The sequence below is a fragment of the Macaca fascicularis genome, chromosome 3 (assembly GCF_037993035.2).
Source record: "Macaca fascicularis isolate 582-1 chromosome 3, T2T-MFA8v1.1".
In the NCBI taxonomy this organism is placed as follows: domain Eukaryota; kingdom Metazoa; phylum Chordata; class Mammalia; order Primates; family Cercopithecidae; genus Macaca; species Macaca fascicularis.
This window is the reverse complement of record NC_088377.1, coordinates 172,238,776-173,392,208: the sequence shown is the minus strand read 5'-3', so window position 1 is coordinate 173,392,208 and position 1,153,433 is coordinate 172,238,776. Positions and strand designations below refer to the sequence as shown.

The following is a 1,153,433-nucleotide window of genomic DNA, read 5'->3' as shown; positions in this document are numbered from 1 at the left end:
AAAAAGCTTTTTTTTTTTATTTTTTTGAGACAGAGTCTCATTCTGTAGCCCAGGCTAGAGTGCAGTGGCATGACCTCAGCTCATTGCAAGCTCCGCCTCCCTGGTTCATGCCATTCTCCTGCCTCACCTCCCGAGTAGCTGGGACTACAGGCGCCTGCCATCACACCCGGCTAATTTTTTTTTTGTATTTTTAGTAGAGACAGGTTTTCACTGTGTTAGCCAGGACGGTCTTGATCTCCTGACCTCGTGATCTGCCCGTCTTGGCCTCCCAAAGTGCTGGGATTACAGGCATGAGCCACCGCGCCTGGCCAAAGGAGGCTTTTTAAACCAATATTTTGTATTGTATTGATGACAACAGCATTTACCTGCATTGAAAAACAACGTGCATAATTTGCTGATCATGTGTGTGAGACTGTGTGTGAGACATGGGTTCCTGAGCCCCAGTTCTGGAGAGTCCTCCACAGATTGGGAGCCACTGCTAAAGGTAATAAGGAGCCATAGAAGAATGTTGAGTAGAAGCTTACTAGGTTGGGTTTGGGGTCTGGGAAGTTAAACAGCAGCCTTGCAGACAGGGAAGATGAGATAGAGGGATCCATGAGGAGGCCACGTCACTTCTGGGTTCTCCAAGACGTGTCATCACCTCTGCACATGTTAGAGACATGATTTTATGAACAGAGGCACTAGTTTTGTCCCCTTTGTCTCTTCACACCCACCCCAGTCCTGAAAAACAACAAACAAACAATGATGCCCCAGAGATAAAGTGGAACCAAATCACAATTTCATGCTGATTTTCAACCATGGCGTCCTGACCATCAGAACAGGAGAAACTCTGAAATGAATTGCATGCAGTGCTGCAAGCGGGGCTCTATGCTTTTCCAATCAACTAACATATTGGTGAACATCCTTCTAGACTTTTTCCTGTATGTATTCAGATCACACTGCCATGTATCATTTTTTTTCACTCTCTATATTATTAACACCGCTATGTCATAAAACATTTTTCTAAAAACATGATTTTTAGCTGTCACATAATATTCCACTCTAGGAATGTCCCATCATTTACCATCCTCCCACAGATGGACACTTAGAGAGTCTCCAGTATTTCACTATTATAAATAGCACTGGGATGCACATCCTTGTACATAAATCTCTGCACATCTCTGATGATTTCTTTGGGACAGATTCTTAGAAGTGTGAGTGCTAGAATGTTTGCCATCTTGATGGATTTTCCATCTCAGTGTTCCATCCTCCCTTGTGTCCTGATGGCAAAAGATAAATACCCATGGAGGAATGCATGTGAAAGAAAAAAGGAGCATTATCTGAGTGCTGGCAAACAAATCACAATGGAATAGAGACACAATTCCCGAGGGTTAATCTGAGTGATAGGCAAGGCTATTTATTTATTTACAGCATTTACCTGACTCCTTCTATCTAAAAGGGACTGACCAAGAACAAAAAGAATTAAAAGTATCACATGAAAAATGTCAGAGGGGGTAGGGAAGGAGAGGTTGCCAGGACTGCAGTGACTTAGTTGTCTCAGACCCAAGAAGAATGAAAACAGGAAGAGCAAGGGAATTTTGCAGTCTCAGTTCCCCCTTCTGCTAGGGTTGCCAGAAAGTATACAAGTTGCCCAGTTCAATTTGAATTCCGCCCCCCCAAAAAACAAATAATTTTTTAGTGTAATTATATCCCATGCAATATTTGGGACATGCTTATCCTAAAAAGTACATTGCTGATTTGAAATTCTAAAGTAGTGGGTATGCTGGATTTTTATTTGCAACTCTACTTGCTGCACAATTATACATACCCCTAATTGCTGCATAATTATCACTGCACAATTTAATTGGCAACCCCACTTGCTGCACAATTATTGTGGACTAGCTATTATGAGAAGGTCAGCAGTCACACAGGTGGGGGAGGGGGTGAATGTGAATCGAGGTGACACATAACTTGGTACCCTGCAAACTGAGAGCAATAGTTAAAGCAGCAGGGGCTGCGGCTTCTTACCAATGAGGGGGTTTATTTGGGGGAATCTCAGTCCAAGGATTCCTACTCTGGAGAAAGCAACAGAGCTATCCAGAGATACGGAGGTGGCTCTTACTGCAGCCTGCATGGGGCCTGGGGCTCTGGGTGTGTGCCAGGATCACTGGGCGAGGAGCCAGATAGGACATGCACAACTCAGGTAAGGGAAGGCTGTTTCCACTGCAATCTTTCCAGGTAGAATGTGAGCAGGCAGCTGAAGACAGGCTGGTGCTGCAGACCTGGAAAATGATTCTCTCCCTGACCTCGCTTTTGTCAACAAACTGCTTTGCTTTATGTAAAGGAGGGAGAAAAAAAAGAAGGCTTGCTCTCATTACATATACACACACACACACACAGAGCACCTTCCCCAGGTCGTGCCTCAGCAGTCCCTCGAACAATATGTTCTAAATTAATAGCATCAGGAGATAATGGTTTATAAAACAGGAGTTTGTATGCAACCAGGGGAAATGTTCAGCTCCTTATTATATAGCTATATATTTTTTGCAACCAGATTATGAGCAAATGAGGTTAAATGCAAACGCACACGCACACACACACGCACACAGATAAATAGGCTTAAATTTTCTGCTCCCTCAGACGCCCTCCTTTGGTTTTGTTTGGGCTATCACACATGCTTCCACTTTTCTGCTTGTCTGATGTTCCCGCTCACTGTATTTCTCCCCTCATTATTTTCTTTTCCTTTATTTCTTTCTATTTCTCTTCTTTCTTGGTTTTCTTATTATTCATTCTTTGTCTTCCTCTTTGAGGCAGGAAAATGGCTAAATCAAAAATAAATTTCAAATCATAAAATGTTAGGACTGGAAGTTATCTCAGATATCTAGATGGATGTCCTTGTTTTGCAGACAAACTGATGCCCATGAAAGTAAAGAGACAGGCTGGGCACAGTGGCTCATGCCTGTAATCCCAGCACTTTGAAAAGCCAAGGTGGGCAGATTACTTGAGGTCAGGAGTTTGAGACCACCCTGGCCAACATGATGAAGCCCCACCTGTATTAAAAATACAAAATTTAGCCGGGCATGATGGCGGGCTCCTGTAATTCCAGCTACTCAGGAGGCTGAAGCAAGAGAATTGCTTGTACCCAGGAGGTGGAGATTTCAGTGAGCTGAGATCAGGCTACTGAACTCCAGCGTGGGTGACAGAGCAAGACTGTGTCTCAAAAAAAAAAAAAAGAAAGTAAAGAGACTTTGCCAAGGTAAGACCACAGTTTCTAGTACTTAGGTCTTGGGGACAATCTCCTCTCTCCCAGTTCAGTTCCCTTTACACTGTCTCAAGCTTTTCCTAGGATGTGACGCCCTTGGATAGGTGGAGTAACCTTCTGATGTGGGGTGAATTAACTCCCCCAAAGAGATATATCAACATCCTAGCCACTACCACCTGCCATGCCTGTGAAGGTGGCCTTATTTAGAAATATGATTTTAGCAGATGTAATTAAGTCACTTCATACTAGAGTAGGATGGGCCCTAAGATGAGGTGATACTGGAGTGGTGTGGGCCCTTAAATCCAATGACTGGTGTCTTTATAAGAAGGTCCCGTGGGCCAGGCGTGGTGGCTCACGCCTGTAATTCCTGCACTTTGGGAGGGCAAGGCGGGTGGATCACCTGAGGTTAGGCATTCAAGACCAGCCTAGCCAGCATGGTGAGACCCCGTCTCTACTAAAAATACAAAACTCAGTCAGGCATGGTGGCAGGCATCTGTAATCCCAGCTACTCGGGAGGCTGAGGCAGGAGAATCACTGAACCCCCGTGAGGTGGAAGTTGCAGTGAACTGAGATCTCGCCATTGTGCTCCAGCCTGGACAACAACAATGAAACTCCATCTTTTAAAAAAAGAGGCCCCATGAAAATACAAGCACACAGAGACAGAAGAATACCATGTGGCAAGGGAGGCAGAGACTGGACCAACACAACTACAAGCCAAAGGACACCAAGGAGTGCCAGTGGCCACCAGAAGCCAGGAGGGGAACAAGGAACAGATTCTGCCCCAGGGCCTCCTGCAGGAGCCAACCTTGCTGAAACTTTGATGGTGGATGTCTGCCCTCCAGAAATTTCTGCTGTTTTAAGCACCCAGGTTGTGGTACATTATTAAGGCAGTCACAAGAAACCAGTAGGCCTTCTCAGGCTGGCACAGCTACAGGCACTGACACAGAGACTACAGCGCAGTTGTGCAGACGGAGGGCCCAACCTCTCTCCTCTCTTACACGCTGCCTTGATCCCCTGGAGAAAGGTACCTAATGAATATCTCACATGGCCAAGAGCTTGGGCCTGGTGTTGTTGGGATATGAAGCAGTGCAAGACACAGTCCCTGCCTTCAAGACATTTCTGTAAGACTAAAATAAGGAAGGCCATCCGAAGAGATGGCTGCAGGGGTTTCAAGAAGGGGCCAGGCTGCCACTGTCCCAAATCAAATGACTGTTCAAACTGAAGCTCTATCTAGAGTAAACAGAGCAACCCCATACTTGCTGAATGGGGATCCCCCTGAGACCCAGCTTTGAGGGGAAGCGGACCCTCCAGGGATGCAGGCTGTGTTCCTGATAGGCACCGCTTGGACATTCCTGAGAGCCGGCAGGAGCCCGAGCACTGGAAACTGGATCAGGGCTGTGTTCAAAGGCCTGCGCAGCCTGTCCTGCCACATGCCCATGCTTGAGGAACCTGAACACTTGTCCCAGAGCTGGCCATTGTCCAACACAGTCCCTCTGGTACTTGACCCTGAGCAAGTGAAGAAGGGTGTGGAGGGACTTGGGCAGCAGTGAGGGCAATCACCTTTCCCCTTGTCCCTGAGCTGGCTGAGCGCCTCTCCTTGAGCCTGAACGCACCCCAGTCCTACACTTCCGCCCGGCCTCTGAGCTCTGCAGAACTATCGACTCCCACTCGGAGCTACTGCACACGGCCTGCCGGGCCAGGCCAGAACCAGTGGCTTCCCAGGACCCAGAGGGAGCCTTCCTTCCTACAGGGTGTGAGAGGTCCTGCTCTGTTCCAGAACACAGTGGAAAATGGGGGGCAGGCCAGGAGCTCTGGGGTCCTCTTCCGTTTGGACTCCTAGTAGGTTGCCTGTTCTCGGATCCCAGAAAATTAAAATGTCCTTTATATTAATAACAGGGGCAATAATCTGCCTTAGGTCTTGAATCCAAGCAGAATCCAGTCAGTGTAGCTCTCCCGGCAGACGCTGGTCTGTCTTGCTGATAATGAAGGAAGCAGACGGGGATCAGAGGGGAAAACCAGGTTGGTCTGTGTAGTCAGAGGATTTGCAAGGGAAGGGGGGCTGGAATTAAAATTAAATATTAGGAAGTGGAGAAATCACATGTGAAAAGACAGGCCTGAAAGCGATTCAGGAATTGATGAAGCTAGAGAGAGAGGGGGAGAGAGAGCGTGCGAGAGAGAATGACAGCTGGGTGGGCTGCTGAGTACATTATTAATCTGAAATCAGATTATAGCTTTCCCTCCTGAATTAATTCTGGGGAGAGTACATGGGGAGGGGGTAGGGGCTGCTGATAGCAGTGGGTTTTCCTTGAGCATTTATTTTTTATTCTACTTTCTTGTCGTTTAGTTCTTGAGTTGGGGCTTTTCTGGATAGGGAGGGAGGTTGGTGAGTGATTAAGAGTTAAAGGGAAATAGCAGGAGGAACAATGAATAAAAGGAATCCTCTGTATGCAACTCAAGAGAAAGTCCAGGATCAGATTAGATTGCTTTTGCCCCATTTCTTGAATTAAAAGATCAAAAACAGGAGCGTCTTTTTCTTTTTGTCCAGAAAATGAGGTGTGCAAAAGAATGGTCTCTTCCCACAGTTTTAGTTTACACAGAGCATGTCCCTCCCAATCAGTCCCATGGGTGTCTCCCGGTTCTTCAGTATGGGAGCAGTAGGATCTCCTTGAGATCCTCAAAGTGAGGTTTGAATATACCACATCATTGCTATTTTAAGGCAGACCATCCCAGCCATGCCCCCAACTTAGTGAAAACTCATCTACCTGTTTTCACATGATGTAGAGGAAAAAAAAAAAGAAGTAATTGTATTTATTTGTGTAAAACCTGTCCCATAGCCAAGCAATTCTAATTGTCAGAAAGCCATCCCTTTCACACACTGAGCTTCCCAGTGACCTCATTGCTTTCACCCCTAGAGGTCTGCTCCCTTCTGGTTGGCGGCCACTCTCACAGAACATGGTGGCTATCTTGCCCAGTGTGTTTCTCTGTGTTAAATCAGGCTAGATTCTTGACTCTTCCTTATATAGCATTTTCCAGATCTGTTAGCTACAGTTTGCCCCTTTCCCCTTTAAAATACGGTCCCTATAACAGAAACTGATAACAGAAACATAAACAGAAACTGATTTTCTTCCCTTCGTCTTTCTTTCCTCCAATCCATTCTCTACACTGCCACTAGAGCAATTATTACAAAATACACACCCCACCCAGTAACCCACTGCTGGGCAAAACGCTTCAACAGCTCCCACTGCCTACAAGAAAAATACTGCTACTCCCTAGCATCTTCCAGAGGCCCCTCTTTCCTCTGACTACTCCAACAGCCTAACCAGGGTCCTGAATCCGTTATTACCCAGCCACTCCATAATCCATTCTCTACAGCAGGATTTATCATCTTCTCAAATTATATTCCGAAGGCCCAGTATTTTGAGAGGCTGAGATAAGAGAATCACTTGAGCCCAGGAGTTTGAGACAAGCCTGGGCAACACAGCAAGACTCCATTTCTACAAAAAAAATTAAAAGTTAGCCAGGCATGGTGGTGCGCACCTGTAGTCCCAGCTACTTGGGAGGTTGAAGTGGGAAGATTGCTTGAGCCAGGGAACTCAAGGCAGCAATGAGCTTTGATCTCACCACTGTACTCCAGCATGGGTGACGGAGTGAGACCCTGTCTCTAAAAAAATAAAAATCAAAACAAAAACCAAGTATTGGCCGGGCGCAGTGGCTTACACCTATAATCCCAGCACACTGGGAGGCTGAGGCAGGCAGATCACAAGCTCAAGAGATCAAGACCATCCTGGCCAACATGGTGAAATCCCGTCTCTACTAAAAATACAAAAATTAGCCAGATGTGGTGGCATGCACCTGTAATCCCAGCTACTTGGGAGGCTGAGACAGGAGAATTGCTTGAACCCAAGAGGCAGAGGTTGCAGTGAGCCAAGATCATGCCAATGCACTCCAGACAGAGCGAGACTGCATCTCAAAACAAAACAAAATCAAACAAACAAACAAAAAACACAAAGTATTACCCCTATTTACACCTCATTAATGAATCTCCGTTGTGCTTGGACAACGGAGCAAACCCAAATTCCTTCCTAAACCCGACAGGGTCCTGCATGATGTAGCCCATACCTGCCTCTCCAACGCCTCTAACACTCCTCCTCACCCACACCCCAATTTCAGTCCTTATTTCAGTTCACCCTCTTTCCTGCTGCACACCTTTCTCTCATGCTGTTTCCTCTGCCTGGAATGTGCTTCCCTCAATCCTCACATGGCCAGTTCCTTCTCATTACTCCTGCGTCAACTGGATGTCACCTCCTCAGAGAGGCCCCCCTTGACCACCATATGAAAATAGCATCCTCCCTCACCACACATACATAACTTTAAATTACAGCACTGGATCAAATTTGTAACTTGAGGGTTGGCTTCTTTCTTGTCTATTTATCGTCTGACCCTCTCATTGGAATGTGACCTGCACAAACCAGAAACCAGGAGAGTTTGTTCATCAGTTTATACCCAGTATCTCATCTCGTATCTTGTGCATAGATTATGCTCAAGAAAATATTTGTTGTTGAATGAATGAAGGTCTCAAATTCCAAATACCCTTATGTCCCATCCTCCTGCTGCTCCACTCACTCCCTAAAATCCAGGTCAAGAATTCAATACAAAGTCATCTCTGACTTCAAGAAACAGAGGTCACCATTCCTTCCATGCACGCAGGAAACAATAACTGGATGCCCACTTGGTGCCATGCATGACGATAGACACTGAGAACCTTGGAAAAAATCAACACGCATCCCTGGACCTCGAGGATCCTGCAGCCTAGTGGACATACCATGGGAACACACTCCCTAGGGTTTACCCTCTGCCTTAGGCTGCCTTGGGCCTGCTGCTCTGCGATGTTTGCATTCACACAAAATACCCGTCTCACTCAAAAAAAAAAAGAAAAAAAAAAAGCCCTCCCTGGAGAAAGCCCAGCTATTTATTGAGTGCCACCTGCCACATGGGTTAGTCCAGCCCCAGATTTTTCCTTTATGGCCAACCCCATTTCAACCACAGCTGATATCCCATCTGACCCTTCACAACTGTTGAGAAATGAGGGGCAATAAATCGCCATCCACTGGCCCAGCCTGGCTCCCTGCCACCGCACTGCAACCGTCACCGCCTCTGCCTCCACACTTCAGAAGAAAGACTTTACAGGAGCCGCAGATGATGCCGAACTTCAATTAGGCCCTGCTGGCAAATTAGTCACGCAGGGTGACATTTTCCAATCATAGACATTAGCATCCCCCTAATTATGAAATTGTGGAGCTAACATGTTTGGGAGAAAATAAGACCAGTGTTCTCAGCATCACAAGTGTGTGTTTGCACACACACATGCACACACACACACATGCACACGCATGCACACGGGACCATGGGACACTGCCATTTACCTCTGCCCTAACATTGTTTAAAGTTAACTTTGCCTTTGCTTAGAAGGAGAGATGAAAACCACATGAAGGAAATCCTTAAATCTCAGCGACTATTTCTAAGAATTTCACAAAGAGAATTGCATAAAACAATGGCTGTTGGATGCAGCTGGAAACCATCATTCTTAGCAAACTATCACAAGAACAGAAAACCAAACACCGCATGTTCTCACTCATAGGTGGGAACTGAACAATGAGATCACTTGGACTCGGGAAGGGGGACATCACACACCGGGGCCTATCATGAGGAGCGGGGAGAGGGGAGGGATTGCATTGGGAGTTATACCTGATGTAAATGACAAGTTGTTGGGTGCTGACGAGTTGATGGGTGCAGCACAGCAACATGGCACAAGTATACATATGTAACAAACCTGCACGTTATGCACATGTACCCTAGAACTTAAAGTATTATAATAATAATAATAATAATAATAAAAACAACGGCTGAAATACTGAGGGCATTAAACCAGGCTGAGATTACACTCTCTGCTCTTTAGATTCAGGCCTGGAAGCTAAAAGCACTTACATGGGGATGGGATGTAAGTTTACCATGCTCTTACTCTGTGACTTTGTGGAACTCGTGGAAACTGAGCTCTCCTCCCACACCTAGAACTCATTCATTCAACAAAGACTTATTGAGTGTCTACTGGGTGCCAGGCACTGATGGAAGCACTCAGGATTCATGGTGTACAAGGAACTCTAATGCATATGTGCACACGTGAACAATGATCAATGCTTACATAGCTTGGACAACACGAGGGTGTCAGGCAGCACAGCAGTGATGTTCATTACTCTGATGTTCGCCAGGCAGGACTGCTTGATGCAACTGCCTCTGGAGCTGTTCCTGCTTCGAAAGGCAGCTCTTCCCAGGTCAAGGTCTACCTTTAGCCACTCTTCCTCGCTGGGATCTCCCATAGCCAAGTATTCAATACATTTTGGTCACTAGAAAGGAATGAAGGTTTAGAGAGTATAAACACAGTCTTAAGTATATAAATAAGCAGATATAGGCAGTGTATTTCCACATTAAAGGCAAGAGAAATAGAGGATAAGTGATTTATGCAAAGTTAAACCAAGCTTATAGCAAAGTTATTATATATGTGTTTGCATACATATACACATATATACACACACTTACACATATGGATATATATGGGTGTATTTTATTTATATATGTGCTATATTTATACATGTGTGTATGTGTGTGTGTGTATGTTTATATATCCACTTACTTATTCTGTTTATCTCAGGGGTTTCTTGAAGGAGTAAATAAGTATGTAAATTCCCTACCAAAGGGTCTAGCACATAGTAGGCATCCAGAAAGCATTAGCTATAATTGCTGTCTTTGCTTTATGACCGTCTGAATGTGACGACAAGCCAGGCTCCTCCACCCTGCACCATCTGGTACTGCATTTCTGAAGGCTACATCTGCACTTGCAGCTCTACTAACATAAAGCCTGCAGCTTCATCATAACACGGCTGCCTGATCCAGCCTGGAGATGCCACCTGCCTCCTTTACAGTAGGAGCCACCCTATCCTATCCTATGGGTACCTTAGCAGGGAAGGGACAGCCACCATCATCATGCCTGCAAACCCAGCACTGTCCTCTGTCAAGCATGTAAAATACAGTTACTCATTTGTATTCCCTTTTTGCCATGTCCTCCTTCCTCCCATCTGATGTCACCTGTCTATGCACACTCAATCAAGGGACAGACAACGATCGAAGCTGGAGACCACCCAGGAGCTCAGCATGCCGGGAGGCTGGCTGGAGCTATGTGCAATCAATCTCTTGTCTGTCCACTCTCCATTGCTCCAAGCACACTGGCTCTGGTTAAGAGCTAGCAATAGGACTTCTAGTCCAGTGTTCTTTGACTTATCACTCTCTCCCCTTCTGAGCTATATCCCAGACAGAGCCCAGTCCCCTCCCCATGGCATGCTGCCAGTCATGAAGACGTCACTGGAATGTCTCGTATTTTATTTTTTTAATGCTCCTCCCTGTCGCCACAGATTGATCTGCCAGTTAAATATTTAGACATGCTCATCCGCCTTAGTCATAAAACACTGCTTGACTTTGAGCAATGAGCAAGGAGGTACTGAGGCTGCAGCTATTCCCTGCCTGGGACATGGGGAGAGATGGAGGCAATGACAAGAAGAGCACTTCACCCCCTGGGTCTGCGTATCTCTGCCAAAATCCAAGCAACTGAACTTGAGCAAGTTCCACACCTCACCTCCAGAGCTTGAGGGGGCTCATGGGGCAGTGGGTTCCTATCTTAAGTGGCCAAGGTCATCAGTTCTGCTCAATCACATCCACTGGCCTGGCTCAGACAGTCCCATTCTGCCCCAGCCTTCCCAATTAGCAAATGGCCTTCCTGTCAGCTGGCTCATTTAATCCTCACAGTATCTGTAGGAAAGCTAAGAGTGCTGGCAACATGGCATGACACCCATTATCTCACTTAATTGTCACAACAATCCCCCATGAAATGGGAATTCTTGTCCCAATTTACAAGTGAGAAAGCTGACAGTCACAGAGGTTAAGTGAATGCTTAGCCCAAGGTCACTCAGGAGGGAGTGAGGGATCTACTACTAGAACTACCTCGACACCCATGTGAACCCAATGTGTTCTTTCCACCACACAGCCACAGACAGTCACCAAATAGCCATAGAAGGTCACCACCAAAGTAGACCCTCTGAATTAATTCATTATCACCTTGGCCAAAACTCCCCATTATTCCTCTGTGAGTTCTGCAGAAGGTCAAGGTCCTTCCTGGGAAATATTGCTTGCCTCCTAATCATAGGAAGAGATATAGGGCCAAAGGAATGGAACACCTGAGCTCCCTGCCTGAACTTCTGAACAACTAAACTATACGACAATTTCAGAGCCACGGCCGTCAAAGCCCGAGGGCCCTGTTCCAGGCTGTCTGCAATAACGTGAACTTCAGAATGCGGATCATCATTAGCAGCTCTTCAAAGGCAGCCTATAAGGACCCTGGGTGACATAAGGGCAAGGTGGGCAAAGTGGGCCACAGAGAACAGTGTGATATGGAGGCTATTGGACACTCCCGAGCCCACAATGCCTCCAGCCCAGTGTTTGCTCTGACAGTGAAAAAGGTTTGCAAAGAAACCCTTCTTTTCATTCTCTTGTTTCAAAAATAAGCAGGTTCTCGGTCATCTAAGCAGTTGGCAATTGGGGAAGGGGTTGGGGACTGGGGGACAGGGTGTAGAAGCAGGGGCTGGAAGGTTGGAACTGTCCAACAGTCCAAGAAGCACAAGACAAGTTCTGCTTGAGACCAAAGACTCCAGCTAGAGAAGTAACCACTATAGTGCCTAGCTTCTGCGGGGAACAGCCAGAGGAAAGCTAATGGTTATTGAATCTTACTTTCTCACTCTCCACTTGGAGAAATTGAGGCTTTGAGAGAATTTTAAATGCCTTCCAGAGGGTCACTTGGATTTCCTAAGTCCCAGCCAGCACTCACATTTGTCTCTGGAAAACCAGCCCAGTGATTACTATCTAGGAGATACTCCACGACTCCCCGAAGATACTAACGTGAGTATAAGAGTGAAGGTCACAGTCTTCGGTTATAGGAGTGTTTGATCAAGGAAGAAAGAGAAGGAGAATGGAAAATGCTAAGAAAAATAAAAATAAAAGATGCTGCATGGGTCTAAAAGGATCTACTTTGTCATTTTATACCTTTCCAATATGTGCAGTGGTCTATATTCAGGCATTAGAGTCTGCAATATTTGTCTCTAGTGGCCACCCATGTTACATGTTTGTCCAAAATTATACATCCTTAAGCTGAGTTTTTGTTAAAATGATAAAGCAATAAAGCCATAATATTTTATGATGAGATCAGAGTGATACACCCAAAAAGCAGCATTTCACTCCCACCAACTTCTTCCTAAACCAGTCCAAAAGGAGCAGAATTGCATTTCCTCAGGATTCCCTCTTACTCATAGGTAAAGCCCCTCTAACTCTCCCCTCCTTATTGATATTTGTCTGCTGAGAAAAAAATGGAACTCTCTACCACCTCTCAGAAGTGGTGACCAAATTTCACAAGTTTCAAAAATATACTCAGAATAACACTTACATGACCCACCAGATTGGGCCTGGATCGTTAAGCCTCACCCTTCTAGAACATCTCAGTAGCAGGGAGCTCACGAGAAATAGCAGCAAATCCCTTTTTCATTGCATTCATTGATTCCCAAGAGTCTAAAAGAGGGGTTCACCTACCTTACTCTTGGGAGAAAACATGCTTCCTCAATTAGAGGAGAGTGAACCCTTCTGCCCACACTTTGAAGCACATCTCCACCCCACAGTAGCTCCTCCAAAATTGGTCAAAGCCTCATATTCATCAAGCCACATGGTGCCAGCAGGCAGGATGGCTGCGTTGTAAAGTGACGCACATCAGAAGTAATTTTCTATGCCGAATGGGTGAGTGGAGTAGTCAAGACTTTTTTGACTACAAGTCTACAACAAAGCAATTTAAGAAGAAAGGTGAATTATTGTAGCCACAAATCCCAAGAGTGGAACCTAATGCAAGCCTATCTAGACCAAGAATGTCATCAGGTATCTATCTATCTATCTACTAATCTCTTGCTCCATCTCTCAAACTCCTTTTGCAACTCTTCCATCTCTCAACCCTGCTTTTCTCTGGGTGTTAGCTTCAACTTCCTTCTTACCATGTACAGTCCTCCTCCATGGCACGGACAGAGGCCTCAGGTGACTCTACATTTATAGCACTTCAGTTGGTAACACCCAAGAAGGAGGAAGACCTCCTCTTTCCCAGGTCCATGGATCAGCCTTGCTTGAGTCACATCCATGTTCCTGGATCAATGTGGCCATGACAAGGCAGGAATGCAGATACTGTAACTGGTGGCCTCTACAAGAATGACAAGGAATGGAAGAGAGGCAGTCTCCCAAAAGAAATGGCAGTGCCATTGCCAGAAAAAAAGATAGGGACAAGTATATTGGATGTCCACATAGAAAGACAGGCTAGTTGTTCTTTCTTCATGAGACTAGTTTTAAAAAGTGGACTCAGAAATTTCTACAGAAGGCCAGGTGCGGTGGCTCATGCTTGTAATCCCAACACCTTGGGAAGCCGAGGCAGGCAGATTGCCCAAGGTCAGGAGTTTGAGACCAGCCTGAACCAACATGGCAAAACCCTGCCTCTACTAAAAATACCAAAATTAGCCAAGTATGGTGGTATGTGCCTGTAATCCCGGCTACTTGAGAGGCTGAAGTAGGAGAATCACTTGAACCCAGGAGACGGAGGTTGTAGTGAGCCAAGATTGCACCACTGCACTCCAGCCTGGGCAACAGAGCAAGACTCTGTCTCAACAAAATAAAAAAAAGAAAGAAATTTCTACAGAATATTTACATTCTAGATGTAAAGAATAGGAAATAGGAAGCTAAACTTGGGCCTCATGATCTCCAAACCAGATTTTTGCAGAGAAGGCTGGCCTTTGGAGTGTCAGTTTTCCTAGCTACTAATGAAGTCATAGGTTTTCCCATTTGACTCTTGTTCCCTGTGAATATCCTTCCTCAGTCAGGAGCCTTGAAGGAGATAAACGGTGGAAAATAGGATTCAGAGACAACATTTTATTCACATCTCTGGCAGTCTCTCAACTCTCTGTGCCCTGCCCCGTCTCTAAAAGTTCCTCTTGAACCCACACTTGTAAAGGCCAAATGGAAGAGATAAAGGAGAAGAGAATAAAGCAGGATGTGCAGTCAAGAGAGGTTGGCACATGCTCACAGCCGGGAGGCCGACTTCAAAAGATGCTGAACAGAGTGCTGGAGTGTCTCCCCCATCACACCCGCCTGCATGTCAGCAACATGCAAAGTCTGCAGTGGGTGAGTCTTGCAGACTGTGGCTGATGATGTTGATGACAATAACCAATGATTCAGGGATGAACATTTTTTCCATCACTTGCCAGGTGAGTGACCCAGGGCAAGTTACTTAACATCTATGATCCTCAATTTCCACATCTGTAAAATGGGAATAGTGATTGTTACCAATCTCACAGAGTTGTCATGAAAATTAAATGAGATAATGCCTTAAAACAGGGCAGGCACAGTGGTTCATAGCTGTAACAGTTTGGGAGGCCAAGATGGGAGAATCACATGAGCCCAGGATTTGAGACCAGCCTGGGCAGCACAGGGAGACCTTATCTCTACAAAAAAATTAAAAAGTTAGCCAGGTGTGGTGGCATGTGCCTCTAGTCTCAGCTACTCAGGAAGTTGAGATAGAAGGATTACTTGAGCCTGGGAGGTCAAGGCTGCAGGGAGCCATGACCATGCCACTGCACTCCAACCTGGGCAACAGAGCAAGACTTTGTCTCAAAAAAGTTGCTTAGAACCGTACCTGGAACATGATAAACTCTCAACAAGTATTAGGTACACTGTTACCATTAGCAGCAAGATCTATGTTCAGTCTTTAAACTGAAAAAAAAAAGTGTCTCAATCATATATGCACTATTTTTCAAGTGTGTTATTTTCATGAATTAAATATAAACTCATTGAAAATTGTTACTGAATACAGTGTACCCTACAGTAATTATGTATCTTCTCAATCAGTCAACATTCAGGTGCAGTTACTCCCATGTTGAGATTCCTTTCTTCCAATTAAAAGAATCTTCATATTCAAAAAAGGTTGAGAAGTACCAACACATATCACAATGTTGTCTCTACAGTAACTTCAACCCCAGAGAAGTCATGCCTCCAATGCAAAGTTTAGGACTTGATCTCTTACCTTTTCAAAGAAAGATGCTCTTTTTCTATTGCCCTTTGCTACCGTTGCTTGCAAAGAAATTAAGTAGAATTCATGGCATCAGCAAGCATTAAATATCCCCATCTGTCCTGCCTACCCTAGGAGTTTTGCGCACCTGGATTTTTCTCTCCTACCCATGATGGATGGCCAGGAGCCACACTGTCAGAATGACTTCCAATCCATAAATAGCTCTGCCATTTAGATGCCATGGGGATAACATTAATACCAAACACAAAGGCTAAATAAAAAGCCTTTAGCAACTGAATGGCCCTTAGATTTCAGAGTTATCGATCCAGTGGAGCCTGCTAAGTTATTATGGCTAAAGCTCTGCTCGGAGAAATCTGTGATCCTGAGAAAAGTTAGCAAAAGTCATAGTCACCTTTAACTACAAAGTGCAGTGAGAGGACTCCAGGGCAGCTAATTACCCCATCCACTCTGGCACATCCCAAAGGCTGTGTCCATTCCTCTGCATCTGGTCTGGGGAATGGCTCTGTGGCTCAGTTTCCCCAGATCAACAATAGTTCAAAATGTACGGTGCTTTTAACTTTTGATTTCAGTCTCACAACAACTCTCCCAGATGGGATGGACATTATGACATTTCTGTATCATAACGAACAAATTAAGAAACAAAAGGTCACGTGAGTTGCCCAAGATCAAGTAATATGTGACAGACAGAGCTGGGACAAGAACGGCAGTCCCCATGTCCCCCCAGCTACAGAAGCCCCAGATTGGTTCCTGGAACCTGCAACTAGTTCTTTGCATCATCTCCTAAGGCCTTCTTTGATTGAGGGCTTAGACTCCATCTGGTGCTGGGAGTTGCTATCACCTAGAATAATTTATACCTCTTTCCCTTAATAACCTCCCCAACTTCAGGTCTGAAGTAAGTTTGTCATACTGCTTTAGGCTAACTGTTGAGCAAAAGCACTGGGGTGGCCACCAGCAAATGCTGCTTGGTGCAGGCTGGCACTCATGGGCAGAAGGGGCTGAATTTGCCTTGGTTCTCTAGCATCCTGCACAAAGCCATGCTGGGATTGGGTTGCAGGATCACAGGGGGTGAGATGGAGGGAGGGTGTGTCAGCAGAGGGACCCCACTCCCTACACCTCTCCTTTTAAGGGACAAGCATGAGAGGGGCCATGGAAGTGAGGCAAAAACTGTCTGAGATTGGCTGCAAAATGTCCTGAGCTTGGGCACCAGCTATTTACAGGAGTCACAGGGAAGGCTAGCAGCCCTGCTTCTGGATGTAGGAGGCTGAGAAGTTGAGGGTGTGCAGCACCTCCTGCTGGAGGGGGCAGGGGAGCCCTGAGCCCTGCTAGCTTGTTACCAAGCTACCCGAAGAGATACTGGGGACAAATCGTCAGTGGCCAACACTGCTTGTTCCCCATATTTGCATTTTTGGACTGTCAGTCTCGCCCCATGATGGGGGATAGAATAAGGAAGAAAGGGAACATAAAAGATATCTCTAGGGCTCCAAGGCCATGTAAAGAAACCACAATACAAAGCCCACTCACCACAATGGCCCCTTCTCTGGGAGAAGTCCTGAAATGTGGCCATTGACCCCCCAGCCTTCACCATGGCTGACTGATCCATTTGTACACCCCTAAGTAAATCTGGTTTAATCACATTTTCTTCCAACAGAAGATTTATCTTGTGGGATGGTGAAATCTCAAGAAATGTGAAAACGGGGTTGCACCATGGCAGGACAAGGTGATAAGGTCTAGGTTCTCCTATTGCGGGGTCTCCGGGCATGCCCCAGTTTTTCCCCTCTCTGAGTCTCAGTGGTTTCACGTGCTTCTTTGAGCCCATGAAATTCACCAGTGTTCCTTTAAAAATGTCCCTTTTGTTTAAGCCACCCAGAATTGATTTCTGCTGTTGCAGGGGCAGAGGAAGGATATCTTAATTAATATGCATGGAATAACTATTTTCAAACTCTTCTGTATTATACTCATATGTAAAACATCCTGAAGAAAAACACTTGGTTCCTTTCATGAATCTCTGCAACAAACCTTTTTAAAATTAAAAACCTTTTTACAATTAGCAGAGAACCATGATGCTCTGTAATTTTCATTAATGTAAAAGATATGTTAGTAGAGATAGAGAAGAAGGTTGGATACAGAAAGGTTTGTTATAGGCTCAAAGACTCACTCCTTAAGGGATTTTTCTCTCTGTTTGTAATCAGAGTGGGAGCAACCAAAGGGAGGCGGGAATAGAGTCCAGGGACAATAGCACCTGGTTGCAGGTTGGGAGAACCCAGGTTCAACTCCAAGCACCTCCCACCTCACTTGACCTTCAGGAGGCAGGGTGGGGCACAGGCTCTACCGCCACTCCTCAGCCATGTGATCTTGTGCTGTTTCTAAGTCACAGCATCCTCACTGGCTGGCAGTAAGGAAGTGCTCAAAAAGCATTTGCAGCTGTTATTATTGTGTTATATTCTAGAACCACTCTCAATCAGATGGTTAGCTAGAGAGAAAGAGGGATGGGAAAGGTATTCTAGAAGCAAAACTTGGAGAAATTTTTGAAAAATGGTTTGTTTTTGTGAAGGAGCTGTTATCCTCTAGAACTAATTAGAGAAATGATGAAACACTTAACGCTTTGCCTCCGATAAATCATAAGCAGGGTTATTAGAAGGATCAGCAGGAGAGGAGTTAGAAGTGATTTTCCGAAAAACCGTACACCAGCCTAAGGACATTTTTGACACTTGAACCACCAAAAGAAAGTTAAGTGTTCTCCTTGAGTTGAGTAGGGAGACCAACATGAGGCCACAGTGATAATTAATGACCCAGGGGAATGAGATAAAAAGGTACTTAATTTGAAGACAGACATTTATATTTCTTTTAATATTGTTCCATATCATTTCCCTTGTTTTATCTCATAATTAAGAACCGTAGTTATATTGACAAAGGGTTATGTTTCTGAAGGAAAACTTAAAAGGTTTGGCCAAATGCTACATTTCTATTTTATGCCAATAATAAGGGGGGTGGGACTGGATTCAGAACTGGTTCTTTCCTGACTGTGATGGCAGCACGGCAGTGGAGCAAGGTACGAGCTCAGGCCTTTCGTGGGGACCCTTCCCCTAACTCTGGGTGTCTTTTAGGTCGCTGTTGGAGAAACCTGCTTACATATTTCTGGTATTAAAAACACTCCTCTCAAAGTGATGGCAATCAAAGCTGTTTTCAAAATAAAAATATTTACAAAGTGTTTCGTGAATAGCTCATTCTGTTGCTCAGAGGGCCTGACGGGACCACAAGTGGAGCCTGGGCAGAGATTAGGCAAAGTCAAGGGCACTTAGCAAGAAGCCCAGTCCTTCCATAGCCCTGGATCCCATTGATGGGGCCCCAGTGGGGTTCAAACACCTGTATCCCCATTGACCTCACCTGTCTGGCAGCTGCAGCTTGAGCCTATGAGAAAACTCATGTAGATCTGGATCCCATGGAAAACAGCTGAGACCTGCCTTTTTGGTTAACAAAAAATCATCAATGAAGGTTTATTCCATGTTGAGGCTGAGACTGTAACAGTAATGATGCTAATTGTGCCAGTCTAAAAGCTCAGGCTCAAGCAGAGCCTTATGTATGTGCCCACCTGAGACTCCCTGTCCTTCCATTTGTATTTATCTTAATCTTGTTCATTATTGTGCCCCCTTAGGGTCTCTATGCCAATACCAGGTTTCTGTGGCCTTAACAAACAGAATATGTTTCATTATCCTAATGCTATACAAATTTAAATAGAAAAGTGGGAAACAGAGAGGGAGCAAGCATGTTGCACCTTGACAGCTGGTGTAGGTGCTGTAAATGGGCATTGGTGTGGGCTCTGAGCCTCTGGAGAGGGACAGCAGATGCTAACCTGCCTGTGACTGTGACTGCCTCATGCCGGGAAGAGACATGCCTGAGAGCTGGCTGCACACATAGAAAGGGAGGCATCCGCACATGGAGCTGGCTCCAAGGAGAAGCCCTGCTGTTGGAGGCCTCACTCCTGCAAAGTTCTGAATGCTGGGTTAGTGACAATGGTTGTAACTTATGGGTGGGATGGAAAAGCTATTTTTAAAACTTCTCATTTGTGTGGCAGGAAAGTCCTTTGGCCTAAAGACCAAGAGCCGAAAGTCAATTGCAGCTGAGGCTACCAGATGTGACCCCAACAGAGCACTCAGAACAAAGAGAACCCGCCACCAAAGCTGAACAGAACTTTTCAGCTCTTTCTTCAACCCTTATGCAAAAAAGCATAAGCCAGTTAGAGCACCTGAAAATGTGACTGAGATGGAGAAGCATGACTTTCTGGACTGGGTGCTGTGCAGCTTTGCAGGGCATTGGGGTTCAGAATCAGGATTTTTCCAGGATCCTGAAAAGCTATCACCAGCAAACACAGCTTTCCCAGACACAGAAGTAAAGCGTCACAGATTGAAGGGGGTTCCTGACAGGTTAATGGCAGCACTCTCCCCAGCCCTCAACACGCACACACCCACTCGCTCTCCTCCCCTCCCCCCCGGCCTCCTGCTAATGAGAACAGATTTATAAGGCTGCTCCTGGGAGAGCTGCTCAGCTGTCAACCTGGCTTCCCCCCAGGTTCTCCATGGGGCCTCCAGTTTCCAGGGCCGACAGGCAGGGTTTGACTCACTTAACATATGTGTAGAGCTGACTACAGGCTGGACATGTGCAGGGTTCCCGGGACACAAAGAAGGCTGAGGCCCAACCGCGAAGGAGTTCACCACCAGTTGGGAGTCAGACATGCAGGCAACTAGTCATCATACAAGTCACAGCTGACTCGTACATGCCCCTGGCAGGTCAGACAGTCCCATGAGGAGAAGGCTGTAGTTCAAGTTCCACGCAGGGGCTCCTCAAGATGGCCCCAAGCGAGCGAGCTTCACTCACCCCTGCACTTAGCCCCACTCAGCTGTGAGCAATTTGTCCAGCAAGAAACTAAGAAGGGCGATGTCTCACATCTGTCTCCAAAGCACAGTTTTTCAAGTTGACACTAAAGCTAAAATTATGTATCAAAAAGAGACCCGGTGTAAATCGGTTCCATCAATTTGAGTGAATTTAGATGGATGAGTCTCCACTGGCACTGAGAAATAGAAGGCCTGTATGAGATGCTGAGGTCAAAGCAGACCTGCCACCACAGGCATCTCCCCATTTCTCAGAAAGGAAATTAAAAAAACCAGCACTATGGTCCATCCCTGCGTCCCTACCCCATCTCACAATGCTGTGTTCCCAGAGGATCCTTCCACAGTTGGCTTCTGCTCCAGCCTAAACTTCATTAATGTTGAACACACAGAGATTGTTCTGAATGTGGGAGGCTGTGTCTTCACCTGAGATGGGAAGAAAGGGATGATTGATATGCCGTGTGTCTATTTCCCTGGGAGGGGAGAGGGAGGCGCCTGGAGCCCTCTCCAGTGGCAGAGGTGGCAGGAAGAGCAGAGAGTTCAGGAAAGGCAGGCAATCAGCAGGGTGAACAGACAGGTCATCTGCCACCAGGAGGCAGAGCCTCTCCCTTCCCCAACTTTGAGCCCCACCTCACCCGAACCTCCCTCTATCTGTCACAAAACCTCCTAGATTCTCAGAGACTTGATACAGCCATGCCAGGCCCCCAGATCACTCACCTACCACAGCTTTCTTCCAAAAGGTCCATTTCCCATCCCATTATCAACTTCACAATAACTTTGTTTCACATGAGTATGCCAAGAAGGGCCACTTTCCTGAGGAGGGGCGTTATCTTGTTTTATTGTCACAGCAAACCTGGGACATGGTGGACCTCGGTCTGGCCAAAGAGAAAACTGAGGCACAACAAGGAGGCTAATAAATTAAAATTATAAAATGAAATGAAACAACACTGCAGAGGCAGGACTAGAACCTAGGGCTCTAGACTCTAGCCCTTGGTGCTTCCCATGGCTGACCTTGCTCCTCCGCCTTCTTGTTGGGCTCATCTTGGATCCCTTTGCCTCCATCTTCCCCCTGAAGAACCTCAAAGACGGCGGAAGGTGGGACCCACATGACCCATGCCAGTGCCCCACTGTTTATGAAGACCTTGTGGCTTTGTTCATGCTTTGCACATGGACTTGATGATGGCTGTGGGGTATTCTGCGTATGAATGGACTAGGACAGAAACTAGCAGAGAAATGTGACTCTGAGAAGGAGCTCAGCTCCAGAGGGTAGGACAGTTAAGGTCTTGAGAATCATTTGGGATGGGGTGCACATTGCCTGAGGCTCTCAAACATCCTCAGGTCTGTGGGCAGCAGGGCAGTGGGGAGGGGCCTGGAGCAGCTCCACTTTAGGGAACAGTAAGTAGTCAGGGGTCCAGGTCAGGCCCTGCCTCCTGGTGTCCTTGTCTGCCAGCTGGGAAGCCATCTGCCCAGAAAGGTCTCTCCCCTCTTCTGGGCTGATTTCTAAAAATATGCAGCTTAAAGACTCCCCTGTGATTTTAGCATCCTACTCTCCCAAATCCCTAAATGGCTGAGCTCACCAAGTGGGTGAGGAGAAAAGATGGGGGTCACTGCAAGGCGGAAAGGGGCAGGAGATAAGCTGTGTGGTGGCAAGCTGCCGAGAGCCCATTCTGTTCCGGGTCAAGATGCACCCCCCTCCCCCACCCCGCCGCAACTGGGCTGGACCAAGGTTGCATAGTAGTTTTGCCCAACACTCTAAGGTCATGGGTTGGAAACAGGACTGCTGTGCCCGGGAAAGAGAAAGTGGGAGTCGAGACAGGACCCCCAGCCTGAAAGAACCAGATTATCTGACAGGAGACCAGGAAGCAACTCAGCCACGGAGGGGCAAGCATGATAAATTGTGGATCAGGGGCCTGGTCACAGTGACCCGGAGAAGGGCCCACTCCTGCCAGCAGGACAGAAGGCTGGCGTGCTTACATCTAGAAACTTCTGGCCCAGGCTCTTTTGATCTCCGAGTGTAGCAGATGCTGCCAATGCCTTCCCTGTCCACAGCCCTTTGTCCTATGCTGGGGCCCCTAAAGACAATTTGTGTACAGTCAGTGGTCTCCTACCTCGCTCTGCTGAGATCATTCACTGGCTGCAGAAGCTCGCTGGGCTCCTTTTGGGAAAGATGGAGTGTCAAGGAGTTCATGCTCTGGGCAAGCCTCAACTGAGATGTAAACGCCCACCACCTTGCCCCCGGGAATGCAATTCCTAGTGTTGCTCCCACAGCCCCTCAGAGGGCTCCAGATGAAGAGAGCCCCAGGGGAGGGACTGACTCTACTCTTCATTGTCCCTTCTCCCTTGCTGGTCTCACTTCCCCACTTCCTCTGCATGCATCCTGGAATCACCGCCTAAACTCCTTGCACCAAAATCCTTGTCTCAGGGTTGGTTTGAGGGGGGAAGGATTTAAACTAAGACATCTGTTATGGATTGAATTGTGTCCCCTAAAAAGATGCAGGTGTTGATGTCTTCACCCCCAGGACCTCGGAATGTGACCTTATTTGAAAATAGGGGGTGGGTGCGGTGGCTTACGCCTGAAATCCCAGCACTTTGGCAGACCAAGGTGGGTGGATCACCTAAGGTCAGAAGTTCAAGACCAGCCTGACCAATATGGTGAAATCTCATCTCTACTAAAAATGCAAAACTTAGCTAGGCGTGGTGGCACACACCTGTAGTACCAGCTACTCGGGAGGCTGAGACATTACAATTGCTTGAACCCAGGAGGCGGAGGTTGCAGTGAACCAAGATCACACCACTGCACTCCAGCCTGGGCAACAGAGTGAGACTCCATCTCAAAAAACAAATAAAGAAATAAAGAAAAGAAAATAGGGCCATTGTAGATGTAATAGGTTAAGATGAGGTCATACTGGAGTAGGGTAGACTCTTAATCCAACACAACTGGTGTCCTCATAAGAAAAGAAGAGACACACAGAAAACGGCATTGGATGAGAAAGGGAGAGATGCAATATCTGCCTCCCTGGGGATTGGGGTGATGTCTACAAGCCAAGGAACACGGAGGATTGCCAGCAAACCCCAGAAGCTGGAAGAGGCAAGAAAGGATCCCCCCCTACTGGTTTCAGAGGGAGCACCTTGATTCCAGACTTCTGGCCTCCAGCACTGCAAGAGAATAAATGTCTGTTGCTATCAGCCACCCAGTTTGTGGAACTTTGCTATAGTGGCCCTGGGAAACTTATATAGAACCTGATGACAGTGTTTAGGTGCAGGCTAAACCTGAGTATGGGGTACGGTGACACGCACTGTGAAGGTGGGAGGGGAGTGCGGACCCCCTGAGATTGTCACCCACTTCACAGCAGTTTTATGCACTAAGTAGGAGGACCCAGGCCTGCAACGGGCCCTGAGAAGCAAAGCCAGCTGAGGCCTCGGGTGTCGGGGATCCTGCCGACTGTCTGCCTACCCTCCCCAATCCCACCTCCATCCCCCTTAAACCTAATACCACAATCCCTTACTGATATTAAAAACTGACAAGGAATTTTGCCACCGGCACTAGCATTTTAATATTGAAAGGTTGTGAAATCTAATAAGAGCTACAAGGAGGTTGATGGGGATGGCGTCATTTTTCCCCCTTCCAAGCTTCAATAGAACTGGGATTCAATAAGCAAATGTGACAGAATGTGTAATTTCCCCTTGATCCACCACGGCCAGGCATTTCCTGTTTAATAACCTTAAGCCAGCCAACACCCCCCTCCTTGAACGGCCCCCTCCCCGAACATCTCTCCTCTCCATCTTATCAGAATCATCCTTCATTTGAACGCAGCTCAGACTGGCACTTTGGTGGCACCTTATCACCGCTTGAAGACACAAAGGGAACAAGCTGAAATATTATTTTTCCCCTTTGTGGAAAGGTGTTAATGAGATCTTCCTGCCTTAGCCCTGCCTGAGGCGGCAGGAGATTCCTGATCTCAGCCCTTTCCGGTCAAATCTCAGCTTTAAAACCTGTCCATGAAAGAGGGGGTTCCTGGCCCACACCCAGCCCCCAGACGAGGGGAGGCTGAGACAAAATTTCCAGCTAGAAAGTGATGAGGAGTGGGAGGAGCCCACGCCTGACCTGGGAGGCTGGGCTCTGAGAGTCCTGGCCGGCCACAAACAGCTCCACATGTGATATTGACAGCAGGCACTTCTGGCTTCCTGGCCTTGCCTGCTGGAGCAGGAGAGGGCAGCAGAAGCTCCAGGGCGAGGTCTGGGATACAGAGTGAGAGGAGTCCTACAGCCTGCCATGGACACCTGCCCCCGGCCTCCCAGCAGAATCCAAGCCCAGGAGCGCCAAAGAAGGTGCTTCCGGGTGGGCTGGGGCTTTACAGGAACACAATGAAATCTGTAGAGTAAGCCAGATTTGCCAGACTTATCAGGAAAGAGATTTCTCTAGACACCAGCTGAGCATTGGAATAAGAAAGGTATTGTCAGGTGTTGATTCTTGTCACTGCTGCTACACGGAGCATAGAGCAAGCATTTCCTCGGTGCTGGGCACACACTAAGACCACACATGCAAGGAATGGTTAAGGGCGTACAGGTATGGACCTAGCCTTGGTATGGAAGAAGGGCTTAGTCCTCTAAACTCAGGAAGGAGGCAGGACAGGCGTGGACATAGACTCACTCTCAGGAAGCCAGAGGACTGATGAGTGAGGTCCCATCGACAGCCTCAATGCTCTTCCTACCCCCCAAGGACACTTCCATTGCTAGGCCACAACCACCCTTTTCAAACTTGGCCACCTCTTCCTTCTTCTCTCCTGGAGGACTTTATGTACCCAAGTGCCTGGAAGTTTCACTTGCTTCTCACCTGTTTGCCTCTGTCTTGGTCGGTTCATCTGGATATTAGAGTAGAAAATAACTCAGAGGTATTTTAAGGAGGTCACATTTCAACCATGGGTTTTGAAAGTGTAACTATGGGCTGGGCGCAATGGCTTATGCCTGTAATCCCAGCACTTTGGGGGACCAAGGCAGGCGGATCACAAGGTCAGGAGTTCAAGACCAGCTTGGCCAATGTGTTGAAACCCTGTCTCTACTAAAAATACAAAAAAAAAAAAAAAAAAATAGCCCAGCATGGTGGTGTGTGCCTGTAGTCCCAGCTACTCAGGAGGCTGAGGCAGGATAATCTCTTGAAACCAGAAGGTGAAGGTTGCGGTGAGCTGAGATCGCACCACTGCACTCCAGCCTGAGTGACAGAGTGAGACTGAAAGAGAAAAAGAGAGAGAGAGAGAGAAAGGAAGGAAGGAAGGGAGGAAGGGAGGAAGGAAGGAAGGAAGGAAGGAAGGAAGGAAGGAAGGAAGGAAGGAAGGAAGGAAGGAAGGAAAGGGAGGGAGGGAGGAAGAGAAAAAGGCAAGAAAGGAAGGAAGGAAGGAAGGAAGGAAAGAGAGGGAGGGAGGCAGGGAGGGAGGAAGGAAGGAAGGAAGAGAAAAAAGCAAGAAAGGAAGGAAGGAAAAGAAAGAAAGAAGGAAAGAAAGAAAGAGAAAGAAAGAAAAGAAAGAAAGAGAAAGAAAGGAAAGGAAAAGAGAAAGGAAGGGAGGAAGGAAGGAAGGAAAAAGAAAGAAAGAAAGAGAGAGAGAAAAAGAAAGAAAGAAAAGAAAAGAAAAGAGTATAATGTTGCCAGGCAAGAAAGGAGAAGGTGGACCAGGCAGAGCAAATCTGTTGAATGAAGCAGGTCCTGGGGCCTAGATATGCTTGAACTATTTGGGGACAGATCGAGGATCCTCAGGACAGCAAAGACAAGTTGAAACAACTGAGAAAGAAGGAGGCTGGAAGGGAGGGTTTGTTCTTTCTGGGAAAGGTCTTGAAAGCCACCCAAGAGAGATGAGCATGGGATCTAATGAGAATGGAGGTGAGGGCCTTTGTAGGTTTTTAAAGCTCTCGAGTGACATAACTGTTTTGCGTTTTTGAGCCATCACATTGCTAACGGTGCAAAAGAGGTACTGGAGGGTAGAGAGATTGCTTGAGCAGATGCTGCAGTGATCTAACTCAGGGTTGGCAAGCTTTTCCTGTAAAGAGCCAAATAATAAGTATTTTAGGCTTTGCAGGCCATACTGCCTCTGTGGCAACTATGAAAATGAATGAGCATGGCTGTGCTCCAATAAAACTTTATTTACCAGAAAAGGCACCAGGCAGAATTTGGCCTGAGGACTACAGTTTGCCAACCTCTGGTCTAAGCCATAAAGAGATAGATCGAAAGTAAGGGATTCTGCCCTGCCTTAATGAGGTGCCCTATAAAGAGAGCAGAGCAGCTTGGGGGCAAAGAAAGGCATAAAAAAGAAAGAATAGACTCATCAAAAATGATAAGGTAGTATTAGAGTCAAATTTGACCCAGACCTCTCCTCAGTCAGAAATGACGTCAAACAATAGATTTTTAAAGTGTCCTTACATGGTGCATTTCCGTCCCTATTGCAGAAGTTAGGAAACTAAGACAGACCCTTGGGTAAGGAGGAGCATCTGCTACCCACAGCTACCCAGGAGGGCAATCGCCAGGCAAGGAAAGTAAGGGGTGTCCCCTGGCTGTGAGTCCCCCAGAGCCCAGGCAAAGAAAGACATCAAGAAAGCATGACATCCTTGTCTCCTGTTTCAGTTTTCTCAGGAGTGAGCCAAAGAGAGCATTGCTACTCCTCAGAAAGGAGATGTGAAGGCTGCAGTGTGAACGAGTCATTAACCATCCCTGAGTCTTCCTGCAATCACCTCACTAAAGCCCAGAGAAAACACATTCTTTGTCCAAAGCTACGCGGCTTGCTCATTGTAGAACCAGAAATAAAACCCAGGGCCCTTCTCTCATTTCTGCGCTAATTTGGCTACACCTACTTCTTCAACAAATAACAAAGGATGTGGGCCAAAAAATCAGAACTGCTCATTAAACGTGTCCCAATAAACACTCAAACACACACACACACACACAGAGCACACTCAAAAACATCTTGAATTTTTAAAATGGAGTAAAAATTCCCCAGTTTCCAGTGCTCCGAGTCCTCTTGAGCAGGAACAATAGAGCTTCTTCATTCTCTGCTGCACAAACCATCGTCATGAGGACTTGGTATTTACTCGGATAAACATAATCTGCCCTGGAATGGCAGCCGGCTTCCGCAGATCACCTGACTAATAACATTTGCAGTTGCTATGTTACTTCAGCTCCTCATTTGCCATCATTTGTTACTTGGAGTTCCTGGAATTCCCTGCAAAGCTGTGGGAGGCAGACGGGAAGCCACGCTGGCTTGGAGCGAGGTTTGCCAGGATTCCAATCACACCCTCCCCATTGATGGCCAAGCCAGGGCCCCCATTGCTGGGTGGGGTGAACGGCAAGCTTCCTCTGTGCTTTCCCTGCTGGGTCTCTTCTCCTTGAGCCACGAAGAGAAGAGGATGCTAACAGGGGTTTGAGAGCCACAGAGACTGCCCCAGGTGAATGGAATAAGGAGCTAGGGCATCCAGAAAGCACTCATTAAGGATCATCTAATGTTTAGTATCAGTAGCTAAAAAACAGAGACAATGCAGTACCATGTAGAAGAACTAGATTTGGAGCTGGAAGACCTGGATTTGAATCCAGGCTCTGCTAAGAGCAGCAGTTTGTCTTGGGCAGGTGTTTTGACCTCTTGGAGCCTCATTATAGATTTCTCATCTATAATGAGAACAGGATATACATACTTCCAGAGTTTTCTAGTGAGAGCAGAATGATATAATGTGTGAGTGAGCTTTTAGTAGTCCTGGTGCATGACAGGGTTCAATATCACCACTGGGTCCTTCCTTTGTCCTATCTGCAGGAGGGCCTGGATGAGGGTTTGGCCCTCAGTTTCCAGAGGGCTGGGAATGAAGAGCTAGAAGACAGTAATGACAGACAACAGCAGGAGAGACAACCACACAAGGACAGAAGCCAAGTACAGGGAACACACCAGGCAAGGGTGTCACAGGCCATGCTAGTGGGGCCAGGGCACTCTGCAATCTCTCTTCATTGCAACGAGTCAATGGAACTTGTTGAGAAAGGGAGTTTTCAGTTAAGCGTTGCCAGCACATACTATGGTCAAGAGTGGGAAATTGTTGGAAAAGTGGTCAGAGAGAGGGCTGGGGGGGCAAGACATGCTCAGTTTTCCTCTTGGCTGCTTTAATTCTATGCTAGGTGCAATCTCAGAAGAGGTCTCCTCCAGCCACGTCTTCTTCATCCATCTCTTTTGCAAATGGCTGAAAGGCAGGGAGGAGGATCTGAGAGCAGGAAGAATCTTCCTGCTCCCATTTCCCAGCTCTGGTAGTGCTAAACTTGTCCCAGTAATGGAAACTAGCCCATGTTCAGCAAAAAGGCTCCAGGCCATTCTGTAAAAGTAGATTACAATTATCCCTTGGTGCCTGTCCGTGGGGGATTCATTCCAGCACCTCGTATGAACACCAAAATCCACAGATGCTTAGGTCCCTTACACAAAATGGTGCAGTATTTGCATGTAACCTACACACATCCTTTAAATCATCTCTAAACCACTTACAACACCTAGTACGATGTAAATGCTATATAAATAGTTGTTACATTGTATTGTTTAGGGAATGGCAAGAATAAAAATTCTGCACTGTACAGATGCAAACCTCATAGGCTCAACCATGTCTTTGATCCACAATTGGTTGAATCTGTGCCTGTGGAATGGTGGATACAGAGGGCGGACTGTACACGGGGCTTTCCTGCAGGAATCTCTTTTATCCACATCCTTCTGCAGAGACTGCGGGGCCTCTGCCTGTATATATGCCTGTCACAATATTTGAGAAAAATATTCCAGGAAAAGTCCCTCTTCCAAGAGGGATATTTTATTGTTTATGAGATAATTTACTTTAAAATTCTTTGGCATAAACAACCTGGGATGTATGTGGAACTGTCCCTTAGGTACATTCAAGGTGGTCTGCGTTTGAGACACCCTAAGCAGAACAGAACACTCCAGGACACTCAACAAGCACAGAGAGTCCCTGTTCAAAAAGCATCCCTTTCAGAGCTGATACGTAGCCTTCAAAACAGCAGTGTCGAAAATCTACTAGGTCAGTTTGCCACCTGAAAATGGGCATAAAATGAACAACTCTAACCATCAGCATCAGTGCCCGTGCCATGAACAATGGCATCACAACTGTTCTGACCAAGGTGATCTGAGCCACCCTCCAGATGTAGCTAGAGCTATAGCTGACGAAGGCTGTAATCTCATCCATGGCTTGGCAGAACGTTACCATAACAAAACCACACTCCCTCTTGTAGATGCTCCACACAGGATCACCATTATTCTGTGAACACATCCCTCCTTCTAGGTTTCTGCTAGCACCAGCCAGAGTTGAGAGCTCTGGCCACATCCAGGTGCTCTGGTCCACTTGGTGGGAAACCTGGACAGCTGAAGGTGCTATAGAGTGTGATTTTTAGGGCAAACACTGGAGTCAGCCTCGCTGCTTTAAATTCAACCCCACTGTTCACTAGCTGTGGGCCCTGGGGATATGGCTTAAACTCAGTGTCTCAGTTAATACATGAAAAGGGCTTAGAATCATGCTCAGCAAACAGAAAGTGCATTGTTAGTCAGCATTATTATTACCACCCCCTAGAGGAGAGCAGAGTACCAGGTCATTGAAGTCCAAGGCACCAGGTTGTATGACAATAACCACGACTACCTTCTGATGAGCACCTTAATCACTGTAAGCACACTCTACCAGCTCCTTCCTACGCATTAATTCCTTTAACCCTCACAACTCTTGGGGTGGTTATTATTAGCCCCATTTTGTGGGTGATGAAATCAAGGCTTAGAAAGATTAAGTAACTTTCTCCTTGTCATGTAACTTAAGGCAAGGGAATTAAGACATATACCAAGTCCTGTGTTACCCCAGAGCCTGGGTTCTTCCCTATCACAATGCCCCACCTCTCCCTAGGATGGCCAAGCTATTTCTGGGAGCACTTTGACTCTCTATGTTGACTTTTCTACCAAGGAGAGAAATCATGGATAATGGAATATCTCACCTCCTTGACAATTATGTTTCTCATTTTGCATTAACAAATTAGCATTCGGGTTTATCAGTCCATCTCTTATTGAGAGACAGGACTAGTTGGATTTCCTAGGCCAACTAAGAATTCCTTTGCCTAGCTGGGGAAGGTGACCGCACCCACCTTTAAACAAGGGGCTTGTAACTCAGCTCACATCCAACCAATCAGGTAGTAAAGAGGGCTCACTAAAATACCAATTAGGCTAAAAGCAGGAGGTAAAGAAATAGTCAAATCATCTATCATCTGAGAGCACCAGGGGGAGGGACAATGATTGCGATATAAACCCCAGGCATTTGAGCCAGGAATGGGCAACCCCCTTAGGGTCCCCTCCCATTGTGTGGGAGCTCTGTTTTCAACTCTATTAAATCTTGCAACTGCACACTCTTCTGCTCCGTGTTTGTTCCAGCTCGAGCTGAGCTTTTGCTCACTGTCCACCACTGCGGAATGCCGCCATCGCAGACCCACCATTGACTCCTACCCCTTTGGATCCAGCAGGGTGTCCACTGCACTTCTGATCCAGCAAGGTGCCCATTGCCGCTCCTGATTGGGCTAGAAGCTTGCCATTGTTCCTGCATGGCTAAATGCCCAGGTTTGTCCTAATCAAGCTAAACACTAGTAGCTGGGTTCCACAGTTCTCTTTCATGACCCATGGCTTCTAATAGAGCTATAACACTCACTGCATGGCCCAAGGTTCCATTCCTTGGAATCTGAGGCCAAGAATTCCAGGTCAGAGAATAAAAGCCTTGCCGCCATCTTGGGAATGGCCTGCTACCATCTTGGGAGCTCTAAGAATGGTCTAGTAACATCTGGTGGCCTGTACGGGGATTCTCCAAAGTGGTGAGTAATATAGAATCACTTTTGCTTGTTATTCTGTCCTATCCTTCCTTAGAATCAGAGGAAATACCAGGCACCTGTTGGCCAGTTAAAAACAATTAGCGTGGCCACCAGACTTAAGACTCAGATGTTAGGCTTCCTGGGAAAAGGCTTTCTAACAACCTCCAATCCTTCTGGGTTGGGAGCATTGGTCTGCGTGGAACCAGCTTTGGCTTTCACAATGTCCTGGGGGAAGCCGAGGGCCTACTAGAGGCAGAAAGCTGTTGTCCCAAACTCCGGCATTGGCCAGTGGAGATCATGGCACAGCCAGAAGTCTCTACTCAACAGTCGCCCAAGCATGTGCCCCTACCTCTCCTTCTGACCTATACCTCCTGGGTCCCGACCACAACTTTCTTGAAAGTGTAGCCCCAAAATTCTCCTTACCTCTGAATCTACTTCCTCCAATCCCTGCCTCCTAGATGCTAATGCTTCAGACTTTCACTTCCTCTCCCAAGTATTAGAGCAAGTTGTACCTCCAAAGGGATCTAGGGAAGCTCTACGCTATGTCCTTAGGCATCTAGGCTATGAACCCAGGGAGTCTTGCCCCGGTGTCCCTCCCAATTAAGGTATACAGCTCTCGACATGGGCAGTTATTTGGGGCCCATTCCCCACCACCCTTGCCAGGGCCCCAAGTTTGTAAATGGCTAGGAGGATTGCTCTCCCATTATGTAAGATGCTCTCCCCCCAAATTTCTACCCAGCTTACTCTGCCTCCGCAATACAATCTCCAAGCCTTGGCTCCTTGGCCAGGGCCTTAGAACTGATGACCCAGTACTTTAACAACTGGAACTGGGTCTACGACAACATAATAGATCAGGATGAAAGTGAATTGAGTAAATTAAAGGGAGGCGCATATTCCTATAGTGGCAAATGGGGGCAATGAGTGAATTTCCTTCCACTGTGTTCCCAAAATCCATCTACAGAGAGAGAAAGGAAGAGACAAAGGGACAAAGAGGGAGTCAGAGAGAAAGAGAAAAGGGAAAAGACAGAAAGAATGCAGAGGGAGAGAGAAAAGAGGGGAAAGAGAGAGAGAAAGGCAGAGAGAAAGAGAAAAGAGAGAAAGATGCAGAGAAAGAAAGAGAGGGGAGAAAGAGAGAAAAAACAAAGAGAAGGGAAAGAGAGAGGAAGAGACAAAGAGGGAGTCAAAGAGAGAAAGAGAGAGAGAGAGAGAGAAGTAGTAAAGGAAAAAACAGTGTACCCTATTCCTTTAAAAGCCAGGGTAAATTTAAAACCTCTAATTGATCATTGAAGGTCTTCTCCAGGACCCTATACACTCCAATACCAAACAAGGGCATAGCCCAAAAGCACTGAGACCACTAACAACCCATAGCCTTCCTATCAAACATCCTTAACCCAGTAACCTGAGGATGGCCCAAACGCATTCAATCAGTAGCAGCAGCTGCTTTGCTAACAGAAGAAAGTAGAAAAATAACTTTTAGAGGAAACCTCATTGTGAGCACACCTCACCAGTTCAGAACCATTCTAAGTAAAAAAAAAAAGCAAAAAGGTAGCTTACTAACTGAAAAATCTTAAGGTATGGGGCTATTCTGTTAGAAAAAGGTGATTTAACATTATCCACCGAAAAATTCCCTTAATCCAGCAGGTTTCCTAACGAGGGATTTAAATCTTAATTACCAAACAAAGGTCCGATCAGATCTAGGAGGAACTCCCTTCAGGACAGGATGATAGATGCCTCCTCCCAGGTGATTGATGGAAAAAAAACACACACACACACACACACACACACACACACACACAATGGGTATTCAGTAATTGATAGGGAAACTCTTGTAGAAGCAGAGTTAGGAAAATTGCCAAATAATTGGTCTGCTCAAACATGCAAGCTGTTTGCACTCAGCCAAGCCTTAAAGTACTTACAGAATCAAAAAAGTCTATCTCAATCCTCACTCAAAAGGTTACCTACCCCCTCTCTGAAATGCATTTGCATAAGAACTGTTGTTTATGGGAATGCATCTTGATGGGGCAGCTGGATTGTTATGAAATACTCAGGAAACCAGCCCAGCTCTAGAACTCACCCCTGAGTGCAAAGGCAACGTTGGGCATGCTGGTAAAGGACCACTAGAATCTGGCAGCCCGGACCCCTTTCTTTGTGGTCAAGAAAGGTGGGAAAACAGGTGCAGGACTGCTACATCTGTGAGCGTAATGAATTCGATAAGCAGAGGTCCATAGGTGGTTACGCACCCTGGAAAGGAACTCACCCCTGAGCACAAAGGCAATGTTGGGCACGCTGGTAAAGGATCACTAGAATCCAGCAGCCCAGGCCCCTTTCTTTGTGGTCAAGAGAGGCGGGAAAACAGGTGCAGGACTGCTACATTGGTGAGCATAACTAATTCGATAAGCAGAGGTCCATCGGTGGTTACGCACCCTGGAAAGGAATAAGCATTAGGACCATAGAGGACGCACTAGGACTAATGCTCATCAGAAAATGACTGGGGTGCTGGCATCCCTATGTTATTTTTTCAGATGGGAAACATTTCCCCCAAGGCAAAAATGCCCCTAAGATGTATTCTGGAGAATTCAACCCAGTCAGACTGTATGTACCTTTTTCCCTCTCACACTTGAAGCAAATTAAAATAGGCCTAGGTAAATTCTCAGATAACCCTGATGGCTATATTGATGTTTTACAAGGGTTAGGACAATCCTTTGATCTGACATGGGAGAGATATAATGTTACCGCTAGATCAGACACTAACCCCAACTGAGAGAAGTGCCACCATAACTGCAGCCTGAGAGTCTGGCGATCTCTGGTGTCTCAGTCAGGTCAATGATAGGATGACAACAGAGGAAAGAGAGCAATTCCCCACAGGCCAGCAGGCAGTTCCCAGTGTTGACCCTCACTGGGATGCAGAATCAGAACATGGAGATTGTTGCCTCAGACATTTGCAAACTTGCGTGCTAGAAGGACTAAGGAAAACTAGGAAGAAACCTATGAATTATTCAATGATGTCCACTATAACACAGGGAAAGGAAGAAAATCCTAATGCCTTTCTGGAGAGACTAAGGGAGGCATTGAGGAAGCGTATCTCTCTGTCATCTGACTCCACTGAAGGCCAACTAATCTTAAAGGATAAGTTTATCACTTAGTCAGCTGCAGACATTAGAAACAAACTTCAAAAGTCCACCTTAGGCCTGGAGCAAAACTTAGAAACCCCATTGAACTTGGCAACCTCGGTTTTTTATAATAGACATCAGGAGGAGCAGGCAGAATGGGACAAACGGGATTAAAAAAAAAAAAAAAAGGCCACCACTTTAGTCATGGCCCTCAGGCAAGCGGACTTTGGAGGCTCTGGAACAGGGAAAGGCTGGGCAAATTAAAAGCCTAATAGGGCTTGCTTCCACTGCGGTCTACAAGGATGCTTTATAAAAGATTGCCCAAATAGAAATAAGCCGCCCCGTCCTCCGTGCCCCTTATGTCAAGGGAATCACTGGAAAGCCCACTGCCCCAGGGGACGAAGGTCCTCTGAGTCAGAAGCCACTAACCAGATGATCCAGCAGCAGGACTGAGGGTGCCCAGGGCAAGTACCAGCCCATGCCATCACCCTTACAGAGCCCCGAGTATGCTTGACCATTGAGGGCCAGGAGGTTAACTGTTTCCTAGACACTGGTGTAGTCTTCTCAGTGTTACTCTTCTGTCCCGGACAACTGTCCTCCAGATCTGTCACTATCCGAGGGGGTCCTAGGACAGGCAGTTACTAGATACTTCTCCCAGCCACTAAGCTGTGCCTGGGGAACTTTACTCTTTTCACATGCCTTTCTAATTATGCCTGAAAGTCCCACTCCTTTGTTAGGGAGAGACATCCTAGCAAAAGCAGGGGCCATTATACACTAGAATTAGGAGAAGGAAAAAGGGTAAATATATACACAGACTCTAAGTATGCTTACCCAGTCCTCCATGCCCACGCAGCAATATGGAGAGAAAGGGAATTCCTAACTTCTGCGGGAACACCTATCAAACATCAGGAAGCCATTAGGAGATTATTATTGGCTATACAGAAACCTAAAGAGGTGGCAGTCTTACACTGCTGGGGTCATCAGAAAAGGAAAGAAAAGGGAACTAGAAGGGAACCGCCAAGCGAATATTGAAGCCAAAAGAGCCACAAGGCAGGACCCTCCATTAGAAATGCTTATAAAAGGATCCCTAGTATGGGGTAATCCCCTCTGGGAAACCAGTACTCAGCAGAAGAAATAGAATGGGGAACCTTACAAGGACATAGTTTCCTCCCCTCAGGATGGCTAACCACTGAAGAAGGAAAAATACTTTTGCCTGCAGCTAACCAACGTAAATTACTTAAAACTCTTCACCAAACCTTTCACTTAGGCATTGATAGCACCCATCAGATGGCCAAATTATTATTTACTGTACCAGGCCTTTTCAAAACTATCAAGTAGATACTCAGGGCCTATGAAGTGTGCCAAAGAAATAATGCCCTGCACTTCAGGCCTACATTTCAATCCCTGTATCTTTAACCTCCTTGTTGAGTTTGTCTCTTCCAGAATCGAAACTGTAAAACTACCAGTGGTTCTTCAAATGGAGTCCCAGATGCAGTCCATGACTAAGATCTACCACGGACCCCTGGACTGGCCTGCTAGCCCATGTTCTGATGTTAATGACATCAAAGACACCCCTCCCGAGGAAATTTCAACTGCACGAACCCTGCTATGCCCCAATTCAGTGGGAAGCAGTTAGAGTGGTCATCAACCAACCTCCCCAACAGCACTTGGGTTTTCCTGTTGAGAGTGAGGACTGAGAGACAGGACTAGCTGGATTTCCTAGGCCAACTAAGAATTCCTCTGCCTAGCTGGGGAAGGTGACCACACCCACCTTTAAACACGGGGCTTGTAACTCAGCTCACATCCAACCAATCAGGTAGTAAAGAGGGCTCACTAAAATACCAATTAGGCTAAAAGCAGGAGGTAAAGAAATAGTCAAATCATCTATCATCTGAGAGCACAGGGGGACGGACAATGATTGGGATATAAACCCCAGGCATTTGAGCCAAGAATGGGCAACCCCCTTAGGGTCCCCTCCCATTTTATGGGAGCTCTGTTTTCAACTCTATTAAATCTTGCAACTGCACGCTCTTCTGGTCCGTGTTTATTCCAGCTTCAGCTGAGCTTTTGCTCGCTGTCCACCACTGCTGAATGCCGCCATTGCAGACCCGCCATTGACTCCCACCCCTCCGAATCTGACAGGGTATCCGCTGCACTTCTGATCCAGCAAGGTGCCCATTGCTGCTCCCAATCAGGCTAGAGGCTCACCACTGTTCCTGCATGGCTAAGTGCCTGAGTTCATCCTAATCAAGCTGAACACTAGTTGCTGGGTTCCATGGTTCTCTTCCATGACCCATGGCTTCTAATAGAGCTATAACACTCACCGCATGGCCCAAGGTTCCATTCCTTGGAATCTGTGAGGCCAAGAACCCCAGGTCAGAGAATAAAAGCCTTGCCGCCATCTTAGGAGTGGCTCGCCACCATCTTGGGAGCTCTAAAAACAAAGACCATCCGGTAACATTATGACCTGAGTTGGGGTAGTGGTTAATGGCCTTAGATGCATGTTAGATTCACCTTTTAAAAATCCCAGTGCTCAGGGCACACCCTGGGCCAATTAAATCCAAATCTCAAGGACAGCTACCCAAGCATCAGTATTTTTACAGCTCCCCAAGTGATGATAACGCATGTCAAGGTCATGACCACTGGATGAGGGTAACCAACAAGGCTGCATCTAACAAACTCCTGAAAAATTAAGCACCTGATCCTGCGACATTCTGAATCACCATGGCCATGCTTCTTGGACGGCCAATAGCATCACCTCCCAGATCTCAGAAGGAAACTCTGGGAATGAACACAGGGCTCAAAACCGAGGCTTTTCTTCCCTCCCAGCAGAGAAAAGAATGGTTGGTGTAAGGTCTGGGCTCTCCCTCCACACCCCTTGTGAACAGCCCTCAAGCACTGCCTCCAGACAGCTCACGCCAGGCTCCTTTATCCACCTCCCTGACTCATACAACACATTTGAATCTGGACATTTGGTTATTCTTCTCAAAATGAAGGATAGGGTTTTTGCCTGGGATATAATGAGTTGAATAAAATTTTATGGGTCTCTCTGGGAAGACTGAGTGTGGGTCTGGGGCCAGAGCGGGAGGGGCAGGCAGAGGGCAGATGGTAAGAGCTTAAGGGGTCTCTCCCCAGGGACAGATAAAAAGGCTGAAGCAGAATTCCCGGAAGAATCAAAGGCAATCAGCGGATTAGCATACAAACTGCCTCCTCTCACGCCAGCTCCTGGCAGCCAAGCACCCATCAGGGGCAGCAGGCTCTTATCCCTGCAATAAATACTTAAGAAAGCTCGTTGAAGCCAAACCTCTCCAGAGGGCAGTGGGGAGGAGCTAGGGTCTCAGGATCCAGTAATGGTCCCAGAGAGGGCGGTGAGGAGAGGGCAGGGGGTAGGTGGACAGGCATGGGGTTGGGAGAGGGGCCCAAGGTAGACATAGGAATGACATCAGTGCCCATGGGGGTCCTGGGGAGGAATTAAGACACCATCTCCTCCACTCAGATGCTGGGGACTCCGAACCTGTCACCTTCTCTTAGGGCAGCGTCTGCTTCTATAAAGTAGGGAGACAAAAGCTGCTTCCCAAAAGAAAATGCTGTAACAGTGCCCCATACAGTTCTCACTTCCAATAGCAAGTGACAGAGAGGAGATAGCCTTTACATGCCCCTCGGCATAACAGAACTGGTTTGTTTTTTTTTTTTTTTTTTTTTTTTTTTTTTTTTTTTTTTTTTGAGACAGCGTCTCACTCTGTCACCCAGGCTGGAGTGCAGTAGCACAATCTCAGCTCACTGCAACCTCTGCCTCCCAGGTTCAAGTGATCCTCCTGCCTCAGCCTCCTGAGTAGCTGGGACTACAAGCACATGCTACCATGCCTAATTTTTGTATTTTTAGTAGAGACGGGGTCTCACCATGTTGGCCAGGCTGGTCTCGAACTCCTAACCTCGTGATCCACCTGCCTCGGCCTCCCAAAGTGCTGGGATTACAGGCATGAGCCACCGTGCCCAACCCAACTGAACTTTCTTTAGACAAATCTCTTCCTGACTGTAGGCTCTGACCTCTTGTTTCTTAGAGCACTTATTTAGCAAGCTTGCAATTATACATTCTTTCTCTGCCCCTTTGAGAGGTAAATCTCTCCCAGCCTCTTGCCAGTTTTATAACCCAGGAATGTCTTTTTCAAGAACCTGGGAGCCATCCCTTTGAAATGTAAGCATCAAGAAGAATAGGGCCCCTCTCTCCCTGTCTCTGTGAGAGGGTAGTAGCCTAACTTCCATATGGGACAATGAGCAACCACAGATGTTCCTTTCTCTTTCCCCTGCCCCATAAGACTTTTGCTCTGTGAAGCCTCAAGATAACTAGGAAATACCAGTGATTGAACTTTTAATGGTCCATATTCTACATAGAACAATGTGGACATTGAACAACTATTCACTGAAGTTGACATTTTTCTACCTGTGTTTGCCATATACCCACATTATCCCTTAGGTCCCTGCAACTTGTCCCTGAGCCCAGTGGATGGGGAGCCCCCAATAACCTACCAAAAGGTAGAAGCCTAGCTTATCCCATTTCTTAGCCTCTCCTGATATCCTGGTGATGAGAAGGAGGAGTGAGTACCTCCCACGACCTTCATGGTGAGCCCTTAGCTCTGTCCTCACAGCTGCTGAGCCAGGCTCTACATGGCTATGCCCTTCACTTCATCCTCACCTCTCTTTGGATCCTTTTGGCTTTGATACTACCCATACTGGACCACTGCTAAGATGACCTCAGTATCCATCTTTGTCTCCAACTAGAAAGAAGATGTCTTGCTTTTCTCAGTCCCACCACTGGACCTTGAACATGGTTTCATGGATCCCGAGGGAAATGTTTTCTTTGTATTTGACCAGACTGCCCTCTCCTTTCCAGAGGCAGGTTTGTGGTGAGTGAGTTCAAGCAGAGCCTCTTATCATTCCCAGGGTACCTGGTCTTTCTTTGGCTTGGTCCATCCTACCACCAGATTCTTTCCTTCCACATGATCACCCCACTCCCATAGCAGCACTCCACTGTCCCCTTCTGAAACCTGATTCTTTTTCAAGGCCCCTTGAGACCACCAAGCAAATCAGGGATTGTGACTAGGGAGAAATTGGGTTAGTCACCAGCAAGAGGGACTGCTGCAGGCCAAAGCCTCAGTCTCAGCTCACAGATACCTACCACCTGGACTGAGCCTTCTGCTCCTTTGAAGTCTACAGTAAAAAAAAAAAAAAAAAAAAAAAAAAAAATTGATTTTCAAGGGCAGCTCACAGATTTGGTCATGTGACTTCATTACCATATAACTTTCAGTCAATTATTATAGACTATCACTGTCCTTGTTGAGGTTGGGATTTTATGCATCTAGGGGTCCACCTGGATAAAAAACAAATACCTAGTTTTTTAAGATATTTAATGGCAGGGTGGAAGACTGATAATGATTTAAATAGCTAATTTTATTTAGCACTTTCTATGTTTCAGTCACTCTGCACTAAACACCCTACACAGATAACTTCATTTGTTTTCAAAATATGTAGAAAAGAAAACTAGGACTTTGAGAAGTTGGGCTATTTGCCCAAGCTCACACAATTAGGTGCTGAGGTCAAGATATGAACCCAGGTAGCCTAAACTCATAATCATTACACTCCACCACCTCCTTATTACAAGGACATTTCATGATATTGAATTCATCCCTCCCACCAGAATCAATACATAACTTCTCAGCATGTCTTTCTGAGCTGTTTCTGCTGAGAGAACCAGCAGCATCAAAAGGATCCATTGTTTAGTTTATGTATTTCTCTGTGTTTTTAGAGACAGGGTCTCACTCTGTTGCCCAGGCTGGAGTGCTGTGATCATAGCTCACTGCAGCCCCAAACTCCTGGGCCCAAGCAATCTTCCTGCCTCAGCCTCCCAAGTAACCAGGACTATAGGCACCCACCACACCCAACTAATTTTTTTATTTTATTTTTTGCAGGGATGGGATCTCAGTATGTTACCCAGGTCTTGAACTCCCAGTCTCAAGTGATCCTCCCCGCTCAGCCTCCCAAAGTCCTGGGATTACAGGCATGCCACCATACGAGGCCAGAATCCATTGTTTAATTGGACTCATCAAACAACAGACCAATTGTCTATTACTGGCATTTTATGGATTTGTTACTGCCACTCTATTTCAAAACACCTTATATCAACCATTTTACTATACCACAGTGACCACATGGCCTGGATTTTCCAGAGTAATCCAGATTTCAATATCATGACCTATTTTTTATATAAGCCACAAAACACTTAAGAAATTATATTATATTCATATGCAAAACAGCCAGCCCCTTACCATTTGCCTCTTGCATCAACAAGGAGCCCAGATTCACATTCCTTCGTCAGACTTCCTTTTTCAAAATGTCTCGGGCTCTGAAAATATAGTCATGGTAGCCTGTGAACTCCTTCCTATCATGATGAGGTAGTTTTAACACACTTGCTCATGGCTGAGGCTAATTTACACTTTAGCCAAGTGATGGTGTCACGTGGTATCATCGCCACAGCTGAGGCAGAGCCTCTCCCAGTCACAGCTCTGGTGTTTAATTAGCCTCCATCTTCCTACTGACTGCAACCATCATCACTGAGTCCATTCTTATTCATTATGGACTTCTGGTGGCATTACTGCGATTTCCCAGCAGCCCGATTTTCCCCCCTAGAGAACAGACAGCAGATTGTCATCAAGCACTGAAGCAAGTCCTCACCACTCCTCATGTCATGCTGCTGTGCCTGGCACTGAGCCCTGCATCAACCAGGCCTGGTCAGACAGACTGGAGGCCTAATTGGTGCCAGGAACACATGTGGTCGGGCATTCTGTTGGTTCTGTAGTTTATAGACCGCGCACACGCCCCCACACCCCCACCCATCCCATACACATGTGTTTACACAGCCCTCCTCTGCAGTATGTCCAAGAAACATGGAAAATGACTTTGGCCAAGAGCCACGAAGACTAGCAGTTCCAAGTGATTGATTCTCAACTGAAGGCAGGTGGAAGGCAGAGATTTGCATCTTCTAATTATCCATCTCTTCCCTCCAGGTAACCTCTTGGCCATTGAGCCTGTAAGGGATGTCACCAGCTTCCTAAAATGTATTTCACTCTGCTGGATGAAGTAGGCTGCTCATGACATAAGGGTCATGGAATATGTGGGGTGGACTCCCTCCTTCTATTCAATAACTCAGCATTTTGGTATGTTTAAAATTATCTAACTCTTTGCTTCTGAAATAAAAGGAAGTTTATGTGAAAATATATTAGCATGGTGAAAGTATTAAATAAAAGTCAAAGACTTTCAGTGTTAAGGGAAAAGACAGACAAGGTCCATGCCCTCCAGAGCAAGAGTTCCCCACCTGGGGAATAGAGGGCAGAGGGTAGACACATGGTCTGGAGAGACAGCAGATTGAGACAAGCATGACTTTATTTGGCCATCACTGATCCATCACACAATTTCAAGCAGGTCCACTTTCCACACACCAGTTGACATGTATGGCCGGGTAATGGAGCAAGACCGCTACAAGCTGTCAGCAATGAGCTGGTAGTAATGAAGGCAAGGCCAGAAGGTGAGCAGGATGGTCAGAAACCCAGAAAGCAATAGCAAGATGTCAAAGCCATGTCTGTGTGGTAGAGTGGAGTTCAGAACATGGCTGTGGTTAGACCAAGAGAGCAAAACAAGAGATGCCAAATCCAAGGAGGATGTGAGAGTCAAAGTGGGCACATCCAAGCCCAAGTTGGCAGGAGCCAGCAGGAATGCAGGGTACGGAGACTGAAGGAGGGGACAATCCAAGTAAACCCCCGTGGAGTCACCAGTGGGGGTTCCACAATGGTAGTCCCTCCCATCCCCTCATAAGCAAGCATTTTCGTGTGATGCTAATGTGCATCCTTTCATTTGTATACATTCTTGAAAAATGTGTACTGTGACTTTGTGAGCATGCATTTTCATTTATATAAATATTATTGTGCTATGGATCTGGTTCCCCTTTTCTTAACTCTTTTCAAGAAGCTCTCTGTATTTAAGATCCTTCCATGTTACTATGTGCATATCCAGCCCTCTGTTTCTAATCACTGTACAATAGTCCATAGCAAGCATCCACCATGCTATACTGTGTCATCTCCTGGTGATGGAACCCAGATTGCCTCCAACTGCACCTTCCCCGCCAGCCTCATGAAACATGGGGTTATGAGCACCCTCATGCATGCCACTATGGACCTATGAAAGAACTGGGGGGTTATGTGCCCTAAAGTGGAATTTGGGGGTCATAAGGAAAATGTATTCTTAACAACTAAATCATGTGAGATGGTTCCAGAATGGTTGCACAGTCTACATGCCCACCAGCAGGGCAAGGTGATTCCTACGTCTAAGGATTCCCCATTGAAGTTCTGGGGCTCTGCTTTTTTCCATTTATTTCTTTCTGTGCCAGGGTACCTAATACCATTAAAACAGAAACTTCACATGAGGGCAGTGCTCAACTTCTTCCCCAGGTGACCACAAAAATATTTTGAGACCCAATGCATGTTTGTGCAATTCTTCTAGCTCCCACCTAAATGTTCTCTATTTATTCTCAGGATTTCAAAGGACAAAATAACCAAGGCATATTTTCAGGCAATATGTTTCTAGCATTCCCCAAGTCCTTTGACCTGCTGACTCCAATTGCCACCATCAATAGACACCCATAATAAAGTGACTGCTCAAGAATCTATACCGCATTAACCATAGCTGTGTTCATCTAATAAGATTCTGTGCCAGCACACTGTGATTTATATGGGTGTTTAACTTCCATATTTTGTTGTCTTTCTTCTGAGTTATCTTCTCATATCACTCTTATTCTACCTTTGATTTTTTTTCCCTTGGGTTTTTCTGCTCTCTTCTAATTAAATATGTGTATAAGTATATGTGCATAACTCTGATAGATATAGATTGGACTCCACCTCTGCTGCCAAAAGGCTTAAAGGCATAAAACTACATCTTGAATCTATAGCCCGGGGGCACACAGCTGTTTAGCTTGTTTCTTTTTGTTTTACCACTCCCCAATTGCATTCCCTCCTGCCTAAAGTGACACCATCCTGCCTAAAGGTGAAGAGCCAGTCACCGTTCTTCATCCCTTTTCACATCTTGACTCCGTCATTACAAATGAACCGCCTGCAGAGGCTTCTGCATAGTCCCCACAGCCATTTTTCTTGGTTGTTTTTGTTTTTGATTTGAGACAGAGTTTCACTCTTGTTGCCCCAGCTGGAGTGCAATGGCACGATCTCGGCTCACCGCAACCTCCACACCCTGGGTTCAAGAGATTCTCTTGCCTCAGCCTTCCAAGTAGCTAGGATTACAGGCATGCACCACCACGCCTGGCTAATTTTGTATTTTTTAGTAAGGATGGGGTTTCTCCATGTTGGTCAGGCTGGTCTCGAACTCCCGACCTCTGGTGATAGGTCTTCCTCGGCCCCCCAAAGTGCTGGGATTACAGACAGGAGCCACTGCACCTGGCCGATTCTTCCTGTTTTACACAGCAATAGGAGCCCATGATAGCCCAAGTGAAACCCATATTTTCCAGCTTTTTTTGAGACAGGGTCTTGCTCTGTCACCCAAGCTGGAGTGCAGTAGTACAATCACAGCTCACTGCAGCCTCAACCTCCAGGCTCAATTGATCCTCCCACCTCAACCTCCCTACAGGCGTGTGCCACCACGCCCAGCTAATTTTTTGTATTTTTTGTAGAGACAGGGTTTTGCCATATTGCCCAGGCTGCTCTTGAACTCTTAAGCTCAAGCCATCTGCCTACCTTGGCCTCCCAAAGTGCTGGGATTACAGGTGTGAGCCACCGCACCCAGCTTATATTTCTCAGCTTTCTTGCAGATAGGTCTTGCCTTAGATGAAGGCACCTATGTAGCCATTCTTCCTTCTTCCAGCCCTCACTGGCTGGAAATAAAATGTGATTATGAGAGCTGAAGCACCACCTCAGATCATGAGATGGACAGTGAGGGCATTGTAAGGATGACAGAGGACATACAGGGAAGGATCCTGGGTCTCTGCTGATAGTCGAACTACCGCAGAAGCCCTGGACTGCTTACCTAGCATTTCAAATGGCAAAAATAAGCTTCTCCTTCTGTACGCCATTAATGTTACATATTAGCCTAGCCAGTACATATATGTTCCAGGGGCCAGCAAACATTTTCTGTAGGAAATATTTTAGGCTTTTCAAGCCAAGACATTTGTTGCAGCTATTCACCTCTGCTCTCATAGCACAAAGGCAGCCATAGACAATATGTAAACAAATGAGTGTGGCTGTATTAAAACTGTATGTACAAAAAGAGACATTTGTTGGGTTGGATTTGGCCCATAGGATACAGTTTGCCACCCCTCATACAGAGGATATGGGTTTTTTTGTTTGTTTGTTTGTTTTTTGGTGTTGTTTGAGATGGAGTCTCGCTCTATCGCCAGGCTGGAGTGCAATGGCGCGATCTCGGCTCACTGCAACCTCCGCCCCCCAGGTTCAAGCGATTCTCCTCCCTCAGTCTCCCGAGTAGCTGGGACTACAAGTGCACGCCATGCCCAGCTAATTTTTGTATTTTTAGTAGAGATGGGATTTCCCCATGTTGGCCAGGATGGTCTTGATCTCTTGACCTCGTGATCCAACCACCTCAGCCTCCCAAAGTGCTGGGATTACAGGTTTAAGCCACCGTGCCCAGCCAGGATATGTTTTTAAACTTTATGTCAATCCTATCATCACATTGTATGTATCCTTCTGCTACTTGGTTTCTTCGTTCAGCATTGTTAGTTTTTTTCGTTTTGTTTTGGTTTTGCTTTTTTCTATTTATGCATAATAGATGTACATAGTTTCAGGGTGCATATGATAATTTGATATATTCATATAATTTGTAAAGATCAAATCGTGGTGTACTTGAGAGATCACCTTGATCAATATCATGTTCTTGAGATCTATCCATGTTACATATGTCAATTTTATTCAATCATTCCAGTTACTAGAAACTATAGCATTTGAATAAATGCTTCACTATTTATTCATTCATTCTCCTGTCAATGATCTTTCAGGTAGAAATAATTAGGTTTGTGGTCTTTCAGGTTGTTTCTAATTATTCATTTTCACAAACGGTGTTACAGCCCACACTCACCGGAATGCCTCCCGAGGCCTATGTGACTTTCTGTAGAACTCACTCCTGGGAATGAAATTACTGTATTCACACAGTATGTGCATTTCCAGCTTACTAGCAATTTCCAAACTTTCTCTCCACGACGGTACCAATTAAACCCTCCATCAGTATATGATGGCTCCCCTGGCTCCACGTTGTTACCCATACTTGCTATTTTCAGACTTCCTAAATTGTGTCAATCTGATCAGTCAGAAAAGTATCTCACTGTGATTTTAATTTGCATTGCCTGTTTACTAAGGAGGTTGAGCACTTTCTCATGTATTCACTGGTCATTTAGGTTCCTCTTTATAAAATTCATTGGTAGGCTGGGCACGGTGGCTCACACCTGTAATCCCAGTACTTCGAGAGGCCGAGGAAGGCAGATCACCTGAGGTCGGGAGTGTGAGACAGGCCTGACCAACATGAAGAAACTCCATCTCTACTAAAAATACAAAATTAACCGGGCGTGGTGGCGCATGCCTGTAATCCCAGCTACTCAGGAGGCTGAGGCAGGAGAATCACTTGAACCCAGGAGGCAGAGGTTACAGTGAGCCAAGATGGCGCCATTGCACTCCAGCCTGGGCAACAAGAGTGAAACTCTGTCTCAAAAAAAAAAAAAAGAAAGAAAAGAAAGGAAAAAGAAAAAAAAAAAACCTCACTGGTAGTATCTTTTAGATTATTTGTAGTTTTCATGTTGGTTTGTAAGTGATTGTCTCGTATTCTGGATACTAATTATTTATCTTTTGTAAGCTTTACAAATATCTTTATCAACTCTGTAACTTGATTTTTAATTCATACTTCAATTGATGAATATTTTTAATTTTAATGTAGTCAAACCTATCTAATTTCTCATTTTAGTTACTGCTTCTGACATCTTAATAAGCCTTTCCTATTTCCAAGGTTACGAAGACATTCTCTTACACTTTCCTCCAATGCTTTGAAGTTTTCCTTTGCACATTTAGGTCATTTAATGTCCTAAAATTGATCTTAGTATAGGTTTCAAATAGAATTTTTTCCATTATAGATTACCAAGTTTTCCAGTGATGTTTGTTAAATAGCCCATGCATTCCTAACAGATTTGCAATGCACCTTGTCACATATCAAATGCCCATATATTCATGGTTTTATATCTGACACTGCTTTTCTATTCTTTTGATCTCTTTTTCATTTCCTGTGCCAATACCACACTGTCCTAATCATGATAGCTTTATAATAAGCCTTGATTCCTGGTAGATCAATTCCCTTGATTTTTGTTATTTTTCTTCAAAACTTGATGACTTGGATATTCCTGTTCCTTTCTTTGCTCTCCGTAAAAAATTTTAGAATCTGCCCACCAGGTTCTATGAAAAAAGTTGTTAGGATTTTGCCTGTCATTGCATTCAATTTACAGATTCATCTAGAGATAATGACACCTTTGCAATAGTGACTCTTCCTAATCACTCTGTCTCTTGCACTTCCACGGCATCAGAGGACAATAATTTGAGGCAAATTTATGGCCAGTTGAACTGCTGTAATCAAAGGTTGTTGATTAATGGTTCTGTGTCAATTCAGAGAAAAGTTCCCACTGCCTGGCTACAGGATTCTGTCCTTGACCTTGTCCTTTTGAAAATACCTGTCAATCAATCAGTCAGATTACAGCAACCTGATAGGGAGAGCACGTGCCACAGATGACATAATCAAAATTCACAATGATCTCAATAGTCTAGGCTACTTGGCCGAAGCCCAGAAAATAACATTTAACAAGTATAAATGCAGAGCCCAGCAGCAATTTCTGAAATTCACTTGCACAAATGCCAAGAGGTTGCAGAGGGAGTACTGATTTGGCAGCAATTTATGTGAAAAGGATTTTGTGGCACAAGGGAGGCAGGTAGGTAGTCATTGATCACAAACCTAATATGAGGCAATAATATGATTTGGCCATTTAAAGAGCTAAGGCAAACTTATTAAAGTCAATATCCAGTTCATGTGAATTACAGGCTCCCTGTACTCTGGTGTTATCTGATCATATCCACAGCACATGCTTCATCTTTGGATGCCACACCAAGATATCTCAGAGCATCTAAAGAAGGGTGGACAACGTGGTGAGAGATTGTGAAAAGCTTTCAATGCAAGGTCTGGATAAAGAGGCATCCATGCTGTTATTGCTTCCATGGCAAAGCAACAAAGTAAACCACTGTCCAGCCTGTATAAGGCAATACTCTCTAACTTACGTTGAAGATGTCTCCAACAATGGAATGGTCAGGTGCATAGTAGTTAGTGAATTTCTGCTGTTAGAACCATTCTAGCAGGGGCTAAGAGAACACGTCCCAAATGTGTGGCATGGATAGGATGCCTGCTTTGGGTGGACTCCTTGGTAAGTGACCATGGCTTTAAGATCATACATTTTTTTCTGCCTGGTCCAGCACAAACTTCTTCAATCATAAATATAAAGAAGAAATATTACACAGGTAGGCAAAGGCAGGAACACAGAGTGAATACAAAATGAGGAAGGATTTTGTCCAGATTAGGCCAGATTAGGAAGGATTTTGTCACCTTTTTTATTTAAAAAAAAATGCATTTGTGAAATATTTCAAATATACAAAAAGCACAGAGAAAAACAAAACAAATATCTATGTCTCTACCAACAAGATTTAATCATTGCTATATTGTGCCATATTTGTTTAAGATTTTTTAAAAGAAATAAAATATTACAGGTATGGTCAAAGTTACAGTACCTAGTCTAACCCATTTCCCATGAGAGACAATTCTCCTTAAGTTGGTATATATCCTTCTCACCCGTGTATTGAGCCTTACTACACATTTCCATTAAAGTATATAGTATTAAGTGTTTTTAAATTTTATAGGAATGGTTTTAGGCTATTTATAATATTCTGCAACTTGCTTTCTTAGAAGACCATTATAAATAAGGCTGCAACAATCATCTTTGTACACATCTCCTTGTTTATACATGACTGTCTCAGAGTATATATATCTAGAAGTGAAATTGCTGAGTCAGAATCACAGGTCTGAAATGTTACTAAATACTGCCTAATTGGTTGTACCCAGGAGTACTATAAGACAGTTTCCATTATCTCACATTCTAGCTGATACAACAAACTTTCACATTTTTGATAAACTGATTGGCATGAAATGGCATTTCATTGTGATTTGAGAGTTTCTGGCATTTCTGAATGCTAGAAAGATTGAATATTTTTCATATACTTATGGATTTGTGGAATTATTCATATATTCTGGACATTTATCCTTGATTGATTATATACAGGTCAATATCTTCTTTTAATTTTTTACTTTTTTTGAGATGGAGTCTTGTTCTGTTGCCCAGGCTGAGTGCAGTGGCATGATCTCAGCTCAGTGCAACCTCCACCTCCCAGGTTCAAGCAATTCTCCTGTCTCAGCTTCCCGAGTAGCTGGGACTACAGGTGCACACCATCATGTCTGGCTAGTTTTTGTATTTCTTTAGTAGAGACGGGGTTTCACCATATTGGTCAAGCTGATCTCAACTCCTGACCTCAGGTGATCCACCCGTCTCAGCCTCCCAAAGTGCTGGATTACAGGCATGAGCCACCATGCTCGGCCCAGGTTCTTCTACCTGTGACTTCATTTTCTTACTGGCTCCACTCTGATTCTCTTCTTATTCCCCACTGAGCACAAGTCACCTGCAATCTAGTATCTGCTGTCACTTATAAGGCATGATTTCACCATTTAGTCTTCGGGTGGTTGGTTGCTTGTTTTCATCTTTGGCATGAAACTTGCAATTCCAGGAACTTCCATGGGCGGTGCTTTTGTTTTTGATGTGGGAGTTAGTTAGATGAAGTTGAGTTTATAATTGGGTCAGTTTTCACCTATTTAGTTGTTTAAATAAAACATTACTTGTTTCATAATTAATAATGAACAGTTATCTAACAAATTAGAAGCAAAGTTTAAAGAAATGGGACACCAAGGCACAAGTCATAGGCATTAACGACAACCTTGAGAAAAGCAATCGTTTATTCTACCTCTGGTTCTATTTTGTATGGGGATCAACCTTGAGTCAGGCCAGCCTTCCCTGTTCAGCTTAATCACCAGAATTCCGACCTAAGGCTGCACTCAGCACTGGCTGCACTAAGATTTCAGGTCAGCTGGGCTTACGGCAGGAAGGGCGAAAGGAGTCAAAGCCAAGAATTATTAGCTTCTTTCAATTGTCTTAGAACTTCTCTCCGTTCTTGCTTAGGGATCGCTCTCCATTCCTTTTTTGCCCATCAGAGAGAGGTTACTACTGGCAACCAAGCTGCAAACTCATTCACTCATCCTGGTTCTAGGTAGCCTTCAATACGTGGGTTTGTTTTCTAACTTCTACAACCAAGCATTTAAACACCTCGTTCAGACTTCAAACACCACTTTTATCACACATTTTTCTTAAAGTAAATGTTTCTTAAGCATTCACTGTCTGAACATTTAAACTTACAATGTGAATGCAAAAATATATATATTATTTTATGGCCAAGAAGAATGATATCCCTTCTGCTCTCTGTCCCTATTCACAGACCAGAGTTGGCCACTAAGCAACACAGAGTCCTGCAAAGCAGCTGTCGCCTGATCTCAGCTCCCACCAGACCAGTTCTCCTCTTAATTTCTCCTTTCACCTTCCATCTTAACACTTAGCTTCCTTGTTCATTTCATAGTCCCGAAGACCCAGAGAAGGAGAGAGTCAAAGTAATACTTATATCTGATAACAGATTACAATGGATTAGGGACATTGCATGATAAATACCAAATAGATACAATCAACTGGGGCCTTGCAATGGGTCACCTGATTTTAACTATAACAAACAAAGCACTAAACACTTAGATCTACCCCAGCTACAGATGAATTCTGAATGTCTGTCTCAAAGGTGTGCTGTAAACTTGAGGAATGAGCAAGAACATGGGACAAATTTCCATCACTGGTCATACAACCCAAAGAATCAGCCCAATTCATGCGGTAGGGAAACAGAGTAGGTGTTGACTAAACACTTGGAATTTGGGGCCACTGTGCCCCTCTCTTTGGATTTCTCCATTGGCCCAAATGAGAGAGGTCTTCTGCCTCCAACCACAGCAGAGGGTGCTAATCTGCTGGGTCAGAGTCTGGGATCACCATCGAGCCATGTTGCCTGGAGGCTGGGTGACCTAACTGAAAGGTAATGGGAATGTACAAATATGCCCTCCTCTCCACCCAGACCAGGTAAAGCTGGGTGGACCAACCTTATCCATACAACTGCTTGGCTAAGCCCATGAAGCTCTAAGTGTTTTACAGGCATTACTTTCATCTGCAAAACAGATATAAACCATTGTTTCTCAAATGCAGGATGGTCCAGGAAACTACCATCACCCTCTGCTCTCCAGCTCCTGGGCCCTCCTCAGCCACTGCGGTGCCTGCTCCCTTGTACCTCTCTTCCCAACTCCTACTGCTCCTCCCTCCTGGAGATCCAAGAACAAGTTCCAATTGTCCACCATTCTGGTGCAATTTGTTTGGGAATTGCTGTCCTAAACTACAGGGTTCTGATGAACAGAACTATTTAGCCTGACCCAGAAGCCATTGCTTAGGAACAAATGTTGAATCCTAAGATAGCAGAGCAAGCCCCAGGGTGAGCAGGGGACCTCCTGAAAACCAGCAGAGCAGGGAGATCTTCTTCTCTCTTCTGTCGTATTGATTTGCATTGGGTGCACTGTGTCTCAGGCTACTTTGTAATTTATCATGTGCTATTTTTTATATTATCCAGACATTTTTTAGAGTCCATGTCCTTGGACTATATCCTTGAGATATTATTCAGCCTTAAATGGGAAGGAAATTCTGGCATATGCTACAACCTGGATGAACTTTAAGGACATTATGTTGGGGAAATAGGGAAATAGTCAAAAGGTACAAAGGTTCAGTTACACGGGATAAATAAGTTCTAGAGCGTCAAATCCATGGAAACAGAGAGTGAAATGGTGGTTGCCAGGGGATGGGGGAGAGGGAAGTGAGGAGCTATTGGATGGGTATAGAGTTTCAGTTTTGCAAGATGAAAAAGTTCTGGAGATTAGTTACACAACAATGTGAATATACTTAACACTACAGAATTATACACATAAAACTAAATTTTCTTATATGTGTTTCACCATAATTTTTAAAAAGAAAGTCCATGTCTTCTCTTTCCTTTGTAGATTCCCTAGTAATGCCTTGCACCATGCATACAAATGCACCCTGTCTTCATCAAAACATTTTTATCAGTCATTACAGGCATTTCCACCCCATTATCTTATTCAATGTAATGTAATCGTTACAGTAACCTTGATAGAGAAATATTGTAGCCCAATTAATAGATAAGGAAACTGAGGCTTGGCAACATTTATGTGACTTGCCCTCAGCTAATTGGAAACAAAACTGGGGAAACACAGCTGTGCAATTCCAGATAAGCATGATTCCCAGTTGTTTTATTAACCTGGAGATCTGGAATTGAATTCTTTGGGGTTAGACTCAGAGGAAGTGTTTCAAAAGCTCCTCCAACATCAACAGCTGAGAATACAGATTCATATGTGACCAAGGTTCAAGAAGTGTGTATGCGTGTGTGTGTGTGTGTGTGTGTGTGTGTGTGTGTGTGTGTGAATATCAGAAAAAAAAATACCAGAAAAAAAAAAGTACCACTTCATGTGTAGGGAGGAAAACCCCACAAACTCTCAAGTCCCAAAGAAAGTACAGTAGTTTTTCCTTGTACCTTGTTAGTGGGAATATGAACTGATACGGCCATTATGGAAAACAGCACAAAGGTTCCTCAAAAAACTAAAAATGGAATTACCATATGAGCCAGCAATCCCACCTCTAGTCATACACCCAAAAGAAATAAAATAATTTCAAAGATAAATCTGCACTCCCATGTTCATTTTTCAGCATCACTCACTATGGCCAAGATGTGAAAACAACCTAAGTGTCCATCAAAAGAGGTGGATAAAGAAAATGGGGTGATAGTCACAATGGAATATTATTATTCAGCCTTAAAACGGAAGAAGGCCAGGCACAGTGGCTCCCACCTGTAATACACCCAGCACTTTGGGAGGCCAAGGTGGGAGGACCACTTGAGGTCAGGAGTTTGAGACCAGCCTGGCCAACATGGTGAAACTCCATCTCTATTAAAAATAAAAATTAGCGGGGTGTGGTGGCACACACCTGTAATCCCAGCTACTCAGGAGGCTGAGGCAGGAGAATTGCTTGAACCTGGAAGGCAGAGGTTTCAATGAGCCAAGATCATGCCATTGCACTGCAGCCTGGGAGACTGGCTAATCTCAATCAGCCTGGGAGACACGCTGGTCTAAAAAAAAAAGAAGGAAACCCTGCCATTTATGACAACATGGATGAACCTGGAAGACATTATACCAAGTGAAATAAGACAGGCACAGGAAGACAAACACTGCATGATCTCACATACGTGTGTGTGGAATCTTAAACAGTTAAACTCCTGGAAGCAAAGGGTAGAGCAGTGGTTGCTAGGGGCCAGGTGGTTGGAGAAATGGGGAAATAGTCAAAGGGCACAAAGGTTCAGTTACACAGGATGAATAAGTTCTGGAGATCTAGTGGACAGCATAGTGACTGTAGTTAACAATATTCTATTGTATACTTAAAATTCGCTATGAGGGTAGATTTTAAGTGTTCTCACCACACGCACACAAAAGTGGTAATGATGTGAAGTGATAGATACGTAATTATCCTGATTGTGGTAATTATTTAAGAATATATATGGGTATTAAAACATCACAACGTATGCCTTAAGTATATACAATCTTTGTCTGTCAATGATACTTCAATAAAGCAGAAAACAAAAGAACAAAAAATATAGTAGTTCTCAAACACAGACGAACAAGCCAGAGGCAGAACCAGCCTCAGAATTGGTTGCCATGGGCAACATAACACCATTCAGTCTCCACATCCTTGACTTGCATGTGGCTTGCTGTCCTCGGGCCTTGCAGCTGGAGGTATCTGAGCAAGGACCATGGCCAGAGAGGAGAGTCTGTCCTCAGGAAACGCATCCACCCCGAGGATAGAGACAACTCTGATGAGAAAGATCTGGGGCAGAGCTCCTCTCTGAGAAAGCAAAGGGCAGAGAGTGGAAGGTGAAGGGAAGTGGTGGGTGTGGGCCAGCAGATCATACTAGAAAGGACAGGAGTGTGTGTGGCTTCGAAACCTGTATTCTTCTGAGGCCAACAATTCTGACAAAAAACGTGAGGCCACTGTTGCTGACAAGAGAGAGAAGGCAGCCCAGTCATGTCTCAGGGTCTCTGCTCATGTCATCACCCTGCATCCTTCCTCTACTATTTAAAGACAGGTGGTGGCATACAGAAAATTCTTTTTTTTTTTTTTTCATTAATGGTCTTTCCTTTAATATCTTAGTTTTCTCTAAACAAACACCATAACCCTCTGGCCCTCGTCTTTCTCCTGGGGTCTTTTCTCCCCACTTTCCCTTACTCTTATCCCTAAGAGTCTGCTTAGGGAGATAAGAGCAGATCAGGTCTGCTCCCCTGATCTCCTGGACCCTGGGAGGAAACCATGTGGTTGGGCTGGAGAGGAGCAAGGAGATGGATGTCCCCATAGAATGAGAGAGGAATGGGGTTCAAGCTGTGCTGCATCCCTCCAGATCTTCTCCAGAGCCTTCCTGAGATGGGAAGAGGAAAAGCTTTCCCACTTCCAGCTAAACCTATTGCCTTCACATCCCAAAATATGTCTTCTTGTCTCTCACTCAACAGCTAAACATACAAAATTTGGAAAAGTTGAGAGAATAGTAAAGCTGGAATATTTCAATCAACAAGCAAATATCTTTGCAATCCCTACCAAACCCAACCACAAGTCCTCACACTCAGCTTGGGTAGGTAAGACTGATGCACAGGAAATATATATTGTTCTGCTAAACATATTATCAATAAGTCGTATTAGCTAGGATCCAACTGGTGACCTTAGGCAAGTCACTAAACCTCTCTGATCCTCAATTTCCCTGTATGTGAAATTAGAGAAAGGGATGGAAGAGAAGGAGAATACCTCTCCTACCTTCCAGGGTCACATGAGATCATAGGTCTCTACAAAAGCTGTTGGAAAGGCCAAGTGAGGAACCCATCTCTTGCTTCTGAGCCACATTTCACCTCCATCCCACCATCAACCGCCTCTTGAGGATATGTAAGTAACATTTCCCAGAGCCCTGTTTGTATGGGTAAGGGTTAGACACAGGGTAGAGGGGAGATAGGTTAGAAGGAGCCAAACACAAATCATTTCTGCAAATGTATGAGCATATTCAGCATTTATAATGAATGCCTGGAAGGTATGATGCATGTGCCTGTGCACTGCTGCTGGATCTCAGCTCTCCTCTTCCTGCCTGCATTCATGTCTGTCTCCTTCACTTCCTGTCATGCTCAGCTGACAGTAATATACGCCACCTTTCAAGAAGGTTAGAAGAGGCCTGAGTGGGCAGCTTTGAAGCCAGGGCACCAAGACAGGTGGCTCTGATAAGGGCAAGCAGAAGCCTGGCTGGGGAGACCCTGGAGGCCAGGAGCCCTCTGAAACCCCATCTGCAGTCCTTTGTGTTTCAGGTAGGAGCAGTGTAGGAAGCCCTGCCCCATGGCAGGTCACGTGGCAGCTATAACTTGTCCTTCTGTTTCTTTGCACTTTGTGAAGGAGACCTCAACTGAACCCACAAAAATGACTTTTTCACAGCTATTATTCCAACCAGCAGTCCTGGGGGACTGGTGCGGTGGGCAGAGGTCTTGTGCTGCCTCATAAAAAGCCACCTCAAGCCATAGCAGGATGCCTGCAACCCATGTTGGAGGCTGGTCAACCAAGGGATCATTGTCATTCAGGTCAACCAGTTGGTCATTCTGTTCACCTGTCAAAGAATGTTCCTAAACAAGTTCAGTTAGTTCAGTTACAGTGTCATACCCTTTTTTGCAAACTAAGAAGTATCAGGATCCCTCACCCCACCCCCAGGAAGGAGGATATCCCTGTGTTGTTGAACCACCCTTACTCCTCTATGATTAGAATGGTTGGAGAACTGTAGGCCTCAGCTATGTACTTGATGGCATATTTGGCAGGGACCTAAAAGAAAAACAGGAATACCCCTGTATTAGTTTGTTCTCACACTGCTATAAAGAACTACCGAGATGGGATAATTTATGAAGAGGTTTAATTGACTCACAGGTCCGCAGGCTGTACAGGAAACATGGCTGGGAGTCCTCAGGAAACTTACAATCATGGCCGAAGGCGAAAGGGAAGCAAGTACTTCTTCACATGTCAGAGCAGGAGAGAGCGAGGGGGAAGTGCCACACACTTTTAAATCATCAGATCTCCTGAGAGCTCACTCTCACAAGGGGAAAATCTGCCCCCATGATCCGATCAACTCCCACCAGGTCCCTCCCCCAACAATGGGAATTACAATTTGACATGAGATTTGGGTGCGGACATGGAGTCAAATCATATCAACCCCTCCCCGAGAAAAGATACTAGCTTTTTACTTTACCTGGTATTTGATTTACTTTAAATGCAGCATTCACTTTGTGCCTTGCTTTCTTGAGTGCTTTGCTTTTCATATATTAAGTACTTAATCCCCACTTAAGACCTCCCTCATCTTAGAGGTATCATATGAGTAGGAAGATCATGAGACATAAAGAAATGGCATCCCAAGCTTCTTGCCCAGTGGCAAGGCTGATGTATTTGAGGAGTGATGGATGAGAATGCCTGAATGAGACTATCCCTGAGCCCCCATGGATGATGCATTGGCAGGAGCTGGCTCTGCCAATCTTGCCCACCCTTGGGGTACTATGATGGCAGTAGTTACAGGTTTGAGGACATGGATTTAGGGACATGTTGTGCGTTGTGGTGGACACAGCCTACATTGCCCCAGACTAAAGGCTGACTACCTATGAAAGACCTGCTTCTAGCTCTGCACAAGACCCACGGGAACCTAATTCTTCCTCAAGTTGCACTGAAACTCAACTCCTTAGGTGTCTATTGTTTTATGCTCCATTGGATTCCCATCTGTGGCAGGCAGCATATTGCACACTCGTGGAGAAGCATGCCTGTGCCTGACCTGCTGGGTCAGCCCTAAGCACCCTGAGCCAGGCAGTGTGGTGGCTGTGGAGGACTGGCAGTTGCTGCAAATCCAAAGCATGGAAGAAGAGTTACACTTCTAGTCTCAGGGTTCAAGATGTATGGACAGGTCCATGTCAGGGACAGGGTGATTAACAGAGCCCTGCTCTCAGCAGCCTGTGGGCACAGCAGGAGGGTCGGCTGACAGCAGCCTGAGGGTTTCTACTACTGGTTTCTTTGTTTGAAGCTACAGCATCAAAGGTCTGCTGCCCAGACTCTGTCTACCTGGCCAGCTGGTTGGCTGGTCCTGTGGATTGAGAGATCCTTGCTGGAATAAGACCAGGTGCCATCATGATCAAATCCCTTGAGAACACAGGTTCTTAAACTTATAGGACATTACAAAATCACTCCCGGGGTTTGTTTAAATGTGCACTGCCCAGCTCCATCCTCAGTAATTTGAATTCAGTGGGTCTGGAGCAGTGCCCAGGAATTTGCGTCTTAATAGACATCCCAGGTAGTTGCGATGCAGAACTGTATTTTGAGAATGAAGCTGAGTTCCTTTGCTCTTCCAAGTACAGTCTGTGCACAAGCAACATCTGCATCATTAACTCAAAAGCTCAGGCCTCAGCCCTGATCTACTGAATCCCTACCAACAGTTTAGCAAGAGCCCCAGGTGACTGATTCCTATGCACATTGCAATTTGAGAAGCACAGCTCTGGAGTAGGTTCTCAAACCAGCATGAATCTGTATCACCTGAAGGTCCTGTTAAAACCACAGATTGCTGGACCCCACTCCCAAAACTTCTGCTTCAGAAGGTCTCGTGTGGGGCAGATGCATTTATATCTCTAACAAGTTCCCAGGGTACACTGATGCTGCTGGTTCTGAGACCACACTTTGAGAACTACTGCTCTAGTCTAGCAGATTTTTTTTCCAGCCCTGCTTCATCCTGTCATCACCTGGGGAACTTTAAAAACAACTGCTCCCTGAGTCGTACATCCCAGAGGCTCTAATTTCATTGGTTTCCAGGCCCAGCCTGGACATCTGGATTTAGCAGTTCCCCCGGGTGATCTTATTGTGTAGATAAGATTGGGAACCATTGCTCTGGAGTCAGACAGCCTGGAGACAAATGCCAGCTGGTGACCTGAGAAAAGTTACTTAACCTCCTTGAGCTTCAATTCCTTCCAGTAAAATATGGATGATAATTCTTACTGTTCAGGATTCACATGGAAATTCATAATATAATGAAAGTAAAGTATCAGGCATATAATAGGTGTTCGATTCATGTAACTTTATCCTCCTGTGACACTGTCTTCAAGGGGAGCCCCCATATCTCAGCACCTGCCCTCCAAATTCCCTCTATTCAGCATACATTTACTGAGTTGTGCCTGCTGTGGATCAAACACTCTTCCAGGTGCTAGGGATACAAAGGTGAACAGACAGGCCTTATTCAGGACCTTAAATTAAGTGACGAGCTTAAACTCAGGTGGGGGAAATAGGGAAAAAAATTTTTTTAATTAAACTTTAAAATGTGAAAGTTTATATGAAGGAACAAGAGGCCAGAATCTGGGGAGAAAAAAAAAAAGAATCTGGTTATGTAGGCAGTCACGGGTCAGGGAAAGCCTCTCTGAGAAGGTGCCATTTTTGCTGACCCCCAAGGGAAATAAAAGAGTCCTATCACAGTGGACCCCTCTGATGTCTGGCATGAGAGTCGTCTGAACCAGCAATCCTGACGTTGCTAGTGAAAGACACAGGTCATACCCCAGACTCTGTCTCCTCTCAGCTGGCTGCAGCCAATGTCCCCTGATGGTGGCCATGGAAGAGGCCAATGCCAGTAGCACACACAAGTCCAGGCATTCTGACCCTTTCTAAGGCTGCCAAGCAGAACCAGCCCAGAAGGACCGTGGCTCCATGGCCAGAGTCACCAAAGCCAGGGTCTTGTGGTTCTTCAACTACCACCTCAGTGCAATCCATTACAATACAGGGATAAAAGTATGGCCAGGATGTGCATGAAGTGTAAGGCCCACTTGAAGCAGTAGGATGGGTAGGTGGCTGAGAAGATGGGAGGGCAATGGAAAGGCAGGTGCGTTCATCCATTTTGTGTTGCTATAACAGAAGAACACAGACTGAGTAATTTACAAAGAAAATAAATGTATTGCTTACATTTCTGGAGGCTGGGAAGTCCAAGGTCACAATGCCTGCATCTGTCAAGGGCCCTCTTGTGTCTTCCATGGCAGGAGGCAAAAGAGCAAGACAGGGCTGAACTCACTTTCTAGTAAACTTGCTCCCACAATGACATTAACCCATTCATGTGAGTAGAACCCTCACAACCCAATCACCTAAGAGTCTCACCTCCTAATACTACCACAATGGCAATTAAATTTTATCACGAGTTTTGGAGAGGCCATTTGGACCATAGCAGCAGGCCAAAGCCTACTCCTCCAACATGACAACCAACTATCCCATGGCCAGCTCAGTCCTGACATTTGGATTCAGCCTTCAGTCTGTCCACTCAAGATCATTTATCCAAAGCCTCAAGCCCAGTTATGGTCCTGGCAGGTACTGAGAAGCAAAGAAGCCCTAGCACCCATTCAGAAGGCACGGATACAATCTACAGAGATGCTTAGAAATGCAAGAGCTCAGACTAATGGCAAAGATAGACAGCAACATCTGGCAATAAACCAAGAAAACAGAGCATGAAAAAACATTGCATCCTGCCCACCCTGAAACCTCCACATACCTGGATGGCATCAAATATGTCTTTTCACCTTGTAGTCTACATTCTTCCATGGGGAAGACCCATTTAAAATGGGTCATTCAAATCCAGGTTGCAGCTGGTGCTCATTTTCCTATTAGCTCTGGAAGGTTTCCAGTACCCACACACCCCACTCACTGTCTGCCTGGAGAAGGACCTCATTCACCTGTCCATAAACCTAGCAGATGGAGATAGCATGGAAACTTAATTTACATACTTTATAGAGCCTCAAATATGTCAGCAAGCAATTCTTTCTCTATGTCTGTCGTTCACAAATATCTGTTGCTATCTCCCAAGTGCCTTAAGTACATCATCTCATTTAATTTAGTGTTTACAACAACTCTATATGATCGACATAATGATGCTCATTTTCCTGGTGAGTAAATTGAGACTCAGAGAGGTCAAGTGACTTGCCCAAGCTAACACATCTAGAGGTGGAAAGTCAGCATTTGAATTTCAGACAGCCATACCCTTGTGCTGTCTCCATTGACCGACATGCCACATTGCCTCCCTTTCCCAGTGGGACTGCCTCTCCTCCACCTGGTATCTTCTGCAACATAGAGGGTTTAGGGAGGCAGAAGTCACCCCAAGAGCATATCCTCCACTCCGATGTAAACCTGATCTTTGAGCACCCTCGATCCTGCTTGAGACATGAATTGGTCCATCCTCATTACGAACCCAGGGATATAGCCACAGATGCAAATAAAGTTACATTTTCCGACAGATACAAATGGATTTGTGTAAAGGCATCAGAACAAAGCTGCTCTGCTAAGCCCTCCATGAAGGTGCAAATTGCTAATCTGATTTAAATGCATCACTGGTTTGCTTAGGTCTCATCAAAAGGTTTGGATACAAGAGTCAAGGAATAATAAAAGTTTCTCATATGAGCTCTACTCATATTTGAGCTTGAAATGAATTCTTAGTTGTTTGTTGTGGGAGCCAATTTCTGTATTTTAAAATGGGGTTGGCAAGCAAGACAAGGACAGGACAGAAAGGAACCAATAAAATCAAGAGCAGGGATTAATTAAAGTCCTGGAGATGGCAACAAAGGAAGGAGGGTAATCACGCTTCTTCCAAGAAAGACAAGTTGAGGGATTTTTTATACACACACACACACACACACACACACACAGACACATAAGTTTCTGGAAAAATAATTTAATTTTAACACCATCTCCACAAATCGACTGGGCTTATCTGTCTCCCATGGAAAGTAAAGATTGCCCTTTTCTGGCCAGGGGGGAATCTCATTTCCCCTCTCCTTATCATTTATTAGAAATCAAAATATTGTTTCAAATAGATGTGTTTAATATTTCAGACTACATAATGTGACCAGCACAAAAGGGCAGCGTCAGTAGGCAGGCTACAGAAGTTAGAGAGGAGATGAAAAATGACCCTGAACCACATGACCAAAGATTTCTCTCCGATCTATCCTTCCTCGTTCTGGGAGACTTGGCTTGTTGGCCATCGCTCATTCTTGAACTTCCTCCACTCTGAAAATGGGGAGAGTAACTTGAAGATTTCCCTCCCCTGCTCTATGGTATAGAGGTATTCCAACAACATTGATTGCAATAGCCACTGTCTAAAGCAAATTTCCCTTTCCAAATGATTTTGGTCATAGAGAAGCTAAGATGTTTTCCCAGTAAAAACACCACTCTATATAAGGCTGAAAATTCTGGCAAGAAAAAAAAATTAAGACTTAGGTCATATCTATTAGCCATGTGGTCCAAATTAGTGGCTTATTTTTCCTTTGTGGCATTTATATCTTAGTCCTTGGCAGCCACCTTCTCTCAACTCCTCTCATATCTAAAGATCTGGTGACACATCACGTCCTAGACTTCCACTACCTCCCGTTTTCTTTATATTTAAAATGCCTGATGGAAGCTGGGTGTGGTGGTACACACCTGTATTCCTAGCACTTTGGGAGGCTAAGGTGGGAGGATCGCTTGAGGCCAGGAGTTCAAGACCAGCCTGGGCAACGTGGCAAAATCCCGTCTCTACAAAAAATGTAAAAATTAACCAAGCATGGTGGTGCGCATCTGTAATCTCAGCTACTTTTGACGCTGAGGTGAGAGGATCACCTGAGCCCAGGGAGGTCGAGGCTGCAGAAGCCACGATTACATGACTGTCCTCCAACCTGGGTGACAGAGTGAGACCTTGTATCAAAAAATAAAAATAAAAGGTCTGATGGAGTTAATTCATAGTATTGTGCATCACACGTGGCTATCTGCATTGAACACCTGATGAACCACAGTCTCCAAACACCTTACATTCTAGACTCTCAAACAGGCAAAATGCAATCCCTCCACTTTATCAATTTGGCAGGTTTGAAATTCAGTGTGTCAGGTTTACCCATAATGAGTAACACCTCAACTCACCCAGATGATGGCATCAGTGTGAGGGATAGTGGCGATGCAGCTAACCCAATTACCAATTGTTCTGGATGTGCAAAGAGCCGTGCGAATGCTAAGTCATAATGTTATGGCTTCATCTGAAAGATGTGCATATCACCCTGGAGCATCAGTAAGTCAGTAACATAATTTGCAATAAGTCATCATTAATTAACGCTAAATTACCAGGTCCTTCCTCGGGAAGCAGCATATTAAACTGACATTGGTATGTGAAGAGTTCATTATGGTTAATGCTATGAGAACACAAACTGAAGGACTTAATAGTGGATTCGAAGGTGTTTATGTCCAAACACCTCATGTAGGCCCCCAGCTGCCACACTCCAGCAAAGACATTAGCTCGTTGCTAAGGACGAACATGGGAGACGGGGAAATTTACATGAAGAGGTTCTCCCAGCGTGGAGTAATGAGGTATTTGGAAGCGTTGAGAAAACGTGAAAGAGCAAGCTCACCCAGCCCTTCCCCTCATCCTTACCTCTTTCACACCATTTCCATGAGACAGAAGCAAGGAGCAAAGAGATATCAGCAGCAACGGGCCCCTGGGACAGAGGGAGGGATCAGATTCACCTGGGGAATGGGAAGGCATGGATGTGGGGAAGGGTGGGATATGATGGTGGGAAAACTCCTCGGGTGATTTCGTTGACCACCCCACATCCCCCTTCCCCACCTCACCAACTGTTATGGAGTGATTTTTGCCACGTTTAATGTTATTGCTTCAAATTGTAATGTGAAATGATCCTAACCAACATAAATTTGTGAGGCACATGGTTGTAAATCAACATTGCCATAGCTAATATAATCGCTAACCTATGTAGACATTATCATAAAAACAAAATGAAAGGGTGCACAGGGTACAATGCTGATGATCCAACAGCAGCACTTCTGTGGCTGTTAAACTCATTGCAAGAAAGGGATGCGAATCCCTGAACCACAGGAATTGGAATGCAGTGGCTACAGCCTTGGTGCACCTCCTTCATTCCCCAGAGTGAAGGGACCTAGTGGCAAGCACACTTTAGTACAAGTTTCCGTACTTAGTTGTAATAAGTCCTCATTCAAAAAGAGGCCCATAGTCCCAGCTACTCAGGAGGCTGAGGTGGGAGGATCACTTGAGCCCAGGAGTTCGAAGCTGCAGTGAGTTATGATTGCACCACTGCACTCCAGCCTTGGCTACAGAATAAGACTCTATCCCTTAGGGAAAAAAAAAAAAAAAAGACAGAAAAGAAAAGAAAGAAAATAATAAAAATAAAAAGGAGGACATTTCTTCTGCTACTAACAAAATATTAGCATAAAGACAAAGAAGTGTGAAGTCTTTGGAGAGATATACTGTTTTTCATGCATTCATTCACTCAACAAATATTTACTGAGCATTCTGATAACATTCAAGATACAAAAAAAGAGAGAGACCAAAAGGCTTATCCTCAAGGCACTCTCCTGCTAGCATGAAAGGGAATACAGTGCACAAATAGGCAATTAGTTATGAAATGGTGGAGGAGTAGAAGGATTCACAAGTTGTGCAGAGCAGATGGGGGTGGGGGAAGGAAAGTGACAGGGATACCTCTCAGAAAAAAATATACATGGGCTGAGGATAATCTGGGAGGGGAGGCTAGGGCCATTCCAGGCAAAGGGAACCATCTAAGCACAGCCACAATCCTGGAGAAGAAAGCCCTTCCTACCACCAGCCCCATCCCTCCCAGCTAGAACAGACTGGACCATGATAGACACCAGATCCACACTAAGCCAATTGATTTCCTCTTATAGGATGACCAAACTAAATGAGTCACCTGCCCTGAAACTTAAAACTCAAATGTCCAGCCTGCCATTTGGAGACCCTGTATTCAGAGGAGAGCAGAGACGGGGGTCTCTAAGGAGAAGCAGGGGAGGGAAGTAAGCACACAGAGAAGGGCAGATCCAAGAAACCATGTGACCCCAATGCCGAAGGGAGGAGAATGAAGGTTTTCAGGCACAAGTCTAGACCTTCATGAGGCTCGGCTATTTTCATGGGCCATGACTTCCGTGAAATACTCTCAATTCTTTTGAATAAAGTCCCCTTAATTTAAGACAGCTGGGCCAGCATTCTGGCTGGGAGGCACTGGCAAACAAGAGACACTGAAGGATCCTGGGTGGAAATGGGCTCTGCTGTACCCTGGCATATGGCAGTCACTGCAAGGGTGATCTCAGACCCACCCAAGTTAATCATCATCACCAGAAGTGAGAGGACTGCAAACAAACTGATTGGATCAAGGACAGCGGGGCTGGATTCACCAGGAGGTCTTCACACCTACTCATCAGTTTTTTATAAAGATAAAATCTCTGAAGCACTTGTAGCTTCTCTGGAGAAAGACGTGAGATAAATACAAGGTATTGTTAACAAAAGGGTCTTTCTCCTTTATTATAAAGCTATTGGAAAGGAATTGCTTTTCCAGGCCATAAGGGAGCTGCAGCCCAATCTCAACAGGTAACCTTGAAAATCAGACACAATAGCCGTCCCTTTTCTCAATTCTCTTTCTTCCCTTACTTACCATCCCTCCAAAAACACACTTATCCATTCACAGTCTTTTTCATGTAATGAGACTACCACCTCGTCCTCTGCATACTGAACAACCATGACTGTCGCTGGGCCAGACCCTGCCCTGTCTCATCAGTTCAGCATCCATCATGCTTGGCCTACGATGCCACTGAATTCTGGGTGGGAGGATGTGTGGCCAGGAAGGGCAGACGTCTTTCATGGCTCATAAGGAAGAGCCTTCCCGTTTAAGGTTATGTACAGCACCCTGAGGAGTTCTACTTTTGAAAGATCAAAGAAAAAGTCCCTCCTGGTACAGTACGTATAATTTCTTCACAATTCTTTCTGTGGCAACAGGAAGTTTGTGTCAATAAAACTGTGTTCAAGTATTTTGCATATGTATGGTCACTGGAATGCAATCCAAAGATCTAAGGAAGACACAGATGAAGAAAAGGGAAACCACTGACATGAGGCAGATGAGGGTGCAAAAGAGGAAGGCGTTAGATACATTCGCTTTGTAAAAATGGAGGCCAAAAACCAGGAGTGGGAACTGAGAAACAAGCATTTTCTTGGTATTCAAGGATGCTTAGGGAAAGCCCTGCCCTGGGGACAGAAGCAGCAGGAAACTATGCTCTCTGACTGTGGGCTAATTCCCCCATAAAAGAACTTCCTAATTCATCTATGGAACCTGCTGTAGGACATAGGACTTCGAGGAGTCTTGGTTTCTGGAGAGCTCCTGAAATGCCTTCCCTGTGAAATGGAGTTTGCAGAAGTGGCTGGACCACTGGAATGCTCTCTAGACCTCTGAGCCCTGATAAAGTCTTCAGCGAGACTGAGATGTAACAGCATCCCATGCCGAACCTTTCATCCCAGGGATGTTCCAGAAGGCAGACGCTTCCCCTGTGGACCACATCAGCTCTCTGGAACACAGGCATGGGGGCTTGGCATCTCACCAGCACATATTCAGATTCATTGTCATTTGGAGTTGAAAAGGACACTAGAATCACCAGGTATAACCCTCTCCACGTCTCAGATAATATGACACCACAGGTTGAAACATTTCACTGTCCTCTGGGGTTCTCCAGGAAGAAGCCATTTCTGTTTGCATTTAATACAGCTACGCTGTCATTGTTAGAACCTAACTCCTCTGTCCACCCGGCCATACAGGAGGCATGGTTGCTGCACTTGAGCTCACCAACTATGCTAGAAGAGACTGGTACTTTGACCTAAACAAGTTATTCAGAATAGCTTCTTGGGTCACATGACCTCTTACAAGTTGTTTTGAAGGGAACCTGGGCTTCAAAAACAGCATTATATAGTCCCAGCTACTCGGTGAACCCGCGAGGTCAAGGCTGCAGTGAGCCATGATCATGCCACTGCACTCCAGCCCAGGTGAGAGAGTGAGACCCTGTTTCAAAAAATAATAATAATAAATAATAATAATACAGTATTATCTGGGGAGACCATGTATTTGTTATCTATTGCCATGCAACAAATTACCTCCAAAACTTAGTGGCATAAAAAAACAAACTTTTAGTATCTCACATTATCTGTGGGTCAGGAATTTGGGCATAGCTTAGCTGGGTATCTCACCTCAGGGTGTCTGACAAGCTACCGTCTGGTGTCACCAGGGCTGCAGTCATCTCAAAGCTCAACTGGGGAACATCTGCCTCCTCAGTTGACTCATGTGGTTACAGGCAGAATTGATTATCTTGCAGATGTTGGACCAAGGCTTCTGTTCCATGCTGGCTGTTGGCCAGAGGCCTCCCCTAGTTCCTGCCACATGGACCTCTCCATAGGGCAACTCACAACATGGCATTTGTTCCATCTGAGCAAGCAAGAGAGTAAGAGAGGGCACAGAAGATGGAAGCCACAGTCTTTTGGGAGCCTAACTCAGAAGTGACATCTAATTACTTTTCTCATAGTCTGCTTAGGAGAAGTGAACCACTAGGTCCAGCCCACACTCTGGGAGAGGGGATTACACAAGGACATGAACCCCAGGAGATGGGGATCACTGTGAGGCCATTTTGGAGACTGCCTACCACACACTAAATATTACCTTCTCATATTACATTTACATACTACCTTCTCATTTACATGTCTCTATCATGGGGATTGGCAAGAAGAGAAGGAAAACAGCAACCATGCTGCCCAGATTCCTTCTGTCTTTGCAATAGTCAGCCATTACCATTAAGCCTGTGCTGAAAGGTAAGCCCACATGGTCATATTTTGGTATAGGACCTCCCTTCACACCATATCTGCTAGGAACACTGGTCAAAGCTGAGCCAGAGTCCTCTCCCAGGAATGAGTAGTTGAGGTACACAAAGTTAAGCTGAATGGTCACCTAGAAGTGAGGCCAGAGCCAATACAGTGTCTTGAGCGAAGCCATGCTCAAGCTGAAGTTAGGACAGCGGAGACTAGGTATAAGCAGAGGTAGCCAATCAGCAAAGAAGAATCTAGAAGAGCAAAGACAGAGAGATACCAGGACCGTTATGACATAAGGACTGAGACAAAGACACAGAAACACAGAGAAACTGCCTCAAGGCTTGCCTCTTTTTTATTTTTTTCTGTTTATTCAGTCTTGACCACATACCTTCTTCCCTGTATCTGAGCTAACCTACATTGGGTGTTGTTTCTTTACCTTTAATCCTGACTAAGACAGGTTTTCCCCAGTCTGTTTCTTCTCCTAGAAAATGATTAATATCAATTCGATTTCACTCCAGAAAATGACCTTTGAGATGTGAAATAATGTGCAGATTCCAAGCAAAGCATATTTTTGTTCAAAGCACAGGTGCAATGCAATTCATTTCCATAGCTCTTTATTGAGAGGGAGGTTATTGTTCTCTCTGTGAATCAAGGGGGAAATGTAATTAAAGCAAAGAGAATTTGACTGATCCTAAATCAAACTCGTCATTAAACTAGAGCTTGAGGGCCAATATACTTAGCCTTCTGTATTAGTCCATTCTCACACTGATAATAAAGACATACCTGAGACTGGGTAATTCATAAAGGAAAGTAGTTTAATTGACTCACAGTTCTGCATGGCTAGGGTGGCCTCAGGAAACTTACAATCATGGCAATAGAGGAAGCAAACATGTCCTTCTTCACATGGTGGCAGCAAGAGAGAAGTACAAAGCAAAAGGGGGAAAAGCCTCTTATAAAACCATCAGATCTTGTGAGAACTCATCCACTATCATGAGAACAGCATGGAGGTAAGTGTCCCCATGATTCAATTACCTCCCACTTGGTCTCTCCTATGACATGTAGGGATTACGGAAACTACAATTCGAGATGAGATTTGGGTGGGGACACGGCCAAACCATATTACCTTCTAAACCCACAGTAACTTGCAAAGTGAAAATATATGTTACAAATTCATACAAATGTGCATACACACATGCACATACCTGCATGGCAACAGACACACGTCACAAACTAGGAAATGAAGTCTCAGCAAAGAGCAACCTCTCTTCACTCGTATCGATGTATCACAAGACAATATGCACCCCTTGAGTCAACTCCCACATGGATTTGCTTTCAGAGCACATTTTCTAAGTATTCAACAGTCTGTCAATAGAGAAACCAACTCTAGAGTGGTTTACAGGACTCCCCCAGGCAGTTCACGTAAATATTGCAAACTGCAAGTTTATACTGCCAACTCACTGCAGATACCCAGAAGAATAAGATTTTACAAGCTCTCTTTCCACAGGAGATCAGACTGCAAATACTGAGCGATCATAGCTTGGATAATGCTGCCCCCTTTGATAGATGTAGCCTGAAGAAATGTCTTTCTTAATATATAAATGATTTTTTAATCATAAAGGTAATATGTGCTTATTATGGGGAATTCTGAAATTTCAAAAAATAGAGAGGAGAAAATAAAGTCATGTATAAATACTACCACAAAGAGACAACTGAGGTTTGTGTTTGGTATATTTCCTTCTAATCTTTTTTCCATATCATATTATATATGTACATATAGAATATGTACATATGTGTATATATTGCATATGAGTATGTATATCCATATACATATATGTATACACACTATATATATTTGCATCTTTTACAAAATTGAAATAATACTTTTTGTTTTGCTTTTTTCACTTATTATTTGCAAGGGAGACATGGGGAAAGACTGCTAATAGGTACCCAATTTCTCTTTGGAGAGATAAAAATATATTAAAATTAGATTATATTGCTAATTGTGCAACTCTGAAAATATACTAAAAACATTGAACTATACACTTTGAACAGGTGAACTTTATGGTATGCAAATTACATGTCAATAAAAGTTGTTTAAAAAAAACCTTAGATCCCAGCACTTTGGGAGGCTGAGACGGGCGGATCACGAGGTCAGGAGATCGAGACCATCCTGGCTAACCTGGTGAAACCCCATCTCTATTTAAAAATACAAAAAACTAGCCGGGCGAGGTGGTGGACGCCTGTAGTCCCAGCTACTCAGGAGTCTGAGGCAGGAGAACGGCATAAACCTGGGAGGCAGAGCTTGCAGTGAGCTGAGATCCGGCCACTGCACTCCAGCCTGGGTGACAGAGCAAGACTCCGTCTCAAAAAAAAAAAAAAAACTTTAGTGAGATTCTGTCACATACCTACCAGGATGGTTAATATTAGAATATTACTACATGGCTAATATTACTATATAGCCAACATCAGAATATTAGAATACTACTACATACCTATTAGAATGGCTGATAGGTGTAAAAACAAAAACAATTGATTTTCAAAACTTCAATTCCAAATACTAGTTAGGATATAAAGTAACTGGAACGCTGACAAAAATATAAAATGGTGCAGCCACTTTGGAAAACAGTTTGACAGTTTCTTCCAAAGTTAAACATGCACTTACCATACTACCTGACAATCCTACTCCTAGGAATTTACCCAAGAGAAATGCATGCATATGTCCACACAAAAACCTATCCCTTGTGCAAATATTCATGGTAGCTTTAGTTACGTTAACCCCAAACTAGTAACAACAAAAATGTCCCTCAATAGGAGAATGGACAGAGAGAAACTCCCTCAAGCTTTGCCTCCTTTTATTTTTTCCTGTTTATTTAGCCTTTATAACATATCTGTATATCACATATTAAATAAAAATGTGATATATTTATTCAGCAAAATACTATATAGCATTAAAAAGGAATTACCATTGCAGGCAACAACATAGATGAATCTCAAAACCGTTATGTTGAGTAAAAGAAGCTCTGCAGAAAAGACAAAATACCAGATTGTTCCATTGATATGAAACTCTAGAAGAGGGAACTCTAATCTGTCACAACAGAAAATGGATCAGTGGTTGCCTGGGTCTGAGAATGGGAAAAAGCAATTGAGTACAAAGGAGCATGAGGGAATTTTGGAGAACGATGATAAAACTTTGTGTCATGATTGTGGTGGTGGTTATATGGCTGTGAGCATTTTTCTAAACTCATCAAATTGTATACCAAAAATTCTTAAATTTTTTTATATGTAAATTATACCTCAATAAAGTTTATTTCTAAAAATAAAAAATTCATCAAACTGTAAATTTGTAGGTGCATTTTTTGGTATATAAATTGTATCTCAATAAATTTGAGTTTTTAAAATGCACAAAATGTATATTCTATTGTGTTCATTTTCACAGGTCGTTAAATATTTTTCAAAAACACCCTAAATTAAACATTACACAGCTATTCTATTCAATGTTATAGATGTGCCACAACTTCATTAGCCATTATTGCTGAATACTTAGCAATGTTCTTTTTTTTCTTTTGCACTTAAAAAGCATTGTAATCAACATCTGCCTATATAAAACTTTGTCTAAGTTTCAGATTCATGAAAAGGGGAAAACTGGGTCAAACAGCAAAAATATTTCCAAGGCTCTCAATACATGTGGAGCAATATTTTCTCAAAGTTGATTGCTTTTAACTGTGTGGGTAGGAAGAGAAAGAGGCTTGTTGCTATTTCTCCAGCTCCTCTGCTAGAAGAGAAGCCCTTTATGTGGATTCCCATGAAAGAAGCATGGGGCTACAGAGGCCATGGGTTCTTGTCCTAGCACTATCAACTGCTTTGTAACTTTGAGTCATTTCCTCCTCTTTAAATACTGTCTTTTTTGGTCTGTATGGTGGCTCATGCCTATAATACCAGCACTTTGGGAAGCCAAAGCAGGAGGATTGCTTGAACCCAGGAGTTCAAAACCAGCCAGGGCAACATAGTGAGATCCTGTCTCTATAAAAAATAAGTAATAAATAAATACTGTATTTTTAATCTCCAAAATGAGAATACTAACTTATGGTAGCCAAATATTTTTTGACAGGACATAAAAAAGCACTAACCATAAAATAAACAATTGATAATTGAACCTAAAAGCTTGTGTTTATTCAAAGACATTATCAAGAAAAAAGACAAACCACAGACTGGAAGAAGTTATTTTATAAAACATATATTTAACTCAGGATTTATATAAAGAACCCTAAAAATAATTAGGAAAAAGGTGGGCAAAAGAACATGCAATTAAGCATGCACTTCACGCACACACACAAAGATTCATGTGGGTAACATGCAGATGAAAATGTGCTCGGTATTATTAGTTATATGGAAATGCAGATTAAAACCACTTGAGGTACCACTATATGTCCAACAGAATGGCTAACATTTAAAAGACTGACAACACCAATGTTTAGTGCGGAGACAGAGTAATTAGAACTCTTTCATTGTTGACAGGAGTGTGAAATGGTATAATCGCTTTGGAAAACTGGAAGTACCTACTAAGATTAAACATATATACCCTTGTGAGGTAGGAGATTCACAGGATTTGTTTTCTGAGCATCAATCAGGACCCTCCTGATAAATATGGGTTGCAATAAAGAAACAAAATGAAACCAGCAGATGGCAAGGGAAGTGACCTCTAGTTGCCCTCACTGCTCAGTAGCATAAAGAAACTCCCACCAACACCATCACAGTTTACAAATGCCATGGCAATGACCCGGAAGTTACCTTATATAGTTCCAGTAACTTCCCCTACTCCTTTTTTAAAATATTCTGAACAATCTGTTCCTTAATTAACATATAATTAAAATAGATACAAATATAGTTAGCCAGCAATCCACAGGGGCTGCTGCTCTGCACTGCTACTGTTGCTGTTCACTGCTGCTGCTGCTTTTCCTCCTAGGGGCTGTCTGCTTATGAGATAGCTCTGCCCTACGGATGGAACAGCCACTTTGCTGTACGCTGATACTCTGGGCCACTCTGCCCTCCTCTGTCTGTGGAGCAGCCACTCTGCTGTACACTGTTGCTCTGAGAATCTTACTTTCTTTCACTGTCTGCTCACTATTGAATTCTTTCCTGAGCAAAGCCAAGAACACTCCTGGGGTAAGCCCCAATTTGGGGGTTCATCTGTATCACTTGGACTCAGCAATTTCACTCCTAGGTATATGCCCTAGGGATATAAATTTGTGCACAGGTGCACCAAGGCACGTGCAAGAAATTTGATAGCAGTTTTATTTTTAATAGCCAAAGAGTTGAAAAACCCAAATGCTCATGAACATAATAATAGATACTTGGTGGCATATCTATATAATAGAATGCTACTCAATAAGAAAAAACTAACTTCTGCTTTACGCAACAACCTGGATAAATTTCTCAGACATAATGTTGAACAAAAGAGCTCAGATTCAAAAGAATACAGATTGAATGATAAAATTTATATAAACTTCAAGAACAAGCATCCATCTGTTCTTGGTAGTAGTAGAAGTCAGAATAACAATTCCTTCTGGTATGCGTGGCAGAGGTATTGACCAAGAAGAAGCACAATGGAACCTTCTGGGGGCATGGAATTGTTCTGCATCCTGCCCTTGATGGTTATTACAAAGGTGTGTATATATGTAAAACTTCATTTGTCTGTCTTCTTAAGATGTGTGCACTTTCCTATGTATATGCTATGCCTCAATAAAAATAAATGAAAATTAAATAAAATTAAAATATTGGACTAGATGATAACTGGAGTTTTTCCAACCTTTTACAGTCTCTTCACTTTCTATCTTCTTTCTCTCTTTTCCTCTATTTCCCTTTTTCCCAAGCTCTCCCACTCTAAAAGCTTTAGTTAACACTGGGCTTGGAGAGTTCACACATCTGCATGTCTCCAGCCCCAAACCCATCAAAGAACATCTCATCTGGATTTGCCACCTCCTGCACCTCACCGACACCACAACTTGTCCAAAACAAAACTCATCCTCTTCTACCTCCTCACCCTCACCCAGAGCAGGTACCAATCAGTGTGGCTCCCCAGCTCACAACAGGATCAGTCCTAGTATGTGGGTGTGGGCTACCACAAAGCAAGCCTGTACACCATGAATATAACTCCAGGCCAGAGGTGACTGAACCAGGAAGAGACTTCTCCACCAAGCTGGACTAGACTCCCTGTCCTGTGAATTTAAAGAACACACAATGAGGAAAGGACAGTCTCTTCAATAAATGATGTTGGAAAAACTGGATATTCACATGCAGAAGAATAAAATTAGGCTTTTTATTTTACACCATATACTAAAATCAACTCAAAATGGACTAACGGCTTAAATATAAGACCTTAAACTACAAAACTACTAGAAGAAAACATAAGGGAAAAGCTACACAACACTGATCTGGGCAATGATTTTTTGGATATAACCCCAACAAAGGCAAAAATAGACAAATGGGATGGCATCAAACTGAAAAGCTTCTGCACAGCAAAGGAAACAATTAATAAAGTGAAGAGACAACCCACAGAATGGAAAGAAATGTTTGCAAACTGTACATCTAACAAAGTGTTATCAAAATACAGAAGGAACTCAGACAACTCAATGGCAAGAAAACAAATAACCCAATTAAAAATAAGCAAAGGACCTAAATAGACATTTCTCAAAAGAAGACATACAAATGGCCAATAGATACATGAAAACATGCTCAGTATCACTAATCATTAGGGAAACACAAAATAAAACCACAATGATTTATCACCTTTCACCTGTTAGAACGGCTATTACCAAAAAGATGAAAGGTAACTGTTAGGGAGGATATGGGAAAATGGCAATTCTTATACATTGTGGGAATGTAAATTAGTTACAGCCATTATGGAAAATGGTTTGGAGGTTCCTCAGAAACACTAAAACTAGAATGACCATACAACCCAGTAATCCCACTTCTGGATGTATAGTCAAAGGAACCGAAATCAATATGTTGACGGGAATATCTGCACTTTCACGCTCACTGCAGACTTATTCACAATAGCCAAGATAGGAAACAGCCTAAGTGTCACCACATGATCACATAAGTGTACTATACAATCTCACTTACATGTGGAATCTAAGAAAGCAGAACTCGTAGAAGTAAAGTGTAGAACAGTGGTTACTAGAAGTAGGATGTTGTTCATCAAAGGATATGAAGTTTCAGATGGACAGGAGAAATAGGTTTCATGATTTATTGCACACCAGGGTGACTACAGTCAATAATTATGTATTATATATGTCAAAATAACTAAGAACATAAATTTCAAATGTCTCACCGTAAGAAAATGGTGGGCAAGTAAGGTAATGGATATGTTAATTAGCTTGATTTAATTATGTCACATTATACACATATATCAAAACAGCCCACTCTACCCCATAAATGTATACAATTATGGTTTGTCCAGCTCACACCTGTAATCCCAGCACTTTGGGAGGCTGAGGCAGGCGGATCACAAGGTCAGGAGTTCAAGACCAGCCTGGCCAACATGGTGAAACCCCATCTCTACTAAAAATACAAAAATTAGCTGACCGTGGTGGCACATGCATGTAATCCCAGCTACTCAGAAGGCTGAGGCAGGAGAATTGCTTGAACCCGGGAGGCAAAGGTTGGAGTAAGCTGAGATTGTGCCATTGCACTCCAGCCTGGGCACCAGAGCAAGACTCCATCTCAGGGAAAAAAAAAGTTGCACTAACAGCCATTGAAACAGACTCCTGTTTGATCTCTCTCTCCCTGCAGTCTCCTAATTCTCTAATTCATCCTTCACAGTTCTGTGAAACGGGGCTTCCTAAAGCCCACTTCAGACCAGACCATTGTACCATTCATGGACTTTGCCAGCTCCCCATTAACTACTGGAGTATGAGTGCAGGCTCCTTAGTGTGGCAGTCAAGGCCCTCCACAATGGCCCAACTTCCCTTTCTAGTTTCTGCTCTGATGCTCTCCTTCCTGCTTCTCCCAAGACCCATGCCTTGCCCCGTCCAATTGCACTAGACAACACACACGCTCCCCATAGATAGGTTCACACCTCTTGGCCTTTGCTAATGTTGTTCCCTTAGCTTAAATGTCACACCGCACCTTCCTGCCATCACTTCCTCTGGGGCCATGGAGACCTCACCCCTTTTTGGAGGCCCAGATAAAATGCCAGTGTGTGTAGGAAGCTTGTCCTCATTAGAATTCATCATCAGAAGTATTTTGTTCATTCTTCTGGTGTGGGTGTGTCGTACCTGACCTTGAGGGACCATGATTTGCACCTGAATATGTTTATCTGGGAGCTAAAACTAGACGCTCTTTTCTACTCTATCCGTCCTTTCCACCATCAACCCTACCATAGAATCAGTGCTCAATAGCTGTCTGAGGAATTTACATTTTCTGAAACTACCATAAAAAAAAATGAAAATGTAAAAGGAGGGATGACAGAGGCCAGAGGCCTGTAGGGTGGGGTGAGGGGCAGGGGAAGTAGGAATGGATGGGGTGGAGAAAGTGGGGGGAACGTGGGAAGTGGTGGGGAGGGCACAGCAACCTAAGAGAATGAAAGAACAAGGAGCAGAGGAACAAAATCCTGAGGAAATGGAACTCTCTTCCATGACAATTTTTTTTTTTTTTTTTTGAGACAGAGTCTCCATTTGTCACCCAGGCGGGAGTGCAGTGGCATAATCTCGGCTCACTGCAACCTCCGCCTTTCTGGGTCCAGGCAATTCTTCTGCGTCGGCCTCCTGAGAAGCTGGGACTACAGGTGCGTGCCACCATGCCTGGCTAATTTTTGCATTTTTAGTAGAGACAGGGTTTCACCATATTGGCCAGTCTGGTCTTAAACTCCGGATCTCAGGTGATCTGCCCGCCTCGGCCTCCTAAAGTGTTGGGATTATAGGCATGAGCCACCGCACTCGGCCCCATGATAATTTTTAAATCAAAAGGGATAAATGCTGACCAACTTATCCCTGTCAAGGGTGCTTCTGGGTATGGAGATGAGACAAGGGGCAGATCCAAGGCTAAGAAGAAGAGCATGGAAGACAGGCAAGAAGCTCCCGTTTCCCTAAGCCTGGCTCAGAAGCAGAGGGCACTTTAGCAGGGAACCTGCTACCTGTCCTGATGGACTGGTTTGCTTCCTACACCCAAGGGCATAGCAACTGGCTCTTTTAAACATCAGAAATGAAGCAAAAAGACAAATCTTTCCATGGTGTTGCCTCCCCTGGCAGAGAAATGATGGAGGTAAAAAGAAGAAGAATGGAAAGGTAAAGACAATCTGAATCTCTACAAAATGCCCACAAGGCCAAAAACTTCCAGGTGATGGACTGTCGGCAGCCTCAGACCCAGTCTCCCTGGGAAGGGGGTTACAAAGCGAGAGTGAGAAGGGGAAAGAATCGAAAGGCTTTTTATAGCCCCTAATATCTCTTCTGACAGCAGTCTGCACAGCTTTCCTGTGCCAGGATGCCAGGAAGACGAATGGATTTGTCTTTCCGTTAAATACCATTACCCAGAGCACTGGGGAGAATGAAGAATGGGTTGCAAACTCACACCCGAGATTCCATCTCTTTTCTCATAATTAACAAAAAGGCTACAGAAACAACTCTCATGTGTCCTCCTCAACCCATCCCCACCAACAACACACGTAACCTCAGAAAATAGGTAGCCCACTGAACTTCAGCAATCACCACCTAGCACCAGTGCCCAGCACACGGCCAGCCCTGAGGAGCTGAAGTTCAGCCCTATCAGCATGGTCAGGTCCACACGAGTCAATAACCTACTCCAAGATCCATTAAGCCACTTGTAGGAGCCCATCATCTTAGGTGGGAAAACCCAGTAGCGTTTTCCATTAAGAAAAATAGCAAGGGTTTGCTCTTTGCTATAGGGGCAAATGATTCTGCTTATTGATGGAACTCTCAGTTGCTTTAGTGATGTGAGCCATTCACAAGCATCAAAACAAAGGGAGAAAAACAAACAAAAGTAGTGGTCCCACCTCCAGTTTAAGGATACATTTAACAAAATATGGGCAAGATCTGTACATCGTAAATAACAAATACTGCTGTGAGAAATGTAGAGATGTCTTATGTTAAGTACTAGAACTAATACATGAATTTAGCAAGGTCATAAAATACAAAGTTAATATACAAAAATCAATTGTATTCTTCTATATTAGCAGCAACAATCAGAAAATGACATTTGAAAATAATTCTATTTACAGTAGTGTCATAAATACATAAAAACATAAAATACTAGGAATAAACCTAGTAAAAGTCATTTCAGACCCCCACACTGAAAACTACAAAACATTGTTGAAATAAATTAAATAAGACCTAAATAAATAGAGATATCCCACATTTGGTTTGGAACACCCAATCCTGTCAAGATATAAATTTTCCCCCAAACTAGTATACAGCATCAGTGCAATCCCAATTAAAATTCCAGCTAGAGTCCCAGGAGTCACTTTTCCATGCCTCCCTTTGCCATCTCTGAAGTGAATGAAATGATTGTATTAGGTCTTGAATATTCATTTGTCAATGGTCACCGGCCTCTCCAAGGAGGAAGACTCTGTTTTCCTGGTGCTGATCGAATAGAGACCTTCTCAGAGCACAGCCATGAAACTCAGTAAAAATCCTTTTTCTCCTTGCTTTTGCCAGCATTACAAGTTACCTGCCTGTTGACACCACCAGAGCTGCTTCTCCACCCACCCTGTCTTGGGAGCCAGTCAAGGTGGCAGTAGGCCACGTGACATGGTTCAGCCCAACGTCACACCCCATACTCTCAAAGTGGGACAACTGCTACTCCAGATGCCTGGGTTAGAAGGCGCTTTCTGACTCCTACTAAATAAAGTCACCAACTTGGTGACACTAGATGCTGAGCCTCAATTACCAGGTGTGGAGTGAGCATAATGACAATACAAAAAGGAAAACGGTAGGGTGTCTGCCCTCACGGAGCTCCTAGTCTGTAAGTGAACTGTGAGAAATAGACACATCTCATGATGTCCAACGGATCGAGGTCAGCACTAGGGAGACAGAATACAGACTGTGGGCGGCCCAGGGAAGAGCATGTACCTCTGTAGTTGGGAGCCTCAATCTACATAGGGGCTTCCCTGTCTCTCATAGGATGAAATTTTTGAGCACGGAACCCGCGGTACTCCATGGCCCCAAGTTGGCTGCCCCTCCCCTCCAGACATGCTACCTTAGGCCACCCTAAACCACTCCCAGGCACCTGACCATGATACTCCCTTCCCTCCGTGACTTCCCCCATGCTCCTCCCTCTCCACAGGACATGAACACCTTTCTTCTCATCTCTTCTGTGTCACTCTGAGATGTAGCATAGGGGGCCCCTCCTTTGTGAAGTCTTCCCCAATTCTCCTCACACAGATGCAGCAGAATCAGACTTCCCTTCTCTCTGTCTCATAACCCGCATACCTTCTATTAGGGCAAGTGACTTTGGGCCTCTTTACACGTTGCCCCCACCCCCAGCCTGCCACCTCCCTAGAAGTAGTAACTGTATTAATTTGCTTGCTTACTTTTCAACAAATGTTTAGTGAGGACCTGCTCTGTGCCATGCACTGTTCTAAAGTCTCAAGAAAGAGGTTGGCAAGGTCCTTATTTCTCTGGAGCTTCTGTTTAGTGGAGGATGGGGAGACAGGAGACTTCCTGAAATAAATTGAATTTTTAAAAGCATAAGAGCGATGAGTACTCCATAGAATAGTATTTACAAACAAGGTAACCTCATAGAAGGTGACTGTATGGCTACTTTAGAGTGGATGGTTACAGAAGGCCTCTCAGAGCAGGTGACATCTTAACAAAGGTGTGAATGACAGAGTTACCCACCCATTAAGAAAACTGGGGGGAGAGCTTTCCAGGTACAGAGAACAGCTAGAGCAAAGGCCCTGCTATGGACAGAATTGTGTCCCCCCAAAATTCATATATTGAAAGTCAACCCCTAGTGTTACTATATTTGGAGTAAGGAAGTAGTTTGGTAATCATGCTTAATTAAGCTTAAATGAGGTCATAGGGCAGAGTCCTAATTTGATAAGGTTACTGTCCTTATATGAGAAGATACCAAAGAGTTGAGTGCTCACTCGCTCGCACTCTCTCTCTCTCTCTCTCTCTCCCCTCCTCTACCCCTCCCAACCCCCCCCCCACTCCATCACATGAGGGCACAGTGGTGGCTCACTATTTTAGTAGGTGCCCAATTAGAAAACCATTGAATAAATAGGGAATACGAGTAAAACTTTTCCTTTCAGAGAAGTCATTAACCCAATGTCCTCGATGAGCCAAACCTAAGTGGCATGTCAGCCTTTGAGTTTTAAATATTGTTTACTCTCTGGGTGAATGGTGGGTAGTTTTATTCCCCTCATCTTTTATTATCAGATAGAAATGTGTGTTTAAGGTGAAATCCAAGTTCTTTTTTAAACCTTTCATTCCAAAGATCATTATAATCAAGGAGACAGGAAATCTCCAGATAAGAGGCAGTAGAAGGATGAATTGATAAGAAACTGCAACATTAAGGCATAGAGCTCCTGCATTTCCTCAGCAAAGAGAGACTGTGGAAACTGTGGCCCCCTCTCCCACTTCCCAGAATGACAGGAGGCAAGCCTGGGCTAGTCCTCCCTGCCCTGAAGGGTTGGTGCTGACCCTGCCACCACCAAACACATTGCTTGTGGCCCTGAGCAAACTCTCTTCCTAACTCTATTTTCCCCCAAGGATTAGCTGATGCAAGGGTTTTGATAAGCATTGGCTGATTTCAGTCACTTATATTCATTGCTCAATAAATAAAAGGGCAAGGATCAGCCTGAGATTTGGATAGTGGAGAAAAGTGTTCCTTTTACTTATTTAGAGATAAAAGGGCCAAGAAGAGGAGTCATTGGCCACAGGCTCCCAGAAGGAGGCAGGAGGGAGCTGGGAGGAGTGGGCAGGACTTACAGCTATCAGGGCCCTAATGCCAAACAAGGGCAACCCAGGAAAGGGTTGAAGAAGATGGTGTCGAGAGTGGGCAAAGCACAGGTCGGGTCCCCCACGGGTGACGACTGTCAACGAAAAGAGTCAAACTCTGTAAAACATTTGAAGAGATTTACTCTGAGCTAAATACTAGTGGCCATGGCCTGTGACACAGCTCTCAGGAGGTCCTGAGAACACGTGCCCAGAGTGGTCTGGGCAAGCTTGGTTTTATACATTTTAGAGAGGCATGAGACATCAATCAAATACACGTTAAGAAATGCATTGGTGCCGGGCGCGGTGGCTCACGCCTGTAATCCCAGCACTTTGGGAGGCCGAGGCGGGCGGATCACAAGGTCAGGGATCGAGACCACGGTGAAACCCCGTCTCTACTAAAAATACAAAAAAAAAATTAGCCGGGCTCGGTGGCGGGCGCCTGTAGTCCCAGCTACTCAGGAGGCTGAGGCAGGAGAATGGCGTAAAACCCAGGAGGCGGAGCTTGCAGTGAGCCGAGATCGCGCCACTGCACTCCAGCCTGGGCGACAGAGCGAGACTCCGTCTCAAAAAAAAAAAAAAAAAAAAAAAAGAAATGCACTGGTTTGGGGCCGGGCGTGGTGGCTCACGCCTGTAATCCCAGCACTTTGGGAGGCCGAGGCGGGCGGATCACAAGGTCAGGAGATCGAGACCACGGTGAAACCCCGTCTCTACTAAAAATACAAAAAATTAGCCGGGCGCGGTTGTGGGCGCCTGTAGTCCCAGCTACTCGGGAGGCTGAGGCAGGAGAATGGCGTGAACCCGGGAGGCGGAGCTTGCAGTGAGCCGAGATCGCGCCACTGCACTCCAGCCTGGGCGACAGAGCGAGACTCCGTCTCAAAAAAAAAAAAAAAAAAAAAAGAAATGCATTGGTTTGGTACAGCAAGGTGGGACAACTCAAAGCAGGGGCTTCCAGGCTACAGGTGAGTTTAAACATTTTCTAGTTGACAATTGGTTGCGTTTGTGTAAAGACCTGGGATTGATAGAAAGGGAATGTTCTGGTTAAGCTAAAAGATTGTGGAGACCAAAGTTCTTTTGAAGCCTTATAGTGGCTGCCCTTAGAGACAATAGATGACAAATGTTTCCTATTCAGATCTTTGTTAATCTCTTCAGGATTGGGAGGGTCTGAAAAAAAAAAAAGAGAGAGAGAGAGAGAGAGATCTAGCTATGTTAATAGAGATTCTTTACAGATGCACATTTTCCCCTACAAAGGACAGCTTGGCACGGCCAGTTTTAAACATGGCAAAGAGACACGTTTCCAGGCAAAATATTTTTCTTTCTTCTCTCGTAATGTTATGCCAGAGTCAGGTTGGAAAGTCTCCATATATAGGGTTAAATAAAACCCATCTGATGAGAATTTATGATTTGTAGGGCCCGACTCCCCAGACCCCTTAGATAGGAATTAGAGCAAGTTAGAAAAAAAATCTGAGTTTAGTCCTCATGGCAAAATGGAACAAGCCATTTGCTCACGTGCTCTTTCCCATCTTTGGGATAATGGCATCAGGGATCAGATTACCTGGGCACAAACCGCACCTTTGCCATCTGAAAGCTGTGTGAACTTAGGAAAGTCACTTAACCTCTCTGTTGTCTGGTCACCTCATCTGTCAAATGGAGATAAAGTAATGTTACCTGATAGAATTATCATGAGGATAAATAAGTCAGGACATGCAAAGCACTGCCTGTCATAAAGGAAGCACTCAATAACCATTAGTTCTTATCTTTGACATGCTGATAAAGGTATTTTCCCACATACCTAGCAGAGTGGTTTTTAAAATATTTTTTAAATAATAATAAGGTCATCATATATTTTGTTTTCTAAAATATTTTCATCCTATGATCTCATTTTAACTTTCCAGCAAATATATGATATTGAAACTTTAGATGCAAAAGTACTTTGGAATTGTAGGAGACTTGGTGAGTCACTTTTATTTATTTATTTATTTATTTATTTATTTATTTGAGACAGGATCTTACTCTGTCACTCAGGCTGGAGTATAGTTGTGCAATCATTGCTCACTATAATCTCCAGTTCCTGGGCTCAAGTGATCCTTCCACCTCACCCTCCCCAGTAACTGGGACTACAAGCATGCACCACCATACTCGGCTAATTTTTATTTTTATTTTTAGTAGATATAGGGGTCTCTCCATGTTGCCCAGGCTGGTCTTGAAGTCCTGGCCTTGTTGAGCCACTTCTAAGGAAAATTGGCTCAGACCTGCTTGTGGCAGCCTTAGTCAATGAGTTTCTTACCACCTGACTCCCACTCTCCCGCCACTAGTAATTAGATCGGGGTGGGCACCTGATCCAATGACAGCCAATCCCTGGGCTGCACAGTAGTCTATATATCAGCCTGGAGAAAAAAATCTGTTCAACAGAGTCATGCTAGGTTTATCAAAATCTCAAGTCTTAGAAATTTGAATTAAAACATAAAGGTTCTGGGAACATAAATCAGTACAATTACTTTGGGAGCAATATAACAGTGTCTATTCAAATTTTAAAACGTCATAATCTCTGACTCAACAGTATTATTTCTGATATGTAACCTAAAGAAATATGTACCACATAAGCCAGGCACGGTGGCTCACGCCTGTAATCCCAGCCCTTTGGGAGGCCGAGGTTGGCAGATCACGAGGTCAGGAGATTGAGACCATCCTGGCTAACATGGTGAAACCCTGTCTCTACTAAAAATACAAAAACAAAATTAGCCAGGCATGGTAGCGGACGCCTGTAATCCCAGCTACTCCAGAGGCTGAGGCAGGAGAATAGCATGAACCCAGGAGGCGGAGCTTGCAGTGAGCCTAGATCACACCACTGTACTCCAGCCTGGGTGACAGAGCAAGACTCCGTCTCAAAAAACAAAAAAAAAAAAAGAAAAGAAATATGTATCACAAAAAGACACATCCAAGGATGTTTTGCACCATTGCTTATTGACAAAGCTTGGAAATATGGAAACAACCTAAATATCCACTGGAAATGACCAAATAAATTGTGATATATCATTCAATAGAATGCAGAAGGATCACTTCAACCCAGAAGTTCAAGACCAGCGTGGGCAACATAGCAAGACCCTGTCTCTATAAAAAATAAATAATAAATAAACAAATTTAAATACTGTCTTTAAATTTCCAAAATGAGAATAGTAAGTTACAGTAGCCAAATATTTTTTGACAGGACATAAAAAGCACTAACCGTAAAATAAACAACTGGTAATTGGACATAAAAGCTCATGTTTACTCAAAGACATTATTAACAGAAAAGGTAAACCACAGACTGGAAGAACTTATTTTATAAAATATATATTGAACTAAAGTTTTTTTTTTTGTTTGTTTGTTTGTTTAGACAGAATCTCGCTCTGTCACCGAGGCTGGAGTGCAGTGGCACTATCTCGGCTCACTACAACCTCCACCTCCTGGGTTGAACCGATTCTCCTGTCTCAGCCTCCCAAGTAGCTGAGACTATACAGGCGTGTGCCACCACGCCCAGCTAAATTTTGTATTTTTAGTATTTTTAGTAGAGACAGGGTTTTGCCATGTTGGCCAGGCTGGTCTTGAACTCCTGACTTCAGGTGATCTACCCACCTCGGCCTCCCAAAGTGCTGGGATTACAGGCGTGCGCCACCACACCCGGCTAAATTTTATATTTTTAGTAGAGACAGGGTTTTGCCATATTGGCCAGGCTGGTCTTGAACTCCTGACCTCGTGATCCACCTGCCTCGGCCTCCCGAAGTGCTGGGCTTACAGGCGTGAGCCACCGTGCCCAGCCAGAAGTAAGGATTTATATCAAGAATTCCTAAAAATAATTAGGGGAAAAAAGTGGACAAAAGAACATGCAATTGAGCATGTACTTCACACACACACACACAAAGGTTCATGTGGATAACATGCAGATGAAAATGTGCTCAATATTGTCAGTGTCTGGCTTACTTTCTGTACTAGTTGCCATAAGCCCAGGCAAAGGATGTAGGCAGTAGAGCTAATGGAAAGGAAAGATGGCAAATCTGACTTTGGACATTTAGTGTCTGTGGGACACACAGGGGAAGATGTACAACAGGCAATTAGATGTGTGGATCCAGAGGCAAAGAAAGAGGTTTGGGTTTAAAAAGAGATATAACAGTAAAAGATATGGGAGAGGATGAGCTCACTTGAGGACACTGCCTTGAGTGAGAAGGAAGGAAAGCTTAGGAAATAACCTACTTTTTTTTTTTTTTTTTTTTTTTTTTTTGGAGAGACGGAGTTTCGCTGTTGTTGCCCAGGCTGGAGTGCAATGGCGTGATCTTGGCTCACTGCAACCTCCACCTTCCAGGTTCAAGCAATTCTCCTGCCTTAGCCTCCCGAGTATCTAGGATTACAGGCACATGCCACCACACCTGGCTAATTTTTGTATTTTTAGTAGAGACGGGGTTTTGCCATGTTGGTCAGACTGGTCTTGAACTCCTGACCTCAACTGATCCACCCACCTCGGCCTCGAAAAGTGCTGGGATTACAGGTGTGAGTCACCACACCGGGCAAGAACCTGCATTTTCAAAAAGGACAGCAGGGAAGAGGCCTCAATAAGAGAGACTTTGAATTTTGAATGGCCAGAGGTTCACCCTGGGATGCCAACATTTAGTCAAAACAACCAGACAGTTGGGTAACAGAACCCTTGGGGTCTAAGCCTTTCAGGAGAACACTGAACTAGAAGTTCCTCTTTGGTGTCTAAAAGCCAGAAGATTCAGAAGTTCCAACTTTTCAGCTCCTGAAGATTTTGTGAACATGAATCAGGTCTCATGAAGCTTTTTGGAGAAGGATCAATATGCAATGAATACAGGTGATCTCAAGAGGCACAAGCCCAGAGGACTCCAACTGTCTACCTTTGAGTACAAGATGCAGGAGACTTCTTAAACACAAAAGTGTTTCCCCTTCAACTCAGGATCAATACTACTCACTTTTACCCCATGGGCCAAATTTCTATGTATTTTTATTAAAAGTGAAGAAAATTCAGGCTTCGGAGTTGCAATTCACCTAAGTATAAGCCCTGAAGCTTCAGAACCACGACTAGGAAATTACCACCTCACCTATCTTTAGCCTTGATTACTGCGGTCTTGACAGAATGTAGGAAGTAGAGCTGATGTGAAGGGAAGACAGAAAGTCTGATTTTAGACATTTAGAGTCTAAGGTGCCTGTAGGACACACAGGGGGTAGTTATACAACAGGATCCAGAGTTAAGAAAAGAGATCAGGATTAAACAGAAGACATATGATAGTAAAAGATAGGGGAAAGGATGCTGGTTATTCCTGGAGATAATCGACACAACTAATAGCCTCTAAAGTGTTACATGATTCAAAGTACATTCCACAATCTGTTCTTTTATCTTCTGAATCAGGGAGCAACCCGGTTAAAGTTTTTAGGAAGGGACAAGCAGGCTATTTTTCAAAAGAATGACAGGGCCTCTCTTCTGAACAGCTCAATTAAGAGGGTCAGGAAAAGGGAACGAGAAGGACGATGAACATGAAACCCTCATTGGTCTGGATCTAGGTCTCTGATGATATTGAAAACTGCACCCCATGCACATACCACCAACAATGGATCTGTCAGAATCCCCAGTAGCTGAAATGAGGCAGAAGAGATGTGTGCCCTCGGCTTCCAAAAAGAAAAAAATAATAATAATAACCCATGCATTACAGATTTGGAATATGCTTTCAATGAATAAATATATGGAGATGATTAAAAGATGTACATGGCAAATAGCTGGCCAGACAGGCACTGACATGGATGTGCCATAGGCTTATGTATTTACAAAACACAATGTAATAGAAATGGACATCATACTTTGCATTTATATAGCAAGTATTTCTCCAAGGACCTCAAAGGATTCTACAGCCATTACTTGATTCATCCTTGTTACATGCTTGTAAAATGAAGGCGAGGCAAGGATTACTCATCCCATTTTATTAAAGAGGAAGCAGAAGCCCCAAGAGGATCCATAGATTGGCCAAGGGCATATTGTGAGTCATTTATTTGCTCAAAATCATGTAGGGGCTGAAATTCGTCCTAAATTGTCCTTACACCTGCTGATTTTTACCTGCAGACTTCTGTTTCTCAAGCTTGTGTTTGTGATTCAGGCCATCAAATGGGCAGTGTTAAAGGAAGGGTATAAACTGGGGAAGTGAAGAGGTTAGCAAGCATTTGGCATTTCACTTTTCCTTCAGTAGACAAATGCTTCTGCATTCTTATGGACAGGCACAGTGCTCTTTACAACCACGTGGAGAAAATGTTCCTATCATTGTTGCACTGGAACCAAGAGACATGGCTCCATGTTAATACTCGCCAGTTAATGACTGCCCACAATGCATGTATTTTTTGTTTTCATTTGTCTTTTCCACATGCACATTTTTAATGTGCACTTTATATTCATTATGTCATTTATCTTGCAACTACTATATGAGCTAGATATTTCCTTGCAAAATTAAGAGACAGGCTTAAAGAGATTAGATGACTTGTCCATGGTCCCATAACAAACAAGTTTAGACTTGGGATTTGAGTGAGTTTTTGCTGATTTGAATAGATGTGCACTTCTACCATGTTTTACCGATAGAACTTCACTTCCACAGCCAGCAGGGGTCCTACAGTCAGGCATAGCCTAGAGATGTATAAGAAAGCTGGGGCCAGCCTGGGTGCCTACCTCACACACATGTTCTGAATGACAGCCCAGGGTAAATGCAGAGATTATTCCATTCTCCCCAGACAAATACATGGGATACGGCCCCACCTCAGCCACTCTGATTGCCAGGGTAGTTTGGGCCTTCCTGGTCCCAGATTCACACCTTGCATCTGACCCAAGCCCAAGCTAGCGGCAGTGCCAGCTGAGCTTCATAAACAGGGGATGGAAAGGAAGAACGATAACCTAGAAGCTACTCCAGGGCGCTCTTCTCCCACTTGCACCGACCACTACTAATTGGCATCTGAGTTCCAACCATCGCTGGGCAGTAAGGATAGGGTCTGTCTCCTGGGGGCGCCCATTCTTCACAGAGTGGAAAACTGAGGCTCACACATGTTCAAAGTTACCAAGGAAATCAGAAAGCGAAAAAGCATCAGGGGCTATTTTCCCCAATGTTTTCTGTAATTTTGATTTTAACCATTAGAATGTGCTATTGCAAGTGGTAGAGAAAGCCATCCTCTGAAAATGCAGAATGGAAAAGAAAAATTCTGAGATGTATTATTATCCCCATTCTCCAGATAAGAAAAGTGATGCTCAGAGTGTAAATAGCACATACTAAAGCCAGGATCCGAACGTGGATCTGTGGAAGTCATGCCCTTTCCATCAAGCCTCACTAACCTCCAAAGAGTTTGATGGTGTATCCGTCTCCTGATGATGCCATCCCGGTGGTGTCAGAGGAGGCTTTGAGCGCAGCCTCAGAACAGCAGTATGAGTTTTAGATGCAGAGAAGGCCAAATGTTGGTAAGATGCCCTTCTGTGAAATACTGCAGTTACTGGGGCTGGCACTGGGATGCAGCCTCTGCAGTGCTGTGACTCTCAGGGTTTGCTTGCCAGCCAGTGCTGTCCACAAACATAAGTCACATATTGATAGAGTTTGGAAATTTGCCCCACCCAAATCTCATGTTGAAAAGTCATCCCCAGTGTTGGACATGGGGCCTGGTGGGAGGGGAGGGGATCATGGGGGTGGATTTCTCATGAATGATTTAGTACCATTCCCTTGGTGCTGTTTTTGTGATAGTGAGTGAGTTCTCGTAAGATCTGGTTGTTGAAAAGTATGTGGCACCTCCCCTCCTCTCTTACTCCTGCTTTCTCCATGTGATGTGCCTGCTCGCTCTTCACCTTCCACCATGATTGTAAGATTTCTGAGGCCTCCCCAGAAGCAGATGCCGCTATATTTCCTGTACAGCCTGCAGAACAATGAGCCAATTAAACCTCTTTTCTTTATAAGTTACCCAGTCTCAGATATTTCTTTATAGCAATGCAAGAACGGACTAACACACATACGCAGTATTAAATTTCATGGGAGCCACAGATTCAAGCCACATATGATCTTAAAACATCAGGTACTTACATAAAAATAAGCAAAAAGGAACAGGTGACATTAATTATAATAATACATTTTGGCCGGGCGTGGTGGCTCACGCCTGTAATCCCAACACTTTGGGAGGCCGAGACGGGCGGATCACGAGGTCAGGAGATCAAGACCATCCTGGCTAACACAGTGAAACCCCATCTGTACTAAAAATACAAAAAAAAATTAGCCAGGCGTGGTGGCGGGCGCCTGTAGTCCCAGCTACTTGGGAGGCTGAGGCAGGAGAATGGCGTGAATCCGGGGAGCGGAGCTTGCAGTGAGCTGAGATCGCGCCACTGCACTCCAGCCTGGGTGACAGAGCAAGACTCTGTCTCAAAAATAATAATAATAATAATACATTGTATTGAAACCAATAGAGCCATTAGATTGCCATTTCAACATGTCATCAATATGAAAAATATCAATGAGATACTTTACATATTCTTATTCTTTTTATCTAGGTCCTCGAAACATGTCACCATTTGGACAAGCCACATTTCAATCGCTCAACATCCGCAGGTGGCCAGTGGCTTTCACATCGGATAGTGCTAATCTAGAAGGATAGGATGGCTCAGAAAGCTTGGACTGTGGATTGCGGATCTTGACTCCGATCAACTGCCAGGGTGACTTAGCAAAGGGCTTGAAAGGTTAGACACTATTTCATTTCCATCTCATGCCAGTTACTAGACTCTGCTTTCTCAGTTTCTTCATCTATAAAACAGAGATAATAACAATATCTATCTCGTAGGCTTTTGTGAGGATGAAATGAGGAAGTGCTTAGAACAGAAACGGGCACAAAGTAAGCAATATAAAGTCATTCGCTATGTTTTTCTTATTTCCCCTGGGACTCTGTTTTCTTTTCTGTAAAATAAGGCTATTGAAAACAGATAAGCATTGAGATCCCTTCTTGCTCTTATTCAATGAAAACCCTGGGTGGGAATCCAATTCTAGTGCTGTCTTATCTCTGTGCATTCGTTCTGAAGCATGCACTGGGCAGGGCCTCACATCCAGACTGTTTTATAGCAGAGGCTTGCAAGGTGCTGCTGTGGCTGCCTTAAAGTTGGGTAGGCAGAAGGACTTGCCTCATTTGTTGTCAGTGTTAGAAGCTTGTTCCCTCTGTCCTGGGTTCACGCTGACTTGCTCCCTGGACAGCCTCCACATTCTCACAGTTGTCCTCCACAGACACAAAGTTCCCAGTTATAAACCCTCACGTATTTGAATCTCTAAGCTAGAAGAAATCCAAGCTGGACCTGGAGTTTGGGGGAAAACTCATCCATTTCCAAGTTTCTTCAGCACCAGCTAATAGAAAAGAATCTCCCCGGGAATGACAACCCTGCAGCTTTGCACAGCAGCTGTTCTTGGGGCTGAGAGAGGGATGGGAAGCTGAGTGGTCAAAAGGACAAGCCCTTGAAAAGTTGTGAATGAAGATGCTGAAGCCCCGGCAATAGACATTCTAGCTCAGGAAAGTCCAGCTGTCTGGCTTCTTTCCCCTAGAGATCAAACTGAAGAACTGTAGAAATTCAAGGTGGAGACTAACCAGGGAATCAGACACCTCCTGCCCAGAGAGGCTGGCAGAGACGAGTGCATCTCAAACTCATCTCCAGGGATCTCTCCAATTCACTCAGAAGCTGGAGTCTCTGCTACTTCTTGGAGGTCAGGGGTCTGCAGACTGATGTGTCTTCATGCCAGGAATTCTTCCTCCCCATTTTACCGAACAGAGGAATGGCAGGGCTGCTCTTCTCAAAAGAGAAGAACAAAACCATGGCCCCTCCTGCCAAGCAGCGGTTTCCTCCCAGCTGTTCATGTAGATTTGCTGAGAGCTACATTCTCCCATATCAGCAAGCCCTTAATCAAGAGCCCACCCTGAAAAGAGATATGCCAAAGAATTGGAAGTCACAGACCTACCCATGAGAAAGGACTCCAGACCAATCACTGGGCAACAGTGAAACCAAACACCATCTTGGTCCTGATGGAGGAAGGAATGAAACACAGAGACTCTTACACTCAGCCATCATTGGCTATTAGGAGAACCAGACCCTGACTCCTCGAGCCTTCTCTAGGCTGAACTAAAGAGCTGTTTTCCATCTCCCAGACACAGTTACTGAATCTGACATATTTCAATATTCTGGCCTGGCTGAATGCCTACTATGGACTGAATGTTTGTGCCCCTGCAAAGTTCATATGTGGAAACCCTACCCATCCCCTTGACGTGATGCTATTAGGAGCAGGAGCCTTTGGGAGGTGATTAGGATTAGAAGAGGTCATGAGTTTGGTGCCCTTGGAGTCACAAGAGAGCCTCAGCTCCCCACTCTCTCCTGGGGAGGATACAATAAAAGAAGCTGGCAATCTGCCCAGAAGAGGGCCCTCACCAGAACCCTGCCCTGCTGGCACCCTGATCTCAGACTTCCAGCCTCCAGAACTATGAAAAATGTTACAAATGTCTGTTCTTCCTAAGTGACCCAGTTCGTGATGTTCTGTTGCAGCAGCCCGAATGGACTAATACGGTGCTCCTCGACTGCTGAGGGGCTGCGTTCTCCCTTTGTGGCCTACGTGGCCGAGCTGCACATATAAAAAGCTCCTGAATGCCACTATTTTCATCAGAAGGGCAGGTGGTGCACTAATCACGTGGAGGTGCCACCATGGGTGCCTCTGTCAGCGCCACCATCCCATACCCATCAACTTCACCACACCCTCAGCCCCCGTCGAGCTGGGGCGACAGAATGCTGAGATGGGAGAGGTCTTCCTCATACAACAGCCAAACAACATCACCCCAACCCAGGCAAGTCCCAAAGGGAGTTTCCTGTCTGCCCCCATGAAGGGAAATGAGGGCCCTGCTTGTCCTGGACCACGGAGAACTGGAATGTGGAGAGGCAGAGAGAGCTGGATATTTCTGCACGGCAAGAGCAGGAGTTTTTCACTCTGAAGCCACCTGTGGTCCCCGGTCTCAGAGCCTCTCCAGGCCTGTTCCTTCTGCTCATTAGGTAAATGTGCCAACACAAGGAAAGAAATCAAGATCTATTTAGCTTTTCCCACTGGCCCTGTCAATCGTTCCGAGGAAGACAGCTCCTGCCACACAGCTCAGGAAATGGGCCCCAGAGGGCCAAGAAACAGTTCCATCCCGTAAATGTATTTACACAGCACAGTGCTTGTTCTTCACGTTTCACCGGCAGCCCACCTCTCCCGAGTGCCCGGGGAAGTTTTATCACCTGGGAGGGCATGCGCCGCTGCTCCACCAAGACCCTCCTTGATCATCAGAACAGACAGATTGTGCAGAGACGCGGCCTCCCTTGGCGAGGTGAGGAAAGGCAGCTCCGGGGCTGACAGAAGGTGGCAGCTCCAGGGTTGACAGAAGGTTCTCCAGCCAACAGGAGAGGGCTGGGCCCGTGGCACCCACAGAACATTTCTGAACACCCACTGTGCTCCCTGGCTGGGGCTGCCTCCTCTGGCAGCTCTTCTCAAGATCAAGGGGGAGATGTGGGTTCTGGTTACAGCATCTTTGAAAAGGCTACCACTTGGAAATTTCGGGAACAGGCAGAAGTATGGGGGATCAAGATCAAGATCGGACAGGCAAGACTGTATTAAAAAGGCTAGGCATTCCAGAGTTTTCAGAGCTGCAAGGGGAGTTCAAACACTATCCAGTCCTCTTGAACATTGTACAGAGGAGAAAACTGAGCTTCAGAGAAAATAAGAGTCTATTCCATAGTAGTTAATAAGACCGAGGGCTTTGGAGCCAGTTTGAACTTGGTTGTAACCCCAGCTCTACAACTTGCTTGCTCTATAACCTGGAATTTGATCTCCATAAGTCTCCATTTTCTCATTTGTAAAATGTATATGAGAAAACTTCCCTCGTATGTTTTGTAAGGTTCACATGAGATAAGGAAGTAAATAAAGCACTTAGCGTAGGAATTGAACAATTTGTGGTAAACGTCATCATTATAATTACGTAATTTGGCCAAAGTCATCCAGAGAATTCTTATCCGAGGCAGAACTCAAATTCAGTTCTTTCAACTCCTAGAGCAGTGTTCACTTTCCAGTGATCAAAAAGACCTTCAAAGTGAAGTCACTTTCTTTATCATTTAGGAATTTCATTCATCTACTAATACCAGTGGCTTAGAGAAATTAGGGTTGTATTCTCTTGTCAATCTAAATAACAAAGAGAAGTGCTCTAAAAGAAAAGGTGTTTATTTGGGAATAAGCATTGTAATGGAAATACATATGCCATAGTAAACTATGTGTATATTCAGGGAAGACAAAGGTTTTTAAAGGAGAAAATGAGGAGAATTGCATAACTGTTTTGAAATAATTATCCTTGGATACAAAGACCAATGACAAGGATGATGCCAGTCCGAGGTTAAACAGGCAGTTGTTGGGTAGATGTCCTTGCAGAAGGATTTTTTGTGTAAAGTTGCAATGCCCTTTGCACAAGGTTGTGGTTTTTACAGTCTTCTGTGATAGCTTTTGTTACCAGGCATATAAGCATGAGAAACCTCTCTACATAGCCTCTCTGGCTCTATTTGTTAGATTTTTCTTGATATTAATGACTCCATTTTCATCTTAGCACCTTTCACCGCCCACATAAAGTAAAACCAAAGGTAAGTAGTAGAGGATTGGTAAGGAAGCACCGTGAATCCAGACTTCTCTATTTTTCTACCAACCTGAGCTCTTTGTTTTTATCCTCAAGGTCGCAAGATAGTTGCTGTGGTTCCAGCCATCGGGAGGAAATGGAGTGGAAAGGGGCGATGGGGCATTCCTTTGAGTATAGTTATAGTTAGCCCCCTTTAAAAAGATTTCCTGGAAGCCCCATTCTGTGGCGTTTGCTTCTAACTGGAAGCCCTGGATGCAAGGAAAGTTGGACAATGCCTGATAAAGCCAGGGAATTATTTACAAAGAAGGGGAGAATGAATACTGTAACAGCAATGAACAATCTTAGCCTTTCAGCCACACTCTCTGAGATAATGGGGTGTCACCCTTCACATCTGCCTCCCACCCAGGACCTCTGGAGGAGTCTCTGAGTGTTTCCCATTTAAGCTTGTGGCTGCCCAGTGTCCCAGCCTGGTCCAGGATCAGTGTCTTACTGCCCCACAGCACCTGGCCCATGCTTTGGCCCATGTCACTCACTGACAAGGACTTTGTGCAAAAGCAAAAGTGCAAAGGAGGGACTGCTGGAGGAGAGCCCTACCTTGCCCACAGCTTCCCTTGGTGCCTATAAGTTTAGAGGATGAGTTCTTTTTTCTTCCCTTTAATTAGAGCCAATCTGAATAACACAGAGCAAACACCTTTGTGAGTCATTTTGTAAGGAAAATTTTGCCTCTTCTGCCCCAAACCCTCCAAAGGTACTCTGTTTCTCTCACAGTAAGAGCCAGAGTTCTTGTGCTGACCTGCCAGGCCATAGAAAATCTCCCCTAGGCACCTCTTTAGCTTCTCCCCTTTACTCTGCTCCTGACACCACAGCCTCCTTGCTGTTTCTCAAACACACCAGGACACTCCACGCTCCCAGGGCCTTAGCACTTGCTATTCTCTTGCCTGGAATGCTCTGTCCCTTGGCATCTGAATGGTTCCTCGTTCACCTCCTGTAAGGCTTTGTTTAAAGGTCATCTTCCTTTTTTTTTTTTTTTTTTTTTTTTTTGAGATGGAGTCTTGCTCTGTTTCCCAGGCTTCGTGTGATCTCAGCTCACAACCTCCACCTCCCAGGTTCAAGCGATTCTCCCACCTCAGCCTCCCAAGTAGCTGGGATTACAAGCATCTGCCATCATGCTCAGCTAATTTTTGTATTTTTGTATTTTTCTAGAGACGAGGTTGTACCATGTTGGCCAGGCTGGTCTTGAACTCCTGACCTCAGGTGATCCACATGCCTTGGCCTCCCAAAGTGCTGGGATTACAGGTGAGAGCCACTGCACCTGGCCAAATGTCACCTTCTCAATGAGGTTGCACTGACCACTCTTTAAAACCATAATTCCCTAGGCACTCCCAAACTCTCCTCTCACTTCCCATAGCACTCATCACCTCCTAACTTTCCATGCACTTCATTTATTTATGTTTGTCATATTGCTGTGTAATGTGTTTCTTATGCCTATTTATTTATATATTATGAGGGAAGAAAGTTCTGTCTGTTTGGTTTACAGCTGTACCCTCAGCATGTAAATAAGAGCCTGACGCACGAAGCAAATTCTTAAGTATCTATTGAATAAGTGCACACATAAGCGTAGCTCAGTCTTGGGACAAATTAGAATCTCCAGTCAAAGAAGGCAATTGACAAAAAAGGAATAGATAAGTATCTGAAGTAACCAGCAATAAAAAAAAGAGCATCCATATAAAGTCAGATCAAGAAAATGGCCATCTTAGAGAAGACACAGAAAATTAATGATCTGGATTTATGGTACTGCTTTCTCACCCAGATGAGTAAACACATTAGCTATCCACTCTCTAGGTAATTGTTGTCACACCCATTCAGAGGAAGGGGATGCTAAGACCCAGGAATGGCCAGTCCAGTATCTCCTATGGTCCTACTAAATGACCCAGCATCTTAGATCCTGGCTCAAGAGACCATAGCCTAAAAGAAAGTGGGCTCTGTCCCAAACTGGCTGCCACCAGGACAATTGTTCATTTTCTTTTACCTTCAACTTTCTGTTGACTGTGTCCCTGCTCCTAAGCTGCTCATTTACTCTATGGCTTCCACAGGCATCCCTTTACCTATGTATGGGCACTTTTCAAAATAAGACTACCTTGTGACTGAAAGTAGTCAAAAGGACTTAATCAGAAAATGGACAGCCATGCCCCCTCCCATTCATATGCCTCAATACTCACATTTGAGGGGTGCCCAGGTGATGAGAGAATTAAATCTCTGTCCCTAAGTCAGCTAGAAATTGGTTTTTTCTTCTCTTGCTGAAAAGTTAGAAAGTGATTTTGAAAATGCAATGCAGAGAAAGTAGTCTTTCTTTTCCTCTCTCCTCTAACCATGGAAATATCCACTACCAGAGCTTGATTAATGTTAAATATGACCTTTCGCAAAGTTTCTTGGCAGTTAATTTATGATACTTCCAGATTCTAATGTATCAGGCAGTGGCTGTTTATGCGTTTGATGAAGTAGTCTTTGTCCAGAGTTGATATGTTTTACCAGAACTTCTGTAGCTCGCTTTTCCTTTCTCTCTCTTGCTGTTTCAATCTCTCTTTCAGTCTAACTTTGTGCTTGGGTATTTAATCAATTTGACTGGGAAGAAAACATGAATATATTTATGAATTCTCAGTCCCTAAGTTGTCATGCATGCTGTATTAGCTTATTACTGTATCTCCAAGATAATTCTTTCCTCTCATCTCCCTACACCTGTGCTTTTGAGTTCAGGGAGATCTCAGCTCAACCAAAATTACTTTTAATGTTTGGTTTGCTACAAGAGCTGCTTTGAGGGTTTCTGTCTTGAACAGGTGTATCTTGTCTTTGCATCCTTATTGCTTTTGCCTTTATTCTTCACTGTCTCTGAAAAAAAGAAATCTAGTGAACTAGATGTGAGCTCCAAAAGGTTGTTTCAGCCCAAGAATGTAACTAAGCTTAATGAGTGGAGGAGAAGCCAACAAATGGGTGCCTGGGATGCAAGGAACTCAGGATGCTTCACCTTAGAAAGTACATGATGATAGTCAATTACTACATGAAAGTTTCAGGATATCAGAGATTTTAGCCTGTCTTTTCCAGAACCTAGAATGGTGCTTGGTGCAGAGTAGTTGTACAATTTTTGTGGAAAGAAAGAAGGAAAGTGAGATATCAAGCAAGGGAAGGAAGACCACAGTCTCTAATACAATGACCTTTAAATCTTTTACTAGAGTTTGGTAAATAGCCCATGAGGCCGTTTTTGGATTTTTATAATAAAAGCTCAGGGAACTGCCAGAATCTTCTTACCTTTCTTTTCTTTGCCACTACCTGAGAAACTGTTATAGGTGTTATAGGTGCTGAGAACACCTTTCCCTGAGTCCTGGAGCTCCCTCTATGCTGTCAAACCAGGTGTCTGCACTTGGACCAGCATCTTTAAATCTTTGAATGCATCACGAATGGCTTTACCTACAACAGTGAGGACAGGAAGAGGCCAGCAACCAGAGTAGAGCGAAAGCTCCACTAAGTGGCATCAAAGGCCCAGGTGAAGCAGGAGAACATAGATTGATGAGAACTATGTGGTTACTCCAAAACTATTCTGCAACCTAGAGAAAGAGCAGGGGAAAGGGACAATTAAGTTTGCCCAAGGTTAGGAATCAGCCAAGTAGATGCAACATGAGCTCAAGAAGAAAAAGGAATGGGTGGAACCAGAAAAAAAATGTGGGATTCAGGCTGTAAACAGAGGTGGAAGAAACCAAGGGCTGCATGGGCTCTGTTAGCATTTGGTCTACAAGTTTTATTTTACATTTGCAAATATATAAATCATTGATGAGATGTTTTCTTTTCTAGCCATTTGGGCATAAATTACACACATCCCAATTTTCTTTGTCCTCCCAAGGAGAAAACTGAATGGAGCCAGGCAGAGCTGCTATTCGCGTCACACACCTTCGGAGGCTACTCACACAGTGTGACATCCCAGGACTCTAGAGCAGTAAGCCTCACTTGTGAGACAAAGAGACAGATGTCACTTCTACAGTGTGATTTGAAGGGCAACAGGAAACCTGTGTAGCCTCCCTACCCCATGCCTTCTGTCAACCTTCCATTGTGCCTGAAATTTCCCTATTACTCACTGCTTAGATTTACTGTACAGAAATGCTAATAAAGCACAAATGTTACCTGGAGGTGTCACGCAGCTGAAGCAGTCCAAAAAACTTGAAAGTCAGACCAAGCTAGGGTCAGATCCCAGCTCTCACTCTATAGCAGTGGGATACCTGGCAAATTACTTAGCATCACAAAGACTCTCTATCCTTATTTATAAAAATCTGAACTCTACCTACATTATAGGGTCATGATAAGGCTAACTTGACTAACATGTATAAAGCAACCACCACAGAAACTGATACCTACTGGGGGCCCAAGAGATGTTCCTTCTTTTTATCTTTATCTATGAAAACTGGCATGGTGGGAAAAGCACGGGACAAGAGTCAAGGACCATGGGTTCCAGTCAATGCTGTTCCACTAAGGAGCTGTGTGACCTTCTTAAAGTCACTTTATTTCTCTGGGCTTGAGTTTCCCAGGGACCTGAACTGGATTTATTCATTCAAAAAATGTTATTGAGCTCCCAATATGTGTCCAGGAGCTGTTAATCTGCTTGCATGATGAATAAATGAATGAATGTGTGTGAAATCGTGGTAAGCAATAGACAGATAATTAAAATGTAGTCTTATGATGGAGAGGTCCTGGGTAGCTACTTCAGATGGAGCACCCAGGGAAGACCTGTGGGAGGGGGTGAATTTTATACTGAGGTCTCCAATGACAAGAAGGAGATAGCCATCAAAAGATCAAGGGGAGATGCTGTCCTGGCAGAGGAAACAGCAAATGCAGAGGCTCCCTGAAAAGAAGCAAGCTTGGATGACTTCCAAAGTCCTTTCTAGGACCAATAGCCCTTATCTTGTGTTTTCTGTGGTCAGGATATGAATTTGGATATGACACTAGGATAAGTCAAATGGCAGTCCTTTTATGGGCTGATCACTGCCAGTAAGAGGTAGATAGTGATACAGTTAGACTAGTTATGCTAGGGGCCAGCTGAGCAAGGGAAAATCATAATCCAGACTGGAAAGAGAAAAGTACAGCTAAAAAAGCAAAGACATCATTGGGCTATAAAGAATATTTAGAGACTGGGGCCAATTTCCTTTCAAAGCACCAAGCAGGCCCTTATCATAAGACAGTGACAGAGAAACAATGACAGAAGTTTGCTGCTTGGACAATTGGACACTTTTTTGAAGCCCCTTTACAGCAGCTGAAGAAGGGCAGAACTAAGTCAGGAAGAACATTCCTAGAAGAACTTAGAAATAAGGGTCTGGGGTAGGAATATTTTGGTCTCAGATGACAGAATAGATATTCATTCATTTACCTCACTCATTCACTCATTCAACAAATATTTATTGAGGACCCACTCTTCTAGGCCCTGCTCTTACAGCTGGAGCCATGGTATTGAAGAAAGCAGATAAAAATCCCTAGAAAAAGGCTGGGTGCGGTGGCTCATGCCTGTAATCCCAGCACTTTGGGAGGCCAAGATGGGCGGATCACCTGAGGTTGGGAGTTCGAGACCAGCCTAACCCACATGGAGAAATTCCATCTCTACTTAAAAAAATACAAAATCAGTCGGGCTTGGTGGTGCATGCTTATAATCCCAGCTACTTGGGAAGGCTGAGGCAGGAGAATCACTTGAACCTGGGAGGTGGAGGTTGCAGTAAGCCGAAATCGCACCACTGCCCTCCAGCCTGGGCAACAAGAGCAAAACCTGTCTAAAAGAAAAAAAAAAAATTCCCTAGAAAAGTCCTTACATTCTAGCAGGGAAGATAGATCTTGAGAGGTCAAGATCTTTAACCTGAACAAGCTTAGACCTTTTATTTGCTCTAAATATTGAGTGCCCAGTCTGTGCCTAGTGGCGGGTTAGTTGCTGGGTACTGTGCTGACCACACCTGGTCATGCAAACACATAATAACATATATTGATAGAAAATTTTACTGCCCTCAAACCACTGATCTTCTTTCATCCTCATGCCACCCTACAAGCTCTCAAAGGCAAAGAGGTTTGCTCAGGCTCACCATGCCGAGCGTCTGGACTGCATCCCAGGTCATCTTGCAGTCTAGAGCTCTTTCAGTTATATCACTTTGTTGCTTACTACAGCAGATGTTTTCATTCTGTTGAACTAACCTATATGCACCTTCCCAGACATTATATTGGAAGCAAGAACTGTGAAGAGGCAGGAGCTGAGAGAATTCACTGTGTTGATGTGTGGCAGCAGCTACTCCCAGGTTCCCAGGGCAGCATCCAGTGTCGGTGGTGTCTGCAAGGCAATCGCAGCATCAGTGTTGGGCTGCAGCAACAATGGTGTCTTCACTCCCTTAGTTTTGTTGCATGATTAGGAACATTGCTTCCAGGTGTATAGCCTACAATCCAGATACTCTAGGCTTCCTGAAGATATTCTGAACTACCAATATTCATTTTAATAAATTCTTTTTTGTATGTGCTTAAATCAACCAGATTTGGTTTATGTTGCCTGAAACTACACACTGTGACTGCTATGCTTACAAAATCCTTTGTCCTCATTTACCAGCAGGATAGGCAAAGTTTTCTACAATTAAAAAAAAAAATCCCTAGTGGTTTAAAACCATATGGCTTCTCTCTTGCTCATAGCCCTTGTGCATCCCAGGTTGACTGGATTTTTCCAAATAAATGTTTAAATATTTTGAACTAAATAAAAATGAAAATACAACTGATCAAAATTTGTGGTATGCAGCAAAAGTGGGGTTTTGAAGAAATTTTCTAACATTGAATGCACACATTAAAAAAGAAAAAATATCTAAAATCAATCATTTAAGCTTCTACCTTAGGAAACTAAGGAGGAAACAGAAATGTAAACCCAAAGAAGCATAATACAAAATAATAAAATTAGAGCAGAAATCAATGGAAGTCGAAACGAGAAATCAATAGAGAAAAATCAAAAAAATCAAAAGCTAGTTTTTTCACAAGATCAGTAAAATTGATAAGCCTCTAGTCAAGTTACAAACTACTAGTATTGGAAATAAAAGAGGAGCTACTTCTACTGATCTCGTGATCATTAAAAGCATAATAAAGGCTAGTTTAAAAACATAAGAGCATAATCAAAAGCTAATTATTTTCAAAAGATGAGTAAAATTGGTACACCTCTAGTTAAACTGCAAATTACTAATATTAGAAATTAAAGAGGAGCTATTTCTACTGATCCCGTGAACATTAAAGGTATAATAAAGGAATATAAACAATTCTACGTCTACAAATTTGATAAAATATATGAAATAGACCAATCCCTTGATGGGTATAAATTACTGATACACAGGAAGAAACAGAATATGAATAACCTATATCTATTGAAGAAACTGACTCAATAATTAATAACCTTCCAAAAACAGAAAATACCAAGTCCAGATGGTTTTGCTAGTGAATTCTATCAAACATTTAAGGGAGAAATTATACCAATTCTCTATGATCTCTTTCAGAAAATAGAAGCACACGGAACATTTTCTAACTCTTTCTATGAGGTCAGCATTGTCCTAATACCAAAACAAACCAGAGAAAGACGTTAAAAGAAAGAAAAATTAGAGGCCAATATTTTTCATGAACACTGATGTAAAAATTCTCAACCAAATATTGGCAAATCAAATCCAACAATGTAGAAAAAGAATTATACACCATGACAAATGAGATTTATTCCAGGTATGCAAGGCTGGCTCAACATTAAAAAATTACTTCAGGCCGGGCGTGGTAGGTCATGCCTATAATCCCAGCACGTTGGGAGGCTGAGGCAGGCAGATTGCTTGAGGTCAAGAGTTCAAGACCAGCCTGGCCAACATGGTGAAACTTCATCTCTACTAAAATACAAAAATTAGCCAGGTGTGGTGGTGTGTGCCTTTAATCCCAGCTATTTGGGAGGCTAAGGCAGGAGAATCGCTTGAACCTTGGGGGCGGAGGTTGCTGTGAGCCGAGATTGCACCACTGCACTCCAGCCTGGGCGACCCAATGAGACTCAGTCTCAAAAAATAAATAAATAAACAAAAATCACTTCATGTAATCCATTACCTCAACAGGCTAAAGAAGAAAAATATACAATCATATCAATAGATGCAGAAAAAACATTTGACAAAGTCAAACACCCATTCATTATTTAAGGAAAAAAAATCAGTGGACTTGGAGTAGAAGGAAACTTCCTTACCTTAATAAAGAAAGTCACCCGGCTATCCCCGAGGCCACTGAAGGTCAGCACAATCGTGACGTTCCCTGCACCGGTGGCCTACCTGACCCATCAGCAGAAAGTGTTGAGGCTTTAAAAGGGGGCACTGCCAATATCATACTGAATGGGCAAAAACTGGAAGCATTCCCTTTGAAACCTGGTACAAGACAGGGATGCCCTCTCTCACCACTCCTATTCAACATAGTGTTGGAAGTTCTGGCCAGGGCAATCAGGCAAGAGAGAGAAATAAAGGCTATTCAATTAGGAAAAGAGGAAGTCAAATTGTCCCTGTTTGCAGATGACATGATTGTATATTTAGAAAACCCCATCGTCTCAGCCCAAAATCTCCTTAAGCTGATAAGCAACTTCAGCAAAGTCTCAGGATACAAAATCAATGTGCAAAAATCACAAGCATTCTTGTACACCAATAACAGACAAACAGAGAGCCAAATCATGAGTGAACTCCCATTCACAATTGCTTCAAATAGAATAAAATATCTAGGAATCAAACTTATAAGGGATGTGAAGGACCTCTTCAAGGAGGACTAAAAACCACTGCTCAATGAAATAAAAGGGGACACAAACAAATGGAAGAACATTCCATGCTCATGGATAGGAAGAATCAATATCATGAAAATGGCCAAACTGCCCAAGGTAACTTATAGATTCAAGGCCATCCCCATTAAGCTACCAATGACTTTCTTCACAGAATTCGAAAAAACTACTTTAAAGTTCATATGGAACCAAAAAAGAGCCCACATTGCCAAGACAATGACAAGCCAAAAGAACAAAGCTGGAGGCATCACACTACCTGACTTCAAACTATACTACAAGGCTACAGTAACCAAAACAGCATGGAACTGGTACCAAAACAGAGATATACACCAGTGGAACAGAACAGAGCCCTCAGAAATAATACCACACATCTACAACCACCTGATCTTTGACAAACCTGACAAAACAAGAATTATGTGTTTAGTAAATGGTGCTGGGAAAACTGGCTAGCCATAAGTAGAAAGCTGAAACTGGATCCCTTCCTTACACCTTATACAAAAATTAATTCAAGATGGATTAGAGACTTAAATGTTAGACCTAAAACCATAAAAACCCTAGAAGAAAACCTAGGTAATACCATTCAGAACACAGGCATGGGCAAGGAATTCATGTCTAAAACACCAAAAGCAATGACAACAAAAGCCAGAACTGACAAATGGGATCTAAATAAACTAAAGAGCTTCTGCACAGCAAAAGAAACTACCATCACAGTGAACAGGCAACCTACAGAATGGGATAAAATTTTTATAATCTACTCATCTGACAAAGGGCTAATATCCAGAACCTACAAAGAACTCAAACAAATTTACAAGAAAAAAAACAAACAACCCCATCAGAAAGTGGGCAAAGGATATGAACAGACACTTCCCAAAAGAAGACATTTATGCAGCCAACAGACACAGGAAAAAAATGCTCATCATCACTGGCTGTCAGAGAAATGCAAGTCAAAACCACAATGAGATACCATTTCACACCAGTTAGAATGGAGATCATTAAAAAGTCAGGAAACAACAGGTGCTGGAGAGGATGTGAAGAAATAGGAACACTTTTACACTGTTGGTGGGACTGTAAACTAGTTCAACCATTGTGGAAGACAGTGTGGAGATTCCTCAAGGATCTAGAACTAGAAATACCATTTGACCCAGCCATCTCATTACTGGGTATATACCCAAAGGATTATAAATCATGCTGCTATAAAGACACATGCACATGTATGTTTATTGTGGCACTGTTCACAATAGCAAAGACTTGGAACAAACCCAAATGTCCATCAATGACAGACTGGATTAAGAAAATGTGGCACATATACACTGTGGAATACTATGCAGCCATAAAAAAGGATGAGTTCATGTCCTTTGTAGGGACATGGATGCAGCTGGAAACCATCATTCTCAGCAAACTATTGCAAGAATAGAAAACCAAACACTGCATGTTCTCACTCATAGGTGGGAATTGAACAATGAGAACACTTGGACACAGGAAGGGGAACATCACACACCAGGGCCTGTTGTAGGGTGGGAGGAGGCAGGAGGGATAGCATTAGGAAATACACCTAATTTAATTGACAAGTTAATGGGTGCAGCACACCAACATGGCACATGTATACATATGTAACAAACCTGCACATTGTGCACATGTACCCTAGAACATACAGTATAATTTTAAAAATTTTAAAAAAAGAAGCGGGCGCTGCACCACCTCGAGTTGTGGTGCATCCAAAGCGACAAATACCAATACTTTGCTTATCTGATGAGAGCCTGGTTTGAAGAACATAAGAATGAAAAGGATATGATGAAGGCCACCCAGCTGCTGAAGAAGGCTGAGGAAGAATTCTGGTATTTTCAGCATCCACAGCCATACACCTTCCCTGACTCTCCTAGGGGTGCCTCCTATGTGACATATGAGTGCTACGAGGTACCAGAATGGTGCTTAGGAGACTGGCATCCTTCTGAGAAGGCAGTGTATCCTGATTACTTTGCCAAGAGAAAACAGTGGAAGAAACTGCAGAGGGAAAGCTGGAAACGAGAGGTTAAGCAGCTACAGAAGCAAATGCCACCTGCCCAAAAGGAAGGTGATTTGCCCCCACTGTGGTGGCATATTGTGACCAGACCCCGGGAGCAGTCCATGTAGAGAGAGAGAGAGAGACAGACCTCATCTTTCATGCTTGTGCGTGAAATACATTACAGAACATACACTTGCTCTAATAAAAAATCAGTGAAATGGGGGGGGGGGGAAGAAAGCTTGCCAACCCCTACAGCTAGTATTATATTTAATGATGAAACTAGATTGTTTCCCCTGAAAATCAGAAACAAGGAAAGGAATTCTCCTCTCACCACCCTATTCAGCATCATACTAGAAGTCCTAGCTAAGACGATAAGATAAGAATTAAAAAATTAAACAGATAAGGAAGGAAGAAATAAAACTGTCTTTGTTTGCAAATGTGATGATTGTCCATGTTGAAAATCCCAAAGAACTGACCAAAAAACAAAAAACAAAAACAAAAAAAGTCTTGAAATGAACAAGCAATTATAGCAAGACTGCAGGATACAAGGTTAATACAAAAAAATTTAATTGCTTTCCTATATACCCACAAGGAAAAAAATGGATTATAAAATTAAAAATACATCATCTATGTCAGCACCAAAAAATTGAAATACTTAGGTTCTAATCTAATAAATAAAATCAATATAGAATCTATTTAGGGAAAACAAGTCTGATTAAAAAAATCAAATATCTAAATAAATGGAAATGTATTCCATGTTCACAGATAGGAAGACCCAATATTGTTAAGATGTCAATTATTTCCAACTGATCTATAGATTGAATGTAATCTTGATCAAAATCCTGACAAGTTATTTTGCAAATATCAAAAAAAGATTTAAAGTTTATATGGAAAGGCAAAAGACAAGATAATCAACACGATACTGAAAAAGAAGCACAAAGTCAAAAGGCTGATATTACCTGACTTTAACACTGCTAATAAAGGTACAGTAATCAAGACAACATGATATTGGAGGAAGAATAGACAAATAAATCAGTGGAACATAAAAGAGTCCAAAACAGACCCACGCAAGACAGACCACCTATCTTTGACAAAGGAGCAAAGGAGATTCAATGAGGAAATAGTAGATTTTTAGGCAAAGCATGGTGGCTCACACCTGTAATCCCAGCACTTTGGGAGGCTGAGATAGGAGGGTGGCTTGAGCCCAGGAGTCTGAGACCAGCCTGGGCAATATAGTAAGACTGTGTATCTACAGTTTTTTAATTAGCCAGGCATGGTAGTACACACCTGTAGTCCCAGCTACTCAGGAGCTGATGTGAGAGAATCACTTGAGCCTGGGAGGCAGAGGCTGCAGTGAGCTGACACCACACCACTGCACCCAGCCTGGGCAACAGTCTAAGAATCTGTCTCAAAAAAAAAAAAAAAAGATACCATAGATTTTTAAATAAATGGTACTAAAACATCGGACATCCTTAGGAAAAGATTAATCTAGATACAGACCTTCCTTCTACTTTTCACAAAATATTACCTCAAAAAGGATCATAGACCTGAATGTAAAACTATAAAACGTCTAGAAGATAATGTAGAAGAAAATCTAGGTGACCTTGAGTTTGGAGATGAGTTTTCAGATTAAAAAGAAAAAAAGAGCAATACATGAAAGAAAAATATTGGCAACTTAGATTTTATTAAAATTTAAAACTTCTGCTCTGCAAAAGATACTTTTAAGAGAATGAAAAAACGAGCCAAAGACTGGAAGAATATATTCACAAAGCACATGTCTGATAAAGGCCTTGTAGCCAAAAGGGAAAAAAAAAAAAAAAAACCTTAAAACTCAATAATAAGAAAATAAACAACCCACTTTAAAAGCTGGCAAAAGACTTGAACAGATACCCCACCAAAAAGATACACAGATGACAAACAAGTATATGAATACATGCTCAACATCATATGTCATTAGAGAAGCGCAAGTTAAAACAACAATGAGATACCACTAAATACCTATTCTAATGGCAAAAAAAAAACCCTAACAATGCCAAATATTGGCAAGAATATTATTCAGTGGCAATGCAAAATGGTGTGGCCACTTTGAAAGATAATCTGGTGGTTTCTTACAAGGCTTAAACATAGTATTGCCATACAATCCAACAATCGCACTCCTAGGTATTTATCCAACTGACTTGAAAACTTATGCCCACATAAAACCTACAAATGAATGTTTATAGCAGCTTTATTCATAATTGCCAAAAACTGGAAGCAACCAAGATGTAACTCAATAGGTAAATGGATAAGCAAACCATATTCTATACAACGAATATTATTCAGTGACAGGAAGAAAGTCCTACCAATCCATGAAAAGACAAGAAAGAAATTTAAATGTGTATTGCTAAGTGAAGCCAGTCTGAAAGGGATACATACTGTATGATTCCAACTATATGACATTCTGGGAAATGAAATACTATATAGACATTAAAAAGGTCAGTGGTTGCCAGGGGTTCTGGGTAGGGGAGGGATTAGCAGGTGAAGCACAGGAGATTTTTAGAGCAGCAATAGGATTCTGTATACTATAATTATGGGTATATGACATGCATTTGTTGGGACTCACAGAATTGTACAATGCAAATAGTGAACCTCTATGTAAACTATGAACTCTAGTTAATAATAATATATCAGTATTGGGTCATTAATTGTGACAAATATACTATACTAATGTATGATGTCAATAATAAGGGATAGGTCAGTAGGGGAGATACATGGAAACGCTGAACTATCTGCTCAATTCTTCTGTAAATCTTTTTTTTTAAGACAAAACCACGCTGTTATGCATGTTAGAGTGCAAATGCAGCAGCATGATCATAACTCACTAAAACTCCTGGTCTCAAGCAATCATCCTGCCTCACCCTCCTGAATACCTAGGGCTACAGGCACATGCCACCACACCCAGCTAATTTTCTTTCCATATTGGGTAGAGATGGGTCTTGCTATTTTGCCCAGACTGGTCTTAATCTCCTGGCCTCAAGGGATCCTCCCACCTCAGCCTCCCAAAGCACTGGAATTATAGGCATGAGCCAGTGTGTCTGGCCCTTCTGTTAATCTAAAACTGTGCTAAAAAATAAAGTTCATTAATTAAAAAAAAAAAAACTTGATGGTTTAAAATAACAATGGTTTCTTTCTTGATCGCACTTCATGTTCATGCTGGAATTGGCTGCTTTTTCCTTATTCAGGAAACTGGTACAGACTTATTCAGGGGCAGCCTGGTTGATGAAAATCTCATCTTGAATATCACCAGTCTTCATGAAAGAGTGGAGAAATCATTCAGTGGTTCTTAAATATGATGTACCAGAGGAGGCACATGGCTTCTGCTCACATTTCATTATGAGTAAATCATCCAGCCACACCTAGCTTTAAGAGTGATGGGAATGTAATTTTATCATGTGCCCAGAAAAAGAAAAATCCAAATTCTAGTCACTAGTCCTAATGACTACCACCCCTTTTTTCCTAGTTCCTTCTCCTGGTCCAGCGTTATCACCAGGACACTTGTGCACAGGACACTTTTGTGCCAGCACACAGAAAAACATTCTGGCTGCTCAGAGGCAGAGGCTCTCCAAGCCCACTGATCCCTGCTAGGGTCATTGATACATCTCAAGCAAGCTCCACCCGCTTAATTGCTTCTTCACTTTGAAATCCCTCCTGAAAAACCTAGTGCTTTTATGAAGTTCTTCCTTGGCTTCATACCCTCAGTATCAATTTACAAGAGGGAAAAAGTCCAAAGAGAAACAGAAGAAACATTGGGAAAAGTATGCTTCAAAAATCCTTTGTAGGTTAGAAGATCAAGGACCTCCATACCAGCTTTCACTCCATTGAGTGTTGCTCAGCAAGGAGCTTGACCTGTCTCTTCACCTACCACCACAAAGGCCAATGGCAGGCTACAAAGGACACATCCATTGTAAAGAATTATAAAGTCTTGTTCTGTTCACAGTGGCCAAGAATACCTTGAGCATTCTAAAGCTGAGATGAGTGGAAGAAAAAGTGTTACTAGGACTACTTGATTTGCATGTGACAAATTTAACTCAAACCAGCTTAAGCACAAAGAGAATGATCTGGTCTGTGTAACCAAGAATTCCTGTCCAGATTCAGGAATTAATTTGAACAATATCATTAGATCTCAATCTCTCTCTCTCTCTCTCTCTCTCTCTCTCTCTCTCTCTCTCTCTCTCTCTTTTGCTTTTCTGAGTTGATTTTATTCTCAGGCAATTTTCTCCCACATGCTAAAAAATTGGCTTAGGGAGCAAAATGGTTTGGCTGTGTCCCCACCCAAATCTCATCTTCAATTGTAGCTCCCATAATCTCCATGGGTCGTGGGAGGGACCCGGTGGGAGGTAATTGAATCATGCCGGCAGGTTTTTCCCATGCTGAATAAAGGGCAGTTCCCCTGCACATGCTCTCTTGCCTGCTGCCATGTAAAACGTGTTCCTGTTCTTCCTTCACCTTCCACCATGATTGGGAGGCCTTCCCAGCCATGTGAAACTGCGAGTCCACTAAACCTCTTTTTCTTTATAAATTATCCAGTCTCAGGTATTTCTTGAGAGCAGTATGAAAATGGACTAATACAGGTAGTTAAATCTATCCCAAACTTTCAGAAAGTTAGCTCTTTCAGGAAGAGAGAGGCAGAGACAGAAGCACAGAGAGAGAAAGAAAACCTCTGCCACTGGTCCCAGCAAAGTCCTGGAAGAATGCTGAGGATTCTAGTTGATCAATCGCAGGTCACATAGGCCTCCTTGAACCAATTGCATGATCACTGTAACTCTGTCCCATAGGATCAATATGGAATAGACTTCTTGTTGGAAAAAGATGTTTATGTTTCCAGAGAAAAAGAGGAGAGGAGAGCTACAACTACCAGAGCCAACCACAGTAAGGGGACAGAATCAAGCAAGCACACAAGCATGTGCAAGCACGTACATACCCACATTCAGGTAGCCCTTCCATCATCAGACTGCCCATCTTAGAAACAGGTTATGGTTCCAGGATTGTCTAAGGCTGAAGACGATAGAACCGCTCCTCCAGAGCTATAGCCCTGCTGCCGTCCTCCACAAAGATGGAACTTGCCTGTGCATGCTCTTCCAGGTCTCCCTGGTTGAACACCTCCCTTAGTAATTTGCATACCCACCTCGTGCCCATTATTTATCTTGAGGAAAATAATGGTTTCTGTTTTTCTTTGCACTCCATCACATGATCCAGGGATAGTCATTCAGCCAGTATTGAATGAATGTCTGTATCTCTGGATGCATAAATGGACAGAACAAAGAGCTTCTAAGAAAGTAGAATATACAGTCCCTGACTCTGGGATCTTTTCACTTTGTCAAGGACAATCAGAATACCTCTTAACATAACAGAACAGATTTAAATAAAAGCCACAAGAATAAATTAACTACATAAGATTTGAATCAGATAGTGATCAGAGGATGCCAAGTAAAAGTGTAAACAAAGTCAGGCTCCCACAGTTGTCAAGTGCACTTAGAGACAGCTTTTGCTTCTTATTATTTGTGCTCAAATCTTATTCATCTCAGTAATGTGATTCTCAAATGGGAGGGACACATGGTGAATGCCGAGAGCAGCTTGGATTGGAAGGGCCCATGGTGCTTTGATTAGTACAGAGGAACAAACCCTAGGGCTCTGATTCCTGCCCAGGCCTAGAAAAGTCTACCCCTCTTTCCTGACCACCAGTATCCCACTAATCCCAACTGTCCTCCATCTGGGAGTAGGTAATTTCTCCATTTGCAAAGAGTAAGAGTCCTTCCCATCCTTCCTCCTCTGACATATGCAGACTACACATTAGCATGGTAATGTCTCATGCCATTAGTGAGTAACGTGCTGAATAATTAGGCTATGAAAATCTAACAGCAGGGATTTTTGTTTTATTAGCAATTTTCCATCCTATTGTGTTAATTTCATCTCATGTCAGCCGGCTTTCTAAGTAAACAATGATCACAGGCAGACATCAGTTCCCAGCACATTGTGCTGCTGTGGGTGATTTCACAGACCAGAAAATGGCTTAAGTTGTCTTTTGTCTTGCAGTCTCTGCCTTCTGTTGATGTCACAAGATCTCTAGTCCCTGGTTTCTTATGACCCTAGAATATTCATTTCCTCTTTGTGTGTGTCTTTCTCTGCTTGTCTGTTCTCAATCTATCTCAATGTCCTTCTTCCTCATCTTTGTTTTTCTTCTCCCTCTTTTATGCCTTCTCCTCTCCAATACTTCTGTGTGCCTAACTGCAATGACATTGCACTTTTCAATACCACTTTCTTTTCAAATAATTTTCACATCCATCTTGCATCTTCTGCCCCCACTTCATTTTTCCATACACCTTCTTTAATGTCTCTCACTTTCCTCCCCAATTCATCTGCTTTTCCTTCCACTTGACTATCTTCTCACCATTCCTTCCTTCACCTCCTGTACTCTCCATTTGGCCTAGCTCCTGGAGTGCTATCTTTCAGCCTCTCACCACCCTCCATCCCCCACCCCTCCATACACACACACACACACACACACACACATACACAACTCATTTTCTCCTTCCTGCTCACCAAGATTCCTGGCTGACAGATGATTAATATTGGGCCCAGGCATGCTGGAAAGTTTAATGCTTTTTCTGTGATATCCCCACAGTCATCAAACATCAGCAAGTTTCTCCCAGAGCTGAGAAAAAGTTCTGTTACTTAATACGTTGCTGTTGTCCAAGTTACAAAAGCACCTTCCAAGTCCCTAAGAAAGATCATGGAGAAAGGTATTGGCAGCATTTACCTGGGTCACCACATGGACAGAGCTGATGAAGAAGGGTCATCCTTAATCAAAAGCTCCTCTTTCATTCTGTTCCTTTCTGTCTGACTCCAGGAGAGTAGGAACCTGGATTCCCCCAAGGCAGGATCATGTTTACTGACTCTACCCAAATATCCAGGCCAAAGAACTAGAACAATGAGGTAATATCTCCTTCAAAAAAAGATATAGCTAAATACCAATAACTCAAGCACTCAAACTATGCATCCACAGAAGACCAATAACCCAACAGGCTGCTGTCTGGGGCAGCAGTTTGGGACACGCCAAAGCAATGTATAATTTTTATAATTAACCCACAAAATGTAACATATTGCCCTTCCTGCTAAGGGGCATAAATATTGTCCCTTTGATTTCATTCACCCTTGCCTCCTCATCATTCAGCCACATTTCACCATCCCTCCTCTATAATGCTCAACATGTACATGGCTATTTGATGTCTCAAAAAATCAACCGGCTTAATAAATGAGATTTTAGCCCTACAAAGATTGTCATGACTCAGATGAAAAAGAGAGCCAGAAGAGGATACAAGAAGCTTTTGAAAAGCACCAAGGCCCAAAAGGATCTGAGATATTTGCAAATCTGTCCCATACCCACAACTGTGCAGCAGTGAGAATTACAAAAGAAATGGAAAATAATTTCCGTGATCTCAAGAAAACGTTGATTAGACAAGAAAATAGGATTAACTCTTAGATTCTGTGAAATAAGCTACACATATAACACAGGCATTTTAAAAGAGATAGCTAATGTAGCTCCATGAAATCAAAAGTGATTTAAGACAGATTTTGAACATTCCTGCGTAGAGAAATAAAACAATCAAAGCACAAATGTGGAAATGTGAATGGCCTGGAATCACAGAAAAGGCAGCTTTGCTGCTATGAGCAATGGAAACTACTCCACTGATGGGCACTTCCAGCTGCTGTCCCAGCACAGCGACCTCACCAGCATCACGCCAGGACTGAACCACTGAAACCATTATGTTTAGTGCACAGTGAACCAATTTTAGAATAAGAAATGGGCAAGCCAATCTCACTTCTGCCACACCTTCTTCCTCTCAGCTCTCATCGCCTGTCCATATCAATATCCCGCATCAGACATACAGACAACCCCCTATACCGACTGCTGCACTAGCGAGAATCACCTCGCCCAGACGCGTTCACCCTGCATTCAGCACATCAGCATTCAGCACCACGGCCAGCGCCTGAGGCGCAGAAGGGAGCGAAACCCAGAAGGGGCAGCAGAAAACATAATCATTCTCTCAGTAGTCAGCCACAGGGCTCCTATTTCTTTCTCTTGTTTCTGAAGCTTCTTCCCTCTGGGTCCAGGCAGGGCTACTGCATCTGGGTATCCATAAAAATTGACTGTGTTGTACTAACATATTCTGTGATTAACTGGTAGGAGAAGAAAAGGGAAAGCACCCCTCCCCTCCTCTACATATGTGCATAGATCCCTCCCTCTCTAAGAAGCTCGCTGCCTTTGACAAATACTGGAAACTCCTTCCCACCTCCTGCCTTTTAATGACTAAGAGAGCAAGACCTGTAGTCAAGTTGTCTTCTCTAAACTCGACCACATGGTAGCTGTGTAACCTTAGGCAAGTCACCTGCAAAATGAAGATAAAAATAGTACCTATCTCATTGGCTTTGCTGTTATTATTGTTCATGATCAGTGCTATCATCTGGCGACACTGGTCACCTTGCTGTTGCTTGAACACACTCCTGCCTCAAAGTCTTTGCATTCACTATTTCCTATGCTTAGAACCTTTCTCCAAAATAGCCATGTGGCTTGCTCCCTCACTTTCTTCCAACTATCAGTGAGACTTTCCCTGGTTATACCCTATAGTACCTCTCTCTCCACCACTCCCTACATCCCATTCCTGCTTTATTTTCCTTCCTAAAATGTATTACTTTCTGATGTACTAAATATTATGTTTATGTTTTCTCTATCCCCTTTTAGAACGTAAGCTCCATGAAGGCATGAATTACATTATGTTCACTTGTATCCCTCATGCCATTAAACAGTACCTGGCATGTAACAGGTGTTCAAAAACACTGGGTGAATGCTGTGTTATTATTATTATCAAAATGATTATTCAAGGATGATTTTCTCTATTTTATACAGGAGCAAACTGAAACATTTAAAAAATGTGGCCCACCTATAAAGTGCAAGCAGAAAATAATGAATTGAGAGCCAACCTTTCAATCTATTCCACCAGAGCAGCCCATAAACTAATGAAGTATTCAAGACGCAGTTTGAGAGAAGTTCCCCATACCTTGAAGAGAGTCCTTGGGTAACCATTTTCAATCTCCTCCACCCCTCCCCAGAGCCCAGCCCAGGACCCTGTGGAGACTGCTGAAGGTTGGCAAAGCTCTAAGTCTTCCCTGATCCAATGTACATCCCAGAAGGATCCAACTCCCATAGGTCTACCTGGCTTCAGGCCTTTGACATGGGGACTTGGTGAAAGCTAGGCAGCACTCAGCACTGAGAAGGCCATGCCACCAGTGTTCTGATACATCAGGGTTCATCTCAGCTTCTTCTCCTCCCAATAGAGTCTCATGCTCAGACTCATGCTCTTCCATCAGCCAGGAGGAGCAAGGTGAAGGGCACAGGGCAGGGATCATTCTGAATCGCTTGCAAAAAGAGTTTGCTTCCAAAGTGGCCAAAGTCCCCAGTGGAATTTGCTGATGAAGACTTTGCCTTAGAGTCAGGATTGAGGGAGGAGATGAGCCCGATCCCAGGATGAGGTCACATAAAAACCTCCTGCACCACGACTGTGCTAATGAAGAAGGGCCCCACTGGGGGACAGGAAATTCCAGATTTGTGCTGGTAAAGCCCACCTGAACAGCTATTTTTTTCCCAACACTGAGGCTTGCGGATGAAATAAGAACACCAGAGACAAGACAGGTAAAGGAATAAATGAGAGATAGGAAACTCTGGTTCTGCTACAAGAAGGCCATTGAAACCAAGCTCAATTCCATAAAAGTGAGTCCTGTGAGAAACAGGAAGACAGAGTCACAAACCAGGTCGCTATGTGTTAATGAAGAAGTCAAAGGAGAACTTCTACAACTCAAAAGTCACAGGCTCCACATCACACAAAAGAATGGCACACTGCAATTTGTACAGCACCAACCAGAGAGCTTGTTAAAAATGCAGAATCCCTGAGCTCCACCCCATACCTGCTGAATCAGGATCTCTGGGGCTGGGCCCAGGAATAGGCATTTTAACATCCTGCCCAAACAAGTTTTGTACACGCTGAGTTTTGTTTGTTGTTACTGTTGTTGTTGTTGTTGTTGTTGTTGTTGTTGTTGTTTGAGACAGTTTCACTCTGTCACCCAGGCTAGAGTGCAGTGGCACAATCTCGGCTCACCGCAACCTCTGCCCCCCCAGGTTCAAGCCATTCTCCTGCCTCAGCCTCCCGAGTAGCAGGGATTACAGGAACACACCACCACACCTGGCTAATTTTTTATATTTTTGGTAGAGATGGGGTTTCACCATGTTGGCCAGGCTGATCTCGAACTCCTGACCTCAAGTGATCCACTCGCCTCAGCCTCCCAAAGTGCTGGGATTACAGGAATGAGCCACCACGCCCAGCCCATGCTGAGTTTTGGAAGCATAAATGCATTGCCCTGTTGAGGCACAGCAATTCAAATCACTCCAGCAAACCTTTGTGAGACCTTCCATGTTCTGGACTATCTGATAGTGGCTGGACTTCCTGGCAGTTTGGTTGGGAAGAGGGGGTGACTTGGGTGTCCTCTTATCCATACAATGGTCAAACAACAACAAAAACCTTTGGGAAGGCTGCGAAGAGCAGCCAAAATCTTCATGGATTGGGGCAGAAGAAGACAGGAGCTGCTGCTTGGTGTAGCAGAGAGGCCTGCAGAGTTAGAAATTGGCAAATTATCTGGCCTTGGCCCTTAGGTCAGACTTGGATCTCATTCTCAGAGAACTAGGGTACACTCAGTGTGGCTGATAGGTGGGTGGGAGGGAGAGGCCAGGTCACTCTGGGAGATTGGTACCAACCTCGTCCCACATCTCAACACATACATCGCTTTCAAATGTATCTCTTTCTTCTTTCCTACTCAGCTATGTAGAGAAGCACAGATGCACAGAAACTCATGTGTGAAAGGAACTTAAAGGTCAGCCAGCTCAGGCCCCAACCAATATAGTCCTGATGTTTGTCTCTGTTGTCCTTTTCTTTCCTGCTAAGTGTGAGGTCTACCTAGGTCATCCAAATAAGATACACACTTGTTTGCATTTCTCAGCAGCAAAAAGGTTGCTGATTCATATTCTAGAGGCAGTAAAATCTGCAGTGAGGACCTGAATCTATCCAATATCTGGCACCTAAATGGCTGACAGAGCTCCCCCACTTCCCCAGGAAAGACTAAAAGTACGGCTTCCCCCGAAGTTCCTGGGGACATACTGTGTTTCTTTGGATAATTTTGATGTCCTTTAAGTGTGCTTTTAAATTTTGCTTCCCAAAAGGTACTAATACTACAAGTGGAGTCATTTCTGATTTTAGCTCATCACCTTTAGCCACTGTCATGAACCCAAGAGGCCTAAATTCAAGATCCTGTATTGTTAAGAAATTTCAATGAAGAAGCAATGGCTTGAGATTAAGAAACCTGCTTTAGCCATTGACACTACCATCTCCCCAGTCTCTGTATGTGAATCTGGAAAATGGGGCAGGTATGGCAGCTCCAAGCTTGTCAGTGACAGTACATGAAACCATGCCTTCTCTACCATCAGAGCTCCCAGAAGAGAGTGCAATATGCATGCCAGGTGGTGTTATTAATGACACACTCAGGTGCTTTCTACAGTTTGTGATTAGTACTAAAGGGTAATAGTTAACTGTGTCACCTTCTCAAGACAACACCAAGCAGAAGGTCCTGGCATTAAAGGAATGACCTGCTGCTCCCATCTTTATCGGAATTTTCAGCATTTGCACTGACTCACTGATGACAGCAGATAGTGCTCAGAGAGTTTGTTCCAAGAATATTAATTGGCTTCCCTATTCAGTGATGCTCACTTACTCACCCCACTCCCTCTCATTCTTGCTCTTTCGCTTTCTCTCTCTTTGTTGAGTTGACACAGGCAACAACTCCTCAAAAGCTGTTTCCTCAAAGCCACAACAGCAACAGGCAACAGCAGCCTCAAGAGCCTCAGAAGAGGCAGCAGTGTACAGCATCAAGAGCTTTGCTTCCCTTCGTTTCAGGAGGTGAGAGGAGCTACGCCAAGGAATGCAGAGGGACCTGGCTGCTCTAGAATCTCAGCTCCTCTCCATGAGCCTGGCACTGGGCACAGAGTTACCATGAGCACGCATACCAAATAGGGTGGCTTCCAGCTGGCACAGGGAGTCGTACCCTCAGCATTGTTGGGAAGAGCCGAGGAAGGATGGGGCAGAGCCAGCTTCTGGCTAGAACTGAGATGCAGCCATGACAGGAGTAGGGGATTGGAAAGCCATAAGGCAGCACCATGCAATTGGACACAATCTCTAGCAAGGAAATCCATCTGTCCTTGAGACTCAGGGAGGGAGGATGCTTTACTGAAGGTCACAGAAAGATGGAAAGGAAGGGCCAAATATTTCCAAAGGACTCAGGCTCTGCTTCAGAGAGTTCAAAAAAGAGCCCATAAATAAAGACAAGATATCAAAGTCAACAGATTTCTTCAGCTCTCTGGGCACTACCTACCTGAGCTATACTTCTGGACAAAGCACTCAATCAATGTTACAGTATATTATAATATTATAGTATATAATATTTGGATACCGCATTAAGATTTGGAAAAGCCTCTGGAAAATGCTTTAAGTCTTCATAGTTTTATGCAAGACTGCAGACCCTGCTCCCCATGGATGCATCACCTCTCAGTGCAAGTCCCACCACCACATCCCTGGGACACAGGGCTCCAGGAGAAGAAGCTCGGCCCCTCCTCCAGCCCAAATCTAGCCAAGGTTCCCCCTCTCCCCTCTCCCAGCAGGCACTCTGTTAAAATGCCTGAGACTCTGGCACCCAGAGCAAGAGGCAGAAAGAGAGCAGTGAAAGCGTCTCCGATAAGCAAGCATAGCAGACAGGGTGAACAGCAAACCCCCTGGAACCAGACAGCCTGGGTTCAAGAGCTGGCCCCATCTCCTGCTAGCTAGTGATTCTTGGACACAAGACTTAACCTCTGTTCCTCAGCTTCCCCACCCAGAAAACAGAGCTAGTAACAGCAGCACCTATCCTCTGACTGTGTTGAGGGGATTCAGTGACAGAGTTGAAAGAGTCCTTAGTATGGTGCCTGACCCCTAGTGACTATTCATTAAAAAACAGTGCACTAATATAATACCACGGGGAAGGCGTGGTATTTATACGGGACAGGCGGAGGACTGTGGTCAAGGCAGCTGTTTTGAACTGTAGAAGTTCAAACCCACTCAATACAACTTGGCAAGGACAAGCTCATACTATACAAATTGGCTAATTTCCTGCAAAGAAATATCCTGGTGTGTAGAGAACAGGAATTCTTACATACTGTTGGTACAAATGTAAATTTGTATAACCATTATGGAAAACAGTATGGAGGTTCCTCAAAAAGCTAAAACAGAACTACTGTAAGATCCAGCAATCCCACTACTGATATATATCCAAAGGAAAGAAAATCAGTAGACCAAAGAGACATCTACAGCCCCATGTTTACTGCCACTCTAGTCACAACAGCCTAAGTGACTGGAATCAGTCTAAGTGTCCATCAGCAGATTAATGGATAAAGAAAATATGGTATACATCTATAAATAGAATATCATTCAGCTATCAAAAAACAATGAAATCTTGTCATTTGCAGCAACATGGATGAGCCCGGAGTACATTGTTGGTGAAATAACCCAGGCACAGAAAGATAAATACTCCATGTTCTCACTCATGTAAAGCTAAAAAAAAAAAAAAGTTGATCTCATAGCAGAGAGTAGAAGAGAGTTTACCAGATGCTGAGAAGGGTAAGGAGGAGGGGCAGATAGGAAGAAGTTGGTTATAGGATACAAAATGACGACTAGATGGGAGGAATAAGTTCTAGTGTTCCATACCACTGTAGAGGGACCATAGTTAACAATAATTTATTGGATAGTGTCACATGAAGGTGAGACTTTTGAATGTGCCCAACACAGAGAAATTATCAATGTTTAAGATGATGGATATGCTAATTACCCTGATTTGATCATTCCACATTATATGTATCCAAATATTACTATGCACCCCATAAATATATGCAATGACTATGTGTCAATTTTTACTTCAATAATTTTTTAGGTACAAGTGGTTTGTTGTTACATAGATAAGTTCTCTAGTGGTGATTTCTGAGATTTTGGTGCACCCATCACCCCAGCGGTGCACGCCGTACCCAGTAGGTAGTCTTTTATCCCTCACCTTCCTCCCATCCTTCCCTGTGAGTCACTAAAGTCCATTATATTATTCTTATGCCTCTGCATCCTCATAGCTTAGCTCCCACTTATAAGTGAGAATATATGACATTTATTTTTCCATTCCTGAGTTACTTCACTTAGAATAATGGCCTCCAACTCCATCCAAGTTGCTGCAAAGGTCATTATTTCATTCCGTTTTATGGTTGAGTAGTACTCTATGGTGTGTATATATACCACATTTTCTTTATCCACTCATTGGTTGATCTCTCTGATCAACCAAGGAGTGAGATAAGGTCTCTCTCCGTCACTCAGGCTGGACTACAGTAGCGCAATCACAACTCACAGCAGCCTCTACCTTCTGGGCTCAAGCAATCCTCCCACCTCAGTCTCCCAAGTAGTTGGGAACACAGGTGCATGCCACCATACCTAGTTAATTTTTCTTAATTTTTGTAAAGATGATGTCTCACCATGTTCTCCAGGCTGGAAAAATGTTTTTCAGGCTGGGCACAGTAGCTCACACCTGTAATCCCAGCACTTCGGGAGTTGGAGACCAGCCTGAGCAACATGGTAAGATCCTCTGTCTACAAAAAAATTAAAAATTAGTCAGAAGTGGTGGCGCATGCCTGTAGTCCCAGCTACTCCAGAGGCTGAGGAGGGAGGATCACTTGAACCCAGGAGGTCAAGGCTACAGTGAGCCACGATTGGGCCACTGCACTGCAACCTGGGCAACATAGTAAGACCATGTCTCTAAAAATAAAAATAAATAAAATTTAAAATGTTTTTTAAAATCGCTGTGGACACACAACCCCCACTGATTTGAGGCTCCCATTGTCTTGCTGACATGTCCCTTCTTCCTCTGGTCATCTCTCTCTCTTTTTTTTTTAATTTTTTGTTTGTTTGTTTTTTCTTTTGAGACATGGTCTCACCCTGTTGCCCAAGCTGTGGTACAGTGGTGCAATCTTGGCTTACTGCAACCTCCCCCTCCTGGGTTCAAGTGATTCTCCTGCCTCAGCCTCCCGAGTAGCTGATAATACAGGCACCCACCACCACGACTGGCTAATTTTTGTATTTTTTTCTGTAGAGATGGGGTTCCATCATGTTGGCCAGGCTGATCTCGAACTCCTGACCTGAAGTGATCACCCGCCTCGGCCTCCCAAAGTGCTGGGATTACAGGCATGAGCCACCGTGCCCGGCCGTCTGGTCATCTCTTCTAAAGTCCCTGAGTCCTAGGCCAGAGGGGCCCTCTGTGTTGTCATAACCCCTTGGCTCCTTTGTGGAATGAGATTTGAGGAAATGCAGGCAGGAGAGGCAGGGGGCCTGCCTCTGCCCTCACTCCTCCTTCCCCCACCCTGTAACTCTTCCTTCCCCACCTCCCACAGGTTCCCGTGACAGCTGTTGGGGTGAGAGCCAAGTTTTCTGCAGCCCTTGCCCCTCCCCTGCAGGCGCCCCTCCTTCCGTCCTGGGATCTCCCTCCTGAGCGTGTCCCACACCCGTATTTGTTAAGCTGCGGAGGACACAGTAATTGCCCAGCAGAAAACACGGGTGTAGATATTAGGGAGCGCCGGGGCAAAGGCACTAAATGAGATTCTTGTTTTCCAAACAGAGCCCGAGATTTAATTACAGCCTTTCCAAGTGCTTATTAAAAACCCTTATTTTTTTCCTTATTGTTTTCCTGCATGGTGCATATTGAATCAGCCACTGCTGTTGTCTTGTTTTTGGAGCGTTCATAAAAAGAACCGATGTGGAAAATTGCAAACACAGATTGTACCCAAACAATACCTTCTCCCTTTGCTTTTCTTCCTCTTCTTTCTTCCCACTGAATAACAACATGGGAGAGTGTTTTCCGTGCACATCCGAGCCCTCTCAAACAGCCGCAGGGGGTCTTTTCAGCACTCAGAGACCACTCCTCCACCCTCCTGAGAAACGGGAGCAGGCCAGAAGGAGCAGGAACCCATGTCCTGTGCGAAACAGGAGGAGACAGGTGCTCTGCAGAACTGCAATCATAGACCATCAAGGCCAAGAGGGCCCTCCGCAGAGTGGCCTCACCATCCCATCACGGGTGAGGAATCTACTTGAGCAGAGAGGTGAAATGATGGAGCCTAGACACAGCCAGTTCCTTTGTCTACTCGACCAGAGCGTCTTCTACTGAGGTGGCTCCCTTCATACTTCTGGCATTTGCACCCAGAAGGATCTGTGGACTCTTTTTTTAACCCATACAGTTCCTCCTCTGGCAAGAGGGTTGGTCTCTCCAAGGCTTCCCCTTCTCACTGGCAGCGTCCCATATTGATCATCAGCAGTGCTACCCCCAGGTAGCAACCCTGCTCCAAGAAGACCAGGTCCAGGGTCCCAGCCAGATGCGATATCAACCAGGGACTCAAGTTTTTAACTGCCTGCTTACCTCTGAATGATATTGCCTCTCAAACAAACAAGCCTGTTTCCCAGCCTTTCTCAGAAAGTTTCCATAAGACAAAGTCCTAAGGAGGCACCTTAGGGACTCCTTAGGGGAAAGAGACTAGACCCCTTTGGGTGTCCTCAGGTCCTCACCAGAGCCTCCCTGCCATGAGCCATCGTCGCTGCCCTCCCCGCTTGCCCAATTTGGATCTGGAATCCAGGCTCTAGAGGGGAGGTAGTTCCTCTCCCCATGCCATCTTTCCCCCCTGCTGCTCAATTGGCAGGAATGGGGGGGCACCAATTATTGCCAATTTGGAGGAGTGATGCCAGCTTGGGGAATGTGTCTTATTGAATGCTGGTTAAAATTCTATTCCCCCTTCCTGTCCCCCACTCCTCATATGCCACACTAGCACCCAGTCTCCCAGCTTCCATTCTGCTCATTAGCTCAAGTCGCCCTTCTTGGGAAGGAAGGGCAGAGCAGGAGTGATGGAGCTGGCACCCTCTATTTCAGCTCCCTGATAGGAAGCCTGCTGAACCCACAGTCTGCCACCCTCTGCTCAGGTTCCTCCCTGGTGAGGAAGGGTACTTGTGCTTAGATTACGAAGCCAAGACCTTGGCCATGTGATTCCAGAGAAGAACTCTTGGTTTCCTCCTAAACTTCATTTTTCTCTGTCCTTCCAATTCTATTTTTCAAGCTTACACAAAGTTGAGAGTTGAGGTGGGAGGAACTTTCCAAAGAGAAGGCAATTGGCAGATTCCTTCATGGCTCTCCCACCCCCTCACAGAGTGGACATCTAAAGTAGACCTCAAGGAGCCTCAAAATCCCACTGCTCCAGCATGCAGGCAACCTCACCCCTTGGGCTGTGAACCACACACAGGAGGCTGGGTGAAGTGTGGCAAGACCAATGAAAACCTTAAAAAGCTGATATTTCTGCTGAAACTCCCCAAGTCTACTCTCCCCAGCAGAATCATGGAACTTCAGAGCAAAAAAACTACGCCAAATGCCGAGGTTGATTCTCAATTTCAATTTCACGCTTCTGTCTCCAGAGCTGGGAAAGCTAAAAATGACACTTCCCAGAGCTTCTCATACCTCAACTTGGGTTCTGCTCATTAGCTGCATTTGTGCCAGAATTGGGGAGTGGGACCCAAAGGACGTCATCATCTCTCTGCAGAGGTGCAGTGGGACAATCAATGTTGGTTGTTGCTGGATTCCAGGGCCCATGGTCTTGTCACCAGCTTCAAGGGTGTGATGATGACAGTGGAGGCTACCACCCATGACAGCAGTTTTCTGACCGATGGCCTTCAACTTCATTCTTCTGGCTCTTCCAGTGAACTTTGTAAAGATTTCATTCTCTGTATAAAATTATTTTCTGTTCAAAATACCTTGAGATATTTCGGTTTCCTGGTTTAAATCTTGACTGATACAGTCTCTGTATCCATTTTGCAGATGAAGTTCAAAGAAATGAAGTGACTTTCCCAAGGTCCCAGAGCAACTTAGAAGGCAGACCTGGGACCAAATTCAACTTTCCTCACTCTAACCCAGAGTGTATTCCACAGAATAGTGAAGAAGAGAGTAGCTGTCCTTTTAAAACTCCCCTTCCTTTCTCCCAGAAGTCCGCCTCCCCACCCCTAGCTCAGCAAGTGTGTGTGCATGCGAATGTGTGTGTAGACACACACAGGCATAGCCATACATGTGCCCTGGCACAGACTAATGCAGTGTAGCCCAGTTTTGAAGTGTTCTGTCACTGGTACCACCAAAAGTCCAAGTGGCTCAGATGTGACCTTGGTGCTGTGGCTCTATTAAACTTCTTTCGGGGAACAAGCTTTTATTTCATGGATGATTCAGAATCTCCGTTCAAAGGAAATCGATGTTTTGCCAGGCATTTTCCCCCTTGAGAGATGGCCAGAATTCACGGTAAGAACAGATAAAGACGATGTAAGTCAGCAGCTTCGAACAACAAATAAAATAGCGGAACCTATGAGAAAAGTCTCTGAAGGTGATGTTGCTTAAAAACTGTGTCTCCTGGGGAAGCTGTTAATAGCCTGTCATGTGGGGCCCCAGGGAGTGATCCACCAGCCAAAGTAAACTTACAGACGAGCTTCATTTCCACTGGCTCCGAGGAGTTCTGGACTTGGGCTTCCCAGCTGAACTCTGCTTGGGCCTGGTGAAGTTATGTCTAGGCCTTTGAGTTGGACAGAGCTTCTTTCTGAAGGGAAAATTCATTCCACCTTTATGGAAGGGGCAGTGGTCATTTGCTTAGCAAACAGTGAGGGCTATATGAAGGAAGAGGAGGAAATGGAAGAGAAGTCCATTGGAAAGCAGAGTAATTGACCATCAGAAAGTCCGTTATTATTCCCTCTTCCTCCAGTTCTTTCCTGAATCTAAAATGTGTTGCATTAAAAGAATCGGCCTGGCCTGCTTTTAGAAGATTCCCCCACTCTACCAGCCCCTGGTGTTGGGCAGATCATCTTTCAGCCATTTCTTCCATCTAAGCCCTCCACTGTCCTCTCTTCACACTCCACACTTGGTGAGCCCCAGAGTCATTTGTCCCCAAAGCCAACTTATCTAGCAGGCCTATTTATGGGAAAGTTTTCATCGGACTTAAACAAAATGAAAAATAAAAATAAGGATAATTCAGGGTGTGTGTGTGTGTGTGTGTGTGTGTGTGTGTGTGTGTGTGTGTGTGTAAGGTTGCCAACCTTCCTTTCTTGGGAAAATTATCCTTTATTTCAAGAATATTCCCTTCCAGGGAATAGTCCTTTTTCATGTTAAAATATCCCTTCTTTCACAAATTGGTAATAGTAGTAATAGTGGTTTCGCTGTTGTTGCTGCTGCTGTTCTTTCAAGGTGGGGAGCAGGTTGTTTCTTTTCTTTTTCAACATTCTTGCTTGACAAAAGGTATCAGCTCCCTCGTGTTAGTCCTGGTTTGTTTGTTTTATTTTTACTAGTCTGTGCCAAGTGAAGACCTATGATATCCCCTGCCTGTCCCCCTCGCATTTGCAAGACCCATGCAAAGGCCCCAGGCAGGTTCCTCCTTCCTCTCCTCTTCCCTCCAATTTCTTTTCAACAGTGCAGCAGATGAGCCAGAACTTGGAGGCTAAGGGCTCTAGGCTGGCTACCAACCCTTCCTAAGACAGTCGTGGGGACCTGACCTCCCATTATGCTCAGGAGAGCCACCTACCCACCATCCTCTACCAACTCTTTCCCAACATAAACCAACAGCTTTGATGTCAGCCCATTGAAAATCACATCAGTCTCTGACCCAGGGAAGCTTCAAATTGTTTTTAAAAGGCTACTGGTGAGTATATGAGATATGGTGTTCCATCTCAAAACCAAGCCTGTCCTCTCTTAAGAAGGCTGTCAGCTCCAAATGAGGCAAGTGCCAGTCCAGCAGATACAACACACACTTAGGACTAGCTTCCTCTTTGCCTCTGCGGAAGCCCCTCACTGCCTGCAAGGTTCCCTCGGCAGCTTCCTTCTGCCTCCAGCTTTATCCTGCTTGTGATTCGAATGCAAAATCAGCCAAAGAGATGACCACTGTCAGAGCTGCTCCCTTCCTGGAACCACCACTGCTCCAGATGGGTACTCACCGCCACCCAGTTCATGTGCAGGCTGCAGCCTCAAACCCTGCAGGCCTCCTCCCCAGCAGGACTTCCCCATCATCCGGGCACCTCAGGGCTACAGGAATGAGGTCTCCATATAAAGGGGTCCCTGCCAGCTCAGTGAGTTTTTCCTATCTTCACCTTGTGCCCAACCATGCCAGCAAGCTGCAGGGTCCCCCACTATATACTTTTGTGATTCCCTAGGAGGTGAATTCGGCTGCTAAATCTTCTGGCCCCAGTTTCTTTTAATCTCACATACATATTAACTCATTTAATGTGTACTATTATTATTGACATTTTATAGATAGGAAAATAAGGTACAGAAAGATTAGGCCACACAACCCATAGCTGGGGGAGCTGGGATTCGAACCCAGCCATCTGACTCGAGAGTCCACGCCCTTAACCTCATAGTGTTACCCCTGTGCCTGGCACACAAGGGTATCCTGAGACCCAGAGCTTTGGACAGAAGTAGGATCCAGGGAAAACAAAGATCAAGAACTTATCTCCTGCCAGGCCCCACATAAGTCCTGCCAAGAGATCTCTTAGAGTCTCAGGAATGTGGAAATAGCTCTGAAGCTCTATGAAAGCTGCTCGCCTGACCCAGGAAGCTGTGCTAAGCCCCTATTCATTCAACACCCTCTTGTAGTAAGAGCTTCATAAGGACACTAGGAAAACCCCTAGAGGCAGTTTAAGGCAGGACCCTGACACCTTCCTCACCGTCAAGGCCACCTTCCCAGACCCACCTCCTGACTTAACTCACTCTCCAGGGCACCCCCAGATGTCTCTGAGGCCCACCGAGTTTAGGGGACCACATGATAAGCAGTGGCCCATAGCAAGCCTCTGTGCAAATTATAAAAAGAAGCCCTTTGAGAGTGGACAAAGCCCTGTGGAAGCACCATGTGGTAAGCAGAATGAAATCTGCATTCGAGTCCCCACTAACCCCCCAAATAGGTGCCTTCATGCAGTAAACAACTGTGTGCTGCTTTGGAGGAAGAACATTCCAGGTGGAGGGAATAGCAAGAGCAAAGGACCGGAGCTTGGGAAAGTGCTTGCCACCTCCGAGGAACAGCAAGAGGCCCTGGCGGCTGGAGCAGAGGGAGCTGGGAGAGCAGTGAGAGGTGCTGGGGCTGAGTCATGCTGAGCTTTGAAAACCATCATGAAGGCTTCGGCTGTTCCCTGAGTGAGATGGGCCCATTGGAAGCTATTGGGCAGAGAAATGATGTCATCTGAGTTACATATTTTTAAAAGTCGCTCAAGCTACTGCGTTGAAAATTAACATGGGAGGAAGACAGGAAAGCTGGGAGGCTTGTGCAGCATCCAGCCATGAAATGCACATGGCCTAGGCCAGGCAAGTGAAAAAGATGGCAAAGTGGTTGAAATCTGAACCTGGATGATAGGATGTGGAGGATGAAAAAAGGAGTCAAGGAATAATCAAAGATTTTGGGGCCTACGCAATAAAAAGGTAGAGTTGCCATTTATTGAAATCAGGAAATTGCAGGAGGAGCTGGTTTGGAATGGAAGATGAGGAATTTGAGTCTGGACGTGTTAACTTTGGGGTCCCTTTAGATACCTAAATGGAGGTGTCAGATAGTCAGTTGGATAAAATTGACAACTGATGAAATATGGAAGTGGTCAGCATAGAGATTCTCCTTAAAGCCATGACACTAGACGAAGTCACCAAGGGAGTAAGCACAGGGAGAGATGAGAACAGGAACTGAGCCTTCAATGGCTGGAAGTTGGGAAGAGGAGGAGGAACTAACAAGAGTCTGAAAAGGAAAGTCCAGGCACGGTGGCTCACTACTATAATCCCAGCACTTTGGGAGGCTGAGGTAGGAGGATCACTTGAGGCCAGGAGTTTGAGATCAGCCTGGGCGACATAGTGAGACCCCATCGCTACAAAAATGTTTGAGGCTGCAGTGAGCTATGATTGCACCATCTACTCCAGGCTGGGTGACAAAGTCAGACCCTATCTCTAAAAAAAAAAAAAAAAAAAAAGAGTCTGAAAAGAAGCCACCAGCAAGGCAGGAGGTGTTCCAAAGCCAAGTCAAGTGTTTTGAAGAGGAGAAGTCAGTGCCCAATGCTGTTCACAGGTCAAGATGAAGATGAGGAAGAACACCTGCCATTGGACTTAGCTAATTTCCTGCCACTTATTCTCTGAATAGTCTTGGATGAGTTCATGTAACTCTGTAGGCACCATTTTCTCCATGGTGATAACATAATACCTGCCTTGTTGGATGGTTGTGATGAGCTGCTATGTTGAAAATAGAAACTAAAGTACCTGTCACCATGCCCAGCACAGGGCAAACACTCAACAAATGGTGGCTATGAGTAGAATTAGATATTCCACTCATTGTTCTGCTCTTCTGTTCTTAAGATAGCAAAAGAAAGAAATGAAGAGGAAGGCAGATTATCTGTGGAAAAAGCTTCAGAGATCTTTTCTAGCTTCTTTTTCTCAGGCTTTGAAACATCAGTCTAATGGTTTCCCGCCAGGATGTCACCAAAGCCCTACGAGGGGTCCGATGATTAATAGGGAGACAAGCAGGGTATAAGGCAACAGGGAGAATTCCAGCAGTGTCCGGGAATCTCACCACCACAGAAGGCACCATTGGAGCAGAGCAGTCATGAATAAGAATCAAGGTGGATGTGGAGGGAAGGGGGCAGGGAAGAGGCTCCCCTGGACTCTATCCTGGAAGTTTACTACTGCAGCTCCTGATGATATATGAAGCCCTCACAAACACTTATACACCATTGGTGCAAATGTAAATTAGGTCAGCCCCTGTGGAAAGCAGTTTGGAGATTTCTCAAAAAATCAAAAAGTAGCTACCATTCAAGCCAGCAATCCCATCACCAGGTATCTGCCCAAAGGGAAATAAATTGTTCTACCAAAAAGACCTGCACTATATGTTCATTGCAGCACTATTCATAATAGCAAAGACATGGAATCAACCTAGGTACCCATCAACAGAGGACTGGATAAAGAAAATGTGGTACATATATGCCATGGAGTACAACTCAGCCATAAAAAATGTGTTTTGCAGCAACATGGATATAGCTGGAGGCCATTATCCTAAGCCAATTATACAGAAAAGGAAAACAATATCTCACATGTTCCCACTTATAAGTGGGTGCTAAACATTGGGTACACATGAACATAAAGATGGGAACAAAAGACATCAAGGGGTCGGAAAGCGGAAAGGAAGGGAGGGGTCAAAGGCTGAAAAGAAATCTCCTATTGGGTACTATGTTCACTATTTGGGCGATGGAATCCACAGAAGCCCAAACCTCAGCATCATGCAACATACCCTTGTAACAAACCTGCACATGCACCCCCTGCATCTAAAATTTAAATTAAAAAAAAAAAAAAGCAGCCCTCACAGAGCTGACAGCCCCATGGGTTACCATGACATTCTCAGGGCAGCACTGAGGTATCCCTCATAAGCACCCCAGCCCCTCCCAGAAAACTCCCTCCTGGGTGACAAAGCCCATCTGCCTGGGATCTGCCTGCTGCCCACCCCTCCACAACTGCAGCACCTCCCTGCCCTTTGGATCTTAGATGGTAAGGCCACCATATACATCCTACATGGGGCCTTAAGACTTCCAGTTACCTTAGTCACCACAACCCTCCTACTGGCTCCCACCAGGTCAGAACTCAGACCTGCCTCCCCACAGGGCTGCCTGGCCTCACTGCCTAGCCTACCAGGGTGACGTGGTTGGGCATATAGGAAACAATTCTATTTTCCTCATCTCTGTGTCAGAGTCACAATCTCCTTCACTCATCATCACTGCATGTTTGCCTCTCTCACCTCCAATCTGCCAGGCCAAACCCAAGCTCTCTTTGGGTTGCCATGGCAACTCACTTTACCACTACATTTACCTTGACCCTAGAGCCAAGGGACTGAAGTCTAGGCTTGCAAATCTTTGGGATGGCCATCAATGAAGCTAGCAAACAGGCTGGACATGCAGGTGAGATCACAGATAGAGGGGGCACTTGCCCTTCTTTGCTATTTCTGTGATAAAAAATTGGAGTATGCAAATAAGAAACAGGACATTTTTCAAATCTGTCTACTTTTCCCTGGTCCTGTCTGCCATTAGTCCAGTCCAGGCCATCAGCTTCTCTTCCCTGGACTAGGCCAGTGGCAAACAGGACTGGAGGAAAGGGAAGCAACCTCCTAGTTGGTCCCCCTGACTCAAGGCCCTGCCCCTATCTTCCATTCTCCACCCAGGGCCAAGCATTGTTTTGTAGCTGGGAAACGAATTGTACCCTCCCCTGTGGGACACATGTCAGAAATGCCTATTGTCCTCAAGATAAAGGCCCCTCAAGGTTCCAGGCCCTTTATGCTCAGGCTCTAGCCACCTTTCAGTGCCTGCTATCCCTTCATCCTCACCCCCTCAAACCCTGCCGTCTATGATCCCATCACCCTGAGCTTTCTCTCCTCTGGGCCTTTGCACATACAGTTCAATATGGTTTGGCTGTGTCCCCACCCAAATCTCATCTTGAATTGGAGCTCTCATAATTCCCATGTGTCATGGGAGGGACCCAGTGGAAGGTAATTGAATCATGGGGCCGGGCCTTTCCCATGCTGTTCTCATGATAGTGAATAAATCTCATGAGATCTGATAGTTTTATAAAGGGGAGTTCTTCTGCACATGCTCTCTCTTGCCTGCCATGTAAGATGTGACTTTGCTCTTCATTCGCCTGCTGCCATGATTGTGAGGTCTCCCCAGCCATGTGGAACTGTGAGTCAATTAAACCTCTTTCCTTTATAAATTACCCAGTCTCAGGTATGTCTTTATTAGCAGCATGTGAACAGATTAATACATTGTTCCCTCTGCCTAGGTTGCTCAGCGCCTTTGTCTAGTTAATTCCTACCCAACCTTCAGGGCTCAGTTTAGTTTTCACTTAGTTATCCAGAAAGCCTTCTCTGATAGCCACCAGCAACTAGGCTGGATGCCTCAGAGTACCCTCCCATGGTGGCTTACCCATCCCCTCTTTGAAGCCATATCACCTGTACTCTGATTCTCTATGGGCTGTTCTGCCTTTCCACTGACTGTCAGCTCCCTGAAGGCAGGGGTGACTGGTTTTTGCTCATATCTCTATCACTAACACTAAGCCCCTGGGAGGACACAAGAGCCAAGGAGTTTAGTGTGTGAATGAATGAATGGGAAGATGGAAGGGAATCTCTGTATATAAGACTGTCAGTATATCATTTCTACTACAGAATGTTAATGAAAGAGTTTACTGAATGGTACTTCTCCAATTGTCTTGGCTTGCAGAATCACAGCTAAGGTCTTAAATCCAAAAATAATGGCATGAAGTTCTCCCTACATTCTTAAGGAAGCTGCCAGAAACTTATAAGGCCTTCCCTGCAACTACAATTACACCTGCCTTCCTTAGGGGAGGGGAGGAAAAAGCTTCCCAGAATCAAAGTCAAGTGAAGGGGCTCCAACAGAACCCTTTGTAGAGACAGGGAGTGCCTGGATCTCATTCAATCCCAGCAGGAGGAGGCCTGCTGGGTCTTTCCCAGGTCTGTTTGGACATTTCTTCCCTACCACAGCAATACTCTGAGAGGTCATATCAAGCTGAGCAGAGGGAGGAGTGGAGCCCTGAACAGATGCAAGATTGAGAAGTGAGTTCTACACTCATGTAGACCAGGCTGCTTTTTAGTTCCTCAAAGGGTCTGGAAAGCCAGGGCTCTGTCTGAGACGTCATTAGGGCACAGGAAGGGAAACTCATCCTGATGTCCTTGTATCCCTTTCAGGCCAAACTGTTCAATACATGAATTCCATCAGGAAAGAGGGATTTGTGAATCATTTACGTCTAGAGAAATAAGGCGGTTGGGGAATTAAATGAGGAAAAAGTTCTTCTCAAGCTCTGGAGATGAGCTTTTAGGGCTCCACAAAGCCCTGGAAGAATCGTTCTCCTCTTCTTCTCTCTGCCCCATCACTCCTCCTCCCCATGTTATTTCCCTGTTGTCTGGTTTTTTGGTTTTTGTTTTTTGTTTGGTTTTTGGTTTTTGTTTTGAGATGAGGGTCTCACTATGTTGCCCAAGCTAACCTTGAACTCCTGAGCTCAAGTACTCTTCCCATCTCAGCCTCCCAAGTGGCTGAGACAACAGATGCACACTGTGGTGCAAGTTCCGTCATAAAATGCTGCCACCCAGAACTACAGAAACTCCAGGGATACCCCAGTGGGTGTCCAAGGGGTGGCTCTGAGATGAGGTAGCTTGGCCAAGGGGCTGGTGGCCTCCCCTTGGGGCTAGAGGCTGCAAGGCCAGGCCCCCTGAACTGCTCTAGATACTGGAGTCCCACTCCTCTGGCTGGGCTGCAGGTGGTAAAGTCTGGCCTGCTTGTGGGAAATGGGGATAGGATTGGAAGAAGGAACTCCTTCCTGTATCCTGCATGGCTGCCTGGCTCTGGCCCTAGAGATGTCATCAGGCTATCTGTCCGGAGGAGTGGACAATGGAGCTGCTGAACTTAAAAATGGCCAAGCTCTGCACCTGGTTTCCCATGTTATTTTGATTATAAAATATGAAGCCTTTGGATGGAGATTCAGCATTAAAGTCAAGCATCCAAATGCTGAATCTACACCAATGCTATTTTCAAATAACCAGAGAAGAGGATACGAATGGGTGCAACATCTGGCTAAGATGTTTTCCTCCATTATTCATTAAAATGTGTGCCTCGGCATCCTGAAAGCACAGCATGTACCCAAATGCAAAACAAGTCTGACTTAGCCAGCACACATGGTACCCCCAGCCCTGCCTGGCTTTGGACAAGAACACAGCTCACGGCTCTGAATCCTGAGATCGTATTTCTGCCCTAGCCAGAAAATCCAAGCAACCTACATAAGAAACCCCAATCCAAGAGGAAAATTTAATTCCTCTTTGGTTCTTAAAATGATCTAGTTTTCTCTCTCCCCTCTTCCCTCTTCTGTCTCCAGCTCCTTCATTCCAAGTATTTATGACATCATGACTCATTAACATTCTTCCCAGGACATCTTTAATAAATATGCGGGGGGAGCCTTTACTTGGATATTAAATATTAAATTTATAAGACATATAATCCTAATTAAGTTGAATGTAGTCTTGTGCATTAAATTAGGAGAAAGAGAGAGGGTACAAAAGAGCACAGTGGACACCAAGAAGCCCAGGAATCTGGCTACAGCGCTTGGCCATTTTTAAATTCTAGCAACTCCATCATCTACTCTTCTGGACAGATAGGCTGACAGCATCTCTATGGTCAGAGTCAGGCAGCCACTCAGGACACAGAAAGGATTTCCCCCTTCCAAGCCTATCCCCATTCCCCACAAGCAGGCCAGACTTTACCACCTGCAGCCCAGTCAAAGGAGTGGGACCCCAGCGTCTAGAGCAGCTCAGGGGGCCTGGCCTTGCAGCCTTTAGCCCCAAGGACAGGCCACCAGCCCCTAGTCCAAGCTACTTCATCTCAGAGCCACCCCCTGGACACCCACCGGGGTGCCCCTGGAGTTTCTGTAGTTCTGGGTGGCAGCATTTTATGATGAAACTTGCCCAAAGCATTTTCTCTGATTTAGGCCTCCTCTTCGCTGGCCTGTTTAATGGTGCCTAAAGGAATGTCCCTCCAGGGTATCCCTTTCCATGCCTCACACACACCTGAGATGGCCTGTGCCATCTCCTCTTCTTCCTAGAAAACATCAAGCGCTGGGCTGTGCATGGTGGCTCACGCCTGTAATCCCAGCATTTTGGGTGGCCAAGGCACCAGGTCACTTGAGGTCAGGAGTTCCAGACCAGCCTGGACAACTTGGTGAAACCCCATCTCTACGAAAAATACAAAAATTAGCTGGGTGTGGTGGCACGTGCCTGTAATCCTAGCTACTCGGGAGGCTGAGGTAGGAGAAGCACTTGAACCCAGGAGGCAGAGGTTGCAGTGAACCATCTCAAAAAAAAAAAAAAGCATTACACCCAGTTTCACTCTCATCTTTCTCACCCAGTATTTATTGAGTACCTATCATAGGCAGCTGTCTTTCCAATTCTACAAGGAACCTCAGAGTAGAAGGTGCCCTGCCCTCTCAGAGCCAGCCAAGCATAGGCTGCTGTGAAGTCAAGAAGGTGACCAGTTACTCCAGGATTATGGATTACCAGCCTCCTCCCCTGAGCCAGGGCCAGGTGGGAAAGGAAAAGATTCAGTTGGCAAATGTTCTGAGGAGGGGCTGCGGTACCTGCTTAGCCAAAGTTCTCACTGGTGGACACAGTCAATTTCTCATGCCAGTTCCGAGCCCCTTGATAGGATGGAAGACATAAAAAGGATAAGCCATGATTCTGACCCTCAGAAGGCATCTATTCTTGTTGCCTTGAGAATAAAGCAAGGCAGAAAGGAGTGAATGTTCAAATGTGCAGGACTAGGCAACCCCTGCCCTCTGCAGAGCCTCTCCTTATTTGCAAGAGTGCAAATAAGAACACGAGCAAAGAACCCTGGCCCAGGGCCACCCCCAGCTCCTTCCTTCCCTTCCTTTTTCCACACCCTGTGGGGGCTTTGCACACATGTGACAAGATGGTCCATACATCCAAGTCCCCACCCTACTCCTGCCAAATAGTTGTCCTCTGTGGTCACACACTTAACACCCGGCAGGGGACTGGGCATCACTTGGGCAGGAAATTCTGGTGTCTCAGGTACATGAACATAGTCTAGAAATACTGTGCCCTGTGGACAGGGGCCTGTTGCAAGGAGGGCCAGAGGGAAGCCTTCTAAAGCACAAGCCCGAAAGGCAGGGGGACGGCTTGAGGCCAGGAGTTCGAGAGCAGCGTGGGCAACATAGTGAGACCCTATCCTTACAAAAATAAAAATAGAAAAATTAGCCGGGCATGGTGGCATGCACCTGTAGTCCTAGCGACTCAGGAGGCTGAGGCAGGAAGGTTGCTTGAGCCCAGGAGTCTGAGGTTACAGTGAGCTATGACAGCAGCACTGCACTCCAGCCTGAGTCTCAAAACCTGTCTCAAAAACAAAAATACCTGATAAAAGGTATTTGTCTCAAAACTTCAAAAATGATCAAAAACTTATGGCAAACATAGCATAGGGGGCCTTTTTAATAATTCTTGCAGAAATTAGAACCGTAAGCCACTCTTAGTGGTACATGCCTGTAGTCCTAGCTACTTGGGAGGTTGAGGCAGAAGGATCACTTGAGCTCAGGAATTTGAGGCTACAGTGAGCTGTGATCATGCCACAGCACTCCAGCCTGGGTAACAGAGTGAGATCCTGTCTCTAAAAATACTAATAATAATATGTCACAAGCCCAGACAGGGGTCTGGCTATCTGGCTCTAGGATGGTGCTAATGGGGACTGCATGTTCTTCAGGAATTTGGAGCGGGGCTCAGGGGAAGGGAGAAAGCTTCTAGGTGGAGGAGAACGAAGCAGAGTGTGCATAAGTGGGCAGAACCCAGAGAGACAGAGGGCATAGAGACATTCCAGAGAGGCCAGCTAGTGCAACGGGGAAAGCCGTAAACAGATATGACATCATCTGCTCACTCAGGGGTAAGGTTATATCCTATGCTGGGAAGCATCACAGGGCCAAGCAGCAGGACAGAGAGAACAAAGCGGTTTCCTTTCTGACATCTTCTAGTGCTCCAGTCACTGCTGGAGAAGAAATACTGATTTTGTGAAGAGAAGCCCTTACCTACCTGTGCCCTCATGTGACTTTGCTGGGTCTGGCAGCTGCTTTCCTGCCAATCGATGGGAAGTGGCTACTGACTGATGCTAGCTTTCACTGGTAACGGGAAAGTCAACAGCCTCTGGCCCGTTCTGTGAAGGACAAAAGCAGAAAAGTGCTCAGAATCCTAAACAGGAAAACAGATCAAAAGAAGGGTGGGACATCCAGGAGACAGAGACAAGGGGTAATTAGCTGTTCTGCTCCCTAAAAGGTGGGACCTAGGCAGTCTTTGCTGCTCAGAGCCAGGTCAATGAGCAGCTGCTGCTGAGCTCAAAATAAAATTGAAAAACTGAGGAACTACCACCCTCTCTGGAGCAAGAGAATGCAGGAACAGCTCAGCTTGGATTAGGGCTTGAAGCTATGAAACCCAAAGAAAATGCCAATTTCTTAGCACAGCAGAGGAAACAGGACTGGTCTGATATGGGATCAGGCTGGCTTTGGGGAGCTGGACCAACGCTCACAGAGCTGAAACCTCTTCTGCAAAAGACACATGCAGGATGATGCATCTCTCCAGTACGTCTGCAATGCCCACCTGGAAGCCAAATGGGTAGACCTAGCGGTATGATCACAGCAATGTTTTATAAATATGCACGGAAAAACCTGGAAGGAAACACACCCAAGTGTTTACCATGGCTATGTCTAGGTCATTCAATTGTGGGTGACTTTTAATTTTCTAGTTAAAATGTGATCTATCTTCCCCATCAGAGCACCCCCTTAAATTATGTTATTATTCTGAAGAGTCTGCATGCTATCGATGCTTAAGCTTGCAAGCACTTGTTGCATTTGAAATGACCAGTCTGAAATCATGTCACCAATAACTTTCTATGAGATAGTCAGGAGAAGGCAGACACAGGCTGTGACCACAAGAACAGCTCCAGACAGACCCTCAGAGACAGAAGGCTGGTGAATAGACATTGGGTCAGCTGGTCAATACCCTTGGAGCCATGCCCAGCTCTCTGCACCTGGAGTTTACAGGTGGAAATAGCACCAAGAAAGGAAGCCTTTGCCAAGAATGAGGACAAGCCAAGAAGTCCAAGAATGCAAAGCATCAGTCGTAAGAAGTTCCACTTGACAAGCTGACCTTCTGTCTAGGAAGGGCCTCCGATATATGGGGGCTACGGAGAGTACGGAATTAAAGGGGTATGCGCAGATGAGTGGGGCACACTTGGGCCTGATGGGAGACAAAGCAATTAGCCCGGAAAAAGGACAGCAGGATATGTGGGTGGGAAGGCCTGATGCAGAGCCTAGCCTTTCCCAAGTTCATCGTCAGGGATGAGCTCATTTGAGTTGGGCTCCATCAGCTCGTGAAGACACCCAAGCCCTCTGGCATTTCCTCTGTTGTCTGCATCCACTATGTTTGTTCATGTCTGGGGGGAATTGGATTTTAGACTCCCAGGCTGGAAAGCTCAAGGATAACAGGATTAGAGCATTTCCTGTGCCTTCAACACACGCATGCAAAGAATCACAGAAGGAAGGCGAGTTCGCCCAGAGAAAGACCCCATCCCCCAGAGTCACTTCACAGGAACATGTAAGCTGCCACTTTCAAAAGCCGTGGCTCCTGGCTCCTCTCAGCAGCCCCTCCTTCATCTTCTAGCCCCCAAGAAGCAGCTTCAAGGTATAAGAGGGGCAGGGGTAGTGTCAGAATTCTTTCTGACCATGCACACCAACCTCTGACCAAAGAACTGACTGGATGTCAATGGGTGGCCCCCAAGTGGACAAGTCTGCCATGTCCCCTCCAGCATCAGAGATCACATGGTTGGTATACATCTTTGTCTTCATTCACTGCACCATTTTTTATTGAATAGCTAGTGCCAGGCCACAAGACAGACAAAGACAAGGTCACTACTGTCACAGAATTGCATCCTAGTGGGAGACAGAAAAAAAAATACATAATAAGGACATAAGTTAGCAAAGTCTTATCTCCCCAACCTCTTAAGGTTAGAGTGTCCCAGGGCTCAATCCTTACGCCACTTCTCTTTTCCACCTATACCCACTGATGACTCTCACACAAACGGCTTAGCCCAAGTGTTGTCTCAGAGCTTGGACACTACCCAAACTCAGTAATACTACTCAGTATTTCCATATGGAGATAGAGATACATAAAATATATCATATATATTATATGTATATATGTATTTGTATATGCATATATGTATTTATATATGTATATATACACATATGTATACATATATGATATATATGCATATATCATATATATTTGTATGTTGTATTATATGCAATGTATAATATATATTATATAATATCTAAAATGATCTATAACATATAAAGTCAAATTTAACAAATTCAAAATTGAACTAATAATCTTCATAAATTTACTCCCCATATAAACTCCCCATCAAAGTAAATGGCAATAGAATCCTTTCAGATGCCCAGGTCTAAAATCTTGAAGTCATTTTTGACTGGTCTCTTTTTACATATCCTATATCTAAGATGTTAAGAAATCCCACAGGTACTACCTACAGAATATATTCAGAATCCAGTCACCTGCAAGGAGGTGGAACCTGTAGTGTGCTATGATCGCAATGCTGCACTCTAGCCTGGGCAACAGAGCAAGGGCAAGACTCTGTCTCAAAAAAAAAAAAGAAAGAAAGAAAAGAAAAAGAATCCAGCCAGTGAACTCCACCGCACCACTATGATCCTGAACCAACCTACCACCTTCTCTCACTTGGATCATTGTGATGGCCTCATAAATGGTCTCTTTGCATTCACCCCTGCCCCCACAGTCAGTCCATCACTCAGTAGCCAAAGGGATCCTGCATGGTAGGTATCACATCTCAGGAATTGCCTGGGCATGGACAGTCACTCGCAGGCCATGCAAAGTGGGAGCGTCCAGGTCCTAACACTAAATCCTTTCGATAGGGCAGAATAGAGAATGGAGGAGTGCTTCTGCTATAGGGGTCGGAAGGAAAGGTTCTGTCCAGCAGGCAGCTCTGTATCCCAGGGGAGCAACAACCTCTGGCAGCAGTCCAAGTAATAGAAGAGAAGGAGAGTCCAAGGCAGGGAGATGAGATGTTCTAGGGGAAGAACATCCAGTCATGGGGATGCTTGGCCAGTGATTCCCAGAAAGCAGGAGAGCAGCACAGAGAGGAAAGGGGACCCCACCACTGTCCTTAAGGAAGTGCTCAGGTCTCTGTTCTCAGTTTACTCCAACCCTGAAGAGAGCTCAAGACTCTCCTCTCTGCCTCTGTCTCAAGGACCAACAATCTAGACTGAGACCAAAGACACTATTAGGCCAATGTGATGGGAAGGACAGACACAGGAAAGGTAAAGTACTGACATGGGAAATTCTGACTCTCATCACTCTGGAATGCAAGGGTCTGAGCCTCTTGGCCCTTCCTTTAAGTGCTATGTGTATCTTCTTGTTTCTTGACCTCCCAAGAGAACTGGTATAGTAAAATGGGCCAAGGACTACCTCCCGCCCCTTTTTCCATGCCCCACTCCCTAAACAAGAACTGAGGTGGGGCCAAGGGAAAGGAATCCTGGTTGGATGCAAGGGGACCTACCCCCTCTGTATGTGGTCTAAGTTGCTTTAGTAGAACCTGGGATTATACATAGAGCTTTAACGCCAAATCGTAACATAGTGCATATTTGTGGGTTATATAGTTGATATGGTTTGGCTCTGTGTCCCCACCCAAATCTCACCTTGAATTGTAATAATCCCCACATTTCAAGGGCAGGACCAAGTGGAGGTAACTGAATCATGGGGGCGAGTTCCCCCATGCTGTTCTTGTGATAGTGAGTTCTTGTGAGATCTGATGGTTTTATAAGGGGCTTCCCCCTTCACGTGGGTCCCATTCTCTCTCCTGCTGCCCTGTGAAGAGGTGCCTTCCACCATGACTGTAAGTTTCCTGAGGCCTCCCCAGCCATGTGGAACTGTGAGTCAATGAAACCTTTTTTATTTATAAATTACCCAGTATCAAGTATTTCTTCATAGCAGTGTGAGAACAGACTAACGCAATAGACAACATATATCCGCCTACTGAATCTGGCAGGGCAGAACATAGTTTGGCATTCTGACTAGCTCCTCTTCAGAGTCACAACTAATGTTTGCAGTATAAGGCATGATGTGTGCTTGGCTCCCTATCTATTTAGAAGACTAGACTATAGGGAACGAGTCTGCAGCCTCCTATTGTCAGACAGTCATTGCCACATCCATTTGCACTAGTTTAAACTCCTCTCTAAAGCCCAAAATGCAAACACACAGACACCATAAGCCCCAGGTCCCAAGAGTCCATCTGTCTGCATCAGCAGTAACCTCCCCACACCCACTCTCAATACTACTATCCATAGAGCGAACTCTGTGTCATTTTGCTCCTATCCTCAGCTCTAAGGCCATCCACGACCTTTCCTGCCTCCCCTTCCCATCCCTCCCTCCCCTGGTTGCTGCTTCTTGGATTGCCCAGGGAGACAGTGTGCAGTCAACACCATCCCATACAGAAGCTGCCAGAGCATCATATCCTGAGCATCCTAGAAAGGAATGTAGGTAGTGGGTTGAAGCTGGCAGCCACTCGCTCTGTTTTCTCTCAAATCCCCACTCTAGCTGCCTTGGAACTCTCTGATTAACTCCCACATTGGCTGGTAATTTATCAGTAAGCCTTGGCAGAGCCTCTGTATGGGAAGCTCTGGGATGCAGCCATGCTCTGCTTGGTGAGAATGGGAACCCCACAGAAGGGGGCTGCAGGTGGACAGCAAGTTACAAGAGTGCCCACTCCCAAGGCCTTTCACACCCAGCAAGGCTCTCGTTCTGGGCATGCAAACTCCTATAGATAGTTGTAGTCACTTGCCCAGAGGGGTAGTACACTTCTAATGCATGTGTAGGTGTGTATATGTGTGTTCATGCATGTGGTAGAGGAGGGATCAGACATTGTTATCAACATCATTCAATATAATCATACTACACTGGGAAGTATCCAGCCTATGAACAAGTGTGGAATAAAAATGTCTATGTGTAGACTTAACCCAGGTCAGAAGTCACCAAAATAGAAGGAAACGGCCTTGCTATCCACTTGCGTTTTATCCTAGCCACCTATTTTTATCCTGGAAAAACAGAAGCATTCAGGCGGGGCACGGTGGCTCATGCCTGTAATCCCAGCACTTTGGGAGGCCGAGGCTGGTGGATCACTTGAGGCTAGGAGTTCGAGACCAGCCTAGCCAACATGGCGAAACCCCATCTCAACTAAAAATGCAACAGTTAGCCTGGCATGGTGGCAAATGCCTGAATCCCAGCTACTCAGGAAGCTGAAGCAAGAGAATGGCTTCAACCCAGGAAGCGGAGGCTGCAGTGAGCTGAGATCACGCCACTGCACTCCAGCCTGGGCAGCAGAGCGAGACTCTGTCTCAAATTAAAAAATAAAAATAGAAAATAGAAAAATGAAAGCATTCTAATCAATTTGAGAACAATTGCTTGAGAACAATTTTTAGATTGGCTGAGACATTTTACTTATTGTTGTTCATGAGTGAGTGCAGGCTTGAAGGAACAGCAATTCATATGCTCTAGATCGATGTATTCTTATTCTTTAACAATGATTAGCACTTTGTATCTGTGCATGAGAAACAGACAAATATGACAAAGTTCTTGCCTTCACTATTTTCAGTCTTCAGAAACATCCGTTAAAACTTGCTTTTTATGCATATTCAAATCAGATATTGGACACCATGTAGATTCTTCCTAAAAAATGAACGAATTGACTTTAGTTTTTAGCAATGTGGCAAAAGAAATAGCCTCCTATTACCAAATACTAAGAAATGGCGGCCAGGCATGGTGGCTCACACCTGTAATCCCAGCACTTTGGGAGGCCAAGGCGGGCGGATTGTCTGAGGTCGGGAGTTCGAGACCAGCCTGACCAACACAGATAAACCCCATCTCTACCAAAAATACAAAATTAGCCGGGCATGGTGGCACATGCCTGTAATCCCAGCTACTTGGGAGGCTGAGGCAGGAGAATTGCTTGAACCCGGGAGGTGGAGGTTGCGGTGAGCCAAGATCCGCCATTGCACTCCAGCCTGGGCAAGAAGAGCAAAACTTGGCCTCAAAAAAAAAAAAAAAAGAAAGAAAGAAATGTTGGATAAAGTAAAACAAAAATCCTTTAAATGCATGGCTGATCTCATAAGAAAAGAAAATTCTTAGAGATGACAAGAAAAAAGGAAGCTGAAAACTAGAGTGGTAAGTGGTGCTGATGCAATGGCTGTGTTCAGAGCATTTTTTAAAAAGAAAGAAGCTTGGGTTTGAATAACCATATAGGAATGAGACACAAAGCCTCGAGACTGGATAAAATGGGGAGGCAGACCTAAAAAAAAACATGATCCTTGAAGTTTTATGGTCTTTGTGCAAAGACAAAGTAAATATATATATATACACACACACACACACACACACACACACACACACACACACTGTCAAAGAGAGGTGGCACAGAAGCCCATCTGTCTGGACTGGGGATCTGGGTAGCCAAGAAACATCTTCTTAACAATTTATAACCACAGGCCTGCCCTACACTATCTGCATTCTCTCAGAGCCTCACAATTAAGAAAGCCACATAAAAGCAGCCCCTTCTAGTAATGCCTTGAGCACAAGACAGAAACAAATGTAAACCATCTCTAGAAGGAATATACTCTTATATACGTTGCACAGAATACCACTAAAAAAGCTCCATTAAATGACAGCTGGAATTCCCAAATTGCAAAACACATAAGGACAGAAGACAGTGAATGGGAGTTATAAGAAACAACAAATAACAGAATTTGACCCACAGAATTTTTAGTTAATAGAATTATTCAATGCAGACTATAAAATCAAAAATGCAAATTCATTGGTAATATAAAAGAAAAGGTCAAAAACAAAAAAGGAGCAAGGTTTTTAAAGTGACATAAAATTTCTATAAAGAAATAATGTAGTTATTGGCCAGGCATGATGGCTCACACCTACAATCACAGCACTTTGGGAGGCAGGCCAAGGCCGAATGATAGCTTGAGCCCAGGAGTTCGAGACTAGCCTAGACAACACAGTGAAACCCCATCTCTACAAATAATTTTTAAAAATTAGCTGGGCATGGCGGCACATAAAGCTACTTGGGTGGCTGAGGTGGGAGGATTGCTTGAGCCTGGGAAGCAGAGTTTGCAGTGAACAAAGATTGTGCCACCACACTCAGCTTGGGCAACAGAAAAAGACTCTGTCTCAAAAAAAAGTACAAAAAATAAGAAATAATAGTTATTAAATTTTATAGAAACGTGGATAGATTTTCTTTCTTAAAAAAACAGCTAAAAATGCTAGATAATTTTTTTTTAGTTTTCTTTCTTTCTTTCTTTTTCTTTTCTTTTTTTTTTTTTTTTTTTTTTTTTTTTTGAGACATTGTTTCATTCTTGTTGACCAGGCTGGAGTGGTGCAATCTCAGCTCACTGCAAAATCTGCCTTCTAGTTTCAAGTGATTCTCCTGCCTCAGCCTCCTGAGTAGCTGGGATTACAGGTGCCCGCCACCACGGCTGGCTAATTTTTGTATTTTTAACAGAGACAGGGTTTCACCATGTTGGCCAGGCTGGTCTCGAACTCCTGACCTCGTGATCTGCCAGCCTTGGCCTCCCAAAGTGCTGGGATTAGAGGCGTGAGCCACCACGCCCAGCCCACAGTCTTTTTTCTAAAAACCTCAAAAAGCTGACAACTAGGGGATTATCAGACCAAAATCTATGTGACAAAGAAAATCAAGAATCTCTAAGTGACATTTGTTCTGAGGGCATTTGCCAAAGCAAAAGAACTTCAGCCTTAAGTTTACTCAGCTTCACGAGGCTTGGGAGACAAAAGACAAAGTCCAAAGCCTGCCCAACATGGGGAATCTCACAGTGAATCTCTTTCCATAAGGTTGGGAGCCCAAAAAGCTATACCCTCAAGATACACTTTAAATAGAAATAAGCCCAGCCCACCCTCACGCTCTCAGGGGACCACATCAAAAGTTGCCTTGGTACAGAGAAGAGCAGGAATAAAACACTAACAAAAAACCCTATTACTGAAAAATTGAAACCAGAAGTCAGATTTTCAACCCATTTGAATGGCCCAAATAACTTCAAACAATAAATTCAGCTTAAAGAGAACTGGTATCAGTACTGTTCTAAAGCATATGGAAGAAGTAAATGAAATCCTGTCTGCAAAAATGAACCTTCATCCTAGGCCTCAAAGAAATACCACAAATAAGTACCTATAAAAAATGTGCAGCTTGGCTGGGTGGGGTGGCTCATGCCTGTAATCCCAGCACTTTGGGATGTCTAGGCAGGCGGATCACTTGAGGTTGGGAGTTCAAGACAAGCCTGACCAACATGGAGAAATTCCATCTCTACTAAAAATACTAAATTAGCCGGGCATGGTGGCACATGCCTGTAATCCCAGCTACTCAGGAGGCTGAGGCAGAGAATCTCTTGAACCCAGAAGGCAGAGTCTGCAGTGAGCCGAGATTGTGCCATTGCACTCCAGCCTGGGTGACAGAGCGAGACTCCATCTCAAAAAAAAAAAAAAAAAAAAAATTCAGCCAGCTTATAGTCAAAAATAACCAAGCACAAAAGCAAGCAATGCACCATGAATAAAAATAGCAGAAACAGATAGACAAAGTCATTCATTGTACACTGAAATTACAAGGTTAGATTATAAGACAATTGTGTAGTCTGTCTTTAAATAAATACAAGGCAAGCTAAAAAATAAAATAAAAAAAGAAAAACCCTGCAGGCAAACAGAAACTATTTACCAAACACCCAGGCAGATTTGAAAATGAATAAAGTTGAAATTTAAGAATTAAATATGAATTTGGGCAGGGCATGGTGGCTCATGCCTGTAATTTCAGCACTTTGGGAGGCTAAGGCAGGAGGATCACCTAAGGCCAGGAGTTTTGAGACCAGCCTGGCCACACAGCAAGACCCTGTCTCTATAAATACATTAATAATATGAATTAGAATTTAAAACTTGGGGTAGATTTAACAGTAATTTAGACAATCTACACAGAGAATTCAGGCCAGGCGTGGTGGTTCATGCCCATAATCCCAGCACTTTGGGAGGTTGAACTGAAAAAAAGCTAAAAAAAAAATTTACTACAAACAACTCCATTATATCCTAAATACATACATATACACACACACACACACATATACACATATACACACACATATATACATATATAATATACATATATATATTTGTATTTTTCGAGATGGAGTTTTGCTCTTGTTGCCCAGGCTGGAGTGTAACAGCGCAATCTCGGCTCACTGCAACCTCTGCCTCCTGGGTTCAAGCGATTCTCCTGCCTCAGCCTCCCGAGTAGCTGGAATTCCAGGCATGTGCCACCATGCCTGGCCAATTTTGTATTTTTAGTAGAGACAGGGTTTCTCTATGTTGGTTAGGCTGGTCTCGAACTCCTGACCTCAGGTGATCCCACTGCCTCAGCCTCCCAAAGTGCTGGGATTATAGGCGTGAGCCACCGTACCTGGCCCTTACATCTTTTTTTTTTTTTTCTCTTTTTGAGACAGAGTCTCACTTTGTCACTCAGACTGGAGTGCAGTGGCATTATCTTGGCTCCCCGCAACCTCCGCCTCCTGGGTTCAAGCAATTCTCATGCTTCGGCCTCCCAAGTAGCTGGGATTATAGGCAGCCACCACCACACCTGGCTAATTTCTGTATTTGCAGTAGAAATGGGGTTTCACCATGTTGGCCAGGTTGGTCTCAAACTCCCTCCCAAAATGCTAGGATTACAGGCATAAGCCACCGTGCCCGGTCTATATCTTTTTTTTTTTTTTTTTTTTTTAATGAATCTGTGGTTAAAAACCTTCCACCAAAGAAAATTCAAGGCCTAGATGTCTTCACAGGTGAATTTTTCCAAACATCAAATAAGAAATCATATCAATTCTACACAAAAACTTCCAGCATATATGAAGTGTATACAGAATACTTCCCAACTTATAAGACTAACATCACCTGCATATCAAAACCAGATGAAAACACTACAAGAAAAAGAAATTATAAACCAATACCCTTCATAAATATAGTTTCAAACATCTTTAACAAAACATTGACATGTCAGGTTCAAAATTAACAAAAATAACTCATCATAACCAAGTGGATTTATCCAAGAAATGCAGGATAGTTCAGCAACCAAAATTAGTCAACGTAACTCACCATATCAACAGGCTAAATCATTTCAACAAAAGCAGAAAAAGCCTTTGACAAGATTCAACATCCATTTATGATTTTCAAAATCAGCAAACTAGGAATAACAATGAACTTTCTCAATCTCATAAATGGCATCACTAGAATCATATATAATGGTGAAAGACTTTATAACATCATATTTTATAGGTGAAAGACCAAATGGTTTTTCTCCTAGTTTAGGATTAAGGCAAAAATACCCACTCTTACCACTCCTATCCAACATTATAGTGAAGGCCCTAAGAAGTATAAAAGAAAAATAAATAAAGGCATATAGATTGGAGAGGAAGAAATTGCCTTTCTTTACTGACAATTTTTGGATAAAATGACCTGAAAAAAATCTATCAAAAACCTACTAGAAATAAGTGAGTTTGTCAAGGTTATAGAATACAAGGCTAGTATAAAAAAAATCAATCTATTGCTATATACTACCAATGGAAACTAGAAATTTTTTTTTTTTTTTGAGACAGAGTTTTGCTCTTGTCACTCAGGAGTGACATGATCTCAGCTCACGGCAACCTCCGCCTCCTGGGTTCAAGTGATTCTGCTGCTGCAGCCTCCCAAGTAGCTGGGATAACAGGTGCATACCACTAGCCCAGCTAATTTTTGTATTTTTAGTAGAGACAGGGTTTCACCATGTTGGCCAGGCTGGTCTTGAGCTCCTGACATCAGGTGATCCACCCGCCTCAGCCTCCCAAAGTGCTGGGATTATAGGCGTAAGCCACTGCTCCCTGTCAAAACTAAATTTTTAAAATGCCATTTACAACCACACCAAAATACATAAGATACTTAAGTATAAGTCTTGAAAAATATGTGCAAGATCTGCCGGCTAAAAACCACAAACTACAAATGAAAGAAAATCAACTAAATAAATAGAGGATATGTCATGTTCATGAATTGGAAGATTCAATATTGGTAGTCTGGCAGTTTTCCCCAAACTAATCTAGTGATTTAATATAATTTCAAGAAAATCCCAGCATAATTTTTATATAAATCAACAAACTGATTCTAAAATGTATATGGAAAGGCAAAAGAACTAGAATAGCCAAAACAATTCTGGAAAAGAAGAGCAAAGTTGGAAGACTAATGTTACCTGATTTTCACACTTCCCATAAAGTTCTTGGAGTCAAGTCAGTGCAGTATCCAAGAAAAGATAGACATACAGATCAATGGAATAAATAGAGGGCCCAGAAATAGACCTACACATAAAAGGTGAATTGATTTTGACAAAGGTGAAAAGGTAATTTAATGGAGAGAGAACGGTCTTTTCAACAAATGGTACTGGAACAACTGGATACTACATGCAAAAAAGTAAACCATTATTCATACCTTGTACCATATACAAAAATTAAAAATCCGGCTGGTGTGGTGGTTCATGCCTGTAATCCCAGCACTTTGGGAGGCCAAGGTGGGCAGATCACCTGAGGTCAGGTTGGTCAAGACTAGCCTGACCAACATGGTGAAACCCCATCTCTACTAAAAATACAAAATTAGTTGGGCATGGTAGTGCATGCTTGTAATCCCAACTACCCAGGAGGCTGACTGAGGCAGGAGAATTACTTGAACCCAGAAGCCAGAGGTTGCAGTGAGCTGAGATTGTGCCGTTGCACTCCTGCCTGGGCGACAAGAGCAAAATTCCATCTCAAAAAAAAAAAATTAAAAATCGATAACAAACATAAATGTAAGAGCTAAAAGTGTAAAACTTCTAGAAGAAAAACTAAGAGAAAATCACTGTGACCTTAGATTAGGCAACAATTTCTTAGCTGCAACACTAAAAGTACAATCCTTGAGAGAAAATTAAGAAATCAGACTTTAGGCCAGCGCGGTGGCTCACGCCTGTAATCCCAGCACTTTGGGAGGCCGAGGTGGATGGATCACAAGGTCAGGAGATCAAGACTATCCTGGCTAACACGGTGAAACCCCGTCTCTACTAAAAACACAAAAAATTAGCCAAGTGTGGTGGCGGGTGCCTGTTATCCCAGCTACTCGGGAGGCTGAGGTGGGAGAATGGCGTGAATCCCGGAGGCGGAGCTTGCAGTGAGCCGAAATCGCGCCGCTGCACTCCAGCCTGGGGGACAGAGCGAGACTCCGTCTCAAAAAAAAAAAAAAAGAAAAGAAATCAGACATTACCAAAATTTAAAATTTTTTCACTCTATGAAAGAGTGAAAATACAAACCACAAACTGGGAGAAATTTGCAAATCACATGCCTTATAATGACTTGCATTTAGATTATATTGAAAGTTCTCAAAACCCAACAATAATCAAACAACCCAACTTTTTTAATGGGCAAAAGATTTAAACATACGTTTCACCAAAGAAGACATGCAAATGGCAGGTAAACACATGAAAAGATGCCACAACATCATGAATCACTAGGCAAATGCAAATTAAAACCGCAATGAGGCCAGGCACAGTGGCTCATGACTGCAATCCTAGCAATTTGGGAGGCCGAGGAGGGGGATCAATTGAGCCCAGGAGTTCGAGACCAGCCTGGGCAATATGCCAAGACCTCATCTCTACTAAAATTCAAAAAACTTAGCCAGGCATGGTGGCACACGCCTGCAGTCCTAGCTACTTGGGAAGTAGAGGCTGCAGTGAGCCCTTATTATGCCACTGCACTCCAGCCTGGGCAACCAAAACACACACACACACAATGACATACCACTGCACACCTATTAAAATGACAAAAAGACAACCCCCCCGCCCGCCTCCTACCCTGCAACAAAAAAACCTGACACAGCCACTTTAGACAACAGTTTGGCATTTCCTCATGAAGTTAAACATACTCTTGCCCTACATAACCCAGGTATTTACCCAGATGAAATGAAAATCTACGCTTACAGAAAACCTACATGTAAATATTTATAGCAGCTTTATTCATAATATCCAAAACCTAGAATCTGTCTAAATGTCTGCCAGCTAGGAAATGGATAAGCAAACTGTGGTAAATCTATACAATGATATACCACTCAGTAATAAAAAGAAATGAACCAGTGATACACACACCAATCTCACACGCATTGCACTATGTGAAAAAAGTCAGACTCAAAATGCTACATACTGTATTCTTCCAAATACAGTAGTTTTTTAAAAGCAAAACTATAGAAACAAAAAAATCAGTGGGTAGTAGGAGGAAGGGGAAGACTGGACTTCCCAGAGGCTCAGGGGAAATGTGGAGGATGATGAATTGATTCTATATTTTGAATGTACTGCTGGCTCTACAACCATTTGCATCTATCAAAACTCAGAATCACAAACTAAAAAGGATGAATGTTACTGTATGTAAGTTACTTGAATTTTAAAAATGAAAACTAGGAAAATGGCATTAATCATTTAGAAAGATGTGCAGCCTTGCTCACAAAGAGAAATGCAAACTAAACTGCCCTGAGGTACTATTTTTCACCTTTCAGACTGGCAAAAGCTCAAAAGTATGATAATATATCCTATGGGAAAGGCTGTGGAGAAACAGGCATTCTCACCTACACCCCTATGAAAGTGAATTTGTCAATAATTAGCAAAATTACATATATATTTACTCTTTAATTCAGAAATCAATCTCAAAGAGACATTGGTAAAAATACAAAAAGACATACGTAAGTCTATTCATTGTAACAATCTTTATAATAACAAAAAAGCCTGGAAACAAACCAAATATCCGTCATCAGAAGACTAGTTAAATATTCTATGGTACATTCACAAATAGACTATTATACAGCTGCCAAGAGGCATAATCCTATGTAGTGATCTCCAGGATATGTTGCTAAGTGAAAAAAGCTAGGCAGAGAAAAACACGTATGGTATGTTATCATTTTATCTAAGAAAAGGTAGGGGGTTACAAAAATATACGCATTTTTGCCTATATTAAGAACAAATAATAGAATGATACGTTATAAAAATATTTCAATTGTTTCCTACAAGAGGAGCAAAGAAATGCTGTGGGGGTAACAGGAATGGAAGTCAGGTTTTACTGAATATGTGAAACTGTATAAATGTTTTATATAATTATAAGAAAATTATAAAGCAATCCCTAAAAATCAAATGCAGATTTACGTAAATGAATCTAACCTAAACTAACTTATGTCATCTAGTTGGTGACACAAACACAAAAGAATCACCCAAATGATTTAACTGAACAATCCTAGAGGGATATATGCTCAGGGCCAAGGAAAAAAAGACAAAAAAAATCTAAACTATTTATGGGGAAATCAAATGAGAAATGTTGTGGGTGTTGTAAACCAGGATTTTTGGTGTGGAAGAATGGAGGAGGTTAAGTGAAAGTCTGTAATCCTGAATTTCAACTCGAATTGAAAATACCAGTATAAACTCACAATATATTATATATTTTTCTTTAGTTACATATTTTCTAACTCCGTTCACTGAAAAGGCTTAGAGACAATGACCAACCCACGGCAATGAGCACCCTAGCACCCAGATTGTGGGATTCAAACACTATTCTTACTAAAATAAACCAGAACTCCCTGAAGAAATGGCTGACTCCAAGTCAAGGCATGACATGCTATAGGACGGACAAACATCTTGTCATATGAGAAAGAAAGGCAGCTCTCAAAACCTACTAGGCTCATGTCAAAAAGGACTCAGTAGCAACCCATAGAGGATTACACTAGCCAAAGATGGAAATTTTTATATGTAAATAAGGAAAATAATGGCAGCAGATTGTCCCACATCAACTGTGTTTACACATACATGGTTCATAATTCCTTGGTCACCTTTAGAGGACGCTAGGGAACCAAACTGCTATTTAGAAAACTGACAAAGGCAAAGAATTAGGCATTTATCTTAGCTCACCGTACTCCAGCATAATCAAATAGGTAAGGAAGGGAAGTTTCTCTTTGTAGAGATATTCCTGCTAATAAATGAAGAAGGAAGAAGGAACAATAGAATTATAATATCACCATATTTTGTAGCCCCTAACGAATTAATATACCTAGGTAATGATCATCAATGTCAGCTAATATCACAAAAAGAGAGAGTATTTTGTGCTGCCTGATGGAAGTATGCAAAATAACCTGTCAGGAGTTCTTGAAAAGAAATCTTAATCTCAAATCAAGCTTCTAGATATAACTATTAATTTACAGGTAATATAGGAATGAGAGGAGCATGTTGATTGATACAATAAGAATGAAATCGGCAAAGTCCAGACTGCGGGAAACCACAGAACAAACTACCCAGTTCTTTGGCAATCACAGGAAAAGAAGAGATGCAAGGGAACCAGAGAGTAAAAGAGATCTAAGGGGCATATGAAAGACTTGCAATTAATTAGCGGATCTTTACTGGCTCCTTATTCAAATGAAGAAACTGTACGAGAGAGAGAGACAGAGACAGAGAAAGAGAGAGAGAGAGAGAGAGAGAGGGAACCAGAAAAAATAATATTGATAATATTAGTGAATTTTTAAATTTTAGGTGAAATAACAGTGTTATCGTATTTTTTTTTTTAAAAAAAGAATTCTTATAGAAATACATTCTGAAAAAATAAGAATGAAATGATACAATGTCTTTTTTTTTTTCCAAAATAATCTGGAAAGACAGAGAAAGGAGAGAAAGTTGTAAATGAAACAAGATTAGCCATGTTGAATCCAAGTGTGGGTACATGGGAGTTTGTTACATTTTAAAAAAAAAGAAAAAGTAAAGATGTGTTCAATCATCCTGTAAGAAGTCCAGAAAGGAGAAAAAAAGAAACATAAAACAGGTAGGACAAAACACATGAAATATAAGAGTCCATATAAATCCAGATATGTTGCTAATTAAAATAAATGTGAAAGAATTACATGCTCCAGTTAAAAAGTCAAATATTATCAATTAAATTCTATTATAGGCGGTCTTCAAGATATACCTCTAAAACATAGGTTACATAAATATCAAAAGGAAAAGAATGAAAAACATATAGCATACAAACGTTAACCAAAAAAAAAAAAAAAAAAACTATTGCAGGTATACTAATATCAGGCAAACCAAATTGATGATAAAGGATTTCTAGTGAAAAAGTAAGTTCCTTCATAATACAAAAAGTACAATTCATGAAAGAACTCTAACAATTTTAGACTTGAATGCATCTAATAACACAAACAATATGAAAAGCAAATTTGACAGATCCAGAAAGAAAAATATACAAATACACAAACATAATGGGGAATTTTAACGTATTTCTCTCAGTAACTTAGAATGAGCAAAAAAATCAATAAGAATAAGAAGAGGTGGGCTGGGTGCAGTGGCTCACGCCTGTAATCCCAACACTTTGGGAGGCCGAGGCAGGCGGATCGTTTGAGGTCAGGAGTTTGAGACCAGCCTGGCCAACACAGCGAAACCTCATCTCCACTAAAATACAAAAAAAATTAGGCAGATGTAGTGGCACACGCCTGTAATCCCATCTACTCGTGAGGCTGAAGCACGAGAATAGCTTGAACCCAAGATGCAGAGGTTGCAGCGAGCCGAGATCGTGCCACTGCACTCCAGCCTGGGCAACAGAGCAAGACTCTGTCTCAAAAAGAAAAAATAAAAAGAAGAGATGAACAATAAAATTAACAAACCTGGCCTAATGAACATATATGGAACAGTAAGTGCAAAAACCTCCATTTTCAAGCATATACGGAACATTTATAAAAACTGATAATTATAAAGTAGATTTGTATAATTTTCAAAATATTGAAATAATATAGAGCATATTCACTGATTAAAATGTGATTAATCCCAGTCTGGGCAACATGGTGAAACCTCATCTCTACAAAAACTTAGCTGGGCATGGTGGTGCGCACCTGTGGTCCCAGCTACTCAGGAGGCTGAGGTGGGAGGATTACCTGATCCCAGGAGGCAGAGGTTGCAGTGAGCCAAGATTGCACCACTGTACTCCAGCCTGGCGACAGTGCAAGACTCAGTCAAAAAAAAAAAGTGATTAAGCCAGAAGTGAATATAAAACAAATATAACTAAAAAAGTACCAAATGTTGGCCGGACGCGGTGGCTCACGCGTGTGATCCCAGCACTTTGGGAGGCCGAGGCGGGCAGATCACGAGGTCAGGAGATGGAGACCAGCCCGGCTAACATGGTGAAACCCTGTCTCTACTAAAAATACAAAAAAAAAAAAAAATTAGCCGGGCATGATGGCACGTGCCTGTAGCCCAGATACTCGGGAGGCTGAGGCAGGAAAATCGCTTGAACTCGGGAGGCGGAGGTTGCAGCGAGCTGAGATCGCGCCACTGCACTCCAGCCTGGGTGACAGAGTAAGACTCAGTCTCAAAAAAAAAAGAAAAGAAAAAAGAAAAATACCAAATGTTTAGAAATTAAGAAACTAAGTTCTAAATAATCTATAGGTCAAAAAGAAATTATTACATAAATTAGAAAATATTTTGAAATGAAAAAATTTGAAATGAAAATATTTTTACAATGAGAACACTGCAAGTCAAAACTTCAGAAATTATACGAGGAAAATCTGTAGTCTTAAATGTACATATTAGATAATAAGAAAGGATGAAAACTTTATAACCACAAAATTGAAAGCCTAAATAAAATGGCCACTTTTCTAGCAAAATCTAGACAAACTAACCCAAGAACAATAGAATAAACACTAATCATTAAAGTAATTAAATCAGTAGTTAAAACTCATTTGCAGGAAGAGGGGGAAGAGAGAGCTTTCTTGGCCATATCATCTTACAAGCATATTCTACCAAAACCTCAAGAGAAAAATGCAATCTTACTCAAATTGTTTCAGAGAAGAAAACACATCAATGTATGAGTCTTTAAAAATTTTGATTCCAAAATCAGACAAAGATAGTAATAGGAAAGAAACTTTTCAGGCCAACCTCATTTATGAAAAATAGATGTAAAAAATGTTAAACAAAAATTTTTAACAAACAGAATCAAATCATGTTTAAAATAATAATACTATAATTAAGGCCATGTAAGATTTATTGCACAAGGGCAAGGAAAATTTAATACCAGAATATCTACTCATACAAGAAATCACATTAACAGAAGAAGATAGAAAAACTACATCATTAACTCAGTAGAGACAATCTTTCGCTTAAAAATGCATTAGGAACTTATTAATCTAGAAATAGGAGGGATCTTAATAGCTACCAAAAATCTTATACTTACAGTGAAATAGAAGTATTTATTTTTAAAATCAGGAACAAGGTAAGGATACTACTCTCCTTATTCTATTCAGCATTTTAATTGAAGTATAAAGCTATAGTTATTCCAAAATAATATGATGTCTACATAGAAGGCCCAAGATGATTTTAAAATTAATTAAAATTTGTAAGTGAATTTAACAAACTTCTGGGATGAAAAATTATTATACAAAATTTAATTATAATCTATATACCACTATCAAAGTTAGAACATTTAATTTTTATATATGTAATTTACAATAGCAAATCAAATTAGAAAGTATCTAAGAATAAATCTAACAATAGGTGTGCAAGACCTTTATTGATAAATTATTAAATACATTTTAATGCCCTTTAAAACAAGAAATTAAAAAATAGAGTGCAATGGTATGATCATGGCTCACTGCAGCCTCAACCTCCCTGGGCTCAAGTGATCCTCCCACCTCAGCACCCTCCAACCTCTATATCCCCTCCTGTCCCCCTCACCCCTACTAGCTGTGACTACAGGCATGAGCTACCATGCCCAGGTTTTTTTTTTTTTTTTTTTTTTTTTGAGAGGGAGTCTCACTCTGTCACTCAGGCTGGAGTGCAGTGGCACGATCTCGGCTCACTGCAAGCTCCGTCTCCCAGGTTCAGGCCATTCTCCTGCCTCAGCATCCCAAGTAGCTGGGACTACAGGCACCCACCACCACGCCCGGCTAATTTTTTTTTTTTTTTTTTTTTTTTGAGAGACAGGGTCTCACTATATTGCCCAGGCTGATCTCAAACTCCTGGGCTTAAGCAATCCTCCTGCCACAGCCTCCCAAACTGCTGAGATTACAGGCATGAGCCACTGTGCCTAGCTTCCAATCCCATTTCATACCCATTAGATTGGCAAAAAAAAAAAAAAAAAAAAAAAAAATGACCCTACCAGATCCTGGCAATGATATGGTGCAACGGGAATTCCATATGGTGCTGGGAAAACTACTTTGGAGAACGATTAACATGTAATCCACGATCCAGTCATTCCACTCCAAAATATGTCTCCGAAAAATTCTTCTACACATAGTTAAGAAGTTTATAGAAGTCACTATTGCAGCATTGTGTATAACAGTGAAAAACTGGAAATACCCTAAATGTCCATCAACAGACCTCGTCTCTACAAAAAATAAAGAAAATTTGGCTGGGTGCGGTGGCATGCACCTGTAGTCCCAGCACTTTGGGAGGCTAAGGTGGGTGGATTGCTTAAGTCCAGGAGTTCCAGACCAGCCTGGGCAACACAGCAAAACTCCATCTCTACAAAAAAAAAGAAATACAAAAATTAGCCAGATGTGGTGGCGTGCACTTGTGGTCCTAGCTACTTGGGAGGCTGAGGTCGGAGAATCACCTGAGCCTGGGAGGTCAAGGCTGCAGCAAGCCATGATTCTGCCATTGTACTCCATCCAGCCTGGGTGACAGAATAAGAGCCTGTCTCAAAAAATAAATAAACAAACAAAAAATAAACAAAATTAACGAGGTATGGTGGCATATGCCTGTTGTCGCAGCTACTTAGGAGGCTGAGATGAGAGGATTGCTTGAGCCTAGGAGGTCAAGGGTGAAGGGAGCCATGATCAAGCCAGTGCACTCCAGGCTGGGTGACAGAGTGAGAGCCTGTCTTTAAAAAAAAAAAAAAAAAAAGTACTATTTCATACCCACAAAAATCTTCCTAATGCTATCCCTTTAGAATTACACCTTCCCTTGCCTCTACTCCCCACCATCCCTAACCTCTGTTATCCACTAATTTGTTTCCACTGTATACTTCTCTCACTTTGAAATTTTATGTAAACAGAATGATACAATATACATCATTTTAAGATTGGCCATTTTCACTCAGAATAATGCCCTTTAGATCCACCCAAGTTGTTCCATGTATGAATAGTTCCTTTTCATTTCTGAGTAGTATTTCATGTAATATAGGTACCACAATTTATTTAACTATTAGACTTTTGTAGAACATTTTGGTTGCTTCCAACTTTGGGGCTACTACAAACAAAGCTGCTGTGGACAATCATACAGAGGATTTATGTGAGCATAATTTTTTCATTTCTCTTGAACAAATCCCTAGGAGTATAATTGCTGAGATATATGGTAAGTGTATGGTTTTTCAAATAAATCAATCAATTATTTTCTAGAGTGGTTATACCATTTTACTTTCCTATCAGCAATATGTGAGAGATCCTGTTTCTCCACATCCTCACCAGAATTTGGTATTGTTATTTTTTTTTATTTTAGCTGTTCTGAGGAGTGTGTAGTGATATCTAATCACGATCCTAATTGCATTTCCCTGACAACTAGTGATACTGTACATTATTTCATGTGTATATTTCATGTGTATATCTTTGGTGAAATGTCACCCCATGTCTTTTGCCTATTTCTTGTTTTTTTCAGTGTTGTTTTGAGATTCCTTTATATAGTCTAGATATGAGTTCTTTATCAAATACGTGGCTTGTAAATATTTTCCTCCACTCTGTAGCTTGTCTTTTCATTCTCCTAACAAGGTCTTACACAATGTAAGAGATTTTAATTCTAATGAAGTTCAATTTCTCAAGTTTTTATTTTTTTTCTTTTATGGATGGTGCTTTTCTTATCATTTCTAAGAATTCTGGAGGTCCCATATTTTCTTTTAAAAGTTTTATAATTTTATAGTTTACATTTAAATCTATAATCCATTTTTAGCTAATTTTTGTATAAGGTATAAGGTTGTTAAGTCAAGCTATTTTAGGTTTTTGGTAATGTTTTTTGGGTTGCATCTGTGTTTTTTTGGTTTGTTTATTTTACCCATAGATACCTAATTGCTCCAGCACTATTTGTTGAAAAGACTGTACTTTTCCATTGAATTACTTTTGTATTTTTTTCAGAAATCAGTTGGCATGCAGGGTAGAAAGAAAGAAATTAAACTGTCCCAACTTACAGATGACATGATTACCCATGCAGAAAATTCCAAGGAATCTACAACAAAAGCTCCTAGAGCTAGTAAATGAGTTCAGCAAGGTCACAGAATATAGTATTAACATATGAAAATCAATTACATTTCCATATCCTACCAATGAACACATGGAAACCAAAATCAAAATTACAATGTCACTTATAATTGCTTAAAAATAAATAAAATATTTAGGTATAAATCTAGCCCTTTCTGACATCTTTCTGTACTGCCACAATGGTGTGCATGAATGTCCTGGTTGATGCTCTCAAAAGCATCAATAATGCTGATGAAGCAAATGGCAGGGTCTTATTAGGCCGTGCTCCAAAGTCACTGTCTGGTTTCTAACTGCAATGGTGAAGCATGGTCACATTGGTGAATTTGAAATCACTGATTATCACAGAGCAGGGAAAATTGTTGAAAACCTCACAGACAGGCTAAATAAGTGTTGAGTGATCAGCCTCAAATGTGATGTCCACCTCAAAGATCCAGAAAAATGGCAGAATAATCTGCTCCCACCCTGCCAGTTTGGTTTTATTATACTGACAACCTCAGCTGGCATCATGGACCATGAAGAAGGAAGCTGAAAACACACAGGAGGGAAAATCCTGGGATTCTTTTTCTAGAGACATAATACATATTGACAAAATGCCTCAGGGACAGAAAAAAAATCTGAAAAAACTCCCAGCATACACAGGAGTATGCTGAAAACTGCAAAACAATAATGAAAGAAATCAAACACCTAATTAAAATGGAGAGACATACTATGTTCATGGATTGGAAAACTCAACATAGTAAAGATGTCAATTCTCCCCAAATTTATATACAGGTTTGATACAATTGCTGTCAAAATCCTGGCAAAAAAAAATTTGTCAATGTTTTATAATCTTTTTTTTTTTTTTTAGACAGAGTCTCACTCTGTCATCCAGGCTGGAGTGCACTGGCGTGATCTCAGCTCACTGCAACCTCCACCTCCTGGGTTCAAGTGATTTTCCTGCCTCAGCCTCCTGAGAAGCTGGGATTGAGCACAATTGAGCTGCCACACCTAGCTAACTTTTGCATTTTTAGTAGAGATAGGGTTTCACCATGTTGGCCAGGCTGGTCTTGAATGCCTGACCTCAAGTGATCCACCCACCTCAGCTTCCTAAAGTGCTGGAATTACAGGCGTGAGCCACCACACCTGGCAATGTTTTACAATCTTAAAAAATCTCTTAAATCAAACAGTGTTTACTGATTTCAACTGAAAGAATGTATGTATGCCTACATGTGTGTACATGTATGTGTATGTAAGTGTGGGATTAAGCTTTAATTCAATTCAGTAAAATACAACCCATCGTTGGGCTTGGCAATTCATGGGAGGCAAACATGCCAAAAATCTCTTCTGCCCATTATGCTCAGCTTATATGAGATACAAAATAGAATCACCTGTAAAACGAAGAAGTATGTGGATCACTATATATTACATCTTGCATCCAGAAATGCTTTTCTTTGCCTTTTCTTCCTTCACCCTTGTCTGAGACCCACTTGGGAGCTGTCTTTCCCTTGCAGCTGCCTCTCAGAACAAAGCTGAGCACAGATGAGGACTTCAAGAAATACCAGAACTGACTCTTAATCTAGTCACTTTTTCCTTCACTTTCCTCTTGCCCTCTTCCAAACTAAGAGATATCCAATATCTACTTGGGTCATTTGAGATCCACACAGTGCTCCTCCCTTCATCTTACCCAGCGAAGAATGCTTTTTATTCTTTTGTCTTCTTCAAACAGTTATTCTCTGCTCCACATTCCCAGCAGCCCACCAGTGTCCCGGTCTGATTATGGAACACTCATTGATATTCACCACGGTACCCTCGTGGGTGTCTTCTCTACCCACCGATGTGTCTAGACTTCCATGAATGTCAGCATTGAGAAAAGCAGGTTAAAAATCAGTCATGAGTCAATGAGGAGGGCACAGAGCTCTGAGGTGGGACCCTGAGCTATAGGGCTGAGGGGACATCTGGAGTGTTTGTGGTGACTCACAAATTAGTGTGACACAAGATTCTATGAGAAAGTCAAATTCCATTAAACAGCTGCTCTTAGTAGTGACTGGAAATTTTGTTGGTTGATAATCCAAATGTAAATCACAGACTTAATTTCACACATTTCAATCCAGAAGTCTTGATGCTGTGTGAACATAGCTATGATTAGACTCTACTAAGTTCCACTGCTCTGCTAACTTCAAGGTAACTTGAAACACTCTACAATTGTCACATAGTACTCATGCCCAAAACACTGGCTCTGGCTTCACTGCCAGTGGATAGGATGAACTGTAATTAACAAATGAATGAGTATTTACTGCCTGAGCACCCTCCGAGTGCCAGGTTCTGCACTAAGCACATTGGTAGACAAAAAGGCAAACAAGTTTTGGCCTCTCCTCTCCAAGATCTTACAATCTAATGGCAGGAAAAAGAGCTATCACATAAGAAACAACTGAGAATGTCTTAAATAATGTACTGATATGTACATTCTGTAGGTAAGTTACAAGGAGGATAATCAGAATAAATGGCAATGTCAGGGAAGATTTCATGACCAGGGCAAGATTTTCACTGTGACTTTCAGATGCCTGGTGATGGGGTGGGTGGTAAGGAGAAGAGAAGCTGTTTGAAGCAGAAGGAACTTGCCAGCCCCACAAAGACAGGAAGCTTTCTAGCTAGCTGCTGTGCCCACCTCCGGAGCTACTTTGAGTGTCCCTTCCACAGCGAGTGGGTAGCATATGGAGATGACAGTTGCCCCAGCTGATCCATATGGATCCTCACCTCACTAGTTCTCCCTAGAACTTATGGGGACCAGTTGCTGATACCTCAGAAAATCACAATTTAATGAAAAAAGCATAGACTTGGGGGTAGGGCCAACTCAAGTTCCTTGCTTAGATGACCTCAAGCAAGGTAATTTTCCTCTCTAAGCTTTAGCCTTTTTATGTGCTAAATGGGACTAATAATGGTACCAAACTCATAGGATTGTTATGAAGGATAAATAATGCATGCACACTGCCTGGAACATAATACATACTTCATAAAAAAGTAACTCTTGTCATTGTTTTATACAGTCAGTATTTGTGTAGATTTATCCATAATGGGTGCCCATTTCTTCCCACATCCTTATGCTTCTACCTGGGATCTTTTCCCTACTGTCTGGAGAGTTTTTTAGTATTTCCTTTAGGGTAGGTCTGCTAGTAAAAAAATTTCCTATTTTTGTTTGCCCAAAAATGCTTCACTTCACCTTCACTTTTGAAGGACATCTTCAATTAATGGGTATAGAATTCTAGGTTGGCAATTATTTTCTTTCAGCACTTTGAAGATATCATCACATTGTCTTCTGGCTTCCGTCATTTCTAGCAAGAAGCCAGCTGTTGATCTTACTGCTGTTTGTTTGAAAGTAATGTATATTTTCTCCTCTTTGGTTGGTTTTAATATTTTTCTCTTTCCCTTTTGTTTCAGGCCATTTTATTAAGATGGGCCTAGATATATGGTTTTATGGTATTTATCCTGCTTGAGGTTCATGGTGATTAATAAGCTCATGGCTTGATTTTTTGTCACTTTTGTAAAATTCTTGGTCATTATTTTTTTCAAATATTGTTTCTGCTCTCTTATCTGTCTCGTTTTCTGGGATTTCCACTGCACATATGATCGACATTTTCACCACGTCCCTTCTATCTCTTATACATCTTTCTGAATTTTCCATCTTTTTCTTTAGTCTGGATATTTTCTTCCATCTTCAAGCTCCCTATTCTCTTCATGTGTGTTAAATCTGTTATAAAACTCATATTGTGCTGCATTTTTTCAGTTCTAGAATTTTTTGTTTGTTTATTTATGGGTTCCAGTTCTCTCTTCTGTACCTTATTTTACTTCCTGAGTATGTTAATTATTTATTTTAAAGTTGATTTTTGATCATTCTAAAATCTGTATCTACTGTGGGTTTATTTTTACTGTTTGTTTTTTCTCTACGTTTTTTGTCACATGGTCTTCTCTCTGGAGATGACTCACATACCTGAAGCCCAATGACACCACGATTATTTTCCAAACTATGTCCTTAACTCCACCTGCTACTCCACCCACTTTTCTGAATTTAATTCTCTCAATCGCTTTCCCTATCACGTGATGCTTGTATAGAATTCTAACAAGTTTATATTATGGTCCTTTAAACATAGAATTACAATGTGATACTTTTTTTCTCACAGCATCCAAAATGGCATTTGAGGATTTTGTGGCTTAACCTTCCAACGCTGCCTCTCACACATCCTACAATCCTACAAATTTGAACTAGTCCCTATTGCTTGTTGCCCTGTATTTAGTTGCTCACTTGTTTCCTGTTTTTCTACACCAGTACACATTTTAGAGTTATTTCCAGCATATGGAATCCCCCTTCTCTTGTATCTGCCTATCCAAATTCTATCATCTAAGTCCCAGATTAAGTGACATCCCCCTAAAAAGTAAACCCTGAATCTTCAGAGTTTGTATTAATCTCATCCTTCTCTGAGCACCCACAGCCTTCTATCTGAATGTCATTTGTGTCCAGGTCTCATTTCCACCAGCAGCTAATTGAGGATGGTGGCAGGCAGCCATTGTTCCTCTCTTCTAAAGATCCTTTCTCCCTTCTAGGGTCATGGTTATATGCTCATCTGACTTTCCATTTAGGAACCACCTCTTCCCACTCTCAGACTGAATGTTTCTAGCAAAACTAACTCCCATCCCTGGCTCCAGGGCTAGGGATTGGTTCAGAGCTGGGACAACAAAACCTGGGAGCCTCAGCCATGGAACTTACGCTGGAAGGCAGGGATTTGAAGCTGAAAGGATGTCATGCTATATCTTTTTCTAACTAAAACACTGCAAAGTCTCCCATGTCACTTAGAAGAGAAGCTTAGAATGTTCTATATACATCTGGAACTCCATTTCTCAACTGCTTCCTTTTTTTTTTTTTTTTTTTTTTTTGAGACAGAGTCTCGCTCTGTCGCCCAGACTGAAATGCAGTGGCATGATCTTGGCTCACTGCAACCTCTGCCTCCCGGGTTCAAGCAATTCTCCTGCCTCAGCCTCCCGAGTAGCTGGGATTACAGGCACATGCCACAACGCCCAGCTAATTTTTTGTATTTTTGTAGAGACTGGGTTTCACCGTGTTATCCAGACTGGTCTCAAACTCCTGACCTCGTGATCCGCCCGCCTTTGCCTCCCCAAGTGCTGGAATTACAGACGTGAGCCACTGCGCCTGGCCTCAACTGCTTCTTTGATCTTTAACCCTATTATTCTCCTCACCTACTCTACCTCAGCCACACTGGTCACTTTGATATTCCTGAGACATGCCAGGCATAGCCCTGCCTTCATGCCTTTGCTCTATCTGTCTGGACCACCCTTCCTCAGACACCCACGTGGCTAACTCCAAATGGAGACTTGAAGAAGTCTCTCTCCAAATCTCCTTTTATCGGCAAGACTTCCTCTGAATTCCCTATTTAATGCTGGCACTCACCATCACCACCTCACTATTCCTAATGCCCCTTTTTCTGCTCTGCTCTCTCTTTTCTCCAAATCACTTCCTCTTCCCAGTGTATTCTTTAATGTGCTTATTCATACATTTACTTATGTAAACATCTAGTGTAAACACACACTAGAATCTAAGCTCATCAAGGGCAGGGATCTTTGTCCACTTTGTTGACTAGTATGTCTCAAGCCCTAGAATAGTCCCTGGCTCAGAGAAGGACTGCAGAAATCTCCATCAGCTGTGGCATCACTTGGAATCCCTCGTTTCTGTAAGCGTATCTCTGCACCCCACCTTTTATTTGGGTACTAGAAAGATGTTGATGTTCAGCTAGAGTGAGTGTCCTGTGAAAGTATCACCTTCACAGACTTCTGTGGCCCCAGAGCACTTTTGCTCTCATGGGCAGGGATACATCTTGCCTGAAGTCACCCTTTCCCACCATCCTCACTTTAGGAGAAATTCTACTAATCAGGCAAAGAAAACAAGCTGGGAAAACATGGACTCCCACTGGACTCTGGGAAGTTGAGATTGAGCTAAACAGAAACTCTAGGTAAAATAAATCTATTGAATGCAGTAAAATAAATTTGGGAGCACAGTAAATCATAGTAAGTGCAAATGTGGTTCAAATGGCCTCCTGATGTCAAAATGTAAATGTTAACCAAAAATGTCAGGCTTTTGCACTTTGCAAGTCATTTTCATGTCTATATTTCACATTGTCTTCAAAACAACTCTAAGAAGTAAATCATGCCCATCTTTAGAGATAAGGAACTGATAATCAGGGAGAAGGGAAGATGCACACAGAGCCATTCAGTCATGTGGTGAGCCTGGAACCCAGGCTCAGCTGTCACAGAACAGTTTTTTTTGCTGGGTGTTTGAAGCCTTGGGGTGTGTGGCAGTGCACCCAAGGGTCTTAAGGCCACAATGCAGATGTGATATGTCTCCCCAAAGCATCAATTCTATGCCAACGTTCATAGAAATAAAAAATGTTATTCTTAGATTAAAACAAATGCGGATTTTGCATAAAGCACAATGCACAATATTTGCGCAAATTACTAAGATTAAAAAATTCAGCTTAAGACAAATGTCCATCCTTGCAGAAGTCAGCTTAGAGCTCTGTAGCACACTTTCGCCACCTCTATCTAGCTTTTACATTAGCCAGCTATGTGATTTTGGGCAAATTGCCTAACATCTCTTAACGTCCCTAATTTTTCTCACCTGTAAAATGGAGTAATAATGCCTTCCTCATAAGTTTGTTGTTATGAAGTTTAAATTAAGATACATAAGAGAAACCCCAAAAACAGAGCCTTATGCAGAAAAAAAAAAAAAAGAATGAAAACATTCATTTTCTTATCATTATTATCTTGAAATTTTTTTCTTTTTTTTTTTTTTTTTTGAGATGGAGTCTCACTCTGTTACCCAGGCTGAAATGCAGTGGCGCAATCTCAGTTCACTGCAACCTCCACCTCCCGGGTTCAAGCGATTCTCCTGCCTCAGCCTCCCGAGTAGCTGGGACTACAGGCACGTGCCAACATGCCTGGCTATTTTTTTGTATTTTTAGCAGAGACAGGGTTTCACCATGTTAGCCAGGATGGCCTCAATCTCCTGACCTCGTGATCCGCCTGCCCCAAAGTGCTGGGATTACAGGCATGAGCCACCGTGCCTGGCCTATGTTGGAATATTTTCTTAAAAAATATATATATATATAAAAGCCAAGAAGAAATCATCCCATTAAAGTCCCAAGCTCTTAATGTATCCAGTTTAAGGTTTCACTTGAGAAGCAAGAACTGGAAAAGATTTACGGGATAGAAATTGCAAGAGTGATTAGGGATTAAAAAGCAGAATGCTTGAGGAAAGTTTAAAGGAACCAGATTTTCTTTGAACTTGAGGTAGAAAGAGCTGAAAGAGACTTAAAAACAACGTTTGCAAAATAAAGACAAGGGCCCAGCTGTTGTCCGTCTCCACCAGCATGGAAGGGGACACTCTGACCGGGTTGGGGTTGAGGGTGGGGGGCTTGGATTCGGCATCAGAGGAATCTGTGTGGCTATGAGAAATGTCAGAACTACTGAGAGAAAAGTGGAGTCATTTCCCTGCAAATTTACTTGGAGGTTCTAAAAAACCCATCCAGGCACATGGGTGAGAACAAGCTGGTCTTTAAGCATGAAGTACCGCCATCTGCGTAGTTGGTTTCCTGCACCATGAATTGAAATTTCCTGCATTATCTTCTCCTCTGAACCTGTCTGGCTGCTCCACATTTCTGTTTTACTTATTACTTTGCACAAAACTATCTGTGGTTCCTACCAGAGGATAAATGCTACCTGCAAGGCTTTTTCCTGGAAAGGAGTCATTAGCAGTGTCTAACACCATAACTCCTTCAATGAGCTCCTGTCAATCAGGAGAACACTCAGGAAAGGGACACAGAACAAGTATGGGTTTTTTTGTTGTTATCGTTGTTTGTTTGTTTGAGACGGAGTCTCCCACTGTCACTAGGGCTGGAGTGCAGTGGCGAGATCCGGTTCACGGCAACCTCCACCTCCTGGGTTCAAGCAATTCTCCTGCCTCAGTCTCCCAAGTAGCTGGGATTATAGGTGCCTGCCACCATGACTGGCTAATTTTTTTGTATTTTTATTAGAGACGGGGCTTCACTATGTTAGCCAGGCTAGTCTCGAACTCCTGACCTCGTGATTCACCTGCCTTGGCCTCCCAAAGTGCTAGGATTACAGGCGTGAGCCACCACACCTGGCCACAGTATGTTTTTAAAGCTCAGACAAGAGAAAGGCAGGGCTGAAATGCCCAGTTTAGGATGATAAGGGTAGGGTGTGCTCAGTTTGCAAGGAACAGGCTGGCGGCATTGGAGGGGCCTTAGCTTGGAGCAGGAAGACAAAGGGTAATTCCTCACCATCCACTGCTCATCCTGCTTCAAGCTGGCTCTGTCCCCTCAAGTGGGAGCCCCCTGTAGGCAGGGACTTTTTTATGTGGATGACTTTATTCCCAGGGCCTAGAAGAGCACATGGTCCCCCTCCCAGGCACATAGACAGGTCAGGTGCACACAGACATGCAGGCCTCCTCCCACAATCCACTGCAGGCACTTGGGCCAGCCGTGCAGCTGCAGCTGTGACATCGAGGTCCCTGGGGACCCGATCCGAGGCTAACACTTCCAGACCCGAACTCAAGACCGCCTTATCCTCCCTCCACCTCTCTTCTCAGTACCATTCCCCCAACCCATCAGTCTGGTTTTCCCACTGCCTCTTCCCCAAGATGTGCCCCTCCTCTGTTTCTGTCTCTTTCCCTCTCTGGATCTGTCCCATCCCTTCCCCTGGATCTGGCCTGCCCCATCCACCTTGTCTCTTTCCCCAATCTTCCCCACCCTCTGTCCAGCTCTGCCCACTTCTTCCCCAGCTCTGCCACAGCTCTGCTCTCAGTCAGCTCTGCTTTTCCACATGCCCCAATCGGCCCCCAGTGCTGGTCCTCCGTCCTCCGGCTCCATCCTACTCTCCCCTCTGTCTGTCCCCACCTGTGGGCCCACCACTGGTTCTCTTTAGGAGGGAGGAGTGGCTGGGTGCAGTGGCTCACGCCTGTAATCCCAGAACTTTGGGAGGCCAAGGTGGGCAGATCACCTGAGGTCAGGAGTTCGAGACCAGCCTGGCCAACGTGGTGAAACCCCGTCTCAACTAAAAATACGAAAAAAAAAAATTAGCCAGGCGCTGTGGCAGGCACCTGTAATCCCTACTACTCGGGAGGCTGAGGCAGGAGAATCACTTGAACCTGGAAGGCAGAGGTTGCAGTGAGCCAAGATGGCACTCTAGCCTGGGCGACAAAGCGAAACTCCATCTCCAAACATAATAAATAAATAAATAAATAAATAAATAATAAAACGGGAGGGAGGAGTGAGACTATTCCTAGGGCTCAGAAACACCCCTCCCTGACTGAGGGAGAGAGAATACACACCTGGTATGTAGTAGAGGCTCAATCATGTGTGATAAACCAGTAAGCGAATGAATGAACACTGCAGAATGAATCATTTAATAACAGTACACCTGGAAAGCTCAGGAGTGCAGAGAACAGAACCCTGGCATCCTCACCGTAGGATCTTCTGCAGCGCGGAGTACTTCTCAGGTGCCAGCAAACATTGTGTTCAATCCCTGCTTTCTGGGGAGAGGGAGCCTGCGAGAGAGGCCTTGCATCACCCAGGAAAGCAGAGTAACCTCCAAGGCACAGGACAGGACTGGCCATTGTTTCAGATGGCAGAGAGAACAATGGTGCTGAGGGGCTGACCCCACCTTGAGGCCCCCCCTCAAAAACTCCCTCTAGGCAAAAAACAATAACAGAAACTCTAGATGCAGGCGAGTTTATCTTTCCTCAAGGAGTTGCAAGTCCCTAGAGACCCTGGGCCAAGCCCTTTGCAGTTGCCAGCACCGACCTGCTACATCACCCTGCAATGCTGCCAGATGCTGAGTGGGGGGCCCCTCACTATGAATGGAACCTGGCACCTGCCTCCAGTCTCAATTCAGTGGCGCTGACAGCCATGTCCTGAGGAGCCCAGGAATCCAGAAAGGGGGAATGGCTGAGCCCAGTGCAGAGGCTTCCAGAAGCTAGAGCAGCTGGGTGCCGGGGCTCATGTCAAGAGTTTGAGGGCGGTGGGAGGGGGCTGAAGACACAGTGGTGGGGGCACAGAGGACAGCCCCTCTGGTCCATGCAAGGTCAGGAGGGGCCTGGGTGGAGGCCGAGAGGCTGCCTCAAGGCCCGCTGGGTGGGTGCGCCCTTGTCATTGTTACTACCTGGGCTCAGCAGTGTACCCTAGAGAGCCCGGCCAGTGGGATCCACCTGCTGACTTTCCATCCCATCCTCTGCGTTCATCTGAGCCACACCCACGGTCCCCTCGTGTGTGACACAAGCAGCCCCTGTGAGGGCCACCTTGACCTCCCCATTAGCATCACCAGGACACCTCCCCCCTCAACCCCTGCTGCCCAAAGGAAATCAACACGTGTTTCCAGGCCTGGCCCCCACGGCAGCCCTGCCGCGTCAGGCCCTCTGCTCTTCCAGTGCGCGCAGGCAGCACAGGTCATTAAGACATTCTCGACCTGCGACCCGCAGGCGCACACCCGCTCACAGAGGTGGCCTCCTTGGAGCCCAGGACCGTGGCCGGGAAGCACCGGGAGGGTCCCAGGCATGCAGTGCTACTGCCCCCTGCTGGCAGCTTCTGGAACACCGCGGGCTGATGACAAGACAGAACACGCAAAAGGCCTCCTCCCTTCCTCCGCTCAGCTTTACAACAGGGAACATTCAGGGTTGCGGCCCTCAGTGGGGACGTGGAACTGGCTGCAGCCAGAATAGTTCCCAGTTTGCGGAGAGGGAACGGGCAGCACAGAAAAAGAAAGCAGGGGGAGGAGGGCGGAGAGACGGGAGCTCGCAAGCCAGCCTGAAGAGTAAGTGTATACACGCCCCTGCCATCTGTGTTGCCCTTCCCAGGTTACAGAGGACGTTCATCTTCAGTGAACATCACAGCTCTTTCAGACGACCCTGAAAGGCAGGGCAGGGCAGGTAGGGTTCCTTCTGTTTCGCCAACAAGATCATGGAAGCCCAAGGAGCTGGTATGCCTCAACTACAGTCACACAGCCAGGTGCTGGGTTGCACCCAGCATAGTGTCTGCCTCCTTGTCCAGGGCTCTGATGTGTGATATTAAACAAGTGTTTCTGGGCCCCTGTGGTGGCCCCAGAGCATCTACAGTCATGAGATCTTGTTCTGACAAAAACACCCTCTGCCCCCAGAGCTAGACCCAACCTGTTGCCTGGTGACAGGCAGGTGTGGGCGGGGAGAGGCTGGGTCTAACAATGGTCTGTATTCTCCATGACAGACTGGAGGACACATTAAGCAGAGATTAGCAGAGGTCTGAGAAAACAGAAGTATCATGGAGCGCAGAGGTCCCGCCCCAGCGTAGCAGCTAGACAGCCCCTGGGATGCTGAGATGCTGAGCTAGCCTCCACAGCAAGGCTGGAGTTTGCGTGGTTGCTCATTTAACCTTGAGCTCCTGTTGCTTTCCAAGTATTCAGGAAGAGCCAAGGTTCATAGATAAAAGCAGCCACGGCCGGGTGCCGTGGCTCATGCCTGTAATCCCAACACTTTGGGAAGCCGAGGCGGGTGGATCATCTGAAGTCAGGAGTTCCAAACCAGCCTGGCCAACATGGCAAAACCCCATCTCTACTAAAAATACAAAAATTAGCCAGGCATGGTGGTGGGCGCCTGTAATCCCAGCTACTCAGGAGGCTGAAGCAGAATTGCTTGAACCCAGGAGGCGGAGGTTGCAGTGAGCCAGTGTCGCACTACTGCACTCCAGCCTGGGTGACAGAGTGAGATTCCATCTCAAAAAAACAAAAAAGCAGCCACACACCCTGGGCATGCCACAGGCTGGACTCCTTCTTTTGATAATGGAACCCTCTTCCTCCCTGGGGACAGATCAGCTCAAGTCAGCCTCCCCAAACTTCTATCTGGCATCTCCCAGATTCTCCCTGTTCTTGTCTGATCTCCTACTGCCTCTGCCCTAACCATTGCCCAGACTCCCCTCCGCCTGCCCTGCCCTTCCCCAGGGCTAAGGCCCCACCAGGGTCAAGGGCACAAATGGCCCTTCCAAGCAGGAGTAAACTGATTGGAGGAAGCAAACCCATTCTTCATCCCTGTCTCCAAGTCACCATAAGCGACAGCGAAATGCATCCTCTGCTCTGGACCGAGGAGCCGGTGACAAATGGGAGACTTGTTCTTCCTCTGGAATTTTTTTTTTTAATGCTGAGAGAGGAAAGGAGGAATATTTATTAGTGCGGAAATGGGACTTGTCAGAGCCTGTGAACGCCCCCACACGTGTCTGTTCTCAAGGAAGAAGAAAGACAAGTTAAGGAATCCAAGACCCTTGTGAGCCATGAAGCAGTCTCTCCAGAAATAAAATGTGCACCCAAGCAGGGGCTCCAATCAAGCACTTCCACCAGCTAGAAAAGGGAGCTGCCAGAGGAGAAAATCCAACCCTGCTCCTACTGCCACCCCCGGCCCCGCTGCAACGTGGACAGTCCACCCCAGCCCTCTCCCGCCTGACCAAGTCCTGCCATCCTTCACCCCTCCCTGCTGCCCTAGGGCCAGAGGGGCTAAGGCAGCTCAGATATAGGCTAATTCGGGCCCAGGGAATGCTTCCTGCAGGAGGCGTCACCTCACAGAGAGTTCTGGGGTCTTTACCCGCTGTCCTCAGGTCAGGCCTGGGCAGCGTTGAGCCTCGTGGCCTCCTCCCCTGTTCACTCCCTCATTCACTCAGGGACCGCCCTCCCTCCAGGCGCCAAGACAGTGCTGGGTCCCATGGGGAAAGAGAGATGAGTAAGACCCTGTCCTTGTCCCTCATCATGGCTGAAAAGGATGATGGGCGACCAAAAGTCACATTTCTGTGTCATGTTACTGTGTCGTGAACTTTGACGCAGTGACCTCATCTCGGGCTCCAGGGTGACAGCTGGTTTCAGAGCTCCATTGCACAGAAGAAGAAACTGAGTCCCAGAGAGAGGAGCGGTGGCCCAGCCTTAGCCTGACCCGCAGCCTGACCCGCTCCACACGCTTCCACGCTCCTGCCCGCGGCTGAGCGGCAAGGCCGGTCCTTCCGCCATCGGGGGAGTGAATTTCATCCTCAAGACAGAGACACGACCACTGGCTGGGGTCCTCAACTCTGAGGGTGTGGACTGCCACCCACAGTAGCTTCTCGCACAAACCAGAAGTACCCTCCAAAGAGCAGGCACGACTGGAGGAGGGGACAGATAACCCCTGTTTCTGAAGGCTGAAGCAAAGTGGAGAAGTCAGGCGGCCTGAACCAGAGCTCAGAACTGAGGTCCTCGTTGGCACTGTCCAGGAGGACCACCTTCAAAAGCCACCGTCTGCAAAAGTAACCCCACCCACAACTCCTGCTACACTCTGTATACCCCAGGGGCTGGAAATGTCCGTCTAAAGAGGCTTTCTTGAGGAGAAGAAGATTCTGGCCTAGCCTCACCCTCTGCAATTCTCTCCGCGCCTTCCTGGCCACCCAATCCCCCAGGAGAAGCCAATAACCCCCGCCGCTCTGTGGCTGCGGCCGTCCCAGCCTCATGTGTGGGTCTCTCCTGCCCTCTGGTGGACAGACTCCAGCAGTGCATCCTGCATAACCCAAATGCAATCAGCTTTCCTCCCACAGCCTCTTCAGTTTCTGTTCCTCTTCCCACAGGATCCTGTATCTGGGCCCTGCACCTCCAGGGCCATCCTGAAGGTAGGGGGTTGCTCTCTGCTCCCCCACTCCCACTCCCCTTATCTCCTCCTTTCTGACCACAGCATTCGGGGACCTTCTGACCTAGCATCCAGCTCCTTCTGCATGGCTGATGCCCTCCCCGATGCTGCCGGGCCTCCCCTGCAGCATGACCCCTTCCCCCTGGGTCTCCTTGCCTGGATCTCATCCCTGCTGTCTGCCTGCCAGTCTGGTCTCCTCCGCCACTGAAGGCTCTGATCATAGGTTAGGGGCTGACCTGGCCCTAGATGCCCAGCTGTAGCCACCAGCTTCAAGACTCTGGGTGGCCTGTTTCTGAGCCTCTGCTTCCTTGGGCTTGCTGGATTTGGTTGCTGGCCTTGGTTCAACCGACTTCAATTTAACTGGCATTAACCAAGCAGCTCTGCTCTTTAGCAGATATTGCCCTAGGAACAAAGAGAATAACAGAGGTGAAGAGGCTGCAAATCAGTCTACCAGGGAAGGCAGACACAGGCAAGAGGTACCCGACCAGAATGTGCTGGGTGCTGAGCCAGGAAGAGCGTCTGAGGACAGCAGGGCCTGGGAGCCCCAGGGAGAGGATTCATGGGGAAAATGACCTAAATCCTAGGCCGATGGGGGAGCAGGCTCCCCAGCACAGAGCAGAGGGGATGCTGGCTATGACAACCACCACCACTGAGCACACCTTTACCTACACTGTTCTCACCTCACCCTAATGCTGAAGTTAAAGCTGATGTTATTATCCTGCTTTTGAAAGATAATAGAGCCTCAAAGCGTTAGGGTAGCCGGCCCTGGGTCTCATCGCTAGCAAGTGATTTGAACCTGGTGCCACATTCAAGGCACCATTCTGTTGCTTCCCTAGCAGAAGGCAGAGCGTGAGCAAAGGTATGGAGGTTGGAAGTGGCAGCCCACTCAGGAATGGAGAGTGTTTCCAGGCAGGCTAAGACAGCGTCACGTGAGCGTGGGACCTGCACTCTCAGAGCCACACAGAGGGCAGATGAGGAGGGCAAGATGAGGGGTGGGTGACCACGTGGCCCTCACTCACCCTTCCTTTTTTTTTTTTTTTTTGAGACAGAGTCTCGCTCTGTCACCCAGGCTGGGGTGCAGTGGCGCAACCTCTGCTCACTGCAACCTCTGCATCCCGGGTTCATGCAACTCTCCTGCCTCAGCCTCCCGAGTAGCTGGGATTACAGGCGTGTACCACCACACCCAGCTAATTTTTTGAATTTTTAGTAGAGACGGGGTTTCACCATATTAGCCAAGATGTTCTCGATCTCCTGATCTTGTGATCTGCCTGCCTTGGCCTCCCAAAGTGCTGGGATTACAGGTGTGAGCCACCGCGCCCAGCCCTTCCCTCTTATTCTAAAAAAACCCTTGGTTTTTATCTTAGTTCTTGTTTACCCTAAATACAAACTATATTTCCTAGCCTTCCTCGCTGGTAGATGCGGCCATGTGGCTAGGGGTACGCAGGTAGAACCTATGTAAACAGCTTCCAGGTGACACTTTGAAAGGAAGGAGAATGCCTCTGACACCTCTTCCTGCTGGCTGGGTTGCGGGCGAGGTGGCAAGGGGCGCCAGCTCATGCAAGCCAGGGCATGCCTCAGGAACAGCAGGGCCACAACATGGAAGATGTCACGCTGTCCTGGGAATGCTTATCATCAGGTGTTACTTGCAAAAGAGAAATCTACTCCTCTCACGTGTAAGCCCTTATTTGGGTCTCTGCCACGTCAGCTGAACCTGAATTCTAGCTAACATAAAAGCTATCACAGGGGTCTCAGCCAGACAGCAAAGTCGGAGGCTATAGAAGGGAAGGGGCAGGGGCAGGAGATCCTCAGATTCTGTGGAGACAACTCCAATAGGATTTGGCACGTGGTTGAATGTGGGCGGTGGGGAAGGAGGACCGGCAAGGCATGAAGTTGACAGCAGAATGGAGGTATTTGAGACAGGCCATCCTCTTCTTTGTCATTTCACTTCTAGATCTCACCTTCTCCTATGTGCATCTCCCCTTCTTCAAGACCTCTCCTTTCCCCGGGTTCAAAAAATCACTTGACCAAGACCTCTCCTGCTTCTGCCCCTCACCTGTGCTTCTCTTTGCTGGACACCACCTCCAGCCCTGCACCACCCAGCCTGACCACTTCAGTGTCTTTTATAGACTCTGCAAACAGCACCTCCCCACTGGAAGCTTCCCTGACTCCTTTGAGCTGGGTTAGGTCCTCAATCTCTGTGCTCCCTTCTGACTCAGCATGGACCCCACTAGGAACTCCAGGAGGGCAGATACCTTCTCTTTTTTTTTTTTTTAAGAGACTGGGCCCAGGCCAGGCACAGTGGCTCATGCCTGTAATCCCAACACTTGGGAGGCTGAGATGGGTGGATCACTTGAGGTCAGGAGTTCAAGACCAGCCTGGCCAACGTGGTAAAACTCCGTCTCTGCTAAAACAAAAATTAGCCGGGCGAGGTGGTGCACACCTGTAGTCCCAGCACTCAGGAGGCTGAGGCAGGAGAATCGCTTGAACCCGGGAGGTGGAGGTTGCAGTGAGCAGAGATCACACCACTGCACTCCAGCCTGGGTGACAGGCCAAGACTCTGTCTCAAAAAACTAAGAGACCGGGTCTCATTCTGCCACCCAAGCTGGAGTGCAATGGCACATTTACAGCTCTCTGTAGCTCCATTTCCTGGGCTCCAGCCATCCTCCCACCTCAGCCCCCGAGTAGCTGAGACCACAGCGGTGCACCACGGTACCTAACTGACCATATTCACCTTTGGATCTCAATGCCTGGCATCCTGCCTGGCACATGATGGGCACCCAGGAAATACCATTATCCAGGATTTTCCTTTATCCCTGCGCCTGGAAACCATGTCCTGGCTCCCCGTCACCATTCCCCCTCGGCAGGCTCCACCCACCTGAGTGGCAACACTTAGATGAAACAAAAGCAAACCAGTCAGTGTGGAGAAATGAAGCCTCTAGAAGCAATGTCAGGTAGCTTTCTTCAGCCACCCAAACCACACTCTGTTTCAGAACTGCCATTATCAAAAGGTAACAGGTTTCCATAATCTTACTCCCCATTGGGGCAGAAAAACATGAAACACACTTTCCCAAGGATGTGTAACTTGAAATCTTCCATACCTTAAAATTTAGGTATCCATTTCAGAAATGATGCAGCCTTAGATGAAAGAAGACAAATGTCGCTATTTTATGGAGAGGAAGTTATGAAACACCACGCACGTCAAATCTCCATATACCTTTTCCTCCTAATGCAACCAAATGATACCTTTATACCATTCAATCAAAGGCTCAGTAAGTCGGCACGGGGAGATGGGGCTGCAGCAGTAATCATCGATGTTTCTGGCAACCCCCGGCACCAATCTCCTGCATTCTAAATACATGAAAGGCTTCCTCAATTTCACTCTCCATCGTCATCAGCCACAACAGATATTTATTGACTGCCTGTTATATGTGGGACATTTGCTGGGTGCAAGGAAAGAAAACTTGAAATTTCCCAAAGATTTTGAAAGGGGAAAGATCTATACTTTAGAAGTAAGTTATCTGTCTCTTAAATGAGCCACGTGTATAAAAAAGACAATTGCAGAGACTGTTACAGAGATGGTCTAGACCGTTATACATTCTCAGATTGCTCCATGTGCAACGTTTGCCAAATACACGACAATAATGCCATCATAATCATTCAACGGCGTGGTAACCTAATCGATGTGGGAGACAAAACCTTCCAAAGAGGATTTATAGCTCTTCTGATCCTCACCCGGCCCTGCCAATTACAGACGGGTAAAATATTTCCATGATCTCGTTCTCCGTTTTACCATGAAAATGTGCAGACCGAATCTGTATTTTGAAATCAAGAAGGTCTGAAAAGGGCTACTTATCTCCAAACGTAGTCGCACATAGATTTAAAACAAATGCAATGGCTTTAGGGAGGAAAAAGACAGAATTCTTTGAACACAAAAGCTCTGTGTGCCTTTTTTAATGAGTTCAGAAAATGATAGAAACATTATCGTCCTGCAAATGCTCCCTGAGTCATGGCAGCAGCATGAAGCCTTTATCAGCCATTTCTTCACGTCTCTTTCTACATTCAAATCACTTAGCATCATTATTAGCAAGGATTGCAATTTACATGATTGTACTCATCTGTGCAAGAAAACATGAAGGGAAGTTTCTCAATATTTTGAATCAGGTTTTATATATCTGACATGTACCTTTTTTTTTTTTTTTTTTTTTTTTTTTTTGAGATGGAGTCTCACTCTGCCATCCAGGCTGGAGTGCAGTGGCGCGATATCGGCTCACCGCAACCTCCGCCTCCCAGGTTCAAGAGATTCTCCTGCCTCAGCTTCCCGAGTAGCTGGGATTATAGGCACCCACCACCACGCCTGGCTAACTTTTGTATATTTAAATGGTTAAAATATATTTGTATATTAAATGGTTTCACCATTTTGGCCAGGCTGGTCTTGAACTCCTGACCTTGTGATCCACCCGCCTCAGCCTCCCAAAGTGCTGGGATTAGAGGTGTGAACCACTGTGCCCGGCTGACATGCACCATTTCTATCAAATGTCTGTGTACTTTTTGTTAAATGTGGAGAAATAGGGTCTCTATTCCTTTTTAGTATGGAGGCTGAGAGAAACCAAAACCCAATTTCTTTATTCTAAAAGATGAGAGGGACCAGGCATGGTGGCTCAAGCCTATAATCCTAGCACTTTGGGAGGCTTGAGGCAAGAGGATGGCTTGAGGCCAGAAGTTTGAGACTAGACTGAGCATCATAGGAGGACCCCATCTCTACAAAAATGAAATAAATAATTAGCTAAGCGTGGTGACACGTGCCTTTAGCCCTAGCTGCTCAGGAGGCTGAGGCAGAAGGATGGCTTGAGCCCAGGAGTTCAAGGCTGCAGTCAGCCATGACCACATCACTGCGCTCCAGTCTGGGTGACAAAGTGAGACCTTGTCTCTAAAAAATATTTTAAAATGAAAGATGAGAGGACTGAGGCCCAGGAAGGAGCATGAACTGTGATGCAAGGAACAGGGACAAGATTGCCTGGATGGGACGCTGAGACCTCACTCTGGATTTCCTGGGCACTGAGCTTCCCAAGCCCAACTTCTCATGGAACCGGTGGGTTTCCTCCCCGGCCTTCACCTACCCCTCGGCAGAGGAGCTGAAACTTCTCATGGAACCAGTGGGTTTCTTCCCCGACCTTCACCCTAACCCTCTGCAGAGGAGCTGAAACTTCTCACAGCCCCAGGTCTCCAGGCGCTGAGCAGCTGGTATTCCCAGACAACTCTCTTTATAGCTGGCACTGAAAACCAGATGGCTCAGCACCCAGGCAGTGAGGTTTCCCTCCCCTGCCATCAGTCGGCCCCACCCTTGCCACACAGAAACCAGACCCCAGGGGGTAAAGTCCTCCCAGTGTGATGCAAAGCCACTTTGCGCACCCAGGCAGGCCTCTTTGGGGATAACGAATGGGGAAAGAGGGGTCTGCTGACTCAGCTTTGTAAGTTCTCCTTACCCATGCCCCCATCCCTAAAAGAACTTTATTCCTTAACATACCATGTGAGATTGTGGAATGTGTACCGAGCCCTGATGCACCAGTGGGCAGCAGAAGGGACCTCTCTGTGTGACTGTGGTGATCATCACAGGACCACGTTGTGCCATACAGAGCCAGTTAGCAACAATAGTTGGGAAGAAAACCCAGGCCCCAGACTCCCAAACTGCTACATTGTTAGAACTTACCTCAAAACACTTCAGTATAGATGGTAATACATATAAACATGTATCACAGTTATACATGTACAGTCTAGGGGAAGTTATTTAACATTTGAAGTTCTTTAATGGGGAATACATACTCCCGGGGCAAACAGCATCTGAAATACTTTCATGAAAACCCCATACCCAAGAAGTAGCTGCTTAAAGCATTCCAACCAACTAGATTTCTGATTGACATGACAGCTTTTGTTAATTAGTATAACGGATGTTAGAAAGCATTTCATTGCTGAAATGAGTGCAGTTCAAGACGCATGGGTGGATAAATGCATTTCATAGGCGTTCTCACCCGTGTGTGTGGGGTGGGGAATGGGTGTAAGAATCCACTGAACCCAGTTGCTTATGGCCTTTGGAATAGCAACCCAGGTCTTCTCCATTTGGCGGTTATGGAGGGTTGTCAGCTGATCCCAGCTAGAAAGTTAACTGAACCTTCTGCTCAAGCATTTCTTCATCTACCAGGTATGCAAAGTGCTCCTAAGGGAACCCAAGAGTCAGGGACCTGGGACATCATGGAGCCTACATGAGTGGGTTTCCTGACCTTTTTTGTGCCTGTTTGCTACTAAATTTTGTGCATGTAACAGAATTCATTCTAAGATTTACTTCCACTGGAACATACCATGAGATACAAACTGTAGTAGGAAAAAAAAAAAAACTAAAACAAATCTATATTCCTCACCCATCTCTAAATAATATAAAGGACTGATACCAAACAAAAAGAACCTAAAATAGTGAATGACCTAATTGGCTTGGGCAAGTCTGCAACACCATTCACTGCTTTTTCTGCTAAACTATCCAGTCCACCATATCTTATGATGCATCACCCTCTTTAATGAGCAGAATCAAGATCCAAAATCACTTTAGCAAGCTGAAATGTGGACTTGAGTCATCAAGATGAACTTTCACAGAGGTAAATGTGAAATCCCAGAATCAGTGTGCAAACTGTCGATTGCAAAATTATAGGATGGGATGAGAGACTGGGTTTGCAGCAGACTTGTATCATAATCTCTGAATTATGGGTTTAATGGAAGTTTACAGAGTGAACAGGAAAAACTACTAAGTGTTCAGATGGCATCTAAAGTTCAAGGGAAAGAGCAATTTCACAGTGCTCTGCCCTCATCAAACCACATCTGGAATATGGTAATAAATTCTGGGTTCCATATTTTAAATCATTTTGACAAATGAGAATATATCCAAAGGAGAGTGACCAGGAAGATAAGGAGTCTTCAAATAATAAATCTCACTTAAATAAATAACTCATGAGATCTATCCTGGAAGAAAACACAAAAGAAAATACATTTAAACATCAGACAGTTGAGAGCTTGTGATGAAGAGAGTGTTTTGTAGACTAAGAGGTAAAAGATTTCATCTAAGTAGAACAGATAGCTAGAAGTGTCAAGTAATGTAAGGTGCTGACTATAGGATAATTTCTGTCTTATGCAGTAAGTATAGTCATCACCATCATCGCCATTATCATCACCATCACCACCATCATCACCATCACCATCATCACCATCATCACCACCATCATCACCATCACCATCATCACCATCACCACCATCATCACCATCACCACCATCATCACCATCACCACCATCACCACCATCACCATCACCACCATCATCACCATCACCATCATCACCATCATCACATCATCACCATCACCACCATCATCACCATCCTCATTTTACAGATATGGTATTAAGACTAAGACAAGTTAAATGACTCATCCCATATCACATTGCTCATAAGAAAGCCACTTCCAACACTGCCATTCTATAATTTTTAATTCTCTAAGAAGCTATCTCTTTTCTCCTCTCTTCTTGACAAGAGTGAAGGGAATGTGAGTCAGGGGTCTACCTTGAGTCTTTCCTTTGCTGCTTCTCCCATGTAGCAATTGGTAAGATTATGGGTATTTATTTGTTCATTCATTCATTCATTCATTCATTTGAGACGGAGTCACTCTGCCACCCAGGCTGGTGCAGTGGCGTGATCTCAGATCACTGCAGCCTCTGCCTCCCAGGTTCAAGTGATTCTCCTGCCTCAGCCTCCTGAGCAGCTGGAATTACAGGTGCCTGCCACCATACCTAGCTAATTTTTATAGTTTTAGTAGAGACGTGGTTTCTCCGTGTTGGCCAGGCTTGTCTCAAACCCATGACCTCAAGTGATTCTCCCACCTCAGCCTCCCAAAGTGCTGAGATTATAGGTGTGAGCCACCATGCCCAGCTATGAGCTTTTATATTAGACTAATTCTTTAGGATCCAATCCCCAGTTCCGCTATTTATCACTCATGCAACCTAGGGCAAGTTACTTAGCCCCTTCCATCCTTAGCTTCTCACTCATAAGGTAGTGTTCATGAGAAGAAATTTCTCATGGAGTTTATTTGTGAACTGAGCTAAAGCACATACACCACTGTGAAGGTGCCAAGGCACAGTAAACACACAATAAAAATTTGCTAATTGGCCAGGCACGGTGGCTCACGCCTGTAATCCCAGCACTTTGGGAGGCCAAGGAAGGAGGATCACAAGGTCAAGAGATCGAGACCATCCTGGCTAACACGGTGAAACCTCGTCTCTACTAAAAATACAAAAATTAGCCGGGTGTGGTGGCGGGTGCCTGTAGTCCCAGCTACTGGGGAGGCTGAGGCAGGAGAATGGCGTGAACCCAGGAGGCGGAGTTTGCAGTGAGCTGAGATCACGCCACTGCACTCCAGCCTGGGCGACAGAGCAAGACTCTGTCTTTAAAGAAAAAAAAAAAAATTGCTAGTTATTGCCCACCTTTTCCATGCTGAGCACGTAAAGACACTGCAAGATCCACAGAGCCGATAATCTAGCTGCAAAGCCTTCTTCTTCCAGGAAGCCCGCCTCAAACAAATAACAGAGGGTCTGAAAACTTTGCAGGGGGTCTGTAGTACTGTCAGTCTCAAGGCTAATGAATTTCCATTCCAGATACTCAACTTCCAAAGGTACCACTCCCTAAATTGATCTTCCTGAAAATGTCTCCAGCAGAGGACTCTGCTCTCAAAATATCCCTTCTCCCACTTTATGAAAGAAAATCACACTTTTTCTCACCCACTCGGAACCTCACTGTATTTTTCACATCTTTATCCTCAGATGTGAAAACATCTGGGCATCAAACAAAAGAGCGATTTTGAGGCATTGGTTTACAGGGTGAGAAAATGAGTGACTCCATTTACTTTCTTCACGTCACATGATTTTTCAGTTCTTTGCCTTCTGTGAAATTGAAGGAGAACTAATCAAATGGCTAACAGATAGATTGCTAAAAATCATTTTTGATGGTAGATCATGGTACAATTTTGGGCTTAAAAAGTTTAGAAGTTGGCTGGGCACGGTGGCTCAATCCTGTAATCCCAGCACTTTGAGAGGCCGAGACGGGTGGATCACGAGGTCAGGAGATCGAGACCATCCTGGTTAACACGGTGAAACCCCATCTCTACTAAAAAATACAAAAAACTAGCCGGGCGAGGTGGCGGGTGCCTATAGTCCCAGCTACTCGGGAGGCTGAGGCAGGAGAATGGCATGAACCCGGGAGGCGGAGCTTGCAGTGAGCTGAGATCCGGCCACTGCAGTCCAGCCTGGGCGACAGAGCGAGACTCCGTCTCAAAAAAAAAAAAAAAAGTTTAGAAGTTAAAAAATTGAATAACAGATCGGACAAAACTTCTTCCTTCTCCCTCTCATTTATGTGAATGAAGCTGTTAGGTGCTCACATCTATTAAAATAGAAGAGCAAAATGTATACTGAATCCTGTCTCATTCAAGCAATAAGCAATATTTGCTCATACATACTTAACCTAATGCCTCAGTCCCATTCATCTCAGGACAGGATACATTTCTATTTTCAAAATATTTAAGTATTTCTTTATCAAAATGTATTTGGTATTTTGATCAATAGCATAGCTGCAAAAATGATCCAGAAGAAGTGTGTCCAACATTGAAGTATTTATGATCACAGAAAATAAAATTTAATTTTATAAAATTGGTGTATTGCTGAGAAGCATGAAACAATGATCAGTAAAACACATTTAAAGGCAAAATCAGAGTAAAATTATTCACCAGGAAGTGGTACAGAAAAAATGGGTTCCAAGAGGAAAATGATATAAAGTTTCCAACTTTTTTTTTTTTTTTTTTTTTGAGACAGAATTTTACTCTTGTTGCCCAGGTCGGAGTACAATGGCCCATTCTCAGCTCACTGCAACCTCCACCTCCCGGGTTCAAGCGATTCTCCTGCCTCAACCTCCCAAGTAGCTGGGATTACAGGCACCCTCCACCATGCCCGGCTAATTTTTGTATTTTTAGTAGAGACAAGGTTCCACCACATCGGTCAGGCTGGTCTCGAACTCCTGACCTCAGACAATCTGCCCGCCTCAGCCTCCCAAAGTGCTGGGATTACAGGCGTGAGCCACTGTGCACAGCCAAGTTTCCAACTTTTTAAGAAGTTGTATTTGCATTTGTAATAAATGATGGTAGGTATCAAATCACTAACATATTTAGATTACTTTGAACACATTTTTAATGATGTAATAGTTTTATTTTTAAGTGAAAATATTTAATGTATGTTGGAAGTTATCTTTTGCAACTATTATTTATTTTGAAAATGTTTATAAAACTTTTTAAATATGCTACAAGACTCATTGGTTTTCAGAACTATTTTAAGCAAAAGAAGGTAAAGACTACTGAGGTGGCTGCTATTCATCTCTCCTAAAGAGACTGTCTGCAGATTAACACAACCAATTCTGCTACTCTCTCCCCTTCTTCCCCATCCACACAGTAAGCATAGTTCTTATTCAGTAACGAGGAGGAGCTGGGAAACTTTAGATTCCAGAAAGATGAGGACAAAAATAACCCTCAAATTTCTAAAATTTTGGAAAAATATAACCAAAAAAAAAATTTTTTTTTTTTTTGAGACGGAGTCTCACTCTGTCACCCAGGCTGGAGTGCAGTGGCGCGATCTTGGGTCACTGCAACCTCTGCCTCCTGGGTTCACACCATTCTCCTGCCTCAGCCTCCCAAGTAGCTGGGACTACAGGCAACTGCCACCACGCCCAGCTAATTTTTTGTATTTTTAGTAGAGACGGGGTTTCACCATGTTAACCAGGATGGTCTCGATCTGACCTCGTGATCCGCCCGCCTCGGCCTCCCAAAGTGCTGGGATTACAGGCATGAGACGCTGCGCCCGGCCGAAAAACAATTTTTAATGTATAGCTAGCTGAGCTCTTGAGAAGAGGTAAGTCAGGAGATTCTCAGGTGCCAGAAACCAGGTGGGAACTGAAATCTGGGGCAGTAGGTTTAAGCTGACGCTATGGCTGATCTAGTTCATCTGAGGTCGTTCATCTGCCCTAGTTAAGTCTGAGCTGTTAATCTCAGTAACCAGCAGCTTCCTATACCCAAGTGTAGGAAATGAGATTTTGTATAGTACAAGGTGGGAAGTTAGCACTAAGATCCCTTAGCAGAACCAGAACTCTCAAAGAAATGTGACCTCAGCAGAAGGATGGATTCGAAAAATTCATTCACCAGGACAGGCGGACTCCAAGGAAATTTATCACTTCCTTCCTGGTTTATCTGAGAATTTTAGACAACAGGTCTACAACTTACAAGAGTTTGGGGTTTGGAATAATACCACCCTATGGGTCTGGAAACCCCCAAGTAGGAAAATTAACATAAAATTGGTTCCATGGAAAGAGATAATCCAGGAAGCCCAGCGAGGCAAATGCAAAATTACTCTGAGGGCACCTGCACACACACCACCCACAGGCAAAGCACCACTGAAAATGAGAGATAACCATCCAAACGTATAAGGAAATATCCACTATCAGCAAGAGTCTGCAGACAAAACCAACAAGAGTATCAAGACTCAAAAATTTCAGATAAAGAAAAAATTGACAGAGACTATAAAACAAGAATATTTAAGTAGACACAAAAGAAATAATTAAAAGTGGCTGTGCAGAAGCTCTTTAGTTTAATCAGATCCCATCTGTCTATTTTGGCTTTTGTTGTCATAGGTTTTGGTGTGTGAATAGGCAACCTACATAATGGGAGAAAACTTTTGCAATCTATCCATCTGACAAAGGGCTAATATCTGGAATCTACAAAGAACTTAAATAAATTTACAAGAAAAAAAACAAACAACCCCATCAAAAAGTGGGCAAAGGATATGAACAGACACTTCTCAAAAGAAGACATTTATGCAGCCAACAGACATATGAAAAAAAAGCTCATCATCATTGGTCATTAGAGAAATGTAAATCAAAACCACAATGAGATACCGTCTCACGCCAGTTAGAATGGCAAATCATTAAAAAGTCAGGAAACAACAGATGCTGGAGAGGATGTGGAGAAATAGGAATGCTTTTACACTCTTGGTGAGAATGTTAATTAGGTCAACCATTGTGGAAGACAGTGTGGCAATTCCTCAAGGATCTAGAACTAGAAATACCATTTGACCCAGCAATCCCATTACTGGGTAGATACCCAAAGGATTATAAATCACTCTACTATAAAGACACATGCACAAGTATGTTTATTGTGGCACTGTTCACAATAGCAAAGACTTGGAACCAACCCAAATGCCCATCAACGATAGACTGGATAAAGAAAATGTGGCACATATACACCATGGAATACTGTGCAGCCACAAAAAAGGATGAGTTCATGTCCTTTGTAGGGAAAGGACATGGATGATGCTGGAAACCATCATTCTCAGCAAACTAACACAAGAACAGAAAACCAAACACTGCATGTTCTCACTCATAAGTGGGAGTTGAACAATGAGAACAAATGGACACAGGGAGGGGAACATCACACACCGGGGCCTGTTGTGGGGTGGGAAGAGGCGGGAGGGATAGCATTAGGAGATATACCTAATTTAATTGACAAGTTAATGGGTGCAGCACACCAACATGGCACATGTATATATATGTAACAAACCTGCACATCCTGCACATGTATCCCAGAACTTAAAGTACAATAAAAAAAAAAAAAAAAAAAGTGGCTGTGCCTGGTGACTCATGCCTGTAATCCCAGCACTTTGGGAGGTTGAAGCAGGCGGATCACCTGAGGTCAGGAGTTCGAGACCAGCCTGGCCAACATAGTGAAACCCTGTCTCTACTAAAAAATACAAAACTTGGCTGGGTGCGGTGGCTCACGCTTATAATCCCAGCACTTTGGGAGGCTGAGGCAGGCAGATTATGAGGTCAGGAGATCAAGACCATCCTGGCTAACACGGTGAAACCCCGTCTCTTCTAAAAACACAAATAATTAGCTGGGCGTAGTGGCACACGCCTGTAGTTCCAGTTACTTGGGAGGCTGAGGCAGGAGAATCACTTGAACCCGGGAGGCGGAGGTTGCAGTGAGCCGAGATCGCACCACTGCACTCCAGCCTGGGTGACAAGAGTGAGACGCTTGTCTCAAAAAAAAAAAGAAATAATTAAAAGTGTAAAGAGAACACACATCATGAAAGAAGAATGAACTATTTGGGGAATGATCCCAAAGAAAACTCAGGCCCAAATGATGGGAAGTGCCTTTATACTGCCTTCTGTCTGGCAACTGTCAGGATCTTTAGTGAGATAAGACCCCCAAAGGTCTAGAGAATGTCCAGCCAGGCAAGTGGCAAGTGGCAAGCCAGACTGCTGCAAGCCTATCTGTGCTGTGCATACACCAAGCTGCATCAAAGTTATGCTTCCAGGAGGGCTGAATCACCCTGCACTTTGGAGCAAAGCCCAGTTTGGCCAAATGACCTTTCAGCAGACCCTTCCTAGAGTTACCTGTTGTTTGCAGAGTTAATAAGAAAATCAGTTGGTGTTGTATTGCCTTGCTTTTAAGCTCAACTGTGGCCTGGGCACAATGGCTCACGTCTGTAATCCCAACACTTTGGGAAGCTGAGGCAGGCAGATCACGTGAGGTCAGGAGTTCGAGACCAGCCTGGCCAACATGGTGAAACACTGTCTCTACTAAAAATACAAAAATTAACTGCCTGTGCTAGCATGTGCCTGTAATCCCAGCTACTCGGGAGGCTGAGGCAGGAGAATCGCTTGAACTCAGGAGGCGGAGGATCGTGCCACTGCACTCCAGCCTGGGCAATAGAGCAAGACTCCGTCTCCAAAAACAAAAGGATCAACCTTGGGGTGGGGCACAGATCAGTTTTCTGCAGAGAGAGTCATGATGCTAAGCCAGAAAGATACACCAAGACTCAGGAAACTGTTCTATAGTGTGGAGTCTACAGAGAACAATTATAGACTCACTGGATGGTCAGACAGGAAGGGATCTTGGGCATCATCTTCTTAAACCTTTGTTTTCCATAAAAGGAAACAAGCTCAGAAAGGAGAATTAATTTTCACGAGGCTGTACCCCAAGTTTGTGAAACAGATGAGGCTCAGACTTGGTGTCTCCAGCCCTGAACCTGCAGCAGAGCTGGCTGAAAGCAAGCCTGCGTGAGTGACCTGGCCTGCCCGGCCTGCCCTTTCTGTTTCCTCCCTTGGATGGAGCCCCTCCTCCTCCACCCACAGACTTCTTTTTTTTTTTTTTTTTTTTTTGAGACAGAGTCTCGCTCTGTCGCCCAGGCTGGAGTGCAGTGGCGCGATCTCGGCTCACTGCAAGCTCCGCCTCCTGGGTTTACGCCATTCTCCTGCCTCAGCCTCCTGAGTAGCTGGGACTACAGGCGCCCGCCACCGCGCCCGGCTAATTTTTTGTATTTTTAGTAGAGACGGGGTTTCACCGTGGTCTCGATCTCCTGACCTTGTGATCCGCCCGCCTCGGCCTCCCAAAGTGCTGGGATTACAGGCGTGAGCCACCGCGCCCGGCCCCACCCACAGACTTCTAAGAGGGGAGCACAATCGGGGATATGTAAGATGGGCAGGAGGCAGGATGGGTTTCCCTCATTAGTTGACGTAATTACCCTGCAGGGGAGTAGAATTATATGAGAATTTTATTTTTGTGTCAATAGGGTTTGGTTGTGTCCTCACCCAAATCTCACCTTGAATTGTAATAATCCCCATGTGTCAAGGGTGGAGCCAAGTGGAGATAATTGAATCGTGGGGGGGGTGGTTTCCCTGATACTGTTCTTGTGGTAGTGAATAAGTCTCACGAGTTCTGATGGCTGTATAAAGGGCAGTTCCCCTGCACATGCTCTCTTGCCTGCCACCATGTAAGACGTCATGTTGCTTTTCCTTCGTCTTCCGCCACGATTGTGAGGCCTCCCCAGCCGTGTGTAACTGTGAGTCCATTAAATCTCTTTTTCTTTATAAATTACCCAGTCTCAGGTATTTCTTCAGAGCAGTATGAAAATAGTCTAATGCAAATATACTGTCTTCAGGGGAAAATCAAATTCTGCTGATAAGACTTTACTTCGGGTTGCATTGTAATAAAATAATCTCTAATGGTAAAACTTTAAGCAGGTACAACCTAAGAACAAGAAGAGGCAAGGAAGAGATACAAGCACCCCTCTCCATGCCTCAGCCCAAACTTAGGCCACCCCATCTAGCCTCTCAGTGATCTAGCTCTAGTATAAGAACCCAAAAGGGAAGACTGGGAAGGGAAGAAAAGGACTAATCCATGCCTAGGAGGAGAAGCACCAGCCAGCCAGCCTGCAGCAAGCCCACAGAAGATCTGGAAAAGAGCAAGGCTAATTTAGTCTTGGAACGTGACTCAGAGCCACCAGAAGCAGCTGTCACCCTGCTTATCCCCTTCCTGCCCTGCCTATCATTCACTCCCCCGACTCCCTGCAAAAACCTCCTGCCTGTATGACCTGTTGGCTCCTAAGTGAGGGAGCAGCTCCTCTTCCCTTGGTGACGCCTCTGTGTGGGCTCTCTAACCAACCATATGTTTGAGCATGCCACACAACCCTGCAAAAAGAGACAGTAAGGCTTGTTCCTTGGGGACCCTAGTGTCGGCGAGGGTGAACCTTCCCATCTGAGGAAGGAGGTGAATGTGAACTGCCTCATCCTACACGAATGATCTGGGGACAGCAGAGGGGACTCCACTGAACCCTTGGGTCAATTAGCCCGAAATTAAATTTAAAGGGCAATGACATGGAAATGAAAGATGGTCATTCCACTAAGAAGAGCAGATGCAGCACTGTGGTTAGGAGCACGGCCTCTGGTGTGCGACAGACCTGGGTCCTGGCGCTGCCGCTTTCTGCTCATGTGACTTCATGTAAATTACTCAGCTCTCCAAATTCCAGGTTCCTTATCTATAAAACAGGATAATAACAGCTAGCCCAAGGAGTTACTGGGAGGATTAAACGAGACAGTGCATTAAAAGTACCCAGTTCTGTGTCTGCACGTTGTAGGTGCCTGATAAATGTTACTTCCTTTCTTCACCCTGGGCCAGATACCACTGAAGATATGAAGAATAAAAAATGCTGATTGCAGAGAAAAGTTACGTACAAAGGGAAAACCCTGAAGACCCACATGAGGATGAGACCAGACAGGTCAAAAAGAAGGAACAGCAACAGGACTGAACAAAATCTTACCTCATTTCATTCTAGGACTCCAGAGTCTTGGAGTTTCAGGGATCCCTTGGCTTCTCTTCCCCTCAAATCCTCTTTTCCACCCAGGTGTGTCTGTCTGTGTCTTTCACAAACTGATCTACCCAGGTGCCAAGACATATGCCAGCCAAGCAAGAAGCTCCTGGCCCAGAAGGTGGTTGACTTAGCCTCTGCTCCATCCCTGCTGGGGATCCCCTTACCTTGTACCAAAACCCTTGCCTGAATCCTGACACCTGGTTGCCCAAGCCCTTGGCCTGGGCCCCTGATGCGTCTTTTGTTCTCCAGGCTCCAAGTGTGCATTCCAGGCAGCTCTCAGCTGACCTGGCCTGGGCCCTCTTTGACCAGACCTTGGACACTCATTTCTCCCTGTCTCAGCTGACCTCTCTGATTTCAGACCTGCCAGGTTTTCAGTCTTCATCCAATCTGCCTAGATTCTCACTCTTCTTCCCTCCTTAACAGGTCTATCCCACTCTTGCCTGAGACCCAGGATGACAAGTAGCAACTCAAAGACCAACTGGAATCCAACGATGACCGTTGCAGGGTAGGAGTTTAAGAAAAGAAAAGCTCCGAGTTATCTCTCCTGTAAGGAATAGCACTGCCTGAAGCAATTACTCTGGAAGGCAATTTGGCAATATCTAGGAAGGCCAAGGATGTGCGTACCCCATCACTCAGAAGATTCATTCGTATTGGTCAGGATAGACTAGGACAGTGATACTGCTGTTAAAAACAACTCACAGGCCGGGCACGGTGGCTCACGCCTGTAATCCCAGCACTTTGGGAGGCCGAGGCGGGCAGATTACGAGGTCAGGAGATTGAGACCATCCTGGCTAACATGGTGAAACCCTGTCTCTACTAAAAATAGAAAAAAAAAAAAAAAACACAAAACAAATTAGCCAAGTGTGGTGGCACGTGCCTGTAATCCCAGCTACTAGGGAGACTGAGGCAGGAGAATCTCTTGAACCCAGGGGGCGGAGCTTGCAGTGAGCTGAGATTGCACCACTGCACTCCAGCCTAGGTGACAGAGCAAGACTCCATCTCAAAACAACAAACAAACAAACTCACAAATAATCAACAGTATAAGACAACGAAGGTTTATTTCTGCCTCATGCTGCTCGTCTCTCCCAGCTCAGCTGGAGTGTCTGTTTCAAACTGTCCTCATGCGGGGACACAGGCTGATGGAGGCTCATTTTCTGCAACTTCAACAGTGACCATAGTAGGGAGAAGAAAAAGGTAAGTTGCATACAGGCTCAGGGAGGCTTCAAATGCTCACATTCATTGGCCAAAGCAAGTCATATGGATGCTTCTATCTTCAATGGCATGGAGAAATGCAACCCAAGGCACTCACCGCAGGTTTTCCAGACAGCAAGCTGGTTAGTACTGGATAGATTTTCCCTTTTCCCAGCTAGAGGGGCAGTGCCCAGCTCATCTTCCTGCACTGGTATCTTCTTCCTCCCCGATCAGAGATGACTGTAACATCCCACAAGGCTCAAGGTCCTTAGACAAATCTGATAAGCCCAGCACCCCAAATCCAGACTGCCTAGCACTAAGCATCTTGTGTCTCCCCTCTAATAAAGCTACACTCTTATACTTTCCCTACAGAAAGAGACACTGCAGTGTGGAAGAAGCTTTCCACTGGAATGAACCCCCAGCCCTGAGGGCAGGTGGTCTGGCCCTGGCATCACCGAGAGAGACTGTACGCATGAAGCCTTGCTAACCCTGGTCTTGTGAGTTTGTCCTTTTATAAAATAGCTCCTATTTCTTTATGCATGTCTTGTGACATTGTAGAATTCATTCAATGCTTTGCATGACCAATGTCAGACCTGAGCAACCCATCTGGAACAATAGCTAAGAAGAGAATCAGAAATACTGGTGAACAGCAATAATGACTCACACAGTCTAACCTCATTCAAAAGCCAATATTTGGTCTACTCTTATTCCTGGATGGAAATATACTCTTCCTTTCTCAAGGGAGATAACTGAAAGGCCCCATCCCAACAAGGCATCAAGCTTAAAGCCCAAGATATCAATTTTTCACAGTAATTTTTACATCAAAGTGATGAGTAGTTATCTCTAGATCTTGAGTCAATGTCTCTTTATTAGAAGACTAAAAAGATAAGCTGTCTTTGCCAATGTACCAATATTTAATGTTGAACCATGGGACAAGAAAATGGCAGTAAACACTCCCATTCAGAAAAGAGAATAATGGGTCACAGCAATTCTGAAATCTCAGAGTATTCTTCCCCAGGGATAAAGTGCATTCTTGATTAGGTCTTGACTTCATCTCCTGGAACATTCTCTGTAGGCCTGAGCTTACCCTTCAAGAGATAGCCCTTTTCTACCATCTTTGGCCACAATTGCAGGGGAACCCGGAAGATAGGCTCTCCTTATGGGCAGAGCATCCTCCTAAGCACATTGTCTGGAGGATCCAAAGTTTGTTTTGAGATTCAAATGAAGTCTAGATGAGGTCAGTGGTTCTTTGGCAGCATGTATAATTTTCTCAAAACCCTTAGTCTCTTATCATTTGATTCCAGGTAATGCTAGGGGTCAAACTTCCTTTATAAATAAATCTCCTGTTAGCTATATTTCTTTACTTTCTTTCTACCATGCCACTCTAGATTTAATTGAAGATAGTTTGGTCCACACCCTTAATCTTTTTCCCTGGTACATTTTGTCTAATTGCTAGAACAGGGACCATTACTAAAAGATGCCTTAATACATCCAGAGATTTTTTAAATGGGCGTAACATCTATGGCTGTGATTTAATCCTTGCTTACAAAACTAAATTTTCATCATTCTTTGTCCAAGCCTTTCTCAATTTTATCTTTGACTGTTTGGAGATAAGAAGCATTTGCTTTTTCCAGACCTAAAAGGGGTGTACATTGGCCAACTCTTTCCTGAACTCATCTCTTTCTTTTAATACCTTGCCAAGCATTGTCAAGAGTAAGTAACACACAATATTCTGCTGACCAAATGCAGTGGCTCATGCCTGTAGTCCCAGCACTTTGGAAGGCTGAGGCAGGAGGATCGCTTGAGCCCAGGAATTCTAGACCAACCTAAGCAACAGGGTAAAACCCTGTCTTTACAAAAAAAAAAAAAAAAATTAGCCTGGTGTGGTATCATGCACCTGTGGTCCCAGCTACTTGGGAGGCTAAGGTGGGAGGATAACTTGAGCCTGGGAGGTCAAGGCTGCAGTGAACTGTGATTGTACCACTGCACTCCAACCTGGATGACAGCATGAGACCTTGTCTCAAAACAACGACAACAACAAAATTCTGCTTTCCAGACTCTTTCCCTAAATCTGTAAGTTCATTAGGTAAATTATCTACCTCTCAAATTCCTACAAGTGCTGCTGTACATAATGTTTCTCCGCTGCGTAATGTGGGTGACTATTTCTCCAGCCTTCTGTGTTTTCTCACTGCACATCACACAGCACCTAAGCCAGCACCATGAACAAGTGTTTTGCTGAAGGAGTGCTGCTCTGCAGTTACTGATTTATGTTTCAGACAGAATGGAAGGTTATGCTGACTGAACAAGATAAACTAAATCTCAGGAGCTAAAATCAAGATAGATCTCTTCCTCATGCTACGTATCCATCATGGGTTAGCTAGGAGCAGAGCTCCATGCTGTTCTACTCACCAGAAGGAGGAGGATGCAGCCTCACCACCCAGATGAGTCAATCCCAGCACTTTGGGAGGGCAAGGCAGGAGGATTGCTTGAGCCTAGGAGTTCGAGACCAGCCTTGGCAACATAGGGAGACCCTGGGTCTACAAAAAATAAAAAATAAAAAATGAGTTGGGCATGTGGCTGCACAACTGTGGTCCCAGCTACTTGGGAGCCTGGGGTGGGAGGATCGCTTGAGTCTGGGATTGTGGCAGTAGGAAGGAAAGGGAGAATCCCATACTAGATTCTAAGAGCTTCCACCTGTGAGTGACATTTACCACCCCCACTTATATCTCATTGGCCAAAGATGTCACTTAGCTAGGTCTAACATCAAGGGGACAGGGAGTACAATTGTGTCTTGGGTCCAGCAAGAGGAAAAATGGAAATTTGGTACATGGTAAACAGCATCAATGATTGCCATTCAGCTTTAGATATATATCCTTGAGAGACTCACATATATATGACCAGGAAAACTCAATACAAGCATGGTTCTTGACACATATTTTGTAATAGCAAAACATGGAGTGGGGACAACTCAAGTGTCCATCACTGCGACAGTGGATTTTTTTAAATGTGGTATATTTGCATAATGATTTTTTTTTTTTGAGAGACAGAGTCTCACTCTGTTGCCCAGGCTGGAGTGTAGTGTCGTGATCTCAGCTAACTGCAACCTCCGCTGCCTCCCAGGTTCAAGCGATTCTCCTGCCTCAGCCTCCCGAGTAGCTGGGATTATAGGCATGTGCCACCACACCCAGAAAATTTTCGTATTTTAGTAGAGATGGGGTTTTACCATGTTGTCCAGGCTGGTCTCAAACTCCCAGCCTCAAGAGATCCGCCCGCCTTGGCCTCCCAAAGTGCTGGGAGTACAGGTGTGAGCCACCATACCTGGCCCATAATGAAATATTTTTAACAATTTAAATGAAAAACTAGAATTACAAGCATCAACCTGGATAAATCTCAAAAATATAACATTGAGTGGAAAGGGCAATTTGTAGAATACAGCATGATGCTATTCGTGTAAATTTGTAAATATATGCAGCATTATAACATAGTGCTCATAGAAGTACCTGTAACTGTTGAATTGAACAAGCAGGACTCATGGATATAATCATAAAGCAACTTTATTGTTCTCCATTAATGTTCCTTTAAATTTATTTAGTTAGGCATGTTCTTCCTTCACCCCAGAGAAATTTAGGCAGTTCTATCCAGTAAACAATGTCCTCCAGTTAATAAATAATGTTTTAATGTAATCATCATAACTTTTTACTGTATTTGGTTACTCCTTTTATCAGTCAATTATTGCCATAACTATGCTACATAATAAACCAGCCCAAAGCTCAATGACCCACAGAAATAAGCTTCCATTTCTAGCTGGCAAGTCTGAGGGTCAGTGGAGTGGCTGCGCTGATACGGGCTGGCTCAGCACTAAGCATGAGCTCCATTGGAAGAAGCTCCAGGTGTTGGCCAGGCACAGTGGCTCACACCTATAATCCCAGCACTTTGGGAGGCTGAGGCAGGTGGATCACCTGAGGTCGAGAGTTTGAGACCAGCCTGAACAACATGGAGAAACTCCGTCTCCACTAAAAATACAAAATTAGCTGGGTGTGGTGGCAGATGCCTGTCATCCCAGCTACTCGGGAAGCTGAGGCAGGAGAATTGCTTGAACCCAGGAGGTGAAGATTGCAGTGAGCCAAGATCACACCATTGCACTCCAACCTGGGCAACAAGAGTGAAACTCCATCTCAAAAAAAAAAAGAAGACGCTCCAGGTGTCTTATTCTTTAGGAACACCGGTCTACCTGGGAAATGTTCTCTTGATGATGGCAGAGGCACAAGAGGAAAGTCTCCAGTGCAAGGGCACTGCAAGCCTCTATTCATGTGACACCAGCCCACAGCCCTCTGGCAAGTCACATGGCCAAGCCCAATACCAATGGGGTGGGGAAGTACACTCTACACTCTGCCCCGGGAGGGGAGGGAATGCTTACAAACTATGCAGCTCAGGCCAGCTACAGAAGAGCCAATCCAGTGGAGAAAGAGACTGACTCCTCCCCCACCTTGCCAACCCTAGTTTCTGACCCCTCCAGATCAGAGAAGGGAGAGGAAGGGAAAGGGGCAGGAAGTTCTTACTTGACCAATACTGGCATCATCCTCTGTAGCCTAGGAAATGGTTAAAGGTGACTCTCATGGATGCTGCCATGAGTTTTCAGGGTCTTCAGGGATCTTTAGAGCTCCCAGTCTCCTGATAATGACCAGTGCATGTCTTATCTAGCTGGTCACTGACTCCCTCCACAGCCCTGAGAATCAGGAATGTCCCCAGCTTCTATCTGCAGAAGTCTCTTTATTCTTCTCCCCCAGGCCATCTTCTCCATGGGCTCTAGAAGATCCTCTGCAGCGCTCTTGCACTCGTGGCACAACTGGTCTCATGTTCTTCACTCTGGCAAACTATGGGAGTGCAGGGACCCCCAGTGAAGCCACCTACCTTGGTTCTACCTTTAAAGTAGCTGGTCAACCAGTGACCACCTTTGTTAGTCCATAAAGATACTACCTGAGACTGGGTAATTTACAAACAAAACAGGTTTAATTGCAGGGCAAGGTGTTCATGCCTGTAATCCCAGCACTTTGGGAGGTAGAGGTGGGTGGATCACCTGAAGTCGGGAGTTCACAACCAGCCTGACCAACATGGAGAAACCCTGTCTCTACTAAAAATACAAAATTAGCCAGGTGTGGTGGCGGGTGCCTGTAATCCCAGCTACTCAGGAGGCTGAGGCAGGAAAATCGCTTCATCTCGGGAGGCAGAGGTTGCAGTGAGCCGAGATCGCACCATTGCACTCCAGCCTGGGCAACAAGAGTGAAACTCCATCTCAAAAAAAAAAAAAAGAAGTTTAACTGACTCATGGTTCTGCATGGCTGGAGAGGCCTCAGGAAACTTACAATCATGGCAGAAGATGAAGCAGAAGCAAGGTATGTCTTACATGGTGGTCAGAGAGAGAGAGAGAGAGAGAGAGAAGGGGAAAGCACCAGACACTTATCAAACAACCAGATCTCATGAGAACACACTCACTATCACAAGAACAGTATGGGGGAAACAGCCCCCATGATCCAACCACCTCCCATCAGGTCCCTCACTCAATACATGGGGATTACAATTTGGATCACAATTCAAGATGAGATTTGGGTGGGGACACAGCCAAATCATATCATCACCCTTTAGATTTCTCAAGTGAGAGTCTGGCACTTGTCCCCTGAACACCCAAAAAAAAGTGCAGAGGATGCTCATCCAGGCTTGAGGTGGGAGGTAGGCCCTTCTGACCTCTCCCCTTTGGAGAGCATGTACCTTGGAGCTCACTAACAGGAGATGATGCCATAAATCCTCCTCAAATCTCGAATCTCTGACTCATTTATACTCTCATGGTGGATGAGGGTTAGGGGTTGTTCAGCTGGTCTTCCTTCATAAATCCTCCAACAGGACCTCACTTCTCATCTATTGTCTGGGTGCCTCAGCTGGAACTTCCACTTTACCTGCCTTATTGATATACAAACCTTTGTAGTAATCATACAGAAACATAAGCGAGAAGGAAATACTCCAACATCAGGATAGTTGCTACATCCCTGGGGAGGATGTGGTGACAAGAAGGGCATCAGAGAGGGACAAAGAGGGTGGCCGGGATGGTGAATTTTATGTGTCAACTTGGCTGGGCCATGGCACCCAGATATTTCATGAAACATATTATTCTAGATGTTTCTGTGGAGATATTTTTTAGATGAGACAAACGTTTAAATCAGTAGGCATTGAGTACAGTGGGTTACCCTCTGCAACGTGGGCAGGCCTCAGCCAATCAGTTTGAAGGCCTGAGTAGAGCAAAGACTGACCTACCCCAACCAAGAGGGAATTCTGCCAAAAGACTGGTGTTGTTTTTTGGTTTTGTTTGGTTTTTAGTTTACACAAAGGCAATTTATTCACAGCAAACAATTTGAGGAGTCCTGTTCACAAACAGTGAACACAGCAACCCTCCTTCTGGAAGATACCGTCAGAGCGGCTGGGGGTGATGTCCTCAATCTACCAGATCTTCATACGTGAGCGGGCAAGGTTTCGGGGGACCAACCACACCCCAGGTCCAGGGGTCTTGGTCCTATTTCCTCCTGTGGCCAGGAGCTTGATGTGTAAGGCAGTGATGCCCAGCTCCTTGCCCCTCTGGACCACAGCCTGAGCAGTCAACATGGCAGTACATGAGGAGGATTCATCTTGGTCAGCCTTCTCCTTCATCCCACCGGCCACATGGTAGGTGGTTCCTTGCCAGAAAGATCAGTGACATGGACAAAGGTGTCATTCAGACTGCCTTAGGATTTAAACTGCAGCTCCTCCCTGGGTCAGCAGCCTGCTGGCCTATCCCAAAGATTTTGAATTTACTAGTTTCCACAATTGCCCGAGTCAAATCCTTGAAAGAGAGAGAGACCCTCTGATATGGTTTGGCTCTGTGTCCCCACCCAAATCTCTTCTCGAATTGTAATCCCCACATGTCAGAGGAGGGACCTGGTGGGAGGTGACTGGATCATGGGGGCGGATTTTCCCCATGATGTTCTCATGATAGTGAGTGAGTTCTCATGAGATCTGATGGTTTAAAGTGTGGCACTTCCCCCACTTCTCTCCTGCTCCACCATGGTAAAGATGTGCTTGCTTCCGCCATGATTGTAAGTTTCCTGAGGTCTCCTAACCATGCTTCCTGTTAAGCCTTTGGGACTGTAAATCAATTAAACCTCTTTTTAAATAAATGATCCAGTCTCAGGTAATTCTTTATACCAGCATAAGAATGGACTAATACACCCTCTTTTTTTCTGTTTCTCTGGAGAACCCTAACTAATATAAGGACTTAACTATAGATGGACAAGGTAAGGCAAGATGAGTACTATAGCTTGTAAAAGTTTTTTTTTTTCTCTCTCTCTCTTTTGCTGTTAAAACCTGCACGGGCAGTTCCTGCCTTTTGCTACAGTGCATTTTATCCCTGGGTCAGGTTATGTTGCTCTTGGCCAAAGACTGCTTTGAGACAAATGCATTCCTGGAAACTACGTTGTAAATCCAATTGTCATAAAGCAGATTGAGCTTTCCCATGGAAACAATGTTACGTTGAAGAATAACAGCAGGACTAGTACCCTGCCCTTGCACAGAGCTTCGTAGATCAAAAAGGACTTTCACATCCACTGTTGCATTTACTCCTGGAAGGTACGCAATATGTTCTCTGCTTTTACAGAAGAAATTGAGGCGCAAAGAAACAATTTGCTAGGGTCAGATGGTTAATAAAGGACCCAGCTGGGACTCAGTCCTCATTTGGTGGTCTTTCCAACTTCTTAACCATGCAAGGTCTCAGCTTCACACATAACAAAAAGTGTAACCATTGCAAAAATTCCAGAACTCCAGGCCCCCACAACTACAATTTTGCTCTTAAGTCACACACACACACACACACACACACACACACACACAACAGGTAAATGGGCATACTGATTCCTCAAGAGACCCCTGAACTATAAAGCAGACATTTAATATGTAAATAACCACCACAAAGTTCCAGTGTGGTGGTTCACGCCTGTAATCCCAGCACTTTGGGAGGCCAAGGCGGGTGGATCACAAGGTCAGGAGATCGAGGCCACCCTGCCTAACACAGTGAAACCGCATCTCTACTAGAAATACAAAAAATCAGCCGGGCGTGGTGGTGGGTGCTTGTAGTCCCAGCTGCTGGGGACTACAGGAGAATGGCGTGAACCCGGGAGGCAGAGCTTGCAGTGAGCCGAGATTATGCCACTGTACTCCAGCCTGGGCAAGAGAAAGAAAAAAAAAAAAAAAACCTTGGACTTGGCTTCTCCAGACCCCTTACTGGGAGGCACAGCCTTTGGCTGTGATGACACTCCTACTTTGATATTGCAGCTATACTATATTCTGCTCCACTAATAAATGCATATTTGGAAGCACCGCCCTTGTGAACCTCTGAACTTTCTTTAGAAATTGAGCCCTGTGGCCGGGCGCGGTGGCTCAAGCCTGTAATCCCAGCACTTTGGGAGGCCGAGACGGGCGGATCACGAGGTCAGAAGATCGAGACCATCCTGGCTAACCCGGTGAAACTCCGTCTCTACTAAAACATACAAAAAACTAGCCGGGCGAGGTGGTGGGTGCCTGTAGTCCCAGCTACTTGGGAGGCTGAGGCAGGAGAATGGCGTGAACCCAGGAGGCGGAGCTTGCAGTGAGCTGAGATCCAGCCACTGCACTCCAGCCTGGGCGACAGAGCGAGACTCTGTCTCGAAAAAAAAAAAAAGAAATTGAGCCCTGTTTAGTGGCAGCTGCAGTGCATCGCCACCGTTACAGGTGGAGTTATTTATTTTCCCCCAAAATTTTTGTGCTGCAGTTCTAACCCCCAGTACTTCAGCATGTAGCCTTATTTGGAAAGCAGGTCATTGCAAATGGAACTAGTCCAGATGAGTCATACTAGAGTAGAGTGGGCCCCTAACCCAATACAACTTATAAAAAGGAGAAATTTAAACAGAGGGAGAACATGCAATATTTCACAAACCAAGAACTAGCAGATGCTAGGAGGAAGATCTGGAACAGATCTCTCCCTGGTGCCTTCAGAGGGAGTGTGGCTCTGCCTACACCTTGATCTCAGACCTAGAAAGCCTCCAAATAAGTTTCTTTTTAAGCCACCCAGTTTGTGGCACTGTATTATGGCAGCCTTAGCAGACTAATACGTGTGCAGCAAGCCCCCATTCTCTCCCTCTCCCGCCTGCAACAAATGCTGCTGTCAGCTCAACTCTGGAATCCCTAGGTTCTCCCCCTCATCATTCTCCATGTGGGACCCTACGACTTTACCTCTCTTCTCCCCAAGTGAATGTATTCTCTTCTTAGCCAAAGCATTGCCACTTATTTGCAAAATACAAGTAGTTTGTCCACAGCATGGGAATTATTTGCCCAGAGCCCTACATACTTGCTCTCTCATATGAAAGGAAAAATAAATCCTGGGGCCCCCAAATCACTAAGCTAAAGGGACAAGTCAAGCTGGAAACTGCTTAGGGCCAACCCGGTCCCATTCTATTCAAAGTCACCCCTCTGCTCACTGAGATAAATGTGTATCTGATTGCCTCCTTTGGAGAGGCTAATCAGAAATGCACAAGAATGCAACCATTTGTTTCTTATCTACCCATGACCTGGAAGCCCCCTCCCTGCTTCGAGCCTCCCACCTTTGCTTCTAGTTGTCCTGCTTTTCCAGACCAAACCAATGTTCATCTTGCATATGTTGATTGACATCTCATGTCTCCCTAGAATGTATGAAACCAAACTGTGCTCTGATCACCTTGGCCACGTGTCATCAGGACCTCCTGAGGCTGTGTCACAGGTGCGCGTCCTCAACTTTGGCAAAACAAACTTTCTAAATTAGCTGAGACCTGTCTCAGTTTTTCGGGGTTCACGCTAGAGAAGACATGGTGTCCAGCTTCAGAATCCCAAAGTGTCAGACAAGATGAAGCCTTAGAAGTCAGGTATTTCGGCCGGGCGCGGTGGCTCAAGCCTGTAATCCCAGCACTTTGGGAGGCCGAGACGGGCGGATCACGAGGTCAGGAGATCGAGACCATCCTGGTTAATACGGTGAAACCTTGTCACTACTAAAAAGTACAAAAAACTAGCCGGGCGAGGTGGCGGGCGCCTGTAGTCCCAGCTACTTGGGAGGCTGAGGCAGGAGAATGGCGTGAACCCGGGAGGTGGAGCTTGCAGTGAGCTAGGATCTGGCCACTGCACTCCAGCCTGGGTGACAGAGCGAGACTCCGTCTCAAAAAAAAAAAAAAAAAAAAAAAGAAGTCAGGTATTTCAAGCCTTGCAATTTGCAGAAAAAGAAGATGAGGACAAGGAAAGGGGGGTCATTTTCCAAGGATCACATGCATAGCTCATTAATATTAGGGGTGTGATGATGACCCAGGAGTTCTGACTCTCAACTCAGTGCCTTTTTATCTGTCAATACTAGGTTTGCCTCCAGGGGTGATTCTCGTTACCAGCTGTCCTGATGTGCACCTCTCTTGCTCCTTAAAAGTGAATTGTTGGACATGCATGGTGGCTCATGCCTGTATTCTTAGCACTTTGGAAGGCTGAGGCAAGAGGATTGTTTGAGGCCAAGAGTTCGAGACCAACCTGGCCAACATAGCAAGACTCCCCCATCTCTGTTTTTAAAAAAATAATTTTTAAAACAAATAAAGTGAATTGAATTTAGAATAGCAAACTTGGGCCAGGAGCAGTGGCTCATGCCTGTAATCTCAGCACTTTGGGAGGCCGGGTGGGGAGGATCACTTGAGGTCAGCAATTTAGGATCAGCCTGGGCAACATAGTGAGATCCCATGTCCACAAAACATTAAAAAAAATTAACAGGGCATAGTGTCACAAACCTATGGTCCCAGCTACTTGGGAGGCTGAGGTGGGAGAATGGTTTGAACCTGGAAGATCAAGGCTGCAGTGAGCCATGATCACTGCACTTCACCCTGGGCAACAGAGCCAGATCCTGTCTCAAAAAAAAAGAATAGCAACCTTGATTGAGTCATCTTTGTAACCCCCTTCAGCAGTCCTTCACTGTGTGAGTATTTTTTGTTATTGTTGTTTGTTTGTTTGTTTGGAGAGACGCGGTCTGGCTATCACCCAGGCTGGTTTCATTTAAACTATTAGGCTCAAGTGATCCTCCCCCCTCAGCCTCCCGAGTAGTTGAGACAAGTACACAACACCACACCTGGCTGATTTTTAAAAAAATTATAGAGACAGAGTCTTGCTATGTTTCTCTAGCTGGTCACCAACTCCTCACCTCAAGCGTTCCTCCCACCTCAGCCTTCCAAAACCCTGGGGTTACCATCATGAACCACCATGCCTGGCCTAATAAATGTTTTAATTGGATTGATCAAAACATCCCTTTCTGTTCAAATCTAGAAGATCTATAGGGAATAAAACTCTAGGTCAGTGTTTCTCAAAGTGTGCCCAGGGGAACCCTTGCAAAACTTTTTTTTTTTTTTTGGAGAAGGAATCTTGCTCTGTCACCCTGGCTGGAGTACAGTGGCGCGATCTCGGCTCAGTGGTCTGCAGTAGAGTCTGGGGACACAACTTAAAAATAAATTTTGCAGGCCAGGTGTGCTGGCTCACACCTGTAATCCCAGAACTCTGGGAGGCTCAGGTGGGTGGATCACCTGAGGTCAGGAGTTCGAGACCAGCCTGGCCAACATGACAAAACTCCATCTCTACTAAAAATACAAAAATTAGCCAGGCATGGTGGCAGGAGCCTGTAATCCCAGCTACTTGGGAGGCTGAGGCAGGAGAATCGCTTGAACCTGGGAGGCAGCGGTTGCAGTGAGCAGTGAGTCGGAATGGTGCCATTGCACTCCAGCCTTGGGCAACAAGAGTGAAACTCCGTCTCAAGAAAAAAAAAAAGAAAAGAAAGAAAAGAAAAGAAACACAGACACCTAGGTACCGCTCCAGAGACTAATTCAACAGGTCTGGAGTGCAGCCTGGGCCTGGGGGATTTTTAATAACCACCCAGGTGACTCTCTGGGCAGGCAAGATTGAACCCACTGCACTAATGCTTTAAGACACTTGAGCATTCTGTGTAAAGAAAGTAAACAACTTGTCAGTTTGCTAGTACTCACACCACTTTTAAAACTCAAAGTTGCCAGGCACAGTGGCTCATGCCTGTAATCACAGCACTTTCAGATGCTGAGGCAGGTGGATCACCTGAGGTCAGGAGTTCAAGACTAGCCTGGCCAACATGGTGAAAACCCATCTCTACTAAAAATACAAAAATTAGCCATGGGGGTGCCCGGCCGCCTGTAGTCCCAGCTACTCAGGAGGCTGAGATGGGAGAATCACCTGAACCTGGGAGGTGAAGGTTCCAGTGAGCCAAGATTGAACCACTGCACTTCAGCCTGGGCAACAGAGTGAGACTCAGTCTCAAAAAAAAAAAAAAAAAAGTTCCATGTCCCAGGAACCTACTCAGTCCTGGACAAACCAGGACTATTGGTCAACCCAATAAGGAATGACATCTACATGCAATTAAAGATCAACAGGGGCCAGGTGCGGTGGTTCACTCCTGTAATCCCAGCACTTTGAGGTCAGGAGTTCGATACCAGCCTGGCCAACATGGTAAAACCCCATCTCTACTAAAACTACAAAAAATTAGCCGGGCATGGTGGCATGCGCTGAAATCCCAGTTACTCAGGAGGCTGAGGCAGGAGAATCACTTGAACCCTGGAGGCGGAGGTTGCAGTGAGTCAAAATCACACCACTACCCTCCAGCCTGGGTGACAGAGCAAGACTCCGTCTCAAAAAATATGGCCGGGCGCAATGGCTCATACCTGTATTCCCAGTACTTTGGGAGGCTGAGGTGGGTGGATCATGAGGTCAAGAGATGGAGACCATCCTGGCTAATGCGGTGAAATACCGTCTCTACTAAAAATACAAAAAAATTAGCCAGGCATGGTGGCGGGCGCCTGTAGTCCCAGGTACTCGGGAGCCTGAGGCAGGAGAATGGCGTGAACCTGGGGGGCGGAGCTTGCGGTGAGCCGAGATGGCGCCACTGCACTCCAGCCTGGGCGACAAAGCGAGACTCCGTCTCATAAATAAATAAATAAGATCAACAGGACACAAAAGTGCTGTGTTAGGAACTACGCAAAGGTGAGCCTGGTGTTTCTCAGTTGGAACACCCCTCCCCAGCCCACCCAACTCTGGCTCTCTCCAGTTCTTTCCAGAGAGTTCACAGGGAGTTGCAGTGTTCCTGCAGGGTGGTTGCTGCCCCTGCATCTCTAGTCCTGATTTCCTGACAATTCAGAAAGCATTTCCATGTTGGCCCAAAGTTTCTGTTTCCTGTTCCCTCCCAACACTATTTTTAGATCCAGCAGACATTTCCTGCCTTGGCCTGTCCCGCCCGCCTCAGTGTCTATCCCAGCCTCTGATATCAGGGTACATGCAGGGTGGGCCTCAAAGATGAAGTATCTGATTCCAGGTCTGGGACCCTGGTGGCCAGGAGCAGCTTAGCACCCAGCAGTGATCCCCCCAGGCTGTTGCTTTCCTGGTTTACTTTGTAAGCTGTAAAATAGTAGTTTCTCAGGTCCTTTTCCTTCAGCCTGTCTATACCAAGCTCCCTGTGCCTTTATCCATCCGTCTACAGCCTTAAAGGTGGACGAGCCCAACATGGTGGTATGTTGGCTGACTGTGCTACAACTTAACTGCGAGCAGACAGCAAAGTTTCAGGATTAAAGGTCTATCTGCAGCCTCCGTTTTCCAAACACCTCCTGTTTGTCAGGCACTATTCTCGTCTCGTTAAAGCTCACCGCAATCTTATGAGGTGGCAAAAGTCTTCATTTCCCAGATTAGAAACCTGAAGCTCAAAAAGGTAGACAACTCACCCCAAGGTGCACAGTGGCAGAGCCTCACCAAACTCCATTTCACCAACTGAAATGCCTCTATGTCAGCATTTTTCAGTGTTTTCTTTTCTTTTTGTAATCGCCCTCCTATGGAGCCTTTGTAGACATTTTTTCCCTTAATACTCCCTCCTTTATGCAACGTTAATACTACAGATAGACCACATATCAGCTTATGGACTGAATGTGTATCTATGCTTTATACATTTAAAAAATAAGAATTGGGCCGGGCACAGTGGCTCACACCTGTAATCCCAACACTTTGGGAGGTTGAGGCAGGAAGATTGCTTGAAGCCAGGAGTTTGAAACCAGCCTGGGCAACATAGCAAGACCCCGTCTCTACAAAAAGTTTTTAAAATTAGCTAGGCATGTTGGCATGCACCTGTAGTCTCAGCTACTTGGGAGGTTAAGATGGGAGGATCACTTGAGCCCAGGAATTTGAGGTTGCAGTGAGATCACTGTACTCCAGACTGGGCAACAGAGCAAGACCCTGTCTCTAAGGAAAAAAAAAAAAAAAAAGAAAGAAAAAATAGATTTTTTTACTCTTCAGGAGCCAATTTCGTCCCCTTCGGGTGGTAACACCCTTGTGGAGAATGCCAGCAGGGCTTGAAGTCTTACTGTTTTTTTTTTTTCTTGAGACAAATCTCGCTCTGTTGCCCAGGCTGGAGTGCCGTGGCACAATCTCTGCTTAGTACAAGCTCTGCCTCCCGGGTTCACGCCGTTCTCCTGCCTCAGCCTCCTGAGTAGCTGGGAATACAGTTGCCCACCACCACACCCGGCTAATTTTTTTGTATTTTTAGTAGAGACGGAGTTTCAACGTGTTAGCCAGGATGGTCTCGATCTCCCGACCTCATGATCCACCCGCCTCAGCCTACCAAAGTGCTGGGATTACAGGCGTGATCCACCACACCCAGCCAAAGTCTTACTGATTTATTCTTTTTGCAGCAGATGCTGGTGGAGAAGAAGAAGGTAAAACCATAGAGAAGAGTTTCCCAAACTGACATTCCCCAAACTGTAGTGTGGAGAGGTGGTTCCCAGGAAGGACTCCATGACCAAATGCACCTGGGAAATGCTGAATGCAACCCCCACCTTTGATTTTATCAAAACATCTGGGTAGCTACTTCAAAAACACTGTTTAACTATTTCTACAACTTAAATTATGTTTTACCAATATATCCTAATTTAACTTGACCATCAATCTCTCATTTTTCTCATCTTCTCATTTTTTCTCTCTCTGCATTTGAAATTTTCATAAATATTATAAAAATTAACTATATTATAATATGGCATAAATATTAATTGTATTATAGTGTAAATATTAATTGTATTATAACATTATATTAATTTTATATTGTGTTATGATTATATTGATTATATATTATATATAATATTGTTATATTAATTATATTGTATTGTTAATATTATAAATTACCTTGAGTTAATGTTTATAGAACATCCTTTTGGAAATGAGCCATAGATACAGGGTCGCTTTGTTTCCCATGTCAGTCTTGCTGGTGACATTGGCCTGTTTAGATGAATAAGCAGCTTTTTCTGTGATCCAGTCAAGTCAGGCCAGTCAGACCAAGGAGCTATGACCGTCGACACCAAGAGAACACAGCAGCGTCAGCCCACCTCGCTGTATTTCAGCCAGGTGCAGGCAGCAGGAACCCAAGAAAAGAAATACATCATGGCAACGTCATTAAACTCTCACTTACTTTGTGCCAGACAGCAAAGCTGCCACTGGCAGGGCCCCACTGTCTCTGTGGGGGCCACTGCTGCCTTATGGGAGCCCACAGCACGGAGCGTGGAGCCCTGGCCTCCTAGGTCCAGAGCAATCAGCAAAGGCGCCCAGCTGCTCTGAGAGCTCCTCTTCCCCAAGCAGCACAAGCCTGTTGCCTTGAAATCCCCTGCCCTGTCTCCACTCTCCTATCCCAGTCACGTTCTAAAAAAGGGGCCACACACCTGGCTTCCAGGAGCTTCATAGACTGATTGTATCAGAATCTCAGAGCATCAGAATGTGAGTTTCACACAGATGAGTCTGAAAAGACCCGTGTGTGAATTCCTGAAACACTAACTCTTAAAGGCCCCCATGTCAGACGCTTTGGGACCACAGCCTTTGTTCAGGTGAAACCCCTGATGCAGGCTTCTTGGAGAATTTATCTTGATGTGGCCTCTTAGCTGTAGTCAGGACCCTGGAGGGCAGGATGTGTTTGTTCATCTTTTTTGTCCCCAGTATCTAGCACAGTGCCAGGCATGTACTGCGTATTTAATGAATACTTGTTGCGTCAGTAACCAAATGTACAAATGAATGAAGGAATCGTCCCGCGCTTAGGGCAGAGTTATCAGCCCAGGCAGCTCTGTCTAAAGAACCTGGGCCTGCTCTTTAGGGAGAAGGGATCAGTAGTTAAAACCAGAACAACACCTGGACAGCACATGTGCAATTACTCACAGCATTTGCTTTAATTGCTTAGTAAATCCACACAATGTAACTTTATGCATCTCCAATAATTCCCTTGTTTGTTTTGAAAATCCTTGATAGAAAATAGACAGCGGGCTGAGCGTGGTGGCTCACGCCTGTAATCCCAGCACTTTGGGAGGCCGAGGCGGGTGGATCACAAGGTTAGGAGATCGAGACCATCCTGGCTAACACGGTGAAACCCCGTCTCTACCGAAAATACAAAAAATTAGCCGGGCATGGTGGTGGGCGCCTGTAGTCCCAGCTACTCGGGAGGCTGAGGCAGAAGAATGGCATGAACCTGGGAGGTGGAGCTTGCAGTGAGCTGAGATCGCGCCACTGCACTCCAGCCTGGGCAACAGAATGAGACTCCATCTCAAAAAAAAAAAAAAGAAAGAAAGAAAGAAAGAAAAAAAGAAAATAGACAGCAGGTGGGTGTTGCATGGAGTAGAAATGCCTGACTGCTGACACCTGGCCACCTTTCCCATGAACTGACAGGGACGGAACCCGTGCTGGGATCCTGAAGGGGCGGCTCCACAATAGCCACCTGATTCTGAGGGGTTGCAAGCTGGTCCTGTACCTATCCTGTCATGCATGAGGGGCCTCTGACCTGCCACACTCTGTCACAGCCCCCTCCTCATCCGTGTCATCCTCACGACCATCCTGGGAGGCAGGCAGCCTTGGAGACTTCGCTCCCATTTACGTTGAGACGTTTGGGGAAACCCAGGAAGAAATCCGACCCCCTTGGTACAGAGGTGAGAGAAGGAGGTAGAGACAAGACGCTGAAGAGGAGAGACACAAGCAGAGAGGGGGACAGGACCTATTCTTAAAAGAGGATGCGCCCAAGCCATGGCCGTGGTGAGACGCCCGGTCGCCCTTCCACTCTCGGCCACCAGGTGGCGGGCACAGGCCAACTAAGCCAGGCAGGGCTCAGGAGAAGCTGCCCAAAGGGCGGCCCAGGCAGAGGCAGCACTGCCAAGGTGGGACCATGCCCAGGAGGACACCGTGCAACACACATCCCACAACACACACAGTGCATCCCAACACACACACTACACAACATACATACCCCCAACACAACACAACACACACCACACATATACACCCCAACACACTACACACACCCCTACAACACACACCCCACAACACACACAATGCATCCCAACACACACTACACAACATACCCCCAACACAACCCAACACACACCACACATATACACCCCAACACACACTACACACAACCCTACAACACACACCCCACAACACACACAATGCATCCCAACACACACTACACAACATACATACCCCCAACACAACCCAACACACACCACACATATACGCCCCAACACACACTACATACACCCCTACAACACATACCCCACAACACAATGTACCACATACCACACAACGCATGCCACACACACCCCTATAATTCACACCCACAACACACAATGCATCCCAACATCCGCTACACAACACACATGCCCACAACACAACCCAATACACACCACAAACACCCTTACAACACACATCCCACAACAGAATGGACCATATACCACGCAACACACACCACACATACACACCACACACACCCCTACAACACACACCCCACAGCACGATGTACCACACAACGCATCACACATCCATACAACACACCCCACAACACACACACAACATACCACACAACACACATCACACACCCCACAACACAACACACAATGGACGACTCACCACACATACCCACAACACAACATAACACACAACACACACATCCCTACAACACACACCCGACAACACACCCACAATACAATGTACCAGACAACACACAACACACGCAGCATACACACAACACATAATGCAACACATAAACCTTACACACACATCACACAACACAAAAACAACACAGCACACACCACACACACCACAAATACACACCCCCACAACACATACCACTACAACAGATAAACACATCACACAACACTAAAACACCACAGCACACACCACACACACCACAAATACACACCCCCACAACACATACCACTACAACAGATAAACATATCACACCACACACACAACACACAGCATACACAGCCTACATATACAATATAGCTCCCATACACCACAGCACACACAACATATACCACAACAACACATATGACACACACAAAACATCACACACACACCCCCCACACCTGCAGCGACTGCTCACTATCCCTCCACTTTGGGACACATTAGATTCTTCTGCCCCACTCCACACCCTGCTTATTCAGCCTCCAACCCCAAACCGCCCCCAACAGCACTCCTCCCCTTTTTCTCCTGGTATCTACAAATTCCAAAGTGCTCTTCATCAGCTTTTCCCAAACACGCCTGCCCAGGCCTTTCCCTCCCACTGTCCCCGCACCTCCACTGTCCACTCCTCATGAGGGAAAAATAAAACCTCCGCCAGCGGAACACTTTCTGCTTCACCAGGAGTTTTCCCACCTGCTTTCCTTTTGACCGTCTCAACCATCCTATGAGGAAATAATGAGGACTGCCATTAGATGAGTTGGAAAACAGAGTCCAGGAGGCTGAGCTCCTTGCCCGTCCAGATGGGAGGACAGGGCCAGCTCTTCAGATCCCAGGGTGCACCTCTGCAACCCCCACATCCCGCAGCCACAGCCTGCGTTCCACTCTCCAGACACACACCTGTCACTGCAAAGAAGCCCAGGTGTGTTGGGAGGGACAGGTGAGGGGAATCGAGGGTCACTGCCCAGAAGAGGCAGAGAGCCCCATTCCACAAGGCTTCATCTGCTTTTCCAGAAGTTTCTACCCTGGGAAAGAGGCACTCACAACCAGAGCTGAATTCTCTAGGGCTGAATTCTCAGTCTTCTTTGCACAAAAGCGAAGAAGACTGAGAAAGTCACTTGCAACTTAGTGAATGGTCATTTCTGCTGGAATTTGTCGCATGTGTTAATGACTCAGCACAGGGACTCCAGGGACAAAGGTTCTCAACACCCTGGCCACACGAAATGGAAGCTGGGTCTCTGTGGGACTGAGACCCTCTCCCCCCATCCACAATTCCCAGCTTCAAGTTGTTTTAAATACAACAGAGGGACCCAAACCTCCTTTTGGAGGCAAGAGGTATCTGCATAAGCCCTGCCTGGATGCCATTTCTTCACCCGCATCCATAGCACCTTCAGGTGGCTCCTGTAGGGATGTTAAGAGGCAGTAATTAAGGCTGGGCACCATGGCTTACACCTGTAATCCCAGCGCTTTGGGAGGCCGAGGCAGGTGGATCACGAGGTCAGAAGTTGGAGACCAGCCTGGCCAACACCCTGTCTCTACTAAAGATACAAAAAATTAGCTGGGTCTGGTGGCACGCACCTGTAATCCCAGGTACTCGGGAGGTTGGGGCAGGAGAATCGCTTGAACCTGGGAGGCAGAGATTGCAGTGAGCTGAGATCGTGCCTCTGCACTCCAGCCTGGGCCACAGGGCGAGACTCCGCCTCAAAAAAAAAAAAAAAGCAGTGATTAGGACTGAACACCTAAGACAAGGGACAGGAAGAGAGTGGGGACGATTAACTCAGACACAGTGCAGGTCCTGGGGCTCAGGCCTCTTTCAGGTCAAACACTGTTTTCAGCCCCCAGGGGCCTTCCTGACTTCTAACATGGAGACCCTTGCAGCCCGAACCACTTTAGGGTGGCTCTCAGACTTTGGGGTGTGGACAACTGCTCCTGGCCTTGGGGAGGCCTCTCTCAGACTCAGCCTCCTGCCCAGAGCTAGGACTTAGGTGAGTCAAGTGAGCACCCAGGGCACAGATATGCAGGGCGCTTCCTCTCAGGGCAGGTACTGCACCCTGAGCACCTCGCTGCCTCCTGCTAGCCCTGCTCCAAGCTACCCTTTCCCCTCCCATCCCTTCTTCCACCTCACACGTCCATTTCTTCATCCAAAATATGGAGACCACAAATCTCACACAGTGGATGCAATGCCCAAATGACATGTCACCATTTCAAAAATGCATTGTTTGTTCATTTTTCTTACTTCTATTTTTTGAAATGCTTCTCAAAGCAGTAGAAGTTCCCAACTGAATCCTTTGTTCAGAACATGTAAACACGGCCAAGGAATGAGGGCTTGTTCTGGTGGAACCGTGTTCTTGGGGGTCAGGGAGGCGGGAGGAACAAAGACCTTTTCCACCTGCAATGGAGTTTCCCAAAAGTGTGAGAACTTCCTAAAGACCGTTACCTAAGACGTTAAAACAGTCCCCAGTGTTCAGTGGGTGTGCAATAATGGCCAGTAACAGCATAGTCCAAATCCAGGCTGGATACATCACACAATAGATGCGAGGTACCCCATGCTAAGATAACGTGGGATAAGAAACTGTGGTCTCAGCTGGGCACAGTGGCTCACGCCTGTAATCCCAGCACTTTGGGAGGCCGAGGTGGATGGATCACCTGAGGTCAGGGGTTCGAGACCAGCTTGGCCAGCATGGTGAAACCCTCTCTCTAATAAAAATACAAAAATTGGCCGGGCACAGTGGCTCACACCTGTAATTCCAGCACTTTGGGAGGCCAAGGTGGATGGATTGCCTGAGGTCAGCAGTTTGAGACCAGCCTGGCCAACATGGTGAAACCCCATCTCTACTAAAAATATAAAGATTAGCTGGGCGTGGTGGTGGGCGCCTGTAATCCCAGCTATTTGGGAGGCTGAGGCAGGAGAATTGCTTGAATCTGGGAGGCGAAGGTTGCAGTAAGCCAAGATCATGCCATTGCACTCCAGCTTGGGTGACAGAGCAAGACTCCGTCTCCAAACAAACAAAACAAAAATACAAAAATTAGCCGGGCATGGTGGCAGGCACCTGTAATCCCAGCTACTCAGGAAGCTGAGGCAGGAGAATCGCTTGAACCTAAGAGGTGGAGGTTGCAGTGAGCCAAGATCGCACCCCCCAAAAAAGAAAGAAAATGTTGTCTCTGCACACAACAGAACTTGATGCAGCTATGGAAAGGAAGGAAACCTGCTACCTGCTACAACACAGAAGAACCTTGAGGTGAAGTGAATGATTACACCTATGTCCATGAAAAGAGTCCCCTCACATAAGGGATATAAAGAACTCAAACTCACAGCAACAGAAAGTAGGATGGTGGTTGCCAGGGGCTGTGAGGAAGGGAAACGGGGAGTCGTTCTTTAAAGGGTACCATTTTAGCTTTGCAAGATGAAAAGTTCTGGAGATTTGTTGTATAACGATGTAGATATATGTAACACTACTGAACTGCACATGTGAAAATGGTTAGGAGGGTAAATTTTATGTTATGTGGTTTTTACTACAATTAAAAACAAATGAGGGCCGGGTGTGGTGGTTCACACCTGTAATCCCAGCACTTTGGGAGGCTGAAGCGGGTGGATCACATGGTCAAGAGTTTGAGACCAGCATGGCCAATATGGTGAAACCCCATCTGTACTAAAAATACAAAAATTAGCCAGGCATGATGGCAGGAGTCTGTAGTCCCAGCTACTCGGGAAGCTGAGGCAGGAGAATTGCTTGAACCCAGGAGGCGGAGGTTGCAGTGAGCCGAGATCGCGCCATTTGCACTTCAGCCTGGGGGTCACAGAGAGACCCCATCTCAACAACAAAAAAAAGGCCAGGTGTAGTGGCTCATGCCTATAATCCTAGTACGCTGAGAGGCTCAGGTAGGTAGATGGCTTGAGCCCAGGAGTTCAAGACCAAACTGGGCTACGTAGGGAGACCCCCACCCCATCTCTACAAAATAATTAAAAATTAGCCAGGTATGGTGGCATGTGCCTGTAGTTCCAGCTACTCAGGAAGCTAAGGCGGAGGATCACTTGAGCCCAGGGAGCCAAGGCTGCAGGGAGCCATGATGACGCCCCTGCACTTTAGCCTGGGTGACAGGAGACCGCCTCTAAAATAAATAATATAAACTAAGAATGAATGATGAATGAATGAACCTGAGTGAATGGTGACCCAAGCACAGAGTTCAAAATCTGAGACGGTGCAGCCGAGAGTATCCCTCCCTCCTCGGCCCCACAGTTTTGCCCAGCTGAGACCAAGTTTCCACAAACAACCAAGCCAGTTTCAAAGGGGAGAGGAAATCACAGGAACCAAGCGGAGGAGGTGGGAGGAGTTTGTTTACATGATCGTTGTAAGAATTTCTGAGTTCAAGGTTTGTCATGTGCGCTGCGTTGAAGGCCGTTTTAGGCATCAACTCGGTGAATCCCTCCTTCCCAGGCACCTCCAACACAGTCCCCAAACTGCAGGCACCTGCTCAGTGCTGGACACACGCTTGTGGAATGATTTTGTCTGAGACTTGGCCCCCACCACCCCGCGCAGGCCTAAAGCACACACAGCCAGGGATCCCCGCAGGATTCCAGTTCCAGAGTCCTCGGTAGCATCTACCCAGGGAGCAGCCAAGACACCTAGCATCCCCGGTGACTGCACGCTTTCTGCCTACACCCTCCTGAAGCTACTGTACTCAAACGTGGCCTCGTCACCTGGATGTTAAGAGAGCAAGAACCCTGGCAAGGTGGGAACAGAATGGATCTATCAGGAAGACAAGTGATGACGGCATTTCTGAGCCCGTGGGCAAAGGGCCTGTGTGAGAGCTTGCAGAGGCACGTGCGTCAAGGCAGCCAGGGCTAGAGAGGGAGGCCAAGCACCATCGCCCATGGCCTGGTTCTACCACTTTAAAAGGAAATGCCTCCCCAGCTCATGATACATGGCAGGCACTTTGCACAACTTATCTGATTTTGTCCGGGTAACCACCCTGAAAAGTGGCTGCTAATGTTCCATCCCAGGAGGCTCCAAGTTGTTGACTGGCTTGCCAGAGGTCAGGCAACCAAGGAGGGGTGGTGGCGGGATGGGAAGTTAAGCCTGCCTCTGAGGAGGTAACTTCTGAGGAAGTTAAGCTAGCCTCTGAGGATGTCCAGCACGTCAGCAGTCAGCCACGGGGTCCAGGGCCTCTGCGTAGGGACATCACCAACTCAGCTTCCCAGACCGGCTCAGGCTCAGCTCCTAAGAGCCTCCTCCTTACCCAGCCTTCGGCATAGAAAGTGTTAACGTGAGAGTCACAGCCAGGCTCCTAACGCCTGTTCCCCAACTCTCTGCATTTCCTGAACCCCACTGGTTTCCAAACCAGTCCGGGACCTGAGTTCGTCACGCGCTTTTTTTAAACTTGTAATTGTAAATGAACTTTTCCTTCCTGCCTTTCTAGCCTCAGATCACCCCAGTCTTTTGGAAAAAGCGACATCACACTTTGCATCTTGCCTGTTGGTCAATTTCTTCTGTTCCAGCTCTGAGTTTTTGGCAATTCTTTCTCTTTTCTTCCCTTCCTTGGACTCTCCTTGTCAACCCTTCAATTGTTTTGTAATCCTCCTCAGAGCATTCCTGCTAGGAACGTATTTACACTCCTCAATCTCTTGTTTTCACAGAAGAATAACACAAAAGCAAACACCACAACCACCACAATCAAAGCAGCTAATTCCCGAGCTCTGGGAGCAAGGCCTTTAAAGAATGGAGTCAGGTTTGATTTGGGGTGGGGGTGGGTCGGTGGAGGGTTAGGGCAGGGGAGGAGACATTCCTGGCTTAGGAGCAGGGAGTTTAGGGTTATCTCGAAATAATTGCACTTAAAAGTGGTTGCTTCACTTCAAAGGAGCTTTTAGGGCCGATGTGGGCTCTGGCCATCAGAGCCTGTCCGCTGAGCATGCAGTAAAAATGTGAGAAAGAACAGAAGCAGGGCCCCGCCCTCCACGCCACCCTGGGTCCCACACAGACAGCCAGGCTGTCAGGGCAGATTCCAGAGCTCGTTACAGGCGTTACTGTGAATCTCACCTCCTCGCAAGATAGCCTCTTTTGTGGCAAAGGGAGAAACTGAAGCAGAGGGCAGGTGGCACCCAGTCCTCATGGAGCAACGAGGACTCTGAGCCACCCTGGGCCTATCTCCGTACACCCTCCTCCCCCAAGAACCCCTCACCAGGCTTCCTGCCTCACTTGGTGGCTTTCACACATGTCCCAGGCTGTGGGGACAGTGGTGGTAGAAGAGGCTTCTGCAGAGACCCAGTGTGCAGCAGGGACACCAGCATCACATGTGCAACCCCCATGCCTCCGAAGGGCCAGGCCTCTAGGCTGATTCTCAAGAAGCAATTAGAAAAAGTAACGGTGGACAACCTTTAGTGAGCACTCATGCTACGGTTTTGGCTTTACACCAAGGGCGTTCTTCTCCTTTAAGCCTGCTCACCACCCAGTGAGGGAGCTGATCTAACCATTTCCAAAATTCAGACAGTGGTTCAACATCACCAAACATTAGGGAAAAATGAAAATCAAAACCACAATAAGGGCTGGGCACCACGGCTCATGCCTGTAGTCCCAGTGCTTTGGGAGGCTGAGGTGGGCAGATCACTTGAGTCCAGGAATTCGAGACCAGCCTGGGGAACATGGTGAAACCCCATCTCTACTAAAAATACAAAAATTACCGAGGCATGATGACACGTACCTGTAATCTCAGCTACTTAGGAGGCTGAGGAAGGAGGATCATTTGAGCTCAGGATGCAGAGGTTGCAGTGAGCTGAGATTGCACTGCTGTACTCCAGCTTGAGCAACAGAATGAGACCCTGTTTCACAGAGAAAAAAAGAAAAACATCACAAGGAGATATCACTTTACACCCCGCAGGAGGCCATTATAAAAAAAAAAAAAAAGGCCAGGTGTGGTGGCTTACACCTGTAATCCCAGCAATTTGGGAGGCCGAAGCAGGCAGATCACAAGGTCAGGAGATTGAGACCATCCTGGCTAACATGGTGAAACCCCGTCTCTACTAAAAACACAAAAAGATTAGCCAGGCTTGGTGGCGGGCGCCTGTAGTCCCAGCTACTCAGGAGGCTGAGGCAGGAGAATGGCGTGAACCCAGGAGGCGGAGCTTGCAGTGAGCCGAGATCGTGCCACTGCACTCCAGCCTGGGTGACAGAGCGAGGCTCCATCTCAAAAAAAAAAAAAAAAAAAAAGTAAGAACTGTTGGCAAGGATGTGGAGAAGCTGGAACCCCGTGCACGGTTGTGGGACAGTAACATGACGCAGGTGCTATGGAAACCAGCATGGTGGTTCTTCTAAACAGGTGAGTCATTCTCAGAAGAACACAAGGATTCATGAGAAGGTGCGTGGCTTCAGATGTCTGTGCCCCAGATTATGCATTTTGATCAATCAATGGAGTGAATTCTTTTAAATAAAAATAGAATGGCAATATGATCCAGCAATTCCACTTCTGGATAATACCCCAAATAATCGAAAGCTGGGACTCAAACCCCCATGTTCATAGGAGTGTATTCATAATGGGCACGAGGTGGAAGCCACCCAAGTGTCCATCGATGGATAAATGGATAACAAAATGTGGCATATTCATCCAATAGAATATTATTCAGCCTTCAAAAGGAAGGGAATTCTTTCGGTGAGGCACGGTGGCTCACACCTTTAATCCCAGCACTTTGGGAGGCCAAGGTGGGTGGATCACAAGGTCATGAGTTCAAGACCAGTCTGGCCAACAGAGTGAAACCCCGTCTCTACTAAAAATACAAAAAAAAAAAAAAAAATTAGCCAGGTGTGGTGGCGTGCACCTCTAATCCCAGCTACTCGGGAAGCCGAGGCAGGAGAATCACATGAACCTGGGAGGTGGAGGTTCCCGTCGGCGTGGTGGTTCACTCCTGTAATTCTAGCACTTTGCAAGTCCAAGGCGGGTGGATCATGAGGTCAGCTGTTCAAGACCAGCCTGGCCAAGATGGTGAAACCGCTTCTCTTCTAAAAATACAGAAATGAGCTGGACATGGTGGCAGGCACATGTAATCCCAGCTACTTGGGAGGCTGAGACAGAGATTTGCTTGAACCCTGGAGGCGGAGGTTGCAGTGAGCCGAGATCACACCACTGCACTCTAGCCTGGGTGACAAGAGTGAGATTCCATCTCAAAAAAAAAGAAAAAAAAAAAAAAGGAAGGGAATTCTGGGCGGGGCACAGTGGCTCACACCTGTAATCCCAACACTTTGGGAAGCCAAAGCAGGAGGATCTCCAGAGGCCAGGAGTTCAAGAACAAGGTGGCAACATAGCAAAACTCAGTCTCTGTGAAAAGGTTTTTTTTTTTTTTAATTAGCTAGGCATAGTGGCACATGCCTATAGTCCCAGCTACTCAGGAGGTTGAGGTAGGCGGATCAATTGCTTGAGCCTAGTTGTTCAAGGCTACAGTGAACTAGGATGGCACCACTGCACTCCAGCCTGGGCAGCATACCAAGACCCTGTCTCAAAAAAAAAAAAAAAGGAAATTCTGACACAGACTACACACCATGGATGAAACTCAAGGACATTATGCTAAGTGATATAAGCCAGTCACAAAAGACAAATACAAATACTGTATAATTCCATTTACATGAGGTTCCTAGAGTAGTTAAATTCACAGAGACAGAAAGTAGAATGGTGTTTCAAGGGCCTTGGCTGGAAGCTTGGGGGAGGATAGGGAGTTATTGTTTGGAGGATACAGAGTTTCAGTTTTGCAAGATGAAAAGTCCTGGGGATAAATGATGGCACAACATTATGAATATACTTAATGCCACAGAACTCCCTTAAAAATGGTTAAGATGGTAAATTTTATTTTATGTGCATCTTATCACAATTTAAAAGTTTTTTTATTATTTATTTATTTATTTATTTTTGAGGTGGAGTCTCATCACTCTATCTGTCACCCAGGCTGGAGTGCAGTGAGTGGTGCAATCTCAGCTCATAGCTCACTGCAACCTCTGCTGCTCGGGTTCAAGTGATTCTTCTGCCTCAGCCTCCCCAGTAGCTGGGATTACGGGTGTGCACCACCATGCCTGGCTAATTTTTATATTTTCTTTTTCTTTTTTTTTTTTTTTTTGAGGCGGAGTCTCGCTCTGTCGCCCAGGCTGGAGTGCAGTGGCGCGATCTCGGCTCACTGCAAGCTCCGCCTCCCGGGTTCCCGCCATTCTCCTGCCTCAGCCTCCCAAGTAGCTGGGACTACAGGCGCCGCCACCACGCCCGGCTAATTTTTTTGTATTTTTAGTGGAGACGGGGTTTCATTGTGTTAGCCAGGATGGTCTCGATCTCCTGACCTCATGATCCGCCCGTCTCGGCCTCCCAAAGTGCTGGGATTACAGGCTTGAGCCACCGCGCCCGGCCTAATTTTTATATTTTCAATAGAGACAGGGTTTCACCATTTTGACCAGGCTAGCCTCAAACTCCTGACCTCAAGTGATTCGTCCACCTCGGCCTCCCAAAGTGCTGGGATTACAGGCGTGAGCCATCATGCCTGGCCTTTAAACTATTTTTTAATGAGGAAATTAAATTGTCCAGGATTAAGAAACTCTCCCAAGGACAGGGCTGAGATTTGAATTCAAGATCTACCTAGGTGCCGGGCGAGGTGGTTCACGCCTGTAATCCCAGCACTTTGGGGCCGAGGCGGGCAGATCACGAAGTCAGGAGATCAAGACCATCTTGGCTAACATGGTGAAACCCTATCTCTACCAAAAATACAAAAAATTAGCTGGGCGTGGTGGTGGGCGCCTGTAGTCCCAGCTTCTCGGGAGGCTGAGGCAGGAGAATGGTGTGAACCTGGCAGGTGGAGGTTGCAGTGAACAGAGATGATGCCACTCCAGCCTGGGCAACAGAGCGAGACTCTGTCTCCAAAAAAAAAAGAAAAAAGGCCAGGCGTGGTGGCTCACACCTGTAATCCCAGCACTTTGGGAGACAGAGGTGGGCGGATCACTTGAGGTCAGGAGAAACCCCGTCTCTACTAAAAATACAAAAATTAACCGGGTGTGGTGGCGGGCTCCTGTAGTCCCAGCTACTCGGGAGGCTGAGGCAGGAGAATTGCTTGAACCCAGGAAGCGGAGCTTGCAGTGAGCCGAGATCGTGCCACTGCACTCCAGCCTGGGTGACAGAGGGAGACTCTGTCTCACAAAAAAAAAAAAAAGATCTACCTGGGGTCAAAGCACCCGACTTCCAAAGGCTCTGTAGAGTCAGCCACATTCCCTTGCTTGTGCCCTGGTAACCACAGCACACTTTTCCCAGCCGACACTCCAGGCTCCTGTGCACTTGGTGGTTGGGGCATATGCACCTATTAATCCACGCCTATTTTTGGGGCACCTATACACCAGGTTCTGTACCAGGCACAGAGTATGAAGATGAATAAGACAGAACAGGTTCCTGTCCTCATGGTACTTATATTCTATGAGGAGAGACAGACAATAAATACATAAACAAATATCCGAGAAAATGACAGATCATAATGAGAATTGTTAAGGAAATAAACCATTAATAAGAAGGGAAATAAGGGAGGGTGGGAGGAGAGAGCAGGTGGCTTTAGCTGGGATTGTCAGGGAATGACCTTGTGAGGAGGGGACGTCTCAAATGGGGCCCACAGGTATTGCCAACAGAGGATACAGTTTATCAAAGACGGAGCCAGGAACAAGCTCACCATGGTGAGAGAGAGGGGGCCAGAGTGGCTAACCCAGAGAGAAAGAGGTGAGAAGGGGTAGGAGATGGAGATGGAGAAGCAGCAGGGCCAGGTTCTAAGGGGCCTTGGAGGGCTTGCTGAACAGTCTGAATTTTCTAAGGGCAATAGGAATAATTGAAGGGTTTCAAACAGAGAGGCATGGTGTTTGATTTTTGCTTTAGAAATAGCTCATAGATGCGGCTTTTTTCTATGTGAAGTGAACTTGTCCCTGGGATGTCATCAAACCTCTGCTCTATCAGGGGGACTCAGGGCTCAAACCAGGACCTCTTGGAGCCTCCTGGATGGAGGCGTCCTGGCCCATGATACAAATGCACTCTATTCTCGGCCATGCGTGGTGGCTCATGCCTGTAATCCCAGCACTTTGGGAGGCAGAGGCGGGTGGATCACGAGGTCAGGAGTTCAAGACCAGCCTGGCCAACTTTGTGAAACCCCCGTCTCTGCTAAAAATACAAAAAAAGTAGCTGGGAGTGGCGGCAGGCGCCTGTAATCCCAGCTACTCGGGAGGCTGAAGCAGAGAATTGCTTGAATCCGAGAGGTGGAGGTTGCAGTAAGCCGAGATCACCCCACTGCACTCCAGCTGGGGTGACAGAGTGAGACACTGTCTCAAAAAAAAAAAAAAATGCACTCTACCCAGATCTTCTGCATCTTTGTCCCCTGGGGCACACTGACCTTTCCACAAGGGCTCTCTCAGAAAGAAGAGGGCCTTGGAGACAGCACCATATCCGGGAGTAGCTGAGAAACACTCTGAACTGGCACGAAAGGGCTAGGGGCTAGACCTGCCTTTCCCCAGCCTCCACATCCCCCATCTGTAATAGGGAACCAGTAGGGAGAGGGAGGAGGAAATCCCTGCTCATCTTTGCTGAATTATGACTTAAGGAGTCAGTGTAGGAAGGACGTGGGAATTAATTCCCTAAGTTACAAGGTGTCCTTTCTCTAAAAGGTGGAGTATTTTTAGCTTCCTAAGCAGCTCAAGAGAGTCAGGAGCTGTTTACACACGAGACAGCTGAGACGCAGAGATGAAGGTTCTGAAGGCCCTAATCACTGACAGAACCACAAAGAGAACCTGGGTGTTCCCTTCCCGAGTGTGGCAGCCCCGGGGCCCCTGCGCCTGTCTATAAGCAGGAGCCTGTGCTCCCAGGATCGGCCAGCCTCATTATTACACCTGCTGTCACCCAAGGCCCACCCTGGACCTTCTGAACTCTCTATCAGCGGCTAGCCCTGATATAATCCATCTCCATCTGCTCAAATTGTCAGGTGGAGTGATGCTTTGCTTGACCACCACGATGGTTTACATTAAAATAACCCAGCTCCAGTTAGGCGGAGCCCCCTGGATGGGGCTCCCTGTGTGCTCACACTGAGCTCATCATTCTCTCTTCTCTGAGCTTCAGTGTCCCTGTCTCTGGGATATCCTTGCTCTCTCCTCTGCGCCTCCTGCCATCCCTGTTTTCTGGTACCTACAATGGCCACCCTGTCAAAGTTGGGATAGCCAAGGCTTCATCTTCAGCCATCTGGTCCTCTCACCTCACGCTCCCCTGGACTAGAACCATCACCCCCTTCCTGAGGGGACCTGGCACCAGCTCCAGCCCTAATCCAGCTCTGGGCTAAAGAGGCCAACTGGCTACAGAACCCCAACCCCCATAACTGTCCTACAGACACAAAACTTAGCTTGACTGATGTCAAAATAATTACTTCCTTCCCCAAACTGGCTCCCTCTCCTGGGTTCCATCTCCTTAAATGCCATGGTATTTGGCAGCCAGACATTCATCCTCTCTGACTTCACCCATGCTCATTTCCCAGGGGAAGTGACGACATGGAAGAGTTCTCCTTTCAGCATGCCTCTCCCCACTGTCCTCTCACCATCGCCACCACCATGCCCAGCCCTCACTCAGGCATGTGGCTCTGTTGCCTGGATGACCACAGTGTATCTCAAATGGCCACTAAGCTTCTGAGCCCTACCCGACACCAACCACCAGAGGTATTTCTCCAAATCACAGATCTATCCGCACACGTTACTTCCTGATTCCAAAATCTTCCACGGTCCCCCACGGCCTCCGAACCCTTCCTAATCCACTTTAACCACCTTTCAGAGGCTGCTCTCACATTCTGCAAAGCGCCCTTCTCCTCAGCAAGGCCACGTTCGTCGTTTCCAAACGCACCACACACTTTTTACTCACTTTCTTCGTGCAATTCCTCTGCCTAAAATGAGAATCCCTCCCTCCACTCCTACCACTAGGCAAAACCTAGACTCCATTCAGATGCCATCTCCAGTGAGGGGGCTTTCTCTGACCCTCTGTCCTAAGGGCTGCATCACCCTGGCTCTGTCTGTAGCCGCTGGGCTACGGTCCTTTGGGTGATGGTCCGCTTCACCTGCCTGGGAGCTCCTGAATAAGGGCAGGTCCTGCCTTTGTATCCCTGGCTCCTCTCAAGATGCTAAGCACATCAGGTGCTCAGACATTGACAGAATTGAATTCATTCATACATTCATTCATTTATTCAGTCAACAAATAATTATTTACACCCCCTCTCTCTGCAAAGCATAGTTTTAGGCACTGGGGAGAGCAGAGGCAGGTGGTGGTGGTGTGCAAGGATGCTTGACCCAGAATCCACTAGAGAACTAAGATGTGCGGCCGGGCGCGGTGGCTCATGCTTGTAATCCCAGCACTTTGGGAGGCTGAGGTGGGCGGATCACCCACCTCAGTCGGGGGTTTGAGATCAGCCTGACCAACATGGAGAAATCCTGTCTCTACTAAAAATACAAAATTAGCCGGGCGTGGTGGTGCATGCCTGTAATCCCAGCTACTCGAGAGGCTGAGGCAGGAGAATCGCTTGAACCCAGGAGTCAGAGGTTGCAGTGAGCGGAGATCATGCCATTGCACTCTAGCCCGGGCAACAAGAGGAAAACTCCATCTCAAAAAAAAAAAAAAGAAATGTGCACACTCACACCTGTGCCACTTGACATGTGACCCATGGCACATGCTTGACCCAGAATCTGCTAGATACCTAAGATGTGTACACTCATACCTGGTCCATCTGACACATAAGAAGGGCTGTGTGAACATTGCAAAGGGCAGGGGGATCCATGGAGGGACATATCCCAGCACAATGACTGCCTCTTCCCCAACAGTCCAAGGGGCCTGCTGGGACCCAGGCCTGGGAAGGGGTTGGAAGCTATTGCTGAACACCAGGCAGCATCAAGCATTCCAGTTCAGTTCTGTTCAAAAATGCTTCAGGCACCATGCTAGGAGCCACTCAGACATGTGAGTTCCCACTGTCCTTCAAGGTCTCAGATCCCATGACCTTCGGGAAGTCCTCTCTGTCTACCCCAGGCCACGAGAACGTTCACTCCTCCAGACTCCTACAGCACTCACTCCCTGCAGGGTGGAAAATTGTGCTCCACCGGTTCTTTTCTTTTTTGTTTTTTGAGATGCAGTCTCACTCTGTCACCAGGCTGGAGTGCAGTGGTGCGATCTCGGCTCCCTGCAACCTCTGCGTCCCGGGTTCAAGCCATTCTCCTGCCTCAGCCTCCCGAGTAGCTGGGACTATAGGCACACACCACCAGGCCCAGTTTTTTTTTTTTTTTTTTTGAGTTGGAGTTTTGCTCTTGTTACCCAGGCTGGAGTGCAATGGCACGTTCTCAGCTCACCACAACCTCCACCTCCCAGGTTCAAGTGATTCTCCTGCCTCAGCCTCCCAAGTAGCTGGGATTACAGGCATGCACCACCATGTCCAGGTAATTTTGTATTTTTAGTAGAGACAGGATTTCTCCATGTTGTCAGGCTGGTCTCGAACTTATGACCTCAGGTAATACACCCGCCTCGGCCTCCCAAAGTGCTGGGATTACAGGCATAAGCTACCGCGCCTGGCCTAATTTTTGTATTTTTAGCAGGATTTCACCATGTTGGCCAGGACGGTCTTGTTCTCTTGAACTCGTGATCCGCCTGCCTCGGCCTCCCAAAGTGCCGTGATTACAGGCGTGGGCCACCGTGCCCGGCCTCCACTGATAATTTTCTATCTGTAGGTCCTATTCTTTGTATCAGTCAGCGCCCAGCAGAAAACAAATAGCCCACTCTAACTAGGATGATTGTAGGAAAGGTTTTTTTTTGAGATGGAGTCTTACTCTGTTGCCCAGGCTGGAGTGCAGTGACATGATCTTGGCTCGCTGCAACCCCCATCTCTCAGGTTCAAGCGATTCTCCTGCCTCAGCCTCCCAAGTAACTGGGACTATAGGTGTGCACCACCATACCCAACTAATTTTTGTATTTTTAGTAGGGTTTCACCATGCTAACCAGGATGGTCTCAATCTCTTGACCTCGTGATCTGCCTGCCTTGGTGTCCCAAAGTGCAGGGATCACCTGGCTAATTTTTGTATTTTTTAGTGGAGACAGGTTTCACCATGTTTTCCAGGCTGGTCTCGAACTCCCTACCTCAAGTGATCTGCCCACTTTCACCTCCCAGAGTGTGGGATTACAGGCATGATGAGCCACCATGCCTGGCCTATTGTAGGAGAGTTTTAAAAAGAAAAGGGCTGTTTACACAGGGCAGATTGAAGAGGAACCAGAGGAGACAGGGCTATACCCCAGGGCTGGAACAAGGCACCTACTTCCCCCTTTGAACTGAACAGACTAGGAAAAAGTTTACCACTAGTCCTGGAGAGGAGGGCAAATAGGACACTTGGACAGGAGGCGCAGCTGTCCATTCAGGGATCCCCAGAGAGGGAGCGGGAGAAATAAATCCCCAAAGCATCTTCCTCTATCCCACTGTTCTCTTGCCAGAGCTTCCCGCTGGCCAAACAGAGGGCAAGGGAGGCCCTGGTGTAGTCTGCACGAAATGCAGACGCGGTGGGGCTGGGCCCCCAGGGGCAAACAGGTGATATCTGACACATTCTCCAAACTTCAGGAAGCTCCCAGGCGCAAGAGGTGTTTGTTCTGCACCTGGCATCAGCCTCACTCAGAATGCACCTTGAAAGTGTTCTGGCTGAATTAGCGACTGTCATGTTCCTTCTCAAGGTTGCTCCTAGCCCACCTCGGGGCCAGACTCATTCAAAGCAAAGGAGATCTGCAGACAGAGACCAAAAGCCTGAGCTGGACTTTAGGCCAGGAAGGCAGTGTCTCTGCACCTCAGTGACTTTACCTGTTAAAAATAAAACCAATGAAAAATCAGAGGATTGTTACAAGGATAAAGAGGTATTTTACAAAGCATGTAGAGGTGTGTCCATCAGATAACAACACTGGATACCCTATACATGTTCATTGTCAGCTGCTGTTTGCTGAACTCCCATTGTCTGCAGAGCAAAAGGCCCTGGCCCCAGCTCTGATAAGACCCCCCTCAGGCAGAGCTGGCTTTCTTCAGAACCCTTTTCCACCATCTTCCCTTCCTCTTCCCACCTGCTAACATCTCTAGGTACAGTGTTCTGTACCTTCTGGGCCTGAGAGGTGATGGGAGGTTCAGTTGCTTCCTGCAAGTGCCCTGCTGACACAGACCCTGATACAGACCCTGAGGCTGACGAGGGGCCTGCCCACCCAATGCCAAGACCCAGGGTTGGCCTCACAGATACATTGGGATTTGCAGTCTTTGTCCGCTAACCTACCTAGACGCTCTGGGTTTGTTTTCCACCCAAGACTGGCCAACACCTGACTGTGGAGTCCTGGGACCACCGTGTTCCCTTTCTAGGGGAGCCAGTGTTTCTCTCTCCAACACAGAGCCCATCACCTGGCTTGTAAACATCTAGAGAGGGAGGCTGGGGAATGGGGCCACTGGGATTCCAGGGCTCCCCACCAACACCCTTTGACATAATTCCCAAGTTGTACCAGGAACGTGGGAGCCCACAAGTCCTCCTGAAGTTTCTCTAAACATGGGGGTCCCGGGTACAAGGCGGCTCCAGTCACAACCCCCAGCTAGGAGCTGGCAAGGCATGCAGGGCTTTGCCCTTTATCATCATGTCAGCCCAGCCAGGAAGCTCCCCCACCCCGCTCACCAGCACCATAAACAGGGCCCAGAGCAGGAGAGATGGGGGTGGAGGTGGGGGGATGACGGACTGCTCTCTCTGCAGCAGTCAATTAAGAAGGAAGTTTAAGTTAAAAGGGCCATTGCGTTATTCCACTTATGAGAGGAATGTGGCCTGGGGCGGCAGTGGTACCTGCTCTCACGGCTCTGGTGCTCTCCCTGTGATGGTGATAAGGGGGTTCTGGGGGAGTGAGGCTCTGTCTCCTGGAAGTGCTCACCCTGAGCTGCCTGCAGGGCCCACAGCAGGGTATCCCGGTCAGCAGATTCATCCAGGACCCCAAACCCCACAGCAGGTCCCCCAGGCCTCTCTGGTGCATCCTCTTTTGTCCGCTCTGTGTCCTATGCCCCACCCTCGGAGATGCCCAAGTCCGTCTGCTCCTAGACCTATGCAGATGTGGCCGTGTGAGCCAGGCAGTTTGAATAGAGGGGCTACACTCCATCGGCATCAGGGCCCACTCCAGTGTAAACGCCCGGGACTGGCAGGATACCTGAGGGCACCGGAGAAAGAACACTCTCACCAGCTGGTTGATACTCACAATTTCACCCTTAGACATTCATGTCTTCGACTTAAAACTCTGTATCTTCAGGAGTCCTCATATACTCCTACCACCCCCTTCCCTTTAGGCGCTCACATGTTAATTCCAATGGCAGCTTTCCAGAGACAGTGGCCTTGCTCTGGTTGTCCACCTTGGAGTACACAAGTCCTGGTACCAAGAGGGCATGGCCTGCCAATGAGGAGACGCTGCTGAGGACTGGCCCTTCTGAGACCACATGGCTCAGTAGAAAGGGCAGCAGCCCAAGGGTCAGGAGTCCTAAGCTGTGTGAGCTTCAGCAGGTCATTTACTCTCTCCGGGTGTCAGTTTTCCCAACTCTAAAATGAGGGGATGGGAGCAGATGTCCTCTAGCTTCCTCCCTGCTCCAGAATGCTCTGCTGTGCGTGAACCTGACCCTCAAAGACAAAGAAAAGCCCCAGCCCAGGCATGCCCTGTGGTGACTGAAGGCAGCTGAAGTTTAAAGTTTTCAGCAGATGCTTCCAGGCATCCCTTCTGCCTCTTTTCTGCCATCCTCAGGCTCCTCCACGGGCCCCAAGTCTTGGGTCTCCATCTATCCTTCTGGACCGTGCTGATGTTGCCACACACTCACACCAAGCAGGTCTTCCAGCCTTCTGAGTTTGTATAAAAGCAAGGTCCTGGACCAGGCACAGTGGCTCACACCTGCAATCCCAGCACTTTGGGAGGCCAAGGCAGGTGGAATGCTTGAGTCCAGAAGTTCCAGACAAGCCTGGGCAACATGGAGAAACCCTGTCTCTACAAAAAATACAAAAATTAGCTGGGCATGGTGGCACATGCCTGTAGTCCCAGCTACTCAGGAGACTGAGGCAGGAGGATTGCTTGTGTCCAGAAAGTTGAGGACGAAGTGATCCAAGATTGCACCATTGCACTCCAGCCTGGGTGACAGAGTGACACCCTGTCTCAAAAAGTAAAAAATAAAAAGCAAGGTCCTTTGGCACTAGAGTCTGTCCTCCGACTTTAGGCTGAACGTGACTTTTCCAGGAGCCACCTGTAACTCCAATTCTGTAGCATCGTGGAGCAGCCCCTGAGCAAGGCCCAGAGCAGAGATTCCATGCCTATCCGTGGCTGCTCTCCTCAGCTCTGCTCTTGCCTCTCTCCTGCACCCACCCTGGGTCTGCTCCCAGGCCTTCCTCGCAGCCCTTCCTCATGCTTCTGTGCGCAGCTTGGCCTCCTATCCCCGGACCACCTCCTGTGCTGGCCTGGGGAGCACATTTCCCACGCACTCCTTGGCGATCGCCATCTTCCCTTCTGGTAGTTCACGATCACATTAGTCAGGACAGAGGCCAAGACCAACAATTACAGCAGCACTGGATGCCTTAGTGGAAATTGTCATGCTATCCCACATCCGTGTCACACCCTGACTTAAAGGAAAGAAAGAGGCCAACCCAAAGCCTTCATAAGCTTTCTGCATGAAAAGTTTGCATGAGAGGCTGGGTTCAATGGCTCACGCCTGTAATCCCAGCACTTTGGGAGGCCAAGGCAGGCAGATCACCAGGTCAGGAGATGGAGACCATCCTGGCTAACATGGTGAAACCCCGTCTTTGCTAAAAATACAAAAAGTTAACCAGGCGTGGTGGCGGGCGCCTGTAGTCCCAGCTACTTGGGAGGCTGAAGCAGAAGAATCAGCTAAACCTGGTAGGTGGAGGTTGCAGTGAGCCGAGATTGCGTCACTGCACTCCAGCCTGGGCGACAGAGCGAGATTCCATCTCAAAAAAAAAAAAAGTTTGCATGAGAGTCCTTGGGTAGAAGAACATCAAGGCACTCACGCACCCCGCTTCCAGAGGTAGCTGCCAACACCTCAAACCTCAGGGCATCCCAAGAGTCCCTCCCTGCAGATAAAACACTTAAAGCCAACATTAACCATTTCTCAATCACGTCTGGCCTGTCCCAGGAGAGCTCTTTTATCTATAATCACCTTGGTAAAGGGGAGGTCACAGAGCTCTTTTGCCTCAAAGACTTCCCTGGTCTTGGCATGTCCTGGGTTGTTGTCTTGTCCCTTCACCCCTAGTCAGGGTGAGGACCAAAGGGATGGTCATTCAGTAGAGGGGGGGTGAGCGAGGCTGATGTCTATTTCTCTACCAAGTTCAAGCATGACAGTGGAGGAGTCAGATGCCTGGACCAGGGACGGTTGGCAGGAGGGAAAAATGAGGATGCCCTCCTCCCCATCTGATCCTCAGGTGGTGGCCCACCACGTTTGCAGGAGTGCCGCCAACAGGAAACAGTTCCAATATTGTGTGTTTGCCAGTGGTTCATAAATCAGTATAATTTAGCTCTCCACAAGAAACCTAAAGAATTATTTCTCCACGTCCTCCTTAATTCATACCTTCTCCCCAGGAAGGCCAACAAAAAATGTTCTCTCTTAAAGCCTATTGATGAGAAGTGGCTTGAACTCCAACTGTAAAACCCTGAATTCAAAGCATAGAGATAATACCTTTCAATTAAATATGTATACATATATATTTAATCTTTTGAAACAAAAATAGCTATGATCTCCAATGTGGCGAGCCAGTTCTCTAAATTCCAAGGCCCCAGTAGAAAGCTTAGAAAGAGATGCGTTAAGCCGGGTGCAGTGGCTCACACCTGTAATCCCAGCACTTTGGGAGGCCAAGGTGGGCAGATCACTTGAGGTCAGGAGTTCGAGACCAGCCTGGCCAACATGGTGAAACCCCGTTTCTACTAAAAATACAAAAATTAGCTGGGCATGGTGGCGCATGCCTGTAGTCCCAGATAGTCAAGAGGCTGAGGCACAAGAATCACTTGAACCTGGGAGGTGGAGGCTGCAGTGGGTGGAGGTGGCAGTGAGCCTGAGAGAGTGCCACTGCACTCCAGCCTGGGTGACAGAGTGGGATCCTGTCAGAAAGAAAGAGAGAGAAAGAGAGAGAGAGAGAGAGAAAGAAAGAAAGAAAGAAAGAAAGAAAGAAAGAAAGAAAGAAAGAAAGAAAGAAAGAAAGAAAGAAAGAAAGAAAGAAAGAAAGAAAGAAAGAAAGGAAGGAAGGAAGGAAGGAAGGAAGGAGGGAGGGAGGGAGGGAGGGAGGGAGGGAGGGAGGAAAAGAAAGAGAAAGAAAGAAAAAGAAAGAAAGAAAGAGAAAGAAAGAAATAAATAAAAGAAAGAAAAGAGGGAGGGAGGGAGGAAAAGAAAAATAAAGAAAGAGAAAGAAAGAAAGAAAGAAAGAAAGAAAGAAAGAAAGAAAGAAAGAAAGAAAGAAAGAAAGAAAGAAAGAAAGAAAGAAAGAAAGAAAAAGAAAGAAAGAAAGGAAAAGAAAAAGAAAGGAAAGAAGGAAAGAAAGAAAGAAAGAAAGAAAGAAAGAAAGAAAGAAAGAAGAAAGAAAGAAAGAAAGAAAGAAAGAAAGAAAGAAAGAAAGAAAGAAAGAAAGGAAGGAAGGAAGGAAGGAAGGAGGGAGGGAGGAAGGAAAAGAAAGAAAAAGAAAGAAAGAAAGAAAGAAAAGAAAAGAAAGAAAGGAAAGAAAGAAAGAAAAAAGAAAGGAAGGAAGGAAGGAGAGAGGGAGGAAAAGAAAGAGAAAGAAAGAAAGAAAGAGAAAGAAAGAAAGAAAGAAAGAAAGAAAGAAAGAAAGAAAGAAAGAAAGAAAGAAAGAAAGAAAGAAAGAAAGAAAGAAAGAGAAAGAAAGAGATGGGTTAAGAACAAGGAAAGAAAGCACAACTTGAGTCATAAATACTCTCAAGAGACAGTCCCTGTTAGCTATATAAACTGACACCAAAACTTTTAGATAAAATCAGAAACAGTCTGTCCCTAGTGGAATATTAAGTGCAAGGTGGGATTTGGAGGATAAATCCCTTATCTTTAAAGCTGACATCAGGGAGATTAATCACCCACACAGCCAGGGCGCTTGCTCCTTCTAAGAGAGGGACCCAGCCCCTCTGCTCAGCGGACCACAGACCTGAGCCAGTGGGACACTTTCTGCACTCTCATGGTCACCCAGAGACCCTGCTGCCTGACGCAGCCAGAAACTCCCTCATCCGAACGGCCTGAATATCTGCCAAATGCCTTTGCCAGGGCCTGATGGTCCAAGTGCAGAGAACAGCATTTTTAATTTAGCTGCTTTTCTGTCTCTTTGTTCTTGCCTGTGCTTCATTATCTTGAGAGGTCTTTAATAACTGAGCAGTCCTGGAACATTCCTCCTTGGCTTCTCCCACATGGCTTTTTCCACCCCAGTGCTTGGAGGAGGATGCTGGAGCCCTGAGCTGGTGCTGGCTGGAGCATCTCCTTCTGGGGCTGCTGGCACGAAGCCCTGGGGCAGGGACTGGGAAGAGAGGGTCCTGGAACCTCCTTGCAATTTGTCAGCCACAGGAAATGAGAGTTATAGCAGAAAAGAAGAAGGTATGTCGCCAACACTTCCTCCCCACCCTGCACACACACACATACACCCATGAGTCCTCCAGCAGCAATGCCTGAGTCATCGTGTCCCATGAGTTGTTAGGTCAGAGGGGTTTCGGGGTGAAAGGTGTCCTAGGTTTACAACACACCGAATCAGGTGTTTTCCCACAGCTCACTGTGACATTTGGCACACACCCCCATGGACAGGACATTATTACATAAACGGCGAGGCCCCAGCTGCTCAACACCCAGGTGGCAACTATAGAATGTTCCAGATCTCCAAAATGCTTCTCAAACTATCAGGTTTTCTGTCTCTCCAGGTGGGAAGAAGGGAGGTTGCTGTTGTCAAGGCCACAGATGCAGGCACTGGGCTGGGATAGAAGCACCCAGGCTGAAGCCAGCCCCTGGCCCAAGGGGCCCACGGCCACATTCAGCAGGCTATATTCTGCAAGACCACCAGCAAAGGTCAGGGAAGCATCTCAAAAAATGTGATGCTAGAGCCAAGCCCTAGACGTCCCATGGTGTCTGAGCCATCTTCTACAGGAGGGCTCCCGAGTGTGAGCCCAGATACCCCAGGCCTGAGACCACCTGCAGCTCAGAGCAGGCCAGAGCTGCCAGAGCACAAGACGTTTGAGAGCTGATAAGCCTAGGGCCAGGCGCGGTGGCTCACGCCTGTAATCCCAACGCTTTGAGAGGCCAAGGCAGGTGGATCATTTGAGGTCAGGAGTTCGAGACCAGCCTGGCCAACATGGTGAAACTTCGTCTCTACTAAAAGTACAAAAATTAGCCGGGCTTGGTGATGCATGCCTGTAATCCCAGCTACTGGCTACTCTGCAGCCTGAGGCAGGAGAATTGCTTGAACCGGGAGGAAGAGTTTATAGTGAGCTGAGATTGCACCACTGCACTCCAGCCTGAGTGACAGAGTGAGACTCTGTCTCAGAAAAAAAAAAAAAAAGAGCTGATAAGCCTAAAAAGGAAAGCAAAACAAGTCAAAAGGTTTGAATGTTGAGGAAAGAATTTGGATTTCCTTTACTCTAGAAAATGGATTTCTAAGGAGGGCTTTAGAGTAAAGCAACATTCTGGTGATGGTTAGAAGCGCAGCCCTCAGGGACAGATTGCCTGGCTTCCAGTGCCAGTTCTGCCACTTACTGGCTATGTGACCTGGGGAAAGATACTTAATCTCTCCACTCCTCAGTTCTGCTATCTGTAAAATGGGCTAAAGTGCTTCGTCGATTATAAGATGCATGGTGTGTTTTGTTTTGTTTTGTTTTGTTTTTAACACATCTAAACATCATCTTAGACTCATTGGCTAGGTGACCACAATGACACAGTTCTCATTACTTGTGCAAACATACCAAGAATTACAGAATTAATGTCATTTGGAAGAAAATCCACACTTTTAAGAAATACTGCTTCCCTTAATGGCACAGAAAAAATGATGCAGAAAAATATAACTCTGGGTTATGATGATTCTGAGTTTCAAAACAGTTCAGAAGGATGGGACCCTGAGGATGTGAAAATTTTAAGTGTATCTAAACATTTCTTTCTTTTTTGTTGTTTTTTGTTTTTTGTTTTTGAGACGGAGTTTCACCGTTGTTGCCCAAGCTGGAGTGCAATGGCGCGATCTCGGCTCACAGCAACCTCCGCCTCCCAGGTTCAAGCCATTCCTCTGCTTCAGGCTCTGGAGTAGCTGGGATTACAGGCATGCACCACCACACCTGGCTAATTTTGTATTTTTAGCAGAGATGGAGTTTCTCCATGTTGGTCATGGCTGGTCTTGAACTCTGGACCTCAGGTGATCCACCCGCCTCGGCCTCCCAAAGTGCTGGGATTACAGGCGTGAGCCACCGTGTCCGGCCATTTCTTTCATTTGTAAACATCCTAAGTATGCACAGAATAGATCTATGACTTTGAAAACCCACGTTTAAACAAACCTAAAAGGGCACTTTCATTAAATATAAAATTACAACTCTACGTGACAAGAAAGCATTGTGTCATAGTTTTTCTCTTGGTATTACAAAAATCAGGTGCGTCTTACAATTGGTGGCATGTTAAAGTCAAGGAGATATGGTTAGAACCATACAGACCTTTTAAGAGTGTTAGGAGTAAATGGGTTAATATTTTGGAAGTACATAGAGTATCCTGGCACACAATGATTCCAATATGCACACTATGAGATAAATGAATAGAATCTTTTTTTTTTTTTTTTTTTTTTTTTTTTGAGATGGAGTCTTGCTTTGTCACACAGGCTGGAGTGTAATGGCGCGATCTCAGCTCACTGCAACCTCTGCCTCCCAGGTCCAAGCGATTCTCCTGCCTCAGCCTCCCAACTAGCTGGGATTACAACTGTGAACCATCACATCTGGCTAATTTTTGTATTTTTAGTAGAGACGTTTCACCATGTTGGCCAGGCTGGTCTTGAACTCCTGACCTCAAGTATCTGCCCGCCTCAGCCTCCCAAAGTGCTGGGATTACAGGCGTGAGCCCTGTGCCTGGCCAGATAAATGAATAGAATATGATTTGTGTTTTATAAATGTTCTTAGCAGGGCTGAGCATTAAAGGAGTAGACTGTGGGGGCACAGGGCAGGAGACCCCCATAGTGGTCCAGGAGAGAGATTATAAAAGCCCAAGGTAATCATGGTCATGAGGACAGGCAGAGGGGATGGGCAGACGAGAGTCTTGGAGGTGGGTCTTCACCCTTCTGTTACTGGCTGTGTGCACATGAGGAAGACAGAGGAGATGAACACAACCCCCGATATTTATCCTGGGGCCGCAGAGTGGGGCTTTCACCTGCAATGGGAAATCCTGAGAAACAGGTATGGAAAAGAAAACAGTGGGTTAAGGCCGGACCATGCTGCCTGGGGATGTCTGTGGGACATCCAGGTGGAAGTGTCTGGCAAGAAGCTGTCAATTAAGGTTCAGAGGTCAATGGACATATCTGAGACTATGGAAAGAATGAGGGAAGGAAGGAAAGAAAGGAGAGAGAAAGGGAGGGAGAAGAGGAGAAAGGGAGGATGAAGGGGAGGGAGGGAAGAGGGAAGGAAGAGAGCTGAGCTGTTCCTGCAAAGGAACATCATCGCTGGAGCACTCACCCCCTTCTCTTTAATACCTGATTTAATTGTACATGTGTCCGTCTCCCCACTACAGAGTGAGCCGGGGGAGGCCGTGCTTAGCCCAGAGTCTGGCATGTGCCAACTGTCACCTGAGCATCTGTTGGATGGGTGTCTCTCCTCATAGATACCAGCATCTGCCAGTTGGAAGCCTCATCTCCGGGTCCCTCACTCCTCACGGTGCTCCTGCAGTCCATGCTGGTGACTGCAGAACAAAACTGACTGGGAACCAAAGTGGATCAGGAGGGAAGGGCAGGCTCCTTGCCAGCATTAGTGCTCAACAGAGGAGGAGAGAGAAGAGGAGGCAAAGGAGACAGGAGACAAGAGGAGAAGGCAACACAGGACACACCCCACGGGCACACAGGTGAAGGAAGAGAGGAATGAGACCATGCGAGGTGCAGCCGGTAGATCTGGATCTGCCAGGCATCCCAATGGCTGGCCCCTGTTCGACCTCTGTGTCCCTACCTTTGTGTGTCTCACAAATCACCCCGACCCCACTGGGGAAACCCCACCCACTCGGCTTTCCTGGGACAAGTTCTTCAGATCCCAGGCAGCAGCCAAAAGTGTGAGGAAAGAGCCCTGCTCTCAGGAGCTTAAAGCAGGGGCAGCCAGCCCCTCTGTGGCTGGGGGACCTGGAGCCGAGCCCTCACCTTGCCAGATGGGCTTTAGTTTCCTCCTCTTGCCATGAGCAGGTAGACTCAGAACCTCGACTCTGTTCCCTCCTCTGCCCGCCCTCCCCCTCCCACACCCTGCAGGGAGAGTGGCTGCAGGACACAGTGATGGCATCTTCGTGGTGCTTGTGGGCACAGGGCAGGAGACCACCCATCCCTATCGTTCCAGACCCTTCATCTTTCCCCACAACGTCTCTGTTTCTTTTGTACCCACTGCCCTCATTCAGGCCTTAGGAACCAGAGTTCCACTCTGCAACACACAGTAGGTCTCAGCCATCAGAGTCAGCTTTGCTGGTCTCTCCTGCCTGTTCCAGGGCACCCCACCCACACCCCAAGACCTGCAGGTCTGGCTGTCAGCCCCGGGCATGTTCCTGTGATCACGTCATTGTTCCATGTGAGTCACTGTCCATTTCAAGGAGAAAGGCTGAAGGGGAAGTTTGGGACCACCCTCCTGGTTCACACCCTCCACCAAACAGGCTTTCCGTGAAGCCCCCATGCTGAGGGGACAGTCCAGCCCTGCCCTGTCCGCTCCGGGTCCCAAATTGAGAAAATGGGCAGAGAAAGAGGGAGACCACTGCCCAGCCCGATCTGCCCTGAGCCCTGACATTTACAAACCACAGCTGGAGGAGGCCCCGGATCCAGGGGAAGCAAAGGAAACAGGGGCTGGATGATGTCAGGGGACCTGTGCCCCACCTGCTCCACCCCACCATACTCCCCATGGATGCCTCAGAACGAATCCAAGCTGGGTTTTTGGTCACTGTGCACCCACCCTCCACCCCAGGCCGATCTGAGCCCTGCAGGGTTTACTCCCCAGCCAGCCGCCCCTCCTGCCAGGCCCTTAGATGGGTCACAGGGGCATCCCACCCAACACTGGCATGGGGAGACTTTCCAAAACCCTGTGACATGTTCCACTGCCTGTGCTCTTCCCTCGACCCAGCCAGCTGGGAGGGGACAAGGCCACCTTATGTCACCAGAGCTGAAAAGGGGGAGCTGAGCCTGAATGAGGAAGAGGGGACCAGGAGGTCGCAGAGAGCCCACAGGAGACCAGGGCCTAAGAAGCGTGGGGTCGTACCTAGAAAATGATGGCCTTGGTGGCTGTGAGAGTCCCCAGAGACCAAGAGGCTTTCAAGGAGACTCTGAGGCAGAATTAGAGTTGGGACAGGCAGGGGGAGGAACGGGGACATTCAGAGGAGGGAGGAGGAGGCTGGAAGTGGCAAAGAGAGACACAGCAGCCAAATGTTGTAGCCAGAAGTTTCGTAGGGAGGTGGGGAGGGGCGTGTCAATGGGGAATCTGGAGAATGATAACCCCAAGGAGGCCCTGAACTGGAGGCCAGAATGGGGTCCTTAGAGGGCATGGTTGGCAAGCCAGCCCCAGCTCCAGTGGCTCAGAATGCAAACCTTGGGGAAAATGAAAAGGAAAAAAAAAAAAGCAGCACAGATTTTGGCAGTGAATTTTCCTGGGTCGGTAGACACACAGGAGGTAGGCGGCATGTGGGTTTAGGCAGGGAGGTAAGTGTTGAGAAAAGTTGATTTTTTGGAGATACTTTATGTCTTGGTGCTTGGTTTATCCAATTGTCAAAGCTCCGACTTCATCTGTCCAACTTTATGTTGGACAGTTTCGCAGATATTTTTACAAGGTGCCTGCTCCTTGAGGATGGAGACATTCTTTTATTCATCTTTTATTTCTAGCAGTGTGATAATTTAAAATATGCAGTAATTGGGGCATGGGTTCCCGCCCATGAGAACAGCCATCAGCCAACACACCTTCCCCGTGACCATCAGCTGGGCTTGCACCCTCTGCAGTGCTGGGTCCCAAGAAATATTTGTTGCATTGAAATGATGAATGAGCATCAATTTAATGAGGGGAAATATCAATCAGTTTAGTCAAGCAACTGGCTTGACTTGAAGATGGAGGTACCTTTCTTTTCCCTGAATTCTGGTCTTAATGAGGGCCCTAGGCTGGCACACAGAGCTTGGAGCAGTATCACATGGAGGGCACTGCCCCGACACCTGCTGTTTCCTTTACATGGGCGAGCTGGTCCTAAATGAGGGGCCAGCCCAAGGAGAGCAGCTGGGCCCCGCTGTGTTTTCAGAACCCAAGACTGCCTCTGGCATCAGCAAATAGCACCAGAAATTTTAATCAGAACGCAGGGACAAAGTAAATAAATAAAAAGAAACCAGTGACAGCTGCTGGCCATCACCCTAATTAAAAACAAATATGCAATCCACCATGCTCAGCTTTTTGCAGTTCCCTGGCTCCCCCTCCACACACACACACACACACACACACACACACACACACACACACACGTTCACACGCAGGCAATAGGCCACCTGTGTAGGGACAGAGGTCACCGCCATGGGGGCAGAGCTCTGGGCCCAGACAGAGAGAGACTCCTTACTGTGTGTGAGTAGGTTACCGAAATAGACGTGGCCACAGTGCTGAGCCCCTGCAGCCTTGAGTCCTCGCCCCAGCCTCGAGCTTGTGCCTGGGAGCTGGACCTCCAACCCCAGGCTTCCCAAGGTGCTGTCCCTTAGGACTGGGAAACTCCTGGCACAGGTTTCCAGGCCCACTCCTTCCCTTCATGCCAATATTGCTCAGATTTCACCTCTTCAGAGAGGCCTTCTCTGCACATCCTATCAAAAATAGCACACATGCAACCAGGCACAGTGGCTCACGCCTGTAATCCCAGCACTTTGGGAGGCCGAGGTGGGCGGATCACGAGGTCAGGAGATTGAGACCATCCTGGCTAACACGGTGAAACCCCATCTCTACTAAAAATTCAAAAAATTAGCCGGGCGTCGTGGTGGGCCCCTGTAGTCCCAGCTACTCGGGAGGCTGAGGCAGGAGAATGGCATGAACCCGGGAGGTGGAGCTTGCAGTGAGCCAAGATCGCGCCACTGCACTCCAGCCTGGGTGACAGAGCAAGACTCTGTCTCAAAAAAAAAAGAAAAAGAAAAAAGCACACATGCAACCTGTTGCCTTCTTTTTATCTTTGTATTTATTTATTTTTTGAGACAGGGTCTTGCTCTGCTGCCCAAGCTGGAGTGCAGTGGTGCAATCTCAGCTCACTGCAGCCTCAAACTCCTGGACTCCAGTGATCCTCAGCTTCTGAGTAGCTGGGACTACAGGCTAATTCCTTTATTTTTTGTTGAGGCGGGATCTTGTTATGTTGCCCAGGTTGGTCTCCAACTCCTCTGTTCAAGGGACCTCACAGCTGAGACTACAGGTGCTAGCTACCATGCCTGGCCTCCTGTCACCTTCTAACCCCTTGTGTCATTTTATTTGTCTTCCAAGCCCCCCTCTCTATGTGAGGTTATATTATTTTTACTTGTTTTCACTAGTTTATCTGTTACCTTCCCAGCCCCCTGTGCTAGCCCTGCACATTCACACCAACCTGTGGACTGGGACGACTGGGCTCACTGGGTCTCGCAAGCTACTCAAATGATGCGTGGCACAGGGTAACCTGCCAATAAATATTTATCAAATGAACAAAGGGTTTTTCCTTCCATGTCAAGATGACCTCTCTAAGTTGCCATGGCAAGTGGAGCTGCTCTTTCCAGTAAAGGGTGAGGTGTAGAGTGTCCCCCTTCACTCTCATCACAAGGCCACCCACCCGAGGCCCACACAGAGGTGGCGCTAGGAGAAATGACCATCACGATAGCCTCCCTGTGCCAGGCCCTCTGCTAGGTTCTCTGCATGTATTTATTTATTTATTCATCATTTATTTATTTCCTATGATGACCTTAAGCGGTGGCTGTTTGTACCCCCATTTAGCAGATGAGAAAGCCAGGGCTTGGAGGAGAAACTTAAGTTTCCCAAGATCATTGAGCTCATCCGTGATAGAGCCAGAACTTAAACTCACATCTGTTTGACTCCAGAGCTTGGCTACAAAGAAGCTTTTTCCTAGGACAAAACTACAGCCTTTGAACCATCCCTACTAAAACCTCCCCTCAACCACCCAGAAAGCACCTGGCCCTCGCCCTGCTTCCTGGAGGTCACCAGACTGCCCAGGGAGGGGCGCATTTGCCACCAGCACACTCACAGCACTGACGGTGCTGAAGGAGTTAATGAGACTCAGCCTTGCACCCAAGTTTCCCAAAGACTCATCAAAACCTTTGGGGGGGATGAGGGAGAGGTGGGTTTAGTGGGGACAGGGGGAAGGTGCAGAGGACAGGCTGTGGGATGGAAGGCTCTCCTTTCTAAGCATTGTCTGCCGTTATCACAGGGCAGGGAGGGGCTTGCTCAGAGGCTCCCCTTTCCCTGAACCTGATAGACATCTCTTGGAGTTATCTCAGCCAGAGGAGAAAGCTGTCACCCCAGGGCAGCCAGATTCCCGAGGCCTAAGACAATGGGGCGGAGTTTCCGGCCAGAGTCAGTGGCAAGATGGGAGGCAGGGCCCCAGGCTGACCAGCAGCAGGCAGAAACTCAGGGCACTGGCAGAGAGAGCCACTGGGGCAGGGAGACCCAGGCTCCAGGACGCCCCAGCTGTTGACTCACCGCTGTCTCAGGAACAAGTCATTTCTGTGTGTCTTTGTCTCCTCCTCAAAAGGACAAACTCATCCCACACCTGCCCCTCCAGGGCTCAGAGGAGATCGGCCAGGGAAAGGGAAATGGAAGGCCAGCTACAAACAGAGAGAGCCTTTAAGTAATAACACAGTTTTCACTGGGTGCAATAGCTCGCGCCTGTAATCCCAGCACTTTGGGAGGCCAAAGAGGGCAGATCACCTGAGACCAGGAGTTCAAGACCAGCCTGGCCAACATGGTGGAACCCCGTCTCTATTAAACATACAAAAATTAGCTGGCATGGTGGCACATGCCTGTAATCCCAGCTATTCAGGATGCTGAGTGAGGAGAATCACTTGAATCTGGGAGGCGGAGGTTGCAGTGAGCCGAGATCGTGCCATTGCACTCCAGCCTCGGTGACAGAGTGAGACTCCATTTCAAAAAAAAAAAAAAAAAAAGGAAAGAAAGAACGCAGTTTTCTCAGCCTCCTGAAGTTTCCTGTGCGCAGGCGCCCCATGGGCACTTTCCATAAGTATCATCTCACCCCCCGCAACACCCCGAGAAGTAGGTACTTTCATTGTTCCTCCGTTACAGATGAGGAAACTAAAGCTCCAAAGGGTTAAGTCACTTGCCCTAGGAACTTCTGTGCTGCATTTTTAGATCCAGCCATCCTCTAGCCTTTCCAGTTACCATCAGCTCAATTATGGGTCCAGAACCCCCCAGGAAACTTTCCATGGGGAATGAAGATGGTTCTATTGTCTACTACGATACCTCTGACCCATTTAAGCCACAGACAATACGGGCTCGTTGACCAACATATGGAACTGTGGAGCTGTGTGATTCTTTTCAGCTCTGATGATACATTTCCTGCTTCGTGTCATCGCTGGCTTTTGGAGACCCTTTGATGGGTGGGGTCCCCTTACGGCACACGGCTCACTAGGTGGGTGAGGACCCTGGGAATCAGGAGATTGAATTTCAGGCTCAGTTCTGCTGCGAACGGCAGTGTGACCTCCGCCTATCGCATGGTGGGAAACCTGTCCTCTGCACTTTAGAGGGCCCACCCAGGGCCCACGTGACCCCTCCCCGCTGTTGGTGCTGTGCAATGTGCTAGTGCTGAATTGGTGAAAGGGCAGTAAAAAGGAGAATGCTCTCCAGGAGGTAAGGAAGGACTCATGTGAGATCAGCACTGTTCAGCACAGAATGTTGAGGCAGAACAAGTTCCCCATGGGAGGCCCCGAGGCCCCATTCTGCAGCAGGAGCTCATACAGGACCTGGACACCTGAGATGGGACCCAAAGCTGAATCCAGGAATAACAGATCCAGGGGCCAATCTAGCCAAGCATGAGTTACCTGTCCAGTCTCTATTAAACATACAAAAGTTAGATTCTTTGATCATGCAGTCCAGTTTTTTTGATTATTCAGATAATTTATAGACCCCAGAACCTTGTAGTAAGCTTATTGCTCAAAGATCCTCAGTGAACACACAGAAACTCTAGGACTGTTGATGGTAGAAGAAACAAAATGACATTCTTAAAAGAAAGTATCATATTTGGCCAGGCGCAGTGGCTCACGCCTATAATGCCAGCACTTTGGGAGGCCGAGGCAGGCGGATCACGAGGTCAGGAGTTCAAGACCAGCCTGGCCAACATGGTGAAACCCCATCTCTACTAAAGATACAAAAAATTAGCCAGGCGTGGTGGTGCGTACCTGTAATCCCAGCTAATTGGGAGGCTGAGGCAGGAGAATCGCTTGAACCCGGGAGGCGGAGGTTGCAGTGAGCCGAGATCACGCCATTGCACTCCAGCATGACAGGGTAAGATTCCGTCTCAAAAAAAAAAAAAAAAAAAAAAAAAAGGCACAGGCCGGGCGCGGTGGCTCACGCCTGTAATCCCAGCACTTTGGGAGGCCGAGGCGGGCGGATCACAAGGTCAGGAGATCGAGACCACGGTGAAACCCCGTCTCTACTAAAAATACAAAAAATTAGCCGGGCGCGGTGGCGGGCGCCTGTAGTCCCAGCTACTCAGGAGGCTGAGGCAGGAGAATGGCGTAAACCCAGGAGGCGGAGCTTGCAGTGAGCCGAGATCGCGCCACTGCACTCCAGCCTGGGCGACAAAGCGAGACTCCGTCTCAAAAAAAAAAAAAAAAAAAAAAAAAAAAGCACAATCTTTTAGAGCACCATCTCCAAGCATTTCCATGGGGCAGATTTGAGGGTAGATGCCAAGAGTTTAAGTTTAAACAGGGCATTTGAACAGGGCGCCCAGACCAAAGAGTCAACTGATTTTTCTAGGTGTGACCCCAGTACCCCAGCAGAACCTTTGAGGTTCCTGTCAACTCTATTTTTGTCCCTGTGTCTGGGAAAAATGACTAAATTTCCTTTTATTTGGAACCAAGCCCAACTCTGAAGTTGGGTGGATGTAGCCACACTTCCGCACCCAAGTTTCCGCAGGTTTGAAAACAAGGCTGGGTGTTGCAGAGAACAGCTGTGCTAACAAGCACGGGTCTTATCTACAGGAGTCTCGTCCTCCGGGGTGTCCTGTAGAGCCAGGGCAGTGACTGAAAAGTGGCCAGCCACACCCCACAGGCCCAGGGGTTGGGCAGGGAGCCTGAGCCAGAGTCACAAAGGGGCTGGCTCCTCAGATAAGGAACCCCTGGGAAAACCCATAGCAAGGACCTGAAGAGTCCGTTCACTGGGGTGGGGGACTTGCCACCCAAAACTTTTTCCAGAACCTTCTCCAGAAAGCCTGGCCTGATTAACCTCAGCCTACCTGAGCTGCCTCCTTTCTGTGCGTTCCAGTACCCAAGTCGCGTTGAGTCTACCCATCTCTGTGCACAGGGTCTAGCTCTTTTTCTAATCAACTATAAGCCCTCGGAGTCATCATGTGTCCTCTTCCATGCTGGACCCTTTATCAAGGCCCACCTTGGAAGGGGCTTTTTCCATCTGCCTGGATGCCTCCGTGGTTCTCAACTGTGACTGCACAGTAGAGCCATCTCAGGAAAGTTAGAAAATACCCCTGCCCTGGGCTTATCCCAGAGTTTCCAGTTTAACTGGTGTGGGGTGCAACTCCAGCATTAGTACTGATTGACTGATTGATTGATTGATTGATTGGAGACAGCGTCTTGCTCTGTGGTCAGGCTGGAGTGCAGTGATGCAATCATACCTCACTGCAGCCTCAACCTCCCAGGCTCAAGTGATCCTCAGCCTCCTGATTAGCTAGGACCACAGGTGCACCCCACCACACCCAGCTAATGTTTTTGGTTTTTTGGCTTTTTGTTTTGTTTTTTCATTTTCTTTGTGGAGACAGGGTCTTGCTGTGTTGCCCAGGCTGGTCTCAACTTCCTGGCCTCAACCCATCCTCCCACCTCAGCCTCCAAAAGTGCTGGGATTACAGGCGTGAACCACTGTGTGCAGCCCTTGGTATTTTCTTAAATATGCAGCCTCTTCTGCTTTGGAGTGTGGACACCAACCTGGAGCTGCGATTCCTAACTCTGAAGGCTGGGAGTTTGAAACAAGGAGCCCAGGAGGGAGCTGGTAGAGTTCCCCCACGCAGCCTCTTTAAAGAGCACAGAGATCGGCCGGGCGCTGTGGCTCACGCCTGTAATCCCAGCACTTTGGGAGGCCAAGGCTGGTGGGCGGATCACGAGGTCAGGAGATCGAGACCATCCTGGCTAACACAGTGAAACCCCGTCTCTACTAAAAATACAAAAAATTAGCCGGGTGTGGTGGCGGGCACCTGTAGTCCCAGCTACTTGGGAGGCTGAGACAGGAGAATTGCTTGAATCCAGGAGGCAGAGGTTGCAGTGAGCCGAGATTGCGCCACTGCACTCCAGCCTGGGTGACACAGCGAGACTCTGTCTCAAAAAAAAAAAAAAAAACAGAGATCAACATAGTGAGTCCCTCATTGGACTGGGCTGCTGGCTGGGGGAAGGTAGTGAGTCCCTCACTGGACTGGGGCTGCTGGCTGGGGGAAGGGAATTGGTCACTGGGTAGAATCTTTCTCCCTTCCAAAGCAGAGACCATGACTTCCAGCCAGGAAAGATATCAAAATGCTTATCAATGGGCATGATCAGTCAGAACAGGTCCCTGACTGTCAGGACCAATGCCAGCCACACTGCTACATACCCACTGGATGCCAGCCCAGCTCTGGGCTTCTGTGCTCACCCTTTAAAACTCACTCAACAAATGCTCAGTAAACATCTGTTTCAATTTCTAACTCTGTCTCTTTTTTTTTTTTTTTTTTAAGACATGGTCTTGCTCTGTCACCCAGGCTCGAGTGCAGTGGCTCACTGCAGCCTTGACTTCCTGGGTTCAAGTGATCCTCGCACCTTAACCTCCTTAGCAGTTAATTCCCCTATTGAGAGTGTAAAAGTCATAGTTGTTCATGGTAGCAAATCCAGGAAAGTATGAAAAGGAAATCCAACTCATACACACACTCATTCGCACACACACACTCACCCACCCACACACACACTCACACTCACACACTCCCACATACACACTCACACACACATTCACACACATACACACACTCATGCACACACACTAACACTCTCACACACTCACATACATACACTCACATACTCACATACACACACATATAAACATATACACTCTCTCTCACACACACACACAGTGCCTCTCAACTCCTGGGATTCAATGAGTTAATAACTATAATGTTTAAAATAGTACCTGGAACATAGTAAGTGCTCTGTGAGTATTTCCTGATAATCTTCTTTTTATTACCCAAGACATTTTGGCATGTAAGGGCCAAGAGAGTAAGAAAAATCAAAAGACCTCTTTGTTTGGAGGCAGGAAAGATTGCTGGGTTTTGGGTGGTCAGGCATCATTTACCGGATCCTAAGAATGGACAAAGGCCCAAGCCCTGAGCTTTGGAAATGCCCCAGGAACAAAGGCCAGCATGGGCAGGAGCTTGGGCAGGCCGCCCAGCTGGGCCCCATGCACCCACCGTCAGACATCCTGCGGCTCTCCTTTTCTTTAGGTGTGATGGGATGAAGCGAAGGGGATTCCCCGGGCAGGTGTAAGAACCTGCAGGCCATCACAGTGCAGCTGTTTGCTGAGTTCTGCTGTGGTTTTGTCTGCTGAGTGAAAACTGCAATCCGCAAGCTGAGGGAAATTCCGAGCAGGCCTGGGAGGAAGATCTGGGAATGGCCACATTGCATATGGGAGAGCAGAGGGGTTTTTAAGTCTGAAAAAAGAGCAGGAAAGGAAGAGGAGGCCTGGCAGCCCAGTGCCAATGAACAGGGATTCCAGAGAGGGTAGCGACGTCTACTGGGCAGGGGAGTCTGATGTCGAGTATTGCTGGGTGATTAACGTGTGATGTGACCCTCTCTTCTGTACCTCCACAAGACCTCCAGGAAAAGCTACTCTTCTCCCCAGGGCTTAGGGGTCTGATTTTTATTTAGAGGCCGTGGAAAGTTGGTTGACCCAAAACCTGGCACGGGACAGGCACAGAGGCCCCCCATAGGGAGCAGGTCCACAAAGGCTGCTCCTGATCTTCATTTCAGGCCAATCTGGACTCCACAGGATAAACACAGGCAGAGGAGGAAGGGCTGGAAGGAATCCTACAAGCAGGATGCAAGACCCAACACCACCACTGGGGTGGTGAGCTGTGCAGGGGAGGCACACGGCCGGCTCACACACAAGGGAATGTTTGTGCGGGAGGCTCCAAAATCCCCTCCGTGCATATGTATCCTCTGCCTTATCTCTCCAGCCACTGGGCAGTGGATCCTGGGAAGAGCATGTGTGAGGGAGGGGCCCGAGCAGTTTCCTTTGATCCAACCTTATCTACTCTAGAGGGTGTGAGGCCCAAGGCTCCCCCAGGCCAGGCCTATAATTCACACGTTCTGGCCTCCAGGCTTCAGGGGGGTTATGTTGGTGAAAGTGCAGTCCTAGTCTGTACCAGCCGTACCCTCCCACCAGGCCCTGGGGATTAGGGCCGGGGGGCTCGTGCATTCCTTTGGACCACCTCACCTCCAGTCTCCTGTGTGTAGCAGCCTCTCAGACTTCTACGGGGCAGGCCCAGAGCCTCTCCTGGCACCTAAGGAAGGCTGTGTGGCATTTCAGCTGGAGAAAAGAGGAAGTGAGATCTTTTCTCCCCAGGAACCTCAGGCCTTCCTCTCAGACAAGCCCTTTCACCTGGCATCTGCCTCCCCCAGTGCCTGAGGCTAGGAAGCACCTCCTCAGTGCCTGACAGACCTGCCTCCGCAGTGCCAGGGGAGGAAGTGCCAGCAGGAGTGGCACAGAGTCACCCACCTGCCCCCTGTCCTGTCCCCCAACAAGCCTCCATCTTTACTGTCCCAGAGAGGGGCAGCCATTCCGCCCCTTGCTCTTGGAGGGCTGAGCCGTGCTTTTAATCCTTTTATCCCAGAGCTCAGCCTGGGCCTTAGCTGAGTCTTCCAGGAAGAGACACTTCTGGAAGGCTCCTCTCTCCTCAGGACCAACCTCTTTCGTTTGTCCTTGCCAGAAGGAGAGCTTGTGTGGTACCGGAGAAGATCAGGGAGTCAGAACTCCTGGGTCTTGCGCATTTCACTCTCCACATCAGCTGCCCGTGTGGGAACTTGAGTACCCACCAAGGTGGGTGAGGGAGGATGGGCTGGGCTCCCCCCATTGCTGGAGGGTGAGACATGGACCAACTCCACAGCCAAAGAGCTGTCTCCCTTGAAGACCTTCCAGTTAACATTTCCTCTCCAGAGAAGATAAACAACTGGGCTGGTGATATCAGGGGCCACCCAGTGCTTAAAACCAGGGAGGATTGCTCCTCTGAATTCGGGTTTGTATTTTGGTGCTATTTTACCAGTAACTCTCACCTTGGCAACAACCTTAGGAGGTGGGCAGGTTTTACTGTCTCCGTTTCAGAGACATGACAAGATGGAAACTGAGAATGTGATGCGGCTTGCCCAGACCTCCTAGCCACTACATGATAGCCAGATTAAAGCTCAAGCTCCTGGCTCTTCTCTGAACTGTACACAAGGGAAGGAAGGGTGCCCAGCTCGGTTCTCTTCTCTGGCACCCTGGGATTATGGAAGCAGCAGAGAGGGGAGAGTTGCTCAAGGTAAGCCTTGAGGTACACCCCAAAGTTCCACAACAATCAGTCATTAGTCGCTCATCAGATAAGCAGTAAGTACCCACCTCATCCCAAGTACTGCTCCAGGACATTTCTAGTGGGAAGAGAGGGACATTAAACAAGCAGTGACAAGAAAGCCAGAGCTATGGGAATCTAGTCTAGGAGCCAGGGACAGATTCCTGGAAGAAGTCCATTTAAGATAAGACCAGAAGAGTGAATAAGAGTTACCCAAGCCATGAGGAAGAGCATGGACACCCTGTCGTCCGCGTGGAGATCTTTAGCAGAAATAGTTGAATGTGAGAGGAGTCTAGACTACAGATAGAGACTTCAAAATTAGTAGCCTAAGGATAGATGGCTTCAGCCTTTCCATGCCCAATAACCAAAAAATTTCCCCAAGTAAACAGACCCTAAGTGAGGGAAGTATGCAAACAATTTTTTTTTTTTCCTTTTTTTGAGACAGAGTTTCGCTCTTGTTGCCCAGGCTGGAGTGCAATGGCGTGATCTCGGCTCACTGCAACCTCCGCCTCCTAGGTTCAAGCTATTCTCCTGCCTCAGCCTCCTGAGTAGCTGGGATTGCAGGCATGCTCCACCACGCCTGGCTAATTTTGTATTTTTAGTAGAGACGGGGTTTCTCTATGTTGGTCAGGCTGGTCTCAAACTCCCGACCTCAGGTGATCCACCTGCCTCAGCCTCCCAAAGTGCTGGGATTACAAGCGTGAGCCACCACACCTGGCCTTTCTAAACAAGCTTCCTATTATATTTCTAGTTCCAATCAACTAGACCAACAAGCCTTCTCCTTTTTTTTTTTTTTTTTTTTTTTTTTTTTGAGATGAAGTCTTGTTCTGTCACCAGGCTGGAGTGGGAGTGCAATGGCATGATCTCGGCTCACTGCAACCTCTGCCTCCAGCATTCAAGCGACTCCCCTGACTCAACCTCCCGAGTAGCTGGAACTACAGATGCGCACCACCATGCCCTACTAATTTTTTTGTATTTTAGCAGAGATGGAGTTTCACCATATTGGCCAGGATGGTCTCAATCTCCTGACCTCGTGATCCACCTGCCTTGACCTCCCAAAGTGCTGGGATTACAGGCATGAGCCACTGTGCCCGGCCACCAACAAGCTTTTTCACATGGGAACTCTAGATCTAGTGGCCACTGTCTACAAGGCCAACCATTCTGCCTAGAGTCCACCATCCCCTCCCTTCTGTCCCAGGCCCACCCAAATTGGGTTTACCTCCGTCTTCCTCTATATTGGCTCTCTGCTCCTACTACAGGGCAAGATGCTCGCATCATGAGCATCCTCTTCTTACCCCTGTGATTCCCTCAAGCCAAGCTGCTGGTTCTCTCCTCCTTTTCTGTGCCAGGTGTGTGCCTGTTGCTCTCAGATCCATTCTTAGCCCTCTCCTGCTCTCCTCTGCTCTGGACTGCTGGGGAACTGACTGCTGCAAGCTCTGTTCCCCAAGTTCTGCTGCAAATGAGCTTCCAAACAGCAGACAGGGTTGTCCCATGAAATGGGGGAACCGGAGACAGCAAGCAAGCAGGGCATTTCTCTCCCTTCTCTCTCTGCGGGTGGGGTCTCCAGCAGGACCTGCATCTCCTTCACATTTCCACCTCCCATCCGGCAGCCCTGTCATGCTTCTGCTTCCCACCAGGTATCCCTGACTCTCAGCTCTCGTCCTGCCACATGTCCCTCCTTTATGATGCCAGGTCCTGAGGTCCGTTCCTGCTCATGATCACTAGACCACCACCTCCTCTTCCTCTGCTCTTCCAGTCGCGAGGGCAGTGGCAGCTTCCCCATGCAGCTACCCACTGACTTCCGCTTCCTCACTGCCCTCTGACCTTTCTGCAGTTCCAAGAACCTTGATCTAGCTATCTGCATTATGTTCCCTGCATTGCAGTGGCCCTTAAACTTCTTGGTGTCAGAGCTCCTTTACATCTTTCTTTCTTTCTTTCTTTCTCTCTCTCTCTTTCTTTCTTTCTTTTTTTTTTCAGAGACAGGGTCTTGCTCTGTTGCCCAAGCTCTAGGTACAGTGGTACAATCACAGCTCACTGCAGCCTCAAACTCCTGGGCTCAAGAGATCCTCTGGCCTTTGCCTCTCAAGTAGCTGAGACTACAGGTATGTGCCACCATGCTCAGCTAATTATTATTATTATTTTTTTTGAGATAGGGTCTTGCTTTGTTGCCCAGGCTTGTCTCAAACTGGTTGCCCCAAGCAATCCTCCCACCTCAGCTCCCAAGTAGCTGGGATTACAGGCATGAGCCACCAGGCCTGGCTTCCTTTGCATTCTTAAATATCAAAGACACTAAATAGCTGGATTTGATATATTGATATTTACCATATTTGATAGTAAAACAAAACAATTAAATATTGACTGGGCACAGTGGTTCACACCTGTAATCCCAACACTTTTGGAGGCCTAGGCAACAGGATTGTTTGAGGCCAGGAGTTTGAAAGAACAGCTTGGGCAACATAGAAAGACCCTATGTCCTCAAAACATGTAAAAATTAGCCAGGTATTGTGGCACACACCTGTGGTCCCAGCTACTCAGGTAGCCCAGGTGGGAGGATCACTTGATCCCAGCAGTCAGAGGTTGTACTGAGTTGTGATCATGCTACTGCACTTCAGCCTGGGTGACAGAGTGACAGTCTATCTCAAAAAAAGAAAACAAATTAAATATGTATGCATTTAAAGTAATAAGCCCATTATTTGTTAACACATTTTATTAAATACTTAAAAAATTATATTAAATCAATAAATATATTTATATTCAAAATCGTTAGATGATAAAGCAAAAAATACATTTATGAGAAAAGTGGCATTGTTTTACATGTCTGCAAATCTCTTTATTGTCTGGATTAATAAAAGACAATTGGTGGGCCGGGCACGGTGGCTCACGCCTGTAATCCTGGCACTTTGGGAGGCCAAGGCGGGTGGATCACCTGAGGTCAGGAGTTCGAGAGCAGCCTGACCAACATGGAGAAACCCCATCTCTACTAAAAATACAAAATTAGCCGGGCATGGTGACGCATGCCTGTAATCTCAGCTACTCGGGAGGCTGAGGCAGGAGAATCACTTGAACCCAAGGGGTGGAGGTTGCAGTGAGCCGAGATCACACCATTGCACTCCAGTCTGGGCGACAGGAGTGAAACTCCATCTCAAAAAAAAAAAAAAAAAGACAATTGGTTTCTCATATCTGCTTCTATATTCAGTCTGCTGTGATATATTCTTTTTACTGAGGTATCTGAAGAAAATCCAGCTTTGCAGATTTGTACTTGAAAAAGAGGAATATTTTAATAGCTGTTGCAGATAATTCTGGATGTTCTTCTTTGCATACTATAACTTAACAAGTGGTCATTTCTTTTTTCTTTTTTTTTAGAGATGGAGTCTCGCTCTGTCGCCCAGGCTGGAGTGCAGTGGTGCGATCTCGGCTCACTGCAAGCTCCACCTCCCGGGTTCACACCATTCTCCTGCCTCAGCCTCCCGAGTAGCTGGGACTACAGGTGCCTGCCACCACGCCCGGCTAATTTCTTGTATTTTTAGTAGAGACAGGGTCTCACCATATTGGCCAGGACGGTCTCTATCTCCTGACCTCGTGATCCGCCTGCCTCACCTCCCAAAGTGCTGGGATTATAGGCAAGAGCCACCGCGCCCGGCCAACAAGTGGTCATTTCCTAAAGGTAGCTTGCAATGTGGAATCTGAAACCACATCAGTGAACATTTTGCACCCTCATACAATAAAACGCATTAGTCTCTCTTGTACTTTAAATGAATCTTTTGTCTATGCATGATTTTTTTAATTTCATGCATTGGTCACTTGAAAAATATTAGTTCATTACATTATAAAAAGCTTCCAAGTGTGGGCCCATTTTGTGTGATATCAAAAAGCTGTATTCATTACCATCAACACCAACCTTATCTGAAAAGGCTTTCAGTATCAGCCAGCCATCACACTCACAGCAGCGGATACAAGTTTTGCAAAATTCTAATTTCTGCTTTAAAGCTGAAACTTTATAATTGGCCACAAATACTATCAGTTGTTTTTTATTGAAGTGACAGGCTCACTTTGTTCATTTTCAACAAAGTATCTGCAAAACATCCAAGTCTGAACAAACACAGTTTGTCACTCTTTCAAGTAGAAAAAATGAGATCCAAAGAAGAAATGGTCTAGTTCAGCTCACAGGTCTCACAGGTCATAAAAAATACATACTTTTTTCTTTTTTTTTTTCTTTTTCTTTTTCTTTTTCTTTTTTTTTTTTTTTTTTTGAGACAGAGTTTCGCTCTCATTGCCCAGGCTGGAATGCAATGATGGTGCGATCTCCGCTCACTGCAACCTCCGCCTCCTGGGTTCAAGCGATTCTCTTGCCTCAGCCTCTTGAGTAGCTGGGATTACAGGCATGCTCCACCACTAATTTTATATTTTTATAAAATTAGTTTTAATTTTATAAAACTGGCTAATTTTATATTTTTAGTAGAGATGGGGTTTCACCATGTTGGCCAGGCTGGCCTCAAACTCCTGACCTCAGGTGATCCACCCGCCTCAGCCTCCCAAAGTGATACATACTTTTTTCTTAAGACAACCGTCGTTCATCACTCGGCACTAGAAGCGTATGCACACTTCCTATTTCATCACATGGAAAAACAGGAAGAATCGTGGGTTAAGACTTTATAAAATTAATACTTCTCACTGCTTCATCAAAAACATTTTTAAGTGAAATGGGCTTCTTATTCTTTTTTCTGCGAGTACCCAATGGTAAATAATACAAGGCAGCTGCTACAGTGTGGGGCCATTGCCTCAATTTATGCTAAGGCACCAACCGGATACAGAATTCAGACATTGAGGAAACTATTTCTCTCCAAAACTTTCTTCTATGGACTGTCAAATGGGGCTTCCCTCTGGCTTTGGACTGGGTTCAGCCAGTGGGAAACACCAGCCAGAGACTGGAAGGCAGGAGGCAAGAGACCAAGACACATGTTCCGCTGGCTCCGCTCTCCAGGTCACTGGGGTTCCCTGCAATCCCGCCAGGCAGCCCCCTCTGGACAGCTGTCTCTCTGGATCCCCTTTCCTCTCCCCTCAAGCCAGGGGACGGTAAGGGCTCCCAGCTGTTGTTATTATTATACTGTGCCATCTCCTGCTGGTTTTCTGTACCCTTACCCACCTACTGTAAATGGTCCTTCTATTAAACTCTTTCCAGTGATCTTTGTGCATGCCATTGTTTCTCTGCATATACCATAACTTACCATCGACTCCCAACCTCATAGTCCAGGCGTCATCCTTCCTCAGTAGCCAGTCCTTTCCTTTCTGTCGATGGCTCTCTTTTCTCACCTCCTACCTCCTATCTGCAGGGCCACCAGGTTTTTTATTTTTATTTATTTATTTATTTTTTTGAGACGGAATTTTGCTCTTGTTGCCCAGACTGAAGTGCAATGGTGTGATCTCAGCTCACTGTAACCTCCGCCTTCCGGGTTCAAGTGATCTCCTGCCTCAGCCTCCCGAGTATCTGGACTACAGGCGCCTGCCACCATGCCGGGCTATTTTTGTATTTTTAGTAGAGATGGGGTTTCATCATGTTGGCCAGGCTGGTCTTGAACTCCTGACCTCAGGTGATCCACTCACCTCGGCCTCCCAAAGTGCTGGGATTACAGGCATGAGCCACCGCGCCCAGCCCAAGGCCGCCAGTTTTACAAGTGTTCCGCTCCTCTTTCCTTTACACTCTCCTTTCCTTAGGCACTCTTCCTCTTCCACCATTTCCCTTGGGTCATATACCCATGAAGAGGATAGGGTAGGCTATTCTGTTACTTTATCCTCCAGTGCGAGTAGGGCTTAGGAATCATGTTTCTTTTGTTGTCACCTCTGAATGTTATAATGTCTTTCCTAATCCCTACAAAACAATAGGGATCCTTGACTTTATGCTTATACTTTATGTGAAGATACAAATTTGACCTTTAAATAACAGTCGCTCTCCAGATAGAGAACAGAGCTAAAGAAAGGACAGAGAGACAGAATGGTAGGGTAGAAATAGTGCTGGGCTGGGAGCCAAGACCAAAGTGTTCTAACCTAGCAAACCAAGATGTAACCCAGGAGCAGTAAAAGCAGGGTTTGAGGTCAGGGTCTTGTTAGCTGAAATGAGGACTTACTTTGTAGTTTTATTGTAAAGATAAATGAAACAGTATATATGAGGCACTTAGTACAATACTCATTGCATTGGCCAGGCGCCGTGGCTCATGCCTGTAATCTCAGCACTTTGTGAGGCGGGTGGATCACCTGAGGTCGGGAGTTCGAGACCAGCCTGACCAACATGGAGAAACCCTGTCTCTACTAAAAACAAAAAATTAGCCAGGCATGGTGGCACATGCCTGTAATCCCAGCTACTTGGGAGCCTGAGGCAGGAGAATCACTTGAACCGGGGAGGCGGAAGTTGCAGTGAGCCAAGATCGTGCCATTGCACTCCAGCCTGGGCCACAAAGGTGAAATTTTGTCTCAAAAGAAAAAAAAAAAAAAAAAAAAGCACCTCATTGCATTATAAAAAATGGTAGTTATTGGCCTGGCGTGGTGGTTCACGCCTGTAATTCCAGCACTTTGGGAGGCAGAGGCAGGCAGATCATGAGGTCAGGAGATCGAGACCATCCTGGCTAACATGGTGAAACCCTGCCTCTACTAAAAAAAGAAAAAAAAAGAAAAAAAAAAGCCGGATGTGATGGTGGGCATCTATAGTCCCAGCTACTCGGGAGACTGAGGCAGGAGAATGGTATGAATCCGGGAGGCAGAGCTCGCAGTGAGCCGAGATTGCACCACTGCACTCCAGCCTGGGCAACAGAGCGAGACTCCGCCTCAGGAAAAAAAAAAAAAAAAAGAAGTTAAAAAAAAAAAAGGTAGTTATTGTTAATTCTGTTTCATTGTTACACTAATGGTATTGTCACATTGTTTCATACAGTGTTGTGTCACAAGTGCCTTGGAAAGTATCTGGCACACATTAGGGATTCAATAAATACACGTGTCCAATGAATAAATAAATCAATGAGTTCTCAGCTTTGCCAATGACAAACAGTGTGATCTTGAACAAACAACTTCACCGCCCTGGGTCTGTCTGCTCTGCTATAAAGAAGAGTATGGGCACAGGGTTGTCACGGTCCCTCCCAGGGCAGTTCGCCATGCCACAGAACAGGCAGAGCTGGGGGCCAGAGGAAACTCGGTGCTCTGGATCAAAGGAGCATGGGCACTGGTAGAGTGGGCTGGTGAGAAAATGCCAAAAGCAAGGCAGGAGGGTCTGCAGGTCTCCACTTCCCAAAGGAGGCAAGTAATTAGGGCTGCTAATTCCCCTGGACCACAGAACCTCCTCTGTTCTCCCTGGCTCCCTTTGGGTTAAAAGAAGAAGTTGTAGAACTGCAGGGGCGGGCCGGGCATGATGGCTCACACCTGTCATTCTAGCACTTTGGGAGGCTGAGTGAGGCAGGTGGATTGCCTGAGTTCAGGAGATTGAGACCATCCTGGCTAACATGGTGAAACCCTGTCTCTACCAAAAATACAAAAAATTAGCCGGGCATGGTGGCAGGTGCCTGTAGTCCCAGCTACTCAGGAGGCTGAGGCAAGAGAATCGCTTAAACTGGGGAGGCAGAGATTGCAGTGAGCCAAGATTGCGCCCCTGCATCCCAGCCTAGGTGACAGAGGGAGACTCTGTCTCCAAAGGAAAAAAAAAATTGCTGGGGGCTTCCCCCCCAACCCCTCATGCCTGTGTCCTGGGAGCCTTCCAGAGCCTGGGAACTGCCCGGCATTATATCGCCATAGTCTGTGGTATGGGCCTGAAAATTTGGCCTCATTCATTCACTCATGAGGTATCAGACCTAGCTAAGTGCTGGGGCATAGCTGGCAGTTAACCAACTCATCTCTGCTCTCATCCCATTCAAGTCAAGGGGCAAGCATGAAACAGGTACTCAAATAATTGATTTCAGGTTGCAATAAGTACCACAAAGAAAAACAAAGCAGGTAACGGGGCAGCTAGGGTGCTTAAAGGAGACTCCCTCGACCCACGGCATCCTCTCCTGGGCTAAGATGCAGGGACTGGCAACTGGGAGACTGTCAAGACCTGGGAGGTTGGAGAGAAAAGAGAGGGAGGGGAAGAGAAAGAACGAACGTGGTTCACAAGGTGGGGCAGGGTGCAGGGAGGCCTGAGTGGCTGCTCCTGGCAATTATATAGGCACCTCCTCCTGCCCCACTTAGCTGAGCCCTGTGAAGGACCAAAAGCTGCCAGTGGCCAAGGCCTTGGCTTTGCCTGGTGCTCACCTGAGTCCTCCCCTCTACTCCCCTCTGGCCTCAATCTTTTCTTTTTCTTTTTTTTTTGAGATGGAGTCTCGCTTTGTCACCCAGGTTGGAGTGCAGTGGCCTGATCTCAGCCGACTGGCAAGCTCCGCCTCCTGGTTTCACGCCATTCTCCTGCCTCAGCCTCCAGAGTGGCTGGGACTACAAGTGTCTGCCATCATGCCCGGCTAATTTTTTGTATTTTTAGTAGAGACAGGGTTTCACCATGTTAGCCAGGATGGTCTCGATCTCCTGAACTCGTGATCTGCCTGCCTCAGCCTCCCAAAGTGCTGGTATTACAGGCGTGAGCCACCGCGACTGGCCTTTTTTTTTTTTTTTTTTTTTTTTAGATGGGATCTCACTCTGTTACCCAGGCTAGAGTGCAGTGGCGTGATTTCAGCTCACTGCAGCCTCCATCTCTTGGGTTCAAATGATTCTCATGCCTCAGCCTCCTGAGTAGCTGGGATTACAGGCACACACCATCATGCCTGGCTAACTTTTTGTACTTTTTACTAGAGACGGGGTTTTACTATATTGCACGGGCTGGTCTTGAACTCCTGACCTCAGGTGATCCGCCTGCCTCGGTCTCTCAAAGTGCTGGGATTACAGGCGTAAACCACCATGTCAGGCCCCAGTCTTTTCTTCAGAAGCCTCCTCAGCACCCCACCCCCAAACCTGAGCTTGTGAGGGTCTATCAGCCAACTCAGAGGCCTGGGCAGGGCCCCAGGGGAGGCCCCAAGATGGCCTGGCCGGGAGTGTTTGTCTGTCTCTGGTAGAGGACTGAAAACACAACAGCATTTTTCCTAAAAATCAAGTGACCCCAAGACAGCTGTCATCTCAGAGGGCTGGGCCTGCAAGACCTCCAGGACTGCTCCCAGATCTCCTGGGCCTGCCTGTCAACGAGCTCCAAGGAGTGAGGGCATCACCACCACACTACTGCCACAGTCACCCAGCCTGAATCCAGGGAACAGACCCCAGGAGAGCTGACTCAGGGCTGCCGTGGAGACAGGAGGGGCAGGACAGGGGTTGGGGTGGAGGGCGGACAACCAGGAGAAACTCAGGCCTGACCTCTACTTGATGCCAAACCTCTCCCTCCCACAAGGCCAGTGCTCAAGTTCGCCCTGGTTTATCCAAGCCAACATGTTAGGCCCCCTTGCCCATGAAGTCTTTCTTAATTCTCTCATCTGGATGGAATTAATTGGCTCATTTGTTTCTCAGCAAATATTTATTGCACCTTCCATGTGGCAGCTGATACAGAAAAGTAAAGCAATCCTTCCTTGAAGGAGGCCACATTCTACTGGAGCAGATAAAGAAATGAGTGTGAAGAATGCTGGACATACGTGTGTGTGTGCATATATGCCTATCCCGTGTCCTGGGAAATCCTTTGGTCTCAAGTAGACTGGGACACTTGGTTACCCTAGAAAAGAACAGGTTCAAAAAGAGAGAGGAAGCCAGGGATCTGGCGAATTCACTGATTAACCACATTGGGTAAATAAGCGTTGGCTGGGCAGGACACAGTGGCTCACACCTGTATCCCAACACTTTGGGAGACTGAGGCGGGAGGATCGCTTGAGCCCAGGAGTTCGAGATCAGCCCTGGCAATATGAGAGATGCCATTTGTACCAACAATTTAAAAATTAGCTGAGTGTGGTGGCACACACCCGTGGTCCCAGTTACTTGGGAGGCTGAGGTGGGAGGATCATTTGAGCCCAGGATGTTGAGGCTGCAGTGAGCCATGATCAGTACCTCTTGAACCACAGAAAGTCAGCTAGCCTGGAATTGCCCAACCAGATTTCTGGCCTTGGATTCAGTCTTTGAAGATTTTTTTTTTTCCTTTTTTCTTTTTCTTCCTTTCTTTTTTTTTTTTTTCAAGACAGAGTTTCTGATCGGGCACGGTGGCTCATGCCTGTAATCTCAGCACTTTGGGAGGCTGAGATGGGCAGATCACAAGATAAGGAGTTCGAGACCAGCCTGGCCAACATGGTGAAACCCCGTCTCTACTAAAAATACAAAAATACATGGAAATACAAAATAAATGTAAATACAAAAATACATGGAAGGTGTGGTGGCGTGCACCTGTAATCCCAGCTTACTCAGAAGACTGAGGCAGGAGAATCACTTTAACATGGAAGGCAGAAGCTGCACCACTGCACTCCAGCCTAGGTGACAAAGCGAGATCTCATCACACACAAAAAAAAAAAGACAGTTTCCTTCTGTCACCCAGACTGGAGTGTAATGGCATGATCTCGGCTCACTGCAACCCCCACCTCCCAGGCTCAAGTGATTCTGGTGCATCAGCCTCCAGAGTAGCTGGGATTATAGACATGCGCCACCACGCCCGGCTAATTTTTATATTTTCAGTAGAGATGGGATTTCACCATGTTGGCCAGGCTGGCCTCGAGCTTCTGGCATCAAGTGATCTGTTCGTCTTGGCCTCCCAAAGTGCTGGGATTACAGGCATAAGCCACCAGGCCCAATCAGAGGTGTTTTTTCATGTCACAGATAAGCCACTGCACTCCAGCCTAGGTGACAGAGTGAGACCCTGTCTTCTAAAAAAAAAAAAAAGAAGGTGGCTATAGGTGGACACAGAGAGGGTGTGTCTATGTATGGGGAAGTATTAAACCTTTCCTTTCCTTTGGAAGTGTTAGACCCACCACGCCCCTACCCCCATGGTCTTCTGATCCTGACTGCCCTTGGGCAGTTGCCCTCCATCCCTGGCTCATAGCCCCTGCACAGCCCCTCAGCAAGGCTGCAGCTCTCTGTCACCTTTCAATGACCCCTCAGAGGGGGCACACTGGGATTCCATCCCCCTTCAACAGACAGAGGCATCTGGCACCCTCCCTTTGCTGGTAGCCTAGGCCCCAGTGGAATCATGCTTTGGCGATGTCTCCAAGCAGCTGTCTTTAACCCATTTGTGTCCAGCCCACCAGCTTACTCCACGCGCACGTTGACCCCTGTACTCACATTCTGTGTCCCTGTAGAGCCTCAAACACCCTCGAGGCGGGTCAGGGCAGCTTCGGCTAGAGACAACATGACTCTTAGTGTATTCCCCTCTGAGAAGAGACCCAGGAGCGCCCCCCCACCCCCAGCCGAGACAGGGTCAGGAGGAGCAGCAATGTTGTTCTACCGATGCCACGCGTCCACCAGACCCCACGCCTGCCCGCTAGCCACCGTCACGCTCAATGCCGCCTCTGTTGTAAGGCTCCTTGTGAAAAGCCCCTGTGTTGCGGCTCCCGGCTCCAGCGAGGTCTTTGGCACAAGGTCTCCATTCATACCAGGCTCGCCTTTCTTGGCCACACAGGCAGCCCTTGCTCCGAGAGGAAAGCTGCTGGGTGCAGGGTGGATCTTCCCCCTTGGCTCCCAGAGAGGCCAAGACATGCTGCCTGAATTCCCTCTCTCCACCCAGTGCCGCCTTCTGTCTGCCTCCTGGGAAATCTTGACACCAGCTCAGAGGGACAGGGCTGAGGAATACCCTGACTACCCCTCTGCCGGCCATCATCTGAGCCCCTGGCTCCACGAAATGTCAGCGAGAGGACATGCACAGACAAAGCGTACAGACAAAACTTTCTCCCTCTTCCGATGAGCTAGGGGATAAAAAGAGCCCTCTAAAAGACACCTATCTCTAGGGACTGAATAGAGAGTCAGGGCTGAGGAATGAGGCTGCGGACAGGGATTTTATCAGGCTAGCGAGTTAGCCGCCTGGCTTTCTGAAGCACATGCGGTTTGGTGAGTCGGAGTCCTTCGCTATTCTGCAGACCATTCGTGTCCCAAGCAACAGAACACAGCAGTGGCTCTCAAACTTGAATGTGCCTCAGAGTCACCCAGGGGACTTATTAAAACCCGGAGGCCGGGCGCAGTAGCTCACGCCTGTAATCCCAGCACTTTGGGAGGCCAAGGTGAGCGGATCACCTGAGGTCAGGAGTTCAAGACTAGCCTGATCAACATGAAGAAACTCCATCTCTACCAAAAATACAAAATTAGCCGGGCGTGGTGGCACATGCCTGTAATCCCAGCTACTCAGGAGGCTGAGGCAGGAGAATCGCTTGAATCTGGGAGGCGGAAGTTGCAGTGAGCTGAGATCATGCCATTGCACTCCAGCCTGGGCAACAAGAGCGAAACTCCGTCACAAAAAAAAAAAAAAAAAACCCAGGCCGGGCATGGTGGCTCACGCCTGTAATCCCAGCATTTTAGGAGGCTGCAGCAGGAGGATGGCTTGAGCCCAGGAGTTTGAGACCAGTCTGGGCAACATAGTGAGACCCTATCTCTACAAAAAATAAAAAAATAAGCCAGGCACGGTAGCTCATGCCTGTAGTTCCAGCCACTAGGGAGGTTGAGGTGGGAGAATCACTTGAGCCAGGAGTTCAAGACCAGCCTGGGCAACATAGTCAGACCCTATTAGACTTCCCTTGGTCCCTACAACCTATAAGGTGAGTAGTCGTTATTCCCATTTCACAGGAAACAAGAGGCCCTAAGGTCCATCACTGGCCCAAGGGTAAGCAACTAACAGAGTGGCAAGCAGCGCAGGTTCTGAGGCCGGGTCGCCCGACACCAAGAGGGGAGGTGGAGTTTGTCAAAAAGCTTCCAAGAGGAAAAGTGACCCAAGCCACAAGGCGAATGCAGTGAGCAGGATGTGCAGTGAAGAAGGCGTGGGGAGTTTGTGAAATGTCATATTGAAATCGGGGGTGTGGGATAATTGAGAAGTGTGGTGGATGTGGGTGGCCAGGTCAAAAGGCCACATCAAAGGGCCTCGCAGGGTGAGTTGTAGAGGCTGGGAGGAGGACACCCTGGCTGCGGGGGGCCTTCGGGGCCACACCAAGGTCCCTGGGCCAGGCACTGCAGCTATAGCCTGCTACTGCAGAGTCTGAAGTTGGCAATAGCACCACTAAGTCAGTACTTCAGGGAAAGTATTCTGTCTGCCAGAGGGGAGCAAAAAGAGCTGGAGGCAAGTTCACCAACCAGGCGGGTACTGGCAGAGAGGGAGGCGACTCCCCTAATATTGTCATGTGGTAACTGGAACAGCCCTCTACGGGTTGTGTACTCCATTTCTTATCACTCCCAACCTCTCCCCTAAGATTATTTATGAGTTGTCATCTTCTGTGCTTTTTCTCACCGTCTGAGGGATCCTCGTGACCCCCAAAGAACTCGATGTCCTGCAGAGAAGGGAGAAGAGGTCACGGTGAAATAAGCTGGCAGAGTGAGGGCCGGCAGACATTTACCCAGATGGCCAAGGACCCCTGCCACATCAAGCGTCACTCAGTCTCTTCAAGACGTCTTACAGAGAGAATTCTTGGGACTCTTTCCCTGTCTCTTTTTCAATCCTTATGATAGAACAGCAGCTTATTCTTTTTTGTTCAGCCTCCAAAGGAGAAGAACAAAAGAGCCCTGAGCCAAGTGAGTGCTCCTCCTAAAGGGTCCTCGGAAAGTGAACAAGTTTCCACCGCCCCGGCGCAGGTGGGGTGTTTTGTCTGCTCGACCCGCCCGCCCAGGGGCTGCTCCCACTGGGGACATGAGTCCAAGAGTGTGCACTGCCTGATGGAAACGTCCCTGCCATGTACCGGCAGAACCATGCACAAGGCCCATCAGTCAGCCGGGTCACAGAAGTATCTTCTTACATGAGGACAAGTGCATGGGCTGAGTGGGGCCATGCCTGATTTCATTTCTCCTCATCCAGGCTTTTAGTGAGTGGGCAACAGGCCAAGCCGGGCCTGGAGGAGAAAGTCGCCATTCCCATCCATGGCGCCTGTGGAGCACAGCCAGAGGTGGGGGGAGATGCCGTTTGAAGGAGGCTCTTTGGAAATTCTTCACATTTTTTGGCTTTTGTCTCTGGGCATTGAGATGGAGACCCACATTTTACTCTGCGGAGAGTTCCCAGTCTTCCTTTGCATTCAAAAGGAAGATCCTGGAAGAGAGCTGAAAGAATTCTGCGGCTTTTTCATCTCAATGACCAATGGAGTCATTTAGGGGGTAGGGGGTCCAGCGAGATTTGTTTCACTGCATTTCCCTTTCTGTCTATAGCCCCAGCCCCAGGCCCAGGTCCTAAGTGATGTAAATGTGATGCTCTTTCTGGGAAGAGCAGCTCTCCCAGACTCCCTGGGTTCTCGGGTGAATGTGACAGGGAGCCTGGACACCTGGGTTCTGAGGACTCTGCAGGACCTCAGGCAAACCACCGTGAACTTGGAAGCCACATTTCCACCACCTCCCGGCATGGAGGAGAGTTTGGCCACATCCTCTGACTTCCCATCCAGGGAGCAGTGAGGGCACCCATGGTGATAGTCATGGTGTGTTCAGTGTGGGAACATGAATAAGAGGCGGGGACATCACGGATAAGTTCCATCAAGAGCTTAGCCAGAAGCTAACCTCAGCCAGGAATTTCAGATTTCCACATATCTCTCTGTCCAGCAAGCCTTTTGCAGTTGTGAAGGAGGATCTCTGTTACCAATCTGAGATCCCTATCCTTTCATTCCTAGATGAATTGCTCATCCCTCTCCCACCAGATGCCACTTTGCTTCCAAATCAACAAGCAACTAGTGATTCACAAGCAACTGGGAGAGGAGGAAGCTGGGAGGCTGCCCATGAATACCATCCTTTGACTGTCTCTTCTCACTGTCTTCCTGATTCTGGGACTCCAGATCACCTATACTCTGCAGGGCTTATGTTTTCTATTGTTTTTCTATGACTGAGAAAGGGGTCGCTTGAGCCACCCTATCCTTTTTGTGACCAAAATAAAGTCTTTATCAAGGGCCCAAAGGAGAGATCTTACAGAAAATGGGGCACATATTCCTTTAACTGTTCTCCAGTACCCTCTCATCAGCCTTCTTAGAGATCCTTGTACCTATCGTCAGGTTTTGTCCCCACCCACAGAACTGATCCCCCACCAAGGGGAAAAACTAGCCTAGGTGGAGAGGCACCAGCCTTTAATACATGAGTCTGCCAGGGCATCATTAACTTACTGCAGGGCCTCAGGGGAATCACTTAGCCTCTCAGCTTCAGCTTTCTCCAGCAAAAAAGGAAAAGGTTGGACTAGAAAACTTCTAAGATTCCTTCCAGACATGGCAGCCCTAAGGCTCAAGTGTGAGCTCTACCTTTTTTTTTTTTTTTTCTTGCTCTGTCACCCAGGCTGGAGTGCAGTGGCACAATCTTGGCTCACTGCATCCTCGACTTCCCAGGCTCAAGCAATCCTCCCACCTCAGCCTCCCAGAGCTCCACGTCTTACTGCAGGACAACTTATCCATTTCCTTCTTCAGCTGTTCAGGTACTGGCCCTGCCCCTGGGGCCTGGCTATGGCTGCAACACAGTAAGGATCCAATTCCTTTGCGGCTCAACCCTCCTGTGGGTGGCTACACAGTGCAAACCACGGACAGACAATAGCCATCTCTCTGTGCAATGTGGGCCCTGATGAGACAGGCCATTTCTCCAGGCTCTGACCAGTGTCACAGCACTGTAAAGACACCCCTCTCAGGGCCACTGCCCCAGTGTTCCCGGAGGGGGGTCCTTTCTGAGTGCTGGAGCCACAGCCTAAACAGACGCTTAGAACTTGTCTGCATTTTGGCAACTTCTCCAACAGTATTTCTATTGCTTTTTTTTTTTTTTTTTTTTTTGGCTTTTGCTTTTCAAATTTAGAAAACACATTTTCCTATGAAAATGGATTATACTGGCTGGGCGTGGTGGCTCACCCCTGTAATCCCAGCACTTTAGGAGGCCAAGGTGGGTGGATCAGCTGAGGTCAGGAGTTCAAGACCAGCCTGGCCAACATAGCAAGACCCTGTCTCTACTAAAAATACAAAATCATCCGGGCGTGGTGGCACGCGCCTATAGTCCCAGCTACATGGGAGGCTGAAACAGGAGAGTCGCTTGAAACTGGGAGGCAGAGGTTACAGTGAGCCAAGATCCTGCCACTGCACTCCAGCCTGGGTGACAGAGCAAGACTCCATCTCAAAAAGAAAAGAGAGAGAGAGAGAGAGAGAAAGAAAATGGATTATATTGACTCAAATTTAGAAAACAGTTTCCTCTGAAAATGGATTATATTGACTCCCGTCGGCCCCTCCTTTCTTGAGATAAGCCCAGCAACTCCTTTACAATGAAATCCTGATCATCGGGAAAATGGCCTTTTCCTTTTTGTAGCAGACAGCTCAGCTTCCCACATCAAGGGACAATGCAGTGTTCACTTCCACTAGCCTGGCTCCACTTGAGCTGCAAGCTCCCTAGAGCCCTGTGCTTGCTTCGGTGAATGATTGTGTGCCACTGTGTGTGTTGCTTCATGTGAGTGTTTATCTCTGTGTCTGTGTCTCTATCTCTGGCTCTCCCTACATGTGGCTCTCTGTGGCTCTCAGAGGATCTCTCTTTCCCGCACTGTCTGTCAAGGCGTGTGTTGGCGTGTTTGTCTCTCCATCTGCACAGGTCTCTCTGGGCTGTGCACAGATGCTCCTGTTACTCCAGTAGAGTCAGCCCACTTTCCCCTTCCATTCACTGCCAAATTTCAAGTTTTTCTGGAGGTAACCAGTGGTGGCTCGGAGCCCAGGAGCAGCCTCTTTTCTGAACCTGTGCCTTCCCGGAAATCTGAGTCAGCACAGCCAAACTCCCTCCAAAACACAACTCCGATGACAGGAGGATGTGTGGGTGAGGAGCCCTTCACCAAGTCTCCACAGGATGACACAGGAGAGATTTTATCCCATATGCCATCACATCAGAAAAATTCAATCACACGTCCCAGGTAGAAGACTCGGCTCTCTCATTAGAATTCTTCTGAAAGTGTCGCTTTTATTGTGTAGTTGACACCAGAAGACCTGGCTCACCTGCAGCCCCCTTTAAAAACACCACCTGCTCCTTGGGACCTGCGGCAGTTGGGCCACAGCTGATTGGACCAAGGGTGGGCACCTGACCTGGATGCTGCTGCTCTATTGGTTGGCCGGTGTCCAAGAGATGGTGATTACCTGAGCCAATCAGGTTCTCCTGCAGCCAATGCCCAGTGGGACCCAAGTGACGGTTGGCAGAGAAGCAGAATGGCCCTGGAAGGAAAGCAGGGACGGGAGGGATGGAGCCATGAGGCCGCAAAGGAGAGGAGGCTCAGTGCTCTCTCCCCAGAATGAGAAGCTGCAGGTGCAAGGCTGTACAGCTCCGGGCTCTGTTACAGTACTTCTCTGCATCCCTACCTAGCAGGTGCCACAGGACACATTGGGTTACTGATACATCCTGTTAAATGGCACCTGGATGGATTGCTGAAACACCTCCTTGCCTTTTGGGGGCTCAGAAACTGATACCCCAAAATATGGCGAGGCGACATGCAGAACTGCGGAAGCCTCAAGGTCTCTCTGACCTTTTCCCCACTCCCATCGTGTCTCCCAAAGAAGCTGAAGTTCCTTTATGTGCCTGAGATCCAGATAATTGTTTTTTTCTTCCCCTTTCTGTAAGACCAAGAATATAACCACACCTGAACAGACCCTTTTGCTGTCAAAGAGAACTATTTCTGGTTAATCTCTGTTTCCTGATCTATTCATTCTCCCCAGTAATCCCCCCAACAGAATTCCTGTTCTCCCCCGTCCATAACTTGTTTTGTCAGGTTGGAATACAAGCTTTTGAATCTCACTGGGCGAGGGGGGTCTTCATGCTGCGGGCTCCCGTGTCTACATGTTAAATAAATGTGTACATCTTTTCTCCTATCAATCTGCTTCATGTCAGTGATTTTCAGGAAAACTTCATAGGGCCAAGGGGAAAGCTCTTCCCTAAACCCTCAAATCACATCCACTCTCCAAAAGGCCAGCACTCAGCTGATTTCTGCTCTTACTGCTTGGGAAGATCCCTGGATCCCTTGGAAGCCAGCCTTCAAGAGCCTTGTTGGCTGTTTTCTTTTGTTTCTTGTTTGTTTGTTTGTTTGTTTGTTTGTGTTGTTGTTGTTGTTTGAGGCGGAGTTTCGCTCTTGTTACCCAGGCTGGAGTGCAATGGTGTGATCTTGGCTCACCACAACCTCCGCCTCCTAGGTTCAAGCGATTCTCCTGCCTCAGTCTCCCAACTAGCTGGGATTACAGTCATGCGCCACCATGCCCGGCTAATTTTGTATTTTTAGTAGAGACGGGGTTGAGAAACACCGTTGGTCAGGCTGGTCTCGAACTCCCGACCTCAGGTGATCCATCTGCCTTGGTCTCCCAAAATGCTGGGATTACAGGCATGAGCTACCATGCCCGGCCTGTTGCCTATTTTCATGTGTTATATGTACAGGTTAGGTGTGCTGCTCAGTGGGGTGTCTGGTACCCTTCCTTGAATGACAGTCTGTGTAACTGAGGCCCTGAGGGAAGTTTGGATCAATTTCCCATGTACACATTTGAGGTCGGGGTAAACACGGCTGAGAGGCTTTCCTCTCCCTTCATGTCTTTCTCATACCATCACTTGAAGACAGTTCTTCCCCCAGTACCCAATCAAGTGAAATCCTGGATCTCTTTGTCTTTGAATATCAAGGGCCATCCACAGAGTACCTACTACCTTGTTGGGTCGCATGAGTTCCCTCCACCCAATGTGCTCCACTCTGGCTGGGCCATACAGTTAAAGGGGAGTGAAGCTGGAGAAGAATGTGTGGACGTTTGAGGCTTTCATCTCTTAAACAAATAGCAAATTCCTCTGGGCTGCCTGTGCTGGAATTAAACAATGATGTGTTCAGGGAGGCTCTAAGGCGTTCCCTTAGCAACGCCCAGGCTGTTTTCAGGCAAGATCTAGTTAAAGAGGAAAGAGAACAAAAATAATAAAGGGACGGGTCTGGATGGAGTCCAGGAAAGGGGGTCTTTTGGCTGAATGTGTGTGTTTTGTGTTCTGATGTGTTTGCAGTCCTCCTTTATGCTAAGTTTCCTCTCGCCTTCCCTGATACGTCTCACTGTTGCGAGGTGGGCTCACTGGAATACTAATGGAGGCTAAGAAGAGCACACGCTACACAGGGGGACCAGTTAGGTAGGGAAAGATGTCACAGCTGGGACTACCTAAGGGAAAAGTGACACATATGAAACCTGCTAGGCTGGCTCTTGCTATCATAAAGGTCATGGGAGGAAGAGGGTGAGTGGCCAGGCTCCTCAAAGGTGCTTGGGCCTTAGGCAGGGCAGAGGCCTGTATGGTAGAAAACCATCAGACCCTACTCACAGTGTGATCTGTGGACAGCAGCAAAGCCATCCCCTGGGAGCTTGACAGCAATGCAGAATGTCAGGCCACCCCAAGCACGCTGAAGCAGGGTAGGTATTTTGACAAGACACCCAGGCGATGAATGCATGCCTGTAGTTAGAGAAGCAGAGCCCTTTCTCTGTCTCTCCCAGGATTCTGCAAATCAGGTTTGTTTGTTTATTTGTTTGTTTGTTTGTGACAGTCTGGCTCTGTCACCTAGGCAGGAGTGCAGTGGCTCGATCTCTGCTACGTGCAATCTCCACCTCCCAGGTTCAAGTGATTCATGTGCCTCAACCACCCAGGTAGCTGGGATTACAGGCGTGCACCACCACTCCCCGGTAATTTTTTTTTTTTTTTTTTTGAGACGGAGTCTCACTCTGTCGCCAGGCTGGAATGTAACGGTGTGATCTCGGCTCACTGCGACCTCTGCCTCCCAGGTTCATGCCATTCTCCTGCCTCAGCCTCCCAAGTAGCTGGGACCACAGTCGCCCGCCACCACGCCCAGCTAATTTTTTGTATTTTTAGTAGAGACGGGGTTTCACTGTGTTAGCCAGGATGGTCTCGATCTCCTGACCTCAAGATCCACCCACCTCGGCCTCCCAAAGCGCTGGGATTACAGGCGTGAGCCACAGCCCCTGGCCAATGTTTTGTATTTTTAGTAGAGACAGGGTTTCACCATGTTGACCAGAGTGGTCTTGAACTCCTGGCCTCAAGGGATCTGCCTGCCTCGGCCTCCCAAAGTGCTGAGATTACAGACATGAGCCGCTGCACCTGGTGGGATCCTGCAAATTTATCACCACCTTTCTAGAGTCAAAGTGGACTACTAAGGCAAGGTGGCAATTCCACATAAAACCAAGCAGATTCAGTTTGCTGATTGATAATGCAGTTTTGGGGGGTGTGTGTGTGTGCACGCACACGTGTGTGTGTGTTTTGAGACAGGTCTTACTCTATTGCCCAGGCTGGAATGCAATGGCGCAATCTCAGCTCACTGTAACCTCTGCCTCGTGCATTCAACCAATTATCCCACCTCAGCCTCCAGAGTAGCTGGGATTATAGGCTCACGCCACCATGCCCAACTGATTTTTTTTTTTTTTTTTTTTTTGAGACAGAGTTTCACTCTTGTCACCCAGCCTGGAGTGCAATGGCACAATCTTGGCTCACTGCAACCTCCACCTCATGGGTTCCAGCAATTCTTCTGCCTCAGCCTCCCTAAGTAGCTGGGATTACAGGTGCCTGCCACCACACCCAGCTAATTTTTTTGTATTTTTGGTTGAGATGGGGTTTCTTTTTTTTTTTTTTTTTTTTTTTTTTTTTTTTTTTTTTTTTGAGACGGAGTCTAGCTCTGTTGCCCAGGCTGGAGTGCAGTGGCCGGAGCTCAGCTCACTGCAAGCCCCGCCTCCCGGGTTCACGCCATTCTCCTGCCTCAGCCTCCCGAGTAGCTGGGAGTACAGGCGCCCGCCACCTCGCCCGGCTAATTTTTTTTGTATTTTAGTAGAGACGGGGTTTCACCGTGTTAGCCAGGATGGTCTCGATCTCCTGACCTCGTGATCCGCCCGTCTCGGCCTCCCAAAGTGCTGGGATTACAGGCTTGAGCCACCGCGCCCGGCTGAGATGGGGTTTCACCGTGCTGGCCAGGCTGCTCTTGAACTCCTGACCTCAGGTGATCCACCTGCCTCGGCCTTCCAAAGTGCTGGGATTACAGCATGAGCCACTACGCCTGGTCAATTTTTGTATTTTTAATAGAGACGTGGTTTCACCATGTTGGCCAGGCTAGCCTCGAACTCCTGACCTCAAGTGATCTGCCCACCCTGGCCTCCCAAAGTGCTGGGATTACAGGCCTGAACCACTGCACCCGGCCTTGGTGGGTTTTTTTTTGTTTTTTTTTTTTTTTGAGACGGATTCTCCTTTCCGTCGCCCAGGCTAGAGTGCACGGATCTCAGCTCACTGCAAGCTCCGCCTCCCGGGTTCATGCCATTCTCCTGCCTCAGCCTCCTGAGTAGCTGGGACTACAGGCGCCCACCACCTCACCCGGCTAGTTTTTTGTATTTTTAGTAGAGACGGGGTTTCACTGTGTTAGCCAGGATGGTCTCGGTCTCCTGACCTGGTGATCCGCCCATCTCAGCCTCCCGAAGTGCTGGGATTACAGGCTTGAGCCACCGCGCCCAGCCTTGGTGGGTTTTTTAACATCGATTTTCTGTGATCATGATGACAAAGATGATGCTGATGGTGAAGATGACATGGGTTGAATTGTGCCCCCTGCAAAAAGATATGTTCAAGCCCGAAGCCCTGGGACCTGCAAATGTGACTGTATTTGGAAACAGGATCTTTGTGGATGTAATCAGATCATTAGGGTGGACCTCATCCAATAACTAATGTCCTTAAAAGAAGCAAGACAGCCGGGTGCGGTGGCTCACACCTGTAATCCCAGCACTTTGGGAGGCTGAGGCAGGCGGATCACGAGGTCAGGAGATTGAGACCATCCTGGCTAACACGGTGAAGCCCCATCTCTACTAAAAATACAAAAAATTAGCCAGACGTGGTGGCACATGGCTGTAATCCCAGCTACTCAGGAGGCTGAGGCAGAAGAATTGCTTGAACCCAGGGGGCGGAGGTTGCAGTGAGCCGAGATTGCGCCACTGCACTCCAGCCTGGGCAACAGAGCAAGACTCCATCTCAAAAAAAAAAAAAAGCAAGAGATTTGGACACAGACACACAGGGAGAATGCCATGTGATGATGGGGGCAGAGATGTGTCACCTCTCAGAGTGATGGTGTCACAGCCAAGGAGTGACAGGGATTGATGACAGCTGTCAGAAACTAGGAGACAGGCATGAAACAGATTTTCTCTCAGATTTCCCAAGAAGGAACTAACCGTGCCAACACCTCAGTTTCAGACTTCTGGCCTCCAAATTGTGGGACAATAAATTTATGTTATTTGGAGCCACCCAGCTTACAGTTCTTTGTTCTGGCAATCCTAACAAACTAATAGATAGTTTCCTCTCTTAAAGCACTTTTATATGCATTTTCTTGTGAAAGCAGAGGCAAAGAAGCATTTTAACACTTTACAAACAAGAAAGCCCCTTTAGCTGGGCATGGCAGCTCAGCCTGTAATCCCGGATATTCAGGAGGTTGAGGTGAGGGGATTGCTTGAGCCCAGCAGTTTGAGGCTACAGTGAGCTATGATCACACCAACGCACTCCAGCCTAGGTGACAGAGTAAGACCCCGTCTCAAAAAATAAATAAATTCTTTTTTTTTTTTTTTTGATACGGAGTTTTGCTCTTGTTGCTCAGGCTGGAATGCAATGGTGTGATCTTGGCTCACCGCAATCTCCACCTCCCGGTTCAAGCGATTCTCCTGCCTCAGCCTCCCGAGTAGCTGGGATTACAGGCATGTGCCACCATGCCCAGCTAATTTTTTGTATTTTTAGTAGAGATGGGGTTTCATGATGTTGGCCAGGCTGGTCTCAAACTCCCAACCTCAGGTGATCTGCCCTCCTTGGCCTCCCAAAGTGCTGGGATTACAGGCGTGAGCCACCGCACCCAGCCAAAATAAATAAATTCTTAAAGAAAGCTGCTTTATTACTCTGAGAAGTCACAAAGTAATGGTCCTAAGGCCACAGAGTGGGGAAGTCATGAAGATGGGCCTGTGCAGAGAAGTTCACACTCTGGGGATGGGGGCCTGCTGCCTGGCCTGTGCATCTGACCCTCGGTAGCTGCCCCAGACCTGAGACCACCAAGGACTCTGAGTGGGAGGGAAGAACAGTGTCATGGGGCTCATTCCAAAGTGAAGATCCCACAGCTCCTCTTCCATCTGTATCACATGGGCTCACAGGTGCTGTCTGCAATGTGTGTCCCAGCTCAAAACTGGATGTACCAGCCTGGGCAACATAGCGAGACTCCATCTCTACAGAAGATCCAAAATTAGCCGGGCCTGCTGGCGCTCGCCTGTCGTTCAGCTACTCGACAGGCTGAAGTGAGAGGATTGCTTGAGCCCAGGAGGTCAAGGCTGCAGTGAGCCATGATTGCACTGCACTCAGCCTGGGTGATAGAGCAAGACCCTGGCTTAAAAAACAAACAAACGAAAAAAATTGACATAACCCAAGTATGCATCCTACATGTGGTCCAGAAATTCTAACTGGAGTTATCAAACATCACTTCACCTCCATAGTGACATTGCCCTGAAGCCCCCAGATCCTGTTTTATTTTCCTCCTAACACTTAACCTCACCCACAATGCTCCTGCCTATTAACTTAATTTCTGTATATTTCCTGTCTCCCTTAATAGAATGTAAATTCTGGTCCCCAGAACAGAGCCTTGTCCATGACAGGCCCTCCACAAATAATGGGAAGAGAACCTGTTAAAAATAAAATATAATGGCATTTGCATGTACTGAAATGTTAAGCGGCCACTGAGAAGAAGGAGTTAGATCCACGTAGTCAGTCCACGGGAAGATGGCCATGATATCACTGGGGCGGGGGAGCATGTTGAAGAGTCATATACATTGTATGATCCTGGTTTTGAAATATATATATATATATATGTGCAAATATTCATGGGTTTTTATTATTTTTTATGTGGAGACAGATTCTCTCTACGTTGCCGAGGCTGGTCCCAAACTCCTGGCCTCAAGCAATCCTCCAGCCTTCCAAAGTTCTGGGATTACAGGCATAAGCTACCGTGCCTGGACAGTACTTTTGTGTATATATATGTACACACAAATACATATGTTTAGATATATATTATGTATTTGTATATGTACGTGTCTATATATGTATGTGTGTGTATATACATACATATATAAAGAGAGAGGGGACAGATATACACTAACTATTACAGTGTGTGAAAGGAAAATAAAAACTTGGGATTCCAATTCACTCTGCCAAAAGGAAAAAATTAAGCTGAAAGCTGAGTCATGGAAGAAACTGCCATTCCTTTTGTTCCTAAGCAGACAGTAGCTACAGATAAAAGATCAAACATCTCCACAGGCAGCTACTCTATGTTCACCTTATCTTACGTAAAGTTCTGATTGACTGAGTGCAAGACAAATACAAAATTGACTATTCCCCAATTATTCCTTTTCTCTTGCAACATGTGGATTATGGTACCCACCTTTTCTCCCCTGCAGCCTGCTTTTCCTCTTTAAATATTGAAATCCTCAAAATCATCCTTGGAGAGAAACATAGAACACAGACCTTTTTTGTGACTTTCCGTGTTTTTCTCCTGGGCTGTCTTAACCTTGGCAAAATAAACTTCTAAATTGATTGAGACCTGTCTCAGATTTTTGTTTTTGTTTTTGTTTTTTTTTTTTTTTTTTGAGGTGGATTCTCACTCTATTGCCCAGGCTGGAATGCAATGGCATGATCTTGGCTCGCTGCAACCTCCGCCTGCCAGGTTCAAGCAATTCTCCTGCCTCAGCTTCCCGAGTAGCTGGGATTACAGGCACCTGCCACCATGCCTGACTAATTTTCGTATTTTTAATAGAGACGGGGTTTCACCATGCTGGCCAGGCTGGTCTTGAACTCCAACCACAGGGATCAGCCTGCCTTGGCCTGCCAAAGTGCTGGGATTACAGGCGTGAGGCACCACGCCAGGCCCTGTCTCAGAATATTTTTTTTTTTTTGGCTTACAAGTGGCTACCTCCTGGAGGTGGAGAGGAAGGGAGCATGGTGGGAGCCAGAAACCAGGGACCAGGGCCAGGCTAAAGGAGGCAAAGCATAAGGCCAGTTACTTGCTGAGGGAGAAAATGTGCCAGAGTGAGAAGAGGGACATGAGGGAGGAAGACCAAGGACAAATTCTACCTCTGTGGCTCTTTGGCCAAGGGTTGGCTAACTAGGCCGCTGATCTGGGGATAATCTCTTGTGCATTTTCCTTTTTGTTTGTTTTTGAGACAAAGTCTCACTCTGTTGCCCAGGCTGGAGTGCAATGGCATGATCTCGGCTCACTGCAACCTCCGCCTCCCAGGTTCAAGTGATTCTCTTGCCTCAGCCTCCCGAGTAGCCGGGATTACAGGCATGAACCACCATACCTGGCTAATTTTTGTATTTTCAGTATAGACAGGGTTTCACCATTTTGGCCAGGCTGGTCTCGAACTCCTGGCCTCAAGTGATCCGCCCTCCTCAGCCTTCCAAAGTACTGGGATTACAGGCGTGAGCCACCGTGCCCAGCTTCCCTTTTTCCACTCCTGCTGCTGTTTCATTGTGCATGCCTGGGCAGGGTGACAGTTTGCAGAATCAGCAGGCAGGGCTAGAGCAACCTTTCCTCCCCTATGGGACATAAGGGAGCTGCTTTCCCCCATGGACTTCTAGGCTCTTTGCTGAAAATCAGTAATGGAAGTGTTGACAAGCGGGTATGAGGGAAGGTCTGGTGTGTGCATTAGGGTAGGAGGAAGAGGGTGACCAGAGGGACTTGCTGAGAAGGCCACGCAGGAGTGGGCCCCGCCTCATCAGACCTCAGGCTCACCTTCCCATCCTCCAGGTGACCAAAAGGCTCGCAGGGTGTCTCTCTGCCTCTCCCTAACACAAACAAGCACAAGCAGAGATCCCTGCCCCAGAGGAGAGTGCAGTGTGACAGGCTCTTTTTTTCCTGAGACAGAGTCTTGCTCTGTGGCCCAGACTGGAGTGCAGTGGTGTGATCTTGGCTCACTGCAACCTCTGCTTTTCGGGTTCAAGCAACTCTCCTGCCTCAGCCTCCCAAGTAATGGGATTACAGGTTTCCATCACCACACCCATCGAGTTTTTGTATTTTTAGTAGACAAGGTTTCACCATGTTGGCCAGGCTGGTCTCCAACCTCTGACTTCAAGTGATCTGCCCACCTCAGCCTCCCAAAGTGCTGGGATTACAGGCGTGAGCCACCGCACCCAGCCATGACAGAGGTTGTTGAAAGTCCAGCACAAACACTGTAAAAGTATTGCTATTTCTCCCCAACCTTGCCAGCATCTGTTGCTTCTTGACTTTTTAAAAATCGACATTCTGACTGGTGGGAGATGGTATCTCATTGTGGTTTTGATTTACATCAGTGGTGTTGAGTTTTTTTTCGTATGTTTTGTTGGCTGCATGTATGTCTTTTTTTGAGAGGTATCTGTTCATATCCTTTGCCTACTTTTTAACGTGGTTGTTTGTAAATTAGTTCAACCATTGTGGAAGACAGTACAGCAATTCCTCAAAGATTTAGAACCGGAAATACCATTTGACCCAGCTATCCCGTTACTGGTTATATATCCAGAGGAATATGAATCATTCTATTATAAAGATACATGTATGCATATGTTCACTGCAGCACTATTCACAATAGCAAAAACATGGAATCAACCCAAATGCCCATCATTGATAGACTGGATAAAGAAAATGTGGGCTGGGCACGGTGGCTCACTCCTGTAATCCCAGCACTTAGGGAGACTGAGGAGGGCAGATCACCTGAGGTCAGGAGTTCGAGACCAACCTGACGAACATGGAGAAACCCCACCACTACTGAAAATACAAAATTAGCCGGGCATGGTGGTGCATGCCTGTAATCCCAGCTTCTCAGGAGGCTGAGGCAGGAGAGTCGCTTGAACCCAGGAAGCAGGGGTTGCGGTGAGCCGAGATTGCGCCATTGCAGTCCAGCCTGGGCAACAAGAGCAAAACTCCATCTCAAAAAAAAAAAAAAAAAAAAAAAAAAAAAAAAAAAAAGTGGTACATCCGCACCATAGAATACTATGTAACAAGATCATGTCCTTTGCAGGAAGATGGATGGACCTGGAAGCCATTATCCTCAGCAAACCAATTCGTGACCAGCAAACACTGTGTTCTCACTTAGAAGTGGGAGCTGAACAATGAGAACCCATGGATACTGGGAGGGGAACAACACTTGGCCACTGGCTAGGGCTGTGAGCCCAAGCAAGGGGCTTCCCTTCTCCCCAGCAGGAGTAGCACCTGTTTGCCTGGTCTAAAGGTTGCTGTGGAGGGCAGTTGGAGCAGGGGTCTAGCAAAGAGGTTGAGAACACAGTCTCTGGAGCCAGATTCCTTGACTTTTCAACCCATTACCTGTGTGACCCTGGAGAAGTTACTTAATCTCCCAGTGCCTCAGTTTTCTCACATGTAACACGGGGATAATAATAATAGTACCTACTTCATAGGGTTATTATGAGGATTAAGTATATTAATACACGTAAAGCGTCTAAAACAGTCTCTGCCTATTAAGATCATGTCTGCAAAGCTCTTTGCAGAATACCTGACTCTGGATAACACTCAATACTGAAAAAATAGAGGGAGATTATGGGCCAGGTGGTGCACAAGCCTGGAGTCCCAGGTACTTGGGAGGCTAAGATGAGAGGTTCACTTGAGCCCAGGAGTTTGAGAAAATGCAGGAGAGGCCAGTCACAGTGGCTCATGCCTGTAATCCCAGCACTTTGGGAAGTCCAAGCAGGTGGATCATTTGAGGTCAGGAGTTCAAAACCAACCTGGCCAACATGGCTAAAAATTCAAAAATTAGCCAGGTGTGGTGGCGTGTGCCTGTAATCCCAGCTACTCGGGAGGCTGAGGCAGTAGAATCGCTTAAACCTGGCGGCAGAGGCTGCAGTGAGCCGAGATCACACCACTGCACTCCAGCCTGGGTGACAGAGCAAGATCCTGAAAAGAAAGCAAGCAAGAAAGATGTAGAATATCTTTGTGAGTTAAAACTGGAAAGGAAATCTTTTTTTTTTTTTTTTTTTTTGAGACAGAGTTTTGCTCTTATTGCCCAGGCTGGAGTACAATGGCGTGATCTCGGCTCACCGCAACCTCTGCCTCCCAGGTTCAAGCGATTCTTCTGCTTCACCCTCCCCAGTACCTGGGTTACAGGCATGAGCCACCTTCCCTGGCTAATTTTGCATTTTTTTTTTTTTTTTTTTTTTTTAGTTCTCCATGTTGGTCAGGCTGGTCTCGAACTCCTGACCTCAGGTGATCTGCCCGCCTTGGCCTCTTAAAGTGCTGGGCTTACAAGCGTGAGCCACCACACCCAGCGGAAAGGACATCTTTTACAAATGTTTATAGATTTTGGGGGTATAAATGGAGATTTCTTACACACATATATTATGCAGTGTAGCCTGGGCTTCTAGCATACCCATCACCCGAATAGTGCACATAGTACACAGCGGGTAAGTTCTCATCGATCACTCTCCTCCCACCCTCCCACCTTTTGGAGTCTCCAGTGTCCATTATTCCACTCTGTATGTCCATATGTACCCATCGTTTAGCTCCCACTTATAAGTGAGAATACGCAGTATTTGACTTTCTGTTTCTGAGTTATTTCACTTAAGACAATAGCCTCTAGTTCCATCCATGTTGCTGCGAAAGGTATGATTGCATTTTTTTTTTTTTTTTTTTGAGACTGAGTCTCGCTCGGTTGCCCAGGCTGGAGTGCAGTGGTGTGATCTTGGCTCACTGCAAGCTTCGCCTCCCGGGTTCACGCCATTCTCCTGCCTCAGCCTCCCAAGTAGCTGGGACTACAGGGGCCCACCACCGTGCCCGGCTAATTTTTTGTATTTTTTTTAGTAGAGACCGGGTTTCACCGTGTTAGCCAGGATGGTCTCGATCTCCTGACTTCGTGATCCGCCCGCCTCAGCCTCCCAAAGTGCTGGGATTACAGGCGTGAGCCACGGCGCCCGGCTTTTTTTTTTTTTGAGACAGAGTCTCTTTCTGTTGCCAAGACTCGAGTGCAGTGGCACAATCTGGGCTTACTGAAACCTCCGCCTCCCGGGTTCAAGCGATTCTCCTGCTTCAGCCTCCTGAATAGCTGGAGCTACAGGCATGCACCACCACGCCCAGCTAATTTTTGTATTTTTGGTAGAGACGAGGTTTCACCATACTGGCCAGGATGGTCTCCATCTCTTGACCTCATGATCCATCCACCTCAGCCTCCCAGATGGTTGGGATTACAGGCACGAGCCACCACGCCCAGCCTGATGTCATTCTTTCCTGTGACTGAGTAGTATGCCATTTGCTTTATCCAGCCCTCTGTTGATGGACATTTAGGCTGATTCCACAACTTTGTTATTGTGAATAGTGCTGCAATAAACATATGAGTGCACGCATCTTTTTGATATAATAATCTTTTTCCCTTTGGATAGATACCCAGTAGTGGTATTGCTGGATTGAATGGTAGTTCTGAGTTCTTTGAGAAATCTCCACACTGTTTTTCACCAAGGTGGTACTAATTTACATTCCCGCCAACAGCGTGCAAGTGTTCCCTTTTCTTCACATCCTCACCAACGTCTGTTGTTTTTTGACATTTTCGTAATAGCCATTCCGACTGATGTAAGATGGCATCTCATTGTGGCTGTAATCTTCATTTCCCTTATGGTTAGTGATGTTGAGCATTGTTTCATATGTTTGTTGGCCACTTGTAATGTCTTCTTTTGAGAAATATCTGTCCGTGTCCTTTGCGCACTTTTTTTAATGGGGCTACTTGTTTTTTTCTTGTTGAGCTATTTGAGTCCCTTATAGATTCCGGATATTAGTCCTTTTGTCAGATGCATGGTTTGCAAATAATCTTTCCTATTCTGTAGGTTGTCTGTTTACTGTGTTGATTATTTCTTTTGCTATGCAGAAGCTTTTTAGTTTAATTAAGTCTCATTTGTCTATTTTCGTTTTGTTGCATTTGCCTCATAAATATTTGCTGTTATTACTGTAGTCTAGTCAGGAGGAATAGAAACCCAAACTGGGGTGGGACAGTAAGAAAAGACAGTGACAAGGAAGAAGGAAGAGAACAAATGCAGTCAGTGATTGAACTTAGGGAGTGGAGAACAGGGGAGCCTGGGGAAGGCCTGGTTTCTTAGCCTGGGTGCAGGCAAGATGGCAGGAAAGCTGGGATCAGAGGCACAGGACCATTGTGGCCATGAACCTGTGAGATACTCTTTTAAACTCTTCTGCCTGAGCGGCTGATGAACGTGGAGCAATGGAAAAATACCTGTAGCAGCGCAGAACAGAGGTGAGGCAGGTGCGGGGAGGGGCAGAGCCTCCCCAGCTGGCCCAGAGAGGGCTTCCAGAGTGAGAGGTGCTTAGTCTGGACCAGCACAACGGGTCCGGGTCCTTGGAGAGTTCCAACCCATTCACCATGCTAAGCCTGGGATGGATGCGTGTGCATGCAGATGTCCAGGGAGCTCCTAGGAGGGGCTGGGGAAGGCGGCAGGGCAGAGGGTGTGGGCAGGGACATAGCCAGTAAAAGTATGTCCTTTACCCAACCCCTGAGGGATGGATCCCTCAAGGACAGAGGTGCTTTCTAGGGTGGAGAGGATGGGCAGAGCCGTCCCCAGAGAGGAAGCTGTGCAAACGCAGGCCCAGACCCAGGAAAACACCCAGCCTGTGCAGAGGAGACCAGGAGGCCCCTGAGAGAGCGAGGAGGCAAGGCGGTTAGAACGGCTGAGACCGAACTGTGAAGGTTCCCATGACAGACACTGTCAGACCTCTGAGCCCAAGCTAAGCCGTCATATCCCCTGTGACCTGCACGTATACATCCAGATGGCCTGAAGCAAGTGAAGAATCACAAAAGAAGTGAAAATGGTCAGTTCCTGCCTTAACTCTTGACATTCCACCATTGTGATTTGTTCCTGCCCCACCTTAACTGAGGGATTAACCTTGTGAAATTCCTTCTCCTGGCTCAGAAGCTCCCCCACTGAGCACCTTGTGACCCCCACCCCTGCCCGCAAGAGAAAAACCCCCTTTGACTGTAATTTTCCTCTGCACATCCAAATCCTATAAAACGTCCCTACCCCTATCTCCCTTCCCTGACTTTTTTCAGACTAGCCCACCTGCACTCAGGTGATTAAAAAGCTTTATTGTTCACACAAAGCCTGTTTGGTGGTCTCTTCACACGGACACGCATGACGGACAACACACACACACTTCACACACACCACACACTCCACACATACCACACACACCACACCACACACTTACACTACACACACATACCACACGCCACACATACACACACTGCACCACACACTCACGCTACACACTGCAGCACAACACACACAGCACACACACCACACTCTGTACCACACACTCATGCCACCCACTCACACCACACACTCAGACCACACACACATTGCAGCACCACACACACCACACCACACCACATACACCACAATCTGCACCACACACTCACACCACACATATACACGCTGCACCACACACACTACACATACCACAGACTACACACACACTGCACCACACACTACGCAAAGAACACATGCCATACACACACACTACACTCACACTACACACACACACCACACACACTCTGCACCACACACTCACACCACACATATACACGCTGCACCACACACACTACACATACCATAGACTACACACACACTGCACCACACACACTACACAAAGAACACACGCCATACACACACACTACACACACACCACACACACTTTGCACCACACACTCACACCACACATATACACGCTGCACCACACACACTACACAAAGAACACACGCCATACACACACACTACACACACACCACACACACTCTGCACCACACACTCACACCACACATATACACGCTGCACCACACACACTACACAAAGACCACATGCCACACACACACACTACACTCACACTACACACACACCACACACACTGCACCACACACTCACACCACACACTCAGACCACACACACATTGCAGCACCACACACACACACCACACTCTGCACCACACACACCACACATACATATGCCACACCACACACTTACACTACACATACACACCACACACACCATACACACACTGCACCACACAAACACTACACACACACTGCACTCTGCACCACACACTCACACCACACATATACATGCTGCACAACATACACTACACACACACCACACTCATCACACACACTGCACCACACACTCACACCACACAAACTATACTACACACACTATGCCACACTCAGACCACACACACACACACACACACACAGAACCACACACACCATACACTGGACCACAGACACACGTATAATGCACCACACACATTTCACACACACAACACCCACACATTTCACACACACAACACCCACACATTTCACACACATAGCATTTGCACATACACATACACCACCAACTACACACTACACATGCACATTACATCCTTAACTACCTAAACACGTGACAAATTACACCTGTACACTACTCATGCCCACAAGACCACCTGTCATGCACATACTACCCCTCCCCCCACACACCCCCCCCCCACACACACACTGCACCACGCTGGAGTTATGCCTCTAATAAATGTGAGCACTGACTTGTAAACAACCTGAATGAATAAAAGGTAAAAGGCTTTCAGCCTCTCATGCCACTGGTGGGCATTCAGACCCCAAATAAGGTTTGCATCTCCTGGATTTGGGGAGACCTCAGGGAACTCCGTCCCCACTTCCCATCAGCATCACAGGACTTCTCTCTGTCACTTGTGACCAGGCCAAGGTAGAAGCTGCCCCTCCCAGCTGGAGTTCCAGCCCCACAGGCCTGCTCCAGCCCCTCCTATCTCCCTCTGACGCACTTTGGCACCTTCCTGTCTTGGAGGACCCTGCCCCCAGAGGGCCCCCTCCCGCCTCTCCTTGGATAAACTCAGGTTATCTGTCCATCTGCTGGCCACTGGCCTGTTTATCTTCTTAGGGCTTTCTTCCTGAAATAGCTCAGGGTTATCTAAGCTGCGGGTGTGCCCCCGCCTGCCTGACAGCCACCTCCACCCCTCCAGGGAGATTGGTCACTCATCCCCGGCAGTCCTTCTCCTTTAATCCAGACCTGAATTCCACACTTACTAGACTAAGCTGGAGCCCTTCCTGGGGAGGCTCCGCACCTCCACCTCCATCAGGTTTCCCAACTGCCATGCATGTCCAGGACAGTACCTGATGGCTTCTGTTCTCCCTGGGGGAGGTGGTCAGGGCTCGTGAGCTCTCCAGTTACCCCTGAAAGTTGCCAAACTCAAAGCCAAGCTCATCTGAAATCCTCTACCTCTCCTACATTGCCATTCAAACAGTCACGTCAAAGACCTGGTGTCCAATAGCTCACGAGGGTGACTACAACTAACGTCAATTGATTGTCCACTTTTTTTTTTTTTTTTTGAGACGGAGTCTTTGCTCTGTCACCCAGGCTGGAGTGCAGTGGCGCGATCTCCACTCACTGCAAGCTCCGCCTCCCGGGTTTACGCCGTTCTCCTGCCTCAGCCTCCCGAGTAGCTGGGACTACAGGCGCCCGCTACCACACCCGGCTAATTTTTTTGTATTTTTAGTAGAGACAGGGTTTCACCGTGTTAGCCAGGATGGTCTCGATCTCCTGACCTTGTGATCCGCCCGTCTCGGCCTCCCAAAGTGCTGGGATTACAGGCGTGAGCCACCGCGCCCGGCTGATTGTCCACTTTAACTTAGCAAGTTAGCCAGGCAGGTGACAGGTGCCTGTAGTCCCAGCTACTCAGGAAACTGAGGTAAGAGTATTGCTTGCGCCTGGGAGGTTGAGGCTGCAGTGAGCCATGATTGCATCACTGCATTTCAGCCTGGGCAACAGAGAAAGATCCTTTCTCCAAAAAACTAAAATAGCTAGAAGCTGACAATTCAAATGTTCCTAACATAAAGGAAAAATAAATATTTGACGTGATAGATATCCCAATTACCCTGATTTGATCATCTGAATGATCAAACTATCACACATATCCCCATTATTAGCCACCATGCTCGGCTGATTTTTTTAAATTTTTATTAAAGACTCTGTTGCCCAGGCTGGTTTCAAACTCCTGGCCTCAAGCGACCCTCCTGCCTCAGGCTCCCAAAGTGCTGGGATTACAGGTGTGAACCACTGCATTGGCCCTAAGCATGCTTCTTTATTTATTTGAGATAGGGTTTGGCTCTGTCTCCCAGGCTGGAGTGCAAAGGCATTATCTTGGCTCACCACAGCCTGGAATTCCCAGGCTTAAGTGATCCTCCCACCTCAGACTCCCTAGTAGCTGGGACTACAGGCAGGTACCACCATGACTGGCTAATATTTTTGGATTTTTTGTAGAGGCGGGGTTTCACCATATTGCCTAGCCTGGTCTGGAACTCCTGAGCTCAAGCAATCTGACCACACTGGCCTCCAGAAGTGCTGGGATTACAGGTGTGAGCCACCGCACCTGGCCCAAGCATGCTTCTTTAAAACAACAAGAAGGCCGGACCTGGTGGCTCACACCTGTAATTCCAGCACTTTGGGAAGCAGAGGCGGGTGTTTCACTTGAGGTCAGGAGTTCGAGACCGGCCTGGTCAACATGGTGAAGCCCTGTCTCTACTAAAAATACAAAAATTAGCCAGGCATGGTGGTGAGTGCCTGTAATCCCAGCTACTCAGGAGGCTGAGGCAGGAGAATGGCTTGACCCCAGGAGGCAGAGATTGCAGTGAGCCAAGATCACACCACTGCACTCCAGCCTGGGTGACGGAACAAGACTCTATCTCAAAAATAAAATAAAACAAAAATGAAACAACAACACCTTTCCGAGACTCCAGAGTAAAATCTCAGTCACCTTCCTGAGCCCTTGCCACCACAGCAGTGCCCCTCATCAGCACCACTGCCCAAGCCCAGGCCCTCGTTCCTTCCAGGCCACAGTCCTCAGACAGCCTCCCCATGGGCACTGGGATTCCAAGTCTCTCACACTGAGGCATCACAGAAACAGACTTATGCTATCATTTCCTCTTGGCACTTCCCTGCTTGAGACTTTCTATGGCTCCCTGTTTCTGGCTGCATCAAGTCTGAACATGTGTGTCTGGCTCTCAAGGTTCACCTCCACTTGTCTAACATCAAATCCCATGACTCTGTAAGTACTGCCCTCAGCAACCACCACACAAGCGTGCTCTTGGGGCCTCTATGCCTCTGCCTGAGCCGGCAATATTTCCTCCACCTTGTCAAGACTTCCTCCCACTCCAAGTCCTAGTTTTGTTAAGTCCTCTTCCAGACTTCCCATCATTCCTTGATTCAGCTTATTTTATTTTATTTATTTATTTGAGACAAGGTCTTGCTCTGTTGCCCAGGCTGGAGTTCAGTGGCATAACCTTGGCTCACAGCAACCTCTACCTCCCAGGTTCAACTGATCCCCCCACCTTAGCCTCCCTAGTAGTTGGGACTACAGGCACATGCCAGCATGCTCACTCAACTTTTTTATATTTATATTTTTAGAGTCACAGTCTCACTAGATTACCCAGGCTGGTCTCCAACTGCTGGGCTCAAAAGATCCTCCCACTTTGGCCCCCCAAAGTGCTGGGATTATAGACATAAGCCACCATGGCCGGCCAATTCAGCCAATTTTAACTGAGCACTTTCTATGGACCGATGTGGAAGGTGCTGCGTCTGACCAGCCTCCCCTCTTAGCTCCAACAGCATGAGTCACTCCTTCCACACACTTGGGCACAGACCCAGGAGGTCTTATAATGTGCCACATTACAGGCCTGGCGTCCCACCAACCATGTCACAAGCTCGAGGGCAACAACCTTGTCTCCTACGTCTTCTGTGTCCCCCATGGCCCTGGCTCCTCCACTTGGGAACTTCACAAACCACAGGCTCTTTTTTCCTTTGGAAGACTAACACAGGGTTGTCAACTTTTTATTTTATCAAAGAAACACCTTTTTTAATTACTGCGTTGTCATAAACAAAGGCACATTTTAACACTAAGAAAGGAGAAAGAACATAATCCTAGAATAAACTTTTGAAATAAAGCTATACTGCTAAGCTTATTCAATTTCAAAAGTTGTTTATTCAACTTTTGAAATTGAATAAAGTTGTGTATTCAGCTTTTGAAATTGAATAGATAAAGTTGTGTATTCAACTTTTGAAACTGAATAAGCTTAGCAGTATAGAAAAAAATCACCACATTTTCTTTTTCTTTGTTTCAGAAAATCTCAGAAAAAAAAGGACAGTCTTTTCCATGGAATACATTTAGCAAGATGGAAAATTCATTACATGCCTTTTCTTTTTCAGTTCCCAGGGGACAGGTGACCATTTTATCAATGTCCATCCCAGCATTTGGGAGCCACTGTCTACAGCCCCTCACCAGGGCTGAGCACACCTCAAGTGAGAGGAGTAGTCATTTGATCTCTTGCTTTGGTTATTGGCAGGAAAAGCTATCCTGAGTGTCCTCTCACCAGATCAGGCCTGGGATCCAGGGATATGACTGGTCCAGGCAGTGGATGACCCCACACCCAGCTGCCCATCCCCTTAGACTCTGTCTCAGACTTTTGTCTTTTTTTTTTTTTTTTTTTTTTTTTTTTTGAGACAGAGACTTGCTCTGTTGCCCAGGCTGGAGTGCAATGGCGTGATCTTGGCTCACAGAAACCTCCACCTCCTGGGTTCACGCGATTCTCCTTCTGCAGCCTCCCAAGTAGCTGGGGTTACAGGCGTCCACCACCACATCCAGCTAATTTTTGTATTTTTAGTAGAGACAGGGTTTCACCATGTTGGCCAGGCTGGTTTTGAACTCCTGACCTCAAGTGATCGCCTGCCTCAGCCTCCCAAAGTGCTGTGATTACAGGTGTGAGCCACCCCACCCAGCCCATTTATCCTGATTTTGTGCTCCTGGAAGCTGGATTCTGTAGGCACGCAGGTATTTGTGACACTCACTGCTTCCTACTCTTGGGCAGTGAAGCCCTTGAGTCTCAGAGGAGCCAGGAGGGAGGGTGCATCTGGAGTGGTGAACAGGAGCCAGAAGCAAATGAGTCCCAGACACAGACACCCCCACACCACGGCGGCACAGCTCCTGGGGTGGGAACCCTGAGTGCTGCTGGGGCTGTGCCCTCTCCCTTCCCTCTCTGAGTGGGGCTTCTTCAGGGGGGAAGTGCAACCTAACTTTCCACTTCTCAGCCCTGCATCCCTGCAGCCGCTTCCAAAAAAAGCCACTGCTGCCTGGATGGGAGAGAGAGACAGAATTTTTCCAAAGGATGTGTGTGTGCATTGTTGGGAGCAGCAAGCATTTCAGTGAACCCCGGGTCACAGCACAGCCTGACAAATGGCAGGAAGTTCAGGACTTGGGCCTGATAGTTTTTGCACAAAGGCCCCATAGCCCAGCCAGGTGAGCTGGTCCCAGGGACGGACACAGGGGCTACCGCCCACCACTTCCTGCCCTTTGTTGGCCCATGTGAGAGCCTTCCCGGCGCTCCAAATGGCCTTTCTTTGGTGCCTGACTCCTGTGCTTTATTTATGGAGAGGAGCTCCTCAATATAGAAACGGGTGGGCCAGGAGCCGGCGGCAGGATGTGGGAATGCAGACTGGCAGGGTGCCCACCACCGGGGGCAGGGTTGCCGAATTAAAAGAATGTGGCCATAGATACCCAATAAGCCTGCCTGATATTTATATATCTGACAAGATGTTCCGCATGTTCCCCTGGCACATTTCAGGGAATCACAGCCTGCCCTGGCATGAGGCTTCCCTGTGGCCCCACCCTTGGGTTCTCATGGCCTGGCTGGCCTCTGCCTGAGCGTGAGTCAGGTCACGTGGCCTGACCCTCCAAGGCTGGTGGGCTTCTTGAAGGAAGGGGCCATTTCTTTCTACCATAGGAGAACCTTTGTTGCTGGCGTCTGAGGGTCAGCTAGATGCCTGGGGTATGTGTCTATGGGCAACAGTGCATGTAGGACCCTTTTATGCTCCCAATCTTTTCTTCGTTAGCATCATTTCTGGTGGAATTCTTCCCAAAGGCAACTACACATACTCCTGCTATCTCAGATAGGATACTTAGAACAGAATTTGCACTTTTCTTGGAAATTCGGGGTCTCAGTTGTGAGTCCTGGGTAGAGAGGTAGAGAGAGCCCTGACCAGGTAGGTTTGAGATCTGGGCTGCCACGCTCACACTGCCTAGCTGTCTGTGCAACCTGGAGCAAGTTTCTTTTCTTTTTGAGACAGAGTCTTGCTCTGTCACCCAGGCTAGAGTACAGTGGCATGATCTCAGCTCACTGCAACCTCCGCCTCCCAGGTTCAAGCAATTATCTTGCCTCAGCCTCCCAAGTAGCTGGGATTCCAGGCACACACACACACCTCACAGAGGTTGGCCTGACAACACTGTTCATCTAATTCGCATGTTCTGCAGTTCCATGATTTGTTTTGTACCATGTGGTCATGCAGTGATGTCAACACAAAAGTGACTGAGTTACAAAAGGCCATTTGTCCTCCACACTAACTCACAGCTGACTTTTTGAGTTCCCATGACCATTTTTGGTAGATTTCCTTCTCTCTTATCTTGACTTTAGGCTAATTAAAAAAAAAAAAAAAATCTGCGCCCGGGCGCGGTGGCTCAAGCCTGTAATCCCAGCACTTTGGGAGGCCGAGACGGGCGGATCACGAGGTCAGGAGATCGAGACCATCCTGGCTAACACGGTGAAACCCCGTCTCTACTAAAAATACAAAAAAATAAGCCGGGCGAGGTGGCGGGCGCCTGTAGTCCCAGCTGCTCGGGAGGCTGAGGCAGGAGAATTACGCGAAACCGGGAGGCGGAGCTTGCAGTGAGCGGAGATCTGGCCACTGCACTCCAGCCTGGGCGACAGAGCGAGACTCAGTCTCAAAAAAAAAAAAAAATCTGATATTGTAGAGATGGGGTCTTGCTATGTTGCCCAGGCTGGTCTCAAACTCCTGGGCTCAAGCAATCTTCCCAACTTGGCCTCCCAGAGTGCTGGGATTATAGGCATGAGCCACTGCGCCTGGCCTAGGCTAATTTTAGACCATTGTTTATGGATCCATCCACAGCAGCAACTCTTTCTCTTTCATGTTTGTGACTTCTTGATCTGCTATAACTATATGCAAATCAAGCATTAACAGATAAGAGTAAACATGTAAATGCACAGATTTATGTGTGTACTTGAGGGATAATTTTGACTAATCAATCACTTTGTGTTTTCTTTCTAATCCTTACTTGTTTTTTCGTTTATTTGTTGGTTCATTGGTTGTTGGTTTTTTGTTTTTGTTTTTGTTTTTGAGACAGAGCCTCACTCTGTCACCCAGGCTGGAGTGCAGTGGTGTAATCTCCGCTCACTGCAAACTCCCCCTCTGGATTGCAGTGATTCTCCTGCCTCAGTCTCCTGAGTTGCTGGGATTACAGGTGCCTACCATGACATGTGGCTAATCTTTGTCTTTTTAGTCAAGACAAGGTTTTACCATGTTGGCCAGGCTGGTCTCAAACTCCTGACTTCAAGTGATCCACCCACCTCGACCTCTTAAAGTGCTGGAATTACAGGTATGAGCCACTTTCCTAATGTTTGACCCTATTGTGGAGAAAGGAATTTGTGAGGAAGCCAAAAGCACCCGGCGTGGTGACTTACGCCTGTACTCCCAGCACTTTAGGAGGCCAGGGCGGGCAGAAATCACCTGAAGTTAGGAGTTCGAGACCAGCCTGGCCAACATAGTGAAACCCCCATCTACTAAAAATACAAAAATTAGCTGGGTGTGGTGGTGCGTGCCTGTAACCCCTGCTACTTGGGAGGCTGAGACAGGAGAATTGCTTGAACCTGGGAGATGGAGGTTGCATTGAGCCAAGATTGCACCACTGCACTCTAGCCTGGGCAACAGAGCAAGACTCCATCTTAAAAAAAAAAAAAAAAGTCGAAAACACAATGAGGTACTACCATACCTTGCTAATATATCTCTATTATACCTTTATAGAACACAGTAGGAACTTAATGAATTATTGTTGAATGGGATATCCTCCCTTTCTACTAAAAAATTCACTGAGGGTATCAGTGTGCCTCATCCAAGTTTATTTCCAAGCGAAGGTGTGAAGTGTGAAGCAGACTAGGCCTGCATGCTTGTTTCACAAAACACTGCTCCTTTGTCCTCCTCCTACAAAACATAATATTCCCTTCCCTTCCTCACAACCTCTATCCCCCTCTTACATGGAGCCCCAGCCCATTATTCCCATGGAAGGAAAGGGATGAGGTAATTAGATTATCCTTTCTTCTCAAAATGCAATTTGGAAGTCCCAGACTTCTCTAGAGGCCACACAGAGGCATTTCAGGAAGGTGATGCTCAAAAGATGATAATAACTGGGCCAGGTGTGGCGGTTCACACCTGTAATCCCAGCACTTTGGAAGGCCAAGGCGAACGGAACCCTTGAGGTTGGGAGTTCGGGGCCAGCCTGACCAACATGGTGAAACCCCTTTCTACCAAAAAGTACAAAAGTTATCTGGGCATGGTGGCACATGCCTGTAGTCCCAGCTACTTGGGAGGCTGAGGCAGGAGAATCACTTGAACCTGGGAGGCGGAGGTTGCAGTGAGCTGAGATTGCATCACTGCACTCCAGCCTGAGTGACAGAGTGAGACCCTGTCTCAAAAAAAAAGAAAAGACAAAAGAAAAAAAATGATAATAACTAACATTTGCACAGGCTTAGAAATTCACAGAGTATTCCACATGCTAGTTTCACCGAATTAGCTCTCCCATCCGGAGATGGTATTGCCCGCATATGACAGGCCAGGTAGAGTTAAGCTATTTTCCAGGATGAATTTTCCAGCCAGGACTTTTCTCAATGTCTCCACCCATCTTAGCTGGAGGGAAGCCAGGACGGTGGGAGATGGTGTTGTAGGGGAGTCAGGGGGTCATCTCCTTCCACAAGGTAAAGACAGAGTTATCCTTAAGTGGAGAGAAAAAGCAAGGAGGAGGCAGGAGGCACCAATCTTGGGGTCTGAAGTAAGACCTTAACTTCCTTATTAGAACAAGGTAATTAGCTGTAGGTTCTGGCTGACTTTGTTTGCCATCAGAGTACACTGGGACAAACCTGGGATGTGGGATCAGAAGACTTGAGCTGGACTGGAGCTCTGGCAGCCTTAACTTTCTCACCCTGGAGAAACTTAAACTCTCTGCGCTCCCTGTCAACCCTTGTCTACAAAAGGAGAATGATAACAACAATACAACGGCAGCAGCAACAATACAGCCACAGCACCAATAATACTTGCTCTCATTCTTGTTCATAAGGTCAGTATGAAGATCAAGTGGGTCCGTGCACATGAAAATGCCCTTACGACATGAACCACAATATTCTAGCAGGTTGTCCTTGGTTTTCACTCATCCCACAGATATTAATTTAGCACTTACTATGCTCTGGACCCTGAGTTAAGCCCTGAGAATTCAATGAAGAAAGAAAAGGAAAGGCATCCCCAGTGTTTGTCCTCATGGGATCATCCACTTCATTCCTCCACAACCCTCTGCTTTGGAACCACTAGGCTATGGAGCACGGTGGGCTGCCTCTTTGGACATCAGTGTCGTTATCTGTTGTAATTGTTGCTGTAAGAATTAAGTGACTTTGGCCGGGCGCAGTGGCTCACACCTGTAATCCCAGCACTTTGAGAGGTCAAGGCAGGTGGATCACCTGAGGTCAGGAGTTCAAGACCAGCCTAGCCAACATGGCAAAACCCCATCTCTACTAAAAAAGCACAAAAATTAGCTGGGCGTGGTGGCAGGTGCCTGTAATCCCAGCTACTTGGAAGGCTGAGGCAGGGAAAGTTGCTTGAATCAGGGAGGCAGAGGTTGCAGTGAGCTGAGATCATGCCACTGTACTCCAGCCTGGGTTACAGAGTGAGACTCCATCTCAACAAAACAAAAGTATTAAGTGACTTAATTTATGTGAAACATCTACATGTGACTTAGTGCCTGTCACAGAAGAGACACTCAATGATTGTTAGCTTTTTCTCTAAAGTGTCCTTCAAGATCACACCTCACTCTGAAGAAGAAGACTTAGTCACTGACTAAAATACCTTCCTGTGCTCAATGCAGATGGCTAAGACATTTCAAGGCTCTGCTGCTCCCTGGAGCTCTGAGCTTTAAAGCATTCTGTCCACCTTGGTCATGAGCACGCTCTGTGCTTTGCCCTCCAAATAGACCTAGAGCTCCTGGAAGGTAGGGACTCGCCCAACCAGCTCGGTTCTCCTCCTGTGGTGGGCCCAGGAAGGGACTAGCAACCTGTCCGCTCTCAAGTCGGTGAGAATGCACTCACAGCTCTAGTTCTGTGGACTTCCCTTCTGGCTTGCCACTGAAGTGTGAAGTGCTCTGAGAGCAAGGCCAGGAAGTGTCAGGAAGAGCCTCTGACACTCACAGTTAAGGAAGGATAATTTAATAGTCTTAGGAACAGTCACGACTCTATTTTCTCTGACAAAACCAGTCCAGGCATGAAAAAGCAGCCACAAAGATTGTGAACTGGACACTATTTTCTGGCTCCCTGCTCCCAGCTTGTAGGGCCCACCCCAACCCTAGGGAGTGTCCCATGTAAGAACACCGTTCTCCAGTCTGGCCACAACCTCCTGCCTCCTGCCGTGGTTCCAGGCCCAGATGGCTTGTCTGTGCTAGTTAGGAAAAGGCACCGCAAGTTCTGGGCAGGCCAAGCCCACGCCAGGGCACAATCAACCTCATCGGTCAAGGTAGCCCTCCAGCTCCTACAGTGATGGCGGCCACTAGGTGCCGTTGATACAGAAGCCTGCAGGGCTACCCTGACCTCGATGGAGCTTCTGGTCATCACAGCCTGGGCCACTAAGGCCACCAAGCCCTCTCACTGCTCAGTAGAGATGTTACTCAAACATATCTTTCTTTTTTTTTGAGACAGAGTCTTGCTCTGTTGCCCAGGCTGGAGTGCAGTGGCACAATCTCGGCTTGCTGCAACCTCTGCCTCCCAGGTTCAAGCAATTCTCCCACCTCAGCCTCCTGAATAGCTGGGATTACAGGCACCTGTCACCATGCCCAGCTAATTTTTGTATTTTTAGTAGAGACAGGGTTTCACTATGTTGATCAGGCTGGTCTCAAAATCCTGACCCCAGGTGATCTACTCGCCTCGGCCTCCCAAAGTGCTGGGATTTACAGGCGTGAGCCACAGTGCCTGGCCTTTTTTTTTTTTTTTTTTTTTTTTTTTTGAGACGGAGTCTCGCTCTGTCGCCCAGGCTGGAGTGCTGTGGCCGGATCTCAGCTCACTGCAAGCTCCGCCTCCCGGGTTCACGCCATTCTCCTGCCTCAGCCTCCCGAGTAGCTGGGACTACAGGCGCCGCCACCTCGCCCGGCTAGTTTTTTGTATTTTTTAGTAGAGACGGGGTTTCACCGTGTTAGCCAGGATGGTCTCGATCTCCTGACCTTGTGATCCGCCCATCTCGGCCTCCCAAAGTGCTGGGATTACAGGCTTGAGCCACCGCGCCAGGCAGTGCCTGGCCTTTTTTTTAAAGACAGGGTCTCACTGTCATCCAGCCTTGCCCTCCCAGGCTGAAATGATCCTCCAATCTCAGCCTCCCCAGTAGCTGAGACTACAGACATGCACTACCATGCATGGCTAATTCTTTAAAAAATTTTTTTGTAGAGATGGAGTCTCCCTGTGTTGACCAGGCTGGTCTCGAACTCCTGACTCAAGTGATCTGCCCACCTTGGCCTCCCAAAGTGCTGGAATTACAAGCGTGAACCACTGTGCCTGGCATCAAGCTCGTCGTCTTGTTTTTTTTTTTGAGATGGAGTCTCACTCTGTCGCCCAGGCTGGAGTGCAGTGGCGCGATCTCGGCTCACTGCAAGCTCCGTCTCCCGGGTCACACCATTCTCCTGCCTCAGCCTTCCGAGTAGCTGGGACTAGAGGCGCCCGCCACCACGCCTGGCTAATTTTTTTGTATTTTTAGTGGAGACGGGCTTTCACCATGTTAGTCAGGATGGTCTGGATCTCCTGACCTCATGATCTGCCCGCCTTGGCCTCCCAAAGTGCTGGGATTACAGGCATGAGCTACCACACCCAGTGTCTCGTTTTTATTTCCTCTGTGATTTTATTTTTAATAAAATCTTGTCTTGTCTTGTTTTTATTTCCTCTGTGATTCAATCCTCTCGCTATGGGAGCTGGACCACAGGATAGCCTGGGAAATAGACACTTTCTGGCCTCAAGAGTTGAATCTTCTCTCTGTCCTTGGCCTAGTGTTCTAGAACCTGAGTGGTGTGTGACTCTCTCATTCCTTAGGACAAATTCTCTGCCCAAAGGCTTTTGAACTCTCCATGCAGCTCCATGCAGGTAAAGGGCTCCATGCAGGTAAAGGAATCCCTCTGATGGACCTGAGCCCTGATGGAAACACAGCCTAGTTTTAAACTGGAGCCCTGCAATACACAGCCATCCTCGTCATCTCAAGATGCTTTCGTCTAATTGCCCTTCCATGTGTGAATGCCCACCTTTGGGGCCTCTGGTGAACCCTTCACTCATAGGTCCTCCTGGTGTATCCATTTCATTGTTTACATTGCTTTCGTTGATGAAAGTTCATTGCACAGATCCGTTCCCATGTCCCAGATCCAGCCCTCAATTCTGGGGACAAGCCAGACGTGGTCTCTGCTCACGAGGAGCTGGAGTGGAAGGTGGAGAGATCGCAGGGAGAATATAAATTATGAGAAGGCCGGGTACGGTGGCTCCCCGCTGCAATCCCAGCACTTTGGGAGGCCAAGACAGGAGGATGGCTTGAGCCCAGGAGTTGGGGATCAGCCCAGGCAACATAAGGAGATCTATAAAAAATAAAATCTCTATAAAAAAAATAAAATCTCTATAAAAAATAAAAATAAATTAGCCAGGCATAGTGACACACACCTAATGGTCCCAGCCCCATGGGAGGCTGAGGTGGGAGGATGGCTTGAGCCCAGGAGGTCAAGGCTGCAGTGAGCTGGGATCACACTACTGCACTCCAGCCTGGGCGACAGAGTGAGGCCCTGTCTCAACAAATAAACAAGCAAACAAAAAAGCACAGCGGACGTTGATTGTCTCACAGTTCTGGAGGCTAGAAGTTTGAGTGCAGGGCGTGGGCAATGTTGATCCTGGCTTGGGGCTCTGGGAAAGAATCTGTTCCAGAGCTCTCTCCTGGTTCCTGTTGATGGCCAGTGATCCTAGGCGCCCCTAGGCTGTAGGTGTGTCACCCCAGTCTCTGCCTCCATCTTCACGTGGCTGTCTTCTCTCTGTGTGCCTCTCTCTGAGTCTCCACGTGGGATTTTCCTCTCTGTATCTTCTCTTCTCTTCTTTTTTTTTTTTTTTTTTTTTTTTTTTTTTTTTTAAGACAGAGTCTCCCTCTGTGGCCCAGGCTGGAGTGCAGTGGCACGATCTCGGCTCACTGCAACCTCCGCCTCCCAGGTTCAAGCAATTCTCCCACCTCAGCCTCTCAAGTAACTGGGATTACAGGCGTGCACCACCACGCCTGGATAATTTTTGTATTTTAGTAGAGACGGGATTTCACCATGTTGGCCAGGTTGGTCTTGAACTGCTGACCTCAGGTGATCCGCCCACCTCGGCCTCCCAAAGTACTGGGATTACAGGCGTGAGCCACCACGCTTAGCCCTTCTCTTCTTATAAGGACATCAGTGACGTGGGATTAAGGGTCTACCTTACTCCAATATGACCTGGTCTTAACTACATCTGCAATGACACTATTTCCAAATAGGCTGCATTCTGAGGTAGGTGCTGGGGGTGAGGACTTCAACATACATCTTTTTTCTGGGGGACAAAATTCAATTCATAGCACTTGGTAAGTTTAAATTCTTTCTTCTCTTCTAAAATAGATATAATGAAAGTATCTCCCTGCAACATGAACATTAACTAATAAATTTCCAGTGTTTAGTCTTTTGAATAAACATTCAAAAAGATGGCCACTACAGTGACCAATGTTGGTAACTGGCCAACCTGCTAGGAATTCTTCCAGAAAGGGACACATCCCATTCCTTTTTCTTTTTAAGCCCCAGTGTCGTGTCTAGCACAAAATTAGAGCTCAAAACGTTTTGCTGTATGAATGAGCAGTTGCCATTTTGAGAGCAATGTTAAGATCAAAGGCGTGACTTTGAACGTCTATTTCCTTCAAAAAAAAAAAAAAAATATATATATATATATATATATGGAGAAGAATTAGGCGATGGTTCAAACTTTCCTGGATAACTCTTTTTTTCTTTTTTTTTTTTCTTCTTTTTTTTGAGACAGGATCTCACTCTGTCACCCAGGCTGGAGTGCAGTGGTGCAATCTCAGCTCACTGCAGCCTCAACAACCCTAGGCTCAAGTGATCTTCCCACCTCAGCCTCCTGAGTAGGTGGGACTACAGGTGTGCACCACCACGCCTAGCTAATTTTTGTATTTTTAGTAGAGATAAGGTTTCACCATGTTGCCCAGGCTGGTCTCAATGTAATGTGTTTTACATTGATCCATGCCACTAATCATTATCTAGATAGGCTTTTTTTTTTTTTTTGCCTTTGCTGATCTGTGGCTTCATTAAGCCTTAAGCTGCATGCTTCAAGCCATGCACATATAACTTCCCAGTTAGATCCCAAACTCCTCAAAGTCCAGTATCATGCCTTTCGCTCATTCTGTATCCTCCAGGATCCCAACTAAGTGTGATGCTCATCCTGGTCCCTAGAATCACTTGTGGCAGAATCCACCATCTTAGTGTTCATCTTTATTTCAAGCAGCAAACATTTGTGGAGATTCTTCTAGGAGCCGGGAGCCAGCAATGAACATGAGGCAACATCCCCCCTCTGCCGCAAGAGAAGCGGCAGGAAAGGACCGGCTCGGGTGCTCCCATTATCACAGCATGGCAAGAACTCCAAAAACGATATGAAAAACATGCCCCAGGGAAGAGAAATTCAGAAAATAAGCTTCATGACTGAGGTTCTTTTGAGCTGAACTGTGGGAGGGAAAAAAGAGGATTCGGTCAGGCGTGGTAGCTCATGCCTGTAATCCTAGCACTTTGGGAGGCCGAGGCGGGTGGATCACTTGAGGTCAGGGGTTCGAAACCAACTTGGCCAACAAGGTGAAATCTCATCTCTACTAAAAATACAAAATTAGCCAGGCGTGGTGGCGCATGTCTCTAATCCCAGCTACTCGGGAGGCTGAGGCAGGAGAATCGCTTGAACCTGGGAGGTGGAGGCTGCAGTGAGCCAAGATCGTGCCATTGCACTCCAGTCTGGGCAACAAATGGAACTCCATCTCAAAAAAAATAAAAGGATTCTTGGAGAGAAAGGGGTTTTCACTTGAAGGGTGTAGCTTTTCAAATAGCTATGGTAGAGTTGACCGCCTAGCTTTGAAGCCCAGCTCTGCCACGTACTACCTGTATGACTTTGGGTAAGTGATTTAACCCAGTAGGCCTCAGTTTTCTTTCTTTTCTTTTCTTTTATTTATTTATTTATTTATTTATTTATTTTTATTTTATTTTTTTTTTTGAGACGGAGTCTCGCTCTGTCGCCCAGGCTGGAGTGCAGTGGCGCGATCTCGGCTCACTGCAAGCTCCGCCTCCCGGGTTCACGCCATTCTCCTGCCTCAGCCTCCCGAGTAGCTGGGACTACAGGCGCCCACAACCGCGCCCGGCTAATTTTTTGTATTTTTAGTAGAGACGGGGTTTCACCGTGGTCTCGATCTCCTGACCTTGTGATCCGCCCGCCTCGGCCTCCGAAAGTGCTGGGATTACAGGCGTGAGCCACCGCGCCCGGCTATTTATTTATTTTTTGAGACAGGGTTTTGCTCTTCTTGCCCAGGCTGGAGTGCAATGGCACGGTCTTGGCTCACTGCAACCTCCACCTCCCGGATTCAAGTGAGTCTCCTGTCTCAGCCTCCCACGTAGCTGGGATTACAGGCACCCACCACCACACCCATCTAGTTTTGTATTTTAGTAGAGATGGGGTTTCACCATGTTGGCCAGGCTGGTCTCGAACTCCTGACCTCAGGCGATCTTCCCGTCTCAGTCTCCCAAAGTGCTGGGATTACAGGCATGAGCCACCATGCCTGGCCTAGGCCTCGGTTTTCTTATCTGTAAAATAGGAAGACAATTGTTTGTTCCTCATAGGTTTGTCATGAAAATTAAATAACGCTTGCAACACACTTCAAATAGGGCCCAGCACAAAGTAAGTGTTCTGCAAACAGTCACTATTGATCATTAGACTTACCTGACATATGAAGAAGAAAACATCTTCAAAGACTGAATTCAAGGTAAGAAACCTGCTCAGGTAGTTCCAGGCTCGACAACTGTCTGTGGCGCAGAGGTGCCTCATTCTATATATTTAGTGCGTTACAGTTTCCAAGTAAAGCCTTGGGTGGATTTTTGGTTTCAAAAGTGGAGAGAAAAATGCTGAGGGGTCACTAGAGGAAAATGAGGAGGCTGGGCTTTGGGGTGCGCCTGTGGAGTGGAGATCTGGGACTCTGGAACCTGCAGGGCACTGGGCAGAAGCAGGGAAGTCTCAGAGCTTTATTTCTGTGGACAAAGCAACAGGCTGCAACTGCAGTACTTAACAGTGGGACAGACAATGCAGTCTTTTGATCCTTCCTGTAAGAGGTGGTTGCTGCTAGAAAAGCAGATTCTTCAGTCATCAGATGATAAAAGGGTAGGAGCTGTGCTCTTTGGTCTGGAGGTCCCCAGGGAGACATGTTAATAAATGTTAGATCAGGCTTTCTTCTAAAAAGTCCAAATTATTTTCCCTAGTGAGTTTGCAGTCTAGATAAAATAACTTGGATGTAAGAACCCGAACTCCTTGACAGAGCAACTGTTAGACACTTTCTAAAAGATGATGACGCTGCAGAAAGTCACTCACTTGATGGTTCCTATGGAAAGGATGGGGACCTCCCCCTTCAGAATAAACTAGGTACACTCACTCCCACCTTGGGACAGAGTAACAAACCACGGGATCTTGACCCTCGCACCCTGCCTCATCCATCACTGTGTCTATGTCTAGGGGTTCATAAAAAACAGCACATGATCGGCCGCAGTGGCTCACACCTGTAATCCCAGCACTTTGGGAGGCCGAGGTGGGCAGATCACTTGAGGTCAGGAGTTCGAGACCAGCCTGACCAACATGGTGAAACACCATCTCTACTAAAAATACAAAAATTAGCCAGGCATGGTGGCAGGTGCCTGTAATCCTAGGTACTCAGGAGGCTGAGGCACAAGAATCTCTTGAACCTGGGAGACGGAGATTGCAGTGAGCTGAGATCATACTACTGCACTCCAGCCTAGGTGACAAAGTAAGATTCAGTCTAAAAACAAAAAGGAAAAAGAAATAAAAACAGCACATGGCTTGGCGTGGATGCTCACACACCTGTAATACCAGCATTTTGTTCAAGACCAGCCTGGGTGACAAAGTGAGACCCCTGTCTTTACAAAAAATATCTGGGCATGCTGGTGTGTGCCTGTGGTCTCAGCTACTTGGGAGGCAGAGACAGGAGGACTGCTTCAGGCTGAGAGGCTGAGGCTGCAGTGAGCTATGATTGCGCTACTGCACTCCAGCCTAGTTGACAGAGCAGGATCCTGTCTCAAAAAGAAAAAAAAAAAAAATCACAGAACGGCCTTCAGAAACTGTCCTTCCATAATTTGAAGGTTTAAAAATAGAATAACCTTGAGGCACCTGTGATAGAAAATGGGGTGTTCATCCCTGGAGTTAAATGAGTTGTCCTGGTCAGCGTTAGATATCCACTTATGTGAGGTCCATGAGCGACTGTAATAAAACAACTAATAATATAAACATAGTAATACATGATAGGTACAAGGAATGTTTAGTTTTCAAAGCTCTTCAGCAATTTTTGCCTGCAGAGTTTCAAATCCTCTCTGAAAAATAGTAAGGGCAGATATCCTTTTCCCCACTTTGCAGATAAAGAAACTAACACTTACAGGGTTTCCTGATATTGGGCCAGGCGTGGTGGCTCACGTCTGTAATCCCAGCACTTTGGAAGGCTGAGGCAGGTCAGGAGTTTGAGACCAGCCTGGCCGACACGGTGAAACCCTGTCTTACTAAAAAGTACAAAAATCAGTCGGGCATGGTAGTGGGTGCCTGTAATTCCAGCTACTAGGGAGGCTGAGGCAGGATAATTGCTTGAACTTGGGAGGCAGAAGTTGTAGTTGAGCTGAGATCGTGCCACCACACTCCAGCCTGGGAGACAGAGAGAGACTCCGTCTCAAAAAAACAAAAAAGAGTGTCCTGATATCATAAGCCAGTTGATGGTAAACAAAGCATAAAAACATAACTTTTTGCTTTTTAAATTACCTTTGGAGGATGATTCATTTATTCAGCCAGTATTTATTGAGCAGCTACTAAGGCCAGGCACATGCTAGGCCTCAGGTGTAGGTGTGAAGACAGAGACATGGCCCGAGGTCTCATGGAGCTCTGAGCGTCCTGGATGGGGCACCCTGCACACACAAAGAACCGAATCTGGAAATGCATGACCCACTCGTGCTATAAGGGAAGAGAAGGCAAGAGCTCTGTAAGCTCTCGGATTCTCAAAGTTCGCGATTTTACTCAAGCCCCTAAGCTATTTGCCAGGATTCTTTCCAACTTGAGAATTCTGGAATTCCCACATGGCGCCTGCAAACAGCATTTGTGATGGTCGGGGGCAGGGGAGGCTCTGCTTTTTCTTCAGCCCCTCAGCCGCCTCTGCTCCGGGCTGGCCCTCTTGGAGCTGTGGGCTCTGTCTTCCTGCCACAGAGAGGCAGATCTTACAACCCCAGCTGTGCACTTTGCATGTGCAACTGTTATCAAGTGCCCCGGTGACATGGGGAAGAACAATGCTTTAGAGGTTAATGAAATCATAGGAACCTCCACTGCTAAATCCCAGCCTCATGTGTTGCTGTCATTTGTTCGTATCTGGGCTGCCTGTTTGCTCTAGCGGGTCTGCAGCCCTGACCCCTTGGGGTCCCGGCAGGGCTGCTCTATTTTACAGTTGAGAGAAGGACACCTGAGCTACATACTTTTCCCAGAAACCTAAGGCCCTGAAAACAGAGTGTGTACTCAAAGAGCAGAAAGTATGATGGACTTGCATAAATCTGGGCTTGATTTGTGAATCAAACTTCCAGGAAAGGTGAATAGAATCCCGTAACAATTACTAACCAGTCAAGACAATTAGGAAGCCCCCTGCACATGTGAAAGGGAGAGGTGGGGAACAATAGTGTGAAAACGCCGGGGTGGGGTGGCAATTCTGATTTGTGCAGATGGAGGAAGTAGCCCAGAGCTGAGCAGGATCCTGTGATTACATGGAAAGTTCTGTGTATGTTTGCCTTCAATGCAGGGCATGGTCTCTTGTGTATTGTATAATAAAGGCTCGGTAACTGGAAACTGTAAGGCTAAGTACATGTCCATTCTTATTCAAGTTGGGTGGGCCCCTTTGGGGATCCAGGGTGGTGTGGATTTGAAAAGTTTACAAATGACTTTGGATAAGTGATTACAAGAGGTTGTGTGGGTGAACCAATCATTTCCTTGATTTTTTAAAAACACTAGTAGTCGACTGGGCGTGATGGCTCACCCCTGTAATCCCAAGACTTTGGGAGGCAGAGGCAGGCAGATCACCTGAGGTCAGGTGTTCGAGACCAGCCTGGCCAACATGGTGAAATCCCGTCTCTACTAAAAATACAAAAATTATCTGGGCATGGTGGTGCACGCCTGTAGTCCCAGCTACTTGGGAGACTGAGGCAGGAGAATTGCTTGAACCCAGGAGTGGACGTTGCAGTGAGCCAAGATTGCATCACTGCACTCTAGCATGGGTGACAGACTGAGACCCTCCCTCTCAAAAACAAAACAAAAAAACACTAGTAGTCTGCTTCATCAGCATCATATATTTTAGATTGCTCCTAGGGTCAGATAGTTCATCTTTTCGCCATGTTTATGGGACACAGAAGGCAAAGTTGTAATATAATGAATATCCGTTTGCAGCTGTTTATTTACCCTCTAAATATCATAGTAGTTTTGGGAGTCAGGCTGCCGGGTATGAACCCCGACTCCACAACTGTTAAGCTGTGTGGTTTTAGTCAAGTTACTTAATTTCCACAAAGTCCTCTGATTCCTTATCAGTAAAACAAGATTAATAACAGCACCTATCTCGTGGAGTTGTTGTGAAGATCCAATGGGCCCATCCATGTAAAACACGTAGCTCAGCGCTAGCACACACGGTAAGGATTGGTGGACTCCAGATAGTATTCACATTGTTCTTATTATTGAATGCCAATATTGCAACTACTCTGCCCTCAACCTGGACCAGGTGCTGTGCTGAGAATGAAACGGACACAAACAAATACAGTGAGGTTCTTGCCCTCAAAGAAAGAGCTTAAGGTCTGTCTGAGTAACTAACAAAAGGCGCACAAAGTCAGACAGTGAATGAAGGCACTAGTACAAGGCAAAGGGAATCCAGAGGAGGAAGTGTTTCTCTCTGGCCTGAGGGGCAGGGCTCAGGTCAGAATAGGCTAGGAGATGACTGGCAGGTGGGAGCAGGTTAAATCCAGCACAAAGAGCAGCATCTAAAGCATTCAAGAGTGAAAGCGTGGCCGGGTGCAGTGGCTCACCCCTGTAATCCCAGCACTTTGGGAGGCCGAGGCGGGCAGACCACTTCAGGTCAGGAGTTCGAGACCAGCCTGACCAACATGGTGAAACCTTGTCTCTACTAAAAATAAAAAAATTAGCCAGGCGTGGTTGCGGGTGCCTGTAATCCCAGCTACTTGGAAGGCTGAAGCAGGAGAATGGCTTGAACCCTGGAGATGGAGGTTGCAGTGAGCCAAGATTATGACCTTGCATTCCAGCCTGGGTGATAGAGCGAGACTCAATCTCAAAAAAAAAAAAAAAAAAAGGGAAGAGTGAAGGTGAGTGTCATAGTTGAATCTAAAGAGTTTTATCTGCCGGGCCCAGTGGCTCATTCCTGTAATCCCAGCACTTGGGGAGGCTAAGGCGGGCAGATCACCTGAGGTCAGGAGTTCGAGACCAGCCTACCCAACATGGAGAAACCCTATCTTTACTAAAAATACAAAATTAGCCGGCTGTGGTGGCCCATGCCTGTAATCCCAGCTACTCAGGAGGCTGAGGCAGAAGAATCGCTTGAACCTGGGAGGTGGAAGTTGCCGTGAGCCGAGATCACGCCATAGTTGCCTGGGCAACAAGAGCAAAACTCTGTCTCAAAAAAAAAAAAAAAAAAAAGAGTTTTCTCCCAGGCAGTGGGAGAAGAGGTTGGAATGGTTAGTTGGGGCCAGAATTAGGGAGTTTGGTCAGGTACGGGATGAAATCCCATCTGACTCTGAGGCCACTTCTCTGGTGGCAGGTGAAGGGAAGGTAGGAGAGGAGACGGGTGAGGATGCAAAAGTCAGGCCCTGCCAAGGGTGTGAAGGAGAGCCAGACACAGCTCTGTCCTCAAGCAGCCACAGCTCATCAGGGAAATTAGCTGCATACATGTCAACATCAGGCAGCAGGGCCACATAACAAAGACACAATGATATCATCTCATCCCAAATCTCATATAGAAATGTAACCTCCAATGTTGGAGATTGGACCTAGGGGGAGCTGATGGATCATGGGGGTGGATTTCTCATGAATGTCTTAGTACCATCCTTTTGGGTGCTGTCCTTGCAATAATGAGTGAATTTTTGTGAGATCTGGTCATTTAAAAGTGTGTAGCACCTCCTCCCTCACTGTCTTGCTCCTGGTTTTGACCGTGTGATGTACCTGCTTTCCTTTTGCCTTCCACCATGATTGTAAGTTTCCTGAGGCCTCCCCAGAAGCTGATCAGATGTTGGCCCTAGGCTCCTGCACAGCCTGCAGAATTGTAAGCCAAACAAATCTTTCTTTCTTTCTTTTTTTGAGATGGAGTTTTGCTCTCATTGCCCAGGCTGGAGTTCAGTGGCACGATCTCAGCTCACTGTAACCTCCGCCTCCGGGTTCAAGCGATTCTCCTGCCTCAGCCTCTCGAGTAGCTGGGATTACAGGCACACGCCACCACACCCAGCTAAGTTTTTGTATTTTTAGTAGAGATGGGGTTTCACCATGTTGGCCAGGTTGGCCAGGCTGGTCTGAGGCTCCTGAACTCAGTGATTCACCCACCTCAGCATCCCAAAGTGCTGGGATTATAGGCTTACAGGCATGAGCCACTGCACCAGGCTGAATCTGTTTCTTTATAAATTATCCAGCCTCAGGTACTTCTTTATAGCAATGTGTTAAAGCAAACTAAATAGGGCCTGAGAAGGACTATATTTGAGTCCTTGTGGATGAACTGTAACCTAGCTTAATAGGCAGACAACATTGAAAACCTAACTTAGGAGTATGCGCCTGTAACAATAGCCAAGTCTTGGCCAATCCCAGGGGCCATACTTCAACCATTCATCTACTGTTGAGTGTACAAACTGTGTTCAAATAAGGCAAACACCAAGCTGTAACCAATCCAGCTGTTCTGTACCTCACTTCCAATTTCTGTATGTCATTTCCCTTTTTTTGCCTGTAAATCTTCTTCCACCACGTGACTGTGCTAGAGTCTCTGTGAATCTGCTGTGATTCTGGGGGCCGCCCAATTTGCAAATCGGTCATTGATCAATTAAACTCCTTTAAATTTAATCAGCTGAAGTTTTTCTTTTTATATATATATACACACACACATACTTATATACTTTCTTTATATATATATATATATACTTTTTTTTTTTTTTTTTGAGATGGAGTCTCGCTCTGTCACCCAGGCTAGAGTATAACGGTGCGATCTCGGCTCACTGCAATCTCCATCTCCTGAGTTCAAGCAATTCTCTTGCCTCAGCCTCCTGAGTAGCTGGGACTACAGGCACCTGCCACCACGCCCAGCTAATTTTTGTATTTTTTAGTAGAGATGGTGCTTCACCATATTGGCCAGGCTGTTCTTGAACTCCTGAATTCAAGTGATCTGGCCATCTCAGTCTCCCAAAGTGCTGGGATTACAGGCGTGAGCCACCGTGCCTGGCCTGAAGTTTTTCTTTTAGCAAATGTGAGAACAGAGTAATACACATGTCTACCTTCGGGTTATCCTAGGGAAATAAGGTTTTCATCTGCTCATCTGTAAAATGGGATCATGGTAATATATTTGCCTTTCCAGATATATGAAGATTAAATCATGTTAGGAATGTAAAGTGTTTAGCACCATGCCCAGAATACGGGCAAAATTCCATGCAGTACTATCCAAGTGCTGATTCTGGTCCTGGTCAGCCTCCAGGGTGGAGGAAGCTAACTGCACACTATTTTTACTATACCGGGCAGGGGAATGGGAGGGATGGTCAGGGACTGAGTGAGAATGGAAAGCAGGTTGGGGTGTAGGGCGAAGACTGAGCCGAAGCTGATGCCTTGGTCTTCTTTTAGTTCAATGTAAGTAGTAATTGTCTCATAACTCCCTCCCTCAGTTCCATCTCCATGGCACATTGTCTTTTGCTCCTGCCAGGGGACCTGTGCCTTTTTGAGTTGTAAGACCAACAGCCGTGGGACACAGATGCATGCAATGGGCTGTTAGAACAGGAGCTAGAGTTCTAAGCTGCTTCTGGAACCTGCGCTGTTGATGAGTTGAGTGAGTGAGGACTTCACCTCCACTCTCTGGGACTCTGCTTTCTTCCCACATTGGGCCAAGCTCTCTAACATCTGCTGAGCCTTCGACTCTCTCTTAGATGCTAGGCCTGGTCCCAAGGGCCCACGTTCAGGTAACTCCATTACATCCGAGCAGGAGGGACAACCCCAGTTTTGCAACCCACAGCTCTGGCCTGCAATGGATGCAGCCATCGTGGAAAACCCTCTCTACCTGCTGTGCCAGGGCATGACCTGCTCTTCCAACCCACGGCGAAGGGCATCCAAAAGAAAAAACATCTGTTGAAGAGCAGGCTCCTCATTGGAGTGAATGCAGCAGGAACCACACGGGCATTGAAGCTCTGCTGTGGACACAAAGTTTTGCTCTTTTTTTGAGACGGAGTCTCGCTCTGTCGCCCAGGCTGGAGTGCAGTGGTGCGATCTCTGCTCACTTCAAGCTCTGCCTCCCTGGTTCAAGTGATTCTTCTACTTCAGTCTCCTGAGTAGCTGGGACTACAGGTGCCTGCCACCTCGCCTGGCTAATTTTTTGTATTTTTTAGTAGAGACGGGGTTTCAGTGGTTAGTCAGGATGGTCTCGATCTCCTGGTCTCGTGATCTGCCTGTCTCAGCCTCCCAAAGTGCTGGAATTACAGGCGTGAGCCACCGCGCCTGGCAAGTTTTGCTTTTTAAATGTATTTATTGTGCACCAGCGAGGCATTGTGCACACCCCCACACACAAATTCTCGCAGAGATTCTGCAAAACTGATGTTATTTATTTCATAAAGGAGAAGACTGGGGCTCACAGAGGTTAAGTAAAAGCTCAAAATCACACAGTTACTAAGTCAAAAAGCAAAGATGAAGTTCTAACTCATTGCAAGGCTATTCCTATCTACCATGACAAACTGCGTTTCCATCCATACCTTCAGTGGCGAGGTTCCCTTGGCCTGAGATTAGTCCTTCCATCTCTGCTTCTCATCCCATCTCTTGTAACTTCTCCCTTTCAAATATCTTCTTCTGGTTGGCCCACAGTCATATACACATTTCCAATTTTCTTTTTCTTTTTTGTTTTTTTTTGAGACGGAGTCTCTCCCTGTCGCCCAGGCTGGAGTGCAGTGGCGCGACCTTGGCTCACTGCAAGCTCCGCCTCCCGGGTTCACGCCATTCTCCTGCCTCAGCCTCCCAGACAGCTGAGACTACAGATGCCCGCCACCACGCCCAGCTAATTTTTTGTATTTTTAGTAGAGATGGGGTTTCACCATGTTAGCCGGGATGGTCTCGATCTCTTGACCTCATGATCTGCCCGCCTACATTTCCAATTTTTAAAATTTTATTTTATTTTTTGAGACAGGGTCTCACTCTGTAACCCAGGTGGAAGTGGCGTGATCTTGGTTCACTGCAACCTCTGTCTCCCAGGCTCATGCTATCCTCCCACTCAGCCTCCTGAATAGCTGAGACTACAGGCATGTGCCACCACACCTGGCTAATTTTTACATTTTGTGCTGAGATGACATTTCACCATATTGGCCAGGCTGGTCTCAAACTCCTGGGCTCAAACGATCCGCCTGCCTCAGGCTCCCAAAGTGCTGGGATTACAGGCATGAGTCACCACGCCCGGCCACATTTCCAATTTTTAAATGAACCAATGCACACAAACTTTTCCCTTGACTTCATGTTCTCCCTTCTTCCCTTCCCATTCACGCTCGCTGCCTCCATTTCCTCATCTCCATTCTCTCCCCTCAGTTACTTCACTTTACTAAAATCACCCTGGGTAAGATCCCCAAGGACCCTTTCATTGTAAACTTCAGCTGGTAGATTTCAGTCGTTAGAGCAGGTGACACTCTTGACCACCTCCTTCTCATTAAAACACTCTCCTCCCTCCGTTTCTATGGCCTCCTTCTCTGTTGGTTGACTTTCTATTCAGCAACACATTCTTCATCTCTTCCCAAGCCCATTCCTTAATGTTGATCTTCTTTTTTTTTTTTTTTTTTTTTTTTTGGGAGATGGAGTCTCGCTTTGTCACCCAGGCTGGAGTGCAGTGGCAGGATCTTGGCTCACTACAAGCTCCGCCTCCTGGGTTCACGCCATTCTCCTGCCTCAGCCTCTGGAGTAGCTGGGACTACAGGCGCCCACCACCATGTCCGGCTAGTTTTTTTTTTTTAATTTTTAGTAGAGACGGGTTTTACCGTGTTAGCCAGGATGTTCTCGATCTCCTGACCTTGTGATCCACCCGCCTTGGCCTCCCAAAGTGCTGGGATCACAGGAGTGAGCCACCGCACCCTGCCTTAATGTTGATCTTTTGAAGGGCTCTAACTTCAGCCTCTTCTCTTCTTCACGGCAGAATATTCCTAGCCCATCATCTATAGTCATGGCTACAACCCCATCTGCTTGGTTATGGTTCTTGGATCTCCATTTCCAGTCCTGACTTCAGGTCTGAGCTTCACTGTCACAGATAAAACTTCTAGGTCAGGTGTGGTGGCTCACATCTGGAATCCTAGCACTTTGAGAGGTCAAGCTGGGAGTATCACATGAGGCCAGGAGTTTGAGACCAGCCTGGGTAACACAGCAAGACCCCATCTCTATTTATTGTGGGGTGGGGGGGAAGGAAAGAACTTCTAGACATAGCCCCGAGTCTTGTCTTGGATATAACTTTGAGACATGGCCATGGATCTTCAGACCTGCTTGAAATTGGACCCATCATTTTCTTCTCCCACATTTGCTTCTCTTCTTATATTCTCCATCATGGTTTGTTCCATTTGCTCTCCCTCCAACCATGTCACTCAGATAATTCATGCAGTCCTGCCACGTCTTTCTGCCCTCAACACACCACACACACCAGCCCACATACCATGTCCACATCCCGTGGGCCACTGAGTCCTATATCAATGCTACCCTCAGATACTTCTTGCATCAGGCCCTTCTCTTCTTTCCCACCACCACTGTCTGAGGGCAGGCCCTTTAGGGACAGCTGCACTAGCCTCCCCAAATGCTGTGCTCACCTCCCACCTCACATCAGCACACCCTTCCTAAGTCCACTGCAGCTAGAATGATCTTTCTTTCATGAAAAGCTGATCTTGAGGCCAGGTGCAGTGGCTCATGCCTGTAATCCCAGCACTTTGGGAGGCCAAGGCGGGCAGATCATGAGGTCAGGAGTTCGAGACCAGCCTGGCCTACATGGTGAAACCCCATCTCTACTAAGAATAAAAAAAAAAGTAGCTGGGCATGGTGGCATGGGCCGGTAATCCCAATTACTCAGGAGGCTGAGGCAGGAGAATTGCTTGAACCTGGCAGGTGGAGGTCGCAGTGAGCCGAGATCGCGCCACTGTACTCCAGCCTGGTTGACAAAGCAAGACTCTGTCTCAGGAAAAAGAAAAAAAAAAAAAAAAAAGGAAAAGAAAAGCTGGTCTTGCCCCTTCCAGCTGAAACCCTGTAGTGACTCTTCATTGTCTAAGCATCTCACCTTTACCCACCTCCCAAGCCTCATCTCCCATCACCCCCACAAATCCTATGCTCTGCTGAGGGCAAAATACCTGTAGATCTTGTTCCATCTGCCCAAAAAGCCCTCCCTTTCACTCTTCCCTTGGTGAAGTCCTACAACTCCTCCAAGACCCAGTTCCCTCCTCTGGAGCCTTCCTTGACCTCCCCAGGTGGGGCTGAGCCATCCTGCTCTCCACTTCCCACATGCCCACCCATGCCGGTGTTACAGCCCCTACTACACGTTAGTCATGTTTGTGTACAGGGTTGCATTCTCAGCCCAGTGCACAGAACCTATCACACTCTGCCTGTTAGAATAAATGTTATTGAATAATAGTACATAGAGGCATGACTTTGGGGTGAGCTGCCCAACTTGAGTCCCAGCTGATATTCATAGAACCACACAACTTGGCAGTCAGGGGTAACCCAACCTTGGAGATAAAATCCAAACACTTCGTCATCCATGCAGCCTTTGAATATCATGCACCTGCTTGGGGTCAGACACCACCATACTGGGCACTGGATTCCAAGATGAAGTAAACACTGCTCCGACCCACAAGGAACTCAGAGGTCCGTGATTAGAAATGCCCAGGTAAGAGCATCCCTAGCTCCTTACAAGTAGGAGTTGTGGCTTCAGGATGGATACATGTGTGCACTCATCTTTTACTGGGGGATGTGGTAGCGGACAGTCTGTCTCACCCCTAGATGTTGTGTCTAGGGATCAATATTACTTAGGAAGAGGGTCAAGAGGACTTACTGAGTCTGTACTTAGGGATGCACTTACGTAAACAACATCACCAAATTGCACCTGGGGCAGAGAATTATGACCCCTAACATTGACAGCCAGGGGCCATGGAAAAATGTGTAACCTTGTGCCATGGGTTCCTGCGTAATATCTTCCAGGTGACATTCATATTTGCATTCAAGATCTGTATCTATAGATCTGTATCTGTATGTATGATGTTGTAACTGAAGGACAAGCCCAAACTGGGCTTACTCTGTTGATAACAAAATGTCATGTTGCCCCCAGCATGAGCAATAGAAATCTCCCCTGGAACTAAAATGACTAAGAGACTTGATGGGAACCCGAATGCCAGAACTCTCTCAGAAGCCAGAGGTACAATGGCTTGGAAGATGTGGGGCTAAAAGTCCACCTCAACATACCTTTCTGTATATGGTCACATTTATTATTTATTTATTTATTTATTTATTTATTTAGAGATGGAGTCTCGCTCTGTCGCCCAGGCTGGAGTGCAGTGGCGCGATCTCGGCTTACTGCAAGCTCCGCCTCCCGGGTTCACGCCATTCTCCTGCCTCAGCCTCCTGAGTAGCTGGGACTACAGGTGCCTGACACCATGCCTGGCTAATTTTTTTTGTATTTTTAGTAGAGACAGGGTTTCACCGTGTTCGCCAGGATGGTCTTGATCTCCTGACCTCGTGATCCACCCGCCTCGGCCTCCCAAAGTGCTGGGATTACAGGCGTGAGCCACCGCGTCTGGCCAAACGGTCAAATTTAAAGCCCTCCAATCAGATTCTGTCAGGTCAACATTCCTAAATCTTTTCCCTTGCCTTCGGATCCCATAAATTTACCCCAGGTCCCAAATCGGGGAGACATTTTTTCTTTTATTTTTGAGATGCAGTCTTGTTTTCTTGCCCAGGCTGCAGTGCAGTGGTGCAATCTCAGCTCACTGCACCCTCCACCTCCCAGGTTCAAGCAATTCTCCAGCCTCAGCCTCCTAAGTAGCTGGGATTACAGACGCATGCCACCAAGCCTGGCTATTTTTTGTATTTTTAGTAGAGATGGGGTTTCACCATGTTGGCTGGGCTGGTCTCAAACTCCTGACCTCAGGTGATCTGCCCACTTCGGCCTCCCAAAGTTCTGGGATTAAAGGCATGAGTCACCATGCCCGGCTGGGGAGACAGATTTGAATTCACTCCTGTCTCTTTGCTGACCAGTTTTGCAAACAAAGCCACTACTTTCTCAAAAGCTAGTGTTTCATAGTATTGGCTTCTGCGCCCATGGGGCAGCAAAACCATTTGATTGATAAAAATGTGAAGGCCAGACACAGTGGTTCTCGCCAGGAATCCCAGCACTCTGGGAGACCGAGGAGGGCAGATCACCCGAGGTCGGGAGTTCCAGACCAGCCTGACCAACATGGAGAAACCCCATCTCTACTAAAAATACAAAATTAGCAGGGTATGGTGGTGGATGCCTGTAATTCTAGCTACTCAGGAGGCTGAGGCAGGAGAATCGCTTGAACCCAGGAAAATAACCAAAATGCAACAAACCTCAGAAGGAATGATCCTGCAAACTTCCTGATGAAAAGCTTCAAAAACAGCATCCATAAAGTGCTTTGGGTTTCAAATATAAGCTCAGGTGTTCTGGGCTGGCGAACTCACTAGTTGGAGCTCAATGCTAAATGGGGCCAAAGGCACAGGCCAATTACCTTGGGGTGGCTCATCTCACTGGCCACCAGTGACCTCAAAACCCAGCCAGCTTCATTCCAGAAAGCCACGTTGTACACAAGTTGAGGGGGGCTGTTGGATACTGGGGAGAGTTCAGCACAATTCTCACTTTTCTGTGTCTTCTCTAAGTCCAGATGTCTGCTCTCATTTTAATTTTGCATGATCTTGTAATGGCGCCAATCCCAAATCATGTGCATTTAAAATGCCCTAAGCTTCAAAATATACGCTCTCTTTATAAAGTTAACGTGATTGCTTCTGAGTTTTTAGAGAAATTGAATGATTGAGTGCAAAAACACTGTTTAAATCAGACAGCGTGCTATACACATTTAAAAAAATCCCAGTTTAAAAAAAATATATGTATATATTGCTTGGTTTCAGAAGAGAAACAGGCCTTTTATTGACATGATGTCAGGGGAACAGTACTAAAAAAAACATCAAAGATAGTCACACACACACACACACATATCGGGAACACCCTCTGTCTTTCCCATATGCGGTGTGGAAAACGGGGCCAGACGATCCTGCAGAAACTTCCTGATGAAAACAGCCCCGTCAGCCCTTCCCCTAAGCTTGAGGCCGGCTGCCACGGAACCTCATCCAGGGCTCCAGAGCTTCCTTCGCGGCTTCAGGGACGCACTGCCCTGCAGGCATCGCCTGCTTACAAACGACTTCAGGGGCTCACGAAGTACCCTGTCCCCGGGACGCGGCTAGATCCTGGGGAAAACCCCTCCACCCAGCCCCATCTGGCAGAGAGACTCCAGATTAGCAGCTCCGGAGTCACGTGAGCCAAATTCACGCCATACCCCGGTTCCAAGGTTAACCACCCCTCGCCCCCTCCGCTTCGCGGCCGCGCTGATGTGCCTCCTCCTCAGGCGGTCCTGGAGTCTGCGTCTCCCAAGCAGCTTTCAGGGGTAAAAAGGAGGGGAGCGGGGGAGGGGAGACGAACTTCTTTGTTCTTTCGCCAGATAAACTCAGTTTACGGAATTCTCCAAAACTCACTCCCATCCGCAATATGCAAATATCTCTGATCCTCACGTGGAGCGCGAGCTACTTCATTCATTGAGACTTTCGTGTTCCTGGCCCTAGGCTAAGTATTATCTTGTAGGATCACATTTAAGTCTCCCAGTAACCCCCTGAGGTAGGTGTTATTATCCCTATTCTAAAGATGAAAAGAAATGAGGTACTGAGAATAACTTGCCTAGGGTTTTACAATTAACAGATTGGCACAGTTAGGTTTTGAGTCCAAGTCTGTTTTGACCCAAAAGTTCTAAATCTTTGTAACTGTTCTTTATATAGCAGGAATAAAAGTAACAACCACTCCTTGCAGAGCAATTACTATATTCCAGGCACGGTATTTCTCCAAACTACTTTCAGAGGCAGGTTTGTCACTTACCTGTTATGTGACCTCAGGAAGTTTCTTAACCTCTTTTTGACTCAATTTCCCTGTCTGCAAAATGAGGCTAAAAATATGGTTGTCATGAAGAGCAAACGAATTAATATACGTAAAGCCTGGCACACATTCATCCCTGAAATTGTTGCTGTTGTTTTTTTAACCATCATCTCCATTTCACAGGTAAGGAACCTAGCCTTGGAGAGGTGAAGCAGTGAATTAGTCCAGCTTGCCCGGTGCACACCCAGCTGCAAGGACCCGCTCAGAAGTCGTGCGGGATGGGGGCCCGCCGGCAGGTGAATTGCACTTGGCAGGTAGGAGATGAGCTTCTCCGGGGTCGCTGCAGAACGCGCCGCAGCCCGGGAGGCCGCGAATGGTTATCAGCTACCACGCAAGGCTGGAGGTCCGCCCGCTCCGGATTTGCTCGTAGTGCGAGGGCCCCTGCTGTGTGCTGGGGGTTCCCGCCAAGCCCACTCAGAAGCACTCGGGGGGACACCTGTGGGCGGGGCCCAGCTGCCCCGCAGAAGCCCCCGGCCCCGGCCCGCGCGCACACACTCAAAGCCCCCCAAGGCGCGGAGGCTGCCCGCCCTCCCGCCCGCCGCGCTCCAGGGCGGAGTTTCCTCCTCTGCTCATTGTTCACGGCCCAGCGCCCGCCCAGCCCCGGCCCCGCCCTGCCCGGCCGCCGCCGCCGTGGGCGGGCACATGGGGGAGGGGGAGGGGGAGGGGGAGGGGCGGGGGCGGGGGAGGGGGAGGGGCGGGGGCGGGGGCGGGGGCCGGCGCGGACGGGACGGGCCAGGAGTAGCCGCAGCCGCCAGTGGGGCCGCAGCCGCGCAGACGCCGCCCAGGACGCAGCCGCCGCCGCCGCTCCTCCGCTGCTGGCTCTGCGCCCCAGCCCCGCTCTGCGGCAGCAGCAGGGAGGAAGAGCCGGCGCAGCGCGACCCGGGAGCCCCGGGCCACAGCCCGGTCGCCGGAGCCACCCACAGGCCTCCCCGAGCGGCGCCCACTCTCCTACCGTCCGGACGCGCGGACCCTCTGCCGGCCCCGCAGCCACCTGCTCCCGGCCCAGAGGCGAGGACACGATGCGCTGCGCGCTGGCGCTCTCGGCGCTGCTGCTGCTGCTGGTGTCGCCGCTGCTGGCCTCCCAGGATGGTGAGTGGCCGGCCCGGGCTCCGCCGGATGCCCCACCGTGCGCGTGTGCCCCCTACCCGGCCAGGTTGCAGGGAAGCCCGACGCGCCGCGTGGTCTGACCCGGAGCAGCCCTGTCGCCGCCGGGGTCACACACGAAGCCCTGACCTTGCACCATCCACGCCCCCTCCAAACTCCACTACGCGGCAGGTGCAGGGCCCGAGCGTGGATTCGTCTCCAGTCTCCACTCGGGAGGAGTGGGCAGTGGATTCTGCCCGGGCAGACAGGGGCGCGCCGGTGCTAAGTGGGTTTGCTTGGGAAAGAAAAGGGAGACAGCACCGCGAGGCTCGACGCTTCTGCGGGACCCTTGGGATCTGATTACACCTTTCCTTCGTGTTGGAGGGAATGTGGGGCTATATTGTGTATTCGTTAATTCCAGGCAAAGAGGCAGGCGAGAAGCTCCCGAGGAAGTCCCTGAAGCAGGTGACAAGCCTCCAGCCACTGTCCACGCGGGCAATGTGCTTACCCGTTTGCAGAGAGGGTTTTCCAAGCAATGTGTGCAGGCTCAACCCCCCGAGCCCGTGCTGGGGCAGGTACAGAGACTGTGGAAGTGGACCTTCCATAGTCCCAGAGTCACCTGGCTGAGTGGGGGTCCTACCTCCGTGTCCCCAAACCAGTCACTTCTTAGTGCGTGGCTACGATGGTGAGACCCCCTCGAATCCTGTTGTTGAAACGGGAACTTCTCTCTCGTAGAATAGGATTGAGCTGCATTTTAGACACACCTTAGAAACCGTACCTGTCTCTCAAGGAACAGAGCTGTACCTCAGAACATTCCCTCCTTGTTTCTTTTCAAGGTGAAATGTTACTCATTCTCTTTGGGGGAACAGGCGATGGCTGCAAACTCAACCAGAGCAGGTGTTCCTAAGCCCCTAGGAACATCCGGAGTCGGATCAGGACCATGGGAGAAGCGTATTTCTCATTCTCTCTTGCCCACCTGAGCACGTGTCTGCAGGGAGAAAGAGGGGAGGTGGTGTGATCACCCTAGGGCAGGAGGACTGCGGGGACAGCACAGACAGGGAAGGGACTCTGCCGCGAGCAGGTGCTGGCAGTTTGGGAGTGGACTCCAAGGGGCGGGGGGAGATGGGAGGGCAGTACAGTCTCTCCTCTACACCGCAGGAAACCTTTGGTAGTGGGCAGGGGCTGGCACTCAGGGAGCAGGCAGGTGTGGGCATCCTCCTGTGGCCGGCGGGAGACTCCACCAGCCTGACTAGAAAGGGAATGTCCTGGCGGGGCAGAATGTGTGTCCCCGGAAGAGGGGCTGCAGTGTGAGGAACAGTCAAAACAGCTTTCAAGGTGGCAATCACTGAAGAGCCACATGACATGCAGGGTTGAGATGACACCAGAGTGTGGTGGCACTCCTCAGCCCTACTCTCTGGGGACAGCTGGACTTCAGGGTGGGCCTTCATATGAACCTTTTGTTGGGAAGCCTCTTAGAACCACCCAGAAGGGCGTTGGGCTGTGTCAGGAAAGAGGGGTTAGTCCCTAGTGCTTCTGAGCTTAAGGTGGCTGAGCCACCCTCACTTTGAGGAGTGGGAGGCGCTGTGGGACAAGACCCTCCCTGTTCTGCCCTAAAAGGAAATGTTCCTAAGCCACCAGTGGGCAAAGCTCTGACTCTAGCTCACTGCTGGCTTCAAGGATGGATGGGACTGTCTTTCCTGGCACCTGGGCACTGCCAGAAACCGTGTCTCTTCCATGAAGCACCACTTCTAGCCTAGCACGGGGCATGGCACATGGCAGAAGCTTGGTATGTGGCAAACAAAAATGACCATAACCCAGTGCCTGCTATAACCAGCAAGTAACCTGGCCCATCCGAGCACTGTGTGCATTACAGAGTGCAGCACTGTTGGGAAGCACTTAGGAAAGTGCAAAGTGCTAAGTGGGGGATGGGGGGAGGATGATGATCATGATGGTGATGATGATTTGCATATATTGAGGCCAGAAAAGTCTTGGTAGGGGGGTTGCGGCAAGCTTGGTCTGTTTGGTAGCTATGGTGCATTTTACACCACCCTCTAGGGACTCAGGAAGGCCAGCTCCATCCCTGTCCTTCTGAAGGTCTGGTCGCCTGGGCCGCTGTCATCAGGAATAGCATAAACACTGCCCCCCACCTGCTGGAATGCTGTGATTTGATTCAAAGCAAGAAAGATTTATAGCTCGAGTCTCTGCAACAAAGGAATTATCCCCAGACAGATCCATCCCTGCCCCTCTCCCCCAGCTTACCTTCCAATATATGGGCAGATCATGCAGCCTACAGCAAAGAAAGCATTCTCCTTAGGGGCCGGACAATTCATCAGACCCCCTTTCCGTGCTTTTCGGTTTGATAACCATCTGGCAGAACCACAATGGTAAGTCACATCTCTGTGCCTCCGTTTCCTTATCTGTGAGATAGAATAAAAAACCAAAGGGACCTCTAGTTCCGCCATGATAAGATATCTGGGGTTCTGTGTTCCCTCAGCTACCGAAAGGACAAGCTGATTCAGTATTGGCAATCTGATGTTGAATGGATGAATGCTGGGCAACAGGAAGGCAGCTTGGGGGGGTGGAAACACTCAGGCTTTGGGTCAGAGAGATGTGCGTGACCATGGACAAAATAAGGGACTTCCCTGAACCTCAGTTTCTTCATCTATAAAGTAATAACAGCAATACCTTGTGGGTTGCTATGAAGATGAGTGAGTATATATATCATGGGCTTGAGTATATATATCATGTCCAACTCAGGACCACCACTCAGAAAATAGCTGTGATGATTAGTAAGCATATATATTGAGCACCTGGTGGGTTTAAGGGACCCCAGGTGTTGGGATTCTGCCAGTGTTTGTGGGTATCAGTGGATGGATGATAATAAAAACTGAAGCCCCAGTGCCACTCTGTGGGACAGGGAGGCATATGCAAAAGGGTAAGATTTGGAAGGGGTGGTCTGGAGAAAGCCTCCTGAAGGAGGTGGGGTTTTCACATAGGGATTTTAAAATTAAAAGGGTCAGTGTTTCCTAATGTGGCTGAGGCTCTACACATTGTAGTATGTAGGGGGAGATGCAGACTAGGGACGGGGAGTCTGTGATGGCAGTTCTTGAGATGGGGTCATTGAGGCTTTAGGGAGATCAGCTCTCAGAGCTGAAGAGAAAGTTCCACGGTGGCAGGGCGTGACTGCTCACACCTGGAATCCCAGCAACTTTGGGAGGCCAAGGTGGGAGGATTGCTTGATTCTAGGAGTTCAAGACCAGCCTGGGCAACCTAGTAAGACTGTCTCTACTAAAAAGACAAAAAAATTAGCTGGGCATGGTGGTGGCACACGCCTGTAGTCTCAGCTACTCGGGAGGCTGAGGTAGGAGAATTGCTTGAACCTGGGAGTCAGAGGTTGCCGTGAGCCAAGATCACGCCACTGTACTCCAGCCTGGGCAACAGAGGCAGACCCTGACTCAAGGAAAAAAACAAGGTGCCCAGGGCTGGGGTGGGGGAATGTGGGTGTCTCCAGCATGGTGCAGCTTGGGACAGGATCTGAGGCATGAGTGAGCTGGACATTGGGGGTTAGGAGCCAGCCTTTCTAGGGAAGACCCAGAAGCACCTGGTGTCATTGTGGCCAGAGCTTTGGGGTGTGGTCACCCAGAGAAGGGCTGAGGAGGGGAGCGTGGCCTGCCCAGGAGGGTCCTCAGGGTGTCCCCCAGGCCTAGAGGCGTGAGGGAGAGGCATGGAGGCTGCCCCTAGTCTGGTTTTCCTCAGGAGCCCATGTTTGAAGGGAGAGGAGGGTGCTGCCCGGGATTTTGACACCACTGCCCTGTGGAAGCTGAGAGGGGAAGGGGACTCCATGTGGTTAGAATTCCCCCCCTGCAGGGAGGAAGGGGAAGAGTTACTCCCAGCCGCCCTCAAGCATCATCTCTGAGACGCCTTCCCTGGTTTCCTAGGGAGAACCAACACGTGTTCCATGATCTGTGTGTCTCCTCCGCCATGCGGTGAGGCCCTCGAGGAGCCAGCAACATACTCACTGGCCCCTCCAGGGCCCAGCCCAGCACCAGGCGCTGAGCAGTGGCTTGGGATACGCTGGACTGTGGGACCGAGGGGAACCAGCCTCAGCCCTGGCTTCAGGCTCCCTGGAAGGGGAGTTTGCATCCTGGGAAGAGATGTCTGGCCAGTGGGCTTGTTCTCCAGCAGCCGGAGCTGGTGGGAGTAACTGCTGAGGTTTAAGGCTTCTGTGGGGCAGGTGACCCCTGTTGGAATTGGGGCTCAACACTTAACTCAGAGCCCTTCACTCCTTTTTTTTTTTTTTGGAGACAAGAGTCTCGCTCTGTCACCCAGGCTGGAGTGCAGTGGTGAGAACCCAGCTCACTGCAAGCTCCACCTCCCCGGTTCAGGCCATTCTCCTGCCTCAGCCTCCCAAATAGCTAGGACTACAGGCGCCCGCCACCACGCCTGGCTAATTTTTTTGTATTTTTTAGTAGAGACGGGGATTCACTGTGTTAGCCAGGATGGTCTCGATCTCCTGACCTCATGCTCCGCCCGCCTCAGCCTCCCAAAGTGCTGGGATTATTACAGGCGTGAGCCACCGCACCCGGCCCAGAGCCCTTCACTCTTAAGGGAAGTGGGAGGAACCGTGTCTACAGTTCACTGGACTTCTTGGGAGGGGACTTAGATGACCCCTATTCCAGGAAGGGCTGCTTCTTCACACCCTTTGAGGCAGAGGCCCTCTTCAGGGCTGCTGAATGCAAGCTTTGCTCTAGCCGAAATGGAAGCCATTCCTACGTAGTCAGAGAAAGAGAATGGCATTGCCCTGCCCATCCCTACCCACCAGCCTGAGCCTGCCTGGACACTTTCATCGGACCTCAGCCAGGAGCTCTTTACCCAGCTCTGGGCTCATTTCCTATTTGCACCCACTGGGCATGAAGCAGGGCAGGGAGCTCAGCTGGTGGGGTGTCCCGGACCCAGGAACACGGGCAAAGTTGAATGGGTCTCTCTTTATCATGTGTCCTGCCTGCTTGATGGTGCTGTTAAGAAATCAAGTGATGTAGCAAATCCAGGATGGTGACTCCTACCCTGCACAGGCCAAATGATGGGGGCATTCTCTCTAAGAAAAGCCTTCAAGAAAATCGACACAGAGGATCCCTTAAAGGAGCCTCTTCATATTTGCAATAACATTTGCCATATGACTGCTTCGAGTAGGCAGCCTGCGGGCTGTGTGCAATGTGTAACTCAGTTGGCAAAGGGTACTTTCCACACCACTTCTAAATGAGCCAGAAAATCATAGGACACAGAATTCTAGAGCTGCGGAGCCTTCTGGAAGTCATCTGCTACAACCTGCTTGTTTCAGATGGAGGATTGCAGGCCAGGGAGGTAGGTTCATTTGACCAAGTTGCCAGTGACTCTCAATAAATGGCTTTCCAGGAGATGGGTGTGCACACGTGTGTGTGTGCACGTGTGCATGTGCATGTATGTGTGTACACGTGCGCATATGTGTCAGCTGTGGGTACCAGAATAGAACTCAGCCCTTTCAGTGCTGATTCCCTCCTGGGAATTGGAAAAACTCAGCAAATCCCCTTTATATAATTTTTTATTTTACTTTTTTTTTTTTTTTTTGAGATGGAGTCTTGCTCTGTTGCCCAGGATGGAGTGCAGTGGCATGATTTTGGCTTGCTGCAACCTCTGCCTCCCAGATTCAAGACATCCTCCTGCCTCAGCCTCCTGAGTAGCTGGGACTACAGGCGTGTGCCACCACACCCAGCTAATTTCTGTAGAAATGGGGTCTCACCATGTTGACCAGGCTGGTCTTGAATGCCTAACCTTGAGTGATCTGCTCACCTCGGCCTCCCAGTGCTGGGATTATAGGCATGAGCCATCATGCCTGGTGAAAAGCCTCTTTAAAAAGGATTTTAGGATGGTGACAAACTATACTGTGTCCACATCTCTTTCCCTACCCCTCTACCATCAGGGTAAATTAAGGCTTGGGGTCACTTTGCTATTTAAGAGTTAGGCTCCTAAGGGTGCCTGAAATACTGTGCCATAGTACTGGCCACCATGCATTATGCCTATATATGTCTGTGTTTGCCACTGGTCCACTAGCTGAGACCCCCTGTCATGTCCACGGCCTCTAGCCAACTAGGTGGTTAAGAAATGTTTGCGGGACAATTGGCTGCACAAGATGCAGCGTTCAGCTGCAGATTCATCAGTGGCCCTTGCCCACATCTCCTGCATCCCAAGCTCTTGCATTGTCTCTGAGTCCTGGCCCTGCCCTGAATCACTGGAGCAGCGGCAAGCACAGACCCTCAGCTAAGCGGGTCCCCTAGCTAAGGTTGGCCCCTGGGCCACCTCCCACCCTCCCTACCCTCTTACCCGACACACATCACCACCACCCTCTCTTCCTTTGTAGCCTTATTCCCCTTGGGTCAGCCACCTCACACTTCCCAGGTCCAGGGTGCAGGGTGGCACCTCGTCCGCCAATTGTCATGGCCGGAAGGCTATGTGCCTCCACTCAGGGGGAAGAGAATTCCAAGAAGTGGCTGAAAGAGGCTTGCTATCTAGCCCTGGATTAGGGTGCAGGGGCCTTCCAGAGCCAGGCCCCTAGGGATGTGTGGACTGACCTGGGGTCTAAGCTGTCTGATCTCTTACCTTCCTGCTACCTGACCCTGATCAGGGTAGAAGGGACAGCACTTAAGCAAGCCGGTGAGGGGGGCATTCTGTAATTCTTATACATACTGGCTGTGTGTGAGGCTGAAGCCACAGCTCCTTCTTAACTGAAATTCAGGGAGCCGCCGGGTGCAGTGGCTCACGCCTGCAATCCCAGCACTTTGGGAGGCTGAGGTGGGCAGATCATGAGGTCAGGAGTTCGAGATGAGCCTGGTCAGCATGGTGAAACCCAGTCTCTACTAAAAAGACAAAAAATTAGCCGGGCATAGTAGTCCCAGCTACTCAGGAGGCTGAGGCAGGAGACTTGCTTGAACCCAGCAGGCGGAGGTTGCAGCGAGCCGAGGTCACACCATTGCACTCCAGTCTGGATGCCAGAGTGAGACTCCGTCTCAAAAAAAAAATAAAAGAAAAGAAATTCATGGAGCTCTGCCTGAGGACGGAGGCCCTTAAGTCTCCATCCAGCCAGGTTCCCATGCCAACCTACTCCCAACACACAACAATTGGAACACACAGAACCCTCCAGCTGGGGTAGCTTGACTTTATCTCACAGACCATTTCAGGGAGGAGAAACTGAGGCACAAATGCAAGGACTTACAGTAGATCATACAACCAGCTCTTCTCCCAAATATGTACGTGGTTCACTCCCTCACTTCCTTCAGCTCTCCCTGTGAATGCCACCTTCTCAAAGAGGCCTTCCGGGGCTGCTCTGCATAGAAACCCCTCCCTGCAGCACACTCGTTTCCTCCTACTCGCTTTTATTTTCTCCATAGCACTCATCACCTGATTTGTCTGTCTCTCCCCCATTAGACTGTAAGTTCCATGAGGGCAGGGACTTCCATTGCGCTGTAGCCACAGCACCTAGAATAGCACTTGGCACAAAGTAGCTGTTCCATAAATATAGGTCGAAGGAGTGAGTTAGTAAGTGAGTGGGTGTCAGGGCTGGCTTAGAACTTAAAGTCTTGCCTGCCAGCCTGTGCTCTCCAAATGCAAGGCTCTTCACCTGATTCAAGAAGGAAGTGGCAGGTGGGGACTGGCCCTAGGTCCTGGGGGAACAGGCATATGGGCAGGAAGGAGCAGGGATTCCTGGTAGGAAGTGGGAGGGGGGCCATGGGAGGTGCAGCAGCGTCATGTCTCCTGTGCTGTCCCCACCCAAAGGATCCTTCAGCTGAGAATTGGGGCTTGTGTTTGTTAGAACTTGATTTGGCTGCTCATAGCAACAAAAAATAAGTAGTGGATTAAAGAAGGCAGGCGTCAGTTATATCTCTCTCATATCATAGAACTTCAGAGGGCTGGTGTAGTGGTTCTCCTATCATTCACATGTGGCCTCGCGGTCCAAGATGGCTGCTGGAGTTCCAGCCATCAGGAAAAAGGAACAAGAAGCATGTGGCTCCTCTTTTGAGTGCGCCTCCCAGAAACCACACGTGACACTTCCAGTCACATTTTGTTGAACAAAACTTAGCATGTGGCCACACTAGCTGAAAGGGGGGCAGGAAAGAGAACTTAGGGAAGAGTAATTTTTATTTCAGGCACCCGACTGCCTAACTGAAGAACAGTGGTTCAGTTACATAGAGGAAGCAGCGAATGGATATTTGGAGTAGGTGACTGGCAAATGCTACTGCAGAACTGGTCCCTGCAAACCCTGGGCTTCTCTGTAGCGGCCCTCTGTCCCCGCCTTGCTGGTCAGATCAGCTTCGCCTCTGCACAAGTGAAACACGGCTCTCAGGCAGCCTGGTCCCACTTAGCCTTCCGGTTATGTGGCTGTAGCCTTCTGGTCTGAGGGGCAGTTCCTGGTAATGCACAAAGAAACCTGGCTCCTTCCTAATTGGGTCTTGAGCTGCAACAGGGATCCAAGGTGTCCCAGGACCCCCATGAGCCGGGCCTTGGGCAGGCTAGGTAGGGGAAAGACCTGGGTTCCCCCAATGGCCTGTGGATAGGGAAGAAGTGCTTCTGCTCCCCATCTCCCCCTCTCACCTCAGAGCGGGTGAGTGCAGGGCCAAGGAAATACTGTCTTAGGGGTTTGGACAGTGACCCCTCAGTGACAGCAGCAGCCGGGGCCAGTGGCTTTGAAACCTGCGGGAGGTATTCCGTGGAACTGCCTTGGGACCACCGAGGGTTTGGGGTGCACACCTGGAGAGGAAAATGAAGAGGAGGCTGATTTGAGGGGAGTTTTACGTCCACCCTTTTCACGAAGGCCCTTCGGTATGATGAGTCTCTACGCAGGAATTTCTTTGACAAAAAAGTTTTGCTGTGACGGCGAAAAGAAGAAAAATGGAAATCTCTGCGGATGCTCTGCGGTTAAGAGGCTTGGATTTTAGCCACGGCTTCAACACTTGCTAGCCTTGTGATCTCAGACTTGTTCCTTGACCTGGGCTTCTCCAGCAGAAAGTAGGTATTGTGCCCTCCTCCATAGCAAGGGCTAAATAGGATCATGTAGGGGGTGCCTCTGATATGCAGAAAGCATCCACATGGGTTGATTTTTTTTTTTTTTTTTTTTTTTTTTTTGAGACGGAGTTTCACTCTTGTTTACCCAGGCTGGAGTGCAATGGCACAATCTCGGCTCACCGCAACCTCCGCCTCCCGGGTTCAAGTGATTCTCCTGCCTCAGCCTCTGGAGTAGCTGGAATTACAGGCATGCACCACCACACCCAGCTAATTTTGTATTTTTAGTAGAGACGGGGTTTCTCCATGTTGGTCAGGCTGGTCTTGAACTCCCAACCTCAGGTGATCCGCCTGATCGGCCTCCCAAAGTGCTAGGATTATAGGTGTGAGCCACCTGCGCCTGGCTTGTTGGTGTTATTTCTTGTATTGGCGTCAGCCCTAGCCCAGCGTGAGGTGTGAGTCAACGGACCCCCACGCCATGCTAGAGAGCACCCTCTGCGACCTCACAGGGCCAGGCTTTCTTCTTCACGGCCCTTCCCCATTACTCAGGCTGGGGGCCTCAGTGCGGGGAGGCAGGGTCAGTTGCAGACCGCAGTTTCAGATAAAGGTAGCCAGGGTGGGCTTAGCTAAGAAGCAGCTGAGGTGGCCCCCTGCCCCTCCCTGAACTTCCTGTTCCTGCCTAGTGCTCCTCAGCTCACCCCTAGGGGGCACTGCCCTTCACTTTGGGGCTTTGAGTCAAAACAAACTTTTTTTTTTGAGACAGGGTCTCACTCTTTTGCCCAGGCTGGAGTGCAGTGGCAGGATCTCGACTCACTGCAACCTCCGTCTCCGGAGTTCAAGCGATCCTCTTACCTCAGCCTCCCCCATAGTTGGGATTACAGGCACCTGCCACCAAGCCCAGCTGATTTTGGGGTTTTTAGTAGAGACGGAGTTTCCCCATGTTGGCCAGGCTGGTCTTGAACTCCTGGCCTCAAGTGATCTGCCCGCCTCAGCCTCCCAAAGTGCTGGAATTACAGACGTGAGCCACGGCGCCCAGCCCAAAACAGGCTTTCTGAAGTCACCTGCACCCTGATCCTGGCAGCCCCTGAGGTGGTTAGCCCATTACTTGGTTAAATGCAGTCTTCCAGCTCCTGGCTCTCTCTCTACCTGGATAAATGCGCTTGTGGTTGGCTAATCAGCTCCTGGCCACGCCCACTGTACACTCCCTCCTAGCCCTGGGATCCCAGTCTCCCTTTCACTTTCCTTTCTCAGATCACCCAACCCTGAGCCTACCCTAACTCTTGCACCAAATTCCTCTTGATGCCATCGAGCCAGGCAGTGAAGCAAGATGTTGATCTTTCTGCGGCCAGCTCTCCATTTTCCTTCTCAGGAAAGGGAGGGCCTGGGGGAGGTGCATGGAGCTACACCCAACAACTAGGGCAAGGAGTATTTCCTCACAAGGATGAAAAGTGGGAGGAAGATAGGAAGGGAAGGTAAGAAGTACTCACAGATCTGCCTTGGGGGCATTGCTGTGTGCCTCAGTTTACTCACATGGTAAGTCTGGGGTAGCACTGTATGAGGTTTTTTATTTTACTTTTATATTCCATAAAGCAAGCTGTGTTCCAAACTGTGTCCAATAAGAACATTTCGTAGTCCTCGAGATTTTAATAGTTACGCTCTCGATGAATATTTAATAAAATGAATACATTTCCCTTCTTAGAAGGTCAAAATACATTATGATCTTACATGCTTTGAAATGTCCTCTAAGGAGATTACTTTTTACCTTTGTTTAACCCATCATTCCCCAAACGTACTTTAACCATGGGACCATTTCCTTTTCGGCTTCCTCTTTTTAGTAGAACATCGATTAACATCTTGTGAAACACTCGTGTTTCCCCAGGATATTTTGGGGGAAATAATGATGTGAAGATAGAGTGACCAACTGTCCCAGTTTACCCAGTATTAACAGGTTTTCCTGGTATGTGGGACTTTGAGTACTAAAACCCAGACACTCCTGCGTAAAGACCAAGCTGGAAAGGCATTAACTATAACAACACACTGATATGTGTCCGGCTGAAATGAAAATGAAACCTCACCAGGCCCTCCGACCTTAGGGGATTATAGGAAACGACATGGCAGGTCGCAGCCAGTGTGAAGGCTGCTTGCCCCAGAGTCCATTGAGAACAAGTGACATTCAAGGCTGGTGGCCCCTCAAGAGTGTTTGCAGTGGTGTTGCTTCTAGCCAGAAGTGGGAGGCTCTGTTAAAAGAACTATGGAAGTGTGTGTTTTTGATGTTTGATCTTTCTGCCCAGATGGGGGCAGACATTGTTTGTCGGTTGCCTGTGGCTGGCTCTTTCCTGTTGTGCCTCTGTCCCCTGCTGCTTTGAGTCCTTGACCCTGACGGCATCATGGTACTGTTTTAGATCCTGAGTCCCATCATCCTGTCAGCTTGGAGGGGAGCTTGGACAAGGGGATTCCAGGATGTTCTGGTAGCCAGCACTGGCATAGTGGCTCATGGACAGTTCTGGCTGAACAGGGCCTGCTGAGTGTGTGGGTCTCATCCACCTTCATGCTGTCATTGTTCCTGGGAGTTGGTGGCTGAGGGGGTGGTGTGCTTGTTTGTTAAGCCACCAGCTTGCATGTGCTTTTCCAGCTGCAGCTAGCACCTAAGGCACTACGTGCAGGTGTGACAATGAGGAGGGGTGCCCGTTGCTCAGCCAGATGCAGTCCTGCACCCTGCCCTGGGGGCACTGCGGAGCATGGTGCAGGGCGTGTGGGGGCCCTGCTGCTCCCTCCCCAGGCCTGCGCTGTCCTAACTCCTGCCCATGCCTCCCCGATCTGGAGGCCCCAAGAACACCACCCAAAAAGTTGCTTCTCATCCTGAGGCCATCCTGGGTTTAGCTTCTCCATGGCCGGGGTTCTAGAGAGCTTGTGCTGTGGATCGGCTTCTGGGGAAGGGCAGGGTGGGAGCCTGTCCTGTCCTTTCATTCACCCATGGCATCCAATGGGGGCGTTACACTTGGGCAGGGAAATTCCCTGGCTTTACAGTCCTGGACGAATCTGGAAGTCTGGTCCTGTTGACGCAGAATCACATCTCTGAACGCCACAGGCACTCTAGGGCAGTCGTGTCCATGTGCCAGCTATAACTGGCCCTGGGGCCTCCTGTTGGTTGAGCACTGGGTGTTTATGTGTGGGTGCGCCATGTGTACACAGGGCTGGTGGCAGACACAGTGAAGAGGCACAGCAGGGTCCATCTGAGTTGGGTGTTGAGCTGAGGAGTGGATTTGCAAAAGAAAGAGATCCTCTGTCCGGACACTCACAACCCAGTGCCCTCCCTGCAGGCCTCAGTTTCCTCATCTGTGAATGAGGAGCTGGCCCAGTGGCTCTCAGGGGCCTTGCTGTTTAGTGTTTCCCATGGTCTAAAGCTGGGTGATTTTGGCCCCAGGACTGCTGGCGTCATGGGACTGATGGGTGTGTGTGGCTGCATCTGCAGAGGGAACCTAGCTGGACAGTGTGGATGCTCTGAGCCATTGGGAATGGCTGGAGGGGGCTGTTCTCGTGCATTTGGCTTCTGGGGAGGTGACACCATGGATTCCTGGGTCATGTGAAGGGGGGCATGGACACATGTCCTGTAGTGTCCTGGGGGCTCTTGGTGTTTTGCTGGCCTCGGCCCTTTCTTCATCTCACTGCAGGTCAGATGCCTCCCCTTCCCCTGTCCAACGACCAGGAGGGGTGCGGCAGCTGGAGCCAGGCACATGTGGGCACTCAGGCCCCACAGGATTGGAGAGCCGCACTGGGAGTGGGACTGCATGGTTCTAGATGCCAAAGAAGGCGTGGTGGTGCCTGGTCCTCTGACTGCTTGCTCATCTCTACTTGTTGGGCTGAGATCACATGACATCTAGGGTTCTTCTAGCTCTAACATTACGACCCTGGGATGCAGAGGAATGTGATGCCTGTGTGACTTTTAAGGAGCAGGGGACAAGGGATGACCCGGCACAATGGTTCACACCTATAATCCCAGCACTTTGGGAGGCTGAGGCAGGAGTTCAAGACCAGCCTAGGCAACATAGTGAGGCCCTATCTCTATATACAGTTTAAAAATTAGCTAAGTGGCCGGGCGCGGTGGCTCACGCCTGTAATCCCAGCACTTTGGGAGGCCGAGGTGGGCGGATCATGAGGTCAGGAAATCGAGACCATCCTGGCTAACACAGTGAAACCCCATCTCTACTAAAAATACAAAAAAATTAGCTGGGGGCGGTGGCGGACGCCTGTAGTCCCAGCTACTCCGGAGGCTGAGGCAGAAGAATGGCGTGAACCCGGGAGGCGGAGCTTGCAGTGAGCCAAGATCGCGCCACTGCACTCCAGCCTGGGCGACAGAGCAAGACTCTGTCTCCAAAAAAAAAAAAAAAAAAAAAAAAAATTAGCTAAGCATGGTGGTATGCACCTGTAGTTCCAGCTACCTGGGAGGCTGAGGTGGGTACTACTCGCTAATCCCAGAAGTCTGAGAGGCTGTAGTGAGCTACGATTGTGCCACTGTAGTGAGCTACGATTGTGCCACTGTAGTGAGCTACGATTGTGCCACTGTAGTGAGCTACGATTGTGCCACTGTACTCCAGCCTGGATGACACAAGAAGACCCTATCTTTAAATGAATATGAAAATAATAAAAAGTTTCAAAAGTAGAAAACACTGGCTTAAAAACATAACTTCGGCTGAACTGATGACCAAAAAAAAAAAAAAAAAAAAAAAAGAAAAACAGAGAACATCCCAGCCTCTGGTCACAGAGCACCATGGACTCAGCCCCAGCCTGGCCCTGGCCCCTGCGTCCAGCCCGAGGGGTGGCATCAGCTCCTCGTGCTGTGCATCTCTAGGCCTTGTGCCAACAAAGACCAAGCTGTAAGGAAAAACAAGAAAGGTGACAGCTCCTGGGACCAGGATCTCTGGATCCCGTGATCCTGGCTGTGCCTCTCCCTAGGAGCTGCACTGCTGCCATGCTGCAGAGGGCGGGAGGCTCTAACTGGCACTGGACCTGCTTTCCAGATGGGAAATCCAAGGCGGAGGATGCGGGGGATTTTACCTAGTCATGTCTTGAGGCTCCAGGTACTCCTTTTCCCCTTCATTTGTTGTTGTTATTGTTGTCATCGTTGTTGAGACAGGGTCTCCCTCTGTCACCCAGGCTGGAGTACAGTGGCACAAACATGGCTCACTGCAGCCTTGACCTCCTAGGCTGAAGCGATCCTCCTGCCTCAGCTTCCTGTGTAACTGGGACCACAGGCATGTACCACCATGCCTTGCTAATTTTAAAAATTATTTGTAGAGATGAGGTCTCATTATATTGCCCAGACTGGTCTTGAACTCCTGGGCTCAAGTGATCCTCCTGCCTCAGCCTCCCAAAGTGCTGGGATTACAGGCGTGAGTCACTGCAGCCAGCCTCCCTCCCACTTTGAATTTGCCTTTTCTTGTTCTGGGCATGGGAGTGGCCAAATAAACTTGGCCTAGACATCTGGGCCTCTGCACCCACCTTGCAGGGTAGCCAGACTGGAAATACAGTAAAGAGGGCAGAGAGAGAAGGGGCATGGAGCCCGTGAGGGCCAGGGGGCAAGAGGCGGTGCCTGCCTTTCCTCCACCCCTTTTGGAGCCCCAAGTCTGACTTAAGAATCAATCTTGTGTGATCTAAGCAAACCTGACCCCTTTCCTGACCTGCGAAACTTTAGAGGGAAATAAATATTTTGCTCCCAGTTTCTTGGGAAAAGAAGAGCTGTGAATTCACAGCTGTGTGCATGAGTGTGTGTGTGTCATTGAGGCATTTACTCAGTCATTGCCTCTGATCCCCCTCTCTGATGTCATGAAACTACTTTTAGGGGATGAATATTCAGCTGTTTGGACACCTGGCTCCAACTGGGGCTGGCCCTGAGATTCTTGATTCACTTCCCTAGGCGGTGCCCGTAGGAAACCGGGCTTCCTTGACGAACTCTAACGTCTCAAACACAGGGAGGGCCATGACGACTTGGCTTTGTTTAAAAGGAACATGGCCTTTAACTTTCCCTGCAGGCCCTGGCAGGGGACAAGGGAGCCAGTCCTCAATTGTTTATTGATATCCACTTACTTGGTTTCTTTTCTTTTTTCTTTTTTTTTTTTTTTTTTAGATGGAGTCTTGCTCTGTTGCCCAGGCTGGAGTGCAGTGGCACAATCTCGGCTCACTGCAGCCTCCGCCTCCCAGGTTCAAGCAATTCTCTGCCTCAGCCTCCAGAAGAGCTAGGATTACAGGCGCCTACCACCAAGCCTGGCTAATTTTTGTATTTTTAGTAAAGATGGGGTTTCACCATGTTGGCCAGGCTGGTCTTGAACTCCTGACCTCGTGATCTACCTGCCTCAGCCTCCTAAAGTGCTGGGATTACGGGCGTGAGCCACTGCGCCTGGCCTGTTTGTTCTTTTTAAGCAACACCCCCCCACCCCTAAGTCGCCCCCAACCCCACCTCCACTCCACTCCCCACTGTCCAAAAGATACAGGCTCCACTGTCATCAACCACCAAAGAAATTCGGATTGTGTGCTCTGTAGGAGGTAATCATGCTTTTTCTTCCACCTGTGGGGCCAAGGAGAGAGTTAGGTGGTAGTTTTAGCTTTATTTGCCCTGCTTTGCAGAGTAAGCAGGTGACCATCGGAGAGCCTTAGCTCCTGCTCCTGCCCCACCCTCAGCACGCACGGAGTTAGTCTGGGATTTTGCCTGGGGAACGTGCCTGGCTGTGAATTACTGTGCAGCAGGGAGGACACAGGTGTTAGTCCTGGAAGGGGAGAATTCTCGCCAGGACAGAACACAAAGAGGATAGAAATTCAGAAAACTGTACTTACTGCCTTCACCTTCAGTGTCCACCAGACGGAAGCAGATCCTTCCCTGGGAAATTCACAGGCTCCATTTCACAGAACTTCCTCCCTCTCTTCCCAGAGGCACTGTCCGTTTCAGAGGTGACTGTCCCACAGCCATGCGTGTGGGACTTCCCTCTGGCTCGGGGCCCTTGTTTGTTTTAGGCCAGGAGTGGAGACTGGGCCCTGGTGGAGGTTTCCAGGGGCCACTGAGAAACCCATACACATCTGGTTATTTTCACAACTGCGGGAGGCCAGAGGTGGCGTGGGAATGACAACGTGCTCCCTCAGGACAATATTTACCAAGGTTGTTTTTGAACTTACTGCTAGGGGAAGAGTTGCGTGCCAAATGTCCGCACGCTTTGGCCCTGGAAGTGTGTGTGTGCCTGGGGACAGGTCGCAGGCACTCCTGGGAGCACGAACAGGGCCAGTTGAGAAGTGTGCGGGTCTGTGCAGACCCAGTGTGATGAGTGTTGGGGGGCGGGGGTGGGGTAGAACGCTCATCCCTGAGACAGTTGGGTTAGAATCCGGCTCTCTGACCTGGGGAGGGGCCTTCCTGGGCTAGTCTGTCTCTCCTTTTCTGAACGAGGTACATAACAGGCCAGACACTGTGGCTCACTCCTGTAATCTCAACACTTAGAGAATCTGAGGCAGGAGGATCACTTGAGCTTAGGAGTTCAAGACCAGTTTGGGCAACATAGTGAGACCCTATCTGTATAAAATAATCAAAAACATAGCTGGGTGTGGTAGCGTACACCTGTGGTCCCAGCTACATGGCAGGCTGAGGTGGGAGGATCATCTGAGCCCAGGAGGAGGTTGAAGCTGCGGTGAGCTGTGATCGCGCCACTGCACTCCAGCCTGGGTGACAGAGCAAGACCCTGTCTCTAAAAAGATTAAAAATTAAAAGGTACTAAAGGTGTGTCCTCAGAGGGTGCTGGAGACACAAATGGGATCATATGCAGGAAGAACGAGGCACGGAGTCCCGCCAATATGCTAAGACCTCAGTATTTGCCCAATGTTAAGTTTACAGTCATGATGACAAACTGCTCTTAGGAGGTGTCATTTAATAGGTGGATTTATAGAAAGTTCCAGCATGTGAGTGAGGCAGCATGTCCACCCCTCTACCCGGTGGTCTCAGAGCTGCCCTGAGTGTACCAGGACACATGCAGTACCCAGACTGGGCACAGAAGGTCCTGTCGCCTGCTCACAGCAGGGGGTCGGCAAGGCTGGCCGAGCCTGGCTGCCCCTTCCTCCAGCCCCGCCCTCAGTAAGGTTACTGTAGATTTGGAATATTTAAACATTTTCCTCAAAGGTTTTACATTTCGGGGGCTGGGAGTGGTGGCTCAGGCTGTAATCCCAGCACTTTGGGAGGCTGAGGCAGGCGGATGGTTTGAGGTCAGGAGTTCAAGACCAGCCTGGCCAACATGGCGAAACCCCATCTCTACTAAAAATACAAAAATTAGCTGGGTGTGGTGGTGCACACCTGTAATCCCAGCTACTCTGGAGACTGAGACTGGAGAATCACTAGAACCCGGGAGGCGGAGGTTGCAGTGAGCCCAGATCACAATACTACACTCCAGCCTGGGTGACAGAGCAAGACCCTGTCTCAAAAAAAAAAAAAAAAAAAGCTTATACATTCTAAAAAATATGTTCATTTTGTTCCAACTTAGATATGTCTCCCTTGACAGATGAGGAAACCAAGGTCCAAGGACGTCTCCAGCTCACACAGACATCCAGGTCTCCATTTGCAGAGCTCACTTTTTCTGTGGAGGCTGCATCATATCCTGGATGTGGTCATTTAAACTGACCTTGAAGACAGGGTGAGGGGCCACTCTGCCACCTCCCCCAGGTGCTGTGGTGGTGACTTTTGTCTGGGAGCCCATCTTGGGCAGGCGAGGTGAGCGAAGGCATCCGGGCATCAGCCCTGTCCCCACCCTTGCCTGCCTGCTGGCCGGTGGGTTGGCTGTCCCTGGGCACACGGCCCGGGCAGACAGATCAGGATTCACATGGTCTGCAGCAGGCGAAGGGATTAGGAGGCCCTGGGGAGGGTATTGTTTTAAGGAAGTTAGTCTGTTCTTTCCAGCTCAGGAAGAAACCAGCCTCTTCCCTGGGCAGGTTGGTGGTCCCTAGACAAAGCCTGACACCACGGACAAAGCTGTCCACGGGCTCGGCATGGGGACGCCCCTCTTGTTAGGAACAGCAACAACAGCGGGAGGGGGAGTGGGGAGACGGATGGGGAGAGGGGAGCCGTTGACAGGGAGAAGAACCAGAGCGGGCAGTGGTGGGCTGAGCCCCAGGGAGTGGCAAGGCAGGAATCTTGGGTGGCACCATCGATTGAATTCCAGGCTGTCCTGTTACCTCTGTGCCTTCAGCCACAGAATTCTAGTCATGAGTAATCCAAAGAATGTATTTAGAAGCTTCCTGCTTAGGTGCTCGGTCCTTTTAGTGGGTAGGGGTGGGGTTCAACCCTCTGACCTCCACCTGGAGGATGCAGTGTCACCAACTCTGGGCCAGATTTTCATCAGGTGGGACTGCAGAGGTCATCGAACCCTGGGCTGTCTGCATTATATGGGAACTGAGCCCTGCTAGCTGCTGTGCCAGTGCAGGACAGAGGATGAAGCTGGCTCCCCGCAGTGCGCTTCTGCCCCGCCACTTCTTCCCTGCCAGGCCTCAGGGATGGAAAGCCTGGTCAGAGAATGGGTCTGGGACACACAGCTGAGTGGGGCAGCCCACACAGAGACAGCCTGAGGGTCTGCCAGGAGCTGGGGGCATCCTGCCAACTAAGTCAGAGCACAGGGGAGGGGCCAGGAGCTGCTCTCCTGGTTCATCTGTCTCCTGTACTCGGCAGGGCCACAGTGGGTCCTGTGCAGCCTTGACACAGACCTGTTTGAAGTGCATACAGAAGTTCCCCAGACAGGGACTGCGATGGTCATGGAAGCCCTACTCACAATGGCCCTAAACTGGAAGCTGCCCAAATGCCCATCAGCAGCAGAATGGACAAATAAATAGTGGCATATGCACACAATAGAGTCCTCCACTCTAATGGGGGTGAACAGTCTGCGACCGCACCCCACGAGAAGGATGAGTTAAACCTACCAAAGCTGAGTGAGGGAAGCCAGACCCAAGAGTCTTGACGGTGTGATGCCATTGATATGAAATCCCACAACAGACACAATGCTGAATCTTCTCAGTCAGAATAGCGGTTACCCTCAGGGATGGAGAGGAACACAGGCAGGGCTTCTGAGACGAGCTGTCCTGTTTCACCATCCGGTGCTGGTTAAATGTGCGTATTCCCTCGAGGACAATTAATCAAGCTGTACACGTGTGATATGCACCTTTTTTTGGGGGGATGGGGATGGAGTCTTGCTTCCACGCCCAGGCTGGAGTGCAATGGTGCAATCTCGGCTCACTGAAACCTCCGCCTCCCACTCCCAGGTTCAAGCAGTTCTGCCCCAGCCTCCTGCGTAGCTGAGACTACAGGCATATGCCACCGTGTCTGGCTGATTTTTGTATTTTTAGTAGAGACGGGGTTTCACCATATTGGCCAGGCTGGTCTTGAACTGACCTCAAGTGATCCGCCTGCCTAGGCCTCCCAAAGTGCTGGGATTACAGGCGTGAGCCACCGTGCCCTGCTTTTTTTTTTTTTTTTTTTTTAGTGGGAGTCTCGCTCTGTCACCTGGGCTGGAGTGCAGTGGCACGATCTCAGCTCACTGCAAGCTCCGCCTCCCGGGTTCACATCATTCTCCTGCCTCAGCCTCCTGAATAGCTGGTACTACAGGCGCCCACCACCACGCCCAGCTAATTTTTTGTATTTTTTTTAGTAGACATGGGGTTTCACTTTGTATTAGCCAGGATGGTCTCAATCTTCTGACCTCGTGATCCACCTGCCTCAGCCTCCCCAAGTGCTGAGATTACAGGCATGAGCCACCGCGCCCAGCCGTTTTTTTTTTTTTTGTTTTTTTTTGTTTTTTTTTTTTGAGACGGAGTCTCGCTCTGTCGCCCAGGCTGGAGTGCAGTGGCTGGATCTCAGCTCACTGCAAGCTCCGCTTCCCGGGTTTACGCCATTCTCCTGCCTCAGCCTCCCGAGTAGCTGGGACTACAGGCACCCGCCACCTCGCCCGGCTAGTTTTTTGTATTTTTAGTAGAGACGGGGTTTCACCATGTTAGCCAGGATGGTCTCGATCTCCTGACCTTGTGATCCGCCCATCTCGGCCTCCCAAAGTGCTGGGATTACAGGCTTGAGCCACCGTGCCCGGCTTTTTTTTTTTTTTTTTTTTTTTTTTTTTTAAGACAGTTTCTCACTGTCTTAAATAATAACGCTGGAGTGCAGTGTTGCAATGACAGCTGACTGCAGCCTTGACCTCCCAGGCTCAAGTGATTCTCCCACCTCAGCCCTGCAAGTAGCTGGGACTCTAGGTGCACACCACCAGGCCTGGCAATTAATTAATTAGTTAACTAATTTATGCATACATACATATATACATGGTCTCACTCTGTCATCCGGGATGGAGTACGGTGGCACAATTATGGCTCACTGCAGCCTCGGCCTCCCTGGGCTCAGGTGATCCTCCTGCCTCAGCCTCCTGAGGAGCTGGGACTATAGGTGTGCGCCACCACACCCAGCTAATTTTTGTATTTTTAGTAGAGATGGGGTTTCACCATGTTGGCCAGACTGGTCTTGAACTCCTGATCTCAAGTGATCTGACTGCCTCGGCCTCCCAAAGTGCTGGGATTACAGGTGTGAGCCGCTGCACCTGGCCATGTGCCATTTTTTAAATGCCTGTAATTCTTCAATGAAACATTTTTAAAAATGAAAGGGGAAAGGGGCTGTTCTGAGAACCTCCTGACTGGGCACAGTAGAACCTACCGTGAGCGTGGGGCAGTGACACTGAGGAATGAAAACACCAGGCTCCAGACAGGCAGCTCAGGTGGGCCTCCCAGGGAGAGGGGCGCTGTGGACAGGAACCAACAGGGAGAGGCCCCAGGAGAAGTGGCAGGAAGGCCAGATTAGGCACCTTAACCTGCTGTGTTTGACTGGCCTTTTTTGCTGGCTGATTTCTACCCCAGCCCTGACGCCAGCTGCCGCTGGCCTGAGGGTGTAAGCACCATCCTGGAACACACTTATCAGGTGTTTGTTGGGACTGGGTAACAGTCGTGGTCCCTCCTACAGATGCCTCAGCATCTGCCCACTGAGGGGTGGCAATACCAGCAGACAGCGCCAGCCATCCAGAGGGGAGGGCACCTCTCCAAGGACCCGTCATGCTCTACGTCCCTCTGGTGTCTATTATTGGAGTGTGGAACTTTCAGATTTTAAAATCTATCTTACTTTTTGAGTGGTTGTTTTGAGTAGCTAGCTAACTGCTAAGGTATTTCCCTTTGCCATATGAGTTGGAACTGTTTTTTCCCAGTTTGCCATGATGTGGCTTGGTTTCTAACAGGCTAGTACAAGTGACACTTGTCAGGCCCTTTAGGGAAGTCAGAATAGGATCCACAGCTGGGTTAAAAACAGTCCTCTTTGGCCAAGCACAGTGGCTCATGCCTATAATCCTAGCACCTTGGGAAGCAGAGGAGGGAGGATCACTTGGGCTCAGGAGTTTGAGACCAGCCTGGATAACACAGCGAGATTCTGTCTCTACAAAAAAATTAGTTGGGCATGGTGGTAAGCACTTGTAGTCCTAGTTACTTGCGGGGCTGAGGTGGGAGGATCGCTTGAGCCTGGGAGGTCAAGGCTGCAGTGAGCTCTGATTATGCCACTGTACTCTACCCTGGTCAACAGAGTGAGACCATCTCAAAAAAACAAAGAAACAAAAGTAGGCCTAGCCCGAGGGGCATCTTAGACATCAGTGGTTCGCACTTGACTGCTTGGCCAGCGTATTTGTCGGTGAAGTTTTCTTGGAACACAGTCAAACCCATTTATGTACAGGTTGTCTGCGGTTGCCTTCAGGCCCATGACGGCAAAGTTCAGTAGTTGTGGCAGAGACTGTATGGCCCCCTACAAGGCCTAAGATATTTACTTTGGCCTTTTATGGAAGAAGCGTGTGACCCCTGTTGTACACTACTGTGTCACAGAGCGATTCCACACACGAGAGCGTGTTCTTTCCTGCACACAGGGCCGTGGAGAGAAAGCTGCCCCCGGTCAGACTGGCATCCCAAACGGACCTGTTTACTTGCTGTGGTGTTGAACGCTTTCTTCACTTTTGTGTGTATGTGGTCCAATTGGCTTACCATACAACTTACTGTAATAACCATTTTTAGAGGTGCAGTTCAGTGGCATTAAGTACTTTCACATTGTCATGCACCTGCTACCATCATCCACCTGCAGAAGATGTTCATCCTCCGACACAGAAACTCTGCACCCATCAGACGCTAACTCCCCCTTCCCTCCCCTCCAGACTGCCTTCGCTTTCAAGATGGGGATAATAACACATATCTCATGTCCTTTTGAGAATTAAGGAGATACCCTAGTCCTCCATTGATGGTCAGTATATTTCTTTTATCTTTTCTTTTCTTTTTTGAGATAGGGTCTTGCTTTGTCACCCCAGCTGGAGTGCAGTGGCTGGATCTTGGCTCACTGCAACCTCTGCCTCCCAGGCTCAAGCCATCCTCCCACCTCAGCCTCCTGAGTAGCTGTGACTACAGGCTACACCACACCCAGCTAATTTTTGTGTGTGTATTTTTTGTATAGACAGGGTTTTGCCATGTTGCCCAGGCTGGTCTTGAACTCCTGAGCTCAAGCGATCTGCCCATGTCAGCCTCCCAAAGTGCTGGGATTTCAAGTGTGAGCCACCGCGCCTGACCACATGTATTAAAATACCTTTTAATACATTTGAGTTCCCTGCCTTCTTCCAGAGTCTCACTTCCATCTTGGTTCACACCCTTTGTGATGGACAAGGGAAGGAGGCAGAAGTGATTTGAGCTTCATTTCCCTGAGGAGGAAACCCAGGCCCGAGAGGGAGAAGGGCACAGCCAGTGAAGTCTGAGCTCCAGCCCCCTCCTGATCCCCACCCCATCCCTGCTGCCTACCCCCGCCGGCCACCCCTGTGGTCCTGACATCAGGTGCTGGTCCCGGAGCCCAGCAGACCTCACATAGAGCTTTCACAGATGGTGGCCTTGCCCTGCCGGGATGGGGTGTGGGGTCGTTGTCGGGCCAGAACTTGAGGCTGACAGCCGGAAAGCCCCTCCCTCGGTCTCTGAGCCAGTGAGGAATCACTTCCTGGAGCTGGGGTCCCCCAGGCCTGGGTTTCCTTTCCTTCCCCGGGAAGGTTCAGGCTCAGCCCCTCGTCTGGGTCTTCTCTTGACCACAGCTGCCCTGGTGCCTCATCTTCTCCCCTCCCCAGATCAGCCATGCCTCACTGGGAAGGAAGAGCCCCATGGGTCTGGGCAGACCTGTGCCTACTCTTGTCTGGGCAAGGCCTGTGCAGGTGTGAGTGGCTTGAGAGGGAGTGGAGGAGGTGGGCGGCGCGGTTCTAACAGGGAAGGGGAGGTGGGGTGCAGTGCAGGGCGGGAGAGTGGAGTGCCTTTCCTTCCCCCCTGCACGGCTCAGCAGGAATATAATTAGAGCTGACATAGACCGGGCACTTTCTATGTGTACACACTGCTCTCAGTACTCAAAGGTATAGAGTTGGTTACTTTTATTACCCTGCTCCCCACTTCTGACAGATGGGAAAACTGAGGAACAGCGTTCAGACATGTGTGTTAAAAGTCGAGACTCTTGCCTGGTTGTACAGCTTGCGTGTGGACCGGAAGCCGGGTGGTCGGGCTCCCTGCTACCTGCTCTTAGCCTCTGTCCTGTGCTGCTTCGGTGGGGAGTCACAGAGGGGCACCGCTGAGGCAGCGATGTGGGCACACGGGAGCCAAGTAGCCTTGGGTGCTGTGCCCTGCTCCCAGGTGTTGAGGACAGGAAAGAATGAGGACTTGTCAGCCCTGGGAAGAAGTGGTGTGAACCAGGGCTTCTTACAGGTGATCTGGCCACAGTGCCCTCCCTGCAGGGAGAAATTCTCCCAAGTGAAGGTGGCCCTTCCCCATTGCTGGGACATCTCCACGCTGGACAGTGGCAGCCCCCTCCTGCCCAGGGAAGCAGGCAGACGGGCCCCACCCTAGCGGAGCAGCGGGTGACGGCCAGGCCAGCTGAAACAAGCTGATAAGGGCAGAACAATTCCAGATTTGAAGAATGCCCGGAATTATCTCCCCTGAGGGGGCAGCTCTGGGCCCCTCTGGGAGAGGTGATTCTGAGAGGCAGGCCTGATGACCCCACCCCTGGGGTGCCGTCCTGCTGCCCAGAGTCTCAGGGTCCCAGGGACCGCAGAGCCAACAGAACTGCCAGGGTCCCAGGGAAGGGACGGGGAGGGTGGAGCATGACTGGAGTCTGTGGCTGCACCTGACACTCAGCCTGTGTGGGGGTAAGGGGCGCAGGTTGGGGACCCGGCCCTGCCCCAGACAGTTGGAGCAGCCCTTCTTGCGTCTCTGTTCTCGTTGTGAATCTCCATCCTGAACCCCTTGTCTTAGCTCTGACTTTTGTTACAGTATAACAGAATACTGTCGGCTGGGTGGCTTAGGCAACAGACATTTATTTCTCACAGTTCTGGGGGCTGAAAGTCTGGGGGCAGATCAGGGTTCCGGCATGGTCAGGTTCCGGCGCGGGCGTTTCCTGGCTTGCAGACAGTGCTTTCATGCTGTGACCCCACAGGGCAGAGAGTAGGTCTGCTGTCTCTTCCTCTTCTTAAAAGGACACTAATACATCATGGAGGCTCCATCCTCAGGACCTCATCTAAACCTAAGTATCTCCCAAGGCTCTACCTTCACACTGGGGATTCGGGCTTCCACATATGCATTGTGCGTGGGGCCCAGACAGTCAAGTCTGTCGTACCCCTTATATCCAGGGAAGTCAAGCCACCCCACTTTTGGGTTCCCAAGCAGGGGACCATTTGGAGGGAAAGAGAGCAACCCCAGGAGTCACTACCCCCTCTTTTCCAGATGGGGACCTATGGCAGACCAAAAATGTCCCCCCACCTCAAAAAAAAAGATATACAAGTAAAAATCTCTGAAACATGTGATTATTATCTTATGTGGACAGAGGGTCTTTACGGATAACTAAGGACCCCAAGATGAGAGCATGCTGGATTTCAGTGGGTGGGCCCTAAATCCAATGACAAGTGTCCTCATCAGAGGCATATAGAGAAGGTGGCCATGTGACCATGAGGGCAGATGTTGGAAGGATACTGCTTTAGCCAGGGAGTGTCAGAAGCACACACCTTGATTTTAGACTTCTGGCTTGCAGAATGGCGAGAGATTACATTTCTGTTGTTTTAAGCCTTTGTGGTAATTTGTTATGGCAGTCATAGGTAAACTGATCTAGGTAGGACCTGAGTGCAGAGATGGGCCAAGGTTCACCCAAGCACATGCAGACGGGGAAGACAGCCATCACCGGTTGGCGAGAGTGAGGCGAGTCAGGTCCTCCATGGCCTTCCCATGCTGTCCTCTGCAGACAAGCCCTTGGCTCTTATCCCGGGTCAGGTTCCTCCTGGAGGCACCAACATCTGGTTGGCACCTTGCGGGTTAGAGAGGGGGAGACACTGGTTTTCTTAAAGCCACAGAGGGCAATTGTTTATAAGCGGGTGGATGTAGCATTAATAAGATTTCAGAGCCGAAGACCAGAGCCAACAGCCTCCAAGGACGGGACCCACACTGGGTTGGAGAGATCCAGAAGGGCCTTTTGGTGGAAAGAAATGAGCGCCCAGCTAAGCAAGAGCTGGGCAGGGGGATGACCAGACTGCTGGGGCAGGGAATTAAGGGTACTGACTTAATTTTTTTTTTGAGATGGAGATTTGCTCTTGTTGCCCAGGCTGGAGTGCAATGGCGCGATCTCGGCTCACCGCAACCTCCGCCTCCCGGGTTCAAGAGATTCTCCTGTCCAGCCTCCCGAGTAGCTGGGATTACAGGCCTGTGCCACCACACCCAGCTAATTTTGTATTATTAGTAGAGATGGGATTTCTCTATGGTGGTCAGGCTGGTCTCAAACTCCTGACCTCAGGTGATCCTCCCACCTCGGCCTCCCAAAGTGCTGGGATTATAGGTGGGAGCCACTGCGCCCGGCCTTTTTTTTTTTTTGAGACATGATCTCTCCCCATTGCCCAGGCTGGAGTGTAATGGTGTGATTATAGCTCACTGCAGCCGCAAACTCCTGGGCTCAAGTGATCCTCCTACCTCATCCTGAGTAGCCAGGACTACAGATGCACCCCCCACCCCGGCCATGCCCACCTAATGTTTTGATTGTTTTGTAGAAATGAGGTCTTGCTATGTTGCCCAGGCTGGTCTCAAACTCCTGGGCTCAAGTGATTCCCCTGCCTTGGCTTCCCAAATTGCTGGGATTACGGGTATGAGCCACCAAGCCCAGCCCTGACCTCACAAAACCCAAGACACATGGAGGTGGGACCGCAACATGGGGAGCATCAAGTTCTTCACAAGGAAGGCAGGGGAGTGAGGGGGCTGCACGCAGGGGCAAGAGAGGGCACCTGGTGCCTTGGTGCTGGGAGGAGCCCTGGCCAGGTGAACAGAGAGCAGCCCCGGGTCCCTTACTGACCCGGCTCTCTCATCCCACCCTGCCTCGCTGTCCTGCCCAGCTACCACCCAGAAGCCTGGCAATAAAAGGGCCAGTGTACAATGGCCAGCAGGACTTGTAGCCTGAGAAGGTGGGCCCTGGAGAGCTGGGGGTGGAGGCGTGGGATGTAGACCTCAACCTGGCTGAACCCCACAATGGCATCACACCAGGCCCCTCCCATCATACCAGGCCCTGCCTGAGTCCTAGCAGCTCCCTGCACCCCCTGGAAAGAAGGGGCTCGTGGAGCAGATGTCACATGTTGGAAAATGATGTTAGGGTTGGGCAGCCCTTGGAAAGGCCCCGCCTGTACCCCTAGGGAGGCCCAGCGCGAGCCCTCGGAAGTGACTGGCTAGGATGGCTCTGCTGTCACAGCCAAAGCAGGCTTACCTAGTACACAGTGTCGTGCTCGACAGAGTCCGAGGCCGGGGTGTGTCATACACACCTAGAGGGACCTTAGGAATCTTCTGGCCCACCTTTCACAGATGCATTTCAAGAGGGCGGACAGCTTGCCCAGGCCTGGGGGTCCCACGCAGGGACAGGACGAGGAGGTTTCGGACCTCCCATTTCCCAGCCTGCGCTCTTCCCTTTGGCACACCAGTCGAGGAACACATCCGCCCGTCTTGCCTGTCTCTCCCCTTGGAGCTTTTTTGTTTTACTTCTGTGGAGATGAGTTGGGGGTGGTGAGCAGAGGACAAAGAAGGAAGGAGAGGTCAACACTGGTGTCCAGGCCGGAGCCTCCCATCCCACCTCCTCCCTGGACTCTTTCCACACCCCTCTTCCCGGAGCATTCTTTCCAGTTTCCTTTCCCACTATTAATAGTCAAGAGTCAATCCTAGGTCTGGAAATAGCCAGGAACAGAGGAAACAGGCCCTCCTTGAAGATTGAAGCAGCCTTCCCACCGCAGGGGAGCAGGCCGAAGTCCGTCTTCTCCTCCCACTGTCCCCCTGGCCCCTGCGGGAGCTGGCACTGTGCTAACTCATTCAACATAGGCTTCCACATCAGCAGGAATGTCATGTCATTTCTGCCCTGCTGTGATGTACTGGCCTTTGCAGCCCTGTCCATCACTCACCGGACTTTCACTCCATCCTCTTCATCTCAATACGTGTCATCATTCTTGTTGACTTCAGTAGTCACTTGGGTAAACACTGAAATACCCTGGCCTCTGTTTCTCAACGTTTTCTCATCTCTACTTCATTGGGTCATTCCCATTTCACCCCCTGAACTTTTTCAGCCCCTCAAACTGTATCACCTCTGAAATCTTGGCATTTCCTCCTTGTATCACTGTCTCTCTACCTTCCAACTTATCTGCTCAAGTAAACCCACATCACAATGCTTGAACTCAAGACGTAACGAAGTCCAGTAACCTTCCTCATTGCCTTTTGGCCCCTACCTGGCCTTATTTCTGTCTTTCTCCATCCTCTATGTCAATAATCCACCATTAGAATCCCTACCTTGCAAAGATATTCCCAAATTCCTTGCACCCTCTCCTGCTGTCATACCTAGCAAAACCCCATTCTCAGATAAACCTTTGCCTCTATTTTTCTACACCAAGCAGCTGAACATTGCTACAGTAAAATCTGGCTGATTGCATTAACTTTAAATTCATGATGCCATGCCTCAATTTGGCACCAAATACTACTTGACAATCATATTTTACTTCTTTAGCATGGTAGTTCTCAAAGTGTGGTCCTCTGGCCAGACGCATCAGAATCTTTTGGGAACTTGTTAGAAATGCGTATTTCACATCCCAGGCCTGCGGAATCAGGAACTCTGGGGCTGGATCCAGCCACTGGTGTTTTCACAAGGCCTCTGTGTAATTCTGACGCTTGCTGAAGATTGAGAACCTCTTTTCTAAGAGGTTCATGTTCCTATTTCCAACATGAGTATTTTACACTTTTCCCTCAAACACTCCCTCCTCCTTTTTTCTATCTATATCACTATAGCTGATTTCATCTAGACTTCATTGAGAAAATTAAAGCTGTCAAATGTAAACTCTTTCTACCACCAAAATACAGCTGTACTTACGACTGTATCCATTTTCTTCCCTCCTGTTTCAAAGATGGAAGTGTCGGCAGGGCGCGGTGGCTCATGCCTGAAATCCCAGAACTTTGGGAGGCTGAGGTGGGTGGATCACTTGAGGTCAGGAGTTTGAGACCAGCCAACATGGTGAAACCCCATCTCCACTAAAAAAAAAAATACAAAAATTAGCCGGGTGGTGGGTGCTTGTAATCCCAGCTACTTGGGATGCTGAGGCTGGATAATTGCCTGAACCCAGGAGGGAGAGGTTGCGGTGAGCTGAGATTGCACCACTGCACTCCAGCCTGGGCGACAGAGCAAGACTCCTTCTCAAAAAAAAAAAAAAAAAGGTGTCTGACTATCCAATGAAGGCCAAGTCCTCTATGGGTGCTGAGTTGGCACAGGTATATCTCCTCTGCATCTTAAGGACCCTATGAAACAGTAGGAAGAGAACACATACACAAAGAAAGCATTCATACCAGCTCTAGCATCTCCTACCTTTGAAAAGAAAACAGAAGTTTCTTAACTGTCCCAGCGCCCCCCGGCTGCTGCCGTATGTCTCTGATCCCCTAGCATTTGATAAAGAGTTGTCCACACATGCAAACTCATTTTCCTACCATTCATTCACTCTTCAGTCTGCCCGAGTCAGGCTTCCACCTGCCCTGTGCCCACTGAAACTGCACATGGTGGTTGCCAGGGACTTCTCTTTGCCAGTCTCATCATTCAGCACAGCCAGCCACTCCTTCCTTAAAACAAAACAAGAATCTAAAGCAGAAACTTCTGTTGCATCTCCCTGTTTCCCCTTAGAGATAACTAGTATCCTAAACTTAGTGTTAAATTCTCTGTAAAATTTTTGTAACATTTTCTGTTTCCCTAAAAACATTTAGTTTTGCCGATTTTTTTACCCTGTAAGTAGAACCATGTAAGTGTTCTTGTTCTTCCGTTTATTGTTCAGTATTATTCTTTAGATTAATGCTAATAGAGGTAGTTATAGTCCACTCATTTTCAGTCCGGTATAGCATTCTCGGAGAATATACTATCACTTTATCCATACTACTGTCAGCTGTACTGTCGACTGTACTCTACTGTACTACTGTCAACACTGCGTTTTCTTGCTACCTATATGGGGCCAATGTAAACTATTCTTAAGGGCATTTTTGTAAATGCACTGTGATGCACATTTTGTCTCCCTAGGATAAATGCCTAGTGATACAATTGGAAGTTGTGGGCCGGGCGTGGTGGCTCACGCCTGTAATGCCAGTACTTTGGAAGGCCAAGGTGGGTGGATCACTTGAGGTCAGGAGTTTGAGACCATCCTGGCCAACATGGTGAAACCCTGTCTGTACTAAAAATACAAACATTAGCCGGCCATGGTGACGGACACCTGTAATCCCAGCTACTAGGGAGGCTGAGGCAGGAGAATTGCTTGAACCCAGGAGGCGGAGGCTGTAGTGAGCTGAGATCATGCCACAGCACTCCAGCCTGGGCAACAGACTTCTTAAAAAAAAAAAAAAAAAAAAGGAAGTTGTGGATTGAACAATATGCGCATGTCTTTCTTTGATAATGCCACACTCTTTTCCAAAGTGTTTCAACCAATTTACACTACTGCATATTCTTGCTTCCCCTTCTTACTGACTTTAAAATGTTTGTCAATCTGATGGGTATGAAAAGAAAATTCTTTCTTATTTTGCATTTCCCTCATTACTAATATTCTCAGATGTTCTTAGGCTGTTTGTGCCATTTTTTTCTGAAAAATGCATGTATAATTCTTTTATTTTTCTATTGGGCTGTTTTCTTAAGTATAGAAGTTTTCGGGGCATATCTACAATTTTTTGGAATACCACTATAAGGATGATTTGTTTATTTAATCATTTATTTATCAGATTAGACTCGTGGATATTTATTTTATTCTTGGGGTTCCAATCCAATATTTCTTGTTTTGTTGCTCAAATTGTTCCAGGTTTGGCCATTATGAGCTCTTTCCTGTTGACCCTCTTTCAGGTCTTTCAGGTTGAACTTGCCTTCCTCTTCCTTTTTTTTTTTTTTTTTTTTTTTTTAGCACTTCTTTACTTTCTGACATTACAAGATGTTTCAGGCTCATTTTGCATTTTCCCTGTATCAGCACTAGAATCAAGCCCTTTCTCCAAGGAGCCTTGGTTCCTTTTTTTGTAGAATGGTATCAGAAACCAAATATGGACCCTGGGTGTACCCTATGCTACTGGTATGTCTCTGCTTCTAGATGCTCTGAGTGGACAGAGCTGGGAAATAGACATTTGTTAACTATGTATTCATTTCCTCATCTATCATCTATTTGTCTATTGAAACATGAGTTCTGACTGACTGACATCCGCTGTCTCTCATCAAGCATCGCAGGGCTAGCGTCCTCTCCACCTGTTTACTTACTTGTAACTTCTTTCTCCAACAGTTAGAAACCTGGCTTATGTTATCTATAATTTGTTTAATTCTTTGTTCAATCCTAGTATACATGTAAAGTAGGTTTGAAATTGACATGCCCTTGTAAGAAACATTCTTATTACTTAAAATACACTGTTTATATGCAGTTCTTTTGTTACAGTATCTAGTTAAAAAAAGAAAACCGAAAAAAAAAAACTCTTCTAGAGTCGTTTAGGTCAACTCTTGTTCTCCACCCCCTTTAGCGAGGTTATGTTATACCTTTTTTTTTTTTTTTTGAGACAGAGTTTAGCTGTTGTCTCCCAGGCTGGAGTGCAATGGCACGATCTCGGCTCACTGCTACTTCTGCCTCCCAGTTCAAGCAGTTCTGCCTCAGCCTCCCGAGTAGCTAGGATTACAGGCACGCACCACTGTGCCTGGCTAATTTTTGTATTTTGTTTTGTTTTGTTTTGGTAGAGATGGAGTTTCGCCATGTTGGCCAGGCTGGTCTTGAACTCCTGATCTCAGGTGATCCGCCTGCCTCGGCCTCCCAAAGTGCTGGGATTACAGGTGTGAGCCACTGCATCTGGCCATGTTATACCTTTAGAATATAGTTAAATTGATTTTTGTAGTCTCCATTACATCCTAGGATTTCCTGGACATCCGAGGTGATTATTTTTCTAAATTGGCATTAAGTAAAGTTAATTCTTGGAGTACACAAATCTTTGGGTTTCAAGAAATGCAGAGTCTTGTGGATTCTTGTGCATCACTCACTGTCCTAAAAATAACCTTGTATGGAGCTGAGGAGTCCGTTCCTCCCAGTTCTCTCAACCTCTGGTGTCCACTGATCTGTTTTCTTTCCCTATCATTTTGCCCTATCTATAAAATCAAAATGGAATCATGCTGTGCAGACTTTTGGCTTCTTTCACTTAGCAAAATGTATTTAAATCTTATATATGCTGTCACATGAATCACTAGTTTATTCCTTTTTATTGCTGAGTAGTCATTATATGACTATATAATATCCATTCACTTGCTGAAGAATATCCTGGTGGTTCTCAGTTTTGGGTGATTGTAAATAAAACTGCTGTAAACATTTGCATGTAGGTTTTTGTGTGACTATAGGTTTTCATTTCGTGTAGGTAAATAAGGGTGGAATTGCTGGGTCATATAATAATTGTTTGCTTCACTTCAAAAGAAACTGCTAAACCGTTTTCCAAATTATCTGTACCACTGTGCATTCCGACCAGCCATGTATGAGAGATCCTGTTTAGCGTTTGGTTTTGTCAGTTTGTTTGATTTTAGCTATTCCAATAGGTATGTAATGGTGCTGCACTGGAGCTTCAATTTGAATTTGCCTAATGACTAATGATGAGCATCTTTTCATATGCTTATTTGCCATCTGTATATCTTCTTTGGTAATTTTTCCTTGGAGATCTTTTGCCTGTTTTAAAATATTGGGTTTTTATTGTTGAGTTTTCTTTGTTGTTTTCTCTGTGTGTGTGTGTGTGTGTGTGTGTGTGTGTGTGTGTTTCCTATTGAACCCGGTAGGACTCACAGTACAATGTTCAATAGGAGTGGAAAGAGAGGACATCCTTGCTTTGTTCTCAAACTTCATAGCAAAGCGTTCGGTCTCTTCCCATTAAGTATGATGTTAGCTGTAGGTTTATTTGGAGACATCACTAATTAGGTGAGGGAAGTTCCCTACTATTCCTGGTTTGCTGAAAGGTTTTGTTTTGTTTTAAATCATGAATGGATGTTAAATTTTGTTAGATGGGCTGGGCGCGGTGGCTCACGCCTGTAATCCCAGCACTTTGGGAGGTCGAGGCGGGTGGATTTTCTGAGCTCAGGAGTTTGAGACCGGCCTGGGCAACACAGTGAAACCCCATCTCTTCTAAAATACAAAAAATTAGCTGGGCCTGGCGGCGTGCACCTGTAATCCCAGCCACTTGGGAAGTTGAGGCAGGAGAATTGCTTGAACGCGGGAGGCGGAGGTTGCAGTGAGCTGAGATCGCACCACTGCACTCCAGTTTGGGCGACAGAGTGAGGCTGTCTCTGTCTCAAAAAAAAAAAAAAAGTTAGATGATTTTTCTGCAAATATGAAGAGAATCATATGGTTTTTCTTATTTTGCTTCTTAATGTGTTGAATTGCACTGATTGATTTTTCAAACACTGAACTGTCCATGATGAGCCTCACTTGGTCATGATGTCCTTTCTATGTAGTGCTAGATTTGATTAGTCATCAGGGAAATTAAAAAACCACAATGAGATACTACTTCATGCCCACTAAAATGGCAATAATGGAAAAGATGATAATTGTTGGCAAGGATCTGGAAAAACTGGACTCACAAAACAATTGCTGATTGACATGTAAAATGGAGCGGCCGCTTTGGAAAATAGCTTGGCAGTCCCTCAAAATACTCAATAAAGAGTTACCACATGACCTAGCAATTCCGCTCCTAGGTATGTACCCAAGGGAAATGAAAACATGGTCACACAAAAACTTGTACACATAGCAGCATTATTCATAATAGCCCAAGGGTTAAAACAACCCAAATGTTCATCAGCTGATGAATGGATGAACAAAAATGGAAGCTCCATACTATGAAATATCATTTAGCAATACAAAGAAGTAAGGAACGGACACATGCTACCATGGATGAACCAGGCAAACAAAAGTGAAAGAGAAAAGCTTGAAAACACATCAAAGTGAAAGAAGCCAGTCACAGAAGACCACATAGTGATTGATCCCATTTACGTGAACTCTCCAGAATAGGTGAGTCTGTAGATAGAAGTAGATTGGTGGCTGCCTACTGTGTGGCTTTTCTTTTGCTGTGTTTTTAGTGTGAAGGTTTATGTTAATCAAGACACAAGTTAGGCTGGGCTTACAATTTGTTGTTGCTGTGGATACCTTTGCTGCACCCGGGGCTGCAAAGTCCTCCAGTAATATCTCTGTGGGTCCTTGCTTGGCTGTAGCTCATCCTTGTTTGCTGCTCCTCAGATAGTCTGCCTTTTGCAGCTCCCCACAGCTGTATTCCACTGTTTTTATTTGAGATGCATCCTCACCATGTTGCCCAAGCTGGAGTGCAGTGGCATGATCTCGGCTCACTGCAACCTCCACCTCCCGGGTTCAAGCGATTCTCCCATCTCAGCCTTCTGAGTAGCTGGGACTCCCATCTCAGCCTTCTGACCACGCCTGGCTAATTTTTTTGTATTTTTAGTAGAGACAGGGTTTCACTGTGTTGACCTGGCTGTTCTCCAACACCTGACCTCAGGTGATCTACCTGCCTTGGCCTCCCAAAGTGCTGGGATTACAGGCGTGAGCCACTGCGCCCTGCTGCTCCACTGTTATTTTTTACTTCACACTTGCTGGCCTTGTAGAACAGGGGAGGGGACCATTTCCTGGTGTTTTGTTTAAGTCTCCCTCAGGCCCTGGGAAGCTGAGCTTGGGGGTGTGGCCTTCACTCACATTCCTGCCTCTTACCTAGATGTTGCGGCTGGGTTTAGCTTCAGGAGTAAGGAGCTGTTTTATTTTTCCTGTACTCTTCCCGGGCTGTGGGAGGTTTCCGCCAGTGCCCTCAGGCCGGAGACTTTGTTGACCTCCACCTGAAAGGCTTTTTTCCTGCCCTATAGGGATGTGGAGGGTATGGAGTTTCAGCACCAGCTGTTTCTTTCCCCAGCGAGCCCCACCCACAAGGGGTTGCTTTTTCAAGGCTTCCTGTGAACACCTGATGGGGTTCCTAGGAGTAAACTGCCCTGTGTTGTGGACATTACAAGCCTACAGCTCATAGGGCTTCACATTTTCATACTAACCCATCCACAGCTTTTAGAAGCTCATTTAAAATTTGTCTTTAGTCAGCTGAGTGCGGTGTCTCACGTCTGTAATCCAGCGCTTTGGGATCAGCACAAGGTGGGTGGATCACGAGGTCAGGAGTTCGAGACCAGCCTGACCAACATGGTGAAACCCCTTCTCTACTAAAAATACAACTGAGCATGGTGGTGTGTGCCTGTACGCCCAGCTGCTCAGGAGGCTGAGGCCAGAGAATCACTTGAACCTTGGAGGCAGAGGTTGCAGTGAGCCAAGATCATACCACTGCACTCCAGCCTGGGTGACAGAGCGAGACTCCGTCTCAAAAAAAAAAAAAAAAATTGGCCTTAGTCTTCTTACTGAACTTTGCCCACGTCCCAGGTAAAGCAAGTGCCCTGGTCGGGTTGCTCCCTGCAGTTGTCCATCCATCTCCACTTTTTAGGGGCGTTTTCTTCATGACCTCAGGGCTCAAGAAAAGTCATGACTTTTTGGCTTCTCAACTTTTTTTTTTCTTTTTTTGAAACGGAGTCTTTGTTTTGAGATGGAGTCACCCAGGCTGGAGTACAATGGCACAATCTTAGCTCAGTGTAGCCTCCGCCTCTCGGGTTCAAGTGATTCTCCTGCCTCAGCCTCCTGAGTAGCTGGGATTACCGGCGCCCGCCACCACGCCTGGCTAATTTTTGTATTTTTAGTAGAGATGGGGTTTCACCATATTGGCCAGGCTGACCTCGAACTCCTGACCTCAAGTGATCCACCCGCCTCAGCCTCCCAAAGTGCTGGGATTACACATGTAAGCCACCATGTCCAGCCTCTCAGCTTTTTTCTTGTAGTCAGAGTAGGAGCAAAGTTCTTTCTAGTCTGCTCTCATTAGCTGAAACCGGAAGTCCTATTGTTTCTTTTGATGAACACAAATTCTTAACTTTGATGCTAAATGTATCAGTCTTTTTCTTTGGTTTGTGCTTTTCATGTTTTGTGGATGGACAACTGTATATGAAACAATTCCTTTTACAGACACATATTAGAGCAGAACAGACTGTGCTATAGAAAGTTCATTCATGTAAGGCCAGAATGATTTGATCTTTGAATCCTGTTTTGGAGTTTCTTTATGATAAAAGTAACTATTCAATTTCTTTTTTTTCCCTTTTTTGTGGTTTTATAACTTTGTTTGGTGTACTTGACAGTCAGCAGTTACTTCTCATCCACATTGACTGTCTATAGATTTTTGAAAGTGGTAACAGGCACGTGGGTGACCAAAGTATAGAGCTTGTTTGGTGGATCTTCATCCTGTTTCCTGGACAACCGCACAGGGATAGATAGGTATGGGACATTCTTTATTCCTTGGGCCCAGACAGCTTTGATGAGCCTGGTATCAATGCGCACATCTGGAGTTCCCATCTCCTTCATGGCAAATTTCTGGATCTCTGTGAGTACCTGAGGGGCATGCTGCTTGAAGCCCACTCCAGGATGCTCTTGGGATTGTTGATGGTACATTCTCGGTCACCACCTCGTTGATGGTAGAATGGCCTTTCTTCTCACCACCCTTCTTCGCAGGAGCCATTTTACCGCACCCAAGTTGGAAAGGCTCAATTTCTTTATTATTATAGGATAAATGATTATTTCCATTTTCCTTGAGTCACTCTGGTAAGCTTTTCCTTTTCCCAAGAAATTTGTGGCAGGGCACAGTGTCTGATATCTGTCATCCCAGCACTTTGGGAGGCCGAGGCAGATGGATCCCTTGAGCCCAGGAGTTTGAGACCAGCCTGGGCAACATGGTGAAACCCTCTCTCTACAAAAAATACAAAAATTTTAGCTGGGTGTGGTGGTACATGCCTGTAGTCCCAGCTACCCAGGAGGCTGAAGTAGGAGGATTGCTTGACCCCAGGAAGTTGTAATGAGCCAAGATCACACCATTGCACTCCAGCCTGTGGGACAGAGTGAGACCCTATCTCAAAAAAGAGAAAGAAATTTGTCTGTCTCATCTGCTTCAAATTTATAAGTATTTGCCCATAAGGTATTATGCTTTAAATATCTATTATTATTTTTGTACCTCACATTGTTTACTTATGCCTTTGGATTTCTTTTTCCCTTTTGATCAACTTCTTCAAAGACTTTTTGGTACTTTATTAGCCCGTTTAATAAAACCAGTTTTTGATTTTGATATTTGCTATTGTATTTTGCTTTCTATTTCTTTGGTTGTTCTTTCATTCTTCCATTTTTTTCTTTAGGTTTGTTTTGTGGCTTTCCATTGTCAGATTGAAGGTGGTAGATAGAGGACCAGGCCGGGGTTGGTCCTAAAGGAGGACAATGGAAATTGCAGTGTGGCTCACACCCTCAGAATGCCTGTTCTTGCCCCCACCCATACCTAAAGGTCTCTAAGAGAATTAGTTCCCTGTGATCAGCTGAATGAGGAGTGAAAAAGCCAAGCCTGCTTTTATATGATTTGGGGTAATATGCTAGTACCAGCCAAAAGTGGACGGTGACAGGAGAAAAGCTCTATTTAGGGGGGATCCTGAAGGGTGGTGTGGAAACAAAATTCTCCCAATGACCAGGACTTTAAAGAATACATTTCCCGGTCTTTTGTTTTTGAAGGAAAGGTCCACTGAGGCGAGGTTCTGAACAGATTCATCGGCAGGAGCTAATGATTTTTAAAGCAATGCTAGGGAACTCAGAAGGAACAGCAGTGGAGAATCAGTGTGACTCGGAAGGTTAGGCAGGCATGTGGGGGGACCCGCAGGGATAGGTCTGGAGTGTGAGGATGTTTGCCTGGCTCTGGAGAAGGTTCTGGGTAATCAGATGGGCAAGATGATCCCTTCTGCATATCAGTTTCTTTCTCCATCGCCTAATGATGGCGCTGTGGACCCGTGGCCAAGTGGCCGTGGTGGAGGGCGGCCCGTTCCGGACCTGCATGTACCCTCCAGGCTGCCACATTTCTTGTCAACGGCGCCGTTTCTGGACTCCCAGGATGCTTTATTCACCATCACAATTACCCCACAGACCATAGGCTTTACCAAAGAGCTCACTCTACAGCAGAATCAGTGGCCCGTTAAACTTAATCAGACTTAGTGTGAACCCTACATGTGGCTAAATAATGAAGCAGGAAGGAATATGGCTAGAACCCCAGGGATTGCCCATGGTGCCAGTCATAAAAGTAAATGGAAAGACCTCTTACGGACAGCATCCTTAAACACTCTCATCCCCAATAAAATCCAGTATCCAACACTAATGTTGCCAGTGGTGCGAACTGCTGATGCTCGATGGCGGTAGAAGTGATGGTCTCAGCAGACCAGCTCAGGAGAAGAGGTCTTGAGCACTGTTTCTGACTTATGCTTGATTCTTTAGTCACCTCGAGTATTTTATTAGCCAACGCACTATCTTTTTAATAGATTTACTTTCTCTTTAAAGCAGACAGAATTAATTTCTAATATTTGAAAGACTCCTGGTTTTTATACGAGGATGTAGGAGAGCAGATTAGGAGAGCAAATGGCATTCCCCCCCAAAAAGACATGTTCAGGTCCTAATCTCTGGTACCTGGTACATGTGCAGGTGACCTTATTTAGAAATAGGGTCTTTGCAGATGTAATCAAGTTAAGATGAAGTCATACTGGATTAGGGAGGGCTCTAAATCCAATGACTGCTATCCTTATAAGAGGAGAGCTACGTGGCCGGGCCCGGTGGCTCACACCTATAATCCCAGCCTGTAATCCCAGCACTTCGGGAGGCCAAGCAAGGTGGATCACCTGAGGTCAGGAGTTCGAGACCAGCCTGGCTAACATGGTGAAACCACATCTCCATTAAAAATACAAAAATTACCCTGGCATGGTGGTACACACCTGTGGTCCCAGGTACTTGGGAGGCTGAGGCATGAGAATTGCTTGAACCCACGAGGCGGAGGTTGCAGTGAGTGGAGATCGTGCCATTGCACTCCAGCCTGGGAGACAGAGACTCCATCTCAAAAAAAAAAAAAATGGAGAGTTACGCAAGGAGGAAGGTCATGTGTTGATGGAGCCAGAGATCGCAGTGACACAGCTACAAGCCAAGGAGCAGCCAGGATTGCTGATTAGAAGCAGGAAAAGAGTCTTCCCTGCTACCTTTGGAGGGAGCTTGCCCCTGCCAGTCTCGGACGTCTAGCATCCAGAACCGTGAGAGAATATATTTATGTTTTCTGTAGCCACCTAGTTTGTAGTCATTTGTTAACGCAGCCATAGGAAAGAAATGCACGATTCATTCAAGGAACACTGAGTCCGTGAAAACTTTGAGTTCTGGGACCTGGTTAAGTGGCTGCGTTCTCTATCGTGAATCAACACAGTTCCCAGTTTGCGGACCCTACACCTAGGAAGTCAGTGAGCTGCCCAACCATTCTGATCCGAAAGAGCACATAAGCTCTTAGCTGCTGCTCGAAATAGCCTTGGTTACATCATTGTGATCGCCACGCTGGTCTTGCTGCCCACTGTGGAAGCACACACACCTTTTTTCCTGGAAATGAAATTCTATTATTTTCTCTACACCAAGGAACCTGGTGTCCATCCCCACTGAAATCAGCAGCATTTCCTATTAACATACCTGACCAGTGAAGGACAGCCACAGAGTTCTCAGAACATGTGAATAGTCCTCTTAACAATATCCCAGATGTAATCAAATCCAAGCCACCATCAGTTATAAGATGCACTATTATTTTATGAACCACTTAGAAAAAAAGCCAGGCATGGTGGCTCGCACCTGTAATCCCAGCAATTTGGGAGGCTAAGGTAGGAGGATCACTTGAGCACATTTGTTCACGACCAGCCTGGGCAACATAGGGAGATCCTGTCTCTACAAAATTTCTCAGGTGTCATAGTGCACACCTGTGCTCCCAGCTACTTGGGAAGCTGAGGCGGAAGGATCACTTGAGCCCCGGAGTTTGATGCTTCAGTGAGCCCAGATCATGCCACTGCACTACAACCTAGGTGACAGAGCAAGACCCTGTCTCGAAAAAAAAGAAAAAGCACCACAGTCAAAGTGTTATTTATAATACATTCTCATTTCAGAGACACGGAAAGATGTGAATCTTAGAAGTCATGAATTATGTTGCCCAAAGCCTTGTAAAGGGAGTGTCATTTGAGTTCTCATGACACACCAGAGCATGAGTAAGCAGGACAGACATGATAAACATTCTGTCTTTCCAAGACTTTGCCTTTTTTTTTTCTTTCCCCCTGAGACAGAGTGTCACTCTGTGCCCCAGGCTGGAGTGCAGTGGTGCAATCTCCCGGGTTCAAGCAATTCTACTGCCTCAGCCTCCTGAGTAGCCAGGATTACAGGTGTGCACCAACACGCCCGGCTAATTTTTGTATTTTTAGTAGAGACAGGGTTTCACCATGTTGGCCAGGCTTGTCTTGAACTCCTGACCTCGTGATTCATCCAACTTGGCCTCCCAAATTGCTGGGATTACAGGCGTGAACCACCGTGCCCAGCCAAGACTTTGCATTTCTTCCTATGCATTGTTCCAGGGTATTTCTGACAACTCAGCTTTATTTAATGTGGATTTCCATTGAGTCCAGGTTTCAGTCATCCAACTAAGAAAGCAATGAGAACTACCTGTAGCTGCTGGAGTCAGTATATTGGATCCAAAACCTATGGTATGCGTACCCATAATTCAGCCTGATGTAAAATTATGATCATCCTCCTTTTGATACAGCACCCTTATGGTAAATATCCATAAGTATTTGCAAGTTTCTTTCTAGATATTTTTAGTGTGTGAGCCTTCTCCTAGGTCAGAGTCTGTGTTTTTCCTCCTGGGACATGCTGGAATCTGACTCTTGTTATAGGTTTGAAGAAAAGAAAGAGCGGTGGGGATCATGATGAGATTCGGTCTTCGGTGCCAATAAGCTCAAGTGAGGTTATCGAGAATCTTACAGGAGAGCAGTGGTAGCGCTTCCTGGCAAGTGAATTCCATTGAAGATGGAGATTTATGGGTAGTCTGACTCATCTACACCCTCTCATGTCACCATTTAATTCTCTAAGTTGGCCAGGCATGGTGGCTCACGCCTGTAATCCCTGCACTTTGGGAGGCCAAGGTGGGCGGAGCATCTGAGGTCAGGAGTTCGAGACCAGCCTCGCTAAGATGGTGAAACCCCATTTCTACTAAAAATACAAAAAATTAGTTGGGCATGGTGGCATGAGCTTGTAATTTCAGCTACTCGGGAGGCTGAGGCAGGAGAATAGCTTGAACCTGGGAGGCAGAGGTTGCAGTGAGCTGAGATTGCGCCATTGCACTCCAGCCTGGGCAACAAGAGCGAAACTCCATCTCAAAAAAAAAACAAATTCTCTAGGTTCTATTTTCACATAAGAGACCTGGTGAGGTTATGAATTAAGTTAACACCGTAATTCGGCAACTCATGGAATCAAGCTTTTAAAGTCTTTTGGCCGTCTCAGCCCTTCAGCTGCAAACAAAAAGACTCCTTGAATGTGTTCTTTTTTTTTTTTTTTTTTTTTTTGAGACGGAGTCTCGCTCTGTCGCCCAGGCTGGAGTGCAGTGGCCGGATCTCAGCTCACTGCAAGCTCCGCCTCCCAGGTTCACACCATTCTCCTGCCTCAGCCTCCCGAGTAGCTGGGACTACAGGCGCCTGCCACCTCGCCCGGCTAGTTTTTTGTATTTTTTAGTAGAGACGGGGTTTCATCGTGTTAGCCAGGATGGTCTCGATCTCTTGACCTCGTGATCCACCCGTCTCGGCCTCCCAAAGTGCTGGGATTACAGGCTTGAGCCACCGCGCCCGGCGAATGTGTTCTTGGAAAGTCTCTGGTTTTCAGTCTGTGATTTCACAGGAGGATTTAGGAATTTGAATTTGTTGTTCTCTTTCTTTAAACCAGTAGTCTTCACTGGCAGTGATTTTGTCTCCCTCAGGAGACATTTGGCAATATCTGGAGACATTTTTCGTGGTTACAACTGGAAAGGGGCGTGCATGTGTATTACTTGCATCTAATAGGTAGAGGCCAGGAATGTTGCTAAGCATTCTGTGTATAATGCATAGGACAACTTCCCATAACAAGAAATATCCAGTTCAAAATGCCAGTAGTTTCAGAGTTGAGAAATCCTGTTTTAAGCTGTTCACCATTGTAAGAAGCAACCATCCAGGGCTGGGTGCTGTGGTTCACACCTGTAATCCCAGCACTTTGGGAGGCTGAGGCTGGAGGATCACTTGAGCCTAGAAGTTTGAGACCAGCCTGGCCATTATAGCGAGATCTTGTCTCTACAAATTATAAAAAAAAATTAGCTGGGTGTGGTGGTGCGTGCTTGTGGTCTCAGCTACTCGGAGGCTGAGGTGGGAGGACTGATTGAGCCCGGGAGGTGAAGGCTGTAGTGAGTCCTGATTGTGCCACTGTACTCCAGCCTGGGCAACAGAGCAAGATCCTGTCTCACAAACAAAACAAAACAAAAAAATCATCCCACATATTCCTTAATTCCCCAAATACGCTGATATAGTCCCTTTGCAATCTAGTATCTTGCCAGATGACACTATGATACCATCAATAGTAAGAAACACTGTTATTTTATGAACTACTAAGAAGAAAAAATGCCTGTCAAACCCTCACATTGCACTGCTTTTTTTTTTTTTTTCTTTTTTTTGAGACCGTGTTTCACTCTGTCACCCAGACTGGAGTGCAGTGGTATGATCTCAGCTCACTACAACCTCTGCCTCCTGGGTTCAAGTGATTCTCCTGCCTCAGCCTCCCGAGTTGCTGGGATTACAGGCACCCGCCACCACACCTGGCTAATTTTTGTATTTTTAATAGAGGCGAAGTTTCACCATGTTGGCCAGGCTGGTGTCAAACTCCTGACCTTAGGTGATCCACCTGCCTTGGCCTCCCAAAGTGCTGGGATTACAGGTGTGAGCCACCGCGCCCAGCCTGTATTGCTTTTTAAAACAGATTTGGTGAGTGTGCCTTTCATACTCTGGCAGCAGCCACTGGGCCACACCAAAGCCACTTCCTGGGCACTTCACTTTAGATTAGAGGTGATAATGTCACTGCTTATCCTTGAGATGTCACGGGACACTTGCAAGTATTCCTTAATACTTGCAGAATTTTGACTGCCCTTTGTCCCCAGTAAGGCCTGACAACCAATCCCTGAAGTCTTGCTGCCGGCAGCTACTCCTGATAAACATTTCTGCTTTTCAGTAGCAAAATGTGTGTGTAAAAGATTTTGGATACTGTCCAGTGTATGGAGTAGCTGGGATTGCTGGAGGCCACAACATTCAGAGCTACTTTGAACATCACCCAAGCCAGGCTGTAGAAGTGATCCAGGGAGGCCAGCGCTGCTTACCCATGCCAAGCACCAGGTGGCGCTGCGGCCCGGGATGAGTGCTTGGCCTGCTTGGCCTTACCTCCATGCATGATGTCACCACTCTTGCCTGCAGAGCCCCTCACGGCTGGAATGAGACTGCTCATTCATGGTAGCACTGCCACCTGCTTATGCTCATCCCAGGGGAGGCTGGCAAGGCAAAGAGCTGGCATTTTCATAGGAGCATTGCCATAGGAGGCAGATTCTGCTGCCATCAAGTCTCATAGGGTGCAGAACTCCCAAATATAGAGAAATGGTATGGGTGTTGGCTGGTACAGAGAACGGGATGCAGCCAGCAGCCCCCTTCCCACCACTCCCTTCTGCTCCAGACAGAAAACTAGGAATCAACGTAGATTCTCTTCTTCCCTCACTTAGGACATCAGCAAGCAGTTGATCTCCAAAACAGTCTTTACGCTATCTGCCTTTTGTCTCCAGTGTCAATAGCTTCCTGTGGCCAAAGCTGTTCATTCCATCTGGATCACTGCAATTGCCTCCTAACTTCTCTTCCCTCTTCCACACGCTCTTCTTTCCAGTCTGCCTTCCCCAAAGCAGCAGGAACAGGTTTCTCTGTAAGTCATCCTATAAAACTTCCTTGCTTTAATGCCTTCAGTGGCTGCTTTTTTGCATCAAGAATAAAATCTGGAATCTGCATTTTGGCCTCTGAGGAGGATGATCTTATGTCTCATTCTACGTAGGATATGATTTTTTTATTTTTATTTTTTTGAGACAGAGTCTTGCTCTGTCGCCCAGGCTGGAGTGCAGTGACACCATCTCAGCTCACTGCGACCTCTGCCTCCCGGGTTCAAGCGGTTCTCCTGCCTCAGCCTCCTGAGTAGCCGGGACTACAGGCTGCACCACCACACCCGGCTGATTTATTTTGTATTTTTAGTAGAGACGGGGTTTCTCTTCATTGGCCAGACTAGTCTGTAACTCCTCAACCTCAAGTGATCTGCCTGCCTCAACCTCCCAAAGTGCTGGGATTATAGGCATGAGCCACCGCACCTGGACGAATGTGATTTTTAAGAGAGCCTTTTATTCTCAAAAATGTCTGGTTTGGACATTCAGTTGCTGTCACTGTCATAAGACCCTGTATTTTCTCAGCCCTGTGCCTGACCCCTCCTCACCCAACTCCATTCCTGCTTGTCTTCTTTCAGCTCCTTTCCCTACTCGGGGGCTTTGCAGATTCTGTTCCTTCTGCCAGGGACACTTTTCCTCCCATTCTTCACAAAGCATTCTCCTTGTTACCCTTCAGGACTTAGCTTAACCGTCACTGCAGAGATGCCTTTCCTTCCCTCGCTCGACATGGTCCCTCCCTGCTCGCCTCTGCATCCTTTCCTTCCTCGCTTCCTCCGTGCTCTGTCCACGTGTTTAGTCTCTGCCTCTCCACCACAGTGTAAGCGCCTCGAGGGTACGACTCTCTGTGTCGTGTTCACCATTGTGTCTCCACTGCCTGACACAAAACCCATTTCCTCAAGAAATGGCAGGTGAAGCCGCCATGCTGCATGCAGTCTGGGCACTCGGCCTTTCTTTCTTGGCACAGCTCACCTGGTACTGAAATAGTAATTTGTGTAATTTCAGTTTATCATCAGTTTCTCCTAGATTTAACTTCCATGAGAAAACAGGGCCCATGTCTTTTTTTGCTTAAGCTCAGAACAAGGCCAGGGCAGTTCAGGAAGCATTAGTCTGTGGAATTTTCTGTGGGCCATGTGCCTGGGAGCTGGGGAGGAGGAGACAGAGGTGTTCCTGGAGGCTGGTTCTGGGGTAGCATATTGAGAAACTTAAGGGGGATGTGCATGGGGCCGGACGGGGAGGGCAAGGTGTGCACGACAGCCTCCACGTGTGGTGGGCCTTGCTGGCCTGGCCTCCCCTTCAGCAGCATTTCGCTTTTCTGACCCCGCTGCACGCCAAGCTGCCCGCTTAGAGGTTTCTTGAACCTCAGAAAATTCGGGATTTACCAAAGACCCAGGCCTTCAGCAAGGCAGACGGCAGGGCTGCGAGCAAGACCTCTGAATCCTGGGGAAGAGCTGGAGAAGTGTGGTGAGGAAGTCTCCCAGCCCTAACTCCATTCTGTGTTGTCTTTGCAAACAGCAGCCCCGACTACTAAGAACCCATCTAGCACAACACCGGAAACCACTGTCAAGCAAGGCCTGACTTCAGCATCCAGTGTCTCCACTACAGCTACAGTCCAGCAGAGCACAGTCCCCACTTCCAAGGCCATGAACACCTTGGCCCCGACCACGGCGAGCACCCGTGGTGTGTCCAGTGACTCACCGGGGACTACAACCCAGGTTCCGCAAACCTCAGGCCCAGTCACCACTACCGTGACTGCAGGATGCTGCTCAGACAACACTACTACCGCCAACAAGGGCTCCAGGAGCACGCAAGGTGCAGGCGCCACTACAGTTGCAATCTCCACGACCACAGTGAAACCTGACACCACAAGCAGCCAGAATGGAGCAGAAAATACAACAAACTCTGGGGGTCAACGCAGCCACAGTGTGACCACAGACCTCTCATCCAGTAAGGCAGAACATCCAACCACCCATCATCCTACAAATCCAGTCAGCCCCTCACAACCCACTTGGACGCATCCTGTGGCCACCCCAACACGCTCGGGACATGACCATCTTACGACAGCTTCAAGCAGTTCAAGCAGTTCAAGCACTGTGGCTAGCCCTGGCCACACCTTCATAAGCCCGGGGATGATCACCACCCCACGTAAGTAATGCCTGGCTTTCTTCAAGCACCAAGAAACTTTTCAGGGCCTGATTACAGGGCATGATGGCTCATGCCTGTAATCGCAGCACTTTGGGAGGCTGAGGCAGGTGCATCACCTGAGGTCAGAAGTTCGAGACCAGGCTGGCCAACAGGTCTCTACTAAAAATACAAACATTAGCTGGGTGTGGTGGTGGGCGCCTGTAAAGCTACTCAGGAGGCTGAGGCAGGAGAATTGCTTGAACCCGAGAGGGGAACAGTTTCTATTCCATACCTGTTTATTTTTGAGATGGAGTCTCTCGCTCTGTCACCCAGGCTGGAGTGCAGTGGCACAAACTCTGCTCACTGCAACCTCCACCTCCGGGTTCAAGCGATTCTCCTGCCTCAGCCTCCTGAGTAGCTGGGACTACAGGTGTGCACCACCACACCTGGCTAATTTTTTTTTTTTTTAAGTAGAGACAGGGTTTCACCATGTTGGCCAGGCTGGTCTTGAACTCCTGACCTTGGGTGATCTGCCCACCTTGGCCTCCCAGAATTGCTGGGATTACAGGTGTGAGCCACTGTGCCTGGCCAATACTTATTTATTTATTTATTTATAAGAGCTGGTCTTAACCTAGTAAATCAATTTCAAAATCTACCTGTGGATCATGAGCCTTAGGATCATGACCCATCTCAGATCTGTGGACCCAGAATTTCTGAGTGCTCCCTGGTGATGTTGCTGCGTATCAGCAGCATATGGTCTGAAGTCAGCAGGCCACCACTCTACAGGAGGGTGCCACACAGGAGTGTGGGCTCCGGCTGAGATAATCCTGGATTCGAATCCCTGCCCTGCCACTTGTTGGCATGGGAACTCGGGCAAATCACTGAGCTCCTCGGAGCCTCAGTTTCCTTGTTTATGAAATAGGGACGGTGACGATTCCTCCCCCAGAGGGTTGTTATGAGGATTCAGTAGGAAAGTACCTTTGAAGCACTTGGTCCCTTGCACACAGTAAGTGGTTGGTGAATGTTCACTGCAGCTGCTGTGACTTCCTTTGCCGGGTTATTCCACTGGCTTGTCATAGGAGTCAGTCCACTTCTTCCGTCTCTGTGGGAAGTAAGACTAAAGAACTTGGGAAAACTATTAGAACGAGAAAAGACTGTCCTCTTCTCACGAGGGTGCACTCATCTTTTCCCATTACCCTCGTTTTCCCAATGACAGCGCCATCAGTTATCTCGCAAAGAACTGAACAGACCTCCAGCCAGATGCCAGCCAGCTCTATGGCTCCTTCCTCCAAGGGGACAGTGCAGCCCACAAGCCCGACGACAGCATTGAAAATGTCTCCCCTGCCAGAGACCATGAGCTCCAGCCCCACGGCAGCATCAACGACCCACCAATACCCCAAAACACCTTCTCCCACCTTGGCTCATGGGAGTGACTGGGTAACTCTGGCGGGCGTGGGGCAAGTCTGAGAACCCAGACTCAGGTAGAAGGGGCTTTAAGACAAGCTTTTCTGTTCTTTCCTCCAACCCAGGGCCCCTGGCTGGGGCTTTGAGCAGCACTTACCTGTTCGCTCCTCCCTCTCCCTGGTTAGCCTGGTCCTGGTTTGGGCTGCCCTCAAGCCACGCAGCCAGGACATACCTGGTTCTGGAATGGGTCCAGCCATGCCTCCAGCTTGCCATGAACTCCTTCCTATCTGGGTCACCCCTTAGTTGGGGGGAAGTGTCAAAGATTCCCTGACTATGAACCCAAACCTTAATCTCAGTGGCTTCTTGCAGACCAAGTGTGAGGCTCCTGAGATGCTAAGTGAGAAGCTCCTCATCCTGAACCTCACAGGAAACACCCTCTGTGTGAGTAGCTCGCTGATCTGAGGCTCGCAGCAGGGCTGAGGGAGGGAGAGGGAATGCATGTTCTTTCTAAGTGCATTTATAAGCATATTTCTAAGGCGCATTCGCTTTCTGGCCCTCATTTCTTCCTAGTAGGAAGTGGTCCTTTCCCATCTTACAGAGCGACAGACCGAGGTTTAGACTTCTCTAAGTCAGGACACACCCACAGGACTGAACCCCCTCGCCCCCCGGTTTCCTCGGTTTTCACTGTGTGACTATTCCCAGTATGCTGAGTTGAGGGACCCTGATCCTAGTTCCTGTTTGCCCTTAGTTCTGGGAGTGACTTTGGTGAGTTGATCTCTTTGGGTTTTAGATGTCTCAGTTGAAAACGAGAGGTGAGGCCAGGTGTGGTGGCTTACACCTGTAATCCCAACACTTTGAGAAGCTGAGGCAGGAAGTTTGCTTGAGGCCAGAAGTTCAAGACCAGCCGGGGCAACATAGGGAGACTCCGTTTCTACAGGAAAAAAAAAAAAAAAGAGAGAGAAAATGAGAGGTGTAGTCTGCCTGAGTCTCTCGGCTTTAATCGTCTGTGGCTTCACATTTCCCGGTCTGTGGACTATCTGAGAGCCTTGATGGACGAACAGTCCTGGGAGATTCTCCCTCTAACCTGAGGAGCTGACGGGATGGGTGGGAGAGAAAAGGGCCCAGGAATGCAGGAGCCACTGCCAGCAGTTCTCCAGTCTGGGTGGTGTGTGTATGTGTGAGCACCTGTATGAGGGAGGTATAGCAGTGTGTGAACAGCCTTCAGGCTGGCGGTCTCCCTGGGGCCAAAGGCTTTGGTCTGGGGATGCGCTGTGCATACTTGGTAAATAGCTGCTGAGCGCTGTGCGTGCTGGAGATGGCTGGCTCACTGCTGCCCTCTCCCGGTCAGTGCCGGTTGTTTGCAGCCACCCCCTAGGAACCAGAACTAGAACAGACCCAAACACTGTGTCTATAATAGGACGGAGAATTTGGGCTTACAACACTTTAATGCTGCCTGAATTTTCTGCAGTTGTTTTCTTTTGGGTGTCCATTATGCCGGCATTTTCCAAGTGAACTTTACAAAAGCCTACATCTTGACCAGAGTTTAAAACACAGTGGTGTTCTCCTAGGGTTGGGCTTATTGGACAAGGCAGGCATTGCGTGAGATGATCTCTGGGGACAGTCAGGTGCCCGCCCAGCCATTCCTCAGACCCTCTTTTTGGATGTAGCTTGGCAGGCTGTATGATTGTTTGTGAGAAACATTTTTTTTTTTTCCTTGCTAGACAAGGAAGATGGAAAACCCTGGATCCCTTCCTGATGTCAGGGTGGGGAATGAGTGAGCTTAAGGAAATTCTGGTAGAACCCTTAGGGGTGGTTTGTATGGGTTCTGTGCTAAGCCATCCCTAGAGTCCTTTTCTTTGTCTTAGACATTTATTCCGGAATCAGGTCAGAGAAACCCCAGGGAGGGGTGCCCCTAGATGGCACGGCAGAACTGGGTAAAAAAAGCTGCCCATACCTCTCTCCTCATCCTCAGCCCTAAAGCCACGTCAGCCATAATCTTTCTTCTTAGAGCTAAATAAGACTCCTCCAAGATATCCTAGGGGTAGGATTCCACCTGTTCCCTTACTCAGTGGAGGCCCCTTCCCCTGTCAGCCTGTCTGTGTCTTCAGAGCCAGAGGCTCTGCCTAGGGCAAGGGCACGTGGATTTCAGCTTTGCGGGTAGAGACCCTTCTGCTGAGAGTTGCAGCCTCCTCGCCTGATTTCTCTGAACTGGGCATGAAAGGCTGGTGAATGGGAGTTCAGGGGGAATTGGAGTCTCCCCGCAGGTTGTGGGGTGGGGTCGCTGTGCAGTGCCCCCACTCTAGCCCTTTCTAGGAATGGAGATGAAAAAGACCCCCAATCCACGAATAGCTTGGAGGGAAAAAAGGGGCACTAGGGTGAAAGGAATGAAAGGTGCAAGCATAGACCAGATAAACACAGTGTGGGGAACAAGCTGATGGGAACGAGGCAGAGGAGGCAGGAGCTGGCCCAGGAGAACAGCGTGCAACCCTTGGCTCCTGGCTGGCCGGCATGGAGCAACAGCTGGGGCTGGAGAGGGAGGCAGGTTCTAGCAGAGCAACAGTATTGTCCCGACGGAGCTGGAGGGCAGCCCTACAGGCCTAGGCTGCTGTCACACTCCTGCGGAGTCACCTGCGCTCTCCCCACCATAGGCAGGGGGCCCTCCAGATGAGAAGCTGGTCACGCTGATGTGCCAAGCAGTCAAAGCCACCTTCAACCGGACCCAAGATGAGTGCAGCATACGGCTGGCACGCATTCAAGGAAGTCAGGCAGTGGCCGTCAAAGAAATCACTATTCACAGTGCGTGGAGGGCACGGGGTCCTGGGCGGAGGGCAAGGGGGCCTAGGCTGAGGCCTGCATGGGTGGGAATGGGGGCGTGCAGGAGCCACATTGGAGGGTGGGTCACAGTGGTACCCCTTCTGTTCCCTAAGAACTGCCAAGCCACACCCCCTCCCAGGTCACCCAAGAGACACACTCAGGAGACTGAGATACCTGCGTCCCTCTCTTGGGGTGCAGTCCCCGTCCCCCACTGCCTCTCTCTGGGCTGGGCCATTGGACAGCGTCTCCCTCCTCTCCCACAGCTAAGTTCCCTGCCAAGGATGTGTACGAGCGGCTGAAGGACAAATGGGATGAACTAAAGGACGTAAGCGGCCCCCCAAGTGTGGGGACAGAGTAGAAGCCCCTTGTGGGAGGTCTGGTTACTACCCTCTCTCTGTGGGGAGGAGCCCCATCACGTGCCTGCATGTAGACGAGGGTGGTGGCACGGACCCCAGCAAACTGCAAGCAGAGGGGCTCTACAGTGAAGCCGGGGGGCTGATGGAGAGAGGGTGCCCCCAGACTGTTTTCTGCCACTTCCTGTGCAGGCAGGGGTCAGTCACATGCAGCTGGGGGACCAGGGGCCACCGGAGGAGGCCGAGGACCGCTTCAGCATGCCCCTCATCATCACCATCGTCTGCATGGCGTCCTTCCTGCTCCTCGTGGCGGCCCTCTATGGCTGCTGCCACCAGCGCCTCTCCCAGAGGAAGGACCAGGTAAGCAGCTGTTTGTGGCCACACAGAGGAAGCAGCCCAGGTCACCAGAGGAACCCTCCCCTCGTGATTCCCAAGTTGCAGAAAAGGAAAAGGGAGCAGGCCCTGGACCCTTTCTAATGGGCAGAGGCCATCCCTGATGGGCAGCCGCCTCAGTCCACGGAGCATTACAGAGGCAGCGTGGCAGAGGACACAGCGTGGGCTTTGGAGTCAGGAAGTCTTACTTTTTATTTTATTATTGTTATTTTTTTCAGACAGTGTCTCGCTCTGTCACCCAGGCTGGAGTGCAGTGGTGAGATCTCGGCTCACTGCAACCTCCACTCCTCGGGTTTAAGTGATTCTTCTGCCTCAGCCTCCCCAGTAGCTGGGATTACAGGTGCCCACCACTATGCCCACCTAATTTTTGTATTTTTAGTAGAGATGGGGTTTCGCCATGTTGGCCAGGCTGGTCTCAAACTCCTGACCTCAAGCAATCTGCTCGCCCCAGCCTTCCAAAGTGCTGGGATTACAGGTGTGAGCCACCACGCCCAGACTGGAGTCAGGGAGATTTGGTTTAAGTCCTGGCCCTGGCCTTGAGAAAATCAGTCAGATGAGCTCTTTGGACGTCAGGTTCCTCATCTGCATAGCAGGGATAACCTCCTTGCAGAGCTGGTCTGAGGATTCATTGATAGAAGCAGGTCTAGGTGTTCCTGTCTAACCAAAAATTTTTCCGCCTAAAACGCTCCCCAGGTGATTCTAGCATGCACTCAAGGTTGTGTTTGAGAGGGGCAGAAAGCCCCTCTGCCACATGGCTGCTATCTGCGGCAGGGATGGTTCTAGAGACACCGTACCCATCTTAGAGAGGCTTAGAGAGGGCTCAGTCACCCAGCGCAAGAGAGGTCATTTTTTAATGATCTTTCCCCATTCATTACGATAGGTGAAGTAGGTGTCTGGAGAGGAGGTTTTGGGGGAAGGGATGAAGGGGAGGAAAGAGCTTAGAGGACTCTGGAGAACAAAGGTCATCTCCACTGACTTCACCGGTCTGCCACCAGGGTGAGGGTGAGGGGCAAGTCTTTGTTCCAAACTAGTTCCGGGAAGGCTGAGAGCCAGAATGACCACCAGGAGCAGCCAGCCCCACAGGGGAGCAATGAGGGCCTGCTTTAGCTACAGTGGGGCTCCGGAGTGGGAGGGGTACATGCGCTATATTAAGCTCCGAGCCCTCTGAAACCCCCTTCTCACTGGTCACCTTCCCCACTCTAGCAACGGCTAACAGAGGAGCTGCAGACGGTGGAGAATGGTTACCATGACAACCCGACACTGGAAGTGATGGAGACCTCTTCTGAGATGCAGGAGAAGAAGGTGGTCAGCCTCAACGGGGAGCTAGGGGACAGCTGGATCGTCCCTCTGGACAACCTGACCAAGGACGACCTGGATGAGGAGGAAGACACACACCTCTAGTCCGGTCTGCCGGTGGCCTCCAGCAGCACTGCAGAGCTCCAGACCGACCACCCCAAGTGCCGTTTGGACGGGGAAGGGAAAGACTGGGGAGGGAGAGTGAACTCCAAGGGGTGTCCCCTCCCAATCCCCCCAGGGCCTTAATTTTTCCCTTTTCGAGCTGAACAAATCACATTGTCCAGATTCCTCCTGTAAAATAACCCACTAGTGCCTGAGCTCAGTGCTGCTGGATGATGAGGGAGATCAAGAAAAAGCCACGCAAGGGACTTTAGCGATGAACTAGTGGAATGCCTTCATTCCGCAGTGAGGTTGCCGAGACCTGAGGAGGGTAAGTGACTTGCCCAAGGTCAGAGCCACTTGGTGACAGAGTCAGGATGAGAACAAAGATTCCATTTGCACCATGCCACACTGCTGTGTTCACGTGTGCCCTCCGTCCAGAGCAGTCCCGGGCAGGGGTGAAACTCCAGCAGGCAGCTGGGCTGGAAAGGAGGGCAGGGCTACATCCTGGCTCAGTGGGATCTGATGACCTGTAAGTCCAGCTCCCAAGTTTTCCTTCTCCTACCCCAGCCTGTGTACCCGTCTTCCCACCCTCTATGTTCTTACCCCACCCTACACTCAGTGCGTGTTCCCACTTACTCTGTCCTGGGGCCTCTGGGATTAGCACAGGTTATTCATAACCTTGAACCAACCCGTTGTTCTGGATTCTGATTTTCTCACATTTGCCTTGTGAGATCGGGGCTTAACTCACACAGGTCTCCCTGCGTGAACCAGGTCTGCTTAGGGGGCCCATGTGCAGGTGGAGAGAGAAAGGGACACTCTTCAGTCCAGGCTAGCGTCTCAGGGCAGCTGATGAGGGGGTCAGCAGGAACACTGGCCCCTTGCCCCTGGCACTCCTTGCAGAGGCTCCCCGCGATCTTCTTTGGGCTTCCATGTCCACCAGGGACTACAATCTGCTGTAGCTACTGAAAGCAGCGTGTTCCTTTTGTTGTTCACTGCTCAGCTGATGGGAGTGACTCCCTGAAACCCAGTATGAAGGAGCAGTGGCTGCAGGAGAGGCCTTCCCAGGGCCCCCCCATCAGCGATGTGTCTTCAGAGACAATCCATTAAAGCAGCCAGGAAGGACAGGCTTTCCTCTGTATGTCATAGGAAACTCAGGGACATTTCAAGTTGCTGAGCGTTTTGTTGTAGTTGTTTTCTAACCCAGCCCTCCACTGCCAAAGGCCAAAGCTCAGACAGTTGCAGACTCCCAGTTAGCTCATCACACTCATTCTGATTCTCCTGGGCTGCAGGGAAAGAGGGGCCTGCAAAGTGCAGTGCATGCTGGGTGCATGAAGGGCAACCTGGGGGACAGACTGTTGTGCGAACATCTCACTGTCCTGGCCTGGAGCTAGGCCTTGCTGTTCCTCTTCTCTGTGAGCCCAGTGGGGCTGCTGAAGTTCTCTTGCAGTTTCTGGTGGCATCTCAGGGAACCACAAAGCTATGTCTATTCCCCAATACAGGACTTTTATGGGCTGAGCAGTTAGCTGCCATGTAGGAGGCTCCTAAGCAGTGGGCATAGCGAGGTTTCATCTGATTGAGAAGGGGGAATCCTGTGTGGAATGTTGAACTTTCGCCATGGTCTCCATCGTTCTGGGCATAAATTCCCTGGTATGAAGTAGGAAAATGGGCAGAACTGCTTAGGGGAATGAAAATTGCCATTTTTCGGGTGAAATGCCACACCTCCAGGGTCTTAAGAGTCAGGCTCAGGCTGCAGTAGTTCTGATGAAATAGGCTATCCACTCTGGAAGGCTTACTTTTTAAAAGGGTAGAGGGAGAGGCTGGGGAAGATCTCTGTCCAGCCCCGTCTGCCTAATTCCTTCCTCATAGCCTGTAGCCATCTGATATCGTAGGGGGAAAGGAAGGCCAAGGGTTCACTTAGGGCCCCAGCGAGTTTCCCAGGAGTTGGGGGATGTGAGGCTAACAAGGTCTGAAAACATCTGCCCCAGCGCTCCGGTGTTTGGAGGTGGGCAGGATGGAGAATAGTGCCCGTTTGGGGGGAAACAGGAAATCTTGTTAGGCTCAAGTGAGGTGTTTGCTTCCTTCTTGCCCAGTGCTGGGTTCTCTCCACCCAGTAGGTTTCTGTTGGTCAGACTGGATTATTGCTCCTTTGCTGATCCTGGGACACACTTCACCAGCCAGGGCTTTTGACAGAGACAGCAAATAGGCCTCTGCAAATCGATCAAAGGCTGCAACCCTATGGCCTCTTGGAGACAGATGATGACTGGCAAGGACTAGAGAGCAGAGTGCCTAGCCAGGTTGGTCCTGACTCTGCCGACTCCATCGCTCTGTCCAAGGAGAACCCGGAGAGGCTTTGGGCTGATTCAGAGGTTCTTTATATTCATCCAAACTGTGTTAGTCTAGTCTTAGGGCAGCTTCAGAATCTGACACCTTGCCTTGCTCTTGCCACCAGGACACCTATGTCAACAGGCCAAACAGCCTGCATCTATAAAGGTCATCATCTTCTGCCACCTTTACTGGGTTCTAAATGCTCTCTGATAATTCGGATTCTGGGTCTGGGAAGAGGTAAGGGGAACACCAGAAGCTCAGCATGACTTAAAACAGGTTGTAGCAAAGACAGTTTATCAACTCTTTCAGTGGTAAACTGTGGTTTCCCCAAGCTGCACAGAAGGCCAGAAACCACGAGTATGGTGACTGGGAAGCCTACTGTCATGTGAGTGGGGAGCAATGCTTATGAAGGAGGTACAGAATATTCTTTGCATCGTAAGACAGAGTACGGGTTTAATCTAGTCTAGACACCAGATTTTTTTCCCGCTTGATAAGGAAAGCTAGCAGAAAGTTTATTTAAACTACTTCTTGAGCTTTATCTTTTTGGACAATATACTGGAGAAACTTTCAAGAACAAGTTCAAACTGATACATATACACAGATTTTTTGGATAATGTAAATACAGTGGCCATGTTAATCCACCCTGCACTGCTTTAAGTGAACATACTTTGAGAAAACATTATGTTACCTGAGTGATGGCCAAGTTTTTTCTCTGGACAGGAATGTAAATGTCTTACTGGAAATGACAAGTTTTTGCTTTTTTTTTTTTTAAACAAAAAATGAAATATAACAAGGCAAACTTATGATAAAGTATTTGTCTTGTAGATCAGGTGTTCTTTTTTAAATTTTAAAATGCAACCCTGCCCCCTCCCCAGCAAAGTCACAGCCCCATCACAGTAAAGGTTGGAGTCAATATGCTCTGGTTCGCAGGCAACCCTCTAGTCATGGAGAAAGGTATTTCAAGATCTAGTCCAATCTTTTTCTAGAGAAAAAGATAATCCGAAGCTCACAAAGATAAAGTGACTTCCTCAAAATCACATGGTTCAGGACAGAAACAAGATTAAAACCTGGATCCGCAGACTGTGCGCCTCAGAAGGAATAATCGGTAAACTAAGAATTGCTCCTTGAAGGCGCCAGAATGACACAAAGGACAGAATTCTTTTCCTAGTTCTTACCCTCGCAAGGCTAGGGAGGGCATGAACACAAAAATAAGAACTGGTCTTCTATACTTTCTCTGAATCATTTAGGTTTAAGATGTAAGTGAACAATTCTTTCTGCCAAGAAACAAGTTTTGGATGAGCTTTCATGTATGGAATTTATTCCAACAGGACCGAGGGACCAAGGAAACAAGGTGGGGGAGGCAGAGAGGGCAAGAGTAAAACTGTAGCGTAGCTTTTGTCACTGTCACTAGCTGATCCCTCAGGTCTGCTGCAAACACAACATGGAGGGAGGGCGCAGATGACTCTTCAGTGTGGGTCTTTTTGTCTGTAGTGAATGTTCAACAGTTTGCCCAGGAAGTGGGGGATCATATGTGTCTTAGTGGACAGGGGTCTGAAGTACACTGGAATTTACTGAGAAACTTGTTTGTAAAAACGATAGTTAATTATTGCATTTTCTTACAAAACTATATTTTGGAAAATTGTATACTGTCAGTCAATTAAAGTGTTTTTGTGTAAACTGGCTCAAGCTCTAGTATTTTGCTGTGACTTAAAGCCTTCACTTGCGACGAGGCTCATTGCCAAAGCGCCTGAGAATGTCGGATCACACTCATAGCACAGGGGCCTCTGTGCTGAGTTACACTTGTCCAACTCTGCGGGCAGAGAAACTAGGAGAGAGTAGGAGAGAAGCTGAAAGGAAAAAAAAGGGGGATCCTAAAGGTAGTTATGAGTCTACGTTACTCAAACTGTCCTAGTGACCGTAAACGACCTCACTTTCCCCTAAGATGTTGTTGTATAAATGTTTCACTGTCTTCCTTCCTTCTACTTCTGCCTCAGATACATTGGGAATCACCAATATCAGAAATCTCCAAGGGGGCTGCTGAAGACTGATCAGGTATGAAAACACTGGCAAAGGGAACACGCACGCACGCACGCACGCACGCACGCACGCACGCACGCTCTGTTCTGGCCCTGTTTCTGCCATAAATGGATCTGTTTACTGCCACAAGAGGCTTCTGCCTATCCCTCCTCCAGGTCTACAGTGAAGATAGAGGTTTAGGGAAGGACTCACTGGAGATGATTCTGACTTTCTCCATCTCCTAGCGTGGTTTGATCCACAGCTGCATGCTTCCTCACTGGAAGGGGAAAACTTCATCATTCCCAACTTGCAGAAGGGAAACTGTCAGGTAGAATTGGTCTGTAATCTTAGTTGCTAGACAACAATCTTGTCTGTTTGCCTAGCATCTTACCATTTACAAACCATTTTATAGGAAACCTATAGGTTTACAAACCTATCTTACAGGAATTGTCCCCACTCGGGAAATTAGATGCAGGGGTTAAGTATTCTCTTTGAGATTGATCACACAACCATTTAAATGGCAGCACAGGCCTTGATTCTCTTTTTGCTCTTTAGTCCTACACTCTTTTCTTAGTATCATGTTAATGCCAGAGTTCCAACAGCAAAATACATTTCTAGAATGCAACCACTGTTACAATATGATTTTCCTGTCATGAGAGTTGTGAAAGGCAGTTAAACCCTGAAGAGAGGGCTAGAGTTGGGCCAGGGTTATTTCGAGGTTAACTTCAAGAGGGTGCCAAGGATACAGAAAGGAGTCCAAGTACAAGGAACTCACACAGGACGCTGGCCATGGTCGAGGTGCACTGTTCTAAGAGTGACTCATAGCTTATCATGGGCCACAAGTTAGATCTAAGACCCCATTCTCTTCCTGAGTAGGTCATTGACCTGCTCCCTGCCTGCCAACCAAGACACATGCTCATTTGTCAATTTAAATGTGTTATGCTGATTTGTCACTCAGAACCTCCCCTATAAGCTCCCACCTAAATCACAGATTTCTTCTGTACACAAGGGAAAAAAGTAAAGCATAGAACTGGCTACATAATTAACACCAGTGATAAACACTAAGATAGCTAGTGCTTTCAAAGACCTTGGCAGGGAATGGTGGCTCATGCCTTTAATCCCAGCACTTTAGGAGGTCAAGGTGGGAGGATAGCTTGAGCTCAGGAATTCAAAACCAGCCTGGGCAACATAGCCAGATCCCATCTTTACATTTTTTTTTTTTTTTTTTAATTAGCCAGTTGTGCTGGCACGTGCCTGCAGTCCTAGCTACTCCGGATGCTAAGGCAGGATCACTTGAGCCCAGGAGTTGGAGGCTGCAGTAAGCTACGATCATACCACTACACTCCAGCCTGCATGACAGTGACACCCTGTCCAAAAAAACAAACAAACAGCAACAACAAAAAAAATCAATAGGATCCCAGCAAACAAGATCTGCTGCCAGTATTTACTTCACAGAAGAAATGAGGCAGAGAAGGTGTGGTTGTGAACAATGCTATGCAGAAGTCATTGGTCATCAGGAAGTATCAGCCAGGATTCCCGATTCCTCCTGGGCTCTCCATTCTATGACCCAAGTTTAGAGGGTAGCTGTACAATGCTGCTATGTACATCGCCAAGGGTCCTAACTTCCTCTCGGGGTTTGCCAACCATTAAAACTTACGAACATAGTGCTAGGCAGGCTACTTCTGCGTAGTTTCTCCTTCCCTATAATAAGAATGTCTCCAGCAAGCATATGATTGACGGCTGCTGCTTTTGCTGGGTGAAAGCCCACAGGAAAAAAGGCCCCATAAGACAATAGTGAAGCTGTAGAGTAAGGATGGTGGCACCATCCTCTGCTGCCCCAACCGCCCTATGCCCCAGAAAACCCAAGTCTCCAGTCCCCTCTTGCTTTTCTCTTTCCAAGACATGTAAAAGGCAAAGGAAGATGTAGCATAATGTGCTGCTAAAGAAGAAACGTCATTAACCAGGATTTAGACTTACGCCAGGACTGTACAAGCCTCAGATGGTCTTTCCAGTCATATTAATACCTTCAGAATCTGAACGGTTAGTGATAAACCAATGTTGCCTTCATTTACAGGGAAAATGTTTTCCCCCAGTTTCTAGGAACCCTGCAGTCATTTATATGAGAAGCTATGGGAGCATGGGCACACACAGCCATTTCCCTATTGGGTGCTAGGTCGTCTTCCTTAGACGGTAGAAGCCCCTAACGCAGCAACTTCCAAGCTCTGTAGTACAGTCTCCACATGCACTTGACCTGGGAGCAGCTGGCTCTCATCTGTGTTTAGGGCCAAGGTTTCTTTACTTACTGCTGTCTTCCCACCAGAAGGTAGTGACAAACATATCAAGGGTACTGTCCTGCATTTTGATCCTTTTGAGTTAATTCTCTGGAGGACTGACCAAGGAAAGGTCAATTCCTTACCTTATCACTGCACCTCATGCTTTCCTGTTTTGAGAACACAAAGAAACATTACTTAAGGGCCACTCTCAAAGGACACCCTAGAAATGAAAGCTCTGCAGTAACATTTGGATTATTCAATTTGTAAATTGAGAAAGCATGATCCCTGTTTGGAATAAAACCAGCTGACAATTCACTCCAGAATGCATGATCACAAAGCCAAGATGTAAAGCAGACCAGGAGGTGGAAAGGGCAGAGAGGGGATCTCGTTACTGAGAGTCCCACCACTCGGCCCCAGTGATCCAGTACCTTTATCTGGCATATTTCTCAGTTTAGGTTTTTCAAGATTTGGCCCATAAAGTGTCTTTCCCCTTTAATGGGGACAGGGATAAAGAATTTTCCCAAACTTTGCAACACTTCTAGGTTCTCTCCCTTTACTATCTTTTCTGCAACGAATTTTCCATTTCAGTTCAGTCTTTTCTTCTAGTTCCTAGCCTGTACAAGCATATCCCCTTTCAAGAGGAACACAAGTCCAAATGGACAAGGCAAATAAAATAAGGCTGGTTCATGAAATAATTTACCAGTGGTCTTTAAAAGTGGAAGCCTTCCCGCAGAAACTTTGTGAGTATGGCCAGAACTTCTTTATCTGAGCGCTGTTTCAAAGGAAAACACCCAAAGGCCCTTCGAAAGCGCATCATTTTCAATTTTTGGAAGCCTAAATAAAACTTACCTTTCTGAGGGAAAAAACACAACTGTAAAGTCCAAGGACATGTTAAAGGTTCACTTCAAAAGTAGCTTAAGCAAATACAAGAGACATCTTGTAACATCCATATATAACTTTTTATTAAGAAAATGAACAAAATACATTCTTTCTCCATATGTACATTACATACAACGTAATTCTACAATTGCCATTGTTCAGCAGATCACTCATTTATTTATTCACAGAGTAGAGTTAACACATTTACCAAAGCTGGGATCTGAAAATTATTTGTACTAAAAAAAAATCCTAAAAAGTCCATACAGATTGGATAAAAGATAAACCAGGGAGTAACATGAGGGGAATGGGGAAGACTGCAGAACACAACAGAGTCCTAAGAACACAATGATTCCTAACAATTGATGTCAGAAGAGATCTGATACCTATAAAGCACTTCTGTTTAAAAGCTCCAACCAGCTCATGCCAGCTTTCCAGAGTCCCATGATTTCCATTTAAAACGATGTGGATACTTTAAGATACGGCCCTGACCCCACACTGCCACAGAAGAGGGGGTTAGAGTAGAACCAAACAAGTTAGCAGTTTTCTCCTCCACACATTGAGTCTCATCTGAAATACTGAGGTGCAAAATGTGTGAGTCTCAGCTAATGTGCAGAGAAATACAATTTTTTTGAGAGACATTTGCTTAAACGTGGTAAAGAACTCTTGTTTTATGGACTCCTTGCTTCATGTTCATTTTGTCTGTTTTTCTTTTGGCTTTTAACAATAGCTCATCTTTTTTGAATGTGAATTTAATTATGACCATATTAAAAAGTCCATCATAAACAAAGACTCCTCCTCATGGTATGAATATGCTCCATATGCCCATAATGGTGCATAAAGGATTTAGAAATTCAAATGAGTCTTAGGGTTGAAATTTCCAATGACCTGAGCAAGGCAGCTCCCTATAGCTTCTGGATAACATCTTACACCCAGAGTTCAGGCTTAAAGAGACCCATCAACACAATTATTTTCAGATTGTCTGTCTAGAAAAGGGCAATGCTCAAAGGAATATAAATAAGGGTGGGGACATATGCTTCCAGCCTGGTCCTTTCTCCATGTGGTTAAAAACAAAACAATGGAATGGCTGTGCTAATTTTTTTTTTTTTTAATCTTTTCTAGCCTTTACTAAAATGTTTGGTAATGGAAATAAGTCAGGGAAAATAAAATGAAGAGGTCTCATTACTTAGTTAATACTGGTTTTTCTTCTTTATACTTAGTAATTTCTTAGTTTTTAAAATGATAAACCTATTTTGACAATCACTAACATCAATACATTTTATCATAAGTCCCATAAAAGATATTTAACATTCTCCACCTTTTGGCTAAGCTGGCTGCTACAGCACCACATTTCCAGTCCAGGAGATGTTTTCACAAACAGAAGGAGCGATTCACAGCATTAATAAGCAGACTTGGAAAGATAGATTTTATTGGCTATGGAGGAAGTTGTATCTTTCTTCTCAATCTAATTTTCAGTCCCATTTCGGTTTTGAGAATCTATCTCTATCAGAGGGGATCTTAATTTCTGACTACTGAGTACTTCCAATTTATAAAATAGCTGACTTTTTAAAAATTCTAACATCTTTCCCAAACTGTTTAGAAATATGCCATATTTGAAAGATGGAATACTGTTTGTTCCCAAGACCAACACAAGAAAAGGAGGTCCTCATCTTTGCTTTCCCGTACTCTTCCTCTGAGGCTAACGACTCAACTGTACATAGCTTTTGGAGTGGGAGCAAGGCAAGAAATCTCTTTAAAAAGAGCATTTAAAAAATGTGTGTCTATGTGTATATATATTTATATGTCTACATAAATCTGTTCACAGGAAAATGTTACATTATTTTCAACTCTAAATTATGCAGAAGACTATACAAAGTAGTTAATTAATACTATACTATCTACCTTCTTTTCAAAAGACATTTCACACAAATCCAAAAAGTAAACTGGCTTAAAGAATAAGACAATCATAACACCTCTTGCCCAGGCTAACTGTAATGCTTAGGAAAGGAAGTTCACGTTTATTTTTCTAAATGGATGATTTGTAAGTAAGGAAGAAAATTGTTTACAATTGATCAGTCACCAAAATCATTTTTTTTTTCTGGGAAAGGAAAAAAAAAAAATCCCAAGATCAGTATACGACTTCTTAATAAATTTATCTTCCCCCGTGGAAGACTACTCATAAGTAACCTTTTGGACTCTGATATTTTATTATTAAATTTGGGAGTGAGTTGTTAATTACTTGGTATTAACTATCTTGTAACTTGGTATTATTTGAGGCAACACACTACAGCTGTCACTTGCAAACACCTGATGGCATGGCTCTAATGGTGTAAGATCCTCTCCTTTGTTGTAACTCAATTCACAAAGCTCTGCCAGTTGCAATGGGATTGGGATTTATTCTGCATGCCTCCTCTAATTTAATTAATCACTTTACAGATGTGGAAGAGACCTAAAGAAAAAACCAAAATTATGAAATACTTTTTTTTTTTTTTTTTTTGAGACGGAGTCTCGCTCTGTCGCCCAAACTGGAGTGCAGTGGCCGGATCTCAGCTCACTGCAAGCTCTGCCTTTTGGGTTCATGCCATTCTCCTGCCTCAGCCTCCCGAGTAGCTGGGACTATAGGCGCCCGCCACCTCGCCCGGATAGTTTTTTGTATTTTTCTTTAGTAGAGACAGGGTTTCACGGGGTTAGCCAGGATGGTCTCGATCTCCTGACCTTCTGATCCACCCGTCTCGGCCTCCCAAAGTGCTGGGATTACAGGCTTGAGCCACCGCGCCCGGCCTATGAAATACTTCTGATGCCAAACCCAGATCTCATTATTTCTTGGCAAAGCAAAATTAACAGAGACCCTTGGGATGATATATAATTAATTTAAGGCAAAGAAACTAATTATCAGTTCAATTCTGTACGTGTTACAAGTTATACATGAAATGACAATTTTCCTCCTATGTTAAAGGGCTAGAAAATAAAACCAACCAAATGACATGAGCTAAACCGTAACAAAGGCTTTCTTGAGATTTGCTAACAAAGGAGAAATAAAGCTCAAAATTGGCTTTTTGAGTGGCTCCTTAATCATGCACACAGCCTTGTTCAGTATATCACACAGAGTGTTTCTTCTTCCTGCCAATTAATTTGGCATTCATTAAGTAATGAATGAAACTGAAGAATGATGATCTCCTCAGGCTGGTATTTGTGTGGCAGACAGCTCAGATATCTGAGCTAACTGCTGGGACTGCTAGCATCCCAGATGGTACAGAGCTATGTTGCAGCAAGAGCTTAAACTCAGTGAATAAGCAAGGGAGCCCCCAAACTGCATGTGGAAATGTTTCATGGCTGGTTTTCCTGCTGGATCCTTAACAAGGAACTGGCTATACATAAGAAGCTGCTCACCTAGTTTAAGATTTAGAGCCCATTAACACTAGATTTTCTGTTTTAAGATCTCACACGGTTATTTGGGAGAAGGGAAGAAAGGTAACTAACCAAGAAATGCTACTTCCCAAAGATTATTTGGAATTACTGAATATTCTGGAAGCATGAGCTTTGAGGCCTTTTGGTAGTCTTTTCCCCAGCATCTCATTAACAAAATTATTTTAGGGTTAGAAATGAAGAAATTTCTTTTTCCTTTCTATTTGTGGACCTCTAAAATCCATGGGCAAAAAAGCTCCTATTTTTCCTCCTCTAACATACCCTCATTGTCTTCTCTAGCTCGTTCCTGAAGTTTAATACTTCCAAGTCAAAATGCCTTAGATAAGCAAAATAAGACCTTGCACACAAATGTTTAATAGTTCCCTGAGGCTGTTTGAAAAGCAGATAAAAAGGAAGACATTATTTTATAATTAAAAGTGATACCTTAGAACTGGTCCAGTTCCCTACTAAACATTTCACCTTTTTTGTTGTTGACCCTACAGCTTTCAGATAACATCCATGTTAAATTCTGTTTTCCTGCAAGCTCGGCAGTGTTTGGGGATAGACAGCATACTGCAAATCTTATTTCCAAATAACGATTCCAATTAAGAAGATAAACTAGGACTACTCTTTCATTTTTGTGTTTTTAAGCTGTTAAGTAGGATCCAGCTCACAAAACTTTAGCAAAAAAGACAGTGATAATTTCCTCCGATGACATTTCCCTCTGCACCACTAGAGAAACTAATTTACTATAACCTCTAATGACTCTTTAGGTTAAGGGCTACAGAAGCTACCATCAGATGATTTCACTGGCTATGACTGGCATAAGAGTTAGTCATTTGAAAATGGAGCTAAATTCACATTTTTTTTGTTGTTGTTTTTTGGAGACAGAGTCTTGCTCTATTGCCCAGGCTGGAGTGCAGTGTTGCAATCATAGCTCACTGCAGCCTCAAACTCCTGGGTTCAAGTGATCCTCCCACCTCAGCCTCCCAAGTAGCTGGGACTACAGGCACGTACCACCACACCTGGCTAAAAAACAAAATTTTTTTTTTTTTTTTTTTTTTTTTTTGAGACGGAGTCTCGCTCTGTCACCCAGGCTGGAGTGCAGTGGCTGGATCTCGGCTCACTGCAAGCTCCGCCTCCCAGGTTCACGCCATTCTCCTGCCTCAGCCTCCCGAGTAGCTGGGACTATAGGCGCCCGCCACCTCGCCCGGCTAGTTTTTTGTATTTTTTAGTAGAGACGGGGTTTCACCGTGTTAGCCAGGATGGTCTCGATCTCCTGACCTCGTGATCCGCCCGTCTCGGCCTCCCAAAGTGCTGGGATTACAGGCGTGAGCCACCGTGCCCGGCAAAAAGCAATTATTTCATGGCAATTGAAGCCATTTCTAATATTCAACTATGTCAGAAATTTAAAGTCAATTCTTAACACAAATTCTAACTTCAGCAGAAAATCAATGCCACTCATGAGAGGTAGGAATAGAAACAAAAAGATTAAAAAATACAATAAAAAGAAAAACAAAAGGTAAATGGAAATTCTGATGATATGCTGAATTCAGGAGCTCTGCTATCAAACTTGTACTTTACCGTAGATATTTCTATGACAAGAGTCCCTAATGCCAGGAAAAGAGGCCAACACAGGTTTCTCCATTAAAGCTGCCACAGCCATTATTACTATCCCCAAATGAAAATGACTCAAGTATGTTTACAGCAACATCTGAATGCTATTAATTCCTTATTAATTTCATTATTCTCTTGTCATAAATAAGGATAATAGAGCACTTGCCTCAGAATTGATCTTTTTTTCCCAAGTAATACAATGCTCCTACAGAATGCCACAGAAAATCTCGGAAGTCTAGGGCTAACAAAAGTCAAGAATAAAGTTACATTACCTAAGAAAAATAAATGGAAAAACAATTCACAGTATTTGGTGGATAGAAGGAAACCAAGGTTTTAAAAATCATGTATAAATAGAACCTCTAAGACAGGATTTATTGAGAAAAAGAAAAAGCATCTGGTGAAGAAATTGACATACTGCAGTAATGAGTCCTCACCCAAAACAAATGAGGGCAGCATCATTCGTGTGAGCTCGTCAGCTTCATATTATTTCGACAAACTTGGAAATGTCTACCTTCAACCAACAGACCTCTAGACTAGAAGTTTTGGATAGCCAAGTCATTTCAGCATTAAAACAAATCACAGGGAGATAGAAGCCAGGGTCTAGAACCACAAAAGAATAGTGTTATTTGACTAATAAGGATTACAAAAATCTCTTGTGTTAAAGCGCCCAAAGATCTAATCTGTCGTATGTAGACCCTCTATGATACTCCTCCAGTCATAAACTTTTTCTGGGGCAGCCTTCACATCCTAGATCAGGGGCTATTTTAGGAATTCAAAACTTGGTGAGAATTCAGGCAAGAATTTCTGCAAAGGGATGAAATTGTGGATTAATGTGGATTTTTAAGAAAAGAAGGGTTAGGAAGGGTTGTTTTTTTTTTAATAGTTAGATGACTTTATTTAGAATATACGTTGTAATGATTCCCTCCCACAGAAATCACTTTAAACCATAACACACAAATACTGTGCAACATTCAACCAGCTAAGGATTTCACGTGACTTTCAGGAAATAAGTGACCCACAATTACCCAGTGAATTCCATGTAGTGTTAAGAATAATTGTAGGTACTTCTTCATGTAATTACCATGAAATTGAGTATAATTTAGAGAATAAAATCAGGAACATACTCCTAAGTGCTTTTTTGATCCATTAAGCATTCGTGCTTATCTCTCACTAAATGCTTGGGTGCCTCAAACTAGCTTTTGTTTACAGGCTAGATTTTAAAACACTGTTTTATTATACCTCTGTTAATGTATCTCTACATAGCACTTTAAAAGCAGACGTGAAGAGACCAACTGGAATAAGCTGCCAACTATTTATATACAATATACATACTTTGCCCAAGAATGCAGTTTTAGCAGCTTAAATCACTGAGCTCTAAACCCATCAAACTTTTCTATGATAAGCCAGTGACTTTTTAATGTATTCTATCAGTTTTTACTTATTAGACATGGACAGGTCTGTTTTCATATAAATGAAAATCAGGTCTAAAAGATGGCCTTGATAAGAGTTAATACTGTCTGTCAGCTTCAGCACAGAGGTAGGCATTCAGGTCTGAATTCCTTTGTTTGAATAAGAGTGATATATTCTTGAATCAATCAAACTGGCCACATGAGGTCTCTGCCATTACCAAAATAAAATGCAAATGCACTTAAGAGGTATCTTGAAAATCAGATTATTTCTCATGAAGTACAAGCACTGAAAATAATGTTGGATATCTAGTTTAATTTCTGGTTGAAAATAACGTATTATACTAGGAAAAAGGAAGACTGAGGTTGAAGTTGGAGATAATACAAATGAGCAAACTGTATCCCACTTAATTCATGTGTCTAAAGTGTTAGCCAGGTGTTTCAATTAGGGATTCACCTAGGCTAGAATGAAATAATTGTTAGGTAGTAAAGCATATACACTTGGCTATATAAACAGTGTACCTAAATACCAAATTCGATTATTTAAATTATAGTCTATGCTGGAATTCTTGGAAATACATGTGGGTCCTCACTAAATAGTGACATCTTGTGAGCAACATGTCAATCTTGGTCATGGATATATGAAGCACTACATTCTCTGCAATCATTTCCAGCAGTGCTCCCATTAAAGCCCCACAGTACTGTGTCTGACTTTTCAATTATCTCCTCAGTACATCTATCTCACTTTGGCAAGAGCAAATGGCTCGCTATGATTCAACCCCATTTAAACATGGCGGTGAGCAAAAAATTCCAGAAATGAAGGGGGAAAATTTTACCTAAATAAAGTGAGGAAAGATGAAATTAAAACAAATATGTTTTCCAAAAAAACTAGTAGGGAAGCAATTAGGGAAAAACAAAAATAAAATTACTGAGGTCAAGAACTTAGTTTCCTCCAAGTAACATTTAAGGAACTGATGAAAACAATTACAAAGAAGCACTGTAAAAATAAATGGTGGAGGGCAGGAGGATTTCGCTTGCTTAATCTTTTTAAAGTGCCAGAATTCATACTAAGCAAAACTAGAGCTTTTAAATTTAAGAAGTCTTAGCAAGTTCAAGTTCTTCCTTGTCAATCTTCTGATTTTCACCTGTCTCCCAAAAGATTTAACAGGCTATATTAGTGATATTAACATTTTATGTTCTTGTGTCACTCAGGGGAATCATTTTATGAAACTGTTCAAGTATGTAAGTAAACTGTATTTGCTTGACTGGATAGCCACTTGGTTATTCTGCAGCTACACAAGTTGGTACTTGCTGAATTATATAGCATACCCTTCACAAGTAAAGGTACAGATCAAATTGCTTAAGAAATCACTGTTGACTGCTTTGGGATGCTAGGAAAGCCAAGGAGCCCATGATTCAAGCCTAGAACTAACAAAAATACATTCCCATCAATCCCCAAAAGAAGTAAAACCATGTACTAAAGACAGAATAAAGTGGGACCTCAATGTTTCATTCCTATACATGACACTTTTTGAAACTGCAGGTTAATTTCTTCTTTGGTGAGGCCTAATCTTGCTACTCAGGGACATACTTGATTCCATAAAGCTCACTCTTAAGAGCCACTGGATCGACCAACATTTCTTTAATACGAGTCTGCTTTAGCATGGTGGCGGTCAGCTTCACACAACATGGTTTTTGAGCAAATGTAAGCACTAGCCAGATGCAGGTTCCCCACATTGCATTCCACAGCACCTTCTCAGAAGACATGTACCTCTCTCACAAAAAAAAAAAATTGACCTGTGGAAAAGTGCATCTGCTATACCTTGTTTTTTAATGAAAAAATATTTGAACTGTTCACAAAGTCTGGTCTATGTGCTTAATGAAATGCCTGTCAGTTGTATACCACTGGACAACCACAAACCATTTCTCTTTAAAATATCAATATCCACAAGCAGATACAGAGAGACAATGTGTATAAAAATAAATGAAAGCAAAGCTCTGGAAACCCAGCCTCCTCTCTCAAATGAAAATACTACAGAGACAGCACAAGAGAAACGGGAGCCCTGGTTCTGCAGAGCTCGTCTGGACGAAAGAGTCATTTTCTCCTAAAATTGCTATGAAGATATTATTCACTACTCGATCCCTCCTGCTGGTCATTTTTAGAATGGCTCTTAAAGGTTCTGAACTATTGTCTCCTCAGTTTAAGGTTTCTGTGACTCAAAGTCAGATGCTACTGTAATATCTACTATAAAATATATCATTACAGAAATATTATATACCAATCTCAGATAGGTGCTAGGGTCAATCTCAGGTTTCATGTTTAGTTTTATGGCCAAGAGTGCAAACTTGAGACCTCAGTTCTGCCTACTGTTTAACGTAACACAAAACAAGTCAACACAGACACAGATATCACCTTAACATACATCAACTGTCCTAGAGAACTATACACTTGTTAAGAATGAAGTAAAGAGGTAAACAAGTGACACCACTTACACGCAGTTGTGTGATGGGAGGTGAAGTGAAATGGGAAGGGAGAAGGCAGGTCAAATGACCAACAGCAACAACATTCAAAATACTTGTAGTGCCGAATCTGTTAATAGTGCTTATTTCCCCCAATTAAAAAAAAGAAATAAAAATCTGAAAGGGTAAACTGCCTAATTTTTCTTTTATACTCATTAATTCTTAAAAGATAAAGTAAGAAAAATATATATATATATTTAACTGGAAAGTATACCAATTTCACTTTATTAGCCTAATTTAGGAATAAGATGAGGAGAGCAGGGTTGAGGTCAGGCATGAAGGAAGAGGGTAAAAACTTGTGATGGTTAAGATCCCTTCAAAACTCTGGTGCAGTCCTCAATCACTGCAGCTTTACTGTCAGTCAATGGAGCTGCAATCCAAAAGATGGAAAATCGACTCCTGTTTTCCATTTCTGTGTCCAGTGACTCTTCAGTTACAGTGTGATGAGGTCTACCAGGTTGCCTTTAGGTGGAGTCATGCTGTCAGGAAAGAAATTTACTAAGGTGTCAAAGAGCTGAGTTCTTTGAGCATAGGTGTGATCCACATCAGAAAAGCCTGGTGAAGAAGATACAAAGAAACATCCATTGTGTTTAAAACATGTAACAGAAAAACTAGTTGAGACCAGCAGCAATGTATTTTTATAATGGAGAAATCAAATCAGGCTTCAAAACCAGGCAGACACTACTGATCTGACCCCAGTCCCACTACCTGGCTGTGGTGTGACCTTAGGTAAATTAATCAGACTTTCTGGCTTTCAGACTTTGCTTCCTCAGCTGTAAATATGTGACAATCCTGTTTACTTCATCCAGTTATCGTGCAGATTAAATGTAATTACATGAAAAACGTCTAGCAGAAGGACTGGCAATTCAGTTACTAAATAATATTGATCTTTCTTCTCTTCCTTACAAGGTCTTTCCTCTGCTGGTCCACTGAGGAAATTCCACTTGTCTTTTCTGACTTGTTAATGCTTCTGAACCACTAAGAAGTTTTTTGGTAATAAAAATATAATAAAATCAAAATGAAAGGTCTTTAGAAATTAGTCTAAAATCATTAATGTCTCTGAGACAGCTGGAGGTAGTCTCAGAGAACTGAGTGATGACACAGATGACTGAGGGAAAGAGATACATGTACAATATATAGAATGGTACCTGCGCGTAATAAACACTATACCTTTATGCTACTATGTACCAGGCCCTATGCTAGGCACACATTATGTGAGGAATAGGGCAATAAACTACTTCTATCCTGATAAATATTAGAAAGCGCATGACATTTTTAAAAGGTAGGGACTGTTAAACTAAAGGATTTTTCCCCTAACCTCTAATAAACATTCAACGATCAAGTTCATTCCAGCTAAAGGAACATTCAGTGAGATGCTGTCTTCATCAAGTGGTTTATCTCAGCTGCTTCAGATTTTTTACATACAAATGAGATATTTAAGTGATAAAATAAAATAAATAATTTCCCCTATTCCTGAAATAGCTGAGACATGAGAGCACTGCTGAGTGCCATGAGAAACAGAAACAGAGCCATCAAGAGTTATATATGCCATGGTGTTCAGTGAAGGCGACTTCAGATCAGACTGCTTTTCATTCAACTTAGAGAACCATTTTAGGTCCAATCTATTTTAATCTTGTAGAAGAACAGGAATAGACCATAACATTGCCAAGGATACCAGTTTCCTGGAAGGAACATAAACAATGCCTCAAGAACAGCACATTCCTTTTTATTTTTTAAAAATACATTGTTTTAAGTTTGAGGAAAATGTTTACTTGAGATGAGCTTGAGTTTAACAAAGCCCACTATCGGATCATGGAAATGAATGGAAAGAAATACTCCAACATATTAACAAAGGTTATCTCTGCGGTGAGATAAGAGTCTTCCTTTCTATTTTATGCTTTTTTTAAAAAAAATTTTCAAATTGTTTCTTTTTCAACTTTTTATTTTGAAAAATTTCAAACCCACACAAAAGTTTCAAGAATTGTGCAATGAACACCCCATATAGCCTTCACTTAGATTCATCTCATCAATTGTTAAAAGTTTCACCAAATACGTTCTCCCTCTCTCTTTCCCTGTGTGTGTACCCCACTGAAAATCTTTTTGCAGAACTATTTGGGAGTAAGTTTTAGACAGCTTTGCCCCCTATATGCTCAAACTAATTTCAGCTAAGAACAAGAACATTAACCTACATAATCAATATATATTAAATTCATGAAATTTAACATTGATGTCCCAATAATACCAGTCATTTTTCAGTCACTTTTTTATAGTCATGTTTCCTACTAACATCCAATCCAAGATCACATACTGAATTTAGTTTCCAATCTCTTGAGTTTGAAATAGTTCCTCAGCCCCCTTTGTCCTTTATGATACTAGTACTTTTGAAGAGCACAGAACACTTATCAGTGGAATGTGTTGAAGTTGGGTTGCCTGATTGTTTCTTCATGATCAGATTCAGTTTATGCAGTTTTGGCAAGAATACTACAGAAGTGATACTGTGTGTCTCAGGGCATCATCTCAGAAGGCATGTGGTACCAGTTTATCCCAACACTGATGTTAACTTTGATCGTCTGCTTAAGCTGGTATATATGCCAAATTTCTCCAAGGTAAAGGTATTCTTTTCTACCTTTGTAATTAATAAACTATTGATAGGGAGATAGCTTGATGAGACTGTGTAAATATCCTGTTCTTCAACAGCCCTGCATCCAATAATTTAGCGATCATTGATGATTCTTTCTAAAACAATTATCAGTTATATGATGGTGATTTTCTAACCCTATGATTCCTTCTACAGTTGTTGACATTCTATTGTAAAGAAGAGCTTTTTCTTCCCCTCCTCCCATTTTACTTATTTGTTCACATCACTGTGTACTCAGGGATTCTTCTCTTGTTCACTATGTTATACTCATTACTGTCATCATTCATTCTGATACTCATAGTGTCCCAGATTTGACCAATGGGAGCCTTTTTGAGCTGGCTTCTGTGTCTTTTTGAAATATACGCATTAATTTTGGGGTATCTTCTTACTTTCTGATATATGTCCAAATTCATCTTTACACAGTTCTGGAGTCCTAATTCCTTTTAGCTGTGACTATTATTTAAAAACCAAGCAAGAACAGCTGTACTAATTGCCAGGGTGTCACTGTTTCTAGGCCTATGCACACATACCTATCACATGCATACATTTTTTTTTAGAATATTACAGTTCATGCTTTTATTGTTAATTCTAATTTCTTAAAGCCCCAGAGGATTTAAGAAATTAATCCTTCTCTTATCCCATTCCATATCTCCCTTCTTCCACCAAGAAAACCCTCTCAGCAACATTGTATTTGTTCAACTTAAAATACATAAGAGTTCTAGATTTGCTATATATGTACCACCACCAACAAAAACTCAACATTACTTTGCTTTGTTTTTAGACTATACCTCATTGAAAGTATACAGTCTAAGCACTGTACTAAAATGGCTTAGTTCTCTCTTTTATGTTCTGAATATGTAGAAGTACAATGCTGTGTTATATTTTTAAAATAAGATATTGATTCTGTAATGCTACTCTAATAAAGTAATACCATTTTCTTGAGATCAAATTATCTAAGAGGGAAGAAACACTGAGTTCCTGTGTGGTAGGTACTTTAGGTATGATTATATTTCATTGTCACAAAAACAATGAAGTATTATAATCTCCAGTTTCAGATGAGATGACTTAGAGAGATTCAATAATCTTAAAGTTATTACTATTTTTGTTCTTCATCTATCTCTTTTACACAGAAAGAGATTCAGTAATTCAATGAAGTCTCACAGCTAGGGACGGAAGAGATGGAATGTGGAACCCACGTCTGTCTGACTCCAAAGCCCTTTATTTTTCATTAACTCATAGTCATTAAGTGCTTAAGTTGTAGGGCAATGTACTAAGCTCATTTAACTCTCAAAGCCACATCTTTTATTTTTATTTACTATTTACCTATGAGGAAACTGAAATTTACACTATCATTAGATGAACGGTTAAATTATGGTAGATCCCTATTATGAATAATAATGTATCACTTCGAAAGAATACAACTGATCTAGTGTAGCTTCATAAAAACATCTACAAGCCACATGACTAACTTTAAAAAATTATGCTGCGGAATATGTTTTTACATTATATAATAAATTTAAACAGCACATACAAACCTATATATTTATATGGGTGTGTGTGTGTGTGTGTATAGTTGATCTTGATCATTTACACATTCCGTATTTGTGAATTTGCCTGTTTGCTAAAATTCATTTGTAACCCCCAAACCAATACTTGTGGTATTTCTGTGGTTATTACAGACACGTGCTAAAGTGGCAAAATATTTGAGTTACCACACGCACACATCCCCAGCTGAGGCTGAACTCTGTGATCTCTGCTACTTTCTAGTTTCGGCTCTTACTATCCACAACAGCCCTTTCACCATCTGTTTGGTGCCACATTTTTGTGTTTTTGGTGGCTTCACTGTTTAAAATGGCCCCCAAATGTAGTGCCAAAGTGCTGTCTAGCATTCCTAAGTGCAAAAAGGCCTTATGGGGAAAATATGCATGTTAGATAAGCTTGGTTCAGGTATGAGTTAGAGTGATGTTGACCATGAGCTTAATGTTAGTGAATCAACAACATATATTAAATGAGGAATCTTTAAACAGAAACACACATAACATGTGGTTATATATTGATCAGTAGATAAAATGTTATGACCAGAGGCTTGTAGGAACCTAACTCTGTATTCTACTTTGAATGAGAACCAACTGCATCTATGTCTGTGTATATGATTGTGTGTGTGTAAAGGTGTATTACATATAAGTGATTATACTTGAGGGTAAAAGACAGAGATTGAGGAAAGTTGTTTAAGGAGAATCCTAAGCTTTATATGTAATCAATGTTTTTTCTAGAAACAAATAAAAAAGGGGTGGGGATCTAGGAAACTCATCAATAGCACCACAACTACTTAAATGGCACTGCTAGGACAACAAGGTGATACTAATTCTAAACCTCATGCTCCTAATCACTATGTTTATCTTACTTTATTTTCATACATAAAATAAAATGGAAAGAGGATGTAACCATTTGAGCAGTGGAAACTGGTAAAGCTCAGTGAGAGGTAGCACATTTAGTGGTTTAGAGAAGGCGTTCTGAAGCCATACTGACAGGGTTTTAATCCTGGTTTTGCCCTTCACTAGCACTATGCCTGGGCAAGTTACTTTAGCCTCTCTGCACCCTAGTTTCTTCATATACAAAAGGGGATCACATAGTAGCTACTTCATAGGGTTACTGTGGGGTAATCATGAGTTAAGACATGCAAAGTGTTTAGAACAGTACCTGGTCCCAAAGTAAGTGCTCAATAAATATTAATTAGCTATCACCCTATCACTAGTAGTATGACTGAAGGCAATGACTGCTCTAAAAATAAAGTGACCTATTAGGAATAATTTTTTGTTTTTAGAGATGGGGTCTTGCTACATTGCTCAGGCTGGATTCAAACTCCTGGGCTCAAGAAATTCTTCCATCTCACATCACCATGCCTGGTTAGGAATATACTTTTAATTTATCATCCTACACGTAGCTGGATTTTCCTACTGTGGTAAAGGAGAAATAACATGAATTCTCATTTTTTTCCTAGCATACACATTATTAAATGTATACTTATTTCTAACACTAAACTTCATATTTGGACTGTAAACTTCTAAAAAGAGTTGTGAGGACCAAAAAAGGACAAACCTGGGCAAGACAGTGAGATCTCATCTCTTCAAAAGATGTAAAAAAAGAAAAAAAATTAGCTCAGCGTGGTTGTGCATGCCAGCAGTCCCAGCTACTCAAGAGGCTGAGGCAGGAGGATTGCTTGAGCCCAGGAAGTCCAGGCTGCAGTGATCCATGACTGCACCACTGCACTCCAGCCTAAGCATCAGAGCAAGACCCTGTCTAAATAAATAAATAAACAGGTAATATGCTTTAGAGACCAGATTTTTCCTACTTGTCACAAACCTTGCTGAAAAGAAGTTTAATTGTTCCAATTCATACTTTCTAGAAATAACATACAGCTCTCAAACTTAGCAAAGTGACTGAGTTCAATCTTACAAGTGCCTATAGCCACCAGAAGCTCTAAAATCAAGATCCTTGGAGATTTTCTCCAAGGTCACACATTTTTCCAAAACTAAGATAATATCACCTTCCATCTTTCCGATTCTTTAAAATATTACATACAATATTAATACTTTTATTTAATTCTCACTAAGAGATGAACGTAAATTGGATTATTTCTGGAGGGAGTCATTCACAAAGTTTGGCTGAGGCTTTTTTTTTTTCAGACCTTAGAAAATGAAATATTCATTTATACAGTGAAAGGTATAGTAAATAATCCATTTTATTTCTAATCTAATTGGCATAAAGATAAAATAGTCTGACAGAAAATGAATAAAAACAAGAACCAGGAACTCTAAATAGGCATGAAACCTTATGAAAAGTACTTCTTGTTTATAAATAGTAAATCAAATTTCTCATTATTAAAATTAGCATACAATCTGAATTTGCTCCTTATCCAAATTCACCAGTGTTACAAAGATGACTTTTTTTTTGAAAAACAGAGACAAGATTCTGCTATGTTACCCAGGTTAATCTTGCACTCTCGGGCTCAAGATGATCGTCCCACCTCAGCCTCCAAAAGTGTTGAGATTACAAGCATTAGTCATCGCACCTGGCTAGAAGATTACATTTTTAAGGCAGTCAATATTAATGGTACCCTGAATGGAGCATTATTGCTTTACTGTGCTAAATGTCTTCCAGAATTATTTCATTTAATTCTCTCAGCAATTTGAGGCAAGTACTCCCATTACCTCCATTTTACAGATAAAGAAACGGATAATTAGAAAGTTTAAGTAACTTGTTCAAGATCACTTTTAAGAGATCCTGACTCTTAACCACCATCTCACATTCCAACCTCCTAATCACTAGGCTATACTACCTCCCCTCAGACAAGACAGGAAACAACATCCCACAGGAATTTTCCCTGCTTTTATTTTTCTCTTTTTGTGTTTGTATTGTTCTCAGTACATCTGAGGTTTGTTTAGAATCCAAATAAAACAAACTATTCCTGACAAAATATATTAGTTGGCAGTGAATAGGACAGAGTCAAAAGAAAGGAAAGGAGTTAAGCTGAAGGTAAAATATTTGCTGACACCACCCTAATTAATATATTTAAATTGCTGCCAAGAAATTCTTGTTCTAAAGGCTAAAAATAAGTCAGTTAGATATAATTTAGTGCTATCCACTAATAAATAAAAATAATGGGCCTGGGCTGTGGTATCAGACATAAGGCACACAATCATTCAAACAGAATATATGCCAGACCCCCAATTCATGTATCAGTACATCTATTTCAAATGCTAGAATTCAGAAGAGCATGAACTTTCCAAATTAATGCTTACACCTAGGTTCTCCAGCTCACAGAGTGGAGATTTCTAGTAGCCTAAGGACTTCAACTCGAGTGTATGAATAGTGGTAAATCATTATCTAAATTCTTAGGAGAACCTTCTGGAGTCACGTTTATAGCAGTTTGCTGAGTCTAGTCCTGAGGAATCCTACATATTCTGAAGTTAGAACTTAGGACTGGAGTTGCCTTGATCAGTCTAGAAGCCTCAATCACTCACTATGGATAAAGGGCAAGACCTCAAGAACACCTCTATTTTTTCATCCCAGTGAAAAGCACCAGAATTATACATACTCTTTTTTCTTTGAGGTACCGTTCACTTTTAAGAGATAAAAGGTCAAATAATGAAGAAACTAAATTGATATCCTAAAGTGTTAATTTATTCCAAATAGAAAAAATAGTATTTATATTACATACAATGGAAAATTTCAATACTATTGCTCAACTCTAAGGCAAACAATAACTGCACTAGCATCAATGGGATTAATATGCATTCACTGACCAGAGGAAAGGTAGGAATTTCCATACTTCAAGAATATCATCTTGGTAAAAAAATGAAGCTACTAATAAGTTATCCTGATGAAAATACCCTTGCAAATTCACCCAAATAAAGGTGTGGGTTCTGCAGATTACCCACTTTACTACAGTCTTGGATTTTTTTTTTTTTTTTTAGATAGAGTCTTGCTTTGTTGCCCAGGCTGGAGTGCAATGACATGATCTTGGCTCACTGCAACCTCCCACTCCTGGGTTCAAGCGATTCTTCTGCCTCAGCCTCCCGACTTGGGATTACAGGCACGAGCCACCATGCCTAGCTGATTTTTTTGATTTTTTATTTTTAAAGACAGAAGGTTTCTCTCTGTTGCCTAGGCTGGAGTGCAGCGGCATGATCTTGGCTGACTGCAGCCTCTACCTCCTGCGCTCAAGTGATCCTCCCATCTCAACTTCCTGGGTAACTAGGACTATGGAAGCACACTACTACACCTGGCTAATTTTTTAATTGTTTTTTTTTGTAGAGACGAGGTCTTACTATATTGCGCAGGCTTGGCTCAAACTCTTGGTGGGCTCAAGCATCAGCATCCCAAAGTGCTACGATTACAGGTATGAGCCACTGTGCCTGGCCTACAGTCTAGTTAATAATTCATTAATACTAAATGACAGTATTACTAAATGAAGACTAAAGTGTCTGAGAAAAACTTGAGTTTCAACTAGAAGTTATCTTGAACAATTAAGATAACAAAATTCCCATTTTTAGGAAAGAGATAATCTATCTTCTGTGCTCCCAAAACATTGCCTACCCCATAGCTATTCTCCTGGTGACACACAATTCCATAAAGAACAAACTGAGAAGAAAAACTATTTAATTAACAAGTATTATCTCATAGTATGTATCAGTAATACAGCCTACATTCCAAGCAGTGCTATACAAATTAATTTATTTTGACTGTGTTTCTATTGCTATCTGTTTGCATACTAACACAGCAATTGGTATAATAGTCATTGCAAACTGAACTGATAAATGATACCTGAAAGTAACTTTGTAGCAGGTTATTAGAAATTTTGCATGATACCCTGAAACTTCATTTGCTCATCTATTTGTTTGAAACATCTCACCTGATGTTTCATGTAAAGGAAACCAAGATCCAACCTTCCAAATGCTAGGGCATCTAGCTGGATAAATTATACTGCAATACTTACCTAGAGCTGTAAAATCTGAACCAGATTTGAATAGAGCTGATGCCAGGAGCTGAAACTGTTTAAGAAAGAAAAAAAAAAAAAAGCAGCAAATTAGCTGGCTAAGTGCACTGAAGGAAAATAACCTTCTGTAACTTTGACCATTTATCAGCAACTACATATTTCAGAATATGTGTGACATAGGTCTATTCACCAAATAGTGGCAAGAAGAACACATTCAGATTACAGAATACAATGACTTTTCTATCAGGCTGCTATTATCATTTTCCAAAATACTGGGCCATTTCCTGGAATTATTTTATTTTTAAAATGTATTAAAGTATGTATTTATTAAGGAACAACAGCACAATAAAATAAAAAAGAAAATTGTCATTTGAATCTAACAGATATGATCAGATTGGTGCCCTGGGCTCTGTTACCGAATTTTTAGCATATACACATTCTCATCTCAAAATAAATGTAAGCCACTGTAAAATACCTGATGTCTCAGCTGTGTAAATCAAAATCTGAGAAAAAAAGCATGTATAGACCATTTCTAAATTACAACTTAGCTTGAGATTCCACAATTATATATAATCACGTTGTTAAAACCCAAAGGCCTTTTTTAATGGACATAATGTTGTAAATGATGCCTAGATTTCCAGGCTGTCAAAGTTAGTTTAAAACAGACAATGTAATTTAACAATGAAGAAACAGAGTAAGACAAAACTATTGCAACATTAGCAATTTAACAAATAGACACAAAATAAAAAATCTGGAGAACTATTTATATTTATCTTGAATGAGAATGCAGGAAAAGAGGCAAATTAAAGGAATGAATTAAAGCAGACAAACTCCTCAATGGAGTTACTGGGTACTTCCCAAGACCTGAGCGGTTAATATCGCCAATTCCTCAGGATATATTTCACATATATGTTTGCAGTCTTTAACATTTCAGGTATTAAATCATACCAACATTTGTAAGCCCTGATGAATGGTCCGGATGAATCAGAAATTGTACAAATATTCCATAGGTATTCATCTAAGCAAGAGTTACGAAAATGGGGGGTAAAAAGAAAAATTTAAAAATGCATAGAAGTTCTTTATGTATTCTAGGTATCAGTCCTCTGTCAGATATATCTACTGCAAGGATTGTTTAGTCTGTGGCTTGTCTATTTATTTATTTATTTATTTTTTGAGGCAGGGTCTCGCTCTGTCACCCAGGTGGGAGTGCAGTGGCGTGATCATGACTCACTGCAGCCTTGACCTCTTGGGCTCAAGCAATCCTTCTGCCTCATTTTTTGATTTTTTTTTTTGGTAGAGACGAGGTCTCACATGTTGCCCAGGCTGGTCTCAAACTCCTGGTATCAAGCAATCCTTCCTCCTAGGCCTCCTAAAGTGCTGGGATTACTGGTGTGAGCTACTGAATCTGGCAATATCTATTTATGTTTTTAGTAGTCCTTTAATGAGTAGAAATTTTAACTCTTTTGAAGTCCAATTTATCAAGATTTTTCTTCAACAATTACTGCCTTTGTTCACGTCCAAGACATCTTTACCTGTCCCAATGTTGTGAAGATAATCTCCTGTTTTCTTCTCAAAGTCTTATTCTTCTGGATTTTATCTTAATTAATGTTTCAGTAAAGAGTGAGAAAGGTTTGAGGTATCCAGTTATTCAGTAGCATTTGTTAAAAACTTTCTTTTCCCTGTTGGACTTGGCACCCTGGTCAAAAAACAACTGACCACATATGTATGGGTCTACTTCTGGACTCTATTCTGTTGTATTGATCTATTTATCTATCCTTAAGCTAGTAGCACACTGTCTTGATTACTGGGGCTTTACGTAGAGTCCTGAAATCTGATAGTATAAGGCTTCCAATTTTTTCTTTTTTCAAAATTGTTTTAGCTAGTCTAAAACCTTTGCATTTCCATGTAAATTTTACAGTGGTTTGTCTATTTCCTCAATGACAACAACAATAAAAACCAAATTTACACTGCATTAAAAGGCCAATTTGGGGAAAATGGGCAGCTTTAAACAATTTTTATCGTTTCAATCCATAAATATATCTCTTCATTTATCAAGGTCTTCTTTAATTTCTTACAACAGACTCATTCTACCCATTTGATATTTCTCTTGCTAATATAAACTATGCTTTTCATTTTCTAATTGTTCTCTGCTAGTATAAAAATAATTGCTAATAATTACTTTTTTTTTCTCCTGACCTTGTATTTTTGTCATCTTGCTAAACTCACTTGTCCTAGTATATTGTTTTGTAGACACCATGGGGTTTTGAATGTACATAATCATGTTACCTACAAATGCAAGCAAATTTACTTTATCCTATCCAATCTATATGCTTTTTATTGTTTTTTCTTTATTACACTAGCTAGTGTAATTCCGGTAGAATGTTGAATAGAGAGGCTGATAATAATTTCCTTGTCACAATCTTAGGGAAAAGGGTTTAATGTTTAACAATTAAGAATAGTCCTAGCTGTATGTTTTTCACAGGTGTCCTTTAGGAATTTAGATTCAAGAAGTTTCTTTTTATTCCTAGTTTGCTAAGAATTTTTATTCTGATGAGTCTGAATTTTGTTAGATGCTCTTCTTCACTTACTAAGATGATCTATGGTTTTCCTTCTTCATTCTGTTAACATGGTGAATTACACTGAATTTTTTTTTCAAATGTTAAACTAGCCATATATTCCTAGAATAAACCACCACTTAGTCATAGTACACTAACCTTTCAATATATTCCTAATTAACTAAAATTTTCCTAAGAAGTTTATATTTATGTTCATGAAAAATATTGGTCCATGATTTTCTTCGCTTGTAATGTCTCTCTTGGAATTTTATTTTATTCTAATTTATTCTGAGATAGGATCCCACTCTATCGCCAAAGTTCAGCATGCAGTGGTAGGATCACAGCTCACTGCAGCCTCAACCTCCCTGAACTCAGGTGATCCTCCCACCTCAGCCTCCAGAGGAGCTGGGACTACAGGCATGCACCACCACACCCAGCTAATTTTTTGTATGTTTTTGTAGAGACAGGTTTTTGCCATGTTGCCCAAGCTGGTCTCAAACTCATAGGCTCAGGCAATCCACCCCTCAGCTTCCTAAAATGCTGGGATTACAAGCGTGAGCCACCATGCCCTGCTTTTGTTGGGATTTTATATCAAAGTTAACCTGGCTTTATAAAAGGATTAAAGAAGTATCACCTTCCTCTAATTTCTGAGAGTCTATGTAAAATTGTATTTTTTTCTTCCTTCTTTAAATGGTTGATAAAATTTACTGCTATTATGGGCCTAGAGTTTTTTGTTAGAAAATTTTTTATTACAAATGTAATCTCTGTAGTAGATATGGAGTTCCTTAAGATTTTCTATTTCTTCTTGTGTCAGTTTTGGTAAACTGTGTCTTTTAAAGTATTTGTCAATTTCATCAAGTTGCTGAATTTGTCGATGAAGTTGTCCATACCCACTTTACTTTTAATATATGTAGGGTCTATACTGATGCCCTCTTTTCATTTGTGATGTTGATAATTTATGTTTTCACTTTTTTTCTTGGTGATATGGTTTGGATTTGCATCCCTGCACAGATCTCATGTTGAATTGGGGGAGGGGTTTGGTGGGAGGTGACTGGATCACAGGGGCCGATTTTCCCCTTGCTGTTCTTGTGACAGTGAGTTCTCATGAGATCTGGTGGTTTAAACCTGTGTGGCACTTCCCCCCTCATTGTCATTCTCTCTCCTGCCACCATGTGAAAAAGGTGCTTGCTTCCCCTTCACCTTCTGCCATGATTGTAAGTTTACTGAGGCCTCCCAGTCATGCTTCCTGTTAAGCCTGTGGGCCTATGAGTCAATTAAACCTCTTTTCTTCATAAATTACCCAGTCTCAGGTGGTTCTTTACAACAGTGTGAGAACAAACTAATACACTTGGTAAGTCTTGCTCAGGGTTTATCAATTTATTTACCTTTTCAAAAGGCCAACTTTTCACTTTTAACATTTCTCCATTGTTTGTTTCCTATTTCATGAATTTCTTATTTTCTACTTATTTGGGGTTGAATTTGCTCCTCTTTTCTAACGCCTAAGGTGAAAAATAAATTTTATTGGCTCTACATATAGGATAAGGAGAAAACTATTATCTTAACAATCTGATTAAATAAGTGGAACTGTATGTACTGGCCTAAGGATTTTAACACATACCAAGTGATATTACAGACCTCTTTCCCAAACTCTGGATTTAAATATCCAACAGTCACCTCAACATCTTAAGTTAGCTGTGTCATAGATATCTCAAACTGAACATTTCCAAATTTAAACTCCTGAATGCCAGTCAGGAGTCCCCACAAACCAGCTCCCCCAAGAACATTCTCACCTCAGTTGATAGTAACTCCATCCTTCCAGTTTTTCAAGCCAAAAACTTTAGAGTCATTTCTTTCAAACACTAGATCTAATCTATCATAAAATTCTGTTGGTTCTATCTTTAAAATATATTGAGAATCTGCTCTATTTTACTTCTCACTGTTCTATCATTATTTTGGTCCGAGCTTCAGTAACTCCTTGTGGCCCAGGCTGGAGTGCTGTGGCACGGTCTCGGCTCACTGCAACCTCCACCTCCCGGGTTCAAGTGGCTCTCCTGCCTCAACCTCCCCATTAGCTGGGATTACAGGCACCTGCCACCATGCCCGGCTAATTTTTTGTATTTGTAGTAGAGATGGGGTTTGACCATGTTGGCCAAGCTGGTCTTGAACTCCTGATCTCAGGTGATCCACCCACCTCAGCCTCCCAAAGTGCTAGGATTATAGGCTGAACCACTGTGCCTGGTCCAATACTTACTCAGTTCTAATGTGCTATATAATTTGCTTCTTTAATGTTTATTGTCTTTCTCTACTAAGATGTAAGCACCTCCTGGGCAGGGATCTTGTTTGGTTTGCTGATATAGCTCCTCTGCCTAGAATGCCTGAACTATTATCGGGAATCGATACACATCTGTTAAATGAATGACACCAGTACTCTGGAAACTCTGCAGAAGTGTAATGAATACAAAATGTGTTATTGTAGCTGAAAACTTATTCTCATTCCTTCTCTATTACAGAAGTCTTCTCTGAAAGTGGTATAATTGACTTAGGCATCCTTTTCTCAAGCCTTTTCTAGAAAAAAATATATTTTTTATAAGATTTATTATAAGTTCATCACCAATTCAGAACCCATGTTCTGAAGACTGGAGGAAGCAAAGAACATTTTTTTGTTATATAGTTGATAGTTGTCAATGTCCTGACAACAGGCACAATGATGATGATCATAACAACCGTGAAAAAAAAAATCTAAAAAACACTTTTCGTGTTTTGAGACTTAAATGAGAAAGTCATTTAATAACATGAAATTTTTGTAAAACATACAAACAGAACAAAAACAAGTTACTATAGGAAATGAAGAGCAGTAAGGCCCTTCTCAATGAGTGGAATGATTTCCTACAATGAAAGTGAAGATCTACATGCCTCACTGACAAATATCATCAGTATACATGTGAACTGTTACCAGAGAATTTCTTCCCCACAAATGGACTGTTGGATATAAAACATTTTAAAAGTCAAATCTGTTCACACATTAAAACAAAATAATAGTATTACAGACCAGTTATTCTCAATGTCAGGAATGTTTTCTGTTTTCTGTTCTTTAAGAGCAGACAGAAGAGAATCTTAGTGTGAGGGCATTGTTTTAAAAAGTGGGGTGATTCTGATGCCAACATACACACATACACACACACACACACATACATATACTACCATTTCTTTCTAACTTCTACTAGGGTTCACCAACTCTTGCTAGATTAAGCTTTTATGAAATGGAATGGAAGCTGGTGGCATACAAACTCCTAAGTTGTTACTACTTTAAAAAGAAGAAAAAGAGAAACCAGCTACCAAAATTTTAAAAATGGCTTAAATGAACTTGAGATACCTCCCTGTCCTGTTTTTTTCCCATCAGTTTAACTTTAAGAACAAACTGTCTTGTTTTCTTTGGCCTAGTTGCAGCTCACACAGCTGAAATTATTTACTTTGAAATATTTTGTTTTGGCTTCAAAAAATAAGGAAAAAATGATTGTTCCCAGTTACAGCCATTTTACACAGAATATGGAGAAAACACAAGGAAATCTATGCATAACTCTCAAATGTATGGCCTAACAAAATTAACATTAACGGACTCTTCACAACTAAGTACACTTATAAGTCATAAAAGATTAAATCAAATATATTCTGCCACTTGGCAAAACTATAATTATTTCTCCTATTTCCACAGTATCATCTATTGACTGAAGACAAACATATTCTGCCACTTGGCAAAACTACAATTATTTCTCCTATTTGCACAGTATCATGAACTGACTGAAGACTCAAGGAAAGACAATTAACTGTCCTCCTTCATGGGGGTTCTAAAGTATGTTCTGCAGATTCTCTACCTAGTGAAGGGCTGTAATCAATATCGAGAGACTTAGGACTTAATTTTATAGTACGAAACTATGAAAGAGTATCTCTTTGTTATGGTGCTGAAGGCACGGAACCTCTGTTGCTTGAAAGTACAATAAACCTGGAGGCTGAAAGTGATTCGACATTAAATCTGACACCTGTGTCAATGCTCAAGCATGCCGGGCACAGCTTGATACTGCTATTACAAAGCCAAAGCAAGGCAGCAGCTAACAGGGAAAGAGACCTAAGGGTCAAAACTATATATAATCAGCACAAATTCTGTGAGTGGAAGGCAAATGCACTGCAGTTCAGATATTGCTAGATGAACAAGGACAGCTGGCAAAAGGAAAAAATGACAAAAAGAATCTCAGATATTAGCGGAAAGAGAGCGTATGAAACCACAAAAATCACTGCAGGCATATTCACACACCATGGATAAGCAAACATGTTCTTAAGGATATAAAATCTTTAGAAACAGTTGTTTCTATCCCAATGTTATGTAACAAAAAACTGAAAAGTAATCATTGGCTAACTGATTTCTCAATCTTAGCAACTAGGAATGAATGAAATTAGTAGCCTATAGACAAACTACACTGCTACAACATTCACATAACTAAATATTAAGGCACCAAGGATTCTAACTCTCACCAATCTCTCTTCATTTTCTTCCTAAGCAACAGGGGATTTTTCTTTCCTCTCTTGGGGGATCTAAACTATCAACAGAAAAGTTTATATTGAACCATTATGTAATCCTTAAGTAAAATAATCATGGGACTATGGACAAAGTAAAAATTTCTATTTGCTTTCCAAAACACAAAACTAAGTTAAAACTTTATACCCGATAATCCTTTTCTGAATGGACCAAGGGTTTTTGGTGACTTGAATCTTATCACATGAAAACATGCCTATTCAATTTTTATTTCACCGGCTCTGTGACATTTTAAGATTATTGATGTCATCATATTTTCTTCATTTTCCTTTACACACTCAAGAGCAAAATCATTAAATATGTTAGGAAGACATTTAAAAATGCAACTTCTGAAATTTATTACCACCTTTCTTTACCTCTTTTGTCTCTTCTGGGTCTGAATGATCCACAGTTATATAAAGATCATTTTGCAAATATTTCAGAGCACTAAGGGGATCCATTTGGGCCTTTTCTTCAAACCTAGAAAATGTAAACAAGAATAATTATCTGGAGTTATGACAAAGTATCAGAAATGTCTTTCAGACCTGGAATAAAATACACTGTTACACTGTGTATGAGTTGTTCTAGATATCTAGAAAATGTCAGTTTAGGAATCCAGAAGTAACAATACTGCCATGTAGACAGTGTAGGCGTGGAGTTCTTGGAAATGTAATGGTAATGCCAGGTGGTCACAGGCAGCTGTGGTGCTAGAGACTGGGTAGGAGCATTTCCTACTCTTCTCTTAAAACTACAAGGTAGGACTAAACCAGCTACCAAACAAAGTGAATATGCTACATATTTTATAAAACAGAACTTCAAAAAATCCCAATGTGCTTCATCCAAAACAAGTAGACATAAAAATAAAAACACTTGCTTAGATTTGTATGTTTTCTAATGGAGATGCTTAACAGACACCTTGGAAACTGAAATAAGCAGGGTATCTTTAAATGAGTATCATTAACACTGATTACTTTTAATGAGATTATGTCCCTGTCTCAGTCAGTAAAAACAACTGCAGCAACCACTTCTCAAGCATTTGTAATATGCTAGACATTGTAATGAGTATTTTACATGTACCACTTCATCTATCCTCACAATAATGCTATGATGATGATCTATTTTATCACCGTTTATCACAAAAAACATGAAAATAGCGTGCTGTGGCTCATGCCTGTAATCCCAACACTTTGCGAGGTCAAGGTGGGTGGACGGCTTGAGCCCAGGAGTTTGAAATCAGCTTGGCCATCATGGCAAAACCCCATCTCTACAAAAATCAGCCAGGTGTGATGGCACGTGCCTACAGTCCCAGCTACTCGAGAGTCTAAGGTGGGAGGATTGCTTGAGCCTGGGGGTGCAGTTAGCCATGATCGTACCACTGCACTCCAGCCTGGATGACAGAGTGAGATCCTGTCTCAAAAAAAAAAAAAAAAACAAAAACCCCAAAATGAAAAACTGAGGTGCAGAGAATGAATCTGGATGAGCTCTCCTAAACAACAAAAAACTGTATGTATCTATATATCTATTTGAAAAAGATAACGTCTCTGTTATATCATAATTACATATAGATTTATTTCTAATAAGTTGGCATGCTTTTCAAAATATACAGACAAGGAAAAGAGGAATTTCCTTTGAGTAGGAATGGCTATGAAGAGCCTTTCACGATGGCATTCAGGTTGATGGCATCCTCGGTGACAGGGTATCTGTACTTCAGGCAGGGGCAAAGACTAGCAAAATATTACAGCTCTCTTGTACCAGGCAGTACCGTAAGAGTGACAGCCAGGCTTACAGCCTTCAGATGAGAGTCCTTTAGGTAAAGACCATGTTACTCTACCATCTTGTCCACAACAGATTAGATTAGACCAAGGTTTTGGTACCCACGCTTTGATTAGCAGTTTATAAAGTGGTTTGGCAGAATTCTTCCTAATAGGGACACTCTCCCCAGGAAATGCTTTCTAAGAAGATTCTTTCTCTTGGATAATCTGAATGTGAGACATATAAGGACATGTAAAGAGCAGACAGAAATAGAGAAGGCAGTAAACAGAAGCCATGAGATGGCAGATTCTGTCCATCCGTCCATCTACCTATCTATCTATCTGTCTATGCTTCTATCTATGCCTCTATCTATCTATCTATCTATCTATCTATCTATCTATCTATCTATCTATCTATCTATCTATCTACCTACCTACCTACCTACCTACCTACCTACCTATCTATCCATCTATGCCTCTATCTATCTATCTATCTATCTATCTATCTATCTATCTATCTATCTATCTATGCCTCTATCTATCTATCTATCTATCTATCTATCTATCTATCTATCTATCTATCTACCTACCTACCTACCTACCTACCTACTTACCTACCTACCTACCTATCCATCTATCTATCTATGCCTCTATCTATCTATCTATCTATCTATCTAGGCCACGAGGTTGGGAGAAAGTCAGCAGTAGTCAGTAGAACAGGACAAGCAGATGGAGAAAGAAGCAGACAGAAGTACCAGGAAAAGCTACAGTAGCACCCAGCTACTAGAATTTTTCCAGTATCCTAAACAATTCTCCATCCAGTTTCACTGTTCAAATGCTGACAAGGTGCCTTAATTCCCTGAATAATCTAATAATAAATTCTTTTTCAGCTGAGGTATCCAAAGCATGGCATTATCCTTTACAACCTGAAATAACCTAACCAACACACACATACAATCCCATATCCAGTAAAGAGATCAGCTTCCTGAAAGTTATGTTTTCCACCTTCATTTTCTGAGCTATTTTTGGCTAGCAAGAACTTATCACAGACTTGTGTCTGTAGCCTAGAATCGTATTTTAATCAACAGTTCTGCCCTGTTTCTAACTGAACAGAAATTAATCCTATCACAATTTTTTTTGCCCATTTCTACCCACAAATCATCATCAAGTTTGGAAACCTGAATGTCATATGAAAAAATAACAGTGGTATTTTATTTATTACATCACATGACATCAGTAAGAACAAGGAGATACTTCCTTGGCACACAATATACTTCTTTCTCTCCTTCTAAATTTATATTCTAACTAAACAGAAAAATTGTTTTCCATTAAGAACAACAACAAAAATAAGCCAGTCTAGCAGTTAGTACAAGCTCCCATATTAAAAAAAGAAATCTGCATAATATTTGAAAAAGGCAATTTTTGTGTTCTACCCAATTCATAGACACAAACTTCTATCTATTCTGTCTATAATGTAGCGATGTCCCTCAAATTCTTGGATTTACCTAACAGCTTGGTAGAGAAAAAGGTCTAAAATAAGCCTTTTATTGTCAGTTTGAATTGGCAGTTGACAAGATTCTCAAGATGCCCTGAGTCATCCTTGACTGCTCTCTTTCTCTCATACCCATATCAAATCCATCAGGAAATTCTACTGGCACAATCTCCAAAGCTTATCCAGAATGTTAAGGTGCCTTCTTGATCTCTTGTGGAATGTCTCTTCCTCTGCCTGTCCTTCAAATGGTGGTGGTCCTCAGAGAATACCCAGCAACCCTTCACTCTTCTTGCTCACCCCGAGCAAGCTCCTTCTCCCCGTGACTCACAACTGTAATGTCAGGCCAAGTCTTTTCACCAAATGTTCAGATGGCCTCCACTTGCATGTCTTACAGACTTCTCAAACCTAAAGTGCCCCAAACTGAAATAATCTTTTCCAACACATAAACCTGTTGTTTCTGAAGAATTCCCCACCCGAGGGAAAGCAGCCACGAGTTTTACCCAGTTCTTCTGGAAGAAAATACAGAATGATTTTTATAAAATATAAGCCTGAATGTGTTACTTCCCTACTTAAAATCTTTCAATCTCCCCTAAGAGTAAAAGCTGAAGGCCCCTTACAAGCTGTCCCTTTCCTAGTCCCTTCAACCTCATTTCTTATCACAATCACCTCACTCATTCCACTTCCACCACGCTTCTTCTCAATTCACTCCTCAAATTATTCAGGCATTTTTTTAACCTCAGAGCCTTGACTATTACCTGTCTAGAACACTCCCCACCCCACCAGACAGCTACATGATTCAGTCCCTCTTGTCCCTTAAGTTTCTATTCAAATGCCATCTTCACTGTGCAGTCTATCCTGATATTATTTAAAACTACATTCCCACCTCCCTCACCTGTATAAACAATAACTCAATCTGTTTCTTTTCATAGTACTTACCATCTAACATGTAATATAAATTCCTTATTATGTTTACTGTTAGTCTGCCTTCTTAAGAATGGAAACTTGAGGGCAGAGTTTTGTTCATTTTCTTCATTGATACATATGTATATATGACAGTTAAGCGGTGAGCTCTGGAATCAGAATGCTCAGGCTCAAGTCCTGGCTCTGCCACATAATAATATACAGGGTCTAGCATAAAGTAATTGCCAGGCTGGTCTTCAACTTCTGGCCTTAGGCAATCCTCTTACCTCTGCCTCCCAAAGTGCTGGGATTATAAGCATGAGCCACTGCATCTGACCCTAAAGCAAATTTTTATTACCATGTAACACTACAGTAACCAAAAGGACAGAAACCCTTTTCTGCATTTTTTAGTAATTTATTACCTTCTAGGCTAAAAAGCAAACATGACTCAGGGTGGGGGAGGGTGTGTGTGTGTGAATGTATATGTATATATGAAAATGCTTGATTAAATGATTTTGCAATTAAATAATAAAGGTGATATAAAGCCACAAGCCTATTTTGAAATTGTATTGTGAAACATCAAATTAGGAAGATATAGTATAGTCAACTATATCATCACATTCACTGTTAAGAGAGTTATCAAGAGCTCAGGCACGTGCCATTAAGCTAGAACTGATCTAATTTGTAGTTAGCTTTGAGTTACTTTGATGTAGGCATGTCACCTTCACAGAAATTATTTTCCATTTTTTAACAGTTGCAAAATTTCACTTGTTCTGTTTTTATAAATTTTTAGCATCAATATCTATATTTTGTATCTTCCTTTGAAAAAGGAAAGCAAAAATAAGTAGAACAGGGCTTTTACAAAATTCATGATCTTCGTAGTATTTACAGTGTCATTATTAAATGTGCCAAGAGAAAGTTCTATCTCCAAAGCTAGGTAATACCAACAACAGCTGATAATGTTAATTAAATGTTTTCAGTGAATTATTTTCATACCTGTGTTTTCTTATGAGGTACTTGCAATGCCTCAGTAAATAATCTTTTGAAGGTCTACACAACTTCAGTGACCAGAAGTCATCTAATCTCATCTTTGGAGAGCAAGATTTTCCTGGATTCCCACCAAATAAATAATGAACCTATAATAAGCAAAATAAGCCAGACTTTAAAAAATGCATGCATACCCAAGATATTTTAGTAGCAGTGCATAAAAGGTTAACTTACTGAGCCTATTTAAATAAAAAATTAAAAATTATATTGCATTTTTACCAAAATCTTCTCTCGATTTTTCTCGTTTCTATTTTACTTTAAAGCACCATGGCTACTTAAAAAAACCGCATGTATGCTAAAATGAGTTATGTTACCACAATTACAATGATAGTGGAAGGCATGAAACAAAAACAATGATAGGAAGAAGCTAATCCATGATATTATTTGCTGAGGACAACAAATAATGGGGATAAAATTAATCAACATATTGATCATATAACAAATATCTTAAAAATTCTGACATAAATGCTCAATCACTAAAAGTTAACAGTCAAGTCAACAGGTCAACTAGAAACTTTAAAAAATTTTAACATCTTAATTTTGCTTTAACTGAAATGCCAAATATTAAATGGCACATATAATTTGTGAAATAACATTAAAAAATTATTCCATAATTCAATACCAAAAATGAAATGCAAAAGGAATTTATGATTTCACTATTACATTAATCAGAGTTATCTGTTCCTCAGATAACTTTGGAAGATAAAACAGTGAAGAAACAGAATCACTTTCATAAGTGGTAGAAGTGAGAGTATAACTGCCTAAATTTATTGCATTTGAATGTTTTTCTGTACTTATGCAAAAGCATTTAAATATTTAAGTATTTTAATTACAATTAGTGTATAAATTTATTAAATTTAAATTAAAATATTTCCTAAAATGTTAAAAACATTTATATTCATTGGTGTTTATATAATAGAGTAATTATCCCTATCCTATAGATGGAAATTCATTTACTCCTTAAATTGAGAGGTTATAAAAGAAAGGGCTTTTACTCACTCCCATGGTAGCTTTTACCTAAAGGTCTCAAAGTATATCATGTAGAATTTAAATAATCATCCGTGGCTTAACAGAAAGAATTGGTCTCTGTCAGTAATTTACTATATAATCTAAGTCCGATCACTAAAGTACATGGTTAAGTTTAAGGGAGAAATAAAGAAATAACTCTCAACACTATGACACTAAAAATTCACAACACAAGACCATTTCACAAGGCTGATTTAAAAGATATATCACTAGTATATCAGGAAAATTAAGATAAAAAGACTTCTTACACAATGGGAAAATCTAAAACCAAAAACCATGTTATATCACAGAACAAGGTACCTGAATGCTGACAACTGTACATCTTTTACTTGGATATTCACATTGTAGAAACAATAGGCTATGTCATATCTCTAGAGCTATACAGCTAAAAAGCTGCCACTGACTATTTCCAAAAAAGGAAAAGTACCAAGAATTACAGACTATGTAAAAATGCTTATTCTCTTAAGGAATTTTAGGGAGAAGTGATATTGAGTGTTTAATATTCTATTGAATGTCTACTATGTATTTTAACTTTTTACTCAAATCCAATTTAAAACAATCAGAAAGATATATTTGGGGATTAATTCAGACAGTAGGCCATGGAAAGTTTACAGGTCAATGTAGTTAGGATACCTTGTGTAGCTCATCGTATACAAGCTGATGGGCAAACCTTGGACATGGTTCTTCTTCCTGAAGACTTTTAGTTGGATTCTCCTTTGCAGCTTGATCATTCTTATAGACACAAGACCTGCAAGACACTGCTTTTAAGGCATTCTACCTTAGAGAATTAGCAGCAAAGATAATACAACTGTAGCAAGTAAATTAATTGCATGTCTAACTACTAACAAAAAATTTTAGAAATATGTTCACATCAAATATTAAAGTTCTAGTTACTCAGGCTGGGCGTGGTGGCTCACGCCTGTAATCCCAGCACTTTGGGAGGCTGAGGTGGGTGGATCACGAGGTCAGGGCTTTGAGACCAGCCTGACCAACATGGTGAAACCCCATCTCCACTAAAAATACAAAAATTAGCTGGGCGTGGTGGCGGGCACCTGTAATCCCAGCTACTCAGGAGGCTGAGGCAGGAGAATTGCTTGAACCCGGGAGGCGGAGGTTGCAGTGAGCCGAGATTGCGCCACTGCACTCCAGTCTGGGCGACAAAGCGAGACTCCATCTCAAAAAAAAAAAAAAGGTTCTAGTTACTCATAAAACACTCTGAATTTGTTAGAACTGAGTTCTGAAGTTCTTTTCATGTCCATTAAATAGCTCACGTATCCTACTATTTGTTATGAAATACAAACAGCATACATGAAAGCTCAAACTAAAGAAAGAGACGCTATCTTATGTATGTACAATAAAAAGATGTACAGTATACACTGCTGTCATTTGACTGTAAATAAATGTCCTACTTAGAAAATAATAAATTCCTTAGCTGCAGAGCACTACTCTCCATTATGAAAGGAGAAGTTCTCTGAAGTGCTTCTGTTCTGTACAATATTCACTTATGGAGCAATCACAGAATGTCAGAGCTGGATCCCTGTTTTCCCAAAGCAAAATGTGCAGCACCAGTTCTGTGGGATGCTCTATGACACAAAAATCATGGTTTGGAAATGCTAAGTAATACTGTCCCCTCCCTGCTATAGTCAAGCCTCTTAGTTTTATGAAAACTAAGATCTGGGAACATTAAAAAAAAAAAGCATTGTTCTCAAGTTCACACAGAACTAGACTAGAAGAGAACAGAACCTAGACTAAAATACAGTTCTCTTGAGTCCCAGACCAGGAACCATCTACTACTTGAAAAACACAGAGGTAAAATCCATTCACTGAACATCACTGTATACACAGGTACTGATACTAATTTTTTGTATTGACTTTTAAATGTACAATGTCACAAATTAACATAAGACTCTTTCTTCTTTTGAATAAACCAACAACCTCAAATAACTGCTACATTGGGATTGCAGCAGATACAAGCGTTCCTTACCAACTATTCCTCACAATGTCATAAATCCAGAATGAATTTCTAACATTTTCTTCCCTCTTTTCCTTATCTTTGCTGAGTCCAGATAAGACATGTATTTCATTCAGTTCTGGATCGATAGTTGCTCTCTGTGTAAATCCTGTCATTGGAACTACAAATTAAAGAAAAAAAAAGATGAAAATACTCACTTTAGATAGTTTAGTATTTACTTTCTTAATTCTTTCTTTCTTTGTTTATTTTTATTTATTTATTTATTTTGAGACGGAGTTTTGCTCTTGCTGCCCAAGCTGGAGAGCAATGGCGCCATCTCGGCTCCCTGCAACCTCTGTCTCCCGGGTTCTCCTGCCTCAGCCTCCCGAGTAGCTGGAACTACAGGCATGCACCACCACGGCTGGCTAATTTTGGATTTTTAGTAGCGATGGGGTATCTCCATGTTGGTCAGGCTGGTCTCGAACTCCCGACCTCTGGTGATCTGCCTGCCTCGGCCTCCCAAAGTGCTGGGATTATAGGCGTGAGCCACTGTGCTTGGCCTATTTTTTTTTTTTTTTTTAAGAGACAGAGTTTCACTCTATTGCCCAAGCTGAAGTACACTGGCACAACCATGACTCACTGCAGGCTAGAACTCATGGGCTCAAAGGATCCTCCTGCCTCAGCCTCCCAAGTAGCTGGGACTACAGGCATGCACCACCACACCCAGCTAATTTTTGGATTTTTTATAGAGATGGGGTCTTGCTACGTTGCCCAGGCTGGTCTCAAACTCCTGGCCTTAAGCAATATTCCTGCCTCATCCTCCCAAAATGCTGGTGTTACAGGCATAAGCCACCACACCCCGCCCCTACTAGTTTCTCTTGAAAATATCAATACACCTTTATTCTGCTCTATGTGTCCACATATTTAACTTCTAACACACTACATAACTTTTTAATTAAACAATAAACAATTATATATTGCCTTCTCCTTACTCTATGAGCTCCACAAGCAAAGAGGCCGTTTTGCTCACTATTTTGTTCCCAGTATCTAGAAAAGTGCCTGGAATATAACAATTACTAAATGATTTGTGGAAAGACTAAAGGAATGTCAATTGCCAGCTACAGGGAAAAAAGAAGCAGAAAGAGGTATGCAATATAATCATTTTTACATAAGGAAGGAAAGGATATACTTTAATTAACTGATTTATTATCTGGGACAGTTCTAATTTGATTGTAGAGATTAAATATTTAAATCTTGACCTGGGGAAAAAAATTTGACAAAAGGTAAAGCACAGAGTTGCTTAATAAGGTCAGAGTCATTGAAAATATCTGTTCATAACATACAATAACTTCCAAAAAATAAAATTTAATATTCTGGGCCAGGTACAGTGGCTCATGCATGCCATATCAGTGCTTTGGGAGGCCAAAGTGGGAGGATCACATGAGGCCATGAGCTCAAGACCAGACTAGGTAACACAATGAGACCTTGTCTCTATAAAAATTAAAAATCAGCCAAGTGTGGTGGTGTGCACATGTAGTCCTAGCTATCTGGGAGGCTGAGGTGGGAGGATCCCTTGAGCCCAGAGTTGGAAATTGCAGTGAGCTATTATCGTGCCATTGGACTCTAGCCTGGGTGACAGAGTAAGACTCTGCCTCTAAAGCAAATAAATAAATAAATAAATATTCTGGGGTATAATATGCCATTTTGTTTTCCTGAGTGGCTTAAACTCCCCGAAGTTAATAATGCTGTATTTTTCTAAGAAACCTATTAAATAAATGATCATTCTGCATTATCCAATAATCTATAAAACACTGATATGGCATATGCCAAATTTTCTTATTTTTATTTGAAAATATTATTTGAAATACAATTCCATATATATAAAGTGCATATTATGAACTCAGCTACTTCACAAATAATTGTCATGATCTAAAACAATGTCATTGTTTTAACATTTCTTTTACCCATGAACAATTATCATATGCTCAAAAAGCTAAACAAGTATCAGACTGAAGTGAAATATTTATGTCAACCTAGAATACTATGTATGGCAGGAGATGCCAGCCATATTGATCTTGGTCTTCTTTATCTGCTTTAGTGGGACCAAATAATCCAGTATTTATTTTTTCCCAATCTACCTTAAATTCATTTGTCATTTTACATTCTTATTTGATAAATTTGGGACATTTTAAGGACTATCCAAATGCATTCCACAGTAACTATATTATAAAATTACACACACACACACAACATATAATTTGTATACACACATACACGATATTTATATGTATACACAAACATATATCAACCTGATCTTAATAACAGCCTACGCACTCATACCACAGTCTTTTGTGTATGTAAAGTCTGGTACAGTCGAACGTCCATATCCCTGGGTTCTGTGTTCAAGGATTCAAACCACTACAAATTTAAAATATTAAAAAAAAAAAAAACCCAAACAAAAAACAAAACCTATAAATGGCTGCATCTGTATTGAAGATGTACACATTTTTTTCTTGTCATTATTCCTTATGACAACTATTTACATAGCATTTACACTGTATCAGGTATTATAAGTAACCTAGAAATGACTTAAAGTATAGGAGGGGATGTGCATAGGTTACACCATATCACGGACTTGAGCATCTGAGGATTCTGGTATCCAAGGGAGGTCCTGGAACCAGTCCCTCAAGGATGCCACGGGACAACTGCCTTTTCTTAATAAGGCATGGTAAACTTTCAGAGGCGATGTGCTCAGGTTCTGACCTCTATTCCTCAGATAACTTTGGAAGATAAAACAGTGAAGAACTGGAATTACTTTCATAAGTGGTAGAAGTGAAGAGTATAACTGCCTAAATTTATTGCACTTTAATTTCTTTAGATAACTTTGGAAGATAAAACAGTGTAGAACTGGAATTACTTTCATAAGTGGTAGAAGTGAAGGATATAACTGCCTAAATTTATTGTATTTAAATTTATTCTATTTTGTCTTAATAGTGAGTCTTTGAATTAAAAATTTAGTAACATGGCTTGGCAAACTATGGCTTGATGTGGCCTGCTCAGGGTAAAATCAGGCAATGTCCATTCATTTACATGTTGTCTACAGCTGTTTTCACCTACAATAATCACCAGAGCCTATAACTCACCAGAGATAAAAGATGGAAAACTTCCAAATAAGTCATCGAATACAAAGAGGAGAAGTAGATTGTGAGGAAGACTTCCGTGGAGAGCTTCTAATAAGGACATAGGGGCCTGAATAAGAATGACAGCAGAGCTTAAAGTAACTCCTAATCTTTACTTTGTTAATCATACAGGTTCCCAACTGTGTGCCTATTCTCAGCTTATGCATTCTGTAAGAAAGCTTGGTTGACAGTATGTGCTGCGCACTTGTACAAGACCTTGATCAGTGTCTCATTTATGAGAGAAGCCTACTGGAAAAAGAGACCTATACATTGTAAAAGAAACCACTGTTAACTATCTTTCTTAATTGATACAGTCCTTTATTCATAAATGTTAAAGTTTAGACATGAATTATAGACATACGAGGAAAAAAATCAACAGTGCAAAAGAGAGGGACCTAGATGAACAAATAGAACAACTGGGAAAAGACAAATCACAGAAAAGAAAATAACTCGGGGGCGGGGGGGAACCCATCAGTATCCTTGAAGAGATTAAAGAGAATATTCCATGTGCAAAACAAGAATAAGCTACCATAAAAAGGAGCAGGGACTATGAAAAGATACTAAAAAGTAAAACTATGACCAAAAACTTCAAACGACAGAATGAAAATACAGACATAGTTAGAAACAAAGTCAGTGGTCTCTAGATAAAACTGATAAATCATCAGAATAAAGAGCAAAAAGATAGAAATGATGAGGGAAAAGTTAAAGGACACAGAGGATATATCCATCGAAGTCAAATTATCTGAAAAAAAGACCAGAAGGAAAGAAGAAATAATGTAGAAGAAAAAATAAAAAAAGTTTCCCTGAACTGGGTGTCCGGTTTGAAAGAGCCCACTGCAAGCTAGGCATGTTTAATTTAAAAAGATGGTGCACACATACATCTATATCTATGTTTAATTTTTAAAAAAAGATGATATACAGATGTACATCTCTACCTTAATACGAAACGTTAAAACTCCAGGAAAAGAAAAATTCTAAAAGCTTCCAAAGAAGGAAACAGCAGATTACTATATACAGAGGAATAAAAATCAAACTAACATGAGACCTTGTCAGGGGCTCAGAACACAATACACTCTGGCATGCTAAGTACTTTGAACTAAAGGACACTGGAAGGCCTCAGAACAGCTTCAGTACCAAGTTCTCTCACTTCTTTTGCCCTCCTGCCTCTCTTCCCTCATTCTCCCTAGAAGTGAGTTCATCAAATCAGAATTCCTCTTCCCCAAGGTGGGTCATAAAAACTAGAACCTCTTTTTCCCAAAGTCAGCCTAGACTTTCAAATTCTAAAAACTTGAATTACTGATCCAACTTTCCTCTGCCTTTCTGTCTAGGAGCTGGCCATAAAGAAATTCTGTGACCCACCCTTGTCTGATGGTAGGTCCTAAGACCCTTCTCTAGCAGGGTCCTGCCCCATACCCAGGAGGAAGAAATGCTACACAGAGGGGCCAAGAAGAATCCGAACAGACAGGCCTTGATGGGTTTCCCCACCTCAGTCTACCTGCATTAAATCATAGCCATTTACCAAATCACATTGCTAACTAGCTGTTCATTCTTCATTAAATCTCAGCATAAAAATGGACAGTTTTCCCTGTATCTTTGGGTCATTTCTTCTGAAGGCTCACACACCACATGAAACTTTGATTAAATCAATTTGTTATGCTTTCTCGTTAACCTGTCTTTTATTATAGGCATGTCAACCATGACTCTTATAAGGGATGAGGAAAAGTATCACAACTCTTTTGGCCCCTACAACTTATCAGTAACAATGAATGCTAGAATACAATGGAAAAACAACTTTAAAATTCTGAGAAATATAAAAAGATACGGAACCAACCTTCCATTTCCAGTTAAACTAGCAATCTTAACGAGGGCAAAATAAGGGAATTTAAGTTCATACATATGACTAGATATATACAAAAAACAAAACAAAACAAAAAAAACAAAAAAACTTCTTTAAGGAGATACTCCAACAAAACAGAAAAAGGAATCCAAGAAAGAAGATGACATGAGATATAAGAGACGGTGGAACTGATATATGACACGGGAAAGGAAAGTTAGAAAGAAAATCAAGATCCATTAACTCTTGAGCCTTGTATATGACATTTTAGTGTTAACAATATAGAAGAGTTTCTTCTCTATATTCTAACCACAATACCTGAATTTATATAGTGTCCCATTTTCCCCTTCCGCCATGGTTCCATGACCTAGAATATTGGTCCTAGTGTTTTTCTTCAGGCAACAAAAAATTTTGATCACCATTTATCACATACTTCTAGCATTTCCTAGATTCAGTTTTCACTGAGTCCTGCTCCCAGATGGGTTTCTATTGTGGGTCTCTATATGGCAAATGTGCTAAGGTAAATATGCCTGAGAATATTTTATGTCACCCTCACATCTCAAAGTTAGGAAGATTTAAATTTCTTGGTTCAAAGTTGTTTTTCTTGGCTGCTTTTAAACTTTATCCTTTTTTCTCATTCCACATTGCTGTTCAACTGTCACACGTCTATGTTCTTGTTCCCTTATAGGTCATCTGCTTTTTCTCTCTGAAATCTTTCAGCATTTTCTCTCTGCTAATCTTAATTCTACTTTAATCTGCTTATGTATGCGCTTTCCCTTATTTGTTCTATTTGGTACACTATGAGTTCTTTTGCCTATCTGAAGTCTTTCATCATTTTTGAATTTTAGGAAATGTATCTCCATTATTTCTACAATTATTTCACCTACTTTTTTTTGGAGACAGAGTTTCACTCTTGTTGCCCAGGCTGGAGTGCAGTGGCACAATCTCAGCTCACTGCAACCTCCGCCCGTGGGTTTAAGTGATTCTCCTACCTCAGCCTCCCAAGTAGCTGGGATTACAGGCATGCACCACCAAGCCTGGCTAATTTTTGCATTTTTAGTAGAGACAGTGTTTCAATATGTTGGTCAGGCTGATCTTGAACTCCTGACCTCAGGTGATCCACCCATCTTGGCCTCCCAAAGTGCTGGGATTACAGGTGTGAGCCCCCGTGCCTGGGCTTAAATTTTTATTTTTCTTTTCTTCTGGAATTCCTTTTAAGATGTTGGTACTTGTACAATTCTCTATCTTTCTTAGTTTTTCTATTCTATTTTCTATTTCTTTATCTTTTTTCCCTGCTTTTTCCTGGGAGAGTGCTCTAATCTTCCAATTGATTAATTCATTCATACCATCCTACTTACATTTATTGTAGTCTTCATTTTCATTATATTTTTCATATCTACTATTTCCATATGGTTCTGTTTTTATAATGTTTGGATCTTATTTCATATTACTAGTGTGTTCCCTTACATCTTTAAGTTTATTCATCATGCTTATTTTAAATTCTTGGTTCACCTGTTGTTGTTGGTTTTTTTTTGAGATGGAGTTTTGCTCTTGTTGCCCAGGCTGGAGTACAATGACACAGTCTCAGCTGACTGCAACTCCCGCCTCCTGGGTTCTGGGTTCAAGCGATTCTCCTGTCTCAGCCTCCCGAGTGGCTGGGGACTACAGGCACATGCCACTGCGCCTGGCTAATTTTGTATTTTTAGTAGAGACGGGGTTTCTCTATGTTGGTCAGGCTGGTCTCAAACTCCTGACCTCAGGTGATCCACCTGCCTCGGCCTCCAAAAGTGCCGGGATTGCAGGCATTAGCCACCATGCCTGGCCATTCATCTGTTTTAATAATTCTGCTTTACATCATGTATGTCTTTTTTGTTTTTTAAGACAGTTGTAGTCCTCAACTGTCTAGTTATGTCAGCATGCAAGGTAATGTTTTTCAGGGAATCAGCTCTTCTTTCCGATAAGATATACTAGACAGGACTCAAAGGCCAGGCCTTAACTGGCATCAGTACTGGTAGAGATTAAGGAAAATAGAGAGGAAAAGTCGTAGGGTTGTGAACCATAGGCACAAAGAATCAGAATCATTTCCATATATGATCACACCCCTATGCAACAGTTTCGTACCTTTAAACCCTTCAGAGGAAGTAGAAGGCAGTCTCCCTCGACAAAGGGAGGAGAGAAGAAGAAATGAACTATTAAGAACAGATGGTCAGTCCACATGTTTTCATCAACTTTGAACTCCAGCACGGTTTCTGCACTGCCATAATGTTTGCCCACGGAATTCTGACACTAGTGGGATAGGCTACCGCTGCTAGTTTCTATAGTGAAAGGGTAAAAATTAACTGAAGGTTGATCTGGGGGAGAGAGAGCCTTCAGTCTCATTTAAGGAGTTTCTGGAATCCACCTGCTCTCAATTTTATTTCTCTGGGGTTGATTCTGGGGAAGGGAATCAGCAGCCTGTGTCAGTTTGCTACTTTGGCAGAAGTACTTTTCATTTTATAGCATTCTATGTTATTTGAGTTTTGCTTTATTGATCATGTGAATTCCATTATTTTTATAATAATTATAATAAAAAAATGAAAGCTGGTTAAATAAAAATGGCAGTATCAGAAAACAAAAAGACCTAAAGGCCAAAACCAAGAAAGCAGCTTTCATTCTAATATGGCAAAACTATTAATACAGTTTTCTGTACTGATTTTCCTTGCAAGATGAAAACAAGGCTATCTTTTCCATTTTTAACAGTTTCTTTTCTTTTTTCTTTTTTTTTTTTTTTTTTTGTTTCGAGGCAGGGTCTCACTCTGTCACTCAGGCTGGAATGCAATAATGTGAATTCAGTTCACTGCAACTTCTGCCTCCCAGGTTCCAGCAATTCTTCTGCCTCAGTCTCCTGAGTAGGTAAGACAATGGCCATGCCAGGCTAACTTTTGTATTTTTAGTAGAGCTGGGGTTTCACTATGTTGGCCAGGCTGATCTTGAACTCCTAACCTCAGGTGATCTACCCACCTCGGCCTCCCAAACTGCTGGGATTACAGGCGTGAGCCACCAAGCCCGACCAATTTAACAGTTTCTAATGGGTATAGTTGGGGGAGGAGGGAAGGACAAAAGATCTGCAACATATATGATTTTAAAAACTTTAAGATTCAACTGCTAAAAAGCTCAACTGAATGCCAGGACCTTAACCAGTCTTTCACCTTAACCAGTTTAGAAACTGACTCACAAAGAAAAATTAATCAAGCAGATCAGTAAATGTTAATCATTAACATATTTTGAAAGAACATTTATCTGAAAGAAAATAAGAATGATACAACAATCATCACTGCCAACTCGTTATTTTTAGAATTGTTTTAGGAAGTTACAATGATAATCCTTCAACTCTATTTCTTCTTTAACATCTTTAAAACTCAAAATAGAACAGCTAAAGGGGAAGTAAAAAAATTTTATCTATATGTCTGAATCACATCTTTTCTCTTCCTTCCTTGGTTTATCCTCTAAGCAAACGGGAGAGATTGTCAGAGTATTTAACATAAAGAAACCCTGTGGGAGGGGGGATTAAAAGAAGTTAACAAACATTTTCGAAGTCCTCTGAATTCCTGAGGAAGATATGTTATTGCATTAACTTATGAATTAATCTCAACTCTATTTTTGCTTTATGGTCCAGTGCACATACTCATTACTGATTTGCTAAGACAAAGGAAAAGAACAATCTTCAGAGCTGTCACAGAAATACAGAATCTAATAAAAAACAGCTTTCCATGAATTCACTATATATTAGGGTATTTTCAGCTCCAAGTAACAGAAAACATAACTAACAGTAGATTAATTAGCTCATGTAACAAAATTTTGCAAGTAGCTCCAAGATTGTTTCAGAGTTCAACCAAATCATGGTGCTAGGTTAACTTTCGGCAATTTTCTTGGCCTTCTCATTTTTGAAACTTGCCAGTACCAGCTCTAAGCATCACATCCTTATATGGAGCACCCAAAGCAGGGAGGGAAAGAATTCTTTCAGCATCTCTCTATTGCCATCAGGGAAGACATTTTTGTCAAATGTCCTCCAGTAGACTTTCTTTATGTCTCACTGGCCAGAACTGTGTCACATGGGAGGAATGTAAACTGAAATAATTTGCCAAAGGATAATAATGACTGGTTTACACTAACAATGATTCACCATTCATCCCCTGGGGTTAGGCAACTTGCCATTACACAAAATTATGGTTTGGTTAACAGAAGAAAGAGCCAATGACTCTTGGGTAAGCAAACAACAGTGTCTGTCACATCCTTCTCTTTGAAAGTTGGGACATTTTAAAGGTTGGATGGGGACCTATTAAGCACTAGCAGCAACTTCAGTTCAGAACTAACTTCTATTACTAGCTTTTGACACTCAACAATATTTACTGATTTATCTCAGCTGTATTAAGCTACAAAAAACCTGAACTCATTGAATGGACCAACCAATTTATTTACTGGTGGACAATCAAATAAATAAAAATCAAATAAATTGATGGTCAATCTATCTCCAGATTTTTTCTCCTTGCATGCAATACTATGATAAATATCTCTGTATAGCTTATTTTTTGTGGATGTATAAAAGTATATGAGTAGGAAAAGTTCCTGGGTTTTGTAAAATGCTTAGTCAAAAAAACCTATTTTTTGCATTTTAACAGATAATGATAAAGTACTGTTTAAAAAAAAAAAAAAAACGGGCTGAACCAAATACATTTCAACCAGAATGTAAGATACCTGCCTCCTCATGGCCATACCAACATTCACTGAGTGTGATCTTTTAATTTACACTTAAAAGTTATGAATAAAGCTGAGCATCTGTATATGTGTAAATTTACTGGCAATATGAATTATTTTTTCTTTAAAGTATCTATTCATATCATTTGTCATTGTTCTACTAGAGGATTATCCACCTTTTATTGGTTTATAAGAGTCTTTTGTTCATTGTAGGAACTAAGCTTTGTCTTCATTGCTAGCTTGTCATTATTTGATATTTTAACAATTTTTTATATTTTTTAATTTTGCAAAAATCAAACATTCTTTTTCTTTACGATTTCTGGGTTTTGTGGCATGTTTAGAAAGGTCTTCTCTTAATCCTAGATTATTAAAAACAATTGGAATTATAATTTTATTTCTTAAGTATGAAACCTAAGTTCACCTAGACTTTTCTTTGATACACAAAAGTCAAGTAGGGATCCAGATTTTCCCATTCATTCATATTTTATTTATTTATTTATTCATTCATTCATTCATTTATTTACTTACTTATTTAAAGAGAAAGAATCTTGCTGTTGCCCAGGCTGGAGTCAGATTTTCCTTTTTTAAAAATACTGCCAAGTCTTAAGCAATGTCTCCATGTCATATATTGTTTAATCTATTCTTCGTCTCTGACTGGAAATGCCAACTTTACCATATACTAAATTCTCATATGCATTGGGGACATTTTTATACTATCTGTTCTATTTCATCCCATTAATCTGTACCAAACTGTAGCTTTATAAATAACTGGTAGTGCCAGTACTACTTCATTAACTTTCATTTTCAAAATTGTTGTTAGTGTTCTTGCATGTTGGTTTTTACGTGTGAACTTAATAATTCTCATTTACTATCAAGTAACCTAAATTTCATATCTAAAAATACAAAATACTTTTGTAAAATTGTAACTAGCAAAAACACCCCTGGGAGAGTGGAAGGGGGAAATTAGGGAAAGTTATTATTACCAATAATTTTGACAGGGAAAAAAGCAGATACTCTACTAAAAAAGTAGATACACCAAATACAAAAGATACTAAACTGACAGCAGTGAAGCCTAGTTATGTTGAAAATAAGCGCTACCATTTTCTAGTTCAGTAACTAATCTATGTATAAAAGTATATGAGTAGGAAAAGTTCCTGGGTTTTGTAAAATGCTTAGTCAAAAAAACATATTTTTTGTATTTTAACAGATAATGATAAAGTACTGTTAAAAAAAAAAAAAAAAAAAAAGGCTGAACCAAATACATTTTAACCAGAATGTAAGATACCTGCTTATGACAGCTAATGACAGCAAATCATTAGCTTCAAAATCTTCTCTGTGTTGCTGGTTTGGCTTTACTCATTTAATTGGTAAAAGTATAAAAGGATCAGAAACATAAGGAGTTATGACTATACTAATTTTTTAAAATGTCAGTAAGCACAATAAGCACATTCCTAGGGCCGAAATGAAAATCAGTATGATTTTGCTTTTAAGGTTTTCATAAAAATTTATTTATAGATAAATCAAGTTCTGTAGACATAACTCACATAGTCCTCATATCTTAGTTTCACAGCCTGATAACAGCAGAAGGGAATGAAATTTAATTTTCAAAATTTTGGAGATAGATGGTCTTATGATCAACTGGTCCAATCCCCTCATTTTCAGATGAATAATCAGGTTCAGAGAAGTTATGTAATTTTTCTAGAACTGCAGAGGGCTGAGTGGCAGACCCAGACAAAGAGAGTACCAAGTCTTCCGATTCTCAATTTGCTATTCTTTCAATTGTACCAATCTGCTACGACGGTTAGAACAGGATGGAATAAAAAAAGGCAGATGTGGGAAAACAGAGTGGACAGAATTTAAAGATCAAAACAGCTAAATACATAACTACTAAAGAACAAGGATCAGGTTGTAAGAGCTCAGTATTACCAATACTTGACTTAGCATTTGACAAATGAAGAAGGTTCAATATATGTTTCTTACTTGAATGAATATGAACAGGAGAAAGCACTCTTACTATAGCAGACTGAGTTTCTATAGCAAACTACAAAACTCTGGTGGTGTGACAGATCATCTTCTACACATACGTTTCAATTAGTGTTAAATACAGAGCTTACATATGGGGAATCTGCTAAACCCCTTGTGTTCACAGTCTTATTGCCAAAAGTTTCTCAGAAATAAACTCAAATTTTAGATATGCTGAATTCTGATGTAATTATGTATGTGTTAGACACAATGCTAATAAATCCCTTAAAGCAGCTGCCAATCCATTGATTTAAATTATAATTTTCTTCTGCGGAGAGCATAAAATTGTTACACTGTAGTTTAAAAATAGGAATTAAAGTTGCTTCAGATCTTTAGATGTTAAATCTAAGATGGTACATTTAGATAATTATAAAGAGCAACAATTTAAGATTTTATAGTATCTGACAATACAGAATTACATAAACAGCAGTAATTTTACTATTAGCTATACCATCTCGGTGATCTCAATAGTTCAAACAAATTTATTCTATGAGCTCAAACAATCCCATTTGATACTCACATTGTAAATACAATTTTAATCAAATAAGCCACATTACTGAATCACAGATAAACACAGTAATTATATGTTAAGTCCATCTCAAATTACAGTAATTAACTGGAGTAAAAAAATCTTTAGAACAACAGTTAACAAACAACAGAATGATTAATAAGCTACAGAGCATCTACATAATGGATAAAATTTGGTGTTTTCTAAGAATATTTTAAAATGTGGGAATTTAAATAGTATTCCACCTTCTTAAAAGTACTTTTCATGGCTTACAATAATCTAGTAAGAGAGAAAAAAATGTACTTTTTAAAAGTGAGGTAAAAGTAATTCTATGGGAGGGCAATATAATATACCATGGTTCTGATGTGAGGTTTTTTGAACAGTCTAACTTAGTTCAGTAAAACACTTTTAGGAGATCTAGAGTACTGAAACCACTGAATGCTCTTTAAGAAATCGTGAACAAAGTCTTGTCTATTTCAGCTGATGTTTGTACAGGTTTTGAAAAGCACAGTCAAGATTTTATACAGCCAGATGAATACCTAGAATTGTGTTAACAAGGATGGCTAGAGCCACATGTTTTTAAATTTCTAACCTGGGCTTAAGGCATTAGAGAATTTTGGGAGACAACAATCTACAAGCTAAGATCTGAGAGGTAAGCAGTACAAGTTAGCTAGATTTTGGAGGTGAGAGGAAAGTGATTCAGGTAGGAGGAATAGCATGGGCAAGTATCAAAGGCAAGTAAAACACACTATCTATAAAGATTTAATATTCGGTGGTCGTGAAACAGAGAGTTGGTGGCAAGAAGTGTGCAGATACGAAGTACAGGACTGCAGAACTGAACTGGGGCACATCATAAAAGAGTCTGTGAATTACGTTAAGTTTAGACTTAATCCTGAGGGCAGGGAGAAACAAGATTTAAAGTGAAGAAAAACACCCATCAGGTTTATATTTTTAAAAATATGTTCTTTTCTTCATTAGCACTAATCTAAAGGTAAGGTTGTCACTTTATTTTTCCTCTCCATGTACAACTGTAACTCCATGAAGATAGGGCCCTCATTCACAGTTGTACTCCTAGTGCGTAGCTTATTGTCTGGCACACAGTAGGTGACCAAAAAATATCTGCTGTATAAATGTTAAGGCATATGGTTCTATTCTTTACTGGTAACACAGAATAGCTGTATTCTGCTTGCAGTGTGGAGAATGGGTTGCAGGGAGGGTACACAGGGAGAGGGAGTCTAGAGACAGAGGCCAAATAGGTGATGTTAGCCCAAACTAGTTCATAGTGAAGCAGCAATGGGAATAGAGAGATGAGGCAAAATTGGCATGATTTGATGTTAACTGGCTAGATTAGTGAACCTGAGGGTAGCACTAACATCTTTTTGTGAAAATTAAGGCACCCAACAGTAACACCAACCAAAACTAGAGGGTTAACCCATCTCTACTCCTAGAGCAGCCATGAACGGAGACAGTATTTTCCTTAAAATCTAATTTGGGCCATTTACAAATGTGGAAGCAAAAGCTGAGACATTAGGTAACTTGCCTAAGATTAACTAAGGACTGAAATAGACTCTGGAGAGCCAGAACAGTGGTTCTCAATCCCAGCTGCATATTAGAATCCTCGAGGAGAGAGAAAGTTGTGGGAGACGTAAGAGGGACATGGGAAAACGAATGGAAAGGAGGGAAAAGAAAGAAAGTGAGAGAGGCAGAGATGGAGGGTGGGGACAGAAAAAAAGAGAATAATTTCCATTTCACTCTAATATGCTAACAGAGCCACTGAGGTTCCTCAATTCCAAGTATAACTGCAACAGTTTTAGGCGGGAAATTTTTCGAAGTAATTCTAACCAGATGCTCAACCCCTGCCGTAAAAATCCTCAGTCAACAAGCCTTTGAACTAATGCAACTCACAGGAATATTGTCAAAATTAACCACTTGGAAAATGTACACCTAGACAAAGAAGTGGTATTTTCAAAACTTAAATCAGATCAGGACACTGATATTAAACCTTTGAATTATCTCCTATTTTATTCGGAAAAAAAAAATCCAAACTCCTTGCATTTGTAACAAGGCACTAAATACTGCGACTCTTATCTCTGTAGCTCTAACCTAGTTTCATACCAACTTTCCCCATCCTCAATTCATACCAGTCCCACTATTTCCGAACACCCCAGGTTCCTTACTGCTTTGGAAACTCTGTACTTGTTCTTCTCTCGGTTCTTCACATGGTTCTTCCTAATTCTCTACTTTTCATCTTAAATCTTAAAGATTACCTCCTCAGAGGTGGTTTCCCAATCTACTCTGTCTAAATGAGACCTCCCCTGTTACTCATTATCAAAGCATCCAGTGTATTTTCTTCATAGTACTTAGAACACAACTGCAGGTCTCTCTCCACTAGAATGTGAGTCCTCTGAGGGAAAGGATCCTCCAGGTCCATAGATGAATCCCAAGTGCCTAAAATAATATTGGGCCTACAGAAGACAATGAACAATGTCTGTGAAACAGGTGCTTTTATCCACATTTTGCAAATGAGTCATTAATAAAAAACACCAATTTATAAGCAACAGTTAAAAAGAAAAGCTGATCAAATTTCTCACCCTACTGTTCAAATTAGCATTTTAAACCATTGCACCTTAATCAAAGTCACTCTTTTATGTACAATAATCACAGGCAAAGCAACTACTATGCAGGGTAACTGTAAATGATCAGAACAGGACACTTTTGAAAATGAATGGCGCACTATTAATAATTATGCCAGGGCAATATGCATAATCTAAGCAAACCAGCCATTCCATTACTAATAACCTCTTGGATGCTGAGTTTTTAAATTTACAAGGTGTTACCAATCCCATGAAGTTCCCCGCTTAAGACACACACCCTACTATGCTAGTGCCTAATATAAAGATCACTACAGTGAAAACAGAAGACGAAAAAAATTAGCAAACATAGAATAAAAACATAGAATAAAAAGTTTTTAAGCTATTGATTCTTGCAACCCGCCCCCCAATCGAAGGATTTCCTTCGAGCAGAAAGTATGAATTTCTAAATGAATTGTTTGTGTGTGTGCTTGTTGAGGGTTGGGGGGCGGGTTGCAAGAATCAATAGCTTAAAAACTTTATACATATTTAAAAACAGATAGAACTGAATAAGCTGATAGAATTTTCTTTCTCTTACTCAGAATTACTCAATTAAGGAAATAAAGAAAGCGTGAAAAATGATTAGAAAGAAAAGAGAATGAATTGTAGTTTTCTACCTAAAGTAATTAAGACATGAGAGAAGAAATCACTCAATGCCCTTACCCATCCCAGAGTCTTTCTTGGTGCCATCTGATATTATGTCTACATGATCAGAGTCCACATCATAACTAAAGAAATCATTCAAATAGGTCTTTGATCGCTGGCCACCAAATACATATAAGCAACGATTTTTCTGAAAAAGAAGAAAAAAAAGAAGAAAGGAGAAACTTGTCACTTCCATGAAGAACTCAGAATGAGCCTTTAAAAACTTAAACCTCTACAAAAGTAATTTTACAACAGATCCCAATGGAGCTGGAATAAAAGGGAAAGAGGAAGCTCTCTACATATTGCTAAAAGGTGATCTCTAGGACATCCTGTTAAAGAAGAAAAGCAAGGTGCAGAATGATATATTCAGGTTCCTTCTTCCTTTGTGTAGGAATGGAGAAGGAGGAACATCTGTGTATGAGACAAAAAGAGAGGGAGAGAGGGAAAGAGAAAGCGAGAGAGGGGAAAAGTGAGAGAGACAGCACGCGAGCGAGAGTAGAGATTTTTTCTTTTTTTCAAAAACGAAGGATAAACCAAAACCTAATAAAGACAGTTACCTATAGTGGCAGGAACAGAGCAGGAAGACCTCTCCAAAAATACCTTGACATATGGTTTTGACTTTAGAACCATGTATATGCTTTTATTTAATTAGAAGACAAAATTAACTAAAAAAAGAAAATCTAAAATTTGGGCAAAAAAAATCCAACAACAAATAAACCTATCTGTATACAAAGATATACTCACACAGAGAAGTAGTATTTCTAGTGATTTTAATACATACATTTTGACTACCCATCCCTAGAAGTCTAAATCCTAAACAGAAAAATAACCAGAAACCAACATTAAACAGCACTCAGTGATTCTGTTGTTAGCTTTTTTACTGTGAAAGCTATTATAGACAGACAAAGCAAGTAATGTTATGAAGCAGTATTTTAACCTTAAAAGACACAAAAATAGGCCAGGCATGGTGGCTCACACCTGTAGTCCTAGCATTTGGGCAGGCCAAGGTGGGATGATTGCTTGAGACCAGCCTGGGTAACACAGCCAGGCCCTGTCTCTACTTCTTCTACTTCTTCTACTTCTTCTACTTCTTCTACTACTTCTACTTCTTCTACTTCTACTTCTACTACTACTACTACTACTACTACTACTACAACAACAACAAACCCAGGTGTGGTGGTACACACCTATAGTTTTAGCTACTTGGGAGGCTAAGGTGAGAGGATCATTTGAGCCCTGACACTCAAGGCTGTAGTGAGCTATGATCTGCACTCCAGCCAGGGTGGCAGAGCAAGACCCTATCTCTAAAAAAAAGAAAAGCTATAAGTTACAAAATAGAAGATATTAAGATAAAAAATATTTTATTTGAATTAGACAAATCAGTATGAACTCACGATTTAATTTTTCTCTTACAAAAAAAGATACATAAATATGTGGTGGTGGTGGTGGTGGTGTGGGGGTGCTCCTACTAGCCAAAGAGAAAAATTTGAGCATCAAGAAAGTGGCCGGGTACAGTGGCTCAGGCCTGTAATCCCAGCACTTTAGGAGGCAGAGGCAGGTGGATCACCTGAGGTCAGGAGTTCGAGACCAGCCTGGCCAACATGGTGAAACTCTGTCTCTACTAAATACAAAAAATTAGCTGGGCGTGGTGGTGCATGCCTGTAATCCCAGCTACTTGGGAGGCTGAGGCAGAAGAATCACTTGAAATTAGGAGGCAGAGGTTGCAGTGAGCCAAGACTGCACCATTGCACTCCAGCCTGGGCAACAAAAACAAAACTCTGTCTCAAAATAAAAGAAGAAGAATGACAGCACTGGATAGAAATACATCAAATATGTAAAATACTTAATAATAAAATTTCTGTACACTTATCATTGGTTAGCTTTGGAGCCTCAAAGTTAACTCATTAATATGAAAAACAATAAAGGAAAACAATCAAACATTTATACTGCCTATTCAGTATGCTTTATATTTCAGGGTAACCAAAAGGTTAATGAGAGGAAGTTTTTTTTCTCTCCCTCCATAATAGGAGAATCACACACTTAATAAATGCAGAGGAAATGACATCATTAGAAAAATCACCATCTTACACATCCTAACGAAATTTAGGCAACGAAAGGCTACAAAAACCATTAGGCACAAGTTTGAAAGAAAACTTTATAATTGATCAGTCAGGCTAATAACACCCAACCTATTAACATCATCGAAAGCATGACAACCAGTTATTAAATGCTTCTTTATATTTTGCAATCAGAGTGTCTATAAAGTATTCTTGCACATTCTCCCTGGCCCCCAAAAAAGACAGTGAATCTAAAATCAAGCCTCTGAGTGCAATGACCAGTTTATAGGAAATATGAAAGAGGAACACATTAAATTACACTACAAAGATAAAATCAAAATCAAAACTGGAAATATGGGAGATTCTAGAGCACAAATGTCTCGCTTAGTGGGTTGTGTGTGGGGGGGAGAATAGGGAATAGGAGGAAAGAATACTATTACAATTTTTTAAAAAATGTATGAGACATAACAACCAAATGCAAAATACCTTTTTTGAATCTTGACTTAAACAAACCAACCAAGTAAAGATATTTTTCAGTATATTAGAAAAAAAGAACACAGATAGAATATTAAATGATAATAAAGAATTGCTTTTATTTTGGTTGATAATGATACTACAATTATGTTTTCTTTCTTTTTTTTTTTTTTTAAGAGAGAGAGTCTTGCTATATTGCCCAGGCTGCAGCACAGTGGCTATCACAGGAGCGATTGCACTATTGATCAGCATGGGAGTTTTGACCTGTTCTGTTTCTGACCTAGCCAATTAACCTCTACTTAAGCAACCTGGTGGTCCTTCGGTCTGGGAGGTAACCATACTGATGCCAAACTTAGTATGAACAACTGATCAAGCACAGTGCAATGTGGCCCGGAACTGGGCTCCAGCAATCCTCAGCCTCCTGGGTAGCTGGGACCACAGGTGTGTACCAACACACCCAACTGTAATTATGTTTTTAAAAAGCCCTTATCTGTTACAATTATACACTATAGTAGTATTTACAAGTATGATGATACAGTATCTGGGATCTGCTTTAAAACACTACAGCAGGTGCTGTAACAAGAAAGGAATAATAAAAATTTTAAAAATACTCCAGCACAGTAAAATTTAAGAATAAACTTAAAAATCAAAGAAACATCAAGAAAATGAATGAAATTAAAGTGGAATAGCTGTATGAAAAATGAGCAGATTATTGATGACTGCTGAAACTAACAAATGAGCACACAAAAATGTATTATTATATTATCCTCTCCATTTTGTACAGAGAAAAACATGTTTAAAATATTCCATGATATTGTTTTAAAGCTATGTTCACAGAAAGAAGACCAAGATTTCATTAAAACATCTGAAAAGGTTAAAAAAAAACTCTGTATGTTGGTTTTGCTGATACATTTATTATTATTATTATTATTGAGACAGAATCTTGCTCTGTCACCCAGGCTAGAGTGCAATGGCATGATCTTGGCTCACTGCTGCAGCTTTTGCCTTCTGGGTTCAAGCCATTCTCCCACCTCAGCCTCCCAAGTAGCTGGGACTACAGGCACAGATCACCATGCCAGGCTAATTTTTGTATTTTTACTAGAGATGAGGTTTCGCCATGTTGGCCAGGCTGGTCTCGAACTTCTGGCCTCAAGTAATCCACTGTGCCTGACCATTGCTGATACATGTAAATTCTAATTCTATAAAATCAAATCTTAAATTCTTTGTACTTAATGGAGAATAGCAGAAGGGAAAAAAAGAGAGAAAGAAATTGTCCTTCTAATTACTAAGAGAAATTAGTAAGTGGAAAGACCTAAGAAAGGAACAAAGCTACAAAATCGATTTAAGCAGTGAAATTAGTCGTGAGATTGCCTAGATTAGTAGTCAGGTAATAACTACTTAGGAATTACCAGGCTGATGGGAAGAGTCTCACAATTAGCCAACAGTTCACTGTTAAAGAAGTTTTGTCTTTCTCTGTCATTGCTACACTAATCATTTATTCCTAAGGAAAGGTTTTTATCACTTCCTGGAGAATTAGATTTCACCACTTCTTTTCCTATCTAGGTATACATGATAAAATAACATTTATGCAATGTACGGAATATTCTTACTGAGTGGAATAGCATGCAGTGTCCTATTCGAGACTGGATGTCCTCAGGCCCAGCATTACAGGAGTCCTCTCGAAGAAGTTTCCAGGTTTGACATTGACAGTTGAAAGCAAATAAGCCACTGAATTGTGGTTCACTGGCTCTGCTGTCATCTACGCTGCCATTACAAGTCAAAATTCTACCACCAAAAGTGTAGATCATATGTTTTTCTGAGTCCATACACATCTATCAGAACAAGGCAACAGATTGAATAGTTTTAGTTTGTTCCTGTCATATGTGCTAAAACAAAACCAACATGTACAGTTTTACATTCTCAAAAAAAACTAAACTTTGTCCCTAATGACACTAAATACCACCCGATTATCATATGCAAGTTTCTAAATACTTTTTCAAGTTGCCATTTTTCCCAGTGAGAGTAAAAACATGTTGGGATAAAGAGCTTTCTGCTTTCTTGAAACTGCATAATTTTTACCAAAATCAACCAATGATACATGAGGTGTAGATTTATACGTAAGAGTGAATACTTATCATATTTCGGGTGAATAGTGATCATACTCTCCTTATTAAAATTCCCTTTCATTCTAGGCAAGCATCCTATTAATATTACTACCATTTATTAAGCGATCAGATATGCAAATAAGAGTGGTACAGCTAAATTCATCTCTCTGCATTTATTTTTATAAAACCCTTCAAATTATGTTACAAAACAGTAGAACAAACAAAAAGACATTTACAACAATCAAGTCTCCAGACTGACTTCTACAGAGTAAAGAACTCTATCTGCTTTTAACATAGCACTATTAATTTTCTTTGAATTAAGCTATACACTTCATGTTTAAAAGTCAAGCTTTATTCTTCCATTCTTCCAACTCAAGATTGTAGCTTTTCTCGATCTCCTGACCTCATGATCCGCCCGTCTCGGCCTCCCAAAGTGCTGGGATTACAGGCTTGAGCCACCGCGCCCGGCAAGATTGTAGCTTTTCATAAAAATGTATGAGAAAACAGCCATTTGTCATGAGACAATAAGAATCAAATTCTGTTTCAAATAATACATAAATCCAAGTTGGGAATTAGCTGTTAAACGTAAGTGGCGTTTATATAAAGAATAAATTGTGTACACAAAACATCTATGTTTTGCTAAAAAAAAAAAAAAAAAACTAAACATTTGATATTCAATTCTCCTACCAAATTACTTCTGCTACTTATGTATTTTTGTATTTTTTTTTAATAAAAGGCTATTTTCATATATATATGTGTGTGTGTGTGTGTGTGTGTGTATATATATATATATATTTTTTTTTTTTTTTTTTTTTTTTTTTTTTTTCTTCCTCCCCGAGACAGAGTTTCACTCTTGTTGCCCAGGCCAGAGTGCAACAGTATGAGCTCAGCTCACCGCAACCTCTGCCTCCCAGGTTCAAGCAATTCTCCTGCCTCAGCCTCCTGGGTAGCTGGGATTACCCGCATATGCCACCATGCCAGGATAATACTGTATTTTTAGTAGAGACGGTGTTACTCCATTTGGTCAGGCTGGTCTTGAACTCCCAACCTCAGGTGATCCGCCCGCCTCGGCCTCCCAAAGTTCTGGGATTACAGGCATGAGCTACCATGCCTGGCTATTTTCATAATTTTAAAGGTATTAAAAAATTGACGTTATTATTATTAAAAAGAAAAGATTCTAACATCTCCTAATTTTTATCTACCACTAAAAAGATCTACCTCATTAGCCATTTCCTAGGTTTCTCAAAGACTTCTATAAATTAAGATGAAAATCTATTCCCTAAGGGTGAAATCTTGGTAAATATGGTGGAAAAACAAAGATGTCTGGCCTACCACAGAAAGTATTCCTATTTTTTAAATGATCATATAGTTAAAATCAGCACATTGCTGAAGACAACTCAGTTTGGCTCCATCCAACTACTGCCTCCGTTGAGGGCTCCATTGGAGCTGGGTCACATTTCCCTTGCTGAAGTACTTCAGACTCAATCACTCCAAATATCTGGGAATTATGCTGAAAATCTTTAGGGACTCACATTAAATGAGTTTATTTCCATTTTTTATTAACTCACAGATTCATACTAATGGCCAATCTTTGTTACCAACCCCCTACCTTTCTACTTCGTATGGCTACAAAGAGAGTTTCTTTCTTTTTGAGGATATTCAAGCTTAATTTTGATGTGGATTACTCTCATTTGTTTGCAGGGCTGAAGTATAAACATCCTTATCTTGGTAGTTCTTCCTAGGACACCAGTCTAAACCAAGAAACCTTTTAATATTTGATTTCCACTGTTTTGATTTGTCATTTTTACTCTCCAAAAAAATTTCTGAAAAGCTAGTAACTTATTAAACTCTGTATGATAATGTCTTTTCCATCAAAGACTTAAAAAAATCTTTAAAGCCAAAAGTTTAAAGACTATTCATTTATTATGTCAGGGGTTAGATATTTAATTTTTAAAATCAAACAAATAGTGGATAACCACTTATTTTCCTGGGAAAAATTATTTTTTGAATCTGAAAATGACTTTATTTTACCCTATCACAGGAATACAAGATTGGTAAGGGTTTGGCTGGGTTCAAAATAATCGTCTCCTCACAAAATTTGAAGATACTGCTATAAAGCCTTCTAGGTATCCAGTGTTACCCAACCTACCACTTTCCCTTCTACAAACCTCCAAAAATGCCTCATGACCCAGTGAGAATATCAATGAGCTGAGATCTTCAATTCTTCAACTGAAGTTTTTCCTGCTACTTCTTGGCTAGCTCACTTTCCATTTTCTAGTAATTTCCACAAAAAGTGATTACACTTGAAGGACAGTTTGGCTAGATATAAAATTCTTGGCTCACACTGTCTTTTCTTGAATGTCTTCTAGATGTTGCTCTATTATCTCCTGGCACTGAAAGGAGATGTAGAGAAATGTGATACCGGTCTCATTTTAGTTCTCTTATAGGTGACTTGATCATTTTGTCTACTTGCTATAAAATGATCTCTTATCTTTTATAGTCAATGTTATTAATATATGTCTTAGAGTTAAGTATTTGGGTCAACTTTTTCTGAATATAGTATGCCCATTTGATATGTGGAGTAAAATCTTTCTTCAGGGAAATGTTCTTGAATTCAATTGATAAATATTTGTTTTTTCCATGGTTTTGGTTTTCTTCTTTAAAGTCTCCAATTACATATATGTTGGCTCTCCTCTGCCTACCTTCCCCGGTTAATCATTTTTACCTCTTTGTTTTATCTTATTCCTATGCTGTATGATCATTACCTATCCTTCTTTACACTCTTTGTAGATAAGTCTTCATTTCTGAAAGGGGCAATATACCGGGATATAACTTTCATTTACTGTTATTTTTCTTTTTATTGTTTTTCTTTAGAATGTCTCTCTAAAGCTTTATTTATTGCTTTTTAGTTTTTCATATATAATTGAGTTGAATTTTCCTGGACCAGATGACTTTACAGAGGATTTCTGTGGAAGGTGGATATTCTTGCTCAAGAACTCCTTCCTCTGTTGCTATTGAATTGAATGATTCCTTCAAAATATGGCACTTCTGGTGAAGCCATATCTTCTCTAATTTTATGAATCTCATCTGGCTTACAGGGTTGATCTCAAGCTTTGAGCTCCCCAAATTTCTTACTGGCCATTGCAAAAGGAGCCATCATTCCCACTATGTTTCCTTCACTTTTACAAAATAGTGCTTTCTGACATATATCACCTCTGGATCTTTCTGGGTACTTTACACATGTTAATTCACTGATTCTTCCAGTGGCTGCCCTGGGTGCAATCTGTGCCCTGTCCCTGACACTTCTCACTATGATATACAACTGCTAGGCTCCCTCTGCTTTCCCAGGCCTCCCTATTATACTGTTGTGAAAAGTTCTGAATATTTCAGTTGTTTTTGGATAAACTTACAAGGCACTGGGAGTTGTAGGTTTACTCTGGCTCTTGATTTTGCTGAGAGAGAGAGTGTGTGTGTGTTTAAATCTTTTTGCTTGATTACTATTATTCCTGGAAAACCACACAAAGCAATATCAAGGAAAGCTTGAGAACTAAACTGCCACTATGTTCTTAAGAAATCCAGAAGTCTTTAAATTTTATTTTTTAAATATGTTAAAATTAAAAATGGCAAATAGCTTTTAGGCATGTTTGTATCGTATAGCTTTCTCATATTTTTATCAAATTTGAACATTAAGTATTAAATCCTAAATTGTCATGAACACCACAAGCTATTTTTGGAGTGTCATAAACACTACAAGTATAAGTTCTAACTTATAGCTTTATTTGTATGAAATAGAATAGCAAAATGCAGGAGCATACAGATTACTTGCTCACTATTACAGGGCTAGTTGTTGGCTGAATGAGTACTGAAATCCTTATTTCTTCACCCCCAGTGGTTCTGTTGTACTACCTAATCAGTTGAAAACCATGCATTATTTAATAGCACCCAGCTTCCAAGAAACATCCTATTTTATAAAATCAAGAGAAACAAAGGCCACACCCAAGAACTCTCTACGTGCTACTCCTAAGCTATTCTTTTTTTCAATCTGTTAAAAAAAAAAAAAAAAAAAAAAAGGACATCAGCATCTTTTGTAAAAGAAATACATAACCATTTGGGAACAAGAGAAGAAATTGTTCCCTAACAATATTATCTGCTGATATTTCTAAAAAATCAGAACCAGCCTAACTTTTCTTGGCATGCTTATTTTCCACATGAAGAACATTGAGGGTGTCAGCGGGGATGTGCATAGCTTTGTGGAGCTCAGTTAAATAGAGCCAACAGAAGTTCCAAATTTAAGCTGGGGAGTATTTCTAAGAATACTGGTGTTGATTTTCTACCTACCACTTAACTTGATAGGCATAACTCACTCTTCCTCTCCTTACCACTCTCCTATAACAATTATATGTTAATAGAAATATGGCAATAGGATAGTTTAAAAGCAAAGAATTAACAAAAATCTATAAAGACACAATAAACAAAGACCCTGGGTTCTGACTCCTAGATAAGATTTTAGGTCTCACCTAGGTTTTGTCATAATTCTAGTACCACCTCCCATTTCCCGGATACTAGATAATTTATGTTCATCAACACAGAGTTATAGATTTTTAAAGTCTTTTTCTCCTCAATACATCAAAAAAAAAAAAAAAAAAAAAAAAACTTGGGATGTGGGTTGAGCCAGGTAAAAACTTGCTTATAGAATTCAAAATGGTTACTGTCTTTTTTGACCTACATTGACTTTGTATGGAATAAGTATTCAAAGACAGGTAACAATGATAATGACAATGATGGGGCTAATGAGAGCTACATGTATATTAATATTAAAATGGCTTACAATGAGGCTATGTTCAGTCTTCTAGTCAACAACATTATTGTATAATTTCTAGTGGTGCTGAGTTTAATTTAGTATGTCAAATTCCTCTCCAGGTTCATAAAATTTTGTGACTATAAACAAAACAAAATATATTTCACTCTAACTGGAAGAAAAGCTCTAGATTTCATCTAGTTCATTATAAAGTGATTTTCCATTTCTTACAGGAATGTAGAATAAGAAATATAATTAAAAGGGTAATTTGTTATTGTTATGATTTATGCATATGCATTATAAAACTAAATGTGTTTTTCCTAATATTACTCCATCTGCTCTCTAAAGTTTCTATAAATCAACAATCTATGTCCTGAGATTTTTGTATTTTGCCCTGAAACAAACAAGAGAAAAAAATTTAAAGAATAACTTTATACCTACTGAAACAACAATTATTATTATCTGTCATAGGTATTTGTCATGGAAGCACTACTAGACAACTCAGCATAACATCTAACATAAACTCTAATTGCAAGAATCACTAAGCACTGATTAATTCCATCATATATTTAACTGTGCATCAAACCTGATGATCAAACACCAATTTCGGCCCTCCATCAGCAGCAGTATCCTCACTTAGTAACATCCACGTGTTTGTATCAATGTCATAACGATAGAAGTCACTTTTCAGAGATTTGCTATTCCTCACAGAGGAATCCAAATAACGCCCCAATGTGTAGATCTGCCTCCGTTGAATGTCAATGCACATTTTATGACATGATCTGGCACTAGGACCATTCTGTAGAGAGAGAGAAAATGAATAAACAAATAAACAAATGAAAGAGAAAAAACAATCAAAGAACAAATAAAAGACAAATTAAATGCCCTTTTTATTACCTTTCATTAAAAGGTTTCTCAGAGACTCACATCAAGTCAACCAATATGAGTCCAACACTAGGCTTAACTCTCTAAAGAAAAGCAAAAGCAGTAAGCAGTAGGAGACACAAATCTTACCTTAGAAATGCTTAAAATCTACCATGAAAGATGAAATGAACTACACTGCAGCTTATGGCACTCTGTTGATAACATCTATATGGTTTCTACCATATACTGCACTGTGTTTTAGTCATTTGTGCACAGAGTTCAATTCCCTATTACATGACAATCTACTTTAAGACATGTTTGGTCTTTATGAACATTTTTGTATTTCTCATCAGACTCTAGCACAAAAGAGGTACTCCAAGAATATTTAGAATCAGTGAATTTCAAAATTAGAAGAAACATCAATAAAATCTCTAGTTTAATCACTTGGACACAGGGTGGGGAACATTACACACCGGGGACTGTCGGGGGATGGGCAGCAGGAGTAGGGATAGCATTAGGAGAAATACCTAATGTAAAAGATGAGTTGATGGGTACAGCAAACCAACATGGCACATGTATACTCACCTATCAAACCTGCACATTGTGCACATGTACCCTAGAACTTAGAGTATAATAAAAAAGAAATAGAATCTCTAGTTTAGTTTTCTCCTTTTAAAGAGGAGAAAATACAACCCTAGCAAGAAAATATAAGACCAGGATGATACCTTTAATATGCTAGTGACAGAAACTAATAAGAATCCAAGTCTATGACTTCTTTATCCATCCTTTGCATTATAAAATCAATTTTCCTGACTGAATAAACAGCACAGCTACAGTAAATAAATAGGGAATAATATTAAGAATAGTATTTATCAATAAATTAGTTAGCTGGTATCACTTGTATCACAGGACCCGATAAAACATAAAACATACTGTAGTATAATCAAAAGGATTCATGGGGGAAAAAAGAACTTCAACTGCACAGGGTTTAATTAGTTGAAAGGGGGAAAGGAAAGGAAACTAATGTTTGTTAAACAACTCTGAAGTTCTGTTTACACTATTACTGTGTATGTGTGTGTTCCATTTAATCCTTATAACAACCCCGTATGGAAATATTATCACCATTTCACAGAGTCCACCGTCACAAAACTAGGAAGTAAGATAGCAAATCTACGCCCTTGTGTACCACAGCCAAAAACTGGGCTCTTTCACAATTTCAGATTATTTTTTCTAGAAGAGAAACAAAGGCAAAAACATACTTGTTAAAACAGTGTATGCAGTTATGACTGAGATGAAGAGTTCTTGCTGCAGAAATAACAGAATTGATGTATAAAGTGGACATAGGAAGCCTGATGAATGACTGACAGAGGAGACAGTTTATGATCTTGCAGGCAATAAAGAACTACTGGTGGTTTCTAAAGCAAGATACAACATAAAAAGGCAATATTCTAAGAAGAGTAATCTAGCAGTATTAATTAAGTGAAATGAAGGAATATTAGGCAGGAAGAACAGTATTTTGACAATGAAGTTGATGTAAATGTACACTTTAATATTCATACTATTATTTTTAAACTTATTTTAAAATATTTTTGTCAAAGAATATCTTCAGCAAATAAGGTGAAAATTTTATTTAAGAAAGGATTTCCTCCATTAATAATCTCAAAAACAAAGATGAAGTAACATATATCTATGCCATAATGCATAGAGTGTAAAACTTGAAATTTTAATAAAAGAATAATAGAACTTCTTGCTTCAACTAAATAAGCACAAATAATATTAAAATGATGATCAAATTATATGCCAAGAAAAAAGAAATAAAGATAAATCAATAGACTAGAAAACATGAAAAAAATAGAGAAAATTAACAAAGTTGGTTCTTTGAAAGACTGATAGAATTATAAACCACTGGCAAACTAATTTTTTACAAAAGAGGAAAAATACAAATTGCTAGTACCAGAAACAAAAGCAAGATTAACACTACAGACTTCCTAGAAATGAAAAAAGAGAGAATACTATCAAAAACATAGGTAAAATCTGAGAACGCAGATAAAACAGACATAATTCCTTAAAAAACCTAACTTACCAAGATGACATGAGATGAAAGAGGAAAATCTGAAGTAATTACACATACTGAAAAACTGAATTCATTATTGCCCACATATCTACACTGGTAAATTGTATCAAGCACTTAAGGAAAAAACGGTATCAGTTTTAGACAAAATTTTTCAGAAAACGGGGAAAAAGAAAAACTCTACTGTTTATCCACATTCTCTTCCATTCCTAGCTTATTTTATGAGGCCAACATAACACTGAAACCAAATAACAATACTACAAAGGAGAAGGAAGAGAAGGGAAAGGAGGAGGAAGAAATGGGGAAGAGGTGGAGAAATCATTTACAGGTGGCTAGGACCCCTTATGAACAAAGACAAAACCAATCTTTAATGAAATATTACCAAACAGCAGGAGCAGTATATGAAAAGAATATTTTACAACAAAAAGGTGTTTTTATCTCAGGAATGTAAAGTTGATTTTACATCTGAAAATCAATCAGGATAATCTGCCACATTAAATTAATAAAGAAGAAAAAACACAATTATATCAATAAATATGTAAAGGAGCATTTGGTAAAATTTATCTATTCATGATCAAAACTCATAGCAAAATAGGAATAGAAAGACTTTCAATCTGATAACAGATGTAAGAAAATGTAAAATTTAATTTTCTTAATGACACACTGAATATTCTCCTGCTTAGCTATGAAACAAGACAGGGATGTCTTTTCTCACTACTTATATTTAACATTGCTCTGGAAGTTCAAGTCAGTGCAATAAGGAAGGCATTAAAAAATAAATAAAGGTTGGGCCTGGTGGCTAATGCCTGTAATCCCAGCACTTTGGGAGGCCAAGGCGGGAGGATTCGTTGAGTTCAGGAGTTCAAGACTCCTCTGTACATTCAACATACAGAGACCCTATCTCTATACATAATTTAAAAATTAGCTGGGCATGGAGGCACGCGCCTGTGGTCCCAGCTACTGCGGAGACTGAGGTGGAAGGATTGCTTGAGCCCAGAAGGTCGAGACTGCAGCAAGCCATGATCATGTCACTGCACTCCAGCATGAGCAACAAAGAAAGACTGTCTCAAACAAACAAAAAATAAAATAAAATAAAATAAAGATGGAAAAGAGAACAGAAAGAAGAAAAATGACTGCTTCTTTAAAATACTCTAATAAAAAAAAAGAAGCTATTAGAAATAAGTAGACTTAACAAAGTGACATGATACGAAGGCAATATTAACAAACCAATTGTATTCCTCTATATTACCAGCCAACAAATGGAAAATAAAAAATTTTAAATTCCATCATAATAGCACAAAAAGCAAAATACACTGATATCAAGTTAACTAAAATATTACAGACCTCTTAAATAGAAAACTTTTAAGAGTGCTGAGAGATAATGAAGACTAAAATAAATGGAGACTAAACCATATTCATGGAGTAGAAAGATTCAGTATCATTAAAACACCAATTTGCAGCTGGGTGCAGGTGCTCATGCCTATAATCTCAGCATTTTGAGAAGCTGATGTGGGTGGATCACCTGAGGTCAGGATTTCGAGACCAGCCTGGCCAACATGGTGAAACCCCACCTCTACTAAGAATACAAAAATTAGCTGGGCAGGTGCCTGTAATCCCAGCTACTCGGGAGGCTGAGGTAGGAGAATCACTTGAACCTGGGAGAAGGATGTTGCAGTGAGCTGAGATCGCATCATTGCACTCCAGCCTAGGCAACAAGAGCAAAACTCTGTCTCAAAAAAAAAAAAAAGGTCAAACAAAATAAAACCCACCAATTTGCTCCAAATTAATATATAATTTACCATATTCCCATCATAATCCCAACAGTTTCAGAAATTGATGATTCTAAAATTTATATATTACCTAACTTCATGAATTACTATAAAGTTACTACTATAAAGCTACAGTAATCAAAGGAGTGTCATACTGGTTAAGAAGAGACCAAAATATAATAGAACAGAATAGAGTCCAAGAAGAGACATATACTTACATGATCAATTGATTTTTGGCCAAGGTGCCAAAGCAAATCAATGAGCCAAGAAGATAGGGAGTAACCAGAAATCTCATACATTGCAGGCAAAGTATAAAATGGTATAACCATTTTGGGAAAAGCTTTAAGTTTCATTAATGGATAAAAGGGTGAGAGTTTGATGAGTAACAGCATATTTTCATAATCTTGAAATGTCTCCCTATAAATTACTTGTTAATTATAAATTAGACAAATCTGGTGGGCATCCCCTTAACCAAGTGATTGAAGCTAGTATCAGATAAACGGACGTAATGTGTCTCCTGATATGATATACTGAGGAGATGCTAATGTGATCTATGGGTTATTCTTGCTAAAAATATATCATCTAAATCCAATCCTAAGAAAACATACAAACCCAGCTGAAGGATATTCTAAAAAATAACTGCCCTGCACTCTTTAAAAATCATCAAAGTCAAGAAAGACAAAGAAGTTTAGAGAACTATTCTAGACTAAAGATGACTAAAGAAGCATGACACCAAAAAGCAATACATGATCATGGTCTAAATTCTGGGCTGGGGTTGCAGAGTGACAAGGGATGCCTATAAAGAACATTACTGGGGCATTATTGGATAATAGTCTATATCTGAATAGGAACTGTGGATTAGATTAAAGCAGCAGTTCTCAGTGTGGTCTGGGGTCTCCAAGATACTTCAAGGGAGTCTATAAGTCAAAGTTATTTTTACAACAATACTAACAAAAAAAATTTGTCTTTTCACTCTTATTCTCTTATGAGTGTATGTGAACATTTCCGGAGGCTACATGACTTTCTGATACAGCAACTGAATAAAGAAGCATATGAATCCAGATGTCTTTTATTGAGCCAAACATTAAAGAGATTTAGAAAACTATACAAAAATGCCACTTGAGGGCCAGGCACGGTGGCTCACGCCTGTAATCCCAGCACTTTCAGAGGCCGAGGCAGGTGGATTATGAGGTCAAGAGACCGAGACCATCCTGGCCAACATGATGAAACCCCGTCTCTACTAAAAATACAAAAATTAGCCAGGCATTGTGGCAGGCGCCTGTAATCCCAACTACTCAGGAGGCTGAGGCAGGAGAATCGCTTGAACCCGGGAGGTGGAGGTTGCAGTGAGCCGAGATCGCACCACTGTACTCCAGCCTGGCAACAGAGTGAGACTTCGTCTTAAAAAAAAAAAAAAAAAAAGCCACTTGACTTAGCATGGTTGTCTCAGGAAAAAGCACCTTTGTAATTGTCTGAGCTGTGAACTGATGGCAGTTGCTTCTTCTACGGCATACTATATATTTACTTGAAAGAACAAAGAATGACCAAACTATGGTTATTTGGACATTATGGCAGACATTTTCTCAAAAATGAAGCAGTGTATCCATCTTGAAGGAAAAAAAATCAACAAAATTTGTTGTCGGTATTCTAACGCATGTTTTAAAGCAAAAATTCGAATTATTGAAAACCTATCTGCCACTGTGATCTTGACATCTTCCCAATACTTAAAAGACTCTAATGACACTGATAGTGATATTAACAAATGTGGCATATTTTGTAATACAGTATCCCAAAAACCAATCTTTGGAAGATGTGCATAACTCATGGAACCAATATTTTTCAAGTGACCAACACATGGATAAACATACATTCATAGGTAAAAGATCCAAAGAGCAAAACAGATCAATGGATTTTAACATAACAATGCAAAAAGTTAGCTGGTATGGTTTCAGAGTCTATATTGCAACTATCTTTAAGAAAAAAACACTTGTCAATTTGAGATATGGAATCAAAAAAGAACATGCAATTATTTGAAAAGGCTATTAAAATACTACTTTCTCTCAAAAACACAACTATATGAGGTCCAACTCTCTTCATGTATTTCACAGGTAAAACATGTTGTAAGACAGTAAATGTAGAAGATATGAGAATCTAGCTGCCTTAGCTAGACATTAAAGAGATTTATAAAAATGCAAAACAATGCCACATTTCTCATTTTTTGAAAGTTATTTTTAATAAAATGTTTTATATCCACCTGTAATAGGTTTATTACTATTATTTAAAATTGATTAAAAATATTTAAAGTACTCAGCACTAAGAACACCAATGGGTTTTTGTTTAAACGTCTAAACGGCCCCTGAGACCATGAAGTTTGAGAAGCACTATTACAAGTAAAATCCAACAAGAGCCATGTCTAATTCCTTCAAATGCTACAATTCTGTGAATACTCAAGAAAATGGAGATATGATTTAAACAATAAACAAAAGTAAGGAACATTTTCCCATCCTCCCTTTATGAAAAAAATATAATCCAGCCTTTTCCAAGATACCTCTTGCTGTAAATTTGTTTTCATTAATAATCATAGCTTATAGCCACATTATAAAATATTGGATTTTTATAGTTAATCTTAAAAAAAGAATCTAGGAACTAGATTGAAGCTAATAAAAATGGCCTTCATTGACTACTTTAAAAAACAATACATTCGTTTTGAACCTATAAAAGCTTACTTGCATACGTACGTGAACATTTAAAATATTTATTCTCTTTTAAAAATGTTTTACTTATTTATTTTTTGAGATAGGGCCTTGTTCTGTCGCCCAGGCTGGAGTGCCGTTGTGCTATCATGGCTCACTATAGCCTCAACCTCCCAGGCCCAAGTGATCATCCCACCTCAGCCTGGCCTAAAGTAATCATTCTCTTTGAGAGCTGAGCTATCCTCTTATCCTTCAATTTCCTAAATGTGTTATTAGGTACATATTTAAGTTAATTAAAGTGAATTAAATTAATTTTGCTTTTTAATTGTTTATCATGCTTCTAAAATACATACTCTGGGATCTCATCAAACAGCAACTTGCACTCACTGGTATGGATAATTAGATATATGAACTACTTAATTGTTCAATTTTGAAAGGAATGAGCATTTATGCTAGATACATACTATCATTCAATTCACAGAAAGATTGACAAAAGGTTTTTATGAGTCTATTAATTAACTATAATAAATCTCAGCTCTGGTACTGAATCACCACGTTACTTATCTCTACTGACCCTGAACTAATAGAAAGTGTTCTCATCAAAATAATCTCTATATTTTAGCAGCACGAGTTTTAAAATAATTACTTATTGCATTATAAAGATTACTTACAATATATGTATATGGTATAAAAAATAACGGAATGAAGTTATGTACCCATACCCAGCTTTAGAAGAATAACATTTAATATTACCTTTAAACCCCCTAACCTCTCTGGATTTTGTATTTATTGTTCCTTTTTCTCTGGTATTAATTTCTCATTTAACTTACCTCACCTACTTACTAAAGAGTAAGAATGTGCACATCCTTAAAATACATACATTTTAAAGAATGTGATTCATGCTTTTAAGGAATTCAGATAGGGAAACATGAAGATAAATCAATCATTATAGTAAGCCATTCAAGTATTAAAAGGGGTTAAGTGAGCACATCAAAGGAAGCTTTTAATTCTTCTTGGCGAGGTCAAGAAAGGCTTCAGAGAGAAAGTGAAGTCTGAACTGAGTTTCAAAGAATAAGTGGGTATTTACTAGGTAAAGTTAGGGGGAGATCCTCAGTTAATTCCAAACAAGGAAAACAACATTGCCAAAGGACACAGGTGAGAAAGCTGAATAATTCCAGCAACTATAACTGGCACACAGGAGATGAGGCTGGAAAAGAAATTGAGTAGCAAATCTTGATGAGAAATTTGGAGTTTTCACTCCAAATTTTACTCCAAATTTTCCAAGCAAAAGGAACTGAGATAAATTGTTTTATTATTGTTGTTGTTATTTATAATTTCCTATATCTATGACCTTTAATAGTATCCTGCACAAATTGACTCTGGACTTGGTTACATGATTGCTTTTCGCTATCAGGGAAAGAAAAAAATTGATGGATTGCTCGTGTCTACTTCATCCCCTTTGCAGCCCAGCACCTGCCACGAAAACAAGCTCTGGCTAGCCTATATAAAACAGAGCCAGGCAGTCCCAGTTGAAACCATGCTAGACCAGCTGATAGATAGCTGACTCCTAGACAAATTAATGAGCCCAGCCAAAACCAAAAGAATGACTGAGCCAACCTGTAGACTCACGAGCAAATAAATGCTTACTACTCTATGCCACTGAAGTTTTATGAGTGCTTGTAATGTAATAAACTGTGTAAACGATAACTGAAACAAAGGCTGAAGCTAACCACAGGGTTTAAGTAGAGGTGTCATAGGATCAAATATGGTATTTAGGGGACTTGTTTTGTTTTTTTTTTTTGAGACAGAATCTTACTCTGTTGCCCAGGCTGGAGAGCAGTGGCGCCATCTCAGCTCACTGCAACCTCCACCTCCTGGGTTCAAGGGATTCTCCTGCTTCAGTCTTCCAGGTAGCTGGGATTACAGGTATCTGCTACCACGCCCAGCTGGAGTTTCTATTTTTAGTAGAGATAGGGTTTCAGCATGTTGGACAGGCTGGTCTCAAACTACTGAGCTCAGGTGATCTGCTGGCCTCAGCCTCCCAAAGTGCTGGGATTACAGGCATGAGTCACTGTGCCCAGCCTTGTTTTTGTTTTGAGATAGGGTCTTGTTCTGTCACCCAGGCTGGAGGCAATGCCACAGTAATGGCCCACTGCAGTCTCCACCTCCAGTCCTCAAGCAATTCTCCTGCCTTGGCCTCCCAAAGTGTTGTGATTATAGGTATAAGCCACAACACCAAGCCCAAATATGCTTTTTAAAGACTGTGTTGATGAACAGAGAATAGGTCAACAATGGAGACATAAAAAGTATAAGAAACCATAAAGTTGAAAAAACTGCCAAAAGGAATGGAGAGGAAAAGACATTGGAAATGTGGTATTGGATGACCTGTTGGATCATGTCAGGCACTTGGAGAACTGTTGGATCTTAGGCACTAATTAGACACATTCACTGAAGAAGAGGGAGGATTTTAGGATGAAACTTAGGCTTAACACAAGAATAATTACAGATGTCATCACCCTAGATTTATGATACTTTAGTAGAAAAAAGTTAATTTTTTTTTTAAAGATTTGTCTTTTGTTGTTGAAGACAGAAATAATTATTTCAGAAAACAGTACTTCAATACTGAAAAAGGAAGGCCACTTACACATCCTTTCCCAGGGGTAAGAAAAGTAAATCAGAATTTCAACATCTATTTGAAAAAACAAAAACTGTCCAGTGATTAATCCCTGAACAGTTTTTATTAACATAGTTTCAGAGTAAGCAAGAACCCAGTTCCCCAGGATTAAAGACACAGCACTAGATCTTTGGAAATGGCCTTCCTAGATCAAAATCAGTGGGTTATGAATTAGGCCTTTTTATCTCCTTTTCATTTGAGGCTCCTACTGTTTTCTTATAGTTCATTTTTCACTTTATATCCTGAAACAGTTTAAATGGAGAGTGCAATTAAAATGTTCTACAATGATTTGAAAAAATAATAAATGAATTAATATTTGCTTTACTCCAGGATATAATCATGCACTTAATTCAAAGCCATAGACTTAAGCCATCTTATTCACTATGGAAATGCTTTATGTATATGTGCATACGCAGACATGCACATGCATACATATGTACAATTTTAATAAAAGATAATATATATCATTTATGAAAACTGACATATAGTAAAATAACAGGGGCCAAAATAGTGAGATAGCGAGAGTGTCAAAAGCACAATATTCCAGAAGAAATAAAAATAAGATGAACGTTAAAGATAAGAATAGAGGTAGTGGAGACATGAGCAAAAAAGACAGTTACACAGTTACATTTCTAGGCTAACGCAGTTTAAAAACAAAATGATATAAAAATCCCCATTTCTATCTCTATAATACAGATTTGGTTGTGTATCAGTAGCTGAAGAGCCAGTTATAGAAGCTGAAATTCAAGAGTACTTAAAAAAACCTGTTTACCACAAACTCTATTGCTACTACTGCTGATAGACATTAGTGAAGAATATAATCACGCCGAAAAACAAGTGCACATCTACGTCCCTACTGTAATAGAGATGTATGAAAAGTCTGAGAACTTGCCTCTTTTTCAGTGTCTCTAGAGATACATGTCCACTGGTTCTCCTTCACACTGTACGCCCAGAAGTCAGCAAGATCTTGTGTTCCATCCCAGCCACCAAACAAATAAACAGTCTCTATGAAAATCAGAAAAATATGTGTAAAAAAATAAAGGACAAAATAAGCATAGGCACCCAAACCTATAGCTGTTTCTAAGACCACTTAAGAAGGCACATCTAAATAAATTTTAAAATAAAAATGTTAACCTGGTAACTCTCTCAAATATATACTAGACTAGTATATCCTACGAATGAATGGATGCTGCAGAACCACTATTTTGAGAGATTTATAAAAATACAGATAAGTAGGAGGCATGTCCCAAGATTCTGATTGCACAGGTTTTCAATGGGTAAAAATGAGTCTGTATTTGTAAAGTATCCCAGAAAAATCTAATGTGCAGCTGGTTTGGAGCTTCTGTGTTTGGCCTTGAAAACTTTACATTTACCAGCTTCTTAATAATGCAGCCACTTTTTATCCGCTATGGAATTTTAAAATTCAGATTGTAAAAAATAAAAACTCCAGAGGAATATACAGTGTAAAAGTATAGCATAAGAACATTTAGCTGTTTTTGAAAAAAGTCGTATTAAAGGTAATTTCTCTCTATTGCTATATCAAAAACAATGGCTAAAACTAGCTTTAAGTTAAAATTAGATATCTTAAGAAAAAGTGATCCATAGCTTTGATATTCCTATAAAAACTGGGGAAAATTTTTCCAAATATATGGTGGTACGTTTAACTCATCAGAAATTATCCTTTAAGTCATTCTAAGTATCTTGAGAATTTGGTTTCTTCTGACTCTGAAATGTCTACTATATTCACAGACTTTATCACTGACAAAACTGATTTTCTTGCTCAGTGAATAATGAATCTTTACATATAACATTGTGTATCATAGATCCTTCTTTATTTTCATTATTCACTTATTTTGAGACCGGGTCTCTCTCTGTTGCCCAGGCTGGAGTGCAGTGGTGCAATCATGGCTCACTGCAGCTTCCTGGGTTCAAGCAACCCCCCCAACCCAGCCTCTTGAGTAGCTGAGGCTACAAGCATGTGCCACCATGCCCAGCTAACTTTTTTTCTGGGGGGTGGGGGGGTACAGACAGGGGCTCACTATGTTGTCCAGGCTGGTATTGAACTCCTGGCCTCAAGCAATCCTCCTGCCTCAGCCTCCCAAAGCGCTGGGATTATAGGCATGACCCACCCCATCTAGTTATGCAATAATAGTGCATTTCCAACTGGGTGCGGTGGCTCACGCCTGTAATCCCAGCACTTTTTGGGGGCTGAGGCGGGTGCACCACAAGGTTAGGTGTTTGAGATCAGCCTGGCCAACACAGTGAAACTCCGTTTCTACTAAACATACAAAAAAATTAGCCAGGTGTGGTGACGGGCACCTGTAATCCCAGCTATTCAGGAGGCTGAGGCAGGAGAATCACTTAAACCTGGGAGGCGGAGGTTGCAGTGAGCTGAGATCACGCCACTGCACTCCAGCCTGGGGTGACAGTGTGAGACTCTGTCTCAAAAAATAAAACATAAAAAAAAGTTGTTTCCTTTCTTCAAATATTTCCCCCTTTGTAACTGTTTTAAGTCTACCAGTTGTATAAGCTCACCAATGATTATCTTTTAATGTTAAATAAAACACTATATGAAAACTGTAAAGTCATGTACTCTCTAACTAACACGCCTTAGGCCTGTATATATGGAAGCTGCCATCCAAGTTATATCCCACCATGCAGGGTTACAATTCAAAGTGTACTTGGAAATACTAGAAGACTATTTAAGAAAACCTTTTGTCATTCACAGAGTTAGGCTATCTTCTACAAGATTGCTGTCATATTTGCATATAATTTCAAACTCTAAGTAAATTTTTCAAGTGATTTGTCTCTTCTATCTCCCAAATACCTGGGGAAATAAAAATAAATGTTTCACTGTTTTCTGGATAAGAACAGGCCACTGGAGGACGACTGAGTTCTAGTACTAACTGGGTGATCAGTACAGATCATTTAAACCTCCTAGGTTTTAGTTTTTTCGTCTGCAAAATTTCAGTGTTGTGAAGTCCTTCAGATATAAGTTACATGAGGCCAGGCACAGTGGCTCATCTGAGGTCGGGAGTTCGAGACCAGCCTGGTCAACATGGTGAAATCCCATCTATACCAAAAACACAAAAATTAGCCTTTCATGGTGGCACACATCTGTAATCCCAGCTACTCAAGAGGCTGAGGTAGGAGAATCGCTTGAACCCAGGAGGTGGAGGCTTCTGTGAGCTGAGATTGCACCACTTCACTCCAGCCTGGGCAACATAGCAAGACTCCATCTAAAAAAAAAAAAAGTTACATGAAAACATTCTGAAGGCTGACAAGTATGAACATCACTTCTACCTTTAAAATATGCATAAAATGAAAAATACTCTATAGTTACTAAGTACAATAAAAATGATATTATAACTGACTACATGCCTAATTCAGTACATAAAACACTTTTGGCGCTGTATAAGTGTGAAATAATGCCAATTATTTCAAACTACCAAAAAAACTGTCCTATCTTGGAACTATAAAACAATCCATTATCATCAGTTAAGTAACATTCTGTTTCCAAAATGGCACACGGTAATACTCAGACACATAATTTTACAGCAAAAAAAAAAAAATTAAAGAATTTTCATCTGGCTTAAAAATTATTTGCCAAGGCCTCACTAAAAGGAAATTAACCCTGTTAAATTCTGAAGCCTGGAGAGGGGGTATATAACTAAAATAGCAATAGCAATTGACCTTTTGTTTTACAGTGTTTCTGGGTACCCTCTGGATAAGGTTACCCTGGTTCATTAACTTTAATAACCCTTCCTCCTGGGCTCTGGGTTCTCAATGTTCTTTCTGAAAAGCAGGTCTCTTTGTACGCATAAATTCTCACAGCAAAGAAAACCCACATTTCCACAACAGCCTCATTGATAGCTGAGCAAAATAAAATCTGGCACGCAGTAAGCATCCTAATGGAATTAAGCCAAGATGTCATTCCTATCCATGAAGGCTTTGTGGTCCCAGCTGAAGTTTAATAGTAAAATTAAATGAATCGGATGGAAACTGAGCCTTCTGACATACCTGAATGAAAATGCATAACAAAAATTTTAATTAATTCATCTAATTATTTAAGTCATGCAAAGAAGAACTATTATCTGGAAACAGACACCAGAAAAGGTATTATTTAATGCACAAAGGATATCAAAGACCTTTAAAAATTATGGATATAACTGGAGAGAACTGTAGAGAGAAGGAAGTAAAAAGGAGAAAAAAGAAAGCATTAATATTTGCAGTAAGGTAGTAGATTGGTTAGGGAAGCTCATTCTCGTGCTTAGACGTTCTATAATAATTCATTTACATCTGGGGCAGTACGATCTTCTTCAAGGAGCAACCCCTTCACCCCTTCTCTATATTTTTTCTGAATGGGGTATAGGCTATAGTGTCTATCCATTTCTCCCAGCACTTTGAGGAATGTTTATTTAACACTTTTTGAGTACTGAGAATTAGCAAAGCACTTTAGAGAATTAAAAAGAAAGAAGACATAGTCCCCAGTCCCTATCCTCAAGGAACTTACAATCTAGTCAAGAATATCAAAAGGCAAACAGATCAACATAACGCAAGGCAGACTAAATGTCATAAGAAAGGTAAACAAGGTAAAAAGCACCTGAGGGTTCAAAAGAGGGAAGAGAGTATATCTGGCTGAGGGGACTCAGAAGAGATTTCATGGTGACAGTGGTATTTGACCTATGCACCAGCAGGAAGGAAAAAAAAAAAAAAAAACACCAAAAAAAAAAAAAAAAGAATAACAAAAGTATAGAGACAGAAAAACACATCAAAAGCGTTTTACGGAAGGTGTACTCTAGTCAGGCAAATCCTGGCTACAATCCTGGCTCTATCACCACAGCTATGCGACCACCACACAGTTCCTTAACTATTGGTTTCTTAATCTCTAAGATGTGCTACAGTATCTATCCCATAAAGCTGCTGTGAGAATTAAATTAAATTAAATTAAATTAAATAACGCATGTTAAATGGTTAAACTGTATGATGAATAAATACACTGTTTGATTTAAAAGAACACATAGGTAGGAGGTGGAGAGGAGGTTAAAAGACAGGCAGTGTCCAGATCATGGAAGGGATTAAATAACAGGATAAGGGCTTTGAACTTGATTTCACACAGACAGTGGAGAAGCCACAGAAGATCTTAGGCAGAGGGGTAACAAGGTAACATCAGAACTTGCAGCATACAGGACTGACTGAAGAGTTGAGAATGACAGGGATTGGAGGTAAAGTGGCCAGTAATAGCTTATGTTCGAAATGTCAAACAAATTTTATTCTAAAACACTGAGTCAATCAATCACCAATCAATCTATTTTTCATTACTTAGGCCACAAAAACTAAAATTCAACCATATTCTTTGGTATACTACATGTACCAATTTGGTACTAGTATAAAACAAACTCTGGAGCTACCTACTACCAGTAGTACTAATCTACACATCTTATATACACTAAAAATAATGTAGAAATCTAAGGTATATAAAGACATCTCAGTGTCTTTTTGCACAATGGAACAGGCTTTTTATTTTTAGTGCCCAAGTGCAATATCTGTCTTCTACTTTGATTTTTAGGATAAATCAGACTGTGTTGATTGCATAACCCTCCACAAGATGGCACACTACTTTTGCAATTAAATCAGTTTTTCAGTTTTTCCACTTTGACACTGTATAGGATGCATATACTATGCATTGACATAGCCCTGACCCAAAACTTAGACAAAATTCATGTATCAAAAAGAAGAGGTAGGGGAAGGGTTAACAGGCTGGTGAAATAAGTTACCTTAATTCTTAGTTTAGACACTGACAGAAAAACAAAATTTTTTTAAAAAAAGGTTTTAAGAAACACAAATTTATCTTTAAGACAGAAATAAAACTCTATAATAATTAGACGAAGAGTTTAAATCCTTCTAAAAGTGAAGTTTAGTAAGACTTAAATTAACATGACAATTTTTGAAGAGAGAAATAAATGATAAGGGGAAAAATATTTTATATGCTCTTTACCCTTCCCTTCTTAAGCCATCCTCTTGAAGTATCATGACCCAGCAGATTATCAACTGGATTCACTGCCTCTCTTTTTAAATAGAACTGTATTCTTACGTAAAGCTATGGTTACAACACTATCTAAATCTTTTGGGTGAATTCAACATACAGTCACTTTCCTTGCTAAAAGGCTGAATGTTATGCCTATGACAATATACTTTGTACTCTTAATGAAGTCTGCATTTCAGAATTACTTTCTGTTAACTGTGTAAAAGAAAGATGCACATTACTTTCAGAAATACAGCCACATGAATAAATTTGTAATAGCAACCAAAACCCATGTTTAGGCACTCCCTTCAAGTTTCTTTAAGGAACATCAAGAAAAACTGAACGTGGTACCACAAAATAAAAGCACTTTCAGGCTGGACGTGGTGGCTCACTCCTGTAATCCCAGCACTTTGGGAGGCCAAGGCGGGAGGATCACCTGAGGTCGGGAGTTCGAGACCAGCCCGACCAACCTGGAGAAACCTTGGCTCTCCTAAAAATACAAAATTAGCCAGGCGTGGTGGCACATGCCTGTAATCCCACCTACTCAGGAGGCTGAGGCGGGAGAATCGCTTGAATCCAGGATGTGGAGATTGCGGTGAGCTGAGATTGCGCCACTGCATCCCAGCCTGGATGACAAGAGCAAGACTCCGTCTCAAAAAAAAAAAAAAAATAAATAAAAATAAAAATAAAAAAATAAATAATAATAAATAAAAGCACTTTCATATAATTGCTATAGAATAGTTAAAGGTTCAAATTTCTACAGAAGGGCTCTTCCAAGTGATAAGCAACTCTCCATCAACTTCTTTTGTAGATACCAAATATTAGAGCTTTGCCTAAGTCTTCGTACCTGCTCTGGTTGAGAAAGAAGAAAAAGGCTTAAACTGTAGGTTCTCAAAATGTAATGAGAGTTACACAACAAGGAACAGCCTAACACAATGGAAATTTATTAATACATTTCTAACTCAGCAGACTTCCACACTGAAACAAAATAGACATGGCTTTTCTCTCTTTCTATTCACTGTTCTTATCCCAGTCGAAAACCAAGTCACAGTTGAAGAATCTTAAGTGGAGAGATGCCAGGTACAGGGATTACAATTAATAAAACTGATCCAGTAGGACAAATCCAGTAGGACAAAATACAACATTCCTTCTCTACCATGGCATGAATGATAGGACTCCCTTAGGATGGAAGAAAGCTTTGAAAATTAAATAATAAAATTTGTGCCATCATACACCTTTTAAAATGGTCACTGTATCCTTAGAGAAGGCAGCAATATGGGGGGAAAAAACCCTATAGACTAAAAAAAGAAAATAAAATCTACATACTACTAAGTTTCTAATATCTAAGAAAACAAGGTATATGAAACACCGGGAAGCAACAATTGCTTTAAAATATAAGCCATGTTAAAATAAGCTGAAATTAACTTTATGAAGTTTTACTCTAGTGAAGGTGTTCTTTTTAAAAAAAAAATTCTAGAGACAGAATCTTGCTCTGTTGCCTGGACTGGAGCGCAGTGACATAATCATAGCTCACTGCAGCCTCGAACTTCTGGGCTCAAGCTATCCAAGCCTCAGCCTCCCACACAGCTGGGACTACAGGCACGTGTCACCATGCCTGGCTAATTAAAAAAAATATTTTGTAGAGACAGAGGTCTTGCTATGTTGCCCAGGCTGATCTCGAACCCCCAGCCTCAAGTGATCCTTCCACCTCAGCATTCTAAAACTCTGGGATTATAGGTATGAGCTACCATGTCTGGCCAGTGTTCTTAATTTTGTGAGTTAGTAAGAGTCTCTTTGATTATCTGAAGCCATGGATTCTCTTCCCAGAAAAAATTTGCAAATAGACAACATGTTGCACCTAACTTCAACAGATAAAGAACCCTTGTGCTGGAAAACTTCAAAATGCATATTTAAAGTAATAACTGAGCTTCTTTAAACTATATTTTACTACTTATGCACCAATTTTGTTAACATGGAATTTCCTGGTTGTTCAAACTCTACTTAAAGTTATTCTTTACTACTAAACCTACCTGATCTTCATCAACAATATTCTTATATGTACTTTAGTATTTTGTCTCAAAAATATTATAAATATATTTATGGTTTCCCTTCCCTAAGGCACTAATTATACAAAAGATTAAACAAATATACCAAAATAACATTGATTTTTTTAGAATGTGGAATTATGAGTGAGTTACTTTTTCCCCTCAACACTGCTTTTCAAATTGTTTTAAACTTTTTTGAAAATTTTTTAATTACTTTAAAACATTTCCGTAGTGAAATTTTGTCCAATTATACAAAAAAACACAAAAGTTCCTTTGAGTTATATAAAATTATCTCAGCATAATTAATCACTGCTGCATATTAATATATGGCATATCAAATGCATGTTATATAAATATTATATGCATATATAAAATACATTATTTCATTTAACTCTCATAATTACTTAGTTTATTATCACCATTTTAATCAATACAATTCATTCAAGATTGAACAAGAAGTCAGGGTTAAAGCCAGGATTCAATCTCAGGGATGTCAGACACCCATCTTTCCTTCCCACAAACTTAACACCTACCTATTATATTTGGCTGCCATATCATTAAGATCCGACTAGAAAGGTTCTTTCAAAGATTGATGATAAATACAATCTCTTTGAAAGTGATTAAGATCAACCTGATAATTAAGATAATTGCTGATCAATAACACAGCTATGGTACCTAAATGATTAAATAAATACTAACAGTATATGAAAGCCCTCAGTAAATCATGCTACTAATAGTCATAATAGAAACATAGAAGAAATTTTGGATAGAAAAACCCAAGGATATACCAGATTCTGCACTTGAGCCCAAACCAAGTTCAGAAAGCAACAAATTTTACTTTAACAAATGTAAAGCTCTATATTTAGTTTTTCTACCTAGATCCCAAAGTAATGATAATTACAGCTTTGGGAAGCATAGTCTAAATGGTATAACAAGCAGAATCCGAAAATTTAAATATGTTTGAATATAACCAATAAAATAGATCCACCACAGAAAATATTAGTATAGTATAATACATGACATAATAACCTGATCTACTTTTCAAGGTTTACAGCAGTATCTGAAAACAGTTTCCAAGTAAATATTTTTCTTTCTACCCAAAGGAAAATGAATTTTAAAACTTTGATCCAATCCAACAAATATTTAGTACACGTCTACTCCATACTAGGTCCTATAGTCATAAAAATAAATGAGGCAAGATCCTTGGCCTTCCCCCTTGTCCATGGGGGCTGGGAAGCTGGAGAGACAGCAATGGTATACACAATACCTATGTGAACAACTCTAAAACAATGTGGAAATTATTGTAGTAATAACGGTTTGAACAGTGTTACATAAATACAGAGGGAATTATTATTTTGCTTAGATCTATCTCCTGAACCTCAAACTAATATATCCAACTGCTTACTTGACATACCTATGTAGATGTCTAACTGGCATCTCAGACTTAACTTGTCTAAAATCAAGTTGCTGAACAACCCACCATATGGGATCCTCTTGTACCCATCTTAGAGAATGGTTACACCATTTTTCTAATTGTTCAGGTCAAAACTTTAAGTCATCCTTAGCTTCTTTTTCTCACACTCCTCATCCAGTTCCTCAAAAAATCCTGTCAGCTCTATATGATACCTTTTAAAATACATCCAAAATGTGACGAATTTTCAACATTACTACTACCATTCTGGTATAACCCAGTGCTATAATCACTTCTCAGATGAGCAACAGGCTCCTTAAAGTAAAGGACTCGCTGCTCTTCACTCAATTTGTTTTGTTAAACTGCAAGGTCAGTTCATAGCGTTTCTTAAACCCAACAATGGCTTCCCACTTCACTCTGCACATAGGTTAAAGTCCCAAACAAAGTGCTAAAAAATTCAACACAATTTGTCCCCCCAGCTATTTCTCTGACTTCACCTCTTACCACTCTCTTTCTCACATACCTCTGATCTAGCAACAAAAATTCTGGAAAAAAACCAAGAATAGTAGAAAGGTGGCAATGTTTTACTTTGTAATAATATCTGTTCAATAATGAATATCACCTGTATGAAGACACTTCATTTGAATACCTGGTTCAGCAGTACTTACCATAAAATGTCAAAAATTAAGGGATTAAGCTCTTTAAGAATATCTGTAATGAGGCCAGGCACAATGGCTCATGTATGTAATCCCAGCACTTTGGGAGGCCGAGACAGGATGGTCACTTGAGGTCAGAAGTTCAGGACCAGCCTGGCCAACATGGCAGAACAGTGTCCTACTAAAAATACAAAAATTAGCTGGGTGGGCGCCTATAACCCCAGCTACTCGGGAGGCTGAGGCAGAAGAATTGCTTGAACCCCAGAGGCAGAGGTTGCAGTGAACCGAGATCATGCAACTGCACTCCAGCCTGGGCAACAGAGCGAGACTCTGTCTTAAAAAAAAAAAAATATATATATATATATATATATATATATAAAATAAATATATACATTTTATATATATAAATTTATATATATATACATATATATATAAAAAATGAATCTTCCCAGAAAACTGCACAAAGACAAAAATTTTGCACACCATTTAAAGATTATCATGGGCCCCCTTAAAACCTATTCATGAAGCTTCATGTAAACAAATATGAAATATATCCCAAGGCGAGAGAACAGAACAAAAACTTGACAGCAATAGCTGGCTGAGACAAAAGATTGGGAATGCCGCGGTGTGAAAGTTGTTAGACTTCTGAATAGTGTTTTCTGGTTTCTTTTGTTTTCTCCTGATCAGATTGCTGGATTACCCACACTCACAACCAGAGACCTGTTTAATTTAACCTGAACCGTAATTTCAGTCTTGTGAAAGTTCAGAGCTTTTCCTATTGAGTCCCAGGGCATCTTTCCTCATATTTCTCTCTGCTTCCAGACACTGGAATCCACAGAAGTTGCCTCACTACTGCCCTACCTCAGTTTGAACCCCAAACCTAATTGTCTCACCAGTTTCTACCACAAAATAAATAAATAAAAATCAACTCCAAAATCAATTTTACTAGAGAAAACTTCTAAGAATTTGGTGAGTAAAGAAACAGTCATGTCATGAAATGTGGCATTCTGCCATCCATCTGGCTCTACTACCACTTATCTCAAGCTTGTCCAACCTGCGGCCCATGGACTGCACGAGGCCCAGAATGGCTTTCAATGTGGCCCAACACAAATTTGTAAACTTTCTTAAAACATTGTGAGACTTTTGTTGTGATTTTTTTTTTTAAGCTCATAAGCTATCATTAGTGTATTTTATGTGTGGTCCAAGACAATTCTTCTTCCAATGTGGCCCAGGGAAGCCAAAAGATTGAACACCCCTGATTTATCTCCAACTTTTTTTTTGAGACAAAGTCTTGCTCTTGTCCCCCAGGCTGGAGTGTGATGGCGCGATTTTGGCTCACTGCAACCTCCGCCTCCTGGGTTCAAGCAATTCTCCTGCCTCGGCCCCCTGAGTAGCTGGGATTATAGGCACCTGCCACCATGCCCGGCTAATTTTTGTATTTTTAGTAGAGATGGGGTTTTACCATGTTGGCCAGGCTGGTTTAGAACTCCTGACCTCAGATGATCCACCCGCCTCAGCCTCCCAAAATGCTGGGATTACAGGCATGAGCCACCGCACCCAGCCATCTCTTTCTATTTCTTCTTCCCTTTCTCTGATCCTAATGAGACAATTTTTCTCAGTGTTGCAAAAATAGTTCCTTCCACAATCAGGTCTCAGTATTTTACTTTTACTCCAAAGCACCTTCACCAATACATACAGTTCTCTTCCTAAAACGAATGCTATTGAGTAAAATTTTCTCCAACTTATAATTTAAAGTAGAAAATTTTAAAAATACATTTTAAATAAAAAAATTTTAAACCACTGGTAATTGGACCACCAGACATAACTAAGGTCAATATTTTGGTATGTGTCCTTCTAGTCTTCCCCTCTATAGTAAATAATAAATTTAAAAGGAATCATCACTTCCGTCTCTATTTCTATACCAAGATATCAAAATATCGACAAAAGGTTTCAGATAGCTCTTCTTGGAAACATATTTTTTGAATGTAAAAAACGAAAACAAGAAAACAAAAGAGGAATTCCACCTCCAAATGTTTTATATGCCATCTCTATTACTGATAACAAGGATCACCTGAATCTGGTGAAATCCTTTCGACCTCAATGTCCACATATAGTTAGTACTGTTTCCACACTATACGTGGCAATGGTAACATACTGAAAAGCATGAGAACTTGAGCAACGGACAATGTATATTAAATGACCACCCATGATTCCTTTTTAAGACTGAAAAATCTAGTTTTGTCATCCACCATGGGCCTAAATAAAGTTTGACCCAGAATTCATAACGATTAAAAGAAAAAGAGAAAACACTCTAAATGGGTGCAAAATGGCTCTAACTAAAAAATTTTCTACTAACAGGGTAATTCCCTAGATTTCCTGTGGTAGAAATATTTGCGTAAAAGTGTATTTCCAAAGTACTTCTGTAGCTTTCTATAAACTGCTGTCAATATTGAAGTGTGGATATAGGCCGATTTTTCTTTGTACACCTTCGCTAACGTATAAAAACTCCTTAGAAGCTATCAAAAAGACATTACTTCTTTAAAGGTCCATCTGGAGGAAAATTCCGTGACTATAATAGTCATTCTCACTACTCTTTCTTATAATTTCTAAAGTAAATCTAGTAGTTACTCAAATAACATTTTTTCTTTTTTTATTTTTTGACGGGGTCTTGCTTTGTTGCCCAGGCAGGTGTGCAGTGGTGTGATGATGGCTCACTGTAGCCTCCAATCCTGGGCTCAAGCAATCCTTCTGAGTCAGCCTCTCGAGTAGCTGAGACTACAGGCATACACCACCACACTCAGCTGATTTTTTTTATTTCTTATATAGAGGGGGGTCTCACTATGCTGCCCAGGCTGGTCTTGAACTTTTGGGATTAAGCGATCCTCCTGCTTTGGCTTCCCAAAGTGTTGCAACTACAGGCATGAGACACTCACTGTGCCTAGCTGAAATATTTTTTTTAAAGGGAGTAGGGGTAAGGACCCTGACCATCAAGAGTTTGCTAATGCATAAAACAAAAATATTACAGAAAAATATCTAGGCCTTCACGCCACTGCACTCCAGCCTGGGAGACAGAGCAAGACTCCATCTCAAAAAACAAAAAAACAAAAAAACAAAAAAAAAGAAAGAAAGAAAGAAAAATATCTAGGCCTTTATCACTTTACTGTAAGTATTTCAAAGATCTCTGACCTGAAAAGTTAGATTTTAATTCTCAATGACTTGCTCACACTAAGTTCTGTCATGACATTTGCCTATTCTTTGAGATAATTTTCTGTTTTCACATTTCATGGATTATAAAAAGAGAATTTTTTTGTCTTTTCTTTTTTTTTTTTTTTTTTTTGAGACGGAGTCTCGCTCTGTCGCCCAGGCTGGAGTGCAGTGGCGCGATCTCGGCTCACTGCAAGCTCCGCCTCCCGGGTTCACGCCATTCTCCTGCCTCAGCCTCCCGAGTAGCTGGGACTACAGGCGCCCACAACCGCGCCCGGCTAATTTTTTGTATTTTTAGTAGAGACGGGGTTTCACCGTGGTCTCGATCTCCTGACCTTGTGATCCGCCTGCCTCGGCCTCCCAAAGTGCTGGGATTACAGGCGTGAGCCACCGCGCCCGGCCTTTTGTCTTTTCTTACACATGTACTTTACCTATCAATAATTAACGCAGTAAGCACTACGAAAATTCACCCCAGATAAGGTGAGCTTTAATTGTTAAAGTAAACCATATTACTTTTATATTTAAGGAAAGTGCATTTTGCTTTAAAAGGTAAAAGCTCTTCTCAAATAAACATAAATTTAGTATATTATTATAGCATACTATAACCAAATTTGTTCGAAAGGGTGGGCTGGGCATGGTAGCTCATACCTGTAATACAAGCACTTTGGGTGGTCCCAGCAGGCAGACTGCTTGAGCCCAGGAGTTCAAGACCAGCCTGGGCAACATGGCAAAACCTCATCTCTATTTTAAAAAAAGGTTGGGGGGGGGCGTGTTTAATAATATTTTCCTTATAGTACTGCTGGAGAAAAAAGAAAAGCATTATAAATTCTACTCTATGTTCAAAAAAAGGGGAAGCTACTGCAGACAATCTAAAAATAAATTATCATGTCTGTATTCATAAATTATTTAATTATTCTGGATAAAAAAACAATTTGTATATAAATCTGGCTCTTTAGTAAATAAGCATACGAATATTTATTATACTCTCAGGCAGAAAAAAAAGATGCCTAAGACTCTATAGCTAATTCAAGCCTATTTCTGTAGGGCAGAAAGGCATTCGGAAAGAGGGACCAAGATTAAGAAAGTCAATTCCTATATGCCTTAAAATGAACCTTTTCCAAAGAGACCCTAATAACAGTCTCAAACCAGTTCAGAGGTGATCATAGAAATTTAGCTTTTAATTTTAAAAGAAAAGTTATAATTTCTCTTCTTACAGAAATTATGAAAATAAATTCATGTCAAGAAGACTTAGTATCTACATTGTAACCATTTTTATTCTTAATTATTTTATGAGTCTCCAGAGCAATTATTTTATTCCCAAAGCAATATGAGTTGGCATAATACACAGTAGAACTGAGCATTCATTACTCTTGGAAAGAGTGGTATTCTATGCAGTAAAGTTTTCTAAAATCCAATAATAACATATAACTATGCTAGATTATTGGTATTATTTGCTTTTTAAGCGGCTAATCTGAGACCTATTATAATGTTGGCATTAACCTCTAAATATTATGGTAATTAAGTTTTCCTAGGTTTTAGAAACTTAAGAAACATGTTTGCTACCAAGCTTCAGAACAAAATTTAAAAGGCAGGAAAAAAATACAAAAACAAAAAACAACAACTATAACAACGAAATTATTTACAGGCTTATGAAAAGTTTTTAGCAATTAATGGACTTACCAACACTTGGCTGCCTAATTTGAGATCTGCTTCCTCTGAAAATGTATCTTAGTTCTCTTTATTCCAGTAATTCTCATATTACTCTACTACAATATAAGCGCAACAAAAATCCAGAAGTACACCAGTTTTCCATGAAAATACAACACATATAAACTAGACACATACACACATAAAAGCCCACGTTACACTTTTTTTAGGCAATCTAATTTCATTTGTGTAAGAGCTCCCCACCCCCACCCCCGACCCTTCCTTACCTGTCACTGCCTGGTTTAGATGATGCCTGTAGCCAATGAAGATTTTGTTTTCCATTGCAACTGCTACTCACCTGTTTGAACATCAATAACCATCTGATGGCCTCCTCTCATTCCTGGTCGGTTATCTTCCCCATCACCTTTAGTAGAAATAACAGTTTCTTTTAAAGGAATAACAAACAACAGCATACCCAGAGTAAATTTATTCGTAAGTCTGTAATCAGTAGTAAAAATAACCCACACTTATTTTTTCAAAATATTAAGAATAAGTAAAAGGACTCATAAAAGTAACAGTATGACTCAAATCTGTATTTATAATAATCTTGTTCTTTTTTCCAAATGCTTTCAGGACATGAATGAACTTGGAAGTTATTTTTGATTTATTTATGATCAATGCCACAAACCAGCAGACACAAAATATTATACAAAAACATAAAACAAAAATCTCTAAGCCCCTTGGGTGCCAAAGTGAAGGTCAAAAACATTACAAAATTAGATCTCCTGTATATATTCTAGGCATAGTTCATTAGTATAATGAGCAGTTTTAAAGTTGAGTTATTAAACTATTTACAAAAACAAAGATGTTATCAAGTTTTATATTAATGATATTAATTTTGTATAATGTGTACAATTATTTTGTATAATTTTTGTACAATTTTGTACTTTGTATAATTATTTTATATAACTTTGTATAACGTATTAATTTTGTGCCAATATTTCAACAATCAGTTCCCACCTAATTTACCAACTACTTCATTTAAGTACTGACTGAAGAAATCTAAGATTTACTTCACTTTGATTCTTATTTCCGTCAGAATTTAATAGGCAGGTTTAAATACAATCAGTAAAACTTTATTTAAACTTCCAAAAGAGAACACTATTATTCAACTTGTATCTAATCTTACTTTACACCAAATCTTACATAAATAAAGTTATGGCCGGGCGTGGTGGCTCACACCTGTAATCCCAGCACTTTGGGAGGCCAAGGTGGGTGGATCACCTGAGGTCAGGAGTTCAGGACCAGCCTGGCCAACATGGTAAAACCCTGTCTCTACTAAAATACAAAAAATTAGGCATGGTGGCATGCGCTTGTAATCCCAGCTGCTCAGGAGGCTGAGGCAGGAGAATCACTTGAACCCGGGAGGCGGAGGTTGCAATGAGCCGAGGTTGCACCACTGCACTCCAGCTGGTCAACGAGAGTGAGACTCCATCTCAAAAAAAAAAAAAAAGTTATAACTTCATTTCGGTAGTTCAAAAGGTTATAAGATTCTAATGTCTTACCTGATATAAACTAGAAAGCCTAAGGCTTTCTTCATAACTCTCCTATTAGTTGAAATATATTACTTTGGCTAGTAAGTTTCCCTGTATTGGCTTTCTCCTAATGTAAAATGGAGAATATCCAATTTTATACTAATTTCACAAGGGTCCTATGAAAATGACTGAAATGTCAGTTCTTATATACAGAAAATAAGACACAAAACTGAAGCTTTTCATTACTACTGTATTCAGCGGCTAATCGTCCAGAAGTTCCCTTCAAATCCTTTCTCCTAATAGTTAAGCCTTTAGACTGTGCAATTTATTATCATTGAAGTTTTGCCCTTTCTTCTTTTCTTCCCCCATTAGTCAGTATCACCATTTTTAAGAATAGATTTAAGAAAGCATATTCATCCCTGAGAGGTCTGAGGGAAAAAAGAAAGCACTAAAATGAATCCATTTTCAGTATGTATTTTATGTTGAATCCATTAGTTTGCAAATACACAATTACAGTCTGTTTGCTAATAATATGTGTCTTTAAAGAAAATTACCTCATACATGACTGATAAAATAGGAGAATGATGCTCATCTAACATCAATTATGGAGGTTCTTGAGCAATTTTCCCCTGCATATTAATGTGCAACACTATCAGGAGAAAGCTTTCTCACAACTAAAGAGAAGTCCTTAGCAATACATGAAGACCACAATGAAAAAAGCTCAGTATCCACAGAACTGTCTTCCTTTAATGCAAACAGTTGCATTAAGAAATTGCTACACTTTCCACTATGTTAACTATCTGGCAAAGCAGTGAGTACAGATTAAGAAGTGACAAAAACTTCCCCCTTATATGAAAATAAGGGATTCATGAAGAAGACTATACTCTGGATCTGATTTCAAGTTTTGATGAAAACAGTCTTTATTAGAAGCAAATGCCCTCCAGGATCCACATTTCAAAGATGAAGGCATGAGCCCAGGGCTTAAGTCTAAACACACTATGATGTTCAATATAAGTACCTTTGAAGATTTAAATGCACTGATATTAATTTTTATTATAATTATTACACTAGTTTTTATTAGTAGCTGGTTATAAAGTTCCACAGATTTGGAATGGTCTTCTGCCTTTCTATTTTTCTTATATGCCCTGCTAGGTTTAGCAAGCAATTTTGCAGAACTTAAGCTTTTCAAGAACATGCATATGGCAATACAACACAGCCTATAATTTTATACCATGCATCTATCAAAGCAGTTTATAATGATATTCTGTGTAAAAGCTGCCCAACCTTCTGTTATGGCAGTAAAACAAAAAGGTTTAAAAAGCAAATTTTAATATAACAACGAATTCTACTACCTGGTTAAGGAACCTATGTCTTGTTTTAAACATCTGCTTTTTATTTATTTTGTTATGGTTGTTGTTTTGTTTTTTGAGACACAGTCTCACTCTGCTGCCCAGGTTGAAGTGCAGTGGTATGAACATGGTTGACTGCAGCCTCGACCTCCCAGGCTCAAGCCACCCTTCTACCTCAGTACCCTACGCAGCTGGGACAACAGGTGCCTGTCAACGTATCTGGCTTTTTTTTTTTTTTTTTTTTTTTAAGATGGAGTCTCTATCTGTCTCCCAGTCTGGAGTGCAATAGTGTAATCTCAGCTCACTGCAACCTCTGCCTCACAGGTTCAAGTGGTTCTCCTACCTCAGCCTCACAAGTAGCTGGGATTACAGGTGCACACCATCACACCCAGCTAATTAATTTTTGTATTTTTAGTGGAGACAGGGTTTTGCCATGTTGGGCAGGCTGGTCTTGAACTACTAACCTCAGGTGACCTGCCCACCTTGGCCTCCCACAGTCTTGGGATTATAGGTGTGAGCCACCACACTCGGCTGTATAGTTAATTTTTTGTAGAGACAGGGTCTCACCATGTTGCCCAGGCCAATCTTGAACCCCTGAGCTCAAGCAATCCTCCTGCGTCGGCCTCCAAAAGTACTGGGATTACAGACATGAGTCACTGCACCTGGCCAACATCTTTTTTATTAACATAGTACTATGACACTTGAACTACCTTGGGAAAACTGAAGACTGAGACATTGAAGAAACAGAACTACAATCTAGAAGGTATGGCTTACCTTTGGTACTTTTGGGAATGATTTGACTCCATCGTGGTTTATATTCCTGTTGACTGATATACTGATTGAACAAGCCATCTGCAAATATTGAAGAATGAGAAAGAATTATACCTTAACTACTTACATTATTTATTATAGAAAAAAATTAAAATTTAAAAGACGACATTAAGAGAAATTACTAATATGTCACTAATAAAAAAACACATTTTCATAAAATATGCATCACTTCAATTTCACTTCATGCTACCCCAACTATAAATAGTAAAATATTAATTGGCACAACCATGCAAACAAATTGCTTTAGGGGAAGCTCATATTAAACGTACTATGTTTCTCACCATTACTGCACCTATTAGATACAAAGTCATTGCTGCATTCAATGGACAAGTATGTGACATTACCAAAGGGTTAGAGACCTTGAAAGAAGGAAAAGGGAGTCAACTGGGAGAGGAAAAAAAGTCATAAGACAATTTAAGGCTGCAAAATAGAAGCAGGAGAAAATAAAAATAAATAATCTGTATAAATGTGCTACTTCATTGAAAAAATACCTTACATATCTTTTAAAAATCTCTTATATATCTTTAAAAAATCATTTATATCATTATTATAAATATAATTGGGAAAAGGAAAGGATAATTTAAGATTAGGAGAATTATATTTTAATTTCTTTTTGTGACCTCCCACCACTTGTCTTTATTTCAACCATGAAATTCTTAATCTTTACATCCTATAATGACATGGATTCATTGCATCCCAATCTCTTTCCCCCAACAGTGCTTTGTGCCAGTTCTTTTTGCCACCCATATCCAAGAGAACTAGAGAAGAAAATAGAGCTCTAACAATTTTGGTCTAGGTCCTTGATACATTTACAGGAAAAGGGAACACTAACTTTAACATGTGAATTCCATTATTATACAGTTTTGAGTACAAAACTACATAAAGATAAAAGTACTAACAGCAGTAATAAAACTATACTTATGGAACACTTACCAAATGTTAGAATTTATGCTGTCTCATCTCATTTAATTCTAAAAACAATCCTATGAAATACCCATTATCATCTCCATTTTATAAACCCGGAAATGTGTATTTAAAAAAAGTAAGAAACTTAACCAAAACCACACAGCTCTTACTTAAATGGTGGAGTTGGTACTAAAGTTCTACCACGCTTTCCTTACTCCTGATTCTGCTGTATCGATAAACTCATTATCTACTTATTAAGTTGTTACACTAGTTACTGTAATGGTATGGAGACTGAACTCCCTACATACATCCCCACATACATACATAAATAATTATGAAGCCCTATTCCCGTGGCCCTCAACAAAGATTAGTTTAAGAATGGTATGGAATCCAATTTTGGCTAATGAAACATGAGGAATCTTCTGGAAGACTTCTAGGCAATTTTTCCTTACTTCTAAAGAGACATACAGAAAAGAAAAATCTACTATTATACTTCTGGAATATCTGCATGTAATGTATACAAATATTAAAGCCAATTTATCGAAGTACAAGAATGTAGTCAATTCTATAATGATGACGCAGCAGACTGAAAGAAAGAAATGATCACTGAGTCAACCAACCCTGAAATCCACCTTACCTCTGGACTTCTTGCTATGTGCTACAATAACATTTCCTTAGTTTTTACGCTACAAATCCTAGCTTTTACATGCGCCCAAATAGCGTAATTTATAAAGTGACTTTTACTATAAACTCTGTCATGTGGCTCAATTTAAAAGTAAAACTGTTTTCTGTGATTTATATATTCACCAGAGACTAAGCAATTTAGAGCATTCCCCCTAATCTTTCTTTCCTGGGTAATTATGAAGCTCAGTTGTAACCAACCCTTTCAGCTTCCAAGACTTTTCAGCTGGCTTTAACTGGAAACTTCCATCCTACAGGCACATATTTCCTTTCTTCTTTCCCTTTGAGACTTTTCAAAATTCTTGCAAAAAGTCAATAAATACTGTAAACACTAAAGCAGGGTAAAGGTTAAAAAAAATGCATTGCATTTAGTATCTTGTTTTAATGTAAAAGAACTTCCTACAACTTTCACAATCTAAAAACAAAAAGTTGACACTGCTACATCCCAAATAATCTCCATGCTCCCTATTATTTCTAATTCTTGGAAACTCTTGCCAATAAGGCCTTTTGCCTTGGTAGGCTTGCTTTAGATATATAATTCAGCAAAAAAACTCAGCCTCTCTATTGAAACAATAATGACATTCTCATCTATAAAAATATGACATCCATTACAATGTTTGAAAATCTCAGAAACAAATTAGTAAATAAGAAATTTAAAGATGCCTGTGAACCATGTGAGTTCAAAAAATTATTTCTGTTTAAAGAAGAAGTCAGGCAGTTGCTAATATTTCTGTAAGTCTATTTTTGACAAAAATCTAAAGCAAGAGATCAGAACAGTCAGATAAAATTAAAACTATACAAAAGAAATTTAAATATCACTAGGAGAAAGCACACTAAGAATTAGTTGTTAATAATTTTTAAACTAACTAGAGTCTCAGGTCCAATATCACTTCTTTTTTTTCCCTATAATTATGACTATACTAAATATATTTCATAGAGTCCTCATTGAGCACAAGCAGTTCTTTTCTCCAATAATAGTGGATACTCTCTTTAAAAAGCACATGATGGCCCAGCCTAGTGGCTGAGACCTGTAATTCCAGTGTTTTGGGAGGCTAAGGCAGGAGGATCATTCAAGGCCAGGAGTTCAAAACCAGTCTGAGCAACACAGAAATCCTGCCTACACACACACAACATGATTTAAAAATGAGACTTAGGAAGCTTTTACCAAAAGGGAAAAAAATTTCAAATCTCTTGCCCAGAATTAAAAAGAAAACAAAACCCAAAAAATCCACATAGATTATAGTACTGCTGCCTAGTTATATGTATTCATATTTGATAAATTCAAACTTTTATCAAATTTGATTTTTCACCAAAATAGAGATTATATACAAAAGAAATAATTTAAAATGCATGTATAGGTAAATAACTTATAGAGCATAAAATCTTTTTTGATCATTCAAGAATGATGAGATCAAAAAGAATTTTTAAGAAACGAATTTCATCAGTTTGTCCAAATTCTAAAAAAAAGGCCAATATTATACCAGTAATAATATAATAATCAATATTAGGACATTGAACCAGTAAATATTTACTAAGATAGTAAAGCTTAGAGATAAAGAGTATGGATCTTGGCACCAGACTACCTGAATTCAAATCTTAGCTCTGTCACTTACTAGATATACCATCTTAAGCAAATTAATCATTCTCATATATTAAACGGAAATAACAACAATATTTACCCTAGAAGGTAAGCATGAAAAATAAATTCATGTAAAAGGTCTAGGAGAATAGATGGCACATTATCAAGCTCTCAGATATGTTACTTACGATGATGATGATAATGATAGAGTGTTTGGAAATATACTTGACAGAAAATTAACAATCTTTTATGAACAAAATGAGAAATACAGCATCAGGACAAATACGAGTTAAGAGGAGGAAGGAGTGATTCAGTGATAATATAACGAAAGAAGATACCTTGAAAGAGTTGGCTTTGAAGAATGCACTGGAACTGAACTATATGAAAAGGAAAGTAATCGGAAAGAAAATACAGCATACACAAAGGCACAAAGGCATAAATGAGCAAAAATTATGAAAAAAAAAAACATGTTTCAGAAAAAGAGTCTGGCAGTTGGGAAAGGGTTAAAAAAGAGTGAGATTTTGCATTATGAGCATTACTAAGAAACAAAATCTTAAAGAGAAAAAAGGAAAAATCTTGCTATCCTGGAACACAACCCTACCTCCTAACTCAAAAGAAGCTTCTAAAAATAGGAAAAATTCACATTCAAAGATTAATAGTGTTAAAAAAGAATCAACCCAAGAATTATACAATATAAAAAGGAAAAGAAATGAATTTTTTAAAGTAGCAATGAATCTGATTCAACAGAAAAATATAGCCATGCAATAGATGAAAGTAGCCAAATACCTTTCCACAAATAAAAAAAGCAACTCTCTCTATGAAACATGAGTACAGATTAGAGATATAAGCAGTTGGAAAGTAGACATCTAAATAGTTGGAAAAGAAACGGTAAGACAACAAAAGGAAACAAAAATTGAATTGTCAGAGACAAGAGAAAAGAGGAATGAACAAATTGAAAATATCACAGAACTGAAGGTCAAAGTGTAAGAAAGAGACACTAAAAATAACATAGTAGTGGAAATGGGATAAAGGGTTTAGAGAAGCTTAAAATATTAAACAGAAACATGCAGTTAAAAAAGATAAAGGAGAAAATAAAAGAAATGATAGACTAAGGCAACATATATTTAATTGAAAGAAAACCAAAACAGGCAATAGTTAACAGGGCTGCCACACTGGAGTTTCGGACAGCCTTGTTAATGTAATTACAAAATAATCTAAAACAAATATAAAATATTTAAACAGTCAGAGGGAAAAAGATTACATTAAAAAATGGCAGTTGAAAATGACAGCACACCTCTCAAAAGAAACAATGGAAGCTGATTAATAACAGTCAAATGATATTCAAAATGTATTTCAAGAAAATCAGTGTCAATCTGGAATTCTACATCTAGCAAAAATACCCTCCTAGAAAGGAGACAAAATTTTCAGGTCAGCAATTCTGAGAGAGTTGAATTGCATTATAGAAGAAATTCTAAAGGATGGGCTTACGGCACAGGGAACGAACATAATCTTAGATATAAGATTAAAGACACAAACAATAATGAAGAGAAAAAAACAGTAAATATTTGGGTAAAATTAATGAACAATTGCTATATAAGACTAATATTTTATAGGGTCTTCGAACATGGTATCAAAATAAATGACAACAATAGAGCAATCGACAACAATAGAATAATGAATTAGAAGGTGAGAATATGAAGCTGAAAGTCTACTAAATCCTACATGGGAAGACAGAAAAGGCACTGATCGGCCGGGCGCGGTGGCTCACGCCTGTAATCCCAGCACTTTGGGAGGCCGAGGAGGGCGGATCACGAGGTCAGGAGATCGAGACCATTCTGACTAACATGGTGAACTCCCGTCTCTACTAAAAATACAAAAAATTAGCCAGGCGTGGTTGCGGGTGCCTGTAGTCCCAGCTACTCGGGAGGCTGAGGCAGGAGAATGGTGTGAACCCTGGAGGCGGAGCTCGCAGTGAGCCAAGATCGCACCACTGCACTCCAGCCTGAGGGACAGAGCAAGACTCTGTCTCAAAAAAAAAAGGACACTGATCAATTTTGTTAAGGCAATCATGCATACTTGTTGTAATTTCTAAACTAATCATAAGTCAAATGATTTATTAATAAAATAAAATTTTATTTAAATAGGTTTGTTTTATTTAAATAAAATTTATAAGAGATATTTCTCTTCAGAGGGATAAAGGTTGAAAATAAAAGACGGAAAAGATATGCCATACGGGCCGGGCGCGGTGGCTCAAGCCTATAATCCCAGCACTTTGGGAGGCCAAGGTGGGTGGATCACGAGGTCAGGAGATCGAGACCATCCTGGCTAACACGGTGAAACCCCGTCTCTACTAAAAAATACAAAAAAAAACTAGCCAGGCGAGGTGGTGGGCGCCTGTAGTCCCAGCTACTCGGGAGGCTGAGGCAGGAGAACGGCGTAAACCCGGGAGGCGGAGCTTGCAGTAAGCTGAGATCCGGCCACTGCACTCCAGCCTGGGCGACAGAGAGAGACTCTGTCTCAAAAAACAAACAAAAAAAGATATGCCATACGAATAAGAAATGAAAACAGATCTTAATACAATTTACACCTGAAAGCAAAAATATTTGTAGAGATAAAAAGGCACTTCATAATAAAAGATTTAATTCAAAATAATTTAAAATTTGTTTTCAACTAAAAACATGGCATCAAAATGTAAAGTTAAATTAGACCAACTATAGGAAACATACGATTCCATGATCATAGTGGAAAGTGTTAAAATCTTTCTCAGTAATGAGAATCAGAAAATTCTTATTGATAAAGATTTGTGCAATATGATTAGCAACTCTGACCAACTGAACAGATATACAACACTGCTCCAACAACTACAGAATTCACATTCTGTTCAAATATATATGATATGTTTATAAAAATTGCATAAGCTGGGCTACACAGCAAGTCTCATTAAATTTCAAAGGAGTGGAAACACACAGGATATGCACTCTGGCCCCTATGCAATTATGCCAGAAATCACTAACAAAGAAAACAACTAGTAAACCTCCACAAATTTGTAAATTAAAAACCACGGTTCTTCCAAAGAGCCATTTCATTTCATTTCATAATGAAAATACTAAACTGAACAAAAGTAAAAATACTTCATAGCACAACTAAAGAACAAGAAGAGGAAATTTTATTTATTTATTTATTTATTTATTTATTTATTTGAGACGGAGTCTCGCTCTGTCGCCCAGGCTGGAGTGCAGTGGCCGGATCTCAGCTCACTGCAAGCTCCGCTTCCTGGGTTTACACCATTCTCCTGCCTCAGCCTCCCAAGTAGCTGGGACTACAGGCGCCCACCACCACGCCTGTCTAGTTTTTTTTTGTATTTTTCAGTAGAGACGGGGTTTCACCGTGTTAGCCAGGATGGTCTTGATCTCCTGAGCTCGTGATCCGCCCATCTCGGCCTCCCAAAGTGCTGGGATTACAGGCTTGAGCCACCGCACCTGGCCGAGGAAATTTTATATATTTAAATGTATATGGGAAATTTTCAAAGTCCGAAAACTAATGAGACCCTGCCAAAATAACACAAAAACCTCCACACAAAGGTAACTTCAGGTCCAGTTGCCTTCACTAGTAAATTCTACCAAGCTACTACTCATTCTACACAAACACTTTTAGATTCCTGCCTCATTCTAAAAGGCTAGAACTACCCAAACACACCAAAAGATACCAAAACACGACATGCACATTATAAGAAAACTGCAGACCAATATCTTACATACACAAATATATGCAAAAATACTTCATAAAAATGTGGCAGATCAAATACAATACCTGAAAAGAGTAAGACACCATTTTCAAGTAGGGTTTGTAACAGGAATACAAAATTGCATTAAAAACAGAAAATCAATGAAGATAATTCAATATACATATGCCTTTATAATGCTTTGCTTTACCACGCTTCACAGGTACTGTGTTTTTTATAAATTGAAGGAAGTCTATGGATGCCATTTTTCCAATAGAATTTCTTCACTTTGCGTCTCTCTCACGTTTCAGTAATTCTCGCAACGTTTCAACGTTTTTCATTATTGTAATATCTGTTACAGTCACCTATGATAAGTGATCTTTGATGTTAATAATGTAATTGTTTTGAGGCACCATGAACTACACCCTTATAAGACAAGGAACTTAATAAATGTGTGTATTCTGACTACTCCATAAACCAGCAGTTCCCCCATTTATCTCCCTCTCTTTGAGCCTCCCTATTCCCTGAGATGCAACAATACTGAAATTAGGCCACTTAATATCTTTACTGGCCTTTAAGTGTTCAACACATACCTCTCACTTTAAATAAAAAACTAGAAATAATTAAACTTAGGGAGGAAGGCATGTCAAAGGCCAAGATAGGCTGAAAGTTGACCTCTTGCACTAAAGTTGACCAAGTTGTAAATGAGAAGGAAAAGTTCTTGAAGGAAATTACAAGTGAACCCACGACTGATATGAAAGCAAAACAGACTCCATATTTCTCCATATTAATATGGAGAAAGTTAGAGTGGTCTGGATAAATTAAACCAGTCATAACACTTCCTTAAGCCAAAACCTAATCTAAAGCATGGCCTTAACTCTCTTCAAGTGTATGAAAGCTGAGAGAAGTCAGAAAACTGCAAAAGAAAAGTTGGAAGCTAGCAGAGGTTGGTCCATGAAGTTTAAAGAATGAAGCCATCTCTATAACATAAAAGTACAAAGTAAAGCCACAAGTGTTGATGTATTATAGAAGATGCAGCAAGTTATTACTATCTAGAAGATTCAGCTAAGATCACTGATGAAGGTAACTATACTAAACAGATTTTCAATGTAGACAAAACATTCCAATAGACTTCTATTAGAAGAAGGTGCCATCTAGGACTTTCACAGCTAGACAGAAGTCAATGCCTGGCTTCAAAGCTTCAAAGGACAGTGTGACTCTCTTGTAAGGGTTTAATGCAGCTAGTGACTTTAAGTTGAAGTCAATGCTCATTTACTATTCTGAAAAATCCTAGGACCCTTAAGAATTAAGCTGAATCTACTCTGCCTGTGCTCTACAAATGGAATAACAAAGCCTAGATGACAGTACATCTGTGTACAGAATGGTTTACTGAATATTTTATGCCCACTGTTGAGACCTACTGCTCAGAAAAAAAAAAAAAAAAAAGATGTATTTCAAAATATTACTGCTCACTAACAATGTGCGTGTCACCCAAGAGCTCTGATGGAGAAATACAGGGAGATTAATGTTTTTATCCTTGCTAACACATATCCATTTTGCTGCCTATGGATCAAGGAGTCATTTAGACTTTCAAGAAAGTCTTGTTATTTAAGAAACACATTTTGTAAGGCGATAGTTGCCACAGATAGTGATTCCTCTGATGGATCTGGGCAAAGTAAATTGAAAACCTGGAAAGGATTCACCATTCTAGATGCCATTAAGAACATTCATGATTCATGGGAAGAGATAAAAATATTAACATTAACAAGAGTTTGGAAGAAGTTGATTCCAACCTCATGGATGATGTGGAGAGGGTTAAAGACTTCAGAAGAAGTAGTTAACTGCAGATGTGGTAGAAACACCAAGAGAACTAGAATTAGAAGTAGAACCTGAAGATGTGACTGAACTGCTACAATCTCATGATAAAATCTGAATGGATGAGAAATTGCTTCTTATGAATGAGCAAATAAAGTGGTTTCTTGAGAAGGAAACTACTCCTGATGAAGATGCTGTGAACATTGTTGAAATGACAACAAGGGATTTAGAATATTACATAAACTTAGCTGATAAAGCAGCAGCAGGGTTTGAGAGGATTGACTCTAATTCTGAAAGAAGTTCTACTGTGGATCAAATGCAATCAGACAGCATTGCATGACACAGAGAAATCTTTTGTGAAAGGAAGAGCTCATTGATGCAGCAAACTTCATTTTTGTCTTATTTTAAGAAACTGCCACAGCCACCCCAACTTTTAGCAATCACCATCCTTATCAGCCAGCAGCCATCAATACTGAGGCAAGACCCTTTACCAGCAAAAAGACTGTAACTCACTGAAGGCTGAGATGATCATTAGCATTTTTTAAGTAATAAAGTATTTTTATGTTAAGGTATGTGCATTTTTTTTTTAAAGAAATAATGCGACTGTACCTTAACAGGCTACAGTAAAGTGGAAATATAACTTTTATATGCAAAGGGAAAGGAAATAAAATTTGTGTGACTTGCTTTATTGTGACATTCACTTCATTGCAGTGGTCTGGAACCAAACCTGCAATATCTCCAAGATATGCCTATAATTAACAACTACTGCACAATCCAAAAGAAAAGAGTAGAGACATTTGTTTTAAAGCAGGATAACAGAAAAAAGAAAGAAGCAGGGAAAGACAGAGGGAGAAGGGTAGAGATTTCAGGTTGAAACTTTATGACTACCTTATTAAACTTTATCCTTCCCTTATCTCACAAAAGAAAAATTCTCTTTCTATAGCAAAAAAAGATAAGCTCAGCAAAGGGAGGTTTTCAGTACAATCTCTACATGTTTGAGTAAAACATTCCTGTCCCTAGGTGATTACTTTTGCCTATCATCACCGGATCCTGCATTGGCAAAGAGGTAGTAGCAATTATTGGTTCTGAAATCACCTATAATAAAATGAAATGTAAATACAGTGATATTTCTAGACAAATAAAAAGCCTATTAGAGAAATAAATACAGCCTTACGCTTTCTTAAAATACAGACAATACTTAAAGATCATACTAAGTAATATACTAAAAATACTAAAAGTAGCTTTTGTATCCTCCATTACAAGAAGCTTGACAGAGATTCTTTTGATTCCCTAGATCTTCCTATTTAGCAGGCAGGAACTTCTTGTCCTTCTCTGCTATGTTTTTAATAGAGCAGAAGCCAAAAAACTCTGCACTGTTTACTTCCTTATTTGTCCAACAAATCATCATCAATGAGGTCAGAAGCAAACTGAACAACCCTGAAAGGAATGTTTATTAACTAACAGTGTTCCAGGCCAGTTTAGAGAGCCCATAGTATTCATAGTACAAAAACTAGGATGTGGCTGTTTCAAGAATTGAGCAACTACTAATTTTTCTAAACTTGGTTCCTTTCTGGAGCCAAAGGATAAGTTAAGTCTCTGTAGATACTAAAACTGCACAAGATTTTTATCAGCTAATCTTAACCAACTGAGTACGTCACTAAAGACAGCTTTAAAATATATAACTGTTTTTAGCTTATTAATTGTATAGAGTTGCCTGTGCCTGTTGTTTTGCTTTCCCTTCACAAAATAATAAACGCCTTATGATAAATATCTGAAACAAACAAAAAAGCTCTAAAATTACCTATGCCTCCCTCATCCTATGAGGTTAAAATACAGAATTCACTCCTAGAAATGGCACACATACATACATATATATACACATACATACATATATATACACACACACATATACTTTTATTGGTAGCTTTTCAAAGTCTGGTAAGAGATTAGTTACGTGTTTTGTTTATACTCCAAAATATATTCAATTTCAAACATACCAATCATTTATTTGCAAGTATCATCATCAATCAAGTAAGCAATAACAATGTACAAGGCTTAGAAGCAGATTTGTCATATTTTAAAAAGTGGAGCTCAAAGCAATTCATTTTAAGTTAACTTTACATTTACAAACTCAAAGAAGGCAGTGCAGGTCTGGTTTTTTTTTTTAGCTACCCAATATCTAATAAATATGAATACCTAGTAAAAGATGATAACTGTGATAAAATGAAAATGAGAGCAAATCACTGAAAAATGTATTATTTCTTATTTCTTCCTATAAAAGATGCACCAAATTCAATTCCACAAGTTTTGTATTGTACAACTATTCTGTTCTTTGTCACTATGAAACTTACTGTGGAAGATTTTTAAAAAATGTCATACTATAAGCAACAGAGTCCCTTTTCAGTTTAAATAACAAAACGCATCAGACCTTAAATATCCAAATGAGCGTTACCCTCCAAAGTCAATACCCTGGGAGATAATATAGATGTTCAACTATTCACATTTCTTTCAAAGCCAGATTACAGGTCACACAAGAAAATTGGCAATTATATAGTATTTACACCATAAGGAAGTTATTTTCAATACAAATCTCCTTGTTCCTTATATATAATTGCTTATTAATAACACTTTTTATTATCTAGCCCCCTCTTCTCCTCAAAATACACTGTTAATAAATATTGGCTATCAATATCAAAATATTTCTGATACAGTTTAATGCTAGTTAATGCTATCATTTGTAAGTGCACGGTTTCCCAAGATGCCAACTTAAATTTATATGTGAGTTCAAGTACATTTCATTTTTTAAAGTCTCATTACATCATGGATCTATTTTACATGAAAGAAGTCCCTAATCCAAAGAGCTAACAATCTTTAACTGAGTAAAAAAAAAACAAGAAAAAAAATTAGAGTAATAACTGGCATAAGCCTATATTCTTTTCGTGAAAGTTTCCCGTATGTACTTGAATTTACCCTAATAACCAATCAAAGTTTCATACCATTTACAGCTTTTTCAATCAACTCTTCACAAGCATCAAAATCACCCTTCAACACCAGCTTGTCATGAATATCTGTTAACATGGGATGTTCCAGTGCAATCTTGGTTTTCTTTTGCAGTGACTCAAAAGCTTCTGTATAGTTGTGTTGTCTGAAGTGTTTTAGGCAAAGGCGAATAGCTTCCTGTTCACGGTACTACTAGAACACAGAGTAAGTATGGAAAGAAGAGATTTGGTTAGATGATACTGTAGGAAACAGTTAACAACAGTAAAAATAACTAATCTACACTGAGCATTTATTAACACTATGTCCCAAGCAGTGTACTAACCTGATTCATTAGGTATCATTATTTGGCTCTTTTAACTAGCAAAACTAAAACTTGGCCTGTTCCAAACTTGTCCAAGGTTACAAAGTATGTAGCCAAAAGTTATTAAACCAAACCTAATTCCAGAGTCTCAACTTTGAAGAAAGGGAGAACACCTATTTCTTAAACTCCACTTAATATTGTAAAAATTATAACTCCATAGTGTCTATTAATCCCATTACAATGCAGGTACTGAGAGCACAAAAAACATGAAATAATTCACATACAATTATATTATGCTTTCTATTTTTGGTTTTTAAGCTATTACTTGAATGACAAGTATCAAGTATACAGATACTTCAAATTTACAAACATGTGTTATGACTCAAAAATCATCAAAAACAGACTAAATTTAATTTTTTTTTTTTTTTTGAGACAGGGTATTGCTCTCTCTCCCAGGCTGGAGTGCAGTGGCGTAATCTCAGCTCACTGCAACCTCTGCCTCCTGGGTTCAAGCAATTCTCCTGCCTCAGCCTCCTAAGCAGCTGAGCTTACAGGCACATGCCACCATGCCCAGCTAATTTTTGTATTTTTAGTAGAGACGGGGTTTCACCATGTTGGTCAGGATGGTCTCGAACTCCTGACCTCAGGCAATCCACTACCTCGGTCTCCCAAAGTGCTGGGATTACAGGTGAGAACCACTGTGCCCGGCCCAATTTAATTGTTTTCTAAGCCTGCACTACCTCATCTATTAAGCAGCTATAAAGTAGACATCTCAATTAACTGGAATCCAAAAAGCAGGCACTTAATTTATTAAAAATTTCCCCTAATAGGACAGATGCCAAAAATACAATCTTATAAAAAGGATTTTTTTTAAAATCTCAACTTCAGGAGTATGTTCTGGGACTACGTCAAATTTCCTAACTATACCACTATTCAAACAAACAGATGACATGCTAATCAAACAACATGATAATCAAACAACAATGTTGCATGATAATCAAACAACAATGATTTACTTATAGGCATTACCCTTTAATGAGGCAAGAAAATAAAATGTATTTAAGAAGATGTATAAGATCTGAAACACAAATCAGTTGATAGCTGACTTCTTAACTAATAAAAGGTCATTAAACATCTAATCCTTACACATTATAATTAACTATTAATTAATAACTTAATTATAATTAATTAACTATAACTTACTCTTGGCCTCTAAAAAAGATTTATCGTAACTACCATGTAACAATATATATTACAGTTATATTAAACAGCAATATTTTTTTAACCCTGTTGACTACTTTAGGAGTCTAAATCACATCGACATCTTAAATTTTCCATCAGACTGCAAAACTATCCCACTAAAAACTATGTTTTAAGTATTTATATGAATACAAGTAAAAAAAACAAAATTCAGAGTCAAATGGGTATAATATAAAAGCAGACTGTGGAGCCAAACTGCCTGAGTTCATACACTGGCTCAAGCACTTTACAGTTGTGTGATCCTAGGCAAACTATTTAATCTCTCTGTGCTTCATTTCTTCATCTATAAACTAATGGGGATAGTAAGTGCACCTGTCTCATAGAGTGATAATGACAAAGTGAGTTATTAGGATCGCTTAAAAGCTGGCAGACTGGAAGTGCCTAATAAAACGTTAGCTAACTGTTATTATTATTTTGAATATTTTAAATTATTCTCAATGAATAAGAGATTGACATATTTCTCCTTTTATAGCCATTAAAGTCAGGATTTAAAATACAGTCCTACCTTGCTATACCAGTTGAGACAAGGTTGTACTACATCAGGATCATCAATGCCACTAAGTTCAACATACCAGATGCTAAAGTTAAAGCTGGGTCCCCAGGACAAGAGTGGAACTTTAAGAAGAAGAAACAAAAAGAAGAAGAAAAATATTAACACAGTTCAAATAAAACTTTAGCAAAGTAAAAGCACTATTCAACCTTATAAGGATTCATTGAACAAATTTTCTGGGCATCTTTTATATGACTAGCATGGTGCTAAGGCTACAACAGTAAAACGAAACAGATGACCCATGCCAACATAAGATTTCCTTAGTTAATAAAAACACTGTAAGATAAATTAAAAATGTTCATATGTCTACCCCCAAATAAATGCCACCAGAATTAGATGATTTAACAGGTAAATTTTACCAAATGTACAATCAGCAAAAAATTACTTCAGAATTTAACCTACATCAGAACACTGAAAGAGACTGAAAGTTCAATTATTTATCAGTGGCATAACCCTGAAATCCAAATCAGAAGAAAAAAGACTTAAGGCCAATTGCAGCTATGAATATATATTTAAATACAAATTAAAAGGAGAAAAGTTGCAAAAAAAATTCAATTAGATTTTCATTGTAACCAGATAGATCTCACTCCAGGAATGGAAAGATGATAGTTCAATAAATAATAGGAGCTGTATTAACATAATGTACCACGTTAACAAAATAAAAGAAAAAACACATTTGATAACTTTAATACATTATTATTTTTAAACCCTCAATGTATAAGCAATATAAGGCAATAAAAAATTTCCTTACCTACATTTTTTTTAAAAAGCATCAAAAACCTTAAAAATTAAACCTAATGGGAAAATATTAAGTATTCAAGTCAGAACAAGACAAACAAGTCCAATATCTCTACTATTTGACACTAATCAGAGGTCTCAGCCAGCGCAGTTAGGAAACAAACAAACAAACAAATTAAGAAAAACGAATTGTAATTTAAAGATGACCTGTCTACCTAAAAAAATTCAAGAGAGCCAGGAGCAGTAGCTCACACCTGTAATCCCAGCACTTTGGGAGGCTGAGGCAGGAGATCACTTGAGGCCAGGAATTCAAAACCAGCCTGGCCAACACAGTGAAACTCCGTCTCTACTAAAAATAGAAAAAATTAGCCAGGCATGGTGGCATGCGCCTATAATCCCAGCTACTCGGGAGGCTGTGGAAAGAGAATCGCTTGAACCCAGGAGGCAGAGGGTGCAGTGAGCTGCCATTGCACCACTGCACTCCAGCCTGGGCAACTGAGTAAGACTGTCTCAATGTAAAAAAAACAAAAAACAAAAAAACAAAAAACATATATATATATATATATATATATATATATATATTTTCAATTGAAAAACTTTTTATTTGTAAACAAGGTAAACACACAAAAATAAACTTTTCCTATACCTACAATAACCAATTAGAAAATATAACTCAAAATTAAGTCCTATTTATAATGGCAAAAAGCTGAAAATATCTCAGAATAAACTTAAAATACACAATATTTATAAGAAAATATAAAATTGTAGTGAATAATTGAATACATGAAAGAACATACTATGTTCCTATATAGGAAAACTCAACGTTGTAAATGTGTAGTTTTCTCCAATTAATTATAAATTTAACATCATGTCAATCAAAATCCCAATGGTCTTTCCAGAGGTCCCATGTAGTCAAAACTATTTTTTTTTTTTAGTAACAACACTAGTTATTTTTCAAAATAACTATTTTTCAAAATAACATAATAAACAGTTTTCTAGCCTTTTAATAATAGCACCATTGCACTAATGGCACAAAAGCAATGGTGTATAAAATTTCTGGCACCTGGGTACCAAACTAATGGCACCAAACAGTACTAGTAGTGCTCAGTAAGTACAAATTGCACTGTACTCCTCACCACCATACACTGGCAATAAAAATAAATAAATAAATATAAAATAAAAAAAAATTTTACCGATGGCATGGAAAATTTTATTAAACTCCCATCATTAAGTACACATCTTTTTAATATCCTGTGTGACAAAATGAGAATTGCATATAAAGCATTTTTGTTGTATACCAAAGCACAATGGTTATCTCAAGGAAAGGACCTGTACAATTATTCAAGTTGTTAGTTTAAAAACCAATTTATTTTTCATGGGTTGCCATTTTATTCTTGAAAGAAAAACAGACAACCTATGATTGTTTAGATTTGGGTATTTGCCAAACATTTACATGTCATTTCAAGGAAAATAATTAATGATATTTGCTGTCAAGGATAAAAACCAAACTTTCAAGAGAAAAATTAGAATTTTGGAAGATAAGTATCCACCACTGTGAACTTAACTGATTCCCAACGCTTAGATTTTTTAAAATGAGATTACTTGTGATATTAATAAACGTGATTTTTAAAATATTATATAATGAAGTGTTTCAACATTTGGGAGATCTGTATCATCAATGAATGTTACAAAATCACACCTGGCTAAAAAGTCCAAGATAGACCAGTGAATTTTAATGTAGCAATAGATTCACTGATGCAGTTTCAGAATCAATAATGCAACTATCTTTAAGAAACTAACACTTGTAGAGTTTTGACGAAGCATCAAAATAGAATATCCAGAATAGCTGATACCAGGCTTAATGATTTCCAATATCCGACTGAATAAGGAAGACATATGGGGTACGATACTTTTATGTATTTTTGTCATCTAAAACAGGGGTTCCAAATGCCCAGGCCCAAACCTGTACGGGTCCATGGCCTGTTAGGAACCCGGCCACACAGCAGGAGGTGAGCAGCGGATGAGGGAGCATTACCGCCTGGGCTCTGCCTCCTGTCAGATCAACACTGGCATTAGATTCTCAAAGGAGTGCAAACTCTGCTGTGAACTGCACATGCAAGGGATCTAGGTTGCACACTCCTTATGAGAATCGAATGCTTGATGATCTGAGGTGGAAAAGTTTCATCCCAAAACCATCTCTCTGCCACACCCTGCCCCTACTTCTGGATCCATAAAAAAATTGTCTTCCACAAAACTGGTTGCTGGTGTCAAAAAGGTTGGGGACCACTGATATAAAGGAAGCTGTGTGAATAAGAACACAGGCAGTAGCAACCAGTCATGAGAATGTATGAAGTACTGCTGGGATATTTAATATGCCTTTGTTTATGTATGTAAACCACACACATTTCAAAAAGTTTTTTTTAACAACAAATATTAAATTATCATTATTGTTTTAGTGTTTATTTCTTTATGCAGCAGTGTCATTTAAAAGTTTATCTAGTAAATCACATAGCAATAACCATCAAGTAGTATAAGAGTCAGAATAAAATATGATTCTAAACTCAAAAAGCACCAAGAATATAGTCTATATATGTCACCAGACATAAAATATTAGAGATTTCCAGGTCCAAGTCTCATTAAGAATTCATTTATTGGTCCTGGTGCAGTGGCTTACGTCTGTAATCCCAACACTTTGGGAGGCGGAAGCAAGAGGATCACTTGAGCCCAGGAGTTCAAGACCATCCTGGAAACATACTGAGACCCTATCTCTACAAAAAAAATTAAAAATCAGCTGGGCATGATAGTATGTGCCTGTAGTCCTGGCTACTCGGGAGGCCAGATGGAAGGATCACTTGAGCCCAGGAGTTCAGTGTTACAGTGAGCTATGACCACACTACTAAATTCTAGCCTGGGTAACAGAGAAAGACACTGTCTCTTAAAAAACAAAACAAAACAAAAACCTTTTAAAACACTTGCAGTGAAATTTATTCTGTTACCCAATGGTTCAACAGAAATATTTCTAGAATAAAATTAGTTATAATTTTTAATACCTTTAAAGAATACCTTTAGAGGAAGGAGGTAAATCATGAAGTTATCTCACCAAAGGGCATCATATATTACAGATGAATAAACAATATAATTAATTTTCAAGACTAAAAGGGAATGTAAAAAATGAGCAGAATCATGTCCACTCACTTCAAATGCCAGTGATTTTTGATATCATTAACAATACTAATAATGCATATAGAATACTATAAGAAATCTAAAAGTGAATTAAAGCTCCAGGCACATGTTTTTGTTCCCTAATAAAAGACGCCTCCCTCATCAAATAAAAGAACTAGAAACTCCTAATACATATCCCAAGGCTAGCAGTTTGTTTTCTAGGATTCAGCTTTTCCCCACAGGACAATCAGACATGAATATAATCAACATCCCTGTGTGTCACCTTTTTTCATAAAAAGGCCAGCCTGGGCAAGACAGCAAGACTCAGTTTCTAGAAAAAAATTGTTTTTAAAATTAGCCAGGTGTGGTGGTGTGCTACTAGGGAGGCTGAGGTGGGAACATGGCTTGAGCCCAGGAGCTGGAGGTTGCAGTGAGCTCTAATTGTGCCACCTGAGCAACACGGCAAGCCCCTGCCACTGCTCACACCCGTAATCCCAGCACTTTGGGAGGCCAAGGCGGGTGGATCACCTCAGGTCGGGAGTTCAAGACCAGTATGACCAACATGGAGAAACTCTGTCTCTACTAAAAATACAAAATTAGCCGGGCATGGTGGCGCATGCCTGTAATTCCGGCTACTTGGGAGGCTGAGGCAGGAGAATTGCTTGAACATGGGAGGTGGTAGGTTGCCATGAGCCGAGACCGTGCCATTGCACTCCAGCCTAGACAACAAGAGCGAAACTCTATCTCAAAAAAAAAAAAAAAAAAGAGGTTCTGAGAGATCCTAAAAATTCAAGATTAACTATTCTGAAATAGTGCATCTACTATTCTACTACAGATTTAATGACATAAGTATACTTAGCACAGTAACTGGCACATACTAAGTGTTCAATAATTGTTAGCTGTTATCTATTATTATTATATTAATTTTCCTCTTAATAGTACACTTCTAAAATGTCACTTTTCCACATGCTCTCCTAAAGGGCTTCCTGGACTTAATACTCAGACTTCATGCTCAGAATTCACGCTACATCCAGCCAGAGCAAAAGCCGCTCTCTGAAGTCTCCACAATCATCCAGGCTGCAGCTGACTCCTTTACAAAAATCCACATCCCTCCATTTACCAAAAACCAAGACTCCCCCTGAATCCTTCCAAGACCCTGTACCTCTTTTTGCCCTCACCTACCCCTGATTTCCTCATACAGCAGTTATTGTGACTATGAATCCAAATGTAAACCCTTCGAGCCATCTGTAACCAATACCCTCATCCCATTCTACTTTATGTTTACTTTCCTCTGATCTAGTCTCCTGCTGAGGTTTCCCTTTCCAAACTTTAACTTGCCCTTGGGAATCCAGTCTCCCAATTAATAACTCACCTCTGTTACTAAATTTTTCTTTTACCTCTAGGTCTTATCTAAAACCAAGCTTCTTTCTAAGGCCAACTCTCCTTCTACACTAATTCCCATCATAGTCCCTAAAATACTACATGTAAGAAGGCATGTAAACACAAGCTTTAAAAATATAAGTATAAAAATGCACAAAAGAGATATCCAAAATGAAATCATTTCTTCCATAAATGCTCTCTTAAATTAAAACCCCAGATCCACAAACTAGAACAGAACTCAAGAAAATATCCAATATAGCTACCTATCCTACCATTAGACAGAAAAAGCATTAACATCCTCATTTTATACAAAAAGTAACTTAAGAAAGTAAAATTTACCTGAAGGAAGGCAGTCCAATGATATCAGTTCAGCTTTGCTGGTACTCTGAATTACCCACAACAGATCTTAAAACTTAACCCCTGCCACACAGTAGAAATGTGGGCTATTTTCCTTGTTAACAATTTATGACCAAACTTACTTCAATTTGCTTTAAGCAAAACTTAAATAAGCTATATTCATTATAAATGAAAATTATTATAGCTACATGTCAATAAACAACTTGGAGATGATCTGTCATTGTGTTAGCCTTGCTTCTATTCTCCTCCATTACTGTGAATAATTGAAGGCTGACTAAATTTAGAAATTGTGCCGTATAGGCATTAACTTGTTTTTTAAATACAGCAAGATCTTTCAAACATGTCACTATAGAACACAGATGTAAAATACTCAAAGGCTTTTTTTCTTTTAAGTCAAATTCCAACAATTTACCTGAACCAAATAAATGTCTGTGCTAAATTACCACCAAGAGAGAGCTATACATCATTCAGGTCCTCTACTGGAATAACTTTTGAAGAAAATACGACAAACTACAACTACTGACCTAACATATGGCCTTTTAGTTCCATATTTCTTTATATTACTTAAAACAAAAAGTTCTTAAGAGAATGTTGGGAAAGGGTTGGGAAGCAGATACTGCTGACTGGTATTAACATCTTTTAGAGAAAAGTAAGACATACTAAGTTATCTATATATTAATATTCTAAATAGAAAATGGGCTAATAAGTGTCTACTATTATTTGGAAAGCTCCAATTAACATTTTGCCAAATACCATAAAACTAACCCTAGATCAAGTAAAAGACATCATTATGCCCTATAATTAAAAAGGTCATGGGAGAAATGGGTGGCTGTTGATGAAAGGGTAAAAAGTTTCAGTCAAACAGGAAGAATAAGTTCTACTGTAGAACTTATCTACTGTTCTACATCTAGAATGAGATCTACTGCACAGCATGGTGACTACAGTAATAACAACTGAAAATTGCTCAGAGAGTAGATCTTAAATGTTCTCACCACAAAAAAATCTTAAGTATGTGAGGTGAGGGATATGTTAATTAGCTCAATTCAATAATTTCACAATATATTCATACGTCAAAACATCACATTGTAAACCATAAATATATATATAATTATTTGTCAATTATACCTTAGTAAAGCTGGGGGGAAATTTTTTAAGTGCACATATTCAACTACTCAGCAAAAAAGAAAAGAAAGGGGAAAAAAGGCTGACAGAGCTAGAAAAGATTCCCATTTCCACTGCTTGTATACTTGAAATATAAAATCATGAAATTGTTAAAGCTATGCAAAGGTCTTTAGGAACTGGTAAATCTAAATACTGATGAAAACATTACTCACTACAAAAGAAGGAAATAACCAAAAGTTAAATTTATTTTTAAAATTTGCTTGCTCATAAATTCTTATAAGAAAATAGAATATAGGTTTTTATTTATAAGTATTTATTATAACAGAAATTATAATACTACTAAGTGACATATTAGAATCCAACTGTTCCAAAAACAGTTTCTGTATATAAGCAGTCTTTCTTAAGACCTCAAATATTCTTTTGCCCAACAGAACTATCTGAGTCACAAAACAAAACGGCAGCAACTCTTGACAGATTGGCAAACAATGACTCTGTTTGTTCCAGAAGAGTAATTATTCTCCCAAATCAAAATGTGGAATCTGGCTTTTATTATTATTCTTCAAAGTATCTAATTCACTTTAATCCCCATATTAATATAATATTCTCAAAAGTATGCAATATGGTTATAAATTAGAAGATTTGTTTTTTTTTTTTTTTTGAGATGGAGTCTCGCTCTGTCTCCCAGGTTGGAGCGCAGTGGCGTGATCTCGGCTCACTGCGAGCTCTGCCTAATGGGTTCACGCCATTCTCCCGCCTCAGCTCCCCAAGTAGCTGGGACTATAGGCGCCCATGCCCAGCTAATTTTTTTTTTGTATTTTTAGTAGAGATGGGGTTTCACCGTGTTAGCCAGGATTTAAGTCCTCAACTTCCCTACCTTCTAAATAATAAATTCTAAAGGAAACAAAATCACCTGAAAAATACTCATTTTGAGGATGCATTATAAATACTTTTTTAAGCTAAAATACTTGCTAAAGAAATACATGCCTTAAGGTAATATTTTTCAAACAGTGATTTATAACCTATCAATGGGTTATTAAATAAATTTAATGGGTCTGACCAGCATTTAACTAAAAAATATAAATAAAATAAAAGAACATAACAGATAATAACCATAACATACTGCCTTAAGGATTTTATCAGTATTTGGTTTTAGAATACTATTGTTTTAGTATAAGTGATAAACCTTCCATAAAATTAAGGCAATCAAATCACTAGATCCCATAAAATCTAAGAAAACTTTCAAATGAGAAAACATATGGAAAAGATTCCACTTGAAATAACTGCCATTTAGTAATGAATTTATATAAAGCAGAAGTCAGCAAACTTCTCCTGTAAAGGGCCAAAGAGTAAATTTAGTGGGCTCTGTGGACTATGTGGTCTCTTGCAACTACTCAAGTCTACTTCTGTAGCACAAAAGCAGACACAGACAATACGTAAACAAACCAGTGCAGCAATGTTCCCATAAAATTGTATTTAAAAAAACGAGGGGCCTGCACGATTTGGTCTATGGGCTATAGTTTGCTGACTAATGATACCAAGAATTTGTTTCTATTCCCAAATGCTAAAACCTTACCTATTTTAATGAATCGACAAGGAAACATCTGTTCGTCAATTTTATGCTTCAAGGTGAATGTTTCTTTGTTATAATCATTCTTTAAGCCACTGTAGGAAAAAAAAAAAAATAAGGCTGTTAAATCTGACTTCATAATTTAGTAAATGTACTAGAACACGAACTAATGCATACTCAGGTTTTAAGTTCAAACTAATGCTCAAAATATTATGACCAAGACAATATAAACAAGTAGTTAAACATGGGCATATAGGTCAAAACTAGCACATTCAAATCAACAGCATTATAACTGGATTCTCTGAATTACATGAGAATTAATGAAAAATGTTCAGTATTATAAAGAATATAGCTACAGTGCTTAAAAATGTGTGACAGGGCCTAGTGTCCTGAATGGATAACTGAATATAACAAAATTTTCAAATGGTAAGAAGGAAATTAAAAAACAATTCACAGTCAAATCCAACAACTTAAACAAAACCACATATTAGAATTCGCCGAAGAATTTAGTTATTTAATTTTGAGATGCCAATGTTTCCTTTATAGTTCAAAAAATTTTCAAAGCCAGCCTTACTCTAATAGCATCTGCTTTATCCTAAATAAAAATAAATGCATATCACCTCTCTACTTAAACAACTAGGACTGACACAAGGATTTATGGGAAAGTCACTCACCCTCAGGTTGCTATTATATTTCCTGAAATACTTTCATGACTGAAATCAAATACAGTATAGAGTATTTGCTTATATAAAATATTATGTTAATGGGCCATACCATATCACAAATACATTCTTTGTTTTTTTTTTTTGAGACAGAGTCTTGCTGTGTTGCCCTGGCTGGAGTGCAGCGGCGTGATCTCGGCTCACTGCAACCTCCGACTCCCAGGTTCAAGCGATTCTCCTGCCTCAGCCTCCCAAGTAGATGGGATTACAGTTGCCCACTACCATGCCCAGCTAATTTTTGTATTTTTATTAGAGACAGGGTTTCACTATGTTGGCCAGGCTGGTCTTGAACTCCTGACCTTGTGATCCGCCTGCCTCAGCCTCCCAAAGTACTGGGATTACAGGCGTGAGCCACTGTGCCCAGCCATCACAAATATATTCTAAATTTCCATGGTTTCATTTGTCCATTCTATTAGCTATCTGATTTTCATTTGCTGGGCAGCAAATTAACACATTCATTCCTGGTTGTCTAATATTATTAAAACTCAAATTTACTGAGCTCCTTCCAAGTGACAGGCATGCATCTTTCAATTTATAAAACATTCCTCTTTTTAGTCTCCAACTTACAGTAAACCACTGCTTCTGGATTAAGGCAATTAATCTTAGCCTTTTGCAAAGAGCCTGTATTTTTTTACAGCAAAGATTATAGCAAAAAAAATTATTAAAGCTGAAAATATTTCTGAAGTCATTAACAGCTCAAAAATACAATTAAAAAAGGAAGAAACAAAAAAGTTTGATTCTTCTTTGGTAAAAATATTAACTAGGGTCTGTTGGTTTAAAAAAAAGAAAGAAAGAAAGAAAGCTAACTCAACCCACAGTATTAAACTAAGGCATTAGGAATAGAAGAGAAGGAATACTCTTTTCTCCTTTGAAAGAAAAATCAAACCATGCAGATTAGCTACAAAGAGACTAAGACTACATTTTGTTTAGAAGACAGCTCTCTTCCCCATAACCATAACTCACCTGGACAACAGCTCTGTCATATTCTCTTCATTCATGCCACCAAAGACTTTAAATTTCTTCAAATTGCAAACATGAGTTTTCTCATATTTTCCAAATGTGATATTCTGAACTATAGCAGGCCTTTCGAGTTTTAGAATCAAGTACTAAAAACAGAAACAACCAAATTTTATCCTCTTCTGTTTAAAACAAATGTTAGACAACTTTAAAACTATTGCCAGTTAACAGGAGAATGTATAAGGTTCATCCTTGTCCATCCTGTACTAGCAGATTTTTTTTAAAGTTATTGAATAGTACATAACAGCCTTTTAAAGGTTATCCCACCAGAACCACTTTTCACTCCAGTAGATCCCCAAAACTACATTATCCCCAACACTGCAGGTGAAGGGGGAAAAAAAGAACTAGTGAGATAACTTCTAATCAAAGAATGGTATTCAATAAAAGATATAACCAGACTATGCAAAACCAAATAAAACAAGATTAGAATACAAAAATAGCAATTACATATTCCTATGGACTCTACTTCAATAACTAAATCAACGTTTCAAAGCAGCACTAAAATTTTTAGATCTAGAAGCAAAGATTTACTAATCAACCCTGCCAAGTTTACAAATTTAAAACCCACATCTATTCTAGATATGTCTAATGTAGCTCGTTTTCCTACTGCACATTGGATAAAATGGGATCAATTAAATAGAGAACAATTTACATCATGCAGACAGTTCCCTATTATAAAAATTAAGAGGAAAATCACCACTGCTTGAACACATGCTGGAAAAGCTATTCAGAAAAACAATTCAGATGTTTTGTTGGAGAGACGTCATGCTTCATGATATTGGATGATAAAGGTGGTAAGAATAAACTTGCTGGTCCTGCTGCCTCTTATCACACACAAAAATTAACTCAAAATGGATAAAAACTGATCCAACATCAATCCTTTAGGACTGAAGACCTGGCCGGGTGCAGTGGCTCACACCTGTAATCCCAGCACTTTGGGAAGCCAAGGGGGGTGTGGATCACAAGATCAGGGGTTCGAGACCAGCCTGGCCAACATGGTGAAACCCCGTCTCTACTAAAAATACAAAAATTAGCTGGGCATGGTGGCAGGTGCCTATAATCCCAGCTACTCAGGAGGCTGAGGCAGGAGAATTGCCTGAACCACAGAGGCAGAGGTTGCCGTGAGCCAAGATCACGCCACTTCATTCCAGCTTGGATGACAGAGCAAGACTCCAGCTCAGAAAAAAAGAAAGAAAGAAAGAAAAAAAAAAAAAAGACTGAAGACCTAAATATAAGAGCTAAAAATTTAAACATCTTAGACAAAAACTACAGGCAAATCTTCATGACTTTGGATTTGGCAATGGATTCTTAGATATGACAGCAAAAGTACAAACAAAATAAAATAAATTGGATTTCATCAAAACTAAAACTTTAGTATCAAAGGATACTATCAAGAAAGTGAAAAGACACCCTATAGAATGGGAGAAAATATTTGCAAATCATGTATCTGATAAGAGTCTGCTATCTGGAATATATTAAAAATGCCCTTACAATTTAACAACAAAAAGACAAACAACCCAACTTAAAAATAGATAAAGGACCTGAATAGCCCTTTCTCCAAAGAAAGTAAACAAATGGCCAACAGGCACATGAAAAGATGCTTAACATCATTAGTCACCAGGAAAATGTAAATCAAAACCACAAAATACGATTTCACATCCACTAGGATAGCAATAATAATAATAATTTTAAAATGCAAAACAATAAGTGTTGACAAAGCTGTAAAGAAACTGGAACTCTCATGCATTGCTGGCAGGAATGTAAAATGGTAGATATACTGTGGAAAATCATTTGGCAGTGCCTCAAAAAGTTAAACAGAATTACCACATGACCAAGAGCGTCCACTCCTAGGTATAAACCCAAATGAAGTGGAAAAAAAAAAGAAGGTATACACATAAACAGTTGTACATGAATGTTCACAGGGATACTGTTCACAGTAGCCAAACGGTGGAAGCAACCCAGATACAAAAGGTATCTGACTTACCCAGAACAAGTATATGCATAGAGGCATAAAGCAGATTAGTGGTTGTGAAAAGCTGGGCTGAGATCGAAAGGGAGATACGCCTTACCGAAGTTTCTTTGTGGACAATGAAAATATTTTGGAACTAGATGGAGGTGATAGTTGCTCAATTCTGTAAATGCACTAAATGTCACTGAATTATACACTTTAAAATGGCTAACTTTATATTATGTGTGAATTTTACCTCAATAAAAAAAGAATTAAGTTGGTGGTGACAAGAATGGTAATGAAAATAACCCTAATATTTTGTGAGCACTAACTTCTTATTTGGCACACTGCTGAGACTTTTACATGCAATAGCTCACTCACAGTAGTAGTGGGAGGAATATATGAACACAGGTTACTCTCTTCATCCTCATTTTACAGATGAAGAAATACAGTTATACAGTTAATAAATGACAGAGTTGAGATCAAAAATCAGTCATCTGCTTCTGGCTTACACTGTTGGTTGGCTGACCCAACTTCCATTCCCACCCTAGTTCTTCCTAGATACCCTCCAGGCAAGGGTAGACATATGACAAAGGTCAATGAGATGCAAGCAGCAACTTGTAATGGGTTAATTTTTGCTTTCTGAAACAAATGCTACCTCTTCTTCTGCCTCTTTGCTATATGAACAGTTACAACTGCAACAATCACTGTGCAACCATGAAGAGAAATGGCCAAGAGAATCTTAAAGATAACAAACATTAGTGAGCCACTCAACTCTCATCAGCAGCAGCCTACCTCCAGTTTTACTTTTTCATTCACAGCCACTTTAACCTGTATAAATTCCAGCCATATTAACTGTACATATTTTAGTACGTTTCTCCACAAGATACAGACTTAAAGAATATTCATGATAGTTACATACCAGAAAAAAATAACAGTAGCTCCTTAATATAATGGCATCAAAAAATCCTGTCATTGTTCACAAATCCACAATTGTCTAATTTAAAAAAATGGTTTTTCTAGTTTGAAGTTCAAATAAGGCTCATGAATTATGATTGGTTAATACACCTCTTAAGTAACTTTTAATACACTGGTGTCTCTCAACTGCATTTTTCCCCCTTTAAATTTTTTGCTGAAGAAACTGGGTTGTTTGTCCTTAAGACTTTCCCACAGTCTGGATTTTGTTGACTACACCCCCTACCTCAATGTTTATTTTCTGTAAATTAGTAATTTAATCTTCTCTAGTTTTCTTACGTAGGGAACAACAACCAGAAAACCTATTTGTTTAATCCACTGTAACAGAATCTTCTGTTAGTTGAAGCTAAAAGCATTTCTACTGATTCACTGACCCCAGCTGACCAAAGCTTTAACCACTACTTTATAAGGACTGTTTACTATTAAACTGATATTCTCTAGTCATTAACCTTCTTTATCCCTATTAAATTAATAGGTGTAGTAATGTGTCTTTTGGTAATACAAAGTTTCTTTAAGAATACAACTGCATACTGAACAGATGATATAGGTCTGTTCGCACTCTTTATCTTTGCATATTTAAGATAATATAGGTAGATATTCATATCTATCTTTTTTGTTAACTCACACTCCCTTCATCCCCGTATATCCCCCTTCCTCTCACTCTTCAGTCATCCTTTTAAGTCTTAGACATCACCTTTCCCTGACAATTCATTTAGCATAGCCTTGTAACTGTAATAGTAAAAATGGGCCTTTATACAAATTGTTGTACACTATCCATTATCCCATATACTAAACGCCTAAAACCAATGAAAAGCATGTTTGTACATATATAGTAGTATTAACAACCAAATATCGACAGAATTTTTGTTATTAAAAATAAAATAAAAATCTAGAATATCTAAAGTAAAACATAGTGGTCTGACTGAAGAACATTGTGGGTAAAATTTTAAATGTTTGAATCACATTTTAACTTTATTGGTAAGTTTTTCAACTCCATTTTTTCCAACTCTTCCTTTTTCCTTCTCTTTTCTTTTTTTTTTTTTTGAGACGGAGTCTCGCTCTGTCGCCCGGGCTGGAGTGCAGTGGCCGGATCTCGGCTCACTGCAAGCTCCGCCTCCCGGGTTTACGCCATTCTCCTGCCTCAGCCTCCCGAATAGCTGGGACTACAGGCGCCCGCCACCTCGCCCGGCTAGTTTTTTATATTTTTTTTAGTAGAGATGGGGTTTCACCGTGTTAGCCAGGATGGTCTCGATCTCCTGACCTCGTGATCCGCCCGCCTCGGCCTCCCAGAGTGCTGGGATTACAGGCTTGAGCCACCGCGCCCGGCCTCTTTTTTTTTTTTTTTTTTTTTAAAGACAGTGTCTCACTCTGTTGCCAAGGCTGGAGTGCAGTGGTGAGATAGGGTGTATTAGTTTCCCTGGGTTTCCATAACAAATTGTAACAAATCAATGGCTTAAAACAACAGAAATTTATTTTCTCACGGTTCTGGAGGCTGAAGTCTTAAATTACAGTGTCAGCAGTACCATGCTCCCTTCAAAGGATCACAGAAAGGATCCTTCTTTGCCTCTTCCAGTATCTGGTGGCTCTTGATTTTTTTGGCTTGTGACAGCGTAACTCCTATCTCTGCCACCCATCTTCACATATCTTTCTTCCCTGTATCTCTGTCTTTTCTGTGTCTAGTAAGGTCACTTGTCATTGGATTTACAGGCCACTCTAACCAAAGATGCTCTCGCCTCGAGATCCCTACCTTAATTACATTTACTAACACTTTATTCTAAATAAGGTTACATTCTGAGATGTCACATATCTTGGTAGGGGTGGGGGTGGGGGGAGAGACCATTCGATCTACTGCACAGAGCCAGCCAGGCAAAAAAAAAAAGCAGTGAATGCTTATGAAAATTAGCTCTAGGTACCGCTATTAAAATGTCAGTGTGGTCAGTCACAGCTTAGTAGGCAGGGCAGAAAATGGTATGTGCTGAAAATGAAGAGGCAGGCAGTCACCAGATCATGCAGTTTGTGCAATTACATGGAGTTTGAATTATAAATGCAATGGGATCTACTAAGCACAACAAAAAGCTATGATCTGATTAACATTACACACACATATGCACACAATGTGCATTACAGAGAGTGGATTAAAAGAACTAGCAGACCAGTTAGGATTCTGTCACAATAAACTCAGGAAAGAGGTGAGATGAAGGAGACTTGGACTAGAAGAGTGCGGAGATGGACAAGAGTAGACAGTTTTGACACACATTTTGGAGAAATAATTGATGGGATCTGGTGACAGATTGCATGCAGGGAAAAAAGAGGAGGCATCAAGGATGATGACATAGTTTCTGACTTGAATAACAGGGTAGCTGGTGATATCACTTACTTTGATGGGAAGAACTGGCAAAGAAACAGGAAGTACAAAAATGAGACTAGAAAAGTCCAGATTTTATATCTATGTATATCTGAGGTTATGTAATAAATCACTCCAGTGTCTTAAAACAACAGTGGTTCATGATTTCTCATGATTCTGTGGGTCTGCTAGACAGCTTTTCCATTGGTAGCTCCTGGATTCATTCATGTAGTTGTATTAAGCTGATGGATTGGCTAGGGGTCTGGGCTTAATTGGAGTGGTGAATGGGAAGGCTGGGGCTAACTGGGATTAGGCTTTCAACCTCAAAGAAGCTAGACAGGCTTTCCTCAAGCACAGTTATCTCTAAGTTTCTATAGGCCTTGCTTAGAAGTTGCAATATCACTTCCTTAGACTTCTCTGTTGGTCAAAGAAAATCACAAGACCAACCAAGACTCATGAGGTAAAAGAGCCTGCACCTTCTGCTGGAAGGAGCTGTAATTTGTGGCCATATTAAGAAATTTGGACTCTGCTCTAGGACAAATAGAGAAACATAAAAAGGTTTTAAGGTGTGGAACAATAGCAACAAAATTTGATACCCATTCAGGATTAGAAATTCTCAGAAAACTTCAAACAGGAGGAAATTTTCTCAAACTAACACAGGGCATATATAAAATATCCATAGCTGGCGGGGTGCAGTGGCTCATGCCTGTAATCCCAGCACTTTGGGAGGCCAAGGCAAGCAGATCACGAGGTCAGGAGATTGACACCATCCTGGCTAACACAGTGAAACCCCATCTCTACTAAAAATATAAAAAAATTAGCCAGGTGTGGTGGCAGGCGCCTGCAGTTCCAGCTACTCAGGAGGCTGAGACAGGAGAATGGCATGAACCCGGGGGGGCGAAGCGTGCAGTGAGCTGAGATCGTGCCACTGCACTCCAGCCTGGGAGACAGAGTGAGACTCAGTCTCAAAAATAAAATATAAAATAAAATAAAATAAAATATCCATAGCAAAGCATCATGCTTAATGATGATTCCCTCTAATATTGGAACAGAAGGAAGGCTGGGGCAGTGAGTGGTGAGAACAGGAAGGGGAAACAATGGATGCAAAGAAAATATTTGCAAATCATATATAAATCTGATAAAGAACTTAAATACAAAACATACAGAGAACTCTCGAAACTTAACAAGAAAACAAATTTCAAAATGACAAACCTTTCGAACAGACACTTCACCAGAAAAGAGTCAAGAAAGCAACAAGCACACAAAAAATGGTAACATCATTAATCATTTTAAAAATGCAAATTAAAACCACAAAGACTTGGGTATTAATTTTTTTTTTTTTTGGAGACAGAGTCTCGCCTTGTCTGTCGCCCCGACTAGAGTACAGTGGCAAGATCTTGGCTCACTGCAACCCCTGCCTCCCAAGTTCAAGTGATTCTTGTGCCTCAGCCCCCCAAGTAGCTAAGATTACAGGCATGAGCTACCACGCCTGGCTATTTTTTGCATTTTTAGTGGATATGGGGTTTTGCCATGTTGGCCAGACTGGTCTCGAACTCCTGGCCTCAAGTGATCTGCCTGCCTCGACCTCCCAAAGTGCTGGGATTACAGGCATGAGCCACCATATCCAGCCACTTCTATATTAATATTTAGCACATCTTTGTAATAGCCAAAAGTTGGAAAACGATTCAATGTTCATCAACAGGTATATGGATAAACAAACTGTGAGATATTCATACAATAGAAATCAAATAGGTAACAAGATCCTGCCATCATTACCTGAATAATGACACTTGCACTTGCCAGTATGTTTGTGAGTACACACAGACGTATGCATGTACATGTTTAAATTTGTATTTGATGCAATGAACCCATATAAAGATATGAATGAGCACAAACCTGATTGTTAGCATTGGTTATCAGAGAAGAGGAGATGAGAGGACAAAAAAAGAAAACAATTATTTTGTTAATCCTATTTAAAAAACCAACATGTATGGTATTCCACTTATGTAACATATGTGTCTGTGTGAGTGTATGCATAGAGTTAAGCTGAACTATCTTCAAAATGACAGCAGTGGTGGTGGTGGTGGTGGTGGTGAGGTCAGGATGATGGAATTCAGGTGATTTCTAATTTCTTTTAAAGTTCTTATGCTTTTATCTCCTTTTTGATTCTCACTTTTAGTATTTGTAATTTGTATAAACAAAAACGTTAAAGTCATTTTCACAGTGATACGGGCAATATTTTGAGACCTTAATGAGAAAACATTGCTGTTAATTCTAGATCATCTGTGCTGGTAGAGTAAATGTAGCATGAAGGAAAATCCCATAAATGCTTTAAAGATACAACGTCACCCTTCTCTGTCATCAAATATGTGGTTACAATACTGATACTGTCACGGAAAACATGTCTTTCAAGATGACTGGTGAAAACTCTCTAAGGTTTGTTAAAATGTATAGGCAGTTGCAAATGTCTTTTTAATTGACATAAGAAGGGTTAGATCATAACTCTTTTACTGCAATTATAAGCTTCTTCCAAGGTAGTTTAAGTAAATGATATGCCTTATGGAGAAAATACATGTGTTAGATAAACATCATTATGATATAAGTTATAGTATTGTTGGCTGTGAATTCAATGTTAATGAATAAAAAATACCTATATTAAAGTTTCTTTAAACAGAAACATACATAAGACAAGATTATATATTGATTAGCTGATGGAAATACTGTAACTGAAGACTCACAGGAACCTAACCCTGTATTTTCCTAGGAGCAATGGTTCAGTACTTGTTAAATCACTGTTCATGACTACTTTATAGGACATAACTATTGTGAATAACCAGAATCAATTGTATATGAAACCAAAATACTTGCCATAGTTTAAGGGCAGCAAAGTAGCTACTACGTTTATCCTAATCCTTGCAATTACCGTATGATTATGGGAAGAATTAAAAACCACATCAACATTCAGTGAAATAAGGTTTCTCCTTATTCAAAACTAAATAAAACTAATTTATATAGCATGATTATCCTCTTAAGTGATTTGAAACAAGCAGGTCACGTAATAGCTTATTATTAGAATACACTAAAATGTAACTTTTTACATCTGCAATATTATATTACAGGTGACAATTATTTTCTTAGCAATACCTGCCTATTATAATAATACTGCTACTTTACATAAAGTATACTAAATTGCAGAAAATGCTCTTGCATACATTCTTATTTTATTCTCATAAATGCAATCTGCATTTTGGGTATTGTCTTTTTCATTTCTATTTTGGTCCTTTTTAATACAGTTTTCGGTTCTTTGCCAAAATTTTCAATATTAATTTTCATCTCCTTTTTTCCTTTCACATAGCAAGGGGACTTATTTTAAGACTTATATCTAAAACTCCTATTATCTGTAAATACTTCTTTTTGATAGACACCAAATATGAAAAACTAAAAGTAACTAGATGCCTAGGGTATCAGCTTCCTAAAAAAGTGTATCTTCTACTGTAGGTCTATTGCTAGGGATACTATCAATTCTTGATTATTTTAATCCAGTTTCAAGTACTGGGATGATACGAAACTGGGCTTCACCCCCTGTGAGGGCCCGACTATTTCTGGTTCACGCTTTCTCTTCAGACATAGCTTCAGGGACTTAACCCAGAGCAAGAGGAGTCTACCACCCTACCACACCCCAGGTTCTAGCTTCTAACCTGTATCTCCCTGGCCCCAAGTGTTTGCCAAAGGTGCTATTTCGACTTCTTAATCTCTTAGAACTTGTTTAGGATACTCAGCAGAAAAGTGGCCCCAAGCAGTTCTTTTTGGATTCCCATAGTCTTCTAAATCTTGTCCCCATCACTTTTGAAAAAAAATATTGTGGGCACACGGTAGGTGTACATATTTACGGGGTACATGAGATGTTTTGATATAGGGATGTAATGTGAAATAAGCCATCATGGAGAATGCGGTTACCCCTAACCTCAAACGTTTATCCTTTGAGTTACAAACAATCCAATTACACTCCTTACGTTATTTAAAATATATATAGTTATTATCGACTACAGTCAGCCTGTTGTGCTGTCAAATAGTAGGTCTTATTCATTTCCATCACTCTTTACTACCTTATTTTCAATATACTACCTTCAAAAATATTTTTTAAAATTTCACTTCTATTTCATCTTTTCTATCTGTGCTTAGTGGAAAGTCTTGTCAAAACTGACTTTTTTAAATTATATTTTTCATTTATAGAAGTTTTATTTGGTTCTTTTTCAAATCTGCCACATCACTTTTTAGTGTCCAATTTCTTTTATTTCTTTAAATACAAGTAGTTAACTTAATTCCAGTATCTTTCAGTAGTTTTAATTCTAATATCTAAAATTCTGGAAGGGGGTTCTGCTATTTGTTCTGCTAGTTCTTAAAGTATCTTATTTTCTGCTATACTTAGTTATCTTTGAGTGTGTACTGCTTAATTTCCTTTAATAATGATTTGTGGATAATACCTGAGGCCTAGAAATAAAGGTAACTATTTTCAGAGAAGATCTGCATTTGCTTCTGCTGAGAACCTTAAACGTACCATTCATCCTCAATCGCTTTAAACTCAAATCATACCACAAGGTTTAATGGATAGTCAAGTATTGAGAATCCAACTACCAAATGTGAACAAAAACCAATACACAGCTATAACCTCTCAGAGATGAGTTTTCTTCCTCATTTTCCCTTCCTCTACTGAGTGTCAATGCAATTCTTTCCACAGTCCCCAGAAGGTGGGGATTTATTCTGTTTAATTCTTATCCTGAGAATGAATTGCTTTAAGGTTCCAGCTTCCAAAAAAAAAAAAAGCCCCAGTTTTCATTTGTGCACGTGCACATATGTGTGTGTATGTGCACGTGCGTGTATTTTTTTTTTTTTTTTTTTTTTTGAGACAGGGTCTCACTCTGTCACCCAGGCTGGAGTGCAGTGGCATGATCTCGACTACCTGCAGCCTTGACCTCCTGGGCTCAAGCAATCCTCCCAACTCAGCCTCCTGAGTATCTGGAACTACAGGCACATGCCACCATGCCTGACTAATTTTTGTATTTTTTGTAGAGACAGGGTTTCACCAGGTTGCCCAGACTGATCTCAAACTCCTGAGCACAAGTGATCCACCCGTCTTGGCCTCCCAAAGTGCTAGGATTATAGGCATGAGCCACCACGTCCAGCCGTGGATATATCTGTTTTTCATTCAGTGCATTTGGGAACCTTCAGATCAAGAGTGGGAAAGAAATATTATAGCTTACAACCACTAGAAATGCAAGACTCTGCTACATATCGATACATGAAAACTATGGTTCACGCTTGTAAGCCCAGCACTTTGGGTAGCCAAGGTGGGCAGATCACCTGAGGTCAGGAATTCGAGGCCAGCCTGGCCAACATGGCGAAACCCAATATCTATTAAAAATACAAAAATTAGCTGGGCGTGGTGGTGCACGCCTATAATCCCAGCCACTCAGGAAGCTGAGGCAGGAGAATCACTTGAGCCTAGGAGGTGGAGGCTGCAGTGAGCCAAGATTATGCCACTGCACTCCAGCCTGGGTGACAAGAGCAAAACTCAATCTCAAAAGTAAAATAAAATAAAATAAAATAAAACTATACCCATTCCATCCAACATGGCAGTTTCTTATAAGACTAAGTAAACATTGAAATTGCTTTCAATTTTATTTTTTCTTTTCTGGTAAAAATGTTGTCCCTTGAGATTGGCCATGGAAAACCCCAGTTATATTTCAGTAATAACTACAATGAAGAAAACTAGATTGCATGGTATTTATTTTCATGACAAATTAGTCCTCCTTCATTACAAAAACTTCAGATAACTTCTACTATAGGACTTATCACATTGAAATATTTCAGGGTATCTGATGCAATACCCGTGGTTCATCAAGAGGAGACAATATTGAATTCCCTACAGTATTCAAATACCTGAAGTTTGGCACTTCATAGATGCTTACTAAATAATTTTTTAATGAATGAATAAGCAAACAAAAAAGTTAAGAAAAGCATTAAATTCTACTACCTTCAAAATATAGTCCAATAACAAATAAAGACAATTTCATAATAATAAGATTATCATAGTTTCAGTTATGATCACTGAATTTTCTTTTTTGCAGAAAAAAGATCATTAACAAGAAATAAAAATAACTAAATGAAAAACACTAACGTACCACAACTCAAGCACTAAAATTATTAATAAGTAAAATGAAAAAGTGAATCAAGAAAAGCATGATTAAAAACACAGTGTAAGTCCATTAACGTATGCAAAGAGATTTTAATGTAAATAGGAAAAAGCAAATTATAACCACAATGAGTTAAAATGAAAAATCCACCAGACTGGCAAAATATAAAAACCACCCATAGAAGTGATGAGGAGAACGTGATCCAACAGCAACTTCCATACACACCCAGCAAGAGGATAAATTCTACAACTACTTTGTAAAACAGTTTTCTACTACCTGATAAAGTTCAATACACATATACCCACCCTATGACTCAAGAATTCTACTCCAAGGTATATATACCTTAAAGAAACTCTTACACATGTGTACCAGGAGACAACATATAAGAACATTCACAGCAGAACTGTAAAAAGCCTAAATGCTTATCAACAGCAAAATGGATAAATACATTTTGGCATATTTATACACAGGAATACTATATGGTAGTGAAAATGAACAAATTGCAATTATATATAACAATATTAATAAAAATCATGTTAAAAAACGGCAAGTCACAGAAAATTTATAAACGACTAAATTAATTTATATTTTACTTTTACAAAGTCAAAGCCAAAAAAACTAAATCATAAAATATTTATATGCTCTATCTATGGAATATTATTTTAAAATGCTTAATAAAACATCAATTATAGTTACAGGGGAGGGGTTAGAGGAAAGAGATAAGAGGGGGCTCATAGGAGGCTTCAAAAGATAGCAATCACTTTCCATTTCTAAACATGGCTGATGAATAAACAAGTTATTTGTTTTATTCTTTACATTACATATAAAAATTATAAATATATATATATATATATATACACTTTTTTTTTTTTTTTTTTTTGAGACAGAGTCTCACTCTGTCGCCAGGCTAGAGTGCAGTTGTGCAATTTTGGCTCACTGCAACCTCCGCCTCCTGGGTTCAAACGATTCTGTTGCCTCATCCTCCTGAGTAGCTAGGACTATAGGCATGCACCACCACACCCAGCTAATTTTTGTATTTTTAGTAGAGACAAGGTTTTACCATGTTGGTCAGGATGGTCTCAACTTCTTGACCTTGTGATCTGCCCGCCTCGGCCTCCCAAAGTGCTGGGATTACACGCATAAGCCACCGCGCCTGGCCACTTTTTTTCTTTTTAAGCATAGATCAAAGGTTTCTATGTTGCCCAGGCTGGCCTCGAACGCCTAGAACGCCTAGCCTCACCTCCTTATACACAGGACAACAGGCCTGAGCCACTGTGGCTCCCAAAAATTATAAATAACTATTCTTTAGACATGTATTTTGCAATAAAACATGTAAACACCAGGGGATCCAAATACGTAGGCAAAGAGAAAAAAAAATACACATATATATATATCTCCATGAATTACACTACAATTAAAAAATAAAGTAAGTATTATTTACCCATTTGCTTTACCTAGCAGAGCATTAATTTCTTCAAGGATATGGACATATGTGTGCCTAGTACATTATAAATACTAATGCTGAAAGCATATAACTGAAAGAATGATTTTAAATTCAGTCAACCATAGACACTACTTGCCAGGGAAAAGAAATTTAGCACATGGTCCTGATGTCATTTAAAATATTATTTTAATATGAAATATAATATTTTAATAAAATAACAAACTATTTAAGTTTATTTTCCCCATAAGATAGTCATGAGTCAAAGTTCAATTTACTAACATTTCCTTAAACATTTACACAATAACTTGAGTGTAACTGTTCTGGTAGACAGAAGTAAAAGTTCATGTTTCATCAAATCTCACACTGCATTTGCCTATGAGATAAAAATTCTTCCAAAATTTAATAAACAAGCAAAAATAGAGAAAATAAAAATTTACCTCACAATCTCAAAAAGAGAATAAACTATTAGGAGATTCCAGATAACTAGTATCAATTGAGTGTTTATTTAAATGTTCACTTCTAAACAGCATTAAGGGATACATGTAATCTTACCTGGGGAGGATAATTGCTCTCTGAAGACCATCTTGAAGATTGGTCATTTGGTTTGTCCACTAAAATGTTCCTGGAATAAAGAAAAGTATTAACAAATTAAAAGAACATGAATAGGCAAAAACAGGAATAATCTACCAGATGCTGAAATTATCACAAAGTTATGTAATGTTTGGAACTTGAATAAGAATAGAAAACAAAACAGAGTAAGAAAAGCACAGAAAACTTCTAGTAGATATAAGATTTTAAAATATAACAAAGGTGGTATGTTCAACAACAGAGAAAAATCAAGACTTTTCATAAGCCACTTTTGTTTAAAATAAAAAGTTCTATTAACACTTTACACTAAGTGTCAAAATGAACCTTAGATATACATATTTAAGAATTTAAGGAAAAAATAGCTGGGTGCAGTGGCACACGTCTGTAACCTCAGCTACTTGGAGGAAGACTTGAGGCCTGGAGTTCAAGGCCACAGTGTGCTATGATGGATCATGTCTGTGAATAGCAATTCCAGCCTGGGCAACATAGCAAGACTCTGTCTTTAAAACAAAAAAAGACTTCAAGGTAAAAATAAAGCAATAAAATACCTAAAAATAAATAAAATACCATATACACATATTATATGTAGCATGCATTATATAATATTGCATGTAATCATATTGTTACATTATATATTCATTACATATATCATACATGCATCTTTTTTTAATACATATATAAAGTACATCATTGGAATAAGACACACTTTTAAGCATACCATCAAAAGCAGAGCTGTGAGTGGAAAAGGAACTGATATAAGTAACTTTAGAAGATGGTGATTGCACTGGAAACTGTAAGGCTAAAGGCAAGCAGAGCTATACATAAACACTGCTTGATTTGGTAAAGTTGTTTTTCACAAGGAATATGGGTTAATTCCTATGTTACATACATACTGGGGTTGAACAAATAAGTAAATGGCTGGTAGATGTGGGAACCAGGTTTCTCACTTTTGGAGGGGGACGTTACAGTTAAGCAAGGGGAGGGAGAGCAGAAGGAACCCTGTGGTACTGGATTAGAATCAGAGACATCAGTGCAAACTTGTGTTTACCGTAATATACTATAAATATAAATAAATAATTATGGGGTGTGTGTGCACAAACAGTATTTTCTAACTGTCCACTGAGGGGGACTAGAAGCAGTGACACACCAGTACCCGAAAGCACACCCAGCACCCTGATATTTGTTTCTACATACCATCCTCCAATAAAAGAAAACAAGAGTAGCTGGAGAAATGGCTGATTCTAGAGCTGGGTAAGAGAATACAGAAGACAAACCTGGAGTATCTTATACAAGAAAAAAAGAAGTGTTTTTTTTTTTTTTTTTTTTTTAGAGGCAGAGGAAGGGGGCGGTATGGATCATGTCAAAGGGTCACAGAGAATGACAGGCCAATGCTAAAAAAAATTAAGTGGTAAAATATACACGAGTCCATATTGATATAACCCCAGTCTAACCAGCAGGAAAACATCAGAGGAAGGTTCAATGAAACAAATGAATATTCCTCCAAACTCAATATAATAAAAAACAAGGCAAGACTGAGAAACTCACAGACTAGAGGACAATAATGAACATGACAACTAAATGTAATGCGGGATCTTGGATCAGAGAAAGAATAATTTGTGGGAAAACTAATGAAATCCAAATAAAATGTGGCATTTAGTTAATAGTAGTGTACCCTTGACATCTTAGTTGTGACAAATGTATCATGGTAATGCAGGACATCAGCAACAAGGGAAACTAAGTAAAGAACATATATAGTAACTCTGTGCCATCTTTGCAACTTTTCCATAAATCTAAAATTATTCTCCAATAAAAATTCTATTTTTTAAAAGTTAGATCTATACTGGCAAAGAGAAGGTGCTTAATAATTACAGATTTATTTATACCATCACAAATAAGAGACTTATTATCAAAAATAGATGAATGAATTTTTTAAAAAAGCACAGTGTTTGGAAAACAACTGCCTTTAACACATGTTCCACAGAGGCAAAACACAAATACATAAAACAACTAAAAATCAAATTAACAGGCAAACAGCCAAATAGAAAAAATAAAAGCAACATAAAATACATTGCGCTAACTAAAATTTGAATATTTAAAGAGCACTTAAATATAAATACCCCCATATGAAAATGGTCAAAAAAAATCCAAAATCAATAATCAAAAATTGGAGATTAAGACAAACATATATATTGCCCCTATAAAATTAGTCCCACACCCTCAAAAATAACTACATTTTACAATTATAACAGCAGTTGTTGGCCAGAGCTGGTAAAATGTTACTCTTATATTTTGCTGATAGGAATGCAAATTAATGTAACTTTTCAGGAGAAAAATCTAATCGATAGCAAAAACATTTCAAATATGTACATCCTCTAAATAAAAATGATTGACAACCATGACAATGACTGTGTTTGAGTCCCAGACAATGTTTTCTATGTATAAACCATTATCTTTGAAGTATACAAATTAAGAAATTGAAACATAGTGCAGGAAAAAGGTAAGAGAAAGAAAAGAAAAACGAAAAGAAAAGAAAAGAAAGGAGGGAGGGAAGGCAGGAAAGAAAGAAAAAGAAAAAGATAAATTGCCTAAATGTATGCACCTAAGTAGGGATTTGAACCCAAGGCAGTCAGAGTACAAAGTCCATGCTCTTAATCACCCTATTAAGCCTCAGAATTCTTCCACTTCTTAGAACTTTATCCAAAGGAAAAAAAAAAAAAAACCTAGGGGATATAACTCATCCACATTCATCAAAGCACACTTTAGGAGAGCAAGCTGTAAATAAACTAACAATGTAGGATTAATTAAATTATAACATGTCTATACAGAATACCATGTAAATTATTATGTATTCTACAGCTTGACTTTAATGTCATAGGAAAATGTTCAATACATAGTAAGTGAAGGGGAAAAGTAGTTAACTGTGTATGTAAAGAATCAAGTGTTGCAAAGTGGTAACATTCATACACAGGGAGAAAAGGCAAAGAACATATACTAAGTTATTAATATAATTCTCAAAGGGAGATTACAAGTGATTTTTTTTCTTTGTGCTTGTGTTTTTTTTCAAATTTTCTAAAATTAACACAAATTCCTTTACTATCAGAAAAAAAGCTTTTTCTCAAAAACGAATTAGGAACACAGAAGACTGAAGATATGAACTGAGTCTGAAAAGACTACAGTACAATTAAAAGCTAAAGAACGAGAATGATTTTTAAAAATCACATGGATATACATGTTATAAAGCATGAAGGAAAATCTAATACATTATAACTATGATAAATTGGAACCACAGAAATCATGAAGTATAATAAATTTGGGGAGGGGAATGTTAGATGTCACTGAAGTGAGGTAGTTCCTTCATCTTTCACAGTTCCTAGGAAAGAATAATGTTTCTGAAGTTGATAAAAAGAAAAAAAAGTAATACTATTTAAAGTTTAAAATTAAACAAAGATAGAAATAAAAGCATACCACACACCTTCTAAATTATTTGAGACAGAAAATCGAGAAGGCATCAGGGAGAGACCCTGTCTCTAAAAAAGAAATTTAATGATGACATAATTTGTCAGTTGTAATGAATCAAATAAAGCAAAAACCACAGTAAATATGAGAAGAAATTGATTCTAAAAATAGGAGATTAACAGCTCTCAGCATCTGGAAAATTAACTATATATATATGTTATATATGTCAAGTATAATGTAAAGTATTGGTAAGATAGTCGTAAAGAATAATGTTACTATGAGGAAAAGTAAAGGAGAAACAGGCCTCAATAACATAAGGAAGCTAGCCATGTCATAATCTGAAAAATGAGCAGATGGACCACTAAATGCAAAATCAAGGGGGCCAAACAGTTACAATATGTTTTGGTCTTGTGAATTTTGACATGCCTATTAGATAGCCCACTGGAGATATGGCAGTTGGCTATCTGGGGCTGAAATTCAAGGAAAATACCAGTGCTGAATAAAATATACTCTTCAGAGATGTCAATGTATCAATGCTATTTAAAGCCACAACATTCAGTGAGATGACTTAGGGAATGAAATAGAGCTCAGAAGAAAAGCTTAAGGATTGATTATGCTCCGGGGGTCCATCATTTAGGAGGTCCAGAAGAAAAGAATCAAGCATAAGAAACTGAAGAAAGCCAAAGATGAAGAAAATGAAAACCTAGAAAATGTAAATACTAAGTGAAGAAAGTATTTTAAGTAGAAAGAAATTTTTTGCAAAATGCTGCTGAGAAGACAAGGACTGGGTGACACATCTTCACAGGCCTAAATGTTGCCATACACACGGTACTTAATAAATATCTGATAATGAAATGAACAAATAACACAAAAAAGAAAAAAAATTAAAGGATACAGTACATTAATCCCACTGATTACCTGTAACTTAAAGCTCATACTAAATTGAAATGAAAATTAAAAAGAAATAAAATACAGACCAGAAATGGAGTGAGGTTAGCCTAGAGGGTTTGGAAGGACAGAAGCTTGAAGATACTCCTGCTGATCTCCAGTCCCAGCACTAAGCCAACTAAGTATCTCTCCTGAGCCCAACAGGTTACAGAGGACAGGCTCAGATCTTTAAGAATCTTGACAAAAGGTTGGCCCAAGGAGAAGAACCATGAATTCCTTGAATACTTCTCTCCCTAAGAGTCAGGCATCAACTGCATAAGTATTGCTGTGACAATCTGCTATCTCTACCCCACTAAGAGCTTCAAGAGAAGTAATCTGCCCTAAAGGTGAGAAGAACTTGCCGTGTCAGTTGAAGCCATCTAACTGCCGAGGGGTGTCTCGTGGTGACCCACAGAAATCTAACACAGGAAGTGGTATACCAAAAGCCACAAGACAAGCATTGCTGGACTGCCAACTATTTGAGGTATGCGAAATTTTACCCAAGGAGTACACAATGCAAAAAGTTTGTAGGGAAAAATAAATATACAAAAAGGGCTAAGAAAACTTATTTAAAAAAAAAGAATAGTGACAGGAAATCATCTTGTCACTTTTAAAACACTTTTTAAAAGTAAGAATTAAAGATTTTAATTTAAAAAAGATTCCTTTAAAAAACCATTTTAAATCCTCTATAATTAAAAACAGAAAGGACTGGAATAGGAAAAAAAATAATAGCTCAGAGAAACACAAACCCAGATACGAAGCCCAGTGTAGATGGAAACTTAATATCAGATTAAGGTGATATTTTAATTCGGCAGGAATTGATAATTCATTTATTAAATGATGCACAACTGCATATCCATCAGAAGAAAGTTAACTCCTGTCTAATATCATATAAAAGTAATCTCATGGCTGGGCGCCGTGGCTCACGCCTGTAATCCCAACACTTTGGGACGCCGAGGCAGGCAGATCACCTGAGGTCAGGAGTTTGAGACCAGCCTGGCTAACATGGTGAAACCCCATTTCTACTAAAAATACAAAAAATTAGCCAGGCATCGTGGCACGCGCCTGTAATCCCAGCTACTCAGGAGACTGAGGCAGGAGAATCGCTTGAACCCGGGAGACAGAGGTTGCAATGAGCCGAGATCGCACCATTGCACTCTAGTTTGGGCAATAAGAGCGACCCTCTGTCTCAACAACAACAAAAAGTAATCTCAAAGATTTAAACATACACATATACATACAAACCCTAGGGGAAAAATGTAGGGGCCAATACGTACAACCTAACATGTTAGAGAGATCTTTTTGCCAAGAAACACATAATCTATAAAACAAAAAGTAACCATTTGATTATATTAAAACTTTCAAATTTTGCGTTACGAAAAGTGCCATGAAGAAAAACAGGAGACAAGCAATAGTTTGGACAAAAATCTCTGCAACTCATATGACTGACAAAGATTCCATATCTAGAGTATGCAAAATGTTGTTACACTTCATAAGATGAACAACAGAATTGAAAATGAGCAGAATGCAAGTCACTGAAGAGTCATTCAAACAGCCAATAAACTACGACCAAAAATATTTCTCAAAATCCCTGTATATTGTCTGTGTCATGGAAAAAGAAATTAAAATAGTAAGATATCCCTTTTTACCCATCAAATTGATGAAATTAATCCCTAATTATCAGAAAATTGGGGAGAAAAGATGAACATGTACATTATCCTAGCCTTTATGGAAAGTTTAAATATTAAAATTTATTAAAATCTAAAATGTACATATTCTTTCAACTAGAACTCTCATTTCAAAATCTATCCCACAGAAGTAAAATCACCAGTATTGTAAAGACATATGATAGAAATGTTTGACGCCACATTTTCTGAGGTAGCAGGGAAATTATCAAACAAATTATAGAACATACATCATGGAACTTTATACTACCATTATAAAAAACTTGAAGGGATTTCTACTATGCAGGACACAAAGAAGCATGTAAGATTCTATTCTTGTTTTAAAAACCTGTTATATACAGGGGTGTGTGTGTGTGCGCGCGTGTGCATGTGTGTGTGATTATACAAACAAGCAGGTATATGATCCAATGTACATCAAATTATATAAAGTACAAATAGTAGCCCAAAATGAGGCATAAATACCATTAAGAGATCTTACTTACTTTCTTATATTTGTCATATTATTCATATATAATATAATAGCATATATTATTTATAAAAACAGTAAAAATAGTTATTGTTGAAAATAATAGTTGACATGACAGCAAACTTCCTGCATTTATAGCAAACTGACTTGCAAACTGATATGGTTTGGCTCTGTGTCCCCACCCAAATCTCATGTTAAATTTTAATTCCAAATGTTGGGGGAGGTACCTGGTAAGAGGTGATTGGATCATGGGGGTTGAATTTCCTCCATGTTGTTCTTGTCAAAGTGAGTGACTTCTCACAAGATCTGATGGTTTAAAGGTGTGTGGCACGTCCCCCCTCACTCTCTCTCTCCTGCTGCCATGAGAAGAAGGTGTTTGCTTCCCCTTTGCCTTCTGCCATGATTGTTTCCTAAGGCCTCCCAGTCATGCTTCCTATCAAGCCTACAGAACTGTGAGTCAAGTAAACCTCTTTTCTTCACAAATCACCCAGCCTCATGTAGTTCTTTATAACAGCATGAGAACGTACTAACACACCATCAGAAAATCAAATCAGGCTCTACTTTTCCATCATTTTAAAGACATAGAAAAAGACAGCAAAGAAACTAATAAAAGCTCATTGTCTCTTAAAATTTTTAAATAATGGATCTTATTTCAAAACATAAAGTAAGATCTAGACTGTTTTTAATTCTTCCTCCTATGATGTTGCTCCCCTCAACCCATTTCCACTCTCCTGCAAGGCAAATGAGAAACCAGTTTAGGGTAATGACTATTAACATCAGTCCCTCAGCAGTGGTAATAGAGCCTATTGCCATAGTAGTATTCTATAAAACATGTTCATTATTATCCTCCCTTGAATTACTTTCCAAAGACTTATACAATCTACCATCACTAATGATATATATAGCCTTTCCTCCTTCTAATTTTCAGGACTAAGTGAGAGGCGTTAACCTCTTATACTACATATGTCAATCATGGTATCAATTCAACATCCCTTGTTTTTAAAAACGGAATACCCCATCCACAGCCTCTACTGAAGGAGCAATCATAGGCAATATGCTTTGTACATTTGATTTTTACTTATGACTATTTTAATGACTGCTAATCTTGGCTATCTCCTATGACAGGAGATGGGATGGGCCAGTATGGAAATAAAATTCTAAGACAAAAAATATATAAGTAAACAGAACAAATGAAACAGAGAACAGAGATACCAAATAAAAGAGAAATAAGGCAGTCAGTAGCATAATAAAAATGAAGCAGATGTAGAACAGAAGGAGGGGTATCTTGAGAGACCATGCACTAGAGGGAATAATAAAGAATAGAAACTGATAGCTTTTTAGTTCCACTTGCCAGGAGTCACTGCTCTGGCAACCAAAGCGATTGTGACCACAACACTCTTCTAGATACCCATGACTTTCATTTATACTAACATCTAGAAAAATAGAAAATAAGTTTTATAAGACACAATTCGGTATCAACTATATGAGTCAAATAATAAAGATTTGCCAACTAGAGTTAAATTAAGTATCTGTCATTTAAAAACATTTAAAATGCAAATAATAAGTGAGAACTGGTCAAGAAGAATTGAAAAAAAGAGTTGGGTTGAAGACTAAAATGGCTACCTATTTCCATCAGGTTAGTTTAATATTAAAATGTACATTTTCATTCCTACCAATGCTGGATGAAAACTGAAAGCAATAAAAATGAATAACATTTTAAGTTTCTCATACACAAAGACTACAAAAGCAAGACTATGAGTAATTAAATTCTTCTATTAGAACTTTAAAAATTTATAATGAAACACAAATGGGTAATTGAAAAATGGGATACAGTTTTAATTTTTCCCAAGTTATATGTCTCTATTTTTGCATATTTTAAAATCTACTATATCTGTATATACTACCAATTAAATGTCAGGAACAAACGATTACAATTCATCATGAGAAGATAATTTATTCGGCATTTGAGGTTTCAATTCAAGTCAGTAAATTAAAAACCTTTCCTGATTACATATGCTTAAACCATAAGCTTGCTTAGCAATACCTTTCAAATTAATACTCTTGTTTTGTTTTGAGACGGAGTTTCACTCTGTCACCCAGGCTGGACAGTGGTGCGATCTTGGCTCACTGCAACATCCACCTCCCAGATTCAAGCAATTCTCCTGCCTCAGCCTCCAGAGTAGCTGGGATTACAGGCGCCTGCCACCATGCCTGGCTAATTTTTGTATTTTTAGTAGAGACGGGGGTTTCACCATGTTGGCCAGGCTGGTCTCGAACTCCTGACCTCAAGTGATCCTGCCGCCTCGGCCTCCCAAAGTGCTGGGATTATAGGCATGAGCCACTACACCCAGCCCCAAATTACTACTCTTAAGAATACTTAAATATAACAGCAGAAATTGGGCAAAAAATTGAGAATTTAACATTTTTTCTGATAATGGCTGCTCAGGATGCTTATCAGTAAGACCAGCCAACTTTAAATGGGAAGTTTTAGATACTTTAAAGCCACCCCTAATTTTTATATGAAGAAAAGTCAGTCAAGCAGCATTTTAGGAAGTATAAAAGGATGTTTTTCCTTTGGTAGTTTAAAAACATCCTTTTAACGCCTGTGCCTTTTTGTTGAATTATATGATAAAATGGATCTGAAAAAAAATCAACTTCAACTAGAAATCTTAAGATTTTGGATCTTGGTCACTAATTGGTTAGATAATCCATTACATAATCTCTCAGGACTTGAATTATTTTATCTGCAGTATAAAGGGAAAGGTTTAATTCTTTAGTCTCAAATTTCTTTCAGCTGTCATCAGGGCAATTGAATTGCACAACTCTAGGAAATACTACTCATGAAGGCCAAGTTAACATTCTACATTTCTATGAAAAGCTTTCACATCCTTCATTCAAGGTATCATGTATACTCTTGCTCCTACACGAAAGTCAGTAATAACAATCAATCAATCAACTATAATAGAGCTTCCATTACATGTGAACACTCTGCTGGGGTAATACCATATCAGAACAAGAATGGTTATTTGTGGCCAAGGGGATCACAAGGTATTTTTTAAACATAAAAAAAAACAAAACCCACATAAAATTCAAGAGACAGACAAAAAAAGTATACAATAAAGGCCACACACCTATGATCATCTGATCTTTGACAAAGCTGATGAAAACAAGCAATGGGGAAAAGACTTCTCTTCCAATAAATAAGATGTTGGGGTAACTGGCTAGCCATATGCAGAAGATTGAGGCTGGACCCCCTTCCTCACACCATATACAAAAATCAACTCAAGATGAATTAAAGATTTAAATGTAAAACCCAAAACTATAAAAACCCTGGAAGATAACCTAGGCAATACCATCCTGGACATAGGAACAGGCAAAGATTTCAAGACAAATCAAAAACAATTGCAACAAAAACAAAAATTGACAAGTGGGATCTAATTAAACTTAAGAGCTTCTGCACAGCAAAAGAAACTATCAACAGAGTAAACAGACAACCTACAGAATGGGAGAAAATATTTGCAAACTATGTATCTGACAAAGGTCTAATATACAGCATCTATAAGGAACTTAAATTTACAAGAGAAAACCCAAGTAAAAAGTGGGCAAAGGATATGAACAGACACTTTCGAAAGAAAACAAACATGACAACCAACAGGTATATGAGAAAAATCTCAGTATCACTGATCATAGAAATGATCATCAGAGAAATGCAAATCAAAGCCACAATGAGGTACCATCTCACACCAGTCAGAATGGCTATTATTAAAGTCAAAAATGACAGATGGGGTAAGGTTACAAAGAAAAGGGAACACACTGTTAGTGGGAGTGTAAATTAGTTCAACCAATGTGGAAAGCAGTATGGCAATTCCTGAAATAGCTAAAAGGAGAACTGCCACTGAACCCAGCAATCCCATTACTGGGGAGATACCCAGAGGAATAGAAATCATTATACCGTAAAGACACATGCACACGAATGTTCACTGCAGCACTACGAACAACAGTAAAGACATGGTGTCAACCTAAATGTCCACCAATGACAGACTGGATAAAGGAAATGTGGTATATATGCACCATGGAACACTATGCAATCATAAGAAAGAATGAGATCATTTCTTTTGTGGGAACATGGATGCACCTGGAGACTATTATCCTCAGCACAACTACTGCATGTTCTCACTTATAAGTGGGAGCTAAATCATGAGAACTTATGAACACAAAGAAGCAAACAACAGACACTTGGGACTCTTGAGGGTGGAGGGTGGAAGGAGGGAGAAGAGCACAAAAGAGAAAAGATCACTACTGGGTACTAGGCTTACCTAGTACCTGGGTGATGAAATAATCAGTACAACAAACCCCTGTAACACAACCATGTAACAAACCTACATGTGTGCCCCGAACCTAAAATAAATGTAAAAAAAAAAATAACCAAAGTCCTTATACATCAGGAAATACTGATAAGGAACACACTTAAATACCCAAGAATAATCAGTTTGGTAAAAACTGGGGGCATTCTCTCCCAATATTCAAGAAATATCTTTACCTGCACACACGGGAAGTCTAGAGAGTTTTTGATTATAGCTACAAATGTGTGGGAAGGGGGAATTCTGATAACTTTTCGAGGCTTTCTGATTTAAAATCTAAGAACACTGTATTTTGAAAGGATAAGTACATGTAAATAAATAAACAAGCATGTTTTTTCTAAAAAAAAAAAAAAACTGATTCAAAATGCAGTAAGGATCAACTCTTAAGTCAATTTTTAATATCTCCAGCTATAAAGAATATACTGTAAATATGATAGCTCTCTCCCAAATCACTTATACTTACATATAGTGCAAAGGTTTAGACTCACAAGTATTTCCCAATTTTAAGAGCATAGTAGGAAGGGGATCTTACCATTTGTTGGAGTTACTTATCAAACAAATATTTACTGAGTCCTACCCTTATGCTAGACAGTGTTATAGGCCCTGGGAATACCGTGGTATACGCGATAGGTATACCTCCCCAGTTGTGAGGCTAACATTCAAATGACAAGCAGCAGAAAATAAACAAGTAGAATTGTAAACAAGATAATTATGGACTGTGATAAGTGCTATAAAAGAAATAAATAGGGTGTTGACACAGGGCAGGACAGTTTTTTTTTACCAGGGATGGTACAAAAAAAGAAAAAAATCACCGCTCTGAAAATATTTTAATTATGCTAATTAGAAGGAACTACTCATGTAAAAATAAAGAAAAAACCTATTCTTCACAAAGGAACCAACAAGTTCAAATTCTGGTCATAGGAAATAATCTGACCAAGAAAATCTGATAACTAAGTAAAGTTAGATAACACATTCTTCTCAGGCTCCAAGACTTGCAGGTAAATGCAGAGAAGGCTGGAAAACTGAGAGAGGCAGATTCTACACTCTAAGAGGACTGCAGAAGTATCCTACCAACGAATACTCCTACTTTCACGAAAACAGAGACCCATTCTGAAAAGAAACTGCAAGAAACAGAAATAGACCTAAGCAAAGCAAAAAGAATGAGAACTCTCCCAAATACAATAAACAGGTATATACAATAAACAGGTATATTATACTCAAATAAAATAAAAGAAAAAATTTCAAGAAAATCAAGTACAAAAAACGTGAGCCTAGGACTGTATATATAATCAAACTATCTTTCAAGTTTAAAGGCATAGTTAACAAAGCATTCCTTGAGCCACTCTTTCTGAGAAACCTTCTGACGAATAAACTATACATACCGAAGAAATGATTTCAAAAGCTTCAGCATAAAATCTGGTTACACGAAATAAAAATATTTAACCACCGAACTAAAACTAACCATGAAGATAAGAATGACATACATAACAGAAAATAAATGTGTGATGCAACAATGTAGAAAAGATAGAGCTAACAAAAAAAAAAAAAAAAAAAAAAAGAGAAGAATGGAGAGAATAAGTAGAATTTGGAATACACTTACTGACTGCCTCACCAGTACAAAATGAAAGGAAAAGATCATCACTTAAGATCAGATGTTGGGAGAGTGAGGAAAGAAAGTTAGAAAAAGTTCCCAGTTAACTTCCTCAGAGAGATTTAAGTGTTAAAGGAACAGGATTGAAGGGAACCAAAAAAACAAAAACAAAAACAAAACAAAAAAAAACCCAGAAAAGGTAGACAACATGCAAGACAGATGGGTAATGTACCATGGAAAGAATCAGTGAGCTTAAAGATATGATAACAGAAAGTTCCCAAACTGAAAAAAATAAAGAAAAAAAAGAAACAGAATATCCCAAAACTATTTTCTAAAAATAAAAAAGCTATAACAGGTGCATAACTGCAGTATGAGAAGGGAAAGAAAGGAGCAGAAGAAATATTTGAAGTAATAATGGCTGGAATTTTCCAAAATTAATGACAGGCACCAAACCACTGACCAGAGTAAACCAAGCAGGAAGCTCAGAGAAAACCAAGCAGGAAATAGCAAAAAAATTTACAAGTTGGAGTATCATATTCAAACTGCAAAAACCAAAGACAAGGGAACAAAACCCTTCATTTATAGAGAAACAAGGAGAAGAATTACATTGGATTTCTCATCAGAAACTATGCAAGCAAGAAAAGAGTGGAACGAAATAACTTGAAGTGTCAGGGGAAAAAAAAAAAGAAACAAAAACACTCACCTAGACTTCCATATCCAGTGAAATTATCCTTTAAAAGTGAAGGAGAAATAACTACTTCCTAAAACAAAAACTAAGGGAATCTGTTACCAGTAGATATGCCTTGCAGAAATGTTAAAAGAAGTTCTTCAGCAAGAACAGCTATATAGGTTACAACATTGATCTATATAAAGAAAGAGGGTCAGAGAAGGATTAAATGAAGATAAAATTAAAACTTTTTTTTTTTTTACTCTTAACTGATCTAACAACTGTTCAAAGTAACAATGTTAACAATATATTGAGTGATTATGGCATGCAGATAAATGAGTAAGAACAACATTATAAGGGATACAAGAGGGGAGTAAGAAATACCCTGATAAGTACATGGCACATGAAACAGTACACTGCTACTTAAAGCTGGACTTAGTTTAGATGTACATAAATATCACAAATTCTAGGACAACCACTAAAAACAAGTTAAAAAGAAATGTAACTGATATGCTAAGAGATGAGAAAACAGAATCACACTGAATGTCCATTTTAAATCAGAGAAGACAGAAAAAGGGGAAGAGAAGAAACAAAGAACAAGTACAGTAAATAGAAAACAGTTACAAATATGGTAGATATCAATCCAATTGTATCAACAATCAATTAGTATGTGAATGGTCTAAAGAAACCAATTAAAAGGCTGTTAGAGTAGATAAAAAAACAAAGTCCAAATATGTTGTCTACCAGAAACCCCCATAAAGATACAAATAGGTGAATACAAAGAAATGGAAAAAGACATACCATTCTTTAAATAGAAAACTGGAATAGCTATATTAATTCACATCAGACAAAGCAAACACAAGATCAAGGAAAATCATCAGGAAAAAAGAGAGCCATTAACTAGGCGCAGTGGCTCATGCCTGTAATCTCAGCACTTTGGGAGGCCAAGGCAGGTGAATCATTTGAAGTCAGGAGTTCGAGACCAGCCTGGCCAAAATGGTAAGAAAGTACATGCTTTAATTTTATTTCTATTAAAAATACAAAAATTAGCCAGGCATGGTGGCACAGGCCTGTAATCCCAGCTACTCGGGAGGCTGAGGAAGGAGAATTGCTTGAACCTGGGAGGTAGAGGTTGCAGTGAACCGAGATAACACCACCGCACTCCAGTCTGGGCGACAGAGTGAAACCCTGTCTCAAAAAATAAAAGTAAAAAAAAAAGGAAGCATTAAATAATTTTAAAAACTGTCAGTACTCCAAGAAGACATAACAATCCTTAAGGTGTCTGTACCAAACAAAAGCGTGTCAAAATACTTGAGAGAGACACTGACAGAAGTTCAAGAAGCATTATTATAATTGAACACATCAATATCTCTCTGTCAGTAATTGACAGACTCAGCAGGCAGAAGCTCAGAATACCCTTGAACTGAACAGCATCATCAATCAACTAGATCTAATAGACTTTGCAGAGTATTTCACCCAATAACAGCAGAACACATATTCTTCTCAAGCTCACACAAGAATATTCACCAAGGAAGATCATAAAATATATGTTAGTAATGTAAAAGAGTTGAAGATTACACAAAAGTATGCTCTCAGACCACAATGAAATTAAACTAGAAATCATTCACAGATAGATGGAAAATCCCAAAATATTTGGTGTAAACATACTTCTAAATGATACATGGGCCAAAGCAGTCTCCAGATAAATTTAAAAATATTCTGAACAAGTGAAACTAAGAACAAAACATCAAAACTTGTGGGATACAGTGAAAGGAATGCTTAGAAGGAAATTTACGGTATTGAAAGCATTTTATTAAGTCATAACGACTTAAAAACAATCACTTAAGCTTCCACCCTAGGAAACTAGAGAAAAGCAACTGAAGCGTAAACAAAGCAGAAAAAGTAAATAAATAAAAATTAGGGCAAAAAAATCAATGAAACTGAAAACAGGAAATGTGTAGAATAAAGCAAGAAACCAAAAGCTGGCTACCTGAAAAGACCAATAAAACTGACAAAACTCTAGCAAGGCTAACAAAGAAAAAAACAGAGAAGACACAAATTACTAATATTGGAAATGCAAAGGAGTGATCACTATTGATCACTTGGATATTAAACAGATAATAAAATGAACAATTCTATTCCCACAAAACTGATAACATAAATGAAATGGACAAATTCCTTAAAAGATACAAACTACCAAAAGTCAAGAAAGTGACCTTCTGAATATGCCAATAACTATTAATGAAACTGAATTAGTAATTAATAATCTTCCAAAAAAGAAAATCTCCAGGCCCAGATGGTTTTACTGGTGAATTCTACCAAGCATTTAAAGAAAGCAATGATACCAATGCTCTAGAATGTCTTTCAGAAAAGAATACCAGAGGAAACACTTCCTAATGCTTTGCATGAGACCAGCATTACCCTAATACAAAAACCAGATAGAGACATTACAGAAAGAAAACCTCCAGCCAATCTCTTATGAAATATGGATGCAAAAATACTCTCAACAAAAAATTAGTAAATCAAATAAAAAATGTATACAAAGAATTACACACCACAATCAAATGTATTTATTACAGGGCTATTTCAACATCCTGAAATCAATTAATGTATTACACATCAATAGGCTAAAGAAGAAAGTCATATGATCATATCAACAGACGCAGAGAAAGCATTTCACAGAATCCAACACATATTCATGATTAAAATCTTAGCTAACTAGGAATTCTGGTAGCCCTCTTCAATTTGATAAAAGAGTACCTACAAAACACCTACAAGTAACATCATATTTAATGGTGAGAAACTAGATGTTTTCCCCCAAGACTGGAAATGAGATAATTCTATTCAATACCATCCTGGAAATGCTAGCTAAATCCAAGAAGATAAGGGGGAAAAATGGTCTATGGATTGAGAAGAAGGAAACAATACTGTTATCATTCATAGATGACATGACTGCCTATATAGAAAATCCCAAAGAACTGACGAACTCCTGGAAATAATAAATGATTATAGCAAGGTTTCAGGATATAAGGTTAATGAGAGGGACTAAAAGAAACAAAACCCCCAAAGCAGCCCATCTAGCACCCAGATTTTGATTTCTTATGCCTTTCTCCAATAAAAGGAACAACAGTTCCATGGAAAAATGGGGCAGAAAATAAAACAAGATGAGGCTGGAGCATCTTGTAATACCAGAAATTAAGAAAGCACTAAAACGAAAAACAAAACAAAAACTTGATGGAAGTTATGTCAAAGGGGCACATGAGCCAACTGAAACAGCTTCCAACAACTAAAGCTGGAACAATTTGAGCAACAAAATAAATAAAGTAGTACTGGATTATAATAAAGTATAAAATAAGTATCTGAGCTCACATGATACAAATAAATTACTGGATAAATTAGTATGGCAGAAGAGACAAATCTCCCATAAAGAAGAATTCCTAAGAAATTATGTAATACTCCACTCTAAAGAACTGAGAGCACTCCCTCAGTGTTAGCTGTGTATAACGACTTCTTTCCAAAGAGTACAGTATGCAAAAGGGAAAAAAGGGGAAAATATTACAGTGGAGAAACCTGACAAACACTACCTCAGGGAGGTGATCAAGGGCCTGCTTACAATATATTCCCTCCCAATCACCCAAACTCCAGTAGAGAGGCATCCTACAATATACCTGTTTTTGTTTTTTTTTAAAGGTATTAAGTTAAAACAAAGAAATCAGAGCCTTCAAACATAAAAGCGAAAAGCAGTTAGAAGATATAATGCAAGAGAAGACCTCTAATTACAACAATAAAATACAGTATTAGCCATAAGCTTAGAAAAGAAATGTGCAAAACCTATGAGAAAATTGTTTTAAACAGCCCTGAGATAGAGAGATAGACAGACAGACAGACAGATAGATTAGATAGATAGATGATTGATAGATAGATAGATAGATAGATAGATAGATAGATAGATAGATAGATGGAAAAACGCAAAGACATGCCATGTTCCTGCATAAAAAGACTCATCATCATAAAAATACAATTCTACGTTAACTTATAAATTTAATTACACCCAAAAATAAAAACAGGTTTCCCTACAACTGAAAATAGCAGTATGAATTCAAGATATTTTTTCTCCTAAAAAAATTTATTTCCTAGCTCTATCACCTAGAAGGATCTAAAAGAAATGACAATCTGGTAACATTAAGTATCTCTATTTTCCAATTATGTACTCCGAACATCATGCCTCAACTAAAGCATGGTAGATAAAGTCATTTTCCTATGCCAAAAAGCAAGAAAATAAAGAATGGGGTCATGTCAAGGGAACACAGGAGAAAGCCTGAAGGGGCTCCCACTGGCCTAAGATGGAACCATCTGGCATCACAAAGAATGACTACTGAAGTCATTTAAAACACAACAAATAAAGAGACTAATGTTCATAAATGCTTTTCGTTTTTTTTTAAAAAAAAAAAAAATTAGTTAGACACCTGGAGGTATATAACAACTCACTATGCTGAAAACTAGTGATTAAAAGGAAAGCATTAAGCATTTATCATGCTTTTCCAGTAGAACTATATTTCAGAGTAACCAAAAAGCTCAAATAGATGAGGTAAATTTTTACCCAGGAAAATTACAGCTAATAAATGTGAAAGGAATGGTAAGATGAGAGAAATCCAATTTTGACACTTCTACTGAAATAGTTTATTCTAACAATGAGTTATCTTTGGATATTAACATGATTAATGAAAAGTGGAGAGCTTTACAAAAAAGTTGTCACCACCACATTTTGTGCCTTCTGAAGTGATAAAATACAAAGTATATGGCACCACCTAGGGAATGGTCTTTCTACAAAAGTGATGGAGGCCAATGTGGGAGGATTGCTCAAGGCCAGAAGTTTAAGACCAGCCTAGGCAACACAACAAGACCTTGACTCTACAAAAAAAAAAAATTTTTTTAAATGAGCCAGGCATGGTGGCATACGCCTGTAGTTCCAGTTACTCAGGAGGCTGAGATGGGAGGATCACTTGAGCCCAGGAGGTTCAAGGCTACAGTGAGCCATGACTGTGCCACTGCACTCCAGCCTGGGCAACAGAGCAAGACCATCTTTAAAAAAAATCTGATCCAAAATCTAAATAAGGTTTTCTGTTTAACTTCCAGTATATATAAAGCACAAATGGAGGAATTAGTCAAACGCCACTACAAAAAAACAACTGAACATATCTAGAATGGGGGAGCTTCTTCAGGACAAATGACCCAATTTCTTCAACAAATCAACAGATAAAGGAAAACAGCAAGAGAATGGGAAGACTCTTCTTCTTTTTGCTTTTTAAAAGAGACAGAGTCTTGTTCTGTTGCCCAGGCTGGAATGCAGTGGCACAATAATAGCTCACTGAAGCCTCGACCTCCTGGACTCAAGCAATCCTCTTGCCTCAGCCTCCAAAGTAGTTGGGACTACAGGTGCGCACCACCATACCCGGCTAATGGAAGAATTCTTGATAAAAAGAATTGTAAAAGGGACATAACAACAAATACAATAAGCGTTTGGATCCTGATTCAAACGCTTATTGCTGATTCAAACGCTATAAAAAGACATTTTTTAGAAAACTGAAAATTAAATATGGACTAGGTATTAACTGTAATTAAAGAATTACTGCTAAATCTGTTAAGTAAAATAATGACATTGTAGCTATAAGAGAAAATGTCTCTGGCAGGGCAGTTCAAAGATGGCCTCAAATGATCCCCACCACCAAGTATTCACACCATTGTGTAATTCCATCTCATTGTAGTTTCATCTCATTGAGTGTAGGTTGGCCTAGTGACTTGTTTTTAACCAAGAGAATATGGCAAAGGAGATGGGACATCATTTCTGGGTCTACGCTACATAAAACTGTGACTTCCACTTCACTAGCAGACTTTCCCTTGTTGGCACTGATGAAGCAAAACACCACATTAAAGACGCCCACGTGGCAATGAACTGAGGACAACCTCTGGGCAACAACTTGCAAGAAACTGAATCCTGCCAACAATCACATAAGCTTAAAGGCAGATCCTTCTCCACTCAAGCCTTTAGGTGAAACCACAGCCCCAGCCAACATCTTGACTGTAGCCTTAGAGACCTGGAGCAGAAGACCTCTATGTCCAAAAACCGGACCCTCATTGAGATAATAAATGTGTATTGTTTTAGGCTGCTAAGTTTGTAGCAATTTGTTATAGATTAACAGATATCCAAGGCCAGGAGCAGTGGATCATGCCTGTAATTCCAGAACTCTGGGAGGCTGAGGTGAAGGAGTGCTTGAACCCAGGAGTTTGAGACTAGCTTGGGCAACATAGCGAGACCCCACTTCTACCAAAAAAAAAAAAAAGTTTTTAAATAAAACAATGAAATAAAAAATAACTAATAAAATGTCCTCTTTTTCATGTATACTGAAATATTTAGAAATAACATAACATAACTTATATTTACTTTAAAATAAACCAGAAGAAAGAAAGAGAGGTGGGTGCAAATACAGGTTGAAAACTATAGAATGTCCATGGCCTAGCAAATAGCAGGCTATTGTAGTATCATTAGGTACTATCACTCAAAGCAAAACTCAAGTCAACTTATTAGTACCAAGCAACTGAAAATGTTTGAGCATGTAGTAATTATCTCTAAGGACTCAAAGCACTTTGGGAACACACACCTGCAAACTCCACACAAATGAATGGAGCAACCACTAGGAAAAAAGAATGGCAACAAAATAAAATAAACATTCCTATACAGAAGAATGATAAAATAGGAAATTCTCACTAGACAAAAATCAAACTAAAAAGCTCATTAACATGATTTGGTGTCTCCCCAAAACCAAAAAATCAATGTATTGAGACACTCATATAAAAATAGTCCTCAACTGCTGAGTATCTCAGAAGGCTTGAATTATCAATCTTTTCAGAAATTAAATGACCCTTCAGAATATATTTCAAAACCAAGAACTATCCCCTTTCTACCTAATGCAAAGATCATTAAATTTGTACATGATCTGGCAATGATTTACTGCTTAGTACACACAGTCTTCAAACCTTAGACAATAGAACAATATAATCACAGAGGGATTAGAAAGATTTAAGGCCGGATGCGGTGGCTCACGCCTAAATCCCAGCACTTTGGGAGGCCGAGGCAGGCGGATCACAAGGTCAAGAGATCGAGACCATCCTGGCCAACATGGTGAAACCCCGTCTCTACCAAAAATACAAAAAATTAGCTGGGTGTGGTGGCACGCACCTGTAGTCCCAGCTAGTCAAGAGACTGAGGCAAGAGGACAGTTTGAACCCATGAGGTGGAGGTTGCAGTGAGCTGAGATCGTGCCACTGTACTCCAGCCTGGGCAACAGAGCAAGACTCTGTATTAAAAATAATAATAATAATAATAATAAAAAGATTTAAGAGATCAAACTGTTTCTAAGCACTCTCAAACCTTCATTTATATGTAATTAATTTAACTAAAACAATCACTATCATCTAACTATATCAAGTTCTTAAAATATCTTTGCTGGGCAACAATTTAGCTTAATATGAACTATAATATGTGGATGTGGGGAAAAGTACATGTCTTTAAAAAATTACTCTGTAATATCAACTCTTTGCTGTCTTGCGTCAAAAAAGAACTTCAGAATCTAAATCCCTCATTTTGTATGAGAAAAAAATAAAAGGCTAGAGAAACTAAATGACTGATCTAAAATTACCAATTAATCGGTGGTAGAACTAGGATTAGAACTCAAGTCCCTGGTCCTAGGTCAGTGTTCTCTCTATACCACACTGTCTCAATTCTTTCATGTTTTCCTTTGCATCAGATCCAGCTTTTGCCACAGTATAATACAGTAATTTAAACTGTACTAAAGATGACAGGTCAAACCAATATTATGTAATCCAAATCTGCTTACTTAATGAGAACTCTCTTTTCATTCCCATAATAGGTATCTTTGACTAATGCCCTAAGTCCCATGGTAAAGCATTTTTCAAACTCTCTTCCTCAGAGAAATCCAGAGGATCTACAAATATTTTTAAATTACATTTGTGGGACCCTGTCTAAAAACAAACAAACAAACAAACAAAAAACCCAACAACTATAGTTAACTCTTAAAACTATTTAAAAATTCAGAAGTAGTATAGATCAAATATTACCACAATGGATAATATCATCTATAAAAACTTGTGTACCTTGTTTTGTGTTAGCTTTGGAATGAAACTTCTCCCAACATCTCTGCATATACATGAATTATTTTCTTTTTTTTTTCTTTTTCTTTTTTTTTTTTTTTTTTTGAGACAGAGTCTAGCTGTGTCGCCCAGGCTGGAGTGCAGTGGCGCGATCTCAGCTCACTGCAAGCTCCGCCTCCCGGGTTCACGCCATTCTCCTGCCTCAGCCTCCCAGTAGCTGGGACTACAGGCGCCTGCCACCACGCCTGGCTAGTTTTTTTTTTTGTATTTTTAGTAGAGACGGGGTTTCACCATGTTAGCCAAGATGGTCTCGATCTCCTAACCTCGTGATCCACCTGCCTCGGCCTCCCAACGTGCTGGGATTATAGGCGTGAGCCACCGCGCCCGGCCTCATGAATTATTTTCTACATGTGTCCCTGATTAACGGCTGTAGTTGTATGTTAGACTTTCAAAAGCTCATTTCTATATATGCCTGTTCGCATAAAATTCACAAATAAATTCACACCTAGAACATATCTGATAAATGGGCAAGGTTGTTTTAATGCTCTCTTCATATATTTTATTTTATTTATTTTTTTGAGACGGAGTCTCACTCTGTTGCCCAGGCTGGAGTGCACTGGCTGTGATCTTGGCTCACTGCAAGCTCCGCCTCCCGGGTTCACGCCATTCTCCTGCCTCAGCCTCCAGAGTAGCTGGGGTTACAGGCGCCCGCCACCACAGCCAGCTAATTTTTTGTATTTTTAGTAGAGACAGGGTTTCACCGTGTTAGCTAGGATGGTCTTGATCTCCTGACCTTGTGATCTGCCTGCCTCGGCCTCCCAAAGTGCTGGGATTAGAGGCACGAGCCACCCCGCCCAGCCTCTTCATATATTAATAAGAGATATGTCATACGGCAAATCACAATATAGATAGCTGTAGCACAGAATACAACTTTGGAGTGCTTTTCTGTTTAAATATTATATGGAACATGAGCAGTTTAGTGATATAACTGAAATCAAGTTTATTACAGGTAATAACTCTCCTCACTCAACAGTCAGACAACTCATACTTACGTATCTTAGAGCTCTCAGCCTTTCCTTTGTTAAATTCAGAATGTTCATCAATTCACAAACCATTAGTTTGTTACTATACTATGATTACCTCACATGCCAGCCAACATTTGTTTCAAAAGCACTACTGTCTTTATAATTCAGTACCCATTTTTGCAATTTAAAAAATGTTATTGCACTTTATAAATGGAAAACAGAAATACAAACGCCTACCAGTAATATTAATCCACTTGAAACAATAATGGGCATCAGATTAGCCAGACGAAGAAAACTTCAGATACTAGATTTAACCAGTTTAAGCATAAATGAAATGCTGAGAAAACAGTTTTTAAAATCACATCAAAAGGCAAAAGTAAAGGAGCCAATTATGGATTTATTGACTCTCACCTCCAAATTCACCCTTTTTTCCTCCTCTTTGAAAATGGATTTGGGCCCTTTATGTTTCCTTTACCAGCTGGCACAATGTTAAGCTGTGTCAGTAAGAGGGGGCAGGAGTCATCGCAGCAAGTAAGGGTTTTTTGTCATTGGGTTTTTTTGTTTTTGTTTGGCTTCTTGGTTCAGGTATGCTTGGCCTGCATGCTCTTGCAGCATACATAGCTTCTCCAGCTCTTCATTCCTGCCATACAGATTTCTCCAGCATCAGGCTCCAGCAGCATATACAGCTTCAATGCCCAGTTCCTGTGCCTGAGCAGCTTCTCCAGCACCAGGTTCCTGCATCTGAATGCAGACTAATTATGGATATTTTTGCACTTACTCTCTTGACAATCAGCAAGGCTGTTCAAACTAATGACTTCAACTGAGTCTTTCTTTAGCTAAGATAAATTTTCCTCTATTTTTTTCCTTTAATTTCTATTTTTTTTTCTAATCCTTTTCTAGGCCTCTTATTAGGTAGAAGGTGCAGGGCTGCTATATACAATTATGCAGGTTGCACCGTGCACTAGAAGATCCCACTGAAGAGTGAAAGCTGAAATTCAGCCTGTGTCCCACCCATCAAGTCCTGAATCCCGGTCAAAGAGCATCATCTGCTCATTAAGCCACATGTCCTGAAGGTGAGAAGGCGGACCTTCTGGATCAAGGCTAGCCTCCATGTTCAATTTTTCATTAATATTTTCCTATCTTTTTGCTTTTGTTTAGATTCCAAGTCTTTTCTATCTATACATGTAACTATATAATAAATACATATGTATATGTAATTATATAAAAACAATAACTTTTGTAGGATCTTCATCATAGTCTAGTACTTTGGGCCTAGGCCCAAAATAATAGGTTATTTTATAACCTAGGAGCATCAGAATTTTTGAAAGATTCGCAAGTAACTTGAATGTGCAAACTGCTGTCAGTTAATGGTGCACAAGCTTTTCTGCTCAAGTACCCTCTAAATTAATTTTGAAAATCTATGCACATCCTCAACATTTTTTAGTTGCAAAATGTTTCATACCTTATAATTATCACAAAGGTTGTGATTTCCAGTGTACTTTAAATTTTTTTTTTTTTTTTTTGAGATGGAGTCTCGCTCTGTTGCCCAGGCTGGAGTGCAGTGGCCGGATCTCAGCTCACTGCAAGCTCCGCCTCCTGGGTTTTTACGCCATTCTCCTGCCTCAGCCTCCCGAGTAGCTGGGACTACAGGCGCCCGCCACCTCGCCCAGCTAGTTTTTTGTATTTTTAGTAGAGACGGGGTTTCACCATGTTAGCCAGGATGGTCTCGATCTCCTGACCTCGTGATCCGCCCGTCTCGGCCTCCCAAAGTGCTGGGACTACAGGCGCCCGCCACCTCGCCCAGCTAGTTTTTTGTATTTTTAGTAGAGACGGGGTTTCACCGTGTTAGCCAGGATGGTCTCGATCTCCTGACCTCGTGATCCGCCCGTCTCGGCCTCCCAAAGTGCTGGGATTACAGGTTTGAGCCACCACGCCCGGCCAATTTTTTTTTTTTTTTGAGACTGAGTCTCGCTCTGTCGCCAGGCTGAAGTGCAGTGGCGCAATCTTGGCTCACTGCAACCTCCGCCTCCCGGGTTCAAGAAACTCTCCTGCCTCAGCCTCCCGAGTAGCTGGGATTACAGGTGTGCACCATCATGCCCAGCCAACTTTTGTATTTTTAGTAGAGACAGGGTTTCACCATGTTGGCCAGACTGGTCTTGAACTCCTAGCCTCAACTTACCCGCCTTGGCCTCCCTAAGTGCTGGGATTACAGGCATGAGCCACCACACCTGCCCAAATATTGTTAATTTTTAATAAAGTTGTTATATATGCTCTTTTAAAAGCATCAATAGAATAAAAATACCATCATCTGTTTTTTAAATGAACAGCCTCTTCTTATACAGTCAAAAGTTTATATTATCTTGGTTTCTCCTTAAACTTCCCCCACAGACTTTTCCAAAATGTAATATATGCTGGAAGCTCTTTCATTTTTCACTCCATATGACTTCTTTGAGAAAATGCCATGTAAATTAAGATTAAGCTTTTTTTATTTTTCATCATGAGATTCCAAGTGATTTTAAAAATTTCTTCTGGATGTTGTTATCAATTTCGTAAACATATTACTGACCAAAACAATATAAATATATTAAAAACTTTGACAGATAATGATTAAGTATAAAGGTATTAGAGATGATTCTCAAAGACACGTGTACTTTCAAAACAATTATCTCATGTATATATGAACAAATATCACTGCTAGAATCAAATGGGATTCAACATCAACTCTATAGTTATTTTAAAATTTTTTTTTTTTTGAGACACAGTCTCGCTCTGCTGCCCAGGCTGGAATGCAGTGGCATGATCATAGCTCACTGCAGCCTCAAATTCCTGGGCTCAAGTGATCTTCAAGCCTCAGCCTCTCAAGTAGCTAGAACTACAGGAGCACACCACCACACCTGACTAATTTAATGTTTTGTAGAGAAGAGGTCTCGCTATGTTACCCAAGCTATTCTCCAACTCCTGGACTCTATGATCCTCCCTTGCTCACATATATAAATACAAGGCAACAGAAGGAATTTCCGTTACTACAGTTTGAGAATTCAAAACCTGAAAACCCAAAATCAGAAATGTTCCAAAATCTGAAAACTTTTTGAGTTCTGACCTGACACTGCAAGAAAATGCTCATGGGAGCATTTCAGATTTCAAATTTCAGATTAGGGATGCTCAATTGCTAAGTATATATTAACATAATGCAAATATTCCAAAATCCTAAAAATTCCAAAATTCAAAACACTTCTGGTCTTAAGCATTTCAAGTAAGGGATACTCAACCTGGACTGTTCCTGTACTGCTAATTTTTTTTTTTTTTTACCACCTTCCAAATTATATGCCAAAAATCGCGTAACGATTTATCATTAAAAATTATTTATGATCAGTCCAGGTGTGGTGGCTCACGCCTGTAATCCCAGCACTTTGGGAGGGCAAGGCAGGCGGATCACCTGAGGTCAGGAGTTCAAGACCAGCCTGGCCAACATGGTGAAACCCCATCTCTACTAAAAATACAAAAAAAAATTAGCCAGGCGTAGTGGCATGTGCCTGTAATCCCAGCTACTCAGGAGGCCAAGGCAGGAGAATCGCTTGAACCCAGGAGGTGGAGGTTGCAGTGAGCCAAGATGGCACCACTGCACTCCAACCTGGGCAACAGAGCAAGATCCGGCTCAAAAAAAAAAAAAAAATCTATGATTTATCAACTGACAAATTGATTAGGTCCTCCTTTTATTTTGTTTAAAAGAATTGAGAACCACCTTTTTTGCATTTAACCAACAACCAGCAACGACAATACTGCTGGTGAATAGACCACACTTTTGAGGAGCAAGGGCATAAGCCACAGGCATGTTCTTAGGCAGATCAATTTTAGGAAAGAATACACAAGAACAGTAAGACTTAGGAAACTGAGTATTTTAAAACTATTTTTGCCCGCGTACCCAGTGGAAGGTCTACATGTAATCCCAGGGATAAGCATGCCTGAATTTGAAGATGCTCAAAATTAGCTACTAAACACTGAAACTGCTGGGTCATAAGAGTACTTAAAATTTTAATTTTAAATCATAGACTTAACTTTATTCACATCACTTTTCTATTAAAAAATCCTTTGATGGCTCCTCACTTTAAAAAAACAAAGGAACTCACTAACATGGGACACAGGATCCTATATAATTTGTGTTTATAATCAAAGCAATTCACACAAACACAATTATCCATTTTTTTCTTATTTAAAAGTAGTATTTGTTATTTGCTAAAATAAGATAATATTTAACATTTCAGGCAATACCCAAAGAAAAGGCACTTAAAAAATAAAAATCACCCCAATTACTACAACCCAGAGATAATCACTTAATATTTTGGTAAATCTCCTTAAAATCTTTTCTATATATACAGGCATACAAATCGTGTGTGTTTTTAAAATATAAATTGAATCAAACCATTTTAAAATCAGGGTTTTTTTGCTGTTTTCTCTTTTATATGCCATTGTATCTGAAGCATTTTCTCTACATCATTAAAAAATATTCTAAAATTTACATGTGGCAGCCCAATATCCCATCATAATTCAAGGATATACCAAAAGACTGTCTCATTAAATCCAATAAATCTCAGGGCAACACATCTCTATCAACAGCATTAGATATCTGCTAGAAGATTAATCCGCAATTCACACATTCTCAGATTTATGTAAAAATAAGTGCTCCCTGTATGCCCCAGAAAAGCAGGTTAAAATATCATAAAAGATATCTTAATTTCCTCAAAAGAGTAAAATAAAATTCAAAGAGTTCTGTTTTCAATATATTTAATTTTTTTACAGAGAGTAGTACATCCCCTAAATGCATTTGTGATAAGTGCTTATTATCTTCTGATATGCAGAATCATAAAGAAACTATAAATAAACAGAAGGGAGTTCACTGACAAATAACGAGGAGAATAAATGTTAATTACGCAGAGAGGAAAGTGGCAAGTGACTCTGGAACAGTATCAGTCAAGTTACCTTCAATAAACACAATATAATACTGTAACTGTGAAATAAATCTTAACAATAACTGAAAAGACTTACTAAAAGCATTAAAAAGGATGAATGTGGAAAGAAATAAGGACAAGGACACCATTTCATATATACAAAGTCTAAGAAAGAAGTACATGATCAAGGACCCAGTCCATTAAGTGCCTTGTATAAACTTTAGGGAAAAGTCTACCTCCAAGCATCTTTCTGGTTATGATATGCTACACTAGCCAATTTCCTAAATTGGAGCTGCTGAATATGCACAGGGGTAAGGATAAATTCCTACATTCAAGAAATGCAAAAAATGGCAAAAGAAATTAAATCAGTACCCAAAGGAAGGCATAGCTCATTTACCTCTTTCAAAGTCTCCCCTCAAGCCTTCCTCAACAGTGGAAGCGCAATTCTCTGAATTTCAGTTCTGCAGCATTTACTGCTTTTGTCACTTACTCATACTTAGCCTTTGCTACCTCCTATTGAACCATGTATGGAAAGTGTATCACCAGAGTTTCTTTCTTCTACCTTCTAACAGATCAGGCTATCATCTGGAATCAGTAAGCACCTAATAAATCTGTTTATGGTAAAAATAGGAATTTGAAAAGCCGTAATACCACTATATAGCAATAAAAACATACGTTTTTTAAAAAGGTTTGTCTTTAACCTGTCACCCATCATAGCATTTTAGGTTGTAGAAAACAGAGATCTCCATAGATGCCAAAGACTTAAACTTTCAGACCTAGATGTATGAATTTTCCAATCATCTGAAATTCTAAGCTCTGGAAGAAACTATTTTGTTAAACTAGAAGTTATTTTCAGCTCTTGAAAAATCTATGTCTCTCACTTCCCAGTCATCAATGCTGAAAGAAACAAATAGAAAAAGATTAATTTGTTTTAAAAAAACCTATTCTCATTTTGTATAAGGAAAGAATTCATAAACAAATTTCACTGCTTCCAAAAATGTCTCCCATTTGATATTTCACATATACACAAACAATATACATTTTAGGAAAAAACACACTGACTTTCAACTACTGTCCCCAGCATGAACTGCTTAGCAAAGTATCATATGTGTACCTATGTGTGTACGTGCCTGTACATTGATAGGTAAATATCTTCAAAGATGAAGGCAGGGAGCTAATTCACGTATTCTCAAGAAAAATAAGGAACACAAAGGACTAGCTAAACTGTCACAGAAAATTCTCAAAGTAATACATTTGAAGTCAAGCAATTTGCTATCTAATCCCAAATGATCACTTTCCTTACAGGGCTTCAATTCATACGCATTAAACGGTTTCTTGACACTACATAACAGAAAAAAAAAAAATCAACAAAAAAATCTGGCAGTTTCTCCAATAACTAAATCATAGAGTCAGCAAATGACCCAGAAATTCCACTGCTAGACATATACCCAAGAAATGACAACATGTCCACAAAAAACTTGTATGAATGTTTATTATAGCAGCATTATTCATAATAGCCTGTAAGTGGATATAATCCAAAGGTCTATCAACTAATGCAGGGATCCCAAACCTCCAGGCCACAGACCAGTACCGGTTCCTGTTAGGAACTGAGATGCACAGCAGGAGGTGAGTGGCGGTGGGTTAGCAAGCATTACTGCCTGAGCTCTGCCTCCTGTCAGATCAGCATAGGCATTAGATTCTCATAGGAGCACCATCCCTACATGCAAGGGATCTAGGTTGGGTGCTCCTTACGAGAATCGTTGTTGTTGTTGTTGCTGTTTTGGTTTTGTTCCTTATAAGAATCTACTGCCTGATGATCTGAAATGGAACGATTTCATCCTGAAACCATCCTCCCCGCTTACCCCGATCCATGGAAAAACTGCCTTCCACAAAGTCAGTCCTTGGTGCCAAAAAGGTTGGGGACCACTGAACTAATGAATGGCTAAACATACTGTGGTATATCGATACAATAGAATACTTACCAGCCATAAAAACGATGTAGTACAGATACATGATACAATATTGATGAACTTTGAAAACAATATCCTAAATGGAAGCCAATCACAAAAGGCCATATATTATATGATTCCATTTATAGAAAAAGTCTGAAATAGGCAAATCTATAGACACCAAGAGTAGTTTAGTGGTTGCTCAGAGATGGAAGAGTAAGTGGATAATAGCCAAAGGCTACAGTTTTCCTTGAGATTATGAAAATGTTCTAAAATTGACTGCAATGACGGTCACATCTGTGAATGTATAAAAAATCCATTGAATTGAATACCCTAAAGTAGAATTGTATGGTATATAAATTACATCTCAAAAACACTGTTACATGAAAAAAAAAAAAATCAACCAACAAATAATTATGTTCAAAGAATTAGAGGAAATGATCCCTATCTTAAAATTAATAAAAATACAGATACTCAAAAACTATTAGGCAAATCAGATTCTGTAATAAACTGCACTCTACAAATTTTTCAAAGTCTCATTAAAAATATTACCTATAAAATCATAAATAACTTCATAATAAAAATCATTTAAAACTCAACAATTTAAATAAAAAGCTTTCTATTGTTACAAGTCTTTCCAAATATAATACCTCCACCCTAGAGATAACCAATTTCACTCAAGACACTCTCAGATTTTGCTGAAACTCATTGAAAAAAAATACAGAATGGACTTAAAACTATGTCACTAATGTGACATTCTGAATATGGCCAATATGACACCTTACAGTCCTAAACCAAAACTGCACTAAAAAGAGAAAAGTAATCAAAATGGCTAGTTAATTCACTCATTTACTCATAAATATCATGCTTGGACTACAATGATGAAGGAAAATTCCATACATTCTATGGAGTTTTTGGTCTATTTGGGAAGACAGCTATTAATCAAGTAATTATACATTTTAATACATTATACATTTTAATACAGGAATAATTACACATTTTAATACAGGAAGCCAGGCATGGTGGCTCACGCCTGTAATCCCAGCACTTTGGGAGGCCAAGGCAGGTGGATCACCTGAGGTCCGGAGTTTGAGGCCAACATGATGACACTCCGTCTCTCCTAAAAATACAAAAATTAGCCAGGTGTGCTAGTGCGCACCTGTAGTCCCAACTACTCAGGAGGTTGAGGCAGGAGAATTATTTGAACCTGGGAGGCGGAGGTTGTAGTAAGCCAAGACTGCACCACTGCACTCCAGCCTGGGCGACAAAGCAAGACTTCATCTCAAAAAAGAAAAAAAAAGCTGTAATTACAAACTGTAAAAAATGATCGACAGGTACTTGTTGCTATGAAAACATTTAACTGTAGGGCCAGGGGAGTGGGTGCCAGATCAATGGGGAAAGGGGGGTCGGGCAGGATTTCCTGAGAAAGTGACATTTTAGCTGACAGCTGAAGAATAAACAGGAGTTAGATTTTATGACTTTTCTGATGCAACTTCTTAATCAAAAGGGAAAAGGGAAGAAAAAGGACAGTGACAGGAAGGGAAAACAAACGTATCCAGGATTGTTTAAAGTAGCTTATTATAGCATTTCTATGTATATAAGACAACTTCCTTAACAACAAATACATAGGTGATATTGGCCATAATATTAGTCATACTAAAAAAAAAAGTAGGAATATTTTTAAAGTATTAAATACTAACATTTACAAAAACCAAAGTTTACACCAAACCCAAGTATCTTCTTTCTAGACCTACATCTTCACAGAAATATAAGATTCCATAAAAGTTCTAACAAAAAGGTAGATAATTTAAAAATCTTATTACATGAAGGGAAATACTATACTTAAAGATTAAACTCTCAATTTTCGTTTTTTTTTTTTTTTTTTGAGACTGAGTCTCACTCTGTCACCCAGGCTGGAGTACAGTGGCACAATCTCAGCTCGCTGCAACCTCTGCCTTCTGGGTTCAAGCAATTCTCATGCCTCAGCCTCCCAAATAGCTGGGAGCACAGGCATGCACCACCACGTCCTGCTAATTTTTGTATTTTTAGTAGAGATGGGGTTTCACTATGTTAGCCAGGCTGAATTCCTGACCTCAAGTGATCCGTCCACCTCCGCCTCCCAAAGTGCTGGGATTACAGGCATAAGCCACTGCACCTGACCAACTCTCAATTTCCTAACCTTATAAACAAGTAAGTCTCAAAAGAAATGTGCAAATCACCAACAAAACCAAAAGTAAAATCTCATTTTAACTCTTAATAAACATTTAAAACAACTGCTTAACAATCACTCTTCAGCCTTTTGGCTAAGATCAAGAATAAAACAACTGCTAACAAATCATGTTATAGTTAGTTGACCCTTGAACAATGCGGGGCCTAGGGGCGCCAACTCCCATGCGGTTGAAAAAGCCATGTATGACTTTTGACTCCCATAAACCTTAACTGCTAATAGCTTACTGTTGACCAGAAGCCTTATCAATAACATGAGGGCCAATTAACACATATTTCATGTGTTACATGTATGACATACTTATTGTATTCTTACAACAAGCTAGAGAAAGGAAAATGTTATCAAGAAAATTAAAAGAAAGAGAAAAAGTATTTACTATTCATTAAATGGAAGTGGATCATCACAAAGGGTCTTCATTCTTGTCATCTTCACGTTGAGTAGGCTGAGGAGGAGAAAGAGAAGGGATCGACCTTTCTGTTTCAAGGTGGCAGAAGCAGAAGAAAATCATGTATAAGTGGACCTGCAAATTCAAATCCATGTTGTTCAAGGGTCAACTGTATTTATGTTCCAAAATTCTTTCCCATCAGATAGCAAGAATAAGCAGTTAATGAAGGAAAACACTGAGCAAGAGACAAAGAACTCTGGGGATCAAGTCTTACATTATTACATTAATATAACCATGAGAAACTCATAGGCCTATAAGATATAACACTATTCCAAAAGAACTAAACACAAAAAGATTTCTGCTTTTGAATATGACGGAACAGTCTGTAGCAGACCAACACTCCCTCTTGAATAGAAAACCTGTATTAAATAGGGAGAAAGTTCTTAAAATATCAGAGACTTTCTGAGGTAGCTAAGAACTCACTGAAACTTTCTGAGGTGACAAGAAACTCACTGAAGGGTATCTAACATTCTGTACAGCTTTCCCTTTCAAGACATGTCACCTATTTCTTTAATGGCACAGGACAAGAGGGTGGGAAGCCAAAAAAGGACAGCCACTAGGAGGCAGAGAAGTCAGCAAAGTTTTTGGCAATTTCGTGGGAGTAGGGGGACAAAACTTGGTAGCTAAGTCTTGAGGAGTCAAGATCCCATAGTGATCTTGTGAAGGCACAGAAGAACAAATCTGACACTTAGTACTGATTTTCCTCTTGAGGGATTTGTCAGCTTTTAAACTACACATAGCAAAAGGCTAAAAAGCCAGCAGAAAGCAATTAAAAAGGAAGAAGGAGCTTTTAAAGCTCTCATGGGTCCGGAGAAAAAAAAAAGCTGGAGAAGCCCTAAAAACACCCTATCTCTTAACTGAGATCTCTAGGGCACTAACAAGTTGGAAGCCAACTACAGGTAGAACAAGGTTTATAAGGCTGAAAACCTAACCTCAGCTCAGTCCTTGACAGTTGCAGTGATCTCTACCTGCCTGCAAGAAGATGGGTGAATCTGAAGATATGTGAATCCTATCTGGGGAAATGTATCATTATAGATACAAAATGTGTATCTAAAATTCTGCACATAATGTCTGGCACTCAATCAAAAAGTTGCCTAATAATAATTATTACTATTATGTTATCCACATATAATAGTATATATAATGTACAATAGAATATATAATTAACATATGTTAATATACAAATATATTAACTATTATTATTATTTGACCTAACAAGACGCTAAACCAAAAGGAAAAAGATGATGGAAACAGGCCTATAGGTGATCCAGATACTGGAGTTTTCAGACACAGACTTTAAAGCAATTTGATTAATATGCTCAAAAAATACATGACTTTCACATGAGAATCAGAATCTATCTTAAAAAGAGAGAACCAAATAAAAATTCTAAAACTAAAAAATACTATAACTAAAATTAAGAATAGACGGTTTTAAAAAGCAGGTTGGACATAGTTAAATACAGAATAAATGAACTGAAATACAGTCAAGTAAAAACTATCCAGAATGGAGTAAGAGGACGAAAAAAATTATAAAAATAACAGAAGAGAGCAAGAGACATATGGGGGATGATAAAAAGTATAATAAAGATTTAATTGGAGTCACAGAGGAAAGCAGACAAAAATGGGGCAGAAACAGTATTTTTAAAAGGTCAAAATTTTTTCACAACTGATCTCATACTACAAATTCAAGAGGTGCCAGAAACTTCAAACAGAGTACAAACAAAACCATTATTAGGTGCATCACTGAAAAGCTGTTTAAACGTAAAGAAAAAGAGAAAGACAAAAAGAAAGGCAGCTGAACAAGAAAGTCACATTACCTTCCAAGAAGCAACAATAAGTCTGACAGCTGATTTTGCAACAGAAACAATGGAAGCTAGAAAACAATGAACTGAGACCTTTAAAGTGCTTCAAGAAATAACAGCTAATAACGCAGAACTCTACAGTCAGTTAATATATTCTTCCAAGATGAAAATAAATGAATTTCAAACAAGCAAAAACTGAGAATTCAGTACCACCAAACTCCCCAAAAGGAGCTCTTCAGACAGAGGAAAATTAATCTCAGATGGAAGCATGTAAATACAAAAGGAAATAAAGAACAATGGAAAGGGTAAATATTAACTGTACAAAATAACAGTCTCTGGATTTAAATGTAGACTTGAAATGCATGGCAATGACAACATAAAAGCAGGAGAATGATAAATGCTATTAAAGTTTTCTAGGGTCCTAACAATGTCTGAGATGTTTTTCAAAATCCTAATGAATATGCAACTCTAATGTACCACAAGAATGCTTGTGGTAATCTAGTGTAACCACCAAAAGAACAGTAACAGAATATATAACAAGCTATTAAAGGGAGGAATAAAATAACATTTTTTAAAACACTTGATTAATTCAAAAGAAGGAAACAATGGAGAGAAAATAGAATATAGAACCAGTACGACAAACAGAAAACAATAAAATGATAGCCATAAACCCAAATTTATCAATAATTATATTTACTGTTAATGAGCTAAATACACTTCAGATTTAATTGAAAACAGGCAAACAAAAATCTGTTTATTCTTAACAAGAAACAGACCTCAAATATAAAGCTACAGAAGCATTAAAAGCAAAAAGGAGAGGGAAAGTTATACCACACAAGCAAACAGTTGCCAAAATAAAGCAGGTGTAGCTATACTAAGACGACTTTGAGGCGAGAGACAAGTATTACTAGACATAAAAAGGGACATGTTATAACGATAAAGAGTCAATATACTAGAAAGATATGTTTGTATGTGCCTAGTAATATGACTTCAAAATACATAAAGCATACAGTTTAGTTCTTTATAGAACTAAAAGGAGAAATATACAAATCCACAATCACAGTAAGACACATTTAACACTTAACCTCAAGACACCTCTCTGTAATGAATAGAAAAAAAGGCAAAAAAGATTCAGTAAGGATAGAGAAGATTTGAACAACACAATTACACAATTTACAAACTTGAACTTAACAAAGTACAGAGAAGACAGTAGTTAATAGCAGAATGCATAGTCTTTTCAAGGGTACATAAACATTTATAAAAAGGCTGAGCCATAAAATAAGTATCAATAAAGGTCTAAAACCATCCACAGTGTGTTCTCTAATCATAGTGAAATTAAGAAATTAGTAACAGAAAGATAACTAGCAAATCCCCAAATGTTCAAAAAGTAAGCAATATACTTGTTTAAAAAAAAAAAAAAAACCCACAGGTCAAAGAATAAGCCAAAATAAAATTTGAAAAACATTTTTGCATAAATGACAACGAACATGTAACATACCAGAACTTGTGGGATATAGCTAAAATGAGCTGAGAGGAAACCCTACACTCTTATGACTAAACATAGCCTAGTTTTCCAATTATTATTAACTACCAATTCAAAATATAAGTTATGTTAGGGTATTTTAATCTAATTAACTGCCATTCAACAACTTTTTAAATGACAGATTTATATTAGACTACTTAAATTATTACTAGATAATGACTATAAATGATATTTCCTTTCTCTTTGTATACTTTTTAAAACATGGATTAATCTTAATAAGTAACATTTCATCATAAGCAAAACCCATTAAACAATATCTTTATCTACAGTATGAATATATATATATATATATATATAGTATTATACAGAATGTTGCTTTGACTTCACGGATTTTTACAAATATTCATAACCAAGTCATGAAGTTCTCACTAAACAACAAAAAAAATTTTTCTAACTGAAACATCTCCCCAATGTGCAAAGATGTTAAGAAGTATTTTCTTCAAAAGTCCCCCATATTAATAGATGATAATACTGCTGGACTTCTAGAGCTTTATCTGACCACCCCTTAATAAGCAACAATGTACAGAATCAGCCATTCACAAAACAAGCCCTGGGAAATCCAGTAGTAGAGAAGATACCCGGATGAACTATCCTAAGATTGAACCTATAAAGACCTAAAAATTTTATAAATTTTCCACTCTATCGTCCCTTATCAGAGATTTCTAACAAATGATATTATAAACAAATAGTAATTAGGGATCTCTAAATTCTCAACTGTTCATTCTTTGAAACATTTTATACATATTAAAATGTCTATTATAAATAGCTGTATCTCTATAGACTATGTAAAGTCTAGAAAATCTTTCATATTTCCAAAAATGATTTTTGAATGACTGAAATACAGCAAACTCATTGCCACAAGTGGCTGAAATGTATCTTATTTACATGTAAAACATCACAAAGTATTTGTATCAGGCCAAAAATCATTTATTAAAAACCTATTTAAATATTTACCTAAAAGTTAATGCAAATAATAGGACCATTTACCCATCTGCCCAAAAAACTCTACATAAACCTCTCAACATTTATTTGATCAAGATAAAAAGTATTTCTACAGAAGAAACTGATGCTCAGAAAAGAATCATAACTTGCCAAAAGTCACAAAAATCTAATTCTAGGAATCAGCTCTGCAGACTCAAATTATCATCCTGAGTTTACCTAATACATTTCTTCCATCCTGGGTGTTTTTATTTTTCTGAATTTCTAAGAGTCCCAGACTGAAAAATACAGAACTTTCAGTGGCCAGTAGATTCCCAAGCAAGGCCAGTGTCTTTAAATCTCAGTTTAAGATAGGGAGAAAAGGAAGAAAAGGAAGGGCATAATAGTCTCTAGTCTCCTGGGAGTTGCATGCCTCCAAACTAGGGGTTCACAAATTCTAGGTTGCAGGAGCCTATAGAATTATTGTAACAAGACCTCAAACCCATTTGCATAACCACCATTATCTGTACACCAAATACACAATAAATTTCATAAATATGTTCTATTTTCAACCAGATGTGATTAATAAAATCAAAATTCACTTAAAAGCTAAAATAAAGGGATAGAGGACGAAGAAACAAAAAAGTTATTGGGAGCATTATCACTTTTGAATTATATAAGCAATCTCTAGACATCTCTAAGGACCTGTCTCTGATTTAAACATGTTTTCTTCCAAATTACCAAGGATAATGCCAAAATGAACCCAGAGTAGTCCACACAGATAGAAGGAAAATAAACTGATATCTTTAATCCAGCAACTCAACATCTAGGAATTTATCACCAATGAGTTCAAAATTTTTTTCCAGGCTATGCGCAGTGGCTGTAATCCCAACACTTTGGGAGGCCAAGGTGGGAGGATCACCTGAGGTCAAGAGTTCGAGACCAGCCTGACCAACATGGAGAAACCCCGTCTCTACTAAAAATACAAAAAATTAGCTGGGTGTGGTGGCACATGCCTGTAATCTCAGCTACTCGGGAGGCTGAGGTAGGAAAATCGCCTGAACCTGGGAGGCAAAGGTTGAGGTGAGCCGAGATCATGCCATTGCATTCCAGCCTGGGCAACAAGAGCAAAACACCATCTCAAAAAACAAACAAACAAAAAAAAAAATTTCTATAAAGCAAAATTACCTCATGACTCATAATGGTCAAACAACAACAAACACAAATGAAAATAAAATAAAGCCACAAAGCCTAAATGTCTAATAACGGGACCAATTAAACAAAATGACATAAAGTCATTACATGGAATATAATGCATCCATAATAAATAAATTTTGGCTGGGCACAGTGGCTCACACCTATAATCCCAGTACTTTGGGGCACTTAGGTGGGAGGATCATTTGAGCCCAGGAGCTGGAGACCGGCCTGGGCAACATAGTGGGACCCCATCTCTACAAAAAATTTAAAAAGTTAGCCAGGCTTGGTTGGCTTGGTTGGGCATGGTGGCTCATGCCTGTAATCCCAGTACTTAGGGAGGCCGAAGCAAGTGGATCACCTGAGGTCAGGAGTTCAAGACCAGCCTGGCCAAGATGGTAAACTCTGTCTCTACCAAAAATAAAAAAATTAACCAGGAGTGGTGGCACACACCTGCAATCCCAGCTACTCAAGAGGCTGAGGTACAAGAATCGCTTGAACCCAGGAGGCGGAGTTTGCAGTGAGCCAGGATGGTGCCACTAAACTCCAGTCTGAGTGATAGACCAAGACTCTGTCTACAAAAAAAAAAAAAAAAAAAAAAATTAGCCAGGCATGATGGCATGTGCCTGTAGTCCCAGCTACTTGAGAAACTGAGGCTGGAGGATCGCCTGAGCCCAGGAGGTCGAGGCTGCAGTGAACTATGATCATGCCACTGTGACAGAGCAAGACCCTGTCCCTTAAAAAAAAAAGACAATATAGAAGAATATTTAATAACATAAGGAAATATTTACTATTTGTTAAGGAGGAAAAAGCAAATACAGAACAGTAAACAGAGGACAAAAGTAAACTGAAAAACATATACATCTACAGTACAAAATCTGGAATGATAATCAGTATTTAAAGGGTGACTAGTGATCTTTAGGTAGTGTTATCAAGGTTAATTTAAATTTTGTTTATGTGGGTCCATATTTTACAAATATTCCATAACAAACGTAGAGCATTTTTTACATCAAAATATATATTAAAATATATATAAAGTATATTTTTATATATTACATAAAAAGTGTCTATTTTTTCTTCTTAGACATGGGGTGTTGACAAGGTGCTGTCTTTTTCTTTTGTAGAGACAAAGAGGAAGGAAAAGAATATATATATACACATTTACATATTTTTTACGTAATAATATATAAATATGCATATATGTTTTATGTAACAAAAATATATAAATATTTATATATTTTTTTCCTTTTGTAGAGATGGGGTATTACTATGTTGCCCAGGCTGGTCTCAAACTCCTGGCCTCAAGTGATAGTCCTGCCTCAGCCTCCCAAAGTGCTAGGATTACAGGCATGAGCCACTGTGCCTAGCCTATATTCATTTTCAAATGTGAAATTTTAAAATTAGTTTTAAAAATAGTTGAAATAAATTCATCTTCTATTCTAGTGGTCAAATCATAACATTTGTACTCTGAACCATGAATCAATCACATGTTGACACAAGGTACTATTTTAAGTACTATTTGATTTTAAGTAATAAGACTAACAGGAAAAAGGTAAACACACTTAAAAATCTATCAGATTTTATCATCTAAATTATCTAAGTCATTCAATAATATGTAAACAAGATAAGAATCATTGTATACCAATGAAATTACCTAATATGTAAAAAATACTTTCAAAGTTTCTCCCTGTTCTCATGAGTATACAAAAATCTTACACATCAAGATAAAATCTATTTTTCCCTCTCTTGCTGGTCTAACCTTAGAGCACTTCTTATCTGTAATCTCAATTAGACATATACAATAGCCATGTATAATAACGAGCAGCTTTCGTAACAGAAGAAGTCAAAAGGCCCAAGATGAGAACCTTATCACCTACATTTTCTTCCTCCTCCTCATTATTATTATTATTATTGGAGATGGGGTCCCACTGTGTTGCCCATGCTGATCTCAAACTCCTGGGCACAAGTGATCCTCCAGACTTGGCCTCCCAAGTGCAGGGATTTCAGGTGTGAGCCACCCTGTCCTGCTCCTCTTACATTTTCAACTCTTAGACCTGGGCAAGTTAACTTACCTCTCTGAATCTCACTCTTCCTAGCTCTAAAATAGAATAATAATATTTATCTCATAGGGTTTTTGTGAAGACTACATCAAAGAACGCATGCTAAATGCTCAGTACAGAGCCTGAAGAATAGAAGGTACTCAATAAGTGGTGACTGTTATTAAAGTCACAATGCAATAGTTTTTAAGTCAGAAAACCTGTCAAGCCTCTGGAAAACTATATGACCCTGGGCAAGCTACTTACCCTGTATGGACCTCAGTTTCATCCTCTGCAAAACACACACACATATATAATACCTATCTTACAGGTATGTGCCAAGAATTAAACAAAACTGTATACAAAAAGCATCTTGCATATATTAAGTGCTCAACAAATTGTAGCTAGCATCATTATTAGGTGCAAAAAAAAATTTGAGTACAGGGATTAGCAGTTTACAAAACATTTTTATGTATAAGAGTATATGTAATTCTATGAATTATTTAAATAAGTATATTTAATTCTTAAATTAGGTGTAAATTTCAGAAAAAAGTAAAATACAGGCAATCTCTTCTAAGCACACAAAAATAAAAGGCCTTTTTTTAAGTCTCAAAGTAAAAATGTGTTCCCTATAACTGGATCCACTTTAACATTTTTAAAGTCCAAATAAATCAAAAAGAGTTGAAAGGGGAAATGTTTACTTTTTCTGCCTCTGGAAGAAGCGAAAAAAAATTCTAAGTCCTTAGAAAGAAAATAGAGATAAAATTGTTCAATTTTTTTTAATGACTTCACATTTCTTTACACAACTAAAATATAAGTGCCTTTAATACAAGAGCTCTTAAAGTTCTGATTTCCTGTACTATATATACTTTTGTGCAGAAGCAGTAAAACACTATAGTTAAAAACCACAGACTGTGGAGTCTGACTACCTTGATTCAAATTCTGGCTCCATCGTAGCTGTGTGACCTTAGGCAAGTTTTAACTTCTCCCTACCTGTTTCCAACATCTGGCAAATGGAGATTCCTCTTGGGACTGTGGTAAGGATTAAATGAGTTAATACACTTAAAAATGTTCATCAGAGAGCCTAGCAAATGGATGGCACATCACAACTGTTTACCATTTTTGTTACTGATTTATTACTGCCACCTCGAAATGCTTATATCTATGTTAACAAATACGTGCCACTTTGTGGACAATTTCAACAAATGTCTTTACCTAAAATGAGACCTGTTTAAGAAGTACCTTAATATGGTTTCCACTGCCAATAAAGATACAGCAATTGCTGCTAGAGAGGATTTTAGGGCAAAGGTAAGTAAAGTCCATCCCTTTCTTACATCTTCTGTCACACAGAGGAGTAACATCTTTGCTTGCTAATAGAAGTTCAGAGCCAAGAGTTTTATAATTTAGGCATGACACACACCAACCCAGCAGACACAATATTCTCCAACATGTCATAGAGATTAAATAAGATATAGTAAATGGAAGTGTATGAAAGTTACATATGTATTAAATACTATTTTATGTATGTACTTGAGAAAATTGCAGCAATGTATATCTCCAATCTCATATTGTTGCTTTCTAACTCCAAAACTAGTGTTCTGCCCACTGCAAACCAGGGGCCAGAGTAACAAGACACAAAGTCAGATTAAAGTTGCCATCCCACTAAATCATTTCCTGCTTGAAATGTACTTTCTTAAAATGTCTGTACAACAGATAACGCAAATAGTACTTGTATTATCCAAGCCTCAGGCCTACACCAAAAATTTAAGGAGTGACATCCTGGAAATAGGCCAATTCAAGACCAGAAAAATGTCTCTACAATTAGATCAAACAATGCCACACCAATTCCCAACTGTCCATAATCCTAGCCTGAGTATAGAAAAAAGCTGAATAACTTCAGATTCAAGAACATGATAACCCAGAATATCAGAGGTCAAGTACATAGGGCCACATTTCAACTCCAAGTACATGGCTGGAATGTTTACCTGGCTCACTAACTGAAAGTTGGGTTTCAGCATCAATCAGGGATACGGCCATGAATAGACTACACAGGCCAGATCAAACCACAGGTCACTTGGCACCCTTCATTGGGCCAGATCCTACTGAATGCCAACCCTTGACCTGGTGAATAAAATGGGAGGCTGGCAGTCAAGACAGATTCTTCCAGTTGCAGCTCCATTTTGAGATTCTTCATTGATATAACCAGTGAAATCAAATTTGGATAAATGCGAAGAATTTCTCAAATATAGATGGAAAACTTGAGTATGCTTCACAGATCTAGCCACTTTTTTGTTTAGCAAAATATTCAGTAAAATATATTATTCATTAATTTGTTTTGTTCATAAAATCGTTTCGGTCCTGTGAAATGGTTAGAGAGACAACTAGCATTTTTCTTCAGGATCTGCACAGCTCTTAAGCCTTTACTAAGCCAGTTTCTCCACTAGCACGTAAAATTGGAGTTAGATTTGCTCCTCCTTTCAAAAATAAGCCAAAGATAAATAAGATACTATGTAAGAGTATTTTCAGCATTTCAGAAGGAACTTGCTAGAGAAAAAAAAAAAAACAACAACAAACCCTAACAATGCAACTGAACTCTTTTTTAACACCTAAATCAGGGATCAAGACAAAGCCGGTGTTGAAAATCAAATTCATTAAAGCCAGATTTTTCTATGTTTGAGTTTCTGGGTTGGGAAACGGGTCTGTGTCCATAAAAACCCATCTTCTAATGAGCTGTAATACTGAAATTCTTCGGTAATGTCACTCCTTCCCACTCCCTATCTTTTTCAGAACTTCCAGGCATTAAAGACAACGTCTGCCAATTCTACGACTTCTCCCCGCCTGCTAGGATTCAGATGGATTCCACAACTTTCCAGCCTTCCGTGACTTTTAACACTACTCTAGAGCTAATCACTTTTAATGACCCCACTCTGGAATAGGCACTCCTCGGCTTTACACTTTGTCCCGGCAGCAATCGACTGAACGACATGTCCACGAACGCCGACCACCTCGGACGACCTCAGACATTCGGGGTAGTTTGCAAGCGGGCCGGGCCCCGCAAGCTCGGATTCCTGCCCCACCTCCCAGAGCCGCCAGTCCCCTAAGCCCTCCTCAACCTCAACCCCCAAATCCCAAGCGCAGAACAACTGGGCTTCCGGTTCTCCTGTGCGCGCCCCGGATCCACCACACACCTCGCCCCTTCTCCCTGGGCTCGCTCTCAGGACCCTAACCCCTTCCCAAGCGGGGCCGAGCAACGCTTTCAGCAGCTGAACTAAGACTCCGGAGGCCGCACGTCCCCCTCAGCAGGCCCCGCCTGGGCCTCTCGGCTCGGCTGCCCTCCATTGCACCCCTGGCCCAACAGTGCTGACGCGGAAGAGTGGGACAGCACGAGCTCAGGCCCCGGCACTTACTCGGGAAGGTAGGTGGAGGAAAAGGAGCTCCACTTGTGTAGCGCGTAGGGGAGAAGCCGGCACTCGGGCGCCGCAGCGACAGCTCCGCCAGCCGCCATCTTGTCAGCACCGTAGCGGCCGCCACCGACCGCTGGCCGCGAACGGAGGAGCGGAGGGGGCGTGGCCTGCTCTTAAAGGGGCCGCCGGCCGCCTGCGCTCCCTGCCCCGCATCGTTACCCGGGCCCAGCTAGGGGCCACGGTCCTATCTCGCGGTTTTCTACGTGGCTCGCTCCTTTGACGGCCGAGCGACACTGGGTCTGAGGTGTAAGCGCTTTTCCAGGCTCTTCCTTGGGGCTTGGAGGGGAATGGCGCAAAAGACTTTTCTTACAAGCAGAGGTAAGGACAAGCCAAGATGATTACGAACAGAAACACGTTGTAGTTATGGAGCAGAAAGGGAAAATAAGAAGACTAAGTTGGAAAAGGCACGCCTGTGCGCTTTTGGAAGCCACCGCCCTCGCCAGTTTGTAAGTCCTTTACGGAAACAACACTGAAAGGAGCTGGAGGGCAGTAGCTAATGTGTTGTCCTCCTGGAATGGTCCTGGTTTTAAATGTCTTGTCCCCGCCTTCCAGAGTCAGATGGAGACAGGAAAAGGAAATGGTCCCGTGTCCTCCTACCCTGTTTGGTTTGCAGTCTGTGATGCCCTGCATTGTAAACATTTCTTGTGATCCGCGTCCTACTAATCTTGTGGCATTGGTTTCCTGGGGAATGACGTTCACCCACAGACCGAGTTGGGAAGCTGCGTGTCATCATTTTTTCAGTTGGCAAATCTGCCCACTTTGAACTGACATAATTGTAGCCTAAAAGTTCAGCGAGAGAGAAGTTCAGGAAAAAGATATTCCTTCTTCTTAGAGGCAACAGCAGCCCTGAAAACCATATGGACATCATACCAGCTTCTTATAACAAAAGGAGCACTTGGTCTAAATATCTGGCAGTTTTAGATAATGTTCTCATCAAGTACCTGTTTGTCGTAGTTATGCATATTTATTCCTTGGCTTAGCCACTGCAGTTACCAAAGAGTATGTCTTTCATTGTCTAAGAGGTTAGACTCCTGAAAGCCTGGACAGTGTCATAATCTCCACCTGAAGAGTGGAAAAATTCAAGCAGAGTTTCTCAGGAAATGACCAAGTGAGTCGAAACACCTCAATAATTGTATTCTCTTCCCGTTGTAATCATTAACCTGCCGAAACTCCCTCAAGTCCTTTCCTGACTTCCTGTTTCTACAGGTGGAAATTTAATGATAGGCTCTACTAGGATATCAGATCCAAAAAGCCAAATAGAAAGGCCAGGCTGGGCACAGTGGCTCACGCCTGTAATCCCAGCACTTTGGGAGGTCCAGGTGGGAGGATCACTTGAGCCCAGGAGTTTGAGACCAGCCTGGTCAACATAGCAAGACCCCCATCTCTAAAATAACAAAAATAAAATAAAATGAGAAAGGCCACAAGTATGTTCACCTTTAAAATTACATGTGCTTGGCCAGGCATGGTGGCTCACACCTGTAATCCCAGCACTTTGGGAGGCCGAGGCAGGCGGATCACCTGAGGTCAGGAGTTCAAGACCAGAGTGGTCAACATGGTGAAACCCCGTCTTTACTAAAAATACGAAAGTTAGCTGTGTGTGGTGACATACACCTATAATCCCAGCTACTTGGGAGGCTGATGCATGAGAATCACTTGAACCCAGGAGGCGGAAGTTGCAGCAAGCCAAGATCACACCACTGCACTCCAGCCTGGGAAACAGAGTGAAACTCTGTCTTGGAAAAATAAATAAAATACAGTAAAATAAAAAATTACATGTGCTCTGTGTGCTGCAGCAGGTTGGAAAAGTATGTGTTCCTTAAGGGAATGCTGTAACCCTTGTGACTTGGGTGGGTGCTGCCAGAGACAATGGGAAAGGGCCAGAGAATGTTAGCCCCAGAGAGGATATGGTGGTTATCTTTGGAGAAAATAGACACTTTAAAGGGGAGGAATTAACTCACTTGAATTCCTTTGGGCCCCAGATTTTCTAATTCCACTTCTTACCTTAATGTAAGTCAAGTCCTTGTTCTTTTCCAGACATAGTTCCTGAGCAATCTTTTTAAAAAAGACATATTAACTAGTTCTTTTTAGGCTTAAATCCTTTTGGTGACTTTCAGCCCCCTTCTAAACTGTTTAACAGAGGCCCTTCCTAATCTGCCTTGATTTTTCTCTCCAGCTTCCCTCGCCCCCACCCCCCCATCTTTCTCCTTTGCGCTTTTGACATCTGTCCACTCACTAGCACACTGAATTTGTTCCCATAGAGTCCATGTTCTCTGTAGCCTCCAGGGCTTACTCTAAGGCAGGCTTGGAATATTCTTTACCATACTTTACCTGGCTAACTCCAGCTCATCCTGTAGACTATTTGGTCCTGGAAATTTTTTTGGTTTTCTTTTTTTTTGAGACGGGGTCTCCCTCTGACTCTGTCACCCAGGATGCAATGCAGTCACATGAACATGGCTCACTGCAGCCTTGACTTCCTGGGTTTAAAGGATCATCCTGCCTCAGCCTCCCATGTAGCTGGGACCGTAGGCAGACGTCACCACACCAAGTTACTTTTTTGATTTTTTTGTAGACACAGGGTTTCCCTCTGTTGCCCAGGCTGGTCTTGAACTCCTGGGCTCAAGCGATCCTCCTGCCTCGGCCCGGCCTCCCAAAGTGCTGAGATTACAGGTGTGAGCCACTGCGTCTGTCCGAAAATCTTTCTTCATCACCTGCTTTGGGATTAGGTGACCGTTTTCTTAATTTTTTTTTTCCTACGCAAGCTAACACAAGATAGGTAACATTTTTTACATTTCTCTTAGCACTCTAAGTTTCCCTCTTTATCTTTGCACACATCACAATATATTTTCATTTCCTCTTTATTTCTCTTTCTTTCTCTCTAAATGATAGCTCCCATGAAGATAAGAGTCATACATATCTTGTTCACAGTTGTATCCTCAGTCCTGTTGATGTGTCTAGCAAATAGAAGATGTTCAGTAAATATTTATCAAAGAATGGATGAATAATGCTAAAAGAGAACTTGAATTAGAGACTTTTGCGTTGCAAAGGAAAAGAAAATGCCAGCACTTCTCAGACTACAAACCTGTATCCCGGAGGTATAATTGCTACTCAGAAGGTAAAGACACAGGATAGTGTGGCTTTCCTGCATCACAAATTTTATAAATGGCAAAATAATTTAAAGCATTCCTGTGTTAACATAAATACAGATAGTTATATTATGATACTGAGCCGAAATTTTTTTAAATGTTAAGAAAAGAACTTTATCTGAGGAATGCAAATCCTTTTAAATTATGAGGCCCAGAGAGGCATTAAAGTGAAACAGCGATCCTGTCCTTCTCCCCCACTTTTAAGCTGTGTATTTGTCTCTTGAAACTGCTTACTATTGCCACAGAAGCTAAACATTAACCTACTGATTAATGCTGCACCAGACATTATAACCCACATCCTATAGTTTCATAATGTGTAGCCAATCACTATCTTGTTTTATTTTAATGTAAATTCTTGGTAAATAACTCAGGAACTGCCTCATCTTTCCCTTTAAAAATCCACTTGCAACTGCTGCTACTCAGAGCATATGTTCAAGGCAACTTGAATCTATGTTCCCGAGTTGCGGTCATCAAGCTTGGCCCAAATAAACTCCCAACTTATATTAATTTTGCCTCAACTTCTTCCTTTTAGGTCAAACATCTAGAGTAAGTCAGCAGGATACGGAGTGATTCCCCCACACACCTGGTGTTTCTCTCTGAAAGCAGCGCTTGGTACCAGTGTGAACTCTCCACCTTCAGAAGTCTCGTCAGGTGTTTCAGGCGAGTTCTCCTGAATGTGGACCTCCCACTCTTAGGTTGAAGGCCTAGACTTTATTTGGGCTGTTTTTCAAACCCTTTCTTTCCTTTAAGTGTGAGGGCTTCGGTCTCTGTCTTTGGACAGAAGATCCGGGTAAAGAGCTCTGCCTTTTCCCCCGCTCTGTCTTACAGCAGAGGTGCAGGTCATGGTTTTTCTGCCTCTGCTTCAGAACCAGGGGTTTGGGTCAAGGTTTTTCCACCTCTGTCTCACAGCACAGGTTTGAGTGAAAGAACTGGCAGTTAGGCACCAGTGGTTTCATTTTATATTGTATGCCTTTGAGATAGCAGTTGTTTACTATCGCTTGAAAATTCTGAATTAGTCTTTAATTTTAACCAATTCCTGTTAGTTCCTAACTGAAATGTATACCTCTTTTGCTCTTCCAGATGGACGTAATATGAGGGTCTGGTCCCCCATACCTTGAGGACTCTGTTGCCATCTGACAATTAGAGACAATCCAATTGTCCTCATCCTTAAGGACTCTGCTGCCATCTGACAATTAGAGACAATCCAAGACATGCCAGTTTGATCCTAAACACATTCCTGGCTTTGGTCACTTTTGAAAAGTTCCTGAATTATGAGAAATCAATAATAAGAGGGTTCAAAACCTGAACACTCTTTTTAGAAATACCTGCTGGAATTACATATACGATTTATGGGGTACTCTCTTGTAGTGTCTGGGAAAGTAGACCCATCTAACCTGGAATGATCATAGGCAACAATGACCAAAAATGGGCATCTTTTGATATACCTAAAGTAATTTATTTGTATACACCATTGGAAAGAGCTGGTTTTAGAACCAGACATGTAAATATGAGACTTACTTCCACTGGCACCTAAAAACTTCTAAAAGAAATCCTGAAAGAAAAAATCACCTTCATTCAAGAGGTAAACAAAGGGATATTTGAAACTATTTAAAAAGACTTTGGAGTCTTTCTCCCTTTCACCTCCAGATCTTCGTTTTCCTTCCAGCTCTGTGATCTGAACTCATCCCTTTCTGCTTCTTCCCTTGGCCTCCATACATTTCTTAGGCAGAGATTTTTTAAAATTTCACAATGTACACATTTCCTTCTCTCAGGGGAAATGAATTTAAATTTAGAGCAGAAGGAACAAGTAGAACAACAACAGAACAGGAATAAGACTGCTGAGACTATAAAAATGCAGATCCATCAGAATTTTTTCTAACCAGGTCTAGTGAATGACACTATGATATGGTCTGGCTCTGTGTTTCCAACCAAATATCTCGATTTGTAATCCCCATGTGTTGGGGGAGAAGCCTGGTGGGAGGTGATTGGATCATGGAGGCGGTTTCCCCCATGCTGTTCTCATGATAGTGAGGGAGTTCTCACGAGATCTGATGGTTTAAAAGTGTTTGGCAGTTCCCTTTCTGGCTTTCTCTCTCTTGCTGCCTTGTGAAGAAGGTGCTTGCTTCTCCTTCACCTTCCACCATGATTGTAAGTTTCCTGAGGCCTCCCCAGCCATGCAGAACTGTGAGTCAATTAAACCTCTTTTATTTATAAATTACGCAGTCTTGGGTAGTTCTTTATAGCAGTATGAGAATGAACTAATACACACTGATTTATTGACCCACTATCAGACAGTACCCTTTAAATCTTATCATGTCTTTAAAATGCTAACATTCAGGGAATTAGCTAAGCAGCATTCCAGATGAGATCAGACGGAAACAAGATAAAATCCTTAAATGCTTAAACTGCCTGCTTTGGATTCCCTGCAAGATTTACCAAAAAACAAATACACAAACAAAAACAAAAGCAAAGAAAACACTCCACCCCGTGGTAAAATGGCTAGGATTTGGTGCTTTCACCACTGTAGCCTGAGTTCAATTCCTGGCCAGGGAGCTAATCTCATTTGTTTTAAAGTATTGTATGATTCTTGACCTTTTGGGATACCATTTGTAATTGATCCTTATCCCTTTCATGGACAACTTTTGATTTCCTGTCTTTTTCCATTTGTAAGACATACAGACCATTTGGACCTTCATGAGTACCCAGCCGAGAAGCTGAGATCCTAGAAATCATGACCAGACAGAAATGTGAATTGTACTTCACTTGTGGCTAAACTCCTTTCTTTGAGCTGTCTTTGGGGTGATTCTGGGTCTTGTGAGGACTGTGTTGCACCTCCTTTGGAGATGCCCCATGCATCCTTGGTTAAGTCATAACCTTGATTAAGGCTTACTGGTTCACCTTGGTGAGTCATTTGGAAGCATACCTTTTTTTTTTTTTTTTTTTTTTAAAGTTCAGAAGCCAGGAATAACAGCTATTTGTGCTGGCTAATACCTGATAATGAGAGACTTGAAAAGTTTTTCTTTTTTTTTTTTTTAATTTTACTTTAAATTCTGGGATACATGTGCAGAATGTGCAGGTTTGTTACATAAGTATACATGTGCCATGGTTGTGTGCTACACTTGCCAACTGTCATCTAGGTTTTAAGCCTTACGTGCTTTAGGTATTTGCCCTAATGCTCTCCCTCCTCTTGGCCCCACTCCCTGACTGGCCCTGGTGTGTGATGTTCCCCTCCCTGTGTCCATGTGTTCTCATTGTTCAACTCCCATTTATGAGTGAGAACATGTGGTGTTTGGTTTTGTGTTCCTGTGTTAATTTGCTGAGAATGATGGTTTCCAGCTTCATCCATGTCCCTGGAAAGGACATGAACTCGTTCTTTTTTATGGCTGCATAGTATTCCATGGTGTATATGTGCCACATTTTCTTTATCCAGCCTATCATTGATGGGCATTTGGGATGGTTCCAAGTCTTTGCTATTGTAATGTGCTGCAGCAAACATACATGTGCGTGTGTCTTTTTTTTTTTTTTTTTTTTTGAGACGGAGTCTCGCTTTGTCGCCCAGGCTGGAGTGCAGTGGCCGGATCTCAGCTCACTGCAAGCTCCGCCTCCCGGGTTTACGCCATTCTCCTGCCTCAGCCTCCCGAGTAGCTGGGACTACAGGCGCCCACCACCTCGCCTGGCTAGTTTTTTGTATTTTTAGTAGAGACGGGGTTTCACCATATTAGCCAGGATGGTCTCGATCTCCTGACCTCGTGATCTGCCCGTCTCGGCCTCCCAAAGTGCTGGGATTACAGGCTTGAGCCACCGCGCCCGGCCTGCGTGTGTCTTTATACCAGAATGATTTATAACTCTTTCAGTATATACCCAGTAATGGGATTGCTGGGTCAAATGGTATTTCTGGTTCTAGATCCTTGAGGAATCACCACACTGTCTTCCACAATCACAGTGGTTGGATTAATTTACACTCTCACCAACAAGTGTAAAAGCTTTCCTGTTTCTCCACAGCATTGCCAGCATCTGTTGTTTGCTGACTTTTTAATAATTGCCATTGTAACTGGCATGAGATAGCATCTCACTGTGGTTTTGAGTTGCATTTCTCTAATGACCAGTGATGATGAGCTTTTTTTCATGTTTTTTGGCCACATAAATCTCTTCTTTTGGAAGTGTCTGTTCATATTCTTTGCCCACTTTTTGATGCGGTTGTTTTTTTTTTTCTTGAAAATTTGTTTAAGTTCCTTGTAGATTCTGGATATTAGACCTTTGACACATGGGTAGATTGCAAAATTTTTCTCTCATTCTGTAGGTTGCCTGTACACTCTGGTGATAGTTTCTTTTGCTATGCAGAAGCTCTTTAGTTTAATTAGATCTCATTTGTCAGTTTTTGCTTTTGTTGCAATTGCTTTTGGTGTTTTAGTCATGAAGTCTTTGCCCATGCCTATGTCCTAAATGGTATCGCCTAGGTTTTCTTCTAGGGTTTTTATGGTTTTGGATTTTACATTTAAGTCTTTAATCTATCTTGAGTTAATTTTTGTATAAGGTGTAAGGAAGGGGTCCAGTTTCTGTTTTCGGCATATGGCTAGTTTTCCCAGCACCATTTATTAAACACGGGATCCTTTCCTCATTGCTTGTCTTTGTCAGGTTTGTCAAAGATCAGATGGTTGTAGATGTGTGGTGTTATTTCTGAGGTCTCTGTTCTGTTCCACTGGTCTATGTATCTGTTTTGGTACCAGTATAATGAGTTTTGGTTACTGCAGCCTTGTAGTATAGTTTGAGGTCAGGTAGTGTGATGCCTCCAACTTTGTTATTTTTGCTTATGATTGTCTTGTCTATGCAGGCTCTTTTTTGGTTCCATATGAAATTTAAAGTAGTTTTTAATAATTATGCGAAGAAACTCAATGGTAGCTTAATGGGAATAGCATTGAATCTATAAATTACTTTGGGCAGTATGGCCGTTTTCATGATATTGATTCTTCCTATCCATGAGCATGGAATTTTTTTCCATTTGTTTGTGTCTTCTCATTTCCTTGAGCAGTGGTTTGCAGTTCTTGAAAAGGTCCTTCACGTCCCTTGTAAATTGTATTCCTAGGTATTTTATTCTCTTTGTAGCAATTGTGAATGGGAGTTCACTCGTGATTTGTCTCTCTGTTCTCTATGATTGGTGTATAGGAATGCTTGCGAATTTTGCACATTGATTTTGTATCCTGAGACTTCGCTGAAGTTGCCTGTCAGCTTAAGGTGATTTTGGGGCTGAGACAATGGGTTTTCTAAATATATAATCATGTCATCTGCAAACAGAGACAAGTTGACTTCCTCTTTTCCTATTTGAATACCCTTTATTTCTTTCACTTGCCTGAGTGCCCTGGCCAGAACTTCCAATACTATGTTGAATAGGAGTGGTGAGAGAGGGCATCCTTGTCTTGTGCCGGTTTTCAAAGGGAATGCCTCCAGCTTTTGCCCATTCAGTGTGATATTAGCTATGGGTTTATCATAAGTAGCTCTTACTATTTTGAGATATGTTCTATCAATACCTAACTTATTGAGAGTTTTCAACATGAAGAGATGTTGAATTTCATCGAAGGCCTTTTCTGCATCTATTGAGATAATCATGTGGTTTTTGTCACTGGTTCTATTTACGTGATGGATTACATTTATTGATTTATGTATGTTGAACCAGCCTTGCATCCCAAGGATGAAGACATCTTGATCGTGGTGGATAAGCTTTTTGATGTGCTGCTGGATTCGGTTTGCCAGTATTTTATTGAGGATTTTCACATCAATGTTCATCAGGGTTATTGGCCTAAAATTTTCTTTTTTTGTTGTGTCTCTGCCAGGTTTTGGTATCAGGAGGACACTGGCCTCATAAAATGAGTTAGGGAGGAGTCCCTCTTTTTCTGTTGTTTGGAATAGTTTCAGAAGGAATAGTACCAGCTCCTCTTTGTACCTCTGGTAGAATTCGGCTGTCAGTCCGTCTGGTCCTGGGCTTTTTTTGGTTGGTAGGCTATTAACTACTGCCTCAATTTCAGAGCCTGTTATTGGTCTATTCAGGGATTCAACTTCTTCCTGGTTTAGTCTTGGGAGGGTGTGTGTGTCCAGGAATGTATTTCTTCTAGATTTTCTAGTTTATTTACGAGGAGGTGTTTATAGTATTCTCTGATGGTAATTTGTATTTCTGTGGGATCAGAGGTAATATCCCTTTTATCATTTTTTATTGTGTCTATTTGATCCTTCTCTCTTCTTTGTTAGTCTAGCTAGTAGTATATTTTGTTAAATTTTTTCAAAAAACTACTCTGAATTCATTGATTTTTTGAAGAGTTTTTCGTATCTCTATCTCCTTCAGTTCTGCTTTGATCTTAGTTATTTCTTGCCTTCTGCTAGCTTTTGAATTTGTTTGCTCTTGCTTCTCTAGTTCTTTTAATTGTGATTTTAGTGTGACAATTTCAGATCTTTCCAGCTTTCTGATATGGGCATTTGGTGCTATAAATTTCTGTCTTAACACTGCTTTAGCTGTGTCCCAGAGTTTGGTATGTTGTCTTTTTGTTCTCATTGGTTTCAAAGAACTTCGTTATCTCCCTTAATTTTGTTATTTATCCAGGAGTCATTCAGGAGTAGGTTGTTCAATTTCCATGTAATTGTGCAGTTTTGAGTGAGTTTCTTAATCCTGAGTTCCAATTTAATTGCACTGTGGTCTGAGAGACTATTTGTTATGATTTCCATTATTTTGCATTTGCTGAGAAATGTTTTACTTCCAATTATGCGGTCAATTTTAGAATAACTGCCATGTGGTGCTGAGAAGAATGTATATTTTGTTGATTTGGGGTGGAGAGTTCTATAGATGTCTGTTAAGTCCACTTGATCCAGAGCTGAGTTCAAGTCCTGAATATCCTTGTTAATTTTCTGTCTTGTTAATCTGTCTAATATTGACAGTGGGGTATTAAAGTCTCCCATTATTGTGTGGGAGTCTAAGTCTCTTTGTAGGTCTCTAAGAACTTGTTTATGAATCTACGTGCTTCTGTATTGAGTGCATATATATTTAGGATAGTTAACTCTTCTTGTTGCATTGATCCCTTTACCATTCTGTAATGCCCTTGTCTTTTTTGAACTTTTTGGGTTTAAAGTCTGTTTTATCAGAGACTAGGATTGCATCCCCTGCTTTTTTTTTTTGCTTTCCATTTGCTTGGTAAATATTCCTTTGTCCCTTTATTTTGAGCCTATATATGTCTTTGCACGTGAGATGGGTCTCCTAAATACAGCACACTGAAGCGTCTTGACTCTTTATTCAGTCTGTGTCTTTTAATTAGGGTGTTCAGCCTATTTACATTTAAGGTTAATATTATTATATGTGAATTTGATCCTGTCATCATGATGCTAGATGGTTATTTTGCACATTAGTTGATGCAGTTTCTTCATAGTGTCACTGGTCTTTATATTTTGGTGTGTTTTTGCAGTGGCTGGTACCGGTTTTTTCTTTCCATATTTAGTGCTTCCATCAGGAGCTCTTGTAAGACTGGCCTGCTGGTGACAAAATCCCTCAGCATTTGCTTCTTTGGAAAGGACTTTATTTCTCCTTTGCTTAAGAAGCTTAGTTTGGTTGGGTATGAGATTCTGGGTTGAAAATTCTTTTCTTTAAGAATGTTGAATATTGGCCCCCATTCTCTTCTGGCTTGTAGGGTTTCTGCAGAGAGATCTGCTGTTGGTCTGATGGGCTTCTCTTTGTAGGCTACCTGAACTTTCTCTCTGACTGCCCTTAACATTTTTCCTTCATTTCAACCTTGGAAAATCTGATGATTATGTGTCTTGGGGTTGATCTTCTCAAGGAGTATCTTAGTGGTATTCTCTGTATTTCCTGAATTTGAATGTTGGCCTGTCTTGCTAGGTTGGGGAAGTTCTGGATAATATCCTGAAGTGTGTTTTCCAACTTGGTTCCATTCTCCCCATCACTTTCAGATACACCAATCAATCGTAGGTTTGGTCTTTTCACATAGCCCCATATTTCTTGGAGGCTTTGTTCGTTCCTTTTCATTCTTTTTTCTCTAATCTTGTCTTTACACCTTAGTTCAGCAAGGTGACCTTCAATCTCTGATATCCTTTCTTCCACTTGATTGATTCAACTATTGATACTTGTGTATGCTTCACCAAATTCTCGTGCTGTTTTTTTCAGCTCCATCAGGTCATTTATGTTCCTCTCTAAACTGGTTATTCTAGTTAACAGTTCCTGTAACCATTTATCAAGGTTCTTAGCTTCCCTGAATTGGGTTAGAACATGTTCCTTTAGCTCAGAGGTGTTTGTTATTACCCACCTTCTGAAGCCTACTTCCGTCAATTCGTTAATCTCATTCTCCATCCAGTTTTGTGTCCTTGCTGGAGAGGAGTTGCGATCATTTGGAGGAGAAGAGGCATTCTGGTTTTTGGAATTTTCAGTGTTTTTGTGCTGGCTTTTCCTCATCTTCGTGGATTTATCTACCTTTAATCTTTGAAGCAGATGACATTTGGATGGGGTTTTTGTGTGGGAGTCTTTTTTTGTTGATGTGGTTGTTGCTTTCTGTTTGTTAGTTTTTCTTCTGACAGTCTCCTCTTCTGCAAGTCTGCTGCAGTTTGCTAACGGTCACCTCTAGACCCTATTTGCCTGGGTATCACCAGTGGAGGCTGCAGAACAGCAAAGATTGCTGCCTGCTCCTTCCTCTGTAAGCTTTGTCCTAGAGGGGCCCCAGCCTGATGCCAGCCAGAGCTCTCCTATATGAAGTATCTGTTGACCCCTGTTGGGAGCTGTCTGTAAACCCCTGTTGGGAGGTTTCTCCCAGTCAGGAGGCTTGGGGGTGAGGGACCCACCTGAGTAGGCACTTCATCTGTTAGCAGAGCTGGTACACTGTGTTGGGAAAATATCTTTTGTCAGGAGCAGCTGCTCTCTTCAGAGCCAGCAGGCAGGAAAGCTTAAGTCTGCTGAAGCTGTGCCCACAACTGCCCCTCCCCAGTGCTCTGGGGACAATCCAGTGCTCTGTCCCATGGAGATGAGAGCTTTATCTGTAAGCCCCTGACTGGGGCTGTTACCTTTCCTTCAGAGATGCCCTGCCCAGTGAGGAAGAATCTAGAGAAGCAGTCTGGCCACAACCGCTTTGCCACGCTGTGGTGAATTCTGCCCAGTCCAAACCTCCCAGTCTCCTTAGCACTGTCAGGGGAAAACTGCCTACTAAAGCCTCAGTAATGGCAGATGCCCCTCCCTCCACCAAACTCAATCATCCCAGGTCGACTTCAGACTGCTGTGCTGGCAGTGAGAATTTCAAGCCAGTGGTTCTTAGCTTGCTGGGCTCCGTGGGAGTGGGATCCACTTAGCAAGACCACTTGACTTCCTGGCTTCAGCCCCCTTTCCAGGGGAGTGAACGGTTCTGTGTCGCTGGGGTTCCAGGCACCACTGTGGTACGAAAAAAAAAAAACTGCGACTAGCTCAGTGCCTGCCCAAACAGCCTCTCAGTTTTGTGCTTGAAACCCAGGGCCCTGGTGGTGTAGGCTCATGAAGGAATCTCCTGATCTCTGGATTGCAAAAACCATGGGAAAAGCATAGTACCCAGGCTGAGTAGCACAGTCCCTCATGGCTTCCCATAGCTGGGGCAGGGAGGTCCCCCCGCTCCTCACACTTCCTGGGTGAAGCAATGCCCCACCCTGCTTCTGCTTGCTCTCCGTGGGTTGCACCCATTGTCTAACCAGTCCCAGTGAGATGAACTGGGTACCTCAGTTGGAAATGCAGAAATCACCTGCCGTCTGCGTTGGTCTTGCTGGGAACTGCAGACCGGAGCTGTTTCTATTTGGCCATCTTGGCCCCTCCTCGAAAAGTTTTTAAGAACTCCATAGTCAAAAGCCAGCTTCATTAAAAACAGATTCGCAGGCGTGGTGGCTCCTGCCTGTAATCCCAGCCCACTTCGGGAGGCCACAGTGGAAGGTTGCTTGAGTCCAGCGTGGGCAATGTAATGAGTCCCTGTCTCTACAAAAAGTAAAAACAAAACTTAGCTGGGCATGGTGGTGCGTGCCTGTAGTCCCAGCTGCTTAGGAAGCTGAGGTGGGAGGATCATTTAAGCCCAGAATGTGTCAAGACTACATGAACTGTAATCATGCCACACTGCACTCCCACTTGTGTGACAGAGTGAGACCCTGTTTCTATTTTTTAATTTTTCTTTCAGTATCACAGAACAGAGAGACTCTCTCTCTCAAAACGAACAAACCAGGGCCGGACATGGTGATTCATGCCTATAATCCCAGCACTTTGGGAGGCCGAGGCAGGCGGATCATGATGTCAGGAGATCGATACCATCCTGGCTAACACAGTGAAACCTGGTCTCTACTAAAAATACAAAAAAATTAGCTGGGCGTGGTGGTGGGTGCCTGTAGTCCCAGCTACTCAGGAGGTGAGACAGGATAATGGCAGTGAACCTGGGAGGCGAAGCTTGTAGTGAGCCAAGATTGCACCACTGCACTCCAGCCTGGGCAACAGAGCAAGGCTTTGTTTCAAAAACAAACAAACAAACAAAAATAAGACTCAACCTCGTCCCACCTCTCTGCTGTCTTCAGTACCACATGAAAGGATCTAGAGGAGACTTCTAATGACTCAGACCCCTTAAGGAAGACAGAAAAAGATGCCTCTCACTCCCTTTCCGGGTTCTTCTGTCTTCCTGTGGAGTCTGAAGAGTCATGGAGAGATTTCATGACAGTTTCCAGCACACAACTCTGCTCTCTTTTGTGTCATGTCACCTGATCCCTTTGGCTTTTAGGCGTACTGGATATTATTCTGTTCTGTTAGAGAACACTTAACCTTTGTGTGTGTGATGGCTGGCAAGTTACTGATGAGAATTACAATATTGGAGTTGGCTGACAGAAGTTGTTTACAGTGAATGGTTATTATTATTACTACAGGGAGTTACTGGTTTCTTTGCTCGTTAAGATAAGAAAGGCATGGTTTAAATACTTAGAGAAATGTTTTTGTATTGAAGTACACCATGGAAGTGTTGCATGGCCCAGTCCCATGGTATTTCCCCTCTTTTGGGGGACCCAGGATTCAGCCTAAAAATGGAATGCTTAATTTTTAAAGATCTAGATGCTCTGCCTTCAATTGCACCTGCTTTTCACATATTTAAATTATTAGGTTCTAAAAACTCTAAATGTTTTGTTGACCCTGTTCCTTAATGGGCTCTGCCCTGAGCTCAGTGATCCAACTGGAAAACAGACTACATTAAAAGCTACTTATCTAAGTGAAATAGGTCTCCTTATAAAATCCAATGATAGATTCCTGTGATTTCGTGTTACCTTGGCATCCATTTTTAATTTTCCTCCAACATACCCAAACTCCTCCTTGAAAAGGCTTAAATTCTTTCTCTTTGTGCTTTGAGATATAAATTTACTACCCCATTTTCTCTAAAACTCAGTACAAGCCTCTTCCAGAGTCAAGAAAACTTTTTTTCCTTTGAACTTTAAACTTTTCCATTTACAAAGGTACAGTTTGAATCTAACTGTCCTTTTAAACTAGTGAGTTTTACCAGTCTCATGACTAAAATTTTTTTTCTCTGCTTGGTTTTGTTTTGTTTTTCTTACCTCAGTTCACCAGCAGTTTCAATGTGGCTAAAATTTTTAAATTAAAGCTATAAAGTCATTATCTGTGTCTGGGTGATTTATGTGTACATGTATACATGTCTGTTTATATATTGCCTACATGGTACCATTGACTTATAGAAAAAGTGCTTATAAATAATATAACCAACCCAAATGCTTTTCACGGTCCCTTGACTTTAGTAATCTTGGGTTTAAATTAAGATGGATTTCCATTTTAAATTATTAGTGAAGTAAAATAGAAACATCTTCAAATTTTAATTCAGACATGTTTGCCTAGATATGTTGGTCAGACTGGTTTATACTGTCTCTGCTAAATGTTTTAAGGTCGTTAAGGCCATTGCTTTTATGTTATTTTTTGATATTTGCTTAATTTGTCTGTGAGCTTATATCTTTGGATTTCAGCCTTTAGATTCTGAGTACTAGACAAGTGGCCCTGGGGACAGTGCCTGGGCCCCATCATCCCTAGTTGAACTATGCCTCTTGGGTATACTGCAAGGAGTTGGATCCTCCAGGCATTGTCTCCATAGCACTGTCATTTGTTCTGAGCTCTGGTACATAATTAAAATCGCTTACTTCTTAGGTTTTTCACTGAAAATTAGGGTTACTAAGAGTTAACATTGTGGTTAATATATGTAACTAAAACTACTAGGCCAGAAACATATAAAGAAGATGTAAAGAAAGTTGAAAAGGGTAATTTTTTTCCTTTACCTAAGAGAGGACTTTGGTCAGAATGATAAGAGGATAGTAAATCTTTGTCCTAAGTAGAATACCAATATTAAAAAAATGAAGTATAGGACAAAACTGAAGGTATAAGCAAGTTGTAAAATGTTTGTGGAAGATTAATGTCATGAAAAGAATTTTGTATGTGATACAGTTGGCTAAAATTAGAAGGAGATTATTGACTTTTTCTAAAAATTAAGCATTGATATTTAAAGCACACTGATGTGGGACCCCTGTTTCAGAGTAACAGGGTTTTCTTGGAGCATTAATCTGCTCTTTAATAGAAAAATGTTTAAAGGTTATGGAAATCTTATGCAGTTAAAACTGAGGACTAGATGCGGTGGCTCACACCTGTAATCCCAGCACTTTGGAAGGGTGAGGTGGGTGCATCACCTGAGGTCAGGAGTTTCAGATCAGCCTGGCCAACAGGCGAAACCCCATCTCTACTAAAAATACAAAAATTAGCTGGGCATGGTGATAGGTGCCTGTAATCCCAGTTGCTTGGGAGGTTGAGGCAGAAGAATCACTTGAACCTGGGAGGCAGAGGTTGCAGTGAGCCGAGATCACACCATTGGATTCCAGCCTGGGTGACAAGAGTGAAACTGTCTCAAAAAAAAAAAAAAAATCCACTTGTTACTGCTGCTACTCAGAATGTGTATTCAGGGCAACTAGAATCTATGTTACTGAGTGGCAACCCTCAAGCTTGTCCCAAATAAACTCTCTATTTATATTAATTTTGCCTCAGCTTCTTCCTTTTAGGTCAACAATGTTAAGATAAAATAGAAGACAAAAGAAATGTCAAAATCTGCAGGAGGCTGCTAGTAGTTAGGCCCTTAGTACTCTTCGGCACATCTTAACTCTCCTTTGTCTATAGGACATGATTTTAAGTGATGGGGTTTATTGTAAGATACACAGGGAAAGCCTGGAATTTATAGTCTCTCTAGTTCCCTTGCAATTCAAAGACTGAGACCTATTGAACCTTATGGAAAACTGGACAATGGATCATCATATTTTAGGCATAACAGCAGCTGTGATGACACAACAGCTCTAGTGACCCAGTTGTCTTATCATCGCCCACAAGCTATCATCTTTTACTCTCTGTATTAGTCCATTCTCACACTACTATAAGGAACTACCTAGGCCGGGTGCGGTGGCTCACGCCTGTAATCCCAGCACTTTGGGAGGCCACAGCAGATGGATCACCTGAGATCAGGAGTTGGAGATCAGCTTGACTAACATGGAGAAACCCCATCTCTACTAAAAATACAAAAATAGCTGAGTGTGGTGGCACATACCTGTAATCCCAGCTACTCAAGAGGCTGAGGCAGGAGAATCACTTGAACCTGGGAGGTGGAAGTTGCGGTGAGCCAAGATCGTGCCATGGCACTACAGCCTGGACTGGACAACAGGAGTGAAACTCTGTCAAAAAAAAAAAAAAGAAAAGAACTACCTGAGGCCAGGCAGGGTGGCTCACACCTATAATCCCAGCACTTTGGGAGGCCAAGGCAAAGTGGATCACCTGAGGTCAGGATTCAAGACCAGCCTGACCAACATGGTGAAACCCTGTCTCTACCAAAAATACAGAAATTAGTTGGGCCTGGTGATGCATGCCTGTAATCCCAGCTACTTGGGAGGCTGAGAGGGGAGAATTGCTTGAACCTGGGAGGTGGAGGTTGCAGTGAGCCGAAATCATGCCATTGCATTCCAACCTGGGTGACAGAGCAAGATACTGTCTCAAAAAATAAAAATTAAAAAAAAAAAACTACATGAGACTGGATAATTTATGAAGAAAAGAGGTTTAATTTATTCACAGTTCTATATGGCTGGGGGAGGCCTCAGAAAACTTACAATCATGGTGGAAGGCAAAGGAGAAGCAAGTACCTTTTTCACAAGGCAGTAGGAGAGAGAAATCCAGTGAGGGAAGTCCCAAACACTTAAACCATAAGATCTCATGAGATTCAATATCATGGGAACAGCATGGGGGAAATTCACCTCCAGGATTCATTCACCTCCCAGCAGGTCCCTCCCTTGACACCTGGGGATTACAACTTGAGATAAGATTTGGGTGGGGACACAGGGCCAAATCATATCATTCTGCCCTGACCCCTCTCCAATTTCATGTCCTTTTCAAATCGCAAAATACAATTATTCCTCCTCAACAGTCCCCCAAAGTCTTAACTCATTCCAACATTAACTCAAAAGTTCACAGTCCAAAGTCTCTTCTCAAACAAGGTAAGTACCTTCTGCTTAGGAGCCTGTAAAATAGAAAACAAGTTAGTTACTTCCAAGATACAATAGGGGTTCAAGTATTGGGTAAATGCTCCCATTCCAGATGGAAAAACTAGCCAAAACAGAGGGGCTACAGGCCCCACTGCCAGTCTGAAATTCAGCAGGGCAGTCATTAAATCTTCAACTCCAAAATAATCTCCTTTGACTCCATGTCTCACATCCAGAGTATGCTGATGCAAGAGGTAGGCTCCCAAGGCCTTAGGCAACTCTGCCTGTGTGACTCTGCAGGGTACAGCCCCTGCGACTGCTTTCATGGGCTGCCCTTGAGTTCCTGCAGCTTTTCTAGGTGCACAATGCAACCTCTCAGTGGATCTACCATTCTGGGGCCTGAAGGATTGTTGTCCTCACAGGTCCACTAGGTAGTGCCCCAGTAGGGACTCCATGTGGGAGCTTGCACTCCACATTTCCCCTCTGCACTGCCCTAGTAGAGGTTATCCATGAGGGCTCCACCCCTGCAGCAGACTTCTGCCTGGATATCCAGGTGTTGCCTTACATCCTCTGAAATCTAGGTGGAGGATTCTCAAACTTTAACTCTTGCCTTCTGCACACCTGCAGGCCCCACACCTCGTGGAAGCCACCAAGGCATGGGGCTGCACACACTGAAGCAACAGCCCAAGCTGTACTTTGGCCCCTTTTAGCCACAAGTGGAGCTGTAGTTGTGGCTAAAAGGGGCACGGCACCCTGCATCCCCCAACTGTGGCTGGATGCAGGATGCCATGTTCCAAGCCTGCACAGAGTAGTGGGGCCCTGGTCCCAGCCCAAGAAACCATTTTTCCCTCCTAGGCCTCTGGGCCTGTGATGGGAGGGGCTGCCTTGAAGGTCTCTGAAATGCCCTGGAGACATTTTCTGCATTGTCTTGGCAATTAACATTTGGTTCTTCTTTACTCATTCAATTTTTGCAGCTGGCAGCTTGAATTTCTCCCCAGGAGATGAGCTTTTCTTTTCTACCACATAGTCAGGCACAAATTTTCCAAACTTTTATGCTCTGCTTCCCTTTTAAACATAAGTTCCAATTTCAGATCCTCTCTTTGTGAACGTGTATGACTGTACACTTTCATAAACAGCCAGATCACATCTTCAGTGGTTTGCTGCTTAGAAATTTCTTCTGCTAGATACCTTAAATAATCCTTCTCAGGTTCATAGCTTCACAGATCTCTAGGACAGGGGCAAAATGCCACCAGTCTGTTTGCTAAAGCATAGCAAGAGTGACTTTTGCTCCAGCTCCCAGTGAGTTCCTTATCTCCATCTGAGACCACCTCAGCCTGGACTTCATTGTCCATATCACTATCAGCATTTTGGTCAAAACCATTCAACGAGTCTCTCGGAAGTTCCAAATTTTCCCACATCTTCCTGTATTCTGAGCCCTCCAAACTGTTCCAACCTTTGCCTGTAACCCACTTCCAAAGTCAGTTCCACATTTTCAGGTATTTTTATAGCAGTGCCCCATTCCTGGTACCAATTTTCTGTATTACTCCATTCTCACACTGCTATAAAGAACTGCCTGAGGCTGAGTAATTTATGAAGAAAAGAGGTTTAATTGACTCACGGTTTCACATGGCTGGGGAGGCCTCAGCAAACTTAACAATCATGGTGGAAGGTGAAGGAGAAGCAAGCACCTTCTTCACAAAGTGACAGGAGGGAGAGAGAAAGGGGGGATGTGCAACACTTTTAAACCATCCACTCTCCTGAGAACTCACTATCACGTGAACAGAATAGAGGAAATCCCCCTCATGATCTAGTTACCTCCCACCAGGTCCTTTCCTTGACAGGTGGGGATTATAATTTGAGATGAGATCTGGGTGGGGACACAGAGCCAAACCATATCACTCTCCAATGCCTTTCAGTATGCGTCCCCATATTAAATACTTCCCTAAGAGAGAGAATAACTCATTGTGTTTGGTCACTATCCACTCTCTTTTTCTTGCAACATATATTTATGGAAAGGCTGTGATGTGCCAGGGGTAAGCAGACAGGCCATACAAGAGCCCTACTTCACAGAGCTAATATTCTGGTGGGGCAAAAAATGATAAATATAATAAATAAGTCCACTAGATAATTTTAGTCTGTCCTATGTAGAGACTAAACCAGGGTAATTTTTAGATTGGATAGTAAAGAAAGCTTCTCTAAGAAGGTAATACTTAAACTACTACAATGATGAAGAGCCACCCCCACAAAGCCTGAATAGAAAGAATTGTAGGCAGAGACCGGGACCTTTACTGATACAATGACTTATCCAAGGAAATAGAGCTAATCAGTAACAGACCCAGAATATTTTTGGTTCAAAAGCCCATCCTGTTGGATTGCATCACATTTCTTCCCAAATAAGTTGCTATATGGGAACTAAGTAAACTCTAAAGCACTGTTCAAATATAAGATATTGTCAAATAATAGTATTACTAAAAGGCCACCAAAGTTAACGAAGGAAAACAAACACAGCTGAGTTTATTTTTCAGGCAAAGGAACACACCAGTTGGCTGAGGGCATAAAGCATGTGTTTTTAATTGTTAGGAAAAGGTTTCATGGTTGCTTTGCTATTTAAGGCTGAGTCTGTTCATGCTTCTATAACAAAGTAACTGAGACTGGGTAACATATAAAGAATAGAAATTCATTTCTCACTGTTCTGGAGGTTGGAAGTACATGATCAAGGCACCCACAGGTTCAGTGTCTGGTGAGGGCCCAGTCTCCCTGCTTCCATAGGTGATGCCTTGTTGCTGCCTCCTCCAGAGGGGACTAATAGCTGTGTGCTCACATGGTGGAAAGGATGTAAGGGCAGAAAGGGGGCCTAGCTAGTTCCTTCCAACCCTTTTATAAGGTTAATAATCCCATTCATGAGGACAGAGCATCATTCCCTAACCACCTCCTAAAGGCCCCACCTCCTAATGCTATTGCATTGGAATTTTTTGAGATGAATTTTGGAGGGGACACAAACATTCAAACCACAGCAAAGGATGAAAAACAAACACTCCAAATAGGCCAGAGTAAATCCATAGATCTCCACATGATTGGTTAATAGAAGACCCATATTTCATTGGAAAAAAGTCTTCAGATAGGTCCTGTAAGGGTTTTGCTTCAGCTTACTAGGATCAACAAAATTCGTGTTTTCTTTAACAGCGCTAGCTGTTAAAGGGCAGTTGAAGCACAACACAGTATTCAATGCGCTATCCCCTAGGCAAGCTCTGCTATGAATAAAAGCATTTCCTTTTATGATATTATTATGCAACAGATGAAGAAACTAATATCCAAACATGTTAGCTGCCATGCCTAAGGTCATTTATACAACCAGGCTGTTTACACATCTCAGTCTAGAACCCAAGTCCCCAGTTCTCAATCACTTTCCAAATGTAATTTTTTGTTTTGTTTTGTTTTTAGAAACAGAGTCTTACTCTGTTGCCAAGGCTGGAGTACACTAGTGGCATGATCATAACTCTCTGCAACCTTGAATTCCTAAGCTCAGGTGATCCTACCTCTTCAGCCTCCTGAGTAGCTAGGACTACAGGCGTGGGCCACTTCCTCCAGCTAATTTCTTTATTTTTTTTGTAGAGTCAGGGTCTTCCAATGTTGCCCAGGCAGGTCTCAAACTCCTGGCCTCAAGAGATCCTCCTGCCTCAGCCTTCCAAAGTGTTAGGATTACTGGCATGAGCCACTGTGCCTGGTCTTCCTAATATACTTCATGGGGCATTTTTGAGGCCTATTCCTATATTGTACACATACAGCACATAATAGGCACTCAAGAAATACTTTTTAAATTGAATCTCCTAATTCCTCCTGAATTTCTTCTCACTAGTGTATTATTATGTTTAAATAAATAAAAGGAGTATGCTTAGGGATCATCTATAAGTCAGAAGACTAGAAAGAATGAAAGGCATGGGGCTGTTGGTCAGTTTTTTTTTGGTCCATAAATGTAGAAAATCACAATGGGGGTATAAGAGTGAACTTTTCTCAAAATAATTCATGTCGAACACTTCTCATATGAGGAACTTACATGCATTATCTCAATCTTCATAACAGCCCCACAAGTAAACCGAGATTCTTGGAGGTTGAGACTAACCAAACTCATGCGTCCTCTGTATCATACAATTCTCAAGTGCTTGCAATCCTAACATCACCCCAGGATTCAGAAGTCCAAGAGATGGAATCTCTGATACGTTCCTAAAACAAATGGTTCTACCTCAATCTTATTTCTGCTCACTCATGGTTCCGGTATTAACTCATTACAACTTTGTCATTGTTTAAGATTATTTATTCAAGCATAACATTGCCAAAACGAACAAATGAAAAGCAAAGAATACCAGGGTTCTGTTTGTTGAGTAAGGGGATATCCCTTTTATTTTCCAGGAGAAAGTAATTTCACTCCTGCCCCAATGGGCCCTTTGCCCAAGACACAGGTGAACATTGAGGCTGGCTTCAGGTATGAAGCTAAGGTCTGTCTTCTCCCAGGAGGTGGCAGCAGCAGCAGCTGCAGCCTCCGCCTGCTGCAGAAATCAGACAGAATTCATCTGTTTTCCTATTGGCATCCAAACCCAGAAATTCCTGGTTCCAAAGACCACTTCATCCCTTCCTTGGTTTTGCAGAGCTTAGTTGGAGCTGGGGCGTTGGGAGTTCAGGAGTTGGCAATAATTCCTCTTTATAAGTACTTAGTTTTTTTTGTAAACACTTTGGTCTGGGCTGTGACCTTGAAGCATGTATGAAGGAGGTTCAGGAAGTCTCTGGCCAGGGAAAAAGAGCTTCAAAAAGAAACAGTAGCTGAAACACATCCACAGAAGCATAAATCTAGAGATCCCAGTGCACAGTTTGGTACCACACAAATGATACAGATTGTAGACCTGGCCTCTCAGCGACCAGCCAGCTGACCTTCTCATTGAACCTGTCAGAACCATAATTTCCTCATCCACCCAGCATGGACTAGGTCATCTCGAAGCACCTGCTAATTCTTAAATTATAAGTTACTGCACTTTTATTTTCTGGACTAACGGCTGGGCCTTCACCCTTGCAGAATTTTTTAAAATCTCAGACACAACAAAGCACTACTGGTTCCAAGTTAATCCCAGTTGAGCACATATGCTGGTTTGGCAAACACTGCCAGCTGCATAGAAGGCGGGCAGGAATCCCAGGAAATGTCTGCACACCACTCAGCTATGGATGAACTGTCAACTGCTGGGGGTTGCTTTGCAAATTACCACATCTAAATGAAGCTGACAAAATGATATTTCAGAAAAGCAATTAACACTGATGCCTAGTGTATTTGGAACCAAAAGGCTTTTTGGGAAGAATGAAACTGGCTCAGGAAAAGAGTACCCCAGCTCTCCAGGTAGAAATGTTAAGTCAAGATCTTCCATACTTTTCTCCCATCACCACCAGTCAGATCGGCAGCCTTGTCTTTGTGAAGGAGACGGAACTAGTTCCTTTCATTTTCCCCCAGCTTCCACTTGGATTGGTTAAACTTTCATCCATTTGTTCAGTGAACATCTACAGATCACCTCCCATGAGTCAGGGACTGGGTGTACACCTGGTTATTGAGGAGCTCACAATGGAGTAGTCAGATGCTAAATGAATTAATATACATGGAGCATTCAGAAAGGGTTGGAATGTAAAATATAATAGAGGTGAAAGAGATAGTATTCTCCCTAAGGCCACAGGCCAAATACTATACTTTCTAATAAAAGCTATCCCTAGAGTATGGCACAATCATCTAGAAAAAATCTCATCCTCCTATAGGTATTGGCCCCTGTGGGATTGTCAATTAAACTTTTCCTATTTCACATGAAAGTTGTCATATTAGAATCCCTTCCCAGATTGGGAGTTTTGGCTCCGGAAGCCCACTCTAAATGGAAATGTTGTACACGTTACCTGGCATCAAAGGATGGGGCTGGTGGGACAACTTCTGTCTCCACCTCTTCCTCTTGAAAATATCAGCACAGGTGATGGGCAGGTTAAATAAGTTTCAGTGTTACTGCAACAGAGAGAACTGAGGAATGACAGAGGTAGGAGAGTCTGGTGATAACAAACCCTAGATAGCTTCACTCCTGAGAAGAACCATATTCTGGAAGTTTGGAGAGCAGGTCAGAGGGCAAGAAAACACAGGACTGTCCTGTGTGACAAGGAATGAACTGAGCTATAGACCATAACAAACAAGCAGAAAAGAAGCAAACCATTTCTCCTGGTTCCCTGAACTGATTTCAGATTAGTCTGAAAAGGACAATTGAAGTTTGCCTTCCAAGAGACGCTAGATGCCCTCATAATGTTGAAATCAAGTCCAGTATTTCTCGAACATAATTTTTTAATAGAGACATTTCTTATGTTGATGATTTCTTTTCTTCCTGTAGAGTTCCAAATAAGCCTCAAGAGGATCTTCTTCCCACAGCTCCATGGGCAATTCACAGCTATGCCAGTTACTACATGTATAGCACAAAGGTTGAGAACCTCTGGCCTTTGACTGAGTTTTATCCAACTGAATGTTTAGTTCACTGATGTCATAGCCCCAAAAATAATCAGTGTTATAATGGGATTCTCTGGTGAACATATTTATAGTGAAGCCTCTGAGCAGCAGTTCTCTCCCTTGGCTTCACACGGGGAACTTTAAAAAATCCTCACCCCACATCACAAACCAATTACATATTAGGGGTGGGGCCTAGGCATCAACTTTTCTTTAATCTACCATAGGTATCAACATTTTTGTATGTTCCTCAAAAGATGGCTATGTACAGCCAAGATTGAGACTTTCCCACATTAAGTCTTAGAATAATAAGAGGCAGGAAGCTGCTAGTAACTGACAGCTGAGCTCACCTCCTCCCTTTGGAATTTCTCCTGAAAAGCCAGCATGAAGAAACCAAATACTGCAATGGCAGCCAGCATAAACATCCACCTTGTAAGATTTTCATTTCTGCCTTCCCACCGTATCCACCAGGTCGTCTACAATTAAAATGATTTGAGTACCTACAAAGTTATGAACAGTGACTAATCAGTATTTCAAAGACAGAACCGGTAACAGGTGATGGTGGTATGAATGCCATGCTCTAGAGATTCCACATTCTTTTTTTTTTTTTTTTTTTTGAGACAGGGTCTCACTATATCACCTCATGCTGGAGTGCAGTGGCGTGATCTCGACTCACTGCAATCTCTTTCTCTGGAGTTCAAGCAATTCTCCTGCCTTAGCTTCTGGAGTAGCTAGGATTATGGGTGTGTCCCACCATACCTGGCTAATTTTTTTTTTTTTTTTCACTAGAGACGGTGTTTTGCCGTGTTGGCCAGGCTGGTCTTGAACTCCTGGCCTCAAGTGATTCACCCACCTCGGCCTCCCAAAATGCTGGGATTACAGGCATAAGCCACCTCTCCCAGCCCCACATTCATCTTAAAAACAAACATAAATGCTTTTTTTCCCACCCTCCAAACTCCTCAGTCTTGTCTCTCTCCCCAGTCTCCATCCATTTTTCTTTTCCCCTTTCTCTCCCTGCCTGCCATCTCCTTTACCTGCTCTCCAACCTTGTCACTGTTATTCTTGTTGCACTTATTTCTTGTATTTCTTTCTTAGCCTCCGCACCTCACTATTCCCTCTGTGTCTTATTTTCCTTTAGTCTCTATTCTCTTCCCCTTACCCACAATTACACATCTTTCTTCTCTGTTTCATCATCTTTCCCACTCGCAGCTCCTTAATTGGCTATAATATGAAGCAAAAGCATTCTCAGATGGTTATAATTATTAACCCATTTCTTGTGTGCCCCAAGAATACTCACCAGCAGCACTTGTGGCTGCAGCGTTTACCCCGAGATAACTTTGCCACAAAATGTCTCGCTTTTATTATTATTTTCACATCGCTCTAGTGTATTGACTTTGGAAACAAAAGACATCATTCTGTTTATAGCATTCTATTTTTAGAGGTGGTATTTCCATTTACAAAATACAGTAATTCTCAATCGCTGAAAATGTCAAATCCTAGAAAACGTAGCATTCCTATGTGTGATGTTAACATCGTTAACGAACAGTTGGCCAAAGATTCGTTTGATGAATCCCATTTCTCTGAAATAGACAATTCTGATGTTTCAGACAATTCTGATGACTCAGACGATTCTCATGTTCCGTTTAGCATTAACTCTAAGAACAGTTTTTATATTTTATTTTCACATTGAAAATCAGTCAGATTTGCTTCAGCCTCAAAGAGCATGTTTATGTAAAATTAAATGAGTGCTGGCAGCGAGCTACTTTTTTTCTAAATGGGAAAAGGGTTAAATAAGATATTCTATCAGTTTTAAAAGCAGATAAGTGCTGAAAATACTATATTTCTCTCTCCAAGGAGAAAAACAAAACTAGCTCATAGTTAGCACTCCTTAAATCTTAACTAATTATTTTTCTTACAACTCTCTGTATTGGCCCCAGATTACTTTTTTCATTGACCTTCACCAGAAAAATGGTTCTCTGTTCTTCAATTCTGACAACAGCAGCTGACATCAATATAAAAAGAGAAATAAGCTAAAAACAGTAGTTGAGTGTATACACCCTGAATTGAATATTGAGTTGCAAAATCATCATGATTATTATTGTAATTACAGAGAGGAGGCATTGCAATAATTGTTCAAGTGTCTTCTTCAGGAAATAACTAAAACAGGGCCAGCTGTCACAAACCACCCTACAGTAATGATCCCCCTGTGTGCATCTTCAGTATTCACGGTGACTCTATAATAACAAATTTGTGCACTCATCTAACATCCTTTTTCAAAATTTTTAATTTTATAAACAATAGAAACAGAGTCTCACTGTCGTTGCCCAAGCTGGTCTTAAACTCCTGGCCTTAAGCGCTCCTCCTACCTCGGCCTCCCAAAGTGCTAATCTGATGCCTTTAAACAACTTAAAAAATAACAAACCTATGATCGGATCCAGTATTTCACTTGATAGTTGACCCTCGTTTCTAAAAGGTGTCCATGAACAACCTTAGAATCATCAACTACCAAACAAAAATGGCACCGTCGATTTAATAACAAACTAGAGTGGGTGGTCCAGCATTCACCTGCAACATGAGGGCAACAAATCTAGGTACAAGAGCAGAGTGGAAGCCAGGCAGGTAGGTCAGCAGACAGCTAAAACACTTAGGAGAAACATCTACAAAGACAGGCGTGTTTTATTGACTTGAAAATTGTAAACAAACAAGATCTGTGAGAAGAGAGGGAAGGCCTTGTTTTTTGTTTACTTGTGAAATCAGCCAAAAGTATTTGAAATTTTCTCTTCCCAAGATACAGCTGTGAAATGACTAATGGAAATTGAGTGAGCCTGCACCAGGAACTGAATGTGCCACTTCACTGAGAACAAAAAAATGTTCCCCTGATAGAGGCTGTCCTCTCAGATTAATACCTTGGGTGCTTTAAAGAGGACCAGCCAGGCACAAATATGATGCATTTGTAAAGAGGAAGAATCATCCAAGCACCTTGGCAAATTTTTTTCGTATCTCAGTACCTCTGAGTCATGTGTATATTTTAACTTACATGTTCCTGAAGAAATTCCACAAAGAGGCAAAGAAAGAGAAGGAGAAAGAAAATTTCCTATTATATTATTATTCCCCTGCTGGGCTTTCCAATAAGAGTCTGGCTGAAGGCTGAACCTGAGCTGCTTCAAGGATGAACCTGGTAACTGCTCTGATCCAATCTTCCTAGGTTCTGAAATTCACACTTCCAGTTGCAATGGATCAGTACCATTTGCATATTTGCATCTCCAGCTAAAAACAATTTACCCTGCACACAACTTTGTCCTATTTCAGTAATTAAAATTTTGTCTTCAAAACTATCATAAGGAGCACTGATTGACATTTTGAAAGTTGTTTCAAGGCACAATCTGTGCATTTTTTTCCATTGTAAAAGTAAGACATGACCATAAAAAATCATCCCTCTGTAGACTTGGGGGGAGTGGTTCTAGGGCCCCTATATACTAAAATCTATACATATTCAAGCTCCACAGTTGGCCATATAGAACCTACAGATACAAAGAATCAGCCCTCAGGATATTTGGGCTTTGCATCTGCAAATACTGTGTGTGTGTGTGTGTGTGTGTGTGTCTCAGACACACACACACACACACACACACACACACACATATATATGTTTGTTTGTTTTTTGAGACGGAGTCTCTCTCTGTCACCCAGGCTGGAGTGTAGTGGCACGATCTCGGCTCTCTGCAAGCTCCGCCTCCCAGGTTCAAGCGATTCTCCTGCCTCAGCCTCCCGAGTAGCTGGGACTACAGGCGCCTGCCACCACGCCCAGATAATTTTTTGTGTTTTTAGTAGAGACAGAGTTTCACTGTGTTAGCCAGCCTGGTCTCAATCTCCTGACCTCATGATCTGCCCTCCTTGGCCTCCCAAAGTGCTGGGATTACAGGCGTGAGCCACCACGCCCGGCCTGTATATATTTTTTTAAGAGATGAGGTCTTGGCCAGGTGCGGTGGCTCATGCCTATAATCCCAGCACTTTGGGAGGCTGAGGCAGGTGGATGGCTTGAGTCCAGGAGTTCGAGATCAGCCTGGGCAACATAGTGAAACTCCATCTCTACCAAAAATACAAAAAAATTACCTGGGCATGGTGGCACCCATCTGTGGTCTCAGCTACTTGGGAGGCTGAGGTGGGAGGATCGCTTGAGCCTGGGAGGTTGAGGCTGCAGTGAGCTGAGATCATGCCACTGCATTCCAGCCTGGGTGACAGAGTGAGACTTCATCTCAAAATAAATAAATAAATACATAAAAATGAAAATAAATAAAGAGATGGGGTCTTGCTATGTTGCTATGCCAGTCTCAAACTCCTGACCTCAAGCAATCCTCACACTTCAGCTTCCCCCCCGAGTAATTAGGATTACAGGTGTGAGCCAACTACTGTATTTTTTAATCTGAGTTTGGTTTTAAAAAATCCAGATACAAGTGGACCCATGCAATTCAAACCCATGTTCTTTAAGGGGCAACTGTAAATTGAAACTTCAAACTGGTTTAAAATGGAAGGGAAAAATCTCCTTCCCACTCTTATCACAAGGCAAGTGCTGTTAATTATTTCTGGTGTATTTTTTCCATATTAGGATATATAAAATAGACTGCATTTTTACACAGAGAAAATAATATATAGCATCCCATACCTTGCTTCGTTCATTTAGTAATATAGCAGAAATTTTTCCATAATAGCACATGTAGATGCTTTAATTGTTGGATGGGCCATAAATTTATTTGTTGCCTAACTGATGAAATGTCCTTATACAGATATCACTGGGGACTTGTATGACTCTTACTGTAGGATAAATTCCTTTCAATGAAATTGCTGGATCAAAATATATGTACATTTAGGATTGGGTTAGATGTTCCCAAATTGTAACCGCCAAAAAAAAATTGTTCCTTTATATTCATCAACAGTGTAAGTTTCACTGCAACTTTGCCAAAACTAAGTTTTATTAAATTTAAAAATTTTTGTCACTCGTAGGTAAAAATGGTATCACATTGTTGTGACCTGCATTTTCCTAAGCACTAATGAAGCTAAGTATTTTTTCAAGTGTTTCCTTCCTTCCTTCCTTCCTTCCTTCCTTCCTTCCTTCCTTCCTTCCTTCCTTCCTTCCTTCCTTCCTTCCTTCTTTCCCTTCTTTCCCTTCTTTCCCTTCTTTCCCTTCTTTCCCTTCTTTCCCTTCTTTCCCTTCTTTCCTTCTTTCTTTCTTTCTTTCTTTCTTTTGATAGGACGTTACTCTGTCACCCAGACTGGAGTGCAGTAGCACAAGCATGACTCACTGCTGCCTCCATCTCCCAGGCTCAAGCAGTTCTTCTGCCTCAGCCTCCCTTGAAGCTGGGACTACAGGCAGGTAACACCATGTCCAGTTAATTGATTTTATTTTTAGTAGAGACGAAGTCTTGCTATGTTGCCCAGGCTGGTATCAGACTCCTAAGCTCAAGTGATCCTCCCACCTGGGCCTCCCAAAGTGTTGAGATTATAGGGATGAACTACCACACCCGGCTTTTTGCCATACTTATTTGTATGAAATATTTGTTCCTATTCTTTATGTGTTTTTTTCTGTTCATTTTTTCCCTTATAGAACTGTAAGATCTTTTAGTAAAATAAAGAAATAAGCACTTTTTCTGTTGGATTGCAACTTTTCCTACTGTGTCATTTGTCTTTGGCTCTATTTGTGGTGTTTTCTTCTTGTTGTCATTTTTATTCTTACCATATAAAGGTTTTAAATGTTTTACACAATGCATTTTCAGCATTTATCTTTTTGGTTTCTGAGTTCTGCCTATGTTTTAAATGTTAGCTTTTGGCTGGGCATGGTGGCTCATGCCCATAATCCCAGCATTTTCAGAGACCAAGGTGGGAGGATTGCTTGAGCCCAGGAGTTCGAGACCAGCCTGGGCAACGTAGTGACACTCTGTCTTTACACAATAAAATAAAATAAAGAGCAAAAATTAAAATTAAAAAAATAAAAATTAGCTCTCTTGCAAGACGGGTCTCTTTGCAGTTGCCATTTTAATGCACCAGAGCTTGATTTGAATTTCCCTGTCACATGGTAGAGGTTAAGAAATTAGGTTTTTCTGTGGAAAGAGAAAACTTACAAAGGCAAAGTCACTAAGAAAAGGGAAGGCATAGGGACCCCATCCTCCCATCGTCCTCTCGGTGACCTGCTAGCCTCACAAGATGGTTTGTGTTCCAAGGAAGGGAACTCTGTCCCTCTTTGGGTCTCTTTTTTGTATGTAGCAAGTGTGAGAGCAGCCTTATCATGAAAGGAATAATCAGATTATCTTGGCACCAGGCAGCCTGGAATTTATTGTCAGCTGTTTACCAGAGAGATCTGGGAAACGCACACAAGCTGCCCAGCATCTAGACTTTGGGTCATGTGGAATGTTATACAAGGGAAAGGAAGACAGTGGTCCCTTGGGAAGATGAGCTTGTGTACAGTTTCTCAGGCTGGGAGAAGCCCCCTTCCTCAGCCCTAGCTCTCCACACCTGGTTTGAGCTAGCTCATTTCCCAGGCAACACAAAATGAGCACTCAGATGTGTTTAAAACAGGCCTCCTCCTTCTATCACATGAGATTAATGAAGAGCCAGGCAGTAGAGATGCAATAAACTTGCTCTTTCCCCAATTTTTTATTTTGAAAATTTTCAGATCCACAAAGATTGAAGAATAATAGTACAAGGAATGTGCCTGTACTCTTCAGCTAGATTCGCCAATTATTAACATTTTTTTCACTTTTGCTTTATCTCTTTCTGTAAATACACATTTTTAACCGTTGAAGCATTTAGAAAGTAAGTTGAATACTTTACAGTTATTCAGTTAAAATAATTCAGCATACACCTCCTAAGAATAAGGGCATTCTCCTCCATTACTACAGTTCCATTTTCAGGCCTGGGAAAATTAACAATGATTCAATAATAACATCTTTAAAGTTCATATTCAGATTTCTTCATTTGTCCCAAAATGTCTTTTATATAGCCTTTGATCCAAGATACTAACAAGGTCCATACATTGCGTTTGGTTCCATTTCTCTAGTCCAGTGCCCTGAGGTGCGCTTTTAGCAATGCTTGGAGACATCGTTGATTGTCATGACTGGGGGTGCTACTGATATCTAGTATCTAGAGACCAGGGATGCCTGCTAAAAAGCCTGAATTCACAGGACAGCCCCCCCCCACAACAAAGAATGACCTAGTCCAAAATGTCATTTAGTACCTAAGTTGAAAAACCCTGTTCTAGTCTATCAAGAACCATTTCCCTACTTTATTTGCTTTTTATGACACTGACTTTTATTATTATTAATTAATTTAGAGACAGGGTCTCACTCTATTGCCCAGGCTAGAGAGCAGTGGCATGATCATAGTTCACTGCAGCCTCAAACTCCTGGTCTCAAGTGATCCTCTCGCTTCAGCCTCTGGAGTAGCTGGTACTACAGGTGCACACCAACACACCCAGCTAATTTTTTTATTTTTTGTAGAGATGAGGTCTCACCATGTTGTCCAGGCTGATCTTGAATTCCTGGCCTCAGGTGATCCTCCCACCTCAGCCTTCCAAAGTGTTGGAATCATAGGTGTGAGCCACGGTCCCCGGCCGGCACTTACTCTTTTGTAGCATCTAGTCCAGTTGTTTTGCAGAACGTCTCTCACTATACATTTTTCTGATTGTTTCCTCATGATCAGTTTGCATTTAAACTAATGCAAAAATGCAACATAGATGACTATAAACATTAGCTATTACTGCATAACACGCTATCCCAAAATTCAGTGGCATAATATTAAGAACCATTGGCTAGGTAGTTCTGCTGCTCTGGACTGGGCTCAGCTGATTTTGGCTGGACCGATTCATGCATCCCAGTCATTTGGTAAGTTGACTAAGGGCTGGTCAGTCTGGGATGATCTCAGCTGGGATGACTGGGCTCAGTTCCATTAGCCTATCACACTTAGCAAGCTAGCCCTGGCGTGTTCTCATGGAAAAGGCAGGGTCTGAAAGAGTGTAGATGCCTCTGTTGAGGCCTACGTTTACAGCTGGCACTCTGTCACTTCAACTGCATTATGTTGGCAAAAGCAAGTGACAAAGCCAGCCCAGAGGTAAGTGGTAGCGAAATAAACTCAACCTCCTATTGCAATCAGTCTATCAAAGTGATATTGTGTACCTCTTACTGCATCATATAGGGAGATATACAATGTCGGGTTGTCCCACTATTAGTGCAGTAAAGCTTGAAACTTGATTAAGTGGTAACTAACAAATCCCTCCTTTGGAGAGCTCTATCTTTTATATATGTGGGATGATGCTTCAGTGTACTGTATCAATCCTTTTCCCCATTAGTTTCCTGGAGCTATGGTAACAAAGTACTCACAAATTGGGTGGCTTAAAAAACAGAAATGTATTGTCTGGAAGCTGGAAGTAGGAAAAGAATGTGTTGGCAGGGCCATGCTCCCTCTGAAACCTGCAGGGGAAAATCCTTGCCTATTCCAGCCTCTGGTAGCCCTAGGCATTCCTTGGGTTGCAGCTATAACACCTCAAGCCAGCCTTGATCTTCACATGGCATTCTCCCTGGTCTTCTTATAAGGACACCAGTCAGATTGGATTAGGAGCCCACCCTACTCCAGTATAACTTCATCTTGGCTAATTATTTCTGCCACAATGCTGTTTCCAAATAAGGGCACATTCTGGGGTGCTAGGGATTAGGACTTCAACATATCTTTTTTGGGGGACATGATTCCAGCCCTAATATCCATTAACCTTTCACTTAATGGCTTTATCATCCACAGATGATCCTTGGGGATTGCACAACAGTGTTTTTCTTAAGCATCATCATTTTCTCAACATTTATTAGCTGGCATTCTCGCCTCCTTTCTTCCCTTCCCCAAGTTTTTAAATCACTTTGAATGCATGGTTTTTGCTTTGCAAAAACCCATCATTTTTATACAACCATACAAACAACATTTTCATGATCAGCTTGCCTCAAATTTGACTACTGAGAGTCCGTAAGAGCAACTCTATATTATTCTTATTTTAGACAGGGCCTGGCTCTGTTGTCCAGGTTGGCGTGCAGTGTCATGGTCATAGCTCACTACTGCCTCAAACTACTGTGCTCAAGCCATCCTCCCACCTCGGCCCCCCGAATAGCTAGGACTTAAGGCACATGCCACAACACCCGGCTAATTTTTAAAATTTCTTTTGTAGAGGCAGGGTCTCACTATGTGGCCCAGACTGGTGTCGAACTCCTGGTCTCAAGAGATCCTCCCGCCTCGTCCTCCCAAACTGCCGTGATTACAGGTGTGAGCCGCCATGCCTGGCCTATTTTCAATTTTATTTTTAAATTTAAATCTCTCTTTTTTTTTAATGTGACTACTCCAACTAACTCACCTCTGTAGACCCTATTACTGTCATCCAACTGGAGCAGCAGTGATTATTCCCCATGGCAAAAGTCGCATCATCATTCCTAAGTACAGCCATGATGAAAGCTGCATTCTGCATTATATATATGTTAAATAAAATGAAAGCTGTATTATTTTGTATTAAGCGGGTGGATCACCTGAGGTCAGGAGTTAGAGACCAGCCTGGCTAACGTGATGAAACCCCATCTCTACTAAAAATACAAAAATTAGCCAGGTGTGGTGGCACATGCCTGTAATCCCAGCTACTTGTAAGGCTGAGGCAGGAGAATTGCTTGAACCTGTGAGGCGGAGGTTGCAGTGAGCCAAGATCACGCCACTGCACTCTAACCTCGGCGACAGGGTAAGACTCTGTCTCAAATAAATAAATTTTAAAAAATAAAATGAGATATGAGGAAAAGCATGGATTTTGGAAACTGATGGTTTGCATCCTGGCTCTATTACCTATTAGGGATGTGATTTGGGGCCTTGGTTTGTTTATCTGTACTATGGTGATGATGATATTTGCCTCACAGATTTAAGCCTAGCAACTTATCTGACCTAGAATGGGTGTTATTGGTTCTCGTTTTTCCATATCCTGATGATAGGCTGTAGCTTTTAGCTCATGTTGGATAAATCACAGTGCTACAGAGTCTACCAATTAATTAGGAGTTTGTCTATCTCATTAATTCAAAGTATGCTCACTAGAAATTAAAGAGAAGTTGACCTAAGTTTCAGCTAAAGTTTACCTTTAAATACCTTTTGGGGAGAAAAGACAGTTGGCTAATCAGTCTATTAAACAATATTGTGGAAGGGAGATCATCTCTATTCAACTTAAAAGAACAACTTTTGGGAAAATCTTTGGCATTGCACTTGCACCATAGGAAGCTCATTTAGAAATCAGTCTTCAAAATAGAGTCCAACTTTGTTTACCTGAATACAGTTTGTTAATTCATTCCACAAAGAGCATGAGTGCCAATTACGTCCCATGCAATGTTCCAGGCACCTGGGATACATCAGAGAATGAAACAACAGCCCTGCCCTTGCTTACCCTTTAGTTGGGAGAGAGAGGTGAAAAACAAATTTGCAAATTACATAGAGTATTAGAAGTAGATAAGTGATAATGAGAAAAATAAAGCAGGGGTGTACAGAGGATTGCAATTTCATTTCTATTTATTTATTGTTTGAGATGGAATTTTACTCTTGTTGCCCAGGCTGGAGTGCAGTGGTGCAATCTCGGCTCACTGCAACCTCTACCTCCCAGATTCAAGCAATTCTCCTGCCTCAGCCTCCCAAGTAGCTGGGATTACAGGCACCCACCACCATGCCCGGCTAATTTTGTATTTTTAGTAGAGATGGGGTTTCACCATGTTGGTCAGGCTGGTCTCGAACTCCTGACCTCAAGTAACCCACCTGCCTCGGCCTCCCAAAATGCTGGAATTACAGGTGCGAGCCACTGTACCTGGCTGAGGATTGCAATTTTAAATAGCATTGTCATCATTTAAAAGACAATATTTGGGCAAAGAATAGAAAGAGGTAAGGAAATTAGTTATGTGTCCCCCTAGAAGAACCACAAACAAAAAGGCCCTTGGTCAGAAGTGTGCTTGGCCTGCTGGAGGTGCAGCAATGAGGCCAGTGTGGCTGGAATGTAGTGAATGGGGGGAAATATTTTATCTACCTAACAAACACTTAAATAGCCCTTACTAGTAGCATTATTTGAAGCACATGAAAGATATTAACTAATTCTCCCAGCAAGTCTATGAAGTAGATACCGATTTTATCTTTTCCAGATGAGGAAACTGGAAAGTTAAATAACTGCCCCCAAATGACACAGTAGTCATGTGATAGAGTTAGGATTGGGACTCCGGTGGTCTCTCTCTAGTGACGCATGCTGTTAAGTTCTAAAGTATGCTGTGCTGCTTCCTGGTAGGAAGAGATAAGAAATAAGTGGGAACTAGATCCTGTAGCTTATTAGAGTCCATTGGTAAGGATTTGGGGTTGGGGTTGTTTTTATTTTTTGTAGAGATGAGGTCTCGCTATGTTGGCCAGGCTGGTCTCAAACTCCTGGCCTCAAGGCATCCTCCCACCTTGGTCTCCCAAAGTGTTAGGACCACAGGCGTGAGCCACCACACCTGGCTACTTGCAGGTTTTAATAATCATCCTTCCCCACTTCCTGCAAATGTCATCATGTCTGCCACACCCATAAACCCCCTTCTAGGTTTCTAATAGACAGGACACCAAATTACTTATCAATTTATTCTGCCATTCCAAACAAAGCCATTTAGGCCAGGGGTGGGCGCACCTGATCTAGGGCATCAGACCTATGTTCATGAGATGGTTTGTCAAGAAGGCTTTGCCAGCCGGGCATGATGGCACATGCCTGTAATACCAGCACTTTGGGAGGCCGAAGTGGAAGGATTGCCTGAGCCCAGGAGTTTAAGACTAGCCTGGGCAACACAGTGAGATCCCCATTTATATCTACCTTAAAAAAAAAAAAATATATATATATATATATATATTTAATCCCCATAATCCCCACATGTCTAGGGAAAGACCAGTGGGAGGAGATTGGATCATGGGGGAGGTTTCCTCCATGCTGTTCTCGTGATAGTGAGTTCTCATGAGATCTAATGGTTTTATAAGGGGCTCTTCCCCCTTATAAAGGATTGTGGCCCTGTCAATACTTAATTTCAGACTTCTGGCCTCCAAAACTGTGAGAAAAAAAAATTCTGTTGTTTTAACAGAAAAATATGTATAATATATATAAATATATATATATTATATATATATATATATTTTTTTTTTTTTTTAAAGAAGGCTCTGCCTAACCACCTGCACTTGATGGTGAACAGCCAAACCAGGCAGATTCTTTTGTTGAGTTGAATATGAAATACAGAGAGGGAGTCAGCAGTTAGAAATGAGCAGAAACTAAAAGATACACAGAGAGAAGGAAGAAAGCTGAGGTCATGTGGCAGCAAAAAGCATGCAGCAATAGAAGCTGTGAGATGAGAAAAGAATAGAAAGTACTGAGCAGCAAGGGCAGCGGAGAGTCACAATACTAGCAGATAATTAGAGTGCAAAGCAACAGATACTGACTACCGAAGAGCCCACAAGATAACCCAGTTGCTAGGGCGGCACTGTGTGCTGAATCACCTTCCCACTCGTCGTTGCCAGCGCGTGGCAGAGAAGGACATGGGGCTTATATTAGTCTTAAGCTTAGATCGAGGTAATCTGAGTATATCTCTCTGTTCTGAAAATTAAATTTTTGCTTCTTGGAATCTCTATCACTCAAGATCATGGCAGGAAACTGAAGGCACGTTCTGCTGGGATTTTGAAAATCATTTGATGAAATTGATATTTACAAGGATGTAGGGAGGGTGGCGGGAACTTCAGAGGATACTGAGGCACCCAAGGTCGAGTAACAGTAGAAGTCCAGGCCTGAAGAGAAATAGTTCATCAGAGTCCAGAAAGAGCTATAACTGTGAAGGGGCATACCTAATGCCAAACCCGTGGTGCTAAAGCAGGGAGGAAAGGAGAAGAAATATCTCAACCTCTTTTTCCTCCTACCCTCTGATACTTGCTGATGCCTTCCATTGGACAAACCCAACAGTAAGCCAGAGGGCATTGGCTCCCAGGGGATAACATCTGTGGCGTAACATCCTTGTCAGGAATAGAGTGTGGCAGAGAAGGACATGGGGCTTGTATTAGTCCATTCTCACACTGCTATAATTTAAAGATACTACTGGAGCCTGAGCAATTTATAAAGGAAAGAGGTTTAATTGACTCACAGTTCCACATGGCTAGGGAGGCCTCAGGAAACTTACAATCATGGCAGAAGGCAAAGGGGAAACAAGGACCTTCTTCACATGGTGGCAGGAGAGAGAAGAGTGAGAGCAAAGGGGGAAGAGCCCCTTATAAAACCATCAGATCTCATGAGAACTCACTATCATGAGAACAGCATGGAGGAAACCTCCCCCATGATCCAATCTCCTCCCACTGGTCTTTCCCTAGACATGTGGGGATTATGGGGATTAAAATTCAAGATGAGGTTTGGGTGGGGACACAAAGCCTAACCATTTCAGGGCTACAATGGGCTGAATGATATTCTCCTCCCCTCCCCTGCCAAAACATGCCCACAGCCTAATCTCTGGAACCTGGGAATATTACATTACATGGCAAAAGATGTGACTAAGTTCAGGAGCTTCAGAGGAGGAGCTTATCCTAGATCACTGTGGCGGGCCGTAAATGCAATCACATGTATCCTTATAAGAGAGAATAAGAAACTTTAAGAGATAAAAGGAGGAGGCAATGTGACCTCAGAGGAGTGGCCACAAGCCAAGGAAAGCCTGGGGCCTGCAGACGCTGGAAGAAGCAAGGAACAGATTCTCCCCCAGAGCTTTCAGGAGTGTGGCCCTGTCAACACTTGATTTCAGACTTCTGGCCTCCGGAACTGTGAGAAAATAAAATTCTGTTGTTTTAACCTACCCAGTTTGTAGTAATTTGTTACAGCAGTCACAGAAAACCAGTACAGGGGCCAGATGGAGAATAACCAGCACAAAACCTATTCATCTCAGATGGGACAGGATGATATACTTGATCACTTTAGCTAGACATTCTTTTGCCTGCCTTTTATATTCCCTTTGGTACTTTTTTTTTTTTTTTTTTTTGAGACAGGGTTTCATTTCACTCTCTTACCCAGATTGGAGTGCAATGGCACAATTGTGGCTCACTGCAGCCTTGATCTTTAGGGCTCAATCGATCCTCCCATCTTAGCCTCCCAAGTAGCTGGGTCCACAGGTGTGCACCACCACTTCCAGTCTTTTTTTTTTTGAGATGGAGTCTCGCTCTGTCACCCAGGCTGGAGTGCAGTGGTGCAATCTCGGCTCACTGCAAGCTCCACCTCCTGGGTTCATGCCATTCTCCTGCCTCAGTCTCCCGAGTAACTGGGACTACAGGAGCCCACCACCATGCCCGGCTAATTTTTTTGTATTTTTAGTAGAGACAGGGTTTCACCGTGTTAGCCAGGATGGTCTCAATCTCCTGACCTCATGATTCGCCTGCCTCGGCCTCCCAAAGTGCTGGGATTACAGGCGTGAGCCACCGCGCCTGGCTACTTCCAGCTAATTTTTTAAAAAGTATATATGGGGCCTTGTTATGTGTCCCAGGCTGGTCTCAAACTCCTGGCGTCAAGCCATCCACCCACCTTCACCTTCCGAAGTGCTGGGATTACAGGTGTGAGCCACTGTACCTGGCCCACTGGGACTCCTTTTGGGATCGCTCGTATGCTTCAAACTACATGCTCCTGAGTTATAGCTCTTTTGTTATACAAATATTATTTTATCCAAATAAGATTATGACATTCTTATTTGAAACAAGAACCTGTCTTGTACATCTTTGTAGCCCATAAAAATCTTAGCACAGTACTTTAAATGGAATGGACATTCTGTAATTGGTAAACGAGAAAGAAAGCTTCCATTTGTCCATCTGTAAATGGAAAATAACAATTTCTACTGACTTGCCTCTCAGAGATAATGATGGCAGTGTTTCCTGGAAACAACTTTTTGTACCTGTAACAGAATGATATATCTGAAACACCCATTCCTACTGAGGCAATTCCTTGGAGGAGGAAAAAAAAGACAAACCTACATTTACTTTTAGTATGTTCTCCAATCCACGTGCAGATGAAACTGCTTGCAGATCACCCCACAAAGGAAAAGGCAGGGGATAATTCAGAAAATATAAGAGCTGAGGACTGATATCTTCTTAGGAACTTTCATTCATTCAATAAACATTCATCAAAGAACTACTATGTTCAAATATAGTCCATTGGCCGGGCACAGTGGCTCACACCTGTAATCCAAGCACTTTGAGAGGCCGAGGCAGACATATCACTTGAGATCAGGAGTTCGAGACCAGCCTGGCCAACATGGCGAAATCCTGTCTCTACTAAAAACACAAAAATTAGCCCGGCATGGTAGCACATGCCTGTAATCGCAGCTTTTTGGGAGGCGGAGGGCACGAGAATCGCTTGAACCTGGGAGACGAAGGTTGCAGTGAGCTGAGATGGCACCACTGCACTCCAGCCTGGGCAACAGAGTGAAAATGTGTCTCAAAAAAAAAGTCCATAGATGCTGAGGAAACACACGCAGAGAATAAGGCATGATCCCAAGTCAGTAATTGTCACGCAATATGATGAATGGTTTTTATAAGAGCAAAATGCTATGGGGCCAGAAAAAAGGGAATGACTAACTATTGATGGGAGTTTCACCAAAAATACCTCACATTCAAGCTGGTCTCTTAAGACTGCATCAGGCAGAGGTGAAGTCAAGGGCATTCCAGGACCAAGAGAAATAGCTTTGCCTGAGCTGTTGCCAAGCAAACCACACCCTCAGCTCAGCCCTATCGTATCTACAGAGGCCTATTTTTATTCATTATCTTCATCGCTACTTTTTAAGAGAAGAAAAGAATGCTGACTTCTTCCCTAATTTTGCATCCATGTATTTTATATGCCAAAGAAAGGTGATTGTCAGGAGGGAAAATAGAAGTTGACTTGTGGCAAGTCCAATTACGACAGGTACTAACATCCATCCGATAATAAGTTAACACGGAAACGCTTACCTTTGCTGAGCTTCTACCTCATTTTGGAAAATTGGGTTAGGCTATCCTGTGAATGCGGTACCAGGGGGAAAGTGGACAAGATATGAGCGCATCCCGTGTCTCATTGCCCCACACCAGGAGGTTCATCTTTGGCAAACACTCCTTGAATGGGAATTATGGCTGAGGCCCTTTTTCCTCCCCTAGGCTGACCTTCACATCACTCCTCGGGGAACAGCTCAGTCTAGGGCACCGCCTAGCTTCCCGCCCAGGCCAGCCCTGCTGGGCCTCTGAGACTAGAGCTGTGCTGCTGATGAGTGGAAAAAAGGAGAAAAAACTCTTAGGACAGCAGCCAGGAGAGAATGAAAGACTGGCCAAACCCACCAAGGAGCAAACGGTTCCCCATCCTCACCCTGCAGCTTCCACTGGAAAAGTGGGGAGGCTGGGGAACCGGAATCTCAGCCTCAGAGTATGCATCACTTGTCCTTGTTTTCCCAAGAAGCCTCTACCTTCCAGGCCCTGCCAGGAAGCTGGCAGCATTTTCCTGAAGCAGTAATAACAAGGACAGCGCGTTCTAGCCTGCCGGAGCCTGCTGGCTGGTCACTCTTTCCACTGCCTTTTGTTTTCATGCATCATTCCCCTCACTTGCTTCTCAGATTCCTCAGGGCTTTGAAAAAGCCACAAATGCTCCACACAGTGACACCACCCAGTGGGCTGGCAGACATCACTGACAGGCACCTTGCCCTAAGCGACCGCACGTATGCAAGCCCTGACAGCTGATACCCAGCCACACACCCGGTAAGAGGGAAGGCAGCATTCAAAAAGGGCCCACCCCTATTCACCTAGCTGGCAAAGGCAGGGCTTTAGATCAACTACAGTCCAGTGCACTGGTAAATCACAGACCGCTTTTTTATTCAAAGTGTATCTGTATGTTGGGCAGTGGTACTTCCCCACCCTTTCCTCAAACATCTAAATCCAGTCAACATAGATGCTACCAACAGAGCACCAGAGTGGCCTCAGGGTGACAATTCACATATCAATATATTAGATTATATACTCATGCATACTTGGAGCAGACTTAACTTTATTTGTGTTTTAGAACCACCTGTAGCCTATTTCAAACCACACTCCAGAGTGAACCTATCAGAATCTATGAAAATAGGGCCCAGATATGTGTATTTTTAAAAATCTTGACAGCGTTGGTTAGAATGTGGGACAAGACAAATTCTCATATATCATTGATGAGATATATAACAATTGGTTCAGCTACTGTGGACAGTAGGCTGGAAGGCAATCTAGTCAAGTTGGAAGTGCGCATATCCTATTCCCTAGCAATTTTTGTTCTAGATATGTTCCCTAGAACTCTCACACACGTGTTCAAGGAGACGTACACCAGGGCATGATTTACATCATGATTTGGAATAGCAAAAAACTGGCCATAACAAATATCCACCCACAGGAGAATAGATAGATTCTAGAACATTTACACAGTGGAGCACTACATTGCAGTACTATATAATATAATATTATTATGTTTTATAGAATGGATTCATTCTACAAGTACCACAGATAAATCTCAAAATCATAATATTGAGAAAAAAAAGCTACAGAAAAAAATATGTACACTATTTATATGCAGGTTTAAACATGCAAAACTTGCCTATTGTGTAGTAAAACTATAAAAACATGTGGGAAGGACGCTCACAGTCTTCAACAGATTGGTTACCTCTGGAGAGAGTTGAAATGAAAAGGCCTTCTCAGCCGGGCACAGTGGCTCACGCCTATTATCCCAGCATTTTTGGGAGGCCAAGGCGGGCAGACAGCTTGAGCCCAGGAGTTCCAGACCAGCCTGAGCAACATGATGAAACCCTGATTCTACAAAAAATACAAAAATTAGCCAGCTGTGGTGGTGCATGCCTGTAGTCCCAGCTACTTGGGAGGCTGAGGTGGGAGGATCACCTGAGCCCAGGAGGTCAAGGCTGCAGTGAGCTGTGAGTGCACCAGTGTACTATAGCCTGTTCTGGGCAACAGAGTGAGATGCTGTCTCAAAAAAAAAAAAAAGAAAAGAAAGAAAGCAGGAAAGAGAGAGGAAGGAAGGAAGGAAGGAGGGAAGGAAGGAAGGAAAGAAGGAAGGAAGGAAGGAAGGAAGGAAGGAAGGAAGGAAGGAAGGAAGGAAGGAAGGAAAGAAGGAAGGAAAGAAGGGTGGGAAGGGCCTTCTCTTGTAACTAGAAGGTTTTACCATGGCAAGCTGTTATTATTTATTAAATCTGGATAGTGAGTCCATGTCCCACAGGTAACTCTGAGGGTCATGGCCATCCATAGCGGGAGGATCTTTTGAGATTCTTAGATTCTCAGTTACAGAAAATAAAAGTTTGATCTGTATAATGAGCTATCCCCATAAACATAAATGATACTGACGAGCCTTCTCAGTAATGTATGCAGATTGACACGCTGTTCACAAATGCAGGAGCTGTTGCACAGGCCCACTCCCCCTCCCTCACTAGGTGCCTATGTGACCTGCTGGCCTTGTGAGCATCCTAAACAGAGTCAGAGGTGCAGTGGAATGAAGATGGGGATTGGTCCACATGTGGAAATCATGACTATAGTCATACCCAGAGATTTCCAAATGTGGCTGAAAATCAGATAAAACTTGTAGTGCAATTGTCCATGCCCCACCCTCTGAGAATATGATACAATAGGTCTGACATGAGACTCTGGAATCTGTATATTTAAAAGGCTTGCCAAGAGATTCTGATGATCCACCAGGTTTGAGAAATGATAGCCAACCATGGTTATATTCTATCAATGTTTTCAAAGAAGATGAGTAGGAAGAGAAATGGGAGAAGAGGAAGTAAAAAAATTAAAGAAGGAAGGGGAGAAAGAAGGAAGGGAAGGAGGGCCAGGTTGAGCCTTCAAGCCCAGCTCAGATCTCTCCTCCTCTATTTCTCCTAGACCTGTATAGCCTCCACGTCCCTCCTAATCCCCTGACCTTTGCTAGATCTCTAATCATCTGTAACATTCATTTGGCAATTATGTACTTCCCTGTATGTTGCTGTCATGGGCTACTGTTTAATCAATAAGTTTATGTCTTATTTTTTGAATTAGGCTATAAGCTTCTTCAGGACAAAGACCATATGTTCTTCATCTTTCTATTTCTTTTTTTTTTTTTTTTTTTTTGAGATGGAGTTTCACTCTTGTTGACCAGGCTGGAGTGCAGTGGCACTATCTCGGCTCATCACAACCTCAGTCTCCCGGTTCAAGCGATTCTTCTTCCTCAGCCTCCCAAGTAGCTGGGATTACAGGCATGTGCCACCATGCCCGGCTAATTGTATATTTTTAGCAGAGATGAGGTTTCTCCATGTTGGTCAGACTGGTCTCAAACTCCCAACCTCAGGTGATTCACCCGCCTTGGCCTCCCAAAGTGCTGGGATTACAGGCATGAGCCACTGTGCCTGGCCCATCTTTGTATTTCTAGTGTCTAACAAGATACCTCCCACAGAGTAAGCAGTAAAGCACCATGATAAGAATATAAGATAAAACAGGTTCAGAAATGTGGCAGTGGCTGGGCATGGTGGCTGTAATCCCAGCACTTTGGGAGGCTAAGGTGGGAGGATGCTTGAGGCCAGGAGTTCAAGGCCAGCCTGGGCAACATAGTGAGACCCCATCTTTGCAAAAAATTTAGAAATTAGCTGAGTGTGCATGTGTAGTCCTAGCTACTCACAAGACTGAGATGGGACGATTGCTGAGCTCACGAGTTGGAGGCTGCAGTGAGCTATGATCATGCCACTGCGCTCCACCTGGGTGACAGAGCAAGACTGTCTCTAAAACAAAAAAAGAAAAGAAAAGAAATATGGCAGGATACAAGATAAATAAACAAAAATCAATTGTATTTCTATACACTAGCAATGAGTAATCCTGAAAAATGAAATCCAATGCAATCTCTATCAAAATCCCAACATTTTTTTATTTTACAGAAATTGATAAGCTGATCATACTATTCACATGGAAATACAACCCAAAATAGCCAGAACAATCTTGAAGAGGAAGAACAAAGGTGGAAGAGGCATAGTTCCTGATTTCAAAACCTACCAGAAAACTACAGTAATCACGACATAAGGCATAAGGATACACATATAGATGAATGGAATAGACTTGAGAGACTAAAAATAAACCCTCACATTGGTATTGAATTGAATTTCTGAAGAGTGCCGAGACAACTCAATAGGGAAAGAACTGTTTTTTCCAACAAATATTGCTGGGACAACTGGATACCTGTAAAAAAAAATGAAGTTGGACTCTCAACACTATACAAAAAAAAAAAGATTAACTCAAAATGGGTCATAGTCCTAAATGTATAAATTAAAACTATAAAACTCCTAGCAGAAAACAAGAGTAAATGTTCATGACCTTGGATTTGACAATAGTTTCTTAGATATGTCACCAAAAGCAGAAGTAACAAAAGAAAAAAATAGATACATTGAACTTCAAAAGTAAAAACTTTTGTTCTTCAAGTAACACCATCAAGAAAGTGAAAAGACAACCCACAAGACAGGAGAAAAATCTTTGCAAATCGTGTATCTGACAAGGGACTCATATCCAGAATATTTTTAAAACCCTACTACTACTCAAGAATAAAAAGACAAATAACTCAATTAAAACATGGACAAAGACAGCCTGGCCAACATAGTGAAAACCTGTCTCTACTAAAAATACAAAAAAAATTAGCTGGGTGTGGTGGTGTTTGCCCATAATCCCAGCTACCCTGGAGGCTGGGGCACAATAATTGCTTGAACCCGGGAGGTGGAGGTTGCAGTGAGCAGAGATTGCGCCACTGCACTCCAGCCTGGGTAACAGGGTGAGACTTTTTCTCAAAAAAGAAAAAAATAATTAAAAAAAACATGGACGAATAATTTAAATAAACATTCTGCCACAGAATATATACCAATGGCCATTATGCACATGAGAAGATACTTAACATTATATGTCTTTCAGGAAATGCAAGTCAAAACCACAGTGAGGTATCTCTTCACACCACAAGAATATCTATAATAACAAGAACAAGTGTTGGTAAGGATCTGGAGAAACTGAACCCTCATCTATTGCTTATGAACACATGAAATGGTGGCACCACTTTGGAAAACAGTTTGGCAGTTCCTCAAAATGCTGAACATGCAGTTACCAAATTACTCAGGAATTCTACTCCTAGCCATACGTATGCCAAGAGAAATGAAAACGTATGTCCACAAGGAAACCTGTATATGAATGTTCATGGCAGCATTATTTATAATGGCCTAAAGTGAAAACAATCCACGTCCATGAACTGATGAATGGGTAAACAAAATGTGGTATAGCCATATAATGGAATCTTTTCAGCCCCAGAAAAAAGTAATAACTACTGATGATAGATGCTACAGCATGGATGAACCCGGAAAACATATGTTAAGTGAAGGAACCCTGTCTCAAAAGACTATATATTATATGACTCCATTTATACCAAATGTCCAGAATAGGCAAATCCATAGAGACAGGGACTCGATTAGTGGTTGCCTGGGGCTAGAGTGGGCTTGAGGGTGGGGAATGGGAACAGGGAACGGCTGCTGATGGGTACAGGGGTTTTTTGGGGGATGTTGAAAACGCTGTAAAATTAGATAATTGTGATGGTTGCACAATGGTATTAATACAGTAAAAAGCCATTGAACTATACACTTTATTTTTATTATTATTATTTTTGAGACAGGGTCTTGCTCTGTCACCTAGGCTGGAGTGCAGAGGTGCAATCATGGTTCACTGCAGTCTCCACCTTCCCAGGCTCAGGTGATCTTCCCACCTCCACCTCCTGAGTAGCTGGGACAACAGGTGTGCACCACCACACAGCTAACTTATTTATTTTTTGTAAAGATTGGGTTTCTCTTTGTTGCCCAGGCTGCTCTTGAAGTCCTGGCCTCAAGTTATCCTCCTGACTCAGTCTCCCAAAGTGTTGAGATTACCAGTGTACACCTGGACCAAACTTTACACTTTAAATGGGCATTTTTTTTTAATGGTATGTGAACTATATCTCAATAAAGCTGTAAAAGAAATAAAAAGATGACCCAGTTTTGAATTCTAGTTCAATTACTGTTGCTGATCATACCAAGCTCATTCTCCCTCAGGATCTTCGCATTTGCAAAGATCCATGTCGTGAGATCATTACCCCAAAATGTTGCACTGCTGGCTTCACATAATTTAGGTCTTCTGAATCTCTTATCCAGTGTTGCACAATTTCCCCCTACTCCTGTCAGTCATGTCAATTACCCTATTTTACTTTTCTCATAGCTTTAATCACTATTGAAATCCTCTTGTTTCTTAATTTACCAGTTTCCTATCTGCCTCTCCCACTAGAATAAAAGCTCCATGAGAATAGTCTTAGTCACAGCTCTATCCGCATGTCTGAAACAGTGTCTGGCACACAGTAAACATTCAGTAATAGATGTTGGATGTTGGATGAATGAAAGGTGGCCAACCTCCAAGTTTCACTTAATCTCTGTCAATCTTCATTTCCTAGCTACAAAGTGGCATTATAATAAAAATTACATTTAGTCCATAGGATTGGATTAAGAATTGAATAACAGTGCATGCAAAAACATACCTCATAGGCCAGGCACAATGGCTCAGGCCTGTAATCCAGCACTTTGGGAGGCTGAGGTGGGAGGATCTCTTGAGTCCAGGAGTTCAAGACCAGCCTGGGTAATGAAGTGAGACTCTGTCTCTACAAAAAAATAAAATTTTAAAAATTAGCTGGGCATGGTTGGTGCATGCCTGTAGTCCTAGCTACTGGGGAGGCTGAGGTGGGAGGACCGCTTGAGGCCAGGAGTTCGAGACTGCAGTGAGTTATGATCTCAACAGAATGACACCTGTCTCTAAAAAAAAAAAAAGTTCATAGTAGACATTCAATAAATGTTAATAATCATTATTTTTACTATTAATACCACCACTACTACTCTCTAGTTAAAATGGTCCAGATGAGGATAATGAACAACTAAACTAAGTATTATCAATGGAAAAAGAATGCCTGGGTCCCATCTTCAAAGCTGGACAAGCTTTGCATTCAAGGGCCTTAGAATTTGGCCCCTCCTTAACCTAAATAATAATAAGTATAGTTATTATTGGATCACCTGGATTATAAAGAAGAGAAAACAATAAAAAATAAAGAAGGTGGCCAGGCACAGTGGCTCATGCCTGTAATCTCAGCATTTTGGAAGGCCGAGGTAGGCGGATCACTTGAGCTCATGAGTTCCAGACCAGCCTGGGCAAAATGGCAAAACCCCGTCTCTACAAAAAATACAAAAATTAGCCAGGCGTGGTGTGCCTGTAGTCCCCGCTACTCAGGGGGCAGAGGTGGGAGAATGGCTTGAGTCCAGGAGGCAGAGGTTGCAGTGAGCTGAGATCACATCACTGTATTCCAGCTTACATAATAAAGCCAGACCTTGTCTCAAAAATAAAACAAATAAAATAAAATAAAGGAGGAAGAGGAGGGGAAAAGAGAGAAAGACTAAAGAAAATTGCCCCAACAAGAAGAGAAAAGGAGAGAATGGGCAGATCTTATATCTATTGATCATAATCCATTAACTTTTTTCCTTTATTTTTGTTGATATATAAAAGGTATACATATTTGGAGGGTACATGTGATAATACATTCATATAATTTGTAAAGATCAAATCAGTGTAATTGGGATATCCATCACCTTAAATATTTGCCTTTTTTAAAAAAGACAAATATTTAAATGCTAGAGACATTTAAATTACCCTCTTCTAGCTGTTTTGAAATGCACAATTGGCCAGGTGCAGTGGCTCACGCCTGTAGTCCCAGTACTTTGGGAGGCTGAGGCAGGTGGATTGCTTGAGGTCAAGAGTTCGAGACCAGTCTGGCCAACATGGTGAAACGTGTCTCTACTAAAAATACAAAAAGGCCAGGCGTGGTGGCTCACACCTGTAATCCCAGTACTTTGGGAGGCTGAGGCGGTTGGATCACCTGAGGTCGGGAGTTTGAGACCAGCTTAGCCAACATGGTGAAACCCCATCTCTACTAAAAAATACAAAAATCTAGCCGGGCGAGGTGGCGGGCGCCTGTAGTCCCAGCTGCTCGGGAGGCTGAGGCAGGAGAATGGCGTAAACCCGGAAGGCGGAGCTTGCAGTGAGCTGAGATCCGGCCACTGCAGTCCAGCCTGGGCAACAGAGCAAGACTCCGTCTCAAAAAAAAAAAAAAAAAAAAAATACAAAATTTAGCAGGGCGTGGTGGTGGGCACTGGTAATCCCAGCTATTCAGGAGGCTTAGGCACGAGAATCGCTTGAACCTGGGAGGTGGAGGTTGCAGTGAGCCGAGATTGCACCATTGCACTTCAGCCTGGGCGACAGAATGAGACTTTGTCTCAAAAAACAAAACAAAACAAAACAAAACAAAACAAAAAATAGCTGAGTGTGGTGGCGGGCGCCTGTAATCCTAGCTACTTGGGAGGCTGAGGCAGGAGAATCGCTTGAACCCAGGAAGCAGAGGTTGCAGTGAGCCAAGATTGTGCCACTGCACTCCAGCCTGGGCAACAAGAGTGAAACTCCAGCTAAAAAAAAAAAAAAAAAAGCACAATTGATTGTTGTAAACTATAGTTTACAATATAGATCACCCTCCTGATCTATCAAACACTAGGTTTTCTTTCTTCTTACTGTATATTTGTACATTAATCAACCTCTGTTCACCCTTCCCTTCCCCTTCCATTAACTTCTTACCCACTTATTAAATATTACACAAGAATTTAGTGAGCTTTCATTGAGTACAAATACTTGTACAAGAATTTAGTGAGCTTTCATTGAGTACAAATATATCAAGCCATATATTTGGCTCTTCCTTGGTGACTTAAAAGATCCATGTCATGAAGTCATCAAAGCATAAATCTGAACCACGTGGAGAGTGAGGCTGCTGCGTGGAAGCAGGTCATGCAGCCAGGGACTGACGCTACTGAGCAGCATCCACATCGAGGCTTGTCACATTTGTAATACTCCTCCCCAAACATCAGACAGAGTCACTGAAAGTTCTCCTTCACTGTCTTTTGTGAAGGAAATGATATGTTATAGTGGCATATCCATCAGGAAAGTTATGATTATGCTACCAGAACAAATGACCCCCAAACCTCAGTGGCTTACAACAAGAACAGTTTTGTTCCCATTCATGCTGCTTGTCCACGTTAAGTCAGCTGTGACTCTGCTCCAGTTTATCTTCACTCAGAGACCCAGACTGAGTGAAGCAGCCACTATTATCTGAAACATCACTGGTTGTCATGAAGAGGGAAAAGAAAAATGGTGAACCACACTCTGCCCTAAATCAACACACACATCCCTTTCACCCACCTTTCATGTGCCTTTGGCACATTGCTGCCCCCCATCCTCTTGGGATTTGGCCCTAAGATGTTCTCCCATGCCTGGAAATTCTGATTATGCACTTGCTGCGCTTTCCCATCTAGAACAGATCTCTGAACTTTGACCTCCCTTCAGACCTCTAACCCCTGACTCTGAGCTTGACTTTCCTTTCCGGATTCAAGTGTACATCGCTCTTCCTCTACGGATGACTCAACCCTAGCTCTCCCTCTCTCCCCAACATTTTTCTCCCAACTTTTTGTGCTCAGAAGCTGCCCTTACCTCCCCACCAGCGCCTGAATCTTCCCAAGCAATAGACCCAGAATAAAGGAGAGGGGGACACTGGAGGAAATGCTTCTGCGGTTTCCTTCCCTATGGAGTTTGACACTCCTAGCTCCCTGTCCTGCCTATCTTGTTCTTCCTCCTTAGAAGAGTGACTTAATCCAATTGATGAATGGGTGAAGATGACACAGTCTAGCACCTCCCTTCTTCCTCTTATGTATCTGCCTGCCCAGAATGAGGATATCATTGTGCCCTGCTTCTCTGGTGGGGCCAGGTCTTCTTTCTGACCCAACCCCGCTATCCCAGCATGGGAAGGCCTGTCCTGGTCAAACGTTGTTGCTTGTGACAGGGTGGATAAGTCTACATAAGTATGTCTACCTTCAGCTGTACCTTTAGCTTTCACAATAAACAGCCTTTATCAGTAATCAAGGTGGTTATGGACTGAATAACAACCTCTCAAATTTATATGTTGATATCCTAACCCATACAAGGTGATGGGCCGGGCACAGTGGCTCACACCTATAATCCCAGCACTTTGAGAGACCAAGGCAGGTGGATCACTTGAGACCAGGAGTTTGAGATCAGCCTGGCCAATATGGTGAAAGCCGTCTCTACTAAAAATACAAAAACCACCCCCCCCCCACTGCCGCCAAAAAAAATATATCTACTAGCTGGGTGTCGTGGTGCATGCCTGTAGTCCCAGCTATTCGGGAGGCTAAGGCAGGAGAATCACCTGAACCTAGAAGGTGGAGGTTGCACTGCACTCCAGCCTGGGAGACAGAGTAAGACTCCGTCTCAAACAAAACAAAACAAAACAAAAAAACTAGGTGATGGTATTAGGAGGTGGGGCCTTTGGGAGGTCACCAGGTCATGAGGGTGGAGTCCTCATGAATGGGACTAGTGACTTCAGAGAGCTCTCTTGCTGTCTTTCTGCAATGCAAGGATATAGCAAGAAGTTGACTGTCTGCAACCTGGAAGATGCCCTTACCAGAACTTGACCATGCTGGCACCCTGATCTTGGATTTCCAGTCTCCAGAACTGTGAGAAATAAATTTCTGTTGTTTGTAAGCCAACCAGCCAATGGTACTTTATTATAGCAGTCTGAACTGACTAAGACAAAGGTGATATTTTGGTCTCCATCTGCTCACTCTTTGGTCTAACTTCTCATCTTGACCAGAGATGGAAAGTAGGTAACAAAATGTTACTAATGGGATCTTCTCAGAAGCCAAGAAGGGAAATAATTTAAAAGACAACTGTGTGTCTCAGTACTAAAAAAGGAGCTTTACAAATATTAGTTTATTTAATCCCTACAACCACCCCCGAAGAGTGTTCCTTATTGTCCCATATCACATAGAAGGAAACTGAGGCTCAAAGAAGTTAAGAAACTTGCCCAAGTTCTCATAGTGAGTGGCAGATGTCTCTCTAATTTCAAAGCCCAAGCACTGCTTACAAGCTTGTCTTTGAGTGACACCAAGACACTCCTCAGGGACTGAGGCAGCAATCTCATCTCTCATCTTTTTTTTTTTTTTTTTTTTTTTTTTGAGACAGGGTCTTGCTCTGTTGCCCAGGCTGGAGTGCAGTGATGCAATCACAGTTCACTACAGCCTTGACTTTCCTGGGCTCAGCTGATCCTCCCACCTCAGGCTCCCCAGTAGCTGGGACCTCAGTTATGTGCCACCACACTGTTTATTTTTGTATTTTTTGTAGAGTTGGGGTTTCACCATGTTGCCCAAGCTGGTCTCAAACTCCTGGGCTCAGATCATCTGCCCACCTCACCCTCCCAAACTGCTGGGATTACAGGTGTGAGCCACCACACCCGGCAGCGATCTTATGTGAATACCTTATCATAACCAACTGAGCTGGCAGTTGGGCAACACACAGGGAAGGCAAAGATGATACAGTCAAAGGACAAGAAGTAAGATGATTATAAAATTCTTGGCCGAAAAACATCAAGGAATCTATTTTTGCCAGTTTTCTTGAAGACTTTGAACAAATGACCTCCCCTGTCCCCAACTTATGTTTTGGCACCCCTACTTGTAAAATAACTTAATAATACCCATTCCTACTTAAGTCAGAGAACATGTCATGTTTCTCTGAGCCTGACCCCAGCACAGTTGTCCCTGTACTCCTACTTGCTATTGAAAAACAAATGTATGATCTATTGCCTCGGGTGGCACATAGAGTGAAAACAATTATAATGAATACTGAATGAACTTAACAATATATGAAAACCAGAAGTAGTGAATTGATGAACAGAAAGTGATATTAAAATGTCAGGCTGGGCATGGTGGCTCACACCTATAATCCTAGCACTTTGAGAGGCCAAGGCAGGATCGCTTGAAGCCAGGGGTTTTTTAAGAGATGGGATCTCACTACGTTGCCCATAAAAAATTAGCCAGCCATGGTGGTACACATCTGTAGCTCCAGCTACTTGGGACCTGAGGTGGTGGGAATCACTTGAGCCTAGGAAGTCAAGGCTGCAATGAGCTCTGATTGTGCCACTGCACTCCAGCCTGGGTGACAGAGCGAGACTCTGTGGCAAAAAAAAAAAAAAAAAAAAAAAAAAAAAAAAAAGTCAGCCACAGGTATCTGATCCTTTAGACAGACAAAGCTTTGATCTGACCCTGAAGGACAGTCAGCTGGCCGGCTGAACCACAGTCCCTCTTTGTGAGCCAACAAACTCCTCAAATGCCAAGGGACCTGGCAGGGTTTCCAGGAGCTCAAACCACTGCTTTCTTCTCATCTTGTCCACAAAAACTCAGAAAGTGCAAGGGCACCCCACAGGCCACTAACCACATTCCCAGTGGTCCTCCAGGGAAATCTGATGCTAAAAAATGGACCTTTTCCAAAATAGGCTCAAGCCAGATGAGGAATTACAGAAAGGACAGTCCCCCATGGAAAATACCCTGCCTCTGAATCCCCAATGTCTTCATTAGGGAACTGAAAACACAGCCACACCAGCTGGTCTCAGCTGCTTTGAAGCACCGTGGCACAGTGGAAAGAGCAAGGCAGAGGACTGGCACCAGGGATGAGGTTTCTAGTCCCCAGCCCTGCCAAGTTCTAGCTGGGTTATCTTGGCAAAGGTACTTAACTTCTCTGGGCCTCACTCTCCTCATTTGTAGAACAAAGTTTGACCAGACTGTGATATCTTCTCATTCTAACATCCTTTCTCTCTCCTCTTTGGATTAGCATTTTACATTTGAAGACAATTAAGGGAAATTCTTGGCTGCTATGTTTTGCAGAGACCCTGCTTAATATGGTTTGGCTGTGTCCCCACCAAATCTCAACTTGAATTGTATCTCCCAGAATTCCCACGTGTTGTGGAAGGGACCCAGAGGGAGGTAATTGAATCATAGGGGCCGGTCTTTCCCATACTATTCTTGTGACAGTGAATAAGTCTCACGAGATCTGATAGGTTTATCAGGGGTTTCTGCTTTTGCTTCTTCCTCATTTTTCTCTTGCTGCCACCATGTAAGAAGTGCCTTTCACTTTCCGCCATGATTCTGAGGCCTCCCCAGCCATGTGGAACTGGAAGTCCAATTAAACTTCTTTTTCTTCCCAGTCTCTAGTGTGTCTTTCTCGGCAGCATGAAAACGGACTAATACACTGCTACTCCAGTGATCATGCCTGTCTCCTCTTCATATTCTTCATTGGCTTCCCTTTTCTCATGAGGGTAAGCCAAAATTCTCTTGATTGGCCCAAGCCTCTCTATACAGCCACTCTCCTCTCAGCCCTACCAATCACATATTTTATTTTCTGGCAATATTGAACTACTTGTACTTTCTCATAATACCCTGACTGCAATATTAAATATTTATTGAGCATGTACTGTATGTTAGACACATTTATAAACCTTTGCACATACTGTTTGCTTTGCCTGGTATGCCTTGGGTTAATTAGGGTAGAGCTTGCTGCTGTAATAAGCAAGCTATGAAATGTCAGTAGATTAACACAATATAGGTTATTTCTTATCCATGTAGCAGCTCCATAAAGTCTTCCACCCAAGGTCCTTCTGTTTTGAAGCTCTGCCAGCCTCTCAGCTTCAGAGGCCTTTGCTTCCAGAGCTGGTAGCCAGGAAGGAGAAGGAAGCAAAGGCAAACCCACATCTTCATCTGTCCCAGCAATGACCCACATCACCTCTGCTCATGTTCCACTAATAAGAACTGGTCACCTGCCCCCACAGAGATGTACAGGGAATTGGAAGTTGTTTGGGCCACTTCTCATAAAAACATAATACTCTGCAAGGACAGCACAAATCTTTAATTTTTTTTTTTTTTTTGAGATGGAGTTTCGCTTTTGTTGCCTAGGCTGGAGTGCAGTGGCACAATCTCAGCTCACTGCAACCTCTGCCTCCTGGGTTCAAGTGATTCTCCTGCCTCAGCCTCCTGAGAGCTGAGACCACAGGTGTGTACCACCACACCTGGCTAATTTTTGTATTTTTAGTAGAGATGGGGTTTCATCATGTTGACCAAGCTGGTCTCAAACTCCTGACCTCAGGTGATCTGCCTGCATTGGCCTCCCAAAGTGTTGGGATTACAGGCGTGAGCCACCATGCCTGGCTAAATATCCTTTTTTTTTTTTTTTTTTTTTTTTTTTAGAGACAGAGTATCACTCTGTTGCCCAGGCTGGAGTGCAGTGGCGTGATCTCAGCTCACTGCAAGCTCTGCCTCCCAGGTTCACGCCATTCTCCTGCCTCAGCATCCCGAGTAGCTGGGACCACAGGTGTCTGCCACCACGCCTGGCTAATTTTTGTATTTTTAGTAGAGACGGGGTTTCATCATTGTTAGCGAGGATGTTCTTGACCTCCTGATCTTGTGATCTGCCCACCTTGGCCTCCCAAAGTGCTGGGATTACAGGCATGAGCCCCTGCACCCAGCCTCAAATCTTTGATTGTTAAATAGCCATCTCATGCCTTTCCTCAACGTGGCAAAAGTTTATTCACCCTTCAGACCTCAGTGCTACCTCCTTTGTGACGCCTTCCCTGACCTATGTAGGCAGATCTAGGCCCTCTCCTTTTCCTTGTCCCACTGCACTTTGCACTTTTCTCCATGACATTCATCACATTGTACTGTGTAGTTTACATGCCAGTCTCCTCAACTGGACTGTGATCCTTGAGATCAAGAATCTTGTAGTTTTATTTCTGTGTTCTGACAGTTTAGCATAGTGAATAGGAAGGAGTAGTTTTATAATGATATTGAACAAATAAATGTATATAAATAAATAAATAATTGAATTAAACAGAAAGTAAATGAAAGAATCAATGAATGATTACCCTAAAAGAGAAGCTGGTCTTTACAGAGGAAGAAAGACCCCAGTTAAAAGAAAAAAAAAAATGATGATTCAAGGTTATCCAAGATATTTTTGAAAATAAGCTATTCATATAAATATTACTATTATAATTAACATTTTGCATTAATATTTATTTAGAACATTTCTCTCCCATAAGCTTCATGAAGGTAGGGACCTCATATCTATTATTCTTTGTTCTGACTCCAGCATTTAGCACACTGTCTCGCACATAGTAGGCACTCAACAATTATTTTGGAGTGAACAAATGGAAAATAAATGAAGAAATACATTAATGAAGATTGCACCCTTAACCCAATAATTCACATCCTAAGTGCATAACTTGGATTATAATAGGAAAGCATAGATGGACCAGTGAAAAGTTACCACCATAGGCTGGGCACGGTGGCTCATGCCTGTAATCCCAGCATTCTGGGAGGCCAAGGCGGGTGGATAACCTGAGGTCAGGAGTTTGAGACCAGCCTGGCCAACATGGTGAAACCCTATCTCTACTAAAAACACAAAACTTAGCTGGGCATGGTGGCACACCTGTAATCCCAGCTACTTGGGAGGCAGAGGCAGGAGAACTGCTTGAACCTGGGAGGCTGAGGTTACAGTGAGCCGAGATTGTGCCACTGCATTCCAGCCTGGGCAACAAAGCAAGATCTTGTCTCAAAAAATAAAAATAAGCTGAGCACGGTGGCTCATGCTTGTAAAATCCCAGCACTTTGAGAGGCCAAGGCGGGCAGATCACGAGGTCAGGAGATTGAAACCATCCTGGCTAACATGTTGATAACCCATCTCTACTAAAAATACAAAAAATTAGCTGGACATGGTGGCACACGCCTGTAGTCCCAGCTATGCAGGAGGCTGAGGCAGCAGAATTGCTTGAACCTGGGAGGCGGAGGTTACAGTGAGCTCAGATCTTGCCACTGTACTCTGGCCTGGATGACAGAGCGAGACTCCATCTCAAAAAATAAAAAATAAATAAATAAATAAAATAAAAATAAAAGTTACCTCCATAACTAGAAAAACGGCACAAAGTGCATGTCGGAACCTTACCACTGTTCCCTTGTACATCACCCTCTTTACATGAGATGATAACAAACATTATTTGAGGAAGCTAAAATCTCAATGGGAATGCTAGCCTGTGAGTAAATGAGGACAAATGGATGTCTCTAAAATAGCCGAACTATGAAATAGCCTTTGTAAATTGGTTAATGAGAGAAACAGGAAGAAAGAGTCCAAACAGTAACGGAGTCATGACAACCGTGAAAAATACATTGATCGAGAAAAGACAGAAACATTTAAAAATATTTTAAGAAGACATATTGCAATGAGCTAAATGTTTATGTCTCCCCCACATTTATACATCGAAACTTAACCCCTAATGTGATGAAATTAGGCAGTGGAGCCTTTGAGAAGTGATTAGGTCATGAGGACAGAACCCCCAGGAATGGGATAAGTGCATGCCCTTATAAAAGAGACCCCAGAGAGCTAGCCTGCCCCGTCCACCATGTGAGGACACAACAAGAAGACGCCCTCTATGAACTAGAAAGCAGGCCCTCACCAGACGTCAAATCTGCTGATGACCTGATCTTGGACTTTACAGTCTCCAGAACTGTGGGCAATAAATTTCTGTTGTTTACAAGTTACCCAGTTTATAGTATTTTGGGATAGCAACCCAAACAGACTAAAACAGATATGAGGACAGTTTTTCAAATGTTTATAACACATTTATTCTCTTCATAGGTCCCATGTGACAAAGTTTGGTTTAGATATGCCGCATGGCTTTGGGCAGATGACTTGCCAGATTTTGTAATGAGAACCATCTGATGAGAAGAGCAACGTGCAAGTGTGTTCGCAACTTACGATCAGCATGTCTGCATGGGCTTGGTCTAGGTACCTTGGAACTCTGGAAAGTCCTATGTATGTACAAGTTAAGTTCCAGTTTGGACTGATTTGTGGTAATAATAAGCTTGATGGATGGACTTTTTCCAGAAACTGACCGAGACACTAATGGTAGGTTTGGTCATTAAATAAACTGAAAATAAGATAGCATATTTATTTTCCACATCTTTGATGATACGCAAGAACAGGACTGTCTGCCTGTTCTGAGGAGCTCTCTGTTTTTCTGTGTGGCAGAAACTGCTATGAACTGAGCTTGGAGCTAGACTGTACTTCCTAGCCTCTCTCAACGTTGGGTAGGGCCATTGACTGAACTCAGTCAAAGGCATGCGAAAGTGATGGGTGCCAGTTCCAGGTCTGGCCCATAACAATCCTCCTGTGCAGTTCTCTGCAGGCTCTCTTTTTCACCGGCTGGGTGGAAAGGACTCTGGGGACACCGCGGAAGACAGAGCCCCAAGATGGAAGGAGGTTATGTGCTTGAATTACTGCGTAGAATCAAATCACCACATTCCACACACCTCCACTTCTACCAATCTGTATTGCACTGTGACAAGAACAGTATTTGCTTGGGGTCAAACCATTTAAATTTGGAGGTCATTTGTTATTACAATTAGCCTATCTGACCAATACAATCCCTTTGCCCAACTTTCCTGTTGGTCACAAGTAGAAAGAGAGACTAGGGTAAATTTCTGGAGTCTCAGTGCATGGCTTCAGATGATCTAGACAAAAGAAGGCATCAGCAGCCAAGCTCAACATCAAGGAATTTTGCAGGATTCTGGAGTGAATTTTAAAGCCTTAGAAATTCCCACAGAGCTGAAACCATGCATCTCCTTATCTCACTGTCTCCTCTGGACATTTTTATATTCTTGGAAGAACAGTGAATAACCATCTTCAAACTAGTTCTCGTGTAAAACCCAACCCAGCCTATGTGATTTATTTAATATGTCTGGAGTCTAGTCAATACCACACTTAAACCTGTCTTGTGTTTGTCTTTTGTTAAACATGGTAATTAAAAAGAAGAAAAAAATAAACTGGTAAGAAACTTTTGTGTTTAGAGGTACGTAATATTTTTAAAATTATTATAAAATGTTGTGGTTGAGCACAATACTAATGGGCAATTATGGAGAACCCAAATGCTGTGGTGAAAATGAGGTCTTTGGGTGTTTGCCTGAAGATGTTATTGGGAAACTATTGTTTACTTACCAGACTTTGAAAATTAAGTCCTTCTTCAAGTAGCCTCCGGGTATTAAGGACAATAAATAAAGATGTGCTGACTGAAAACATTTAAAAAACAACTTGTTACAGCCCTTAAAATAATAAGGTATAAATTCAGTTTAAAACAGAATATTCCAAATTCATCTGGCCTGCCCAACAGAACACCAAGATTAAAAAGCTGGAATCTACTGGTCAACTCTCTAAAGATGTCGCACCAAATGAAGTTTAGCAGGGACCTGGGACTGCAGTTCTAGTAAATGCTAGATAGCTTCTGGCTGTTCATTGTAACCCTGAGCCCATTTATGGAAAGGCAATGACCTTATCTTCCTATCCTGGAGGTGTCTACAGGGAGAGAAAAACCTGGAAATAGTCAGGACCCTGGTGGAGGGAAGAGGTAAGAGATGTAGAAGAAGGTCTTATTTATGTATATGTATGTATATATGTATGTATTTATTTATTGAGACGGAGTCTTGCTCTGTTGCCCAGGCTAGAGTGCAGCTGCAGGATCTTGGCTCACTGCAACCTCCGCCTTTGGAGTTCAAGCAATTCTTCTGCTGTAGCCTCCCAAGTAGCTGGGACTACAGGTATGTACCACCATGCCTGGCTAATTTTTGTAATTTTAGTAGAGATGGGGTTTCACCATGTTGGCCAATCTGGTCTCAAACTCCTGACCTCAAGTGATCTGCCTGCCTCAGCCTCCCAAAGTGCTAGGATTACAGGCATGAGCTACCACGCCCAGCCAGAAAGTCTCATTTCTTAGAAGTGAGATGAGAGAGGTTGACTTAGGATAGTACTTTTCTCTTTGGGAAAAAATATTCTATTGCCTTATTTTCAAGGGGCTTAAACTAAGCTTGTGTGATCTTCCAACTTTCCACAAACTTTCCTTCTATCCTTTTTCCCCAAGACACTCTATTCCTTTTTCTTTCCACCTAAAGTGCTAAATTTCCATAAACATGCAGACTTGGTACTTCTGAGACAATCACCTAGGAATCAAGCAGAGGAATAGGCAAGCCTAAGGAAATGGAGCTAAGGCATTAGTTCCCATGGGAAACTATGGAGCCAAGGAACTGAGTGTCTCCCTCAAGATAGGGTCTGTTCATCAACACAAAGGATGTGGGACTTCCTTGTACATTCCCTAATCAGAGCCCTTAGACTAGACAGTTCTTGAGGGAGACCTGTGTGGCCATGCAGAACTATGTTAACGTGAGTGCTTTGCAACCTCTTCTGTCAATGATCAGATTCATTGTTCCCCCAAGAGCTGTATGCTTTGAAAAACTTTTATCTACCAAATAAATTACATTTACAAAGAAAACACATTAAGTATTTATTGTGTATGAGGTATTGTATGAATAAGTGCCTTACACATATTATCTAGAATTCTCACAGTAGGCTGCAAAATGGTAATTATTACCCCATTTTACAAATGAGTATATTGGTTGAGAGATGTTAAGTAAATTGCCCACGACGATTGCAAGAAACAAAATTCTGGTTCTGGTAGACAGCCTCACCTCTCTACCATATTCTTTCCAGTGTACTCCCTTTATTCTATAGATAACACACACAATCTGATTTTTTTTTTTTTTTAAGATGCAGTCTTGCTCTGTTGCCCAGGCTGGAGTGCAGTGGCATGATCTCAGCTCACTGCAACCTCTGCCTCCCGTATTCAAGCAATTCTCGTGCCTCAGCCTCCCAAGCAGCTGGGACTACAGGTGTGCACCACCATGCCTGGCTAATTTTTGTATTTTTAGTAGAGATAGGGTTTCGCCATGTTGATCAGGCTGGTCTCAAACTCCTGGCCTCATGTGATCCACCGGCCTTGGCCTCCCAAAATGTTGGGATTACAGGTGTGAGCCACAGAACTTCTTAATATGAGATGCAGTTTTTACTATGAGTTGGTGCTGCATGACCTCCACTACCTCGCAGGCCCCCACTCTCCCCAAAAAGGAAAGAAACCTTCCATTATTTTAGTTAACTTGGTCAGGCTTTATTGAGGGTAAATATACAATATCTTCCAGGCTTTTTTTGAAGTACTAGACATAGTTGAAGCAATGCCATTACTATCCTATAGAACTAGGAGAGCCTGGAGAACCTGGAATGGAAGCTGGGTAGGAGGGAATTCACATAGACCCAGCCACAGCCCCTCCTCCGCTGGGATTCTTCCACTCCTTTGATTCTATGGAGTGTTCAGTAACAAACCCTGGGCTGATGTGAAGCAGGAGAATTTTTCTGGAACACAACATTTGGTAGGCATCAGGGAATCAGGGAAGTATGCCAGCCTAGGCTGTGGAGTGGCAAAAGGAGGAAATGAAAGAAGAGTGGGTGGGGAGAAAGAGGGAGAAGGAGCAAGGCAGAAGAAGAAAGAAAAAAGAGAGAAAAAAGAAAGAAAGGGGCTGTGCATAAAGAGGAAGAAAAGAGAACAGGATGGCTGACTCTATACTGTTTGGCCTTGCAAACTACCATGGGGTCTTTGTCACCAAACATAAAAAGTAAGTGCCAGTGGAGGTGAGAGACATGTGTGCCTAAGTCCCCTGGGAGGGCTATTGTTGAAGCATTATTTCCTCAAAGGTACTTTTGCTCCCTCCTTACCCAAGTGAAGTCAGAATCTTTAAAAATTATAGAATAGGCCAGGCGCAGTGGCTCACACCTGTAATCCTAGCCCTTTGAGAGGCAAAGGCAGGTGGATCACCTGAGGTCAGTAGTTCAAGATCAGCCTGGACACATGGTGAAACCCCGTCTCTACTAAAAATACAAAAAAATTAGCTGGACATGATGGTGGGCGCCTATAATCCCAGCTACTTGGGAAGTTGAGACAGGAGAATTGCTTGAACCCGGGAGATGGAGGTTGCAGTGAGCCGAGAGCGCACCATTGCACTCCAGCCTGGGTGACAGAGTAAGACTCTGTCTCAAAAAAAAAAAAAAAAAAAAAAATTACAGAAGAAGTGGAGAAAATGTATTTTACTAATTCCAGTTGCAAAACAAAAAGTGTTAGTCTAGTATCCTAAGGTTAGATTCTGTCCTGCTAAGGCAGAAAATTCACAACCTCTCTAGCTGAAAAACAAAAGTACAAAAACAAAAAATGAACACAAATAAGCAATAATAACTAAAAAAAAAAAACAAACCCAAAAACCGTCTGGGGATCCAGAAATATAGGCAACCTTAGGCAGAGTTTACCTGATGTGGGTATTTAATTGCTATATATAAACAAAAGTATATATATGGATATTAAAAATAACTCATTTTCCTTAGAAACCCAAATTCTTACTTTTGTAAATGAAACTATTCAAAATTAGTTCCTTATGTTTCCCTGGGTCACTTATTCAGTGTACAGTAGCTAAAAGACAAGAAGTAAGCATCAAACAAAGAGGACAGATGCATACTTTTTCCTTACTCTAAATTTAAATGGTATTCAAGAAACATCTTAAGATTTGTTTGTTCTGCGTCTGAAATAGATGCTCTTCCTTAATTTTTTATTCGGTAATCTGAAGTGATTTGTCCGAGTTAGGGGAGGAGTGGAGGGCAGGGCTATTTTAAAATGCCATAAAGGCTCTCCTGTATCTGAATTCCCAAAGTGTTCTGTCTTTAGTAAGTGTTAGCAAAAAGATCTATTTGTCTAGGGTTAAATTCTGGCTCACTACCAATTTCAGAGTACCTTCTTACTGGGCCCAGAGAAAGAACAGTCTCTGCTAGACCTCATATTCCAGAAAGGTTTGCCCTGATGGAACACTCTGGGAAACAAACTTGAACTCCTGTGTCTACTCCATAGAGAAGGAAAAGCCTCTGCCTTTATCTTCTTATCCTTTATACAGGATAAAGGCTATATCCTGGGTGCCAGGCAACTCCTCAGAGTCCCTTTATCTGAACAGGTAAAGTGGGGACAATCATTTCTTGAAAGTGCAATCAGGCTGGGCGCAGTGGCTCACACCTGTAATCCCGGCACTTTGAGAGGCCAAGGCAGGTGGATCACCTGAGGTCAGGAGTTTGAGACCAGCCTGGCCAACACGGTGAAACCCCATCTCTACTAAAAATACAAAAATTAGCTGGGCATGGTGGCACACACCTGTAGTCCCCAGTACTTGGGAGGCTGAGGTGGGAGAATTGCTTGAACCCAGGAGGCAGAGGTTGCAGTGAGCTGAGATCGTGCCACTGCACTCCAGTCTGGGCTACGAAGTGAGACTCCGCCTCAAAAAAAATAAATAAATAAAAATAGGTGCAATAATCAGTTCTTCATTTTAAGAAACTTATATATGTATATTTTGAGACAGGGTCTAGCTCTGTTGCCCAGGCTAGAGTGCACTGGCATAATCATGGCTTACTGCAGCCTCAACCTCTCAGGCTCGAGCAATCTTCCCACCTCAGCCTCCCAAGTAGCTGAGACTACAGGCACATGCCACCACACCCAGCTAATTTATTATTATTATTGTTAATTGTAGAGATAAGGTCTCACTATATTGCCCAGGCTGGTCTTGAACTTCTGGGCTAAAGTAATCCTGCCTTGGCCTCCCAAAGTGCTAGGAGTACAGGCATGGGCCACCACATATGGTCTTAAAAACTTACTTTTAACAGGCTGTTGTCACCTTAACCCAGTGAACAGTATTGGCCTCATCAACAGTGGGACAACCAGACATTATGTACACAGCATTACCTGTGAAGAATTCTTACCAAAATGTATCACTCTTTTCAAGCCTTTAGGTCTAATTTTCTGTTTATAAGAAATGCGGAGAACGGAAGTACAAGTTTAAGAATGCAATAAAGAAGGAATCAGACAAGGTAGAACATTCTGTAGAAAAACTGCCCCAGAATCATCAAGACGTCAATGTCATGAAAAACAAAAAAATGTATGTGAGTGTGGAAGAAGGAGACAGTTCTAAATAAAGAGCCTTAAAAAACATAATAACCAGGCCGGGAGTGGTGGCTCATGCCTGTAATCCCAGCACTTTGGAAGGCCGAGGCAGGCAGATCACTTGAGGTCAGATCAAGACCATCCTGGCCAACATGGTGAAACCCCATCTCTACTAAAAATGCAAAAATTAGCTGGGTGTGGTGGTGGATGCCTGTAATCTCAGCTACTTGGGAGGCTGAGGGAAGAGAATTGCTTGAACCCAGGAGCAGAGGTTGCAGTGAGCTGAGATAGCACCACTGCATTCCAGTCTGGCGACAGAGCAAGACTCTGTCTCAACAAAAAAAAAGAAAAAAAGAAAAAAAAAAGAAACATAATAACTATAAATGAAATAGTGGATCTTGTTTGAATTAACCAGAATTAAAGATATTTTGGAGGAGGGGGAAGTGGGGAGCTACTCTTTTTTTTTTTTTTTTTTTTTTTTGAGATGGAGTCTCGCTCTGTCACCAGGCTGGAGTGCAGTGTTGCAATCTCGGCTCACTGCAAGCTTTGCTTCCCGGGTTCAAGCGATTCTCCTGCCTCAGCCTCCTGAGTAGCTGGGACTACAGGCGCACACCACCACGCCAAGCTAATTTTTTGTATTTTTAGTAGAAACGGGGTTCTACCATATTGGCCAGGATGGTCTCAATCTCCTGACTCATGATTTGCCCACCTCAGCCTCCCAAAGTGCTGGGATTACAGGTGTGAGGCTCTGTGCCCAGCCGAGTTATTCTTTAAAAAATTTTTTTAAATTTTAGATTCAATGATTTGTTATATAGGTTAATTGCATTTTATAGGGGTTTATTGTACAGATCATTTCATCACCCAGATAATACACATAGTACCCAATAGGTAGTTCTTCTGTTATCTCCCTTCTCCCACCCTCCACACTCCAGTAGGTCGTCATGTCTGCCGTTCTCTTTTGTACTCACACTTATAAGTGAGAACATAAGGTATTTAGTTTTCTGTTCCTATGTTATTAATAGTTCGTTTAGTACTATGGCCTCTAGCTCCATCCAGATTGCTGCAAAGGACATGATCTTTTTTTTTTTTTTATGGCTGCATAGTATTCCATAGTGTAGATGTACCACATTTTCTTTATTCAGTCTACCATTGATGGGCATTTAGCTTGATTCCATGACTTTACTATTGTGAATAGTGCTTCAGTGAACATATGCGTGCATGTGTCTTTATGGCAGAATGATTTCTATTCCTTTGAGTATACACCCAATAATGGAATTGCTGGGTGGAATGGTACTTCTGTTCTCAGTTCTTTGAGAAATCACCACACTGCTTTCCACCATGGGTGAACTAATTTACATTCCCACCAGCAATGTATAAGTGTTCCCTTTTCTCTACAACCTCACCAACATGTTATTTTTTGACTTTTTAATAGTGGCCATTCTGACTGCTGTGAGATGGGGTCTCATTGTGGTTTTGATTTGCATTTCTCTAATCATTACTGAGGCTGAGCATTTTTTCATATGCTTATTGGCTACATGTGGGTCTTCTTTTAAAAAGTGTCTGTTCATTTCCTTTGCCCACTTTTTTATGGGGCTGGCTGTTTTTTGCTTGTTAATTTGTTTAAATTTCTTACAGATTCTTGATATTAGACCTTTGTTGGATGCATAGTTGGCAAACACTTTCTCTCATTCTATAGGTTGTCTACTCTGTTGATAGTTTCTTTTGCTGTGCAGAAGTTATTTAGTTTAATTAGATCCCATTTGTCAATTTTTGTTTTTGTTGCAAAATTGCTTTTGGCATCTTTGTCACAAAATTTTTGCCAGGGCCTATGTCCAAAATGGTATTTACTAGGTTATCTTCCAAGATTTTTATAGTTTTATATTTTACATTTAAATCTCTAATCCATCTTGAGTTGATTTTTATATACGGTATAAAGAAGGAGTCCAGCTTCAGTCTTCTCCGTATGGCTAGCCAGCTATCCCAGCACCTTTTATTGAACAGGGAATCCTTTCCCTGTTGCTTGTTGTTGTTGACTTTGTCAAACATCAGATGGTTGTAGATGTGCAGCTTTCTAGGCTCTCTATCCTGTTCCATTGGTCTATGTGTCTGTTTTTGTACCAGTACCATGCTGTTTTGGTGACTGTAGCCCTCTCTATTCTGTTCCACTCATCCATGTGTCTGTTTTTGTATCAGTACCATGCTGTTTGGGTTACAGGTAACGTCATGCCTCCAGCTTTGTTCTTTTCGCATAGGATTGCCCTGGCTAGTCAAGCTCTTTTGTGGTTCCATATGCATTTTAGAAGCTTTTTCTAATTCTGTGAAGAAGGATAGGAATAGCATTGAATCTGTAAATTGCTCTGGGCAGTGTGGCCATTTTAATGGTATTGATTTTTTCTATCCATGAGCATGGAATGTTTTTCCATTTGTTTGTGTTATCTCTCATTTCTTTGATCAGTGTTTTGTAATTCTCATTGTAGTCGTCTCCCTGGCTAGCTGTATTCCTAGGTATTTTATTCTTTTTGTGGCTATTGTGAATGGGATTTTTTTTTTTTTTTTCTGAGACGGAGACTTGCTCTGTCGCCCAGGCTGGAGTGCAGTGGCGCAATCTCTGCTCACTGCAAGCTCCGCCTCCCGGGTTTACGCCATTCTCCTGCCTCAGCCTCCCGAGTAGCTGGGACTACTCGCCCAGCTAATTTTTTGTATTTTTTTAGTAGTGACGGGGTTTCACCGTCTTAGCCAGGATGGTCTCGATCTCCTGACCTCGTGATCCGTCCGCCTCGGCCTCCCAAAGTGCTGGGATTACAGGCGTGAGCCACGCGCCCGGCCAGGATTGCATTCTTGATTTGGCTCTCAGCTTGGATGCTGGAGTATAAAAATGCTGCTGACTTTTCTTTGAGAGGCTGAGGCGGGCGGATTGCTTGAGCTCAGGAGTTTGAGACCAGCCTGGGCAACACAGTGAAACCCCATTTCCACTAAAATACAAAAAAAATTAGGCAGCCATGGCGTGCGCTTGTAGTCCCAGCTACTTGGGAGACTGGGGCAGGAGAATTGCTTGAACTCGGGAGGCCGCTGCACTCTAGCCTGGGCGACAGAGTGAGACTCCATCTCTGAAAAAAAAAAAAAAAAAAAAAAAGATGCTGCCGATTTTTTTACATTGTTTTGTATCTTGAAACTTTGCTGAGGTTGTTTATCATATCTAGAGATCTAGGACCTTTGGGCAGACACCATGGGGTCTTCTAGGTATAGAATCATATTGTCTGCAAAAAGCAATAGTTTGACTTTCTCTCTTCCTATTTGAATGCCTTTTCTTTCTTTCTCTTGCCTGACTGCTCTGGCTAGGACTTCCAGGAGTCATTCTTAATGAGTGTAGAGTTTCTGTTTGGAATAATGAAAAAGTTCTGGAAATAGTGGTGATGCTTTCACAATATTGTGAATGTACTTAATGCTATCAAATTGTACACAAGAATGATTAAAATGATAAATTTTACATTATATAAATACTTTACCACAATAAAAAAACATTTGGGGGACAAAAGGGGGCATTTTTAATGTAGATGAGTATTTGATTCTCTTGAGTTATGTGAATCTTGTTAAAGCTTGGTAATGGAATTGTTTAGCTAACAAAAATATGCTTATGTTTTAGAGGTGAATGTTAAAGTATTTAGGGGTGATATATTAATATATGCATACATATCTACAGATATGTATACACATACTATTTTACCTCAGAAAAAGGACAAGAAAAAGGAAAGATGAAGAATATATGGCAAACTTTTAGCAATTGTTTGATCTAGGAGGCAGATATTGGGTATCCATTATACTATTCTGTCTCCTTTTCTGAGTACACTGGGCTTATGCAAGAAAGAGGGAACTAGAAACAAATCCCTCTGTACAATCTAGCCTGTGAACAGAATTCTTAACTGGCCACATGAGTTTCCCAGAGGTGATGCACTGTGGAAGGCCAGACTTTCTAACAGTAAGAAGAGGGGTGCACAGGATGAGTGGTCATAGCCATGTAAATCTGATGAAGGCATTACATATATGTATTTTTTTAAAAATCCAAAAAGAAAGTTCAAAAGAGTGGAGAAGAAGTTTCAACCCAAAGCCAGAGTGCAGGCAGTCTGTACAGAGAACCATTGCATCCAGCTAGAACTGGCTCCCCTGTTACCCTCATATCCTCCCTTGAGGTTTAAGCTGCTTAATCACACTGAAAGGCCAGACCGTTGCATTTCTGGGAGCTAAAAAGAGGGAAAAGGGACTATTTTCATCAAAGGCACCCTGTAAATCATATCCCTTTCTACAAATCAATACATCAGAAAGCAGGTCACTAGGTTGTATCTCCTCTAGATGGTTATGAAATTCATATCCATCCTTACTCTTTCATGAATAGATATTTAGTATATTCTGACTGGAAGTGAGCTCATAAAAGAAGGGAAGAAGAGGGAAAATATAACCACACAAGGCACTAATAAAGAAAAAGCTCTGGGAATGTAAATGGATGGCTTCCCCTACCCAAAATATCTGATAACAGCTGCAAAGCACTTCATTTATACTAACAATTGTAACCTTGCTTTAAAACATAAATTGCTTTAATAATTCTGCAGTTTCTTTCCTGGGTTAAAGTCTTACTTGGAAATACTGAAATGCACAGTGTCCTACTTTCCTCTAATGGGTCTTTGATTTGCAAGGAACTGTAAAGCATTCTTATTCACCGAGGCATTCTACTCAGGTTTGGTTTGACCCTATCTTTTCCGCTACTTCCATCTCTGTGTCTCCGTCAGGAATCTTCCTCCAGCAACAAAGCATCTCAGGAGAGAAACATCTACTCTTTTTTCTACCCACTCTTTCCAGTTCTGCAAGAGAAGACGATAAATACTATCTGATTGCAGGCAAAGGGCCAGGTTTACAGTGAGTACAGTCACTGAATGTTAAAAGATTACACACGTGGAACTTTCTCTGTGGTGTTGTCCTCTCGGAAAAAAAAGGGGCTTTTTTTTTTTTTTTAATTTTTTTTTGAGACAGAGTCTCACTCTGTCACCCAGGCTGGAGTGCAGCGGCATGATCAGGGCTCACTGCAGCCTTGACCTCCTATGCTCAAGCAATCCTCCTGCCTCAGCCTCCTAAGTAGCTGGGACTACAGGCACACACCACCACACCCAGCTAATTTTAACATGTTTTTGTAGATATGGGGTCTCACTATGTTGTCCAGGCTGGTCTCAAACTCCTGCACTCAAGTGATCCTCCCACCTTGGCCTCCCAAAGTGTTGGGATTACAGGCATAAGCCACCACACCTGGTCTCTGCTTTTTTGATGCTGAAATAACAAACTGAGCATCCATGACTTTTCCCTATGTGGGAGAAAGGAGATCGCCTCTCCTCCCCTCCCTTGCTCTTCTCTCTCTTCCCCTTCCCTCCCTTCTCCTTTCCTTACTCCTTTTAGTTAGCCTCAGTGTTAAGAGGACATTTCTCTGAGATGGGATAAAGTTTAGCCATTTGGTTCTCATTTGTTCTCCCAAATGTACTTGGTTGCTCTCCTATCCTCGCACCCTGTGAAGTGTGATAAAATTGCAAGATTCAGGTTTGGGGACCTAGGGCAAAGAAAAATGCCCCATAAATCTTCATTCTTGGTTATGAGGTCTAGGCCAGCTTACCAGACAGTTCACATTTCCATTTTAGGCACAACTTAAGTTTGGGCTTCCCATAAGTTTTGGTATGTTTTGCTTTCATTTTCATTTATTTTAAAGTATTTTGTAATTTCTTCTTCGACCTATTGTTTATTTAGGACTGTGTCGTTTAATTTCTGCATGTGTTAATTTATCACATGTGTCTTATTGATTCTGATTTTAGGTCACTGTGGTCAGAAGTCATGCTTTATATAATTTCGAATCGTTTAAATGTATTAAGGCATGTTCTGTAATCTAGAATGAGTATATCCTAGAGAACAGTCCATATTCAATTGAGAAGAGTTGTCGACTGTGCTGTTGTTCATTGGATCATTTTGTAGATACTTGTTAAATCTTGCTAGTCTACAGTGTTGTTACAAGCCCAGCAATACATTGTTATAATTATTACTTAATATGATTTTATGTGTTTTAAAGATGAGGAGAAAATAAAGCAAGTATATATGTATACAGCTTATATAAATGTTATACAAACCTTTTATTTTAATTGTATTTTTTATTTTAGATTCATGGGATACATGCACAGGTTTGTTACATAGATATATTTTGTGATGCTGAGGTTTGAGCTTCAAATGATCCCATCACCCAAGGAGTGAACATAGTACCTGATAGGTAGTTTTTCAACCCTTTTTAGCCCTCCTCCCTCCCTCCCTCCACCCTTTTGGAGTCCCTGTGTCTATTATTTCCATATTTGTGTCTAGTGGTTAGCTCCTACTTATAAGTGAGAACATGGAGCATTTGGTTTTCTGTTTCTGCATTAATTCACTTAGGATAATGGGCTCCAGCAGCCTCCAAGTTGCTGCATAGGACATGATTTCATTCTTTTTTCATAGCTGTATCAACTTTCTTATTTACCATTTCTGGTTCTCTTCATTTGTTCCTGTGCAATCAAGTTACCATCTCATGTCATTTCTTACTCTAATGTAGCTCTGCTCCCACCCACCTCATTATGCTGTCATTGCCAAATATTTTTTATACAGCTGCTTTTAAAATAATTTAAGAGAAAAAATGAGAAAGAAGATGCATATATAGTGTCTTTTAAAATTATGTAATTACATTTACTAGTCCTTTTTGTTCTTCTATGTGGGTTTGAATTACTGACTAGGGTCACTTGAATTCCACCTGAAGAACCTGTTTCTTGCAAAGTCAGTAATCTAGCAATAAATTATCTCAGATTTTGTTTATCTTGGAATGCCTTTCTTTCACCTGTGGTTTTGAAAGATGTTTTTTCTGGTATAAAACTAGTAGACAGGCTGGGAATGGTGGCTCACACCTGTAATCCCAGCACTTTGGGAGGCCAAGGTGGGTGGATCACCTGAGGTCAGGAGTTCAGGACCAGCCTGGGCAACATGGTGAAACCCTGTCTCTACTAAAAATACAAAAATTAGCCGGGTGTGGTGGTACAAGCCTGTAGTCCCAGCTACTAGGGAGACTGAGGCAGGAGAATCACTTGAACTCAGGAGGTGAAGGTTGCAGTGAGCTAAGATCATGTCACTGCACTCTAGCCTGGGCAACAGAGCGAGACTCCATCTCCAAAATAAATAAATAAATAAATAAGCAAACAAATAAATAAATAGGTCGGGCACTGTGGCTCACACCTGTAATCCCAGCACTTTGGGAGGCTGAGGTGGGTGGATCACCTGAGGTCAGGAGTTCAAGACCAGCCTGGCCAACACGGTGAAACCCCGTCTCTACTAAAAATACAAAAATTAGCTGGGTGTGGTGGTGCACACCTGTAAAATCCCAGATGCTCAGGAGACTGAGGCAGGAGAATTATTTGAACCTGGGAGGCAGAGGTTGCAGTGAGCTGAGATCACGTCACTGCACTCCAGCCTAGGCAACAGAGCGAGACTCCATCAAATAAATAGACAGACAGACAGATAGGTAGATAGACAACAACTAGTTGACAGGCTTTAAAAATTTTCCTTTCAGCATTTTGAATATTCCATCCCACCGCCTTCTGGCATCCATTATTCCTGGGGAAAAGTCAGATGTTAATCTTACTTGAATTTCCTTATACATTATGAGTTTTTGTGTGTGTGTTTTTGTGTTTTTTTCCTTGCTGCTTTTAAGATTTTCTCTTTATCTGTCTCTTTCAACATTTTTACTCTGATGTGTCTGGGTATGGTTCTCTTTGTGTTTATTGTACTTGGAGTTAGTCGAACTTCTTGGATGTGAAGATAATGGATTTCATCAAATTTTAGAAGCTGTTTGGGCACAGTGTTTCACACCTATAATCCCAGCACTTTGGGAGGCTGAGGCAGGAGGGTTGCTTGAGGACAGGAATTTGAGACCACTTGGGAAACATAGTGAGACCCTGTCTCTAAAATAATTTTTTAAAAAATTGTCCTAGGAAACATAAACCCTGTCTCTACAAAAATAAATAAATAATAAAATTTTTTAAATTAACCAGGTATGATGGCACATGCCTGTGCTCCCAGCTGCTCTGGAGGCTGAGCAAGGAGGATCTCTTGAGCCCACGAGGTTAAGGCTGCAGTGAGCCATGATTGTGCCACTGCACTCCAGCCTGGGCAACAGAGTGAGAACTTCTTTCTAAAAAAAAAAAAGGAAAAAAAAAATTCAGCCATTGTTTCTTCAAAAATTTTTTCTGCTCCTCTCTCTCTTCCTCTTCTTCTGGTAACCCCATTATGCAGATGTTGATGTGTTTAATGGTATTTCACATTCCTCTGAGGCACTGTTCATATTTCTTCATTCTTTTTTCTCTTTTCTTAAGATTAAATAATCTCTATCTTCAAATTTGCTGATTCTTTCGTATGCCAGTTCAAATCTACTATTGGGCCCCTCTAATTAATTTTTCTTTTTAGTTTTGCACTTTTTAATTCCAGAATTTCCATTAGGCTCTTTTTAAAAATATATATGTATTTGTTTATTGATTATCTCTATCTAATGAGGCATTGTCATCATCCCTTCCTTTACTTCTTTAAGCATGGTTTCCTTTAATTCTTTGAACATATAATAACTGCTTTAAATTCATTGTCTGCTAAGTCTGATATATGAGCCCTCAAGTAGTCTGTTGATTACTTTTCCCCCTCCTGTATGAATCACATCACATTTCCTGTTTCTGTGAATGTCTCATATTTTTGTCATTGTTGAAAACTGGATACTTTATATAATATAGCAACCCTGAATACTGATACTTCCAACCCAGGACTTATTGTTGTTGTTTATTTCTTTAGTGACTTGGCTAGTTTATTTTAGTGAAGTCTATTTTCCTGCAGTGTGAAATCTCCAATGTCACTCCTCAAAAGGTACAGGGTTGGTCATATGCACAGCCCCCTTGGGATGGCAATCATTTTAGCAAAGCTCTCTTTGATTGTCTCTTTCCCTGCTCTCTCTCTCTCTGTTAAGTTCTCTGCCTGTGTTGGCATAAGCCCTAGGTGTTAGGTTCCTCTAGTTGCTGGTCATTCTATTGTTTTCAACAATGCCCTAGAGTATAAATAGTTCCACATTATGTTCCAATTAAATTTAAGCATCTTTGCTGGGGTAGTTTTTGAGGTCAGTCCTTGAGGTTTGTTCTGACCTCAGGATGGCTCTTCTTAGCTGTCTCTTTCCCTGGTTCTCCCTGGTAAACCAGCCTACAGTTTAGCTTGTTGCACACATTGAGCTACCAGCTTCTTCTTACTTGCTTTTCATTAAATTCTCCATTGTTTACAAGAACTCTCTGTAGCTTGAACTTCTTCATGCTTTGTTCTAAATAAAGCCAGTCCCTTTTGGAAGAGCTTCAGGCCTCTCTGTTCTCATCACCTGCCTCTTCTCTTGGACAGAATCTCTGAGACTCTGCTCTGGAACTGTGGCAGGGACAGTGACCCACTTCTCTTGGAGTGATAATTCTGTTTCATAAGCAGGGTACCGGGTGGGGGCAGTGGTCTCTGGTCTTCTGGACTTGTATCTCCCTTGTGGAACCTCTGCCCTGAAAAAAAGCTGGGGTGAGGACAATTTACCAACCTACTGTATCTGGGGGAGAGCTTCTGCCCTATAGGTAGGGGCTCGTTGGAGGAATGGAATCACCCACCTCTTGGCTGCACTTGCCTGGAACTTAGCATCTGCAGCATGGAGCTGGGAGGATGAGAAATGCTGGTGGCCTGCCCCTCCACAGGGAGATAATGTAGTCCTTGACTGGTATCTGGGAGGAGAGGGAGCTCTGTTCTTCCAACACCCCCTCAGATTGGAGCTTCCATCACGCTGACCTAGTTGGGGTTGAGCGGGGAGGGAGGGAACAGTTTTTGGTTCAGAGGCCACGGAGTCCTAACTGTTCTTATCAGGATTTAGTAGATTTTCCTGAATAAATATTTCTTCATTTGTTGTATGCCCTTAGGACAACTTCCAGAGACATCAAATGGTTGTCTTAAAAATAATTTTCACCAGTTATGGTTGTTTCATTGGGACTGGGTCTGTAGAGTTCCTCATACTACCATCCTGGAAATCATCTCCTAACAGGATCTTGATAACACTAAACTTTTTCTTGACTGCTAACATTTGTCTGAGCTCCTATCCAAGGTTTGGGTTCTGTTGAAAAATTAGTGTAATATGAACACTAAATTAAAGGTGAATTTGGAGATAAAGGTGTTAATAGATTACCCTCTGTCCAAATAAAATCTTTGTAAGAGGTTCTAAGAACCATCCCCCTTGTGCATGCTAAGAACAGAGCACCACAGACACTTATCAAAATAAAACACATGACCAGGAATCAGGAGACAAAACTTGATACTTAGCTCTTTCTCTGGTTTTCTTGGTGATGCTAACTAAACCAGTCAACCTCTTCTGAGCCCCAGTTCCCAGGAACAGTATATTGTATTAAAATATTCATCTTGCCTGGGTTTGGTGGCTATAATCCCAGTACTTTGGGAGGCCAGGTGGATGGATCATGAGATCAGGAGATGGAGACAATCCTGGCTAACATGGTGGAACCCTGTCTCTACTAAAAATACAAAAAATTATCCAGGCGTGGTGGCAGGCGCCTCTAGTCCTAGCTACTCGGGAGGCTGAGGCAGAAGAATCACTTGAACCCAGGAAGCAGAGGTTGCAGTGAGCCAAGATTGTGCCATTGCACTCCAGCCTGGGTGACGGAGCAAGACCGTCTCAAAAAAAAAAAAAAAAGAAAAGAAAAAAGTCGTTTTACTATGATCCCCTAAATAAGGCATGTGGTTTACATTGTGTTTATGGTGGAGCCATTTTCATTAAATCAAGTCCATTGCTTTCCCCCTGCCGTTCTTCGTGGTGGACACCATGCATCTGTGAGGTATCTGTCTGGGCTTGGGGGCTATTGCCGCTTTGAGTTTGTGAACTCCAGACTGAGCCTTGGCCTATATATAATCTGTGAAAGAAAGGGGAATAGGACATTCAGGGTTTCAGGTTCTGATCTTCTGGTCATGGTCTACCATTTTAAACCAGAATTATGACTCATCTTCCTGAGGCACTGTTGTTTTTGGTTGCCTAAAATGAAGTTGGGGCTGGGAGTGGTGACTCATGCCTGTAGTCCCAGCACTTTGAGAGGCTGAGATGGGTGGATTGCTTGAGCCCAGGAGTTCAAGACCAACGTGGGCAACATGGCAAAACATCTCTACAAACTTCTCCACAAAAAATACAAAAATTTCTTGGGCATGGTGGCACATGCTTGTAGTCCCAGCTACTTGGGAGGCTAAGGTGGGAAGATGGCTTGAGCCCAGGAGGACAAGGCTGCAGTGAGCCTTGTTCACACCATTGTACTCCAATCTGAGCAAGAGAGCAAGACCTTGTCTCAAAAAAAAAAAAAAAAAAGTTGCTTCCTAGACAATTCACTTTACAATTATGCCCAACTAACTTTGGAGCAAAGTTTGCCTCCAGCAGGATCTTTATGAGGGCCTATGGCCCTGACTTCATTTTTACTGACCTTAATAAGCACTGCCATCAGCCATTTGAATACCTTGGAGATAGAGGTCAACACGTCCCAACAGTCATTACAATGGTTAAAGTCAGTCACTTCCCAAAGACTAGGTCTAATAAGCTCATGTATAAGACGAGGACTTTGGCCAAAAACCCCTAGGTGTGAATTGAGACCAACTGACCAAAGCCAACCCAGTTTTCTTATGTGCAGCAACCAAAACATCACCCTGTCCGGCACACAGTGTTGCTGCAGCACAATAAGGTTGTTTAATATCTTTGGTGCTCAAAGGGGATTTATTGCTTAATGATTATAGAGTTTTTGTTTTGGAAGATGGTAAAGTTTTGGAAAGAGATAATGGTGATGGTGGTTACACAAGATTGTGAATATACTTGATGCCACTGAATTATACACTTTAAGAGGGTCAAAATGGTACACACACACACACACACATACACATTTGGGGCCCCAATGAGGCTGGCTCTCTGTCCAGAACAGTCTTCAAATTGCTTAATAACAACATCTGATCTGAGGTTTCACCAGCATGTGAATTTTCTGAAGAGCTCTGCAGGTTTTCAGTGTATTACTGCTATTAGCATGGCAAACGTAAACAAAAAAAAAAAAAAAAAATAGCTTCCCATATCTATACCTGTTTCTCCAGAAACCTGTTTCTTTACTCACACTTGGGAGTGATATGCAACAACTTGGAGTCCAGGGATATAGAAGGACTTACGATGGTGTATGTACATTTGGAGTTAGCCTGAGTCGGCATCTACTTCCCTGTGCCCTCGTTAAGTGGTACCTAAAATAACTAGCAGGATCATTAAGTGGCTTACCCCAATCCTTCTCAATTGTTAGACTTAATCTAGAATTATGACGATACAACCCCCAATTAACTGCAAATCGTTTTGAATATCCTTTTCTGATTGACTATGTCTTTTTCCTGTTTATCTGTTAGCCCGCCACAGCCTTGTGACCCAAGGCTCTGGAATGGATCAGCTCTCCTACTCACTCCCTCTGCGTACACCACATCTCCATGGAAACAGCTTGTCAGGTCCTGCTTGGCTGCAGGCACTAGAGACCTCTCATCTGCAGCCTCGGTCCTGCAAGATTCAGTCTTAACAAGCCAGCCCGTGTGTTAGGAGCCCCTTCCTCTCCAGCTAGTGGGATCTGGGATTGTCACCAAGCCTCCTTTGGGGGACACCCGGGGAGTCCTCAGCTCCACTGAGTTGCCTTGATCTGCCTCCACTAATATTCAGGCTGATGGAAGGGTCTCTTCCCTGGGTTCCTACTTTAGCCTGCACTCACCATCTCCTTCCAGCAAGCCCTCTCCTCCCATCATCTCCCCCACCCACCAAAGCCGAAGCCCCTCTGAGCTCTTCAGGCCCCACCTGTGGCTGACCACCGCGCTCAGTGGAGGCAGCTCCTTTATATCTCTCACAGTCTTCTTTTTCTGCTTCCCTGTGGTCTCTGCTACAGGCTGGGCCCACATTATTTCCTTCTTCAATTACTGCCTGATTCTACAAAGTGGTCCTCGTAGTTCATGCTTGCTTTCTTTGCATCCAATCTTCGCATTAAACCACTGAGAAAACGTCCTCAAAAGGCAGACCTGCCCCTGTCCTTCCCCGACAGAAAGTCAGTTAGTGGTTCCTGACCCCTCCAGATAGAATTCTGACCTGCCAGCATGACAGGTAAGCGGACACTTATAATCTGAGCCATGCTCCCCTCTCCAGCAGCATCTCCTGCCCCTTCCCCTGCATATTCTGACCTCAGCCACAACAACCCCCTTTGCATCCCCAAGGAGCTACGTGTTCTCTCTAGTCTCTGTGGCTGGGCACTGCTGCCACTCTACCTGGAGGGCCTTTTCTCCTCCCTTTCTGTGTAAGCTTTCCATGCATTCTCGGGGGAGTGCTCCTGACTCTCCAATTTGGGGTAAGTGCTCGTCTGAATTCTCCTAATGCTTCTGGTGCATGTCCCCTTTCTGCTTCTCTGCTAAACTGTCAATTCCTTGAGAACAAGGAATATACCAGCCTCCAGCTCAGTGCCTAGCAAGGTCAAATGTCTGTTGTATAAGTGAAAGAATGAAGAATGAGCCTCTGGAATAAACATGTCTCCACACAGTGATTATAAGTACATCCTTTACCAGAGACTTCTTTTGTTGGGTGCCAATCATCCTCCAGATTGCACCAGCTGTGAGTGCGACACTGCCAAGGCATTGCAACTTAGACTGCTGGCCTCCATCCTGGGGGGCACTTCTACAAATGGGTCAGTTGCCCCAGCTCAGCTCTGGCTATCCCTGGCTGCCTCAATTTTGTTAGTCACCGGGGAGATCCTTAATGACCTCATGTCTGAACCCATGTGGCCTCTATCAGCAGCTGGAGAGCCATTCCTAAGAGCTGAGATAGTGAGTCAGCCCTCATCTCACTGCCCAGGGAAGATTCCTTTCTCACTGGTTGCGTAACTTCACTCGGGCTATGTTTTCCTTAGTGGAGTCCAAGATTTGGAATCATTGTAAGAGGAGAAAATGGCAGGTAATCTCAGGAATGGATAAGACCAGTTATGTTTCTCCAGGAGAGGGTTTCTTGGGGTGGGAGAAGGTGAGGAAAGTGGTAAGTGACCAGTGTTCGTAGATAAGTAAGTCAATCAAAGGAAGACTTGAATGTATATGGATTCTTGTTCCCAGAGAATGCAATAAATTATCTGGGAAAGAAGCCAGGACAAGAGAGACCTCTCAGCAGAGGCAGGTACCCACCCACGTGGGTACAAACTGTGATATTAAAACAGCCTTCAGCCTTCATCCCTCTTCTATACACTTTTTCCGAAATCACCAACACAACTTTTCTCCAGAAATGAGAAACCAACCAACTTTTCACTGTGAACCTGGATGAGATGAGAAAAAAGAAAAAAATGGATTTTGGAAAAAAAATGGAGAGAAAAAAATGGATTTTGCTTCAGATTGATTTCCCTTGCTACCAGTATAAGGTTTACACAGACAGGGAGGAAAGAGGACTCTAGGTAGAGGACGGAGCAACACAAAGGCACAATCTCACTTCTACCCCCTTTGCAGTAAGTAAGCAAAAGATCCATTAAATGAGAAAATGTATGTGAAAGCACTTAGCACAGTGCGTGGCAAATGGATGAGAGTCAATAGTATTGACTTTTTTGTTGTTGCATCTATGCTCAGTATAAGAACCCATGAGGCAGATTCGTTTGTGGAAAGAACAACCCGGGTGCCAGCAGAGATAGAGGGGTAACCATCTCTACCTGGCTGAGAGTTACATTTTTGCCAATAGAGACTCTTTCTTTTGACTCTATTAAAAACAAACACCAATAAGAGGCAAAACACTTATTTGCAAAGGCAACAACACATTTGCCGAAGACAAAAATGTCTTCAACATTTCTATTTTACTATTAGTAGCTGCTTATATTCTTTTTTTTTCCCCTCACGTCTGTAATCCCAGCACTGTGGGAGGCCGAGGCAGGCAGATCACTTGAGCCCAGGACACTAGCCTGGACAAAATAGGGAAGCTTCATCTCTACAAAATAAAACAAAAATAAATAAATAAATAAAAGTAATTAGCTGAGCGTGGTGGCACATGCCAGTAGTCTCAGCTTCTTGGGAAGCTGAGATGGGAGGATTGCTTGAACCCGAGAGTTCAAGGCCACAGTGAGCCATGATGGTGCCACTGCACTCCAGCCTGGGTGACAGAGTGAGACCCTGTCTCACACACACACACACAAACAAAACAAAACAAAAAAGGCAGTAGCAGAGAGAAGTTAAAGGCATTAAACATTATAAATGGGGGAAATGTACAAATCCATTTCTTAAAGCTAAGACAAAAACCTGTCAGTTCAAATGGGAATACTACTAGTCTAATAACTTCTACTATAGAAATAAATAATTTTAACAGCTGTAAGGTTCTAATAGAGATGAGACAGCAAATGTGGAAACCAAGGAACAACCCGGTCATTTGCCTTGTACTGGGGCAGTTTTGATTGGACATTTAGGAGTGGTGGAAGATGGCATCTGTCGACAACTTAGAAGGTGTAATTGTATTTTAGGAGGCAAAGGGAAACAGAATCACGAGCACCTTCACACATATAAAGCTCTCAGTAAGCTGGGCGCAGTGGCTCACACCTGTAATCCCAGCACTTTGGAAGGCCAAGGTGGGCAGATCACAAAGTCAGGAGTTCGAGACCAACCTGACCAACATGGTGAAACCCCATCTCTACTAAAAATACAAAAATTAGCCAGGCGTGATGGTACGCGCGCCTGTAATCCCAGCTACTCAAGAGCCTGAGGCAGGAGAATCGCTTCAACCTGGAAAGTGGAGGTTGTAGTGAGCTGAGATGGCGCCATTGTACTCCAGCCAGGGCGACAGTGCAAGACTCCATCTCAAAAAAAAAAAGAAAAAAAAGAAAAAAGAAAAAAAGAAAAAGAAAAGCTCTCAGTAGGCAGCTTCCAACTCTGCTTCATGTATCTTAACACAATGAGAAGTTACAACTCAGAGTACTTGGAAGTGCTCAATAGTGTTTGTTTAATCAAAACAAACTAAAAACAGAACAAAACAAAACTTGTAGTTGTCAACACCAGTTTGCCGTGTCCCATATTAGGTTTAAAAAACTGATCAGATTAATACAGGCTCTGAAAACAAGCTAACTATGCCCTACATCTGTACAGCACTACCACACACACACTTTCTTTCCACTCTCAACAGTGCCCTGAGATAAGTCATCTTTACCCTCTCCATTTGCAGGTACGGAAAGAAACCACATCACAAGAAGCAAAGCGACTTGCTCAGATTAGCAAGATAGCCCTAGAATCTAAGATCTAAATTTAATAGATAAAGTTAAAAGTCTTAAAACAGTCAAGCACAGTGGCTCACACCTGTAATCCCAGCACTTTGGGAGGCTGAGGCGGGTAGATCACTTGAGGCCAGGAGTCCAGCCTGGGCAACATGGCAAAACCCCGTCTCTACAAAAAATTAGTCAAAAACAACAACAACAAAAACAAAAAAAACAAAAAAAACAAAAAAAAAAAAAAACAAAGACTAAAATCACTTTATTGGAGGAAGGGGGATTTTGCTTAATATTGTAATAAAGAGCTGTTACAGCTCAATAATTAAAAGGCCAAGACTCCAATAGAAAAATCAGCAAAGGACATGAACAAACAAATCATAAAAGGAGATCTCTGTAGCAATCAAAGAAATACTTTATTGTTAAACAGAATCTGCCTAAAATGTGGGTTTAGAGCTCTCTTGTAAGATGGCCCAGACTAGACTTCATAGTTCAGGGTGAAGTTTTATGGGCCCTTTTTCTTGTCTTAATCCCAAACCCGAATCTTCTCATTTTAACACCCCTGGCTGGGGGTGAAGACACAAGAAAGTCAAGCGCGCTTGGAAGAATTGGTCGGCATTCCCCGGGCCTTGCGAGCAAACAGCAGCAGCTGACGAGGCAGGGTGTAGAGGGCAGCCTCATGGAGCCTATGGCCCCGGATGTTCTCCGGTGACAAGTCAAGCCTCATCTAGCTTTGTGCAGAGTGCCTACAAGGTTGCTACTCAAAGTGTGGTCTGTGGGCTGGTGGCATGGACATCCCCAAGGAGATTATAGAAATGCAGTATCTTGGGCCCCCTTCCCAGGCCTCCAGAACCAGATCTGCATCTCAGGGGCTTCAGAAGTCCGGTCCTAGGGCACCTGGCTTGGGCTTTGACCATCACAGGTGCACAGCAATCATGCATCTGCCCATTGAACAAAAGGGTGGACAGGATGGTCTCTGGGGTCCCTTTCAAAAGAAATCATGAGACTTAATGAAAATTGTCATTCAGCTGAGTAAACTACAGTCATGCGTTGTTTAATGACAGGGATGCATTCTGAGAAATGCATTGTTAGGGGACTTCATCGCTGTGCGAACATCACAGAGTGCACTTACACAAACCTAGATGGGATAAGCCCACTGCACACCTAGACTACATGGCATAGCCTATTTCTCCTAGGCTACAAACCTGTATGGCATGTTCCTGTACTGAATATTGTAGGCAACTGTAACACAGTAGTATTTGTGTATCGAAGCATATCTAAACATAGAAAAGGTACCGTGGCCGGGCGCGGTGGCTCAAGCCTGTAATCCCAGCACTTTGGGAGGCCGAGGCGGGCGGATCACAAGGTCAGGAGATTGAGACCACAGTGAAACCCCGTCTCTACTAAAAATACAAAAAATTAGCCGGGCGCGGTGGCGGGCGCCTGTAGTCCCAGCTACTCAGGAGGCTGAGGCAGGAGAATGGCGGGAACCCGGGAGGCGGAGCTTGCAGTGAGCCGAGATCGCGCCACTGCACTCCAGCCTGGGCAACAGCGTGAGACTCCGTCTCAAAAAAAAAAAAAAAAAAAAAAAAAAAAAAAAAAAAGAAAAGGTACCGTAAAACGACAGTACAGGGCTGGGCACAGTGGCTCACACCTGTAATCCCAGTACTTTGGGAGGCCGAGGCGGGGGGATCACCTTAGGGTGAACTCCTGAGGGCAGGAGTTCAAGACCAGCCTGGCTAATGTGGTGAAATCCCATCTCTATTAAAAATGCAAAAATTAGCTGGGCATGGTGGTGGGCACCTGTAATCCTAGCTACTCAGGAGGCTGAGGTAGGAGAATTGCTTGAACCTAGGAGACAGAGGTTGCAGTGAGCTGAGATCATGCCACTGCTCTCAGCGTGGGCAACAGAGTGAGACTCTGTCTCAACAAAAAAGAAAAAGAAAAGACAGTATAATAATCTTATGGGATCACCACTGTACACGCAGTCTGTCGCTGACTGAAATGTCGTCATGCAGCACTTGACTGTATCACCATTTTACAAAAGCCTTTAAGTAAGATTAATGAATTAATAACAGTGCTTTGGTTCTGATATTTTTGACCGTGAATTTAGAGTTTCTTATTAGCATCATGTCACTGGGCTTTTTTATATGCCCAGGAGGCACCAACAAGGCGTAAAGCCTTTTCTCATTCATCCCTTCTAGTCTACCTCTCACAAAACAGAAAGTGTTGGGATGTAAAATCAAATGAGTAGAAATGAGAACAGAGCTACAAAGGCTGGAGGAAAGGGTGCCCCCCTGTAGGGATGTCGCCCTTTTCCCTGCCTTTCCACAGAGAGCAGGGCCCAGAAGCATTCACCTTGTACATTCGGGCATGTGTGCAGAGGAGGGGTGGGTGAAGAGGGAAAGAAAAGACTAGAAAGAGAAAAGAAGGGGCCAAGAATCAAGGACCCCTGTGCTGCTATCCTATGAGCCAACACGGGCAGACATGCCAAATCTGGCTGCCAAAGTCCTTTTGAGGCAACTGCATGCTGCATCATCATCATCATCATCATCATCATCATCATCATCATTGTAACTCTACTTGCTGTCTGCCAGCCTCTTTACTGAGCAGACCATCTTAGTAGCGACCCACCTTCTAGCCTCAAAGCTGTCCATAGACCTTAGGCTGCCAGGAAACCAGTTATAAGCAGGGAGACAAAAGGGATCCAGAGGATGGAGAGGCATTCTGAGTTCCGCTAATGAGTGAGGTGAGTCACGGGCTGACTCAGACGAACAAGAAGCCTGTGAGAGGGGAGGTGGTGGGGGGCCGACTTCAGAGGAGCCCTGCTGAAATGTTCAAATGGGAGCTAGGAGGCCAGGGACATAGTGTTATTTAGAGAACTGCCTGCAGCTCTGGCGTTGGAGGGAGGAGCGGGTCATGAAAACAGAGGAAGAAAATTGCATTTGAAGCCAGAAGCTGAGTTGTGACTCTGTAGCCTTCTCTACTTTGAGAAATGTGCAGCATTCTCTAGTGACACCCACCTGTTCTTTGGCAAATCCCCAAAAACTAACTCAATAGGCATTAATGGTCATCAGGTCCCCGGGGAGTAGAGGGAACTTGGGTACCACTCGATTTTTAAAATCTCAATTAGAAGAATGAACCTCTTTTGACTTTCTTTAGTATTTTACATTTGGAGAATCTTGTGATCCAACCATATTTTTTGTTTGTTTTTTTGAGACAGAGTTTTGCTCTGTTGCCCAGGCTGGAGTGCAGTGGCACAATCTCAGCTCACTTCAACCTCCGCCTCCCAGGTTCAAGCGATTCTCCTGCCTCAGCCTCCTGAGTAGCTGGGACTACAGGAGTGTGCCACCACGCCTAGCTAATTTTTTATATTTTTAGTAGAGACAGGGTTTCGCCATGTTGGCCAGGCTGGTCTTGAACTCCTGACTTCAGGTGATCCGTCCACCTCGGCCTCCCAAAGTGCTGGGATTACAGGCATAAGCTACATCACAGGGCCTGACATACTTTTAAAACAAATTAACTATATGACTAAGGTGTCTTCTTTCCTGCTAATAGCTACTCGAGGTTTTGAGTTTGCAGAGTCCAGGCTCACACACTTTTACAAAGGTCGGTAACGGCATTGTTCTATATGGACTGTGGAAATGACACGACTGTCCCCCGACATACTGTATCTAGGTCCCCTAAAAAGCAGGTGTTTGTGAGACAGCTAGACATAGGTATAGACTATTTGAGTGGCACAATTTTTCTTCGTGTGCTAAATAACCGACACAGAAATCAAACCCCTGGCTTCTGCCAATTCAGACAACGTAAACCAACTGAACTACCTAAAAATCATTTTGGTTGATTACGTATTTATATGTAATTTGATGACTATTGTCTCAAATGTACTTCACTAGGATGGTACCATGGCTGTGCAAAAGTTTGGCCATCTGTGAACTTTCCTCTTTTTTTTTTTCTTTTTAATTTTTAATGACCAAAACGAAGCATCTAAAACCGCAGCTTCTGGGAGAACCACTTGTTCTTGCCTGTCTTGTATCTCTCTTCAAACTCGACCTTGGCCTCTTGTTGGGTCTTGTGTTTAAGTGCAGGGCCTCTGAAGACATCTTTATTGATGACAGTTCTGTCCAAGGGGATATCCACAGAGTACCTTGTGGGCATTAGGTGACTGTGGTTATAAACTTTCACAAAAGACTTGATCTTTGACCTCTTGGCGATCTTCTTCTTGCCCATGGCAGCTGTCAGCTTGAGGGGATAGCAGTCGATTCCAGCCACCAAAGCATGGCTCTAGGGGCGATCTGAGGTACCATCATCAATGTTCTTCACGATGATGGATCTGCATCCGGAATAGCATCCAGCCAGGACAAGCACCACCTTCCCAGGTTTCACGAACTTGCCCACTTCAGCAGCAACCGCTCGGGCCTACAGCAAAAAGGAACTTTCCTTTTTCTTTTTAAGAGACAGGGTCTCGCTCTGTCACCCAGCCTGGAGGGCAGTGGCACAATCACAGTTCACTTTAGTCTCAAACTCCTGGGCTCAAGGAATCCTCACACCTCAGCCTCCTGAGTAGCTGGGACTACAGGCATGCACCACCATATCCAGCTAATTTTTAAATTTTTTTGTAGAGATGGAGTCTTGCTATGTGCCCAAATTGGTCTCAAACTCCTGGCCTCAAGTGATCCTCCTGCTTTAGCCTCCCAAAGTGCTGGGATTACAGGTGTGAGCCACCATACCTAGACAGCTGTGAACTTTCACGGAGATGGAAAATACTGTCTTCCAAAAGTAAAAGTGTTTCAACTTTGCCTGTCCTCAAGAGATGACAATAGCAGTTGGCCGTGACGGTCTTAGACTTGGCCAGCTGGTTTTCCATTGCCAGCAGATTTGTTGTATTTAATCTTAGGTGTTTTGCAACATTATTAACCTCAGTGTCTGATGATTGCAAAAACAATTCAGAATGCTCAATGTGCTATTGAGCATAATCCTATGTTCAGGATTATGATGAAAATAAAACAGATTAACAGATTGAATGTGGTAAGAAAAATCATGTGTTGCAAGCGGGTAAGAGATGGATCCTTAGTCAACAGGGTGATTCAGAAAGACAAAAAGGTTCAAAATGTGAAAAATCCTGGTGGGGTCTATGCAATGAACAGCAATTAGCAGAAAATAAGGGAAAGTAATCAAAGAAATGGAAACAATGTTGAGCATGTGATGTGAGAACTAGCATCAACTTTGACTGCCTGTGATCCAAATATTAATTCAGATGGAAGCTAAAATTGTGTTCAAGTACTTAAAAGCTAGGCATGCTGACAGTGCTAAGGAGTTTTTTGTTTTGTTTTGTTTTGCTTTGTTTTATTTAGACAAGATCTCACCCAGGCTGGAATGCAGTGGTGCCATCAGCTTCCTTAGCAGCTGGGACCATATGTCCAGGCCACCACACCTGGCTACTTTTAAAAAATTTTTTGTAGCAACGAGTTCTCACTATGTTGCCTAGGATGGTCTTGAATTCCTGGGCTCAAATAATTCTCCCACCTTGGCCTCCCAAAGTGCTGGAATTACAGGCATGAGCCACCACCCCGGGCTGCTAAGGTGTTCTTTTTATTTATTTATTTTTTTTACTTGAGACAGAGTCTCGTTCTGTCATCCAGGCTGGAGTGCAGTGGTGCGATCTTGGCTCACTGCAATCTCTGCCTCCCAGGTTCAAGCAATTCTCATGCCTCAGCCTCCCAAGTAGCTGGTACTGTAGGTGTGTGCCACCACGCCTGGCTAACTTTTGTATTTTTAGTAGAGACAGGGTTTCACCATGTTGGCCAGGCTGGTCTCAAACTCTTGGCCTCAAGTGGCCTCCTTTGCCTCCCAAAGTGCTGGGATCACAGCCTAGCCTGCTAAGGAGTACTTTAGGACACTTGCTCACCAAGGGCTGCCCTGACTGATTTTCAGTATGTATGAAAGGATCTATTACGAATAAAGTGGTCCATGGAATGAATATCAGCAAGAAGAGGGCTCTGCCTAGTTTTAAATCTTGGAAGGACCAAGGTGTTTTTCTAAGCTTAAATCACTCTTAGCCAGTTTGTCTTAACAACAGTCTTTCAGGACTCACCGGTTTGTAAGGTGTATACACATTTCTGTGTCTATTTTTGAATCACTCTTTTTTCTTAACACTAGATATTTAGATTTTCCTTTAGCTCTTAGCTAGTTGTTTAATGACAGCTTGGTATCCCATTTGCCTACTGTGTCATTTAATCCACCTTTTGCCGGACTCATAAAAATTCTGATATTAATATTATTTGCCATAAATGGTTATGTTTATCTGAATATTTTATTAGGACAAATTAGTAGAGTGAAGTTACAGGTTATAGCGTATGAATGAGTTTAATGTTTTAATATGGTTTCCAAATTTACCTCTGGAAAGGTTTTGCCAACTAATATCTCCATCAGAAAAATACCACTGTTCCTATTTCCATGTACTTTTGTCTATATTAGATATTATTTTTCATTTATCTCTCTTCATTTTGAGGAGACAAAAATTTTTAAATGTTTACATGATAGTTATTGAGATCTCTTTCTATGATTTTTCATTTATATCCTTTGCCAATATTTATATTTGAGTATTTGCCTTTTAATTATTGATTTGTTAGACATGATTACTAGTAGACCTAGATCTAGAGCAGCTTCACAATCTGCTTCTCATACATTAAGGAGAGTCATCCTCTCCCTAATTTTTTGGTAGCCTTTTAACTTTATAGTATTCTGAAGTGGCAGGTCCCTGCCGGGGGGGAGCTTTACTTATAGTAGTCATCATTAGTTTTGTTTGTTTGTTTGTTTGTTTGTGACAGGATCTTGCTCTGTCACCCAGGCTGGAGTACAGTGGCATGATCATGGCTCACTGCAGTCTTGACTTCCTAGGCTCAAGCGATCTTCCCTCCCCAGCCTCCCAAATAGCTGGGACTACAAGCACGCACCATCATGTCCTGCTAATTTTTAAAATTTTTATAGAGATGGGTCTCATTCTGTTGCCCAGGCTGGTCTTGAACTCCTGGTCTTGAGTGATCATCCTGCCTCAGCCTCTCAAGGTGCTGGGATTATAGGTGTGAGCCACCAAGCCTGGCCTTACCTTGCTTTTTAAAAGTTAACAATATGTTATTAATAGGACACCTTCAACAGAAAGGCTTTCTTTTTCTTTTAAGAGATAGGGTCTCACTACGTTAGCCAGGCTGGTCTCAAACTCCTGGCTTTAAGTGATCCTCCCATCTCAGCCTCCCAAAGTGCTGGAATTACAGGGATGAGCCACCATGTCCAACCCGGGAAGAAATTTAATGTAAACATGGGATGGGATGACTCTGGCATCAAACAAGACAACTTCAAAATTCCTTTCTCACCATAAAAAAATGAGGGCTGGGTGTGGTAGCTCATACATGTAATCCTAGCAATTTAGGAGACTGAGGTGGGAAGACAGCTTAAGGTCAGGAGTTTGAGATCAGTCTGGGCAACATAGCAAGACCCTGTCTCTACCAAAAATTTAAAAATCAGCTAGGTGTGCCATGTACCTATATAGCCCTAGCTACCTGGGAGGCTGAGGTGGAAGGGTTACTTGAGCCCAGGAGTTTGAGTCTGCAGTGAGATATGAGCTATGTTCACATCAGTACACTCCAGCCTGGGTGACAGAGTGAGACCCTGTCTGAAAAAAAAAAAAAAGAAAAAGATCAGCATATGAGGTAACACATAATACATAAATTAGCTTGATTTAGCCATTCCACAATGTATGCAAAAGAAATTTTAAAAATAAATAAATGGAGCACCCTGCCACTCTCCCCAGCACCCCTTAAAAATTCCTATCTTGGTTCTGCCACCATAATCACAGAATCTCAGATTTGGAGAGTGTGGTATAAGATTTGCTAGTCATGCGACAAAACCCAGTTCTTCTTTTTGCTAGGAAAACAGCTCAACCAAATTTTAAGTCTCCCTTGCAGCTAGATGTGGCCATGTGACTGAAATCTAGTGGATAGAATGTGAGCAGAGTTTATGTGCACTACTTCTCTGTTTTAAGGTCCAGCCCATAAAAACCTCCCCCACACAATCCTCCATATTCTCTCCCTGTCTGTTAGCAGGATGTCAATGCCTGTCAGTGCCACATGTTGAAGATGTGAAGGTGGGAGAATCACAAGATAGAAGTGGCCTAGTTCCTTGAATTACCACTTGGAAGAGAACCACCACTATCAGCCACTATTACCACATCCATGGTGAATGTCAGATGAGTGTGAAATAAATTTCCTTTCAGGCTTGAGCCATGAGACATTTTTTAGGTTTGATTATTACAGCAGCTAGTGTTCCCTTAATTAACACAGGCAGCAACCTCAGAGTCCCTGTAGTCCAGACTTCTTTCTGTCCAATGCCTGCTTCTCTTCCTTGGCATTCTACATGACTGGTCATCCTGTCTCTGCAAATAAGTGATCTCATGACCTCCAATTGAGTTACGATCTCTTTGCAGGAAGTGGCTGTGTTAGTCAACATCGTGTCTTTAGTGTCTAGCAAGACTGGCATAATGCAACAGCTCAATAAATGTTTTGGGGTGAGTGAAGACATGAACACGTCCTGAGGCAAAGAATTAATTCACTACCATATCAGTCAGTTTAATATACTTCAATCAGCTTAAATTATTAGAACATTACTTATACGGCGCTAATATCCGTCATCCTTTACTAGTACCAATTTAGGACTGCCCTTTGCAGGCACACAAGATAAGTCTGAGCCTTCTTCAAGATAGACCTTTAGTTTTTTTGCTACAGGGTCTCACTCTGTGGCCCAGGCTGGAGTGCAGCGGCATGATCTCAGCTCACTGCAACCTCCGCCTCCTAGGTTCAAGTGATTCTCATGCCTCAGCCTCTCAAATAGCTGGAATTATAGGCACCCGCCACCAGGCCCAGATAATTTGTGTACTTTTAGTAGAGACAGGGTTTTGCCATGTTGACCAGGCTGGTGTCGAACTCCTGACCTCAGGTGATCCACCTGCCTCAGCCTCCCAAAGTGCTGAAATTACAAGTATGAGCCACCATACCCAGCCACCCTTTAGTTATTTTTGATGATACTCCCTCCCATCCCTTCCATGACAAATCCCCTGGTCTCCAGGCTAAATAGTCAACATTCGTCAATTATTTTTTTCTTGCTTGTAGTTACCAGAACTCTCATCTCCATCTTTACCTGCTTGTGGGCACACCCAGGTCTATCACTGCTTCCTACTCAATGGGTACTCAGGACAGAACATCACATCATAAACGTGGCACACACTGACCAGCCCTTGATGAACCATTTGCCCCACTTAGTCAGGACTGCATACTTCGATTTATACAGTCTAATATTTTCATTGTCTCTGAGGTGACCATGTCACCTGTTGACTAATTTAGAGCTTGTGATCAAACTTCCTATCTCTTCTATCTCCTTTCCTCTGGCTCTAACATTCATACTAATATCTACTATGTGACCTTAGACAAGTCATTCCACATTTCTGGGAATCATTTCCCATGTGAAAAATGAGGTAGTTGGACCAGGTGATTTTTCGGATTTTTTTTCTGCTTTCTAACATGCTTTAGGTCTAAAGCAGGAAGTTCTGGGAGACTTCACTTTGTACTCTGATGTAAAATCTCTCACTCATAGGAGTATGGGAATGTAAATCAACCCGGAAATGCTAAACTCATCAAACAACATGAAACCGTATAGGTAATTTTTCTCAGCTGTACTACACTTGTATCCACAGATATCTGGATACTGTGACTAGGCCAATGGATTATACCAAACTGTAGTCATTAAGAAAAGAGAAAATCAGGCATAGGCAAAAAATAAGCAAACAAACAAAAAATCAGTGAGAGCTTGGGGGGAACCAGACTGTGGTTTTCTCCATATTTTTCCCTTCTCTTCCCTTCCCTTCCCTTCCCTTCCCTTCCCTTCCCTTCCCTCCCCTCCCCTCCCCTCCCCTCCCCTCCCCTCCCCTCCAAGGCCTCCCCTTCCCTTCCCTTCCCTTCCCTTCCCTTCCTTTTCTTTTCTTTTCTTTTCTTTTCTTTTCTTTTCTTTTCTTTGAGACAGAGTCTCAGTCTGTCGCCCAGGCTGGAGTGCAATGGTGTGTGATCATAGTTCACTGCAGCCTTGAACTGCTGGGCTCAAGTTATCCTCCCACCTAGGCCTCCTGAGTAGCTAGAACTATAGGTGTGCACCACCATGCCCGGCTAATTTTTAAATATTTTATGTAGAAACAGGGACTTGCTATGTTGCCCAAGCTGGTCTTAAACTCCTGGCCTCAAGTGATCTTCCTACCTATGCCCCCCAAAGTGCTGGAATTACAAGTATGAGCCACTGCACTATCACACCCGGCCCTCTCCATCACTTTTCTTTTTTCTTTTTTTTTTTGAGATGGAATCTCACTCTGTCACCCAAGCTGGAGTGCAGTGGTGCAATCTTGGCTTACTGCAACCTCCACTTCCTGAATTCAAGTGATCCTCCCACCTCAGCCTCCCTATTAGCTAGGACTTCAGGTGTGCACCTCCATGTCCGGCTAATTTTTGTATTTTTAGTAGAGACGGAGTTTCACCATGTTGGACAGGCTGTCTCAAACACCTGACCTCAAGTGATCTGCCCACTTCGGCCTTCCAAACTGCTGAGATTACAGGTGTGAGCCACCGTGCCTGGCCTCCATCACTTTTTTAACGGGGATAGGGACCATGAGAAAGGGGACATACATTTCATTCAGCAGAAAGCTTTGTTTTATGTGTTGTCAATTTCCTTATCTCATTTCACATACTGTACAACCATACCAAAAAAATACCCTCAGCTATTGGGCAAATAAATGCTATTTGCTAGAGAAATCAAATTATATCTCCATATGTCTTACCTTTGGTCAAATTCTTATCATGCAGACATCTTACTGCTTACATTTTAGTTACTACTTATATTTTAGCTGATTAATTTCTCCTGATATTTCTGCCTGACAGCCCTCAATCCATACCCAAGAGGCTGGATCCATCTCTCACCCTAGACTAAGATTCTACAAATTATTAATTGACCTCCTTTGAAAAACTCATTGCCAGCTTTATAACTCGATCTGGGCACACTCCCCATCAGGGCCTGCATTTCCTGTGGATGATGCATTGGTTTCCTAGGTGACGGTGGGAAGGAATAGACCTGTTAGCTTGTGGCTTCTGACTCACTCACTGCAATGGACGTCATAGAATTGTAGCTGAACAAATGGATGCTGCTAATAAGTATGTGCCTAAGGTAGCAGCGGGGCACCAATGGTTAAAACAATCCCATTGTACCAGCTCTCCCTCCCTCTAAGCAAGCCGACAGGCTAACAGAAATATCGGAACTCAAAAAAGATACAACAGATTTCCCCAGTCAAATATAAGTTCACAGTGGAGTCCTATTTACATCCCCGAGATTCTGCTCCTATCCCTGGAGAATTTCCTTTTCCTTTCCAGAATGTAGAAGTACCAGGATTCTGTAACAAATCGTCATATGGAGGCTGAAGAGAGTGTGATGGAAACAAGCCAAAAACTCACCAGAAGTCTGTTCACGAAGGTGACAGCTGCTTTTGAACTTTTACATTTGTTTCTTGAGAGGCAATTCACAGTGGACTAACCAATCATCAGAGCCCAGAGTGAAACATACATTCTGTTGAGCAATTAATCTTCAGAAAAGTTGAATTTCATGAAGCCTGAAGATGCGCTCTCTCTATCACACACACACACACACACACACACACACACACACACACACACACACAGAGTGTGTGTGTGTCTTCTTGTCTTCAGGCTCACACACACACACACAGAGAGAGAGAGAGAAAGAGAATGATTGAGATTGACTTTCTAGCTACCTCCTTTTGCATCAACTGATCTCAGCCACGTACAAGTCAGAGAAGACTGCCTGAAGTAAAAAAGAAAATATGGAGAGCCGCGTGTCCTTCATGTCTGAACCAGGGAAGACTGAATGGATTCTTTAGATTCTTGAATTCCTTAAATGATGAGCAAACCTAAAGGTTCCCTACTGGAGATAATGCATCTTGTTTTCCACTGGGCCTTGAGGGATGCTTTAAATAGCATCAGCAAGCATCCGAATGAATTAGACAGCAAATGTAGGTTAGCTTTATTTAGACAGATAAAGACAAGCAGAGAAAGTTGTCTGGTTCAAGGGCAGTGCAGCCTGACACGACAGCCTTTCTCAAAGGAGGGGAAATTGCTTTGGGAGAGAGAGGTATTTTGGGCAAAGAGCAAAAAGTTCCTTGGATCTCCAGGGAAAGAGATGCTAAATTCTTCAGTACAGAAGAGCAGGAATTGAGAATGGCTTGCCATTCATTGAAGGAAAGAGCTGGACAGTTAAAATATAAAGCAAAACTTAGTATCACACATCATCTCTAAGTCCGCACATCATCTTTTCTCTTTCCTATTTCTTGGGAACACCACCAGAAAAGACAAGCTTCCCAGAACACAAGCTGGCCTAGCCAGTTTACACGAGTCCTCTGGAGTGTACTTGAGACCCTTGGCAAATTCTGAGTCAGGAAATTAGTGCAGATGAAGAACCCTTGGAGACTGGAAGCCTAGGAAGCAGGGAACCTGGCAAATTTGGGGACATTCACACGTTATACAGAAATGTGAATGCTTGAAAAAAAAGTTACAACTAATGAATTTGGTTAATTTTCTTCTTCTTCCCCATCCTCTCTTAGACTGTTTTTTAAAAATAAAGGCCGGGCGCGGTGGCTCATGCCTGCAATCCCAGCACTTTGGGAGGCTGAGGCGGGCGGATCACCTGAGGTCAGGAGTTCAAGACCAGCCTGGTTAACATGGTGAAACCCCCGTCTCTACTAAAAATACAAAAATTAGCTGGGCGTGGTGGCAGGCGCCTGTAATCCCAGCTACTCAGGAGGCTGAGGCAGGAGAATCGCTTGAACCCGGGAAGTGGAGGTTGCAATGAGCCGAGATCATGCCTTTGCACTCCAGCCTGGGGGACAGAGCAAGACTTTGTCTCAAAAAAAAAAAAAGAAAAGAAAAGAAAAGAAAAATGCTTTCTTTTTTATTAAAAAAGTGCTTCTTCCTATACCTTTTCTGAAAATAAATGCCTTATGGAAGATCTAGAAAAAAACATAACTCTGGTATGTGTTTTCACTGTGATGTTTATGGCTTCTCCTCTTTTTGTTTTTTTTTCTCAGTTGGCAGAAGCTGAATGATATTTGATGTCTTAAAGTCCAGTAGGTTGTAGCCCCATTGGTAATTAGTTTTAAAGATTTTTAAAAGTCTCAATTAGTACATTCATATTATTTGAATAAGTTATAATTTTAAGCATTTAATAATTTTATGAGTAAACCATTTTACACTTGCATATTTTTATGTTCCTAAAGGAACAATGAATTTAGACTTGTAAAATATTTTTAAAATATCTAAAAAGTTTGTTTTGCATAGATTTTCATTTCTTCCCAAAACTAATTTCGTAGATGTTTTCTTTCTTTAAGGGTATTACAGCTTCTGAAAAGTATACAACTTGCACATCACCAAGACAGCGTCATGGGGAAAATATGCTACAACCCTGTCATGACGCCAAATGGAAACTTTATTTTTATTTATTTATTTATTTAGTTTTGGAAGACAGGGTCTCCCTCTGTCACCCAGGCTGGAGTGCAGTGGCATCGTAGCTCACTGCAATCTCAACCTCCTGAGCTCAAGCAATCTCCCACCTCAGCCTCCCGAGTAGCTGGGACCACAAGCACGTACTATCTTGCCCAGCTAATTATTTCGTTTTGGGGTTTGGTTTTGTTTGTTTGTTTGTTTGCCAAGACAGAGTCTCGCTATGTTGCTCAGGCTGGTCTCGAACTTGTGGGCTCAAACAATTCTCCCTCCTCGGCCTCCCAAAGTGCTGAGATTCCTGGCAAGAGCCACCATGCCCAGTCTAAACTCCATTTTGAATTAAATATTTATGCCGCTTTCTTTGTACTTATTATTTATGCACTCATTTCACTCATTCTCTCCTTCCACAATTATTTGTGGAGTTCCCCCTGTATGCACATAAAGTAAGCATTATACTCAGTGGTTCCCTTTCCTCATGATCACTGCTTTTCTCTTCCTAATTATTAATTATTTTTATTTATTTATTTATTTATTTATTTATTTATTTATTTATTTTTTGGAGACAGGGTCTCCCTCTGTCACCCAGGCTGGAGTACAGTGGCATCGTAGCTCATTGCAATCTCAACCTCCCGAGCTTCTTTCACTCTGGGCACCCCAAGCTCACTCTCTAGTTACCTTTGCTGGTAAACTCGTGTATGTACTAAAAATGTATTCAGTTGAGAAGTACAGTCTTTCATTTTAACAAAAAGCACACAAACTTCCCTAGTTCACTGCCAAAAACTCAATATTCTTTTAACTATTTGTGAGATTGGCAAATCAGTTAATCATTGGATGTCGTTATAATTCTAGGAAGGTGATGGAAAGCCAATCGATATCACTATAATTATAAAGTAATAGATTCAAAAGACTTATCTGAGAACTGGATGCCAAGCTTATTCCAATGTTATATTAACATTTTATAAAACCCCCTCACCTAAGCCAATCCTATAAATTTTTCATGTGTGTGGTTACAAGAATCTAATCAAAAGGAAAACTACTCTTTTATTTCTTTGTGGCAAAGGAGCTAACATTTCTACATGAACTGAAATTGAAAAACTTAATAGCATCCCTGGGATCTATAATTTTTTGTTCTGACATCTTTAATCACTCGCTATTAGAGTATCTTTATTATAATTTCTCAATTTGTGCTAATAATAAGACCTTTTACAGGTTCTTCAATAAGTCAATTTCAGAACGTGTTTTTAATATTTTTTAGATGCTGGAGAAAAACTTTTATATGGAGGTAGAAAGCAAAGTTAAAATCAATCACTGATCCAAATAAATAAAATATGATGTATATAACATTAAAAAATTATAGGAATGAATTTTTTGTTTGTGTTTTTCTGTGCTCTTCATGTTCGCTGAACTAAATATTATAATTTCAGTAATTCTTAACACTCTAAAGGAGAAAAAATTGTAATAGTATTTGACTAGGTAAAATAAGAATCACACGTTTTATTTTTATTTTGTGACATTTGTGGTTCTTCAGCATGACATTGGCATTCTTCCTCTTCTGATGCAACTTCCTTCTCCGTTTCATTTTGTTTTGGTTGAAGTTGTTTCAACCTCCCCCTTCTCTGAGCAGTCTTTCAGCTTGTCTGAGGTTTTGAGCTGTCACTTTGTTTTCTGAATACCCACTTTTGTTTTTGGTGGCAACACCTACATATAAACATCTAGCCACCCATCCAAATGGACACACACCCACATACACTCAGACTCATAGACACACAGACACAGATCTGCACAGACGAGCATGCACACATGCACAGCCTCAACGTGTACATCCTCCTGCAGCGAGTTCAAACCACTCCAGCTGTTTTCTGGCCCTGGCCACAAGAGCAACAGTCGAGTTCTAATGTCAGTTCTCTGATTGGAACCAGCACTAATAAATGCTGCTGCTTCCAAGGGAGCCCTTATGTCACCTGGAGCAAGAGGAAGACAGCTGCACAGGTTCAAGACGATGGAGCCAAGTGCTTCAGGCTGCATGTAGTTATACACAGTGGGGAAGAAACAAGCATTGGGGTTCTACCTGAAGTGCTTTGTCCCAACTATCTTTTGACAGCCATGGACTGATAGATTAAGACTCATTTCCTACGTATGAACTCTCTGAAGCTTTTCCTGACGTGCTAACTGTCCCTCCTCTGTACTGCTACAATCCTTGTTTGGTTGAATGTGTATCTTCTCCTCTCCTGCCCTGCCAGACCCATCAGATTTAAAACTTTTTTTTTTTGAGACGGAGTCTTGCTCAGTCACCCAGGCTGGAGTGCAGTGGTGCGATCTAGGCTCACTGCAACCTCTGCCTCCCAGGTTCAAACGATTCTCGTGCCACAGCCTCCCAAGTAGCAGGGACTACAGGTATCCGCCACCATGCCCAGCTAATTTTTGTTTTTTTAGTAGAGATGGGGTTTCATCATGTTGGGCAAGTTGGTCTCGGACTCCTGACCTTAAGTGATCCATCTGCCTCAGCCTCCCAAAGTGCTGGGATTACAGGTGTGAGCCACTGTGCCTGGCCAATAGAGACATATAAACAGAAGCCATGATATCCTGGTCAGTTGCAAGATGAGACAGAGGCTCCCTGTGCCATTACTCGCCCAGACTCAAGGCTTATGTACTATAGGGAAGGAAGGCACAGGACAATTGAAATTACCCTGCAGGGAAAGGCAAGGATGCCATGTGAAGCTGACTAATGGTAAGATTTACGATTAAGGTTGTTTTGACCTAAGGGAAGATGCATGGTAAATACATGCTCTTACATAAGGAACAACAGATAAACTGGAAATCTTAGAAGCCTTCCCAGAACTGGGGTTAATCAGAAGTCAACATGGCGGATCAGCATCCAAGGTGCTTTGGCCCCCAAAAGGGACTACATATGAAAGTAACTCAGCAGCAAACAGAGCTGCTGCCTCCTCATCATCCCCACCACTGGGATTTCTTCTGGTGACCAATAAATAAGTTTGTAAACCAAATATAAAATACTAAGCCCTCCAACTAAGTAGACTCCCTTTTGGCCAAAGGAACCCCCAGAAAATCCCAAAAAACTGAATTCCCAGCCATGATGGGAAGGGAGGTGGGACACACCTCCTTATACCTCCTCCCTTTTGGATTTGGGCACAACTGACCCATATTAATATTAAAATAGAGACCATAAGACTGTCAAAACAGACTTTTTGTGGCAGTAAGATACCAAATTATAAACAAGACCTAAAGCCATGTCAGGTAAGTGTTAAGTCACACCCTACAAACCACAGAATCTTGTTAAATGGATTTTTAAAAATTAACCTGGTATAATGTGGCTTACTTTCCAAACTGACCCTCATATAGCCACAGGACAGAAGACCCTGAAGGAAATAAAAATATTTTAGCCCAAAGTATATTTCTTTGACATATTTTGAAGTAGCCCTGCAAAGCCGTCATGAAAGGGGGAAACCTGCATCTGTAGAGAATCTCTATTAATGCAGCCAGGCTTTGTTAGATCTAAGGGAGATTCATTGGCTGGGTGCAGTGGCTCGGGCCTGTAATCCCAGCACTTCAGGAGGCTGAGACAGGAGGATCACTTGAGCCCAGGAGTTCGAGACCAGTCAGGGCAACATGGCAAGACCCCATTACTATGAATAACAAAAAAATTTAGCAGCCTGTGGAGGCGTGGGCTTGCGGTCCCAGCTCCTCGGGAGGTGGAAGCAGATGGATCGCCTGAGCCCAGGAGGTTGAGGATGCGGTGAGCCATGGTCTTGCTACCACATATGTCCAGCCTGGGTAACACAGTGAGACCCTGTCTCAAAACAACAACAACAGCAACAACAACAACATACACACACACACACACACAGGTCTGAAAAGAGACATTGGCCATGTATTCTCTCTGAGGGTTGTGATCTAGGAGGCTTCCTCTACATAACAAAGGCCTTGGTCCCCACAACTCCTCTATCTTAACTCAGACATTTCTTTCTGCTAACTTCAAGTCTTTAGATAATAACTTAACTCTCTCAACAAAAGGGGGCAAGGGCATCACACACTGGGGCCTGTCGCGGGGTGGGTGGCTAGGGGAGGGATAGCATTAGGAGAAATACCTAATGTAGATGACGGTTTGATGGGTGCAGCAAACCACCGTGGCACGTGTATACCTATGTAACAAACCTGCATATTCTGCACATGTACCCCAGAACTTAAAGTATAATTAAAAAAAAAAATCCCTAAAACCCACCTACGGCTTAAGCTCCACACCCTCCCCCTACATCTTGCTTCAAGATATCACATCTTTTTGGACCGAGCCAATATACACTTTCTGTGTATTGATTTATGTCTTTGCTTGTAACTCCTGCCTCTCCAAAATATATAAAACCAGACTATAACCTGACCACCTCAGGACCACTTACTCAATGCTTCTTGGGTTTTTGTTTTCTCTGGGCTACGGTCACCTCTACTGACTCACAATCAACTCTTTAAAAGATTTTACAGAGTTTGGATTTTTGGTGAACAAGTCCAATCCTACGCCTTTAAAAAACTTGCAAGTGTAAGTCAGAAGAAACTGTTCTATCAAGGAAGATTGTGTTAATAATGGGAAAATGTGGCATGGATCTTTTAAATTGATTGATAAGACTTATGTTCCAAAGTACAATGTTTCAACATTTGAACTGTTTTAGCATCAAGAGAGGGTAAGGATGAGATGTAACTGTGTCTGGTTCTTCACTTGCATGATTTCATTTTAATTCTCACAAAAACCCATAAAAGAGATCTTATTGTCTTCATTTTATAGATGAAGAAAGCGAGGCTGAGAAAGGATAAGAATTAGGGGAAAACCCCTAATACTAAGAGTCAGCAGAGCTGAGGTTTGAACCCAAATGTGCCTGACTCCAAAATCCTTTCTTTATTCCTCTTGATTCCTCCCAAGAGCTATTTTTAAAATGTTGACATAAGGGCCGGTGCAAGGTGGCACATCATGCCTGTAATCCCAGCACTTTGGGAGGCCGAGGTGGTCAGATCACTTGAACCCAGATCTTGAGCTCAAGAATGTTCAGATAAGAACATCAGAATGTTCTGATAAGAATGTTCTATTGCTGAGACCAGCCTGGGCAACATGGTGAAACCCTGTCTCTACAAAAATAAAATTAGCTGGGCGTGGTGGTGCGCACCTGTAGTCCCAGCTACTCAGAGGGCTGAGGTGGGAGGATGTCTTGAGCCTGGGAGGTTAAGGCTGCGTTGAGTGGAGGTTGCACCACTGCACTCCAGCCTGGGGAACAGAGGGAGACTCTGTCTCAACAACAACAAAAAGTGTTGATATTAACTTTTGGCTGAAGAGAGAATGAAAAACAAAGACTGGATATTGATTAAGCTCCGATTATGGGCCACACACGAAGCTGGGCCCTACTGGGGGACAGAATAAATCATCCTGTGCTGGAAGGGAAGAGCATGGAATGCAGGGAGCTGCCACATGAGCAAAGGATGAATAATAAATAATGGAATATGAGTGAAGGCCGGGCGCAGTGGCCCAATCCTGTAATCCCAGCACTTTGGGAGTCTGAGGCAGGCAGATTAGTTGAGGCCAGGAGTTTGAGAGCAGCCTGGCCAATGTGGTGAAACCCTGGGTCTACTAAAAATACAAAAGTTAGCCATGTGTGGTGGTGCACGCCTGTGATCCCAACTACTGTAGAGGCTGAGGCAGGAGAATTGCTTGAACCTGGGAGACACAGGTTACAGTAAGCCAAGATTGCTCCACTGCACTCCAGCCTGGGCGACAGAGTGAGACTCTGTCAAAAAAAAAAAAAAAAAGAAGAAAGAAAGAAGGAAGGAGACAGAAAGAGAGAAAGAGAAAGAAAGAAAGTGAGAAAGAAGGAAAGAAAGAAAGAAGAAAGAAAGAGAGAGAAAGTGAGAAAGAAGGAAAGAAAGAAAAGAAAAGAAAGGAAGAAAGAAGGCTAGTTGTCATGAAGGGAATTGCCTTGTGCTGGAGAACTAAAGGGAGGAGTGGTCGGTTCTGGTTGTGTCCAGAGGCAAGGAAGGTTTCATAGAACACTGGAAGAACGTTCTGATAAGATGCTGAGCACAGCAGGGAAGGAGTCCCAGGTGTCAGGACACTGAAGAGTAAGAAACGGGTTACAGGAGCTGGGTAGAAAAGCTCACATGATCTCAGTATATGGTTGGACTAGTGAAAAGTGATGGTAGATTTGAGGCCCACCATAGAAGGTTGTGAAGAAAAGTCTGAACACGAAATGGGAATTCTGGAAGGTTTTTGAGTGGGAAAGGCAAAGATCCAATCAAATCCTTGACCGAAACATCTCAAATTATTGCTGAATCCATTCTGACACCAGATCACAAGTACACGAGGTACACAAAGCAGAAAAATATAGAAAATCAATACTCCTCATCAACTCAAAAATAAATGGCCCACTTACTTCCAAACAAACAAACAAATAAAAACAAACAAACAAACAAAAAAACCAGCAAATGAGAGGATATATGCCTGAATGAATGAGCCCAAACCCAGCCTGCCCTTTTCCTTCTGCACTGGCCAAGTATAGTCCCATTCTCATGACTCACAAGACAACCTCATCAACCAAAAACCCTGGGGCAGCAAATACAATGCTCTGCTCCCACATAGAAAAAACTCCGAAGAGTGAAATGACAATTCCTTTCATTTCCTTCCTGTTCAGAAGCCAGACCACGAAGATTTGCTGAACTATTCTCTCACCTGATACACTAGATAAACATGCTAGGATGGGAACTGGATCCTGATGGCTTAATTGAGTTAAAAGGAAAAGTGCGGATCATCTAAAAGCCTCTCAATGGTTTCAGAGAGGCTGTCACCGCTCTGAAAGCCCTAATGGCGTTTCTCAGTTCCTTGGTTAGGGAGGAGCAGAATGAATTTCCTAGCACAGAACTCAAAAGCACTGGAAGTCAGCAGTTCTGAAAGACTGCAGAAAGGGCTTGTTTACATTTTTCTCTTGGGCTGAAACCCATCTATTTAAACTTTAACCAGAGGCAATTATAAAACCATGGTGAGCCAGAGATGGCAGCCTGCACAACACAGGGAGACAGAGGCCAACAGTCTGGCATTGAAGGAGGAAAGAGAGAGGAGTATTTTGAGAAAGGGGCCAAGGAAGAACAACAAGGAAGGTTTTAGAAGCAAAAGGTGTCACCTAGGCAGCTGGTCTTTATGAGAAGTGGCTGGGGAGAAAGTAGGGAGGGAGGGGAGAAGGCAGGCAGGGTGGAGAGGCCAGGAAGGACAGCAGGCTCTGAGGGAGTAGGAGGGGCTGGGGCTGCCACCAGCCCACCAGTTCACAAGTCCCACCCAGTAACCGCTGACTGCTCTAGCTCCTCTGTTTATACCTTTTTTCCCTCCTTGGGTCAAAAGTGCATTAGTCCAGAAAACCAGCAGCCATGAGGAGAGGCCAGCCTGGAGCAGACACACCCAGCCTGCCAGGACACAGGCCCTCTTCCTCGAAGGCCAAGCCTCCTTTTCCATGCAAGTTTTCCTGGCAAAGACCCACCGGGGAGCCTTGATGAGTAGCCCAGTGACGTCAGAGGAAATACCCAACTCGACAAAGGATCCTACTCCAGTTGTTAATAAATGAAACTGGTTAGTTAGCATGCCCTGATCTGGGTCTTAGAATCTCCTGAATTCTAAGGACAAACTCAGAGAGAGATCTGTTGCTCCAAAGTGAATGTTTTTATCTTGGATTTGAGGAGGTCTGTGGACCTGACACTGACATTAGGGCCGGTTTTAGACGCATATACAAATATGAAGTGGCCGGGACTCCAGCTGTTATGGACTGAGTGTTTGTCTCTTCCCAAATTCCATATATTGAAAATCTAACCCCCAAAGTCATGGTTTTAGGAGTGGATCCTCTGAGAGGGGATTAGGTCATGAGGGGCTCTGATCAGTGCCCTTATAAAAGAGACCTCACTGAGATATCTTCCTTCCTTCCGCCATGTGGAGACACAGCAAGAAGGTGCTGTTTATGGACCAGAAAGCAGGCCTCACCAGACACCGAATCTGCCATGACTGTGGCTTCCCAACTGTAGAGCTGTGAGAAACAAATTTCACATGTTCATGAGCCATCCATCTATAGTATTTTATTACAGCAGCCTGAGCAGACTAAGGCACCGTCCCCCAAATCTCTAGTATTTCTATTTTTTTTTTTTGAGACGGAGTCTCTCCGTTGCCCAGGCTGGAGTGCAGTGGCGCAATCTTGGCTCACTGCAAGCTCCAACTCCCAGGTTCACGCCATCCTCCTGCCTCAGCCTCCCGAGTAGCTGGGCCCACAGGTGCCCGCCACCATGCCCGGCTAATTTTTTGTATTTTTAGTAGAGACGGGGTTTCACCATGTTAGCCAGGATAGTCTCCACCTCCTGACCTTGTGATCCACCTGCCTCAGCCTCCCAAAGTGCTGGGATTACAGGCATGAGCCACTGCGCCTGGCTAAATCTCTAGTATTTCAAGGAGCTTGTTATCCTAACCTGAGAGGTTCACTCCTTTGAGGGTTTTTTTTTGAGACAGGGTCTCACTCTGTCATGCAGTGGCATGATCACTGTAACCTCCAACTCCTGGGCTCAAGTGATCCTCCGGCGTCAGTCTCCCAAGTAGCTGGCACTACAGGCACATGCCACCACGCCCAGTTAATTTTTATTTATTTTAATTAATTATTTATTTATTTTTTGAGACAGAGTCTCGCTCTGTCACCAGGCTAACGTGCAGTGGTGTGATCTCGGCTCACAGTAGCCTCTGCTTTCCGGGTTCAAGTGATTCTCCTGCCTCAGTCTCCCCAGCAGCTGGGATTACAGGCACTTGCCACTACGCCCAGCTAATTTTTGTATTTTTAGTAGAGATGGGGTTTCACCATGTTGGCCAGGCTGGTCTCAAACTCCTGACCTAAGGGGATCCACCCACCTTAGCCTCCCAAAGTGCTGGGATTACAGGTGTGAGCTACCGCACCCGGCCTCAGCTAATTTTCAAATTTTTGTATAGAGACCAGGTTTCTCTGTGTTGCCCAGGCTGATCTCAAATTCTTGGCCTCAAGTGATTGATTGTCCCCACTAGCTTCCCGAAGTGCTGGGATTACAGGTGTGAGCCTCCAAGCCAGCCAGTGCTTTGAGTTTTCAAACTTTTTGTTTTGATGTCCCTGTTAAGATGCAAATGCAGGCAGGGTTCAACAGCTCACAGCTGTAATCCCAGCACTTTGGGAGCCCGAGGTGGGCAGATCACGAGGTCAGGAGTTCAAGACCAGCCTGACCAACATGGTGAAACCCATCTCTACTTAAAATACAAAAATTACTCAGGTGTGGTGGCATGTGCCTGTAATCCCAGCTACTCAGGAGGCTGAGTCAGGAGGATCACCTGAACCCAGGAGGCAGAGGCTGGAGTAAGCCGAGATCGCACCACTGCACTGCAGCCTGGGCAACAGAGCAAGACTTCGTCTCAAAAAAAAAAAACCAAAAACAACAACAAAAAAAGCACATGCTGTGTATAGGGCTGAGACTGTAACTTAGAAGTGATCAGCTCATTTCTTAGCAAGAATTCGCTATCAGTTCCAGCCAGCTCAGCAGGAGAAGCCTGTGGGAAGAAGATCCAGGAAAAGCATTTTAGAGATGGAGAATGGGCAGAGGCCTTGGGAATTATGAGCAGCAAGCTGGCAGGAGGCATGAAAGAGCCAGAGACAAATCTCTGTGTAGCAATGAGGCCTGGTCCCACAACACAGGGTTAGTGTAGGCAGCAGAAACCCAAGCTCATCCTAACTTCCTGTAAATCTTTCTTCTCTGCTAACCCAGTTCTTACAAGGCAAAGTCATCTGGGGCACAGCCAGAGGGACATATGGAAGGTTCAGAGGATTAGCAGAGTACCTGTGATGTTCCGAGCTATGGCTACGGTCTCCCAGAGTAAGGAGGCCAATGTCCTGGGCTTGTCTCCAGGCCAGTTTGCTGTTCTCACCAGAAAATCTATCCCACAGCTCTGAACTGGTTGCCTGACTCCAGCCAACCATCTAAAAATTTCATGACCCTGTTCACAAGGGTCTGGAAGGGGAATGTGGGGAAGAGTCCCTGCAAACTCACCCAGATTGGCAACAGATCCTTGCCTATGTGGGGGCAGAGGACGTCTTACCATGAGGATAGCATAGTGCTTGTTCTATGCTGAAATTGTATTTGTTTATTTATTTTTCTGAGACAGAGTCTTGCTCTGTCACCCAAACTGGAGTGCAGTGGCATGAACTCTGCAACCTCCCAGGTTCAAGCCATTCTCGTGCCTCAGCCTCCCGAGTAACTGGGATTACAGGTGCACACCACCATGCACAGCTAATTTTTCTTTTCTTTTCTTTTCTTTTTTATTTATGTATTTATTTCTAGCAAAGACACGATTTTACCATGTTGGCCAGGCTGGTCTTGAACTCCTGACCTCAGGGGATTCACCTGCCTTGGCCTCCCAAAGTGTTGGGATTACAAGCGTGAGCCACTGTACCCAGCCTGAAATTGTTCTTTTTAATGTTTATATGGGTAGAAATGGCTTCCTTGTGCCCTGATCCCTGGAGAGAAAGAAGGGTAGAGTCTGATGTCTTCTGCAGAATTAAGCCTGTGAACACATGACTGCCAGTGGATATCCCCGGGGGCACACAGAAGTTTCAGAGGAATACACACACTGCCCATACCCAACAGAGAGTGTTATACCTTAGGGAAGATGCTTTGTACAAGCAGCCATGAAATCTCCGAAGGAGATCCTGGGAGACTATATATAAACCAGAGTGGCAGCACAGTGGAGTGGTGAAAATCACAACTGCAGGTATTAAAGATGCTAATACCAGAAGGATGCCTTCCCTTCTTCCACCATGTGGGGACACAGCAGGAAGGTGCCATCTATAAATCAGAGAAGTAACAGCTGGGTAACTCTGAGCAAGTCCTTAACCTCTCTGGCCTGCAGTTTCCTTTTCCTCATCCATAAAATTCAGACAATAGTAGTTCTTAGCTCACAGGGTTGTTGTAAGGATTAAATGAATTAATATTTAAAAATACTTAGAGGCCAGGCGCAGTGACCTGTAATCCCAGCACTTTGGGAGGCTGAGGCGGGCAGATCACTGGAGGTCAGGAGTTCAAGACCACCCTAGCCAACATAGTGAAACCCCATCTAAAAAACTACTACTGTAGTTTTAGTACTACCGTACTAAAAAACTACAGAAATTAGCCGGGCATGGTGGTGCATGCCTGTAGTCCCAGCTACTCAAGAGGCTAAGGTAGGAAAATTGCTTGAATCCGGGAGGCGGAGGTTGCAGTGAGCCGAGATCACACCACCACACTTCAGCCTGAGCGACAGAGCAACATTCCATCTCAAAATAAATAAATAAATAAAATAAAAGCACTTAGAACAGTGTCTGTCACACAACAGGAACTATTTAAGTGTTATGTTTAAAAAGTGGCAAGAGGCCGGGCATGGTGACTCATGCCTGTAATCCCAGCACATTGGGAGGCTAAGGTGGGTGGATCACCTGAGGTCAGGAGCTCAAGATCAGCCTGGTCAACATGGTGAAACCCCGCCTCTACTAAAAATACCAAAAAAATAAAAAATAAAAAAAATAAAAATTAGCCAGGCATGATGGCACATATCTGTAATCCCAGCTACTCAGGAGGCTGAGGCAGAAGAATCATCCAAACCAGAAGGCAGAGGTTGCAGTGAGCTGAGATCATGCCACTGCACTCCAGCCTGGGTGACAGAGCCAGACTCTGGTCTTCCAAAAAAAAAAAAAAGGTGGCATGATCAAATCTCCGGGCTGGAGACCTCAGTTGGTTCCATGATTCACCCAGTGTCCTAAGGAGGTCTTCCGTCGGCTCTGTTCTGCACTTACCCTCTCAGCATACTGGCATGAGGAGGTTGGAAGATGCCTGGACAGCTTTCTCCACCAGCACTAGGCAGGGACCCCTTCTCTACGCTGCGTCTTGGCCATGTGCATGCCCAGGGCCATGGCCAAGCCAGAACCAACAATGGAGAGCTCCACCCAGGGCTTGGACCAGAAATGGGCATCCCTCAATTCAAGCCCCGCAGGTCCTTTCCAGGCTCCATGGCTATACTGTCACCAAATGTTGCACCTCAACCTGTCCATCATGAGTGCTGTGCACCAAGCCAGGGTTACAGAACACAAGGAAAAGCTATACTTGAGAAAGGTAGGAAGAGGTTTGCTGCAAATCACTGATATGGGGCAGATGGATTCACACAGGAGAAAAGGTATACAAGTTTACTTCATATGTATGAAACTGCTCACACAGGGTTGACAAGAATTGCATGCCAGGTTCTGGACGGAAATATAGGTATTTATAAGCATTAATATAATAAAATAGATTACATAATATGTTATATAATATCATTAATTAAATATAAGCATTAATCAGGCTGCACTTTGGCCCACTTCCTTGCTGCTAAAAGTCACTAGATACTGAAGATTTGTATCCTCTCTGTTTCTCTAGATGGGATCTCTGATGTTAGAATCAATCATAAGGCTTTTGTTTAAGGATTGCTTAAAATGTTTTTTAGACCCCTAATTCTAACCAATTTGAAGACCCCCCACAGAGGAAGAGGATCAGTATGAGCGAATAGCTGCTTCATCTCCCTGTCCCATGATATCACTCTACACTCTTCTACCAACTGAAGACCTCCACACTGGCCCACTCCAAAACCCTTAACAACCCTAGCTCCAAATTCCTCCTGGAGATGGGTTTGAGTTTTTCTCCCATCTCCTTGTTCAGTGACCCTGTGATTAAACCTCTTTCTCTGCTCCAATCGGGTGTCTCGGTATATTGACTTGCTGTGGGCATTGGGCAACAAACCTATTATGGTTACGTGTATACAAGGGAGCCTTCAGAATGAAGACCCAGCTTCCCAATGAGATACAAAAGCTTTGATACCATCTTGAGGCTACAGAAAAAAAAAACGGAGGCTTGGATCTTTGTACAGCAGGTTATGGGAGTGAGGAGAAGGAGAATTCTGTTGAGGGGCAATAAATGATTACTGGGGAAAATGATAGGATGGACACTAGAAATTAACTTGTAAATAGTTTTCATTGCAATAATAAATGAGTCTGAAAGACAGGTATTATCTTGTGAAAGGGTCTGTTCATGTGTGGTTACATTCTTGGTCTTCCAAAGAGGGAAAGAAAACGATTGTTCTGCTTGGTAAGACCGATCTCAGGCAGATAAAGGAAATTCTTTGGTAGAGATGGGGGAGTGAGGGGGGAAGGTCGGAAGATCAAAGAGACCTTGAGGATTCTTCAGTGTGGCATGTCAGTGGGCCATATTGTGGGGTGTTGGTTTCTGAGCCCCACCATAGAGAAACTAGCAGGTGGCAGGAAGAAGGAAGGATCACGTAAGAGGAAACCAAACACACAAGGAAAAAAGTAAAAAGCTGAAGTAAGTATAAGGAAACTTTTTTTGTCTCTCTATTTTTGGCCAAGTGAAAAAAACAAACACAAGAGAATAAACCCAGCGACTAGAATCAGACACAGCCAGTGGAGGGAGGGAACAAAGGCGAGCTGCAGAACTGCAAATCCATGCTAATTAGCTCACCCTTCCTCCTGTGCTGGGCTGCACCCAGGGCCCGAGAGCCATTTGTACCATGGCCTAATAATGATTTCATTTCACAGACTTCCTCCCACTTTTTTTTTTTTCTTACAAAGTCCATCACAATTCTGTTTTGGGAAGTAGAAACAGCATCTATCTTTAGACAAGTTAAATGCCAAAAGAACTCAGATAAGCATATCTGAGAAGTAAAGAATAGTTGGTGTGACCAGGACAAATCTCAAATCACAAATATTCGAAATTCTTCTTTGTGCCTTGGAGAGAGAAGTGCCTTTGTTTGCTGAATTGGCTCACAGAACCACTTGGCCTTTGTCCTGTTGTGTAGGACACAGGACGGGGAGCAGAAGCCAAAGGGAGGCAAAATATTTGTCAAGTGCCTACTATGATATCAGGCATTCTGCAAGATGTTAGAAATGCCTCTGCCCTCTGGATGCTAACACTTTTTAAAAAACATTTTTAAAATTGTGGTAAAAATACCCACAAGATAAAATTTGCCATCTTAACCACTTTTAAGTCTACTGTGCCTTTGTGTTAAGAGTGTACACATTGTTGGACCAGCAATCTCCGAAATTTTCCATCTTGCAAAACTGAAGGTTTGTACCCATTAAACAACTCTCATTTCTCCCTCCTCCCCCAGCTTCTGGCAACCACCATTCTACTTTCTGTTCCTAAGAATTGACCATTCTAGATACCTCACATGAGTGTAATCACACTCATAAATTAGTCTCATAAATAAGTCTGAAAGACAGGCATTATCTTGTGAAAGGGTCTGTTCATCTGTGGTTACATTCTTGGTCTTCCGGAGAGGGGAAGAAAATGATTGTTCTCCTTGGTAAGACTGATCCCAGACAGATAAAGGAGCTTCAATTTCTTTGGTAGAGATGGGGAGTGAGGAGGAAGGTCGGAAGGTCAGAGAGATCTTGAGGTATTTGTCTTGTTGTGACTGGCTTATTTCACTCAGCATCATGTTCTCAAGGTTCATCCATGTTGTAGCCTGTGTCAGAATTTCCTTCCTTTTTAAGACCGAATAATAATCCATTGTATGCACATATCACATTTTATTTATCCACTGGAAACCACCTTTACAAAAATTATGACAGTGAAGGAAATCTAGCATAACTAACTACATCTTGCTTTTAACCTCACAGGCTAACTTGCTCATTCCAAGCTAATTATGGGAGGAATTTAGTTCATAGTTTAACTTCAAAACAAAGATGATGACACTTCCTTCCTGAACTCACCCCCTCTACTTGCTCAGGAACCAAAACCACTTTCGTATAACGAACATAAGTCCATAAGGTTAGAATGGTGACGGGGTCTGAATACTGCTAAGATATACACATAGTTAAACTCTAACCAGTCATTGTTTTATAACTTGCCTTTAAAAACTACTTACTACTCAGAAGTCATGTAGCGAATGGTAACGAGATTTATAACTTTCCCTATTGTCCCTATAGATAACATCATTATTATAAAACCTAAGAATGGTATTTGAGATATTTTTCAGACCTTATATTCCATATGGACCGACTAGCACCACCCAGACCCGTAACCTGCACCCGAGAACTGACTCAGTGCAAGAAAACACCTTCAAGCCCCTATGATTTCATCCCAGCCCAACCAATCAGCATTCCCCATTCCCTAACCCCTGCCTGCCAAACTATCCTCGAAAAACCCTAGTCCTCACATTCTTGGGGAGGTGGATTTGAGAATTATCTTCTGTCCTTCCACTTGGCTGGCCCCGCACTTATTAAACTCTTTGCTGCAAAACCTGCTTTTTTGCATTGGCTTTTCTGGGCAGCAGGCAAGAAGGACCCGGCTGGGCGATTACACATTCACCTGTCATTGGACACTTAGTTTGCTTCCGCCTCTTGGCTATTGTGCATAGTGCTGCAATGAACACAGGGGTACAAGTGTTTCTTCAAACCAACACTCTTTCAAGGAGCCTATCCCATCATATTTTGTTTTGTTTTGTTTTTTTGAGACAGAGTTTCACTCTTGTCATCCAGGCTGGAGTGCCATGGCGCAATCTTGGCTCACTGCAACATCTGCCTCTCGGGTTCAAGCAGCTCGCCTGCCTCAGCCTCCCGAGTAGTTGGGATTACAGATGCCCACCACCACACCCGGTTAATTTTTGTATTTTTAGTAGAGACAAGGTTTTGCCATGTTGGCCAGGCTGGTCTCGAACTCCTGACTTCAGGTGATCTGACTGCCTCAGCCTCCCAAAGTGTAGGGATTACAGACGCGAGCCACTGTGCCCAAGCTGTCCCATCATATTTGGATGATTTATTTGCCCATCAATTGGCTCAGCTAGATTTTTAGTTGCACAGGGATCTGTTTTATTTATCTTTGTGTCCCCACTTCCTGTACAGTGTGAGCACGTGGTAGGAACTCAATACATATTTGTATTTGTTGAACAAAATAATTTATTTTTACATGTCTTAGTCACTACTGTTGCAGCTGGCTGTTTTACATATTTTAATAAATAAGTTTTACAATTTTAATGAATGCTATTTTGATTATATTTATATACTAAGCTAGTTTATATAAAGGAATTCATATAAAAAATATCTAAATCTCAATCAAAATTCACTTTCTAGATGAAATGCCATTGACAATTCCTTCCCACTTATTTTGCTTAAAATCAACTATTGTGGCTCTTATTCCTGTCTTTTTATCCTCTCATTTTCTCAAGTCATGGTACTGCATAGATCCTGAGGGCACTCAATAGGGGGTCTCCTCGGTTCATGGGACCTCTTGTTGAATAAAGCCAGGTACGGGCCCAGAGTTTGGTTTGCTCAGCTGAAAATCTTTGTTTGAGTTATTTTCTGTGAAGAGCCACAGGATGAAAAAGGCACAGCCCTATCATTGGAGGAACTCACAGTCCTGTGGCTATCTGGCTAGTAAGAGGCCTCCATTTTTTCGGGTGCAGAAAATAGTATTTACCTCCATTCCCCATTCCCCAGGTGACAAACACAGACACAAATATAGTGTTTACCAAGCATAAGGACCTGAAAGATACTGTAGAAATTCTGTAGCATTGTGTTTGGTGATAATTACTACATGAAGTATCGGCAGTAGTAGAAGCTAGTTCTGTAATCCTTTACAAAATAGACATTGGAATTATGATTTCTGGTCAAGGTAGCATTGTTGAACCTTTGAGGCACTCGCTCAGCTCTAAGCACAAAGCAATGATTACTAAAATATAAAAGAGAAAAATTAAAAGACACAGTTTTCTCCAAATAAAACTTTTTTTTTTTTTTCTTTTGAGACAGAGACTCACTCTGTTGCCCAGGCTTGAGTGCAGTGGCATGATCTCGGCTCACTGCAACCTCCACCTCCCAGTTTCAAGCGATTCTCCTGCCTCAGCCTCCCGAGTAGCTGGGATAACAGAAGTACGCCACCACGCCGGGCCAATTTATTGTATTTTTAGTAGAGTTGGAGTTTTGCCATGTTGGCCAGGCTAGGCTTGAACACCTGACCTCAGGTGATGTGCCTGCCTCAGCATCCCAAAGTGCTGGGATTACAGGCGTGAGCCACTGCGCCTGGCCCAAATATAAACTTTTCTTTGGACCAGAAATGCAAAGCAATAAATGGGGTTAAAAACATGGGCCGGTTGAGTTCCAGGTCTGAAAGGAGGCAGAGGATGCTAGAATGGGGCTTCTAGACCCCTTAGAGGGGACTAAAAGTGACCTGCACGGAGTGAGGGGAGTGGGTTGTAAGCTGGGTTCACTGCTTGAACCTATGGGCTAGACTGAGAGCCCCTATCCCAGCCAAACAAACTGGCTTGTTAGAGAGGTTAAATAAGCTGCCCACATGTGGTAATAGGCTTTACGTGAAGGAATGATAGGGCAGGAAGAAATGACACAAGACAGGAAATTGGATCAAGCAACTACAGGCCTCCATGACTGAGTCCATGGTATCTCCATCACCACAGCAGAGAAAAAGAAAAGACTAACTCTCCTTCTTTGGATAATGTAATCGTTTATGAAGAATATCAAACAGACTGTCTGAAAATAAAATCAGAATTAAAAAGACAACTCAGGCTGGGCTCAGTGGCTCACATTTGTAATCCTAGAACTTTGGAAGGCTGAGGTGGGAGGATTGCTTGAGCCCAGGAGTTAAAGACCAGCCTGGGCAAGATGGCAAGACTCCCAGATAATCTAAAAATTAGCAGGGTGTGGTGATGTTTGTCTGTAGTCCCAGCTATTCAGGAGGCTGAGACAGAAGGATCCCTTGAGCCAGAAGTTTGAGGCTGCAGTGAGTTATTTTGGTGCCACTGCATTCCAGCCTGGGCAATAGCCTGAGATCCTGTCTCTAAAAAAACAACAATTGTTTGGGCATGGTGGCTCACGCCTGTAATCCCAGCACTTTGGGAGGCTGAGGTGTGTGGATCACTTATGGTTAGGAGTTCGTGACCAGTCTGACTAACATGATGAAACCCCATCTCTACTAAAAAAACCCAAAATTTAGCTAGGTGTGGTGGTGCATTCCTGTAATCCCAGCTACTTGAGGGGGGCTGAGGCAGGAGAATCGCTTGAACCCAGGAGGCGGAGGTTGCAGTGAGTTGAGATCATGTCACTGCACTCCAGCCGGGACAACAAAGCAAAACTCTGTCTTGTATGTTGATTGGTATAAGATCAACATACAAAATTCCACTGTAACCCGACATCGCAGTATTTATCACATACAACATTTACTAGCAAACAAAAGATACCACACTTAATAGCAATATAGTGTCTAGGAATAAATGTAACATGTATATTTGTATATAAAATATTCTTATGGAAAACATTGGAGAAGATTTGAATAAATGTAAACATATGCCTTATTCATGAGTTAGAATACTCATTATCATAAAGACGTCAGTTCTCCCAAAGTTAATATTTAATTTTTAAATATTTAATATTTAATTTCAATGCAACCCCAATTTAAAAAATCCCAACCTGATTATGGAACATGGCATAGTGATTACAAAGTCCAGGTAGAAAACTAAAGAGTCAAAAATTACATGCCTTTGGTAGAAAGTAACAATATACAACTTAAAGTGGCTTAAGCAATAAGAGGTTTATTATTTCAGATTACAGGCTGTCCAGTGATAGGTGACCCCAATATTGGTTACTTCAACAGCACAGCAGCATCATGGGGACCTGGGACCTTTTCATCTTTCTGTTTAGCTAATCTCTGTTTGCTGGTTTCCAGCTTGTCCCCTCAGAGTGACAAGATGGCTGCCACAGTACCAGCCATCACATTTTTCTCCAACTTTGTACAAACATAGGAAGGGCAAGTCTTTTTCTCATGTACCTTTTTCAGTGTGAGGAAAACTTATCCACCCCATCCCAACCCCACTCTAGCACAATTCCACTTGGGTCTCATTGCCAAGACATGCAACACAAGCCCATGCCCAAACCAATCCTAATGGAATGGGATTACTATGACAGGCTTAGACTATGCACTGCGGCAGAGGGCCCATGAATACTTGAAAATAATTGAGGTTAGAAAGGAGAAAGAGGGCTGGGCTCAGTGGCTCATGCCTGTAATCCTAGCACTTTGGGAGGCTGAGGCAGGTGGACCACCTGAGGTCAGGAGTTCGAGACCAGCCTGACCAACATGGTGACACCCCATCTCAACGAAAAATACAAACATTGGCTGGGTGTGGTGGTGGACACCTGTAATCCCAGCTACTTGGGAGGCTGGGGCAGGAGAATCGCTTGAACCCAGGAGGTGGAGGTTGCAGTGAGCCAAGATCATGCCACTGCACTCCAGCCTAGGCAACAACAGTGAAACTCTGTCTAAAAAAAAAAAAAAAAAAAAAAAAAAAAAAAAAAAAAAGAAAAGAAAGGAGAAAGAAATAATATTTGTTGGTCAGATAACCAACCATAATAGCCAAGGCAATTTTGAAAATGAATAAATCATTTTATTTTGCCCTACAAAGTATGAAAATTTAAAACCAGAAGTCGCATAGCAATTCAGTCATGAAAAGATGAACTATTTAATAAATATGTGTTGGAATAATTATATACATATTTCCTATTTCACGTCACAATAAGTTTAAGTTGGTTTAAAGACCTAAACACGAACAGTAAAACTTTATATGTCCAGAAAAAAATACAAGAGATTATGTGTACACCCTTGGGGTAGGGAAGAACTTATTAAATAGAGCATAAAGGTATAAAACATGAAGGAAAATAGGGGTACATTTTACTACTTTAAAAAAGAGATTATCAACAAAAAGAAAGCTCAGACTGAGAGGAGATACTTTGCTAGGCATAAAACCATCCAAGTATTAGTATTCAAAAATCACAAAGAACTCATACGAAGCAATAAACAACTATTTCATACCCATAAATTGGCAAAATTTTTTAAATTCTGAAAATGCCAAAAATTAGCAAAATGTGGAGAAACAGAACTTTTGGAAAGCAAAATGGTACCAGATATTAATACAAATCCTAAGACCTGTAGTTCCTTCCTTAGGTAAATTGTCTAGATTCATGGTTTTCAACCAAGGGTGATTTTGCCCCCCGAGGGAATATTTGGTAATATTTGAAGATATTTTTGGCTGTTAGAGATGAGGAATGCTGCTCAACATCCTTCCTACAGCAAAGAATTATCTAGTCCAAAATGTCAATAATACAAGGTTGACAGACTCTGGCCTAGAAAAACTCACATGGTGTGCACCAGAAGACCAGTATTTAAATGTTAATTGTAGCATTGCTTGTTATAGCAAACACCACTGACAACAAACTAAAAACAACCTTCACATCCTTAAGGCAAGAGGAAGGATAAGTAACCTATATTCAAGCGAGAGAATAATGTACAGAAATTACAAGTAATGGCTTAGTTCTTTGGGCTGCAATATAAATACATCTAAAAAATAATAATGAATAAAAAACATGGCAGAATATCATATACAGCATAATATAGTTTCCCTTTATACTTTACAAATGCAAAACAATACTCTATTGTTTATGAATATATATGTATAATATAAAAGTATAAAAGTATGCATGGGAATCACGCACACAATTATCTGCAACTTCCACATAATAGTTACTTTTGTGAAAAGAGGGAAGGAGAAGAGTAGAGAAATGAATGTGATCGGTGGTAGGTAAGGGGCCTCAAATGTATTGTAAGCCTTTTACAAACAAACCCTAAAGCAAGTAAGTCAAAATTAAGATCTGTTAAGGTAGGTGTTTTACACATAGATGTTTGTTAAACTATTTTTCATAATTTTCTGTTTGCCTGAAATATTTTATAATGAAGATGTTTTGAAATAGTTTAAGAACTGCATTTGCAAGAATGAATATTTCTTATGTGTCTAAGGAGCAGAGAGTTGCTGCAAGGACCCAGTGTTTCTAGAAGACACAGCGCCACTCCAAAAGAAGTTAGAGAAGGGAAAAGTGACCTATAGGTAAAGAAGAGTCTATTCATAGAAACACCCTCTCCCAGGGATTCCTGGTAGGAAGAGAATTGGCTTTCCTGCTGTGTGAGTGATTGGTAGGCTAAGCCTCTGTCCATGGTCCTATCCCTCTGCCTCAAAACAGCCTTCAAGGAAGGAATTTAGAGGAAGGTTCAAGTTTGCCTTGGAGGAAAGCACTGAAGTGTCCTGGATAGAGCTGAGAAATTGAGAGAAGAGGAAACATTTTGGATACAGTATTGGGAAAGAAGTTTCTATTCTCTGCAGTAGGAGCCAGCAGCAGAAAGGATCCTGCGGGACAGCCATTCTGTGTAGTGATGAACAGCTTCAATTGGTGGAGAGACCTCCACTTGCACTGAGGCCTGCTTGGGAATAACGATACTGTCTTCTCTCTGGCATTTCATATTTTCAACAGAGGCCTTCTCATTTCTAATGCTTTTCATCATTTCTCTCCAATACTCCTGTAAGACCAGTCAATAATCATCTTTGCTTTTTACAGAGATGAGGAGACACTAGCAAAGCTTCTCCAAAGACTTGGAGTCTTTCTATTAACCAATATTTTGACCTAAGCCACTGGGGATACATAAACAGTGAAAGTAACTCAACTGAGAAGGATCTTTTATGAGCCTCCTAGAGTAATCGCCCATCTTTTAAAAAGAAACAACATTTCTTGAGATCCCAGGAGGTGTCTGGCACTACACAAAGTGATATGAGCATGAGAGTGCAGAACATAATGTTTGGGAACATAGTGTTCCTCTGGGGACTAAAAAATTAATGCAGATTCAAAACTGTTAAAAAAAAAAAAAGACAAGGGTTGGTTGTAATAAATTACAGGAAGACAAAGTGAAAAGTGTAGGGGCAAAAACCCCAAGCATCATGGGAAACTAGGGAGCACAAAAGCAGAATATGATGAGCCAATTAACCTTAGGACAGTACAGACTCTCAGTAAAGGCAGCATACAAGAGACTTGGCCTGTGAAGGCAATTTTGCAGACTCAGTTACTTGTACACATAGACAATCAATAGATGTTCCTGATGGCCCACTGGCATCTATATATTTATATATAAATATATATTATATATTATATATTATATATATATTTATATATATATGTATATATATATTTGCTTGCAGTAAATGAAGCCCAAGCCACCCTGCATATAATAAAGTATTTAGGAAGAAAATAAGTGGGTTGGCAAACTTTTAATGTACATAACTGGAGACCTAGTTCTGGAAAGCAGCTCTAATGGAAATAGGAGCAATTGGGTTTATAGATGCTGATTTTTATCAGCAACCAGAAAGTGTGCTGAAAGCTCCATTTGGCCTACTTATAGTTCCCCGGGTAAGTTAGTGGGGGAAATTTCACTAGATTATGTGTTATATATCAGGAGAGGAAATACAGCAGTGCACGAACACTGTGTCACACAGGTAAGACGGTCTCCTCATAGAAGGTATCTTCGTGGAGATCACTTCATAGAAATGTGTACTCTGGTCTAGGACAGTGTTGCCCCACCATGGTGATGGAAGGTACTTGGTAACATGGGAACCTGCCTGTTCCTCAGACTGAGCTTTCCCCACCACCCCAGTATACTGTATTTCCTATTTTAACAACTTCAACCCTGCTAACCTATCAATAATAGGGAAGTCAGACTTATATGTTGATGGTCAGCTTCTAATTTGGTCTCCCTCCTGGTCACCTCAACTTCATTCACTTTTATGCTTAACGCTCCCCTCCCCACTTTCCCTCCTCCTCCTTTCCCCCTCCCCTCTTCTCCCCTCCTCCCTCCCCTCCCCCTCCTCTCCTTCCCCCCCCCCCCCCACCCCTTCCTCTTTCTCTCTCTCTTTCTCTCTTTCTTTTTCTGAGACAAGGTCTCACTCTATCTCCCAGGCTGGAGTGCAGTGGCACAAACACAGCTCACAGCAGCCTTGACCTCTTAAGCTTAGGTCATCCTCCCACCTCAGCCTCCCAAGTAGCTAGGACTGCAGGTGTGCACCACTATGCCCAGCTAATTTTTTGTATTTTTTTTTTTTGGAGACAGAGTCTCACTCTGTCGCCCAGGCTGGAGTGCAATGGCACAATCTCAGCTCCTGGCAACTTCTGCCTCCCAGGTTCAAGCCATTCTCCTGCCTCAGCCTCCCGAGTAGCTGGGACTACAGGTGCACGCTGCCACGCCTGGCTAATTTTTTGTATTTTTTAGTAGAGATGGGGTTTCACCGTGTTGCCCAGGCTGGTCTCAAACTCCTGAGCTCAGGCAATCCACCCTCCTCGGCCTCCCAAAGTGCTGGGATTATAGGCGTGAGCCACCATGCCCAGCCAATGCTTCGTGTTTTCTAGTACTATAGTCTTATGCTAAGATTTAAAAGATCTAGAAAATTTTATTCCACTGGAGAAAGGAAGGAATTAGGCAGTCACTTCCACATGAATATCTAATAGGCATCTCAAACACAACATGGTTAGAAGAGTACTCCTGATTCTTTTTTTTTTCTTTTTTTTTTTTGAGACGGAGTCTCGCTCTGTCGCCCAGGCTGGAGTGCAGTGGCCGGATCTCACTCAGCTCACTGCAAGCTCCGCCTCCCGGCTTTACGCCATTCTCCTGCCTCAGCCTCCCGAGTAGCTGGGACTACAGGCACCCGCCACCATGCCCAGCTAATTTTTTGTATTTTTAGTAGAGACGGGGTTTCACCGTGTTAGCCAGGATGGTCTCAATCTCCTGACCTCGTGATCCGCCCGTCTCGGCCTCCCAAAGTGCTAGGATTACAGGCTTGAGCCACCGCGCCCGGCCTATCCTGATTCTTTCCCTTAACCTTCTTGTATCAAATAACAAGATTTAAACAAATAGTTTTACTTCTTTTCATAAACAAGATGTTTGGCAATAGATGATTTCTGGTGTTGACCCAGCTGCTCATCTATACTACCCAGGAATCAGGTAAATTTTTTTCCTACTTTATCATATTTAATGTATTGGTCTTTAATCTTCATGTCTTTTGTCTTATAGTGAGATGATGGCTGCCATAGTTCCAGCTATTGCGATGGTATTCCAGACAGCCACATCTATCCCCAGAGGCTTTCACTTAGGGCTTATTAGCCAGAAATGAGTCACCCCCAACTGCAAAGGAGATGAGGGAATTGAGTATCTAACAAAAGGGCAAGAGATTATTATGACTGAATGACAGCAATCATAATTCATCACTTAAAGCTGGACATACTGTCATCCTAAACAAAGTCAGGGTTGTGTTAGCAAGGAGGAAGAAAGGAACAGCTATTCGGGAGGGAGTTATCAGGGTCTTCCACACTTCTTGTTTCCAGCCCACCTGTCTCACTAAATGGCATCACCATCCACCCAGTGCCTGAGCTGATAACAGAGGACATATCTTTGGTTCCTTTTTCTTATATCTTACATACAAACCATCAGAAAGTCCCATTGACTCTGCCTTCCACACGCACCCTGTACACCCAACGCTCCTCATCTTTACTGCTAGTATCCTAGACCAAGTCGCCATTGTTGGCCTGAATTCCTGCAATTGCTTGCTAATCATCTCTGGACTTCCACCCTTGCTCTCTACAATTCATTGACCAAACAGAAAATCACTTCCTTGCTTAAAACCTTCTGAGAGCTTCCCATCTCACTTAAAATCCAAATTCCTTACCATGGCCAGCCATGCCTAAATGATCTAGGTCCTGTGCACTTGTCCAACTTAATCTCGTACCACTTTTGCGTTTGCCACTGAGTTCCAGCCACCTAGGCCCTCTCTCTCTTTCTCAAACTCAAATTTCTTGCCATCTTGAGGATGTTGGAACCAGCTGTTCTCTCCATGTAGAGTGCTCTTCATTCTGATCTTTTCATGACCAGGTCCTCCCTGTCATTGAGATCACTCTTCAAATGTCACCACTTCAGACAGGTCTTCCCCTGCCACCCAGTCTAAAATAGCCACCTTGTCATCTACCACTTCACTCTATTGTATTGCTCTGCATTGCTATCACTGTCTAACCTTTCATAGTCTAACACATCATATTTACCTCTTTATATATCATGTAATGAAATGTAAGTGTTTCCTCATTTTCCAACTCCCCTACACTAGAATATAAGCTCCATGAGAGCTGGGACCTCATCCGCTGTGTTCGCTGTTGTATTCCTAGCACCCAGATGAAGGCACATGGTAGGTTCTCATCAAAGATTTCTGAATGATTGAATAAATGAAGGGAAAAATTTTTAAGTAGAAATATTAAGAATAAAAATAATATCTGTAACATATTACCAGCATCTTTGAGTTATTATTATTAATATTTTTCAAGACAGGGTCTCGCTCTGTCACCGAGGCTGGAGCGCAGTGGTGCCCTCTCAGCTCACTGCAGCCTTGACGAACCTCCCAGGCTCAGGCAATCCTCCTGCCTCAGTCTCCCAAGTAGCTGTGACCACAGGCATGCATCGCCACACCCAGCTATTGTTTATATTTTTTTGTAGAGACAGGGTTTTGCTGTGTTGCCCAGGCTGGTCTCAAACTCCTGGGCTCAAACGATCTGCTAGCCTCGGCCTCCCAAAATGTTGGGATTACAGGCGTGAGCCTCCATGCCTTTAATTCTTTATAGAGCAAAATTTCTTTGCTAGTTAAAGAACATACAATGTGTTGTGCTTTAAGACATCATAATGAATAAGCAACATTAACATCTTTTACCCTACCTCTTTCCTCCTGTGTCCTCCTTTCCGAAGGTAAACACACCACTTATACCCCAATTGTATCACTCTTTCAGCGCAGGTATCAAATGACTTATTTCTCTTTGCCTAGTAATGTGGTAACATTTTCTCACTCTTTTCCAAAGGTCTGGGACAACTGAAAAGAAACATCTGGGGACTGTCCTCCCTCCTTCCATTTTTGGCCAGGATTTTAAGAAGGGGGAAACCTAAATATTCTGGGAAGATGTGAGAAATATTTAGCCTCTGGAACATTTTGCCTTTTTCTTAGCTTTTTCATATTTTTATATATGTTCTTTCCAAAGGCTAAAACCATCTCTACTCCCTTGACTGGAATTTTAGATTTTTCATCAGGCTGTTCTCCAGGTAAAATGACAAAATCAGAAAAATTAATAGATCCTCTTCCTTTCTATGATCCTCTCAGCCTTTTCCAGACCTTTCCAATCCCAAGGTGACCCTCTGCGGGCCCAGGCTTCTGGATCAGTGGTTAGCTGGGCCCATGGACTCAGCCTGTGTTCTAGACTTTAGTACATCTGGAAGGTGATGGTACATTGAAACCATGCAGCAAAAACTTGGGAAGTTTGAATCCGTAGCAAGGGCTCAGCATGCTAGTGATGCTGATCCGCATACTCCAAAATGCCTGTTGGGCAACATCCTCCAGTCCTGCCCATAAATAACACACACAGGCCAGGCACGGTGGCTCACGCCTGTAATCCCAACACTTTGGGAGTCCGAGGTGGGTGGATCACTTAAGGCCAGGAGTTTGAGACCAGCCTGGCCAACATGGTGAAACCCTCTCTCTACTAAAAACACAAAAATTAGCAGGGTGTGGTGGCGCACACCTGTAATCCAGCTACTTGGGAGGCTGAGGAACAAGAATTGCTTGAACTGGGGCAGTGGAGGCTGCAAGTCACACCACTGCACTCCAGGCCGGGTGACACAGTGAGCGAGACTCTGTCTCAAAAATAAATAAATAAAAATAAATAACATCTGGCTGACACGGTGAAACCCCGTCCCTACTAAAAAAAATACAAAAACAAAACAAAAAACTAGCCGGGTGAGGTGGTGGGCGCCTGTGGTCCCAGCTACTGAGGCAGGAGAATGGCGTAAACCCGTAAACCCGGCAGGCGGAACTTGCAGTGAGCCGAGATCCGGCTCCTGCACTCCAGCCTGGGTGACAGAGCGAGACTCCGTCTCAAAAAAAAAAAAATAAATAAATAAAAATAAAATAAAATAAATAAATAACACACATAGAATGCCTTGGGTTTTAAACTTCTAGACTTGCCTATAGAAAACAAAAGTATTGGCCAGGTGTGGTGGCTCACGTCTGTAATCCCAGCACTTTGGGAGGCCGAGGTGGGTGGATCACGAGGTCAGGAGATCGAGACCATCCTGGCTAACACGGTGAAACCCCGTCTCTACTAAAAATACACAAAATTAGCCACGTGTGGTGGCGGGCGCCTGTAGTCCCAGCTACTCGGGAGGCTGAGGCAGGAGAATGGCATGAACACAGGAGGCGAAAGTTGCAGTGAGCCAACATTGCGCCACTGCACTCCAGCCTGGGCGACAGAGTGAGACTCCTTCTCAAAAAAAAAAAAAGAAAACAAATGTTTCCCATCTTCATATATCTTCAGTGACTACATTAAAAATGGGTGTAAATGCCTCTTCTGTATTCACCAAAACCTTAGCCTCTGTCCGTTCCTCACCTGCCACCACCATCTCCTCCACCACACACCCCCACACCTAGCTCCAAGCCTCAACAGTACTACTCAGACATCCACAGACTCTTAAAAACATATGTCCCAAATCAGCCTTGGAAGCATTTTAAATCATGCATTAATAAAAAAAAAATATGGGGGTGAGTGCCTCCCAAAATATATATAGTAAGGCTGGGCGTGGGGGCTCATGCCCGTAATCCCAGCACTTTGGGAGACCAAGGTGGGAAGATTGCTTGAGGGCAGGACTTTGAGACCAGCCTGGAAAACATAGCAAGACCCCATCTCTACAAAAAATAAACAAAATTAGCCAGCCGTGGTGGCGCACACCTGTAGTCCTAACTACTCTGGAGGCTGAAGCAAGAAGATTGCTTGAGCCCAGGAGTTTGAGGCTGCAGTGAGCTATGATCTTGACACTGCACTCCAGGCTGGGCAACAGAGTGAGAACCTGTCTCTAAAATAATAATAATAATAATAATACACATACAGACAGGTATATTAAAAATAAACATATGTTTAAAAATACAAAAAAAGGGAAGGAAATACAAAATTAAATTCTTTGGTTTAATACTGCTACTCGTCTGTTTCTAGATTGTATCTCAGGTTAACTGGGTAACTATTTCCTTATGGTAAGCAGAGTTCTTAAGATAGCTGCCCAGGATTTCCCATCCCCTGGTTATTTTGTGAAACAATAATCTAGGTACAGCTGCAATAGGATTTTGCAGATGTAATTTAAGTTCCAAATTAGTTTACTTTAAAATATGGAGATTATCCCAGTGGGCCTGGTGCAAACCAGTGAGTCCTTTAAAAAAATAGTTTTTCGAGTGGTGGCTCAGGCCTGTAATCCCAGCACTTTGGGAGGCTGAGGTGGGTGGATCACCTGAGGTCAGGAGTTCGAGATCAGCCTGGCCAACATGGCGAAACCCTGTCTCGACTAAAAATACAAACATTAGCTGGGCATAGTGGTGCCCACCTGTAGTCCCAGCTACTCAAGAGGCTGAGGCAGAAGAATTGCTTGAACTCAGGAGGCGGAGGTTGCAGTGAGCCAAGATTGCGCCGCTGCACTCCAGCCTGGGTGACACAGCAAGACTCTGTTTCAGGGGGGGAAAAAAAGTTTTTCTCAGCTGGAAGCAGAAGAGAAAAGTCAAAGAGATTCCAGAGGTGAGAAAGATTCGAGTGATTGCTGGCTTTGAAGGTGAAGATGGGAGAAAGCGCATGAGAAGGAGAATGTGTGAGGCCTCCAGGAGTAGCCAATGGCTCCTGGTTGACAGCGGGAAAGATAAAAAAGCCACAAGGAACTCCGTTCCTCCAGCGATCTGAATGGGCTTGGATGCGGAGTCTTCTCCCGAGCCCCCAGGTAAGAGTCTAGCCTGATGGACACCTTGATTTCTGCCTTACTGGGACCCTAAGCAGAGAAACTAGCCGAGTCCACGTGGACTTCTGACCTAGAGAACTGCAAAACCTATGGAATAAGTGAAATGTTGTTCCAACTCCCTAAATGTGAGGTAATTTGTTACACAACAGCAGAAAACTAATACATCCCTTCAGTTTTCGTATCACTAAATAAAGGTAATAATGTCTGACTATGCCCAAGAAGTGCTCGGAAAACAAATATTAATAAGATTTAATTAATATGTTTTAATTTTAACAGAAAAGAAACGTGTTAAATTATTTCGCAATGTTGTGATTTTTAAATTAATTAGAATACTATTGAGGTTCAATCCAGGGCAATTAGACTGTTAAATCCCAGTTAGGTTTGTTTTCTCCGATTCATTGCAGTTGCAGGGCAGGGCTAACTTTAGAAGCCTCATCATAAAGCTTTAGAGCATGGAATTGTTGTTGCAGAGGGACATTATTTAACTTGCAGCTTTTTCTTTTTCTTTCCTTTTTTTTTTTTTTGTTTTGAGACCGAGTCTTGCTCTGTCACCCAGGTTGGAGTGCAGTGGCACAATCTTGGCTCACTGTAACCTTCTCCTCCCAGATTCAAGCAATTCTCCTGCCTCAGCCTCCCAAGTAGCTAGAATTACAGGTGCCCACCACCACGCCTGGCTAATTTTTGTGTTTTTAATAGAGACAGGGTTTCACCATGTTGGCCAGGCTGGTCTCAAACTCCTGACCTCGTGATCTGCCCGCCTCGGCCTCCCAAAGTGCTGGGATTACAGGCGTGAGCCACTGCACCTGGCCTAACTTGCAACTTTTTCAAGTCATAAAACAATGTGTTGCATTTTGTTGATGTTCTATTGGATACTATATCTAAATGTCAAATATAAGGATTTTTTTTTTCTTAAAGATATTTCCCTTTCTAAAAAATCTTGACCTTCAACTTGGGAATACCTGTTGAAATTTGGCAAGCTATTCCTGATCTTGAGAAAATTATGAAAAGAAGAAGCAAAAGATGATCATACGTATTTTATAAAATTGATCACTGAAATAAAAGAAAACCCCAAAGCTGGGCAAGAATGTTCTGACTACATAATCATTCCCCAGGTAGACCAAGATTCAATGGTGCTGAGCCTGCTAACCCAGATTTATCCTACTGAGAATAGGTAACCAGGAAGTACTCTGATGAACATCAGCTCAGGCCAGAACTAGTTTAAACAAGGTGGTCCGGGGAAGAGATTGTATACAGAGTGAGAACATTCCAATTTATATGCAGACTTTATATACAGGATGAGGAGATGCAAGAAGTATAGCTTGGTAGTTAAAGCTGTATTGGTCCTAGGCAAGTGACTTAAATTCCCCGAGCCTCAGTTTTCTCATGTCTAAATCAAGATAGTTTTTCAGTGTCCTTCGCACAGGACACAGGACATGGAGCCATCAATAAATGAGGGCTGTGTTAGGATCTAGCAACTCATCCTTCAGCCCTTGACCCGGAATCCCAGATAATCCCTATTTTAATGGATGCTAATAGCTCTGCTGGCTGGACCCAAGCATCATGTTCAAAGCAAAAGACTGCAGGCCAGTGTTCAGGCTAGAAGTCTAAAGCAAGTGCTCCCTTAGGACAGGGAGAGACAGAGAGAGTGGGAAAGGCTATGAGAAACCGACTCCCCAGGCAGGAATGGGGCACTTACTAGATTCACAGAAGGAAGGACCTACAGACAAATATTCACAAATAAAAATCTCTTTCTAAAATAATCCAATTTTCTGGCCCAATCAGTTGACAATGACTTGGCCACTGAAGATCATATTTTTCCAACATGGTCCATTTTCTTGGCTTTCCTAAGTCATTAATTATGACCATGTTTTCCCAAATGTGGAAATTCCCCTTGCGCAGATGCAGCCGCTGCTGGCCAACCCTCCTTTCCTGAGAAGTCACTGCAGCACAAAAATATTTTTGTTTTCCCCAATTGCCCACAGGGAAAATTTCCTCACTCTTTTTTCCCCTCCTCCCTTAAAATCCTCTGGCAATTTCCAGGAATCTAAGTAAACCAGAATTACTTAGATCACGAAGGGCCTTTTAGATGTTCTACTTCTAACATGACAAAAAAGAATCTGAAATTTAAATTCAATTATTATTAAACCAATCCCAAGAGTTCCTTTTAATAAATGAAGGCAATGCCACTGAAATCGAAAAACTCCCACTCCTGCCTAAAAATACGGCTCTCGGACTTGAGAGTTTAAATTATAAACAGTGGTAGCCAAAGTGATTAGTGTTATATCTGAATCAAATAACATTATGTGAAACGTGCTTCATACCTTCATACATGGTAAAGCTCTCTACAAGTGTAGGCATTTGGCACCAATGTGGGCACGATATACAACACAGATGATTATTCAAATTGTAAATTTGTATTCAAATTTGTTAGATGAATTACCCCAGTTACCTTGTTCATCTTATGGGTTTATCAAGGTGCCTGGTACAGGGCTTACGACAGTGGAGGACTCTAGGAGATATTTTTTTCTTTTCAGAACATTCATCAAGAAGCATTTCTGTGCCAGAAACTAAATTTAGTTAGTGGGGAAGCGGTGGTAGAGCGATGAATCAGGCTGGGTCTCTGCCCTCAAGGTCTTTAAAATCTAGTAAAAAAAAGCATGATCTCCACACTAGCACAGTGATTTTAGCCAGGGACAATCTCTCCCCTCCCCTCCACCATGGGGACATTTGGCAATGTCTGGAGACATTTGTGATGATCAAAACTGGAAGTGGAGGTACTACTGGCATCTAATGGAAAGAGGTAAGTGCTGCTGTTGAACATCCTATAATGCCCAGGACAGTCCCCCAGAACAAAGAATGACCTGGTCTAAAATGTCAGTGCCAGGGAGCCGTGGTGGCTCAGGCTTGTCGTCCTGGTGCATAAGGAGGTGAGGCTATGCATTTGAGGACAGCCTGGGCAACATAGAAGCCTCTAATCTATACAACAACAACAACAATTAAAAAATTTGGCAGGGCACAGTGGCTCACGCCAGTAATCCTAGCATATTGAGAGGCTGAGGCGGGTGGATCACAAGGTCAGGAGATCAAGACCATCCTGGCCAACATGGTGAAACCCCCACCTCTACTAAAATACAAAAAATTAGCCGGGCATGGTGAATCACTTGAACCCGGGAGGCAAAGGATGCAGTGAGCTGAGATCACGCCACTGTTCTCCAGCCTGGTGACAGAGCAAGAAGACATCTAAAAAAAAAAAAAAAAAGTCAATAGAGTCAAGGTGGAGAAACCCTGAACAAGCTATATTAGCTAGAGCAAAACACTGATTGATTAACTAATTGGTTGATTAGTGTTGTTCCACATGGCAAATGACTTTCACCCAAAGACTCTAGTCATTTTGAATTTGTGTCTGTAACCTATTAAAAGTGTTAAGTATCTTTTGAATACGTGAGTACATTTAGACGGGTGCTGAATAAAGCATAAGATAAAGTGTCACCTGGAAAAATAAATGATAATTTAGAGTGAATTGTTAACCCAAGAGGACAAAAATTTTCTAGCTTGATGCCAAGCATATAGTAACTGCTCAGTGAACATGAACTGAACATATTCAGATAACTTCGCAACACTCATTTGTCAGAAGCTAAAAGAAGAGTCATATCATTAAAGCACTCCTCGTAGTCATACAAACAGTGGTAGCCAAAATGATTAGTGTTGTATCTGAATCAAATAGCATTATGTGAAATGTGCTTTATACGTAGTAAATCCCTATACAAATGCAGGCATTTGGCACCAAAGTAGATACAGTATACAAGACAGATGATGATTCTAATTGTAAAAATGTGTTAGATGAATTACCCAGTTACCTTATTCATCTTATGAGTTTACCAACGTGCCTATAAGTAGTAGCCTTCTTCCTGGAAACTCTTCACTATAGACTGCTGAGAATTGCATATCGTACCATGAAGAGATATAATCATGTAGTTTTATATTATAGCATCCAAAATTTTCACTAACTCAAGTTGGTGCTTCCTCAGTATGCCTTAGTGAATGCTAATGAAGTGTGAAGTTTCAAACATTAAAAAACTGAGGTGGGGCTGGGTGCGGTGGCTCATGCCCATAATCCCAGCACTTTTGGAGGCCGAGGCGGGTGGATCACCTGAGGTCAGGAATTCAAGACCAGCCTGGTCAACATGGTGGAACCCTGTTTCTACTAAAAATACAAAAATTAGCCAGGTGTGGTGGTGGGCGCCTATAATCCCAGCTGCTCAGGAGGCTGAGGCATGAGAACAGCTTGAATTCAGGAGGTGAAGGTTGCAGTGAGCCGAGATGGCACCACTGTACGTCAGCCTGGGCAACAGAGCAAGACTCTGCCTCAAAAAAAAAAAAAAGAAAAAAGAAAAAAGAGGTGGCCACCTCATGAATTTAGGGAAGGAGGAAGTAGTGTTTTGGAAGTAGGGCCTTAAATCCTTTACATACAACGTGGCTTCTCTTTAAATACAGTAACAGTAAAACAAAGTAGCAGTGGCACTGGCTTTAATCTATTGCTAGATACATATAAGCATCAATAGTAAGAGAATGGTTAAGTGCCACTCTTAGTTAAGGATCAATTAAAAGTAAAATTCTATCTTTAAATTAGAACATGTCAGTGGAAAAATATGACTTAATTTACTAAAATTATTTGCACTTTAGTTTTTCAGGAAAAATGGTCAGGTAGTCCAATGTGCTAATACTTTGAGATAAACTGAGCTATTGCATGGAAAATCTGTACTTTTGATTAAGTAATTATCTTCAATTTTGATATAATGGTTACCAAGGAAATATTGGCTTTCTTCTTCCACCTATTTGACCCGTATTTTCTCAACGTAAGTTGGTGACTAAGTCAGGAAATGGCATCTAATTTTGTATTAGCATTAGTCAAATGCAAGTAGAAGGGGGAGATACCATACACATTTTAAAAAGAACAAATAATCTGCCATTTGGATAATCAGTATCAATGTCTGTTGAACTTAACACAGGTAATGTTCTCAATTTTTGCAACATAAAGGACCAAAGTTTCTTTGAGTTTGAAAATTTCTACTTAAACTTTTTGCCCAATTATGAGTTCCACAGTGAAGTTTGTTTAGGAATGAAGAAGGGGAATTTTACTCTTTCCTTTTCATAAAGAAATAATTAAATACATAAAAATGACTTCACCTCAGTAAGAGAAGGAATCTCAGGGTAGGAGTTTCTTCATAAATAACTGGGGTTAAAAGTAACACATTAGGCCAGGTGCAGTGGCACACCCTGTAGTCCCAGCTACTCAGAAGACTGAGGCAGGAGGATGGCTCAAGCCCAGGAGGCAGAGATTGCAGAGCTGAGATGGTGCTACTGCACTCCAGCCTGGGCAGCAGAGCAAGACCTCATCTCAAAAAAAAAAGCAACACATTTAAATAATTACAAGGCCGGGTGCAGTGGCTCACACATATAATCCTAACACTTTGGAAGGCTGAGGCAGGCGGATCGCTTGAGGTCAGGAGTTCCAGAGCAGCCTGGCCAAAAAGGCGAAGCCCTATCTCTTCTAAAAATACAAAAAAATTTTAGCTGGGCATGGTGGCGCACACCTGTAGTCCCAGCTACTTTGGAGGCTGAGGCATGAGAATCACTTGAACCCTGGCAACAGAGGTTGCAGTGAGCTGAGATAGCATCACTATTCTCTAGTCTGGGTGATAGAGGGAGACTCCGTCTCAATTGAAAAAAAAAAATAGGCCGGGCATGGTGGCTCAAGCCTGTAATCCCAGCACTTTGGGAGGCCAAGATGGGCGGATCACGAGGTCAGGAGATTGAGACCATCCTGGATAACACGGTGAAACCTCGTCTCTACTAAAAAATACAAAAAACTAGCCGGGCGTGGTGGTGGGCGCCTGTAGTCCCAGCTACTCGGGAGGCTGAGGCAGGAGAATGGCGTAAACCCGGGAGGCAGAGCTTGCAGTAAGCTGAGATCGGGCCACTGCACTCCAACCTGGGTGACAGAGATAAAATCCATCTCAAAAAAAAAAAAAAAAAAAAAGAAAGAAAAGACTCAGGAAAATATTTCATGTGCTCAGAAAAAGAGGTATAACTAGTAAAAATGGGCCTTGATGTGATATATAAAGGCCTTCTCAGTAGCATCCACCTTCACCTATAATGAAAATACATGCCCTTTTTTCTCCAAGAGAAGTGGGTATGGCTAAGTAAGAATAATATTCTTCAGTGAATATTGAAATAGAGTTTGGGTTGAAGAGGCCAAGAGTTCGACACCAGCCCAGGCAACATAATGAGAACCCATCTCTACAAAATATTTAAAATATTTAAAAATCATCTGGATTGGCATGCATCAGTAGTCCCAGCTACTTAGGAAGCAGGATTGCTTGAGCCCGGGAGTTGGAGGTTACAGTGAGCTAATGATTGTGCTACTGTACTCCAGTCTGGACAACATATTAAGACCCTGTCTCTCTTTTATTTTTAAATGTGAGTTCAATAGAAATTAGCAAATATCTTTATTTTCTTTCTTTTTCTTTTTCTTTTTTTTTTTTTTTGGAGACAGAGTCTTGCTCTCTCACCCAGGCTGGAGTGCAGTGGGGTGATCTCGGCTCACTGCAAGCTCGGCCTCCCAGGTTCACGCCATTCTCCTGCCTCAGCCTCCCGAGTAGCTGGGACTACAGGCATGTGCCACCATGCCCGGCTAATCTTTTGTATTTTTAGTAGAGACGAGGTTTCACCGTGTTAGCCAGGATGGTCTTGATCTCCTGACCTCGTGATCTGCCCACCTCAGCCTCCCAAAGTGCTAGGATTACAGGCGTGAGCCACCACGCTCGGCCTTTATTTTCTTTTATGTGTCAATGATCTAACCCTCAATTCAGCTATATCTAAAACATAAGATATGTTTCCTTGGGCAAATCCTGGACTCAAGGGATTCTCCTGCCTCAGCCTGTCAAAGTGCTGGGATTACAGGTGTGAACCACGCTGCCCAGCCTGAACTCACGTTCTTATCACTGGTTATGGACGGAGAATTCTAATTAATTCCCTTCCTCTCATAACTTTTCAAATAAAACAGACATATAAAAAAGTCAGTTTTGGAGTCTCTCACAATTAGACCATCAACAATAAGATCAGCCTTAGTTGCCAAAGAGTAAGTTGCTTCTTAAAATTCTAAGTTATCTCTCATTTCTACATCTAGAATGATACTCCCCTAACATTGGTGATGGTTATTTTTAGGTGATGGGACATAGGGTTGTTTCTTCTTCTTTGTAATATTTTGTGTTGTTTGAATTTTTTTTATAATTCATGAAAATAATAGTCATTTTTAAAATCTCTCCATTCAATTTAGTTAGAAAAATTTGTAGTTCACAGTCTTATACCTTCTCTATTAGCTAACTAATTTTCAAAATTTGCTTTTAAAAAATTCAACCCCACTTTCGTCATTACAACTCATTTTAAAAGAATCGCCCATTTAGCCAGTGTGGAAAGAAAGGATATCTGACTGTTTTCACAGGACACACTATCTTTTAAATTTTTTCCTTTGTCTATTTTTGTTCTTTGTGTTGTCACATTTAGTTGTTTCAGAATCCTGCTGAACTTCCCAAAGCATTCCGAAGGAATACCATCACATGCAAAATTTAGGTAACTTAGGAACGCTTTGCTCAACTTTGCTTTTCTTTAAAAGAAATTTTTTTTCCATGACACAGCCTCAGGAGGTCCTGACGACATATGTCCTACTTTGCTCAATTTAGTGTTCGTACATGTTGGAATATAGTTTAAGACAAGGTTCCTAGGTAAGATAATCCCAAATTTTCTTTTGTGGCACAGGTGTCAGAGCAACAAAGCAGGATGAATTAGGAATAGACTTGGACAATACTGTGGTGTTGAGGCTTATACATTCTTTACACAGTTCTCCTTTTCAGGGTCTGGCCTTCATGGTGTGATGAACACCACAGACCAGTAAAATCTTCTAAGCGTCTTTCAGTCAATGATTCACTCTCACTGCATCCTGGATTCTGGCTCAATAACAGAAATTTTAAAATAGCTGGTTTTTAAAATTAGTCCGGTGTGGCGGTGTGTGCCTGTCGTTCCAGCTACTCAGGAGGCCAAGGTGGGAGGATGGCTTGAGCCTGGGAGGCAGAGGTTGCAGAGCTGAGATGGTGCCACCGTGCTCCAGCCTGAGCAATAGAGCCAGACATTGTCTTAAAAACAAAACAAAAGAAAACAAAATGGTGATTTTTAAAATGTTGACAGTATTTGATTAGAAATCATTCATACTTTTTTGTTTCTTCTTCTTCTTTGGCATTGTGGTTTTAATGCTATTTGTACTCTATATAAAAGTGGGAAAATGAAAGAGAGTTTGTGTCATTGGAAAATTTCAAGGTCAGGCTGGATGGTTATCCAAGGTCAGGCTGGATGACTATCAGGCATGCTCTAGAAGAGAGAATCCATTTAAAGGAAACTTGACTAGGGAGACCTCTCAAGTTCATCTTTCAATCCTGTGCTCTTGGCCAGGTACAGTAGTTCATGCCTGTCATCCCAGCACTTTGGGAGGCTGAGGTGGGAGTTGCTTGAGCCCAGGAGTTGGAGACCAGCCTGGGCAACATAATGAGACTCTGTCTTTACCAAAAAAAAAAAAAAAAAAAATTTTTTTGTTAATTAACTGGGCATGGTGGCACACATTTGTAGTCTCAGTTATTCAGGGGGCTGAAGTGGGAGGATTGCTTGAGACCAAGAGGTCAAGGCTGCAGCAAGCCATGATTGTGCCACTGCACTTCAACCTGGGCAACAAAGTAAGACTTTGTCTCAAAAAAAAAAATCAATCCATCAATCAATCAAGCCTGTGCTCTGAAGTTTACCCTCTAATCTTATGGTAGTAATGCACTATTTTGGAAGAACAGGAGTCTCTTCTGGCCATTTTCTTCACTTTGTCTTGATTCTGAAGCCTTTGTGTGTGTGCCAGCTCTGAGAATTAAACAGAAGAGGATGGGGCGTGTGGAAAAGTATTCCTAGGAGACTCGGAGCTGTCCAGCAGTTAAAGGAGTTGCACACAATGAGCTCCAGCTAATGAGACTTGTCTCGGCATTTGGAACAGGGATTCAGCGAGGCCATTCTTGACCAGGGAGAGGGGTGTGTATGTATATGTCTACATAGAAGTCTTTGCTTACCCAACCCATTCCCAGTAGGGATTTTTTTTTCCTGATTTACATGTTGCTTTTCTTTTAAAATGGGGGTTAATGGGCTTCTAAATTGTATAGAAAAAAGAGCAAATAATAATGTACAGAGCGAGCTAGAAGGAGAAGAGTTGAAGAGGACAGCAGGCAAAAATAGGACTACTACACTGTACAAGCAGTCTTTCAGTTTGTTAATTGCAAGCTATTTAGCAAACACACACACATTCTATGCAAACATGCCGTATAAGTAGGTGCCACTCTATGACAGCTTCATTATTTACATTTTGCAGTCAGCAGTCATTTTAGCAACCATTTTGGGAAAATAAATGAATGTGTTCTAGTATTAGCTTACAAAGCCGTCACAGCCTTTTTTGGTATAATAAATAAATAAGTAAATAAATAAATAAATAAAGTAGAGTTGGCCTAAAAAGGTTGTTCGGCCTTTTTTCCTTTGCGAGTGACAGATGGATTCGCTTTGACAAATACCCACTTGATTGACGTTCTGAAGAAAGATGTAAAAATCCTTAAGCTTGTTTTTATATTCTTATAAATGGTTCTTATAAATGGTTAAAACCTAGCTGTGTTTTCTTATATTGCCTTATAAGGAGGAACCCATGTTTCCACAGACATCCTAGATTTGAGAGGAGGAATGGAACATGGGGAAACATCTCATCCAGCTTCCATGTGCTATGCAATTCAGTAGTAAGCCAACTTTATAGGTAACACAACTGAATGTGGAGAGGCTAAGTGATAATTTTTCAAGTTATTGAAAATAAAAAATTTAATTAAAAAATTACATTTAAAGTTTCTAAAAGATTTACATATTCATGGTAGAAAATTTGGTAAATATAAAAATATACACAAAAAAAGAAAATTAAAATTATCCTGATGAAACTACTGGTTTTTGTTGTTGTTGTTGCTGTTTGAGACAGAGTCTAGCTCTGTCACCAGGCTGGAGTGCAGTGGTGCAATCTCAGCTCACTGCAACCTACACCTCCTAGGTTCAAGTGGTTCCCCTGCCTCAGCCTCCTGAGTAGCTGGAATTACAGGCACGCGCTGCCACGCCCAGCTAATTTTTGTATTTTTAGTAGAGACAGGGTTTCACCATGTTGGCCAGGCTGGTCTCAATCTCCTGACCTCATGATCCGCCTGCCTCAGACTCCTAAAGTGCTGGGGTTACAGGCGTGAGCCACCGGGACCGGCCGAAACTACTGTTAACATAGTCTCCCAAACACATATGAAATATGTACGTGGTTACATATGTATGTGGCTACATGCATATTTCATGCTCAAAATATTGAGGAGGAAAAAAAGGCAAAGTAAAACAGTTGTTGGCCCATCTTTTCCAAATTGGGAATCACTGTCCACATTTTTTTTTTTTTTTCAGACAGAGTCTCGCTCTGTCACCCAGGTTGGAGTGCAGTGGTGCGATCTTGGCTCACTGCAACCTCCACCTCCCAGGTTCAAGCGATTCTCCTGCCTCAGCCTCCTGAGTAGCTGGGACTACAGGCACCTGCCACCATGCCTGGTTAGTTTTTGTATTTTTAGTAGAGATGGGGTTTCACCATGTTGGCCAGGCTGGTCTCAAACTCCTGACCTCAAGTGATCCACCCTCCTCGGTCTCCCAAAGTGCTGGGATTACAGCCATGAGCCACCGTGCCTAGTCCACTGTACACATATTTTAATCACCTTCTTCAATGCGTCTCCTCTTCCCCTGAGACCAATCTGACGATAAATTGTAAATGGGGTGCCATATCTCCTATTTGAAAAATAGCACCAGGTTTGTAGGTAATTCCTTACCTTTGTTTTCTTCAATAGAGACCCAGGAAATTGTAAAAGAAGTATGATACTGCAAAACACCTTTGTTTTGCGAGATAACTTTGGAGGTGCCGATGTTGACAGCTGTAGTCAGTCACATGCTTACCAGAACAAAGATCCCTACAAAGGGAGAAGTTAACTTTAGCTTTGAAAATCCTTTTATCCTTCATGATTTGATGCCTTTAAATTTGTCACCTGAATGCGATATTAACATAATCGTCTGCATTTCAGCTAATGAATGCACCTGCTTCTAAGACTTTATTTTAGGAGTTTTAATGAGCTCTTCAAAAGAGTTTGCCTGGACTTAGTGCACGGCTAGAAAAATAGCAGCTGTAAGCAACTAACAACACATTCAGTATTTGAATCAAGCTCTGTGAAGTTGTTAAACTTGAGAAGGAGTATCTATCCATCTGTTTGTGATAAGGGAAATGAAAATTGAGATGTGGCTGTGGCATTTGGAAAAAGCACTAAAGTAACTGGGTCTGGCCAAAGAAGGTTATTAGCTGGCCGTATGTATGGATCCCAAGCATATGAATTTAATGTATTGATTTAAGCTAAAATCTAGTTTTCTTGTCTATCTAATAATGGTACCCATTTATAAGCTTGTCAGGATTAAATATCTCATCTGTTATATGCACTCATTAACATTAGATTTTATAATTATGATGCTTATTAAGAAGATGTGACTTTACAAAGGGCCACATATAGTATGAGTCCATTCATAGGAAATATCCTGAATAGGTAAATTCACAAAGTCAGAAAGTAGGTTGGTGGTTGCCAGGGGCTGCAGGGGGAAATTGGAAGCAATTGCTTAATGGACATGGGGTTTCCTCTGGGTATGAGTCAAACGTTTTGGAACCAGATACAAGTGGTGGTTGTACAATGTTGTAAATATACTAAATGTCTCTGAATTGTTCACTTTAAGATAGGCAATTGCCTGGGCACAGTGGCTCATGCCTATATTCCCAGCACTTTGAGAGGCTGAGGGGGACGGCGGGGAGAGGACTGTTTGAGCCCAGGAGTTCAAGACCAGCCTGGGCAACAAAATGAGACCCTGTTTCTGGAAAAAAAAAAAAAAAAAAAAAAAAAAAAAAAAAAAAAAAGCAAGAGAAAGAAACAACCTAAGTAATTTTATGTTATGTGAATTGCACCTCAATAATTTTGAAAAAGGGCCTGGTGCTGTGGTTCATGCTTGTAATCCCAGCATTTTGGGAGGCTGAGGTGGAAGGTTTGCTTGAGCCCAGGAGTTTGTCACTACCCTGAACAACATAAGGAAACCACATCTGTACAAAAATTTAAAAATTTTTAAAATTAGCTGGGCATCGTGGGCAGGTGGTGGGGGTTGGGGAGTTGAGGCTGCTGTGAGCCATGATGGTGCCACTAAATCTCAGCCTGTCTCAAAAATAATAATTTTTAGCCGGGCGTGGTGGTTCACGCCTATAATCCCAGCACTTTGGGAGGCTGAGGTGGGCGGATCGCGAGGTCAGGAATTCGAGACCAGCCTGGCCAACATGGTGAAACCTCATCTCTACTAAAATACAAAAATACAAAAATTAGCCAGGTATGGTGGTGCGCACCTACCTGGCCCTTTTTCAAAATTATTGAGGTGAAATTCACATGACATAAAATTACCTAGATTATTTCTTTTTCTAGCTTTTTTTTTCCCCAGAAAAAAAAGTCCCAGCTACTCCAGGAGGCTGAGGCAGAAGAATAGCTTGAATCCGGGAGGCGGAGGTTGCAGTGAGCTGAGATCACGCCACTGCACTCCAGCCTGGGCAACAGAGTGAGATTCCATCTTAAATAATAATAATAATAATTTTTTAAAATGTGACTTTGGATTTAGTAAATTCCATTTGATTGGCTATAGGTTGTAAGACGGTTCCTAAATAAATAATTGCTCATCAAGACATATAGTAAGAAAAAAAAAAAACTGATCTCCTTACATAAGTAATCAGGAAGACTGTTTCCTTGCTGAATCATACCTTGACTCCACAGTGAAGATTTTTGCAAGGGAAAACATTAACCAATCTCTGGAGGTCCAAATCCCTAAACAATTCTGTAAGCCATTTAAATTTTGTAACTATTATATGGAAGTTAGCATATTAGAATACGTATTTACTTCCAATATATATTTTAATACTTTTTATTATATAGTCAAATTAATTCCATGCTTGTTACACTGATTTCAACATCACATTTTCATAATATCCCTCCTTTTCTTCATATGCTCCTGTGTGTACTTTGGGTAGTAGTAACAACCCATCCAAAACTCAAGTGAATGGAAGACAAAAAACACAGGACAAATGTTGCTTTAAAAACATACACAGGAGGTTGGGCGCAGTGGCTCACGTCTGTAATCCCAGCAGTTTGGGAGGCCAAGGCAGGTGGATCATGAAGTTAGGAGTTCGAGACCGGCCCGGCCAACCTGGTGAAACCCTGTCTCTACTAAAAGTACAAAAATTAGCGTGGTGTGGTGGTGGGTGCCCGTAATCCCAGCTACTCGGGAGGCTGAGGCAGGAGAATTGTTTGAAGCCCGGAGGTGGAGGTTACAGTGAGCCGAGATCGCGCCATTGCTCTCCAGCCTGGGTGACAGGGCGAGACTCCATCTCAAAAAAAAGGACAAAATATATATATATGTATATATATACACAAACACACACATACAGCAGGCCAGGCACAGTGGCTCACACCTGCAATCCTAGCACTTTGGCAGGCCGAGGAGGGCAGATTGCCTGAGCTTAGGAGTTCGAGACCACCTTGGGAAACATGGTGAAAACCCATCTCTACTACAATACAAAAAAAAAAAAAAAAAAAAAAAAGTCAGGCATGGTGGCAGCTGCCTGTAGTCCCGGCTGCTTGGGAGACTGAGGCACGAGAATTGCGCGAATCTGGGAGACAGAAGTCGCAGTGAGCCGAGATTGCACCACTGCACTCCAGCCTGGGCGGTAGAGCGAGACTCCATCTCAAAAAAGCAAAAGAAAGAAGAAAAGAAAATATATACAGCAGATACATTACAGACCAATTGGAGGTAACATCCTATAATGAAGATGCCACAAATTTTTATCTTTCTCTCTCCTTGTAAAATTGGTAACATGAAGGCAAGATAACTTAAGTAAATGGAAAATTCTTCAATTTCCTTTTTATTTTATCTCAATAAAAGTGAGGCAGCTATTCTAGCTAGGGTGGAAGTAATTTATTCTCTGGACTCCTTCTCTCCTTCACATCATCCTGACCAACAGTTTTCCCTCAGTATTTGGAGCTGGTTCATTGGTGTTTCACTCATACGCCACAACACTGGAGAATCACTCAGAAATCAGGACCAGCTTAGGAATCTTCGCCAGCTTGATGCACGAGTTTCTCTGGAAAGGCATTGATTTCTAGAAGCCCCCAATTTGAATCTGCTGGAGTAAGCAGCCTTCTGGCAACTGCTCGCATTCCCACATCTCAAGAGATCCACTTTATCCAGACTTGCATGGAGCAGCTCTCCAGAAGACATCCAGTTCTACTTTTAGACCTTAGCTTTGTAACCTGAGCAAACAACCCCACGGGGGCTCACCTCCAGCCGCCCTTAGGCAGTGTTTTGCTACCCAAGGCGAGCTGACCTTACACTGATGAAGACCTGCTGTCTATGGCCTAGCTAGTCACAGCGTGGTCCTCAGAAAGGCAGCATCAGCGTCACCTGGGGGCACAGAGTCTCAGTCCTCACTCCAGGGCTATTGAATCAGAATCTGTAGCTCAACAAGGTTCCCAGGTGATTTGTATGCATTTTTAAGCTTAAATAGCAGTGGTCTAAGGGACCTGCCTGAGTTGCTTTTTCCAGCAGTAGAACTCACTATGTCCTGGTCTGAAGTTGGTAGCCATCCATTTTCCACTAGCAGTCTCTACACAGATTTCTCTGCAGTGCTCCAGGGCAAGCTCTCTCTATTTTGGATGAATTCCCAACCAGTGGGTCTTATAGCAATCTGCATTTCTATTATTTGGGTGGTCACACAAGTAGATAGCACAGCCTCCCACTAGCCTAAACCATACCCATTCCCCTCCAACTCATTTTGTTCTCCTTATTCCCACAGCTGTAGTGTTACAATGATCATAAATTATTGTTAAAGAAGAAAATTACCAAAAGAAAAAAAAATAGTCTCTATAAACCTGCATAGTTTAGAGCTAAAGAATATGTTAAAATTTTCCATCATGGAAATTTCCCAGCTACTGGGCTCTTTAGATTTTTTTTTTTTTTTTTTTTTTTCAGAGCTGCAAGCAAAGAATGGAAATTTCCAATTGCAGCATCAAGGGCTGCTGTTCTGCTGACTGTCTTGCTCAGCCGGGGTCATCTGCTTCTCTAAGACATTAAGGAATGCCAAGGTAGGTCTGAGAGAAAACATATACTTCCTCTGCAGGAAGGAAGGAATGCCCTGATGCTTTCTCCAACTTGTAATTAGGGGAGGGGCAGGAGAGGTGACATCCCCCGCTCCATCCACCTGGATGTGGATTTTGTTGTTACCACCTATCAGCGGCTTATCCTACTTGACATCTTTCCAGTGGCAGCTGGCTGGCAGGTTTTCCGTTTTTTAAGAAATCCTTAAGGTGGTGGGGGATCCAGAGAGAGGGAGGGAACCAACATTTTTGAGGTCTAGTCCTCTAAGCAACCCACCAGGTATTTTATATATGTTATGTCATTTAGCCTTGTCACACTTAGCCTTCATTACATTTAACCTTGTGACCCACCCAAGGTTAACTTCTGATTTTCTGCACTCAAATTTTGGAAGCATCATTTGTTCTTCCTAAGACAGCCCTATTGCCCCCAGCCCTCCTAGAAACCAGTTATCTTCAAGCATCCTGAAGGTTTTGTTTCCACCTCCTCAACAACATCAACAGCTCTGTTCCTTCTCATTATATCTAAGTTGAAAGATATTTCCATTCACAGCTGGTCCTGATGTCTGAGTCAACAGGCGTCTAATAGTTCCCTAAATTCCGTCGTGTACCTCCCCACTCACTACTGCTATTACTACAGAAGTATGGTGGCAGCTCCACGAAGTTTGAGTATAAAGGCATTGGCGTCTTGCAAACAAAGCTAAGGACCCTGACTGGCTCTGGGCCAGAAAGAACATTCTCATACCTAGGCTGGGTGGGTTTGTCTGGGTGGTTTGGGAGTTTTGCTTTTTTTGTTTGTTTTTTAATATAAAAGACCTTTAGGGGGATTCTGAAATACTGTAAGAAGCAAGAGCTATCTATGTTTACTCTCTTCTTACAGACAGCCGTATCATACCAGGAAAAGAATTGCTAAGGAGGTCTTCTGACCTCACTGTTGCTATTTATACATAACATCATTTATTGAGACAAGTTTGGTAATAGTGAAGATTTTCTAGCAATAAATTTTTTAAAAAATCATTACATGGCTAGTGAGTTAAAAAAATTCTCCCATATCTGTCATTTCAATCACATCCATATCCATAGATAGTGATATGATCTTTGAATACAGTGATCAATTTTACCACCACCCAATGATGAAAGTGGAGGCAAACGGGAATCAGTCAGAATATTGTAGGTCTGTTTAGGCTTTAGTCTCAAAAGCTGATGTTTAGTTGAGTTATTGCTTACATCTGTGACAATGGTTTTCCATATCCGTTTAACCCATTACAACTGAGTCTGATTCCCTGGTGAAATTCATCAAGTGGTATTTGAATATGAGTCTGGGTCTCATGTGATATGCACACATTTCCAACAGGCTTCTTTCTACCCCTCCTCTGTATCTGTCATTAGCCAGAAGACAGTGGTCCTCTGAGTTGAAGACACTGATGATTCATATCTGTGGGTGGGGCCGAATAGACTGATGTATTCAGACCACAGAGATGACTTTTAAAATTCTGTGGTTGGAATACACGCTGTTTTAGATGATGATTGATTGTTTGTGATTTCAAACATGGCCTCAATTCTGTCCCTCCTGTTTCCCTGCCCCTTGCAATGTGACTCTGCAGCTCCTCCCATCAAGAGCTGGAGTCTGTTTCCACATTCCTTGAGTCTGGGCCTGCCTTTTGGCTGGCTTTGGCCACTATAATGTAATTGAAATAATGGTGTTCCGATTCCAAGCCTAAGCCTCAAGTGTGTGCCTCGGCTCTCTCCTGAAACCTGCCACTGCTGTGTGAACAAGTCCAGGCTAGCCTGCTGGAGGATGTGACATCCTGTGGAGTCGAGATGAGCCACTCCAGCTGAAGCCATTTTAGACCAGCCAGCTCCAAGCAAACACACGAGCTGATCACAAATGTGTGAACAAGCCCACCACAATCAGCTGGGCCCAGCCCAGATCAGCAGAACCTCTCAGCCAATTCACAGACTCAAGAAATAGTGACTGGTAGCTGTTGTATGCCATGTAATTTTAAGATGGTTTGTTATAAAGTAACAGGTAACTAATACAGATGACCAATTATCTTCTCCCCCCGCCCCCTGTGGCTAGGAAGCTCAGAGCCAAATTCCAAAGCCAATCGTAGAAACTATACTTATTTATTTATTCATGTTTATTGCATACTTTATGGGTGACATATGTACAATCTTCTCTCTCCTTAATGGTGAATTTTAAAAATTCGATAATCTATTGTTTACCACATTGACTCTAAACCAACTGAATACCTTGTTTTAAATATTTAGGTGGTTGTTATTTATCAGATTAGAAGAGATGAATCTAGAGTGAGGATTGGCAAACACTCACTTTCTTTCTCTTTGTTTTGAGCCACAGTCTCACTCTGTCACCCAGGCTGGGGTGCAGTGGTGCAATCTTGGCTCACTGCAACCTCCACCTTCTGGGTTCAAGAAATTTTCCTGCCTCAGCCTCCCAAGTAGCTGGGACTACAAGCATGCACCACCATGCCTGGCTACTTTTTTTGCATGTACTTTTAGTAGAGACGGGGTTTCGTCCTGTCGGCCAGGGTGGCCTCGAACTCCTGGACTCTGGTCTTGAAATCCTGGACTCAAGTGATCCCCCCACCTCAGCCTCCCAAAGTGCTGAGGTTACAGGCGTGAGCCACCACACCCAGCCTAGGACTGGCAAACACTTTCTGTAAAGGGCCAGCCAGAAAATATTTTAGGCTTTGCAGTCTGTATAGTCTCTGTCACAACTACCTCACTCTGCTGTTATAGCACTAAAGCAGCCATAGACAATCTGTATACAAATGAGCATGGCTGTATTCCAATGAAACTTAATTACAAAAACAGGTGGTGGATCAGATTTGGCCCTCAGGCCATAGTTTGCTGACCTCTGGTCTAGAGCAATATGTACTATGCAAAAACATCTTCACCTACACTACAGTCTCCTCAACTTTATTGTAATTTATCTCAGTTGTTTTGAAAAAAAAAAAAAAACAGACAAATGAGGTGAATTTACTTCCTCTAGCAGAGGACAAGAAGAGGCTGACCGTGCGGTAGGAAACTATACAGCATTTGTACCAGGGCAAGTATGACACTGAACAAATCCCCTGGCCACTTTGTCCATGACTGCTTATTTAGTTTAATGCTGAAGGCCAGACTAACACAAGCAATGTCTCATTTGTTTTGTTTCATCCCACAGCTTCTAATCTCAAATACTCATTTAACAAATGCATGCTGGATGTCACAATAAGGATGGCGCTCCAGTCCTCCTTGCCTACTCGGAGTTCCCTGAATGTATTGTGCTATTTCACGCCTCTCTAACTCTGCACACAATGTTCCTTCTGCCTGGAACACACTTAGCCCTCTTCTCTTACTGGCTGACGCCTACACGCTGATCAAAACTAAGCTCAATGATACTGCCTCTTGGAAGACTTCCCTGAGTGCACTTCTACCTCCTCACCCTCAACCTTCAGCCCGCACACTCAATCTCGGCATTTATTCTACTAAACTCATAATGAAGATAGCTAATGCTTATATGGTTCCAGGCACTCACTATGGGCCAGGCACAGTTCTATCCTGTCATTTCATTGAAATTATTGGTATGCTTGCCTGTTTCCACAAGACAATGGTACATTCAGAAACATTTATTGAGTACTTTGTAACTGGTATGCTAGGCAAAGTAAATAAAACAGTAACTTACAGACCATAAGCCCACTGAGGGAACCTACTGCATGTTATTTGTCTTTACCTCTCAATACCTAGCAGTGTCCAGAGCAAAGGTTTTGTTTTAATTTTTTTTTTTTCAATCACTGCAGCCGTGATCTCCTGGTCTCAAGCAATCCTCCCACGTCGGCCTCCTGAGTAGCTGGGGCTACAGGCGTGTGCTACCACGCCCAGCTCATTTTTTAAATTATTTTTTATAGAGACAGTGTCTTGCTATGTTGCCCAGGCTGGTCTTGAACTCCTGGCCTCAAGCAATCTTCCCACTTCGGCCTCCCAAACTGCTGGGATTACTGGCATGAGCTACCCATACGTGGTCAGAACAGAGGTTTTTGTTTGTTTGTTTGTTTGTTTTTGAGCCGGAGTCTCACTCTGTCACCCAGGCTGGAGTGCAGTGACATGATTTCAGCTCGCTGCAACCTCCACCTTCTGGGTTCAAGTGATTCTCCTGTCTCAGCCTCCTGATAGCTGGGATTACAGGCATGTGCTACCATGCCCAGCTAATTTTTGTTTTTTAGTAAAGACGGGGTTTCACCATGTTGGCCAGGAGGGTCTCAATCTCTTGACTTTGTGATCTGCCCGCCTCGGCCTCCCAAAGTGCTGGGATTACAGGCGTGCACCACCACACCCGGCCCGCAGAAGTTTTAAATTAATATGAGACGAACAAATGAAAATGCCACTTATATGGTACAAAATATGTGCTAGGCCATGTTCTAAGCTCTTTACATCTCTAAGCCTCAAGACAACTTTATGGGGTAGCTGGTATAATTATCACCATTTCACACACGGGAATTGAAGGCATGCAGAATTTTTAGGTAATTTTCCTAAGGTCACAGAGCTAGTATGTGACAGCTGGTTCCAGAATCTATGCTCACAACCCCTGGATGAAATGAAAGCTTGGGTGACTCAGCATAAATCCATTTCTACTCCTGGGAGAGTCATTTTTTCTTTTTTTTTTTCGAGACGGAGTCTCGCTCTGTTGCCCAGGCTGGAGTGCAGCGGTGCGATCTCAACTCACTGCAACCTCCGCCTCCCAGGTTCAAGCGATTCTCCAACCTCAGCCTCCCGAGTAGCTGGGATTACAGGCATGTGCCACCATGTCTGGTTAAGTTTTTTTTTTTGTACTTTCAGTAGAGATGGGATTTCACCGTGTTGGCCAGACTGGTCTCAAACTCCTGACCTCAGGTGATCCACTCACCTCAGCCTCCTAAAGTGCCGGGATTACGAGCGTGAGCCACCGTGCCCAGCCCCTAGGGAAAGTAATTTAAAAGATGCATCTTTGAGAACATCGATTGTCCAGTGGTACCAGTCACGTGCTTAAGCTTAGGTGTCAGAGAATTTGTTCACATCTGGTCTCAAGGGCGTGATGTAAGTGAGTGATGTTGGTAGTGGCATTGACAGTACCTGCAAGGTGCAGGCTTACATTTACAAAGCATTATGGTTGCATTCTGAACTCTGATCTGATTTCTTCCGTCACCCTGTCTTCCTCTCGGAAGCATCAATGCTCGGGCAACTCCAGCACAGTTTCTGCCAGCATGTCTCTGCCATGTTGACTCTTCCCTGACGGCAGGCAGGTTCTACAGTAGATCCATCCGTGTTGGCCTATTCCCTTGGACACGTCGGCAAATTAGCATTTTGGAGAAGACTACACGGAAACATCCATAATACTGGTGAACCTGGCTGGGCGTGTGCATCTTTAAAAACGTATTGCTAGGTGGGCATGGTGGCTCATGCCTGTGATCCCAGCACTTTGGAGGCCAAGGCAGGCAGATCACCTGAGATCAGGAGTTCGAGACTAGCCTGGCCAACATGGTGAAACCCCGTCTTTACTAAAATTACCAAAAAAAAAAAAAAAAAAAATTAGCTGCATGTGGTGGCAGGCACCTGTAATTCCAGCTACTCGGGAGGCTGAGACAGGTGAATTGCTTGAACCCGGGAGGCGGAGGTTGTAGTAAACCGAGACCATGCCATTGCACTCCGGCCTGGGCAACAAGAACGAAACTCCATCTCACAAAAAAAAAAAAAAAAGCATCACTGCCAGTCATTTATAGAAGGCTTTGGAAGTTCCCATGGGGCCTTGCAAGCAACATGCCACTCAGCAGGGAAGATAAAGACAGGGAGAGACAGTGACTGGCCTGCAGCTGTCTCTAAGGACAGGCTTGCTCTGCTGAAAAAAACAAAGAACAGATATTTGGAATAGAATTTTGCATCTGAAACAAATATGGATTTGGATAATTTTAGGTTTGAGCATTAAGACATTAGAAAATAAAGCCAGGCACAGTGGTGCACACCTATAGTCCCTGCTACTAGGGGGGCGGAGTTGGGAGGATTGCTTGAGCCCAGGAGTTTGATGCTGTAATGCCCTGTGATCGTGCCTGTGAATAGCCACATAGTGTGACCCCGTCTCTAAAAAAAACCTAAAAAAAGAAAGAAAAGTGATCACAGAGTCCCTGCAGACACTTGAAGTCTATGGTCTGTCTGAGTAGAGAACAAATGTGTCCATTCTCCCACCTCAAGGCAGCTTAAAAAAAAAAAATGTAACCTTTCTTCTTTACTCCCTTTGCAAATTAGGTAACTAGGAGGAGGTGAACAGTCAATTTCCTCAGTGGCTTCCACTGATGGTTTAGAGGACCCAACGAGGTACCAGGGCCAGGACTGGTTCCCACAAGCTTCCCGTTCTCAGTCTGGGGCACAACAGAGGCTAAAAAGAATTCAAAGATTCAAGAATTGGCTCTTAGAAGCAACCATGTGTCACCATAGAGCTGGGCAAGATTGTGCTTGTTGACTTTTCTCCTAGTCAAGAATTAACCCTGAGACTTCTCTAGGAAGACATTGATTGCCTGGCTGGAAAACATTGCTTGCCTGGCTGGAAAACTTCAGAAACATTGAGTTGACCACTATTCTCAGGCACCTGTACATACATTTTTCAGGGCATTGGGTAGAATTTACAGCATCTTATTTTCCAATTAAAATAATCTGTTACTGCATTTGTAGTCTGTTTCATATGGTTTAACATTTAATAATTCTCTGTTGCTTTTATTACGAAAACTTGCATTCTCTCATCTAGAGCAGAATCTCCCTGAGGGCAAGATTTATGCCTTCACTTCTTTGGACTCCTCCACAGGACCAAATGAAGGAGTACAATGGTGGGTGGTCACGAGGGAATGATTACAGGACATAGTATTTGGAGACCCGGGCAGTTCCAGTGCTCCTCACCCCCCGTCAAGCTGAGTATAGGTCCTCAGAAAGCACTTAAGTCTCAGAGTTGCCATTTCCTCATTTTCAGATTGCCTCTCTTACCTTACCGGTTGTTGGGAGGATCAAATAAGATAATGTCTGTGAAAGTATTTTGTGAACCAAGATCTGCTAGCTACTGAAATGTAAGAAGTCATCAGAAGAGGCACTTAGGAAATATCTGATTGATTTTTAATGATAAGATATTGTCTTCCCCTTTCTCCTTTACATTCAGCTCCTTTGAGGGTGTTATTTTGCAGGATTTCACTTTATATGAGTAGCAAAACCACTCCACATCCGCCTGATACTGTGTGGTAGGTCCCCTAGTGCATTTCACCTCATAATTACCTTAAAATTTGACTGACATTTAAGCAAACCAACCAAAAAAGTCACAAGGTATGCCATGGTCACATTGATCACAGAGGATTTGTCAAGATCAATGCATGAGTACCCCACTGGCATTTCAGAGCCTTTCTTGTGCTGCTGCGTCAGCCCACTAAAATTACACCCTAGGCAAAGATTATGTATATTTCTGTACTCCAGCACATAGTTCATACATGAGAGTGGCAGATCATTGCTCTAAGCCCAGGCCAGTGAAAAAGAAAATTACAATGTGGCAGTATAACGGGGAATTTCACAAAAAGGTGACACTATAAAACAGACTCTTTAAACGACTCATTTATTTGTAGTCTTTATTCTCTATTTGTTCTTAGCAAAGAAGACAATCTATAGTAACAGAATTCTATATGACTCATTAGAGAAATCTTTCAAACATGGTTATTCCTTAAAATGCTTCTAGAAGATATAAGGTTTAGTCTCAGGGTTTCTTCTCACTCAACTGGAGGAAAAAATAGAGATGCTAAGGGATAAGCTAAGTTGTATATTCCAGAGATTTGTTTATATAAACTCCTGATTCCTCATCTAGTTCTTTGGGCCCAAATAACATGAAAGTAAAAATAACTAGACAGAGACAGCTTGGCTGCGGTAAGTACTGTCTTCTCTTTCTGAAGCTTTTCAATTCCAGTATTTTCACACGCTATTCCTGAATGCTATGGGAACCTGTTTTTCCCCAAGTTCAATCATATAGTGTCAACTGCAGGACAGGCATCCAGGTTTGAAGCATTTTGTCAACATATTGAATCCAAACCAGTTTTGAACTCTATGAACTCTATTGATGAACATATTTATGATGTTCTTTTTTTTTTTTTTTTTTTCTTTTTGAGATGGAGTTTCGCTCTGTCGCCCAGGCTGGAGTGCAACGGTGCGATCTCGGCTCACTGCAGCCTCCCCCTCCCAGGTTCCAGCAATTCTTCTGCCTTAGTTTCCCGGGTAGCTGGGATTACATGCACGCACCACTACACCGGTTAATTTTTGTATTTCTAATAGGGATGGGGGCCGGGTGTGGTGGCTCATGCCTGTAATCCTAGCACTTTGGGAGGCCAAGGCAGGTGGATCACCTGAGGTCAGGAGTTCGAGACCAGCCTGATCAATATGGTGGAACCCCATCTCTACTAAAAATACAAAAATTAGCTGGGTGTGGTGGCTTGCACCTATAGTCCTAGCTACTCAGGAGGCTGAGACAGGAGAACTGCTTGAACCCGGGAGGTGGAGGGTGCAGTGAGCTGAGATTGTGCCACTGGACTCCAGACTGGGTGACAGAACGAGACTCCATCTCAAAAAAATAAAAAATAAAAATAAAAAAACCAAATAGAGATGAGGTTTCACCATGTTGGCCAGGCTGGTCTCAAACTCCTGCCTCAGCCTCTCGAGTTGCTGGGACTAAATGTGTGCGCCATCAAGTCCAGTTAATTTTTTTTCTTTTTGTTAGGGATGGAATCTCCCTATGTTGCCCAGGCTGGTCTCAAACTCCTGGCTTCACATGATCCTCCTGCCTTGGCCTCCCAAAATGCTGAGATTACAGGGGTGAGTCACTGTGCCTGGCCTGAAGCCTCATTTTTAATAGATGTTAGTAGCTAGTAACATTAAAGTCATACTAAATACCAATACATTTTAATGTTTAAACCTGATAACATGCTTATGCATATATAGTTTTCTATAATAATTTTATTTTCATCAGATGCTTTTCTTTCTTACTCTCAAATCTCTCCCACTTCTTCTAGGGCTGATGTGAGGCCAAGACTCTTTCATAATCAATACTGGAGAGAAAATACCTAAGAGGAGGAGGAAGTGGTGGATTTAACATTAATTATTATCTTCCTATGACACCATGATCTCCTCCCTTTGCTTGAAAAGTTGCAGGAAAATAATGGTGATGGGAAGGGGAAAACATCCAACTGCAGAATTGATTATTTGTCCATTTACCCCCAAAATATATGGTGAGTGGCAGGCATGTAAGGGTGTCACTGTACTCTTGATATTGAGGGAGAGCATGAGGGGCAAATATTATAACACAAATGCTTCAAGATGGAGAGTTTCTTGTACATACTAAGTCATTTATTTATTATATATATATAAATAAACATTTTTGTAGAGTACAAATAGCTTTCTGTATGGAATTATTCTAAGATTTATCAAAATGTATACCAGTTTGTAACCAAATCATTCCCATAAGGGATCTAAAATACTAATTTTAAGAAAGAAATAAATTAGAATGACATTGAATAGAAGTTATACAGCTTTCTTTTTCTTTTTCTTTTTTTTTTTTTTTTTTGAGACCAAGTCTCACTCTGTTGCCCAGGCTGGAGTGCAGTGGTACGATCTTAGCTCACTGCAACTTCCACCTCTCAGGGTCAAGTGATTCTCCTCCTCAGTCTCCTGAGTAGCTGGGATTATAGGCACCCGCCACCACCCCCAGCTAATTTTTTGTATTTTTAGTAGAGATAGGGTTTCACCATGTTGGCCAGGCTGGTCTTGAACTCCTGACCTCAGGTGATCCACCTGCCTTGGTCTCCCAAAGTGCTGGGATTACAGGCGTGAGCCACTGTGCCCGGCCTTATACAGCTTTCATAAAACATTTGTTTCTTCTTTTATATTGTTCCTCATGGTAAAAACAGCAACATTTCTATATAAATGGTAACATTTACACCATTTGCTTCATTTTAGGATTTGTGATTGCTCTTGGGAACACGCGTCCTGCTGTAGCATGAAGGGGAAGGTATAATTTGGAGCCAGACGAAAGAAAAAAGGTTTCTTTCAGAAGCAATAGATTTATGTAAATGTAAGGATTACATACATCAGGATACATCAGAAAAGGATTAATAATTTCACCAGGTAGTCTAGAGCTACATTTCATATGCGAGTTCTTCACAGAGCTATGACAAACTTTGTAGAACTCAAGTCTTCCATGGAAAAAAGGTCATAAAAAGTCTTTTGGCTGGGCGTGATGGCTCATGCCTGTAATCCCAACACTTCAAGAGGCTGAGTCGGAAGGATTACTTGAGACCAGGAGTTCAAACTGCTGCGAGCTATGGTTGTGCCACTGTACTCCAGCCTGGATGACAGAGCAAGACCTTGTCTCTAAAACATAAAAAATAAATGTTAAAAATAATAGAACCAGCCAGGTGCGGTGGCTTACGCCTGTAATCCCAGCATTTTGGGAGGCCAAGGCGGGTGGATTACAAGGACAGGAGATCAAGACCATCCTGGCTACCATGGTGAAACCCCATCTCTACTAAAAATACAAAAAATTGGCTGGGTGTGGTGGCGGGCACCTGTAGTCCCAGCTACTCAGGAGGCTGAGGCAGGAGAATCACTTGAACCCAGGAGGCAGAGGTTGCAGTGAGCCGAGATGGCGCCACTGCACTCCAGCCTGGTGACAGAACAAGACTCCATCTCAAAACAACAACAAAATAATAATAATAATAATGTCTCTTTTAAAAACCAAATGCAATGGAGATAGCAAGCCACAAAGTGTATTACAGTATTAGTCATAATTATTTGCCTTATCACTCTTGATAGCTTATTTTGCATTCAGTAGAGTTAGAGAAATGTATGGATGAATACTGATCATAATTCTTCTCCGCGTGGACTTTAGAATTTCAGGATAACAGCTGGCCTTCTTGCTTCAATAGGTAGACCCTGAAAGGAATCTGGGAAGTGCCGGCCATAGCAGCTCCATCAAGACAGGGCTCATTTCCAGCCCTGCTTCACTGAGTAGCGAGATATTTGTTGCCATCTAAGTGTGATGTTGAAGGAAGTGAGGAAAATAATCTTCCTTAATTATTACATGGTGCCCATGACCTTATTTATTATTTCACTAGTAAAGAAATAAATTGTATTTCTTCTTCAACATATTCACAGTGAATCTCTGAGATACAGGAATATGCTTATTCAGTCAAGAAAGGTATTTATTTATATAAGAGAAGCAAGTGCTTCAGAAGAAAACTTTCTCGTTAACAGCAGAAGGAAATACTTTTTATAAATTATCAAGCCAGTAAGTCTAAGGAAAGGGGGGGGAAGGAAACAATAATGAAGTATAATACGTAGTAAAAATAAAATAGAAAGAATAAAAAATATCAAGTACCACTGAAAACGTGAACGAGTTGAATCTCTGTCAAAAGACAAACTTTTAGATTGGGCTAAAACAAAATTAAGCTATGTCTGAGGAATTCACGTCTAAGAAAGTGACTATGAAAGTTTGCAAATAAATGACTGGGCAGATATATGTCAGGCAACTCCAAAAGCAGGAGTGTTCAACCTGAGAATGCTGATTGCCAAAAATAACAACAAAAAAGGAAAAAAGCAAAACAAACAAAAGCAGGAGTGCCAATATGAACAAATTCAAGGCCAGAAGCATTAAACAGGAACAAGAGACTGGAACGATTGAACAGACTGTGGCGAAGATTGCTAGATGCTTATACAATGTCCATTCCTCTTCATCCTTGCTAACAAAACTTCAATTTAATTTGGAGCAGCAGTGTGTCCACATTTTTTTTAAGTTAATTTTTCCATCTCCTTTTATAGTAACGGGTAGACAATAAATTGTAGGTGGCTCATGCCTGTAATTCCAGCACTTTGGGAGGCCGAGGCGGGCAGATCACCTGAGGTCAGGAGTTTGAGACCAGCCTGGCCAACATGGTGAAACCCTGTCTCTACTAAAAATTTAAAAAAAAAATTAAAAAAAAAAAAATGGCTGGGCATGTGGCAGGTGCCTGTAATCCCAGCTACTCAGGAGGCTCAGGCAGGAGAATCGCTTGAACCCAGAAGGCAAAGGTTGCAATGAGCTGAGATAACGCCATTGCACTTCAGCCTGGGTGACAAGAGGGAAACTCCATCTCAAAAAACAAAAAAGAGTAAGTTGTAAGCAGAAGTTAGTGGATGGGGCCTACTGAAATCTAACTCACCTGGATTACTCATTTTTACTCTTTTTCCTCCTTCCTGTCTGGAATATGTATGTGATGGCTAGAGCTGCAGGAGCCATCTTGCAACCATGACTTGAAATATGGGTGCCACACACTAAAGGTGACAGAGTAGGAAGACAGAAGTAGCTTGCATTCCAGATGACCACAGAGGTACTATTCCAGTCCTGGACTTCCTACCTCCAAACATCTTTTATATGAGACAAACACAGCTTCATGTACTTAAGCCACTATGATGTGGGTATCCTTTTTTATGCAGCCAGCCCAATTTCCTGTGATATGAATAGAAACATGACAAAGATACACGAGTTATCAGCTATTATGCACTAAAAAACAGTGCAAAATAAAAATCAAAAGACAAGGAGCATTTGATGAAATTATAACCATAGTGGTAGATTTTAATACATCCCTTTCAGAATTTGATAGAACATGAAGTCGAAAACAAGCAAGAATATAGACAACTATAATGATATCATCAAAGGCTTATTATATACACATATATAAGAGTGTATGTGATTAGTAAACAGCATAAAAACCACATATATATCTTGCAAAAAGGGAATATGCAATCTTTTTTTTTTGAGATGGAGTCTCGCTCTGTCACCCAGGCTGGAGTGCAGTGGCGCAATCTTGGCTCACTGTAACCTCTGCCTCCCAGGTTCAAGCGATTCTTCTGCCTCAGCCTGCTGAGTAGCTGGGACTACAGGCACGCGCCACCATGTCTGGCTTTTTTTTTTTTTTTTTGTATTTTTAGATGGGGTTTTACTATTGGCCTGGCTGGTCTCAAACTCCTGACCTCGTGATCCGCCCTCCTTGGCCTCCCAACGTGCTGGGATGACAGGCATGAGCCACTGCGCCCGGCCCAATCTTTTTATATGTGTATGGAACATTTAAAAATCAATCACATATGTGACCATAAAAGATTGTGTAGGGTACACAAGAAAGACGTTGGAAACAGTCTGTTCTACAGCTTGCTGGCCAAGTGACCTTGTGCAAGTTATTTAACCTTTCTGGGCTTTGTTTCTTTGGAGAGTGGAGATCATAATAGCCAGAATTTTAATCTTTTATCATTATTACTGTCCCTCCCAGCCTAGCATTTTCCAGCCTGAGGTCCATTTACCTACATGAAGCTGCTAGTGCCACATGTCACTAGCTCTATGTAGAAGCCGTCGATGACTGTCACTGTTTCCCATTGGAGGGTCAACAGCAGGCTAGAAGGTTAGCTTTTCTCAAATGGGCCTCAACTGAACAGTGAACACAGGGCTGTCTACTACAGAATTCAAGAGCAGCAAAAGAATGTTAAATGAATGAATTGTTATTTGCAGGAAAAGAAACGGGCACCATGTTTCCAATTATTCTTCATTTCAGACAGCGACTCGCTGTTTCCATTGGCCGGCACAGTAGCTGAATGGGGAACACTATGGAGTAAACCTGCTGAAGAAGGATGAATGTGCGCCAGTGAATTTTTTTGACACAGTCCTAGCTTTATTTTTGCTTATTGCTGGCAAGTTAATGAGAAAGTCAATATAAAACAATTGACAAAAACTTTGTAAATAAGGCTTAAAAGACAAGAAATCTTTATAGCTCCCCAAAAGATAAACTTTTTGTACCAACAAGAGTCATTGCAACATAAGACAGAACTTCCAAATTTAGCTGTTGGTTAAAAAAAGGAAAACAATAGTATAAATCTTTTTAAAAACCCACAAAATAAAATATTTTTATTGTCAAAAAAGCAAAATATTAAAGCACATGAAATATTTAAAGATACATAAAGAAAAGATAGATTTCCATAAATAAGTACTTCAATACATAAAAATATGTGAATCTGTTAAGAATACCATTAATTGCATATTTTAGGAAATTATTAGTTTGCATAAATTAAAAATATATAGGATATGTTACAAATTACAAATATTCAATGTTTTGATAAAATAAACTTTAATAAAAAATATTAACTTCAAAGTTTATCCCGGAACTTAGAGGGAAGGCAGAAATGAACTGAATATAGTAAGTTCCTCAATTCATTTTAGGTCACAAACCAGGGATAAAATAATCAATGTCAGTGGGGAGTAAATGGGGTATTTGTTCCTTTGCTTTTGGAGATCTGTAATAGCATCATCAGAGCAATATTTGTATTTTTTTTTTTTTTGAGAGGGAGTCTCACTCTGTTGTCCAGGCTGGAGTGCAATGGCACGATCTCGGCTCACCGCAACCTCTGCCTCCCGGGTTCTAGTGATTCTACTGCCTCAGACTCCAGAGTAGCTGGGACCACAGGCATGTGCCACCACACCCAACTAAATTTTGTATTTTTAGTAGAGACAGGGTTTCACCATATTGGCCAGGCTGGTCTCAAACTCCTGACCTTGTGATCCACCTGCCTCTGCCTCCCAAAGTGCTAGGATTACAGGCATGAGCCACCGCGCCTGACCTGTTTGTATTTTTATATGTTTAATCTCAAACATGTTGACATACCAAAAGAGAAATGGGAGTTATTTGGGTGTCCAAAATCTTTCCTAACTCTCTAGATGTTCCTATTTTTTCTTAGCATTATTTTAGGGCATTAATTCTTCGACAATACCTACTCCTTCCTCTTTTTTTTCTCTTTTTTTGAGACAGAGTCTTGCACTGTTGCCCAGGCTGGAGTGCAGTGGTGCGATCTCGGCTCACTGCAAGCTCTACCTCCTGGGTTCACACCATTCTCCTGCCTCAGCCTCCTGAGTAGCTGTGACTACAGGTGCCCGACACCATGCCCAGCTAATTTTTTGTACTTTTAGTAGAGATGGGGTTTCACAGTGTTAGCCAGGATGGTTACAAACTCCTGACCTCGTGATCGGCCTCCCAAAGTGCTGGGATTACAGGCATGAGCCACTGTGCCTGGCCTACTCCTTCCTCTCTTTTAAAAAATGTTGTGTGATTACAAAATTGGCTCTCATCTTTCTGCTTAGAATCACCTAACTTCTGTACTCATAAATATTCTTTCCCTGTCTTTGCTTAAGCTATTGTCAATCACAGAAGCTCCATCTTTTTCATATGTGGGAGAACATCAAAATCAGGAAGAAGTTTCTTCCACCTACTCTATCTGTCTGTCTGTCCATCTATCTGTATCTATCTATCCATCCATTCTATCTCTCTATCTATCTATCCATCCATTCTATCTATCTATCTATCTAGCTATCGTCTATCATCTATCTATCTATCTATCTATCTATCTATCTATCTATCTATCTATCCATCTATCCATCCATCCATCCACCCTATCCATCCATCTATCTATCTATCTATCTATCTATCTATCTATCTATCTATCCATCCATCTATCTATCCATCCATCCACCCACCCACCCACCCATCCATCTGCCTATCTATGTATCCATCCACCCGCCCTATCTATCTATCTATCTATCTATCTATCTATCTATCTATCTACCAGTTATCAGGGAGGGAGACAACTGGGGAAGAGAGACAGAGAACAGACTTGTCCTGTCTGGATTGTACTGGAAACTTAGAGTCTGTACTTGCTCTTCTTCTGTAACTCTACTCAAGAGTGCAATATTGTCAGAACGAAATGAATTATTTTAATTCAACTTGGCAGGTAGCAGTAAATATTTACCGGTTTGAATTATCAATTCTCATCAAGATTGGCACTGAGAACTATATGAAAACAATTAGAAGATTTTTCTTAAAGGATCATTTTTTATTCCAAAATTTGTGATTGTAAAATGTGTATGCGTCTGTTTAATCACGTCAGGCACAGGATCATCTTGTATTCCTGCCTTCTCCCAACACGTGGAGGTCAGATGCCTCGTACTGCCCTCACCTCATGTCGGGAAGAGATACCACAAAGTAATTTTGTAGGATAAAGAAGGATTAAGAAGAGAAAACGGGTTCTGAAGAAAATGCAACACACGAAATCAGGAATCTCCCTTTCCCTGGAACTTTCAAAGCCTTTTAAAATCTATCTTGTCCCCGTTATTTGTTTTCCCATCACCAGGCAAGAAAATTCAGTTTTTCCGATTAAGAGTGCCATCTGTGTCTCTGAAAAAGGACACATATTGTGGAATGAGAAGGAAATGGTGGAGTGAGGGATAAATGGGGATCAAAAGTCTTTAAGGTCTGGAGAAGCAAAGTAAAACCTGAAAACTCAATTCAATTGTCAGTTTCTTCCTCCAGTAGCACTTCTGGTTACAAGAAAATCTGTAGTAAATGAAGACTATGTTGTTTTGTTTTGTTTTATTTTGTTGTTTTGATTTGTTTTTTTAATTCAGCTCCTACAGGAGAAGACTGTTTTTGTTTTCGTTTCTTAAGCTGCTCCTTGTGGAGCAGCACTGAGTCAGCTGAAAACTATGTTTCTGTGTGTGTTTTTTTGTTTATTTGTTTGAGATGGACTCTTGCTCTGTCACCCAGGTTGGAGTGCAATGGCACAATCTTGGCTCACTGCAACCTCTACCTCCTGGGTTCAAGCAATTCTCCTGCCTCAGCCTCCCAAGTAGCTGGGATTGCAGGCGTGCACCACCACACCCGGCTAATTTTTGTATTTTTAGTAGAAATGGGGTTTCACTACGTTAGACAGGCTGGCCTCAAACTCCTGACCTCAGATGATCCGCCCACCTTGGCCTCCCAAAGTGCTGGGATTACAGGCGTGAGCCACCACGCCAGGCCAAGACTATGTTTTTATAAACTTAACTTGCATTATCATTCTAGAACTCTGATATGTCCCTTTTCCACTTGTTGGTCAATAAAAAAAATTCATCTCACTCATAATCCAATCATTTAACATGAGTCAGAATGCATGACTGAGTCAAGGTTCAACTAGCTGTAGTATTTTTCCTCTCATTAGATTTAATATTTCCTCCAAGATGGGCTTGTAGGTCAGGTATTTCCTCACTCCCAGATAGCTACAGATTTTTGTTGTGTCTGTTGTATGAATGTGTGTGTGTGTGTTTGTATATACAAAATATGATGTATATATAAGTATTTGAATAGTGTTACAAATGCAAATTTAAAGAAAATATTGATTTTTGTCAGTTCATTCAATGAAAACACATATTCACTAATGCAAATCTCATGTTACAGAATCCACCTGATTTTCATTTTTTTAAATCAAGTAATTTTTACTCAACTTTTACAAATTTGACTCAGTCATTTCTCATATGCTGGGGATCAAAATCTCCCTACTACATTTAAGTCATTCATCATAGCTGTCAAACATTACACAAAGACTTACAGTGGAATGAATACTATGGATCAAGTAGAAGTGGTTGCTCCCCAATTGCTTCTGACAGCATTTCTATTTTCAGTGTTTCCTGAAATGCCCAACAACAGGTTTGTATATGTCAGAACGTTTCTTGCTGCAGTTACTATAGGAGACAGTACAATGGCTTTTCATGGTGTACAAGAAAGGTAGATTTCAGTTTCTATTCTCTAACTTTGCTAGGTCTTCAGGTATGCTCATCAATAAATTCATGTGTGAACAGATTAACGAACTCCAGATCAACTCTTCGAAGGCTCTTCATTGCTTTGGTGGAAGGTGAAAGGCTCACACTAGGTCTTGCGTTCACAGCTCTTCTCTACCTGGCTCCAATCTAACTGCTACTATGTCCCTTCTGTGCTGGTCCCACTGGTCTCCTCATTGTTTCCCAAAATACACCCTGGACATTTCCACCTTCAGGCATGTACTCAAGCTGTTCTTCTCAACTAAAATACCCTCTTTCTTTTGCTCTACAAACCCAGGTTCTATCTGTTCTTTGTCAATGTTATATTTCTTAATTATACCAAATAATGCATAAGTATATCCTCATTAGAAAAATATTCAAACAGGCCAGGTGTGGTGGCTCATGCCTGTAATCCCAGCACTTTGGGAGGCTGAGTCAGGTAGATTACTTGAGGTCAGGAGTTCGAGATCAGCCTGGCCAACGTGGTGAAACCCTGTCTCCACTAAAAATACAAAAAATTAGCCAGCCATGGTGGTGGATGCCTGTAATCCCAGCTACTTGGGAGGCTGAGGCAGGAAATTACTTGAACCTGGGAGGGGGAGGTTGCAGTGAGCCAAGATTGCACCATTGCACTCCAGCCTTGGCTACAAAAGCGAAACTCAATCTAAATAAATAAATAAGGCCGGGCGCGGTGGCTCAAGCCTGTAATCCCAGCACTTTGGGAGGCCGAGGCGGGCGGATCACAAGGTCAGGAGATCGAGACCACAGTGTAAACCCCGTCTCTACTAAAAATACAAAAAATTAGCCGGGCGCAGTGGCGGGCGCCTGTAGTCCCAGCTACTCAGGAGGCTGAGGCAGGAGAATGGCGGGAACCCGGGAGGCGGAGCTTGCAGTGAGCCGAGATCGCGCCACTGCACTCCAGCCTGGGCAACAGCGTGAGACTCCGTCTCAAAAAAAAAAAAAAATAAATAAATAAATAAATAAATAAATAAATAGATAGATAGATAAATAATATTTAAACAATATAGAAGTATATGTACAGTAAAAACTGAAAGTCCCTATTAATTCTAGCCCTTCCCCTCTCCCACCTGCCAACTGTATTACCCTTCTTCCAATATGCTAGTTATCCTTCCGACCTTTTTTCACTGCATTTAATAAACCCATACAATTTTTTTTTTGCTTCGTTTTTAGGTAAGTGGGGTTACAGTATACACTCTGTCCTGTGGCTAGCTTTCTCCTCTTCAAGACCTATATTAAATTTCCCCCCTCTCCCCAGAAACCTCCCTCACCATTTCAGCATCCAATGACCTCCTCCCCATAACCCTGCCTTGGATTTCAAACACTTGGTATCCATGGTACACTACTGGCTTCTGATTCATCTCTTTATGATGTTGGGTTGTCTAACTTTTTTATGTGTGTCTTATCATTGACATGTAAAATCTTTGAGGGGAGGAATGTTATCTTGCTCTTTTGCAGCGTTTAGAACTGTATAATGCCCAAAACGGGTCTTCAGCCTGATTTTCTTAAGTGAACTTTAGGTTTCCCATGTCCTGATCTAAGATGGAAAAGCTCTGCTCAATTGCAGGGAAAAATGAAAATATACTATGATGAAGTACTTCAGCGTTTCTGTGGCCTTTCCTAAGACTTCTCTCAATCTATTGTACATGGCAAGTTTGTGGATTTCTATTAATATAAATCAGCTGAGAAGTGCAGCAACTTTGTGAGGAGCCAGAGACCCCAGGCAAAAACTTTTCTTCTCTGACCTGTCAGACCAAGGACAGCTCCACGAGTGACAAACCCTCAGAGATTAAATCATCACAGAGTGAAAGGGAGGTTTACAGCACAGGCTGATGTGGGAAAAGCTTGTGAGGGAAGCACCAACTAGCCAAGGGGAACTCAGTCTCTCAGACGTTTCAGACTTCTAGAATTTCAGCTCTCACTGAACCAGCTTTCCAATGGAATTAGTCAATGGCATAACAGCCACAGCAATTCAAAAGGCCTTTCATTTTTCCTTTTAAATTAAAAGCTGTAAAGTCGAATCTGAAATTCCTTTAAAAAATGTTATTTTCTCAGCATCACAGAGAAGGCAAAACAGCCAATACAACACATCTGTGTTTTATGTTAAATGCTGTCTCTTGAACAAGTTACTTAATCTTTCTAGGCCTCAGTTTCTTTATCTAAAAATGACTATAACATTTGTGCCTACTTTATTGATTTCTGAGCATTAAAATGAGACAATTTAGTGCAGTATGCAGCAAAGGCTGGCTCACAGTAAATTCTCAAAATTGTTAGCTGTGATGAGGGCAATCATGTTATGATTCCTCACGTCTGTGTCAGCAGCTACAAGGGCTCTCTCTCTCTCTCTTTCATAAAGATAGGGTCTGCTGTGTTGCTCAACAGTGCAGTGGCATGATCATAGCTCACTATAGCCTCAAATTCCCGGGCTCAAGTGATCCTCCCACCTCAGTCTCCCAAGTATTAAGATTACAGGTGTGAACCACCATGTCTAGGTGAAAGGGTTTTCTACGTGGGACTTTAGCCAAAGAAGGCACACGAGAACACTGTTGAGCTGTTATAATGGTGAACACTATGAACAACATTTCTTGGGAAATTCTATTTAATTCCTCCATCCCCATTACAGTGAATTTGCTTAGAATCTTTATTCAACAGACTATTGCTTGAAAATAAATGGGTTATTAAATGGAAAAATCTCTTTTTGTGAAAAATTTTCTCTAAAATCCTATTAGTCATAACTAGATAATACATTCCTTTTGACATCTTATAAGTCTGCTATTAATAATCTCAATTCTTAAGTCTAAATAACCATTTGAAAGGATCTAACTCAATTAAGAGTTTTGCTTTATCAAAAAATGTTCTATTGTCTCAAAAAAACAGCTTCCAGATCCTTCAAATGAGGCCATTAATCAAAGCAGATAAAATTAATTTTAGTTACTAAATAAACACTTAGAATACTGCAGATAACCAAAGTAGTTAAAATTAACAGTAAGCTGTTAATTTTTTGGTCTCAAATAGTTATCGAGACACTGTGACATATGCAGAAAAAATCAGAAGCAATGAGCTGGTTAATTCAGACACTGATATTTGGGGCATCAATTGATTACAGGTTTCAGGTTGAATTATTCTGTTATTCAATTGTTTACTCCACTTAGGCAATGCCTATATAATAAGTTAACTTAGGCTATCTTAATAATTGGTGTGTGTTTGTTAGTGTATTGTCTAAGGACATAGGACTTTAGATGAGAAAATGAGGGTTTCGGCTGGACACGGTGGCTGGCTGGTGCTACAGAGAACAGCCAAGTGGGAATCCTTAATGTCTACCAATGGGGACAGGGGTAGCTAGAATGAGAAAACTAGAAGGGGGCATTAATATGGTGGCTTAGCCTTGATCCATGTACATGAAGATTATCAAGATGCATGGGGGCAAGTTGTGTGGCTTTTTTTTTTTTTTTAGCTTTTCTTGTTTCATAATTGTGTCCTTCATAATCAGGCAGACACAGCCTAAAATTATACAGGAAGAGTGGCAAAGAGGAAGGAGTCAGGAATGAGAAAGTGGAGGAATGAGATGTGGGAGGCTAATGAGCTGTAGGGCCAGCCATTGATGTCAGGATCCTCAGAACTAAAAGTAGAAGCCATCAGCCTGGAGACTCACACTTACCACTGATACCCAACAATGCCATCTAGATGGTGGTGAGTTAGTTGTAACAGTAGTTTCTTTTGAGTATTTAAAAAAATGATTATTATAAAAAATTAAATAGCACATTACAGAAAGGATATAACCTAAATACAGAAAACTGAAAGGATTTAGAAAAAATAAGTCACCAATAATTCCATTAGCCTAATGCATTTAACATCAGCATTGGGGTTAATTTCCTCCTAGTCCTTCTTTGGGTGTATATTTGAAGATAAGTGAAATCATACTCTATACAGTCGTGGATCCTATTATTTTAAGTATAACATTGCCTTGTAGCATTTTCCTTGTTGCTAACCAGCCTTTCATAACTATCCTTTTAACAAGTGAATAATATATCATTAAGTAAATGAACAGTAATTTACTTAATTTACCTGTTTCTGTATATTGTTAGATGTTTAGAATCTTTCCAATTTCTTGATATTATAAATACCACATTAGTATACATTTTTCCACGTGTTTTCTTTTCCACATTTTTTTTTCTTTTGAGACAATCTTGCTCTGTTGCCCAGGCTGGAGTGCAGTGGCACCATCACAGCTCACTGCGGCCTCAACCTCCCAGGCTCAGGTGATCCTCTCACCTCAGCCTCCTGAGTAGCTGCGACCACAGGTATGTGCCATCATATCTGGTTAATTTTTTATATTTTATAGAGACAGAGTCTCTCCATGTTGCCCTAGGCTTGTCTTGATCTCCTAGGCTCAGGCAACCCTCCTGCCTCAGCCTCCCAAAGTGCTGAGATTATAGACATAAGCCACCATACCTGGCCTTCTTTTCCACATTTTAGATTATCTTCTTAGAATCGACTTTCAGAATTTTCAAAACATAAAATGTTCCAGGAGATGGACATTTTATGACTCTTTATACTTACTGCCAAATTACTTTTCAAAGGGATTATAACAATGCCCAGTCCCAAGAATGGTGTAATGGTGTATGAGAGTAGCAAACCTCATCATACCCTGGAAAACAGTGGATCATTTCATTAATTTTTTTTTTACAGCTTCAGTTTCCAGGTTGTGATATAAACAAGTAAACAAATAGTATGTTAGATGCTGATCAGTACAATGGAGAAGAGGAAACTGGAGAGAGGGGATGTGGCAGGGGGAGTGTTACTGTTTTATACAGGATGATCAGGAAAGGCCTTTCATAAAAGATGATATTTAGGCCGGATGCAGTGGCTCACACCTGTAATCCTAGCATTTTGGGAGGCCATGGCAGGCAGATCACCTGAGGTCAAGAGTTTGAGATCAGCCTGGCCAACATGGTGAAATCCCATCCCGTCTCTACTAAAAATACAAAAGTAGCTGGGCATGGTGATGGGCACCTGTAATCCCAGCTATTGGGGAGGCTGAGGCAGGAGAGTCACTTGAACCCAGGAGACAGAGGTTGCAGTGAGCTGAGATTGTGCCATTGCACTCCAGCCTGGGTAACAAGAGCGAAACTGTCTCAAAAAAATATATATATATATATTGAATAAGAGCCAAAAGAAGTGAGGGATAAAGGTGTAAGAACAGACTGAGGAAAGAGAGTTTCAGGCAGAGAAAACGCTAAGAAAGGCCCTAAGGCAGACCTATGTCGGACAATGTTTGGGGAACAGCAAGAAGGCCAGGGTGGCAGTGCCCAGTGAGAAGCGGGCAAGGAGGAAGATGAGCTCAGAGGGAATGTGGGCAGCCAGGCCACTGAAGGCTTTATCAGCCATTGTAAGGATGTTTCTTTTACTCTGAGTAAGATGAGAAGACATTGAAGTGTTTTTTGAGCAGAGGCAAGTCAGGAATTGGCTTGTGTTTTATATGATTATGTTAGCCGATGTGTTCGGAATGGGCTAAATGTGCTCGAAATCAAACTCAGCATCTTTCCCGGCAAACCTCCTACAGTCTCAGCATCTCCATCCTCTGACTCACCCATGCTCAAAACCACAGTCATCTTTTACATCCCAAAACCAATTGTCGCCAAGCTCTGTCAATACTACCTCCATAATGTATCTTGCATTTGCCTTCTCTGTCCATTCCCATGGCCAAAAGCCTACCATAACCATTTTCTTTTTTTTGAAATGGGGTTTCCCAGGCTGGAGTGCATGGGCATGATCACAGCTCATTGCAGCCTCGACCTCCCAGGTTCAAGCAATCCTCCCATCTCAGCCTCCTGAGTAGCTGGAACCACAGGTGCACACCGCCACTCCCAGCTAACGTTTATGTTTTTCATAGAGATGGGATTTCACCACGTTGCCCAGGCTAATCTCAAATTCCTGGGCTCAAGTGATCTGACTGCCTCGGCCTCCCAAAGTGCTGGGATTGCAGGCATGAGCCACTGTGCCTAGCCCCATAACCGTTTTCTAACTTATCTCCCAGCCTTCTACCTCTCTGCTCACCCTCCTACCATCCAGTGCCGCTAGAACAATCTTCCCAGCAAAGCTGATCACTCAGGGGTCTTCGTGTTATCTTGGCTGTCTCCCTGCTCTTCACCACTCATAAGGTCCAAATTCTTCAGAATGGAATTCAAGCCCTACTACAATTTGATCTTAATCTAGTGCTCAAAACTTATCTTCCATTGTTTTATTCAGAATTAACTGTGCCTTCCTGTCTAACAAGTTCCTTGAACCAGCTCTGTACTTTATTACTGTACATCTTTGCTTACATCATCTCCACTTTCCTGCACCTTCTGTTTAAAACACCCTTCCCTTGGGCTGGGTGTGGTAGCTCACGCCTGTAATCCCAGCACTTTTGGAAGGCTGAGGCAGGCGGATCATGAAGTCAGGAGTTCAAGACCAGCCTAGCCAACATGGTGAAACCCTGTTTCTATTAAGAATACAAAAGATTAGCCAGGTATGGTAGCGTGTACCTGTAATCCCAGCTACTCAGGAGGCTGAGGCAGGAGAATCGCTTGAACCTGGGAGGTGGAGGTTGCAGTGAGTGGAGATCACGCCATTACACTCCAGCCTGGGCAACAAGACTGAAACCCTCTCAAAAAAATCAAACCAAAACAACAACAACAACAAAACACCCTTCCCTCAAATCCCTACCCAGTAATCCTACCCACACTTCTGGGATCCCAAATATCACTTTCTTCATGAAGCCAGCCCCATTCTCCCTGACTGTAATGATGTTTTTGTTCTTCTGTGCCCCCATAAATTCTATTCCACTACTCATACATTCCGTACCACATTATACTATTGCTTTGTGAATATGCTTTCCTTCCTGCTAGGTGATAAGTTCCTTGAGAATCCGTGTCTCATTCATTGTTGTAGCTCCTACAGCACTTATTTCAATGCCTTGAACATAGTAGGTGTCCAAGAAATGTTTGTGGAACTTAAATTCCCCAAGGCCTTGTTGCCAATTTGTTCTTGGAACAGAACTAGAATTCAGGTCATCTGATTCCCAGCTCCCTATCTCTTTCCCAATACCATTCTATCTCTCTATCTTCTTTCTATGATTCATTGTCATCTCATCTGAATGACATTTGAAACCGCTAAGGAATTTTACAGAAGAGTGACTTAACAAAAACAAATGCTGGAACATATTTTCCATGTAGCTATTTAAGCCAAAGTGAACCTAGTGAAAGGGCACTAAAAATTTGACCCTGAATAAAAAAATAGAAACAAACTACAAAAAAACCCCAAAAAACAAAAAACGTGGCACATATATGTCTAGAAACGTTTTAGCTTCTTAGGGTTTGATTTTTGGCTTGCATTAATCTTATAGTAGTCAAGTTGCCATTTTTCTTGGTATGCTATAAAGTTGTAGTCTGGGGGAAGAAATAAAAAACAAATAAGTGGCCGGGTGTGGTGGCACATGCCTGTAATCCTAGCACTTTGGGAGGCCGAGGCAGTCAGATTGCTTGAGGTCAAGGTTTCGAGACCAGCCTGGCTAACATAGTGAGACCGCATCTCTACCAAAAAAGATACAAAAATTAGCTGGGCATGGTGGTATGTGCCTGTAGTCCCAGCTACTTGGGAGGCTGAGTTGGGAAGGTCGCTTGAGCCTAAGAAGCAGAGGTTGCAGTGAGCTTAGATCTTGCCACTGCATTCCAGCCTCAGTGACAGAGTGAGACCCTGTCTCAAGGAAAAAAACAAACAAACAAAAAAACCAACCAAAACAAATAAGTGTATTTTTCTGTTTAAAAGCTCTTAGCAAGATTTTTAGCCCCTAATAATATAAGAGGGTTTAAACATTTGGGAACAAGGCCCTGTGGCAAAGCTTAATTTGCAATTATTCCAATCCTCCCCCTCCCTTCCCAACTTGGAAAAATAGCCCAAGGAGCTACTGTTCTAAACTGGGCATCCTCTTCGGTATTTGAAATTTAAAAAGTAAATTATATCCATGATACATGTTGTATACAAGTATAATATATGTAAAATGCAAATAAAATTGTCATAGCATTTAATAACTCATAATAGTTAGCATTAATGATATATACATGAGAATTATTTGTGAGCGAAGAACACTGATGCCCTTAGGAAAAGGAAGATTTGACCAAGTTAAAATATATATTTTAGAGAATGGTTTAATATTTTAGAGAATGGCTTAGTATTTCAGAGAATGATTTCTCTCCTTGGCAGTTTTGTCTTCCTCTCCACTGAAACTTAGAAGAGGGCAGGATTGCTGTGAAGAATGTCCTATTGAGGTTTCCACAAATTCGAATGAAATGGGATGCAATTAAAACCCTCCACTTTACAGGGAAAAGGGATGAAACTGAAGCACTCATTCATCTCAGTCTACTCCATCTCAATCTGAATGTTACAGCAGAGGCTGACCTGTGAATTTGATGTGAATTGTGATAGAATTGTAGAAATGAAAGCAAGCTCTGAAATAGTTCCTTCTACCTTCGATCCTCAGTGGGTGAGTCCCAAACCATTACAAAGTTAGTATTTAAGAAACTTTCTCATAGGCAATTTCCTCCAACTGCACCCTAAATTCTACTTTACAGAACTTCACAGACCATTTTTCATGTGCTCTACAACGAAGACGTGAAGACAGCCTTTTGCCACAGCTAATGATCCTAACCATTTTTCTATCATGTGGATTACATTTCTGGACTATGGGGAGACAGCCTAGAGTGATGGGTAAGAATTCAGAATTGGAGACAGAGTTGCGCTTAAGTCACAGCTGTATGATGATAGGCAATTGACTTAAGCGCTCTAAGCTTCAGTTTCCTCACCCATAATGCAAGCATGATAATACCATCCAACTGATCAGATTACTGTGCGGACTAGTCTAGAACCAGTGCTGTCCAATAGAAATATAATGGAAGCCACAATGTGAGCCACATGTGTGATGTAAAATTTTCTAGTAGCCCATTAAGAAAAGTAAAAAGAAACAGGCAAAATTAATTTTAGTGCTATATGTTATTTAACTCATGTCCAAAATATTTCAACAAGTAGAAAATGTTCATGAGTATTTTACATTCTCTTTTGTGCACTAAGTTTTCAAAGTCCAAAGTGTATTTCATACGTACAGGTTGAGCATCTCTTATTCGAAATGCTTGGGACCAGGATAGTTTCGGATTTTAGATTTTGGAATATCTGCGTATACATAAATGAGACATCTCGGGGATAAGACCCAAGTCTAAACGTGAAAATCATGTGTTTCATATGCAGAATATATACATGGCCTGAAGGTAATTTTATATAATATTGTTAATCATTTTGTGCATGAAACAAAGTTTGTATCAGTCGAACGATCAGAAACCAAAGGTGTCACTATCTCAACCACCCATGGGACACTCTGTGCTTGTCTGGCAACATCATTCCTGACGCTCATTTATGTGCTACTGATAAGCAATCATTTTCTCATGTTTATTTAGATGTAAGTATTCAACACTAAAAAATATAACACTGGCTGAGCACGTTGGTTCACTCTTGTAATTCCAGCACTTTGAGAGGTCCAGGCAGGTGAATCACTTGAGGCCAGGAGATCAAGACCAGCCTGTCCAACATGGTGAAACCCCGTCTCTACAAAAAATACAAAAATTAGCCACGCATGGTGGTGCATGCCTGTAATTCCAGCTACTTGAGAGGCTGAGGCAGGAGAATCGCTTGAACCCAGGAGGCGGAGGTTGCAGTGAGCCTAGATCGTGCCACTGCATTCCAGCCTAGGTGATAGAGTGATATACATATATGTGTGTGTGTGTGTGTGTGTATATGTGTGTGTGTGTATATGTATATATATGTGTACATATGTATATATGTATATATAACATACTATTAAAATAGTGAAAAAGACAATGTGTTCAGGGTAACTAATCAGCACAGCAGCATCCCTTAGAATACTTGTATCATTTGCTAAACAGCAGCAACAGCACAGAACAGCAGACTGTCACCACCAACAATGCCACTTGTAGCATCATAGTCCTCAAAAAGCTTTGGATTTTGGAGCATTTCATATTTTGAATTTTCAGATTAGGGATGCTCAACCTCCCTAATTAAGGTATGTATAGCATACCTTAATTCAGACTAACCATGTTTCAAGTGCTTAAGAGTCACATGTGACCAGTAGCTATGATATTGGAGAGTGCAAGTCTAGGAAAAAGGCTGTGAAGCACTTAGCATTATGCTAGGTATAGATAATTCTACAAAATCGTCCCGAATGTTATTGTTAGAGGACTGCGTAATCTTCTCAAAGCATTCATGTCTCTAGACTGACCCAGTCTCTCATGCTCTTAGAAGTACCTGGAGAGGTTCCACTGATTAAGTTTGAGCCCTTCAGTTACTTTAACGGGTACTTCCTTATGGTCACTCCCCATCTATTGTACGGAGAAGGTGACAAAAGGTGGCCTTCGTAGGGGTTCTGCATAGAAAATACACACATGGAGTGTCAGTGACCTTCAGGGTACTGACTTATGAAACCCTAAGAAGGAGACAGCATCATATTGATAGGACAGGATAGGACATTTGCTAAAGCAACCACTTACTCCTATATTTTTCCCCTTCCGAGTAGTGAGGCTTAGGTAAGTAATACATATGATGAAAAGTTGATTTGTTAAATTAAACATAGGCCCAGGTGCGGTGGCTCATGCCTGTAATACCAGCAATTTGGGAGGCTGAGGCAGGTGGATTGCTTGAGTTTAGGAGTTTGAGACCAGACTGGGCAACCTGGTGAAACCCTGTCTCTACAAAAAATGCCAAAAAAAAAAAAGCACAGTGTGGTGGCACACGCCTATGCTCCCAGCTACCCAGGAGGCTGAGGTGGGAGAACAGGCGAGCTTGGGAGGCAGAGGTTGCAGTAAGCCAAGATCGCACCACTACACTCCAGCCTAAGTGACAGAGTGAGACCCTGTCTCAATAATAATAATAATAATAATAATAATAATAATAATAATAAAAAATAAGTTCAACTTAGAGTTCCCTTACAACTGAACGATTCTCCTAGGTATGTACCCAAGAAAATTACAAAACATACGTTTCCACAAAAGCTTGTACACAAAGGTACACAGCAGCATTATTTATAATAGCCAAGAAATGTAAACAAGCCAAGTGCCCAAGAGCTAATGAATGGATAAACAGCATGTGGTATATTCATACAATGAAATCTTTTTCAGCCACAACAAGGGATGAAGGACTGATACAATATGGATGAACCTTGAAAACATTATGCTCAGTGAAAGAAACCACTCACAAAAGGCCACATATTGCATGATTCCTTTTATTTTTTATTTTTTTTTTTTTTGAGACGGAGTCTCGCTCTGTCGCCCAGGCTGGAGTGCAGTGGCGCGATCTCGGCTCACTGGAAGCTCTGCCTCCCGGGTTTACGCCATTCTCCTGCCTCAGCCTCCCGAGTAGCTGGGACTACAGGCGCCCGCCACCTCACCTGGCTAGTTTTTTTTTTTTTTTGTATTTTTTAGTAGAGACGGGGTTTCACCATGTTAGCCAGGATGGTCTCGATCTCCTGACCTCGTGATCCGCCCGTCTCAGCCTCCCAAAGTGCTGGGATTACAGGCTTGAGCCACCGCGCCCGGCTTTTATGAATATTTACATTAGGCAAATCCACAGAGCCAGAAAACAGATGAGTGGTTGCCGGGGTCTGTGGGGAGGAGAGAATTGAGAGTGACTCTACCAGGCATGGGAGTTTTTTTTTCTGGGATGATGGAGGTGTTCTGGAGCTAGGCTCAGGCTCTGGAGCCAGGCAGCCTGTGTGAAAGCCCAGGTCTCACTACTCATTCGCTTTGTGATTTTCAGCCATGTTCCTACCTCTTCTATACCTCAGCTTCCCTTTACAATGACGATGGTAAGACTGCCTGGGCTTGTTGCGAGGATTCAGATAGTTAACATATGTAAAGTGCTCAGGAGAATTCCTGGCCAGTGATATATACTATTTTTTCCCATTATAATTGTTTATGACTTTAAGAAAATTGATATATAATAGTTGTACATATTGTAGGGGTACATGTGATATTTTGAAACCTGATAGCTATTTTGAAATATATAATAAATTATAGTCAACTTTAATTCCCTACTGTACTTCTGAATACTAGAATTTACTTCTACTATCTAACTCTATGTTTGTACCTATTAGCCAATGTCCCTTCATCCCCCGCTCCCCCTTCCCTTCCCAGCCTCTGGTAACCACCATCCTACTCTCCACCTCCATGAGATCCACATTTTTAGCTCCCAGATATGAGTGAGAACATTTGGTATTTGTCCTGCTGTGCCTGGCTTATTTCACTTAATATAATGACCTCCAGTTCCATCCATGTTGCTGCAAATGACAGGATTTCATTTTTTAAATGGCTGAATAACAGTCCATTGTGTGTGTGTATGTGTGTGTGTATATATATATATATATATCTCCACATTTTCTTCATCTGTTGATGGACACTCAGCTTGTGTGATAGATATAGATATTTCATAAGTGACCCGGATCACCCTGTACCCCACTCTTACTTATTTCTGTCCATAGCATTAGTCACTTTCTTTTTCTTTTTTTCTTTTTGAGACAGGGTCTCTCTGTTGTCCAGGCTGAAGTGCAGTGGCATGATCTCGGCTTACTGCAACCTCCACTTCCAGGCTCAGGTGATCCTCCCACCTCAGCCTCCCTAGTAGCTGGGACTACAGGTGTGCCACCACACCCAGCTAATTTTTTTTTTTTTAATGTTTTTTGTAGAGACAAAGTTTCACCATGTTGCCCGGGCTGCATTCATCACTTTCTAACCTACCCTGTGATAACTTGCTCATATATCTTGCTTGTAGCCCATCAACCCCTACTAGAAGGCAGGGATCTAATCCATTTGTTTGCTGCTAGATTCCAAGCACCCCAAACAGTGGTTAACACAGAGGAGGCACCCCACCACGCTTTCTGAATGAGTGAACAAATGGTTGGCACTTCTCGCCAATGGCACTGGGCAGCCTGGATGGAAATGAGATGCACCTTTTACTGAACATCTTTTTGCACCATTTTCTATTCTACCATGTGCTTGGTCCTTTTCATAAAGACAAAAAGTGAAAAATGAAATACAGAAAATAAGAATACTTGACCTGAGGGAGAAGCTGGTAGCATTAAACAGTAAGACTTTAGGCGTCAGTGCAAAGTGTGTGATCTAGAGAAAAAAGTGAGGATGTGGTTGCGGGCCACCTTTAGACTTTTAGCCCCTGAGTAAAAAGTGGAATGACACCTCAGAAATGGCACTCAGTCCTAGTCTTGAAGTACGGTGTGTACACAGGTTAATAAGAAGTTTGTTTGTTTGTTTGTTTGTTTGAGACAGAGTTTCACTCTGTAGCCCAGGCTGGAGAGTGCAAAGGCGTGATCTCGGCTCACCTCTGCCTCCCAGGTTCAAGTGATTCTCCTGCCTCAGCCTCCAGAGTAGTTGGGACTTTGCCACCATGCCCAGCTGATTTTTTTTATATTTTTAGTAAAGACAGGGTTTTGCCTTCTTGGCCAGGCTAGTTTTGAACTCCTGACCTCAGGTGATCCACTTGCCTCAGTCTCCCAAAGTGCTGGGATTACAGACTTGAGCGCCCGGCCTAACAAGAAGTCTCAATAAGATCTTACATATTGTGCAATATGTGTTCTGTACTTACGGGTACAATGAGAAATTTTTCCATGGCAAAAGGCCCGTTTCCTGGCACAGTAAACAGAAGAGCTTGTGGAAGGTTGTTGCCCACTTCCCACTGCAGCATGGACAGGCAGGTGGCCACAGTGGACGGAATTCCTCGGGCAGGGACAGAAGGTCTGTCACCACTGCTGGCAGTGCCCTTCCTCATTCTTTAATGAGCTCCAGAAACTAATAAAGATTACAGGATCCCAAATACAAGACTAGACTCCAAATGAACTGTTGTGTAAATGTATCCCAACTAATGTGGGGTAAAACTCTGCTCTAAGTTGTGTTTGAGGTCTCTACCTCTTTCCTTCCTTCAGCCTTAATACCGCTCTGCTCTATTCTGTTAGGAAAAAAACAACTGATGAGTCACCAGCTTCTTGGGTAATGTATTATCCTCTTCAGGAGCTTTTGCATGAAAAAAGAGGTCAAAAGGAGAGAAAGAAAGAATAATGGTGATGATATTAATAATACTAATAATGATGACCATAGCTGATGATAACTGCATCCCAGCTATTCGGCTAAAAAAATGGATACGATTTCTCTAATTTAGTCCTCCAACAATTCTATGAGGTAGATATCACACCTATGTTACAGATGAGGAATGAAAAATCACATAGCAAGTGGCAGATGAAGGCAGATTGTCTCTAAAAATTTTTGCTCCAAGGAATTTTTTAATTTTTGAGACAATGTCTCTCTCTGTGAGCTGGGCTAGAGTACAGTGTTGTGAACATGGCTCACTGCAGCCTTGACCTCCTGGGTTCAGGTGATCCTCCCACCTCGCATCCCAAGTAGCTGGGACTACAGGCACACACCGACACACTCAGCTACATTTTTTTTTTTTTTTTTTTTTTTTTGTATTTTTAGTAGAGACAGGGCTTCACCATGTTGCCGGGACTGGTTTTGAACTCCTGGCTTCAAGCGATCTGCCTGCCTCAGCATCCCAAAGTGCTGGGATTACAGGCTTGAGCCATCGTGCCTGGCTATGTAAGAATTTCTCAAGTGGAAACTTTGATCCTGTAGGAAGACAGCTGGGGAGAGTCAGACAATCACAGCAACCCTCAGTTGTGGTGGCAATGACAGTTGAGACTTGAAACTTCAAATAACCCACTGTATCTATGACTAACTAGGTTCAAATCTTGAGTCTGACATTCTTAGGATTACCTGGTGGCAAGTCACATACTCTCTTTGTGCTTGAGATTGTCGTTAGAATTCATCGAGATAATGCAAACAAAGTACTTACGACAATGCCTATGAATACATACATGAGGCACTCAGATGCTGTGTACAGGTGCTCCTCCACTTACAACGGGGTTATGTCCTGATAAACCCATCATAGGTTGAAAATAACAAAAGTCAAAAATGCATATAATACACTTAACCTACCACACATCGAAGCTTAGCCGAGCCTACCTGAAACATGTTCAGAACGCCTGCAATACGGTATTCAGTAAATTACACGAGAAATTCAACACTTTATTATAAAATGGGCTTTGTGTTAGGTGACTTGGCCCAGCTTCACAAGAGAGTAGTATCTGCACATTGCTAGCCCAGGAAAAGATGAAGATTCCAAATTTGACATATGGTTCCTGCTGAATGCATGTCACTTTTTTTTTTTTTTTTTTTTTTTTTTAAGACAGAGTCTTGTTCTGTCACCCAGGTTGGAGTACAGTGGGTATGATCTCAGCTCACTGCAAGCTCTGCCTACCAGGTTCACACCATTCTCCTGCCTCAGCCTCCCAAGTAGCTGGGACTACAGGTGCCCGCCACCACTCCTGGCTAATTTTTTGTATTTTTTATTAGAGACGGGTTTCACCATGTTAGCCAGGATGGTTTCAATCTCCTGACCTCGTGATCCACCCGCCTCGGCCTCCCAAAGTGCTGGAATTACAGGTGTGAGCCACCGTGCCCAGCCGAATGCATGTCACTTTCACACCACTGTAAAGTCAAAAAATCATGATAAACCATTGTATTAGTTTGATGCAAAAGTAATTGCATTTTTTGCTATTAAAATAATGACAAAACCCGCAATGACTTTTGCACCCCTAACAAGTCATTGATGGTCTGCATTTTGATTGCTACAAATCCCTGCTAAGTATTAGAAAACCCATAATTTATTTCTAGCTTCCCAAATAACAAAGGTGCTCTTTTACCTAATTTTATAATGTAGTTGTTCATCCATTGTCTATAGAATTTTTATTGAAAAGGTGACATAATCAAAATTTGAAGGTAGACACACCAAATCCCATTTCCCTAACACAACAATTATATTTGGTTTTGTGTATTGCTTTCAAGTTTTGCTAACTCTGAGAAGCGACATGGAAAGGGCGCTGTACCAGATCAGTTTGGGATTTTGTCACACTCTCACAAAGTAGCTGTATGACTCTAATGAAGTTACATAACTGCCCTTTGTCTTCATTTTCAAAAAGTTTAAAATGAAGGGGTTAGGCCAGCCGATCTTTAAGATCGCTCTAGCTATAACAGTCTACGATTTTGCCTACAATCTACTTTTTTTTTTTTGCTTTCATAATCATGGTTCAGTTGTATATAGAAGGTACATTAAAATAATGTTTACAAAGTTAGTTAATTTCCTAAACTATGTTTGGAAAATAAAGTTTCACATATAATGAGCTCTGCGAAGGTAAGTTTACAATAAAAAACCCCAGGAATTTCAAAGATAACTGCCAAAATTACCAAAAAGATATAAAAATTCACATCTTAATACATTCATGATATATGTATGTTTACAACGAAAGGATTTATAATTCAATGCATTAATTATAAGGAACACATTAAGTTTGACAAGCCCATTCTAATCTTTGTGGATTGCTTCCTGTCAATACCATTTCATGGAGGGATAAACTATTTCCTCCTTCATTTCAAATGCAGAATAGCTTGGTGATGAAATAGCTCTTCCATCTACACACAAAATTGTAGAAGTAAAGGAGCACTTTGCAGGATTTTCTTCAGATATAAAGGGCAAATAAGTAGGACTTTTAAGGAGTCAAATATACAGTTATTAATTTATAATGTAAATATGAAAACGTTAGAGCAGTGTAGTTTTTCCATATGGTATTATTGCTTTTTAAAATTTCTCTATAAGAAAATCAAAAAGGGAAAAACAAAAAAGGCACAGTTCTACCTGACATAGATCGGCAGAACTATGTCAGCGTAAATGTCTAAAATGTCTATAACTATTAATGCAGTGAATCAGTCACTCTCTCCCCCACTGCCACTTAGCATGTAACCTGGTATAACCTTTCTGGAGGTGATCTGACAATACTAATCAAGAGTTTAAATATGTTCCTACCCTCTAGTCGGGTAATTCTACTTACAGAAAAGTGTATGAAGGAAATAATAAGTGCACAATTGCTTTGCCACACTTATTATATACAAGTGTAAAGAACTGGGAACATGTAAATAACCGGAAATAGAAGAATAGCTAAATAATTGATGCTACACATATATGAAATTTATGTATATATGCATATATATTTATGATATATGTGTATGTATATCATATCATAATATAGATAACAAGGGTGCTCATTGCTTCTGGCTTAGTCATGTTTCTAGGTTTTTCGGTGAATGGAGGACCTAGGAGATCTGTCTATACATGTACATATACATCCTAAATTTATATCAACTCTCAATTCAAATTCGGGACCACAGGATTTCTGCCTAAGCGCCTCCATGTTATATCTATATTCCCTTCCTCTCATGCTGAGAATCCTGCTTCTCAAGGACAGCAGGCATAATAAGATTAGAATATCCCACAATTAGGCCAGGTGTGGTGGCTCACGCCTGTAATCCCAGCACTTTGGAAGGCCAAGGCAGGTGGATCACCTGAGCTTAGGAGTTCGAGACCAGCCTGGCCAAAGTCAAATCTACAAAACAAGGTGAATTCAAAGCAGTCTAGTTTCTATCCCTATCCCCCACTTTCTTTCCTCCCTTTTTCATAGGTAACTATTATTAATATTTTGTGATGTGAATCCTCCTATTCTTTGTTCTCTAATATAAGCAAATGTATTTACATATGTGTGTGTATGCATGCATATATGTGTGTAGGTATACAAATTTACATATATATCCCTTCTGACATATATGGTAGCATTGTAGACTCACATTTCTACCCCCATTTTTTTTACTTGTAATATATCCTACAGATCAATCCATAATAAGTATATTTAAAGATCCTACTTCTGGCCAGGCGTGGTGGCTGATGCCTATAATCCCAGCACTTTGGGAGGCCAAGGCAGGCAGATTGCCTGAGATCAGTAGTTGGAGACCAGCCTGCCCAGCCTGGTGAAACCCCGTCTCTACTAAAAATACAAAAATTAGCTAGGCGTGGTGGCAGGCGCCTGTAATCCCAGCTTCTCGGGAAGCTGAGGCAGGAGAATCACTTGAACCCAGGAGGCAGAGGTTGCAGTGAGCTGAGATAGCGCCACTGCACTCCAGCCTGGGCAACAGAGCGAGACTACGTCTCAAAAAAAAAAAAATCCTACTTCTATTTTATAGCTACACAGACTCCACTGTGTGTAGGTATCATAGTTTATTCAACCAGTCCTCTATTAATAGACATTGGGGTTATTTCTAGTCTTTTGGTATTATAAATAGTTTCTGTCCTAAGGTTTTGTATTATATTTATATATATTCACATCTTAAATATCAGTAATTTTTACTATGTGGAAATATATAAGGTTAGCCTATGCCATCTTGTACCAAATAGCAGGAGAGCTATCAAAAACTCTAGGGTTGTGTCAAAAGATGTCAAGAACCAATTTAAAGATGCTATCGCAGACCAACGAGGATAATTTAAGCATTAATAAGAATAATAAATAATATGCACATAAGCACATTAAATACATTTCAATAAATGAGTTCAAACTATAGAGAAAACAAAAGTAATTTAAAAATAAGACAAAGCAAACACCAATGGCACATGCCAAGGAATGATAGGATTAAAATATTACCATTTTTACAATCCTTAATGAACTAATAGATCCAGGTAACATCACAAAAGAAGAGATTTTTATGTACCACCTAATGGCAAACTACTCCACTCCCTAGGAAGCAGTCTTGCCAAAAAAAGGAAAAAAATATATGTATATATGAATCTGATCAGGCCTGTGTGTAGTTAGAGGACAGAGGAACAGTTATAGGACAGCTCCTATGTTGAGCTACATCATAGGAATGCAATCGGAGACATCCAGACTGTGGGGAGTTCTACAGGACAAACAACTTGGTTTTTGCAACAAATAAGTTACGAGGAAAAAAATGAAATTAAAAGAGATTTATGGAATTTAAATTCAAAGAGATTTAAGAGACATATCAACCGACCTCAGTGCATGAACCTTATTTGGATCCCGCGTCAACAAGCAAACTATAAAAGTAAGTTATACTTTGGGAGGCCGAGCAGGGTAGATCATGATGTCAGGAGTTCGAGACCATCCTGGCCAACATGGTGAAACCCTGTCTGTACTAAAAATATAAAAATTAGCTGAGCATGGTGGTGTGTGCCTGTAATCCCAGCTACTTGGGAGGCTGAGGCAAGAGAATCGCTTGACCCCCAGGAGGTGGAGGTTGCAGTGAGCTGAGATCATGCCACTGCACTCCAGCCTGGGTAACAGAGTGAGACTCCATCTCAAAAAAAAAAGAAAAGAAAAAGAAAAAACAACAACAAAAGTAAGTTATAAGATTTGTGAGACAATTAAAAATTCCAGCACTGAATATTTCATACTACCAAAAAATTGTATTAGTTAATGTAGATATGATAATGGTTATGTTTTTTACAAGTCCTTATCTTTTAAAGATTCATATTGAAATAGATATATTTTAGACAGAGTGTCAGTCTGTCACCTAGGCTGGAGTGCAGTGGCACAACTGTAGCTCACTGCAGTCTTGAACTCCTGGGCTCAAATGATCCTCCCACCTTATTCTCCCAGTAGCTGGGATTATAGGCACTCACTACCACACACAGCTAATTTTTTAATTTTTTGTAGAGGCAGTTTTACTACGTAGACCAGGCTGGACTCAAACTAATGGCCTCAAGTGATCCTCCTGCCCCAGCCTCTGAAAGTGCTGGGATTATAGGAATAAGCCACCACACCCAGCCATATCAAAATTTATGGATGAAATAATATAATATCTGGAATTTGCTTCAAAATAAAATGAGATGGGGAGAGGAATGGGATATTGATGGGCTAGACATGAGGTCCAATTAGACATGGGGTTCTTTATGCTTTCTGTTTACTTTTCCTTATGTTTCATTTTTCTATAATAAACCATTAATATGCATTTATATATCATGATATTCTGGTATGTGTATGTGTGTGCATGTGTCTGTTTGTACGTGTGTATAAATTTAAAACAAAATTTTAATGACGATATCTCTGAGTGATAGAATCATCTTGGTGATTTTTATTTCCTTCTTTTTACTCTGTATTCTGTATTTTTATACTGCACATGTATTGCCATTTTTGTAATTCAAGTATAATTCACTTCTGATGCAGTGAATAAAATAACTTTGTCCAGTACTCTTTAAATACAACTGGGCAAGGCTAATTATTTAATATTCAATTACATTTAGTTTTGATTGTGTACAGATCATAGTTTATGAAGATATAGCTCTAAAGGAAAGTTTGAGGTTTGGAAATTCTGTCATTTGATGTAATAGGATAATTTTAAATGTATAGCTCAGGAGTACACCGTTCATTTTTTTCCTCCTTTTTATATAATACAAAAACAACAGATCCAGTTTGGCACAAACTTTCTCCTCCAAAGCCACCTTTGTGCTGAAATCCAGCATCTCAGGTTTCAGTCAAGTAATTTGCAGATGAGAAAAGGTTTCTTAGCAAAATGTTCTTATGGTTTTACTACAGTGTTAGTTCCCAGTAATTTGGCAGAGTACTGTGTTCACAGCTAAGTGAGTCAGAGGGAAGGCTGCTCCTTCTGATTTTCTGATATGCAGAGAGGACAGGCAGTTATCAAATCAAATCACTCTTTTTTAACCACTAAAATAAATGTAAGGCTATGACAGCAGATGCAATCAAAGAAAAATATAGTTAATGAATATCTGTAGTTTATTACTAGTTAATACAAGGACTGCCTGGTTTATCATTCAATTATGAAAAAGTTATTCCTTTAAGGTCAATAAAAATTTTTTAAACCAACTTACAAAAACAAGCCTATTTTATAATCATATCACCATCTGAATGTTCTATTATCAGATAATTGTCCCTTCTTCATTTATTTTGAAATAGATATTTTATTTATCTAATCTTCTCCTTCTGCTTGGTCACATGTCATTTTCTCCTAAATAAACCTTGGTCAGCTCCCGTCATGAAATCTATGAACAGATTATCATGGAAGTACTTTTTTACCCTGAATGTAGACTTTAAAGCAAAATCATAGGTAGATTTAGTTATTCATTTGAAAGTGAAACTTTGATTTAACAAATGGCTAGAGGCAGACAATTTTGATTTGGGTCCATCTGTCCATTTGAGTTTCCATGGATTATTATATACTGCACATAAATTCAATTTACACTTGCAACTATGTTCCAAGCTTTGTGCTAAGTATTTTCATATATAATCCCAAGCTATTTGTGAAATAGCTATTTTATTATTTTTGGTTTGTTTGTTCGAGACAGGGTCTTGATCTGTCACCCAGGCTGGAGTGCAGTGGTGCCATCATAGCTCACTGCAGTCTCGACCTCCTGGGCTCAAGGGATCCTTCCACTTCAGCCTCCTTAGTAGCTGGGACTACAGGTGCATACCACTACACCCAGCTAATTTTTTTATTTTTTTGTAGAGACAGGGTTTTGCCATGTTGCCCACACTTGAAATCGTTATTTTAGAGAGAGATTAAGTTGCTTGCTCAAGATCATACAGTCATTGAGTTATTCCAGATTTTGTTGCCACTTTTCAGTTATGAACAATGGTGATTGAGAGCATTTGTAACAGTCCTTGGTGCCTAGTACTGGGCCTTGAACTAGAAAGGTTCAAAGGATGATAGACATCTATCTGGTTGCAAAAACAAGAGGTACAAGGTAATTATCGGAGGAAAGACGGGGCCCGCTGAGGTGGAGCATGCTTTCTCTCATGCAGAAACCAACTAAAAGGAGAAGGAAGAGGGAAGTCTGTTCACAGCAGCAAAGCGGCACTAGCTTTCTGCCTTGATCTTTTAACAAACTTAGGAAGGTTCCAACATCTTCAAGCCTGGGAATACACAGTGTTTGAATGTGATGACCAGCAAACTAAGGTCAACCTGAGAAAGTTGATTCTTGACATATTTCCAGCAAGGGTCACTTGTTTCATCCCAACAGACTCAAAGTTAAGAATTAAAAACCTCAACTGTAGTAAATTACATGTTTGAAAAACAGAGTTCTAATTACTCGTACATCCAAATGCCAGTGGGGCCTACTCTATTCATGTACTCATAGCTTTATGAAAAACTGTTTGTTTGGGATGTGGTTTTTTAAAAGTAATTTACCTTGGGACAGGTTTAGTTGAAGAATGGAATATGTGAGAAAAGAATTTTCCAACTTTTGTTGACTCAGAGATGAAAAGGAAAATACGTTTATATGAATATGGCTACTTGTTGATCTAAGACACTTGAAATTTCATTTGCTAAATGCCATATCCAATTATAAATTTCAAGCATAATTTCCAAACCATACCCTTGTTCTAATACTACAGAACCATCTCAATGGGCATCAACTGGGCATCAAATTAACTATTCCTATAAGGCTACACTAGAGTTACTACTAGAAACATTTCATTTGTGGAGACATAAAGACAGGTTACACGATACTTTGTAAGTGGACTTGAACTAAAGGATATTAGAAATAAATAGGAACAACAAAAATAAAACATGACTAAACCAGCTCTCCTGCCACCATCAAAACAAACGTTTCCAAGGAACTGAAGCCAAGAAAATAGAAATCCACAAACACAAAGGCCAAGATAATCAGTCGAATCTACTAAATCTCCATAAATGACAAAACAAAACACTAAAAACCAAGCAATACCAAAAGCCCACCTGCATTGAATACCAAACAACACTGAATTTTCTGCCCCACCGCCTGCCACAGAAATCCGAGCCTGCAGCTGATTTTAAAATGACCAAATCTCCAAAAATTCTGAGAGATGTCAATTTTAAAGACACAATATCTTCAATCATATAGGTCATGTCCACATTAACGTAAGTAGTAATTATTAAAAAGGAAGGAATCTCCTTTATTCGTTTTAAAAACCAATTCTTTCTCAGATTTGCCACAGAGCCAGACCAACTTAATTGTTCAGACACAATAATATTAGACTGAACTATTTTTCTCTTTCTTCTTTTTTCTTTGGAGACTGGGTCTCACTGTGTCACCCAAGCTGGAGTGTAGTTGCACAATCATGGCTCACTGCAGCCTCTACCTCCTTGGTTCAAGTGATTCTCCTACTTCAGCCTCCCAAGTAACTGGGACTACAGCTGTGCACCACCACGCCTGGCTAATTTAAAAAATTTTTAGAGACGGGGTCTTGCTATGTTGCCCAGGCTGGTCTCAAACCCCTGGGCTCAAGTGATCCTCCCACCTTGACCTCCCAAAGTGTTGGGAGTACAGTCATGAGTCACCGTGTCCAACCCTGAACTGTGTTTCAATCCAATAATTTTTATTATGGAGAGAAAGCTGGGCAATTTAAACAATTATGTGCTTTATTTCTCCATTTCTGTATTCCATTCTTGCTAATATACAGGTATTGAATTTAACTTGTTTCATTCTTAATGGTTTATGTCTTCTTTTTAGAAAAATTTATACCAGCCAAAAGGCTGCAGGGTAAGTGTTGGTGGCTAGTTCCTATGAGTAACAAGTCATAGTCCATAGAGCCCAGGATGCTGACCTGGAGAACAGGCCAAATTCTGCAGATGTGGTAGTTCATACCTGTAATTCCAGCTCTTCGAGAAACTGAGGTGGGAGGATCACTTGAGCCCAAGAGTTCCAGGTTATAGTGAACCATGATCATGCCACTGCACTCCAGCCTAGGCAACAGAGCGAGACTCTGTCTCAAAAAGAAAAAATTCTGACTGCCCTGAAAAAACCCTGAATACCTACAACATAGAAAATCTAAAGCTTGTGCATAATGCTTGTCAGTGGTTAAGTTCATGCACGTTACAGACTTCACCATAGCCCTCCCACCATACCACCATACCATGGATGCAGGTACTACACAAGCCTCCTTGTATCCACATGACCATTTCTTCTCATTTGGATGCAGTATCTGCTAATGAGCAAGGTCACTTGAAAGAGAACTGAACTCGGAATCAGAGTCCAAGTGTGTCAGTTCCAGCTCTTTGGGGGACTAGACAAGGCAATTTAGTGCAGTGGATCAGTGTCTGCCTGCTAAAGTTAGACAGTGTGGGTGGAAATCCTGGTTTTCCACTTTCTAGCTATGTGACTATAGGCAAGACTCTTAAATCTTGTGACTCGGTTTTCTTATTTGTAAAATGACAATGATATCAATAACTACCTTAGAGGATTAAATGTCTTAAGATGGTTTAGAACAGAGTTGCAGATATTCTAAGCACTCAATCAATGTGGGCAATTATTTTTACTAGCTATATGACCCTGGCGAGCTCAACTAAGCTCCGTAAGACTCTATTTCATCTTCTGTACAAGAAGGGGTCACGATCTCACATGGTCTTTATGAAGACTGAATAAACTCAAGTAACACATACGTGGAAGCTATTTTTAAGACATAATCAATGGCTGGGGGCAGTGGCTCACACCTATAATCCCAGCCCTTTGGGAGGTCGAGGCGGGTGGATCACCTGAGGTCAGGAGTTCGAGACCAGCCTGACATGGTGAAACCCCGTCTCTACTAAAAACAAACAAACAAAAAATAGCTGGGCATGGTGGCAGGCACCTGTAATCCCAGCTACTTGGGAGGCTGAGGGAGGAGAATCACTTGAACCCAGGAGGCAGAGGTTGCTGAGATCAAGCCACTGCACTCCAGCCTAGGCAACGGAGGGAGATCCCATCTCAAAAAAAAAAAAGAATAATAAATAAAAGTAAGTAAATAAATAAATAAAATATAATCAAGTATCAGATGACTCCTTCAACCTAGCAGAATTAGTTCCTTTCTGTTCTTTGCTTCCATCATACTTAAAAAACATACATGCAACTGCTATAGCACTTGTCGCAAGGTACTGTAAGAATTTGCCCACAAGTCTTCTCCTCCACCAACAGCACATCCTCCGATTCACCTCTGCACCCTTCACACATTGGACATACCTGGGACAGGACCGGTACTCAATAAATATTTGTTTAAATGAATATCGTTCAAACAATTGCACAGGAATTCTCAAGGCCTTTGCTGGGAATGATGGATTATCACTTTTGCTGAGGCTCCTCAGTAGACGACCCAGAAATGTGCTTTTCTTCAGGCACAATATATTGAGATTCTGTCATTTCAGATCCCGCCGGTGTTGTATTTGTAGCATTTGTTCATTCTTTTCACTTAATAAATAATTAGCAAGCACCTACTCTGCCAGATCCTATGGTGGGCTCCATCTAGTATGCCCAAGTGGCAAATGGCCAGACTAATACAGTTCCTGCATATTACATATAGAGGGAACCTACATACTATAGAATCATCCACCCTTTGAGATAAACTCCTCGGTTTGATTATTTCATTAGGGTGATAGGATCTCAAGGTGGGAAAGAACGGCTTTCTAGAAGTAAAAGTCCTTACACTTTACTTTTATTTTGATTTACTTATTTTAGAGACAAGGTCTCACTCTGATGCCCAAGCTGGAGTGCAGTGGCATGATCCTAGCTCACTGCAGTCTTGAACTCCTGAATTCTAGTGATTCTCCTGCCTCAGCCTCCCCAGTATCTTGGACTACAGAGGTGTACCACCACACCCACCTTGGGGTCCTTATAGAATAATTAAGGTTTGCGATCTGACTGCCTGGGTTCAAATCCCAGATCTGCTTTGTACCAAGGTGTAAGTTCTTGGACAAATTGCTTAATCCCTCTAAGCCTCACTTTCTCATCTGTAAAATGAGCTAGTGGGATTGATGTATTAGAAACGACAACCACGTTAATCACATATTATGGCGCTTGCCATACAGTACGCACTCACTCTGTGTTTGCTATTATAAACAAATCTATTCTCCTCATTTCCTCACTCGGGTGTTTGAACTTCTGTCACAAATGTACCCAGTGAATGGGGCATGACTGCCCCGCTTCTGGGCCCCAGGGTCAGGGAATTTACTACCTCCAATGGTTGTCATTTGGCTGCTAGGCAGATCTCGCAGTTGACCAGTGTTAATGGGTTGAAATATACATGCTTACATCTTCCACTCATTGGCCCTCAATCTGCCATTGGGATTGTCCAGAAGAAATCAAATCTCTCCTCTGCCGGATTAGACCTCAAACTTTGAAAGGTAGCTACATATGCTAGTTTTCACCACCCCCCTTACACACCTACATACAACCTTGGATCTTTTTGTTATTTCTGAATAATTCTGTGCAGCAGATTTCTTATTATCCTTTTTATTTTTCTCATATAATCCTTTGTTGATCAATGTATCCGAATGTCTGAAGCCCAGAATTCATAAAACACAATAAATGTGGTCTGATCGTTGGTGAGTACTAGAGAACTAGTTCCCCTCTGGAACATTACATTTCTATTAATACAACAAAAGATTGATTTTTAAAAAAGCTACATCCCACTGTGTTGACTCATCATCTTCTTACAATCAACAGGAGACTGTAAATCTTCCTGCCGTGTGTAGCTGTAAGCCATCTCGCCCCCACTCAGTACTTGTACAATTCAATTTGGGGATCTTTGAGTACTTTATATTGGTACCCATTAAACTCTATATGGTTTGATATGATTCATTATTACATTTAGTCAGGATTGGGGGCGGGGAGAGAATCTGATTGTATCCTCCAACCTATTTGTTATTCTTTCTAGTGTGTGTCATCTGTAAATTTTTTAAGCGTGCCGTCAGTATTATTGTCTTAGTCATCGATAAAAGTGTTCAGGGAAAAACCAGACTTTCATTAGATCCCTAGAGATCCGAATGTGCATTAGCCCCTTTGTGTGTGTGTGTGTGTGTGTGTGGTGGGGGCGGGGGTGGGGTGGGGACGGAGTTTCACTCTTGTTGCCCAGACTGGAGTGCAATGGCACGATCTCGGCCCACTGCAACCTCTGCCTACTGGGTTCAAGCGATTCTCCTGCCTCAGCCTCCCGAGTAGCTGGGATTACAGGCATGTGCCACCACACCTGGCTAATTTTGTATTTTTAGTAAACACTGGGTTTCTCCATGTTGGTCAGGCTGCTCTCGAACTCCTGACCTCAGGTGATCCACCCGCCTCAACCTCCCAAAGTGCTGAGATTACAGGCGTGAACCACTGTGCCCGACCCACATCAACCTCTTGAAAGAAAGAAACAAACAAAGAAAAACAAGGGCCAGGTGTGGTGGCTCATGCTTGTAACCCTAACACTTTGGGAGTCTGAGGCAGGAGGATTGCTTGAGGCCAGGAGTTCAAGACCAGCCTGAGTAACATAGCAAAACCTCATCTCTATTTTAAAAAGTATAAAAATTAAAAGAAAAACTTAAAAAATACATTATTCATTCAATCAAAAAATATTTACTGAATGTCTTCTGCGTACCAGTTACTACTCCAAGTGCTGAGCATCTAGTGCTGAACAAAAAAATTGTCTGCCCTCATGATGCTTACATTCTAGAAGGAGAGGTAGACAATAAACAAAGAAGCGTTATGAAAAACAAAAGCAGGCCGGGCGCGGTGGCGCATGCCTGTAATCCCAGCACTTTAGGAGCCCTAGGAGGGTGGATTAGAAGGTCAGGAGAGCGAGACCATCCTGGCTAACACAGTGAAACCCTGTCTCTACTAAAAATACAAAAAAAAAAAAAAAAAAAATTAGCCGGGCGTGGTGGCAGGCGCCTGTAGTCTCAGCTACTCGGGAGGCTGAGGGAGAACAATGGCGTGAACCCAGGAGGCAGAGTTTTCAGTGAGCCAAGATCACGCCACTGCACTCCAGCCTGGGTGACAGAGCAAGACTCGGTCTCAAAAAAAAAGAAAAAAAGAGAAAAACAAAAGCAGTTATGGAGCTAGAGAAATTTGACAGTGGGGATGGAATAGGGTTGCCAATAGGCAGTATGGCTAAAGCAGAGTTGGTTTTGGAGTATGGTTGAACTACTCATGTCCTGCATTATTCAACTGGCCATGAGTGGTGAGCAAGTCTTTCTGAGTCTCAAAATCCACTTTTATTTTTATTTTTTATTTTTTTCAGATAAGGTCTTGCTCTGTTGCCTAGGCTAGAGTACAGTGTTGTGATCAGGGCTCACTGCAGCCTCGAACTCCTGGGCTCAAGTGATCCTCCTGCCTCAGCCTCCCAAGTATCTGGGACTACAGGCACATGCCACCTGTAGTCCTAGATAATTTTTAAATATTTGTAGAGATGGGGTCTTGCTATGTTGCCCAGGCTGATCTTGAATTTCCAGCCTCAAGCAATCCTCCTGCCTTGGCCTTCCAAAACACTGGGATTACAGGTGTGAGCTACTGTACCCAGCTGAAAATCCACTTTTCTCTATGTAAAGTCACTTTAGGAAAAAATCAACAGAGCAATGATAAAGAATTTCTTTTTTTTTTTTTTTTTTGAGATGGAGTCTCATGCTGTCGCCTGGGCTGGCATGCAGCGGTGCGATCTCAGCTCACTGCAACTTCCGCCTCCTGGGTTCAAGCGATTCTCCTGCCTCAACCTCCTGAGTAGTGAGATTACGGGCACCTGCCACCACGCCCAGCAATTTTTTGTATTTTTAGTAAATATGGGGTTTCACCATGTTGGTCAGCTGGTCTTGAACTCCTGACCTCGTGATTTGCCCGCCTCGGCCTCCCATAGTGCTGGGATTACAGGCATGAGCCACTGTGCCCAAAGAATTTAAATACTCATGAAACAGAGGAGAAAATGTGAAAGGATGGAACTCCTCAGAAGACTTCACAACATTTCTCGGTACACATAGCACATTCAAACAATGTGAAAACAACTAGACTAGTCAGGAGTCCAGTCACATCTTCTGATGAAGACTCCAGAGAGAATTACAAAAGCATTACTCTACAGGTACGGTCCATTGTTGACAACTAAACAGAGAAAAAATGAAACATCAACACTTACCGAATTCCAGTCCCCATGTTTTCAAGTATGGAGCAGGTTATGAATCCAATAGTTTATGGAGTCAGGAGGACGGAATGTTTGGATGATCCCAAAACATGGTTTGAGAGTCTGGATATGGAACTCTGGAAAAGACGCCCACAAGGGACAGATGTGAAGTATACCTCTATTCATTACCCTCTGCTTGCAATTTTTTTTTTTTTCTTTTGAGACATAGTCTTGCTCTGTTTCCCAGGCTGGAGTGTGGTGGCGCAATCTCGGCTCACTGCAACCTCTGCCTCCGAGGTTCAAGGGATTCTCGTGCCTCAGCCTCCTGAGTAGCTGGGATTACAGGCGTGCACCGCCACATCTAGCTAATATTTTTGTATTTTTTTTTTTCAGTAGATGCGGGGTTTCACTGTGTTGGCCAGGCTGTTCTTGAACTCCTGACCTCAAGTGATCCACCCACCTTGACCTCTCAAAGTGCTGGGATTACAGGCAATAGGCCACTGTACCTAGCCCCCTCTGCTTGCAATTCTAATGTTGATGAGTTCTTCTAAATTTGTTTTATCTTTTTTTAAAAAGAGATGGGGTTATCTTTTTTTTTTAAAAGGGCTGGCCTCAATCTCCTGGGCTCATGGAATCCTCCTGCTTCAGCTTCCCAAGTAGCTGGGACTACAGGTGTGCACCACCATGCCCAGCAATAGTTTTAGTGTTTAAATAAATCCCTTTAATGTTTGAGGGACTGGACAAATCTTTGTTGAGTAAAATACTAATTGCTTTCTCCGATTGGAAATTTTATTTATTATTATTATTATTTTGAGACGGGGTCTCACTCTGTTGCCTAGGCTGGAGTGCAGTGGTGTTATCATAGCTCAGTGCAGCCTCGACCTCCTGGGTTCAAGTGATCCTCCCATCTCAGCCCCCTGATTAACTGGTACTATAGGTGCACATCATACCTGGTTAATTTTTATTATTATTATTATTATTTTAATTTTTTCTTTTTTTCTTTTTTTTTTGAGATGGAGTCTTGCTCTATCACCCCGGCTGAAGTACAGTGGTGTGATCTTGGCTCACTGCAACCTCCACCTCCCAGGTTCAAGTAATTCTCTTGCCTCAGCCTCCCGAGTAGCTAGAAGTACAGGCACACACCATCACATCCGGCTGATTTTTTTTTTGTATTTTTAGTAGAGACAGGGTTTCACCATTTTGGCCAGGCTGGTTTCAAACCCCTGACCTCAGGTGATGTGCCCACCTCGACCTCCCAAAGTGTTGGGATTACAGGCATGAGCCACCGTGCCCTGCCTTTTTTTTGTTTTTGTAGAGAGAGACTTGTTGTGTTGCCCAGTCTGGTCTCAAACTCCTCGGCTGCAGCAACCCTGCAGCCTAAGGCTAAGGCAACCCTTAGCCTCCCAAAGTGATGGGATTACAGTTGTGAGTCACCACACCCAGCCAGAAATGTAATTTCTATTTTCACAATGATACCTTTGACATTCGCATTCATTCATTTCTTGAGCATTTGTTTTTTATACCAAATACTTTATTGGCATTAGGAATACAAAGGTGGATAGAAAAAATAAGGTCCCCGTAAGCACTTACAGGAACCTCACAGGAGAGGGCACGGTAGAAACAGGAAAGTCAGCCGTGATAAAGAAGTGTGTTATAAAGAGATAAGTACTGAGAGCCCTAGGAGGTCACCTAACCCAGATTTAGGGAAAATTGGAAGTTAGTAACTTGTACACAGACACTTAGAAGGTGTGAAGGAGTTAACCAAATAAAGAGGTGGGGAAGTCTGTTTCAGGTGGAGGGCACAACGTACGCAGATTTTGGAAAGAATGTGAATGATTATGCATGCTGAGTATGTGAGTACTAAAAGTAGTTTAGAGAGTCTTAGAGTGGTCAGATATGAGACTGGAAAGGTGAGCAGCACCAAATTATGAGAAATGTACAAGCCACATTCTCGAGGAGATAGAATCTACTGAAAGTCATGATGGATTACATGTTGGAGTTTTGAAGACAGAAAAGTCCGGACTGGAGATCGGGTTTAAGACTTGGACAACTGGGTGGATAGTGGATATCATTCACTAAGACAGCAAAAATATGAAGAGGAAATTGAGGAGATTTTGGGGAGAAGGTGCTGAGTTCAACTTTCGATGTGCTTGTTTTGTGATGACTGGGGAACACTCAAAGCAACAGGAAGTAGTTTGATCTAGAAATCTGAGGACACGCGTTTAGAAGTCATGCGTACGTGACAGACAAGAGAGTTCACAGCGATGAATGAGATGCCCTCGGAGGGTGTGTAGGAGCAGAGAAAAAGAAAGAAGCCAGAATAACACCAAAGCTTAAATAAAGGATGGTGTGGGTCCGGTGCGGTGGCTCACGCCTGTAATCCCAGCATTTGGGGAGGCTGAGGCGGGCGGATCCTGAGGTCAGGAGATGGAGACCATCCTGGCTAACATGGTGAAACCCCATCTCTACTAAAAATACAAACAGAAAAATTAGCTGGGCATGGTGGCGGGTGCCTGTAGTCCCAGCTACTGGGGAGGCTGAGGCAGAAGAACTGCTTGAACCTGGGAGGCAGAGGTTGCAGTGAGCTGAGATCGTGCCACTGCCCTCCAGCCTAAGTGACAAAGCAAGACTCTGTCTTACCAAAAAAAAAAAAAAAAAAAAAAGGATGGTGTGTTAGTTCATTCTGTGTTGCTTAAAAGGAATGCCTGAAGCTGGGTAATTTCTAAAGAAAAGAGGTTTATTTGGCTCACAGTTCTTCAGGCTGTACAAGAAGCATGGCAGTCACATCTGCTTCTGGTAAGGTCTCAGGAAGCTTTTACTCACGGCAGAAGGTGAAGGGCACCAGGTATGTCACATGACATGGCCAGAGACAGAGCAAGAGTGAGAAGAGGAGGTGTTGCTCTTTTTAAACATCAGTGTTCATGTGAACTAATAGGGCGAGAACTCACTCATTACAGCAAGAAAGGCACCAAGCCATTCATGAGGGATCCACCCCCATGATCCAGACACCTCTCACCAGGCCCCACCTCCAATGCTGGGGATGAAATTTCAACATGAGGTTTGGAGGACACAAATATCCAAGCTATATGAGATGAGCAGAGAAAGGACCCCTGGAAAAAAGAGTGAGAAGGTATAGCCAGAGAGGTAGGGGAAAAAGAATTATGAGGTATCCAGAGAACAAAGGAAAAGCATGTTTCAAGGAGTAGGCTGTGGTCCACAAAGGCAAATGCTATCAAGAGATCAAGCAAGAAAAAGACTAAGAAGCACCCATGGGTGAGAACCATGGAGATATCTGACCAGTTTGGCAGGGAGCAGGGTCCAGGGAGGCAGCAGTCAGGTCATAGTGAGTTGAGGAGTAAATGGAACCAATGGACACAGACACCTGTTTCAAAAAATTTGCCTTGAAAGTGGAAGACATAATCCCTAAACTTTCTTTCCAAGGTTAAGGAAGGTGGGCCGCCATTAGGCCCTTACCACCTGTGTGTCAGCTCAGCTGACCTCATGCCAATGCTCTTGAAGGACATGGCCTGTGTGTTGAACGGCAGCCCAAACACCAGTACTGGTCTTGGCCAAAACTGCAGAACAAACCAAATCAGCCTTTTGTGTCCTCCTCCTAACTCTTCTTCTGCACCTGCCCCTGTCCCTAGGTCTCTGAGGTCCACACAGACTTCCTGGTCCATGGCCCACTGTGAGGCGTGAATGTGCACCTGAACTCTGAGCAGTCCACTGGTGAGATGACCTACAGAGGAATGAATCTGTTCTGACACATTTGTCACACCGTCACTATCTCTCACTTCTTGTCATGGCCTATGTATCGGGACCAGTCAGAGGGAGAGGAGAGGAGTGTAGTCACCTTGGAGTCTGGAACAAACAGCTGGCTCTGCAGCTGGCCAGGCAGCTATCCAAGCAGGGGGCCTCCCTAGGAGCAAAATCCAGAAGCCAAAATAAATGGGTCAGGTGGAAAGTGGATGACTATAACTGCAAGCAATGCTGAAGGTTGGCCCTGGGAACTGAAGGCGAGTCAAGGCCTAATGGACGGACACCTGAAGGGGTTTGAATGAGAGGGGAGGGACGGGCGGAATCCAAGAGCAGCGGCCAGAAATGGGTTAGAGTCAATAGACCACACAGAGGCCACAAACGATGCTGTACAGATGTGTCCATCACCACCAGCTCTCTGTTACCCTGAATCCCAGGGTACTGTTTCAGATCTCAGACCTTCACATGAAATTTCTGATATCGACAATTCTTCAAATCTTATTTCCACAACACTCCTTCTCCTGCCATCCTATCCCTGTATTCCAAGAAGATAGGAAAGCCCTGGGCCTGGTTGGGGTGCTAATGAGGTGCTCATAGGCCTTAGTGGTAACTAACCTGAAATAGGTCCCCCATCCTAAGAACCAGGAGTGGAAGTGAAGGCCTGGCACAGTTAATTTAGGCCCTAAATCAGTAAGAAAGCTAGCAGCATGACTTGATTCGTGGAAACATTATTTCTAAGTTGTAATCATTCCAGATTACTTAGGTTTTCCAAAACGCATACAGCGACTGAACTGAAAGGCTTAACTGTCTTCAGTTTGTGATTAGAGCACAGAGAGGAGATAAAGAACACTGGTAAACATCACATATAAATACACTGTTTCTGCCCGTGCACAGACAGGCTAGGCTGCACAAACTGAGCTTTCAGCCGAAGAATTTTTTTTCATTTCACTCAAGTCAATAGTCACTTACCCGCTGAATATTGCTTAAAGCAGAGTTTTCATCTAATTCTCCTTTAACGAGCTTGAAAAGGCAAAACTAAGTAATAATACCTCATTTGTGTGTAATGCTTGTCTTTCAAAGAAGGCATCATAACCCATTTTAGACTACCTAATTTACAGTAACAACACTTTTACAATGTAAATACTAGTAAGGGCTATTATCATTTTACAAATTATGCATGAAAGAGACCAAGGCACCTAGAAATGAAATGACTGGTTCAGTGTAACTTCCACTTCAGAGGGGTTACGGCTGGTTTATTTTTAAATTTTTTTATGAAAAATTTAAAAACCATGACTAATGAAATGATGTTTCAAATAAACATATTTATTAAGATGTACCTTGTGCTCCAATTTTAAAGGAAAAAATATTTTGCTTAAAAGAAATAACAAGGACCAAAATGTTCCTGTGTTCCAGCCAGGCGCAGTGGCTCACGCCTGTAATCCCAGGACTTCAGGAGGCAGAGGTGGAGGCAGGTGGATAACCTGAGGTCGGGAGTTAGAGACCAGCCTGACCAATGTGGAGAAACCTCGTCTCTACTAAAAATACAAAATTAGCTGGGCGTGGTGGCACACGCCTGTAATCCCAGCTACTTAGGAGGCTGAGGCAGGAGAATCACTTGAACCCGGGAGGCGGAGATTGCAGTGAGCCGAGATTGTACCATTGCACCCCAGCCTGGGCAACAAGAGCGAAACTCCGTCAAAAAAAAAAAAAAAAAAAAAGGAAAGAAGAAAGAAAGAAAAGAAAAGAAAAAAAGACAAGACAAGACAAGGACCAAAATGTTCCTGTGTTCTGGCCAGGCACAGTGGCTTACACCTGTAATCCCAGCACTTTGGGAGGCCAAGGGAGGTGGATCACCTGAGATCAGGAGTTCAAGACCAGCCTGGCCGACATGGTGAAACCCCATCTCTACTAAAAATACAAAAATTAGCCGGGTATGGTGGTGCATGCATGTAATCCCAGCTACTTGGGAGGCTGAGGCAGGAGAATTGCGTGAACCCAGGAGGCGGAGGTGGCAGTCAGCCCAGATCGTGCCACTGCACACCAGCCTCGGCAACAGAGCAAGACTCCATCTCAAAAACAAAAACATGTTCATGTGTTTCACAGATCACATCTCTCTCACAAATCTAGAATTAAACCAATCAATTCCTACCACCCAACTCTGATGTTCATCAGCATAATTCCACAATCTTGTGTCACACACAGTACAAGTCATGGGATGGATCACTCCCCTTTCCATACGCATTACGTTGCAATAATCTTGTCTCAATCGGATGTGGAAAAAAACATTATATGTGCAAATTCTGCATATACGTGAAGTCACTGACACTCTTTTTCTTTTATTAGCTTCAATTAGGGGCGTAACATTTTTCTGATCCTTTTATACATTCATTCATTCATCCACACTCTCCAGCCTTCATGCAACTATTCAACAAACACGATTATGTGCTCAAAATGTACAGGCGCTATTCTAGATGCACAGGATAGAAATAGGAATAACGGCTAAGTGTGATGGCTCGCACCTGTAACCCCTGCATTTTGGAAGGGGATCACTTAAGCCCAGGAGTTCAAGACTAGCCTGGGCAACGCAGGGAGACCCCATCTATGCAAACAAGTTTTAAAAATTAGCTGGCTGTGGTGGCATGCAAAAAAATAAAACAACCTAGGAACCCCAGAATTAAGACAAAGTCACAGGCTTCAAGAAACTCACAGTCCAATGGGAAATCCAGAAGAGAAAACCATTGAAGTTCACTGTGGTAGGTGTGGCAATTGAACTACACGCAAACGTGGTCTGGGGCTCTGTGTGTGAGTGGGTGAGGAAGGCCTCCTGTAGAAGGTCCTCCTAGAACTAAGCATGCCAGGAAGAAGGGCATTGGGTGCTCCAGGGAACAGCATGGGCAAAGACACCAACAAATAAGAGCAGACGATGCATTTGGAGAACGGCAGGACATGTGGTATAACAGGAGTTGTTCAGTTACTTTATGGCTGGTTCTGTTTCACAATCTGGGCCCTGGACATCCCCAAAAATGCTTCTATGAAGGGAAACGTGTTGTCCTCAGTCATGTAAGTAAAAACACATTCTATATGGAATCGGTACCAAAATGCCTTTTGCAGCTTTGACCATTTGAGGAAAATGACACAGGGAACAACACAAAATCAAAGTTTGGGTCTGGTCTACCCAGGTTTGTATTCTTCATACTTCATTACTGTTGTACTCCAGTGGGGAGCCAGTAGGAACAGCCTGCTTATTCATCAAATCTAGGCGACCACTTGGTCCACCTCCATTATTATTTCAATATAACATTTTTATAGAGAAACATTTTGAAGTACAGCATTTTCAAATACACTATGTCGGATGGATCAGGTTTTTCCATACTCACCTCTTCCTGACCAGGCAGACTTGGTGCTGCTCACCCCGCAAAAAGGGCGGGAGTCAGCCTGAAAGGCTTATTCTCAGGAACCCCACACACCTGCAAGAGGTGTTTGAAAATAATCTCTCAAAATCCTACACCCAAGTCGCTGCAGGGACAGCTCTTCCTTCAGGCCCCCTCTGAGAAGTCTTGCATGAAGGCCTTTATGAACTGGGACCAGGAGGAGATAAAATTGCAAGCACAACAGAGCTTAGAAACAACCCTCCCTAGACTCACCCTACCGCCTGAGTAATCCCGCCTGAATTCCCTTGTCACTTATGCAAAGCTTTGCACCCTGAAATCACATCATTGTTTCTACTCGGGAGTTTTTCAGAGACTCAGAATAACTCATTTATCTATTTTGGTTCATGATTGATCATGGGATCCTCTCGAAGACATTATTTCTTCATTCATCCGACTTTTATCCATTCAACAAGCATCTACTTCCTCATTTCTGCCTACCTCTTGAAGCCAATCCAGTCAGCCTTTTGCCCCTATTACTCCACTGAAAACACACCGATGAAGCTCGCAACGACCTCCATGACATCAAATCCAAATTCACAGTCTTCATCTTACTCCTCCTCTCAGCAGCCTCTTGATACAATGTTCACCCCCTTCTAATAAAAACACTTTCTACCCTTACCTTCCATCACACCTCACTAGGTTTCCTCCTACCTCATTGTTGCCTCCCAGTCTCTTTGGCTGGGCCCTTCCCAGTGTCTGAATATTGGCAGCCCCACTAGGCTTGTCCCTCTGCAATTGTCAATCCAGTCCATTACCTTAAATATTGTATTTCTCACTCTGATGTGTCCCTAAACTCCTGACATGGAAGCGGAAGAGGGGCCAGGCACAGTGGCTCACGCCTGTAATCCCAGCACTTTGGGAGGAGGCGGGCAGATCACCTGAGGTCAGGAGTTTGAGATCAGCCTGGCCAACATGGCGAAATCCCGTCTCTACTAAAAATCCAAAAATTAGCTGGGCGTGGTGGCGGGTGCCTGTAGTCCCAGCTACTCAGGAGGCCGAGGCGGAAGAATCCCTTGAATCTGGGAGACGGAGGTTGCAATGAGCCGAGATCGCTGCACTGCACTCCAACCTGGGCGACAGAGCAAGATGCCATCTCAAAACAAAGACAAGAAAAAGGAAGTGGATTCTTTTCCTAGAAGCACTGAAGGAGGAGATGAGTTGGCAAGGAGAGGAGTGGCTTTTTTGTAAGAGGAATAGGATGAAAACAGGCACAAAGGTGTGGAGAGGGAAAACTGTGTTCCAAGAAAAGAGAGAAGTCTGATGTGGGCTGGAAATCAATGCTAAGGTATGTTGTGGCTGTATTGCAAAGAACCTTGATTACAGCTAAGGAATCTGGACTCGATACTGAAGACAGTAAGTAACTATCAGCATTTCTTAAAGAGTGGAAAGATGTGCTCATTCATATTTTTAAAAATTAAAATAAAAACTTTAGTGGCAGGATGAAGACTGAGCCAGGAAAGCCAATTAGAAGACTACTGTAATAGTCTAAAGAAGGGATTAAGGTCTGAGTCACCATAGCAGCAGTGGGGTGAAGGGTAGTAACAAGTCCAGGGGGGATTTAGAAGTAGTACTGCGGACACAGTTATCAATTAGAATGAGGTTTGGGAGCAGGAGAGACAGGTAGAGGTTGAAGTGCAATGACACTAAGCTAAAGGCGGGAAGGAGAGCAAGTGCAGAGGCGATGCTGAGCACGGTATGAAGCTCACAGTAATTGTGGGATATCCAGTGCAAATGAATGACATGTCTACAGATCAGGAGAGAGGTCTGTACTGAATGTACAGGTTCATGAGTCCGGGCCCAGCAGTGGCTCCGTCCTCATAATGAATAGGATATCTTGGGGGCAGACAAACAATGAGAAGGACCAAGCAAAGAACACTGAAAAACAGCCTGAGGCGGCTGTCAGTGGAGAAGGACCCTAGCAATAGACTGGAAAGGAACAAAGATGGGGCATGAGAGTCGGACAGAGGGAGGTCTGCAAGGAAAGAGACATGAGACCTTCCCAGAGAAAATGATCAACAGCTCTCTCTGGGGTCGGACCAGGGATAAGGCTTAGTAATTAGAAGACCTGATGAGCACAGTTTCTAGAGAATTAGAAGTCAGCAGGCCAGGTGCAGTGGCTAATGCCTGTAATTCCAGCACTTTGGGAGGACGAGGCAGGTAGATCAACTGAGGTCAGGAGTTCAAGACCAGCCTGGCCAACACGGTGAAGCCCCATCTCTACTAAAAATACAAAACTTAGCTGGGCTTGGTGGTGGGTGCCTGTAATCCCAGCTTCTCAGGAGGCTAAGGCAGGAGAATCACTTGAACCTGGGAGGCGGAGGTTGCAGTGAGCCGAGATCGCACCATTGTGCTCCAGCCTGGGTGACAAGAGGGAAACTTCGTCCCAGCAGTTTGGAAGGCTGAGGCAGGAGGATCACTTGAGCCCAGGGTTTGAGACCAGCCTGGTCAACATACTGAGACCTCATCTAGTAAAAAAAACTTAAAATAGAGGCTGGGCGCGGTGGCTCACGCCTGTAATCCCAGCACTTTGGGAGGCCGAGGTGGATGGATCACGAGGTCAGGAGATTGAGACCATCCTGGCTAACACGGTGAAACCCCATCTCTACTAAAAATACAAAAAATTAGCCAGGCATGGTGGCAGATGCCTATAATCCCAGCTACTCGGGAGGCTGAGGCAGGAGAATGGCGTGAACCCGGGAGGCAAAGCTTGCAGTGAGCCGAGATCGCGCCACTGCACTCCAGCCTGGGAGACACAGCGAGACTCCATCTCAAAAAAAAAAATTAAAATTAAAATTAAAAAAGAAGTCAATCTTGAGTGGCTTGAGTGAAGACTCCTCTTTGAAGTTGGCCAGGAGGGAAGCAGGTAAGGCTGGAAAGAAGGTGGAATTGGGCAAGGAGTAGCAATTATTTTATGGAATGGGAGTCCTGAGTACAACAAGTGGCCATCTAGCTTCTGCTCAAAATCTCTAGTAAGCCTACTACCCCACAAGACAACTGGTTGGGCATCAGGCTTGGTACTTCAGGGCCTAAAAATATATGCAAGGTACAGTCATGCTCTGGTCTTTTCCTTCCTTCCTTCCTTCCTTCCTTCCTTCCTTCCTTCCTTCCTTCCTTCCTTCCTTCCTTCCTTCCCTCCCTCCCTCCCTGCTTTCCTTCCTTCCTTCCTTCCTTCCTTCCTTCCTTCCTTCCTTTCTTCCTTTCTTCCTTTCCCTTTCCTTCCTTCCTTCCTTCCTTCCTTCCTTCCTTCCTTCCTTCCTTCCTTCCTTCCTTCCTTCCTTCCTTCCTTCCTTCCTTCCCTCCCTCCCTCCCTCCCTCCCTCCCTCCCTCCCTCCCTCCCTCTCTCCCTCTCTCTCTCTCTCTCTCTCTCTCTCTCTCTCTCTCTCTCTCTCTTTCTCTCTTTCTTTCTTTCTGACAGAGTCTTACTCTGTCACCCAGGCTGGCATGCAGTGGCTCAGTCTCGGCTCACTGCAACCTCCGCCTCCCAGGTTCAAGCCATTCTCCTGCCTCAGCCTCACGAGTAGCTGGGACTACAGGCGCCCACCACCATGCCTGGTTAATTTTTGTATTTTTAGTAGAGATGGGGTTTCACCATGTTGGCCAGGCTAGTGTTGATCTCCTGACCTTGTGATCCACCCACCTCAGCCTCCCAAAGTGCTGGGATTACAGGCGTGAGCCACCGCGCCCGGCCTTTGGTTTTTCATTTATTGGCCCAAATCTGCCTCCTTCCAACTATAGCTCTATCCTCTGGAGACACACAGAGTATAAGAAGACTTTCTTTCCATACGACAGCCCTCCAGCTAACTGAGAATGGTTTCCAGCCACCTCTGGGGCTTTCCCAATCATTTCACCTCTGTGAAATAATCCAGTCGTTATGTATGGGTATATGTATGTACGTGTGCGTGTGTCTTTTGTTACCAGCTGGCTGCTCTCCTCTGCATAACCATACCCTAGTCTGTTAAAGTCCCTTTTAAAATGTGGCACTCAGAATTAATCACAATTCTCTCCATCTGGTATAAGCACTTAGAAATCAGTAGGCACATTCTTTCCCTTTTCCAGGACACAGTCCTTCTGTGAATGCCACCTGAGATTGTATGAGTGTTCTGACAGCCACACTACTGACTCGTGGTGTTTTAGGATCAACTCAAATCTTGAGATCTTTTGCACTTGAAATGTTGATATACTAGGTCTTCTAAATCTAACATTTACATAATTGACTTTTAAAAGCCGATTGCAAGATTTTATACTTTTTCCCACTATTATGTATTTTTACATTTGCTTTTCATGAGCCAATAGTAAAAAGTGGAAAGGTTTAAGAGTCAGACAGCTCTGGATTTGAATTCTGGCTCTGTTACATAGTCCAGTGACCTTGAACATGTCATGTGATCTCTCTGAGTCTCAACCTGCTTATCAGTGAAAATAGGGCTAATCCTACCTGCACTGTGAAGTGGTCCTGAGTCTGAAACCAGGGCAGTATAATACCTGATGTAAGTTCTCAATAAATGGTGGTTTTCTTGTCTTCCTTTTCTTTAATTCTCTCAACTTTGAATCCTTAGCAGAAGTATGCCTTTTAAATCATTGCTCCAGGTTAATGTATCTTTTAATAAAAAAATTTGAGCATAACAGGAGCCAATAACCAAAACAAGATACTTTAGTATAATAGTTAAGCATGTGGCTTCTGAAACCAGACTTTCTGTGACCCATCTGAGCTCTTCTAATTACTAGCTATCTGGTGATTACAAGCAAGTTCATAAACCATCCTGAGCCTTGGTTTGCTCATCTGTAAAATGGGGATAACAATACCTGTTTCTCCAGCTGCTGGGGAAGATTAACTGAGATGATGAATGAAAGCGTTTTTGCATAGAACCTTGCACATAAGTACTTGGGAAGTGGTGTTTTTATTACAGCTTAGAAACCTCCAGGTAAACAATGTCCTATTAATCTGCACTTTTTAATTTGAGACACAGTCTTGCTTTATCGCTCAGGCTGGATGCAGTGGCATGATCATAGCTCACTGCATCCTTGAACTCCTGGGCTCAAGTGGTACTCCCTCCTCAGCCTCCCGAGTAGCTGGCAATACAGGTGCACACCACCAGGCTCAGCTAATTTTTTTTTTTTTTTTTTAAGTAGAGGTGAGGTCTCACTATATTTCCCAGGCTGGTCTCAAACTCTTGAGCTCAAGCAATCCTCCCACCTTGGCTTCCCAAAGTCCTGAGATTACAGGTGTGAGCCACCGTACCCAACCTTTTTTTTTTTCTTTTTTTGAGACAGGGTCTCCCTCTGTTGCCCAGGCTTGAGTGCAACGGCATGATTATAGCTCACTGCAGCTTCAACTTCCTGGACTCAAGCAATCCTCCCACCTCAGCTTCCCAAGTAGCTGGGAGTCTACTTGCATGCCACTATATCCAGCTAATTTTTGTAATTTTTGTAGTGACAGGTCTTACTATGTTGTCCAGGCTGGTCTTAGGACTCCTGGACTCAAGCAATCCACCTGCCTCAGCCTATCTCAAAGTGCTTGGATTATAGGCATGAGCTACCTCATCCAACCCACATTTGTGTGTGTAATCATTTTATCTACTAATAATACATTAGTAATAAATGTAATAATAAAACATTTCATCTACTAATAATACTGAATAATACTGTTTCATTGACCATTATATTGTTCACCAGTATCCCTTGAAAACCTCTGTCCAATGACAGGTATGACAAATATGTCTGTCATCTTCTTACCTATTAACATTATCTACAGAAAAAACTAAACCAGCTACAGGATCTTGGGCAAATCACTTGACATTTATGACCTCAGGCTCCACTTCTTTGAAATGGGAGTAATGGTAGCAATATCTACCTTAGAGGTCTGGCACGAGGATTACGTGACTTAAAGCACATGGAAGATAAGGAAATGACAGTGGTTTGGAAATACTTAATTTCAGTGAACCCAGATTGGCTCTTGTTGATACCAACTTTCTTTCCCTAACCAAACTAAGCTTATCAGGGTGTAGGTTCTGGAATCCACCATTTTCCCTTTTAAAAATTGGCACAGTTGCCCAACCCGAGGCATATGGTATTTCTTCTGTCCTCAGTGATTCCTCATAGCATGACTATAATCACACCTGGAAGTTCCTTTTGTATCCCTAGATACTGTTTATATGGATCAGAAGATTTGAAGCTCATTTAAATTTGAATCTCATCTAAATTTAAATTTTGTCTAATTTAAATGTATCCTTTCATTATTCACCTTGGCTCCCATTTCATCTTAAATGTCTTCTTAATCCAGACTATAAGAACACGCATGTCTATCGAAGTGGACTTAGACTATAGAACTCATACCCATAAAATAAAATCAATTATAAATCCACTACCACAATATTGCCACTGTTAATATTTTTCTCCGTTCAGTCTTTCTTTTTTCTGAGAAAATATATTTAAAAATAAATAACCTAGCTGGGCATGGTGGCTCACACCTGTAATCTCAGCACTTTGGGAGGCCGAGGCAGGATGATCCCTTGAGGCTGGGAGTTCGAGACCAATGTGGACAACACAGCAAGACCCTGTCTCTAAAAAAAGTTTTAAAAAATTCACAAGGTATAGTGGCACATTCTTATAGTTCCAGCTAATTCAGAGGCTGAGTCAGGAGGATCACTTGAGCCCAGGAGGTCAAGGCTGCAGTGAGCTATGATCAGGCCACTGTACTCCAGCCTGGGTGACAGAGAGAGACCCTGTCTTTAATAAATAATAAATGACCAACCTTTTCTGATGTCATGATATCTTCCATAACCTGCTTTTTATTGGATACATAGATTTCATCATGGGAATACACAAAATTTATGCAATAACTCTTTTTGGACATTTGTTATTTCTAAGTATTCAATATTATAAAGAATACTACATTAAATATTTTTCTACATTAAATTTTCTTAGTACCTCTAGTTATTTTCTTAGGATGAAGTCTTAAAGATGAAATTGCTGTGTTAAATAAGTGGTTTGTGTATGTTAAGGTTTTTAACACACAGTACCAAATTGCTCTCAGAAGGCTTAGACCAATTTATACTCCCAATATGGTATGAGAGTTCTTACTTTTCTGCATCTTTATCCATGTAAGATATCATTTTAAAGTTCTTACAATTTGCTAGGTGCAAAGGCATCTGGGTTTTACTTTGATTTGCATTTTCATTAATTAATAATGAAACTGGACCATTTTCATTTTCATTGACCAGTTGAATTCCTTTTTTTCCTTTTTGCCTTTTGTTGTTCTTTACCTGTTCTTCTTTTGAGATCTTGTCTTTTTCTTGTAAGTGTATGAGTTGTATGTCTGTTAAAGACACTATTGTTTGTCATATACATAAAGTCCTAGAATCTCTAGCTTGGGCAATAGAGGAAGATCCTGTCTCTACCAAAAAAAAAAAAACAAAAAAAATAGGTGTGGTGGCACATACCTGTGGTCCTAGCTACTCGGGAGGCTGAAGGGGGAAGGATCACGTGAGTCCGGGAGTTCGAGACCAGGCTGGGCAACATAGGGAGAACCCATCTCTAAAAAAAATTATTATCCAGACATGGTGGCACACACCTGTTATCCTAGCTACCTGGAAGGATTGCTTGAGCCCAGGAGTTCAAGGTTACAGTGAGCTATGAATGTGCCGCTGCATTCCAGCCTAGGCAACAGAACAAGACCCTATTAAAAAAAAATCTTCTAGAATTTCTTATGTATCTTTTCATTTTGTTTGTGCTACTGTCTTATCTACATAAGCTATAAGTTCTAAGTAATGAAATATATCAATGTTTTTCTTTCTTCTTCTCTTTTAGAGACAAAGTCTTGCTATGTTGCCCAGGCTGGATTCAAACTCCTGGACTCAAGTGATTCTCCTGCTTCAGTCTCTCAAGTACAATGTTTTTCTTTTATAAACCATAAACCATTGCTTTTTTGCTCATGAAGGCCTTTACCACTCCAAGGTCAAAAAATGCTTATACCACTTTCATCTTTTAAGCACATATCACCCCTATTATATGGGTGACTTTTCACATTTAATTGTTTAATCCATCTGAAATGTATTCCATTCTTCTTGGCCACATGTTTTTCCATTTTTTTGAATCAGAGGTGATACTTCAGTCCCTTCTCTTTATGTTCAAGCTGCATATGGACCACTTGGCACATCACAGTTTCTAGGGGCCTGCTCATATAGGGTTGGAACAATTTCCTCCACAGCCAACTGATCCATAGGTTCTCTAAACTCCTTCTTCAACATGAGTTCCACAGACCTAGTAGAAACAGACCACAGCTCCAACTCTCCGCTGAATTGATTCTGGTAACGTTTCTGGCTTTTGGCTCCCTTGTTCCCTGGTTACTTACTCGGACCATTCCTGTCCTTTATTAAACAAGCAAACAAAAACAAAAATACTCAGCATCTTGCTTATACCATTTCACAATGTCTTTCCTGATCTGTGATCCCAAACCCACAACGTGATTTAAATACCTTCCCCGAGGAGCCTTCTATGTGGTTAATCGAAGCCACATAGTCGGACCCTGGAGCCCCTGGGCTTTAAGTCAATCATTTAATCGATTCAGAAAAGGCAGGACACAGTGGTAGACACATATTATGCTCCAGGCACAGTTCAAAATGCCCTGCCCAGGGCAAGCCATTCCCATCTGGCCACATGTTAGACACTGTTCTGAGCATCTTCACAGAAATTCCTTTATTCTTTCTTGCATCTTGGCCATGCCTGGTCTTTTCAACACCCATCCCCTGTCTCCGTTTCATCCTCCTCTGTGACACACATGTTCAGTGACTTGGCTTCTGTGTCCGGCAATGGACTCTCTCTACCCCTTCTCAGAAGGTTTTGATCAGTTTCTCCTTCTTGTCCTGTCTCTAATATTTGCTGCACTCCTGTTCATCAGTCACACTTGTGCACTCTCCTTTGTGTGCTCCATGAGATAATATGCCTCTGCGTGTGGCCTCCAAACTCCTTTCTGACTCTTTCCCACCTTTTAGTGGTCACTGGCTGCAATGCCACTTCCAAGATCCAAGACCTCTCATCTGCTAAGTGCGACTGATACCAGCAAACTAAGTGAAAAACAATTCCATATTTCTTCTATTCTTTTTTTTTTTTTGAGATGGAGTTTTGCTTTTGTTGCCCAGGCTAGAGTGCAGTGGCGTGATCTCGGCTCACCACAACCTCCGCCTCCCAGGCTCAAGCGATTCTCCTGCCTCAGCCTCCCGAGTAGCTGGGATTGTAGGCATGCACCACCATGCCTGGCTAATTTTGTATTTTTAGTAGAGCCGGAGTTTTTCCATGTTGGTCAGGCTGGTCTCAAACTACCAACCTTAGGTGAACTGCCCACCTCAGCCTCCCAAAGTGCTGAGATTACAGGTGTGAGCCACCACACCCGGCCATATTTCTTCTATTCTAAGATCAACATATGGGCTGGGTGCAATGGCTCATGCCTGTAATCCCAGCACTTTGGGAGGCCGAGGCAGGAGAATCACCTGAGGTCAGGAGATTGAGACCAGCCTGGCCAACAGGGTGAAACCCCATCTCTACTAAAAATACAAAATTTAGCTAGGCATGGTGGCATGCACCTGTAACCCCAGCTACTCGGAAGGCTGAGGCAGGAGAATTGCTTGAACTCAGGAGGCGGAGATTGCACTGAGCCGAGATCGTGCCACTACACTCCAGCCTAGGTGACAAGAGTGAAACTCCATCTCAAAAAAAAAAAAAAAAAAAAAATCAACATATGGTAGGATACACCACCATTTAATTGCTGCTTTGAGAGCCCTCCCAAAAAACACTGCCATGTTAAATGTACCTACATTCTCATTTTAGAAATATTTAAAAAATGGCGGGGATATCTGTACTTTAGAATCTAGGACATGCTATAGTTAAATGACTCTATTTTTCACTTAACTACTCACATATGACATCTGCCCCATTCAGTGGTACTATTCTTTCTTCAGTATTATTCTTTACTATAAACATAAGCAAAAATAAAAGTTCATAATTCATTGTCTTCAATACTTTTCCCAGACCTCAGCTGTCTCTGGTCATTAGCCCTTCTGACATTATTCTCACGGGTCTCACGGATCTGAGTCCTCCTTTTTGAAGGAAGTCTCATTATATACCCCTTCTCCTGCCTTTTATACATGTCCTTTAAATGTATGAGCTTAAGTGAACACTTCCAGAACAACCACATTGATCTTTTTAATCTTTTTTTTTTTCTGGATTTTTTATTTTTTGCAGAGACAGAGTCTCACTTTGTTGCCTGGGCTGGTCTTGAACTCCTGACCTCAAGGAATCTTCCTGCCTGGGCTTCTCAAAGTGTTGGGATTACAGGTGTGAGCCACAGCCTGATCTTTTTAAGATGCTCGTCTTTTCTTCATTTAAACCACTGATTTTGTAAAAACATACACTTCCAATCATATTGTTCCTCTTGCCCTTTATTTCCTAGTTCCTGGCCAGAGGGGGAGTCTCGTGTCCATATTTTCTCTTAACTTGCTCCTCTTGTTCATGTCAGGTTAACAAGTGCAGAATTGCCTTCTTTGGCTATTACAAATTCAAAGCTACCCTGGTCACTTATTTTAAGTTGTTTGTCACTTCCACTTTGCCAACACATTTTTCTTAGCTGGTTAGAATTAAGCATCGAATAGTACCTCTTCAGTAAGCAATTAGTTTAAATTTAAGTCATGCCAACTTTATTTGACGATCACTTTTCAGCAGAATGAGACTGTGAGTAGATGTCAGATAAGCTGAAGTTCTCCATTACCCCTATATCATGCCCCTGTGCCAATAATTTTGTCATTTGTATTGGGAAAGCATTACTGATGTTGCCATAACAGGATCACAAGGCACGCTAGGACTAGTTGACTGCATACAGCCAGTGGAGAGAAGGTACAAGCCAAGACCTGGGGAGGGGGATGCTCCCTGGGGCAGGGCTCTGAATACAGAAACCAGCCTGTATTTGGGCAGCTGGCCTGTGCAAAACCTTGCATCTCTTAATCACATAAAATTCAGGAAGCTGTTAATGCCAAGCAGTTTAGCTTTACCTCAGCAGTGGGTTATCTATAAAGGGGAAGGCACATGTGTCCCATAGTTTGAGGAGAGCACAGCAGGGGTGCAGGCAGCAGCATACCGCCCTCTGCAAAAGATGACTGGTCAGAGCTAAGCTAAAGAAGACATCAGGATCATGATAAAGTAGGCTGGGGTTCAAGACAGGGACCCACATCCAAAGGGAGACTGGGATACAAGGCAAGAGGACCAGAGACTGAGGTGTTGAGGCCAAGATGGAAGCCCATATTGGGCAGAGGGGTGGGGAGGCACAATAGGAGGGAGCTACAGATGTCTGAGGCCCCATGGCTGACCTGGCTAAAAGGAAGCACAATGGTGGGGCCGATACTAATGCTGACTTTCTCCAGTCTGAGCCAGTGTTTAAGTACTGGGGAGGGTGGGGGTTGGACCTATAAGTAAGGCTCCTTGGACAACCCAGCAGCTGGTTGCTAGGGAAGACAAAGGCAAGACAACTGCCCAGGTGCCTTATTCTGTGCTCCCGTGACAATGTCACTTCTGCTTTTATTTTCAGCCAAATGTTCTCGGCCAGGTGTTCAGCCCCCAGATTTGCGGGTTTCTATATGTGTCCGTGACTTCTTGACTTGCAAGGTTACTCTGCTTTGCCTTTGGTTGTGTGCTTCTTTTGAATAAGTTACCTACCTTCATATTGCTGTAATGCTACAACAACAGCTACCATTTACTCACTGTCTACCATTTCCCAGGTACTACACCTGCTGATTTACATACATTATCTCATTTAATTCTCACAACCTCCTTGAGAGGTAGGTGTTATTATACCCATTTCAAAAAGAGGAAACTGAAGCCTATATGGTGCATGTAATCACCCCAAGGTCATGCAGCTGGGATGCAAAAGAGCTCAGATTTAAACTTAGTTTTGTCTGACTGCCTATTGTTGCTTTAAAAGACTGAATTTATACATTGATACTGTGATACACCTGAACAATTCTCATGGAACTTATCAGTCACTAGATCTTTTGTCTGTCAGTCTGCCTACCTATCAATTATCTATCCTCTTTTATCTTCAACTCCATAATACCCAGTACTGTACTATATAAAAAGTAGATTTTTTTTTTTTTTTGAGTCAGAGTCTCACTCTGTTGCCCAGCCTGGAGTGCAGGGGCACAATCTCGGCTCACTGCAACCTCTGCCTTCCAGGTTCAAGCAATTCTCCTGCCTCAGCCTCCCAAGTAGCTGGGATTACAGGTGCCTGCCACCATGCCCGGCTAATTTTTGTATTTTTAGTAGAGACGGGGTTTCACCATGTTGGCCAGGCTGGTCTTGAATTTCTGACCTCGTGATCCACCTGCCTCGGCACAGGCACCACACCCAGCTATTTTTATTTGTATTTTGTAGAGACAAGGTCTTGCTGTTTCCCAGGCTGTCACATTTTTAAATGATTGGAAAACGTGAAAAGAATAATGATATTTTATGACACATAAAAATTATTTGAAATTCAAATTCGTTTTATTGGAATGTGGCCAGGTTCACTCATTTAAATTTTGTCTATGGTTGCTTTGCACTACAATGGCAGAATTGAGTAGCTGGGACAGAGACTGTAGGGCAAGGAAGGCCTAAATTATTTCCTTTCTGGCCCTTTATAGAAAAAGTTTACTGATCTTTGGTATAATTAAGTGATACAGGATGGCATAACATTTTAAGTATTGTTTAAAATACATCTATTATTGTATTTCCTAAAATTTGTAATTCAAGGACACTCTCTTTTATTATGTAGAAGATCTCCACATTGAACAGAGTCAAACATGTCCTCCTTTGATATTCTGTACAGTGGCCCTGAGAGCAGCAGCACTTTAATGCAGAAACAACAACAGACTAAGAAGTTGGTGGTTTCTCTAAGAGGTTAGACATCTCTTCCTGCCAGTAGTCACCTTTCTCTCTCAAGGGAAACGGGCTGGGCAGCCTTATGAGTGATTACAGTGTATTACCAAACTGTAGTGGCACAGAAATGGGTGCCCCAGGTTCCATCAACTCATTCAGGGTGATGTGGTGGGGTCATAGATGAGGAAAAGCAAACTGCTCTTTTCGTCATCACCTAGGACCTAAATAAAGATAAAAATGACTCAGCTTGACCAGACACAGGTGAATATCACTTCTCAAAATGTTTTCTGAAGGCACTTACATGGCAACAACATGGTTCTGTGGGAGCCCCATCAATGTGTTAGCTCAAGAGTAAAACACAGGGAGCAGAAAGAACCTCCTTACATTTCCTAAGATCAAGCTGGGTTTGCAGTCAACCTCAAGGGAATCTGTTTTACTTATTTATTTTTTGAGACCCAAGCATAAATTCTACTGTCTTTCTGCATGTCTGTCTTTCTTGCCATGCATCTTTCTCTCTTTCTTCAACCTAACAAAAGTTTACTGATCATTTATTATGTGTGGGTCACAGGGCAAGCCCCAGGGAAACAAAAATAAACAATAAAATAGTACTAACTCTCAAGGAGCTTAACGCTTACGTGAGAAACAAATTAAAATAATCTTCCTTGACCTTTTGCAGCGTTTAACAAAGACTTGATCCTCCTTAACAGATTCTTCTCTTGGTTTCTTTGGCACCGTAGTCTCCTAGTTTCTGATTTTCAGTCTCCATTGCCAGCTCTTTCTTTTCTTTTCAGTCTTAAATGATCAAGGTTTAGACCTGGACTCACTTTTTTTTTAGTCTTTCTATCTACCCTCCCGAGGCAATCTTCTTTCAGATTTATAAATCCAGTTCCAGCAGCTTTTATGAGCCTCACAGCCGTATCTACAAGTCTTCAGGGGACATCTGCATTTAGAACTTTTGATCTTCCCCTGTGTGATAGTCCATTCTTGCACTGCAGTAAAGACATATCTGAGACTGGGTAATTTTTAAAGAAAAGGAATTTATTTGGTTCTTGGTTCTGTAGGCTGTACAAACATACTGCCGCATCTGCTTCTGGTGAGAGTCTGAGGAAGCCGATACGGTTTGGCTCTGTGTCCCCACCCAAGTATTATGTTGAATTGTAATTCCCAATGTTGGGGGAGGGACCTGGTAGGAGGTGACTGGATCATGGAGGCGGATGCCCCCCTTGCTGTTCTTGTGACAATGAGTGAGTTCTTGTGAGATCTGTTGTTTGAAAGTGTGTAGCACTTCCCCTTCACTCTTTCTTTTTTGTGCCAGCCATGTGAAGATATGTTTGCTTCCCCTTTGCCTTCCTCCATTATTGTAAGTTTCCTGAGATCCCTCCAGCTATGCTTTCTGTACAGCTACACAGAACCATGACCTATTAAAGCTATTTTCTTTATAAATTACCCAGTCCCACATATGTCTTTATAACAGTGCAAGAATAGACTAATATAGAAAATTGATACCAGAATTGGGGTATTGCTATAAAGATATATGAAAATGTGGAAACAACTTTGGAACTGGGTAATGGGCAGAGGTTGGAACACTTTGGAGGGCTTAGAAGAAGACAGGAAGATGAGGGAAAGTTTGGAACTTCCTAGAGACTTGTTGAATGGTTGTGACCAAAATGCTGACAGTGATAAGGATAGCGAAGTCAGGGTTGAGGTGGTCTCAGATGGAGATGAGGAACTTATTGGGAACTGGAGTAAAGGTCACTCTTGCTATGCTTTAGGAAAGAGACTGGTGGCATTATGACCCTGCTCTCAAGATCTGTGAAACCAAACCTCAGAGACATGATGTAGGGTATTTGGCCGAAAAAATTTCTAAGCGGCAAAGCATTCAAGAGGTGGCCTGGCTGCTTCTAAAAGCCTATACTTATTTGCATAAACAAAGACATGACTTGAAGCTAGAACTTATATTTAAAAAGGAAGCAGAGCATAAAAGTTTGGAAAATTTGCAGCCTGACCATGCAGTAGAAAAGAAAACCCCATTTTCTGGGGAAGAATTTAAGGCTGCAGAAATTTGCATAAGTAAAGAAGAGCCAAATGTTAATAGCCAAGATAAGGGGAAAGCATCCCAGTCACTCCAGCTCCAGCTGTGGCTAAAAGGGGCCAAGGTGCAGCTCAGGCCGTTGCTTCAGAGGGTGGAAGCCCCAAGTTTTGGTGGCTTACATGTGGTGTTGGGCCTGTAGGTACACAGAAGGTAAGAATTGAGGTTTGGGAGTCTCTGCCTACATTTCAGAGGATGTATGGAAATGTCTGGATGTCCAGGCAGAAGTCTACTGTAGAAATATAGCCCTCTTTGAGAACCTCTACGAGGGTAGAGTGGAGGGGAAATATGGAGTTGGAGCTCCCACACAAAGTCCCCACTAGGGCACTGACTAATGGAGCTGTAGGAAAAGGGCCACTATCCTCCAGATCCCAGAATGGTAGATCCACCGACAGCTCGCACTGTGTCCCGGGAAAAGCCACAGCCATTCAACACCAGCCCAAGAAAGCAGCTGCAGGAGCTGTATGCTGTAGAGCCACAGTGGTGTAGCTGCCCAAGGCCTTGGGAGCCTACCCCTTGCATCAGTGTGGCCTAGATGTGAGACATGGAGTCAAAGGAGATTATTTTGCAGCTTTAAGATTTAATGACTGCCCTCTGGCAGCCATTTTGGACTTGTATGGGGCCTTTACCCCTTTGTTTTGGCCAATTTCTCCCTTTTGGAATGGCTGTATTTACCCAATGCTTATGCCCCCATTGTATCTTGGAAGTAACTAACTTGTTTTTGATTTTACAGGCTCATAGGCAGAAGAAACTTGCATTGTCTCAGAATGAGACATTGGACTTGGACTTTTGAGTTAATGCTGGAATGAGTTAAGACTCTGGGGGACTGTTGGGAAGGCATGATTGTGTTTTGAAATGTGAGAAGGACATGAGATTTGAGATGGGCCGGGATGGAATGATATGGTTTGGCTCTGTGTCCCCACCCAAAACTCATGTTGAATTGTAATTCCCAGTGTTGGGGGAGAGACCTGGTGGGAGGTGATTGGATCATGGGGAAAGATGTCCCCTTTACTCTTCTCATGATAGTGAGTTCTCAAGAGATCTGTTTGTTTAAAAGTATGTAGTACTTCCCACTTCACTCTCTTTCTTCTGTGCCAGCCATGTAAAGATGTGTTTGCTTCCCCTTCGCCTTCCACCATGATTGTAAGTTTCCTGAGACCTCCCCAGTGATGCTTCCTGTACAGCCCACAGAACCATGGGCCAATTAAACCTATTTTCTCATTAGCCAGTCTCAGGTATGTCTTTCTTTTCTTTCTTTCTTTCTTTCTTTTTTTTTTTTTTCTTTTTGAGACAGAGTTTTGCTCTTGTTGCCCAGGCTGGAGTGCAAGGACACAATCTTGGCTCACTGCAACCTCCACCTCCCAGGTTCAAGCGATTCTGTCGCCTCAGCCTCCTGAGTAGCTGGCATTACAGGTGCTCACCACTGTACCCAGCTAATTTTGTATTTTTAGTAGAGATGGGGTTTCACCATGTTGGCCAGGCTGGTCTCGAACTCCTGACCTCAGGTGATCCACCCGCTTCAGCCTCTCAAAGTGTTGGGATTACAGGCATGAGTCACTGCACCCAGCCCTCAGGTATGTCTGTATAGTAGTACGAGAATGAACTACTACAGGAGCTTTCAATCATGGCAGAAGGGAAGGGGAGCCAGCAAGTCACATGGTGTGAGCAGGAGCAAGAGAGGAAAGGCAGAGGTCCCAAACTCTTTGAAACAACCAGGTCTCTCATGAACTAATTGAGCGAGAACTCATTCATCATCAATAGGCTGGCACTAAGCCCTTCATGAGGGATCTGCCCCCATGATCCAATACCTCCCACCAGGCCCCACCTCCAATATTGGGGATTACACTTCAACATGAGATTTAAATGGGATAAATATCCAAACTGTATCACCCTGCAATTCTGTTTCTGTCCTAGGATTCTCCATCTTAGTCATGCTCTTGCACCTCTGTTCATGTACCTGATCTTGGAAGAAAAGTCAACTATGACAGTGTCTCCCTCTCCATAACCCACTATTTCCAATCAATCATCAGTTTCTTTAAAATAACTCTTGGCTCTCATCATTTCTCTCCCTGTGTGTTTCACTGCCTTAATCTGGGCAACCATGATCTCTCACAGGAACCATTAATGTACCTTCCAACTGTTCTCTCCACATCTGCTCATTCTCTTCTCTATTTTATCTCCCCACAAGTTATGTTTTTTAGACCAAAAAATGTAAACCGTCTTTTAAAAAGAAATGCAATGCTAGCAAAATACACGCTGTTCTTCATCGTATTTTTTTTAACTTAGTAATGTATCATGAAGATCTTTTCACACAAGTATGCCTAGAATTGTCTCACACTTTTAACAGCTGCCTTTCACTTGTTTTTTATTTTTTTCTTTTCTTTCTTTTTTTTTTTTTTTTGTTTTGTTTGTTTGTTTTCTAAGACAGAGTCTTGCTCTGTCACCCAGGCTGGGGTGTAGTGGTGCAATCTCGGCTCACTGCAATCTCTGCCTCCTGGGTTCAAGTGAATCTCCTGCCTCAGTCTCCCGAGTAGTTGGGATTACAGGTATGAACCAACATGCCCAGCTAATTTTTTGTATTTTAGTAGAGATGACGTTTCACCATGTTGGCCAGGATGGTCTCTATCTTCTGACCTCGTGATCCGCCTACGTTGGCCTCCCAAAGTGCTGGGATTACAGGCGTGAGCCACTGTGCCCAGCCTTTTTCACTTGTTTAATTCTATCATAATATATTTAACCACTTCTCAATTGATGGCTGTTTTCAGTCTTTAACTACTACTATAAATCGTGCTTCAGTGTAGGTACTAGAAGAGTCATCCTTCAATATCCGTGTGAGTATATCTATTGGATAAATATATGACAGTAGAATTGCCACGGTAAAGGCTTTGTACATTTAAAATGTTGCCAGATTGCCCTCCATAGAAGTGATACCACCTTTCACTCCCATTGGCAGTATAAGAAAGTGCCTGCTTCCCAGCCTGGCCAGCCAAGTATATTATTAAAGTTTTTTATTTTTGTCAACTTGACAGTAAAAAATAGATGTCACTGCAGTTGTGATGTGCATGCCTTTTATTATTACACATTTTCAGATACATTTGTATTTCTTTGACTACAATCTATTTGTCATACCCTTTGCCCAATTTTCCAGAGTTTTAAAGGTTTTTTTTTATGGATTTGTAGGAGTACTCTGATTTCTTCTTAAATAGTTTAATTTCCAGGTTCTATCAGATATCCTGGTATCTTTTCAAAGTAATGATTTAGTCAATTTTTAAATTCTAATAATAAGTAATCATCAAGGGCTAACTCCATTACAAGGGAGTCCATATGTAGAATGCATGAATTGATTTGCAGAAGTCTTGAATTCCTGAAAATAATTTCACAAGACTGCCTTATGCCTATACCTATTCCATTTCATTTCATTTTCCTAATAGCCTTGTGAGGCATATAGTATTATTAACCACAAAGTGAGGCTCAGAGAATGTAAACATCCAGGATCACACAGCTAGTAACTCTTCCACTTCCAGAATCTTAAAAACCTAGTAATCATTGCCACTAGCCATTCCAGTTGCACTAAGACTCTGATTCTTGATGCCTCCAATTTCTAATAAATGGTTGTTTTTCTCCTTTTCCTACTACAGACATCCAATGAATATATGTGTGTGTGTGTGTGTGTATATATATATATATTTTTTGACTTATTTATTTTTGAGACAGAGTCTCGCTCTGTCACCCAGGCTGGAGTGCAGTAGCGAGATCTCAGCTCACTGCAAGCTCTGCCTCCCAGGTTCACGCCATTCTCCTGACTCAGCCTCCTGAGTAGCTGGGACTACAGGCACCCACCACTATGCCCGGCTAATTTTTTTTATTTTTAGTGGAGACGGGGTTTCACCATGTTAGCCAGGTTGGTCTCGATCTCCTGACCTCGTGATCTGCCCGCCTTGGCATCCCAAAGTGCTGGGATTACAGGCATTAGCCACCGCGCCTGGCCCTAATGAATATTTTTTAAGTGCCTGACATGCCAGTAATCTTCATAAAGTTTGCATTTTAGAGGAGTTCTCAACCATACATGATAAAAACAAATAGTAATAAAGTTCCACTACTACAAAAAAAAAATACGTAGGATAGTTGGAAACGTGGAGAGAGAAGGACATTTCAGGTGGAGTGATCAGGGAGGACTTCTTTGAGGAGGTGACATATAAGCAAAGATCAGAATGACCAAAAAAATATTCCAGGAAAAGGAAGTATATGGGGTAAATCGTATAATACAAGAGCAAATTCAACACGTTTGAGGAAGATAAATAAGGCTGGTGTCACTGCAGTGGTGGAGAGTGGTGGGAGATGAGGTTGAAGAGGTGGTCAGGGATGCTGTACAGGGCTCCATAGGCCCTGTATGGAGGAGGAGTCTGGACTTTATCACAAGTGCCATCAGCAGACATGGAGGGATTCTAAGATGAGAAATCACATGATCTGATTTATGTCTTAACACTTATGATTTATGAAACTCTAACTGTGCTGTGGAGAATGAGGACAAGAGCAGAAGCAGGAAAACCATTTAGAAAGCTATTACAAGAGCACAGAAGAGGGATGATGGTGGTTTGTATTAGAGTGGTAGCGGTGGAGATTGAAAGAGACATTTTGGAAATGTTTTGGAGGTAAAGTTAACTTGAATTCTGAGGATTGTGAAAACGGAGGAAAAGAGAAGAATCAAGAATATCTACATGCTTTTTGTGTTGAGTAATTGGTGGATGGTAATGCCATTTAATTTGAAGGCTGAGAGAATAAAGAATTCTACTAGGGTAGTATTTCCTTCTTTCCTTGCGCCGCCTTAAGCTTGCAGACCATGGATTGCACCAATCTCTTTCCAATACTTTTATTTTATTTTCTTCCCCTACTTGCCCTTTAGTCCTTCTTATATAAAAGAACTTCATCTATCTGCATCCTCTACTGTCATCCTGTCTTCAACTCACTGCAGTTTGGCTACTAACCCCATTTTACTAATAAACTCCTTCTTGCCAAACACACCAATGACCTCCTTATTACTAAATCAAAAAACTTTTCAGTACTCTTCTTCTTTTCTTTTCTTTTCTTTTCTTGAGACAGAGTCTTGCTCTGTTGCCCAGGCTGGAGTGCAGTTGTGTAATTTCAGCTCACCACAACCTCTGCCTCCTGGGTTCAAGAGATTCTTGTGTCTCAGCCTCCTGAATGGCTGGGACTACAGGTGTGTGCCACTACACCCGGCTAATTTTAGTAGAGACAGGATTTTGCCATATTGGCCAGGCTGGTCTGGAACTCCTAACCTCAGGTGATTCGCTCACCTCGGCCTCCCAAAGAGCTGGGATTACAGGCGTGAGCCTCCACAGCTGGCCACAATCCTCTTTTTCTTGATCTTTCACTGGCATTTAATACTGCTATTTCCTCCCCTGGCTTCTCTGAAACTACTTGTTCCTGGTCCTCCTACCTCTTGGGATATTTTTCCCCTGTGTTTTTTCTTTCCTCACTTTTTAAATTCAGTGTTTTCATTGGGTTCCAAAGTAGATCCTCTTCTTTCCTTTCTCTATGCCTTCTCTTGGAGATTTCATCTACTTCCATGAACTATTCCTTATGCTGATGACTCCAGCATAGATCTCTCTCCTGAGTTCTAGACTTCCCCGTTCAATTATGTGGTAGACAGCTTCACTTTGATATTCTATGGACACTTCAACTCAACATGTTGAAAACTAAACTAATTACCTTTACTCCACAACCTGCTTTTCCTCCTGAGGTCCCTATCTTGGACCTCAGGATATATCTGCAGGATATAATGGGAGCAGATTTACGGCTTATGAAAATGGAAGGATACCACTGATGGAGGATACCATCAATAATCAAATTCTGTTGGTACTATGTCCTTAATATATCTTGAACCCTTTCAGTTCTTCCTTTCTCCATTTCCATTCTTGCTACCTTAGTTTAGACATCCATCATTATTTCGTTCTTATAATGTGATATGGTTTGGCTCTGTGTCCCATCTCAAACTGTAATCCCCACGTGCTGAGGGAGGGACCTGGTGGGAGGTGACTGGATCGTGGGGGAAGTTCCCCCCATGCAGTTCTCATGATAGTGAGGGAGTGCTCATGAGATCTGATGGTTTTAAAAGTGGCAGTTTCCCCTGCAAACTCTCTCCTGCTGCCTTGTGAAGAAGGTGCCTGCTTCCCTTTCGCCTTCCACCATGACTGTAAGTTTCCCCCGGCCGGAGCACAGGGGCATGATCTCCTCTCATTGCAACCTCCGCTTCTCCGGTTCAAGTCATCCTCCTGAGGAGCTGGGACTACAGGTGTGTGCCACCAGGCCTGGCTATTTTTTTGTGTGTGTTTGTGTTTTTGTAGAGACAGGGTTTCACCATGTTGCCCAGGCTGGTCTCCAACTATTGAGCTCAAGCAATCTGCCCACCTCAACCTCCCAAACTGCTGGAATTACAGTAGTGTGCCACTGCACCCAGCTGAGAGATCTTTCTAAAATGAACATTTGATCAGTTCACTATGCCCCTTAAAATTTATCAGTGGTTCTCCAACAGCCTTAGAATAAGTTCAGACTTTTTAGGATGACATACTCGACCATGCTAATCTTCCTGGATTTCTCCTTCAGGACTTCTGCCACGGATTTATACAATGTATTTATTTAGAACCTACTTGCCAGGCTCTTGTTCTTCACCCTCAACTCTCTGGGCACAGCTTTTTCCCTAAGGTCTTTACACATAGTACTTTCTTTGCTTGGAATATCTTTCTCTGTAACCTGCCCACTTGTCTGGCTTACTTCTACTTATCCTTCAGAACTCATCTCAATATTCACCTTGTGTGGTTAAAGACCCTATGCGTGGTCAGGGTTAGGCACCCTTATAAGCTCCCCTGTTGATATCACCTCACTGTTGCCTCATCAACTGCATATTCATCTTTGTTCTCATGATACTATAATGTCCTTCAAAGCGGAAACTGTGTCTTATTCATCTTTGTATTCCCAGCACCCAGCACAATACCTGACACAGCGCAAGCACTCAATAATGAATAAAGTGGCAGAGTTGGGTTTCAAAGTCAGGTCTTTTCTCTCTGGCACAAATCTCACATTTCTTCATGCCACTTCTCAATACTGTGAATCTGAAAAATACTAAGAGCTGAGCAAGGTCTATTTTTGCCTAGCACTAATTAAAACACAGGCAAATAGATTATTATTAGTTCCATGAGGATTCAGTTTATATTTCTGTATACCCCTTCCTCCATCATTCCACCACTTGGATCATCAGAGTACTTAGGATTACCTATATCTAAAATGACTGAAAGGCTAGGCATGGTTGAGTGCACCTGTAGCTGCAGTTACTCAGGAGGCTGAGGTGGGAGGCTTGCTTGAGCCCAGGAGTTGGAGGTCAGCCTGGGTAACACAGTGAGATGTTGTTGTAATAAATAAATAAGTAGACTGAAAGAACTTTCTCTATACTTTTATATCCTTTTGTAACTCTTATCCTGCTGCTTCCATAATACCACTGAGGCAGGGAGAGAGTAAGTACATGGGGAGTAAGGTAAATTTTATTTTTCTGTCAACAGACACTAAAAATGGATACATCAATAGAAAATCATTTCTCATCATTTCCCTCAAGGTTCCTATGGATAGATACTAAAGGTTCAGTGCTAAAATTTAACATTGCAAAATCCAGCTAAAATTGAAATTTTTATGTAGTGAGTTCAATCTCATCACAGAAGTTTGTAAATGGGAGGAGCCTTAGAAATCCTTTAGTCCAGCACTTTCATTTAAGCTTCCACAAAGAAACTGACATAAGACCTATAATGGCTCACTCAAGGTCATCCAGACTATTGATGCCATTATACATCTTTTTCAAAGGGCTTTATTTTCCATCTAAACAAATTGTCTACATCAGAATCCACCTATTTACATAGGGCTTATCTTTCTGATATTGCCTTTGCAATATCCTTGTTATAAAGAGGAAGGAACTGAAAACAAAACAAAACAAGGTTGTCTTGTCCAGGGACGTAGGGGAATTGGTAAAAGAGACAATTAGTACACAAAGTGATGGGGTTTCCTATTTGTAGTGCAGCCTTGTAATCACACTGTGTTCTCTGAATGCCACAATGCTAACCCAAGCTTACTTGTCCTTCCTGGGCCTGGATTCCATTCAATTCTATGCCTTATTTAGTCTAAATGATTTCCCCAGCTTCAACGTGTATTTATTTATTTATTTATTTATGCGTTTCATTTTAGAAGCATACTTAAATCTACTCTTTACTCGAGTGTGTCTTAGTTCTAGTGCTGAGGAATGAAGATTTTGGGTAAAAGAAATCGAGATGATTTTTTTTTCTAGGCTTTACATTTCAAGGATGGTTTCTCAAATGGCAACTGGCAGTCTGCTCCTCAAATGATGACGTTTTCCACGGGAATTAGAATTTAATTGGAATAATTTGTTTTCAACGGGAAGCAAAGATTTCTTTCCAAGAGGATCAGTTTGATAATGTTTTACCAGCTAGTGCTACGAGACCAAATATAAACCAGTTCTGAGAAACAGGAAGTGAACTGACTGGTCTAGTCTGAGTGTCCCTGGCAGTGACGCAAATACAGAAATCAAATTAGGAAAACAAGATATGTGGGTGTGAGGCAATCGATAATCCAGGATGCTACAACATAAGCAAGAACGCCTTTAACCCGATGCCGTTCATTTTAATAACACCCTGAGCAGTTTGATTTCCATGGAACACGCTAGTGATTAGAGAGCAGCAGGAGCTTGGGTTCCCTAGCAACAGCATGTGCTTTTGAGACAGTCATTAGCCTTTCAGTTAATCCCATCAACCCCTTACCTCTAAATGTATGACTGACATTAAAAAAATGATGTTTTAGAAAGTGCTTTGAAATTTCCAGGAGTGCAATGGAAGGGAATAATCATAATTAAAAAGTTGTCTGGAGAACTACAGTCCAGTGAAGGAAATAATGTTCCTACATGCCCAGCCTGTCCGTAAACTTCCCTGCTCTCAGTTGTAGGTTCTGAATTCCCGTGGCAAAGGGCAAGGGAGGTGAAATTGTTCAGAGTTTCAGGCAGTCTTCTCACCCAACGTGAGTAGTATTGCAATGTCTGTCGGAATCATGGCTCTGAAGATGAGGAGAGGAGCGGGGTGGGCAGTTTGTGTGGTGAGGAGTCTGGCCGCAGGTAGACTGGGAGGGAATGTCACACACAGTTTTCTTTCTCCTTTAAGCCGAATGAGGTACTCTGGTCAAAGGAACTTGGGGAAGGAGGATGGTGAGGGGAATGAAGTTCTTCTTCCTATTGATTATTTTATTGCACCAGAGGCTGTTTGTCCAAGGCCACCGGCCAAGAGCATTATTTTCGTGGCTAAAGTGAGGTTGGGCAGGTTTCCCATCCCTTTCGCTAGTTTTAAACAAGACAACCCAGAAAGCGCAGCAAGGCTCTGGGAATACGATGTGGGTTGGCTTTTCCTACTCAGCTGCACCTTAAAGCGCCAGGCCATTGGGCTTGATACTTCTCAAACCCTGAATCATTGCCTCCAGCTCTGCCCTGGGTTCAGGATGCACCACTCCACCCTCTGTGTAGCTTGGGTCAACTTCGGGGCGTCACTCGAATAGTAATTATTGCTGCGTTTGGCTGGACATCCTTATTACGGCCTGGGTCCCTCTCAGCTGGACACCGGGCTCCTTAGTTTGGCTGGGATGACTCCAGTACTTCCCGCCGCCCCACCTTACCCCCCTACGCGCTCCCTTCCCAAGGCGACCACCTGCACCACCCCACTTACCATCTGCCCCGCGGGGAGGGCCCCCCCGGGCTAGCGGAGCCCTCCCTGCTCCCGGGCGGCTTTGGAGGAGCTCGGTGTTTGCCTCCAGCCCTTCGCTACCGGAGGATCAGGTTCCTCCCCTCCTCCCCCTCCAGCTCCGGCCGCCGCCGCCTCCTTCTTGCATGACACAGCAGAACCGCAGCTGCTGCAGCAATTCCAAGCCATCCGCCCAGGAAGCGCCGCAACCGGGACTCGGGAGGGGTGGAGGGGGCGAGGCAGGGGCCACGGCCCCGGGGGATCCTCGGCCCCACTGTGCACCACACACTCCTTTCCCAGCCCAGGGGCACGCGAACAAAATGAGGCTCAAGCTGACCAGGCCGAGCTGGAGGAACGCTGGGGCTTGGCAGCAGAAGGGATGGGACCAGAGCGAAGGGTGTGGAGGAGACCCCAGTGAGGGCCGGGACATTTCAGGTAAAGAGAGGTAAGAAGAGGCCCAGACGTCAAGGGCCAGACTGTGAAGGTGAATAGAGGTCAAAGAGAGGTAAGGAGGTAGAGTTGCAGAGAAGAGAGGCCAAGCTGGGAAGGGCGTGGGGTTGGGGGCAGCTGCAGGGGAGGATGGGGGGTATAGTCTTTGGGGAGGCCTGAGCTGAGCGCCCAGGCAGAAAAGGGGCTGAGTTGGGAGGCAAGGACTGTAGGAGGAAAGGGATGAAAGAATTAGGCATGAGATAGGAAGGTAAAACTTGGGAGAGATATTATAGAATTAGAAGGGTTGGAATGGAGCTCATTCATCATGGCTGATGAGGTAAACTGATGAGGTGGAGAGAGAGTGTCAAGGCAAGGCCAAAAGAAAAGATCTTCCATCCCACTCTTCAGTTTCTTGCGAAGTTTTTTCTTGATTCCGCCAATCCAAACAGTTTCCCTTATAAAATGGAAACGCATGAACTAAAAAACCCAGAAATAGCTATCTGGCTTAGATTTACAGGATAAAATCTCCGTGTCTGTAAAAACTTTAAGGCAGAAATTTGGGATTTATGGTACAAACCCTTAAAGGGACTGTGAGTCAGTAATACCCACAGCACTCAACATTGTGAGTTTCCACACATCCCTGGACTTAAGTAAGTCTTTCCAAGTGTTTGTTAATGCTAGAAATGATGAAAAAATTAGTGGCTCAAAAATATTAAAGTGCACATGCTTTTTGCTTTCTCTATGTATACACAGATACATATATGTATACTTTCTAGCGACTAGCAAGTATGGTATGGCTAGGGATAATTATGTTTTTCTGATTATTTTGTTTCCCATCAAACACCCCACGAATTTTACAGCAGACCGCCTTCTTGTCACCATTTGAAAGAATGTGGTCAGAAAAGTAATGCAAAAACTGCCACTTTGGTTTTGTCTGTACCTTCCAGGTCATATCTCCGTACCTCACTTCCTGACACAAACAAGTTTTCACTGTTGTCAGCAACAAAGCCCTAATATAGCTGCGGAAGAGAAAAACTGCATTGCATTTTGCCTCCTGCAAGCATCATCAACAGTTACTGGAGGAATGTAATTCCAGAAAGCTTGAAAGCCGTGGTGATGGTAATTATGTATCAAATGCCTGGTTCTATTTCTGTTATTATTGTTTTGTCATTTCTGTTCTCCCAGCGATCTGACTGAACTTGCAGAGGGACAAATCCGGTTTTTCTTTTTGACTTTTGTCAAACTGAATCAGGCCTGATAGAAAACTCACTGCTCTCCGAGGAAACAAAGTAGGAGCCATGAAATGTCATTTTAACAGAGCGTGGGTTTGGTGACTGTAGGAAAGGATTTGAGGACGCTCCTTCTGTTCGGCTTCCTATGTCATGAGCACAGACTCCACGCACGCACAGACACCACGGCTCCCGGATGCTGTGGCTCCCCGATCTGGGCTCCTGGAGCGCCAGAAGCCCCTCCGGGATGCTGCGAGGGGCTCCCGGTGGGTGGAGGTACGGACGCCGCTGCAGCCGCCGCCGCCAGTCCTGCTGCTGTTGTTGCTGCTGCAGTCACGTGGGAGCCCCTTTAAGTTTCCATAGAGAGGCCTCTCTGGTGTCACATGATGGACATGATATAATGAAACAACATTGTGGAGAGGAAAGCATTAGGGGAGCCCACGGCTACAAAAACAAGTGAGTGAGAAGAGGTGGGAGGAAGAGAAACTACGCCACCTCCCCTGCAGCCGAGCGCACGCAGCAGCCTGGCGTGACAAGTGGGCGACGCCGGGGGGCAGGGAGCCGGGGTCCTCGGCCCTGGCCGGGGACCCCACCGCCCACCGCGCGGAGAACAACTTTTAGCCGGCAGCCCAGGCCAGCGCGGCACCTGTCTCCTGAGTCTCCACCGCTCCTCCCCATCCATCCCAGGGAAATTCTCAAGAATACTCTCTACAAATCTACGTGCGCATCGTTTTCCCCTCTCGTCGCGCCCGGGAGGAAGGAACGAGGCAAGGAGCTAAGCAGCGTGCGTTCAGCCCTGGGGTAAGTTCGTCGGGTGGGGAAGCCAGTCCCGCAGGACTTTGGGATGGGAATTTTGCTCTCCTTTGCGATCTCAGGGCGTGAAAAAGGCGTCCCCTCCGCTCCTGGCGGGGCTGATCGGCTGGCTAGTCAGTTTCCCCTTAGCACGCCCGGTGCGCCCACCCTCGCTCGGCCCGGGGCCCCCTCGCCGCCCCCCGGAAAGGGTCTGCGGTTCCTGGCCAGGACCTTCGGAAGGCGAGCGGGGGAAGGTAGGGCTGTCGCGGGAACCCGGCTTGTGGGAGCGATTTCGCCATGTTTGTGTTGCTAAGAGCACTTTTTCCCCTTTGCTGTGGCTTGATGCCACATGGCTCCTCTGGAGCTGCCGCCGGGCTGAGAGAGTGTGTGTGTTTTTTTTTTCAATGTCCGCATTCCAGCTAATGTTGCGCAGATAAAATTCAAACTTGAGGTAAACAGAAGAAGAGGAGGAGGAGGAGGAGGAGGAGGAGGAGGGGAGGGGGGAGGGAGGGGGAACTGTTTCCATTTCGAGATCCCACCTCTTCCCTCCGCGCAGCCCAACATCCCGAACCTAGAGACAACTCTCGCCTTTCTCCCACGTCCCCCACCTTTGCTGTCAACAAGAAATAAGGCCGGGGGGGGTGGGGGTTGGAGTTGGGGGGTGGCATGCTTATTAATTAGAAAGGACACGGTGTCTCGGTTCTCCACTGGAATCAGCAACTCCTTGGAACTCGGGCCTCTGGCCCCGTCCCTCTTTTCTCCGGCAGGGACGCAGGATGCCTTGGTGCACTCTGGAGACCGGGACGGGAGGCTGCAGCGCGCCTGGGTGGGGCGAGGGGTGCCGGTCCCCTCACGCCCTCTGACTTTAGGATATCAGACAGTGTCTCTTCAACCCCACCCCAGGCGCAGGTTTCCAGAAGGTGGGGTGGGTGGGGCCCCCGATTTCCAGAAGGCGAGTTACCTAGCAGGTGTGTGGGGTGGGCATTGCTATTCGGTAAGTCTGTTGCATGGGGTAGGATGACGTGGGAAGCTTAAAAGCTTTAAAGCCAGCCCAAGGGTAGAGCTGCGTCTGCTGTTTTTTGTTTGTTTGTTTTTTCCTGTGTGTGTGGCAAATTAGGGAGAAAAATCAAGACGTTCCCCCCAGTCCTCCCTCGGTGTAAACGTCTGCTCCAGCTCGCAGCCCGCTGCTGGGTGAGTGGCGACGATCAAGGCGAGGGTGAGCTTCGTCACGGGGAAAGCTGGAGGCTCCTGACAGCTCGTAGCCGTCCTTCCCGCGCCCCGCCCTAGGCGGAAGGTGTGGGTTGGGTGGTCCGAAGAGGGTGACGTCCGAGGTGGGGTGGGCACAGGCTCGGGATCCCTCGCAGAGCTAGGGGCCGCAGCCCCGGTCGCCGGGGAGTGCCGTGGCAGGGAGGCGGCGGCCACGTGAGGGGTCTGCGGAAGCGCCGGAGCTGAAAGCCGGGGGCGAAGTGCGTAGCAGAGTCGTGACGGGGGTGACACGCAGCAGCCGGGGGCGGCAGGCCGCCGGAGCCGGGCGCCTCCCACGCAGGGCCGGCGTTCCCCGCCGCGGGTGGGTGCGCACTAGCCGGCCCTCTCCCGGGAGACCGTTTCCGGGAGCGGGCGCGGGCGGGGCGGGGCCGGCGCGGTAAACAGGGTGGCGCTCTCTGCCCTCCCGCCCCCGGCCTGCCGGGGCGCGCGGCCGGCGGCGGCCGGACTGGCGGAGGCGCGGTCGCGGCGCCGGGCAGCGGGGGCGCGCCCGCTCTCAGCCGCCCCCGCGCGCGCCCGCCGCCGCCCGGCCGGCCTCCTCTGTTTTTGTTTTCATGGAGCCCGCGTGCAGCTGGCGCGTGTCGAGTCACGTGCCAGGGGCGGGATGGGGCCGGGGCGCGGGAGGCGAGGGCTCGGTGACGTGGGCCGGAGGGGCCGGCGCCCGAGGGGGCCGCAGAGGGCGCGCGGGAGGGGGCGTGTGACCCCCGATGGAGCCGTGTCTTGCGGGTGGCCCGGCGCTGGGTGAGGGGTTTGGTGCTTCTCGGCGAGCAGTGCTAGGTTCATCGTCGCAGCGCTTCGGGGAGCCTTGTCCAGGCGGGAGGGCCTACCTGCGCTGCTGGACTCAAAACTTGGATCTTACAGGTGGTGTGTACATCTCTGTGGACGTGTAGACACTTCTGTGTGCTCCTGAAGGACGGCTGCGCGTTATAACCAACTGGAGTGCTTTAAAAAGAGTTCTAACGCCCAACCCAATCCCAGACCAATTGGACCCACATCCAAATAGGGCCTGGACGGTGTATTTTTAACCCCCACTTCCCCGTAAGTGATTTTGGTGCAGAGTGCGAATTGATACAAGTAACCAGCTTGATGGAATAGCTACTTGTGAAATCATACCTATTTAGGGACAAAATAGTAAGAACAGCTAAAATAGCTAACACATACTGATCTGTCACTCAGTGGGGTCTCTGTGTCAGATATTGCGGCTCCCCATACATGGATCTACTCGTAAAAGTACTGTTACCCCTATTTTACAGCTGGAGGAGTGAAAGCTCGGAGTTAAATCAGGGAGGACGACTGTACTTAGGACCTAGAGAGGTCGAGTTCAGAACCCTTACTTTCAACAGACACGTATGCCTCGTGGAAAACGTCCCTTTGCCTAAGGGCCCTATGTTTGTGTGAATAGTAGTACTTATGTTCGCCTAAGGGCCAGCTGGTTTATGTGGGTACATTTCTACTGTTAAGATTTTTGTTTGAAAAGCTTTGCTTGTATAAGGGAGGAAAATCATTTGGAGATTCTTTAAGGCCTGTAGGCGACTTTTTCCAGAAGTTTATTGTGGATTAAGGAGAGAGGGGATCTCCGTAATTTGAAGTGAATAGGTTCTCTGGAAGTTTCTTGTTCTGTTTTTGAGACTTGAGCATTTGTATAATATGAAGGGGAGAGTCCGGAAGAGGCAAATATTTTCCAAGTATTTGCATGAGCAACCACAAGAGTGCTTTAGGTTGCTGGATGCGATACAGTTGTGGTGTGGTCACAGCTGGATGTACCCAGAGGTGCAGTGTGGTACAGAGTAGCAGAAGTTCTGCCATTAGCGTTTTGGATTTAAAAAAAAAAAAAACTGGTCTGGAGTACAGAAACTTTGCTGTTACATCTCCTTTCTCCTCTTAATTTGTTTCATTTGTCTCCTGGTCAGATAAACTGTTGGTGGGACGTTTAGATGTGGGAGTAGTCTATTTCATTAGTGTTTTCTGTACAGAGATTCCAAAGAAAACTCATAGTAAACAGAGGTTTCTCCCTGAAAACAAATGATACTAGCTACAGTGTATTTGTGACCAATATGTATTAAGAGTACCGCGTCACAAAGAACTTTATATTCCTGTTGATTGCTGTCAAATATTGTTAACCTCTATGGCAGGCATGGGTATATTATTTAACAAATTTTAGGGATTGGTTTTCGTATTACTTGCAGTTTTGGTGAGGAAGGCTTACAGACCTGCCCAGGCAGACATGACTGGAACGTGAGTATCTGTGGTCTGGTGTGGAAATAGCTCTGTAGCCCCATCTCCCTCCTCCCATTGTCCACCCCCATCCTCCTAACCATGAAACACATTTTTCACCAGCATTGCCAAACCACTTGGGGTTCCTGTGCACGGCTCTGCTTAGTTTGCTCTTCTGCTTCTTGGATACCTCCTTCAGGAAATGTTCCGTGATTTCTCCTCAGAAACCATTGAAAAAATACCCTCCCTGCGTCATCTCTGCATTGTATATATGCTTGTCTTACTGCGTTATATCACAGCATATCTCGTTGTGTTTGTTACATATTGAACACCACTACTAAATTGGGCTCTTCAAAGGTGGGAATGGTGACTTGTTTATCTGCACATCACTGGCACACAGTGAGCACTTAAGTTTATTGCATTGGTCGCAATTAAATTTACTTCCACTTAAGTTGCATTATCTGTGTCGGTGTTTTCCTGAACCACTCATCTTCATTCTGAACTGTCCTCACCTCCTTCTCTGCTACTAGCTACCAGGCTAAAAACACAGCTGCAAGCACCCCAAGACAAAACTTACACAGAAAGTACACAATACTAGTAACACATTATCAAAGAAATAGGAAGGGGCAAAATATCAGTTTTTCACTTGTTTGTAAATTTCATCCTTCACAAACAAAGGAATTTGTGAATTCCTTTGGCCGATTGGACGGTGTGAATTTTCTTGATTACTAATATATGCTGGAAGAGATGCCCAAGGTTGTTTTTACTTTTCGACTTACTTGGGAAGGAAGTACTACGTTACCAGTGGACGTGCTTTGATGTGCCATAACAGAGCACAGGTGCTTCATCACGTTTCATTGTTGTAATTTTCAGATTATTGCAGAGGTATTTGTAGAGCAGCACTGTCCCATAGAGCTTTTGGAGAGGATGGAAATGATTTATAAATCTGTGTTATCCAGTGTAGTAGCCACTAGCCACTTGTGGCTATTGAGCACATTAAGTGTGACTGACGAACTGAATTTCTTTTCTTTCTTTTTTTTTTTTTTCTTTTTGAGACAGGGCATTGTTCTGTCGCCAAGGCTGGAATGCAGTGGTGCTATCTTGGCCCACTGCAACCTCTGCTTCCCAGGCTGAAACGATCCTCCCACTGCAGCCCTCCCAAGTTGCTGGGATTACAGGGACCTGCCACCATGCCTGGCTAATTTCTGTGTTTTTAGTGGAGACGGGGTTTCGCCATGTTGCCCAGGCTGGTTCTGAACTCAAGCAATCTGCCTGCCTCAGCCTCCCAAAGTGCTGGGATTACAGGCGTGAGCGACTGTGCCTGGCCAGAATTGAATTTCTACTTGATAAATGTAAATAGCTGCTAGTGGCTACTGTATTGGATGGCACAGTTACAGAGGATATGTTTGTGTTTAAATCCTGTAATTGATAGATCATCATTTAGGCTAAGGTATTCTGCCTTTAAAAGTCTGCAGTCATCTTCTAGGTCTTAACACCATGCTTCCCCTTCATAGATTATAAGGTGCTTAGTGGGTGATATTTTTGGCCTATGTGGGGCCTTCATATTATGGAGCATTCGTGTGTTCTGTGGCTTTCCACGTAGTGCATGTGGTCTCCCTTTTTCAGGAGTAGAATGGAGTGATTATTAGTAATTATGATTATGAGTAATTATTTACAAATGGATGTGAGCCTTTGGCGTATACACTAAATGAAAGTCCTATGAGTTGAATCAGTACTTTTCTGAGATGCATTGTGAGGGGAAGGAACTGTGCTTGTCTTGCTGACCATTGTTATCTCCAAGGCCTAATATGCTGTTCAGCACCTGTCAGTGCTCATAAATATATGTTGAATGAATGAATGTTCAATTAACTTGAGCCTTCCAGTTTAGCTTCAGAGGCTGTATCATGGAGCTGAGAAGAGAAGTAACCAGTAACTACACCACTGGCTTTATAGTTTTTCTAAGGAATGCAGTCTCTCCAGGGGTACTATTGTTAGCTCTGTGACTCGGATTTCTTTCTGCTAAGATATGTAGCAGGAATTGTTACACTTATTTGATGACAGATTGAAAAATAAAGTCACAAGAAGATTTGGTGCTCAGGTCATACAGAGAGAGTTGGAAGTATAAATCAAATTGAAGTAGTTGTTTCTGTTGCATTGTGCACTCATCCATGGTAATTTTTTTTTTTTTTTTTTGAGATGGAGTCTCTCTGTCACCTAGAGTAGAGTGCAGTGGCACGATCTCAGCTCATTGCAGTCTCTGCCTCCCAGATTCAAGAGATTATCCTGCTTCAGCATCCCCAGTAGCTGAGATTACAGGTGTGTGCCACCACGCCCGGCTACTTTTTGTATTTTCAGTAGAGATGGGGTTTCACGATGTTGATCAGGCTGGTCTCGAACTCCTGGCCTCAGGTGATCCGCCTACCTCGGCCTCCCAAAGTGCTGGGATTACAGGTGTGAGCCACGGCACCTGGCCCGTGATAACTGCTTCAGAGGAAATAAAATAAAATAAAATCATGCACTGAACTATGTTAGAAAGTTTGGGTTATAAAATCAAAGTTTGTTTGGTAATTGTATATGTTAATGGAGTCTGAAAAAAGGACTGGAAATATTATCTCTAGTGTGGCATGACATTGACAAAACACCTTAACCATGACAAACAGGAATGGAAACATTTCTTTCTTCAGCTTCCAAATCTCATGTATTCTATGACTTTTTTTCTATGGTAATCCTAGCACCCGAGTTACAAGCTTGTCAAACAGGATGTTTAAAATGTAAACAGAAACTTGTTTAATTGTGTAGATAACCCCTACTAGGCTTTGAAATATATATATAGAATAAGAGCCCTAAGACCAAAAATTGTTGATTTTGTTTCAGGTAGTAGGTCCTATATTGGGGGTTGTATTGTAGCCAGATATTTGGTTTAGTACCTTTAGGAGGTGATACACATAGTCTGCTGTCTATACTATGCATCAGACTTAACCTACTTTGTGCTGCTCTGTGTGTTTGGATTTTAGGCCCGTCTTCATCCACAACAGCTTGTTCCTAGGATAAATGTTGTCTTCCTATCATTCTGCCACTACATGTTCCACAAATGAAAAGTAGTGTTATCATAGAGTAAGTCAAACACAATTGGAAATACAAATCTGTTGTCTTAAAAAAAAAAAAAAGTCATAGAATACATTCCAAGATAAAATGGGAAGACTTATCTTTTAGGCAATTCCTAGTCCTTTAGTCCTTACTTCTCAAATACCTTTGCTGTGAACCTTTTGGGTGGGGCAAAAAAAATAAAAGCCCCCAAACCGAAAATAAAATTATCAACCACGTGTTCCGTCAATTCCTGCTGTTGCCCTTGAAACCAAACCAAAACACGAGCATAACAAGACAAAACCCACGACTGCTAATAGCAACAAAAGCTAACCCAACCAACCACACAGAAAGAGCCTGTGAGATTTGAGTTGTCATTTTTGTAGCGAGGTCACATGGGAAGTCTTTTTTATTTAAAAAAATCTTTATCTTTTTCAAGACGGGATCTGGAGTGCAGTGGCATAATCGCAGCTTACTGCAGCCTCAACCTCCTGGCCTCAAGCGGTCTTCTCACTTCAGCCTCCCGAGGTGCTGCGACTATAGGCGCATGCTACCATGCCCGGCAAATTTGTGGGTTTTTTTTGTTGTTGTTGTTTGTAGAGACAGTGTTTTGCTATGTTGCCCCGGTGTGTCTTGAACTCCTAGGCTCAAGGGACCTACCCCCTCGGCCTCCCAAAGTGTTGGTTTACAGGCATGAGCCACTGCGCTCGGCCAAGTCTTCTTTTTTAGGTATTGAATGTAAATTACTCATGACAAAAATACTTGCCTGTATCTGAGTAGATAGTAATGATATTAGAATTAATGCTACAAAAGATCAGTATGTATTTTTGCCTAGAACATCCTATGGGACTACTTGGATTCAGGTATATAGTTTAAGAATCATTTTGAAGGTCACTGACTTGTTCGAGTTTGAGAATGTTACTGACTTCACTTCTTTCTCATCGGTGGAGTGGTTGGATTGAACCTGTGGTTCTCAAACTTTGGTGTGTATCAGAATCACTGAAGAACACACTTGACTGGGCCGCACCCCAGAGTTTCTGACTCAGTAGGTCTAGGGTGGGCCCACTAATGTATGTTTCTTACAAGTTTCCAGGTAATGCTGACATTGCTGGTCAGAGGGCCAAACTTTGAGAACCACTGGGATAGACAGTATCTTCTAAAGTTCTGTGATTTTTTTTTTTTTTTGGCCTGTTCTTCCCACCCCCATCACTTTTAGCAGTGATCACTGCTTGATTTCTAAAGGATTATGTCATTTAAAAATTGCTCTATGGCAGACTGAGTTGTAAAAGTTTAAAATGGATTAAATTAATTTTATTTAGAATTTCTTGAGAACTCCATATATTTTCCAAAAATATTGGGTCTGTTAAAACTCAGATTGGGTGTTCCTACTTAGCTAAAGTAGAAATCCCCAGTTAAAATATATTAAAGTATTTCTGATGTTATTAAATGACAAAACTATTTGCTACTCCTTAAACCTAAATGTTGTATTAAATCTAACCAAATGCCTTTTATTTATTTAGAAATGGTCTCACTCTGTCACCCAGGCTGGAGTGCAGTGGTACAATCATAGCTCATTGCAGTCTCAACCTCCTGAGCTCAAGTGATCCTCCCACCTCAACCTCCTGAGTAGCTGGGACTGCAGATTTGTGCCACCACACCCAGCTAAATGAAAAATATTTTTTTTTCTAGAGACGGGATCTTGCCTTGTTGCACAGGCTGGTCTTGAACTCCTGGGTTCAAACCATCCTCCCACCCCTACCCTCCCAAAGTGCTGGGATTACAGGAATGAACTACTGTGCCTGACCAATTTATTTTTAGAAATGGAGTCTTGCTAGATTGCCTAGATTGCCCTTGAACTCCTAGGCTCAAGTAATCCCCCCACCTCAGCCTTCTGAATAGCTGGGACTACAGTGCATGACACTGCATGTGGTCTTCTCTTAATATGCAGCTACAGAGTATAATGCAGCACATTATATAGTTGTGGACTCTCTAGATAAAATGATTTTCGTGAGACATAGTTTTTTCTAGACAAAACTCCATGGATTTGGGTCCATAATAGACTGTGGCAGCATTAACTTGGACATCCCCTGAAGATAACAGCCTCATGGAAAAATCAGGGTTGCAGGAAGGAAATGTCCATCAGGGGCATGGATGAGTACGTTAGGGCACAGTCATTCCTGATTTTGATGACCTTGGAGAATAGTGGTGGCTCTGTAGTTTCTAAATGAGGGCACTGTGGGGCTGGAATCTGGTAGGAAAGGGGGTGGGGTTACTAGGAGACTTGTCTTCAAGCAGTGCTTGCATAGCAAGCACACCGTTCTTACTTAGAGTATGTTTATGGGGAGGGAAGGTCTTGGGGAGGCATTTGGTAGAGATTCCAGGGCATTCAAAGAGGACAGATGGTGCTCTGGAAGCATTCCATGTTAAACCAGACTCCAGGTGCCGAGACTCAGATGGACTCAAGGTCTTAGTTGAATCGAAGTGAGGTTTGACAGTATATTCTAATACGATTGAATTTATTGGAGAGGAAAGAAAAGTTAAAACTTTGAGGAAAATGTATATAACTTGACCTGAAAACAGAGAAATAGAAGAAATTGGTGAGCAGGGAATGGGAAGACAAAAATGGAATGTTGTAAGTTTTTAAATGTCCTAAAACTTTTAAAAGACATATCAACTATGTCAAGACTAGTCAATAGCACAGGGTTCTTTGTTAGAAAATAACAAATGAGTAAGTTTTCCTTTTTGTTTCTGGTGAATACTTTGCAATATCGCTAGGTGCTATTATTTGACTCATATCAAATGCCTTTCCAAAATTATGTCCAGAATTCATGCAGTGCTTACATTTTTAGATTGCTTTATGATCATTACCTTGTTTAAATCAAGTTTCTGGAAGGCACACATGACACTTATTACTAGGCGTGCTTTATGGATTAGGAAACAAATCATTTGTATAGTGCAGACCACGAAGCTGTGCTGAGACCGTGAGACTTCTCTGCTTTTCACACTACCAGTTTTAGTTTTATCTTGAAATTGTATGTTGTCCCACTGCTTTTATAAAAGGATTGAACCTTAAAATCTTAAGAGTTGATTTGGCATATGAGTAATTGATTTGAGACTGTGTTTCACGGACACAGCTTTAGATTTTGATCACCTCTTTCTCTTTAAAAAGAGCTACGTGTGATTTGCTACCCAGATCTGTACTCATTTCTTGACTCAAATACGTATCTGTGACATAATCTTCGTAATTAAATCTGTGAAACTGTTTTGAATCCTTCAGACTTGACAGTGTGAGGCTGGGGTTGGCAGTCTGCTTAACAAGATGCTGGGACCACCTCTGAATTGGTGAATCAGGGAGCTGCTGTGTGATCGCCTCCCCAGGCTTTCCTGGAGTTTGTCTCTGCCGCTTCCTCAAGCCCTTCAAAAAGGCTCCTGTACTTTAGAGAGTCAGGATGTTAATGACAGTTCTTTTTTCTTGTACTTAATAAGACTAGTGCTTAAGTGGCAGTGTCTGCCTTTGCCTTCTCCCATCTCTTTGTGCTCCTTTCTTCCAACTTCTCATGTTTCTGTTTCTCGCACAGCCAGGTGTCCAGCATCCCATGCTGACTTGTGGTTGGCCAGAACCCCCCCTCGTGGATTTCCTCCACATTTTCCTCTTCCTCCTTAAGTGGGAAGTTCTCTTTCTGGTGGCTCTGACTGGTCTTATATAGTTTGTTGGAAAAATTATTGCGGTAGAGTAGTATTTGATACTGTGCTGCACCTCCAGGAGTGTCCAATCTTTTTACTTCCCTGGGCCACACGGGAAGAAGAACTGTCTTGGGACACACATAAAATACACGAAAACTATCAATAGCTGATGAGCTTAAAAAAAAAAAAAATGCAAAAAAAAAATTGCAAAAACAATCTCATAGTGTTTTAAGAAAGTTTGTGAATTTGTGTTGTCAAAGCTGTCCTGGGCCACATCTTGGACAAGCTTGCTTACAATATTTCTGCTGGATTTCTAGTGCCAACTAGCTATGGAACCCTGCGAGAGATTTGAGTCTCTGCTCATCTGAAATGAGAGGTTGGATGGAGAAGGGTCTTTCCAGCCCTAAAATGCTGTGATTGAGATTATTCATACGGTGGTATGGTTGTAGATCCTCCCAGGAAACTTCAGCATTTGAAAGGTACCCAGTAATCAAGACTGGTCTCTGTAGGGGTGATACCTTTGAGTCCCCAGGTAAAACGATCTTGGACTCCTTAAATTAGACTGCCTGCCGTGTGGCTGGCCCTCTTCTTCAGGAGTTAGGGATGGGTCAGGAGGGCACCCTTCTCTTTTTTTGTGTGCTATCTACGTTAGAAGACCCGAATATTGAACCTGGATTACACTTTGGAAAAGTTGCTGACACAGGTGTGAAATATTCTGCTGCTTTTCATCTCCACGAAGGAGGCAGTCACCTTCTAAAGTCATTCTTTCGGTGATGGTATTTAAACCACTAGGGGAGTTTCTGGGAACCTGCTTCATACCTCTGTCAATTCTTGTACAACTCATAAAAAAATGCCACTTCAGATCTTTCTCTTGCAAAATTGTGTGTGGCTTGTGACCATAAGTGCTAGTGTCCTATTTCTAGGGACATTTTTGTTAGTACTGAATCTTTTTGTTATGTTCACCAAGCTACTTATCTGTCCATTGTCAAGGCCACTGACAGTTGTTTTGCTGTCTGCTTTTGTATTGATGTATCATGCATTCATTGCACATATTGTTTATTTTTAAAACTCTGTGTTTATCTTTTTTGTTTATGTTTCCAGAGAGATTAGTTACTGCTATGCTAAGAACATTTATTTAATCCTTTGTCCTTAGTGTCATTCGTATTCCTTTAGCTATTCCTAGTTTTTAGCTGTTTAGAATTTTGTAAGACCTACTTTTTATAGGCTCAGTTCCAAAATAATTTGTGATGACTCTTCTATTTTTAGCATGTATTGCCTGAAAATTCAGGTATTTAATAGCAAATGAAAGTTTTTTTTTTAATGCCGTTTATTTTGGATTTTATCTTTGAAATCTGTAGTTTGTTTTATGCCTCTTAGCTTACAAAAAGTTACTCTGCTTACACGTCTCTTATTTTTATGGAAAAAGATATAAAATCCCCCTTTACTCCTCTTTTTAAAGGATTTTAAATTGAGATTCTTTCTGCTGCTAATTTAGTTCTCCTGAAAAAGAAACATAGGGGTTTGTTCTTTGCCATATATCTTTGTTACTACCTGACAAGCAGTTTGGAGCAAGGATTTTATAGGCTTAATCAGTACCCTGTTTAGTCGTTTCATATCATCTGCAGAATGTTTTTGAGATACATGTTTTTTAAAAATAAAATATTATTTGGGATTCTAAACAACAGAAATACCCAAACAACAGAATTGCTCTAAAGTTTTAAAAGTGATCATCTGTGTGAGAAATCATGCCTTGCAATAACCGAAGAACATTTGCTCTTCTGTGGGAAACAGTGGCAGCACGTCCTGGCTCATTCTGTGTCTGAGTGGTCCAGCCTCTTACCCCAGAAAGCCGTCAGCATTGTGGAGGGAGACCACAGTGGCTCCCGAGAGTCCATTGGCAATGCATGCATTCTGACTGCATTTATTGTTGCTTTTGGAGAGTAACAGTTGTTTTAAAGCACTGAACTGTGATTGCGTAAATACTCATCTTACTTCCTAAAACGTGTTTTTTGATCATCATGCTCTTTTGGAGTAAGAACTGTAAGCTCTGGTAAGATTACTCCTCAGGAACATGTTGGGTCTTAGACATTGCAGGGCATCTAGGGCAGCGGTCCCCAAACTTTTTGGCACCAGGGACTGGTTTGTGAAAGATAATTTTTCCACGGATGGCTGGGGTGGGGGATGGTTTCAGGATGATTCAAGCACATTCCATTTATTGTGCACTTTATTTCTATTATTATTACATTGTCATATATAATGAAGTAATTATACAACTCACCATAATGTAGTATCAGTGGGAGCCCTGAGCTTGTTTTCCTGCAACTAGATGGTCCCATCTGGGAATGATGGGAGACAGTGACACGTCATCAGGCATTAGACTCTCATAAGGAGCCCACAGCCTAGATCCCTCACATGCGCAGTTCACAGTAGGGTTGGTGCACCTATGAGAATTCAGTGCCGCTGCTGATCTGACAGGAGGCAGAGCTCAGGAGGTAATGCGGGTGATGGGGTGCGGCTGTAAATACAGATGGAGCTTTACTGGCTAGTTCACCGCACACCTCCTGCTGCGTGCCCAGTTCCTAACAGGTCATGGACCAGTACCTGTCTGTAGCCCGGGACTTGGGGACCACTGACCTAGAGTATTCTGGACTGTAGACTCTTGTGTTCCTTTTCATGCGTTGGAATCTTCCTAGTCTTCAACAGGGAGTCTAGGAGCAGACACAAGGAAACATGTCCCCTCTGGGTAAACTTTCTGTCCAAAATTAAAACAAACAAAAAACCGGAATACGTCTGGAATCTATCTGAGCGTTTTGTGGATGCCGGCCCACCCTGGCCCTGGCATATCAGCAAGCCAGTTGGGGACCATTCTTTTCCTCCCTATTTATTGCCTTTTTTTCCTGAGTTCTTTACTCACTCAGTTTCCTCCCTTTTTTGTCTTTTTTGGTTCCTTTCCATTTCTTCTCCTTTTTCCTTTTACTTTCTTCCGTTCCTAATATGGATAGCCTAGTAAACATCCTACGCTTACCGTAGGCATTTTTTTTTCTTTTTTTAGCCTGATTAATAGCAGTCCAAAACTAAAGACAAATTTTACTCTGATATTATAGTCTGTAAAATCGCATGCTGGTGCGAATTATTTATTTATTTGTTTGTTTATTTTTTTGAGATGGAGTTTCACTCTTGTTGCCCAGGCTGGAATGCAGTAGGACAATCTCGGCTCACTGCAACCTTCGCCTCCTGGGTTCAAGCAGTTCTTCTGCCTCAGCCTCCCAAGTAGCTGGTATTACAGGTATGCACCACCACACCCAGCTAGTTTTATATTTTTAGTAGAGATGGGGTTTCACCATGTTGGCCAGGCTGGTCTCGAACTCCTGACCTCAGGTGATCCACCTGCCTTGGCCTCCCAAAGTGCTGGGATTACAGGCATGAGCCACCGTGCTCGGCCTGGAGTTTCACTCTTGTTGCCCAGGCTGGAATGCAGTAGGGTAATCTTGGTTCACTGCAACCTCCACCTCCTGGGTTCAAGCAGTTCTCCTGCCTCAGTCTCCCAAGTAGCTGGTATTACAGGCATGCACTACCATACCTGGCTAATTTTATATTTTTAGTAGAGATGGGGTTTCAGCATGTTGGCCAGGCTGGTGTCTTGAACTTCTAACCTCAGGTGATCCATCCACCTCAGCCTCTCATAGTGCTGGGATTACAAGTGTGAGCCACTGTGCCTGCCCCAGAGTTTCACTCTTGTTGCCCAGGCTGGAATGCAGTGGGATGATCTCAGTTCACTGCAACTTCCACCTCCTGGGTTCAAGCAGTTCTCCTGCCTCAGTCTCCCAAGCAGCTGGTATTACAGGCATGTACCACCACACCAGGCTAATTTTATATTTTTAGCAGAGACGGGGTTTCACCAAGTTGGCCAGGCTGGTCTCTTGAACTTCTAATCTCAGGTCGTCCACTCACGTCGGCCTCCCAAATTGCTGGCATGACAGGCGTGAGCCACTGCGCCCAGAAAGTGCTAATTATTTCTGAAGAGTTTAACATGTTTATGTAGCATATTTCAGGTTGAAATGTATCACTTCCCCAGCTTTTTTTGATATTTAAATAGGCATTCAAATAGGTTTCAGATTGGTGTTTAGACTTTCAAATTTAAATAGGCATTCAAGTAGGTTTCAGATTGAAGTTTAAAGAGCAGTTTACCTAAATTTTGGTAATAAATAACTATATAGAATTTCAGGATCCTTTCTACATATGGAAATTTTTGGTAAACAAAGATATTGTTTGGGTTAAAGTAGTATTTTTAAATTTCTTAAACTATAGCAGAGTTTGGTATGTAAAAAAAAAGTAGTAGAGTGAAATTTGTGTTAAATAGCAGCTGACCTATGCCACTCTCAAGGAGCACCGTGTATTCCAGCTGTAAGGGCCTTCAGAGCTCATTGAGTTCAGTCTTCTCATTTTATAAATGAGACAATTTACTTAAACTTACACACCTGGTTCACAGCATAGATGATCACAGTTAGGTCTTCCACCTCCCTGTCCACTGTACTTTTTGGGCAGAAAGATAAGGTTAGGAAATTTAGAAGTGAAGTGGACAGAATGAGCATGAGAAGACCACTGTATTTGAGTTCTCAGGCAAGCTTTGACTTTAACTTCTGAGTTACGAGATGTTGGACTTAGGTGTGTTTAACCTCTTTGGATCCTAATTTTCGGAGGGTTGTATTTTTAGGTCCTTCTGAAGTCCATGACATAATCAGGTGAAAAAAAATGAAATAGGTTTCAATTCTTCTTATTGTAGGTTTGTGCGATTTCAGTTTAAGTAGATATCCCTATTTTTTAGTAACATTCCTTTTTTTTTCTTGTTAGTGAATCAGCTTTTCATCGTGTGTTGTTGTTAGACACAGGTTGTCTGAGTCAACGTGCTAGTTGCCTCTGTATTCAGATGTCTCTAGCATTGTGTTGATTAACCGAAGTTAACACACTTTAAAAGGCAGGTCTTCCCTGATTTCAAACTGCAGGAATATCCCGTGGACACGTTACTCAGAAGTACTCTTTTTCAAGTGGTTTACACTTTCTTACAGTCTTCAAGAGTAATTTCATCATGTAAGTAAAATTTAAGATAATTTTGCTCCTCTAACTTCTAGAGCTGCTTTATTTGTGGTCATGGAGCAGGTTTTTTCATTCTTAGTAAGATAATCTGGCATTGTTTGTGGCAGAGAGAAGACAGTTCTAACAATGTGGAAGGATGGGAATGATGAGATGAGTTTAAAGTGCTGAAGAAAAACTGAAAGACTGGAGGTGTTTTTAAGAAGACTGCCAGTGAGCTTTGAGACCTTTTCCCCATTGCCTAGCAGTAGTTCCCAAATTGTTTTAAAAACCCATTCTAGGCTCGGTGTGGTGGCTCATGCCTGTAATCCCAGCACTAGGGGAGGCTGAAGCAGGAAGATTGCTTGAGTCCAGGAGTGTGAGACTAGCCTGGGCGACATAGTGAGACTTTGTCTTTACCCAGGTGTGGTGATGTGTGCCTGTGATCCCAGATACTCAGGAAGTTGAGGCAGGAGGATTACTTGGGCTTGGGATGCCGGGGCTGCAGTGAGCTGTGATCATGCCACTGCACTCTAGTCTGGGTGACAGAGTAAGACCCTGTCTCAAAACAAAACAACAAACCATTCTTTCAGTGAACACTTTTTTAATACCTATTATGTGCATAGCATGAGTTAGGTGCTGTGGGAATTACAAAAGAATTGTTCATCTAGGGCTTTTTGCTGTAGGTGCTTACTTTCTAGCTGAGTTCCCAATACTTAGGCCATGAAATGGTGAAGTGCAGTGAAGGAGTACGCGCAGAGAGTGCTCTAGGTGAGAAGGGACAAAGCAGTAGGGGAAGACTCCAGGGAGCCATGGAATCTGAGCAGTTTGAAGGACCAGTAGTAAAGAATAGCTAAAAAGAACTCATTTTAATTTTCTTTTGGGAGAATGCAAGGGAAGTGGTTGGGCTAGGTTAGGACATAGGCTTGGGAGTTGGGGAAGAACCACTGTATGTTTTAAAGTGTAAACCAAACAGTGGCAGAGGCAGATCTCAATCAGTTTAGAGGTTTATTTTGCCAAGGTTGAGGACGCGCCCCCGAAAAAGAAACACAAGTCACAGTAGGATCTGTGTCTTGTGCTTTTTCCGAAGAGGAATTTGGGAACTTCAATATTTAAAGTGGAAAGAGAAAGCAGGAGGGGAAGGAAAAAAAAAAGGAGAGTGGGTAGGCATTGAGGCAAGTGGTTACATTCTTGGGAGGCTCTGATTAGTACTGCTCAGTGAATCTACATTTTTACATGTGAAAAGAAAGGAGTGGGGGGAAAAGTTGATTATGCATTCGTCGTGTGCTCAGTAAATCTACATTTTACGTAAGATAAAGTAAGCATGTGAAATTACAGCTGTTTGGGAACAAAAGTAAGGCAGTTTTTTCGTGATTCAGTTTCCAGGCTTAACTTTCCCTCTGGCATAGTGAGTTTGGGGTCCTGAGATTTTATTTTCTTTCACAGTGGCAAATGGGGGAGACCCCATGGAAATAATACAGGCTTTTTGCCCTAGCTTTTTATAATATTTTAAAAATTTCACACTTAAAAAAATAGTACTGTGAGCACCTGTATACCCTCCGTCTGTATTCACTAGTTAACATTTTGCTGTGCTTGCTGGCTTGTTCCAGGTGTGTGTATTTTGAACCATAGGTGGTAACCATGCATATTTGTATTATTTTGCCTCATCGTTTGAATGTAAGTTGCAGACATCATGACATTTCACCTCTAAATACATGCTAAGGAGGACTGTTTTCTGTATATACCTGCCAAACTGTTGTCACACCCACAAAGTCTAGTATTGATGCAATAACCTGGCTTAACATATAAAAAATATTTAAACATGAAAGAGTGTTTATTTTTCTTAAAAAAATGTCAGACTTGTCTGGGACCACGCATATTGAATAAATTGGTGTGGTGAGGCTAGAACCACAGAAACTGGTTTACACATATTTGAAGAGTCATATGTAGCCATAAAATAGAAAGAGGAAGCTCATTGTATTCTGATCTGCTGTACAATGAAATCCTGAGTAAGAACAAGGCATAGAAGAATGTGATAAAAGAGAATTTATAAACATTTGCATGTATATAGATATAATATCTCTGAAAGGATAGAAAAAGAACCATAATATTCCATGCTTTTGAGATAAGACATTAGGTAGCTGGGAGACAGGTAGACTTTTCTCTGAATACTCCTTTTTTACCTTTTATGTTCTATTTTGCATTTTGAACTATGTGAATATTACTTACTCAGAAATAAATGGTAAAGAAGCACGCATAGGCTTTTGTTGTTACCATTATTAGCTCTGTAACATGTAGGAGCATACTTCTCTTTACAGCCTAAAAAGATTTGGAGAATGAGACATGAGGCACAGACAATGGAGAAAAATTTTATTATTTCAGTTTTGAAGGGTGTTTTAGTCCATTAGAGCTATTGTAACAAACTATTGTCGACTGGTTGGTTTATAAACAACAGACATTTATTTCTCACAGCTCTGGACGCTGGGAAATCCAAGATCAAGGTGCTGGCAGATTCAGTATCTGGTGAGAGTCAGCTTGCTGGTTCATAGATGGCACCTTCTCCCTGGGTCTTCACATGGTGGAGAGAAGCAGCAAGCTCTCTGGACCCTTACGAGGACACCAGTCTCATTCCTAAGGTCTCTATCCTCATGACCTCATCTAACCCTAATTATCTCCTAAAGACCCTACCTCCTAATCCTATCGTCAGGGAGTAGGGTTTCAACATATGAATTCTGGGGAGACACAAGCCTTCAGTCCATGACAAAGGGAAATTTGCTATTTGTGCCACTTTTTAATAGACTGAGATACTCATGGTGTAAGAAGTTATTTTTTCAGGAGCTGCTAGTAGGGAGAGTAGGGGCTTGATGGGAATCTGATATCCAGGAAGTAATGGAATTTCACAAGGGAAAGCACAAAGGAAGGTGTAGTAGAAGTACAGAAGATGATGACTGGGATTTAGAGTTTGCCTTATTGATGTATTCATACTATTTTTTGAGATGGGGTCTTGCTCTGTTGCCCAGGCTGGAGTGCAGTGGTACAGTCTCGGCTCACTGCAGCCTCCATCTTCTAGATTCAAGTGATTCTCGTGCCTCAGCCTCCAGAGTAGCTGGGATTACAGGCGTGCACCACCTTGCCCAGCTAATTTTTTTATTTTTGTAATAGTAGAGATGGAGTTTCACCATGTTGGCCAGGCTGGTCTCAAACTCTTGACCTCAAATGTTACCTGCCTGTCTTGGTCTCCCAAAGTGCTGGGATTATAGGAGTGAGCTACCATGCTTGGCCTATTCATACCATTTTTTGAGGACAAAAGATGGCGTGTTAAAAAAGTTGCTAAGAGAAAACATTTAGAAATAATGTCTGCCTATTTTTTCAATTAAAAAAATCATGTTTCTAATGCCTGATTTTTTAAAAAGACAGCTTCTTAGATTTTACTGAAGATTATGTGAAGGTTAAAAGAAAGCCTTATTGGGTAAATGCTATAAATCTGTTATTAGTAAGTTATGTCTATTTGATAGCAGTTTGATTATTTTGTGTGATAATTTTTATATAATTATATGATGAACTTCTGTGATATTTACCCTTTAAAATTGCTTTTTCTCTGTTTTGAGATGTTGCATGAAATGTTAAAATTAATTTCGGAGTTAACTCAGCCATAGTTTATTTTCTATTTTGTTAATGATTAACACGAAGTTATCGATTGGTACTTAGAGCCTCTTCTCTTGAAGGCCAGTGTTTGTTAATTAGTGAGTGTTGAATTGCTCCCGGTGTCCATTAGGCATCTTGTGGTTAATGGAGACAGATGGTCTGCCCTTGATAGATGCTTCTGGAAAGTTAGCATTTCAGCAGTGGCAGTTACATTCCTGTCAGGCAGGACTTCAGGAAGAGAGGAACTCTGTACCATTTGATCCGGATTCCCAGGTGTGACTTTGCAGGTGAAGAAATTTGATTTTATCAATTCATTTAGGGTGGATGGAGATTGTGAGACTGAGTAAAGCTATCCAAGCCAAGCAAGCTTACATGAGATTGAATTCTCCAGTGTATTAGTTGGCAGTGGGAGATGTGCTGTAGCCAGCTGTAGACTTTTTGAAAGGATGAAACTTGAATCAGAACTCTGTTGGTGAGCATAGAAATAAGATGGGAGAGAACTGGATATTTTCAAGTTGTCTGTGAAGCCATGAGGATTTGACAGAGAACTCTTTCCCTTCCGGGGCTATCCTCCCTAAAAAAATGGAGCCCAGGCTGGGTGCGGTGGCTCATGCCTGTAATCCCAGCACTTTGGGAGGCTGAGGCAGGAGGATTGTTTGAGACCAGGAGTTTGAGACTAGCCTGGGCAACCTGGCGAGACCCTATCTTTACAAAATTAAAAAATTAGACATAGTGGTGCATGTCTGCAGTCTTAGCTACTTGGGAGGCTGAAGTGGGAGGATTGCTTGAACCCTGGATGTTGAGGCTGCAGTGAGCTGTCATTGTGCCACTGCACTCCAATCTGGGTGATGGAATGACCCCCTCTCTCTCAAAAAAAAAAAATATATATATATATAGCGTGTGTGTGTGTATATATATATGGTTACACACCCACACATTTATGAACAATGTTTGGTTTCACTTGTTTTTTATCTTTATGTAGCAGAATCATACTGGATATATTCTTCTGTACTTATTTCACTAAACATTAGGATTTTGATGTTTTAACAGTGCTGATGCATGTAGCTCTAGGTGATTAATTTTCATTGCTGTTTAGCTTTCCATTGTATGAAACTATGCCATAGTTTCATAGTATGAATATGCCGATTTCTCCATTCTCCTGTTGACTGATGTTTGGGTTTCATGATTTTTGCATTGTGAACAGTGCTGCGAACACTTGTAAACTTGTTTCTTGGAGAATGTGCACAGTCTCTACAGATTGTATTCTCTCTTTATTGTATTACATGAAGAGATAGAAATAATCTCTATGTTCCTGTATTTACTCAAACAGCTGATGTTAACATGAGAATATTAGTATGGAATTAAGGTCATTTATGAATGTTGTTAAGTTAATTCAGTTGATTTCAAGTTCTGTCCTGAATAAAAGCAATATTTTTCATAAATGACTATTTCACACTTAAAAAATATTGAAAAACACTAGAAGATAGTAACATTCCATAATATCACCACCCTCATTTGGTAATTATAAAATTAGGCTGTAAAAATTTTGTTTTACTATCAGTCCTATCTGCCTCTGCCAAAACACACCCCAACCCCTTTACTTAGAAATAGTTTATCACCATTACCAATTATGCTTTTCACCTTTACTTTGTGCTTAGAAAAGTCATCTCTATACATTTGCACATATTATTAAAGATATATATGTATGTATATATCATTTTTAGACAATAGCATGTAAATGCAATTTAATTTTTTTTCCCCTTCTTGTTGAATGTTTTTTCAAAAATCAGGATATTGGCCAGGTGCGGTGGCTCATGCCTGAAATCCTAGCACTTTGGGAGGCCGAGGTGGGCAGATCACCTGAGGTTAGGAGTTCAAGACCAGCCTTGGCAACATGGCAAAACCCCATCTCTACTAAAATACAAAAATTAGCTGGATGCGTTGGCGTGTACCTGTGATCCAAGCTACTCATTCGAGAGGCTGAGACAGGAGAATTGCTGAGACAGGAGAATTGCAAGACTCTGTCTCAAAAAATAAATAAATAGGCCGGGCACGGTGGCTCATGCCTGTAATCACAGCACTTTGGGAAGCCGAGACGGGTGGATCACCTGAGGTCAGGAGTTCGTGACTAGCCTGGCCAACATGGTGAAACCCCATCTCTACTTAAAAATACAAAAATTAGCTGGACGTGGTGGCATGCACCTGTAATCCCAGCTACTGGGGAGGCTGAGGCAGGAGAACTGCTTTAGTCTGGGAGGCGGAGGTTGCAATGGGCTGAGATCATGCCATTGCACTCCAGCCTGGGCAACAAGAGCAAAACTCGGTCTCTAAATAAATAAATAAATAAATAAAATTGGGATATTAACACTGATACTATAACATTATCTGACTGTAGACCTTATTCAGATTCTGTTATCCCCAAAATATCTTTATAGTAAGAAATTACCAGATCATATGTTACATTTGGTTAACCTGGAACAGCTTCTCAGTCTTCCTGTGTTTTGTGACTTTGACATTTTCGGAGAGTACTTGGCAATATTACATAGTGTCTTTCAACAGTAGTTTGTTTGTTTCTTCCTCGTGCCTGTATTCAGGTTTTGTGTTTTCCGTAGAAATGCTACATGAGGGACGCTGTGTTCTTCTCAGTACATCTTATTCAGAGGCACGTGGTGTCTGTTTGTCTCACCACTGGTGATATTAACTTAGATCCCCTGGTTAAGGTCAGGTTTCTGTTAGATTTTCTGGTTTCTCGTTTTTCTCGGAAAGTTACTGTTTCCTTTATTTCCAATAATAATTGTGTTATGGAATGATATTTTTAGATTTTGTTAATGTCCTGTTACTCCTCACACGTTTAACCCTCGGCTTTTAAAATCTATTGATGCTTGTGTGCATCATTTATTCTTATGATGGCTGCCTAATGGCGATTTTTAAAAGTCCATCATTTCTTCATTTATTTATAGTTGACTTTCTTCCCCCAAAAAGAGCTCTCTCTTCAATCTCATTTATTTATTTCAGTGCATATTCATGGATTCTGATATTAGTCTTAATTTATTATTATTACGTATTTTGATGCTGAAATTATCCCAGATTTGGCCAGTAGGAGTTTCTTCAAGCCGCCTCCTGTGTCTTTTGACACATCTCCTTCGTTCTTTGAACATATTCTTTCTTGTGCATGTAGAATGTTTCTCATTGCATACCTTCTCTGCCTCAGCCCTAGAATCAGCCAGTTCTCTGAGAAACTCTGTATGAGAGTGTCTGCTTCTCCATAGCCTGGCCAAGAGTGACTTTTTTTTTTTTTTTTTTTAATTTTTGCCAATTTGATAGTTGAGAAATAGCATCTCGATGTAATTTAAATTTGTATTTTTTCCACTATAAGTGAAATTGAACATCTTTTAATATGTCTAAGGGATATATGTGTGTGTGTGTGTGTGTATAAGTATATGTGAGTGTATGTATTTTCCCATGTCCTTTGCCCATTTTTCTGTTGTTTTTGTCTTTCAGAGTTCTTTATATATTATGGTTATTACTCCTTTATCTGTGATATGATGCAAATATTTTCTCTCATTTTATCTGTTGCCTTTTGTTTACAATAGAGTGTTTTTGGCCATATAGAAATTTTAAAAAAGTATGTAGTCAAATCGATCAATCTTTCAGTCTTCCCAATTTTGAGTTGTAGGTAGCAAACCTTTTCCTGCATCGAGATGAGAGAATTCACCTTTTTTCCCCCTTCTCGTGGTAGTATGGCTTCATTGCTTTACATTTAGATCCCTGATTCATTTGGAGTTTATTTTAGTATATGGTATGAGGTTTTCCAGTGGCTAGCCAATTATTTTAACATTGTGTTAATCCATTTTCACGCTGCTATGAAGACATACCCTTGACTGGGTAATTTATAAAGAAAAGATGTTTAATTGACTCACAGTTCAGCATGGCTGGGGAGGCCTCAGGAAACTTACAATCATGGCAGAAGAGGAAGCAAACATGCCCTTCTTCACATGACAGCATCATGGAGATGTGCCAGACAAAAGGGAGAACAGCCCCTTATAAAACCATCAGATCTCATGAGAACTCACTATCACAAGAACTGTATGAGGGTAACCACCCCCATGATTAAATTACCTCCTTACTGGGTCCTTTTCATGACACGTGGGGATTATGGGAACTATAATTCAAGATGCAATTTGGGTGGGGACACAGCCAAACCATATCAAATATCATTTATTAAATAGTTTTTGCCTTGGTGATTTTAGATGCCACCTTTATCATATACAGTACTAAAACTTCATCTGCACTTGGGTCTGTTTTTGAACTTTCTATATTACTCTGTTGGTTTTTCTGTCTATTCATGTGTCAGACACTTTTCATCATGGAGGCTTTAGACTATAATTTAACGTCCGGAAGAACTCATCCTTCCCTCTAGTGTGTGAGTGTTTTCCTGGCTGTTACTGCATATTTATTTTTCAGTATGAGGCTTAGTATCAGTTGTATATCTTCATTTAAAAAACTTGGTTTATTTATGAGGATTACATTAAATTTCTAAATTAATTTATGATGAACTGACATTTTTATGTTAACTTGTTCTATCTGAATATAAGAGATGTCTATTTGTTAAACTCTTCGTTTGTGTCTTTTTAAGAATGCTTTAAAGTTTTCCTCAGATGTGTTTAATACGTTTATTTTAAAATTTATTCTTAAGTACTCAGTTTTCTTTGTGCAACTTGCTTTGTTTCCACTTAATATATCACATACAGCTGAACAGGTCAGTACGTGTTGATCTGTTTCATTTTAAAAAGTGGATCCATGGTAAGTTATGTCTGTGTATCTGTTAGTATGGGGGAATGTGAGGGTAGCAGAAGTCATAATTTCTATCTTAAATAACTAAAACATAGTTTTGGAAATCAGATATGTTTATGTACATTAAAAAATATAAAAAAAATTCCTGTGTGGGTATTCAATTCAATTCCTTGAATTGAGCCTAGAAGAAAGTGTTGAATTTAGTTTAGTGGAGAGGACCAAAAAGGACATTTCGTGTGACAATGGCATAGACTAAAGTAGAGGCAGAGTTTCACCATGTCGTGTGAGGTCAGTGATATAACTGGCCCAGATGATGTTTCTGTACTCAAAGATAGAGTAAGGGCAGTTATTGGACAACTTGAGTGCCCAAAGAAAGCATTTGGATTTGTCACACTGGCAGCAGAGGCCTTCTGAACTACTAATCTATTGCAGTGTAACAAATTATCCCCAAATTTAGTGGCTTAAAACATCAATCAACATTTATTATCTCTAACAATTTTTGTATGTCCGAGATTTGGGATCAGATTAACAGTATTCAGGCTTGGGGTCTCTTGTGGTGAAGTCAAGATGATAATCAGGGCGGGACATGGAGGCTCATGCCTCTAGTCCCAGCACTTTGGGAGGCTGAGGCAGGAGGATTGCTTGAGCCTACGAGTTTGAGACAGCTTGGACAACATAATGAGACCCTATCTCTATTAAAAAATAATAATAATTTTTAAATAGATGTTAGCCAGTCTTCAGTCATCTTAAGGCTTTATTGGGGCTGGAGGATCCTCTTCCAAGATGGTGCACTCACATGGCTGGCAAGTTGGTGCTGGTTGTTGGTGGGAGGGCTCAGTTCCTCCCCTTTGTGGGACTCTTCACAGGGTTGAGTGTCCTTATGACATAGCAGCTGCACTCCCCAGATAGAGCGATTCAAGAAAACAAGACAGAAGCTTCAATGCCCTTTTTGACCACGCGTTGGAAATCATCCCCCATCACTCTCACCGTGTTCTCTTCCTTAGACACAAGCCAGTAAATTCTGCCCACATTCAAGGGAAGGGGAGCTAGGTTTCACCTTTTAAAAAGAGGTGTGTCAGAGAATCTGGGAACAGATTTTACAACCACCACACTGTCCTAAAGAGGAGTGATGGTATAATTTTGAAAAGGAAAAAAGTCTAGGATCCAGAGAAAGATTAATCTGGTAGTAATGTCAAAGATGAATGGAAGAAAGGGAGAAACAGGAGGTGGATCGTAGTGATGCGATCTAGCAGTCAAGTGATGAATTTAGTTGGGAGCAGTGAGAGGGCAGAGGTAGGACACATGGAAGGGAGACAGCAGAATCCCTTCCCCTATGATGGTTGAGTTTTCAATGACTGACTATGTAGAGAAAATCAGGGCAGTGACTTTGGGGAAAGCCATGGTTTGGGATATGATTAGGAAGGGGAGCTGGGTCTGTTGGATTAGAGAGAAAGAAGAGCCAATTGGGTTCCTGCAGGATGGAAAAAAGCAGAGTGATCAAGAGCTTCAGATGTTGCAGAATTCGCAGAGAATGATGTTTGAAATGAATGCATTTGCCTGCAAGGTTATTATAGGTGACAGCAGTTTAAGTGGAGTAGAGCAATTTTGGAAATTGGATTATAACATTTAATTTGATGATTAACTTTTTACAAAGTGCTTGAGGTGGGAGGATGAGGAGCTGGTATACCATTCACGACTCAGATTTTGAGATCTTATGTCTTTCTGCCTCCCGATAGTACCCCCAAGACTCCCTGGAATGGCACTTCCACTCAGCTCTTGGATTGAGGGCAATGGAGGAGGATTTTACCTCACTCATTTTCAGGGACTCTTTTAATTGCATGTGAAATCAACTGACTTTATTATTTTTTTACTTACGTATCGCTTTTAACTATCCTCATGTGTGCTCTCCCCAGCCCCATTCATTTCCCTTCCTTTCCCTTCTCCCTGGTCGGTAAGCATTTCAGATCATGATCCAAGACAAAGATCTATTTTTCTTCTCCCTTACCTCCCAACTTCAAGCATGATTCTATGATTCATATACTTTGTTAACTGAACTTGCAGGGATGCAATTAATATATAAAAAATATAATTAAAATTGCAACCGGCAAATGTAAATACTAAATTGAAAGAGTCTTGGTTTTTTAATTTTAATTTTAATTTTTTGTAGAGATGGGGTCTTGCTGTGTTGCCCAGGCTGGTCTTGAATCCCTGGCCTCAAGTGATCCTCTCACCTCAGCCTCCCAAAGTGCTGGGATTACAGGCATGAGCCACCACACCCGGCCTTATTTAGTATTATTTTATGTTCTGTATCTGTACATAGATTTAATCTGTTTTCAAATTAGTGAAATAATTATCAATAAGATGGAGCAAAAACATGAAAATAATTTAAAAATGTCTTTATGTGACATAACACAGATTTGTGTAAGGATATGAGATTAAGTCGACCAAAGATGGTGTAGTAAAACACTGACAAACCCAGAAATTAAATGTGAGTTTTCTCTGTAACATGGTGTGATGATGATTATATTATTGTTATTTTTTCTGATAGGGCTATTTTCCTTTGAAGAAGAAATGTTGGGTCCATTTAAGACTTAAACTAAATTACAATAGCATTAATAACTATGGTTCCAAATTAGGAGTAGTCTTTATGCTGTGAAAAAAGAAAAACTATTGTTGATAAGTTCATTTTAGCACAAAAGGATAGGATTGTTCTCAGTAACATCATCTTTGAATAAATAGGGCGGCCTCTGATGATGTAGCCTCGTTTTGCAGTGTGCGTGGGAGGTGAGCATAGAAGAGACAAAAGGGCCAGGGGATGTTGAGAAGGAATAGCAGAAGGGAGGGACACCTGGGTGCCTTCACTGTGGATGGCACAGATCGTAAGTGACTGGAGGGGGCAGAGGCTCTGACTGTGTCAGTATTGCCATTAGGTATTCCTTACATAGACATTAAGCTTTTTCTGTGTGTCTGTGGGTGTGAGAGAGAGAGACGAAAAAAGGGAGTGAGAATGTATATGTCTCCGGAGATCACTGACTGTGCTGTTTACTTTTACCGTTAAAGATCTAGGGCCAGGTGCGGTGGCTTACCCCTGTAATCCCAGCACTTAGGGAGGCTGAGAGCAGGCGAATTGCTTGAGCCCGGGAGTTCGAGACCAGCCTGGGCAACATGGTGAAACCCCATCTCTACAAAAAATACAAAAATTAGCTGGGTGTGGTGACACACACCTGTGGTCCAAGCTACTCAGGAGGATTGGTTGGGCCCGGGAGGTCGAGGCTGAGCTATGATGATGCCACTAGCTACAGTCTAGGTGACAGAGAGACACCCTGTGTCAATTTAAAAAATAAAAAGATCTGGATATATTTGGAGATTCTATCATGGCTTTTACTCCTTGTACTTGAGCAATTGACAGAAAGTTAATCTGGTTAATTGATATATTTTCCATTTCCTGTTTCCCACTCATCCTATCCCCTCCTCTTTCCCTCTGAGTTCTCTGAGTCTCACTTCAGACCTTGTGGGTCCTAGAAGCTTCCACCAAGTGTCTCTTCCATTTCCAGGGCCCCACAGTTGCTGGGCACATTGTCCTCCTATGTGCTCCTCTGTCTCCAGAATGTCCTGGGAATCACTGTGTGTAGGTTTCTACAACCTGTGTTATTTTTGTCTGTGTGTTTGTTTTCGCTTCTCTGAGGGAGGAGCCAAGTTTCATCCGTGTAGCTCCACATGGAATAAATGTGAGTTGACTGAACGAATGAAAGATTTCCCCAAGCCTTGTAGTAGACGTGCTTGGACCATGGTGGTCCATCAGTGTGGCAGTGGAGTCCCTGAGCGTTAAGGATTGGGAGACGTGTGACTAGAGAGGTAGACCACACAAGCCATGAAGCATCTAGGGGTGACTGCAAACTGAGTGAGGCAGGTCTCCTGGTCCTGTGGTGCTCCACAGAGGTTTCTGGGATGGCTTGGAAGCAAGAAACAGATAAATGCAGTGCTGTGTGCTAAGCGTTGCAACCTCCTGCACAAACTGCTCTGGGCACTTCAATTAATTTGCACTCTGGGGGTTGGTCTGGGAAGATTGGCGTTTGAGTTGAGTCCTTAAGAGCGTGCAGTTGCTCACCAAATGGAGAAGAACAAGGAGCATGTTTCAGAAGCAGCATGTACCACACTGTAGAGGTGGGAATTGTCATTTTCTTGAGAAGTTGTAATGGAGCTTAAGGTTCAGGGGCATTGGGAGTGGGAAAGGAGCAGGAGATGAGATTGGAGAGGGCCATGTGTGTAATGCTGAATGACTGGCCTTCACCCCGTTGACTGTGGGGAACCATTGGAAGTTTTAAAATTAGAGGAATGGAGGAGATTCACGTTTTAGAAAATGCCTGGCAGCAGTGTGGAAGATGGACTGGAAGGGGAAGACTAAAGAGAATAGACGAGTTGGGAGACTCCTGCAAAGTCCACCTGAGTGTGGTGAAGGGCCTGGATTAGGCCTTGATAGCAGCGATGTGGTGGAGAAGACAAAGTTGCATATGATTTTGGAAGGTGAAATTTGCGTGACATACCGGAGCTACAGATAACAGTTGTGGGAGGGATGGAAGAATAGAGAAGGAAGAGTTTTTTAAGCTATAGCCATTGAATGGGAGAATAGAAAGGAAGCACCGAGTTTGGTTCCGGACATTTTAGAGTGGGGCACCCAGATGGAGAGAACCAGCAGATGGAAACATATTCACACGTGTGTAAATGGGTGAGATTATATAAGGAGAGCTTGCTGAGCAAAACGAGAGAGGGTCACGCAGAGGACTCTGGGACACTCCAACATTTAAAGAGCACACTCAGGAAAAGAGCCATTTAAGAACTGTTCCAAAAGGAGACATAGCTACCAAGAGGTCAAGTTGAGATGAGCAGGAATACGAAGCCATTGGATTTGACCAGCCAGGGCAACAGAGTGACCTTGTCTCAAACAAACAAAAACAACAACCAAACTTTTCCAAAAGAATTTGTTATAAGATTTTTGAAAATACCAAGCACTTTTCAGTGTGTGTGTGTGTGTGTGCGTGGCAGATGTTAAATATACATAACATAAACTTTACCATTTAATCATTCTTGAGTAGTTTTTTTGGCATTAAGTACATTCACATTGTTGTACGACCATTACCACTGTGCATCTCCAGAACTCTTTCACTTCCCGTGATTGAAACTCTACCCATTAAACAACTCCCCATTTCCTTCTTTTCCATCCACTGACAACCACCATCCTACTTTCTGTCTTTATGAATTTGACTACTCTGGGAACCTCATACAAGAGGAATCATGCAATATTTGTCCTTTCGTGACCGGCCTGTTTCAGCGCAACATATTCAAAGTTCATCCGTGTTGTAACATGTCAGGATTTCCTTCAGCATTTTAAAAATATAATTTGAATATAACTTTTTTTTTTTTTCCAAGAAACCAACTATTTACAACCATTACAAAGTCCTACAATCTGCCACATCAGTTTTACACAGGGAAGGGAATTAGAAGAAGGGAATTCACGTCGATCACAGACATCCTGTTGAGCATGTGTCAGGCGCCACGCCAGTTCCAAGTACTTCGTCTAACTCATCGAATCTCCATAACAATTCTGTGCGGTGACATTATTTTTCTCATTTTACAGCTGAATAAACTGATTTTCAGAGACTTACGTAGCTTGTGCAAGGCCACACAGCTGGCAAATAACTGAGCCAGGATTCAAATCCTGATCCTCCCAATACCCAAGGCCATGCTCTTTTTAGGACCCTTCGGTTCTCCCTGTGGTCCTTTCTCTAATTATATGACTCTAAAGGAGTCAAATCTCTTTGCTTTGAATTTAATGAAGTTGTGCTTTTTAAGGTTTTCCTGGTGTTCAGCAAATACACAAGGCTCCTCATGACATTAAACCACTCTTATTTTGTATTTTACCTTTTAAGAACAGAATCAAGCATTTGCCAAAAGTAGAGAATTAATTGTGTAACTAATTAATTCAGTTCACATAGTTATTTGTTTAATGTTGTTTGATGTGTTTGTCCAACTTAATATTTGTCTGGGGTCATTTACAGAACTAAGTTGATTTGTAGGTTAGATTTCTGAAGGAAAATACTTTTTTAAAACTAAACTTGCAGTTTCTATTCTAATCACAAATAGAAAAGGAAGAAACTTTTTAAAATGAAAAATATTTAACCACTTATTTTTGAGGATCTCACAAAAACAAAGTATTATGCAAGTAATCTGACCGTAGTATTTGAAGCCAAAAGCCACAGGTTGAGATTTGCCATGCTGAAGGTTTTTTTTTTTTTTTTTTTAATCTGCAAATGTTTCTTTGAATTCTTGAATGCTCTATCCTGTGCCAGTGAAAGATGTTTTTCTTTAAAGATCTTAGCAGTGACTGACATATCACTGTTTGAGCAGATGATCCTGAGAAAGTAATCAAAGCCATTTACAGAACAGGCGTTTCTGTAACTTGGGCCCTTCACGGAAGTAAGCCAATGGGCTTGTGTGTTGTTTGAAGACTGGGCTTATCTCTGCATCTTTGTTCAGTGTTTGGCTTTGAGAGCACCACTGACTCTGAGTTTCATCTGCACTCTGTGACCAATTGTGAGAGAGACCCAAAGTCTGAAGTTTATGTTGACGTTAGAAAGTCATTCTCTGAAGCCTGTTTTTGGAATGAGTTTAAAGAAGGAAGAGTACCAAAAGCCAGGTCCGGTCTTGTAGTGGTTGTTTTGGAAAGAAAGGATCATGGTTCTGTGGGACCATAAGAGTGGATCAGATTACATTCTAATGTAATGATGGAAACAAAGACTAATAAATCAGAGGGACTCTAAAACATCCTAAAATCTTCCCTCAGGCAAATAATACCAGACCTTCGAGGGCGGATAATTGTTTTCTCTCCATTTTCTTTTTTCTTTTTCCTTGCAGATTGACAGAATTAAAAATGTGACAGCCCCCATCAGTGGTTCATTTAAGTGTTTTGGTATATAGGTGATTAGAAACCATAAAATATCTTCTGCTTTATTTTAAAGCTATTGTCTCGCTCAGACTGCATAATTTAAAGGCAACTGTGTAATTCATGTCTGTGGTGAAACATTTCTGATCCTAAAAGTCATGGACGAAAGGGGGCATTTGCCTACCTAGCATCAAGGAGCTTAAACTGTAATCAGAAGTCCATGCATTATTGCTTTATTCAAATGTAAAGGGAAGATGAATGCTCAAGATACAGCAAAGGATCTTTTTAAAATATGCAATTTGTGTGACTCTTGCTGAGTCAGATGAGTGGGTGATGCTGGGCAGAGCTGTAGAAGAAAACTGACTTTCAGCAAGGGATAAGAATCCATGCTAAACAGGACAGGAGTGAGGCTGAGAATATGCTCAGGGAGAGTGCGGTGATTGGAATATTCGTCCCTTCCAAAACTCACGTTCACATTTAATCCCCAGTGTGGCAGTATTGAGAGGTAGAGTCTTTAAGAGGTGATTGGATCATGAGGGCTTTGCCCTCATGAATTGATTTGCCCACTCATGGATTAATGGATTAATGGGTTAGTGGATTAATGGGTTGTCATGGGAGTGGGGCTTGTGGTTTTGTAAGAAGAGGAAGAGAGAGTGACACTCAGCCCCCTCACCATGTGATACCCTGCACTGCCTCGGAGTCTGCAGAGTCACCACCAGCAAGAAGGCTCTCACCAGATACTGCCTCTCAACCTTGGACTTCCCAGTATCCAGAACTGTAAGAAGTAAATGTCATTTCTTTATAAGTTATCCAGTTTCAGATGTCCTGCTCTAAGCAACAGAAAATGGACTAAGACAGAGAGGGAAGCCTCTGGAAGGGGGAAGCCTGAGTGGTGAAGTGGTGAGTCCAGCAGCTGAGGAGAAAACTTTTGACCTGAAAGGGCTAGATCTCAGACCCAGATGGAAAAGCACTTTCTCTTTTTACTTTGGGGCTTGAGAGAGTGCTCAGCCTGAGTCTAAGAGTGGAGGTAGACCAGCCTAACAAAAAGGACTGACTCCAAGGAATTGCTAGCCAGAGGGAAAATAAAATAAATCATGGAAGGCTTGGGAGATGCCTTTTGATACTTTAAACCAAGCTTGTCCAACCTGCGGCCTGCAGGCCACATGTGGCCCTGGACAGCTTTGAATGCGGCCCAACACAAATTAGTAAACTGTTTTAAAACATGAGATTTTTTTTTTGTATGATTATTTGTTGTTGTTGTTAGCTAATCACTATCATTAGTGTTAGTATATTTTATGTATGGCCCAAGACAATTTTTCTTCCAGTATGGTCCCAGGAAGCCAAAAGATTGGATACCCCTGCTTTAAACCTACCATGATAATTGAATACTGTGAGATTTTTATGTGTAAAATTTAGTCCAGATGGCTAGCATTTGAATTCCCAGGATACACATCAGTAATTTTTTTGTTTTTCATAGCAGTAAATTTTTTGGTGTTTTTGAACAAACTCAAGTCTGTTATTCACTGCAGAGTACCAAGTAGGAGATTCTCATTAGCAGGTAAGAGAAAGCAAAATATGATGTCTTTACAGGAGAAAACTATGTGTTCAATTAAGATAGGGTGACAAAACCCAAGTGTGAAACCTACTAGTGGGGACTGGCAGAAAGATACCCTATTTTACACAGTATTCTGTCCTTACATAAAGTTACTCTCTAATTGGCATCTCTTGGAAAAATGGCTGGATTTGGCCCACTTAAGTAGGTCCAGGAGGGGCAAAGACTTGGAGTTTATTCATTCATTTTGGGAGGAAGCCCAGAATAGTCAATAGAACTAAAGATATGACAGGAGTAGTAGGTGCATGTCCTGTAATGTAGTTGGAATCCTAAAAACTGGGATAAGTCTGAGGTATAGGGGTTACATGACTCCAATTTATCCCTGGTTTTTGTCTTCATTGTCTCCACTGCTGTTAGGTTTTCTGAAGCCTTGTCTTCTCTAGTTTAAATTGGAGCAGGAATTATTCTTTGATAAAAGGCAGCACCTCAGTTAACTTTCTCACTCAGAATATATTTAGTCAACAGATAACTGTTGACACATACTAAATACAAGTGCATTACATGCTTTTGGAGGATACAAAGATAAATCAGGCAGAGTTTATTCTTAAGTTTTCTCATGTAATGGGGGTGGAGGCGATGTACCATCATTTAATGGTTGAGAACTGGGGTTCTGCAGTCAGACCCAAGCTGGTTCAGATCCTGGTGTTGCAATGTATGAGATGTATAGCCTTGGAAAAAGCTACTCAATCTCTCCTAAACCTTCGAGGCTGTATGTCTAGTGCATGTCAACACCAGGATATGTATAATAGTACTTATGTCATAAGGATGGCTGGAGGCCTATGAGATAATGGTTGTAAAGGGTTTAGAAGACTCCCCAGAGCATAGTGAGTCCTATCTGAACACTGACAACACACACAGATGAGCAGAGGTGCTTTATGGACCCAGGGGGTTCTGGCTTTGCTGATGTCCAGTGTTAGAGGTAGGGCTTGGGGAGTACCTATATTGGAAGCAATCACTCAGATTGTATGTCACTGGATGACATTGCCAGAGGCAAACAAGAAACAACATGGCAGACACAGAACTTTTTTTTTTTTATCCACAAAAGTGGACTGTATTTTTTTGTTTGCTTTGATGTTTTGTTTGTATTTCTTTTTTTTTTTTTTTTTTTTTTTTTTGAGATTGAGTCTCGCTCTGTCTTATAGGCTGGAGTGCAGTGGTGCGATCTCGGCTCGTTGCAACCTCCACCTCCTGGGTTCAAGCGATTCTTCTGCCTCAGCTCCCCTAGTAGCTGGGATTACAGGCACCTGCCACCACACCTGGCTAATTTTTGGAGATGGGGTTTCACTATGTTGACCAGGATGGTCTCGAACCCCTGACCTCAAGTGATCTGCCCGCCTTGGCCTCGCAAAGTGCTGGGACGCCTGGCCTGTCTGTATTACTTTGCGGTAACTCTGCCATTAGGGGAGTTGAATCAGACTCATCTGATAGGAAGATGACTTAATCTATCAGTTATTTTAGTACACAGTTATTGAGTCTGTCTTTGCACCCATTATGGGTTCCAGCACTAGATCTAGTTTATTAGCACTGAAAATAAAGCAAATACTAAGCCATATTGGTGATTGGCTCACAAACTTAGGAGTTTGGCTGGCTGTTAAGGATAGGTGTCTGTAATATTAGAAAGTTTTCAGGCAAAATGAATAAAACAACCAGATAATAATTTGGGAAATAATAAAGGAGTGGTGGAGTTGGGTTTCTGTAGCTGACTGTTTTGCTCAGACATTGTGGTGTCAACTTACTTATCTCTAAACATTTAAATAGATTACTGACTGGCCTGGGATGTTGTCTGTTCTTTTTTTAAAAAAATGTTATATAATATTTGACCCATACAAAAGGTTATATAATTCTGTATAATTAATGGGACGTTATTAACACACTGAAGCTACCGTGTGAGGAGGCACCTCACTCATTTACTGCATTATTATAGCTTGCTAAACATACCTTGGTTAATAAGGAACTATTTCTTGAATGTCACTTCTGTGTCTCCTGCCAAGCATCTGATGGTGGACCCGAAGCCCTTGTTGACCAATAGGCTCAATATTTAGGAGGGAGACCTGGACAGCAGAGTAGAGGTGTGTGAGGACAAGCGGGGCCCTGCCAGCATTTGTGTCTGTCACCTCTAACCACAAAGGGAATAATGACTTGAGAGAGCCCTGCCTGCTTGCTGCAGCTCCTCCTTCCCAATCTCAGGTGAATTCCTCTTGATTTCCTCTAGCTGTAGCCTAGAATCATGTATAGAAAAGGATTCTGGGAAATGTAGTTCCCCTTAACCAAATGCTAACAGTACAAACCACAGTTGTGCAGCTAAGTATATGTTTGTACTTACTTGTTATACTGGAAACAGGAGAGAGATTTGTAATTATTTCTGCTTCAAAGATATCAGAATAGTTATTTACTGTTCAGGTATCAGATTCATTTAAAAATGACATTTAACTTGATTGTATCATTATTTTCTTTTCCATTAAACCGTAACTATTTTTAAAGCCATGAAATAACTTAAAAAACAGAACTAATTTAATCTTACCCTCTCCTTTGGAAAGAAAATATTCCTTTTTTAAAGTGAAAGCAAGTTTGGAAAAAAAAAAAAAAAAGGAATAAGGAATGGCTACTCCATAGACAGAGCAGTGGCCTGGTCTGCTTGCCTGAGTATACTTGCAGTTATTTCTAGACTATATGCTAAACAAGGGGTGGATTATTCATGAGTTTTCCAGGAAAGGGGTGGAGATTTCCTGGAACTGTGAGGGTTCCTCCCCTTTTTAGACCATATAAGGTGACTTCCGGACATCGCAGTGGGATTTGTAAACTGTCATGGCATTGGCAGGAGCGCCTTTTAGCATGCTAATGTATTATAATTAGTGTATAATGAGCAGTGAGGACAACCAGAGGTCTCTTACGTTGCCATCTTGGTTTTGGTGAGTTTTGGCCGGCTTCTTTACGGCATCCTGTGTTATCAGCAGGGTCTTTGTGACCTGTATCCTGTGTGTCAACCTCCTATCTCATCCTGTGACTAAGAAAATATTCTTCTAATTTGACAAATCAATTTGGATCTCATTGTGCTAAAAAAGTTTTTTTAAAAAATATTATCCAATACAGTGCCATCTAGTGACAAATCAGTTACTTGCTGGTTATGGAAAATAGTTCACTACACGTTTTACGTCTTGGTAAGTCAGGAACTTCACTTCTAATTGTGCAAATTCTTAAGACATACTTTAAGCGACTATTTCTAAATAAATCAAATATTTGTAAATAGAGAGCTGGAAAATATTTTTTAACCCTCAGGCTTTATTATACATATGTATCACAATGTGTCTGTTTACTTAATGCCACGTGGACCCAGGAATAAAATCAAAATCTGTTTTGTCTAATAAGGTGGTAATAGGATTATTTTAGAAACGTGACGTGAAGGAATGAGCATGGCTTTAAAATCAAACAGACATGAGTTTGTCTATTTGGACTTATTTTTCTTATGACTTAGCAGGTAATTACTACCTGCCTGGAAGTGCACCAAGCACTATATATGTACTGCCTCAGTACGTAGTCACAAAACTCCATAGGTATTTTACAAATGAGGAAACCGGCCGGGTGCAGTGGCTCACGCCTGTAATCTCAGCACTTTGGGAGGCCGAGGCGGGTGAATCGTGAGGTCAGGAGATCGAGACTATCCTGGCTAACATGGTGAAACCTCGTCTCTACTAAAAATACCAAAAAAAAAAAAAAAAAAAAAATAGCCAGGCGTGTTGGTGGGTGCCAGTAGTCCGAGGTACTCAGGAGGCTGAGGCAGGAGAATGGCGTGAACCCGGGAGGCGGAGCTTGTAGTGAGCCGAGGTGGTGGCACTGCACACCAGCCTGGGCAACAGAGCAAGGCTGTCTCAAAAAAAAAAAAAAAAAACCAAACAAGCAAATGAGGAAACCAAGGCAGGGCAAGGAAGTGTTGTGGTGCTTACTTCATTGTAAATTTTTTTAAAAAATTGTATTGAGATGGAGTCTTGCTCTGTCACCCAGGCTAGAGTGCAATGGTGCGATCTCAGCTCACTGCAGCCTTTGCCTCCCAGGTTCAAGCTGTTCTCATGCCTCAGCCTCCTAAGCAGCTGGGACCACAGGTGCCCGCTACTGCGCCCGGCTGATTTTTGTATTTTTAGTATAGACGGGATTTCATTCACCATGTTGGCCAGGCTAGTCTTGAACTCCTGACCTCAAGTGATTCACCCACGTTGTCCTCCCAAAGTGCTAAGATACCTCATTGTATTTTTATTGTGTGTGTTTATCTGTTTTATGTAATAAAAGAGTGCCCCTTAACAGAGAGGGTCTTACTCAAGAATATTGCGTTTTTTCCTGCCCCTATTATAGACTGGTATGTCTACAGTTCAGCTGCTGAATATTTGATTTTTTTTTTTTTTGTCCATGAAATGAAAACACAATACCCTTGACAAGAACAATAGTACATTACATTGTTTTGATAAAATATCATTGTTTTCTCTATATTTTCTTCAAGAGTGAAAAATATATGTAATTTTTTATGAAGGGTATTATACAGTGGCACAAGCACTAAACTAAGCAACTCTGGGTTCTAGTCTCTACCTGGCCACTTGTAAACTAGTGTTAATTTAACTCTAAAGTTTTACATGCCCACAACCTGCATATTCCAAGAGCTTGTTACATACAAGGCTTGTTACAAAGACCAGCAATCTCCCCGCACTCACTCCTGCCCCATCCCCTGCTCTCTGAGCTCAACTCTTAGAGCGGATTGTTCTGCTTGTTTACCTCCAGCTCTCTCAACAGGCATTGCTCTGTCCTCTTCTTAATTTTTCAGTCTTAGGCGTTACCTTTGACCTCTCATGATAAAGGAGAGTTTATCTTACGCACCCCCACCCCATGTGCACAGCCCTTCTCTCATTATAATTACATTTTGAATAATTCAGCATTTACATTGTTAGGACTTTGAAAACATTATTCCCAGACGAGTTATATAATCTATGGTTACCTTTTCTTTCCAGCACAACTTTTTGTTTTCCCTGGTGTTAATAATTCTTTTCTTTTTTTTTTTTTTTTTTTTTTCGGAGGAAGGCATTGTTTGCTTAGATTTTATGTGCTTTTCCCGTGTTCGTCCCTAAACTGTTCCCCCCATGTAAACTACTTGTGTCAGAAGTGTTAGGATGCCACGAAACAGCATTGTCAGCCTACAGGCAGCCTTCCTCTTTGGCCACGTTGTCTTTTCTCGGGTTAGCTAGAACTCTCTGCTGCCTCCCAGAGGGATGGTGAGACTTAGGGTCTGGATGAACGTGAAGCCCTATTTGTGTGCGACTAAGACTGCTTGTCAGCAAGAACAGTCAAGAATGAGTCTTCTGACAGGCAGAAGCACTAGTTAGTTTTTACCGTGACCAGTCATGAAGAAGCAGAGTAGGTAAGTAAAGGTGCCAGGGGTGAAATGAAGACCAAATGGTATATAAGATATGTGCAAGCAATAGTTAGAACAGAAAGAATCCTTTTTCTTTCTTTTTTTTAAAAATACCTTTTTTAAAATAATGGAGATGGGTGGGTGGCGCGGGGTGGCGGGGGTGGTGGGGTCTTGCTATGTTCCCCAAGCTGGTCTTGAACACCTAGCCGCAAGTGATCCTCTCACCTCAGCCTCCCAAAGTGCTGGGATTATAGGCATGAGCCACTGCACCTAGCTGAGAAGGAATCTGTTGCTTCTCATTGATTGTTACAGGAAATGATGTTGGAGACATAAATGATCTAATGACTCTTAGCTTTGTAGATATTTTGTTTACCTCAATCATAGATTTGGTCTGGTTGTGAATCATGTCTAAGATGTTACTTCTGGGGGGCATCATTATTACATGCATGGGCGAAAAACTAGAGGGCAGAAGGAGTCTATGCTGTTTTCATTAATAGAAGAATTTGCTACGGAACTGTTTTAAGTATTAAATACACAAAAGCTGCCATTCTAGATAGCTAGCACTAGGAGGCCACAGAGACCATGATTCTGGTGGATTCAGATTGAGTCCTGCATCTTTCCTATTGGAATTGGAAAAGAAACCAAGGGTACGTAGTCTAGTTGAAATGCTGTAAACACTTCTTAAAGTTCAGGATCAGATAAACTAGATTAAAAATGCCAGCCTGTTTTTCACAATGCAGTAACAAATGAATCTAAAATATGCAACACCGCTTTCTTTTATGCTTGTGACATTCTTGGTAAATAACACAAGCAGAGTATGTATACTGATGTGTAACCACCACTTTTTTCCATCGCACTTCTGATTTTTAGTTCTTAAGTCCCCAGTCCCGGCCCTGATTACTTTATGCCCAGATGACTTTCATAGCCTTCTAATTGATGACGCTTTATAGCTTGTAGTTCTCCACTTCATTCTATGTATTGAAAGCAAGAGTTTTCATCAGAAATGGTTTGGTCACACATGCCCTATGATAAGCAACCTTTGGTAGTCTCCTGTCAAATAGTATTTCAAGTCCAAGCCTCTCTATTCATTCATTCACTCATTCATTCTAGACATATATATCAGGTGCCTTTACCTGGGCTAAACCTTGGCTCTCAAGACAAACACTTGGGTTCTGCCCCCAAGAGCTTCATATTTGCATGTGCATTTTCTCAGTATTCTCCAGTCTCTCTTATGGCTAAGTAAACATATCTTGTCTCCCCTAAATTTTTACCTTTGTGCCTTTAAGCATAAAGCAACATCTGTCATTTTATAATTCTCTTCCTTCAGAACTGCCTCTGGTTATTAAAAACCTGATCTACCCCTGTTACTCTAGGATCTTTCAGCTTTGTGTTATTTAATTTACACCATATTAATTTCGTTTATTTTTACTTTTTTTCTTAAAATTCTAACTATGCGTGTGCTGCTGCTTAAGTACAAGGTGGCCTTTTATTTCTTTATGTTTCCCGTTAGTGCCAAATAGTGCACGTTCCTTCTAAACAAATGAAATGTTACTTTAATGACTGCAGCACATCCCATGGGTCGCTTTCCCTGTAACCTTCCAGTGCCCTCTTCTTTTCCAGCAGAACCTCCACTTTGCTCAAGAATCCACTCTTCTGTGTATACCCATATGCTCTGGGGAAGCGAGTCTCAGGCCCCAGTCACAGCCCACGGCTGTCAGGAAGGTTCTCTTCTTGCCAGTTGATAGGGTTGAGCGTGAACATGTGACCCAGTTCTGTCCCTGGAGACATAAAGAGAAGCCGGGTGGAGGCTTCCAGAAAGGTTTGCCATCCTGGTGAAAAAGAGTTGGATGAGAAGTTCTGCCCACTGTGGGCCGAGCTCCAGCTGTCTTGCAGCCATGAAGGGAGCTAGCCCAAGCATCATCGCCACACGGAGGGGGGCAGAAAGACAGCTGGGGCGGGGGCCTTGCTGCATTGCTGAGCCATCCTTTGTTGGGATTTCTTGTTATGTGACGATAGTGAGGCTTTGTCGGCTTGGGATTTTCTCTTATTTTCAGACAAAAGGCATCTGGCTAACTCTTCACCATCAGCTCTCAGTTTAGATTTCCCTGATCTCTGACAGCATCTCCTGCCATGCCTTTACCACACCATGTAGTAATAGATTATTTGCTTCTCAGCACCACAATTGACTGTAAACTGTGTATGAGAGCAGTAACTTCACCTTGATCACTGTTATGAGATGTGCCTAGGAACTAGCATAGCACCTGGGGACTGATAAGTTTTGAACACCTATATTTATTCCTGGTATCCTGAAAGCAGATGCAAAGTTTCTGGGGCAGGGACAAATTATGATTATTATAGCAATAACCTAGTGCAAGAGACTTGAGTTTATAACCCCTGGAAGATTTCCACAGTCCTGGTTTCATCGTCCTTCTGAAATGTAAACACATAGCTCAGGGGAGGTAAGTCCCTCACTATCTGTTCAGTCAGCTTTTATGTTTTAAGGTTGTCCTTTAACACAAGTCCTGGTAAAATTTTCCTAGCTTTAAATGTGCAGAAGTATAAAGATACTCACTTCCTCACACTGACATAGTAGGTGCTCAATAAACTGTTTAAAAATTTTTTAACAAATTTGAAGAATAAATCTAATTTCAATCTAATTTAGTGATGTCAACTGGGTCAGGGATTGTGGGATTTTGTGGGGGGATGGGGGAAAGCGTATGAGAATCATCTGGGGGACGTTTTAAATCAACAGTATACTTCTCACCTGCCAATTCCGACGTCTCCTATTACTGTCATATTCTTCAGGGTTTTTAAGTTTGTTTTTGTGGCCAAAAGGATGAGAACCTGGATATAGCCCACACTATGTTTAAGCCTTTCTTATGAAAGTTAGGAATGGAACCATTTGTCTTGACACCTTGACACCCAAGTCTGCTATCTTAATGCTTACGTTCATTGCACCAGAGTCTTCTGTTTTGTGTTTCCTTGTATGGATTTGGTAGAATTTATTAAAGGATGTTTCATTTTTTAATTAATAGCTTGCCTTTTTCTCACAGAGGGTTTGAAGCAACTTTACAGCACAAATACATAAAATGAAATAGCATATAAACAGAAAATCAGAACTGAGAAAAAAGGTTGCAAATGTGTTGATTTTAATTCAGATTTGCTTCATGTTTTTATTTATGTCATGCAAAATGACAAATAGCATCAATTATGTTAATAGTTTTTAACATTTTTATTTAAGCCACATCCCTGTGTTGTAATCTGTGAGACCTCTTCTGAAAAGAGTGACCACAGATACACATACACACACTCAATTTTGCTGTAATTGTTGTCCCTGGCTCATCCCTCCTTCAGTGGGGGTACATGGAAACTTCTTGTTAGAGAAGGTGAAACATACTCATTTCTTAGGAGGGAAAGAATATTCTTCGTATTAAGTTCTAAAAAATTTATTTCTTTAATAAAATATACATACAGAAAAATAGACTAAGCTATCAAATACCATCAGTTTTGTAATATTTGCTTTAGATTTTAAAAAATAATACAGACGAAATAGAGACCTCTTATTTAGCTCTTTTTCATTCTATTCTGCTCTTTTCCTCTACAATAGAAACCACTATCCTGAGTTTAGTGTTTAACATTTCCAAACATATTTTATGCTTTTACTACCTTTGTTTACATCTGCATCTACCTATCTATCTATCTATCTATCTATCTATCTATCCTTTTTTTTTTTTTTTTTTTGAGGTAGGGTGTTACTCTGTCACCCAGGCTGAAGTGCAGTGGCGTGATCTCGGCTCACTGCAGTCACCACCTCCCAGGTGCAAGCAATTCTCCTGCCTCAGCCTCCCGAGTAGTTGGGATTACAGGCATGTGCCACCACACCCAGCTAATTTTTGTATTTTTAGTGGAGACGGGGTTTCTCCATGTTGGCCAGACTGGTCTCAAACTCCTGATCTCAAGAGATCCTCCCGCATCAGCCTCCTAAGTGCTGGGATTACAGGCGTGAGCCACAGCACGTGGCCTGCATCATTATGTATGTAAGACATTATTTTATATGATTTGAAACTGTATAAACCATGTTTCATTATAGGCCTCTGCAGCTAGTCTTTTCACCTAACATTTGTTTTTTAAAAAAATTGTGGTGGAAAAAAAAAAAACCACATAACATGAGAGTTACCCTCTTAACAAATTACTGTGTACGGTACAGTATTAACTAAGCATAATGTGGTACAGAAGATCTCTGGAACTTTTCATTTTGCATGACAGAGACTGTTCCCATTGAATAGCAACTGCCCATTTTTCCCTCCTTCCAGTCTGACAACAGATTCTACTTTCTGTTTCTGTAAGTTTGATTACTTTAGACACTTCATCTATGTGGTTTCATGCGGTATTTGTCCTTCTTCACTTAGCATAATGTCCATCACTTAGCAACAAGATTCATCCATGTTGTAACTTACGACGAGATTTCTGTTTTAAGGCTAATATTCCACTGTCTATATACACCATATTTGCTTTGTTTTTTCATTTAACATGGATGGTTAGGTTGTTACTACCTTTTGGTTATTGTGATGAATGCTGCAGTGAACAGGGGAGTGGTGCAAGCATTTCTACACAATTCTGATTTCAGGTTTTTTGGATAAATATCCAGAAGTGGGATTTCTGGTTTATATTATAGTTCTATTTGTAATTTTTTGGGGAATCTCCATTGTTTTCCGTAGAAGCTGCACCATTTTACAGTCCCACCAACAATGCGCAAGGGTTCCAGTTGCTTCAGATCCTCACCAACACTTGTTATTTTCTGGGGTTTTTGTTTTTGTTTTATATAATGCCCATCCTAACATGTATGAGGTAACATCTTGCTGTGGTTTTCATTGGCATTTGGTGATTGGTGATGTTGAACATCTTTTCATGTACCTGTTGGTCATTTGTATGTCTTTTTTGGAGAAATACCTATTCGAGTCTTTGGTCTGTTTTTTTCAGTGGGTTATTTGGGTTTTTTTTCCCCACTGTGTTGTAGCAATTCCTTATATATTTTGGATATTAGCCCCTTATCAGATACATGGTTTGCAGATATTTTCTCCCCCTTCCATAGGATGCCTTTTTACTCTGTTGATTCTTTACTTATCTTTAATACTTGTAGCTGTCCTTATTTCTTTCATAAATATATATGTAATACTCATATATACAATATTTCATTATGAGACTGTATTGTATGCATATTCTCCTGATTCACATTTGAATTGTTTCCAGTTTTTTGCAATTACCTGTATTCTGATATGTACTTCCTTTTGTTCCTGTGCCAGTTTCTCTAGTGTACATTTTCAGGAGTGGAATTACTTGGCTGTAGGTATGCACATCTTCATCTTTATTAGATATTACCAAATTGCTCTCCAGAGTGGTTGACTGAGTTTAACTTTGTTTCATTAGTGTATGGTACTTTGCCAGTCTGATGTGAAATGCTGTTTCATCATAGGGTTAAACTGTGTCATACTGAACTTGAACATCTTATGTTTATTTTCACCCAGATTTCCTTTTTTGTTAACTATTCACAATTTTTTGCCTCGTGTTTTTCAATACAGTTGTTTGTGTTTATTTGCTGACTTTTAGGACTTAATGTATCCTGAAGATTAATAATTTTTTGTTATGTATTTTATTAATATCTTGTAGTCTGTGGGTTGCTTTTTCATTTTGTTTGAAGAATCTTTAGAATTAAAAAAATTTCAACATAGTAACACATTTATCAGTCTTTTACTTTATAATTTCTACTTTTGTGTGTGATTTTAAAAATCATTACCTGAAGAGCATTTTTTTCTAAAAATTGTCAAAGTTTTATTTTTACGTTTAAGTCTATAGCTTGAAAATGTGTCTCTATGATGTGAGATAATGATTTTATTTTCTTACAGTTAACCTATGTCTCAGGATAACTGTTGTTCAATAGTCTGTCCTTTCCCTAGTGATTTGCAGTGCCACTGCCATCATATATCAAATTTCTGAACATACATGTGTCTTTTTCTGGGTGCTCTATTGTTTTTCATTTATCTTTACTGTTTTACTTATCATGGTTTCATATAACTTAGTTTTAGAGAGCAGGCTGCCTGTTTTCTTCAAATGTGTCAAGATTGTTCTTGGCCCTTTTTTCTTGTGAATTTTAGGATCAGCTTACCATGGTCCATGAAAGACCCTGTAGGGATTTTGATTGTAATCATATTGTATTTCAGTTCAGCTTAGGGATATTTATTAAGCCTTCCATCCACAAATATAGTGTATTTCTCAACTTACTTGGTTTTATAATGTTCTCTGTAAAGCTCTTGGAGATTTTTTTGTTAGACTAATTATTAGAAAGTATATAGCTTTAGTTGCTGCTTTAAATGGTAGGTACCTTTTCTTATTAAAATTACAATATGAGGTTTTGGCTTATAGGAATTATATTAATTTTGTATATTGATCTTTAACAACATTGATGAACTTATTTTTTATTAGTTTTAATGGTTTTCCTTCATAATTCTCTATATAGATAATGATTACTTGGAGATGAAGACAATTTTGTTACTTCACTTAAATGTTTATATTTCCTTTCTGTCTTTTTTATTAACATTGACTAAGTCCTCTGTTATGTTCTTAAGTAAAAGTGATGATTGTAGTCATCCTTGCATTTCCTAGCTTTTGAAGGAAATACTCCCATTATTTAACCGTTAAGTGTGATTTTGTTGTAGGGTTTTGTTTTTGTTTTTAAGTTAAGCAAGTTCTTTTCCTGATATGTGGGATTCTTCTTTTTTTTTTTTTTAAATCATGAAGGCTGCTAAAGAATTAACACAACCATTTTTTCATTTTTTAAGGACAAATCTGACCTTAGATTAACTCTCTACTCAGTTCTCCTGAACCCCTGGTAAAAGAAGAATGTTCACCATGTTACCAGGCAACATTGTTGTGGTGAAAGTGACCTCTGTTTGGTAAATGTATCTGGACTGGGAGGAACTGTTAAGTGAACTCTAAATTCCTGATTAGAAGCTGTAGCTTCCTCAGAAGTACTGACTTTTCAGAAGTGGGTATGTCCTTTGTGGGAACCCTGGACGCTGTGACTAGCACCGTTGTATGATATTTGGTTTCTGCTTGGGGCACAAGGTTTCTAAGCCAGCATGTCTGTGTACCACCTTTGTGATTTTATTTTATTTTATTTTATTTTATTTTTTTATTTTATTTTATTTTATTTTGAGACAGAGTCTCTCTCTTGTCGCCCAGGCTGGAGTACAATGGTGCAGTCTTGGCTCACTGCAACCCCCACCTCTGGGTTCAAGCGATTCTCTTCCCTCAGCCTCCCGAGTAGCTGGGACTACAGATGTTCGCCACCATAACCAGCTATTTTTGTATTTTTAGTAGGGACGGGGTTGCACCATGTTGGCCAGGCTGATCTCAAACTCCTGACCTCAAGTGATCCACTCACCTTGGCCTCCCAAAGTGCTGAGATTCAGGCGTGAGCCACTGTGCCTGGCCCACCTTTGTGATTTTTATTTCCCTGCCTCTGAGCTGTCACCTGGATGCCAGAGAGAATAGCTCCTGGATGCCATGTGGGCTCCTGTGGGGACTCGTTCCACGAAAGGAAGCACCTGAAACTGCCCTGTTGGCATGCTGTGTTTTCTTCTGTGCTTCCCGAGTAGTTGGCTGTGGGGTGTGGCCTTGGTCATTGGGTAGCTCAGAATGTGTAATTAAAAGTTCCACGTGGGCACTGCAGTGCATCCAAACAAAATACAGAAATAAAAGTGTTTCCTGGGGCTGATCTAACTTTATAACTCTCACTTAACATCCTCAATTTCTAATATTTATCTATTGGAATGCTCATGTTTTCATTGACTATAAAGATTTCAGATTGAACTTACAAGTATATACACTATACTATCTTTTTTAATGTGTTAGATTCTGTATATGTTTGCCAACTCCAAAATGGTTCTGCTGCTAAAAAAAAGTTTGATAACTAATATTTTAGACCTGTACTCTCCAGTGGGTAGATACGTGTTGCTGTAATATGGCTATTAAGATGAAATATAATTACAATTCAGTTTTTTAGTCATACCAGCCATAATTCAACTGCTCACTCATCGTATGTGGCTAATGGCTACTATATTTGACGTTGTAGATACGGAGCATCTTCATCATTACAGAAAGTTCTGTTGAACAGACTTTCTAGGCTTTATTTTTAAAATGTATCCACATTATCAGAGCGTGTTATGTTTTTACTATATATGCTCTATGCAATAAGAATCAGCATATCTTTCAGGGACAGTATTGAAGACCCCAGTGTATTATGTACAGAATGATCCAGTAGAGAAATATTTCTTAGATTTGAGTACCAGGATAAGTTAAGTTTCTCCTGAAATTTACCCTCTGATCATGTCTGGTTTGTAACTGATCATTTTTCCCTTTCTGCTTTGTCTACTAGAGAGTGTAGGGCCAACTTTATGGCTCACTTTAAGTAACCATTTGGCCTGCATATTTGTATGCTTTGTATAATTTTTGAAGGCTCTAGTTTTATCTTGCTAGTCTGCTTATTTTCTTGTCTGGATTTTTGTATTAATATAACTATAATTTTTGCATTTTAAGGGGGGGTGTAAATACAGTATAATGAGTGAATACCTTTAAGATTTTGATTGATAGTTATTATTAGGAGCCATTTATTACTGAACCTCAGAGGTGAGAAAGGGTGAGGGAGCTAAAAGCAGTCAGTCCTTAGCTGATCATTATAATGTACACATATGTAATCTGGACTGCTCACCAAATGAAATGACTTAGAATGTACACCTGTCATACAACCAGTTTAGCCTGCTTTTCTAAAATATTTTTCATTTTCAAAATAATGTTTAAAGAAGACTTACTGAAGTTGATTGTAAAAAATTTCAAACTTTTAAGTGTTGCTAGGGAAATGTAACCAAAAACATATCTGATTATTTTACTCAAACTAGTAAATAGGGTTTAAACAAAGAGGGCAGAGGCTGGGTGCGGTGGCTCATGTCTGTAATCCCAGCACTTTGGGAGGCCGAGGCGGGCGGATCACCTGAGGTCAGGGGTTCGAGACCAGCCTGACCAACATGGAGAAACCCTGTCTCCACTAAAAATACAAAAAATTAACCGAGCATGGTGTCACATGCCTGTAATCCCAGCTACTCGGTTGTGGTGAGCCGAGATCGCGCCATTGCACTCCAGCCTGGGCAACAAGAGTGAAATTCCGTCTCAGAAAAAAAAAAAGAGGGTGGAGGACTCTTTTTAACTTTGCTTATGAAGAGAGTTTTTTTTTTTGTTTTTTTTTTTTTATGACAATCTGATTCTGGGTGTTCATGCCTTCTCATTGGAAAACCACCACTGTGCTTTTTTCTCTTTTTCCATTTTTTTTCTTTCATTGTTAGAGATGGATCTCTCTCTAACTGTAACTGTGGGAGGGTAGTGATGTAATCACAGCTCACAGTAACCTCTGGCTTTAGCCTCCCAGTTAGCTAGGACTATAGGCACACATTACCACACCTGGCAATTTTTTTTTTTTTTTTTTTGTAGAAACAGGGTCTCACTCTGTTGCCTAGGCTGATCTCGAACTCCTGGGCTCGAGCAGTCCTCCTGCCTCAGCCTCTCAAAGTGCTGGGATTACAGGCACTGAGCTACTGTACCCAGCCTTTTTTCTATTTTATTCTTGTCTTGTATATTTTACATTTTATAGCTTTTCATGTTTCTGAAACCACTTACCACATTTAGGCCAAAAGGCAAAATAATAAAAAATAACCTCACCTAAAAAAAAGTTTAAGGATTAAGTACTTCCATATACCAGTGATGAACAGATTTGAACAATATATTTGATTTTATGCTCTCTAGTTGCTAAAGTGAGGAAAAGAAACAGAATTATATTGTTTTCATGTGCTGACAGCCGGAAGCATGTAAACATCTGCAGAAACCAAACGTTTCCTGGAACTAAGCTTGAGCAGAAATCTATCACGTGGACCTTTGTTTAAAGAACCTTGTGAAAAACCACAGTTATGTAAAAGACCCAGGAGCGCAGTTCTTGTGGATTAGATTCTCTAGGAGGCAGAGAGTCTAAGGAGATCAAAGAAAACAACGACTTGGGAAGTACATGTGCTGAGCCCTGGAGCCAAACTAGCAGAAGGGAGTTTTGGAGGCACTGAATCCAGGGTCTGTGCTTTTTGGGGGCTGTAGTAAAAGAAAGGAGTATAGGCCTGGTACAGTGGCTCATACCTGTAGTCCCATTACTTTGGGAGGCTGAGGCTGGAGGATGGTTTGAGGCCAGAATTCAAGACCAGCCTGGGCAACAAAGTGAGACCCCTTCTAGACAAAAAAAACAACAACAAAACCTGGGTATGTTGGTGTGTGCCTGTAGTCCTAGCTACTCAGGAGGCTGAGGCAGTAGGGTCATTTAAGTCCAGGAGTTGAAGGCTGCAGTGAGCTATGCGGGTACCACTGCACCACATTTGGGTGACAGAGCAAGACCCTGACTAAACAAAACAAAGGAGGCGGGGAGTTTAGAAAATACCACGATTGTTAAGAGGACCATCCGATTTCATTTTCTCTAAAATATTAGATATTGTCAGTGTGGTTTTTGTATAGGTGCTGATTCTGTTCTGTTCATCTTCAAGTAACAAATAAATGCCTGCAGTGGAGATATCTTATTTTGATGATTAATGGGACGCTTTTAAGCTTTGAAGAAAGCAAACAACATTTTCCGTGGATCTTTAAGAGCTGGGCTAATATTTTTGCCCACACAGAACTCTAATTCATTTCAGAGTCAAGGGCAACAATAGAATATTATTTCAGTGACCTTGCATTTGTTAATACAGGTTTTCATAATAGAAAGCAATTTAAATCTTCAGAACTAATGTAACGTGGAAGAAACAACTCTTTCCTGAAATATATGAGGGACAAGTGTAACAAACAATTCATCTTTACTCTGACAGTCTCAACTGAAAGACTTCAGTGTGGTCATAGTAGTGCATTTTCGACTCCCAGCAGACAAGTAAGGCAAGGAACCATCAGCTCCCAGGCTACTGTAGTCATCCATGGAGACGAGGGAGGCTCGCATGGCAGTGGTTGGAGCAGGAAGAAGTACTTAGAATTCAGATGTAGTTTTAAGATGGAGCCAGCAGGGTTTGCTCATGAACTGGGTAGAGGGTGTGAGGGAAAGAGAAAAGGCCAAGATGACTTGGAGGATGGAGTTATCCTTGCCTGAGATGAGCAACCCTGTAGGAGCTTCAGGCATGGGGCCCTAGGGGAGCATCAGGAATTTGGCGTGGCATGATATTAAGAGGGGAATGTCTATTAGACATCCAGGTGGAGATGTCAAGGAGAAGCCTGAAAAATGAGCCTTGAGTTCAGGGAAGAGGTTCACGCTCTTATTTAAGGTGATGAGACCCACTGAGATGACCAGGAGGGGAGGGAGTGTAGATAGGAAAGTTCGAGAACTGAGAGTCCCGGGTCCCTCTGGCATTGAGAGACTGGATGATGATAAGTGGTTTAAAGAATGGCCAGTGAAGGAGGAGGAGAGTCAGTAGGTTGTGGTGTCCTGGCAACCAAGCAAAGAAACTGTTTAAAGAAAGAGGAGAGTGATCAGCTCTGTCTGTGCCACTGGCAGGTCCAGTAAGAGGAAGACTGAACAGTGAACGTTAGATTGAGTGAAAATGGTTTCTGCTGCTTTTTTGCCCAAGTCATCTTGAATGAATTCAGTTAACCTCTCTCTGGGGATAACAATGGTACCTACCTCATCAGGTGGTGGTGATGAACTATTTGTTTATTTAAAAAAATTTTTGCTGAGACAGGATCTAGCTCTGTTGCCAAGTTGGAGGGCATTGGCATGATCACAGCTCACTGCAACCTTGACCTCTTGGACTCAAGCAGTTCTCCCGTCTCAGCCTCCCAAGTAGCTAGGACCATAGGCATTGCCACCACCACACCCAGCTACTTTTTTTATTTTTTTGTAGAGAAGGAGTCTTGCTGTGTTGCCCAGGTTGGTATCAAACTCTTGGACTCAAGCAATCCTCCTGCCTTGACCTCTCAAAGTACTTGCATTACAGGCGTGAGCCACCATGTCCAGCCTATGAACTGTTTAAGTGGATGACCAGCCTAAGCAAGAAAGACCCCATTCCAAAAAATAAAATAAGCTGGATGTGGTGCCATGTGCCTGTGGCCTCGGCAACTCAGGAGGCTGAGGTGGAAGGATCACTTGTTCCAGGAGTTTGAGACTGCAGTGAGTTATGATTGCCCCACTGCACTCCAGCCTGGACGACAGAGTGAGACGCTGTCTAAAAAGAAAGAAATAATGCTCGCTTTGGCAGCACATATGCTAAAATTGAAGTGATACAGGGAGGAGTGGTGTGGCCCCTGGACAAGGATGGCATGCATATTTGCGAAGCATTCCATCTTTTAAAAATTCAATTTAAAAAATTTTTAAAAAGAAAAAGTAAATGGATGAGATAATTCCTTTAAAGTACCTCTCCCTGTACCTGGCTTTTGGGCATTTCAGTCAAAGACATTGCTGGCTTTAACAATAGCAGTTTTAGGGGAGCAGTGGGGACAAAGCCTGATGGGAATAGGAAGAAAGAATTGGAGACAGCAGATGGAGTCAGCTCTTTTGAGTATTCTTATAAAATTGGATTAGAGAAATGAGTTAATTCGTGAGACTGTGGGGTGAAGAGGAAAGGCTAGTAGGCAGGAAGGCCTCCCTCCCTCCCTCCTTTCCTCCTTTCCTAAAACCACAGACCTTCTGCAGTGATGGGAATCATCCTGTGTAGAGGGAAAAGCTGATGATGTAGTTGGATTTAGGATCATAGATAACAATGGAACGAAATAACTAGGTTGTCCTTGCCACCTGCCCCCACCTCTCAGTCTTTTATTCATTCACTTAACAAATACTTATTGTAAGTTCACAAGGTGCCAAGGACCGAGCTTAGGTGCTGGGAACAGTGGTGGTTAAGGGACTAACCAAACGGGCACGAGCTCTACACCCTCATGAAGTTGTCACAGTCTGGTGGAGATAGGCTTTCTAAAAACACACAAATACAGGTTTGGACGAACGCTTTGCAGGAAGAGTACAGAGTGCTTTTGAGAGGAAGAGAGGGAGAGGAGCATGGTGTGACCTAGACGGGGAGGCATACAAAGGTCTCTCAGATGTGAAAGATGACCATGGGTGAAAAGAGCATCCCAGCAAAGGGAACAGACCTTGCAAAGGCCCTGGGGCAGGCGAGAGAGACGCTGGTGCTTTTGGAGATTTGAGAGAAGACCAGAGTGGCCTGAGAGGTGGGAAGGGAGCAGGTCATGCAGGGCTTTGGAAGCCTCCATATTATAGCTTATGGGATATCATGTCTAAGGGCAATGGGAAACATTGAAAACTGTTTTAGTTGGGGAGTGACATGGTGAGATTTGCATTGGAGAAAAACATACGACCCATAATGAAGTATGTCATGGTGAATGGATCGGAGGGGCAAAAGTGGAGGAAAACCCCACCAATCTAGGCAAAAAGATAATACCTGTGAAAATACTTAGTCTAAGATATGTATAATTTTGGTATAGAAACAGAAGTGAGGATATCCTCTCTTTAGCAGAATTTGCTTTGCACTTAACCAGGTTTCTTACTTCCATAAGCAGAAATTAATCCCCAGTGATAGAAAAGAGTTAATGAACACATTCTCCATTTTCTTGTTAAAAATAATGTCAGTCGAGAAGAATCAGCCGAAACTTTGAAAAAGATTGTGGCAACCTTGTGAAAAGTAAAAATAATGAGACCTTATTAAATTTTTTTTCTAGAAAAAAATACCAATGAATCAATATTAGGAGACAGAATCTGTTAAGAAAACTCATTATGGCCAGGTGCGGTGGCTCACATCTGTAATCCCAGCACTTTGGGAGGCTGAGGCTGGCAGATCGCTTGAGCTCAGGAATTTGAGACCAGCCTGGGCAACATGGTTGAAACCCCTGTCTCTACCAAAAATACAAAAAATTAGCCAGGTGTGGTGGTGTGCACCTGTGGTCCCAGCTACCCAAGGGGCTAAGGTGGGAGGATCACTTGAGCCTGGGAGGCAGAGGCTGCAGTGAACTGAGATCTCCTCACTGCACTCCAGCCTGTGTGACAGAGCCAGACCCTCTCTCAAAAATAATAAAGGCCAGGTGTGGTGGCTCACGCCTGTAATCCCAGCACTTTGGGAGGCCGAGGCGGGTGGATCACTTGAGGTCAGGAGTTTAAGACCAGCCTGGCCAACATGGCAAAACCCCATCTCTACTAAAAAGATAAAAATTAGCCTGGTGCGGTAGTGGGAGCCTGTAATCCCAGCTACTTGGGAGACTGAGGCAGGAGAATCACTTGAACCTGGAAGGCGGAGATTGCAGTGAGCAGAGACTATGCTGTTGCACTCCAGCCTGGGTGACAGTGCGAGACTCCGTCTCAAAAAGAAAAAAAAAAGGGAGCAAGTTCTAGTACTGGGTGGATATTTTATTGCACCAATTTAGGCTTGTCCCCAGAGATTTCTTAAAACAGAAAGGCAGTTGTAATACCAAGTATTGCTGTATCAGGCCACCTGCTACTCCAAGGCCATGAATTAACTTGTTCTAAGCCCTCAAGGAAAGAAAAGAGGAAACAGAGGTTTATTCCCTATCAAGACAGTCCACTCGAGAAAGTTCTGTCTTGGTTGTAACTTCAGGTTTCTTTCTTACACAGGCATTTTATTAATGCTTTTACGAGTTAGAAGAGTTGGGATAATTTACCATCTGGAGTTTCTCTGCCTTGCTGATCTGAGCTCAGACCTGCTAATTTACCAGAGATGACTGATAACACCCTGTAACAGCTGAGTAAGTAGATTCTTCTGTTTGTTTTACTGCTTTTTAAAAAGGTTTAAAGTTTTAAAATACTATAAACTTTAATTGGGTTCTTTAAATTTTGTTGTTGAATAATGCAATTATTATGATGATTTTAATAAGTGAATATTTTGTAAATAATGGGATTCTGGAAGAAATTAATCCCCGATGATAGAAAAGAGTTAATGAACACATTCTCCATACATAACACTTTAGCATTCAAGAAACATAGGATTTAAATACATATATTAAAAATTTAGGCCAGGCGCAGTGGCTCATGCCTGTAATCCCATCACTTTGGGAGGCTGAGGCGGGTGGATCACCTGAGGCCAGGAGTTTGAGACCAGCCTGGCCAACATGGTGAAATCCTATCTTGACTAAAAATGCAAAAATTAGCCAGTCGTGGTGGCGGGTGCCCATAATCCCAGCTACTCTAGAGGCTGAGGCAGGAGAATCGCTTGAACCCGGGAGGCAGAGGTTGCAGTGAGCTGAGACTGTGCCACTGCACTCCAGCCTGGGTGACAGAGAGGCTCTGTCTCAAAAAAAAAAAAAAAAAAAAAAAAAAAAAAAAATTAAAAGCATTCTCCTTAGTGCTTTATTTCACTTTTACATTATAAAATATAAAAAAAATTGGTAAAACAACTGTTAATACATTTTAAAAATGCAACTGTATATAAAAATTATCTTTGAATGCAGGATGCATTTTGGTTAATTTGAAAAAATACTGGTTTAGTGGAAATATAATTTTAATAGTTGTTTCTATTTGAAAATAATGATTTTTCTGATACTAATATAGATAAGATCACAGAATCTCTCTGGATTTAGCTTTGTTTCTCAAACAGACTAGGGAAGAATGGCTTTCATTCTTTCTAATCAAAACACCTGAATGAAGTTTAAAGTGTTTTAAGTGTTGAGTCAGTTACCTTGAAAACAAACGGTTTCTCAGAACAAGAGCTATTATTCCTCGTACTATATCCTTTGAAACTGTTTTGACAAAACGAGTAAACCGTGAAGTTGTACCAGGGCCTTGTTTGGTAATCTTAAAATAAAAACAATGAATAAATCTGCAAGATATTCCCCACTGCAGTGGGATTATTTAATTTTGGTCCAAATCTGTGTTGTCCAATATGGTAGCAACTGGCCGCATGCCACATGTAGCTATCAGACGTTTGAAATATGAGTAGTACTAATGGAAATGTGCTCTGCAGAAATTACTGTATTTCAAAAATATATATATAAAAAGGTTAAAATATTAGGTTTTATATTGAAATGATAATATTTTGGATATATTGAATTAAAACTTATTATTAAAATTAATATCACTTGTTTTCGTTTACTATTTTATGTGACTGCTAGAAAATTTAAAATTACTTGTAGCTTGCATTATATTTCTTTTGGATAGAATTGATCTATATCATCACATACAATCAACATTCTTAGTCATCCAGTACCTAGCATTCTGTAGCTCTTGAACTTTCTGGGCCCCATATGGATCAATTCATATACATTTGTATTGTTTTAAGAATGTGGTTCTTTGATTCATCAAATATTTATTGACTACCTACCATGTGTCAGACAGTATTGTAGGTATTGGTGATACAGTAGTGAACAAAATGAACTAAACTCTCTGCCTTCATGGAGGTAACATTCTAGCAGGAAGACACAGACTAAGAACAAATAAAAAAGTACAATATGTAGTATATAAGAAGGCAATGAGTGCTTTGGAGAAATGTAAGGCAGGCAAGGGTAAGGGCTAAAGAGTTCACTGGTAAAGAAGGTGTTCAGGGAAGGCCTCAGTGAGAAGATGTGAAGAAGTTGATGGAAAGAGCCTGTGGGTGTTTGGGGGAAGAGTAGGCAGAGAGGATAGCAAATGCAAAGACCTTGAGGCAGAAGCATGCCTGGCTTGTTTGAAAGTAGAAGGAGGCTAGTGAATGGAGTGGAGTGAGTGAAGGGGCTGTAATCCCAGCACTTGGGGAGGCTGAGTCTGGGTGGATCACGAGGTCAGGAGATCGAGACCATTCTGGCCAACGTGGTGAAACCCCATATCTACTAAAATACAAAAAATTAGCCGGGCGTGGTGGTGGGTGCCTGTAGTCCCAGCTACTCAGGAGGCTGAGGCGGGGGAATCGCTTGAACCCGGGAGGCAGAGGTTGCTGTGAGCCGAGATAGTGTCACTGCACTCCAGCCTGGCGACAGGGTAAGACTCTGTCTCAAAAAAAAAGATGAGAGGATATGGATGGTCACATCATGTTGTCAGAGGCATTTAAACCAGAGCAACCCCATCTTGAGTAGGGGCTGGGTAAAATAAGGCTGAGACCTCCTGGGCTGCATTCCCAAACACTTAGGCATTCTAAGTCCCAGGATGAGATAGGACGTCAGCACAAGATACAAGTCATAAAGACCTTGCTAATAAAAAAGCTTGCAGTAAAGAAGCCGGCCAAAACCCACCAAAACTAAGATGGCGACGACAGTGGGTGACGAGAGTGACCTCCGGTCGTCCTCATTCATTGCTACACTCCCACCAGCACCATGGCAGTTTACAAATGCCAGGACAGCGACAGGTTGGTACTCCATAAAAAGGGGAGGCATAAATAATCCACCCCTTGTTTAGCATATAATCAAGAAATAACCATATAAATGGGCAACCAGCCACCCTCAGGGCTGCTCTGTCTATAGGGTAGCCACTCTTTTATTTCACTTTCCGAATGAGTTTACTTTCACTTTATAGACTTGCCTCAAATTCTTTCTTGCATGAGATACAAGAATCCTCCCTTGGGGTCTGGATTGGGATCCCTTTCCCCTAGCAGTGTGAACGGTGGTTATTGTATGGGTTTTGGCTTCCAGTGAGATGAAAAAGAATTGGTGGGTTTTAAGGAGAGAAGCGACATGATCTTTCTATTGAAGCTAATGTGATTTGAATACTCTGGGCTGGGGGTGGGGGTGTTTGCAAGGGTAAAAGCAGAGAGACCGACTGAGGCTACTGCAGTGACCCAGCTGAGAGATGATGGTGCCTGAGACCATAAGTGAGGGATGTGATGAGAAATGATGGAATTCTAGTTATATGTTGTTGTGAAATTAAATATGGGATAAGAGACAAAAAAAGGGGTGTCAGGGAAGACTCCACAATTTTCAGCTTGAACAACTGAGTGGAGGTGCCTTTGCTGAGATGAGGCGGGTGTGGATTGTGGAGGGACCGATTGGAGGCAGCACTAGGAGCTCAGTTTTAAACACATTAAATTTGAGATTCTTCTTTAGACATCTAAGCAGAAAGGTCATGTAGGCAGAGTCTGGACTTCAGTGGGCGGTCAGGATTCAAAAGGCAAATTTGGAGTCATTAGCATTGAACTGTTGTTCAAAGTCATAAGAAGGATTGAGGCCACCAAGGGAGTGAGAAGAGTGGTCTGGGGCCTCTCCTGGTCCCATAGAGTCAGCAGGGCAGACTGAGGAACAGACAGGAAGGTGTAAGTCGTAATACTCTAGACACTGAGGGAAGCAGTAGTAACCCACCTTGTCAGATGCTGCAGATGGGTTAGGTAAGATGCCAGCCGAAAATTGATCAGAAGATTTAGCGGTGAGGAGGATGTTAGTGATCTTGGCGAGTGGTTTCGGTGAAATGGTAGAGACAAAAGCCAGGGTGGAGCAGATTCCAGGGAGAATTGGAGGAACTGGATTGAAGAGTAAGTTACAGACAGACTCTCTTTTGAGTAACTTGTGAAGTCCAGAAGAGTCAAGGAAAGTTTTGGTTTTGGTTTTTTAAGATGAGAGAAATTACATGTTTCTCCCAATGCATGTGTTAGAGAGATTTCATGGCTTACCAGATTTATGATATTTGAGACCACTGCCTGCTGTGTTAGGTGTGGAGGTGTAGTGCTTCCCTCCTAAGATGATTTCATAGAATTGTGTTGTGGAAGAGGCGGAGGGGTGGGAGGGGTCGGGGGAGAGAGAGAGAGAGAGAGAGAGAGAGAGAGAATGTAGAGGTTGGCACTGAGTATGTTAAAGGTGGCTTTTGCAATTGTTATGAAATTTGGCTGCTGCTTGCTCAGTGTCTACATTCACATTCCGGGAATTAAAAATTTTAAGGTAACAAATGTTAAGACTAGTTCTCCTCAACTGAAAATGTTGAAAAAGCTGATGTTTGGTGTGTAATTCCTTTTCCTTACTTTTGAGGAAGTTATTGAAACATTTGAAGACGTTGAGGCAGAGACAATACCCAAGGTCACACAAAATGAAATATTGCCAGAATACCTGGATTTTAGATCTGATTTCCTAGCTCTGTGGAACACTTAATCCCTCTGTGTTCAGTTCCAGCAGGTATAAAACGAGGATAATATTTGCTCTACCTGCCATAGGAGGTTTTTATGAGGATCAGATGAACTGGTAGGTGAAGGGGCTTAGTCAACTATAAAGCATTGTATTATATAAATAGGAAGTAATGATGTTAAAACTAAATTATACTTGAGGATTTTGTGATAGCATGTGAAATAACTGGAGAAAGTATAACGTAACAAAACCTGGGCTGAGAATATTTGTAATACATAATCTTACTAATAGAACTGCAAGAATTTGCTTTTTGCCTACGTCAGACTTTGTTAATACACCACAGAATCGATCGTGTTTGGGTGATCTCAGAGTTCTGCGGTCAAGCCACAGCTGAGGTCCAAGCAATCAATCAGTTCATCTTCTAGGAGTCTCAAAGTTACTCAACTGGCTATTTTGGTACTTTAATGTAATGTTATCTTGCTGTTACTATGTGGAAGAGCCACTCTCTTAATAGAAAATATTCACGTTCTGATGATAAATTTTCTATCAGACTTTGAAAGCATTTCTATATTTGATACTTGGAGTTGAATTATAGTCATGCTTCATTTTTGTATTATCATCATACTTTATGCTGTGAAAAATTGAGAAATTAAAAATGAGTAGCCAAGATCACTTCCCTTAATGGTGATGTGAAGAGGTGATTCTCTTTCTGAATAAAACAAGCGTAAAACTGGGCGAGATTGTCCAAAATGGTCGTTTCTGGGCCCTGGAAACCTACCAAAAAGGCAGATGATAAATTGAGAAGTGTTATTGATACACTGAATCTTTGGATATGAAGAATAGGGGTTGTGGCCTTCTCGCATGGGGGGCTTCTTCTGTCTCCTTGCCCACTATCTCAGTATTGTCGAGCTGCTGTTTTATCAGACATGAGAGACTCAATTTGAAGTGTGGGTAAAGATTGCGGTTAAGAAATCACAGCGTTCAGCTGGGCACAGTGGCTCATGCCTGTAATCCCAGCACTTTGGGAGGCTGAGGTGGGTGGATCACAAGGTCAGGAGATCAAGACCATCCTGGCTAACACAGTGAAACCCCGTCTCTACTAAAAATATAAAAAATTAGCCGGGCATGGTGGCGGGCACCTGTAGTCCCAGCTACTCAGGAGCCTGAGGCAGGAGGATGGCGTGAACCCGGGAGGCAGAGCTTGCAGTGAGCCGAGATCATGCCGCTACACTCCAGCCTGGGCGACAGAGCGAGACTCCGTCTCAAAAAAAAAAAAAAAAAAAAAAAGAGAAATCACAGCGTTGCTGGCTGAAAGTGGCATAATCAGTTAATAATGAAAAACCCACAGCTTTGCTACTTTGAGTTTGAAGTTTGCTAGTTTGAGGCCACCCATCCAGAAATTTAACAAGGAGATCCTAGAAATGAGAGACCTATACAGGGCTAACGTGGCTCTCCAGCCATCTGTAGCAGACAGCTAAACTTTGCATGCCCAGGGGATACTCAGTAGAGCCCAGCAAAAAGTGAAAGCCAGAAGAGACTTGAGATCTGGATACAACCTTGAACGCTGCCTTCCATGCACAGACTGTTGGATCCGCAGACGGTGGAAGCCTTACCGGTGCAAGGTGGCTGGGCTCAATCTCTGCCCAAATCCACTGGCTGACCACTAAACTAAGCAGCCACTCACTCGTTAGGGAAATGCAAATTAAAGCCATAATAACAACCACCAGAATGGCTAAAATTAAGAAGATTGACAATCCAAGTGTTGACAAGGATATGCGGAAACCAGAATCCTCTCATATTGCTGGTGGGAATATAAAACAGTATGGCCATGATGGAAAACAGTCTGGCAGTTTCTTAAAAAGTTCAGCATACACTTAATGTGTAACTCAGCAATTCTGTTTCCAAGTATGCTAGTATGCTGTCAGGAAAAATGTCAGCATGTGTCCAGGCCAAGTTGGTATACAATGTTCACAGTGTCACCCAGCAAGCAAGCAATGGGCCTGCTGCCCAAGGCACATAGAGGCCAATACCATGGCGCTGGCTTTTGAGGAAAAAGAAGCTTTATCATGACTGGGCTGGCAAGGAGCCAGGAAGAAGCACCCAAATCTGCCTCTTGGAGCTGGTAGTTGGGTAGAGTTTTATAGCCATAGGGTGATAGGATGTGATACAATTGGATCTTCTAATGAAGTGGTGCTGGGGGTGTTTTCTGACTGACTTCTGCCATGAGGCTGTGCCAGAGCTCGATCTGATTGGATTCTGGATCCTGTCATGCCATAACCACTTTTTTTTTTTTTTTTTTGAGATGGAGTCTCACTGTTGTCGCCCAGACTGGAGTGCAGTGGCGTGATCTCAGCTCACTGCAACCTCTGCCTCCTCCCAAGTAGCTGGGATTACAGGTGCCTGCCACCATGCCCAGTATCTGTGTTTTTAGGAAAGATGGGGTTGTGCCATGTTGGCCAGGCTGGTCTCGAACTCATGACCTCAGGTGATCTGCCCGCCTCAGCCTCCCAAAGTTCTGGGATTACAGGCATGAGCCACCACACCTGGCCTCCACTTCTTAATTCAATCCCCTCTCCTTGGTTGGAACATTTAGGTTGTCCCTAGTTGCATACTTGGTTCATCTGGACATGCTTAGGTTACATGATGTTCAACCTGGGGGCCCATGGCAACTGAAAAACAACTCACAACTTTGTTACAGAAGAGAGGAACCAAACTGGTCTGATGTGGTTAGAACAGCAGCTTTAGCTGTGATTGAAAATTGAAACTAATGTATGTGTCTGTCAGCAGATGAATGGATAAGCAAATTGTGGTTTATCTGTAGAGTGGAATAATACTCAGTAATGAAAAGGAATGGACTGTTGGTAGGTACAGTGACATGTATGCATTGCAAAATAATAGTATGCTATGTGAAAGAAGCCAGACACCTTTCCCTACAAAATAGCATACTGATTCCATTTAGGTGAAATTCTAGAAAATGCAAGCTAATCTGTAGTGACAGTAGATCAGTGCCTGCAGATCAGAGGATGGCTTGGGAGAGGAGGGAGAAAGGGATTCCAAAGGAAAGAGCACAATGAAACATTTGGGGGTGATGTATATATTCATTATTTGATTATGCATGATGATTTCATGGGTGTATACGTATGTCAAAACTCATCAAATTGTATATTTAAATATGTGCAATTTATTGTATATCAACAGTAACTCAGTAAAGTTGTAAAAACTATGCCCATTCAAAAAGCAAACAGATGTTCATACTATTCACAGTAGACAAAAACTGGAAACAATCCAAATCCATCAACTGGTGAATAGATAAACAAAATTTGGTATGTCCATATCAGCCATGAAAAGGAATAAAATTCTGATTCATGGCACAGGTACATACTACAATATGGTTGAAGCTCAGAAACATTATACCAAGTGAAAGGGCTCTGTATTGTATGATACCATGATATGAAACTTTTACAACAGGCAAACCTTAGATCAGATCAGTGCTTTGCCTGGGTGTGGGGTGGCAGCATGGAGATTGGTTTTAAACAGGCACAGCAGAACAGTTTGGGTGATGGAAATGTTCCTGGTGATAGTTGTGTATAAATTGTATGAAAATGTGTGGAATTGTATGCTTAAAATGGATAATTTTCATGACATGGAAATTATACCTCAAGAAAGCCACTAAATGTGGGTGGCCATTCAGAATTTCAAATTCGCTTTAAGATGACCATTCAGGCTGGGCGCGGTGGCTCATTCCTGTAATCCCAGCACTTTGGGAGGCCATGGTGGGCAGATCACGAGGTCAGGAGATCGAGACCATCTTGGCTAACACAGTGAAACCCTGTCCCTACTAAAAGTACAAAAAAGTAGACGAGCGTGGTGGCGGGCGTAGTGGCAGGCGCCTGTAGAGGCAGGAGAATGGCGTGAGCCCAGAAGGCTGAGCTTGCAGTGAGCTGAGATCACACCACTGCACTCCAGCCTGGGTAACAGAGTGAGACTCCATCTCAAAAAAAAACAAAAAACAAAAAAACGCAAAAAACAAAAAATGATGGCCATTCAAGGACTTGAACTATAGTACTGATTTCATTGTAACATATTGCTTTGGAATACTTTGGTGAGGTTCACTGAATTTATATTCTATGCCAAATGCTTTTTGGATTCTGATTGTAAATTAGTTATTTGTTAATTAGTTAAATTGTAAAATAATTTAAATTAAATTGTAAAAGAGTTGGTTTTCCCAGAATTTAGTGACCAGGAATAGCTGTATTTCCCTTGCATATGATTTGTCAAATGATTGGTTTTATGTTAAATAGTTATTAACACCCCCCTCCCCACTGGAAAACATGTTTTTTGGATTAATATTCTATTTGTGTAAAGTAGTTAAAATTTATGGTGGTGGGTTATCCTTCACTTTTTAAATTAATTAATTAATTAATTTTTATTTTTTTGAGACAAGTTTCACTCTTGTTGCCCAGGTAAAGTACAATGGCGCAAGCTCAGCTCACCGCAACCTCTGCCTCCCACGTTCAAGCGATTCTCCTGCCTCAGCCTCGCGAGTAGCTGGGATTACAGGCATGTGCCACCACGCCTGGCTAATTTTGTGTTTTTAGTAGAGACAGGGTTTCTCCGTGTTGGTCAGGCTGATCTCAAACTCCTAACCTCAGGTGATTTCCCCACCTCGGCCTCCCAAAGTGCTGGGATTACAGGCGTGAGCCACTGTGCTCGCCTATTTTATTTTTTGAGACAGAGTCTCGCTCTGTTGCCCAGGCTGGATGGAGTACAGTGGCGTGATCTCAGCCCACTGCAACCTCCGCCTCCCAGGTTCAAGTGATTCCCCTGCCTTAGCCTCCCAAGTAGCTGGGACTATAGGCATGCACCACCGTGCCCGGCAATTTTTTTTTTTTTTTTGATTTTTAGTAGAGATGGGGTTTCACCATGTCAGCCAGGCTTGTCTCGAACTCCTGACCTCAAATGAGCTGCCCTCCTCGGCCTCCCAAAGTGCTGGAATTGTAGGTGTGAGCCACCATGCCTGGCCCTATCCTTCACCTTTTAGTTCTTCAGGAAGGAAATTGATGGTGGCTTAATACCTTTGCTTCTAGGCCTGGGTGTCCACCCACCTGACCCCAACTGCCGTATATGTAGAGATAGGGGGTAATCGGAGCATAAGATCCTTGCAGTGGTTGGGGAAGTGAAGCAGAGAGACACCCTCTTGGAGCACTTCCCAGCTGGGTCTAGCCATTTTTCTGCACCAGACCAGGAATCAGTTATCTCTGGGGTTAGCGACCTCACACCTTTGCCCCGAATCCCTCCATATATAGGAGATTGAATTTTACTTACTTGGGTCAAAGTGGGCGTTTTTTAGTTAGACATTTACCTAATTTTAATGAACATGCAATGACCCTAGGACATCCTGCCCATGATTCTGCCCAAGTTTATGCAAACAGAAAAAATTTATTTTGGAAAAAATAATTCTTAAACTGAAATTCATTAAGCCATTTTTCCAAATAAAGTACCAACTAGTTAACCAACTTGTACTTTTTCTCTTTTTCCTTCCCTCAAAAGCAAATCCCTTATTCAACAAAAATTTGTGGAACACTCATATGTTTCAGGCACCCTGAAGATAAAGACACACCCACCTGCAAGGATAAAAGAAGCATAGTGGGGAGGCGGGGTGGGGCTGGTGTCCAACCTGCTTCAAAAGGGAGGAGGAACATCCACAGAGAGGGGCTGGGGAAGGCCTTGCAGGAGGGCATGGAAGAGCCAGGTTCAGAGGGATGAATAGGACTTGGCTGTTATCCAGGTTGCAAGATGTTGGTAAGGACTTGATCTAAAGCTGTGGCATTGGGATTAAAGAAGAGAGGGATCGAGTCAAGAGATTCAGTGACTGGGAGTTATATGCCCTTTTGACTGGCAGGATAGGGAGAATATAGGAGAAAAAGGAGTCAAGGATTAGTTCAGCTTTTGCCTTGACCTCAGCAAGTGGTGGGGAATTCACTGAGCTGAGGAATACAAAATACTCAGAGGTTGTATCTGTTTGTTTTGCTTATTGATTTAGGAGACCAGGAATTCACTTTGGAGGTTTGATCAGGGGAATGCAGCCTACGTTTGATTGGACTTTAAAGCTGATCCTCTTTGCTCCATGGCCCAGCTCTGGGGGGGACACACATGCTGCATCAGGCAGAAAGGGGCAGCTAGCGAGGTCTTGGCCAACTGTGGGTGGGCAGCATCATGAGCTGTAGTCTGTCTCACTTGTACAGGTGGAATCCCCATGGGACACCGGGGCATTTCCAGAGTGGAAGAATTCTTGCAGGTGAAAATGTGTCACATTGAAGAATTTAGTAGTTCCTTTTGATAATTATTTTTCCTACTTGTTCTCTTCCCTTCTTTCCTCTGTATTTTTACCATTTATGGGAGTACATCCTTATATTTCTGTGGTACAAGGAAGATAAAAAGGGTCAACTTTATAAAAGACTAACCAGTCCTTGACTTGTATTAGCTCATTTAACTGTTAAAACCTGTAAAAGAGGTACTTTTCATCATATAAATTCATGATGAAGATAAATAAAATAGGTGTTTGGGAATCAGCAGGTTTTGAAATTTTATGACATGCCATTAACACAAAGCATACATTCTTGTTTTTTTTTTTCTGAGACGGAGTCTTGCCCTGTCGCCCAGGCTGGAGTGCAGTGGCACAATCTCGGCTCACTGCAAACTCCACCTCCTGGGTTCAAGCGATTCTCCTGCCTCAGCCTTCTGAGTAGCTGGGATTACAGTCATGTGCCACCACACTCGGTTAATTTTGGTATTTTTAGTAGAGATAGGGTTTCACATGTTGACCAGGCTGGTCTCAAACTCCTGACCTCAGGTGATCCACCCGCCTTGGCCTTCCAAAGTGCTGGGATTACAGGCATGAGCCGCCGCGCCCAGCCACATAAATTCTTTTATTCAGATCCATTGACATTAACATGTAAATAAGGATGACAGTTTATTGTTTTGGAAATTCTAATTACTTGTCTTGTCCTTCAGAGAAGCGCTTTTGGTTACAAGTGGGTCCATAACACACAAAATTCTGTTTACGGCCGAGCGCAGTGGCTCACGCCTGTAATCCCAGGACTTTGAGAGGTCAAGGTGGGCAGATGACCTGAGGTCAGGAGTTCCAGACTAGCCTGGCCAATGTGGTGAAACCGTGTCTCTACTAAAAACACAAAAATTAGGTGGGTTTGGTGTGCGCCCATAATCCCAGCTACTCGGGAGGCTGAGGCAGGAGAATAGCCTGAACCTGGGAGGCAGAAGTTGTAGTGAGCCAAGATCGCGCCACTGCACTCCAGCCTGGGCAACGGAGCAAGATTCTCAGAAAAAAAGAAAAAAAAAATTACATATGTTTTGATAATATTGAAAAATAAATGTGGAAAATGATTCTCCTTAGGACAATTTATGCCCATTATTCACTTTGCTGTTTTGTTAATGATCACGAATATATTAAACTGAAAATACTAGCTAAGCAGCTGCTTTGAAACTACATCAAAACAGTAGAAGTTTAAAATTAGATTCTTCTTATTGCATTAAATGCATCTTTCAGTAATATGTGGTTGCTACTTGCTTTACATGTATTCTTGGAAATTTGGTAACAAAAAGAACACGGTATATAGATGCTGTAGGTCATGAGGTGTGGTGCAAAGTGCATGGCCTTGGGATAGGGATATCAGACATCTGAGCTGAATCTCAGTCCTCTGGTTGTGATGCCTCGAGGAAGTAAGTTGCTGGACCTCAGTTGTGCTGTTTCCTGGTCTATAAAATGAAGACAATAAAGAACCTGCTTCAGTGCTTTCAATTCAAAGAATTTCTTGGGCTTGAGTGCTAGAGTAAACAGGCAGTTTCCCTTTGTACCACAAGAGGGAGTGCCTGTATAGATGTTAACCTGAGCTGAGGTTTGGATTTCTTTCTAAAATGTCGCTGAAAATTTAGGAATAAACGGATTACTGGGAAAACGTTAAAGAAAAAGGTTTTTTGACAGTGTCAGGAGAAAGAGGAACTCGAAACACATAATGGGTTAACAGGGAGGGATTACGTATAAAATTCCTTTAAGGTATGAAAAGCTTTGTTAACAGAGAGTGTTACATATTTCATTCCCAGTCAACAATCCTTTATTAGTCAATGTCTGACCATGTTGATATATTTGTTATGTTTTCCTTCTCTTTTGTAACCGTATTATAAATTTTTTATATTAAACAAATATAGAACTTAAAATTTAGTTTCTTAGTAGTAGTCCTGAATAAGTAACGTTGGTTGAAGTTGAATTGTTTGTGCTCAGTGCCTTGGATATGTACAAAACCTGTTTGCTTCAAATTAGTGAGTTAGAAAATATTTTAATCTTTTCATCCTGCTCCCCTCCCACATACTTTTTTTCCCTCTTATTTTGAGCTTCTAGATCCTTTTATTCGTGATGTGTTGCTGTCATACATAGCTCACATTGGGTGGGAACAGAGAAAAACATTGTTTCCGTGGCCCAACCCTAGGGACATGGAACTCATTTTATTATACAGTGAAATTTTAAAATTTGAAACCAAGACCAGATCTCAACAAACAGAGTGGAATTGACAATTGTGGAATTATCTAACAAATTTAGGGAAAAATCCAGTTGTATCTCAGTTTTGTGAATGTGTCCTTCAATTTACAATTTTCAGGTAATCTATTTTAGTAGTATTTGTATTATACATAAAGCACATTGTTTTATAGAACTGTAATTATACCATAATACTTTTTGTATTGGGAAATGTTGAGAATTTAGAAAGAACAATCCTAGGCATTTCCTTTTGCTCTGTATCCTTCTGTTTAGAACTTTTCCCTGTGGTTTGTTCCTGGCAATTAAACACTGTTCAAATTCAGAGTCAGACTGCCCTGGCTCAAATCATGGCACCACGATGTGTGAAACTTGACAAAGTCAAAGTTATCACTATAATTTCACTCTCAGTCACTTGAAATCCACTAATTTCTTGAGCAGAAGAAAGGGAAGTGGAATTACTGTAGAAATTATGCATAATTTTATATTATCTCTGTAGCAGCCTGTTTAAAGTGATCATTGCTAGTACACGGTATAGAATTACAAACTTGTAAATACTTCTCAAGATTGCCACATTAAAAAAAAAAAAGCAAGCAAAAAGAACTCTGTAGCCCTGTTTTTTTTTTTTTTTTAATTTCCAACAGGAAATTTGTTCTTGTTTCAAAATGTGGGAACACCCATTATTCTCTGTTGGCCACATGAATGTCATCCATTTGTTTATTGCAGCAGAAAAAAAGTGAAGAATGGTTGATACAAGGGCAAGCTGTTCCTTTTAGGTTACTTTAAAAAGTCATGGAATTATTTCGGATATACAAAGGGAGCATAAGGAATATTCTAACCGATATGTATGTATACAGTGTCCAGTATAAGAATGAAAATGTAATGTAGTTATTAAAACATTGTGTATGTGCTTCCACAAGCCTGTCCTCCTTTCTACCTTCCAGAAGTAACTTCTCTCTTGAATTTGGTGTTCATCATTCTGGTGCATGCTTTTACAATTTTACAAAATACACATGCATTCCCAAACATAAATAATACTGTTTCACAACATAAATTGTATTATGGTACATGTTTTAAAACAGGATATACATTGTGTCTGTTGCAAGTCAGGTTCCAAGGGAAATGGAACTCTGAGAAGATTAAGGCCAGGCGCCATAAGTGCCTCATGCCTGTGATTCCAGCACTTTGGGAGGCCCAGGCGGGCGGATCACTTGAGGTCAGGAGTTTTCAGAACAGCCTGGCCAACATGGTGAAACCCCATCTCTACTGAGATACAAAAAATTAGCCAGAGGTGGTGGTGTGTGCCTGTAATCCCAGCTACTCAGGAGGCTGAGGCAGGAGAGTCGCTTGAACCTGAGAGGTGGAAGATGCAGTGAGCTGAGATCGAGCCACTGCACTCCAGCCTGGGTGACAAAGCAAAACTCTGTACCCCCCCCCCCAAAAAAAAAAAAACAAAAGAAAAGAAAAGAAGATTAACATGTAGGAAGTTGTTAAGGAGATTTTAGGATTAACACTTGTGAAATAGGAGGAAGCACAACTGGGCCGAGGGAGGAATTGGGCTGCGATGCTATCACAACATAGGCCTCAGCTGATCCCAAAGGGAATGCTGAAGGTGGGGTAGCCCTTGAGGATGGTACCAAGCTGGGGTGAGGGGCCAGGCCTTGGTAGCTTCACATTCACCAGTTATGGGAAGAAAACTATCCCTGAAGAAGGGATGAGACCTTGGTGAGGTGCCTCTTTCAACTGAGGGCTGTTAACTTGCAACACTCCTAGAAACTGGGGGATAAGCTCTTTAGTCCTAAAGAGAGACCAGCAGCCGTCTCAGTATTCACTACAGTCTATATTGTATACATTGTCTGAGCCTGCCCTTTTTACTGTATGTTTTTGGAATTTACTTATATTAATATTTGTAGTTCTAGTTCATTTGATTGTTTTATGGTATTCAGTTTTTAAAATATGTCACAATTTTAAAATGTATTTTCCTATTGAGAGACTTAAGTTTTTGCAGTTTTTCACTATTAAAATATGTGGCTATATGAATTCATTTATATTTCTCCTTAGTGCACATACCAGAGTTCATCTGGGGTATACAACCAGAAAATTACCAGGTCTTAGGGTATGCACAATTTCAAATTTAATAACTAGAATGAAATTACTCTCTGGAGTGGTTGTATCTCACCCCATGCCTTCATAATCACTTGGCATTCTCAGGTCCTAATTCTACCAAATTTGATGGGTGTGAAATAGTGTGTCGTTATAGTTGTATTAGAATTTGGTTGATAACTAGTGAGTAGTATCTCATTGTCGTTTTATTAGAATTTGGTTGATAACTAGGGAGATTGAGAATTTATGTGTTTATTTAGCTATTTGGGTTTCTTCTGTGAAGTGCATTTTCTAATCATGTGATTTTTCTGTTGATTTCTTTTTCTTACTGATTTGTAGGCAATCTTTATATATTCTTCATATCAATTCTTTGTGGTCTATATGAGTGAAAATATTTTCTCCTGGTTTAGGGCTTGATTGTTAACTTTTAAAATAATGCCATTTGTTGAATAGGAGTTTCCTTGTAATGTAATCCTTCCTTTGGGCATTGTTTCTGGGTGTATTATTTTAGAAATTCTCCCTTAGGCTGAGGTCATAGAAAATATCCTCTGTTAAAAGTTTTAAAGTTTTGCTTTTCACAATTTCACCTGCTGTCCATCTAAAATAGTTTTGTGTACAGCATGAGGTATAGTTGCTAATTTTGTTTTTCTCATGGATGACCTGTTGTCTTAGCACCATGTAATAGCCTGTGCCTCCCTTCTCCAACAATGTGCAGTGCCATTCTGTCCTACCAACTTTCTGTCTATGTAGATCTACGTCTTTTTGTGTGTAGGGGTGGTGGGGGTGGGGTGGTGGCGGTTATTTAGTTCCACTGGTATATTTCTTTTTTCTTGCCCCACTTTCATGCCACCTTTTTTTTTTTTTTTTTTTTTTTCTGAGACGGAGTCTCACCTTGTCACCCAGGCTGGAATGCAGTGGCACAATCTCAGCTCACTGCAACCTCCGCCTCCCAGATTCAAGCGATTCTCATGCCTCAGCCTCCTGAGTAGCTGGGATTACAGGAGTGCGCACCACATCCACCTGAGTTTTTGTATTTTCAGTAGAGATGGGGTTTCACCATGTTGACCAGGCTAGTCTCGAACTCCTGACCTCAAGTGATCCACCCGCCTTGGCCTCCCAAAATGCTGGGATTACGGGTATGAGCTACCATCATACTTTTAAAATGTGTCTTTATTTCTTTATTGTGTCTCAGTGTCTGGTAGTTTAAGTCTCCTTTTCTTTTTCTTCTTTAAAATCATCCCTACTCTCTGCATTTTGCTTTTCCATAGACATTTTAGAGTTCTGCTCCATGAAAAACCCTCCTTTGATTGAGGTCATGCATTAACTATATAGATTAGTTTGAAGAGTAATGATGTTCTTATGGGATAGATGTTCTGTGTATGTCTTCTTTGATACCTATATTTAGGTACACATCATTTTTATGACTTTTTCAATGCCAGTAAAGACACTTCTTCATCAACAATTTAATGACTGCATGACCATCCATTACTTAGCTAGTCAGTAGTTTATGCCCTGTTAACATTTAAATTAACATATTTCACAATGCTTGTTTCGAACTTGCATATTTCCCATCATAAAATTGTATGTAAATATTCACCTGTTTTATTCTAGTAGTGCTAGGAGTTGTATATAATTAAGTATTCGAGATGTATTTGAGTATAAAATGTGAGAAAAATATCTTTTTCCCCACACAGCCAGTTATTGAATACTTAACCCTTTGGTCTGACATTCACTTTTTGATTTTGCCATCAAGTAACCATCCATAGCGCCCATACATAGCAGGCACTCAATAAATGTTGGAATAAATGAATTTGTTTTGAGTATTTGTTTTGTTTTCAGATGTTTTATTATTTTCCACGGACACGTCTGTGGACATGCCTGTCTATTCTAGTTCTACTGCCATGCTGTTTTAATTATCAGAGCTGTATAATAAATTGTTGAGTGTGGTTGAGCATCGTTATCATTATTATTTTTTTCAGAATTTTTCTGGGCTACTTCTGCATCATTTTTCTCTCGGATAAGCGAAAATAATTTGGTAACTTTCCTGTAAAACTACTATAATTTTGACTGACACTGTGTTAATTTTCTTTCTTTCTTTTTTTTTTTTCCTTCGAGACAGAGTCTTGCTCTGTCACCCAGGCTGGAGTGCAGTAACCTATCTTGGCTCACCACAATCTCTGTCTCCCGGGTCCAAGCCATTCTCCTTCCTACCAACTAGCTGGGATTACAGGCGCCCTGTACCACGCCTGGCTAATTTTTGTTTTAGTAGAGATGGGGTTTTACCACGTTGGCCAGGCTGGTCTTGAACTTCTGACCTCAAGTGATACGCCTGCCTCGGCCTCCCAAAGTGTTTGGGATTACAGGCTTGAGCCACCATGCCTGGCCTACACTGTGTTAATTTTCTTAAAAAAAAAAAAAAAAAAAAAAAAATCCTTAAAGGCATTTGTATTTTAATTTTCTGGCCTAATGAGTGCTACATATTCATCTAGTTCATAAATTCTGGAACTTTTTAGTTAGAGCAGGTAAACCCCCAGATTTCTTTTTGGGTTAAAATTCAGTGTAATTAAAGAAATCCACTGCAGCAAATGCATTCCTGCCACATGTTTATTCTGTAAGGACAAAATGTTTTTCTATAATGAACAGCACTGCACAGGCTTTGCTGCCTCCCCCTTACAAAACAGGTCTCTCATGGTGCCACGTGTTCCCTGGCTGGACAGATTCCTGAAAATAGACACTAACTGCTGCTTGGTTGAAGAAGCCTTTTTTGTGTGTGAGCTACTTTCTCCCCCAGATATTTAAAGGAATTCTATATCCCCACTTCTCTGATTTACCTTTTTTTGTGGTGAGGAAACAGGACACAGAGCCTGCTGGTTATGCAAGGGAGATCTGTATGACTGTTTCACACCTGCCTGGATGCTGGCAGTGGTATTTGCCAAGTGAAGTCTGAAGGCTGGTTTGTCAATGTGTTTTCACAGAGCACTGAGGGCTCCCAGCCAACCTGTTTAGGCCTTGTCTTTTTTTCTTGCATAAAATTGCCTATTTTTCACTTCAGATGGGGGTGTTAGGTACTTCAGAGATGTTTGTTCTTGTCGCATGCACGCCATCTGTGGTCTACTGGCATCTGAGACAGGTTCCCAAATCGGCCAGTGTGTCTGTTGGTCAGCAGGCAGGGTGACCAGGACCCAAGCCTGTGCTTGTCCCTGTCGCTGCAGCCAAGGCTGCAGTGCACACCTGAAGGACCATACGTACCTCGGTGCTGTTGGCCTAGTTTTTAAAAATTTAAATAAACTCTTTATTTTGGAATAATTATACATTTGAAGACAAGTTCAAAGATAGTACCGAGTTTCCATATGCCCCTTACTCAGTGACTCCTGTTGCTCTTACATTATTATTTTACATTTGTCACAATTAAGGAAGAAACATTGGTACTTTACTGTTAACTAAAATCCACATTTTCTTCAGAGCTCACCCATTTTTCCGAATGTCCTTTTTCCGTTCTGCACTTAGGATATCACAGCACATTTAGCCACCATGTCTCCTAATGTCCTCCAGTCTGTGATCGTTTCTGAGATGTTTGTTTTTGATGACCTCGTCAATTTTGAGGAATACTGGGCAGGTATTTTGCAGAATGTACGTTAGTTTAGATTTTTTCATGTTTTTCTCATTATTAGACTGGGATGTAGGTTTTTGGGAGGACAATCACAGAGGTGAAGGGATATCCTTATCACATCCGTGTGAAAAGAGAATGCTATCAACATGACTTACCACTGCTCATGTTCACCTTGACCATGGAAATTTGTTTCCCTGTCTTTCCAATACTCCGTTTTGTGGAAGCAGCTCACCAAGCACTGCATAGTCTCAAGTTAAAAGTGTTATTACTTGTCTTACCTGTTGGTATCCAGTTATATTTGAAACCATACCTAATATTTTTTTGACTCTGAATATAGAGAGTTTGTGTTTAGAGCCTTAAGAATGAATAAAAATTTATTCTAAACCTAAGAAGTATTGGAAATAGTTAGTAGTATGTTGAATCTTTCTTCCACTCCTTGTACATTTGGTTTATTGTTTGTTTTGTTTGTTTGTTTGTTTTTTGAGATAGAGTCTCTCTCTCTCACCCAGGCTGGAGTGCAGTGGTATGATCTCAGCCCACTGCAGTCTCCGCCTCTCAGGTTCAAGCCATTCTCCTGCTTCAGCCTCCCAAGTAGCTGGGATTACAAGTGTGTGCCACCACGCCTGGCTAATTTTTCTAATTTTAGTAGAGATGGGGTTTCACCATGTTGGCCAGGCTGGTCTCAAACTGCTGACCTCAAGTGATCCGCCCGCCTCGGCTTCCCAAAGTGCTGGGAATGCGGGCATTAGCTACCGCGCCCTTCCTGGTTTTACTTTTAAAATCTTCATGCTCCGTAAAATACATCATCCTTCTACTGCACCAGCTACTGCATTCTGCTCATTCGCCTCCACAGATTGTGCTTCCTTCTTCTGGCATAAGAATGCCTCCTTTTTCTCCTGCTGCCAGGGAATAAAGTTTAGTATGTGAATGTTTTATCCACACTGCAGCTTACCTAATAAATACCAAAATATGTTTATTCTCATGAATCTGCTGTTATCTTTTTATGTGTAAATTAAAGATTTGTGAATTTGAATGCTCTCTGACATCATGAATAGTTGTTTGTTTTTTTGAGACGGAGTCTCGCTCTGTCACCCACACTGGAGTGCAATGGCACGATCTCAGCTCACTGCAACCTCTGCCTCCCGGGTTCAAGCAATTCTCCTGCCTCAGCCTCCCAAGTAGCTAGGACTATAGCCGCCTGCCACCACACCCAGCTACGTTTTGTATTTTTAGTAGAGCTGGGGTTTCAGCATATTAGCCAGACTGGTCTCGAATTCCTGACCTTGTGATCCACCCTCCTCGGCCTCCCAAAGTGCTGGGATTTCAGGCGGCACCCGGCCCCTAACATCGTGAGTAGTTTGACCTTCCACACACCACTTCTTGTAGAGTAGTTGAACCTCAGGTTTCAGATAGCTTGTTGTTTTCATGTTTGTGGGAGGTGAAATTCTTAATGAATTTGATCATTTTTGTCTGATTTTCTTTTCCACTCCGATAACTTTCTTTACATTTTCATTTCAAACCCATTTGCTAAAATATGGATGAAAGAAGAATATGTTACTATTTTAGATACAATAGGAATGTTCTTGAAGAGATGTATATAAATGATGTATTTGTTCATTGAATCATCATGTCACATGTTTTAGGAAACTTTCAAAAAACTGTGTGATACATTTTATGATTTTATATGACCAATTTTCAGACCCACATTTGCAGACATTTTACTTCATCCTCAGTTGCAGGCATTCCATTAAGGTGGACTGGTTAAAGTGTCTTTTCAGAACATTAGAACTTTGTGTTTCCTCTTCATGGTGTTACCATCAACTTACTTAAGAACAGTAGAACTTCCTGTTCCCTCTCTTGGTGTTACTGTAATTTATTTAAGAAAGTTGGAGTATGTTACAGTATTTTGTTTCTAAGCCAGTCTTGGGATCTAGCACCAAGGGAAAAAGTTCAAAAAATGCATTTTAACAAGTCTTTTCTCACTTCATGGTCACTTGGTATGACGACTCAAAACAAGAATAATGTTCTTAATCAACCACAGGGGAAATCCTTTCTTCAACCCTTCAATTCTACTTTTAGTCAGTCAAACAATTCTTAATTTCATGCGGGGGATTCCCACACGTTCTGTAAGTTTCTTTTAACGTTTCAGATATGTGTAGAATGTAGGATATGATTGCATTCGTCTTATATCTCAGTGGTGTGAGGTCTGTTCAGTGTCCCGCTACTTTGTTTTAATATTACTCATTCTTTTTTCTAAGTATGGATGTGTAAGAAGGAGCATGATAAAATGAAATCTAAAACTTAATTGATTTGTTCTCAGGTTAAAGGCCTATTAAATGTAAGATCTTTGGATATATTCTGGGTCTTTTTTTTTTTTAAATGCAGCAAGTAAAGAAAATTCTACAGAGCTTTGGACGCAAGGCTCCTCCTTACCTGCCTTTTACTAAACTCACCGTGTCCTCCCTGGTTAGCTGTAGGCTCTCGCATGCTTCAAGCTCAGTAGTCAGGGTGTATTTTTACTGCTCAGATCTGATAGGTGTTGAGGCCAGTTTCTAAGGCTTTGAAATGACCTTCAAAAAGATGATAAATGTTGAGCCCCTTTTGGAAAAATATACTGAGATAAAGAACTGTGATAAATCAAATTATAAGGTAGATCATCTTGTAGTTAGTACTCTATAGGAAAGTTAGTTAGGCCAGGCGTAGTGGCTCACACCTGTCATCCCAGCACTTTGGGAGGCTGAGGCAGGTGGATCACCTGAGAGGTCAGGAGTTTGAGACCAGCCTGACCAACATGGAGAAACCCCGTCTCTACTAAAAATACAAAAAAATTAGCCAGGCGTGGTGGCGCATGCCTGTAATCCCAGCTACTCGGGAGGCTGAGGCAGGAGAATGTCTTGAACCCAGGAGGCGGAGGTTGCGGTGAGCCGAGATTGCGCCACTGCACTCTAGCCTGGGCAACAAGAGCAAAATTCAGTCTCCAAAAAAAAAAAAGAGTTAAAGAACATCTGTGGGGACCACCTATGTTGTTCTGGGACTTTCTAGTGTTTGTGTAGGAGAATACCACGGTTTCTGTGGGGACAGGTGGTTCCCATTTCAGTGTGTTCCGTCACCCTCCTCTGTCCCTCTAAGAACATGGGAAAAGCCTCAGTGGTAGACAGGAACCTGCCATCAGTCCTTCCACTCTGAAGCACCCTTGCAGATGCACCAGATGGAAGTTGTGTTAAATGAGAAGAAAACTAGTAACCTGTATACAGACAGCAAAGTCCCTGGACATTCCCTTTGTCCTCCAGCACCAGGTCCAGTCCTCAGGGGAAGTTTTTTCTTACTGAGAGTATTCCCAGAGATCTGAAAGGCCAGGGGGAAATTGGAGGGGAACAGAGACTGTCTTTCTCTTAAGGCATTTAAAAGTCATCCAGGGCTGGTCGAAGTAGCTCCCATTTGTAATCCCAGCACTTTGAGAGGCTGAGGCAGGAGGATCATTTGAGACCAGACTAGGCAACAGATTGAAACACTGCTTGTATGACAAAAGAATTGGCTGGGTGCGGTAGTGCATGCCTGTAGTCCCAGCTACTTAGGAGGCCAAGGTGAGAGCATTGCTTGAGTCTCAGAGGTTAACAGAGCGAGACTCTAGTCTCAAAAAAATAAAAATAAATAAATAAAAGTCCTCCCATCCAAAAGCCAACAAACAACAATAGTAAAACAATTTTTCCTGAATATTCCTGGTGTCAGCCTTGGTGGGTGCTCGCTGTAGGAGGTTGCTGAGTATTCGAAGGCCCAAGGAGGCAAGAGACCAAAAAGCGTCCTGAGAAGACTGCAAGGCAAAAGGACCTGCTTAAGGTTAGGTAGCATTTGTTAAAACTTTTCAGACAGTTTAATTTTGAGCATGTGCCAACAGTTTATTTTAGCTTTGCAATGCAAGGAGAAAGTCCTGCAGTAGGCACATTCAACGATTCACTCTTGGTAGGGACATTAAGGGAAGAAAGTGATTAAATATCATCATTGAAACGAATGTCTGGTTAAAAAACTCTACACTGTGGTAGCTGACAGTCAGCCGGGTAGATGGTAATGAGTTGCCCAGAGCAAGTCTTAATTTCCTTAAAGTTCATTTAGGAAATTGCATTAGATAAAAAGCAAGCTTCCCCCCCACCCCCCCACCCCCGATCCCCCCTCACCCCACCCCCCACCCCCCGCCCAAGAATGCTGTTCATTTCTTCCTAGTAGGATATTGTGAATTTTATAGCAGGCCACTTGATTCTGTTCCAGACTGGGTACGGAACAGTTTTTCTTTGACAATTTTGAGATTACAGTGGAATGCAGTCAAGTTTTCAAGGGCATACCTGGTGAAGAGCTTTCTAAACTAAGCTGAGAGGAACTTGGGTTTTCATCCTGAAGGCAGTATAGAAGCCAGGGAGGGAATTTATTTAAGTGAAGGAAAATCTTGACCATCCTTGTGGGGAGTGGATTAGCTACAGTGTGAGGTTGGAGCAGTGGGGATAGTAGTTAGCAGAAAATTTTAGTTATCCTGGGGAGAAATGATGAGGGCCTTGAGGTTCTTTTTGTTGTTGTTTGCTTGTTTTTTTGAGATGGAGTCTTGCTTTGTCACCTAAGCTTGATTGAGTGCAGTGGCGCAATCTCGACTCACTACAACCTCCGCCTCCTGGGTTCAAGCAATTCTGCTGCCTCAGCCTCCCAAATAGCAGGGATTACAGGCACATCTCACCATGCCTGGCTAATTTTTGTATTTTTAGTAGAGATGGTATTTCACCTTATTGGCCAGGCTGGTCTCAAAGTCCTGACCTCAAGTGATCTGACCACTTTGGCCTCCCAAAGTGTTGGGATTACAGGCAAGAGCCACACCATGCCCGGCCTGAGAGCCTTGAGTTCTGATCTCTCTTTTCCTCTCCTACCCAAACTCCTCTACCCTGAGGCAGAAGCATAGCTGGGGGATGGAGGTGGAAATATGTTGTTGCTTTTCCTCCAGAAGAGTTGGTTCAAAATTTATAAATTTAAAGTAAATGATGGTAAGATCATGATGCAAGGATGTTAGAGGAAGCAGCCAGACTTTGAGATCAGGGCTGAGAGAAAGTAATCAAAGGCCTTCTGCTGAGTGTACTCTGCCTCCAGCCACTGGGCCCACTTGCCCCACTTGCCCCACCTCTGTCTTCCCCAGGCGCTGCTCACGTCTCTAGCCTCAGGCACTGCTTCAGAACCACAGTACCATCTGGCCTGGGTGTTCTGGCTGTTCTCAGTATTTCTGCTGTCATTTGCTGGAATTATGCAACACTCGGTCCTTCCTCTGAGGGCTGCCAGATGAGCCTACTTCAGTGCATCTGCTGTGGTTAAAACAGAACCTTCTGAGATGCGTTTATGCTAAGTTGCGTACATATTTGTGTATGGTGATCAGCCCTGTTTACTTGGCATACAGCAAAATAGATCTATGTTTTCTTGCCACTGTTCAATGATGATGTCATGTCATTCTGGGCAGGGGTGGAGCTAGGTTGTAAGAAAGGACAGGGAACCAGAGCTGGTGGCAGAGCTAGGGGTGGTTTCTGCAGTGGTTGGGGGGTTGCATCCCCTCTGACATTATTTTACTTTGGTGTCTCCATGGTCTGCTTTCCCAGGTTCTTTATTGTCTTTCATTATAATGTTTAATGACTACCATGTTAACATATTACCATAAAAATAACACTCCACAATTACCTGGTAACAGATTGTGTGGGTGCATTTGAAGACATGCATTTCTCTTCTGAATTTTCTGTGAGTAGGGACTTGGCCTTTTAAACTTTTATTTCTCCAAGAAACCTGTATTCAGAAAAAATAGTTACTCACCTTTTGTGTGTGTGTTTTTTTTAACATGTCATCCAGGTTGCAAAAATATCTGGCTCTAATAATTCTGGAGGACTTAGTTTTTGGGGAGCAAAGGTAGTGAGTCAAACCTGCAAGCTGAGAAATGAGAATGCGTTTGAGTTTCATCATTCAGTCTGGAGGTTTCCTAGGCAACCACTTATGTAGTAATTAAAAGATGAGGAACTAAAAAGGTATGTGCTTGGCAATTTTAATCCTCAAATGCAATTCTTGTCAGATTGAGATCACAGAAACAACAACTTAAAATAAGTAAATTAAAAAGCCCAACATTTAATTAAAGGACACACACTGTTATTAAGGGGGTGTGTGTGTGTGTGTGTGTGTGTGTGTGGTTTATCTTTTTAATGCTCTGTCTTGGAAGAGAATGTTCATATATATGTATATATTTTGTGCTCCCTTATTTGGGAAAGCAGAAGGGAGGTTATCACTTCAAGTGATTGCTTTAGCAGTGAAGTTGATTATTATTGGTTAACATGTTTGTGTCTGAGTGTGTCACCATCGGTAGAATCTCCAGCATGTGGAGAAGAGAGCTTATTAGTCATGTTTCTTTTTTCAGTGTTCATGCTGGAGTTTATCCAGATGCTTTACTTGTTTCAGTCTACCTTAGGTTGTGCTGAAATGTCCTCTTCCGTGGCTCAGGAGAAAGCGTAGAAAGGCCATTCATGAATAGAAATGCGAGACCCTTTCAGCAAGTAGAAACAACCTCAGTTTGCTAAAGGTTTTCCTCTTAACTCTTCACACTCACCCTTTTTATATAGATTTCTACTTGGGTGACCTGAAGGATATGAGAAACATTTTTCTTCCTCTGTGAAACACTAACACTCCCAGACTTTAACATAGACTTTCATTAAATTCCATTTTAATGAAAAAGGTGGCTTTTTTTTTTTTTCATGTGTCAGTGAAAGAGGAATGTTCTACTAGTTATGTGAGACTCACTTTCTTTTTTTTTTTTTTTTGAGATGGAGATTCGCTCTTGTTGCCCAGGCTGGAGTGCAATGGCGCGATCTTGGCTCACTGCAACCTCTGCCTCCTGGGTTCAAGCAGTTCTCCTGTCTCAACCTCCCGAGTAGCTGGGATTACAGGCATGTGTCACCGCGCCTGGCTAATTTTGTATTTTTAGTAGAGACAGGGTTTCTCCATGTTGGTCAGGCTAGTCTCGAACTCCTGATCTCAGGTGATCCTCCCACCTCGGCCTCCCAAAGTGCTGGGATTACAGGTGTGAGCCACTGCGCCCAGCCTTCATTTTCAACAGTTTTAGAAATAATTACTATCTGAAAAGAACCAGAATGACAGAATCTTAGCACTGCTAGTTTTACATAGGGTGGTGTTATGGTCCTAGATAGGTGTCCCGTAGAAATGTTAAACACGGGTGAGATGTGGGAAGTGGCTGTTTTCTCCTGGAGATGGAGAGGAGCCACCTCCCCATACTGAGCATCTGTGGGCGTCATGAACGTTTGGAACTTACAGCCACAATCATCTGAATGTTTGTGGATGTCCCAGTTGTTTCCCTTCTGTTGCCATCAACTTTGGGACTTCCCTACTGCAGAATTGTAGCATATTAAGTAGGGGACCTCAGTTGTTATGGAGTTTTAATCCACATAGCAAACTCTTGTCTAGAGCTATGTCTCGGACATTTTTTTCCTTTTTCTATAGCAATAGTGAAAAATTTCTTATTCTTACAGTCCAAATATATGTAAGTGTACTTAATTCTTAAGTTTATTTTGACACTGACATTTTAGTGGTATTGATGATACAGTTCTATCTTTAATTTGATTTTGTTTTTTTTTTAATCATTAGAGATGGGGTCTCACCATGTTGCCATGGCTGGTCTTGAACTCTTGGGCTCATGCAGTCCTCCTGCCTAAACCCCCAAGGTGCTGCACCCTTAATTTTAACTTGTTTCATTTAAGTTACGTATTTGAAATGTCAGGCTGTACTTTATGAACTGCCTTAAATTACTTTTCAAACAAGATGGGTTATAAGTAAGGTGATGCTTTGGCCTATTATTTTTAATATCTACATTTTTACTTTTTTGTGAGATAAAAACTAATGGGGCTGGGCACAGTGGCTCATGTCTATAATCCTAGCACTTTGGGAGGCCCAGACAGGCAGATTGCTTGAGCCTAGGAATTCAAGACCAGCCTGGGCAACATGGTGAAACCTTTTATCTACAAAAAAAAAAAAAATTAGCTGGGCTTGGTGGTACCCACCTGTAGTCCCAGCTACAAGGGCAGCAGAGATGGGAGGATTGATAGAGTCAAAGATGTTGAGGCTTCAGTGGGCATCACTGCACTTCAGCCTGAATGACAGAGAGAGACCCTGTCTCAGAAAAAAAACAAAAAACAAAAAAAACTAATCAATTGATGCATGCATTTATTCACTATACCAGGCACTGTGGATACAGAGATTAAGACCTAGTCCCCATTTTAAAGGTGCAAACAAATCCGAAAGGAGAGACGTGAAAATGCATATCATGGTACTAACAGCAAAAGCTTCACTAGCACTTACTGTATGGAAGGCGCTGTTCTAACTACTCTCTGGGCATTAGCTCATGAGTGGATAAATAGCCTGATGAAGTTCTTCCTGTTATTTTCTCCATTTTATACATAAGTAAGGTAAGACCCAGAGAGATTAAGTGCTTGCCCAAGGTTACAAAGTTTGCTGTGGTTGACATTTGAATGTGTTAAGTGCAATAACAGAGCTATCCATAGAGTGCCGTGGCAGAACAGGGGAGCATTCAATTGGGAAAATGGAAAATAGAAGGGTGGATATCAATTAAATTTTCCCAAAGGAGACAACAAGATGATTCAGAGGAGTAGAAGAGCTAAATTTCCCCATGAAATACCTCTAGTAACATAAAAAGATGCATCATATATGAGACTGTAAGTTGAATGAGTGACAAAATATTGGAAGATCAGGAGATAGTAAAAATATGCCAGATCCCTGCATCTTTGGTACAAATGATAAAGAAATAGATTTCTAATTTTGAGGCAAAACTTTGTTTCCAGTTGGTATAAGATATAATAAACACTTGGCATTAAAAAAAATAAAAATGGCAATTTACTTACACCCTGTAAGCTTGTGGGTAAATGTGTGATCCTTTCTGAAAGTTTTAAGATAGATTTTCCATTCATTGAAGATTTTACTTGGAAAACCTGTAGAAATAGTATTTATTTTGTATAAATGCAGGGGAAAGGTTGATATGCATCTTCCAGATTAAAAATTGGCAGGAATGACCTGATTAGGTAGATTAGTTTTAACATTACAGAGATGTAACTGTTCAGAAGGTGGGATTGGTAGCACCCATTCTTGGCATGGCTGCCCTGGATCATTGCTTTTCCTCCCTTGTGTGATAGCCCTCCTCTTTGGAGCATCAGCCATGGGTAAGACCCATCGTTTTGTCCACCTTGTAACTGTGACCTACTGACTTGCCCATCACTCCCACTCGTCATTAATGACTGGCTCATTGCTTTCCAGCCTGCTTCAGCTTCATTAGACAACCCATCTGTTTCTGTGGCTGCTTGGGTTTCGGGTTTGTATTAGTCCACTGCTAATAAAGACATACCCAAGACTGGGTAATTTATAAAGAAAAGAGATTTAATTGACTCACAGTTCTGCATGGCTGGGGAGGCCTCAGGAACCTTACAATTATGGTGGAAGGCTCCTCTTCACAGGGCAGCAGGAGAGAGAATGAGTGCTGAGCGAAGGGGAAAATCCCTTACAAAACCATCAGATCTCGTGAGAACTCACTATCATGAGAACAGCATGGGGGAAACTGTCCCCATGATTCAATTACCTCCACCTGGTCCCACCCTTGACATGTGGGGATTAGTAAAATTCAAGGTGAGATTTGAGTGGAGACATAGAACAAAACCATATCAGGGCTCCTCATCATCAGTGATCTTCTCCTCAGCTGCCCCCAGACCCCCCAGTCTTTAGACCTTGTCTGCTTACAGTTCAGATCAGCAAGTCAGAAATTCTCTATTTGAGGCCAGGTACAGTGGTTCACACCAGTGATCTCAGCACTTTGGGAGACTGAGGCGGGAAGATCGCTTGAGGCCAGGAGTTAGAGACCAGTGTGGGCAACATAGTGAGACTCTGCTGCTACAAAAAATTTTTAAAAATTAGCCAGTCTGGCTGGGCAAGGTGGCTCACACCTGTAATCCCAGCACTTTGGGAGGCCGAGGCGGGTAGATAATGAGGTCAGGAGTTCGAGACCAGCCTGGCCAGCATGGTGAAACACTGTCTCTACTAAAAATACAGAAAATTAGCTGGGCATGGGGGCACACGCAGCTACTCAGGAGGCTGAGGCAGGAGAATTGCTTGAACCCAGGAGGCAGGGGTTGCAGTGAGCCGAGATCGTGCCACTGCACTCCATCCTGGGCGATAGAGTGAACTCTGTCTCAAAAATAAATAAATAATAAAATAATAATAATTAGCCAGGGCTCGTGGCAAATGCCTGTAGTTCTAACTACTCAAGAGGCTGAGGCAGGAGGATTACTTGAGCCCAAGGAATTAGAGGCTACAGTGAGCTATGATGGTGCCACCACACTCCAGCCTGGGTGACAGGATGAGGCTGTCTCTAAAAATAAATTAATAAATAAAAGAAATTTCCTATTCGCCCACTTCTTCGAGCCCATCCACCTTGCCACAAAAATTTATTCCCTACCTCTGCCTACATTAAGACCTGTAGTCTGCTGTTTACTTTACTTGGTGTTGTATCCATCAATTTCTTCTAACCTTTATTTCCCTTCTTTTTTTTGAGACAGGGTCTCACTCTGTCTCACAGGCAGGAATCTATAGCCTTGACCTTTCAAGCTAAGCTGTCCTCCCACCTCAGCCTCCTGGGTGGCTGGGATCACAGACACATGCCACCATGCCCGGCTAATTTTTTTTTTTTTTTAATTTTCTGTGGAGATAGGGTTTTGCTGTGTTGCCCGGGCTGCTCCTGAACCCCTGGGCTCAAGTGATCTGTCTGCCTCGGCCTCCCAAAGTGCTGGGATTACAGCCGTGAACCACCGCACCCGGCCTATTTTCCTTCTTATACAACTTAGAATCCAGGGTCCAGACTGTAAATCACTCTCTAGCCAAAGCCCCCCATTTCCTGATCATTTGTTCCTTTTTCTTGTACCTGGGCTGCCAAGCACTCTGGGAGAAAATCATACACCTGGGCAGATTGGTACCGGTGCACGCAAATTTCAGGCACTCACTTTGGCACTATGCAGTAATTGTACATGTTATTCTGGTTAACTGTCACTCTTAGGTTTCACGGTGACTGTTACAAGCCTAGCCCACTCTCTTCAGACTTGTGCCTGCTTCTCTTCCCCGCTTCCTCTTCACAGATGATCCAATTTTCCACTTCATAGAGCCTAGCGAGGCTGTCACACAGGAGCTACCGCACCTCCTTGCCACCACGCTTCAAAACTTAAAATATCCCCCTCTGCCCTCATCCTCACCCAGCAGCCCGTTTCTTCTGTCCTTCACGTGCAGACGTGGTGAAGGGTTTCTGCAGGTCATCTTCTTCCTTGCCTTCCCATCCACTGCACTCCTGCAGTAGGTCCCTCCATCCCACCTGCCACTGGGTCCCCACCTGGTCCTTGGCCTCCAAACCTGACAACCCCCTAGTTTTTATGTGTCTCTCACTGCCCTTTCTTTTAGTTGTCTTTGTTGATTTCATCTCTGTCAAACTCACTTCTGTCAACAGGCACGCACAGATGTCTGTTTTCTCTTTTAACTATAGCAAAACAATTTTGGGCTTCTGTTCTCCTCCTTCTGCTGGAGGGTTGGAGTCTGTTGCAGAGCGAGCGGCACCTGGCTCTTTTGTGCTGCATGAATGTGGGCACTTGCACGGGCCCTAGGACTTCTCACTATCATCTTAGTTGAATGCTGTGCCAGGCCGTATACAGTACCCACGTCTCTTAGCGCTGAGCAGTTCTACACTGTGCAGAAGTAGTACCCTAGCGTGTATTCTGCACACATGGATGGGGGGATGTTTGATTAGCATCTTTCAGATTAGAAATGGGCAGGAATTTCCCTGATAGACGGGTTTCACCATTACAGTATTCTGAAAGTGTGGTCCTCTGCAAGGCTCAGCAGTGCCTATGAGAATTATCAAGGTGCACTGAAGTGGCAGTTTTGTCCCCCTCTTTTTTTTTTTGAGACAAGGTCTTGCTCTGTCACCAAGGCTAGAGTGCAGTGGCGCAGATCATAGTCCCCTTAAGCCTTGACCTCCTGGGCTCAAATGATCTTCCTGCCTCAGCCTCCTGAGTAGCTACACCTCACCCTCCTGGGACTACAGGTGCATGACACCACACCTGCCTATTTTTGAGATTTTTTTGTAGAGACGGGGTCTCACTAAGTTGCCCAGGCTTGTCTGGAGCTCCTGTTGGCCTCCCCCTCTGCCAAGCCTCAGATCTGTTCTGTTTAATGCCTCTGCATCACTGATTCTCCTCTTCGCCGTGGAGGGGTTGCTGCCCGCTCCTCTACTGCTCCTTCAAAGGCTGCCTCTACTCATCTTGTTACTCCTCTCATTTTCTTTCCTCTTCTCTTATCTCTTCAGTTGACTTTCATGTCAAAATCTGAACGTTTAGTAGGCATAATTCATTGATTTATGTTCCTGAGCTGGGCATTTGGGGATGCAAAGATTATGAGAATGACACAGCACTGCCCTTCAGGTGACCCTAAGAGAGAAACATCTCAGCGTAGAATTCCAGGAGAATATAATAAAGACTGCTACAGTCTGTGCTGAGCATTTTATTTACGTAATTTTATATAATCTTTTTTATTTTTTTGATACGGAGTCTTGCTCAGGCTGGAGTGCAGTGATATGATCTCAGCTCACTGTAGCCTGCTTCTCGGGTTCATGCAATTCTCCTGCCTCAGCCTCCTGGGTAGCTGGGACTACCGGCACCCACCACCATGCCTGGCTAATTTTTGTATTTTTAGTAGGGATGGGGTTTCCCCATATTGGCCAGGCTGGTCTTGAACTTCTGACCTCAGGTGATCTGCCTGCCTCAGCTTCCCAAAGTATTGGGATTACAGGTGTGAGCCATCGTACCTGACCAGATAATCTTTAAAAATCTCCTAAAAACTACCGGGACTATCCTCATTTTACAGAGGGGGAAACTGAGGCTCTGAGAAGTGAAGTCGTTTGCTCAAGGTCACTTAAACAGTAAGTCACAGAGTGGGAAATGCAGTCTAGGTTTGGTGAGGCTGTAAAGCCCATGCTCTTAACTCCTGTTAGTACAAGTACAGTTTTCTGCTCTCCCACATCACCTTCTTCAAAGGGCTGATGATAAACGGAATTCACGTCCTAAGAATAGACTATTTACATGTTGAATATTAGCTTTACGTTTATAGTGAGGCATTGGAGAAGTAACTAGCTAAAAGTCATTTGTGTATTGCTGGGTTTTTTCTCCATTGGTTACGGTATGATTACTAGTAACACAGCATCCTTAGTCTGCCTGAAAATTATACTAGCCTCATTTATTTTGTAATGCATTTGTTATAACTGCGTTTCTCATTGGTAATATATTTCTAGCAAAATATTGTATTCGCCTACTGCTACCTTAAAAGCTAACTTCAAACTTAAGTCTTAAAATATTTCACAGCTTTGAAATTTTAAGTGACTTACAGCCAAAGGAGGAAAAAAGGAAGGGTTATCTATCGTGGAAGCCATGTAGGAACCACTTTATAGATCACTAAAGATAATTTAGTCCGATTTAATCTATTACACTTATCTGGAAACTAGCACCTCTGCATCCTTCTGGGGAATCTAAAATGCTTATATGCAGGGCCTGGCAATAGTGATGTGAACCTGGATTCAGTTCTTTTTGGAGCGCTTCCATTTTACATGTTCTGACCATCATAGTACTCTCTCCCACATTGACTCCTTTTGCTTCTGTAGTTTTACTGCAGACAAGGAATTCACAGTAGATGGTTCTGAGAGATGATTCTATGAGAATTATTTATTAATTGATCCAATAAGTATTTATTGAGCACTCCCACCAGCCTGACCCAGCTCTGAGTGCCGGGGATGTAGTGGGGCACAGAACAGCATTTCTGCCTGTTTGAGCTTTTGCCCTAGTGGGTACGGGGCACCCAGTAAACATGGGGTGCCATATCAGGTTATGATAAATGCTGTGAAGAGATGCAAAGCCAAGTAGAGGGATAGAGAGTTGGGTTTCACTAAGTCTCCAGACCTCTCCGAGCAGGTGACAGTTAGAGGAAGAGCGTTCCAGGCAGGGGGAGTCACACCCTGAGGTGAGACAGTGCTAGGCAGGTCAAAGGAGCACCTCTGTCAGCCCTCATGTCGCTGGAGCAGAGTGGGCAACAAGGAAAAGAGCATTTGGAAATGGAATTGGAAAGGTACCCGGGGTCAGTCCATGCAAGCCTGATGGGTCGTGGTGGGCAGTTTAGATTGGACTCCCAGTGGCAGGAGATGCCCTTCCTGGACAGAGGAAAGGTGTGTTAGGACTTTTAATAGTAAAGGGTCACTGGATGCTATGGGGGCAGTGGGGGTGTGCTGGGGACAAGAGTGGAAGTGTGGTGTGGTTCAAGTGAGCAGGGTGGTCCAGGTGGGCAGGTGGTAGCTGAGACAGGGTTAGTAGCATTGGGGGTTGGAAGAAAGGGTTAGATTGGGGACGCTGAAGATAGAGCTGGTAGAATTTGTTGATAGCTTAGTTGTAAGGTATGAAAGAAGAACTAAGGATAATTCCAAGACTTCTAGACTGAGCAGTTAGGTAAAGGGAAGTGCTGTTTACTGAGATGGGGAAAGTGAGGGATGAACAAGGTGAATAGGAGGAGATGTTATCAGGTGTTCCATGAAAAAAGGATTTCGTAGTGAAATTTGTTTTGGAAACATGGTTCTAGAGCATGACCAGGGGCTGGAGTAGAGGTGGCAGAGGTGGCAGGGGGAGGGCTGAAGAAATCCATTTGTCTTTATCCCCTTACTTTCACCTCCTTACTACTAATATTTCCACCAGGGGTTGCTGTATGAGGGTGTAATAAAGGAGAACAATCAGCTAATTCCACTAGTCCAGCCATTTGTCAGTTTAGTCAGACAATGAGTTGGTGATATTAATTGACCATAATCATAATGATTGTACCCATTGTCCAGATAGGGCCAGTCCCTGTGTTTGATTGAAGCAGAACAATCAAGGTTCTAGTCAAAGTCTCTCGAGGAGTTTTCTCACGACTGCAGACAAGGAACATAGCATTTACCCACAATGTTGAATTCCAGTAGGATGCTGAGTGAAAGTTCCTTGTGGGGAATGTGGTAGGAAGTAGCAGAACAAGATGAAAAACTATTCACAGAGAAAAACTCCGGGGCAACAGTTGGGTCCGTGGCTCAACTGGAAAGATAAAGTGTTGAAGAGGTTAGGCAGGTTCCCTCATGGTCCCTAGGGTTCAGGACAAATTCTACAAGGCTTGTTAGGGAAAAAGAAATCTTAACAAAGCTTGGTTGAGAATAGGGAGGAACGGGGTCCACCAGGGCAGTTCTGTGTTTGAGTGATGAGATGTTGCCCCCGCCATCCTTTCATTCATTCATTATTTGAGACGGAATTTTGCTCTTGTTGCCCAGGCTGGACTGCAATGGCACGATCTTGGCTCACTGCAACCTCCGCCTCCTGGGTTCAAGTGATTCTCCTGCCTCAGCCTCCTGAGTAGCTGGGATTACAGGCGCGCACCACCACACCCAGCTAATTTTTGTATTTTTAGTAGAGACGGGGTTTCACCATGTTGGCCTGGCTGGTCTTGAACTCCTGACCTCAGATGATCCACCTGCTTCAGCCTCCCAAAGTGCTGGGATTACAGGCATGAGGCACCACACCTGGCCTTATTTTTAATGAGTTTTTGAAGGCAAAATCCACATAACATAAAATCAGCCATTTTGAATTGAATAATTCAATGGCATTTTAGTACATTCACAATGTTGTACAGCTAACCTTCTGTCTAGTTCCAAAGCCTCTTTATCCCCCTATAAAAGAAACCCTGTTTCCATTAAGCGGTCACTCCCTATTTTTCCCTCTCCTCAGCCCCTGGCAACCACCCTAACCTTTTTTTATGGGGAACAAGAAAGCAGCTTTGACCATGGGTGAACATACAGGCTGCTTAGGACCGGGATATGTGGATTTGGGATGGCTGTTTGCAGGCATTGCTTGGGAATGCTAGCATCCCTGTACCTGGAGACCTCAGGATCTGTGGGAAGCCCCGGTACCCCCACACTCAGAGTGGAGGAAGCCACTGGGCTGGTGGGAAGCTGAACTTGAATATGACCTCTCCTACTGGAATAAAGTGCCTTTGGCTTCCAAAGGAAAGAGCTGGGAGAGGCTAGTTGGTTGAAGCAACCCAGACGGAGCTTCTGGGACCACTTTCAGGCAGTTCAGTTCCTTGCAGCACAGCAATGAACAATGAACAGGTATGGTTAAAGGTAACAAGGAAAGTGTCATTTCCAGCTTGTCTAGCATGGGTTTGGCACCTCCATTCATTTATTGGGGGCATCAAGAGATTGTGTAAACATATGAGGACTTTGAATCACTAGTACATTGTTTCACACTGGAATTTATATCACACTGGAATTTATAATAGCCTAAGGTCCAGATACTTGGTTGCTTATCTGCTTGGTTGGAAATGCCGTTGTTCCAGCTATTCAAGAACCAGGCCAGGCACAGTGCCTCACACCTGTAATCCCAGCACTTTGGGAAGCTGAGGCAGAAGGATCACTTGAGGCCAGCGGTTTGAGACCAGCTTGGGCAACACAGTGAGACCCTGTCTCTACCAAAACAAAACAGAAAACAACCAGATTTCAGATCCTAATGTTTCTGTAGTGCTTATTAAGCTGAGTGAATGGAGTGGAGAAAAATACAGAAAGGAGAAGGAATCTTTGGTTTTTCCCCTTTCTCCTTCTGTAATGGACTGAATGTTTTTGTCTTTCCCCAAAATCCCTATATTGAAGGCCTGACTCCCAATGTGATGGTATTTGGATGTGGAGCTTTTGGGAGGCAGTTAGGTTTCCATGAGGTCATGTGGGTAGGGCCCCCATGATGGGATTTGTGTCCTTAGAAGAAGAAGAGAGACCCAAGTGCTCCGTCTCTCCCTGCCTTATAAGGGCACAGCAGGCCAGGAGGAAAGCCCTCACCAGGAACCACATCTGCTGGTCCCTTGATCTTGAACTTCCAGCCTCCAGAACTGTGAGAAATAAATTCCTGTTGTCTGTGTCACACAGTTGATGGTGTTTTGTTAGAACAGCCCACGCTGGCTAAGATACCTCCCCTTTTTATCTGTTTGTTTAATGCATTCTACATGCCAGTTCTACAAAACTAAATAAGTAGATCCAAGCAATATAGTGGTATTTAAAGTAAGTAAAAGTTTATTTTCCTCCCTCCAATCATAATCCCTGGGAGGTAGCCATTTTAAGTTTGGGGTTTGTTTAGTCTTCTGTCCTCACACCATCTCATTAGGGTAGTAATTAGCCACTTGTGGCTGTTTGAATTTAAATTAATTAAAATTAAATATAGTTAACCGTTGAGTTCCTCAGTCACACTAGCCACATTTCAAGTGTGCCATGGCCACATGTGGCTGGTGGCTGCTGTGATGAACAGTGCAGACGTAGAACGTTTCCATTCTGACAAAGTGTCCTGTTAGATCGCAGTGCTGTAGAGGCATTCTATTCCTATACAAACATATACACTGACATGGTTGGCATAACATTGTACATACTGTTCTGCAGTTTGTTTTTTTTTTCGCCTAACAGGGAAACTGTTAATTTAGTGTGATCCACATGCAACGTCATGCCAGGAAAAATGTAAAACAGAATGCATAATCAAGCATAGAGTTTGGGTAAATTAAAATTATTTTAATTTCAAATTTTAGAGGTAATTGCAACATAACTTAATGCTTGTTCCAACTTTAACTAAACAAATTATTTTTGGAACTGGTCCACTCTGCCTTGCATATGTTAAGAAAGACGATTCTTAGGAGATGTACTTGGGCTTAATCTGCTAGGTTTACCCTATATAGTCATACACAGTTCCTGTTGTTCTTCTGTTTTATAAGAGGAGTTGATATCTTTTTCTGCCTTCCCACAATTCAGTGACCACTAGGCACATGTGGCTATTTACATTTGAATCCGTATTTTAAATTAAAACATTACTCAGTTGTACTAGATGTGAAGTACTCCTTAGACCCATGTGGCTGGTAGCTCTGGTGTTGGGTGGCATGGATGGGGACATCTCCATTGTTGCAGAAGCTCTGTTATATAGTGCTGCACTCTGCACTTGGTTCAGTTACATCTGTCATTAAATGCAGTGACTTTCCACGGGAGAGGATGGGAGAAGCAGTAACTCCCAGGGAAGACATCGCGGAATTTCTGTGATTGGATGGAGAGCTTGCATTTTCATGCCCTTCCCACTTGAGGTTCTGATGCTTTTCTCAAAAGACATAAGTCTTCCAGCTGTCTGTTGAGAATTAGTGTTCCATAGTAAGTTAGTTGTGGGAAAGAAAATTGGTGCCAATAGCTTTTAAGGGTTGGACTATTACTGATAATTGGTGAGGTCCATACATAGTTAAACAGCACCTATATATAACAGTAAATGCTGCTGTTCAATTTCAACTCCAGAGTGTTTAGTAACATTAATTACAGCAAGTGCTGACAATTACATTGAAGCTTTGTAAAATGACAGAAAATTAGAATATTGGAAATGCGTTCTGTATTGTGTACAAAACAGGATGTATTTATGCCACTTTTTATGGTTAGGAAATACATAATCTAGAGGGATTCACAAGAAACAGAATACTTTGCTCTGGGAACAGAAACAGTACAAGAAGAACACTGGTGAAAGAGATTGACTTTTTCACCGTATACGTGTTCATATACTTCATATACTTTGTAAATATATGCTTGTTTTATTAGTAGAAAAAATCAAATAATGAAGGAAAAGATAAAACACATTCTTAAAATGTGCAGAATGCAGAATAGGTCACTTAGGAAGCCAGGGTCACATAGGACAGAAAGAATTGCACAGTTGAGTGAGAGCATAGGGCTGGCTTCATGTGGCCAGAGCGTAAACCCTCACGAGGCCGCCGGGCACACCTTCTCCTGATGCTGGCACAGCATTTCTTAGATTCTGGCTATTCTGTAATAATTAAAGCTTTAAAACTGTTTTTCTTACATAAATTTTATACATTTTAGGAAAAAAGTATTTCTAGTACTGATTTTTTTTTTTTTTTAAATACAACCCTTTTTAACACTTGTGGAACACAACTTAGGAAATGCTGATTGAAACTCTTGCAAATAATTAGAACAGAAAGATGAGATTGAAAAGAAATTATTTTAAGTCTGGGTCTCCCTGCTTTAGCACCAGTCTGAGGCAGGAAAATGGCGTGAACCCGGGAGGCAGAGCTTGCAGTGAGCCGCGATTGCGACACTGCACTCCAGCCTGGGCAACAGAGCAAGACTCCGTCTCAAAAAAAAAAAAAAAAGAAAATGAATCTTAGCGTTAACGGAATTTAAATCGAATTGTGACGCATCGTGGCTTATTTGGCATAGCCTGCCCACAGATAAGCCACATGGGCACTGAGGGTTCTCTTAAAAGTCCACACTGCTCTTTCTCCTTCCCCATCCTTGGCTGACAGGTACTGTCAGTGAGGAATAGGTGGGAAGGACAGCAGGGTGGGGACGTGGACAGTGGAGACAGAGTGGCTTTCCTCCACCACCACACCTCCGTACTTCTGCGTCCAGGAGCATCAAGGTGGAGCGTCTGTAGAGTTAACGGTGAAGTATTCATTTTTGAAAACTGAATCCTGTAATTCAGCACCATTAATTTTTCTATTAAAGCAAATTGCTAGGCTCTATACCTTTTCAGGAAAGAAAACTAACCAGCTTGGGAAAAATTTATGTCCCGAACAGCATGTGCTATTAAGGAAATCTTGTTTGTTGTGGAAATTTAAGGCAGAGCTTCCCAAAGGCAAGGGTAATTTGCAAAATATTTAACTACTAGGACAGCATGGGAATCCAGTCATTCGGGGCGGATGCCAGCTCAAATAACTGGTGTGCTGTACCATGCCTACAGGCTGAATGTTACTCCTCCTGGAAGCTAGAGCCACTGGAGATAGGAGATGAGCCATTACTGAGTTCTGTGGCAGAGCCTGCTGATTGGCCCCCAGTGTCCATACTCCCCTTTATATAGCAACCTGAGACCTCCTTCATAGCCATAGCTATATGGCCATGTTACTAAATTCTGGTCAGTGGGAGGTGAGTTACCACGTGGGCCCTTCCAGGAACCTTCCTTAAGGGACAGTGTGTCTTCCTGCTTTGCCCTTTCTTCTCCGTCCCTTTCCCGTTCTGCTGTCTGGAATGTGGAAGCCACCATCTTGGACCATGAGGTTGAGGTCACACATGGGTGGAGTGCGGTGCTTGCCTTCCTGGGCATTTCCCTGAGAAGGAAACTTCTCTTGTTTAAGCCACTGATATTTGGGGTTTCCTGCCACCCTGAGCCAAACCTAATTCTAATTAATGTAGCTTCCAATCTACGAGGCAAGTTCAGCTTGATGTTACTTAAAACTTAACCGTTCTGTGAGCTGGGTATTGCTGTTTTCCTTTAATGACTTACGGGACTGGGATTAAAGAAAAATTAAGTAACTTGCCTCAGTACTTCCCAGCTAGGCCAGCATCTGAATCCCTGTCTGACCTTTCTGAATTCCAGTCTCCAAAAGTTTAATCCTTGCTGTAGTGATTAACATGAAACTGAAGGAGGGCATGCGAAACATGGTTTTGCCACATTCATGTTTTGGCAGAGCCCCAATTTTGTGGATTTATATATATATATATATAAAGATGTTGGGTTTTTCAGAGAAATTCATTTGTGGCTTTTTGAAAGTGACAAAACACGTTAACTATATTTCAGTCAGTAATACTTATCAGAAGAGCTTTGTTTTTTATTTCAAAGAATCCCACGTGGTTCCTCTAATTTCTAGTATTAATTGTAGTTTGCTAATTAGGAGAGTTCTGTGAAAAGAAAATAGTTGGAAGAGAGACTGTGGTTCATTTTCTTTAGTTATATCTACATTGGAGAACAGGTCAAGACAATTAGGAATTTTTTTTTTTTAGAATTCTCTATGCAATAATTCCAAAATGTTCCCAATATTTATTACGTGATTATGTAGAAATTAGGATGATAGTGAAATGAAAGCCATCAATTATTTGGATTGTGACATGGGAGCAGCCCCTGCAGCCAGTGTTTCTGCAAAGTTTAGTCAGAGGAGAACAGAGACCTAGATGGCCCCGTGCTGTGCTGCTGGGGGGCCTAGGAGGCTGGGTGTTGGGGAAGGAAGCTGGCAGCGGATGCCTGGAAGGCCAGTGGGGCCCAGCAGTTCTGGGGAGGTGGCTAATGGGGCCCAGTGCAAACAAGTAGCTGGCAGCAGAACCTGCAGTGGAGACGAGGGTCTTGATCTGCAGCCAAGGCTCCTTCTGGTGGGACCCTGAGTAACCCTTCAAGTCCATTCATTTTTGTCCTCAGAGTGGAACACTTAATTGGCCACAAGCACAGCAAACTCCCAGTGTGTTCCCAGGAACACAAGATCTGCAGGATTTGCCCTGTGAAAAAAGGATGCTGTGGCAACTAAGTTTGGGAGAATGCTGTGTTGCAATACCTCTCCTAGAAACTCACATGCCCTCTTAGCACTGTAAAAGTCTAGGATGTTGAGAAATTCGTTTAACTTTATTTAACCCAGTTGCTGAAACTGACTTGAACATGGAAATCAGATTTTTTTTTTTTTTTTTAAAGTAATGACCTATGGAACTACTACATGAATTTTGCTGACAAGCAGTTAACAGTGCTCTCAGAAATAGTTGTGTGAGTAGGTTGAGTTCCTGAGAAGATGCTAGATTTGAATCTGACAGCCTGGGACTTTTCTGGGTGTCCTACTTGCTCTTGTTTGCCAGTCCGTATTGTCTACACTTGAGTGTGCTTGCTCATACGTATTTCATAGAAGCAGAACTTTGATGCTTGAGAGGCTCTTTGAGGTCATCTAGTTCTGCCTTCTCATTTGCAGATTGAAGAAACTAAGGAAGGTTAAGTCACTTGTCAAAGGCCAGTCAGTGAGTATGCTGGAGCCATTCAGTGTGCCATTAGTCAATTTGAAGTGGAAATTTCTTGAGTGAGTTCCTTACTTTCAAGACTTTCATAGTGATATCTGGAGATTAGGATGGGATAAGAGTGAAAGCATTGCTGTTGGATTTCCTGCCAAGGTTTGGGATGGGTAAAATGAGCAAAAGAAAGAGTGCCCTGGGTATAGATGGTGCTTAATAACAGGACTGCTGCAGACGAAAGCAAGAATCCAGATCAAGACTGCCCCCCAAAATTAACTTATTTATTTGTGTGTCTAAGAATGACTTAAAATAAGCTCCTATTGCAAAAGAATGTAGAAAGTGCAGTGGTGCAATCATGGCTCACTGTAACCTAGACCTCCCAGGTTCAAGCAATCCTCCCATCTTAGACTCCCAGGTTCATTCATTTTTTGTCCTCAGAGTGGAACACTTAATTGGCCACAAGCACAGCAAACTCCCACAGGAGTTCACCACTGCAACCGGCTAATTTTTTTATTTGTAGAGACAGGGTCTCTCTGTGTTGTCCAGGCTGATCTCGAACTCCAGGACTCAAGCTGTCCTCCTGCCTTGGCCTCCCAAAGTGTTGGGATTACAAGCATGAGCCACTGCGCCCAGCTGCTTCTGAGTGGCTCCTAAGCAATGAACCGATGAACAACTAAACAGATGACATTGTAGCTATTGCCATATTTCATAGCATGGCGACTACCTTGAGTGCGTCGTGCTCATTAGCTGCAGGAGGGAATGCTTGTTTTTCATGGAGTTAAAGGTTTGAAAGCATGTTTTTTGGAACTTTCTGTAAGGCCCACATTATTGACATCCTTAAGATCCAAATTATTTTGCTTTAACTTAGGTTTTTTTTCCTTTCTCAGTGAAGTTAGTAGACCCTTGCTTATTGATTGGTATATGAAATTGGATCATTTTATTGTTGTGAGAGGTTCTCTTTTATTGAGTATCAGAATATCACCTTTCATACCTTTTTCGGAGCTAATTTTGAGTGTTTTTCTTGTGTTTTATGAAATACTATCTGTAGTCATCTAATGAAACAATGCTGTTTTTCTATTACAAAGCTTTCTGTTCACGTGTCTACATTTGAAGTTACTGCATTCAGAATGAAAGCCATACATCTGACCTCAGGATGTAAGGATATTCAGTTTTCTTCCTGATAGCCTAGGAGGAGGAAAAGAATGACAAGGTTGTAGCATTGCCCTGTTTCTGTTAGACAAGAGAAGTCCTCTAATGGCAAACCCTTGATGGTGTGCAGTTTCCAAAGTCTGGTCCCCGTTGGAGCCTCTCATCTCCCATAGAGTGAAAGAGAGATTTGCCTCAGCCATCAATGTCTATTGAAACTACAAGAAGAAGTTTAAATTAAACCAAACATGCAGAAGATGAGAAAATAAGTCTTATTTCTAAGAATAGGATTTTTTTTTCCCCATGGCTGTAGACCTGTGGGCTTTTAATAAGTAATAATGAACCTTTACAGTAACTACAATTTGAGTCAGATAATTTTTCTCTGATTTATGCCACCGGGGTGACTCATGAGGGCACAGCATTTTAGAGGCTCTTTCTGAGACAGAAAATGTCTCTGACTTTTGTCAAGTAAGTAATTATTGATGTAGCATGAGGATCTTATAATCTAGAGGAAAAAATTATTTATTTTCATATGCCTAATTAATTTTCCATCTGTTGAACTGAAGCCAAGGAGAGATGAATGCACAAAGCTGCTTCACCCTTCTGCTTCCTCCCAGGCTGAGTCTCTACCCCATGTGTCCCCTCTTGCTCCTGGAGTCCCCAGTCAGCTCTTAGAGGCATCCTTGGGAACCTTGTTCACATGATACTTTAAATGGCAAAAGACCTTTCCGCCTACAGACAGACCTTCCTCTAGTGTCTTTGTCCAGGGTTGAATGATTACACTTATAATACTCGAGTGGAATTATTTACTTACATGTCTCTGTCCCTTTCTGGAGAGTGACTTCCTTAGAGCAGGGCCTAGGTGGTCTTCATTTTGTATTTTAGGTAGGACCAAGCACAGCATCTGAAACACACAGTAAGCCTTCAGTCATTGTTTGTGAAAGTGAACTTCTCCACATAATAAAACAGTGCTTTAGAATTTCTTTTCATTATACTGAAGTAATTTTTCTCTTTTTGACTTCAGAGTCACTCACCCTCAGAACTGAAAAAATGGAAAGAAATGATAGTATTCTTCATCATTCCTTTTATGAGTCTAGTGGACTCTCTAGTCTTCACAAACATAGGACTGACAACTGTTGTTTTATATTAATATTTTGTTGTATAAACACCTGTATATTTTGTGTTGCTAATTGTGTGACAAAACTGAGTCTAAAATATGTGGCTAGAAAATCTAAGAAACCAAGATGAGAATCTTCTATGCTTTGTAGATTATGTCATCTTTATATCATCATGGTGTGAGGTGTTTTCTTGGATTGAGTTCCCCTGAGACAGAGATGCATGTTGTCTGTTTGGAAGGTAAAAGAAACATTTTAAGGGAAGCAAGATAGGGAAACAATTGGAGCCTAACTTTGCTGGACACTCTGGGAGCCAGTGTAAGGACCAGGCCTTAGTGTTAGCCCACATGGGTCACTTACACATCAGCTCTGGACAGTCTCTGATGGAGAGTCAGGCAGTAGCGGGGTGCTGGCATTAATCTCCAGTGCTCTGCCTGCCATGTGGGCCCCATCCATGCTCATGGCACAACCCTCCAGCAGAGCGATGGCAGCTGGCTGCCGGTGGAGAGCCCAGTAGCAAGCCCAGAAATAAGGCCCAGGGACTAGGGGTGGGGGCAGGTGGTGTCAGGCATATTTGTGTGCTTGTTTATTTGACGTTTCAGTCTCAGTCCTTTGAATCATGAATTATCAAGATCGAGATTATTTGAAACATTTAAGAATTAGAGAAAAATAATAAGCACAGTATTTTCTTCTACTTGAACGGGGGCAGTTCTTCCTTCAAGAGGGAGAAGTTTACGAAAGATTATTCTGTCTGAGTAGACCTCTCCACCGCCTGCTTGAACTTTGGTCCCTGATCAGTTCTGCCTTTGAATTACTCCAGTTATTATAAAGTTCTTCCTTATGTTGAGTAGAAGTCTGCCTTATGGTGATACGTTGTATTTCTCAGACACGGATACGGAAGTGGCGCCCTCCAATTCCTCCTCCTCTTGTTTTCTCTTTCGTCAGCAGATGGCGTCTTCCTTCTCTTTTTCTTTCTTTTCTCCCTCCTCTCTCCCCACCCTTGGCAAACATTTGTCACCAGGACGGAGGCTGTTAGAAAAACGTCTCCCTGTGACATGTTGTCTTTTCAAAAGGACAAGGAGGAAAGGAGGAAACGGTTTTTCATTGCTTAAGGCACATTACAACTGGCTGGTTCTCTGTAGCACGTTTCTTAGACGAACACCCGTTTTCCTTTAGATTCAGAGTTGACATGTTATTGTAACAGTTAAATTTGGCTTTATATTTTTATTCATGCTGCCTTGCATGTAGATGGTTCCTTTTTGGTTCCTTTTGACTTTTCTCTTTTCTCTTTTACGTAGATGCGCACCTTTTGTTAATTTTACCTTTTAAAAATACAAATGTAGGCCGGACGCGGTGGCTCACACCTGTAATTCCAGCACTTTGGGAGGCCAAGGTGGGTGAATCACTTGAGGCCAGGAGTTCGAGACCAGCCTGACCAACATGGTGAAACCCCATCTCTACTAAAGATACAAAAATTAGCTGGGCATGGTGGTGCATGCCTGTAATCCCAGCTACTTGGAAGGCTGAGGCAGGAGAATTGCATGAACCCAGGAGGGAGAGGTTACAGTGAGCCGAGATCATGCCAGCCTGGGTGACAGAGCGAGACTTGTCTCAAAAAAAAAAAAAAAAAGGTATTTTCTAGAGAAAAATCTTTTGACGTACAGATAGATTAAAATGGATTTGTACTTAGTTTTGGAATAAAACTGATAAGACATTGATTTGGCCTAATCACTTTGAACGCAGACATCGCTGGACACATAAAGATTTAAAATTGGGCAGAGAAAAAAAACTGGGCAATTTTTTGTTTCACCTAGATTCTTCCAGTATTATGGGCAGAGAATACATACAACTTAGTGAAAGATTGTTAGTGACTAGAAGAGGATTTAATTAACACGTATTATAAAATCAGACTGCATATGGAACAAACTGTGTGTTTGAACTATTTAAGTATTCAAAGAAATATTTAATATTTCTTATTCGCCTACTTTGCCCCCTTTTCTCCTCCTTTCTCAATCAGTAAATATTTACTGGATGTTTCCAGAATGAATGCTGCATAAAAAACAAGTATATGAAATTGTCTTTGTTATCAAGGATAATATAACTGAATGTAATTTACTAGCCCACTTTGCTGCTTTAGGAAGAATACTAAGGTGAGCCCAGTTTAACATACTATTACCTCTAATTTCTGCTTGTTCAAATCCAAGCTGCAACTCAGTGCCATCTTCTTCATGATTATCTTTACTCCTACCCATCTCTACCTCCATTCCCCCCAAAAGTGATCTCATACTCCTCTGAGCATCCTTAGCATTTCTTCAGACTCTTTTCTTGGACTTTGCTCTTTCTCCTTTATAGTATAGTTATATTATAGTTGTTGAGCGTGGGCTATCTTCATTCCTAACAGTTCTCATTCTAGTACCTTGTATAGAAATGCCATTCACTAAATGACATATTGAATGGTATTAAATTTATATTAAGTGCCTTGGCTCTTAGTCAGGCCTGGATTTCAGTCTCAGCTCTGCTATTTACTATCTGTGATTTTGGCCAAGTACTAACCTCTCTCAATTTCAGTTTGCTATTCTGCAAAATGGGAATGATGATAATGACTATTTGATGGAGACTTTGTGAAGACGGATGATTTTTGCAACAGTGTAGGTAAAACATAGTGCGTGGGCATAGTAGTGCTTGGTAAATTTGGATGTCTGTCCACATGCTTTTCCAGGATACATGCACAGACACACATACACACATTGTGTATGTGCAAGATGCTAGGCACTAGAAGAAAGATGAAACCACACAAATCCTATGCTCATGTTGCGTAAAGAAGAAATAAAACCATGTAAGGTAGAGGCGAGGTGCAGTGACTCACACCTGTAATCCCAGCACTTTGGAAGGCTGAGGTAGGAGGATTGCTTGAGCCCAGGAGTTCAAGACCAGCCTGGGCAATATAGTGAGACCCCCATCTACAAAAATTAAAAAAAAAAAATACCCGGTCATGGTGGTTCATGCTGGTGGTCCCAGCTACTTGGGGAGTTGAAGTGGGAGGATTGCTTGGGCTTGAGAGTTAAAGGCTGCAGTGAGCCGAGATCATGCAACTGCACTATGGCCTGGGCAACAGAGCGAGACCCTGTCTTCAAAACAAAGCCAAAAAACTGTCTAAGGTGGAAAATGATGGCACCATTGGAGCAGCAGAGATGGAGTGCTGTGGGAGTTCACTTCTTTCTCCCAGAGATTGATCTTAGGCAAGGTATGGTTTATGGAAAGTTTTAATGCAAGAGGTGGCAGTTGTGCAGAGAGCAGAAAAGTGGGTAAAGCTTGGATGAGTGGAGATGGAGGCAAGAGAGGCAGAGAAATATTAAAAATGTATATATTTTGTCTTTTCAAAAATGGATTGTACATTGGAGTTTTCTAGTCAAAGGCTGAGATTGGAGATGGATATCCCCATTGGTCTGCAAGTCATTTTGTAGACTTGCCAAGTGCCTGTGTGGGTTCTCAGATGGCCTGCTGTCTTTGATCTAAGTGTGGCAGCTGTCGGGTCAGAAATGAGGAAATAGATTGCTAGCAGTGCACCAGGACTGCAGCTTTGGTAGTCTGTAGCACTGTGTTGGGTATATTTCCCATGGATATGGAAAAGGGGAAGATGTAACTTGGTAATCATCTCTAAAGATATGTCATCAAGAAGCTTTTCAGCTTAATTGTTAAATATTCAAATATAGGCCAGGTGCGGTAGTTCATGTGTGTAATTCCAGTATTTGGGAGACTGAGGTGGGTGGATCATTTGAGGAGGAGTTCAAGACCATCCTGACCAACGTGGTGAAACACCATCTATACTAAAAACACAAAAATAAGCTGGGCATGGTGGTATGCGCCTGTAATCCCAACTACTCAGGAGGCTTAGGCGGGAGAATTGCTTGAACCTGAGAGATAGAGGTTGCAGTAAACCAAGATCGCGCTGCTGCACTGCAGCCTGGGCAACAGAGCGAGACTCTGTCTCAGCAACAACAACAAAAAATTACATATAATAGAAGCTCTCTCATCAAGTATGAGTTAACCATTGAAAAAAATATATGGACTGTTTTGTACTCCAGCCTGGGCAACAGAGTAGGACTCTGTCTCAGCAACAGCAACAAAAAATTAAATATAATATAAAGAAGCTCTCTCATCTTGTGTATATACAGATTTTTTTTAAGTAATTGGAAGTAGATGAGGAATAAGAGAATCAAGTATGAGTAAACCATTGAAAAAATATATGTAATGTTTTTGCTTGTCGCACATCGTATCGTCCAAATTCAAGTGTGGACTTTAATCTCCAGTCTCTAGTCCATCCATAAGGTTAATCTCAGTGATTCCAGTTGGCATAAAAATCTACTGCTCACACTAGTAGACTAACAAGTTTGCCCTTCTTCTCCCGCCTTCAAATGCCTCCCCCAGTTCTTACACTGTTTAAATAGGAAATTGGGAAGCATTTATTTTTTTCCCAGGTTCAGCAATCCCATTTTTACTGTAAACTAAAGTTAGAAGAGTTTAGTGGTATATCCTCTGATGGACTAGATTGCTGGTCCTATCAATTACTAGCTGTATAAGCTTAGGTAGCTCATTTTCCACAGAATTCTGTTTACTTATCAGTGTAACTAGGCTAGTAAGACCTGTTTCCCTAGAAAACATAGATTCTTAACCTGGCATTCATAGATGGTCTTCCTTAAAACTGCATATGTAAAGTTAAGACTGGTGGTGTGCATCTATAGTCCCAGCTACTTGGGAGGCTGAAGTGGGAGTATTGCTTGAGCCCAAGAGTTCACGATGAGCCTGGATAACATAGCCAGACCCTATCTCTTAAAAAAAAAAAAAAAAAAAAAAAGTAAAAATAAATTAGAAAAACTATGCATGTAGTTATGTGTTTCTGGAACCCTTATCTTTTTTTTTTTGGATTCTCAGAGGGAATTCTTCTCTGCTCCCCCCAAATTAAGAATCTCTGTCTTAGAAGTTAGTGTGTATTTGATAAGCAATAATAGATAGAAAATGCTGTACTAATGTAAAAAGCCGCATTATTTCAAGTAGATTATAATGACTCCCTACTTAGACCATTTAATGTTCTCTTAAGTATGAGCTTATCTTTTGTAGGTCATAAACAGAAAGTAGAAAAAAATCTACTAAAGAATTTAAAAATCTAAATAAACCTAGATTTATTTGAAGTCTCTTGCATTCTAAGCCAGATACCGTTTCCGAGTTGTTTGGATTGTCTATTACTGTATAACACACCACCCTAAAACTTACTGCATTCATACAACTGTCATTTTATTTGCTCATTAGTCTGTGAGTTGGCTAGGGCTCAGGTGGATGGTTCTTCTGCTGGTCTCTCGATTATCTAGAGTGGTTACACTAAGATAGTGACTGGGGCTGAAATATCCAAGACAGCTTACATGTCCAGCACCTTAATGGGGACAGTGGAGAGGTTTTGACCTTTCTAACTACATGGCTTGCTTAGTCTTTTTAATATGGCAGCTGAATATCACTAGATATTCTGAGAGATACTTTTATTGGGCACGCCCCAATATGCAAGCACTCATGAAGCTTGTGCTTGCATCATGCTTTCTAATGTCGCATTCTTCCAGCCCAGAGTTGGTGTGGGAGGGCATGAGCATGGGTGTGATCACCAGTAGGCATGATTCCTTAGGGGCCACCAAGATAATATGCCACACTACCATATGGAAGTGACTCATTAAATATTTTTATTGAATGGGAGACTTAAGTTTTCAATGTAGTAGAGTTCATGTCTTCACTTTGATAAAGTTACTTTTATTTTTTTGTTGTTGTTTTTTTTTGAGATAGAGTCTCACCCTGTCACCCAGGCTAGAGTGCAGTGGCATGATCTTGGCTCCCTGCAACCTCTGCCTCCTGGGTTCAAGTGATTCTTCTGCCTCAGCCTCCCAAGTAGCTGGGACTGCCAGGTGCGTGCCAGCACACCTGGCTAATTTTTGTGTTTTTAGTAGAGACGGGGTTGCATTATGTTGGCCAGGCTGGTCTCAAACTCCTGACCTCAGGTGATCTGCCCACCGCGGCCTCCCAAAGTGCTGGGATTACTGGTGTCAGCCACCGCACGCAGCCAATAAAGCTGCTTTTTAAAGTAAATGTGCACTCAAGTGTTCCCTTTATTGTTTGTGGTAATATTTATTTGTTTAGATAATCCAGTTGTCCTCTTTTGGTGTCCCAGTTCATACACAGCTAAACATAACTTAAAATTTGTTTGGAATTTGAAAGTACAGAATTTTCCTGTAATTGAGACTTTTTAAACTTTTGTGGTTGGAGAAGGTATTCTATTTTTTGAAAATATCTTTAAATTTTATGTAAATGGTAAACACTAAGTATTCTTCCCCTTTACTTACAGCCACTCTGGGAACCTGAGACTAGAGAAAATAAAGTTAGTCTCTTGTTCTAAGGAGGGTCTGGTTTAGAAATCTGATTTAGATACAGATAAGTTGCAAGAAGCTTGAGGTGATTGAGTGGAAGATACGATTTTGTTATCAAAGTATGTTTCTGTTTTATAGATTGTATTCATCTACAACTCCTTATTAATATATTTAAGAAGTCATTAACCTACCATTGATTACTTGATATAGAAGGGGAAAGGGTGGTAAAAGGTGAAATAGAATTTTTAATGTTTTTTTTTTTTTGGTTTAGGATTTTTTTTAAATTCTAAGAGTTTCAGTCATTTGGGGACAATCAGAAACAAAAAAATAAAAATAAAGCATTGATGATACTAATACATATCAAGGAAATCATTGCCTGTGACACAGCTTATCTGGAGTCAGTGTTTTACAGATTGGTGAACATCAGCTCATTTTTCCATGGAGAGTAATAGCCTGTCTCTTCCTTTGAAATATTTAAGAAACATTTAGTTTATGAGAAAGCTCTGATAGATGATTGAAATAACAGAACAGAAAACTGATCACACTTAAGCACAGTGCATCTGCATTTACTTAAGTAAGGTACTGAAGTGCAGTGCTTCTCAAACTTCACTGTGCATGCAGAACCCTGGGGCATCTTGTTAAAAGATTCTGATTTAGTGGCTCTGGGATGGAGCCCTGAGGCTCTCTACACAGTGGGAATGCTGTTGGTCTACCAGCAAGTCTTTAGTATAGGTAACCCTGCTGAAGTCTTTGTTCTAGGCAAGAAGCCCACACTAATCCCCTCACCCATTGGGCTGTGGTGGCCTTTCACTTTCGTCATTCACCTCCAGCAGTACAAGTAGAAATCCTTTTAGGATCTTTTCACATGTGCTCGAGTCATTCATCTCACAACTAGAAAATGTTTCTTAATTTAAAACCGTTTCTGGGGGGATGTGGCATTAAGTTCGTTTGTATAAATCTGACATTTGTTAATAGCTGTGATTTGAAAATGAAAAAGCTCTTTGGCTTACATCAAATAGATTAGTCCCTCAGAGATTCCTTATCAAGACCCCCCCCATCTGGATATAACAGGACTTCTGTTTCTATCAGATTGTCCACTAAAAACTAAGGTATGTGGAGGGGCCAGCATTAGCTGAGTGCTAGCTAGTGGAAATAGGCTCAGGTCTGTTCACCAGCGTAACTGGCTGGTTGCCTGAGTTACCACCAGGACTTCATCTGAACCAGGACACCTAGAGGCATGACCATCCTTCTTTTACTCGGGTGGATTCATTTCTTTAGGAATTTGTTTCTTGTGTCTGATTTAAACATATCTCTGGAGGTACTAAAGACTGACCCGCTGTCAAAAAACAAAATTCAACAAAATTAGCTTAAAGATCGAATTGGCTTTCATTTGCTGTTTTAAAGTACAGCAACACCTCATTCTATAAAATACAGTGGGCGTTGCGATGAGCCGAGAAGAGGAGGTTGGTTTTATAGGCAGAAAAGGGCTGAAGAAAACAGTGAACAAAAAGTGATTCATCATTTCAGAGTTATTTTCCTTACAAAGGTTAAAGCAGAGGGGACTTCCTTATCATGCCAGCTAAAACCGGCCTTTTTGAGGATTTGGCTCTTCTCTCTCTCTCTCTCCTGATTTCTTGGAACAACTTAGTTTCCACTTGGTGGCTCGGGACTTCAGCCTGAGTGACTCCATTTTGGTTTGGTCTCTGGGGCCTAGTGCAGGAGCTCAGTCCAAACCAATGGCCTACTATAAATTTTATTTACCACTGCGTTTTTTAAAATACAGAATCTTTACCATAGAATCTTTTCTCCTAGCTTTAATAGAGGCAAGCCATTGTAAGTACAACCCCTTGGTCTAGAGCCCATCCAAATAGTCCTACCAAAAACCAAAAATTTTTTAATTAGAAAATATTTTTAATTGAAAAACTACATACTGAACTCCACCTGAGAAGACACTGCTGGTGATCTATAGTTGGTGGAACTCATGCTTGAACAAGTTTGCTCACACAGAGGCAACCTGGGCAACAGGAGTGAGGGCTTTGGAGTCAGAGAGACCTGGCTTTGAATTCTTGCTCTGCTGTTAGAGCTGTGTGACCTTAGGCTAAACCTGATTTAAATCATTTTTCTGAATCAAATCAAATCTGATGAGGGTTCCCGCTTTTCAGAGTGTGTGGGAAACCCACTCTCGTTACTGCGATCCCTCCCTCCGCCAGAGGGGAAGAGGGACTCCTGACCCCCCTCCGTATGTGGTTGCTCTGTTCATGTCCCTGGCCCAGCCCCCTGGCGTCCTCTCAGAAGGGAACCTCTGTTAGTGCTTCGCAGGGGTTTCCTGCAGAGTGCCCCCAACCCCTTGTTCACTGAGGTCTCCACTCTGGCAACACTTTGATCTGGAATCCTGCCTCCTGCACGTGTGTGAGTGGGTCAGGGCTTTTCTCTTCATGGGACCCAAATCCTTTCCCCTCCCAGTTTTGGGGAAACTAACCCCAGGGACTGATTCACTTCCAGCTCTGTTCCCACAGGCCCACAACCTTCACACTCGCAACTCTGGGCTCCAGCACCTCATTCCTTCAGTCTCTGCCTTCAAAACACAAAGGTCTCTGGTTAGTCTACCTCATACCTGGGGAATGCTCCTCTCTTTTTCTAAAACCACAAGAAAAATCTGTTTATAACTACAACCAACATTTATTGTGTGCTTATTACTTGGAGTCAGGCACTATTGTAGAAGACAGTTAAGTGTCTTCAATTCAATTTACATAACAATCCTTATAGGTATAAACAGGAATAATATATTCTACACATATTACGTTATTCCTGTTTATACCTATAAGGAAATTGGGGCTCATAGGATTGGATCAGGAGCCTACAGCTCGTGAGTGGAAGAATCTGAATTTCAACTTAGATCCCTTTATTTAGTAAACCATGGAAACCTGGCTACTGAGTTCTCACTTTGCCAACAACCTGTTTCATCTTGTGTATGTTTCTTAAATATATTTCCCATACCTGAAAAAAATCAACACACAGGAGTTGCATTTCAGAGTATCTTTCCATCTGAAAAATTCGTGGTTCTACTCAACTGCTGTTTTACTTCCATATTTTTAAGCAAGGAAACTGTTTTTAAACTGTAAAGAGTTCAGAACTGCAGAGGCCCCTGGGAAGTGTAGCTCAGTGTGGGAGGAGATATTCAATAACTACTGTTAAAAATTAGTGGTTCTGCAATGAGAGCACAAGGACACAGGGAGGGGAATAACACACTCTGGGAGTGGGGGAGAGCATCAGGAAAAAGAGCTAATGCATGTGGGGCTCAGTATCTAGGTGATGGGTTGATAGGTGTAGCAAAACACCATGGCACACGTTTACCTGTGTAACAAACCTGCATGTCCTGCACGTGTATCCCAGAACTTCAAATTAAATTTAAAAAATGTTAATGGTTCTTGGCCGGGTGCAGTGGCTCACGCCTGTAATCTCAGCACTTTGTGAGGCCAAGGTGGGCAGATCATGAGGTCAAGAAATCGAGACCATCCTGGTCAACACGGTGAAACCCCGTCTCTACTAAAAATACAAAAATTAGCCAGGCTTGGTGGTGAGCACGTGTAGTCCCAGCTACTTGGGAGGCTGAGGCAGGAGAATCACTCGAATCCAGGAGGCGGAGGTTGCAGTGAGCTGAGATCACGCCACTGCATCCCTGCCTGGTGACAGAGTGAGACTCTATCTCAAAAAAAAAAAAAAAAATATATATATATATATATATGTGTGTGTGTGTGTGTGTGTGTGTATGTGTGTGTGTGTGTGTTTGTGTGTGTATATATATGTATATATGTATTTCTCAAACTGAAGGAGCCTGCAAATACTTGAAAAACCCTGATGTTGACTTGGAGAAATCATGCAGAATAGGGGCCGAATGCAAGAGAAATCGTCTTTGTCCAAATTTTAAATAAAGTAAGATTCTGGAAGCCACACTGATGCTCTGGCTATTGATTGTCCGTGAAATTTTAAGACAGAGTTAACTAAATTCTATGAATATGGTATTAGATTAGTGGTTTCTTTTCTTTTTTTCTTTTCTTTCTTTTTTTTTTTTTTTTTTTTGCCTAAGTTTAGATTCTTACCTTTGTACCTAGTACAAGGAAATTACTGAGGAAAATGGTCCAGGAACACATGTATGCAAACATCTTCTCCAGGTCTCCTGCAGCCATAGACTGATGTTTAAGGAACATTAAGAGAAGTTTTCAAACTTCTGGGAAGCAGTGAATCTTTTCATTAACTGAAATCTTACATGAAACTCTACCATGTAAAACAGATAAAGTGCTATCTTACTAAGTATAAATTTTTGAAGTTTACACTTATGAGGTTTATTTACGGCTGTGTCAGTAAGAACAATGAGGCTATTACGAAGATAGAAAACTTTTTAAGTCAGGTATTGTTAACTTCTAATAGCTATAGTCACATCATCTTCTGTCTTTAAAAAAATTGTATGCTTTGCTTTAAATACAGGATATTTTTAAAGTCTGTTTTTATAGATAATTGTTTGCAAACCGTAACAGAGTTTTTGGTTTGGTTTAAATACCTTGCCTTGGGATTCCAGGATACATTTTAGTTCAGCCCATGGAAGATAGGGAGTATTTGTTTCAAAGCTGTAAGAAACCCTGTAACTGAACTTAGGAAACAGTTGCTCACATTCCTTATCATAAATCTAGTCATACAGGAAACATCTAATTCTTAGAATAAATATTTACTCTCTCTCAAGTGGGATATTATCACAAAGGACTTTACGGTGCCATGAAAGCAAGGCCGTACAGATGGCCCTGAGCCTTGCCTGGCATTTCATCGAAGCCCACGCTAGGGTGTGGTTTTGTATTCATGTGCTTGCTTGAACAACTTTAGGAGAGGAGACTGTGCAGGCAGGTACTTCTCACAGGGCCGAGTTGGGCCTACAGCTTCCCTCACCAATGTCACACTTAGGAGAAGTTCACATGTGAGTGAGCACAGAGCAGGCAGAGCAGCCTCCTGTGAGGGCTGCAAGGTTGCCCGGCCTGGCCGGGTTTATTGGCACACGCCACATTCATGGGCAGAGATCTGCAGTGCGTGAAAAGTTTGCATATAAACCATTTCAGGTTGTTTTCTTAAATTAAAGCTTAAAAAATATCCAAAATGTATTTGAACATCAGAAACAGATGTTTGTGGTATCCTTGGAGCACTTCCATAGGAGTCTTTTAAAAAACAGCCTGATTTTTACTAGATGCTTGGTTTACGTTAGGAAGAATGTGTGGTTCCCTGTGGAATACAGGGAAGAAGTTAGGGACAAGTTGGTAGTGCAGATGAGAAAAATAACTACAATTCAGAAAATGAATTTGTGTACAAGAAGAAAGAACAAAGTACCTTTGAGTACAAACTGGGGAGTGACCTCTTCTGGCCAGAAAGCAGGGAATATTTCCTGGAAAAGAAGGCATTTGGGGAGGACTTTGAGTACGCAGAGGACTTGGATAGGAGACTGTTGGGAGAAACGGTGATGTCCTAGGGCATGTTACCTATTGGGAGAGTATAATTTTAGGGGGAAATTACGTAGACATCACTTACTTCTTAAACCATTTATTACCTTCTTCATCAGGTATATTAGCTCTACTGCATATGCATTTTGAAATATAATCTTCAAAAAGACCATTCTCTATATATACAACTTAAGCATGCCTGAGGTCTCTTTAAGTTGTTACTCTCTGGCAGACATTTACTTGTTCACATTTAGACTTTTAATGCGATAATTTTGCCTAACTTGGCTGCCCCTTTGATACCTACATGCGTCATACCCTAAACCTAGCATCTGCAGGAGTGACAGCCATTCATTGATTCATTCGTTCGCCCACGCTGGCAATATTGAGCATTTATTTATGTGCCAGGTCCTGGAGAGTTCCAGGTACCCAGCAGGGAACAAGTCAGAACTGGACAGGTGAATCAGATGCCTGGAAACCACCTGAAGTTCTTATCATGAAACTGTACTGAAAAAGATAACAATGCAACTTTTCCTACAAGGCGATAACAGCATAAAGTGAACGCCTCCCAGAAGCTTGTACATTTTAACAGGATCAAAGCTTTGCCTAGAACTGCTTCTAATCAGGCTCTGTGTGAGAGTGAATTGTGGTTTGAGCCTTGGGACTTTTCCAGCCCTCCTAAAATTATATGGCTTTTTAAGCAGCAGGGTTGGTAGTGTCTCATCTGTACTTTGAGGTTGAGACTGGCTCTGATAGTATTCCTTTCAAGAAAGTAGCTTAAATAAAACTGTACCGCATTGGGAAAATTAATTAGATATACCATGACTGAAATAAGCTCTTTTGAGGGACAGGACGGCAGAGCACAGAGAAGGGAGTATAGCAGAGTGGGAATGCACAAACTACATGGGTGCACCACCCGGCCCTTGGTCCTTGGGTGAGTCACTTAACCTCTTCGTGCATCTGTAAAATAATATTAGGACAATAATATTAGTATCCGCCTCAAAGGATTGTTGCGAGAGTCAAATAAGTCCATATAAACAGAGCATTTAGAATGGTGCCTGCTTTAAAGTAAGCATTATAATTAGCTATTATTTCTATTAGCTATGCATTTGTCCAGCGTGTCAATTTTCTGAGACTATATAGTGGATACAAGGTAAGAATGGTTGGGAAGCTAGATGAGAGTGGTTAATTTTTTTCTTCCTCTTCTTGTCACTCCCTACCCGCCTGCCCCATAGACCCCAGAGTTATTTGTTTCATAAGGCTATAACATCATATTTGAATGTACGACCTTGAAAAATCCTGATTAAGTAGTTCTGGGCAAAGCTCTAATGGTTGGAAAATAAATCAGGCCTCCCACACATACCTGCTCAGCCAAGAATTTGTTTGCCCCAGAAACTGTGGGTGGGCGGGAATGGAAGCAGGCACACGCCCAGCCTATGCGAACTCTCTGTTCTCGCTGCAGATTGTGTTGTCACCCTTCTCCTGCAACTCGCCGGTGCTTTCTGGGCATTTCTTTGCATTCTCAATTCTAGAAAAATATTTTCCTTTTAAAAAACACGTTTTCTCTTTTTTCTCCGACTCCAAGAACTGCCACTGCTCCCCTGTTTGTTTTCCACAGTTTGGCTCTTTATTTGCCCCTTGGTATTGCACGTACATAAATATCTGCAAGCCCAGAGGGCAACATACAACGTACGGTGTTGAACAGTAGGGCTCCCTACATGGTTCCTGAGTTTCGAGGTCTTTGGCAAGACTCTCTGGAAGTCCATGAGTTTCTGTTGATTCCTGTAGCCAGGAATAGAGGCCTCTCGCCTTCGCACTGGGCCAGAGCTTGAGCCCCTCCCAGTTCTGGAGGCCAGGAGTGGCTGCAGGGCATCTCCCGTCTGCATCCTGGGGGGATTTGTGGGAGTGTTTCAACCCAGGGCTTCAGAGAGGTGCCTGTGTTCCTCTTCCTGTGAAGCAGGCCACATTGGGCCTTGCAGGTCTGTTTGACACTTAGTTATGGGTTCCTGGCTTGTTTAGCGTTTTTCTTGTTAGCCCGGTAAACACTGAATCCCGTTGTCCTAGTTAAGTCCTCTCCTTGGGGCAGATGTGCGTTTCTTTCCTCTGTAGAACAGGTGAGCGTGGGGCCTCTCCTGTGGTAGGTGGTGTGGGATAGGGTGGCAAGAAGGCTCTGCAGGTTGGAAAGCTCCCCTGGGCAGAGCTGAGCTTAGAAAGTTTAACTTAGGCACTCTGAGCCCTGACTCATTACCATCAGTTACTGTTTCCTCAGAGGCCACTCTAAAGGTGACCATGAAACTGCGGGCACTGAGCGAGCTCTCAAGAGTTGCTCTTTTACCTCTATCTTCTTCCCAGGTTGTGAACTCCAGGTTTATTGTAGGGATAGTGGATGTTGGATAAATCTTTCTTTCTCTTTTTTTTTTCTTTTCTTTTTTTGAGACAAGGTCTCACTCTGTCGCCCAGGCTGGAGTACAGGGGTACAATCTTGGCTCACTGCAGCTTTCACCTCCTGGGCTCAAGCCATCCTCCTCCCTCACCCTCCCAGGTAGTTAGGACTAAAGGCATGTGTCACCTCACCACACCTGGCTAATTTTTTATTTTTTGTAGAGGCAGGGGTCTTGCTATGTTGTAGGCTGGTCTGAAACTTCTAGGCTCAAATGATCCTCCTGCCTTGGCCTCCCAAAGTGCTGGGATTTCAGGTGTGAATTCTTTCTAATAAGTTAACCAGACTTCAAAATGAGGAACTAGGATTTGGCGGTCTTTGCCCTATGGTCAGAATCTGGATGAATCTTCCTAAGAGACAGCATCCTTCTCCCTCATGGCTGAGGAATCTTGGAGGCAGCAAGAATTTAGTTTGAATTTTGCCATTTTATTTCCCCTCTAATTTGCTCAAATATAAGAAAGAACTGGCAAAACAAGCAAAGATTTTGTTTTGAAAATTAGACCCTATGTGCAAACAGCCTCAAATCAAGAGTAACCACCAGACATCTTATTTCTCAGCATGTTTGCTTTTGTTCTTGCTGCAGCCATCCTGGTTGGGTGATACATGAATATTTTTCATTTGGAAGTAGATTCATATTCTGTGACATGGAACACAGACCACTTTGTACTGCCACTTTAAAACCTGTCAGATGAGGCTGGGTGTGGTGGCTCATGCCTGTAATCCCAGCACTTTGGGAGATCACTTGAGGTCAAGAGTTCGAGACCAGCCTGGCCAATATGGCGAAACCCTGCCTCTCCTAAAAATACACATACACAAAAAATTAGCAGAGCATGGTGGCGCACACCTGTAATCCCAGCTACTCAGGAGACGGAGGTGGGAGAATTGCTTGAACCCGGGAGGCAGAGGTTGCAGTGAGCCGAGATTGCACCCTGGCACTCCAGCCTGAGCAACAGAACGAGATTCTGCCTCAAGAAAAAAGAAAAGAAAAGAAAATGGGCTGGGGCCACACATGGTGGCTCATGCCTGTAATCCCAGCACTTTGGGTGGCCAAGGCAGGAGGATTGCCTGAGCCCAGGAGTTTGAGACCAGCCTGGCCAACATGGTGAAACCTTTTCTCTGCTAAAAATACAAAAGAAAAAAAGAAAATTAGCTGAGCATGATGGCGTGTGCCTGTAGTCCTAGCTACTTGGGAGGCTGAGGCAGGAGAATCGTTTGAACCTGGGAGGCAGAGGTTACAGTGAGCCGAGATCGCGCCACTGCCACTCCAGCCTGGCCGACGGAGTGAGACTACATCTCAAAAAAAAAAAAAAAAGTGTCAGATGAAGTCAATATGATACAGTCTGCGGCTGGCCGATTTGCTGCACCATCCTGCCTTTTTTCCATTTTATAAATACAGCATTTTATTGAAAAGATCTGCTAAAATCAGTTTTAAGATCTGATTTATGAATTGATGTTAGACCACAAGATGTCTGCTAATGTTTCTAAAACTGCATCTTGAAGCTATTTTTTTTTAAGTCTCATGAAATAAAGACCTTCGTTCACTCCTCCTAGACTATGGTGTTCTCATAATACAGAAGGTCCACCGTGTTTCTCTCTGTAGTAACACAACGAAATGGAGCTGGCAGTTCACACGCACATGACTCTGACACCCAGGATGTGGAGGCTGCAGCCTCCTTCTTCAGGCCTCGTCCCTACAGCAGCCCAGGTTGGCCTTGGTGTCCAAAGAGTCCAGACGCCATTCTGTTGTCCCTCAGGGCAGTAGTCCAGGATAGAAAGTGGGACTAAAGGAACCAGGCTGCTGGGAAGGTGAGTTTCGGAGTGTGCTGATAGGCCCCACGTTGGGGAAGAATGGGGAGACAGCAAGGACAGCCGGGAGGTGCCGGTGCTGACTCGGTGCCCTATGCACCAGCAGAACCCAGCTCTGTGGCTCGGGTGTTGGTTCTGGTGATGGAGGGAAAGGTGCCGATGTGCCTGATGCCGATCATTTTGAATAGTAATGAGCGTTGTTAGCAATGGCTCTGTAGTTCTCAGATGTATTCACCTACATGCCATGCCCCTGAGAAGCCCCAGTCAAATGGCCCTTGATGGAAGTGACCACAGAGCCCAAACATGTCATGTCTTGAAGTAGGTTGTTGCCTTGGGTGTTAGAGTGTAAGAAAATGAACAAATGGTAAAATAAAACTTCCCAACCAGGCACGGTGGCTCACGCCTGTAATCCCAGCACTTTGGGAACCCAAGGTGGGTGGATCACCTGAGGTTGGGAGTTTGAGACCAGCCTGACCAACATGGAGAAACCCCGTCCGTACATAAAATTAGCCGGCCATGGTGGAGAATCGCTTGAACCCAGGAGGCGGAGGTTGCAGTGAGCCAAGATTGCGCCACTGCACTCCAGTCTGGGCAACAAGAGCGAAACTCTGTCTAAAATCAATCAATCAATCAATCAATCTTCCCTAAGGCTTGCCTGAATTAGGGAAAGTTTGAAGACTCACTTCACTTTCTGGTATTCAGTGTTCTAACATAAAGGCTTACAAAGTGTTGCTAGGTAGTATTGCCAGTAGAGGCCCCTGTGCTTGTTTTAATGATACAGAGTTATTGGCAAAGTGCAGTGAAATGCTGTGGACCCATTTTCTGCAGGCATCTCAGTAACTCTGAACGATGGTTTTTTGAGACTTTATTTACACTGCTAAAAACTATGACATATATATGAGTAAAAGCAAAATATTGGGACTATTTCTAAACAGCTAAATAACAATAAATGGATTGTAAACATACATAAAATAACCTTAATGAAGGCCACAGTAATTCATGTCTTTCTGTGTAGAGTAAGTTCATTCAAATCAACATTCCTGTCAGTATCAGAGTTCCTTCTACCGTATGCATAGCAGATGATAATTTAGGCATCATCATCTCTTTACCTGCCTCCCCTCTTCTTCCTTCCTCCCATCATCCAGTGTGTGCTGTGTCCAGGTCACTATGGTCAGCACTGAGGATACACAGGGAAATAGCACGTGATCCTGCCCTCAGAGACCCGACAGTCTAGATATTGACAGCAGAGGGAGATGGTGCAGGGGAGAAGTATGCTGAGCGGGTAAGAAGCAGGCTAGCCACTCTGCTTGGAGGAGAGAGAGCACAAGATTCACAGAGGAGGTTGGGTTTTCAAGTTTGCAGGGATGGCCCAGAAATGAAAAGTGTTGTAGGCACAGCCCATGTGATATTTGCAGTCGTGAAGCTGTCTGGGGAGTGGCATCCGGCTTGGCATGTTTGCAGTGTATGGTACTGGAGAGGAACAGGGTGGCAGGTGGAGACTATCTCAGGAACTATGGGAGCTCCTTACTTCGCAAAAAGAGAAGTTCTGTGTCTGAGAAGTGTATTTTGTTAGAAAGTATGTCTGTATCACAGACCACTTCTTACTGCCACTTTAAAACCTGTCAGATGAGGCGGGGCACAGTGGCTCACGCCTGTAATCCCAGCACTTGGGGAGGCTGAGGCGGGCGGCTCACCTCAGGTCAGGAGTTCGAAACCACCCTGGTCAATGTGGTGAAACCCATCTCCACTAAAAATACAAAAATTAGCCAGGCTTGATGGCATGCCACTGTAATGCCAGCTACTTGGGAGGCTGAGGCAGAAAAATCACTTGAACCCAGGAGGTGGAGGTTGCAGTGAGCTGAGATCTCGACACTGCACTCCAGCCTGGGCGACAGGACAAGACTCCATCTCGAAAAGAAAAACAACAACAACAACAAAGGAAGGTATTTTCCTATATTGTGCCCAAGTCCATCTCCATTTCCTTTTATAATTATTCTTCTTGAGATGGAGTCTCACCCTGTCACCCAGGCTGGAGTGCGGTGGCGCGATCTCGGCTCACTGCAGCCTCTGCCTCCCAAGTTCAAGTGATTCTCCTGCCTCAGCCTCCTGAGTAGCTGGGACTACAGGCACGTACCACCACGCCCAGCTAATTTTTGTATTTTTAATTGAGACGGGGTTTCGCCGTGTTGGCCAGGCAGGCTGGTCTCAAACTCCTGACCTCAGGTCATCCGCCCACCTCTGCTTCCCAAAGTGCTGGAATTACAGGTGGTCAGCCACTGTGCCCAGCCTCTCCTTTTCTGTTTTACCTTTGGGTTCAAGCCACAGGAGCCACACAGAATGAGTCGGCCTGCTCTCTGCCACGTGCCTTTGTATGTAGGTGGGGTTGTGCTTCTTCAAATCTTGCCCCAAGCTGTGTATACCTTTGTTGATCCTCCTTAATAGATGTTGGCTAGTAGTTTTTTTCTTTATGTAACTCAACGGTAATTCTTGTTGGTCCTTTCAGAGTCTATAAACAATTGATTGTGATCTCCCTGATTTATCTTATAGATCTCCAAAGCAGTTGTTGCCACTGTAGCCTCTTGTCTGTTGGCTTCCTTTCTGCCAGGTCCTCCCTCTGTGGTTTTACAGGATTCCCAAGGGATAAGAACAATCATGGGTGTTAGACCAGACTCTCCTTTGCTTACTGACTTACATTCAGCCTTTTTTCACTACACTTCTTCCTTTGGTCATCTTAGGATTTCAGAGAAACAAAAAGTAGGTCATGCTCACAAATATGCTGGGGATCCTTTTGTTTTGTTTTGTTTTTGAGACAGAGTCTCACTCTGTTGCCCAGGCTGGAGTGCAGTGGCACAATCAGGACTCACTGCAGCCTCCATCTCCCAGGCTCAGGTGATCCTTTGCTGGGTATCTTGTCATAGAGAAGCAGTATTTTTTTTTTTTAAACCTCACCACTGTTATTTTTTGTACTTCAGAAGCAAACTAAGAAAGAAATACGTGTCTGAAAAATGTTAATAAAAATGAATTAGGATGAACTAAAATAGCTCAGAAGAGTTGAGAGACGTATGTTATAGCACAGGCAATATTGTCATAAGAGTTATCTATATAAGAATCTGCTTTTTAACAGGCTTGCAGGCAGCTCCTGTGCACCTGGGAGTTTGAAAAGCTCTGCTCTAGTGGACAATTGATATTCCCTGAGTCACCATGAGTGACTGATCTGTTGGTAGCTCTGTTCAAGAGAAGCTAAACAAATATGGCATATCAGCCATAAGAGTCAAATGTTGAGAATCACAGTTTAATTTTGTTTGCAGCTACACACCAGGCCAAGTCATCATGTTTGACTAAACAGCAATGTTCTGATTAGGGGAGGATGTGGCTTTGTCTCCCAAACAGATGAGAGTCATGAAGAGCTGCTCCCCTGCCCTGGAGTAGGATGGTTTCCATGACGACAGTTCTGCACACTGAGCTTCCCCCCCCCCTTTTTTTAAGTCCTGTGTTAATCAACAATGCAGAGACTAAAAAGGGTACTTTATTTCATTTTTAAAGAATTGCACCATATCTCAATTTTACTTTACATTATATTATCATCATATGTGTCTCTGAGAGAAAGTCTGTGTGCAGCAAAGTGTGGTTTTGTGAGTGATGGGCCAAACATTTCTTCATCGATCTCAAACTGGCGCAGCTGAAACATTTCAGGGTTAGCCCATACTGACCTCAGCTTGGTTTTAAGGATACAGTACTTCTCTTTGGTGTTTGTCCTGCTGTATATCAATAGGTCTTCAAGTGGAAAACCTTTTGTTACACAGAGTCGTTAACTGCCATGGTCATGTGTATGGACTGATCTTTCTGCTCACCTAGGGGAGAAGTCTCTCCTTCTCACAGTAGATTTAAAATGCTAATATATGGTGGTGACCAGTATAAGAAGCACTTGTATGTTAAGTTCTTTTATAATGTGATGCAAAGGTTTGATTTGCTTGACCTTTTGCACTCTCTATAAAGATCATCTATTACTTTTTTTTTTTTTTTTTTTTTTTTGAGACAGGGTCTCGCTCTGTTGCCCATGCTGGAGTGCAGTGGTGCAATCTCAGCTTGTTGCAGCCTCTGCCTCCTGGGTTCAAGCAATGCTCCCACCTCAGCCTCCTGAGCAGCTGGGATTACAAGGGTACACCACCACGTCTGGCTAGTTTTTGCATTTTTAGTAGAAACAGAGTTTCAGCATGTTGGCCAGGCTGGTCTTGAGTTCCTGACCTCAGGTGATCCACCTGCCTCAGCCTCCCAAAGTCCTGGGATTACAGGCGTGAGTCAACATGCCCAGCCTGATCATCTATTACTTCTGTAGCAGATTAAAACCCACTAAATTTTCTTTTCTAAAAGTACTAATTAAAACAAAAAGCATGGTTAGTGAGAAGAGCATTAAGATCGCTAAGATCAGCCCTTAGGGAAGTGAGAGTTAGCTCCAGGGCCTGTGCTTCAAGCTCTGCGAAGACCCCAACAACTGTTTCAGCACCTGTGCTGGCGCACCTAGTCCAAGCCCTTGTCCTCTCCTAGCTGCATTGTCCCAGTAGCCTGGTCACTGGCCTAGCTGCCTCCTTGCCTTCTTTTCAGTTTATTCTCAACACAGCCAGATCACGTCGCTGCCCCTCTCCAGCATTCCATGGGGCAGGGTGCTGCATGCATCACCTCAGTTGAATTCCGTGGCTCTCAGAATCAAAGCCAACAGTCTTTAGTGCTGGACTATGAAACCCCTTGCTCACATCTAGGATCTCACCTCCTATTACTGTTCCCTCATATGCCCCAAGACAGGCCGTGCTTCAGCCTCAGGCCCTTTGCACTTGCTGGTTCCTCTGTCTGGAACTGCCCTTCCCAAGATGTCTGCATGGGTCTCTTCTCCACAGTCTTCAGATCTTTGCTCATACGGCAGTTTCTCAGGGAGACTTTCCTTGAACGCCCTATTTAAACGTTGACTCCCACCCCCTACCCCTAACACACACACAGTCTCTGTCACCTTCTCTTGCTTTGCTTTTCTTCATACCACGTATTGTCATCTGATGGGTTTTATCTTTTACTTTAGTATTTATTGTCAGTCTCCTTCCAGAATGTTAACTTCTTGAAAAGGCCTTTTGTTTCGTTCAGTGCCTATCCACACCACCTGGAATGAGGTGCACACTATTTGCAGTGCACACAATTTTGAAAGGGTGAATGAAATTGACCCTCTTTAACCCCATAACTAGTTATGAATTTAGAGCCAAATGTATTATGAGGTTTCTTCCCACCGGTTTTGTTCTATCACATAAGAAGATTGAAATGTTAGAACGTCGTATAAAAATCAACCACAACTGTGAGCCACTTAAAACACTCTATGCAGTGAGTTAGGAAATGCCCATTAATTGTTGGTTTGTTAGGCAAATGGGAGAGCACCACACTCAGTGCACGCTGGGTCTCCTGTGTGCCAAGCATGCGGGGCAGGCCCTGGCGATGGGAGGGGCAGGGAGTGGGGCCTCCTCCTAGGATCTCACATTGCCTTGCTGTTGCCCCCTGGTTGTGGCGGCATCCCGCAGCAAACCCAGGATCTCACGCACCCTCCTCTGAGAGCCACTGCTTTGGTCTGTGTGTGTATGTGTATCCACTCGCCAGGGTTGTTTCACCAAGGACTTCCTTTGGCTGAAATTTGTTTTCCTTTTTGTTTATAGTGTTTCTTAGTAACCCACTGCTGTGAGTCCTCTCTGCTGGGTTGCTACCCAAATGTGTCTTGAACTTTGTGCTATTTCTTTTTTAAGATCTGAAGATTTATTTTGGCCATGGAAGTGTAGGACACAAAAATTTACAGAAGTGAATGTAGACAATGCCCATCTAATTACTGGTGACCCAGTGGTGGGGGTGCACAATGTGGGGGATGGAGCCCCTTCAGCAGAGCCCCGTGTCCCTGTTTTTGGAATCAATTTGGCAATAGATTCTGAAAGCCCAAAGCCACCATTCATTCAAGAACATATCTGTTGAGTAGTCACTGCCAGGGAACATACTAATAAAATGAGCTCAGTGTCCACCCTCATGGAGCTTCTTATAGTCTAGTGAGAGAGAGGGATCTAAATTAAATAAATGCGTAATGCGTAGTTACATGTAGTTACAAACTGTTCAAGTGCTCTGGTGGAGAAGGTCAAGGTGTCCTGGGATCTTAGCATAGGGGAATTTGTCCTAGTCGTGGGATCATGTAACTGGAGTGAGAACGCACAGGTTCCTGGGTAGGCATGTATGTCGGGGGAGGGAGGGCAGAATGTGTGCGTTAATTTTCAAGGAGAGAAAATAAGGTGTGCAAAACCTCTGAGGTGTTGATGGATCTCGTTTATTCATAGGAGTGAAAGGAGACCAGCGTGGCTGAAGTGAGAGGATGACAAGGGAGAGTGGTACATGGAGCGGGCAGGGCCGCAGCAGGGCCAAGAGTCATCCCCTACGTTTATCATAGACCAATGCAGAGCACTAAAGCGGGGGTTTAGGCAGGGCTCAGCCACGATCTGTTTTCTATTTTAAAAGGTTTCTTTTGTGCCAGGCATGGTGGCTCATACCTATAGCCCAGCATCTCGGGAAGCTGAGGCAGGAGGATCACTTGAGGCCGGGAGTTCCAGGCTAGCCTGGGCAACATAGCAAGACCTACAAAAAATAAAAAATGAGTGGGCATCGTAGTGCACACTTGTACCTTATCTCAGCAACTTGGGAGGCTGAGGTGGGAGGATCGCTTGAGCCCTCGAGTTTGAGGCTACAGTGAGCTATGATTGTAGTACTGCACTCCAGCCTGACTGACAGTGGGACCCTGTCTCCAAAACAAACAAAGGGTTTACTCTGGACACGTGCATAATGAATTGGAAGGGAGGAAGTGTGGAAGCTGGGAAAACAGCAAGAAGTGTTTTGTGTTTGTCCAGGACAAAGAACAATGGCAGCCTGGACTAGGATGGTGGTGGTGGTGAAGGTAGGATAATGCTTGGCTAGAGATTGTTTTGGAGGCCATTGGCATCTAGGTGGTGACTGCTCCGATATGCTCACTGAGCAATCTGCCGTTAATTTGCCCTAATCTTTGCCTGCCTGTGAGGTGCCTATGCCTAGGATTTACTGGCTTCCAAACTGGATGGAGCAAGTGTCCAGGATATCTGACAATTGCATTTTTCATTATAAGTGAATACTTCACCATTTGGGCCTTATCAGTCTCTTAAGAGCTTTGTTAGCATGAATCGGTATTGATCAATGTGATCATCTCTGGTACCTTAGAGAGACGTTTGGAGCCAGAGATTTCAGGGACAGAACCTAGACACTCATGAGTTCCCAAAGGTAAATGTCACCTGCCAGAGATTATGAACAATTACCTTTTCTGGGGAATAACCTCTTTTTTTGACAAATGCTTTCCATTATTTTTTTAAAATTTTAAGTAAATCTTCAAAACCAAATCCACCAATTGTTTCTATCTTTAGAACAGCAATTATTTCACGTAGTGAGGAAACATAGTGACCACCTGAAAAAGAACTTGAAGGAGTGTGGTTTGAAAAGGCATATCAAATGTAGAAGGATTCAGAGTCCAGGAGCGTCTTATTCTAAGTTGTTTCCCTGTGCATCTTTTTATTGTGTCACCTTAATTTCTTTTGAAGCCACAAGTTATTTGTTTTTCAAATCTCTTATTATCTGTGTATGTAGTAATTATGTTTTCTTAAGATTCTATTTAGGAACTCAGTAAAATTAGGCAGCTGAAATAATTGGCTAAAGTTCAATGAAGCCTTTTTGGCACTCTGAGTCTGGAAAATAGCAAATAATAATGTAAAACATTTTGTGTGCATTTGTACCTATTCTCTAACGATATTTTCCTCCTATTTTGCAGGAGGAAAATGGAAGAAGCAGTGATACTTTTAGTGAAACAGAATAAACCACTGAACAGGTAACTGAGATGAGTAGTTGTATATACATTTATTAAATAAGTTAATAGGCCGGGCGCGGTGGCTCACGCCTGTAATCCCAGCACTTTGGGAGGCCGAGGCGGGCGGATCACAAGGTCAGGAGATCGAGACCACGGTGAAACCCCGTCTCTACTAAAAATACAAAAAATTAGCCGGGCGCGGTGGCGGGCGCCTGTAGTCCCAGCTACTCAGGAGGCTGAGGCAGGAGAATGGCGTAAACCCAGGAGGCGGAGCTTGCAGTGAGCCGAGATCGCGCCACTGCACTCCAGCCTGGGCAACAGAGCGAGACTCCATCTCAAAAAAAATAAAAAATAAAAAATAAATAAATAAATAAATAAGTTAATATTTGGAAATGCCTAGAATAGTACATGGCACATAGTAAACAGTACGTAGGTGTTTGCTGTTACTAAGTTCTTTTAAATGTACATAAGCCCCAAATAAACCAGTTATACAAACCAAAAATACCCAACAAAAGCAAACTCTCCTCCTAAAGCAAGTGTGAACATCATTGGTAAGTTCTGACATGGCCTCTGTAAAGCCTGTTGTCGTGGCTCTGAGAAACGTACCTTAAAACCAACCTCTTTGAAACGTCTTCATCTTTGAGCACCCTGTGTCCTTGAGCACCCATTCATTTTTGTCTTTGACCTTCCAAGGGTCAGATTGGTTTCCAGTTTGAAACCGAACAAACTTCTTTAAAATTCTTGAAGACGTAGTTCCCGGGGAGCATAGCGTAGCTTCCAGGTGGCTACTGAAATGGCTGACAGTTACTAAAGATGGTGAGGATGGAGTTAAAAGCAGCACAGCACTCCCATTTTCTGATGATGGCAGGTGATATCCTTGGAATAAGAAGCTCCAAACTATCATGCCTGCTTAGGCACTAACTTCCTGTAATTGTAATCAAACTGTCGGCATTGCTGAGGCCTACTGACACCTTCAGCAGACGTTAATAAGGGGCATATTACGTGTCCAGTCCTCTACTTGGTGATGGGATTTGACGTTCAATGGATTATCTTTCTGCTCACTCCACTCCCATCTTTCTGGATCTTCACCAGTTCCTGCCCAGATAGATGCTGTAGGTCCTGCCATCTGCCTCGTCCCCAGCCTTGCTGTCTCTCCTGCCAGCTCCCCTTCAGCCCCTTTATCCAGGTGTCATACCTTTATCCAGGGTGTCATACCTTTATTCAGGGTGGGAAAAGATGCCACAGATGGGGCTGAGAGTCGCATCTGGTAGTTAGATTTTTCTCTCATGGCATTCATGTTGCATCTTCCTCAGCCCTGACTTCTGCTTCATAATTTACATAATTAATTTTAAATATGATGTATGTTTTACCATGTCTCCCTTCGGGGATTTTGGGATATTACCTTTGACAGTTACGTTTCTGTTTTGGAGGTCTTGCAGCTGGCATTATTAGCATGAGGGAGAGGTGGGGCACTGGGGGTGCACTGAACATCTCCATGGCTTTCAGACCTTTTTAATTGAACCCCCAGGAGGGAATACCTGTTACCTTAGGGCCCAGCACACATATTTGTACATGTGGGTATGTGGTTTCCTGAAGTAAGACCTTTACTATGTGCAAGCTGGGATAGAATTTTTTATATTCTATCACTTTTCTTTTTCCTTTTTCTCTCTTTTAAATGTTCATCATCAGCAGCAAAGTGGATTTCTTAACCTGCTATTTGGTTGTCCTTTGACAAACTTGCAGTATTTCAGTGCTATGGTAGGGATGCATGGTTTCTTGCTTTTCTCCCGATATTCTTCTCTAACTTGTCCAGCTTTTCTTTTTTTTTTACCCCTGAAAATGCCTCGAACCTGCTTTAACTTTATTCTTTATGTGCCAAGCTCTCTCCTTCCTTTTGTAATAAGCTTCTGTTTCTATTTTCTCACCTACTGTTCCCTCAACTTTCTGTCTGAACTTGAACATTCTTCTCCTGATCAAAACCTAAGAATCCTTTTGTTTACCATTTTGAATAAGATCAGTCCTTCTGTGCTGTTAGATACCTGGTTATCTCTCGGTTGGTGCTATGGGTTGTAGAGAGACATCTGCTGGCCTAAGTGTAGTATTGCATTGTTTTTCTATGCTGAAGTTCATTACCCTGTCATTTTTTAGTACCTTAAACTTTTAGAGTTGCAGTACACAGTGCAGTGTACACAGTGCAGTGTACACAGTGCAGTGCAGGTGAGCTTGTGTACTGGAATGTGTCGAAGTCATCTACCTAATCTCTTCAAACATTTTTAGCATTTAGCTCAACATCTAATTAACTGAAATGTAGTCACACATTATAACCCAGTTTAAGGAGCTGCAATCTAGTAGGAGAAAAGGATTTCATGGTAAAACCTGAGTCCTCACCTTCACGTATTTTCTAATGAGACTGCAAAATGACAGTTAAGTAGAGGTTTGGATCCATTTAAAACTTTTGGAAATAATTCACTCTTCCAAGATAAATGAGAACCTATTTTTTTTATTTGTATAAATTTAAAAGGTACAAGTGCAGATTTGCTACATGGATATACTGTGTAGTAGTGAAGTCTGAGCTTTTAATGTAACCATCACCTGAATAGTGTACATTGTACCCATTAAGTAATTTCTCATGCCAACCCCCTCCCACTCTCTCACCCTTCCAAGTCTCCAGTGACTGTTATTCCACACTCTTTGTCCACGTGCACACATATTTAGCTCCACTTATCATTGAGAACATGTAGTATTTGACTTCTTACTTCTGAATTTTTTTTTTTTTTTTGCTTAAAATAATGACCTCTAGTTCCATCCATGTTGCTGTAGAAGACATTATTTCATTTTTTATGGCTGGGTAGTATTCCATTATATATATGACCACATTTTTTTCATTTAGTCATCAGTTGATGGACACTTACATTGGTTCCATAACTTTGCTATAGTGAATAGTGCTGTGATAAACATATGACTACAGGTATCTTTTTATATAATGATTTAATTTTGGGGTGGTGTATACCCAGTAGTGGGATGGCTGTATCAAATGGTAGAATAACTTAATTTTTAACTGCTATAGGTTTGCAGCTTAGTTTCTTCTATGAGAGGTATGATTGGTGCTAGCTATAAAGCTAGTGCTGGAAAAATACAAAATTTAAAATCTATTGCTTCTTTACCTTGAAACTCTAGTTAGATTATCACAGTGATTCTGTACTATCCTTGTCTTAGCAAACTTCTCACTGATTTCAGATGCAAGTTTATAAAGGAATTGCAATTATGTACATACACCTAAGATTTCTCCATAATACATTTTACAGATTATAATGTGCAAAAATGTTCTTTTAAACAAAACTGAACCAATATGCACCTATCTTTGAGGGCTATTTCTAAAGCTAAAATGCAGTACACAAGATACTGTATCCCAGTTTCCTGCTTTGAAAAGATCTCACTGGAATAGTTGGTAGTTGTAGACGTTTCTAAATGTTTTGTTATTGAAGCCAAGCTGAAGCTGCTCGTTTGATTCTTTAACTATGTCCTGATTTCAGTTATGATTAATGAAGCCTTTCTATATCCTTGAAAATAGCAGAGTCACCAAAAATTTAGCCGAATATTAGTATTATAGATTAACATATTCCTTTATTTTACAATTATTTTTAATTATTTAAAATTTTATTTTATTTTATTTTTTATTTTTTTGAGATGGAGTCTCGCTCTGTCACCCAGGCTGGAGTGCAGTGGCGTGATCTCGGCTCACTGCAAGCTCCGCCTCCTAGGTTCATGCCATTCTCCTGCCTCAGCCTCACGAGTAGCTGGGACTACAGGCGCCCGCCACCTCGCCCGGCTAATTTTTTTGTATTTTTGATACAGATGGGGTTTCACCGTGTTAGCCAGGATGGTGTCGATCTCTTGACCTTGTGATCCGCCCGCCTCGGCCTCCCAAAGTGCTGGGATTACAGGCATGAGCCGTTTACAATTATTTGTAAAGCACATAGCACAATTTGGATTACTTTGTTTTGTAGTAGCTAGAGTTTGAAAGGATTGTGAGAAGATAATAAAGCAGACTTTGAAGGCTGGTGGATGCCGCAGTGGATCTGTCAGAATTATTTGAAAAAGTCACTCTCTAGGATTTCATTTTGATTTTTCTTTTTTAATTTTCTAAGATTATTTTTAATGATTTATAATGCGTTTTTTTCATTAAATAGAACTCACACAATAATAAAAATTTTCTGTTTTATTCTTAGCCTTACATTAGAGGACACGAATCCTGCTTTGGACATCTGTTCCTCAAATACGTTCATTCTTCTTTGACTTACCATTTACCTTGAAGAATAATTAAACCAGTCCAGTATTCTTTTTTTTTTTTTTTTTTTTGAGATGGAGTCTCGTATTGTTGCCTGGGCTGGAGTGCAATGGTGCAATCTTGGCTCACTGCAACCTTCACTTCCCGGGTTCAAGCAATTCTCCTGCCTCAGCCTCCCGAGTAGCTGGCATTACAGGCGCCCGCCACCACGCCTGGCTAATTTTTTGTATTTTTAGTAGAGACAGGGTTTCACCATCTTGGCCAGGCTGGTCTCAAACTCCTGACCTCGTGATCCGCCCACCTCAGCTTCCAAAGTGCTGGGATTACAGGCGTGAGCCACCGCACCTGGCCAACCAGTCCAGTATTCTACAGTCTTGTGCATTTATAGCATTTGGGTTAGGAAACAATTGGTGCATCATCTCTTCCTAGAAAAGCGTCTAGAAAGGCCCGAGGTGATGCAGTAGTACTTTCCTGGCAGTCACATCATTTAGAAGCAGCTGAAAGCCAATCCTAGGAAAATGCCTGAGGGGTTAGACTAGTAGGTCATCTAGATCCCTCTATAAATTGAGGAAAAACAAAAAAGAGAATAATCGTAGAGAGCTAATGAAAAATCCTGTCTTGGGAAAACTAAATAAGCAGCTCCTGTATAAGGGCCACAAAGACATACTCTTTCTGCCTTTCCCAAGGTAGCAACGTGCTATAGCCCGACGTCACCAGTGTCCTGAAACTGCTCCAACGTTGATCTCGCATTTGCGTTTGAACTGAATTCTTTTCATTCTCTTTCCTTTTGCCTTTTGAAACACCCTACTACTTGTTCTCATGCCTCTCTGATTATTTCTTCCACGTAATTTTATAAGCTACACTAAAACTTGGGTTAGCAATGGGTATTTTTTTCCCCCGTTGCATTCTTGGTTGATGAGCTCAAAGTATTATCTCAGCAGAGGCAGAGCCAGGTGCTTGGGAAGTGGTATTAAAGAGATTTCAATTAAATACTTCGAAACCACTTCATTGGAATCCCCAATTTAAAAAAAGACATCATAAAACGAGTCTGTAACTAGATTTTGGTGGTTGTCATTTGGAAGAAATTCTAAGAGTGAATTCCAGCCTGTTTCCTGATTACTGTTTTCCTTATTTACTCCTAGTACATGGTACACGACTGGAATCCAGTAGAAAAGCCCCAGAATGTGTATTTTAGTCCCTGTAGCCAACCACTTTGAGAATGTACAGAAAAGGAGGCTAAATTCTTGCCCCTGCTGTGGCTTCCGTTCATAAGCTTTTGTCTCTTCTCTACTCCATTTCAAAAGCTAAAGCTAAGTGTCATAGGACAAGATTGTAGTGGCTTCAGAGAATGGTAGGCTTGAGAAAAAGACTATTGATGATCCACGGGGATAAATTATGATAGAAATTTAAGCAGTATTTGGGGACATAAAATACTGTTTTTGAGTTTAGTAATCCCAAACAAGAAGAAAAACATGTATTTTTAAAAATGTTTTATATTTTTCCCATTTTTTTGGGAAGTGAAAATAGAAACTATTATTTCTTTTTTCAAGACACCCAGGTTGATCATGAAAAGTGTAAGAGGTCACCATCTTACCTCTAAGTGCTCAGAGGTAGCTAAGCACTTCTTTTAAATGTGTGAATAAAGGAAAAAACACAAGATATTGAACAGTGAGTGTGTTATGGGTTGCTAGTTTTGAACTTCAATGCTTAACAATGCCAAAGTCAAAGTGTTCTTGTGTTGCTATGAAATAATGTACCAATACATACAGAGTAGCTACTATTGTTGCCACATGCAAAGAAAAGACAGCATACTCAGTAAATTCTTTTAGCTGTGTTTCTTATAGTTAAGGAATGTTGATCTATTTTATGTTTTTCTGGTGTAACTTACACAGCAAAGAAAACAATCATGTTAGTAACATTTTGCGAGTATTTCCCATATGCCAAGCACTGACTGAAAAACGTAAGGGTAAATACTACAGGTACTATCATTCCAGTTTTATAGGATGTGCATGCTATAAGAAAGACAAAGTTAGATTAGTGTATGAATGAGCACCATTACCTACCCCTGTTGGGAATCAATGATGATAATCTCATTAGCATATTATGCTAATTGGCTGAAAATAATATGTCAGCAATATTTACAGCTTTAAAAAGCTTTTGGTTTTACGTGGTTGATTAGCAGTGATGGCATTACAAGGAAAATACAACTAGGTTATAATAGTATTAAAATAACTCAAGTTTTTCTAAGTTTGAAACAATATTTTTGATGTTAAAAGTTTTTAAGAAAACACTTGCAATTTACAGTGTATTGTTTAGTCCTCAGAGACAGAATAGTGTAATTAAAAAAAAAATCAAAGTAGAGCCAGGTGTGGTGGCTCAAACCTGTAATCCCACCACTTTGGGAGGCTGAGGCAAGTGGATCACCTGAGGTCAGGAGTTCAAGACCAGCCTGGCCAACATGGTGAAACCCTGTCTCTACTAAAAATACAAAAATTAGCCAGGCATAATGGCCTGTGCCTGTAATCCCAGCTTAGGAGGCTGAGGCAGGAGAATTGCGTGAACCTGGGAGGCAGAGGTTGCAGTGAGCTGAGACCGCGCCACTACATTCCAGCTGGGGTGGCAGAGTGTCTCAAAACATAAAATAATAAAATAAAATAAAATAAAATATAGCATTCCCACTTGAAATATGTATAATCAACATTATGCACCCACATTAGTATTTCAGTTATTCCTACACCAATGATTGGGAAAAAATATATACAGAAATGGAATTGCTGGATCATATGGTAGCAATTTTTTATTTCTGGAAGAACCTCCATGCTGTTTTCCGTAACAGCTGCATTTTACATTCTCACCAATAATGTAAAAGGGTTCCAGTTTCTCCATATCCCACCACTATTTATCTTTTGTTTTTGTTTTTCTAATAGGCATCCTAAAAGGTGTGAGGTGATATGTTAAGATTTTGATTTGCATTTCTCTTAAGATTAGTGATGTTGAGCACCTTTTCATATACCCGAAGGCCATTTGTATGCTTTTTAAAAAATGTCTATTCTGCTGGGCGCAGTGGCTCACGCCTGTAATTCCAGCACTTTGGGAGGCCAACGCGGGTGGATCACTTGAGGTCAAGAATTCAAGACCAGCCTGGCCAATGGGGTGAAACAAGGTCTCTACTAAAAATACAAAAATTAGCCAGGTGTGGTGGGTCACGCTTGTAATCCCAGCTACTTGGGAGACTGAGGCAGGAGAATCACTTGAACCTGGGAAGCGGGGGCTGCAGTGAGCAGAGGTCACACCATTGTACTCCCGCCTGGGTGACAAGAATGAAACTTCGTCTCAAAAACAACAACAACAAAAGTCTATTCAAGGCTGGGTGCGGTGGCTCATGCCTGTAATCCCAACACTTTGGGAGGCCGAGGTGGGTATATCACTTGAGGCCAGGAGTTCGAGACCAGCCTGGGCAACATACCAAAACCCCATCTCTACTAAAAATACAAAAATTAGCTGGGCGTGGAGGCGCACGCCTGTAATTCCAGCTACTCAGGAGGCTGAGGCATGAGAATTGCTTGAACCTGGGAGGCGGAGGTTGCAGTGAGCCAAGATTGTACCACTACACTCCAGCCTGGGTGATGGAATGAGACGTTGTCTCAAAAAAAAAAAAAAAAAAGACAAAAAAAAAGTCTATTCATTTTTTTTTTTTTTTTTTTTTTTTTTTTTTTTTTTTTTTGAGACGGAGTCTGGCTCTGTCGCCCAGGCTGGAGTGCAGTGGCTGGATCTCAGCTCACTGCAAGCTCCGCCTCCCGGGTTTGCGCCATTCTCCTGCCTCAGCCTCCCGAGTAGCTGGGACTACAGGCGCCCGCCACCTCGCCCGGCTATTTTTTTGTATTTTTTAGTAGAGACGGGGTTTCACTGTGTTAGCCAGGATGGTCTCGATCTCCTGACCTCGTGATCCGCCCGTCTCGGCCTCCCAAAGTGCTGGGATTACAGGCTTGAGCCACCGCGCCCGGCCAAGTCTATTCATTTTAAAATGTCTTTGCCCATTTTTAAATCAAGTTATTTTGCTGTTGTTGTTTGGCTTGTTTGCTGTTGAGTTGTAGGAGTTCATTATATATTTTAGATATTAACTCTTTACCAGATATGTGGTTTGCTAATATTTTCTCCCATTCCATAGGTTCCCTTTCACTTGGTTGATTTTTTTTTCCTTTGCTGTACAGAGCTTTTCAGCTTGATGTCATCCCACCTGTGTATTTTTGTGTATTTTTGCTTTCATTGCCTGTGCTTCGGTGTCATATTCATGAAATCATTGCCTCGACCAGTGTCATGAAGCTTTCCCCTGTGTTTTCTCTTAGGAGTTTTATAGATTCAGGTCTTATACTTAAATCATTAAACCAGCCAGGTGCGGTGGCTCACGCCTGTAATCCCAGCACTTTGGCAGGCCAAGGTGGGTGGATCACTTGAGTTTAGGAGTTTGAGACCAGCCTGGCCAACATGGTGAAACCCTGTCTCTACTAAAAATACAAAAAAAAAAATTAAAAAAATAAAAAATTAGCCAGACACAGTGGTGGCTGCCTGTGATCCTAGCTACTCAGGTGGCTGAGGCATGAGAATTGCTTGAACCCAGGAGATGGAGGTTGCAGTGAGCCGAGATCACGCCACTGTGCTCTAGACTGGGTGACAGTGAGACTATGTCTCAAAAAAAAAATCATTAATCCATTTTGAGTTGGTTTTCTGTATGGTGTAAGATAAGGTCTGTATTTGTCTGTTCTTGTACAGCTTTAAAGAAATACCTGAGATGGGGTAATTTATAAATAAGAAGCTTGTTATAAATTACCCCATCTCAGGTATTTCTTTACAGCAGTGCAAGAACAGACTAATACAGACCTCATCTAATGTAGTTGTGGCTCACGGTTCTGGAGGCTGTACAGGAAACACGGTGGCTTCTGCTTCTGGGGAGGCCTCAGGAAACTTACAATTGTGGCAGAAGTCAAAGGGAAAGCAGGCATGTCTTACACGGTTGGAGCAGAAGAAAGAGCAGTGGTGACAGAGGAGTGCCACAGGCCGTTAAATGACCAGACCTCACGAGAACTCAGTTACTATTACGAAAACAGCACCAAGGGGGAAATCCACCCCCATGATCCAGTCGCCTCCCACCAGATCCTACCTCCAACACTGTGGATTATATTTCAACATGAGATTTGGGGTGGGGACACAGATCCAAACCATATGATTCCATCCCTGACCCCTCCCAAATCTCATGTCCTTCTCATTTTGCAAAACCCAATCATGCTTTCCCAACAGTTCCTCAAAGTCTTGACTTTTTTCCAGCATGACCTCAAAAATCCAAAGTCTCATCTGAGACAAGCCAAGTCTCTTCTAATCATGAGCCTGGAAAACAAAAAAACAAGTTATTTTCAAGATACAATGGAGATACAGGCATTGAGTAAATACTTCCGTTCCAAAAGGGAGAAATTGGCCCAAAGAAAGGGGCTACAGGCCCCATGCAAGTCTGAAACCCAGCAGGGCAGTCATTAAATCTTAAAGCTCCAGAATAATCTCCTTTGACTCTAAGTTCCACATTCAGGACACAGTGATGCAAGGGGTGGGCTCACAAGGCCTTGGGCAGCTCTGCCCCTGTGGCTTTGCAGGATTCAGCCCCAGTGGCTGCTCTCAAGGGCTGGTGTTGAATGTATATGGCTTTTCCAGGTGCGGGGTGCAAGCTGCCAGTGGATCTACCATTTTGGGGTCTGGAGGACAGTGGCCCTCTTCTCACAGCTCCACTAGGCAGTACCCCAGTGGGGACACTGTGTAGGGGCTCCAGTCTTACATTTCCCCTCCACACTGCCCTAATGGAGGCTCTCTATAAGGGCTGTATCCCTGCAGCACACTTCTGCCTGGACATCCAGGCTTTTCTATATATCCTCTGTAATCTAGGCAGAGGCTCCTGAGCCTCATTCACTCTTGCACTCTGTGCACCCACAGGCTTAACACCACACGGAAGCTGCCAAGGCTTGTGGCTTACATCCTCTGGAGCAGTGGCCTGAGCTGTACCTGGACCCCTTTGAGCCATGGGTGGAGCTGGAGCTGCTGGGATGCAGGGTGCAGTTCTCATGGCTGTGCAGGGCAGCCGGGCCCTGGGCCTGACCCACAAAACCTTTCGGTCTTCCTAGGCCTCTGGGCCTGTGATGAGAGGGGCTGCCATGAAGTTCTCTGAAATACTGTTGAGACCTTTTCCCCATTGTCTTGGCTATCAGCACTTGTCTTTCTTTTAGCTTGAATTGCTCTCCTGACAATGGGCTTTTCTTTTCTGCCACATGGCCAGGATGCAAATTTTCCAAACTTTGGAAACTCTGCTTTTCTTTTATAAAAAAGTTCAAATTACAGGTCATTTCTTTGCTTAGCATGTGAGCAGCCAGGCCATGTCTTGAATACTTTGCTTTTCAGAAATTTCTTCCATCAGATACCCTAAATCATCACTTTCAAGTTCAAAGTTCCTCAGATCCATAGAACAAAAGGGCACATTGCAGCCAGGCTGTTTGCTAAAGCATAGCTTTACTCCAGTTCTCAGTAAGTTTCCCATTTTCACCTGAGACGTCTTCAGCCTGGACTTCATTGTCCATATCACTATCAGCATTTTGGTCACAACAATTCAACAAGTCTCTAGGAAGTTCCAAACTTTTCCCTCATCTTCCTGTTTTCTTCTGAGCCCTCCAAACTGTTCCAACCTCTGCCTGTTACTCAGTTTCAAAGCTGCTTCCACATTTTCAGGTATCATTATAGCAATGTCCCTTTTCTTGGTACTAATTTTCTGTATTAGTTCATTCTTGAACTGCTATAAAGAAATACCTGAGACTGGGAAATTTATAAAGAAAGGAGGTTTAATTGGCTCACAGTTCTGCAGGCTGTACAGGAAGCATAGCAGCTTCTGCTTCTGGGAAGGCCTTAGGAAACTTACCATCATGGCAGAAGTCAGAATGAAAACAGGTACATCTCACATGGCCAAGATACAGAGCGAGAGTTGGGGAGGGAGGTGCCACACACTTTTAAATAAGCAGATCTCACCAGAACTCACTCTCTCACTATCATGAGAAGAGCACCAAGAGGGAAATCTGCCCCCTGCCTCCCACCAGGCCCCACCTCTAACATTTAGGATTACAGTTCGACATGAGATTTGGGTGGGGATACAGATCCAAACCATAACAAGAACCAATTTGATTATGTTGCATGTGGATATTCAGTTTTCTGAGCACCATTTGTGGAAGAGATTATCCTTCCCTGATGTGTATTCTTGGTACCCTTGCCAAAGATCAGTTGACTGTGTATGTGTATGGGTTTATTTCTGGGCTCTATATTCTGTTCCATTGGTCTATAAATCTGTTTTAATGCCATTTCTGTACTGTTAAAATTACTGTAAATTTGTAATACATTTAGAAATCAGGAAGTATGATGCCTCCAAATTTGTTCTTCTTTCTCAAGTTTGTTTTTGACTATTTGGAGTCCTTTGTTGTTCCATATGAATTTTAGGATTTTTTAAAATTTTTGTGGAAAATACCATTAGGATTTTAGTAGGGATTGCATTGTCTGCAGATTGCTTTGGATAATGTGGATATTTTACCAGTAGTAGCTCTTTCAATCCATGAACATGGGCTTTCTTCCCCTTTATTTGTGTTTTCTTCAGTTTCTTTTATTAATTTTATGTAGTTCTCAATGTAGAGATATTTTATCTCTTTGGTTAAGTTTATTCCTAAGCATTTTATTCTTTTTGATACTATTGCACATGGGACCCAGCAATCTCACTTTCGAGTATATATCCAAAATAACTGAAATCAGGATCTTGAAGAGATACTAACATTCTCCCATTCATTGAGCATTATTCACAATAACCAAGATATGGAAACAACTTAAACATTCATTGATGGATGAATGGATAAAGAAAATGTGGTATATACATACAATGGAATACTATCCAGCATTCAAAAAAGGACATCTGCCACATGCGACAACATGAATGAGCCTGGAGGCTTTCTACTAAGTGAAATAAACCAGTCTCAGAAGGACAAATACTGCATGATTCCACTTCTGTGAGGCATCAAAAATAATCAAACTCATAGAAACAGAATAGAATGATGGTTGCCAGGGGCTTGGAAGAGAGGGAAATGAGGAGTTGCTGTTCAATGAGTGTACATGTTCAGTTATACAAGATGAATAAGTTCTAGAAGTTCACTATACAGCACTGGGCCTGTAGTTAACAATACCATATTGTGCACTTAAAATTTTGTTGAGAGGGTAGATCTCAAATTAAGTGTTCTTACCACAATAAAATAAAATGTTCTGTAAAAATAATAATAATTGGAAAAAATAAATCCAGCATCTCTGGTGGAGGGAGCAAATAAATACATACCTGTAATCAATTTTCAGTTTACTACCTTAATGAATGGGAACATTAGCATGGGTAATCAAAAGCTGTCTTTTCACTGTAAGTTATTTTCTTGTTTAGGTTTTTTGTTTTAGATTCTTTGTTTTTGAGAGTGAATAGCTGCTGGCATTGGATCTGGAATAGCTTAGTATGCATTTGTGAAAAAGAGAAATCTCCTTATAATTTAAGATATGTTCCAAATACTGCCCCCAAATTAAAATTACTACATAGTTAATTTTATTTCCATTGTAAATTGAAATTCATAAGCCTATTCTTAAAACTGTGTACTCCAGGACAGAGCAAGCAGTTAACACTTGAATCGGTCTTGGCAAGTTCTCCTGTCTTCCCTCCTTCACTATTTCCAGCCCCTGCCCCCTCCACGTTTTTTTTTTTTTTTTTGAGACAGAGTCTCACTCTGTCACCCAGGCTGGAGGGCAGTGGCACCATCACAACTCAGCTCACTGCAGCCTCAACCACCCAGGCTCAGGTGATCCTCCCAGCTCAGCCTCCGAAGTAGCTGTGGTTACAGATATGCATCACCATGCCCGACTAATTTCTTTGTATTTTTTGTAGAGACAGGGTTTTGCCATGTTGTGCGGGCTGGTCTCAAACTCCTGGACTCAAACCATCTGCCTGCCTTGGCCTCTCTAAGTGCTGGGCTTACAGGTGTGAGCCAGCGCACACCCTTCACCCTCCTTTTAAAGTGAAATTTGTGGAAGACTTAGATCAAGGATATTTGGAGGAGAAAATAAAGTCACAAAATAATTAACCATTTAAATTTGGAGAAGGGAGGAAGATTAGAGGACATCTACCTTAAGATTTTCAATTTGCAGACGAGGCAGCTGAGTCTCCAAACTGATGAGAATTGCACAAGGCCACAGAGCTATTAAAGAACAAACCTTTTACTGACAAATAAGTAGTACTTATTCAACAGATGTTTCATAATTTTGAAAAATGAATGTTAAACCTCAATCTTTTTTGTTTTTAAATACCCAGCTTGGAAAGTATTTGTCTTAGCAAAATGTAGTGGAAAGCAAAACCTACTCATACCCAGTTCACACTATTTTTCCACTCTGCTAGATTGAGGGCAGCCTGCCATGTGTACAGATAGGAAAGGAAGAGAGAGGCCCACTCTTTGCCTCAATGACAATGAAGGTTTTTATGGGATAATTTTTAAAACTACAACTACTTCCTTCTCTAACAGTACTTGCTCCCTGAGAAGTTCCCTGTCCTTCTAAGCTGCGTGTACCTTTATTCAACTCAGAGAACAACTCCCCTAATTCCTATATTCTAGAGAGGCTTCTGCCAGATTGCTTCAACAAACAAAATGCTACTGTTTAGAAGGCTGTTCACATTATTTTTTCCTGGGTCGATACAGTTTTCATATTAACCATGAGCATATGACATTAATGCATGACACTAGCTCAGGCTGCATTCCTACCCTTGATTCCCATCCCCTGCCTCATAAGCCATTCAGCTTCCCAATTAAAAAAAAAAAAAAATTCTCAGCCGGGCGCGGTGGCTCATGCCTGTAATCCCAGCACTTTGGGAGGCCGAGGCAGGCGGATCACGAGGTCAGGAGATCGAGACCACCCTGGCTAACACGGTGAAACCCCGTCTCTACTAAAAATTAGCCGAGCGAGGTGGTGGGCGCCTGTAGTCTCAGCTACACGGGAGGCTGAGGCAGGAGAATGGCGTGAACCCGGGAGGCGGAGCTTGCAGTGAGTGGAGATTGCGCCACTGTACTCGAGCCTGGGTGACAGAGCGAGACATCGTCTCAAAAAAAAAAAAAAAAAAAATTCTCATTCCCACAACCAGACACTACTCTCTTCTGATCTTAAAAATGAATCCTCTTGGTCCCAGGTGCAGCTAATGAAACAAGGTAAATGGGGCAGGGAGAATGAACATCATCACCCAAAAAAGTCCCAGCATGTTAATACCGCTTGCAGAATGTGTCATATTAATTAAGTGCAGACATTACTACTCTTTTATCTAAAAGCTGTATATTTCTTAGAAGCTGGTAGACTAGTTTGGTACATACTTGAATCATCCCTTTTTTTTTTTTTTTTTTTTAAACTACAGAGAATCTGTCCCAGCCCATGCCAAAAGTATTGGTTTTAAACACCAAGAATACTTGGTAGAAATAAATGGTTTAATCTGTTTATTGAAAGAAATTACCTAAATGTACCTAAAAATAACTTACAGTTTTACAGTGATGAATAGTAAAATTGTATTTCCTGCTTCTTGAATGATATTGGCATGTCAACAGTATTATTCAATGAGAAATTTTATTTTCACAGCACTCTACTTTAACTGTATTTTCCAAAGGAATATTAAACTTTCATTGTCTTCATTTTAGTAAGTTATTTGGAGAATGTATATACAAGCAAATTATGGTAAAGCCTTGTCACAGTCTACTTACAACTAAAAAGATTTTGTCTTTTTTTTTTTTTTTTTTTTTTGACATGGAGTCTTGCTGTCACCCAGGCTGGAGTGCAGTGGCACAATCTCGACTCACTGCACCCTCTGCCTCCTGAGTTTGAGCGATTCTCCTGCCTCAGCCTCCCAAGTAGCTGGGATTACAGGCGCCACCACGCCTAGTAGAGACGTGGTTTTATCTTGTGACCAGGCTGGTCTCGAACTCCTAATCTCACATGAGCCATCCACCTCAGCCTCCCAAAGTGCTGGGATTACCGGCGTGAGCCACTGCACCTGACCAGATTTTGTCCTGATTATCTGCATATTTCATTGTATTTTTAAATAATACCAAATTATTCTAATAATTTAATTATCAATATCACAATGTGCTGTCCATCATGATACATTAATTTTAAAAGATTTTAAAAAAATGTTTCAAAGATGCTATGTTTGTTTGGCCAAAAGGCATTTTCAATAGCAAAATATCAAATTATGTGGCTAAGATATGTTGGCAGATGAAGACCTAAATATTGTTTGTCCTTCAGTTGCAGGATTTATTTGCACTGGCCATTTTAACTCACATATGAGAGACATAGTACTTACTGTGTTTACCCAGCACTTAAACAGCATTTAAAAAGTAGGGTTCTTACTCGTGGACACAATTCCTAGGAAAGGTAACCATGCTACCAAAAACAGTGTTGATTTTTACTGACTTTACTATCTGTCTAGGCCCTCTCTATAGGACTTACTATATAACCTGAAGACAAGGGTGGGTAGATTAGAGGAGTAAGACATCTTTTGGCACATATCTTTTCATATGTCTTCTGAAACACATTGGTACACTTGTCACAGTGTACATTATACCTGAAATTTCTTTGGGTTCTATTGAAAACCAATGAGGACAGGAGCACAAGTGGGTGAAAGAAAGAGAGGCACCCCTAGGAGCTCTGTCTAGCCAGACTAGCAGCAATCGCCCCTGTGACAGGATTCACTGGTTTGGAGAGGTAAGACCTGGAAGATGTGTTAGAGATGATTGGCTCATACAAAAGTTTTAAGAACCAGCACCTGAGAATGAATTCCTTTTAACTCTGAAATAAATAAGAGTTAGATTCAGTACAGAAAAATAAGAACACACTCAATTGCATCCTTACATGTTTTCTAGAGAAGGAAGAAAGAGATAGAGTTTGAATGAATTTGCTAAGAATTGTGTTCAGGATGCATTAGGGTATCAAGGTGGAAAAGAGGCTGTCTGTAGCATAGACTATGGACTAGAGCAGCAGGAGGAATGAGGACAGACAGCAAAGCACAGGCAGTAGTGTTTTCCTTTACGTGTTTTTTCCCCTCCTTTTCTCTCCAGTATGAGTCTTACTCTCCATTATGGATGACTGTGGTATTAACTGTTAAGGATACGGTACGGTTGGGATCAGGATTCTGGACCCAGACTTCCTGGGTTCAGATACTGGCTCTGCCTCTTATGCAACTGACTTAATTTTTTAGACTCTTTTTTTTTTTTTTCTTTTTCTGAGACTGAGTCTCGCTCATAGCCCAGGCTGGAGTCCAGTGGCGCGATCTCGGCTCACTGCAAGCTCCATCTCCTGGGTTCATGCCATTCTCCTGCCTCTGCCTCCCGAGCCGCTGGGACTACAGGTGCCCGCCACCACGCCCGGCTAATTTTTTGTATTTTTAGTAGAGACAGGGTTTCACCATGTTAGCCGGGATGGTCTCGGTCTCCTGACCTCGTGATCCACCCACCTGGGCCTCCCAAAGTGCTGGGATTACAGGCGTGAGCCACCGCGCCCGGCCGTTTCTTAGATTCTTTATCTGGAAAACAGGGATAATATTAGTATCTACCTCCATGGGACTATTAAGGGGATAAAATGAGTTAATGATGTATAAAATACTTAAAATACTACCAGCACATAATAAACACTCAATATATGTTAGCCATTAGTATATGACCCTATTTCATGGATTTTTTTTTTTTTCTCAGATTTTATCCTCTCCACATAACCCCTCATGTGGGGAGAGTAGACACCACACTGGGTGAATGAGTGAATAATGACTTGCATGATATCTTTAGAATTGTTTATTATTAATGTAAATGCATCCTGATTTGTGGGTTGGTTTCCAAGTTAAGGACATAGAAGCATAGCACTGATTAAAATTAAACTCACACAAGATCCACTCACCTAATTTCAAACATGATTTTTAATCTTCTTTTCTAATAGACTGTTGTTCCTGGAACTCACAGAAAGGATTGTGTTTTACATCACGGAAAAGTACATGCAACACATACACATACATGAGACTATTTTATGAAAAAATAGTTGCCCTACTAAGTGTGAACTCATATTTTCTATTTTATTCTAGTCTGTTTCATCTTCATAAAAATGCTGCTTTCAGTGCACTGGATTTATTTTACAACCCACTAATGGATTACCCTACAGTTTGAAAAACATTGGGTTAGACCAGTTTGACTGTTGTCAAGAACCAAAAAAAGAGGTACCCTTGATTATAACCAAAAATCCCTTCCTGATCATTTCCCTTCCCTAACTTCCCCTGCTACGGGAACTGGAATTCACCAGCCTTACACACTCACACACACACACATACTCACACAAACTCTCTCTCTCTGTCTCACACTCACACTTTAACATGTCACCAGCCTATTTAGTAAGGTCATAGTTTGTGTTGTCATTTAAAAGACCATATTCATAATATTAAATGCATAAAACTCATTACTATAAGATAGGGTCCAATGATCATTTTCAGTAAACAGTTTTAAGTTAGCTATGTTAATAGTAAAGGATTTTTCAGATTCTGATATCTTAACATCTACTCCCCTCTTCTTCTCCACAGTTAAGTAAGAAATTAAGAGTGTCATGCAGGAAAATGATTTTATTGTAAGAACAGAGCCCTAGAGGCCTTGTTGCTTTTTACTGAGCTGTCCATGGGCTCTGGCTTGGTCCTTCTTGGCCAGCACCATGTTTGGGGGCTAATTCCTGCTCATGCTCTGTGACCATGAAGCCGAACAGACACCACCACTGAACTCTTGACTTTGGGCTCTCATCAGTTGAGTCACCAGCCAGACCAAATAACTATCTCTTTGAAAGACTGACCACTAAATTCTTACCAAGTTTGCCACACAAGGCCTTCCCAGTTCATACACACTGGCTTTGCATATGTCCCAGGCATGCACATGGCTGGTCACACACATCGCCTGCCTTTGGTCAGTCTCTTGTCCTCTGCTCCACACAGCAGTCAGGCTGTCCTGGTTCAGGTCATATGACCAGTCCAGCACCTTTTCCATCTAAGTTGGGAAAACTTTGAATATTATGTTCTTTTCTCTTCCTGCCTTTTTTTGAGGTCATCGTCTTGTTAATTCCATACATACTTTTTATCACATTTCTTTCATATTTCAAGTAAATCTGTTTCTGTTTCTAAGCTTTTTTTCTTTCTTCTCACTTTGAGAGCCCCCAGTGTATTAGTAATTTTGGAGAGCCCCCAGTGGTATTAGTCATAGCGGATGAGCTTAAGAGTAGTGATATAGCCTGGTGCTGTAGTACATGCCTGTAGACGCAGCTACTTGGGAGCCCAAGAGTTCAAGTCCAGCCTAGGTAACATAGCAAGACCCCATCTCTTTTTATTTTTTAGATGGCGTTTGACTCTTGTTGCCCAGCCTGGAGTGCAATGGCTCAATCTTGGCTCACTGCAACCTCTGCCTCCCAGGTTCCAGCGATTCTCCTGCCTCAGCCTCCCGAGTAGCTGGGATTATAGGCATGCACCACCATGCCCAGCTAATTTTGTATTTTTAGTAGAGCTGGGGTTTCTTCTTGTTGGTCAGGTTGCTCTTGAACTCCTGACCTCAGGTGGTCCTCCCTCCTCGGCCTCCCAAAGTGCTGGGATTACAGGTGTGAGCCACCGTGCCCGGCGACCCCCTCTCTTTAAAAAAAAAAAGAGAGAGAGAGAATAGTGATATAATCATATCAAGGGAAAAGCACATGATATGTTTTTGGAGGTAAAGTAAGGCATAATAACCGGTGTCATCAACTTCCAAAGCTCTTGAGTCTCAGTTGGCTTTCTCCTGACTAAACCTTCTTATATTTGCATACAGATAAAATCATTCTTAGTTATTATTTTATACTTTATATAATTATTAGTATTGCAACACAATTAAAATATTTATTTCATTTGGATATATAATATTACATATAGGATACAAGATATGAAATAAGTTTTGTGAAATGACCTGGGTACTATCATTAGCAGCAATATTCCTAAGGGAAAAGTAGCCTCAGTCCTAAACCACAAATACATAGACACATTTTGGGAACATAAGCAAGTATTTGAGAACTACTTTAATGTCATTATTTCTCTCTCTCTTTTTTTTTTTTTTGAGACGGAGTCTCACTCTGTTGCCTAGGCTTTAGTACAGTGGTGTGATCTCCACTCACTGCAACGTCTGGCTCCTGGGTTCAAGCAATTCTCCTGGCTTCGCCTCCCAAGTGGCTGGGATTACAGACACCCACCACCACCACGTCCAGCTAATTTTTGTATTTTTAGTAGAGACGAGGTTTCACCATTTTGGCCAGGCTGGTCTTGAACTCCCGACCTCAGGTGATCCGCCCGCCTCAGCCTCCCAAAGTGCTAGGATGTTCTTGGAAAGAGGTTGACTGTTTTAAGATACTGTAAGTCCTACTACAGTGGTTCCATAATTTTTTATTGTCAATAATAAACTAGAAATCATAGGAAATTGAGAGTATTCTGAAAGGAAGGATATGGTTAAACATGGATTTTGAAAAGACAGTTCACTTGTATTCCTTCTATGTACATACTTCTGACACTTGCTTGGATATAAAGTTCCCTTCTTTTAAACACTGTTTATTCTATGGGACAATTGATTACAGAACATTGGGACCTTCCCTGATTCAGGTTAGTGGTCCCAGGTGACCCAGGATAGCTGCTTCACTCTGGACGTTTTCTCTTACATAGATATGAAATGTGACAGCTTTGCCAAATGAGACACATTATCTTTTTTAAAACTGAGAAACAGCTCAACACGGTGGCTCACGGCTATAATCCCAGAGCATTTTGGGAGGTTGAGGTGGGCGGATCACCTGAGGTCAGGAGTCCGAGACCAGCCTGGCCAACATGGGGAAACCCCTTCTCTACTCAAAATTCAAAAATTAACTGGGCATGGTGATGGGCGCCTGTAATACCAGCTACTTGGGAGGCTGAGAAGGAGAATTGCTTGAACCCGGGAGACAGAGGTTGCAGTGAGCTGAGATTGTGCTACAGCACTCCAGCCTGAGCAACAGAGCAAGACTCTGTCTCAAACAAACAAAAAAACCAACTGAGAAGTAACACTCAGAAAAAGAAAAGATTATTCAACTTTTGTTAGCAGAAGTTTAGAAGTACATATTGCCTCTTCATGAAGGAATTTCAGTCTTTGTTTTCTGTGCTGACCTGATATTATTAATATAATTTTCTTGATAATGATTACCTAGCAGCACTTTAAATTCATTTCCCATTTTAGAGTTCAGGTATACATACACACACGTACACACACAGTGTACATATATATGTGTGTGTATATATGTGTGTATATATGTGTGTGTGTGTGTGTGTATGTGTGTGTATATATATTTGCTTGAGTGTTAGTATATAGTCTGAAACTTACTGTCCCCTATGTAGCAAACTAATGGTCACTAGTGGAAGTGAAATTTGGCAAGGGATCTTAATCATCAAGGTGATACTCTCATTCATTTAAACTGTACATCTCCACAAAGTTTTGTGTTTCTAAAATGACCTTGAACTTGCAAATATATTAAGGGTATTGTTTTCAAAGGGATACAGATGGAAATTATAATCTTCATGTCAGGGTCCACACTGGCCAAATACGTCCCAGAATTCCTAAGCTCAGTGTTGCAAGTAGCATTTCAAATATGACTTGACATGACTTTCACAATGTTTCAATGTATGCCCCACTTTGAGACACAAAGGCATACGTAAAATAAAATGATAAAGTATTAATTTAAAAAATCATCAACGTCTGAGAAAATAGAAAACAGAGGCTTTGGGGTTTGGCAGTGTCGCCGCTGTAGCCACCCTGGGGATGAGTTGAGAAAGTGGGCCCAAATAAGGAAGGCCTGTGGGCCCTGCAGCCCACCCACCACAGCAGCGAGCATGTGAGGATATTTGGTCTTCACCCAAGATTTCATTTAGGGGAATAGAAGGGACTTGAGTGCTAACACAACTTGAGAAACACTGCCCCAACAGACCTGCATTTACCTATTAGTCAAAACACTTGGAATACCAAACGTACCAGATCCGCTCATAGTAGTAAGTCAGAGGTCAGCTTCCTTCCCCTTTGTGTTAGGATGCTACCATGCATAATCATCCTGAAACAAAGGTGCAGGGGAGGATTTGGAAAACTTGTTCCTAAATAAGCTGTCTTCTAAGTTGAGCTCCCCTTCTCTAGAAAGTTTCCTTAGGAACTTTATGCATATTAGAGACAAAGATAAAACCCCTTTTATTAAAGCAAAAAACAATGTTAATAGTTGTTGGTGATGTCCAAATAATATTTTCAAGTCATATTATAATGATGGGGTTTCCCTCAGTACTTTGGATTGAAATAAACGGGTTAGAAGGGAGAACAGATGACAGGAGACTTCTTTGAAATTTCTGAAAGGCCATACAATCTTAGGTTGAATAAAGAAGGAATAAGAATAGGAAATACGGGGCCGAGTGTGGTGGCTCACGCCTGTAATCCAAACACTTTGAGAGGTCGAGGCGGGTGGAACACCTGAAGTCAGGAGTTCAAGACCAGTCCAGCCAACATGGTGAAACCTCATCTCTACTAAAAATACAAAATTAGCCAGGTATGGTGATGGGCGCCTGTAATCCCAGCTATTTGGGAGGCTGAGGCAGGAGAATTGCTTGAACCCAGGAGGTGGAAGTTGCAGTGAGCCGAGATCGTGCCACTGCACTCCAGCCTGGGCAACAGAGTGAGACTCTGTCTCAAAACAACAACAAAAAACACAGGTGATTTCTTTTAAATACATTTCCAACAGTATTTCTCTGTTTCCTTTTTTAGAAATCCTTTCTGTTCATAGGGCAGTTGGGGTAGAGATGGACACACTTAGCCAGCACGGCGTCGTCCGTGGAGGATGCACTGTGTGTCTCTGCTGTAAGATGTAGACACCTGAGTTTGTGTGTTCAGATACTTTCGAAGAAGTTTTTTTGGTGAGACTTCTTTGACAAAGAAAACTGCATGTAAAGTTGTTGATGTGGTGTCTGGAACATAGTAATGATCGATGCAGGAGGAAGATAAGGGGGAAGGTCCCTGGAGAGCCTCCCACCAGCCTGTGCACTGGGAGGAGGGGGTGGAGCCCCAGGAAGTTCTCATCCTTTGCAGCGGGAGCCTGGCCTCTCCTGTTCCTGGGTGGTGACTTGGGATTCAATCTGTGAGACGGGGGCCTGTTCATAAAAACCCTTCTTGCTTTGCTGAGAGTCTTTTTCCTTTTTGCCCATTAGATTCCGTAACCCCTCACCCTTCAAAGGGTCTGTGTGCATAACTCTTCCTGGTCCTGTGACAAGAACCCAGTTTTTTCTACAATAGTAAGGAGTCAGTGAGCATTAGTGTTCTTTCTCTCTCTTTTTCTTCCCCTTCTCTTTGGCAGTATATTTTTCGTTTTCCAGTTGTAGCATCTGTTAGTGTAATTTTCATATTCTCCCTCAAGTAGGGCATTTTCCAGGTTTCTGCAGCTTGAACTTTTCTCTCTTGGTGGAGTGAAGCAGAGGTGGGTGGGGAAGGGAGACCAAGTGAACCCAGCCTGGCTCTCCTTTTATTTCCCTGGGGTTAGAAGCCACAAGTTGTCCTGAGGAGGCTTTGCTGTTCTTGTCGCTCCTGACTTCAGCAGGAATCAAGGACAAAATAACTGAATGACAAAGGAAGATGGAAGCAGCTATAATCAGCTGTTCAGTTCCAATCACAGGAAAAGTAGCCCTCAAACTTTAGAGGACATTAGAATGACCTAGGATGCCAGTTAAAATTCATCCTCCTGGGCTCCTCCCCAGAAATTCTGAGTCCAAACTTAGGTAATTCTTAGTTTTTAATGTTTTGGTTGATCACTAGTATAGCACAAAGATTAATATATTTTTTAAGAGTTTTTACCACTCCTTGGTAGAGTCGGCTACCCTCAGGGAGCCCCAAAATTATGTCTCAGAATTCTTGGCTTAAAAAATGAGCCACACCATCCCCACACCTATGTATGACTCTCAGACAGTCATGTAACACGAACAAGCTTTGGCAGTGGTGTGAGATTTATTTGTAAATTGCCAGTGTCAACATAATTCTTTTCTCATTGGCATTGCCTAGTTAAGGAGTCAAATCTCACTGTGGTTTGTTCTCTCTGTGGTTTCCGTAGGGTTGGGGAGAATGCTGCAGAAAAACGAACCCTCTCTAGTTTTGACTGTCTAGGGAGTAAAAAAAAAAAAAAAAAAAAAAGCCTGTCATTTTTCTGAATTAGGATATAAGACGCCTGCCCTGAAGGTGGCAAATCAGACTTCCACACGCATTGCCTTCATTTAGCCAATAGCCCGCTCTGAATGTGTATATTACGATGTGCAGTTTCATTCATCAAAGGGATTTCGGGCTCCAGCAGCACGCAGCCTCCAGTCTTGAGTGACTCCTGGGCTTTGGCTCAGCAGTAACTCCTCCATAAAAACAAGTGTTTGCATCTGGCTGTTAGAAGAATTCGTGCTCATCCGGGTAAGGATAAACTGGAGAAATTATTCCTTTTTTTCCCCTTTGGGTGGTTTTGAGATTTTTAAAAAATTGACCCTCTCTTTTGAGAAGAGCTCAGAGCTATTTGTCTGAAGTTTTTCCATCCAGGCTGCTTTATCGTATTATCCACTGTCTTGCCCTTTTCATGTAAAATCTACCCTCTTCAAAACATAGTTTCATTTTCAAATTTTAAAAGATTCCATTTTTCTTTCTGTGCATGAAACTTTAAAAATTTAAATCACCACAATTGCTACTGGCTTAGAAGTGGAGTCTTATATTTTTAGGAAGTATACTTTAAAAGTAGGCAGAGGGGAGATCTGTGTTAGCATTTGGTTTAAGAAACAACGATTGTTACATTAAAGGGCGGATTTTCAGACGTACTACTTAATCTACTCTGACAAAGAAGCTATGAGCTCGCTCTCTCTGCCACTTTTCTCCCGATCTGTGTTCTCATGGTGGAATCGGCTCATCTTTTTTCCTTAGGCATGTGGTTTAGTCTGCGTTCTAATGGTGGAATCGGCTCATCTTTTTTCCTTAGGCATGTGGTTTAGTCTGTGTACATTCAGTGCAGTGGCATTTTTCTTGAAGAAGTGACTAAGGCTTCTTGGATGAATTCTGTCTTTGAAAGAGGTGGTAGAATTGCATCAGAAAGGCATTTACAGTAAATGGCTACCCCCCCTTCCTGTAATGACCGCATGTGAAAGAATGCATTAATTCTTGTTTTGAGGAAATGAGAGTTGTAGAGTTCTATGAAAAACTCCCTTTTTTATCATTAGTTAGCCAGGTTTGAATGTTCACATTTTAAAAATCAGGCTCATTTTGTGCTATCTAAATAAAAGCCACAAAGATACAGCTTTCCACTCCATGTTCTACGTGGAGTAACCAATCATCCTGAACTCAAAAAGAGGCAATTATGTTGAATATGGCTACAGTTAATGGCATAAGCCTAAACTAATTTCTTCATAGTCTTTTTTTATATTAAGTTACTATGCCTCCTAGCTATGTTGCTGATATGTCCATCAGGATTTGATTCTCAGTGCGATGGACGATGAAGACTAAAAGGAAACTCCCATAGATGATCTGGTCAGGAGTTCTCATAGAAGCAGTACCGCCCCCTAGGTGACAGAGTGGAAATTTATGAGGCTGTTCTGGTGGTACAATGAAGGATTTTTTTTTTTTTTTTTTTTTTTTTTTGAGATGGAGTCTCCCTCTGTTGCCCAGACTGGAGTGCAGTGGTGCGATCTCGGCTCACTGTAGCCTCTGCATCCTGAGTTCAGGCGACTCTCTTGCTGCAGCCTCGTGAGTAACTGGGATTACAGGCCCATGCCACCATGCCCAGCTAACTTTCGTATTTTTGGTAGAAATGGGGCTTCCCCATGTTGGCCAGACTGGTCTCAAACTCCTGACCTCAGATGATCCACCGGCCTCAGCCTCCCAAACTGCTGGGATTACAGGTATGAGCCACTGTGCCCAGCCCTAATGAAGGATATTTCATGAGTGAGAGCCAGAGTCCTTAATGTCCCACTGTAGAAAAGACATAAAGAATTGCCCTGTGGTGCACATGACTTTCACCTGTCCTGTTGGACATTCATGTAGGGACAGCTCAGTTTATAATTTTCTTTCTTTTTTTTTTGAGACGGAGTCTTGCTCTATGCCCCAGGCTGGAGTGCAGTAGCACGATCTCGGCTCACTGCAAGCTCCGCCCCCCTGGGTTCATGCCATTCTCCTGCCTCAGCCTCCCGAGTAACTGGGACTACAGGCGCCCGCCACCTCGCCCGGCTAATTTTCTTGTATTTTTAGTAGAGACGGGGTTTCACCGTGTTAGCCAGGATGGTCTCGATCTCCTGACCTCGTGATCCGCCCGTCTTGGCCTCCCAAAGTGCTGGGATTACAGGCTTGAGCCACCGCGCCCGGCCCAGTTTATAATTTTCTAAACCTAGACTTAACTCCATTTTTTCATGAAAATGCAAAATAATTTTTGCATACTTTTAATATACACAGAATAGATTCATTGTCATTCTCTGGTCCATCTATACTACTACTTTCATTTTCTTGCACTTTTAATATGGAAAGCTTCTAATCTGACTTCTCTTAAATACAAACTTGTTCTTTATAAGTAAGTTACAAGCATCTATTTGAGTACATAGTTAACTGCCTTGAAAATTATTTATATAATGAAATGTTAAGTATTTTTTGTTATACATTGCTTTTTTTAGATTATCTTTTATGTTACATTTAGGATATTCATATTTTAAAGCTGCATGTACAGTAGTTAATATTATCAAAAATTTGATTTTAGAGTACTAAATGGGACATGACAGAATTTTTTGTCATATAAAGAGGGCTTTGAGACTAATGGGTAGGGTTTTGAACCAACGAACCAATCCCTGCCTCAACGTTTAAGGAAGGAGGAGGGTATGCAAATTACCCAGATAGGAGGGATGCTTATCTTCTTCATGAAGCTACCCAGGGAGGATTTCACATGTATCTCATTAATTTGTTCTAGTATTTTGAAATCTTCATATTAAGCTAGTTCTTCTGTATTAATATTTTCTAAGAGTTTTCATATGTCACTCTAAAAACATGACTGGGCCAGGTGCAGTGTCTCATGCCTGTAATCCCAGAACTTTGGGAGGCCAAGGCAGGTGGATCACTGAGGTCAGCAGTTTGAGACCAGTGTGGCCAACATGGTGAAACCCCATTTCTACTAAAAATACAAAAATTAGCTGGGCATGGTGGCAGGTGCCTATAATCCCAGCTACTCAGGAGGCTGAGGCAGGAGAATCACCTGAACCCAGGAGGTGGAGGTTATAGTGAACTGAGATCGCACCATCTCACTATATAGCCTGGGCGACAGAGCAAGACTCTGTCTCAAAACAAACAAACAAAAAAAAACATGGCTGGGCACAGTGATTTACACCTGTAATCCCAGCATTTTGGGAGGCCATGGTGGGCAGATCACCTGAAGTCAGGAGTTCAAGACCAGCCTGGCCAACATGGCAAAACCTTGTCTCTACTAAAAATACAAAAATTAGCCGGGTGTGATGGCACACCCCTGTAATCCCAGCTGCTTGGGAGGCTGAGGCAGGAGAATTGCTTGAACCCGGGAGACAGAGGTTTCAGTGAGCCAAGATCGCACTGCTGCACTCCAGCCTGGGTGACAGAGTGAGACTCTGTCTCAAAAAAACAAAACAAAAACAAAAAATCTATGACCTTTGGTTACTCCCCTTCTATAGAAAAGACAGGCAGGTATTGAGAGAATTAAACTTCTGTAAACTTGCAGAGGAGTTAAAAGCAGACTCAGGTTTTCCTGAACAGTGGACATGGTGGCACTGTCCCTTTGTCATGAACATAATCCACATATGCCATTACAAACTGTTCCAGTACTGGAAGATATAACACATTCTAGGTAAGGTATTGTCTCTATGGTAGATTAAATCATCAGAAATACAAAAGCTGGGTGCGGTGGCTCATGTCTATAATCCCAGCACTTCGGGAGTCTGAGGTGGGTGGAGCACTTGAGGTCAGGAGTTTGAGACCAGCCTGGCCAACATGGCAAAAACCCATCCCTCCTAAAAATACCAAAATTAGCCACACGTGGTGGTGCACACCTGTAATGCCAGCTACTCGGGAGACTGAGAAAGGAAAATTGCTTGAACCTGGGAGGCGGAGGTTGCAGTGAGCCGAGATCACGCTTCTGCACTCCAGCCTAGGCAACAGAACAAGACTCTGTCTTAGGGAAAAAAAGAAAGAAAAGAGAAAGAAAAAAAGAAATACAAGTGTGAGGTTAAGGTACTCAAGCCTGTGCACACATAGTGTTCCCTATTGTTATTTGAGGCTCGCATTTTTAATTTCATAGAGCTTTTTCTTGTATTTCTCGTTTTTTTGTTGTAGTTGTTCTTGTTATGGGCATGTAATTATTCTCAAATATTTCCAGGAATACTAATAAATTGGGGTGGTTTTTTTTTTTTTTTGAGTTTTTTTTAGAAAAAAAAGTCTCCTCTTAATACTCTGTTTCTTCCAGAGTCTTTTTGTTGTTTATCTTGGTTTTTCTCTTTCATGTTGCAGACTTTTAAAATGTATATTTATTTTTGATTGTCTATTCTTTTTAAAAATGAAGTGGCATTATGGCTGCCTAGAAGTCCTGCATGACAGCACCTGCCTCTAGCAGGCTTCAGCCTGGGTGCACACAGCCACCCTGAGCCCTCTTGCTGGAGAACTGCTAGACGTCAGAATGAGGAGGGCTTGACTGTGGGGTTCTCTTCACCACACTAGCTGTTTGGTCCTCACTAGACAATTTGTTTAATTTTTTTAGAGAATCATCTCCCTTTTCTTATTTTCGCTCGGGAGTGGGGAAGCTGTAAGGTTTCTTCTTTCTTTTAAAGACAGGAAGTAGTCATGAAAGGAATAATTGTTGATATCCAGATTTTTTGATTCTTCTTCTCCTTTCTACCTTTCTTGCCACTTCTGTCACATACAGTTCATACTTTTGCTGAGTCTGCAGCCTCTTTGGGGTCCAACTGAATAAAATCAACTATTCACTGCCTTGGCAGTACCCGCTCAGAACTCTCTGGGCTGTAAGCTGCCTCTGCTCAGTTTCATCGCTCAGTGCTCTCCCCACATCCTTCTGGCTTCCTGACATTTGGTGAAGTCTCCCAGGCCCTTGAAAGTTGTCGTCGTCATTGTTGTGGGCGGACATACCCCTTTTATAATTATAGTGGGGTCTTCCAGGTGCCCTGACCACCATCATGAAAGGAGAAGTACTTTCATTTGTTGATTTGTCAGAAGCATATCTGAACAAGTAAATTGGAAATACCTTTAGCCAGGCATTTAGCCAGGGAAAAGATCAGATGGAGCACGATGACTGCAGTGGGTACTGGGGTTTGGGAAAACGAACCCTCACAATTACTGGGTTGGGAGGAAACAGTGGGCTGACATTATTATAGAAAGATACGCTTTCCAACCAGTGAAGACATAGCCATTAATCATAGAGCCCCGTAAGAAGATCTTTTAGCTTTGTTGCTCAAAGAAAGTTGCATCTTGTAAAACATACAACTTAGTCATTTAAAAAAATCTTTAAGTAGTGGTACTTGTTCCTGATCTTAATACAAATTAAATTTGGATATGCCTGCTTAATTTCTTCCCTGCCCTTTAGCATAAGAGCTTCTGAGAGAATCTCCTATTCTTCCCTTCTGTACTATTTATTTCTTGGGGCATAGACCCTCATACTCACTCTTCTTTTTCTTACAAGAAGCAATTCACATTCTCCTTTCCCATCTCCTTTGTGGAAAAAAGCTCCAAACCCTTATTAATTATCCCTTTGTCATGTTTATCAGGTCAGTCCTGAAAGTGTACAGCAGACACTGTGAAGATGGGAAAAGTAAGATGTTGACTAATTAGTTCTGTAACTTCTGTGACATAAGTGGTATCCATTTGTGTCAGAAGAAAGCCTGAATTGATGTTTCCATCTCACACTTCCCTCATTTTACTTGGGAAGCAGTATCTTTGTGAAAAATCCCTGGAGATCCACAGTTAGGGCCAATTACTGCAACATGATGGAACCTTTAGGTTTTTCTCAGGCCTAGCCTCATTTCTAGCACAATACTAGGAGGCTAAAATCTACCTCTGAAATTTGCAAGGCAATACTGACGGATGTTAGCTATTTTTTATGTAGCTGCTTAGAGACAATTGAAGATAGTAAGGGTCATAAGGGCCTTCTCCTATCTGACCTCTGTACCCCTGTAAGTTGTTTACCAGCTTGGAGCTTCCTGTACAGTTCTAGATCAAAGAGCAGGTCCTCTGAGGCCGTGCCCTTGGAAGCAGAGACGGTGAATAGTGAAATGTACTTAGCTCTGAGGGAGTGAACTCCCAGGCAAGCAGAACCCACTTGGGATTTTATTTCTGATATTGACCAGAACATCTATCATCAGCCTATGCCAGACACCCCCTTTCCAAACCTTCTTTCTCTCACCTATTTCGTATAACTTCCTAGAGATGAAGAATGTTTCTGAGTGTGGATTGTCAGAGGTCTGCTGAAAAATGGTGGGCCTAAAAAAGATACTCTGTGACTGCAAGAATGTAGAACACTCCCACACTGGTTCTGGGACCTGGCATATTGGTTGGCTATTACTGTTGAATGAGAGGAGAACCAGCAAATTCCTTCTTTTCCTCTGGAGGAAATACCTTGTATGGATGGTCCCCCACAGAAGAGACAGCCATGGCTAGTTGTGAACTGAAGTAATTCAGATACAGGCCCCATTTGATGGGATCTAAGTGTGCAAATCAAATCGCATTCTTCAGGAGGACATGGGGATGTTAAGACAATTAAGGAAGTCCTACCATCCCTCCATTTTAATGGATGTAAAATTTACATGCAGTGAAATTCACAGACATTCAGTGTACTCCTGTTCCCAAACCCCAGTTAAGAGAGAGAACATTTCCATCACCAGGTTTCCTCTTGCCCCAGTCATTCCCTACCCTCCCTGACAAAAACTTTCTGCTTTCTATCATTGCAGTCTTGTTCTTGAGCTTCCTCTAAATGGAATCATACAGTATATACTCTTTTGCGTCTGGCTTTTCTTTTTCCACCCAACAGTTTTATATTGTTGTCTGCATCATTCTTCCTTTATTGCTGGGTAGTATTCCATTGTATGAATAGACCCAATTTTAAACTCTGTTCTCCTGTTGACTGACATTTTGATCGTTTCCCCCTTTTGGCTATGATGAATATTAAGCTGCTGTGAATGAGTTTTCTCTCATTCTCACTCTTTTTCTTTTCTTTTTTTTTCTTTTTTTGAGACAGTCCCACTCTGTCGCCCAGGCTGAGCTGCAGTGGGGCAATCTCGGCTCACTGCAACCTCTGCCTCCCAGGCTTAAGCAATTCTCCTGCCTCAGCCTTCCGAGTAGCTGGGACTACAGGCGCGCACCACCACACCTGGCTAATTTTTAAAATGTTAGTAGAAATGGGGGTTTCACCATTTTGGCCAGGCTGGTCTCGAACTCTTGACCTCAAGTGATCCACCCACCTCAGCCTCTCAAAGTGCTGGGATTACAGGTGTGAGCCACCACGCCCGGCCCATTGTCACTCTTTTTTAGGTTTAATTGCTGCACCATACAGTAGGTGTATGTTTACCTCTGTAAGAAACTGCCAAGTCATTTTCCAAAGTAACTGTACCATTTTACACTCCAACAAGCAATTTATGAAAGTTCCAGGTGACCCAGTATCTTAACATTGTATATTGCTGGTTTTTCTACTTATGGCCGTTCTCTTGGATATGAAGTAGTATCTCGTCGTTTTCAGTTTGCATTTTCTTGATGAATCACATATACTTATTGGCCATTTGTGTATCTTCTCTCTTGAAGTGTCTGTTCAAGTCGTTTGAGTCTGTTTTTCTTTTGCCTGTTTTAAAATTGGATTGTCTTTCTATTATTTTGGTTGGTAGGAATGTTATACATATTCTGAATAAAGTATTCTTGTCAGAAGTTTATAATGCAAATATTCTCCCAGTCTGTGGTCTATCTCCTGTTTTTTAAAAGTGTCTTTTGATGAGCAGAAGGTTTTAATTTTGAAATAATTTCATTGATCAAAAATGTTTTGCCTTTGGGGAGACCAAGGCAGGGGAGGATCGCTTGAGACCAGGAGTTTGAGAGCAGCCTGGGTAACATAGCAAGACCTCGTCGCTCTACAAAAACATAAAATATTTTTTTAAAAATTAAAAAAAAGTTTCTATATTATCTGTATTTTTTGTTTCCTAAGTACCCGTTGCCTCCCCAGGATTGTGCAGATATTTCCCTGTGCTTTCTATTAGAAGACGTACAGCTTTAGCTTTTATGCTTTAGTTTATGATCTATCTCCAGTTGATTTTTGTATATGGGGATAAGTAGAAGTCAAGGTTCATATTTTTGCATACATTTTCCTAGTTGTTCTAACATGGATTGTTGGAAAGACTTTCCTTTTTCCATTGAATTGCTTTGGCGCCTTTCTTGAAAATCAGTTTTCCATATATGTATGGGTCTATTTCAAAGGAACTTGAAGAATGTTTGTATAGACCACATGCGGCATGCACTCAAGTCTAGGAAATAACAGTTCACATTGGTCAAGCCTCAAGTGACTGGCATACTCTTTAACTCCTGTATCATGAAACATTTATGTCAAAGATCACTGATGGAAGCTGTATGTGGTGGGAGGCATTTTTTGCTTGTTTTATGAAGCTAACCCTGCTGAAGCCTCCAGAAGTTCCAACATTCCCATGTTAAATTGATGTTCTTATCGGCACAGAAATAGACCATAAAAAGTGAGATCTAGCCTGAGCCTGCAGGCGACTTCAAAAAGAACAAAATTAACTTCACTTTTCTTATCTGAAAAGTTGGATATGTGTGGATTCAAAACTGAGTGATTTGGAACTCATTATAATGAAATGTGGGCCAGACAAAAAATAAACACTCTTAAGAAAGACATTTTTCATGACGTAAAGATGCTTGTAAAGGAAAAAATTATTTTAATAACAAGTATATTGTATGCAAAAGTAGATCTGATTTTAAACAAGCTTTGTCTATGAGTAGAATCTCTACCTGGAAAGGTTTTTGTAAATGGTTTGGTTGAGCATGTTTATTTGAATATAGAACTTTATTTCTTTTTAAAAAATTCCTTGATTTGGAAACCAAAGGCTGAATAGAGTAGGAAATGCACCCAAATTATTCAGTTAGAAAGGCAGAATAAATGGTGATGCTCTCTTTTGACACCCTACATTTTAGGACTTTGAATTTGGTGCTTTCATGGTGTGGTGGTGTAGGGAAGTGATTAGTGCGGGACTCTGAGGCTGGGCTGCCTGGATTGGAATACCAACTCTGCTACTCAACACAGGCAAAGGAATCGACGCTCCTGTGTCTCCCCCTAAATGGGGAGAATAAGAGGTACCTGCCTCATGGTTTGGGTTAAAGTATACAAAAGGCTTAGAGCTGTGCCTGGTTCATAGTGAGCACTATGTAACTGCTGGCTGGTAATACTATATTAACTTTATAATAAAAGAACACAAAAAAAGGAATTTGTAAAGGAAAAACATAAAGCAAAAGGGCATTCCACTCTTCTGTGATTCAGCTGTCTCACTCTTCATAATAGACTTCCCAGTTGGCTGATTCGGTCACGTTTTGTTATTAATTCCCATTCTCTCAAAAGGATACAGAATTAAAGGGTTTTCTTTTGAGCTCCTTGGGAGATGCGTGCCCTGAAAATAACCAGGGATGCTTCATATTCGTTACCAGAATTATTTGTCTCTACAGAAGGACTTTACAAGGAAAGACGCATTTCAAGTTTACGTCGTCCTCTCCACTCATTTGAAATACCACCTTCCCAAGCCTGTGTTTGGACTTGTATCTTTGTGCTCAGCTCCTGGCCTCTGTTTCTGCTTTCTCTAGCAGTTTCCTGGCAAAAGCGGGAATGAGAGCCGAGCCTGGGAGAAGTGGCCAGGACAGGCCTCTCCCCACTCAGCTTCCCACCACCACTCGGGCAGGCAGGAAGAGCCTGAACTGTGATCACCTGCCCACATTTAGTAGGTTGACAGCGCCAGAAACAAAATCTGGCTCAGACCAAACATGAAGGTCTGTTACTAATGATGTCATTTCCGTCAAAATCCCGTTTGGGTTGCACAGACTGGGTTTGACTGTAGGGATTGTGCCGCACGTTGTCACAGGAGGGTCATCATGTTCTGTGTAGACCATTGTCTTTGCTGTACATATGCGGTGAAGGCCTATAGAAAATTGATGTCCTTTACTACAGTGACTTCCTGGATCTCACTGTGTGGAAGATGCGACTCCTCACAAGGCCTGCTCAGCGTAGTCACGGTTTTGTTTATGTTCTTAGTGTTGTTTGATAGATGCCACAGACGCAAAGAGCACTGGGATGTGGCGCCCATGACTTGGCAGGCGGGAGAAACACACTTGAGGAGGCAGCTTTCCACTCTCCAGCGGCTGATCCATGCCATCCCAGTGCCCCTGCATCTCCCAGCGGCTCTGCACACACTGCCCACTCTCCACCTCCTGCATCTCACTACGTACTCTCAGTAACTGTCCATCCCTCCGGTGTCACAGAGGGAAGAGAGGCCAGAAGGGGGACTCCCTCAGGTTCTCACTGTGAATCAGCATTCCCCATCTGTGCCTGCCTGGCTTTCCTTGCCTCCTGTTTCAGTGCAAGGGGAGTCCTTCCTCGTGCCCAAGGCCCTGAACTCCATGCCCTTCCCTCTCACCTTCTCAAAGACTTTCTCTCTCTGACCATGTACTTTTTATTCTCCACTGACTTTGTCCTGCGAGCACTGAAACCTACTTAAGTCTTTCCCATTTTAAACAACACAGGCCTTCAGTATCACCCTGCCTTTCATTACCTCTCCATTCACTTCTCCTGCCAGGGCCAGCCTTTTGGAAGAATTGTCTCTAGTTATTCCCTCCCTGTCCTCACTCCTGCCCACCCCTCAGGCTGCTCCAGTCTGGCTTTTGCACCAGTGACCGAGTGGATTCTGCTCTAGCCAAAGCCAGTAGTCTCCCTCCTCTCTTTCCTGTGGGCCACGTTTGTCAGATGCATTTGGATTCTTGTCTTCCTCAACCTCTCAGTGGTGAGCAGGGTTTGATGTGTTCTCCTCCGTGGCCTTTGAAGACTCACCCTACCCTTCTTGCTTTTCCTTCTCATTGCCCTTTTCAGATTCTTTCTATCCGTCTCTAAGCTCCCTACTGATATTCCAGTGCCCACTGGGCATCTGCACTTGGATATCTTGTTGGCACCTCATATCCAAGAGGTTCCAAATTGATCCAAATACCCAAGCTTGAAACCTGTGACCTATTGATCCTTTCTCCTCACCTTCAGAATCCAGTAAGAAGGCAAATCTGGTCAAAATTCTACCTATCAACAATCATCAAACCCATCTACTTTATCTATCTGTCATGTCCTTCTTCTTGGTCACCATTACCTTTTACCTGTATTAATGGATTAGCAACTCTCTCCCTGCTAAATTTCCCCTGATCCATTCTCTGACTTCTTTCTGGGCGATGCTTCTAAAAGCATCCTCATCCTTCTTCTTCCCTGCTTTAATTCTTACCCATTTGTTAAATGTCCTGTACCCAGATGGATGGGGGGGGGCCTCTGCAGAGCATGCGTTCTAGCCTGTACATAACCAGGTCATCATGGCACTAACAAGTTTATGGGGAGTTGGAGAAGAGAGTTGTTTCCCACTCCGCAGAACTTTATGAAAATCCCAAATGTAAATCAGCCACTCCTGCCCCAGAGCTCTTGGTCGTGGGCTTTGTATCCCTTCCATCCTTCCTCAGCCTCTCCCATCTGTAGTGACCCTACCCTATTTCTCCCTTTTTACTTATTCAGAGGATCTCAGTTCTTTCCTGAATGTTCTGATCCTTAAGTTTCATTCCTGTCTTGTCTTTGGGTTTCCCTAAAAGCAGATTTTGAAAAAGCATGCAATCTGGTCTGTCTTCACTACTTAAGAGCTGTGTGACCTCTCCGTGCCTCCATTTCCTCATCGGTAAGAGTCTACTTTATAGGATTGTAGGGAAGATTAAATTAATTCATGCACAGAAAGTGCTTAAAGCCCTAGCTGACCTGTAATGATGGTCAGTAAAGCTTGCTGTGATAACAGTGATTACTATTATTATTAAAAATATCACTACTTCCAGGTTGCCATCCTCAACCAATCTAGCTAGACCAGATTAGAGCTCCCTCTTATGTGTACTAATAGCACTGTGTGCCTCCTTTACATTGTAATTGCCAGTTTGCTACAGGAAGGATGATGAAATATTGTTCATCATCCAGCACCTAGCCCAGTGCCTGGCAGAGTTATATAAGATGTGCTCAAGTATTTTTTGAACAAAATTAATGAATCAAATAACTTGTAGAAAGAGCATTCCAATTACGCTTTGCTTTCTTACCTTTAAATAGCCACCTCTTTAAAAAAAATAAAACACGGCCAAGCGTGGTGGCTCATGCCTGTAATCCCAGCACTTTGGGAGGCCGAGGTGGGTGGATCACCTGAAGTCAGGAGTTCGAGACCAGCCTGGCCAACATGGTGAAACACTGTCTCTACTAAAAATACAAAAATTAGCTGGGCGTGGTGGCGGGTGCCAGTAATCCCAGCTGCGTGGGAGGCTGAGGCAGGAGAATTGCTTGAACCGAGGAGGCAGAGGTTGCAGTGAGCCGAGATCGCACCATTGTACTCCAGCCTGTTCAACAAGAGAGAAACTCTATCTCAAAATAAATTAATTAATTAAATAAAACACAACAAACAAAATAGAACTCTGCCCCAGGGGCCTGTCTTTAAATCTGGCATTTCTCAGTGAACTTGGGGAAACCTCTCTAGATATCTAAATCCTGGAACAGTTCTATCTCAGAGCTTCTGCCCAGCTCTAGAATTCTTTACATCTGTGGTAATAGCATGAAATGGGTATCGAGTACATTTTAAGGACACTCAGAGTTTCCCTTATGCTTATGTTTTTTTTCCTGTTAGTTGATGAGAAAATGTCATCATGTTGCTTGGATTTGTAGGTTCTTTCCTAGTTGTGGGGAATTTTTCCGAGCTGGCTATTATGAGAGGGTCTCAAAAAAAACCACAAAGAAGTTCGGTATATTATGTTCAAATTAAACACAGTATCCCTTCTTATTTTCACTTTTGATCTGGATTTTCACTTCTGAGCTGACTTCTATAATTATATTTAAAGAATTTAGTCTCAGAAATAATCCTTAAACCTTTCTCGCATGCCAAATCGGAAACTTATTCAGGACTTCTAATTCTGGTGATTTCTTTCTTTCTTTCATATATTTATAGATGAAATATGTATATACACACATATACACAGATAAGACTATATCTATATGTAAATACAGATACTTAAAATATATCTGTATATATTTTAATTGTGGTAAAATATATAACAGATAAATTACCATCTTAACCATGTTTAAGTACACAGGTCACTGGCATTAAATACATTCACATTGTTGTGCACCCATCACCATCATCCATCTCTGAAATCTTTTCATCTTGCAAAACAGAAACTCTGTCCTCATTAAACAACAACTCCCCATTCTCTCCTCCCCCCAGCCCCACCGCAACCACCATCGTACTTTCCATTTCTTTGAATTTGGCTATTCTAGGTACCTCAGATAAGTGAAACCCTGCAGTGTTTGTCCTTTTGTGACTGGCTTATTTCACTTAAGCACAGTGTCCTCAAGGTTCATCTAATGTTGTAGGATTACAACAACATTATAGCATTGACATGGTTTCTTTGCTTTTTAAGGCCAAATAATATTCCACCGTGTAGAGATACCACATTTTATATATCCATGTGATGGACACGGGTTGACAGACACAGGTTGCTCCCACGTTTTGGCTATTGTGAATAATGCTGTTAGGGACGTGGGTGTACAAATACCTGTTTTAGTTCTTGCGTTCAGTTCCTTTGGATCAAATGAGTTATTGATCCTTCTCTATTGACGCTTCTGTTTTCATGGACTCTTGCCTTACTCTTTTGATCATTTCGTGTTCCTCCCCCCATCGACCTTTGGGCCATTTTTCTGGCAATGTCCCTACTATCGAGGTTCTCATACTTCAGTTGGACCCTCACAGAACTGCTGCCTGGAGAAAACAGTTTGACAGCTGAAAAAATATGATTCATTACCACCTCCTACACACACACCAATTCCTGCGATTTTCTGAAGGTATACCGGTGGTTCCTAAATTAAAAAAGAAAATCTCTTGGTCATATGGCAGATTTTTGTAGCTATTGATACTCTGTATTTTGAAATTTAACTGTTGATAATAGCAGCTTCTTGATGTATCAGTCCTCTAATTGTGATATTGTTATCTGTTTCTTATCATGAAAACAATACATGACAATCGTAGAAAACTTGTAAGGTGTAGAAAAGTATTATACACAATGGCACTACCTGAAAGCAACAGCTATTAACATTCTGGTGCATAGGCTTCCAGTCTCTTTCATGTAAATTTTTACATAGTAAAGATCATATTGTTTTGCCCTTTCTTCTTTGCATTTAATAATAAATATAAGAATTTCTGGCCGGGTGTGGTAGTTCATACCTGAGTAGCTGGGAGACTGAGGTGGGAGGATAGTTTGAGCCCAGGAGTTTGAGGTTACAGTGAGCTATGATTGTACCATTGCACTCCCCCTGAAGGAAGACCCCATCTCAAAAAAAAAAGAAATTTCTTGTTAAAAAGTATTTGCAAATATTTTCATGATTTTATATAGCTGAGAAATATTTAGAGGGTGGTAATTAGCATAAATAGAATTTTTCCAGTTATAAAAATAATATATTACTTACAGAAAATGCCAACCATCTCAAGATTATAAAGAAGTAATAAAAAATCTAATGTCTTTGTCTGCCCTTTTTAAGCTTTTTTAATGTATCCTAATCCAGTATTGAGACCACCTTGTCCCTCCCTTCTTCTCACTTTCTTTCTTACCTGGCAACATTAGTATCATGTTTACATATGATTTTGTATTCAGCATTTGCACTCAACATTATCTTTTGTTATTTCCAATATCATGAAGCATTCTCCAAAAATCATGATTTAAGCATATGAATTTTTACTGTGATCTGGTTAGTCACATGCTCCATTCCACCTTTGGATGTTTAAGTTGTTCCCAATTTTATGCTTTTGCTAAGTATGTCCTTGTATAGTTATCTTCCTATGGATCTGTGATTATTTCCTTAGGAGATATGTATAAACATCTTAGGAGTCGAAACAGTTTTAAGGCTGAAAAAATACATATATTGCTGATTTCCTGAAATGGTTGTCTCACCTCACTTCATGAGCTTTCTTTTTTTTTTGTTGTCCATCTTTGTGACTGGTGAAATGAATTTCGGTGTTTGCTCATGAAGTTGAGCATTTTTTTCCATATTAATTGGCCTTTCATATTTTTGTGTTAATTGTCTGTTATTACATTTTACCTTTTACATTCAAATACTATAAAGAATATTATCCTGTTACAGCTATTTTATTTTTTGCTTACCTTTTTATTGAGAGACAATGCCTCCCTCTGTCACCCAGGCTGGAATGCAGTGATGCAACCATAGCTCACTGCAGCCTGGAACTCCTGGGCTCAAGTGATCCTCCAACCCTAGCCTCTGCTAGGACCACACATACGTGCCACCATGCCTTGCTAGTTTTTAAGTTTTTTGTAGGAACAGGGTCTCACTATGTTGCCCCAGGCTGGTCTCCGAGCCTTGAGCAATCCTCCTGCCTCAGCCTCCCAGAGTGGTGGGATTACAGGTGTGAGCCAACACATCTGGCCTTTTTTTGCTTACCTTTCAATTCTGTTTGCTGTTTTTTGACATATAGGGGTTTTACATTTTGTTGCAGTTGGATTACCTTGCCTTTTGTTACTTTTTTCATTGCTTCTATAAAGCTAAATCTTCTTTTCCCATTCCAAATTCAGAAATAATTTTCCACTAATTTAATTTTCTTCCTTTTCTTCTTTTATATTTAACTCTAATCGCCACAGAATTAATTTTGGTGAATCTTATGAAGTAGGAGTTAATTTTACTTTTTCTAGAATATTATCTGGTTCTTGTGTTTATTCAGAATCCAGTATAGCTGTGACATGAACCAAAACAAGTGATTTTTCTTATTTCAGTGCCTTGATTTTCCCATTAGGAGAAATGAGGAAGCCGTGAGTACCAGTGGAAGGACCAAGCCAGGAAGAGGGACTGGAACCATCTCAGAAGCCGTTCCCCTCAGCCTGGAACTTGCCCTGTCTCCTCGCAGATGAGGTAGGAGGCTCAGCACAGGCTGGCGGGAGCAGCCCACAGCAGCAGTGAGGGTCAGTGGGCCTGTGAGTTAAGAAGAAGGTGGCACAGAGCGAGGGTCTCTGGGTCCTGTTTGACTTTTCCATGACTGGGATAAGTAGCCAGGGCTTGGCTAGTTGGAGAGTTACTCGAACCTCAGGTGACAGTTGTAAGGCAGCACATGGTGAAAAAGAGTCCTAGCCTGGGAAAGTCCAAAATCTTGGGTCTGCTTTTCAGTTCACTCACCTATCTCTGTGACATAGCAAAGTCTCTTAACTTCTTTAATTTTCCGATTAGTGGTATAGTTGCAGGAATGAAATAAAACTGGTCCTGATTACTCAGAGATTTATTTACTGATTACTCTTTTTGTGATCTGAATAAAGAGTACAACATCTCTCAAAAGGTAACAATTTGATATTTCAGGAAATTAGAGAAGTTAAGAGACTTTGCTGTATTATGCAGATAGTTGACTGACAGCTGAGCCCAGACCCAAGATTTCATTTATAAAACAAAAGAGAAGTACATACTCTGAGGTTTATCCTAAATAAGCTAGTCTAGGTAAGTGGCTGAGCTAGGTTTGCCATGAATCAATCTGCTGAGTATATTTCTTGGTAACTAGTTCATCTTTCCTTAATTCAGTCAACAAATATGATACCAAGTTTAGTAAGATGATGACGGATGTCATGTAATACTCCATCTGGAAGACTGTGTGCTTCTCAGCTTCCCTAACTTTTCTTAATCTACCTTAAGCTTCCCTTCTGAAAGGTTTCTGTCTTTCCTAACAGTCTCTTCTTACCGCCAGCTACCTCTTGTGTTTAAGAATTTAAGGAAGATGAGCTAGGAATCAAGAAATACCCAGAACTGATTCCTGTCACTGGCCCCACCCTGCCACTTGCCCAGAGCTGTGGCATAAATTTTTTTAATAGGCTGAAATAAAGATATGAATAGTATTTTGGTATTAAGCATTGATAAAAGTAAAGGCCATGAGATATACCTGCTCTCACCATGTTAATTTTCTATTATTGGTATTAATAAATTATTACTTACTAACATATTCACAAGAATTGCATCGAGAAAAAAAGCAGCCACAGGCCAAACCTTTTGAATTTCAAATGTTTATATTAATGTATTGTATTCTAGAAAAGTAGAATTGTCTTAAGTAGCTTTGTAATATAAAGTCATCTATCAGCCCATGACACCTATTAGAATGTTTCAACCTTTGTCTCCCACTTTTTTGTTTCTAGACTGAGTGTACTTGGTCTGGTATTTGTGGCATAACTTACAGAACACATAAGAATGATACAGACACTACTTAATGACGACCTAGTACAAGCTTAGATAGCTAAGGTGAAAGCTTCTGTGGCCTTAACATTTTCCTCTTGAAGAATGTATTTGCTGTAATAAAATACAGTGACTACTTGAAATCTATAAACTTATGTGAGGTCTGGATAAATCTGAGCAACTTTCTTTTTTGTGCTCCAGGAACCCATGCACTATATATACAAATAAAGCTTAAGTAAACATCACTGCTGCAATCTGTGTTTTGTTTGATTATATTACGTATTGCCTGATCTTTAAATAATGATGAAAAATAACATAACCATGTTTTAACATAAACCTTGAATGGATATGAACTTAAGGGAAACAGTTTCTTGGATAATTAAACTTTATTGTCTCACCGTGCATTACTTGGGTCTTGTAATATTTTTTAAAACAGTCCTGGGGATTTATTTTTTGAGGCGTCCAAATGAATTATTAGTTCTCAAAAGCCGTAGGATATTCCTGGGTCGATATATCCCCAAAACACTATTTTTAAACTGCTTAGTTTATTTTTCTTAGCATGCTCATCTGCTGCATAATTTTCTTTGCTATGGGTCACATGATTCCTCCCGTCCATAACTCACGCACTTAAAATTCTCACTTCCTGATTGAGCCATCAGATTACGTAAAATGTAAATCAGCCTGAATACCTAAGAGCAGGAATTTTAAGGGGGAAAATGCCGTTTTCTTTTCCTGTGTAATTATTAACCCTTAAATATCAGAGTGAGTGTCTGCTCACCTATTTGTATTTGGAAATGAGAGACTGTTAGGGGTTTTTCTTGGCCCTTCCCTTTCAGATTGAATCAGACTTTGCTGCTTTCCTTATAAAAAATAATGTACCAACTAGATAGACGGTGGGAGTGGTATCGTTGCAGGAATGAAACCAAAAGGGTTCCGATGATTGAGAGAGATTCATGTATTTATTAACTCTTTTCATGATCTGAATGAAAAGTACAGCATCTGTCAAAAGGTAAAAATCTGATATTTCAGAATTGCAAGTGGCCATTTAGCCTTTCTGCTGCCTGAAAAAAAATGAAAGTAATTTCTAGCAGGCAGGATGACACTTGTTTTATCACGAATCTGACAATCCAGCACATTTTCTCAGAGCAATTTTGAAGTTGTCATAGAAACAGCATGGCATTTGGAGGGTCTTTTTAGTAGTTCTTTAGCTAGAGTTAATTAATTGTATAACTCTGGATGTTTTTCTTTTTACTCCTGTTCGACAAACAAGGGCTATAATTGCTCAAATATGTATTTTGTGTTCTATATTTTTTGGTGACTGTAGTTTAAAGACGTGATGTTTCGTAAGTGGTTTCAGTAAAGGTTATCAATTGATTTCAGATACGTTAAACTTGGGTTTTTAATTTCTTTGTAAAATTGCACTATCGTTGTGGCACCGGGATTTAGTTTTATTTAAGAAGTGAATCTGGGGAGGTATTTGCACAAATTCAGTTGTGGCTTGCTTCCACTGGTTGCAGCTATCCTTTGCTTTGATTTTGGTGTATTTAGAAAAAGAACTGGGGAATGCAGAAGGGGAAATGTGTCAGGCTTACAGGAGAAAATTGTTTCTTTAAAAACGCAAGAGGCAGGCACAACACCAAAAGCATGTTCCAGAAAAGAAATAAATTTGACTTTGTGAAACTTAAGAACGCAGTGCTCTTTGAAACTCTAAAGTATACTTAAATAAATTCTCCCCTAGGAAGATTTGTGGGAACTTTTTATTGGTGGAAAGTAGGTTGGAGCTTCTATTATTAATAGTAAAACTCTGTGGCAGAAATTCTTGCCAATATGGCGGTTGGTGAGAAAGGAATCCCGTTTCTTGGGCAGGGAGAGGGTCAGAAGAAAGAATTGTCTGTGCTGGGTCTGGATGCTGGGACTTAAAAAGTATTAGATATACAGTGCTTTGTGCTTTTTGTTTCCTTGTATAAGTGAACCGAGAGATGTGACACTTCTAAAACGTCTCATGAGTTTTGTGGGTTTAATGCTAATGCCACTATCCTTACTGTTCTGTGAGTATTTGTTCAGCCACGGGTGATTCAAGAGAGTTGGGGTAGCAGCGTGTGCAGCCAGCAGCAGTCCAGGTGCTAATGTACCACTGGTGATGTCAGGAGTTACGAGACAGCGGTTTCAAAACACTGCAGTAAACAAGGTCAAAGTGTCCCGTTTCGCTGGAAGAAAGTTTGTTTTTATGAGCTGGACAGTACATGGATGAAGTAATTTTTCAAAACAAACTTTAAATTTATACATGTATTTTTTTTTTCTTTCTTTGGATTAAAAAAATTGGCCCGTTGAGATTAAATAATGGTTATGTTTTTAAGCAGAATTATGTTTCATATGTTTTTCCAGTCTTTAATTGATTTTCTGTTTTTCACAGAAGAAATGAAAATAACTTCTGATGTAGGGATTCTTAAGTGCAGTTTTAGAGAGCAAGACAGGACCCAGTACTTTCAAAACACGGCAAGTGCAAGTCACAGTCCCTAGTAAGATATTCCTTCTCATTTTGTGCCTTTGACTCTTATTTAGACAGACGTTTAAGTACGAGAAAGCTAATGGCGCAGATTCTGCTGACTGTGTGGCTCTCGTCTTAATGCGTTTTCCAACCTTGAACCTGAGAATGCCAGAGGATTGAGTCTCTGGACATTCATCTGAGCAGATATCTGCTGGCCGCCTGGTTCGTGAGCTAACAAGTGGGCGTCCCAGGCTTGTGTGTGTAGTCACAACAGTGGAGGTGCCACGTGGCACCCAGAGGTCGACTGGGGCTACCGCGGGGCTTCCCGATCCTCACAAGTGTGTCTTCAGTGTCTGAGATGAACTGGGAACTTGGGGCATCTTTAGAAGCGCAGACATTTGGAGTTCCACGGCAAACCTGGATATAAGCACTCACACAGCTTTTAAAGTGAAAGCAAGGACCTTGAGGAAGGAATTGCCGTCATCTCATTCCCGTCCTGCTTACTGGGCTGGGGAACAAAGTAAGTTCTGCTTGTTTCTTTGTTAATCAGTCTCTCCTGCGTGTTTTTTCTTGCTAACATTATTAGACACCCAATATCTGGCACATGCCAAGTTTTTTCCCCTTCACTGGGAAGTAGGATAGAGTTTATTCAATAACTGATTGCTTCTTTTATCTTTTCCCTCTTCCCATATCTACTGTGCCGGCTTGCTGTTCAGAGATAGGAAGAGATTGAAATTTATTATCAAGGAGAAAACAAAAGGTGTTTTGTTTTGTTTTGTTTCTAAATGGTCCAAGAACTTTGCCATTAGGTAAATGACTATGACACAGACAAGGCGTTTTGCATGGTGTGACCAGGAGTACCTCCAGCAAAGCAGCCCCAGTTCGCCGCCCTGATTTCCATTTGGAAGCAGGCAGAGTGGGTTTCCCCAGCACTGGTGTTAAGGCAGAGGGTCCTTGTGCAGGAATTGTGCAGAAACTAGGTGGGAAGCTGTCATAGACAAGAGGCTGCAATTTAAAAACGCATCAGGAAATGGAAAAGAGCTGCAAGAATATCAGTTATTTAATGATGTTGATCAAAACAAATTTAATATAAAAATGAGATACAACGTATAGAGACCTAACCCTGTCAACAGCAACTAAACTTTCTTTCATGTTAGAAAGTTTTGTGCCATGTAGATTTATGGACAATGTGCTTAATTGCCTCTAGAAAATAATGAAGCGGCTTCGTCACCGCCGTAGAAGATCCTGTGACACTAGCCTAATTCTGACACGTGGCTCCTGTTTCCCATTTTGTTTGTATCTTATGCTGATCCTCTCTCCAGGGATGTGATGTGGATTGATTAACTTATAATACAAAGTTCTATGGTTTTTGAAGATGCAGAGTAAATAGAGATGAAGAGTGGTTTGTGATTTGTTATTAAACGATCTTCCCTTCTACATTTAGGACTGATTTTTACTGTAGAATTCTTTTTTTATTTTTTTGTTTGTTTGTTTTGTCAACTTGAACAGCAATACTTTGAAGGTAAAAGATGGGAGCACGACTGGAGTGGAACTGGAAAGCAGAAACTAGGGGTCTTCTATGTCTAGTGTGGAATATTGTGAATTTAAGGTAGAGCTTCTGTGTCCTGGGAATTCATATTTTATCTCAAAGTGGTGCTGATAGGACTGGAGGTAGCTGTATTTCATTTGAAACATTCCAGCCTCTTTATAGGAATATCTGTGAATTATTAATTCAGCAAACATCTTTAAGTGTCTCCTTTATGTATAGTGTTGTGGTTAGAGCCGTAATTGTTTCACCATTAAATTTACAGAAATTCAGTTTGTAAATGAAAAATTCAGAACAGTTTGAAAGAAGGGCGAATGAGCAGAGTATTACCATCGAAACAGTCTTGTTAAAGATAGTGCCAAGTGAGCAGGACTGTCCCTTCTAAGCTGCCCCTCCTAATTAAAGGGAAAGGTGGCTGCCATCTGTCTTCTTTCATTCAAGGCAGTAGGGGGTCTAGGGTAGAAGGAAGCAACCCCCCCTTTATTTTTCTCCCACTCTTTTTTATAGTCAGCTTTCTCCCTAGTCAGTGACCCAGAAGGTCATTGATGATCTGTCTGTCTCAGAATGAATAGTAACATAAGCATGCTTGGCACTTGCAAAAAAAGAAAGTTTATAACATGCACTGATCCATTTAAAGTTCTGCTTGAATTATGTCTGAGAGTATTGTAATCTCTGTGTTGGTGTCTCTGCCCTGTTTGTTACCAAGGGCACTACTGGCAGGAAAAGTGGGCAGTTTTACTTTTATTGATTTTGCTTTTCCATGAAAAAATGTTTACACTCCACTGGGCATCATCAGAAGATGGCAGCACGTGGCTGTGTACAGGAGATGTGGGGACGTGCAGGAGTAGTATTCTGAACCAAAATCAGGGACACCTGTTAATGATGATACATCTATGTCATCTCAGGGGAAAGCGTGAACAAGCATGGCAACAGATGTCCAAGCTACTCAGTGGCGTGCTGCAGCTTTTTGGACCAGTTATTGAAATTAATTCACACTGTTTAGCTTTTGTTAAGCAATAAGCCTTTTAACCTTTTTCTTGTAAGAATACGTTGCAGGAGAATTTAGTTAGTTTGGGGTCATGTCTTAATTGCTTTGGAAATGTAGAATAGTCCCTCCAACAAAATGACTGCATTTTCTTGCCTCAGTTTCCACCTCTCTAAATAGAAGAAATATCTGCTGCTTTTATAAATTATATAAGAGAATATGAAATATTTTCCATCTTTCATAAGAACTGTATTATAACTGAAAAATTCTCAAATCTTCAGTTATGTTGATTTTCAATTTTTATATACCTAAGCAAGGTGTTAACAGTCTTCTAAAGAGATTCAGCTGTTACAAACCTTGTTTAGTTCCCAAGTAGCAGGTATGGACTTCTCAAAACATACTGGTTTTTAGAACTCTCTTTGTGACACAGAAGTGTGGTATTTCTTAAACTCGTAACAATATATTTGGAGAGCTCAAATGTGAAAGTCATGTCTGTAATTTTATTTAGAGCTTTTTTTTTTTTTTTTCCCCAAATTTGTCACCAACTTGCAACGAGATTTCTTGGAAACATAGACGTGTTTATGTTGTTGTGCCTTGAGATGAACATGTGTGGGCTTCTGAAGACACTGAATGTATGACTCGATGATACCTGAAAAGTGGGTCACTTCCTAGTCAGCGAAGGGTACACAGGGCTGAACAGGCAGGGCTTTTTGGCTTTTTCCATGTTTCTGCTTTTGGTGTGTGTGTGTGGACTAATTTTAGATACTCAGCTAGGAACTTGACTGGCTATCCTTTTTAGCATGTGATTTAAATTAATTTGGTTTTACCCATCAGTATTTATTTCAAGGGGACTAAATAAACACATTAAATGAAGCACTTAAGAACATTCTTATTTTGACTATCCACAGCGGTGGGAAATCTCTGTCCTTTGAGGGTAGGAGGAAGCCAGTAGTTAGGTCTCGTGAATATGGTAGGTGATCAAACCACTGATTGAAGTCATTGTTTCATGTTATAAACATGTGCGGAGCCAGCTACTACATTTCATTAGAAGGTACTGTAGATTCAAAAGTGAACGTGGGTCTGGCATTTCAGAAGGACACAGGTTAGTGAGATAAACGACTGGAAAAAGAGGCAGCACTGTAGACTGATGTCTACATCATACTGATGTCTACATGTGCATCAGAGGTGCACATGTGTTGTTAGAGCCCAGAGGGGGTCAAAATAAAAAGACACAGGGCACAGTGGCTCATACCTGTGATCCCAGCACTTTAGGAGGCTGAGGTGGGAGGGTCACTTGAGGCCAAGAGTTCAAGACCAGCCTGGGCAACATAGAGAGATCCCCATCTCTACAAAAATAAAAATAAAAAAATAAGCCACACATGGTGGCATGCGTCTATAGTCCTAGCTACTTGGGAGGCTGAGGCAGGAGGATCACTTGAGCCCTGGAGTTGAAGGCTGCAGTGAGCTATGATCACACCACTGCACTGTAGCCTGAGTGACAGAACAAGATCCCATCTCTGAAAAAAATGGATGAGTGAATTAATTAAATTTCAAAATAGAGACTTAATGGAAAATGAGAATTGTTGTGTACATGATTTATGAAGTGGCTTACATAATAGAATTTTGGATATGAAAGCCCTGAAAAATAGCTTCCTATTTTAAGGATGAACAGACTGGGATTTATTTCTGAAATTCTATAATTCTCAGTCAGTTGTAAGGCTTTCATTATATAATAGACTTTTTTTTTAACCAACGGAAGTTGGACCTCTTCAAAATGTGAGGTCCAAAAAGGTTTTGGGTATTGTTTGAATAACTCTCTTCTCCAAAGTAGACTGTTTTTGAAAAATGATTTCTTTCTGACATTTTAAACTTGAATATTTTTGACACACTGAATGCACCGAAGCATTATATGTCATGTTTATTGCCGAGAGTAGCTGTATAGCTTGTGGGAGACAGTTAACTTGGAGCTTTCTTGCATCTGGAAGTATGGGGAGAGAGAAGGCTTCTACACATCTCCTTTCATGTTATATTCTACAGGGAAAAAATTTCTATCCTGTAGACACTAGGTGACTCCCTTATGGATAATTTCATTTAACAATGATTTATGGGTGTTGCTCTATGCCAGGCACTGTTCTAGGAACCGATGCCAAGGCTCAGCTGATGGGCTACAGACATGAAGCCCTGTGCTCCTCAGTGGCACTCTGTAGGTAGATACAGAGCCACCATCTACTGGGTGCTTCTCCTAAGTGTGACAGTGCAGGCTGGCATACAATGCTACCCTCAAAGAGCTTGAAGCTAAGGTTCGCAAGGTTCTGTGCACAGGTAAAATTAGAATAAATGCAGAGATGCCATAACAGGATGCCTTAGCAAAAAGAAAAACAAAGAATAAATGCAGAGAGAAAGAGAAATGTATAAAAGGTAGAGAGAGAAACACACCACAAGTTCATAGAAAAGAAAGGTTGTGTGTTTATCTGTGGCTGGGATGCTCAAGAAATGCTTCATGGATAAAGAGCCTTTGAGCCAGACATTGAAAGAAAGGTAATGTTGAACTTGAGGACTTGGAGTATCCTCGTTGAAGGAAACATGAGCTAACGCATAGGTAGGGAAGGGCAATGCCAGGTACAGAGTGGGCAGGAATCGATTTGTAGTTGCTGGGCAATGGTGTGTGTAAATGACTAAGGAGAAGATCAGGTAGCAAAGGTCCTTGGAGGCCAGAACCCAGAGAGCCTTGAATGGCATGTAACTAAATGATTTAAACCTAAGTTACTGGGGAGCAATGGAAGAATTTGAGTGGCAAGAGTCCCCGTCCTGAAGAGAGGCCTTGTCCGGGATCAGCATGTGGGTGCCTCTGGAATGTGAAATAGCCAGAGCTGGGAAGCCTTTTAGAGCTGCTGTAGTGGTCCAGGAAGGAGGTGGGGAGGGTCTGGGTGAGGGCAGGCCACTAGATGGAGAAAATGAATTTATGAGATGGGATTTAGGAACTGCCTAGATAATAGGGGTTGGCTGATGGGAAGCAAAATGCCCCAGAGCTTTGAACTCAGGTGCCATTCATTATTTCTATGCCATCTGCTAGGCATTACATAGCTATTATCTCATTTAATCTTCTCCTAATCTTGTGGGTTCATATTTTCATCCTTATATCAGAGACGAGAAAACTAAGGCTCAGAGAGTTAGCAACTGCTCTAAAATTATACGGTTAACACGATCTAGAACAGGGACTTCGGTACAGGCCTCCCTGACCCCCAAGCCTGTGTTCTTTCTACTGTACTAGGCCTCGAAGACAGCGGACGTGAGAGTGAAGACAGTCTCTGTCCACTCTGGCATATTCAGCGTAGGTGCTGGTGAGATTCCACCTTTAGGTGTCCATCAAGTGGCTGGAGACATGGAGCCGAATCTCGAGGACATCGGGAGGATTGAAGGTCTGCATCCTCATTTATTTATTTAGTAGTTACTTGTTGTGTCTTCATAGACCAGCTTGGCAGCACGAATGCTGAGGTCAACAAGAGAGGTGCGTCCTTCATGGAGCTGCCAGGCTGGGAGGGAGCCCTGATGGCGTGGCTTGAGTGTAAGGCAGGAGGTGTGCAGATTGGCCATAGGAACTTACTGGCCTAACCTTGTCAGGTCAGGGAAGCTCTCTAGAGGCAGATGTGGTTCTCAACATGATACTCAAATGATGAGGACCCAGATAAAAAGTGGGAAAACGGCACATCCCAGGCCATGGAAGTAGCGCGTACTCAGGCAGAGCAAGAGAGGAACACAATGTCTTTAAATCAAAAACCACATGTGGCTGGAATGGAGGGAACAGCGAGGAGATTAGGCTAGAGAGGTGAGCAGGAACCAGAATAAGAAATGCCTTGGAAGCTGTGAGAGGCTTGGAATTCACCTGTGAAGAAGAGAGTAGCCTCATCTGAATTCCTTGCCTCGATCACGGTCTCCAACAGAAGGTTAAATGGCTATGGAGTCTAGAGGTTTTTTCCTTCGGTGTGGGCATCACCTCTTCTGAAAGGATGGTGTAATGGCTAATTGTATGTATCAGTTTGGCAAGGCCACAGTACCCAGATACTTGGTCAAGCACCAGGCTAGATGTCGCTGTGCAGGTATTTTTTTTAGATTGAGGTTTAACATTTATATCAGTAGACTGAGTGAAGCAGATTATCCTTTGTAATGTATGTAGGCTTCATATATCATCAGTTGAAGGCCTTAAGAGAAAAAGACTGAAGTCCCTAAAGAAGGAACTCTGTCTCCAGACTCCCTTCAGACTCAAGACTGCAACATCAGCCTGGCGCGGTGGCTCACACCTATAATCCCAGCACTTTTGGAGGCTGAGACGGGTGGATCACTTGAGATCAGGAGTTCAAGGCCAGCCTGGCCAACATGGCAAAAACCCATCTCTATTAAAAACACAAAAATTAGCTGGGCGTGGTGGCAGGCGCCTGTAGTCCCAGCTACTTGGGAGGCTGCGGCATGAGAATCACTTGAACCCAGGAGGCAGAGGTTGCAGTGAGCTGAGATGGTGCAACTGCACTCTAGCCTGGGCAACAGAGGGAGACTCTGTCTCAAAAAACAAAAAAAAAGACTGCAACATCAACTCTTCCCTTGGTCACCGGCATGCCCTGAAGATTGTGGATTTGTCAGTCCCTATAATTGCATGAGCTAGTTCCTTAAGGTAAATATCAGTATCTACCCCTACCCCCACCACTCACTCTCTCAATCTCAACCTCCCTCTCAATCTCCGTTTACCTCTCCCTCTCCCCCTATTGGTTCTGTTTCTCTGGAGAACCCTGACTAATGCAGATAGGAAGATAAAGAAATTTAAACTGTTCGACTCCCGTTGATATTAGCAGAAAGCTGCATCAGGCTTCTCTAGGTGTTCTTGGTGTATGTGTATATTGCTTTTTGTATAGATGAGAATAGTGAAGTACAGAAGGGATGTGATGTACCCACAGTCATGCAGAAGGCTGATGGGAGAGCCAAGGAGAAAACTCAGGTTTCAAACCTCTGGTGTAGTTCAGGTGCTTTCTTGCTATTTGGCCCTCATGTTTTTATTAGCAAGGTAATGAAGTTACTGAGTTTGCCGTGCGTAATTATTGGTAATGTTTATGGAATGTTCTCTGTATGTCAGGCACTGTTTTAGTTGCCCTACAGGTGTTAATGATTTTAATCCTTACAGCTACCTAATGAGATAGGGAATAATAGTATCCCATTTTACAAATTTTAAGCAATGAGTCCTGAGTGACAGAGCAGGACTGAAGACTCAGGCAGCCTGTCTGCAGAGGTTGTGCTGTTGACCACTCCACCGCTTCTCAGCTTAATGCCCTGGGCACAGCTTTTCATCTCTCCCTTTGGAACCATTGTCCAGAATATTTATGATGGTAGTGCGCTCTTGGTAGGGCTTGTGTTGAAAGAGAAAATGCTTACAAGTTATTTTTCAAGAGGCCCTTCGATAATGCTTCTTAGCGCCTTGAAAAACAGAAAGCATTCCCATTACAGCAACATTGTAGACCTCCTGCTAGAGTATATTTTTAGCAACTAGACTTTGCTGTCTAGCCTAGTGACATTGGTGGGCATCTGATTTGCCCAGGGTGATACAGGAGTGTGATAAAGTGGTGATACGAGTTGGCTCCTGATTCAGCATTTTGGGGTGTGTTCTGGGGAGAACATAGCAAACCTCTTTGTGTGTGTCCCTTGGTTCTTTGAGAGAACAGTCATCATAACTCCCATTTATTAGGTCTGTTGTGTGCTAGATGCTGTTTTAAGTGCTTTATAAACATTGTCTCATGGAATCTTCTCAACAGCCCTGAAGGCTGGCATTACCATCCCATTTTACATATAAAGTAAGCAGTGATTAAGGAGTTAAGTCACATTTCCAAAGCAAGTAGCAGAACCAAGGATTAAACCTCATCTGAATGACTCCAAGCCAGTGTTCTTGGTCACTTGGCTGTGTCTATACTGGGTATCTATACTGGAGCTCACCATTCTTCCCCGTAGACTATGAACTCTGTGAGGGCCTTTATTGATTCTCCACCATACTTCGCACCTGCCAAGTACACTACCTGACACATAGTAGGTGCTTAATGCATATACTGTCATGTGTCACTTAACAGTGTGGATAGGCAGTTTTGTCATTGTGTGAACATCATAGAGTGTACATCCATAAACCTAGACGGTATAGCCTACGACATCCCTAGGCTATATGATATGGCCCTGCTGCTCCTAGGCCACAAACCTGTACAGCCTACACTACGGCTGTACTGAATACATTGTAACACAGTGGTAAGTGCTTATATATCTAAGCATACATAAACATAGAAAAAGCAAAGCCGTGCAGTGTGTTACAATGGCTACAGTGTCACTAGGCAATAGGAATTTTCAGCTCCACGTAATCTTACCGGCCCGCCATCATGGATGTGGTACACCATTAACTGAAATGTTATGCTGCACATGACTGTGTGGAGCAACTAACAGACCCATTGTGTTCTCTGTGATCGCTTCTGAATGACTACAGGACCAGGGCCAAAGAGCACAGACCTGTGAGTGCGTTATGGACTTATGTGGGTTTAGCCCTCACGATAGATATGAGCATATCGTAATGAGTATATCTAGTGTGTGAATGTATATCATAACTTATCCACTTTATGGACATCATAGTTTATCCATTTTAGTGATTCCAGGACATTGTATCTATCTGTGCTTTTTTGTTGTTGTTGTTGTTGTTGAAATGGAGTCTCACTCTGTCACCCAGGCTGGAGTGCAAATGGCACAATCTTGGCTCACTGCAGCCTCTGCCTCCCCAGTTCAAGCCATTCTCCTGCCTCAGCCTCCTGAGTAGCTAGGACTACAGGCACACGCTACCACACCTGGCTAATCTTTGTATTTTTAGTAGAGATGGGGTTTCACCATGTTGGCTGGTCTCGAACTCCTAACCTCAAGTGATCTGCCTGCCTCAGCCAAAGTGCTGAGATTACAGGCATGAGCCACCACATCTGCCCTCTAGCTATGCTTTAAGACAGGTCTCTCAGCCCGGACTGGAGTCGTGTAATACACGGCTTTGTCAGTAGCTCTCCTTCCCGCAAAGGAGTCTTGATAATCTTATACTCATCCCTGCCGTTAGGATTCAGGACCAATCTTTTATAGCCTGTACACCACACTGGTCTAGGACAGCACCTAAGTAATACTCATGCTATAAAATATTCATCAAGTTATATATTTTTTAAAACATCCCAAAAATTATCTTTTTCCTGTACTGAGAAGAATTTCAGGCTCCCCTCTCTCTCACTGCCTCTCTTCACACACACCTACCTTAGTCTGTCACCTATTTCGTAAACATATCTTTTTTAAAAAAAGAAAGAAAAGGCAGTACATGCTTTGTAAACTGAAACTAGATAATTTATATTTGTAGCATTTTTTTCTCCTTGAGGTTAATTTCCTTTGCTTCCCATAACTGGAAACTAATGATTCACTGCCATTATATAAGCTTATTTTTCCTCTTGGAAATAGTAAATTATAAGAGGTTTGACCAAAAAATACACATCAAAATTAGGCAGTATTCGGTGTTTAGCCTCCATCTGCCTTGTCTTCTTGTCTTTAGTTGTGCAAGTAGATGCTGATGATTTCTGGCAGAGCTCAAGTAAATCATGTGAATTTACTTTTTTTCCTCATAAAACAGATGGCATGGTCTAGCTCTGGGCTTGTATGTTTCATGAAGTACATGGGTCTGAGTGCATATTTATTTTGTGAGCCAAGGTTTATGCCTTCTTTTATAATTTTCTTTCACCGAAAATTACCCGGAGAGCTAGAAACTCCGTTTTTGTCAGTGTAAGAAGCTTTAGAATCCATATCCAGACTAAGGCCACGGAACAATGTAGATTCACTCAGTGAAAACTCACTAGCGGCCTTCTTTGTACTAGACTGTCACCTTTGCTTGGCTTTGAGAAGCTTCAAACTAGGGCAGTTTATGTTTGGGAATGGCCAGTCAAAATAGCAAGACAGACATAGGCAAGGATGTAATTTTTTTAAAATTTAAGAGGGGAATGGTGGAGCATGAATCAAAACAGAAGGTACTCTTACCTTCTTGGAACTATAAAATAAATACATTTGAAAAAGGCACCCTCTCAACCTTCCGAGAGTCAGAATTTTTGCTGCCACCCCTCATTTTGAATCTATTCTGAATTTTTTATTCTTTTTTTAGTAAGGAAGAAAAATTTCTCCTGAAGAATTCATTGGAAATTAAAATTGACTTGCGTATTTTGTATTCTTTGGAATGTGATGAAGACTGATTTGAAAGGGCAGTGCTGGATTTGGTCAGGCAAAGGAAAGGAAGACGGTTACATGCAGTCATCCTGCCTAGCTCATCCCCGCCACGATGGAGAAGTGGGGTTGCTTTCGTTGTACTTTTTTCATTTCTTTTCTTGCCAAGCCCAGTGGCTTCTGTTATAACATGTGGCAACTTCTCCCTTGGAGACTGACTCAGTCCAAGTTACCATAATATTTAGGACCAGCTACAAAGACATTTCTTCCCCTAAACCTGTGCCAAATCTAAATCAAACTATCTTCTCCTCCTTAGCCATTCAAATAGCTCCAGCTCTTATATAAAAATACGAGAAATACATAGGCCTCTTTTTGTTTTACTCCTGTTCAAACAGATAAACAAGGCACATCATGCCTAGTGTTGCTTTGAGCTCAATCACTTCCTCCTAAAACAGTCTTATACTATGTTGATTTTAAGAATTGCAACTTAGGTGTTCGCAGACATATTCTGAGAGCACAGTCATTGTCTATGGTCTCAGAATATGTCTGCTTCCTTCTAGAACATCTGAGTTCTAGAAACTGCGTACAATAAACTGCTGTCAATGCTGCTGGAGGAAGGAAGAGTAATTCTGACATCACTGGCCTTCAACAGGTGTGGCTCTGAGCTTCTGGGCCTCAGAAGCCCTGACCTCTAGAGGCTGGGGGTCAGCAGGGCAGGGAGGTGATCTCGTCGTGGATGGCCACAGGTCATCCACCTGCCAAACAGTTAACCCTGAACAAGTCACCTCAATTTATTTTGCTTTTAAAAAAGAAAGTCAGCAAAATAGAAAAAAAAAAAAAAAAAAGATTCTTCATAAATAAATGTGTTCTGATCTGTAAATACCCTGGTCATTTCCCCCTTGGCATTTGATATACATAGTGTAGGCATATTTTAGTCATCCTTGCTCAAGTAATTATATTCCATAACCAACTTTATTAGCATAAATTAACTTCCTCATATTTTTAGCAAGAGTTACTTTCCTTCATTGCTTAGCTTATTGTTTTGAAATATGAATTACTTCCAGCACAGTTCATTTTTGTGGATGGCATTTCTGTCTTTTTAATTTATAATTATTTGACATATACAAAAGATGGTATGTAATATACAAGTAAACTCTAAAGCACAATTTTAAAGGTGCTGCAGTGAACCACCATCCAACTTAAGAACTGGCTCATTACAAATGAGCTCTCTCTAAGCATCTTATTCCTAGCATTTTCCTGCTTTCCCACTATTCTGAAATTTGTATTCATAATTCTCCTGATTTTTAAACAAACATATATTTTTATCACAGTGTAATGAGTAAATGTGTGTTGCTAAAGGCATTTTGAGACATATAAAAATACTATCGGACTATGCACGGTCTTTTTGGAACTTGAGTTTTTCCTCCATATTATATTTGCAAAATTCACCCATGTTTTCAGGTATAGCTACAGTTCCTTCATATTGCCAGAATATTCTAGTATGTAAATATATCATAATTTATCCACTATCATGTTTATTGAAGGGGAGTGGGAAACAAGGAGCTCTCTTTTCAGACATGTTGAGTCTGAGATCTCTATTAGAAATCCATTGGAAGTGATGACAGGCAGGCGGATGCTGTAATTCAGGAGAGAGGTCTGAGATGGAACTAACAGCGTGGAGATGGCATCTAAAGCATTGTTTTCCTGACTGTTCTTAGAATGATGGGCTACTTAGCCCATCAGCTGAGATTTTTGTGTTAACATTTTTTTTTTTAATTTCTTAAAGGTCTACCTGGTGTTTTTTGTTTGTTTGCTTTTTCCCAAATCTGCCTGATCACTTTGCTGAGGTGTGACTCGTAAGGGAGTAAACGAGGAGAGTATGAGCTTCAGAGAAAAAGGGGGGAAGTATTTTGCCAGCCCTCATGGAATTTTGTGAGATCCAAATGAAATGCTAGATGCAAATTTGCTTTGTAAACTGAAAAAAGTTATGCACTTAATTATTATATTTGATGATGGTACCTTGTTGGGTTCTGCTTAATACCTCATATTCACTGAGTGCTTACTTCATCTGTATTAACACATCTCATCTTTATAACAATCTGTGAGAAGCAGGTAGTGTAGATTCATATTTTACAGAGGAAACTACAGCTTATAAATGGTAGACCCAGGATTTGAATTCATAGAGTCTGCTTCTAGAAGCTGTGTTCTTAGCTCCAGTGCTATACTGTCATACTGATTTCCTGCCTACCTTCTCTCCTTCCTTCCTTCCTTCCTTCCTTCCTTCCTTCCTTCCTTCCTTCCTTCCTTCCTTCCTTCCTTCCTTCCTTCTCTCCTTCCTTGCTTCCTTCCTTTCCTTCCTTTTTTTTTTTTTGAGACAGGGTCTCACTCTGTCACCCAGGCTGGGGTGCAGTGGCTGAGAATAGCTCACTGTGGTCTTGACCTCCTGGGCTCAAGTGATCCTCTTGCTTCAATTTCCTGAATTACTGGGACTACAGGCACATTCCACCATGCCTGGCTAATTTTTAAATGTTTTGTAGAGATGGGGTCTCCCTGTGTTACCCAGGCTAGTCTCAAACTCCTGGACTCAAGTGATCCTCCCAAAGTGCTGAGATTACAGGTGTGAGCCACCACACCTGGCCATACTGTCCTTCTTTAAATGACAGGTTTCTTCCCACTCCTTCAGCTTCAAGAGTACAAACATTTTAGGATCACATTGCAACATGTCCACCTTGAAAAATCCTACCCCAGGCAATGGGCCCCCAGCAAAGGGCTGTGTGTGCTGACCTAGTTTCACCACCGAACCCAGCCCCAGACCTCACAGGGCACTGCTCACCTGCCAAGTGCCCACTCCGTGCTTGTTGAAAATGGTGTCTTGATTTCAGTTATTTGCCTGAAGCCACCCAATAAGTCAGTAGTGGGCCAGAGAATAGAAACCAAGTCTCCTGCCTTTCAAGTGTCACGTTTGTTCTGTGTTAATAAACTATATACCTCCAGGGGATCTGGCAGAAATTTGAAAGTGCTTAATTTTACTGCAGTAAATACTTAAGAATCCTTTTTAAAGGAAGTCAAGCCCCGGCCAGGGAAAACGCGACCTGCTCTGAGGGCCTTTGACAAACTGACATGGGCACTAGGACTAGGTCATGGATCATTGGCCCTTGATTCTGTCTCCCACTGAGCATCCCAAAGGGGTTGAGACCTCTGCTGGAGCCACTAGGCTTCAGCCGGACCTGGAAATGTTCTCAGAAATGAAACTGGAATGCATGATGTCCTGGATTCATCAGGTCACAGCTGACTGCCATCAGGAGGTGTGACGGAGAAGGTTCCATTTATGCAACACTGTGGTGATACAGGTCAGGACCCAGGGGAATTAGCTCAGCCATCTGAATTGGCACCTCTCTGCTTTTCTCGCTGAGTGACAGGTGCTTTGCAGTTGGCTTCAGATGTTTGTGAATGTGCTGTGTTTCCTAAAGCCATGTCAGTCAGGAAGAAGATGTAGGCATTCAGGAGGTGGGAGAAGAAAATCTGAATTAGAAACAACTTGAGGATGGAGAACACAGGGGGAGGGATGGGTTTTTGTCATCAGAAGAACACCAGGCAGATTTTAGTCCCTCAGCTAATAATACCATTTGAAAAATTGATGGAGAAATGTAACTGGAAGGTTTCGGCAAGACGAAAGCTGCATCTCCAAGGCTGGACTCTGTGTGTTCAGGTGAGAACTGGGTGTGAGTGTAATTATCAGAAGGGAGGGTTGTCACAGGAGGTGCACGATATGGAGTCACAAGGGGATGCATTATTTCCGTGAGTTCTCACAGTTCCCAGGGCAGCCACAGATGGTAGTAGTTTATGTCTGTCTGTCTGGACAGAAGGGGCAGTAGGCAGTTGTGGCAAGAAAAATGGACCAAATGAGGGCTGCACTCAGCAGGTTAAATTTGCTGTCAGTAAGTGTTCCTAGGTGAGACGCTTCAACACTAGAATGCTCTGCTGGGACTTTTCTTCCCCTTAGAAAAGTTCTTTGGACCAGGCGCAGTGGCTCATGCCTATAATCCCAGCACTTTGGGAGGCCAAGGCGGGCAGATCACCTGAGGTCAGGAGTTTGAGACCAGCCTGGCCAACATGGCAAAACTCCATCTACTAAAAATACAAAAATTACTCACGCCTGTAATCCCAGCACCTTGGGAGGCTGAGGCTGGCAGATCACAAGATCAGGAGATTGAAACCATCCTGGCTAACACGGTGAAACCCCTTCTCTACTAAAAATACAAAAAAACTAGCCAGGCGAGGTGGCGGGTGCCTGTAGTCCCAGCTACTCGGGAAGCTGAGGCAGGAGAATGGCGTGAACCCGGGAGGCGGAGCTTGCAGTGAGCTGAGATCCGGCCACTGCACTCCAGCCTGGGCGACTGAGCGAGACTCTGTCTCAAAAAGCCGGGCGTGGTGGTGGGCGCCTGTAATCCCAGCTACTTGGGAGGCTGAGGCAGGAGAATCACTTAAATCTGGGAGATGGAGGTTGCAGTGAGCTGAGATCGTGCCACTGTACTCCAGCCTGGGCAACAGAGTGAGACTCCATCTCCAAAAAAAAAAGAAGGTTCTTTGTTCATACTTTCTCTGCGCTGCTGCCAGTAACTCTGGTGCTGTTTTCTGCAGCCTGTGTCGGTGGCTGGGACTTTCTCGACGGCAAGGCAGGCCGTGCATCAGGCCTCTAGGACCCAGGGCTGCCTCCCAATGCCGACGGCCCTGCGCTGTGTGAGCTTCGGCAAGCCAGTTCCGCTCGCTTCACCTCAGGTTCCTTGTTCCTATGTGGACACGTTGCTTGTTTGGAGGATTAATTAATGACAGGGAATGTAAAGTGCGGTTGGTTTTGCTGGGGAAAGAGCAGGGAAGTGGAGACCTAGGCAACGTGATGTCACCTCTCTGATGAACTCCAAGGCCTCTGTCAACACCGGTGCCCTTGTCCTGACATTGTGGGGTTTGTGGCATGATTGGAGAGACCTCGTGTGCTCTCTGGGCAGCCCTTGTTAGTGCCGCCCGACTAGCTGGGAGATCCAGAGTTTCATGAGAACCCTCCCTCAGTGACAAAATCCGCCTTCCTCACTGTCAGGCTCAGGTTGTCCTGTGCCCCCACTGAGCCTGCTCATTATTGATTAATGAACTTGTAAAATGAGAAGTACTGTTTTACCAGAAGCTACATGTTTATGTGGGTGGTAAAAATGAGAAGAGTTGCTTGAGAACTGGTTCTCCTTTCCATGACTATATCCAAAGTTCAAATCTGGGCTTTGTGGTTATAAGACATGTTGAGTGAATAAAAATGAAGGAAATGCTGGGCATTTATCACATTTTTTTTGAGACAGGGTCTTACTCTGTCACCCAGGCTGCAGTGCAGTGGCACGATCTCGGCTCACTGCAGTCTCCACCTCCCAGGTTCAAGTGATTCTCGTGCTTCAGTCTTCCAAATAGCTGAGATCACAGGCATGGGTCACCACACCCAGCTAATTTTTGTATTTTTTGTAGAGACAAGCTTTCGCCATGTTGGTCAGGCTGGTCTCGAACTCCTGGCCTCAAGCGATCCATCCGCCTTGGCCTCCCAAAGTGCTTACAGGCATGAGCTGCTGCGCCTGGCCTTTCACAATTCTTAAACTGTTGACTTACAGAAACATAGACCTGTATGAACACAGAGATCACCTGAGAGGTCTGTCACAGAACTACCTGCTGTCATGGGTGATGTACAGATAAAAATGTGGAAGATCTAGAAACTAGTCATTTCATTCGTAATCTCTGCCGTAAGTAAACATTTTAGTTTAATGTTAAAAGGTCACTCAGGGTTATGATGAGATTTGATGAACTCATGGCTACAAGGAACCTTTAACTGTATGAATGAAAGATGAAACTGCAAAGGCACTCCTATTCACTACAACCAGTGCAGTGGCTGTTTCTGCCTTTCTTTTCTTTCCCTCCTCCCTTCCTTTTTCTTCTGTTTTTTTCTGGCACCTTCCTCTCACTTTCCTCTCCCTTCTACCTTATTTTTTTCTTCCTTTCCTTCTCCTTCCTCTCCCTCTTTCTGGCAGTAGCAGTTATTTTTAAATTTTTATTACTTTTTTTTTTTTTTTTTTTTGAGACCGAATCTTGCTCTGTCACCCAGGCTGGAGTGCAATAGCATAATCTCGGCTCACTGCAACCTTCACCTCGGGGTTCAAGCCGTTCTCCTGCCTCAGCCTCCCGAGTAGCTGGGATTACAGGCACCTGCCACCACACCTGACTAATTTTTATATTTTTAGTTGAGACCAGGTTTTGCCATGTTGGCCAGGGTGGTCTCGAACTCCTGGCCTCAGGTGATCCGCCCACCTCAGCCCCCCAAAGTGCTGGGATTACAGTCATGAGCCCCCACACCCGGCCCCAGCATTAGCAGTTTTTACACAAGAAGAGCATAGGCATGAATCCTGCCTTCATGGCACTTACACACTAGCAGAGGCATCTGGCAGCAAATAAGCACACAAAGGCAGCTGCAGGGTACGATGTGCCGTGACGTAAAGGGACAAACACCATGAGAGTCTGACTAAAGCCTGGCATGTGTTAATCCTGTGTACCTATTCAGAAACTAGGGTTCATGACAGTGCTTCTGTTGTTACCTATTAGAAGTAGCTTTGTAAATATAAAGATTGTAGTTTTGTGAAGCTATCTAGTATAGAGGCACTCTGGGAGCTTAGCATTATGGAGTTTTTTCATAGAAAGGATGGATAGATCCTAACAAGCAAAAGTGGCAGAAACTAGTTTTTCATGTGTACATTGTAGGATTGAAAGATAACTGTGGTTGAGTGTGATAAACTGAAACTTTTTAAAAAAATATATTACTATTTTTTACAAGTTAAGTTAGAGCAAGATATGCTGATTCTCTCCCATTTTCAAAAGAGGAATTGGAAAAGGGAGAGCTCGTTTATGTGGTATTCACAATAGCGTCTGTTCCTGAAGACAATTCTTGGAAAAATCTCATGAGTGTTCTCAGACTGAAAACAGGGATCCAGTCTGCTGTTCATGCAGGACTCGGGAGGCGAGCGAGCATGTGATACCAGGAAGGGTCCCAACCCTGCCCTGCTGGGGAGCCCTCGGTGGCGAGGTGGCCAGTTCAGGCTTCACTTCAGAACATGGATACTGCTGCGTAGGTGCTGGAAGGGTGCTGCATGGGTGCCGGAAGCTGCTTGGCACAATGCATGTCCTGTTTCTTGTCACTTGGAAAGACGACTGTGGAAGTCAGGTCTTCCCAGTCCTCACCAGTAAAGCAAGCAACGAATGCCTTCAGTCCAGGTAATGTGTCCAGGCTTTAAATTCTCCGGATCTGTCTTTGGATACCCTGGGAACAAGTCTTGTCTCTTCTTAGGCCCTTCTGACTAAAAGCAGCCAGGACTTTTAAACTGACTAATTTTTAAAGATTTCCAAATAGAGGAGAAAATTAAAGCAAAACTTTATGAAAGCTGAAAATGATCTTTCCAACTTTTCTCATTCAGAGTAGAACACTGGAGCATTGAAAGCTTGCTCATGTTTGTGATTGATCACATATTTAAAAAATTGTAAAATAAAGACCTCATTTTAATTTAAAAGTTCACTTCATCACCATCATTTCCACGAGGTTCTAGGTCTTTTGTGAACAAATTTAAAACAGTGCTTTCTTTATAACATGAATTAAATCTAGATCCCAATGATATTTGGCACCTTCTAAATACCCAGATGGCCACTGCATTTGCCTTGAAGTGAAGACGTGTGTAGAGTTTTAATCACATGTTTTATTTTTTCTCTTTTAAATATCGCCTTTTCAATAGTTGCTTGTTAATGAATGACTGATTGTTTACTGCAGTTTATAATCAGGAATGTGAACATTAAAAAATTCTAATCAGGATACAGGTTGAAAAACACTTTCCCTCTCATTCTCTTTCCTTATGCTAGAACAATAAAAATAAATTGCCCTTCCTTTGGAAACATAATAGTAAGAAATTTTATCATTCTCTTCTTGAAAACTTAAGTTTAATAAAACAGTTCAGAGGAAACTTAATTATAGTTCTTATACTACAAAAAGCTCTTATAAAAACAGGGGTAGGGCTACAATAAATTTTACCTCTTGAGCATAACCACCGCTTGAAAAAGAAAGATGGAGTTACAAAATGATTGTTGCTTTATCTTCTCCATTGTTTAATGCCTGAACATACTTGGATTTTTTAACAGCAGGAACAAGACACAATATTTGTTAGCTACCCAGGTAAGATCATTTGAGTCCAAAGACCAGATTCCAGAACAGACAGCAGATCCCTGTTGAGGACATGGGTTGTCAGGACAGCCTGGAGGCAGAGGGGTGGATTCTGTTGTAGGTGTCATAAGTGACATTTTGGATCAGATTTTTAACCCTCTTTTGTTTTTGAATGTGAGTAAATCTTCATAGCAGATTATTCTCATGAAACAAGACTGACACTATGACCTCAGGGAAAGAGTGCTTTGGGGGGGAACTGCTTATTCAATTAAGCAAAGAAAATGCTGATAAAAGGGGCTGTCTCAGAGCTGTTGTTTCTTCTGCTGAACTTTTCCAAATGGGAGCACAGAAGTCCTGAGAACACTGCCTCTCTATATGTTGTGCTCAGTCCACACACTGCCAACACATGTGCATACACACACACACACACACACCCCTCCCTCAAAGACAACCTCTCCAGCCTATGGTTTTCCAGAATTAGCTTTCCCAAAGTACCTTGAGCACTAGGGGTTCAGACTGGGATTTGGGTTTGGTGACAGCTGACAGTGCTCCAAAGGCAGAGAACTGAACTTAGGGCAAATCTGTGGCAACAGAAAGCTCTTTTCTGTTCCATGAAAGTCGTGGATGATGCTTTCAGATCCTGTCTGCAAATTGCCCAACATCACATTGATAATGGAAACAAATGATCTGACACTCACATAGCTAAATATAATTTATAATTTTGATGTAAGGTTGACACATGAAAGATCATGCTTTTCAAACTGCTGTGATGACTTACACAGACAATTCATTTTAGATAATGGTGAGTTAAGCCTGGCAGCCTCTGAGCGTTTTTCACTCATTTGTGCAAACACCTGCAGTTGGGTACTAATGCACATGTTTAATTGCTTAAACTTAAATTATAAAATCCCTAAAAGGATGTTTTTCTCCTAGAAAATAAGTCAGGTCTCTTGTAAAGACTGCCTGCTTTCATGAGCTTCTTGTATTTCCCGGGATGCTTATGCGCCAGCCCCTGTTAGAAAAGGTCTGCTTTTAAACACAGGAAGTTGAGCCCTTCAGGTAAAGTGCCGATGTCTGAACCATCAGCAAAATCACTACACCCGTTCCCTGGGAAGTCTAGTTCGTCAGAAACAAGTTTAATTCGGGAACTATAGTTTATCCAGGTTCCGTGAAGGCAATTAGCACTGGGCAAGGGCTGTTTGATCAGCCTAGAGACACCGCCTTTACGCCTAAAGCTCCAGTCATTTGTCTCTGCTCCCGCCGACTCGCAGCGACCACAGAAGACATCAGAACTGCATGAAAATGGCCCTGCCCCTGCGACAGAGCAGGGTGCTTCTGGCTTGCGCCTTGTTATTTGTCCCTCCAGTGGTTCCTAGCTGTTGTGACGTCAAGGCTGCCATTCAGAGCAGAGAAAAAGGAAACCGTGGCCTCTCTTCGCATCAGTGGCCCGGACAAGCTGTTGTTTCTCAGGCATCCAAAGCGCTTTCTGTCTGGCAGAGCTGTGCATTCCATGCCTGGGTGACCTGGTTAAATGGAGGAAACCAAATGCTATCTGCTGAATGCTCTCCAAAACAAGCATTCCGCCCTGCGCGTCTCAAGCACAGGCTTCACTGCCTCTGAGGACTGTGAAGGGAACAGCAGCACTGCCTGCATTTGCCGCTGGCATATTCAGCTTCTGGTCAGAGTCTTAAAGGAGAAAATAACATCCTCAATGGCCTCGATTAATACACACTTCACCGACGTCTTTGTGCTGCCTTTGGGGTCAGTGCTACAAAATCCTTTTTAAAAAAAAAGGATTCGGAATCACAGTCAGAAGTTCCCAACTGCTGAACTGCCACCTCTTCCTTCCCGTCTCACTTCGGCTCACGCCATTCCCCAATTTCAGATTTCTGAATTCCAGACAGGCTCTTGTGTATGTGACTATATTAATCTTCCACGGTGCCTCACTGAATGTGTGTATGTTTTGCACACACATGAGAAAGACTCACAGGTGTAATGCGTGGATCACAACTCTATTATTTTCTTAATGAAGAGTAACACTTTGTGCTTTTCAGAGAAAAGGAGCTATTTCACAGCGTCGCAGAACTCTCTTTAGGAGCAAGCCAGGATCTCTGTAGCAAACATCAATCCTGCAAGGCCAAAAGCTCACGAAGAAAGTTGTGATCACTTAGAGTGACTGCCTTAGAATTGACCGACTTCAGACTACATTTTCTGAGGACATACCTTCTTGGGTTTCTTTCTGGCATGAGGGACTATTTTATTAGATTCTTGGATTTGATTATAGTCACCAGAAAAAGCAAGGTATAACAACCACACTTTGTGTTCCAGAGTTGTCTTAGTTAACTCAATATGCATTTGAGGTTTTATGTTACAAATCCCATTAAATCTTTCTCAAAATAGCCCTTCTCTGAACCTTTGATGAAGAATATTTGCAGGAACCAAAACCATTTGATATATACACCGGTATGTGTCAGGAAGGATCGTGATACAGGGGTGCCTTTGGAAAGCGGGTTATTATAGGACAGAATTCTTCCAGGTCCCTGACTCTTTGTCTTCTGAAAAAAAGGTGGAGCTCTTCAGATGTCTAGATAAAGACAGAATGGATGGAGTGAATTACGTAAAGTTAGGATTTAGACTGAGGGTCTGCAGGGCTGCAGTCTAGTTTTGCCTCGACAGTCAGACATGCCCAGGGTCTGGCCTAATACCATACAAATGCCATATCCACACTGGCATTGACACAGTGGTGAGTATGGGGCATGGGGGTGATGAGCAAGGCTTCTTGCTCAGTGCTTTGGTCTGGGTGAGCCTGAGATCTTGAAATGAGAGAAAAACTAGGACATTACTTTCCATCGTGAGCTGAAGAATTAGTTCTTTCTTGTTGCCTACTATTTGCATATCAGTTAATCATTTTCTTCTTTTTTTTCCTATTACTACCATTTCAAAAGGTACTTGTTATCTGAAGATAACTGATACAGGACCACTACTACTATTTTAAGAGCATTGACTTAAAACTGAATCAAACATTTAAAAACAAATAGTCACTTTTTTTTTTTAAGGTCTTATTGGGACTAAGTCCTGAGAAAACTAAAACAAAAGTTGAAGCTTAGTTTTATATAATAGAAATTTGGGATATGATGAAACAGCATGTTATTTCTTAGAAGAAAAATTGAATGTTGACTTCTAAAGCAGAATCATATAAAAAGGATGATTTCTGTATAAGCATTCGCATTTCCCCGAAGGCCTCTCTTAATCTTTTGATATACAAACCATTCTCTTGAAGAGTCTACCTCTCCTGTAATCACCTCTGTGGACTTTCTCTTCCCCAGCTGTTAACTGTTGAAACTGTCTTTCATCCTTATTTGTCAGTGACCCTACGTGACTCATGCAATTTGCTGGTATCATTTTTATCAACTGTGTGAAAAGCTGCAATTCCACCTTACAAGTGAACTGCATTGGATTTTCATTTTATTCTATGACATTATTCAACCAAGAAAGTGAGCAAGCATAGATGCTGATGTTAATGAGGACTAATAATAAGCGATCACTGTATTTGTCAGTATTTTTATAGGATGATGACCTTTGCTTCCCTTATGCAACTTGGTAACTACAGGGATTCAGATAATGATTACTCAAGTGATGACTCCCCACCCCCTGCCAAATATTATGTTGTATTTAAAGTACTCAGTATGGTTTAGTGGGCTTGATAATCAACCACATGTAGATTTGGAAGCCACCCCTGACACTTCACTGAGTTCTATAACCTTGGGTGTGCTTTCACAGAACCTAAGATTCTTGATCTTTTATATAGAGTAATAAAAGCAACCTTGCATCATGGTCATGAGGATTAGAACCCATATGTATAAAACCCCTGAGTAGTACCCTGTGCATGAGCTTAAGAAATAGTCCTGTCCTCACTAGGGCTGTTACTGCTTTTGTGTGGTATCTTACATTTTATATGAGACTTTTACACATATTTTGTTTAATTCTTTATATATAAACCCAGAAGCTAGAGAGCTTAAGTTTTACCCTCTAGACATTGCAAAGTCACAGAAAGATTTTGAGGAATGCAGCGACATGAATTTTACTACATTTTAGAAGAGCAGTTGGTGACTGTATGCTCTGCATCAGCTAATAACATTTGATAGGCAGTTTTTTCATGGCATAGGTGAGAACACTAAGGCCCAAGGATATGATGTACTTTCTTGGCAACAGGTAGTTTGGTTCTGGCATAGCTAAGCTTAGAACCCAACCTTCCTACTGCCTGCTGTTTCTTCACCACCCAGTTGCTCATTGGCAAGTGAACCAATTACAAAGGCTGTCTTACTTGTCCAAGAATAGAGAGAAAGGTGCACCCTGGGTGACTGGAAACGGGAATGGGAGGGAGAGGATGGAGGCAGCAGACATTGAAAATAAGTATTGACTAGACTTGGTGACAGAATGGCTCAGCTCGGCTCAGTGAAGAAGGGAGTCCAGAGGCCAAACTTGCAACCCTGGTAGATGGCTATACAGTTAAGTAAAGTAAAATCAATAGAAGGGTGTTGGTTTTTTTGCTTCACGATGAACTTAAAGGGTCTGCCCTATCCAGATAGAAATATGTTAAAGATATAGGTAGGAGAGGTAGCTACCATTAAAGATACAGATTTGAGATTAATGCCACAGAAGGAGAGCTGAAACCACTATACTACATATATCTCTCTGTGTGTGTGTGTGTGTGTGTGTCTGTGCTGCGCGCACTTGTGTTAAACTGGATTTGTTGGCATATCTCCAATTCAAGCCTGGGTCACGTGATTATGCTGTAACTTATTGCCCAGTTATAATCACAAACTGTTACACCTTCATCAGAAGGAAGAGCGAGTTCCCTAGATCAGTGTGTTTGTGTGTTTGTTTTGTTGGATGGATCCTGCCGAGGCACTGAGAGACAGACTTTGCTGGGCCCTGTTTTGTAAACAAATCTGTTCACGCACGCTTTCTTCTATCATTGGATGTGTACACTGGCTCTGATTTTCCTACTCGACATGCCGAAGCCTAAGCATTTAGAAGCTTGTTTTCTTTTAGAAGTAGGCAAGCATCAAAGAAAAACATGCACATGCATTTAAAGTGTGCACATCTACCCTAAGTAAGTCTTTGGATCTTTACAGTTGTAACCCTGGGTCATATGCAGTATATTTCAGCCCACTACACACAGCAGACCTGCAAGGCGTCCTGACAGCCCCCACAAAACTACGGACTGAGCTTAGTGCAAAAGAGAAAGCCCTTTTTACCCTTAAAGTTCATTGCATGGGCCATTGTGGGATTAGTCACCCCAGATGATAAAACATAATACTGGTTTTCCTAAGTAGGGGTGATTCAGCTCTTAGATTGGAATATGAACTTAATGTATATAATACATACAGTCACTTCCTGAACTTGTAGTTTTTTGCATGTTTTATTTAATATTCTAGCCAGGTTTAAATTTTTATGGCAGGAAGTATGTGAATGGTTATGACAGGAGTAAATAACATTTGATTTTATGATTACAGTACAGGAAGTAACTTTTCACACCAAATAAATCTTTGGGAAAAAAGTGCTGGCTTATAAATTTAACGAACATAAATTTTCCAGAATCTTGCATACAGTCGCCTTTGCTCTCTTAAATGGAACTAAATACCTGGCTGGTCTCCTTTTTTGCTTAACTTTTTTTGGTCAATGAATGTCTTTGTTTTAGAAAGAGGTATTTTCGAGTGTTTTGATGTGATCCAACACGACGTAAACCCATTAAAAGATTCTAAGCGAACATAATAAGGCCAAACTTTAGTGTAAATAGCATGAAAGGCTGGAACACTAAATAAAACATTATTTTTTTCCTTTAAGAGTAAATAGCTAGGCTAGGCGTGGTAGTTCATACCTATGAACCTGTGAACCAGTGCTTTGGGGGTCTGAGGTGAAAGGATTGCTTAAACCCAGGAGTTCAAGACCAGCCTGGGCAACATAGCAAGACCCCTTCTCTATTTAAAAAAAAAGAAATAGCCAGATGTGGTGGCACATGCCTGTGGTCCCAGCTACTCAAGAAGCTGGGGCAGGAGGATCACTTGAGCCGAGGAGTTTGAGGCTGCAGTGAGCTATGATGGCGCCACTGTACTCCAGCCTGGGCAACAGAGCGGGCCTCTATCTTAAATGACCAAATTATTTTTCATCATTAAAGCCCGGGAAGCCTCCAAACTGCCACCGAGGCAAGTTCCTTCCGGTGACTCCTGTAGCCATGATGTGCAGGCACTTGGGAGGAACAGCCTGTTAACATCAGAGAGGCTGTTGCATGTGAACAAGTTTACAGAGAAGAGGAAAGAATTGGATAGAACTTCAGTTACACTTCATTGTAAGCAGAACTTTAACAGAGCCTCTGTTTTTCCTTGAATAAAAAAGCGAATAGTGGGAATAAAAGGTTTAGAAAAGATTTCTTTCTTCACCCTTTTCATCTTAAAGCCTGAAGATGTTGTAATGAGAAAAATATTGTGACATTCATTTCTGAAGGTTACTATTACACACACGTGAATTATGTGAGCGAATGGATGGATGCCTGGCAGATTAAAATGTAGAGTTCCAGAAGCATTCGTAACCACCATGTGGCTATGACACAGCGGCACATCATTGGGCTGGGAGTGAAAGGATGAAGGTGCAGACTTCAGGTCTGGGTCTGGGAGCCTCACCCAACCACCCTGACGGAAAACAGGATCTCTGAATCCCGTCTACCTCTACAACTCAGTACCACACATTGTGCAGCTAAGTAACTTGCAAGTTATATGAAACTGTTTTCACAGGACCAGCAGAGTTACCACTGCTTAGTGGTCCTGAATCTTCATTACATTTTTACAGAGAATATATTTGCATGTGACATGATTAAAAATCTACCTCGTGTTTTTACGGTCTTGGTAGGTTTTAAGGTCGTTTCTTACATGCTGTTTTCCTTGCTGTGCAGCCAACCCAGGTGTGACTGGCAGACATGCTGAGGGCAGGCTCTGGAGTGTGAAGTCAAGGTCAAGCCTCCCTGGCTCTGAATCCTGGCTCCACCACCTACTGACTGTGTAACCCCGGGCGTGTCCTTAAGCTCCGTGGGCCTCAGTTTCCTTATCTGTAGGATGAGGATAAAAATAGAACTTACCTCCAGGGCTGCTGTGAAGATTAAACAAATGGACGGATGTGCAGTTTGTGGTAGCTCCTGAGCGGGCCCTGCATGTCAGTGTGCTGTTGTCGCTGACGATGAAACTGGCTTAGAGAGGTTGGGTGATAGGCGCAAGAACAAATTAGCAAAAAAGACGAGCCAGAACTCAAACATAGCCTTAGGACTTCTCAGTGGCTGGTGCCCTTCGGTTGTGAGACCACTCTCTCCCCTGCCTATAAAAGTGCCACGAAAGAGTGCTCTCCATTTGTTTGTTTAAAAGAGAACTGAGTAAATGTTAAACGTGAAGGACATTTGTCATGGGGTTTTACTTTGTTTGGAGAGGGTGGACTCTATAACTCTTGAAAGGTGTCCACAGCATAGCAAGGGCCTGGACAGCCTCCATGGTTTCATCACATTCTCAATATCCAGCCTTAGAAACAGCTCCCTTTAGGTCCCCAAATTAACAGGAGTTTCTAAAGGATAGCAGCTTTTTTTGCAACTGCTGCATCTGTTAGATTCATGTTCTCTTTGCTGCCCCCTCCCCAAGCTTCTACTTCATGATCTTTTTGTTTTGCTCGACTTTTCCTCTTTTTAAAACCTCTGCATTGGCCACCCAGGACTTAAGAGGAACTTTCCTGGAAAGCCGTCTGAAACAGGAACAAATTGCACAGAAACACTGAGAGCTGGGAACTTGTGTGTATACCTGTCATAGTGGGAGACGGAGGCTTCCTTCTGAGTAAGAGAGAAGAGTGGATATTCTAATCGCTGCGTAGTGGTCAGGCCTCTTTTGCTGAGCTTGGTATCAATGGGATTTTAAAAAATGGTAGCTATTTGAAAGTACTCTCCATGTAAAGGGTTCCTGTTCCTTTGGCCCTATCACAGAATATTCCTATTTTTCTATTGAGGTTCATAAGGTTTCATGGGCAAGGGCTGAGATGACTATTGTGTAGTGTAGTTGTTTTAAATTAAAAATTTACCTCTAGTTATAGGTGCTACCTTTTACTTACCCTCAATTTGGAGATTACATCATGCAGGCTGGGCACAGTGGTTCATGCCTGTAACCCCAGTGCTCTAGGAGGCCAAGGCGGGAGAGTCGCTAAAGGCCAGGAGTTACAGACCACCCTGGGCAACAGAGCAAGGCGTCATCTCTACCAAAAAAAAATTAGCTGGGTATGGTGGCACTTACCTGTAGTTTCAGCTACTCCGGAGGCTGAGATGAAATGAAGTCAGACCCTGCCTCTAAAATCCATCAATCAATTATGTGTCTCAGGCAAATGCTTTCCATACTCTTCTTGTTAAAATATCAGTTTGGTAAAGATGATAAAAGCGTATCACATCCCAGGAAGTTGAGGCTTCTGTGAGCCAGGATCGCGCCACTGTACTCCAGCCTGGGGGACAAGAGTGAGACCTCATCTCAAAAAAAATGAAAATTCCCTTCCAGAGTATAAATCACAGATTATGTTTTTATATTTTTTTTTCATATTTATCTTGAGTATCCAAAAATGTGAACTAAAAGAGTTGGGGTCTAAGTGGCAAAGTGCTGCCGTGTTACAGGTTAAGGGCTTCCATGGATTGTGTGATAAATACAGGTGTGAATTTGGGTAATGTGTTTTATTTTTCAGTGCCCATTAAGTAGAAGTTTATATTTTCCTCCCTCCTCCTTCAAGAGGCCCCCTCCCCACCGTGTGGCACATGGAGGCCCCAAGTTGGAAGCACATTCACAGCCTGAAGCTGAAGGACAGGCTCTGAAAAATCTATCTTTCAGCAAAACACCTACCAATCTCAGAAAGTGAGCTTTGTCACCACTGATACTCTGTCAGGTGGGATGAAAGCAATTTTTCTTACTCATTTTGCCCAGTTGTCAAGAAATACTGCTCTTCTCTCTGACATAAATTAACAGGTTTGGCTACAGCCTAGAGAAATACAAAATGTCACATTTGAGCCTTAGTGGCCGGTTTTCAAAGGGGGGTGCCTGAGTGTGAGCACCATGTCGGCTGTTGTGTTAATGTGGCTGGGTCTCATAAATAGGTATTTTTCTGCCCCTGTGATGGACAAATCTGAAACAGTTTTTCCATCTCACAACCCCAGGGGATGGTATTTAGAGGCTGATTTTTGGCATCTCAGTTCCTGGTAAGGAAGATGAATTCCGTATTTGAAATTTGGGGACAAACAAAAATAACTCTTTCTCTTTCCTTGAAGGGTTAATGCTCCAACCAGCCTCAGATTGGTTCGCTTGAATCTTAAAATTACTTTTCTGGTCACGCGCGCCGAAGGTCTAAGCATTTGTGAAATGTCTTTTTCCCCCCCCACCCCTTGATGCTGTTCTCTTTGGGCTGTCTTAATTACACAGGGGTTGAGAAACCAAATTAAAATTAGGCGTGTCTGGTCAACAGTGATCACGTTGCATGCTTTTAGCTTTGCTTGTTGAAGTTGCTTCTCCTCCCTGAGTGGCTTTCCTCCTATTTTTTTTTTTTTAAAGGAAATATCATAAGCTCTTTCAGAAATACTCACAGGAAGTGAGTGTCCGTATGCTGGTTACTCACCAGCAACTGAGTGTTGGCAGGTGGAGAATGCTACCGCAGCCCGCCCAGACGGATCTGCAGACTGGCCCCATTGCAGAGGATTAGACACAGGGTGCGTGGATCATAGGGTTTTTGTACAGAAGGCAGTTTTAAGAGGAAATTGGTCACTGCATGTCATCTTGAGGGGTGGTGATTCAGGGAGCAGGGCTGGGGGTCAGAAGGCACGTGGCTGCCATCTCGGAGGTTCCTGCTCACTTCTCAGAGGGCAGGCTGGCTTCTAAAAATCAATGCTCCCTCCACCCCCAAACAGCGATTCTTCTGCAGTGAATCACTTCCAGAAATGAATAGCCACAGTTTTTTGGAATGAACGTTGTGAAATCCCTCCTTTATAATGGCAGGTTTTCAGTTGGTGGTTTTATCAGAATTTCTCAAGATCAAAACGAAACCTTCTCTTTAAAAAGGAAAGAAAGTACTATCGATACAGAAAGCAAAAGTATTTCCAGTCTCCTACTGAACTGTCACGGCAGACCTCTCTGTATCTATATTTAGAGATGTATGTCCATATATTTGCCTGAATGTGTGAGTTCTTGGAAGTATGGATTCGTTGCCAGGAGCTGGTGATTTCCTATGCAGAGGTCGCTCACTACAAGAAATGTTACACTCGGTGAGTAGGTGGTAGCTTCTGAAGATTATTGGTAACCCAGTGTTGGTCGTCTTGAGTCATGGATTTAAATGATGGCTAGCAAGCTCTTAAATACCTTCTGCTTTATATGATACAGAGCATGGAACTGTAGGACGCACAGACGGCTGTGAAGGGTTTTTAAGAATATGGATTCATTGAATAATCAGTGAATCTTGTGAATATACACCTTTGGAGGAGGAAAGGGTGTTTTACAGGAGGAAGTGGTTTGTAGGGGCTTTTAAAGGTACAGTTATCGCTTTTCTATATTTATTTTCAGCATCGTTCAGTCCTCCTGTATGAAAGAAATAAACAGTCTCAACAGAGAAAAAGTTATGCTGACTCTTTAAATGAAGAAGCTCAATCCTCATGTTACTCTTAACTGGACTTTTTTCTTCCTAAATATTCATAAGGGAAACTATCCCATGAAGGCAGCTAACTTTCTGGCAATCTCTACGATGTGTCTCATTCAGAACCTGGTGGGCTCTCCATGCATTATTGGCAGCACTTTTATCCAGGGGCACAGAGAGGGAATAGGGTTACTGGAAACAGGGAGTGTAGCTCAAGGAATTGTTCTCTCTCTGGAGTGGATAAGTTGTTTGACCTACTGACTCATTTCACAGGAATTAGGAAAACAACCTAGTGTGGTTTTTATTGTTAGTCCTGGAGGATTCCAAAATCTGTGTGCCTACAAATAAGATGAGCTGGGGAAAGGGAGCGCTGGCATTTGGCGTTTCTACTTGCCTCTTTTCCTGGTGGAATCCGATCCTCTGCTTCCAGGACAAGTCCTGCGCTTGGGATCCTTTGTACAACCATTCACAGGTGAGTGTGTATGACAGCAATTTCTGATTTCACTAGTTCTTGCTTCTAAACGCCTAAATGGTGCTTTGTCTAGGGAAAGGCTTTAAAGGGCATTTTCCCCCGGTACGTTTATAATACATTTCATATTTACCTACAGAAAATACGGTGGATGTGATAATAATTATACAAGACAACCCACAGACAACAATGAAAGTTAAGAATTAAGATACATTCTGATAGATTTTTACAGCATATTGACATAAAGGCAGTTTTGGTTTTGACATACGTACACCAAAATGATATTTGTAATGCTATTTAAACACAAGTATACAAGGCACCAGTGTATTCTGGCAAAAATAATATAATTATCAACAGTTAATGAAAGGCTTGTGCTTTGAGCTACTAACAAAATGTTAATATGTAGAGAAACTTGTGATTCATGATGTTATGGTTTTCAACCAATGTTATCAAATCAGCTAAAAATATCAGAAGAGGACAAAGAATGTATGTTAAACATGGATAAAAGCAGAAACTGAGAAAAGATAGCTTTGATATTTAACGTGTTAGATTATGGCCTCTATATAATGTCACATATGCTGGACTGCCCCCCCCCCAAAAAAAAATCACACCCTCAAATTATGATCTTAATTATTCAAAGGATGTTTGGCGTGTTGGTGGTATAGTGGTGAGCGTAACTGCCTTCCAGAAGATGGTTGGTGTATAATTACTAGAGAATTTCTTGCTTTCTTGGGAGGTGGCTTAGTAAAAGGTTGAGTCAGACATACTGAGGCTGTTTATTCAGTGTGCTATGCTGTGCTGTGTCCGAATGCCTGGGAGTTAAGAGTTGTTAACCTTTCCAGGGTGCTAGATCCCTTTGAGATTATGATGGAAGCCATGAATCCTTTTCCCACACCTGTATGCAAACATTTGCCTGCCCATTTACAGACCCAAAGAAGCACATCCATGTACCCCACGTGAAGAAGGCTGCCCTGGACTAAGCCCTCACTGTGACTCTGCTGTTCTTAAGCTTCCCAGGAAACACTGTTATTTAAAAAGACGAGCCATCCAGGTCAAAAAGAAGTCATTGTGGTTACTAGGTGGGGGTGCAAAGCCAAAGACAAAGGGTGGGGAAAATACATGACTAATAATAAATAAAGAGCATGGTTAATACCAGAGCCTCCAAACTGATAGCCCAGAATCCCTCAACATTTAGCCACGAGTATTTGTAAAGTACGTTGTGAATTCAGGTGGAGGGCTGAAGACTCAACATTAAGCAGTTGGGCAGAGTTTTCATATGTATATTTGTCTATGCCTTTTGCACAATGTAAAACTAGGAAATCTCTTTTCATTTTTCTATTGTGCACACTACCACATTAGGTAGGACTCAAAATCATCTCAACTCCAGGAGTATAATTCGTAACAATTATAACAAAGCATAAAAATGATTCTACATTAGCAGAAGAAATGTAGTAGCGATAGATTTAAAATAGCATGGTTGAGTACAAAAGAAACATCATTTTTTAAAAAAAAATGCAGCCTTTATCACTCATCAGCTAAACTTAAGTCAATGCTGTGAGGCCGTTGTGGGAAAAAAATAGTCATGATTCTTGGGTATATTAAAAGGAGCATGACACAGAAGGGTAAGAAAACAAGACTTAGTGTTCGTCAGATTCATCATTGTGTCCTGTTTGAGTCACACTTGAAAAAAGATTTTGGACAATTGTGAAAAGCTGATACACAAGCAACAGAAATTACACGCCCTTCCAGGAAAAGATAAGGCAACTGAGAGTTTTATTCCACACAAGGCTAGAGGATTTCTTGCTAATGGCCTTTAAGTAGTAACAGTCTGGTTTATCCTTATATTCCTGGGGCCTTCCACACTGTCTGGTGCTCCGTACTTGAGATGATTGTTGTGTTTAGTGATATGAGTAATGTTCCTGTGATAGACTTAGCAGGAATAAGTAAGTTCAAATAAAACCAGCGATAGTGTCATGACAGACAACATATAATACATGAATTTGCTGGGTGATTAATACACAAGGATGACTGTCTCACTTGTGAGGATGATAAAATACTTCAGCAGCTAACTGGGGGAAGCTACAAAATCTTGGTTTGATACCTCTTTCAGGATGAAAGCAGATTAAGTCTCCTGGGGTGGTGGAAACATGTATTCATTCATTCTACAAACCCTGAGGGCCTGCTTGGCTAGGTGCTCACGGTCTGGTAGAGGAGACAAAGATACAGAAACAGAGTCACAGTGTGTGATGAGTGCCATGGGAGCATAAAAACAGCATGTGCAGGGCTTGTGACACTCAACCTCCACCCCGCACAGCTTCCAGTGGAGGCAAAGTCACAATTGACTCAAGGGACAGGCTTGGCCGAGTTAGCTGGATGGGAGGCAGGTGGGACAGCCTGGCCAGAGGCCCAGACCTGTGTGTGTGGGGAAGGGGTGATGGGAGATGCAGACTCGGCAGTGCTTGGAACAGGTCTGAATGCTGCGCCTTGCTAGCCTGAAGATTTCCACCCAGAAGCCTGACAAAGTCAGATGTGCGCTTCAGAAAGGCCAGGCGGGCTGCAGTGAAGAGAGTGACTTGAGGGGGTGGGGGACAGGCCATCGAGGCAAGGGGACCAAATGGAAAGCTTTGGTCAGGGCACACATGGTGATGGATTTGGGGGAGAAATGGGGGAGGGTGATGCAGGCAGAGTGGCCAGTGTTATCAAGTGGCATCATTCACCACAAAATGCAGTCCAAGAGGAAGCCCAGGTGTGAGGGGGACAGGTGGCATTCAGACGAAGCCCAGGTGTGAGGGGGACAGGTGGCATTCAGACGAAGCCCAGGTGTGAGGGGGACAGGTGGCATTCAGACGAAGCCCAGGTGTGAGGGGGGACAGGTGGCATTCAGACGAAGCCCAGGTGTGAGGGGGGACAGGTGGCATTCAGACGAAGCCCAGGTGTGAGGGGGGACAGGTGGCATTCAGACGAAGCCCAGGTGTGAGGGGGACAGGTGGCATTCAGACGAAGCCCAGGTGTGAGGGGGGACAGGTGGCATTCAGACGAAGCCCAGGTGTGAGGGGGACAGGTGGCATTCAGACGAAGCCCAGGTGTGAGGGGGGACAGGTGGCATTCAGACGAAGCCCAGGTGTGAGGGGGGACAGGTGGCATTCAGACGAAGCCCAGGTGTGAGGGGGACAGGTGGCATTCAGACGAAGCCCAGGTGTGAGGGGGGACAGGTGGCATTCAGACGAAGCCCAGGTGTGAGGGGGGACAGGTGGCATTCAGACGAAGCCCAGGTGTGAGGGGGGACAGGTGGCATTCAGACGAAGCCCAGGTGTGAGGGGGGACAGGTGGCATTCAGACGAAGCCCAGGTGTGAGGGGGGACAGGTGGCATTCAGACGAAGCCCAGGTGTGAGGGGGGACAGGTGGCATTCAGACGAAGCCCAGGTGTGAGGGGGGACAGGTGGCATTCAGACGAAGCCCAGGTGTGAGGGGGGACAGGTGGCATTCAGACGAAGCCCAGGTGTGAGGGGGGACAGGTGGCATTCAGACGAAGCCCAGGTGTGAGGGGGGACAGGTGGCATTCAGACGAAGCCCAGGTGTGAGGGGGGACAGGTGGCATTCAGACGAAGCCCAGGTGTGAGGGGGGACAGGTGGCATTCAGACGAAGCCCAGGTGTGAGGGGGGACAGGTGGCATTCAGACGAAGCCCAGGTGTGAGGGGGGACAGGTGGCATTCAGACGAAGCCCAGGTGTGAGGGGGGACAGGTGGCATTCAGACGAAGCCCAGGTGTGAGGGGGACAGGTGGCATTCAGACATGTCAGTACACAGAGAGTCAGTGGCAGAGACAGAGCCAATGGGGAGTTGGGCCATGTGGATAAGGACTTGAGTGAAGACCTATCTCCAAAGCAGGGGATCACGCTTCTAATTTTTTATATGGTGTTTTTCATTTTATTCTTACTCATTTGTAATAAAACCTCTTTTTTTATTGTATATATTTAAAGTGTCAACCTGCTGGTTTGATACAATATGTGCATAGCAAAATAATAACTTACACTCAAGCTATGAGTGTACCATCTCACAGTTACCTTTTTGTGCCTGGGTAAGCCCACCTAAAATGTACTTAGAAATATTCAGTGTCTTCACTGTGGTCCTCATGCTGTACTGCAGATGTATTCATCTGACATCATTCCAGCTTTATACCCTTTGACCCACATCTCCCCATCCCCCCCAGCCACCACTGTGTTTCTATGGACTGTATTTGACTATTTTAGATTCCACATATTACCTCTAATCCTCAAAGCTCTATTAGGGTTTTGTATGTTTCCTTCCCGCACTTTCCTACAAACACACAATTTGCAGAATCAGCATAATTCTGTAGAGGTTCATTCATTCATTCATGTATTTATGAGATGGAGTTTCACTCTTGTTGCCCAAACTGGAGTGCAATGGCGCAATCTTGGCTCACTGCAACCTCTGCCTCCCGCGTTCAAGCGATTCTCCTGCCTCAGCCTCCCAATTAGCTGGGATTACAGGCACGCACCAGCACACCAGTTAATTTTGATTTTCAGTAGAGACAGGGTTTTACCCTGTTGTCAGGCTGGTCTCGAACTCCTGACTTCAGGTGATCCTCCTACTTCAGCCTCCCAAAGTGCTGGGATTACAGGTGTAAGACACCATGCCCAGCCTGTATAGACACTTTCAATCCCACTTTTAAAACAGGCATGTTCTCCCTATGCTTTAAAATGCCTCTAAAATATTTCTAATGGTGCTAATTCTCTAATTTGGGAGTGTCTAATTTGCTTCCAGTTTTTAAAAACTATTTTTATATTACAGTAATTAACCTTTTAAATACATGAATCTTGGGCATATTTTTAATGATTTCCTTAGGAGAGATTCCTTGCAGTGAATTTCTTGGGTAAAAGGAGGTTAAGTGTAAGATACCTTGCTAAGTTGTTTTCTAGAAAGCTTGAACCAAGTTCTACACATTTTAGCAATGTATGAAATGTCCTTCTCTCCATATCTTCATCAGCATTGAGTGTTCTCTCTTTTTTATCTTTAGACAAAAAGGTTACATTCTTTTTGGTTCATCTACTCAGAAGCTGTTTAATGAATGTTCACTCCATGTCAGGCATGTGGCATGTTTTCATCTCTACCAATAACATTGAACTTTCTTCATGTGTGTATCAGCCTGCTGTTTTCTTTTGTAAATGTTCTGTTCATGTCCATTATCAACTTTTCTATTAGGGTGTGACTGTTTCTATGATATATTTATAAGGGTGTGTATGTGTGTGTGTAAAATATTTGAGGCAAATATTTTTCCCAGCTTCTTTGACTTTTAATTTTGCTTATATTTTATTGGAAATACAGAACCATTATTATTATTATTATTATTATTACAGTACTGTAAGTTCTGGGATACAGGTGCAGAACGTGCAGGTTTGTTACTTAGGTATACACGTGCCATGGTGATTTGCTGCACCCATCAACCCATCATCTACATTAGGTATTTCTCCTAATGCTATCCCTCCCATAGCCCCCCACCCACTGACAGGCCCTGGTGTGTGATGTTCCCCCCATGTGTTCCCATGAGAACCTTTATATTTTATGTAGTGGAGTAAATGATTTTATTTTTTTCCTGTATAACTTCTGTTACCTCAGGCTTAGGAATTCCTTCCTACCCAGAAGTTAGAAAATATTCATCTAATTAAAAAATAATAATAATTTCATTTATAACATTAAACTCACCAAATTCGACGTAAGATGTGGCCAGGCCCAGTGGCTCACACCTGTAGTCTTAGTGCTTTGCAGGGCTACGGTGGAAAAATCGCTTGAGGCTAGGAGTTCAAGACCAGCCTGGGTAACATAGTGAGACCCCACCTCTACCAAAAAATTTAAAAAGTAGCCAGGCATGGTAGCATGTGTCTGTAGTCCTAGCTGCTTGGGAGGCTGAGGTGGTGGGAGGATCACTTCAGCCTAGAAGTTTGAGGCTGTAGCTATGATCATGCTATTGCATTCCAGCCTAGGCAACAGAGCAAGACCCTGTGTCTTTTTTTTTTTTTTTTTTTTTAAGGTGTGAAAAAAGATCCAAATGGAGTCTGTTCCACATAGTAAATCCCCCATCATGTATTGAGTCATGTATCTTTCCTTATTAATTTCCATATTTAATTTATGTTTCAAGACTTTTTGCTGTTACATCCAGCGGTAGGAGCCCATGAACTTGTTGGATATTGGTAACCACAGACAATGTGATAATACTTTTTTCCAACATTTTATTATGAAAAATACACTGGCTAGATTCTATAATTAATATTCTGTCACTTCACCATCTATTCACATAATAATTCTTAAACCTCTCAAATCATTATTTGAATTTCAAAGTGGACTATCAAAGACATTTTCTCTAACCCTATTTTTCTCTAATTTGTAGTTTTGATTTCCAGGAAGCCTTCAGCAATTCATATTATTAGTAAAGTAAGAGAGTAAGCCACACACTAAATACCAAGAAAAACTACTTTCCAAAACATGTTTTAGTCGTTTATGAAGATGGCTAGCAAGGGGGCTTCCTGGGACACAGTGCTGGGGAAACGGCAGGCCCTAGGAATGGGCTTTGAAAGAAGACTTCTGTCACTGTCAGATCACATTCCCAAGTGGCCATCGTCGTGCTCTGACAGGGAACCCTTAGCAGAAAGGCTGCTTTGCCCAGGATCTGGCTTGTCACCCCAGACCAGCCCTACCGCTGTCTGGCATTGAATGTCCCTGGTCCAGAGTGAGTGGCCAGTTGCATAGACCTTAGACCAAGGAGCTTAGTCACCTCTTCCCAGCCTAAATTGTGAGCACCCTAAATTCCCATGGGTTGTTGAGACCTAATAGCATCCTGGCTTAGAGATGGGATTGCACCTGGGTCTGCACAGGAAACTGGCCTAGTGTGTGTGCTGCTTGATGCAGCGTACCACCAGCCACATGGAAAAACCCACAGCCTGCAATAAAAGATTCGCCTTTGGTCACCACTTGACATTAGCTGTGGTTTAATCTGTGTAATGTTTTTTCCCCCCCGCCATCTAAGCCTCAATTTCCTATCCATAAAATATGTTGGTTTTGGCCAGGCATGATGGCTCACGCCTGTAATCCCAACACTTTGGGAGGCCAAGATGGCCTGATCACCTGAGGTCAGGAGTTCAAGTCCAGCCTGGGCAACATGGCAAGACCCCATCTCTACTAAAAATACAAAAAACTAGCTGGGCATCATGGCACATGCCTGTAATCCCTGCTACTTGGGAGGCTGGGGCAGGAGGCAGGAGGCAGGAGAATCGGTTGAACCCGACAGGCAGAGGTTGCAGCAAGCCGAGATCGTGCTACTGCACTCTAGCCTGGGCCATGGAGCAAGACTCTGTCTCAAAAAAAAAAAAAAAAAAAAAGTTGGTTTTATTAGATGGCAGAGAATATTTTTTTTTCTCTATCCAAAATCTGTGATTTTAATCTAGAACACTGAATGTAGGTCAGGATCCACCCCATTTTCAGAAATCTGGGAAGATCTTTTTTTATTTCCAGCTTCTTGGAATAAATAATTTCCAGGATGTTACAAACATTGATGAAGTTCACCAGAACAGACCCAGGGTTAACATTTTAAAGTCGTTAGATATGGCTCCAGGAGAAGGCACCCGTGAGACCCTGCAGAGGAGGCCTCACCCTGGGCAGCCTTAGGGCTGACCCGCTGCCTTACTGAGCGTATTCCCGCCTCTACCCCCAGAGACTCACTCTGTGGGTCCGGTGTCACCTCGATTCTAAATTCCCTGCTTCCTAGTGAATTATGCTATCGCACTTTAGAAGCCTGGCCAATAAATGCTTTGAAATTTAAGGATAGCTATCCTGAAAAAATTTAATATAACCTAAATTGATAGTCTCGTGATGTCAGTATTCAGAAGAGGCGTTCTATTTCAGCAAGTGGTTTTCAGAAAAAAATAAAATAACCTGAGTTTTTCTCCTGCCACACTCCCCTCTTGCTTTTATGCTGCAAAAAGAGCTTGTTGCTTGCCTGATGTACCGTGTTGTTCTCTGCCTCTGAAGATATAGCTCCCTGAGCCTCCCCACGTTGTCCACCTCTCCAATACCATTGCTCCACTGGGAAGCTGGCCCGGAGGTGCCCTACCATGTTCATCTCTCCTAGCCCAGGGCTGTCTTTAACGTTACAGAGACACAGATATCAAAGTGTTGCAATTTATTTGGCTTTCATTAATTTGCCGGAAGCAAGGGAGGGTAGATACAAAGTACTCCTCTAACCTGTTATTTCCCTTGCTGTTAAATGTAAAGAAGACTGATGTAAGAATCTTTGCCTTCCACCAGTCATAACCATGGTATGCACAGAGCTTATGAATCATCTTCTAAATCCACAGCTAGTTTTAAAATTTAGCTTCCAGGCTAGATCTGCAGGAAATGATTGTGAGATCATAAACGCTATGGAGTGAATATGAAGTTACTTACCAGATGCCATAAAGTTAGCTCAAGGAATCCTGAGGAAGGTGTCACTAAGAAAACTGCTTTCAAAGCGGAGTCAGACCTGCATGGCATTTATTATCTCCATCGTGTTACCATGCCAAACATATAAATAGCTTCAAAGTGAGTTCAGATTAAAACACAGAAAAATCTTTGGATATATTCACAGGCAGTAGGGGTCATGTAACAAGTTAGTAATGAAAATGAAAGATATTTGAGGTGCAGCCTCAACTTTTTAAGATGGATCTTGAATAAAAAGGTCTAATGAAATATTCTATGGTATTTTCTCTGGGATTTAAAAAAAAAACAAAGCCAAACAAAAAACAAGGGGGCACTGGAACAACGTTTTAGATAGACCATGGGTGTTTCCCAGTGGGCATTTGTAGTGCACTTACTTAACTGAGAGCCCTCTCATATGAAACTGGAATGTCACCACCATGTGACAAAGCATAGACTAGCCGTGACCTAATATGTACTGACCATGACTAACGCAGAAGTCCAGGTCACTGCGGTTGTATTTCCTGTGGCCTCAGTGTTCTGGGGTTAGGGTTAACAGAGATAATTTATTTCTGTGTTCAAGTCTCTAATTCTTCCATCATGTAGACTATAGGTGGGAGCAGACTGGATTCAGCATTGCTACAATAAAAAACAACAAATAGAACCACCACCAACACCACGTATTGAGAACTCCATGTGCCAGGCACTGTGCCAAATACTTGATTTGATTATCTCTTTTAATACACAATCCTGTGTGACAGATCCTACCATGAGACCCATTTTACAGATAGACAACTGAGGCTGGGGAAGTTGGAAATGGAGGAGCCAGGATTCAAGTCACAGCAGTCTGGCTCCTGTGCCCAAGCTTTTAATTTGTATCCTATTCACTTTTCATAAATGAATGACTCGTGTTGGAGGTGTTTTTATCCTTGGGGCCAGTTTTATTCAGCCAGTTTCCTTTGGTGGTGGTTTTAATGTGTTAGGGAAGAATGCATGTATTCCCCACAGCTGGGCACCTTTGTGCTGGATCACCTGGCTACAGCTCATGCATAGTGCAGATTACCACATCCCGCCCCCATGACTCAAGCAATTGTGCTGTGGGTATAGTAGGGTATGTTCAAAAAAGGCAATTCACAAAGCAGCTGTCCCAACTACCAAGAAAAACAAATGTGGCATAGCCCATGATAGAACCCCCTTTTTTCATTATTAGACATGAACAGAAGCTCATTAATGCCATCCAGTAAGTTCAAGCCCTATAACTTAAGTACACCGTCAGGACCCAGAAAGAAACCTGTTGTCTTGTGATGTTATTGTTGCTTGGTTGACCTCATAATGTCTTGACAGGGCACAAGACACCCTTCATGATCTGGTCTTACCTCTCAGGACTCCCCCCATCCTTACCATTGTTTGTTGATCTCTAGTGCAGCCAAATGAAGCCCGTCATGCTTGCCCTCTGCCTGGAAGCTCTTCCTTCCCTTTTCCTGGCCAATGGCTACTGTCCCTTCAGAGTACTGTTCAGATGAAACCTCCTCCAGGCAGCCTGTGCTGACTCCTAAGGGCTGGGCTAGGTGCCCCTTGGGTGCTTCCACAGTCCCCTCTGCTTACCCAGTTGTATATGTGTCATACTATGTTCTGTAATTCCTATTTTTTGTCCATCTTCGCTGGCTTACATTGACCCCTTAAAAGCCATGACTAGGGCTGGGCACGGTGGCTCACGCCTGTAATCCCAGCACTTTGGGAGGCCGAGGCAGGTGGATCACAAGGTCAGGAGATCGAGACCATCCTGGCTAACATGGTGAAACCCCATCTACTAAAAATACTAAAATTAGCTGGGTGTGGTGGCACGCACCTGTGGTCCCAGCTACTCGGGAAGCTGGGGCAGGAGAATTGCTTGAACCCAGGAGGCAGAGGTTGCAGTAAGCAGAGATTACGCCACTGCACTCCAACCTGTGTAACAGAGTGAGACTCCATCTCAAAACAAAAAACAAAAAAACAAACAAAAAAAACATGATGCCATGATTGGGTAGTGTTTACTTTTGGATAAATACCTGGACACATGATAGACAATAAATGTTTGAGAGAGAGAAATGACCTACTGGGTAAGACCAAAAACTAATGTATACTATGTCTAGTGTTCACAGTTGACAAGATGCTTTCACATACGTGACCTCATTTAATCCTCCTGGCAACTCTGGGAAATAGATTTCTGCATCCCTGTTGTACTAACCAGGAAACATCAGCCTGCCCTGATGGCAGGGACGTGGTTAGCAGATGGAAAGCCAGGACTCAGGCTCAGGTCTTGAAACTCAGATCTTATGCCCCATGTACCACCATGTGGATATTCTCGAGGCGTGTCTCTGAAATATTTCCAGAATCTTTCACAAAAGTCCTGTGTCATCCTTGTCCTGGCCAACTAGACTCAGAGGGAGGATTGATGGATTTTCATCTTCCTCTTCCCCTTTGTCTTTTCTTCTTAGCATCTTCCTACCGTCCCCACCACCGCGCTTTTCCACCAAAAGCCTGATGCTGGCATGTAATGGACCCTTTCCAAGTTTCAAGGTGTTGACAGTAAATCTTTTGTATTTAGACCAGGCCGGCTGCTTTCCTTCTTTTCTTGTGGGTAGAACTCTGGAAAAGTGGAGGGGGGGTGGGTGGGGCTTCAGGTAAAGTGCGTCAGCAAATCAGGTAAGTCAGATCGTCGTTGTGTTAGTGGGTAAGAGATGAACTGGGGGAGGGGTGTGTGTTTGGGCAGTGAGCAAGCCAGCAAGAGAATGTGAGTGGGCGGCCAGTTGGTTGGCAAGTGAGAGGCTGTGGAGAGGTTGCTGCTGGGACGGGCTGTGCAATTAAACAGTTGAGCAGATCTTAATAGCAGACTGGGGCGGTGCTCTCTGCAGGCCTGCGGGGAGCGGGGGAAGCAAGCGAGCTGGAAGCATCTTTGGGCACAGAGCAAGATACGAATTTCATAAGCACATAACCTGAGGAATAGAATGCAACCAGAGGAGGGAGAAATAGAGATTCCAGGCAGCGTTTCCTAAACTTAAAAAATTCTGAATACCCAGTTTTGCTTTGTTCTGGGGACCTCTGGCAATGCTGCTGAAGGGAGGAATTTGCAATTTCATAGAAAAGTGAATTTTATCACCACAGTGGAACATGAGACCAAGGTCATAAATCCCTTTGTTTGGAGTGTCCATTCTGAACTCCTTTTATACTTTTATTTGCAGGAAGAGGCTATACCAGCAAGTATTATGGTTTTACTGGGTGGGGTGGCAAGGCCAGGAAGAGATGGGAGATGCTGTTAAAGGTCCTTTCTCCAAAACATTCAGAGATCAGAGGAACTCAAGAGGTCAAAGTAGGCTGACGTCATTGTTCGTCCATTTATTCAGTAAACCTTTCTTGAGCACCTACTGCGTGCCACGCGCTGGTTGGCAGTGAGGTGAAGATGATAGTGATGAAAACACAAGCATGGTCTCTGTCATCGTGGAACCTAAGTAAACACACACCAAAAAAAAAAAAAAAAGGCCCAAGAAAAATCATGGCCTGAGGGGAAGGCACTGAGATGACAAGGACCTCCTTCCCAGTGGTTCCCTGAGGAGGTGATTTCCAAGGTCCCAGCACAGGGATGAGCAGGAATGTGTGGGTCAGGGGGTAGGGGTGAGAGCTCTCAGCATAGAGAGCAGCACATTTCAGAGGTCCTGGAGTAGGGAAGGAGGTGGCAGGTGCAGCTGCGTGGTGGCCACTTCCATTTCAGAAGTCTTCTGGAATGTCTTTTTTCTTTCTTTCTTTTTTTTTTTTTTTTTTTTTTGTGACAGAGTCTTGCTCTGTTGCCCAGGCTGGAGTGCAGTAGCACGATCTCAGCTCACTGCAACCTCTGCCTCCCGGGTTCAAGCAATTCTCCTGTCACAGTTTCCCGAGTAGCTGAGATTATAGGTGCGTACCACCACGCCTGGCTGATTTTTACATTTTTAGTAGAGATGGGACTTTACCATGTTGGCCAGGCCGGTCTCAAACTCCATCTCCTGGAATCTCTTGATGAGCCCCTGTGAGGTTCCCCTGGCCAGGGCATCCCCCCAGATTATTCAGGACAGACCTGTCCCCAAGAGACTGCCTGCCACTGCTGCTTCTTGTGAATGTCACTGTGAGGGGAATAAATAAGGATAAACCAGAAAAGCAAACTGTAAGAAATCTGAAACCAGTTGTCAGTTTTCAGGTGCCCAGGAGCGTGACAATATGCCTAAGGGACCATAACAGGACTTGACATGGAGCTGGGTCTAAAGCAGATGACCTGGTGGCTGCAGCGTGTTCCACACAGGCGAGCATTGTGAGGCCAAAGGACTGGTGTTGAGCAGGATGAAAAGCACAGTGTTGGTTAATTCTAAAGAGTGAACCTGCAGGAAGAAATGAACTTCGGCCTTGGAGTGGGGGTGGGGCGGGGCTAGAAGGAAGAGAGGCTCGGAAGTGTGTTGTGTAAACGTGGTTCTGTTCCGTCTAATCTTTTACTACCTGTAGGGACAGGTGGATGCAGCAGAGCTGCTGGCAGGAAAGGTGGAGTTTTTTCAAGGTCACGGGTTAAGCAATAGAGTAGAGTATCTTTGCAGCTGCAAGAGGAGGTGCGAGCAGCTTGTTCACAAGGTGTATTTTGCAGGAGTTTCCCCTTACAAGATCTTATTTGCTTGAGAGTAGCGTTAGGGATTTCTGTGCCAACAGTTAGCTGGATCTCTGCGGTTGAATCGTTATCACCAATCTATAGTTAAAATGAGCATTTTAAAAAAAAAGGGGAGTCTACTTTCAAAGTTTTCCCAAAGTGCCAGTCTGAAGCAGCTACCTTTAAAAGCTGTTCTTGAATAATAGGTTGCTATATCCTAGTCTGTAATCTTGGACTAATGTCTGAGGAAGGAAAAAAAAAAAAAGAATATTCTCTCTTTGTCCGATTAAGAAGTGGAGGTAGACAGCGATTCGACATGTTGTACGGGCGAGGCTGTGCTGAGCTTGCGTCTGGGACAATGACCAGACAGATGAAAAGAGAACTGAGAGATATTTTTAGCACATCAGGACTGCTTTGAAACATTGATTTTTTTCCATCTCCTCCCACCCCCCATAATTCCAGCAGGAGGGTTCAGTGGCAGGTGCTTTAATTCAGTGTGTAAATATCTTCTATATTACACACTAAAATATTCACGAGGAAAGGGAGTTGCTGATTTGAAGGCGTAGCTTTCAAACCCACGTCTGTGGGCTCGGTGGTCAGTGTCCCGCCACGCAGTCTGAAAGTGTGACGTGACCAAGGAGGATCCCCAGGAGGATCCTGTGTCTTCTGTGGCCAGGGACTACTCCTTTCCTCAGAGGAGCGGGTTCACAGGAAACCGGAGCAGGAGAATGCCTTTAGTCCCACTCCTGTTGGTCCTCGGTCCCTTCTCCTTTGATCAGGTGGTTCAAGCACGCCTTGAAGTTCCGGTGTTCAAACAACGTGACCTCTGCAATTAGGTTCTAACACTTGTCAGTGCCCAACTTAAACCACTAGCAATGTTAGTTAAAAACCTCAGGGAGGCTGGGCGCGGTAGCTCATGCCTGTAGTCCCAGCACTTTGGGAGGCCTAGGTGGGCAGATCACTTGAGGTCAAGAGTTTGACACCAGCCTAGCTAACATGGTGAAACTCTGTCTCTACTGAAAATACAAACGTTAGCCAGGTGTGGTGGCAGGTGCCTGTAATCCCAGCTACTTGGGAGGCTGAGGCTGAGGCAGGAGAATCACTTGAACCCGGGAGGCAGAGGTTGCAGTAAGCTGAGATTGTGCCACTGCACTCCAGCCTGGGTGACAGAGCAAGACTCCGTCAAAAAAAAAAAAAACAAAAAACCACCTCAGGGGGCTGTAAATCAAGCACAACTGAAGCAAAGATAAAAACGGGCAGTCTCAGAATCACCTTTGAAGGTGGAAGGAAGGGCGTTTGTGTGTGGCAAGAAGAGTGTACATTCATACAAGGGTTTTTACTCCTCCTTTGAAAAGTCCTGCTTGGTGGCTGGCCAGTTTGTCATGCTTGGCTGCCCAAGCAAGTGGTGGCAGTTGGAGCACAGGAGAAAGCCGCAGGGGTTGAGGAAGAAGCGCTGGAGAGGGCGCCTCCACCTTTCGGCTGCCCCGACCTGTCTCCAGCCCCAGGGCATGTGGTTCTGGGCCGGGCACTAGCCCTCTCTCTGTGGACTGTACCAGGCAGCAGGTAGCGCACAAGCTCTGAGGTCAGGCTGCCTGGGCCTAAACTCCAGCTCTGCTCCTTGCTAGCATCTGGGCACATTCGAGTTACTTCATGCTTTGTGCCTCGGTTTCCTCACTGTGAAATGGGGATGGTAACAGGACCCTCGTCCCAGGACTGCTGTGTGGATTGAAGTGCCTGCAAGGGGATCTGTCTTTTCTGGGATCGCGGTGGATGCTGTGTTCCAGGTGAGGGAGTCTCTTGCTTTCTCCTACCTCTTGCAGCCGCTTTGCCTCTGAGTGGCAAACAGCAAGTGGCTGAAAATCACAATAAGCCCGTCAGAGAGTGGTGATAGGCCACAAGGCCACAGTGGGATGGGCTCTCCATGCCCTCACCTATGGAGCGGGATCAGGGCGTCCCTTCTTCCTGGGGTGCCCACATCATTCCCTTGGAAGTTTAGACGGCAGCCCTTGCCTTGCCAGACGCAGCGACGCCTCCCAGCTACACGTGGACTCTGCGGCCCAGCCTCCCTCAGATGTCCTGCGTTGCCTGAGGGAGACCAGGGGCCCTGGGGGGTGGCTGTCGCTGGCCTGGGGACGGGGTCCCCGCAGGTGTTAAGGGTTCTCAGCGGCATTCGCCAGCGTCAGGTCAGACTTAGCCATGGGGCCCGAACTCTCCACGAGTTGGTTCTTGTTGGGGATGATGCCCTTCATCGAACCCCTTGGTCCCCAGCCTGTATCGTCTCAATCTCTTCGCAGTTGTCAGAAGGCCCAGCCGCCACCCTGAAACAGCCCAAAGCTCTCTGAAGAGCACGAGCTTTTATGCTTCTCTCCCCGGATCAACTGACTTTTTCGTTGCTTCTGTGGAGGCTTTCTGTGGGAGAAAAGCGTGTTTATGGGGCAAGCTTAGAGAGCTCCGGTCCCCATGGTGGGATTTTTTGAGTGGCTCTGCCCACGTGGTGGTGAGCCCCAGTGAGGATGGGACGCATTTTCTGCTAGAATGGCAGTGCGAGGCTGCCACCTCGTGGCCAGCACGAGGCAGTGTGTGTCTCCCTTGCTGGAGCTTCTGGGTGAAATAAACTCATTTTAAAGGTCTTTAGTAAGGCCCTCACTCCCTCACTCTCTCAGTGTGCATATCACTCCAGCTCCAGGGCTTAACGCGTCTGTTGTGGCATCTCTCAAATCTGTACTTTGCCGTCTCTTTGACTCCAGAGTCACTACCTTCCAATAAGCCCTTCTGCTGACTCCAGACCGATCCTTCTAAAGCATAGATGTCATTGTCTTTCCCTCTTTCATGGCTCCTCATTTTCCAGGTTCCAGCCCATGTCTCAGGAGGCTGCTGCACCCACTCCTCTGCCCCAGCCTGTGTCTGCGCACAGCTCTTCTCTCTTCCTTCTGGTTTCGTCTGGCTGACACCTGCTCATCCGAGAGTCATCTCAGATGCCACCTCCTCCAGGGATCCCCCGTATTAGATTAGCTTCCCTCTTCCCCATTCCTAGCTGACTTCTTTCATTATGCTTCAGATCCTTTTTTTTGGAAGAAAAAGAAAGAAAGGGAAGACAGACTGGCCAGAAGGAAGAGAGAGGAGGAGGGAGGGCATATCAGAGAATTCAACACACTGCGTTTTAACCAGGTACTTTTCTTCGTCTCCCACAAGGCATCAGAGTAGAGACTGCTTTTCATCTCTGTCTCCCTTGTGTAATAGCACAGTGTCTGGCAGATAACTGTTGCTTGCTAATTATTAGAAGGAAGAAAGGGAGGGAGAATAAAAGCCAGCATCACCATGCGTTCTTCCTAAGTGCGACGGATGTCAGAAAAGAACTCTGTTAGGCTCAAGGGGCCCTAGAGGAACGGCGCTGCGTGCTGGTTCAGATGGTAGCAAATGCTCTCACCTGCATTGACAGCACTTCTTCACCTCTTCTTTCTACCACCACAGCAACTGTCTCCCTCCAGCCCATCTTACTGCTAAGTTCATCTTTTATGCAGCATAGCTTCAGTCACCTCCTTTCTTTATCAAAACACTTCGACAGAAGAGTTCCAAATGCCATTTAGCCGGGCCGTCCAGGGCCTCCACAGGATGACCCCAGCCCACCTAGTTTTCTACCACTCTTTATGTGTTTCCTAAGTACCATTCATTATTTTCGGACTTGGTATTTGCTGATGAATTTAATTACTTACTTGAGAGTGTGGCAAAAGCACATCCTAAAATTTCAATTAAAAGGAGTTTGATTGACCTGCTCTGAGTTTAAGGCACGTGCTGGTCACTGTGGGAGCCATTAAAGAAGGTATTGTTCTGTGGCCACCAGGAACGGATAGCCCAGCTGGGGACAAGACAAAAAAGCAGGAGGCATTAAGGAACAGAGAGCAGAAAGGAACATGTCACAAGTGCGCAATTAATCGCCAAATATATGGCTGAAGAAGGGGTGGTGATGAAACCAGATAACGTCTGTGAAAGTGCCTCTCCCCCATCAGACTCCCAGTTCCGAGCAGTCCCACAGTCGGCCCCTTCACAGGGCATAACCCCGTCATCCCACCTCAAACGTACACACTCGGCCTGTCCTGCAAAGCCCGTCGTGATAAGGCTTGCTTCTCCCAACCTCATGGGACCCCCGACCCTGGAACCCTGAGCTGCAGAGCTGGAGAGAATGCACTGTTGTTTAGTATACATGTTCCTTGAAACATTCCTCCCCATTTTCCTTTGGTGTTTAACCTGTTCTTCCCTTAAAATTCGGCTTTTCCTTTAAAATCCAGCCTGGAGCTCCCCAATGAAGACTTCTCTGGCGCTGCACGCAAAACTCACCACCTGCAGAGTCTCTGCTGTCCCTTGTCAAATACGTGTTTGTGACATACACTGGAAGGCATCGGGCACGTTTCTGTCGTCTGTGTGACTGTGGACCTCTGCCGCAGGGGCCATGTCCTTTCCCTTTACAGTGACTGATGAGGTACACATTTTGTCAGTGTTTGTCACGGACTGAAACTTAACACATTAGAAAGGACAGCAAAGTCAGTTGACTCTAAATTGTTAAGGCACAAGCTTTGTGAGTTCAGAAGAGACATGTGCCAGAATCGGTCCCAGGAGGTTCTTAGAACCTACCAGTTCTAAGTAGGAATTCTTAGAATTGGAAGGTCAAAGCTTTGTACATGTGAAATAGATCAAACAATAAAAAGAATCCCATGTGGAATGGCGCAGTGTCTGTGGCTCCTGACGGCTCCCCCATTCTCTGCTCCAGGCAGCGGGAGGAGAAAGCCTGCAGAGTGGGGGCAGCGGAGACAGAACATCTTAGCCCGAGCAGAGGCTTTATCTAAGGAAGTAGAGCGAATGCCCTGAAGGTGGGTTGGACTTAGGTGGTAGAAAGGTTTCAAATGCACTCTGTTATCTTGTAGGTAGTGGCTGCCGTTTATTACTTTAGAAAATCATGGCGACTTCATCAAAGTGGTGTTTTAGAAAGATGATCCAGGGCCGTCTTTTCCCTTTGAGAGTGGGAGGTGCCCTGCGGCCCTACCTTCATTTTCTGTGATGGTATTCCCAGTGGTTTCCTCCCTGTGGCTGTGTGGCTTAGTGGTGAACCAAGAGGCTTAGGATGCAGGTGCAAAGCCCCTCTACTCTTTAATACCTCACCACAAGGTGCAGGATCTTTCCTTCTGTAAACAAAGGCTTTCCTTCTGGCACTGCCCTTGACCTGCTCGGAGCTGTTCTCTGATCCTTTGGGTCTCTCTGCCCTCGTGACTGGCAATGACCTGCTAGGCAGCAACCCCCATGCAGCAGGTGGTCCTCCGGAGCTGAGTCACCGCCCCGGGAACCGGGCCCCGGTGAGGCCACACAAGGCAGTCCCACGCCGGGCGGGTGTGAGTGGCCTCTCCACCTGGCCCCTGGGTCTGGGAGGGGCTCTTTCAGTTTGACACAGAGAGCAGAGGAAATTCGGAGTTTTGGCAAAGCAGAAAAACGTTTTACCTGTGATCACAGTTATGGGCCTTGGTCAGTCATTTGATTTCAGCACACCAAAATTATCATTACAGATACCCTGAGACATGGAAAGGAAGGAAGGAAGCTTTTAAATGATGTTTTAAGATTCTGTTTGACCTGATGAATTAAGAGCGCTGAGAGGTAATATAACATGGAGAGATATCTAAGCCATTGATTGATATTGTAGGCAATGAACAAGTGAGGCTCAGATTATTTTTAAAAAATTTTTCACGGGCACTGATGGATGTTTAAAAAATTATGACGTGTTCTGTTCATTTCCAGAGAAGAGAAAAATGTAGTGTTGCTTTTGAAAGGAGGTTTTTTTTTTTTTTTTTAAAAAAAAGTCTAGCTTATTCATTACACCAGTGAATAGCGATGACTTCAGTCTAAAAAGTAAGTTAACCATCATCTCTCTCCTTGCCTGGGAAGAGAAGCCTTTATCTAAGTAGCCACAAGATGGGCAGGGCTGACCACCCGGTCATTTCGGCTGATCAGGATTTTCCAAAAAACAAAAAGCTCTCTCTGTTTTCACAACTGAGTGACAACTCTTAGGAAATACTACCAGCTTACTCAGTTCGAGTAAGGCCATGGAGAAGTCTGGTGACAGTTAATCATTCAGTTGCCTGGATGCACATGTTACACGTGGCTAACGATGCTGTGACCACTGGGAGCTTTCAGAATTGGAGAAAACAGCATCATGTCTCTTGCTTTCTGAACACGGAATTTTTAACTTTTTTTTTTTTCTGGAGACAGAGTCTCGCTCTGTCACCCAGGCTGGAGTGCAGTGGCGTGATCTTGACTCACTGCAGCCTCCACCTCCCGGGTTCAAACAATTCTCCTGCCTCAGCCTCCCAAGTAGCTGGGATTACAGGCGCCCACCACCACGCCTGGCTAATTTCTGTATTTTTAGTAGAGATGGGGTTTTGCCGTGTTGGCCAAGCTGGTGTTGAGCCCCTGGCCTCAGGTGATCCACCCACCTTGGCCTCCCAAAGTGCTGGGGTTACAGGCCTGAGCCACCACATTCCCAGCCAGAATTTTTTAAGTTAAAAAAAAAAAAAAGTTTCAGTGTTTGACCTTACCCATTATGTGCCCAGTTAGTTCTAGATCCGTGAAAGCGTCCTTAAAAAAAAAAAAAAAAGAAAAAGAAAAAGGAAAAAAAAACGACTGTCATTTTCTTGGGAAGCTTTTCTTGAGCTCTGCATGTGTATGCCTGTGTCTGGGGCATACACAAGGACTCCGGCAGGTCCACTGAACTCTACCACATAGTTGCCAGATACACTGTAAACTGTGACCTGGAAGTTGCGATTTACTCTTTTATTTTTCTGTTTACTTTGCATGAGTACTGTATGTATAAAAAAGCAGCCACATATGGATGGTCAAAGGGTTTCCTAGAAATATGGATAGTCAGAGGGCTTCCTAGAAATATGGATGGTCAAAGGTGTCCTAGTTTTTCAGGTAAATTCTAGAAACCAGAACCATATCCCAATTCCTGTAGCCTTGATTATTTCAGATCAATAGAAGCAGAATCCAAATGCATTTGGAGCTTAGAGGTCAATTGATTTGGAACCCATTCCAGTCCAAAGAATCTCTAGATTCATTGATTTTAGAGTATTGTTTAGGGGAAAAGGACTTTAAAAGTTGGGCGGGGGAGCTTTATTCTTTACTTTATAACCTGTGTGGTGTGGGAGAATTAACCTGTTCTGGATAGAGGCTGCAAAATCCAGTTCTGGTGACCACACTAGAAAGATTAATGAGCACTTAGCACCAAATTAAATACCCACCCCCCACCTTTATGAAGTGGAGGTAATAGTACAAATGTGACAGCATTAAACATTGAAGCCATTAGAAGGAACTTGGGAAGTGCTCAGGCACCGATGAGTTAAAAACACAGACATCCAGTAAGTGAGTTCCCGCTGGGCACGGGTCTGTTTATCCTGCCTTTCTGAAGTCAGAGCCAACATTCTTAATGGTTTTGAATGATTCAGAATGTTTCTTTTTTGGCAGGGCCAGTTTCCACACATGGGCTTATGACTAAAGCCCCTTCGGTGAGGTCCAAAGCAGAAACCGGCCTCACACTTAATGTCGTATTTCAGAATCGTCTTATTTTAGAGCAAAAGGAAAACTATTAAATACAGCTTGCTTATTTCAGACACGAAGGGACGGAACCAGGGAGGCTTTGGTCAGCCAGAGGTCACAGGACTGGAGAGAGAGGCCAGCCCAAGGCAGACCTCTGGGTTCTGGGCCCAGCCCTCCCTCCTCTGCACCACACAGCTCCTGTCCAGACCTTGGAAGGAGGTTCCAGCGTGGCCTCGGCGTTCTGCTGGAGGAGGCAGCTTGCCCTTTGAGATCATTTAGAAAACGACTTGGGTCAGAAAGGAGAACTTCGTTTTTACAAAAGGAAACAAATCAGTTATTTGCCATAGACAGCTTTTGCAAAACATCCTTTGCCAGTGTGTCATGAATGTGTTAGCTCTGGGACAGAAACAAGAATAATAACAGTTCTATCTACTATTCGCCAAAAGAAGAGACTTGATATACTTTTTTTTTTTTTTTTTTTTTTTTTTGGATGAGAATTAACTTATGCCACACTAGTTCTTAATAAAACAAACTGAATCCTTACCACAGGAGAAAGAATTGAGCAATGTTCTAAGAACATGCTGTACTCTTCGGGGCACTGAGTGAATGTAATATTTAGAAGATGCCCTTGAAGCTCACAAGTGCCTCTTGGGATGGAGTAAAGGGGGAGACATGGCGAGAGAACTCGGACAGAGAAGCTGTCCATGGGAGGAGAAGGCCTTGGGAAGAGCCATCGACTCACCCCCTTCCTGCTTGATTGAGGATTTTGGGGATCACAGATGCCATAGGAGAGAACCCATTTCTTCAAAGCCAGGAGGCGAACCGGCCCACCCCTGCTGTGCCCACCACACTACAGCCAGTAAGGGTTCTCCTCTGAACCTGAGCCACTGTCCCCGAGAGCCAGAAACCGGCCATGTGTGGCATCCCCAGAAAAGGACATGAGCAGGTCCTCAGCCCTGTCACACACATTTGTCTAAGGAGAGAAAGCAAGTCAGCGAAATGCAATTTGCACCGAGATCTCTGCACCCAGGGAGCTCTCCTGTGGAGTCAATCCTATTTTTCCAGGTGGTGTTTAAATAGCTTCATGGATCACTTTGTTTTTTTTTTTAATTGATTATTACAAAACGTGTTTCCCCCCAAAGAATGTTATTTCCCCCCAAAGAATCAGTATTCAGTCAAGCAACTCCAGGATGATCTTTTAGTCGGAGGAGCTGTCTTTTGGTCCTAGTAACACTAAGTGCCATTTTTTCCTCTTCCAAGCCCATGGACACAGTGTGGAGGAAAAATGATTCTATATTTAGCTTCTAGCATGATTTTGGAGATAAATGACAGCCACCTCCCAGACCTCCTCCCCAACACCTGTATTGCCTTATTGTTATTTTTATTTTTTTGAGACAGAGTCTCCCTCCATCACCCAGACTGGAGTGCAGTGGTGTGATCTCTCAGCTCGGCTAATTTTTGTACTTGTAGTAGAGACGGGGTTCCGCCGTGTTGGCCCGGCTGTTCTCGAACTCCTGACCTCAAGTGATCCACCTGTCTCGTCTTCCCAAAGTGCTAGGATTACAGGCATGAGCCACTGCGCTCCGCCTTGTCTTTATTTTTAAAGTAGGCAATTTATTTTATTTTAATTATGTGTGTGTGTGTGTATGACAGGGTCTCGCTCCGTTGCTGGAGTGCTGTGGCACCATCAAGGCTCACTGCAGCCTCAACCTCCTGGGCTCAAGTGATCCTCCTGCCTCAGCCTCCCAAGTAGCTGGGACTACAAACACTACCACGCCCCGCTACTTTTTAAATTTTTTGTAGAGAGACAGGGTCCTGCTCTGTTGCCCAGGCTAGTGTCAAACTCATGGCCTCAAGTGATCTTCCAGCCTTGGCCTCCCAAAGTGCTGGGATTACAGGTGTGAGCCATCATGCCCAGCCCAGTTTATTTTAAAAAGAGCTACTGGTTGGGTGCAGTGGCTCACGCCTGTAATCCTAACACTCTGGGAGGCCCAGGCAAGTGGATCACCTGAGATCAGGAGTTTGAGACCAGCCTGGCCAACATAGTGAAATCCCATCTCTACTAAAAATTAGCTAGGTGTGGTGGCGCATACCTGTAGTCCAGCTACTCGGGAGGCTGAGGCAGGAGAATCACTTGAACCTAGGAGGCGGAGCTTACAGTGAGCTGAGATTGTGCCACTGCCCTCCAGCCTGGATGACAGAGCGAGACTGTCTCAAAAAAAAAGAAAAAGCTACTGAAGAGCAGAGTTTCGCTGTGTTAAGACCCCCATGCATCCATAATGGCCTTCCCTCAGATCTCTCTTCCAGGGAGCTAGGGCTGTCTACACATGCTCCGTAGAAACAAATGCACATTTCCTACACGGGAGTGAAATGGAGAATCATTGTGGTGATAGTTTAACTGAAATCTACCTTGGATTTTTTTTCTTCCCTGTTTTATTTGTTTAAAAAAATCATAATCCAGCAAATGCATCAAATTAAAGCTGTGGGTACAGTTCTAACAGAAAATCACACAGTAAGCTGGGACAATGGAACAGAAAGCAGTGGGTGTTGTTTTCTTCTTAAGATTTTTATATTCACATTGGATGAGAATGTCTCCTAACCCTCCCCTTGCTGCTGTTTTTGGGATGGGTACCTTACTCATGGTCTCCATACACAGAGGGAGCAGACTCAGGATAGAGGCTTTGCACGCTCCTGAGTCCCTCCTAAGCAAGCGCTCCCTTCCCTGCTCCTCCTGCTAGATTTTCTGCGCACTTGCAGTCATATGGAAACTGTCTTCCTTCTTCGCTGTGCGTGGGAAAGTCACCCCAGTGTTTCACCTGCAGTGTGAGTGTCATTTGGGGTCCCACGCCATGATCCTCTTCCTTTTGACTTCTGAAGTTGGGGTCAGGGAAAGGGACTCATTTTGAGCCAAAGGGCATTTTAAGGGTATCATTTCATATATTCACTGTCTCCAGCCAACACTGCACTCTAGACAAATGGGTACCTTTATGTCCCATTCATTAAGACATCCTGCAAAAGGGGCTCCTGGCCCCTGTGGGAAGCTTGAAAGGAACAGACCATATCGTGTTTCTTTTTGCTCCTACCTCTGTGGGGAATCCTTATTCTGACCCCAAAGTCTGGTGCCATACCTGTGGGTCCCTGCATCTCCTAGAATTCCCCCTATGCTAGTGTTTAGCCCGTGTAATAACAGTTTTCTGTCCACAGGGCTGTATCCCCTCCGGCTTGTAAACTCCGTGAAGACTGGCCCCAGGTCTCACTCGCTCCTGTCCACAGCAGTGCTTTCCACATGTTAGGTCTTAACAAACATCTGTTTCTTCTACTCTTCATAAAATTCACGTTTCTTCTCACCCCCTGCCATCCCTGATCCCAGCTAACTTTCACCCTGTGTGCGGGGGTGGGGGATCGACATTTGGGCTCCACCGCCACACGCCTGCTGGCCTGTCATCTCAGATCCCTGGTGGTGGGACATCTACTGTGGCTCTGCCCCATCCCCCACTGTCTTCACCCCTGCCACCTCTGGCATGGTTTTACTGTCCCCTCCCTGGAGTTCTCCCTTTCTCTCCTGCCCAGGCTGCCCCCGCTGGAAAGCCCAGCTCAGGCCCCTGGCCCTATGAAGCCTCTCCTGACTGAATAATCCATCAGCCTGCCCTGAGCTCATCTGGTCCCCAGTGACGACTGTGCTCTCCACCAGCAGGACACACCGGAGCACTTTCTCTGTCCCTGCGAGTTGGACTCCATTCCACAGTTAGGTCCTGGGTCACAGACAGACATTTCACATCCCCTCCTCGGTATTCTCCAGCAGTGTGCAGCACAGTGCAGGCTCCTAGGAGGCAGCTGGCGGATATCTACCCATGATTTTAAGAGGTCTGTCTTGACCAGGAGTGTCGAGAAGTGACCTGTGTCTCTGAAGCATTGCTGCTGGTTAGTCCCTCGCGGAAGAAGTGACATGTCCCTCCTGTGTCTGGCTCACGGGGACCGGCGCCTCCCATGTTTGCCCCTGCCGTGCCCTGTGGTTTCCTTTGACACCCTCTGTCATTGTCTATTTTTATGTTGTAAAATCCAGTGGGATTCACCTCTCCAATTTGCTCCCATGTCCTCCTGGTAAATTGTAAACGCGGTGAATCAATGATGAGTAATCAGTAGGCAGAAATGGAATTTCCTGGTCCCAGTTTCAGATCGTATCTGTCTTTCCCCAGACTCCTAACTTCTTGTTGGGACATCCCTTGGTCTGGCCCTTCCCTCCAGAGGAGCCCCCAGACCCACCCACAGCCTTGATTTACTGATGCCTAATCTTATTTTAGTTTTTCACACCAGTTTTAACAATTCGATTGTATAGATCTTCTGGAAATTTTACCCCAAAATGTTAGCTGTTCCATCCCCTCACAGGGGAATGTGGTGGGGGGGGGTAACATGTTGAAAATCTAGGTATCATGTGTTTTATTTGAGTTAGCTGTGTTTTCACAACAACTCCGAGAGTTAACATTATCATTTCTACTTAATAAATTTAAACACACACACACACACACAAAAACTAAAGCCCCAAAAGGATTGAACAGCTTGCCAAGGCTGTGTAACAAGTGAAATCTGAATCCAGGTCTGTATGATCCCAAAGCTTAAGCTGCTGCCCGTCTTCCTATTCCCAGTTCAAACGTGCCTTGAAATGGGAGCTCACTTGATAGCACTTGGCTTTTAAACGGCTACGTACGTGTAAGTTCCTTCACTCAAATATGCTGGGGCTCAGGAGGAGAGGCAGAGAGAAGGAAAAGGTATTGATTGATCGATTGGATTCTAAGCAGAGATAGACAGAGATAAGCTTCTAAGACCTTTCAGGCCCCAGAGTGTGACTGTTGAGCACCTAGGAAGTCCTCACTTGCCCCTTGACTTCCTGCCGGAGCCTCGGGAATCCCATCAGTGCAGCGTGCTCGCTGGCTGGGCTGGAACTTGCTGCTCTCCTCTGCCGTGGCAGGCTGGCTTCTGCCCCTAGATTGGAACTGCCAAGGGCTGCTATAGAAGGGACAGACTTCCAGTGCTCACCGGGGAGCCAGAGGTATCCTGGGAAGCTGAAAATGCATTTGTCAAGCTCAGGTCTTCACAGCTGAGAAACCCCGTCACTAACCCGCACAGTTTTCTTGACCAAAACTTTAAGTGCTCTGTTTTTCCCATCTGTAAATAATGTTCATACATCTAAATCCTCGGAGGTTGCAGGGACAGTGGCTAGAAAGCCCCCACATTATCTAGAGGAGTGACGGAGGGATGAAAGAAGCATGCTCTATAATTAGGTTTTATTACACGCTTTTTAAGGTTAACTGAAGGGCTTCCCAGCAGCTCCCCCAGCCACTTTTTCAAATACTGAAAGCTTCCAGAAAGCAGCAGACCGGGGTTCCTCACAATCTGACACAGACCTCAGTTACTGTTGAAAAGTGAAAGAGGGCCGGGCACGGTGGCTCACACCTATAATCCCAGCACTTTGGGAGGCCAAGGTGGGCGGATCACCTGAGGTCAGGAGGTCAAGACCAGCCTGGCCAACATGGCAAAACCCCATCTGTATTAAAAATACAAAAATTAGCCGGGTGTAGTGGCGCACGCCTAAAACTCCAGCTACTTGGGAGGCTGAGGCATGAGAATCGCTTGAACCCAGGAGGCAGAGGTTACAATGAGCTGAGATCATGCCGCTGCACTCCAGCCTGGGTGACAGAGTGAGACTCTCTATCTCAAGAAAAAAAAAATGAAAGAGCTCTTGTCTGACACTGGTTTCTATCCTCATTTTTATAATCAGACAATTTTGGAAACATGCTATTATGATAGTGTTTAAATATTCCCGAATTCTGTGTGTTCGGTAGCTTCAGGTTGGTTTGATTCTTGCTTTACCCCAGTGCCTCTTCCTTCCCATCTGCGCTTCTCAGCTTGGTTTTTTAGATGTATTTTTCTGTTGTAGGACAGTATTGAAGGGCTTTTTCTGACCATTTCTTTTACTGGCCAACCTCCTCTTGGATTTTAATCTCAGTTCTCAAGAATCTTCCCAACATACCCTGTTCCTGTGCTACTATCATCTTGAGAGCTTCCTAGTCACTGAAGAGCATGTTCAGTAGCCCCTGGCTTAAAGAGCCCACCTGCCAATCACAGACCATTGTCTTGACCATTCAGCTCCGACCCACACATCTGGGCCACATCATCCCACTGGCCAGTAAGCCTGGGGAATGCTCCGTGGCCTCAGCTGTGTTCAGGTTCCTCAGTGGAGCTGTAATCAACTTAGAAATTGCAATTGGTTGGTAACTTGACAGAGCTTTCTTCATCAGACTGCTGAGTCATGCAGCCTCTTGCTGGGTAAAATGTGTTTTGAGATGTAATCCCCTATAAGGATCCCCCCTTGGAGCTACTGTGAAGGCGCTCCCAGCTTCCCTAGCAGGTCGCATCAGGGGGACGACTGAAGGATTTACTTGAACAATCAGTTTTCAGAAATGAAGACGACCTTACGACCTTGGCTTCTCTCTTCTGATGCAGCTGAAAGATGCATTTCGTCTGTAAAGTTAGACCAGGTAGGAGAGAATGTGAGGCGGTTTCCGTTCTTCTCAGTTGCCCTCCACCTGATTCGGAAGCCGTCACAGACTGTCCGTGCAGACTGGCGCTCCCCTCTGCAGGCCTTCTGCAGCCTGTACTGCTACAGCACGAGGCTGCAGAATCAGCTGTGAAAACAGAAGCCACCTTCCGTCTCCTGTGCGGGATCCTTGCCTGCCTTTCTTCTGTGATTGGATCTATAGGCTTAGACTGTGTTTTATTTCCTAAAACATCTTGCTGAGCAAACCTTGCTGCTCTGCCTCATGTTAGCGGTTTCCTTAGCAACGGCCACACCTCGCGTTTTCTCCCGCACAGAGAGCACCAGCATGAGGGGGCATGTGTTGCTCGCTGTACAGGAACTTTCCCAACCTGTGTGCAGGAAGGAGAAGGTGCTTTCTATTTCTCGTTTTTAAAAATGCCTCTGTTGGTGACACTGGTGGAGAAACGTGCTTACGAGAAAACAACTGACTTTTTCTTCTGCTGTTACTCTAGGAGATTTCCTAGGAGCTCACACTGTCATTTAAATTCCAGGTGCAAGTCTTCCGAACAAATGCCTCCTGAGGATTTGTGTGCCTGGAAAATATCTGTGAACAGATTGCTTTTACACCTCCGTAAGTAGAGGCTTCTGCTTGTAAGTCAACCTCAAGGGAGTTTTGTTTTATTTTGTACCTGGATGATTCCTCACTACATTTTTCTTTTTCTTTTTTGAGGTAGGGTTTTGCTGTGTTGCCCAGGCTGGAGTACAGTGGTGTGATCACGACTCGCTGCGGCCTCAATCTCCCAGGCTCAAGTGATCCTCCCACCTCAGCCTCCCAAGTAGCTGGGACCACAGGCGTGCACCACCACGCCTGGCTGATTTTTTACAATTTATTTTGTAGAGGCAGAGAGTCTCCCTGTGTTGCCCTGGTTTCAAACACTTGGGCCAAGTGATTCTCTGCCTCAACCTCTTAAAGTGCTGGGATTACAGGTGTGAGCCACCATGCCTGACAAGCCCGATAATTTTTTTTAAATGGTCATTTTGACCATTTGATCTCTACTCTTTTTCTCTCAACCACCCAACTCCCAATTTACTAATTTACTGTCAAAAAGAGTCTATAACATGAACTCCTGCTTAAAAACAAGGATACAGATCCCATATTCAGGTCTTAGAATGGGAAGAGGAGAAGGCAGTTGAAAATATTAAATGTATGTATTTCAGTAAATCCAGTTGGAGATGCCATTTCAGCTTCGCAGTCAGTTACTCTAGAATGTGTCCATGTACGGCAAAGCATGTGACAGCAGGATCTCTGCACCCTCTCCATTTACCAGCTGTGGTGGATCTCTTAGCCACATATCTGTTTATAATGTGCTCATGGAAAACTATTGTGTTACTTTTATTATCATAGCTAACATTTACTGAATATTTACATTGTGCTAACATCGGTTCAGATGGCTTCATCATATTTACCTGATTTAATCCTCACAACCACCTTATGTGCTAGGTCCAGTTATTACCATTTTTTTTTTTTTTTTTTTTTGAGATGGAGGTTCACTCTGTCACCAGGCATGCAGTGGCGCGATTTAGGCTCACTGTTGCAACCTCCGCCTCCTAGGTTCAAGCGATTCTCCTGCCTCAGTCTCCCAAGTAGCTGGGACTACAGGCACATGCCACCATGCCCAGCTAATTTTTGTATTTTCAGAAATGGGATTTCACCATGTTGGCCAGGATGGTCTCAATCTCTTGACCTCGTGATCCACCCATTTCAGCCTCCCAAAGTGCTGGGATTACAGGTGTGAGCCACCGCACCCGGCCTATTAACCTCATTTTACAGATGAGACTGAGGCACAGAGAGTTAAAGTGATTTGTGCAGGGTTGTGTGAGGAGCTGGTGGCAGAGCTTGGCATTCTGGCTCTGGAGTCTGCATTTGGTCATCTCACCATACAGTGTCATAGAAATAGGAAACTGGAGAAGATAAACTGTCGGGCTGTATTTTGGAGTCAGTATTTTAACACTGTCATAATCTGAAGCATGATCTGTGGGACTCATCACTGTGCTCTTTGACTTGAACTTCTTTAAGGTTAGTGGGAAAATGAGGCTTTAGAGAAGGACAGGACTGGCTTAAGGTCACACTGCATGTCAGAAGTGTGGTGGAGGGTCCAGGTCTTCTGACCATTCAGTACAAGCCAAATGGTGCTAATTTCTAATTTTTCTCCCTTTCTCTTGGTGAGTTATTTGGTGCTACTTCTACTCCTCAGGACCAAAGCTGGCTTTCACGGTTTACTCATGTACTTACTGATGAAACCCTGAAACTTGGAGCCAGTGACTGTTCAGAGGTCCCTATGAAGATGCGCTGAAGGGTGTAAAGGATGGAGCAGTAAAGAGTGCTGGCTGAATCCCTGGGCTGGGAATCAGGCATGTTGGAGTTTGAGTCCTGGTCTGCCACTCCAGCTCTGTGACCAAGAGGAAGTCATGTACCCTTTCTAAGTCTCTAGCCCATCTTCTGAAAGACGAAGATGCTACCACCAACCATGTTAGCGGTTGTGAATGCCAACAAAGTCCATGTGAAGCACACAGCAGTGGCTGCCGTGGACTGTGTTCCCAAGATGGAAGCTATGACAATTTCACAGAGTACTCTTCCCATCATTTTCCAGTTCATTTTGGCCTTTTCCCTTGAAATCACTCCAGTGTTCTGAGCCAGCTGATAAGACACCAAACATTCATACAGTGCTTTAAAAGTGACCCACTGTTTTTATAAACGCATTACATATGACCCTAACAACCACTGCAATATAGAAATTCGCATCTCCATTCTCCAGATCAGGAAACTGAAACTCGGAAAAATTAAATGATTTGCCCAGGATCACATAGCTAGTAAGCAGCCCAGCCAGATCCTGTGTTAACTTGTTCATCCACTTCCTATAAGAAAACATCCATTCAAGGCATGTGGGGCAACAAAGAAAGACTTAGAGCTGTGTGGCCCCTCGTCAGGACAGGGCCAGCTGCACCTATAGTCCGGCTGGAATACGCGACTTAGGACTATTGTGTCCCATGTCCCAAACACTTTGAAGCCACATCTTAAAGAAGTGTCCTGCTCAGATGCAGTTCTCCTTGTGAAATCCGCAGGCCCCAAGGGAAGTGACTTTAATCCAGTTTGCTCATGCAGGAACAGACTGGCATTTCACATCCAGGAAAACAATGGATTTGTACTGTTCAGCTTTTGCCATGCAAGGAGTTCCTGGTGTCATTTATCAATTTACCTCTCAGGCTCCAGCTTCACTATCAGATTTGGAAGAAAAAAGTTACAAGGAAAGGCAGCGTGCTGAGAAACAGCAGAAGCGTGACGGTACAGACTGGGTTTTGAGATGGAGACACATTCTCATGGCCCGTGGGCTGAGACACACCGAGAAAGGATTTTCTTCTTGAAAGATGATTGTTTTAATGCTGGAGATGGAGAGTTTTGACAATTTTAAGTGCATGTTCTGTGTGTAAGAGTCATTACATTTTTTTTTTTTTTCTTTCAGATGTTGCCATGCCTTAAAATTGCTGATGATTAAAATAGAACATCCTGAGTTACAGAAATTCAGCCCTACCGTATCCTGGCCTAAAAATACAGAACAATCACATTGATTGTTGGAAATGAGAGGCTAGGGAGGGTTGGAAACATGCTAATGTTTACTGAGTGAAATCTTTCCTTCTCAGTAGAGTTGCCCTTGCAGCTGAAAGTCACTGAAAGACTCAACAAAATCAGCGGATCCCACTTGCTCTCACTCTGTTCTCGTTTGCATGACCTGGAAAGAGAATGAATGAGCCCTTTTAAATTTATCAACTGGTTTTCTTCCATCTCCTTCCTAGTAAGCCATGGGGGTTTTTGCTGTTAACTGGGTAGCCAGTCTCTTCATGCAGACTTGTTTTCAGGAAACTAGCCTCTTGCTTCATGTGAAAACAGGGACCCAACTCAAGATGCCTATCACAGTGTGTTCTGTTGCATCACAGTTGCATCTCCAGCTTCAATACTCAAGTTGGGACTGCTGTGTTCTGATGTCTCGAACATTTCAAAGCTACATCCTTAAAGAAATGTCAGGCTTAGGTAGAATTCTTCTTGTGAAATCCTCAAAGCCCAGGGAAAGTGACCTTAAGCCAGTTTGCTGGCTTTTCATGTCACAGAAAATAATCAACTGCCACTACTCAGCTCTTGCCACACCTGGTGTGGTCACTACTTGCCAACTCAGCACCCCACTTTCTCCCCAAGGACATAAAAGCAGTGTGGGAAGATATACCAAATGACCTTGTCACACGGGGCTAATATGAAGAGCCCATAGATGCAAAATAATATACCTTTATTCTTCTGATTTTTTTTTTTTTTTTTTTTTTGAGACAGAGTCTCACTCTGTCACCCAGGCTGGAATCCAGTGGTGCAATCTTGGCTCACTGCAACCTCTGCCACCCGGGTTCAGGCAATTCTCCTGCCTCAGCCTCCCGAGTAGCTAGGATTACAAGCACCTGCCACTACACCCAGCTAATTTTTGTATTTTTAGTAGAGACAGGGTTTTTACCTTCTTGGCCAGGCTGGTTTTGAACTCCTGACCTCGTGATCCACCTGCCTCGGCCTCCCAAAGTGCTGAGATTACAGGCGTGAGCCACCGCGCCCAGCCTTTTATTCTGGGAGGGAGTCTGATTGTATCGCCCAGGCTAGAGTGCAGTGGCATGATCTTGGCTCACTGCAACCTCTGCCTCCCTGGTTCAAGTGATTCTCCTGCCTTGGCTTCCTGAGTAGCTGGGATTGCAGGCATGCGTGGCCACCATGCCCGGCTAATTTTTTTTTTGAAACACAGTCTTGCTCTGTCGCCCAGGCTGGAGTGCAATGGCACAATCTCAGCTCACTGCAACATCTGCCTACTGGGTTCAAGGAACTCTCCTGCCTCAGCCTCGGCCTCACTACAGGCATGTGCCACCAAGCCCGGCTAATTTTTTTTTTTTTTTTTGTATTTTTTTGGTAGAGATGGGGTTTCACCATGTTGGCCAGGCTGGTCTCAAACTTCTGACCTCAAGTGATCTGCCTGCCTCAGCCTCCCAAAATGCTGGGATTACAGGTACAAGCCACCACGCTCAGCCTTCTGCTGAATTTCTGAGAAGCATACATAAAGACAATGTAAAAAACTTAGCATATTTGTTTGGCCCTGCTAAGGTCATGGTTGAATATATACTGTGTGTGACGTATTTGGTATATGAGATGTATATGATCTTATCAGACATAAGTAAAAGAAAGAAATTCATCTTCAGGAAAAATTTTCCCCATAACTGAAGCGTCAATCATTTGAAAAACTTCTAGGCAGCAGGCAAACACTGCAACGAGTTATTTATCAAAAATAAGCAGACTTTGGAGTTTTGTGACTAATGAGAATAATCTGGCTGCTGCTTTTGTACTTCAGTCACTGATACTGCGAATTACACTAGCATGTACAGAAGGAGCAGGGGGTCCCTAAAGGAATCACAGAATTAGTGAAACCATTATTTTAAAGTTGTAGTGATTCTTCTGTCCTGGCACTTTTCCCAGTTTTGGTGCCTAAGTTTACTATCCACTTGAAATGTGTCACTGCCTGTCACTTCACAAAGTATGTGCCTTTCATTGCAGTCAACAAGCTGTTTACATCTTTGATGAAATGATTGCCACACATCTCCATAGCCCTGGTGTTCTATTCCTTTATTCACAGAGATTTTTTTAAAAACTAGCCTAGCAGCAATAGGTATGTGCTGTGGATGCTTCTCCATGATAAAGGATGAGTTTGTGCTGGGATCTCCTTATGAAGAGATAACTGGCCAAGCCCATGAGGAACAAGCATGTTATGGTAATCAGAAGGTAAGCAGCCTGCAGTGCACCTCCTGACTGACTAGCACTGAACCCACTTGGAATCATCAACCACAGGCACACGGTAATTGGATGTTCTTCTAATACACATAGCGAGATTGTAAAATGAGGATGATATATGAGGAAAGTCAGAAGGAGAAACTAAAGTTCAGTTCTTAAATATAAACCAAGGGAACAGACTAAGTGAATGGTACAGCCAGAATTAGAGCCTGTTTTTTACAAGGTGGTATGTCATGATAAGCCAAAGAAAAGGTTGGGTAGTGTTTTGAGGTTAAAAGAGACCAGTCTTAGTGAATCAACCTTGATGCAATCTGGGTTTGAAAAAACTATTAAAAACCTTTTGTTTGGAGAAAGTGGGAGAAGTTGGATGTGGAATGGATATTTGGGGGTACTAAGGAATTGTTTATTTTCTTAGGTATGGTAAGATTTTGTGGTCATGTAGAAGAGTGTCTTCATTTTATAGAATGACCTCATTATTTAAAGACATTCTGAAGTAGGAGCAGTGGATGTATGGGTGGTTGTCAATTTACTTTCAAACAATACAGCAAAAAATACACATCTATATTACATATAGATAACTAAAGCAAAATATGGCAAAAGGAATAGTTATTGAATTTAGATAGTATGCATTTAGGAATGATTTCAAATTTAATGTATAAATTTTTTTATAACAGTTTATAAAAACAGTGCACACCCCTTTAGTTAGGTGGCCTGGGTACATGAAATATCTTCTTGGATGCCTAGAACACAAAAAGGGATGACAACAGGCCACCTAATAAGATGATATCAAGAACTATACTGTGAGGGGGAAAAAGAACTGTTGCAAAAAATAATTTGCCAAGGAGAACTCAGAGTACAAAGCCTTACCTTTGGAGTGGAGGGAAGGAGAGTCTTAAGTAAAGCTCACAAAAACCTCTCACTCACTCATAGATGCAGTCTAAGGAATTCATTCCAGAAGTGACATTAGCATCTCATTAGTGCCATTATGTGACTTGGCCTCTGAGTTAGTCTATTTTCTTCCCTAGACCCCAAAATCTCAGTAATCCTTTGGATCAAACAAAGTTATCTCCAGGTGAAAATCATAGGTTTAGGAAAGCATTTTTCTTCCACTCCTACCGAGCACTTACTTGCTTGGTCCTATTTGCATGTCCGATGGACGGTTCTCCAGCGCCACTGCTGGTCATCCTCCGCCTGCCTGGGTACTTGATCACAGGATGCCTCTGACTTCTCGTGCCTTTACCCAAGCAAAGGATTTTCCTTGTCTTCCCACCCAAGAGTGACGGGGTTGACATGTGCCCTTGCCTCTAAATGATAAAGCTGAACCTTTGGGTAACTCAGGAATAAGGGGAGTCCCAGGCATGGTCCCCCATCAATAACAAATTCAGTGGCATCACTGTATGAATAGATGAAATTTGCCAAAGCTCTGTTTAGACCATTAAGTAACTCACTCACAACTAGGTTTCAACTTTTCCTTTCTAGGTTGTCTTGGGTTTATGGTAAGAGAGCATTATGAAGAAAAAAATAGATCCTAAAGCTTCTTCAGGAAGCTGGTTTCATATGGTGGTTTAGATTTAAATAGTGATTGTCTAGCACCATTTGAAATCAGTGTTCTTGGGGGAGACCAGCTGCGCCGCACTGCCAACAGCAAAAGAAATGAGTGGGACAGCTCGGAAGTATTTGAAAGCAACAGCAGGACGGCTGTAAGAACCTGCCTCACGTAGCTGACCCCTTCCTCACCCCTTCCAACAGTGGTGGCATATATCACAAATGGCAGTCAGGTCTCTGCAGTGGCAGATCCAACCAACTGTGATCGAAAGTTTTCCAAAAATAAGTTGTGTCTGTATTGAACGTGAACAGACTTTCTTCTTGTCATTATTCTCTAACAATACAGTATAACAATTATTTGCATAGCATTTGCATTGCATTAAATATAAGTAATCTAGAGACGATTTAAAGTATATGGGAGGATGTGTGTAGGTTGTATGCAAATACTACACCATATTCTATCAGAGACTTGAGCATCTGTGGATTTTGGTATCCACGGGGCTTTCTGGAACCAATCCCTCAAGGATACTAAGGGATGAATGTAATTGTACAGGATATCGCATTGTTGGAATTTTATACTTCTTTGTGGAATAAACCTATAGCACTTAATGGATAGTACAGACTCATTCCATCATGCCTGGGTTAAAGGGCCCAATGTATGCTGGATTTAGTAAGGTTTGGGCCCTCCCAAACTTCACGTCCTCCTGTGACCCCTTAGAGGATGACTGATTTCTTTTGGTGTTCAGAGTCAATATAATTTTCTAGCACCATCTGAAATCGGTTATAATGATTGGGGAAGAGCACCATGACGCTGATTGATGAGAGGAAATGTATTGGTGACCCTTGGGTCCATGGACAAGAACTAAGAAAACAAATGCAAAGCAATAATGCAAAGGTGATTTTTCTTCTTCCAGTTTCTAAGTTGAGTTTCATTGACCTGAATTGCATGTGGTATCATACTAACAAATGGTTTGCTATTAGCATATCATGAATGGTTTATACTTTATAAAAATTCCACAGAATTGCTGGGGGTTTTGTTTCGGTGATGGATACCTAGAAACACTCCTGGGGAAAATGGATGACTGGCTTAGATGATGGGAAAAGAGCAGTGAGGGAGTCAATTCTGTTGTCTACGAGACGCTGCACCAGCTATCTCTCAACTCTCCTCTCTTACCGGGCTGAGGGTTCCCTCCGTGGTTAAACAGGTCATTTTCTTACATAAGGAAAAATGGTCCAGAGAAACTGAGTTTCTGTGGCTGAGAGAGAACTGTGCTAATATGTGTTGGTTCAGTTTAGAAGGCAAAGCAACGAAAGCAGGTTCTACTTGAACGAGGATCCTAGAGCATACCTTTGATATGGTTTGGATTTGTTCCCTCCAATCTCATGTTGAAGTGTGATCCCCAGTATAGGGGGTGGGGCCTGGTGGCGTGTTTGAGTCATGGGGCGGATCCCTCGTGAATGGCTTGGTGCTGTCCTCACTTAACGAGTTCCTGCTCAGTTAGAGGGAGCTGGTTGTTTAAAAACGCTGGCACCTCCTTCCTCTCACTCTTTCTTCCTCCCTCTCTCGCCATGTGACACGTCTGCTCCCTCTCTGCCTTCCACCATGAATAAAACATCCTGAGGCCTCACCAGGAACCGAGCAGGTGCCAGTGCCATGCTTGTACGGCTGCAAAACTGTGAGCCAAATAAACCTCTTTCCTATATAAATTACCCAGTCTTAGGTATCTCTTTATAGCAGCGTAAAATGGACTAACACAGTCTCACTAGAAGCGAAGTCATAAGACCGAAAACCATACTGAGTTTTTAGGTCCACTCAGAGGCAAAAATAAAAGGTTCTTTAGAGCAGCATGATTTATATAGTCCTTTGGGTATAAGCACATGTACCCTAGAACTTAATGTATAATTTAAAAAATAAAAAAAAATAAAAGGCTCAAGAATGAGCCGTCTCAGCCACTCTCCTCCAGGGCCCCCGAGTGCAGCTCCCAACACAGGTACTGTGCAGACCGCCCACCTGTGGTCCCCATGTGGTGTCCTGGAGAACTGCGGGGGCATCTGGTGGAATTCAGACCTTGTCCTTCTGTTTTCCTTCTGGCCTGAAAAAGCCACTGGCCTCACAAGAGTTAATATTGTATCTACCCTGCTTAAGCTTTCCCGCTCTCACACCACCTCCCTCCTTTTCCCTCCTGCCTGTCACTTGTCTGGAAGAGGCCTTTTTTCCTCGGGGCTAACACATGCAATTTGTAGTCAAAACATTCTGTCTACCACACAAATCCAACGAGAATCAGGATCATTCCACCACATCTTTTTCTATCCTATGGTTATTATTTTCTCAAAACTCTTTGTCTTTTGCTTTCTTACCTATTTGCTGTTTTCCCTGAGTAATCTTATTTACTCCCCTGGTTCCAAATACATCCCTATATGTTGATTCCCCTGAAACTAGAGCTCTAGCCTGGGGTATTTTTTGAGACCTCTTGCTTTTTATATTTTTAGTGGCTCCTGAGTATAATGGTTTAGCCTGCTCTTCTAAACTTGTCTCAATTTAATCTATTTATGCCTGAGGTTGCAGTTTTTTAAATTTTTGCCATCAGACCTTGGCGATGACCTTGAGCAGTAGGAGACAGACAACTCCCACAGGCTTAGTGTTCCAATAATGGAACACTAGGCATATAGCCAAAGCCATCCACATTGCCTTCTCCCCAAAGCCAGCTCTCCTTGCTCTGCCCCATGGTGAAAGCTGTGAATACCTGAGGTCTGTGACCTCTTCCCTCTCCCTTACCCACATCCACACTCAGCACAACTTGTTGCTATTCTCTCTCAATTATCTCTTTAGAATCCATCCCTTTCTCTGCTCCTCCTAGACAGCTTTCTGTCTCCTAGACACCCCTCACCATTAGTCTAGCTTTGCTGTAGCCACCAGTTAATCTTTGTAAAATACACACGTGAGCTGGGTGCGGTGGCTGGTGCCTGTAATCCCAGCTATTCAGGAGGCTGGGGCAGGAGGTTGCTTGAGCCCAAGAGGTTGAGGCTGCAGTGAGCCATGATTGCATCACTGCACTCCAGCCTGGATGACAGACCAAGATCCTATCTCTTTAAAAAATAAAAATAAAAATAGTTTAACCACATGACCTTGCTCCTTGTCCCTCACTTTTAGTTGAACTCTTACGTCAACCAAGTACCAGACCCTTCGTGACCCCACGCCTACCTGTGTCACCATCTTCTGGCTGTGCTTCCTGGGGCCTGCATTCTGTGCTCACCCAGCTGCTTGCTGCTGAGAACACTCAGGTATCTTGGCATTTCTCAGCCTGTGTCTGTGCTGTTTCCTCTGCCCACATCTCCCCTCTCCTCCTCCTCCTTGTCAGCTAGGGACCTCCAGCCCCTAGGGACTGTCCGCTAGGGACCTCCAGCCTGCAGCCCCTGGCTCAGGTGTGAACTCGTCTAGGAAGCCTTCCTCTGCCTTCCGCATCAAGGCTTAGATCCCTGGCAAGGGCTTTCTTCTCTGCCCCGTCAGAGCCCGATGGCACTTCGCACGTTACACTCTGATGACTGATTACCTACTAGGCTTCTCTGCGAGGCTGGAAAATCCTTGCTCCTAGGAGGGATGGCAGACAAGAACAAGACATGCTGTGTATACTCCGTTCTTACATACCACGCGAGCTATCCTTTATGTAGGTGTCTATGGCAAATCTTCCTTCTAGGCTGCAGCCTCCACTTTTCATAGTTTCTCTCCATTTTCATTTGCCATGTGCATGAGGAATAAAAACTACTTCCAATGATGACCAAAATAAAATTGAAGAAAATAATCCTGCTTCAAAGAACATTTCTAAGACCATAAGTATGATTTTGATGTATCTTCCATTATGGATTACCCATGTGGTTTTTTTTCTTCTAAATCCATAAATAAGAATTGTTTAATAGGCTAGAGAGCAATGAAAAGCACAATAATTAAGGATTGTTGTCCTCATTTCATAGAGCAAACAAAGACAGAAAAACAGATGTGCCTTAACCAAAAAGGGCAGTCAATTTATGCTAAGCAGACTGAACCCCTTTAAAAGTAATCATTTACAGCGACCAAGGGCCAAGCACGTGATCACCACCCTCCCCTCCCAACAGCTCTGAAGCGGGAGTAGTGTTTCCCCAGCTTATGCATGAGGAAATAGATGCACAGAAAAGTCAAGTAACTTGCCTGCGATGCCATGGCCAGTCAACATGAGGGTTTGAATTACAAATCAGGTGGCGGTGGCGGTGGCGGTGATGATAATAGCAGCTTATCATCATCATTGAGCTCTTATTTTGTGCTCGATACTTGGTAAGTATTTTGCATGAATTAGCTCATTTAGTCTGACTTTCAGAACAGCCCTTTGAGGTCAGTGTTACTATCATCATTCTCATTTTGCCATGAAGAAACAAAAGAATTAAATAATCCAAGATCGTCTAACTGACATTTCCAAGCAGGAGCACAAACCCGGATCTCTGTGACTCCAGAGCCTGTGCTCTTAAATCAGCACTGCTCTTTTCAGTGTGGGAGATGGTGTAAATGGGTGTGTTCACTTGCTGGGCAGCCTTATTGTGGTCCCCTTGATCCCCACCTACTGGCATTCATGCCCTGTGCCATTCCTTCCCCTGGAGTGTGGACTAGACCTAGTAACTTGCTTCTAATGGATGGAATATGTCAAAAGTGATAGGATGTCACTTCTGAGACTAGGTTACGAATAGACTGTGATGCTGCTGCCTTCTTTCTCAGGCTTGCTCCCTCACGACGTGCTCTCTCTCTCCCTCTCTTTCCTCTCTTCTCTCCTCTCTCTCTCCTCTTACCTCTCTCGTGCACGTACTCTGGAAAGCCAGCTACCATGTTGGGAACTGCCCAGTGGAGAGGCCCACATTCCACAAGGAACTGATATCTTCAGCCAGTACCTCGCCAGGACCTGAGGCCTGCTGAGAGTCACCTGAGTGGCCTTGGTGGGTCCTCTCTCAACGAGCTTGCAGGTGACCGCTGTGCCAGCCAAAACCTTGATGGCAGCCTATGAGTGAGTGACTCTGAGCCAGAGGATCCAGTTAAGCCATGCCCAGGATCCTGACGTGCAGAAACTATGACATAATGTTTATTGTTTTATGCCACTAACTTTTGGGGTTAGTTATGTAGCAATAGATAGCTAATACAGTTCACAGTATCCTTGTCTAGCCTCAAACATTCTGCCTTTAGTATCTAACTTTTCTAACTTTTTAGATAACCTTTTTTTGGGGGGATAATTTTAGATTTACAGAAGAAAGGCACAGATAGCATAGAGAGTTCCTTTATATTTCTCTCCTAGTTTCCTCTGTTGTTCATATGTTATAAAACGATGGTTTTGGGTTTTCTGAGACAGCGTCTCGCTCTGTCACCCAGGCTGGAGTATAGTGGTGATCATAGCTAACTGCAGCCTTGAACTCCTGGCTCAAGGGATCCTACTACCCCAGCTTCCCAAGTAGCTGGGTTCACAGCATGTACCACCACACATGGCTAATTAAAATATATAAATATATACATAAATATATAAAGATATTTAAATATATAAATATATACATAAATATATAAAGATATTTAAATATATTTATATATACATATGTTTAAATATATATTTATATAATATATTTCTAATATATTCTATTTAATATAAATATATATTTAAATATATATATTTTTTTTATATATTTATATATATATAAATAGATATATAAAATAGAGACAGGGTCTATGTTGCCTAGGCTTTTTTTCTTTTTTTTTTTTTTGAGATGGAGTCTCGCTGTCACTCAGGCTGGAGTGCAGTGGTACGATCTCAGCTCACTGCAGCCTCTGCCTTCCAGGTTCAAGCAATTCTTATGCCTCAGCCTCCCGAGTAGCTGGGACTACAGGCGTGTGTCACTATGCCTGGCTAATTTTTGTATTTTTAGTAGAGACAGGGTTTCACCATGTTGGCCAGGCTGGTTTTGAACTCCTGACATCAGGTGATCCACCCTGTCGGCCTCCCAAAGTGCTGGGATTACAGGCGTTAGCCATCGCACCCTGCCGCCCAGGCTATTTTTTAATACTAAGAAATCAACATTGGTACATTACTGTTAACTAAATTTCACTCTTTATTCATCTCTCTCTAGTTTTTCCACTAATGTCCTTTTGCTATTTCAGGATTGGTGTCATATTTTTAATAGCCTAATAGATATCGTATTGCACATACACCTCTCTGTGTGTAAGGAAAGACAGAAGAAATATACACATAGATTTGCTAAAATGTGGGAGCTCCCTCTACAGACAATAAAGGAACATTAGCAAAGTCTTTAGTTAGGTGGTCTTGTTTATAACTGGAAAAATAATAGTTACGGTAATTTAACTCAAAAACTGCTATTATGTGAAATTACTGGGGGAAAGTAGAACAAACAAAAAAATAGTAAGACCCTAACCAGTCAAAAATGCTTTTTAAAAATCAAATATACCTTACTAAAAAGCAACAATATTTTAATAAACTGAAACTTTTAATTTTAACTTATTAGTAAGTATATCAAATATTGCTCCAGATTTACAAATCATTCTTTTCCACTATGATGTCAATACACATTAATTTGTATATAATATGCAAATACTTAATTTTCCTGTAACTATTCAAATGGGAAATATTCAACAAAGAATACTAATTTCCTTGTTAATTCCTGTGCTGTGTGAACCAAGTCACTTGATCTTTCTGGGTTTGTTTTCTTTAGTATCAATTTATATTACTAGAATTTTACAACAAAGTTGTGTAATACAGTCTTTTAATACTTTTAAACACTTTGCAGTACAAAACTCTGTATTTAAACATTTCTATTTCCTAATTGCTTAAACATTTAGCTGCATTATTTGTAGCTTTTCCAAGTGATGCTTAACGACAATCCATATAAAACTAACATTCTCAGGAAAAGAATAAGTGGTACTGCCTAGAGAAAAAAGTCCCTCCTACTTACTACATCTACCCTCCTGGGTGAATTTTTTTTTTTTTTTTTTTTTTTTTTTCCTGAGACGGAGTCTCGCTCTGTTGCCAGGTTGGAGTGCAGTGGCGCAATCTCAGCTCACTGCAACCTCCACCTCCTGGGTTCAAGCGATTCTCCTGCCTCGGCCTCCCGAGTAGCTGGGACTACAGACGTACGCCACCGCGCCCAGCTAATTTTTGTATTTTCAGTAGAGATGGGGTTTCACCATGTTGGCCAGGATGGTCTCGATCTCTTCACCTCATGATCTGCCCACCTCAGCCTCCCAAAGTGCTGGGATTCCAGGCGTGAGCCATTGCACCCGGCCTGAATTTTTTTAATATGATATAACAACGAGAAAAATCATTATGAGAAAATAACACATACTTATGAGAAAAAACTAGCTTTGTATAGATCTAAAAAAGCCATTTAGTGAGACAGGGTTTTAAAACTCTTCTTGGTGACCTAACAAAAAACCCAAACAAATAAGAAAAAAAAAAAAAAAACAAGAACAAATTTGAAGCTGAACAAGAGTTCAAGTCTTGGTGGCCAGGGTTTGCTGCTTAGTTGACTCTGAGTGACTAAGCTCTTCTTTGTAGCCAACTCACCTGTTTCAACAGTTGACAAATAAATAAAAAAAAAAAAGGACAATAAAATACATTGCAGAATGAAGGGGTGCCAAAGGAGAGAGAAATGAAATCTAATTGGAAAAAAGTGAAGCCAAACATAGTGTAAGCTCATTCACAAGACATTACTACCCAGATCTCTGAATTTAAGTTTTCTCTTCTCCATTTCCGAAAGAGATGACAAGAAAGGAAGATGTTTACTAAAGAACTGCAGCACGAATTATTTCTGTATTGTAAATGATAAGATATTCTATTTTGAGGTTACTTTATAATTCATTTATGTCTGTTGTGCCTAAAATCTTAGCTATTCAGAATGATGACAGCTCCTCAGATACTATGGAAATAATGAATCATCAAAGGCATACATTTCTTCACTCTTTCGTGTTAACTAAAGCAGAATGTATAGCGCGGAGACTTTGTAAACGACTCTTACTTAACTGAAACTACAATGGAATCTGTGTACTAGCCATACAAAATCCACTATACAGTGTTCTTTAGTATTGAGGTAAAATTTCACATAACAAAATTTACCATTTTTACCATTTTAACCATCTTAAAGAATACAATTCAGCGGCCTTAGTACGTTCACAGTGTTGTGTGACCATCACCACTCTCTAACTCTACAACATTTTTATCACCCCAAGAAGAAACCTGTACCCATTAAGTAGACATTCCTCATTTATTCCTCCTCCCAGCTCCTGGCAAAATCTGCTTTCTATAGACTTACATAGTCTGGACATTGCATGTAAATGGAATCATACAATAGGTATGATACATGATACATACATACAATAGGGATGATACATGATAGAAGGTACCAGCCTTTTCTGACTGGCTTCTTTCACTTAGCATGATGTTTTCAAGGTTCATCCATGTTGTAGTGTGTATCAGTACTTCATTCCTTTTTATGACTGAATAATATTCCATTATTTGGATAGACAATATTTTGTTTATCCACTTACAGGTTCGACTGGCATTTGAGTTGTCTCGTTCTTTAAACTTTGATTTCTGTCAATGTAATATATATTCATAGATTAACAAGTAAGAGGGCACTGAGTCCCACAGCAAACAGCTGTTCTCTGTCCTACTCTGTTCTCCCGCAGGCAGCTGCTTTCAAATCATTTATCTGTTTCTTCGGATAAATGATTCTGTTACTTACATTTTAAAATGCTCATACCTCTATGTCTTCATTTTGACTTTATTTTTTGAATTTTTTGAATTTTTCTACTATGGGAAATGAGAATTTAGCTTTAACTCCACTACCACCTGTACACATATTACTCCATTCGCCTTCACAATTTAGTTATAACATAGTTTTCTGTTAACTCAAGAATTGGTTTTGATAATTATATAGATACTGTTGATATCATAACTACATAGTTTTAGATTTCTTTTTAAACCTTTTTATAAACTCTGAAATGAAACATTTTATCATTTAAAATTTAAATCATGATATACTTAACAATTAATTCCTAAACCTTATAGAACTGTAACATTCCCCTTGGCATTTTCAGACCCCGCACACAGTCAGTGTGTGTGTGTGTATGTGTGTGTACACATCCTTCAGTTTTCTGACAAAGGTCATTTTTTTTAGGTTTTTAATTTTCCCATATTTCATTGATCATTTCACTGGTTATGGAATTCCTGACTGGCTCAGACATTGGTTTTCTAGCCCCCAGTGCTGTGAACAGGTCTGATACAATGCTGATTTCTGGCCCTTTTGCTCTGGAAGTTTTGAGGAGATTCTGTTTGTCCTTTGTGTCCTTTAAATTTCCTGAGTTTGTGCCACAATAGAGGTCTTTTTCATTTAATATACGTTTTTTTGTTTGTTTGTTTGTTTGTTTGTTTTTGACAGGGTCTCGCCTCACTCCCGTTGCCCAAGCTGGAGTGCAGTGGTGCGATCACAGCTCACTGCAGCCTCGACTTCCCAGGCTCATGTGATCCTCCCAGCACAGTCTCCCAAGTGGGTGGGACTACAGGCGTGCACCACCATGCCCAGCTAGTTTTTTATATTTTTAGTATTGACCTCCATTCTACAGCTGTTAAAACAGAGGCATCAGAGGGAAGAACAGCTTTCCTCGGTCAGTGAGGACTAGAAGAAGCTCTAGTGTTTTCTCTCCTCCATTCCATCTGGGTATAATGGCCACCCATTGCAGTGGGCTTTGATTTTTTTCCAAGAATGGAGCTTGGAACCCCACAGAAATTGTGTTTTGTTAATAAGCTGATGGAAGAATTTTTGGCGTTGATTTTAAATTCCCATAGTCTGCTTCTAGCGAAGCTCCACCCCGCTCATTTACTCTCTCTCTCTCCTCTTTAGGGGCCAAAGAACAAAGTGTAGCCAACTGTTTGGAAGCCACCCTGTTTTGAAAAGGCTTTTTCCACTCAGGTGGCCTTGCGCCGAATGGCCAACCCTGCCCACTGTATGGAAACAATAGATGCTGCCTTAGAAGGGAGCAAGCTGGCACTGCCCTGGTATGTGGGTGCGGCCAGGAAGCTTTGGGCCAAACTGTGCAGACTTGCTGTCTCAGGATTAGCACTTTCTACAGCCACAGCAGAGACGAGGGGCAGCAGGCACACAGCCCTTCCTCCTGGAGATGAAAGGGGTTTGTAGGTGGATGAGGACCTTGTTCACCAAAAGTCACAGGAGGAAGTCAAAGACGAGGAGGATAGAAAGATGGTGGTGCTTCTATCACCTACAAATTCTGCATCTATGAAAAAAAAGTCCACAGAATTATGGCCCTGAACCAATCTGTATCAACCCTGAACATGCTGGATGCCACCCACTGTGGGTTGGGCAGAAGATGGTGCAGGCCTGGCAGAAGTTGGTAACCAATACTGTGCCCGAGGCTTGGTTTGGCAGGAGGTGACAGGACAAAGGTACCAGAGGATGCCAGCTGGGTGCCAGCCTTCTTAGCTGTCAGAACTGGTCTCGGAAAAAAGGACAGCCGTCGGGTATGCTTTTGTAAGAGGCAGTTTTACTCTTGCAGACAGCTGCCTCTCCCTTCCTTCCTGTGACTGAACAGGCCAGAGAGGAAGGTCAAGGGCAGGCAGGAGAACAAGGACAAAGGCGTAAAGTGTGGATTGTACATGGACTCCTGTTCTAATCCAGCTCATTTACTGGCTTTCTATGTCAAAAAACAAAAAATTAGAAAGTTGGATGGGAAAGATGCTGGCACCAATGTAAATGTGAACTGAGTTCCAAAGGAAAAGAGTCAACAGATAAGAGATTCTTGTGGGTACCCTAGCTGCGAATGACTTTGAAATGGCCTTGGAAAGGGTCCTGATGGGCAAAAAAAAAAAAAAAAAAAAAAAACCACTAGCCCTATTTTCCCTATATAGAAGCCAAGGTCAATAGCAGTACCTTGCTGAAATGTCTGGAAAGTGAAAGTGACAGAGAAAAAGAGAATTGTGGACATATGTGTTGGCCTTTTTTATCTGAAGGTGCTATGGCTGGTGAAGATGGGCTGCGTTCTGGGACCCTGGGAGAGCTGCTCCTGAGCTCATGTCTCTGTCCCAGCAGCAGGAGCCCCTCAGTGCTGTAGAATGTGAGGTCTACTGTGAGTCCAAAAGACCAGACACGTGACGCACTCCTCTGCTTTCTGGAGCATAGTATCAGCCCTTAGAAGCAGCTGTTCGCCTCTACTTTAGTAGCTCAGCAAGAATTCAGTTCAGTAAAAATTTATTGAGCACCTACCCTGCTCCAGGTACTCTCTAGGCACTGAGGGGTTGGGGGAGGTTTCCTGTACTGTGCCCAGAACTCTGCTCCTCAGGCTTTTCTCAGCTCAAGATACGGGCTTAAGCAGCTAAACTGATTGCAAGTGCCACCCTTCTATGCTACTAAAAACCCACGCTGTTCTAGACAAAGTTGATGTCTAGCTCAACATACCACACCTTCTCTCTGAAGTCCTTAAGTTCTGAGACAGGGATCCCAGGAGGGATGCAGGACTCTTGATGCTGAATGAGAGGCAAGACCCTCTGTTCCTGTTGCTCGACCCTCTCCCAGGTCCCCTAGAGAAAAGTCCCATCTTGTGGCGTCTCCCTCCTAAACCAATCCCTGTGCATCCCTTTGTTTGTGCCGCGTCCACACACTAATCTCTCTGCCTTGTGTTTGCAGATGCTGATAGGATGGAGCTGCAGTGTGTGTCTGTGGAGCAGATTAAACACTTTCTGCCCCAGCCTGTCTTGTCTTCTCACTGGTTAGCAGTCCTTGGAAGAATAAACAATCCACACAAGCTCCCAGAAAGCAGGAGTTCCATGATTGATGACCAGAGTCTCATAGCACAGAATTCATCTCTAAAAACAGGTTTGTAGTTGACCAGACTCCACCAACTCAGATATGTCCGCCCCTAGCTTGAGATGGAAGGTGAGGGGAAGGTCGAGTTCACAGCTCAGTACTCTGAGGACTGTCTCTGGTCAGGTTCCAGATCAGAATAGACCACTGTCCTGTCACTATCAGTCTAACACATGGGATCTCTGGTAACACACAGAGTGCATTCTGCTTTGCATCACTCATATGCATATTTTTCTCACCAAGTAGACTATAAACTTCTTGATTCAGGGTCCATATTGCCAGCATATGCCTAGTATAATATAGGTACTCTCTGTGTTTAATCAAATTGGCATGGAAAGTACCATTCCCTGCAGACTCTGGGATTCTGGAGGATTAACCTGTGACAGAGCTTTATATAAACACACATTTGCTGAATGTCAGCAACGAAGCAGCCCACTGCTGCTGACTCCACTGGAGTCAGGAACACCCACACTGAGCAGAGGCCCTTGTGGTTATCTTAGGAACAGTGACATACCTCTTATCATTCCCCATAAATGGGAAAAATATTGCGCTTGGCCTGCCTTGAGTTTACTTTGGGGCCAGGTTGTTTTCTGACAATTCAAAGAACTACTCATATGTAGATGGCGTTCAGGAACCGGGAGCATCCGAATCTATACGTTTTAGCCAGAAATTTCCCCTACATTTTATACCTCAAAAGGAGCTCAAGGGAGCAGATAAGGTTGGTAGAAGTACAGAAGAGAGGAGGGGTGCTGTACTTCCCCATATCACTTCTAGCACATCTCACAACTAGGAGTTTGAATCTATTACCTTTGTAGGAGTTCCGTTTTCAAGTTCAGAGGATTCAGCACCATGGTCAGAGCCAACGACATAACAAATGTGAACCTGAAGGAAACCCTCTCTGTAGGAGGAAAATGAAGGGAGTCTTTCAGAGAAGTATTCTCTGTCTTCCCCTACTCTGAAAACCTCTAAGCCAATGCTTAGGTTAGCCAGAGGAAAAAACCATACAACTCCCAAGTCCATGTTATGATAGGCCCCTTCTGTCTTCAAGTGTTGCCTGAACTAGGAACTATAGGTCTCAATCTGAATTTATCCCAGTGTCTTTCTCACTTTGGCAGTAAGTTATGTCTTCTCTTTTTTGTGTGATTTTTTTAGAGACAGAGCCTTGTTCTGGTGCCCAAATTGGAGTGCAGCAGTGCAATCACAGCTCACTGTAGCCTTGACCTCCCAGCCTCAAATGATCCTCCCACCTCAGTCTCCCAAGTAGTTGGGACTACAAGTGTGTACCACCACACCTGGAGAATTATTTTTTAAAAATTTGGAGAGATGGAGTCTTACTATGTTGCCCAGGCTGGTCTCAACTCCTGGACTCAAGCAATCCTCCTGCCTTGGCCTTCCAAAGTGCTGGGACTTCAGGCATGAGCCACCGTGCCTGCCCCCTCCTTTTTTTGTATTTTTAATTGATGTATCATAGTTGTACATATTTTTGGGGTATGTGAGATATTTTGACATGTGTACAATGTATAATGATCAAATCAGGTTAATTGGGATATCTGTCATCTTAAACACTTATCTTTTTGTGTTGGGAACATTATAGTTCTTCTAGCTATTTTGATACAATAAATTATTGTTAACTATAATTTTCTTACTGTACTGTTGAATACTGGAACTTCTTCCTTCTAATTTTATTTTTGTACCCGTTAACCAACTTCTCTTCATTCCTCCTGCCCCCGCTCCCTGCCTCTCCTCTGATAAACACCATTCTACTGTCCACTTCCAGGAGATCCACTTTTTAAACTCACACACATAAATGCAAATATGTGACACTGGTGCCCAATAACATGTAGTTCCATCCATGTTGCTACAAATGACAGGATTTCATTATGTTTGTGGGGATAATATTTCATTGTGAATATATACCACATTTTCTTTATCCATTCATCTATTGACGGACACAGGTTGATTCCATAATCTTGGCTATTGTGAATAGTTCTACAGTAAACATTGGAGTACAGACACCTCTTCGATATATTGACTTCTTTTGGATATATACCCAGCAGTGAGATTGCTGGATCATAGGGTAGTTTTCAGTTTTTTGAGAAGTCTCCATACTGTTTTCGTAGTGGTTATTGTACCTTACATTCCCACCAACACTATAATAGGGTTCCTCTTTGCATCCTTGCCAGCATTTGTTATTTTTTTCTCTTTTTGATAATAGATATTCTAACTGAAGTGAGTTGATATCTCATTGTGGTTTTGATTTGCATTTCTCTGATGATTACTGATGTTGAGCATTTCTAATCTACCTGTGGCCATTTGTATGTCTTCTTTCGAGAAATGTTTACCCAGGTCTTTTGAACATTAAAAAAATCAGATTATTTGTTATTTTGCTATTGAATTGTTTACGTTTCTTACATATTCTATTTGATTCATTGTTAGATGAATAGTTTGCAGATATGTTCTTCCATTCTGAAGGCTGTCTCTACACTTTGTTGCTTCCTTTGCTGTCTAGAAGCTTCTTAGCTTGATGTAATCCCATTTTTCTATTTTTCTATTTTTGCTTTGACTTCCTATGCTTTCGAGGTCCTACCCCCAAAAATATTTGCCCAAACCAATATCCTGTAGCATTTCTTCAGTGTTTTCTTCTAGCAGATTCATAGTTTCAGGTCTTACATTGAAGTCTTGAATTCATTTTTGGTTGATACTTGTATATGATGAAAGATGGGGATCTCATTTTATTTTTCTGCATACAGATACACAGTTTTCCCAGCATCATTTATTAAGGAGACTTTTTCCCCCCAATATGTGTTCTTGGTTCCTTTGTTGAAAATGAGTTGGCTTTAAGTACACAGACTTATTTCTGAGTTCTTCATTCTGTTTCGTTGGTCTACATGTGTCTGTTTTTATACCAGCACCATGCTTTTTTGGCTACTATAGCTCTGTAGTATAATTTGTTTGTCTGTTTGTGTTTTGAGACAGGGTCACTCTCTGATGCCCAGGCTAGACTGCAGTGATGCAATCTCAACTCACTGCAACCTCTGCCTCCCGGGTTCAAGTGATTCTCCTGCCTCAGCCTCCCGAGTAGCTGGGATTACAGGGGCCCACCACCATGCCCAGCTAATTTTTGTATTTTTAGTAGAGACAGGGTTTCGCCATGTTTGCCAGACTGGTCTCAAACTCCTGGCTTAAATCAATCCACCCACCTAGGCCTCCCAAAAGTGCTGGGAATACAGGAGTGAGCCACTGTGTCCGACCTGTCAGGTAAAGTGATGCCTCCAGTTTTGTTCTTTTTGCTCAGGATTGCTTTGGATATTTGGGATCTTTTGTGGTTTCATATTTATTTTAGGATTTTTTTTCTATTTCTGTGAAGAATTGTCATTGGTATTTTTATAGGAATTGCATCAAATCTATATATTGCTTTGGGTAGTATTGTCATTTTAACAATATTAATTCTTCTGAAAAGTGAACATGGGATGTCTTTCCCTTTCTTTTTATCCTCCTCAACTTCTTTAATGGATGTTTTGTAGTTTTCCTTGTCGAAGTCTTCTACCTCCTAAATTTATTCCTAGGTATTTTATTTGTAGATGTTGTAAGATTACTTTATTGGTTTCTTTTGCAGATTGTTGGCTGCTGGTATACAGAAATTTTACTGATTTTTGTATGTTGATTTTATATCCTGCAACTTTGCTGAATTTGTCACCTCTAATAGGTTTTTTTGGTGGACTCTAGGTTTTCCTAAATATAAGATCAAGTTGTTTGAAAACAAGGATAATTCAACTTCTTCCTCTCTAATCTGCATGCCCTTTATTTCCTTCTCTTGACTAATTGCTTTGGCTAGTACTGTGTTGAATAAAAGCAGTGAAAGTGGGCATCCTTGTCTTATTCTAGTTCTTAGTGCAAAGGCTTTCCACTTTCCCATTTAATATTAGCTGTAGGATTCTTATATGCAGCAGCCCTTATCACGCTGAGGTATTTCCTTTCCTTCCTGTCTTTCCTGTCTTTCCTTTCCTTCCTCTCTCTCTTTCCCTTTCTTTCTCTTTCTTTCTCTTTCCTTCTTTCCTTCTTTCTTTCTTTATTTCTTTATTTCTTCTTTTTCTGTTTCTTTTATTTTTTAAGATGGAGTCTTGCTCTGCTACCCAGGCTGGGAGTGCAGTGGTGTGATCTCGGCTCACTGCAACCTCCACCTCCCAGGTTCAAGCAATTCTCCTGCCTCAGCCACCCAAGTATCTGGGACTACAGATGGGCACCACCATCCCTCGCTCTTTTTTTTGTGTTGTTTTCGTAGAGACAAGTTGTATTAGGGTTCTCTTTTACTGTATTAGTTCATTTTCGCGCTGCTGATAAAAGACATACCCAAAACTGGCAACAAGAAGAGATTTAATTGGACTTACAGTTCCACATGGCTGGGGAGGCCTCAGAATCGTGGCAGGAGGCAAAAGGCACTTCTTACATGGCAGCAGCAAGAGAAAACTGGGGAAGAAGCAAAAACAGAAACCCCTGATAAACCCATCAGATCTCATGAGACTTATTCACTATCATAAGAATAGCATGGGAAAGACCAGCCCCCATGATTCAGTTACCTCCCACTGGGTCCCTCCCACAACACATGAGAATTCTGGGAGATACAATTCAAGTTGAGATTTGGGTGAGGACACAGCCAAACCACATCATTCTGCCTCTGGCTCCTCCAAATCTCATGTCCTCACATTTCAAAACCAATCATGCCTTCCCAACAGTCCCCCAAAGTCTTAACTCATTTCAGCATTAACCCAAAAGTCCACAGTCCAAAGTCTCATCTAAAACAAGGCTAGTCCCTCCTGCCTGTGAGCCTGTAAAATCAAAAACAAGGTAGTTACTTCCTAGATACAATGTAGGTACAGGTATTGGGTAAATACAGCCATTCCAATTGGGAGAAACTGACCAAAACAAATGATTACAGGTCCCATGCAAGTCCAAAATGCAGTGGGGCAGTCAAATTTTAAAGCTTCAAAATGATCTCCTTTAACTCCAGGTCTCACATCCAGGTCACGCTGATGTAACAGGTAGATTTCCATGGTCTTGGGCAGCTCCACCCCTGTGGATTTGCAGGGTACAACCTCCCTCCTGGCTGCTTTCATGGGCTGACATTGAGTGTCTGCAGCTTTTCCAGGTGCACGGTGCAAGCTGTTGGTGGATCTACCATTCTGAGATCTGGAGTACAGTGGCTCTCTTCTCATAGCTCCAGTAGGCAGTGCCCTAGTAGGGATTCTATGTGGGGGCTCTGACCCCACATTTCCCTTCCACACCATCCTAGCAAAGGTTCTGCATGAGGGCTCCACCCCTGCAGCAAACTTTTGCCTGGACATCCAGCCATTTCCATTCATCTTCTGAAATCTAGGCCAAGGTTCCCAAACCTCCATTCTGTGTACCCACAAGCTCAACACCATGCAGAAGCTACCAAGGCTTGGGGTTTCAACCCTCTGAAGCCACAGCCTGTGCTCTTTGTTGGCCCCTTTCAGCCACGGCTGGAGTGGCTGGGACACAGGGCACCAGCATGGGTACCCCCCCTGGGTCTGGCCCACAAAACCACTTTTTCCTCCTGGGCCTCCAGGCCTGTGATGGGAACAGCTGCTGTGATGGTCTCTGACATGGCCTGGAGAGACACTTTACCCATGGTCTTGGGGATTAATATGAGGCTCCTTGCTATTTATGCAAATTTCTGCAGCCAGCTTGAATTTCTCCTCAAAAAATTGTTTTATCTTTTCTACTACATCATCAGGCTGTAAATTTTCTGAACTTTTATGCTGTGTTTCCCTTTTAAGATGGAATGCTTTTTAACAGCACCCAAGTCACATTTTTGAATGCTTTGCTGCTTAGAAATTTCTTCCACCAGATACCCTAAATCATCTCTCTCAAGTTCAAAATTTCCACAACTCTCCAGGACCAGGGGCAAAATGCCACCAGTCTCTTTGCTAAAACATAACAAGAGTCACCTTTGCTCCAGTTCCCAACAAGTTCCTCATCTCCATCTGAGACCACCTTTGCCTGCACCTTATTGTTCATATCACTATCAGCATTTTTGTCAAAGCTTCTAGGAGGCTCCAAACTTTTCCACATTTTCCTGTCTTATTCTGAGTTCTCCAAACTGTTCTAACCTCTGCCTGTTACCCAGTTCCAAAGTCACTTCCACATTTTCAGGTATCTTTTCAGCAATGCCCTACTCTACTGGTACCAATTTACTGTATTAGTTCGTTTTCATGCTGCGGATAAAGACATACCCAAAACTGGGAACAAACAGAGGTTTAATTGGACTTAAGTTTCACATGGCTTGGGAGGCCTCAGAATCATGGCAGGAGGTGAAAGGCACTTCTTACGTGGTGGTGGCAAGAGAAAAATAAGAAGGAAGCAGAAACCCCTAATAAACCCATCAGATCTCACAAGACTTACTCACTATCATCAGAATAGGACAGGAAAGACGGCCCCCATGACGCAGTTACCTCTTACTGGGTCTCTCTCACAACATGTGGGAATTCTGGGAGATACAATTCAAGTTGAGATTTGGGTGGGTTACACAGCCAAACCATATCACAGGGTTTCACCACATTGGCCAGGGTGGTCTTGAACTCCTGACTTCAAGTGATCCACCTGTCTCACCCTCCCAAAATGCTGGAATTACAGGCCTGAGCCACTGTGCCTAGCCTGAGGTATGTTCTTTTTATACCAAGTTTGTTGAGGGCTTTTTTTCATGAAGGGACATTGAATTTAACTGAATGTTTTTTCAACATTCATTGAAATAATCACATGGTTTTTGTCCTTTGTTCTGTTGATGTGATGTATCATATTTATTGATTTGCATATGTTGAACCATCCTTGCATCCCTGAGATGAATGCACTTGATCATGGTGAAAGATCTTTTTAATGTTTTTGAATTCTGTTTGCTAGTATTTTGTGGAGGATTTTTACATGTATGTTCATCAGGGATATTGGCCCACAATTAGTTTTTTCTTTTCTTTTTTGTTTTTGGTAGTGTGTTTGTCTGGTTTTGGTATCAGGATAATGCTGGCCTGGTAGAATGAGTTTCTCTCCTCTTCACTTATTTAAAATAATTTGAGTAGAATTGGTATTAGGTCTTCCTTAAGTGTTTGCTAGAATTCAGAAGTGAATCTGGCAGGTCCCAAGTTTTGAGGGGAGACTTTTTATTGTAGCTTTGATCTCATGACTTGTCATTGGTCTGTTTAGATTTTCTATTTCTTCATGGTTCAATCATGGTAGAGTATGTGTTCAGGAGTTTATCCATTTCTTCTAGATATTTCAGTTTGTGTATAGTTGTTCATGGTAGTCTAATGATTCTTTGTATTTCTGTGGTATTAGTTGTAATGTTTCCTTTTTTGTCTCTGATTTTATTTGTTTGGGTCTTCTTTATTTTTATCTTAGTCTAGCTAAAGGTTTATCAATTTTGTTTATCTTTTCAAGAAACCAACTTTTTGTTGATCTTTTGTAATTTTTTTTAGTCTCATTTCATTTATTTCTGCTCTGATCTTTATTATTTATTTCCTTTTACTAAATTTGGGTTTGGTTTGTTCTTGCTTTTCTAGTTGCTGGATGTGCATAGTTAGGTTGTTTATTTTGAGTCTCTTTTTAATAATATGGATATTTACTGCTATAAAATTCCACATTAGTACTAGTTTTTCTGTATCCTATAGATTCTTGTATGTTTGTTTCCATTTTTATTTTTTTAAGAAATTTCTAAATTTCCTTCTTAGTTTCTTCACTGACCAATTGGTTGTCTGGAAGCATGCTGTTTAATTTCCATGTATTTGTACAGTTTTTAACATTCTTCATTTTATTTATTGTGGTCAGAAAAGATACTTGATATAATTTCCACTTTTTTGTATTTGTTGAGACTTGTTTCATGGCCCAACATATAGTCTGTCCTGGAGAATGTTCCATGTGCTGATGAAGAATGTGTATTCTGTAGAAGTTGGGTGAAATATTCTGTAAATGTCTATTAGGTCCATTTGGTGTACAGTTTCACTCTGATTTTTCTTTGTTAATTTTCTGCCTGGATGATCTTTCCATTGTCAAAAGTAGGATGTTGAAATCCCCTCTTACTGGTGCACTACAGTTTATCTCTCCTTTTAGCTCTATTAATATTTGCTTTGCATATGTGGGTGTTCTGGTGTTGGGTGGATATATATTTACTCTTGTTACATCCTCTAGCTGAATTGACCTCTTAATCATTATATAATAACCTTATTTATCTCTTTTCACAGTTTTTAAAGTCTATTTTAGCTTATATAGTTACTCCTGTTCTTTTACGGTTTCCATTGCATGGGATATCATCTTTCTATCCCTTCACTTTCAGTCTATGTGTATCTTTTTTTTTTTTTTTTTTTTTGAGACGGAGTCTCACGCTGTTGCCCAGGCTGGAGTGCAGTGGCGCGATCTCGGCTCACTGCAAGCTCCGCCTCCCGGGTTCCCGCCATTCTCCATGTGTATCTTTACAGGTGAAGTGAGTTTCTTGTAGACAGCATATTGTTGGGTCTTGTTTTTTAATCCATGTGCTACTCTTTGTTTTTTTAATTGGAGAATTTAGTCCATTTACATTCAGTGTTACTATTGATAGATAAGGCCTCACTGCTGCCATTTTGTTACTTGTTTACTAGTTTTATGTAACTCCTCTCTTCCTTTCTTTGTCTTTCTTTGCAGTTAAGTGATTTTTCTCTAGTAGTATGTTTTAATTTGTTACTTTTTATTTTTAGTCTATCTGTTATAGGTTTTAGCTTTGTAGTTACCATTAAGCTTACAAAACACATTCTATAGTTATAACAGGTATTTTAAACTGATACCAACTTAATTTTGATCATAAAAAAGCAAAGACAAAAACAAAAATCCCAAACAGATTAACTCCCTTCTTCCTCCACATTTACAATTTTTGATGTCACCAATTACCCTTTTTTATTGCCTGTCTCTTAACAAGTTATTTTCATTATTATTTTAATAGTTTTGGCTTTTAGTCTTCTGACCAAAGATATAAGTGGTTTAATTATCACAATTGCAATATTACTATAATAATTACATTAGAGTCCTTTTCTTTCAGTTTGAAGAATTTCCTTTAGCATTTTTTGTGGGATAGTTCTGGTTGCTATAAATATAAAGTCTGTCTGGGACAGTCTTTGTCTCTCCATTTCTGAAGAACTTTTCTTGATACAGTATTCTTGGTTGGTGATTTTTTTTCCTACAACACTCTCAATATTATCGTCTCCCTCCTGGCCTGAAAAGTTTCTGCTGAGAAGTCTGATGCCAGGAGTACTGGATCTCCCTTACATGTTATTTGCCTCTTTTCTTTTGCTCCTTTTAGAATCCTCTCTTTGTCTTTCATTTTTGCAAGTTCAATGTAATATGTCTTGGGATATTCTTATTTGGGTTGAATCTGATTGGTGATCTTTGCTCTTCCTGGCTTGGGTATTTGTATCTTTCTCCAGGGTTGGAAAGCTTTCTGTTATTATTTTGAATAAGCTTTCTACCCCTTTGTCTTTCTAAGTTCTTACTTTAATTCCAATAGTGAATATTTTATTTTTTGATGTTGTCTCATAGATACTGTAAGCTTTGTTCATTCTTTGTATTCCTTTTTCTTTTTTCTTCTCTGAGTATATTAAAATAATCTCTCACTGATTAATTCTGCTATTGATGCTCTATATTGCATTTTTCGTTTCATTTATTGTATTTTTCGGCTCCAGGATTTTTTGTTTAGTTTTTTAAAATTTTTCAATGTCTCTATTAAATTTTTCTGATACATTTCTGAATTGATTTTCTGTTTTCTGGAATTTCATTGAGTCTCCTTAAAGCAGCTATTTTGAATTATTTGAGAGATCACACATCTCTATCACTGTAGCGTTGGTCTCTGGCATCTTGTTTAACTCATTTGTGAGGTCATATTTCCCTGAATGTTTCTGATGCTTGTAGAAGTACAACAATGTCTGCATATTTAGGAATTAGGTATTTATTTTAGTCTTTGCATTCTGGCTTTGTTTGTGCCTGTCCTTCAGAGGGTCTTCTGGATTCTAACCTGACTGACTGTTGTGTTCCCTGAGCCTGTGATCACTGCAGCCATCTCAGCACTAGAGGACACTCCAAGTTCAGGCTAGCCATGAGTTTCATGAGGACTCTGAGGTTGACATGGCTTTCCAGCCCAGATGGACTTAGGGAAGACCCCAGGCAGATACTGGACTGAGGGACCCAAGTCCAGAAAACCGTCCTTGTGGCCCAGACAAGTGTGTCTCCTACCAGATCTCTGCAGTTCTCAACTGCAGCAAGAGGAGATGGAGTTGAGACTGGACCACTTCAGGAACTACTGTGAGAAGCAGCTGGTGGGCCTATCTCATTGTCTCAGATGAACACGCATCACCCAGCTGGTATGAGTTGGGTAGTTCCTAGACTGCAGCAGTAGGGGCTAGAGCTGAGACTGGGCCCCGTGGAATCTGCTATGAGAGACTGGAGAGCCCAGTCTCAGCTCAGAGGAGTTTATATCACCTAGCAAGTGTCTCACAAATAAGATAGTTTCTTGTCTACAGTAGGAGGGGCTGGAGCTGAGTCTGGGTCTCCTTGGGATCTGCTAAAGGATGGAAGCTAAAGAGCCCGTCTTGTTGGGCCAGACAAGTACACATCTCCCAGCAGGTCTCAGCACAAATAGGATAGTTCCCTGGTTGCTGCAGAGGGCAGGGTGCAGCTGAGACTGAGTCTACTTGGGATGTGCTATGAGATAGAGGTTGGCAAGTGTGTTGGGGACAGTCAGGCTTTTGGGTTGTGGGATATGGGCAAGTCTCCTTCTGGGTCCTTACATGAGCACCTCTGAACTGAGACATCAGCTGAGAAAGGCTGGAGCAGAGCCACAGGGCCACTTCCAGGTTCACTGCTGAGACTGATGTCAGTGGGCAAATGAGTCTTTCTGCCAAGGCACTAGTATGCACAATTCCTTCTAGACTCCTTGGCAGATAGTTCTGGTTGCAAGCTCAAGGCCAAACAGGGCTGTAGCCAACAGCAGATCCCAAGAGGTCCCAGTCTCAGTTCTTGCCCCTCCTCCTGTAGTTGGGGAATGATCCTATCCATGCAGAAAGTTTCTTGGCCATTTCCAGGCATGAACCTGGAAGCAAGCTCACCAGATCAGCTGACCTGGGTGTTGGTCTGTACTTTCAAAACAACCCTCCTAGGTCTTGGGCCCTCTGAGGGTTTCACAAACTCCTACCTGAATCCTGAGGCTCCCACTGATGAACTTTCAACTGTAGATGGGTACAAAAATTCTTGTACCCATATTGTAGTTGGGGGATATGAGCAGGTTGCCTTCTATTTTGCCATCTTGGTGATGACACTCAGTAAATGCTTTCTTCATATTGATTTTCTGGTCCTGTTAATCTGTGAAATGGAGAGAGCCATTGTATCTCTTAGCTGGGTTAATCCAGATAGCTTAGTGATCATCCAAAACAAGGTAAGAGTCTGACTTCAAGGGCCCTGGAGGAAGATCCCTGGCCCCAGAATCATTCCTCTGCCCCTACCTCTCGATGGCCCTTCTAAGAGAAAAGATACACTTATGGAAGTACAGAGTGATTCGGAAAGTAGGGGACACAGTGGAAGGGAGCTAACATCTGCTAAGTCCCCCATGTGTCAGGTATGAAATTCTAACTATCATTTCACCTGCACAGCAACTTGATGAAGGTGAGAGTGTCTAGCTCCCTTCCATAAGTACATGTGCACAAACGTGAAGGCAGTGCACAGTTGTTGAGGTGTGCACTGCTTCCACAATGTTGAGGAAGACCATTCTTGTTAATAATCAAGTACTTGCCTTATGTGACAAAATACATGCTTTCCTAAAAAAGTATATGAAGTTAAGTCACAGATCAAATCCTACTAATCTGCAGTTTGCATTTAAACACTCAGTAATTCCAGGCATGGTGCTAGGCACTTTACCTAATTTCACTCAATGTTCACAACAAACTCTGCAAAACACATAAAGTATTATCCCCATTTTCAGGTTAAGATATGGAGATTTGCCAAGGCTGAGTAATGCAGTCAGGGTTGCACAGCTACTAAGTGGCAGGGTCAGGATTTGAACTCATCTCTGCCTGACTTCCAAGGATCTCTGTGTCCTCAGACATAAGGAAAATCACAATGGAGAAAATACTTCAGTTATATATTATAAGGAAAATATTATTTCCTAATAAAAGGAGTCAAAATTACTGAAGTTGAACATCCCATCAAAGTTTCTCTGTTACCCTACAAGGTAGAGAGCAGTGGGAAAAAGAGGGACAGTAGATTTAAGTTTTGTTCCTTGATTTGCTGCCATGCTGCTTCAGGATATAGAGTTACATTGTCTTCTTTTTAAAAACTCCTATGGAATAGATCAGACTTGGATATGGAACTTAAACGATAGTTCAAGTGTTTTTTTCCTCTCATTTCAGGCTTAGAATCTAGCAAAGTTAGAAGGGAAATCCTTCCACTGGGCATGTAAAATGTAAAACAAGCCCCTGATAGTAGATGACTCTTTGCTTCTCTGACCTATAGTAGAATAATGTATAAAATGGAAACTGCAGTAAATGAATATAACCAAATGACACAGACACACACCTGCACACCCACTCTCTTTGTGTCCGAATGCTGATACACTGCAGGTACAGTACAGTGACAGGGTGTTCCTAGGAAGTTGATCAATGATTCCCTTCCACAGTTCAGGTTTTATTACAGGAGGTATTCGTTAGCTAACTACCATTAGTCAAGTACCCTGGTGTGCCTTCTTCAAGAACTCCTTTAAATGCTCCTCTTTTATTCTACTTTCAAGTTCCAAAAGCAGATGCTTCTTTTATAGAAAAGCCTAATTGCTGTGGAATCTAATGCATGTCCTACTTCCATATCCAATTCTCCTCCTTCCTGTTTAATGGACAGCATTCTCATGACTCACCTTTGATTTGTGAGCTGGAAGGCACCACACCTTTTTTCGGTCCTGCCTGCACATATTAAGTGTCATCAACTCTGGAAAAAAGAATTCATGAGTTATGTCAATAATATGAGACATTAAAAGAGACTTGTCCTACAAACAAAACAGTAAATGACCAATGCAAGTTGTTTTAGTCCCATGTGCATCTCTACCGCACCCTAGAGCCTATAATGATTCTGTTTTCTTCATGTTCATGGCACAAGGAATGCCTGAAAACTCATCATTAGATAACATGTGCCTCATTAGTATTTGTCCATTCTAACACTTTAAATTCTTTTTGAATTGGCAAAAAGGAACAAAGAGAAGTGAAATTTAGATATCTAATAGATAATGTAAAATAACAAAACAGCAGCCTATAGAGCAATGGAATGTGACGACTGTGTGTTCTGTGGTGGTTGTTCTTGGTTTGGATGGTATATGTCTCTGAATAATTTCCCAGTATTCACTCAATTTGATGCTACTATGAAAAACCGCATTCCAAATAACTCTTGTTGCAGATAATTCCCGTCTTCCTGTTTCCCATCCTAACAGAATACAATTTTGTTCAGAGGATGAGAAAAAATATATCTCATTAAATACTTGCCTAATACATCAGGTGGCCTGGGACACAGGTCTGGTTAGTGATGCTGACAAAAGGCTTCTAGGTATTTACGTGAACGCTGTTGTGTTTCTACTCAAGCACTGCTCCTTCTGCCTTGAGTGCTGATATGAAGCCTAGAGCTGCGGCAGCCATCTTGCAAGCGTGAGATGAGGAGCATGAGAATTACAGCCTACAGCTAAGGGTGGCAGAGAAGGATGGCAGGAGCCTGGGTCCAGGATGGCACCACTGCCTCCTTTACTAGCTTCTGACTTCTTATTGCTTGAAATAAACACCCATCACACTTGTTTAAGTCACGGTTACTGTGGTTCTTTGTTGCTTGCAGGTAAAGGCTATAATAACCAATGTAGTCTTACACACACCTTAGCTTCTATTTCTAAATTCCCAAATTAAAGCTATACATTTCTCTTAAATTCAGAGAGAAGCTACGTAGCCATGTTGTCTTTATTTGGGGTCTGGCATTGATACTCCACAACAGCCTCTTGTATTCATTACAATCAACTAGAGACAGATAAATACTGGAATTAAATGGGGGAAAATGAAATTATAAACGTATAGGTAATTATGAATAGTTACTGGATCTCACGGTGAGGGACAACTATGTTAAAAAATCAATGGAATTGGCCAGGCTTAGTGGCTCATGCCTGTAATCCCAGCACTTTGGGAGGCTGAGGCGGGTGGATCACGAGGTCAGGAGATCGAGACCATCCTGGCTAACACGGTGAAACCCTGTCTCTACTAAAAATACAAAAAAGTAGCTGGGTGTGGTGGCGGGTGCCTGTAGTCTCAGCTACTCAGGAGGCTGAGGCAGGAGAATGGCATGAACCTGTGAGGTGGAGCCTGCAGTGAGCCGAGATCATACCACTGCATTCCAGCCTGGGCGACAGAGTGAGAGACTGTCTCAAAAAAAATAATAAATAAAAAATAAATAGAATTAAATAAATAAACAAATGGAATTATAACCTTTAGATGGGCAAAAGCAAGTCTGACAAGACCAAGTATTGCCAAGGTTGTGGGGAAATGGGATCTCTCACATACTGCTTGTGAAGTGGGTGAACTGGGCAACTACTTCAGAGAACAGTGTTTCCACATCTAGTAAACATACCTTCTGCACACAAGGGCTATGCAGAAGAATGTTTACTGTAGCACCATTTTGTAACAGTGAAGGCCTAGACATACTCTAGACGTCCATCAATAGGGTGATGGATAAAAACACTGTGATACAGTCTTAAGGATATAAAAAATAAAAAGAAAAACTCAGATCTCAACATCAATAGGGACGGATTTAGTGGCACACTGAAGCTAGCTCATGAGAACTAAATGCTAACATTTCAGTTTTGTGAGCTGGTTGATGTTACATCTATAGCTTGGTATAAGCTATGTTAGCAGTATTTACAACATGGAAATTAGCAAAAGCCACAAATCATCCCCTCTCCACAGGAGCTGCTTGTTAAACATCTACTAGCACATCACTGGAGAGACTTCAGAAAAAAAACTATTTATTTTAAAAGGCATGTTTCAGGGGAGAGGAAAATGGAGAGTTGTTTAATTGATATAAAGTTTCAGTGATGCAAAATGAATTAGTTGAAGAGATCTATTTAGCATCGTATTAATACACAGTCAACAGTGCTGTAGTATACCCTTTAAAATTTATTAAATATGACAGTTTGTGTCAAATGTTTTCACCATCCATGCACATATCCCAAAATAAAGGGACACAAGGAAACTTTGGAGCTTACAGTTATGTCTGTTAACTTGACTGTGGTGATGGCTTCATGGATGTAGGCGTATGTCCAAACTCATCCGACTATGCATTAAATATGTGCAGTTTATTGTGTGCCAGTTACATATCTCAATAAAGCTCTTTTTAGAAAAAAGGCAAGTTGCAGGATGAAAACAGTATGATAGCACATACTTAAAGTTTAAAGAACACGTTCAGATATGTAATGTATTTGTAATATTTGTAATACTAATAAGATATAGTCTAGAAGGATAGATACCAAGTTGTGATAATGATTATTGCTGGAGAGGGGGCCACATAATAGGTGGGGTAATGGGGAAAAGGGGGCTTAGGTTTTTTAATCTGTTATGTTCTATTTAATTAAAAATATCTGAAGCCCAAACAGAGCATTAATGTTGTTCATTTCTGGGTGGTAAATATAAAAATGCTTACTCTCCTCTTTGTCGATTTCTATTATTTAAATTTCCAAATAAAAGAGGCAAAATGAAATGAGAGTCAAAGAATATGTGCTTATCACTTTTCATTGCCTGTTGATGAGAGTCGGCAGGAATCCCACTGCTGGTAGAGATGTAAAATGATGCAGCCACTGTAAAAACCAGTTTTGCAGTTCCTCAAAAAATAAACACAGAATTACCATATGACCCAGCCATTCCATTCTTAGTTATATACCCAAAAGACTGAAGAACATACGTTCAAACAAAATGTCTGAACACACACCTGTGTTGTACAGTTGTTCACGGTATTATTTGCAGCGTTGTTTATAATAGTAAAAAGGTGGGAACAACCCAAATGTCCATCGAGTGCTGGGGAATGGATAAAGAAAATGTGGTTCACACCTACTAGGTTGGGAAGAATGAAAACATCCTAAGCGTTGAGGATGTGTAAATATTGGAACCCTGGTACATTACTACTGGAAATGTACATAGTACAGCCACTCTGGAAAATACTTTGACAGGTCCTCAAAACGTTAAACATAAAGCAACCATATGACCCAGAAATTTCACTCCTTAGTGTAACTTAAGAGAAACATGCATAGTCAAAAAAACTCTGTACACGTGCTCCTCGACTTGTGATGGGGTTACATCCTGATGATAAACCCACTCTAAGTTGAAAATATCACAAGTTGAAAATGCATTTAATACACCTAACCTACCAAACATCATAGCGTAACCTAATGTAACTTAAACATGCGCAGAACATTTATATTAGCCTACTGTTGGGCAAAATCGTCTAATACAAGCTTGTCCAACCCATGGCCTGTGGGCTGCTAAAGCCCAGGAATAGCTTTGAATGCAGCGCAACGCAAACTTGTCAACTTTGTTAAAACATTATGAGACTTTTTGGTGATTTATTTTTAGCTCATCAGCTATCATTAGTGCTAGTGTAATTTATATGTGGCCCAAGACAATTCTTCTTCTTCCAATGTGGCCCAGGGAAGCCAAAAGACTGGACATCCCTGGTCTAAGACAAAGCCTATTTTATAATAAAGTATTGAATATCTCATGTAATTTATTGACTATTGTACTGAAAGTAAAAAGCAGAATGGTCATATGGGTACTTGAAGTATGGTTTCTACTGAATGCACATCATTTTTGCACCACTATAAAGTTGAAAAATCGTAAGTTAAGCCATCATGTGTTAGGGACTGTCTGTACATGAATATTCAAACAGCATTATTCTTTACAGCCAGAATGTGAAAGCAATCTGAATGTGCATCAATTGAATGAATAAATGAAATGTGGTGTAATGTTCGAATGCATTATACAACCATCGTTAGGGCTGAATAATGTACAACAGAATATTATTCAGCCATTGAAGGAATGAAGGACTGACTGACTGATGCTACAACGTGGGTGGACTTTGAAAACCTTATTCCAAGTGAAAGAAGCCAGTAACAAAAGACCACATGTTGTATTAATTAATTTATATGAAATGTCCAGAATAGGCAAATCGAGACAGCCAAAAAGCAGATTAATGGTTGTCAGGGGCTGGGAGGACAGGGGATGGGGAGTGACTACTTAACTGGTACAGAATTTCCTGTTCTGGAATTAGGCAGTGATGGTAGTTACACAATATTGTGAATGTACCAAAAGTCATGAATTGTATGATTTTAAATGGCTAAAATGATGAATTTTATGTTATATAAATTTTACCTCAATAAAAAAGTAATTTAACTATGACATATTAAATGATACTGATTCCAGAGAGACTGCATTGTAAGAAAAGATGTGTCTCAGGGTTGATAAAATGTGATATATTTGATGGCAGAAATCTGGAGCTTCTGGCCAGGCGCAGTGGCTCATGCCTGTAATCCCAACACTTTTGGGAGGTCAAGGTGGGTGGATCACTTGAGGTCAGGAGTTTGAGACCAACCTGGCCAACATGGTGAAACCCTGTCTCTACTAAAAATACAAAAATTAGAAAAAAAAATACAAAAATTAGGGTGTGGTGGTGGGTGCCTGTAATCCCAGCTACTTGGGAGGCTGAGGCAGGAGAATCACTTGAACCCAGGAGGTGGAGGTTGCAATAAGCCAAGATCATGCCACTGCACTCCAACCTGGGCAACAGAGAGAGACTTAGTCTCAGAAAAAAAAAAAAAGAAAGAAATGTGAAGCTTCTGTACAAATAGCATTGTATCAATTAGGAAATGAGTTGCTGCATTTAACAGAAAAACCCATATCAACAGTGATTTAAACAAGTTAGAAGTTTTTGTTTCACAGAAGTTCTGCTGTGGATAATCTGGGGCCCATGAACTCTCTCCATGGTTTGTACAGGGACCAGATTCCTATATGTCCTATATTCAGTATTTGGCTTCCATCCTCAGTGTTACTTTGTGGTCCAAGATGGCTGCAGAAGTATGAGCCATCATTTCCCATTCCAGGCATTCAGCAGGAAGTGGGAAAGGACAAAAATGCCTTCCTCTCGGCTAAGTCAGTCTCTCTGAGCAGAATAAAGACACGGTTAAATAAATACATACATCCAGAAAGTGGGGAAAGCTCTGCGAAAGCAGGATCCCCACCTGTTTCATCAGTGCATTCCCAGGACTTAGCAGGAGGAAGAGCACACTGAAGGTGCTAAAAAAAAATGTGTGAAATGAATGGATACCTTCGTGGATATGGATAAATACAACCATTTACATATTTTCAAAAATAATCAACAGGGAAATGTTATATGGGAAAGCAGAATATTACACTATATTTAGTGTAATCTCAATTTTATTGAAAAAGTATACGTATGCCTAGAAAAAGAGATTAGATACTAATGGATCAAGTGATTTTTCAAATATATAGTGAAATTGCTCTGATATTTTATTCATACTTTTATACATTTTTCAAAATTCTGCAATGAGCCAGAGTATTACTTTTTCTAATCAGAAAACAAATCAATAATCTTACAATTCATCTAGAAGAGGACTAATCCGTCTAAGTATTAAAAACAGGTAGCTAAGCGAATTAACACAGAAACAGAAAACACAATATAGTACGTTCTCACTTATAAGTGGGAGCTAAACCCTGGGTACACATGGACATAAAGATGGGAACAACAGACACTGGGGACTCCAAAAGGAGGGAGGGAGGGAGGGGGGCAAGGGCTAAAAAACCTTCCTGTTGGGTACTACGTTCACTGTCTGGTTGACCGGATCTACAGAAGCCAAAACCTCAGCATCACACAAGATACCCTTGTAACAAACCTGCCCGTGCACCCCCGAATCTAAAATAAATAAACAGATAGCAAGGCCTGGTGTGGTGGCTCATGCCTATAATCCCAGCACTTTTGGAGGCTGAGGAAGGAGGACTGCATGAGGCCAGGAGTTTGAGACCAGGTTAGGCAACCTGTCTCCCCAAAGAAAAAATTTTAAAAGCCAGAAAGAATGTTCCCACCCACCTCCAAAAAGTGCTCTCCTCAGCCGCCTTCCACCAAAATAAGATGGCTGGGTGTGGTGGCATGTACCTGTAGCCCTAGCTACTCAGAGGTTGAGGTGGGAGGATCCCTTCAGCCCAGGAGTTGGGGCTGCAGTGAGCCATGATCGCACCACTGTACTCCAGCCTGGGTGACAAAGCAAAACCCTGTGGCAAAAAATAATAATGATAAAATATACATTTAAAAACAACAGGTAGTGAACCTCTACACCAAAGAGAGTGGCCAACAGCCCCATCCAGCAACTTCGCTTTATTATTTTTGGAGAAGGAGGATGCTGATATCTATCTATAGGGACACCATGTGGAGTCACACCTATCCCTGCATTTCAAGGTGGCAAATTGTTTGTCTACTTAATAGTACAACATTTTTTTCAGCCTAATAGTTGAGCATATATACTCATTCTTTAAATGTGAAGACAGTTTTAAGGCACACAAGGAAAGTTATCCATTTATCAACGCAAACTGATCTTCAGCTTTCAGATCAAGATAACTTGCAAGTGATTGCACTGAACTTGGCACTTCTCAGCACAATGCATACGCACTGACACCTTGGAATTGTCTGTTTTCTCTCTGTCATGAGCTAAATTGTGTCCCTCACCACCAGCATTTCAAACATTGACATTTTAAACCTCAGTACCTCGGAATGTGAGCGTACTTGGAGATGGAGTCTTTAAGTAGGAAGTAAATTAAAGTGAGATCATGAGGGTGGGCCCTTATCCAACACGATCAGCGTCCTCTAAAAAGAGATCAGGACACAGACACGCAGAGGGAAGACCAACTGAAAACACACAGAGAAGACGGCCGTCTACAACCCAAGGAGAGAGCCTCAGAATACGCCAGCCCTGGCCACACCTTCATCTCCGAATCTCTGTGCTTGAAGCCACCCAGCCTGTGGTACTTTGTTATGGCAGCCTAAGCAAACCAATACACTCATCCATCCTGTTAATTATATGTTTGGTGACAGTGAGGGTTAATTTGACGTGTCAACTTAGCTTGGCTCTGATGCTCAGTTGTTTGGTTAAACACCAGTCTCGATGTTGCTACGAAGATATATTTTAGGTGTGATTAATATTTAAATATTTAAATCAGTAGACTTTGAGTAGAACAGATTTCCCTTTGTAATGTAGATGAGTCTCATCCAGTCGGTTGAAGGTCTTAAGAAAAATGACTGAGGTCCCTGAAGAAGACGGAATTCTGCCTTCAGACTCAACTACGATATCAACTCCTCCCAGAATTTCTAGCCCATTAGCCAGCCCCAACCTACCAACCCCCGAATCAAGAGCCAGTTCCTTAAAATAAATCTCTCTCTCTATATATATATGTATAGGTATATATTTCTATATATACACACACATATGTGTGTATATATTTATACACATACCTATCTGCATACATGCACGTATACATATAGGTGTATCCATATACACATGTATACATATATGTGTGTATAAATATATATACGTATAATTATGTATGATTCTGTTTCTCTGGAGAACCTCAACACAGTGACTAAGGACTGATGCTTCATCTACTTAATTCTGTGCCCTTGCTTGTTTTATTTAAAGTATTTTTAAATATTTTAATACATTTTAAAAGTATGAGGCATAAATATTTCCAATCGTATTTCTCATACTTTTCAAATGTAAAATACATTTACTTATTTCCAGATTTGTGGATGGAAGAACTGATCAAATACTTGCATCCACGCAAATTCATTCACTGGCGTGCTGTTCTCTCTCGTGTCTTAACGACGACCTCGAGCACTGCGAGAGGATGTTACCAGATGAGAGCCGGGGACAGGGCAGAGAGATCATCCGCAGGCCTTATGGTTACACCCATAGTGTGCTGGCAGCCAGGGAATTCCACGAGAATGAACAATCAGGGTTATAATTTTCAGCTCTGTTGCGAGTATCCTGCCTTTGCCTTTTGATCCTGCCTAATCTTGTTCTCCCCTGCACATTTGCTGCCTCATTCTTCCTTCAGGAATGGCAAGTTTTCTTTCTGCTAAGTACATAAACAGCTTCTAATCCAGCAGTCAGTCAGTTGAAGATGTACAGGGTTTGGCCAGGAGGAGAAACAGAGATGTGACAAACACAAGAGAGCAATGGGCGAGCCTGGGGAACGCCCATGCACGCGGAGTTCCTGGAGGGCAGGGCATGCAGGGGCACGGAGGATGAGGAATGTGCCCCACTCGCACCTGTGACCAGGGACACAGACGTGTGAGCCTCGCTGACAGAAGACAGCTGTGGGACCTGAGGGATCAAGAGCTTCACACAGCTAACAGAAAGACACATACCTGCCAATTTCTAATTTTCAAGAGGCTTCTCATGAAAGTGAGGGAATTTAGAGAAAAATAAAGGGCAGGGTGGCTCTGGGGAAGACTCACATGCCTGGGATGGCGCCAAAGAGGGGCTGGGCTTTGAAACAGTGAGAGATATGCGGCGGGGCCGGGCGCAGTGGTGCACGTCTGTAATCCCAGCACTTTGGGAAGCTGAAGCGGGAAAACCACTTGAGCCCAGGAGTTCAAGACCAGCCTTAGCAATAAAATGAGACCCCATCTCTACAAAAAAATTTTAAAAATTAGGCATGGTGGTACCCACCTGTAGTCCCAGCTACTTGGGAGGATGAGGTGAGAAGATCACTTATGCTCCAGAACTTAAGACTGCAGTGAGCTATGACTGCACCACTGCACTCTAGCCTGGGTGACAGAGCCAAACCCTGTCTCTTAAAAACAGGAAAAAAAAAAAAAAAAAAAAAAGGATATGAGGCAGCCCAGCAGCCCGCATGACAAAAGACACCAAAACCATTTGGGAAGTCTTACTCACCATAACAAACCAAGAGGCAGTATTGTCCAATAGAACTTTCTGGAGTGATGGAAATATTTTATATCTGTACTACCCAATATGATAGCCTCCAGGCATATGTCACTACTGAGCACTCAAAACATTGCTAGTGCCACTGAGCAACTGGCTTTTCCATTTTACTTAATTTTAATTAGAATTTAAAGGGCCACCTGTGGCTGGTGGCTGCCATATTGAACAGCACAGCATCAGGTGTTTGTAACACACTGATTGAAACACACTGATTGATGTGTCTCCCAGCATAGTTTGGGGAAGGAGTGCCACGAATAAATGAGCACATGATCCTCTTGCTACGGAATGCTCCACATCTGAATTATTAGCAATCTAAAGGTTGGGTGGAGCCGGTGAGAATGAAGACACCTCCTCTTTTTTTTAGGGTCTTTAGGAGACCCCAGTCTGGTCATCAGTTATAACCTGAGAAACAAAAGCTAAAACTTCCCACCTTTGGTCCGTTTCCAAATGTGGGACTGTTGTTTTTAGGTACCTCAATTTTTAGTAGATTTAGAAGAAAATCCCTCCAGCTGTAAGGGAGCTTTATAAATAGGAAAAAAATAACATTTGTCATATTTGCCTTGGGAGATTTGGCTCAGCCACGGACTCAGAAGCTCTGGGCAACCCCTCTGCATCCCCTCCCCTCACCCGTTCCATCTATACAGCTGAGAAAGAAAGGCTTTCTCTGGGTTTCTTTAAGGAAAAAGATTAGAACCATTATAAAGCATTTTAACAAATGCAAAGTACCCTTCTATATAAATTATAACATGTTTTTACTTACTTGATTTCTTCTTTTGGGGGGAAATGAAGCACTGCTTTTGCGTATGATATGGAAGAAGTTTAATAGCACAATTACAGCCGAGTCTTCAAAATACAGTAAGAGGCCACAGCCGCCTGTGTGTCCAACTGAGCGCACGTGCACCAGCGGGGCCCGAGCAGAGGGAGCACTCGGCTTTTGTGGGGGAAATGGAGGGAGAGCCATGGGTTAGGGATAGGGAAAGCTGTGGGGCATATTATGCCCTGGAAGGAGAAAGCACAAAACCAGAGGCTCTGAGGGACAGAGAGGAAGGAGGCCAGAGCATAAGGCAGAGCAAACCAACAGCCATGGAGGCTGAAGAGACGACGGAATGCCTACAGGAGTTCCGTGAATGTCAAAACACGATCCTCGACCAACTGAATGAACACGAGGGCAGGACTGCTTTACTGACATCACCCTGATTGTAGACGGACACCATCTGAAGGCTCAGAAGGCTGTTTTGGCTGCTTGCAGTAAGTTCCACAAATTATTATTATTATTATTATTATTTTGAGATGGAGTCACACTTTGTCGCCCAGGCTGGAGTGCAGTGACCCAATCCTGGTTTACTGCAACCTCTGCCTCCCAGGTTCCAGTGATTCTCCTGCCTCAGCCTCCCACGTAGCTGAGACTACAGGCACCCACCACCACACCCGACTGATTTTTGTATTTTTAGTGGAGACAGGGTTTTGCCAAGTTGGCAAGGCTGGTCTCGAACTCCTGACCTCAGGTGTTCTGCCCACCTCGGCCTCCCAAAGTGTTTACAGGGATTACTGTAATCCTTTCCAAAGGGATTATAGGCATGAGCCACCCGGCCCCACCGCCTTCTACAAATTCTTTCTGGAGTTTACCCAAGAACCTTTGGTGGAGATAGAAGGTGTTAGTAAAACAGCCTTTTGCCATTTAATTGAGTTCACATGTATAGCAAAATTAATGATACAACGAGGAGCAGCAGCCAGTGATGTATGGAAAGCAGCAGAACGTCTACAAATGCTAGAAGCCATCAAAGCCCTTGAAGTCAGGAACAAAGAAAGCTTCAGGCCGGGTGCAGAGGCCCACGCCTGTAATCCCAGCACTTCGGGAGGCCGAGGCAGGCAGATCACCTGAGGTCAGGAGTTCAGGACTGGCCTGGCCAACATGGTGAAACTCCATCTCTACTAAAAAATACAAAATTTAGGCCAGGTGCGGTGGCTCACACCTGTAATCCCAGCACTTTGGGAGGCCAAGGTGGGTGGATCACGAGGTCAGGAGATCGAGACCATCCTGGCTAACACTGTGAAACCCCGTCTCTACTAAAATTACAAAAAAAAATTAGCCGGGCGTGGTGGCGGGCGCCTGTAGTCCCAGCTACTCCGGAGGCTGAGGCAGGAGAATGGCGTGAACCCAGGAGAAGGAGCTTGCAGTGAGCCAAGATCACGCCACTGCACTCCAGCCTGGGTGACAGAGTGAGACTCCGTCTCAAAAAAAAAAAAAAAAAGAAGAGAAATTTTCAAAATGTTTCCTAAATCTCATTGTCACCTGTCCTCTAATCTGATGCCTTGTCAGTCCCTGGTTATGTGATCAAACCATTAGGCTCTACCTATAAATCAGTATGAATCCTCTCCTCACTTATTGTTCATAAATCAGCAAGGAGTCTTATGCCAGATGATCTCACCTTTAACAAACAGTAGACAATAAGACAACGGGCCATAATGCTTCAAGTCCTATCCCATGGGAGTATTTTCCTACTCCATTTTCTTTCATGATTATCTCTGATAGGGGTTACAATGCCACTACGTTCTGTTGCTGGCCATTATAAAGAGACATTATGTTGCCTTTTCCAAGACCACCCTGGACCGCCACACCCCCATCCTGGGCCTATAAAAACCCCCAGACCCTAGCAGGCACAGACACAAGCAATGAGATGTGGAGAGGAACACAGCGGCAGAAGTGCACGCAGGCGGCTGGACATGCAGCGGAGCAGGGGAGCGGAAGAGCACGGGCACAGGCACAGGCACCCGCAGAGCTGGCAGGCCATCAACCCAACCGGCGGAACGCGGATGCCCTGGGGAAATTGGCAGGGGCGGTAGGAGAACAGTCTGACCGCTGAGCGGCCTGACTCTAAGGGGAAAACCACCTTCCCACTCTATGCCCCTTTTGGCTTCCCATCCATGGGCCGAGAGCTACTTCCACCATTCAATAAAATCTGCACTCCTACCCCAAGCCCACATGTGATCCGATTTTTCCGGTACACTAGGGCAAGAACCCTGGGCTACAGAAAGCCTTCTGTCCTTGTGATAAGGCAGAGGGTCTAATTGAGCTGATTGGCACAAGCCGCCTACAGACAGCAAAATTAAAAGAGCACCTGTAACACACGCCCACTGGGGCTTCCGGAGCTGGAAACATTTACCCCGAGACACTGCCTTGGGGTTGGAGCCCACGACCACGACCTGCCCGCTAGGTGTTTGCGCCGCAGGTACCGAAGAAGCTAGCCGCGCACCCACCACACACCCTGTGAGGGGGATAAGGGAGCTTTTCCTGTTTCAGTACCACCAAGGTGACAGAAAAGGGCAGATTAAAGAAGACGTCAGCTGTGCATCTGACCCCACAAGCAAACGGGAACACGTGAAATCACACTTCACTGAGAGTTTCAACTGTGAAATATGCAGTAAAAGGTATCTTCAGGAGAGCGCATGGAAACAGCACCTGAATTGTGACCCACCTTGAAGAACGTGGAGGCAGTAAGAAGCAAAGAACTGGGGGAAAAAATTCATGTTTGTCAGTACTGTGAGAAACAGTTTGACCATTTTGGACATTTTAAAGAACATCTTCAAAAACATACAGGTGAAAAACCTTTTGAATATCCAAATTGTCATGAACAATTTGCTAGAAACAGCCCCTCAAATGTCACCTCACTGCATGCCAAACGAGTAGGGGCAAAAAAAGAAAGAAAGAAGCTCTATGAATGCCAGGTCTGCAACAGCGTGTTTAACAGCTGGGACCAGTTCAAACATCACTTGGTATACATACTAGAGATAAACCCAACCATTATACTTTATGTGACTTGTGGTTTATGCAAGGAAATGAATTAAGGAGGCATCTCAGTGATACAATATTTCAGAGCATCTAGTAATGGAAGAAGTTCTTTCAGTAGAAACACGTGTACAAGCTGAACCTGTGACATCAATGATATTACAGAACAAGCTGGGAAGGTGCATGTGCTCCTACTGTTTCAGGTCCAGGTGGATTCAGCACAAGTGACCGTGGAACACATCCACCCAAATCCACGCCAGGACAGCCAGGTGCCCGACACACACAAGTGAGCTTCCAGAGCGGGCCCAAGTGGGTTGAATTCAGTGGGCTGAATTCAGCCTGAAGAGGGTACTGGAGTACATGGAGAGGAGCTGCATGTGGAATGGGTAAATCAGATGCCAGTGGAAGTACAAAGTGAACTTCCAGAAGCAGGCTGGGTCCACATGACCCCAGAAATCATGACCCAAGAGGAGACAGAGCCTAGCCAAGCAGATGCTGATGAGGCTGCCAGGGAAGATCACGAAGATGCTGAGGATTAGAGACATGCCCACAGCACATTCTGAAGCTGAAAAGGCAGAGAATGAGGACAGAACAGTTACGCCGGTTTTAGAATGAAATTACACATGAATATACTTTTAAATATACTTGTTGGGTTTTTGAACTGATTTGAACTGATTTGAAGGCAGTATGACTGTCCTTAAGCTAACAGACAAGTGGACCAAAGTTAAGCTATTTCCTGTTGTTTCTGTTTCGGTTGGAACAAGTCGATTCCCCTCCCCCAACTTAATGCCACAGCAGAGGAATCTTTTCCATAACTTAAATGGGTTATATTCTTATAACGCAGAGGGGTACGAATGTAACTATTTTCATTGTGGTAAAAGTTCTCCCTATTCTCTTTTCCAGGTCATGTTCTTCCTCAAATTTTTTCCGTATTGTGAAATCAAACTTAAATTATTAGAATAAAAGTTTATGTATTCTAATGTATGGTAGAAAATCGAATATATAGGAAATACAAGGCTGCATGATGAAAAGTACATTGTTACTGTATGGCTGAATTTTGGCTTCTGGCTTTCTCTAGTCTGAACAAATGTTCTTGTCTAGCCCGGTAGTCACCAAAGCGTCTCTGCAACAGGAAGAGTCGTGGTGGGGAAATTTCTAGATTATTAAAACACACACACACATACCCATGTGCCTTTTCAAAACCGACTAAACTCCTATAAAGCATCTCTGGTTCTTTCAAAGTTTGTATTGTAAGAAGCAATGTAGACAATGCTATGATACTTTATATTTTTCCTTATAATGACAACCAACAGTTCTTTTCACTTAAGTTAGGTTAAGAAATTTTATTTAGTGGTAGCTGAAGGGCAATTTTCAATTGGGAAAATTCATTGACATCTGTGGTAAACTTTGTTTTGATGAAAGTTGCACTAGTATTTTACCACCAGATGAAAAAAAAGAGGAGCATCATTTAAAAATTAATGTATTTAAAATAAAGTACAGAGAAAAACATGTCTATAATTATCAGGCTTTGTTTTGAATGGAATCTTTTCCCTCAATCCTTAAAGACCCCGTGCTATAACTTTTAAAGCCATACAAATAAAAGTGCTAAACTGTGAACTTAAAAGTAGATGCATAAATATTTTAAATCAGTATTACTTAGAAAATAAAATCTAACAAACACATTTTTAAAAATAGAGTAAGAAACTTCACAAAATGATCTCAAGGTAAGAAACATACAATTGGTTTCACATGTCAGTTTTTAAGAGATTTGTTACAGACTGAAAGGGGAGTGACTGGTTGCAGTAGACACTGTGACCAGCTTTCAAACAATGATCGTGCCTTGAGTCATTTCTGAGAAATCGGTAAACAAATTCTTTCACTTTTACTGCTGCATTATGTTGCTCAAACCCATCTGCTTTGTACCCATTTGAAGGCTCCATCACACATTATTTTGGAAATGGTCATCCTGAGTCAGACTGAGTAATCCCAGTTAATGAGTTTGGTTTCCCTCTCATCTGGTTTTTACTCAATCCTCTGTATCTATCCCATTTTTTTTTCCTTTCCTCAGAGATGCCAGACCACATCATCCTAAACACTAATGAGCAAGAAGGAAATTTCCATGTTAGTGGAGGGACCCACTAAGGTTAGGGTGCCATACAATGTACTGTCCAAACCAAGACGTGTTAGAGAATGAACGGGGACCATTTTAATAATTCTGCTGGGGCAGTAAGAATAAACTGAATACCCCAACTAAAGAAATAAACAAAAAACATATGTAAAGGTGGTCAACTTCATTAGTTATCAAAGCAAAAACAAAATGAGACCATCGTACACCCACCACATTTGCAAAAATTAAAAAGTACAACAGGCCGGGTGCAGTGGCTCGTGCCTGTAATCTCAGCACTTTGGGAGACCGAGGAGGGCAGATCACGAAGTCAGGAGATCGAGACCATCCTGGCTAACACGGTGAAACCCCGTCTCTACTAAAAAATACAAAAAATTAGCCAGGCGCGGTGGCGGGCACCTGTCGTCCCAGCTACTCTGGAGGCTGAGGTAGGAGAATGGTGTGAACCCGGGAGGCGGAGCTTGCAGTGAGCCGAGATCACACCACTGCACTCCAGCCTGGGTGACAGAGCAAGACTCCGTCTCAAATAAATAAATAAATAAATAAATAAATAAATAAATAAAATAATACCAAGCATTGGTAAAGATATGGAGCAACAACTTGTAGTGTTGGGAGCGCATTTTAAATCACTTCTGAAAACAATTTCACATGATCTAGCAGAGACGAACATGCATGCGTCTTACAATTCAGCAACTTCACTCCCATGAGACAGGTACTAGAATATTCACAGAAGCATTGTTTCCAAAAACCTAAAACTGAAAACAATACAAATATACCTTAACATTAAAATTGATACATGTATTATTTATCAAAAATAACTGACTGATTACTTGACTGAGTGGGTCTCACTATATTGCCTAGGCTGGTCTTGAACTCCTGGGCTCAAGCAATCCTCCTGCCTCAGCCTCCTGAGTAGCTGAGATTACAGGTGCATGCCTGGCAAAATAGATACATTAAAAAATAGCTACATTCATCTATACAGATAAACCTTATAAACACTGCATTTACTGAAAGAAACAAATTAAAATACTGCCACTTATATAAGTTCAAAATAGCTCAAACTAAACAAAAGTACATGCTTTGGTGGTAAAACTGTAACTAAAAGCGTTGCTCTCATTAACCCCAAAGTTAGGATGGTGGTGAGCTCCTTGAGAGAGGGAAGGGCACATAAAGGAGAGGCTTCTAAGATCTTGGAATTATTTTATTTATTAACCTGGATGATGGTTACATAGAATTTATTATCTCTCAAAGTAGAAAAACATTGTATAAACAGAATGATATAAGAAGTGTGAAGGAGGGCCCAGAGCAGTGATTCATGCCTGGAATCCCAACACTTTGGGAAGCCAAGGTGGGCGGATCACTTGATCCCAGGAGTTCAAGACCAGCCTGGCCACCATGGCAAAACTCTGTCTCTACAGAAAATACAAAAATTAGCTGGGTGTGGTGGCATGCGCCTGTAGTCTCAACTACTTGGGAGGCTGAGACACGAGAATTGCTTGAACCCAGGAGGTCCAGGCTGCAGTGAACCAAGATCACGCCACTGCACTCCAGTCTGGGTGACACAGCGAGACCCTTTCTCAAAAACGAAATTTGTTTTTAAGCGTAAAATGTGTGATAACCATTAGAGCTGGTTATCTTCTGGGCATCGATATGATTATTTCTCGTGGCTCTTTGTGGCTGGGTAGGGCCATGTAATCAGTCTGGCCAATAACTTGTGATCAGAGGTGATGTGTGTTAGCCGGGCACGGTGGCTCAAGCCTATAATCCCAGCACTTTGGGAGGCCAAGGCAGGTGGATCATTTGAGGCTAAGAGTTGGAGACCAGCCTGGCCAACAAGGTGAAACCCCCTCTCTATTAAAAATACAAAATTTAGCCAGGCGTGGTGCTGGGTGCCTATAATCCCAGTTACACAGGAGGCAGAGGCAGGACAATCACTTGAGCCCAGGAGGAGGTTGTAGTAAGCCGAGATCACACCACTGCACTCCAGCCTGGGCAACAGAGCAAGGCTCTGTCTCAAAAAAGGAAGGAAGGAAGGGAGGGAGGGAGGGAGGGAGGGAGGGAGGGAGGGAAGGAGGGATAGAGGGAAGAAGGGGGAGGGGGAGGGTCATTTCCAGGCCAAGCGTTTGGTTGCCTTTGCAGCGCCTCCAGAGCCTTCTTTTCCCCTGACATGGTGACTGGCACTATGGCTCCCTCAGCCCATAGTGAGGACAGCATGGACTGGGGTCCTCAGCCAACCTGCAACCTGCAACGTACGGTGAGCAAGAAGGAAATCTTTGTTGTTTTAAGCCACTGCAATCTGTTACCACAGCATTACCCTGCCTTTCCTGATGATAAAGAGAATGTCAGGAAGAGGTGGGTTCAGGGAAGGCAGGCAACATTTAAGATGAGACCTGGTTACTGGAAAAAAGGAGTTAATCCTGGAAAGAGTTGAAGAAAGAGCATTTCCAACAGAAGAAACTGTTGAATACTAAGACCTTGCAGTGGGAATGAATTTTGAGGAACAAAAAGAGTGCCAGTGAAAAGAGTGGTAAGAAAAGCCAAGAGAACAATAAAAAATGCGATCAGAAAGGTTGGCAGGGACCATAGCATGTACACACTGTAGACTGTGGTCAAGAATTTGGTGTTTACTCCTAGGCAGCCACTGGTGGGTTCAGTTCGGAGGATGATGAGATACAGATCACGTTTTAAAGGGGGGTAATTCTTGTGCCATGTGGAGGATGTGTTGGGGAGGCCAAGCATGGAACCATGGAGCCCACTTAGAAAGCAGGTACTGGTGAGAAATGATGGTGCCTTGAACTTCAGTGGTAGCAGGCAAAAAAGAAGTAAAATTTGGGGAATGTGTTTTGCACGTGCATCTGGCAGAAGGCAATTGAGGGATCACAGATGACTCTTATGTTTTTCTTTTTTCTTTTTTTTTTTTAGACGAAGTCTCGCTCTGTCGCCCAGGCTGGAGTGCAGTGGCACGATCTCAGTTCACTGCAACCTCTGCCTCCTGGGTTCAAGCGATTCTCCTGCCTCAGCCCTCGAGTAGCTAGGACTATAGGCGCCCGCCACCACACCCATCTAATTTTTTGTATTTTTAGTAGACATGGGGTTTCACCGTGTTAGCCAGGATGGTCTCGATCTCCTGACCTCATGATCTGCCCAAACTGCTGGGATTATAGGCATGAGCCACCGCACCCAGCCAACCCTTAAGTTTTTCAGTTGAGCAGTTATTTGATGGGGTTATTTACTGAAATGCGGGCAAATGAGAACAGGCTTGAAGAGAGGGAATGAAGTTAATTTTTACTGTCTTAGCTTTCATATCCATTAGACATCCATGTGCGTATGTTAAATGAACTACTAGACAGATAACCCCATTTCTCAAGGGAATGTCCAAAACTGAAAATGTCTACATTTGGGAGTCACTAGCATGTAAGTGATATTTAAATCAAGGGAGTAGATTAGATAATCTAGAGACGGAATCAATCTATCTGTCTGTCTGTCTGTCTGTCTGTCTATCTATCTATCTATCTATCTATCTATCTATCTATCTGTCTATCTTGAGATGGAGTTTCGCTCTGTCACCCAGGCTGGAGTGCCATGGCGTGATCTTGGCTCACTGCAACTGCTGGCTCCCAGGTTCAAACGATTCTCCTGCCTCAGCCTCCCAAGTAGCTGTGATTACAGGCACCCGCCACCATGCCCGGCTAATTTTTGTATTTTTAGTAGAGACGGGGTTTCGCCATGTTGGCCAGGCTGGTCTTGAAATCCTGACCTCAGGCAATCCACCCACCTCGGCCTCCCAAAGTGTTGGGACTACAGGCATGAGCCACCACTCCCGGTCTAGAGAGAGAATTTAAACAGAGGAAAAAAAAAAAAAAAGATGTGGAAATAGGTGAAAAATACTGACAAACCTGTGGTCACCAGAGCCAAAGGAAAAACGTATTTTGAGTGCTTTTGAGAGGTCAAGTGAGACATGAGTATTGACAGTATTTTAACATGGAGGCTATCGGTAGCTTTGATAAGAAAAGCTTTAACAGAGTTAGGGAGGGGAAAGCCAGATTAAGGAAGCTGAAGAGAGAATGGAAGAGAATGAAGAAAGAAAGGAAGAGAATTTCCATAGGTTTCACTCTGATAGGGAACCAAGAGTGAGATAGAGCCTGGGTGGAGTCCCATGGGAAGGGCAGATTTCTCTTCTCCTAAGATGGGAGGTACTGGGGTGTGTTTATCTGCTGATGCTGTTGAGTAAGAGGAGTGAACTGAAGATGAAGGAGATTAATAGGTTAATTCACAAGGGAGGAAATGGGTCTGATCCAGAGGAGAGATCCTTCAACCAAGGAGGGTAAATGCAGGCAGATGTTGGTCTTACCGATGAAACTACAAAGAATTGCTCTTTAATTGTGGCTATTTTTACTTAGTTATGAACAACATAAATGGAATAATATTTCATGAATATTAAATAAAAACTGAATAAAGACCTGAAACTGCATATTGAAAGGATTCCCATGAAGCAAATAATGGAAGGTCCCACATATTTCTTGGTTAATATTAAATGTTAAGAGCAAAGAATAAATTCTATCAGCATGTAAACAGAAAATAAAGTTAACAAACAAAGGAAAAAGCCAGGCTGCATTTTGGTCCAGCCATAATGGAATAGTTTATATCAAGATTATAAATCTCCTACAGAAAACAACTGTAAAAGATATGCCATATACATTAAAAAGCTGTTTTAAATTATTTGGAGAGCGTGTAACTAAGACAGGATTTGAGGAACTGTGATACCTGAGACTAATGAGGCCAACCTCATGTTTACTGCCTTCTTCCTTCAAGGCACTTGCTATTTCACAGCAAAGCAAGGGAACAGAGGCCCAATAGAAACAGCAGATGGAATTTAGGAAATATGGCTCATAATTCAAAAATGATACAATTGTATAAGCAGAAAATTAAAAAGAATTGTCAGATGGACTATTAGAAGTAATGATTAGCAAGGACATGGGACACAAGATTTATATTAAAAAGTCAATAATATTTTTTACAGTGAGGCTCAAAGGACTTTGTTGAAGGCTACACTCTAAAATACTAAGGCATTAAACGCATATTTTAAATTTGCCCATTAAGTTTTGGGGTGGTTGAGAAATTAAGTAAAAAAATTTCCAAATAACATGCAGAAGTTGTTTTTAAGCTTAAAATCTCATATTTTAGCTACACCCACACAGATGATGCAGAAAACAGCTGAATTTCAGTGTATCTGAATGGTCCAGATTATGTTCCTTCCAAAAGAGATAGTTTTACGTACGATCATTTTTCATACGAAGCATATAAAAAGTCACCCAGAAACTACCACGTATTTACCACACAGACATTGTCCATCTTTATCTGTAATTCAAAACCATGTAATTCTTCTTATGCAACAGAATGCAGTGTGTGAGAAGTATGCCAAGAGAAGAGTAAAAAAAAAAACCAGGAGCCGGGCACGGTGGCTCACGCCTGTAATCCCAGCACTTTGGGAGGCCAAGGCGGGTGGATCACAAGGTCAGGAGATCCAGACCATCCTGGCTAACATGGTGAAACCCCGTCACTACTAAAAATACAAAAAATTAGCCGGGCGTGGTGGCGGGCGCCTGTAGCCCCAGCTACTCAGGAGGCTGAGGCAGGAGAATGATGTGAACCCGGAAGCGGAGCTTGCAGTGAGCCGAGATGGCGTCACTGCACTCTAGGCTGAGTGACTGCAGACTCTGTCTCAAAAAAAAAAAAAAAGAAAAGAAAAAAGAAAAAAAAAATCAGAATACATTCATTAAAAAAAAATTAAAAAAAAAAAAAACTCAGCTGAGTGCGGTGGCTCACGCCTATAATCCCAGCACTTTGGGAGGCCGAGGCAGTGGATCACCTGTGGTCAGGAGTTTGACACCAGCCTGGCCAAAATGGTGAAATCCCCTCTCTACTAAAAATACAAACATTAGCCAGGCGTTGTGGCCCAGCTACTCGGGGGACTGAGGCAGGATAATCACTTGAATCCAGGAAGCAGAGGTTGCAGTCAGCCGAGATTGCGCCACTGTACTCCAGCCTGGGTGACAGAGTGAGACTCCGTCTCAAAATAAATTAATTAATTAATTAAATAAATTTTAAAATTTTTAATTCAATGCTATTTTTATACACTAACAACAACAACAACAAAATTAGACCATGGAATTTGTAAAAACCAGGTTGGCCTTACGTTCTGTCCCAATATGTGATGTCAGAAAATAACAGAACATTGCCTAACAAGTTTTTTTCCTTTAAAATTATACTATTTATTTGATATAAACTCAGAGTATTTTATCAAGTTACTTCCTGCTCCCCCATGAATAGAATTAATTCTGGTTAATGTGGTCAGCCCAAATACAGTTCTAACAAGTTTGGAGGGGAAATGTTTGTCATCTGTGTAAGGGTGTGCTTGTTTTCATGGTGAAATTATGGTGTTCCTTCGTTGTGGCTATTTTCCAGTAAAAATTATGATGCTGTACTTCAGCTACCTGTAAGAAGAATCAACATAAAGAATTCATGAATGATCAAAACACTTTGAAAAGACTGGTGGTTAAGTATCAAATGATTCAAAAACAAGTAATTTTAAGATACCTTTAAGTGTACTTACAAAACATACCTGTTAGGCACGTGTACAAAATATAACTTTTGGAGTAACAAATGGACAAAAATAACAGGCAGGGCATAACAAAGTTGGACAGTAGAATTCTATTTTGTCAAATATAATTCTGTGTTTCATTCATTAGGTGTTAGATAATTATTAACTTAAGTTTATTTGTAGCTTTTTATTGAAATATCAGATGTACATATAAAGTGTACAGCTCACTGAATTTTCACAAAATGAATACACGCACTTGAAAAAACTGCAGAGATCAAGAAACAAAAAACATGATTCACATCTGAGAAGGATAAATATATTTTGGAAAATTAAAAGTGCCACTAGCACAAAATTAAAAAGTAAAACTACCCCACCAAAACTGTAACATTAATGAAACTGCAGTTCTCTTCAGTCAACAGCAGAGGGTGCCCTTGAACTGTGAAATATAGTCAGCCAACTAAAATCTTTACCCTTGCCTGATATTGCTGGTGCCAGAAAAAGATGGGACATTTCCAGACGAATGGCAAAGGGCAGAGGACATCCAAATGAAGTCTCTGTACAAAGGGAATGTAAAATAAAAATCAAACACTTCAAATGACAAAAATTCCCTTTCACAAAATGAAGCAGAAAGAAACTGATGCACATTACCAACCTGAATGTAACATTTTTACCATTTGCAGATCTGAAAGAAACACCTAGAATCATATATTCAAAAACTCAGAACAGGAACAGACAAAAGAAAAAAAAAAAAGCAAACAAACAAAACCCCAGGAAGAAATAAAATAAGAGTCTTGCAGTAATAGTGGAAGAACTGCTTTGGGCCAATTCTCTGGCAAATAACGACCATAATTCCACTCCAAATATAAAAAGGAGCTACTTGACGGCCCTGGAGAACAACCAAAAGGAAGCAGAAAGGGAGAGAGGATTGGCACTTGGCAGAAGATAAGAATAGCACTGTGTAAACTTTCCATGTTAATGGTTTTTAGCCTGAGGACAGGCAGCCCAGTTCTCCTTGAAGAGTTTACTAAATCTTGGGTAGAGACCGGCAGACTTAGAAGCTTAAAGAATCATTGGGAGTTATACCTGATGTAAATGACGAGTTGATGGGTGCAGCACACCAACAAGGCACAAGTATACATATGTAACAAACCTGCACGTTATGCACATGTACCCTACAACTTAAAGTATAATAATAATAAATAAATTAAAAAAAAAAAAAAAAAAAAAAGAATCAAAAGACAGGGTTTGAGGCAACCACAATGGATACAAAGATGGAGGTAGTTATGTGTTGAATGGTGTCCCCCCAACATGCATATGCTGAAGTCCCAACCCCCAGCATCTCAGGATGTGACCTTACTTGGAAATAAGGTCATGCAGATATAGTTAGTTAACATGAGACCATACTGGGCTAGAGTGGTCCCTAATCCAATACGACTAATGTCCTTTGGGGAAACTTGGACACAGACATGCACACAGGGAGAATGACATGTGAGGACTGGAAGGTAAGTGCAAGAACACATGTTCAAATGTTTCTAAACATCAAAACAAAATGTTTAAAAAGCAATGAAAACATAGAGAAAGAGACATATTAAGTAAAACAAAACACAGTTAATACAACATTAAAATAGCTATTGAACCAAACACGTCACTCATTTCAATACACGTAAATAGAAACTCACGTATTAAAAGGAAAAGACCTGCAGGTTGTCCCACAAAGCAAAACCCAACTCTATGCTGCAGTTAGGATATAAACCTAAATCAAAGTGAGTCAGAATGGCCAGTAAAAGTCAAGAGGTGTAAAAGTATAGGGCAAACAAAATAGTAAGAAAACAGAGATTGTGCAAACGATACCAGAAAATGTTGAATTTGAACAAAAAGTGAGACAACAAAATATTTGATAATGCCAAGAGCCATAATTCACAAAGATCACATATCAGTTATGAATATATATGACACAAATAACACTGCAAATACCTTTATCAGAAAGTTAAGGATATACAGGGAGAAATATACAAAACTACACTAAAATTAGGAGACCTACATTTCAGTCCAACATAAGACACAGGTCAAGTGGACAAATAATCAGGTGCTTTTGCTTTTGTGCCTCAGGGGCTTCTGAAATCCACTGAAACTTGCTATTATGTATTGAATGTCTATGTCCCCCCAAGATTCATATGTTGAAGCCTTAACCCCCAGTGTGATGGTATTTACAGATGGAACCTTTGAGAAGTAATTAGGTTTAGATGAGGTCATGAGGGTGGACCTTTCATGATAGAATTAGCGCCCTTATGAGAAGAGACACTAAAGAGCTTGCTTGCTCTCTCTCTGGAGTGTGAGGACACATTAGCTCTCAGCAGGCAAAAGAAAGAGTCAACAATTTTGTAGTTATATTTATAGAGATTATGTAGACTGAAGAACAGAGAGAAAAAAGAATGAAGAAAAATAAACAGAGCCTCACAGAAATGTGAGACATCATTAATCACATCAACATATGCATAATGAGAAGGAGAGGAGAGAGAGAAAGGAGAAATAATGGCTGAAAACGTCCCAAGTTTGGTGAAAAACATTAATGAATACATCCAAGAAGCTCAGTAAACTTTAAGTAAAATAAACACAAATGTTGGAGACCTAGATTGACAGTAACAAGATGGAGGGACAGGGGTTCCAGCACTTGTTTCCTCACAGAAACATCAATTTGTAATAACTATCCATGCATAAAAATAACTTCACAACAGTCAGGAATTCAGATGAGGGATTAGAGTACCTGGGTGGAGCACAGATCTAAAAGATACACTGAACAGGGCAGGACAGTTTTACATTACCCATGACAACCTTCCCCAAGCACAGGCCGTGCAGTACAGAAAGACATACCCTCTATGTGGAGGAAAAACAGTGAAATGAGCACCCATATTTGCTGTAGACCCTAGCACCAGGACCATCCCAGTGACCCCTGGTGGCAGACCAGTCCCTATGGCCCCAGCTCCAGGCCTACCCTCCTGCTAGGCTGGAGCCCAGGACCCTGCACTACAGGTGAGCACTTTCCCTAGTGCCAGACCAACCCCCATGACCCCACACTCCAGATCAACCTCACTGGACCCAGGCTTCAGACCCGCTCTGTACCTGCTGACACCCACAGTCTCAGGCTCAAGGCCTACCTGAATGCCAGGCTGGGCCCCAGTGGAACCAGGTCTCAAGCCAGCCTCCACGTAGGCAACAGGCCTGCCCTTGCAGACCCAGGATCCAGGCCTGTACACACAGACCCTGGCTCCAGACCTCCTCCTGCAAACTCAGGCACCAGGCCTGCCCATGCAGATCTAATACTTAGGTGTGCCTCAGTGGACTGAGGTACCAGGCTCACCCACCCACTGGCCCAGGCATCATGAAAGCTCTCCTAAGGGCTCCAGCAGCAAGCCCACATACAGACCCCACTATATGACCTGCCCAGAATCTCTCGGTGGGCTGAATGTTAAAGTGCTTTACCTGCTGAAGCCAGTCTATAAAGACTGAAAGAGATGCCTACTTCTTCAAATGTGCAAACACTAACTCAGGCCACAAGAATCACAAATAATCAGGGAAACACACCACCACCAAAGGGACAAAATTAAGCATCAGTAATGACCCTAAAGAAATGGAGCTCTACAATCAGAATAATTAGGGTATCCAATGGACGTTGGGAAGGGTAGTGGGAAAGATGGGGATAAGCAGGGAATGGTTTATAAATCATTTTATGGGTATAAAAATACAGTTAAATAGAAGGAATAAGATCTAGTGTTTGATAGCACAGTAGGGTGACAATAGTTAACAATAATTTACTGTATGTTTCAAAATAACTAAAAGAGTAGAATTGGAATGTTCCTTAAAGAAACGGTAAATGCTTGAGGTAATGGATACCCTAATTATTCTGACTTAATCATTCTACATTGTATGCTCGTATCAAAATATCACATGTACCCCATAAATATGTACAACTAGTGTGTATACATAATAATTTAAAATAAAAAACCTTTAAAGAAATAATGACAGAAAACTCCCAAATCTGGAGAGGTATATGAACATCAAGATCCGTGAAGCTCAAAGAACCTCAAATAGATTAAATATACAGAGATCTTCACCAAGACAAACTGTAGTCAAATTGCCAAGTGAAAAACAAAGAAAACGTGGAAAGCAAGAGAAAAACAACTCATCACATACAAAGGAGCCACCATAAGATTAACAGCAGACTTCTCAACAGAAGCATTGCAGGTCAAGAGAGAGTGGGATAATATATTCAAAGTGCTAAAGCAGGGGGGAAAAAACCCTTCAACCAAAAAGACTACACCCAGCAAAGCTGTCCTTTACAAATGAAGGAGAGATTAAGACTTTGCCAGACAAACAAAAGCTGGGGTTGTTCATCAACCTAGACCTGCAGTGTAAAAAATACTAAATGTAGCTCTTCAAGTTGAGATGAAAGGATGCTAAAATTACAATGTGAGAACATATGAAAGTATAAAACTCACTGTAAAAGTAAGAATATAGTCAAATTCAGAATACTCTAATACTGTAATGGTGGTATGTAAGTCATTTTTAACTCCAGCATATACATTTAGAAACAAAAGTATTACAAATAACTATAGTTTCAATAAAATATTAATGAATACATAATGAATACACAATATATAAAAGATGTAAATTGTGACATTAGTAACATAAAATGGGGGGAAGGAAATTTTAAAGTGTGGAGTTCTTGAATGTGGTTGAACTTAAGTCATTATCAGATTAAAATACACTGATACAACTATAAAATACCTTATATAAGCCTCAAAGGAACCACAGGGAAAATACCTGCAGTAGATACACAAAAGACAAAGACAAAGTAATTAAATGATATCCTGTGCCACTACAAAAAATTATCAAATTATTAAGGAAGATAGTAAGAGAGAAATAAAGGAATGAAGGAACTACAAAATAGCAAATAACAAAATAGCAATAGTAAGTCCTTATCTATCAATGATTACTTTAAATATAAATGGACTCCAGTAAAAAATATAATGGCTTCCTGGATTTAAAAACAAAAGCAAAAGAGACCCAACAATATGTTGCCTACAAGATACTCATTTTAGCTTTAAGGATACATACAGATTGAAAGTAAAGGAATGGAAAAACATATTCCATGTAAAGTGGTAACCAAATAAGAGCGGCAGTGGTGGCTGTACCTATTAACAGAGAAGATAGATTTTAAGTCAAAAATTGTCATGCGAGACAAAGTCACTACATAATGATAAACAGAAACATTCATCAAAAGGATATAATAATTATAAATATATTTGCACCCAACATTGGAACACCTAAATATATAAAACAAATATAAACAGAATTATAGGGAGAAATAGATAGCAATACAATAATAGTAGGGTACTTCAATATCCCACTTTCAACAACAGATAGATCGACCAGACAAAAAACCAATAATGAAACAGTATACTTGAATAACAAGTATAAACCAAATGGGCATGATAGACATATACAGAATATCTATTCAATGGCAGCAGAATACATATTCTTTTCAAGCTCACAAGGAACATACTCCAGGATAGATCATATTGTAGGCCACAAAACAAGTCTTCACAAATTTAGGAAGACTGAAATCATATCAAGCATCTTTTCCAATCACAATGATGTGAAGCTAGAAACCAATAATAAAAGAAAAATGAAATTCTACAAATATGCGGAAATTAAATAACACACTCCTGAACAATGGGTCAAATAATACATCAAAAAGGAAATTTTTTAAATCTTGAAACAAATTAAAATGAAAATACAACATACTAAAATGTAGGGGATGTAACAAAAGCGGTTTTAAGAAGAGAGTTTATAGTGATAGCACCTACATGAATTAAAAACACGTCAAATAACTTTACAGTGCAAAGAACTAGAAAAAGAAGAGCAAACTAAGCCCACAGTTAGCAGAAGGAGAGAAATAATAAAACTCAAAAGAGAAATAAATGAAATAGACACTAGAAAATGACAAAAAAATCAAAGAAATAGTTTTTTAAAAACAATATACAAAATTGATAAACTTTAGCTAAATTAACCAAGAAAAAAGAAAAATTCAAAGTTATAAATAAAAACGAAGACATTATAATTGATACCACAGACAAAGAATCATAAGAGATGACTATAAACAATTAAATGTCAACTACTTAGATGACCTAGAAAAAAATAAACTATTATGACTTTATAACCTATCAACCACGAATCATGAAGAAAAAATCTGAAAAGACAAATGATGAATAAAGATACTGAATAACTAATGAAATGTCTCACATCAAAAAAAAAAAAAAAAAAAGCCTAGGAACTGATGGCTTCATGACTGAATTTTACCAAACATTTAAAGAAAAATTAACCAATCCTTTTAAAACTCTTCTCAAAAATGGAAACAAGGCCAGTATTACCCTGATACCAAAGTCATACAAGGACACAAACAGAAGAGAAAACTGCAGGCCAACATCCCTAATGAACATAAATGCAAAAATCCTCAACAAAATACTAGCGAATTGAATCCAACAGCACATTAAAAAGATTATACACCATGATCAAGTGTGTTTTATCCCTGGAATGCAAGGATGGTTCAACATAGGCAAATCAATAAACGTGATACACCATATTAACAGAATGAAAGGCAAAGATCATATGATCATCTCAATAGATGCAGAAAAAAAGCCTTTGACAAAATTCAATACCCTTTAATAATAAAAATTCTCAATAAATTAGGTATAGAAGGACTATACCTCAACACAATAAAGGCCACATAAGACAAGCCCATTGTTAATATCATATTCACTGGTGAAAACTTCTCCTCTAAAATAAAAAATAAGACAAAGATGTTCATTCTTGCCACTTCTATTTAACACAGTACTGGAGATCCCAGCCAGAGCAATCACGCAAGAAAAAGAAAAGGCATCCATGTCTCTTTGCAGATGACATGATGTTATATGTAGAAAACCCTAAAAACTCCACCAAAAAACAGAATTAATAAATGAATTTAGCGAAGTTGTAGAATGCAAATTAAATATACAAAAATAAGTATTATTTCTGCAGAGAAACAAACTATCCAAAAAAGAAATTCAGAAAACAATCCCCATTTACAATAGATCAAAATAAAATACTTAGGAATGAATTTAACCAAGGATGTGAAAGATTGGTATATTAAACACTATAAACATTGATGTAAACCACTGAGTAAAACATTGATGAAAGAAATTTGTGAAGACACAAATAAATGACAAGATATTCATGAATTGGAAGAAATAATAATGTTAAAATGTCTATACTATCTAAAACCATCTACAGATTCAATGCTATCAAAGTTTTACAGCATTTTTTAAATAAACAGAAAAAAAATCCTAATATTCACATGAAGCCAAAAAACACCCTGAACAGTCAAAGCAATCTTGAGCAAGAACAAAACTGGAGGCATCCATCCTCAATGCAAACTGGAGGTAATCATTTCACAATACATTTTTATGTGTACAAACATCAAATTGTATACTTCAAACATGTATAATTTTTATTTGCCAATTATGCTATAGGTGAAAATAAAAGATAAGAGTAAATTAATCCTTTATTTTCCCCCACAGCAGAACTTAAAAGATAATTAATTTATGTATTTACTGAAGAAAACCACAAATACTGAGATCTGAAGATAAAGAGAACCATTTGAAAGTGACAAGAAAAAAATAACTGATTACTTACCAAAGAACCCCAATAAGATTAATACCTGACTAATCAGACACAATGGAGGCAGTAGGTGGCATATAACATGAGTTAAAAGAAGAAAATCGGATTGAAGGGTGAGACAGATCATTCAACAATGATATATGGAAACCTCAGTGCCCCACTTTCAATAATGGATAGGACAACTAGGCAGAAAATTTTTTACAAAAGGAGAAGATGACTTGAACAGCAGTACAAACCATCTAGACCTAGTAGACATTTATAGAACATCCCACCTAATAACAATAGAATAAAAGGTGGAAACTACTGCTTCCAGAGTAACAAGAAAAAAAAAAAAAAAAAACAGACCAAACAAACAAAAACCTCACACTTATCCCCAAAGCCATCGAGAACTAGATACAAATGAGCATAATAAACTAAACAGCAGAGTACAGCAAGCCCTTTACATATGAGTAAAGAGCTGTGGACATTTTTATATATAGGGGCCAATGTCTACTCTGGGCATAGGTGAGTAGAGGAGTGGCCTAGCTATAGAGGAAATTTTCAAATAATGTAAAAAAATCCATTGAATACTTAATAATAGTGTGGGCTGGCAAGACGAATTGGAATTTGGAAGAGCTCCAAAGCAAATGTAAATTATCTAGTGCAACAATTCCCTCTCCACTCTAAGAATTTGCTGCAAAAGTGACAAAGGGATATCCTGAAGTATCAGTGGAGATGAGGCTGGAAACTAGAGAAAGTTTGTGCAGTCTTGAGTGTTCTGATTCTAAAGTCTAGTTGTAGTTGAATCCAAAGGTCATCTAAGCCAACTGATGTGGCAACTAATCTCCTTCCAGTTAAATTCTGACCACATCAAAGGGATGAACCACTTAGTGGCAACAATGCAGGAAGTTGAGGTTGGGCTTTAAAAAAAAAAAGTAAGATTTATTTTACTCCGTTTAAAAGCACAGGAAAACTTAACTTAGTTAATACTGTAGCCCAATTCCAGTCTTCACATCTTAGTTGGCACTGGACAAACAAGCCATCATCCCATAAACCTGAATGGAAGGAAGGATTTGAAAGTTCTGTGAAAACAAAACACAAAATATTATTCAGCAGTATCCACTATCATTTATACACAATTTTTGCCTTACAGTAAAATATTGAGACATGAGAACATGTAAAAAAAAAAAAGTGATACATAAGAGAAAGGAATCATCAATAGGAGACCCACGAGATGACCTAGACAGAGAAATTAGCAGACTTATGACTTTAAAACAACCACTATAAATATAGTTAGGAATTTACAAGGAAAGAAAGAAGGAATAGGTGAAGACATGGAAAATATGATACATGAAATGAAACATTCATTGTGTACCCTTAACATCATATTAGGCACCACAGAAAAAAAAAGATCAGTGAAATTTGAACACAGGTCATAAAATTTTTGCAAACTTAACCACAAAAGAAAAAGCATCTGTTTTGTCATGTCTGGCTGAGGCAAAGGTGGAAAAGGACTGGGTAAGGAAGGAACTAAGTGTCACTACAAGGTCCTACACATGACAGCCTGCAAGACATCTATCTGCAAGCCTCCTATCTGGCATCTTGCTTGGTGTGGTGGTGTCAAGAGCATTTCTGGCCTCATCTATGAGGAGATCTGGGGCGGGCGGGGGTTGAAGGTGTTTCTGGAGAATGTGATCCAGGATGATGTCACACCAAGCATGCCAAGTAGAAGATGTAACAGCCATGGGCATAGTCTATGTGCTTAAGCAGCAGGGGTGCACCCTTTATGGCTTTGGTGGCTAAGAATCAAGGTTGAGATTTTGAAAATAATTTTTAATTTTGCTGAAAATCAGATACGCTAAAAAAAAAGAAAAAACTTCTCAGTACCCAAGTGTCTCATATTTAATTCTCTGTACAATTCTTATGTGGAATCAGAAATTTTTATTGATGCCCTTACTATATTTGAGATCATCTATCACAATCTCAGAGCAGAAGTGTTCAACTATAGAGAAGTCAACAAAGGTTCCCTTTTTAAGCATATGCATTACATTGGAGTGTGTGTTAAGAAAATTAGAGCCTTAGCAAATCACCATGACCTCTTGGTGAAAGTGAAAGTTATAAAACTAGTGAACAAATTCTGACTGGTTACGTGCTCTCAAAAGATTTCAAGAAATTTCTTGGTTTTGCAGCTGGAGGCATTGAAAATTGAAAGTTACTGCTTTTTCACTTACTCATATAATAAAGGGATCCTTTCAGCTGCTAGTTTTGAATAATGTATCACCCAGAGTGATGTTATCTGTGACAGTCACCTGCTTCAAGCTGAACCATCTTATGAATATCAAATAAATAGTCCTCTTGTGCTGAAAACACATTTGTGATTTTAATCATGCTGCTTGGATTGAAATATTTTTTACTGGTTCCTCTGTGAATTGACAGTGAACCTGTCTATTATGAATGATTTACTCTTGTGTTATTTGTTTTGACTTCAATTTATCCACCAAAAGTTTCATTTGTGTATCATCAAAAAAGTTGTATGTTTCAACTGAAAAAAAGAGAAAGACTGAAATAAAAATGTATAAAGAATCGCTGATCTGTGGGACAATTTGAAGTGACGTAATATATATAATTGAAGTCCCTGAAGAATAGTAGAGAGAGAATGGAGAAGAAAAAATACTTTAAAAAATAATGACCAACATCTTCCCAATTTGAAGGTGAACAAACCCGAAGCACCACTAAGCTAAGGAAACCCTAAGCAAGATGAACAAAAAGAAAACTATGCTGAGGCACATACATAATTGTCAAACTGCAGAGAACCAAAAAAAAGAGAAAATCTCAAAAACGGCTGGGGGAAGGGGGAAGGGAGAGAGGGATATATCACAGTACACACAACAATAAGAACTATGGCTGACATCTTACTAGAAACAATGGAAGCAGGCTGGGCACAGTGGCTCATGTCTGTAATGCCAACAATTTGGGAGGCTGAGGTGGGTGAATCACTTCAGGTCAGGAGTTCAAGACTAGTCTGGACAACATGGCAAAACCCTGTCTCTACTAAATATAAAAAATTTAGCTGGCCATGGTGGCATGTGCCTGTAATCCCAGCTACTCAGGAGGCTGAGGCATGAGAATCACTTAAACCTGGGAGGTGGAGTTTGCAGTGAGCCAAGATCATGCCACTGCACTCCAGCATGGGTGACAGAGCTGGGAAAAAAAAAAAAAAAAAAAAAACCAGAAAAGAAAACAATGGAAGCCAAAAAGCAATGGGAAATCTTTAAAATGCTGAAGAAAAAAAAGTCAAATAGAATTTTAGAAAACACAACCCTTCAAGAAGAAAATAAAAATAAAAATATTTACAAATAAGTAAAATTTGACAGAATTTGTTGCCAGTAGACCTGCACTACAAGAAATGTAAAAGGAAGTACTCCAGGATAAAAGAAATGCAATACCAATTTGTAACAGATCTATAGGAAGAAATTTAGAGTACCAAAAATAGTAAATATGTTGTTTAAAATGTACTTGTTTTCTTAACTTCTTTAAAGGAAAACTGAAGTAAAAATAACAATACATTGTGTGGCTTACAAGAAATGTGAACGTTTATATACAGATATGTTGTACTTAGTAATAGCAAAAAAACAAAACAAAACAAAAAAACAGGCTGGAGGTTGTTAGAAATATAACATTATGGCTGGGCGCGGTGGCTCACGCCTGTAATCCTAGCACTTTGGGAGGCTGAGGTGGTTGGATCACCTGAAGTGAGGAGTTTGAGACCAGCCTGACCAATATGGTGAAACCCCATCTCTACTAAAAATACAAAAATTAGCCGCACCTGTAGTCCTAGTTACTCAGGAGGCTGAGATGGGGGAATTGCTTGAACCCAGGAGGCAGAGGTTGCAGCAAGCCGAGATCACGCCACTGCACTCCAGCCTGGGTGACAGAGCGAGACTCCATCTCAAAAAAAAAAAAAAAAAAAAAAAAAAGGTTAAGAGATACTATATTAACTCACAGGAGACTATGATGAGTTGGGTATCTGCACCATAACCCCAGAGTAACCACTTAAAAGAAGGGGCGTAGCTAAAAAAAATCAAAAAGAAGGATAAAGTAGAATACTAAAAAAACTGATTAATCTGAAATAAAGCAGGAAGAAAGAACAAAGGGACAAAGAGCAGCTGGGATAGACAAAAGAAGACAGTAAGATGACAGGCTGAAACTCAACCATGTCAAGAAGCAGCTTTCTGACTAAAAGCAAAGATTGTCAGACTGGATAGAAAATAAGACCTGACTATATTCTGCTTACAAAGATGAACTTTGAATATAAAGACACAGATACACCGAAAGTAAGAGGTACAAAAATATGTAAATACTAATCATAAAAAAGCTAGAGTGATTATATTAATACCAGACAAAATAGACTCAAAACCAGGAGTAAGGCCAAGCATGGTGCCTCACACCTGTAATCCCAGAACTTTGGGAGGCTGAGGCAGGTGGATCACCTAATGTCAGGAATTTGAGACCAGACTGGCCAACATGGTGAAACCCTGTCTCTACTAAAAAAATAAATAAATAAATAAATACAAAATAAATAAATAAATACAAAATAAATAAATAAATAAATACAAAAATTAGCCAGGCGTGGTGGCTGTAACTCCAACTACTCAGCAGGCTGAGGCAGGAGAATCACTTGAACCCAGGAGGCGGAAGTTGCAGTGAGCCAGTATCACGCCACTACACTCCAGTCTGGGTGACAAGAGCAAAACTCTGTCCCAACAAAACAAAACAAAACGAGGAGTATTACCAGTGATAAAGAGGGACATTTATTAATGAAAAAAATAGTCATTTCATCAAGAAGATACAACAATTCTAAATGTGTATGCATCTAGAAACAGAACTTCAAAAATATGTAGCAAAAACCAAGAGTTGAAAAGAAGAATTAGACAATTCTACAGTTATAGTTAGTGATTTCAACACTCTATCTGATATAACAAGTAGACAAAAATCCATTAAGATATAAAAGATTTGAGTAATACTATTAACCAACTTGACCTAACTTATGTTTATTAAATACTACATCTAACAACTGCAAAAAAAATACATTTCTGTTCCTGTATGCATGAAAACAAGATAAATTATGTGCTGGATTATAAAGCATGTCATAATAAATTTCAAAAGATTGAAATTGCACAGAATATGCTCTCTGACCACAACAGAATTAAATTAGAAATCAGTAATAAGATGAGCAGATACTCATCAAATCTGTGGAAAAAATAAAATATTAATTTTAGAGGAAGCCAGGTGGAGGGTTTACAGGAACGCTCTCTGTTATTTTTGCAACTCTTTTGCAACTCCAAAAGTATTCCAAAATAAAAGGTTGGATTTTTTAGGGGAAAAAAAAAAAAAAAACAGACACTGAAGACAGACCACAGACTGGGAAAAAATATTCTCCTCAGATAGATGGATGATTCATAGATTGATAGATAGGTAGATATACAGGTAGGTAGGTAGGTAGATAGATAGATAGATAGATAGATAGATAGATAGATAGATAGATAGATAGATAGATAAAATGTATGTGTAGATAAATAGATATCTCCAAACTTTATAAAGAACTTACATCCAGAGTTTATAAAGAACTACTACAACTCAATAATAAGTCAAACCATCCAAATAAAAATGAGTAAATTATTTAGAACACTTAATAAAAGAAGATATAGGAATGGTCAATAAACATATAAAAAGGTACTCAACTTTATTATTAACAGGGAAATGTAAAATAAAGCCACAATGAGACACCACTTCACAACTCTTAGCATACTGATGAGCATAAGAAACAAGTGGAATTCTCATTAATCACTGATGGAAGTGATTTATGGTACAACCTCACTGGAAAAAGTTTTGGCAGTTCCTTCTAAAGGTAAATGCTCACCTATCATAAGACCTAGCAATCCCGTTTCTAAGTATACCTCTAAGAGAAATGAAAATCAATCTTCACAAAATGACCTGTATAAAAAATATTTATAGCAGATTTATTCTTAATAGCCAAAACTGAAAATAACCCAAATGTTTAACAGGTGAACGGAGAAATTGTGATTTAGTGCTTATCACCAAAAAGGAACAGATTACAGATCTACACAACAGCATGGGCAAATCTCAAAAAAAGTTGTATATTGGGAAGATGGACACTCCATTTACCCTGATGTGATTATAATGCATTGTATGCCTGTATAAAAATATCTCATGTACCTCATAAATATATACACCTACTATACACTCATAAAATTAAATAACAAAACAAAAACATATTGTATTAGAGTTTTCCGGAAAAATAGAGTAGTCCCAGCTACTCAGGAGGCTGAGACAGAAGAATCGCTTGAACCCAGGACGCAGAGGTTGCAGTGAGCCGAGATTGTGCCACTGCACTCCAGCCTGGGCAACAGAGCGAGACTCCGTCTCAAAAAAAAAAAAAAAAAAAAGAATCAGAATATCAGTTGCCTCGGGAGCTGGGGGTGGAGTTACTGGAAAGTAATACAAGGGAATTTGGGAGGATGATGAAAAGGTTTTGTATCTTTATTTGGATGTTAGTTTCATACGTTTACACATTTGTCAAAAGTCATTGAAATGTATACTTAAAATCTCTGCATATTACTGTATGCAAAGTATATCTCACTAAAACTGAATTAAAAAGGAAATTCATGGAACTAAACTTGACATTCAGAAATAAAATTCCCAATTATTAAATAAGCTAAAGCTTTAAGTATATTTTATTTCTACCATTCTGCTTGTAGTTATCAGAGAAAGTATCTCTAATCAGGAAAAGATTCAGGTTTTGTGGGGTCTGAAATGTCTGTAATTTTGAAGGCCCATTGGGATTAAGAAAACACAAATTTACAAATACAAATTAGGTATGAATGAGAATATTTATTTAAAATGATAATGTAACCAAAGGAAATTACAAAATTTTTAGAATCTGACAATACCACAAACATCACAAATCCAGTGTTTTTATTCATTTATTGCTTGACCATCCTCTGTAATATTTTCCCCTATATTTTTGGCTGCATACGATTTGATCATCCGTTTATATGACAATGATTTTGTAATATCACTTTCATAGAGATAAGCGAAAGATAATTTACTCTTCTAGCATGGTTGATGTAATTTTTTTATGGTTGGTTATTGGGATGTGTGAAAGGTGCAACTTCATCTGCAGAAACTGTTGTTTGTGGTTGTGCTACAGTTTCATGCCCTGGAAATAGTCTTTCATGTGATTCCCATAAAAAATGTATGGTATATTTGTAGTTGGATATACTGCCTTATTGAACATACTCCTCATAAAAGAGTCCTTTTGTTCTGGCCAGGCATATATGAGAACCAAATCCTGAGCTTGTAATTTTACATGTCTAACAACTGCAAGAATTCTCTGTGGATTAGCATGTATTTCCATACATTCCAAACCTTGTTCTTCTACCACCACCACATAATTCTGGTGCTGGACACACACCCTTATCGCAACAAGATCATCAGCCCACACTTTTATGTCATGATGCTGCAGGAATTGGCTCCCTGGGTAATAGCAGTACTCTAGGAAGCCCTCTCTGCACCAGGACACCTAGCAGTAACATAACTCTATGGAAATGACAGCAAATCACATAAACATATTCTGTAAACCCTAAAATAAATGTATCCCCAGCCTGATTTCACCTTAGTCAGATCTAAGTAATGCCCAAGGCCATCCAGTAGCAGTCAACCTGAGGACGCATGTGACCAAGGAAAAGTTGAAGAAGGAATAGCAACCCTAACTGACTGTAGTTAAAATAAAGATTGTACTTTTGGGCCAGGGCCAGACGCGGTGGCTCACGCTTGTAATCCCAGCACTTTGGGAGAACGAGGTGGCCAGATCACCTGAGGTCGGGGGTTCGAGATGAGCCTGACCAACATAGAGAAACCCCATATCTACTAAGAATACAGAATTAGCCAGGCGTGGTGGTGCATGCCTGTAGTCCTAGCTACTCAAGAGGCTGAGGCAGGAGAATTGCTTGAACCCAGGAGGCAGAGGTTGCAGTGAGCCGAGATCGCACCATTGCACTCCTTCCTGGGCAACAAGAGTGAAACTCTGTCTCAGAAATAAATAAGTAAATAAATAAAAATAAAATAAAATAAATACTGTACTTTTGCAAATTTTACAGAAACACATGGCCATTTGAACACACTGCTGGAACTCTTCCTGGGAACTTAGAAAGGGCCTGTGCAAGTGTGTGGTCCTGAAGATTAGTTTTCATTAAACCTGTTTCTGTCTCTAATTCTTTTGTGTGGACACTTCTTGAGAGCCTGCTACTCTTGTTCTAATTATGCAGAAACCTCAGCTGTTTCCTTTTCTTCCAAAAAAAATCAGGCTTTTGTGTTTGATTTGTGTTTGATGAGGGAGCTGTCCAGTTCCTACAAAAGATGAATGAGCAGGCCTTCAAACACTTTCCAAATCCTAAATTATACTGCAGTTCTTCATTCAGAGGATGCAAAAGGAAGAAAGCCCAAATAGGAACTCAATGCTAACAAATGCACTAACTTGAACCACAGCGCCCTCTTTGGGAAATGAAAACCTTTCTTGATAACAGGTTTCCATTTATCCAATATCCAAAATAGGCTTTCATTTATCCAAAACAGAATTTTGGAGGAGTTGGATCTCAAAGATTTTGTTCAATATCTCCCATTACAACGAAAATTAAAAAGGAGAAACAACTAAACGGAAACTTCAAAGGCATATAGAAAGGGATATAAGGATAGAATCTGGAAAAATTCAGTCTTTCTGCAAAATACACTGGAGTCAGTTATTTCTGTGAGAATAAGTTGATTTATATCCTCACGGAAAGAGAATTTAGGCCCTCTGGCCACCTCAAATCCTTTCTGGAGCAAGATATAAGGGATATGACCAGGCCCGGTGGCTCACGCCTGTAATCCCAGCCCTCTGGGAGGCCGATGTGGGCATATCACTTGAGGCCAGGAGTTCGAGACCAGCCTGGTCAACATGGCAAAACCTCGTATCTACTAAAAATACAAAAACTAGCCAGACGTGGTGACATGCACCTGTAATCCCAGCTACTCGGGAGGCTGAGATGGGAGAACTGCTTGAACCCAGGTGGTGGAGGTTGCAGTAAGCCAAGATCACACCACTGCACTCCAGCCTAAGTGACAGAGTAAGACACCATCTTAAATATATATATATGTATATGATATGTACATAAATTAATAAATTCATACACATATAACAATCTGAAAGTCTCCCTCAGTTCCACTCAACTCTACTCTGGAGGCAGTGTGATACAATGCTAAGTGCACAAACAAGACTCAGCAGACCTGGGTTCTGGTCTCTGCTCTGCCACTCACTACCTTTGTGACCTCAGGTATGTTAATTAACCTTTCTAAGCCTTAGTTTCTCATTTGTAAAACATTAATAGTACCTACTTCATCAGGCTGTTGTGATTATTAAATGAGATAACATGTGGAAATCGTGTAGAATAATGTGTCACACAGTGAATATTCAGTATATGTGAACTATTGTGGTGGTTGTTATTATATGGCTTAGAATCCTTGCTCTGCAGCTTACTAGCCAGGAAACCTTAGGAAAATTATACTTTTCCAAGCCTCATTTTCCTCACCAATAATATGCACCTCTATCTTACAGGATTTCTGTTACGACTGGAGATAATACATTTATGTTTAATGTATTTGAGACATTTAGAAATGGAAATTTCTACTTGCGAGCAGAAAGTTCAGTAAGAAATAATGATGTGTTAGAAAATAATTTTCCAATCACGCTGACCTTGATTAAATAGGACATCATTTAGGATAGAAAATTAGCTGTGAAGCAAAACAAACTATCATCAGAGTAAACAGGCAACCTACAGAATGGGAGAAAAATTTTGCAATCTATCCATCTGACAGAGGGCTAATATCCAGAAGCTACAAATAACTTAAACAAATGTACAAGAAAAAAACAACCCCATCAAAAAGTGGGCAAAGGATATGAACAGACACTTCTCAAAAGAAGACATTTATGCGGCCAACAAACATATGAGAAAAAGCTCATCATCACTGGTCATTAGAGAAATGCAAATCAAAACCACAGCAAGGTACCATCTCACACCAGTTAGAATGGCAATCATTAAAAAGTCAGGAAACAACAGATGCTGGAGAGGATGTGGAGAAATAGGAATGCTTTTACACTGTTGATGGAAGTGTAAGTTAGTTCAACCATTGTGGAAGATAGTGTGGCGATTCCTCAAGGATCTAGAACCAGAAATACCATTTGACCCAGCAATCCCATTACTGGGTATACACCCAAAGGATTATAAATCATTCTGCTATAAAGACACATGCACACGTATGTCTATTGCAGCACTATTCACAATGGCAAAGACTTGGAACCAACCCAAATGCCCATCAATGATAGACTGGATTAAGAAAATGTGGCACATATTCACCATAGAATACTACGCAGCCATAAAAAGGATGAATTCATGTCCTTTGCAAGGACATGGATGAAGCAGGAAACCATCATTTGCAGCAAACTAACACAGGAACAGAAAACCAAACACCACATGTTCTCACTCATAAGTGGGAGTTGAACAATGAGAACACATAGACACAGGGAGGGGAACATCACACACTGAGGCCTGTTGTGGAGTGGAGGGCTAGGGGAAGGATAGCATTAGGAGAAATACCTAATGTAGATGATGGGTTGATGGGTGCAGCAAACCACCATGGCACATGTATACCTATGTAACAAACCTGCACATTCTGCACATGTATCCCAGAACTTAAAGTATATATATATATATATATAATGCTAGGTAGCAACAAAAGAAAAACAAAGTTATGCAGAACATGAGACTTGAAAGAAAAACAGAAAATTAGCTATGAAATTTGACCTTGGACTGTCCAACGAATGGAGCTAAGTAACAGATGTTGGTGGCTGCATCCAGTTGAAGCTGTTTGACATGGGAGAAGTGTAGGGTATAATAGGACATACTTTTTTTTTTTTTTTTTTTTTTGAGACAGAGTCTTGCTGTCTCCCAGGCTGGAGTGCATGGCATGATCTAGGCTCACTGCAAGCTCCGCCTCCTGGGTTCAAGAGATTCTCCTGCCTCAGCCTCCCAAGTAGCTGGGACTACAGGCTCCCATCACCACACCCGGCTAATTTTTTTTTTTTTTTTTTTTTTTTTTGAGACGGAGTCTTGCTCTGTCACCCAGGCTGGAGTGCAGTGGCCGGATCTCAGCTCACTGCAAGCTCCGCCTCCCGGGTTTACACCGTTCTCCTGCCTCAGCCTCCCGAGTAGCTGGGACTACAGGCACCCGCCACCTCGCCCGGCTAGTTTTTTTGTATTTTTTTCGTAGAGACGGGGTTTCACCGTGTTAGCCGGGATCGTCTCTCGATCTCCTGGTCTCGTGATCCGCCCGTCTCGGCCTCCCAAAGTGCTGGGATTACAGGCTTGAGCCACCGCGCCTGGCCAACCCGGCTAATTTTTGTATTTTTAGTAGAGACGGGGTTTTACCATATTGGCTAGGCTGGTCTCGAACTCCTGACCTTGTGATCCACCCACCTCAGCCTCCCAAAGTGCTGGGATTACAGGTGTGAGCCATGGCGCCCGGCCAATAGGACATACATTTTTTAAAGATATATGTGGTAACCAGCCTCCAAAACAGTCCCCAAATGCTTCTTGCCTCCTGGTATTTACCTGTGGGTAACTGTATCAAGAGTAGGCCAAGAAAATATGGAAGAAGTATATCACTTTTTATACTGACTGATAATTCACAAAGTCTGTGAATTTTAAAATGTATAATTTGCTGATTTTTAGTATGTTCACCAAATTGTGCAATCCTCACCACAATCTAGTTCCAAAATATTTTCATCATCCCCAAAAGAAACACTGTACCCATTAATAGTAACTTCCCATTTATCCCTCTCTCCCACACACTGGCAACCACTAATCTACTTTCCATCTCTATGGATTTATGGATTGTAGATTTATGGAAAAGTCATAACTAGTTAATTGAGGACTTTTCATATAAATGAAATCATACAATAAGTAGCCTTATATATCTGGCTTTTTTCATTTAGTGTAATCCATGTTGTAGCGTGTATAAATACTTCATTCCTCTTTATGGCTGAATAACAGTCCACTGTATGATTATACTACATTTTGTTTAACCATTCATTAGTTAATGGACATACAGGTTTTTTCTACCTTTTGACTGTTATGAATAGTGCTGCCATGAACTTATTTTTATTCTTTGCTGTTCATCTACATTAGTATTTAGGATTATGGATTTTCTAGATCTGATACTCTCCAGCTTTATTGTATTATGATCAGAAGCTGTGATACTGCATTTTTTTTTTTTTTTTACTTTGGATTGATATTTTATTTGTAGCTTAGTACCTAATCAATTTTGGAAACTAATCATGGGCACTTAAAAACAAGATGTATGCTTGGCTTTCAGGTGTGGAATTTTATATATCTCTATTAGATATACGTATATATCTATTAATCACCTTAACAAAGGTAGGTGGTAGTGAGTGTAAATATGCCAATTTCCACATCTTCTATAATAAAGAGTTGACATAGTTCAAAGGCGATAAATCAATATGAGAAATATTAGTCTATTATTTAAAGATATGACAATAATATTGGGTAGCCAAACCTGGGGTGAAGGAAGGATAGGGAGGTGAGGTGTAGAATTATACTTATCTCCTCATTTTTCAAAATGGGAATTCAATGTAAACCCAATTATAAGGTAAAAAATGATTTAGTATATTGTGTCAATAACCAAAATATGTGAAATAATTTTGCCATTATAAGAAAACAATACTCACATTGGATCAGAAAGTAAAATCATTTATAAAGAACACACCTAAAACAAAGTTACTCATAAAGTTGAAAAATAAGAGGACAGGATGATTCATACATGGCAAATTAAATAAAGAGAATGCAGAGACTTTAATATCAGGCAATGGGAAATGGAAGACAAAGGACATTAAATGAGGGAAACATGCCATTCCACATTGACGACTTAGCAGTCATGACCACTTACGCCCCAAATAAACCATCAAAACAAATAAAGAAAATATTTACTTGCACTTTTTGAATTGTCTTCTTAGTGGGTTCTCTAGGGATTACAATAGGCATCTTAGTTTATCACAATCTACTTTATGCTAATGCTCATAATTCTGGTAAAACACAGAAACTTTACTGCACTATAGCTCTATTTTCTTCTCCATACTTATATTTTTAGATGCTATTTATATATTTATATTGAATATATTTATATTTTATATGTTGATATAATTTATGACATATACAGATATGGCATATATATGTGCTATTACATCTATATATGTTATAAAACCAACAATAAAGTGTTAAAATTATTGCTTTAAACAATCTATGTCTTTTAAATGAGAAGAAAAGAAAAATGTACACATTTATCCACAAATTTACCATTTTTGATGTTCTTTAATCCTTCCTGTAGATTTGCATTCCTGTCTGTTCTTGTAAAGAATGTTTGATATCAATTCTCTCAGGCTCTGTTTATCTATCACTTTATTTTATTTTCATTGTTAAAGGATAGTTTTTGGAACCCTTGCTTGCCATATTCTTCTGTTAGCACTTTGAATATGTCATTCCACTGCCTGCGAATTTCCATTGTTCATGATGAGGAGTCAGCTGCTAATCACATTATTGCTTCCCCTGTACGTTTGTAGTTATTTTTCTCTTGCTGTTTTCATGATTTTCTCATTGTCTTGGTTTGACTATGACATGTTTAGTTGTTAATATCTTGTGTTCATCCTACCTGGAGTTTGTTTAGCTTCCCAAATTTGGGAAAATGTTGTCACTATTTCTTCAAATATTTATTTACCATTTTATTTTCCTATCTCTTTTCCGGGATATCCATTACACACATATGGATATGAGAGAGAATGACAGAGGGCAGGGGGTGGGGTAGAGAGAGAGAGACAGAGACAGAGACAGACAGACAGACAGGGTTGACACTTCAATCTACAGGTCTCCTCTACCTTGACACACTGATTCTTGCTGATGTGACAGGCCCACTTATTTCCTTTTTCATCCTGACCTCCTTAGCCACTTGGTGTTAAGTACTAATCAGGAAGTCCCTGAAGCTAGACAACACACCTCTATTTTGTGATTTCAAAAAACTGTCATAGAGTTTGTTCTGTGTCAGTTACTTACACGACTCAATGCCCCACTGGCTCTGTGGGAGGCCATCACAGAGAACAACCTCACTCAGCAGGCCCCCACTTTAATTTGCTCAGCACTCAGCTACTTTCCCCACACATTACGGTTTAAAGTAATAGGTGTTTTCAAGATTAATTAAAGATGTATTTTATTTCAGAGAGAAAGCAGTCTTCTTAAACAGAAAGTTCTTATTGGCTCATTTTTTCACCTCTTTGATCAGCAAATATATATCCAATCCCAGCAAAGTATTTGTCATTGTGCAAGATGCTGAGGACATCAAATATGAAAAAGACTCCACATTTCTGTCTCTAATCTCAGTCCTTAGATGGGTCACTTTTAAAACTACGTTAAGAGTACATCGTAGGCCAGGCGCGGTGGCTCACGCCTGTAATCCCAGCACTTTGGGAGGCCGAGGCGGGCGGATCACAAGGTCAGGAGATCGAGACCACAGTGAAACCCCGTCTCTACTAAAAATACAAAAAATTAGCTGGGCGCGGTTGTGGGCGCCTGTAGTCCCAGCTACTCGGGAGGCTGAGGCAGGAGAATGGCGTGAACCCGGGAGGCGGAGCTTGCAGTGAGCCGAGATCGCGCCACTGCACTCCAGCCTGGGCGACAGAGCGAGACTCCGTCTCAAAAAAAAAAAAAAAAAAAAAAAAAAAGAGTACATCGTGTGATAATTATTAAATAACTCCTTAAGAGTGATCTCTCAAAGCCACAGCTACATATTAAAGTGGTACAAAGTAGTTTCTGGAAATAAAAATAATTTCTAATACTTCTGTGGCACTTGTAGTGTACCATTTTAATAAGTTCCTTATCAGGCACTCAGATAAAATAAGCATGCTTTCTAGAAGGTACCAGAATCTACCAATCCACTTGAAGTTCAAGTACCAATCTACTTGAAATACATGGCCAGGCGTGGTAGCTCATGCCTGTAATCCTAACACTTTGGGAGGATGAGGCAGGTGGATCACCTGAGGTCAGAAGCTCAAGACCAGCCTGGCCAACATGGTGAAACCCCATCTCTACTAAAAATACAAATATTAGCCAGGCATGATGGTGAGCACCTGTAACCCCAGCTACCTGGGAGGCTGAGGCAGAAGAATCACTTGAACCTGGGAGGCAGAGGTTGCAGAGAGCCAAGATCGCACCCACTGCACTTCAGCCTAGGTGACAAGAGCAAAATTCCATCTGAAACAAAAACAAAAACAAGTACATGACTTAAAAAAAAAAGGCATCTTGTAGTTCAAATAAACCTTGCAGCTGGTAAGTCCTTCTACCAGACAGGCCCATGTACACAAAATGGCTTCTTTTTATCTTGATATTGCCAACTGAAATGTATCATGGAGAGAATTTCTCCTTACCCACAGAATTTAAGATTGTAGAAGACTTGGCCTGACACTGTAACAGAAGGCAGACTGTCCTCAGATCTGCAGATATATTATTTATAATTTACTTAAAAGAGCTGGAAAATACCTTCCTTTAGTGAAAAGATTCCAAAGGCCTATGTAATCCTATTTTTTCTGAATACTGACATCAGCAATGTAATACTAATGTCCTTAAAGTGTCAAAAACATCATGCAAACATTTCCGGATATCAAAACTAGATGATATTAGATTTGGCTTTTGGATACCATGCCAGCATTTAGATCACGTCAATTCAAACTCAACCCTGAATCTGACTCTACGCAATTCATAAAATTGCCTTGCCTGAATATAAACAGAACCGTGGGTAGCAGTAAAATTTCCACAACATTTTTCCTCTTTTTGTTCCATTTACAGTGAGAAGCTTTTGTTTGTTTGTTTCTGTAGACACACATTTATAAATGTTCTGCTCTGCATGGAAAGTTAACACTACCAGAGTGAGTTTTATTTTAAACATGCAAGGAGATGTTTTTGTATGTACAGAAAGGGAACTAATAACTACATCAAGGAGGAAAATGGGGTAGATAGGTCCTGACAGAGTGTGAGCACAGTGGCTGCACTGAACTCATAAGGGCTCTTGCTAGCTAAGGATAAAATCTCATTATCTCCAGTTATGGGTGACAACATTTGGAAGAACACTGTTTCCAGTTAAAAGTATCCTAGTTATCTGCTCTGGAGTAATCCAAGATCCACTGAAACCAAGGCTGCTTCCCATACCCGGCTGTCATGCGTACCACTGTTGTGCTTATGTTAATAATATGAGACTTCAACTCTTGGACTTCATTTCCTCCTGACAATAGCCACCATGAGTTGTTTAGGAGGAGAAGACAATTTAAAGCAACATTTTCTAAGTAACTGAAATAAATCTAGTCTCAGGTATTATGCCTAGAACACCACGAAGAAGCATGTCATGATCCAGCTAGGCTGGGTCATGGGTCCAGATCTAGCAACTTGATCCATTTTCCAAGACGGCAGCAATCTGCGTCAAGTTAAGAACTTGTTTCCCTTCCTAAATCCTTTGGCTGTGAACTGACTTAGAATTGAAAACGTATTATTTTAGCTAAAATTTATGAATTATTTATTTGCCTCAGCTTTCGTTCTTAAGATTTCCTTGTACGTTTAAGTATAACTACAATGTAGAGTTAACCCAATTATATCAGAATGGTAAATTCTTTTCCCCACAAAAAGAACCCTCTGGATTTACAGATGTCTTGCTTTGATTTACATCCATCCATGTTGCAACAGAGCTTAGCCACTTTTTTCTTTGCCTTTCCTTGGTTCCTCCTGCATTTTGAGGGTGGTAAGGAAGTATAAACATTAAAGTATATATTTGATTTATTGCCTGATCCACTTTCTCTGACAATAGAAATAGGCCATATCCAATGAGAAATTAAATCATTCAAATATGTCTTTGTAGCTAGAAATTAATTCACTCTTTTATAAGAATTTGAAACTATGTATTTAGAAAATATATACAGTCATTACTTTAGGAAACTGAATAAAACCCACTAGAAATTTGAGGAAAGGATCCAAGACATTTTCACAACTGTCTTCCCAGGATTCTTCACAGTTGAATACAAAGTAAGACATGAGAGATCATAAGTCTTGAGAAATGTATTTCATATTTAGGGCAAACAGATGTTTCCAGCTGATTTATAATCTCTTCTTTTCTCAAAAGCAGCAAAAAGCACCATTATAAAATGTAAAATGGAGAAGAATCGTCTGAAGGGCCACCATGCAACCATATGGCACAGGATCTAGATTATGCACTGCAGTGGTTCCGAAATGTGGCCCTTGGGCCAGCAGCCTCAGCATCACCTGCAAACTGGTTAGAGATGCAAATTCTCACGTCCTTCTTCAGACCAACTACATCAGAAACTGAGGATGGGGCCCAGCAGTCGCTGTCCTAACAAGTTCTCCAGATGACCCTGATGCACACTCAAGCTTGGTACCACTGCTCTGTGATTTTTTGTTCTGAATTTGAGGTCTGCTATTGTTAATCTGCCATACTTAAAAAGAAAGGAGTTGGAAAGTCATTTTCAACTAAAAAACATTTCAAACAGAGGAAATAGAAAAAATAAAGGACTGAAGGCCAATGCCTTGGCTGCAGAAGCAGCTAATGCATTTTATTTTTAGACCTCATGTTATTTATTTCTTTTCTTTCAATCCCAATATCTTAGAATTAGGCTTTATTGTAGTATCAGAAAGGGCAAACAGTCACCCACAATGCACTAGAACAACTCACAAGCCAGCATCTCATATGACTGGCTGGTATCCACGCCATATAAAGCTTTAAATGTATCTCCCCAACAGGGGATGGTAGAGAATACAAACACATGGAGCAACTACTGTCTTAGAATTTAATTATGGTTAATAAAGAATACAAATGAAATATACAATATGAAGGCATCAGAGAAGGACCCAGTAGAAAGAAATCACTCCAGATGATTCAAATAAAGAGACCTTAGTGAAGGGAAGATTTTAGAGGTGTGGGCAGGATTAAGGAAGCAAACAAAGTAGGCTCAGAGACCCAGAGACTGGCGACAGTGCAGTCACCAGCATCCCTTGGATGGAAACGACAAGGAGAGAAAATAGTGTCATTGGCAAAGAAGGTGGCCCAGTGGGAGCTGTCTTCATGGAAGGATCCAGTTGCTGCCCAAGATAGAACTCCAAAACATGAAGCTAGGATGTTAGATATACTGTGACTTACCTCTCCTGCCCTCCAATCTCCTGCCTTCCACCTGCCAAACAAAACCGAGCTAACGGCAAGGGAGCCTGGGTGATACAACCCACACTGGTCTAATGCTCAGGGTATGGAGCCAAGCAGAGAAGAATGAGACTAACTGGGAGGGGTGGAGTACCAGAGAGTAACAAGGATTACCGACAAATAGGACTCAGAGGCTTTGACTCTCATTTAACTCTACTTTTTTGGGAACAGGTACATGCATCATTTCTCTTTTATGATAGGCAGCTTTAATGTTGAACTCCAATTTTTAAAAGGTCCTTAAATAAATATTTACTATTTCAACGTTGTATTAACCCTAGTGATGTCAGCAACTATGACCAAATCAATAACCATAATTATCAGAGACGTTTAGAACTTTTGATTCAGAAATGGCATTGGAACAATTTATGTAGTTAAATAGCTTTTAAAATATTGTTTATATCCCACAAGAACAACTCATAAAAGATATTAGCATATTTTAATTAACATGTTTTAGTAGCAAAATTATATTTAAATGACATTTTGTTATCCTCCTAATAGCTTTACAAGTAATTTTCAGACACATTTGAATCCCTGCCCAGAGGGTTTTATTAACATAAAACAACCAAATAATTTAGCAACATTCATAAAAAGTTTTGTGTAACCATCTAAATTTCTAAAGCTCTGATTTGGGCTTCTGTGGTGCATGTATAATCAGTACACAGGAGGAACACAAAGTCGCCTTTCTAAAACTGTCTCCACTTCATAGAGAGACACCAACAAGACCTCTACATGCAGGGCAGACCAGTGGCTTGCTGCTGCTGGCTTACACTGGCCTTGAGAGTGGATTCTGTGCATCTCTTCCCCACTCCATGTTTAGTGGCTTCACATGGATAGTTTGAAATCTGCCACAATGAGAGTATTGACACCATGGAAACTGACAAAAGTTACAAATAGGAGTTTACTATCTGTGAAAATACAGAGGCCCACTAGGCGTGCAGGCTTCTCCCTAGGACCTGTAACATATTTTTTGGCTGTCTAGGATTTGCTGGGGATAGCCCTTGTCTCTATGATTCCTGTGGACTTTACTACTGAAATCAACTCTTTTTCTGGGGCTGATAATACTGGAAGTTTCCATGTTGCATGTGCAGTTAGTACCTGCATTGAGGTAGGGGAGACACCTCTACCTGGGGCCATTAGTGTCACTGTGGCCCAGGCCTTCCAATGTCCATCTCAGGAAGAGGTGGTCTCTTCAAAGACACTGCCTCACCTCCAGCCTATCCAAGGGTAGCAGCTTAGCCAATCCTTAGACATTTCCGCCTGAGCCAGCATCTGCAGGGGCCTTTGAAAACAGTATGCTGAGAATAGATAGGGCTCAAGGACAGTATCTCCAATTGAACTTTTAATGAACTCCCGTAGGCGCCAAGAAGGCGGGCAGATAAGGAAGAGCATAGAAACAAGGAACTGAGTAGAAGGTTACATGTGGGAAAAGAAAGTTTGTTTTGCATTGCATTCTTTCTGCTGACGTGGGGTTTATGGAGTATAAATAAAGTGAGGCGGAGGCTCTGAGTGCGGCCGCCATGTTCTCTGTGTGTCTTTGTCTTTTGTGTGTTCTTTCATTCTCCACCACCCCCGGCACGGATCCCAACAAGTGGCGCAGCGAGCAGGGTCAGCACGGGTGAGTAGGGGAGAACAAGAAGGGGAACCTCCTAGGGGCGGGTAAGGCCCAGATATTGTTAAGGGGAACCTTCTTAAGCTTTCATTATGGGGAATTCCATCTCTCTGGCCTCAGAATATTTACGGCTGTTTCAAGGACTGTTGCTGTCTATAGGAGTAGAAGTGAAAGAAAAAGACTTTGAAGTGATTGTTTGCCCATGTTGAACAACATTGTTACTGGTTTCAGTATCAGACTAAAGTGCAGCTAAATCGCAGAGAATGGTTACAGGTAGTAAAAACTCTGCTTAGAGCTCTCCAGTTAGGGGATATTATGCCTCTAAAATTGTGGACCTTGTGTGACTCTATCACTCAGACATTAGAGTTACTTGAGACTGATTCAGAGTGTGGTAATGTAGCCACAGGAGGAAAGGTATCTGAGGATTTGGGGGAAAAAAATAATAATAAATCTGAAATGGAGCCCATTTGTGCCAGGATAACAGAGGATGGGTGCGGGGGTAACAAAAGGGGGAAAAGAGAAAAAGCCAGCTCTTCCTTCTTCTAAGGGAAATTCTGACAGGCAGTGTATTATGGAAATGCTTCAACAAATATTACAAATATATTCTTCTAATTCACCTTTGCGAGCTTTCCCTGTTTCTTTTCCTTCTGCCCTGTTAAAAGAGAATTTTCCAGAGCCTCCAACCCCCCGGCTTCCTTATCTTTACCTTTGTTTGGCAAAGTTGAAGCCCTGTTCACATCAGACATACTTTAAATTTATACTAAACACCTGTTTAATATGTCAAAACCAGTGTATATGTATATCTTGTTGTTTGTTAAAATATTATGAGTATTTCAATAGTCAATAAATAAGCACATTAATATTAACTATTATTATTAATATAGTATTAATAACCCCAGCCAGAAAATTGTTATGTTATAGGGGTGCATAGGTTCCACCAATTTACACTCCAAACAGAAGTTGAGTATTCGAGCTGCTTAACACATTAACTACCTCTTAATATTTTCTGTGTTTTTAAATTTTAACCATTGTATTGTGTATGTAATAATTCTCAATTTGGTATTAATATACATATTTCCTAGTGAGTAATGATGTTAGACATATAAGTTTATTGTCATTTCTTTGTTCTGCTTTTGGTTGGGTTATTTGCCTTTTCTTATTAATATGTTGAGATTCTTTATATTTGGGGATATGAGTATTATTATATATTATATATACTTTTAATTAAAAAAAAATTTAAGAAGCTGAATCTGTTTCCAATTATTTGTGCTTCTTTTGCTCCTAATGCTCAGTTTTCAAATGGTGGCAATAATGTCCAATTTAATGCCTTACAAACTAAATTTAAAAAAAAAAATAAAAACTGCCATTTCTAACTATAGACCTCAATCTCCTTTTATCCTTGGTCTTCTTAATATTTTTTCATCAAAAAATTTAATAATTCCTATAGACTAAAAGACTTTGGGAAAGGCTTTTCTTAATCGTTCTCAGTGGTTACAATTACACAACTGGTAAATAAACAAGACACATGTACAGGCTAAAAAAATGTTATGTGTTATCCCCCTGGACCCACTGAGAAACAACTCACAGACACGGGCCAATATGCTACTCTTAATGCTCAGGCTGGTTTAGATGATGTTGCCCTTACTCAAATCAAGACTTTGTTTTTAAGGGCCTAAAATAAGGTAAAAATAACAAAAAAATGTTCCCTTTCCTCTGTAAAGATTTTACAGGGCACAAATAAACTATATCCAGATTTCGTAGCCCGTCTTCAGAATACTGTCTTCAAAATTGTGGGTGCTGGCCTTACTTCAAAAATTTTGTTACAAACATTGTCTTTTAAAAATACTTATACTGACTATTAAAAATTGTTAACATCGTTAAAGGCCAATGGGGCCAATTTAGATAAATATATTAAAACTTGTGTTAGTGTTGAAAGGGCTATTTATAATACTCAATTATTTGCTGGAACTTTGTCTAAAGCCTTAAAAAAAATAACAAACAAGGTGTTTACTTTCAGTGTGGTAAACCTAAACATTTCAAAAAAAAATGTCATAAAAATTAAACACTTTTATCCCTCAAGGCAGAAAGCTGCCTTCAGAGGTGTACAAATGTTGTGATAAAGGTCGACATTGAACAAATAAATGTCGTTCCAAAACTAATAAAAGTGAAAATTTACTGTCTCCTCTCCTAAAAAACGAAAGCCGGGGCCCACAAACTTGGGGCCCCAACAATTACAATACAAGTCTACTACAATATTCAGTAAACAATGACCTACAACATTAAAAAATAAATTCAAGTCCTCCTTAAGGATCCCACACCTTACCCCAGTTTCTCAGCTTTATGCAACAACTAAACAGAGCGCCGCTACTGACTTAGCTATTACTCAGCCTTATACTTTGTCTCCTAATAAAAAAGTATATAAATTAACTATTAAAGTATGTGGCCCTTTGCCAAAAGGACATAATATTACTAATAAAATTCTTATTTTGGTACAAGTTTCACAATTTATATGCCTAAAGACAGAAAAACGTATTCTCAATAAAAAGGGTTTCGTAACACAAAAAACCTGTTTTTTGGAAAACTTTAGTTTCTAATCAAAAACCCTTATGTTCATTACACATTAATAAAATAGTTTTTAAAAAGTTAATTAATACGGGGGTAAATATGTCTATCATTTGTTTAAATTATTGGCCTATACAATAAAAAAAAAGACAAGTTTCAGTTATACTCACTGACTTGGGTACTACTTCTGTGGTTTATCAAAACGTAAAACCTTTAATCTGTGTCAGTCCTAAAGGTCAACAAGGTCAAGTGTTTTTTTATATTATTCCTATCAATATTAATCTTTAGGGACAAAATCTTTCATAACAATTTGGTACTTTTTTAAACATTCTTCATATTTCCTCAACTGTCAAAAATATAATGTTCAAAATGGGCTACAATCCTTTAAACTCATAGCCACTGTTCACCAGCCTCAAGTTTTATAATTAAAGTATAAAACGACCACTCCTCTTTAGGTAAAACAGTGGCCATTATCTAAAAAAAAACTTAAAATTTTAAAAAAGTAAGTCAAAAAACAAATGGCGAAAAAAAATCTAAAGCCACGTACTTCTACATGAAATTCTCGTCTTTGTCTTGTTCTTAAAACTATAAATGTTTACATTCAACCTAGAAAAAGTTTACAGCCCGGTCTTCCTAATCCTGCCCTTATCCCCCAAAGTTAAAACCAAAAAAAAACAACAAGATGCTTTTGTATCATTACAAACTCAACTTTCTTTCTACTCACTTAATATTGCCACAAAAAAAATTTAACTAAATTTTCTTATTCAATATTTAGGTTATACCTTAAAAACACAAAATATTCAACCCCAAAAAATTCAAATTCAACGTAATCATTTAAAAACATTAAATGATTTTCAAAAACTTCTAGGAGACATTAATTAAATACGTCCTGTTTTAAAAATACCAACATATCAGTTATATCATCTTTTTTCTATTCTAAAAAAAGACAGTCACTTGGACAACTCACGCCATTTAACTCCTTTAACTTTACAAAAACTCCAACTTGTTAAAAAACAACTTCAAAAGGCCCTTCCTTTTGTTTATTTCATACTTTACCTTCTCCCACAAAAATAATTCATCAAACTAGTCAACCACTAAAATAGATCATTTTGTCCAATAAAATATCTAAACACTTAACTACTTATATCAATCGTTTAACTAAACTAATCATCAAAAAACGACATCACTGTCAACAACTTTGGAAAAAAAAATCCTTCCTTAATTATCTCTCAATTCACTCATAATCAGATCACTTATCTTCTTACAACTTCTAATTCTTGACAAGTTGCTTGCGCTTCTTTTGTTGAACAATTTTCTACCCAATATCCTAAGTCTCCAATCTTTTCATTTTTTAGGCAACATTCTGTGTTGCCTTTCTCACCAATTTCTGTATTTCCTGTTCAAGGTCCTACCTTTTTTACTAATACTAGTAACAATAATAAGACTAAATATTAAAGTGTTCATCAATCTCAAGTTACAGTTTATCCTTATCCCTCGGTACAACAAAAAAAAACTGTTTACTATTCTCATGGTCTTACTTAATTTCCCTACTACTGGTTGTAACATTGTTAGTAATTCTCAATACGCCGTTTATGTTACTTCTTACATTTCTCAGGCCACTTTACCTCTTTGTACTACTTCTTCTCTTCAAAAACTCTTTTCCTTGTTATCTTCTACTTTGAGCCAACGTCAAACTCCTTTATTCATCACTCATCTTCGTTCTCATTCTCAACTTCCTGGACCATTAATTCATAGTAATACTCAAATTAATTCACTTTTAATAGGCCACCTACATACTACAAAACAAAAATATACTCTACATCACACTAATAGTTCCGGCCTTCAACAACGGTTTCATTTAACTTATAAACAAGCTCGTTCTCTTATTCGAGCTTGTCCTTCCTGTACTCCTTTAAACATTCCATCCTTCCATCCTGGGGTTAATCCACGAGGTGTCCCTTCTTTTAAACAATTAAAGTATGTTCATCATACCATTAATACTTTTTCTCATTTCTGTTATTACTCATCTCTTAACTTGTTTCGCCATCATGGACATTCCTCTTATACTTAAAACTAATCATGCCCCTACCTATGTCTCTTGTAAATTACAAGTTTTCTTACAACAATACAATATTCAACGTATCATCGGTATCCCGGACAACAGTCAAGGTCAAGCCATCATTAAACACACAAATTTAACTTTAAAAACTTAACTATTAAAACAAAACAAAAAGGGAAAAATGAGCCCCCCAGAAACCAGATTTTGAAACCAGATTTTGAAGGTTCTTTTTACCTTAATTTTTTTGAATCAATGGAGACAATTGCAAGATTCCGCTGCCGTAACCCATCTTTCCTCACCTCCCTCGGTGATAGTCCCCCCTGACAGTTTAAAGGTTTGGTATCCTAATAAAGAAGGTAAGTATTTTCAAGGGCAAGTCCTAAAACAGGGACGGGGCTATGCTCTTGTCCTTACAGGGAGCGGACCTGAGTGGTTTCCTACAAGATGATTGAAACCCTGTTGAAAAGAAAACTGGATTCAGCATGCATTTCTTCCTTTGTTGGATGTGCCTCGGCGGGGGACTTATTTCCCTTAGTGAGGCTTTGTATGAATATTGGACTTATATTCCCTTTCCGCCCTTGTATCAGGGAGTCGCCTGGGGGGAGGCGGAAATTAAGGTTTTCACCAATGACACTACTTGGATGCCGTCCCCCTATACAGACAAGGACAATATAAAACGGGAAATGGAAATTATAAACAACACATATCAATTTGGAGTGGAAGGAGTTCCAATATGTATGGGAAATAGTTCTCATTGTCTCCGAAAATCGCATGAAGCCTGGGCTGTTCGTTATAATCATAGTCATGTGGCTACTAATACTGTTATTATTGTAACTAGAAGTTTTTAATATAATCATACTGTATATAGTAATGAAACTATTCCTAGTTCTTTACTTTTTTGTCCTATTCTAGAGGTTTCTCCTAATATTGAGGTGCTGGAGTGACAACAATGTCGGGGAACTAAACCCCAAATTTTATTAGAATACAATGAAATGTAAATAACTGATTGGAGTGTGCACGGTAATTTTCAAATAAAATTTAGTCACATACCTTTAAAATGACACTGGGTAAATAAAAGTATTGCTACTAACAGTAATGAAACCTTGGTATGGCGTGAAGGAGGCCTAAAGTACAGAGTCATCTTTGGAAGTTGTTAGCTGCAGGCGATGCCATTAGCACTTTTGTGGGGAATATGTCCCTTCATCTTTCTAACCCAACTAACTCCTTTCATATTCAGTTATATCGAAATACCTCCTGATATATTATTGCTTGTGTCTGTAAGCCCTACCTATTATTAGCAGGGAATTTGACATGGGATATAATGATATGGGGATTGTTAATTGTACAGATATGTGTACATTTTTGTCTTGCCTCAATCATTCCTGGTGGCACAACTTTACTGGGGATATTTATATCCTCAGGGCTCGTAAGGAAATTTGGCTACCTGTTAACCTTACGCGACTGTGGGGGGCATCACCTCTTAAAACTTATATTTGGACTTCTCTCCAGCGAACCCGCCATGCCCTTGGACTTATAATTGCCTCGGTGATGAGTCTTGTTGCCATTGCCTCCACTGCGACCGTAGCAGGACTTGCTCTTCATCAAAGCATACAAAATGCTAAATTTGTGCAGCAATGGCACGAGCAATCTCACCGGTTATGGCTTCAACAACAAAACATTTATTCTCAACTTGCTAAAAGATTGGACAACATGGAGCAAGCATTAACATGGCTTGGAGATCAGCTCACTGTACTCAGTACTCAGATAACATTACAATGTGATTGAAACTCCACTCAATTTTTTGTAACGCCTGTGCCTTTTAACATCTCTCAAAATTGGACCGTAATCCAAAAATTATTAGTAGGCCATAAAAATATTAGTTTGGACATCCAAGAGCTCACTCAGAACATTTCCAAAGCATTTCGACAACAATTACATGTGTTGTCCGGAACCGTAACCCTGCAAGAGCTGGGTCAGCGCCTTGCTGCCTTTAACCCGTGGACCCAGATGAAAACATGGATTTCTACAATCTCCGGAAGTATATTGTTTTGGGCACTCAAATTGGGTCTACTTCTTTTGGTGATCCGATGCTCCCTCTGTCGCCTCCAAAAACAAAAGAAAACACAGGAACAAATATAGGCTACCTTTTTAGGATTGAGACAAAACAAAACAAAAAGGGGGAAATGCAGGGGCCTTTGAAAACAGTATGCTGAGAATAGATAGGGCTCAAGGACAGTATCTCCAATTGAACTTTTAATGAACTCCTGTAGGCGCCAAGAAGGCGGGCAGATAAGGAAGAGCATAGAAACAAGGAACTGAGTAGAAGGTTACATGTAGGAAAAGAAAGTTTGTTTTGCATTGCATTCTTTCTGCTGACATGGGGTTTATGGAGTATAAATAAAGTGAGGTGGAGGCTCTGAGTGCAGCCGCCATGTTCTCTGTGTGTCTTTGTCTTTTGTGTGTTCTTTCATTCTCCACCACCCCTGGCACGGACCCCAACAAGCATCCTCCTCCTTCTGCTGTTCTCAGGCTCACCTTCTGTTTTGCCAGAGTTTGTCTTATTTCTCTGGTCTCTGCAAGTGCTCCTTGCTGCTTGGCAAGGTCTCTCCCAGGTCCTGCTGTCTAACGTCCAGATTCTCACACATTTTAATAATACGTACTTTTTCTTTAATACCATCCCTTTACCTCACACCCTACTTACACTCAAGGAAGGAGAGGAAGAACAATTCAGCCCTCCTCGACCACTTTCTCTGTTCAGAAGGCACATGAACTGTGGCCACAAGCCAATGCTCTACATTAGCCTAACCACAGTTTTCCCCTGATACTTGAAATCATGACAAGGTCTTAGTAGAATGCCAGATGTTTTTGCCCCAGGTTACAAAGGCCATTATTTCCTAAATAAAATTGAGCCTGAAACCAAAAATTCTTTTAACTCTTTAGTGACATTTTATTTATGCCATTAAAAAAATTTAGTGTCTGCGTGAGCTATGGAGCCACCTGATAATGGTGAAGTTTCCATTTAACATTTTCCTTCTCCCATTTAGCCCATATATTATACTGAATTACCAGGTTCAGAGAGCAGACAAACAGAAGTTTAAATAAGAAATTACTTTCTGATTGCTGGCAAGATGGCCAAATAGGAACAGCTCCGGTTTGCAGCTCCCAGCGAGACTGACACAGAAGGTGGGTGATTTCTGAATTTCCAACTCAGGTACCCGGCTCATCTTATTGGGACTAATTAGACAGTGGGTGCAGCCCACTGAGGGCGAGCTGAAGCAGGGTAGGGCGTCACCTCACCTGGGAAGTGCAAGGGGTCAGGGAACTCCCTCCGCTAGCCAAGGGAAGCCATGAGGGACTGTGCTGTGAGGAACAGCGCACTCCAGACAAGATACTGTGCTTTTCCATGGTCTTCACAACCCGCAGAACAGGAGACTCCCTCCGGTGCCTACACCACCCGGGCTCTGGGTTTCAAGCACAAAACTAGGCAGCCATTTGGGCAGATGCCAAGCTAGCTGCAGGAGTTTTTTGTTTTTTTTTTTAATGCCAGCAAGACAGAACCATTCACTCCCCTGGAAGGGGGTGCTGAAGCCAGGGAGCCAAGTGGTCGGGCTCGGTGGGTCCCACCCCCCACGGAGCCCAGCAAGCTAAGATCCACTGGCTTGAAATTCTCACTGCCAGCACAGCAGTCTGAGGTTGACCTGGGATGCTCAAACTTGGTAGGGGGAGGGGCATCCGCCATTGCTGAGGCTTGAGTAGGTGGTTTTACCCTCACAGTGTAAACAAAGCCACGGGAAGTTTGAAAAGGGCAGAGTGCACCACAGCTCAGCAAGGCCACTGTGGCCAGACTGCCTCTCTAGATTCCTCCTCCCTGGGCGGGGCATCTCTGAAAGAAAGGCAGCAGCCCCAGTCAGGGGTTACAGATGAAACCCCCATCTCCCTGGAACAGAGCACCTGGGGGAAGGGGCAGCTGCGGGCACAGCTTCAGCAGACTTAAACGTCCCCGCCTGACGGCTCTGAAGAGAGCAGCGGATCTCCCAGCACAGCGTTTGAGCTCTGCTAAGGGTCAGACTGCCTCCTCAAGTGGGTGTCTGATCCCCGGGTCTCCTGACTGGGAGACTCCTCCCAGTAGGGGCCGATAGACACCTCATACAGGAGGGCTCTGGCTGGCATCTGGTGGGTGCTCCTCTGGGACGAAGCTTCCAGAGGAAGGAACAGGCAGCGATCTTTGCTGTTCTGTAGGCTCTGCTGGTGACACCCAGGCAAACAGGGTCTGGAGTGGATCCCAGCAAACTCCAGCAGACCTGCAGCAGAGGGACCTGACTGTTAGAAGGAAAACTAACAAACAGAAAGGAATAGCATCAACATCAACAAAAAGGACATCCACTCAGAGACCCCCATCTGAAGGTCACCAATGTCAAAGACCAAAGGTAGATAAATCCACAAAGATGGGGAGAAACCAGTGCAAAAAGGCTGAAAATTCCCAAAGCCAGCATGCCTCTTCTCTTCCAAAGGATCACAACTCCTCGCCAGCAAGGGAACCAAAGTGGACGGAGAAAGAGTTTGACGAATTAACAGAAGTAGGCTTCAGAGGGTGGATAATAACAAACTCCTCCGAGCTAAAGGAGCACGTTCTAACCCAATGCAAGGAAGCTAACAATCTTGAAAAAAGGTTAGAGGAATTGCTAACTAGCATAACCAGTTTAGAGAAGAACATAAATGACCTGATGGAGCTGAAAAGCACAGCACAAGCACTTTGTGAAGCAGACACAAGTATCAATAGCCGAATGAATCAAGTGGAAGAAAGGATATCAGAGACTGAACATCAACTTAATGAAATAAAGCGAGAAGACAAGATTAGAGAAAAAAGAATGAAAACGGGACGAACAAAGTCTCGAAGAAATATGAGACTATGTGAAAAGACCAAATCTACGTTTGATTGGTGTACCTGCAACTGGCAGGGAGAATGGAACCAAGTTGGAAAATATTCTTCAGGATATTATCCAGGAGAACTTCCCCAACCTAGCAAGACAGGCCAACATTCAAATTCAGGAAATAGAACACCACAAAGATTCTCTTCAAGAAGAGCAACCCCAAGACACGTAATCGTCAGATTCACCAAGGTTGAAATGAAGGAAAAAATGTTAAGGGCAGCCAGAGAGAAAGGTCAGGTTACCCACAAAGGGAAGCCCATCACACTAACAGGGGATCTCTCTGCAGAAATCCTACAAGCCAGAAGAGAGTGGGAACCAATATTCAACATTCTTAAAGGAAACAATTTTATTTTCTTTTTTTCTTTTTTGAGACACCTCAGTCTCCCAAGTAGCTGGGATTACAGGCACACACCATCATGCCCAGCTAATTTTTTTTGTATTTTTATAGAGACAGGGTTTTGCCATGTTGGCCAGGTTGGTCTCGAACTCATGACCTCAGGTGATCTGCCTGCCTCAGCCTCCCAAAGTGCTGGGATTACATGCATGAGCCACCGCGCCCAGCCAAAGAAAACAATTTTCAACCCAGAATTTCATATCCAGCCAAATTAACCTTCATAAGTGAAGGAGAAATAAAATCCTTTACAGACAAGCAAATGCTGAGAGATTTTGTCAGCACCAGGCCTGCCTTCCAAGAGCTCGTGAAGGAAGCACTAAACCTGGAAAGGAACAACCTGTACCAGCAACTGCAAAAGCATACCAAATGGTAAAGACCATCGACACTATGAAGAAACTGCATCAACTAATGGGCAAAATAGCCAGCTAGCATCATAATGACACAATCAAATTCACACATAACAATACTAACCTTAAGTGTAAAAAGGCTAAATGCCCCAATTAAAAGACACAGTGATAAATTGGATAGAGTTAAGACCCATCAGCGTGCTGTATTCAGGAGATGCATCTCATGTGCAAAGACACACATAGGCTCAAAATAAAGGGATGAAGGAATATTTACCAAGCAAATGGAAAGAAAAAAAGCAGGGGTTGCAATCCTGGTCTCTGATAAAACAGACTTTAAACCAACAAAGATCAAAAGAGACAAAGAAGGGCATTACATAATGGTAAAGGGATCAATGCAACAAGAAGAGCTAACTATCCTAAATATATATGCACCCAATACAGGAGGATCCAGATTCATAAACTTCTTAGAGACCTACAAACAGACTTAGACTCTCACACAATAATAGTGGGAGAATTTAACACCCCACTGCCAATATTAGACAGAGCAATGAGACAGAAAATTAACAAGGATATTCAGGACTTGAACTCAGCTCTGGACCAAGTGGACCTAATACACATCTACAGAACACTACACCCCAAAGCAACAGAATGTACATTCTTCTTAGCACCACATCGCATTTATTCTAAAAGTAACCACATACTTGGAAGTAAAACACTCCTCAGCAAATTCAAAAGAATGGAAATCATAACAGTCTCTCAGATCACAGTGCAATCAAATTAGAACTCAGGATTAAGAAACTCACTCAAAATCACATAATTACATGGAAACTGAACAACCTGCTCCTGAATGACTACTGGGTAAATAACGAAATTAAGGCAGAAATAAATAAGTTATTTGAAACCAATGAGAACAAAGACACAATGTACCAGAATCTCTGGAACACATTTAAAGCAGTGTTTAGAGGGAAATTTAATGCACTAAATGCCCACAACAGAAAGCAGGAAAGATCTATAACTGATACCCTAATATCAAAATTAAAAGAACTAGAGAAGTAAGAGCAAAGAAATTCAAAAGCTAGCAGAAGACAAGAAATAGTTACTAAGATCAGAGCAGAACTGAAGGAGATAGAGACATGAAAAACCCTTCAAACAATCAATGAATCCAGGAGCTGATTTTTTGAAAAGATCAACAAAATAGACCGCTAGCCAGACTAATAAAGAAGAAAAGAGCGAAGAATCAAATAGATGCAATAAAAAGTGATAAATGGGGTATCACCACTGATCCCACAGAAATAGAAACTACCATAACAGAATACTATAAACACTTCTACACAAATAAACTAGAAAATCTAGAAGAAATGGATAAATTCCTGGACACATACACCCTCCCAAGTTTTCCTTCCCAAACGAGGAAGAAGTTGAATCCCTGAATAGACCAATAACAAGTTCTGAAATCGAGGCAGTAATTAATAGCCTACAAACCAAAAAAAGTCCAAGACCAGACAAATTCACAGCCAAATTCTACCAGAGGTACAAAGAGGAACTCTTGCCCAATCCTTCTGATACTACTCCAAACAATAGAAAAAAAGGGACTTCTCCCTAACTTATTTTATGAGGCCAGCATCATCCTGATACCAAAACCTGGCAGAAACACAAGAAAAAAAGAAAATTTCAGGCCAATATCCCTGATGAACATCGAAGTGAAAATCATCAATAAAATACTGGCAAACTGAATCCAGCAGCACATCAAAAAGCTTATCCACCACCATCAAGTTGGCTTCATTCCTGGGATGTAAGGCTGGTTCAACATATGCAAATCAATAAACGTAATCCATCACATAAACAGAACCAATGACAAAAACCACATGATTATCTCAATAGATGCAGAAAAGACCTGCAACAAAATTCAACACCCCTTCATGCTAAAACTCTCAAAAAACTAGGTGTTGATGGAATGTATCTCAAAATAATAAGAGCTTTTTATGACAAACCCACAGCTAATATCATACTGAATGGGCAAAAACTGGAAGCATTCCCTTTGAAAACTGGCACAAGACAAGGATGTCCTCTCTCAGCCCTCCTATTCAACAGAGTATTGGAAGTTCTGGCCAGGACAATCAGGCAAGAGAAAGAAATAAAGGGTATTCAAATAGAACAAAAAGGGTATTCAAGTACTCTCAAATTTATTAAGAGTAATTGTCTCTGTTTGCACATGACATGACTGTATATTTAGAAAACCCCATCATCTCAGCCCAAAATCTCCTTAAGCTTATCAGCAACTTCAGTAAAGTCTCAGAATACAAAATCAGTGTGCAAAAATCACAAGCATTCCTATATATCAATAACAGACAGAGAACCAAATCATGAGTGAACTCCCATTCACAATTGCTACTAAGAGAATAAAATACCTAGGAATACAACTTACAAGGGATGGGAAGGACCTCTTCAAGGAGAACTACAAACCACTGCTCAATGCAATAAGAGAAGACACAAATAAATGGATAAACAGTCTATGTTCATGGATAGGAAGAATCAGTATTGTGAAAATGGCCATACTGCCCAAAGTAATTTATAGATTCAATGCTATCCCCATCAAGACACCATTGACTTTCTTCACAGAATTGGAAAAAACTACTTTAAATTCATATGGAACCAAAAAGGAGCCTGCATAGCCAAGAAAATCCTAAGCAAAACGAACAACGCTGGAGGCATCACACTACCTGACTTCAAACTATACTATAAGGCTATAGTAACCAAAACAGCATGATACTGGTACCGAAACAGATATATAGACTAATGGAATGAACAGAGCCCTCAGAAATAACACCACGCATTTACAACCATCTGATCTTTGACAAACCTGACAAAAACAAGCAATGGGGACAGCATTCCCTATTTAATAAATGGTGTTGGGAAAACTGGATAGCCATATGCAGAAAACTGAGACTAGACCCCTTCATTACACCTTATACAAAAATTAACTCAAAATGGATTTAAAACGTAAACATAAGACCTAAAACCATAAAAAACCCTAGAAGAAAACCTAGGCAATACCATTCAGGACAATACCATTCATGGGCAAAGACTTCATGACTAAAACACCAAAAGCAATGGCAACAAAAGCCAAAATTGACAAATGGGATCTAATTAAACTAAAGAGCTTCTGAACAGCAAAAGAAACTATCATCAGAGTGAACAGGGAACCTACAGAATGGGAGAAAATTTTTGCAGTCTACCCATCTGTCAAAGGGCTAATATCCAGAATCTACAAAGAACTTAAACAAATTTACAAGGAAAAAACAAACAAGCACATCAGAAAGTGGGCGAAGGATATGAACAGACACTTCTCAAAAGAAGACATTTATGTAGCCAACAAACATATGAAAAAAAGCTCATCATCACTGGTCATTAGATGAGAAATGCGAATTGAAGAAATTGAGAAATGCAAATTGAAACCACAATGAGATATCATCTCACGCTGGTTAGAATGGTGATCATTAAAAAAATCAGGAAACAACAGATGCTGGACAGGATATGGAGAAATAGAAATGCTTTTACACTGTCGATGGGAGTGTAAATTAGTTCAACCATTGTGGAAGACAGTGTGGCAATTCCTCAAGGATCTAGAACCAGAAATACCATTTGACCCAGCAATCTCATTACTGGGTATATACCCAAAGGATTATAAATTATTCTACTATAAATATACATGCACATGTATGTTTATTGCGGCACTATTCACAATAGTAAAGTCTTGGAACCAACCCAAATGCCCATCAATGATAGACTGGATAAAGAAAATGTGGCACATATATACCATGGAATACTATGCAGCCATAAAAAAGTATGAGTTCATGTCCTTTGCAGGGACATGGATGAAGCTGGAAACCATCATTCTCAGCAAACTAATACAAGAACAGAAAACCAAACACCACATGTTCTCACTCATAAGTGGGAGTTGAACAATGAGAACACATGGACACAGGGAGGGGAACATCACACACCAGGGCCTGTCGGGGGTGGGAGACTAGGGGAGGGATAGCATGAGGAGAAATACCTAATGTAGATGACGGGCTGATGGGTGCAGCAAACTACCATGGCACGTGTATTGCACATTCTGCACATGTATCCCAGAGCTTAAAGTATAATAATAATAATTAAAAAAAAATTACTTTCTGTATACTTGACCAGTGGGTCTATATGTCTGGGTAAGGATGAGCAACCCTACATCCCTATGTGAACCATAATGGTCCCCACCTGGCTAGACTGAGATAAGATCCAAAATACAGCTTGCACAGAGCAAGCATCCAAACATATTAATCACCATTTTCATTATTATTAGTGTGGAAGTCCACATGTCCTTTTTCATCTAAATTTTATCTTACTTTGAGAACAAAGGATCTTTTTGAGTACAAAAGAGAACTTAATTTTTATTCTCTTTTTTCTTTTCTACCTAGAATAGTTTGGGTTTTTGGTTTTGCGCTTTTGTTGTTTTACAAAGAGAGATAATATAAAGAGGCAACAAATTTATTAAGAGTAAATATCATATTGATGTTTGGTGAAGGTCTAGCACGAATAGTAAAAGTTGTTTTAGACACTCTCCATTCTGCTATTCTAGGGAGCGTTCCAACCATACTGAAGAAATGGCCATCTGAGGGGATGGGGAGAAGAATAGTGGGTTTAAGGTGGGAGAAAAACATAACCACAAAGAGGATTTTATAAAAATGAGGCAAAATTGATCACCCTGGCTCTGGCCTTGTTCCCCCTCTGTGGGGTTTCCTCTTTTTCTTACAGCAAAAGAATTTTAAAGATTTTGTGTAATTACAGAGAACTTTGAAATCAGAAAATGCAGTTACCAGGGGAGGGCAAGATGTTTCAATCTGAGGAACACACTTCATTATTAGTACTTTATCTAATATCCACGTTAGTATCCTGCACAGTCCAATGCGTTATGCTGTAAACATTTTAAATTTCTCTACATATGTATTCACTTAGCAGTAAATAAAAAATAAATGGATATTAAAAACTGAGAGTTTCCAAGACATTTAAAACATGGATAGCAGCTTAAATTTTTTACATGTCTAATATATCAGATTCTCGTAACTGCTTAAAGCCTTTTAGGAGTAAGTCTAGAACAACACAATCATTACAAAACAGAAGCATACACCTACATTGTAACTGGTTATACAAGTGTTAATACCACGACTTAGAATTTTCTTTATCTTTTTACTCCAATAGGAAGATTTGTATCATGAAAGCCTGGAGAGTTTCTCACCTAAACTCTCATCCTCCCAGATCTAAAACGATGGCATTCATCCACTTTCACTTGCCAAATTAGGATTCTTAATGATTTTAGATCTTTTTCTGTTTTAAAGCTGAAACCAGGATTATGAGCTCGTCTACATTTTTATTGTAAATAATGCATTCTGCATTCTATTACAGAGAAATTGAAGGCTTGTGCTTCCTAAGCCTTTAAGCTACAAACACATTTGTCTGAATCTAATAATCCAGGTAAGGAGAATTGTAATTTACAATTACCCATGATAAAGAAATACCAATTAGCCAAGTGTAAACTGCTAGCACTGAGGCAGTAAAAATAGGGTCTGGAGGCAGGGAACGTAAGGCCGATTCACACTTCAGCTATGACAGGAAATATCCCCTCCATAGTGCATGCACCAAATAAATAACTTTGTAACTTTACTTCATCCTCTATTTACATAGGGCATACCTCAGGTAACCAACAGAATCCTCCAGAGGGTATTTAAACTCCCAAAGTTCTATACCAGGGCCCTTGAGCCCCTAAGCTTGGGCCGCTCCCACACTGTGGAGTGTACTTTCAATTTCAATACATCTCTTCGTTCCATCCTTGCTTTGTTTGTGCGTTTTGTCCAGTTCTTTGTTCAAGATGCCAAGAGCCTGGACACCCGCCACCGGTAACAGTATGTTTGTGCTGGTGTCTCTCACAAAGGGCTCTTATTCACCCTCTGTTTTCCTTAATCTTTCTTCCCCCTAAACCAAGATCTACTAAAAATATAATCTCTGATCTTAAGGGAGATTAGAATACAGAGATGTAGGATGGGCTACAGAACAACTCATGTCACCATTAAGACAGGGCTGCAACGTCACTATATTATAGCTCCTGTCACCCTGGGTAGACCTGTCCCTCACTGGAATTTTGGACTTCACATATCTATCTTCAGCCCATAAAGGTCATCTTACCTGAACTCCTAAGGAATCAACCTTTTTGGAGCAGAGGGAAGGAACTATTGTCCAGGATGCAAATAGGCCAGGTGTGCTCTTTAGAAACTAACAGAACAACCAGAAACTACCAAACTGAGCAGGATGGCAGGGTCTGGATGGATGCTGCTGCAGGGCAGTTTCCTCCACAAGATGGACCCAAAGAAAGCCTTTAAATACTGACCATGAGTGTGAGAAAAACCACTCCTCCCCCATACGAAGGGCTGCAGCAGAACACCGGCTACACTCAGATGTGCAGATGTATCATCTAAGGTTATTTACAAGAGCTAAAGAAGGTCCTCCTTTGGTGAGAGGACTCCAGAGTTATTCAATACGTCATCATCAGTAGTGAAAGAACAGCGTACTTTAAGGGTGAAGAACTCATACAGATGGTTTCAGGTATCGATGCAGATAGATGTTAAGAGCTTTTACTTTTAGAAAAAGACTGCTAGAAAGGAAATTTTCAGGACAAAATGGAAAACCAGGCAAGGATCACCAACTTGGAAGAAAATACACAACATGGAAAAAGAAGACCAGAATTAACAGAAAAAATGTCTCCAGAGGAAACAAATAATTAAGTGAACAGATTAAAACTAGAAAAGAACATGCAGCATCTTCAGTGAGATTTAGGGAATATTTAATCCACAAAACAAAAATGGGATCCCATAAAAAAGAAATAGCAGAGAACAACAAAAAGAGTTCAACAAATAAAACTGGGATTGCCCACATGGGGAAAAAATTAGTATAAGACCTGAAAAATGCAATCAAGAAATTCTAAACAGGCCAAGTGTGGTGGCTCACACCTGTGATCCCAGCACTTTGGGAGGCTGAGGCAGGCGGATCACCTGAGGTCAGGAACTCAAGATCACCCTGGTCATCATGGTGAAACCCGTCTCTACAAAAAATACAAAAATTAGCCAGGTGTGGTGGTGTGCACCTGTAATCCCAGCTACTCGGAAGGCTGAGGCAGGAGAATCACTTGAACCCAGGAGGTGGAGATTGCAGTTAGCCAAGATCATGCCACTGCACTCCACTCTGGGCAACAGAGTGAGACTCCATCTCAAAAAAAAAGAAAGAAAGAAAAAGAAATTCTAAACATTATGGAGGATATGAGCTTTATGCAAAAAAAGAAAAGGAAATCTGGGCTGGAATATTATGAGAGGGTCGTTGAAGTGAGTTAGGAAGGCCCAATCTGACAAGGGTATTTGAAAAAGATAGTGCAGAGAAAATGGAAGGAAGGAAGTCATTAAACACCACCAAACAAACAGGGAACAATTTCCCAGAACAGAAGGCTATTGGGCTTCATATTAGAAGGCCTCAAGTGCCCACGCATTTACACCAAAAGGACCCAGGCTTAGACTAGTTTTTCCATGGTCCCAGCTGGTGTCGAGCCATTACCCCAAACTGGCCTCCTTTACTGTGTCTCCAAGGCCTCTCTGGGTTTTAAAATAGTATCTCGCCACATATAGGAAATACAACAATAAGAAAATATGTTTAAAATATACCAAAACTCTAGTGCCACCCAACTGAACGATGCCCTAGAGACACTGATAGACTATTTCAGAAAATTAGTCCTTTCTTTTGGAAGACAAAATATTTTGGAAAACATCACTTTAAGCAAATTTATGCTGAAAATAAACACATATACACATCCATATCTAGTTATCTGTATTATTCTAAAGTGCCTGCCTTGAAAAGATGCATGTGCAGAGGTCTGTGGGGAAAGGGTTGAGGGCAACAGTTTTTCTGAAATCCCCATGAAACGGAAAGTACCATGGAAAACCAATCACTTACCAAAATATTGTAACAGAGGCTCAAGAACTAGAAATTTCTGAAAGAAAGCCTATGGATACGTTGCAAACTTTATACCAGAAAGCATTCTCTTATGACAGCTTCAAGATGTACTCGGAAATTGCTTTTACTGAAACTCATCACTCTTTTAAGACTGCATAGCAGTCATTACTTTCTGACATTTCCTTGTTTATTGCTTGTTTCTTTGTGCATTGCAGGTTCCATAAAAGCTGACTTTGTGCCTGAAATATTAGAAGTGAACTGTGAGTGCTTACTGAATGAATAGGTGAATGGACAAAACCTCCTGCAATACAGCTTTCTTACCATGCCTCAAGAGACTCTTCAGTCCATCCTGCTGTTGTTGTTGATTGGTTCTCCCTGAGTGCTGACCCTAAGCCCAGATTCAGAGATTTCTCCAAGAAACAGCTTCTTTGAAAGACATCATTCCTATTGTCAACCCTGTTGGCATAGAAATAAAATGTAGACGTTGGACAAAGGCAATATTTGTTGTGACAAAGGCGATATTTGTTGCAATAAAACATAAATGTATGTCCATCAGTGGGGAATGAGAATGCTGGGATTTGAAGAGGCCAGAAAATAATACTGCTCTCTTTCTCTCTTGGGAAAGAGAGGGGATGTATTTTTTTGAAAAGCCATAAGCTTACAACAGATGAAATTCAAACTTCATACTAAACTTCACTGGAGAATGTAACCAAAATATGAGGCCACAGGTGAGCTTTCTACTTCTTTCCTCCACTCTCCAAGATGGCCCACTGATATGGTTTGGCTGTGTCCCCACCCAAATCTCATCCTGAATCCCCATGTGTCATGGGAGGGACCCAGTGGGAGGTAACTGAATCATGGGGGCAGTTACTCCCATGCTGTTCTGTGATAGTGAATGAGATCTCATGAGATCTGATGGTTTTATTAAGGGGCTTTTCCCCTTTTGCTTGGCACTTCTCCGTCCTGCCATCATGTGAAGAAGGATGTGTTTGCTTGCCCTTCTCCCATGATTGTAAGTTTCCTGAGGCCTCCCCAACCATGTGGAACTGTGAGTCAATTAAACCTCTTTCTTTCATAAGTTACCCAGTCTCAGGCAGTTCTTTACAGCAGCGTGAGAACAGACTAATACACTCACCCAGGATTCAGTCTCCCACCTGCAGAAGCAGCGGTCCCCCAGTCGCTGTGCTCCTGGCATCTTTGAGGGCCAGCCACTGGGACTGAAAGCTCAAAGAGGGCAGGGCCGCTGCCTGGTTTCTTCTCCTAGTTTCAACAGTAAGATAAATCATTCCCACCTGAAGTCTGGAATCACCAATAGTGTTATACCCTGGGAGTGTAAATTCCCTCATGCAACATGATTGGGAGGAATAAGATTTCCACCAGATAAATAAATAAATAGTTTGTGGTGCACCCAATGTTATGTTATATATCTATTTACAAGAATACAGTTAGATCAGATCTACATATACCAACACAAGAAATGTTTCAAAGGATTTTAAAAGTGGTAGAAAAATTGCAACACTGTTTGTGACCTTCTTTTTTTCTTTTTTTTTTTTTTGACAAGGTCTTGCTCTGTCACCCAGGCTGGAGGGCAGTAGTATGATCATGTCTCACTGCAGCCTTGACCTCCTATGTCTAAGGTATCCCCCTGCCTCAGCCTCCCAAGTAGCTAGGACCACAGGCACATACCACTACACTCAGCTAAGTTTAAACTTTTTGTAGACATGGGGTTTCACCCTGTTATGCGGGCTGGTCTAGAACTCCTGGGCTCAAGAGACTCCCCTGCCTTGACCTCCCAAAGTACTGGAATTACAGGCATGATCATGGTTCTGCTTATGCAGGTGTAAGACCTCTGCTTAGGCAGGTGGGAGCCCTCCATGCCCCCAATCTGACCTCCTTCTTATAAAAGCAAATGAATAATTCTAATATATGTTAGCATATGTATAAATATGAAAAAAGGAAGACTATGCATTGAACTTAATGATGGTTATCTTTAGCAAGTGGGATCACAGTGGATGTTTATTATATTATAGTTTTGATGATGTCTGAATTTTGTATTAATGGAAAGCCATTTCTTCTACAATAAGGAAAAATAATAAAGAGTAGAAAAAAGGGAATTAAATTAGAAAGCAGATGACATTTCTTTTCCTCCTAAGATCATGCTGAAGAACAAGAGGAAGAGGGAAACCAAATGGGTGTGTGTAGGACTGGAATATGCAAATGGCCTTGCCCCTAGGTGCCACCACATATGGTGAGGATGGGAGAGTGCTGGCCACCTGTTGCCTCTCATGGCCTGCAGTTTTCTTCTTGAAGCCTCAGGAGCCTCCCACTCCCAGTCCTCATCCCTCCTGTGTGCTGTCACATGAAACCACAGTCTCGGTTCTGGGCTTTACAGCCAGCCTATGAGGGCACTGAAAAAAGAGCATGGGCTCTGACAGTAGATGGGCCGAGGCTCAAATGCTAATCCTGCCATGTCCTCAATGTTTGAATCTGGGCAAATCACTTATCGGCTGAAACTTGGTTTTCACATCTCCAAAATGGATTTAATAATATTCTCATAACAGGTAGTGGATATAAAGCCCTCAGCTAGCCTCCTTTCCCCTGATTATAATTTCCAAACTGCTTGAAATAGGGTGTCACGGGACACAAGAGGGATACAGCATAAGAAACTGAGTGAGATTTAACTTCCTAGAATCACATACACTGGGGACTGGTCACTTGAGAAACCAGACCCCAAAGACGCCCTTGGTGTGGGAGCAGAGATCTGTGTCCAGAAACTGCAGGAAAACCACAAAACTCGGAAGCATGTTCATTTCTCCACCCTCTCATCAAGACAATCAACCTGCTGCTTCGGGCCCTTCTAAGAGTTTGCTTTCACTCTGCTGAATGTCTCCTTTTTTTGCACTTTGTAATATGCTTTAACATCTTTCTTTATGTATCCAAAGAAACAATCAATTAGCTTTAACTTTCAAAATTCTTGATTTTTCACTGTGGTGGCAAAAAAAGGAAGCCTCTGAGACCCCACCAATAACTCATTTGGGATGTCTTTGAAATATTAAACTGTGTTCCTTTAAAAAAAAAAAAAAAAAAAGTAAATGGCCAGGTGCGGTGGCCCACACCTGTAATCCCAGCACTTTGGGAGGCTGAGGCGGGCAGATCAGGAGATCAAGAGATCAAGACCATCCTGGCCAACAGGGTGAAACCCCGTCTCTACTAAAAATACAAAAAATTACCTAGGTGTGCTGATGTGCACCTGTAATCCCAGCTGCTCATGAGGTTGAGGCAGGAGAATTGCTTGAACCCAGGAGGCGGAGGTTGCAGTGAGCCAAGATTGTGCCACTGCACTCTGCCTGGCGACAGAGCAAGACTCCGTCTTGCTCTAGTTCCCCAGGGAAGAACTTCATAGGATATTGCGTTTTATTTCACATTCCCCACCTCAAGCCTTGTCTCCCAGCATTCCAGAGACTAGTGGAGGCATGGAAGAGGTACGGTCTGCACAAGCTCAGGCTAACAGCTCTCTTACAAGATGGTTTTCAGACTGTTAAGATGACCCCAAGTAAGCATGGATTCTGTAAATGTGTCACTGAAAAGCTGAATCCTGCTATCAAAGACAAGAAAAGAGCTTCAAGAACAGACGCTGGAAACAGTCCAGCCACACAAAAGCTGGAGAGATTCAGGAACAAAGTAAGAGCGAGGAGCAAATGATCAGGCTGTGAGACGGACCAAGCCACGGTGATTCTGGCATGAGAAGAGGTGACTATAACAAGGTTTCAGAAGACAGCCCCACATATACGAGCAATTGCTTTACAATTAAGAGGCTTCTGCGATTTAGTGTTAAAAGGATGATCTTTTCAATAAATAGTGCTGGAGCACTTATATTTTATATTATATAAAATACTTATATTTTAAAAATATACTTCAATCCACACCTTATATCACATACAAACATCAATCCTAAGTAGGTTATAGGCCTAAACTTATAAGCTAAAATCATTCTTTCAACAATAGAAGAAAACATAAGAGAAAAATCTTTGCAACTTCGAGTTAGGCGAATAGTTTTTAGAGAGGACACCAGTCAGTATCTTTAACCTTAAAAACATATTAAATCGGCTGGGCACAGGGGCTCATGCCTTTATCCCAGCACTTTGGGAGGCTGAGGCGGGTGGATCACCTGAGATCAGGAGTTTGAGACCAGCCTGACAAACATGGAGAAACCTCATCTCTACTAAAAATATAAAATTAGCTGGGCATGGTGGCACATGCCTATAATCCCAGCTACTCAGGAGGCTGAGCCAGGAGAATCGCTTGAACCTGGGAGGCAGCGGTTACAGTGAGCCGACATTGCGCCATTGCACTCCAGCCTGGGCAACAAGAGCAAAACTCCATCTCAAAAAAAAAAACCAAAACCAAAAAAAACTTACTAAACTGAGCATCAGAAGTTAAAACCTTTTTTCCTCCAGAATATACAGGAGGCAACATCACCAAGATAACAGGATAGGAAATACCAGCCTTTATCTACCACATTAAAAAAATATATATATAAACAGCTATGCACAAAACAAATAGTCCAGAGGGAGCTCAATGGTTCATTAAAGAATCTGCAGCAATACAGTAGAGCACAAAAATCCAGGGAATATTCACATAAAAAGTATCGCTGGTGAGACTGGCATAGCTAAGATGCCAGGAGATGACTAGGAGCGAAAAAGAAGAAAGTCAAAGACTATTGGTATCAGTTACACGATGGGAACCACCAGCATTGCCAGGGGCCTGCTCCACAAAGGACACTGGCATCTCTTGTTACTGAGCTAATCAACAACTCTTCTCACCAGAGAACCCCAGAGAAAGAGAGATGCCTGAACACCCCATCCCCATCCATGAATTTGATAGACTGTTGAGCCACTTCAGGAAAGGAGCAACCACCTCTCCCAAGCCCATGTGTTCTTTGATCCTGGAGCTACACTGAACTGCGAGTGCCTGCACTCCAATGACAGCATCTTAGTCCATTTGTGTTGCTCTAAAGGAATACCTGAGGCTGATAATTTACAAGGAAAAGAGGTTTATTTGGCTTATGGTTCTGCAGGCTGTACAAGAAGCATGGTGCTGGTCTCCTCAGCTTCCTGTGAGGGTCTCATGCTGCTTCCACTCATGATGGAAGGTGAAAGGGAACTAGCATGCAGAGATCATACGGTGACAGCAGAAGCAAGGGAGAGAGGGAAGGTGCCAGGTTCTTTTGGACAACAAGCTCTCAGGGAAACTAAGAGACCTCATTCACTCCCACAAGGATAGCACCAAGCCATTCATGAGGGACCCTCATGACCCAAACACCTCCCAATAGGCCCCACTTCCAACATTAGGGATCAAATTTCAACATGAGGTTTGGAGGATCAAATATTCAAACTATAGCACCTGGACTCTGTGGCTGTACTGGGCCTGACACTGGAGTCATCACCAAAGTGAGCTAGTTCACACGCCAGGCCTAAGAGCCAAACCTTCACTGTGCATGCTTGTGCTCTGGGCACCAGCTCAGCTACCATAGAGAGCTAGGCCCCGCCTGGACCCCAGAGTCACTCTAACTCTGCACACACTTGTGTTCCCATTCTCAGCTCCCCAGCTAATTCACAAACATCTGCAACTTGCATATCTTCACCAACTCAGCAACAGGGGTGCCTTCACCGTGGGCACCAGTGGCATTACCACCCTGGATCCCAGAACTGTAGTTCCTCTACACATGCCTGTGCTTCAGGCCTCAGCACTGTGGTTGCTCCACAGGTGCCATGCATCAGACACCAGTGCCACCACCACCATGAGTGGACCTACAAGCCAGACCCAGTGCCAAGAGGGATCCCCTCAGCCCCAACATCTCCAGAGAGGAAAAAAGAGATCATGAGGACTTAGCAGCCATTGCCACTGAAGATCCTAACAATCCTGGATGCCGCTATAGACATCCACAATATTGGCCACTAAGGATCTCTGCAATCTTTGTTAACACTGACCTCGGCTTACAGTGCCACACAGAGACTACACAGCTGTACTCTCACTGGTATTAGAAACCCTGAACGCCACCAAACAAGCACTCTCATACTCCCCTACAGGGGAAGGTCTTTCCACAGCAAAACTAGCCTGTAAAATCTGGAAGAGGTGACTGCTCCATCAAATGCGCAGATATGGATGAAGACAACAAGAAACATGAAAAACAATGGAGACATAATACCACCAAAAGAACACAATAATTTCCTAGTAACCAACCCCAAAGAAATGTAGATATACAAACTGCCTGACAAAGAATTCAAAATAATAGTTTTAAGGAAGCTCTGCAAATTTCAAGAAAATACAGAGAAACAATTCAATGAAATCAGAAAAATAATAAACTAACAAGTGAGAAATTTAAATTATTTTTAAAATAGTGAGATTGAAATTATTTTTAAAAAATCAAGCAGAAATTCTATAGTCCCAGCTACTCAAGAGGCTGAAGCAGGAAGATCACTTGAGCCTAGGACATCAAGGCAGTGAGCCATGGTCATGCCACTGCACTCCAGCCTGGGTGACAGAGCAAGACTCTGCAGCAAAAAAATGTATCTCTTGAGACAAATGAAAATGGAAATGCAACATACCAAAACTTACTGGATGCAGTAAAAGCAGTTCTATCAGAGAAGTTTATGGCAAGAAACAGCTACATCAAAAATGAAGAAACATCCCCCCAAAAACAACCTAATGCTACACCTCAAGGAGCAAAAAAAGGAAGGACAAATGAAGCCCAAAGTTAGTAGAAGAAAGGAAATAATAAAGATTAGAATAGAAATAAATGAAATAGAAACAAGAAAAACAGTAGAAAAGATCAATAAAACTAAGAACTGGTTTTTTAAAAAGATAAGCAAAATTGACAAACCTGTAGCCAAACTAAGAAAAACTTTTGTTCTCCAAAGATGCCAATAAGAAAATAAAAAGACAAGCCCTAGACTGGAAGAAAATATTTATTATAAATATATCTGGAAAAGGTCTTATATCTAGAATATATAAAGAGTTATAAATCAAAAATTAAAAAAAGAAACAACTCGATTTTTTAAATGGGCAAGACTTGAGACACTTCAAAAAGGAAGATATACAAATGGCCTATACACACAGAAAAAGATGCTTAATATTGTCCGTCACCATGTAAAATACACGTTAAAATCACAATGAAATATCATGACATACCCAGCAGCATTATTAAAAGTTTAAAAGATTGACAATAACAATTTCTGGCAAAAATGTTGAGCAATGCGAATTCTCACACACTGTTGGTGGGAATGTACAATGATTCAACCACTCTGGAAAAGAGTTTGGTGGTTTATTATAAAGTTAAACATACCCTTACCCAAGGACTTGCAATTCCACTCCTAGGTATTTATTTACCCAAAAGAACAGAAGAACATATGTCTACACAATGACTTGTATATGACTGTTTAGAGTTGTTTTATTCCTCATAGCTCAGAACTGAAACAACCCAAAGGTCCATCAACAGGTGGATAAATGGATAAACACAATGTGGTATATTCATACCAGTGAATATACTCATCATCATTAAAAATGAATGAACTGCTGATGAAGCAGCAGCACTGATGACCTCACAGATATTATGTTGAGCAAAAGAAGCCAGACAGAAAAGAACACACACTGTATAATTTCATTTTTATGATGTTCTAGAGTAGAAAAAATGAATCTATGGTGAAAAACATAAGAAAAAAATGGTGGCTTCAGATGGGGATGAGATAGGAATTAACCATAAAGTGACTGCAAAGAGGCAGGGGGGACTTTGGGGATGATGGAAGGGTGGCAGTGCGTAGGAATATGCCTTGGTCAAAACTAATCAACCTGCGCAGTTACAATGGGTGCCTTTATTAAATATAAACTATGTCTCAACAAATTGAATTTATTTTTAAAAAATGTCAGATAACATCATGCCTCAAAATCCTGCCATGATCTTCCTTTCATGCTGCAAGAAAACCAAAGTTCTTCCTCTGGCCTATGAGGCCCTTCATGATCTACACCTTCCCCCATTACCTTCTGACCACTTCTCCCACCATAATTATCACCATACACTCTACTTCAGCCACTGTAGCCTCTTCGGTGTTCCCCAAACAGCCAGCACATTGCCACCTCAGAGCCTTTGTACTAGCTGTTCCTTCCTCCTGGAATGCTTTCCCTCAGACAGCCACATATTTCACCTTCTCTTATGTCTTCGCTCCAATTCCATCTTCTCGGTAAGACTCATCTTGACAGTCCTATTTAAAATTTCACTCTCTGTATTCTGGACATCTTTTATTCATTCTCATTAATGTGCTGATCCTTCCCTAAATGCTGGTGGGATTATACATTTTATAGCCATTAAAGAGAGAGCCTCGTGTACTGAAATAGAAGATGCGTTTGACCTACAACTCAATAGTTACACTCTTCTGTTTCTGTCCCACGGAAGCATTCATACATGTGCACAAGGACACATATATTAGGATGTTCACTGCAACAGTCTAAAATAGTAAAATCTTGGAAATAATTTTAAATCCCATCAATAGAAAGATGCTTAAATATATTTTTAGAACTGTTCAGCATTTAAGCAGAATTAGGTATATACACTAACATGGGTGAATCTCCAGGATATCTTGTCAAGTGGAGAAATTAAGTTTTTTATTAAAAAAAAATCAAAGAAAAATGAGTGTGACTAAAGAGGAGCAGTAGGGATCTTTGTGGTAATGGAACAGTTCTCTCTCTCAATTGTGATGCTGAATAGAAAATCTACATATGATACAATTACAAAAAAAAAAAATACACACAGTGAGTATACATAACCTGGTGAAATCGAACAAATTCTGTGGATTTTACCAATGTTGATGTCCCAGTTTTGATAGTGTACTATAGTTATATAAGATATTACCACTCGGGGAGGCTAGGTAAAGAGTCTCCTGTACCATTATTTTTGGAACTTTTTGTGAATCTATGATTATTTCAAAATAAAAAGTTTAAAAAGAAGAAATGAAAAATAAATGTTGTTGTACTTTGAAGATTCAATTTGATGACATCGATTCTTCCTAAATTGTCTAGAGTCGATGCAATCTCAAAACTTTTAAAAAGTAACTTGACAAATTTGTTTTAAATTTATATGAAAATACAAGGAGCCAAGTATCATGAAAACACTCTTGAAGAATAACAAAGGTAGGGAATTTGTTCTACCACACAAAGATGTATTAAAAAGTATGGGAATAAGGAATATGGTATTGCCACAAGAATAAGCAAATTGATCAATGAAACAGAATATAGTCTAGAGGTGGAGGTGGAGAACAATTAATGTAAGGATACTTGATTAATGGCTAAGTTGGCACTGTAAAATAGAGGGAAAGGATGGACTCTTCAATAAAAGGTGCTGGGAAATTTGGGTACTTGTATATAAAATTTGTATAAAAAATAAAATTATATTCCTACTTCACACCAAACACAAAGATCAACATATGTCTACACAATGACTTGTATCCATCAAAAAATTGCTTCAATGCACAACTGTGAATACACCTAGTGGAAATGAAAAATAGTATCAGCAAAATAAATAAATAGAATATATAAAGAAAAATCAAATGGCAATTTAGAACAGAAAAACATAATAACCAGGTTGGGCATAGTGTCTCATGCCTGTAATCCCAGTACTTTGGGAGGCGGAAGCGGACAGATCACCTGAGGTCATGAGTTTGAGACCAGCCTGGCCAATATGGGGAAACCCTGTCTCTATTAAAAATGCAAAACTTAGCCAGGCATGGTGGCACATGCCTGTATGGTGGTGCATGCCTGTAATACCAGCTACTTGGGATGCTGAAGCAGAATAGCTTGAACCCGGGAGGTGGAGGTTGCAGTGAGCTGAGATTGCCACTGCACTCCAGCCTGGGCAACAGAGCAAGACTCTGTCTCAAAAACAAACAAACAAACAAAAACAAAAAACAAAAAAGAAAGAGAAAACAAACAAACAACAACCAAAATTTGAAAACTCATTGGATAGGCTCAATACCAAAATGGAAAGGACAGAGCAAAGAATCAACAAATTTGAAGACACAGAGGTCCTACCAAATGTTTAAAGAATCATTAACACTGATTCTACAGGACCAACTCAAATTATGAGGTCAGTTTTACTATTATCAAAACTTGACCAAGAAAATACAAAGAGGAAAAGAGGGAGGAAGGAAAGGAGGGAGGAAAGGAGGGAGGGAGGGAGGGAGATCTGTCATGAATATAGATGCAAATTTTTAAACAAAACATTAGCAAATACAGCTTAGTAATATATAAAAATAAGTATGCACCATGACCAGGTAGGATTTTTTCCAAGTATACAATGATGGTTCAATAGTTGAAAATCAACCAATGCAATCAGCCATATTAAGAGACTGTTCTGAGAGGCTCCAACTAAACTGGGATTCCAGTACCAGAGCAACTACAGACCCTGCACTAATGAGAAATGGAGAGGAGCCTGGCATGGGTATTTACTGTGTCTTTCACAGAACACTTATTTTACCTGGCAGATATCCCAATATCTAGCTGTTTGACCTATGACCAGGGTGTCCCTTACATGGGAAACTTGTTTATATTTGCAGGGGTCCCAGGGGTCCCAGTGGCTCATATCTGACCTGTGTTCTGTTTATGCCTGCTTGACTACTGCTCTGGCACTGGGAACCCAATCCTGTTTTCTCTAGCATCCCAGGGAGAACCTGGCCCAGGGGAGCCCCTGGTCTTCAGAGTAAGATGCAAATTCAGTGCACTACCACAATAGGAAAGATCTTCAAATATTTATTACTTAAAGATTCTGGGCAGGGAGGGTGCGATGAGTAAGGAGGGCAGTCCTACATTCCCAGGGAGGGCACTCCTACATTCCCGCGTCACACAAGCACACAAGGCAAGGCAGGAATGAAGAGTTAGTCACAGAGAGAGACAAAGACAGAGAGAGAGAGAAAGAATGGCAACTAGCAGTAAATACAATGAAATGGGGTACATGCGTCACTTTAAGTTCATAGACAAATTCCCAAATGTCCTTTTAAAGGAAGTAGTGGGAAAATGTCCTTTTAAAGGAAGTAGTGGGAAAAACAGGGAGCCCGACCTGCTAGATGAGAGAGATGCCTCCAAGTTCTCATCTCCAGCCACTGGCTTCAGCCATCTGGACGTGGCGTACGCCAGCAACTTTTACTGTGTTGTTCCCACTACACAGATTAAAAGAGAAAAGTTGAATAATCATATCAATCAATGCCAAAAATTATCTGACAAACTTTAACACTCATCCATGCCAAAAACTCTCAGGAAGCTAGAAATATAAGGAAAGTTCCTTGACTTGATAAAATTCATATACAAAGACCGTATAAATAACATCATACTTAATAGTGCAAAACTGAATGAATTATCCCTAAGGTCAAGAACAAGCAAAAAATGCCCACTTTCACCACTATTATTCAGCATTGTACTGGAAGTCGTAGTCAGTGCAACAAGCCAGAAAAAGAAATAAAAACAGTACATATTGGACAGAAAGAAATTAAACCATCCCTACCTGCAGATAATATAATGATCTATACAGAAAATTCTAAGTAATCTATTAAAAAAAAAAAAAAAAAAAAAAAACCCTTCTAGACCTGATAAGTAAGTTCTGCAAGGATGCAGTTACAAGCTCTATATACAAAAATCAATTGTAGAAAAGAGCCAAGATGGCTGACTAGACATGGCCAGGAAGACCATTTCCCACTGAGAGACCAGACCATCAAGAAAACTGACACACTCTGAGCAGATCTCCAGAGAGAAGGCATTGAGAATGGACAGAGGGAGAGCACAGACCCTGGGCTGAAAGCAAAGGAGGCTAGGAGCCCTACATGGGGTTTCCAAGCACCAGGACTCATTGATGGCACCCAGCAGCTCCTGGGGAAGGGGTGGGTTAAATAGGTGAGGAGTGGCCCACTCTCATCACAGACCTCCAGAATCCTAGCTGCAGAAGACCCCATGACCTCCACAGACATTTGAGCTGACAGGGAGAGCTGCTTGGAGAGGAGGCAGGGACAGGACTCCAGCCTGTGCAGAGCTCAGAGGGTTTGGCACGGGAATGGTTGCAGTGGAGCACAACCAGAAGCACTCATCCTCCAAGGCTTGCCATGCTCTTCTAGGTGGCTTTGGCCTTTGTTGACTGTCAGACTTGGACAAAGAAGAGCATTCTTGCCCATGGGATGGGGACAGTCTGGTCTGAGCACCTCCTTGTCTGCTAGCCTCTCCCAGAGTCCCTGCCTGGCCACATCTGCTTGCGGCACCACCTTGGATGCCCAACCAGGGTATTTCCTGGCAGCTGCTGCCATAGCTTCTTCTCCAGCAGATCCTGCCTAACCACAGGAGAATTACAGAGAAGGGGCAGGTCACCTACCAAGGGAACCCCATCAGGCTAACAGCACACCTTTCAGCAGAAACCCTACAAGCCAGAAGAAATTGGGGGCCTACAATCAGCATTCTTTTTTTTTTTTTGGAGGGGGGATGGAGTCTCGCTCTGTTGCCCAGACTGGAGTACAGTGGCATGATCTCGGCTCCCTGCAACCTCCATCTTCCAGGTTCAAGCAGTTCTCTGCCTCAGCCTCCCAAGTAGCTGGGATTACAGGTACCTGCCACCACGCCCGGCTAATTTTTGTATTTTTAGTAGAGACAGGGTTTCATCATGTTGGCCAGGCTGGTCTTGAACTCCTGACCTCATGATCCACCCACCTCAGCCTCCCAAACTGCTAGGATTACAGGCAAGAACCACCGTGCCTGGACTATAATCAGTATTCCTTTTTTTTTTTTTTTCTGAGACAGAGTCTCGCTCTGTTGCCAGGCTGGAGTACAGTGGCACAATTTCAGCTCACTGCAACCTCTGAATCCCTGGTTCAAGTGATTCTTCTGCCTCAGCCTCCTGAGTAGCTGGGATATAGGCATGCATCACCACGCCCGCCTAATTTTTGTATTTTTAGTAGAGACAGAGTTTCACTGTGTTGGCCAAGATGGTCTCGATCTCTTGACCTTGTGATCCGCCCGCCTCGGCCTCCCAAAGTGCTGGGATTATAGGCGTGAGCCACTGTGCCCAGCCTATAATTAGCATTCTTAAAGAAAAATTTCAACCAAGAATTTCATATCCAGCCAAACTAAGCTTCATAAGTGAAGGAGAAATAAAATCCTTTTCAGACAAGCAAATACCAAGGGAATTCATTACCATCAGACCTGTCTTACAGGAGGTCCTTTAGGGACTGCTACTATGGAAACAAAAGGCCATTACCAGCTACTACAAAAACATACTTAAGTACATAGACCATTGACACTATAAAGCAAATACACAATCAAGTCTGTATAACAACCAGCTAACAACAACATGACAGGACCAAATCCACACGTATCAATATTAACCTTGAACATAAACAGGCTAAATGCCCCACTTAAAAGCACACAGTGACAAGTCGGATAAAGAAGCAAGCCCCAACTGTATGCTGTCGTCAAGAGGCCCATTTCACATGCAAAGACACCCATAGGCTCAAAGGTTAAAAAATGGAGAAAAATCCACCAAGCAAGCGGAAAACAAAAAAGAGCAGGGTTGCTCTTCCTCTTTCAGACAATACAGACTTCAAACAAACAATGATCAAAAGAGACAAAGAAGGGCCATACATACGATAAAGAATTCAATTCAACAAGAAGACTTAACTATCCTAAATATATATGTACCCAATAATGAACCACCCAGATTCATAAAACAAGCTCTTAGAGACCTACAACGAGACTCATAACCACACAGAAACAGTGGGAAACTTCAACATCTCACTGACAGAAATAGAACATCGAGGCAGAAAACTAACAGAGATATTTGGGATGTAAACTCAACACTTGACCAAATGGACCTAACAGATATCTAGAGAACACTCCACCCAACAACAAAATATACATTCTTCTTATCTCCACATGGCACATACTCTAAAACTGACCACACACGCAGCCATAAAACAATTCTCAACAAATTCAAAGAAAACAAAATCATACCAACCAGACTCTCAGACCACAGCACAATAAAAATAGAAATCATGGCTAGGTGCAGTGGCTCATGCCTGTAATCTCAGCACATTGGGGGGCCAAAGCAGGCAGATCACTTGAGGCCAGGAGTTCAAGACCAGCCTGGCCAACATGGTGAAACCCCGTTTCTACTAAAAATACAAAAATTAGCCAGGCATGGTGGTGCATGCCTGTAATCCCAGCTACTCAGGAGGCTGAGGCAGGAGAATTGCTGGAACCTGGGAAGCAGAGGTTACAGTGAGCCAAGATCACGCCACTGCACTCCAGCCTGGGCAACAGAGCAAGACTGTGTCTCAGGAAAAAAAAAAAAAATGAAATCAATACTAAGATGATCTCTCCAAACTATATAATTTCATGGAATGAAACAATCTGCTCCTGAATGACTTTGGGGTAAATAATGAAATGAAGGTAGAAATCAAGAAATTATTTGAAACTAATGAAAACAAACATACAACATATCAGAATCTCTGGGACATAGAGGAAAGTTTATAGTGCTAACTGCCCATATCAAAAAGTTAGAAAGGTCTCAAATTAACAACCTAACATCACAGCTAAAGGAACTAGAAAAACCAGAGCAAATAACCCCCAAAGCTAGCAGAAGAAAACAAATAACCAAAATCAGAGCTAAACTGAATGAAACTGAGATGCCAAAAACCATCCAAAAAATGAACAAAACCAAAAGTTTGTTATTTGAAAGAATAAATAAGATTGATAAGCCACTAGCTAGACTAACAAAAAAAAAAAAAAAAAAAAAACAAAGAAACACAATCAGAAATGACAAAAAAAATTATGATGGACCACTGAGAAATACAAAAACCCTCAGAGATTATTACGAACACCTCTATGCACACAAACTCGAAAACCTAGAAGAAATGGATAAATTCCTAGAAACACAACCTCCCAAGATTGAACTAGGAAGAAACTGAAACTCTGAACAGATCAATAATGAGTTCTAAAATTGAATCAGTAATAAAAAGTCTACCAACCAGAAAAAGCCCTGGACCTAATGGATTCACAGCCAAATTCTACCAGATGTATAAAGAAGGCCTGGTACCAATTCCACTGAAACGACTGCCAAAAATTGAGGAGGAAAGACTCCTCCCTAACTTGCTCTATGAAGTTAGCATCATTCTGATACCAAAACCTGGCAGAGACACAACAACAAAAAAGAAACTCCAGGTCAATATCCCTGATGAACACAGATGCAAAAATCCTCAACAAAATACTAGCAAATCGAATCCAGCAGCACATTAAAAAGCTAATCTGCCACAATCAAGTAGGCTTTATTCCTGGGATGCAAAGTTGATTCAACACACACAAATATATTATAAAGATTGATTTTCATATATTTAACCATCTTTGAATTTCAGGAATAAATCTCACTTGGTAATGGTGTATAAACCTTTTAATATGCTGCTATATATGGTGTGCTAGTATGCATTCCAGGACTTAAACATCAATATTCATAAATAATACTTGTCTGCAAAAGAAATTAATTGTACTTCTACATACTAGCAATGACCACATGGAAACCAAAATTAGAAATACATACCGTTTACAACTCCACAAAAAAGGGAGGTACATGTGAACTAACAAAATACAGCATTGCTTTTATAAAACAGAGCATTAAATCATATGCTAAAAACTTTAAAACACTAATAAAAGAAATCAAAGTAAATCTAAATTGAGAGACACACCACGTTCACAGAATGAAAGACTCAATATAGTAAAGACGTCAACTCTTCTCAAATTGATATAGAGGTTTAATGCAATTCTTATAAATATCCCAGACATATTTTTTGTAAAATAGACTAAGTTATTCCAAAATTTATACATAAAGTCAACGAAGTAGAATGGCTAAAATAACTGTGAAAAACAAGAATAAATTGAAGGAAAATACTCCATTTAAGACATTATACAGATAAAGTGTGTTACTGGCAGAGATATAGAAACGTAGATCAATGAAAGAGAATACAGAACCCATTGACAACTACCTTTTGAGGATACAAAAGCAATTTAGTGATGAAAAGATAGTCTTTTCATCAAATAATGTGGGAGCACAGCTTATAAAAAGTTAACTCAAAACTGATAATAAATTAAATATTAAATATAAAACTATATACCTTTTAGAAAAAAGAATGGGAAAAATCTGCAGTACTTAGAACTTCAGGAAGAATTCTTAGACATGGCACCAAAAGCATGATCCATAAAAGAAAAAAGTTGATAAACTGGATGCCATCAAAAATAGCTTTTGCTCTGTGAAAGACACTGTTCAGATAATAAAAAGACAAACTGAAAACTAAAAGAAGTTCTTTGCAAACCACGTGTCTGATGAAAGACTCATGCTTAAAATAGTTAAACCACTCTCAAAATTCAACAATAAAGAAGGCACCCAATTAGAAAATGGACAAATGACATGAAGAGATATTTTACTGAAGAGAGCACATGGATGCAAAAAGCATATTAAGAGATGTTCAACATCACTATTCATTGGGGAAATAAAAATAAATACCATTATGAGGTATCACTATGTACCTATTAACGCAGTAAAATAAAAAGAAATAGTAATAACATCAAATGGTGACAAAGATGCAGAGAGACTGGATTTCTCACACTCTGCTGGTGGGAATGCAAAACGATGCAGCAACTCTAGAAAACAATTCAGCAGTTTCTTCAAAAACTATACAGTTGACCCTTATTATCCTCAAGGGATTGGTTTCAGATCCCTCTGCAGATATCAAAATCCATGGATGCTCAAGTTCCTTATATAAAATGGCGCATCTTATCTGATCTTAGAATCAGGGTTGGGCCTGGTTAGAATAAAAAATAAAATGGTGGAGTATTTGCATATAACCTACGTATATCCTCTCATACTTTAAATCATCTCTAGATTATTTATAATATCTAATACAATGTAAATGCTATGTCAATAGATGCCATACTGTATTTTCTAAAATTTATATTATTTCCTATTGTTGTATTGTTATTTTTATGTTTTTTCCCAAAATATTTTTGGTCCATGATTGGCTGAATTCATTGATGTAGAACCCACAGATATGGAGGGCCAACTGTATGTACATTTACCATATGACCCAGCAATCACATTCCCAGGATTTATCCCAAAGAAATGAAAACTTAAATTCACACAAAAACCTGTGCGTGACTTCCATGATTATTCATAAAAACTTTATTTGTACTAGTAAAAACCTAGAAAAAAAAACAAAAATGTCCTTCAATAGGTGAATAGTTAAACAAACTTTAGTACATCATACCTTGGAATACTTCTCAGCAATAAAAAGTAAATGAACTAATGCTACACACAACAATTTAAATGGGGTTTCAGGGCATTATATTGAGTCTTTTTTTTAAAGCCAACCTCAAAAGATCACATACTGTATGATTCCACTTATGTAAAATTCTGAAAATGACAAAAATCATAGGGTTGGAGAACAGATTAGTGGTTGTCAAGGCTAAAGGACGGTAGGGAGTGGAGTGGATGTGACATAGAAAAGTAGCATGAGGGAGGTCTTTGTGGTGAGGGGGATAGTTCTGCACCTTGATTGCAGTAGTGGTTAAAGGAAGCTACTCTTGTGATAAATGGCATAAACTATACACACACATTGTAACAATGTCAATTTCCTGGCTTTGCTATTATACTGTAGTTAGATAAGATCTAACTATTGAACAAAACTGGTTGATGGGTACACCAGATCTCTGTACACTATTTTTACAACTTTCTGTGAATCTTTAACTATTTCAAAATAAAAAGTTTTACAAAAAGTACATTTTGGACTGGAAACCTAAATTTGCCACCTAAATAATTTATTTCTTATTAGGGATGGGGGTCTTGCTCTTTTGCTCAGGCTGGAGTGCAGTAGTATAATCACAGCTCACTGCAGGCTTGACCTCCCAGGCTCCAGCAATCCTCCCACCTCAGCCTCCCATGTAGTCAGGACCACAGTTGCACACCGCCATGCCTGGCTACTTTTAGAATCCTTTTTGTAGAGATGTGGTCTCCCTATGTTGCCCAGGCTGGTCTTGAACCCCCGACCTCAAGCAATCCTCCCACCTTGGTCTCCAAAGTGCTGGAATTATAGACGCGAATGACTGTGCCCAGCCAAGAAGGAAAGGAGGAGGAGGAGAAGAAAGAGGAGGAGGAGGAGGAACAGGAGGACAAAGAGAAGGAAGAGGAGGAGGAGAGGAAGGGGGAGATGGAGGAGTCTCAAAAAACATAACAAAAGCAAAGGATAGACAAATAGATCAGTAGAACAGATGGAGAGCTCAGAGATAGACCCACACACATATAGTCAACTGATGCCTGACAAGTGAGTTAAAGTAATTCAATGGAGAAAGAATGGAGTTTTCACCAAATGGTGCTGAAGCAAGTGGACATCCACATGCAAGAAAAAAAAAAAATGAAAGAAAGAATCTAGACACAGACCTTACATCTTTTATAAAAATTAACTCAAAATGGATCATAGCTCTATGTAAGACGGAAAGCTATAAAACTGCCTGAAATATTTAACATAGTGGAAAATGTAGATGACCCTGGGTTTGGCAATGAGTTTTTAGATACAACACCAAAACTGCAATTCATGAAATAAAAAATTGACAGCTTGAACTTCAAAAATTAAAGCTTTTTGCTCTGTGACATACATTGTTAAGAGAACGTAAAGGCAAGCCACACACTGGAAGAAAATCTTTGTGAAACACACATTTGATAGAACGCATATCCAAAATAGACAAAAGGATTCTTAAAACCCAATAATATATGGCCAGGCACGATGGCTCATGCCTGTAATCCCAGCACCTCGGGAGGCCAAGACAGGCAGATCATGAGGTCAGGAGATCAAGATCATCCTGGCTAACATGGTGAAACCCCGTCTCTACTAAAAATACAGAAAAATTAGCCAGACATGGTGGCAGGAGCCTGTAGTCCCAGCTACTTGGGAGGCTGAGGCAGGAGAAGGGCGTGAACCCAGGAGCCAGAACTTGCAGTGAGCCGAGATTGCAACATTGCACTCCAGCCTGGGCAACAGAGTGAGACTCCATCTCAAAAAAACAAAACAAAACAAAACAAAACTCAATAATATGTAAACAAACAACCTAATTTTAAAACAGGCAAAAGATCAGAACAGATGTCTCACCAGAGAATATACGGCAACAAATAAGCATATGAAAATAAAATAAACTGTCATTAGGTATCGGGGGAAACCAGCCCCCAATAATTCAATGTAGGTTCTTTTCTATTTCCCTAAGTGTCGGCTGGTCTGAGAAATAAAGGGAAAGAGTGCAAAAGAGATAAATTTTAAAGCTGGATGTCCGTGGGAGACATCACATGTTGGCAGATTCCATGATGCTCCCTGAGCCCTAAAACCAGCAAGTTTTTATTAGTGATTTTCAAAGGGGAGGGAGTGTACGAATACGGTGTCGGTCACAGAGATCGCATGCTTCAAAGGCAATAAAATATCACAACGCAGAAGGTCAGAGTGAGATCACAAGATCAGGGAGAAACTAGAATTGCTAATGAAGGTCCATGACTCACTGTGCACGCACTGTCATTGATAAACATCTGAACATGGATCAAAAGCAGAGAACCCGTCTGACTAGAATTCGCCAGGCTAGAATTTCCTAATCCTAGCAAGCCTGGGGGTGCTGCAGGAGGCCTGGGCATGTTTCATCCCTTATCTGCAACTGCATAAGGCAGAGACCCCCAGAGTGGCCATTTTAGAGGACCGCCCGGGAATGCATTATTTTCCCAGGGTTGTTAATTATTAATATTCCTTACTGGGGAAATAATTCAGCAATATTTTTCTTACCCATTTTCAGTAATAAGAGAAATATGGCTCTGTCCTGCCTGGCCCACAGGCAGCCAGACTTTAAGGTTATCTCCCTTGTTCCCTGAAAATCACTGTTATCCTGTTCTTAACATGCCCAGATTTCATATTGTTCAAACACACATGCTTTACAAACAATTTGTGCAGTTAACGCAATCATCACAGGGTCCTGAGGCGACATACATCCTCAGCTTACAAAGATGACAGAATTAAGAGATTAAAGTAAAGACAGGCACAGGAAATTATAATAGTATTGATTGGGGATGTGATAACTGTCCATGAAATCTTCACAATGTATGTTCAGAGATTGCAGTAAAGACAGGCATAAGAAATTATAAAAGTATTAATTTGGGGAACTAATAAATGTCCATGAAATCTTCACAATTTATGTTCTTCTGCCATGGCTTCAGCTGGTACCTCCATTCAGGGTCCCTGACTTCCCGCAACAATTAGGTAATTGCAAATCAGGATAACAATGAGATACTGCTACACTATTAAAATGGCTAAAATCCAAAATTCTGAAAATATCAAATGCTGATGAAGATGTAGAGCAACAGGAACTCCCAGTCATTGCTGATGGGAATGCAAACTGTTACAGCCACTTTGGAAGACAGTTTGGCAATTTCACACAAAGGGAAATATAGTTTTACATTACAATACAGCATCTGTGCTCCTAGGTATTTACCCAATTTAGTTGAAAACTTACGTGCACACAAAATCCTGTAAATGAACATTTATAGCAGCTTTATTCATACTTTCCAGAAACTGGAAGCAACCAAGATTCCCTTAAATAACTGGATGAATAAACAAACTGTTGTATATCCATACAATGGACTATTATTCAGTGATAAAAGAAAATGAGCTATTCAACCATAAAAAGACATGAAAGAACTTTAAGTGCATATTGGTAAGTAAAAGAAGCAGTCTTAAAAAAGCACATTCTATATGATTCCAATCATAGAACCTTCTGGAAAAGGCAAACTATAAGAGACAGTAAAAAAAAAAAAAAAAAAATCAGTCTTTGCTAGGGGAAAGAGAAGAAAAGATGAATAGGTGGAGTACAGGGAATTTTTAGAGTGGTGAAACTATTCTGTTTGATAATGTAATAGTAGATACATGACACTGCCAAAAACCATAGAACTGTACAACACAAAGAGTGAACCCTAATGTAAATTGTGGACTTTAATGAATTATAATGTATCAATACAATTTCATCAATGCTAAAAAATGTACCTTACCAGTGAAAGATGTTAATAATAGAAAAACTGTGTGCCGGGAAAGAAGAGTTATGTAGAAACTCTCTGTATTATCTAATCAATTTTTCTGTAAACCTAAAATTGCTCTAAAAATAGTCTATTAACTTTTTAAAGTCAATTAAAATTACAAATAAAAGTAGATTTTAATGAAGCAGTGAGGTTTATATAAAACATCTTATAGTTACAAGAGCCTATTTTAAGCTGTTCACTTAACTTCAATAATGTAAAAAACGACACACTTTAGCACCCCCCACATATTTTATGTATTTGAAGTCACCATTTACATCTTTTTAGATTGTGTATCCCTTAGCAAATTTTTATAACTATTATTTTAGAGTTTTCCCTTTTAGCCTTCATACTAGAGATATAAGCAATTTATACACTGCCATTATCATATTAGAACATTCTGGATTTTACTATGTACTTACTTTTACTAATGAGTTTCATACTTTCATATGTTTCCATGTTTCTAATTCATGTACTTTCCTTTCTGCTTAAAGAACTACCTTTAGCATAAAAAAAAAAAAAAAAAAAAAAAAAAAAAAATTGGAAATGGGGTTTTGCTGTGTTGCCCAGGCTGGTCTTAAACTCCTGGCCTAAAGTGATCCTCCTGTCTCAGTCTCCCAAATTGCTGGGTTACAGGCCAGCATTTTTGTATAAAGCAGATCTAGTGGTGATGAACTCCCTCAGCCTTTTTTTTTTTTTTTTTTTAAATCTGGGAATGTTCTAAACTATCATTTCTGAAAGAACAGCCTTGCCCTATATCGCAGGAATTTTTTTTTTTTTTTTTTTTTTTTTTGGTACTTCGAATAAATCATCCTACTCTCTCCTGGCCTGCAAAGTTTCTGTTGAGAAATCTGCTGATGGTCTTATTGGGGTCCCCTCGTACGAGACAAAGTGCTATTCTCTTTCTGCTTTCAAACTTAACTTTTTGGGCTGGGCACGGTGGCTCATGCCTGTAATCTCAGCACTTTGGGAGGCCGAGACAGGCAGATCATGAGGTCAGGAGATCGAGACCAACCTGGCTAACCTGGTGAAACCCCATCTCTACTAAAACATAGAAAAAACTAGCCAGGCTAGGTGGCGGGCGCCTGTAGTCCCAGCTACTTGGGAGGCTGAGGCAGGAGAAGGGCGTAAACCCAGGAGGCAGAACTTGCAGTGAGCTGAGATCCGGCCACTGCACTCCAGCCTGGGTGACAGAGCGAGACTCCGTCTCAAAAAAAAAAAAAAAAAAAACTTACCTTTTTGTCTTTAATTTTTGAGAGTTTGATTACAATGTGTCTCAGTGAAGATAATTTTACATTTAATCTATTTAGGGTCCTTTGGGATTCAGGATATGGATGGTCATTTCCCTTTCCAGATTTGGAAAGCTTTTTTTCATCATTATTTATTTAAATATGCTTTCTAATCCTTTCTCTTTCTCTGCTCCTTCTTAAATTCCCATAATGTCAATATTGGTTCACTTGAAGAAGTCTTGTGATTCCCATATACATTTTTCACTTTGTTTCATTTTTGTTTTTGTTGTTTTTGTTCTCACCAGGTAATTTCAAATGATCTCTCTTTGAGCTCAGTGATTCTTCTGCATGATCGAGCTCTTTACAGAATTTTTCAGTTTTGGCTAAAACCAGAGCCAGTTTACCTCCAGATTTTCTGTTTGGTTCTTTTTTATAGTTTTTATCTCATTGTTGAACTTCTAATTTTGTTTGTGTATTATTTCCCTGATTTTATTTAGTTGTTTATATGTGTTCTCTTGTAGCTCACTAAGCTTCTTTGATTATTTTGAATTCTTTGTCAGGCAGTTCATTAGATCTGTATATCTTTAAACTTGGTTACTGGTGCTTCAATTTGTTCCTTTGGTAGTATTATGTTTCCCTGATTGTTTGTGATCCTTGTGGCCATGCACTGGTTTCTGTGCATTTGAGTAAGTAGGCACATATTCCAGTGCTGACAAACTATCTTCACCAGTAACCCCGTCCAGAGATTCTGGGCAAGCCGTCTATCATTAATCCACAGGCAGGCATGATGCTGGAGTTTTTGAGCAGGGTGGCCTGGTGCCTGAGCTGGCTTTATGTAAGCCTCATGCTAGTTACAAAGCCAAAAGTAGCTACACAAGAGATAAAAGTAGCTACACAAGAGATACAGTAGCTACACAAGAGATAAAAGTCTTCAAAGCACACCACTACTGAAAATCATCTAATCACAAAGAAAGATAGCAAGAAAGGAAGAAGGGGGAAAAAGAACTACAAAACAAGCAGAAAACAATGAACAAAATGTCCAAAATAATTATTATGATCAATAATGTTATTAAATCAATAATTACTGATTACCTATCAATAATCACCTTGAATGTAAATGGATCAAATTTTCCCAACAACAAACATACAGTGGCTTAATGGATAAAAAAAACAAGACCCAAATAAATACATGGGGCCTACCAGACTCTTTTTTTTTTTGGACATGGGGTCTCACTTTGTTGCCTAGGCTGGAGTGCAGTGGTACGATCTTGGCTCACTGCAACCTCCGCCTCCCTGGTTCAAGCAATTTTCCTGCCTCAGCCTCCTTAGTCTCTGGGATTACAGGCACACACCACCATGTCCAGCTAATTTTTTTGTTTGTTTTTTGTTTTTTTGTTAGTAAACATAGGGTTTCACCATGTTGCCCAGGCTGGTCTGGAACTCCTGACCTCAAGTGATCTGCTCACCTCAGCCTCCCAAAGTGCTGGGATTACAAGTGTGAGCCACCATGCCTGGCCTCACTTCACTTTTAAGGACATACATTGTTTGAAAGTGAAAATATTGAGAAAGATAGTCCATGAAAGTGGAAACCAAAAGAGAACAGAGGTAACTAACCTCATATCAGATAAAATAGACTTAAGATTAAAACTATGAAGTAAAACAAAGAAGGTCATTATATAATGATTAAGGGGTCAATTAATCAGGAGAATATATATATATATATATCCTATATATATTTTGTACATATATATCAGGAAACATTGGAGCGCCTAGATGAATACAGCAAATGTTAATATATCTGAAGAGGGAGATAGAGTGTGATATAACAATAGCAGGGAACTTCAACACCCCATTTTCAACAGTGGACAAACAGAAAATCATTAAGGAAATACTGGACTTAAAGTGTGCCTCAGACCAAATAAACTTCACATGTACAGAACATTCCACCCAACAACAGCAGAATATACATTATTTTCAAGTGCAATGGAACATTCTCAAGGATAGATCACAGGCCACAAAACAAGTCTTTAAAAATTTAAGATTGAAATCATATTAAGTATATTTCAGACCACAACAATATGAAACTAGAAAACAACAGAAAGGCTTTCAAAAATTTACAAATATGCAAAAACTAAACAAACGATTCTTAAACAATCCATGGGTCAAAGAGAAATTTTAACAGGAAATTTTAAAAATCTTTAGATAGGCCAGGTGAAGTGGCTCATGCCTGTAATTCCAGCTCTCGAGAGGCCAAGGCAAGAGGATTACTTGAGGCTGTGGGTTCAAGACTAGTTTGAGCAACATAATGGGACCATATCTCTATTTTTAAAAAATTATTATATCATCTTTGTTGTTTAGGGAAAAAAAATTTTAAGAAAAAATCTTCAGACAAATAAACATAGAAAGACAACACACCAGCACTTATGACATGCAGCAAATGCAGTTCTAAGAGGCAGTTTATACCAATAAATACCTATATCAAAAAAGAAGAAATATATCAAATAAACAACCAAACACTGCACCTCAAGAAACTAGAAAAAGAAGAAAAACCTAAGCCCAAAGTTAACGGCAGAAATAAATATTTTTTTTAAAGCAGAAATAAATGAAATAGAGAGTAGAAAAACAATAGAAAAGATCAATGAAAGCAAGGTTGGGTTTTTAAAAGATAAGCAAAATTGAAATACCGTTAGCTAAACTAAGAAAAAAAGAGAAGACTCAAATAAATAAAATCAGAAATGAAAGAGAAGTTACAGCTGATACCAGAGAAATACAAATAATTGTAATGGACTGCTATGAACAATTACACACCAACAAATTAGATAACCTACATGGAATGGATAAAATTCTGCAAATCACCAAGACTAAACCACAACAAAATAGAAAATACGAACAGACTAATAATGAGAAACGAGATTTAAATGATTATAAAAAGTCTGTCATCCAAGAAAAACCCAGGACCTGACAGCTTACCTGGTGAATTCTACCAAATATTTAAAGGAGAATTAATGCCAATCCCTTTCAAACTTTATTAAAAATTTAAAAGGAAAGAGCACTTTCAAACTCATTCTACAAGCCTGAAAGCAGTCAGTAAAGGACACTATAAGAAAAGAAACTTACAGGAAACCCTAGCCAGAGCAATTAGGCAAGAGAAAGAAACAAAAAGTATTAAATCAGAAAGGAAGAAGTTAAATTGTCTGTTTGCAGAAAACATAATCCTATATATAGAAAACTCTAAAGACATAACCAAAAACTGTTAGAACTAATAAACAGATTCAGTAAAGATGCAAAATACAAAAATCAACATACAAAAATCAGTAGCATTTATATATGTGAACAATGAACTATCTGAAAAAGAAATCAAGGAAACCCATTTACAATATGTTCACAAAAAAATACCTAGGAATAAATTTAACCAAGAGGATAAAAGCTCTATACAGTGAAAACTATAAATATTGATGAAAGAAGCTGAAGAAGACACACAAAAAATGGAAAGTTATCCAAGTTTATATACTGGGAGAATTAATATTGTGAAAATGTCCATACTACTCAAAGCAATCAACAGATTCAATACAATCTTTACCAAAATACCAATGACATCATTCACAGCTTTAAAAACTTCTTTAAATTTGTATGGAACCATAAAAGACCCTGAATAGCTATGGCAATCCTGAGCAAAAAGAAAAAAGCTGGAGTTACCACATTACTGGGCTTCAAAATATACTATGAAACTATCATAACCAAAATAGCATGACACTACCATAAAAACAGATACACAGACCACATGAACGGAATTAAGAACCCAAAAATAAATTCACATATTTATAGGCAACTGATTTTCAACAAAGATGCCAAGAACATTCATTAAGAAACAGTGTCTTCAATAAATGGTGCTGTGAAAAGTGAATATCTACATGTAGAAAAATAAAAGTAGATCCTCTCTCTCACTATATTAAAAAAAAAACTCAAAATGGATAAAACACTTAAATGTAAGTCTGCAAACTATGAAACTGCAAGAAGAAAACATATGGGGTACACTTCAGGACATTGGTCAGGGCAAACAATTTATGGAGAAGGCCTCAAAGTCACCAGGAACAAAAATAAAAATAGACTAATAATTATATCAAATGACAAGCTACTGCACAGAAAAAAAAAAATCAGTAGAGTGAAGAGACAAACTGCAGAATGGTAGAAAATACGTGCAAACTATTTGTTCCACAAGCGATTAGTAACCAAAATATACAAAGGACTCAAACAACTCAACAGCAATAATAATAATCATCATCTTATTTTAAAATGGGCAAATGAGCTCAAAAGAAGACATGTGAATGGCCAAAAAGTATATGAAAAATTGCTCAACCTCACTAATCATCATAAAAATGCAAATCAAAACCACAAGGAAATATTTCAGTTAGAATGGCTATTATCAAAAAGACAAAAAATAACATACCTGGTGAGAATGCAAAAAAAAGATACTCTTTTTTTTTTTTTTTGAGACAGTCTCACTCTGTCACACAAGGTGGAGTGCTATGGCGCAATATCAGCTCACTGCAACCTCTGCCTCCTGAGTTCAAGCAATTCTCCTGCCTCAGCCTCCTGAGTAGCTGGGATTACAGGCGTGTGCCACCATGCCCAGCTAATTTTTGTATCTATAATAGAAACAGGGTTTCATCATGTTGGTCAGGCTGGTCTCAAACTCCTTATCTCGTGATCCGCCCACCTTGGCCTTCCAAAGTTCTGGGATTACAGGCATGAGCCACCATGCCTGGCCAGAAAAGCATATTCTTAATACACTAGAGTGAGAGTGTGAATTAGTATAGCCATTACAGAAGACAGCATGGAAGTTTCTCGAAAAACTAAAAACAGAACTACCATATCATCCAGCAATTCTACTACTGGTTATATATACAAAGGAAAGGAAATCAGCATGTCAAAGAAACATCTGCACTCCTACGTTTATTGCAGCACTATACACAATAGCCAGGATATGGAATCAACCTAAGTGTCCACCGATAGATGAGTGGATTTTTAAAAATGTGGTACATACTCACAATGGAATACTATCTAGCCATAAAAAGAACAAAATTCTGTCATTCACAACAACATGGATGAGTTTGGAGGGCATTAAGTGAAATACGCCAGGCACTGAAAGATAAATATCACATGTTCTCACTCACATGTGGAAGCTAAAAATGTTGATCGCATTGAAGTAGAGTAGGATAGAGCAGGAGAGTGGCTACTAGAGGTGGAGGGAGTAGGAGGGAGGAGGGGATAGGAAGAGTTTGGTTAACAGATACAGGAACACAGCTAGATACGAGGAATAAGATCTAGTGTTCTATAGTACTATAGGGTGACTATACTTAACAACAATTTATTGTATATATTTCAATAGCTAGAAGAGCAGATTTTGAATGTTCCAATGAGAGGGGAAGCCAGCTGGGATTCCCGGTGGGGTGGGGACTTGGAGAACTTTTCTGTCTAGCTAAAGGATTGTAAATGCACCAATCAGCACTCTGTGTGTAGCTAATGCACCAATCAGCACTCTGTAAAAACGCACCAATCAGCGCTCTGTGTGTAGCTAAAGGTTTGTAAACACAACAATCAGCACTCTGTAAAAGCGCACCAATCAGCACTCTGTGAAATGGACCAATCAGCTGTCTATAAAATGGACCAATCAGCAGGATGTGGGTGGGGCCAAATAAGGGAATAAAAGCAGGCCACCCGAGCTAGCAGCAGCAACTTGCTCCGGTCCCCTTCCACGCTGTGGAAGCTTTGTTCTTTTGCTCTGTGCAATAAATCTTGCTGCTGCTCACTCTTTGGGTCTGCACTACCTTTATGAGCTGTAACACTCACTGCGAAGGTCTGCCGCTTCACTCCTGAAGCCAGCGAGACCACGAACCCATCGGGAGGAACCAACAACTCCAGACGCGCCACCTTCGAGAGCTGTAACACTCACTGTGAAGGTCTGCAGCTTCACTCCTGAAGTCAGCAAGACCACAAGCCCCCCAGAAGGAAGAAACAACTCTGGATGCACCCTTTTAAGAGCTGTAACACTGTGAAGGTCTGTGGCTTCACTCCTGAAGTCAAGCAAGACCACAAACCCACCAGAAGGAAGAAACTCCAGACACATCTGAACATCAGAAGGAACAAACTCCAGACACACCATCTTTAAGAACTGTAACATTAGGCCGGGTGCGGTGGCTCAAGCCTGTAATCCCAGCACTTTGGGAGGCCGAGATGGGCGGATCACGAGGTCAGGAGTTCGAGACCATCCTGGCTAACCCAGTGAAACCCCATCTCTACTAAAAAAATATAAAAAACTAGCCGGGCGAGGTGGCGGGCACCTGTAGTCCCAGCTACTCGGGAGGCTGAGGCAGGAGAATAGCGTGAACCTGGGAGGCGGAGCTTGCAGTGAACTGAGATCCGGCCACTGCACTCCAGCCTGGGCGACAGAGCGAGACTCTGTCTTTAAAAAAAAAAAAAAAAAAAAAACTGTAACATTCACCGCAAGGGTCTGCGGCTTCATTTTTGAAGTCAGTGAGACCAAGAACCCACCGGAAGGAATCAATTCCGGACACACCAACATAAAGGAATGAGAAATGTTTCAGGCAATGTATATGCTAATTACCCTGATTTGCTAATAATGCATTTTATACATGTATCAACATATCACACTGTACACCATAAGTACATACAATTATTTATGTGTCAAAAATAATAAAAGCAAAAATTAAAAATATTTTTAAACATTTGAAAAGCAGTCTACAGATTGAATATGATTTCTAGCAAAATTTCAATGACATTTTTCACAGAAAAAGAAAAAAAAATCTCAAAAGACCCCAAATAGCCAAAGCAATCCTGAGCAAAAAGAACAAAATGGATGCATTACACTATCTGATCTCAAAATCCACTACGAAGTTATAGTGATTAAAACGGCACAGTGGAGGAGAGTTTCAAGATGGCCGAATAGGAACAGCACCAGTCTGCAGCTCCTAGCAAGATCGATGCAGAAGGCTAGGTGACTTCTGCATTTCCAACTGAGGTACCCAGTTCATCTCAGTGGGAATGGTTAGACAGTGGGTGCAGCCCACGGAGTGCGAGCCGAAGCAGTGTGGGGCATCACCTCACGTGAAAAGCACAAGGGGTCGGGGAATTTCTCCCCTACCCAAGGAAGAGGGTCTGTGCCTGAGGAGCTCCAGCACAGAAACGGCTCTTGTCCTACGGTCTTCGCAACCCGAAATCCATGAGATTCCCTCCAGTGACTACCCCACCCGGGCCCTGGGTTTCAAACACGAAACTGGGCTGCCAATTGGGCAGACACCTAACTAGCTGCAGGAGCTTTTTTTTTTTTTTTTTTTTTTTTTTTGCATACCCCAGTGGCCCCTGAAAGGCCTGAGACAGAACTGTTCATTACCCTGGAAAGGGTGGCTGAAGTCAGGAAGCCAAGTGGTCTGGCTCAGCAGGTCCCACCCTCATGGAGCCCAGGAAACTAAGACCCACTGGCTAGAAACTCTCACTGCCAGCACAGCAACAATCTGAGATCCAGGCCGGACGTGGTGGCTCACGCCTGTAATCCCAACACTTTGGGAGGCCAAGGTGGGCGGATCACGAGGTCAGGAGATCGAGACCATCCTGGCTAACACGGTGAAACCCCGTCTCTACTAAAAACACAAAAAATTAGCCGGGCGTGGTGGCGGGCACCTGCAATCCCAGCTACTCGGGAGGCTGAGGCAGGAGAATGGTGTGAACCCAGGAGGCGGAGCTTGCAGTGAGCCAAGATCGCGCCACTGCACTCCAGCCTGGGCGACAGAGCGAGACTCCATCTCAAAAAAAAAAAAAAAAAAAACAATCTGAGATCCACCTGGGATGGTCAAGCTTGGTTGAGGGAGGGGCGTCTGCCATTGCTGAGACTTGAGTAGGCAGTTTTACAACCACAGTGTAAACAAAGCTGCTGGGAAGTTCGAACTGGGTAGAGCCCACTGCAGCTCAAAAAGGCTGCTGTGGCTAGACTGCCAGATTGCTCCTCTCTGGACAGGGTATCTCTGTAAAAAAAGCAGCAGCCCCAGTAAGGGGCTTATAGCAGACTTAAACATCCCTGCCTGATGGCTCTGAAGAGAGCAGCGGATCTCCCAGCACAGCGTTTGAGCTCTGCTAAGGGTCAGTCTGCCTCCTCAAGTGGGTCCCTGACCCCCATGCCTCCTGACTGGGAGACACCTCCCAGTAGGGGCCAACAGACACCTCATACAGGAGAGCTCTGGCTGGCATCTGGCAGGAGCCCTGCTGGGTCAAAGCTTCCAGAGAAAAGAACAGGCAGCAATCTTTGCTGCTCTGCACCCTCTGCTGGTGACACCCAGGCAAACAGGGTCAGGAGTGGACCTCCAGCAAACTCCAGCAGACCTGCAGCAGAGGGGCCTGACTGTTAGAAGGAAAAGAAACAAATAGAAAGGATTAGCACGTCCACTCAAAGACCCCATCAGACGGTCACCAACATCAAAGACCAAAGGAAGATAAATCCACAAAGATGGGGGAAAAAAATAGCAGCACAAAAAGACTGAAAATTCCAAAAACCAGAATGCCTCTCCTCCTCCAAAGGATCACAACTCCTCACCAGCAAGGGAACAAAACTGGATGCAGAATGACTTTGACAAACTGACAAAAGTAGGCTTCAGAAGGTGGGTAATAACAAACAACTCTGAGCTAAGGGAGCATCTTCTAACCCAATGCAAGGAAGCTAAGAACCTTGAAAAAAGGTTAGTCGAATTGCTAACTAGAATAACCAGTGCAGAGAAGAACATAAATGACCTGATGGAGCTGAAAACCACAGCAAGAGAACTTCGAGACACATGAACAAGCTTCAATAGCCAATTCAATCAAGTGGAAGAAAGGATATCCGTGACTGAAGATCAACTTAATGAAATAAAGAGCTAAGACAAGATTAGAGAAAAAAGAATAAAAAGGAACAAACAAAGTCTGGAAGAAATATGGGACTATGTGAAAAAACCAAATCTACGTTTGACTGGCGTACAGGAAAGTGACGGGGAGAATGGAACCAAGTTGAAAAACACTCTTCAAGATATTATCCAGGACAACTTCCCCAACCTAGCAAGACAGGTCAACATTCAAATTCAGGAAATACAGAGAACACCACAAAGATACTCCTCTAGAAGAGCATTCCCCAAGACACATAATCATCAGATTCACCAAGGTTGAAATGAAGGAAAAAATGTTAAGGGCAGCCAGAGAGAAAGGTCGGGTTACCCACAAAGGGAAGCCTGTCAGACTAATAGCAGGTGTCTCTGCAGAAACCCTACAAGCCAGAAGAGAGTGCAGGCCAATATTCAACATTTTTAAAGAAAAAAATTTTCAATCCAGAATTTCATATCCAGCCAAACTAAGCTTCATAAGCAAAGGAGAAATAAAATCCTTTACAGACAAGTAAATGCTGAAGGATTCTGTGACCACCAGACGTGCCTTCCAAGAGTTCCTGAAAGAAGCACTAAACATGGAAAGGAACAACCAGTACCAGTCACTTCAAAAACATGCCAAATTGTAAAGAATATTGACACTATGAAGAAACTGCATTAACTAATGGGCAAAATAACCAGTTAGCATCATGATGACAGGATCAAATTCACACATAACAATATTAACCTTAAATGTAAATGGTTGCATGCCCCAATTAAAAGACACAGTCTCACAAATAGGATACAGAGTCAAGACCCATCAGTGTGCTGTATTCAGGAGACCCATTTCATGTGCAAAGACACACACACGCTCAAAATAAAGGGATGGAGGAATATTTACCAAGCAAAAGGAAAGCCAAAAAAAAAGCAGGAGTTGCAATCCTAGTCTCTGATAAAACAGACTTTAAACCAACAAAGATCAAAAGAGACAAAGAAGGGCATTACAAAATGCTAAAGGGAACGATGCAGCAAGAAGAGCTAACTATCCTAAATATATATGTACCCAATACAAGAGCACCCAGATTCACAAAGTAAGTTCTTAGAGATTTAAAAAGAGGTTTAGACTCCCACACAATAATAGTGGGAGACTTTAACACCCCACTGTCAATATCAGTCGGATCAACAAGACAGAAAAGTAAAGATTTTCAAGACCTGAAATCAGCTCTGGACCAAGCAGACCTAATAGACCTCTATAGAACTCTGCACCCCAAATCAACAGAATATATACATTCTTCTCAGCATCTCATCGCACTTATTCTAAAATTAACCACAATTGGAAGTAAAACACTTCTCAGCAAATGCAAAAGAATGGAGATCATAACAGTCTCTCAGACCACAGTGCAATCAGATTAGAATTCAGGATTAAGAAACTCACTCAAAACCACACAACTACATGGAAACTGAACAACCTGCTCCTGAATGACTACTGGGTAAATAACGAAATTAAGGCAAAAGTAAAGATGATGTTTGAGATTCTGGAGTATGAGATGGCTGAAAAGGAACAGCTCTGGTCTGCAGCTCCCAGCGAGATTGATGCAGAAGACAGGTGATTTCTTCATTTCCAACTGAGGTACCTGGTTCATCTCACTGGGACTGGTTGGACAGTGGGTGCAGCCCACAGAGGGTGAGCTGAAGCAGGGCAGGACATCACCTCATCCAGGAAGCGCAAGGGGTCAGGAGATTTCCCTAATTTCCCTTTCCTAGCCAATGGAAGCCATGACAGACTGTACCTGGAGAAACAGTACACTCCTGACCAAATACTGTGCTTTTCCCATGGTCTTGGCAAGTGGCAGACCAGGAGATACCCTCCTGTGCCTGGCTCAGTGGGTCCCACACCCATGGAGCCTTGCTCACTGCTAGCACAGCAGTCTAAAGATCAACATGTGGTACTGTGGCTTGACGGGGGGGGGGGGGGGGGGGGGGCAACCACCATTGTTGAGACTTGAGTAGCTCAGAGTGTAAACAAAGTGGCTGGGAAGCTCAAACTGGGCGGAGCCAACCACAGCTCAATAAGGACTCCTGCCTCTCTAGATTCCATCTCTGGGGGCAAAGCATAGCTGAACAAAAGGCAACAGACAGCTTCTGCATACTTAAACGTCCCTGTCTGACAGCTCTGAAGAAAGCAGTGGTTCTCTCAGCACAGCGTTCAAGTTCCAAGAATGGACAGACTGCCTCTTCAAGCAGGTCTCTCAGCGTGTAGTCTGACTGGGAGACACCTCCCAGTAGCGGCCAAGAGACACCTCAAACAGGCGGGTGCCCCTCTGGGACAAAGCTTCCAGAGGAAGGATCATGCAGCAATATTTGCAGTTCTGCAGCCTCTGCTAGTGATACCCGGGCAAACAGGGTCTGGAGTGGACTTCCAGCAAACTCCAACAGACATGCAGCTGAGGGGCCTGTTAGAATGAAAACTAACAAACAGAAAGGAATAGCATCAACATCAACAAAAAGGGCATCCACACCAAAACCCCCTCTGTAGGTCACCAACATCAAAGACCAAAGATAGATAAAACCACAAAGATGGGGAGAAACCAGAGCAGAAAAACTGAAATTTCCAAAAACCAGAGCGCCTCATCTCCTCCAAAAGATCATAGCCCATGGCCAGCAAGGGAACAAAACTGGATGCAGAACGAATTTGATGAGTTGACAGAGTAGGCTTCAGAAGGTCGGTAATAATAAACTTCTCTGAGCTAAAGAAGCATGTTCTAACCCATCACAAGGAAGCCAAAACCCATGAAAAAAGGTTAGATGAATGGCTAACTAGAACAAACAGTATACAGAAGACCCTAAATGACCTGATGAAGCTGAAAACCACAGCACGAGAACTTTGAGATGCATGAACAAGCTTCAATAGCCAATTCAATCAAGTGGAAGAAACGATATCCGTGAATGAAGATCAAATTAATGAAATAAAGCGAGAAGACAAGATTAGAGAAAAAAAGTGAAAAGAAATGAACAAAGCATCCAAGAAATATGGGACTATGTGAAAAAAACAAATCTATGTTTGATTAGTGTACCAGAAAGTGACGGGGAGAATGGAACCAAGTTGAAAAACACTCTTCAGGATATTATCCAGGACAACTTCCCCAACCTAGCAAGATAGGCCAACAATCAAATTTAGAAAATACAGAGAATACCACAAAGATACTCCTTGAGAAGAGCAACCCCAAGACTCATAATTGTCACATTCACCAATGCTGAAATGAAGGAAAAAATGTTAAGGGCAGCCAGAGAGAAAGGTCGAGTTACCCACAAAGGGAAGCCCATCAGACTAACAGCAGAACTCTCTGCAGAAACCCTACAAGCCAGAAGAGAGTGCAGGCCAATATTCAACATTCTTAAAGAAAAGAATTTTCAATCCAGAAACTCATATCCAGCCAAACTAAGCTTCATAAGTGAAGAAGAAATAAAACCCTTTACAGATAAGCAAATGCTGAGAGATTTTGTCACCACCAGACCTGCTCCTGAAGGAATCATTAAACATGAAAAGGAACAACCAGTAGCAGCCACTGCAAAAACATGCCAAATTGTAAAGACCATTGACACTATGAAGAAACTGCATTAACAGGCAAAATAACCAGCTAATATCATCACAGGATCAAATTCAAACATAAGATTAACTTTAAATGTAAATGGGCTAAATGCCCCCAATTTAAAAGACACAGACAGGCAAATTGGATAAAGAGTCAAGAACCATCAGTGTGCTGTATTCAGGAGACCCATCTCACATGCAAAGATGCACAAAAGTTCAAAATAAAGGGATGGAGGAAGATCTACCGAGCAAATAGAAAGCAAACAAAAAAAAGCACGAGTTACAATCCTAGTCTCTGATAAAACAGACTTTAAACCAACGAAGATCAAAAGAGACAAGGCCACTACATAATGGTAAAGCGATCAATTCAACCAGAAGAGCTAACTATTCTAAATATATATGCACCCAATACAGGAGCACCCAGATTCATAAGGCAAATCCTTAGAGACCTACAAAGAGACTGGCACTCCCACACAATAATAATGTGAGACTTTAACACCCCATTGTCAATATGAGACAGATCAACGAGACAGAAGGTTAACAAGGATATCCAGGAATTGAACTCAGCTCTAGACCAAGCGGACCTAATAGACATCTACAGAACTGTACACCCCAAATCAACATAATATACATTCTTCTCAGCACAACATCACACTTAATCCAAAATTGGCCACATAATTGGAAGTAAAACACTCCTCAGAAAATGCAAAAGAACAGAAATCACAACAAACTGTATCTCAGACCACAGTGTAATCAAATTAGAAAGCAGGATTAAGAAACTCACTCAAAACCATAGAACTACATGGAAACTGAACAACCTGCTCCTGAATGACTAATGGGTAAACAATGAAATGAAGGCAGAAATAAAGATGTTATTTGAAACCAATGCGAACAAAGATACAACATACCAGAATCTCTGGGACACATTTAAATCAGTGCTTAGAGGAAAATGTATAGCACTAAATGCCCACAAGAGAAAGTAGGAAAGATCTAAAATCAACACCCTAACATCAAAATTAAAATAACTACAGAAGTAACACCAAACAAATTCAAAAGCTAGCAGGAGGTAAGAAATAACTAAGATCAGAGCAGAACTGAAGGAGAGAGAGACACTAAAAACCCTTCAAAAAATCAATGACTCGGGCGAGGTGGCGGGTGCCTGTAGTCCCAGCTACTCGGGAGTCTGAGGTGGGAGAATGGCGTAAACCCGGGAGGCGGAGCTTGCAGTGAGCTGAGATCCGGCCACTGCACTCCAGCCTGGGCAACAGAGCGAGACTCCGTCTAAAAAAAAAAAAAAAAAAAAATCAATGACTCCAGGAGCTGGTTTTTTGAAAAGATCAACAAAATTGATAGACTGCTAGCCAGACTAATAAAGAAGAAAAGAGAGAAGAATCAAACAGATGCAATAAAAAATAAAGAGGATATCACCACCAATCCTACAGAAATACAAACTACCATCAGAGAATACTGTAAACACCTCTACACAAATAAACTAGAAAATCTAGAAGAAATGGATAAATAACAGGACCCTCCCAAGACTAAATACACCCTCCCAAGACTAAACCAGGAAGAAACTGAATCTCTGAATAGACCAATAACAGGTTCTGAAATTGAGGCAATAATTACTAGCCTACCAACCAAAAAAAGTCCAGGACCAGACAGATTCCCAGCTGAATTCTACCAGAGGTACAAAGAGGAGCTGGTACCATTCCTTCTGAAACTATTCCAATCAATAGAAAAAAGAGGGAATCTCCCTAACTCATTTTATAAGGCCAGGATAATCCTGATCCCAAAGCATGGCAGAGACACAACAAAAAAAGAGAACTTTAGGCCAGTATCCCTTAGGAACAACGATGCAAAAATCCTCAATAAAATACTGGCAAACCAAATCCAGCAGCACATCAAAAAGCTTATCCACCATCAAGTCGGCTTCATCCTTGGGATGCAAGCCTGGTTCAAAATACGCAAATCAATAAATGTAATCCATCACATAAATAGAACCAATGACAAAAGACACGATTATCTCAACAGATGCAGAAAGAAAAGGTCTTCACCAAAATTCAACAGACCTTCATGCTAAAAACTCTCAGTAAACTAGGTATCAATGGAACATATCTCAAAATAATAACAGCTATTTATTACAAACCTACAGCCAATATAATACTGACTGGGCAAAAACTGGAAGCATTCCCTTTGAAAACTGGCACAAGACAAGGGTGCCCTCTCTCACCACTCCTATTCAACATAGTATCAGAAGCTCTGGCCAGGGTAATCAGGCAAGAGAAAGAAATAAAGGGTATTCAAATAGGAAGAGAGAAAGTCAAATTGTCTCTGTTTGCAGATGACATGATTGTATACTTAGAAAACCCCATCATCTCAGCCCAATACCTCCTTAAGCTTATAAGCAACTTCAGCAAAGTCTCAGGATACAAAATCAATGTGCAAAAATCACAAGCATTCCTATACACCAATAACAGACAAACAGAGAGTCAAATCATGAGTGAACTCCCATTCACATTACTACAAAGAGGATAAAATACCTAGGAATTCAACTTACGAGGGATGTGAAGGACCTCTTCAAGGAGAACTACAAACCACTGCTCAACAAAATAAAAGAGGACACAAACAAATGGAAAAATATTTCATGCTCATGGATAGGAAGAATCAATATCGTGAAAATGGCCATACCACCTAAAGTAATTTATAGATTCAATGCTATCCCCATTAAGCTACCATTGACTTTCTTCACAGAATTGGAAAAAACTAAGTTCATATGGAACCAAAAAAGAGCCCATATAGCCAAGACAATCCTGAGCAAAAAGAACAAAGCTGGATGTATCACGCTACCTGACTTCAAACTATACTACAAGGCTACAGTAACCAAAACAGCATGGTACTGCTACCAAAACAGATATATAGACCAATGGAACAGAACAGTGGCCTCAGAAATAACACCACACATCTACAACCATCTGATCTTTGACAACCCTGACAAAAACAAGCAATGGGGAAAGGTTTCCCTATTTAATAAATGGTGTTGGGAAAACTGGCTAGCCATATGTAGAAAGCTGAAAGTGGATCCCTTCCTAACACTGTATACAAAAATTAACTCAAGATGGATTAAAGACTTAAATGTTAGACCTAACACCATAAAAACCCTAGAAGAATACCTAGGCAATACCATCAGAACATAGGAATGGGCAAAGACTTCATGACTAAAACACCAAAAGCAATGGCAACAAAAGCCAAAATTGACAAATGGGATCTAATTAAACTAAAGAGCTTCTGCACAGCAAAAGAAACTATCATCAGAGTGAACAGGCAACCTACAGAATGGGAGAAAATTTTTGCAATCTATCCATCTGACAAAGGGCTAATATCCAGAATCTACAAAGAACTTAAACAAGTTTACAAGGAAAAAACAACCCCATCAAAAAGTGGGCAAAGGATATGAACAGACATTTATCAAAAGAAGACATTTATGCAGCCAACAGACTTATGAAAAAATGCTCATCAGCACTGGTCATTAGAGAAATGCAAATCAAAACCACAATGAGATACCATCTCATGCCAGTTAGAATGGCAATCATTAAAAAGTCAGGAAACATTAGATAGTGGAGAGGTTGTGGACAAATAGGAATGCTTTTACACTGTTGGTGGGAGTGTAAATTAGTTCAATCATTGTAGAAGACAGTGTGGCGATTCCTCAAGGATCTAGAACTAGAAATACCTTTTGACCCAGCAATACCATTACTGGGAATATACCCAAAGGATTATAAATCATTCTATGATAAAGACACATGCACACATATGTTTATTGTGGTACAATTCACAATAGCAAAGACTTGGAACCAACCCAAATGTCCATCAATGATAGACTGGATTAAGAAAATGTGGCACATATACACCATGGAACACTATGCATCCATTAAAAAAAAAGGATGAGTTCATGTCCTTTGCAGGCACATGGATGAAGCTGGAAAACATCATTCTAAGCAAACTATCATAAGGACAGAAAACCAAACACTGCATGTTCTCACTCATAGGTGGGAGTTGAACACTGAGAACACTTGGACACAGGGCAGGGAACATCACACACTGGGGCCTGTCAGGAGTTGGGGGGCTGGGGGAGGAATATCATTAGGAGAAACACCTAATGTAAACGACGAGTTGATGGGTGCAGCAAACCAACATGGCACATGTATACCTATGTAACAAATCTGCATGTTGTGCATATGTATCCTAGAACTTAAAGTATAATAAGAAGAAGAAGAAGCAGAAGATGTTATTTGAAACCAATGAGAACAAAGACACAACATACCAGAATCTCTGGGACACATTTAAAGCAGTGTTTAGATGGAAATTTACAGCACTAAATGCCCACAAGAGAAAGCAGAAAAGATCTAAAATTGACACCCTAACATCAAAATTAAAAGAACTAGAGAAGTAACACCAAACAAATTCAAAAGCTAGCAGGAGGTAAGCAATAACTAAGAACAGAGCAGAACTGAAGGAGATAGAGACACAAAAAGCCCTTCAAAAAGTCAGTGAATCCAGGAGCTGGTTTTTTGAAAAGATCAACAAAATAGACCACTAGCCAGACTAGTAAGAAAGAAAACAGAGAAGAATCAAATAGACACAATAAGAAAGGATACAGGGGATATCACCACTGATCCCACAGAAATACAAACTACCATCAGAGAATACTACAAACACCTCTATGCAAATAAACTAGAAAATCTAGAAGAAATGGATAAATTCCTGGACAATCTACATACACCCTCCCAAGTCTAAGCCAGGAAGAAGTTGAATCTCTGAATAGACCAGTAACAAGTTCTGATTGATGCAATAATTACCAGACTACCAACCAACAAAAGTCCATGACCAGATGGATTCACAGCCGAATTCTACCAGAGGTACAAAGAGGAGCTGGTACCAATCCTTCTGAAAATATTCCAAACAACAGAAAAAGAGGGACTCCTCCCTAACTCATTTGATGAGGCCAGGATCATCCTGATACCAAAACCTGGCAGAGACACAACAAAAAAAGAAAATTTCAAGCCAATATCCCTGATGAACATCAATGCAAAAATCCTCAATAAAATACTGGCAAACCGAATCCAGTAGCACATCGAAAAGCTTATCCACCACCATCAGGTCGCCTTCATCCCTGGGATGCAAGGCTGGTTCAACATACCCAAATCAATAAACGTAATCCATCACATAAACAGAACCAATGACAAAAAACATGATTATCTCAACAGATGCAGAAAAGGCCTTCAATAAAATTCAGCAGCCCTTCATGCTAAAAACTCTCAAAACTAGGTATCAATGGAACATATCTCAAAATAATAACAGCTATTTGTGACAAATCCACAGCCAATATTATACTGAATGAGAAAAAACTGGAAGCATTCCCTCTGAAAACTGGCACAAGACAAGGAAGTCCTCTCTCACCACTCCTATTCAACATAGTATCAGAAGCTCTGGCCAGGGTAATCAGGCAAGAGAAAGAAATAAAGGGTATTCAAATAGGAAGAGAGAAAGTCAAATTGTCTCTGTTTGCAGATGACATGATTGTATACTTAGAAAACCCCATCATCTCAGCCCAAAATCTCCTTAAGCTTATAAGCAACTTCAGCGAAGTCTCAGGATACAAAATCAATGTGCAAAAATCACAAGCATTCCTATACACCAATAACAAACAGAGAGTCAAATCATGAGTGAACTCGCATTCACAATTGCTTCTAAGAATAAAATACCTAGGAATCCAGCTTACAAGGGATGTGAAGAACCTCTTCAAGGAGAACTACAAACCACTGCTCAACAAAATAAGAGAGGACACAAACAAATGGATAAACATTCCATGCTCATGGATAGGAAGAATCAATATTGTGAAAATGGCCATACCACCTACAGTAATTTATAGATTCAATGCCATCCCCATCAAGCTACCACTGACTTTCTTCACAGAATTGGAAAAAAACACTTTAAACTTAATATGGAACCAAGAAAGAGCCTGCATAGCCAAGACAATCTTAAGCAAGAAGAACAAAGCTTGAGGCATCATACTACCTGACTCAAACTATACTACAAGTAACCAAAACAGCATGGTACTGCTACCAAACAGATATGTAGACCAATGGAACAGAACGGAGGCCTCAGAAATAATGCCACACAGCTATAACCATACGACCTTTGACAAACCTGATACACACAAGCAATGGGAAAAATATTTCCTATTTAATAAATGGTGTTGGGAAAACTGGCTAGCCATAAGCAGAAAACAGAAACTAGGCCCCTTCCTTACATCTTTTACAAAAATCAACTCCAGATGGATCAAAGGCTTAAACATAAGACCTAGGACCATAACAATCCTAGAAGAAAACCACATCAGGGCATAGGCATGGGCAAAGACTTCATGTCCAAAACACCAAAAGCAACGGCAACAAAAGCCAAAATTGACAAATGGGATCTAATTAAACTAAAGAGCTCTGCACAGAAAAAGAAACTATCATCAGAGTGAACAGGCAACCTACAGAATGGGAGAAAATTTTTGCAATCTATCCATCTGACAAAGGGCTAATATCCAGAATCTACAAAGAACTTAAGTTTACAAGGAATAAACAACCCCATCAAAAAAAATGGGCAAAGGATATGAACAGACACTTCTCAAAAGAAGACATTTATGCAGCCAACAGACTTATGAAAAAATGCTCATCAGCACTGGTCATTAGAGAAATGCAAATCAAAACCACAATGAGATACCATCTCATGCCAGTTAGAATGGCTATCATTAAAAAGTCAGGAAACAACAGATGGTGGAGAGGTTGTGGACAAATAGGAATGCTTTTACACTGTTGGTAGGAGTGTATTTAGTTCAACCATTGTAGAAGACAGTGTGATGATTCCTCAAGGGTATTTAACTGGAAAAACCATTTGACCCGGTAACCCCATTACTGGGCATATACCCAAAGGATTATAAATCATCTACGATAAAGACACATGCACACGTATGTTTACTGCAGCACTATTCACAATAGCAAAGACTTGGAACCAGCCCAAATGTCCATCAATGATAGACTGGATAAAGAAAATGTGGCACATATACACCATGGAATACTATGCAGCCATAAAAAAGGATGAGTTCACGTCCTTTGCAGGAACATGGATGAAGCTGGAAACCATCATTCTCAGCAAACTATCACAAGATCAGAAAACCAAACACTGCATGTTCTCACTCATAGGTGGGAGTTGAACAATAAGAACACATGGACACAGGGCAGGGAACATCACACACTGGGGCCTGTCCGTGGGTGGGGGCTAGGGGAGGGATAACATTAGGAAAAATACCTAATGTAGGTGATGGGTTGATGGGTGCAGCAAACCACCAGGGCACGTGTATACCTACATAACAAAACTGTTCTTTCTGCACATGTAACCCAGAACTTAAGAGTATATATATATATATGTATATAAACAGCACAGTACTGGCACAAATACACACACATAGACCAGTAAAACACAATAGAGAATGCAGAAGCAAGCCTACGCATTTACATTCAATTGACTTTCAACAAAGATGCCAATAACACACAATGGGGAAAAGACAGTATTTGCAATAAATAGTGTTGGGGAAACTGGATATCCATATGTAGAAAAATGTAATTAGACCCTTATTTCATACTACATATAAAAACTCAAAATGGATTAAGACTTAAATATAAGACCTGAAACTATAAAACTACTAGAAGAAAACATAAGAGTTTCTTGACATTGGTCTGGGAAATGAATTTTTAAATATGACCCCAAAAGCACAGGCAACAAAAGCAAAAATAGACAGATGACACTACATCAAATTCAAAAGCTTCTGCAAAGCAAAGGAAACAATTAACAGAGTAAAGAGACAATGTATGGAAAAAGAAAAAATGCTAGCACACCATCTGATAAGGGATGAACATCCAAAATACATAAGAAATTCAAATAACTCAACAGACAGAAAACAACCCAATTAGAAAATGGGCAAAGGACCTGAATAGACATTTCTCAAAAGAAGGCACACAAAGGGCTAATAGGTGTGTGTGTGTATATATATATATATATATATATATATATATATATATATATATATATATAAGCTCAACATTACTAATCATCAGGAAAATGCAAATAAAAACCACAGTGAAATATCACTTGGCACTTGTTAGAATGGCTATTATCAAAGACAGAACATAATAAGCATTGGCAAGGATGTGGAAAAAAGGTAACCCTTGCACACTATTGGTAAGGATGTAAATCAGTATGCCATAAGGAAAACAGAATGGAGGGTCCTCAAAAAAATAAAAATAGACCTGGAAATAATCCATTCTTGAATAAAAGCAGGGAGATAAAATTTTTTCTTTGGAATGTGGAAAAATCTTTTCCTTTCCTTTGGAAAATAGTTTGATGGTTTCTTAAAAGTAAGTCATAAAACTAATACATAACCCAGCAATTCTACTCCTAGGTCCTACCCAAGATAAAGAAAAACATGTGTCCAAACAAATACGTGCACACAAATGTTCACAACTGCACTGTTTATAATAGAAAAAACTGGAAACAACCTAACTGATTGGTTCAGCTGGTGAATAGATAGACAAAATGCAGTATATTCATGTAATGAAATTCTACCTGGGAATGAAAAGGAACAGCCTCTTTGACACATGCTTGTCATGGATGACTCACAAAAATAGTATGCTCGGCAAAATAATCCAGATGCAACAGATCACATATCTTATAACTTCACTTATATGGAATCTCCAGAAAAGGCAAACATATAGAGACAGCAAGTAGATTATTGGTTGCCTAGAGCTGGGGGCGGGAATGGGAATTAACTTTTAATGGACACGAGGGATCTTTCTAGGGGGGCATGAAAACATTCTAAAACTGATTTATTGTGATGACTGAACCACAGGGTGGCATTACTGAAAATTATTGTATTGTTAACTTGAAATGGATAAATGTTACGGTATGTCACATATACTTCAACAAGTTTTTTTAATTACCTAATTTTAAAAATCTAATGAAAAAAATCTGCAGAAAATTAAACTTGAAAAAGATGAAAGAACAAAGACAACAATGAGAAAGAAGACATCATTGGAACTACAAAATAGATTTTTAAATTATAAGACATTTCAATATACAACTCCTATCAAATTTTTGAAAATCGAAATACAATGAACAAGCTATCTTTCTTCAAGAAAGAAGTAGAAAAACTCAAAAGACAGAAGTACAAAAACCAATAATGATGAAAAGTTGGGAGACATTTAGCCAGACTTGAAAGGTTAGTGGGCCTAGATGGCTATATGATGAAGCTCTTTTAGGCACTGAAGTATCACATACTTCTCATGCTACTTAACACTTCCAGAAGACAGATAATTTATTTATCTAGCTTATCTCTGCTCCCTAAACCAAAGTAATGAATAGCAAAAGACCAAACTTGCTTTTCAATATAGATGCAAAAAATCTAATAAAATGTCTAATACGCAAATGCAAACATTATAGTAAAAGAATAACACAGTATGACTAAATGCAATTTGTTACAAGAACAGAACAGTTCAACAGAAGACAATCTATTAGTTTGATGCATCATATTAAGTTCATTTTATACCAAAAGATGTATTAATCTTTTTATATGCTGGTTGATGCATCAATCTCTGGGAATAAAACAGGGAGCAACATATCCATGACTCCAAGTTATAGGGTCATAAAGGTGGCCAACAATGAAACATATATACAAGAAGATATGACGTAATATGATAATAGAAGTTCAGGGGCTACAAAAAAGCACATGCTATACATAGGAGGAGTATTTAGCCAAGTCTACTGCATCAAAAACAGCTTTTCCATAGTAACCTTTAAGCTGAGATCTGAAAAACAGTATTAGAAAGAATGGGATTAGAGAAAGAGATTTTTTTTTTTTTCCTGGAAGAAAGAGAAATGAGAGGAGAGAAGGGGAAAGGAGAGACTTATCTATAGAACAAATTAAAAGATACCTTTCGGGTTTTTTTGTTTGTTTTGTTTTGTTTGAGACAGTGTTTCACTCTGTCGCCCAGGCTGGAGTGCAATGGTGTGATCTCAGCTCACTGAAACATCTGCCTCTCAGGTTCAAGCGATTCTCCTGCCTCAGTCTCTGAGCAGCTGAGAATACAGGCACGCGCCACCACACCCGGCTAATTTTTTTGTATTTTTTACTAAAGACGGGGTTTCACTATGTTGACCAGGCTGGTCTCGAACTCCTGGCTTCAAGTGATCCTCCCACTTCAGCCTCCCAAAGTCCTGGGATTACAGCTGTGAGCCCCAACGTCCAGCCAAAAGATATCTTTCTTGGGTGGCACTGTGTCTTAGTTGGTTAAACCGCCTGTCTAGTAAAAAAGATACCTTTCTTAATAGATGCTGCAGTAGTTTGTGTTGCGGCCCATTCACACACACCAAAATATGTCCACCAGGAATCTGTGTACGTGACCTTATTTAGAAAAAGGGTCTTTGTAGATATAATTAAGACTCTCAAGATGAGATCATTGTGAATTATCCAGGTGGGCTCTAAATCCAATGACAAGTGTCCCGAGAAGAGGACACAGACTAAAGAGACGAGAAGATGAAGGCAGAGCTATAAGTCAAAGAGTACAAAGGATTGCTGATAGCCATCAGAGGCCGGAAACGGGCCGTGAAAGGGATTCCCACTCAGAGTCTCCAGAAGACGTTAACCCTGCCAAGACCTTCATTTTGGACTTCTGGCCATCAGAACCGTGAGAGAGTAAATTTTGTTGTTTTAAGCCACCACGTTTGTGGTGATTTTTTAGGCAGCCCTAGGAAACTAATATAAATACCAAAAAGACATCTGACAAATTTAGTACTTATTCCAAATTAAAAAGAAAGAGAACTTAGTAAATAAGGTATAATGTGAAAAATATCTATATCAAAAAACAAAAAAATCAGACAATCCTGCACTTGAAGGTAAAACAAGAATAAAGTAAAAACCAAGACAAAGGTTCCTATATTATTTAATGTAGTTAGGGATATTCCTCCTGATGCATTAAGATAAGAAAAAATAAAAGGATTAATGATTATTTTAGGTGTTGCAATTATCTACGTTAAAAACCAACAACAACAACAAAAATACTAAAAAGATTAAAATTCTGGCATCAGTAAGGTCTGAAAACATTTAAAAATCAGTTGTGTTACTATGCCTATATCCATAATAATTAGTTTAAAAAACAACCAGTTACTAGGCGCTGTGGCTCACAACCATAAAACCAGCACTTTGGAAGGCCGAGGTGGGCGGATCACGAGGTCAGGAGATCGAGACCATATTGGTTAACACGGTGAAACACCGTCTCTACTAAAAATACAAAAAATTAGCCGGGTGTGGTGGCAGGCGCCTGTAGTCCCAGCTACTCGGGAGGCTGAGGCAGGAGAATGGCGTGAACCCGGGAGGCGGAGCTTGCAGTGAGCCCAGATCGCACCACTGCACTCCAGCCTGGGCGACAGAGCAAGACTCCATCTCAAAAGAAAAAAAAAAAAAAAAAGAGTCAAGGAAGATCCAACAGCCAATTCAATTAAAATATAGGCTGGGCGTGGTGGCTCACACGTGTAATCCCAGCACTTTATGAGGCCGAGGTGGGTGGATCACCTGAGGTCAGGATTTCGAGACCAGCCTGGGCAACATGGTGAAACTCCGTCTCTACTAAAAATACAAAAAATTAGTCAGGTGTGGTGGTGGCTGCCTGTAATCCCAGCTGCTCAGGAGGCTGAGGCAGGAGAATCGCTTGAACCCAGGAGGTGGAGGTTGCAGTGAGCCAAGATCACGCCATTGCACTCCTGCCTGGGCAACAAGAGCGAAACTTTGTCTCAAATAAATAAATAAAAATTAAAATATAAAACACCTAGAAATAAACCTTTAAATTGAAGTGCTGTACCCAATGATGAAAACTGCAACATTTGATAGAACAAAAATGAAGATTCAAATGAATGGTGAGACCTACTATATGTCTAGACAGAAAGACTTAATATTATAAAGACATAAACTCTCCCCAAATAAATTTCTATATTTCTCACAATCTAAATATCAATGGAATTTTAGGCCAGGTGCAATGGTTCACACCTATAATCTCCCAACACTTTGGGAGGCCAAGGCGGGTAGATCATCCGAGGTCAGGAGTTCGAGACCAACCTGGCCAACATGGTGAAACCCCATCTCTACTAAAAGGACAAAAATAAGCCAGGCATGGTGGCACACACCTGTAATCCCAGCTACTCAGGAGGCTGAGGCAGGAGAATCACTTGAACCCATGAGGCGGAGGTTGCAGTAAGCTGAGATCGCGCCACTGCACTACAGCCTGGGCGACGAGAGCAAAACTCCGTCTCAAAAAAAAAAAAAAAAAAAAAAAATTAGCCGGGCATGGTGGTGGGTGCCTGTAATCCCAGCTACTCAGGAGGCTGAGGCAGGAGAATCTCTTGAACTCGAGAGGCAGAGGTTGCGGTGAGCAGAGATCATGCCACTTTACTCCAGCCTGGGTGACAGAGTCTCAAATAAACAAATAAATAATTATCAATGGAATTTTAAAAATGAACAAAATTTTTCTAAAGTTCATCTGAAAAAATAACAGTGGGAAAATGGTGAATACTATTTTGAGAAAGAATAATGTTATGCTAGTGAATGTAGTAATGCAAGAAAATTTTCAAAATATATTAATTTGTTTAAAGTAGATTACAAAATGTCTTGAGCATAAATTCTGTTAAAAAATGAATTATCCATAAAAAGTGACTTGAAGCAGATATAGCAAAATGTTGTAATTGGTTATCTTTTGGTGAAGAAATAATGGACTTTTTAAAAACTCATCTGTGTTTCTGAAATTTTCCACAATAAACATCAAATATATCTATACGATACATTACTATTGTATACAGGAAAAAATAATAGGTGCTCCTTTTATAAAAACTCAGATAACATCTAATTCTTCAGGAAGTCTTTCCTTGTTTAACCCCATCCCTCCAGGTCTCGACTAGGAGGCTTTTTACTATTTTCAGATCCAGTATCATAATTATTTGCCTTTCTCTATTCTAACTTTGTAAGAGTTTGATAAATAAAACTGTGTCTTTTATTTCTGTATCCCTAATACAGGGACTATTGTGTATCAGGATGCAATGAATAAACATGAAAAAAAGAAATACAAATAAGAAAATTCACAACTTCTTCTACCACCACTAGAGGGAACCACATTCCCTCTAGTGAGCTCCCTCTAGGAGCTTTTATTTTTTTAAACAAGACTGCTCCAACCTAAGAAATCTTCCAGAAGGGATTATCTCCTGATGGGGACGGAATATAAACATTCCTAACAATGATATGTCTATCCTAAAATCAGTCCCAAAATATTCCAAGATATTTTACCTTATCCAAACGTACTGTACTCAATATCTGCTCCATTCATTTTGGCACTAATCAAAAGCAATTTTATTGGTTATTCAATTGTATCCTATGTCTGTCTTACCTCCACAACAAGAGAGTAAGCTCATGTTTAAGATCATTTCTCTCGCATTAACCAGCTCAGGTCTAATCACTAAATTTGTACAAAAACACTTTATTTTAGTTAAAAGGTTAACATGCTCCCTTCAATCATGTGCCACACTAAGAAAATCCAACAGGCAACAGTCCAAACTTACAAAACACAAACGTTATGTGATGATTCTAAGAATACTCTCAGATTTATTGAAGGTTTCAACAGATAGTGACAATAAAAAGCCTCTCTTGATACACTTAAAATATGAGCCTGGTTTTTGAATTAAAGGGATAGCTACTTTTACAAGGGTCAGTTATGATTTAGAGAATAACAGCCTATTCCTGATGAGACTTGGGAGCCAGACACATCAAATCAAGGGGAAGGGGTGTCTCCAGAAGAACATGGAACTGGGATTTGCCTCATTTTTTTTTTTTTTTAAGTTGGGGGCATCTGTTACTTGCAGAGCTCTGTGTTATAAGGGCTGGAATACACATACAATTTAGGGGAAAAAAAGACCAGGCTGGGTGCAGTGGCTCATGCCTGTAATCCCAGCACTCTGGGAGGCTGAGGCAGGTGGATCACAAGGTCAGGAGTTTGAGACCAGCCAGACCAACATGGTGAAACCCCGTCTCTGCTAAAAATAAAATAAAACAAAATAAAATAAAATAAATGAAATAAATTAAAATAGCTGGGCAACGTGGAGCGTGCCTATAATCCCAGCTACTCAGGAAGCTCAGGCAGGAGAAGCACTTGAACCCAGGAGGCGGAGGTTCCAGTGAGCCGAGATCGCGCCATTGCACTACAGCCTGGGCGACAGAGCGAGACTCTGTCTCAAAAAAACAAAAAGAAAGAAGAAAAGGAAGGAGGGAAGGAAGGAAGGGAGGGAGGGGAGGGGAGGGGAGGGGAGGGGTGGGAAGGGAAGGGAAGGGAAGAGAAAGAAAAGAAGAGAAAAGAAAGAAAAGAAAAGAAAAAAAAAGACCAGTGGGCAACAGTAGTTAGTAGGTCTCCAGCACTGTCCACCAGGGGCCTGGTGGCTGCCAGAGCTCAAATCCCAGCTCCATGACCTACTAATTTGTGTGAGCTCGAACAACTTACTCAACCTGTCAATGCCTCTGATGCCCCGGTGCAAAATGGGGAGGACAATCAGAACCTACTGCATCAGATTCTCACAAGAAGTAAATGAGATAACGTGAAAAGTTCTCAGAATAGTACCTGTACATAGTAAATGCTCAAAATATTCACTATTACTCATAAACTCACTCAACCAGTTACACAGAAAGACTTTAATAAACAGTGCCTGGCACAGAATAGGCACTATGAGTGTGGCCTGTTACTATTACACGAGAGAGAGAATAGCCCCGGACACTCCCTAAGTTTCTTGATCCCCTTGAAAGAGGTATTCCCATCCCATGTGCAAGGTCATGAGGCTACCCCCAGCTTCCTAACACCAGCTACTATGCTTATGCCTGCCACAGCCTTTATCCTGATTCCAGACTCAGTAAATAACCTTCTGTTAGTAAGTTAGCATCCTATGTAAGCATTTTGCTAAGGAGAAATGTACTGGCAAACTGATACTAAGATCACCAATATGGCAGTCTTTTTTAGTTAAGGATACAAAATACGATCACACTTCCATTAACGTTCAATTTGGGGGGACTTTAAGCCCCTTCCTGACCAAATTAGTAGGAATTAAGACTTTCCAGGGGTTCTTTCCCCAGGAAGACCATGAAGGAAATAGGGTTAATTCAATTAAATCAACAAATATTTAGTAAGCACTTGCTGTGTGCCAGACACCATTCAAAGCATTGTAGTTAAAGCAATGAACAAAATAGGTCCCTGCTTTCATAGGGCTAGCACTCTAGTGAAGGAGACAAATGAGAAATAAGGGGTGGTTTAAATAATATCACAGCTAGAGAGTACTAAGTAGCAAGAAGAGAAAGCAACAAGTCAGAGGATCTATAAGAAGAAAGGGGGTAACGGTGATACAGTCTCAGGTAGAGAAGCCAGGGATATCAGGAGATTAGGGTGACATCCATTGGTCTGAGAGCCAGTTAACTTCGTGACTCATCTGCTATAACAAGTTGGGAGAGTCAGCCTGGGAGTTCCCCAATCCAGGTCAATCCCTACAACTGTTTGTTCACCCCATACCTCCTCTCCTGCTGAACTAAGGAGCATCCAGGGCTACCCCACCACTGCCAAGACTGCCTCTCTCACATGCAATCCTGCAAATCCACAACCCCAGCCTCCCCAGCTACTACCCCCTCTGACAAAGACCACAGAGGCCAGTGGGCCCCAACTTCCAGGCCCTCCACAGGGCGAGAGCAGCTCGTCCCACCCCGGAACCTCTTTGGCCTCCTCATACCTCCAAGTTTGGCCCAGCAATCACAGAACATCCCTCCCTCTTTCCTTTACAACCACAGAATTAGCCACGTCCTATAATGACCGGCAGAAAGGGCGTCCTGGCCTAAATAGACAATTCCCAAATAAAATAGCCCAATGTTGATCAATTTCCTAAGGTCTGGGTATCCATCCCAGCCTCAGGCACCTTGCTCAAGAGTATTCTGATCCAGGGGTTAGCCAATGTTTTCTGCAAGGGGCCAGAGAATAATTATTTTGAGTTTTCAAGCCATATGGGTTTCTGTTGTAGATTCTTATTTTTGTTTTGCAACCCATTAAAACTGCTTTTAAAATGTTCTCAGCTCATGGGCTATACAAAAACAGGCTGCAGACCACAGTTTGACAACCCCCATTCTAATCCATTTGTTGGTTAATTGCATTAAAATTAATAAATTGTTGAGGCCAGGTGAGGTGGCTCATGCCTATAATCTCAGCACTCTGGGAGGCTGAGGCAGGAAGATCCCTTGAGCCCAAGTGTTTGAGGCTGCAGTGAGCTATGATGGCACCACTGCACTCCAGCCGTGGCAACAGAATAAGACCCTGACTCTAAATAATAAGTTGTTGTCATGCTTTATAAACCAGCGTTTTCTTGGTTTATTTAGCATTCACAAGATACAATGAACTGCTCCATCAGATGATGTGTCACTTTGTAAGAACTGGTACATAGTAGGCACTGATCTGTTGCAGAGTGAGATGTACTTGTTGAACAGCAGGCTTGCTGTAGCTCTTGGTTACTCTTCAAGAGAGAATTGTCTTCTTTGAGAAGACCACCTAGATAGACTGTTTTGAACATGGAGGGTGACACCCCATGGCGTGGCTGGAAAGGAGACAGTGCAGAGAGAGAGTCACACTGCTCTGCAAGACACATCCATAAGCAGAGGAAAGTTGGGAACATTCATAGGTGGGAATGGAGGGGAAATGGGGGGGGACCACACATGAGGTGATGGAGGCCCATGAGGGAAGGTGAAAAGAAGCACAGTCCTGTGGCAGAGGGGCCAAAGACTTTTTAAATAAAATCGGTGAGACTGTCTGACATTGCCTTTGAAGATATCTGCACTGCTGAAATACAAACTCCTTCTCGATCCCAATCCTCTAGGCTGTGGCTTTTTCTTTTTCTTCACAAGCAAGACTACTGGAGCTAACTTCAGAACAGCAGGATTTATTGGAAAATAGGAAGCAAACCAAAGAACTAAAGGAACTACTGAAGAGAAAGGATCAGAAACGTGGTGCTAGTGACCCAGCTGGTCTGCTGCTCTGGAGGTCAGTGGGCAGCTGCCCACTCCGGACTCCGAGTCCAGGAAGACAACCTCCCGGCTCTTTGCCCTAGAGTTGGTAGGACACCGTACCCGCCCCCTGAATCCATTTCCACTGGGGAGGGGCAGCTCCCCAAAGCAGACTGGGGTCCTATGACCAGGAACTGGGGGCTACTGGACAGGCAAAACAATGATATCTGCCACATCCCTTGTGAGTGGCATTGGGGGAATAAGGAAAGGGACAAATGCCACTTTCTGGGCAAGAAAGAAGGGAACAGGCATAGAAGGTGAGAGGTCAGTGAGACAGGGACTCAGAACCCAAGGTAATGCTGAGAAATGAGTCCCCAGAAGGTCACATACACCCTAGGGAGTCATTGGAATTTTCCCAGGATGCTGGAAGGGGCCTGAACAAATTTTACTTAAAATCTCAATTATATGTTATTTCCTTTACCCCATTCCTCCATCTGTGGCTTTACTGAATCTGTAAGATAAAGGACCAGACCCAACATATTGAAAGAGGGACAGCACCTCTGAGGTCATTGCTTGAGCAGCCAGACAGCCATTCCCATTTAAATATAACAATTGTCTAACAACCCTTGAATGGAGAAGTTCTTCAATACAGTGAGGATCTTCTGAGATCCTTTATTCACTAACTTTCTTTATTTACCTGCCCATAGGGATTTTAAGCAGGCGGTTCTCAAGTGTGGTCTCCAGACCAGCAACAACAACGTCAATCTGAGACCATGTCAAAAATGCTAATTCTGGCTGGGTACGATGTCTCATCCCTGTAATCCCAGCACTTTGGGAGGCCGAGGTCAGGGGATCACCCGAGGTCAGGAGTTCAAGACCAGCCCGGCCAACATGGTGAAACCCCCATCTCTACTAAAAACACAAAAATTAGCCAGGTGTGGTGGTGGGTGCTTGTAATCCCAGCTATTCAGGAAGCTGAGGCACAAGAATCGTTTGAACCTCGGAGACAGAGATTGCAGTGAGCCGAGATCGTCCCACTGCACTTCAGCCTGGGAGACAGGACAAGACTCCATCTCCCCACCGTCTCCCCTCCAGAAAAAAGAAAAGAAAGAAAAGAAAAAAGAAAAAGCCAATCATAAGGTCCCACCCCAGACCTACCAGGTCAGAAATCTAGGGGTGGGAGATTGGTAGGGAGGCAAGCAATCAGGATTTTAACAAGTCCTATAGATGTTTCTGGTGCAGGCTCAGCTTTAAGAACCACCATTCTAGGGGGTTTGCCCTAAGTCGTAGATGGTAAAGGGCAAGAGAAGATTTCCAGTCTGCATATCCTTTCTGTCTCACAGAAATCTACCGAAATTTAGTCAGTTTCCTCCCTTTACACATGAAGTAGTAACATTTCATTCCAATTAGCCCTGCATCTGTGCCCCAGAGTAACAGATTCCTACTGTAGTTTTGGGACTAGTCTTCCCCCAATTATTTCCCCCCAAATGTTATCAGCAGTGTCCAATCTCCTCCTCAACCACTCTTGTCAGTAACTTAAATTCCCCTGTCCCTACCGGTACCAGTGTAGGACACATTTTAAATTCCAGTTTTTCAAGGTAATTCAGAGAAGGACAGAGATGAATGTGGCTCACCAAACCTAGAAACATTTTCTGGCCTCATGATGGCACCCAGCATCAGAGAAGAGGCAATGTACTACCTCAAGCTTAGCTGCAGGGAGAATATGTTGATCACGGCTTATATAAACCAAGAGCCCCTTCTTCCATAGCAACATTTTCTCGATTTTCTCTTAATTTATTCCCTTCTCAGCACCACAACAACCCAACCCCCATGAGAGGCTATGAAGACGTTACCAGGGGAGACAGAAAGCCTTCAATAGGAGCTCCAGGATCAATGCAGATATCTGTCCCCAGGAGAAGCCACAGTCATCTTGTTCTCATTGGATCTGGCCACCTTGTGACATACAGCACCTTCCTCTGATCACCTCTGAAATGCTTCCAACACAATCTATGCCCTCCTAATGTCTTGACACCTCTCATGGGATATCCCACAACGTCAATAACGGAACCAAATACAGAAATCACATAAATCTTACGGGAAGAGTGATAGTTCACAATGGCACACACTAGACTCAGGAAAAGGGATTATGAACTATTACCAGGCAGCCCTGTTACGGAGCCAAGAGATATAGGACGTGAGCAGGCTGGAAAACAAAGGGGAAAAGACATACCAGCTGGGCCGGGCGTGGTGCCTCACGCCTGTAATCCCAGCACTTTGGGAGGCCGAGGCAGGCGGATCATGAGGTCAGCAGATTGAGACCATCCTGGCTAATGTGGTGAAACCCCGTTTCTACTAAAAAAATACAAAAAATTAGCCAAGTGTGGTGGTGGGCGCCTGTAGTCCCAGCTACTCGGGAGGCTGAGGCAGGAGAATGGCGTGAACCCGGGAGGCCGAGCTTGCAGTGAGCTGAGATTGCATCCCTGCACTCCAGCCTGGGAGAGAGAGGAGACTCCTTCTCAAAAAAAAAAAAAAAAAAAAAAAACATACCAGCTGAAGCTGGTTTGAAGGCAGAGCTGTCCAGCCACCAGGCTGAACACCCATTATTATGTCCTCACATGTGACTGAGTGTTGTTTTAGGACTGCTTCACTACGTCTGTCCTCCCTCCGCACCGCACCCACATGGCACCCTGATACTGTGAGCCTTCCAGTCCTTTTTCTCTTTTTAATAAAATGTTAAAACGAAACTGAGATCATGTAGTACTTACAGTATATAACCTTGTTTTTGCTTTACAGTTTATAACATTTTCTGGTCATTATATATTTTCTACATTAGCAATTTCCTGGCTGTGTAGAGGTTCACTGTAAATAAATAGGTACCATAATGTAATTCACCAGTTCCCTATTTGGAAGCATTTATGTTGACTGTATTGCCTTCATAGTACATTATATCACTTATTCATATAAAAATAATTATATTTGTTCCATTTGATATTCTCATCCTGAATTCTATTTCATGTGATTTTAATATTAGCATACACGGATGGGTTCTTTTGGTTGCATTTGCCTCTGATACTCTTGCCCATCTCATTACTTTTCTACTTTCTCTGTCAATTTCATTTTGCAGTATCTCCTTTTGTAAACAGCTTACAACAAAACTGTATGTTTTTTGTACTCAATCTGAGTCTTTTGTGTTTTGAAAGATTATTTTTAAGCCACATCTGCTATGACAAAAGTTCTACTTGGTGTTTGTTCTGTCATTTTATTTTATGGTTTCTATTTTTAATACTTCCTGACTGTTTCTTATTTTTTCTTACTATAGTAACCAAATTTATTCTTTCTCCTCATTCATGACTTGGAAATTATATACCTTTTTGTTTTCTGCTTGGGCTTACTTAATTTAAAGTGTAGAAATATGTTTGAGTTATATCTTTTTATTTCACTAATTTAAAAGCTTAGTAAAATACTAAGATATTTGTTAAGCAAAATAAAACAAAACATAAACACATTTGCATTTTAGAAGTTCCAATAACACCAAACTTTGCGGAGTTAAAAGTGTACCTTTCCTTCATGATACCCCCACCCACTTCAAGAACCACTGCCTGAGCTTTGAAGTGCATTTAGCTGGACCTTGTATGTGTGTGGGGGGGGGGGGGGGGAGATTTGTAATTTTTTAAAATAGGACAATATGCATGTTTTCTTGTTATTTGCTTTTTTCACTTAATAATGCATTTCATTATAAATAAATTGCCAGAGTGCTGTAACAGTACTCACATATGTGTCATCCGTACTGTCACAGCAGCCCACCCTACGGACTCACTTCATTTATGTAATCATTCCTCTGCTGATAGATGTGTAATTTGGTCCCTATTTTTGACTACTACGATGTTCTAATAAAAAAATCTTTTATATATATATTTATGCACCTATGTGAGTATTTTATAGCATTAATATGTAGAAGTGAAATCGCTGAGTCAAAAAGTATGCACATTTGGGTTTTTGATAGCTACTACCAAATTACCTTTCAAAAAGCTGTACAAATGTATATACTCCCAAAAACTCTTTGGGACTGTTGCCTCACACCCTTACTGGTGTTGGGTTTTAACAATCTTAAAAGCTGTGCCTATCTGATGGTTGAAAATGATACTGCATCGTTGATTTAATTCACAGCTCTCTGACAGAGAGTGAGGTTGTGAATCTCTTCGGCTCTACTGACTCTGGTTTCTGTGAACTCCCTATACGTACCCTGTACTTCATGTACTTCGTCCACTTGTCTTTTATAGTATTTACCTTTTTTCATGTTAATTTGTAGGCACCATTTGCATTATGGATGTTAATCCTTTGTCTGTAATATTTGCTGAACATATATATTCATAAGCCCATGGCCTAAGTTTTTCATTTGTTTAGGGTGACTTTTGTCCTACAAAAGTTTAGTATTTTGTAGTCATCAGATCTGTGAGTCTTTTCCTTCACAGCATCTGAGTTTTCACATCTTCCTATCCTACTGAGCAATTACCAAGATAGTCTACATTTTTTCGTAGTAATTTTTAAATTCACATCTTTAAATTCAGAAACAGTAAAATTCTCTCTTCGTGTACCGCTCTATGAGTTTTAACAAATTCATACAGTCATGTAAGCACCCCCTCAAACAAGATATGACCCTTCAAAATCATTCCTGTCCTTCCTCCCACACCCAGCCTGTGGCAACAACAGATCTGTTTTTAAGGGATTCCTCATATAAATGGAACCATAAAGTAGGTAGCCTTTTATCCGACTTTTTCTCCTAGCATAATGCAGATGAGGTCCATCCACACTGCTGTGTGTCTCATAGTCTGCCCCTTTTCATTGCTGATTACCATTCCATTGCATGGAAGTGCCACTGTGTTAGTCCGTTCACCAGCAGAACAACATCTGGGTTGTTTCTGGTTTTTGATTTTGGGCAATTATGAAAAAAACCATCATGAACAGTCACATAAAGGCTTCTGGGTAAATGTAAGTTTTCCACTTTCTCGGCTAACTACCTAGGAGAGGGATTACTGGATCATGTGGTAAATGTGTATTTAACCTTATAAGCTGGCCTACACATTAGAAATAGAACACCGCATACAAATGGCTGAAGCCAGTGGCTAGAGATAAGAACTTGGAGGCATCTCTCCCTTCTAGCAGACTGGGCTTTAGAGTTCCAGAGTTTGAGAGTTCCAGCTGCTCTGTATTGTCTGGTTTAAAAACAACATTTTAAAAATTCTAAAAGGGCTGGTGCAGTCGCTCACGCCTGTAATCCCAGCATTTTGGGAGGCCGAGGCAGGCAGATCACAAGGTCAGGAGTTTGAGACCAGCCTGGCCAATATGGTGACACCCCGTCTCTACTAAAAATACAAAAATTAGCCGGGTGTGGTGGTACATGACTGTAGTCCCAGCTACTCGGGAGGCTGAGGCAGAAGAATCGCTTGAACCCGGGAGGCGGAGGCTACAGCAAGCCGAGATCATGCCACTGCACTCTAGCCTGGGCAACAGAGCGAGACTGTCTCAAAAAAATAAATAAATAAAAAATTCTAAAAGGTGTATTGCGGTACCTCATTGTGGTTTCAATTTGCATTTCCCTAACGTCTAATAGTGAGCATCTTTTTGTATACTTATTTGCCAGCCCCACATCTTTTTGAGTAAAGTGTTCAAATCTTTTGTCCATTTTAAAAATTGAGTTATTTATTGTTTAATATTGAACTTTGAAAGCTCTTTATATTTTTCAATACAAAATTCTTTTTCAGATATGTAATTTGCAAATATTTCTTCCAGTCTGTTGCTTGTCTTCTAATTCTCTTAGGTGTCTTGCAGAGAAACTTTTAATTTTGATGAAGTCCAATTTCTTTTTTTCTGTTATAGCTTATGCTTTTGATATCAAAATTAAGAAATCTCGGCCTAACCCTAGAACACAAATCTATTTTCTTTTTTTCCGTGAAAGTTTTATAGTTTTGGACTTTTATATTTAGGTCTATAATACATTTTGATTATAATTTTGTAGGAGGTGCAAGGTATGAAGTGAAATTCTACTCGGGAGGCTGAGGCAGGAGAATGGCGGCGTGAACCCAGGAGGCCGAGCTTGCAGTGAGCCAAGATCGCGTCACTGCACTCCAGCCTGGGTGACAGAGTGAGACTCCATCTCAAAAAAAAAAAGAAAAAAAAAAAAAAGAATGAATGTCCAATTGTTGAAGAACAATCTGCTGAAAAGACTATTCTTTCTCTGTTGAACTGTGTTTGCACCTTTGTCAAAAATCAGTTGCTCAGTTTGATCTATTTCTGAAATCTCCCCTCTGCTCCATTAATATTTGTGTCCATTTTCCCCCAGTACCACACTGTCCTAATCACTCTACTTTTGTACTAGCTCTTAAAATCAAATACTATGCATTTCCTAACATCCTATTTTCAAAAGTTGTTTTCCAAAATTGTTTTGATTATTTTAGTTTGTCTTTCCATATCAATTTTAAATATAATATCTACAAAAGTCACACTCCTACTTGGATTTTGATTAGGGCCATTTCAATCTATATATCAATTTAGGGAGAACTGACATCTACACAGTATTGAGTCTTCCAATCCATGGAAGATGTGCCACTTATTTAGGTATATGCTGTCTTTCACTGGTCTTTTGTAGTTTTAAGTATGCAGATAACGAATATTTTGTTAACTATATATTAAACATTTCTCTTTTTGGTGCTAAATGGAACTGGTGTGTGTGGTAAATAATGCTGTTTTTAAGTTTTGATTTTTATGTATTCATTGTTAGTATACAGACCTTGTATTTTGAAAACTTACTAAAATGACTTCTTAGTTCTATGAACTTTTGGATAGATGCCTTGGGATTTTCTTAATAGACAATAGTGTCTGAGAATTGAAGTGACAGAGTGAACATCCTTGGCTTATTTCCATTCTTAGGTGAAAATCATTCCATTTTTCACTGTTAAGTAAAATGTAGGTTTTTTTGTAGATGTCTTCTATAAAATTAAGGACATTCCTTTCTACTCCTAATTTTCTAAGAGTTTTTTAATCATGAAGGAATCTTTAATTTTGTCAAATACTTAATCTATTGAGATTATTCCAGTGCTTTAAATTTGATTTTTATGCTTAGCTCCCTAATTCACCTAGAGTTTATTTTTTATATGTGGGAGTGAATTTTTTATTATTATTATTTTTGTTTTGAGACGGAGTCTTACTCTGTCGCCCAGGCTGGAGTGCAGTGGCACAAACTCGGCTCACTGCAAGCTCCACCTCCCAGGTTCACGCCATTCTCCTGCCTCAGCCTCCTCAGTAGCTGGGACTACAGGCGCCCGCCACCATGCCTGGCTAATTATTTTTGTATTTTTAGTAGAGACGGGTTTTCACCGTGGTCTCGCTTTCTTGACCTCGTGATCCACCCGCCTCGGCCTCCCAAAGAGACGGGATTACAGGCGTGAGCCACCGCGCTCGGCCTAATTTTTGTATTTTTAATAGAGATGGGGTTTCATCATGTTGGCCAGGATGGTCTCGATCTCCTGACCTCATGATCTGCCCATCTCGGTCTCCCAAAATGCTGGGATTACAGGCGTCAGCCACCACGCTTGGCCATGGGAGTGATTTTTATTTTCCCCCAAATGATTAACTGTTGAACACTCTTTAATAAACTATCTATCATTTCCCCCACTCGTTTGAAATGTCACTTTTATCGTATACTGAACTCTCACGTATAAATGGCTGCTTCTAAACCATCTCTTTCTTCTGTCAATTTACTGGTCTATTTCTATGACAATACCACACTGAATCAATTACTAAAGCTTTATAATTTTTTTTTTTTTTTTTTTTTTTTTTTTGAGACAGTCTCACTCTGTCGCCCACGCTGCAGTGCAGTGGCGTGATCTCAGCTCACTGCAAACTCCGCCTCCCAGGTTCACGCCATTCTCCTGCCTCAGCCTCCCGAGTAGCTGGGACTACAGGCGCCTGCCACCTCGCCCGGCTAGTTTTTTTGTATTTTTTAGTAAAGACGGGGTTTCACCGTGTTAGCCAGGATGGTCTCCATCTCCAGACCTCGTGATCCGCCCGTCTCGGCCTCCCAAAGTGCTGGGATTACAGGTTTGAGCCACCGCGCCCGGCCATGATATGTTTTAATACCTGCTAGAAAAATGTTATTCCTCCTATTTTTTCTCATCCGGATGAATTATTTTGCCAAATTTTATACAGAAACCTGCTGCTATGTTGAATGAAACAGTCTTAAATTTATAAATGTTTTGTAATAATTGTATTTTATAGCATTGAGTTTTTCTGTTAAGAAACAGTGTTTCTTCATGTAGTCACATCTTTATGAGAACTTTACTTCAGCTGTATACTGTTTTTCACCAAGATCTTTATACAGTAACCCTACCAAAATCTTACTAGCTCTCAAGTTTTTCTGACATTTTCCTTGGATTTTTCTAGGTACATGGAAATGTGCATCTGCAAAAAGTTACGGTTTTGTATATTACTTTCCGACGTGTATTCATCTTCTTTCTTGCCTTTTTCCCCATTGTTGTACTGAATGGGATGTCTACTTCAATGCTAAGTGGTAGTAGTAAAGGCCACCCTTGTATTGTTTCTAATTTTAATGGGAATGTTTCAAGTATTTCATAGTTAAGCGTTATGTTTGTTGTAGATTTCCACTGGAAACCCCTTTTCAAATACAAGATGTTTTCTTCCAAGACTTCTTTACTAAGATCATTTTTTAAAACCAGGAATGTGTGCTACACCTTATCAACTGCTTTTTTGGCTGCCTATTATATATTTTCTCTTCAGAGAATACAATGAAGTCTACTAATACACTTTCACCATCCAATACTATTCTTCTCCTGGGAAAAACTCAACTTGGGCATGATGCACTATTTTTAAAATACACTTCAAGATTTTGTACTATGTTCGTGAGATGAGTCTCTCTTTTTTTTTTTTTTTTTTTTTTGGATCCTATCTTTATCTGATTTCAGAACTAGGGTAATTAAAAAAAAAAAAACCTCTTATGAATCGAAAAATGTTCAATCTGTTTTATGGGCTATGACCATAACACAGGAAATACCTGTTTTTAGTTTTGGTAGCTCCAGTTGGCAAAACTACTTGGATCTGGTGGTTTTTTTGTTTTGTTTTGTTTTGTAAGTATACCTTTGATTATTTTTCCATTTATTTTAAGGTAATGGTCCATGGAGTTTTACTCCTTACTGAACCAACTTTGGTAATTTGTGCATTTATGGATCAAACATTTTATCTTAATTTTAAAGTTGTACATAGTAATATTTGACTTTTTCCACATTTCCTGATCCTTATATTAAGCATATCTTCTTTTTTTCTTAATCTGATTCACCAAGCATTCATCTATTTTATTAGTCTTGCCAAATAAACAGTAATTGGTTTTATTAATGAAGCCCATTTGGGGTTTTTTGTTTCATTTATTTCTACTATTTTTATTTGGGTTTTTTGAGATGGAATTTCACACTTGTCGCCAGGCTGGAGTGCAATGACATGGTCTGGGCTCACTGCAATCTCTGCCTCCTGGGTTTAAGCGATTATCCTGCCTCAGCCTCCCTAGCTGGGACTACAGGCGCCTGACACCACACCTGGCTACTTTTTGTATTTTTAGTAGAGACAGGGTTCCACTATGTTGGCCAGGCTGGTCTCAAACTCCTGACCTCAAGTGATCCGCCTCCCTCAGCCTCCCAAGTGCTGGGATTACAGGCATGAGCCACCACACCGGGCCAATTTATTTCTACTTTTATTTCTTTGGGCTTATTTTTCCTGTTCTTCATCTAACTCTTGAGTCAAAAGCTTTGTTTGTTTATTTTCACAATTTCTGTTTTCTACAAGCACTCAAGGCTGCAAATCTTTCCATTTGTACCACTTTGGCAGTACTCACAAATCTTGGAATGTAGTTTGCTCATTTGTTCATTTCTAAGTAGTTTGTAATTTCAATTTTAATTCTTTTGTAATCCAAGTTAATTAGAAGTGTGCCTTCTTATTTTCAAGAGGATAGTGCTTTTTTCTGTTTGTTGTTTTTTACTGTCTTCTTGTTAAATAATAATTTTATGCATGTGGTCACTGTGTAGGTTGTATAATTTCTACTTTATAGAATCTATTGAAATTTTCTCTGTAAATATTCCACATACATTTAAACTGAATATATAAAGCTTCTGATAATGTTATTAGAATCTTCTTTATCCTTATTTTTTTTCTACTTGAAACATTAATTTGGTTGGCTTTGTTGACATTTTCATAATATATCTGCTTTTGTTGTTCAATTTCAAATTCCTGGGTCATTTGTTTTAGATGTTTTAGGTAAAGAGCATATAGCTATTTAGGGTTTTGAATTTTCTACCCTCCCTTGTCATTTTTTAAAACTCCAGTCTGAGGAGGGGCTCTATCTTTTCATTTGGTTAGTTAATTCACTTTGTGATTATTGACACTTTGGACTAACTCCTGCGTCTTATTCTGTTTTCTATTTACCGTACTTTGTTACTGCTTCTCCTTTTCTCCTCTTCCTTTTCTTGAATTGATGACATTTTCCTTATTTAATGTTTTCTTTTAATGGTTAGGAAATCAGACCTCCTATTTCAATTTCTCCAGTGGTTACTCTTTCATTTTGTAGCACACATGTAAAATTATTGGATAAAATCAGCGTCTTCAATTACTCAACATGACTAGCTTCTCTCTGAGCAAGTCAGGAACCTTTTCACACCTCTACTTTTTCCTTTGCCCTCTTGCTACCCCCCATGTAAAGACCATTAGGGATTTTCATTCCAGAATGTCAGATGGTTGTTATTTCTCTCTTTCCCTCCCTCCCCTCTTTCTCCCCTCTCCCCCCAGTCAATAATTATTTTAAATTATGCTGTGTTTTGTCACTGGGTTCCCTGTCCCTTGTGCCTTCCTCTTTGACTCATTTTTTATCTTTCCAGAATACGATGTTTAGTGATTGTTCCGGAGAGGGTGCTTGAGTGGTATATTTCCTGAACCTGAAAACTTCTGAAAGTGTTTTCATTTTGCTCTCACACTGAACGATGGGTTCACCTGGGTACAGAATTCTAAGTTCAAAATAATTTTCCCTCAGAACCTTGAAAGCCTGGCTCCACTGCATCCACACGGCTGGAGAGGAGTGTCCCTCCCAATGGCCAAGATGCCCCCTGCTCTCCTTAATTCTGGACAGCAAAATAAAGGGGGAGTCCAGCCAGATGTTTCAAGGGCTGCATCCCCAGTCCACCCACTTATTTGGCAGATACGTTTTATGTATCTAATATTCCGGCTCTATTCTGTGATTTAAAAAAACAAAACATTTCACACACACAGAAAAGTACAGAGAATAATATGTCAAACAGAACTGTACCCATGCCCATACTGACAAATCTCATTCACCTAATTTTCTTCAGATTTTTTTAAAAATAAATAAATAATGAAAGAATCCGTTGAAACTCCATTCCCTTTCCTCCCCTACCAGAGAGGAAACTTACTACTCTAAATTTGGTATTTATCACACCTGCTAATGTATTATACTTTTAATATATGGGTATATGGACATATATGAATAATCTATGGATAACAATACATAATAATGAATACAGCACTTACTACATGCCTATGTGTGGTCTAATCATATTACATGCATTAACTAATTAGTACCACACAAATAAAGTCGGTACTATTCTCATTCCCTTTTATGAATGAAGGAAAGTAACTCAATCAAGGTCATGTAATTGGTGAGTGATAGAAGCAGAATGTGGCAGTCTGGCTGCAGAGTCTGTACTATTAACAACTATAACGTGTTGATACAGTAATTATGATCATGCATTTACGTTGTGTAAAAGATATCATATTTGACAGTCTTCTAAAATCTTAGATTTTGTTCATTCTATTTACTAAGCAAAGCATTATCCATGATCTAATTAGTTTTAGTCTATCTATCTACCTAATCTAATCTAATCAATATATCTATCTACCTATTTATTTAGAGATGAGGTCTTGCCCCCCTGTTGCCAGGCTGGAGTGCAGTGGCACCATCATAGCCCACTATAACCTCAAACTCTTGGGCTCAAGTCTCCCAAGTAACTGGAACTACAGGCTCAGGCTGCCACACCTGGCTATGATATTTTTTTTTTTTTTTTTTTTAAGAGATAGGCCTTTGATATGTTGCCTCACTGCTTATTTTTACTACTGTGTAGTATTGTCTTGCATTTTAATGAATAAGTTGCTTCAAAAATTTGCAGCATTGTCTTGCATTTTAATGAATAAGTTGCTTCAAAAATTTGCAGCAAATGGTGCTTTGAACATATCTGTAGAAGTCTCCTAGGGCCAAATACAAGAATTTCTCTATAGCATATAACTAAGGTATAAAAGTTCTAAGTCACAGGGTATGTATGAACATCATCATCTTGACAGGTTATCATCAAACTGTTGCACCAATTTCTATTCCCTTCATGAGAAAGTAGAGGGTCCTATGTCCCATGCTGAGATTTGAATCTGGCTGTTAGACTCCAAAGTCACCACACATACTGCTGAACTATTGAGCTGTTATACTGCAGAATCTTAACATCATCCACTTTTTTTTTCTGTCTCATATAAACATCTCAGTTGGGCCTTTGCTCTCAGTCTCATTATATAAAAATATTTTCCAATTATTTGCTATGTGCCTTTACTGTCTATGTGCGCACAACACTACAGGCACTGAAAAAGTGTTTGAAATTCATCAAAGAAAAGCTCATCTGTTTTTCATAAGGTCACATATAGTTCATTTAGACTTGAAATTAACATGAGTGTGAATGTCACAGGAAAGAAGTTCAGCAGATTAGAAGAAACCTGACAGCTAAGAACATAGAGGTTTTATCAAGAATGGAAATTAAACTTTAAAAAATTAGATATTAAATGATTAGATTTCCTAGAATATAAATCTTTGTTTTTATAGTTTGACACAAAACAAGCAGTTTTAATTATATTTAGATAACATCTTATGATCATTATACTAAAAAACTATTAAACAAATGATTATATATGGCATTTTGAAAAACTCTACTGAGAGTTAGAATTCCTGTTCTCCAGAAACATACAGATAAAAATACGTAGCTTTAAAAAATCCCTTTTATCCTATTGCCCAGTCAGGGATGTAGCTGGACTTCACTGAACTATAAAAATATCAGACTATCCTGGCTACTCAGGAGGCTGAGGCAGGAGGATCATTTGAGCCTAGTTGAAGACCAGCCTGGGCAACATGGTGAGACTCTGTCTCAAAAAAAAAAAAAAAAAAAAAAAAAAAAAAGCATCTGACTCAGATCCAAGAGCCAACTCAGCTTCCCTATCTCCAAGTTTCCAAAAGCAAACTCCCAATTTCCACCTCCTATATCCTGCTTCATCTAAAGCCATCCCCATCTCAAAATAGAAAGCATATTCTTCCAGTTACTGGGCTGAAATCCTTGCAGTCATTCATGAATCCTCACGTTCTCTTATACCCTACATCCAACACCTTAGCAGATATCTCTCACTCTAGCTCCAAACAACATCCCGGATCTGACCACACCTCACCACCTTCACTGGTCTAAACCACCATCATCTTTGTCTTGGATTTCTGCAGTGGCATATTAACTGGTCTCCTGCTTCCACTCTTGTTTGCCATTGAGTCTACTAGCCACACAGCAACCAAGGTGAATCAATCCTCCTTAAGACTTCCCATCTTCCTCTCCACATTGTTTACAAGGCCCTACATGACCTGCCTCCCACTCAGCCGAGTCCCTGAACTCATGCTTCCCTTCCCTGTGCTAGACAGAATAATAGTTCCCCACAGATGTCCAGATCCTAATACCCAGAACTCAGATGGAATAAAAGCTACTAATTAGCTGATCTTGAGATGGGGAGATTATATTGGATTCAAGTGGGACCAATGCAATCAGAAGGGTTCTTACTAGCAGAAATAAGAGGGAGAAGAGTAGATCAGATTTACGCAAATCAGAGAATGATTCCACCCATCATTGCTGCCTTTACAAAGGAAGGAAGGGGTCCAGGAGACAGCTACTTCTAGAAGCTAGAAAAGGGCAAGGAAACGAATTCTCACCCAGGATCTGCAAAGAATATAGTCCTGTTGACCTCTTGATTTTAGCCAGTGAGACTGATTTTGGACTTCTGAACTAAAGAACTGTGAGAAACAGAATTTTTGTGTTTTAGGCCACTAAGTAATTTGTTACAGCAGCTGTAGAAAACTAGTACAAGCCTCTAAGCTGCCCAGCACCCCACATACTTCATGCTTCAAAACTTTCACACTTCCTATTTTTCTCTTAGATTTCTCTAAGGCTACTCCCTTCAGTTCACCACATCAGAACGGTCTTGCCTAACCCCCGCACATAAAATATCCCCTTTCAGAACTTGCTATCTCACTGCCCCTGTTTTATTGTTCTCCATAGCATCTGTCACTGAATATCTGAAATACTATGAATTTACTTACTTGCTTGTTATCCGGCTCTCTCACCAGGATGTAAGCTCCATGAGGGCAGAAACTGCTTTGTTCACTGCTCTATCACCAGTGCCTAAAACGATGCTAGGTGAAGAACAGGCATCCAATAAATTTGTTAAATCAATGAATGCCTGTGTAAAAGAAGGGACACAGTTTAGATTATGGGTGTTGGGATTCTCAGAGGAAGTGAAAATGGATGAATGATGCATAGGAATTATTAAGGCAAAAAGTGAAGGCAAGAGCAGTTTAGGTTTAAGGGGCAGCATATGCAAAGATTTTACAGTGTGAGCGTTCGAGGAACTAGTGTTTTCAAAGGCCAATGTAAGCTGGAATACAGTGACTGAGTAGGAGGTCGTATAGAAAGGTATATAGGAGCCAGATCATTGCCCGTCATTTTGAATTTGTCTTAACTGTGATAGGAAGGTTCTGATAACTTCATCATGCAGCAACTATATGGGGAAGACGCTGGAATGGAGCAAGAGTGAAGTAGTGGAACTAGTTAAGGGAACCCAGTATTAAGATAGTTTGACCAAAAGCTGACGTTGATTTGGATTAGGGTACTGGCAGGAAAAAATGAGAAAAGAGATGGTCAAGACACATTTTCAAAGCAGAATAACCAAACTTGAAGGTTAATTAAATGTGGGGGCTGATGGAGAGGGAACTGTCAAGAATGACCCCAGTTTCCTGGTTTAAGGAGCAGGAATAGATGAAAGTGCTGTGTACTGAGACAGGGAAGAATACAGTAAGAGTAGATTAGGGGTAGAATTTGACTTTTTAATCTACTGTTTGAAATATCAATGAGACATTCCAGGAAGGCTAGGGAGCTGTCAAGTAGTTAAGACTCCCTGACATCTCTGGAAAAGAGATCTGGGCTAAAGATTATAAAATTTATAAGTTCTTGGGATACAGGTGTACTTAAATCATGGAAACTGTTTAAAATTACCTAGAGAGAGTGGGTAGAATTGAGAGAAGAAAACCTAGGATAGAGTTCTGTAGAAGTTTAAATTTTAGAGATTAGGTAAAGAGGTGGAATGAGTAATTAAGACTTAAACTGTTAAGGAACAGTTAGAAAGATGAAGAAAGCCCAAAAGAATGTAGTATTACAGAAGCCAAAAGATGAGAATGTTTCAAGGATTGCTCAACTGCTCTGAGAGTTCTAGTTATTTGAGGATTGAATTTAGCAACAAGGGGGTCAATGTTAATTTTTTTCTCCTTTTGAGAAAAGAAAGCTTTGAAAATTAAAGTATGTATAATAAAAAATTTCTCACTTTACCCATTTTTAAATGTACAGTTCAGTAGTGTTAAGGACATTTACATTGTGTGGTGCATCAATGTTGATCCTGACAAGAATTTCTGTAGCAAAGTGAGGGCTCGATATTGAAGCAAACTTAATAATCCATGGGGGTAAGGAAGTGGTGACAGAACATATTCAGCACTTCAGAAATTTGGCTTTCATGGGCAACCTAGCTATGTGGCAGTAGCTAGAAGAGAAAGGAGAGTCGAGAGAGATAGAGGGATATTTTTTAACTGAAGGTATTAATCCATTATTGAATGTGGATTCAAATTATTCTGTACAGAAGAAAACACAGATGATATTGGAGAGAGAAAAGGTATGTTATGGATTGTGAATCATGAGAAAGCAAGAGACAATGGAGTTAGAACTAGAACAGACTAGCTTTTGCCAAAAGGCGGGAAGGAAACTGGCAACAGATGCAAACAGGTGTGCAGTATTTCTAGGAATGCTGAATGTCTGGGATGAATAATCATAAATGAATGGTAATAGTAATCTGTCAGCTTGTATATTCCTACTCATCTCTTCTACTATATTTATGTAACCCCTACTATGTACATGCCCTGAACTACTTGTGACCAAAGGAATAGACCAGTCAGCTGTTCTATTCCTTCAGATGTTCAAGGCCTTCAGGAACATCTCTTTGATGTCGTTCCTGGAAGCTTCTGAATGGGCCTGGGAGAGATAACATTTTGGCAACATTTACTTCAAGGCCACAATATATGCTGCATTAAAAAATTACCCTTATTCTACTTTCCTTTTCAAATAATCCCCAATTATACTTCTAGACCCAATTCCTGAGAGGTTACACAATGAGCGCTGGTTACAGAATAGTTCAAGTGATACAATGCCAGGGAAATCCGGGGACAGCAACCTTCCAAAAATTTCATATTTCAGAAATCACAGTGGAATTATAAAGTATTTAGCACTGAATGGCAATAAAAGCACTACTTTAAAAACTTGCAGGATACAGATAAAGCAACCGAAATTTCTCTTTAAGGGAAATTTATAGCCCTTAATTATATATTAGAAAATAAGAAATACTGGAAATTAATTGATAGGTATTTAACTTGAAAAGCACTTAAGGTGCTAAGGAATAACACGCTAAACTCAATGAAAATGTAAGTGAGGGATTAATAAAAATAAATATAGATATTAAACAAATATATACATTTTAAAAGAAACAGATATATGATCAACAAGAAGACATATGATCTTCTTATTTGTAAAGACTACACATAAACCTCTATAAGTTTGTCTAAATATACAGACAAATCTTTGTTAAGACAAAAAAGAAAAAATAGAGAATTCACAAATATATGACATCAATAATGAAAAATAGGATATAACTACAGACACCATAAAGAATTTTTAAAGAGAATACCATGAACCATATACCAACATTTTAAAGGTTTAAATGTAGTATGTAATTTTTTAGGAAAAAGATGTGAATCATCAAAATTGATTGAAAAAATAGAAAACCCAAAGAAACCAACAATCATTAGAGAAATTAAATTGAATTTTCAAAATACGATAGTTTCACAGAGGAGATTTACCAAATAGTCAAGGAACAAATCATACCTATCTCATCCAAACTGTCACAGAATATAGAAAAAAGAAAGAAATTTCCAAATGCATTTTCCTTCTTGCACAAAGTGCAAGAAAGGAAAGTTTTAAACCAATGTCACTTATGAACATAGATGCTAAAATAAAATACATGAAGCACTATATTAATAAATAACAGTACATTAAGGCAAAGCAGGGTTTAACTCAGGAAAGCAAGGGGAGGTTCACATCAGAAATGTCTATCAATATGACCTGTCACATTAACATAGCAAAGATAAAACCTGTAATCATCTCGGTATTTTTAGAAAAAGCATTTAACAACATTTCAATATTCATTTCATGGTTTAACAATATTCCTACTTTAAGCATAAATGGGACAGAAGGAAACTGATAAAGGGTTTCCACCAAAGACTTACAACAAATATCATAATTATGACACATGAGAAACATTTTCAATGAGATAAAAATAGGAAAACAATGCTTGTACTCACCCTTACTATTTGATGTTATACTGAAGGTGCCAGCCCATCCAAGGAGCTAAGAAAGAGAAAAATGTATTAGGGGTGTTATTTATAGATAATATTATAATCTACATGAACACACAAGAGAATCTACAAATAAACTAACTAATAAGTTCAGCATGTTTGCCAACATTATCTAACACTTAAGGTTATTGCAAAATCTACAGGATCTCTACCAACAACAGTAGCAGCAATGACCAATTTAAACATTTAATAGAAAAGAAATCTCACTTATAATATCAGCAAAAGCTGTAAGGTACAATAGGAATAAGTCTAACAAAGAGGTATAAGAGTTTTATAAGCAAATTATAAAATGTTATTGAAAGACATTTAAAAATCAGAATAATATTAATGTACTAGGTGGCTCAATTTTTAAAGTTGTCATAGCGCCCCAATTTTAACCTATAAATATAACTAAGCAAAATACCAAAAGAGTTTTTCAATGCAACTTGACAAACTAATGCTAAAGTTAGTATAAAAGAATAGAAGTCCAAAAATAGTCTATACATTCATGAAATTAATAAAGCAGATTCTACAGTTATCAACATGGGTGGCTCTCAAAATCACATTGAGGGAGAAAAGTAAGTTGCAAAATGATCTGTACATTACCTAACAATTTTTTAAATGAACAAAGAGAGGATATGCCCTTCTACACATCAAGATTTACAAAACCATAGTAATTAAGACCGTAGTATTGGGTCAAATTTGGTTTGATCTGTGGAAAAGGACAAACTAGAAACATATCCATGAACACATAGAAATTAATTTACAATCATGGTGGCATTACACACTAATAAGGACACAAAAGACTGTTCAGTAAATCAGGTTACCACACGCCTTCCATATGGGGGTTGGGGGAAAAGGGAGGAGTAAAATTATTAAATTCCTACTTTACACCATTAAAAAAAAAATTAGTCCCAGATAGATCAATCTCATGTGTAGAAAGCAAAACTTTAAAACATTAAGGAAGACATAAGAGGCTACCTTTATGCATCAGGTATGGAGAGGTTTCTTTAATAATCCACAAATGACACTATAAAGAAAGAGATCAATGAATATGAGTACATTTTAAATTTTCTATAGTACAAAAGACATCAAAAGCAATTAAAAGACAAGCCACAGACTGAGACAATATATTTAATGTTTATACACATGAATTCCTACAAATCAGGAGGAAAAAAGATAAAACATACATGATCCAATGAAAAAAATGAACGAGGACTGTGAAAAAACAAATCTCAGACTTGGAAACCTCAATAACCAATAAACATATGGGAAAAAAATGCTTAATTTCACTAGCAGTGAGAGAAATTCAAATGAAACAACAAGATACTGTTTTTTAAAATAATCAAATTGGCAGGAATAATAAAAGTCTGAATCTAAACAAGATCATGTGAGGGAAACATGAACTGTCATACACTGCTGATGGTTGTGCAAATTGAACCATTTGGCAGTCTCTCACAAAACTGAAAATGTGTGTGGAGCCCGGCAATTCTCCATCTAGGTAGATACATAGAGAAATTCTCACATACGTGCAAAGGAAACATGTACAAGTAGTACCAAAATATTGACAGCAGTTTAATATTCATCAATAGGGGAATGAATAAACAGGACACATTTGTATGCATGGATCTACAATATAGCAATTAAAATGAATGAACTGGATCTACATTTATCAACACGAAAAGAAAAAATAAAAACACACCATGAAGGAAAAAAACAAGTCCAAGAATAATATGTACAGTCTAATACCATGTTTGTACATTTAAAAAAATCATTTAAACCAATATTCTGCATTTTATAGGTTCACATCCAGTTAAAGTGTAAAACCCAGATTGGAAAGTTACATACCAAATTCATGTCAGTGTTTGCCTTTGGGGAAAAGGGTGGAGAATGGTATTGGGGGCAGTACAAGGGGAACTTCAATTTTATCGGAAATGTTGAATACTTAATAGATCTGAGGGCGACATGACAAAATGTTAACATATTAATTATATGAGACAGGTATATGGGAGCTTGTAATGTTCTCTCTGCATTTTAAACATCTTCACATTTTTTCTAAATAATAAAACCAAAACAGCTAGTAAATCACTCTATCTCTGATAGATTTTAATGCGTAGATAAATGAACAGTTAATCGTCTAGAGGAACTTCAGAAAAATTAACTGTTTTGCAATGGAATCGCCTTAAAAATAGTAACACTGACAATATTATTTAAAAACTGCTGAAATGAATAAAGTAGATTCTATAGGTGTCAACCTGGATAGTTGTCACAATCATATTGAGAAAAGTTGCAAAATGATATGTATACTAGTGAACCATTTACTTAAAAATTTTAATAAATAAACACGGGTATATACATATATTTACATATATAATTAGGTAATAAGGGTATCAAAACAAATGCAGATTAAATAGCCACTTTATAATACTAATTACCTAGAAAAGTGAAGAGGGAGAAAGGTGAATGGGACTGGGGAGGGAAATAAAGTGACATTCAACTCTATCTGTAATGTTTAATATAAATAAAAACACGAAACAACTATAACAAAAATTTCACATTTGATTATCCTAGGCAGTAAATACATGAACGTATGTTATTCTTGCTGCATACGTATTAATTTTCAAAAGAAAAAGTACTTAAGAACTACAAATAAATGCACATAATTCACTCATAAAAGCTTGTATACATCAAAAACTAAGATATGACTATTTTTAGAAATTATCCTGTTTGTTTTTCTATGTGGTTTTACATTTTTTAAAAGAAAAACGAGGGAAAAAATGAAAGCAATGAAGACACGTAAAAGAAACCGTACATGCATTTGATTATAAAAAAGGCAAACCTCCACAATCACAAAACACCATATGAGCATTCTATATCATGTGCTGCATTTCCTTACTTTTAACTTTTGTCAAAAGCAAATTACAAGAGACTGCCTAATTGGAAACGTGACTTTCTATTATTAAAATGGTGGGAGTCCATTTTAATGTGTTTATCTCGCCGCTAGACTATAATTTATATTTCAGCGTTTAAATTTGTTTGGATGCCAGTGACAGGTTAATGCAGTTTAAACATGCATTTTTCTTTCGTTGGCTGAACAGTTAAATCGTTACCTAAAGGATTTTAAGTTTCAATTTCAACCGGGAGAGGATTCTTTGCTTTTCCAAGGTTAAAACTGTTTCTGGTTCGAGATGCTATTAATTAATGGCTACGTAGCGGATCTATTTAGGGAACTGCTCCCGGCCCCCGGGTTCACAGTTGAGCTGCTCAATGAGAAAACTTTTTTTGCTACAGACTTGGGGATATTTGCAATTTAGCCTGAGAGCGGCGAACGGGGAGTGAAATGGAATTCCAGACCACTTCGCTAACAATCGCAATTATGAACCGAAAGACATGTCAGGTATTAGCCATTTTTTTCCTTAAAAAAAAAAAAAAAAAAAACTTTCTGGGACTCCGCGGGACACCCAGCTGGCTACGGACCAGCGGACGGCGAGCCGGGGGGAGGGGGGGCGAGGCCGCGGCAGCCCAGAAGTTCCGACCGGGGAGTTTCGCTCCGTTACCATTACCTGGCTCGCCGGCAGAAGAAAGAACGCGGAGACAAGATAATTTCTGAGGCTGTTAAACATGACTTAGCCGGGGGGCCGCGCGTTCCGAGGGGGTGTCCTGCGGGCCGGGGCGGGCCTCCGCCGCCCCCGCGGGCTCCGGTGCGTCAGGGGCGCGTCAGGCGGGGCGGGCTCCGCGCGGGCGGCGGCGGCAGCGGCTGCTGCGGCGGCGGCGGCGGCAGCGGGCTGCGGGCGGCGCGCACCCGGCCTCCTGCTTCTCGCTCCGAGGCTGCGGGACGGACGCTCCGGGGAACTCCCTAGCCCGCGGCCGGCCGCGTTCGGACGGCGCTAGCCGGCGGCCGGGCGGTCCCAGCATGTCGGCCGCCGTGGCGTGCCTGGACTACTTCGCCGCCGAGTGCCTGGTGTCCATGTCCGCGGGCGCCGTGGTTCACCACCGCCCGCCGGACCCCGAGGGTGCGGGCGGAGCCGCAGGCTCGGAGGTGGGTGCGGCGCCGCCGGAGTCCGCTCTGCCGGGTCCGGGGCCACCGGGGCCCGCGTCGGTTCCCCCTCTCCCGCAGGTCCCCGCCCCCAGCCCCGGCGCGGGCGGCGCCGCGCCCCACCTGCTGGCTGCAGGCGTTTGGGAGGACTTGCGCGGCAGCTCTGGCGAGGGCTCCTGGGAGAATTCGGGGGAAGCTCCACGCGCCTCGTCCGGCTTCTCCGACCCGATCCCGTGCTCCGTCCAGACCCCGTGCTCCGAGCTGGCTCCCGCCTCCGGCGCCGCGGCGGTCTGCGCTCCCGAGAGCTCCTCCGGTGCGCCCGCCGTCCCGAGCGCGCCTGCCGCCCCGGGCGCACCAGCAGCCTCTGGTGGGGTCTCTGGAGGGGCCCTAGGGGCCGGCCCCGCCCCCGTCGCGGATCAGGTGCCCCGGAGGAGGCCCGTCACACCTGCTGCCAAGCGCCACCAATGCCCCTTCCCGGGCTGCAACAAAGCCTATTACAAGTCGTCGCACCTCAAGTCTCACCAGCGTACCCACACGGGTGAGCGTCCTTTCTCCTGCGACTGGCTCGACTGCGACAAGAAGTTTACGCGTTCCGACGAGCTGGCCCGCCACTACAGGACGCACACGGGCGAGAAGCGCTTCTCCTGCCCCCTCTGCCCCAAGCAGTTCTCCCGGAGCGACCACCTGACCAAACACGCTCGCCGCCACCCAACCTATCATCCAGATATGATCGAGTACCGGGGGCGTCGTCGCACTCCCCGCGTCGACCCGCCACTCGCCAGCGAGGTGGAAAGCTCCGCCTCCGGCTCCGGCCCCGGCCCGGCGCCCAGCTTCACCACCTGCCTGTAGGACAGTCATTGCTGTCAGTCTTACCCTCAAGGATGATCCCCCAGGCGGTTGTCCCTGCCTTCTCTCTGCCCATCCCCCTTTCCCAGAGTCATTACACCAAGGCACAGACTGGTTGCTCTGCTTTGAGGGTGGGTCCAGGCAGACATGTGGATTCTGGGGAGGTACTGGGGGCCGAAAAATAGCGGGAATTCTTGCAACGCGTATATCATCCTAAAAGTGGGGTTTGCCTCAAGACAGCCCCCGGGAACTGATAAGAAGGGATGAACTCCGGTACTCTCCGGAGTACTGAAGATTCTCCCCTCCCAGGAACCAGGGATGTGAAACTGGAATTCTCAGATGCCTGAGGAGCTCCCAGTCTCAAAGGACTCTGGTGTCTCACCCATCCACCAGGGCGGACCTTGGAGAGGGTGTCAGGGGTGGCAGTCTTGGAGATGTCCAGGACTGGGATGGTGAGAGGCCTTTGGAAACAGAAATGATTTCTATTTCTGTAAACAGCAATGTTTACTAATTTATTTTTAGCATCTTTTAAATAGGGATTCCAGGTTGATGGGAGGCTAATGCCCTCCACTCCCCCAATTGCCCCAGCTACCTCTGCTAGGAGAGGCCACATAAGCTCCATGTAGATGTGTGGCTGGGATATGCTTCTTGATGTCTGGGGTGTGAGTCTGTTTGCAGGTCCTATTGCATGATTTGGAACCCTGCGCTTGCGTCGTAGCCCTTCTCCCCATTTCGATTCCTCCTTGAGGATGGTAACTTCCTGGCTCACTCTCACGCTGAGATTGGTTAAACAATTTGAAAACAACCGTAAAGGCACCAGAAAGAAAAGGGTGGTCCAGACTAGTTCTCTATTCACTCAGAGAGAAAACTCAAGCGACCTTAAGGTTGGGCGGGGCCCAAAACAAGCGCGTTCATAACCATTGATAACTTTCAGGGAAATAGAGGCGTGTGGACACAGCTGCCCCACCTTATGTAATCTCAGGAGTGGTAGATTCTGTTCATTTCCTAATGGCTAACTAGGGGGTTATTTCCCTCAGAGTCTGCAGATTTTTGTTTCTGAAACAGGTGAGTTGGTAGATGGGAGAGGGAAGGGTAACAGACTGGTTTCTTTCAAGGAGCTGGCTGCCTTGGATTTGAGGAAGGAGTAGCGAGGTGATAGGTATTATCAAATAGGAGGACCTTTCTCCTCTGACCATATAGTCCCTCCAAGTTATATCCTCAGGGCCCCTCTCCCAATAAGAAGGAATCAGATATCAACAGTATTTGTTTTTTCTGTATGTGTCTCTGCTGCTGTGGATGAAATCATTGACCACTCTGCTTGTGTATGTGTGAATGTGTATATATGTGACCCTTTCTTTGGAGATGAGGCTGAAAGGCACTTCCTGCCCTGGGAGATCCCCTCTGACACCCTCCTGAATATTTTGCAATAGTCCGTCACTGACATTTGGGGAAGATGCTGTCATCTCATAGGACCCTAACAGGCACCTGGTTAAACAAACTGCTTTCCCCTATTTTGCAGATGAGGATACTGAAGACTAGATAAGCTCAAAGTCATATGCTGGGTTACTGGGAAGAGCCATGACTAGAACTTAGGTGTCTGGCCTGCTAAGTGACTCTTTCCCTCACACTTGGTTACCCCATCTCTTCCTCCTCTCTGGGACCTTAGTCCCTCCCTCCCTCCGTATTCTGTATTGCTTCTATGTACCTTCACATGTTGATTGAACCCTTTGCCTATTGTGTTTGACCCAAAAGCCCTTTTCTTAACAGGTTACTTTCCCTCCCTTCACACCATGTTGACATAAAGTGAGAATAACTTTTTGGCATCGTAGGAGAGACTTTCTCTTTGGACCTGCTAGGTTAATTTTCAGTGTGAATTCCCTTCTTTTTCTGGTCCTGGGCATTCCAGCATCCTCAAGAGGGTGAATGATACAAACATGGCATTGGGACTCTACTAAGTGCTTCTACACTAAATGAGGGAGGGGTCCTTAGAAAGGACCCAAAGAGTATGGCCTATGACCCTGAAGAGGTTCAGTATTTCCCAATGAAGGCTAAGCAGGGAAGGTAAGACTGTTGAGTTACCTGTGGGAGGAGAAGGCCCCCATTGTGAGATTGATTTTTGGTGGTGAAAGGAGTCCTCTCTTTGCTCTGTTTGTCTCTTCAGCTAGGGCTGGATAGCTAGGGCACTGTGGGTCCTATTGAAGACTACTGTTTCCTCTTTGTCCTTTTCAGTTGAAGATCTGCCACCGGGCAAGTGGACCAAAGAAACTAACAGGAATTTCCACTAACCATTCTGAAATTGGTTTCAAGAAAGCTTGGCTTTTCCAATCACCTGTTGATAAATAACTTTTGATTCTCAAGCTCCCAAATAGTGTCCTTATTTGGGTTCTTGTACATTGGGGACTTTCATCTGGGGATGGCCTCGAGAATGTCAATGTGACATGTCTTTCATTGGTAAAACTGACTCCTCCCAGGTCTTGAGGTGGTGGGGAAGGAGATACTCAGGACATACATTGGAGTAGCCAGATACAAAGTTTTTAGGTGGGTCTTTCTTGGTCTGAGTATTGTTGTTACCTTTTTCACTCCAGCAACCAGAGAGTTCTCAAGGAGTAGTTAGTGAAATGCCGTGAAAAGGGCTTCCTAATTTTATTGGTGTTTCTTTGGTTTCTTTTTGTTAATCAGATGGTGCTCAATGAGTGAGTACATATGGGGGTTGGTTGGGGTCAGATTGAACCTCTGAGCCCTTGCCCCATCCCTGCCATCCCCAGTTCTGATGTAGGAATGACCCAGTAGCAGAAACTATTCATAGACCTCTTCCTGAAATATGGGTTGGAGGCTGGGGATGAGTTCTAGGTCAGACCTTGGGTGTGAGGGAGTTGGATCCCCTGCTTCTGCTGGGAGGATGTGAAGAATACAGGCTTTGCCCCCACCCGTGGAGGCAAGAATATGTCATTTGTCCCTATTTCCCTGTTCTTCTCCAAGCAGGGAACCATTCTGGAATGTCATTTGTGACCCCCATCTCTACCTCTACTCACTTGTCCCCAAAGGAAAAATGATTGTATTCTCTGATGGAGACATAAGGAGGGGAGGTCATTGTACACACACACACTTAAGTTCTCTCTTTTACACCTCCCTGCCTGCAGTGTGCATGCACTTCACTCAGATCCTGCTTCCATAGGGTAAGCACACCTGCTGAGCCCCAGACCTGCCTTCTAGAGGCAGGTTTGAAGAACACCTCTCTCTGTTCCTACTTTTGGGGCAGCCCTGCTCCTTGCTGCTATCCAGGTAAGTATTTCCACTGTGTGTTTTTCTTTGGGTAGTCCAGATCCAAGACCAGGAATTAGGAGGAGTGGGGGAGACAGTGTATTAGAAAGCCCAGTTTTGACCGTGATACAGCTTCATCAGCAAAGTAACATTTGACCCTTGAGCAACATGAGTTTGAACTGCACAAGTCCACTTATGTGCAGTTTTTTTTCAACTAAACAGTTCAAAAATAGGGTATTTGTGGGATGCAGAGCCCGCTTATATGCTGTTCTTTACACATATACAAAAAGTCACATGCGAATAGAGTATAAAAAACTCTTCATATACATGGGTTCCACAGGGCCAGTTGAGGGGCTTGGGTATGCGTGGATTTTGGTATACGCAGGGATCTTGGAACCAATCTCCATGTATACCGAGGGATGACTGTACTGATATTTTGACCCTCATTTGTCTGATTCTTGTATCTATTATTCATTTGGCTGATAACATAGAGGGGAAAGAGGTAGAATTAATATTCTCCCTTAAGCCCCACCACATCGAGATGTGCCTTGCCTGTTAAATCTTGAGAAATAGGCACTTCACCTGGAATTAGGGAATCAAAATAAGATGTGTGGAGATTGGATGTCTGTAATGCCAGAGTACAGGGCTTTAGTGCTTTAATGATCTTCAGCCTTTCAGTTCTTTAGTCGTTTCAAGTCTTAGCAGCCTATGATAGCAAGTGTCCTCACACAAGCCACTGATTTTTTTAGAGTCTCTGAGCATAGACTTTGGCAAAAGTGAGCTGTACAGACCACTGTGGCTGATTTTGATTCACATAGATGTAGCTGAGACAGGATCACTGCAGAAAGGGAAGGCACTATTGAATAGATCAATTTGTGCTGCCTTTATTCTCAGCCAGAATTGCAGTTGAGGATTCTAAGGTCAATGGCATAAGTTCCATGTATATGTAAGAGCACAGGTTAGGGACATTCTAGCTCTTAAGTTCTTCTGGGAAGTATCAGGTCGTATCAGATCAGTTTCCCCCTTACCTGGATTTGAAATGCACCCTTGAATAGGGCTAAGGAGAGGCCAATGGGGAGGCTTCAAGTCCTTTAATTTATATGGGATATCCAGAATCACCTTCTATTTATGTTCCAAGTTGATGCCAGATGTGTTTACTATATAAGCCCTGACAGTGGAATTTCAGGACCTTGGCTGAATTTCTTGTGTGTTCAACCACAGAGAAATGGTGGATTTTATCATAAATACATAAAGAAGAATGGAAGTTTTTGTTATGTAAGGGTTTGAGGAAGAGAAAAGCAATAATCCCAAAGACAGGAAAGGTATTAAAAAGGCTTTTGCCTGAATCCTTCTCTCCCTAGGAATCAGAGTCTATTCAGGAAATAAAATGGGAGCCATATTTGTTTCAAATATATATTTAAATCTTGAAGTCAAAATAGAAGCAGTGCAAGGGTGAAAACTGAAGAAAGGAAGACGGTTTGATTAAGCTGAAAGAAGAGAAGGATTTATTTAGAAGAAAGGTGGTATTTTCAGAGGACAGTATTGATGATGTGAAAAGAAAAATAAGAAAGACCAGTAGCCAACAATCTTAAACATGGAATTATAAAGGAGTGGCGTTTTTATAATTAGTAGGTTAGAGGAGGTGATTAGAACCCTAAGAGATCTAACAGAAGCATGGATGCAAGCTTTACATGAATGTCCATCTTCACTCAGGATCTCAGGTCCAAGAAAATATTGAGAGGTACCTGCTTGAATTTGCAGAGAAAGCACTGGAAAATCATCCCTATGACTGAGTTAGGTATAGTAGATGATTACAAAAAATGTAAACAATACTTCCAAGTATTTTTAGCTTAGTTTCAGTGATATTACCATTGTCATTGGGAATATAGATGGTTGCTTGGAGGACGTACAGAAAGAAGTAGGTCTTTAGAAAGTGTAGGAAGATGAGACACATGAAATATATCAAAGTAATTGATCAAATTAATAGAAATTAGGAAGCAAAAAGGCATGACCATCTCAATAGTTTCAAAAATAGGTATTTGTTAAAACTCAGCAATGATTTGTGATTTAATTTAAAAACACCTTAGTAAAGTAGTAACAAAAGATAATTTCTTAAGTTGATAAAAGGTATCTGCCAAAAGCCTACTATAAAAATCAAACTTAAATGTTGAAACATTGCAATCTTTCCTATTGGCCACATGGTAAGATACAAAGAAAGTCTAGACAAACTTCAGGCAGGTAATCACATAAAAATACAATTAAAAAAGCATTAAAAATCCATCAATTGGGAAATGTAAAAGGAAGCCTCTACGTAAGTCAGACAACAAGGGAAATTGCAGAAATTTAGAGCTGAATGAAAACAAAAAGCACTATATAGCAAGCAAAAAACACCAGGGGAAGAAATGTAGTTTATAGCCTTAAATATTTTATTCAAAAAAGAGAAAGATTGAATGAAGGTGAATGAACTAAGCTTTCAATTCCAGAAGAAAAGGAAAACAAACATTTAAATATTACAAAGGTTGTGGCCTCCAAAAGAGCATACTACATAAATAGATATGCACTATATGTGTGGTTTAAGATTTTATAGGGATGTGGGGAACGGAGTGATTAGCACCAAAAAAATCTGAAAGCAATTCTGGAGGGGTGATAATAAAAAAAAGGATGAAAATATTATCATTAGTAAAGCAGAAATTAATGAAACAGAAGAAAAAATAGGTAGCTTGAGCAAAACTCTTTTAAAAGGCTAATAACAGTAGGTTTCTTTGCAAATATAAATTTCTTAAAAAGAGAAGTCAGGTCAGGTGCAGTGGCTCACGCCTGTAATTCCTCCCAAGGTGGGAGGATCATTTCAGCCCAGGAGTTCAAGAAGCATGGCAAAGCCCTGTCTCTACCAAAAAAAAAAAAAAATTAGCTGGGTGTGTGGTATGTGCCTGTAGTCCCAGCTACTCAGGACACTGAAGCCAAAGGATTGCTTGGGGCCAGGAAGCCAAAGCTTCACTGTGATCGTGCCACTGCACTTCAGCCTGGGCAACTGAGTGAGGCGCTGTCTCAAAATTAAAATAAAATAAAATAGAAAGCACAAAAAGTTATCAGGAATAAAAAAATAAAATCATAACACAAAAAACAGATTTTTAAAATTAGAATAATACAAACAACTTTATATCAAGAATTGAAAACTATATGGATAATTTTATAAGGAAATGTAAAATTTCAAAATGGTTTAAGAAAATGTAGAAAACCTGAAATTGAAGTGGTCGTCAAAGTTATATCTCCCAAAAGGCACTGGGTCTTGGCAGTTGTATTGGCAAATTTTCTAAGTCTTCAAGAAAAAGATAATTTCTATTTTTATAAAGCACTCTAAAGCATAGAAAAGGATAGAAAATTAACCAATTTATTTTATGTAGTCAAGCTAACCTTGATACCAAAACAAGGCAAATTAAAAGACAAGAAAAAAAATACACCAATTTTATCTATAAAGACAGGTCCACAAATCCTAAGTAAAATTCAGCAATGAGTGACAAGAATAATGCATCATAATTGTGTGAAGTTTATCTGAGGTATGCAAGATTAATTCAATAATATCTATAAACATAATTCACTACATTAATTGAATAAAGAAGAAAATCATTTACTTTCTTATGTGCCAGCAATCATCAATCAGAAAATGTAATAGACTAAGTGATTCCATATTTGGTAGCAACAAATAACATAAATAACATCTATGAAGAATACTATAAAATTTTTACTGAAAGACATGAAAGAAAATAGGACTTTTGAGACCAGCCTGACCAACATGGAGAAACCCCATCTCTACTGAAAATACAAAATTAGCTGGGCATGGTGGTGCATGCCTGTAATCCCAGCTACTCGGGAGGCTGAGGCAGGAGAATCGCTTGAACCCGGGAGGCAGAGGTTGCGATGAGCCGAGATCATGCCATTGCACTCCAGCCTGGGCAACAAGAGTGAAAATCCATCTCAAAAAAAAAAAAAAAAAAAAAAGAAAGAGAGAGAGAGAGAAAGAAAGAAAGAAGAAACTAGGACTAAGTGGATAAAAATAATGTGTCTGTGGATGGTAAAATTCAATACTCTAAAAATGTCAGTCCTGTCCTCAAATTAATCTATATAGTTAATGCAGTTCCAATCAAAACCCCACAATAATTTTTCTTCAAGCTTTTTAAAGGAAATATTACAGAAGATCATAGGGGAAATGAAGGAAAAATTGCTTTACCAGATATCAAAATATGACAAAGTTACAGTAATTAAGGCAGTGTGGTATAATGCAGGAATAGACAAAGAGATAAGTGGAATTGGATAAAGAGTTCAGAAATAAACCTGTAAATACAGTCCAGTGGATGAGAGAGGTGGCATTCATGTAATCAGGGAAAAGATAGGCTACTTGATAAATGCTATTGAGACAATTGACTCTTCATGAAGAAAACAAAATAATACACAGCATTACTTTCTCTCTCAAACATTTCATAACAATAAATTACAGATGGTAAAGACATAAACATGTTTAGGCTATAAAAAAAATAGTAAAAAATACTGGAAAATCCCTCTATCATCATTAAATAAGGAAGGTCATCTTGTTTAGGACACAACAAAATTAAAAATAAAAATTTAAAGAAGGAAAAAGACAGATTTGACTGCATCAAAACTTTTAAATGTTTTACATTTAAAAGCCTAAACACAATTAAATATCAAGCTACATTCTGAGAAAAATATTTGTCAGGCATAAGATCAATGTCTGGAATATATAAAGAATCAAAAATTCAAGAGATAAGAACCAAAAAAGTTGGCAAAGTATAGTAATAGGCAATTAAAGAAAAGACAAGGATTGAGAGTGATGGTTAGGGGCTCTCTAGCCTTACATATAATGCTTTCACTCTTTTTTTTATTAATTTTTTTGTAGAAATGAGGGCAGGGTCTTGCTTTGTTGCCTACGCTGGTCTCGAACTCCTGGCTTCAAGCAATCCTCCTGCCTCAGCCTTTGGAAGTGGTGAATTACAGGCATTAGCCTCTGTGCCCAGCCTGCTTTGACTTTTTTAAAAAGCAGAATAACCATGTATTGCTTGTATAAGTCAACAAGATTGACATTTTAAAGTATTTTAAAGGACAGAAGCAAAATAATGGTGGTTAAGGAAAAAAAAAAAAAGCAGGTCAGACGCAATGGCTCACACCTACAGTCCCAGCACTCTGAGACAAAAACTTGCTTGAGACAAAAACTCAGGACCAGCCAGGGTAACATAGTTGTCTCTCTAAAATAAATAAATAAATAAATAAATAAATAAATAAATAAATAAATAAAAGTTAGCTGGACATGGTGGTGCATGCATGTAGTCCCAGCTATGCAGGAGACTGAGGTGAGAGGATTGCTTGAGCCCAGGAGGTTGAGGCTGCAGTGAGTTGTGATCACACCATTGTATTCCACCCTGGGCGACAGAGTGAGATCCTGTCAAAAAAAAAAAAAAGAAAAAAGAAAATCCTAGGTTTGGAAATGTGGAAATGATATACCAAACAAATGTTAAGTGTTAATAAAAGCAAGAAGGTGTGACATAATTAATGTCAGAGTCAAAATACAATTACAAGCACAAAACTTGAGTGCAGCAAAGGTAGATAATTTTATATGGAGAAAAAGCATAGTGTGCCTGCATATAGGAGTGTCAGCTCAGGAGCTCTCATACCTATTCTAGGACTTGGGCAGGGAGTTTCTTTTGCCCCTCATCCCTCACTAGGAATTCAGAGACTCATTCTCATTTTCTTAAGCTC

The 1,153,433-nt window shown here is 42.4% G+C and overlaps 4 protein-coding genes, 10 long non-coding RNA genes, 1 other non-coding gene and 2 pseudogenes across 34 annotated transcripts; 11 read left to right on the top strand and 6 right to left on the bottom strand.

Moving 5' to 3' along the window:
• Positions 1–102,573: 102,573 nt before the first annotated feature.
• On the top strand, positions 102,574–102,954 carry LOC102146522 (NADH dehydrogenase [ubiquinone] 1 beta subcomplex subunit 9-like). The gene has a single exon (XM_065541177.1). The coding sequence runs from the start codon at positions 102,574–102,576 to the stop codon at positions 102,952–102,954; it is 381 nt and encodes a 126-aa protein (XP_065397249.1).
• Positions 102,955–185,054: 82,100 nt separating this feature from the next.
• Positions 185,055–204,133, bottom strand: LOC135969923 (uncharacterized). The gene is made up of 4 exons (XR_010585280.1): positions 204,004–204,133; positions 200,500–200,703; positions 187,621–187,748; positions 185,055–185,180 (listed from the first exon to the last, which is right to left on the bottom strand). It is a non-coding gene; the product is annotated as an uncharacterized lncRNA (long non-coding RNA).
• A 71,420-nt stretch (positions 204,134–275,553) lies between these two features.
• On the top strand, positions 275,554–284,497 carry LOC135969922 (uncharacterized). Its single transcript, XR_010585279.1, has 4 exons — positions 275,554–277,781; positions 279,837–279,932; positions 281,581–281,663; positions 284,023–284,497. It is a non-coding gene; the product is annotated as an uncharacterized lncRNA (long non-coding RNA).
• Positions 284,498–302,503: 18,006 nt separating this feature from the next.
• PODXL (podocalyxin like) lies at positions 302,504–360,486 on the top strand. 5 transcript variants are annotated; one of them, XM_074035997.1, is made up of 9 exons: positions 302,504–302,677; positions 303,470–304,435; positions 349,517–350,143; positions 351,339–351,559; positions 351,896–351,967; positions 354,175–354,322; positions 354,604–354,665; positions 354,886–355,053; positions 356,290–360,486. In XM_074035997.1, the coding sequence occupies exons 2-9, from the start codon at positions 303,565–303,567 to the stop codon at positions 356,485–356,487; spliced, it is 2,367 nt and encodes a 788-aa protein (XP_073892098.1). In that variant the 5' UTR covers positions 302,504–302,677; positions 303,470–303,564; the 3' UTR covers positions 356,488–360,486. The 5 variants fall into 5 exon arrangements, with proteins under 5 accessions (XP_073892098.1, XP_065397150.1, XP_065397148.1 ...); XM_065541078.1 differs by having other exon boundaries at positions 349,514–350,143; XM_065541076.2 differs by lacking the exon at positions 302,504–302,677 and adding an exon at positions 302,742–302,807 and having other exon boundaries at positions 349,514–350,143.
• On the bottom strand, positions 315,084–320,444 carry LOC123572175 (uncharacterized). Its single transcript, XR_006696487.3, has 3 exons — positions 320,288–320,444; positions 319,946–320,021; positions 315,084–316,692 (listed from the first exon to the last, which is right to left on the bottom strand). It is a non-coding gene; the product is annotated as an uncharacterized lncRNA (long non-coding RNA).
• LOC107129291 (uncharacterized) lies at positions 328,847–351,377 on the bottom strand. The gene is made up of 4 exons (XR_001489705.4): positions 351,101–351,377; positions 332,922–333,079; positions 331,284–331,554; positions 328,847–329,846 (listed from the first exon to the last, which is right to left on the bottom strand). It is a non-coding gene; the product is annotated as an uncharacterized lncRNA (long non-coding RNA).
• A 9,378-nt stretch (positions 360,487–369,864) lies between the features above and the next one.
• On the bottom strand, positions 369,865–747,178 carry MKLN1 (muskelin 1). Of its 6 annotated transcripts, XM_065541080.2 has the most exons (20): positions 747,071–747,178; positions 715,131–715,252; positions 578,134–578,253; positions 488,444–488,513; positions 474,933–475,075; positions 473,254–473,342; positions 464,877–464,986; positions 462,807–462,999; positions 451,052–451,129; positions 447,752–447,817; positions 433,298–433,410; positions 422,921–423,133; positions 417,042–417,263; positions 412,919–413,048; positions 397,382–397,529; positions 396,031–396,145; positions 394,321–394,460; positions 389,559–389,661; positions 382,060–382,114; positions 369,865–373,477 (listed from the first exon to the last, which is right to left on the bottom strand). In XM_065541080.2, exons 3-20 carry the CDS (start codon positions 578,136–578,138, stop codon positions 373,356–373,358), a joined length of 2,115 nt encoding a protein of 704 aa, XP_065397152.1. In that variant the 5' UTR covers positions 578,139–578,253; positions 715,131–715,252; positions 747,071–747,178; the 3' UTR covers positions 369,865–373,355. The 6 variants fall into 6 exon arrangements, 5 of the variants coding, with proteins under 5 accessions (XP_065397152.1, XP_073892100.1, XP_005550855.2 ...); XM_074035999.1 differs by lacking the exons at positions 578,134–578,253; positions 715,131–715,252; positions 747,071–747,178 and adding an exon at positions 531,294–531,400 and having other exon boundaries at positions 446,395–447,817; XM_005550798.5 differs by lacking the exons at positions 578,134–578,253; positions 715,131–715,252; positions 747,071–747,178 and adding an exon at positions 531,294–531,400.
• On the top strand, positions 531,040–536,708 carry LOC135969792 (uncharacterized). 2 transcript variants are annotated; one of them, XR_010585196.2, is made up of 4 exons: positions 531,040–532,458; positions 534,237–534,462; positions 535,026–535,153; positions 535,574–536,708. It is a non-coding gene; the product is annotated as an uncharacterized lncRNA (long non-coding RNA). The 2 variants fall into 2 exon arrangements; XR_010585195.2 differs by lacking the exon at positions 534,237–534,462.
• LOC141409987 (large ribosomal subunit protein eL27-like) lies at positions 614,719–619,286 on the bottom strand (annotated as a pseudogene).
• On the top strand, positions 668,426–684,648 carry LOC135969794 (uncharacterized). Of its 2 annotated transcripts, none has more exons than XR_010585198.2 (3): positions 668,426–668,499; positions 677,279–677,373; positions 684,517–684,648. It is a non-coding gene; the product is annotated as an uncharacterized lncRNA (long non-coding RNA). The 2 variants fall into 2 exon arrangements; XR_012432867.1 differs by lacking the exon at positions 684,517–684,648 and adding an exon at positions 677,571–677,786.
• A 51-nt stretch (positions 747,179–747,229) lies between the features above and the next one.
• Positions 747,230–973,843, top strand: LOC102141559 (uncharacterized). 4 transcript variants are annotated; one of them, XR_012432864.1, is made up of 7 exons: positions 747,230–747,530; positions 748,462–749,544; positions 801,929–802,059; positions 868,785–868,841; positions 908,393–908,508; positions 970,223–970,302; positions 971,927–973,843. It is a non-coding gene; the product is annotated as an uncharacterized lncRNA (long non-coding RNA). The 4 variants fall into 4 exon arrangements; XR_012432865.1 differs by lacking the exons at positions 970,223–970,302; positions 971,927–973,843 and adding an exon at positions 909,768–910,049; XR_275828.5 differs by lacking the exons at positions 970,223–970,302; positions 971,927–973,843 and having other exon boundaries at positions 908,393–909,604.
• LOC123572595 (U6 spliceosomal RNA) lies at positions 799,538–799,644 on the top strand. The gene has a single exon (XR_006697160.1). It is a non-coding gene; the product is annotated as a U6 spliceosomal RNA (small nuclear RNA).
• Positions 941,456–941,965, top strand: LOC135969793 (uncharacterized). The gene is made up of 2 exons (XR_010585197.2): positions 941,456–941,618; positions 941,914–941,965. It is a non-coding gene; the product is annotated as an uncharacterized lncRNA (long non-coding RNA).
• A 19,460-nt stretch (positions 973,844–993,303) lies between the features above and the next one.
• Positions 993,304–1,143,229, bottom strand: LOC135970237 (uncharacterized). 3 transcript variants are annotated; one of them, XR_010585839.1, is made up of 7 exons: positions 1,143,085–1,143,229; positions 1,140,503–1,140,551; positions 1,139,489–1,139,534; positions 1,069,962–1,070,096; positions 1,001,900–1,001,970; positions 1,000,193–1,000,359; positions 993,304–993,438 (listed from the first exon to the last, which is right to left on the bottom strand). It is a non-coding gene; the product is annotated as an uncharacterized lncRNA (long non-coding RNA). The 3 variants fall into 3 exon arrangements; XR_012432861.1 differs by having other exon boundaries at positions 1,139,489–1,139,508; XR_012432860.1 differs by lacking the exon at positions 1,069,962–1,070,096.
• On the top strand, positions 1,005,840–1,017,213 carry LOC102145400 (zinc finger protein 131-like; annotated as a pseudogene).
• LOC102140876 (uncharacterized) lies at positions 1,051,214–1,070,722 on the top strand. Of its 4 annotated transcripts, XR_012432859.1 has the most exons (4): positions 1,051,214–1,051,322; positions 1,058,982–1,059,120; positions 1,067,052–1,067,120; positions 1,069,856–1,070,722. It is a non-coding gene; the product is annotated as an uncharacterized lncRNA (long non-coding RNA). The 4 variants fall into 4 exon arrangements; XR_010585838.2 differs by lacking the exon at positions 1,067,052–1,067,120; XR_012432858.1 differs by lacking the exons at positions 1,058,982–1,059,120; positions 1,067,052–1,067,120.
• A 27-nt stretch (positions 1,143,230–1,143,256) lies between the features above and the next one.
• On the top strand, positions 1,143,257–1,146,760 carry KLF14 (KLF transcription factor 14). Its single transcript, XM_005550797.5, has one exon. It carries the CDS (start codon positions 1,143,435–1,143,437, stop codon positions 1,144,404–1,144,406), a length of 972 nt encoding a protein of 323 aa, XP_005550854.2. The 5' UTR covers positions 1,143,257–1,143,434; the 3' UTR covers positions 1,144,407–1,146,760.
• Positions 1,146,761–1,153,433: the final 6,673 nt, after the last annotated feature.

Coding starts and splice junctions, on each gene's coding strand:
- KLF14 (XM_005550797.5), top strand. CDS start 1,143,435: ATGTCGGCCGCCGTGGCGTGCCTGGACTACTTCGCCGCCGAGTGCCTG.
- MKLN1 (XM_005550798.5), bottom strand. CDS start 531,391: ATGGCGGCTGGCGGAGCTGTCGCTGCGGCGCCCGAGTGCCGGCTTCTC. Junction 463,000..464,876: donor GTCTCAACTGGTATAGCAAG/GTAGGACTGTAT, acceptor GTGTTCTAGTAG/TACCGTGAACAGGAAGCTAT. Junction 413,049..417,041: donor ACTGCATGCTATTCCACTCA/GTAAGAATATTC, acceptor CTTCTTTTTCAG/AAAAATCGTTGCTTATATGT.
- LOC102146522 (XM_065541177.1), top strand. CDS start 102,574: ATGAGAGCCTGGTTTGAAGAACATAAGAATGAAAAGGATATGATGAAG.
- PODXL (XM_065541075.1), top strand. CDS start 303,608: ATGAGCTTCTCCGGGGTCGCTGCAGAACGCGCCGCAGCCCGGGAGGCC. Junction 304,436..306,743: donor GCTGCTGGCCTCCCAGGATG/GTGAGTGGCCGG, acceptor CATTCTCCTTAG/GGGCCGGACAATTCATCAGA. Junction 306,814..349,513: donor CATCTGGCAGAACCACAATG/GTAAGTCACATC, acceptor CTTTGCAAACAG/CAGCCCCGACTACTAAGAAC.